The sequence below is a fragment of the Arxiozyma heterogenica genome (genome assembly GCF_036370985.1).
Source record: "Arxiozyma heterogenica strain weizmannii chromosome Unknown scaffold_5, whole genome shotgun sequence".
NCBI lineage: Eukaryota > Fungi > Ascomycota > Saccharomycetes > Saccharomycetales > Saccharomycetaceae > Arxiozyma > Arxiozyma heterogenica.
The window spans coordinates 580,088-1,541,244 of NW_027042658.1; the positions used below are offsets into that span (position 1 = coordinate 580,088).

At 30.1% G+C, this 961,157-nt stretch overlaps 352 protein-coding genes and 15 non-coding genes across 367 annotated transcripts; 190 read left to right on the plus strand and 177 right to left on the minus strand.

Annotated features, from left to right (window-relative positions):
- Window positions 1-6,693: 6,693 nt before the first annotated feature.
- Window positions 6,694-7,629, plus strand: PWA37_004093 (reverse transcriptase family protein; the record flags this gene model as incomplete). The annotated part of the gene is made up of 1 exon (XM_064860596.1): window positions 6,694-7,629. The coding sequence occupies one exon, from the start codon at window positions 6,694-6,696 to the stop codon at window positions 7,627-7,629; it is 936 nt and encodes a 311-aa protein (XP_064717613.1).
- Window positions 7,630-7,887: 258 nt separating this feature from the next.
- Window positions 7,888-9,714, plus strand: PWA37_004094 (uncharacterized protein; the record flags this gene model as incomplete). Its single annotated transcript, XM_064860597.1, has 1 exon — window positions 7,888-9,714. One exon carries the CDS (start codon window positions 7,888-7,890, stop codon window positions 9,712-9,714), a length of 1,827 nt encoding a protein of 608 aa, XP_064717614.1.
- A 1,768-nt stretch (window positions 9,715-11,482) lies between these two features.
- STH1 (RSC chromatin remodeling complex ATPase subunit STH1) lies at window positions 11,483-15,808 on the plus strand (the record flags this gene model as incomplete). Its single annotated transcript, XM_064860598.1, has 1 exon — window positions 11,483-15,808. The coding sequence occupies one exon, from the start codon at window positions 11,483-11,485 to the stop codon at window positions 15,806-15,808; it is 4,326 nt and encodes a 1,441-aa protein (XP_064717615.1).
- An 861-nt stretch (window positions 15,809-16,669) lies between these two features.
- Window positions 16,670-19,756, plus strand: KGD1 (alpha-ketoglutarate dehydrogenase KGD1; the record flags this gene model as incomplete). The annotated part of the gene is made up of 1 exon (XM_064860599.1): window positions 16,670-19,756. One exon carries the CDS (start codon window positions 16,670-16,672, stop codon window positions 19,754-19,756), a length of 3,087 nt encoding a protein of 1,028 aa, XP_064717616.1.
- Window positions 19,757-20,250: 494 nt separating this feature from the next.
- Window positions 20,251-21,138, plus strand: AYR1 (acylglycerone-phosphate reductase; the record flags this gene model as incomplete). The annotated part of the gene is made up of 1 exon (XM_064860600.1): window positions 20,251-21,138. The coding sequence occupies one exon, from the start codon at window positions 20,251-20,253 to the stop codon at window positions 21,136-21,138; it is 888 nt and encodes a 295-aa protein (XP_064717617.1).
- Window positions 21,139-25,593: 4,455 nt separating this feature from the next.
- On the plus strand, window positions 25,594-26,883 carry SIM1 (putative glucosidase SIM1; the record flags this gene model as incomplete). The annotated part of the gene is made up of 1 exon (XM_064860601.1): window positions 25,594-26,883. One exon carries the CDS (start codon window positions 25,594-25,596, stop codon window positions 26,881-26,883), a length of 1,290 nt encoding a protein of 429 aa, XP_064717618.1.
- A 1,531-nt stretch (window positions 26,884-28,414) lies between these two features.
- Window positions 28,415-29,695, plus strand: POG1 (Pog1p; the record flags this gene model as incomplete). The annotated part of the gene is made up of 1 exon (XM_064860602.1): window positions 28,415-29,695. The coding sequence occupies one exon, from the start codon at window positions 28,415-28,417 to the stop codon at window positions 29,693-29,695; it is 1,281 nt and encodes a 426-aa protein (XP_064717619.1).
- A 3,422-nt stretch (window positions 29,696-33,117) lies between these two features.
- Window positions 33,118-33,798, plus strand: RHO3 (Rho family GTPase RHO3; the record flags this gene model as incomplete). Its single annotated transcript, XM_064860603.1, has 1 exon — window positions 33,118-33,798. The coding sequence occupies one exon, from the start codon at window positions 33,118-33,120 to the stop codon at window positions 33,796-33,798; it is 681 nt and encodes a 226-aa protein (XP_064717620.1).
- Window positions 33,799-35,090: 1,292 nt separating this feature from the next.
- On the plus strand, window positions 35,091-36,245 carry HIS5 (histidinol-phosphate transaminase; the record flags this gene model as incomplete). The annotated part of the gene is made up of 1 exon (XM_064860604.1): window positions 35,091-36,245. The coding sequence occupies one exon, from the start codon at window positions 35,091-35,093 to the stop codon at window positions 36,243-36,245; it is 1,155 nt and encodes a 384-aa protein (XP_064717621.1).
- Window positions 36,246-36,514: 269 nt separating this feature from the next.
- NUP159 (FG-nucleoporin NUP159) lies at window positions 36,515-40,888 on the minus strand (the record flags this gene model as incomplete). The annotated part of the gene is made up of 1 exon (XM_064860605.1): window positions 36,515-40,888. One exon carries the CDS (start codon window positions 40,886-40,888, stop codon window positions 36,515-36,517), a length of 4,374 nt encoding a protein of 1,457 aa, XP_064717622.1.
- A 568-nt stretch (window positions 40,889-41,456) lies between these two features.
- POR2 (putative porin POR2) lies at window positions 41,457-42,467 on the minus strand (the record flags this gene model as incomplete). The annotated part of the gene is made up of 1 exon (XM_064860606.1): window positions 41,457-42,467. The coding sequence occupies one exon, from the start codon at window positions 42,465-42,467 to the stop codon at window positions 41,457-41,459; it is 1,011 nt and encodes a 336-aa protein (XP_064717623.1).
- Window positions 42,468-45,174: 2,707 nt separating this feature from the next.
- HOS4 (Hos4p) lies at window positions 45,175-48,648 on the plus strand (the record flags this gene model as incomplete). Its single annotated transcript, XM_064860607.1, has 1 exon — window positions 45,175-48,648. One exon carries the CDS (start codon window positions 45,175-45,177, stop codon window positions 48,646-48,648), a length of 3,474 nt encoding a protein of 1,157 aa, XP_064717624.1.
- Window positions 48,649-50,103: 1,455 nt separating this feature from the next.
- Window positions 50,104-50,565, plus strand: COX5B (cytochrome c oxidase subunit Vb; the record flags this gene model as incomplete). The annotated part of the gene is made up of 1 exon (XM_064860608.1): window positions 50,104-50,565. One exon carries the CDS (start codon window positions 50,104-50,106, stop codon window positions 50,563-50,565), a length of 462 nt encoding a protein of 153 aa, XP_064717625.1.
- Window positions 50,566-52,458: 1,893 nt separating this feature from the next.
- Window positions 52,459-53,616, plus strand: HPM1 (protein-histidine N-methyltransferase; the record flags this gene model as incomplete). Its single annotated transcript, XM_064860609.1, has 1 exon — window positions 52,459-53,616. The coding sequence occupies one exon, from the start codon at window positions 52,459-52,461 to the stop codon at window positions 53,614-53,616; it is 1,158 nt and encodes a 385-aa protein (XP_064717626.1).
- Window positions 53,617-54,186: 570 nt separating this feature from the next.
- PWA37_004107 (putative metalloendopeptidase) lies at window positions 54,187-56,259 on the plus strand (the record flags this gene model as incomplete). Its single annotated transcript, XM_064860610.1, has 1 exon — window positions 54,187-56,259. The coding sequence occupies one exon, from the start codon at window positions 54,187-54,189 to the stop codon at window positions 56,257-56,259; it is 2,073 nt and encodes a 690-aa protein (XP_064717627.1).
- Window positions 56,260-56,440: 181 nt separating this feature from the next.
- PFK26 (6-phosphofructo-2-kinase) lies at window positions 56,441-58,333 on the minus strand (the record flags this gene model as incomplete). Its single annotated transcript, XM_064860611.1, has 1 exon — window positions 56,441-58,333. The coding sequence occupies one exon, from the start codon at window positions 58,331-58,333 to the stop codon at window positions 56,441-56,443; it is 1,893 nt and encodes a 630-aa protein (XP_064717628.1).
- Window positions 58,334-59,547: 1,214 nt separating this feature from the next.
- On the plus strand, window positions 59,548-60,593 carry MOB1 (Mob1p; the record flags this gene model as incomplete). The annotated part of the gene is made up of 2 exons (XM_064860612.1): window positions 59,548-59,567; window positions 59,678-60,593. 2 exons carry the CDS (start codon window positions 59,548-59,550, stop codon window positions 60,591-60,593), a joined length of 936 nt encoding a protein of 311 aa, XP_064717629.1.
- Window positions 60,594-60,806: 213 nt separating this feature from the next.
- Window positions 60,807-62,417, minus strand: SHQ1 (Hsp90 cochaperone SHQ1; the record flags this gene model as incomplete). Its single annotated transcript, XM_064860613.1, has 1 exon — window positions 60,807-62,417. One exon carries the CDS (start codon window positions 62,415-62,417, stop codon window positions 60,807-60,809), a length of 1,611 nt encoding a protein of 536 aa, XP_064717630.1.
- A 2,092-nt stretch (window positions 62,418-64,509) lies between these two features.
- On the plus strand, window positions 64,510-65,355 carry SWP1 (dolichyl-diphosphooligosaccharide-protein glycotransferase; the record flags this gene model as incomplete). Its single annotated transcript, XM_064860614.1, has 1 exon — window positions 64,510-65,355. One exon carries the CDS (start codon window positions 64,510-64,512, stop codon window positions 65,353-65,355), a length of 846 nt encoding a protein of 281 aa, XP_064717631.1.
- A 177-nt stretch (window positions 65,356-65,532) lies between these two features.
- IMP1 (endopeptidase catalytic subunit IMP1) lies at window positions 65,533-66,051 on the minus strand (the record flags this gene model as incomplete). Its single annotated transcript, XM_064860615.1, has 1 exon — window positions 65,533-66,051. The coding sequence occupies one exon, from the start codon at window positions 66,049-66,051 to the stop codon at window positions 65,533-65,535; it is 519 nt and encodes a 172-aa protein (XP_064717632.1).
- Window positions 66,052-66,750: 699 nt separating this feature from the next.
- On the plus strand, window positions 66,751-67,794 carry TIF34 (translation initiation factor eIF3 subunit i; the record flags this gene model as incomplete). Its single annotated transcript, XM_064860616.1, has 1 exon — window positions 66,751-67,794. The coding sequence occupies one exon, from the start codon at window positions 66,751-66,753 to the stop codon at window positions 67,792-67,794; it is 1,044 nt and encodes a 347-aa protein (XP_064717633.1).
- Window positions 67,795-68,438: 644 nt separating this feature from the next.
- Window positions 68,439-68,639, minus strand: PWA37_004114 (uncharacterized protein; the record flags this gene model as incomplete). The annotated part of the gene is made up of 1 exon (XM_064860617.1): window positions 68,439-68,639. The coding sequence occupies one exon, from the start codon at window positions 68,637-68,639 to the stop codon at window positions 68,439-68,441; it is 201 nt and encodes a 66-aa protein (XP_064717634.1).
- A 747-nt stretch (window positions 68,640-69,386) lies between these two features.
- RPS16A (40S ribosomal protein uS9 RPS16A) lies at window positions 69,387-70,030 on the minus strand (the record flags this gene model as incomplete). Its single annotated transcript, XM_064860618.1, has 2 exons — window positions 69,387-69,794; window positions 70,007-70,030. The coding sequence occupies 2 exons, from the start codon at window positions 70,028-70,030 to the stop codon at window positions 69,387-69,389; spliced, it is 432 nt and encodes a 143-aa protein (XP_064717635.1).
- Window positions 70,031-71,149: 1,119 nt separating this feature from the next.
- Window positions 71,150-72,119, plus strand: RPL13B (60S ribosomal protein eL13 RPL13B; the record flags this gene model as incomplete). Its single annotated transcript, XM_064860619.1, has 2 exons — window positions 71,150-71,153; window positions 71,527-72,119. The coding sequence occupies 2 exons, from the start codon at window positions 71,150-71,152 to the stop codon at window positions 72,117-72,119; spliced, it is 597 nt and encodes a 198-aa protein (XP_064717636.1).
- Window positions 72,120-72,581: 462 nt separating this feature from the next.
- On the minus strand, window positions 72,582-72,899 carry RPP1A (ribosomal protein P1 RPP1A; the record flags this gene model as incomplete). Its single annotated transcript, XM_064860620.1, has 1 exon — window positions 72,582-72,899. One exon carries the CDS (start codon window positions 72,897-72,899, stop codon window positions 72,582-72,584), a length of 318 nt encoding a protein of 105 aa, XP_064717637.1.
- A 616-nt stretch (window positions 72,900-73,515) lies between these two features.
- On the minus strand, window positions 73,516-75,051 carry SIP5 (Sip5p; the record flags this gene model as incomplete). The annotated part of the gene is made up of 1 exon (XM_064860621.1): window positions 73,516-75,051. One exon carries the CDS (start codon window positions 75,049-75,051, stop codon window positions 73,516-73,518), a length of 1,536 nt encoding a protein of 511 aa, XP_064717638.1.
- A 2,387-nt stretch (window positions 75,052-77,438) lies between these two features.
- Window positions 77,439-78,137, minus strand: CIN4 (Arf family GTPase CIN4; the record flags this gene model as incomplete). The annotated part of the gene is made up of 1 exon (XM_064860622.1): window positions 77,439-78,137. One exon carries the CDS (start codon window positions 78,135-78,137, stop codon window positions 77,439-77,441), a length of 699 nt encoding a protein of 232 aa, XP_064717639.1.
- A 329-nt stretch (window positions 78,138-78,466) lies between these two features.
- Window positions 78,467-80,548, plus strand: PSO2 (DNA cross-link repair protein PSO2; the record flags this gene model as incomplete). Its single annotated transcript, XM_064860623.1, has 1 exon — window positions 78,467-80,548. The coding sequence occupies one exon, from the start codon at window positions 78,467-78,469 to the stop codon at window positions 80,546-80,548; it is 2,082 nt and encodes a 693-aa protein (XP_064717640.1).
- Window positions 80,549-80,579: 31 nt separating this feature from the next.
- On the minus strand, window positions 80,580-81,698 carry GAT2 (Gat2p; the record flags this gene model as incomplete). Its single annotated transcript, XM_064860624.1, has 1 exon — window positions 80,580-81,698. The coding sequence occupies one exon, from the start codon at window positions 81,696-81,698 to the stop codon at window positions 80,580-80,582; it is 1,119 nt and encodes a 372-aa protein (XP_064717641.1).
- Window positions 81,699-84,559: 2,861 nt separating this feature from the next.
- Window positions 84,560-85,894, plus strand: GID8 (glucose-induced degradation complex subunit GID8; the record flags this gene model as incomplete). Its single annotated transcript, XM_064860625.1, has 1 exon — window positions 84,560-85,894. The coding sequence occupies one exon, from the start codon at window positions 84,560-84,562 to the stop codon at window positions 85,892-85,894; it is 1,335 nt and encodes a 444-aa protein (XP_064717642.1).
- A 94-nt stretch (window positions 85,895-85,988) lies between these two features.
- ERG29 (Erg29p) lies at window positions 85,989-86,696 on the minus strand (the record flags this gene model as incomplete). The annotated part of the gene is made up of 1 exon (XM_064860626.1): window positions 85,989-86,696. One exon carries the CDS (start codon window positions 86,694-86,696, stop codon window positions 85,989-85,991), a length of 708 nt encoding a protein of 235 aa, XP_064717643.1.
- Window positions 86,697-87,442: 746 nt separating this feature from the next.
- On the minus strand, window positions 87,443-88,588 carry REC114 (Rec114p; the record flags this gene model as incomplete). The annotated part of the gene is made up of 1 exon (XM_064860627.1): window positions 87,443-88,588. One exon carries the CDS (start codon window positions 88,586-88,588, stop codon window positions 87,443-87,445), a length of 1,146 nt encoding a protein of 381 aa, XP_064717644.1.
- Window positions 88,589-89,118: 530 nt separating this feature from the next.
- Window positions 89,119-89,826, plus strand: JLP2 (Jlp2p; the record flags this gene model as incomplete). The annotated part of the gene is made up of 1 exon (XM_064860628.1): window positions 89,119-89,826. One exon carries the CDS (start codon window positions 89,119-89,121, stop codon window positions 89,824-89,826), a length of 708 nt encoding a protein of 235 aa, XP_064717645.1.
- A 572-nt stretch (window positions 89,827-90,398) lies between these two features.
- On the plus strand, window positions 90,399-91,946 carry RRB1 (ribosome biosynthesis protein RRB1; the record flags this gene model as incomplete). The annotated part of the gene is made up of 1 exon (XM_064860629.1): window positions 90,399-91,946. The coding sequence occupies one exon, from the start codon at window positions 90,399-90,401 to the stop codon at window positions 91,944-91,946; it is 1,548 nt and encodes a 515-aa protein (XP_064717646.1).
- A 771-nt stretch (window positions 91,947-92,717) lies between these two features.
- Window positions 92,718-93,380, minus strand: DPI35 (Dpi35p; the record flags this gene model as incomplete). Its single annotated transcript, XM_064860630.1, has 1 exon — window positions 92,718-93,380. The coding sequence occupies one exon, from the start codon at window positions 93,378-93,380 to the stop codon at window positions 92,718-92,720; it is 663 nt and encodes a 220-aa protein (XP_064717647.1).
- Window positions 93,381-94,201: 821 nt separating this feature from the next.
- Window positions 94,202-98,503, minus strand: POM152 (Pom152p; the record flags this gene model as incomplete). Its single annotated transcript, XM_064860631.1, has 1 exon — window positions 94,202-98,503. The coding sequence occupies one exon, from the start codon at window positions 98,501-98,503 to the stop codon at window positions 94,202-94,204; it is 4,302 nt and encodes a 1,433-aa protein (XP_064717648.1).
- A 946-nt stretch (window positions 98,504-99,449) lies between these two features.
- On the plus strand, window positions 99,450-101,204 carry SAS2 (histone acetyltransferase; the record flags this gene model as incomplete). The annotated part of the gene is made up of 1 exon (XM_064860632.1): window positions 99,450-101,204. One exon carries the CDS (start codon window positions 99,450-99,452, stop codon window positions 101,202-101,204), a length of 1,755 nt encoding a protein of 584 aa, XP_064717649.1.
- A 542-nt stretch (window positions 101,205-101,746) lies between these two features.
- Window positions 101,747-102,997, plus strand: DLT1 (Dlt1p; the record flags this gene model as incomplete). Its single annotated transcript, XM_064860633.1, has 1 exon — window positions 101,747-102,997. One exon carries the CDS (start codon window positions 101,747-101,749, stop codon window positions 102,995-102,997), a length of 1,251 nt encoding a protein of 416 aa, XP_064717650.1.
- Window positions 102,998-103,657: 660 nt separating this feature from the next.
- On the minus strand, window positions 103,658-106,306 carry STO1 (Sto1p; the record flags this gene model as incomplete). Its single annotated transcript, XM_064860634.1, has 1 exon — window positions 103,658-106,306. One exon carries the CDS (start codon window positions 106,304-106,306, stop codon window positions 103,658-103,660), a length of 2,649 nt encoding a protein of 882 aa, XP_064717651.1.
- Window positions 106,307-106,869: 563 nt separating this feature from the next.
- EPO1 (Epo1p) lies at window positions 106,870-109,713 on the minus strand (the record flags this gene model as incomplete). Its single annotated transcript, XM_064860635.1, has 1 exon — window positions 106,870-109,713. One exon carries the CDS (start codon window positions 109,711-109,713, stop codon window positions 106,870-106,872), a length of 2,844 nt encoding a protein of 947 aa, XP_064717652.1.
- A 733-nt stretch (window positions 109,714-110,446) lies between these two features.
- Window positions 110,447-110,878, minus strand: PKR1 (Pkr1p; the record flags this gene model as incomplete). Its single annotated transcript, XM_064860636.1, has 1 exon — window positions 110,447-110,878. One exon carries the CDS (start codon window positions 110,876-110,878, stop codon window positions 110,447-110,449), a length of 432 nt encoding a protein of 143 aa, XP_064717653.1.
- A 587-nt stretch (window positions 110,879-111,465) lies between these two features.
- On the minus strand, window positions 111,466-111,702 carry NCW1 (Ncw1p; the record flags this gene model as incomplete). Its single annotated transcript, XM_064860637.1, has 1 exon — window positions 111,466-111,702. One exon carries the CDS (start codon window positions 111,700-111,702, stop codon window positions 111,466-111,468), a length of 237 nt encoding a protein of 78 aa, XP_064717654.1.
- Window positions 111,703-114,029: 2,327 nt separating this feature from the next.
- PWA37_004135 lies at window positions 114,030-114,100 on the minus strand. The gene has a single exon. It is a non-coding gene; the product is annotated as a tRNA-Gly (tRNA).
- A 7,236-nt stretch (window positions 114,101-121,336) lies between these two features.
- YKU80 (ATP-dependent DNA helicase YKU80) lies at window positions 121,337-123,370 on the plus strand (the record flags this gene model as incomplete). The annotated part of the gene is made up of 1 exon (XM_064860638.1): window positions 121,337-123,370. The coding sequence occupies one exon, from the start codon at window positions 121,337-121,339 to the stop codon at window positions 123,368-123,370; it is 2,034 nt and encodes a 677-aa protein (XP_064717655.1).
- Window positions 123,371-123,891: 521 nt separating this feature from the next.
- Window positions 123,892-124,368, minus strand: PWA37_004137 (uncharacterized protein; the record flags this gene model as incomplete). The annotated part of the gene is made up of 1 exon (XM_064860639.1): window positions 123,892-124,368. The coding sequence occupies one exon, from the start codon at window positions 124,366-124,368 to the stop codon at window positions 123,892-123,894; it is 477 nt and encodes a 158-aa protein (XP_064717656.1).
- A 178-nt stretch (window positions 124,369-124,546) lies between these two features.
- PGM2 (phosphoglucomutase PGM2) lies at window positions 124,547-126,256 on the plus strand (the record flags this gene model as incomplete). The annotated part of the gene is made up of 1 exon (XM_064860640.1): window positions 124,547-126,256. One exon carries the CDS (start codon window positions 124,547-124,549, stop codon window positions 126,254-126,256), a length of 1,710 nt encoding a protein of 569 aa, XP_064717657.1.
- Window positions 126,257-126,929: 673 nt separating this feature from the next.
- On the plus strand, window positions 126,930-129,731 carry LAF1 (Laf1p; the record flags this gene model as incomplete). Its single annotated transcript, XM_064860641.1, has 1 exon — window positions 126,930-129,731. One exon carries the CDS (start codon window positions 126,930-126,932, stop codon window positions 129,729-129,731), a length of 2,802 nt encoding a protein of 933 aa, XP_064717658.1.
- Window positions 129,732-130,287: 556 nt separating this feature from the next.
- SRT1 (ditrans,polycis-polyprenyl diphosphate synthase) lies at window positions 130,288-131,337 on the plus strand (the record flags this gene model as incomplete). The annotated part of the gene is made up of 1 exon (XM_064860642.1): window positions 130,288-131,337. One exon carries the CDS (start codon window positions 130,288-130,290, stop codon window positions 131,335-131,337), a length of 1,050 nt encoding a protein of 349 aa, XP_064717659.1.
- Window positions 131,338-131,823: 486 nt separating this feature from the next.
- On the minus strand, window positions 131,824-133,923 carry MUB1 (MYND-type zinc finger protein MUB1; the record flags this gene model as incomplete). The annotated part of the gene is made up of 1 exon (XM_064860643.1): window positions 131,824-133,923. The coding sequence occupies one exon, from the start codon at window positions 133,921-133,923 to the stop codon at window positions 131,824-131,826; it is 2,100 nt and encodes a 699-aa protein (XP_064717660.1).
- Window positions 133,924-136,512: 2,589 nt separating this feature from the next.
- Window positions 136,513-136,585, plus strand: PWA37_004142. Its single transcript has one exon. It is a non-coding gene; the product is annotated as a tRNA-Ala (tRNA).
- Window positions 136,586-137,539: 954 nt separating this feature from the next.
- PWA37_004143 (glucose-6-phosphate 1-epimerase) lies at window positions 137,540-138,430 on the minus strand (the record flags this gene model as incomplete). The annotated part of the gene is made up of 1 exon (XM_064860644.1): window positions 137,540-138,430. One exon carries the CDS (start codon window positions 138,428-138,430, stop codon window positions 137,540-137,542), a length of 891 nt encoding a protein of 296 aa, XP_064717661.1.
- A 582-nt stretch (window positions 138,431-139,012) lies between these two features.
- Window positions 139,013-140,185, minus strand: RAD27 (multifunctional nuclease RAD27; the record flags this gene model as incomplete). Its single annotated transcript, XM_064860645.1, has 1 exon — window positions 139,013-140,185. One exon carries the CDS (start codon window positions 140,183-140,185, stop codon window positions 139,013-139,015), a length of 1,173 nt encoding a protein of 390 aa, XP_064717662.1.
- Window positions 140,186-140,839: 654 nt separating this feature from the next.
- On the plus strand, window positions 140,840-143,131 carry ABF1 (DNA-binding protein ABF1; the record flags this gene model as incomplete). Its single annotated transcript, XM_064860646.1, has 1 exon — window positions 140,840-143,131. The coding sequence occupies one exon, from the start codon at window positions 140,840-140,842 to the stop codon at window positions 143,129-143,131; it is 2,292 nt and encodes a 763-aa protein (XP_064717663.1).
- Window positions 143,132-143,779: 648 nt separating this feature from the next.
- ATP25 (Atp25p) lies at window positions 143,780-145,729 on the plus strand (the record flags this gene model as incomplete). Its single annotated transcript, XM_064860647.1, has 1 exon — window positions 143,780-145,729. The coding sequence occupies one exon, from the start codon at window positions 143,780-143,782 to the stop codon at window positions 145,727-145,729; it is 1,950 nt and encodes a 649-aa protein (XP_064717664.1).
- Window positions 145,730-146,239: 510 nt separating this feature from the next.
- Window positions 146,240-147,349, plus strand: MTG1 (putative GTPase MTG1; the record flags this gene model as incomplete). The annotated part of the gene is made up of 1 exon (XM_064860648.1): window positions 146,240-147,349. One exon carries the CDS (start codon window positions 146,240-146,242, stop codon window positions 147,347-147,349), a length of 1,110 nt encoding a protein of 369 aa, XP_064717665.1.
- Window positions 147,350-147,545: 196 nt separating this feature from the next.
- Window positions 147,546-148,961, minus strand: CTF13 (Ctf13p; the record flags this gene model as incomplete). Its single annotated transcript, XM_064860649.1, has 1 exon — window positions 147,546-148,961. The coding sequence occupies one exon, from the start codon at window positions 148,959-148,961 to the stop codon at window positions 147,546-147,548; it is 1,416 nt and encodes a 471-aa protein (XP_064717666.1).
- Window positions 148,962-150,074: 1,113 nt separating this feature from the next.
- On the minus strand, window positions 150,075-151,697 carry UTP15 (snoRNA-binding rRNA-processing protein UTP15; the record flags this gene model as incomplete). The annotated part of the gene is made up of 1 exon (XM_064860650.1): window positions 150,075-151,697. One exon carries the CDS (start codon window positions 151,695-151,697, stop codon window positions 150,075-150,077), a length of 1,623 nt encoding a protein of 540 aa, XP_064717667.1.
- Window positions 151,698-152,499: 802 nt separating this feature from the next.
- AIP1 (Aip1p) lies at window positions 152,500-154,422 on the plus strand (the record flags this gene model as incomplete). Its single annotated transcript, XM_064860651.1, has 1 exon — window positions 152,500-154,422. One exon carries the CDS (start codon window positions 152,500-152,502, stop codon window positions 154,420-154,422), a length of 1,923 nt encoding a protein of 640 aa, XP_064717668.1.
- Window positions 154,423-154,754: 332 nt separating this feature from the next.
- On the plus strand, window positions 154,755-156,587 carry NPL6 (Npl6p; the record flags this gene model as incomplete). Its single annotated transcript, XM_064860652.1, has 1 exon — window positions 154,755-156,587. One exon carries the CDS (start codon window positions 154,755-154,757, stop codon window positions 156,585-156,587), a length of 1,833 nt encoding a protein of 610 aa, XP_064717669.1.
- A 59-nt stretch (window positions 156,588-156,646) lies between these two features.
- Window positions 156,647-157,336, minus strand: PWA37_004152 (uncharacterized protein; the record flags this gene model as incomplete). Its single annotated transcript, XM_064860653.1, has 1 exon — window positions 156,647-157,336. The coding sequence occupies one exon, from the start codon at window positions 157,334-157,336 to the stop codon at window positions 156,647-156,649; it is 690 nt and encodes a 229-aa protein (XP_064717670.1).
- Window positions 157,337-158,228: 892 nt separating this feature from the next.
- Window positions 158,229-160,211, plus strand: YTA12 (m-AAA protease subunit YTA12; the record flags this gene model as incomplete). Its single annotated transcript, XM_064860654.1, has 1 exon — window positions 158,229-160,211. One exon carries the CDS (start codon window positions 158,229-158,231, stop codon window positions 160,209-160,211), a length of 1,983 nt encoding a protein of 660 aa, XP_064717671.1.
- A 1,427-nt stretch (window positions 160,212-161,638) lies between these two features.
- On the plus strand, window positions 161,639-163,423 carry VBA1 (Vba1p; the record flags this gene model as incomplete). The annotated part of the gene is made up of 1 exon (XM_064860655.1): window positions 161,639-163,423. The coding sequence occupies one exon, from the start codon at window positions 161,639-161,641 to the stop codon at window positions 163,421-163,423; it is 1,785 nt and encodes a 594-aa protein (XP_064717672.1).
- Window positions 163,424-163,693: 270 nt separating this feature from the next.
- PDL32 (putative ADP-ribose 1''-phosphate phosphatase) lies at window positions 163,694-164,503 on the minus strand (the record flags this gene model as incomplete). Its single annotated transcript, XM_064860656.1, has 1 exon — window positions 163,694-164,503. One exon carries the CDS (start codon window positions 164,501-164,503, stop codon window positions 163,694-163,696), a length of 810 nt encoding a protein of 269 aa, XP_064717673.1.
- A 406-nt stretch (window positions 164,504-164,909) lies between these two features.
- Window positions 164,910-168,344, minus strand: SEG1 (Seg1p; the record flags this gene model as incomplete). The annotated part of the gene is made up of 1 exon (XM_064860657.1): window positions 164,910-168,344. The coding sequence occupies one exon, from the start codon at window positions 168,342-168,344 to the stop codon at window positions 164,910-164,912; it is 3,435 nt and encodes a 1,144-aa protein (XP_064717674.1).
- A 1,145-nt stretch (window positions 168,345-169,489) lies between these two features.
- On the minus strand, window positions 169,490-170,620 carry ADH3 (alcohol dehydrogenase ADH3; the record flags this gene model as incomplete). Its single annotated transcript, XM_064860658.1, has 1 exon — window positions 169,490-170,620. The coding sequence occupies one exon, from the start codon at window positions 170,618-170,620 to the stop codon at window positions 169,490-169,492; it is 1,131 nt and encodes a 376-aa protein (XP_064717675.1).
- A 1,252-nt stretch (window positions 170,621-171,872) lies between these two features.
- ZAP1 (Zap1p) lies at window positions 171,873-174,389 on the minus strand (the record flags this gene model as incomplete). The annotated part of the gene is made up of 1 exon (XM_064860659.1): window positions 171,873-174,389. The coding sequence occupies one exon, from the start codon at window positions 174,387-174,389 to the stop codon at window positions 171,873-171,875; it is 2,517 nt and encodes an 838-aa protein (XP_064717676.1).
- A 1,015-nt stretch (window positions 174,390-175,404) lies between these two features.
- On the plus strand, window positions 175,405-176,118 carry LOG1 (Log1p; the record flags this gene model as incomplete). The annotated part of the gene is made up of 1 exon (XM_064860660.1): window positions 175,405-176,118. One exon carries the CDS (start codon window positions 175,405-175,407, stop codon window positions 176,116-176,118), a length of 714 nt encoding a protein of 237 aa, XP_064717677.1.
- Window positions 176,119-176,741: 623 nt separating this feature from the next.
- Window positions 176,742-178,145, plus strand: TIM54 (Tim22-complex subunit TIM54; the record flags this gene model as incomplete). Its single annotated transcript, XM_064860661.1, has 1 exon — window positions 176,742-178,145. The coding sequence occupies one exon, from the start codon at window positions 176,742-176,744 to the stop codon at window positions 178,143-178,145; it is 1,404 nt and encodes a 467-aa protein (XP_064717678.1).
- A 437-nt stretch (window positions 178,146-178,582) lies between these two features.
- On the plus strand, window positions 178,583-179,587 carry PEP8 (retromer subunit PEP8; the record flags this gene model as incomplete). The annotated part of the gene is made up of 1 exon (XM_064860662.1): window positions 178,583-179,587. One exon carries the CDS (start codon window positions 178,583-178,585, stop codon window positions 179,585-179,587), a length of 1,005 nt encoding a protein of 334 aa, XP_064717679.1.
- Window positions 179,588-180,222: 635 nt separating this feature from the next.
- Window positions 180,223-183,000, plus strand: IRC8 (Irc8p; the record flags this gene model as incomplete). Its single annotated transcript, XM_064860663.1, has 1 exon — window positions 180,223-183,000. The coding sequence occupies one exon, from the start codon at window positions 180,223-180,225 to the stop codon at window positions 182,998-183,000; it is 2,778 nt and encodes a 925-aa protein (XP_064717680.1).
- Window positions 183,001-183,621: 621 nt separating this feature from the next.
- On the plus strand, window positions 183,622-186,834 carry MTR4 (ATP-dependent RNA helicase MTR4; the record flags this gene model as incomplete). The annotated part of the gene is made up of 1 exon (XM_064860664.1): window positions 183,622-186,834. One exon carries the CDS (start codon window positions 183,622-183,624, stop codon window positions 186,832-186,834), a length of 3,213 nt encoding a protein of 1,070 aa, XP_064717681.1.
- A 751-nt stretch (window positions 186,835-187,585) lies between these two features.
- On the plus strand, window positions 187,586-189,022 carry CHM7 (phosphatidic acid-binding protein CHM7; the record flags this gene model as incomplete). The annotated part of the gene is made up of 1 exon (XM_064860665.1): window positions 187,586-189,022. The coding sequence occupies one exon, from the start codon at window positions 187,586-187,588 to the stop codon at window positions 189,020-189,022; it is 1,437 nt and encodes a 478-aa protein (XP_064717682.1).
- Window positions 189,023-189,113: 91 nt separating this feature from the next.
- UBX6 (Ubx6p) lies at window positions 189,114-190,511 on the minus strand (the record flags this gene model as incomplete). The annotated part of the gene is made up of 1 exon (XM_064860666.1): window positions 189,114-190,511. One exon carries the CDS (start codon window positions 190,509-190,511, stop codon window positions 189,114-189,116), a length of 1,398 nt encoding a protein of 465 aa, XP_064717683.1.
- A 1,360-nt stretch (window positions 190,512-191,871) lies between these two features.
- RTT101 (cullin RTT101) lies at window positions 191,872-194,484 on the minus strand (the record flags this gene model as incomplete). Its single annotated transcript, XM_064860667.1, has 1 exon — window positions 191,872-194,484. The coding sequence occupies one exon, from the start codon at window positions 194,482-194,484 to the stop codon at window positions 191,872-191,874; it is 2,613 nt and encodes an 870-aa protein (XP_064717684.1).
- Window positions 194,485-195,060: 576 nt separating this feature from the next.
- On the minus strand, window positions 195,061-195,891 carry POP4 (RNase P/RNase MRP complex subunit; the record flags this gene model as incomplete). Its single annotated transcript, XM_064860668.1, has 1 exon — window positions 195,061-195,891. The coding sequence occupies one exon, from the start codon at window positions 195,889-195,891 to the stop codon at window positions 195,061-195,063; it is 831 nt and encodes a 276-aa protein (XP_064717685.1).
- Window positions 195,892-196,448: 557 nt separating this feature from the next.
- On the plus strand, window positions 196,449-197,681 carry AIM22 (putative lipoate--protein ligase; the record flags this gene model as incomplete). Its single annotated transcript, XM_064860669.1, has 1 exon — window positions 196,449-197,681. One exon carries the CDS (start codon window positions 196,449-196,451, stop codon window positions 197,679-197,681), a length of 1,233 nt encoding a protein of 410 aa, XP_064717686.1.
- Window positions 197,682-199,204: 1,523 nt separating this feature from the next.
- Window positions 199,205-199,288, minus strand: PWA37_004169. The gene has a single exon. It is a non-coding gene; the product is annotated as a tRNA-Ser (tRNA).
- Window positions 199,289-202,702: 3,414 nt separating this feature from the next.
- PWA37_004170 (WD40 repeat domain-containing protein) lies at window positions 202,703-204,436 on the plus strand (the record flags this gene model as incomplete). The annotated part of the gene is made up of 1 exon (XM_064860670.1): window positions 202,703-204,436. One exon carries the CDS (start codon window positions 202,703-202,705, stop codon window positions 204,434-204,436), a length of 1,734 nt encoding a protein of 577 aa, XP_064717687.1.
- A 1,534-nt stretch (window positions 204,437-205,970) lies between these two features.
- On the plus strand, window positions 205,971-208,412 carry PWA37_004171 (arrestin family protein; the record flags this gene model as incomplete). Its single annotated transcript, XM_064860671.1, has 1 exon — window positions 205,971-208,412. The coding sequence occupies one exon, from the start codon at window positions 205,971-205,973 to the stop codon at window positions 208,410-208,412; it is 2,442 nt and encodes an 813-aa protein (XP_064717688.1).
- A 2,480-nt stretch (window positions 208,413-210,892) lies between these two features.
- PWA37_004172 lies at window positions 210,893-210,964 on the plus strand. Its single transcript has one exon. It is a non-coding gene; the product is annotated as a tRNA-Gln (tRNA).
- Window positions 210,965-211,980: 1,016 nt separating this feature from the next.
- YSC83 (Ysc83p) lies at window positions 211,981-213,198 on the plus strand (the record flags this gene model as incomplete). The annotated part of the gene is made up of 1 exon (XM_064860672.1): window positions 211,981-213,198. The coding sequence occupies one exon, from the start codon at window positions 211,981-211,983 to the stop codon at window positions 213,196-213,198; it is 1,218 nt and encodes a 405-aa protein (XP_064717689.1).
- A 564-nt stretch (window positions 213,199-213,762) lies between these two features.
- ARG4 (argininosuccinate lyase ARG4) lies at window positions 213,763-215,154 on the minus strand (the record flags this gene model as incomplete). The annotated part of the gene is made up of 1 exon (XM_064860673.1): window positions 213,763-215,154. One exon carries the CDS (start codon window positions 215,152-215,154, stop codon window positions 213,763-213,765), a length of 1,392 nt encoding a protein of 463 aa, XP_064717690.1.
- Window positions 215,155-216,021: 867 nt separating this feature from the next.
- On the minus strand, window positions 216,022-217,689 carry DED81 (asparagine--tRNA ligase DED81; the record flags this gene model as incomplete). Its single annotated transcript, XM_064860674.1, has 1 exon — window positions 216,022-217,689. One exon carries the CDS (start codon window positions 217,687-217,689, stop codon window positions 216,022-216,024), a length of 1,668 nt encoding a protein of 555 aa, XP_064717691.1.
- An 852-nt stretch (window positions 217,690-218,541) lies between these two features.
- PWA37_004176 (proline--tRNA ligase) lies at window positions 218,542-220,572 on the plus strand (the record flags this gene model as incomplete). Its single annotated transcript, XM_064860675.1, has 1 exon — window positions 218,542-220,572. The coding sequence occupies one exon, from the start codon at window positions 218,542-218,544 to the stop codon at window positions 220,570-220,572; it is 2,031 nt and encodes a 676-aa protein (XP_064717692.1).
- A 276-nt stretch (window positions 220,573-220,848) lies between these two features.
- CDC14 (phosphoprotein phosphatase CDC14) lies at window positions 220,849-222,441 on the minus strand (the record flags this gene model as incomplete). The annotated part of the gene is made up of 1 exon (XM_064860676.1): window positions 220,849-222,441. One exon carries the CDS (start codon window positions 222,439-222,441, stop codon window positions 220,849-220,851), a length of 1,593 nt encoding a protein of 530 aa, XP_064717693.1.
- A 2,531-nt stretch (window positions 222,442-224,972) lies between these two features.
- LAG2 (Lag2p) lies at window positions 224,973-226,709 on the plus strand (the record flags this gene model as incomplete). The annotated part of the gene is made up of 1 exon (XM_064860677.1): window positions 224,973-226,709. The coding sequence occupies one exon, from the start codon at window positions 224,973-224,975 to the stop codon at window positions 226,707-226,709; it is 1,737 nt and encodes a 578-aa protein (XP_064717694.1).
- A 419-nt stretch (window positions 226,710-227,128) lies between these two features.
- Window positions 227,129-229,201, plus strand: IFM1 (translation initiation factor 2; the record flags this gene model as incomplete). The annotated part of the gene is made up of 1 exon (XM_064860678.1): window positions 227,129-229,201. One exon carries the CDS (start codon window positions 227,129-227,131, stop codon window positions 229,199-229,201), a length of 2,073 nt encoding a protein of 690 aa, XP_064717695.1.
- A 179-nt stretch (window positions 229,202-229,380) lies between these two features.
- Window positions 229,381-230,595, minus strand: TSR4 (small subunit rRNA maturation protein TSR4; the record flags this gene model as incomplete). The annotated part of the gene is made up of 1 exon (XM_064860679.1): window positions 229,381-230,595. One exon carries the CDS (start codon window positions 230,593-230,595, stop codon window positions 229,381-229,383), a length of 1,215 nt encoding a protein of 404 aa, XP_064717696.1.
- Window positions 230,596-233,342: 2,747 nt separating this feature from the next.
- Window positions 233,343-233,443, plus strand: PWA37_004181. The gene has a single exon. It is a non-coding gene; the product is annotated as a tRNA-Ser (tRNA).
- Window positions 233,444-233,873: 430 nt separating this feature from the next.
- On the minus strand, window positions 233,874-233,971 carry PWA37_004182. The gene has a single exon. It is a non-coding gene; the product is annotated as a tRNA-Tyr (tRNA).
- A 1,337-nt stretch (window positions 233,972-235,308) lies between these two features.
- Window positions 235,309-235,406, plus strand: PWA37_004183. The gene has a single exon. It is a non-coding gene; the product is annotated as a tRNA-Tyr (tRNA).
- Window positions 235,407-238,566: 3,160 nt separating this feature from the next.
- On the plus strand, window positions 238,567-240,252 carry TOS7 (Tos7p; the record flags this gene model as incomplete). The annotated part of the gene is made up of 1 exon (XM_064860680.1): window positions 238,567-240,252. The coding sequence occupies one exon, from the start codon at window positions 238,567-238,569 to the stop codon at window positions 240,250-240,252; it is 1,686 nt and encodes a 561-aa protein (XP_064717697.1).
- Window positions 240,253-240,625: 373 nt separating this feature from the next.
- On the minus strand, window positions 240,626-241,858 carry TLG2 (t-SNARE syntaxin TLG2; the record flags this gene model as incomplete). Its single annotated transcript, XM_064860681.1, has 1 exon — window positions 240,626-241,858. The coding sequence occupies one exon, from the start codon at window positions 241,856-241,858 to the stop codon at window positions 240,626-240,628; it is 1,233 nt and encodes a 410-aa protein (XP_064717698.1).
- A 928-nt stretch (window positions 241,859-242,786) lies between these two features.
- ESC8 (Esc8p) lies at window positions 242,787-245,366 on the plus strand (the record flags this gene model as incomplete). The annotated part of the gene is made up of 1 exon (XM_064860682.1): window positions 242,787-245,366. One exon carries the CDS (start codon window positions 242,787-242,789, stop codon window positions 245,364-245,366), a length of 2,580 nt encoding a protein of 859 aa, XP_064717699.1.
- A 323-nt stretch (window positions 245,367-245,689) lies between these two features.
- Window positions 245,690-246,985, minus strand: CMK2 (calmodulin-dependent protein kinase CMK2; the record flags this gene model as incomplete). The annotated part of the gene is made up of 1 exon (XM_064860683.1): window positions 245,690-246,985. The coding sequence occupies one exon, from the start codon at window positions 246,983-246,985 to the stop codon at window positions 245,690-245,692; it is 1,296 nt and encodes a 431-aa protein (XP_064717700.1).
- Window positions 246,986-247,714: 729 nt separating this feature from the next.
- On the minus strand, window positions 247,715-249,835 carry GSY2 (glycogen (starch) synthase GSY2; the record flags this gene model as incomplete). The annotated part of the gene is made up of 1 exon (XM_064860684.1): window positions 247,715-249,835. One exon carries the CDS (start codon window positions 249,833-249,835, stop codon window positions 247,715-247,717), a length of 2,121 nt encoding a protein of 706 aa, XP_064717701.1.
- A 1,798-nt stretch (window positions 249,836-251,633) lies between these two features.
- Window positions 251,634-256,544, minus strand: HAP1 (Hap1p; the record flags this gene model as incomplete). Its single annotated transcript, XM_064860685.1, has 1 exon — window positions 251,634-256,544. One exon carries the CDS (start codon window positions 256,542-256,544, stop codon window positions 251,634-251,636), a length of 4,911 nt encoding a protein of 1,636 aa, XP_064717702.1.
- A 1,447-nt stretch (window positions 256,545-257,991) lies between these two features.
- PWA37_004190 (uncharacterized protein) lies at window positions 257,992-258,849 on the plus strand (the record flags this gene model as incomplete). Its single annotated transcript, XM_064860686.1, has 1 exon — window positions 257,992-258,849. The coding sequence occupies one exon, from the start codon at window positions 257,992-257,994 to the stop codon at window positions 258,847-258,849; it is 858 nt and encodes a 285-aa protein (XP_064717703.1).
- A 415-nt stretch (window positions 258,850-259,264) lies between these two features.
- Window positions 259,265-259,813, plus strand: NDL1 (Ndl1p; the record flags this gene model as incomplete). The annotated part of the gene is made up of 1 exon (XM_064860687.1): window positions 259,265-259,813. The coding sequence occupies one exon, from the start codon at window positions 259,265-259,267 to the stop codon at window positions 259,811-259,813; it is 549 nt and encodes a 182-aa protein (XP_064717704.1).
- Window positions 259,814-260,100: 287 nt separating this feature from the next.
- Window positions 260,101-261,873, minus strand: CQD2 (Cqd2p; the record flags this gene model as incomplete). Its single annotated transcript, XM_064860688.1, has 1 exon — window positions 260,101-261,873. One exon carries the CDS (start codon window positions 261,871-261,873, stop codon window positions 260,101-260,103), a length of 1,773 nt encoding a protein of 590 aa, XP_064717705.1.
- A 485-nt stretch (window positions 261,874-262,358) lies between these two features.
- On the minus strand, window positions 262,359-264,278 carry TAG1 (Tag1p; the record flags this gene model as incomplete). Its single annotated transcript, XM_064860689.1, has 1 exon — window positions 262,359-264,278. One exon carries the CDS (start codon window positions 264,276-264,278, stop codon window positions 262,359-262,361), a length of 1,920 nt encoding a protein of 639 aa, XP_064717706.1.
- Window positions 264,279-264,694: 416 nt separating this feature from the next.
- On the plus strand, window positions 264,695-265,600 carry DPH5 (diphthine synthase; the record flags this gene model as incomplete). The annotated part of the gene is made up of 1 exon (XM_064860690.1): window positions 264,695-265,600. One exon carries the CDS (start codon window positions 264,695-264,697, stop codon window positions 265,598-265,600), a length of 906 nt encoding a protein of 301 aa, XP_064717707.1.
- A 438-nt stretch (window positions 265,601-266,038) lies between these two features.
- Window positions 266,039-266,509, plus strand: APS1 (Aps1p; the record flags this gene model as incomplete). Its single annotated transcript, XM_064860691.1, has 1 exon — window positions 266,039-266,509. One exon carries the CDS (start codon window positions 266,039-266,041, stop codon window positions 266,507-266,509), a length of 471 nt encoding a protein of 156 aa, XP_064717708.1.
- Window positions 266,510-266,663: 154 nt separating this feature from the next.
- Window positions 266,664-271,433, minus strand: IRC20 (E3 ubiquitin-protein ligase IRC20; the record flags this gene model as incomplete). Its single annotated transcript, XM_064860692.1, has 1 exon — window positions 266,664-271,433. The coding sequence occupies one exon, from the start codon at window positions 271,431-271,433 to the stop codon at window positions 266,664-266,666; it is 4,770 nt and encodes a 1,589-aa protein (XP_064717709.1).
- Window positions 271,434-273,619: 2,186 nt separating this feature from the next.
- RCK2 (serine/threonine protein kinase RCK2) lies at window positions 273,620-275,581 on the plus strand (the record flags this gene model as incomplete). The annotated part of the gene is made up of 1 exon (XM_064860693.1): window positions 273,620-275,581. One exon carries the CDS (start codon window positions 273,620-273,622, stop codon window positions 275,579-275,581), a length of 1,962 nt encoding a protein of 653 aa, XP_064717710.1.
- Window positions 275,582-276,869: 1,288 nt separating this feature from the next.
- YEF3 (translation elongation factor EF-3) lies at window positions 276,870-280,007 on the plus strand (the record flags this gene model as incomplete). The annotated part of the gene is made up of 1 exon (XM_064860694.1): window positions 276,870-280,007. One exon carries the CDS (start codon window positions 276,870-276,872, stop codon window positions 280,005-280,007), a length of 3,138 nt encoding a protein of 1,045 aa, XP_064717711.1.
- Window positions 280,008-280,718: 711 nt separating this feature from the next.
- SSP120 (nucleobindin SSP120) lies at window positions 280,719-281,444 on the plus strand (the record flags this gene model as incomplete). The annotated part of the gene is made up of 1 exon (XM_064860695.1): window positions 280,719-281,444. One exon carries the CDS (start codon window positions 280,719-280,721, stop codon window positions 281,442-281,444), a length of 726 nt encoding a protein of 241 aa, XP_064717712.1.
- A 1,425-nt stretch (window positions 281,445-282,869) lies between these two features.
- On the plus strand, window positions 282,870-284,138 carry IDP2 (isocitrate dehydrogenase (NADP(+)) IDP2; the record flags this gene model as incomplete). The annotated part of the gene is made up of 1 exon (XM_064860696.1): window positions 282,870-284,138. One exon carries the CDS (start codon window positions 282,870-282,872, stop codon window positions 284,136-284,138), a length of 1,269 nt encoding a protein of 422 aa, XP_064717713.1.
- Window positions 284,139-284,852: 714 nt separating this feature from the next.
- CBF5 (pseudouridine synthase CBF5) lies at window positions 284,853-286,283 on the plus strand (the record flags this gene model as incomplete). The annotated part of the gene is made up of 1 exon (XM_064860697.1): window positions 284,853-286,283. One exon carries the CDS (start codon window positions 284,853-284,855, stop codon window positions 286,281-286,283), a length of 1,431 nt encoding a protein of 476 aa, XP_064717714.1.
- A 1,945-nt stretch (window positions 286,284-288,228) lies between these two features.
- On the minus strand, window positions 288,229-290,868 carry RFX1 (Rfx1p; the record flags this gene model as incomplete). Its single annotated transcript, XM_064860698.1, has 1 exon — window positions 288,229-290,868. The coding sequence occupies one exon, from the start codon at window positions 290,866-290,868 to the stop codon at window positions 288,229-288,231; it is 2,640 nt and encodes an 879-aa protein (XP_064717715.1).
- A 786-nt stretch (window positions 290,869-291,654) lies between these two features.
- On the plus strand, window positions 291,655-292,608 carry RLP7 (Rlp7p; the record flags this gene model as incomplete). Its single annotated transcript, XM_064860699.1, has 1 exon — window positions 291,655-292,608. One exon carries the CDS (start codon window positions 291,655-291,657, stop codon window positions 292,606-292,608), a length of 954 nt encoding a protein of 317 aa, XP_064717716.1.
- Window positions 292,609-293,474: 866 nt separating this feature from the next.
- Window positions 293,475-294,566, plus strand: LEU2 (3-isopropylmalate dehydrogenase; the record flags this gene model as incomplete). The annotated part of the gene is made up of 1 exon (XM_064860700.1): window positions 293,475-294,566. The coding sequence occupies one exon, from the start codon at window positions 293,475-293,477 to the stop codon at window positions 294,564-294,566; it is 1,092 nt and encodes a 363-aa protein (XP_064717717.1).
- Window positions 294,567-295,086: 520 nt separating this feature from the next.
- On the minus strand, window positions 295,087-296,682 carry NFS1 (cysteine desulfurase; the record flags this gene model as incomplete). The annotated part of the gene is made up of 1 exon (XM_064860701.1): window positions 295,087-296,682. The coding sequence occupies one exon, from the start codon at window positions 296,680-296,682 to the stop codon at window positions 295,087-295,089; it is 1,596 nt and encodes a 531-aa protein (XP_064717718.1).
- Window positions 296,683-298,180: 1,498 nt separating this feature from the next.
- Window positions 298,181-299,509, minus strand: DCC1 (Dcc1p; the record flags this gene model as incomplete). The annotated part of the gene is made up of 1 exon (XM_064860702.1): window positions 298,181-299,509. One exon carries the CDS (start codon window positions 299,507-299,509, stop codon window positions 298,181-298,183), a length of 1,329 nt encoding a protein of 442 aa, XP_064717719.1.
- Window positions 299,510-300,101: 592 nt separating this feature from the next.
- BUD3 (Bud3p) lies at window positions 300,102-305,504 on the plus strand (the record flags this gene model as incomplete). Its single annotated transcript, XM_064860703.1, has 1 exon — window positions 300,102-305,504. One exon carries the CDS (start codon window positions 300,102-300,104, stop codon window positions 305,502-305,504), a length of 5,403 nt encoding a protein of 1,800 aa, XP_064717720.1.
- A 560-nt stretch (window positions 305,505-306,064) lies between these two features.
- Window positions 306,065-307,456, minus strand: GBP2 (single-stranded telomeric DNA-binding/mRNA-binding protein; the record flags this gene model as incomplete). The annotated part of the gene is made up of 1 exon (XM_064860704.1): window positions 306,065-307,456. The coding sequence occupies one exon, from the start codon at window positions 307,454-307,456 to the stop codon at window positions 306,065-306,067; it is 1,392 nt and encodes a 463-aa protein (XP_064717721.1).
- Window positions 307,457-308,039: 583 nt separating this feature from the next.
- On the minus strand, window positions 308,040-308,987 carry SGF29 (Sgf29p; the record flags this gene model as incomplete). Its single annotated transcript, XM_064860705.1, has 1 exon — window positions 308,040-308,987. The coding sequence occupies one exon, from the start codon at window positions 308,985-308,987 to the stop codon at window positions 308,040-308,042; it is 948 nt and encodes a 315-aa protein (XP_064717722.1).
- Window positions 308,988-309,544: 557 nt separating this feature from the next.
- ILV6 (acetolactate synthase regulatory subunit) lies at window positions 309,545-310,510 on the minus strand (the record flags this gene model as incomplete). The annotated part of the gene is made up of 1 exon (XM_064860706.1): window positions 309,545-310,510. One exon carries the CDS (start codon window positions 310,508-310,510, stop codon window positions 309,545-309,547), a length of 966 nt encoding a protein of 321 aa, XP_064717723.1.
- A 1,294-nt stretch (window positions 310,511-311,804) lies between these two features.
- STP22 (ubiquitin-binding ESCRT-I subunit protein STP22) lies at window positions 311,805-313,108 on the minus strand (the record flags this gene model as incomplete). The annotated part of the gene is made up of 2 exons (XM_064860707.1): window positions 311,805-312,971; window positions 313,100-313,108. 2 exons carry the CDS (start codon window positions 313,106-313,108, stop codon window positions 311,805-311,807), a joined length of 1,176 nt encoding a protein of 391 aa, XP_064717724.1.
- An 874-nt stretch (window positions 313,109-313,982) lies between these two features.
- On the plus strand, window positions 313,983-314,520 carry VMA9 (H(+)-transporting V0 sector ATPase subunit e; the record flags this gene model as incomplete). The annotated part of the gene is made up of 2 exons (XM_064860708.1): window positions 313,983-314,005; window positions 314,388-314,520. 2 exons carry the CDS (start codon window positions 313,983-313,985, stop codon window positions 314,518-314,520), a joined length of 156 nt encoding a protein of 51 aa, XP_064717725.1.
- Window positions 314,521-315,787: 1,267 nt separating this feature from the next.
- Window positions 315,788-316,768, plus strand: LDB16 (Ldb16p; the record flags this gene model as incomplete). Its single annotated transcript, XM_064860709.1, has 1 exon — window positions 315,788-316,768. The coding sequence occupies one exon, from the start codon at window positions 315,788-315,790 to the stop codon at window positions 316,766-316,768; it is 981 nt and encodes a 326-aa protein (XP_064717726.1).
- A 430-nt stretch (window positions 316,769-317,198) lies between these two features.
- Window positions 317,199-318,860, plus strand: PGS1 (CDP-diacylglycerol--glycerol-3-phosphate 3-phosphatidyltransferase; the record flags this gene model as incomplete). Its single annotated transcript, XM_064860710.1, has 1 exon — window positions 317,199-318,860. One exon carries the CDS (start codon window positions 317,199-317,201, stop codon window positions 318,858-318,860), a length of 1,662 nt encoding a protein of 553 aa, XP_064717727.1.
- A 186-nt stretch (window positions 318,861-319,046) lies between these two features.
- Window positions 319,047-319,964, minus strand: PWA37_004215 (uncharacterized protein; the record flags this gene model as incomplete). The annotated part of the gene is made up of 1 exon (XM_064860711.1): window positions 319,047-319,964. The coding sequence occupies one exon, from the start codon at window positions 319,962-319,964 to the stop codon at window positions 319,047-319,049; it is 918 nt and encodes a 305-aa protein (XP_064717728.1).
- Window positions 319,965-321,556: 1,592 nt separating this feature from the next.
- Window positions 321,557-322,132, plus strand: RER1 (protein retrieval receptor; the record flags this gene model as incomplete). Its single annotated transcript, XM_064860712.1, has 1 exon — window positions 321,557-322,132. One exon carries the CDS (start codon window positions 321,557-321,559, stop codon window positions 322,130-322,132), a length of 576 nt encoding a protein of 191 aa, XP_064717729.1.
- Window positions 322,133-322,577: 445 nt separating this feature from the next.
- On the minus strand, window positions 322,578-323,576 carry CDC10 (septin CDC10; the record flags this gene model as incomplete). The annotated part of the gene is made up of 1 exon (XM_064860713.1): window positions 322,578-323,576. The coding sequence occupies one exon, from the start codon at window positions 323,574-323,576 to the stop codon at window positions 322,578-322,580; it is 999 nt and encodes a 332-aa protein (XP_064717730.1).
- Window positions 323,577-324,284: 708 nt separating this feature from the next.
- On the plus strand, window positions 324,285-324,725 carry MRPL32 (mitochondrial 54S ribosomal protein bL32m MRPL32; the record flags this gene model as incomplete). The annotated part of the gene is made up of 1 exon (XM_064860714.1): window positions 324,285-324,725. One exon carries the CDS (start codon window positions 324,285-324,287, stop codon window positions 324,723-324,725), a length of 441 nt encoding a protein of 146 aa, XP_064717731.1.
- Window positions 324,726-325,168: 443 nt separating this feature from the next.
- Window positions 325,169-325,939, minus strand: YCP4 (flavodoxin-like fold family protein; the record flags this gene model as incomplete). The annotated part of the gene is made up of 1 exon (XM_064860715.1): window positions 325,169-325,939. The coding sequence occupies one exon, from the start codon at window positions 325,937-325,939 to the stop codon at window positions 325,169-325,171; it is 771 nt and encodes a 256-aa protein (XP_064717732.1).
- A 1,073-nt stretch (window positions 325,940-327,012) lies between these two features.
- On the minus strand, window positions 327,013-328,425 carry CIT2 (citrate (Si)-synthase CIT2; the record flags this gene model as incomplete). Its single annotated transcript, XM_064860716.1, has 1 exon — window positions 327,013-328,425. One exon carries the CDS (start codon window positions 328,423-328,425, stop codon window positions 327,013-327,015), a length of 1,413 nt encoding a protein of 470 aa, XP_064717733.1.
- Window positions 328,426-332,627: 4,202 nt separating this feature from the next.
- Window positions 332,628-332,699, minus strand: PWA37_004221. Its single transcript has one exon. It is a non-coding gene; the product is annotated as a tRNA-Pro (tRNA).
- A 1,648-nt stretch (window positions 332,700-334,347) lies between these two features.
- PWA37_004222 lies at window positions 334,348-334,445 on the plus strand. The gene has a single exon. It is a non-coding gene; the product is annotated as a tRNA-Tyr (tRNA).
- Window positions 334,446-336,289: 1,844 nt separating this feature from the next.
- CLD1 (carboxylic ester hydrolase) lies at window positions 336,290-337,543 on the plus strand (the record flags this gene model as incomplete). The annotated part of the gene is made up of 1 exon (XM_064860717.1): window positions 336,290-337,543. One exon carries the CDS (start codon window positions 336,290-336,292, stop codon window positions 337,541-337,543), a length of 1,254 nt encoding a protein of 417 aa, XP_064717734.1.
- A 2,658-nt stretch (window positions 337,544-340,201) lies between these two features.
- Window positions 340,202-340,296, minus strand: PWA37_004224. Its single transcript has one exon. It is a non-coding gene; the product is annotated as a tRNA-Lys (tRNA).
- Window positions 340,297-342,393: 2,097 nt separating this feature from the next.
- Window positions 342,394-342,849, plus strand: AIM29 (Aim29p; the record flags this gene model as incomplete). Its single annotated transcript, XM_064860718.1, has 1 exon — window positions 342,394-342,849. One exon carries the CDS (start codon window positions 342,394-342,396, stop codon window positions 342,847-342,849), a length of 456 nt encoding a protein of 151 aa, XP_064717735.1.
- Window positions 342,850-342,961: 112 nt separating this feature from the next.
- LPL1 (putative hydrolase) lies at window positions 342,962-344,506 on the minus strand (the record flags this gene model as incomplete). Its single annotated transcript, XM_064860719.1, has 1 exon — window positions 342,962-344,506. The coding sequence occupies one exon, from the start codon at window positions 344,504-344,506 to the stop codon at window positions 342,962-342,964; it is 1,545 nt and encodes a 514-aa protein (XP_064717736.1).
- Window positions 344,507-344,952: 446 nt separating this feature from the next.
- On the minus strand, window positions 344,953-345,675 carry SLD7 (Sld7p; the record flags this gene model as incomplete). The annotated part of the gene is made up of 1 exon (XM_064860720.1): window positions 344,953-345,675. The coding sequence occupies one exon, from the start codon at window positions 345,673-345,675 to the stop codon at window positions 344,953-344,955; it is 723 nt and encodes a 240-aa protein (XP_064717737.1).
- A 532-nt stretch (window positions 345,676-346,207) lies between these two features.
- On the plus strand, window positions 346,208-347,227 carry CKA2 (casein kinase 2 catalytic subunit CKA2; the record flags this gene model as incomplete). Its single annotated transcript, XM_064860721.1, has 1 exon — window positions 346,208-347,227. One exon carries the CDS (start codon window positions 346,208-346,210, stop codon window positions 347,225-347,227), a length of 1,020 nt encoding a protein of 339 aa, XP_064717738.1.
- Window positions 347,228-347,435: 208 nt separating this feature from the next.
- On the minus strand, window positions 347,436-348,281 carry PWA37_004229 (uncharacterized protein; the record flags this gene model as incomplete). The annotated part of the gene is made up of 1 exon (XM_064860722.1): window positions 347,436-348,281. One exon carries the CDS (start codon window positions 348,279-348,281, stop codon window positions 347,436-347,438), a length of 846 nt encoding a protein of 281 aa, XP_064717739.1.
- A 1,649-nt stretch (window positions 348,282-349,930) lies between these two features.
- On the plus strand, window positions 349,931-351,094 carry RPL3 (60S ribosomal protein uL3 RPL3; the record flags this gene model as incomplete). The annotated part of the gene is made up of 1 exon (XM_064860723.1): window positions 349,931-351,094. One exon carries the CDS (start codon window positions 349,931-349,933, stop codon window positions 351,092-351,094), a length of 1,164 nt encoding a protein of 387 aa, XP_064717740.1.
- Window positions 351,095-351,354: 260 nt separating this feature from the next.
- On the minus strand, window positions 351,355-352,092 carry YNG1 (Yng1p; the record flags this gene model as incomplete). Its single annotated transcript, XM_064860724.1, has 1 exon — window positions 351,355-352,092. One exon carries the CDS (start codon window positions 352,090-352,092, stop codon window positions 351,355-351,357), a length of 738 nt encoding a protein of 245 aa, XP_064717741.1.
- A 1,790-nt stretch (window positions 352,093-353,882) lies between these two features.
- Window positions 353,883-354,806, plus strand: CYT1 (ubiquinol--cytochrome-c reductase catalytic subunit CYT1; the record flags this gene model as incomplete). The annotated part of the gene is made up of 1 exon (XM_064860725.1): window positions 353,883-354,806. One exon carries the CDS (start codon window positions 353,883-353,885, stop codon window positions 354,804-354,806), a length of 924 nt encoding a protein of 307 aa, XP_064717742.1.
- Window positions 354,807-355,399: 593 nt separating this feature from the next.
- ALG8 (dolichyl-P-Glc:Glc1Man(9)GlcNAc(2)-PP-dolichol alpha-1,3-glucosyltransferase) lies at window positions 355,400-357,100 on the minus strand (the record flags this gene model as incomplete). Its single annotated transcript, XM_064860726.1, has 1 exon — window positions 355,400-357,100. One exon carries the CDS (start codon window positions 357,098-357,100, stop codon window positions 355,400-355,402), a length of 1,701 nt encoding a protein of 566 aa, XP_064717743.1.
- A 546-nt stretch (window positions 357,101-357,646) lies between these two features.
- VPS5 (sorting nexin 1) lies at window positions 357,647-359,839 on the plus strand (the record flags this gene model as incomplete). Its single annotated transcript, XM_064860727.1, has 1 exon — window positions 357,647-359,839. The coding sequence occupies one exon, from the start codon at window positions 357,647-357,649 to the stop codon at window positions 359,837-359,839; it is 2,193 nt and encodes a 730-aa protein (XP_064717744.1).
- Window positions 359,840-359,992: 153 nt separating this feature from the next.
- GYP1 (GTPase-activating protein GYP1) lies at window positions 359,993-362,206 on the minus strand (the record flags this gene model as incomplete). Its single annotated transcript, XM_064860728.1, has 1 exon — window positions 359,993-362,206. The coding sequence occupies one exon, from the start codon at window positions 362,204-362,206 to the stop codon at window positions 359,993-359,995; it is 2,214 nt and encodes a 737-aa protein (XP_064717745.1).
- A 2,002-nt stretch (window positions 362,207-364,208) lies between these two features.
- On the plus strand, window positions 364,209-368,774 carry SNQ2 (ATP-binding cassette transporter SNQ2; the record flags this gene model as incomplete). Its single annotated transcript, XM_064860729.1, has 1 exon — window positions 364,209-368,774. The coding sequence occupies one exon, from the start codon at window positions 364,209-364,211 to the stop codon at window positions 368,772-368,774; it is 4,566 nt and encodes a 1,521-aa protein (XP_064717746.1).
- Window positions 368,775-369,823: 1,049 nt separating this feature from the next.
- PWA37_004237 (uncharacterized protein) lies at window positions 369,824-373,018 on the minus strand (the record flags this gene model as incomplete). The annotated part of the gene is made up of 1 exon (XM_064860730.1): window positions 369,824-373,018. One exon carries the CDS (start codon window positions 373,016-373,018, stop codon window positions 369,824-369,826), a length of 3,195 nt encoding a protein of 1,064 aa, XP_064717747.1.
- Window positions 373,019-374,128: 1,110 nt separating this feature from the next.
- On the plus strand, window positions 374,129-374,980 carry PWA37_004238 (SCO family protein; the record flags this gene model as incomplete). The annotated part of the gene is made up of 1 exon (XM_064860731.1): window positions 374,129-374,980. The coding sequence occupies one exon, from the start codon at window positions 374,129-374,131 to the stop codon at window positions 374,978-374,980; it is 852 nt and encodes a 283-aa protein (XP_064717748.1).
- Window positions 374,981-375,274: 294 nt separating this feature from the next.
- On the minus strand, window positions 375,275-376,480 carry PWA37_004239 (uncharacterized protein; the record flags this gene model as incomplete). The annotated part of the gene is made up of 1 exon (XM_064860732.1): window positions 375,275-376,480. One exon carries the CDS (start codon window positions 376,478-376,480, stop codon window positions 375,275-375,277), a length of 1,206 nt encoding a protein of 401 aa, XP_064717749.1.
- Window positions 376,481-377,791: 1,311 nt separating this feature from the next.
- Window positions 377,792-379,705, minus strand: MNN2 (alpha-1,2-mannosyltransferase MNN2; the record flags this gene model as incomplete). Its single annotated transcript, XM_064860733.1, has 1 exon — window positions 377,792-379,705. One exon carries the CDS (start codon window positions 379,703-379,705, stop codon window positions 377,792-377,794), a length of 1,914 nt encoding a protein of 637 aa, XP_064717750.1.
- Window positions 379,706-381,277: 1,572 nt separating this feature from the next.
- PWA37_004241 (uncharacterized protein) lies at window positions 381,278-381,571 on the minus strand (the record flags this gene model as incomplete). Its single annotated transcript, XM_064860734.1, has 1 exon — window positions 381,278-381,571. One exon carries the CDS (start codon window positions 381,569-381,571, stop codon window positions 381,278-381,280), a length of 294 nt encoding a protein of 97 aa, XP_064717751.1.
- On the plus strand, window positions 381,466-381,567 carry PWA37_004242 (uncharacterized protein; the record flags this gene model as incomplete). Its single annotated transcript, XM_064860735.1, has 1 exon — window positions 381,466-381,567. One exon carries the CDS (start codon window positions 381,466-381,468, stop codon window positions 381,565-381,567), a length of 102 nt encoding a protein of 33 aa, XP_064717752.1.
- Window positions 381,572-381,731: 160 nt separating the features above from the next.
- Window positions 381,732-384,512, minus strand: KAP104 (Kap104p; the record flags this gene model as incomplete). Its single annotated transcript, XM_064860736.1, has 1 exon — window positions 381,732-384,512. One exon carries the CDS (start codon window positions 384,510-384,512, stop codon window positions 381,732-381,734), a length of 2,781 nt encoding a protein of 926 aa, XP_064717753.1.
- Window positions 384,513-385,228: 716 nt separating this feature from the next.
- Window positions 385,229-387,988, minus strand: BUD14 (protein phosphatase regulator BUD14; the record flags this gene model as incomplete). The annotated part of the gene is made up of 1 exon (XM_064860737.1): window positions 385,229-387,988. One exon carries the CDS (start codon window positions 387,986-387,988, stop codon window positions 385,229-385,231), a length of 2,760 nt encoding a protein of 919 aa, XP_064717754.1.
- A 515-nt stretch (window positions 387,989-388,503) lies between these two features.
- Window positions 388,504-389,829, minus strand: KIN3 (serine/threonine protein kinase KIN3; the record flags this gene model as incomplete). Its single annotated transcript, XM_064860738.1, has 1 exon — window positions 388,504-389,829. The coding sequence occupies one exon, from the start codon at window positions 389,827-389,829 to the stop codon at window positions 388,504-388,506; it is 1,326 nt and encodes a 441-aa protein (XP_064717755.1).
- A 449-nt stretch (window positions 389,830-390,278) lies between these two features.
- Window positions 390,279-393,371, minus strand: CDC15 (serine/threonine protein kinase CDC15; the record flags this gene model as incomplete). Its single annotated transcript, XM_064860739.1, has 1 exon — window positions 390,279-393,371. The coding sequence occupies one exon, from the start codon at window positions 393,369-393,371 to the stop codon at window positions 390,279-390,281; it is 3,093 nt and encodes a 1,030-aa protein (XP_064717756.1).
- Window positions 393,372-394,006: 635 nt separating this feature from the next.
- Window positions 394,007-397,789, plus strand: PWA37_004247 (OSBP family protein; the record flags this gene model as incomplete). The annotated part of the gene is made up of 1 exon (XM_064860740.1): window positions 394,007-397,789. One exon carries the CDS (start codon window positions 394,007-394,009, stop codon window positions 397,787-397,789), a length of 3,783 nt encoding a protein of 1,260 aa, XP_064717757.1.
- An 899-nt stretch (window positions 397,790-398,688) lies between these two features.
- Window positions 398,689-400,377, plus strand: THI20 (trifunctional hydroxymethylpyrimidine kinase/phosphomethylpyrimidine kinase/thiaminase; the record flags this gene model as incomplete). Its single annotated transcript, XM_064860741.1, has 1 exon — window positions 398,689-400,377. One exon carries the CDS (start codon window positions 398,689-398,691, stop codon window positions 400,375-400,377), a length of 1,689 nt encoding a protein of 562 aa, XP_064717758.1.
- Window positions 400,378-401,658: 1,281 nt separating this feature from the next.
- On the minus strand, window positions 401,659-402,594 carry GPM3 (phosphoglycerate mutase family protein GPM3; the record flags this gene model as incomplete). Its single annotated transcript, XM_064860742.1, has 1 exon — window positions 401,659-402,594. The coding sequence occupies one exon, from the start codon at window positions 402,592-402,594 to the stop codon at window positions 401,659-401,661; it is 936 nt and encodes a 311-aa protein (XP_064717759.1).
- Window positions 402,595-404,400: 1,806 nt separating this feature from the next.
- On the minus strand, window positions 404,401-406,485 carry PWA37_004250 (dipeptidyl-peptidase III; the record flags this gene model as incomplete). The annotated part of the gene is made up of 1 exon (XM_064860743.1): window positions 404,401-406,485. The coding sequence occupies one exon, from the start codon at window positions 406,483-406,485 to the stop codon at window positions 404,401-404,403; it is 2,085 nt and encodes a 694-aa protein (XP_064717760.1).
- Window positions 406,486-407,429: 944 nt separating this feature from the next.
- ARG1 (argininosuccinate synthase) lies at window positions 407,430-408,692 on the minus strand (the record flags this gene model as incomplete). The annotated part of the gene is made up of 1 exon (XM_064860744.1): window positions 407,430-408,692. The coding sequence occupies one exon, from the start codon at window positions 408,690-408,692 to the stop codon at window positions 407,430-407,432; it is 1,263 nt and encodes a 420-aa protein (XP_064717761.1).
- Window positions 408,693-409,994: 1,302 nt separating this feature from the next.
- GPD2 (glycerol-3-phosphate dehydrogenase (NAD(+)) GPD2) lies at window positions 409,995-411,359 on the minus strand (the record flags this gene model as incomplete). Its single annotated transcript, XM_064860745.1, has 1 exon — window positions 409,995-411,359. The coding sequence occupies one exon, from the start codon at window positions 411,357-411,359 to the stop codon at window positions 409,995-409,997; it is 1,365 nt and encodes a 454-aa protein (XP_064717762.1).
- A 1,847-nt stretch (window positions 411,360-413,206) lies between these two features.
- PRS5 (ribose phosphate diphosphokinase subunit PRS5) lies at window positions 413,207-414,688 on the minus strand (the record flags this gene model as incomplete). Its single annotated transcript, XM_064860746.1, has 1 exon — window positions 413,207-414,688. The coding sequence occupies one exon, from the start codon at window positions 414,686-414,688 to the stop codon at window positions 413,207-413,209; it is 1,482 nt and encodes a 493-aa protein (XP_064717763.1).
- Window positions 414,689-415,509: 821 nt separating this feature from the next.
- APM4 (Apm4p) lies at window positions 415,510-416,973 on the plus strand (the record flags this gene model as incomplete). Its single annotated transcript, XM_064860747.1, has 1 exon — window positions 415,510-416,973. One exon carries the CDS (start codon window positions 415,510-415,512, stop codon window positions 416,971-416,973), a length of 1,464 nt encoding a protein of 487 aa, XP_064717764.1.
- A 618-nt stretch (window positions 416,974-417,591) lies between these two features.
- On the plus strand, window positions 417,592-420,375 carry CRT10 (Crt10p; the record flags this gene model as incomplete). The annotated part of the gene is made up of 1 exon (XM_064860748.1): window positions 417,592-420,375. The coding sequence occupies one exon, from the start codon at window positions 417,592-417,594 to the stop codon at window positions 420,373-420,375; it is 2,784 nt and encodes a 927-aa protein (XP_064717765.1).
- A 286-nt stretch (window positions 420,376-420,661) lies between these two features.
- ARP2 (actin-related protein 2) lies at window positions 420,662-422,223 on the minus strand (the record flags this gene model as incomplete). The annotated part of the gene is made up of 2 exons (XM_064860749.1): window positions 420,662-421,815; window positions 422,202-422,223. 2 exons carry the CDS (start codon window positions 422,221-422,223, stop codon window positions 420,662-420,664), a joined length of 1,176 nt encoding a protein of 391 aa, XP_064717766.1.
- Window positions 422,224-422,903: 680 nt separating this feature from the next.
- PRP9 (SF3a splicing factor complex subunit PRP9) lies at window positions 422,904-424,526 on the minus strand (the record flags this gene model as incomplete). The annotated part of the gene is made up of 1 exon (XM_064860750.1): window positions 422,904-424,526. The coding sequence occupies one exon, from the start codon at window positions 424,524-424,526 to the stop codon at window positions 422,904-422,906; it is 1,623 nt and encodes a 540-aa protein (XP_064717767.1).
- Window positions 424,527-424,915: 389 nt separating this feature from the next.
- On the minus strand, window positions 424,916-427,945 carry DBP10 (ATP-dependent RNA helicase DBP10; the record flags this gene model as incomplete). The annotated part of the gene is made up of 1 exon (XM_064860751.1): window positions 424,916-427,945. The coding sequence occupies one exon, from the start codon at window positions 427,943-427,945 to the stop codon at window positions 424,916-424,918; it is 3,030 nt and encodes a 1,009-aa protein (XP_064717768.1).
- An 839-nt stretch (window positions 427,946-428,784) lies between these two features.
- MET22 (3'(2'),5'-bisphosphate nucleotidase) lies at window positions 428,785-429,867 on the plus strand (the record flags this gene model as incomplete). The annotated part of the gene is made up of 1 exon (XM_064860752.1): window positions 428,785-429,867. The coding sequence occupies one exon, from the start codon at window positions 428,785-428,787 to the stop codon at window positions 429,865-429,867; it is 1,083 nt and encodes a 360-aa protein (XP_064717769.1).
- Window positions 429,868-430,389: 522 nt separating this feature from the next.
- INP54 (phosphoinositide 5-phosphatase INP54) lies at window positions 430,390-431,451 on the plus strand (the record flags this gene model as incomplete). The annotated part of the gene is made up of 1 exon (XM_064860753.1): window positions 430,390-431,451. The coding sequence occupies one exon, from the start codon at window positions 430,390-430,392 to the stop codon at window positions 431,449-431,451; it is 1,062 nt and encodes a 353-aa protein (XP_064717770.1).
- A 301-nt stretch (window positions 431,452-431,752) lies between these two features.
- Window positions 431,753-432,211, plus strand: PWA37_004261 (uncharacterized protein; the record flags this gene model as incomplete). Its single annotated transcript, XM_064860754.1, has 1 exon — window positions 431,753-432,211. The coding sequence occupies one exon, from the start codon at window positions 431,753-431,755 to the stop codon at window positions 432,209-432,211; it is 459 nt and encodes a 152-aa protein (XP_064717771.1).
- A 1,497-nt stretch (window positions 432,212-433,708) lies between these two features.
- Window positions 433,709-435,457, plus strand: PWA37_004262 (uncharacterized protein; the record flags this gene model as incomplete). The annotated part of the gene is made up of 1 exon (XM_064860755.1): window positions 433,709-435,457. One exon carries the CDS (start codon window positions 433,709-433,711, stop codon window positions 435,455-435,457), a length of 1,749 nt encoding a protein of 582 aa, XP_064717772.1.
- Window positions 435,458-435,591: 134 nt separating this feature from the next.
- Window positions 435,592-436,956, minus strand: NUF2 (kinetochore-associated Ndc80 complex subunit NUF2; the record flags this gene model as incomplete). The annotated part of the gene is made up of 1 exon (XM_064860756.1): window positions 435,592-436,956. One exon carries the CDS (start codon window positions 436,954-436,956, stop codon window positions 435,592-435,594), a length of 1,365 nt encoding a protein of 454 aa, XP_064717773.1.
- A 766-nt stretch (window positions 436,957-437,722) lies between these two features.
- On the plus strand, window positions 437,723-438,775 carry NBA1 (Nba1p; the record flags this gene model as incomplete). Its single annotated transcript, XM_064860757.1, has 1 exon — window positions 437,723-438,775. One exon carries the CDS (start codon window positions 437,723-437,725, stop codon window positions 438,773-438,775), a length of 1,053 nt encoding a protein of 350 aa, XP_064717774.1.
- A 1,430-nt stretch (window positions 438,776-440,205) lies between these two features.
- Window positions 440,206-441,396, plus strand: PWA37_004265 (2,3-butanediol dehydrogenase; the record flags this gene model as incomplete). Its single annotated transcript, XM_064860758.1, has 1 exon — window positions 440,206-441,396. One exon carries the CDS (start codon window positions 440,206-440,208, stop codon window positions 441,394-441,396), a length of 1,191 nt encoding a protein of 396 aa, XP_064717775.1.
- A 2,005-nt stretch (window positions 441,397-443,401) lies between these two features.
- On the plus strand, window positions 443,402-444,904 carry PWA37_004266 (uncharacterized protein; the record flags this gene model as incomplete). The annotated part of the gene is made up of 3 exons (XM_064860759.1): window positions 443,402-443,711; window positions 443,928-444,041; window positions 444,261-444,904. 3 exons carry the CDS (start codon window positions 443,402-443,404, stop codon window positions 444,902-444,904), a joined length of 1,068 nt encoding a protein of 355 aa, XP_064717776.1.
- A 533-nt stretch (window positions 444,905-445,437) lies between these two features.
- On the minus strand, window positions 445,438-446,658 carry PWA37_004267 (2,3-butanediol dehydrogenase; the record flags this gene model as incomplete). The annotated part of the gene is made up of 1 exon (XM_064860760.1): window positions 445,438-446,658. One exon carries the CDS (start codon window positions 446,656-446,658, stop codon window positions 445,438-445,440), a length of 1,221 nt encoding a protein of 406 aa, XP_064717777.1.
- A 776-nt stretch (window positions 446,659-447,434) lies between these two features.
- Window positions 447,435-447,962, minus strand: SDH5 (succinate dehydrogenase assembly factor SDH5; the record flags this gene model as incomplete). The annotated part of the gene is made up of 1 exon (XM_064860761.1): window positions 447,435-447,962. One exon carries the CDS (start codon window positions 447,960-447,962, stop codon window positions 447,435-447,437), a length of 528 nt encoding a protein of 175 aa, XP_064717778.1.
- Window positions 447,963-448,498: 536 nt separating this feature from the next.
- On the plus strand, window positions 448,499-450,181 carry PWA37_004269 (uncharacterized protein; the record flags this gene model as incomplete). Its single annotated transcript, XM_064860762.1, has 1 exon — window positions 448,499-450,181. One exon carries the CDS (start codon window positions 448,499-448,501, stop codon window positions 450,179-450,181), a length of 1,683 nt encoding a protein of 560 aa, XP_064717779.1.
- A 151-nt stretch (window positions 450,182-450,332) lies between these two features.
- On the minus strand, window positions 450,333-451,808 carry THP1 (Thp1p; the record flags this gene model as incomplete). The annotated part of the gene is made up of 1 exon (XM_064860763.1): window positions 450,333-451,808. The coding sequence occupies one exon, from the start codon at window positions 451,806-451,808 to the stop codon at window positions 450,333-450,335; it is 1,476 nt and encodes a 491-aa protein (XP_064717780.1).
- A 508-nt stretch (window positions 451,809-452,316) lies between these two features.
- Window positions 452,317-453,915, plus strand: UPF3 (Upf3p; the record flags this gene model as incomplete). The annotated part of the gene is made up of 1 exon (XM_064860764.1): window positions 452,317-453,915. The coding sequence occupies one exon, from the start codon at window positions 452,317-452,319 to the stop codon at window positions 453,913-453,915; it is 1,599 nt and encodes a 532-aa protein (XP_064717781.1).
- A 502-nt stretch (window positions 453,916-454,417) lies between these two features.
- On the minus strand, window positions 454,418-455,131 carry PRP38 (U4/U6-U5 snRNP complex subunit PRP38; the record flags this gene model as incomplete). Its single annotated transcript, XM_064860765.1, has 1 exon — window positions 454,418-455,131. The coding sequence occupies one exon, from the start codon at window positions 455,129-455,131 to the stop codon at window positions 454,418-454,420; it is 714 nt and encodes a 237-aa protein (XP_064717782.1).
- Window positions 455,132-456,456: 1,325 nt separating this feature from the next.
- PEX8 (Pex8p) lies at window positions 456,457-458,301 on the minus strand (the record flags this gene model as incomplete). The annotated part of the gene is made up of 1 exon (XM_064860766.1): window positions 456,457-458,301. One exon carries the CDS (start codon window positions 458,299-458,301, stop codon window positions 456,457-456,459), a length of 1,845 nt encoding a protein of 614 aa, XP_064717783.1.
- Window positions 458,302-458,875: 574 nt separating this feature from the next.
- DSC2 (Dsc2p) lies at window positions 458,876-459,949 on the plus strand (the record flags this gene model as incomplete). Its single annotated transcript, XM_064860767.1, has 1 exon — window positions 458,876-459,949. The coding sequence occupies one exon, from the start codon at window positions 458,876-458,878 to the stop codon at window positions 459,947-459,949; it is 1,074 nt and encodes a 357-aa protein (XP_064717784.1).
- Window positions 459,950-461,135: 1,186 nt separating this feature from the next.
- Window positions 461,136-461,211, minus strand: PWA37_004275. The gene has a single exon. It is a non-coding gene; the product is annotated as a tRNA-Ile (tRNA).
- A 2,635-nt stretch (window positions 461,212-463,846) lies between these two features.
- PBA1 (Pba1p) lies at window positions 463,847-464,596 on the minus strand (the record flags this gene model as incomplete). Its single annotated transcript, XM_064860768.1, has 1 exon — window positions 463,847-464,596. The coding sequence occupies one exon, from the start codon at window positions 464,594-464,596 to the stop codon at window positions 463,847-463,849; it is 750 nt and encodes a 249-aa protein (XP_064717785.1).
- An 865-nt stretch (window positions 464,597-465,461) lies between these two features.
- Window positions 465,462-465,782, plus strand: YKE2 (tubulin-binding prefolding complex subunit YKE2; the record flags this gene model as incomplete). Its single annotated transcript, XM_064860769.1, has 1 exon — window positions 465,462-465,782. One exon carries the CDS (start codon window positions 465,462-465,464, stop codon window positions 465,780-465,782), a length of 321 nt encoding a protein of 106 aa, XP_064717786.1.
- A 216-nt stretch (window positions 465,783-465,998) lies between these two features.
- Window positions 465,999-466,829, minus strand: COQ9 (ubiquinone biosynthesis protein COQ9; the record flags this gene model as incomplete). The annotated part of the gene is made up of 1 exon (XM_064860770.1): window positions 465,999-466,829. One exon carries the CDS (start codon window positions 466,827-466,829, stop codon window positions 465,999-466,001), a length of 831 nt encoding a protein of 276 aa, XP_064717787.1.
- A 546-nt stretch (window positions 466,830-467,375) lies between these two features.
- On the minus strand, window positions 467,376-468,770 carry MSS51 (Mss51p; the record flags this gene model as incomplete). Its single annotated transcript, XM_064860771.1, has 1 exon — window positions 467,376-468,770. The coding sequence occupies one exon, from the start codon at window positions 468,768-468,770 to the stop codon at window positions 467,376-467,378; it is 1,395 nt and encodes a 464-aa protein (XP_064717788.1).
- Window positions 468,771-470,347: 1,577 nt separating this feature from the next.
- Window positions 470,348-471,283, minus strand: HMX1 (Hmx1p; the record flags this gene model as incomplete). Its single annotated transcript, XM_064860772.1, has 1 exon — window positions 470,348-471,283. One exon carries the CDS (start codon window positions 471,281-471,283, stop codon window positions 470,348-470,350), a length of 936 nt encoding a protein of 311 aa, XP_064717789.1.
- Window positions 471,284-474,108: 2,825 nt separating this feature from the next.
- PWA37_004281 lies at window positions 474,109-474,196 on the minus strand. Its single transcript has one exon. It is a non-coding gene; the product is annotated as a tRNA-Pro (tRNA).
- Window positions 474,197-478,235: 4,039 nt separating this feature from the next.
- On the plus strand, window positions 478,236-480,251 carry ENT2 (epsin; the record flags this gene model as incomplete). The annotated part of the gene is made up of 1 exon (XM_064860773.1): window positions 478,236-480,251. The coding sequence occupies one exon, from the start codon at window positions 478,236-478,238 to the stop codon at window positions 480,249-480,251; it is 2,016 nt and encodes a 671-aa protein (XP_064717790.1).
- A 689-nt stretch (window positions 480,252-480,940) lies between these two features.
- On the plus strand, window positions 480,941-483,463 carry HRD3 (ubiquitin ligase complex subunit HRD3; the record flags this gene model as incomplete). The annotated part of the gene is made up of 1 exon (XM_064860774.1): window positions 480,941-483,463. One exon carries the CDS (start codon window positions 480,941-480,943, stop codon window positions 483,461-483,463), a length of 2,523 nt encoding a protein of 840 aa, XP_064717791.1.
- Window positions 483,464-484,445: 982 nt separating this feature from the next.
- SEC13 (GTPase-activating protein SEC13) lies at window positions 484,446-485,417 on the plus strand (the record flags this gene model as incomplete). Its single annotated transcript, XM_064860775.1, has 1 exon — window positions 484,446-485,417. The coding sequence occupies one exon, from the start codon at window positions 484,446-484,448 to the stop codon at window positions 485,415-485,417; it is 972 nt and encodes a 323-aa protein (XP_064717792.1).
- Window positions 485,418-485,838: 421 nt separating this feature from the next.
- Window positions 485,839-486,777, minus strand: PNP1 (purine-nucleoside phosphorylase; the record flags this gene model as incomplete). The annotated part of the gene is made up of 1 exon (XM_064860776.1): window positions 485,839-486,777. One exon carries the CDS (start codon window positions 486,775-486,777, stop codon window positions 485,839-485,841), a length of 939 nt encoding a protein of 312 aa, XP_064717793.1.
- Window positions 486,778-487,511: 734 nt separating this feature from the next.
- On the plus strand, window positions 487,512-488,885 carry CLB4 (B-type cyclin CLB4; the record flags this gene model as incomplete). The annotated part of the gene is made up of 1 exon (XM_064860777.1): window positions 487,512-488,885. The coding sequence occupies one exon, from the start codon at window positions 487,512-487,514 to the stop codon at window positions 488,883-488,885; it is 1,374 nt and encodes a 457-aa protein (XP_064717794.1).
- Window positions 488,886-489,058: 173 nt separating this feature from the next.
- On the minus strand, window positions 489,059-491,618 carry PWA37_004287 (tubulin gamma chain; the record flags this gene model as incomplete). The annotated part of the gene is made up of 2 exons (XM_064860778.1): window positions 489,059-489,696; window positions 490,253-491,618. 2 exons carry the CDS (start codon window positions 491,616-491,618, stop codon window positions 489,059-489,061), a joined length of 2,004 nt encoding a protein of 667 aa, XP_064717795.1.
- A 416-nt stretch (window positions 491,619-492,034) lies between these two features.
- Window positions 492,035-495,664, minus strand: COP1 (coatomer subunit alpha; the record flags this gene model as incomplete). Its single annotated transcript, XM_064860779.1, has 1 exon — window positions 492,035-495,664. One exon carries the CDS (start codon window positions 495,662-495,664, stop codon window positions 492,035-492,037), a length of 3,630 nt encoding a protein of 1,209 aa, XP_064717796.1.
- Window positions 495,665-496,361: 697 nt separating this feature from the next.
- On the minus strand, window positions 496,362-497,591 carry CRR1 (putative glycosylase; the record flags this gene model as incomplete). Its single annotated transcript, XM_064860780.1, has 1 exon — window positions 496,362-497,591. One exon carries the CDS (start codon window positions 497,589-497,591, stop codon window positions 496,362-496,364), a length of 1,230 nt encoding a protein of 409 aa, XP_064717797.1.
- Window positions 497,592-498,842: 1,251 nt separating this feature from the next.
- FRE1 (ferric/cupric-chelate reductase) lies at window positions 498,843-500,960 on the plus strand (the record flags this gene model as incomplete). The annotated part of the gene is made up of 1 exon (XM_064860781.1): window positions 498,843-500,960. One exon carries the CDS (start codon window positions 498,843-498,845, stop codon window positions 500,958-500,960), a length of 2,118 nt encoding a protein of 705 aa, XP_064717798.1.
- Window positions 500,961-501,129: 169 nt separating this feature from the next.
- On the minus strand, window positions 501,130-502,248 carry CDC123 (cell proliferation protein CDC123; the record flags this gene model as incomplete). The annotated part of the gene is made up of 1 exon (XM_064860782.1): window positions 501,130-502,248. The coding sequence occupies one exon, from the start codon at window positions 502,246-502,248 to the stop codon at window positions 501,130-501,132; it is 1,119 nt and encodes a 372-aa protein (XP_064717799.1).
- A 487-nt stretch (window positions 502,249-502,735) lies between these two features.
- CRD1 (cardiolipin synthase) lies at window positions 502,736-503,629 on the minus strand (the record flags this gene model as incomplete). The annotated part of the gene is made up of 1 exon (XM_064860783.1): window positions 502,736-503,629. The coding sequence occupies one exon, from the start codon at window positions 503,627-503,629 to the stop codon at window positions 502,736-502,738; it is 894 nt and encodes a 297-aa protein (XP_064717800.1).
- A 436-nt stretch (window positions 503,630-504,065) lies between these two features.
- CPR6 (peptidylprolyl isomerase CPR6) lies at window positions 504,066-505,184 on the minus strand (the record flags this gene model as incomplete). Its single annotated transcript, XM_064860784.1, has 1 exon — window positions 504,066-505,184. One exon carries the CDS (start codon window positions 505,182-505,184, stop codon window positions 504,066-504,068), a length of 1,119 nt encoding a protein of 372 aa, XP_064717801.1.
- Window positions 505,185-505,694: 510 nt separating this feature from the next.
- On the minus strand, window positions 505,695-506,111 carry COA4 (Coa4p; the record flags this gene model as incomplete). Its single annotated transcript, XM_064860785.1, has 1 exon — window positions 505,695-506,111. The coding sequence occupies one exon, from the start codon at window positions 506,109-506,111 to the stop codon at window positions 505,695-505,697; it is 417 nt and encodes a 138-aa protein (XP_064717802.1).
- A 1,375-nt stretch (window positions 506,112-507,486) lies between these two features.
- On the plus strand, window positions 507,487-511,362 carry SEC31 (Sec31p; the record flags this gene model as incomplete). The annotated part of the gene is made up of 1 exon (XM_064860786.1): window positions 507,487-511,362. One exon carries the CDS (start codon window positions 507,487-507,489, stop codon window positions 511,360-511,362), a length of 3,876 nt encoding a protein of 1,291 aa, XP_064717803.1.
- A 623-nt stretch (window positions 511,363-511,985) lies between these two features.
- PWA37_004296 (sugar porter family MFS transporter) lies at window positions 511,986-514,418 on the plus strand (the record flags this gene model as incomplete). Its single annotated transcript, XM_064860787.1, has 1 exon — window positions 511,986-514,418. One exon carries the CDS (start codon window positions 511,986-511,988, stop codon window positions 514,416-514,418), a length of 2,433 nt encoding a protein of 810 aa, XP_064717804.1.
- Window positions 514,419-515,376: 958 nt separating this feature from the next.
- Window positions 515,377-516,438, plus strand: NUS1 (ditrans,polycis-polyprenyl diphosphate synthase; the record flags this gene model as incomplete). Its single annotated transcript, XM_064860788.1, has 1 exon — window positions 515,377-516,438. The coding sequence occupies one exon, from the start codon at window positions 515,377-515,379 to the stop codon at window positions 516,436-516,438; it is 1,062 nt and encodes a 353-aa protein (XP_064717805.1).
- A 1,287-nt stretch (window positions 516,439-517,725) lies between these two features.
- ARF1 (Arf family GTPase ARF1) lies at window positions 517,726-518,271 on the plus strand (the record flags this gene model as incomplete). The annotated part of the gene is made up of 1 exon (XM_064860789.1): window positions 517,726-518,271. The coding sequence occupies one exon, from the start codon at window positions 517,726-517,728 to the stop codon at window positions 518,269-518,271; it is 546 nt and encodes a 181-aa protein (XP_064717806.1).
- Window positions 518,272-519,800: 1,529 nt separating this feature from the next.
- RPL35A (60S ribosomal protein uL29 RPL35A) lies at window positions 519,801-520,184 on the plus strand (the record flags this gene model as incomplete). The annotated part of the gene is made up of 1 exon (XM_064860790.1): window positions 519,801-520,184. A coding segment is annotated over one exon (384 nt), but the record flags the coding sequence as incomplete, so codon positions are not given.
- Window positions 520,185-520,494: 310 nt separating this feature from the next.
- Window positions 520,495-523,425, minus strand: UFD2 (ubiquitin-ubiquitin ligase UFD2; the record flags this gene model as incomplete). Its single annotated transcript, XM_064860791.1, has 1 exon — window positions 520,495-523,425. One exon carries the CDS (start codon window positions 523,423-523,425, stop codon window positions 520,495-520,497), a length of 2,931 nt encoding a protein of 976 aa, XP_064717808.1.
- A 1,461-nt stretch (window positions 523,426-524,886) lies between these two features.
- PWA37_004301 (uncharacterized protein) lies at window positions 524,887-525,723 on the plus strand (the record flags this gene model as incomplete). Its single annotated transcript, XM_064860792.1, has 1 exon — window positions 524,887-525,723. The coding sequence occupies one exon, from the start codon at window positions 524,887-524,889 to the stop codon at window positions 525,721-525,723; it is 837 nt and encodes a 278-aa protein (XP_064717809.1).
- Window positions 525,724-526,796: 1,073 nt separating this feature from the next.
- MRX19 (Mrx19p) lies at window positions 526,797-527,696 on the minus strand (the record flags this gene model as incomplete). Its single annotated transcript, XM_064860793.1, has 1 exon — window positions 526,797-527,696. One exon carries the CDS (start codon window positions 527,694-527,696, stop codon window positions 526,797-526,799), a length of 900 nt encoding a protein of 299 aa, XP_064717810.1.
- Window positions 527,697-529,686: 1,990 nt separating this feature from the next.
- On the plus strand, window positions 529,687-531,009 carry PWA37_004303 (uncharacterized protein; the record flags this gene model as incomplete). The annotated part of the gene is made up of 1 exon (XM_064860794.1): window positions 529,687-531,009. One exon carries the CDS (start codon window positions 529,687-529,689, stop codon window positions 531,007-531,009), a length of 1,323 nt encoding a protein of 440 aa, XP_064717811.1.
- A 707-nt stretch (window positions 531,010-531,716) lies between these two features.
- On the plus strand, window positions 531,717-531,989 carry PWA37_004304 (uncharacterized protein; the record flags this gene model as incomplete). Its single annotated transcript, XM_064860795.1, has 1 exon — window positions 531,717-531,989. The coding sequence occupies one exon, from the start codon at window positions 531,717-531,719 to the stop codon at window positions 531,987-531,989; it is 273 nt and encodes a 90-aa protein (XP_064717812.1).
- A 1,090-nt stretch (window positions 531,990-533,079) lies between these two features.
- Window positions 533,080-533,990, plus strand: RPP1B (ribosomal protein P1 RPP1B; the record flags this gene model as incomplete). Its single annotated transcript, XM_064860796.1, has 2 exons — window positions 533,080-533,193; window positions 533,784-533,990. The coding sequence occupies 2 exons, from the start codon at window positions 533,080-533,082 to the stop codon at window positions 533,988-533,990; spliced, it is 321 nt and encodes a 106-aa protein (XP_064717813.1).
- Window positions 533,991-534,670: 680 nt separating this feature from the next.
- On the plus strand, window positions 534,671-536,275 carry AIT1 (Ait1p; the record flags this gene model as incomplete). The annotated part of the gene is made up of 1 exon (XM_064860797.1): window positions 534,671-536,275. One exon carries the CDS (start codon window positions 534,671-534,673, stop codon window positions 536,273-536,275), a length of 1,605 nt encoding a protein of 534 aa, XP_064717814.1.
- Window positions 536,276-536,841: 566 nt separating this feature from the next.
- Window positions 536,842-538,065, plus strand: VCX1 (Vcx1p; the record flags this gene model as incomplete). Its single annotated transcript, XM_064860798.1, has 1 exon — window positions 536,842-538,065. One exon carries the CDS (start codon window positions 536,842-536,844, stop codon window positions 538,063-538,065), a length of 1,224 nt encoding a protein of 407 aa, XP_064717815.1.
- A 1,213-nt stretch (window positions 538,066-539,278) lies between these two features.
- PWA37_004308 (cyclin family protein) lies at window positions 539,279-540,073 on the plus strand (the record flags this gene model as incomplete). The annotated part of the gene is made up of 1 exon (XM_064860799.1): window positions 539,279-540,073. One exon carries the CDS (start codon window positions 539,279-539,281, stop codon window positions 540,071-540,073), a length of 795 nt encoding a protein of 264 aa, XP_064717816.1.
- Window positions 540,074-540,461: 388 nt separating this feature from the next.
- CDC48 (AAA family ATPase CDC48) lies at window positions 540,462-542,975 on the minus strand (the record flags this gene model as incomplete). Its single annotated transcript, XM_064860800.1, has 1 exon — window positions 540,462-542,975. The coding sequence occupies one exon, from the start codon at window positions 542,973-542,975 to the stop codon at window positions 540,462-540,464; it is 2,514 nt and encodes an 837-aa protein (XP_064717817.1).
- Window positions 542,976-543,869: 894 nt separating this feature from the next.
- PWA37_004310 (uncharacterized protein) lies at window positions 543,870-544,103 on the minus strand (the record flags this gene model as incomplete). Its single annotated transcript, XM_064860801.1, has 1 exon — window positions 543,870-544,103. One exon carries the CDS (start codon window positions 544,101-544,103, stop codon window positions 543,870-543,872), a length of 234 nt encoding a protein of 77 aa, XP_064717818.1.
- A 1,579-nt stretch (window positions 544,104-545,682) lies between these two features.
- On the plus strand, window positions 545,683-547,269 carry DLD2 (D-lactate dehydrogenase; the record flags this gene model as incomplete). Its single annotated transcript, XM_064860802.1, has 1 exon — window positions 545,683-547,269. The coding sequence occupies one exon, from the start codon at window positions 545,683-545,685 to the stop codon at window positions 547,267-547,269; it is 1,587 nt and encodes a 528-aa protein (XP_064717819.1).
- A 125-nt stretch (window positions 547,270-547,394) lies between these two features.
- PWA37_004312 (uncharacterized protein) lies at window positions 547,395-547,967 on the minus strand (the record flags this gene model as incomplete). Its single annotated transcript, XM_064860803.1, has 1 exon — window positions 547,395-547,967. The coding sequence occupies one exon, from the start codon at window positions 547,965-547,967 to the stop codon at window positions 547,395-547,397; it is 573 nt and encodes a 190-aa protein (XP_064717820.1).
- Window positions 547,968-548,925: 958 nt separating this feature from the next.
- GID12 (Gid12p) lies at window positions 548,926-551,664 on the plus strand (the record flags this gene model as incomplete). The annotated part of the gene is made up of 1 exon (XM_064860804.1): window positions 548,926-551,664. The coding sequence occupies one exon, from the start codon at window positions 548,926-548,928 to the stop codon at window positions 551,662-551,664; it is 2,739 nt and encodes a 912-aa protein (XP_064717821.1).
- A 613-nt stretch (window positions 551,665-552,277) lies between these two features.
- NOP56 (snoRNP complex protein NOP56) lies at window positions 552,278-553,804 on the minus strand (the record flags this gene model as incomplete). The annotated part of the gene is made up of 1 exon (XM_064860805.1): window positions 552,278-553,804. The coding sequence occupies one exon, from the start codon at window positions 553,802-553,804 to the stop codon at window positions 552,278-552,280; it is 1,527 nt and encodes a 508-aa protein (XP_064717822.1).
- Window positions 553,805-554,421: 617 nt separating this feature from the next.
- Window positions 554,422-556,167, minus strand: PWP1 (rRNA-processing protein PWP1; the record flags this gene model as incomplete). The annotated part of the gene is made up of 1 exon (XM_064860806.1): window positions 554,422-556,167. One exon carries the CDS (start codon window positions 556,165-556,167, stop codon window positions 554,422-554,424), a length of 1,746 nt encoding a protein of 581 aa, XP_064717823.1.
- Window positions 556,168-556,719: 552 nt separating this feature from the next.
- Window positions 556,720-558,078, plus strand: NMT1 (glycylpeptide N-tetradecanoyltransferase NMT1; the record flags this gene model as incomplete). The annotated part of the gene is made up of 1 exon (XM_064860807.1): window positions 556,720-558,078. One exon carries the CDS (start codon window positions 556,720-556,722, stop codon window positions 558,076-558,078), a length of 1,359 nt encoding a protein of 452 aa, XP_064717824.1.
- A 1,071-nt stretch (window positions 558,079-559,149) lies between these two features.
- On the plus strand, window positions 559,150-559,902 carry NCW2 (Ncw2p; the record flags this gene model as incomplete). Its single annotated transcript, XM_064860808.1, has 1 exon — window positions 559,150-559,902. One exon carries the CDS (start codon window positions 559,150-559,152, stop codon window positions 559,900-559,902), a length of 753 nt encoding a protein of 250 aa, XP_064717825.1.
- A 1,527-nt stretch (window positions 559,903-561,429) lies between these two features.
- UPS1 (Ups1p) lies at window positions 561,430-561,981 on the plus strand (the record flags this gene model as incomplete). Its single annotated transcript, XM_064860809.1, has 1 exon — window positions 561,430-561,981. One exon carries the CDS (start codon window positions 561,430-561,432, stop codon window positions 561,979-561,981), a length of 552 nt encoding a protein of 183 aa, XP_064717826.1.
- Window positions 561,982-562,609: 628 nt separating this feature from the next.
- On the plus strand, window positions 562,610-563,428 carry HCR1 (translation initiation factor eIF3 core subunit j; the record flags this gene model as incomplete). Its single annotated transcript, XM_064860810.1, has 1 exon — window positions 562,610-563,428. One exon carries the CDS (start codon window positions 562,610-562,612, stop codon window positions 563,426-563,428), a length of 819 nt encoding a protein of 272 aa, XP_064717827.1.
- Window positions 563,429-565,303: 1,875 nt separating this feature from the next.
- On the minus strand, window positions 565,304-566,434 carry PEX13 (peroxin PEX13; the record flags this gene model as incomplete). The annotated part of the gene is made up of 1 exon (XM_064860811.1): window positions 565,304-566,434. The coding sequence occupies one exon, from the start codon at window positions 566,432-566,434 to the stop codon at window positions 565,304-565,306; it is 1,131 nt and encodes a 376-aa protein (XP_064717828.1).
- A 481-nt stretch (window positions 566,435-566,915) lies between these two features.
- On the minus strand, window positions 566,916-568,727 carry MMR1 (Mmr1p; the record flags this gene model as incomplete). Its single annotated transcript, XM_064860812.1, has 1 exon — window positions 566,916-568,727. The coding sequence occupies one exon, from the start codon at window positions 568,725-568,727 to the stop codon at window positions 566,916-566,918; it is 1,812 nt and encodes a 603-aa protein (XP_064717829.1).
- A 2,456-nt stretch (window positions 568,728-571,183) lies between these two features.
- Window positions 571,184-573,250, plus strand: PIN4 (Pin4p; the record flags this gene model as incomplete). The annotated part of the gene is made up of 1 exon (XM_064860813.1): window positions 571,184-573,250. One exon carries the CDS (start codon window positions 571,184-571,186, stop codon window positions 573,248-573,250), a length of 2,067 nt encoding a protein of 688 aa, XP_064717830.1.
- Window positions 573,251-574,610: 1,360 nt separating this feature from the next.
- On the plus strand, window positions 574,611-576,926 carry SAS3 (histone acetyltransferase; the record flags this gene model as incomplete). The annotated part of the gene is made up of 1 exon (XM_064860814.1): window positions 574,611-576,926. One exon carries the CDS (start codon window positions 574,611-574,613, stop codon window positions 576,924-576,926), a length of 2,316 nt encoding a protein of 771 aa, XP_064717831.1.
- Window positions 576,927-577,142: 216 nt separating this feature from the next.
- On the minus strand, window positions 577,143-578,570 carry TOD6 (Tod6p; the record flags this gene model as incomplete). The annotated part of the gene is made up of 1 exon (XM_064860815.1): window positions 577,143-578,570. The coding sequence occupies one exon, from the start codon at window positions 578,568-578,570 to the stop codon at window positions 577,143-577,145; it is 1,428 nt and encodes a 475-aa protein (XP_064717832.1).
- Window positions 578,571-579,795: 1,225 nt separating this feature from the next.
- PWA37_004325 (3'-5'-exodeoxyribonuclease) lies at window positions 579,796-580,944 on the plus strand (the record flags this gene model as incomplete). The annotated part of the gene is made up of 1 exon (XM_064860816.1): window positions 579,796-580,944. The coding sequence occupies one exon, from the start codon at window positions 579,796-579,798 to the stop codon at window positions 580,942-580,944; it is 1,149 nt and encodes a 382-aa protein (XP_064717833.1).
- Window positions 580,945-581,213: 269 nt separating this feature from the next.
- PTC3 (type 2C protein phosphatase PTC3) lies at window positions 581,214-582,866 on the minus strand (the record flags this gene model as incomplete). Its single annotated transcript, XM_064860817.1, has 1 exon — window positions 581,214-582,866. The coding sequence occupies one exon, from the start codon at window positions 582,864-582,866 to the stop codon at window positions 581,214-581,216; it is 1,653 nt and encodes a 550-aa protein (XP_064717834.1).
- Window positions 582,867-583,613: 747 nt separating this feature from the next.
- Window positions 583,614-584,204, plus strand: PTH2 (aminoacyl-tRNA hydrolase; the record flags this gene model as incomplete). The annotated part of the gene is made up of 1 exon (XM_064860818.1): window positions 583,614-584,204. One exon carries the CDS (start codon window positions 583,614-583,616, stop codon window positions 584,202-584,204), a length of 591 nt encoding a protein of 196 aa, XP_064717835.1.
- A 109-nt stretch (window positions 584,205-584,313) lies between these two features.
- Window positions 584,314-585,597, minus strand: SHP1 (protein phosphatase regulator SHP1; the record flags this gene model as incomplete). Its single annotated transcript, XM_064860819.1, has 1 exon — window positions 584,314-585,597. One exon carries the CDS (start codon window positions 585,595-585,597, stop codon window positions 584,314-584,316), a length of 1,284 nt encoding a protein of 427 aa, XP_064717836.1.
- A 723-nt stretch (window positions 585,598-586,320) lies between these two features.
- On the minus strand, window positions 586,321-586,533 carry IAI11 (Iai11p; the record flags this gene model as incomplete). The annotated part of the gene is made up of 1 exon (XM_064860820.1): window positions 586,321-586,533. One exon carries the CDS (start codon window positions 586,531-586,533, stop codon window positions 586,321-586,323), a length of 213 nt encoding a protein of 70 aa, XP_064717837.1.
- Window positions 586,534-586,999: 466 nt separating this feature from the next.
- On the plus strand, window positions 587,000-587,538 carry CMC2 (Cmc2p; the record flags this gene model as incomplete). Its single annotated transcript, XM_064860821.1, has 2 exons — window positions 587,000-587,033; window positions 587,237-587,538. 2 exons carry the CDS (start codon window positions 587,000-587,002, stop codon window positions 587,536-587,538), a joined length of 336 nt encoding a protein of 111 aa, XP_064717838.1.
- Window positions 587,539-587,618: 80 nt separating this feature from the next.
- YEL1 (Arf family guanine nucleotide exchange factor YEL1) lies at window positions 587,619-589,901 on the minus strand (the record flags this gene model as incomplete). Its single annotated transcript, XM_064860822.1, has 1 exon — window positions 587,619-589,901. The coding sequence occupies one exon, from the start codon at window positions 589,899-589,901 to the stop codon at window positions 587,619-587,621; it is 2,283 nt and encodes a 760-aa protein (XP_064717839.1).
- Window positions 589,902-590,471: 570 nt separating this feature from the next.
- Window positions 590,472-592,985, plus strand: SKT5 (Skt5p; the record flags this gene model as incomplete). Its single annotated transcript, XM_064860823.1, has 1 exon — window positions 590,472-592,985. The coding sequence occupies one exon, from the start codon at window positions 590,472-590,474 to the stop codon at window positions 592,983-592,985; it is 2,514 nt and encodes an 837-aa protein (XP_064717840.1).
- Window positions 592,986-593,172: 187 nt separating this feature from the next.
- KIP1 (Kip1p) lies at window positions 593,173-596,697 on the minus strand (the record flags this gene model as incomplete). The annotated part of the gene is made up of 1 exon (XM_064860824.1): window positions 593,173-596,697. One exon carries the CDS (start codon window positions 596,695-596,697, stop codon window positions 593,173-593,175), a length of 3,525 nt encoding a protein of 1,174 aa, XP_064717841.1.
- Window positions 596,698-597,948: 1,251 nt separating this feature from the next.
- Window positions 597,949-601,329, plus strand: SEF1 (Sef1p; the record flags this gene model as incomplete). Its single annotated transcript, XM_064860825.1, has 1 exon — window positions 597,949-601,329. The coding sequence occupies one exon, from the start codon at window positions 597,949-597,951 to the stop codon at window positions 601,327-601,329; it is 3,381 nt and encodes a 1,126-aa protein (XP_064717842.1).
- Window positions 601,330-602,076: 747 nt separating this feature from the next.
- Window positions 602,077-604,413, plus strand: UBP13 (ubiquitin-specific protease UBP13; the record flags this gene model as incomplete). The annotated part of the gene is made up of 1 exon (XM_064860826.1): window positions 602,077-604,413. One exon carries the CDS (start codon window positions 602,077-602,079, stop codon window positions 604,411-604,413), a length of 2,337 nt encoding a protein of 778 aa, XP_064717843.1.
- Window positions 604,414-604,961: 548 nt separating this feature from the next.
- UBC6 (E2 ubiquitin-conjugating protein UBC6) lies at window positions 604,962-605,732 on the plus strand (the record flags this gene model as incomplete). The annotated part of the gene is made up of 1 exon (XM_064860827.1): window positions 604,962-605,732. The coding sequence occupies one exon, from the start codon at window positions 604,962-604,964 to the stop codon at window positions 605,730-605,732; it is 771 nt and encodes a 256-aa protein (XP_064717844.1).
- A 434-nt stretch (window positions 605,733-606,166) lies between these two features.
- On the minus strand, window positions 606,167-607,465 carry PWA37_004337 (uncharacterized protein; the record flags this gene model as incomplete). Its single annotated transcript, XM_064860828.1, has 1 exon — window positions 606,167-607,465. The coding sequence occupies one exon, from the start codon at window positions 607,463-607,465 to the stop codon at window positions 606,167-606,169; it is 1,299 nt and encodes a 432-aa protein (XP_064717845.1).
- Window positions 607,466-608,296: 831 nt separating this feature from the next.
- Window positions 608,297-608,551, minus strand: KTI11 (Kti11p; the record flags this gene model as incomplete). The annotated part of the gene is made up of 1 exon (XM_064860829.1): window positions 608,297-608,551. The coding sequence occupies one exon, from the start codon at window positions 608,549-608,551 to the stop codon at window positions 608,297-608,299; it is 255 nt and encodes an 84-aa protein (XP_064717846.1).
- Window positions 608,552-610,874: 2,323 nt separating this feature from the next.
- SSA3 (Hsp70 family ATPase SSA3) lies at window positions 610,875-612,806 on the plus strand (the record flags this gene model as incomplete). Its single annotated transcript, XM_064860830.1, has 1 exon — window positions 610,875-612,806. One exon carries the CDS (start codon window positions 610,875-610,877, stop codon window positions 612,804-612,806), a length of 1,932 nt encoding a protein of 643 aa, XP_064717847.1.
- A 906-nt stretch (window positions 612,807-613,712) lies between these two features.
- ILS1 (isoleucine--tRNA ligase ILS1) lies at window positions 613,713-616,931 on the plus strand (the record flags this gene model as incomplete). The annotated part of the gene is made up of 1 exon (XM_064860831.1): window positions 613,713-616,931. One exon carries the CDS (start codon window positions 613,713-613,715, stop codon window positions 616,929-616,931), a length of 3,219 nt encoding a protein of 1,072 aa, XP_064717848.1.
- Window positions 616,932-617,724: 793 nt separating this feature from the next.
- ATG8 (ubiquitin-like protein ATG8) lies at window positions 617,725-618,081 on the plus strand (the record flags this gene model as incomplete). Its single annotated transcript, XM_064860832.1, has 1 exon — window positions 617,725-618,081. One exon carries the CDS (start codon window positions 617,725-617,727, stop codon window positions 618,079-618,081), a length of 357 nt encoding a protein of 118 aa, XP_064717849.1.
- Window positions 618,082-619,012: 931 nt separating this feature from the next.
- On the minus strand, window positions 619,013-623,503 carry NUP170 (Nup170p; the record flags this gene model as incomplete). The annotated part of the gene is made up of 1 exon (XM_064860833.1): window positions 619,013-623,503. The coding sequence occupies one exon, from the start codon at window positions 623,501-623,503 to the stop codon at window positions 619,013-619,015; it is 4,491 nt and encodes a 1,496-aa protein (XP_064717850.1).
- A 568-nt stretch (window positions 623,504-624,071) lies between these two features.
- Window positions 624,072-625,676, plus strand: PET112 (glutamyl-tRNA(Gln) amidotransferase subunit PET112; the record flags this gene model as incomplete). Its single annotated transcript, XM_064860834.1, has 1 exon — window positions 624,072-625,676. One exon carries the CDS (start codon window positions 624,072-624,074, stop codon window positions 625,674-625,676), a length of 1,605 nt encoding a protein of 534 aa, XP_064717851.1.
- A 674-nt stretch (window positions 625,677-626,350) lies between these two features.
- On the minus strand, window positions 626,351-627,736 carry PWA37_004344 (uncharacterized protein; the record flags this gene model as incomplete). The annotated part of the gene is made up of 1 exon (XM_064860835.1): window positions 626,351-627,736. The coding sequence occupies one exon, from the start codon at window positions 627,734-627,736 to the stop codon at window positions 626,351-626,353; it is 1,386 nt and encodes a 461-aa protein (XP_064717852.1).
- A 2,012-nt stretch (window positions 627,737-629,748) lies between these two features.
- ALG3 (dolichyl-P-Man:Man(5)GlcNAc(2)-PP-dolichol alpha-1,3-mannosyltransferase) lies at window positions 629,749-631,137 on the minus strand (the record flags this gene model as incomplete). Its single annotated transcript, XM_064860836.1, has 1 exon — window positions 629,749-631,137. The coding sequence occupies one exon, from the start codon at window positions 631,135-631,137 to the stop codon at window positions 629,749-629,751; it is 1,389 nt and encodes a 462-aa protein (XP_064717853.1).
- A 372-nt stretch (window positions 631,138-631,509) lies between these two features.
- On the minus strand, window positions 631,510-634,893 carry SWI4 (SBF complex DNA-binding subunit SWI4; the record flags this gene model as incomplete). Its single annotated transcript, XM_064860837.1, has 1 exon — window positions 631,510-634,893. The coding sequence occupies one exon, from the start codon at window positions 634,891-634,893 to the stop codon at window positions 631,510-631,512; it is 3,384 nt and encodes a 1,127-aa protein (XP_064717854.1).
- A 1,102-nt stretch (window positions 634,894-635,995) lies between these two features.
- On the plus strand, window positions 635,996-638,266 carry CDC27 (anaphase promoting complex subunit CDC27; the record flags this gene model as incomplete). The annotated part of the gene is made up of 1 exon (XM_064860838.1): window positions 635,996-638,266. The coding sequence occupies one exon, from the start codon at window positions 635,996-635,998 to the stop codon at window positions 638,264-638,266; it is 2,271 nt and encodes a 756-aa protein (XP_064717855.1).
- Window positions 638,267-638,524: 258 nt separating this feature from the next.
- BOI1 (Boi1p) lies at window positions 638,525-641,467 on the minus strand (the record flags this gene model as incomplete). Its single annotated transcript, XM_064860839.1, has 1 exon — window positions 638,525-641,467. One exon carries the CDS (start codon window positions 641,465-641,467, stop codon window positions 638,525-638,527), a length of 2,943 nt encoding a protein of 980 aa, XP_064717856.1.
- A 993-nt stretch (window positions 641,468-642,460) lies between these two features.
- PWA37_004349 (uncharacterized protein) lies at window positions 642,461-643,990 on the plus strand (the record flags this gene model as incomplete). Its single annotated transcript, XM_064860840.1, has 1 exon — window positions 642,461-643,990. The coding sequence occupies one exon, from the start codon at window positions 642,461-642,463 to the stop codon at window positions 643,988-643,990; it is 1,530 nt and encodes a 509-aa protein (XP_064717857.1).
- A 455-nt stretch (window positions 643,991-644,445) lies between these two features.
- TEL1 (DNA-binding protein kinase TEL1) lies at window positions 644,446-646,764 on the plus strand (the record flags this gene model as incomplete). The annotated part of the gene is made up of 1 exon (XM_064860841.1): window positions 644,446-646,764. The coding sequence occupies one exon, from the start codon at window positions 644,446-644,448 to the stop codon at window positions 646,762-646,764; it is 2,319 nt and encodes a 772-aa protein (XP_064717858.1).
- A 6,220-nt stretch (window positions 646,765-652,984) lies between these two features.
- PWA37_004351 (uncharacterized protein) lies at window positions 652,985-654,436 on the minus strand (the record flags this gene model as incomplete). Its single annotated transcript, XM_064860842.1, has 1 exon — window positions 652,985-654,436. One exon carries the CDS (start codon window positions 654,434-654,436, stop codon window positions 652,985-652,987), a length of 1,452 nt encoding a protein of 483 aa, XP_064717859.1.
- A 682-nt stretch (window positions 654,437-655,118) lies between these two features.
- PWA37_004352 (uncharacterized protein) lies at window positions 655,119-657,361 on the plus strand (the record flags this gene model as incomplete). The annotated part of the gene is made up of 3 exons (XM_064860843.1): window positions 655,119-655,158; window positions 655,342-655,965; window positions 656,817-657,361. 3 exons carry the CDS (start codon window positions 655,119-655,121, stop codon window positions 657,359-657,361), a joined length of 1,209 nt encoding a protein of 402 aa, XP_064717860.1.
- A 181-nt stretch (window positions 657,362-657,542) lies between these two features.
- APL4 (AP-1 complex subunit gamma) lies at window positions 657,543-660,212 on the minus strand (the record flags this gene model as incomplete). The annotated part of the gene is made up of 1 exon (XM_064860844.1): window positions 657,543-660,212. The coding sequence occupies one exon, from the start codon at window positions 660,210-660,212 to the stop codon at window positions 657,543-657,545; it is 2,670 nt and encodes an 889-aa protein (XP_064717861.1).
- Window positions 660,213-661,811: 1,599 nt separating this feature from the next.
- CSR2 (Csr2p) lies at window positions 661,812-665,477 on the plus strand (the record flags this gene model as incomplete). Its single annotated transcript, XM_064860845.1, has 1 exon — window positions 661,812-665,477. One exon carries the CDS (start codon window positions 661,812-661,814, stop codon window positions 665,475-665,477), a length of 3,666 nt encoding a protein of 1,221 aa, XP_064717862.1.
- Window positions 665,478-666,129: 652 nt separating this feature from the next.
- NTO1 (Nto1p) lies at window positions 666,130-668,652 on the plus strand (the record flags this gene model as incomplete). Its single annotated transcript, XM_064860846.1, has 1 exon — window positions 666,130-668,652. The coding sequence occupies one exon, from the start codon at window positions 666,130-666,132 to the stop codon at window positions 668,650-668,652; it is 2,523 nt and encodes an 840-aa protein (XP_064717863.1).
- Window positions 668,653-669,747: 1,095 nt separating this feature from the next.
- SRO7 (Rab GTPase-binding protein SRO7) lies at window positions 669,748-672,780 on the plus strand (the record flags this gene model as incomplete). Its single annotated transcript, XM_064860847.1, has 1 exon — window positions 669,748-672,780. One exon carries the CDS (start codon window positions 669,748-669,750, stop codon window positions 672,778-672,780), a length of 3,033 nt encoding a protein of 1,010 aa, XP_064717864.1.
- A 258-nt stretch (window positions 672,781-673,038) lies between these two features.
- Window positions 673,039-674,703, minus strand: HTS1 (histidine--tRNA ligase; the record flags this gene model as incomplete). Its single annotated transcript, XM_064860848.1, has 1 exon — window positions 673,039-674,703. One exon carries the CDS (start codon window positions 674,701-674,703, stop codon window positions 673,039-673,041), a length of 1,665 nt encoding a protein of 554 aa, XP_064717865.1.
- Window positions 674,704-677,920: 3,217 nt separating this feature from the next.
- On the plus strand, window positions 677,921-679,564 carry ARP7 (Arp7p; the record flags this gene model as incomplete). The annotated part of the gene is made up of 1 exon (XM_064860849.1): window positions 677,921-679,564. One exon carries the CDS (start codon window positions 677,921-677,923, stop codon window positions 679,562-679,564), a length of 1,644 nt encoding a protein of 547 aa, XP_064717866.1.
- A 2,938-nt stretch (window positions 679,565-682,502) lies between these two features.
- GLN1 (glutamate--ammonia ligase) lies at window positions 682,503-683,621 on the plus strand (the record flags this gene model as incomplete). Its single annotated transcript, XM_064860850.1, has 1 exon — window positions 682,503-683,621. The coding sequence occupies one exon, from the start codon at window positions 682,503-682,505 to the stop codon at window positions 683,619-683,621; it is 1,119 nt and encodes a 372-aa protein (XP_064717867.1).
- Window positions 683,622-684,511: 890 nt separating this feature from the next.
- Window positions 684,512-685,990, plus strand: VMA13 (H(+)-transporting V1 sector ATPase subunit H; the record flags this gene model as incomplete). The annotated part of the gene is made up of 1 exon (XM_064860851.1): window positions 684,512-685,990. The coding sequence occupies one exon, from the start codon at window positions 684,512-684,514 to the stop codon at window positions 685,988-685,990; it is 1,479 nt and encodes a 492-aa protein (XP_064717868.1).
- Window positions 685,991-688,572: 2,582 nt separating this feature from the next.
- On the plus strand, window positions 688,573-688,794 carry SPO24 (Spo24p; the record flags this gene model as incomplete). Its single annotated transcript, XM_064860852.1, has 1 exon — window positions 688,573-688,794. One exon carries the CDS (start codon window positions 688,573-688,575, stop codon window positions 688,792-688,794), a length of 222 nt encoding a protein of 73 aa, XP_064717869.1.
- A 686-nt stretch (window positions 688,795-689,480) lies between these two features.
- On the minus strand, window positions 689,481-690,074 carry ERV2 (flavin-linked sulfhydryl oxidase; the record flags this gene model as incomplete). The annotated part of the gene is made up of 1 exon (XM_064860853.1): window positions 689,481-690,074. The coding sequence occupies one exon, from the start codon at window positions 690,072-690,074 to the stop codon at window positions 689,481-689,483; it is 594 nt and encodes a 197-aa protein (XP_064717870.1).
- Window positions 690,075-690,364: 290 nt separating this feature from the next.
- PWA37_004363 (GNAT family N-acetyltransferase) lies at window positions 690,365-690,847 on the minus strand (the record flags this gene model as incomplete). Its single annotated transcript, XM_064860854.1, has 1 exon — window positions 690,365-690,847. One exon carries the CDS (start codon window positions 690,845-690,847, stop codon window positions 690,365-690,367), a length of 483 nt encoding a protein of 160 aa, XP_064717871.1.
- A 477-nt stretch (window positions 690,848-691,324) lies between these two features.
- On the minus strand, window positions 691,325-692,152 carry PWA37_004364 (uncharacterized protein; the record flags this gene model as incomplete). Its single annotated transcript, XM_064860855.1, has 1 exon — window positions 691,325-692,152. One exon carries the CDS (start codon window positions 692,150-692,152, stop codon window positions 691,325-691,327), a length of 828 nt encoding a protein of 275 aa, XP_064717872.1.
- A 1,119-nt stretch (window positions 692,153-693,271) lies between these two features.
- On the minus strand, window positions 693,272-696,520 carry SUM1 (Sum1p; the record flags this gene model as incomplete). The annotated part of the gene is made up of 1 exon (XM_064860856.1): window positions 693,272-696,520. The coding sequence occupies one exon, from the start codon at window positions 696,518-696,520 to the stop codon at window positions 693,272-693,274; it is 3,249 nt and encodes a 1,082-aa protein (XP_064717873.1).
- A 1,565-nt stretch (window positions 696,521-698,085) lies between these two features.
- SSF2 (rRNA-binding ribosome biosynthesis protein) lies at window positions 698,086-699,461 on the plus strand (the record flags this gene model as incomplete). Its single annotated transcript, XM_064860857.1, has 2 exons — window positions 698,086-698,588; window positions 698,645-699,461. 2 exons carry the CDS (start codon window positions 698,086-698,088, stop codon window positions 699,459-699,461), a joined length of 1,320 nt encoding a protein of 439 aa, XP_064717874.1.
- A 171-nt stretch (window positions 699,462-699,632) lies between these two features.
- RAD34 (Rad34p) lies at window positions 699,633-701,699 on the minus strand (the record flags this gene model as incomplete). Its single annotated transcript, XM_064860858.1, has 1 exon — window positions 699,633-701,699. The coding sequence occupies one exon, from the start codon at window positions 701,697-701,699 to the stop codon at window positions 699,633-699,635; it is 2,067 nt and encodes a 688-aa protein (XP_064717875.1).
- A 277-nt stretch (window positions 701,700-701,976) lies between these two features.
- On the minus strand, window positions 701,977-702,858 carry IPK1 (inositol pentakisphosphate 2-kinase; the record flags this gene model as incomplete). The annotated part of the gene is made up of 1 exon (XM_064860859.1): window positions 701,977-702,858. The coding sequence occupies one exon, from the start codon at window positions 702,856-702,858 to the stop codon at window positions 701,977-701,979; it is 882 nt and encodes a 293-aa protein (XP_064717876.1).
- Window positions 702,859-703,459: 601 nt separating this feature from the next.
- Window positions 703,460-704,635, plus strand: DYS1 (deoxyhypusine synthase; the record flags this gene model as incomplete). Its single annotated transcript, XM_064860860.1, has 1 exon — window positions 703,460-704,635. One exon carries the CDS (start codon window positions 703,460-703,462, stop codon window positions 704,633-704,635), a length of 1,176 nt encoding a protein of 391 aa, XP_064717877.1.
- Window positions 704,636-705,422: 787 nt separating this feature from the next.
- OMS1 (putative RNA methyltransferase) lies at window positions 705,423-706,757 on the plus strand (the record flags this gene model as incomplete). The annotated part of the gene is made up of 1 exon (XM_064860861.1): window positions 705,423-706,757. One exon carries the CDS (start codon window positions 705,423-705,425, stop codon window positions 706,755-706,757), a length of 1,335 nt encoding a protein of 444 aa, XP_064717878.1.
- Window positions 706,758-707,119: 362 nt separating this feature from the next.
- On the plus strand, window positions 707,120-708,778 carry TRM5 (tRNA (guanine) methyltransferase; the record flags this gene model as incomplete). The annotated part of the gene is made up of 1 exon (XM_064860862.1): window positions 707,120-708,778. One exon carries the CDS (start codon window positions 707,120-707,122, stop codon window positions 708,776-708,778), a length of 1,659 nt encoding a protein of 552 aa, XP_064717879.1.
- Window positions 708,779-710,823: 2,045 nt separating this feature from the next.
- On the plus strand, window positions 710,824-711,501 carry PCL5 (Pcl5p; the record flags this gene model as incomplete). Its single annotated transcript, XM_064860863.1, has 1 exon — window positions 710,824-711,501. One exon carries the CDS (start codon window positions 710,824-710,826, stop codon window positions 711,499-711,501), a length of 678 nt encoding a protein of 225 aa, XP_064717880.1.
- A 3,082-nt stretch (window positions 711,502-714,583) lies between these two features.
- Window positions 714,584-714,678, minus strand: PWA37_004373. The gene has a single exon. It is a non-coding gene; the product is annotated as a tRNA-Phe (tRNA).
- A 2,707-nt stretch (window positions 714,679-717,385) lies between these two features.
- On the plus strand, window positions 717,386-721,042 carry SCP160 (Scp160p; the record flags this gene model as incomplete). The annotated part of the gene is made up of 1 exon (XM_064860864.1): window positions 717,386-721,042. One exon carries the CDS (start codon window positions 717,386-717,388, stop codon window positions 721,040-721,042), a length of 3,657 nt encoding a protein of 1,218 aa, XP_064717881.1.
- Window positions 721,043-721,419: 377 nt separating this feature from the next.
- ARP4 (Arp4p) lies at window positions 721,420-722,916 on the plus strand (the record flags this gene model as incomplete). The annotated part of the gene is made up of 1 exon (XM_064860865.1): window positions 721,420-722,916. The coding sequence occupies one exon, from the start codon at window positions 721,420-721,422 to the stop codon at window positions 722,914-722,916; it is 1,497 nt and encodes a 498-aa protein (XP_064717882.1).
- Window positions 722,917-723,087: 171 nt separating this feature from the next.
- TAX4 (Tax4p) lies at window positions 723,088-725,301 on the minus strand (the record flags this gene model as incomplete). Its single annotated transcript, XM_064860866.1, has 1 exon — window positions 723,088-725,301. The coding sequence occupies one exon, from the start codon at window positions 725,299-725,301 to the stop codon at window positions 723,088-723,090; it is 2,214 nt and encodes a 737-aa protein (XP_064717883.1).
- Window positions 725,302-726,231: 930 nt separating this feature from the next.
- PWA37_004377 (U2-type spliceosomal complex subunit CWC23) lies at window positions 726,232-726,900 on the minus strand (the record flags this gene model as incomplete). Its single annotated transcript, XM_064860867.1, has 1 exon — window positions 726,232-726,900. One exon carries the CDS (start codon window positions 726,898-726,900, stop codon window positions 726,232-726,234), a length of 669 nt encoding a protein of 222 aa, XP_064717884.1.
- A 1,081-nt stretch (window positions 726,901-727,981) lies between these two features.
- On the plus strand, window positions 727,982-731,554 carry ALY2 (Aly2p; the record flags this gene model as incomplete). The annotated part of the gene is made up of 1 exon (XM_064860868.1): window positions 727,982-731,554. The coding sequence occupies one exon, from the start codon at window positions 727,982-727,984 to the stop codon at window positions 731,552-731,554; it is 3,573 nt and encodes a 1,190-aa protein (XP_064717885.1).
- Window positions 731,555-731,817: 263 nt separating this feature from the next.
- Window positions 731,818-733,368, minus strand: EXO70 (GTP-Rho binding exocyst subunit EXO70; the record flags this gene model as incomplete). Its single annotated transcript, XM_064860869.1, has 1 exon — window positions 731,818-733,368. One exon carries the CDS (start codon window positions 733,366-733,368, stop codon window positions 731,818-731,820), a length of 1,551 nt encoding a protein of 516 aa, XP_064717886.1.
- Window positions 733,369-733,382: 14 nt separating this feature from the next.
- On the minus strand, window positions 733,383-733,670 carry PWA37_004380 (uncharacterized protein; the record flags this gene model as incomplete). The annotated part of the gene is made up of 1 exon (XM_064860870.1): window positions 733,383-733,670. The coding sequence occupies one exon, from the start codon at window positions 733,668-733,670 to the stop codon at window positions 733,383-733,385; it is 288 nt and encodes a 95-aa protein (XP_064717887.1).
- A 581-nt stretch (window positions 733,671-734,251) lies between these two features.
- TRL1 (tRNA ligase) lies at window positions 734,252-736,783 on the plus strand (the record flags this gene model as incomplete). Its single annotated transcript, XM_064860871.1, has 1 exon — window positions 734,252-736,783. One exon carries the CDS (start codon window positions 734,252-734,254, stop codon window positions 736,781-736,783), a length of 2,532 nt encoding a protein of 843 aa, XP_064717888.1.
- A 313-nt stretch (window positions 736,784-737,096) lies between these two features.
- On the minus strand, window positions 737,097-738,068 carry ARG3 (ornithine carbamoyltransferase; the record flags this gene model as incomplete). Its single annotated transcript, XM_064860872.1, has 1 exon — window positions 737,097-738,068. The coding sequence occupies one exon, from the start codon at window positions 738,066-738,068 to the stop codon at window positions 737,097-737,099; it is 972 nt and encodes a 323-aa protein (XP_064717889.1).
- A 1,273-nt stretch (window positions 738,069-739,341) lies between these two features.
- Window positions 739,342-742,740, minus strand: SIP4 (Sip4p; the record flags this gene model as incomplete). The annotated part of the gene is made up of 1 exon (XM_064860873.1): window positions 739,342-742,740. One exon carries the CDS (start codon window positions 742,738-742,740, stop codon window positions 739,342-739,344), a length of 3,399 nt encoding a protein of 1,132 aa, XP_064717890.1.
- Window positions 742,741-743,840: 1,100 nt separating this feature from the next.
- On the plus strand, window positions 743,841-746,303 carry DPB11 (protein kinase activating protein DPB11; the record flags this gene model as incomplete). Its single annotated transcript, XM_064860874.1, has 1 exon — window positions 743,841-746,303. One exon carries the CDS (start codon window positions 743,841-743,843, stop codon window positions 746,301-746,303), a length of 2,463 nt encoding a protein of 820 aa, XP_064717891.1.
- Window positions 746,304-746,971: 668 nt separating this feature from the next.
- MRPL8 (mitochondrial 54S ribosomal protein bL17m MRPL8) lies at window positions 746,972-747,811 on the plus strand (the record flags this gene model as incomplete). The annotated part of the gene is made up of 1 exon (XM_064860875.1): window positions 746,972-747,811. The coding sequence occupies one exon, from the start codon at window positions 746,972-746,974 to the stop codon at window positions 747,809-747,811; it is 840 nt and encodes a 279-aa protein (XP_064717892.1).
- Window positions 747,812-747,945: 134 nt separating this feature from the next.
- On the minus strand, window positions 747,946-750,828 carry PPS1 (tyrosine/serine/threonine protein phosphatase PPS1; the record flags this gene model as incomplete). Its single annotated transcript, XM_064860876.1, has 1 exon — window positions 747,946-750,828. One exon carries the CDS (start codon window positions 750,826-750,828, stop codon window positions 747,946-747,948), a length of 2,883 nt encoding a protein of 960 aa, XP_064717893.1.
- A 489-nt stretch (window positions 750,829-751,317) lies between these two features.
- On the plus strand, window positions 751,318-752,148 carry DPB3 (DNA polymerase epsilon noncatalytic subunit; the record flags this gene model as incomplete). The annotated part of the gene is made up of 1 exon (XM_064860877.1): window positions 751,318-752,148. The coding sequence occupies one exon, from the start codon at window positions 751,318-751,320 to the stop codon at window positions 752,146-752,148; it is 831 nt and encodes a 276-aa protein (XP_064717894.1).
- Window positions 752,149-752,724: 576 nt separating this feature from the next.
- On the plus strand, window positions 752,725-754,089 carry PAF1 (Paf1p; the record flags this gene model as incomplete). Its single annotated transcript, XM_064860878.1, has 1 exon — window positions 752,725-754,089. The coding sequence occupies one exon, from the start codon at window positions 752,725-752,727 to the stop codon at window positions 754,087-754,089; it is 1,365 nt and encodes a 454-aa protein (XP_064717895.1).
- A 415-nt stretch (window positions 754,090-754,504) lies between these two features.
- On the minus strand, window positions 754,505-756,349 carry SAF1 (SCF ubiquitin ligase complex subunit SAF1; the record flags this gene model as incomplete). Its single annotated transcript, XM_064860879.1, has 1 exon — window positions 754,505-756,349. The coding sequence occupies one exon, from the start codon at window positions 756,347-756,349 to the stop codon at window positions 754,505-754,507; it is 1,845 nt and encodes a 614-aa protein (XP_064717896.1).
- Window positions 756,350-756,931: 582 nt separating this feature from the next.
- DUG2 (glutamine amidotransferase subunit DUG2) lies at window positions 756,932-759,742 on the minus strand (the record flags this gene model as incomplete). The annotated part of the gene is made up of 1 exon (XM_064860880.1): window positions 756,932-759,742. The coding sequence occupies one exon, from the start codon at window positions 759,740-759,742 to the stop codon at window positions 756,932-756,934; it is 2,811 nt and encodes a 936-aa protein (XP_064717897.1).
- Window positions 759,743-760,625: 883 nt separating this feature from the next.
- On the plus strand, window positions 760,626-761,039 carry MRPL27 (mitochondrial 54S ribosomal protein mL41 MRPL27; the record flags this gene model as incomplete). The annotated part of the gene is made up of 1 exon (XM_064860881.1): window positions 760,626-761,039. One exon carries the CDS (start codon window positions 760,626-760,628, stop codon window positions 761,037-761,039), a length of 414 nt encoding a protein of 137 aa, XP_064717898.1.
- Window positions 761,040-761,640: 601 nt separating this feature from the next.
- On the minus strand, window positions 761,641-763,086 carry SSH1 (Ssh1p; the record flags this gene model as incomplete). The annotated part of the gene is made up of 1 exon (XM_064860882.1): window positions 761,641-763,086. The coding sequence occupies one exon, from the start codon at window positions 763,084-763,086 to the stop codon at window positions 761,641-761,643; it is 1,446 nt and encodes a 481-aa protein (XP_064717899.1).
- A 1,168-nt stretch (window positions 763,087-764,254) lies between these two features.
- PWA37_004393 (uncharacterized protein) lies at window positions 764,255-764,761 on the plus strand (the record flags this gene model as incomplete). The annotated part of the gene is made up of 1 exon (XM_064860883.1): window positions 764,255-764,761. The coding sequence occupies one exon, from the start codon at window positions 764,255-764,257 to the stop codon at window positions 764,759-764,761; it is 507 nt and encodes a 168-aa protein (XP_064717900.1).
- Window positions 764,762-765,254: 493 nt separating this feature from the next.
- On the plus strand, window positions 765,255-766,937 carry APE3 (aminopeptidase Y; the record flags this gene model as incomplete). The annotated part of the gene is made up of 1 exon (XM_064860884.1): window positions 765,255-766,937. The coding sequence occupies one exon, from the start codon at window positions 765,255-765,257 to the stop codon at window positions 766,935-766,937; it is 1,683 nt and encodes a 560-aa protein (XP_064717901.1).
- Window positions 766,938-767,503: 566 nt separating this feature from the next.
- PWA37_004395 (uncharacterized protein) lies at window positions 767,504-769,045 on the plus strand (the record flags this gene model as incomplete). The annotated part of the gene is made up of 1 exon (XM_064860885.1): window positions 767,504-769,045. One exon carries the CDS (start codon window positions 767,504-767,506, stop codon window positions 769,043-769,045), a length of 1,542 nt encoding a protein of 513 aa, XP_064717902.1.
- Window positions 769,046-769,341: 296 nt separating this feature from the next.
- On the minus strand, window positions 769,342-773,769 carry TOF2 (Tof2p; the record flags this gene model as incomplete). Its single annotated transcript, XM_064860886.1, has 1 exon — window positions 769,342-773,769. One exon carries the CDS (start codon window positions 773,767-773,769, stop codon window positions 769,342-769,344), a length of 4,428 nt encoding a protein of 1,475 aa, XP_064717903.1.
- A 1,670-nt stretch (window positions 773,770-775,439) lies between these two features.
- PWA37_004397 (uncharacterized protein) lies at window positions 775,440-778,673 on the minus strand (the record flags this gene model as incomplete). Its single annotated transcript, XM_064860887.1, has 3 exons — window positions 775,440-775,672; window positions 775,874-777,672; window positions 778,495-778,673. 3 exons carry the CDS (start codon window positions 778,671-778,673, stop codon window positions 775,440-775,442), a joined length of 2,211 nt encoding a protein of 736 aa, XP_064717904.1.
- Window positions 778,674-786,193: 7,520 nt separating this feature from the next.
- Window positions 786,194-790,729, plus strand: PWA37_004398 (uncharacterized protein; the record flags this gene model as incomplete). The annotated part of the gene is made up of 1 exon (XM_064860888.1): window positions 786,194-790,729. The coding sequence occupies one exon, from the start codon at window positions 786,194-786,196 to the stop codon at window positions 790,727-790,729; it is 4,536 nt and encodes a 1,511-aa protein (XP_064717905.1).
- Window positions 790,730-794,210: 3,481 nt separating this feature from the next.
- On the plus strand, window positions 794,211-794,372 carry PWA37_004399 (homeobox domain-containing protein; the record flags this gene model as incomplete). The annotated part of the gene is made up of 1 exon (XM_064860889.1): window positions 794,211-794,372. The coding sequence occupies one exon, from the start codon at window positions 794,211-794,213 to the stop codon at window positions 794,370-794,372; it is 162 nt and encodes a 53-aa protein (XP_064717906.1).
- A 1,924-nt stretch (window positions 794,373-796,296) lies between these two features.
- PRY2 (sterol-binding protein) lies at window positions 796,297-797,214 on the plus strand (the record flags this gene model as incomplete). Its single annotated transcript, XM_064860890.1, has 1 exon — window positions 796,297-797,214. The coding sequence occupies one exon, from the start codon at window positions 796,297-796,299 to the stop codon at window positions 797,212-797,214; it is 918 nt and encodes a 305-aa protein (XP_064717907.1).
- A 292-nt stretch (window positions 797,215-797,506) lies between these two features.
- Window positions 797,507-798,190, minus strand: YPT52 (Rab family GTPase YPT52; the record flags this gene model as incomplete). The annotated part of the gene is made up of 1 exon (XM_064860891.1): window positions 797,507-798,190. The coding sequence occupies one exon, from the start codon at window positions 798,188-798,190 to the stop codon at window positions 797,507-797,509; it is 684 nt and encodes a 227-aa protein (XP_064717908.1).
- A 1,361-nt stretch (window positions 798,191-799,551) lies between these two features.
- MIC60 (Mic60p) lies at window positions 799,552-801,339 on the plus strand (the record flags this gene model as incomplete). The annotated part of the gene is made up of 1 exon (XM_064860892.1): window positions 799,552-801,339. The coding sequence occupies one exon, from the start codon at window positions 799,552-799,554 to the stop codon at window positions 801,337-801,339; it is 1,788 nt and encodes a 595-aa protein (XP_064717909.1).
- A 232-nt stretch (window positions 801,340-801,571) lies between these two features.
- HEL1 (E3 ubiquitin-protein ligase HEL1) lies at window positions 801,572-803,407 on the minus strand (the record flags this gene model as incomplete). Its single annotated transcript, XM_064860893.1, has 1 exon — window positions 801,572-803,407. One exon carries the CDS (start codon window positions 803,405-803,407, stop codon window positions 801,572-801,574), a length of 1,836 nt encoding a protein of 611 aa, XP_064717910.1.
- Window positions 803,408-803,988: 581 nt separating this feature from the next.
- On the minus strand, window positions 803,989-806,442 carry PWA37_004404 (uncharacterized protein; the record flags this gene model as incomplete). The annotated part of the gene is made up of 1 exon (XM_064860894.1): window positions 803,989-806,442. The coding sequence occupies one exon, from the start codon at window positions 806,440-806,442 to the stop codon at window positions 803,989-803,991; it is 2,454 nt and encodes an 817-aa protein (XP_064717911.1).
- A 1,681-nt stretch (window positions 806,443-808,123) lies between these two features.
- Window positions 808,124-808,573, plus strand: VPS51 (Vps51p; the record flags this gene model as incomplete). The annotated part of the gene is made up of 1 exon (XM_064860895.1): window positions 808,124-808,573. The coding sequence occupies one exon, from the start codon at window positions 808,124-808,126 to the stop codon at window positions 808,571-808,573; it is 450 nt and encodes a 149-aa protein (XP_064717912.1).
- A 2,144-nt stretch (window positions 808,574-810,717) lies between these two features.
- On the plus strand, window positions 810,718-812,679 carry ALY1 (Aly1p; the record flags this gene model as incomplete). The annotated part of the gene is made up of 1 exon (XM_064860896.1): window positions 810,718-812,679. One exon carries the CDS (start codon window positions 810,718-810,720, stop codon window positions 812,677-812,679), a length of 1,962 nt encoding a protein of 653 aa, XP_064717913.1.
- Window positions 812,680-812,758: 79 nt separating this feature from the next.
- Window positions 812,759-813,706, minus strand: NTR2 (Ntr2p; the record flags this gene model as incomplete). Its single annotated transcript, XM_064860897.1, has 1 exon — window positions 812,759-813,706. One exon carries the CDS (start codon window positions 813,704-813,706, stop codon window positions 812,759-812,761), a length of 948 nt encoding a protein of 315 aa, XP_064717914.1.
- A 656-nt stretch (window positions 813,707-814,362) lies between these two features.
- SAP190 (Sap190p) lies at window positions 814,363-817,155 on the minus strand (the record flags this gene model as incomplete). Its single annotated transcript, XM_064860898.1, has 1 exon — window positions 814,363-817,155. One exon carries the CDS (start codon window positions 817,153-817,155, stop codon window positions 814,363-814,365), a length of 2,793 nt encoding a protein of 930 aa, XP_064717915.1.
- A 1,752-nt stretch (window positions 817,156-818,907) lies between these two features.
- GSH1 (glutamate--cysteine ligase) lies at window positions 818,908-821,082 on the plus strand (the record flags this gene model as incomplete). The annotated part of the gene is made up of 1 exon (XM_064860899.1): window positions 818,908-821,082. The coding sequence occupies one exon, from the start codon at window positions 818,908-818,910 to the stop codon at window positions 821,080-821,082; it is 2,175 nt and encodes a 724-aa protein (XP_064717916.1).
- Window positions 821,083-824,984: 3,902 nt separating this feature from the next.
- On the minus strand, window positions 824,985-825,057 carry PWA37_004410. The gene has a single exon. It is a non-coding gene; the product is annotated as a tRNA-Arg (tRNA).
- A 3,234-nt stretch (window positions 825,058-828,291) lies between these two features.
- GCN3 (translation initiation factor eIF2B subunit alpha) lies at window positions 828,292-829,212 on the plus strand (the record flags this gene model as incomplete). The annotated part of the gene is made up of 1 exon (XM_064860900.1): window positions 828,292-829,212. One exon carries the CDS (start codon window positions 828,292-828,294, stop codon window positions 829,210-829,212), a length of 921 nt encoding a protein of 306 aa, XP_064717917.1.
- A 226-nt stretch (window positions 829,213-829,438) lies between these two features.
- RPC37 (DNA-directed RNA polymerase III subunit C37) lies at window positions 829,439-830,365 on the minus strand (the record flags this gene model as incomplete). Its single annotated transcript, XM_064860901.1, has 1 exon — window positions 829,439-830,365. The coding sequence occupies one exon, from the start codon at window positions 830,363-830,365 to the stop codon at window positions 829,439-829,441; it is 927 nt and encodes a 308-aa protein (XP_064717918.1).
- A 566-nt stretch (window positions 830,366-830,931) lies between these two features.
- DBP7 (putative ATP-dependent RNA helicase) lies at window positions 830,932-833,244 on the plus strand (the record flags this gene model as incomplete). The annotated part of the gene is made up of 1 exon (XM_064860902.1): window positions 830,932-833,244. One exon carries the CDS (start codon window positions 830,932-830,934, stop codon window positions 833,242-833,244), a length of 2,313 nt encoding a protein of 770 aa, XP_064717919.1.
- A 170-nt stretch (window positions 833,245-833,414) lies between these two features.
- On the minus strand, window positions 833,415-835,178 carry RQT4 (Rqt4p; the record flags this gene model as incomplete). Its single annotated transcript, XM_064860903.1, has 1 exon — window positions 833,415-835,178. The coding sequence occupies one exon, from the start codon at window positions 835,176-835,178 to the stop codon at window positions 833,415-833,417; it is 1,764 nt and encodes a 587-aa protein (XP_064717920.1).
- Window positions 835,179-837,474: 2,296 nt separating this feature from the next.
- Window positions 837,475-839,358, minus strand: SET3 (histone-binding protein SET3; the record flags this gene model as incomplete). Its single annotated transcript, XM_064860904.1, has 1 exon — window positions 837,475-839,358. One exon carries the CDS (start codon window positions 839,356-839,358, stop codon window positions 837,475-837,477), a length of 1,884 nt encoding a protein of 627 aa, XP_064717921.1.
- A 715-nt stretch (window positions 839,359-840,073) lies between these two features.
- SPO14 (phospholipase D) lies at window positions 840,074-844,885 on the minus strand (the record flags this gene model as incomplete). Its single annotated transcript, XM_064860905.1, has 1 exon — window positions 840,074-844,885. The coding sequence occupies one exon, from the start codon at window positions 844,883-844,885 to the stop codon at window positions 840,074-840,076; it is 4,812 nt and encodes a 1,603-aa protein (XP_064717922.1).
- A 1,841-nt stretch (window positions 844,886-846,726) lies between these two features.
- PWA37_004417 (reverse transcriptase family protein) lies at window positions 846,727-847,194 on the minus strand (the record flags this gene model as incomplete). The annotated part of the gene is made up of 1 exon (XM_064860906.1): window positions 846,727-847,194. One exon carries the CDS (start codon window positions 847,192-847,194, stop codon window positions 846,727-846,729), a length of 468 nt encoding a protein of 155 aa, XP_064717923.1.
- A 451-nt stretch (window positions 847,195-847,645) lies between these two features.
- PWA37_004418 (uncharacterized protein) lies at window positions 847,646-848,882 on the minus strand (the record flags this gene model as incomplete). The annotated part of the gene is made up of 2 exons (XM_064860907.1): window positions 847,646-847,862; window positions 848,557-848,882. The coding sequence occupies 2 exons, from the start codon at window positions 848,880-848,882 to the stop codon at window positions 847,646-847,648; spliced, it is 543 nt and encodes a 180-aa protein (XP_064717924.1).
- Window positions 848,883-850,396: 1,514 nt separating this feature from the next.
- PWA37_004419 (uncharacterized protein) lies at window positions 850,397-853,771 on the minus strand (the record flags this gene model as incomplete). Its single annotated transcript, XM_064860908.1, has 1 exon — window positions 850,397-853,771. One exon carries the CDS (start codon window positions 853,769-853,771, stop codon window positions 850,397-850,399), a length of 3,375 nt encoding a protein of 1,124 aa, XP_064717925.1.
- Window positions 853,772-853,856: 85 nt separating this feature from the next.
- Window positions 853,857-854,810, minus strand: PWA37_004420 (uncharacterized protein; the record flags this gene model as incomplete). The annotated part of the gene is made up of 1 exon (XM_064860909.1): window positions 853,857-854,810. The coding sequence occupies one exon, from the start codon at window positions 854,808-854,810 to the stop codon at window positions 853,857-853,859; it is 954 nt and encodes a 317-aa protein (XP_064717926.1).
- A 646-nt stretch (window positions 854,811-855,456) lies between these two features.
- Window positions 855,457-855,532, plus strand: PWA37_004421. Its single transcript has one exon. It is a non-coding gene; the product is annotated as a tRNA-Val (tRNA).
- A 1,493-nt stretch (window positions 855,533-857,025) lies between these two features.
- Window positions 857,026-857,988, plus strand: DAL80 (Dal80p; the record flags this gene model as incomplete). Its single annotated transcript, XM_064860910.1, has 1 exon — window positions 857,026-857,988. One exon carries the CDS (start codon window positions 857,026-857,028, stop codon window positions 857,986-857,988), a length of 963 nt encoding a protein of 320 aa, XP_064717927.1.
- An 865-nt stretch (window positions 857,989-858,853) lies between these two features.
- Window positions 858,854-859,465, plus strand: DID2 (Did2p; the record flags this gene model as incomplete). The annotated part of the gene is made up of 1 exon (XM_064860911.1): window positions 858,854-859,465. One exon carries the CDS (start codon window positions 858,854-858,856, stop codon window positions 859,463-859,465), a length of 612 nt encoding a protein of 203 aa, XP_064717928.1.
- Window positions 859,466-859,675: 210 nt separating this feature from the next.
- CCT7 (chaperonin-containing T-complex subunit CCT7) lies at window positions 859,676-861,340 on the minus strand (the record flags this gene model as incomplete). The annotated part of the gene is made up of 1 exon (XM_064860912.1): window positions 859,676-861,340. The coding sequence occupies one exon, from the start codon at window positions 861,338-861,340 to the stop codon at window positions 859,676-859,678; it is 1,665 nt and encodes a 554-aa protein (XP_064717929.1).
- A 531-nt stretch (window positions 861,341-861,871) lies between these two features.
- PWA37_004425 (uncharacterized protein) lies at window positions 861,872-863,767 on the minus strand (the record flags this gene model as incomplete). Its single annotated transcript, XM_064860913.1, has 1 exon — window positions 861,872-863,767. The coding sequence occupies one exon, from the start codon at window positions 863,765-863,767 to the stop codon at window positions 861,872-861,874; it is 1,896 nt and encodes a 631-aa protein (XP_064717930.1).
- A 550-nt stretch (window positions 863,768-864,317) lies between these two features.
- SPC34 (Spc34p) lies at window positions 864,318-865,118 on the minus strand (the record flags this gene model as incomplete). Its single annotated transcript, XM_064860914.1, has 1 exon — window positions 864,318-865,118. The coding sequence occupies one exon, from the start codon at window positions 865,116-865,118 to the stop codon at window positions 864,318-864,320; it is 801 nt and encodes a 266-aa protein (XP_064717931.1).
- A 450-nt stretch (window positions 865,119-865,568) lies between these two features.
- On the minus strand, window positions 865,569-866,732 carry KAE1 (tRNA N6-adenosine threonylcarbamoyltransferase; the record flags this gene model as incomplete). Its single annotated transcript, XM_064860915.1, has 1 exon — window positions 865,569-866,732. One exon carries the CDS (start codon window positions 866,730-866,732, stop codon window positions 865,569-865,571), a length of 1,164 nt encoding a protein of 387 aa, XP_064717932.1.
- Window positions 866,733-869,073: 2,341 nt separating this feature from the next.
- UTH1 (SUN family protein UTH1) lies at window positions 869,074-870,141 on the plus strand (the record flags this gene model as incomplete). Its single annotated transcript, XM_064860916.1, has 1 exon — window positions 869,074-870,141. The coding sequence occupies one exon, from the start codon at window positions 869,074-869,076 to the stop codon at window positions 870,139-870,141; it is 1,068 nt and encodes a 355-aa protein (XP_064717933.1).
- Window positions 870,142-870,605: 464 nt separating this feature from the next.
- SHB17 (sedoheptulose-bisphosphatase) lies at window positions 870,606-871,427 on the minus strand (the record flags this gene model as incomplete). Its single annotated transcript, XM_064860917.1, has 1 exon — window positions 870,606-871,427. The coding sequence occupies one exon, from the start codon at window positions 871,425-871,427 to the stop codon at window positions 870,606-870,608; it is 822 nt and encodes a 273-aa protein (XP_064717934.1).
- Window positions 871,428-872,174: 747 nt separating this feature from the next.
- On the plus strand, window positions 872,175-873,608 carry UIP5 (Uip5p; the record flags this gene model as incomplete). Its single annotated transcript, XM_064860918.1, has 1 exon — window positions 872,175-873,608. One exon carries the CDS (start codon window positions 872,175-872,177, stop codon window positions 873,606-873,608), a length of 1,434 nt encoding a protein of 477 aa, XP_064717935.1.
- Window positions 873,609-873,775: 167 nt separating this feature from the next.
- Window positions 873,776-874,612, minus strand: PWA37_004431 (uncharacterized protein; the record flags this gene model as incomplete). Its single annotated transcript, XM_064860919.1, has 1 exon — window positions 873,776-874,612. One exon carries the CDS (start codon window positions 874,610-874,612, stop codon window positions 873,776-873,778), a length of 837 nt encoding a protein of 278 aa, XP_064717936.1.
- Window positions 874,613-875,087: 475 nt separating this feature from the next.
- PLN1 (Pln1p) lies at window positions 875,088-876,029 on the minus strand (the record flags this gene model as incomplete). The annotated part of the gene is made up of 1 exon (XM_064860920.1): window positions 875,088-876,029. One exon carries the CDS (start codon window positions 876,027-876,029, stop codon window positions 875,088-875,090), a length of 942 nt encoding a protein of 313 aa, XP_064717937.1.
- A 1,287-nt stretch (window positions 876,030-877,316) lies between these two features.
- NAP1 (histone chaperone NAP1) lies at window positions 877,317-878,651 on the minus strand (the record flags this gene model as incomplete). Its single annotated transcript, XM_064860921.1, has 1 exon — window positions 877,317-878,651. The coding sequence occupies one exon, from the start codon at window positions 878,649-878,651 to the stop codon at window positions 877,317-877,319; it is 1,335 nt and encodes a 444-aa protein (XP_064717938.1).
- Window positions 878,652-879,330: 679 nt separating this feature from the next.
- On the minus strand, window positions 879,331-879,753 carry FMP46 (putative redox protein; the record flags this gene model as incomplete). The annotated part of the gene is made up of 1 exon (XM_064860922.1): window positions 879,331-879,753. One exon carries the CDS (start codon window positions 879,751-879,753, stop codon window positions 879,331-879,333), a length of 423 nt encoding a protein of 140 aa, XP_064717939.1.
- Window positions 879,754-880,200: 447 nt separating this feature from the next.
- TRK2 (Trk2p) lies at window positions 880,201-883,251 on the plus strand (the record flags this gene model as incomplete). The annotated part of the gene is made up of 1 exon (XM_064860923.1): window positions 880,201-883,251. The coding sequence occupies one exon, from the start codon at window positions 880,201-880,203 to the stop codon at window positions 883,249-883,251; it is 3,051 nt and encodes a 1,016-aa protein (XP_064717940.1).
- A 326-nt stretch (window positions 883,252-883,577) lies between these two features.
- HFL1 (Hfl1p) lies at window positions 883,578-884,903 on the plus strand (the record flags this gene model as incomplete). Its single annotated transcript, XM_064860924.1, has 1 exon — window positions 883,578-884,903. One exon carries the CDS (start codon window positions 883,578-883,580, stop codon window positions 884,901-884,903), a length of 1,326 nt encoding a protein of 441 aa, XP_064717941.1.
- Window positions 884,904-885,453: 550 nt separating this feature from the next.
- Window positions 885,454-886,479, minus strand: MRS4 (Fe(2+) transporter; the record flags this gene model as incomplete). The annotated part of the gene is made up of 1 exon (XM_064860925.1): window positions 885,454-886,479. The coding sequence occupies one exon, from the start codon at window positions 886,477-886,479 to the stop codon at window positions 885,454-885,456; it is 1,026 nt and encodes a 341-aa protein (XP_064717942.1).
- A 1,872-nt stretch (window positions 886,480-888,351) lies between these two features.
- Window positions 888,352-889,602, minus strand: YSR3 (sphinganine kinase YSR3; the record flags this gene model as incomplete). Its single annotated transcript, XM_064860926.1, has 1 exon — window positions 888,352-889,602. The coding sequence occupies one exon, from the start codon at window positions 889,600-889,602 to the stop codon at window positions 888,352-888,354; it is 1,251 nt and encodes a 416-aa protein (XP_064717943.1).
- Window positions 889,603-891,350: 1,748 nt separating this feature from the next.
- DYN1 (dynein heavy chain) lies at window positions 891,351-903,650 on the minus strand (the record flags this gene model as incomplete). The annotated part of the gene is made up of 1 exon (XM_064860927.1): window positions 891,351-903,650. One exon carries the CDS (start codon window positions 903,648-903,650, stop codon window positions 891,351-891,353), a length of 12,300 nt encoding a protein of 4,099 aa, XP_064717944.1.
- A 1,867-nt stretch (window positions 903,651-905,517) lies between these two features.
- TRM2 (tRNA (uracil(54)-C(5))-methyltransferase) lies at window positions 905,518-907,302 on the plus strand (the record flags this gene model as incomplete). The annotated part of the gene is made up of 1 exon (XM_064860928.1): window positions 905,518-907,302. One exon carries the CDS (start codon window positions 905,518-905,520, stop codon window positions 907,300-907,302), a length of 1,785 nt encoding a protein of 594 aa, XP_064717945.1.
- A 1,685-nt stretch (window positions 907,303-908,987) lies between these two features.
- Window positions 908,988-910,904, plus strand: GLG1 (glycogenin glucosyltransferase GLG1; the record flags this gene model as incomplete). Its single annotated transcript, XM_064860929.1, has 1 exon — window positions 908,988-910,904. One exon carries the CDS (start codon window positions 908,988-908,990, stop codon window positions 910,902-910,904), a length of 1,917 nt encoding a protein of 638 aa, XP_064717946.1.
- Window positions 910,905-911,595: 691 nt separating this feature from the next.
- TIF1 (translation initiation factor eIF4A) lies at window positions 911,596-912,786 on the plus strand (the record flags this gene model as incomplete). Its single annotated transcript, XM_064860930.1, has 1 exon — window positions 911,596-912,786. The coding sequence occupies one exon, from the start codon at window positions 911,596-911,598 to the stop codon at window positions 912,784-912,786; it is 1,191 nt and encodes a 396-aa protein (XP_064717947.1).
- Window positions 912,787-913,345: 559 nt separating this feature from the next.
- On the plus strand, window positions 913,346-914,176 carry UTP30 (Utp30p; the record flags this gene model as incomplete). Its single annotated transcript, XM_064860931.1, has 1 exon — window positions 913,346-914,176. One exon carries the CDS (start codon window positions 913,346-913,348, stop codon window positions 914,174-914,176), a length of 831 nt encoding a protein of 276 aa, XP_064717948.1.
- A 1,980-nt stretch (window positions 914,177-916,156) lies between these two features.
- Window positions 916,157-917,194, plus strand: TFA2 (transcription factor TFIIE subunit TFA2; the record flags this gene model as incomplete). Its single annotated transcript, XM_064860932.1, has 1 exon — window positions 916,157-917,194. One exon carries the CDS (start codon window positions 916,157-916,159, stop codon window positions 917,192-917,194), a length of 1,038 nt encoding a protein of 345 aa, XP_064717949.1.
- A 147-nt stretch (window positions 917,195-917,341) lies between these two features.
- Window positions 917,342-918,043, minus strand: RPA34 (DNA-directed RNA polymerase I subunit RPA34; the record flags this gene model as incomplete). The annotated part of the gene is made up of 1 exon (XM_064860933.1): window positions 917,342-918,043. The coding sequence occupies one exon, from the start codon at window positions 918,041-918,043 to the stop codon at window positions 917,342-917,344; it is 702 nt and encodes a 233-aa protein (XP_064717950.1).
- Window positions 918,044-919,768: 1,725 nt separating this feature from the next.
- LAS1 (rRNA-processing protein LAS1) lies at window positions 919,769-921,385 on the minus strand (the record flags this gene model as incomplete). The annotated part of the gene is made up of 1 exon (XM_064860934.1): window positions 919,769-921,385. One exon carries the CDS (start codon window positions 921,383-921,385, stop codon window positions 919,769-919,771), a length of 1,617 nt encoding a protein of 538 aa, XP_064717951.1.
- Window positions 921,386-921,918: 533 nt separating this feature from the next.
- On the plus strand, window positions 921,919-924,726 carry OAF3 (Oaf3p; the record flags this gene model as incomplete). The annotated part of the gene is made up of 1 exon (XM_064860935.1): window positions 921,919-924,726. One exon carries the CDS (start codon window positions 921,919-921,921, stop codon window positions 924,724-924,726), a length of 2,808 nt encoding a protein of 935 aa, XP_064717952.1.
- Window positions 924,727-924,965: 239 nt separating this feature from the next.
- Window positions 924,966-925,565, minus strand: PAM17 (Pam17p; the record flags this gene model as incomplete). The annotated part of the gene is made up of 1 exon (XM_064860936.1): window positions 924,966-925,565. One exon carries the CDS (start codon window positions 925,563-925,565, stop codon window positions 924,966-924,968), a length of 600 nt encoding a protein of 199 aa, XP_064717953.1.
- Window positions 925,566-925,936: 371 nt separating this feature from the next.
- Window positions 925,937-927,043, minus strand: CCP1 (cytochrome-c peroxidase; the record flags this gene model as incomplete). The annotated part of the gene is made up of 1 exon (XM_064860937.1): window positions 925,937-927,043. One exon carries the CDS (start codon window positions 927,041-927,043, stop codon window positions 925,937-925,939), a length of 1,107 nt encoding a protein of 368 aa, XP_064717954.1.
- A 2,058-nt stretch (window positions 927,044-929,101) lies between these two features.
- On the plus strand, window positions 929,102-931,948 carry VPS35 (retromer subunit VPS35; the record flags this gene model as incomplete). The annotated part of the gene is made up of 1 exon (XM_064860938.1): window positions 929,102-931,948. One exon carries the CDS (start codon window positions 929,102-929,104, stop codon window positions 931,946-931,948), a length of 2,847 nt encoding a protein of 948 aa, XP_064717955.1.
- Window positions 931,949-932,852: 904 nt separating this feature from the next.
- On the plus strand, window positions 932,853-934,094 carry FBP26 (fructose-2,6-bisphosphatase; the record flags this gene model as incomplete). The annotated part of the gene is made up of 1 exon (XM_064860939.1): window positions 932,853-934,094. One exon carries the CDS (start codon window positions 932,853-932,855, stop codon window positions 934,092-934,094), a length of 1,242 nt encoding a protein of 413 aa, XP_064717956.1.
- A 6,299-nt stretch (window positions 934,095-940,393) lies between these two features.
- Window positions 940,394-941,908, plus strand: PWA37_004452 (uncharacterized protein; the record flags this gene model as incomplete). The annotated part of the gene is made up of 1 exon (XM_064860940.1): window positions 940,394-941,908. One exon carries the CDS (start codon window positions 940,394-940,396, stop codon window positions 941,906-941,908), a length of 1,515 nt encoding a protein of 504 aa, XP_064717957.1.
- Window positions 941,909-944,283: 2,375 nt separating this feature from the next.
- PWA37_004453 (uncharacterized protein) lies at window positions 944,284-944,976 on the plus strand (the record flags this gene model as incomplete). Its single annotated transcript, XM_064860941.1, has 1 exon — window positions 944,284-944,976. The coding sequence occupies one exon, from the start codon at window positions 944,284-944,286 to the stop codon at window positions 944,974-944,976; it is 693 nt and encodes a 230-aa protein (XP_064717958.1).
- A 639-nt stretch (window positions 944,977-945,615) lies between these two features.
- Window positions 945,616-946,665, minus strand: PWA37_004454 (uncharacterized protein; the record flags this gene model as incomplete). The annotated part of the gene is made up of 1 exon (XM_064860942.1): window positions 945,616-946,665. One exon carries the CDS (start codon window positions 946,663-946,665, stop codon window positions 945,616-945,618), a length of 1,050 nt encoding a protein of 349 aa, XP_064717959.1.
- A 1,723-nt stretch (window positions 946,666-948,388) lies between these two features.
- PWA37_004455 (uncharacterized protein) lies at window positions 948,389-949,576 on the plus strand (the record flags this gene model as incomplete). Its single annotated transcript, XM_064860943.1, has 1 exon — window positions 948,389-949,576. The coding sequence occupies one exon, from the start codon at window positions 948,389-948,391 to the stop codon at window positions 949,574-949,576; it is 1,188 nt and encodes a 395-aa protein (XP_064717960.1).
- A 566-nt stretch (window positions 949,577-950,142) lies between these two features.
- Window positions 950,143-952,239, plus strand: PWA37_004456 (GPI ethanolamine phosphate transferase 1; the record flags this gene model as incomplete). The annotated part of the gene is made up of 1 exon (XM_064860944.1): window positions 950,143-952,239. The coding sequence occupies one exon, from the start codon at window positions 950,143-950,145 to the stop codon at window positions 952,237-952,239; it is 2,097 nt and encodes a 698-aa protein (XP_064717961.1).
- Window positions 952,240-954,880: 2,641 nt separating this feature from the next.
- Window positions 954,881-956,269, plus strand: PWA37_004457 (MFS transporter; the record flags this gene model as incomplete). The annotated part of the gene is made up of 1 exon (XM_064860945.1): window positions 954,881-956,269. One exon carries the CDS (start codon window positions 954,881-954,883, stop codon window positions 956,267-956,269), a length of 1,389 nt encoding a protein of 462 aa, XP_064717962.1.
- A 949-nt stretch (window positions 956,270-957,218) lies between these two features.
- PWA37_004458 (uncharacterized protein) lies at window positions 957,219-957,947 on the plus strand (the record flags this gene model as incomplete). The annotated part of the gene is made up of 1 exon (XM_064860946.1): window positions 957,219-957,947. One exon carries the CDS (start codon window positions 957,219-957,221, stop codon window positions 957,945-957,947), a length of 729 nt encoding a protein of 242 aa, XP_064717963.1.
- Window positions 957,948-957,952: 5 nt separating this feature from the next.
- On the plus strand, window positions 957,953-958,699 carry PWA37_004459 (uncharacterized protein; the record flags this gene model as incomplete). The annotated part of the gene is made up of 1 exon (XM_064860947.1): window positions 957,953-958,699. The coding sequence occupies one exon, from the start codon at window positions 957,953-957,955 to the stop codon at window positions 958,697-958,699; it is 747 nt and encodes a 248-aa protein (XP_064717964.1).
- Window positions 958,700-961,157: the final 2,458 nt, after the last annotated feature.

The window sequence follows — 961,157 nt, forward strand, 5'->3', positions numbered from 1 at the left end:
CGTACAGAACAAAAATTAGCAAATATCGAAATTACATTGCAAATTTTTATTTAGTATCTTTCCATAACATGATTTTGTCTTTTTATAAAATAATTATGGAAATAAATAATATCATAGAATACGAAATATTCTATATTAAAAGCTGTTCTTTTCTTAAACATAATACCTGATATAAACTATCATATACTACGAAAATACATATTGTCTGATATAAGTTATTTAATAGTCACATGATAAATATTTTAAATTAAATGTTTATTTTATTTATTAGTAAATAATAAATAATTTTTATTTTCCTTAGTTAATATTTTGTATAAATAATCGTATAATATTATTAAACAAAATATATTTTCGTTAAAAAGTATATTTATATTGATGATATTTAAAATTGGTTTTTGTGAAAAGAAATGTTTGATCATCACATGATACGAATTTATATTTCATTAATGATATTGTTTAAGATAATTGAAAGTGTGTAAAGTTTTTAATTATTCTGAAAATCTCTTTTTCATGAAAATGGATAGATAATGTTTTTTATACAAGTTTCTTTATCACATCATAATTTATGAGTTGTATCCTAACAACAGAAATATTTATAAAATCTATATAATACTAGCATATGTACTATTTAACGTTATGAAAAATACCATTGTGTTCGGATGGAAAACATTGTTTGTTACAAGTTATGAATCCTAATCGTGGTGCTTGTAAATTTACTCACGCGCTAATGATTTATCAAACTACTGATTACGGAGAATCAAGTAAGAACAATTTCTACTTTCTTCTTTTCAATTGTTTAGTAATTATTTCTAGTCTGAACATAACGATATTATTAATCTTGTCAACAGTGAAATTCCTATCGCACATATTCTTAGGTAGTTAATCCATATGTATAGTTCATTTTTACTCGGTACCCCAAGATTAAGTATTTATATTCCAATTAAAGATTCTACTGAAAATTACTAAATTGGGTCAAGAACTTTACTGGTACATTTCGTTAAAAGTGTTATTCGAAGACGTTTTAAAAAAATATGGAATTTTTGCTGAATATTTTCAGGCTAATCCTTGAAAGTTGTTGGCACTGAGAGTGCTGCTATTGAACAGTTATGTTGCAACTTTTTACCATAACTAAGCATCTTAATTAATTTAAAAATTACACCAATTTAATGAAATGATTTGATCAAACTAGAACAGAAATATTCTTAAAGTTTCATATAGACACCGAATTTTATTTTAGCAAATTACATCACGATTTTCAAGGTTTTTGATAAGTACTTTTTAAGTTTATTATTATGATCGGATCATTGGCCAAAATTAAAAAAAAGAGAAAAATAGTAATAAAGTTTTTTGGCTGCATTAAGGAGATGATCGTTAAGTGAAAGGATATTTAGCTAGTAGTATTGTTAATTTGGTCCTAGTATGATTAAATATTGAGCTAGATGAAATATCGAACTTTGTTAGGTTAGTTAATCATGCAAATATGCAAACTTTGACAATGAGAATAATGACTTTTGGTACTGAGATAGTGGATACACTATTCATATTAGAGGTATAATAAAATATTTAAGAAACTTGAATTGAGGTATAGTTCAAATGTTTCTGGTTTGGCTGTTTTTGTTAGTACCATGTGGAAGACAGAATAGATATATGTATATTTAATGCATTGTTGGACTCATTTTCTCAGTGTGTTTTAGTTTCTATTTCAACAATTGCTCCTAAACCTAAATGTCATATAAAAATTTAATAATAATGATGCTTATCTAATATTATTAAGAATTAAAGTATTTAAGTATGTTAGGAAAATAGGTGTTTCAAGGAACAGTTTTTAAGAAGCGTCGGTATATAGTCCAAATGATATTTCATTGTGAACTGTTGACCTTGCATCAATTTTATCAACATAAGAGACTAATAAATTTAAAATTTCTTTTATTTGAGAATATAGTTTTGGAAATATGTGGCATGCCAGAATTTGTCATCCTAGTTATGCTATTTATAAAACTCCTGCAAAAATAAAAAGCCTATCAATCCTATCAATTGGTAATGACACAGTGGAGTTAATTTGCTTATTATCTAAAAAAAGATTAGTAATAGTCATAGTTATAATCGAAAAGCATCTATTTCTTTTAAACTAATCTAGAAGAATATATGTGGTGATTTTAGATATATCGACTAAGTAACCAGTAAATGTTTTTTGACTATCTCCGATATATTTTTTTCTTTTTGTTATGATGTTATTGCTTTAAAGTTTATATCTCAAACTATTATTAAATTATTGGATTGAATCCATTAGGTGAAGAATTTTTTTTATTATGATAATTATGAAGTATTTTATGTACATACTAACAATTGTAGTGAAATTATTGGGCAAGTATTAAATAATTATTTTTACTGACTGTAATATTATGTTATTCTAGTTCCTAAATTGGTGCAGTTGAATGTGTTCCAGGTGTGCTTCAAAATATATATATATATTTTCTATTGGGGACCACATTTCCCTATACTTCTGATCAGAAGCCTTGTTATTTGATGTTTTCCTACGGAATAGAGCTCGTATAATCAGTTGTAAAAAAAAAATCCATAGCTACATCTTTCTTTGAGTTATTGTCATGCTAGATTCCTTTTTACCTTTTTTGCATGTGTTATGGCAGAGTATGATTTATCCAGAAAGAGATATTATATATTTTCGTTTTTTATAAATGAAAATAGTAAGGAATCTAAGTTTTGATGAAATTCTCTTCTCATGATCCAATATCGAAGAAATTCGTGATGTTTAAGATTTTGTTATAGATATAATATGAGGAATTTCGGAATTTCCTGGTAATCTTATAAGTTATTCTGTTAAGTACTTCTGTAAATCTAATATTTGTGTAAAACTATTACCAGGATAAGATAGTAAGTATAAATATGTTTGAAAATTAAATAGCATTAGCTACGATTTAAAACTCTCATTAATATTATGGAACAGTGTAAAGAACCTATTATCTAAAGATACAATTATACAAAATAACAAAAAGTATTGAAAGTTGACACATCTTTAGTTGCATTGTATACCTTTGATATATTTTGTGCTTATGCTTTAAACATTGAAATTCGTACAATTAAAGAGTATTTATAGAAAACTTAAAAAATGAAGAACTTAGGTTCAGTAAATAAATATTTAGGCTTAGACATCCATCAAATCGAAAATATTAATTTTATTTCTCTAGCAGATTATATATAGAAACGAGCTAGAGAATATAAATTAATAGATGTCCATTTACTCTGCATTTTTTTATAAAAGCATACTAACTATTATCGTAAGTCATTTTTCTTTAGAGATATAATAGCATATTAGAGTTTGGTGCAGATGTTAATCTCTACATTTAGGACAGTATAATACAATGTTACTGATGTGGTATATTTTCCATTTAGAGTTTTAAAAAAAAAACTTAAGGACGTTCGTTGTAAGATTGCTAAAAAGGTATTTGATTATATTTTTATTTTGAAAAATTAAGAGATTATGTACAAATAATAGGAAAAAAATAAGATCACTACGTTTTTCAAATACCTCCTATGTAATTTGGTTAAATAGAAAATTCACTTAGGAGTATATGGTAATGAATTTCATTAAATTAATTACTTAGTATTCGAAAAGGAATTTGTGTATGGGTATCTTTATTATCTGAAACTAGAATTGTGGTTGTTGTTGAAGATATAAAAGAAAATAAAATAGCAGGATGAGCTATTAACACACATGGATCTAACAATAAAGCCATATTTGTCTTATTTTGACAACATATTCGCATTAAAGTTTGTAGATCATCCTGTGTGTTATTCTGACACAAACCATATACTTTTGGTCTGTAATATAGAATAGAAGACTTTTCCTATTAAGTATATAATAAAAAAAGAATCAAAAAATTCATAACATTTATATATTGCTAACATATATACTACAAGAAATTTTAGAAAATATTACAGAATGTAAAAAAATTCGGAGAATTAAAATGCATTCCTCGATTATTCTTTGTGTGTAATATGTACCATCTTTTGGTCTATATTGTATAAGCAAAATAATTTGTTTGTTATTATTAATCTATACAAATAAGTTATTTTATAATATTACACAATAATATATAAGATATTAAATATACATCATTTTAACTTTTGTCTATCAATAAGGTTGAATTTGTTTACTAACAAACTTGTAATATTTTTTGTGTTAAGTTTTTTTTAATTCAGTATTTTTTATATAATTCAAAATATTATATTATTGGATATTAAAGTTTTTTTTTTTTAATGTATAATTAAGCTATTTTGTATATTATACTTTATGTTAATAACAATTGTATATTACAAACCGTAAAAATTAAAATCGTATTTGAATATTAAAAATTGTGTTTTCTATTTTTAAACTTTTTTAATTAATATATCATTTTCTTTTTAAAACTTTAATAAGACAATCTGGTATACACAATATAGTTTAATTTTATATTAAAAAAACTATATAAAAATTCTGATAGTCTTCTCATTTTAAAAAAAATTGAAATAATTACTCACAATATTTGAAGAATTTTTGGTTTTATTTTCCTGATAAACAACGAAATGTAAACAAGTACATTTTAAAATAATTGCAAGAATTTCCTTATCTATCATATTTCTTAATTAAAATGACAAATATTTGGTTAAATTAAACAAAAGATATAAAAAAATAATCAAAATTTTGTAAAGTAACTTATATAAATATTTTCTGCTTTGTATATACTATTTTTATTTATAAATAGAGAAGTTTTGATCTTTCATATAAGTATAACTATAATTTTAAATAAAGCTTAATATAACCATCGGGTATAAATCTTAAATAAAATTTAGTAATATATTATAAGGTATTCTGTTAGTACTAATTTATGTAAGAGTTATTATAATACTATGTACTAAAGTAAATATTCAGGGTTTTAGTATTATATTTCTTTGGTTCTATTTTAGGTAGTTTTTATAATGTAAATATTTAGTATGTTTTTGAATTAAGATATTGTAAGAATCAAAAGATAACAAAAGCTAATTGTTAATAAATGATTACAATTTATATAGAAACCTTATATATATTATATTGAATCTTACATCAAAATGTTTAAAAAAAACTTTAGAATATAATTAATATTTTTCTTTTCATTTAAGAGAGGAAAATGTGTCGTAAGTGCCAAATGTACCAAAAAAGAACAGAACAAACTACTTATTTTTAACTTTTATATTAAAAATGAATCTAATATATATCATATATAAACTTAAGAGAATCAAAATTAAAGGTTAATCATTCAACATTTATAATTTAATATTTTTGTTTATGTAAAAATATCATTCATTTTTTTTACACAATGATCAAATCTACAAAAATAAACTGAAAATATAAATTGCTAGTGTTTTTGAAATATAGATAAAATTGAATTCCTAAATAAAACATATACTATTAGTTACTACTAAGTTTTCCTTTTACAATAATATAACTATTTTTGGATTTCATTCAAAATTGGCACATTTACTCACCACTTTCTTTAAAAATAGGATGTAAGAATTGTTGTATACTAATTGATATGATTCATCCATTTATATACAACAACTCTTACATTTGGTAGACGTCTTCATGGTTAAAAGATCCAAGTACATTATATTGTTTTATCCAGAAATTACAAATTTATTCATTTATTACATTATCCTGGAAATCATGGATTAGAATTTTTCTTAGACAAAATTATGGAAGAATATAGAACGTCTAGGAATTCAAATTCGGTGATGAGGGAACTACAAAAGTTAAATTTGGGCTATCCCGAAGATGCTGATAGATTTTTGACAAATTGACACGCTTCTTTTGCAAATAAAACTGCAAGTGAAATAGGTGTTAGTTTAGCTTTGAGTCGTATGAGTGAAGCCAATACCACTCTTATCGAGACCAACAAATCAATGAGGACAATCGCACAAGTTGTTGCTTGGGTTTCGAAGTTTTCAAAAACTAGAAGAAATCGAACAAGAAACAGTGAACAGATTGGAACCATCGAAGGAAAGAAAGTCAACAAGAAGCTTAGAGGTTTTAGATGCAGATTATGTAAAACCAACAGACATTCCTTCATTCATTGTCCTGTAAGAAAGACGAAGAAGACAAGTACCGCCCAAGGAGACCAATAGAAATTAATCTCCAAAGAGTTAAGTCTTAACGCAATATACTGTTTACAAATATCAAGTAATGACGAAGCTAAGTTAGGTCCAGCTCCGGCAACTATTGTTAAGACAGAATTAACAAAATTTATGACTATTATTGATACCGGATCTACTGCAAATTTTATATCTAGTGATATAGTTAAAGTGTTACATAGGAATAATAATATATTTAACCTACAAGAAATGAAACAAAGTATTCGAGTAAACATTACAAATGGTTTTCCTCTTTAGGTGAAACAAATTGTCTCTTTCTCTTGTCCAGTTAAATCAGAAGAAGTAACTCTTACTGCATTTATTACAGAATGGTTACATCGAGATTGTATTTTAGGTGTACCTTTTAAGGAACAATATAAAGGTATCGCTATTTCAATTATTTCTAGGAAGGTAAATTTAATTCCTTATTCAGAATATATTGAAGTTATTGATGGCGTGCATGCTAGAAGATTATCACAAAACTCAGACATTCATACTGAATTGTTTTGGATTGCAGCACAGTCGAATATGGAAATTACAGATCAGTGGACAGGCAAGGCTAAAGATATTGAAAAGGAATTTTCTGATGTCATAGTTGAAGAATTACCTGACGTACCAACGAATCCAGGTAGGATTAAACATACGATAGAGTTGAAGCCTGGGACAGTTTCTACCACTCATCGTCCATATCATATGAATATATCTGATAAAAAGGAGTTGGAAAAACAGTTGGATGCATTATTGAAAACTCAACGAATTGCCCCTTCAACTTCACCTTTTGCTACCCCAGCACTATTTGTCACCAAAAAGGATGGCACTAAACGATTATGTTGTGATTTTAGAAGTCTAAATGACGCAGCTATTAAAAGTGAATATCCTTTGCCAAAAATGGATGGGTTGTTTGATCAGTTAGTAGGCGCTTCCCACTTTTCCCAGCTAGATCTAGTCAGCAGATATCATCAAGTCGAAGTTGAACCGAAAAATCAATATAAAACTGCATTCATTACTCATGAAGGCCAATATATTTGGAAAGTGATGCCATTCGGGTTCACCAATGCCCCTTCCACATTCCAAATGTTAGTGAACGAGACCCTGCGAGAGTTAATAGGTAAGTGTGTTATAGTTTATTTGGATGACATTTTAGTGTATTCCCAAAGCGAATCAGAACATGTACAACATTTGCGTGAAGTTTTTAAACGTTTGAGAGACCAAGGCTTATATGCAAAAAGGTCCCAAACCAAACTATTTCAATCTTCAATTAAATTCCTGGATCATCGAGTGGATAAAGATGAAATTCACGTGGATGAGTCTAAAGTTGAAGCTATTGTACAATGGCCAAAACCTATAAAACCTAAAGAGGCTTTGAGTTTTGTAGCTACGTGCTCATTCTTTCGTCGTTTTATCCCTAAGTTTGCCAAAATTAGTAATCCATTATATGAATATGCCAATAGGAAAGTTAAATGAAATGTTGAATGCGATTGGTCATTTGACGAATTGAAGCAAAAGTTGACAACAGCTCCAGTGTTAATTCCTTTTGATAAATCGAAAGATATATTGGTTACTACTGCCGCATCAGATTTTGCAATCGGTGCTGTCTTGGAACATGTAGATGCCAAAGGTCATTCCTTAGGTGTTGTTGCGTATTCAAGCAGAAAATTGCAAAAATCTCAATTGAAGTGGCCCACAGGAAAAATAGAAGGTTATGCCATATGGGTTACTCTTATGCAATGGTCACATTATCTGAAAGGTAGACATTTTATCTTGAATACTGACCATGAGTCCCTAGAATATTTGCAGTTAAAGAAAGACAGTAGCTTGAAAGTAGGCCGTTGGCTGGATGTATTTGCTGCTTTTGACTTTGAAATAGTATACATTAAGGATGAATGTAATAAGGCTGATGGCTTTAGTCGTCGTCCTGACTTGATGAACGTCAAAGAACAAGGGTTGAGAAAACAATCCACAGACAAATCAAATATTCAACCCAGCCAGTTACCAGGTGAAGTTAGTGAAATTCCAGTAATTAATAAGTTTATAATTGAGGACTATAGTTATGACACATATCTATTTAGTCTGGAAATTCCATCACAAATTGCAGTAATAAATCAATTGTCTCCTGAATATGTCGAACTTTTAAAGAATGAGTATATGAAAGATCCCGACTTTAAGATAATTTATGCAGGTTTATCCAGTAAGAAGAATCCTATTCCTCATTCGTTAGATACTATAAGTCAAAAATATAAAGTCATTGACGGTCTTTTATATCATGGTTATAATGAATTACCGATTGACAAGTTATGTATTCCTGACAATGAAATTCGTCGAGAAATACTGCAACTAGCTCACAATTCTCCTGCAGCCGGTCATGGTGATGTTTCTAGAACGTTGACCAATATCTCACCTCATTATTATTGGCCAAAGATGAATGAGTCCATACGTAAGTATGTGAAGACATGTGATAGTTGTCAGAGATCTAAGTATAGGGCCGGTAAACAATTTGGTACTTATATGCCATTAAGTGTTCCCGACGAACGTTGGAGAAGCATAAACATTGATTTTCTTTCAGGTACGGAGCCCGATAAGAAGACTAAATGCGATAATATACTGGTTGTTAGTTGTCAGTTGAGCAAGATGTCACATTTCATCCCTTGCAGAAAGACAGCTAAAGCGGAAGATATCGTTTCGATTTTTTTCAGAGAAATTTTCCGATTACATGGAATGCCTCGAGTGATTATCTCGGATCGAGATAAAATTTTCACATCAACGGTATGGAACATTTTCGCTCAGAGAGCAGGCATAAAACTTCAAATGACTATCAGTCACAATTCACAAGGAGATGGTCAAGTAGAGAGGGTCAACAAAATTTTAGCTGAAAAGATCACTGGTGCTTTAGCTCCTCACTCTAATAAATGGGTTGATATTTTGCCAATGGTTGAGTTTGCGTACAACAGTACCTATCAAGCAACCATAAAGACTACTCCATTTTTAGCATGCTATGGTTACCATCCTAGGTTTGTTGGAATTTTAAACCCATTGGAATCATCTGTACGGAATCCTTTAGATCAGCCATCGTTACCTAAATTTGCATCATCAGAAGTTGAGAGAATTTTGAAACGTGCCCATCGAATCAAGGAAGTTTTAACACACAACATTGCTGAAGAACAAAAACGTCTGTCTCTACGTGCAAACGCCAAGTCATTACGGCCCACATTCGAAGTAGGACAAAAGGTTTTGATAAATAGAGAAGTATATCAGAAACCACATGCATGTGACAAATTCCAATTTAAATGGTACGGCCCCTTCCAAATCATCGAATTAAGGCATCCTAACGCAGTTCGGTTAGCCTTAAACCAAGATACAGTTAGACATGATGCTTTTAATGTCAGGTATTTGAAACATTATCATGAACGTTTCAACGACTACGGTCATGTTCCTCCCATGGGAAGGGAAGAGATTATGAAAAACATCGATCAAATTGCAGGCTTTAATGATATCCATTTTGTGAACAACATGGTTATGGCAGATGTGGGATGGAAAGACTGTGAACCTTGAGATACAGTCAAGCTTCCTGTCAAAGTATACGGCCTATGATACCCCCTAATCTTTACAACTACTGGAAACAACATATGTCACATAAACGTGAAAGAATAGATGATTGGCTAACCAAAAATGCCCACAAGAGGAAAGAGATCAAACGTAGAAGATTTGGTTAAAGTGGTGAGATAGATTACAAGAAAAGATGTTATACTTGTCTGATCAAATGTTGATAGTAGTTTTATTAGTTTTTACGCCATTTATGCTAGGTTCTTATTGTGTTTGGGAGAGTAGAGATGAACCAATTACCCACTCTGATACATTGCCTCGAACTCCATTTTATTTGTAAGACAACCACATAAATGTAGACAGTTTGTTATTTTTTCTAGATTGCTTTTCTACTATATGAAGTTCCTGAATTGTTTCATTTAGTTGTAAGTTTAAATTACTGTTGCTTAAGCCCAGATGATTAGTGAAAGCTACAAATCGCGTGCGCATCTGAGATTCCATTGAATCACCCAAATGATCATTCACCTTCGATTAATCTTAGATATGAAGGCTAGAGATTAGATACGTTGGTTGCAGCTTTTTTTCCAATTAGGTCCCTACTTCAGTTTTTCAGATTCTATCAGTTAATCACCTTCATTAAATTAATTTTTAATGAAGTTACTTAAGTCACAAAATAATCGCGACTCAATGATATTGAAATCTTGAAGGGAGATGATGTAAGGAACCTAACTGGAAATCCAGTAGATACGCAATTCCGAGGGTAACACCTGAGTGTCTAGGTGGAGGATTGGTACGGCCATGTGCGCAGCGGCTCGTATAAGGTATTGAATCTGATTGGAGGATTTCCAGGGAGTGAGAATTATATCAGATCTTGTCAAGAGGCCTTTGATTATTGAGAGATATGCCAGGGGTAATCATCTTATTTAAATACATCTTAGTAATGATATTAAGAGCTGCCTCTTAATATCATACAAGAACAACAACAAGATGAAGTAATACGACATCAGGGTTATTAATTAGTAATATATAGAGCCTACGTAAGGGTATTTATACTTATACTAATTGATATGATTCATCCATTTATATACAACAACTCTTACATAGGAATAAAGAAGCTTATAGAAAAAATACAATATTAGAGATTATGCAAATAAAGCTAAAATAAACAGTACCTACATTATATCATTAAATACGAGTTGTCAGTTTAACACAAATTCTCTCTTTTTTTTTTTTTGGGGTGGGGGAATTTTTGTCTAAAAAGAAATTTTTCATTTGAAATATGCGGAATGAAAAAAACCATCAAAAATGCTCAACTAAAATTTTTCGGAAAATAATTCCGCACATAGTTTCTTTTATCTTCCACTATCTATTTTTTGTTCGGTTTTAGAATAAAATTTCATTGTGTCCACGTACAAAAAAATTTTTGACTTATCCAAAAAGAAAAATCAAAAATACAAGAAAACAAAATAAAAGAGAATAAAAGATTCCTACAAAAAAATTTATAATTTCAAAAACAGATAGAATTGTATTTAGCCTTCAAAATATTGTTACTATTGAAGTGAATAACAATAAGTTTCTTTACAATTTACAAAAAGGAAACCGAAAAAAACAGAAAATAACATACAAATTCACTTTTTCATCATTATACACATTTATATATACTAAACTCATTTAAAGAAGGTAGATATCGTGACCTTCTTTTTTATATTTGTGTATATTTTATTTTTAAACATACACCTGAACTGTTAACAAAACAAAGATTATTGATTTAGAGTACATGCTAGAACAAACTACACCGGTTATAACTACTATTTCTGCAACCAATTCAGAACTCAATAACAATACTTCTCAAATAATAGAGGGTATTTCTGTTGACAATAATAACAATCATAATTTATCAAGTGATGAACAAATTGAAACTATCAAGAATATTTCCATCATCAATATTCCCAAACCAGAAACACTAGACCAACTAGATCAATTAATCTATAGATACAGATCCATATATGATAAAATTACAAGCACATTTCCATCTCCAAATGAACATCCTAATAATCTAACAGATATCAACACTAAAGAAAATAATGAGAATGTAAAACTAGAAATCAATGCAATTGAAAGAGTCTTAGAATCAATTTCCAATGATCACCAATATTATAAAGAAAATCTAGCTCATTTAACTAAAACAATGAAACAAGATGCTATTTTGGATGATACAGAAATTTTCAAAGAAATTTTAGCCCTGCAATTGTTAGAAAAAAACCTAGATATTCCAGAGGGGTTACTCGATATTGATGAAGAATCAACAAACAACTCAACAACTCTGAGAAATAATGACTTAACACATAGTAATTTAAATAATCTATCTTTAAACAAAATATCTATTTCACCTAATTTCGATATCACCATCAAAAATTTTGGTCTTGAAAACAAGTTTTTTAATAATAATAATAAATCTATACTAGGTCGTTCAGAAAATGAGGATATTGTATCAAATCAAATAGCTCAGAGAATATATGAATTGGAACGGTTACCAGGGAACTTGGGTACATATTCTTTAGACGATTCTTTAGAATTTTTAACCAAATATGATTTACCTACAAATATTGATAAATTAAAATTAAAAGCATTAGTTGAATTAAAATCTTTAAAATTGTTAACAAAACAAAAGCAACTCAGGCAAAAATTGGTAAACAATGTAACAAGTCAAGCGCACCATCTGATTCCGGAATTGCGTGATTCACCATATACAATGGCAGCTCAAAGATCAGTTCAAGTGAGAACCAAAGTAATAGTACCACAAACTGCAAGAATAGCGGAAGAATTGGAGAGGCAACAATTTTTAGAAAAGAGGAAAAAGGAGCGTACCATGCAACAACAAAAAATAAATATTCTGATAGAATATCAGCAAGAAAAAAGTGAAAATCATTGGTCATTACGTGATCGTTGTAATCATTTTGGTAAACTTTGTCAAACTACTCACACACAAATCGAGAAGGATGAACAAAAGAGAATAGAAAGAACTGCAAAACAACGTTTAGCAGCTTTAAAATCTAATGATGAAGAAGCTTATTTGAAATTATTAGACCAGACAAAAGATACAAGAATCACTCAGTTATTAAAACAAACTAATAACTTTCTGGATTCCTTATCTCAAGCCGTTAGAGTACAGCAAAATGAAGCAAAATTATTAAGGGGTGAAGAGATTCCAATTATTTCTGATGAAGAAAGAGAGAAAATTGATTATTATGAAGTAGCCCATAGAATCAAGGAGAAAATTGAAAAACAGCCCTCCATATTGGTTGGTGGTACTTTGAAAGAATATCAATTACGTGGATTAGAATGGATGGTGTCTCTTTATAACAATCATCTTAACGGTATTTTAGCTGATGAAATGGGTTTAGGTAAAACTATTCAATCCATTTCATTAATTACGTATCTTTATGAAATTAAGAACAACCCTGGCCCATATTTGGTTATTGTTCCCCTATCCACAATTACAAACTGGACATTAGAATTTGAGAAGTGGGCGCCAAGTTTGACAACTGTAGTATATAAGGGTACACCAAATCAAAGAAAGTCTCTACAACATCAAATTAAAATTGGTAACTTTGATGTTTTACTAACTACATACGAATATATTATTAAAGATAGACCTCTATTATGCAAACATGATTGGGCTCACATGATTATCGATGAAGGTCATAGAATGAAAAACACCCAATCGAAATTGTCTTCGACTATTCAGCGTTATTACAAAACACAAAATAGATTAATTCTAACTGGTACACCGTTGCAAAACAATTTACCAGAGTTATGGGCTCTACTGAATTTTGTGCTTCCTAAGATCTTTAATTCTGCAAAGACATTTGAAGATTGGTTCAACACACCATTTGCAAATACAGGCACTCAAGAGAAATTAGAATTAACCGAAGAAGAAACTTTATTAGTTATTAGAAGATTGCATAAAGTATTAAGACCTTTCTTATTACGTCGTTTGAAAAAAGAAGTTGAAAAGGATTTACCTGATAAAGTTGAAAAAGTGATTAAATGTAAATTATCAGGACTTCAACAACAACTATACGAACAAATGTTGAAACATAATGCTTTGTTTGTAGGAGCTGGTACAGAGGGTGCCACTAAGTCTGGTATTAAAGGTTTGAACAATAAAATTATGCAATTAAGGAAAATCTGTAATCATCCATTTGTTTTCGATGAAGTTGAAGCAGTTGTCAACCCTTCAAGAGGTAATTCAGACATATTATATCGTGTGTCGGGAAAATTCGAATTGTTAGACCGTATTCTACCTAAGTTTAGAGCATCGGGCCATCGAGTGTTGATATTTTTTCAAATGACACAAGTTATGGATATTATGGAAGACTTTTTAAGAATGAGAGACCTAAAATATATGAGATTGGATGGTGGTACTAAAGCTGAAGACAGAAATTCCATGCTTAAGTTGTTCAATGCACCTGACTCTGAATATTTCTGCTTTCTTTTATCAACAAGAGCTGGTGGTTTAGGTCTAAATCTTCAAACAGCTGATACGGTTATTATTTTTGATACAGATTGGAATCCACATCAAGATTTACAAGCCCAAGATAGAGCCCACAGAATCGGTCAAAAGAATGAAGTCAGAATTCTAAGACTGATAACCACTGATTCTGTGGAAGAAGTCATTCTTGAAAGAGCTATGCAAAAATTAGATATAGATGGCAAAGTCATCCAAGCAGGTAAATTCGATAATAAATCAACTGCAGAAGAACAAGAAGCATTTTTAAGAAGATTACTTGAAAATGAAAGTTCTAAGGACAATGATGGCTCCGCTGAATTAGATGATGATGAATTAAACGAAATATTAGCCCGTAGTGATGAAGAAAAAAAACTATTTGATCAAATGGATAAAGAAAGAATTTCAAACGAGGTTAAAGCCGCCAAAAAACTACATTTGAAGAAACCACTTCCAAGACTAATTCAACTGAACGAATTACCATCTGTATTTACTGAAGATATTTCCAAACATTTGGAACATGAACCTGAGGAAATGAACAAAACCAGAAGGACGAAAAGGGTATATTATGATGATGGGTTAACAGAGGAACAGTTCTTGGAGGCTGTTGAAAATGAAAATATTACACTGGAGGAAGCTATTGAGAAAAAGCGCCAAGAGCGTGAAAGAAGACAACGTAAGAAAAAATTAAAAGAAAAGAATACTGAAAACAAGCTTCCAGAAGATATGCCGCATATAGATAAAGAGATAGAGGAAAATAAAGAGGCTAACACAACAAATCACGTATCAGCTGCATCAAGCAAGGAACTTAAAGAAAAGGAAAATGTCGACCAAAAGATCCCTAAACAACCTAGACGTTCAACAAGACACAGATCTAAAAGAAAAGCTGCTGTCTTAGATAATGAAGATCAAAATACCCCCTCCGAAAAATTAAATGCTTCCTCTTCAGATATTGCTAATTCCGAAGAGATTAATGATCCTCAAGTCAAGAAACGTAAACTAAGAGTAAAAGTCAGCCTAAAAGGTGCTGAAATCATAGATGACATATCTTTGAATAATGAGGAACAAAATTCAAAAAAAGTAAGCAACCCCCCCAAGCCAGTGGTCAAAATTGTAAATAAGAAATGCAAAGCCAAGAAGCTAGATGATGCCAACGACAATAGCACCACTTCAGACTCAAAAAGTAAACAAAAGCAACCTCATGTTAGAGTTAAAGTCAAGGTTGTTAAGAAAGCTCCAACCAAAAAGGATATAAGATTGCTTGTGGAATCATTAGTTAATGAAATACGTAAGATCAAAGATGAAACAGATAAACATTTAAGAACAGAAATATTTGAGGCCTTACCTTCAAAGAAAGAATACCCTGATTATTATGAAGTGATTAAAACTCCGATATCTATAGAAAAAATTTTAAGTAGCGCAAAAAGACTTTCTTTTAAAACCTTAGAAGATGTTAAAGAAAAATTCGACATTATGTTTGACAATGCAAGATTTTATAATGAAGAAGGTTCCTGGGTTTACAATGATGCCACTATATTAAAGGAATTTACTGATAAATGGTTCACTGACCATATAAGTCAAACAAAACCATGACAGGGTTAAGTATTTACTTCTTAAGTTAAGTATAAACGACTAATCTTTAACCTATTCTATACTTTGTTGTTTAAAGACTAAAAATCATAATTAATGTATACAGTATATAATCATATCTATAAATAAATGAAGTCACATAGTTACTCTCCTGCATTTACCTTCAATTGTTTTTGCTTAAAACAATAAACTGTAGTAAGTACAAGACATTATTTATTCTTAGTTGAAAGGAAATGATTCGTGTGTTGTAATTTCTTTTTCTAGCAAAAATTACCTTTCTATATTTTGTAGAGGAATAGTTATTATCTCCGCTACTCCTGTTGATCAATGCTTCTATTAATTTTGGCCTTTGTTTTAGGAACACTCCCAGGGCTTTCTCTCCCTTCTTACTATCTCTTAGAAAAAAGCCGCAACCTTTGAAGACAAACTTGCTTTTTTATTATTTTTAGTTTATCTATGACCCACTGTTCTCTCTCGCTCATTCTTCCGAAACTTCAACGAATCAGCTTAAACGTCGAATTCTTCTATCAAAAAAAAAAAGTCCGCCTACATAAATTATGAAAAGGAATATAAAAACCAATTAAGAGAAAATGGAACTGAAGACCACAATGGAGCCCAGAGCATTTTTTCCAATGTCCTTATATTTTATTTCATTTTGACTTGCTACAGGTGGTTACAAACAGTTAACTTGTTAATATTCTATCGATTTAAAAGACAAAAAAACCACAATTATTTTTTTTTTTACCTACATTCAAGTTAAATATTTTCCATATTCATCTCATATTATTTAGAATTGAACACCTTATCATTTTTTAAGATTGAAGAAATCATATTCTGTTCACATTTAATAATAAACAATACAAAATGCTTAGATCGGTTTATTTGAGCAGGAATACAAAATCAGTGTTTACTTTATCCAAACTAGCAAAGGGTTCCCTCTTGAGGAGATCCAATCTAACTTCTACATTTTCTAGAAGTAACTTCTGTCAACACAGAACTATTATTACTGGAACTGACACCTTTTTAGCCACTTCTAATGCCCAGTACATAGATGAGATGTACGAAGCATGGCAAAAAGACCCATCATCAGTACATGTTTCTTGGAATGCTTACTTTAGTAATTTAAAGAAGTTAGGAGATAATATTCCAACCTCTAGAGCTTTTCAGGCTCCTCCATTGTTGGTACATGGTCCTCAAGGCACAGAAACTTCAGCTTTTGGTGCTGGATTAGCTAGTAACGTTGACGAAAATGTTATTTTTCATTTAAAGGCTCAACTTTTATGCAGAGCATATCAAGTAAGAGGCCATCTTAAAGCACATATTGATCCGTTAAAAATTTCCTTTGGTGATGATAAATTCAAACCTACTCCACCAGAATTAACGATCGAATATTATGGTTTTACTGAAAAAGACTTAGACAGGGAAATCAATTTAGGCCCAGGTATTTTACCAAGATTCGCAAGAGAAGGTAGACAAGCCATGACTCTAAGAGAAATCATAAATCATTTAGAAAAATTATACTGTCAATCATATGGAATTCAATACACTCACATACCTTCTAAGGAAAAATGTGAATGGTTAAGAGATAGAATCGAAGTTGAAAATCCATATTCTTACAATGTTGATCAAAAGAGACAAATTTTGGACAGACTTATATGGGCAACCTCATTTGAATCGTTTTTATCTACTAAATTCCCTAATGACAAAAGATTTGGTTTAGAAGGGTTAGAAGCCGTTGTTCCCGGTATTAAAACTTTGATCGATCGTTCTGTAGAACTAGGTGTCGAAGATGTCGTCTTAGGTATGGCTCATCGTGGCAGACTCAATGTGCTATCTAACGTTGTTCGTAAGCCAAATGAATCTATCTTTGCTGAATTTAAAGGAACTGGTACTACAGATCAAGCAGAGGGTTCTGGTGACGTAAAATACCATTTAGGGATGAATTACCAGAGACCCACAACTTCTGGTAAATACGTTAATCTATCCTTAGTCGCCAATCCATCTCACTTAGAATCCCAAGACCCTGTTGTTCTTGGTAGAACCAGAGCTTTATTACACGCCAAAAATGATTTGAAGAACAAGACTAAGGCTCTAGGTGTGTTATTACATGGTGACGCTGCTTTTGCAGGGCAGGGCGTTGTTTATGAAACTATGGGTTTCGTTAACTTATCTGAATACTCTACTGGTGGTACTATTCATATCATTACAAACAACCAAATTGGGTTCACCACTGATCCAAGATTTGCCAGATCCACTCCATATCCCTCTGATTTAGCTAAAGCAATTGACGCTCCAATTTTCCACTGTAATGCTAACGACGTCGAAGCTGTTACATTTATCTTTAATTTGGCTGCTGAATGGAGAAATACATTCCACACTGATGCTATTATTGATGTTGTTGGTTGGAGAAAACATGGCCATAATGAAACTGATCAGCCAGCATTTACCCAACCATTAATGTACAAACAAATTTCTAAACAAAAGTCTGTAATTGATGTATACACTGAAAAATTAGTTTCTGATGGAACTTTCACCACACAGGACATTGAAGAACATAAGAAGTGGGTTTGGGGTTTGTTTGAGGAGGCCTTTGAAAAGTCGAAAGATTATGTTCCAACTCAAAGAGAATGGTTAACTGCTGCATGGGAAGGATTTAAATCTCCAAAGGAATTAGCTACTGAGATTTTACCTCATGAACCAACTAATGTTTCTACCGATATATTACAACACATCGGTAAAGTCATTTCTTCCTGGCCGGAGGGATTTGAAGTTCACAGAAACTTAAAGAGAATCCTAAATCAAAGGGGTAAAACAATCAAACAGGGTGAAGGCATTGATTGGGCCACAGGTGAAGCTTTAGCCTATGGCTCTCTAGTTCTTGAGGGTCATAACGTAAGAGTCTCTGGTGAAGATGTTGAAAGAGGTACCTTCTCTCAACGTCATGCGGTCTTACATGATCAAAAATCTGAGACCACATATACCCCACTAAAACATTTATCTGAAAAACAAGCTGATTTTTCTATTTGCAATTCATCCTTGTCTGAATATGCTGTAATGGGTTTTGAATATGGTTATTCTTTAACTTCACCAGACTATTTAGTTGTTTGGGAAGCTCAATTTGGTGATTTTGCCAATACTGCGCAAGTGATTATTGATCAATTCATTGCAGGTGGTGAACAAAAATGGAAACAACGTTCAGGCTTAGTCCTGTCTTTACCACATGGTTATGATGGTCAAGGCCCTGAACATTCTTCTGGTAGGTTGGAAAGATTCTTACAATTGGCTAACGAAGACCCAAGATATTTCCCATCCCCTAAAAAGTTACAAAGACAACATCAAGATTGTAACTTCCAGGTTGCTTATCCAACTACTCCAGCTAACTTATTCCATATTATCAGAAGACAACAACATCGTCAATTCCGTAAGCCATTAGCATTATTCTTCTCAAAACAATTATTGCGTCACCCCCTAGCAAAATCTCCATTGAATGATTTTACTAATGGTAAATTCCAATGGATTATTGAAGATATTGAACATGGCAAGGCTATTAGTACCAAGGAAGAGACAAAGAGGTTAGTTATGCTAACAGGTCAAGTATATACAGCCTTGCATAAGAGACGTGAATACTTAAAAGATAGAAATACTGCCTTTTTAAAGATCGAACAGCTTCACCCATTCCCATTCGAACAACTGCGTGACACCTTAAACTCTTATCCACACCTAGAAGATATTATTTGGTGTCAAGAAGAGCCATTAAATATGGGTGCATGGGCTTATGTTCAACCAAGATTGAAGACTACATTAAAAGAAACTGAACAATACAAGAATCATGAAGTTAGGTATTGTGGTAGAAATCCAAGTGGTGCTGTTGCAGCTGGTTCTAAAGGTCTACATCTTGCTGAAGAAGATCAATTCTTGCGTGATGTCTTCCAACAAGAATTTAATGAATAAATTCATCCTACCTTTATTCATATCTTAATTAAATGATTATATTTATGATGAATACAGGTGTTTTATTTTATAAATATTGCAAATGATATTAATAACTATGATCATGTTTTTAAAAATTATTTTGGTTTAAATACAAAATCTATCTATGTATATAAAATGTATATTCCAATAATGTCGTACTTATTCTTTTATGATTAATGTTAAGGTAAGAAATATCATTCACTTATCGTTGTTTATATAAGATATTTTCAACACCTCTTTCTTTTTCTATATTTTTTTTTAATCTTATTTCAATATTTCCAACATTTTTCATACTATGCAAAAAGGGGATAAAGGGAGAAAATAATAAAAACGAGATAAACTATAAAAAGACAGATATCAATCAAGAGGGATCGCTTTAGGTACACCGATATATCTCACCTATAATTGACAAAATACAATAATATTAGTATACACTAATACATATAACACAAAATTGGCAGAAAAAGAAAAAAATGAGTAAAGTTGCTATTGTTAGTGGTGGTTCCTCAGGTATTGGCAAAGCTGTATCTCTTGAATTATGCAAAAGAGGTTATACTGTGTATGCTGTAGCTCGTAGACAACAAGCGATTGAAGATATCAAAAAAGAATATCCTGGATTGCAATTATTTGCCTATGAACTAGATATTACCTCTACAGATGCAATAAAGAAGTTCAAGGATTTTTTAACCAGAGAATTGCCAAAGAATTCCGACGGCCAACCTACATTAGATGTATTGTATAATAACGCTGGCCAAAGCTGTACTTTTCCAGCTTTAGATGTTACTCCAGAAGTCATGGAAAAGTGTTTCCAAGTCAATGTTTTTGGCCACATTAACATGACAACAGAGTTATCAGAATTTATTATAAATGGTAGAGGTACTATACTTTTCACTGGTTCATTAGCTGGTGTGATTAGTTTTCCATTCGGTAGTATTTATTCTGCAACCAAGGCAGCTATCCATGCATATGCTCGCGGATTACATTTAGAATTACAACCATTTGGTGTTCGTGTAATTAATGTAATTACGGGTGGTGTTGCGACCAACATAAGTGATAATCGTCCACTGCCAGAAGGATCAATATACAATTTCAAAGAGGGAAGAGAAGCCTTTGAGTATAGACAAAATATGGTCAAACACAACACGCCTATGTCTGCTGACACGTATGCTAAACAAGTGGTTGATTTAATTGTAGAAAAACAAAAAGATCCCGTGGATGTATATCGTGGATCACAAGCATGGCTAGTGAGCTGGATTGCTTTCCTAATACCATACTACATCTTGGAATGGGGTTTGAAAAGGAAATTTAAGTTAGTCAAACTATTTGATTCACTAAAAAGAAAGGACAAAAAACTAGATTAATAAAAATCAAGATAGTTAAAAACAACTCTTGTTCATCTGTTTTATTATCTCTTTTCCTTATTATCTCTTTTCTTTATAAATAAATCATTGTTTTAATATTCTATACGTTTTAGTAGACACAGCTATATAGTTGCTTTTAAATAAGAAAATGTTCATCTTTGTTACTGAAGTATTATTTTAAAAATGAAGAGAGGCGGATATTCTTTTTAAATAAACCTAGACATTTTTTTAACTGCAATCATATGATCTCAACAGGAGCTTTCAAATGGTACCTGCTACATAATTTAAAAAAGATAATGCCTAGTAGTTAGCTGACACACAAGAGAAAGAACGAATAAAAAGAAAAAAAATGAAATAATATAATAATGTCTCCACAATTTTCTGCATTCTATAGTTTAAATGATATATTGAATTATTTTTTTTTAGACAAGATTCAGGTGTTATAAAAGTTTCATAATTTGTTTTAAATATTAACACAATTCTCAAGACTTGAAGAAAACACTAACAGTGTTACTTTTTTTCTATATTATTACAGTACCATTAACAAAGAAAAGTGATTGAATAACATAATAGATTCTTAGGAGATATCCAACCTCAAGAAGCTTTTCTATATTTGTTTTTACAACAGATACAAATTTAGAAGATATTTTCATTAGTTTGCAGTTTTTTTCTATCTCTATTCTTTTTAAAACTTTCTTTCTCCACGCAGAACTACTCAAATCTAGACAAGTCTTCCTTAAAAATACTTAAAATCTTATTATTCTGGTGACTACCAAATCAACAGATTTTTCCTATAAAAGAATGATTTAATATTTTTAGATAATTTTTGACGTATTCATCCGTCATTTTATTAAAAGAATTAAGCCAACTATTAATCTTTTCTTTTGAAAGAACGACATTAAATGCAAGACATAAGTAAATTAATAATTTCTTTGATTAAGTATTGTCCAATGAAATGAAAAAAAATTTGTGTATCTATAATAAACAAACAAAAATACTCTTCGACCCCCTATTTTATTATTTAATTCTCTCTTTTCTATTTTTTCAGAACATAATGATCTTTGTATTCTTTCACAGTCTTACCAGGTTATAGTTAGTAAACAACATGTACGTCCTCGACAACTTATATATTTGAATAAGCTGATATACCATGAGAATTATACAATGGCTTTTTGAAATTTATATATTTAAAAGTAAGTGCAAAAAATGGCTCCAACAGTAATGAACTCTCAACTCTTCAGAAAAAAAGTAACCATAATGAAGAATATTCCAATATGTAATGATTAATAATCGAAAATATTTCAAAATGTAACGCATCTCTACCATAATGGTATTTTATAAATAGTTTATATTCATTAATTTTCTCTATAGTCTCGTTTTTATGTTGAAAACATATGAATTTAGCTAAATCTTTTGTTTTTTTTGTAAGAGAAAGATTGATACTTTTATTATTTCCCCTACAATACTGTTTTGAAATTATCGGTTTAGACTATTGAATATTTTCATTAGCTTCGATTATTTTGTAAGAAAATGTTATTCATGTTTCAAGCTCCGATATTCCATTTAGACTGTAAAAGCATATTTTTAAATTGCAATATAATATGTAGGGTCAAAACTCAATCATGCAAAGTTATAAAAACTAAATGCTATTATTTTTCTTTCCCAAAGTGTTCTATCTTATATAATCAAAAACGGGGCTCTTTTTTTTTTGTATTTCTTATTAGTGAATTACCAAAGTTATTTTTTATTTGATATTTATGTATCCACCAGTAAAACAAAGATCTGTCCTAGATATAAGCTTCAAGAACAAGTAGCACAGTTACATTATACCCAAACTAAAAAGTTTTTTGTCATTGAAAAAAAAAACATACTTCTGACAAAAAATGGTTTCCGTCTTAGATGATATTCTTAATAGTTTTTAGGGGGAATTGTAATCTGTATCTTGAACTATTGTTTTATCTTTTTTTATTTGCTTGCTTTTTTTTTATTTATGTTTTTTTAAGGAGATCGTTTAAAAACAAAATATGTGAAAAAACACTCTTCATGAAAGTTTTTTTTACCAGGAAGACAATCATAAAATTATAGGGTTCATTTTAGTTGCATTTAAATTTTCCTAATTTTATTTATCACAATATAGGGTTATATATATAAAATGTACACCTACACCGACTTTATATAAGTTCTTTTATATATGCCTATTATAAGCAATGTAAGTAAGTAATTATCACTCACGAAATTTAATTCAAAAAAGCGGGAAGCACCTAAAAGCTGGTCAAACAATTCACTGATCTTAAGAAGAAGATTTTTACCTTCAATCATCGTACCATAAACCCTCTAGAACCGCAGTACAACCGCCTTGTGTAGCTTTCTCTTACAACGAACGAAACTAGAGCTACAAAAGGAGAAATAAAAAAATTCAATGCATCATGTTTCAACTAAAGCATCTATTTAACATTCTGGTTTTTTTTATTCTCCAAAATATTCAGTCTGTAGAATTTGTATGACATAGGATCAGTCCTAGATTTTAATTTAATCATATGTTTAATCTTCCTAGAAAAAACTGATTTATCAGTTAATTCATCCACAATTATATTTAGAAACTCTCCTTTAATCTTTTTAGTCTTAGTGATTCATTAGTAATTGCTATCATCAGTAGAATTTGTGTAAATCCCAAACACTTCACCATGAATGTTAGAATTTCATAATAATTTTTTAGCTTGTACACCACCAATAACCTTCATGTAATCAAAATAGAAAGGTAAAGTATTTCTCTTAAAACAGTTCTACAGCCAAGTACTTTTTGAAAGTTAGATGGGGGAAGTATATGCTTGTAATGTGATAATGACTACATAGAGTGCTCACAGAGCAATTTCAATATATCTACTTTGTATTAGTAAAGTTTAACATTTGATAGCCTTTCTATTCCCAAAAGATAGTTTTTTTCTGCATCTTAAAATGATACAGGTTATATACATATTATTGAGATTTTTTCTTCACATCAAAGTTAAAATAATTAGGGTAAGCACAGGTTTAATTTTTTCAAAAAAGAAACAACACGTACGTACGCACGCAGCGGACATTACTTTTTTGGAAAAAAAAACCTGTTCTATTTTCGGATAAACTTATGAGGTTTATTTTTATGTAAACAAAAAAAAAAAACAAGGCAAAATCCAACGAGCCAAGACATTTCTTGAGAAAACCAGAATGACCATATTTAAATATTATATATACATAACAAGCTTATAATTGCTTCCTCCTCTGTCCTCACCATAAAAAAAAGAGTTTCTGAAACAACGCTTCTGCTTTGATAACATTTTGATACAATCTACACAATCACCAGTATCACTGTGACGATAACAACAGATTCCAACTATTTACACTCCTTAACAAAAATATCTGAATTTTTTATTAATTTATTTCATTTTTTGAACATCCAACTTGTCTACACTCCTTTTATTAGTATGTATGATTTTGTTTTATATATTAGACAGAATTATGAAATATTTGTTCCTGAATGGGTTTTGCTATGAATATAGTATTATTTCAATTTAGAGTTTTTATTACTGGCCTATCCTGATAGATATAATGCATCTTTCCTGAAAATGTTTCCAAGCACTCGAAATATATTATATTTTTTTCCTACCAAAAAACGTAAGAAAGCCAAGCTAGTTTAACTAAATGAAGTAAACCAAAATAGACATGAAAATTTTTTTCATTGTTTTAGAAATTATTGAACCAATAACATTATGAGTCTTAACCACGCTTATTTTTTGTCTTTTTTACTTTTTCGCGTCATCCCATGAAAAAAAAAAATAGTCGTAAGCGAAAAAAAAAAAAAAGATGGACCGAAAAAAACAAAAAATGTCCAAATTGTCAATTCGCGTCATATTATTGTTTTTTTTACTTTTGTATGAACGTTTATGTAAATGCGCCGGAAAAGTTTAAGACACGAAAAAAACTTCTTTTAGATTATAAACAACAATACTACAAAATTCCTCACTAACCATTTCTAAAACGGCACGTAGAAGAAGACCAACTCCAGAAAAAATGTCTTATGTCAGTGCATAACTTGGGTATTTCCTCCAACTTTTGATTTATTTTTGTACTAAATTTGTTTGACTAGCTTTGCTTTTTGATCAAGATTTACCTATATCTTATAGTTTTGGTTATTAACGCCCTTCACCATATGCTCTTATGTTTACTTATAACTAATACTTAACTTCAAATGTAGACCCATAATCTAGTACTATTTCTTTTTTTTGCAGACCCCTGTGATCCATAACATTAACTTACTAACATTTATTATCTTTAACTTTGGCAAAACATTTTGACCATCCATTCCTTTAAAAAAAAATCCCTTTTACTGTACAGAACAAATTATCAAATAAATTATTTTATATCATATTTTAAAAACTATTATCACTCAAGTCCAATCCATTGCAAGCTTCAAGAACTATGAAATTCTCCACCACCACTTTAGCTGCTACGTTGCTTGGCTCTAGTGCCATTGTCTCAGCCTTACCTGCTTTAGAAGTATCCCAAAACTCTGCTGATTGTACCACTACTGTTACTAACGAGGCTCATCAACATAAGAGAGCTGTTGCTGTTGAATATGTTTACGAAACTGTAGTTGTTGATGAAAACGGTAATGTCATTTCCGGTAATGGATCTTCTCCAACTACTTTAGCTCCAACTTCTGCTATTGCAACTTCTACTCCAGCTGCTGCTACTCTAGTTGCAGCTTCTGCTGTTGAAGCCTCTGCCCCAGCTGCTGCCACTCCAGTTGTCACTTCTGCTTCACCTGTGACTACTAATGAAACTAAGGCAGTCCAAACCAGCTCTGTTACTACTACTCAAACTACAGCAGAAGCTGCTTCTTCAACTACCACTACTACCCAAGCCACTTCCACCTCTTCCGCTCCTGGTGGTATCTACGGTGATTTAGCACCATTCACCGGTCCTTTTAAGAAATTCCAAGATGGTGTCGTTCCATGTAGTAGCTTCCCATCTGGCCAAGGTGTTATTGCTGTTGACTGGATTGGCTCCAACGGTTGGTCTGGTATTGAAAATTCTGACAAGTCTACCGGTGGTTCTTGTAAAGATGGTTCTTACTGTTCCTACGCCTGTCAACCAGGTATGTCCAAGACTCAATGGCCATCTGAGCAACCATCTGATGGTAGATCTATTGGTGGTTTGTTATGTAAAGATGGCTTCTTATACCGTTCCAATGTCAACTCCGATTACTTATGTGAATGGGGTCTTGATACTGCTGTTGTTGTTTCTGAATTAAGTAAAGGTGTTGCCATCTGTAGAACTGATTATCCAGGTACTGAAAATATGGATATTCCAACTTTCGTGCAACCTGGTGCAAGCATACCATTAACTGTTGTGAATCAAGACACTTACTACCAATGGAAAGGTCTAAAGACATCCGCTCAATACTATGTTAACAACGCAGGTGTTTCTGTCGAAGATGGCTGTATTTGGGGTACTGAAGGTTCCGGTGTTGGTAACTGGGCTCCATTGAATTTTGGAGCTGGTTACACAAATGGTATTACATACTTATCTTTAATTCCAAATCCAAACAACAGAGCTCCCTTGAACTTCAATGTTAAAATCGTTCCAGATGGTGATGATTCCGTTGTTAACGGTGAATGTGTTTATGAAAATGGTTCATACTCTGGTGGCTCTGATGGTTGTACTGTTGCTGTCACTTCTGGTAAAGCTAAATTTGTTTTATATTGAAAAACAATAAAGGTCTTTACTTCTTTTTGATACTACGCCTATTTTTATTTTAAATTTATCTTTTCTTTTTTACTGCTGTTACTAGTGCAAGACATTATTCGATATGGTTCAGTTTTCTTCTTCTGATTTTTTGTCTAGCTTCCTTTGAGTATTTTCCAAAGAGTTTCCCTCCCGTCGAATACTTTATTAAGTTTGTATAGTTTCATTGTTTATACTTTTTATTACTCTATATGTGTATATTTTTATTGTTATACATCTAATGAATATATAGACATATATATATATATATATCGCTTTTTTGATAAAAGGTTTGTAATATTAGTTATACGCCACAACTAGTGTTAATTAACTTCCATAATTATTTTTAGAAAGAAATGCCTTCTGAATTTACTTTAAAGTCAGGTTCGAAAAATAGAGTGGAACGTGTTCTAGCTGCGTTGAAACGGGATATGCATCAGAAAAGTTTTGTCCTTGTTTACAAGTACCGATTAAAACATTAGTGAATTTTTTTTACTTAATATGGAAAAATGTGTGCCATTATTTCCTGATCTGTATAACTTTCGAAATAGGAAAAATATTTAGAACAAAAATAAAAGGGAAAAAAATGAAGTGATGCCAAAAATATCCTGGACTAGAATTTCTTTTGGAAATAGCGATGCCCAAATTTGGCAACAAAGCAATGGATGAAGATCTTTAAAATTATTATATGTATTCATGCAGTATAGAAATATAAGAAAAAAAAAGTGCCTACAATATTTCATAAGCTTCAATACTTAACCATATTGTATATCTACTCTTTCTAGAAAAAAAAAAGAGTATTACCATTTGATATCCAATACCACCTATAATTCCTTATCGTGCTATTTATATTTATATTCTTCATTGTTTTTGGTCATTCTAACTAAAATCTGGAATTTTTTGTTTCAGAAACCATATGCATTATCTTTCCAAATTACAAAATAAACAATAAGTATTTGACTATAGTTTATTATTATTATTTTTTTTTGGTTGGTTGGTTCAAAATATACAAAACTACAAAAAATACATTCCACTAATACCACAGTGCCATAACATTTTATTTTCTGAGTATTGGCTCTAACATAAGAAAAAGAACGTCGATAAAAACCAAAAAACAGGAAAAAGTAGTCTAGTTTTAACTATATACAACTTTTATCTACTGTGTGTAGTAGAAATACGTTATCTTGAAAACTTTTACCTTTGAAATAAGATACAACTTTGCATCGTTCATTTTTTTGATTATTAAATTGGTATTCCTTCCTATATACACTAATCTATTTATCGCAAACAAGTTGCTGAGAGTGTACAATATCTTTATATTCCTTCACTAGAATTATACTGAAATTCGTTTGTTTCATACTTTCTATCATTAGCAATAGACCTAAACTACCTCTTCTAAAGAGTCAAGGCCTATTAATTATATTCAAAAGATTACATTATTCTGTGTCTCATCTATAAATCCACTTAAAAGTCTTATATTCTGACCTTTATAATAATTTATATAAAAAAAACGATGAGTGATTCAGCTGCATCTGAATATGCCAATTCAGCGCCTGTAAAAGCAAAAGATAACAATGAAAAAAGCGAAACAAACTCATCTATCTCAACCGATACACACTATAGTGACAGAGACCATGCAAATACTATAACCACTCAGCTGAAGAATGAAGAAAATGCCACTAAAAACAAAAAATCTAATATTACTAATTTATTATTGAATAATGACTCTATTTCATACAAAGAATTAATAATCAAAGAGTTAAAAATTGAAAACAATAGTGATGAGCATAAGCATCTAATTAATGGTAACGATGAAGATTTTAATAATTTTGTCAAGATAAAAATAATAAAGAAAACTCAAAAATTAGAAGAATTGAAATCTCAAAATCTGGATAAATTAAACATATTGCTAGATAAATGTATGAAATGTGATAAATTTGACAATGTTACATTGAATAAAATTTTTAGTCTCATTCATACCGCTGATGATCGAATCATGGATACTGTTAATTTTGGAAATAAAGTTTCGTCCTTACAGAGATCTTCCAAATCGAAGGTACCATCAAATGTGGATAAAAAAAGGAAATTGGAAATTTCAAATGAGAATACACCAAAACTTGCTAGTCCTAGAGGGTACGAACTATGTACAACTGAAACCTCTTCAAGAGAAAAAAACAGTGATTTATCACACCAATTTAATAATTCTACACGACCATACCAATTACCTGCCCCTAAAATACCGTCAAGCAATCAACAAACAACGGTTTCCTCTAATTGGCAACATTATACCGATCCAAATGTTGCATATAGTAACACAGGCTACATTGCTAATCCACAGCCTCAAAATGTACATCTTCAAAATTCACCTAATGTAGGTTATTACGTGTCTCAAACTCCTCAACCTACTCAATTGTATTCTTCACAAGCGTACAAAATTTCGCAAAATAGACAATATCTGATGGTACCTCAACCAATCAGCGAAAATCTAAACCGAGTTGATCCTAATAATACTTATGGTGTAGAGAATCCATATTATAAAGTTCCCATGTCACATCCTAATTTTTTTCACCAACAACCTTTAGCTCCTCCAGGTCCCCAGACTTCTCCATATAGACAACCTTTACCACCCATCTCCAAACCTTTGAAAAAGGGTCATAGAAGGACTCAAAGTGCATCTGTATCATTTGGAAGTTATTCAAATAATAATATTGAATTTAGATCCCCTCAAACATTTAATAATTCAAAACCTGTGAATTTCTTGATACATACCCCTAAACACCCACCACCTTCATAAATAACCATGATCATTATCCCTGCAACACTATATATTACCAAATCATAATAATTATCATGGTTCCAAGTTTTGCATATCATATATATAAATAGTTAAACATGTGTATGAAATATATATATGTATATTTATACAAATTTAAATAATATTAAAAGATACCCAATTAACAGTTATAATTTGGATTTTTTATGGCTTTTTTGTTATCTGGATCCTTATTATTTATGAAGTATTTACTTAGAATAACAATACAAAAAAAAAACTTATACATAATGTATATGAATATCGAAATTGTAAGTGACAACCATATTAATACGACGTTAATATAAGCTATTCATCATAACTTAATTGAAAGAATAAATACTTTTATATTCTAAGATAGATAAGGAAATAAATCAAGTAGCTATATTTCTAAAAACAATAATACTAGTCCGTACTGAAACATTGTTCAATAAAGAAATAAAGTTTCAATAAAAACTTACCATTTTTGATGAAAATAGGATATTAACATGTATTTTAAATTTGTAACATAAGTAAGAAACTCAAGTTATGTGCTAATCAACGAATGTGGTCTTATTGAGTAATAAATGATTTTATTATATTTAAAGCCCTGGAAATAACATAACATCTGATGCTAAAAATAACATTATACTTTTTTATGATAGACAGGCTTATTTGTTTTAAAAAAGTTGACATACTTCAACTAAGAAATTAATCTCACAACCACTTTGAATGTAATTATACATCAATCTTAGGTCAAAATAAACTCTTAAAACAATTTTACAGTTACATATTTTTCACACAGGCCCCTAAGATATAGTTGAATAAAAAATTTTCATTAAAAATTAAGAATATACTAAAGAAAAGAGTAAAACAATTTATGATTTTCAGTTGACAACATGCATACCATATTCCATAATCTTGAAGTTTTTGTCAACACCTAATATATTAATAAAAGACATCATATATGTATAATATGAAAGAAATTAAAAAAAATCTTCTTTATAAAATAGGTTTGTAATTCCAAACCACTACCACAATATTCGAAAATTTTTAAAAACAACACAATATGAATATTAATAATATTTATTATTGTTTGAATATGTTGTATTACACAGTATTCTGCCTCCTCACCAACCACATATAAACTCCATTTTTTACTAATGTACTAGATTATTCAATGATTATATATATCCTAATAAATCACTAACAGAAGATACCAGGTTTCATTCGTTTTAAAGGGATAGTTTTAAAAAATACTTCTGTTAATAAATAGTCTTACTATTGTTTATATACACATGTTTGAATACATGTTGCCATTAACAACACAAAAGAATATGTTTCTTCTAAATTTACTAAATCAATATACTCTGATTTTATTAGTGTGTCTGCCTTTTTTACCTAAAACTCATTGTTGGCAATACCAGTATTATAATTTTTTTTTTAACTCTGTCATAAAACTTTTATTTAACGACCCGATTCTTGGAGATAAACGTTCTCTATTCCACAACGACAATGAAATATCATCTATAAAAGAGCTATCATCATGTAATCGTTTCCATATTCAATTTTCATTCATTAAAGATTCTTCAGCTTTGTTTTTAATTCAGAAATCTCTTCTTTCTGGGACTCTCTCTATCATCTTTTGTATTATGGAGAAAATAATGTTTTATAAGTTCTACATTATTTAAACCATATACACGTCTAAAACTTCTTTTATAGATCAACTTATTGTTCAAAAACTTAACTATGTCTAATAACACGACGAAACTGTTGATCAAAAACAATATTATGTGTATTCGTTTTATTTTTTTATAATTAAACCTAATAACATAGTTGACTAACTTTCATATTTCATATATTTACATCTTCTATTATATTTCTGCAATTATTTTATAATGACAAAAAATTATAATACATGTATTTAGGTTGATATAATGCAATAAAAACCAAACAACTTTTTCAAAGTCATAGTTTAAATTAAGTTTGAAAAAAAAAAGAACAAATCAGCCAGATTTAACAAACTCTTACTGTTACGATTATAACCCTTGTCTGTACTAAATTTCATGTCGAGTAAACACATTCCCTGATTGTTCATAATAGGTCCAGCTTCCAAATACTCAACTTGATTAACCTAGCTATTAAATTTAAGATTTAACCAACTTCTGAAAAAATATATAATTTTTATTACTGAATTACACACTCTTATTACCATTTCTGGGAAATGTAATCGACTCAATTAAAATTAATACTATAAAATCTTATAATGAATTATCATATTATTCTTTCTTATGATAATAAACCAAAAATGCTATCTAAAGGAAAAAGATGAACTAATTTATATACGATTAAATACTTCTCCAGATTTTCATTTATTTATTTTTATTTTTTGGTAAATATTTTAATGCAAGATTTAGTGTAGTAGTATAGCTATAGCTCAAGAAAATAAACCATCCATTTACAAAAATGGTTGTATCTGTTTTGTTATACCAATCGATTGAACATTTTCGTTATTAAAAAAAGACGAGAGAGGAAAATAACATAAAAGTCTTATAGTTGGAGAGAAAGACTGACTAAAAGACTTCTCTGTTAAAGAAAAGAATAAAAAAGAAAGATTTCATAAAGATAAGTAACTCATTAGGAATGATCATAAAAAAAAACAACATACAATATTCATACCTATTGTACCCAGTATATTTGGTATATAGATATATATAAGTAACCATGGATACACAGGTACGTTATCAGCTAGCAATTATAACAATTATTTTTCTATATTGTCTAGATTCTTCTTTGTTCAAATAAAAGATAAAAAAAAAAAGAAAATATTGCTTTCTGAAAAAAATAAAATTATCATTATTAGGGTTACGTAAAATATTTTCTCTTTATTCCAAAAGCTTTCCCAAAAATTATTAGGTTTTAAAAATAGTAAAACCGGGTAATGTAATTGTTTATGTTTATTTTTATTTTTTTATTTTTTTTTTTAATTTAAACAATTTTTTTTGATCAGAAGAAAAACAAAAATTTGCCAAGCTGCTTTCACCCTTGCCACTATAGCAAGTAAATTATCATTGTTATCATTAGCATCACCATCATCATTACTCTTGTTATGTGTATACCCTTTTTGATAGTAAACAACCATGCACAATATCTTTGTTTACAATTCAATCTCATTAAAAATATTTGTAAATATAGTCACTTAATATCAGACTCTTTAAAGTATATGTCTATAATTTTGTTGTTTTGAATATTTATCTATTTTCCTCTACTACTACCACATACCTATAAGTAAATACAGTCAATACACTGCGAAGGAGTTGGCCTTGTTATTTTAACATCAAAATTAAATACGCAAGAAGAGAGAATAATAATAATAAAGATAATAAAAAAGAAACTTAGCATCACTATCCGTACTCAATTTCTTAAATATGGCATTTTTATGTGGCTCATCCAGTTCAACCGTATCTAAGAAACCAATTGAAAGAAAAATTGTTATCTTAGGTGATGGTGCATGTGGTAAAACCTCATTATTAAATGTTTTCACAAGAGGTTATTTTCCTGAAGTATACGAACCTACTGTATTTGAAAATTATATCCATGATATATTCGTTGATGGGAAACACATTACCCTATCATTATGGGACACTGCAGGACAAGAAGAATTTGATAGATTAAGATCCTTATCTTATTCTGATACTCATACAATTATGCTATGTTTTAGTGTAGACTCGTATGACTCTTTAGAAAACGTTAAAAATAAATGGGTTAGTGAAATTACTGATCATTGCGAAGGTGTTAAATTAGTTCTTGTTGCTTTGAAATGCGATTTAAGAAATAACGACACTGAAGCTATAACTCCAAATAATATTCACAGTAACAATACCAACTCCAAGAATAAAAATAATAAACTGATATCATATGAAGAAGGTTTGGCTATGGCTAAACAAATTAGTGCATTACGTTATTTAGAATGTAGTGCCAAATCTAATAAGGGTGTTAATGAAGCATTTACTGAAGCTGCTAGAGTTGCATTGACTGTAGGTCAACAAGATGGCCACAGTGACAACAATAATAATAACGACAGTGGAAATAGTTGTGTAATCATGTAAAATTTTTATCGATTGGAATTAGTTTACTTTCTTTTTCCTCACAACTTCCCCCTTTTTCAACAATAGTGTTAAAAATAATAAATAATCTAATTATCCGACTAGACTATTAAATATTATATGTATTATATTCTTATAAATATGTACTTTTATCTTTAAATAGAAGCTTTTCAATGTTAAAAGATATCCTTTTGATCCAGTTGCTTGACTATCATAAATAGTAAAGAATATCATCTTATTAAAGCTTAAAGCTTTTATTCTAAATACAAACATTTCATTAAAAAAAATTACTATCTTTCTTTCGGAGGTTTCAATGATACATACATATATATACGCATAACACTACTGATAAAAAAATGTCAATTATAGAAAACACCAAGAAATTGTAACTTTATGTACTGAGTAACATGAAACACAATATTACTTTAATTACGTAAACCTAGAGTGGAATATTTAACAGATCAAAATATTATACCAACGTCCTTTCGAGAAATATATACTGATTTATATATTACTATCTATATAGACACGAATACAAGACCACGTTTAAATATATAACATTTTCATTTAAGGTAATAACAGGAATAATTCTCTACAAAAAGAAGAAACACGGGTTTAACGCATCCCAATTATGTAGATAAACCACCATCGTTGTTATCATTAACCTATTTCTTGTCACATCTACCCAAAATAAGCACATACAAGGGCTTCTCCTTTAACGATGCCAACTCTTTATGGTGTCTTCCAAAATGTTGGAAATACAATTGGGTCTTTTCAAATCTAACATATCTCTTCTTATTTCTTTCGTCTTTCTTTTGGTCGTGGATATTATTTTTACGCAGGAAAAAAAAAAGAATGTGCCACGATAAAGATGACATTATAATAATAGCCCTTGGACCACTCAAGTGACTTCTTTTCTGCAGGAAAAAGAAAAATAATTGCTCAAGAAACAAAGGGAAATCTAAAAGAAAAAAAAATTAGTCATTTTTATATGCATATACATTCACATATATATATATTTGGGTGACTGGAGTCATTGAGTAGATGCTAGCAAACAATTATTCAACATTCTTCTTATGTTTTTTTGTCTTTACTAGTACTAATTCGACCTTAGAATACATGCTGATTCTTGAATATATATTGGTGTATTGTAAGATCGTTACCCCTTAAGTTTCCATGAGTAAGCATCTAGGTAGTGTTTCTATCTAATTCCTTTTAAATATATAACCTAATAATAAAAGCAAACATACTGAAACTTTTAACATACCGCCTATTATCATATTGAAAAGCTAGAAATGAGTTTTGATTTGAAAAAGATTGTCAGACCTAAAATCTATAATTTGAAACCTTATCGTTGTGCCAGAGATGATTTCACAGAAGGAATTCTTTTAGATGCAAATGAGAATGCATGGGGTCCAACACAAAAAGAATTAAAAGATTCTACTTTAAACCGTTATCCTGACCCACACCAAATTGAATTCAAAACTGCATTAGCAAATTATAGAAACAAGACATCATCTTTTAAACAGATTCCAGATGTTTTACCGTTAACAGCAGATAATATCTGTCTTGGTGTTGGGTCTGATGAAAGTATTGATGCTATCATCAGGGCTACTTGTGTTCCAGCTAAGGAAAAAATCTTAGTTATGCCGCCAACTTATTCAATGTATTCTGTCTGCGCGAATATTAATGATGTCGATGTAATTGAATGCCCTTTGATTGTTGGTGATAATAGTTTCCAAGTCAACGAGATTAAAGCAGTGGAAATATTGAACAATGATCCTTCAATAAAACTAACATTTATAACATCCCCAGGTAATCCAACAGGTGTCAAAATCAACGTCCAAAAAATTGAATACATTTTAAAAAATTGGAAGAATGGTCTTGTTGTTATAGATGAAGCTTATATAGATTTCTGTGGAGGCTCTACTGCACCATTAGTGACTAAATATCCAAATTTAGTTACGTTACAAACTTTGTCAAAGTCTTTTGGTCTTGCAGGGATCAGATTAGGTATGACTTTTGCTACAGCTGATTTAGCAAGAGTTTTAAATGCTATGAAAGCCCCATACAATATATCTACCATCACTGCTGAGCATGGTATAAAAGCAGTTCAAGATCATAATCTAGAATTAATGGAAGTCAATACCAAGACATTAAACGAAGAAAAAATTCGCCTTGTAAAAGAGCTAACTTCCATACCTTATGTGGATGATCAATATGTAGGTGGATTGGATGCTAATTTCATTTTAATTAGAATTAACAAAGGTGATAATGAATTAGCAAAAAAGATTTATTTAACTTTGGCTACAAAATGTGGCGTAGTGATTAGATTCAGAGGGATGGAATTGGGCTGTCAGGGATGTCTAAGAGTAACAGTAGGGACGAGAGAAGAAAATGATATTTTAATCCAAAAATTCAAAGAAACTGTACAAGAACTAGCCAAGTGAACTGACTTCAAATTTACAGCTGTATTCCAATGATTTTATACCTTGTACCTGCTCAAGTTTAACACATTTTGAACTTCTTAAACTTTTCTTTATTTTAAAAAAACCTACCTGTATAGACATATATATATATATATTAAAATATAAAAAATAATACCACACAAACAAAAAAAAGAGTCATTTATGTATAATGACGAGTACGGTTTATGCTTCCATTTTCTTGTTTTATAGTAATTATTTTGATGCAACAGTTTTGCTTTCCTATACATACTTCATAACTTTTGAGAATGAAGTTCTTTAAAAAATTTACCCATTTGTTTCTTTGCATTAATATCTAAGCCGACTTGAACAACATCTAGTGATTGTATTTGGTCTCGACCAATCTTACTTACAGTATTAATATTAACAGATTTTGGCTTTAGTTTGTTTGATACATCAAAATATTCTGCTGACATAAGAAGTGATCTAATATCTGTATTTAATGGATCCGTAAGATAATTCACAAACAATTTAGATATGTATAGACATTGGCTAATTTCTTCTGATTGTTTATCCAAATTTAACATCTTTTCACGTAATATTTTCTTCAACGAGTTTTGATGATAACTTAATGGAGCATACTGATTATTTAATACCTCTGTCTTTAAGTAATCTATTTGAGAATATCTTTCTTTAATTTCATCTCTTTGTTGCAACAATATATGGCATTCTTTCTTTTTAAACATAAAAATCTTTGCCTCTAACTCATTAATATCTTTAGATCTTTCATCAATTTTTAACTGCCTCTTTTGGACAATCTTAAATAACTGTTTGACTTCAGGTATTCTCCAAGTGTATTTATTTCCAACAGATTGTTCTGTACGTTGCTCTAGATTAATAGTTGTTTGATCCTCAAAAAAGCGTTTCATTGACTTAAGATTATCTTCTAAGACCTGAAATTCTGCATTGACTTGCTGATAAGTACTTTCAAATAATTTCATGGTTTTATTTGCTGATGCATATGGAATATTTAAAATATTAGCATTTGTGTAATATTGACCCAAAGACAAAGGTATGTATATCTCAGCTAAATAATTTTCGTCTTCTTCAAATGACTTCATTTGAAAAGTTTCGTATTTTATTTCATCTGTTTGGCACGACTGAGAAGTAAACTCTTTCATTTGAATGCTTGAATCTTTATACTCAATAGGCTCTGTTTGTATTTGTTGACTGACAGATTGAATAGTTGTGTCCACACATTTATCAACCAAGTGTGATTTTTTAACACCATCAATTTTTTCTTTAAGAATCTCTGAGATTTTGGTTTCTGGTTTGTCAATTAACTCCCCATCGTTCTTGTCCTCTTTATTTTTAACCACTACATTTTCAGACCGCTTTCTGTCCTTGGATATTTCTGTTGATATTTCAACAGTTGAAAAACTAGTTTGACCATCTACTTCATTATCTTTCTTATCTAAGTGATCATCTTTATCTAAAACAATCTTAGTATCTTCCCTCTCATCGTTTACTTTTAGTTGGTTAGCAGTTTCAGACACTTCATTGTCTTTCTCAGCTGTATTAGGTCCTTTTATGTTTGTTTCAATTGGTTGCTTTTCTTCCATTATTTTCTTATTTATTAAATCACTAGAAAGTTCATTTGCTTCGTTATCTACATTAGTTGGTTCCTTTATTTTTGCGCCATCATTTGTTCTTTCATCTCTTTGTTCACATTTTAAATCTGATTTGGATATCTCATCGATGTTTGATATTTTACTAATAATTTTATCCTCTACCTTATCCTTATTGTCCCCAAAGGTTGATACTGCATCTTTTTCCTCCACCTCAGAATCTTGATTAATTTTGTCAGATAATAGTCCATTATTCTTATTTTCATCTATTTTACAATTATTTGGTTCCTCTTCCTGGCCCTTCTTCTCATCATTACTAATGTTAAGATTGGAGAAAGAAAAAGATGGGGTATTTGGTTTTTTCAAATCATCTGCAAATGAGGCAAATGGAGATGAGCTTTTCTCAGTATTATTATTACTAAATTGCCCAAAGTTAATATTGGTAAAGTTAGATGTTGGTATATTTGCTGTTTTTTTAAGACTACTGGTAAAAGCGGATAAGGAAAAGTTGGATTCATTCTTCTGTAATGACACGGAAGGTGTTTGTTCTATTGTAGAGTCACTAAGATCATCGTTGGGTTCAGACATAGAGTGATTTAATATTTCTTCTTTAACTTTTTCATCATCACTAATAGACTTTTTAGTATTTTCTATATTATCTGTTTGGCTGAAATCATATTTTTGTTCACTAATCTGGTTTCGAGATTCTTCCAAACTTTTAGATACAGATCCTTTATCAGTTGTATTTGCAAAAAGAGGTTCTTTATTGGATAAATTAGCAAGTGGCGATTCCTTATTAGCAATACTAGCAAAAGGAGACTCTTTATTAGATAGATTAGCAAATGGTGACTTTTTGTTAGCAATACTAGCAAAAGGAGACTTGTCAAATTCCATATCATTAAAACTAAAATTTCCAAATGCAGGCTTTCCAAATACTGACTCTGTAGTTACATTATTAGCACTCTCTCCATCTGATTGCCCAAATGATGGTTTACCAAACACAGGCTTTCCAAATACGAATTCTGTAGTTACATTATTAGCACTCTCTCCATCTGATTGCCCAAATGATGGTTTACCAAACACAGGCTTTCCAAATACGAATTCTGTAGTTACATTATTAGTACTCTCTCCATCTGATTGCCTAAATGATGGTTTACCAAACGCAGGCTTTCCAAATACGGACTCTGTAGCTAAACTATAGGTACTCCCTACTTCTAATTGGCCAAACAATGGTTTCCCAAATGCAGATTTTCCAAAAATTGTTTCCATTGTTGAATTAGAACCATTCTTGGAACTTTGGTTAAATGAGGGAACACCAAAAGCTGACGTCTTATTATTACTTGGATTATTGTTATTATTTTGATTAAATGTACTTGAACCAAACACTGGTTTATTTGATTCTACATGATCCATAATTTTAAAGGAAGAATCAGTTGAATTACCAAAAGTCAATGAACCAAAACTGAATGCTGGTTTTTGAATATCAGTACTGTTATTACTATTATCTGTTTGACCAAAAGAAAAACTTCCCATAGAGTTGGTGATATCATCATTATTTGAAGTAGTAATATCCGGTTCAGTATGTAATACTGATTCACGAACACCTTCGTTCGTAGTAATTACAGTATTTCGATCGTCTTTCTTTGTAAAAATAGATGACTCATCTGATCTATTTGAATTTATTGTGTCAACATCCCTTTCACCTTGTTTCTCTTCTATAGTATCGGGTAATACCATTACATTTTGATCTTTAAAAAAGCTTGCTACTTTTTCAACGTGAAATGTTTTTTGTTTAATCGCATGGCTATGATAAAACCCCCATATCTGCAACCTACCTTCGTTATTTAACACATATATTAAAGGTAATTTATCTACAGAGTCAACCCCAGAACATGGTTCTGTTATAGTACCAACTGTAGAATAATCTAATGCCATACCAACAGGACATGTATCATTATCTGTTTCTTTGCTAATAGGTAGAACTGCACGTTCACTATCTTGGTCTGGTTGGACAATTTCATTTGAATCCCATATTGATAGTTCAGTGGAACACGAAGAAGTAATAATGTTGAAATTAGATATGTTGTCAACTAAATCCGGTAATAAAATGTTATAAATTGAAGGTACTCGTTTAATTACACCAAACGCTGGAGCCAAATCGAAGGTTTCATAATATGTGGCTTTATTATCTGAATCGAATTTCACCATATATGTTCTATGATTATATACAACCTCTATATTGTCGTCATCACCATCATTATTTGGATTTGGAGAATTACCAAAAACTAATAAGTACTGTTTATGATACAATGTTACGACATTCAATGAGATACACTCGTCATCGTCGTCATTTTCTTGTATAGTTGATATGATCTCTTCTGGAAGATCAAGAGTTCTTTCCAACGATAACGTCCCTCTCAAAATATGATAGAATTGCAATTTACAATCATTTCTAGTTAATACAACTAATTCATTTGTATTTAAAGTTTTATCAAAGTCAGCTACATTATCAGAAATCAACATTTGGGAATCATCCTGTATTAAAAGCTGAAAACACTTTAGTGAATGATTAGAATCTATATAATATAAGGTATCAGCAATAATTAAGCATTTCAATATTTTAATATCAGAATCGATTTGTTTAGATGGATTTGGAGTCGTGGGAGTTTCGAAATCAATAAAAAACAATTTACCATATAAAGTAACAACGACAATTTGCTTAGTATGATATAAAATATCAACAGATATGATATTGTCATTATCATCTTCTATAATATCATTTAATATGGTGAGATTATATGATGACAAATCATTCTTTGTATCATTTTCAGATAGTATAAAATCTCTTAATTTTTGTAAATCCCCAAATATAACTTGGTTTGAACATGTAGCTACAAACAGACCAGCTTCATTATTTATTTTAAAATCATTCAAGCTAGCCAAAGGTAATTTTTCATTTGGAAATGGCGGTAAGATAACTTTTGCACCCAAAGATTTAAATCCTAAATCTTCAGATATGGTGGTAATAATTTCTTCCATTCTTTGATTCTATCAATAAATAAATAAAAATATATGATTCAGAGACAGAAAATGAATAATTAACAATGAAATCTTTTGGTTAAATGCAGTAATATAACACTTCTGAATAACAATCTTTTTTACTCTAATAATATATCTCTATAATGTGTATATAATTACCACTTAGCTGCAAAAACAAGCTTAACAACGATCTTACCAAAAGTTAATTATATATATGATAGATACCTTCTTTGCACAACAATTAACTTGTTAAATTTAATGCTCCATCTCAATATGTTTTAAAATTAAAAGTCTTTTTTTTGTTATTGCAGCTGTTCTCTTTTCCGTTCATCCTACTGCTATTACTAAATTTTCTTTCTCTTTTGAAGTTGGACAGCGGAAAAAACATCTGTTATACTCGGAAAAGAAGGCTTGAGTATTCCGCCATCGATGGCTTCCATTTATAAGTTTATTCAGTTATTTATATTTTTGTTTAGTTTGTCTATCTATCAATATATAGATATATACATATTTATATATGTGTGTGTGTCTATGTGTGCTAATACTGCAATATTCATAAACGTTAACATTATGGAGTGATGAATGATAATGACCAGCCCACTTTTTGTAAAGGTTCATCCAATTTTAAGGCATCCAAAGAAGCACCAATACCAAGGGTAACACCTGCCTTCAAATTTTGTTTATAAGATAAAGTCAGCTTTCCCACATCTGTAATCTTGGCTTTGATTTGAGAACTTGGATCAGGTAAATATTTTGTAGCAAACTCAACGTTAACATTAGAACCTAATTTGGGATTCAATGTTGCTTTCGAACCAACCTGCAATGACTTACTCACATTCTGGAAGAATGAAGCAGTTGTCAATTGTTCATCATTGATAGAGATTCCAACGTTACAACCCTTGGTTCTATATGCTAATGCTACTGCATAACGATATATAAAACCTGATGTGAGATCATAACCAACTTCTGTACCTGCAACGAAACCGTCATGTGCTAAAGTTAAATTACCAATGATACTTGGTTTTTTCAATAAATCAAAAGTTGCCTTTGCAGCAAAGAATGGTTGTACAAATGAAACATTAACAATAGCAGTTTTAATCATATCTTTAGTTGTATTACTAACCGACTCCAATTTTTCATCGACTGTGGAATTATTATTATGGCGACCTGTATTTGCTGCTGCAGTAATATTAGTGGTTGTGGTTGTTGTATTGGGAGTATTGGACATTGATGTGGATTCAGATGCTACAAATTTATTTTGATTAGGAATAATACTCGTAAAGAAATCAGTTTTCAAGCCAGGTGCCAAAGAAGATAATTCAATTCTGGTATCCAATCTATTTTTATTAGTCCAGCCTTGAGATAATAGGAGTCCAGTTGATTTGTCAAAAAATCTTGCTTCTATACCAGTTTGTAGTGGTGCGTCTTTGGATAACTGCTTCCCATTTACATTAAATTTTAATCCAGATTTAGTAATAGTTGAAATATTGACTGCTGTTGGTACATTGTGGAAGAAATCCTTATTTAAAAGCGTATTAATATTTTGGAATATATCCGAAAAGAATGGTGCTACAGACATTATTTAGTTTTGATTTGCTTTCTGCTTTATTTTATTGTGTGTATTTATATTTTATTTATATTGTAGGTGGACTGCTAGAGACTATCACTAAACAATATAACGTCCGGTTATCTCTTGTAGATCTGCCAGTGACATATGTATATATATCTATGTATTTGCATTTGTTATTTACATAGATAGATGTGTGCATAGATTTTTTGCAGTCCGAAATGATAAATTTTGTTTCAAGTGACTAAAAAATTTCACATAAAAAAAAATCTGTAAGAGATGGTATTTTTTTTTCTAAAATAACAAGAATGTGGAGAATTTCTTCTGTGAATAACACACAATTTTAGATAAATAACTTCTTGGTGCGGTTTATAGCAAGATAACTCAATTTGAACAACAGAAGGACGAAAGATGTTAAAATTAGTTATAAACAAGTAAAGATATTAATCAATTTTTCAATATCATAAAATTACTCACAATTTCAATGTATTTTTAAACCAAGAGAACTATTTAGGTCCCAAAAACTGGTCATATCACTTATCATTCCTGATAAACACCATTTAGCCATGAACCTTGGTTTAGCTGAGAAGCTCAATAACATCATTTACTAACTCTATTGTAAGCTATTTTATGTCTATAATAAATTATCACTAGCGCTATGAAGTTGAAAAATATTCTAATTTAAGTTTTGCAAATTAAAAATAAAGTTTTCCATCGATGCCACAGAATTATTACCTTTATAATCTTCTAACTATAGTTTACGTAAGAAGTCAAATTTGATACTTTCATTATTAGGGCTATCTTTGTCCCCGTTAGAAATTTTGGCCTCATTTGTATTCACAACATTAAATTTTTTATATCAAATTGGTATAGAATTAATGCTTTCAAGTTTATCACATAGTTCAAATTTTTATTTATTAATAATGGTAATGTAATTCGAATTTGGGACTTGTAGTTTAAAAATTCTATTAGTTTAAGGTTTAACTTTTCAAGAAAATGTTCTAGTAAGTGATTCTACATAAAGTGACCATTAAATTTCAATTGGCCACAATTATAGAGCTAAAAAGTTAGACCAATATGAAACTCTCTCTCATTAGTGACATTTATATCAATTTCTTTTCATAATTGATTCATATATTTTCTTATATTTTTTTACTTAGTTATTGACTTACTAATATGCTCGTTGGATAATGAGAGTGGATTAATTACCTTGTTAGGTTTGAAATCACATTATCCTCTGTCTTGTTATTCATAAAATAGAAGATTGTGTCCAACCTTAAAATTCTCGTGTGCGTGAACTAATTGTGACTTGGTAACGCAAAACAGATCTCAACAAGCATGTTAGTTATTCTTGGAAAATCATTCTTATGTGTTTGATGTCATAAGTTATACTGATGTCTTAGTAGGTGTTGCTTACAAAGATATAGAAAATAAAATTTTTTTTTTATTTTTCTAACTGAAATATACTCATATATCTATTTTCAGATCTATTGACATACATAAATGGAAGTCATATTGAGTTGAGCGATACTACTTAAGTTATATTATTCCACGTAGAAAATTATAACTATTTTCAATTTCAACAATTGGTGTAGATTCATAACTAAAATGTTTTAAGTGTAATGGTTTTTTGTAATACTTGTTATCACAACTTGTTTTTCCATCTTGGGAATATTTAAATATTTTTTGAATAAACTTGTCCCCTTCCTTTTGTATATTATTATATGAAGAAGTGAAGTGCACATTAATTATTGGCGAAATTGATTCAATAATATATCTTAATACCACAGATGATAATTCAGCAGTTGTTTCTAGAATGTAATCAAATTTTTTATATTTAGGTAATTTTGCATTTTCTTGTTACCTTGACAATAATCAAAAAGGTAATAAAATGAAGTTTCAAAAGAGATTAGTCATTGATACTTTTTTAAATTCCTTTTTTTTTGACTGTTAAACAGAAACAAAGGGTCCTGAAAAAAAAACTGTGACATTATTGATGAGCTCTGCGAATGTATGTTACATAAATTATAATAATTCTGATTTATCTTAATTATAAAATCTAACTTGATTTTTTTATAAAAACCTAAATATAAAAATCTTCATCCTTTTTGAAGTGAACTTAAACATATTTTGCAATAAATTAAAGAATTTTTGTTTTCTAACGGTGACTTTATTTATATAAATGGATTTAAAATGACACATTTATCAAGAAATTTTTTTGAGAAATATAATAGACGATCTTACGTAAAATATAATAAATCGACCTACAAGTATTTATGCAAGAAAACAATATGCTTTCCGGTCATGTTATACGAATATCTATTTTTGCAAAAAATAAATTCACGATTTTTTTTTTTGGAATCATTTTTGTCTATAGGAGGGTAATGCCGAACAATAAGAAAAACTAAATAAGATAAAACTATTATAACCACTCTTAAAAAATAGTATTAACATTTAGCACAGACTCATTCATACAATTATGTTATATTTTTTGGTTCCATGTAGCATTATTAATATAGTAATAGAAATAATAGCTTTGCTTTATTCACGAGCAATCATCCCAGCTAGTTGTTACTACTGGCACGTATACCACATACACAAGAATCCATAAATATATATACTTTTCACTTATTCATTGTCATATCTATATGCATATATATACATATATATATATGTGCGTGTGTGTGTTTTATATCTAAACTAGTTTTATCATTTCATAATGTCTAATTTCAATAAAATAAATGAAAACAAACCCATCTATGCGACATCAACAAAAGCTATCACAACTGATACAGTAGTACATTCTCCAAAAAGAAGGTCTTTGAGTAGCTATCTGTCTAAATTGCATACAAAAAAGATGGAATCAAATGTGAAAGAAGGTATTAAACCATTGCAAAATGACATTTTTAACACTACTAATAAATCATCTAAAGAAAAATCAGTAGAACCATTAAGTGAAAAGATTGAAAGTGCCGACATATTAAAAGCCAGTATCATGAGTTTTGTTAATGAAAATAGAATAAAAACTGAAAAGGAAGAAAATGAGAAAAAAATAGCAGATGCTAAAGATGAAACCAAATTACATGTCGATGACTCCAAAATCGTAAATTCTCCCTCACAGGAAAAAGGTGTAAAGCATACTACAATTAATAATAGTTATTTCACACCTTTTTCAAGAGAAGAGTTGAAATCTGTATTAAAAGAACCACAAATAGATTACGATTCTATTAATTCGAAGTCATCATCAATATCAAATGCAGAAAATCATGAATCAAATTCAAATGAAGATAATGAAAAGCCTTTCTCATCATTACTTGAACAAAATACGATAAATAGCGATACAGAAACACCAAGGGGTTCCCCAATTAAAGTTAGAAGAGGTCGATTAATAAGAGGTGATAAATTACAAACTCTATCAAATGTTTTAAATTATTCTACAATTTATAATGAATCAGACTCTGAATTGTCTGATATTAACGATAATAAAGATATAAATATTAACAGTAGTTTTCTTAATGGTAATTCGATGAAGGATGACAAGGAAGCTGTTTCATCATTTAATAAAGGTGTTAAATCAAAACCTAAATCTAGGTCAAATTATAATAGTAATAACAGTGCAAATTCAAAAGGATCAAGAAACAAGAAAAGTGTTTATCGAGATTTTGGTGGTAGAACAAGACTTCAAATTGCATGTGATAAAGGTAAGATAGATGTTGTTAAAAAAATTCTTGCAGAAGCTTCAGATAACCCAGATTCAAATATCGATATTAATGATCAAGATAATGCTGGAAATACACCGTTACATGAAGCCGCCTTGAATGGTCATTTAGATATAGTTAAATTATTGGTGGATCATGGTGCAAATGTTAATATACAATCTTTTGAATATTTCAAAGATACCCCACTTATCGATGCATCAGCTAATGGCCATCTTGAAGTCGTTGAATATTTATTATCTAAAGGTGCAGATCCAACGGTAATAAATGCAAAAGGATTAACAGCGTATGAAGCAATCGAGGAGGATTCAGATCTTGATGAACACGAGAAAGAATTAGTAGGAGACATTAAAGATACACTAAGAAGAGGCACGCAGGCATGGATTAATGCACGTCGTCATAATAATGATAAATCAATGGGCCATAATTTACAAAGTCCAAGCTATACATATAGACGAGATTTTAAGAACAATGCTAGAAGTAAGAATAATATGATTTCTGATTTCAATGGTGTTACTAGTAATGATTCTAACGATGATGATGATAAGTATAAGAGTCATAGTCATTATCATCATGAAGATACGTTATTAAATCATAAGCCAAATAAGATTAAAAATGACATTGAATTTCTTTGGACTGATTTAACGTCTAAAACAGGTAAAGAAAAATTGATGCAAGCTTCAAAAGAAGGTAATTTAGTATATGTAGGGCAATATCTTGAAAATGGGGGACGTATAGATTTTAAAGCGTTTATTGAATCTGTTAAATTCGGTCATGAAGACATTGCTAGTTTATTTCTTGCGTTCGGTGCACAAGTTAATAAACTAAATAAAGATGATTATACACCATTAATGGTATCGGTAGGACGTGGTCATTTTGGAACTGTAAAATTATTATTAGAAGCTGGTGCAGATCCAACAATTAAAAATAAGAAAGGCTATGATGCTCTATTTTATTCAAAAAATAGTCCGCTAGGTGTAGTTGATGATGATGAAATTGCATTATTAATAAAGTCAATCAAATTACATGGAGGAATGGTGGAATCAACTACTGATGGTATAAAGGAAGAAAAAAAGGAATATGAGGTAAAGGAAAAACAGAATAGAAGAAGAGAAGAAAAAAAAATAAATAAAGAAAATGATAAAACTCACAATCATAACCATGATCTGTTAAAGAATAAAAGTAAGAAAAAAAGTTCTGATAAAGATTCCACAACAATCAAGACAAATGACAGTGTTAATAGAATATTTGATGATGATATTACAGTGAAAAAAGAATCAGGGAAATCTCAGAAGGAAGTTGAAAATGTGAATTTGGCTGATAATAATGAAGATGAAGATGAAGATGCTACTATACCAACATCTAGATATAGACACACTTCACCATCCTTCAGCAATAGTATACCAAGTAAAAGATCATTATTACTAGAAACAAATGAGAATGATAGTGGTAAGAATAGGGACAATGAAGGTGATAATAGTACAGATAAGCATATAGATAAAAAGGTAAAATATAATGATATGGAAAGTGAAAGAAAAAAACAAGAAAGATTGAAAGCTGAAGAAGACGAATATTTACAAAGGAAGCTTGAAAATAAGAGACGTAAAGAATTAGAATTAATACAAAAATTACAAGAAGATGAAAAGAAGCGTGTTGAAGAAAAGGAAAAACAAAAATTTGAGGAAGCTAAAAAATTAGAACAGGTATTCAAAGAAAAAGAATTAGAATTAGAAAGAAAGGAGAAAAGATTAGAGATTGAGAAAAGACGTCGTATAAGAAACATGTATCCTTTAGGGTTAAAATTAATTAAATTTAATGGTGAACTAGATGCAACAAATTTAAGACATATCCCAATATATTATATTGTTAAAGATTCAATCAGATATGTATTTGATTTACAATTACTGTTAATATTAAGAGATTCTCAAATTATAACAAAGATACTAAATAGACAAGACATTACGGTTTCGCCTATAATTAATGTTAATGAAAGATTACAGTTATGGAATATACTTAAACCACAATTTTTATTTGGTGAATTAAATAAAGATAATGAATATATGAATATATTTCATAGTTGTTCATTATCACAAAGATTACAATTTGAAAATGAAGAATATAAAAAATTTAATGAATTGCCCATGAATTGGATTAGATGGGATGAACTGGTATGTAAAACAGATCTCATAAGTTCTGAGTTAAAAAGAAACCTGGAGAAAAACATGACAGAATTATTTATTTTGTCTTATAATGAAACTAATAAAAAGCAATCTATGATCTCTGTTGGAAAAAATTCAACTCCAACCGTATCATCATCGATCGAAAAGACTCTTCTAAATATTTCTACAGTTAACACGGATAAACATAGACATGTTAAAAAACCATCTTTAATGTTACCTATTAATTTGCAACATAGATACAGAATAACTAATTTATTACAGCATGAAAAATTCACAGAATTTCAACCTATGTGGTAAAGAATAGTATTTGGTGCTTTCTATTCTCAAGGTCTAGTTGGTATTGATAGTCTACCTTGACTTGTATGCATATTGTATGTACTACGTATTTATCAAATACCACAAAATCTAAATATAGATATAATTCAATCGATTGCCTTTATTGAATATTGTTATATAGAAGTTTATAAGGCAATATTATTTTGCATACACGAAAATTATTGCTTACTAAGTTTTCTTACGTTATATCTATCAAAAAATAATAATAACAAAACTTCGCTTCTTTATAGTTTTTTTCCTTTTTATCTTCAAATATTATCCAAAGTGACCAATAACATTTTGTTTTCTCGGCTACAAAAAAACAAAAGAATGTGAGGTAAGATGTGTTTTAGTGTTCCTCATGTTTACATCATTAAAATGATTCTACAATCCCAACTTTTTCTAGAGTGTAAAAATATATCCTTGTAAGAGTGGAAAAGAATATCAGTAGAGATATAATTACACAGTATAATGGTTCGTGGCAAGGCTAAATCAGTCGTGCAGAGCTAGGATGATATAAATACTCCTTATTGTCTGCTCAAGGAGTGTATAAACTGAAAATATAATCAAGAAAAAGAGAAAAGCAAAAGTACCAAGATTTCAAGAATCGTAGAATAAAACACAAAGCAGGCATGTGTTTCTAGTACCCGCTTTGCACTTCTCTTTCATTCTTTCTGTTCTCTAAGTGTTTCAATGTTCCCTCCTGACCACAGAGAACTTCACCATACCAATGAATAGTCTCTGCACATACAGTTTAGCTGATTTTGTACTTAATCAAACTCTCCTTCCATCAAATAGAAAAGCTTTCTTGCTCATCACCTTCATTTTTTTTCCCACATTTCTATTGGATTAGATTGATTAACTCCGTTATATATATTTATTGTTAGTAAGTTTTTTTTGCTTATTTTTTTTTTTTAATTTTCTACTTTTGTTCACCTCCGTTAATATTTCGAACTCTATTGTCCGCTGTTGCTTGTTATTATCCATAATAAACACAGACATAAAGAAAAAGGACTTTATCCTCGATCTGATTAATGCATTTTCATCTTGAAGTTTTTCTCCTGAAATGCTCACACAAGTCGCATAGTCCCATCTGCTTGTTTATTTATATATAGTTAACATATGTTTTGGGCTTTTTCCTTTCAACGGTGCGTTCATTGTCTCTGCCGTCTCTCTTTTTTAATAGATATAGGGATTCATTTTACTCTTGCGGTTCTCACTTCTTACTACACAGTTCTTGGGTAACTCCTAGAAACTGGAAAGCTACTTGGTTTTCTTCTTTTTTTCGTTATCTACATATAGTCAGGAAAGGTAAAAAGATTGTGCATTCCTTTTGATTATTAGTCTTAGCAGAATACAGACCAAACAGAAAAAAAATAAAAAGAATAATCGAAATAGTTATATTCACAACATATACCCAACAGTTGAAAAAGCAAAATGATGTTACGTAACTCTCTTACAAGAATAGGTGTCAACCGTACTATTCCAATCAGATGCTCCCAAATACAAGCTATATCTAAGGCCTCCATTGACAACTTACAAAGTCGTTGGGAAAAGATGCCCATAGAAGAACAAGAGGATATTGTAGCTAAACTAACTGAGCGTCAGAAGTTACCATGGAAGGACTTAACTACCACTGAAAAACAAGCTGCTTGGTATATATCATATGGTGCATGGGGTCCAAGAAAACCAGTTTTAGAAAAAGGTGATGGTGTTTTCATCGCTAAGGGTGTTATCCTTGGCTTAACTGCTGCTTTAGCTACGTTCGCATTCTTTAGACAATTTGCTGGTGAAGATGTTAAGTCCATGAACAGAGAATGGCAATTGAAATCTGATGAATATTTGAAATCAAAGAATGCAAACCCATGGGGTGGTTACTCACAAGTTCAATCCAAATGAAATCATTTGATGTAATTTTAGGGGGAAGATAAGTTAACTAAGAAAAAAAAAAGTAAAAACAAGAAGAAGAAACATATAAGATAAGAAAAATAAATATATATATTGATAGAAATCCATATTCTATTAGTTTTTTTTATCTTAAATTTCTTCTTTTTTTCATTCAAATCTTTTTTTCTTTATTTATTACAATAAATTTATATTCTTTTAATGTTCTACAAATCTAGTGTACATGTATTGTATATATGTGCTGCTGTTTCTCATTTTTTTAGTACCATAAAAACTTAAAAATATATATAATTATGTATTGAAATATATTATTACCTAATTATTTATTTTCTATGATTCTTTTCTGTCATTTTGATTTCTTAAAGTATTATTACTATTAATATGGATTTTTTTTCTCATATATATATATACACGTAATTGGTTTAATTTCTATTTTATTACATAATTAATAAGTATTGATTTGCTAAAATATTTGAAAGTTATGTTCTAATACTTTCTCGTTTCTAATCATTTTAGCCCAAAAAAATGGTAGGGATATTTTGTTATACTGAAAAGCCGTTTTTTTTACAGCTTCTTTATTCTTATTTTTAAAGAAAGTGGTGAGTAAATGTGCCAAATTTGGTCTAAATCAAAAAATAGTTATGCTATTGTAGAAAGAAAACTTGGTAGTAACTAATAGTATATGTTTTATTTGGGAATTCAATTTTATCTATTTTTCAAAAAAGTAATAATTTATGTTTTCATTTAATTTTGGTAGATTTGATTATTGTGTAAAAAAAAATGAATGATATTTTTACATAAACAAAAAATTAAATTATAAATGTTGAATGACTAACTTTTAATTTTGTTTTTCTTAAGTCTCTATATGATATATTTTAGATTCATTTTTAACATAAAAGTTAAAAATAAGTAGTTTGTTCTGTTCTTTTTTGGTACCTTTGGCACTTATAACACATTTTCCTCTCTTAAATGAAAAGAAAAATATTAACTGTACTCTAAAGTTTCTTTTTAGATATTTAGATATGGAGTACAATATTATACATACTTACATATTTATACACATATATAAAGTATATACATAAATTGTAGTTATTTCTTATCAAGTATTTTTTAATGCCTGTATCTTTACATAATTTCTTGAACTATAAAGTTGTTAGACAACTATAATATAATAACAATACAAAAATTTTTCTAATAATAAAACCATCATCATTTATTTTAACTGATAGTACTTTCATCTCATATGAACGAATTCATTTGAACATCCTATTTCAAGATATACTACTAAATCTTCTATTGAAAGTTATAAAAAAGTATAATAAATAAAACGCATATGAAAGATCAAATTCACTTCCATTCACAGACAAAGGAAATATTTACAAAAAGAAAATTATCAATGAAAATTAAATTACATTATTTTAGATGTTATTCTATAATATTTATTATATTTACTTAAAAATTTACCAATTGAAAAAAGAAAAAAAAAAATAATACATGAAGACTCTCAGGATTATTTTTGGGAGATACGAATTCAAGTTTTATTCTATACAGTAACAATAAACTCCACAACTTTTCCCTGAAACAAAAAATTTAATCACAGAAATGCTGTTGTGATTTTCTAGTTTCTCTAATCAATCAATTTTTTTTAATGAACACATCGTAAAATGTAAAAGAGAAAAATGTATGGGTTTATCTATTTTTCATTCGTTTTGCGATGAGCTTTAACTTAAAGATTTAGATAAAAAAACTAGAGACAAAAGAAGAATGATAAGTTATAGTAATATACTTTCTTTTTATATACATACGCTAGTATAGATTTATATATATTGAAAACTTCAGTAAAAGTGTATATTTGGTTAAATTATTAAAAAAAAAACCAGCAAAGAAATGAGTTTTTCATTTGGATTCTCTGGGAGTGATTATAATGATGAGATTGAATATGATGCAAATGTCGAGAATATATCATCTTTAAATAAGTATACTGATAATGGAACCAATAACATACAATCTAATTTTATCAATCCTTTAGATTCTGATCATCTTTTGAAGGATCCAGTTGTTCAAGCACAAATTGAAAATTACCAACAATTTCTAGAATCCTTGAAAGATGTAAGGTTAACGTTTGAAAAAATTTATACACCAGAAACAAAAACAGAGCTATTTAGACGTGAATTATTTGATATAAAACACCAATTAATGACAGAATATGATACTAACAGTGAAGAAAATGACGCTAATAATCTGAAGTTGGATATACTGATTAATGAAGATTTGAAAAAAAATGTTTATGAAGGTGGATTAAAATCATGGGAATGCTCTATCGACGTAGTTGATTCCTTTGCTAAAAAAAATCACGATCAAACTTTGTTACCTAATTTAAATTTTAATAAGATCAAATATATAGTAGAATTGGGTTGTGGTACTTCACTTCCAACCGAATATATTTTCATGCAATATCTTCTACAGACAAATGATTCCTTTGCCACTCCTTCAAATCATGGTATCCATTTCATTCTAGCTGACTACAATTCAAGTGTTTTAAGATTAGCTAGTTTACCAAATCTAATTATCACATGGGCAATGTTGACATTATCCAAGGATCAATGGACTGACCTACAGAGATGTAATGATCCAAATATTCCGATATTAGACGATGAATTGTTATTAACTAATAAATTACTTGACACTTTCTATAATGATATGGAGAGAAGGAACGTAAAAATAAGTCTAATTTCAGGATCTTGGGGTCGTAAATTCAATCAGTTGTTATATACTTTAATTGATGTTAACAGCAATGAAGAAATTTTACTCATTACATCAGAAACTATTTATCAACCAGAAAATTTACCATTGATTTCTGAAACTTTGATCGACGTACATGAGAAATTCCTTAATCAAAATCATATTTTGGTAGCTGCCAAAGACATCTATTTTGGCGTGGGAGGTAGTATATTAGATTTCCAAAAATATTTGATCGATAGAAATATCAATTTTGTTACATTTAAAATAAACGCTGGTTTAAAAAGATCAATAGTATATATATAGATATATATATTTGTGTGTGTAAGTGAATTTGTAAATTTGTAAGATATTAAAATAGCAAAAATAAAAAACTTAATTACATTTTCAATTGCTTAGATTGTCAACTTTTTATCTATCTTGCCATTCACAAAATATATTTCTGCCATAAAGAAAAATACACGTGTAAAAAAAGCAAATTAGCAAACGTTTTAGAGAACTTCTAAATCAAGGAATTCCTTTAATTTAAGTTTTCATGCCACTTTTGATCCATTTATCCTTTTAATATTTGTTTGATAAGCGCTGTCCCGCAACGTCTGCGCTGTTTATTTATAACTTTGATATATATCATGATTTCTTCGAGCGGAAACTATTGTCAGAAGATTAAGATCCGAAAAAATAAACAAACAAAATTTATTGAAGATGATAAATCAGAGAAAAAAAAACTGAATCCCTTTAAATCTCGAACGTTTTTCATGTATAGAACTGTTAAGATATATTTTACTTGACGTCTATACCACTAAATTCGAGTACTTTTATCCTACAAGTACATCATTATAGAATAGCTGTAAGCAACCTAAAAAACAAAAATCATTAATGTCTATTGAACTATTTAATTTACAGGAAAATGAGAAATTAGTATCTCCATGTATCACAATTCACGGGTCCTGTACTAAATCTGCTGCTCAAAATATTCAAGTTCAACATCCTCAGTTACCAACTTTGACTTTCCCAATAAATGCTCAATTCTTTAAAGCCACTATTATATTGACCCCAGGTGAAAACAAGTTGACATTTGTGACTGATACTAATGTCGTTAAGACTATAAACTGTTATTATACACCAATGGTTCAGAATAAACCAATTCATCTATGTCTACTTGTAGCTAAGGATTCACCATTAAAATATGATTCACCTTCTTCTCAAATTAGAAAAGAAGGTGGTAATGGGATCGATTTAGCAATTAAGAAATTAAGAGTGGGTGCTAGATTAATGCAAGCGTTTACTGATGAACAAATGTTAAGAAATGGATTTGGCCGCCGTACTTTCCCATTCGTAGAAGAGTATACAATGGATACCGAATTTAGACAATCTAATCAAATGAGAAATAATGTAAAAATCCATGTTATAACCTTAGATAAAACTACAAAAGAGATCAGAGATCCTAATGTAGCCCAACAAAATAGCAAAGGAACTAACACAGGTGCACTATTTAATTGGGCTCTGGATGCACTTAAGAAATATGGTGGCCCATTTAACCCACCAGAGCAACCCGCTCAAGCTGCTTGTATCTATTTAGACACTCATTGGGATGGTAAATTGATTACTGGACATGCAGCCTTAGGTGGTGGTACTGATGATCTCAAATTGGCTATTTTTGGTTCTCATGGTTTATATTCTTGGCCAACTTGTATGGAAGATATTGTTCCATATTTTTTGGATGATACCAAAATTTCTATTAAAGAAGTCGCCAATGATTGTAATGAATGTGGGACACATTGGGAATGTCTTACTGTGACACTAGGTGCGTTTATGCATGAAATTGGTCATCTGTTGGGTTCTCCACATCAAGTTAATGGTGTCATGTTGAGGGATTATACAAGATTGAATAGATCCTTCCTCACTAAAGAAAGTTACTCTGTAAGAACAAATTCATACGGAAGTGCACCTCCTATCTATCCTAAGGAAGAATGTACATGGAATAGAATGGACCTGTTAAGATATTTATATCATCCTTCTTTCACCAAGGATATTGATTTCTATGACCCAACATTTATGAGGCCAAGTAAAAATGGTAAATATAAAGTGGCTAAACCGGCATTTTACCCAATGGGTAATGGAATTGCACGGTTCACATCTTCTACAGGTATATACTTAATTGAAGTTGTAGCTGAAGATCTATCGAGAGGCTTTGTTGAATTTTTACCTAAGTCTTTACAAGGTCGTGGTCCTCAAAAAGAGGTTCTTATATCTTTGGATGAATTATGTAATTTGATGCCTCCAGACTTTCAGCGTAAACATGGTAATGATTTCAGTGTAAGAGTATTAGCCTGCAACTCTCCTGATTTATACATAGAAAAATTCCCTGAAACTCTATTAACTTCTACTATTCCTATGGAGCAATACGGCTTTTCTTCAAATGTTAAAGGTATCAAATCACCTTTATTAGGTAATGCTAAAGGTGGGCAAGATTCTGGGGTTAAGGCTTTTGATATTAGGAAAGTTGTATCAGTTAGAGTGTACCATGGTGCTGCTTTGGATGGTATTCGCTTCTTTATTCAAAAAAATCTTGAAACTGAAAAAGAGAAGATTCCAAGTCTACCACCAAGAACTTATTTAGGTAAAATTACTCAATCATTTAAATCATCAATGTCTTCAATTACTGACGGTTCAACCACCAGTGTTCTTTTCGGAAAGGAAACTGCAAACTATACTGATATTGTATTAGAAATGAATGAAATTATAACGGGTTTTAATGTTAGATGTGGTGCATGGATTGATGCTATCCAAATCATTACAAGTCATGGAAGAGTTACAGACATGTTTGGTAATAAATATGGTGGTTCATTATCTGAATTGATTCCCCCAGTTGGCCAATATATATTAGGTGTTTATGGTAGAATTGGTGAATGGGTGGATGCCATAGGCATTGTGTATGGTAACTTATAAAACAAATATATATTATTTAGATTTGAACACAAAAAAAAATCTTACACTACTGAATAAATATTTTGATGTTCTGACCATAGTCTTAATATGCTTTTTATATTTTTAGTACAACGTAAAAAAATCTATATTTCTTATATACCACCTTTAACTTATATAAGATGATTTATGAATTATTGAGACTTTAAGTTGTAGTATCCTTAGAATCTGCTTCCTTATGGCTAGGTTTTTGTGATTTCTCAAAGTCAATTTTATTATTACCAGACAATTTAGCTAATTTTTCATTCAATTTTGCTAATTCTGTCATCTCCATAGAATGAAAACCTGTGTTCTTACGTTCTCCATTCCTATTATTTTCAGTAGCCTTTCTTAGTAATATTGAAGAATTGGACACCTTAGAATTGTTATTTAATAATATAGAATTAGAAACTACCCCATTATTTCTATAAGCTCTTGGATCTTTGTAGTCAGTGGTATTTGATCTTAATATCGATGGTCTATCTTTATTTGATTGATTTAGTTTATTTGTAATCTCAACACCACTTCCAGAAAAACTAACACTAACTCTTCTTCTCAAAAAATCACTAGATCTTAGATCACTAGTGGGAGGTGCTGTTGGAACAACAGAAAGTCTTCTTTCCTTATCTACCAATCCCATTTCTTGAACAGTGGTTGTATTCAAATCTGATTGTGGAACTTCACTGAAAGAATTAGTTTCGTCATTATATTCCCACAGAGACCAGGTAATACCGTAGGGTTTAGGTTCCAGACAATAAACACAGTGCAATGGAACATCTAAATTGGAAATAATATTAATATCTAAATTCATAAAATAACCTAATAGGGCTCTTGCTACTACTCTGTGAGTTACAATCAATGCACTTTCTTCAATTCTTTCTAACTCAGTAATTACTGGCCTTAACCTATTAATCACATCCATATATGATTCACCTGCAATGCCTGGATATCTATAACGGATTTTATCTTTTTGCCTTTTCATAAATTCGTTTGGAAACTTGTCCAAAATTTCTTTATATGTCATACCCTCATAGTCACCTGCATTTAATTCATCCAACATCTTCATTTGCTTTATTGGGTACTCTTCTTCATTAAAAAATTGAGCTGTCTGAATTGCTCTTGTACGCATGCTTGTCCATACATAAAAACCACTTTCTACTTCATCATCACCTTCATCTAGGTTCTGAACGATATCATCTTTACTTTTAATTACACCTGTATGATGTCTTTTCTCTATCTGCTCTTGATAAAATTTATAACGTTGTTGGTGGATAAAAATGGACAATGCTTTTGCGTATCTAATACCTCTAGATGTTAGTCGAGAGTTCCCGCCTAGTTTACCCAATACATTATCTTCAGATTCACCATTTCTTGTTATCCATATTTGGCGCTCAGTTAAATTGAAATTCAAAAGATAGTAAACTGTTTGAGAAGCTAAGAAACCTTCAATTTTGTAAGAGATGACTTTTTTTCCAACATCAATCATTTTTATATATTGAATATTCTCCTCATCTTCAATTGGTTCATATGCTTTTAGATAGTTTGATAGTCTACCTTTGAAATCCTTCAAAGATTTTTCAGGATCCTTACCTTTGTAGTCAGGACCAAACAACTTCAAATGGATATTATTCTCAACGACAGATTTGTTTGTGCAGATAGATTCCAAAAATAGTACCTTAATATCATGACTTCTTTTTCTAATATGTTCTAATACGGTTCTTCTTCTTTTTTTAGTAGTGTTAGTTGCATCAAATATCCCCACTGATCCTGTCCCATCTAATAAATAGTCTAATAATTCATCTAAAGTATCTAATGCCCATTTTTCTCTTAATTTTCCAAAACTAACATTATTTGGATCAAAGAAATTAGAATCTTGATCTGTTAGATTATGTTCCTTTGCATACCTCCTTCTAGTATTTCCAACATTGAATACTTTACAATAGTAAAGGGCATAATTAAGGTATCTAGATAATTTATTTGTAATAAAGGATTTCCCGGTAGCAGGTAAACCAACCATCACAATAACCAATTTTGATCCACAGTCCTCCTTAGCAATCATTCCATCAGGCGAAGACTTTGATTTAGTTTGACCTGGCACATCAATAGTGGTAGGTCTTCTCTTAGGAAAGGAAAACCTACTTCTGGATGTAAGTTCTTTTTCTTCAGGTACTTCTTTTAAATCAGATCCATCTTCAATTTCATCTACGATAGTATTTTTATTCAAAGAAGTTTTATTATTGGTAGTAGAGCATATCTTTTTGTCTAAATTCCTTAAAGAAGTTGAACTTGATGGAGGGGATGGTTCAGCGGATTCCGTCGGAGATGTCAGAGTGGAAATAATAGGTGTATCATTTAAAGGTCTTCGAGCAAATTTTGGTAATTGATCTGAATTTAATGTTGTGATTTTGGAGGATATAGATGTTTCTGTAGATTCTAACCTGAGTGAATTAATATCTTCATTACCAGACTGTTTGTTTTTTTTTTTATATGTGGATTCATTGTAGAGGTGGAAGGAGACAACTTGCCTTCAGTCTCATTATCGGAGTCATATGTGATAATATTCGACGAATGCTCGGAAAAGTTAATATTTTTAAACATTACAGGGATATAAAATTAGAATAAAAAGATATCTAAATGATGTATAGCTGAACAGATGTAACCTAGTATTGTATATTCTCTTATGAATTGATAGTAGTATTAATAATAATATTGATATGGAAATAATATTTACAAATCTTTTTAAGTTATTATATACAAAAACAAACTTGTTCAGTGATTGGCTTCGTGACTCTTTATGTTTTTTGTATTATCGTTAACTTATATGTCACTGTAGATCAACCCTTAAAGGCATCTTTAATAATTAATCCCTTATAACCTTTTTTTTTTTTTTTCCCGTTTTATTTTCCTCCAATTATTTTGGCTTTATTTTAGGTCTTGTTTTCTTTTTCCTATACTTTTTTAAAATAATTAGGGTTGTATTTATTTTATTTTTTAAAAAAATATTTTTAACTAGGGTTGTTTCTTTTTTCCTTTTTTTGAAGCTAATAAATTTCTTTGACGTCTCTTTTTATTTTGTGAAACCCTTTCTAAGTTTAATTTTGCTTAAAATGTTTGATCTCAGAACCTTTAGAAAAAAGTGTTGCGAGAAGGTATTGCAGAATAGGACATTATAGCAGTCTGAATTTGGTGTATAGTTAATTTTAATAACCAGTTAAGAGGTATATTCAGCATTTGTTAAATATAACTTTTGCAAAATAAAGCCACCAATAGCCGATGTCTTTTTTACAGAATTTGTATGTTATAAGAAATAAGAGATAGCTAAATAGTCTATGTCCTGATTTTCTATACTAACAATATTATCTTCCTCATATTTTTGATTTACCCTTTTTATACATTTCTTTAGTCACTTAAGTCCAGGTCAAACTATACGTTCTACTAGAGGATTCAAATGGAATACTGGCCAGAATAACGGCCAACAAACCTCTGAGCCTTTAAATAATGGATCCGACTCTTTAGTCAACCCACATTCACAACCTCAACAAAAACTACCACTCTCCTTTGAAAATCAAAATCATTATTACAACAATAATAGTAATATTTATCCTCACGGGGTATCTACACCACAAAAACAACTAGGTTCTCTCAGGGGAAAAATAGGCCAACAAAAGGTAACTGATTTTAATTATACTCCATCTCACCAAAAACCATTTCTTCAGACTACTGCCGGCACCACAGTGACATCACATGAAGATATAAGACAAATAGTGGAGGTAACTTTAGGTTCTGAGGGGGTTTTAAATCAAGCAGTAAAATTACCAAAAGGTGAAAATGAAAATGAATGGCTTGCTGTCCATGTGGTAGATTTTTACAACCAAATTAACATGTTATATGGTACTATAACAGAATTTTGTTCTCCGACTACCTGCCCAAGAATGATTGCAACTAATGAATACGAATATCTATGGTCGTTTGAAAAGGGTGCAGCTCCTGTATCAGTTAGTGCTCCTAAATATGTAGAATGCCTAATGAGATGGTGTCAAGATCAATTTGATGATGAAACTATATTTCCAAGTAGAAAAGATGGTGTGTTTCCAGAAAGATTTCCAGAAAAAATTGTGATTCCAATGTTAAGAAGATTATTCAGAGTTTATGCACACATATATTGTCACCATTTTAATGAAATTTTGGAATTAAATCTACAGACAGTTTTGAATACTAGTTTTAGACATTTTATTCTTTTTGCTCAAGAATTTAATTTGTTACGGCCAGCAGATTATGGTCCATTGTTAGAGTTAGTTACTGAATTGAAGGATAGGTAACAAGCATTTTCAATGTTGTTTTATGTACTTTATTAAACATTGAATTGTATATATATTAATACCCATTTTTCTTTAGAGCCATAGATGGTAGTCTAACCACTACTTCTATGTATTAATGTAATATAAAAGAAGAAAATCTATAAATAATAAAATAAAAGCGTTTTTATCTATTTCTGATTTACATATATTACCAATATTAGTGGTAATATATATTTATTCTGTATTTTTTTTATTTATATTCTCTTGATACATTTGTTCGGTTAGTATCTCTAATTCTCTGATTGTGACTGATTCGAAGGATGTAGCTCCAGTATCCATATCTATGTCTGATATACATTCAAATTCGATATCATCTTTAGTAAATTTTAACAGATGGTTTTCAAGTTCTAAAGCTAGACTCCTAACAATTGTTTCATTACCATAAGATATAAACCACGCACATAAGTCATCTAATAAGCATTTATTGTAAACATAATATACGTCATGGAATCTAAATAATTCATGAATAGCTAATAAATTTCTAATAACTAATCTTTTACCAGCTTTTAATGTCTGGAAGACACAATGCCATGCTTTCATTGATAAATCATAGTTCCTATGTAGTGGATAACACAATGATCTTCTAGTTCCTACTATGATTGCAGATTTAATTATAGATTCAGAATTATTTTTCTCATTCCTTACTCGGTCAGGTTTAACTTCCTTCAACAATGATCTATTGGTACTCATTGTAGCAATAGTGTCAGCAGCTGAAGTAGTACTATCTTGTTCCAAGGCAGATTCAGGTAACATTAATTGTTGGTCCAGATATGCTATCTGTGGCGTCAATTTACCAATTGTCCATACACTTTCGGTTGTGTGTTCGCCTTCATTTTCCATACTTTCAAAATTAAAACTGAATAAGAGATTCAAAATAGTTATATAGTTTAATTTAACAATTTCAGGATTTAATATATACTCCTTTCTTGGTATATAATTTTCCATTTGCCTATGTTCAAATTCATTGAATTCAATTGACATGATTGCATCTTTGTTATTGTTGGAATGCTCTTTAATCCAATTTTGATAATCTTGAACAAATTTAGGAGTGTAATTTAAAATATATTTTATACGATTAATTTCTAAATCATCATCCTGACCATATTTATATAAGATGTATTCAGATGCGTAATATTCATCATCAAACACATTATTCTCTCTTTGAATTCTCTGCTTGATTCTATCAATACTATTAGTATGTTCTGGATCATTTAAATCATTAATATCGTTACCATTAGATATGGATATACCAATTAATTCGGAATAGTTATTATTAAACCCATATTTGTATGCTTTATTCAATAAATCAAAATTATCTGTTTCAACTTGTTCGATCTCCCAATCAAAATTTTCTCCTAATTTTGCGATATCTTCAATTTTTTCTTCACTAGTTGCCTTATTATCGCTAGTATTATCATCATTATTACCAATTTCTTGTATTAAGGGATTTTTTTGAGAGGTTTCATTTATTGCACTTCCAATATTGACACGGGCCAACAATTTACTATGAAGATCCAAATCATTAAAAAATTCTCCATTGTTAGCCTTAGGTGCTTTAATTAAAATTTTACTTTCGCCAGGTAGGAATTTTGCAATTGCTCTTTCATCATCCACAAGATTATGATCGAATCTTAACCTTAGATAGTATGGTGAAAGATGGAATATTAGCATATTTCCATTAATATTAATTTCAACACAATTTGATGAAAATCGTATGTTACTGATTCTTATTTTAATAATCAAAAATTCATCATCTTGTTCAATATCAAACTGAGGAGTTATCATATGTTCTAGGTATGTTTCAATATTTTCTCTTTTTCTTTTTTTATTGCTGCTGTTGATGTTGTTATCTTATTTTTAAAAAAAATCTTACTGGTAGTCTTAAAACTTATTATTCTTGTTATACTTATATGTGCTAGGTACCGATTTCAAGAAAGAAGTACAAGATCAATTAGTTAACTGTGACTGAATGAAATATTTAAATTGTTCCTCATCTTGTTTTTCCCATGATAATGCATGTGAAGCAAGATCGAAAAAAGAGAAAAAAAAGACGAGATTTACATATTCTTAAATTTTGTCTGTAGAAAGTTGATTATGAATAAGAAAAAAAAAGTCGAAAACAAAAAGAAGTATTTAATAATAAAGAAATATGTTTTAAATAAGCAGCCATTGGTAATAGTTATTTCTTATTATGTATATATTTACGAGTATATATATATTTTTCTTCCCCTGTAGTCTTTCCAATTTTATAAATACTGATTATACATAGAGGAATGAAGAAGGGAGTAAAACATGATTATATTTTAAGCACAAGGAATTTTGTATCAAACAAGAAAGAGGTGTATTATTATATAAGCAAGGAGATGTACTTAAAGCATTTGCAATAATTGAGGTTATAGAGGTAAGCAAATATATTGTAATAATGTAGCCTTATGCTTGTTATTTATTTATTTATTTATTGCTATTATAATATTTAAATAAGAGTAAGGATTATTATGAATAGGTACAGAGTTAGTTATACTTACCTGTTTATTCGTATACATTAATACTACCTTTATATAAAGAGTTTTATGTTTTGGAATTTTTTCTTTGAAAAAGAAAATAAAAAAAAAAAAAGAGAGAGAGACATTCAGTCAGAAAATGAGAACTTGTTTTGTCGAATAAAAAAGCTAAAATGTAACTTTGTAACTCCTAATTGATACCTATCTAAAATTCTTAGCTTATTAGAACATAGTATTCTAATACAAGAAAAAAAATAATTTTATCAAACTTCTAATTCAATTTCAATTTTTTTTTAACTCACATAATAAAAAAAAAAAAAGAAATAGACTTACAATACTATCTCAGAACCGTAGATCTTATCCATCTCTTTTTAAGCAAATAATATTTTTATAAATAAGTGAATACACACACAAAAAGAGAAGTATATATTTATGGCTTTGAAAATATTTTAGTATACTATGTTCCAGCCAATTAATGCGATAATATCAACAATATATGTTTTTGTCTTCATTATCATTACTATGACTTCGTCTCTTTTAATCTTCCCTGTTTTAATAATATCAATTATTTGTGCTTTTGCAGTTATTTTCTTTGGATTATTAAGTAATATTACATTTAGAGCGAGTAGGCGAATGTTTCTTGGCACAAGAATTTTTTTATACCAAATATTCAATAAGGTCAAATCAAGAAGGGATAACAAAACTGACATGCATTAATGAAGTTAGCATATATATATATATCGATGCATAAGTAAATAATATTTATTTTACCTTTTGAAGGTTACATACATTTTTATATTATCTTTTCCTTAGGTCTTCACTTTTTTTTTTTTTTTGAAAGGTTACTCATTATTGAAATTAAATGTTAATATATGTAATTATATTGATAATAATACAACTATAAAGTCACAAAAAGAAGATACATTCACATATTGATCCCTTCTTATCAGGTCTAGTTATCGAAAACTACTCCGTAACATTGGAATATTTGTTGATTTCTATTGTTTTGTGCTACCTTTTCTTTTATTGTGCGGGTAAACAACTTTGAAGCTATTTCTTGTTATTTTTTATTTTTTATCAAAAATTAACTGACATGGCAGAAAAAAACAGAGGAAAGGATTACAGGAAGAATTGAAAGATCGAGTAAGAGAATAAAAAACAACAAAGGATTAAACTGTTTAAAGGATAAACTTAAATATCTTTATAACAACTGAAGGTGTGATATATAAAAGTGGATATTGATAAATATTGAAAAAAATCCAAAAAATAAAAAAAAAAGGAGTGACAGCCAAGTAAGACAGGAAACATACAATTCATATCTTTATATATATAACGGAACAAGAAGTAAAACTAGTAAAGAAGAAAAATAAGCAAGGATGAAATCAACTTTTTTGTTAGTATCCATGCTTCTTTGCAAGATCATAGCTTTCCAAGTAGATAATTTAAAGTTAACATACACTTCAAATAAACAATCCAATACCATTAAAATTGGTACAATTGAAAACAATCTAGTACCTAATATTATAAACAATTTGACAATTGATGATACTATCAAATTTTCATTCCAAATAGTTGACTATGGTGCAGTTCCCGAACAAATTGCGTTACTTGTCGGTTTACCAGATAGAGATTTAGAGATCCCAATTAAACCAACTTTAAAGGTCAAAGATAATTCAATATTGGCTCTTTTCAAACTATCATTAAAGGACATTCCTAAATCTATATTATATTTTGCTCACAACGAAGAAAAACCAATTTCTGGTACTTTAATTGTCGCATCTTCTGAGGTTGGTAAAAATGATTATATTTTCACAAAAACTTTTGAAATGAATTTAGATTATGATACCTTTGCATTTGATTCATTTAAAGAGCCAATTAGATATGAACCATTACCAGAAATTCGTCATATCTTCCCATCACCACCAAAAACTGTTTCTCCATTTTTAGCAAAAATATTTGTTGGGATCATTATTCTTGCAGGTTTTGGTTTATTATTTATTTGGGTTTCTTTTGGTGTAATTAAGTTTGATAATATAGCAACAGGATTAAATCTTATTTATTTATTAGGGTTTATCATTTCAATCATTGGTTTTGAGCTTGTCTTTTTAAGGTATTATTTAGGCACTAGTATCTTTGAAACGATTAATACTTCTTCGTTGCTGGGTATTTTTGGTTTAGTAATTGGTACTAAGTATTTAAGAAGTATTGGAAACAATATTTAAATATACCTACCATCTGTGTTTATGTACATATACATATATACCTATTGATTTATCTATTTAGAAAGACCAAAAATATATATATATATAAAAGAAATAATATAATTATGTACATTTATTGGTTTATTTTATACACCAACTTATTTTGCCCTGTATTATTTAATTTCTTTTTTTTTTTTCTTATATATGTTCAAAGTTATTAATGATCCACCTAAATCCAAATAAAATCCTTAAATCAGGATCCCATACAGGCTTATTAAAATCGTTTGCAGCAATTATTTTACCTACTATTAATCCCATAGGCACAACATTATACGATCGGGAGTCCAGAGAGTGCGCTAAATTGTCCCCAGTAACCCATACATGACCCTTAGGAACTTTAATATATGTAGACCTTGCATTAGGATCATCCAATGATGGATCAACCAAGATGTAATCTCCAGGCATGCCTGTTATTCGTTTACAAACTCTTTTTTTTGGATCATTAGGTTTATATAATACTATACAATCACCCATTCGACAATCTCTGCCATTTCTATACCATTTAGAAACATGGACATAATCGTTTATCCGGTTCAATGTAGGCAGCATGGATTCCCCTTTTGTTTGAGTAAATTCATAATATCTTGAATGAACAATATGTAAAAGTGCTAGACATTTTATAGTTGTAGTAAATCCACCAAGCCATGGGTTACCCATCTCTTAATCTATTGATATTAAAGTATATCCTATAAATTTATATGGTAACAGTATTCCGTTTCTTTTTTCTTTTTTTTTGAAAGTATTAAGGATTAAGCTTATATCATTCTTCAATTATTTAAATAGTAACTTCTCAAACTATCCATCTACTGTCCTTATTCATCTTTATTACTTCTCTTCCCCCCTTTCTATTCTCTTGTTGTTTTCCTCACCACCATTTTAACTTTTCATGAGGCTTCAGTTTCATTAAACATTAGCAAATCTACAAGATTCACTGCTGTGTATAGTGGGTGCGCTATCATATATTTCACGTGATCTTCCTTTTTCTTTTTTTTCTTTTTCGTTTTGCACAACCCAAAATATTGAAATTTTTTTTATTACCTTTCAGGTTAGGAAAAATTTTCAACAGAATTTTTGCAAAAGACAAAATAGGTCTAATAGCTATTGAAACAGATCAGTAAATCGAATTACGCATAGAGCTGTGTATCCAATTAGACACCTCTGCATTAATATTCAGGAGTTTAGTTTAGCACATTATCTTTCTTCAACATCAAGAAAAGATAAAAAAGACACAGCAAAGTATTCATTGACTCAAACCATCTGTGGTTGTGTGTGATATTTTTAATCTCTTTTGCATTAAAAACAAATAAACAAACATATTTTGAATTTAATATTATAAAATAAAATACACATTTAACAATGAGACCTCTAGTGCTTATGGGCCATGAACGTCCTTTAACTCAAGTTAAATATAATAAAGAAGGTGACCTGTTATTCACATGCTCCAAGGATAGTTCTGCTTCTGTTTGGTATACTGTCAATGGTGAAAGATTGGGAACTTTAGATGGCCATGCAGGTACCATTTGGTCTATTGATGTTGATCCATTTTCTATATATTGTATCACCGGTAGTGCAGATTATAGTATTAAAGTCTGGGACGTTAGCAATGGTCAAAACATTTTTACTTATCAATCTCCTGTCCCAGTCAAACATGTGGAATTTTCTCCATGTGGTAACTACTTCCTTGCCATCTTGGATAGTGTTATGGGTTACCCAGGTTCTATCTCTATCTATAAAGTTGAAAGAGATTCCGAAACTCACAAAATTATCAAATTTAATGAAGAACCAATTAAAATTATAAATACGCAAGAAGGTCACGCCACAGTCACTGTTGCAGGCTGGTCTACCAATGGTAAATTTATTATTGGTGGACACAAGGATGGTGAAGTGAGCAAATATGATGTCGATAATGATTATAAATTTGTTGAAGCTATCAAGTTACACGAATCTAACATTAGTGATTTACAATTCTCCTTAGATAGAACATATTTTATCACTTCTTCAAGAGACTCTAAAGCCCATATAGTGGATGTTGCCTCTTTCAAAATCTTAAAGACTTATGAAAGTGACTGTCCTTTAAATACCGCTGCTATCACTCCATTAAAGGAATTTGTGGTTCTTGGTGGTGGTCAAAGTGCCAAAGATGTCACAACTACTAGTGCCAGTGAAGGTAAATTTGAAGCTAGATTTTATCATAAGATTTTTGAAGAAGAAATTGGGAGAGTTAAAGGTCATTTCGGTCCATTGAACTGTATTGCTGTATCTCCAACTGGTACTTCATACACCTCTGGTGGGGAAGATGGGCTTGTTCGTTTACACCATTTTGAGAGGTCCTATTTCGATTTCAAATATGATGTTGAAAAGGCTTTTGAAGCCAAAGAACATATGCAAGAAGCCAACTAAATTTTTAGTTAGTTATGTAAGTATGCTATTCTAAAAGAAAAAATATAAGTAAAGAAAAGTGATTTTTTATTTTATCTTCTATGAAGTTAGAAGGTATGAAGGAGAAGTATCAATTAGTGAATTTTGATTTTTTTTCGTATTATTGAAACATTTTCAAAATTTGTTCTATAAATAAAAAGAAGGGAGGAAAAGTACGACATTCTATATACCTATACATTAATTATTTTAAAAGTTTCTCATTTATTCTGCACATATGTTTTAATAAAATAATACCAAACGAATTACATGTCCATATATATATATATATATATATATATATATATATATATATACGTATAGTCATAATATAATGTTTATATTGTGAGATAATTCAATCTATTACATGCCTTATTATCAAAAGAACCTAGTAAAAAACCACTTCTGGAGCGTAAGAATACTTAAGGAAAAAGTATAAAACAAACAAAATTCGCTTAATTTGGAAAGATCAAAATGTAGCGTTATTCATTAATATGTATAATAACTAATTAATTATACATGTATTATTTATCAAGTTGTTATACTAGTATATAAGAAAACTATATGCATGGGGATGCAGAAATCAATACAGAGAAATAGTTATGACAAGGTAATAAAAACCAATTCAATCATCTTCTAGCAGCCTTCAATTTTTCTAATCTTTCTGCTTCTTTTCTTGCATCAGCAATAGCCTGTTTTTTCCTTAAGATATCAGCATCATTTTCCATTCTCTTTTTTGGATCACCTGTCTTTTTTTGGTTCTTGGCAGCTTCCTTTTGTTTTTTCAAATTCTTAGCTCTTGCTAAATCTCTTTGATTACCTCTACTCATTATTAATTATGTCTGATCAAATATTAATTATTGTATGTGCTTGTTTGGTGGTGAAAACTCTCTTTTTGTTTACTTTTTTCTTCGATCTCAGATCTTCCTTCTGGATAGCCCTTTTATAATATAAATGAATCTCGACCTATTGTGAAAATTCAAAAAATACATTTCTATAAAGGAAAACAAAAAAAAATAATTAAATAAACGGAGAAGATTTTCGAAAAATGGAAAAAAAGAAAACAAAAAATGAGATTAAAATATGTTGGTCGCTATGGTAACAACACGGTAACTACCCGAAAATTTAATTAATCTAAGAAATAAAGAATTTTCTACCGATGTGTCAGTCTATACATAAGCTGTATCGCCTACTGCGTTTGAGTGAGAGCAGCATTGCCAAGTTAGTAAAGGGGGAGTAATCAAAGATAGTACATTTAATCACCATTAAACAAGCTCTGTAATATTTATAGTCCGTATATTACAATGATGTTATTTTACAAAATGGTATAAAAGTTTACAATATATATATAAATTGCATCAAAATTAGTTTATTTTTAATATGACATTATATGATGGAAGAATAGGGAATACCCATATATATAATATACCTTCCCTTTTTTATTTGTGGAAAAATAAAAAGTATGCTAAGTGCAAACCGATAGTTTCTATGAATAACTATAATTCAACTGGCTATGGAAGTAAGCAAAATTGATTAAATAGAAAAAAAAAGAAAGTTGGAATGACAAAAAACTCTTTTTAACGGTAAGATTTTTGGAATCTAGCTCTAGCACCTCTACCACCGAATTTCTTTGGTTCTGGTCTTCTAGCATCAGCAATCAACAAGGTTCTATCGTAAGAAGTGAAGGCTTTCTTTAATTCATTCTTGGATTGTTCATCGACGTATTTTTGGTGGTAAGCGACCAAACCCTTAGCAATGGCTTGTCTAATAGCATAGACTTGGGAAACGTGACCACCACCAGTAACTCTAACTCTGATGTCAATGTTGGCAAACTTATCTAAACCAACCAATAATAATGGCTCGTAAACCTTGAATCTTAAAATTTCTGGTTCAACTAAGGTAATTGGAGAACCGTTAACCTTGATTAAACCCTTACCAGCTTTAACATGGGCAACAGCTGTAGCAGATTTCTTCTTACCGAAGGTCTATATACACAAAATCACGTTAAAATACGGTTGTATTACAAATGAAAGCGGGACAATATGGCCATTCATGGTTATAATATGTTAGTATCAAAACATTCTTTGTAAACTGATAAATTTACCCCTCCTGGTTCTCAATATCGCTGGTCGATTTTATGATATTAACTTGTGGGGCTTCTTAAAGTGCATTTTTGGACTAAAAATTCTTGACATACTTGAACACTTGGGACGGCAGACATTATGCAATTTATTTATCAGTCTCTTTTATCTGTGGGTACACAAGTTTCACATTTTTAACTATAGGTTGTTTTATTCATCACCCACTTACTCAGAAGCCAATAAGCACAAACAGACTGATGTGGTGGTTAGGCAGGTGTTGGTAGGCCTGACTGTCTGGTAAACAGACAGATAGTCCAGTCTAGTAAGCAAGTTAGGTAGGCGTCATAGACGAAAACCAAAGCAGAAAGTCGTTTTACCTTGCGAGATAATAGTAGGAAAAGGATGTAGGGAGCATCATATTTGCATAGATATTTTTCCCCTTTTCATTGCATACTAAAGATCTCGTAAATGGCTTTCTTGTTTTTCTAAACCAACGACTAAATAAAATATGCAAATACATACATACAAACTGAGCAATGGTGTACAGATGTTATAAAATAGTCCTCGGACTGTTATTTTTTAAAACATCAGTACATTTTTAATTAGAAGGTTTTTTTACTTATTTTACCTTGGATAAAAAAGAAAAACATTCGCATTATTTAAAATATATACACTTTCCTTTTTTAGGAAAATTTAGATAGAATCTTGGAAAGTTAGGACAGAAAAAGAATGTTGATTAATCCGAGCGAACAGTATCTCTTAAACAGGAAAACTGAGTGTTCAAATGTAAGGAGGACACCAAACTTTGGAGAAACAGTATGCATTGTTTGAGAGCTCTATTCGCCTGGAAAAATTCCTGTTGGACAGAAAAATATCACTGGGAGGAAGCTGGAAATATGTCTACTCTGTTTTCCAGTTGTACGAGTAATGCACTGCAGTATGCTTACCGATAGCTGAGAGGCTTGACAACACCACTCAGAAGGATATAGCCTGTCTGGCCACAGATTGACTAAACCTTTATCCCTTTCTATGATGGATGGATGGATGGATGGATGGTGTAACGTCTGCTGTGCCATATTGAATCCTTTAGCGTCTATCACTATAGAGTGGTTCATGGTTACTGTCAACAAAAGTATATATCAAATTCAGTGTAACAAAAATAGACGGTTAGTGTGACGTGTGTATAAAAAGCTTGTCGTCGTTACTACCGTTGGTCTTGTATTGTCAAAGGAAGGTCGTAGAGCAGAAAACACGTAACAATGGGTATGTTACCTATACATGATTAAGAAGCTAGTTACATGTTATAAAAGACTAATGATTTCGGGGGTACAGGTAATGCCAAATTAGAATGAAATATCATGAAGTCGAGGTGAAATTAAGTTAAAGCTGAGAGTTTATTTATTTACCATTAATACCATGCAGTACATGACATGTTATAATAGCAAATAAACTAGATTATCAAAATACTGATTACTAACAAGAACAATTAAACATTAATATAAATGAGAAAATTATAATGGCAATAAAAGAGAGAGAAGTGGATATTGTAGTATGGTTTCTCCTTTTTGTGATTAATATTTGATCTCATTCTATTGATGTTAATAATATATTAATTGATTTTTTTATTTCATTACAGCTATTTCCAAGAATTTACCACTTTTAAATAACCACTTCAGAAAGCACTGGCAAGAACGTGTCAGAGTTCACTTTGACCAAGCTGGTAAGAAGGTTGCTAGACGTCAAGCCAGAGCTGCTAAGGCTGCCAAGATTGCTCCAAGACCATTAGACTTGTTAAGACCAGTTGTCAGAGCTCCAACCGTTAGATACAACAGAAAGGTCAGAGCTGGTAAGGGTTTTACTTTTGGTGAAATCAAGGCTGCTGGTTTAACCCCAGCTTACGCCAGAACCATTGGTATCGCTGTTGATCACAGACGTCAAGATAAGAACCAAGAAACTTTTGAAGTCAATGTTCAAAGATTAAAGGAATACTTATCTAAGATCATTGTCTTCCCAAGAAATGGTAAGGTTGAAGCCGAACAAGTCTTATCTACTGCCGCTGCTTTCCCAATTGCTCAACCATCTACCGATGTTGAAGCCAGAGCTGTTGAAGCCACTGAACAATCTGCTTACAGAACTTTAAGATTAGCAAGATCTGAAAAGAAATACAAGGGTATTAGAGAAAAGAGAGCTAGAGAAAAGGCTGAAGCTGAAGCTGAAAAGAAGAAATAAATGATATTTAATTTTATTGCAAATAAATATACATATTTTTCTATCATACTATATACTCTTTTTTTCAATAACACTCTACATTAATATATTATAATAAATAAAAATAAGCATAGTGTAACTTTATGATTATTCTTACTCTGATTATTGTATATGTAGTGTGCTCGTGCATATATGAAATTAATCTAAATGTTTGTAATGTAATAATTGGTAAAATGTTAATATATAGTTGAAAATAACTGCGAAAAATCATAATACATAGTTTCCCAAATAAAACCATAAGATGACCTATTATGAAAATCCAGTGTTCATTATCCATACCATTTTCACAAAAAACATAAAATTATAACAAAGATATCTTTTTATATTATTAAATTAGAGAGGTTAAAAAAAAATTAAATACAATTATATAATACTATATATATATAGATATATAACAAATATGATTTAATCAGCTTTATCCCCTTAATCGAATAAACCGAAACCCATGTCATCATCAGATTCTTCCTTAGCTTCTTCTTCTTCTTCTTCAGCAGCAGCTTCTTCAGCAGCACCAGTAGCTGCAGCACCAGCGGCGGCTGGAGCAGCGGCACCAGCAGAGAAGTTGACTAATAAGTCCTTCAAGTCTTGACCTTCTAAAGCCTTGGCATAGATGTCAGCCCAGATACCTTCAACTGGGATGTTGGCAGCTTCAGTTAAAGTAATTAATTTGTCAGCAGAAATTTCAATTTCAGCATCAGCTAAGATTAAAGCAGCGTAAGATAAAGCAGTTTCGGTAGACATCTCTGTTTTTTTTTCCTAGTGGAGGGTTTATAGAATAATCAATTTAAGCTTCAAAAGAGCAGACTATTTCCTTGGTTTTGTATTAAAGGGAATACAAGCAAATGTGTTTAAGAAAGATGTAGTTTAAGTATCTAAGACGGAGAAGGCTTCAAAAGAATTTAGGAGAGCATTGAAACAGAACATAGTAGCATTTTTCATTCTACGAAGTCAAACTTCTATCAATAAAGTTGTAAGAAATCAAAAATTTTTCAGACATTTCAATGAGTTTTGTTTAAACATCGCAATTTTTTTTTCCTCAAAAATAAAAAAAAAAAAATTAAAAGTGCGTCTATCATCTTTGACGAAATTTAATCATGTGACTTATACAGACTGACGTCAGTATTTTTTTGGTGTAATTTCTTTTCTGTTTAAGGCAAGAAGATATAGAAAATTCCAATTATATAATGATATGTATGATGTTTTTCTTTTATTAACAAAGGATTATTATAAGATCCGTCGTAATTTAACCTCATTTGTTTATGATAATTAATCAGGAAGCTAATGATTGTCATGTCAATGTTATTTCGTTTATATGTAGAATTAATATATGTATACATATATATCATTAGCATATTTCTTACTTTTTCTTGGATTTTTCTTGGTCCTCAAGACTTAGTTGAATAGCTTGTTTTATCATTTGTTCCTCTAATTCCTCAAGACTTAATTGTTTTCTTTTTGTTTTAGAATTAGTTCCTCGTACTGAATACTTGGCTGGTGAACTAGTATTAGAATTTTGTCTCAGAGAGTATTCAGGATCCACTAATTGATTACTAACATGAATAGCAGTAGCATTAGCTGCTCTCTTGGCAAGCCTCGAACGTTCTTTCTTTAATTTAGCTTCCCAATCAGGTCTAATATCATCTGATGTTATGATATTACTGATTATGATATCCTTATGTTTATTTCCAGACGATGATGATGATGATGATGATAACGGCGATGCAGATGCGGATATGGATGTTGGCGATCCCAAAGTTTCTTTGTTCTCCTTTTCTTGACCAGAAATTTCCTGTTTCTGTATTTCATTTTGCGCTACTTCACAGTAATCGCTAGGAGGGATACCACCTATACCTGTTCTACGGTTTGTTGGTGGTGTATATGTAATGGAAAAATTGGGTGTTGCACAATATGGACAGTTTGAAGGTTCTGATATTAATAAGTTTGGATCCTTAGAATTATCGTCAGTTATTGGTTTTGTTGGGTCCACTTCTTCATGAGGGAAATGTGGTTCTGATCGTTTTATCTGAACAAAACATTCTGTACAGATAGGCTGTTGACAACATTTAGAATAGTTTAAAGGCCCAGGGATGTGAAGAAAACATATGGGGCATTCCATACCATTTTTGTATAAAGAATATTTTAAATCATCGCTTGGTAAATATCTATTTTTAATTTTATTTTTCTTTGCATCGACTTTATCTTCCAGGAAGGATTCGTTTGCAGTTTCTTGCCAGATTAATCTTTTCCTATACAGCCTAGCTTTAAAGATCATTGCATGCTGACGACGCTGTTCTCTTTTGGACAAACTTCTATCAACCAAATAATCGAAGTTAGGTTTTTTTAGGTCGCCGATTGGGACATCTTCGAATTCCTCTAAATTTTCTTCAAAGGTTGCATGTAATGGTAACCCATCTACAATTTTGATGATTTCTTCCCTTGACCAAGTTTCGTCAAAGTCTTGTAACGGCGTATAAAATGGAGCCAATTTTCTCTCTATAATCAGGCTTCTAACAATATCTATATTGTAATCCAGTTTATCGAAGTTGTAACAACCAAACGGTGCCAAAAACCCACCATCGCAACATTCGTCATATTTGACCACCAGCCCCCTTGCGTGAATTTCTTTTAATTTTTCTCTATCCTTGACGTATTTTTTCCTATCCTTGTCACGATCTATCTTATTAAAGATACTGTATTGTTTTTGCCTAGTATTATTAGTGTAATTTTCTCCTACCATGCTATTGCTGTTAGGATTTAATAAAGTGTTGGCTAATGAAACATTCTTAGATCTGTTTTTATAATTTTTATGATTTAAGGTGTCTGCATCATTAACGAATTCTGTATCATTATAAGTAGGACCCTCAGGATATAATTTCGTTGGCGTATTCCCCATTATAAATATAAATGTAGATAGATGTATATGTATAAATGGATAATTGAAAAACAGAAATAAAGAAACAAAAAAAAAAGGAAAAAGAAAAAGAAAAATGAAAGATTGGTTTTTATTTTTATTCAACCAACAAAGCTTCTTAACACGTCTTTTTAGAACACTTAAATAAGATGGGGATCCACTTATTCTCTATTTATTTTATAGTTTAATTAGACAGAAAAAGAAAAAAAAAGTCATTGTTATGAACATGAATTTACATATATGTATCTATATATATTTTCAAACACAGCATTCAATAGATTGGTTAAATATTTTCTTTTTGTTTTTTTTTTTTTTTTTTTTTCGTTTCCATTGTCCTTTTCATTTTCCTTTTGGTTCCCCTTTAATTTCAATTCATTTTCGCAACTTTTTGAAGAAGTAATATTAAAAGAAAAAGGCTGCCCACAGCGGAGGGAGAGAAAAAAGAAATGCGCCTCTCCTGCAAGAAGGAAATAAAAAGAAAAAAAGAAAAAAGAAAAACAAATAGAGCGGAATTTAAGAAATAAAGACAGAAAAAAAAGAAAAGGGGAAAATAAAACATAAAAAAAGGAGCGGAGCGGGATTTGTGGGAAATTGGCATCTTTCCGGAAAAAACTCGCTTCTCATAGATTTTTTATTTTTTATTTTTTTTTGTTTTATTTTTTTAGGAAGATAATGCAGAAAAAGTAAGTAAAGATAAGGAAACGAATGAGACTAGCACTAAAAAAAAGAAAAAGAAAAAGAAATAACAAATATATATATATATATAAAGAGCAAGGGACTCTGTGTGCGATCGTATATATTTATAGTTCACATATTAATCTTAGAAGAATATAAGGTGTCTAAAAGGATCCTCTCAACTCTTAAACCTTTTACTAAAAGCTTTATCAGCGGCCACATTTTTATAGACAATTTCATCAATAGCTTCATCTGTAGCAATATAAATATGAGTAAACACAGCAATACCACACAATTCATCCTTTTGAACTAAACAAAACTAGTGTTGTAATGCCTGAACTGTCTTTTAAAAAAAACTGGCTTACTAAAAACAACTGCGTTATTTTCAGATCAAAACAAAAGACCGATCTTGATTTTCTTGTTTTTATCAATTTCAATATCATTAATCATATCTCTCTTTATTAATTTCTTTCTTTAAATTTATATGTTCACAGATTATAATTGCTGTATTATTATCTAACATGACCATCTCTAATGCATTCAATACTTTTTGAACGTGTTCATCCTTGATTTATTTAACAGCAAAGTTACTTGTATAAGGATACAGTATCAAAAGACATAATCATGAGAAAAAAAAAAGAAAAACATTCAAAACATATATGTATGTATACATAAATGAATAGATAAACAAGTAAATAGAAGAAGATAACTAAATATTAAACTATATTATAGTGAATATTTTAAAAGTTAAAAGTAATTTCGTTTGTATATATATTATCTCTGGTTCACTTTCAAGGCCAGAATTATGGTCAGTTTGTCCTCTAGTAGTCACCTTAAAGATGATTTGAACTTTTATCAAATATTCTAATTCCTTGAACAGACCAACCAAATGGAATTAAAGGAAATACCTTTGTTGGAACATATGTCCAGATTAGGAAAAAACAAGATAAGATAAGGTGAGATAAGGTAAGGTAAGGCGATCTTACTCCGAAATCGTTGTTTTTTTCTTTTCTTTTTTTTCCTAGAAAAAAATAATAACCCGTTTTTCATAATAAGGTACCATATTTATAGCTGAAATAAGTTACTTTTCTTTGCTGGTCTTGAAAAATTATTTTCAAACTTTAACTGACCAGATACAAAATCTGACAATCAAGATGAACTACAATTCCTCACACCTAGTAGAGACTTAAATAATAAATAAAAATATATATAACACTTTGAAAAAAGAAAAGGTTTCACTCAAAATTCCATTCACATTAATTCACCTTAGTACAAGAATATTAGTTCTTTAATATTGATATTATTGAGAGTGAATTTACACTATTTTTTGAATGGACCATATAAAAAATAAAGGAATGATTGAGATTCACCATAAATAGTTTTATTGTGCACTTGTTATAATAAATAAATAAATAAATACCATATATACTTTAATACTATAAAAAAGCATAATATATATAGAGTAAAGCAGAAATGGAAAAGGTACCTAAACTGGGTTATAAATTAAAAGCAATAATTGTTTTTTAATCAAATAAAACAAAACACCATTGCTTTATCTAACTAACAACAGTCATAATATTACATACTATATACTAAAGATGAACCAATAACTGACAATATGTATTAATAACAGAAACAATTCCTATCGTATACTCTTTCATTTTTCCAAAACTCGAAACATAAATGCTTCGAGGCTATCTATTAGATGTATCTATTAACAGCTCTTTTTTCAAATTGCCCACACCTTCACCCGTGATACCACTACATTTCAAAAATAAGATGGATTCTGATCTCATTTTCTGACTTTTAATATTCGAATCTACATCCTCAATATCTATATTTAGTTGTGCTAATATTTTCTTTTTGATCTGCTGAAAAGAAACATCAATGTCATCTGGTAATAATAAATCCACTTTATTACAAAGAACAATAACTTTACACTCATACCCAATCCTTCCCTCATCTCTCAGAATCAATTCTTTCAACTCGTTAAAAGATTCATCAAACCTTAAAGGTAAACTGATATCAATACACCAGATCAAAATATCTGTCTTATCGAAGTAGTTATCCCAAAACGGTCTTAGTGTCTTTTGTCCACCTATATCCCATAACGACACTTGTTTACCTGAATCATCCAAAGTAATGGTTTGAATCTGAAATCCAATAGTGGGCGTAATATTATTCTTTCTTTCATGTAACGGTAATAGTTGATTAACTATGGTAGATTTACCTGAGTTGTCTAAACCTAGGATAAGACATCTGATTTCTTGGTCTTTTAATTTTTGTTTCTTAATAATAGTTAAAAGACCCATTATTTTTTCAACTATAGAAGATGATAAGTAATTAACTTTTCCATATATATATATATATATGTGTGTGTGTGTATAACTCATCTCATAATTTGTTAGGATATCTGTATATTGCGGTGCTACATCTTAATCAAGTGCATGCTTCAAAAAGGGTGATGAGATATTCAACTTGGAACAGAAAGGAAAGAAAAAAATAAAAACAAAATAAAATAACCAAAAAAATAATTAATAAGGTAAAAAGAAACAAAAAAAGTGGACAAATACAAAAGCATTTACCAATCTTGATCTATTACAAGACTTTACAAACTCCCTTAAGAAAATAAATAATCTAAAATATAACCTACCAAAAAAGAACTCCATATAACATAACATAACTTAGTGAAAACTATGATCTTATGTTTATGTAAGATACAATGAGAAGATCTCTTGTTAATATCAGGCAATCAGATATACGCAGTAAGCCATATGTGAAGAAGACACAGAATTTTAAGAGACAAAGGACGTTGACCGAATTTCAAATCCCTGTGGCATCAAGTTTACCTATCCGTAAAAGAGATGGATTAAAAGTGATTATAAATGATGGTGACACCCCAATTGTATTGGATGAGGATGAAATAGATTTTAATACATTTGAAGGCGATAAGAGTCAAAATATTGAGTCTCAAGAGCCAGATGAAAGGCAAAATAGAGAAAATGTCAATGAGAAAACTGAAATAACCGAAGAATTAGAGATGAATGAAACTCTAGATTCTACTCATATTACAAATCATGCAGAACCCTTAGTTGCTTTAGTTGAATCACAGGAAAGTGTAATAGAAATTATAGAATCAGACAAGGGGAATACCATGAATGAAGTGCAGAAAGAATCTTTTGAAACTGAAATGTCCATCACTACTACACCTACCACTGGTATTACTCATAAATATACAGACCAAATCACGTCAATAAAATGCCCTATTTGTGATATTGATATATCTGGATTAGAATTGTATGCACGAGAAGCACACTGTGAACAGTGTTTTGATGTTAATTTAACCAAAGTATCCACAAATAAAATGGAACTTATGTTAAAAAGTTCCCCAAAAAAACAATTAACAGAGAACAATAAGAAAGAAACGAAGTTGAGGATGGCAACGAAAAAAATGAAAAAGAAAAAGAGAATAAAACAGAGATTACCTCTACCATCAATCAAAATATTAAATTTTAAATCCGGATATAAACTGGTAGTAGATGGATTTAATTTCGCACCTGATCCAAATATAGATATGTATTTTCTTTCACATTTCCATTCAGACCATTATATGGGAATAAATAAATCATGGGATAATGGGAGAATATTTTGTTCAATAATAACTAGTCAACTACTTCAATATAAATTTAAAGTCCCTGCTGAACGAATATTTGAATTAGAGAATGATACGTGGATTCATATAAGTGACCATATTGAGGTCATGGCTATGGATGCAAATCATTGTCCAGGTGCAAGTATATTTTTATTTCGAGAATGGGATATTAATAAAACTATTGTCAAACAAATTCTTCATACAGGAGACTTTCGAGTAACCGAACAATTGACTAATAAGATTAGTAATGTATTAAAAAGTGGTATGGATCTAATTGATGGGAAAGAGGTATCAATGAATAAATATAAAATAATCGATGAAATATATCTAGATACCACGTATTTAAATGTAGGAAACTCACATCCTACACAAAATAACGTTATAACTACTGCAGCCCAATATATTAAAGCATATTTTGATGATCTTACTAATAAACAATCAGATGGAAAAAGTGATAATATTCTTGATAAATTGGTTAAACATCGACAGAACAAGGATAAAAAAAATATTGTTCTTGTTGGATCATATTCTATTGGGAAAGAAAAACTAGCTCAGGGCATTGCTGAAGCATTAAACTATGGGGACACCAGTATATACATCAGAGAAAATGATACTCTAAGAAAATGTTTTATACCAAACGGTAAACAATTATCATTGAACAAAACTCATGGATACGTTGATGTACATATTGTACCTTTAAATATTCTAAAAGATGAATCCAAAATATGTGAATATATTAAGAGGACGTATTATGGGATAACGTGGCTTGATGTGAACCTTATTGGTATTATACCAACAGGCTGGACGTTCTCTGGACATTGGAGTTATCAAAGAAGAAATGTAAAGGAGAAAGCAGAAATTGTCGAAAAGATATTAAATGGTAATACTTATGGTGATTATATAGATAATATATGGTTCGAAACGCAGATAATACGACGTAATCAAAAAAAATTAAAAGAACGTGGTAAATTTGATATTTTTAATGTCCCATACTCTGAGCATAGTAGTTTCCCTGAATTAATACAATTTTTATCATCAAGGGATATATATTGGAAAAATATTCTTCCTACAGTAAATCTGGATAAATTAGATGATATGAGAGAGTGGTTTGAAACTATTTCAAAAATTAAAGAAGATAATGGAAAAATATGATTTATATAACAGATATATATATTAATTTATATTAATTTATAGTATTATAATTATTATCTAAGGTTGGATCCATATCAAATTGCTTAATAATATCATGTGGGATTTCAATATGACTTGGAACTTGTCTTACATTGGTTGGTTGAATAAATCTATTAAACCTCATAATCAAATTAGCTTGTTTCAAATCGTATCTTTGAATAAGACGTCTGTAATATAGACCACATGCATTACATAAGGATCTACTACCATAAGGTCCCAACCTCCATTCTGGTGTATTTGTCTCTTGACATTGAAAGCATTTCTTATTGGAGGAAGAAGAAGAAAAAGATCTTTTTGATATTGGATTAAGTAAATCTTTAATATTTGAAATTTTTTTATTCTTTTTCGTTATTCTTTGTTTTCTTTTCTTCTTTATCTTATTATTATTTTTTCTTTTATTACTGTCAGATTTAACAGTTTTACTGTCAGATTTTTTAACTGTGCTAGCGGTTGTAGCAGTAGTAGTTGTATCTACATTATTTGTTGGAGCAGAATGGTTCTTTAAAGCCGTTGTTGTTGGTAAATTCTGTGGTAGTAAAACATTTTCTTGCTGTTGATATTGTGGTTGTTGATTAATAGTCATATTTATATTAGGTATGTAGACAGGTAAACTACGAGGATAAGATGCAGAGATGTTGTTATTATAGTTCATTTGCATTTGCTGCTGTTGTTGTTGTAAAAAATGTGGATTTAATTGTTCAGGACCTATAATTTGAACAGGTGGAGTGTAAATATAGTGTGGCAATGAATAGCGAGCTGCATTAGTATTATTTGTAGTATTAGTCTTTGTAGCTGTAATAGCAGAAGCAGGAGCTGGGAGTTGTTGCTGCTGTTGTTGCTGTGGTAATAATGATAGCGGAGATATAGTTCCTGTGTGATAATTTAAATCATTACTATTTGGTGGTGAAATATAAGTGTAATCATTAATCCTTACAAGTTTAGTGTGGTTTAGTGTAGTTAAAAGATTTTTAAAACTTGGTAAAATAAACTCTTTTTGTAAAGTTGTATAGTTTTTGTTATTGATAATGTGATTATCATTATTATTCATATTGTTTGAATAATATATTTGAGGTAAATTTGTAGCATAACAGTTATTTGAAAGGTTAGACATTTTATATATTATATATGCTTATTATTATTATTATTATTATTATTATTATTATTATTATTATTATTATTATTATTATTATTATTATTATTATTATTATTATTATTATTATTATTATTATTATTATTATTCAAACACTTGACAAAATACAAGAAATATTTTTAAAGGGAAGAATCTGATCTTATCTAGAGATCAAACTTAATTAATATTTCAATAGTTTTATATCTAAAAAAGATTAAATAATTTAAAGGATTATAAATGATCGAGGTTAAGTGCCAAGAGTAGTTCGAAGTTTACAAAAAAAAAACCAGAAGTGGAGAAAAGCAACTATACAAAAGAGGGGAGAGAACGATTATCTTACTGTTTATATATATATCTACATATATATGTGTTTGTTTGTTTGTGTTTTTGTGTATTTTTTTTTGTGTGTGTGTGTGTGTGTGGATGTATATATGCATGTTTGCATGTATGTATGTTTGTTTGTATATATGGATGCATGAGACAGATAACCCTTTACTTGTAGAAAATGGATGCCAATAATGACAACAACTACCAATTCAGTCCACAACCAAAAGACAAATAAAGTGAAATTGAATAAAAGAAATGAATAATTAAACTTTCCCTATGAGCATAATGATGACAGAATGAATTGTAATGTTATTCTTAATCTAATCTCAAAAGAAAGAAAAATAGATAAATAACAAAAAGAAAAGTCACAATCACAATAGCGATATCGAAGACAATATTGAGAATAACAATGGCGACAACAGTAACTATAGTCACCAACTTCAAGGCTTGCATACATCATCGTCATAATAATAACAAGAGCAATAAGAACAAAACAAAAACTTAGATTTCTCTAATCTTTTATTCTGTTATTTAATAACAAAAGATACGACCATTAAACAAAGAAAAAAGAAGAAAAAAGAGGAGTTAATTGAGACAAGTCTTCCAAGCAAATGTTAAATTGCATTATTCCCGCACAAACAACACAAGCAAACAAATATACAGCAACCCTACTCATTATTCGTTATAAATAAATATTATTGTTTACGTATTGTTTTTTGGTGGTTGTAAATAAATTAACACTCGCAATTTTTATTCAATATTTGTGGTAACACTCCAAGAAACAAAAGAAAGGAAAAAGAATGTAAATCTTACAAAAGAATTGATAGAAACAAAATATAGTTGTCATACTTGCATTATTTCTACCACAGTATTGTGTTGTTGAGATTCCGATTATTATTTTTTCTTGACACCAATAGAAAAAAGAATGACGTACACAACGGCGTGCAACAAACAAAATACAATAAAAAAACTACTGACGTGTTTTCTAAATTTAGATTAAGTTACTTTTCTTTAATCTTTCCGATTTTTTTCTTCTCTAATTCGCCCGCAGAGATGGAGAAATTCAATTTCTTTCTTTGTTTTTTTTTTTTCTTTTTCTTTTTCTCTCCACATTTTTCTTTTAACCGAATCAAAAAAAAATCGGTTTTACTTTCTTTTCTTTTTTTTGTCCCTTATTACAAGAATGAATAAAACAAAAAAATAAAAGCAAAATCTCCGGAATAATAACCAAAAAGAACCAAGAAAAAAATAAGATAAATAATAGCATTCACAATATTACAACTCCACATACACGATAAACATATGTCCATTATCCTCAAAACAAAAGAATGAGGAGAGACTGAGTCACAAATTACATTCTTTTCTAATATTACTGTGTACACAACCAGTTTCAAAAAGGACACCGATTACTCTTCCCATTAATTTGTTATTTCTCTACTGTTTGCTTTGTTTTGCTACCAACTATTAACAATAACACTATGAAAACAACGTCTGACTCCCTCCTCACATCCTTCAGTAAAAAGGAAAAAGGAAAAAGAAAAAGAAAAAAAAGGAGTAACTCTAATAGCTTCCTGGTGAGGAGTCAGACCATTTTTATTTGTTTATTTGTTTGTTTCTTTGTTTCTTTGTTTTATTATCGTATTGTTTTTTGTAATTCAATCTTGGCAACTTTTATAGTAATTGTCAATTAACTTTATTGTAACTCTATTTAATTTAAAAAAAATAAAAAAATGCATGTATGTATATTTGTATTAAATTGCCCACGTTCCTTAAACGTCCCACGTTTCTTTCCTATCCCTCGCATGATTTCTTTTTTAGTCATTTGAATATCACAATATATAGTGTTTACAGTTTATTCAAACAAAATAAAAAAGGAAAATAAAGAAATTAGTTGCTATTAATAGCAATACTAAAAAGCCCAAAAAAAAAAAAAAAAAAAAAAAAAAGATAAAAAGACAAATTAATCGTGATGTCTATTTTCAGTAAATAGTCATCTCGTTGAACTATCAACATACTATCTATATTACTTTATCTTTTAACTCTAATGTCTACAGTAGATTTTGTTGTTGTTGTTTTCGTTTACTGGTCCTGCACCTTTTTTTTTCGTTATACTATATTTAAAGTCGGCTATGTTTGTTAGGGTTTGTTCTCTTTTTCCTTCTTTTTTTCCCCTCTCTTTTTCTTTTCCTTTAACTTCGTTATTGAATTAAAAAAAATAAAAAAAATAAAAAGATCAAAAAACAAGGTAGGAAGAAAAGGGGTGGCAAAGAATAGGTAAAGGAAGGAAACAGAGAATTATGTAGGTGATGTACTATAATAAAGAGTCGTAATAATAGTAATATTTATAATAACATAAAAATGAGCATACATACATATATATATACAAATATACGAATATACAAATATACAAATATATATTTCTCTTGTTTTTTTTCTTTTTTTTACAAATATAATAAGAAAAAACGACTACTTCTACAGTCACAATTAATTTAATCACTAATACTACTAATATTGTAATGTCTTCTAATTCACAAACCACAGATAAAAATAGTAATGCTGCTCCTTCTAAACCATCTAATATCTCACATCAAAAAAAATTTAAGTATAAAAGAAAATGGTATTATAGAGATGAGTGGTCAATGAAATGTAAAAATGATAAACTGCTTAATAACTATATTTTAGGTACTAATATTCCATCAATAAATTTGAACAAATCAAAGTCTGCAGTCGATTTATATAATAAAGATGGTAAAGATAAGCACATTACTAAGGATAAGGTCTGTAATATTATTATTCCTGAACCATCAATCCCATTACTTTTATTGAACTATTTTGTCATCTATGGTTATGAAGAAGCAGCAATCAGGATGTGTAAAGAATTGGGTTTGATTAAAAATAACAATGATATTAAACAATTCAATGAATTATTTATGATTAAAGAACGTAACAAGATCAAAATCTTAATTATATCTGGTAAGATAACCGAGGCAATAAATCTGATTGATCAATTATTTGGTTTGAATATCCTTTATGACGACATCATAAATGACAATCTCATAGACGAAAATAATAACAATGACAATAATAATTACGACGATGATGATTTATATTTCCAATTGATTCTATTAAACTTAATCGAAATGATTAGAAATAATTCATACCCAAACGATATACCTAAATTAGTCGAATATGCAAGAACCCATTTATCTACTAAGGCTTCTCAATCCAAAAAATATATGACTGATTTACAATCTGTTATATCTTTATTGATGTTAACTGCCGCATCAAATAATAATAAGGAGAATGTTTCATTAAATATCAATAAATTACCAGCTAATTTGAAAATGTTATACTCAATTAAATTAAGAAATAGACTGGCTCATTCAATTAATATGAAATTTTTGCAAATTATTAATGTTAAAGTATCTAATCAAAGCAAATTCCCTAACTTGATTCTATCTGGAAATTTGTGTTTGAATTCAATTGATTCAACAAACAAGATCACTCATTTCCAACGATATAAGCAACATTTTCATAGTCATCACGATGACAACTTAAGAAATACTACTACTGAAATTCCTGTTAAAACAGATTTCAATCCCACTGAGTTGCCTGTTACTGATCATAATAGATACTGGCAAGAGACAAGAAAATATTTAAATTTACAGAATAATATCGATGAAGATATTGGTGGCAGCAATAACGATACCGATAATAACGTAGTACGGGGAAATTCCCCGTTTGAAGCAAAGTTAGTTCAATTAATGAAACTATGGATATATGCAGAGAATAGATTACATAGAAAGAGTTTTGGTATCCCTAGAGTAGAAGATAATTTAAAATCTTCATAACAATATATGACCACGCACATACACATACACAAACATACATATATATATATATATATATATATATATATAAGAGTGTTACAGGAAAGAATGACCTCTATAAGACAAATTCACATTTAATTGTGTTATTTGTTTCCATTTTTAAGAAACATAATTGGATATCATCATATTCAACCGGTAAAAGTTCATTTTGTGTATTATAAACCTTAACATTTTCACTGATGGTGAATTTTTTGTCATCAGAATCGACTAATTCATTATACCAATCAGAATCTTTGAAAAGATGATACAATTTAACACGCAAAACGTGTAAAGAACAACCAAACTCTGTTCTTTTCTCATCATCAAATTCTTCTGGTAGAAATTCAATATGATATTTGATAGGCTTAAATAGCAACGTTTTACCATCTTTAATTATATTGCATTCAACGAACAATTGTGATACATGGACGGGTTTTGAACAAAATTTATCCCAATCTTCAAATTCTTCAATGATTATACCATTCACCTGATCCATATATTCCTTGCTATGATATGTTGGATCATTGATTAAAACTTTACGCAGCTTTAATCCCTCGGTGATTGAACCTTCATTTAATTCATTATATGTTTGTTTTTGAATGAAAATCATATCTATACTAATATACAGTTCATTCAGAAAAGCTATTAAACCAATTATAATTAGATATAATGTTATCCTACTACTTAATTTGTCATGCATAAATTGATTTGTAATTTCATATTTATGTAAAATATTTAATAATTTGTCTTCAATTTCTAACCATCTGTTTAATACTTCTGTCATTGTTCTTTGAATGATCGACTCCTCCTTTTCTATTATCTTATCTTGCTATGTTTTTATCTTGAATAATTCATTGAAATAAAAAACTATCAAAAGAAATACAAAAAAAACGATTTATATGCCTGTGATTATCTTTTGTTTTTATATATGTAAATTAATCAAGAATTATGCTATAAAAGCTATTAAAGATCGGTCTCATCATCTTGTTTCTTATTAAACGAACACATTTTTACCTTTCTATTTTTCCATAAATTTTCCAAATTTGCTCTGTTTCGTCTCTTTTCTTCTGATGTAAGGATTTAGTGATCAACGCTTTTAACGGGTGTAAAAAAGATAGCTATAATGTTTTGTATACTAACATTTAATGTTAAGTGTTTGTTGCCCAGGCTTAGTTAAATAGTTAATAATCTCTTGTAAGTGGTGTGCGAATAGAGATGTACAAAATCAATAAAAATATACTACAACGGTTCATAAATCTTCTATTCCACTCATTCTGATTAATTCTTGTTCGACTCGTGCAATCTTGTTTTAATATCTCTTTAATTCGTTCACATTCATTATAATGACTCGATTATGAATTTAGCATATCCATTTTCTTGGCTAACTTTCCGATAGATTGTTATATTAAATATGAAAATGATATGTGGCATAATATATTTGTTAGTATATGATCGTATTCAAAAATAAGGAGCCAAAGAACATCATATGAATACACAACAGTGATTGTTGCTTTTGCTTTACTAAGTTCTTTAATAGTAATTGATACATACCAATTTTCGAAATTTTTTATCTTTAAGTTTTGTTTTAATTAATTTTCTGGTAATATGAACTTTTTTCCTTAAATTTTCTGTTTGATTAGTACTATCATTATTGGATACTACATTACAAGCTTCCTTTTGAGAAACAATATCTTGACTTATTGTTTGCTTCCGATCTTGATCATATGTTCTATTTTGGGGTAGGCCACTATTCTCAGTCCGTGTATGTTCGTCTCCCTTTTCAAGATCTTTATCTAAATTGTTTCGAACATTATGATTATTAATTTCGTTTTTCTTGTTTGTTCTCTCCTCTAAATTCGAATTAATCAAACCAGTAGAATTACCAAATGTTCCAATAAATGAATTTTCTTGTGAGCAGTTTTTATTCATATTAGAGTTTTCAACTCTCAATAGAAAAGTGTTTTGTTCTGAATGATTACAGAATATGTCTGGAATATTAGTATTGGGTGCGATAGATTCAACTGAGTGATGTACAATTGATCTAGGCGCAAAATCTTTACTCTGTGTTTCTAACAAAGGTATCGTTGTTTCATCAACATTGGTATTATTTGATCTACTTTTTAGGTGCTTAAAGTACGAATTATCTTTAGAACTAGAAATAAAACTAGATTCAACTAATGGTGATAATATGTTTCCAGCAATATTATTCAAACTACAATTCTCCTTTTCAACTTTATTGCTTAATAATTTTGCATTTTTAACGATGAACCCCATTTGTCTTAAAATATTTGTCAAAGTACTAAAATCTGATTCAGACTTTAATGTCATCTGAAACCTTCTTTGAAATATGTTTGACATGGAATCATGATTAAAATATTTACATGATATCATTGGACAATTAACAGAAAATTGAATTTTTTTGAAAGTCTGTCGATCTACGTTTTGTGTGTTTAATTCCACTGAATCAATAATAATTGATCCATTCATTAAAATATTTATCGAAAAAGTCTTGTCCTGAGAGATAGCTAATTGAAAGATAAAATTTTCCTTAGTTGAATAATGTTTCCATTTCAGAAAATCCAACTTACTCATGTGAGTTTCTATCCCATTGATAACTGGAATATTATCCACATATTGAGAAAAGTATTTAAGCTCAAATTTTAATAGGTATTCCATCTTATTTATAGTAAAGAGAAAATAAAAATAATACAACCATAGAGTAGAAAAAAGAAGAGAAATGCAAATATATTGTACACTTTCTTTTTTCGTTTTGAGGTGTTATCAATATATTAGTAAAAAGAAGAAGAAGTTGTTAGTTTTCCTGCAACTGCATTTTAACCTTCTTTACAACTCGTTTTTTTAATATTTTTGACTGATAGAAAGTAATTTAGTGATTAGCTTTTTTTATAAAAAAAGAATGAATTTCTTTTCCTTGGTTCGAATCGTCTGTGGAGTGAAATTTTTATTGACATTTTCATTCAACATTTATATCAGTTAAGAAAGAAATCTAGAGATATAAAAGAATTGGATAAGTAAACGGTAATTAAGAAGACTGATAAAGGATCAAAGATTTTATACCTTCAAATTTTCAGTGGCAATGATATTACAGGTATATTCAATCTGACAAAAATTTTCCAGCTAAAATATTTGAGCGGAATAAGCAAATAAACGAGAAAAAGTTTTTAGAGATATATTATCAGTATCTAATGGTATTTTTCTATGAATCTAAGCCAAACCCATATGATGAAGCATATCAAATTGTAATGGGCAAAGACAAGTTTGAAAATGATTTATTGATTAAATGGGGATATAAAGAACTAAATTATTGGTGGTTTCATACAGATAAATATTCAAGTGGTCATATATATTTGAAATTGAAATCAAACGAAAAGACATTTTTTGATGTGCCGGAGGATGTGATAAATGATTGTTTACAATTATGCAAATCTCAGTCTATTCAAGGAAACAAATTACCTGAATGTGTTATAATTATCACACCTTGGACTAATTTAAGAAAAACAAAATTTATGAAACCCGGCGAAGTATCATTTAAAACTACCAAAAACTGCTATAAGAGGAAATGTTTCAATAGAGATAATAAAATACTTAATAGATTAACGAAAACAAGAGTAGAATATGTGACCGATGACATCAAAGAATTAGATAGTTTTTTAAATGAAGCTAAAAAAAGTAAAGATGGTGATTATTTCTTAAAATTTATTGAAAGAAATAAAGAACAATTATTGTTAATTGAAAAGAATAGAAAACAAGCAAAAAAGCTAGCTAAAAAGAATAAAAAGAAAAATAAGGATTGGGGGGAAGAAGAAAAAGAGTTGTGTGGTGAGAATGAGATTGATAATCTTAAGCATCTGGATTATAGTTCTAATTCTAAATCTGTAGAAGTCAATCTGTAATAATTAAACTACGCTGAAACAAACCAATTCACTGGCAGAAAAAACAGAGTTAATATCAACGGTAGTTTGATATTAACTCTGTTATAGCTTTGTGAACCATTATATATTACTAATCCGTGGATTGAGTAATTCACACACAAACCCTAGTTTTATTTTACAAGTGGAAGAGAAAGTTATACTTTTATTTAGCAAGCCCTAAGTTTTTAAAACAATTGGAAACAAGTTTTTTCTGCTTTCCGCAAAGAGGCTTTGGATTATTCCGTAGCATTCTGCGCATATTCGGCATTTCTATAAAAAAAAGAAAAGAAATAAATCAGAAAGAGGAAAAATTTTTTTTTTCTTTTGATACTTGTATTCCAGGTACGAGAAAAAAAATTTGCGATGACTTGAATAGACAAAAATATCAACAATTGTTAGTAGATAGGAAACAAAGAATAGTATATAATGTTGTTTACAAGATAACTTTTATGCATGTGTCTACAGAAAGGTTAGTGTATTGTACACCTATTCAATCTAAAGATTTGGTTGTGTTGATTGCAGGATAGAAGGCTGAAGAAAAATAAAAAAAAAAAATGTCCAAGAGAGTTATTGATAGAGAAGATCCTGAACAAGAAAGAAATGTTTTTGCTAAATCAAAAAATGGATCTGGTCCGACTAGTGTTAATCAGAATGGAAATGATGTCGATATGATTGCAGATGATGGTCAATTTAGTGATGATTTTGAAAGTGATGAGGAAATTATCGAATTAGATGACGAAGAAGATATTGAGTTAGATGGTGATGAGGAGAAATTGACCGAGATGTCTTTGGAGAAAGCTGAACAATTGCTGAAGAAGGACGAGGAAAACTCAAATAAAAAAGGTCAAGAATTATACTTACCTCATATGAGTCGTCCCTTAGGCCCAGATGAAGTGTTAGAAGCCGACCCTACGGTGTATGAAATGTTACATAACGTTAATATGCCATGGCCATGTTTAACTTTGGATATTATCCCGGATAATTTAGGTTCTGAACGTAGAAGTTATCCACAATCTCTTCTAATGACTACCGCTACTCAAGCATCAAGAAAGAAAGAAAACGAACTAATGGTTTTAAATCTATCTCAATTGAGTAAGACCTTAGTGAAGGATGATGATGAAAATGATGACGATGAAGATAATGAAGACGATGATCTTGATCCAATCATTGAAAATGAAAACATACAATTAAGAGACACTACAAACAGATTAAAAGTTTCTCCATTTGCATCTGTTAATCAAGAAGTGTTAACTGCCACTATGAGTGAAAGTGGTGAGGTTTACATATTTGATCTTGCACCACAATCTAAAGCTTTTTCTTCTCCAGGTTACCAAATCCCAAAAACAGCAAAAAAACCAATTCATACAATTAGAAATCATGGAAATGTAGAGGGTTATGCTGTCGATTGGTCACCTTTAATTAAATCTGGTTCCCTTTTAACTGGTGACTGTTCTGGTTTAATTTATCACACACAAAGACACACATCTAAATGGGTCACAGATAAAACTCCATTTACTGTAGGTAATAACAAATCAATTGAAGATATCCAATGGTCTACTACCGAAAATACTGTATTTGCTACAGCCGGTTGTGATGGGTTCATCAGAATTTGGGATACAAGATCTAAAAAGCATCAACCAGCACTATCTGTTAAAGCATCAAAGACAGATGTCAATGTCATTAGTTGGTCATCTAAATTAGGTTACTTGTTAGCAAGTGGAGATGATAATGGTTCATGGGGTGTATGGGATCTAAGACAGTTCTCACCATTAAATATTAATAATGTTCAACCTGTGGCACAATACGACTTTCATAAAGGTGCCATCACATCCATCAGCTTCAATCCGTTAGATGAATCCATTATTGCTGTTGCATCCGAAGATAATACTGTGACATTATGGGATTTATCTGTTGAGGCTGATGATGAAGAAATTAAACAACAAGCTGCTGAAACGAAAGAGTTAGAACAAATTCCACCACAATTATTGTTTGTTCATTGGCAAAAGGAAGTTAAAGATGTTAAGTGGCACAAACAAATCCCAGGTTGTTTAGTCAGTACTGGTACTGATGGGTTAAACGTTTGGAAGACTATCAGTGTGTAAGATTTAGAAATACATTAAGAAGAGGAGAGGAAAAGAATACATAGTTTAGATCAAACAAAAAAAGACATAGGACTTAATTCAAGTAATAAATAAGAGCTAAGGGATAAAATAATACAACAGCATGAATATATTAGTACTAGTAAAGAGGTCGTATGGTCATTACTGTATTCCACTATGGATACAAATACATATGCACACTTTACTTATCCACAAAATATAATATAAAATATATGGTTTAGAAAAAAAATAATTTTTTGCCGATTGCTATTTAATTGCAATTGGTATTCAAGATAATAACCATAACTGGTACATAATTTTATATAAACAATCATAATAAATAAATATATATATATATATATCAGGCCATATACTTGATAATTGTCATTGTAAATTAGTGTGGATTAGGTATACACAAAGGGTTTATAATCTAACCGACATGAAGAGGTGCTTTGTTCTCATTCCTGAAGAAAGATATGTTTAACCACTCTGATGTTTGGAACAACGAAAGTTCTTTCATTTAGTTGAACAAACCAATCTTTTGCATGACATATTTCCCAAATATTTTGTACATGTTGGTCGATTTTATCTAATAATAATTCATGTTCTGTCATACTTCTTTTAGAAGAATAATCGCCTAAATATCCATGCTTGTCTAACCGGTCAACTAAAATACCATTCCAACCTGCATTTTCGGCAGCTAACATATCTTTCTCAATTTCATCACCAATATGCCAGCAATGTTTCAAAAGGGATTGCCTATCCAATAAACCATTAGTAATTTCTGGGTTTTTTTTTCAACACATCGTTAATTACATAATCAAATATTTTAGGATTAGGTTTAGATATTTCTAAATCATACGAGAAATATGTGTAAGGTGTAAAATATTGGAAAAGATTTAGATTTTTCAATAGATCATAGACAGCAGGGTCTGTATTACTTATAACACCAAGTATAATATCAGGATATTTCAATTTGATGGCCTTAATAAACTCGATAATATCGGGATATGTAGAATATGCTTTTTTAGTTTTGAAGTGTGTTACAATCTTTGATATCATATCTTGTGGTACATCATGTGGTTGAAATAGATCTTTGATTAAAATAGACCACCATTCGTCACCAGTAATATTAGTATATTTACCGTAATTGGGGTGTATTTTGGTTAGTTTTTTAAAACATTCAGGAAAACGTTTAACCAGGTTATTAGGATCTATTATAATGCCGTATTTTCTGGCAATGCTTGCATACTGTTCTAGGACAGGGATACTGGAACAGTATAGTGTATTGTAAGCATCAAAGGTTATCAATTTTGGAGGTAACAACGGTTTTATAGTTTGTATAGATTCACTGATTGAGTATTTTTTAGGAAATGTCATTTGATATCGAAATTTGTGTAGATTGAAAACACGACTGTTGGTTAAGAATCGGAGCATTCAAAACACTTGAAGGAAAATTTGTAGCAAATATGTTTCACTTTTTTACTTGTGTTTCAATATATACATATATGTTTTTAGTGGCCATCCTTCAACTAGTATACATATACCTAGATCTAAAAATAAAGATGCTTTGACAATAGAAAGAATATAATCTCGAAGAAAGGTCTTTTACATCTTCTTAATAAGAAAATGTAAATTTTAGAATTTTAAAATATAAGACTTACCTTATAAAGTAATATCATAAAACATGAAATAATTATTTTTATCACAAGAATTAAGATTTTATGAACGATGACTGCACTATTTGTGTCGTGGTAATTTTTTTATTTTGCATACTAATACTGATTCAAAATTAAATTTGCATTATAGTAGTATATGTATGCTATGGAGACAGGAATAAAAGTTTGCTTGAGATGAATAGATTTACAATCGTCTTGGTTAATTCTTGTATTGCTTTAAGTCATTGATGGAAAAGTATGTTTGATAGACTCTTTATCGTAGACCTACAACAGTAAATTATTAATACCTCCTAAAAAGAAGTTTACATAAAGTTTTTTATACCTTCTTGTTAATTGTGTCAAAACTAGCAAGATAAGATATTGGTTCCTATGCTTGTATCATTCTGTCATTACTTGATAGAAAAAGTGTCCTTGGAATAAAAAATGAATATCTTTTTTTTATAAGACAAAGGAGAATTTCTTTTAGAGTATATATATAGATTGATATATATTGACATGTAGTTTTCGATATAAAATTAGTGAGGTTATGAGGAAAATAACACAAAATCAAACTTCCTATTATATGATACAACATGAGTCTTAATTACTGAAAAATGCTTCATTTTTAGCAAAACAGAATGCGTCTGATATTTCAATAGCTTCATAAGTACCTTGTAAACTAGTTAGCACTCTATATTCATATTCATAAATATCAGTAACTTTATGAGTCTCCACTACTTGGGGTCTTCTTTGGTTATGATTATTACTATTAGTATTGGTATCTTCAGTTCTGACATATGTTAACGAAAATGGTGGTGTACCTTCAAATGTGAAGACAACTTCCGCTTGATCACCCTCATGAATATCTTCGATTACATAATTACCCTGCGATACTGTAACTGATGGAATTGGATGAATAGTCAAACTTAGTCTTTCACGTTCTTGCTCCATTGATGGTAAACTAAAATTAACAACACATTGTGAAAGCGAGTCTTGGATGGTGTTAATAGAGATAAACCCTGGCTCAGAAGCAACTCTAACAAATTGGGTAGAACGTTCTTGAGATTGCAATTCAATACCATTGAAACTATATCTAATGTTGAATGGTGGAACACCATTTAATTGGTAGGATACATAATCACCAACACAATAATCAGCATTAGCATCCAATAAATGAATCTTTGGTACATCCGTTATAGATATTGAAATGAAATTATCATGTTCATTGGCAAACTCATTAATACATCCATTAGCATCTATGATATTGTCCATTGTAATAATGTGTTTGCCCAACTTCAATCCCTCATATAATCGATAATATGGGAAGTGCTCAATATCCACATTGTCTAACGTAATATGGTCAGTTCTACTTGTACTTTCATGATAAACACTAAAGGTGATTGAAAATGGACTTTGACCGTTGATATGTTTCAATTTAATTGGTTTTAAATATGCATCTTTTCTTTCCATTTGTTGTTCAATATTTACAGAGCATGTCCTCAAGGTTCTGCCCTTATCAGTGAATGATATCTGAGGAATAGAATTAACAATTTGTTTAATAATTATTTCATTATTGGAAGTATCAATATACTTAAAATCTTCCTCTTCATAGTTAGTATCATATATAGATTTAATAGTAGCAATATATTCACCTGTTTCTGTATTTGGTAATTGTAATGAAGCATATTTAGTTGTTATCTGTATAGTATTGATTGAAGTTTGTCCTTCTGGTGAAGTTAATTCGTATGTTAAAACAAAAGGTGGTGACCCAAACAAAGAAAGATCAATCGTAGTCTCATGGTTTTGACAGACTGGATTTCTGGTAAAAATTGATTCAGTTAATTTTGTAATCTTTGAATTAGCTGTCTTTTGGATCGTAAAATATGGCCTTGATAAGTATGTTACCATGTACTGATTCTCGATATTTTCAATTTTACCATTACAACTAGAATCGTGCATCTCCTTAAGTCTATAAATGCCTTCTTTAAAGACAGACAATGATTGTTTATAATTTGAGTAAAATTTAGCTTCATAAATACCAAGATGATTGCCGTTTAGATCTAAATGTTCATATTTGATTGTAAATGGAGCCTCGCCGGTTAATCTAATTGGAATCTCAGCAGCACTACCTTGTTTAATTTTAGATGCATTTGCATTTTCAATAAAGTTAAACGAAGCAGTTGGAATATCTCTTCTTACTCTAATCTTTGCATCCAATTCACTTAGATTGACAAGACATTTTGAAGAATCTTTTATTGATACTAAGGATAGGATATAATCTCCTCCAACGGTAAAAGCAGGAGTTTCAATTAAATATTCATTATCCATTATATTGTCCTTTGTAAAAGATCTTCTTCTGTTAGACGAGGTTTCAATAATATCATATTGTAAAGTGAAAGGAGGTTCGCCTTTAAAAGAAATGGGGATTTTTGTATTACCATTAAGACATAGATTTTTAACATGGTTCCTTGATCTTATGGATGCACTTGGTTTAACTCTCATAGAAGTTTGGAAACTGTAATTTTTTAAAGGTATTAATTGAATCTGTTCAGTAAAAATATCATTAGTTAGACTGTCAAATACAATTTCATAATTACCCTCCACGGATGGTAAGTACTTGAATTGGCTTCTAGCACCCTTTGAGGTAATTCTCTTGGTATCATAAAGTTTCTTAATATTTTTATCATATTTATCAAGTTTATAAATTTTAACCAAATAATGGAATGGTGGGACACCGACGAAATTTAAATCGAAATCCAAACCAATAGGACCAACACATGGATCAATGATTGGTGATGATTTAACATCTAACTGGGGTGGTACAGGTTTAGTTATTAAGACTTTGGACTTTCCAATAACCGAGCCAGGGCAATACTTGGAGTTGATTGAATTCAATTGGTAAATACCAGGATAATTAGCCACGATTTCTTCAGATAAAGAATTCATTTCAATAGTTTTTTTGGATTCCTCGCCATTGTGATCAATAAATGATAAATTGACTGAAAATGGTATCTCTTGATTCCAATTATTAATACTCTCTAGGTTAATCACGATATTTTTCTTGGTTGGAGATCTTGGGTTGAATTTTTCATCTAAAGAAGCTTTTGGAATGTTATGAACCCTAAAAGTTGATATTAAATCATATTTAATTTTAATTGAGTCATTGTCAATTGTAGTAAAATCAATAGCATTACCTAGTCCATCGATTACTTTATCTATCTTATATTGATAAGTACCATCTATAGATGTCAAGGTGTCTAAATTAATGCTAACAGGATAACTACGAGCCCACTTCAAATCCTCAATATCATTTTTGTTAAATAGAGTCGGTTTTCTTTTAATTGATGATTGTAAAGGAGATTCGAAATATTCGGGTTGTAAATTTTTGTCGTTGTAATGGAACACTTGATCATTAATCACTTTTGAATAAAATAATTTCAACGGTGGGATCCCGTGAACTTCAAATGAAATTTCGTCCTTATCACCAATACACTTATCGATATCAATATTGTTTGATTTGATTACTGAAGCCATTGGACAGTGTGGTAAAATTAAATGAGTTTGATAAATTTTTAGATTTAAACCTTTTCGATCTACAATTTTTCTAATTTGGTAGAACCCAATATCATTTAAATTCAAATATAGATAACGGATAGTTTGTGCCATAGAATCAATTGATTCACCAGAATCTTTCCAATGTTGTGGAATGTCGTTCATAATCTCAAAATCTTTTGAAGTGAAGTTTTTCAAAAATATTGAATTTGTGTATAAATCTCTATATTCTAATTGGATAAAATCTACTGGTTCAGTAGAATTAATCTTAATTGGCACTTTCACAGTATTAATATTGGAAGAATATTCATTAAGTGGAGAATTTGAGTCAATAGGTAAACAAAACGATTCATGTAGGGGATTCAAAAGAGCAGTATTCTCAGGTAAAATCTTGATAGTAAGAGCACCTTTAAAATGGTTGGAAAAATTAATAATTTTATGATGAGGGTCGATTGTGGAACCAGTCAGAGTTAATTGTTTTGAATGAAACATCTTATTCCATACAGAGATGAAGATAGAAACCCATATAAAATGATCATGATCTATTGACAAATAGATATTAAACGAATTCATGAAAATAATTTGAATGAGAACCATGATTGGACCAAAATTTAATCTTGGAATATTTAAAGTTGGTAAAAAGAATAAAAATAATGAATCCAACATGAAATATTTGATCACGAATATGAATTTTGAATGCTTCATTAACTGTACCGAGAGTGTGTTGTCTGGTAAATTATATTTGAGAACAATTAAATCATAAATTTTGTAACACTGTAATATTATAAACAAAACAGAGATTAATAGTCTTTGTTTTGAGACATCCAAAACATTTGGTGATATTAACGGAAGATCTGAATCACGATCTTTGTATAAAGTTTCTCTTTTTATGTTATTTTGTAGATTATTCTTATTAGCAGTAACAGTGGTTCTACCATTGCCGCTACTACTGTCATTATTTGATTTGAAAAAGGAATCATCCTTATTAAAATTGCTCATTGAAGAATGTTTAAAAGTTGGCTGTTTACCAAATAAAGAAAAAATTGAACGATATTCTTCTTCCTTTTGTTTTGTTTCTTCTTTGATATTATCTTCATTGATATTTCTATTTTCGTTTTTCCTTATTGTATCATTTGAAAATTTATTTTTTAAAGTAGATTCATCATTAACGGATAAACCAGAACTAAAACCATTAACAAATATGCTCGAATATTGACGTTTTGTATCTACTTTATCATTTAATGACTTATCTTTGTTAATGCTTGAATCTCTGGTAGCAGAAGGTGTATCCATCAACCAATGTTTCCCTCTAGGGGTATCATTAAATGCATTAAAAGTTTTCTTTTCCATGATTAGAATAATATGAAGAAAGTCAGGAATATAGGGCTACACTTATACATATATATATATATATATATATATATATATGTGTGTGTGTGTGTGTGTGTGTGTGTGTGTTTTATGTATATGAAACTAATTTAAAAAAGAGAAGAACAGATCTTTAAGGAGTCCGTGAAAATTCAATTGGTTGACTAACTGAATAGTTGGTTATCTAATAGGCTATAAATTCGTATAGATGCCAGTTGTTTGTGTGCATCTCTGTTTGCTATACAAATGTACAATGTCCTTCTTAATTAATCAGTTAAATCGAGCAATCACCCAATCCACAGATCTTCATCCTTCATTTCTTCAATGTACAAAAATAAAAAAGAAAAGAAAAATTTTTTGATTTTTTGGTTTTTTTTTTGTGCGAAAAGCGGCAAAAAATAAAAAATAAGAAAAAAATAAAAAAATGAAAAGCCCTAGGGTTTGTTTCGTGTAAAAATATATTTACGTGATATCACTTAAAACGGAAAAAGTAATTTATGCAGTATCATTTTCAACGATTGAGTCATTACGTCTTTTTATTTGTTTGAATTTTCTGTGTAGACAGCGGCGGCAAAAAACAACCGATTATTCAGCAATATGACAATACAATAAAAATATAGTGATGTTAACTAGACACATATACATACATGTCCACACATGCATACATATATATATATATATACGTTGGCAAGAGAAGAAGTCTATATACAGATATACATATACATATATAGACATAGGATATTGTTGGATGTATAACATTGTTTGACCAGACAACAAAACTTTTTGTCTTCTCATTAAGCTGAGTTCAAAAAAATTTTTTTTTTCTTTTCATTAGCATATTCAGTCAATTGTTGCCATATTGGAATATTAGTGTATCTATCACCTTGTTTGTTCACGTAAGGTGAATAACAAATTTTATTGGTTGGTCATGAATATATCATTTGGTAATAATTCGAATCATTTAAAGAAGTCTGAACTTTCAAATGAATTAAACTCGAATTCAAACTTTGATTCAAATTCAAATCAATTACATGTGAAAAGGAGTCAAGATGTAAGTTCAGTTAATCAAAATATCACAATTTTCAATAATTCAAATAATAACAACACTAATAACAATAATAATGATAATGTCCGGAATGATAGTGGCATAGTACCGCCTATTATGCTTCAACAAGAACCAATTGTGGAGAAGAAAAGGGGAAGAGGCCGTCCTCGTAAATACCCACTGGCTAAAGATGTTATAATACAGAATATTACATCAATAGGTATAAATAAAAAACATCTAAACACATTAGATACCATTAAAGTGGATAAAATTCAAAAGGTTAGATATAAAAGGGGATATAAATCCAAATCCAAATCCAAATCCAAGAGTGCCGCCAAATCTTCTAAATTTTATAAAAATATAAACAATTACAATAGATCTGTTATTGGAAGGAAGAAACTAGAAGATAGGGAGAATAATATGAAAGGAGATGTTAGAGGGGAGAGAGGGGGAGAAGAACAAGACGAAGAACAAGAGCAAGAAGAAATATATGGTATACTTGAAGAGAGAAATATTAAACAAGTTCAATTTGGATTAGATAAATTGTTTCCCACCTGGTATGGATCTGCAGTATATTTTGATAAGGAAACTAGACAGCTAGGTATTTATCCTTCAAAGAATGATGGTATATTTACAAATAATATTAATACCAAAGTAATTAAAAGTCAAATCATTAATTATGGAAAAGCAGACAATGTTAGTTATATTGACCATTCTTTACTTGTAACAAATTCAGATAAAGAAGATCAAAATAATAATATCGAGAGTGCAATTGAGTGCTTTAAAGAGAAAGAGAAAGAGAAAGAGAAAGATGGAGTCAACAATGAAATAAATAACTTCAACAAGAATATTATTAATGATAAGGATAAGGATAGGAATGAGGATAAAACTGATTCTATATGGTTAGATACACTTTATGTCTGTGAATATTGCTTTAAATATACAAATAATTCAAATGATCTAAAGATCCATGATTCTATGTGTAGATATAAATTGAATAATCCATCAGGGAAAATCAAATATAGGTCACCTGAATATACTATTAGAAGAGTGAAGGGTTATAAAGAAAAATTATTCTGTCAATGTCTTTGCTTATTTACAAAATTGTTTTTAGATAATAAATCAACATATTTCAAAGTGGAAAATTATGAATTTTATATTCTTTATAAAACAAATGGACGGAAACCAATGGCCTTCTTTTCTAAAGATGTTATATCTTATAATCAAAACAATTTAGCATGTATATTAACTTTTCCTCCTTATCAGAGAAAAAGATTGGGCTCGTTGTTGATAGAGTTTTCATATAAGCTGTCTCGTTCACAAGATTTAATATCAGGTCCGGAATTCCCTTTATCCCCTTTCGGTTTGGTTGGCTATATAAATTATTGGGCTAAGACAATATGTTGGCATCTCCTGGACGGCGATCTGAATCACTTGACGTCGATATCAATCAAGGATATATCACTAGTAACAGGTTTTAGAATCTCTGATATTATTATGACATTAAATTATCTAAATTGTATTGACATGGAAAAAGGGACTATCAACATTTCTCAAATCAAATATTGGATTAATTCAAGAAATGAAAAAAACGGTCATTTCATGCTAGAGGATGAATATTTGATGATTTCAGATTAAAGATAGAAAAAAGATAGAAACAAGGAAATTATAAAGTACCAATGAACAAATATATATATATATATATACAACTATATATAGAAAGAAGGACATTACAGAATAGATTAATCTCATGTTAATATGACGCTATTGATATGTTTACATGTGTATGTGTTAGTGGTTGTACAATTAGTAGCATCTTTATTTTTTTATTGCTTTCAGATTTTCATCTTTACTGTTTTTTTCTTTTTTTTTTTCATTATATATATTTTTTTTCTATAATTATTTATGATATTAATCATATTAATTAATTATGATGATTGATCACTTGTGCAGTAATAGTAAATTGTAAACAACTGTCTTTCCAAGAAACTGGTTAGAGATAGACTAATTGTTAAAGGTAACCATTTTTGTGAATTTACATTTCTATTATTATCTATTAAACAACTGATTATATTTTTACAAGATTATATATATATAACTCTATACATAAAAAGAAAGAGCTAAAGAGAGAGGAAGAGGGGAGGGGAAGCGCTATAATAATATCATATGTTACTAATAACATGCGTGAAGATGTACATATTCATTTTTTACTGTCTAGAGAGAGAAACTTGTCATGGAAATTGATTAGGATTTGGTTATATAGAAGTTGTTTTTTCAGCTCCATTTTATTATTAGTTGGATTTTCTGCTGTATTACCAATTGATTCTATTGCACAAGCATCTGTATCTGATAATAACGCATTGAATACTTTTATTGTGGTTGGTGCCATAGTTGTATTTTTTATTATTTGTATTGTGATCGTAATCGGAAGGCTTATTTATAGAAAGAGTTGTCTGATTGACATCCCAAGAAGATATTTACCTGTTACATCAGCAGATTTACCACATAAAGAAAGTAGAGAATATATTTTACAAAATATGAACAGATCAAAAGAACTGGGTATATATTTTAAAAAACCGAAGGATCCAGTAATTCATGATGGGTTGGAACCACCACTAAGATGTGATATACAATTTCAAGATCCAAACACAGATAATAAAAATGGTGGTGATTTATATAGAAGGAAACAGAAACAAAGAAAAAGTAATAGTGGTAGTAATAATAGTATCATGGCTGGTTCTTTGGGTAAAATATTCCCTGAATATTTAAATTATGAGACATGTATGAAAGTTGTATCTAATAGGATAAAATATCAGGGATATTTTCTTTCAGTAATTAATTTTGGGTTTGAGACACAAGATACGTTCAGCGATATTATTAGGAAACAATTTATAGATGGTAATGAAACAAACAGTATTCAAGTTGAAAAGGCTAAAAGATATATTTCCTTATATCAATATTTACAATATTCTGGTAAACCAATAAAAAGAGAGGATTTTATTGAATTTGTTGAACTCTCAATATATTTCGCTGATACACTTGCTACAAGTGATAAATCAATAAGAAATAATCATATTGATACATTGATGAAACTTAATACTAAATCTAATCAATCTCTTAGAAATCCAGGAGTTAATGGCTTCAGTTCCACTATTCCATTAGCAAATAATAATATTGATAATGTAAATCATAAACAGATGTCTTCAAAATCAGCTCGTTTAGGTGATGATGATATTAAAATTGCATCATTTCCGGAGAATAATGAGAAAATTTATAATAACAGGATTGATAATGAAGAATTCTTACTTAGAAATCCTTTTGTTTCTAATATAAGTGTGGATAAAATTTCAAATAATAGTTCAGAATTGGCACCTGATGAAATTAGTTATTTTCCTTCTACTTCTTCGCAGTCAAAAAATGAGGGTGGATGATAATATTCAAATTACACGAAATTATATGTATCTATAGTATAAAATCTAACTCTGTTCTTACTATCACAAAAGGATAGTTTAATAAATCCAATACAGAGTATTATATTAAACAATTTTTATTGTATCTAAACTAAGACCTTTGAGATACGAAAAAAAAGCAACAATATTTAGAAATTGGGTATATTTTATAGTATTCAGTTTGTTTTATTTTACTCATTTTTGATTATCTGAAACAACTACAAGTTGTAATAAGGTTTTTGTAGGTGAACCTGTGACGAGATCACTAAAGAAATATAATTATCTCGTGGAGAGTACTAAAAGAATTTATAAATGTGTTAGTATTTTAGGAGAAAGCTAGTGCTCAAATAGATAGTTGTTTGGCTGCCTTTTCAAGAGCTATAATTATTGGTGCTTTATATATAGATTATACATACACAGTGAAAGCCATATATGCATATTTTTGCATTCATTGTGATTTATAGAAGTTAGTTCATTTGTAGGATAGTTAAATTTGCGAATAGAAAAGGAGGATAAAATATAAGGGACAGTCATTGTACAATTAACTTAATTAATAATATATAGACATATAGAAAATTATGTAGTTATATCTTAATAGATATTGATATTATACTTAAAATTTGATACTTCTAGTTAGTACGTTTACAATTCTTCAACTTCTTTTATCCAGGTGGATAGAACATTTCTGGTTGGAGCATGTGGAATTGCAGCATTCATACCAGTTAACAATTTTTCAGATAATTGTCTATATTGAGTAGCATATTTTCTTAGTAAACTTTTTGCAAAGCTAACAGCAGTGGAGTATTTCCATAACATATCTAATCTTTGTAATTCTTCTAAATTGGTTAATTCTGTAGTATCATTGATCTCTGGAATATTTATGGTGTCTTCATTAGAAACGTTTAAATTCACTATAGCATCATTGATAATAATGCATAATTTTTCAAATACGGTTTCAAAGTCTTCTACACCAGATTCGATAGATTCTTCAGATTTGATTATTTTAACTTGGTTAGACAAAGTTCTGAAAATAGCATCAATGCTAGTAACATCCATTAAACCATACACTTTTCCATTCCAATCTTTAAAGCAGAATTCATATATAGCCTTAGCACTAACCATTCCTACAAATTTAAATGCATCTACAATCAAATAACCATTTTGTGAGTTGGAGTTCCAGTAAGTTAAGACAGCTTCAATAATTGTGGCTTCTCTTATATCCTGTGGAATATCCAATTTATCCCAAACTGTTTTCAATTCTTCGTACAAATCACTAATATATTTATTAGCATGAGATAAAGATCTACTACCACAATGAACGACACATTGAGTAAGCAGGAATACGATGAACTTGTTAAAATCTGTAATGTGATTAGATAATGGGTCGGTGCCTTCGTTAAATTTGGCTATTATAGTTTCTAATTCATTAACATCTCTGACATCATTTTGTTTATGAATATAATCCAGTAATTCAGATACAATACTAGCAAATGGAAATTTTTCATTTTTGAATATCAAATCATTGGATTTCGTATCTTCGAAAGTTATTTGTAATTTCTCATTAACAAAGTATGACTGATAAATTGTACATAATATGTCAGAAGAAAAATAAGAAGTATTCATATATTGCTTAAATTCATCAGGTAGGCTAGAATTGACCTCATTTGGAGTGGAAGTCAATCTCAATTCTTTTCTTATCAAGTTTTTAATAAAAACAATTTTTGGATTATAAATTGAAGAACTGAATCTTTTGGAATCATTTTCCCATTCATTCCATTTCCACGAAAAATTGAAGTTGCTCATTTGAATTGAGAACCAATCTAAAAATCTTAAATTTAATTCGAAATCAAGATTGTCTATATTGTTATAGAAGAATCTGAACGCTCTACCGAAAACTGGGGCAATAGCTTTAGGTGAATTTTGACAAATGTCAACTAACAATGTATAGAAATAGGCAAATGGTTGGGATACAGTTGGTAGTTTGAAGACTAAGCTTAATATAGTTTCTATAACATTGTCCTCAATCTTATAAGTACTAGCCAAAGGATCTTCTTCGTAAGTTTCGATTAAGTCGGCAATAGATATACCTTGTTCAGCAAAGAATTTTTCCTTAAAAAATAGGTCTATCATAACAATTTGCTTTGCCACTTCTCTTCTATTGAATTCTAAGCTTTGAACAATATCAATAAAAATGTCTCTAAATAACTGGCCTGCATATGTATTTATTGGAACTACAGTATCAAAATCACCAGTTGATTGAGGAAGGTATATTTTGAAAATATAATAAGGCGTTTTCCACATGCCGTCAACAGAACCGGCATTTTCACATGTATTAAAGAAGCTAAATAGTTTTAAATCTTCACAGGTCGGTAATTTTAAAGCGTCATTGAATCCTTGGTCACCATTTAGAGTCTCTGGTAAGAGATGATTCCAATTGATAAATAATTGTTCCAACTGCTCCATATTATTAGCCAGAATCTTTTTCACATTGGACAAAGAAACTTGTGGTAATTCTATAGTTTCATATGGAACAACTGATGTGTTATATTGACTTAATAATTGAAGTGTTGTGTGCTTAATCTTGAATGAGGCTTCAACAGTAGTAATTAATTGATCAACTTTGTTCTGTAGATCTTTATCGGACTTATTGAAGTAAAATAGATATGGAACATCAACTAATGTATTAGTATAGATAGCTTCTGCTAATGGATTTCTTTTTTCTGAATCTAAATTATTTAATTCCACTGCAAGATTGAGTAATTGGGTGTAGATATTGATTATATCATCGTTTAGAAGAATTGGGGATAGTAAAGACAAAAATCTTAATAATAATTTTATTCTATTCCAAGGACCTGTATTGTTAGATTCCAATTTTAACTCACTGATTTTTACAGTATCGTTACATGTGTTTTGTAATTCTTCAAAGAAAAAATTAATAATGTTTTTCCCAGTCACTTCATTTTGAGAATTGACAGTAATGGTTAGTAGTGCAATTGCAGGTTGTTTATGAGGTTGTTCTAAAATCACTGCTCTTAAAGTACTTAAAAGAGCATTGTTAAAATATTCATCATGACCAAATTCATTTACAATAGCTTCACTCAATAGTTTGATATCTTCCTCGAAAGCTTTTTTGGATTCTCCAATAGTGGTGATATCTGGCATCATTTCTTTACATAACTGAACCACAGGTGGAATTCTTTGTCTTTTTTGCATACGAGGTCTGAATTCATGTTGATAGTAATCATCCTCGTCATCATTATCAAAATTATTTCTTCTCTTTCTTCCGCTCATTTTTTAATACCACAGAGAACCACTTGTAGTGATAGAACTTGGTTGCCACTTCTTAGAATAGTAATTTTTAAAATGCAGAATGTGATATTCCAAGTACTGCTACTATGATAGTAAAATAGTTTGAGTTATAATGTTTTCATATCTGTGTTATGGATCCATTCGAATTTTTTTATATGTTTGTTCTGTGTTTTAAAAAAATAAAAAAAGAAAAAGAAAAAAGGAAAATGTTTGTATTTACAAGATTTGTTGCACCATCTACAATAGGAATGATGATAAAGGGAGTGATATATTCAGAATTTTTATCAGATGTCCTTGTAAAGGTTTTTAGCCTAGATTGTATCTAAGTATTTATTTATAATATCTATGGGACACAATAAAATGTAGAGATTAATTTTTTGTCATAAACGAAACACAAAATTTAACCATTATGGAAAAGTTTTTGATGTTTTGTTTACAAGGTATTCTCCTAAATTATATTTTTATGTATACCTATACTTATATCCAGTTATATATATCCAGTAGATACAAAATATACTTACACCTATGGTGTGAATCGATCTTGTTTATAAATTACTTAATGCTGACTTTAAATCATTTATAGCATTTTCTTTGAGTTGAAGTTTATTTTCTAAGTCGTTTATCTTTTTGATTAAATCTAAACATGATGGACTTGCACCGTTTTCCTTTAATAATAGTTGCTCTTCTGAAATAAAACGTTTCATTCTTTCTTCATTTAATGCTTGAATTAGTTCTACGATCTTAGAAGATTTTCTCCTTAATTCAGTTTCAAAGTCTGTATATGCTATTGGCGATGTAGATATTGTTGAATTTCTTTGTGGTTGATTGTTAAACTCATTGAATTGTTTCATATTCTGTATTTTGTCCTCCAGTAAGGTCTCCCTTTTGATTGATTCTGCTAATTCAGTAGATAGTAAAGTGAGTTCCTTCATTAATCTCTTATTTTCATTTAATAGACCCATTTGATCCTTTGAAATATACAAAATCTTTGGAGCAGTCTGAGTTATATCCTCATATGGAGAGTAAAGTGTATTATCAAAGACAAAATTGTCTGAATTCTTTTCTTTGTCTTTTGATTGTGGTGTCACTGTGTCATGTGTTGGTGTTGTAGGAGAGCTCTTATGCGCAAAGGCATCGTCAATATTAGCAGTATCTACTTCTGTAGTACTGGTTTGATCATCACGATCTGTATTAGCATCTGTTTTTGAAGCTGTAACTGTTGATGGGGACGTCTCCTGAATTCTCTCTCCTGTTTTGTTTAATTTTTCAGAGACTGTGGAGGATGCACTAGAAGCAGAAGAACTTGGGTTCTTATAAATCGAAATTCTCTTTGACGCAGGTGCTATGGCTATAGCTGAAATCCTTCTGGAATTTATCTTGGCCTCTATTGTAGATCTATTTATTTCATTAATATTATAAGTTATATTATTATTATAATTTAATGAAGGAAATTCCTCTGCAGTGACAAATGCCTTAGAATCAGTTCCATTGGCTAATTTGTAGATTGATTGATTATAACCTTCCTGTTGTTTTATCGGAGATACACTAAACGATGATACTTGTGTTATGGTTGAATCTCTAGCATTATTATCATTTAAACTTAATGAGTTTAATCCTTCTTGTAATAAACTTGATGGTCTTAGATCAGGTTCCTGAAACATAGAATTTTTTTGATTTGTTTTATCACTAACTAGAGTTTGATTAATTTCTTTAATTGAATCATTGGCTATATTTTCTTTTTGTAACAATTCCTCTTGTTTTGGTTTGGATAATTTAATAATATTCAATTTTGGTTTATTAATGTTAGGATTTATTTGTAAAATTTGTTTATTCCTTTGTTCTTCTTCTTCTTCGTTTACAGAGGGTATATTCAGTGAATTAACACCATTTAAAGGTATGTTTGTTTCGCCATTGTTTGTTTGTGAGATATTAGCTGAGGATATCCCTTTTTGACTATCTAAAGTATCGTTAATATTCAAAACATTACTATTAATGATATTATTTGAGGTATTTACTTTATTATTTATACTATCATTTTCAATTGATATTTGATCTTGTTGTTGTAATTGGTGTTGTGATTGTTTTTGTCCAGTTACTTGTCTTTCGACTAATTGTTGTGGATGTTGTTGCTGTTGTAGAGATGATTGCTGCGGTGATGGTTGAAATTGGGATTGTTGGAAGATGGTAGTATTTGTATTACTTACAAATTGTTGGGTATTTTTTGTTGGTCCCTGTTGCAATGACATTGTTCGATATTGTGATTGCATTTGCTGGTTCATATCAGAGGTATCTGGCCTATTGTTAATAAACTGTTGTTGCTTATACGGATTATTGGGTATGTTCTCCTTATTTTGTGGTTGCTGTGGGTTGTTAGTTAATGACATAGTTCTAGGATAACCTATATTATTCCCTTGGTGTTGTTGTTGATTGAAATATCTCATATGTTGTATTCCACCAGTCATCAATGAATTGGCTCTTGGGCCAACAGTATTTGGTATATTTGAATTGGATTGATTCACACCATTATAAGACATACCATTCCATTGCTGGAATTGTTGTTGTCGTTGCATAAGATATGGATTTCCACTATTGTATCCATTTTGTAGTGACATTGCTCTGGATTGTAGTTGATTGTTACTAAATCCATCTATGTTACTATTCATCATATTTTGTTGACTAGTTGCTAATGTTGGTGATGATAATTTATTCTGATTGTTAAGAGCATTCAATACATTCTTCTTTTGTGTATTCAAAAATTTTCTATATTCTGTGTTGGTCATATTACTAGTTTGTTTAGTAACTAAAGTTGGTATTAGTGGCGTAGTATCTTCAGTGACATTTAATTTATCACCATTTTTGAACCCATATTTTTGAATATCATGAAAAGTTAAAGTTGACGAATTAGGGTCGTCTATAAACACATCGTCATCGTCGTCACCATCAGCACTGTTTTTACCTCCATAACTGTTGCTATGGTTCTGTTTTTTGGATTTATTGGTACCAAATCCAAATCCACTGTGATTTTTCCCTTTAAAGAAATTTGTAATTGATTTTTGATTTAATGAATGTGTTCTTTTTTCTTGTTTCGTTGGCATGGGTTTATTTCTATATTGTATAGTTGGCTGAATATTATTACTATTGTAGTTATTATTAAATGGAACATTAGGAGGTTGTTGAGTCACAGGTATGTTGTTGTAGTTTTGAAATTGTTGGTTTTGAATAAAGTTGTTATTATTTGACACATCAATTGGAGTTTCCTTAGTTATATCGATATTACCAATATTACCATTTAAAAGATTATTTCTTATATTATATTGCACAGAGTGATGCAGTTGTGTTTGTGGTTGTTGTTGGGATGAAAATTGATTTCCCTTTGTCATGAAATCCATATTTTTTGCTGTTTATTATTGTAGTTTTATTTGTCCTGGTTGTTATTATTGTTTCTATGTAATATAGGTATATAGAGAGAAGAAGGCAGAAGGAGACGTTATTACTTGAGGTTTAATATAATGTTTTTTCTTGGACTATTTAAGAGTAACAATAAAAAATAAAACAAAAGACTCAATTATTTTAGAGAATATTGTAAGAATCACTTATATAAGAGATGATACTCTTCTATTTTGTATCGAATCTATACCTTAGTTACTTGTCCCCCTAATTATAATCTTTTCTTTTTAGTTAAGACAGTAGAAGGTGGAATAAAAAGTAAATATGACCGGTTTATAGAATCATCTTGAATAACGTTCAAGCTTACCTGAACTGAGGGGCATTTGTTTAACCTTTATTTACTTATTTTCATTTTGACAGTTTCCGTCTTAATTTTTGTTCAATTAAAAATCTTCGAATACTGAAAAAAAAAAAAAAAAAAAAAAAAAAAAGATAAAAGGTAAAAGGTAAAAGACAAAAGGTAAAAACGATAAAAGACAAAAAGTAAAGGAATTGCTTTTTGTTCATCTCTTGAGACTGAGAGAGACAACAGTGAATCTGAGGAAAGTTGGGGCATGCTATTCATTTAATAGATGTATCCTAGTTGTGCATAAAAAATATATACGTATATGTACATACTTGTACGTGTGACTAGATAAAAAAATGATTGTACATGTATGGGAACATCTTATATAACTAAACTTTTCTGGACTTTGACTTGCTAATTGAAATCCCAGAACTATATACTACTGAATTATTATCATTTTTTTTCCTGTTATTTTTAGTTGGTTCATCTTTTTTGGATTTGGAATCGGAACTTTTGTCCTTTTCTCCTGTATTACCATTATCATTATTATTATTATTATCTTTGATGTTTTGTTCCTTTAATTCTTCGTTGGTCATTAATCTAACATTTTTCAATTCTTGGATAAACCAGATGATAGATAGCCATAACAATGTGGCAATTACAAATAATGCAATAAAGTGGATATTTCCTCTTGTGACAAATATTAACCATGTTAATGTTAACAGTAATGCAATGAAAGATGCATGAGTAGCTAGAATTAATTGTGGACTTGCACCAGGTTGAAATATACTGTTCCAAAGACCTGAAAAGAAGCTTGTCATTGTAATAGTCAAAATTATCTATATGTATGTAGCGTTTGATTTAAAAAAAAAAAGAAAAAGAACAAAAAGAAAAAGAGAAATGGAAAAAGCAGTAATTAACAGTCTATTTGAATTCAGATTAGATATGAACGCTATCTATCCATTCACTATATCTGTTTTGTAACTTTTTAGTATGTGTTGTTCTTTGTATGTTGTAAATCAATAAGATTTATGTACCTTTTTGACAAACTTTTTACCAATAAAATTTTCAAAGCAAATACGTTAAAATTGATAATGCCATTTTTGACACCAGATACAAAAATACTCACATGGAAAACAAAACTAAAAACGGATCAAATTACAAACAAAAACCTTACTAAAGTAAATATATTCATTTTTCTTTTCTTATAAATGTATATAGAATACAAAAATGCAGTACTTTCATTTAATTTGGGGACAGATATATACGTATATGTATATGTATATGAATTGTATACATCTAAAATGGAATAAAACAGTGCATGATGAAGCATTGAACAGAAAAAACAACATGTATCATTATGTTAGGTTAAATAAAACAGATGAATATGCTCTTCTTATCAAAAATTTTAGAATTCAGAACCTAAGATGTAGGAACCAATAGTAGAAATTAGGATAGCAACACCGTATTTCCAAGAGACTGGGTTAGCAACTAAACCAGCAGCATCGCCCTTAGAAGTCTTAGTAGAAGTCTTAGTAGAAGTCTTGTTAGCATGAGCACTAGCAGAAACAGAGGAAGCAGCGACGACACCAGTAGAGACTAAAGCAGAGTTGGTGGAAGCAGAGACGGAAGTAGTTTTAGACATTTTGTTCTTATGTATGTATTAAAATATGTGATATAATTCGCTGAGATGTAACAGTGTCTTCTGTTGTTGTTATTCTGATTCCTTTTGTTTTTTTTGTAATTAAAGAAGTGTAAAGCACAGATATAAATCTGCGTATTTACCCTTTCTAACTTGATGGAATTACTCCCTTTTATATATGACTGAAAGAAACATGGGACCAGTGAAATGTATTTTGTCCATTTTCTTTCCCTCTTACAGAAATTATTGCTATAAGATATGTTGACCCATATATTTTCACTATTTAACAATAATAATCTGGACTAAAAAAAAGGAATAACAATAGTAGTGATAATAATCTTGATAAAACAGGCTGTGTTGTGTAATATTTAACTATTGTCAATCGAGGAAGTTTCCTTTTGTGATCTTGATGAATAAGAATATACCGATATAAAATACCAAGATTAGGGAATAATGAAACAAAAGAAATATCAGGGGAAAGTTTTCAAAGGATTCCTCTACTCCTTTTTGCGCCTCTCCCCCCCCTTTGTAGATTTAAAAAAATAAGTCAGAGTAACATTGAAAAACCCTGAAGAACACGTATAGTTGTATTACCCACAAATAATATATAAGAAAATTTTATTATGGAATATCACAGATTGTTTTTAAAAAACCTAATTATTTTAAAGTTTTTCCTACTTCTTTGAAACATCAGCCCTCAGTTTTTTGTTACAGATATTTTGGAAACTTTTAGGGAGATGCAAAACAAATTAACGCTAAAAAAGAAAAAAAAGAATAGAATAAAATAAAATAAAACAAAAGAAACACGAAAAAGGAAATTTTAATACCAGCAATCAAGAAAATTAACTAAAAAAAAAGTAAAACTAAATTTTTTCATAATAATACTTCTAATAACAGAAAAAATATTGTTTAAATGTATTACTTGATTAGGATATATCCCAATGTTAGAATTGTGAGGTTATTGTATTGTGTTTGCTTGTTCATTTGTTTGTTCTAAAAATGGAAACTTAGATATCAACTTATTTATTGTTTTTTTTTTTTTTGAAATATGTGACATAATCATAAACAGTTACAAATACAGTAATTATAATGTGTTTAGTGGATATTTAATTTCCTAATCAATCTATAAATATTGCTTGGTTATTATACAAGAATAGGCTGATCTGGTTCCTTTTTTTCTGTTCTATTTTTGATCTAGAGGTAACGCGGTTGACTAATTTCTATTTTTAGATAAGTTCAACAGGTTTATTCTTGTTAAATAGAAAAAAAATTTTCTGTTGCTGCAGGGTTCAGCTATCATAATGATAGTAATTACCAAGAAAAGAAAAGAAAAGAAAAACACACCATAATTTTTAAAGGAAGGGCTACGTATATTGTAGTACCATTTTTTTTCTTTTAAGTGATGCTAATAATCACAGTGAATAGTTAGTTAATCATCTGTTCACTTATTCAGAAACTTTCTTTCTAAAAAAATGAAAGTAAGCATGATTGTTATTTAAGCCATGTTTTTTTTTTAAAGTAGTTGATAATATGTGAGTTGTTTGAATATTTTTAATTAGGGTTCAATAAATATAAAGTTGGTTAACCTTGGCGTTGAAAATTGAAAGATGGTTAGTAAATAAATAAAAAAAATGGTTGAATAGACTTTACTTGATTAAAACGCTTTCTTTGATGTAAACAGTTGATTTATCATTTAGAAGAATTTTTGATATTATGCTTTGTTTCTTCTCTCAAGGAGACATATAATTGTTACATAGATTCTATATAATGATAAGAATTGGGATTCTTTCTTATTTAATTCAATTAGTGAATAAAAATTACATTTCAAGATTACATTACATAAATTTAGTAAAACTAAGCAAACTATCCCAAAACATCTTAAGATCAGGTGTTCGACTCACCCCTGGGAGATTTTTTAATTTTTGAAATAGATGAAAACTGTAATACCCCTGAGGTTAAGTGTTTCTGATAACAGTTAATCTTGTTGAAATCTCAATAATATTTCACTTGGATAGATATAAGATATAGACTCTTTCCATATCTCTAGATGTAATATTCCTATATATCTATATATCTATATCCCTAATCTAAGTTAACCTAATAGTATACACTTATATACTATATCTAAACTTAGGTAGCCCTTTTTCCTTGTTCCTTCTTCTTGGTTGCTCTCTTGTATTTATGTTGGTTACTCCTGTTTTTATGTGTGTTTGTAAAATTTTGTAAAAAGGAAAGTTTAGAAAAATATCGTCAACCCTCATTTTTCTAAACAAACCCTAAACAGTAATATCAAGGATATTACATTACAATATTACACAGTAGTAAAAACATGCGCAAGCCCGGAATCGAACCGGGGGCCCAACGATGGCAACGTTGGATTTTACCACTAAACCACTTGCGCTTCAACTGTTGTCGTTTGTTGTAGTATGGTGTGGTGAAGTTCTTTGTGTATTCCAGGGAAGCGCAAATAATATTAATAGTAATTCAAATAATCGAGACAGTAATCAACTATAGTCGATAGTATAATTACTAAAACGGTCTTATATATTAAGCGGCTTATATCGAGCTAATGTACTTATTCGAAGTTACTTGACTTGTTACTTGCTTTTCTATTTTGTTTATACATAATATATAAATTATTTACAAGAAACGATTATGGAAGATGATCTTTTATCTCCTGAAAACGTTGTCCTTTTATATGTTTTCTGGAGCTCGATCGATTATTCAGATTACTACATTAATGACTTGACTGATTCAAACCCTAAAATTTATTATATTAATTTAGGTGCACTACTGGATTAGAACTGCATCCCAATTCTCTAATCATGGTGATTAGTAATACACGTGGGACTTAATAAAACAATAGGTAAATTCTAGATTTGCCAAGATCTTATGTAATCCAATCTTTTTATTATGCAGCATCTAATGTTGTAGCACATGTAAGGCTTATTAATACACTAATTGGTTCTAGATTCATTCAGGATCTTATGTAATCTTGATGGTTATAACTATTCTATTCCACAACATCGTTGATCGCAATATGAGATGGTGAGATTCTTTGTGTATTCCAGGGAAGTGCAAATAATATTAATGGTTATTCAACTAATCGAGACAGTAATCAACTATAGTCAATAATATAATTACTATAACGGTCTTATATATTGAATGACTTTTAACGAGCTAATATACTTATTCGAAGTTACTTATTTTGTTACTTGCTTGTTGTTCTATTTATGTTTATATAATATATAAATTATTTACAAGAAACGGTTATGGAAGATGATCTTTTATCTCCAGAAAACGTTGTTCTTTTATATGTTTTCTGGAGCTCGATCGATTATTCAGATTGGTATATTAATGATCTGACTGATTCAAACCCTAAAATTTATTACATTAATTTAGGTGCACTAGTGCATTAGAACTGCACCTCAATTCTCTAATCATGGTAATTAGTAATACACGTGGGACTTATTAAAACAATAGGTAAATTCTAGATTTGTTAAATCTTATGTAATCCAATCTCTTTATTATGCAGCATCTAATGTTGTAGCACGTGTATGACTTATTAAGACAATAAATAGTTCTAGATTCATTCAGGATCTTATGTAATCTTGATGGTTATAACTATTCTATTCCACAACAGCTATTGTTGTAGAATAAAGAGGTAATGTCACCGAGATTATGTAAGATTCTATCTGAATCTAAAGTGATCTATTGTGTTTTAAGTACAACGTGTCCGTTTATCACCTGTTTTGTACAGCGTGTTCACACATCTTTGTTACTGCGCCACCATAACATATTATGTTTATGTACACCGTGTTCATTATGGTTTCTACTACGCCACCATAACCTATTGTCCTAAATGCTCTATGATCTTCGATTATGTTATTGTAACTAATAATAAAGATATAGGTTACTAATCTATTAATATATCAAGTTGAATAGTTGATCAAGTTCTGGAAAACGTATAAAAGGACAACATTTTCTGAAGATAAAAGAATATCTTCCATCATTCCTCTCTTATATATAATTTATATATATTATATAAAATAGCAGCAAGCAAAATAATAAGCAAGTCATCGACAAGAATAATTATATAAGCTCGATATAGTCGTTAATATATAAGACCGTATTAATAATTGCATTACCAATTGTATCAATTATTGTCTCGATTATTAATAGATTATCCGTTTGATATTTCTAGCGCTTTCCCAAATAATACAAACCTCTGACCACATCATATTACAACGGTTATCGTCGTATAATAGATGAGTCATCACCAACAATATTACCTAAGATTCTGAATAAATCTAGAACTATTTATTGTTTTAATAAGCCATACGCGTGCTACAACATTAGATGTTGCGTAATAAAAAGATTAGTTCCAGTGTAATTACATAAGATTCTGATGAATCTAGAATTTACCTATTGTTTTAATAAGTCACACATGTGTTACTAATGACCATAATAATTATACTATTTATCATTAGTGCATCCGATTACCATAACTAGTGAATTGGGGTTCAGTTACTAATTCACTAGTGTACCTGAATTAGTGTAGTAAATTTTAGGGTTTGGATCAATAAGCTCATTAATGTATCAATCTGAGTAATTGGTCGAGCTCCAGCGAACATATAAAAGGGCAACGTTTTCTGAAGTTAAAGAGTTAATTTCCATAACCCTTCTCTTATAGATGATTTATATTATATATATATATAAATAGAATAAGGATAAGAAAATATATAAGCTCGACGAAAGCCGCTCAAGATATAAGGCTGTTTTAGTAATTATATTATCGATTATATTAGTAACTGTCTCGATTATTTAAATATCTGTTTGATACTATCTGCCTTTCCTGTACAATATAAAGCCATTGATCACTTCATCCTACAGGATGTTGTGTTGTTAATTAGGGTTCATAAATCTAATAATCTAACGGATAGATTAGGATGGACGGATGAACTAACCGACAAACCAATTAAAATACTCTCTAATAGATAGGTGGTAATAATGGATAATATAGAGATATTATATTATTTTAATATTCATTATTTATTTATTGCTTGGTTGCTTACTATTATTTTATTATATACTTTATACAAATAAATGGTCACAAACTACATTCTTTCTTCTTAAAATATCGTCCTTTTATATGTTTCTGGGACTCTATCAATCATCTTGATATATTATTAATTAGCTCATATATTATATTCGATGACTGAAATAACTCAATAAATTCTAATAAACTTCTCAAAAACTTCTCAAGCGATAAAATATATGGCAAATAGCCATACTTTATTAGTTCATCTTCCTGGAATTATTACCATGAACAGTAAATATTAAAGAAGTTTTTTATTAATTAAAGACGCTGTTATGGAAACAATGATACATTTGGTGTCTAGATCTATAAAAGAAAAGAAAGATTTTTAAAAAAAAATAAAAAATAAACAAAAAAGAATAAAATATAAGAAGATACTTTAGTTACTTTTATATAATCCATACGTATATATCTATGTATTATGTACAAACAGAAGAAAAAAGCGAGCAACATATAAACTAAAATATTTAATGTGTTCATTGGTTAAGGCTGCAGGCATCCAATACATGTAGTATATTCACTATAGTTACTTTTTTTATGTTATTCTTTAATTTTTGCTGAGTTGATTTTAACTTACTTGGGAAACATAATTTCTTTTCTAAAATTATATTTTTCTTTTTATTTCAAAATCCTAATTCTCAATTGTTAAACTTGCTATAATTACATCTAATCTACAATACCTTGTGGATGTAAGTAGTTTTCAATTAAGAACCGTTTTTTATTTATAGAAGAATTATGTAAATTTTTTTAGTTATATATATTATTATTGGATTTTGCTAATTGTATATAAATTAGAAAGGGTGTAGTATTGAAAACGGTTTAATTTAAAAAATATTATATATATATATATATTGTTACAAACCAAATGTAAGGAGTCCTAAATGGAAATCCTGAAATATGTATTCTGCGGGTAGCACCTAATGTCGAGGCGGAAGACCCGGAACATTCGAAATTCTGGGAGCAGGTTGCAAGTGTTTTTAAACAAATAAACTATCGTCGGATAGACATTGGTGGCAAATTACTAAGAAGCTTACTTAAGACACCCTTGATTATTGAGAGATAGTGTTAGAGGTAATTGTCAGCATTAATATTCGTATTCTATATAATAGGTTTAATCTAACGAAGAATAACACGAATAACTAGGATTAATCTATTTAATAATTAGATGTAAGAGTTGTTGTATGTAAATGGATGAATCATATCAACTAGTATAAGTATAAACACTCTTACGTAAGCTCTATATATCACTAATTAATAACCCTGATATAGTATAATTACTTCTTGTTGTTGTTCTTCTTAATCTTGTATGATATTAAGAGTTGCCTCTTAATATCATTACTAAGATGTATTTAAATAAGATGATTACCCCTAGCATATCTTTCAATAATCAAAGGCCTCTTGACAAGATCTGATATAATTTTCACTCCTTGGAAATCCTCCAATCAGATTCAATACCTTATGCGAGCCACTGCGTACATGGCTGAACCAATCCTCCACTCAGATACTCAGGTGTTACCCTCAAAATTGTGTATCTACTAGATTTCCAGTTAGGTTCCTTACATTAGAATTAACCAATTATATAATTTGTAAGTGTTTATATATACATTTAATATTTATATTTTGGTATATTATTTAAGATAGCTCCTTACATCTTTTATCTATTATATTAAAACTGTGACAAAGAAACTAAATATAAAAAATAATTTGAGAGGAAAAAACTTTCTAAAAAATAAACAAAACTTATTGAAAACTTTTTAAAAATGAATTTTATAACAGTATTACTTAAAAGAAACTACATACAAAGTATATCTAAAATTAATGGTCCTATTCAATTAATAAAATTACTGCTATATATATTGGAAATAAAATTCTTTGTCTTTTCGTATCAAACATTCAAATATAATTAGAAATATTTATGATAATTTAAATGTATCATACTGAATGAGTGAAAAAGTTATAAAATTTTGTTGAAATCGAATAAATAATAGACCAATTAGATTTTAGTAAACATTAATTGATAAGCAAAAAGTGGAGAACGTATTGTTTGCTCATCAGTATACATAAACAAACCTCATCATAAATTTGGTCCCATACGTAGACGAGATAGACGAGATATGAAAATATATAAAGCCAACATTTTTTTTCATATCATGTTTCTTCTCTTGATTATCTTCTATATTTTATCATAATATATTATATATATAAATAAAAAGGGAAGAACTCTATTATATTTTTGTATACTAAATCTATCTAATATAATATCAAGGATGTTTACTGTATATCCAATGACTACAGGCGCTCACTTTCATCAAATTTCATATTAAAAACAAACCAAATATAAAATAAATTACATCGAATATTTTAACTAATATATTGATTAAGTAAATTAAAAAAATTAAACAATCTAAATTAGCGTCATAATACCGTTAACATTCTATCATAAGTTTATATCATATCATTATATTATTTTTATAACAAGCTTTAATAAAATTTTTGATAATAAGACCCTACATTAACATATAAAACATAAAAATAACAACTAATTATTTTTAAAGAAAAACTGTAGAATTATTTTTTTACTCTATTTGCTTGGTTCTAGTATTTACTATTATTTTTAGAACAAAAAAGTTACTCTATATACTTATTTATTAATATATCTATTATCTGTGACAATCGTTTTATATACCGATAATTCTTATTAATTCATCTGTAATTATCACTCAAATTCTTCATATACATTCGTCCAATATATCCGACTGGTAATCTCAAATTATACACTAAAATATGAACATCAATTCCGTAATTCTTACTATTATTATTTTTGATATTTGTTCAGCAGGACCCAAAATACATAATAAAAATATTAATGTTGATGATTATCTCCAACACATTTTCAATGTTCAGAGGTCTCTTAAATTACATTCTCAACAATTTTTCCTTAATGTCAACATGACAGATGTTCGGACAAACCTACAACCTGGACGTAGAGTATCAATTGTTCCAAGTTCTTTATCTCAATACTAAGTATTGCCATAAATTGTGTATTTCAAGATCTCCAATGAAGATTTCTTACATATTCTTTTAAAATGACAATAAAAGTTGAAGGCTAAAAAAATTCTTAACAGTGAATGTTCTTCCATTAGCATGACAATAAAACTTGGAATATTTCCTCTCAAATCAAGTATATATGCAATTATAACAACATTTTGTTAAGTCCCTAAATAGAAAAAACACAACAACCAATAAAATCTCTTGTGAAAAAAAGAATATAAATACAATCTATTAAAACAGATTTTGAATTTTAATATTTCTCCAATAGATCTAATCGATACAAAAGAAATATATTAAAATATTCTCAAAATTTAAATAACTATATATACAATTTCAATAAAAAAATTAGTTGGTAATTATATCCTGTTACCTACAAAAAAAATTTGAGGAGGTGATCCATAATACTCTGTTTTGTATTAATTCTATCTAAGAATATATCTACAGTTTTAAAAATATTATTTGTCCCAAAATTACAGATTCACATCTCTACAAATAATTACTTTCTCATACTCCTTGAAAAAAAAACATTTCTATAATTGTAAAAAAAGAAGTTTATCCTGTTAAAAAATATATGTATTTTAAAGAAACATTTTGGTACTAGTATTGAACTACCATGGAGTTCTACCATTTAACATCCGAGTTCTAAAAAAATATTACCAGTTCTAAAATTTTAGAGCTGTGAAATGATTTTTTTATAATATATTCTAGCACACTTTTCTTCTATTTATGGGAACTTTGCTTTTGTTATAACAATTATAATTATTTTTGAAAAAAAATATTTAAGATACAACATTTATATTACAACAAAATATCCATTGAACTTTGTTTTGGTCACTTCTAGTCTTTTTTAATAGATTCTCTAACACCCATTTCTTTATAAACAGATTCCTCTGGACGAATAATATTAGTATACATGTTTTTAGCGTCGGTGATCATATTGTATATTATTATTATTATGTATTATTATTATGTTGATATGTAGAATAATTTTCCCTCGATCTCTTGATTGGGAATTAATAATTATATAAATATACAAGAAACATACGATATAATGTATATATATTATTCATCCAGATTGGAAAATTAATAAGTAAAGTCATCTACTTATATATGTTTACCTTTTGGCAATTTTTCATAATATATTAATTTACTTTGATTCTGTTTGATCTTATCTCCGTAATATTGAATGTGCAAAACAAACATTTTTCCTCTTTGTTATATTTACATGTTACTCAAACTGGTAATATATCATTCTAGCACAGATATATATATATATATTTATGCCCAACAGTTTGCTTTTATTTTATCTCTTCTCTTTTCTTTTTCCTTTAAATTTTTATTAATTTAAAAAATATTTTTACCAGTTTTCTTAATATCTTTCAAAGAGTTGAGAGTAACTCATATGAAACTACAAAATAATAGAACCAATGATCTTCTTTTTTGAACCTATACCTTCAAGATATTTTTGCCAGCTGCATTTTTAACTCAATGTCTCAGGAATGCACTTCTTTTATCGTCGACGGATGCCATTCCTTAATTCAATCAAAACAATATAATTCTATTATCGAATATTTAAAATTTGTACTTATAGAGAAATGTAAGAAGATGAGAAAGACTGACTATGTCAGTCTATATATATGTAACACATACAATGTTATAAATGACCAAGACATCGAAGATATAGTCCAGTTATGTTCCTGTATGGCACCAGTAAATGGCCAGTTAATGCATTCTTTAATTTTTGGTCTCACTAAATATAACAATTTAGATGAAATAAGAGCGGTAGATGAAGGTGGACAGACGGTAATTAAGACCATACTTCTATCTGCTATTCAAATAAGAGAAAAGTTTAACAATAAAAGAATAAAAAAACAGATAGTGATATTTTCTGACAATCTAGACAATCTCGATATAGAAGTGGATGAATTGGATCTTGTTAAGGATCAACTAGGTGATATAAAGTTAATTTTAGTCAACTGTTCATCTTCAACAGGTATTTGTGAGAGTGGTCAATGGGATCAAATTATAAAATATCAAAATAAATATGGAATTGATTCAAATGTTGTTTCACTTGAAGGTTTGGTGAAAAAAATAGATGAAATACAACTTCCTTTGGTTAAGCCAGTTAGAATATTTTCTGGTGAATTAAGATTTGGTGCAAATGTTGAAGATATCACCAGTTCAGATTTAAGGATCCGTGAAAAATTTTTTAAAGATAAGTTTTCTTTATGTATAACTGTAGAAGGATATCCTGCTACTAAGACTGTATCTGGTTTAAACAGAAAGGTTATGCTTAAGCAATCTAGAGAACCACAAGGTGATGATAGTAAACAATACGAATACCTCCCTGTAAAATCTATCATTGAATATGAAATTTTACGATCTCAGACCACAGATAAAACAACTGAATCACAAGATGATACCATAAAAATAAAGAAGGAGATAAAAGAAGAAATGAAAATTAAAATAAAAAGTGAAGAAAATAAAAACAACGAAAAATCAAATAATATTGCAGTAGGAATTAAAAATATTACTAAGGCATATAGATACGGATCAGATTATGTGGTATTGCCTCCCACATTATCGGAAGAAATGGGGTACCATGCAGCCCCTGGATTAGATATTAGAGGATTTGCATCGAGATTATCTTTACCAAGACAATATTTAACCTCAGAGTCAACAATGATTATACCTGATACAAGATTAGGTAATAAGGCAGATATACGTTCATTTAGTACTCTTGTTGATGTGATGTTAAAACACGATAAGATTGCGATTGCACGATATGTCAGTAAATTTAACGGAGAAGTTAGTATGGTATGTTTGTGTCCTTTATTAGTTAGTAATTCAGATATTTCGACATCAAATTACCTGCCTAATTTTAATTCAGATGAATCTGACGTTAACTATAATGCACATACCAGAGTAATGATATTAAATGTCTTACCATATATGGAGGATGAAAAACATATGATATTTCCCTCATTATTAAATCCACGTACATCAAGTGGTAAGATTAAGAAAGAAGAAAATGAATTAGATGATGACCTAATGCAAAAATTCATTAATTCGATGGATACAGATGATAATGCATCGTTAGATAATGCTTTATTATATCGACATTACAGCGAACTTAATAACCGACATAATACAAGCATTCTATTACCAGAAAACAACAGTACAAATAGTTTATTAAACAATGACCCAACATTAAAGCCACACGTAACATTGCATTATAAAAACCTTGTATTGCATGAGTGGGTAAAACAAAAGTACTTATCTCAAGATGCTACTTTCAAAAAATTTGAGTTGCCTCAGTTTCCTGAATTACTGAAAGATGAAACTACGCCTTATGTTAATATTCAAAAGCAATTAAGTGAAGAAGATAAAAATAAGATAAAAGAAGCTTGGCAAACACAAGAAGGTGAGTTATTGACTTTGACACAGGACCAGAAAAGTTCAGATTCATTAAAGTATTGGTTAGCTACTGAGTTAGGACCATCTCAATTTGATCTTGACTAAAATAACTTGATCAATTAATTATTCACTTTTCTTTCACTCGCTTCCTCTCTAACTCTCTTTCTCTATATACGTACATATATATATATGATATCAATTTTTCGTGGCAGACTAATTTGATAATTTGATAATATAACGTACCATCCATGTATAACGATCAAGAAAGCCTGTTGATCATTCTTTTCCAACAGTGCGAGAAACTCTTAATTGATTCATTACCATTGTGGGATAGTTTAATTCTCCTTTATCCAAAGATGGAAAAATGGCTGACCCCTGAAAAGGTTTAGGCACAAAAGATTTAAAGTTAAAAAAAAACAACAAAAACAAAAAAATATTTTGCTGATAATTACTCGTAAACATTATTTTTTTGTTTTAACTCCTTTAATAAAATGACATGAAAATTTTGTAATGTAAATCACAAAAGAATAGTTGTTGATGGCCAATTTCTTATTGTATGTCTTTTGTACCGTAAATATACTGTTGATGCAACAAATATTCATAAACAAGCAATCAGAATAATATCTTTAGGTTCCGTGTCTAAAAAAACTACAAACAAATAAGAAGCTGGATGGGCCTTTACGAGCTAGTAAGGCCGTCAAAATTATTTTTAATAACATTTTGTTTAAGGGGTACTTGTTTCTTTTTTTTCCTTTCTTCACAAAACTCTTTGTATGACAAAATTTTAAGGGGAAGGTGGGGAGCCAAACACCGTCAATGGTGATATGCTTTCTCAAGCTCGAGCGTGAAATCAAATAAAAGAAAACAAAAGAAAACAGAACAAATCTATAAAATGTAAACAATAAAAAAAAGGGGGGGGAGGGATAAGAAACAAACAGACGAACCATACAGAATACAATACAAATTCCAAATATCCAATTGTTTTTTTTGGCTTTAGCTTCTTTTTCTTTCCTATTGCACTCTTTTTGTTTGATCTTTTGTTCAAGGGGTAAAGAATAAGATTCGAAAGACATGACAGGCACATGATCTGATAAGATGTACATAGTTGAAGATATATAAATGTAAATAAATTGTACTTGACATATTTGACAGTACCTAAGAATGTGTTTACGTTGAACGCTCAATTTTCTTTTTTTTTGGAAATAAAAACTTTTATTATGAAAGTAACCAGCTAACCAAACAAGAAAAAGTTATACAAACACTCAACCCTCAATTACTAATATGTCTTTCCAAGTAAAAACAGTGCCAACTAAACCATATCAAGACCAAAAGCCTGGTACTTCAGGTCTTCGTAAGAAGACTGTCGTCTTTATGAATGAGCCAAATTACACCGAAAATTTTATTCAATCTATCATGTCTGCTATTCCGGAGGGCTCAAAAGGTGCTACCTTGGTTGTAGGTGGTGATGGTCGTTACTATAATGATGTTATTTTATATAAGATTGCCGCAATTGGTGCTGCCAATGGTATCAAGAAATTAGTAATCGGTCAAAATGGTCTTCTATCCACACCTGCTGCTTCACATATCATTAGAACATACAAGGAAAAATGCACAGGTGGTATCATATTAACTGCTTCCCACAACCCTGGTGGACCAAAAAATGATATGGGTATCAAATACAATTTGTCTAATGGTGGTCCTGCACCTGAGCCTGTCACAAACAAAATTTGGGAGATCTCTAAACAATTGACTGAATATAAGATAATTGAAGACTTTCCCCAGTTGAAACTAGATAAAATCGTCGAAAACGCTCAATATGGTCCTTTATTGATCGATGTTATTGATACAACTCAAGCCTATGTCGATTTCTTAAAGACTATCTTTGATTTCCCACTAATAAAGAGCTTTATTCACAAACAAAGAAAAGAAAAGAATTGGAAATTATTATTTGACAGTATGAATGGTGTCACTGGGCCATATGGTAAGGCCATCTTTGTTGATGAGTTCGGTTTGTCCGCAGATGAAGTGTTGCAAAACTGGCATCCGCAACCGGATTTCGGTGGTATGCATCCAGATCCAAACTTAACCTATGCTAGGTCATTAGTTGATAGAGTTGATAAAGAAAATATCGAATTTGGCGCTGCCTCCGATGGTGATGGTGACAGAAATATGATATATGGTGCTGGTCCTGCATTCGTATCTCCAGGTGATTCTGTTGCCATCATCGCCGAATATGCTAGTGAAATCCCATATTTCGCCAAACATGGTATATACGGTCTAGCACGTTCTTTCCCGACTTCAAGTGCTATTGATCGTGTAGCAAAAGCCCATGGTCTTAACTGTTATGAAGTTCCAACTGGTTGGAAGTTCTTCTGCGCCTTGTTTGAAGCTAAGAAATTATCTATCTGTGGTGAAGAATCGTTTGGTACTGGTTCGAACCACGTAAGAGAGAAAGATGGTGTTTGGGCTATCATTGCTTGGTTAAATGTCCTTGCCATTTACAATAAACATAACCCAGACAAAGAAGTGTCAATTAAGATCATTCAAGATGAATTCTGGAACAAGTACGGTAGAGTCTTTTTCACTCGATACGATTATGAACATGTTACTACTGAAAATGCTGCTAAAGTTATCGATCACTTGAGAAGCTATATCGAGAAGCCAGACCTTGTAAGTTCCAAATTCCCAACTGCATCAGATTTAACCGTTGTTGGAGGTGGTGACTTCTCATACACTGATTTGGATGGTTCTGTGTCAGAACATCAAGGTTTGTATGTTAAATTATCTAACGGTGCTAGATTTGTTGTTAGACTGTCTGGTACTGGTTCTTCTGGTGCCACAATTAGATTATATTTGGAACAATACACCGATGACAAGACTAAATACAGTTTAACCGCTGAGAATTTCTTAAAACCCGTTATGACACCAGTTATTGAATTCTTAAAATTGAAAGAATTCATTGGCACTGATGAACCAACTGTTCGTACATAGAGCATTCATTGTAGTATAAATTTCCCCCCCTCATATATATATATATATATATTTATTGCCTTTCATTTTCGCAAAAGGTGGTATTATTGTATACATATAATTTAATGATTTTAATGATTTTAATGATTTATTAGTTAACAAAACTTGCTGATTACAACAACTCTGAAATTATAAATTACTGGGTGTTTCGTATTTTTCGAGTATCTTATAAAAATACGAGCCCATTTTTGTTCTCATCCAAAGTAACATTCCATTCTTCTTTTAAAGTTGTACAACAACAATACTTTTTCTTTTAAATAACTCTTTTTTTTTCTCAAGTTCAAAAGAAAAAAAAAAATTTATTGGTAAGCATCGGCTCTTAAAAAATACCACCCATAAACGAATCAATACATCTAATCACACGGCTCCACACAGATCTGAAGCTATTTTAACACACTACCTGTTAATACAATTAAACTCATCTAACTTTAATATTTATGGTTTCAAGAACAGGCTAATACAAATTTTATTGAATATAATCAGATTACAAAATCCAACATATAAATAACTTCTTACAAGCTGATTAATAAATAGTATATATTTCCCACATCTCCTTTCTCGCATCTCCTAAGCCATACATCTTGTCTTTTTGACTGAGTAAATACCAGAAAAAAAAGAGGTGTTTCACAAAAAAATGTCATCCAATGATCTTTCGTTTGAAGAGTCAGATGAGTATTCTAAGCCACTTATAATTGAAACGAAAATGAGTTCACTTTCTATATCATCTGGTCCAGATTCTAAAAAAAATTTAAATGATACAAACGATGACTATTTATCAGATATTAAACCATTAGAATTTTCAATTAAGAGAAGAAAGGAGAAAAGAAGGAATAACCAAGCTTCAAATACTGTGGTAGATGAAAGTATTAATAATGGGAGATCAGCAAGGAAAACTAAATCACAAGTGCAAGCTCGACTTCATGGAAATACACTTTCTCAAACTAAAAAGAAAAACATTTTTGATGAAATTAGTTTATTTAATAATATTGATATTGTCCAATTTGAACGAATTTTACGAGAGCCTTCTCATATTAAAATGTTGAAAAAGACAAAAGGAATCAAACAGTTTAGGAGACTATTTTTAGCGCAGGAACTGCAGGCCCCCCTAGACAATGATCTAAATACAACATCTTTATTAGATATCAAATCATCGCCTCCCTTAAGTCCTTATGTCGGTATAACGAAAGATGATGATATCTTAGAGAGTTCTACCCTTCATACACACTCACGCTTAGTATCACCAATAGATTCACCTAGACCATCTGCTGAACGCTTAGCTTATCATAACAATGATATTAACAACAATAATAATAACAAACCTACTTCAAAAGCTATATGGACAACACAATTTAGTAGCGATGGAAAATTCATGGCTACAGGGGGGAAGGACTGTACTATTGCTATTTGGAAAGTTCTAAGTACACCTGTGGAAAGGGTATGTGTGAGATCAGGAAGCAATTCTACCAATGATTTAAGGACTAAAATATTAAGATCACAAAATATGTCTAAATCTTCTTCAAGTTTGGAAAATATTCAAGAAACTATGAATAGCGATTCTACGAAACATCTATTTGCTCCTGTATTTGATCCTAAGCCGTACAGATTATATAAAGAACATACACATGATATTTTATCATTGGATTGGTCGAAAAATAATTTTCTACTTTCTTCCTCTATGGATAATAATGTAAAGTTATGGCACCCCGAAAAACCAACATCCTTAAAGACATTTAGACATCCAGATTTTGTTACATCGGTTGCCTTTCATCCAACCGATGATAGATTCTTTATTAGTGGATGTCTTGACCACAAATGTAGGCTGTGGTCTATTTTAGACCATCAAATTACTAATGAATTTGATTGTCAGGATCTCATAACATATGTTACTTTTTCTCCTGGTGATGCCAAATATACTATTATAGGAACATTCAATGGATTTGTATTTCTTCTTTCAACTCGCGATTTGAAGCCAATTTATTCATTTCATATCACTGATACTTCAACGCAAAGATTACAAAACTCTTGTATTTTTCCAGATCAATATAGGAAATATTATCATGGACCACGTATTACTGGTATTGAATTATTTATTGATGACAATGATAATTCGTTAAGAGCTATTATCACGTGTAAAGACTCAAAAATTAGAGTATTTAATCTAAGGACAAAGAAATTGGTAGAGACGTTGAAAGGATTTGATAATGAACATTCATCGCATGTTGCACATATTAGTGTATCTCAAATTGAAGCTCCTATTGTATTATCAAGTAGTGATAATGGTTGGGTTTACTGTTGGAAACTGAAATCCTATGTTAATGGGCAACAACCAAACTTGGCAAATGATAAGAGTTCTGAAAGAAGGAATATTAGTAGATCAAGAAGTTTTAAGAATATATTTAATACAATAAGTAGGTCATCTAGTCAAAAAAGTATTACCGAAGATCAACCACGGTCATTCAACCTTTTGACATATTCCAATGAGACTATTTCTACAGCATCATCCAGCACAACTTTACATTCTTCAACACACTCAAGACATAATAGTATAAAAGTTTCTTCTTTTTTACACCCGTCATCATCTTTACCGTACTCTAACTCACCTCTTAAGAATAAACATTACATCGCTTTTAAAGCTCACCAAAGTGCAGTCACCACAGCTATAATGGCTCCAATAGGAACATCTAAAGCACTATCACTATCCAACGACATCTTATGTGAATTGTCTCTAGAGTTTTTTTATAAAAGTAGGGATCATGAAGCGATCAATTCATCACTTTCAATGAGTAATATTTCTGTTAACTCAGATACAATGTTTAATGCTGTGAAAGCTATTGGTACTATTTTAGTAACTACTGATAACAGAGGTATAATCCGTATTTTTAGAGCAGACCTATCCTCAAAATTAAAAAACATAATTCTGAAAAGTTTACAAGATTATAAACTAGAAAAAGGGTACCATTCCATGAATGCACTGAAATTAACATCACCATCCCTGCATAGGAGCAACAGTTTACATTCTGCATTATCAAACATCATTAGGCCACACTCATGTAATAATATGTATGATATCCATGAAAACCCCGAAAACAATGATAATGTATTAGATTCAACAACACATAAACAACAAATTTTCCCAAAAAGATCAAAATCATTTACTCATGTACGTCATTCACTATCTGCATTAACACCAAGCCATCATTCATCCTTTTCAAAAGGATCAAGATTCCATAGGAATCATAGTTCAACATCTTTGGCCTATTCGATAGAGTCAGAAAACTCTATTAGCAGGTCCTCTTTGAATGGTTTAGAATGTGATATCTGTAAAGGAACAAATTTTGAACCTATGAACAATGATTCCACCATTCTTTCTTCACATCTTAATAATAACACCTTAATTTGTAAAGATTGTGGAACAATTTGCAATAATTTTAGATAGATATTCCCATTAGCATTCATTATATTATCGAGTAAATTTTCCTTTTTTTATTTTATTTTTTTTCCTACTTTTTCCCTCCCACCTTCCTCCATTCTCTATATACATATATATATTATTATAATGATGTTTCATACAATGTTTATTATCAATACACAAATGATTAATAAAATCACACAGATGATTCATATCTCTCTCAACTCAAATATAATTTCACTCAGATTCCTAAAAGAAAATATAACTACCAGAAAAAAATTTACATCCTTGTATATTACACCATTCTACCAATCATACTGTAAGTCATTTTTCTATTCGTTTCTTTTTAGGCTATATGGTAAAAATGGTAGAAAAAAAGGAAAGTGTATTTGGGCGGCTAATTGTTAGAGCCGTTTTCAAAGATTTGCTACAACATTATTAAACAAATAAGTATAAATAGAAAAAATAAGCCATCCAAGTTCTTTAAATTCTACGGTTTTTTTCTTCAGATAACATACAAAATAAATAGTGAGACCACGATAACAGCACACTACAAGAACAAAATTATTAAAATATATATAACATGCTAACAAAGAAATTATCAACATATTTTGAAGCTCCATTTGTTTGGTTTATTACCTTACTCATGGAAATTTTTATGCAAATCTATTACTGGTGTCAATTAAAAAGAAATTTTCTGATTAGTATTGTCTTTAGAATACCTTTTGTATCGACAGTTACCGATGCATTTAAAGATCTATTAATCTATGCATTAAAGATGGGACCCATTCCCAAACATGTATCCTTTATTATGGATGGGAATAGACGGTATGCAAAAAGTCAAAATATTCCGTTGAAAGAGGGCCATGAAGCTGGTGGAGTTACACTTTTAACTTTACTTTATATCTGTAAGAAGGTTGGTGTCAAGTGTGTAAGTTGTTATGCTTTTTCCATTGAGAATTTTAAAAGACCAAAGGAGGAAGTTGACACTTTAATGGAACTATTTTCCATTAAATTAAATGATTTTGCAAATAGAGCAAACGATCATAAAGACCCTCTGTATGGCTCTAAATTGAAAATTGTTGGTGACAAGACTTTATTATCCAATAAAATTAAGGCAAAAATCCAAACTGTTGAATCCCTTACATCTACTGGAGAAACGTTCATAGTCTATATATGTTTACCCTATACCTCTCGTAATGATATACTTCATTCTATAGGTAAGAATGTATTGATTTCATTACAAGATAAAATCAATAAAAAAAAAGAAATTACAAAAGATACCCTTTCAAATGAAATGTATTTTGAAGGTTTTTCCAACAAATGTGATTTAGTTATAAGAACAAGTGGACATAAAAGACTCTCTGATTATATGTTATGGCAATGTCATGAAAATGCCACAATAGAATTCAGTGATTCACTATGGCCTGATTTTGCGTTTTTTGAAATGTATGTTATGATACTAAAATGGGCATTCTTCCAAAATATTCAAAATTATAAAGAATCATCATCCTCACTTAAAAGTAAACTAAGTAAAAAATGTTTTATATTAAAAAGAAAAGGGAAGAACCTCAATTACTTTGATTTACCTGCTCCACCACAAACAATTAGTATATCTGAGAAAAAAGGTTGAAGTGTGCCCTTCCCTTACCTTTCCACTAACAAAACAATAGCAATGTAAAGTTGCACCTTGAAAATTCTAATAAAAATCGTTTTTTATATCAAAAAAAAAAAGATCGGTAAAGGTAATCTTTAAAGAATATAAAATTAAATTATAATATTAATTAGTTTTTTTATGTGATAAGAAAAGTTTCATTGATTATTAAATGACGTTATTACAAAAATTTTTAATATCATTATAGATGCAAATACATGATCAAAAAATACCATGTATCAATAGTATAGTAGCTACTTGTAAGTTGAATATGAATAAAAATTATTTATGCTAAAATATAATTAAAATTAATTTGAAAGATATTTTGAAATTTTTTGTAATTTTTTTTTTTTGAATAAAATGTAAGGCAGAAATTTAGATATACTATATGGAAGGAAAATACACCAATCCACAAAATTTTATATCCATCAATTGTAAAACTTTCTTTTTATTTTTTTTAATACTTTAAGTCTGTAAAATATTTGCATTATTGGGTTGATTAGTGTTCCTAGTGGTGTTACCACCGTTGTTGTGTCTATCAGTATTATCACTCCCATTGTTGTTAACACTTGTCAATTGTTCATTGGAAATGGTGGTTGAAAAAGCATTTGCTAATCCACCTGTGGTGTTAGGACTGACCTCTCTAGTATTTACATCAGTAGTAGAGGTTGTTGTCTTTGAACTACATGTAACTTCATGACACCAAAACCTATGATAAGTCCAAGCTTGTAATTGGCATTTTCTAGAACAGTACTTTGTCCTCTTACAACGTCTACATTTTGCAAATTCCCTTGGATATGATTCCCACTTCCCACAGTCAAAATTAGCGCACTGCCTGACTCCTGTAATTTCATTTTTACGACATGAATTTCTCATAATAACCGAACTCCAATAAATCACGTCATGTGTGTTTTCTGGAGTTACCGTGAATTTTTCTACTAAGGGAAAAATATTAAGCAATTGCCTATTCTTTACATTATACCAGCAATCATAATTCAACTGCTTCGATATTTTGTTATAGTTCCAATTACGATGAAATTCTTTTACAATACGCAATTCTTTTCGATTTCTTTCTGTTATAATAAAATGAGGTGATATTCTTTTGTTTTCATTATCAAAGAAAGAATTATTCCCGAATTTAACAGTTCTTTCTCTATCCCGTATAATATTGCATTTCTCGACTAAACTTTCCAGTTCACACATGATATTACTATCGATCTCAGAATTACAGTTTGATACCTCAATATTTTGAATGTTTAAAGAAGTACTATCATCAGTAAACAGTTTTTGATTCTTGCTATCATTATCATTATTATTATTGGTATTGAAATTATCACCACTATTTGACGGAATCATAATATTTTGAGGTAACACTAAATTCTGGTAAGTCATGAAATTATTGATGTTTTCATTATTCATTTCAACATTGTTTTCAATTTGAGAAAACCTTTTTTCTACTCTTTCTATAATTGATCTAAAAGATAAAGATTTAACCAATTCAACACTTTGTAGTTGAGGTTTTAAATATGTATATTTCGATATAAATGCCAATAATTGTAAAGACCAAATCAAATCATCTTGTTTCGGTATAATCCTACCTAAAAACATGCTTCTAGGGGATAATATTGATGGCCTCTGCTCAATATCCTCCAAAAAGCAATTTTCATCTTCAATTTCATCATCCTGAATAAAATGGCAATTACCACTCACCTCATTAGAAGACCCCTCTGAAACACATGTTCTAGTTGTCAAATTTTCAGTTCTATTATTTTTAGTATTACAGTGTGCTTGATTCAAATCAACTATATCCATATTATCCATCTCCATTTGCCCATTTAATATATTTTTGGATAATTTATATTTACTCCAGACATTACCAAAATCAATTGGTTTGGTACCTATAGGTTGAATCAATGAATCTATTATGAAATTGTTATCAGAAGATATGTCAAGGATATCTTTCCCAACTAGTTCTTTGATATAGTCTTCAAAAGTTTCATCGTGGTTTTGTGACAAAAGTAAATACATATTTGTAGAGTTTAAACTTTTCAAATCAAATTTCAAATATTCACCCTTTAAATGATCATAATTAGCATAATACAAAAGATAATTATCTAGAACTGTAGCTAATACAGATATTATCCCTGATGATACAACTTTTCTTCTAGTTGCTTCGGTACCTCTTGTGCCTGTCAACACTAAACATTGAAATGCAAGAGTCCATTTCCATGAACATAACGCTAATTTTTTCTGTTGTCTTATTCTTTCTGCATTAGGTAATGTGACATCTAAATGTAAATCATTATCTTTGATTCCAAATTGTAAACAATCCATCAAACTTAGATGACAATCACGTAAAATAGATACTAGTCTATCTAATGCCCCATCATTTGCCACTGTTTCCCTAACTTTAGCAGAATTAGAAGTCAAATAAGTTAAATGGTTAAGTGAGTTAATCAATGGGATATCAGAATTTATGTCCAATGCCCTTCTGTCATATACGGTAGATGTTATTGTCACAACAGGTCTATTAGACGAAATTGATCGTTGAGTAGTGTTTCTCATAATGATGATTACTAATAATTACTAAATCTAGATATTATAGAGAAATAACAGTATGAAAAACAAACAAAAAAATAGATTACTTATTCTGTAAATTGGGTATCGTTATTATGATTAAAATTGTCCTTAAAGTCCAATGCTAAAAATTTGAATGAGGATAGTGACGGAAAATCAATAGTCAGATCGGTTGTTCATACCAAGAGTCGCATTATCATATGGAAATTTTACGATGTTCTAGTGGTCAAACCAACATCTGCAAAAAAAGTTTGTCTAGAAGATTATTATGCTTGTTACTTTCTTTATTTCCTTTAAAAAAAAAGTGAACGTGTTGAGAGATTCGCCACTTATTATTAAACAAAGATTAGAACAACTTTTGAATTCAAGAAAAAGAAATTTACAGGATTTGCGGAATTTTTTTTGAAAAATTCGGAATTATTCTTGCGGAATTAAACATTCCGTGTATTTTTTTAATTCAATAAATTCCACTTACGCAACATCTATATATTACACAAACCCTAATTAACAAAGACTTCTTTCATTTAAGAGACAAAGAATTGTCTATTGGACCCTGGTAAAGTAACATTGTGTACTCTGGGAAACACATACTATTTACATGAATAACACAATAACAATATTACAACTTGTAACAAGCTAATAATAAAAAAATATCAGGGATATTGTTTATTACTGAATACATCTAAAATAATATTGCATATGTATGTACCAATTCACATATTTCTGTTATGCACCTATAATAGTTCTTATCTGATGCTTATTCAAATAAACCGCCTATGTCCAAAATTTTTGCTGTTCCAAATATCCTAACTTAATATTAAATTTTAAATGTAGATTATGCTGTTTTAGAATTTCCAATCATATCCTTGCAGAGCTTTAGATGTAATACACATTAAGAAATCCTAATTAAAAATCCTAAAATACATACTTCTCGGGTAACACCAAATGTCGATACGAAAGACCTGAAACAGCCGAAGTTCTGGAAGCTGGGTGCAAATGTTTTCGAACAAATGAACAGTAAGTGGATGGACATTAGTGTCAAATTACTGAGAAACTTATTCATGAAACTTCTGATTATTGAGAGATGCTACCAGAGCTAATTATTAGCATTAACATTCATATTTTATATAACAGGTTACACTGAGAATATCAGTAATACGTAAGTTTAATCTGTTTATTAGTTAGAATCAATCAATTGTATAATTTGTAAGTGTTTATGTATTTACTAGTATTCATATTTTAACATACTACTTGTAATAAACCTTACACCTAATCGTTTATTCTAATAATACAAAAAAGAAAGATTTCAGTAACAAACAGCACAAGTATTATGTTAAATAGCGGTGACAAATGGGTAATGCAATAATAACAATAGAAAATTCTAAATTCAGCTAGAACTTAGCTAATATTACTAGTAATAATAATTAATTAAACATTAAAAAACCGTTGTAGAATAAGAGATAATCACCATCTAATTTATGTTAGATTCTAAAAGATTCCAAGATTACCTATTATGACCATACACACTGTGTTCTTTATAATTTTTACTGCGCCACCATAACCTATTGTCCTAAATGTTCTATGAGGTTCGATTATATTGTTATAACTAATAATAAAGATATAGGTTACTAATCTATTAATATATCAAGTTGAATAGTTGATCAAGTTCTGGAAAACATATAAAAGGACAACATTTTCTGAAGATAAAAGACTATCTTCCATCATTCCTCTCTTATCTATAATTTATATATTTTATATAAAATAGCAGCAAGCAAAGTAATAAGCAAGTCATCGACAAGAATAAGTATGTAAACTCGATAAAGGCCGTTAATATATAAGACCGTATTAATAATTGCATTACCAATTGTATCAATTATTGCCTTGATTATTAATAGATTATCTGTTTGATATTTCTAGCGCTTCCCCGAAACAAAACTCTGATCACATCATATTACAACACATTTTTGTTTCGGGGAAGCGCTAGAAATATCAAACAGATAATCTATTAATAATCAAGGCAATAATTGATACAATTGGTAATGCAATTATTAATACGGTCTTATATATTAACGGCCTTTATCGAGTTTACATACTTATTCTTGTCGATGACTTGCTTATTACTTTGCTTGCTGCTATTTTATATAAAATATATAAATTATAGATAAGAGAGGAATGATGGAAGATAGTCTTTTATCTTCAGAAAATGTTGTCCTTTTATATGTTTTCCAGAACTTGATCAACTATTCAACTTGATATATTAATAGATTAGTAACCTATATCTTTATTATTAGTTATAACAATATAATCGAACCTCATAGAACATTTAGGACAATAGGTTATGGTGGCGCAGTAAAAATTATAAAGAACACAGTGTGTATGGTCATAATATGTTATGGTGTGTATGGTCATAATATGTTATGGTGGTGCAGTAACAAATATATGTGAACACGCTGTACACTAAGTGACAAATGGACACGTTGTTCTTAAAACACAATAGATCACTTTAAATTCAGATAAAATCTTACGTAATCTTGGTGGTGTTACCTCCTTATTATAAAATAAAATGTAAGGGTCTTAGGGCGTGTGGCGTAGTTGGTAGCGCGCTCCCTTAGCATGGGAGAGGTCTTCGGTTCGATTCCGGACTCGTCCAATTTTTGTTTTTGCCAATATTGTAATATCCCTGATATTACTGTTTAGGGTTTGTTTAGAAAAATGAGGGTTGACGATATTTTTCTAAACTTTCCTTTTTACAAAATTTTACAAACACACATAAAAACAGGAGTAACCAACATAAGTACAAGAGAGCAACCAAGAAGAAGGAACAAGGAAAAAGGGCTACCTAAGTTTAGATATAGTATATAAGTGTATACTATTAGGTTAACTTAGATTAGGGATATAGATATATAGATATATAGGAATATTACATCTAGAGATATGGAAAGAGTCTATATCTTATATCTATCCAAGTGAAATATTATTGAGATTTCAACAAGAACTACTGTTATCAGAAACACATAACCTCAGGGTTATTACAAATATATGTTATATTATATCACCTTTCACGAAAATAATAAAGCCTTAATCAATAATAACTTTTTAAGAAATCTACCGTAAAATGGATAAATCCGTTTGCTAAATTCAAAATCGATAAGCAATAATAAATAGAGTCAAGAATTAATCTACAAATATAAGTATATATACCATTTCTTGGTCGAACGTCTACAAACTCCATTGTCCTTCTTAAGAGAGCCTCTCAAAATGCCGTTATGCCGTTATATCTTCCAAGTTCATAGGCTGCAAAATAAAACTCTCCTTAAACAACAACCCGTTACGAACCATATTACAAAATGAACTATCAAAATATATTTGACTTATACCTTCGTATCATAGTGTATTACAGTACTCCTGGTTTACACTAATACTATCATGTAAACATTACATGATAATTTAAAATAAATTGATTTTATTTGTATATCGCTAGAAGACATACTTAGTAATGTAGATAATAAGAAACAAGGAATCACATTGGTTAAACAAAATTCATTACATTATCATATTCTATTTAATTCATATATATACACATTTACATATATATATTCATTTTTTAGATAGCTTGATAATTTAAAGCATCTTTCGAAAGAATTTGTGTAGCCTGCCACTTTTCACCTGGAGCCAATTTGACGAACTCATGAACGTGACCAGGTTCAACACAAAGCATGTCTAAATAACCATTCTTTGGTTCAAAATCTGCCATACCAGCGGATTTTTCAATCCATGGATTCCAAACGACAGTATCTGGTAAATTGATTCTCTTGACAGTGTGAATTGGTTTACCTTGGTTAACGACCTGGATAACACGTTCTGGATCTATATTTTGATAGATTACATCAGTTTCTTTAGTGAAGTTAACAACTGGATGTTTATCAACGAAGGATTCCTTGATCAATGAATCGAAGCATTTCATGCCAGTTAAATTAGACACCATGGTATCTTCGATATCTGGAACTTTCAAATAGGTATGGAATAACCAATTAAATTTCAAATCTCTTTCGTTGGAAGAATTTTCTACCTCAATGGCAGTTTTCAAGTAATCAGATCCCAATTCCACAGTAAGAATTAAGTTGAATTTTTCCTTCCATAAAGCAGTCATCTCTGGATTAGCAATTGTTTCATTAAGGCCGAACTGAACAGTTAATGGATTAGATTTAACCTGACCTAAAAATTCCCAAGTAGAGTTTCTAGCCAAACCATGTTGTGGTAGATCTTTGACCAATTCATCATTTTGATTCTTACCAAAGACAGGAAACACCAATGGGATACCACCCCTGACTGGTCTTGAGCCGTCTAGTTTTGCTGCATCAGACAACCATAGTTGTTCTATACCGTTTAATTTCCAAGAAATAACGGTAGCACCATATTTCAAAATAGTGACTGTAGTATTCTTATTGTCTGGATGAGTTAAAACAATTTGGGATTCGGTTTCTTGAATAGTCATATTTGAATTAGAAAGAATCAACTTTTTTATTTATTTATTTTTTTTAACTTGTTTTTTTTTTGTATATATAAAATATATTTGAATATAAGGATTGAATAGGATATTAGTAATAATCAGGTAATTCTTATAGAAATGTAAATAAACTGTGTACATAGTTCTCTCCCACCCTTCGATATATAAAATATTTTTCTATTCAACACAACACTTCTAATAAATAAAGAGAAAAATATAATCGAGAAAGAAAAAAAGAAAAAAAAGAAAATAAAAACACGCATGCACGACACAAAATAAAAAACAATAAAAAAAAGTCTCACATCTGGAGAAAAATCATAATAAATAATAATAATTAAATAATAGAATATACTCTTGTTATTAAACAAGAAAGAAGCAGACATATCTAAGATTATTAACTAAAAAAATAAAAAAAAAGATACTGCAATTATAGGAGGTACCCTAGAGGAAAAATATATAAATATAGTTAAATATTTGGCAATTATAATGACTTTGTTATTACTATTACAACGTTAATGTTTAAATAAGTATATACATACACATTTGCATTTAGCTTTTGATTGTTAATGATCAACGTCTCTTTTTAGTGATTTTATTTTTTTTCAATTGTGCTTTAGCTCTTTGATTAGCCTTTTCTAATTCTTCTTTTGTTTTTGGTACTACTTTGAAGAATCCATCCAATCTAACCTGAGTACCATTTTTAAGTCCCTTTCTCAATCTTTGTATACCATTTTTAACACGGTCCTCATTAAACAATTTCTCTCCACAAAGATATTTAATCAATCCTTCTTCATCTGGTGGCAACCATTTCAAGTTGATATCTTTTGCAGGTATCACTTCAGGTTCCAAAAACAACTGGCGTGCTTCATTGTACTGCCAATTATCTGGTATCTTCCATTTACACTTCCCCTCGTTGCTATTACCACTGCTGCTGCTGCTGTTGTTGTTGTTATTTTCCTGTATATATTTGACTATAGAATCGAGAGATCCATGCTCTTTTATTAATTTCAGTGCGGTAACAGGACCGATTCCCTTAATACTCTCTATATAGTCACAACCTAGTAATATACCCAAGTCTATAAATTGTTCTATGGACAGGTCCAGCGACTGTAAAATTTTTTCCGTGTCCAATTCCTGTATGGGTTCCTTTTTCGCTTCAGAGAAAGTAAGATGTCGTAAAAGATAAGGTGTTCTGTAACAAAGGGTGTCCATATCTTCACTTGCAGCAGCATAGACTTTACCAGCCTTGGCCAATTCTGCACACTGGGCCTCAGCTTCACTGGGAGCCTCGACGTAGGGGATCCCCATGAGTTTCAAGAGATGTTTGGCCTCGTCGTTGTGTTGTTTTGTGACTTTGACCAGCCGACGTTCCTGCTTGATCTTTTCGTTCAAGTCTGTGGCCTCAGCCAATTTCAGTTCTGTTTCCTTACGTCTCTCTGACCGTTTATCCAATTCGAATTTTTTAAGGACCGGAGGTTTCCCATCAAACACATATACCGGCTTGATACCGTTGTCTATCATTCGCAGGGTTCTATAGAAGATTCCCATAAGATGTGAAGTAGTCTCACCGTTGTCATTCAGCAGTTGAGTACCATCATTTTGTCTAACTGCTATCAGAAACTGGTATAGGGACATAGATGCGTCGATGGCCACTTTCCTTCCAAAAAAGGATTTGATGTCACTTTTGCGAATAGCCAAGGGAGCATTTTCCATAACTATGGCATTCAATCCTTTAATACCCATACTGTACTAGTATTATTATCAGTGTTGTTGTCACTGTTCTGCTTGCTCTTATTCTTGTTTTTGTTCTTAAGTTTCATCTACCATACCTTAATATATATCCCATCACACTATAATACCACCAAAAAACAAAAAAAAAAAAAAACAAATGAAAAATGTAAAGACGCGTCAGACAGAAAAAAAAGACGAAACGCGTCAATAAGCATAAACATCCACACACCACAGATTTCCGAAAAGGGATAGAGTACAAGATTAAAAAGAAAAAAAATAAAAAAAAATGAATTTCCCACGAAAGAAAATTTCTTTTTTTTTTGTTTTGTTATATGTTATTATATGTTATTATATATATAAAGACACAAATATCTCATTGAACGAAACATCTAACCTCTGTCTTTTCTCCAAAAGAACAAACGAGTTCTGTTTACATTACGTACATAACTACAAACAGATATCACACTAGTAGTATACACAAACGTCCATACGTACCTATAGAGACATCTGCAAACACAAACACATACCAGACAACTTTCTTAAAAACAAACAAACAAACTACATTAACAACAAGGAATTAGACTTTCTTTTTTCTATTTTTTTTTTATTCTTCTCTCTTTGTTTCCTTCTCTATTTCTCTTTTTTTTTTTTTTTTTTTAATTAACTATGTCTCAAGTCTTTGAATATACTCATCCCATAATAAACAACGACTTGGTCACAAACACAAATAATCCAAACCCAAGAAGGTTCCCCACTTTGCAATCCTGGTATAATGTGATCAATGACTACGAATTCAGGTTTCGTTGTCCAATCATCCTGAAAAACTCTCATAAAAATAAACACTTCACTTTCGCCTGCCATCTAAAGGATTGTGATTTCAAAATCCTATTGAGTTATTCTGGTGTAAATAACACTTTCAACCATAACCATAATCATAACAAGAATAATACTCTTCATAATAATTCTGTTCTGGAGTCTCAACTAGTTACTTTAGATGATATACCAATCAAAAAAGATCCTATAACCAATAATAACAGTCATACAATCACCACTACCGCTAATAACGCCAATGTCAACACCAACACAGTTACAGCCACAGCCACAGCCACAAATTTAAGTGATAATGAACACGATGATGACGATGACGATAGCGACGTTGAAACTATCAAAAAATACACTGATACTGACGCACATGACCCTGATTCTCATGAAACTGATCCTCATGTAACAGCTGCAATTGCTGCTGCTGTCGCTGCTGTTGAAGATTCTACTAATACCAACTCTAATTCTAATTCTAATTCTAACTCTAGCTCTAGCTCGAATTCAACCTCTAATTCTAATTCTTCTTCTTCTACCTCAAATCATACTTCTGACTCTACCTCCAATCCAGAATCTAATCACTTTGAAGACCATTTTAATTCTCATAACGATCTTGTCCATATATCTGATACACTCAATGTCATTAAAGAAAATTATTATGATAATGGTACCACCACTACTTCTACTACCACTGATGACGACATTAATTCCTTTTTAGAGACATCAGTCAATTTTATAACTGAAAATCCAATAATCGGTCCCTTTGTGGTCACAAAGATCTTCCCTTACCATAACCATCCACTAAAAGATAATATGTCTTTGGAAAAATTTGTTTTAACTAAAATACCAAAAATTTTACAAAATGACCTCAATTTTGATGCTATCCTGGAAAATCTCTATAAGAAGGGCAACAACTCAATGAATAAATTTAAAGTATCACTTTTTGTTACCGATTCTGGCCTATTGGACATCATTAAACAAAGGTACCATATCGACGATAAATCCATAACGAAAGAGTTTCTATCCTTAATCTCAAGAAGAGTCACCACTTATAAAGCCAGATTTGTCTTGAAAAAGAAAAAAATGGGTCAATACCATGATCAATCTACAAATATTCATTTGATACACCATAATCCCCATGTTCATAACACAAATGTCCAATCCCTTACAAATACTGGTATTACTACCATGACCACCCCTCACTCCTCTTCTCCCTCATCTGCCATTGCCATTGCAAACGGCGCCGGCACTGGTACCGGTACCGCTACAACTTCCACTGCCACTGATCATAGTATAAATAGACATATGGCTAACGGTGATGATACTGTCACAGCTACCACAGCTGCCACCATCACCACTACCAGTAACTCAATAACTGATGACCATTCATTGTTAGCTAATCTCAAGCATACTAATGATCTAGAAGAACAGTTGGCAACAAATCAAGCCCTATTGAACGTAACCAAAAAGATTCTATCACATGGCAGTGACCATGCAACAACAACTGCAACGGCAACCGCAACAGACACACCTAATAACCACACAGATAGAGTTAGTTCAAAACGTTTAAATGAATCTTTGCTATCTGATCAAACTGTTATAGATTTACATAGTGCCTCGCATGTTATCACTCCAGATCTACAAAGTGCTGCACAAGCCGCCATTAACGAAGCAATAGTATTGAAGAGAAGATTGACTAGTGATGAATCAGACTTGGACCCCTATAAACGTTCAAAAGTAAATAATAACAATAATAACCATAGTCATAATCATACCAATAATAGTAACTCTACATCACAATTAGACGATATTAATATAGGTGATATTGGTGATGACAAATTACCACATGAGGTGGCTGAACAATTAAGACTATTATCCTCCCACTTCAAAGATGTTGATGTTGGTCAGCCGACAACAAGTGCTACTACTGTTACCACCAATTCTAACAACATGGTACCTACTACAGGCACCAATGGCACACATCCAGAAGACGATCTTCATCATACATTTGATGATGAAGACGATAACGAGACTGATGATACCCATGGGCATAGCAATGATATACATAATGGTATAGTAGCTGCCAATGATTCACACATATTAGATGAGAATATTCAACCTGAATTAAGAGGACAGTAAATAATTAAATAACAACCATACCTACTTTCTCCCTTCTTTCTTTCTTTTTATTCTTTGAGACTATAAAATTGAAACAAAATAAGAAAGAAGATAAAAAAAAAGATGAATTAATATCCGTTATGTATTTAAACTAAATCTTATATATATATATAACATTATTGTCATTAATTGAATGTTTAATCTCCTTTTGTAATTTTACTAACATTATTAATAGAGTTGCCAATTTTATTATATACACCAGAACTAATAACAACAACGATAACAATATTAAGTGATTACTACAACTACCTAATATTATAGTAATCAATATTTGATGAGGGAGAAAAATAGTTTAATTCAACTTGATCTGATGCCTCTTTTCCTCTTCGAGAAACAAGTAGGAAAAAAAAATATTCAGAACTAAAAAAAAAAAAATATCGTAAAGCTACTAAAGGATATTGTTTAAATTGGAATGCATAAAACCCATGAAACAATGATCAAGACACAATATTAAAGAGAAAAAAACAAAAAGAAAACAATAAAGATAAAATAGTAATTAGTAGTCTGTTAACAAGCATTCGAAAGAACCCAATAATCACTAATTTGTTAGCTCTTTCACTTTTCTTCTTTCTCAATTATACAGTAATTATTTTTCCCTTTTGGTTCGGAATGTTTATACTTAGATCAAATATACAAAAAAGATTACTACTAAATAAAAACGTTTCATTTATACCTCAATATAATGAAAGAGTAATTACATTAGTAAATAATAGTTTTATATCCACACTTCCCCAATCTCATTTATATTATTCTGCTAAGATCAACAATGAACAATCTTTAGGAAATAATGAACAGATCAATAGTAATGATCCAATTTTAAATACTACATCATATGAACCGTGGTACCTCAGATTAGGTGCAAATCAAAGACAAAATTTAAAATTACAAGAAAACTATATCAAAGAAATTATACAATACCCAGAAGATTTTATTCCATCAAAATCTTTAACAGAAATATCTGATTTTTTAGTTGATAAATTAGGTTTATCAAATGTTATTGTCTTTGATTTATCAAAATCATCTTTTGAAGATGAGAATTATACTAACCCAATATATGGTAAGATAGGAAAAATTGTTATACTTTCTACTGCTCTATCAGTGAAACATTGTCATAACAGCTATATTGAATTAAACCAACTTTTAAAAGGAAAATTTAATGTATTTTCTACAGTCGAGGGAAAATTAAATAACAATGAATTGAAAAGGGTCGAGAAAAGATTTAAAAGAAAAAATATTAAAAATAAGCAAGGTCTTATTAACGATATATTCAATATTAATGAAAGTTGGTATATGATAGATTGCAAAATTGAAGGAATTATAGTTAATATAATGACAAAGAGAAAGAGATTAGCTCTAAACCTAGAAGAATTATATTGTCCTATAAATGAAAAAAATAAATATAGAAATCAAATTGGTAGTCAAAATTCAAACTCATCCATCGAGAATGATGATTTATTACATAATGTAAGTCCTAATCAAAATATTCTAGCTGGATTGAAAAGGCTAGCTCATCAAAGAAGAAATTACTCCACTATACTCGATAAACAAGCAAAAAATTATTCAATTAAAAGTAACAACAGCAAAAATATCAGTGTAAATCCAAATCCTACAGTTTTCTTAGAAAAAATAAAGTCTTCTATAAAAAATTTGAACTCTGAAACTAATCAACAACTATCACAACAATATTATACTTCCACTTTAGAAGTGATGGATCAAATAATTGACTATTTAAAACAAAGTCCTGTGAACAAAACAAAAAGAATAATTATAAAAGAATGGAAAGAAAGTTTTGATTTATTATGGCCTTTAATATTACCAATCGATAACAATGAAAAATTCTGGCATAAAAGGTTCGAATTTTTATCATTATTAAATATGATCAATCCAAGACAATACCAAACATCAAGATTTATTAAAGATTATTTTATTTTGAAAAAGCTAACAAATCATTCATTAACTCGTGACGAACTACTTGAATTTTTAAAGTTGAATATTACAGATATTGGGATGAACAATGGCAAAGGGTTATTGACATGTAATAATACAATATCACAAGTTCTACCACTATATGATGATACTACTTTGCAAATATCTACGGATCCAGAACTTGTTAATCTATTCTTGCAAACATTAGTGAATAACACTGCAAATAAATTGAATAGCTTATATTCTTTCGTTGAATACATCCTAACACATACAAATAACCAGCCCCAATATGATATTATTGTAGCCATATTGAGAAGTTTAGCGCAAGCTAAACATTGGCATGCATATTTCAATTTCTGGGAGAATAAACTTCATAATATCACTATTGGAAATGACTATAGACCATGGGAACAGTTCATTCAATATCTAGTAGAGAGCAAAGATCAAAATTTAATGTATCAATTAATTAAAGATGATCATCTTTTATGGTTGAAAAGATATCAAGTTCCCATCACACCAGGAATAAGATACCAAATCACCACTTTATTTGATATCTTGGATCCTCAAAGGGAACAATTCAAAGAATTAGAATCTTTGTTGTTAGATATGCAACATAGCAAAATTTTACTTTAACCTGTAAATAACATAAATACTCTTTAGAGTCATACATACACATACATATTCTAATGTAAAAATAAGAAGTAAAAATCGATAGTTATCAAGAAAGAATAAAAAAGAACTGCCTTGTGATTAAAGAACAGACATAGATGTTTTATATATTGCAGTATTTGAAGTTAAGCCGTTCCAAATAACTTATCATTTTTCTCGTCTTCTTTATTGAATAATAGTGTATACAGAATTTTATCTTGTAACTGTGAACTTTTTTCTTTTTCGAATATATTCCTTTCAACATTTTTTCAATATATACAAAAATTGAATAGTTCTGGAGCAAAATCAACGAATATCAGTCAACTGCAAGAATACTTTAAACTAGAAAATCATAATTATTTACAGATCCAAGTTATAATATATTTAACACAATCTTTATGATGTTTTTTATTTCTCCCTTGACTATCAATGATCTATCTTGCATGCCGTTGAATAGGGATAACCATCACCATTAAAAAGATCAGACTGTCAATAATGAATTCTTATCATAAGAAAATAATAATAAGAAGAAATTATACGCAGTTTCTTCCAAGATATGTGTTTCCTGACTATAATATCTTAAAATCTGATTTCAAAGGGCATCAAATGAAAGCTTTAAGGAAGATTGAATCCCTTGCACCACAATTAAATATGATTCTAGAATTAAGAGACGTTAGAGCACCATTGGCAACTAAGAACATTTTGTTCGATAAATTATTAGCAAATTGGAAATATAACGACATAGATAGATTAATAGTCTACACCAAAAAGGATTTAATACAAAATCAAAATTTAGTTATAAATAAACTAAATAATTGGCATAATGAAATGAATGAACAATTTATGCTAGTTGATGCAAGGTGTAAAAAAGATGCCCGTAATTTATACAAGATTATTCGATTTAAAAGTGATCAACTAATAAATAAAATTGGAATGCCCTTACCTATGGGTTTCAAAATACTTATTACTGGTATTCCAAATCTGGGTAAATCGACTTTAATAAATTCTTTGAGATCAATTGGTAAAATGAGAGAGGACTTTGTTGGTAAACACAAAAAAGTAGCTAAAACTGGTAATGAGGCTGGAATAACAAGAAGTACCAGTGAATGTATTAAGATTACCCCTAATAATAGTCATACCGAACAACCAATATATCTTATCGATACACCTGGAATAGGATTACCTGGGAGGGTATCCAACGAAATCAGAATGCTATCCCAATCTTTATGTGGTTCTTTAAAGACAAATCTTATAGACCCTGTTATTATCGCTGATTATTTATTATATTTAATGAACCTACAAAAATGTTACGGAAACCAAGAATTCTACCCAGACTACTTAACTAATCCAACTAATGACATATATGAAGTTCTTCAACGGTTACGTACCAATAAATCACAGGATGAAAAATCCCTTGCAATGAAATGGATAACGCATTGGTCTCGTTATGGTAAAAATATAATGTTTGATATTGAAACTCTATTATCCTCTGAAGAATTTTCGTATAAGAATTATACTCAACAAGAATTAAACAAACTTGGAAATTTGACTATCAATCCTAAGGGAAAGAGTAAGACCAGGTTTATTAACAATCTATTCTATTAGATGGAAAGCCTCATGTGTAAATATATATTCATACCCCTTATATCTAACCTCTTACAATCATATATTCCCAACATTTCAAAAAATAAAAGATAAATATAATAATATCTTTTTCACCATATATATGTAGTGTGTTCCCCATCTTAATCTTCATTTGTATATGCGCTTGTGCTCTTTTATTACAAAATGACAAACAAAATCACATCAATAACATTTCATTTATCCCGCCACAGTTATAAAATCGTATCCTCTCATTTAAATACAAAGTTCTAGGTAAAATTATCATATGATCTGAGGCAAAGATAGACACATTAGAAAATATTATCTCAGTTATTTCAGGTAAATTTTTCCAAAATAGTTTTTGACAATTAAAAATTAATTCAGGATCCATACTATCTTCATCTATCAACTCTAATTTCATAATTCTTGGATCTCTTTCAATATCTACCTTTTTTTTTATCTCTATAGTCTTAAACCTTTCACTACATAATCTATTAATACGGGACTCAAAATCCCACCATTTACAAACTTTAACATGATTGATTGTTAAAGAGACACAGGATTGTGGTAGAATCAACATATTTAAATCAACCTTGTTAACGTTACTTAAAACAATAGTCTTCAAACTTTCCCACATGGAGACATCAACTATATTACTTCTTGTAATATTGCTAATTTGATAAAGTTGAAGCGTTGGAATCTTTTTCTTAACTACCGAAGGTATTGATTTAAGATTTCGATTTGAAAACGCATTACCATCAATTAAATGTTTAAATAGATCATTTCCGTGGCATGATATGACTTGGATATTTCTCATCGATTTAATATTATTTACTACCATTTGAATGTGAGAACTTACTGAAAACTTACCCCTTTTATTATTAAAATTATTAGTGTTATTATTTAACAGCTTGCGTTTTCTTCTTTTTGAACTATTATTTTGAACTATTTTATTATCCTCATCATCATCATCTTCATCATCATCATCGCGATAAAGATTCTGCAAATAGTTTATCTTTTCTTCTGCGAATTCAATATGGTTAATAAATAAAAAATATTGTTTTTTCAAAAGGTTTGTTAAAGTGGCGGTTATCATTGATTCAGGTAAAACTTCAAGATTTAATCTAATAAAATTACAATCAGTGTCGGGCTTATATTTATCATACGCAAAATATCGATTCATAACCATATTTTGATAATCTCTTTTTGAATACCAAACTTGTAAAAAGGACTGTTCCTTATCAAAGAAAGCAAACTGTAAATGACCATCCAAAGTTATAATATCTATTGGACCCAATAGAGTACCCTCATATAATTGATTTAGCCTTAAACAGTCCAATACAATCGAGTCATACCGAAACCAAAGAGCCAATTCCAACCATTTATAAATGAAATCAGAATCATATATAAAGTTTTTCAAATATGGTTTAAATACTGGGTACATAAAATTGTATAGCACTTTTCTTCTTCTTTTTTGTCGTTTACTCAAGAATTCAACTTCTTGTAAAGCATGTGGCTTGAGTGATATCAATGATCCATCTAAATGATAATAGACATATTTTCTAATGTCTGTTGGTAATTTCAGAAAAGTTTCAACATCAAAATGATAACTCATTAAAATCCAGTTCTCAAAAAAGAATAGAAAAGAGAAGAAAGGCAGATAAATTATATTTATCAACAAATTAAACCTACTATCAGTAATTGTGCTAAAATCAAAATAATAGCAAGCAGTTTACATCTAAACTTATCAGTTCTAATGCATCTCTTTCTTAATTTTTTTCTTTCAATACCGTTATAGACCTTTTTCATTTTGTTTGTTCTTGTGTTTAAATAAATAAACACAGTTCCTTTTCTTTTTTTTTTTTTTTCCCTCTTTCGAGTTCAAGCAAAACAAACAAGATACAGAATAAAAAACTACCGACATCATTATGAAAAGAATTACATGTGTTTTGTGGTTTCTAGCTAGGTTTCATATATGTTATCTAATGAACTAATAAGAAACTCAGAATATATCTATCCTCAATAGTGCTCTCGCGTCATTTGTTAAAAAAAAGAAGGAAAACCCGACAGACTTTGTTGTGACTTTCCAAAGTTAAATATTGTTACTATTAGATTATGATCTCATCTTCTTCAGCAATATACAGCTGCAATTATATCTCTTGGAGGTCAGTACAAATATAAAAGTATATTATGTAAAATAAATATATTTAATATACTGATAATGAATGGTTTATCCCTTGATGTATTGAATAAAAAAATGTCGACACATTTGTATAATATTCTTCTTATTGTAATATTGACAACATTAAATAAATTCAATTAATAAGTTACCTGTACTGAACTATTTTATTGAGCTTGGAAAGAGAGTCTGCTACTAATTGAAAAGATTAAGTGACTTTAACGTAGACGTACATAGTATATTATTGACACAATGTATCCAAGTTTGAGAAATTATGAATATGGTTTGTTATTATGCTAAGAATGATTTCCACAATTTAAGGAACATTGAAGGTCATATAGTTATTTTAATATTCTAAAGAAAGAAAAACATTTCTGAAAAGTATAGATGAATTTTTATCAGTATTATATTGTTATTATCCTTTTTTTTTTTATAATAAGTTAAGTATGTACATATACATACACATATATATATATTATTACCTAGTTCTTAATAAGTCTTACTTTGAGAATATTGTACCTCCATTTTTTTTAATTCTATTAAAATAGCTCAATTTGTTAATAATTGTAACATGCCTTCAATTCTTTTTGCCTCTTTAGCCTTGTGTATTTCATTTCTCACCTTATTTCTTAAATCAATTAAAATTTGTTGTAATACAGGCGAGTTTTCTATAATATTGTTACCATATAATTCTAAAACAACAGCTATCCAATCTGCCACAATCGAACAAAACCTAACGTCTTCAATACCTCTTAAACACCAATTTAACAATGGTTCAAGAGTAGTTTCATCTCTATTATATAATGCAACACGAATTTTACCACGTTTTCTCAACTCTTGTAAAATAGTAACTGTCAATTCTTTAGCCATACCAGGAACAAAAGCACAATCAAGTGCTTCTGACCACTTGAATTTATTGATGCATCTTTCAAATGGACGTATACGACGCTGTTGTTGTTGTGGTTTAGATGTGTCGTTATGAATAATATTCTCCTGGTCACCATTATAATCTAAACCTCTCATCATTCTTTTAAAGTTATTACTCTTTGGTGTCGACTGTGATGCTAACTGGGATTCCATAAGTTTTGCTTTAGCTTCTTTTGTTTTGACAATGGACCCTTTCTTTGTTCTAATAGCTAGAAGACCAGAAGACATCCCAACAACCAAATGTCTATTCATTCTAGCATTTAAATCTTCTTTTGAACCAAGTATACCACCATTATTAGAGTCGTCACCCATTATAGATGGAGAAATGGCACAACTTAATACTGCACTGGAGAATTTCCATCCAAATTTAACTTTAAAATTATCTAATGGATCAAACACTTTAACATGACCATCCAAAGAGGATGCAATTAAAGCAGAATTCATCGGAGCATTGAACTTTTCAATATAGTCTAAACATGTTACAGTTTTATTAAAGTTTCCTCTTTCGAATAAAGTAGAATTATGGGTCAAATCCCAAACCTTAAAACTTGTTCCACCACATGATACCAATTGAGTTGGTGATATAGATATTACATTTTCAATTGGATTACCATGGTTCAATTGGAAGATTGGTTTATTTGATTTACTCCTAGTGTCGTATAATCTAACAAAATTATCGTAAGAACCAGTAGCAACTAAATGTGGAGCATTGGGTATAAAACAAAGCGAACGAATATAATCTGTGGCACCACTTAATTCTAATTGTGGTTCATATGGATGAGATATATCCCAGACTCTGGTCAATCTATCATCACTTGCAGTAATCAAGGTCTTATTATCATGCTGATGGAATTTTGTCACATGTGTTGGATGTGTAGATGCATTAATAGACACTAAAATATTTCTTGGATTATATGAATCATAAATTGAAACTAAACCGGTAGCATCACCAGCTACTAATAATTTACCATCTGCTCTGAATGATGCAGAATAAACAACATCTTTGAAACGGGAAAATGTTTTAATAACTTGTCTAGTCTTTGAAGAAAATAACTGAATCCTGGTTGAAGATGTGACTGCAAAATCATATGGACTTTGTGGATTGAAGGAAATATGTGTCACGGCATTGTGTTCTTTCACCAATTGTGCAGAAGAATACTGTCTCCAATATCTTTGTTCTGGAGTAGTTTGTTGTGGCAGAACTGGAGCTCTGGCAGTAATAATACGAGGTCTATTGGAAGACATATTAACTAATGGTATTTAATAATAAATAACAATAATAGTAGAAGTGGTAATAAATAACTGTAATCTGATTATTATAAAAAACTTATTCTAGTCGTTTATCACAATGGAATATGTAACAATCACAAATAAAATTCCCTGGTCGTAATTCTGAAGTAATTCATATATTTAAAAAATGATGTATTGTATGAGATTACAAGTGAACTGAACAATGTACACTTCCTTGCACAACAACATCTATACCTCTATCTATATTATCCTGATGATAAAATAATCTTTCATCTTTTAATTAACAAAATTTTTCACCTCATCGCAAAATAAATAAAAAAATAAGAAAAAAGACAACCTCGAACAAATTTGGTTTTTACCTTTTAACCCTAAAAATTGTGGAAATTTTTACACACATTTTTTCCTTTTTACAAACAACCCTAACACATAAACTAGAGAATTCTAACCATAATGAAGAAAACCTAACGTAATATTTCGATCCGAGTGTTTTCAAAATTTTTTGAAACTCCTATCTTAAACTATCTTACACCGCCCCGTTTCAAAGATTGTTATAATAATAATTCCATTGCTTGTTGAATGTTTCTGTACATGCCTGTCATAACTGGCTCTCTCACAGTATCATTTGTTTAAACATAAGATGTTATCGCTACAATAAATCTTTTGGTTAAATTAAAAATAACTAAAGATTAAACAACTGATACTAAAAAAAACAATCTGATATCAATTATCAGGTTATTTACTTCTTTTTCTAATTTCTCTTATATTTCTCTGTTATTTTCATTTATCAATTCCTAGCATGACATCAAAGTTAGCTTTGGTAAAGGTGATACCTCCACAGCCAATTACCGAAAGAAATTTCACCACTCACCTTTCCTATGACGAAACTCTAAATGCAATTGCTTATCCATGTGGTAAATCTGCCTTTATAAGAAGTCTAAGTCAATTCACCTCTATGGATGATGAAGAACCATTTGTAGTTCAATTTACTGGTCATGCTAATAACAATGTTACTGTTGTAAAATTTTCACCTCTTAAAGGATCTCATTATATGATCTCTGGTGATTCATCAGGAAAAGCCATTGTTTGGTCATGGGACTTTATTGATAATGCTAACACACCCAATCCTGCTACTGGTTATAGACAAGTAGAAACTAAAGTTAAATCTGAATTTCAAGTCTTATCTGGTCCTATTACTGACATATCCTGGGATTTTGAAGGCCGTAGACTATGCGTAGTTGGTGATGGTAAGGATCAATTTGGTGTTTTCATATCATGGGATTCTGGCAATTCGTTGGGTGAAGTCACTGGTCATTCGATTAAAGTCAATTCCTGTCACATGAAACAATCAAGACCTATGAGAGCTGCCACTGTCGATGATAATGGGAAAGTTGTCTTTTATACTGGTCCTCCATTCAAATTCACCAGTAGTGATCAAGCTCATCATGACCAAGGGAAATTTATCAGAGATGTTAAATTTCAACCAGGTGATGGTAAAGTGTTTATCTCAGTAGGCTCTGATAGAAAGATAAATGTTTTCGATGGATTGACCGGTGAATTCATCAAAATTGTGGAAGATCCAGAAGAAACAATTAATGGTGGGTTATTTGCTTTATCCTGGTTAAATAAAGATACTTATGCCACTGTAAGTTCTGACTCTATTTTAAGAGTATGGGATTTAGAATCATCAAAATGTATTCACAGGTGGAATTTGAACCCTAATAACACCAAAGATGTTGGATTACAACAAGTAGGTGTCGTATCAATACTTAATGGTGAAGCTCTTGTGACTTTATCATTAAATGGTACTTTAACTATTATCAAATTGGATCAAGAAGAGCCATTAGCTGTTATTAGGGGTCATAATAAGGGGATCTCTGCTTTAGCTGTCAACCCAATGATTACTGGTTCTTTTGATGGTAAAATTATTGATTGGCAACAATCAAGCACTGTTATGTACCAAAACCATAATAATTTAATTATTGGAATAAATAACAAAGAGTATCCACAAGTGTCTTCTATATCATGGGATGATACATTACAAATTAATAATGAAATTAAATATAAATTTAAATCCCAGCCAAAATTTGCAGCTGTAAACTTTGATCAGAATGACAAAGATCTCTTATTCGCAGTGATTAATAACAACAATGAGCTAGTTATTATCAAATCATTTACCGGTGAAATTGTGAACATAATGAAATTACATGAGCAAGCTTCTTGTGTTGCTATCTCTAAGACATATGCCGCTGTTGGATATGAAAGATCGAATGCCATTGAAATATTTGAATTAAATAACCTGGAAAAGAGTTTTAACTTAAAAGCTAGTATGAGGGCCATGCCATCATATATATCTATATCACCAAGCGAAAAATATGTTGCTGTCGGTGATGTTTTAGGTAAAATACTTTTGTTTGATATCGAAAGCCGTGATATAAAGACATCAAGATGGTCATTCCATACCGGTAAAATCAACGCGATCTCTTGGAGACCACAAAGTGATGACTCCGCTGATGGGGCAGAAGAGGAAGAGGAGGATTTAGTGGCAACTGGGTCATTAGATACACATATCATTATCTATTCTGTAAAGAGACCTATGAAAATTGTCAAATATTTAAATGCTCATAAGGATGGTGTTAATAATGTCATGTGGCAAGATAATGATCATATTGTATCCACCGGAAATGATGCTTGCATCAAGACTTGGGAGTTACAACTGTAAGAGTTCAATATTCAATGTAATAGTTAACAATTATATTGGATAATATAAAGAAGTAAGTTAATAATAGTAGTATAGAATAAATCTACAAGACAGTACATATACATACACGCACGTATATACACATATATAAACATATATGAATGTCCATGTAGCTTCATTAAAATAGACTTTGAAAGCAAGAAAGGCCCATGAAAAGACTCGAACCACAACCGAATACCAGATTTTAAAAAGAAAAACAAAAGTAAAAGTAAACTAAAAAAAAAAAGAGGAACAAAAAACTTAGAAAAAAATAAAAAATAAGTAAATGAAACCTCTCCATAAGAAATTTAAACATGTTAAATACTAATACAGAAATGCTAATTGCTTTACTGAAAAAACAGTTTGAATATTGTCAAGGAAAAAAAAAAGTGGGTAGTGGTAAAGAAAACTACAAAGTTGTTAGAAGGGATAATAGTTTAAACGTAATGTCTGATATTGAAATTAAAAAAGCAGTGGGATCAACATCAAGTTCTAGGTCACGTTCTAGATCACGTTCACAAAGACCTAATTATAAGATTGATGATGCTGGTTTAAATAAAAGCGATGAAGATGAAGAGTATAAAGAGGAAGAGGAAGTAGAAGAAGAAGAGGAAGAAGAGGAAGAAGGAGATAAGAAACTAAGAAATGGGAGAAAAACAACTGATAACGAAGAAGATTACATGGAAGAAGAGAAAGAAGAAAATTTGCCCCGCAGAAGAAGTAAAAGAACTCGTAGTACAATTAGAAAGGAAGAAAACTCTGAGGAGTTGAAAGAAAAAGAACAGGAAAATGGTAATAAAACAGTAAAAACAGAAACTACAAAAAGTAATGATGATGATAATGATAATGAAAAAGAAAATGATAGTGGTGTTGAAACACCTAAAGATAAGACAGTACCTGATGAAAAGACAGATAATCAAGATAATGAGGATTCCCATCTTAATAAGAAAGTGAAATTATCATACCCTGTAGATTCTGATGGTCATCCCTTACCTGTTGTTAATGATGAGTATGCATTACCTGATGATCCATCTGGTGAGGAGAAGATAGATACCGATGGTAATTTAAAGGGTGGTAGAAAATTTAAAGTTCGTACGTTCAAATTATTTGACAATGGAGATAGGTTGTTTATGCTGGCCACCGAACCTGCCAGGGCTGTTGGTTTAAGGGACTCTGCTACTTTGTTCCAACATCATCCTAATTTGTACAAATATATTTTAAGTCAGTCTGAAAAGAACAAACTGATTGGACAGAGTGTGTTACCGTATTCCTACAGAAATAGAACCATATCTGTGGTAGCGGCAAGAAGTATATTTAAAGAATTTGGACATCAGATTATTGTTAACGGTAAAGAGAATGACGATGATTATTATAGTGATCCAAATCTAAGACATAATATTATCAAAGAGGGACAGATTCCAAGAGACAAACAATCCCATAGAGGCAAAAGAGGTAGACATGCCAAATATAAACATGGGAAATCATCTTCCTCCTCGTCGCATAACAATAACAACATTACAACAGATACTACTGATAAACATAGGCATACTGAGGGACAAGAACATATGGACCAAGCACAATTACAATTCTCAACTGATCCTGCAAAAAATACTATAGATTTTTTTCAAAACAACCAATTACATAGTACTAATACGAATAATACCAGTGCTGTTACAAATATTGCGTCCTCTAACGGTATTATTACTAATAATACTATAGATATGAATATTAATAGCAATTATAATGCATTGTTCAATGTAAATGGAAGCCAATTGAATGCAACAAATTGGCTATATCAACATGCTGCTGTATGCAGTAGATACAATAGTGACATATATTACGATCGTGTTCGTATCTTGTTGATAGAAAACCAGGGGATAAGAGATCCATATACAAACACCTTGCATGTACCACAGGGAACACAATCAACAAAAGTGATAGAATATCAAAAAGTAGATAGTTTAAAGGAAAAAAATGATGCATTGGATAATAAGGAAGTGCAGTATGAGGTTCTTATTAAAGACAAAGACTTGTTGAGACCTGTTACTGGATTAAGCAAAATACCAAAGGAGATATATGAGGATGTTGTTGACAAAACAACATTAGAAGCTATTGAACAACAGAGAATATTTGAAGAAGGGTTATGATTTTTTTTTTATTATTAAAACACATTCATACACCTACATATATATATATATATATAGAATTAAATAGTTGTAATAAATTCATTAATTGGGATATCACCATTAAGTAATGGAATAGTCTTTTCTTTAGTTTCATTTTCATGTAATAGAGCTTCCTTGATAAACAAGGCCACGTCCTCTCTAGCGACAGTTTTTTCCCCCATTTCCACCATCTTATCGACTTGATTCAAAGATGCAAACTTTTGTGTACCATTACTATCTAGCAGCCACCCAGGTTGTAAAATAGTGTAATTCAAACCAGACAACCTAACATCATGATCTGCTGCTCTTTTAGCGATATAGTATTCTCTTAAAGAAGGGATGCTCCACCAAAAATCTCTATCTTCTGCTTTTAAAGCAGAGACCACAATAAATCTTTTAACGTTGGCCAATTGACAAGCTTCAATGGCTTTGCAACAGCCATCCAAGTCTACAGTGAAGATTCTTTCAACACCTTTACCACCAGCACCTGCACTGAAGACGACAGCATCGTACCCCTTAATTGCGTCAGCTATCTCTTTAACTGTTGCATGTTCTATGCTTGTTAAGGAGGCGTTGACTTTGATTTCGTTGATAAAATAGTCCTGTTGTTCTGAGTTTCTTACGATAGCTAATGGTGTATCAAAATTTGTCTTGTCTTGTTTTAAGATATTTATTAGAAGACGACCAATTTTACCGTTAGCACCAATGATAGCGACTTTTAAACCAGACATGACAAATAAAAAGAGAAAAAGAAGAGATGATAAAATATTGTAATAAATATATATGTATGTATATCTATATTTATTTATTTATTTGTCTATTGATGATTAAATGATATCCTTCTTTCTATAATAAACGAACACCACATACTAGCTAAAAAGCATCAAACCTACCACATATCTCTTTTTTTCATGTATATATTCAATACTCCGAAAGATCAATTCGATGTCGCAAAAGGGTTTTTTTTTTTTGAGTGCTCGAGGAAACTTTTTCTGCAATTTTTATTGCCCCTTAGAATTGCGATTACGTAAGACAACCAACTATTGCTTACTAAGCACTACATTCGTACACCATTCGTACACAGTTATATTTGCTTTTTGGGTCATTGTCCACGACAACGATGTCACTGTTGAGGGAAAAAAAGAGTTTTTTTTTCTTTTTCTTGTTTTTCTCCCCTTCTTCTCCAAATTTACATTTACATTTACATTTCTGCTTTTGTATTCTACTTTCCCTGTTTGTTTGAATTACTGTTGCAGTTTACCTTACAGGTATCCAATAGCATCAATGTACGGATTAATTCCAAATCGAAGATTAAGTTTATATTACGATTGACTTGACCGAAATCTATTTGAATTGACCTTGCCTACCACTGGTTTGTTCTTTTGTTATATATATTTTGCTTACACTGTTTTATATATACGTAAAATACACAAATTACGTACGTTATTCTTGTTTTGTTGGAGTCGAAATACTTACTTTCTTTTTCTCTCCTCTCCCTCGCACCCCCATTTCAATCTTTTCATGCACACACACACACACATATATATATATATATATATATACTCATAATTCATATATTAGACAAAACTATTTGAGTTTAATTATTTAAATTCTCGAGTAATCATGATTCATGTCAAAAAAACACCAGTAAGAGTGGCATCTTTTATATCGAAAAGATCATTTATTTCAATCAGTCAAAATGATCTAATATTGATCAACAACAGCAATAATAATAATAATAATGACAACAGTAAGAAAACTAATAGAAATAGTATAGATAATGGGATAACATCTTTGATCAATCAGAAATGTATCCGATCGTTCCATGTATTTAATCATTCTAATCCACTTTATCTAAAACAATCATTTTCTTTATTACAAAATAACAATAACAACAATAGTAACAATAGAATAGACAAGAAAATGGATGCTACTGATGAAGATTTGATAAACATTAAAAAAGATATTCGTGATTATATAGAAATGAGTCAAAATAGGTTAAAAAGTTTAAGTAATAATAATAATAATAATAATAATGAGGATCATGATGAAAAAGTATGGTTAGAACGTCAAGAAAATATTAATGAAAGGTTACAGCATTTAGAAGATACTATTAAAAGACAAAATAGTATTAATCAAGAAAATAATACAAACAACAATAACAATAACAACAACAGCAACAATAATAATGACTTTTTCAATAAAAATCGAAATAATAATAACAATAGTATAGATAACAACAATATTAATCTATTCCAATTAGGTTTGACATTTTTTGTTCTTTCATTTTTATTGGATTTATTGAACAATAATAACGAAACCAATGAAATCTCATGGCAGGACTTTTATTCAAATTATTTAGCAAAGGGTTATGTGTCCAAATTGATTGTCATTAATAATTCGAGAGTAAAAGTTGTTTTAAATGATACAGGCAGAATCCAGTTAAGTCAATCGAATAGCTCATCCTCACCTTTTAGTACTCGTAATGGTGGTAGTACTGCTTCCGGTAGCGAGATTTATTTCACTATCGGTTCTATAGAAAATTTTGAACGTAAATTAAATAAAGCTCAAGATGATCTAAACGTTCAAACAGATTTTAAAATCCCTGTTTTATATATTCAACAAGGCAATTGGACAAAAACCATATTCCAAATTTTACCAACTGTACTAATGATAACTGGTTTAATTTGGTTGACCAAGAAATCTGCCACTGCTGCAAGTTCAGCTGGTAAGAATGGCATCTTCGGATTATCTCGTTCAAAAGCAAGACAGTTTAATATCGACACAGACGTCAAAATTAAATTTAAAAACGTCGCTGGCTGTGATGAAGCTAAAGAAGAAATCATGGAATTTGTAAGTTTCTTGAAGGAACCTTCCAGATATGAAAAGATGGGTGCAAAGATTCCACGTGGTGCTATCCTCTCTGGTCCTCCTGGTACAGGTAAGACTCTTTTAGCCAAAGCTACTGCAGGCGAAGCCAACGTCCCGTTCTATTTTGTCAGTGGTTCTGAGTTCGTAGAAATGTTTGTAGGTGTAGGTGCTGCAAGGGTACGTGACCTTTTTAAGACTGCAAGAGAAAATGCACCATCCATTATCTTTATCGACGAAATTGATGCTGTAGGTAAAGCAAGACAGAAGGGAAATTTCTCTGGTGCAAACGATGAAAGAGAAAACACTTTGAACCAAATTTTGGTTGAAATGGATGGATTCACACCAAGTGACCATGTCGTCGTCCTTGCCGGTACAAACAGACCAGATATCCTAGATAAAGCTTTGCTAAGACCAGGTAGGTTTGATAGACACATCGATATCGATAAACCAGAATTGGAAGGTAGAAAAGCGATCTTTGAGGTACACTTAGCTAAATTGAAATTGGCTAACAAAATCTACGACTTAAAAAATCGTCTTGCTGCTTTAACACCCGGGTTTTCTGGCGCCGATATTGCTAATGTATGCAATGAAGCAGCCTTAATTGCAGCAAGGAATGACTCTACTTCAGTCAAATTGAATCATTTCGAACAAGCTATTGAAAGAGTGATTGGTGGTGTAGAAAGGAAATCTAAATTATTATCTCCTGAAGAGAAAAAAAATCGTAGCTTACCATGAAGCAGGTCATGCAATTTGTGGCTGGTATTTGAAATATGCAGATCCATTATTAAAAGTTAGTATCATTCCAAGAGGTCAAGGTGCATTGGGCTATGCTCAATATTTGCCTGGTGACATTTTTTTGCTAAGTGAACAACAATTAAGAGATAGAATTACGATGTCACTTGGTGGTCGTGTTTCAGAAGAATTACATTTTGATTCGGTGACAAGTGGTGCGTCTGATGATTTCAAAAAAGTTACTAATATGGCCACTGCAATGGTCACTCAATTAGGCATGAGTCCAAAGATTGGGTGGATTAATTACCAAAAAAAAAAAGTGAAACCGACCTAACAAAACCGTTTTCTGATGAAACTGGTGATATAATTGATTCAGAAGTGCAAAGAATTGTAAAAGAATGTTATAATCGTTGTAAGAAGTTGCTACAGGAAAAAGCAAAAGAAGTCGACAAAGTAGCTCAATTGTTGTTAAGTAAAGAAGTATTGACCAGAGAGGACATGATTTCAATGTTAGGTAAAAGACCATTCCCAGAAAGAAATGATGCCTTTGATAAATATTTGAATGAAACTGAAACTAAGAAGTTAGAAGATCAAGAAAAAGAGAATAATAATGATAATGATGGATCCATTCCTTCACCTGAAACTCCTAATTAGTTTCAAATCTGACCATTAGTAGCAATTATTCTCCTTTTTATTGTGTTTATTCTTACCCTGGGATTTTTACAATACAAATATACATATATCTCTTCACACACATACACGTACGAGTACACCTACACATATTTATAAATATATATCTTAACTCTTCTATATTCATTTTTTTAGTATTCATGTATATATTAAATAAATTATCCTGCCTTCGTTTTTTATAATTTAAAATAAATTGCACTGCCGTATCAAACCTCATATAGAGGCATAGTTATCTCATTTGATTGTACTATTTATACCTCTCTTACCTGACTTTACTCTACTTTACGTTATCTTATCTTATCTTATCTTGATAAGAAACAAAAAATCATTTTCTCTTTTCTTTTTTTTCTTTTCTTTTTATTAGTCATCTTTTTACAGTTTAGTCATCGAAATTTATTGAATACACCTATGATGAATGTATATACATATATGCACATACGAAGAGTATTTTAAACTTATTTATCCTATTAGTATACAAACCAGAATAGTTATTTTAATTGTTATGATCCCTAGTATTTTCTTTTGTTTTCTTTAAAAATTTCAATTTAATTAAGATTAAAATAATTAGATATCTTACCCCCCCCTAGCTATATTATAAGTATAATTTATTAGAGGATTGCAAACTACAAACCAATAAAGAAGAAAACTTATATTTTTGACCTTATACTTTATAGGTTGTATTGAAATTTACTAGAATACATACAAATATTTAATAAACCATTTTTTTTTTTTTTGCTATAATGAGTGATACCTCTCCAGATGAAAATACTAGTCTTTTTACTGAATCAGTTAATTATTCTTCTAGTGTAAGTCTACAAAACACTGAAAACGAGAGTAAAAGTAACCGAGATAATCAAAAATCCTTAGATGAACAATACCATAAATATAATCTGACTTTGCCTAAATTCCCTATTTTGTTTTCACTTTGGATGGGTAGTTTTTTAAGTGCTTTAGATGGTACTGTAGTGGCCAATATCATGAACCCCGTGGCTGAAGAATTCCAACAATCAGAATTAAAACATTGGATAGCTACAAGTTACCTTTTAACAAATACTGCATTCCAACCTTTGTATGGTAAATTATCAGATATTACTGGAAGAAAATTTGCTGTATTAACCGCTCATTTCTTTTTTGGACTAGGTTGTTTCTTAACATGTTTTACACAAAATGTTCCACAATTTGCTTTGGCTAGAGCAATTTGTGGTATCGGCGGTGGTGGCATTAATGCTTTAAGTAGTATCACTGTAAGTGATATATGTACCACGAGAGAAAGAGGTGTCTACCAAGGGTATGCTAATATTGTATTTGGTACAGGTCAATTACTCGGAGGTCCTTTAGGTGGTTTTCTATTGGATACTATTGGTTGGAGAGCAGTATTTGCATTACAAGTACCACTTCTATTGACTTGTTCATTCTTTGCTTGTAGGAATGTTAATATTAAATTGCTTCACGTACCACCAAGACATGAAAGGTTCACCTGGGCCAATATTTCTAGGATCGATCTTGCTGGATCTATAACTTTAGTGTTTACTATTAGTGGACTTTTATTTTTAACATCTTCTGAATGGAATAAAACCCTTTTGACAATGTTTACAGTATTTTCTTTTATTATATTTTTGCTCATTGAAATATATGTGGCTAAGGAACGAATTATTCCATTTGAATTATTAAAAGGCTCTTTTGGTCTTTCTTCTATTGCAACTGTTATCTCTTCTTTTATCATATATGGTGATATATTCAGATCTCCGATTTATTTACAGTTAGTTCAAAACATTGGTGTTACTGTCACTGGTTTATATGCAATTCCCCCTTCTATCACTACTGCAATAGGATCAGTAATTACAGGATCTATTCTGAGACACACTAAGTTAAATTTAGCTCATTGCTCATCCATACTAGTTATGATTGCCATTGGCTTACAATTGATTGGATTAATAATATCATATTATTTGATTAGTCATATTCAACCTTCTGTTCCAATTCAAGATTCAATCAAGATACTCTTATTCTCTTCTACATATCAATTTAGATCCGATTCTATATGGTGGAAAATAATTTTTATTTTAGCACTTTGTACTGTATCATTCGGTTATGCCACTCTCTTAGTTTCAACCTTAGTTAGTATTGTCTTTTCTATCGAGAGATCACAGCAAGGTACCATTACAGGTATTTTTTATCTATGGAGATCAATTGGTAATGTACTTGGTGCATCATTAACTTTAGTAGTTTTTGAAAAATCATTAGCATCAAAACTATGGAATTATATGTTTGGAAATGAACAACAAACTTCATTCCATTTCACTAAGAAACATTTCAATAATTTGATTTCGGATTCAAGTTATTTAAGATCTGGAGCTTTTCCAGTGGACATTTTAGCTGACTTGTTAAGTGTTTATAGACGTGCATTTTTAGATTCTTACTTACCAAACACTTCATTAGCAATAATAGGTTTAATTGTTACCATCATTTTATATCGACTACATACAAAAAGAGCTCAATTATTTACTACTTCCACACAAGTATAAAAGAAAATGTTTCTAAAATTCATAAGTACATACATATATATTTATATGAAAACATGCATTTATATAAAATAAGATGTTTTAAACCAGGCTTAAATGGATCAACTACTAATATTACAAGAATTTCTAATTGAATAGTTTGATTGTATCATATATTATTATTCGTTTGCACATCGCTTTTATCAACTTGTTGGAGAAACTTAACTAATCTATTTATGAATTTTTTGTTGATGATTAAGCATTTAGATATTATTTTTATACTGGATTATTTCACTAATTGTGTTCAAGTTCCATTGGTAAGATATGTTCTAAGGGATCTGTTTTAATATCAAAATTTTTTATAGATTTAACATTAAGCCCTAATTGTTTACATTCCTCTTGATAACTCTGTAAAAAAAATGGTTCATATGGACATCCAAAATAGTACATAATAAGCACATTTCTTAATTCCTTTGAAATAATGCTACTTAGCATATACAATCTTAATGCAAAAGCCATTGATTTCCCACTTATTTCTGGGGGTACACCAGCATACCCAGTGCATAACCCAGGAATAATCAATCCATCAATATCTGAAGGTGCATGCATTAAGGCATTCCAAATCACGTTAAATACGGGTATATATCCTGTCTCTATAGGATGTTTTTCATCAAATATGGATTTTCCTGGTGTCACCATAGTTGGACAATGAATAATATATTTCATACCATCTCTACATCTTTTAGTAATCTCTAAATTACATTTAGAGAGGTCTATCACAGTAGCTGAACCAACTGTATGGTATCTATTACCTAGTTGTCTTCTAAACCAGATCTCAAAGTCTGTACCACCAAAATAATTCTTTATTGCTAAATCAAATCCACCTCCAAGGTATCCAAAGGAGTTACCAGGGGACACTATTGCGTAAGATTTACCTGCATGTTTTTCTTTACCTTTTCTAATTAAATCAACCAATGATTCAAAGAATCCATGATGTATACACAGGATATCATCATTTTTTAATATTGTTCGAGGAATATATGTTTTCCACAGTTTTGTAAGGACTTCATTAGTATCACAGAGAATTATTCTTAGTGGACGCATACTTAAAAGTTGTATTATTCAGCGTAATAAATAAAATACATACTTATTTGTTTGAGTCGGAGTGCAACATATGTAAACTTCCTTAAGATTATTGATATACCAGTTGTTTTTCCCATAACATTTCTTTCGACTATTACCTTTAGGAGCATTACACCAGAAATGCCTTTAATCACTCAACGGTAAAAAGGAAAAAAATAACGAATATACATATACAATCTATACATAAGCAAACATATATGCATTTTTAAAGGTTAATTTACACATGTCATAACGATTACTCATGAATATCAACAGAACAAAGTATAATTTTCATTATTATACTTCAAAACAGTCACAATATTTGTACGAATAAGTTGGTACTATAAAATAACTTTTTTTAATAGCAGTTAGTAAATTGCTAAGATATCTATTTCTTTCTACCAAATAATTTCCTTAACTTATTCCCAAATTTATTGTGTGCTCTTTTATGGTCACCATCTTCGATATGTTGATCACTATAGATCTTTTCTGATCCTTTGAGTTGCGGTTCACTTAATACCCTCTGTGGCGAAGCCTTCAATTCTGATTTGCTAGTAGGCGTTAACTGGTCTGTTGCACTTGCTGTTCTCATTATAGTCCTATCAAGTTTACTATTATTTGATAATTTCGGTGTTTCATATGATGATTTATCTGGTGGTTCCTGCAACTCATGATGTTTTGTGTTCTTGAATAATGAAAATCCATTACTCTTCAATTTTGAGGGTGATAACACCTTAGATGACTTCGAGCTACTTTTCCCATTAGATTTAAAATAATTGGATTGTGAAAAAGTATAATCATCGTCTGAATCTGAATCTTGAAATCTTGAAGTCCAACCTGAAGAAAGTCCATATCCTATTGTAGATGTTAATGGTTGCATCTGCTGGGTTCTTTGTTGCTGGTTGATTGGGTAACTTACAGATGCCTTGTTTTGATGAAATTTATTATTCATATTACTTTGTTCATATTCTGTCTCATTTGTTATATCTGTTCTCAAAGATAAATTCTTAAACCCTAAATGGTTTTTTTCTGGTCTCAACTTTTCAAAGCTTGATTTTGTTGGTATTGGTTCTATAGGATAAAGGGCTAAGCTCATTTTCGGGTCTTGTACTAATTTCTTTGCCTTTGTAATAACTAATTCCTCATGAGCGCTAGCAGCCTTGTCAGGGTCAAGCTGTGATTGTTGTTTTACTATTTTTGAATTATCGGTACTCTTCGAATTTCTGATTAATGATGAGCGTCTTGTAATAACAGCTGATTTTTTTTTATTATCTTTTGATGGAGGAGATTGAGGTTTTTGTGTTGCTTGAGTAACCATAGATTGTGGTCTTTTTACCTTTTTTATGGAGATTTTACGACTAACCAAATTTTCATTTGACATTCTAGCATTTAGTCTTGTATTTTCAGCTGTAGTTAAAGAAAGATACGCATCATTAGCTGGATTATCATCGTATACTGAACTATCAGAATTGTATGATTGAGTCTTCTTTAAAGCTGATTTTATTGGAGTTATATTTTGACTAAAACGTGGTGGTGGTTTTAAGTCAATAGAAGGTATAGAATGTTTTGTAATAGGTTTTTTACTTGGTGGACTTAACGATGGAGATCTGATAGTTTTTTTTTTCGGTGTTGAATATGTGTCTTTCTTACTTATACTGCTTTGTGCCTTAAAATTCAGATTATCTTTTTTACTTAAATATGGATTTGCTGATCTTAAATAATCAGCCATTGTTGTCCTATTTTTCTTTATTGTTATACTTTCTTTGTTTTGAGAATGATCGTTGTCTTGTTTTAATGTATCTTTCATAATGTTTTCTGACTGGCTCGATAAATGCTTTTCTGTAGTTTTAGCATCGGTTATAACATCCTGGAGATCATCTCTAACAGGATGAGCAGTTTTTCTATGCCTTTTGGGACTTATTGGCGGTGGTATAGGTGCCTTTGGTGCATCTTCATTTGGATATTCTTCCGTGCTTACATAATCCGATGAACCACCACGAATATTTTCACTAATTTGATCTCCATCCAAGTATGAATGATTCATCACTTGTAAACCTAGTTCCTCCACTTGCTTTTCTTGTGGTTCATCTGTGACCAACTTATTAATATTTTTTGGTTTACCGTTTTGTTGTTCGTTCACTGCTTTATTTTTAGCTCTATTACTTTCGTTTCCTAATAAATTGATTTTCTTACTAGCACATGTTTTATTGACTGATTTCTCACTCAATACACTTAGATTAGTGTCTTGATTAGATCTGTCAATGTTGATATTTTCTATTTTGTGATTAACAGTACTTTCCTCTTGATCAAATGATGAACTTACATCAGACTTGTTTGATACATGAACTAAATCATTAGACACTTTTTCTATAGTACCTTCTCCTACATGGGTGTCACTTAGTGAAGTTATTGATATTTCTTCATCACTTTGATATATTTCATCTTTATGTATTGCATCAAAATCGCTTGTATGAATATCATTATTACTGTAAGTTTGGGAGTCTATACTATTAATATCTAAAACTGTTTTATTTTCATTTGGAAGTTTATTATTTGCAATTTTATCTGACGAATTATATTGTTCAATAGTTGTTCTATCACTAACATCAGGTGGTTTTGGTTCATCATTCGACATGAGATCTTCATTCAACTTTTCTTCCAGTTCAATAGTTTCTTCTATTAATTCACTTAATTCAATCTTTGATGGAGTGTCTAACTTTTTCAAATTTGATGATCCCACATTATCTGAATCTAATTCCAATTCTAACTCAGTTTCCTCTGGCATTGAACTTTCAATCATTGGTAAAGAAACTGTTCTTTTATTATTAATATTTTCTTTGCTTGAGTGCAATGTTGAAGCAGTTAAATTATTTTTTGAGGAACTCTCTTTATGATTAATAGCTTTTCGATTTGTGACATTTACCTTTGTATACTTATTTTGATCTAAAGTAAGGTTATTAGAGCTTTTTTTCTGATTCTTTGATGTTAAACTTGCAGTTGATCTTTGTTTCTTAAGAGTTAAATCATTCTTCTGGTATGGATTTTTATTAACCGAATTACTTGTTTTATTATTATAATTACTATTATTATTATTAGTTAATAGAACAGATGAGACTCTAGTACGAATACGAGGCTGTGTCATATTATTATTATCATTGTTATTAATATTATTATGAAGGCCACTATTAGACCTACTACCGTAGTTAATTTTACTATGTGAATTCCTTGCATCTAAATACCCAGTTGTTATGGAATATGACCCTCTTTGTCGTCTTTTAATATCATCATCAATAGGAACATCAATAGCAATCAAACCATTGGGACCAGGAATATATTTTTTAATATTTCGTTTATTTGAGAAGGAATTAATCGATACACTCTGGGGCCCACCAAACTCTTGAAATGCTTTATGCACATTTTTTGTTTCCACAGCTGCCACTTTGCCATGATTACGCCTAGTACTACTACTTGACGGTAGACTTGATGTTCTTCTATTATTATTATTTGTTGTAGTCTGTCTATAGGACGGAATAATAATTCGCTTCTTTTCTTGCCTTTGTAGAACTTCATTTGTTGAAACATACATAGAGTTATGTCTTGTAATTGAATTCAACTGGGATCTGTGTCTATTTGTTATAGAAGAAGATCTGTTTATATTAGTCATTGCAGTAACTCTATTTGATGACTTGTAAAATGGAATCTTTGAATGATCCACCTCCCTTCCGTCAGGAGATAATGCTTTTCCTAGTGCTGCTGCTGCTGCTAGTGCATTCAAATTAACATTTTCTTGAGAATTATTATATATACTTTGCCTTCTGTACATTGATGTATCCACTTGGTATGGGTTAAAATAAGCGTAATATGTATGAATATAAAGGTAATGGCAACTAGAATAGTGGCAAATACAAGTGATGTTAACTTGACAATTTTAACAATTTATTCAAACACTAAAAAAAAAAACAGTGAAATGAAACAATAGGATAAAAAAAATCTGGAAAGATGCTAATAAATATAAATATTAGATTATGACTGATATTAGTTGATAATTATTTGATAATTATTTAAAATAAAATAGTTAATTCGATGACCCAGTTACTGTCTCAGCTTATATATTTAGTTTCTCGAATAACAGGTGATTCCTTGAATTTTATGAAAATCCTTTATTTATAACAAAAATTTTTGATCCTCGAATACCGTAATCAAACAATTTTATGAGTTCAAAACTACTTAACTCCCCTTTTCTGATAATTTCAAATCAACAAACCACAAAAAATAAAATAAAATAAAAAAAAGAACAAAAAAAAGGGGGGAAATAAGTTGAAAAAACAAATGAAATTTAATAAAACCCTAGAAAAAGTAATGCAGAATACTACAAATCAAAAATATATATTCAAAGTAACCTATATTAGGTTTTACACAGTTAATATTGAACACTTTATAAAGTAATAGGCAAGAATTTAGAATCTACAGGGCAAGTATTGAGAACAGAGATTTGATAGATGGGTAAACAAAGGATATTAACATTTTAGTTTGAAAAAGAGTTAGGTTTGCAAATAAAAAATTAAGTACCTTCAAAAGTTTTATTAAGGTGTCTGCTAAAAAAGATATGTTCTTGTTTCTTACTTGTAAATTTCAGTCTGTGTCAAAAAGGAATCATTTCATTCCTAATTTAAAGTATAACAAGTTTTAAAAAAAGCACTGGCACAAAATAAGTCAAAAATTTGTCGTTAGAGTCCGTATTTTTGCTTGTTTTTTTTTTTCCAAAAGAAAAAAATTATCACACTAAATGTATATCCATTACGCTAGTCTATGTTATAAAACTCCTAATAATCTCTATATAAAAATATAAGTGAACAAACAATTGAATAATATATAATAAATGATGAAAACGAAACACATACACAAAAATAAAAATATGCAGTGGGAATGGAAAACCAAGAAAAAAAAAGGAATATCTCCTTCATATCCTTATCTAGATGTGTCTACCACGTATCTACCTAAGATTTTACCAGTTTCCATTAATTCATAAACTTTTGGCAATTCGGATAATCCAACAATTTTAATTGGGGCTTGAATTAAGCCACGAGAGAAGAAATCTATGGCTTCTCTAGTATCAGCTCTATTACCAACGTAGGAACCCTTAATGTTAATGGATTTAACCACATGAGAAAAGACATCTGATTTAACTACTGAGTTGGCTGGTAATCCAACAAGAACTACTGTACCACAAGCTCTTACATATTCCGCAGATAAAGAAATAGCAGCATCTGAGACAGATACATTAATAACACCATGTGGACCACCATGGGTAGCTTCTTGGATTGTATGGACCATATCCTTTGGAGTCTTATATTTAGTAAAATCTATAAAGACTTCACCACCAAGTGATTCAAATAATTCTTTTTTACCTGGACCACCATCAATACCTAGGACTCTTAAACCCATACATTTGGCATATTGAACAGCCAAGGAACCTAACCCACCAGCAGCACCAGAGATACAAACCCACTGGCCTGGTCTAACATTAGCTTCTTTAAGTGCTTTGTAAACCGTAACACCGGCACAAAGAACAGGAGCCACTTTAGCTAAATCAGTACCCTTAGGGATCTTAGCAGCTTGAACAGCATCAGCTGTAGCGTATTGTTGGAAAGAACCATCATGTGTATAACCTGATAGATCAGCATGTTCACAGTTAGACTCAAAACCGGCTTCACACAATTCACAAGACATACAGGAGCCGTTTAACCATTTAATACCAGCCAAATCACCTATTTCAAAATTAGTCACATTTTCACCCTTTGCTACGACAACACCAGCACCCTCATGACCACCAACTAATGGTAATTTGACAGGTAAGGGCCAGTCACCCTTCCATGCGTGTAAATCAGTATGACAAACACCTGAATATTTAACATTGACTAAAATTTCATTTGGCTTTGGTTTTGGTACAGGAATATCTTTATAATGCAATGGACCACCATTTTCATAAAAAATCACACCCTTTTGAATAGTAGGAATAGTGAAGGTAGATTGTAATCTTAAAAATTGTCTAATATTTAAATGAGGAATAGTATGAGTCTGAGTAATTGATCTTAGCATTTTCTTTTCTTTTTTTTTTTTCTTTTAAAAAATACAAGTGTATTTATAGATATATAAATATATAATATGTGTGTGTAAGTGTGTATGTGTTGATATGAAATACCAACAAGTAGTTTCTCGACCCTCTGTTATTTAAGAATAGCTGTCCTGCGTAACAAATGTAGGAGAACGGAAGACTCAACCTTGCTTACTAAATAAATCAAAACTCAGTTTTGTGTCTTGAGAGTTATATATATCTTAATATTTTATAGGCTTGCCATATTCATAAAAAAATATTCAACCGTAAGAGAAAAAAGGGGGAGAGAAAGTGAAAAAAAAAAATGAAAAAAGAAAAGAAAAGAAAAGGAAAAACAAAAAAGAAAAGAAACAAGATATAATCATATATTCATTGAATGTCGCAAGAAGTGGGGGAGGTTGATTAAAATGTAGTTGTTGAAATTGTGATCACTGGATTCAATACAGAGAGAGAGAGAGAAAGAGAAAACAAAGTAGAGGGCATCTTCTTGCTTTAACAGTAGTCATACAGAAAAATGTTGTGACGTCTACACTGGGTAATGGACTATTTTGTTATGATAGGTATGTTCCCAAATCATGAACTGTTAATAAACGAATATATTTCTAGTGATGCACCTGTTCTATTGTCTTTCTCACTCTCTGTTTTTTAAGAATTTTCATATCTGGCTTTTTGTTTTTTGTGTTTTTTTTTTTTTGTTTTTCTTTTCCCTTCTTGATGACATGTGATCACACAGATGTTTTTTCTGGCTAACATCCCAGCACCACAGTGTATATGTTGTTTTGCCTGCGTTCCTTCGGAATTTTCCTTTAATTTGTCAGCTTCCCCGCTTTTTTGTTTGTTTGTTAGTTTTTTTTTTTTTTATGTATATTTTTCTCTTTCTTTTTAGGAATGTGGAGTTTTATTTTGCGTCATTTCCATTTATCTCCGGCCAGTGTTTCTTTTGTCCTTTTCGAACTTCTTTCAGAATCAAAAGACACGCCACACCATAAAACAAGAGAGCTTATTTTTATTTGCTCGACTCGATTAAAATAAAAGGTTTTTCCTTGGTTATCCTCTGTCCGTAATTGCAGTAATTTTTTTTCTTTTGTTTAGTTATTATTTTTCAGTATCATAATAATAGTGTATGGCTATATAACTTCCAAGTTGGTATGATAAAATATATAATCTATAAGAGCCTTTTGAACAAAATTATACAGACGAAGAGAAAAATAAACTTTTTTTTTTATTTTCATAATCTTATATATTCAAAACCCTTGTTTTTGTACAGTTCCCGGATAATTCATGCTGTTTTAAATATTTTAATGTTGAAAACCTTTTACCACAATTTTGACAACAGAATTCTTTTGAATGTGTCCTTAGATGTTTATTCAAATTTGATGATTCATTAAATCTTTTACCGCATACATGACACTTTAATGGTTTCTCTCCTGTGTGCGTTCTAATGTGTATCTTTAATGATGATGATCCTCCAAAACATTTACCACATATATCGCATTTATATGGTTTTTCTCCTGAATGGATTCTTTTATGTTGTATCAATGTTTCTTGATTTGCGAATGTTTTATCACATACATCACATTTATATGGTTTGTAGCCTGTATGGACTTTTATATGCCTTAGTAATTTTTGTCTTTGATTAAAATTCTTATTACATTGGTTCCAATTACATTTATATTGGGGTTTCCTTCTTGGTATATGATCTTTTTCTAGATGTTCATTTAACTCTTTTTTGGTATCAAATTTTATTTGACAATTATCCCATTGGCATACATATCCATTAGTGGTGTTTACATTATTTGACATCACTCTGCCTTCCTTTTTCTCCTCTTTAATCATCTTTATAGGTGGATGTGTTGGTTCTTTCACTTTGATGCCAAAGTTTATACCATGTTGATCATTAATATGATTGACTAATGAACATACATCGTTCCCATGAAACAAGCAATCTTGCCAATGGCATGAATAATCGTTATCATTAGGTATATGATCAACAAACATATGTTTCTGCAAGTCTATCAAATTATCAAATTTATATTCATTATCACAGTCATCCCAAAGGCATTTCATATCTTTATCTCTATTTCTTTTATAATTCCAATTGAAATCAATCGTGTTTAGCTCATTGAAAGCCATATCCATGTTCAAACTATATTCTGCTTCCTTCTTTTCTTTTACTGGGTCTGTCTTGGAATCAATATGGAAATTAATTGCATTGTTTAATATAGTTTGTCTTGTTTTATTATCAAGAACAGTGTGATTATTGATCATCGGTGCATGTGTATGTAACTTTATCTTATGATGATGATGATTGTGATTGTTGTTAGATTTGGTGTTTGGTGTCTTATTTAATAAGCTGGAATTGATGACAGGGTCTAAAAGGTTTGATGCACTACTATGGTTACTGGATAGATTATCATATTCTGTAACCTTATTATCTATGTCCTTTGTTTCATTTTGTATTTGTAGTTGTTCTGGTTGTGGCTGTTGATTAAATATTCTTTCCTGATCATGAGTATGGTTATGATTATGGTAATGACTCATATGTTGAGCAAAGGGAACTTCATACAACGATGATATATTGCATAAGTCTTGCAAGATTGACATATCGTTATTCTTGGTCGTAGTAGTAATACTACCACTGCTACTACTATTACTATTATTACTATTACTTGCAGGAATAATTGCAACATGAGATTGCATAGGTTTAGAGCCATATTTATGTTGCTTATGTGGTTCATTTATCGAACATAATTGACAATATTTATCGAATGAATTTATAGTGAATGAATCAGATGATAAACTGTTGGTATTATTATTGTTGTTATTATTAGTGTCAACGTTATCATGATTGTGATTCGTTACTTTATTCATATTAGCACAGTCAAAAACACAATCGAATGTACAATTTAGATCGGATAAATATTTAATCTTATTTTGTAAATCAAAAATATTTACAGTATTGTGACTAGTATTATTGTTATTAATGAGATGTGAATTGGTAGATGAGGAACCATTTTTTAAAGTGTGTATCATTATGGTATCTTTATTAAAAGAGGTCCCATTAGTATCATAAAGAATATTTTTATTATCTTCATTGTTTTTAATAGTACCAGATGGTGAACTATTATGATGATCAATATCACAACAAATTTCGAATATTTTAGGATTACAATCGTATTCAGTATCATTTACAGTATTATTACTGTGGTTGTTGTTGTTGTTGTTGTTATTGCAGACATTATTACTCTTATTAGTATTTTTATTTTGATGTTTTTTAATAGCCGTATTCGATAAAATGTTATCATCTAATTCTTCAAATTTTCTCTTAATACGAATATTATCATTAGTTTGATGGTAAGTGAACGGTAAATCTAACGAAACTGAATTGAATGGAGTATTATTTCCATAATCACTTATATTATCATGATTATCATAAATATTATAAGAGTTACTGCTATTACTACTACGATTGTTATTATTATGAAAGTCAAAAAATTCAAAAGGTTTACAGTGTTCATGCAATTGAAGATTATTCTGGCCTGTATCATGTGTCAATAATGCACTGCTATCATCATTACTGTTGCTGCTATTGATGTGCTTATTTTGTTGTTCATGTTGAAGATTGTGATCAGATGTGTTATTATTTATATATGTTTTATGATGGACATGTCCATGAATATATGTTAAGTTATCGTAATTATGGATGTGGCCATGAATCACACCGCTACCAGTTGAGTTAATTGAATCTGACATCTGATACGTAAAAAAGCCTTATGCCATAAATAAAATAAAATGAAATAAGAACACAGTCGTTGTTTCTATACGTGGTTATTTAAATTGGTAGTTGAATTTTAGTTCTTTTTTTATCACAGAAAAAACTATGCATCAAGAACAATCATTCCTTAACTATCAGAAAGAAAGAAAATATGTGTATAAAGTAGATGAATGAATAATTCGTCAAGCAGTAGCTAAATCTGCATATATATATGTAAATATGTTCTATAATGTGTCTATGTTGATGCACTTCAATGTATAAATAAGTTTAGATTTTTTAATTAACGACTGTTATTTTAATTTATCTATTAAATTCCCTTGTCTATAACAGAGTGTATGATAATTTACTATAATTTACTATAATAGAGTATGATTAGGTATGACTGTGTGTAACATTCTCACATATATAAAACATTTTTGTGGACATCTAGTCATTTCTATATGCATCTCCTACTTGTCTACTTATCCTCCCATCGTCTTCCCTCCTCCCTCTGCTTTTTCAGCCAAGAACATCGTAAGACTAAACTAAACGCAAAAAGAGGAAAAGAACCCTCAAGGTTAAACACGTCATCAAAAAGAATGATTTCGGAGGAGGTATGGGTGTGTGAGGTTATTTTTTTTTGCATTTTTTTTTTGTTTTTCTATATTTTCTTTCTGCGAATCTTGTCCCTCTGAATTTGTTCCTATTGCGCCAGGAAACAGGGAGAGGGATGGGGATGGCAAGGACAGAGTACGATGGATCTAGTAGGGCTCTGAGAACAAATGAAATAGGTGCACCGTACATGGAATATAATGCAATGTATGCAGATAACTGTGCAATTATAAAGAATATTGTTCCAACGGCTCCTTGCATCTTGCTAGGGATCTAGAATAGTAGTTACACATTAATAAGACTGGTAAATATAAATATTACACATTATATTTGCATAATCTAGTTTGGTGTGTTACCTACATTATTGTGTATTAACATTAAAAAGCATTACAGGTGTTGGTAATGAGCATTAAAAGTGTTTGTGTATATTGTGGGTCTTCTTCTGGTACAAACAGAGTGTTTACAGAAAAGGCAAAGGAGTTGGGACAATTATTCTACCAAAATGGTTGGCAATTGGTTTATGGTGGTGGTACTACTGGTTTGATGGGTACTGTTGCTCGGGCTGCCATAGGTCCGAACAATGACGGGAAAGTTCATGGAATAATTCCAGATGCTTTAGTTTCAAAAGAAAGAAATGAGGATTCAAATACAAAACAGTATGACAGTAACATGAATAGTAGTAATGGGCATTCTGCAAAAACAGAAATAACAAGAATAGAAGATCATTCTGGCACTACCAAGATTTCAAAAGAATATGGGAAGACTACTATTGTTCCAGATATGCATACTAGAAAAAGGTTAATGGCTAAAGAAAGTGATGCCTTTGTGGCTATGCCGGGTGGTTTTGGTACAATAGAAGAGATTATGGAATGTATCACATGGTCACAATTAGGAATTCATAACAAACCTATCGTTTTATTTAATATCGATGGCTATTATGATAAATTGCTGGACTTCCTTCATGAGTCAATTAACAATGGATTCGTTAGTCAAAGAAATGGCATAATTTTACAAGTAGCTACTACTCCACAAGAAGTAATACATAAAATTAATAATTACGTAGCACCCGATGGGAGATTTAATCTTGATTGGAATGATGAATGTGATAACAAATAATAATGATGATGATAATGATAAAAAAAAGAAAAAAACATATCTTCTCTCCGTACATATTCGTATATAATAACTTTTATATACTTTAATACATGATCTTTTCTCTCGAGTAATCCTGTACTATTAAATAGGAATAATTATTTTAGTGACGTTACTTGCTGGCTTTGAATTGTATCTTATATTAAAAGTTTTGCTTTTACTTCTTTTTTCTGGATGTAAGATAGTCCTTCTTTTTTCTTTTTTTTTTGTATATATATAAATTTTTGTTATTCTTGAAAGAATGAATTTTTTTTTTACTAAGCAAGACAACTGAAGTCTATAATTACATACTGTAGAATTGGTGGTAAGATTGGTCATAAAAGATATAATAATGGTACGACAATGTTTCTTTCATTATATTAGTTTTGATTATACATACATATTTATGTATATGTATATATATGTGTGTGTGTGAATTCATAAGTCTGAATATTCACTATTTCAAACTTATAAAAACACATATACACATAGATATACAAGCAATTTAAATTGAATTTTAAAATTATTATCAAGTTGTTATTTCTTTATAGGTATTTCTAGATTTTTGCTTAGTTGTTGATTTCCTTTATTTATATTGAAACATTGTAATGACAGAGAAACAACCAGTAGCACAAGGAAAAGGATTTACCAATCCTGCTTTAAAGGTCATGGGTATATCAAGAATTAAATTACCTTCGAGAAATTGGATGATTTTTTGGTCTGTTTTAACAGTTGCTATTTCTGGAGTTGTATATGATAAATATGAACAAAAGCAAATAGTAAAACGATACAGTAAATCAGTAGAATCCAAGTCCTGTGCGAAAATGGCGACAAATAGAGTTCCAAGAAAAATTACTGTCTTTATTTCACCCCCACCAAATGATTATTTAGAGACATCTTTGAAAATTTGGAGACGTTACATCAAGCCAGTCTTATATTCTGCTGGGCTAGATTATGATATAGTGGAGGAAGATAAACAAGGGGTAATTAGAACATATGTAGCTAATGAGATTAGAAAGATTAGAAAAGAATATTTATTGGAACAATCAGAAAATAACTTGAGAAATCAAAAGGAACTTTCAGATTTTGAAGATTCTTTAAATGCTACACATGGTAATGATGAATTAAATGGGAGAGAATATAAGAGAAATTTTGATTATAGGGATTTAATTGGTGTATTTTATAAAAGACCTAAAATAGACAAAATTATTCATACAGATTCAGAGCCTATAGATCCTACCTTAACTGGTGGTGTGATTTGTTTAGGACGTGGTTCTTATAAAGAATATATAAATGGATTGCATGAGGGATTATTGGGACCTTTAGAACAACCAGAGATTTCTACACTAAAGGATACTGCAGAAGATATAGAAAGGAAGGATCCTTCTGCAGATGAAATAAGAGATGCACTTAATGAACAAACAAACGATAACAATAGTGAATTATCAAATGCCAATATGAACAAGCAAAAAGATGATGATAATAATACACTCGACGAAAATTCAAATAATAATGACAAAAAGGAAGATGTATCCAATAGTAAGGATAGTAAAGTGTTGGCACGATTTATTTCTCCAGAAAACTATTCAAATGTGTCATTATCTGAAGAAGTTGTTATGCAATTACCAGTTATCAAAAATCCAGCCACTGGTGTTCCAATATTTTTACATCAACCTGTATTAATGATACCTGTACCCAGCTTATCTGGTTTTACTACTATTCCAACGAGGATTATTAGATTTTATCAAAGAAGGTTTTACACAGAGCAGGTATGTTCCCAAGTTGCACATTTAGTTAATCAAGATAATATTAGACCTTTCAAAGATCCAGTTGATTTACTCATTGGAGTGGAAGAAGAAGACGATTGGCCTAGCCATTGGGTCAAACAAGGTCTAAAAAAGAATAGTGAGTGGGTTCAACCCTTAAAATCCGACAAACGTGTAACTGAATATATGTCCGTTTTGAAACAAGATTATGACACCATTAATATTGATAAAAATAAGGACCGTTAAACTTAAAGATAGTTACTTATGTATATAGAAGTTGTAAACCATAACATGTCAATATAGCTTGTAAATAAGACATACAAGCATATATTGCGGCATGATTGCTAAACATATTTTATTTAAAAAGGTTTTTTATATATACTTTCATCTACTGGCGTAATAAAGTGTGACTTTTATGTAGGACAGTAAAGTTTCCTTAATAGTAATATTTCATTTTTTTTCTTTTCAAAAAAACAGTGAAATTGGCAAAGTATAGGTCTTATTTTTTGTTCGTCGCAGATATATCACTTCTACTCTACAAATATTGAAGTATCAGAGTATTTAATAGAAATATTAGAGTAAGAAGTACTTTCCTCGCAATTCATTGTTTAGGAAAACACTGCATATTCTGCTAGTGGAAATACTGTAAAAAGTTAATATATAAAGAAATAACCAAGATAAAAATGAGTTTATTTTTCAAATCACCAATAGATATTGAAATATCATTTGATGATGAAGAAAGCAGAAAACATGTGGAAGTACCAGTTAGGCAAGGTCCCAATGCTAAAACTTTAAAGGATAATTTACCTCTTTATAAAGATGGTGAAACAATCAGTGGTGTAGTGACTATCAGAGTAAAAGAGGGGAAGCGAATGGAACATTTAGGCATAAAAGTCTCTGTTATTGGGTCAATTGATATGGTCAAAATTAGCAATAATGGTAAGAATGCTAACTTTGGAACAAATTCCATATTTGATAGTGTAAAGAAGAAAAGTGTTGATCAGTTTCTTTGTCTTAGTGATGATCTGTGTCCTGCTGGAGATATACAGCACACACAGAGTTATCCGTTTACTTTTAAGGACTTAACTAAACGATATGAATCTTATAGGGGAAGAAATGTAGATGTTAATTACTATGTGAAGGTTACTGTAATGAGAAAATCTACTGATATTACTAAAAATAAAAAGTTTTGGGTATATTTGTACAATGATTTAACTTCAATAAAAAGTATAGAAGGTGAAACACCAGTTGATGGGAATAAAAATATCAAGGATCTTGATAAGCCATTTAGACATGATATTGGTATAGAGAATTGTCTGCATTTGGAATTTGAGTTTTCTAAATCACAGTACAATCTAAAAGAGGTCATTGTGGGGAGGATATATTTCTTATTAACACGATTAAAAATAAGACACATGGAATTATCTTTGTTAACTAGAGAAACATCAGGATTAAAACCATCGACTTTTATATTAGATACAACAGCTATCAGGTTTGAAATTATGGATGGATCTCCAGTGAGAGGTGAGACCATACCTATTAGATTATTTTTAAGTGGTTATGATTTAACACCAGATATGAGTTGTAATTATTTCAATATTAAGAATTATTTAAGTTTAGTAATTGTGGATGAAGATAACAGAAGGTATTTTAAACAGATCCCAATTGCATTATATCGTACTGAATAGAATACTCCATCAACAAATTACAATTATATTTTTTACTTTTGACATTTTTGTGTTATAAAGTAAGTATGAAGATTTATTTAATATCTTGTTATGTAATTACTCGTCTGGAATGTTTATTTACTGCCATTTTATATTCCAAGTTTATTGCCAGATGAGTACAATGTTGTTTGGCACTGTTTTCTTTTTTTTACATATATATTAATAGATAAATGTAGCGTACGCATGCAGATACAGTACATCAAAATAAATAGGATTAAATATGGCATATGCATATGCGTAGTCGAATAGAGAGTTATGTTGCCAAATATATCACATTGTGCAAGTTAAACACGGGGAATTGATTTAAAGAGTTCATATTTGTCGTTTTTCTATTTTAGGAAAATAGTAAATATTGGATCTGGTTGTGAAAAGAAAAATTGGTTTTGATTTACATAAAAGATTAAGAAAAGGATAAAGAGACAGCATGAGTGGTCAGAAGAGTCTTGAATTGAAACATTGAGGGTGCGTATGAGTGTTATTAAAACCTATTTTTTTTCACAAAGGTATATTTATATTTATAACTTCATTCTGTTTTGTTTTTTTCTGTTTAACGTTAAAGGTCACTTGCAAATAGCAGAGCCTACAGTTAAGATTGCATGCAGGAAGTATATTATTTAGGGAGTTTGCTGCTCTCTTTACTCACCGGATCTATTGCAGTGTCTCTATTATCACTTTATCAGGGTACAGAGGCTGTTCTGATTATAATTGTCTGTTCGTGTTATGTACATACTATTTTACAATTACTGCTATTATTTTTTCCATGGGGCCATTACTATTATTTGATTAAGGTACTCTTCAGTATATTACAGTTAATGATTGTAGGTAGTGCTATTGAATTTTTTCATTATTGGATTAATAATTCAGGGTTTTTTACCGACTCTCTTCATAGGCAGCTAATGTTGGCTTTTGAATCATCTATATTATTTCTCATGCTAGTTAATGGATTATTTTTAGGAATTTGGATAAAACCTCAGAATGAGATAATCGAAAGTGATAGTAAGCAAAATTTAAATAATGATGTTGAGAAAGTTGGTAAGGTTACAGAAAATGATGATTTGTTATATGTTCCAAGTGATAAATTTGTTCCATTAAAGGATTCTGCTCAAACTTTAACTCCCCAGATGTTTCATATTCAAATGGGAGCAAATAACAATAATATACTTTTTGATGAAAGTAATCCAAATGGTTTAAAAATGGTATCGAACAGTAACAAGGAGAGTAATTCTGATAGCATGAACATGTATACAAATTGGGCAAAAAATGAAAGATTAAACAGTAAAACAAGCGAAACAGAATCAAATGTCTCTGTTATTCGACATCAATTAGGTATTTCGCATAGCCATACCTTTAAAAATATTAATCTTAATAAAAAATTAAGATCTTTATCCATATCTTCGTATAATTCTAGAAAATCATCGCCATCTAGATCATCATTAAAAAAGATTCAGGCGTTAAAATTAAAAGCATCTAAGAAATTTCAATTAAATCCAATGAAAATAAAAAAAGAAAATCAAACTCAAAGAAGAAGGTCTCAAGAAAAGAAATCTATTGGATTAAATGCAAAATACATGACGAGACTGTCTACTATCTCTGATTTACATAAAAGTTTTATTAATATTTTGAGCTCATCAAATTCAGATGATGGAGTTAATAACAAGCATGCTTCACTCTCAAATAATGATATAATGAATCAAATGAAGGGTAAGACATATAGCAATAATCTTGCAAACATAAGTAATAATGAACCGTACAATTCATCACCAAGTGCATACCAACACACATCGTTTATTGAGGTGTCTGGGGACATTTTAAATGGAGAACAACGTCAAAATATATCACCGAAACTAACCGAAGAGAGACAGGCTATTGGAAGAATAAACAATGCATTACTTCCACCTTGCTTACAGAAGTATGGAAGCAGTTGTAACGATAGTCATAAATCTTCTGTTCTACCCACTCAAGCTTCTGGGGCACCATCTTTTTTGATACCCGAAATGTCCAATGATGATAAATGTAATATAAATGATCTACAAGATAATGTGTTAAACGAATTAAATGATTTAACGCAGATTCCTGATTTAGGCTATACAACAGATCAAGATTTTATTACACCAAGTAAGGACAGAAAGCCATTTGAATATCCACCAAATATTAGTTTAGATATGTGGGAAAAGAATAAAGTTGATTTTATGAGAAAGGCAAGTGAAAATACTCAAAATTCTACGTTAATGTCTCCATTTCAATTTAATATGAATATTGATAAGATGCAATCTATATCAGAGTCACCATTATTAGAAAGTAAACAAAAGTTTACATTTCCTAGCAAGAATAAAGCGAATATTGATGTGGAAGATGAAAATTATGAAATTGAAATTAAAGATAAACAACCAATCTCAAACTTAGATAAAAATACACAAAGAGCCACACATAATAGAAATATATCAGACACAATTAGTGAACTTGACAAATATTTGAATGATGGTGAGGGATCAAGCAAGGATCAAAGTCAACTTTTAGAAGATAGTTTACGACAAGATACAGAATCAGTCACACATATCCTAAGTTCTACAAGTGAAAGAATATCTCATGAATTTGCAAGGTCTAGTTTCAGACACTCTCCAACCAAATCGTTGGTGTCCATTATTAGCGGGGGTACTGGCAGTGGTATCAACAATTTAAGTTTGAATAAACAGAGATCACAAAATTTCTCATTTAGCACACCAACTCATACAAAGACACCAAGTCAGTTGTTACAATATAGTTTCCCTCCCAATATTAATAACATGTCTACCCACTCTTCCCCTAATAAACATAGATTTAAAAGAATTGGTAAAAAGCTTTCTTTATCCAATATATCTGATACCATGTTATTCGAAACAGAATCTGAAAATGGACACTCGAGAAACCAAAGTGTAGAATTTACATATATTCATAATTTACAAAATAATAGACATTTCCCAAGTAAGTCTGTGTCCGTAATTCCAACGCATAGTATGGCTTCCCACATACATCATAGTAGCGCGTCCAGATATCTGGTAGATAGTGTACATTCCAATATAAGTAAGTCTAAGAAGAATGATAGAAGACATAGCATGATCGCTGTGGAGAAGATGCTCAGATCAGCTAGTTCCATGTTGTATAAACACAACAATGTTGCTATTGAAATGGCCCCAATATCGGATACTGTGGAAGAACAGATACATCAACCACCTCCAATAGAACATTCATTGGAAGAGCGTAAAATTTCTAATCAGACAAGTTTAGGATCTGAAAATATTTATCCAGATATTGTAATGAGTGAATATGACCGAGAAAAATGGAATACAATGAAGAATTTGAATATTATTGATGATGAAGGTCACTTGATAAAATGAAAGCAATATTTTTTAGAAAAAAAATGGAAAGCAAACAAGAAGTTTAGTAATTTACTGATCAAACTAAAATATTGTCATGATGATACCCTCTTATTATTATTATATATATATAATATTATATACTTATAAATAATGTTACAGAGAAGAATATAACTCTGCATCTGTGTACATGTTAATATATTCATACTATCTCAGAGAAAAAACAAAAATAAATAATACAAATATTCATAATAATGCACTATAGTATTCTATATTTTATATACATGTAATAAGAGCATTCCTCTGAACAGACACAGTTAAACGTATGACGTGAACTTTTTTTACATCTGCATTCCTATATTGACTTCTATGACATACTTTTTTCTTTTTTCGATGAGTTTCAATTTCTTTTCCTTTTTGTTTTTGTAAAAAAGAAAAAATACTTTTACAGAATGGGCATTGCGATGAGAGTGAAAAAGTTTTAAATAAAGAATAAAAAGAATAGGAAATTATAGATGAGTCAATGTTACATTTATAAATCGTTCAAGGATCTAGTTCGATATTTTTACATGTTAACAGTCGAATAGAAAAAGTATTATTCAATCAGTAGACTAGGATATATCTAAAATAGTTAATTTGATCATGGATGACAACTTGTTTGATGTCTTTGAAGAGAACCCAACAATTTCTCCAGAAGAATTGGAAGACGTTGAAGTTCCAGTAGAAGAAGAGTTAGATAAAGACACTACATCCATAGATGAAAATAACAAGAAACGTTTGCACACCGATGACGAAAAAACTACTCAAGAAAATAAGAAGGTTAAGCCAAGTAAGACAACTGATGTGAAATCTAAGGAAGTTGTAGTTCCTAGAGTAGCAGATTCTTTCGAACAAGAGGCTTCTAGAGAAGTAGAAGCTGCTGGAACTTTAACAGGGCCATCCAGCATACCATCTGAGGAAGATGGTAAAATGAAATTATCTCATCAAGTCCGTCATCAAGTCGCATTACCACCCAATTATGATTATAAGCCTATAGGTGAACATAAAAGAGTTAATGAGGCTAGAACTTACCCATTTACTTTAGATCCATTTCAAGATACAGCTATTTCTTGTATTGATAGAGGTGAATCAGTTTTAGTATCTGCTCATACATCTGCTGGTAAGACTGTTGTTGCAGAATATGCTATTGCACAATCTCTAAGAGATAAGCAAAGAGTAATCTATACCTCTCCAATTAAAGCATTATCCAATCAAAAATATAGAGAATTATTAGCTGAGTTCGGTGATGTTGGTTTGATGACAGGTGATATTACGATTAATCCCGATGCAGGTTGTCTAGTGATGACAACAGAAATTTTAAGAAGTATGTTGTATAGAGGTAGTGAAGTTATGAGAGAAGTTGCATGGGTAATTTTCGATGAAGTCCATTATATGAGAGATAAAGAACGTGGTGTTGTTTGGGAAGAAACTATTATTCTATTACCAGATAAAGTACGTTATGTATTCTTATCAGCTACTATTCCAAATGCTATGGAATTTGCAGAATGGATTTGTAAGATTCATGCTCAACCATGCCACATTGTTTATACTAACTTCCGTCCTACACCTTTACAACATTATTTATTCCCAAGTCATGGTGATGGTATCTATTTGGTTGTTGATGAAAAAAGTACTTTTAGAGAAGAAAATTTCCAAAAAGCGATGGCATCAATTAGTAATCAAATCGGTGATGATCCAAACTCCACAAATTCTAGAGGTAAAAAGGGCCAAACTTTTAAAGGCGGTGCTGCTAAGGGTGATTCCAAAGGTGATATTTACAAAATTGTAAAAATGATCTGGAAAAAGAAGTATAATCCTGTTATTATCTTCTCATTCAGTAAACGTGACTGTGAAGAATTGGCTTTAAAGATGTCAAAATTGGATTTTAATTCTGAGGAGGAAAAGGATGCGTTAACTAAAATTTTTAATAATGCCATTGCATTACTACCTGATACTGATAGAGAATTACCTCAAATAAAACACATTTTACCATTATTGAGAAGAGGTATTGGTATTCACCACTCCGGTTTATTACCTATCCTAAAAGAAGTGATTGAAATTTTGTTCCAAGAAGGTTTCTTAAAAGTCTTATTTGCCACTGAAACTTTTTCTATTGGGTTAAATATGCCTGCTAAGACTGTCGTTTTCACATCAGTAAGAAAATGGGATGGTCAACAATTTCGTTGGGTTTCTGGTGGTGAATATATTCAAATGTCTGGTCGTGCAGGTCGTCGTGGGTTAGATGATCGTGGTATTGTCATTATGATGATAGATGAAAAGATGGAACCTCAAGTTGCCAAAGGTATGGTAAAAGGTCAAGCAGATCGTTTGGATTCAGCATTTCATTTAGGTTATAACATGATTTTGAATTTGATGAGAGTTGAAGGTATATCGCCTGAATTTATGTTAGAAAATTCCTTTTATCAATTCCAAAATGTGATTTCCGTACCTGTTATGGAAAAAAAATTGATTGAATTAGGCAATGAAGCTGCCTCAATTCATATTGAAGATGAAGAGAACGTGAAAGATTATTATGAATTAAGACAAAGATTGGATAGTTACAATGAAGATGTTCGTCATATCATCACACATCCAGCTAATTTATTGAGTTTCTTGCAGCCAGGTAGATTGATTGAAGTTATTATTGATGGTAAAGAAAATTATGGATGGGGTGCTGTTGTTGATTTTGTTAAAAGAGTTAATAAACGTAACCTATTGGTTGAATACACAGATCATGAATCATATATCGTTAATGTTGTGGTTAATTCTATGTATATCGATGCACCAATCAATTTATTAAAACCATTTAATCCAGTGTTCCCAGAGGGCATTCGTGCTGCAAAAGACGGTGAAAAATCGATGTCTGTCATTATACCAATTACATTAGAGTCAATTCGTAGCGTTGGTAACTTAAGATTATTTATGCCTAAAGATATTAGGGCTTCAGGTCAGGCTGCTGTAGTTGGTAAATCATTAAATGAAGTCAAACGTAGATTCCCGGATGGTATTCCATTAATTGACCCTGTTAAAAATATGAAAATTGATGATGACGATTTCCAAAAGTTGTTAAGAAAGATTAAGGTGTTAGAAGATAAATTATTTTCAAATCCATTACATGATTCAGTTAAATTAGGTGAATTATATAATAACTATAGTAGAAAGCATGCTATTGAAAACGATATGAAGCAATTAAGACATAAAATTAGTGAATCCCAATCAGTTATACAATTGGATGACTTACGTCGTAGAAAGAGAGTTTTGCGTCGTCTTGGGTTCTGTACACCAAATGATATTATTGAATTAAAAGGTAGAGTAGCCTGTGAGATTTCAAGTGGTGACGAACTGTTATTAACTGAATTAATCTTTAATGGTAATTTCAGTGAATTGAAGCCAGAACAAGCTGCTGCTTTACTATCGTGTTTTGCATTCCAAGAACGTTGTAAAGAATCACCAAGATTGAAACCTGAATTATCTGAACCTTTGAAGAATTTAAGAGAACTTGCTTCTAAGATAGCTAAACTAATGAAGGATTCTAAAATTGAAATAGTGGAGAAGGATTATGTTGAAAGTTTCAGACATGAATTGATGGAAGTGGTATATGAATGGTGTAGGGGTGCTACATTTACACAGATATGTAAAATGACTGATGTTTATGAAGGTTCTTTAATTAGAATGTTTAAGAGATTAGAGGAATTGGTCAAGGAATTGATAGAAGTGGCTAATACTATAGGTAATTCAGCATTGAAAGAAAAAATGGAAACTATTTTGAAATTAATTCATAGAGATATTGTATCTGCTGGTTCATTGTATTTATAGATAGTTATACTGTAGTTTGATCGTGACTAAGAAGAGGAACAAGACCAATAAAGAATTTCATGATACCATAGAGTGATAAAGCAAATTTAGTATAGCCCTATTTTTTTTTGTTGTAGGTGTAGTACGGGTCTGTTAGTTATATTTATATGTATTATATAGATTTAAGATATTTTTTTTCTAATTATATATATAATAATTTGTTGTATAGTAATAATATCATTTTAAATAAGTATAGAAGCAAATTATTAATTATAGCATTTATAAATAGTTGATTTCTATCACTTTTTTATTGATTAATCAATTTATGCTAAGAAATGGACATTTATGTTTTTAGATTATTTTCTTCTACTAAGAGGATTGTAAATTACTTAGGATAAGTATTTTTTTTATGTCGATAAGAGTTTCAGTTGTAGACGTAACTAGAAAGGTAAATAGAGAATATTGTTTCTCGAACTAAAAAAAAATCAATGGTAAGTTTCATTTCGAGTGATATATATAAGAATCTATAAATTTTGTTGTTTGGATTCACTGATTTACCTATTCTTTAGTCTATGTCATTATCACATTGGTGTTATTATTTTGTGAGTATAAATATTTAGTATGTCTGGACTATTCCAAAAACTGATATACGCTGCGTGAAGAATAGATTTAGAGTCAAATTTGCTTGTTTCAACACCGAAAAGTAACAATTGTGGTTATTAGGATCATATAATATCTCTCTTTTCATATTATTATCACTTTGTCAGAAAATATGTTAGACAACACTGCGGATGGCACTTTGTCAATTGATTTACCTAAGAGTAGATTAGAGTCTTTGTATAAGGATTTTAGATATTTAAAAGAATTGAATATTGATGGATATAATGCAAACATTGATACATGGAAAGAGTTTTTAATTAAGAAATACTTTGTGAATAAAAATATAATTGTGTTCCAATCTGGGTCGCGATTTTTAAACACTTTAATATTACCACAATATGGTTATCCCAAGTCTATTGATGTCGTATTAGATAGTTTGATTTTAGATGGTTATATGGTCCCTTTAGATGATTTTATCAACGGCGATGCAGATATTTTATTGAATATAAATACTAATAATGATAATGGTAACAAAGTAAAATTCTGGGATTATATTCAGTGGTTTAGTTCTATATTATCTTTCGATTATAATAATAATTCTAATAATTTTAGTTTTAATAATAAATCAATTACTAGGATTGAGAAGAATTATGGAAGTACAAGTTCATGTTATCTAAAAGAATGCCAGTATGTTCTGAGAAATCAACTTCAAAAGAAATATAATACAATTTATGATATTTTGAAAAGGAATATTTTAAATGATCCGTTAACGATAACTAATATTGTGTTTAGTGAAGATGAATTTTTAATGAAAAGTGGGATAAGAAACTCAATTTCATATCAAGATAAGAATGATATTAAAGTCTTGCTGATTTATATGGATCGATACAAAAATATAATTAGGTGCAAGGATTCAATAATTAAAGTAATTGATTCATCAATAAGTGGAACTCTCATAACGAACGATATAGATAAAACAATTACAGATAATGATAAAAATATTGTACATGTGAAAGTTGGGATATCGAATTTAAAACAACAAATTAAGAAGTTAAGATTGGAATTAAAAGATTTGAAGGATAAAGAAAAGGCTAATGAGCAGGATGGTGTAATTTTATCTTCAAGGTACAAACTAAGGGTTCAGAGAAGCAAACAGTTATTGATTAAATACTTAACACAATTACTTGATGGATTGGCCAAGCTACAGATCATACGACAACAGTTAGATATTTGTGGTACAAACAAAATGCTCGTGGAAATATTGGTTAGTTCTAATGAAGTTCTTAAAAGTATTAATAGTTATATTGGATCGGCAGAAAAAGTTGAAGAGTTGTTGGAAACAATTAATGAAGAGAGTGACAAAAGTGAAAAGATTAATGATTTGTTGACTAGAAAAGAAGAAGATAAGAATATCGAAGCGGATATTGAAGAGGAGCTGGATAAATTAGAAATGGCTGAAAATAAAAATATTATAGATTTGCAAGAAGAAAATAAAATGGAGAGTTTGGTGAATAAGTTAAATGAGCTAAATGTGAAAGAAACTATCAATAAAGATACGGAGTCTAGTCCAAAGAAAAAAGAAGCTATCTTACAAATACAGGAAACATAAGTCACTGAAGTATTAAAAAATCTTAGATAACGAAAAATATTACATAGTATGAATATATATTTATATGATAAAACTTTATTATTAATTATTTTTAATCATCCTTTCTTTTCTCTAATTTAATATTATTTCCGTTATAAGTTTCTTTCTCTTTATCACTATCATCATCTGAATTATTGTCATTAGTGTCTGTATTAAAGAAATGAAACACATTGGGAGTCAATGATCTTGATATATTGTTATTATTGTTGGTAGTGTTAGAATTATTATTGTTACTATAACGATTACCGAAAATTGACGTGTCAAATCTTGTTGTTATTATTGAATTATCATTTAAACTGAGATCACTGTTGTTCATACTTCTCATGTCTAATGGATTTAATTGATTATCATTTAAGTTTTTATTATTGCCATCAGTGTTGTTACTATATCCACCCCAAAAGGCAGAAAATGTATTGTAAACTCTGCCAAACAAGCCAGGATTCTCAATATCAGAGGTATTTAATTTATTTGTGGAAGTTTCTAAAGGTTTTAAGATTAACAAAGATCTCGGAGTCAATTCCAAAGATTCTAAGGATTCCAATTCATCTGATTCTTGAAAAGTATATCTAGGCATAGATCTATGGAATGCATATGGAACATGAGAATCGGTTCTATTCAAATCAACCCATTTTCTAACATCATTTAAAGTATCCTTATGATCAAAAGTATGTCTTATGGACTTTCCATTTGTCAATTTTATTTGTAAAATACAATTGACAGAATGTAAAAGTTCCTCATTTTTAATGTTGTCATGAACACTTAAATCATTATTGTCATTAACAGTAGTAGTAGCAACATTGTCAATTCTTAAATGTAATTCATGTTCTCTTGCCTTTCTCTCTTTCCTATCTGCTTTAACTAACCTTAGAATTCGATCTCTTTCTTCTCTATCTAATCGCCTTTCTTTTTCGATTTTTTCTCTATATAATTGTTGTGTAGTTTCTTCTACTTGCTGCCTAAAAGTTTTCTTATTTCCTTTAGATGGTTTGATATTATTGTTGGTATTGGAAGAATCAGAGGAGGTGGGCAAAGATGAAGAGGAGGGAGAATCCCTTTGATCAATACTCGAAGTATTCATTCTTGGCGTACATGAATGTAAACAATCGAATAATTGATTCCAATAGTTTTTAATCGTATCATCAGTTACATTTGGATCATCCATAAGTAATAATTTAATCTGACCCTTATAAATCAAATAAAGTGATGGTATAACTACACCGGGAAAGATTTGTTCAAAATATTGCAATTCTTGTGAGCCATTAAATATCCTTAGCCATATAGCCATAGATTTTAGTTTAGCAATATTGTCTAATTGGAACCATTTTTTTAACCATTTGTCGCTGTCATTAGATTGGTTTGAATCTGTAATATACACTACTAAACAAAGATCATTGGTGGTTGATTGAGTGACTGCATCTTGAATAGATTCAATAAATAAGTTTGATAACATTATGTTTGTTTGTTGTTTAGAAGATAAGGATTTTATAGGTATAAAAAATTATTAACCTGAAAGATTTGAAACGAAGGTTTTCAATATAATGTTTTGACTAAACTTATTTCAACCAAGTGGATTTTTAATATTATTATTCGGTAACTTTAATATCTTCTTCTCGTTCTTTTTTGTTAAGAAGATTGATAATTGGAGAATCAACAATGTAAGGGCAAAGGGGTCAGAATTGAGTGACGTTACCTACCGATATGTCTTTAAATTTGTTTATTTTGAATTTTGGTTTACCAAAATATTTCCACATGGTGAGGGGGAAAGAGATGAAAATAGGTCTTTTATTTAATTTTTCCCTTTTTTGTTTATTTTTAAGGGGTGCACTAGGGTTTAATGTAAATGTTGAAGATTTTTACAAGAATTAATTAAAAGTAACAGTAGGGTTTACTTATTTCCTTTCTTCTTTTTCTATTTTAAGAGAGAGAAAAAAAAAAGGAAGAAAGCACAAAGAATAGAATCTGTTGAAGAAGTCCATATGACAAAGAATAAATGATACACTATAAGATTTAGCTAACAGGATTTGATAGACGAGATAAATATATAAACGATAAGAGTGTTAATAGCATCACTATTCCTATGAATCAGGATAAAAGCAATTATAAGCTTTTAATTTATGTGTGAGTTTCAGATAGGAGCGAAAGACTAAATTCGATGGTGTTGTGTCTTCATTTAAACAATCAGTTGAACTATGCACTGTTGTAGATTTCTCATCATCTCAGCACACATAACTATGCTATTCAGGAAATAAAATTGTCAAATACACAATAACAAAAGAGATAGTAAAATGATTAATATAAATAAATAGACAAACAAAAAAGAACTAAGATTTTTTTTCTTGTACTATGCTATTCCCTTTATCGAGGTGTTATATATTAATTCATTCAGTGATATGCTAAACTCAGGTGCGTCCCAGTAAAATGAGAGCAGCGAAAGCAAAACACAGCAGGGAAAAGTAGCTGCGGTAGTTTGGGGAGATGCTTCTCTAGGAGTGTCGTATATTTTTACTGTTTTTGTCTATTGCTTTATATATGGTAAATTTTCTTGTTTCATTTGAAGTGAATATATGGAAGATTTATTTTTTAAAAAAAATTTTTTTTTTGTTTCACCGATTTTAAAAAAACAAATCTTTTGTATTTTCTTTAGTTATTTTTGTTTAGGGTTTTAAATCTGCAATGTTCATTTCATTAATTATGAGAAAAGGTGTAAGAGAAAAAACCGATGATTAGTAATAGGCTCCATTTACGGTTACTAATGGGTTATCCTGCAGTTGGACAACGGTTATATTTGCATATCTGTATTTACGATGGTGTTACATATCAAATAAAAATTTACCATTGCTTGTTCTTGTAATATATCTTTCGTGAACTGCTGATCTAAGAGCATCCTGGAACTCTCCAACACTTGTCCCTTGAAGAAGTTGTGGCAGACATTCATGCATCAGATCTTCTTCAGAAATCCCTTCGACGTTGTGGATGTGACTTTTAACAGTCCTTACAATGCACGCCTTGATCACCTCTCTTCTCCACACAGAACTTGGTCCTTCGTGGTGTCCTGAAGTTAAGTCTTCAAATTCCCTCTCTATATTTTCCTGACGTGTCTCATCCTCCTGGCCACTGAAACTGCTTTCTGCGCAATTTTCCTTAGCATTATTCGACTTCCTTGATGGCTTCTTTGTTTTTTTTCCCATTACCACTCTTAATACATCTTTCTTGATTTTCCTCTCCTCTACCTTGAACATCTCGTTCACTGAAAACGTTTTATCCTTGTTCATCTTTATCAGGCCAATGTTTAAAAATGAATTCAAAATTGCCTTCATATTATTCCCATCTATTTGTAACCTTTCTACTAACTGTTTAAATGACACTTGGTCTACCTTGTTGAACTCATTGAGTACACATGTTTGGTACAGAGTCAATTCTAAGATTAGTGGCTCCCCATTTTTTCTCAAAAATGGTGTTTCCACACTGCAATACTGTAGCCCATACAGAGGATGCATCACTTTATGTTCTCCGTTCATTAGTATAACGTCTTTATAATTTTTTTCAAATTTCCTCCACATCTCTCGTATCTTGGTTGGTAGTCTTACATTATTCAAACTGCTTTCATCATTTATACGTTGGTATATTTCTGGTATATCTGACTGTGGAAGGATCAAAGGATAAAACTCTACGAGCTCATTATATCTGTCTTTAGTTGCACCAACTTTTGTAATATTTTCTTCAAAATTTCTCCACATTGAAACCAAATTGTGTACTTTATCGCAGTATATATTATTGAAAACAGTAATGATATGTCTAATAAATTGCACTGTACTATCTAAATCTAAATTGGCACTATCTACTAATGTATTATAATTCATCAGAACATACCTGAATAAATGTTCAGAATATAAAGATGTTACAATAGATGGAATTGATAATCTTTTTAAAAGTAATCCAAAATTTGAAAAGAAAAATTCAAGATTAATATTGCCTTCTACTGATAATTTTTCCATAGTTTGAACATAAATTAGAATTGCCTGAATTAAATTCATTTCATTTTCAAACAATTTGATATATGCTCTTCTGATATATTCAGGACCGTGATCTGAATAGCATACACATTGCTCTGAACAGGTGCAACCTTTATCTTCTACAGGTTTAATACGTGAAAAAAACTTTATTTGAAAAAACAAAGTTTCAAACACTTTTATCAATGATAATTTATCAGATGCATCATATAATTTGGAGATTTCATTATAAATAATGTCACTGCAAATTTGATCAAGCTCATCAGTTTTTCCTCTTGACAGGTAAACAAACCTAAACGTACCCATATAACCGTTTTGATCTTTTGCATAGTCATCATTTTTCTCAAAGTCAAAGTTATCTCTAAAAAAATAATAATACCTTGAAATTATGTCTTTATTCATCATAGTTGTCTCTACTAGTATATTTTTGATAGGTTCCATCCAAGTTGGGCTAAACATCGAGACGAGAGTTACTTTATTAGCTAAATCCAGAGAAAAGAACTGGATAAAAGTTTGGATTTCTTTATTATGATGTTCATCATCATAAATTTTACCATTTTGAAAAAGAAATTTGTGTTTGGAAATGGTATCTTGTTTGTATTGCTTAAATACATATTCTTGCAGAGGTTTATCATCGATAGTTTCTTTAAATAAATATGCAAATCTGAAGGGAGTATCAACATTAAAATAGCTATTATCAAGAGCTTTTGCATTTAGAAGACCTTGAATAGAATATTGTAAAAAATCTTTATAAGAAATACTCGTTTCATTGAGTTTATTTTTTAATGCATCATGGAATTTTCTATTAAAATAATTATGAAGCGTGTCACTGTTTGAAACATATTTTTGAGAGACATTTGGATAATTAAGATAAACATAGTTTATAATAGGAAATAAAACGCTTGAAACAGCCCAGAAATGCATATATGCGCTTGTCCAGATATTGAAAAATTCTATGACATCTGTATTATAATGAAATGTGAGTATTGGAATTTCAATTTCAATAAGTTTGCTTATTATATAATCTGTAATTTCATTGTAATAATCCCAAAAAAAATGAATTAATGTGCTATAACTTATTAATTTTTGTTTATTAGAATTACTAAAAGACGTTTTATTAGCATCGGAATGATCTGTATCAGGAGAACTTTCATCAAAAGAAGAAAAAAATTTGGTATTAGATACATTGATATAAATTTTTTGCCGAAATAGACTATTACAACCAGAATAAAATATGTTATAATCTATACTGTTCTTAAAATTGTATAATGTTTTGCCAATATCCTTTTTGAAGTCTCTAACAAAAATAGCCAGTATCTCATCAACTAATTTGTTTATTCTATCAAAAAATTGCACCTTGTCACGGGTAACAATGTCCTTAATTGAATTGAAGTGATCTTTGTTAAGTGGCATTGACCAAGTGGGTTGAGATGGAAGCTTTGTACTTCTGCCGTTAATATTTTTGCTTAGCTTTTTTCCCTGTTTTACAATAGGATGAAATAGTGGTATAACTGTACAAAAACCAGCAGCGGTCAAAAAAAACTTGGGAGTTTTAACCTATTGATAATTGAATTAATTACATTCTCATATTCTTCGTATATGTGTGTATCTACATATCCATTTACATACCTATTCGTGCTATCTGTAATGATTAGTTTAGTTTATTTTATTTTATTTTATTTTATTTTTCTGCCTTTCAATTGCAGATATACAAAAGTCTTGATTAATAGAGATATTTATTGGTAGTGCCAAATATGTCAGAGCCTCCATTCTTACAAGAACAGAAAGTCTAGGCAGCTCATATATGCAATGGTCCAGATAACTATAATCGACCATATATGAGGTATTGGTTATTTCACTACATAAATCTACTTTTATAATTATAATTCGTTTTTTTTGGTATATTATCTTGCTTTTTTTTTTAGTTGTAGAAATGAACTTTTAATGACGAATTTATTATATACTGTAAAAATCGTGTCAGTTACAAAATCATTTTTGCAGATAATATAACAGGTCATCGCACCTTCTACTTTTAAATTTTCTTGCAGCACGGTCACTGCTTCTGTATTTGAATCTATCACCCAGAATTGTATATTGTAATGCATCAGTATCATTCACTGGGACCTCGAAATTAAAGACTGTACCCTTTTTGGGTATGACTTTAATTTCATCTATTAATTTACCCTTTGTTACCATAATGAAGGATTTTTGACTATCCCATATCACGATACCCTCTTTACCAATAATATCCTTATTAATACTTTTAACTACTCGTAAAAGCGATCCATTATATTCAGCCATGGATAATTTCATCAAAGCAATGGTTTCATTGATTTTTACTTTCTTACAATCGTCTATATCCTTTCCTAATCCAAGAACCTCTCTTATATAACCTATCCATAGTTTCTCATACATTGGTAAATAATTTTCATAACGTGGTAACTCTTCTAAGATTTCTGGTTGTTTGTCCTGTAAATATTTATATAGAACATCTTTATTATTGATTTTTTGTTTGTATGCAATATGTTTGACTTTCTTGGATAAACTTCTACATTTTTGAATGTATTTTTTCATGGCAATTTTAGAATTCTTATTAATGTCACGATAAGTTGGATGTTTGATTTTACTATCTATTGAAACAAGATTATCTGTACTCAATGAAAATTTACTTTTGCTTTGTTTTAGTCTTTGAGAAACTCCGCCATCAGTAGGTATCACAAGTAATGTGTCTCTCAGTCTATTTTCATCAATTGGTTTATTTGGGTTATTAAAATTCTTTGTGAAAAGACATTGTTTGATGAATTCTTGTGATTTGTCCATGTTTATTCTATATATAAAAATTGTTGGGTAAATGGAAGGGAAGTATTTTATTTGTGTAGTTGAGGTTGTTGTTGTTGAATTTCTAGTTGGTTGAACAATAATAATGAAAATGTCATAAATGTGTTCTAGAGATTAGCATATCACTCAGATCATATGTATGTATTGGTGCAAGATTCAAATTGCTTCTTCTATTTAAGCTTCTTTAGTTTGAAGTTAAAGTAAATTTTACTCATCGAGAGAATCAGTAATAATTGTTTTTTCTTGTTTTTACTCTACTTAGTCGTTTCGTGTAAAAAAAAATAATAATCATATCAAAGTTATTGATACAAAAGAATACAGAGATTTAAGAGAGATGCTAAAGAGAAATTTACGCAGGAAAATATTTTTATATTAGTAGTTATGCAACAGATTTATATGTGTCCACAGACTAATATACTCATTTAATTAAAATAAAAGGGACTTAGTAGATATATAACATATTTACTCCACTAAAATGGTTTGTTTGTTCTAAAATTTATTAAAAGAAGGGAGAAGTAAACGATATAATAACTATAAAAATGTCAATTAGAAATGTTGTAAGATATTCAAGATTTAGGTCTGCAAATGCACTGTATACCATGATTAACCATTCTAAATTTAATAAGAAAAATTTTCATAGTAACCTTACTAATGCACCTTTCGATTTAGAAGACGCAGATGATAAATATAAAGAATTGAATAACATGTATGCGAATATGTTTACGAGAAATCCAAATGATGAGAAATCTGTTTTAAAGGATAATGAAGAGATATATAAGTCTGAATTGGATGAATTGAATGAAGAATTTGATAATTTAACTACTTTTTCCGTCTTGGATAATAAATTATTCGAACAGATTATCTCAAATCCAGGGAGGTTTGTAATTCAAAGTTTATCCAGTAATCCGTATTATAATCTTGCACTAGAAGATTATATCTTTAGACATACTCCATTTGATGCAATGAAACCGTTTTACTCAGAGAGATTACTCTTTTATATTAATCGTAAATGTGCAGTTATTGGTAGGAATCAGGTTATATGGAGAGAGTTATATGTGAAAGAATTAGAGAGAAGAGGATATGAAATATTAAGAAGATTTTCAGGCGGTGGCTCAGTGATTCATGATCTCGGGAATGTTAATTTTTCATTCCTTACAAGTCGGTCTAATTTTGATACATCTTTTTTTACTAATCTTATTGTAGAATGGTTAAACTTTAATTATCAGTGTAATGGTGACTACAAATTAACCAAAAGAGGAGATATCTTATATAAAGGTAAAAAGTGTAGTGGAAGTGCATTTAAAATATCAAAAGGTAAAGCATATCATCATGGCACTATGCTTGTAGATTCTCAAATTAATGCTTTTTCTGGTCTATTGAAACCAAAGGAGTTACCTGGAATCAAATGGGATAGTCCTAGTGTTGAAAGTGTACGATCAAGTATTTCTAATATTTCCATAAATGATGTCAATGAATTTATCAGAATATGTAAAGATGGTTTCTCAAAGTATTATGGTATAAAAGGAAGGAATTCAATACCAGTATATTACTGCAATGATTATGAAACAATTAATGAAGAAATTAAAAATACAATGAACAAATTGAAAAGCCATAAATGGAAGTATGATGCAGGACCTAAATTTAAAGTTCATTTATCAGAACCACTAAAGCATAAAACTATTGAAGTGGAACATGGCCGTATCGTATGTTGTACCGATAAAAATATCATTGGAATGAGTTTTGAACAATATGCTCGAAATTATTTAGAATAATGGGAGAAGTATGTTTATTTCATGTGAAAATTATTTAAATTTGTAAATAAAACTTGTATATATTTTTGCTAGGAAGTTATATATGTTTAATCGATGTGGTTTTTCAATGTATTTTCTCGATTTTTATTAATGTACTTTATTGTGACTTACAGTACTACTAAATAATAAAATACTTTTAGGTGTAAGAATAATAAAAAACAATTGGTTTTTCCTTTAACATTTGATTGTTTTTTAAGGACTGTCAATATGATATAAATCTACTAACTCTTTTTTGACAGAAACTTGTCATTAATGTCATTAGATATATTCTTAAACAAAAATTATGTATAATAATATTATATTATATCAATTATAATTTTAAAACACTAAATAAGCATAAAAAGATTTGAAAAGAATGCAAGAAATATTAAAATCACATGTCATAATATATCATAAATTATATTTTTTTGATAACTACAAAGTTTTCATGATAGTTGAGATAACCAGGACGTGATTGTGTAATATTGTTTAAGATTGGTTGAATGGAACATGAAGATAATACCAAGGTTATATAATCTATATTAGATGATTTAATTATAGAATTGTTAAAATATCTAAAAGTTAGCATTGATAAGTCATAGATTCAGACTACATATAGATAATTTCGATGGTGTTGATTATAAGCCTTTACATACCTTCGATTTGGGTTGTGTTAATTTGAACTGTAACAGTTCAGATTTTGATTATAAATCTAAATCTAAAGATTTTCAAATAAGATGGATAAAACCAGTTATAAAATTTAAGATCAGGCTAGTATAAAAGAGATAATATATTATTCAATACATTGTATCTTGTTTCTGGTCACTAATATTTATGTATTTTGGATTTAATAACTAGACTTATCTATCTTATTTTAGAATATTGTAATATATGAAATCTTGGTGTCACTAAAAACGATCTTGTGAACTCTCTAGTTGATAACGACGTCCTTGTTTATATAAGTATGTTTATTAGTATATCTATGTACGTTATTAGTTTACTCTTTGTGTAGAGTATAGTTTATGAATCATATATACACAAACAATCAAGAAATATCTGTTTTAGTTTTTGGGAAGAGAATATCTCTCGTAGTATCTATAATATCCCTGATATTACTGTTTAGGGTTTGTTTAAAAAAATGAGGGTTGACGATATTTTTTTAAACTTTCCTTTTTGCAAAATTTTACAAACATACATAAGAACAGGAGTAACCAACATAAGTACAAGAGAGCAACCAAGAGGAAGGAATGAAAGAACAAGGAACCAAGGATTAAATAAGTGTAGATATACAGTATATAAGTGTATACTATTAGGTTATCATAGAATGGGGATAGAGATATATAGATATATAGAAATATTGCATCTAGAGATATAGTAACAGTCTATATCCTATATCTATTTAAGTGAAGTATTATTGTGTTTTCAACAAGATTGACTGTTATCAGAGACACCTAACCTAAGGGCTATTATAAAAATTAGGTCTGCAATCAAAAAAGAAAAATAAACCGACAACTGCAGGATTCGAACCTGCGCGGGCAAAGCCCAAAAGATTTCTAATCTTACGCCTTAACCACTCGGCCAAGTTGCCAATCTTGTCCGATACTTGTTGTGGAATAGAATAATTATAACCATCAAGATTATATAAGATCCTGAATGAATCTAGAACTATTTATTGTCTTAATAAGCCATATATGTGCTACAACATTAGATGCTGCATAATAAAGAGATTGGATTACATAAGATTTTGAGTGAATTTAGAACTATCTATTGTTTAATAAGTCACACATTTATTACTAATGGCCATAACAGTTGTGCCATCTATCATTAGTGCACCTAACTACCATAACTAGTAAATTAGGGTACAGTTACTAATTCACTAAGGCACTTGAATTATTATAATTGTTGGAATTTGGAGCACTCAGTGCCCATGGTAATGGTAGGCATCATTAAGTTATAGATGCTTGTTGTATTGTGTACTAAATACATGTATATACTTATTATATGGCGCATACAGTATAAGTTCTTTTATTTACGTCAAGTTTTCTTTTAAAGTTTTTCATTTTTCTTCAAATCTCTGAAAAATATACTTAGCGAAAAAATAAAATGTCTTCCTGATATTATAGTACACCTGTACACCGCATAATATACAGAAAAACAAATTAAAAATAATTCTTATGGAAATGACAGTAATAAACTCTCATTTTCCAATAAAAATATATAAGCTTGATAAAAGCTGCTCAAGATATAAAGACCTTATTAATAATTGTAATACCGATTGTATCAATTATTGTATCGACTATTAATAGATTATCTGTTTGATATTGCAATAATTGAACACAGCAATTGCATAATGCTTAGTATTATTACTGAGATTAATGAACTCCTTCTTGCACTAGAACTAGAATGAAGAAATAATAAGAGCAAAATAGAATAACATTAATCTATACAAGTAAATTTCAAAGACAAGATTGTATGGTAATTAGATTTTGTTCTGATCTAATTATTATTTTCAAACAATATATAATATCTGTAAGTTAGCAAATCTGTACCTTCCATGTATTTACTTATTAAGTTATTTACCACTTTACTTTATTATATTGTTGTTGTTGTTACAATTCTGAAAAATAAGTTGAGAACTTAAGCTATTAAAAAGATAGATATTGCAATAATGAATAAGTATTAAAACATTATATATATGGAAAAAAATAGTATTGTTTATTCTTTTTAAATTCTATCATACATAAATATACAATTATAAACCAATCTCAAATGCAATTGTAGACGCTAAGATAATAATTCTTTATATAAGGAGTTGTCATTTAATACTTTTATTAATTGAAATCTACAATGATTGTAAATATGGACTTAAAATTTTCTATTTTAATTAAATTAAACACGGATTAATATATTTTTGCACTGAATATTTTATGTGCTTAACTGTTCTAGTATCATACTCTGTAAATGGATCTGTTGTTTTATTTACTTAAATATTTAATAAGAAATTTATATTAAACCCTAACTTCTAAAATTCAAACTAGAACAAATTATTGATAAACATCACAGAACTCTGGCTACCATTTCTCAAACCCTAATATGATCAGTAGTTCAAAGTATTGGAAGATATTTTGTCAATATGTAGTAAACAAAACGGTTTTTTTTTGTAAATAGTATGTTATTTCATTATATTGTATGTTAAATATAAATATTTATTAATTTTAGTTAGTTTTTTTAGAAAATTTATCCAATTGTTTAATATTTTATACGAAGAAAGAAATGTAGGGGAAACTTTGCATAGTTAATATATAATGATTATGACTCTAAGTAAAAATTATTATTTATCAAATTTCTTATTTAAATTAGAATATACATACAAACCAACGATATAATGGTTTATATAATAAACACTGCAAATTATGCTGTTGGTAAATATCTTAGAATAAATAGGTAGAATACTTAAATTTTACAAATATAAATCTCCTTGAAAATGTGGGGTATGTAGTGTTTGCTTATCAATAAATATAAATAAAACAAATTGATAAATTTTTGTCATCTTTACAAAGAAAACACCAGATATGAACATATATAATGCCAATAGTTTTTTTATCTCATGTTTCTATTCTTGTAAACTTTTTTTACATAACCACCTCCATATTGTACTTACAAAGGAAGACCGAAAAACTAGAATATACTTCTTTATACCATATCAATATATAATAATAATGGAAAATATATACTATATTTTAAATGAATACATTAGCAAATTCTCAACAAAGTAAAATCACAATATCAAATTTAAAAATATTTATAAGTAAGAAGTAAACTTTTTAACAAACAACACTTGGCAAGTTAGTAGCCCAATAGAAGAAAGAAAAGTAATATTGTAGATCTTGGAGAATTAGTATTTGTCAAACAAAAAAATTTTAAAGTTTATAAAACGAATAGCATTAGAAATTTTTTTCTAAAATTATTTTTAACAATATACTATATTATCACTAATAATTGAGATGCCTATGTATTTGTCAAATACAGAAACGCTTTGAAACTAGATTTTGAAATAATATGTCGAGTTATATTATTATGTATAAAAAATCTATAATAAAGAAAATTTTTCTTTATCTCCAAAATATTGTTATATTAACTTGTAGTTAAATGATTAATCAAAATTACATAAAAAAACAAAGATACAAAGGTTTTGTTAAATAAACAATGTCAAAAATAGGAATATTACCTTGTAAACTCAAACAAATAATCAAATAAACATATAAATAAGAAGATAAACTTATTTATAAATCTGACTATGTTTAAAAAACCGTCACTTGTAAGTATACAAATGAATTGTTTCCTTATTTTTACCAAAAATACTAAAAAGTACAAAAAGAATATAAAAAGATACTATATAAGCTGTTTTTACATTTTACTTTTCAAACAATATTCCAAAAGAAGTAAGCTTATAAGTTTTGCAAAAGAATAAAATTTCTAGTACTAATAACTCAAACATCAGAAGATTCTTATCTTTAATATTTTTTGCTAGAATAAATACAAAATCGTTTTATTGTTTTGACTTCAAAGTACTTAGTTACCTAATATGATGTTGGTTATTATTATTTTTTTACTTGTAAGATACATAGCTCTCTATCTTTTATAATTGTCATCTTTGCTATCTTTTCAAAAGTTGTTCAATATCTTTTTTTTGTCTTTTCCTATAATGTTTTCAAATTGATGCATTTTACATAAAGAAAAGAAAGAAAAAAAGAAAGAAAATAAGAAAATAGGAGAAGAATATAGAGTACAAGTAGATATATGTTAATGTTTAAAAAATTGATGATTATACAAGGAAGGGAAAGAGAAGTAGTATGATGTTATTAGGAGAGATTTGATGTGAGTATAAACAAGTAGACGTAGAATATATGAGATAATATCAAGAGGTTACTGATTGTGATTATATATATCTTTGCATTTATATTTATTATTTCACCTCAAGGTTCTTCTTTAGTGATTTTAGTATGGGAAAAGATTTACATTCATTACCAATAGTCAATTTTATTAATTTTAATCAAACAGGAACATGTATTTCAGTGGGGACATCAGCTGGATTTGACATATTTAATTGTAAGCCATTTGGTAAATTCTATACTGAGAAAAAAATTAAAGAGGGAGGCTATAGTATTGTAGAGATGCTTTTTTCAACCTCGTTAGTAGCATTAGTTGGTTGTGGCGATTCTCCAGACTTATCACCAAGAAAATTAAAGTTAGTTAATACTAAAAAATGTACTATAATTTGTGAAGTTACATTTCCAACATCTATTTTATCAGTGAAAATGAATAAATCAAGATTGGTTGTAATGTTGAAGGAACAAATGTATATTTATGATATTAAAACAATGAAGCTACTGCATGTTATTGAAAATTTCTCTAATCCATATGGGTTAGTATCCATATCGTATTCGTTAGAAAATAATTATTTATTATATCCAGCGCCATCACAGATCATAAATTCGGAAGTAACTAATTTTGCAACTACTAATAATATAACAATACCTCTATCTAGACAAAAAAATGGTGATCTATTAAATTTTTATCACAAGGAAGTTTTATATAACAAAACTATACATCAGGTTAATGATATTAATATAAATGAAGATAGTAAAAGTAATACTAAGGATACTAATAATGAACTATTGTTAAATGAAAATAAAGGAAATAAAGATTCAAATGCAGCAGATGTATTATATTCTACTGTACATGGTGGAATAACAACTGTTAGAAGTAATACGGTTGAAAACAATGCGAAGACTGGTGATATCATTATATTTAATTTAGATAAACTACAACCAGTTCTTGTAATTGAAGCACATAAAAATAATATTGCAGCATTAACATTAAGCCCTGATGGTACTTTATTAGCTACTGCATCTGAAAAGGGTACTATAATACGGGTTTTTAGTGTAGGAAGTGGGATTAAATTATATCAATTTAGAAGAGGTACGTATCAAACAAAAATCTTCTCTATGTCATTTAGTTCTGATAATAAATTTTTAGTAGTATCTTGTTCAAGTAAGACAGTTCATATATTTATGTTAGGTGAATTAACCAATGGTAATGAAAGTGTTCACGGTACTCCCATAACTAGTCATAATTTTAATAGCAATAGTGATATAGATTTTGAAGAAGTAATAAATCCAGATGACATGGATACGTTTTCAGGATCTGATATGACGAATAACGAATCATGTAACAAAGAGCCATTTGTAGATATAACAAGAAAAACTGTTGGGAGAATGATTAGAAATTCATCACAAAACCTAACTAGAAAAGCAGCAAAAACTTTGGGACAGTTGTTGCCAATTAAAATGAATACGATCTTAGAACCTTCAAGACATTTTGCTAGTCTGAAACTACCTTTGGAAAGTGATTTAAACATTAGAAGTGTTGCCAGTATTGGAGAAATAATCGAAATAAACTCACATGAATATCCAGGATTGTTTGTTTCAGAGAACAAGGATATTGATAAAGCCGTTTCGATGAAAAACTCTACTAATGAGGGCCCCGTTGCCCGAGAAACAATAACAACTTTGACTTCAGAAGGAGTAGCACCAGAAAATAATTTGAAATATACCTTGAAACTGTTACCAATCAATGTGGTTACACAAGAAGGATATCTCTATCAATACGTCTTGGATCCAGAAAGAGGTGGTGATTGTCTGCTACTGAATCAATATTTTTTAGTTGTTGATTAGTATTTTTTGAGTTTGTTTATATTCATTATTTAAATAAATGGTGAAAATTTACCCGGTTGAGAAGTACAAGTAGTTTTAGCTATTTATTTTGACAGATTCATATTTAAAATAATATTAGTTCTACAGTTGTAACAATAAAAATATAAATTAATGAGTGACACAGCATTCCTTATAACAAAAAAGGGGGGAAAACATTATATATATAATATACAATTTTAACATGAATATGAGCAACTATCGTTGTTTTTCTTTGAGTTATTTAGAATTTTAATTTATTAAAATTATGTGACGTGAAAGAAATAGTCTTCTGTTATTATTTTCTCTTTAGTATCATTTGGATGAAGTGTCAAAAAGAAGAGGGGGAAAAAAAGAAAGCTGACTCATTACATTAACAACGGTCTTCACTTTAATAGTAATCGTATTTGTACACATCTATTTAGCTATACATCTAACCCTTCGTATTTACATATCACTTATATTTTCCAAATATAACGCAAAAGAAATTCGAGACGTCATTCACACAATAGAGACAAATTGTTTCTCTATTGTTTTTCATGTGGACACTATTCCGTTTTTTGCATTCAAATCTAACGAAATCTCCCCGTTCAAATTTGAGTGATATACATTTCTGAGAAAATGAAAAAACTTTTTTTTCATTAAACAAATAAGTTGTTGAAGTAAACTTTTGAAAAAGAATTAGGTTCAGATATTTCTCTAAACTTAACATTTAGAAATAAACCTCAAGAAAAACTAGGGTTGGACTTCCTTCTATTCTGTTTTTCATTCTGGGTAAAAGATATAAAGTGGCAAGAAAACGATATGTTGACTAATCATTGAATGTGGAAAGAAACATTTCAATGTTTCACAACCTTGTATTTTTTTAGAAGACACTATATTTTCGTTCAAAATACTCCTATAATGATACATACATGCTTATTTATGTTCTTATTTTTTAATCAATCAAAGTTATGTATGTTTGTTAAAGCATGGTGGGGGAGTATAACATAACTGTTTTATAACTTTATTCTTAATTAGGTTTTGGATTTTTAATTTTAAAAAGAGATTGTATCTATTAAAGACAAGCAAGGGCATGTTTTACAAATTTCCAATGAAACACGTGTTATTTTTCTCTATCACGTGAGTTGTTGAGGACAATTTGTAGACAAAAAAATTTCTTTTTTTTTTTTAAAAATGTATATCACTCGAATCTGAATTTCCTAAAGAGGCAGTGTTGAGTGCATTTTACAAAAAAAAAAAAAAATAGACACAAAACTTGTTTGAGGATTTAAGAAGATGTAACAAGGTTACCGGAAGACCTTATTTATTAATGTGAGATTGAAAAAGGTATCATTAGAAATAATGACTGAAAAGCTACATCGAACATGAAATGTAAACTAAGTGATAAAGAATATTCTGTTCAAATAAGAAAATAGCATTAAATTGGTAGATCAATTTAGTTTTTAGGTTTATTTTGTTTTCTTTTTGCTTTTTTATTCTTTTTTTTTAGTTTGAAATATTTAATCTCGAAAAGAAAATGTTATCATCACTATCAAAATTATCTAATTCAAGAGATCCCCTTCTATTTGATATTAGGTTGAAAAGTACAGATCATGATGTGTTGTTATTAAAGGGGAAAGAGAATGAAGCTTCGTCCGTGTTACTTGCTGGAACTATTGTTCTCTCAGTCTTAGAACCTATTCAAATTAGATCACTATCGTTACGCCTGATTGGTAAGGTAAGATTGAATATTCCTACTACATATTGTATTAATGGTGTTAACACAAAAAAATATGTTAAATATGAAAAGATGATATTTTCTTATAATTGGGATGAATTTAATATGGACGACTTTTTTGATAACTTATATGGTAATTATGGGAAAATGAAATTAAATAATTCTGGAAGATTATCACCATCTACTATTAGCTCAAATTTAAATACAAATAGTACAAACAATGGTAATTCAGATGGACTCCTAAACTCTAACATTTCTTCTATACCGACAAGAAGCAAATCAAGTAGTTCTTTGTTCTCTTTAGGAAACACCTCGACTTATCATACATTGTTACAAGGAAACTATGAATTCCCTTTCAGCACTGTTTTACCAGGTTCATTAATAGAGAGTGTGGAGGGCTTGCCCAATGCATCGGTAATCTATAAATTGGAGTCTGTATTGGAAAGAACTAAAGGTCCAGATATTAATTGTCAAAAACCATTAAGAATAGTAAGAACTTTATCTCCAGATGCAGTGGAATTGTCTGAAACAGTAGCAGCAGAGAACTCTTGGCCAAATAAAATGGAATATACATTATCTATTCCTGCTAAATCGATTGCTATTGGATCAGCGACTCCTGTATATATTGTACTTGTACCTTTGCTTAAAAATTTAAAGCTTGGTCACATTAAGATATCTCTGCTTGAAACATCGCAGTATTTAGGTCCATTCGGTGGGGTCGTAAATCAAGAAAGAATAGTGACAAAGCTTAAGTTAAAAGATCCATTAGGTCATATTAGTTTATTGAAAAAACAAAGAGAGGGAAACGGAAACAATGACGACCTAGGGCCAATTGATTTTCAAGATAGATGGGAAATAGACACAATTATTAATGTTCCACCAAGTTTGTCTAAATGTACCCAAGATTGTGATATCTTTAATAACATAAGAGTTCGCCACAAATTAAAATTTAATATTTCATTAATCAATCCAGATGGACATATTTCTGAACTTAGAGCATCTTTACCAATTCAATTATTTATATCACCATTTGTTACTGTAGGTGTAAAAAATACTAAAACGGTAGAAATGGAACAAGATAGAAAAGTTAACTCAAAGGTGAATTATAATAATGATGGTAACACTAGTAGTAATGCAAACACCAGTTTTTCGTCTGAGACGTTTTTCCTCAATAACAAAGAAACTAACACAGATGAAGATGAAGATGTAATTTTTGCAAATGCTACATCTGAGGTTGAACTACATGCTGGTACTTTAGAAAATAATTTCTTTGCTACAACAGCAATTTCTGAATTGATGACACCTCCTAATTATGGTAAACATGTTTATGATAGGCTATGGAGTGATATACCGGCATCTCAAAACTCTTTAAGTTTAGAACCTGAATTAAATACTTGTAATCCAGTTTCTAATAGTTCACCAGATGTTTGCAATGACCCACATGATGTAAATAATTTACAAGAAAATTTTACTGAATTAAATTTATTAAGAGACACTCAAGTCACTCCAGTTTATTTATCTTCCACAAATCCATTTAGAGATAGTCAGTTCCCAACATTTGCCACCTCAGAATCAGACCCTCAATGTTTAGATGAAGGCTTACAGAGTCTTCCATTGACACCAGCTTTTGATCATATTTCAAGGGCTAGTTCATTTAGTAACCTAAGACAAGAATCGACTGCATCCTTAAGGAAAGTATTTGAAATGGCTGAATTAAGTAGATTGCCTTCTTATGACAAAGCTGTACACTCCGATATTATTGAGGATGATTTACCTCCAACTTATCCGCATAATGAGGAACAAAGTGAACACTTATCACAGGAAAGAAACAACATGCTAAGATCTGTCAATAAATTTTCGTTAGAAAAACCACAGTCACTCCGTCATAGATCATCATCCTTTTTGAGTGTTGTTTCAAGACAAAGATCTTTAAGTAGAAGTAGTAATAATTCGAATACATCATTAAATTTAATGGCAAGAAATAATACTGGTGGCTCTTTAAGTGTTCCGCAAAATAATTCTAATTCAACAACTTCATTGAATAAATTGTCATCATCAGGACGTAAAGCATCATTCAACATGACTCCAATTCCTCTTCCCGTAATTAGACAGGATTGTGTAGAGGAAAATAATTTGACATCCTATCCATTACAAAGAAATGATGCAATAAACTCATCAAAATCCAGACAACGTTCCACATCTTTTCCAGTATTTGTTGGAATGTTTTCAAAGAAAGATTAAAATTATAGTTATAAATATTGCAATTTTTTTGATAATCTTATCACTTGAAATATTTGCATATCACTTTTTCGGGAAACTAATCTTCTTTCTTTCAACAAATGGATGTCTTGAATGAAACAGATAAACATGTTTTCCAGATACATTAATGAACTATGTAATTGTCTTAAAGAAATGTAAAAATCATTTTTTTAACGATTTTTTTAATTTAAAGCATTCTTTTTCTTTTTAAGTTAATCAAATGTTTGAATGCATAAAGAATGTCAAATAATGTTAGGTAATTAAACTAAATATATCAAATATATAAGGAATGAAACTGTGAACAACTTTATCATAAGGTATAAAATGTTAAATAGGATAGCAGGTACATTAAACTTAAAATAACTTCTGACTGGATGGTAAATAGTAATGTTGCTACAGTTAATATTTCTTTGAAAAGGTACCATCTATGAAAATAAAAGGCCTTTTTAACTATTTTTTTAAGCTTATTTGCTTATTGACACTTGTTTAACATCCGAGTAACCTATATATATACATAAACATACCATTATTCATATTAAACGTTCTTATATAACTTGAGTTTTCTTCTAAAACAATTTCTTAAAAAAAAATAGTATGTCTATTAGAGTATAAATGCTATATTATGTTTATTTTAAAGAACAAACTCTATTATATTTACTAAAATGCTCCATTTAAATAATACTCAGAAAATAACTCTTGTCAATAACTAATAAAAATAATATGGAAACTAAATCTATTCATATAAACTTTATTCAAGGAGGAAAGAATTGGTGCAAGCAATGTTGATATCTCTCTCTCTAAATAGTGATAATACTATTATGAATATAATAATTAATAATATAGTAAATTAAGTAACTCTATTAAATAAATAGTGGTGAATGTATAATACATAATGAATAATCTCTATATGGTATATAGGCGTATTTATATACTTTTAATAAGAAAAAAAAGAATATAGGAATTCTGTTAGAATTGTTTTGAATAAATAAATCTGAAATACTTCAATTATTATAATTATAAATATCCTTATATAGGCTATTTATTATTAAATAATGTATCATTATTACTAAACTTTTTATTAGTATACTGTTTTAATACTGGTTTTGTCTAATATTAAAGTTGCTTCCTAATATTCATACTAAGGTGTTTTTGAATAAGGTAATTACCCTTTCTGTATACTTTAACCAGCAAAGACCTTATAAGAAGCACCAATTGTGAATCATAAAATATGTAGTGTGCAGAAAATTTGGAGTTTTTAGCTAAAAAAACTTAAAAGGCGTGCGATATAAATCAACAGCTACCAGTATATTTGTTAGACTAACACTGGTAGTACATTACTGAGAATCTCTTTTAAAAAACATTTGACTATTGAAAGAGAACACCCAAGATATTTATCATCATTAACATTCTCAATATATCTATTAGATTTTTCATAAGAGATGAATTAACAACACAACATTAGTAAAGAGGATTCTATAATTGTCTTATTAATTAGAATTTACATCGATACAATTTATAAGTGTTTATATATAATCAATATCTGTATATGGGTATATTACTAGAAATAATCATTAACAGGTTTATTGAACAAAATTTAGTATAAATATCACACTCTAGAAGTTTTCCAAATAGGTTTAACATCTTGTATTTTCTGTTGCACTTTTGGCTATACCAGACGTGTATAAAATTTATTTGTTTAAGCTTGTCTTATTTTATTATTCTCTTGTTCCTTTTCATTTTGGTTCTTATTACATATCGTTGTATGTAATAATACACATTATATGTAAAAGAAAAGTTGTGGAAGATAAGTTATTTTCTAAAAAATGTTGTCTTTTTATATGTTCTTGGGACCCAATTACCAATACAATCTGATATAGTAATGCATTATTAAGTCACACCATAATTATTAAATGCATTTCTTGATTGAACATCATGAACATTTTGAACTGTCGGAAAATGAGAGTTTATTACTGTCATTTCCATAAGAATTATTTTTAATTTGTTTTTCTGTATATTATGCGGTGTACAGGTGTACTATAATATCAGGAAGACATTTTATTTTTTCGCTAAGTATATTTTTCAGAGATTTGAAGAAAAATGAAAAACTTTAAAAGAAAACTTGACGTAAATAAAAGAACTTATACTGTATACGCCATATAATAAGTATATACATGTATTTAGTACACAATACAACAAGCATCTATAACTTAATGATGCCTACCATTACCATGGGCACTGAGTGCTCCAAATTCCAACATGAACAATAAATGGAGTGTCAAAAGGCTACACTGTATTCTATCTCATGTTGTTAAACAACTATATTAACTTAAATGGGGTGAATAAATGACTCATATGCTGAATTAAGTAAGGTAATAACAATAACTAATTCTGAATTCAAATGGAATATTATCTAATATTAATGATTATAATACATTATTATACTGCGTTGTTGCAACAGTTGCGGTTCTATAGTGTAGTGGTCATCACTTTCGGTTTTGATCCGAACAACCCCGGTTCGAATCCGGGTAGGACCTTTTTTGCATTAATTGAAAATTTGATATCCCGTTATACGACGTGTAGGTCCGATGCGTTTTGTAGTGGATCAGAGGACTAATACAAGATATATAACCTTTTAGAATGCAAATTATGGGCAATGATTCTTAGTCCTTTCCTTTATATGTAGTGTAACGATTGTAATTCAATTAAGGAGTTGCTCAAATAAGTAGCTATATAAGTAAATATCATATTTGTAAATTGGCAAACCAGTAATGCTGCCATCAACTAAAGAATTTGAAGAACCATCTACAGTGACTTTTTTAATACAATATTAGCTTCGTGCTATTATTAAGTATTCTATGATACTTTATTATATTTTATGTTGTTCAAAAATTTTCCATAACATTTCATAATATTCTGTAAAAAGTACGTAAGTAAGTAATTGAGTATGTCCACAAATTATTTCTTAGAATTTGCCATTCTTTTGCAGGTTAGAAATAAAAACAAAATTTAAATTTTTTTAAACATAGTGTAATTTTATTGGACAAGTTAATGTCTAATGTGTCTTAACAATATAATGAATATTACTAGAAATACTCAAGCTAATATTACAACTAGGTTTCTAAAATAACTGCATTTTTTTAACAAATTTGTTGATAATTTCGTGTTTTGAAACTGATCTTGGAGACAGCTGAAACTTTGATTTTAGTATATCTTCGCCAGCAAGCAGATCCTAAAAATAAATCCTTACAAAGATGATGACATAATGGAAAAAAGATTAATTCTTTTTTTTTTGCGAACCCACTTGTTTGGATCTTCCCTCCATTTTTATTTTCTTTTTTTTTTCTTGTCATTTTCTTAATATCTAAGAACCTGGTGGATATAAAAAAAAGGTAACTCTACAGTATAAATATAAATTAAAATATTGATAATATAAATTTTGTATTATTGTGATACTTACAACTTATTTTTTTTTTATCTAAAGCACAATAATAATGTTTCTTAGTCCGTTAGGTTGACATATTAGAATAAAAGTTAGTGATAGTATATTGACATGAAAGGAACAGAATCTTCGGATATTGTTGATAAAGCTTTTAATTTAGGATATTTCTGGTATGACAAGGCAAATCGTTTAGTTTCAAATTTTAGTGAAAATGCTGTTAAGAAGGTGAATTCAATAAAAAATAATATAAAAATTTATTCTATAGAGTCGAACAATGTCATTAAGCATAGTATTTTGAATGATAATAGTACAAGAACTTTTGGGGTTGGAAAGATTTATAAAACTTTCTACACATCCGGTATAGGAAAACAAATAAGCAAAAATTGGATTTTAAGTGCAGGTGTAACTACAACTGCGGTCTTTTTAGGCTTCAAACTTCTTCAGGCCTTAAGAATCTCAAAGACAATATCTAGAAATGAAACACAAATGATCCTGATTTTGGGTGATTACAGTGATCCAATCATAAGATCACAAGCATTAGATTTTTATAGAAGAAATTATACTGTGTATATCTGTTCGGAGACAGCAGATAGATTCAAACTGCAACAAGAAGATTTTGAAAATCTTTATTTTATAAACCCAAACTCAGAGGATGATTTATATAAATTCACAAAATTATTCGATTCTCATTCTATTAATAATACTAACTGCTATAATAACAAATTAGTATCCATCATTTTCACTCCGAAATTATCATATTTTACACCAGGGGAAGTTTCATTAGAGACTTTGCAATATGAAATTAAAGCAAATATTTTAATTAATTATAATACCTTACTAAAAATAATCCCACATCTTCCAAGAAGTCAGGTCACCCAATTGATTTTATTGAATCCCTCATTATCGTATAATTTACAAAATACACACCATCCAACTGAAATGTTCATTTCTGCTTTTATAACAGCAATATACAAGTCTTTGAAAAATTATGATTCCTTAAGTGTATTTATGATTCATATAGGCTTGTTTCAGGTTCGTGGTCAATTATCAAACTATAAATATTTAAAATGGAATGGATCAGATATTGGTAAATACTTACACGATCCGTTGTACGAGTTGATTAGAAGATATAATGGCAATTTATTGCAAAGCCTTTGTCAAAGAATTTGGACTATTAATGGATATTGGCCAGTATATTATATGGGAAAATATAGTCTATTAGCAACTTTTAACATTTTTCCATTGTTTATGAAGTTCGAAGCTATATATTGTAAGATCTCAAATCTGGTGATACATTATTTTAATAAAATCATATTCAAACTTTTTTAATTTTTATCACAGCAACTGATTATTTAATCATAGTTTAATGTTGTTATATTGACAAGTTATTAATATAATATATATATATATATAAATTAATATGTATAAATTAAAACTGGTTGTATGGTTATTTTTGAGCTATTATATTTGTGGGTTGTTCTTCTGGTTGGTGTAACCTCTTGAGAAACTATGTAATTAATTATATTTCAACACTATGCCAATAATTTTGATTTTTTCTAGAAAAAGGACTCCTTTCAACTTTTAAATGAATTTGAATCAATGTTAAGTATCAGTACATCGTCTACAATGCTACAAATATATGCAGAAAAAAGAGGATTTCATATCATATTACAATTCATTATACATTAACATTTGTTAATATTTTTGAGGAACAAAATGTTGGAAACGTCCTCAATATATTTATTTTCGTAATCATACAGGCAGCATTTCTTACACGATTTCATCTTGCAATTAGCCTGGTATATATATAAACATATATATATATATATCATGCATGTACCTATATGTGTATGCATATAGATACTTGTACGATTTTCATTCCTAGTTCGAGATTTAAAGTTGATTTTTCAAATTTTCTAATTGTTTTAAAACAGAGGCTTTAGCGGTACCACCAGTGGCGTTTCTTTGTTCCACACTCTTCTCAAAATCAAATGTTTCAAACAAATCAGCTTCGAATCTAGAGTCAATTTGTTTGAATTGTTCAAGGGACAATTTGTCAATACCACTTAAGTCTAATTTTTCAGCGGTAGCGACACATTCACCAGATATATGGTGGGTTTCTCTGAATGGAACACCCTTTCTGACCAAATAATCAGCTAAATCAGTGGCCAACATATCTACGGTTAATGCAGCTTCCATTTTTTCTTTGACAACAGTTAAAGTGGAGATAACCCCTGTGGCAATTAGGATAGAGTGTTCCACGGTTACTAATGCATCGAACAACGCTTCCTTATCTTCTTGCATATCTTTGTCATAAGTGGAAGGAATACCTTTTAAACTCATTAAGAACCCAGCCAAATCACCAAAGATTCTACCAGATTTACCCCTCAACAATTCTAACGAATCGGCATTCTTCTTTTGTGGCATTAAAGAGGAACCAGTGGAATATGCATCACTTAGTTTAACGAATCCAAACTCAGCAGTGGAATAAATAATTAAATCTTCAGCGAAACGAGAGATGTGGTTCATGAAAAGTGTTCCCCAGAACATTAACTCCACAACAAAGTCTCTATCAGAGACTGCAACCAAAGAATTACCAATAACTCCATTGAAGTTAAGTTTTTCAGCTAAAAATTCTCTATCGATGCCATATGGGTGACCAGCCAAGGCACCAGCCCCTAGAGGAGACACATTTAATCTTTCGGCGATCTGGGCTAGTCTTTTCAAATCTTCAGTAAAATAAGTTGCATAGGAACTTAGCCAATGTGCCCATCTAATTGGCTGTGCTCTTTGTAAATGGGTATAACCTGGCATTAGGATGTCAATTTCTTGTTCTGCTCTTAAGATCAACGTCTTAATCAGATCCTTTAGGAAGGGTAGCAATTTTTCGGTCAAAATATCACGACAATATATTCTCATGTCAGTAACGACTTGGTCATTACGAGATCTACCAGTGTGAACTTTACCAGCGATGTGGCGACCAATAAGTTCTCCTAAACGTCTTTCATTAGCAGTGTGGATGTCTTCATCACTTGGGTGACGGACAAATTTATCAGTATTCCACTCCTTCTTAATTTCTTCAAGACCAAAATGTATTTTACTTAATTCTTCTTTTGTGATTAATCCTAACTTATGTAAACCTTCAGTATAGACTTTGGTACCTTCTAAGTCGGCTTTATACATCTTATAATCATAGGGCAAAGATGCATTGTATAAATGCATTAATGGGTCAGTTTCACCGGTAAATCTACCACCCCATAATTTTTGACTTTCTTCGGATGACATCTTTTTGTTTTTTTTTTATTGTTTTGTTTTTTCCTTGTTAATGTTGTATATATGTATATATATATTTCTAATTATTTAATATTGAATATGTGACACCCTGACGAAGTGGGTATGTTTGTAAATGGATATTGTGACACTTGTGATTGGGACTGATATTACAGAAATTGTATATATCTATGCACCTAAATATTAGTTTCTTTATTTTATAGATAAAAGGAATTTTTTCTTTTTACCTTTAAGTGACAAACCAAGCGAGCGAGTATCCTTTAATGGCAACTTCTGTCGAGCTTTTTATAATCAATGAAAAACGAAAAAGAAAAAAGTTTTTTTGTTTTTGCTTTCAGCATCACAAAACGTTTACGATAAGATTTCGTTCTTTTAAAGGAATGAGTCAGCGAGGTCACAACATTCCACTGTCTGTTACGTGGTGTCTAGATGTTTGCGCATTCTCTGTTTGGGTCATTGCATGTTTTTTTTTGTTTTGTTTATTTTTGTGCCTTGAATTAATTTTCTCCTTTCCTCCACCTTCCCTCTTTCTCTTTCAACTCATTTTGCTGGGCGGCTAATCCACACAAATCCATATATATATATATATATGGATTTGTGTGGATGCATATGCATATATTTGGCCATAAATAGACACCCATGCATGAATAAATACATTTCATTACTTAACAATTTGACAAATATATAATGAATTTTTTTATACAATATCAAATTCAACAATATATTATATATTTATATTTATAAGGTAGAGAAAGAGAAATGAAAAAAAAAAAAAAAATTGAAAAGAAAATAAATGGTCCATTTAATATCCTTTTTCTTCTTCTTCTTTTTTTCTTTTCTTGTTTCTTTTTTTTTTTTATTTTATGGTTTACATCTTCCACTGAAACGAGGGTATAAGGAACAGTCTCTAACGGTAAATCTGTTACATAACCAAGCTAGAATACGTTCAGTACCTAAACCATAACCACCGTGTGGAGAAGTACCATATTTTCTTTGATCAATAAACCAATAGTATGGTTTTGGATCAATTCCTTCACGTTCAAAACCAGCCATTAATTCATCGGTACTGTTGATTCTCATAGACCCACCAGTAATTTCACCGACAGTTGGCATTAACACATCCACAGATTCAGTAACTCTGTTATCGTCTTTGCAACGAGGCATGTAGAAGGACTTTATTTCAACTGGGAACTTTGTCAAAAGAATTGGAACACCAATCGTGTCTGTCATCTTTCTTTCGGCAGCTTCAGCAATATCATCACCAAATTTGAAATCTTCACCATCCTCGTTCTTTATGTCATGTTCTTGTAGCCAAGTGATGGCATCCTTATATTCCAATCTCATGAATGGTTTGGCTGGAGCTACAAAATCTGGGTTTAATTGCTTAACAATTGGTCCAGCAACTGGATCTTCCAAAACATATTTCACAGAATTGACAATAACTGTTTCAATGTGATCTAATAATTCTTCAAAGGTTAAGAAAGCTAATTCAGCCTCGATATGAGTGTATTCAGAAAGATGTCTTCTAGTGTGTGATTTCTCAGCACGGAATGATTCCTGGATACAGAAGACATCACCTAGGGATGGTAAACATGTTTCAAGATATAATTGAGAACTTTGAGTCAAGTAGGCTTCTTCACCATAGTAGTCCAATTTGAAAAGAGTAGAACCACCTTCAACTTGGGTCTGAACCATACATGGTGGAGTAACTTCTAATAATCCTTCTTCCTCATAAACACGTCTGATGGCTCTTAAGAAAGCAGCACGAACCTTCATCACACTGGATAATGTTTCACCTCTTAAAGCTAAATGACGTTGGTCTAATAAAATAGATGGATCAGTGTCTTCAGCAATCTTGTTAGAGAAGGCTTCATCACCAGCTGGTGCTAAACCAACCACTTCGTAGTAATCAACGTTCAATTCAACGTTACCTGGTGCCGTTTTACCTTCTGGAACATTAATAATGGTACCATATAAAGTGACAGTGGATTCCAAAGTTAAATCTAAAGTTTGTTTGGCTAATGCTAAGTCACCAGTTAACACACATTGTAAGTAACCAGTACCGTCTCTAAGAACGATGAAAACAACTTTCTTGTTAGAACGTAATCTGTGAACCCAACCAGAAACTTTGACTCTTTCACCAACAGCACCATAGGCCTTAAGAATTTTGTATTTCTTTGCTTCTGGCAAAGATTTGTCTTCTTCAATTTTAATGTTTAAAGCAGCCATTTGTTTGGCGGCATTTTCTAACTTTTGCTGTTCTAATTTAGCTTCTTGTTCCTTAGCTTTAATAGCTTTCTTCTTTAAACCTTCAGCACCTTTACGAGCCTTCTTTAAAGCAGAGGCAGTGATTTCAACAAAATCATTTTCTTCATCTTTAAAAACAAATAATTTTGGTTCAGCAGCATCAGTACCATTGTTAGTGATGTTTGCAAATAAGGCAAAAGCTGGAGTCTTGAATGGTTGTTCTCTAGTACCAGTGATGGTTAATTCGTCCACACCAGTAGAATCTTTTATGTATAAGGACATTATTGGGTTGAAGAAAGAAAGAGATAGAGAGATAATGGCTTGGTTCTTTCGTGAATATTTATTAGAACCATCTACTTAAGAACCTAAGAAAGTCAAGAGAGATAGAAGAGGAACTAAAGAAAATCCTTTTTTTTCTTTCAGACCATCTCAATATTTAAATTAAGAAACTAGTTTTTATTTCATTTTCTACAAACCATAATGTATCCATTATTAGTCATAATTAAAGGTTTTTGTTGTTAGAACATGGAGAATAAATTGTTAGTCTAATGGTTTGTTGATACAAATTTCTTTTTTCCTGGACGTATTGAAATTTGAAAATTGAAGAAAAGAAAATGATATTTATTATGTCGTACAAAATTTTTTCTTGTTTTGTCAATTTTCCTTTCAAGCTTCGATTTATGATGTTTTTGTTTTTAAGAAAAATGAAAAAAAAAAATTTTTTTTTCTTAAATGTCATCGCAAATTTCAAAAATTTTTGATGTTCTTTCAAATTGAGGCTTCCAAAAAAAAAAAAAAAAAAAAAAAGTAGACAGAAAAGTCATTTATCGTTATTAGGTTTACAAGCAATTTTAACTAAGTATAACTGTACTGTTACAGGTTTACCATTCTTCTTTGATATGCTAAACTGGGTCATAATTTACGCTAAACATTTGTTTGATCCTTGTATGAAATCTTGTTTATTTGGAATAATCATTTTTAATTGTTGATTCTTGTTTTCATACGTAGTTAGCTTTTGAGTTCTTATGTTTGTATTTTGTTTTTTTTTTTTTTTTCAGTTAAATTATATGTTTCTTCAGTTAAGTTCGTAATAGACAATCAGTAATACACTCTATCTTACCCAACTAAATAATAATGTCTGTTGTAGAATCCTTTACCAAGTTGGGTTTTAATGATCCTCCTGCTGAATCTGTTCCAGTCAAGTCACTTGTCTTTAAACCAAAGACTCCAAAGTCTGCTACACCAGTTCCAATTGTTGTTGTAGCTCTACAATCTACTGCCACACCATCTCCACTTATTGCACAAGTTACTTCTTCTAAGGATCCAAGGTTAGCACGTGATGATTTAGTCAGAGACATTTTCAAATGTGAATCTGCTAAGGATTTTAACTTGGGTTACTTATCCAACGCTACCTCTGACTTTAAATTATTAATTGATTCTCAATTAGAAGCTGTTGAAGGTGCTACTATCTTAAAATTGACTGATGACTTATTTATGACCAAAGAAATTTTATTCAAGTTCTTATCTGAATTTGATGCTGTCAGGCAGTCTGTTGATTTCACTCAAGAAGTTAAAAGTAAAGATCAAAAGAAGGGACAACAGCCAAAGAAGCAAGACTCATCTAGCGCCATTTTAGAGGATGCTAAATTAATTGGTATCACTGTCGACAAATCTAAGGATTTCCCAGGTTGGTATCAACAGGTCTTAACCAAGGGTGAAATGTTAGATTATTATGACGTTTCAGGTTGTTATATTTTAAGACCACCATCTTATGCCATTTGGGAAAACATTCAAAAATGGTTCGATGAGAAAATTAAAGGTTTAGGTGTCCAAAATGCCTATTTCCCAATGTTCGTTTCCTCTCGTGTTTTGGAAAGAGAAAAGGATCACATTGAAGGTTTTGCTCCAGAAGTCGCCTGGGTTACCAGAGCTGGTCAATCTGAGTTGGAAGAACCAATTGCTATTAGACCAACTTCAGAGACTGTTATGTATCCATACTATGCTAAATGGATCCAATCCTACAGAGACCTACCATTAAAGTTAAACCAATGGAACTCTGTCGTCAGATGGGAGTTTAAGCATCCACAACCATTTTTAAGAACAAGAGAATTTTTGTGGCAAGAAGGTCACACTGTTTTCTTAACCAAGGAAGAGGCTGAAAAGGAAGTTTTGCAGATCTTAGACTTTTATGCTGATATCTACAAAGAATTATTGGCTGTTCCAGTTGTTAAGGGTAGAAAGACAGAAAAGGAAAAATTTGCTGGTGGTGACTACACAACTACTGTTGAAGGTTATATCCCACAAACAGGTCGTGGTATCCAAGGTGCTACATCTCATCATTTAGGACAAAATTTCTCTAAAATGTTTAACTTAACTGTTGAAAATCCAAAGGGTCCAGAATATCCAAAAGTTTTTGCATTCCAGAACTCCTGGGGTCTTTCTACACGTACTCTTGGTGTTATGGTTATGATCCATTCTGATAACAAAGGTTTAGTTATCCCACCAAGAGTTGCTCAATTCCAAGCTGTTGTTATTCCAGTTGGTATCACTAAAAATACTACCGAAGAACAGCGTCAGCAAATCTACGATTCTTCTAAGAGTGTCGAATCTCGTTTGAAGCAAGCTGGTATTAGAGCCTTTGGTGATTATAACGATAATTACACACCAGGTTGGAAATTTTCTCAATATGAATTAAAGGGTATTCCTGTCCGTATTGAATTGGGTCCAAAGGATATTAAGGAAAACCAAGTTACTGTTGTCCGTAGAAATGACTCTCGTAAGTACAATGTTAAATTAGATGAGTTAGAAAAACGTATCCCAGAGATCTTAAATGAATTACACAACGATTTGTATTCTAAAGCTAAGGAACTTTACGATTCTCATAGAGTTCTTGTCAATGAATGGAAAGAGTTTGTTCCAAACTTAAACAAAAAGAATGTTATTATTGCACCATGGTGTGGTGTTACCGAATGTGAAGAGGATATTAAGGACTCTTCTGCCAAGAAAGATGACGGTGAAGAAATCGCTGTTGATGAAAAAGCTCCAAGTATGGGTGCTAAATCATTATGTATTCCATTTGAACAACCAGAATTAAAGGAAAGTCAAAAGTGTATTAAGTGTGATCGTCCAGCCATTAACTACACTATGTTTGGTCGTTCCTACTAAGCGATATGAAAAATAATATCTATATACATATATAACTGTATTATTATTGTTTGAGTATTTATATAGACCAATAAAATCCACAAATATGCAAGAATTCATTGAGAAAAAAACAATACTATAACTTTTAACTTTAGTTGAATATGACTTAAATGTCTCTTCAGTGATAGTGCTTTTGTCAATGCTACCAACTTTAGATATCAGAAACTATTTCCTTTCGAACTATGTGATGATGTTTTTTTTAATTATTTATATGATTACATGATATGCATCTATTTACTATATATTAGCTCTTTTTGTTGTTCCACTCATCTTTCTAACGCCACCAGCAGAACTTGCTATCCTTCTCCCTGAAACAGCCCTTCTATTTTTAGGTAACAATTGTCGTAAAATGACATCATCAGATTCAGTAGATTGTGCTGTAGAAGGTCTATTGCTTGATTTGTTAATATTTATTTTTAAGTATTTAGATTCATCTGTTTGCATCATATCGTCATCTTCATCCTCAGAATTGTTATCAATTGTTGTGATATTGTTGTTACCATTGTGGATTTCATTAGTTGGGTTCTGTTTCAATTTAGAAAGGTTTTCTATTGTATTGTTACCATTATGCCCTTTTCTTGGCTGCCCAGGTGAATTTTGTGGTACTGCAATAGAATTAAATTTATCTCTGTCAGAATTATCCAGTACTGCTGAAAATTTATGTCTTCCAGGTGTGACAAGGTCTAAACCATCATCACTTTTTTTGTTACCAATTTTTAATTTCTTCTTTTGTAGACGATATTCTTCAACACTGAGTAAAGGATAAAGGCCACCTATTATATCACTTGGTTCCAAAGATAGTCGAGTCGTATATTTCCATTCCCTAAATTCATTTTGATGTAGATATAGCCAATGTTGCTGGGGTCCCACTACCATGCCCGGTCTTATAAATCTTAAAAATCCAATACATTCATTTGCAGTAAAACCATAGGAATAAATTAAGTGTGCACCAATTAGACATCCAGTTCTACCAAGACCGGCTTTACAATGGACTGCAATTTTACCACCTTGCTTAATTATAGTCTCAGCAGCACCGATGAAATTTTTCACTATAGACATGTCAGGACAAGTACCATCTTCAAAGATCAAATCAACGTGTTTTATTCCAATATCCTCAAAATGACATTTATTATAAAGATAAGAGTTTAATCTAACCACCAGCTGGACATCATTCTCGGCAAAAAATTTCAATACGCTTCTAAATGGTTGGTTTAGACGAGGCTTATAATCAATGGAAGTGGTTCTCATATCCTCTTGTGGTGAGGCAAAAGCAATGAAATCTGGAGTCAGTACGTTAAAATCACCATTTTCGACATGCTCATATTTCTCATATACTTCCAAATTAAATGTATGCAAATCAATAAGACTCTTCTCTTTAGCTCTCCAAACACCGTAAACGACGTCCTGGATGGTAATTTCAAAATCTGCATTGGAGTAGCCTGCATCCCTAAATGGCATAAATGGAGGATCAACTTGTGCTAGTGGCTGTAGGACTTGATGAGGGGTCCATCCTTGGACAAGGATCATATAACAGCACAACATACATGCAGCATTAGCTCTTTGTCTAGAAGAAGCAGATGAATAAAAGACAACTGCCTTATTAGCGTTTTCTGGATCATTCAAAATTTCATGAAAAATTACAGCAAACCTATACAGATGGCCTATATTCATAGGGCCAAAATCTAAATGGAAACTATTGTAGAAAATTGAATCTTCTACAGTAAAAAAGACAATTTCATCTGTGTCATCTGGTGTATAATCATATGCTCCGAGGTAAACTCTTCCTTTCAAAAATTCAATAGTGTTATCCAGGCAAACGCTTCTCCTCATTTGATAATGTACAATTAGTTGTTACTTTAGTTGTAATCTATAAGGCTGTGAGGGTTTGCCAAAATATCTAATGAATCTCTTTGACCTAGAAAGCCACACTCTCTCGTGTCAAGTTGAGTATAGCAAGTCTGGTTCTTTTTAATAATTATGATCTGCCTGGGTGAAGTATCCAGAATTCTTTTTTATTTTTTTTATTTTTTTCTCTTTCGGATTATGAAAATTTTAGATGCCAATTTAGTTTTGTTTCCAATGTTTGCTGTTTATTGTCGAAATATCCAAATCAGGTAGTGTTATGTATATTACCCGTTTGGGTAATTCCGGGTAAAACTTATTTGCTGTTTCAGATTCAAATTGTAAAAACATATATGATCCCAAGAACAAGTTCTGCCAACTCTTCTCTCAAACAGACTGTCAAGTCTTACTGTAACGAGTTCTTACAACTTTATCTAAAAAGGATAGTTATCGCCATTACCAACCATATAACTTGGGTTAGATAAATTATTATTGTCCTAACAGTCTCACCAGATTAACAGATATATTCTTCTTTATACATAAACATATATATACATGTGTATGCATGTTTATGTAGATATTTGGTTCTTTTCTTCTAATTTTCATTCTTGTTTGTGATGTTATAAACTGATCTTAGTATTTGACAGAATTTTCGTCAATTCATTATAATCCAGTGTAAGCTCATCGTTTCTATTTCTCTTTCTTTTTATTTTTTTCTTTCTTTAATTGATTATCTTTGTTAAATAATAACGTGACTCTCTAGTCTTTTCAACTTGGGAATTAGTATAAGATTTTTTGGTTAAGATTTAAGAAGTTATAGGGTTTATTAGCATAAAAGAGAACAGATCTTAAATAAGTGAATTCTAAAAATAACTCTAAAAATCTTCTCAAATGATTTTTTTTTCTCTTTAATTTATGGATATTCAAATATTTATAATAAAATAATATGGAACTAGGTTTGTAAATGCTGTGGTATGAAGTTTTATTAGTTATTTATGTCTTGTTAGTACTTTCTTTTTTTTATAAATTGCAGCAATTCAATCATTTATATATGCCTATATATTATCAGAGAGCATATACTATTCGAATAACTAAAAAATGATATTCTAGATAACGAAGTATTCTAAAGATGGCCAAAAAAAGCTATGATAGATTGCTACACCTTGGTTTATATATTAAAAGAAGAAGAAAAAAGGCAAAAAATATATTCTACAGGCTGTTAAAGCCTTTAAGATTATGAAATAAGTTGATTATTAATGTTTTTCAGATTTAATACTTTTTGTTTATTTACAAACCAGATTTATTTACGTTTTAGATGAAGATCAAATCTTTAAAAATAAATGAAAAAAAAAATTAGTTTCCACTTTTGAATGTTAAATTTCTTTGGATCCCCAAATAAAACGTATACCTTCAGTTACTAATAATTTTTCCTCTTCTCAACAATATAGTTTATCTTTGTATTTAGACCAAAAGTAACACACTTATCCAAAAAATGTTCCACTGACATTAAGAATAAAATAAAGGAACTCGCAGCAAAAAACAAATTCAGAAAGATAAAATCGAAACTTAAAAAAAAAAAAAAAGAACAACCTTAGGACTAAGAATGAAATTCTTTTTTGTATACGTTTTTTCTTTAGAGCTTATAAAGTAATTTATTTTCTATAATTTTGTTAATGAGAGAAAGTGTGTTTTCACGTTAAGATAAATTTTAATAAATAGCAGATGAGAATTAAATAAAACATATAAATCCTTACTCAATCCACTACTTATTATTATTATTAGTATTATTTTGAAATAGTTTAAAAGAAACAGAGTATCGGAGAAAAAAAGATTGGGGCTTTTTCTTATATCAATAATTGTTCCAATTTAAATACATATTTTACTGTCCAAGTGATCTACAAAAGTGTATAAGAAGTTAATTAAAAAAAGAATAGTCACGATGATGTAAAGGGATTAAAATTCATGCCAAAAAAAAAAAAAATAAAGCCACTTGAAAATCATTATCAAAAAGTAGTTGGTTACCATGGGAGTATTATAACTCCACAATTATTAACTTTTGATAAGGACCAAGTTAGAAATAATACCAATAATAATAGCAACACATTCAAATAGATATATAATAGACCACTAACTAAGTAATATGTATTATATACTCAACTCTTTTGGTTATTTTTCTTGTTGATTTCTTCTCTTCTGTTTATTACTTCTGCATTTATATGTGTTTTGCATCTAATTCTTCATCAATTTCTTCATTTTTCAACTTTATCAAGGTTTGCAAAATTTTCCAAAAAAGTAAGTTTAGGAGGATGGAGATTATCGATTTTTTGCTAGACTAAAAGTCAAAACCCTAATACCTCGAGTTTTGAGATATTATAATATATAATAACATCATACGTAATTGAACCAAAAAACCTTCTATAGCAACGGGATTCGTTTCTTTTTTTGATATTGTTACCTGCTCCTGTCTGTTTCATATGTTATCTTTGCAATGACCCTATCACAATTAGTTAATAAAAAAAATGGAGTGTTTTAGCCCCTGTGATGATGCCCCTGAAAAAGTCACTCATATTATAAATGAATTTCATTCATGTAATGATGAAGATATCAAATATATGATTCTAAAAAAATCAATACACTGGAGTACTGTTGATGATTTGACACTTTACCTAAATGAAATTATTATACCCATATTTGAAGGAGGTGATTCAGACCTTATAGATTTACTATCGTTTCAAATTTTGCCACATATATTTAAAAATGATTTGGAGTTATTTATCAATATTGTATTTGAACCTTTATTAAGATTGTTTGTGAATCTAAGTGATGAATTTAGAAAATTATCAATTTTACAATGTTTAAAAAAAGTGCTAGATATATGCATGAAGAAACATAAAAATCTAGCTCTTCAAATCAAAGTTAACAAAAATTATGTAATGCTTTATGAACAAATTCTAAAAGTGGATGATTTCCATATAAACCATAGAATAATGTACAGAGATATTCTAAGGCTATTAATACATATTATTTATAAAACTGAAGTTCCAGTTGACTTAATGATAAATATCTTAAAGGATACATCAGGAGAAAGTAAATTCGATACTACTACATATAAATTACTAAACGATTCTTTTGAATTTGTTAATTACGGAAATATTCTTTCTATATCTGAACTAATCACACTTCCTCAATTATCGGTATTGTCAGAAAAGTGGTATAAATTTAATAATATACCTACAATATACGAAAAATTTATGACAAATAATGTTGAAAAATTTACAAAGAGACCAGATGAATTATACAATTTTTTAACTATTATCTCTAATATGAAACCATTTTTCATGTTTGAGTCATATAAATCAGGCAAACATCTAGTTAATTGGGAGCATGTTCAAAAGTTAATAGACTATCTAGGTAAAATAAAAAATCAACTTTTATATATTATCGAAAAGAGATCAGGTTATCCTATTAACGATGAGACTAGATCGAATGAGAATCGTAAGGAGTTATACGATGTAGATATTGCTCAGGAGAATTATTTAAACGAATTACAGTTTAGCATTAACGATTTTGAAGAAGAAGAAAATCCATTCAATATCGAGGACGATCATAATAATATTAGAGTCAGTGCTGAAGAGAATAACGATTGTTATCTGTCAAAAAATGTATCCAAAATTGATGATATTCTTCAAGATCTTAATATTTTTGATCATTCTGTAACAGGAGATACAATTTTGGAAAATAGTATGTGGGCTGAAATAAAACATTTTATACACATGTTACATACAACCACTGATTTTAACAAATTAAATAATTGTATTACTCAAATAGAAAAAATCATCAAAGACCCATTATATAGTACGGTTGGTTCAAATATACATATTGAGCTATACAAGGCGTTACTGAAAAGACTAGAAAGAAACAAAGAATTTATTAAAGTAATTAAAGTTGGTAATATGAAACAATCCATTGATGAAGGCGAGGATATCAGAATATCTATCTATAATATTCTTCTTGAAACGAGCGACAAGTTCCTATCTTACACTATAGCATGTATGATATTAGACACGATTATCACATTTGGTGTTAAGGAACAAAATAACAGTATAATGGTACAAATTTCGACCTTATACAAAGCTATTTTAAAAAAATATGAACACAACTTTGAAGGCCTGGATCCAGAGTGGTTCAAAAATGAAATAGTTCCTGGAATAACAAATCCTGGTTCAAAAATATATGATTTAATATGGAATAATTAACTGTATATGTTTGTTTGTATGATTTTATTTCTCATCACTTAAGATATGTATATTAATGGCATATTTCTATATTTGCAACCCAAAAACGACATAAAAGGGCAACGTGCACCTGCCTATATATCTATCGAGAAGATCTATAAATGTACATACTAATATAAATATACATACGCATATTCATGTTCAGAAGAGCAAATATCAATCTTTGAGAAGGCATGGTTTTTTTCTTTAAAGGGTTTTCCCACTAAAAAAGGAAAAAAAAAATAAAGACACAGGATGTTCAAAAAAATACAAAAAGGTTCAAAATGACAAAACTTGGAATTATCAAACCGTCTAAAAGACAATTTTTTCACATGCAAAGTATACCAGAAGATACTTAAATTTACAACAAGAATCGTGTATATGACAATCAAAAATTTGCTATGCTTTATAATGGTATAATCAAGCCAAACGTAGGCTCTAGATATATTATATCTTTTCTCTGTCGGAATCGTTTTGAAGGAATAAGGAATAGTAAATTACCACTGATAAATAACCAATTATTTTTTAAATATGATTGCATTGGGTCAAGGTACTATGCAAAAAGTCACCGAAAGAATAAACTATGCCAGAGTAATAAATTGAAAGAGTTAAATTTCACTATTCCTAATTTTATTTCTGTGACTAACTTGGCTAATTTGTTGAATTGTAGAATCCAAACATTGATTAATGATCTTGCAAAACTTGGTTTTAAAGATATCTCTAATGATTACATATTGACAAAGGAATATACTGAATTGATTTTGCAAGAATATAATTATCATATCCCTGAAACAGTCGTTCAAGATTGTCAAAATATCTATGACGAATTGAAACAGTCTTCAAACCCTAAAGCATTAAAGAGAAGACCACCTATTGTTACTATTTTAGGGCATGTTGATCACGGGAAGACAACTATAATTGACTATTTACGGAATTCCTCGGTGGTGAAACAGGAACATGGTGGTATTACTCAACATATTGGTGCATTCCAAGTAACAACACCAGTAACAAAACAAAAAATTACTTTTTTGGATACCCCTGGACATGCTGCATTCCTGAAAATGAGAGAACGTGGTGCTAATATAACAGATATTATTGTATTAGTTATATCTATGGAAGATTCAATAAAACCACAGACTGTGGAGGCAATCAAGCACATTAAAAACTCTGGAAATGAGCTGATTGTAGCAATCACAAAGATAGACAAATTCCCCAGATTAGAAGATAGAAAAAAAAAATTAACAAAAATCATTAATGACCTGATGCAACATGGTATTATGGTTGAGGATAATGGAGGGGATATTCAATTAGTACAGATAAGTGCTAAAACAGGTGAAAATATGGAGAATTTAGAAGAATCAATTGTTTCTCTTAGTGAAATTATGGATATCAGATCTGAAAATTTGCCAAGTACAATGGTCCAAGGATGGATTGTTGAGAGTAAAATCAAAAATAAGGTAGGTAATATCGCTACTGTTTTAATAAAGAAGGGAGCGTTGAAAAAAGGAGATATTCTATTATGTGGTAATACATACTGTCGCGTGAAGAACATGACAAACAATAATAACAAACCAGTAACACAAGCTCTACCCGCTGAAGCAGTTGAAGTCTTAGGATGGAAGGATTTACCTAATGTTGGAGATGAAATAATTCAAGTTAAAAATGAAGCTGTTGCTAAAAAATATATAAACAAAAGAATAGCATTGCTAGAATTAGAAAATAAGGTAAAATCTGTGGAACAATACAATGAAAATAGAGCTATGGAGTTACATAATACAGTATTAACTGGTCAAGATAAATTAGAAGTCAATGAGTTAAATAAGGAAAATAATATCAACAGTGGTCCAAAAGAAGTCAATTTTATCATAAAAACCGATGTATCAGGTTCTGCAGAGGCTGTTAAAGAAAGTATTGAACACCTAGGTAATGATGAAGTTAAATGTAACATAATATCCACTAGTGTAGGAGTTCCAACTGAAGGTGATTTAAAAATGGCAAATCTTACATCTAGTACTATTATATGTTTCAATCTAGATAAATTACCAAACGAAGTAATAAATAACAAGTTCAATATCCCCATTAAGAGATATAATGTTATATACAAATTGATTGAGGATGTCATTGATATTTTGGTAAAGAATATGAAACAAATTTTTGAAAAGAAGATAATAGCTACTTTGGAATTAAGAGAAGTCTTTGAATATAGATTAAAGAAAAAAATAATTAAGATAGCTGGTTGTAAAGTCTCTAACGGAGAAGTCAAAAGAAACGCCAAAGTTCAGATAACAAGGAATTCTGATGATAATATAATATATGAAGGACAAATTCAAACTTTGAAACACGGCAAAGATGAAATAGCAACTACCAATAAAGGGCATGAATGCGGTATAACTTTTACCAATAATTTTGAAAATTTCCAGGCAGGCGACAAAATTTCTGTATATGAGTTGGTAGAAGTTGCAAGACATTTGTAACCTACGATAAAATGAGAATAGTCATTATAAAATAGACTTGTAAATAAATTAGACAAACTGATACACTACTATCATAAAATAGCTGTGCATCTATGTATAAATAGAATAAAAATTTATATTCTTGTTTAGATAAAACTATTTATTCATATATATATATATGTATCTAGGAAATATATATTTTAAGATAATGACTCCCATTGGATTTTACAAAATTCTTCAACATAGCCAACATTATGTTCATCAAATTGAGGGGTAGTATTTTCCATATCAGTAAATACTAGAATAGTACCCCATTCCATACCTTCTTTGATTGAAACAGTTTCTTCCAAATCTAAAATCATCTTTGGCATTAGCTGCATTTCAAATATTCTTCGACTTGATGGATTGTAATCTGGTTTAGGTATTGCATTTTCAAACAATTTCAAATTAGCTACTTTTGAATAAAATAATGGTGTACCACCAATATCATAACGTAAAACCTGAGATGGATTATATCCCACAATTTCTTGAAATTTTTGAAAGACATCATCATCTAAGAATTGCGACAGTTTTTCAGTTCTTGGATCAACTTTAACAGGATCCTTCTCTAAATCTTCTTCAATATTTTTTTCTGATAACTCTAAAGCATCTTTGTTAATCTTTAGATTTTTAGGTAATTTCAAATGATCTGGTTTATTAGTAAATTTTTCTTCTTCTACATATAGTAAATAACATTTAAAACTTTTGTCTTTATCGAATTCCTTATCTTTTTCCGCATCATGCATTTTACGTAATGTCTTAGTAGATGGTCCACTTGTATTAATATCATTTTTTTTGTTAATTGAATTTGCAAATGGATTATCATTACCATTACTTTGAAATGGATTATTTCCAAATGGATTATTCATATTATTATTGGAAATATCAAAGGGGTTAATTTGAAAATCTTTTCCTTCGTCATCTATAACATTACTAATTTTTTTATTAATATCATTAGAATGTTCATTCTTCCTAGTACCTCTAATACAACGAATAGCTTTATCTTTTCTTTGACAGTTAGTGCAGATAAAAATATATAAAACTCTGTCGTCATTTGAATTGATTGATTCTAAATTAACATTCTTATTATATTTCAGTTGCACCTCTTCCATTTGTTCTTCGTCTAATGGAGCAAAGGCCTGTAATAATAGTTTCATATTTTCAAGAGAATGACAGTTTTTACATTCTAAAAGTTTTGAGTCAGGAATAGAATCAGGATGTAGCCATATAGGTTCACCACCAATAAATGTATCTTCAACGGTCAATTCATCGGTTTCTTTAACTGCAGTATCTATAAATGCTAGGAAGACATTACTATTTTTGTGATCATAGGTGACTTCATCATCTGAACCTGGTAATTCTTCTATTTGCGCCATTTTTTTCTATTATTTTATGAATATCTTAAATACAAAAATGTCTCGATGATAGAAATGACAAATTCTTTTCAGAAAAATACTGTAATAAATATCAACCTATGTTACCTTTCTTCTTTACATGCAAAGATCAGAACTATATTTAAGGATCCTTTTATCTTTTTTTACTTTGTAGTTTATAATTCAACAACTCATCGCATTTAGAAAAAAATTTTCTTCAAACAGTAACAAAAAAAAAAAGAACTGTAACATTTTGTCAGACATCAAAAGATTTCAAGGTAAACATATCATAGATAGAACTAGTTTTCTTTGATAGACCCAACGTTGTTAAATTCGTTGCTACTAACATTTTAACTGACTCCAACACTTGACTATTCTTGTTTTAATGTTTAAGTATAGAGGTTTCCTGTACATGTTTAATGCACTATTACCAAAACCTGACAAAAATTTTATAAAACCATGGATATATGAGTCCTTAGTTGCTGGAAATTTGAATTATATGGAATACCCCATTACTGGTAAATAAATTACTTATACAAATGTATAAATCTAACATTAGAAAGAATTGTTGGAATACATCAACTGATTAGTAGAAGAGAATGACACTAAAAAGAGCCAATAAACAGTTATTAAGAGTTAAATCATATTTTTATTCAAATTTTTTTGTAATAAGCAAACAACAATTACTAAGATAATTTATTAAATTACGTATTTATAACAAATGAAGAGACAAATAATCATAGGGCGTTTATTAAGAATTAAGAATATATATATTGGTTAATTAACTCATATAATCTCACTCTAGATGAAGGACTCGTAAGCCAATTTTTCATCTGTCTGATACTTTTCTTTTGAAATTTATATAATCACTGGAAAAAATTTAGAGGAGGGAAAATGTTATTCAATTAAGTTTAATAATGATCTAGCTTTATTTTAAGGCCCTCAGTATTACTTTCATAGTAGTCAATAATTGTAATGGTTCTGAATATAAAAATAAATATGCATCAATTAACCTCCTCCCTCCCAAAGATGTTTACATTGATTCCATGTGCCCATTTTTTAATTACATTATTACAAAACTTGTTAAATAATTTTACTACCACAAAATTTACCACCAATACTCTACTCAATGCTTTAACATCAAGATGAAATAATAGAACGCTAAAATTAATGCATCAAAATTTTATATCATCATTATTTAACTATAAATGATTATATAAGGGGTATTACAAGCGATTTACTAAAAACTGGATGTTAACGATATAGGGAAGCACTTACAGTTTACACACTAGTTGGTTCTTAATTAATAAATCAATTATCTTGAATTATCCCTAGTTATTACTTTCTAGCTAGTTATTTAAGTATCCCATATTCTAGGCAGATCCTGTTTGATGGAATACAAATGTTGATGTTGGTAATTATCTCTAACACAAATTCTCAGTAATCAGAAGTCTCTCAAATAAATTTCTCAATAATTTACCACCGACATTAATCGAACAAGTATTTGTTTGTTCGAATATAATCACAACCTGAGCCTAGAATCTTGGCTCTTCCAACTTCTTAGACTCAACATTCAGTCTTACTCATCGACTACGTATTTCTAGATTTTCAACTAGGGTTTCTTACAAGAAGAGCATAATATCTTAGACAATAGGTGACAGGACAACCTGTTACTCTTTGTCCGACTCAATGTAGTTAAAAGGTCAGCTTTTCTATCTTATCTGTTGTAAAACAATACTAATTTATTCTTTTTCAAATCCTTACATATTTTTGTTCACTTTAAATCTCAATTCAGATTACAGTATGCGTATCCTACTATTAGCAACAAGAAATGTTATATAATAATATGGCACTGCTGCGAAATATTTTTTCACCACCATAACTTATTGTCCTAAATGTCCCATGTGGTTCTATTAAATTATTACAATTAATAAGTAGGATGTGGATTACAAATCTATTAATGTCTCAAATTGAATGATTGATCAAGTTTCAGAAACAAATAAAAGTACAACACTATCTAAAAAATAAAGCTATCTTCCGTAATTCCTCTCTTATATAGATAAATTATATAAAATAAAAAAGAACAGCGATAAGTATGTAAACTCAATAGAACTAATAAAGCGCCTATTAATATATATGACCGAATAGTAATTGTATAACCGCCTGTAAAAATTGCACTGTCTTCAAATATTGAATGTCAAATTGATATTGCTCGTGCTTCTCCACTAATTAATACGACTAAAGATAATCTATAAACATAACAAAAATTGTTGTAGACCAAGCTTAAATCTATGATTAAAAAAAGGATTAGGGTTGAAAAACTATTATTAGGATTCTGTAATAAATGTCATGAAAGAGTTCTAGTTTGGATTTATAGAACTTAGGGTTTGTTAATAAATTCCATGTGACTGTTGAATACTAAGTAACAAAATGCAACATTAATGAGACCTTAATGAGGCATCAATGAGAGATGTGTTTACGGTGACAATCGTTACAGAACCTCAAATAAGAAACTATCAACCCATAGTTCATATATAAAGGACCAGTATCTTGGTATCTAAATTTATATGTTTGGTTGATTTATAAATATGTAGCACATTGTATAATACAAAAAAAAAGCAATAATCGTTTAATTCTCTTAGATATATATAACGTTCTTATATATTTGTTATTGCCCTTACTATTCGTTCAATAGTACTGTTAAAAAAATTGGTCCTAAGTCCAAACTACAACAAGCAGCGTCTAGCATTGTCCCAGTGGCCGAGTGGTTAAGGCGATGCCCTGCTATTTCGTAGAAGTAGCTGTGAGGCATTGGGTTTTACCTTCGCAGGTTCGAATCCTGTCTGTGACGATTCTTTTTGTCACAGTAATATCCCTGATATTACTATTTAGGGTTTGTTTAGAAAAAGGAGGGTTGATGATATTTTTCTAAACTTTCCTTTTTGCAAAATTTTACAAACATACATAAAAACAGGAGTAACCAACACAAGTATAAGAGAGCAACCAAGAAGAACAACAACCAAGCAACGAATAAGAATAAGAAACAGGGAACAAAAAAAGTATTACATAAGTTTAGATATATAGTATATAAATGTATACTATTAGGTTATCTTAGATTAGGGATAAAGATATATAGATATATAGGAATATTACATCTAGAGATATAGAAAGAGTCTATATCTTATATCTATCCAAGTGAAACATTATCGAGATTTGAACAAGAACTACTGTTATCAGAAACACATAACCTCAGGGTTATTACAATTGTAAAAATTAAAAAATCTCCCGGGGGTGAGTCGAACACCCGATCTCAAGATATCTCAGGAAACGAATCCTTACATTACAGTCTTGCGCCTTAGACCAACTTGGCTACCGAGAGGTAAAGGGACAAACTCTGTTGTGGAATAGAATAATTATAACCATCAAGATTACATAAGATCCTGAGTAAATCCAGAACTATTTATTGCTTTTGTTGGAAAATGAGAGTTTATTACTGTCATTTCCATAAGAATTATTTTTAATTTGTTTTTCTGTATATTATGCGGTGTACAGGTGTACTATAATATCAGGAAGACATTTTATTTTTTCGCTAAGTATATTTTTCAGAGATTTGAAGAAAAATGAAAAACTTTAAAAGAAAACTTGACGTAAATAAAAGAACTTATACTGTATACGCCATATAATAAGTATATACATGTATTTAGTACACAATACAACAAGCATCTATAACTTAATGATGCCTACCATTACCATGGACACTGAGTGCTCCAAATTCCAACAATTATAATAATTCAAGTGCCTTAGTGAATTAGTAACTGTACCCTAATTTACTAGTTATGGTAGTTAGGTGCACTAATGATAGATGGCACAACTGTTATGGCCATTAGTAATAAATGTGTGACTTATTAAACAATAGATAGTTCTAAATTCACTCAAAATCTTATGTAATCCAATCTCTTTATTATGCAGCATCTAATGTTGTAGCACATATATGGCTTATTAAGACAATAAATAGTTCTAGATTCATTCAGGATCTTATGTAATCTTGATGGTTATAATTATTCTATTCCACAACAGAGTTTGTTGTAGTTTGGTGTGGTGAAGTTCTTTGTGTATTCCAGGGAAGCGCAAATAATATTAATAGTAATCCAAATAATCGAGACAGTAATCAACTATAGTCGATAGTATAATTACTAAAACGGTCTTATATATTAAGCGGCTTATATCGAGCTAATGTACTTATTCGAAGTTACTTGACTTGTTACTTGCTTGTTTTTTTTTATTTATGTTTATATATAATATATATATTATTCACAAGAAACGGTTATGGAAGATGGTCTTTTATCTCCAGAAAACGTTGTCCTTTTATATGTTTTCTGGAGCTCGATCGATTATTCAGGTTAGTACATTAAATTAGTACATTAATAATCTGACTGGTTCAATCCTAAAATTTATTACATTAATTTAGTGGATTAGAACTGCATCCCAATTCTCTAATCATGGTGATTAGTAATACACGTGGGACTTAATAAAACAATAGGTAAATTCTAGATTTGCCAAGATCTTATGTAATCCAATCTTTTTATTATGCAGCATCTAATGTTGTAGCACATGTATGGCTTATTAATACACTAATTGGTTCTAGATTCATTCAGGATCTTATGTAATCTTGATGGTTATAACTATTCTATTCCACAACAGAGTTTGTCCCTTTACCTCTCGGTAGCCAAGTTGGTTTAAGGCGCAAGACTGTAATGTAAGGATTCGTTTCCTGAGATATCTTGAGATCGGGTGTTCGACTCACCCCCGGGAGATTTTTCAATTTTTACAATTGTAATAACCCTGAGGTTATGTGTTTCTGATAACAGTAGTTCTTGTTCAAATCTCGATAATGTTTCACTTGGATAGATAAAATGTAATAGATGAAAACCAGATTACGAAAGATATACTCTTCTAGACACTAAAATAGATAGACACAACTTGAATTGTTCTATATATATGACATATAAACAGTACTCTACATAAAGAATAAACTAATATACACAAATATACGGACAAACATAATTGTATAGGTAAGAGAAACAAGAAGAACAAGAGTGTCGTCGTCTAAAAAGATCATAAAATAATTTATGGTGACATCAGAATTTCATATGTCATAGTAATTGTGATAGATGATTCTTAATTGTCATCTATATATTATACATAAATTATATTATACATAAAAAGCAAAATATATATTCATAAACAAGAAAAACCATAATATTTTTGTTAAAAAAAGGACTTACAAAATCAATTACACTAATGTTGAGTTATTATATATCACAATAGAATTTATTTTATTATCCAACTTTGAGTTCTTAAAGTCTAAGTATGACATATATATTACTGGTAGAAGAATTTTACTATACTTAATCCCATTGAATAGAATATGGTATTTTTTATTATTTTAAGAACTGTTAGGAATGAGCGCCTGTAGTCATTGAATATATAGTAAACATTCTCAATATTATATTAGATAGATTTAGTATACAAAATTATAATAAAGTTCTTCGGTTTTTTTATTTATGTATATAATGTATAATGATAAAACATGGGTGATGTGCAAGGGAAGAAACATGATATGAAAAAAATGTTGGTTTAATATATTTTCGTATCTGGCACATCTTATTTAAATATAGCACCAAATTTATGATGAAGTTTGTTTACGTCTACTGATAAGCAAACAATATGTTCTCCACTTTTTGCTTATCAATTAATGTTTACTAAAATCTAATTGGTCTATTATTTATTCTAGAACGTTCGATTCCAGCAATAACTATTGAAATAAAAAGATTATCCCCTTTTTTTTTAGCCAAGTGCTTTTCATTATGTAATGCTCTTTCCTGTAATAGTCCTGTTTAAACAAAAGATAATTATTAATAACATATCTTGAAATGTGTTAGGTAGGAAAAAAGTAAAATACCTCCTCATGAAAGGAAAAAGAAAATAACTTAAAAGTAAATAAATAGTAAACGATAAGTAACAAAAATAATTATAATAATTAAAAAAAAAAATAAGTGATAAAATCTAAACAATATTATGTTCATAAATAATAGCTATTGCAATAGTTGATATAAACATAACAGGCAAGACTGAAACTGTTAAAAGCTTGTGTAGTATTAATAACAAAAAAATCATGATAAATTATGACGATCAATCAAGCATTATTAAACAAAAAAAATTAAATTACTAATTAAAATAACTTGATCATCTTATTACTCAACTACATCAAAGATAATGGAAAATGTTATGAATTTACAAAAATTAATAGTGAAACATAAGGGTTTCATTTTGAAAGTAAAAAATTGTTACATATAAATTGTTAAGTCTATTTTTATATTTAATTCAAGAGAATATTACTGATAATTTTAAAATTATCCCCAATCTATAATATGCTATTGTTGAGATTTATTTTACTAGAATTTGACAATTTCTCATTAAACACAACGTTCTTAAATTTGTTTCCAACTAAAGCATGCTTTTTATCGGGAAATAGCGTTATTTTTTGAAATATTAAACAAAATAATATCTCTCAATATTACTCAAATTTTCAATTAATACTCTTAGAGTAAAAAAATACACTAAAAAATTATAGTTTTAGCCTGTAAGAAAAATCAGTTATTAAATATTTGCTACCATTTCTTCTATTGTACATTTGATGCATATTTTCCTTTCCCTTTTTTTTTCTATTTTAGATAACTAAATGCACTAATACAAATAAATATATATTCATATTGTTGCTATTCCAAAAATATAACTACATGTACTATTTAATGTAGTCTTCAAGTGTGGTATATTTGAAATTAAGGCTATCCTTCCAAGTTACTTTATTGGCCATCCCCAAAGGCCAATCTACAAACTATAAAAGTAACTTCCTTCACCAACTTACTCAAGGTACTATGTTTCATACCCAATACCTCAACTTCTCTTTAAAAAAGTGATTACTAAAAAATTGTATACCTCTAAACGAATTAAAAAACATAATCAAATTAACCTTTGATATTTAAATAACTATTTACATATTGTGTAAAAATGACATTACAAGGACACGTATAATTAAGAATATAGATGCTTTGCGGTAATAAATTACTACAGAATTTCCACTTTCTCAACTTTGTCAATCCTTTCTTGCAATTTTCCAACTTATCTAATTCTAACTATTAATAAGTACAACTTCTCTAAGAATTATTTCTACTCTTTGCGAAGTTTTCTTCTTACTTCCCTTTACATGATCGCTAAATTCTGTCACTTTTTTTTTACTGTTTTGTTCTTTCCCTCGAGCTGCTACTGTCATTTTCGTTATCGATATATTTTTAGAACAAAAACCTATCAATTCAAAGAATTTTTGTCTATTGAGAATACAATGAAAAAAACTATTACGTGTTGTTTATTCTTTTTATTACAATCTCTAATATTTCCTATTTAGGAAATTATGGACGCGACAATATCTCGAGGCTGGGTTTTCAGATTTGTTTATACCTGAAACGTAGATAAGCAAAAATTTTTTTTCTTAGAATTACTTTTATAGATATATGAATATAACTAAACTTTCCCATTTATAACTGGTTGACTAAAGTTTGTAATTACACCTATTCAATAAAATACAATTGTGTTGATGACCACCAAAGATTTTGTTATTTCACAAACATAGCTAAGTAAAGAAAATACAATATTGGCTAAAGCAAATTTCTATTCCATTTAACATAAAAACTTTGTAAGAGTTCATTTTTGTTCATTAATTCACTCTTTTCATTTTGCTTCTCCCTCTTATTTAACCATTACATGCTACAGTAATATCGATCCAGTTTTCAAGCAGAATAAACAAGAGAAAAAAAATAATAACACAGAATACTAAATACCACATACAATTTCATAACTTTGATATATTTGATAAGGTCCGTTAAATAAAATATTTAAAATAATTAAACTCTTATAATGGCCAAATCAACTATAATATTATCAATAATAACTGTACTTCAGTTTGTGTCTATGGCCTTTTTAATTATATGTTGTGTCACAGCCCCAGTATTCGAACAAATAGGACTTTCAAAATATAATAGTATTACCTATGGAGTCTTTGGTTATTGTGATAGCAGTGGTTGTTCTAAAGCATCCGCCTTGTACAATCCATCTCAATTCCAAGAAAACAATGATAATTGGAAAATAAATAACCATGCTAGAGGTACCCTGGGGAAAATTCTTATCGTGACACCTATAGCAGCTGGACTAAATTTTTTCTCATTTCTATCCTCTTTCATTAGTACAATTATTGTCACATTACAGAATAACAGCACATTTTCAGCTATTTTATTCTTTATCAATCTCCTTTTTACTGTATTTGGTTTTTTATCTGCCTCTTTGATATGTATTGTCGTATCCTTATTGTTTTATCCAAATATGACATGGTGTTCATGGCTTTTAATCCCGGCTGCAGCTTTACCATTAGTTAATATTCCTATTATTTTCATGGGTCATTTCAACAGCCACAATAACGACGAAAATGATCTTGACTATACAAGTGATGGAGACCATTTGCTAAGTACAGAATTTGAAACTGATGGTACTAATATAAGTCATTACACTGAAAAAAAATTGGCACCAACTGTATTACCCACATTCGAATCGCAAAACAATAATGATAATACCCTTACTGACCTATACCAGAAAGATACTTTAATAACTAATTCAACTACTGACATTTCTTCTAGTCATTATTTAGAAAAAAAGGAAGATTATCACACTGGTACTTTAGAAAGAAATTCAACTTCAGGTTTCTCTAGTGAAACTGATTCTAATTCTATTAACAAAATTGAGGACAATAAAGAAGAAGAAACAAACACAAATGAACAAATAGAAGATGATATTGATGCAAAGAGAGATTCATTCGTTGCATTTTCTGTTATTGATAACGATGCTGCTTTAAATAGAGCAAATTCTCCTTCTATAGCTTCTTCAAACTATTCAAATAAATATTTACACAAAAATGCTTTACCAACCAACAAATTATTGCAGGATATATATAATCCACCATCTTCGAACCACAATACTTTACAAAACGTTCAACAAAGAGATGATAGTGTAGATAATATATCTGATTTTACATCTATCTCTCAAAGACCAAGTAATACAAACTATTCTACTCCTATCAAGAACAATTATAATTCCAACGTTAATAACTCTAACATGACACAAACTTTACCCTATCCACAGTCTCCAGGTGTTACATCTTTTAATTATGTTCAGCCATCACAACAGTTTCCATATCAACAAACGCAAAAACAGTTCAATATCCCACTGCAAAATAACCAACAACCAATAAATCAATACTTTCAGCCAATGGTTCCTCAACAAAGATTCCCTCAATATCAACAACATTACACCTCTAGTGGATCAAATTCATCTGAATTGTTACTGCAGAACAACCCAAATTTTATACCACAAACAAGAAGCTTAGGGGCAAAAAAGAGATTTTACAGTAACCCAACTATGCAAAATACAAACATGAATATCTATAGAGGCCCAAACCATTTCCAGAATGCATATAAAAAGAGAATGGCCGAAAAAAATAACATTTATAATAACCTACATCCTCCATTAAATAATCCCTATCAGTTTAGATAAATAAGAAGGAAAAAAATAAACAAACAGATTTCTCCCAATTAATATTCGTCTTAAAAAAATTTCTTTATATTCCTCACACTTAAAATAGCTTACTTATCTATGTACCTATACAGATGTGTTATATCGTTTTTATTTTGAAATATATATATCATTATGCGTGCCATACTACTTCTAATTAAATATATTCTTGTCAAAATAAAACCACCTCTATTATTCCATAATTATACTGTTATAAAATTTTCCTGATCATTCTCCACATGAATGCGATAGTTTAAAAGATATCATGAACCTGCTCCGAAATTGTTTTTTGCATTTATCACTACTAATTAATTCAGTCATATTTAAAAGGAAAAATATAGGATGAAGATAATGATCAAAAAAAATTTTCGTTAGTTACATATTCACTTCCTTCCAAATGACTAGTTTCTTCTACTATATCCGAGGATTCTGCGTCAGACTTTACTGGCTCATGCTGTATTATTGTATGACTCTCCAAAGTGGCATGCTTATGTGGTTTTAACATGACAAAGAAGAACAATACGATGACACAAAGCGTTAACAATAATATTAGTTTACATTTCTGAGTTCTCTTTTGATATCGTGTAGCTCCTTCTAAATGTTGATTGGCTCCCCGTAATTCAACTACAGTATTCTCTAAATTATAATCAATTCTATCTACTATAGTTCCTTGGTTAATAATCAATGATTGCATCTCACGAAATATTACACTTACCTCAAATACACCATTAGCAAGTTGTGCAATCTCTTCATCTCTTTCTTCTAATAATCGTTGATTGCTATTAGTAAGCGCCTGTCTTTTCAATTGTTGTTGTTCTAAAGTATGTCTTGAATATTCTTCGATATCTTCATTACCACCACCTTGGCTGTTACCGATGCCTTGTGAATTCATTTGATCTTCCTCCTCCATCATATTTAATACTAATTGAGATGATTCTTTATCATTTTTAGGAAATATAGGTTTCAAATCATCTTTATTTAAAAATTTCAAATAGTTGTTTTGTAGTACCCTAAACTTATTACTTTCCCATCGAATCTTTTGGGCATACCCCTTCGTCATGTTGTCTAGAATGATTAGTTCAGTTCTATTCAATTGTTTCCCATTTGATATCTGTGTAGAATAAATAGACTCTAATTTTTTTATTATATTATAACATTGTTGAAATAATTGCAGTATGGAGACACTTAAATCTTCAATTTCTCTTGCATCATGACTCTTGTCATCAAATCCAGGCAGTGAATTTTGTCTATATAACTTCATCAATTGTTCCATTTTTAAACTAGTCTCTTTTAAATAATCATCAATATCTCTGGCGATATCAACGAATAAAGGTGGTAATGTTCCTCTATTTAACCTTTTACTAACGTCATTATTTGTTGTACTTAATTCAGTCAAATTATCTAATTCAATGTCTTCTATATTATTATATCCATTTTCCAAAAATGGATCAGATAAAGGTATTGAAGTGCCTAAATTAGATTCTTCATCATAATCTATATGAGTTTTGTCAGCGTCATTACTTTCCCTGGCAAAATGAGGGAACGTTCTTCTGTATGAAACATATAAATTAGTTCTATCCCTAAACATATTCAGACAGCTGTAACAAATACAATATGAATCAAATAGGAATAATCAACAATATTTTGATATATGTTTATTTAGTGAAATAAGTCTGAATGAAACCTTTATTTTCAATCTGGTTTTTTCTTTTTTTTTTTTGTTGTGACTATTGAACAAAAATACCTCCGTTTGACTTAACTTAATTCAATCAATTAGTAATTCTTATATTTCGATATTAAAAAAAAATAGTTTGTACTGTCGTCTATAGTCTAGTTAATATATTCTTACTGCTTTACACGCACTTATATGTTTATACTTGCATATATATACTGTTATATCATGTATATTGACCATCTCTCTCTTCATATAATCACGTTTCTCTTTCTGCTAGGAAACAATAGTATGGAGGTAGAAATACAACAAAACAAAATGAAACCCTAAAAACTCAAACCCTAAAAATAGACCCTCAAAAAACTGAAAATCTAAACCCTAACATTTTAAATCTTTCCAAAATAGAAAATAATCCCAATACAGTAATTTTGTGTCGATATTAATTCAGTTTTGAACATGTTAAATGATCTACCACTTAACATCATCAGAGACAGTAAAGTTCCAACAGTATCAAACGCCATCTTTCACTTTCATTTACTGTCCTTATGAACATTGAATATTTAAAATACTGTCATCATTATACACTCGGATATATAATACAAGAAATTGGATTTGTTCTTTTTGAAAACTTGTTAAGACTCATCAAAATTTATTAAAGATTTCAGTAAACTCTTTTTTCCCCTGTTTCTCTAAATCAACTATTTCTGTTTGAAAACATTCACTGCTTGGCTATCCAATAATTAAGAATTTATTAAAATACATTATCAACCTTAAGAAAACCAGTGGCAATTTTTTTTAACTTATTATTCATTCATTTCTTCTGTTTTGTTTTCTGCATAGAGTTATGTCAAAATTTAATTCTAATTCAGATTTGGAAATTACAGAGGTCCATAAAATTAATAATATACCTTCAAAAAATGTAAATACTTCAGACTCCAACATATGTTCAGAATCATCACTAGAGCAAAAAACAGAAACCCATAACATTAACTCCAACTTTAAAAATAATAAACGACAGATGACCTTTAATGATTTCAAATTAGTAAAAATAGTTGCAAAAAATAAGAATAACAAAAATTGTGATACCATTGATAAAGACAACAATTTACTTCGAAAAACGAACAGTGCAGCTATTTCTATATTAAAGAAAAAAGCTGATGACGCTCTTAGAAGGAAGAATAGTGATAAAGATAATATCAAAAGGTTAGATGATGATAATAACAAAAAATTACATCCTAACAGTGAACCAGACATAGACCAACAACCTAAACAAAAAAAAGCTAAATATATCAAAGCTAATAATAATAATAATAATATTGCTGATAGTAAAATCTACGATACTATTAAAAAATCTGGCACTGAATTAAAGATCACAGTGACATTAAATGGCGAAGACGCTAAAAAATCAGACGTAGATTCTGATAATAAACAAATTTCCAAACATATTGGGACATCTTCGGTGACCACAAAACTAAGCAGAACTGAAAAGACAAATAAATCAAATAATGCTAGTAGAATTAATAAAAATACGCAACTACCAAGAGACTCTACAAAAAATAAATCACATTCCAACTCCGATTTATTAATACCCACCGAAAACAATAATAATGAAGGTAAATCAAAAAAATATAAACCAAGATTGCAAAATCAGATGAGTTTACTAAGTCTTAAATCAACTTCAACACAGATCAATGAAAAAGATCTATTTACTAAAAATTGGTGTTCAGCTATTCCATTATCAAATTGTCACTATAATACACCAAATGAGTATACCTGGAAGACAAATTTTGAAGAACTTTGGAAACAAGAATGCTTTATTTTTTTTAAGCCAATACCATATGCAGGTAAAATTATCAAAATAATGTCATTTATAAACAAATTCCGAAATTATTTAAACAGTAAAGAATTACTTACACTATCATTTCAAGATTTCGAAAATGGTTTAAACATTAATGAAAACACTACAGAAATATCTGAAATTAAGCAATGTCAAGATAAAATGAATTATTTATTTTACACATTGTTGAGACTGTTATTTGATAATGCCATTGAACCTACAACTTTAAATCATTTCTTGACATTGCGTAATCCTTTTAGAAGATACATTGCAACGTTGCGTAAAAAATGTTTTGAATGGGGAATTGTAAAAGAATGGAGGTATATTGACAGTGGTGGTTTTTTTACACCTGGATTAGATAAACTTGGCTTATTAGCATTAAATCCAACAGATAGACTGGTTATTTTGGACAGTTTAATAGTATACCTTTTGGTCCAATGTTCACTCATTCATAATACAATTCAGGATTGGAATCATACTAAGAAAGATTTAGGTATTAAAGATGATAGTTATTATGCAACACGATATTTGCTTGAAGGACTACCTCAATCACTAAAAACATTTGAATCATTATGTGACCAAGTCCAATTCCATTTAGAAAGAAAAAGAGTAAATATGATTAAAAAAAAAAGACCGATGAAAAAAGAATTCAAAGATCAATGTAAAGTTTTAAAAGAATGTAAGGATCTACTGAATAACCTAGATACACATGAGGGTAGAAGTAAAGCTATTATTTCTTTGTATGACAAATGGTTATTGCTATTCAAAGGATTAATATTAGACAATCCATTAAACAACCCATATGACAATAATTTATATTCATTAAGACTGCTAGATTTTTTAATTGGTAGTATACCAGGTGTTGGTGAATTATATTTACCACAATTGCATATATCACATTCATCTAATGATTTCAATATTTTTAAAGATGCTATCAACTTATTGAAACTCTTTGAAAAATTTAATTCTAAAAAACTTGAGAAATTAACTTTATTCAAGGAATTTTATAGCACAGTAAGCAGTCAATTTAAAATTCTATTCTATGATAAGAAAGGAATAATATCTGAACTTTTATCCAATCCCTATGAAAACAATAATTTTGAAAACACCTACTGGTATGAAATATCTAATGACACTACATCTTTACAAATCTTCATTGATAAATTAGATGAATTTATTGATAAATATGGAACAGATTGTAATCTCGTATATAACCAAACTAATTCAGATTTTTTTCAGATGAAAGGGCACATTATGAAATTAAAAGACTATTTATCTAATATCATTAATATTCTAAAAGAAATTGAAGATTCAAGAAAGTTATGCAAGACAATAGAGCCTGGAAAGAGAAAGTTAAGAAGTAGTACCAGAGGAGCACATATATCAGTTAAAAAAAGGCAAAATGAGATATATGAAGCTGATGAATATGATATCGAAAAAATACAGAAAACAAAAGAAGAAGAGGCAGAACTGATTGATAGTGATTACTACCAACAAAATGAGTTAGTGAGTGAATATGGAGAGGAAGAAAAAGAAGATGTTAGAAGATGTAAGAATAACAGTAAAAGGTGCCAAACAAAAATATAAAAAACAATTTAATGGATTTATTAATTCTAACTTCTACTCAAAAATTTGTTTTTGAAAACTTTTTAAAGAAAAAATGAACTTATGACTATAATAATAGACACTTATAATGCTAATTTTATACAAAATTTCTTAGTATAAACATCTTCAAGATATCAAATACAACATTAATAATTAAAAACCTTATCTATGTATAATTTTACATTTCACTTGATTTATTAATTCAAATGCAAATATATAGACACTTCACTTTTTTCCTTTTTAAATTTCTTAGGAGATATTAAAGTGGCAACAGTCCATCTTAATAGGTCACCCTTATTTGGAGGTCATGTATTTTCAGTCTTTTTTGAATTACCCTTTAATATATCTTTATTCTTAGCCGCTGCTTTAACAATTAATGCAAATGCATCCTGTGTCAAACAAGATTTGATTCTTTGTTGGTCTTGCGTCAATTTCACCATCTTATTTTGTGTTTGAGCCGATAATTCTCTTAATGATTGTGTTATAGATTCAATAGATGCCAACGGAAATTCTTCAATGTCAAGATCTGTTCCATTTTCTTCGTCGTTTGAAAGATATAGATTTTTCAATCTTCTAATTCTGTTGTTAATCATAACTAATTCAATAGCATCACGAAGCTTACCACGTAAGGAGAAACCTTTTCTAACATTTGGTAAGATATTAGTATCCTTATAATCAATACCTTTACTGGTTATCCATTTATCTTGTAATAACTCTGAAGCAGTAGGCCTCTCTTTTGGATCTAATGATAAAGTTCTTAAGATGAAATTTTTAGCTTCTGGAGAAATATCATCCCAATATGGAGAATGAAACGTAACTGGATACTTGTGGTTTGTACACTCTTCTAGAAATCCTTCAACATTCTCTGCAAGAAATGGTGAATAACCACACAATAATGTATATGTGATGACACCTAAGGACCAAATATCACAAGGCTTGCCGTGTCCTCTATCTGTTAACACTTCTGGTGCAACATAACCTAATGAACCCGCTGCATTGTATATCAACTCATCGTTGTCTTCTAATTTTTTGGCAATACCCAAATCTGCAATAACTACTGATGAATCTGGAGATTCATCAATATATAGTACATTTTCTGGTTTTAAGTCTCTATGGACAATGTTCTTTGAATGCATATATTCAACAGCTTTCAATATTTGCACCACAATCTTAATTGCATCAAATTCTGTAAATTTCCCCCTTTTCAAAATTCGATCGAATAATTCACCACCAGTAGCCAATTGAGTAACTATGTAAAATTTATCCTTAGATTCAAACCACCCTTTAAATTTAACAATATTTGGATGATCCAACTGATTCAACATGGATAATTCATCATATAATGTTTGTACTTCAACGCCTTTCTCTTTTAAAGCCTTTTTCAAGATGACTTTCACAGCTACATCTTCATTTGTAGACAATTTTTTAGCCTTTCTAACAACCCCAAACGTTCCTGCACCAAGAGTCTTTTCAAATTCATAATTTGATCTATTAATATAAGACTGTGGTTGACCTGCCAATCTAGTTATAAATTTAGAAACTATATGACCTTTGACATTTTCTGGCTTAACAATACCATCACTACCCACTTCCTTTGACATCTTCGTTCTGTTTCTTTCTGATTTTTTGTTGTCACTGACTTTGTAATATATAATACTATTGTTTTTTGTAACAACCTATGAATATATTTACTTATTAAAGTATACGGTTGTTTGATCTGAGCTTCCCTTTACCTCTTTCTCCCTATATTAATATATGTCTTTCAATGATATATTAAACAATCTTTTTAAGATTACACAATAACAACTGATTTTGTCAATTAAACACTTAGTATATACCAAATAATATAGGTTGAAAAAAACCAAACAGTGATCATGTAATTTTTTTTAAGCAAACAAGATGCGCTTTCAAAAGTTTTCCTTATCCGTTATATTTTCTCTTTTATCAAATTTCCAACTAAGTTTCATAATGCTATTCAACATGTGAAAAATTACAAACATTCAAAAATTATCGGAAGATAAACAGAACACTTTTGCTAACAGATATTGTGTATACCATATAAACAGGTGTAATACACAGAACAAATAGTATCATAAATATGCATTCACGGGCCAACGATTTTTGATTAATTAGTCTGCTAATGGACGTTTTCTAAATATAAAAAACAGAATATTAATTTTTTTTAAAACAAATTCCATGGTTTGTATATAATACATACATATATTATAACAATTTTTTTGGTTACTTTTCACCAAGCATATCTTTCAGTTGTATATAATACACCACCAGCTAGCTCAACATGACTCATTTCTATAAGAATATTTAAATTATCATTCATTATCAGCGACAGTCTCTTCCTCATCGTCTGATGTGCCATTTAAACTTAATTGGAAATAATCATTTGCATTATTCGCATCTTGTAATGTACCCAAGTCACCTGGTGTCATGTATACAGCATCATTAACAGTATGGCCTCTTTCTCTTGGAGAACCTGGGACACTCATAGGTCTTGCAATCTTAATCTTTCTCGAACCAGGCAAAGAATCCATGTTTGTCACGCTAACATCTTGATCAACTAAATCTTTAAATTGACCTGGATATGATCTTCTTAAAGCAAGCTGTCTTGCTTTCAAATATTCAAGACCCATTCTCCTCCAATCTAACAAATCGGATAATCTTTCTGTTCTATTCCTTTGATTTATTCTTTGTCTTCTTGTCTTCTTACAGAAATCTTCCATGTAATCGACTAATTGTTCCACTGATTCTTCTGGATTCTTAAATCTACGATCTACAATATAAATACCATAATCTTTAGCTTGATCGGTATCAATTAAATCCTCCATATAGGCACCAAAACCAGATAAATTAGTAGTAACTGAAGGAACACCCATAACGGTACATTCAGCTGGTGTATAACCCCATGGCTCATAATAGGATGGGAAGACACCCAGGTGACAACCACGAACAAATTCATCATAATCTAAACCAAGCACTGGGTTATTAGCATTCAAGAATTCTGGGTGGAAGATGATCTTTACCGGATCATGTGGACTGTTAAATAATTGAACATGTCTGATCTTATTCAAAATTGGATCATTAGCGTCGTCAACCATATTGTGTGTAACTACTGGAGGCAGCTCATTTGGAGCCCTTCTTAGACCAAGAACTCTCTTCTTTAATAAAATCTTATCTGCCGGTTTAATCAGTTCATCTAAATTGGTTGGCAGCTCTGTTTTAGTTCCATTATTTGGATATCTCATTGCATGTTCAAAGATCCTCTTACCAATACTTTTTGTTACTTCATTGACTGTATTCTCTAAGGCCTTAACAACGGCTTGTGATCTCAACTCTTCCACAGTGAATGACTTAGTCTTCGCTGGCATAATAATAAAAGCAATAACTGTTTTTTTTGAACCAGAGACCTTTAATCTATAGTTCAAACGAGCTAAAGCCTCTATAAACATATCAGCACCCTTGTTTTTAAATTCATACCTACCAGCAATAAAGAAATATAAGGTGTTATCCAAATCAAAGTCGAACTTACCGTGAAAATGACCTCTAACAAAATCATTAATCTTTTCCTTCTTTAACGCATGCAAATTTTGGAATTCATGGACTGCTTGGAATTTGACTACATTAATACCATTTGGTAAAATACCATCTGGCTTTCTCTTCAAAAGATGCTCAGCTTCCAGTGCAGTAATCTGAGAAACAGTTGTGAAGACATCTGCAGTGTGAGCAGCAGCTCTCTCAATACAATATCTATGATAAATACCTCTTTTCCCAGCTTCTTGATCAACATCAAAGTATTGTAAATTGTTATAAAAATCAACATCACCGGCAGCACATAAATATCTACCTAATAAAGTTGCATGAGTAGTGAAAATTGTAACTACATCAATTCTTCTTTTTCTACAAAGTGGTGCAGCCACACTAGCCAACCATTCATGAAAATGAGCAATAATTGCATGGTATTGATCTTCTGCCGCCAACTCACCAAGGAACCAGGCTACTGTATAGCCCAATAATATTGCATCATTCGTTTCAACATCATTTTCTGGCGAGGGTATACCAACAAGAGACCATAAGTCACCTTTCCATTCATCCAAATAATGTCTAACAGAATCCAAGTCGAATAATAATACTCTTGGACCGCCTTCGATTAGCCATCTACCATAGATGAAATGTACACCACGAGATTTCATGGATCTTAAAGTATTTTGAATGGATTTAATCTTATCTGGAAAGACCTCATCTGATTCCCAATCTTGAACTTCAACTTCACTTTGATAAGTATTTTTATTCAATGGACCAATTGCACAATAATCATCCTTGTACTGAGCCACAGTGATCGGAGCTTTAGACTTCAAAACGGAATAAATACCACCTACTCTATTAGCAACTTCAGTAGCTACTTCAAACAAAAGATGATTTTGGATACTACGAGTCATGCCGTTATAATATCTATATTATACTATTATGATACACTTAAGACTTGGTGATATGAAAAGGATAGAAATATACTTAATACGAAAGTCTACGCTAAAAAGTTACCCAAGACACACAAATCGCTATCCTCGAAAAACAAGGGTACGTTTGCTTAGTTAATAACTACTACCTAAAAATTTTCACACACACACACATATATATATATATATATATACATATATATATATTTGTATATATAACACCAGTAGTTATTACTGTTTAAGATCTTTGATCTCGAGAAAGGACACGAAGAAACAAATTAAAAAAATAAAATACAATATATTAACAGCAACATCAACAATAGTAGTAAGATCAGTTTATTGTTATTCGACCTCACCCTTTGTTTTTACTTGTCCCTCTTGTTAATTCTTCGAGGAAAACCCAGTTTAAAAAACTATATAACATCGTTATAAGTCGACTTGTCTAGACATCCCTTTTTTTCCTTTCTTTTTCCCCTTTTCTTGTCAAACCAATCAGCCGGAAAGAGCACAAATAATCGCGGGAAACTCGACATTCCCTTACTCCACGCAAACACAGGATACAGAAAACAACCTGTTTTTTTTTTATCGATTTTGTGCGGAATAGCAACAAAAATAAAGAGTAAGCGAAAAATAAGGGTTATATTACCCACAATGGTAAATTTACAACACTTCCACTTTCTCTTTGCCCCTTTCTTTTCTTCTTAGTATAAAATTTGAGAAGTTCCCTTCAACATGAGACATATTATCCCTTTTGTATTTCCTTTTTTATTTTTTTTTTCTTTTTCAGTTTGTCTATTTGTTTTTTCGATTACCTAATTTATTATATAAAACTTATCCAGGGAACAACGAAACAATACCTGTAAATTTTTCACCTGATTGTTTAAGAAAAACAACACTCCTGGAATAGAACATATTAATACTTTACATTAAAAGAAAAGAATCATGTCAATATAGGTACGTTTAAGAATAGAACTAATCAAAGGATTTAGGCATATTTTTAAAATAAGATTCTGATTAGATAGATTCTTAATATTATCTAGTATTGTTGCTTATACATTACAACTAGGTATAATGCGCGAGATAAAACAAAGAAAAGTAAACAATTAATTATGATATCTGTGTTATTTATAATGTAACTTTACTAACACACATACAACTATGCTCGAACATTAAATAATTTAATTATTAGTTCATCTTCTTTTTAGTTATTATAATGCAAGTCTCCTCCTTGATCCTTTTATGTTTTCATGCTTTGAAAAAATTATAGATCATTGGAGACACTGGGAAAATATTGTTCATATAATGTTAATTCAGTATTTTTTAATTAAAACAACTTTAGTAAATATCTACATCTATCTATCTATATATATATATGTGTGTGTATTTGTGTGTGAGCAAATGTATTGCTCAATCTTGATTATGCCGTATTCATCTAAGTGTTGAAAAACCAAATATTAAAACAATACAAAAAAAATAGTAATAAAGAACAAATACATTATAAATTTATAAGATCATAATCATATACGATAACAATAAAAATAATTAAAATTACATAAGCATATTAGTATTTTAAATGATGTTTTCTCTTTCTTTTTTTCTTTTGTCTTTTTTGATTTTATCTAAAAGTCCAGATTAAATATCTTTTCTATTATTTCGATGTTGTAAGTATCGTTTTGCAAAAAGATCAAAATGTAATTAAAATTTTGTTATAAAAATTTTGGCGTCACATTGTTTCTATTATCAAACAGAATTATAAAAAAATTAATACATTATTTTTTGTTTAATCCCAAATTGTAAAATCTTGTAAATCAGTAAATCCATCTTCAATACGTGACATGAAGAAGTCCATTTCTACCTGACCTTGAGACCCTACTGATGGTGTATTGCCGTTATTATTCATCATATTTATTCCAGGAACAATACCACTCTGAATATTAAAACTATTTATATTATTGCCAACATTAAGATTAGCATTATTAGTATTGGAATTTATGCTAGGATATAGATTATCCATAGTTGGAATTGAAGGCTTGTAATTAGTGTTACTATTAGTACTTGTAATACTTCCTCCATATGGGGACACTGGGTTATTTGCGCCACTAGTGTTTATACCACCAGCATGATTAGGAGTACCACTGTTCCTTTTACTATCAAATCCGTTAACATTATAAGGATTATTCATGTCGTTCATTCCAAATAATGGATTAAACTGTGTAATAGCCTGAATAACGTTACTTGGGTTGAATAACTCATTCATATTAGAATTACTATCGTTGCCAACAACTTCATTCAATAAGTCTATATTATTAATATCTGGAAATCCATTACCAGTCATCATCATACTACTAATTGTATCATTTTGATCAACTATATTCCCTGTTGATTTAGATGGAGCCAAAGGAATATTTATTGGGGTACTAGATGTAGAATCCAAGGAACCTTGACCCTGAGACATTGGAATAAATTGTTGTGTCTGCTCTTGACCTTTACTATTACCATTACCATTTCCGTTATTGTCCACAACATTAGCATCTCTAACATATTGACGATTTGCCAATCCTGCGTTTGATTGATTGACATTGTCAATATTATTGCTAACGCTTCTAACCTTTATATCATTAGTGGAGTTTGCTATGCCATTTGGAGTTCCCATTGTCTCAACCAAATTATTAATCGAGTTCATTATAGGTAATGGTGGTATAATATTAACACCACTATTTGACATAATAATTCCATTGGAAGCTGTTTCAGCAACTTTATTTGAATTATGCAAATCTACACTACTTGCACTTCTCTTTTCATTATCCAATTCATATGGATTTAACTTCCTTCTCTTTTCGTTCTGCTGTTCTTTGTTGCTTTCTAACTTCCTTATATTACTATTAGTATATGTAATCGGTTTATATGTAGACTTTATTGGTGGCAATTTAGTAGAATCTGATGTTCCAGGTGGTTTTGGTGAGACAAAACCTAGTGCATCTTGAAATACTGGACATCTTGATAACTGGTCATTCTCACCTGATAATACCATAGATGGAACATTCTTAAAGAAGTTAGAAATATTAGGATGTTTCCATCTTGTACCATTAGGAGTATTCTTTTTGGTTGATGAATTTCCTCCTAACAAAGTAATAAAAAAACCAGTAGATCTTGATGTTCTACTAGCATAAGGATATTTAACTGCAACTTGTCTTGTCAAATCTTCAAAGAGTTTCATTCTTGCAATCAGATTTTCACTTAATTGCATGTCTGTTACACTATCCAAATTTATATCATTAATAACGTTTGGATTGATCTCTGAAAGATTTTTCACAATAGCTTTACTCTGCGGAATGTCATCTGCGTTTGAATCACCCTCAGATTCTTCACTTCCACTACTGGTGAATAAATTTTGATTAATGCCTCCAATAGGACCACATTTAGCACGTAGAGTTAAACACACAAGGAATTGTAGTGAACGATGACCAATATCTAAACAACATGGAGATAACAACACATTACTGTAATCAAAAATAGTAGAGTAAGCGTGCGATGTCTTTCTTACATTATTAAAGAAAATTAGACAATTTCTGTATCCATCTAACGCAAAATTTAAAGTTTCTTGTGCATATTTCTTTGTTAACGCGATAGTTCCACTATCTTGAGAACCTAAAGGTTCATAATGAGTGAACAAAATATAATTTAATAAATATAAAACCATCCTCAACATTAAATGTTTAGTAAAAAATAAAGCCTTTGTAGTTGACTCATGTGGTAATTCGAATCTCTTTTCACTATTATTATTAAAAGTATTTGCAGCATCATAAGTAGAGGGCCCAGGTGTATTAGCAGTAGAATTTGGAGTTGAGACAGCTTCACGTAATAATATATCTTCCAAACTTGGTAACCCATAACTATCATCGACATGATCTTCAAAACTGACAGACGCTTCAGAAGTATATAATAAATTTTTATTAATTAAATCATTAATAATAGCTCTGATATTTTTCTTTCCATACGTTAAGTCTTTTAAGCTCTCAATTAAAGCATCTAATTCATACTTTCTGACATTTTTAGCCAAGAAGACATTTAAAACATGATTCAACACAGCAATAATAATTAAATCTATTTGCCAGAACAAAGTAAAATTCTTAATAATAATAAGTTCCTTAATGTCACGTACATAATCAATTTTTGATGCAGATGGTAGTTTGGTATCACTAAATTCTTTCATATTTCTTAGTAATCTTGGGGATCCAATCGCAAGAGATTGTTCAACATCTAGGTGAACAATATAATACCAAATTTTTCTCCAAGTATGCTTGAATCTTTCTATTGCAATTTGATTTTCTTTATTCTTAATATCACCATCACTATTTTCATTACTAGATACTTCTGTAGTGGCCTCCTTCAAAGTAGTGCCACTTTCCTTATTATGATAAGTAGAAACAACATTTAATTGGGGGAAATTATCGGGATCTCTATGTAACCCACAACTGAACGCCATTTGCACAATAGAAGACATGAGAATTTGATTAGATTCATTATCATGGGCATTCGAGTCACTAATACTATTAACAGCATTCTTCTTTGGAACTACAAAACCTTCTGTTGGAGAATTACTCATATACATCTTGTAAAATATAGCAAACTGAATGGTTGTTAAATTAATATTGTTATTAGATAACGAAGATATTTTATCAAATTTTATTAAGTAATCCTTAACTAATTCCAAACATTCTACTGGAGTTTCATAATTGAAAAGCATATTGTCTTCTTTCATATTAGCAGATGGCGAAGAAGATGTGGACGAGATGGACGCAGGAGATGCTGGGTTACTTACACTATTAGACTCGAATGCGCCTAATTTTAGTTCACATCTATTTGCAGGAAGTGATAACCAGGTAAGCCTTAAGATTAAAACCATAATACCCAAATGACAATAGTCAGATGGTTTGCTAACTCTTATTTTTAATGGTGATGGATCGACCGTCAATGCCTCTACCTGTGAACTCAAAATTTCTTCTAGATGGTTTTTAAAATTTTTCTCATCTATAATCGGGATAATTGGATAAATATGTCTGAAAAACTTGTTAACAAATTGGAAGATGATATGTCTTGGTGGTAATAATCTTGCAACTCTTTGTAAAATCTCCTTACGGGTCATTGAACCATAATCAAGTCTTTTAAAATTAGTTGGATGTATTTTATTAATTGGGGGCAATGTTGCCTTTGCGGCATGATTAACAGCAGGATTTATATTATATGGTATAGGACGTTTTCTAGTTTCTTGTTTTGGAATGTAAGCTGCTGTTGATGTGGGCACAAAAGAGTGTGATGCCAATGGACTAGAGATAGCAACAGCACCTGTTACTGGACATCTCATTGGTTGTTTCTCATTGGAGGGTAAACTATCGGAACATGCTTTTTCACTTTTTATCATAACGTTATCTAGATCATTTGACTTTACCAAAGGTACATTTTGATTAGATTTTTCCTCAGATTTTACGGCAGTGTTAGACATGTTAGCTGATATTTTTGCAAAATCTTCTGAAGTTTGTCCAGTAACTGGACACCTTTTTATAGATTTATCGGCACTCAAATTTAGGGGATGTAAGATTACATTTGGATTAGTTTGTGTATTGGCTACTATACTCTTTCCAATACCACCATTATTATCCATTAAGTGTTTGGTAGCATGTTTCAATGATCTTTTATTTTGAATGTTTTTGTTGAACTTCATTCTTTGAGAATACCAACCATTAACTTTCTCTCTAATATTAAAAATATGCCCCCATAATAATTTCAAATATGGATCACCTTTCATTATAGCTAACCAGTGTGTTGCACCTAAATGGATTGTACCATTATTCTTAATATGCAACATATCGAACTGCTTAGTAAGATCCAATTCATCATTATCATACTTACCTCTTTGATTTAGAATCAATTCATCAGAACGTGACACATTACCACTTATGCCACCACTTTTATTGAAATCTGTATTTTCATTAGCAACAGAAGTAATATGTTGAATACCTTCAACAAGATTAGAACTACTATTAGAATTACTATTATTCTCTAAAATGTTATCTGCATGAGGACTTTGTCCGATCAAATTAGGTGAACTTTGTCCACATGAGGCACCATCAAAATTTGAAGCGGAATTTCCATGTAATTTGTTTAGAGTTCTTTCTAAATATTTCACTCTTTCTCTTAGCTGTTTCAATTCCATGTCTTTAGATAGATCCTTTACTGCTTGTTCAGCCCAAGACTGTTCCATATAATGACATAAATGTCCTACACCACTCTTAGTACATTGTTCACAACGTGGACGTTTCTTATCACATTTGATCTTTCTTTTCCTACAAATTGTACAGCTTAAAGGAATTCTTCTACGTTTTCTTTTAACTTTTACCTCTCCATTATTTTTATTAGATGTAGAAGTAAAAGTGGCAGTGTTATCGTTATTTTTATTACAATTATTATTATTATTATTATTATTATTATTATTATTATTATTATTATCTGAAGTTAGACCATGTAAAATATTGGTATTTCCAGCACTAACATTATTAGCAGGTTTGTTAACAGAGCTATCATTCGTAGTATTTAACTGATTATTAGTAGGTAAAGTTTGAGAACTTGTCTGTGGTTGTAACGGTGGCGGTGTTACTTGAGTAGCTATTATGTCTATTGGTGTAATTTGCATTATTTATATTATTATTATTATGAATAGCTATTAAGTAATAAATAAAAAGATTCTATAACACACAGCTATTCTACACACTTCAATGAACAAACTAAATCAATAATTCAATCAAAAACAATAAAGAAAAAAAAGACAGACGTTTTAATAAGCTTAACCACTATGTCCTTGGTAAGGTATTGTGTCCTTAAATGAATACAAAATTACTTCAACAAAATTAAAAAAAAAAGATATATGCGTGTTAAATATGGGTATTATCTTAGACATATACACACAACTGTGTTACACTAAGACTATTTCAGTATTTTTTTATTTTTATTTTTGTTTCTTGAGTGTGATTAGAATAAGAATTGTGAGAGAGTAACTTAGCAATGCTAGTATTTGTACAGGAATGATTAGAATACCCCGTCTTTTATTTCAAATGACAATAATAAGATTTGCTCGTTTCTCACTTCTTTTCACTTCACATCTTTTATTTACTCTTGACAATGTCAATTGTCGAAAAAATAAAAAAAAAATGAAAAAAAAAAAAACAAATCTCACCGCGATGTTTTTGTTTTCCAATAGCCAGAAAAAAAAAAATAAAAAGAAAGAAATGTACGTCGCTTCATCTTCTTTATCCGAACACGGAAATTATTTCTATTCTATCTCCTTTTTAGAAAAGAATGACAAAAGAAGGATGACTTCGCACTCAATTTTCTAAAATTAGGTTATGCCATCAAACATGCCGTAATCAATGGCAATATCCACCTAGGTTTATATTATCTTAGGGTTGTCATATTCCCCCAATCTATTTTCTTTATTTTTTAACATTCAATACGGATAAATAAAAGAGTAAGAATTAGATATAAATGCTACAACATATCTACTTTAACAAGTTGCTACATTATCTTATTATCTTTTTTTAGCCATATTTTTTTTAATTATAAATAAAATATAACTTTCAAAAAAAAAAAAAAAGATGGAATCATAGGTTTTGTAAAATTATTCAGGTGTATCATTAACTATTTTTTGAGGGTAAGAATGAAAAATGGCTGCTTTCGATTTAAAAATTAATGTTCCGCGTTTCCGAATTTTTGATACAATTAAAGGGAATATTTTAAAAAACTAAACTTTTCTTTCGTTTCTGTTTTTTTTTTTTGTTTTTTTTTTTTTGGCTTAGCAATCATTATATACGAAGCACGGACAAAATTTTTCTAAGTTTTTTTATACGAATAATCTCTTAGTTACTCTGGCTCAGTATGTTTCCTATTTGGCATCATTTAATAATTTCTATCTGACGAAGTGTCACAAATTAATTTGTTAAATATACAAAAAAAATTTTATTTTCTAACATATTATGTAATACATACACAGCATTTCTTTGAAAGTTTAGGCATATATTTTTTAATGCTTTCTTAGTTTATTAACATTTAAAGGAAATAGTAACAAGGTATAACAAGGTATAGAGATGACATACAAAAAATTCAATAGAGTTAGAAAGAAAAGTTATCATTATAATCCTAGTAAAAGAAATTCTAATAAGGGTATTTGGAATCGTTTGGTGCAGTATCATAGTAAATCATGTGTAAAAGGAGATAAAAATTGTAAATTGAAACGATTTAAAAATAAATGTACTAGTCTTACAAGAAAGATCAAATCAGAACAATCTATTGAATTGGTCGTAACAAAGAAAATCAATTTACATGAAATCAATAGAGATCTTGAATTAGAAGTATTACCAAGTAATAGCGACAAAAAATTTGATGATCTATTGGAATTGATCAATACTTCTAGTCCCATCAGAAGTGAACAATTCGGTTCCAAAGACCGACTATACAATTCAATGGGTAAGCTTATGCTGAATACATATACCCACCAACCAAGAAAGTTTGACACTTTAAATAGTAATCACACATGTTTTCAAACAGTAGTACAAAAAATTAAACCCAATAACTCAAATGACAAAAATATTTTAAAAACATTTGCGAAATCGGCAGAGACACCTCCTCATACTTATAACAAAAAAAATAGTGTCACACATAATTGCAATAAAAATGATTTCTGTCATAGAAAAAAACCGAACGCAAATTCGAAAGTTAAAAATGTTAATGAAATACGACCAAGGAAGTACAACGTCTCTAAACCAAACAAAACAAGGTTTGTTTCTCCCTCAACACCTCCACAGAAACCGATAAGGGGTTCTACAAAAGCTTGGGAATTGCTAGAAGGATATGAAAAGCATTGTGAAAAGAAACAGAAGGAAACTAATTGGGACCATTTTAAGGAAAACACAGACGCTGCTTCACCATATCCCTATTTTCTGTAGATATATCACTTACATATTCATAAAAAGATAAACTCAATATTATATATTCGTAGTGTTGCATAATATGTATTTCAAGAAGTTCTTTCCTTCTTTTTTTCTTCCTTTTCTACAAAAGATTGAAAATACTCTATTTATTTATTTATTTTATTTGTTCTTTTCTCACTTTATTTTGATTTGTTTACTAAATTACCTAAAAAGGAAAACTAATGACATGATCTGAAAAATTGTTTAAAGAGATATCTATAAATCTATAAAGTAGATATGTATGTAATTACTATCTGAAAACTAACTATAGAATACCAATATATTTCTACAAATAGAGAGGAAAGCTAGATAAAGGCACATATGTACACTTTTCTGCTTCTGTTAAAAGAGGAAAAAAAAACAATTAAGTAAACAGTCGAACCTGATAATAATGATTAACATAGATAATATTGATCTGCCCAGGGCAATTAAACTAATAAAAACTCTGGAAAAGCAACTAGAGGAAGTTAATGTAGTGAGTAAAGAGTATGAAAATGAAATGGAAAATGTTTTAAAAACATTACAGACTGAACTAAGTAAATTGCAAGAAATTAATAAAGAATATCAAATAAACAAGAGAAATTTGGAAATACGAGTAGAAGAGTTAGAAACCGAAAATGCCTGCTTAATACACAAGACAAAAACTTTAACCAAAAACAACGATAAATTACTAGAGGAAAACATATTGTTAGAACATGAAGTCTGTGATTTACGGAAGTATATTGATTCTAACCCTCTCCATAGTATATACAGTGACAAGTCTTCTAAGTCTTCCATATACTCAAGAAATTCGTTAACAGTATCTACTAATGGCTCTTCTTTGATAGTAAAACCGCTATGTAAAAACTCTTATGGTAATGAGATGGGACCTACACCCACAATTAAGGAATCACATTCAATAGTTATGGCTACTACCATACCCATGTCATTATCCACTTAAAAAAAATAGGAAGAATAATATAGATTCTAGTTAGATTCTAAATATATCAATATATAGAATAAAAGATACGATCATAATTATGTATATATTCGTAATATATTAGTTAATAAAACCATCCATATTCTGTAACAAAAGTACAATTTTTATGTTCTTAATTTTGATTCTTAACGATTGTTGATATAAAATATTGCATATAGATATACATATATATATATATATATGAATTTCTAATACTCAAAATTTAATAAGAATATATATATTAATTCATACACTTTTATGCATTTTATTCAAAAAGTAAACCATTTGAAAATACGATTTACATGATTCTGATACCATATAACTGTGTCGTATAATACTAATTGATTCACACGTTTTTGATAAGAGACCCAATACTTTATGTATTGCCATATCCACGAAACAGACCATTTACTTTTCTTCTCCTTTATATATTCTTTATTTAGAATTTCAATCTCTTCATCAAATACAGTTTTGGCACAATATTGGGTCATAATTAAAAATGTTCTTTCAGGTCCTAATGGATTCTGTAAACATTCATCTAAGTGTCTTGTTAAATCATTAGTCTTTAATATTAGTAACACAATTCTTGGTATATGTGAAAGAATACCCATAAGATCAGTTAGGAGTGAGCCTTCAAGAAGTCCTTTTGTCATTTGACTTATTTCCTCATTACTTCTTCTTTTTGAAATATCATAATTTAAAGCAAATTCTATGCTACGCCCACTAATTGCAGCTGCAAATAAAGGAAATTCCTCATCAGTTATATGTGCAAACTGTCTTGCATATTTCTTCATTTCTTCTTTATCTTTGTCTAATAAAGCTAACCAAAATTTTGCATACTGCCTCCTGGTCTCTGTATCGGGAAAACGGTATAATCCATGATCAAACAAAATAATTTCGAAATTATGACCTGTGGCAGACTTATTTGGAAGAGCCCGTATAGCCAAGTTACCACCATGTGGGTCACAATGTAATCCAACATTTGGTGTAAAAATCATATTATTGAAAATATGAGAAAGACATGAAGACACTTCAGATCTGGAAATTTTATTTTTGTCAATATAATCCAAATCATCTAGTCTTTTTCCTTCCACATATTCCATAATTAAAATTCGCTTATCAGCTTTGATAACTTTAGGAATTCTTAATGCAGTTAATTTCTCAAAGTTTTTAAAATAAGCTGCCGTATTTTTTGCATTCTGAGCTTCTTTACAAAAATCTAACTCGTTATAAATAGAAGATTGCAACTCGTCCCCTAACCATGTTAAAGGATATTCAGGAAACACCTTATCCAATAACCAAAATACAGTTTTAGTTAACCAAACATCCACAGGAATGTATTCTTTTAAGGAAGGATGTTGACATTTTATAGCCACTTTATCTCCAGTCTCCTTTAATTTTCCTGTATAAACTTGTGCTAATGATGCTACACCAATAGGGTTAGGATCAACACATTCAAACAAATCTTCCATCCTAACTCCCATATCTTCAACAAACATGTCCTCAATACTAGTAAATGATGATTCAGGACATTGATCTTGTAACGGAATCATAGTCTCTGTCCATTGTCTTGGTAGTAAATATGTCATTGCACCAATATGTTGGCCTAACTTAATAAATATACCACCATTAGCTTGTAACGCATGTAATGTTATCAAAGCACACCTCTTATGACAGCCCTCTAATTCGATATTTCTTAATTCACTATCTTTAAATGTTTGGCTTAAAACCTTCTTATAATTATAAAAACATCTTAAAGTTGCTTGTCCAACGATGGTAATTCTTTTAGTTGAAAAAATTAAATACTGAGCCGAGTCATGAGCAGTTTGATTTGTATTATATACAATCATTAAAGTGGAACTGATACCGAATAATTGAATACTTCTTTTATGTCGAGCATAAAAATTATTACCATTTGTATTTGTTATGGTAACTGATTTTAAAGATCTTGTTTGATTAAATATCTTACTTGTGTAAACGCTGTTTTGATAAGAAATTATAGTACGAAAACACTTCAGGTTTTTAACCCATATATTTCGCATTAGGAAATTTATATACTATTACTTGTTGCCTTTTTTTTTGGTGAAATGCAAATATATGTCAGTATTAATGATTTGTTTGTTACTATTGACCTTCTAACAACAACATCAATATGTGCTTTTTTCTTCTCTTATGTATCAGATAATTGTATACGACCATGCAGGTGTCAAACACAATCTAGTTAACGAAAAAAAAAAGTTCTTCTATTATTTGACCAACCCAAAAAAATTAACTAATGGTTCATTAATTTCTTTCTCCATTAGGTACTTACAGAGTCATTTCGTCTATGTCCGAAAATTTGTCGCAGATTTATTTCCCCCTTTTCTGTTCAAATAAAGCAAAATTTAGATATTCTTGTAAATCATGGTGAAAGTAACAGAAAAGAAGGATTGACATTAGTTGTTAACACACATATATAAATAAATGGATATATATATGTTTAGTTATGTATATACTTCAGGATGTTTTTCCCTGAGTCTAATTTCATCTAATGTACTAGTGTATTGCCATTTGTGACAAGTCCCATTAGCACAATTTCACCTAATAAACTCTCAGTTTCAATATCTAGAATACTATCAAATTTGATATTTGTTTCTCCCTTGAATAGAATTTCATTAAAACACTTAGATAATTCATATTTATCTAGTACCTCCATATCATTATCATTAACATCAAATTGAACTTTTAATATAGTAGAATTTTTATTAACACTATGCATATTATTATCAGTATCATCATTATTTTCATGTATAATTTGTGATATTGCAGGAATCCACTGTCCCATTGGTAAAGAAATAAAATGTTTCTCATTATGATATAATTCCAAATTTCCCTTGATTCTATTGACTTGAAATCTTTCTAAATTAGTATGATAAAATGAAAAATCAATAAATCCAATAACCGTACCTATAATAGATAATTTACCATTTTGCCAAAATAGTTGCATATCATCTATAATAAGATCTTTAAGCGATTCACTCACATTATAGGTGATATTCTGTTTTATTTCTATATACGATACTTCATTAAAAATATCCTCTAGAACATCATTTGGCACCAAGCTGTCAGAAAGTTTATCATCGTTATTAATATTATCTTTGACTTTACCGTTTACTTGAAATTCAATAGATTCTGTATCATTAAATAAATGATTTAAAAATTTCGTTAACGGAGTAATAAAGTTTATTTCATCACACGGTTCTTTCAATAGAAAATTTGGTAATCTACCAATCATATCAATGTTCATCTTTGTTGTTAAAACATCCTTAGATATATTATAGTTATCAGAATACGATGTGATATTGGTTAACTCAATTGTAAAATTGTTATAACAATCAGGTAAGCGAACATCCCATGCTAATGGTGGAATATATATAGACTCAGTTCTAAAGGAAATATTCAACCATGGAAACTTCTTTTGTAAGAACTTAAGCCATTCATAATTTAGTATTTGTTTAATAATCAATTGAATATGGAACCCGTCCACTGTATCCACCATTTCGATACCTTCATATGTAAGATCTCCAAGAAAATTTTCACGAAAAAATTTAATGTTTTTGAACAACTTAGTCCAATCGATTATTTTATCCCAATTAACTGTAAAATCATGTAATTTCCAAAAGGTTATTGACTGACTTATAAATGGTACTTGTTTAGACAACGACATGTCAACTATAGACCATAACTTTAAACCAGAATAATCATGGTCCCAGATTTTCTTTAACACTTTTATAATATTTTTAATTTCTGGCTTAATCAACAGTGTTAAATTTAAATGGTTTATGGTTCCATTATGAAGATCCAAGCATAATGGTTCCAAAATGAATAATGAACCCAACATAACACTGTTATCGTTTGGAGAATCCCTATCTGTTTTTTGATTAAATGTAGTAATATTATTCATAGATATGCACATTGTTTGTATAATATTTTCATTAATATACTTAAACCATGAAGCTTGTTGTGCTGTAAACGGGATTGAACCTTGACCTATTAAATCATAGTTTAAATATGTTTGTAATTTACATGATACTTGTAAATATCTGCCATCTGGTAAATTGCATTTATTTTTTGACTCAATTTTTATGCTTTTCCAGCCATCAATATGAATTTGGTCTATATCAAATTCTGTAATTTCCAGAATATTTGATTGAATAGCCTCATTCGATGGTATTATTTTGTCAAACTTTTCTCTTATAAGGATAAAAAATATGAGAATAAGAATAATAAAGGAGAAAAAAAGGAATGAGAATCTAAAAAAATAAGAGGGACAATGATGTCTTAATCGATCCAAATATCGCTGGTACCCTTTCTTTTGTTTATAATTGCTATTAAAAGTATTTGGATGAGGTAGTAATAGTTGTGTTTCAATATCGTTACCTTCAGGCTGAACTGTTTCAAAAGCCATATCGTTTTTTCCTTTCTGTATTACAAAATGGATATACTAATTTTTCACTTAACTAGTACCTATTTTTTGTACCTTTTCACATAGTTTGTTTACAAATACTTCCACTTTCTATTCATGCAATTTAGTAGCCGGTACCTTAATTGCATGCACCATAACATTTTTATATACGGATATTCTGTCATACTCATTGTTTAATTATTTTCCCTATTAACAGTAAGATTTTATTTATTCTGATTCCTTTAATTTGGGTGTCGTGATAAAATATAAAACTACAAAAAATTTTTTCTTTATTGCAATTGATATCAATTTTAAGAAGAAAAACAATAAAAGAGTGAACTACAATTGTGGTTAGTCTACCTTCAGTGATCAAAACAACCGATTGCACCTCATCTCTCTTTATAAATTACAACATTACCATGTTTTATCTAATTGGTTTAGGCTTATCATATAAAGAAGACATCACTGTTCGTGGATTGGAAGCTGTTAAAAAATGTGAAAGAATTTATTTAGAACATTACACAAGTATTTTAATGGCTGCTGAAAAAGAGGAACTAGAGGAATTTTATGGTAAACCTGTTATATTAGCTGATAGAGAGCTAGTTGAATCTGGTTCTGATGAGATTTTACTTGATGCAGATAAGAAAGATGTGGCTTTTTTGGTGGTTGGTGATCCATTTGGTGCTACTACACACACTGATTTAGTTCTTAGGGCCAAGAAAGCTGGCATTCCAGTAGAAGTGATTCATAATGCTTCTGTTATGAATGCTGTTGGTTCCTGTGGTTTACAGTTATACAATTTTGGTCAAACAGTGTCAATGGTCTTTTTCACTGATAATTGGAGACCAGATTCATGGTATGATAAAATTTGGGAGAATCGTAAGATTGGCTTACACACTTTAGTGTTATTGGATATTAAAGTCAAGGAGCAAAGTCTTGAAAACATGGCTCGTGGGAGATTAATCTATGAACCACCACGTTATATGTCCATCTCTCAATGCTGCGAGCAACTGCTAGAAATTGAAGAAGCACGTGGAACAAAGGCCTACACTAAAGATACACCAGCTGTAGCTATTAGTAGATTGGGTGCTGCAAATCAAACTTTTAAAGTTGGAACCATCGAAGAATTGTCTCAATATGATGCTGGAGAACCATTACATTCTTTGGTTATCCTCGGTAGACAATGCCATGAATTGGAATTAGAATATTTACTAGAATTCACTGATAATTCAGAAAAATTTAAAAAGGATGTTGCTGCTGATCAAGAATATTTCAAACCTGCACCATGGGTCCCACCTGCCGAAGAAGACGATAATGAGTTGTGATTCTATAACTGTATAATTATGTAACTTTCTCATTCACACACATTATATGTAAATTTTATTTTATCCTAATAGAAAATCTTTAATAATTTGTACATTACACATTTTGAATTTTTATATCACTTAAACATATATATCCCACAATCTACTATCACCCCTATATATAGATACATTCATGTGTGCATATGTTTGGATGTATTTGTTTCTGTGTTTTTACATTCTATGTAAATAAACACATAATTTTTCATTTTCCAGCTTTCAGAATAAATGATTCAGAGAAGTTAAGGAAACTGGATATGTTTAACTACATAAAATCTTATAACAGTATTAAGAATATGTTCGCCCTCTGAAAACACAGCCAATCTATTTAACAGTCTCGACAACTCTCAACAATTAAATATTGTGAGAAAGAAAAGATATCTGTTGTAACTAAGAAAATTCATGACTCAATTAAGATACTTATTATTGATATCCAGACAAGGAAAGGTCAGGTTAATGAAATGGTATACCCCATTATCTAGTAAAGAAAAGACTAAAATCACCAATGAATTAACTCAAACAGTTTTAGCTAGAAAACCTAAGATGTGCAATATAATAAATTATTCAGATCATAAAGTAGTGTATAGACGTTATGCAAGTTTGTACTTCATTGCAGGTATAACACCAGATATAGGTAATGAATTATTGACTTTAGAATTGATTCATAGATATGTAGAAACTATGGACGCTTATTTTGGTAATGTTTGTGAATTGGATATCATTTTTAATTTCACTAAGGCTTATGATATACTGAATGAAATGATTATGTGTGATGGATCTTTAGCTGAATCAAGCAAAAGGAACATTTTACAAACTATGACTGCTATGGATAGCATGGATAATCATGATAAACTGGATAGAGTATTGAGTTGATCTGTTAGTATGTACATATATATATATATGTGTGTGTGTGTGTATCTATATATAATAATATAATAAAATGTTCGTTCATTGAGAAGTTCGTAGCATTTCATTTTCTATCATTTATTATAAAAAAGTGAATTAGACTTATAGATGATTGCTCTATTTAAGTTTGAAAAAAACAATGCCATAAATGTTTATCGGTTACTAGATCATTAGCATCTCCACCGAACTCTAATTCTTCATCATCCTCATTGTTGTTACTAATCTTATTATTGCCATGTTTGTTCCTTTTATGAACTTTAAAAGTTGGTTCTGCATTTAGTTCTCTATTAAATTCGTGATGACTTTGTTTTAAATATGATAAATTCTTCTGAGTTTCTAAAATACATTTATATCGGAAAATATTTTCTTCAACAGTACCTCTAATCATAAAATTCCAAACATATGTTTTTTTCGTTTGCCCTATTCTATAATTCCTACTCATTGCTTGTAATTCCTCATTATGGCTTATTATTGGGTCTAATAAAAAAATATGTTCAACATTTAATAAATTTAGACCAGCACCAAGAGATTTTACGTTTAATAATAAACATGTAATGGTACGATCTTTTTTGAACTTATCAATTGTATTGCTTATTGTTTTAACATTAGTTAAACATGTTAAATGTGAAATATTATTGATTTTTAGTACTTTAGATATTACCTTTAAAAATTCAAAATTTTGGGAATATATCAAGATTTGTAAAGATTTTCCATCTTCATGCTCAGACTTTAATTTAAGGTATAGGATTAATCGAATCATAAAATCAATCTTGGCACCAAAATGCTCTTTAATTTTTATTTTACAAACTTCCTTAAATTGTTTAAACCTTTCATACTTGTTACAAAATAAGATATCATCATTTTTTTTGCTAGTAATATTTGTAGCTCCTGCGTGATCTTGATCTCCTGGCTCAAAATTTTTGTTAGGGATTGACAATATTTTAACCAACTGAGTATCATCAGTACTTTCTACACTCTCTTTATTTTTAAATTTAAAATTATATAACTCTGATTGATTAGTATCGATCTTGCATATTGGACATGATTTTTTATTTTTTAACCAATTGTGTATACAATCATAACAAAAGAAATGACCACATTTAATAATAGAACCGTCATGAATCATACTAAGGCAGATTGCACAATTAAATGATTCACCACGATCAATCAATTCTTTAATTTTGGACAAATTTTTTAAATATTTAATCCTTGATTGTACTTTTGTGATAGTGATCGTGTTATCATTAAAACGATTATCATCCCTTATTGCTTTTAATATATTATTTCTAGATATTGGTTCTAATTGTATTAGTGAAATAAGTGAGTCGGAAATTTTTTGTAATTGACTATAATACTCAACTTTTGCATTATAAATTAAATTTAAAGTCTTTATTGATTCCTTAATATCCTCAATCTCTTTAATCATTCTAGACACTTCTTTGCCATACTGAAGTAAATAATCCTCATATGTATCACTTGCATATTCTTTTTCAAAGGTATCTGAAGATTTTCTGACAATTTTCACGTTTTCCAAATCATTAAATATAGATTTTAAGGATTTACCTTTATCGATTATTATCAATTTTTTAAGCAACTTAGAATGAAATTCAGAGAATGTAGGATCATTTTTTACAAATTGTTTTTTATTTAATTTTATTATTTCTTCTTCTGATGTAACTATAATTTCTCTATTTTTTAATAATTCCTCTAAACTGTGCAAAATTGCAAAAATCATATCCTGTTCTTCCAATGATTGATTATATTCTTCTGCTTTCTTGTCCTCATTATTTTCATCATAATTTTTAAGAACAGGATTATATAAATATTCCATTAGAGACTTAAGCAATGCATTGAATTGAACACTTTGTTTATTTAATATATTAATCATAAACGATAATGAGTCAAAACAGTTAGAAACTGAGGGATTGGATGAATAATTTTTTTTATCAAAGTAAATTTCTTGTAATTCAGTGATCAGTTTCTTCTGTTCCTTTGCACTATCTTTTATTGCTTCTTTATTCTTACTGGAATCAAACAAATGCTTTACATTACTAATTACTTCTTCAACTTTGTTTGCTCTTTCTGATAGTATTTGTATTCTTAATTGTTCAGCTTTTTGATAATATTCTGTTTCTTGCACTTGCATCTTTTTAATCATCAAAAGTTCATCCTCAGTATAAAAATCTGTGATTTTTTTGAATTCTAATGGTTCTTTACTATCCTTTGAAAGAATTTTTATTTTTTCATTTTCTTCCTCTACAAATTCCAGTTTTTTTGATCCTAAGAAGTAGTAACCAGTTCCTAAGAAAAAGTAGCACTGATGTAATAAATCAAAATATGATCGAATTTTTGATTTTTCTGTGTTTGTTTTGCATGTTATCTTTAAGCAACGATCATCAGTAACCATAAATTTTTCTTTTATATCTTTTTTAATTTTGTTAACCATTTGTTTGAGTAAGATAATACCAGCATCTGGTTTGTTTTGAAGCTCCATAGCAGCCTGTGCAGATTTGATCTTTAATTGGATATTTTCTTTATTAAGTGTATCCAATGTATCAGTAGCAGCCTCAATCATTAAGACCAATACATCATCGATCTTCCTAATTGAATTAGACTCCCCCTCTTTTTCAGTTAATGTCTTTTGATTATCGTATGAATGCTTTCTTCCTCTTCGTCCACGCATATTACCTTTATTGTTGTGCAAATTAAGTATATTTGATAGATTATCAGGAATAATTGCATGACAACATAGATATCTTAATTTAACTAACCATTGGTTTAGCTGATTATTTGACAACCTTGTTTCATTTTGGCCGTGCATACCATAGCCTGATACTGAAATAAAATCATTCCAAAGATTCAAATAGTTATCCCATTCAATAGGATTAAAATCTAATGGTAATATAAAGTTGGTTTGTTTTGGCAAATGAATCTGATTGATAACATCTTTTTTACTATGTCTTATACAAATATTGTATTTTATGAAAAGATTCATAAGGTTATTTAAATCAAATTTAATTCCATTCCTAGTGAGTGTTGTGTTGAAGTTATTGTGGATATCTAAAATAATAGAACTCTCGCTGACGAAAGGATAAATCTGTAAATATGATAAAACCGTTTGGAAATCTCGAATATATTGAATGGGGGTACCTGACACCCCCCAAGTATGAATTCTATGGAGCAAATTGGTGCATTTTGCAATCTGTGTATTATCACTTTTTAACATTTGAACTTCGTCCAATATAATTCTCCAAAATTGAATTAGTGATAATGGGGATGAATAATCATATTTTGGTCCATTGTTGGCTATACTATTTGAATTATTTCTTCTACGTCTCGATCTTAAATTAGCATTATACTTTGCATAATGGATTTCAAGGTTTATAACTTTATAAGTAGTTATAATTAAATCATATTTGAGTAAAATGTTCACAATTTCCTCAATATTGGTAGTTTGGAATCTTTGAGTTATATCTTGGTAGCCCTTATAATTGAAACACTTTATTATTCCATTATCTGTATGCATTTCTATTTCATTGATCCACTGATATAATAACGGATCAGGGCAAATTATCAGAGTTGAGTTTGATCTATAAATAGTTTTGTTGTCTTGCGTTAAAAAAGAAGATGATGAAGTCAACTTTCTTTGGTTTAATAATATTAATGCAATAATTTCAATAGTCTTGCCTAATCCCATTTCATCTGATAATAAACCCTTCGCACCATCAAGCTCAGAGGAATCCTTAATATAATCGTTGTATATTGATAATGCGTGATTGTACGTAAGAATAAAGTTGGTAAATTTATTCCAATACAATTTGTTTCTATTATTTAGGTTCAGTATGATATAGCCATAACTTATTTTTTCATTTAAGAATTCCTTTAATGAAATTGGGTCTTTGCTTTCTGTATTAAGAGAACTATTAAATTGATAGTTTGTTTCTTTATTCAACATCCACTGAACACTTTCTTCTTGAAATGGTAACAAGTCCACACATAAACCTGGGACACGAACAGTTGCGGTTGTATGATTAGAATCACCACCATTATTATTATAAAAATCAATCTTTATTTTGGATAATGTATTATTTGTGAACCTTATAGTTTGTTTCAAAAAATGTTTTTGAATAAAATTACTATTTGTTTGAAGGGAAATGCGATCAGGATCATGAGATTGATTGCAATCTAAATATTGTGAGGATACAATATCCAATATTTGACATGTTAAGTATGAAAATTTGTTATACGAGTTTTCTTTAAGGATTAAATCCAAATCCAATTCTAAAAACCAAGTCAAATCAGTTTTATTAATTAATAGATTTAAATTATTAAGATTCCAGTCTTTATTTAATCTTTTCAATTTGCTTAATTTAGTTAACAAAAGTCTTCTGTCAGTTGGATTTATTTGGTTACGTCCAATTTTACTCGAATCTAAAAGACTGTGGAAAAGATTTTCTCTACCTTTATTCAAGATAATTGTTTTAATATTTTTGTGTAATTGGGTATCTTTATGATTTTGAATTAAATTTATGTTGAAAAGCTTTGTTGAATCCCAATTTTTATTGAATTGTATTGATAAAATATCTTCAGATTCAAAAGATGTAATAAATATAGGTATTCTGATTATTTGATTGGATGGAGTTTCAGTGACAGTATTATTACTGTCGTTTTGTTGTGATGATAATGTAATTTTTATAAAATTGATTGATTTTGGCGAATCAATTTTGGGTTTTTTAATCCTGGGAGGTTGGTAATTCTTGCCATTTTCATTATTTTTAATTATTGTCTTTTGATCATGGTTATCTATGAAGTTCAGCAGATCCTGAAGAGATAATATTCCATTTTTCCTGTCAAATTCTATACCTTCAACTAGTATATTTGCATGAGTCATAACTAAAAACAGTCATATATATTTATACATTGGAATATGACCATTGGACCTAATCTATTAGTCCAACTTTTCATATATAGATCATAATCGATGAGTTAATTATTAGCAATTTTTGTTTTATATTTTTTCTTTTTCTTTCTTATTTTTTTTTCTTGATTACAATAAATAAAAAAAAGTAGCAAACAATAGTATTTTTCTGCATGTTGATACAGAGAAGCATACGGTGGTATATTTACAAACAATACCGCATATTAATACAAGTGGCTCACTACGAAATACAGACCAGTATTTTAGGAAATAATAAGAGTATAAGATTGTATCTCGTACTATAATAAATCAACAAATATGGTATATATATATGTATGAGGCAGGATATCATTCAATAGTAGTTTATTCTTATTTAGCTAACATAACATTTCATTATAGAATTAAAGACTAATTAAAATAGTATACTACTAAAGAATATTGACCTATTTTTTTTTGTTAATTATATTACATTAAAAATGAGGTAACAAAGATTAGTGAGTGTATTTCATAAAGATTACTGTTTAATTTAATAGGCTACTAATTATTTCTATAATATTGTGTCAAAGACATAGATGAAAATACAAGAATGAACAATCTGAAAGTAGGAACCATATATTTAATGAATAGATCACAGAGAAAAAAAAAGTAGGAAATGTTTGAAGATTCTTGAAAATCAGCAAATGAATAATTTGAGTATAAATAAAGAAAAGAAAATTACAGAAGTTTTACTATTTATTTCCTATTATTACTAAAATTCAAACGTTCCTTACAAAAGAAAGAGAAGATGTTTTTTGGGTAATAAAGTTTAATCTGTTATGCAATAATACCAACAAAACAGATAGAACTATGCCAATGTTTAGTAAGGTATTATTAGTTTCTCACAACTCTTGTCATTTTAAATTTTAGATTATTTTATAAACACATAAAAGGGGCCGATAATAATGTAAAATATATATGTTGTAAATAAAACCTTCACTCAATGCTTATATCTTATTTAAATATTTGAATGATTGTAACTGTATACAATTATGCGTGAATGTCCTACAATCTACATGGCAAATATAAAATATAGTTCAGTAGAAAAAACAGAGGCAATAGCCTCATCTGTGAGTTTTTCCAGGCACATCGTTTCTCCTCTCTCCCTCTCTCTCTCTTTCTTTCTTTCTCTATTGAAACAAGGGGATCCCTTACATGAGTTATTCTGCCAAGTTTCTTTCTTCTAAGCATATGACGTAATGTAATCAGGAAAAAAGTAAAAGAAAAAAAAAATAGAACACTCCTCCTGTTTTTTTAAAAGTGTTGTTCATACTCTAACAGTATCTCTACCGCTAGCCGTGCAGAGTTATATTTTGTCTTCAGTGTGTATGTCTCCTCTCTGTTGTTCTTCTGTACTCTTCTTTTTTGCTTTGGTAGAGGACGGGGAGGAGGGGGAAAATGGGAGGAGAAGATTGTGATCGTGGCACAAATGTTTCGTGGTAAACGATACTGGTCAAGGGAGGTGAACGAAAAACAAAAATTAGAACGGTAACATAATTTCGGATATTCGATCGATCCATCTGGTATCTATTTTACCGCATAGTATTAATGGTAGTAGTATTGTTCACTTCTTTTTCTTTTTCTTTTTTTTTTTTTTGTTTGTTTGTTTGTTTGATTTTTTTTTTTTTTAACATATTTAATAATGCTATCTCTAGGGGACTATATATATAAACACATACGGCACATATGGGGATTTATAGCCCTCGTTTTAGCATTGTTTAAATGCAAATTAAAAGACTTTATAGATAGTTCAGTAGATACATAAGATACCTAAGTGCATAGATACCCAACAATTTGTATTTCTATAAAGTTTGGGAGTGCCTAAAGAAATAAGAAAAGCGAAAAGCATTCCTTTTTTTGTTTTGTTTTGTTTTAATATATTCTTTTACTAAACGGTGCAATACGTATACATATACATATACATATATATATATATATATATACAAGGTCACTCATTAATTGTTATTTAATTATTCTTTTGTGTTTGTGGGTGTGTGTATACGTTGGTGTGTTGTCGTTTTTGTTTTTCATATTTTTATGTTATAAGAGAAAAAAAATTGAATCGACTAATATTAATAAGCCGGTATTTATTTTTTTTTCTTTGTGAATCAATACATACAAGAATGAATAAGTTAAAATCTATATTTCATATAAATAAGAAAACTGTTAATCAAAGTAATAGTAGTAATAATAGTCATGGGAAATCAATTAAACAAAGTATAATATCTAATAGTAATAGAGAAGGGGTAATTAGTAAGGATGCAAATGATATGGGTGCTCCAACAAGAAGAAAACTAGAACAATTATCATTGACTGATGATAGTAACACTGCAGATATAATTCTTGAAGATAAATATAATGAAATGTTTCGTGAAAATAATGATAACAGTAACGATAATGATAATGATAAACTTCTAACTAGGAAAGTACCTACTGAATGCACATTTAATTCAAATATGTCATTAAGTTCAATTGATTCTGCTTCCTCTGTTACTTCATCTGCATCTGCTTCCTCAGTATCATCTTCTCTATCTTCTTTTAGTAATGAGGGAAGTTATATTCAACTTGGACAAGATAATAGTATAGACTCGCCAGTTTTTACCGAACAAAAAGAATTAATTGGTTATAAATTGATCGCTAAAATCGGTGAAGGTGCATTCTCAAAAGTATTTAAAGGTATAAACTTATCAACTGGAGAAAAAGTAGCTATTAAAGTAATCAGAAAAGAAACATTATCAATGGTAAATGAAGAGACAACTAACATTACCACTACCAACAACAACAATAAAGTAAAAGACCGAGCTAAAAGGAAATCACAGACTAAGTTGGAACAGGTGCTCAAAGAAGTCACTTTACATAAGATGGTCACTTCGTTACAATGTGAAAATATAGTAAGATTTATCGAATTTAAAGAAACTTCTTCATTTTATTATATTGTACAAGAACTATTAACAGGTGGCGAAATATTTAATTCTATCGTTAAGTATACATACTTTAGTGAAGATCTATCGCGTCATGTAATCAAACAACTAGGTAATGCAATTAAAGCATTGCATTCTATAGGTGTGGTACACCGTGATATTAAACCGGAAAATTTGTTGTTTGAACCAATTGAATATATTCCAAGAGATCAACCACGTCTACGTAGATCAGATGATCCATTGACCAAATTGGATGAAGGTGTGTTTCGTCCAAATATCGGTGGTGGGGGTATTGGGATAGTGAAATTAACAGATTTTGGTTTATCAAAACAGATATATCAAACAAACACAAAGACGCCATGTGGTACAGTTGGATACACAGCACCCGAAGTGGTAAGGGATGAAAGATATTCGATGAAAGTGGATATGTGGGGAATTGGTTGTGTTTTATATACTATGCTATGTGGGTTCCCACCATTCTATGACGACAAAATAGACCTATTGACAGAAAAGATATCTAGAGGTGAATATACTTTTTTGCAACCGTGGTGGGATGAAATCAGTGATGGTGCGAAGAATTGTGTAGCTAGATTATTGGAGGTAGATCCAGATAGAAGATATAATATAGACCAATTTTTAAATGATCCGTGGTTAAATAGATATGATACAGAAATTAATGTTGCCAATGCTACTAATATTAGCGGTAAAGGTAGAGGGAAAAGAAATAAAAGCAAGGTACATGAAAAATTCAAGAAAGTACGTGCATTCCAAGAAGATCCATCAATTTTATATTCTCCAGCTGCAGTTGCTATGCGTGATGCTTTTGATATAAGTAATGCTGTGAAACGTAATGACATAGGCACAAATAGAAATAATAATCAGAATAATAAGAGAAAGGGATTATATTCCTTAGATGAAGAATTAGAGATAAGAGATGAGGATGAATTTACAGAAAATAACAATCGTACAAATATGAATTATATTAGTAATAATAATGATGATAATAGCAGTAATAATAATGCATTCAGACATGCAAATGTGTTTGAATTAAATTTAAATACATCTACTATTATTCAACGTAGGCAAAAGAAACAAAGAATGGTCATGTCTAATAATAAAGATAATTATATGAATGGGGATGTCTCGGAAAGGATGCAAGGATGAGCCGCAGGGGTGATGGGGCCCAAAAAAAGAAAAGAGAATAGGATTATTGGGTATGAGAAGGTAAGGAACTATATCTAGTATTTACCTCTCGGTATATCAAAATATTGTTCTACATATGTGTGTAAAAAGATAATAATATATAACTTTTGCAAAATTCAGTATGATTTTTCGGTGTTACTTTTAATAATATACTATAAGATCTATTCATCTTATAATAATACCATGTGTATTATACTTTAATGTATTGTAATGTAAATACTAGAAGTCAATCTCTTGGATGAAATCAAACAAATAACCAAAACAAAAATAAAAGGAAAAGGAAAGGAAAGAGAAAGAAGTTATCTCACAATAAAAAGATAATTGTTCTACTATTCTCTTAGACAATTAAATACTGCAAATATTAAGATCGAAGAAAAATTCTTCCATTGTTGATGATTGGAACGTTAGTTATCAATTTCCATATTTATGCTTACTTCTATCTTTGTATCAGAGTTTGACAGATTATCGTATTATGCTATTATAATGTTTGTTATGGTGGTGGCATGTGACATTTTTATCGTATCTACAATACATACTGAACATCCATACCTCAAAAGTAGTCCACCAAGAAAAGAAAAAACAGAAAAAAGAAAGCACTAACATCCGTACCTTACAGAATGTTATTATTTCTTTTTATGTAAAATTTGTCTTTGTCTTTTTCTTTTACCGATGAGCTATTTTCACGTGTGTTTAGATTTATTGCTTTTTTTTTTTATTTTTTTTTCGTTTCTTTTTTTTTTACTGGCTTCCGTCAATTCTGACTCTCTCTCTCTTTCTCTCTTCATTTTATTTTCTTTTTTATTTCATTTTATCTTATTTTCATCTCTTTGTATTTTCCTTCTATTTATGTTTTCTTTTGTTTCGTTTCTAATGAGAAAAAGAAATACAAATTCAAAAAGAAAAAAAGAAAAGAAAATTTTTTCATTGTAAAAAAAAAAAAAAAAAAAAAAGAAAGAAACAGAAAAAAATTTTCATTCATCATTGATAAAGTCTGCATCATTTTTTTATAAATACTCAAAGCTACTTCAAATCTAAACCATTCGTTTTTACTCTTACTTTTGTCACTTATTTTAGTAGCTAATCTATATGTCTTTTTAACTGTTTCTTCAGATTTGCTTAATTTTGCTTGTATGTTTGGAGAATCTTTTTTACAGCATTTTCTCCAGTTTTGGTTTATTTTCAACCTTCTTTCTGCATAACCCCACCTACTCGACAATCCTCTAAAAGGTCAAGCAAGTTAAGATAAACAATGGCTGACTCTCAAGAATCTTTAAAGGTTTTAGAAGAACTTTTCAAGTCCTTATCTGTCGCTGATGCTGATTCCAGACAATCTGTTGCCGTTGAGATGGCTTCTTTCTTAAACGGTTCTATCATTGAACATGATATCCCAGAAAAGTTCTTTGCTGAATTAAAGGCTGCCGCTAAGGATAAGAAGACTTGTCCAAATGTCTTAGTTGCTATCACCCACATCGCCAATGAAAACAACTTATCTCCATCTGTTGAACCATTCATTGTCGATTTAGTCCCAGGTATCTGTGAAAAGGCTGGTGACAAGGACAAAGAAACTCAAACCTTAGCTGCTGAGTGTTTGATTGCTACTGTCAAGGCTATCAACCCAGTCGCTATCAAGGCTATCTTGCCACACTTAACTGATAGATTGGAAAAGACCAACAAATGGCAAGAAAAGGTTGCTATCTTAGCTGCTATCTCCGCTTTAGTTGATGTTGCTAAGGATCAAGTCGCTTTAAGAATGCCTGAATTAATTCCAGTTCTTTCTGAAGCTATGTGGGATACCAAGAAGGAAGTCAAGGCTGCTGCTACCGCTACCATGACTAAGGCTACTGAAACCGTCGACAATAAGGATATCGAAAGATTCATCCCAGAATTGATTGGTTGTATTGCTGATCCAAAGATGGTTCCAGAAACTGTGCACTTACTAGGTGCTACTACTTTCGTTGCCGAAGTTACCCCAGCTACTCTTTCCATCATGGTCCCATTATTATCTAGAGGTTTGAACGAAAGAGAAACCGCTATCAAGCGTAAGTCTGCTGTTATTATCGACAACATGTGTAAGTTAGTCGAAGACCCACAAGTCGTCGCTCCTTTCTTAGGTAAATTATTACCAGGTTTAAAGAATAACTTCTCTACTATTGCTGATCCAGAAGCTAGAGAAGTCACTTTAAGAGGTTTGAAAACTTTGAGAAGAGTTGGTAACGTTGGTGAAAACGATGAATTACCAGAAATCTCTCACGCTGGTGACGTTGAAACCACTTACGCTTTATTAAAGGATTTGTTAAAGGACGAAAAGGTTGCTCCAAGATTCGACATCTACGTCAAGTACATTGCTGCTATGGCTGCTGACTTAATTGACGAAAGAGTCATTGACCAATCTACTTGGTTCACTCAAATTACCAACTACATGACTGTTTTCTTACACGAAAGAAAGGCTAAGGAAATCTTAGATGAATACAGAAAGAGAGCTGTTGACAACATTCCAGTTGGTCCATCCTTTGATGATGAAGAAGATGAAGGTGAAGATTTATGTAATTGTGAATTCTCTTTAGCTTATGGTGCCAAGATCTTGTTGAACAAGACTCAATTGAGATTAAAGAGAGGTAGAAGATACGGTTTATGTGGTCCAAACGGTGCTGGTAAGTCTACTTTAATGAGAGCCATTGCCAACGGTCAAGTTGATGGTTTCCCATCTCAAGAGGAATGTAGAACTGTCTACGTCGAACACGATATCGATGGTACCAAGGCTGACACCCCAGTCGTTGATTTCGTTTACGAAGGTGATGTCGGTACTAAGGAAGCTATTACTGCTAAGTTAAAGGAATTCGGTTTCTCCGATGAAATGATCCAAATGCCAATTCAATCCTTATCTGGTGGTTGGAAGATGAAATTAGCTTTAGCTAGAGCTGTCTTAAAGAACGCTGATATCTTATTATTAGATGAACCAACCAACCATTTGGATACTGTTAATGTTGCTTGGTTAGTTGACTACTTAAACAACTGTGGTATCACTTCTATCACTGTTTCTCACGACTCTGGTTTCTTAGACAAGGTCTGTCAATACATTATCCACTACGAAGGTTTGAAATTAAGAAAATACAAGGGTAACTTATCTGAATTAGTCAAGAGAGTTCCATCTGCTAAGTCCTACTACGAATTAGGTGCTTCTGACTTAGAATTCAAATTCCCAGAACCAGGTTACTTGGAAGGTGTTAAGACCAAGCAAAAGGCTATTGTTAAGGTTACCAACATGATGTTCCAATACCCAGGTACTTCTAAACCACAAATTTCTGACATTAACTTCCAATGTTCCTTATCTTCAAGAATTGCTGTTATTGGTCCAAACGGTGCTGGTAAGTCCACTTTGATTAACGTCTTAACTGGTGAATTATTGCCAACTGCTGGTGAAGTTTACACTCACGAAAACTGTAGAATTGCTTACATTAAGCAACACGCTTTCGCCCACATTGAAGCTCACTTAGACAAGACCCCATCCGAATATATCCAATGGAGATTCCAAACTGGTGAAGATAGAGAAACCATGGACAGAGCTAACAGACAAATCAACGAAAACGATGCTGAAGCTATGAACAAGATCTTCAAGATTGAAGGTACTCCAAGAAGAATTGCTGGTATCCATGCTAGACGTAAGTTCAAGAACACCTACGAATACGAATGTTCTTTCTTATTAGGTGAAAACATTGGTATGAAGTCTGAAAGATGGGTTCCAATGATGTCTGTTGACAACGCTTGGTTACCAAGAGGTGAATTAATTGAATCTCACTCCAAGATGGTTGCTGAAGTTGATATGAAGGAAGCTTTAGCTTCTGGTCAATTCAGACCATTAACCAGAAAGGAAATTGAAGAACACTGTGCCATGTTAGGTTTAGATGCTGAATTAGTTTCCCACTCTAGAATTAGAGGTTTATCTGGTGGTCAAAAAGTTAAGTTAGTCTTAGCTGCTTGTACATGGCAAAGACCACACTTAATCGTCTTAGATGAACCAACCAACTATTTGGACAGAGACTCTTTAGGTGCTTTATCTAAGGCTTTGAAGGCTTTCGAAGGTGGTGTTATTATTATCACTCACTCTGCTGAATTCACCAAGGACTTAACTGATGAAGTTTGGGCTGTTAAGGACGGTAAGATGACTCCATCTGGTCACAACTGGGTCACTGGTCAAGGTTCTGGTCCAAGAATCGAAAAGAAGGAAGACGATGAAGAAAAATTCGATGCTATGGGTAACAAGATCTCTGGTGGTAAGAAGAAGAAGAAGTTGACCTCTTCTGAATTAAGAAAGAAGAAGAAGGAAAGAATGAGAAAGAAGAAGGAATTAGGTGATGCTTACATTTCTTCCGACGAAGATGATTTTTAAAAAGTTTTTAAAGATTAACGAGGAGGAAAGTTGGCCATGATATGTGATTAAAAGACATGTTTGGTTTATTTTTTTTTTTTTTTAGGTTTTCTAATTCGTTTTTTTTCTTTTATTTTTATTAGTCATTTTGTTAATGTCATATGTTAGATTTATTTATTCCTTTTTCATTTGTCATCATTATAATTAAACCCTCGACTTAATGTTTATTTAATTTATATTTTATCAGTGAGTTTTTTTCTGTATATTTTTTTTTGTACTATTTGTTACTCTATAGATTCAAAATACAGTTGATTATCTTTTTTAAATTAGTTATTTTTAAGCATGATTTATATCTATATACAATGTATCGGGATATACAGACAAACTGATCCCGTCGTAAATAATAAATAATTGTGTTTATGCTACTACTATTTTTAATCTTCTTTTTTTAAATGGAAAAAATATCACAAAAAAAAGAAAATAAAAAACGAAAAAAAAAAAAAAAATTACAACGAGTAGAAATAATTTTGACTTTTGTTAAATCAACAGAGGAAAAAAATTTTTTGATGAATGATTAATGGTAATATTATAATACACTGAACAAAAATTATAGAAACCAAATTTAAGTAAAGAGAGAGAGAGAGAGAGAGAGAATCGATCTAATTGTTTTATTGAGTGACAAAAGAAACAAAAAAAAAAAAAGAAGATCAATAGAAAATAATAGATACAAATATGAGAATAAACACAGTTGTTACCTATGGTGCAGTGATTTTATCATGGAATAAAGGCCTGGTCAATTCCATGTCTATTGAAAACGAGCTAAGAGATCCACATATCAATATTGATTCAGAGAAGCCACCAGAAGGAAAGTCTTGGGAAGAATGGCATATGGCACAAGAACATCAGTTGGAGACTTATACGCCGGAACAATTTTTTGCTTTGCATGATATAAAGAAAAAGGGGTACTTAGACGCCAATGATATTTTATCTCTTTATGGTTTGGATAGAAGTGAGGTGGTTGGTAAAGGTGATGGTATGGGTCAACATGACGAAAGTGAAAAGATTGATGAGGGGATGGGGACAAGAGTTGTGAATTTAATAATGAGGTTATTGGATGTGGATGATGATTCGAAGATCTGGAAGTCTGAATATTTAGATTTTGCCAGGCACGGCAACAAGTTCCCAGATTTAGGAGTTGGTGTTGGCCATCATTCAGATTTTGAACTGGAATATGAGATCCATCACTGGAACATGTATCATAAGGATTCAGATCCCGAGGTGAAGATTGTACACAAGGAGGATGTAGAGCATGAACTACTACATCATGAACATGAAATTGAACATGAGGAGAAGATTCAAAGAGGTGCATCCCGTGCCACAGTTATTACAGATGATGAATTAGAATCACGCATTAACGTTGAAAATATCCCGGCCAATTTCAAAAATGGTTTCTTTTAACAGAAAAAAGAAAACAGCCAAATTAAAAAGGACACATTATAATTAACTACAAATACAAATACATGCATTATATATTTATATACATGTATATAATGTTTTTACAGAGTTCATCATCAAAAAAAAAAAAAAAAAGGAAAAAAAGAAAAGAAAAGAAAAGAGAGAAAAGATGGTTATTCTTTATATGAACAATATGTAAATACCATCATAATTCTAATTTTAGAAAGTTAAACTATAAGGAATTCTGGAATCCTTTTTCTGTTGCTTTTTTTCTTTACTGTCATTCATCAATCCGTTTCATAGCTTTATATTAAAATCAAGTTGTGATAAAGAGAGGTTTCAAATTAGAAGATTGCATTAGAAGAGGGGGATAAATATGTATGTGTATATATGTATACGTTATGCATGAACCATTCTTCCACAGTTATTATGTATATATAACTCATTTTTGCGATTTGGTGGGCAGCGGAGGTTGGCGGAAAGGAAGAAAACAATAAGGAGGCTGTTGTTATATATGATAAATAAAACTAAAACAGACAAGATTACCCAACCGGGACGCACATCTTCCTAATTTGGAGTATGTCTCCTTTTCGGGTAACACTCAGAGAGTAATATGCATAGGAAAATAGAAACTCCGTTTATCCGAGAAGCTGGTCGCCCTACAACCAAAAAAAATAGAGAATAAACAAAGGCTCTGTCTATTCTGTTTTTTATTTTTTTTTTTTTCTTTTGATGGGCATCCGCACAGCCCGGGATAAGGGAGAACAACAGAAATATTACAACTAAACTCGTTGTCTGCGAAATGTCGCCAAGCACACCACCAGAAACAAGAAACAAGAAACCATCTTTATGTAACAACTGCAAAAGACAACGCATACTGCCTAGTAAATCGTTCTTCCTGTTTGTTTAAAGGCATCTGGATGTTGTTGTTTGTTCTATTAGAAAAATCAGAAAAAGAAAAGATAAAAATAAGAATGAAAATAAAAATAAAAATAGTGTAGTCTACTTTCTAACAATCAATCATGCATGATTTGATTTGATTTGATTTGCTGTTCGCCCCGTTTAATTTTAAATAAATTTATGCGGTATGGTAATCAGAATTCATCCATCATGAAATGAAAAAGTTTCAGGCTACTTATGAATTATGTTATTCATATACATCCATATCCATATATATATATGTATTTCAAAGTGATTTCACTATATTGAATGGCAACTACTTGCAAGGTTTCCCCCTTGATCTTGATATACTTAGAACATTTTTCAAATAGTCTCTAGATTTTACTCTGACCCTTGTATGCTATATATTAAATTTTGAATTGCCAAAGGAAGTACTACCAAATAGTGTGTTATTGTAATCTGGAATAGAAAAAAAAAACTTTCTCCTACCCTCATAAAGACATTTAGAGCAATAATAATACCATTATCATGACTGCAAACAAGATTAAAGTTAAGACACCAATCGTGGAAATGGATGGTGATGAACAGACAAGAATCATCTGGCATTTAATTAGAGAAAAACTGATCTTGCCCTTCTTAGATGTTGATCTGAAGTATTACGATCTGTCTATCCAATATAGAGATGAAACCAGGGACCAAGTCACTATAGATTCCGCTAACGCCACTTTGAAATATGGGGTGGCCGTCAAATGTGCCACTATTACCCCTGATGAAGCCCGTGTTAAGGAATTTAATTTGCAGGAAATGTGGAAATCACCAAATGGTACAATAAGAAACATCCTTGGTGGTACTGTATTTAGAGAACCAATTGTGATTCCAAGGATTCCCAGGTTGGTTCCACAATGGGAGAAACCAATTATTATTGGTAGGCATGCCTTTGGTGATCAGTATAGGGCCACCGATACCGTCATTCCAAGCGGTGGGCGCTTGAAGTTGGTCTTTGAACCAGATTCTGTTGATAATGGAAACTCTCTCAGTTCCAACAGTGAGAAGATTGTCCTAAATGTATTCCATTATCCAAGAGATGGCGGTGTGGCTATGGTAATGTACAACACAAAGGAATCAATTCAAGGTTTTGCAAGGGCATCTTTCGAATTGGCTATTGAAAGAAAAATGCCGCTGTATTCGACTACCAAAAACACTATCTTAAAGAAATATGATGGAATGTTCAAAGATATCTTCGAATCTATGTATGAAAAGGAGTATAAGGCAAAATTCGAGGAGTTGAGTATTTGGTATGAACATAGACTTATTGATGATATGGTGGCTCAAATGTTGAAATCTCATGGCGGGTTTATTATTGCTATGAAAAACTATGATGGTGACGTTCAATCTGACATTGTGGCACAGGGTTTTGGCTCTCTAGGCTTAATGACCTCGGTCCTTGTTTCTGCTGATGGTAAGACTTTTGAATCAGAAGCAGCTCATGGGACTGTCACTAGACACTATAGACAACACCAGCAGGGCAAAGAAACTTCGACAAATTCTATTGCCTCTATCTTCGCATGGACTCGTGGCATTATACAAAGAGGTAAGTTGGATGAGACCCCTGAGGTAGTCAAGTTCGGCCAACTCTTAGAAAGTGCTACTATCGGTACAGTTCAAGAAGATGGAATCATGACAAAGGATTTGGCTCTTATTTTAGGAAAGACCGATAGATCAAGTTATGCGACTACAGAAGAATTTATTGATGCCGTGGAAAGTAGATTAATCAAAGATTTTGAGAAAGCATTCTAAATAAGGTAACATAGAAAGTATCCTTTTTTTATATAAGGTCACAAAAGAATCTCTTGTGATAATATTCTTTATTTTTGTCCCGTTTATATCTACCACATGTATTTGTAAACATATGTATATGCTTTTAAGACTATGTCTATTCTAAAAGTCAAATATACTTAAGTTCGTTTTTTTTTTTTCTTATTTTCTTTTTTATTTCTATAATATTAAGCATTTTCAATAATAGGTAACATTCTTCTATGTATGTTGTTTATAGATCAAAGTGATCGTTGTCTCTACCACTTCAGTTGCAAAGTCTACCTTATTATATATAGATCTACCAAAGTTTACCCGGTATAGTCTCGATTTTTTTTTTGTTTTTGCCTTGTTTTTGTTTTTTGTTTTTTGTTTTTTGTTTTTTGTTTTTTGTTTTTTTCTTTTTCTTTTTCTTTTTCTTTTTTTTGGTTATAGTGAAAAATTTTCTTTGATGAAGAGGAAACAAAGAAAATAGCTAATGATTAATGAAAAGGAATCTGTAAATAAATTTTAGATGTATTGAAGAGAAGAATATTATTAAGACATCATTTGACATAGCTGGACCATCTTCTGTAGGGGGTGGAAAGAAACTTTTTAGCATTTAATATCCCATTACCATCAAAAAGAATAAATAATATAGAATTTTTTTTTCTGTTTATTAAATACAGGATAAAATAAATCATTAATATTATTACTGCAATGTCTAAAGGTGATTTTGTTATTAAACCAGAAGATACTGGTGCTTCTGTTGACACCTCAGAGTGGCCATTATTATTGAAAAACTATGATAAGTTATTAGTTAGAAGTGGTCATTACACTCCAATTCCATGTGGTTCTTCTCCATTGAAAAGAGATTTGAAATCCTATATTAGTTCTGGTGTTATCAATTTAGACAAACCATCTAACCCATCTTCCCATGAAGTTGTTGCTTGGATTAAGCGTATCTTACGTTGTGAAAAGACCGGTCACTCTGGTACTTTGGATCCAAAGGTTACCGGTTGTTTAATTGTTTGTATCGATAGAGCCACAAGATTAGTTAAATCTCAACAGGGTGCAGGTAAGGAATATGTGTGTATTGTTAGATTGCATGATGCTCTAAAGGATGAAAAGGATTTAGGCCGTGCTATTGAAACTTTAACTGGTGCCTTATTTCAAAGACCTCCTTTGATTTCTGCAGTTAAGCGTCAATTGCGTGTTCGTACAATTTATGATTCTAAATTAATTGAATTCGATAATAAGAGAAACTTAGGTGTTTTCTGGGCTTCTTGTGAAGCCGGTACATATATGCGTACATTATGTGTTCATTTGGGTATGTTATTAGGTGTCGGTGGTCATATGCAAGAATTACGTCGTGTCAGATCTGGTGCTTTAAGTGAAAACGATAATATGGTCACTTTACATGATGTTTTAGATGCCCAATGGGTCTATGATAACACTAGAGACGAATCATATTTAAGAAAAATTATTTCTCCATTAGAAACTCTTTTAGTTGGTTATAAGAGAATTGTTGTTAAGGACTCTGCTGTAAATGCTGTCTGTTACGGTGCAAAATTAATGATTCCAGGTCTTTTACGTTATGAAGAAGGCATTGAATTGTACGATGAAGTTGTTTTAATTACTACTAAAGGTGAAGCTATTGCTGTCGCTATCGCACAGATGTCCACTGTTGACTTAGCTACATGTGATCACGGTGTTGTTGCTACAGTAAAGAGATGTATTATGGAAAGAGATCTATACCCAAGAAGATGGGGTCTTGGTCCAATTGCCCAAAAGAAAAAACAATTGAAAGCAGATGGTAAATTAGATAAGTTTGGTCGTGTTAATGAAAATACTCCAGAAGATTGGAAGAAATCCTATGTTTCTTTGGAAAAACCGGTAGAAGGTGACTCTACTGCTTCTCCATCTTCCTCCAATGAAGTTCAAAATGAAGCCAAGGAATCTAAGCCTTTAATTAAAGAAGTCGAAACTAAGGATGATAAAGAAAAGGAAGAAGACAAGAAGAAAGAAAAGAAGGAGAAGAAGGAGAAGAAGGAAAAGAAGGAAAAGAAAGATAAGAAGGAAAAGAAGGATAAAAAGAGAAAGGCTGAAGATGAAGCTGAAGATAAGAAGAAAAAGAAGTCTAAGAAATAATTTTAATTATGGTTTTCTTTATACTTTGTTTTGTCATAACATAATTATTTGTATATTTGTATTTTAGGTAAATTGTATAATGAAGCAAAATGAAAAGAAGTAAGGAATAAATCGTTTTTTATTTTGTTTTGCTCATTAATAAAATGATAACAGATGTGATTTCTAAATAGCATTCTGTATAGTATATTAAAAAAAGAGACATTCTATTTGAATAAAATAATTGAGCTAGAAATATTTAAGGAAATAATTGTTTTATCTTCTTATTATCGGTGGAAATGTGATTCTTTCTATGTATTGATATTAAATGTTCTGACGTGTAATCTAAATTAACCCATATTGTCTCATTTAATCATAGTAAAAAAAATTAGATTTGGATTTGATGATTAGTAAAATAAAAAGAAATGTAAAAAAGAAGAAACGTAAGACAGGTACTAGAAAGATACGAACGAAAGAAAGATGTGGTGACCTATAAGAAACGATACTTGATACAAGAAGAATACAAGTAGAGTACAAAAAGCTATGATATTAAGTTATTCTATGATAATAGTTGATAAAAAGAGAAATGATTGAAGAGTGATCATATGTTATTAAATAGCCTAAGAGAAATTAGAAAAAAGTATATTGAATTAATGGTGTAGTAGTACTTGCAATAAATAGGAGTAAAGAAACAATAAGTGTAGTTCTAGAATTAGCAAACAGAAAAAAAATAAAATTATTATTTCACTTGCTTGATTAAGCAAGGTCTTACAAAATTTTTAGTTAAATGGGCTGGTCAGCGAAAAAGAATTGTTTGTTACTTTCAGACGTCGAAAACATTGTTTAAAGGATAGAGAGCTTTGGTTGTGTATATATCATTGGTCTTTCTATTTTGTTATGAATAATTATTAGTTAAGTTTGGGTTTACAAAATTGGCCAGCATTTTTAATTTGTTTTAGTTTTGCAATTAAGAATACATCAGGACAATTCAGGAACATCTATTCCACCATACTTTTTTGCAAATTAAAACACTATAGAATTTGCAGTTGTATAACTAGACACTTTTGGTTCTCCAAAGGAACAATTACTGAAAGCTTCTAGTTTGAACTTATTTTATTCTTCTAAGTTGTTAACATTTACTATAAATGCTATTGATTATGCTGATGGTATTACTCTGGAAGTATATAATAGCAGTTTTCAATTAGTCACAGGAGTGAAGCATATTTTGACGGGGCTTTGCACACTCATGAAGTAAATTAGTCCATTAAAGAAAAAGAATACTTTTTGCATACTCTATATAAATAGATCTATTAATTAATGAATCAATCATTTTTATTGAGGGTCAACATTGAGTCTCTTAAGTTTAATATTGAAGAAATGGTACTAAATAATGCCTAATGTGATGCTGTGATGGTATTACTGGAGTCAATTTTACCATTGAACAATTTTTAAGAACAAAAAATCATAATGACGCTTTGTTTTGTCTGAACAATCGGACCATTCATACAATAACTGTTGCCTAAAGCCGTCATACCACTATCTTCAAATAATGGTATGATATTCTGTATACCGGTTGTTTTAATGGCAATTATTTCGTATTACTTTTATTTGGTTAGTTGATAATAAACTTCTAATTAAAAAGTACAGGCCCAGCATTGGGCATTACATATATCATAAAGGTCCACCAAATTACAATAACAACGCTCTTAGTTACGATAGGTTTACTATTGATAAGATACGGAGAATGGTTGAATAATGTGAATCAATACATAGCAATATCAACGAAATGTAATTTCGAGCTGTTAAAAATCAATAAAAAGAATTGTGCACAACTATGTAGTATAGTTAAGGTTATTACAATGTGGCAGCAATATAATTTTATAAAAATTTAAAAAAAAATTCCTTTATACTTCATATGGAATTACGTTTATAAAATAGTGATGTGTTTATTCTATTTAAATGTATAGTGTTAATTTTGTGATATAAATTTTGTTGCAGCCAATGAATAATTAATTAATTGGACAGTAATGTTGTTGAAAAACAGCCAAGGTAGTAAGTTTTCTGATGACTTTAAGGATATATCGCCGATTAGAGCGTTTGTAAATCTGATATATGCATTGATGATCTCATGTGCAGGTGCATTAATTTCAGAGATAAATTCTAAAATTGAGATTATTATATTGTATAATGAATTTGGACTATCATCTTTTAAAAGATTGGAAGTACGGATTGCAACATTTTCTTTGATAAATCCCATTATCTCTATTTGTTTTGCATCAGTTGTGACCACCTCCAAGATATCGTCTAAATTGACAATTGAATTCCAGTCCTTTTTCATTCCTTTTCTAAAAGATTTGAAACTTTTTAAAAATCCAGCAATAAATTTCAATAATTTCAAGAGTTTTTTCAATAAAGTGGTGAATTTCTTTGCCATATCTAATTTCATTTCTACAAACTGAGTCGGTAACCCTATAGTGACTTTCGATATTTGATTAATGTATTTCGAAATAAATAATTCTAACTTATTGAAAGTATTACCATTGACATTGTTATGATTGATAACAAGGTTTGATAAATATTTAATGATGGCAATGTAGGTAACCAGGTCACACTGACGAATCCATGGTAATAATTCTTCTGAAATGAATAGATTGAACATTTGTGGAGAAATAGAACTCGGGTTAAACGAAAATAAATCTTCATTCAATTGATCAAATTTGAAAAATTTTATATTTTCAAAAATAGTGGTGCAATATATTTGGTATAATGATTCTAAAGATGACAGAATATCCTTGTCCACAAGTTTACTATTGACTCGATTTATAGTAATCTTGGGAAAATTTAACTTATAATTTGCGGAGATGAGTTCATTATTGTCATATATAGTTTCAATTAGATTCTTCATAAAGAATATATTATCACTGTTATTATTATTTAAACTAATTGATTGGTTTAAATTTGTACTATCAACATTTAAAAAAGAGTCGTTTGTAGTAATAGTATTTTTGTTTTTAAATGATCTATTATTCTGATGCATATCTTTATTTAATTGAGTGATTTTACTTTTAGTTTTTACAGCAGTTTGTATTGAGTGATTAGTATTAACATTTCTATCATTAATATCATTAGATTTGGATGTAATATTTTCTAGTTGAACAATATTCTCTAAAGAGTTTTGTTGGTTATTATAACTCTGAATTAGCTGGTTATAATTATGATTACTTTCCGATTCATTAATTAAACGAAGACCACAATAATGATATTTAGACTGACCTCTCATTCCTAATCTTCTTGTTGTGAGGTCTGGAAATACTGTTCTGATTAATTTACCTAAAGAGGCTTGAGATAAAGGTTTCAATTTATTTTCAGCACATGAAGAAGCATATTGTGCAAAAATTTTACTTCTTGGAACAAAAGAGTCATGCTTAGATTCGCAATTTTTCATTAACCACAAGAGAGCAAAAACTTGCCTTTCACGTTCTTTATTTTGTTCAGCTCTTTGTATTAAGGACTTTGATATTATTAAAGGATCCATATTTAATACTTTTAACTCGGCATTTTTAACTATGCATGCATATTCAGAAAGGCTCTTATCCAAGTTTTGTTCTGCAATACCTTTTGCAATCAATTCTTGTGTGTTCCTTCTAGTCACTAAATTATTTCTTAACTTTATTTTATCAGCAGGAGGTTTATTTTTATCCATATCTTTATTTGTATCATCATCAGTAGTAATAAAAAGATTATTCTTTGATATTTTGAACTTTTTACTCATATGGTCATGATTATTGTTATAATAACTAGAATTAGGGTTATTAGTACTAGTATTAGTAGTAGCAGTATTATCATTATCTATTACAAACATTAAATTATCACTTGAAAGTGTAGAAATAGACCTTTTGTTTAACCTTCCATTTGTTTTGTTTAGATGACTATATTGGATAGGATTTAATGTTGAGTTGGATTTATTTAGTAAAGGTAATCGGTTATGAAGAGTTTTGGACATATTTGTAGTCGAATAATGAATCAAAGTAGGTAAGGATGTCTTTGTCTTGGTGTCATTATTTATACTGTTGTGTTCATAATTAATTGGCTTATAAAGTGAGGAGGATGAAGATGTGGACGTATGGATCGTTATTGACTTAGTTTTTGGATTTTCACTTAATAAGTGTGTTGTTATGTTTTTCAATGGTGGAATAATATTGATATTTGATGATTCTTGTTTATTATTTGGCATATTTTTATTATGGTTATTATTACTATTAGGAAAAGAGGGAGAAGGTGTTCTATTTGAAGTTACAGGAACAGAAGGAGCAGTATCAACCTTTAATTTCAGAAAATCAGCTGGTTTAGATAAATCACTGGGAGAGACAGAAGGTCCTTTGGGTTCACCATTTTGTGGTGATGTTTTATTATGGGTAGTGTCATCAGTGGTTGGCGTTGTGGTTGCATGTAATAAATTATATATAGAAGAAGTAGTTCTAGTAGGTGTACTATATGGAGTGTTTGTTGATTGTCCTGTATTATTTTTGTTCATAGGTGTTCTAGTTGAGTTAGTTGAACTAGTAGTGACGGTACTACTCTGTGTTTTAGAATTGGATATATCCTTCATATAGTCTAAGGATATATTATGTGCTATTTTTTTTAAAAATGATGTAGGAGATATTGTTATTAACTAATAAATGGATACTGGTAATATTAGACTGAAATAATTTCTAATATTTCTTTTTTATTGTCCATATGATGATAATTTGGAATTATTTTATTTATAATTGTTATGTGGAAAAAAAAAAAAAAGGAAAAACTGGAAAAAATGCTTAATGTGTGTTTAACATAACTTATCCAATATGGAAATACGATTATTTGTCTGTATCTGATGTTTCTTTCTTTTCCTGTGATGTTTGATCTCCAACCACTGACGCATGCTAGCAGCAGCTGTGCAGCTTTTTGTATTTACCATGTATTGCCATAACAACTTGTGCCGTTTCCCGTGGTTACCCGTGGCTTCTCAAGTCGGGAATTTTTGTGATTGTGAGGGGGTAACAGGTGTCTGGGTGGAAATATCTTGCATCACGTGATTCGTGTCTGGATGTAAGTGTTGGGATGTTTAAGATTTATTAAAAAAATTTTTTTTATTTTCTTTTTTTTTTTTTGCGATGACCATTTTTATTTTCAATTGTTCGATGGTTTTGGTTAGAGGAACTGCCTATAGTTAGATATTCTTAAATGTGCTGATACATATCCATGTATGTACATGTGTGTGCATGCATGAGAAGAGTTGATTAGACGTGTTGCTGTTGTACCATATTATCTAGTGTTTAAGAAAAGTAAGATAGATAAGTAACTAAAAAAAAATAAGTAAATAAAAGAAAGAAGAACAAACATTTAAAGATTAACAATGTCATCGCAAAATGTTGGAAAGAAGGAATTAAATTCTACACCAGAAATATTACTTCGTAAAAGAAGAAATACTGATAGAATAAGATTAGAAAAACAAGAACTAGCAAAAAAGAAATTGGCTAAACAAAATAAGCTTAAGTCTGCCAAAAAGAATAGATTTATTAGGGCAGAAACTATTGTGGCTAACACGCTAGCTACTGAAAGGGAGAAGGAAAGAATTAAAAGAGTCTCCAAAGTTGAATTGAAGAAACTGAAAAATGATTTGGACCATTTGCCTAGTGAAAAAAATTTTATATTAAAAGTATTTGAGAAGACACCAGAACAAAAGAAGGAAGACGAAGAATTCGAAAACAACGAAGATGAATTTATAAGAGAGAAAATTGTCTATAATGGTGAACCAACATTACTCTTTGTTCTTAGAGTTAAGGGTCCAACTAATGTTAATATCCCACAAAAAGTATTCAAGATTTTGAATTTATTAAGATTACAAGAATTGGATACTGGTGTCTTTATGAAGTTGACAAAAACTACTTATCCATTGTTAAGATTGATCTCTCCATATATTGTCATTGGTAAACCATCATTACAATCTGTTCGTTCTTTAATACAAAAGAGAAGTAAAGTTATATTTAAAAGAGAAACTGATCCAGAACCTGTGGAGATTATATTAAATGATAATAATATTGTGGAAGAAAAATTGGGTGAATATGGTATTATTTGCATTGAAGATATTATTCATGAAATTAATTCTCTTGGTGAAAACTTCCAAGAAGTTAATTTCTTTTTACAACCATTTAAATTGAATAAAGAAGCTTCGGGCTTTAATGCATTAAATAAATTGAAAAAAATTGAGCAAAGTGAACAACAAAAGAAAACACGTAAGCTTTCAAATTCTTCGGTTGCACCAATTATTCAAATTGATATTGACAAACTATTAACTAAATTAAATTGATATTACACACATATTTGGAAATATAGGTATAGGTATAAATATGTATATTTATGTGTATATATAAATAAATCTGTTGTATATTATTACTGAATCATTTAATTTTTATTTTTATTTTTATTTTTATTCTTCTTTTTCCTTAATCTTGTATAATAAAAATAATTTTAGTTTAAAAATAATTTGTGTGAAAATATATTTAGGTAAAGGTATTTACTTTAAATGTTTTGTTTTTTTGTCTTTTGTGTTTACAATCCTTTAAAAAATACATTTTATTTTTTAGACGATTGATTTGAAAGTTATGTAAATTCATACAAAATATAAAATATATTATAGGTAATATAACACTTACCATATTAGGAAAATTTACTCCAATACGGAAAATTGCCTATTTTGTACAAAGAAAAAACACAAAAATATCTTCCATAACGGAATAAATTACCAAAAAAGGAAAAACCGGCAAAATTAGAGAAAATCCAACTCTCCGGCACCGGAGAAAATATCGGAATTTTGATCGTGACTCAAAAGGAGGTCAAGCATATTGAGATATATACAAGGGCTTAATTAAATTTTTTTATGATACATTATTCCAAATGGGAGGTTTCTAATTGATAGATCCTCGGTAATCTCTACCAGACAAAATATTATATATATAAATATGTGTAAATCAACCTATTACTTTAACTATTTTTCTTAGCTTGCTCCTTTTACTTTGCTAAACTATTAAGACATTCTGAAAAATAGAAAAGTAAAGCAAAGGATTGTTATTTTGTCTCCTTATATATCCCCAGAACACATCTGTCCTATAATTTCCACTTACCTCATTACTATATTTCAATACATAAATACAGATTAAAAAAATAAAGCAAGAAATGTCTACTAAAAAAATTGTTGTCCTTCCTGGTGATCACGTCGGTCAAGAAATTACCGAAGAAGCCATTAAAGTTTTAAATGCCATTGAATCTGTTCGTCCAAATGTTAAATTTGAATTCCAACACCACTTGATCGGTGGTGCTGCTATCGATGCCACTGGTGTTCCTCTACCTGATGAAGCTTTAGCAGCTGCTAAGAAAGCCGATGCAGTTTTATTAGGTGCTGTAGGTGGTCCAAAATGGGGGACTGGTGCTGTTAGACCAGAACAAGGTCTTTTGAAGATTCGTAAAGAATTACAATTATATGCTAATTTAAGACCATGCAATTTTGCATCTGATTCTTTATTAGATCTATCTCCATTAAAAGCTGAATATGCCAGGGGCACAGATTTCACTGTCGTTAGAGAACTGGTTGGTGGTATTTATTTTGGTGAAAGAAAAGAAGACGAAGGTGATGGTGTAGCATGGGACTCCGAAAAATATTCTATTCCAGAAGTTCAAAGAATTACAAGAATGGCTGCTTTCTTGGCTTTACAACACAACCCTCCATTACCAATCTGGTCATTAGATAAAGCTAATGTCCTTGCCTCCTCTAGATTATGGAGAAAAACTGTTGAAAAGACTATTAAAGAAGAATTCCCAACTTTAACAGTACATCATCAATTAATTGACTCTGCTGCAATGATCTTAGTTAAGAATCCAAATCAATTAAATGGTATTATAATTACCTCTAACATGTTCGGTGATATCATTTCTGATGAAGCTTCTGTGATCCCAGGTTCATTAGGTCTATTACCTTCTGCCTCCTTGGCTTCTTTACCCGATACCAACACAGCCTTTGGTCTATATGAACCATGCCATGGTTCAGCACCTGATCTACCAAAGGGTAAAGTTAACCCAATTGCTACTATCCTATCTGCCGCCATGATGTTGAAATTATCTTTGAATTTAGTCGAAGAAGGTAAAGCGGTAGAAGAAGCCGTTAGAAAAGTTTTAGATTCAGGTGTCAGAACTGCTGATTTAGGTGGTAACAATTCTACATCCGAAGTTGGTGATGCTATTGCAAAATCTATTAAAGAAATTTTAACTTAAAAAATGGATTCATCCAAATTGATATTATATTAAAACGAAAGAAAATGACAAACATAGAAATAAACTAATATAAGGGAATTAGAGTACTTATGAATAGAAAAGTCAAGTCAATACAAAGCCTCAAGTATACTTATCTATATATCATGCATTTTTTTGAGATAATACTGTGCATTCAATATTCATAATGTAGTAGTATTCTTTTATATATAACCTTTTTAATGAACTTTAATTAAATGGAACAAAACAAGTTAAATTCTAACAATTTTATACATCTTTCAATAACAGTACAGACTAGTTTATTTCTATATTATTACAATAATTAGGCTCCCCTTAGAACAAATATATCTATATTGATATTTGTTTCATATTTATTAGTAACATCATATATGGTATTTAACATATATTTAGGTAATATGACTAAACGGAAAACTATTTACTAGATAAAACTCATTATGCAATTATTTTTACATAAACTTTCTAATTTAGTTTTACTTATTACTATTTATGTATATAGCATATTTCAATGACCAGACCATTCAATAGAATCTAAATCGATACCTTCTTGAACCATTTCCCATAATGGAGATAATTCTCTTAAGAATTTGACTCTTCCACTAATTGCTTTAATAGCGTAATCAATCTCTTCCTCTGTAGTAAATCTACCAATACCGAATCTAATTGAAGAATGTGCTAAAGCATCATCTGCACCTAAGGCATGCAAAACGTAAGATGGTTCCAATGATGCTGAAGTACATGCAGACCCAGAGGACAAAGCAATATCCCGCAAGGCCATCAACAAAGATTCACCTTCTACATATGCAAAAGAAACATTGATGCAGCCTGGATATCTGTGCTCTGCAGAACCATTCAACGTAGTATGTTCCAAAGCTAACAACCCATCAATCAACTTTTTAGACAGCCTCTTAATATGGGCATCATCATTAACAAACTCTTGTTTTAATAATCTGGCAGCCTCACCAAAACCAGCAACTAGTGGTGGTGCCAAAGTACCCGATCTTAAACCTCTTTCTTGACCACCCCCAGACAATAAAGGTTCTAATCTGACTCTTGGTCTTCTTCTAACGTACAACGCACCAATCCCTTTTGGACCGTAAATTTTATGGGAAGAAATTGACAACATATCTATATTCATATCATTTACATCCAACTTAATCTTACCATATGCTTGAGCACAATCAGTATGGAAATAAACCTTATTTTTTTTACAAATTGCACCAATCTCTTTTAAAGGTTGAATAACACCGATTTCATTATTTACAGCCATCACAGAAACTAAACAAGTATCTGGTCTAATAGATGATTCCAATTCCTTTAAGTCAATCAACCCATCTTTATTAACATTTAAAAAGGTTACTTCAAAACCTTCATTAATCATGCTTCTTGCAGCTTCCAGAACACATTTATGTTCAGTTCTAGTGGTAATAATATGTTTTTTGGTCTTTTTATAGAAACGAGGTACACCCTTAATCACCATATTATTTGATTCTGTGGCACCTGAGGTAAAAATTATTTCCTTTGGATCGGCATTAATCAAAGAAGCAATATGCTTCCTTGAGTCCTCAATAGCCTTATTTGTTTCCCACCCATAGGAATGTGTATTTGAATGTGGGTTACCATACAGCCCAGTGAAGAATTTCAGCATAGTATCTAGAACACGAGGATCAGTTGGCGTGGTAGCTTGCATATCCATATATATAGGTCTTGTACCGAACCCTGTATCTTGTCTGTATGCATGGTGTAATGCTGTAGTAGCTGAGGATACGGCATTTGTGATTATATTTGAATCGTTTAAGGACATAGCAGCCGATCTTTGTTTAGCTTGTTCCTTTGTGGCAGCCTGGATATCCGTGTGCGTCTCTAATGCGAAATCCTCTGGAATATCAATAACCTTTTTAGTTGCCGTGGCTGCCTTGAATGTATTCGTTATTCTTGTAACATGATATGGTCTAACAAATATATGTTTACTACATGTGTTGATATGATTATATCTAATAAATCTAGTCCTATAAACAGATACAGACGTTAGATTAGTGGTCGAGACTTTGATCATATTAATTGAATTATTAGTCAACGACGAATTTTTCAATAATAACATCAATACTGCTTTAGCAAAATAGCAAAAAATTCGTTATGGTATTTGAATATATATACTTTTAGGAATCAACCTAATCAATGAATATCTATGGTATGAATAAAAATAAAAAACTCACTAATGAATTGTCTTTTATATACTCTTATCTAAATGCTCAAATATAATTTTTAAAGATTGCTTATGTTGACAAATATAAGAATTAATAAAAAACCTCTTTATAAAGGGAAAAAAATAAGAAATAAGATAATGTACCCTTCTAGTTTAACCCGCAACACAACTACAATCAATGAATACTGCCACTTTACCTCACACAGGTTCTACACAATCTCTTCCACTTTCTCTTTCTCTTTATCTTCTCTACATCGGTAATTCAGTATTCCCCATTCTTTCTTTTTTTTTTCCTTCAAGTGATGGGAAACATATAATATAATATATATAAATAATATATAATATGATACAAATATATGATGTACACCCCATATTTTATATATACATCAGTACACCCACACAGAAACTTTTTCTTTTTCTCTTTTTAAATCGTTTTATGGGGTGCGAGGGTGCATGGGTGTACAGAAAACTTCTTTTTTTTTCCGCCGTTCTGAAACCTGCGGATTGAGCGGAAAGCTACGGAATCGTTCTTGGGAAAAGAAAGAGAGGGTTAAACATTTGAGACTGTGGATCCACACGTATTTATGCACGCCCTAACCACACTTTAATGTAAGTTAGTAAATTCAAGCTAGATTATAAAGCCGACATACCTGTATAATATAGACAAGACAGTTTCATTTTTTCTCATACGGTAGAGCAAATTCTTTTTATATTGTTCTGGAGCATATAATTATATAGAGTAGACGGTTCCGTATGTGTATATGCTTTTAATAAAATATATGTATTAATAAATGAAAAAGTTACAGTTAAAAAATATCTTCCTCTTCAAGCATAACCTTGTATATTAACGTTTATATTTTTTTTTTTCAATTAAATTCAAAATGTTTAGAGTTGGAGTAAAAAATTGTATTTTTCTAATAACGATACTACCTCTATACAATTAATTGGAAAAATGAAACTATTGTATACAAAATTATATGGTAGTTTACACTAAAGTAATAATTATAAGGCAAAGTAGATTTCTTATTACAAATGTAACGACAGAGTATTATTTTGGATGAGTACCATACATAGAACATATAAAATAAAATTTAGCTGAAATTGAGTACATGATTTAGAGTTACTCTTTTCTCTTATCCTCTATTTTTTTTTTCTTTTTTTCATGATCTATTTGATTGCTCTTTTGGCAATTTAAGAAGATATCTCTTATGCTACTATTATATATTAAATGCCACCATTTCCCCCGTTCTCACAACCGTAAACAGAGTTCTTAGACATTCTCACAACTCAAACTGTTTTATTTGTTTACTCCCCTCCCCTCCTCGAGTCATCACTCTAATAAAATATATAAACAATGCAATAAAATCTTACGAGATAATATAAATTCATGATCTTATCTACTTGATATAATTATTAGACTCTTACTTTTGCTATTAGGTGACGTGACTCTTCTACGACGTGCATATTTCATTATAAAATTATCTAATTTTAATCCTCTTACATTTAACTCTTCAACATATGGTGCAATATCTTCCAATAACCAATTACTCTGTAATTTAAACAAAAGTTTGAACCTTTCTTTAGGTTCCATTGGTAATATATCTCGTGACATGTATTGAATCGAATTAACATCCGGTTTATATATCATACCACGTAACATATCAATATCTATATCACATGGAAAAAACGGTGGGAATAAGGACTTCCATTTAATTAAAAATTCATCAATAGGTACACTATGTTGACTTGCATATTTTAGTAGGGCCTGCTTACCATACCATTTCGCTATAATATCCATATTTAACTTCCAACATATTTTATTATTGTCATTACCAACCATTTTCCCATCATTCAATCTTTTGGTACCAAATTTATTTAGAACTGTTTTAATTACTTCCAATGTATATGGATTGTAATCTTCATCAATATCTCTTGTCACTAATTTAAAAGTCTCTTTTAAATCTAATTCATTCATATCAATTGATCCACCTAATATACTCACCAATGTAACATGTAATGCCTTTGTCATAAACGCTTCTGAGAAAATACATATATATCCATTAATTTTACATCCACCCATTTCATGCCATTCCTTTAAACATTCTTCTCTTGAACAAGCACTATTTTCCACCAATTCATCAAAATTTTTTAAATATCGACTTGATATATTATTATTATTATTATTATTATTATTATTATTACTGTCTTCATCTTTCTCTTGATAAATAAAATCTTTCCCAAAGTTCAATTCGCCATCAAATATAGGAATCAAATCTAGATTTATCTTTCCTTGAATTGGTTTTGTCTCATATTCATATGTGGTTTTACTAAAGCCAAGTAAATCTAAAGTTGGCTGCTCCTTTTTACCAAATAACAAGTTTTCAGGTAAAACAATCTTTTTATCGGGTTTATATTCTTTCATCAATAAAACTGTATTAGAATGATTTTTTTGTCTCAATAACCATGTTTTATTTGAAGAACAAAGTACAACATCATTTTTATTTATCTGATTAGCTTTCATATCTATCGTCTTAAATGCCAATCCTGTAGGAAAAGTCTTATAGCCTTGACCATTACTACTATTTTCATCCTTCTCATCCTCCTTCTTCTCTTTCTTATTATTAGTAGATTGTTCAATGACTTTCAATAGATCTGGTGTCAATTGAATTAACTTATAAGATGAATCCAACTTCATTTTACTATATAAATTTATTCTAGTCATACCAAAAGGCAATAAATTTTTTTTATCCTAATAACGTGTTTTATACTATAAACTAATCCTATATTTTTGTTTCAGAGAAGAAAAACAAAATGTAAATGGTGTCATACAAACGTCCCAATACAAAACTAAAAAAAAATCTAGTAAAACAAAATTACTTCCTTTGTTTTTTGCTAACTTTTCTACTTACAAATTCTAAGCTATTAGTCTTATGACACCAATATTCCTGCTGTCTATATATCTATATCTATGTCTATATCTGTTATTTTAAGTATGATTACTGATTATTTAGATGGGGTCCTCTCTCGAAGAACAAAACAGGAAAATTTTCTTGAAGTTATTACCTATTTTGTACATTTTCAGATCAAAAATTTTGTCTTTTTTTCTCGAGGTATAAATCAAAACCACAAGGATTTTGAATGACAGATGCATACAACTGTATATTTCTATTTACATATTAACTATATCAACTGACCAAAAATTAACTATTCATAATATTTACACATAGTATAAAAAGGGTAATTATTTAAAATAAAATAGATACCTCCATATTTTACCCTATCTTTCCTTAACTTTTCATTTTGATCTTTTCAAAATGTTGCAGATGAATCCTGAGTTATCGTCGATCTACTCCCAAGAGGAGAAAGTAAGGAATGATCATAATCAAAGTGATAATAAAGATAACAAGGGTAAAAAAGATGAAAAACCCGATTTAACTTTACAATTGCATGTGGCTAATAATCTTATACCCTCCATTAATAACTCTTCCGACTTACAAAACTTTCTTTCAAAAGTCAAAAACAAAGAATGGTTTAATAAAATACTTATTGATTCTACTATTTATTATAACAATGATAAATTATTATGGGGCCCATTTTTAATTATCATATTTAAGGACCCGGATACCAAAAATATTTCCTCTGTCATATTAGATAAACTAGGGCTTACTGTGCTGCCATGTATTGATATCACAAATAACTCAAAATACTATCCAGCTATCGAAAATCTACCTCAAGATAAACAACAATCAAACGTTAGAAGAGCATTAGCTGTATCTTTATTACAAAAATTCACACAATTAACTAATGATCAAATTCAGGTAATTGCACCTAAATATCCCTTGAAATTTGACTATGATCAAACTTATTCGGGTGAATTAGGTAGTAAATGCCAAATTTTCACATCTCTGATTCCAGAGAGACTAGGAAAGAAACTAAAAGAAATAGGGGTATTTTCCTCAAATAGATCAATTAAATCTATCTTACTTGACGTAGTATATGAAAATAATGAAACTTATATTGATGCCAACAACAAATTAGTTTTCCATTTGGGTGAACAGTTAGAGCAACTATTTAATCCAATCACCGAATATTCCCCTGAACAAACTGAATATAACTACAAACCCCCAGATGATGAATCATCTATTGAAAACGATGGTCCTTTAGTGAAAGCAATAATTAATGAATTTTTACAGTTTCAATCTAATTTTACATATAATTTAGTTGATTTTTTGCAAAAAGTTTTGATCACATTAAGAGTCCGTGTGTTAAACAATGAAATCGATGGATTATCTACCACCAAATTAAATAGGTTATTCCCACCAACTATTGATGAAGTTACAAGAATAAATTGTATATTTCTGGACTCACTAAAAGCTGCAGCACCTTATGGATCATTGGAAGTTTTAAAAGCTTGCAGTTTAACTATACCGTATTTCTATAAAGCATATACAAGACACGAAGCTGCTACTAAAAATTTTAGTAAGGATATTAAACTCTTTTTAAGAAATTTTCATGACATTTTACCAGAGAATAATACTTATACGGAATTAAAACTTGAAACTATTATTAAAGGACCCCAAGAGAAGTTAATTAAATTAAAATTAATTATTGACAGATTATATCAAAACAAGAAAAAGTGGTCATCTGATAAAAATAAAATACTAGCTGAAAAAGAATATACAAACGTTATTGATGTAATTGATTCATTTGGGAAATTAGATAAACCGTTAAGTTCATATGATACGAGAGTATTTACGCCTTCTGGAAAAATATTAACTGAACTAGCTAAAGGTTGGCCAGTGGAATTACAATATAAATGGTTAAAAAGACGTGTTGTTGGAGTATATGATATAATAGAAACATCAAAATCAAATAATAGAAGTATCCTTGTTATATTCAGTGATTATGTTGTGTTTTTAAGTATAATTGATTTTGAAAAATATTACACCTCTGATGGAATACATAAACCTTTCATATCAGATATCTTGATGAATTCTTTGATAAATGAAATTCCACTACCTCCTAAGATACCAAAATTAAAAGTTGATAAATATAGTTATATTGACAATGTCTTTGTGTCTGTCTATGACGAGACTTTCTTACGTTTTGATTCTGTTAAGGGGGATAATTCATTCTCAATTACATGCCAATTAGCCAACCCCAAAAGTATCAGTGTGTCCTATATTTCAGACTTAATTACAAAGGCTAAAATTCTGGAAAAAGATACAGCATTTCATTTATTTAAGGCAGTTAAAAATGATATAACAATGTATTCAACTGCTCATGAATTAGATGCCTATAATAACGAAAGAATAAAATCACCATTTGCACTTGTTTTAAATATTAAACCCAATCCCTCATTTTTAATTAAACATAAACTTCAACTAGCAATCTTTGCTGAATTTATTAATAAAAATGAAACTGAGGAGATAGTCAAGTTCACTATCTTATCAGCAGATAAAGGCAAACTAACTATGGAACATCCCTCTAACGGAATTGTTAGCGAAATCGTACAAAATATCTCCAAACACGTAATATCATATTATTCTTCTATTAAATCACCATATATCAAGGATTTAATGAATTGTAATATTAGCTTACTAAATAATATAAAAAATATCACAGACGACCCTCTTTCCACTAATTCTGATAATAGTAGTCAAAAATTTATTCTCCAACAAGTTAATAGTGAAAATAAACAATCATACGGTACTATAACCACATTCAGAAGTCATAAAAGCGATCTTAAAGATACTGCTAGTGAAGAAAAACATGAAAAAAATAAAATCCCCAGTTCAACAAAAACAAAACATATGATTCAAAAAACTACTGTCAAAAAACCTACACCACCAGTGAAGAAAGAAATTAATAAAATAAACAACAAACCAACCCCAAGTGTTGCTTATAGTAACAAAGAAAAGAAAACTAAGTTTTTTGGTGTTTTAAAAAATATCTTTGGAAAATCTAAGCCCAAAGCTAAAAAGACAAAAATTAGTAAGCCAATTGCGGTCAACAACCATAGGTTAAATAATAAAGGTAACCAAAATGTGACCGCAATTCCTACTCCAAAATCAATGAAAAAAATACAAACACCAGCTAAAGGAAATAGATTATCAAATATAAATCTACCATCACTTACAGAAAAGCCTACCACAGAAGAAAAAGACAAAAAAGATGTGGATAGTGGAATCTCAATTGAAACATCGGTTAAGCTGCAAAATGAGGGATCTACTTCTCAAGCAAGAATTCCTTCTGTGGTTCGAAATACAGACTTTGTAAAAAACATTGAGCTTATTGTAAATGAGGTTGAATCAAATCTCATTACAGATGATTCCAATGAAAATACAGATTACAAAGATCCCAAAACTACAGATAATAAATATCAAAATAAAATAAATTTGGCGAAACAAAACAAGGATGAAAATACAAAAAAAGGTAATACAACAAATAAAGAACCAATCATCTCAACAGATAATCAGAATACAATCAGAATATCGGAAGGTTCTGTTTCTTCAAATCATAACAAGTCTATTAAAAATGATGAAATGCTATCAAAAGCACTTCAAAAGAACACCAATGATTCAATAAACAATAATCATTCTACAAATAGTGGAAAAGAATCTTCAGAACTTGATACAACAGAAATATCTCATTCAACTATAAAAACAAGAGATATCGTAAATAAGGGTTTAATTGGGGATATTTCAACTCAAAGCCAAGTTTTTAATAATGATTTATTTGGTGATTTTATTGAAGATATTCCAACAATTAAAAAAAGAACTTACAACACCAAACCTGTTACGAGTCAAGAAGAATCCATTTGTAACAAAGACACTAACGATAATAATAATAATGCTAAAGTATCAACAATAATAAGTACACCAGTGGTGTCTGTTTCCTCCAGTAGAAGTGTTTCAACTGTCAAAAACCAAGAACCAGAAAATACAACTTTTAATACAACTACTGAGACAAAGAACGTTATCGGTGATAGTGAACCGACAGCCGATTCAAACACACCAACTACTGAACTTAAAGAAAATAGTACCAACAATGACTCTAACAAGTTTCAAGCTTTTCCTCAACTACCAAACATCAAAATTTCGAAACCATTCATATCCTTTGAAAGATCGCCCTCATTTATCGAATTATTCCAGGGCATGAGAATGGTTTTAGATGAAAATGATGCAAAATATAATTGGAAAAGAATTCCTAGTATTTCTTCTTTAAATAATGAGTTATTATTGGATCCTAATGAACAAAAGCATAAGATGGAAAGCGTACCTGAAGAACCATCGGAAAACTACAACGATTCATCTTTGATTGGCAATTTACAGCAGTTTGCAACCACTACATTAGGCAAAAGTTTTACGACCCCTAAAAATATTAATGAAGATGCCAAAGGAATACTAGAAATTCAAGAAGACTCTAAAGATAGTGTAATTATTGAAAGCCTAGATAAAAGTGTGACAAAAATGGTTGAATCTATGTTTTCTGAAAGCACTCCAACATTAAAACCAAAGGGACCCTCTCCATTCAAGGTGCTACATAGTTCTCCACCCAGATATGTAAATCAGACAGTGGTCCAGGATACTGACAAGATAATTAATAATGCGACAAGCCCTTCAAAAAATATTGACACAGTTATTAGTACTGATAAAGTACCTCTAAATAGATTTTTTAATAAGAATACCAACATTACCTCAGATTTCTCATTCCCATCAGAAATTGTCCCAGGTCCTGATAAGCGGTGGTTAGAACTTTCTTTTGCATCACAAGAGGACTTAAAAGGTATCTATAATCCATCTGTCGAAAGCTTAGATAATAAACCATATCTTACACCCTCGGAAGAACCTGAAGATGTTTTCAATAAAATTCATAACTCAAATCAAATGGATACTACCATAGAAAGGGATACTACATTAGAAGCCCCAGAAGACACTACTATTGGTAAAAGTTTTAATAATAATTCTATCAATAACACATCTGTTCAATCTTCTAATGTTGATGATACACCTACTAAACAATTTCTTAACAATAATACTGATTTACATGATATTATATCTTCAAAGAATGGTAATAAACAAACCCTAGATAGCTCAAAAATGAATAATTCATGCAGTGACACTGCACATTCCTTATTAGCTGATCTAGAATTTAGTTCCTTTAATATGACTTTCAATTCCACAACAAATAATTCCGTATTTGACAATAGCAATAAAAACGTACTTGTTCAAGAGGATAAAAACACAAGTGAAGACTCAGTTATTTCAAATATATGGAAAGAAGCACCTAAATTAGAGCAAAAGGATAAAGTTCCTGTTGTATATAGATTAACGAGAGACTTGATGTCAGGAATAAGTCCTATTAACAACAAAGGACATGGTAATTCAAGCAAACTACTAGGCAAACCCAATGAGGAGGATCCAATTTGGGTATCTCCAAGCAAACTAGATTTTGCAGTAAGTCCTCACAAGAATAAAACTGAAACAAATAATGAAAATTCTGTGACAAATAACACAATAATTCATGAAACAAGTTCTAAGTCTAAAAACGATGATTTAGTTAAAGATTCCTCGTTTGCATTTTTGGCTGATATTATAAGTGGTTCAAATTTAGGAAATTCTACAATTTTCGACCAAGATACTAGTGATATTTCAAGTGAATCAGATGTTGATTATCAAAATGATAAGCCTGAAAAATTAAACTTTATAAAATAAAATCCATAGACAATATATATATATATATATATATATGCTATATATAATATCTTAAGCAAAAAGAGAAAAAAGTATAAAATTTAAAACAAATAACATTATATATAAACACAATAGGAAACAAAGAGAACATATAGAGAATCATTCAATCTTCTTCTTCTGGGAAGGAATGATTTTTTATTGTTTTCTCTTTTACATCAAAATATCTTTTGAAGTTTCAGTTCAAAAAGCATATAAGTAATAAATAAATAGCCAACAAAATAGGTGTATATCAACAATAAAACAACACAGGAACTAAACAAAAAAAATACTACTAATATATTTTAAAAGTATAATGTTACAATATTTCATCATGATTATCATAGCTATTAATACTAATGTTATATTGATGTAAAGAGATTACAATTAAAAAAATAAAGAAAAGACCGATAAACAGAGGAATACAAATAAGGGCAGTTATAATCGCTCAATAAACTTGTCTCCCTCTCTATTTCTTTCTATTATTCCTTCATATTCTATCTTATATTTTGTTATGTTTTTTTTTCTTTTTTTTTCATGAAAAGTCATAACTTAGTGTTATGTTGTGCATAAGACACTGCTAAATCATTTCCACCATAATTGTAGTTATTCAATCTTTCAATACAAATTTCTGCTGTGTCAGCATCAACATATTCAACAACTGCAATACCTGTCGGAGCACCAGTCTTATCAAATTTTAATTCTGCTCTTTCTACTTTCCCAAAACTTTCAAACAATTCATATAAATCACTCGACGAAGTTGCATATGGCAAATTAGAACAATAAACAAAATTATTCTTTTCACCCCCACCTACCATACCTTCTAGAAAATCTGAGCCTGGCACATCATATTCTCTTTCTTGTCTTTGTTCTTCATCCATATAATAATCTCTTGGTCTTCTACTCCTTCTTCTTCCACCATTTGAATTATCGAATCTTCCTTCATCTCTATAATTATAATCATTATTTTCTTCCAATAAATAGTTATAACGACCTTCTCTAACTTCTAGCACTCTACCTTCCAATTCATACCCATTGAACAATTCAATAGCTCTATACATTTCCTCCTTTGTTGCAAAAAAAACATTTCCAAAACCTCTTGAATAGCCTCTATAGTCTAATTCGACATCTGCTCTAATCACATCACCTGCTTCTCTAAAAAGATCTTTCAATTGTTGCCATGTAGTCGAATAAGGTAAATTGATAATAAACACTTCATATCCATCTAACTGACCATGTTGTGACTGTAATTGTAATGGAGATGGACGAACTCCCCAAGTTGAATTTATAGAATCTCTACTGGAAAATTCTAATCTTCTTCCGCTACCACTACCAACAATGGTATCATTTTCATTATTATAATCGCTATTATGCTTATCTGAAATTGGAGGTGCACGATCCTGTTTCACAAATATTTCACGATCCATAAAAGTGATACCATCAAATTGATTTATAGCATCTTTTACCATCCGAGGATCAGTAAATTCCACTGTTCCCATCCCCTTATGACGACCACGAGAATAAATAATATCGGCAGACACCACTTCACCTACTTCAATGAACAAATTTCTCAAATCTTCAGCAGTGCAATCAAATGATAGATTACCGACAAATATGGTATTGTCATAATTTCTATCTACTGGTGTAACATTTGTTGGTGGTGGGTCATATTTACGTACCTGGAAACCAGGACGTTCTCTTCTGAAAGAATTGCTTATAGGTCCTGCGTATCTACCGCCTCTTCTACGACCAGTACGAAAATTAGTACCTTTTCTACCTCTACCACCACCATATCTACCTCCTCTTCTTGAATCATCGTAGTATGGGTCTACACCATCATGGTAGTTATTTTCATAGTTTCCATATCCACGCCGTGACGGAGATCTTGATCTGCTACGATAATCATCGTAACTTCTGCTACTTAGTGTTTCATCCATAGTATCTTGGAATGCTTCTTTCTATTTTATTTTTTAATTTATTTTGAATCTTTAAAATATGCAATGCCCCTTCTATAGTGGAAAGCCAAAGGAAAAAACAAAGTGTATATCCTTTGTTTGCTTTTTTGTTTTTATATACAATATCTTTAATTATAATATATATATATATATATATAGTGACTATCCTACCGTTAAGTTGCTACTATTCATCCATCCATAAATATAACCCTAGACTAAATAATATAACTGCTCTTCTCTTCTTTTGCGCTTTTCAGACGACAGCAAAGAAAAAAAATTCTTAGATTTAAAAGAAAATTAAAAATAAAAATCAAAGTTCGCTGAAGTGAAGAAAACACAAGAAATATTAATTAAACCATCTCTACATCTCCCTCTCACTCTCTTTCACCCTATATCTATATCTATATTCATATCTGTGTATGTGTATATGCATGTGTGTATGTGCGTGCGTGTGTGTGTGTGAAAATATTTATGTACATTCTGTAGCACTTTTCTATGCTGTGATAGAGTAAGATGCACTATGATATGCTTTATTTTATGTTTATTTACCTCTTATTTTGTCGTTTTATGATCTTTTAGCATTATTAACAGGAAATGCCGATATTGTTGGGAAGGGCAGGACAAACCGTCTATCTACTTCTGTTTCTTTATTAACTTCTTCTTCACCATCAAATCTTAACTTACAAATCTTAGTATCTTTTCTATTTTCTCTACTTACCACAGCTGGGTAAAAAGTGGTAGTTTCAGGGTACCTAGCCAACACTTTAGTGCCCATTGGATAAGGTTTCATCGAACTTTTGACTCTTGAAGATGGGATAGGTATGATTTCTTTCCAATTGCACTTAAAGATTTTCCCTGAATTACCCATCTCGTCAGGTTCAGGATCTTGAACTTCATATTTCAGGCCATCGTTTGATATCTTGATGACTATACATTGGAACCACTCCTCATCTACACTATTTTTTTGTTTTGGCTTGTATGCTACTTCTGAATGCAATGGAATCAAACCAACAGGATTATATGCGCTTGTCCAATATTGTTTCCCATTGGCATTGACATTACTACTACTATTACTGTTGTTGCTACTGCTACTGCTACTGCTACTATTACTATTACTATTACTATTACTATTACTATTACTATTACTATTACTATTTTTGTATGTGTTTGTTTGTGACTGAGTAATGAAAGAAGTTTCTATTATTTTAGCTAATTTCAGTATCATGGAATCCAATAATTTCTGTGATTTGATAATATTTTGTAAATGATCTTGAAGCAGTCTTAGACTTGTTTCAATTTGTTCATCATCATCAACAGATTGAAAAGCTGAAGTATTATTATCGTTAGACTGAATTCTTTCCAAAAGTTCCAGTAATTTGACTTGGTCTTTCTGTTCATTTGTACTCTTTTCCTTAACTAGTAGCGAATCCAAAGATTGCACCTCATTTATATTTAAAATATCTTGTAAAAGACCTATAACTTGACTCCATTCAATTGTATTGCTATTACTCATTTTCAATAGCTATAAGTTATGTTCTGTGGTAAATCTAGTGTCAAAATAGAGCAAGCACATAGTGACTACATTTAAGAAAAGAAAAACAAAAAAGACAGAAAACAGAAAACCACAACTTGTATGTATGTATATATGTATATATGTACCAAGTTATATTACACTTTCCATATTATCAGTAATCATCACCTCTTTAAATTAGAGAATAGAAAAGATTCCAAAAAAATAAAAAATAAAAAAAAATTTGAAGGAAATTAAAATTAATACTACAAAAATCACGAAAATCATGAAAGAACAAATTAAAAGAAATAGAACAAAAAAAAATCCATATAACTGCATCAATATATATTCTTTTTAACATTAAACACCAAAAGACAGATAAATTTATCGTAAACAAAAAAAAGACATAAATACATATTTGTACCTATATATATATAATATATGGTATATCATGTTATCTTTTCTTAAGATTACGAAGTGTAATTTCTTTAATTTAATCTATTCTCTCTCTCCCTCTCTTTTTTTTTTTTCTAACTTGTTTTAATTTTTTTTTCTCCAACTTAACCTGGTGGTAATTGAGTAATATCAACAATTTCACTAATTTTTTCTTGTTCATCAGAGCCTTCAGCTTCTTCGGTAGAGGTTTGTAATGGAGTCCTTGGTAAAGCCATCATACCGGATCTAGCACATTCCAGAACACCGAATGGTTCCACTAACCTTAAGAAAGCTGAGACACGGGAAGGTTTAGCAGCCAACTCCACGATACAACTTGTCTCACTGATGTCCACGACTTTACCACCGAAATTTTGAGCCAAGACAGTGATATCGTTTAGATGTTCATGTTTCTTTCTTAGTACTTCAGAGGCAGGCATGTTTGAAGGATGGTATGGTTGATCTCTAATCTTGTTGATCAAATCGGCATCAGAGGGACCTTTATTACCATCAGAGGCGAAGGTATCAACAGATGACGGAACAGTAGACTGATGATGATGTAGTAACAAATCTTCAAAATATTCGGAGCCCAATAGAGAGATTCTTGCCATCAACAATTCTCTTTTAACCAATTGAGAATCGGTGTAATTCAACACAGCATAGACAGGCACGAGATCTTCGATTTGTCTTCTAGCTTGTTCGATAACGGAGTCTTGACCTTGCAAGACGATGGTCATTCTCGATAGATCCTTAACTTCGGTGTTACAGACGATTAAAGAATCGATATTGAAGCCTCTTGCGGCTAAAGTACCGGAAATACGAGATAAGACACCTGGTTCATTCTGTACTAGACAGTTTAACACATGTTGTTTTCTTGGTTGGGAAGAAGGAACAGGAGTCTCGTATATAATAGAGGATACAGCAGCATTAGCGTTCCATATTGGAGTTTCTAATATGGGTAATGGAGGATTAGCATGATGTTTATGTAGTCTTTTATAAGCTAAAGCACTAGTAGAAGAAGAACTATGACGAATAAAGGATGAAGAGACAGTAGCGGATCTTTTGATAGACCCACTTAATAAGGTTCTTATCATCTTTTTTTTTTTTTATATCCTAATAGAAAAAAAAAATTAGAGATAGAATAGAATAAAAGAAGATCTCTTAGTTTATTGGATAGTTTCTATTCAATTAAAATACTAAAATCTATTTTATTTAATCTATTTTTTTTCAGCTCTACCAATCCTAAATTTAAGAGTTTGGATATACGTATATATATATATATATGAATATGAATATATATATATGTGTGTTTGTGTGTAATTGTGCAGATGTGGAGACAGATTAATGCATGCAGTGAAATTTAGTAACATGCTTTATAGTATAATATATATACAATCGAATAGCTGAAAAATTCGTGATCAATCGATTGAATCAATCAACCACTAACAAACATCAAGAAGAAAAAAGAAAAAGAAAAAGAAAGTAAGAAAACCACACAATCATCCCAGTAAAAAATCGAAATGACTAAAAAATAAAATAAAAGAAACATAAAAGAAACACAGAAACACAAAATATAGCAGAAGAAATCCAACGGGACAAATGACTCAAAATAGAAAATAAAAGCAAAAAAAAAAAAGAACTCTCCCTTTTGTTTTTCTTCTGCTGCCGCGTGTCTCGCGGCCGTGGCTCGTGACAAAAACAAAAGATGCACAAGCAAACACAGAGACGGCTGGATGAACAGTGGGTGAATTGGGGAGAGGAAAGCAGATCTGAAGAGCAATCTGAATTTTTATTTATTGTTATTATTAAAACAACAACAACAACAACAATAATAATAATAATAATAATAATAATAATAATAATAATGATAATCTCCTCCTGTTTCTGAAATATCTACGTATTTTACACTATCCAACAGTCTACCGGACTCTTTTCTATATATGCTGGATGCATGGGTGTTTCAATAGCGGTTTCGCTTTTCTTTTCTTTCCGTTTTTTCTATCCTGTCTGGCGAATGCATGGCGGGAAAGGGAAGAAGAGGAGAGGAAAAAATATCTGGGGAACAAGAAATTCGAACAAGGAATTCGAACAAGAGAATTGCAGAGGAATATCCCCATCTTTACAACTGTTTATATCTAAAGTGGCTATAGTAGCTGTAGTAATAACATCCAGTGAAAGGACTTGACCCACCTTGACCTCTTTACCTTCTATCTACGATATAATTCAATAGTTACCTGTCTATCTGTTTCTCTTTCCACATATACATATACATATATATATTCTAACAGGGGAGGAGGAGGGATATACATATATGTGCATAGCACTAATGGGTAGTTTCGTGATAGATAATAATGCTTTTCTTCTTTTCCTTCTTTTCTTTTCTTTTCCTTATGCTGATTCATTTAACATGTTATATATCTTTTCAATATGCAATCTAATCATAAATTGTCTTTTGGCTAAATCTCGTGTCTTTCTTATAAATATATCCACAGTAATACCTTTCTTAGATAATAATCCATTCAAAACAGATATTGTATCATCTAATGCCATATCCTCTGCTACTAAACCATATAATTGATTTAATCCTAATGTCTCAGTCGTTTGAAAATTATATTCTTCATCATTATCTTTATCACTTAATAAAACATCGTTTATCTTTCTATATCTCTCTGACCAATTCAACTCAATTTCTTCTAAACCTTTTATCTTATTAATCACTAAATCTCGTGTCATACCTATTTGTGATTTCATCTTATCCATCTCTTTGTTTTCATAGTCCAATGTCTCTTGAAATTGTCTTATTGATTCATCTATTTCATTCAACTTTATATCTTCCACCTGCTTTATCCTTTCCTCTTCCATTATTTCCAACTTATTTAATAAATCTGATAACTCATCTATTTGCTGTTGATGTGTGGTACTATTCTCTACATTTGACCGTGATAATAGATCTGTTGATATAATATCTGTATCCATTAAATCTACTATCTTTTCTTCTTCTGGTTTAATATCTGTCTGTAGTATACTACCTGCCGTTGTTGTTGTGGGTAGTTTCGGTCTTTCAGGAATCGCTGGTGGGATTATAGTAGTAGCAATAGCAGTAGCAGTAATAACATTACTTATATCTATATCCCTCACTTTTGGTGGCAATAAAGGTTGTTTTCTACGTAATAAGACTTCATTATTGATAGTATTTTGCAAATTTTTAATCGTATTGATAATATTGTAATTCGAATCTTGGTCATTCCAATCCTTGAAAAAGGGCAAGTAGATCTGTCCATTTGAATCAATGTTTTTCCCAATGTTTATTACCCAATCCTTGTCAATTTGCTCTAGATCTAAATAACATAACGGATGGCTCAATGGATAATCTTCTTCTATCCATATTAATACAGGTATCTCCTCCAACTCTTCATCTGCATATATACCATTATCATTGCCAATACTGCTATTGTTTTTGATTCGTGATACAATTTTGAATTTACCATAGAAACAAAGTAATAGGTGTGATTTGCCTCTGGAATCTGTAAATACACGTGTCCGTGGTCTTAAATTCTGTTTAAATAATGATAAAGCTAACAAAGAATCGTTAAACGTGGTCCGTGGATCTATCTTATACAGTTTATATATATTCTGTTGTAACCAATCAATAACTGATCTAGGAATGTTATCTATCGGTCCACTTGATCCATTATTATTATTATTATTATTATTATTATTATTATTATGTAGTAGTAGTAGTAGTAGTAGTAGTAGTAGTAGTAATAGTACCCATGTGTTTAATATACTATTGAAATATTATCTATCTTACTTATATGATTCCACCATTTCGACAGCGATAGTGATATGAACATGATTATACATATTACTTTTTATTAAAACTTATCAACCTTTTCTCATAATTGTTACTGCAAATTTTTTTTCTTTTTATTTTCATTTTCTTTTCTTTTTTTTTTTTATTTTTCTTTTGGTTCTTTCAAATCACACAAACCCAACCCTTTTGATAAAATAGCAAATCAATCTTATATTTTTAATATCCATACAACTATTGTAATGTATACAAAATTTCCATATATTTGAATTATAACTTCTCTCTAATGTTAAACGAATGGTGAAGAGTAATACTAAACAAAAAATAAGAAATAATAATATATCAAATAAAAAATAAACTCTTCATACAAGCTTCCTATCCACATTTATCGATAAAGAGGAAATAATAAATAAAGAAATAAAGAGACAAGAAATTAAATAATAAATAATAAGTGTGCCATGAGTTTGTATGTATATAAACTGAAAGTGTGCATATATAACACCAAAAAAAAAAGACAATTCTTCAAACAAGACACTTTATAATGCTCTAGTCCATCTATTAACTGATATGTTCCTATTTTACTAACATTCATCCATCCATTCATCCATATCCATATATATACCTATATATGACACTTTGATATTCGATTTATTCTGGATTAGTATATGGCTATTTAATTATGTTCATTTAAATATAGTTATACTGTTGTTGATGTATTTTTTACTGTTGTGCTAGCATGTACAATATTTTGGTTTATGGCCCCAAATGAAAATAGAACGTATGTATATTATAACAAGGATTTTATTTTATTTTATTTTATTTTTTTTAATTTCAGCTTTCAGGTTGGTTCAGCTATCAAAAGTAATTAATCAATTAATCAATTAATTGATTATTATTATTACTAAGACATACACGATGAGACAAAAAAAGCATCACTCTTGCATTTTTGCTGAACCTTCTCCCTTTCTAAATCCCCTTTGTATCATTTAAATTAAATTCAGTTACTAACACGAATATGTATTCATGAGAAATGCGTGGAAAGGAAATCAAAAATCAAAAATGAAAATAAAATAAAAAAAAAAACTAACTAAAATTAATTTCCATTTCATATATTATAATTTCTAAAATTTGTTTTCTCTATTCTAATCTTTTATTTACAGTGTTTGGAGGAGCACAGTAATTCTAAGTATGGCCATGATGTTTTTAATGTGGGCTATCACATATTTAGCCCAACTACATCCGTTGGTTGTACCACGGAGATCTGATTTAAGACCAGAATTTGCTGGCGAGTAAGACCACATAGAAGAGTTTATATACATGTACACATATATACATAGATAGTTAATAAGATAACAAGCAAGATAAAAAGAAAAAAACTGTAGCATCACACCTTGGAAGAAATATATTTACATTTATCAAATCAATGATTGAAATAACAAAATAAAATCTTCCTTGGACGATGCACGATCTACCTCACCAAACGAAAGTCGAGGTATCAAATCAACATGTTCGGTTTGATAGCTTTATCTTCTCCAAAAGTTAGAACCCAGTAATCCGTAGATAAATTAAATAAAAAAGCGAGAAAATGGGGCAGAAACAGGAGTGTATGAGATGTACAACTTTTCTTCTTTTTTCTCTCCAATGTTTCAAGAGACTCTATAAAACAAGCAACCCATATGTAATATAGCAATTTAATTCATCTAAATAAATAGCTATGTTTTATAGAGCACACATATACCTACATGTGTGATGAAACATTGAAATAAGAAAAGAAAAAGAAGTGAAAGGAAAGGAATGGAAAGAAAAGGAAACGGGGACTTTGGTAATAATAAAATAATATGAATAAAAAAGAAGGCATATGTGAGGTAAAATACAGTACTAGACAGTACGGGACAAATCTATTCAAATATAAAATTCATCATCTATACCTGCCGATAGTAGTATGACTTCTACCTACCTATGCACTGCTCAGGTCCTTGATCATAGTGCAAGAGATTGGTCAACGACAACAAACAAAAAAAATGTCTTTAACGGGGCAGCTAGGAAGACTGCCGCCAGTCGTCAAAGACGCAGAGGCAAGGGAAAGAAACCTGATGTTGACTCTTTACATAGAATTATTCCTCTCCATTTATATAGTTTTCCTGTCATGTTTTGGCTCTTGAGGGAGGCAACGAATATCGCTGAGCCAATAAATTAAAATCGAAAAAAAAGCAAAAAAAAAAATAAAAAAAAAGAAAGACGGCACACAAATTAAATTGATTAATTAGGGTTTCCTTTTTTCTCCATATTTTACTGTCACAAACACATAAATATATAATACAAACGCATGAGATAATAACATATGTTTAATTGGATATAACTGACGCTAATAGATGGAACTCTTCTGTCAGTTAAATAGCAATAAGTGATCATCCAACAATATTGTTTCCCCCTCAATTAGCACTTTTCTATATTCTTTTTTATTTTCTTTTATCATAAGTTACATGGACATTTATATGTAAAGTTTAAAGAAAGCTCGATCATCTCTACATATTATTATACTTGCTTATCTTCAATATAAATGCTGTTTGGCATAGATCATCTGTCCAAATATCCATTTAATTGGAATATACTCTCTATACTCTTTCATAAACCTTTTCAATTGATCTCATATATGCTTTATACAATATGGAAACTATTCTACCTTATAATTGTTGTACCAATGACTACCATGGCACGCTGTTTCCTCCAATTGGTAACGTTACCAATCAATATCCCGTTATATATAATTTCTAATAACACAATACAATCAATCATAGACAAGACTTTAAAAGGCGTCAATGGAGACCTAATTATTATTCTATTTCAATACAGCTTAGTGTTATTTATGTCGGGCATATTATTAGGTTCAATAATGGGCTCTATTCTAGGTTTCATACATATTCATACTTACCTGAAAGATCATATTTTTGAGTTCCGATTTAGAACCAGTATTAAATGGTTATTAAAGAAATGCTACGATCATTTGGCAAGTTCATCGTCGTTTTTAATATCATCCATTGAGAAATTGATTAGGAAATATTATTATTCAACAACAGATGGCAATATCGGTAATGATACTAACATAAATATTCCTATGACTACCAAATATAACACTACAAATTTTGATACTGCTACAAAAGTTATTGAAAAATTCAATGAAAAAGTGGAATCAAAAGAATTGAACAATAAGTATTCCTCTGTATCCTCTATTCCATTAGAATGGCTAACAAATTTTGATTTTGTTGATCCTAAAACTAAAAATATGAATAGACAAAATAAACAGAATGACAACATTGACACTTATGATTCCACTACGGTTAAATGTAAACCTACTACACCATCAATAGCAAACAAGGTTAAGACAAGGAGTGATACGGTCTACCAAACACCACCAGGGTCACCTGTGTCGTCAACAAATTCTATTGATTCAATAGATATTTCTATAGAATTATTGGATTCATCTACTCTTCCAATTAAGACATCTACTTTAAAAAAAAGAAAGAGCAGGGGTAAAAGGTAACTCTACGAGTACATATAGACAATTATTTATCACTTATATATATAATACACTTACACTTACATACACATATACATATACATATAGCATTGACATTTATTGTAATATTACTGTTAAATATTAAAATACGCACTATTCCATGCTTTTTAATAGCAAATAATGATGGTAGTATTGTTATGAAGTACTAAATAGTAAGCGTTAGTATCAAAGTTTAATACACCCACACACCTTCAATTTTTTTGTAATGTCTATAACACACATCTTTAAACCTCGAGGAGACAACCTCAATATCTACGACAACAGCTCCAGAACCATTTTACATGGTAAATATAAATCACCATAGGCCAATATTTGCATATCTTTCTATAACAGTTCGAAAGAATTAAAAAGATAAAACTAAATATATTAAAAAATCTGGAAGGGGCTATGTGTAATGATTAAATTCATATGTAAATCTCCATTGATTTCAAGGTCGTTTCCTAGTGCTTCTATACTGTTAGTACCATCATTTACTTTAACAGGGAAAGGAACAATCACAACTATAAAACGGTCATTATACTTCATGTCTAATCAAGTTGTACAAAATATAATCCCTAAGAATCAACAAGATAAAATAATCAATCATATCCACGATCAATTATCAGCATCGGTACCGACAAGATTCTACCTTAATTCCTCCGATTGTAACTCAATAAAGTTTTTATATAACCCAAATGATTTCTATCAAACTTTATTAAAAAATATTTTATTAGCAAAACAGAGAATCTTTTTAACATCATTATACCTGGGTAAAGATGAACACGAATTTATACAAACTTTAGACACTGCGTTGACAAATAATCCAAATTTAAAAGTCCACTTTTTATTAGATGGATTGAGATCCACAAGAGAATTCCCAGAAGATTCTTCAACTACACTAGTAGCTAAATTGATATCTGAGCATGGGCCAAAGAGAGTTCAATTTAGACTCTACAGGACTCCAGCTTTTCATGGTTGGAAATCCCATTTGATCCCTAAAAGATTCAACGAAGGTTTAGGTTTACAACATATGAAATTTTATGGGTTTGATGATGATAAAATTATTCTCTCTGGTGCAAATCTTTCCAATGATTATTTTACAAACAGACAAGACAGATATTGGCTGTTCCAAAATAATGAATTAAACAATTATTATTTTCAAATACTTCAATTGATCGGTTCTCTATCTTATAAAGTAGAAATTAACGCTGATAGTGGAGAGATTGCAGGTTTGCCATATCTGATCTGGCCAAAGGATAATGCCACAATAGAACCTTTAAAGAACAAAACTCAATTTTTACGTGATTCATCTTTAATAATTACAAAATTTTTACATGATAAGAAAACTATTGAACCCAAAAACACAGTTAAGGATTGGGATACTGTAATTTTTCCCATATCTCAATTTACACCATTATTTAAACATTCTTTAGTAGATAAATCTACTGAGCTACCAACAATCTTATTGTTGTTTGACATAATGAGAAATATTAATTTCAAAAATAACCCAAACATTAATTGGAGCTTTACTGCTGGATATTTCAATCTCTTCCCATCAATTAGAAGGGCCATGCTAGAATCAAATTGTACTAATTCTAATGTAATAACTGCTTCAAGTAAAGCTAATGGTTTCTATGAATCCAAAGGTGTCTCAAAACATTTGCCAGGAGCATATTTACATTTAGCATATAAATTTTTAAAGCAAGTTAATAAATCAGATAGTCATGTATTAGTTAAAGAATGGGAGAATGGTGTTCATAATAGACCTAATGGATGGTCATATCATGCCAAGGGAATATGGTTCTACTTTGGAAATACACAAAATAATACATTTCAACCATTCTTGACTATTTTAGGTTCATCTAATTATACAAGAAGATCATATTCATTAGATTTGGAATCAAATATTGTAATTTTAACTAAGAATGAGTCTTTACAAAACAAATTACATAATGAATTGAACCATTTATTGAAGAATACTAAGGATGTTACTTTGAATGATTTTAAGGAAGATCCAGAAAAGCACGTTAAATCAGGTGTTAAAATTGCTACAAAGCTACTGGGCAGAAGGTTATAATTGTTTTTTAATCATGTATATAATAACACACACATATATATATATATATATTATGTTATGAAGTAATATTATTCAGAATTTATATAATGTTTTGATTGCAAGAATAAAGGAATGTAATAAAAATAGAAAAGTAAACATATGTAATTGAAATTTAATTACTAATATTAATGTCATAATTATAACATGTTATATTATAGAATATGTATGGCCATATACATTGGTCTTTTCAATATCCTTAGGTAGATATGGTTTATTATTTGGATAAAAATATTGTGCCTGAACTAAAATTCCAATAATGGATAAAAGTTCCATAATAATGACAAATTTATTCTCTAAATTAAATGGCCATTGATAGTATGGTACACCTTGATTGCTATTATGATTCATAGGTACTGCATGTTTATCACAGTTATTTAAGATTGTAATTCCAAATAATTTTATTAAAGAGCTCAATAATGATAGTATGACAAATCTAGAAGAGAGACCTTGACAACATTTTCCCATCCAGTTAATGCATAATTGTGGCCAGAAAGACCAAATATTAAATATATTGGATAGTAGCCAAAGATAATTAACATGGTCTAGCCAAAACAGACCAAAGAGACCAGAATCTTTCTCTTGGCATATACCAAACCAAAATGCACACCAAAAAGTAAATATCCCTAAAAAATATGCAAAAATGAAAATAATACTTTTGGCCAGAGATGAAAAACCTTGGTGAATATGTTTTGTATAGGCGTATTTTTTTAATTGTCGTATTAGGGACCAATAATTCCATGCAAGTAAAAAATTAAATATCATAATTACCCAAGATATAGGGATTATTTGAACATCATGAGAATCATAAAATAATGGACATCTTTTCTGTAATTGTCTTTTGATATATGGATTAAACAAATAGTTTAAAGAACAATATAGAGCTAGTACATGCCGTATGAATTGAAACAATTGACTATCAAAAGATAACCCATAAATTGATCTATGTAATCTATTGTATCTTTTTTGGTAATAAATGGCAAGGAGCGTAATCAGTGAACCCAATGCTTGCGATCCAATAACCAGTATTGGTTTATTCCAAGGCACTCTATCCGCTTCAGTTGACATAACAACAGATGAATATGGCAGTTCTCATGTAGAATGAACAGCAATTGCTCAATCAAAATAAATAAGTAAATAAATAATAAAAAGAAATTTGCAATCTTCTTTGTGCTTTTAGCACATCAACAATTTATTAATAATTTGATACAAAATATTTTATGCATGATATATATTAACTTTACAACTTCATTCATCAGAAAAGAACACCAAGAAGTGAAAGAATAGAGCAAAAAACGTCATAGGCTCTATCCTTGTATGCAAACACAAAATTGTTACGAAAGCTTTTTGTTGCTGATTGTTGTTTTTTTTGTTTTGTTTTATGTAAAAACGAAAAAAAAAGTCGATGAGTAAGATTTTGCCTCGGAATGTACACTAAAGTAACTTTATGTAGTCCATTAATAAACATACTAAAAACAGTCTATTTAGACATCATCTTTGAATGGAAAAGTATGAAAACAATGTGAACAGTCAATAACAAACATTTCAGGCTATATATTTACCGCTGTTAAGAATAGTTTCTTGGATATCTCTTTTTCTCTACCATTTTTTTTATTTTTTTTAAAAATATGCAATTTTTGAATATTACTTTGTTCCTCTTCTTAATATACCAGTTCTGTGCAATATCTTTATCTTTTTGGGTAAAATGAGATATTCAGTGAGACAGAGTTTAAACTGAAGAACCTTTCTTTCTTCTTCTAACAAGAATATATATTAAAAATAAAAGAAAATAAATTTGCATAAAATATTGAATTATTCAAGATTATAAGCAGCTAATGATAATATACTGATGAGAAATACCTTTCTTGAAACTCCTAATGTGATAAAAGAATACATATTAAAAAAGATATAGTAAAATGTATTAATTTTGTAAATACCCACAAATTGAAACAGTACCTCCCTTGAATAAATTATTGAATATATTCTAAACAAACATAAATGAGAGTACTATACATGAACTAATGTCGTACAGCCGTTAATAGGTTAAGTTGATATTATTGGTCTTTTGTTTATATCTTTATATATATATATATATGTATGTATTTATGTATGTATGTTGCTATGAAGGTGAAAGCATAGTTTTTTTTTATTCGTTTTTCAATTATCGGCTTATATAAAAGATGTCGTGAATAATTACATATTTTCCTTTTCTGGAAATGCCGAAGAAATTTCACAATAAAAAAAATCAAAAAAATCAAAAATCAATTACCCTTTTTTTTTTTCTTTTTCTTTTCTTTTTTTGAACACCTTTGCAAATTTCTTTCCATTTCTAAGAGAACAATGAAATGAAGTCGAGGGAGAGAGAAGCCAGTAGCAACAAGAAAAAGTGATATATAGGTGAAACACGAAAAAAAAAAAAAAAGAAAGAAAGAAGGATATGAAGAAAGGAATAAGTTCGCATTAAGATACAACACAACAACGTATAAATTGATAAATCGTCGAGACATTTATTTTAATAGGATACATATATGTTGTCAATATAGCTTTTAGTTACAATAAAATACGAACAACTAAAAAAATAACATAAACAAATAAACCAATAAATAAATAAATATATTGAACGTTGCTTAGGGAGAAATTACAATAACACAAAAAGAACAATGGACTTTGTCAAGAATTTAAACAGTGAAGAAAAAGGTTATGGTTTGACAAAATATTGGGTTGAATTACAAAGGTTTTATCAATTCTATTTAGATAAAGTAACTCCACACACCAAAGGAAGGTGGATTGCTTTTTTTATTTTACAGTTGCTATTTTTTGTAAGAATCATATATTGGCAGGGTTGGTATGCTGTCTGTTACAGTTTTTATATCTTTTCTTTAAATCAATTTTTAGCATTCTTGACCCCAAAATTCGATATATCATTGCAACAAGAAGAAGCAAATGAAAGACTAGAAGCTGGTGGTGCTCCAGATGAACAATCCGAGGAATTCCGTCCATTCATTAGAAGACTTCCAGAATTTAAATTCTGGTTTAATGTTATGAGAGGTGGTATCATCGCCTTCTTGTTGACTACTACTAGAGTCACTGATATTCCTGTCTATTGGCCAATTCTTTTGGTCTATTTTATTATCTTATTCGCATTGACAATGAGAAGACAAATTCAACATATGATCAAATATAAATATATTCCATTAGATTTAGGTAAGAAGAAGTATTCTGTAACATCTGTTTAAAGGTCAAATAGTGAAAAAATATATATATAAAATAAAATAAAATAATTATAATAAAAAAAGAAACTTAGAAGATATCATCAATGACAAAAAAGGTCTGAACTTTTCATTAAACTTCAAGTAAGGCTAGAAGCATTAGAATTTTAAATGACAAATTATATACTAAATTGTCTTAGTTACTCTTTTCTTTCTTTCTTTCTTTTTTTTAGTATTATTATAATTTTATAGATACTATAGAGTATATATATATTGTTGTATGTATGAATAAGTCTACATGTATACTTAAAATATAAAATTTATTATTATAGAATTTTACCTTTTATTTCACTCGTTCATTATTTATGTGTTCCTTTTTTATTCAACCAAATTGGCTCCTTGTTGTGTTTTATAACAATGTACCTAGATTTGACTGTTTTTTTTTCTTCCTGATATTCAATTAAGTGGCAGATTATTGACGATGAGCTGCGTTGCTTGCATTTTCTTTCAAAGCAATTAATTGTCTTGATCTAAACTTTTCATAATGAATGAATGCAGTGGCTTCAATCAAATCTTGTAAATGGGTTCTAATTAAAAATTCTCTTAGATATACAAATTCACACTGATTCATATCTTCTATATTGATCATACCCCAACGGTTTTTTCTACCTCTAACTAATTCACCATTGATTTCAACTTCTTTCTCTGCACCGATCACAGCAAAAGGAATAATTGACTTAATTGAATTATTCAAAGCTAGATCTTCCTCAGTAGTATCTGGCAAATCATCATATGGATAAATTCTGATATCATTGATTGCTAGTTGTTGTTTAATAAGTTCTCTAAAATTTAATCTTTCGTCTAAAGTTAACATGTCAGATTTACCAATTACTGGTATAACGTTAACAATATCACATAATTTTTTCAATGTTATTATGTCCAATGGGGTTAATCCTCTTTTAATATTTGATGGATTCAAAAAATAAAGCACAGCATGGACTCTTGTATCAAGAATATGTCTCTCTCTTTGTGCAGTTAATTCCTTTCTTAAGTATTGAGAATGTTGTTCTTTGATATATTTTACAATTGGTTCCCAACAACGATCATTATCAATATGATCACCAAACCCAGGCGTGTCAATCAAATTGACATTCAAACGAACTTGATCTTCGATCAATGTATGTTGTGAGACAGTAATTTCAGTAGTCTTCTCCATTGAATCATAAATAGCTTCACCAGTAATTGGATCTAGTAAATGGGATGCAAATAATGTATTTAAAAAAGTAGTTTTACCTAACCCTGATTCACCAACTGTCATAATGTTAAACTGGAAACCTCGTTGTAGTAATCTACGCTCAATTTGATTTGTGATAGTATCAAATCCAACATAGGATCTGGGGTGAATCATATCTGAATTATCCATACTGTTGTTATTTTGACTTAACATTGGATTAGAAGGAAGGGTTTCCATTCTACACTGTCTTAAAAATTATGCTTGAAAAATAAATCGGATTAGTTCAGTACCAAGCCAGTCGTATTTACAAATATACACAACAGTAATAAAGAAAAAAGGTTTTTCAAGCACTATGAATGGACAGATCAAGTGTTAAATGTTTTATTTGCCAATAACCTTTGTGTTACATTATTTTGTATCTTTTCATCAATATTCGAGGCACAAAATAGTACTATTTTACTAGAATTTTTTTATTTTTGAAAATATTTTTCAACATCTCAAAAATTCCGCATAATCCGTAACGCGGAAACTAGGAATACGAAATCAGAAAACTTTCCCAACTTTTTTTTTGTGTTATTAACTTAGTATTATTTGCAAAGAGAGAGAATAGAATAAGAAAAGCCAAAGTACAGGGAGTTTTATGTAGACTCGACGTTAAATCAATACATATTCATATATAATACTGTTGAATTATTTTATCTTCTAAATACATATTTTTTTTTAGTTCTTTAAGTAGCAATAAAAGACAAATTGTAGAAAATATATTTATACAGAAGATTAGGTACCAGCTATTAGATTATTAGAAGTGAATAAGTACGCATTGTATAGTTGCTTTATTTGTCAGAGGTTTTAAAAGAAAAAAAAAGCATATATATTTATATTCACATTTAAATTTACATCTATCTTATTAATGGTTAAAAAAGCAAGCAATAATACCATTACAAAATGCTTAGTGTAATCAGATCAAATTTGTTACGAGTAAATGTGGTTACTGTCCCCTCGATTTTGTCTCAATGGTTGCAAGGAATTCTTTTAGCTGCCCCAAAAAAGAAAACATCACATATGAAAAAACGTTCAAGGATGCTTGGCGGTTCCCATTCAATGAAAAATGCACAACCCTGGAACAATTTAAATAAATGTCCATCATGTGGCCATTATAAAAGGGCTCATACGCTTTGTATGTACTGTGTTGGACAAATTAGATATATTTGGAAGAATCATTTACTGGGAGAATCAAAACAAGTTGAAAAACCTGTACTAGACGAAATTGATAGAAGGATTATATATCCTGAGAGATGTGATACACCATATATGAGAAAGTTGAAAGATAAAGATAGTTACTTAGAAAAAAGAAAAAGGACACTACCAGTTGAAGAAACTAAATAATACATCATGTGAATAATTAAGGTGAAAAATAAATTTAAAAAAAAAAAAAAAAAAAAAAAAACATTAAAAGCATTAAAAACAAAAACAGTGTAAGAAAACTCTCATGTAAATAAAGTATACAAATTAACTAATATATATATATGTGCGTGTAAACATTACTTTATTAATGCATATTGTAAATAGCGAAAAATTCAAACATTCATTATTTGCACAACAGAGTTTACTAGTGATAAAATATTAATTATTAATTGTATTTACACTTTTTTCTTTTATTTAATAGTGTTGAAAAAGATTATAAAAAGTAAAATATCCTATACATGCATACATAGATAGGTATTCGTGTTTATTTATATATCGTTATTATTTTGGAAGATAATAAGTATAAGAAAGAATATAAAGGAAATATAAATATCATGCTTTATTTTTTTTTTCAATTATCCTTTTCACATGATGGAACAGCAAGATAATAATCCCTTCTCTTCCTTCTTTTCTTCAGCTGGTTTAGTTTCGGATGGTTTGGCAGTTGCAGGTTTAGTGGTTCTTTTAAGATCTTTAGCTGGCTGTTTAGCATCTTGCTTTTCTTCTTTTTTCTTATCATCTTCAATTGATGGGTAGAATTTCAAAGCAGTTTGATAAAATGTTTTACCTTGAACTTCTGCAATTCTCTTTTCCAAATCAGATGCAGTACGTGAACCATCAGCACCAGCTAAAGTACCAGCACCCCATGGAGAACCTCCGTGTACTTCTTCGATATTAGCCATTTCTGCAAAACAGTCACGGTACCCAAGTGGAACATAAATGATACCATGATGAGCTAAATAGGAAAGACAGTTCTTGACAGTAGATTCTTGACCACCGCCTGGTGCGGATGTGGAAAAGAACAGGCCCGCAACTTTACCATCCAATTCACCTTGAGCCCATAATTTACCAGTCTTATCCCAGAAAGCTGACCATTGAGCTGGTAATGTACCAAATCTAGTTGGGACACCGAATAAGAAGGCATCATATTGAACCAATATGTCTTCAGAAGCAATTGGGATGTCTGTTGGTTTTGGAGGAGCATTCATTTGCTCTAGAACATCATCAGACAATGTTTCAGGGACTCTATATATATCAGCTTTACCATCAGCTTCTTCAACACCTTTTTGGATAGATTTAGCGAGGATATCAATATGACCGTAGGTAGAATATGTAATAATAGCAACTTTAGCCATTTTTAATGTATATTTAAATTAGTAGGAATATGTGTTACAATTATAGGGATTTATTTTGATTTTTATTTCTATTTTTATTTATCCCAGTTCTGACAAACAAAGTGATTGATAGCGTAGAGGTTAGTTTATGTATAGGTCTGTTTGTCTATTAATTTTTTGCTCTTACTCACTATTGAATCTGCAAATTGTAATAATTGTAAATAAGTAATAGGTTACAATCTTTATGGATGAAAAAAATATTTATTTACTTATGTATAAAAATATAAATGCATATACAAATAAACACACGATATAGTAGACGTAATGATGATACTATATATATGTGTGTGTGTGTTAGAATTGGTACACTATCTCTCTGTTATGTAATCAAAAAAGAAAAAAGAAAAAAAGATTCAAGTTGTACAATGTGTAACCTGTGTTGAGTTGTAATCGTGAAAGTATACTGACTCCTTATTACTGTCATTTGCCCCCCCTTGCGAGAAAAATATAGCTTCATTTTCCTTTATTTTATGTGCCACAATGTGCCGAAAAAAAAAAAAAAAAAAAAAAGAAAAAAAAAAATAAATTCCTTACATAAATTTTACATAAACCAAGAGGGAAAAAAAATAAAAAGAAACAAGACACGACTAGGGAAAAAAAAACATGGAGATAGAAGACTCGTGAAATACGATATGTTTAAGCCACTCCATTTCGTTTTTTCTATTTAGAGGGTTAGAACTACAACAGTGGACATTCTTCTCTGAATAACTATCTTGTAGGGTTAGTTCAGCAAAACAGAGTGCAACTTGAAGAAATAAACATATTAGAATTTCCAAATAATTACATGCCTCTTTTTTTTTTTTTTTTTTCATTTATATATATACATACGGTTGTTATGAATAAAAATAAATAAATAAACCATGGAATATCACACATTAAAAATTCACATTAAAATCACATTAATAAAACACTTGAATCGGCACTGAAAACATAAGTAAAAACTTTAAAGCCAGATTATAAATACCCACAGAAATATATTGGTATTAAGCATATAAAACCTACGCATATCTGCAATTTAGGGTATTCTGTTCAATTTATTTGGAGCCAGCTTCAATTTGAGCAATTAATTGCTTATATTTTTCAGTGGAAAAGGATTTTGGTCTTTCAATTGGAGCACCAACAGCCCTATCAATAATTAATTGTGGTAATACACCAAAGGCTCTTGAAACACCAAATAATACAGTATAGAAGGATGCTTCGGTCAAACCATAGTATTGTAACAATACACCAGAGTGAGAATCTACATTTGGCCATGGGTTTTTGGTCTTACCGTGCTTAGTTAACACCTTAGGAGCAACTTCATAGATAGTAGAAACCAATTTGAATAATTCGTATTCTGGGAAGTGTCTTTGTGCAAAATCACGTTGGGCAGTGTAACGTGGATCAGTCTTTCTTAAGACAGCATGGCCATACCCTGGAATGACTCTACCGGAATTCAAAGTGTCCCATAAGTATTTTTCAATAGACTCTTTAGAGTAATCACCGTTAACTTCTTCCCTTAATTTAAATAGCCATTCCAACACTTCCTGATTAGCACGACCGTGTAGTGGACCAGCAAGACCATTCATACCAGCTGCAAAGGATAGATAAGGAGATGATAACGCGGAACCAACTAGATGACTAGTATGGGCAGAGACGTTACCACCTTCATGGTCAGAGTGGATGGTCAAGTACAATCTCATTAATTCGGTGAAATCTTTGTTTTCAAAACCTAGTAAGTTGGCCAAATTGGCACCGTAATCCTTATTTAAGTCAATAGAACCAATCTTGCCATCCTTGAAAACGTTTCGGTAGATCTTAGATGCAATCATTGGCAATTTACCTAGTAAATCTAAGGAGTCTTCAAAAGTGTAGTTCCAATATTCAGTCTTGCTTACACCAGAAGCATAAGCCTTGGCAAATTTAGATTCACTTTCTAATGCGTTTACAGCGATAGAAAATTGAGCCATGGGGTGTAAATTTTTTGGTAAAGAGTCCAATAAATTGGTAACATGTTCAGGTAATTCAGAACGGGAAGCCAAATCTGCAGACAATTGTCTAACTTGTTCTTCGGTTGGAATTTCACCAGTTAAGACCAACCAAAACAAACCTTCTGGTAATGGTTCTTGAGAGTCACCTGGACCATGTGGTAATTTAGCTTTAATTTCTGGGATGGTCAAACCTCTGAATCTGATACCTTCTTCTGGGTCAAGAACAGAACCTTCCCACACCATAGATTTAACACCACGCATACCACCGTACGCCTGGTCTAGGGTGACTTGATCAATGACAGTTTTCCCGTGTTTTTTCTTAAAGGATTTAATCTCCTCTATTTTAGCTGGGATTTGATTCGCAAAAGTCTCCTTTAAAGTCAAAGTAGACTGTAATCTTTTGGCATTAATAAAAGCTTTAAATAAGTAGTTAGGTTTAGCGGAAGTAGTTGCAGTTCTTTGTAATACTTGGGACATGCTTGTAATTATTTGTAAAGGTTATATGCGGTAGGTATGAGTACGATTTCGTTTGTCTTTAGCTCGCGTTTCCCCAAAAGGTCATAATAATAGTCTGAAGTTAAGACAAGGAGGTGTCAAAGGATCGAAATATATACTCGAAATCCGTTTGTTGATTAAACGAATAGATGTGTATATATATAGAGAGAGCGGGACGGAGAGACGCAGATATAATACGTATAACTTGCAGCTTCAACGAATAACATAAAACTTAGAATTGGATGAAAGACAAACATGCACGAAGGAGGGAGTCAGGTTGAATGAGACGGAAAACAAAAAAAGCAAATCGCGAGAACCGACCGGGAGAAAGGAGTGTAGGCCCAGGAAAGGTATTGGAGAAAAAGTAGGTGTAAAGACCTGCAATAGAGATGGAGATGAGGTAGACAAGAAAGAAGAAAAGACTTAAATATAAACTGTAGATAAGAAAACAACCTGGCTGACTAGTTTTGTTTCGAACTATTAAATTTAATGCACTTTTGTTAGTGTAACTGACAATGAGCTCTACTGGTTAGTTACGTCAATTTCATTTTGTGTATGTAACATGTCTCTAAATAACAGAGAAGTCTATTCTTTTAAAAGAGACATCATTGATTGGTGCAAAAAATGGAAAAAGAAAAAAAGAAAAACAAAATAATAATAAAAATCTTATAAATTTTAAATATTTCAAGTATATACTCTGTGATGATTATAAAAAAAAATATAAGCAAAAATATTATAGTGAAGGACATTCGAATTACTGCTATCAGATGATCCGCAAAGGAGTCTACGTCATTACAATTTCATGGAACTTTTTTCTAATGGTGAGAGAGGAATCATTACTTTCATTAGGGGGGGTCACGCATTTCAATTGGCGATCCCACTGTTTTTTGTTTTCTTTCATTCTTTTTTTTTGTAATTCCCTTTAGTTTTTCTTTTTCCGCAATCCCACATTATTTTTAAATGAATACAAACACTTTTGTTTTCGCATAGCTCCATTGTTTTTTTTTTATCTTTTTGTATTTTGTATTCTTGGTTGTTATTGTTTGATAATTTTGTAAAGATCATCACTGTTGTTGTGGCAACAGATTTTTTAATTCGAGAAGAATAAATAAGGTTATGTGCTTATTTAAAATTTTTGTCACCAGTAAAAGAGGAGAGGAATAGGCAATTTATTGAATAATATAAAATTGAAATATGATAATATACTAGTTATAGTAGGAAATATAAGTAGGTGTGGGCAGAAAATATTGGTGTGATCTTGTTGATCTATAACATGACGGTATTTTCAGTACAATGGAATAGCAGAGTTTAAGAGACTGTAGTTTGTAGAATTATAATATATTCGAATCTTAACAGATATAATAAAGTAAAATGTGCAAGAATCACTAAAACACTTTCTTTATCTTTATTTTCATTCGAAGCTGAAGAAGTAGGATCATTAAAATAAACTCTATTCTGATAGAATATTAAGGTAACATTTTTGCCGTATTATTTCTATATGATATTTTAATCTTGTATTCTGCAATACTTGATCGCTGTCAAAAGTAAAATAAGTTAATTTCCAGCTTTACAGAAACTGCTAAAAAAATACAATTTTTGCAAAATGTCTAACAAAAATATATTGATAAAATTATTGTTGTTTATTTGGATGATATTTTAACGTATTCAAAATGTTAAAAAATATTTATCTTCTATTGTGTCGAGGATTCGAAATAGTAGACATACTTTAACATAGTGTTATTATTCTGTAGAGCTTTCTAAATATTTAGTTTAATAAACCTTGGCATCTATCAACAACGTTAAAAATCAATGTTTAACAAATATTTCTGCTTGGATGGTTGATGCACAGATTAATGATATATTTATTCTTTTGTTGGTGTTGAGTTTGTCGCTGACAAGTAATATACAATCAATTTAAGATTTAAATTTTTGAGTAGTAGTAAACATAGTATCATATATAATACTAATTTTATCATCATACGTGCAAATTTTTATTTGTACCAATTTATTATTGCTGGATTGATAAAAGCTTTTTCATCGATTATCTTGCCAAAAAAAAATTTATTTCTTTTGAATGATATAATGTGGCTTTGGTTAGTAGCTTCACATAATCTAATACATCGAGTCTGTACTCTATAATAAGAAAAAAAGTTATGTTGCTCTTTCTAGGATATAATTTTTGTACTATCATAAGGATTGTAGATACATAGAACATTGTTGATGCTTTTTACAAGATCCTGAATAAATAATTCAGAAAGTTTATTTTTTAACAACAGCTCTATTGAAAAAACCATTCTGTTTCCAGAATCAAAGTAGATTTCTAACCCTAAAATGTCATAAGAAAGTTAAGTAGCACCTATATACCTTTTTTTGAATAATTTTGGTGTTGGCTGTGAATCTTATTTGCTGTATATGCTGCTTGGAAGCAATTACGGTGTAAGTTAAAATTACCATGCCATTAGTAACAAAAATATACAATTAGTATATTATTTTAAAAACTAGAGAATCGTTCAGTACCTTCTTGTAAATCAATTGGATTATCTGGATACTATCTTATCTTTTTTGCATCAATTAGTATCACTTTCTCTTCAATTTGTATAATGTTTCATTTGATGTAATCTTGTGACCATTTCAAAATAAGAAAAAGATGGAACAGAATATTAAAGGTTAGTCATTGAGATGAGATATAGAGTAGATGTAGACATAAAATGAAAAGAAAGAAGATAATTGGTCTAATGAAAATATTGTTTTATTTGAGATGTTACAAAATTACATTGATCAAGCAGTTGTGGATATGGTCGAGTAAAGAAATTATAATAACAAATATAGGTATTGTTGGAATCTCTTTACCCTTTTTAAGATCACCATCATTGGTTTTGATATTATCACTTTCAGTTTGTTTAAAATTTATAATCATGTTTGGAATTGGTGAATTTTTTGATCTCATAAAAGATGGCATATTTATTTGCCTTTTTTTTTTAATTAAAAAAACATTTTAAATAAAAAATTGATATAAATATTGCTACTAATACTTAGGGATTCTTCATTGGAAAGATTATTAACATCAGCTTTAAAATACTATCTGTTGACAAAATTTTTCTTAGGATTGCTTCATTAACATATTTAAAGGTTTATTATATTACTGGTACTGTAGCAGATATACTTATGGTAAATTATATGTCCCCGTTGTCTTCTATTAATGTACAATTTATCAAATGTAAATTAATAGTCATCGATGAATTATTGATAAAAATAGATGTTATTGACTCTATACTTTCATATTTATCACTAAAAATACAATATATACTTGAAATAACAATAATACTTACATCGGGTATAAAAAGAAAATCAGTATTTTTCTCAAATTTCTCTTCTTAATGTAACTTGTTATAAAAATGCATACCTCATTCACTGATCGAAATAGTTATTATAAAAATCAGTCTATCTATAGATATACCTAAAACTCTATATAAAGAAAATATTCATGATCAGTGTCTATGACTTTTGTGCGCACATTTATGGATAATTTAATTATGTCTATTATCTTCTTTGGAAAACATATATACTGTTTAAAAACTAAATAAGTAAATAAATAACAAGATATAAAGATATAAGAAGTATGAATAATCAATAGAACAAAAGATAAAGATCCAACCAGAACTATAATCAATATAGTATAATATACAGTATATTACTTCGTTATTATCAGTTACATTAATCCAGCAATACTTTAATAGTGAGTTTATATCTTAAGACTCTTATGCTATACAAAATCGCGATATCACTATAAACGGTCTTGTGTATTCTTTAGTCAACAACGACGTTCTTGTTTTTTTGTTTATATAACTATGTGTATCTGTATATCTGTTTATATTAATTTACTCTTTCTGTAGAGTATAGTTTATATATCACATATAGAGAACCAATCAAGCTATGTGTATCTATTTTGATGGCTAGAAGAGTATATCTCTCGTAATAGGGTTTTTAAAAAATAGATAAATATAGCTTGATTGATTCCCTATATGTGATATATAAACTATACTCTACAGAAAGAGTAAATTAATATAAACAGATATACAGATACACATAGTTATATAAACAAAAAAACAAGAACGTCGTTGTTGACTAAAGAATACACAAGACCGTTTATAATGATATCAGGATTTTACATGTTACAAAAAAGTGGGGCGAGCCGGGAATCGAACCCGGGATCTCCCGCACCCCGAGCGGACATCATACCTCTAGACCACACGCCCACAAAAACTTCCAACCCTGTTGTGGAATAGAATAGTTATAACCATCAAGATTACATAAGATCCTGAATGAATCTAGAACCAATTAGTGTATTAGTAAGCCATACATGTGCTACAACATTAGATGCTGCATAATAAAAAGATTGGATTACATAAGACCTTGGCAAATCTAGAATTTACCTATTGTTTTAGTAAGTCCCACGTGTATTACTAATCACCATGATTAGAGAATTGGGATGCAGTTCTAATCCACTAGTGCACCTAAATTAATATAATAAATTTTAGGGTTGAATCAGTCAAGTCATTAATGTAGTAACCTGAATAATCGATCGAGCTCCAGAAAACATATAAAAGGACAACGTTTTCTGGAGATAAAAGATCATCTTCCATAACCGTTTCTTGTAAATAATTTATATATTATATATGAACAAAAAAGAGAACAACAAGCAAGTAACAAGTTAAGTGACTTTGAATAAATATATTAGCTAGATATAAGCTGCTCAATATATAAGACCGTTTTAGTAATTATATTATCGACTATAGTTGATTACTGTCTCGATTATTTGAATAACTATTAATATTATTTGCGCTTCCCTGGAATACACAAAGAACTTCACCACACCATACTACAACAAACCCTGTCATAGTTTGGACTTAGGACCAAGTTTTTTAACAGTACTATTGAACGAGTAGTAAGGGCAATAACAAATATATAAGAATGTTATATATAACTAGGAGGGTTAAGGGTTTATTGCTTGTTTTTCTTTTTTTATTATGTTTATATACAACATATAGATTATTTACGAAAAAACTGTTATGGAAGATGATCTTTTATCTCCAGAAAACGCTGTCCTTTTATATGTTTTCTGGAGCTCGGTCAATTATTCAGATTTGTATATTAACGAGCTTAATGATCCAAACCCTAAATTTTATTACATTAATCTAGGTGCACTAGTGGATTAGAACTGCACCCCAATTCTTTAATCATGGTAATTGTTATTATTCTATTCTACAACAAACCTTGTTGTAATATGAGATGGTGAGATTCTTTGTGTATTCCAGGGAAATGCAAATAATATTAATAGTTATTCAAATAATCGAGACAGTAATCAACTATAGTCGATAATATAATTACTAAAACGGTCTTATATATTGAGCAGCTTATATCTAGCTAATATATTTATTCAAAGTCACTTAACTTGTTACTTGCTTGTTGTTCTCTATTTTGTTCATATATAATATATAAATTATTTACAAGAAACGGTTATGGAAGATGATCTTTTATCTCCAGAAAACGTTGTCCTTTTATATGTTTTCTGGAGCTCGATCAATTATTCAGATTGTACATTAATGACTTACTGATCCAAACCCTAAAATTTATTACATTAATTTAGGTGCACTAGTGGATTAGAACTGCACCCCAATTCTCTAATCATGGTGATTAGTAATACACGTGGGATTGATTGAAACAATAGGTAAATTCTAGATTTGTTGAAATCTTATGTAATCTAATCTCTTTATTATGCAGCATCTAATGTTGTAGCACGTTTATGGCTTATTAAGACAATAAATAGTTCTAGATTCATTCAGGATCTTATGTAATCTTGATGGTTATAACTATTCTATTCCACAACATGAATCACAGGGTTCTCTCTCGGTAGCCAAGTTGGTTTAAGGCGCAAGACTGTAATTTAAGGATTGGTTTCTTAAGGTATCTTGAGATCGGGTGTTCGACTCACCCCCGGGAGATTTTTTAACTTTTGCAACAGATCAAAACCCTATTACAAAAGATATACTCTTCTAGCCATCAAAATAGATACACATAGCTTGATTGGTTCTCTATATGTGATATATAAACTATACTCTACAGAAAGAGTAAATTAATATAAACAGATATACAGATACACATAGTTATATAAACAAAAAAACAAGAACGTCGTTGTTGACTAAAGAATACGCAAGACCGTTTGTAGTGATATCAAGATTTCATATGTCGCAATTTTTATCAGGAATATTACAAACATTCTTGTTGAGCTTTGGGTAAAAGATTAACAGTTTTCAAATATATATATTTTTCAAGTTTTATTATCAACATTTATAAAGAATACACATTGACATTGAATTTAGCGGGCCCTTTAATCATGTATTGAAGTGGTATTTCTCTTGTTTCTTTTTTCGTTTTTTAAAATTCCAATGTTCTTGTATGTGTATACTCTTAACAATTGTACAAATAACTATGGTTATTTTCTCAATAAAAAGGAATTTTTTACCAGCTAAACCATTTGTAGAAAACCTTAATTAAAGATCCTTTAAATAATTAATTGAACAATTCTCAAGCAATCTGAAGAACATTTTTCTCTAACTAAACAGTTTTCTCACTTTATTCTTTAGCTACTTTTGTTGTAGTGGAAGCTTTGAAAAGTATGTTATTTAAGGGATAGGTATGTAATAGCAAATGTAAAAATATTTTATTATAAAATGATTATTACTTATATATTTCTTTTTATAATGTAGATAATACATAATAGATAAGAGCAATGCTGTGAAATATAAATAATTTTCTTAAATGTGTTGCGTAAGATGCCGTAATTAGAAATTCTGAAATACGTAGTTCACAGGTAACGTCAAATGTTGAGGTGATGGATTTGGAACAGCTAAAACTCTTAACCCTGACTATGAATGTAGGCGAATGACCAATTGTCGAATTAACATCAGTGACAAATAACTAAGAAATTTATTTGAGATACCGCTGATTATTGAGAGATAGCACTAGAGGTGATTATTAGCATTAACATTTATATTGTAATTAATTGATGTCCCCCTGTTGACGCAAGGCTTCGGAATCAAAAATTCTAGTAGAATTCATTTTAAACTAATATTATAAGATAATGTAGCTTACAATAAGATATTGGTGGTATTATAAGTTTTATTGTTATTTATAGTAGGAAATTAGTGGTACTATAAATTGTTATTGTATTGCTTGGTCTTTTTCCTTCTACATAAGTAATGTACAAGATACGATACTATACAGTATACTCATTTTATCTTCGAATCTTCTTTAATATAAATTTTCATAACTTTTAATCACTTAGTACGATGAATTTAGATCATCAAACATAACTCTAATCATATCTCAACACCCCCAAAGGTTACAATAGTCTATTTATCAGCTTGGAAACGAATATTATATAATCTATAATTGTTTAACTATATAATTAATATTTATATTTCAGTATACTAGGTGAGATGACTTTTACATATTTCTTGATCTTTCAATTTTTACAGGAATGATTTCTGTTTGGCAAAAAAGAAAACCAAAGATCAAATGAAATGCACAAAAATAAAAAGTCTATTTTTCTCATTATCAAACAAAGAAAAAACTCCGAATTCCCTCAAATATAATAAAAACTAGATTAAAAAAAAGGTTGTCATCAACCAAAGAATAGAATAGAACATAAAAAACATGTCTAGTTAAGTTTTAAATAATACATTTAACAGTAACATCTTCATATTACTGATCAATTTATAACATATCTCTTTATTTATTTGTTATGTGACTAGAAATTGCTATTAAACAAAAAGGCAGTTTAAAAATGTTGACCAGTACAAATAAAAGTTATCTTATTAGATTAATTAATAAGATTAAATCTTCCAAGATTAGTTTACATCGCACACAGAATACACCAAATCAGTTAATAATACCAACTCCACCCACTGCTTTACCATTATGGAAAATAGTAAAATCATTGCCTTGTCTGTTTCCAAGACCTATAGGACAATCCTATGAAGATTATCGATTATATCATTCAAATGTCGACAAAATTCAGTATGAACTTTTTTCAACTTTAAATTTTTTCCCAACTCCAAAGGGAGGAAAAGTTTCAAAGATTATTAAGACCCCCATAGATTCAAAGGGAAATTATATGAATGAATTTTGCATATCGCCAGAGAATATATCTTATCAAGGGAAAAATATTAAACACTTAATCTTTATTCATGGTTATGGTGCTGGTATTGGTTTTTTTTTAAAAAATATGGAAAATATATCTTTATTAGATAATGAATGGTGTGTACACTATATTGATTTACCAGGTTTCGGATTTTCCACTAGACTTCCTTTCTCTTTCCAATATCCAAAAGATAACATATTACAAGTGGAAAGTTGGTTCCATGATGGAATTCATAAATGGTTTCAAAGGAGAAAATTACTAAATACTCCACAAAATAATATGGTAGTAGCCCATTCTTTAGGAGGTTATCTTATGATTTTATATAAGAATACTTTTCCAAGCCATTTTAAAAAATTAATTCTTTGTTCACCTGCTGGAATTTGTAATGGGACTAAAAATAAAGTAGAACATAAAGTACCTTGGTGGTTCAACAAATTATGGGAAAAAAATGTTTCACCGTTCTCTTTAGTAAGAAATACCCATATCTTAGGTTCTAAATTGACTAGTGGATGGTCATATAGAAGATTTAGAAAGGTTGCCACAGATTCCCAATTTGAAGCATTACATCGATACACATATGCGATTTTTAATAAACAAGGTAGTGGTGAATATTTATTACCTTTTATTTTAAAATGTGGTGGAGATCCAAGGACTCCTATTGAAAATAGAATTATTAACTCAAAGCATAAATGGGACTCAAATTCCGAATGGGTGTGGTTATATGGAGAAAATGATTGGATGAATATAGCCGGTGGAAAAAGAATTTCCAAACATTTTGTTAAAAATAATTTAGGAAAAAGTAAAGTAGTAATTATACCAGATGCTGGACATCATCTTTATTTAGACAATTATCCATATTTCAATGAACTAATACAGAATGAAATGAAAAATTTTTAAAATCAAGTGTTTTTGATAATATATACATACCTATGTTTATATGTTATTTTATGGTTGGATCTCTAGCATTGTTAAAAATAAATTCATAGTTTATTTTTTACTAAAATTTAAATCATATAAAAAAACATTTGATATATTTTTTAACAATATAAATAAAGTATCAAAATTGACTTTTCAGCAATAACCGATCAAGAATTAATAAAAGCAATAGTAATTAATCAAATAAAAATACAATACTGATGATATCAAAATAAGCAAACATCCTCGTTGATTTATAAAGTCTAAATAGTGCTTACTGTAAAGTTCAAGTAAAAAATATAAGAAAATAAAGAAATTAATTTAAATGTTGTGTGCTGCCCAATCTTCTCTTTTTAAATATTTGCTAACTGAACACCAAAGACAAATTCAGCAATAAAAATATAATAATAAGTGGTTTAAACATTCGAGGTATACTTTACCTTCATAAAAAAGTATTTAACAGAATCTACCTTCTTTATGTAACTTTTTATTCTTGAAGAATAAATTATTAATACAAAGTATATATTATCTAGAATAAGGAAATTATAATTGTCTAATATTGTCCATGGAAACAATAATTGGCTACTACGCACCTGTAATTATATGGCACAAATTCAGTATTGTAAAAAGAAGGCACAGTAATACCCACTTTTTACAATTAGAACATAAAAATATAATTATTGAAACTATCTGAAGTATAAATAGTTAGTTTACCACATGTTGTATAATTGAAGCTAGAAAATCTATCTTATGTTACTAAACCATGTATCTATAACTATTCTATTTTTTAGAAACAAAAATTCTAAAAATAAAATTTGTTGTTAAAGAAAGTGATTTAAAACCAATAATAACAAACACAGAGCATAATACAATACATATACTAGAATAACCAATCACTTAGTAATCTTTTAAATCATAAATTACAGAGAGAATAGTTTAGAAGTTAATAAGTATAAAAAAAAACGTTACATTGAGCTGATAATCACTCAAGTAACTCAGAGAGTTCTTAAAAAGATAACTCCTAATAAATGTAACGTATGTTGATATTTTTGATATGTTGATGCAACATCTATTCCCTTTAAATGAGATAAGCTAGAAAATTTCCTACAACAAAAAAGTATGATAGTTAATTTCCACTAACATTAAGTATATTTATTTTATCTAAACATTTATATGAGGCATTAACATATGAAGCCAAAAATAGTCTTGATTTTAACCTTCAACTAATAAATTACTTTTTCATTACAATACTTCCTTTTTTAAAATTAATTTTGTACTTCTTTTTAGTTCAACTTTTAAAATAAAGGTTACAACATTAGAGAGGAGTAAGAATAGAAAAATCAAGATATACATTAGGATAAATGAAAGTCTTCTTAAATAGAAACATGTCTGTCTAAAATACCAAATAATTTTCGAATCAATTTATGTTGTCATAAAGAACTCCTTATTAAATTGTTATAGAATAAAGTTTGTATTGGAAATACTTTTATCCCTATTCAGATTTCATGGTAACAATAAGATCTAAAATACTATCACCCTCTTCTCTCCTTGTCAAATATGCAATATAGAAGTCCTACGAGCAACTGTTGATGCATAAATTTAAATTTTTCTTGAATATAAATTAACTATCCTTTGTAAAAACTATAAACTGACTCTATTATATTCTTCAACTCTAGGAAGTACTTATAAATTTTGTGTGATCAGGAAGACTATATCTCTTATATGGAACTATCATCCTTTACAAATCATGTAGATATAAACATTCGTATATAGTGATAAACTAAATTATAGAATTGTGATAACCCTAAGGTTGTGTGTTTTTGATAACAGTCAGTCTTCTTGAAATCACAATAATACTTCACTTAGATAGATTTAAGATATAGACTCTTTTTACATCTTTAGATGTAATATTCCTATATATCTATATCTCTAATCTACAATAACTAAATATTATACATTTATATACTATATCTATACTTATTTAATCCTTAGTTCCTTGTTCTTTCATTGGGATGTTTAAAAAAATATCGTCATCCCTCATTTTTTGTAACATATGAAATCCAGAGGTCACTATAAACGATCTTGTTGACCCCTTGGTCGATCACGACGCTCTTGTTTTTCTTGTTTTTCTTGTTTTTCTTGTTTATATAACTATGTTTATCTGTATATCTGTATATATTAGTTTACTCTTTATGTAAAGTATAGTCTATATGTCATATATAGACAACAAATCAAGCAATATTTATCTATTTTTTAGCGTCTAGAAGAGTACATCTCTCGTAATCGGGTTTTCATCTATTACATTTTTCTAAACTTTCCTTTTTGCAAATTTTACAAACCTAGATAAAAAACAGAAGTAACCAACATAAGTACAAGAGAGCAACCAAGAGGAAGGAATGAAAGAACAAGGAACCAAGGATTAAATAAGTTTAGATATATAGTGTATAAATGTATACTATTAGGCTATCTTGGATTAGGGATATAGATATATAGATATATAGAAATATTACATCTAGAGATATAGAAAGAGTCTATATCTTATATCTAACCAAGCGAAATATTATTGAGATTTCAACAAGAACTACTATTATCAGAAACACATGACCCCAGAGTTATTACAATTACAAGTGCAAAAAGGAACTCCTCATAGGGGGCTCGAACCCCTGACATTTCGGTTGTCCTTGATTAAACTTGGGTTTAAAAGCCGAACGCTCTACCAACTGAGCTAACAAGGACGAGTTCCTCGAAACTTGTTGTGTAATAGGATAATTATAACCATCAAGATTACATAAAATCCTGAATGAATCTAGAACTATTTATTGTCTTAATAAGCCATACACGTGCTACAACATTAGATGCTGCATAATAAAGAGATTAGATTACATAAGATTTCAACAAATCTAGAATTTACCTATTGTTTCAATCAATCCCACGTGTATTACTAATCACCATGATTAGAGAATTGGGGTGCAGTTCTAATCCACTAGTGCACCTAGATTAATGTAATAAAATTTAGGGTTTGGATCATTAAGCTCGTTAATATACAAATCTGAATAATTGATCGAGCTCCAGAAAACATATAAAAGGACAACGTTTTCTGGAGATAAAAGATCATCTTCCATAACCGTTTCTTGTAAATAATTTATATATTATATATGAACAAAAAAGAGAACAACAAGCAAGTAACAAGTTAAGTGACTTTGAATAAATATATTAGCTAGATATAAGCTGCTCAATATATAAGACCGTTTTAGTAATTATATTATCGACTATAGTTGATTACTGTCTCGATTATTTGAATAACTATTAATATTATTTGCATTTCCCTGGAATACACAAAGAATTTCACCATCTTATATTACAACATGAGTTGTTGTAGTATGGTATGGTGAAATATCATATACGTGTAGTTAATACAAAAATAAAATAAGCATCTATAACTTAATGATGTCTGCCATTAACATGGACGCAGAAGGCTCCAAATTCCAACACATATAAAAACACACCACTTTAAGAAGACTGATTTTAGTTCGTAACCACTCATTTGTATAGAATTATGGGAAAATAAAAGTTTATTACTGTCATTTCCATAAGAATTATTTTTAATTAGTTTTTCTATGTATTATGTGGTGGACAGATATATCATAATATTGGGAATACATTCTATTTTTTACCAAATATGTTTCTCAGTGATTTGAAGAAAAGTGAAAAACTTAAAAGAAGAATCAAAATAAATAAAGGAATTTATACTGTATACACTATATAATGAATATATACATATGTTTACTTAATTACACTATCAGAAGTTGTATAATAACATTCCATCAATATTTATATTCCAAGAAATTTAATTATTCATATATATATTTAGTAGATTGTATGAAAGTCATATATTAAGAAACTGAAGAAGTTCAGTACATATCATATAAAATATCTGTATTATCAATAGATATATAAAGATGAACTGAACATATATTCTCTGATCAATCTCACTTAGCACATGAATAAACCCATTTTTATTATATCAAAAACCCTTCTCTTAATTTTTTTTTTCAGAATATATATTTCATAAAAACATGAATAGAAAACATGAAAAAAATACTATGTAATTCTTTAATTAATATTGGAGAGTTTTGAGTAGTTTTACATATTTATATATAATTAATTCTTAATAAAAGTTCCATTATTATATAGCCCCTCAACTTCCACAATTGCATTAGCGTTCAAAGAGATCACAATAATGTAAATCACGTAATTAACAAGATTTCTGTTAAAAGAAATAAGTTATTTTACAATTAATTTTGTTTTAAACATTTAAAAACTAAAATATACTACTTTTATTATTACGTTTGTGATAGCATTGAAAAAACATGAAGTAGCTCACTACATTGAGGCGTAGACCTGCTTTTTTTTATACACGATCTACGGTAATGGCACTATAACACAATAAAACCCTAATGTTTGAATGGCCACCTTATTTAATTTTATTTTCCAAAAAGAAAATTTCCTTTTGTAGGCAAAGGGGGTCAAAGAGAAAATATAAACACAATTCAATATTTGCCAACAAAAAAAATCACAAGATCTGTGCATCTTATATTCCTTTACGGACAAACTGTCATCTACCTTCTTATTAATGTCAAAAAACAGAAAAATTAAAGAATTTTTAATAGTATTAAGGAAGTTGTCAAAAAAAAAGGAAGTAAAGTCATAAAAGACTATCTTCACGAAAAATTATCCTAATTAGCTAAATTAAGATAGTCAACATCAGGAATTATAGCTATTAAGTGCTTTTAATCTACATAAATTTGTTACAGTTAATAAAAATAAAAAAAATGTCTTTGAGCAAAGAAGAGCAAGATTTTGACCTACAAGAACCATTAACTTCAAGTACTACCCCATTGTCCAATTCCACACTAACTATTAGAGTTATCAAATCATTTCCATATAGAAATGTTAAAAACTTTATTTTGAGAAATTATAATTTAAAGGAAAAAACCGGTTATGATCTTTTTAATGACTGTATTAAACATATTCAAACAGACGGTGCTTTCAGACCTTTTCGTAATGTCAACTATGATACAATGAAGATTTATACCCATGCGCATGGATTTAAGACTGTTAATCTAGTTATAAATTTCGAACATGACGATGATGACTGGGTTCTGGATATCAAAAATCCAAAGGGGAAACCCTTATGCGAATACGATATCGAAAATGAAACTGAGATATCCTTATATAATTTAGAAGAATACATTAAATATAAGGTTAATCCAGTAGAAAAATGGTAGTCTTATTGATATTTTCTATAGAGATGTAAATACATGTATATTTATTTAAACTTAAAAAAAAAAATACAAAGTATGCAAGTAATTAAATAATTATTACTTTTTTATAAGCATATCAACTTTCATTTGTTTCTAACAAATATTTGATCAGTAATCCCAAGAATTCCAATGCTGCATATCCTGTTGAAGGAGTATTTTTATTTAAACCTCTACGTGCTATCACTCCACTGTGTGCATTAATAGATTTGACATAAATAGGAACCCTTATCCAATCCACTTTTGACAAATTACGTAAAATTTTTCTTCTATTCTCATCGATCGGTAACTTATGGAATGTTTTTAACCATTCCTCACTTAGATCCATATTATGAGAATACTTATCAATAAATTTCTTCCACATTTCCACATCATTAGCAGTCATATAAGGAACTTGCTTCGACAAAAATTGCAAATCACTACTAATAGTGGTGTCACCATCATCTTCACTATCATCTTCGTCTCCACCTTGTAAAACAAATGTATTTTGACTTTTATGTAGAGCTAAATCATCTTCATTTGCATTCATATACTTATTTTTTTGCGCTGATTCATTTATAATAGAGTCACAAGTGTCACCTACAAAATCATGGATTGTATTAGATAGTGCAATCTTTTCCTTTACAAAAGCAGATAACTGCTTATCTTTTGTTGATAGCTTTCTATATTTTAAGGTACCTATGTAACTGTATAAGCTACCACACATATTGATTACTACTGCAAATGGAATAAAAATAATCACTATGATTGGAACTATAATTCTGTATAGAAACCATTGTTGTATTAGTATTTTCTCATCTTTAGTTGGTGCCTTATCTTTGAAATTCAGTCTATTTAAATCAACAATTCTTGGTAAAATAGTACCATTATATGAATCTTCAGCTGGTATATTGCATTCAAAAAAATATCTTAAAGTGTTACCTGACTCAATAAATGGATCTCTATCTGTGATAAATGCAGTATAAAAGGCCACTGTTCTGTCATTTTTCACATTAGCTATCAAAATTCTATGTTGAAACAAGGATAATGCATAAAAATATTCATTTTGACATAATCTTACTAATATTGGCTCCCTACTTCCTGAATCTATAATAAACAGTTCTCTACCACTTTTACCTAAGAATGTAGATCCCAAGAATCTTTTGAGTGGATTCAAGATCCATGAATTGAGTTTTGATTTGTCATAGAACTGAATACCTAAATGTGGACTTGCAATAGTTATAAAAACAAATGGTTTAATATCTTTAAAAATATCTTTACATTCTGTAAAGCATTTCCCAATAACAAACCTAGCCACTAACCCACCAAGGGAGTAACCTACAACACTAATCTTAGTAATCTTGGAATCCCTATTTTGTTTGTGAAAATTTTCAACAAAATGACATAACTCTACCAAAGTTCTATATCCGATAATTTCAATACCATCAAAAGTTTTAAATAAAGTATTTTGTATTGGGGCAAAAAAGATAGTTTCTTCGATGTTGTTCAAATCATTATCTGTCTTATGAATTTTACCAAATTTTTCATTAAACACTGATTTCATTGAGTTCATATGCTTAAATGACCCCCATAATCCGTGTATTAATACTACTAAGTGTTTGTTTTTAGTTTGAGAGTCATTCATATTTTACTTTATGCTTTATCAATAGTGGGGAGGAAATGGCACAGCAATTCAAATTATAAACAACTGCGAATGACGAAACATTAAAGTGAAATAGTGTATATTTCTTTACCAGGGAGGTGACAACTTAATTTTTATAAAACCCAACTTCCTCATTAACTATTAGAAAAAGGAGAAAAACTAAATCATTTTTCAAATTTTTATCGACAGATCTTTCCATGGAAAAGGGCCAACCTAAATTCCGCGGAGATGGAAATATAATGTTGACTTCCCTTATTTTCTCACTCGAAGTAAAAAAAAAAGTGAGAAACAATCAATTATCATCTATCATTTACTATTGTTGAGAGGAAAAAAATAGCACATGTGGGATCGAATACTTGTTTGACACTATAATCTATACACGAATCAACCCAGTAATGCTATATTTAACTCTAGATTTTGGGTTTGAATTATGTCTTTGTGAATAGTTTTAACAATATTTCTACAGTTTGTTGTAACAATTCAAATGGTACTTGATAGTCGTATTTTTTAACATCTTCCCTATGTGTAAATTCTGCAGCTTGAAATGTCATTTTATATAACTTAGTGAACCCTGAAGAGGTGTTTGGAATATCTCTTAATCGTAATCCTGTAAGAATCAATTTTGACAAAGTGTCATTGAAATGAACTTTCTTATTCAGTAGACTATGGGTGGGTTTTTTGCTAACTGAAAATTTACTATTAGTTTTGGTAACCATGGCACTATTAATGTTGGCGTTAGAAGATGTAGTAATGTGTTCGTCAATTTTTGATTTTAATTTTGTGGACAGTAATTTACACATTATCGAGTTATTTTTAACATAAAACAGAGCCAGTCGGGTTTGTGATGCTGAATCCATTGAGTTATTGTGTATTTCCGCTATCATTGACCTATTTAAGCTTTTCAATTTGATATTAAAGTAATTGCAGGTTTTTGAACAATTAGAATAACAATGCCACGGTGTTGGCTGTTCCTTGTCATATATCCATAATGGTAATTTTTGTACTGATACATATGATACATATCTCCCTGACCATATAAGTGGTCTATCCTTTATATTAGTGATTATATTTTCATCCCATAATTCGATATCCTTTAACAAAACTTTCTCTTTCCCATACCCGAAAGTCAGTGAAAGGACTGCATATTTCATTGGTATATTTTACTTATTTCTTATATACAATCAGTTTACATGTAACAAAAGTAATTAATTTACTTATAATTCATTTTAACATAAAGGAACTAGCATGAAGAAAGGAAGAGGGAAATAAAGAAAGATATAGACTTACAAAATGGTAAAAGAACAGTATATACCGTTGATAGTTGTTGGATTGTTTAACATATGTCTCTTGATTATAAAATATTACAATTAAATAAAAGTCATCTACAAAACATCGAGAAGAAAATTTACAGAAAATTTCAAAAAAAAAAAAAACAAAAATTTTTTCCCAATCCACCAAATACAACTTAGGAAAATGTAACATTATCTTATCCAGTTGATAGAGAGTGTATCAATTAGCCATGCGTATTTTTGAGCTTAGTATGAAGTATTTGAAAGATAAATTATATTTGATATCTAAAAAGGCCAACAAGTACCTTATCTTTAAGGTTTGATCACCAAAAATTGTGTGTGTTGTGGTTTCATTTAACAGAGATATTTAAAAATTAAAGTAAAGTTTTCAAAAATGCCATTATCACCCTCCACACTAAACCAAAGAGCTATCCGTGTTTATTCTACTGCTCGTGTTTATGCTGATGCATGTGAAAAAAGACCACAAGAATATTGGGATTATGAACAAGGTGTTACTATTGAATGGGGCAAAATTTCTCAATATGAAATAGTGAATAAGATTGGACGTGGAAAATACAGTGAAGTATTTAGTGGTCGGTGTGTTGGAAATGATAAACGTTGTGTGATCAAGGTGTTAAAACCTGTTAAAATGAAAAAAATATATCGTGAGTTAAAAATTTTAACCAATTTGACTGGTGGACCAAACATTGTTGCATTATATGATATTGTTCAAGATAAAGATTCACGTATACCTGCATTAATTTTTGAAGAAGTTAAAAACATGGATTTTAGAACTTTATATCCAAGGTTCACTTTATCTGATATACAATATTATTTCACACAGTTACTGGTAGCTTTAGATTATTGTCATTCAATGGGGATTATGCATAGAGATGTTAAACCACAAAATGTTATGATTGATCCAAGAGAGAAAAAACTAAGATTAATTGATTGGGGACTTGCTGAATTTTATCATCCTGGTGTCGACTATAATGTCCGTGTTGCTTCTCGTTATCATAAGGGACCAGAACTTTTAGTCAATTTGAATCAATATGATTATTCTTTAGATTTATGGTCTGTTGGATGTATGCTTGCTGCTATAGTATTCAAAAAGGAACCATTCTTCAAAGGTGCTACTAATCCAGACCAATTGGTCAAAATTGCTGCAGTACTTGGTACAAATGAATTGAGACAATATTTAAATAAATATGGATTGCAATTGCCAAGTGAATATGACGGTATTATGAAGGAATTCACTAGAAAGCCATGGTCCCATTTTATCACCCCTGAAACTACATTAGCTGTACCTGAAATGGTTGATTTGATTGATAATTTATTAAGATACGATCATCAAGAAAGATTGACTGCTAAAGAAACCATGAACCATGTCTTCTTCAAAACTCATTATGACTAACGTGTATACTCACCAAATAGATGTTACTATTCATTAATCAATTATTTTCTGTATAAGTATAATTATAATAATAATAAAAGAAAAATATAGTCATTAATATTAGTATTAGTAAACAGAAGTCTTCAAAGAGAAGAAATAGAAGAGTTTAAAACATAAAAAAGTATATTGTGTTGTATCTATATACATATTATATACAGACATAGATTAGTTACATTACATTAAACATAAAGTCATCAAAGTCATTACGGTCATCCAAATCATTCTCATCATCCGTTTCAATAGCACACGAATCTATACCAACAGCGTTTGTAGGGTAAAATAACGGAGAGGGTAAGGAATGCGATCTCTCATGTTTTCTAAATCTATGTTGGTGGTGAATTTTATCATTTATTTGTATATAGGATTCTTTTAATTCCCCATATGCTGTGATATTTCTTTTTTTAACAATCTCACTAAATCGCAGTGATTTCTTAAGTGGAATATTTTTAGATGTTGTGGAATTTGTTGTGTGTTTCGGGCTATCAAATAACAACGAGGACGAAGAATCTAGTGATGATGAGTATATTAGAGAATCTTCACTATGAAGAGATTCTGTGTCTGAAATGATCTCTTTTTTTTTATTAGCATCAAACTTTGAAAAAGATATTGTATTATATTTGCTATTCTTAGTATTGCTAATTTCTATATCCGTATAAGGGGAAAAGTCTGGCCCATATAAAATAGTTATATCAGTCTCTTTATTCCAATTAATATCCAGAGGATTTATCTTGAAACTATTTAAATGGAAATTTTCTATAGACCAACGCCTCCAAAGACAGTGGTGCAATCTTTGTAAATATATATTGTAATCCAAATCATCTTCCATTGAACATGAAGGTAATCTTAACAACTTATGCTTTTTCATCTTACACAACAGTGACCAAGATAACGGTAAATCTTTTATGTTCTGCCAGGGTGTATGAAAATAATCTATAGCCATTTTATCATAATTTGTTACATTATCTAGTAACATCATATTTTGTTTTGAAATAACTGTATCATCTAGACTCGCCATAGTTGCATATATTTTTTATGACTCTTTTTTTTTTAATTAATATTATGATTTGATTATAAATATAGAATTATGTGTAACGAACTCTTAGGTATACGAGTATAAAAACCAAACTATTGTAGTAAAAAGTAGTCTCAAGGATGCATATGAGTACAGCTGTTATTCGGTAAGACATCTTGTTGAAGAGCGAAAAAGACTTTTCTAACCATAGTGTTGATTGAATTACTTAGTAATATCTATATTTATAATTTATCGATCCAGTAAATTTATCGAGAACTTGCTGCCTGCACATATTTTTTTGTGTTTCCCCCCTTTCTCGACAATATTATCAGACCAGAAATAAAAAAGCATAATACCGAACAATTGTTAAAAGGAGGCAACAAAGCAAAATACCAAACTGTTTTTTTTGTAATTTCCTGTGGGGATGTAAATAAAAACAATAGGAATAGTATTGTTTATTGTTTTTGCTACCCCAATTATTTACACCACTTTCCGTTTTAGTACTAGAAAAATAAATAGTTTTTACTTTTTGAACAATAGTTTCTTTTTTTTACTCTCCTCGTTCGGGATTTTTTCACTGTACATTTTTCCGAACACTATTATTGTGTAGAATGGAAAAAATTTTTTTGCCTAAAAAGAACAGAATAATAATACAGAATTTTCCCATGTGTATGTCTTTTGTAATTTTGTTATCTGTCAATACTAGCAGCTTCATATTAGTAAGTATCGAGATGTCTGTTTATCCTGTAATATGTGGTTTGGCATTTAAATGTGTCAGTATTATGACATAATTTTACTAGTTTAATACATTTGTCTACATACATTCAAAAACTACAGTAATGTTCTTGGTTTATTTTAAGGAGAAAAATACAGATTTCACATTATTGTTTGCTTTTAATTCTTATAGGCGTTGAATTTAGTATGAACAGGTACTATCAGATATTTAAGATTTTATATCGTCATATCACAAAAACTATCGTATATTACAATTCATATTTCAAATCACAACAGCAGGGGATGTAAGTGGTAAACAATTTCTTCTTAGTACAATAATCCTTCTTGATCAAAATTTAAATTTGGGATTTTTGCATGATAATATTTTTTAAGAATCATAGACTACACTTCTTTATTAGTTCTTTGCTTTAATTTATCAGTGAAGCAATTGTTTTTAAAAAAATACTCCACTTCTTTATAGGACTGTTTTTAATATTTGTTTACACCCATACATCAAACGTTTTTTCTTCAATGTAAATCTTCTTCAGAAGAAATGTTATTTTTTTTTAATCTATGTCGTTGTTTTTTCCTACAAAAAACACTTCCAAATGGGAAAAAATTGATTGAATTTTTTCAAAATTAATTCTTAAAGATTTACCCTGTCTATCATTTTTTACGGTAGAAATTTTTTTTTCTTGAAAAATTTTTTTATAATGTTTCTATTGTTGATCTCACCACTTCTCTTCTTTTGCAAGAAATCAACTTATATATATTTATAAAAGCACTGGCATGTAGAGGTTTCCTCTTTTACAACTCTTGTTTGAACAGCGCTCACTAACAGTTGCCCTTTTTTGCAGCAATTGCTTTATTTGTTGAACTACTTCAAAGTATAAAGACTCCACCCAGCACAACTACAGTCTGAATTCATAATATAAAATATGTCTCACAGAAAATACGAAGCTCCACGTCACGGTCATTTAGGTTTCTTACCAAGAAAGAGAGCCGCCTCCATCAGAGGTAGAGTTAAGTCTTTCCCAAAGGATGATCAATCTAAGCCAGTTGCTTTAACCTCTTTCTTAGGTTACAAGGCTGGTATGACTACCATTGTCAGAGATTTAGACAGACCAGGTTCTAAGTTCCACAAGAGAGAAATCGTGGAGGCTGTCACTATTGTTGATGCTCCAGAAATTGTCGTTGTTGGTGTTGTCGGTTATGTCGAAACCCCAAGAGGTTTAAGATCCTTGACCACCGTCTGGGCTGAACATCTTTCTGATGAAGTTAAGAGAAGATTCTACAAGAACTGGTACAAGTCCAAGAAGAAGGCCTTCTCCAAGTACTCCGCCAAGTACGCTCAAGATGGCGCTGAAATTGAAAGAGAATTAGCCAGATTAAAGAAATACGCCACTGTCATCAGAGTTCTTGTTCACACTCAAATTAGAAAGACCCCATTGACTCAAAAGAAGGCTCACTTAGCTGAAATTCAATTGAACGGTGGTTCCATTGAAGACAAGGTCAACTGGGCTAAGGAACATTTCGAAAAGACTGTTTCTGTTGACTCCGTCTTTGAACAAAACGAAATGATCGATGTCGTTGCTGTTACCAAGGGTCACGGTTTTGAAGGTGTCACTCACAGATGGGGTACCAAGAAGTTACCAAGAAAGACCCATAGAGGTTTAAGAAAGGTTGCTTGTATTGGTGCTTGGCATCCAGCTCACGTTATGTGGACTGTTGCTCGTGCTGGTCAAAACGGTTACCACCACAGAACTTCCATTAACCACAAGATTTACAGAATTGGTAAGGGTGATGATGAAGCTAACGCTTCCACCAACTTTGATAGAACCAAGAAGACCATTACCCCAATGGGTGGTTTTGTTCACTACGGTCACGTTAACAATGACTACGTTATGTTAAAGGGTTCTATCCCAGGTATCAGAAAGAGAGTTGTTACTTTAAGAAAGTCCTTATACACTAACACCTCCAGAAAGGCCTTAGAAGAAGTTACCTTGAAATGGATTGACACTTCCTCTAAATTCGGTAAGGGTAGATTCCAAACCCCAGCTGAAAAGCATGCTTTTATGGGTACTTTAAAGAAGGATTTATAAAGTTGATGATGAAATAGTTACTAATATCAAATAGCTAAATCTTTAGTTTTTTTTTTGTTATAGTATATTATCTCTATATATATACATATAATTTTATATAGCAAATCATCTTTATAAAATAAACCTTATTTTTTTAAAATCCGATTTTTTTATTTTTGATTAGTTACACTTTATGTGTTATGTGTAGGTGCATTTTTGTGCTGCACATCTTTATGGCAGGTTTCTCACCTAGTGAAAGTAAAGTAGCATGTACATAATATCTATAAGGTATATGCTATTTTTTTTTTTCTTCCTCTACCCTTTCTTTTCTGAAGTTTTACTACTTTTTTTGCTTGCTCAGTTATTTTTGATGCTTGCTTATTATTTTTCTTCTCCTGATCTCTACTACTGCTAATGATGGTTTTATTGCTTGTCTTCTTGCTTTTACTCTTCCTATCATGTAATTTACATTCTGTACTACAATACCATTTCCCCTTAGGCAGAACAGATATATGAACACATTTGCAATGGAACCATTGTTTTGGACAATTGTCATTATCACAAGCAATCATATCACCATATGATACGTCATTGCATATACAATACCTTGGTTCCAAATCTTGGTCTTCAGTGTTTTCAATACCAATACTTACCTCATTACTCTTAGTATCTTGATAGCTATGAACAGTTGGTTTTGTTTCGTTTATCTTTTTGATAAAGTTTTGATACCTGTTTCTTGTGTGCAATTGTTTATTTAACTGGACCCTTTCTCTATTCAAAATGTTTTTTTGATCTTGAACTAGTTTTAACAATGAAACAGATTGCTTCCTTAATTGTGATTGCAAATATTCAAAGTACGTAGACCTTTCCTCATTACCAATCTTACTAGTGTTATCATAGCATTCATTTAATTGGACATCAATTGATTGTAAAAGCCATAAAGTACGAACCAAATCACTTGGAAAATGATCTAAAGCATGGAAAAAATCATGTCTAATGTCTTCAAGAGGTAAGGACATGACCAGAAAATATAAGTAAAGAAATAATATAGGTATATATAGCTATATATGTATAGATGCGTAACATATACTTCTTCCTTTGTCCTTATTTATAGCTATCTACATTTGTAATATTCTTTTAATGAAGGATGTGATATATTCTCTTAAATATACAAACTAAGAATATATACCATTTACATTATCAACATATTTAGTCTTCCTTTTACATGTTTACCCTGGTAGACTAGATTAAAATGCATAGCTAAGCTACATTCCTCTAGAACTCTGCTAAATATTTCGTTTTTTCCTTGATTTACATCACACCCATACACACAGAGTAAACTTTGCTAAAAAAATCATCGGTAGTTCCCATCTAGCAAATTTTAGAATATAAAAAAAATGAAAAAAAAAAAAAAGACAAATCAATATAGGTGTATGGATGTCATCACGTGATGTTCATATGATACGGAAAAGACGGACTTTGAGAATTTCCCTTGTGGTGACTTTTCAGTTTTCGTTTTCTATTATAAACCGCTCTCTTCTATCGGAGTTCTCGGACGATTTGTTTTTAGAAATTCTCTGTGATTTTGTATTTTGGTCGAGATTTTGTTAAGAGGGATTTGAATAAGCGAAAAAGGGGGTGAAGGGGAAAAGGGAACGGCGAGACGACGACACTCAAAAACACTCCAACTACATTCGAAGAGCCAATCAATGTAATTCAATAAGTTCTCTGTTTCTTCTTCTTCTTCCTTTGTTTTTGTTTTTGTTTTTCTGTCACAGTAATCAAAAGAAATCATTTTTAATTCGAACCTATTTCGGTCAAACCTGCTCTTTCTGCAGAACCTATGTGTTTCGTGTGTGTTGATGGTGGGCGTAGGTTTATACGTGCATTTGTACGTATATTTTTACCGTTAACAAGAACAGTGTATGGTAGTTTGATGTTACTACTATTAGCTACTATTTGTTATTCTTATGTTTGTCATCCGACTTACCATATATTGGTTCTGATACAGTTATACAGACAAGCAGATAAGTACTGTTATATATACGTGATAATATAACTTGTTTTCTATGTTTCTTCTGTCGAAAGTAGGTTTTTTGTTTTTTTTTTTTTTTTTTTTTTTTTTTTTTGATTTATATCTCCGTTTTTTTTATTTCCTTTTCTTTTTCTCTTCTTCTCTTTTTCTTCCGTCCGCTATATTCGTGCTTATGATGGGATATTTATAAAGGAAAAGAAAGAGGATACAATAGTGGACTCTACATTTTCAATTGGATTTGTCTTCATATAATTGCTGTATTCTTGTATATTACATATATATCCTCTCTTTTCTTTTACTTTTCTTTCGTCAAACTTACCTTGCAGCTTAGTTGACTGTTGCTACTCATCACTTGTTTGTTTATTTGGCAACTCCATAATTCGTACTCTTTCGTAACGTGCTTGAAGTTTTCGAAAAGCTATAATCATTAGAACTTTTTTTGTGTTTGTTTTTGTTTGCCCTTTGGTCTTACTCTTTTGATCTAGATCTTACCACAGTCATTTTTACGTTTTAGAAAGAAAGAAAAAGTGTAGTAGGATTAAAACATATTAATTCTTCCTTCAATTATAATTTGCTTTTGTTTTCATATTCAACATTTACAAGCCAACAGATCGTTTTTAATAAATTAATCAAGAAAAGACTCGAAAAATAAAATAAAATAAACAGCAACGTTGGCTATCAATAATTCAACATAGTATAACATAACATAACATAACATAATATAATATATTCATATTTATATATTCAGCATAACAATAGTATTACTATTACATAATGTTCAAAAGACAGTTGTTCCAATCCACAAAAAGATTTGTTTCTACTACCACATCGGCTTCTTCTAGTCAGAAATCTTCTCTACTTTCAAAGATGGTTACTGCAGGTGTGGCATTCTCTGGATTAACCGCAGCTACTCTATTATATAGCGACTCTACTTATTCAAAGGCTATGACTGCTGCGGAACATGGTTTACATGCTCCTCAATTTGACTGGCCACATAATGGTCCTTTCAACACTTTCGACCATGCTTCTATTAGACGTGGTTATCAAGTTTATCGTGAAGTTTGTGCTGCCTGTCACTCTTTAGATCGTGTTGCATGGAGAAACCTTGTCGACGTTTCGCACACTACTGACGAAGTTAAAGAAATGGCTGCTCAATTTGAATACGACGACGAACCAGATGATCAAGGTAATCCAAGAAAGAGACCAGGGAAGTTGTCTGACTACATCCCAGGTCCATACCCAAATGAAGAAGCTGCCAGAGCCGCTAACCAAGGTGCTTTACCACCAGACTTATCTTTAATCGTCAAGGCTAGACACGGTGGTCCAGATTACGTATTCTCTCTATTGACTGGTTATCCAGATGAGCCACCAGAAGGTGTTACCTTACCAGCTGGTACTAACTATAACCCATATTTCCCGGGTGGTGCAATTGCCATGGGTCGTGTCTTATTCGATGATTTAGTCGAATATGAGGATGGTACTCCAGCTACAACCTCTCAAATGGCCAAGGATGTTACTACTTTCCTACATTGGGCTGCAGAACCAGAATTGGATGAAAGAAAGAAATATGGTTTGAAAGCTATCATAATATTATCCTCTCTATACTTACTATCCGTCTGGGTTAAAAAATTCAAGTGGTCTGCTATCAAGACAAGAAAGATTGTTTTTAATCCACCAAATACTCCAAAGAGAAGATAATTGGTTAGAAGCAAATAAAAAATAAAAAAATAAGAAGAGATAAATATAACTGAAGAAATAAATTTCTGCAATCATAAGCTTTTCTCCTTTTTTTATTTATTTTTTTTTCCTTCTTTCTCTTTCTTTTTTGATATTCATGATTATTGTTTTTATACATTACCACAGTTCACATTATTTGACTTCGATTTTATTTCCAGTCTTACATTTGAAATAAAAATCTATCTACTTTTCTCTTCCTATACCAAATGCTTCCTGTATAATCTTGTTTTTATTGTTTTATTCTATCAAATCTTTTTTTTCTCATCTTTACTTAAATAGGCTATTTATTTATTAATTTATTTATTTATTCGGGAAATTATTTAGATTAATTATTTTCTTTAATTTATCTTTATTATTTTATTTGATATTTGATATATTTGATGACAAAGACATAAACATTCAGTAAAATGGATCCAATGGTACACACATATATGTTCACTAAAACATTATTGATCCCCTAAACTATTGAGAAATTGTGAGAAAGCATTGTTGTATAATATTGATCCTTACAAAAAATATTAATGATTAATCTTACGTAATATTGGAGGTTGTATCTAAGAACTCTGTACCCATAGAGGTTCATCAAAGTTATACAACCATGATAGCCCAATCCATGAGCTAATTATACCCAAAGAACAATAAAAACTGTAAATCATTAAATTTAAGAACTCAAACTTTTCAATAATTGGATATTTCCACTTCAATAAATCCAATAATTGTAAAATTATTACTACGGGAAATAAAGAACATACATATGTGATCGATATTCTATCTAAAAAGAAGACACGTCTCTCCACACTAGTAGATACCTTTGTTGTCTTTCTAATAGCAAAGAAGTAAACAATACACCAAATATAAGTGTAAAGACATTTAATCAAAAAATCTGCATTTTTGTATAATAATGGGAACAAAGACACGTATCCAGCGGATGTAACCAACATAAATGGAATTAAAAGTCTCTTATCAAAAATAACTAAAAATGAGAACGGGATAATCACTAACATGATGGCTTTTTCATGGACATGCCAGCCAAACAAAAATGATGCTAATCCACATAAAGTTAGTGAGCCAACAAATCGTTTATAAGATGGATCGAATAATAGTGGAATCACAGCTAGTATTTGATATAGTAAAGTTAATAGAAAAGTTAACTTTGGTGTAATTTGAGGAAGAATAGTAAATATAACATCTTGTACTAAACCTTTGCTACCAGTATTATTTTCTTTCATTGAAAGTTTGATGGATTCGATAGAAGAAGGCAAGAAACTGGAATTTGTGAATTTTTTTACCATAGCCAAAATCCATGGTGCTTTAAGGACAGCTATAGTTAGTACTTTATCTAAAAAGGAATAAATGGCCCAGAAGTTTGGAGCCCAATAAGCGTGTGTCAATCCTCTAGAGAATGGAAACAATCTGCTAATCACTTGTGGCATATCTAGAATAAAGGGAGCAAAACATAAGGTGAAAGTAGCAATTACAACGCTTCCCAATTGGAATAAATGTTTCCAATTGATAATAAAGAAAAGGTCTTTATATGATCTAAATTTAAAACCATCAAATTGCAAAACATATACCCTTAATAAGAAGACAAAATAACATGGTGCCAAATATAAGAAAATATGTTTAAAACACAAAGAAATTGAATAAAAAAGAGCACATAGCAGATATCTTTGATTTCTTGCAGCAACAATAGAAGCAACTAATATTGAAAAAAGAAAGCCATTATATTGGAAATGAATATGGTCAACAATTAAAAATCCTGGAGATAATACAATGCTAGAAGCTACTATAAAACTTTGCGTTTTCTCAAATGATTTGCTAGTATTTATAAAAATTTGCAAGACGATAAATAATAAACCTTCTGTAATTATAACAGTTAACCTTTGGAAAACGATAGTAGGCCAACTAAACTGACCGACTTCTACAATATCTAAACAACCATCTTTACGTACAATTTGGGGTACAAATTGAGATAATACCCATTCAAAATAAGCAAAAAAAGGTGGATAATCTAAAGTCCATTGACTTGTTTTTTCATAGTACCACTCTCTCAAAGAAAGTTTATGTGTAATAGCCAGCCAATTACGATGTACATCAAAGTCGGTACTAAAATAATCTGGCATTAATAAAAGTTTTAAAAATAAAGAACAAATCCAAAAATTCCATAAAGAATATCTTTTTTGAGTTTCTGAATTATTTGTAGTAAGTATCTGAGTAGGTTTCTTCTTAGATTTTTTTCCATCAACTTTAGACATCTCTGTATTAATAAATATTTTTATTTTTATTATACTACCTCTTTCGATTCTTTTTTATCCAATGTGACTTACTAATAAATTAACATGTATATCTACTAAAAGCTTGTCACTATTTGTGTTTCCTTTTTTCTTCCTTGTCTTAGTTCATATGTTCACAAATAAAGTTTAGAGGATAAACACGTTAAATTAAACCCATATACCTTGAAAGCATTTATCCTTCACAAAATGGTCACAAAGGAAAGTTATCTTTCTATAATTTACCCAGTTTGATGAATACAATTCACAGAAATTATGAAACTTTTTTGAAATTTTTCATTTCTAGTCACACAATAACTTACCTTTTTTTTCTCCGATCTTTAAAGAGAATGAACAAAGGTAAAGAATAAAAAAGCCTTGAAGAGAAACTTTGCATTGCTTCTGAAGCTGTTGGTATTCATTTGATAGCAATTTGATAGTATATTTATACCTGTTCATTGATCAAGTAAAAAAAGAGCAGCAAGTTTTATTAAAAACCTTATTATTAATAAATTCCTAATTAAAAGGAAAATGGAAAATAATTTTTATAGAAAAGGTACTAATAATTTCGAAGAGGATAATTTGGAAGCATCTGTTTGGGATGATGTTAGAGGGGATAATAGCAGCAGTAATGATAGTCATGACGTGACTACAAATAATAATAATAGTTTTATTGAAGATGAAATTGGCGAGGATAATGCAATAAATGAATTAAGTCAAACTTTTGCTAATATTAATATCTTAGGAACAGGTATTGGCTCCCCTAAAGTGGAGCCAGTACTATATGAAAATACATATCAGGCATCTTCATTTACAGATCAGTCAAATATTTTCCAATTGCCTTCAAAGCAGGAATCAAGCCATGCTGATGGCGAGGAAACAGAAGACATATCAACTAATCATGAGTTATTATTAGATAAATTGGCACCACAAGAGGATACTGATTTCTCGAAGTTTCATAACTCTGGGATTGATCATATTACAGATGTACCAAAAGGTAATGCGGATCCATTATTTTCTGGTGAGATGTTTGCCTCGCCACTTCCAATAGATACCAATATTCTCAACGACTCCAATGAAACAACCAAAAAAAAGGACGCCTCAAATACCCAGCTGAATCGACTTTTTAGTGTTAAAAAACTGCGTAGAAGACCAGTTCCTGCATCATCAGTAGAAACTGATCCATTACATAAGGCTCAATTAGATAACCATTCATCTAAACAGAAAAATGAAAAAAGTAACCTGATAACTCAGCCAACAATATCAGATAAAAACAGCATTATTGATTTTGATTATGATAATGATATTGATATTTTAAGAAAGATGAATTCACCATTGTATACACTTTCTTCTGAAAAAAATTCAATAAATAAGAATGACGAGGAAATTAAGGTAGCTGAACCAATGGAAGTACAAGAAGATTCAAATAATAACAGTAATATTGAAATTATAAAGTCAGATGAGCCTTCTAATGCAAATAATAATTTATTAACATTTAAAATAGAAGTTAAGGATCCAATTAAAGTGGATGAGCTAGCAGCATCACATATTGAATACTCTGTTAATACTACACTTGTGTCTCCACAAACCATGTCTTCTGATTCCATTTTACCTTCAGGAGAATCTCAAGTTCGTCGGAGATATAGAGATTTTAGATGGCTTTATCGCCAATTACAAAATAATCACTGGGGTAAGATCATACCTCCTCCGCCAGAAAAGCAAGCTGTTGGTAGATTCAAAGATGATTTTATTGAAAATAGAAGGTTTCAAATGGAATCGATGTTAAATAGAATAGCAAGAGATCCAGTTTTACAAAGAGATGCTGATTTTATATTTTTCCTATCAAGTGAATCATTTAATAAAGACTCTAAAATCAGAGAATATATTAGTGGTTCTGCTGCTTATAACGATAACAACGATTTATCAGAAATCCATATAAGTGAAATAAAATTACTGGGACCTGATGATGCTGCCATAGTATTAAAAAATGGTGGGTTAGATACTGAAAATACAAGAGGATTTATGAATTTTTCATTTTCTTCTCCACCGAAGTATATAGAACAAGATCAAATTTTTATTCAAGAATATGATAATTTGAATCAATTAGAATCCCAATTGAAACAAATATATCAATCCTTAGATTTGATCGATAGTCAAAGAAACGAATTAGCATTAACTATAGAAGAGTTCGCTAAAATCGTTAAAAATTTGGCAAAACTTGAAGTTACCAGACAGAGCACCGAATTATTGTCCAATTTTTCAGAAGTCCAATCCAAGATTAAATCGATATTAGAAAGAAATTCATTACAGGATGCTTTAACACTCATTGCTATGGTAGATGAATATATACGTTCATTAGCTAGTGTTAGAGCTACTTTTAAACAAAGAAGAAAGATTGGTTATTACTTAGGTATAGTAGAGAATGATTTAAAGAAAAAGTTAGTACAGTTTAATAAACAGACAAATAATATTCAACAAGACATTAAAGGTAATGAAAAACTCCTGAAGTTAAAAAATGAATGCGATATACTACAAGCACGTCGTGATAAAATAGCAAAATGGTTTGGTGATGTTACCACTACAATCAGAAATGAATTGAATTCGTATAATAAGACAAGAATAAATGAATTTAGAAGTAGTATTGAAATATCGCTGGAAGGCGCAATTGAATCTCAAAAGGAGTGTATTGAATTATGGGAAACTTTTTTTCAAACAAACCTATAAGTAAGTAATTTTTATGAGTGCTATATATGTATAATAAAGTGAAAATAAAAGGTAAGAATAGATGGAATTAATGATGTTTCGGATGATTTGTTTTTGGGAAATTAATAATCAAGATTTATAATGTTACGTAATTTTATTTGATTACATAATTTATCATAACCAATGGGACGTTGCATCTTTATATAACGATTGCCAAATATATGCACCACTTAATAACATCTCAATATCGTTCTCATCCCAATTCTTAGTAGGTGGATTTTGTAAAAAAGTTATAATTTCTTGGAAGTCCATTTCACATAATTGATCACTCCATTTGATTAAAAATGCAGCGCATACAAAGACATGGAACTCATTCAAAGAAGATTGTTTAACCTTGGTTGGATCCGATTCATCTTTACTCACCGATGTTAAAGTTGTTACTGAATTGAATCGAGTTGTTGTGGTTGCAGGGGTATGAAGTGATAACGTAGTAACATGATTGGAACCTTGTGGTGTTGTATGAAAAGTTGCAGTTGATCGTTGTGTTGGTGTTTGTGGTGACATTAAATCACTGTTAAAGGATGTGGACATAGATGAACCTGTATCACTGAAAGTTTCTGATAAATAAGTATCCCACATTCTAATCACAGCATTCATCTGAAATTCTCTCATTAAAAGACAGTTCATCCATCTAAAGGCGAATTGGATGAATTCAACATGTTCTTTTTGAAAATGATTATATAAATCAGTATCAATTCTTTTAATCAACTGACTCAAGATTTTAACCTGTTTTAGAATACCTGGTTGACCATGTATATAATTATCTGTAATTTGTTCCAGCAATCTAGTTAAACACCAAAAAGCGTCTGCTTCTACATCTTTCAGTTGTTCTTCAGACAGATATGAGGATGGATCTCTATTTTCCACATCATCTATTTGAGATTGAGGTAAATATTCTGTCAGAAAAGTTTGATAAAATGGGGTTACCAAATCATTGATACCTTGAACGTAACCACTTGCTGGATGTCTGATTGCCCAAAGATACAATATTCTTTGTAGGCTTTCATGAACTGTTTTAAATTGATACAGAGGTATGTGTGGGTTAGTTCTTGGAATATCGATCTCAATTTGATGCCAAGTGGGAATGTCTCGTTTATGGTTTTTGGAGAAAGTATGATTTAATCCATCACGATATTCTTGTCTTTTTCTTTTCAAAAATGACTCCTGTCTATTTTTATTAGCTGGCAAATAACCGATCAATAATTTCCAAACTACTGGTCTATGAGGTTTAGGTATTCCATTCCAGCTAATCTGTCTCAACTCTGATAGATTGATTATGTGCTTGTTATTAAGGATATTATCAAACTTAGTTATTCTCTTCATAAGAGAATTTAATTTCTGTATCTCTCTTTCATTTTCGATCTCTTCCTTTGATCTTGTTTCGATAAGAGGTAACTGTGGGTATTGAAGTGGTGCTACTGATGTTGTTGATGGTTTAAAATTTGTTATTGATGAGTTTGTAGAGATTCTAGATAGAGAGTTATTGTTACTGTTACTAGCATGATCTCCTCTACCGCCATTTAACATAACCGGTATCGGCATGTTGAAATCATCTATGACTGCACTCCAATCTTCATCTAAATCTTGAAAATATTTACTACTAGCATTGTTGTTATCGTTTGGAAAATTTTCAAGGGATCCGGTGCCATTATAACTTGAATACGAAGCTCCAATGGCAGGAGAATTTGAATAATTAAATGAATTATGGTTATTACTGTTGTTATTACCTGGCGTGTTATGATAATATTGATTATGGTGTGAATTTCTTGTATGATGTTGTCTAAAGAAACTTGATTTCAGACTCTCCAAATTAGTCATCGAGGGACTTACATACCTTAAAGGGGAATATGAATTTGTGGTCTTATTATTGTTGCTATTATGAGTATGGGAATGTGTACTAGTATGAGCATGACTGGTAATATTATTATTAATAATTGAAGAAGATGAAGACGAAGAAGATGTTGATTTCCTTATGCTTATGGTTTGTTTGGCCATTGCGTCGAAATTTCCATCTTGGGAACTAGAACTAAACTTTCTTGTAAAACCTTTCTTATTGGTAGTAGTGCCACTACCTGTATTATTAGTGATGGTATCAAAATGTGTGGATTGTATAGGGGAAGAATAGAACGGAGAATCAGAAGATAATACTGATTTAGTGTGGTTATTATTATTATTATTTGTTAGTGGTTCGTTTGTATTTGAAGAAGAAGCAATTGAAGAACTTGAAGAAATTCTCCAAGATTTCATTAATGATGTAACAAAACTTGTATTTTTAGAAGAATCTGTCTCATTCATTTCATTTTGGTATGTTGTTGATCTAAGAACCATTATATAGATGTTAGATGACGAAAGAAAAAACAAAAAAGGAAAAAAGGGAGAAGGGGGGAGAGAGAGAGAGATGAAAAAATAGATAAATATATAATAAACAAAAATACAAAAAAATAGATATCACAATTTATAACTCATATATCAATTAGTATTGGTATAATACTATTTAGTTATAATAATAATAATAATAATAATAATAATATACAGAGATATATTTATTAATATTATATTGTATTGTATTCAATAAGTATTAATCTATTAAAAAACGGATATTTTGATAGTATGGTTAAAAAAAACAAAAGTAATTGGTATATGCTTATATATGATTAATCTTTAGATTTGTAAGAGTTGGGTAAATGTAGGGGTCATATTTAATGATAATTGTTGATGAGTTTTAGGTATTATAATACCATAGTAATAAGGTTATGTTTTTACTAACTTATTATTTTTGCGCAAGATTATAGAGAGTGGAAAAAAATAAATAAACAAACAAACAAAATTAGAAAAAAAAAAAAAGAAAGAAAGAAATTTAAGAAGAATCTATGCGGAATCATAAAGCCTTGGGGTGATCTTGTTATTAATCCGGGCGGAAAGAGATATCGAGCGTAAACACACATACATATATCCACACTCTTTCTCTTTTCTTGAATATATATATATGGATGGATGGATAGGGACGGAGAAACAAAGAGAAAAACAAAGAGAAAGTGTGGGTATATTATATGATGGATATATATATTTATATCTATATTTACTTCCATTACATCATACCAATAATAGTAGTACTTTTTTTTTATTATTGGGATGAAATAAAAACAGAAAAGAAAAAAGAACAAAATAGAGAACAAATATCTGGTTATGGATAATTTTTCCAATCTAATATTCTCTTAATCGGTTTTTTCCGTATCATCTAATAACTGCTGATAGGGCAAAATCAATCCAATCAGCAAATTAATAGATTATATAATACTTACACATTCTATATTACATCCTACTTCCGTGCCCTTGATAACAATAACAATAATAGTAACGACTAAACCTTCAATGTCTTTTTCGTTTTTCCTCTTTTATTTACTTATTTTCTTACTAAAGGATTACTCATCTAGTTCTGTACTATACATATTTGAAAAGGAAACACCCACCCATACATCATCGGAAACTCTATTGAATCCGCTTATTTTGTAAATTGAAAACAGTTCAAGAAAAGTTGGCTGGTACGTAACCTGAAGAGGAGAAATAGAATGTAGATTATTACTAAGACTAGCTCGATGTCAATATGATCAATATAATCCACAGTTTACTTTTATTTTCCGCGGAACAAATAAGCATTTAGTACTAGGGACTCTTGAAAAAAATAATAACCCGTCTATATCCGTTTATATCCATCTATATCCGTCTATAGCCGTTTTGTAGTTGTGGTTTTTTTTTTCTTTTTGTTTTTTTTAGGCATGTGGCTTTTGCAATGATAACATTAACAATAGCAAGAGAGGGTGTTTCTTTTTTTTTATTTTTTTATTTTTTTTCTTTTTCTCTTTCTTTCTTTTTCTCTTCGCACAAGTGGGGAGTTCATTTCGTTTTTTATTCGTTTTTGTATTTACATAGATATATATATATATATCGTATATGTATATATATATCTATGTATATATGTTTACTTGTTTATAGACATCAACCATCTTCCTCCAGTAAGCGCTTATATTTTGATTGGACTAACATAGTTTATAGCGTGCTTTATTATAGCACTATCCGATAGTAAAATATCTATTCAATTTGACTATTTACATGCAATATTCAAGAAACAAAGGAACTATATAATAACCACTTTATTATATCTACTATTATAAAAATTGTTCAAGTATAATTGAGATACCTTTTTAATTTCCTACCTCTTTTTTTTTTAAATTTCCTTTTTATTTGCTTCTATTCCCACATTGCAGTTTCATTTTATAGATATTTATTTAATACCATTAATTTAGTTTAATTTAATTTAATTTTACTAGCAATGAGTACTTCCAGTAGTTTTTCATTGTCTAGACAGTCAACTAGTTCGAGCACACGTTCCTTTTATGGTTCAAATACAAATAATATGTATTCTAATAATAATAATAATAATAAAGAAGATACCCCCGCGGATAAATTGGTTAAAATGTTAAGTCATTCTTCCATAAATGTTAGTGAATCTATCAACGAACAAAAGATTAGTAATAATTTTCATAATAATAATGGATCACTTGGAGAATTGTCTCCCGAAGTTATATCTAAAGTTGAATCCTTAGCAAAAGAATTATCTCGTCATACAACTAGAGAAGGTTCCTTTCAGTTTAATGATAATAGTGTAAACGACGGAGTAAAAAATGATAATGGTGGTGATGATTCATTTGATGCAGCTAGAATTATTGGTTCATTTGTTCGTGATGCTAATGACCAAGGTATTCATATTAGAAAGGCTGGTGTCACTCTGGAAGATGTAGGTTGTAGAGGTGTAGATGGTTCCGCTTTAGAAGGTGCCACTTTTGGTAATATCTTATTTTTACCATATACTATTTATAACAAGATAAGGAGAAGACGTCAAAATGGTAAATCCAAAATGAAACAGATTCTACAGAACTGCAATGCTTTAGCAAAAGCTGGAGAGATGATTTTGGTGCTTGGTAGGCCTGGTGCTGGTTGTTCCTCATTTTTAAAAGTCACTGCAGGTGAAATTGACCAGTTTGCTGGAGGTGTAACAGGTGAAATCACTTATGACGGTATACATCAAAGGGAAATGATGAAACATTTCAAATCAGACGTCATATACAATGGTGAGTTAGATGTGCATTTTCCATATCTAACAGTTAAACAAACTCTTGATTTTGCCATTGCTTGTAAAACTCCTGCTAAGAGAGTGAACAATGTGACAAGACAAGAATATATTAATTCAACAAGAGAATTATATGCCACAATTTTTGGTTTAAGACATACCTATAACACCATTGTTGGTAACGATTTCGTAAGAGGTGTCTCCGGTGGTGAAAGAAAGCGTGTCTCTATTGCTGAAGCACTTGCAGCTAACGGATCCATTTATTGTTGGGATAATGCAACTAGAGGGTTAGATGCTTCTACTGCCTTAGAATATGCTAAAGCTATCCGTATCATGACTAATCTTCTTGGGTCAACTGCTTTTGTCACCATATATCAAGCAAGTGAAAATATTTATGAAACCTTTGATAAAGTTACTGTATTATATTCAGGTAAACAAATATATTTCGGTAGGATTGAAAATGCAAAGGCTTATTTTGAAAAGATGGGTTATTTATGTCCACCAAGACAAGCTACTGCCGAATATTTAACTGCATTGACTGATCCAAATGGTTATCATATTGTTAAGCCAGGTTTTGAAAATAAAGTACCAAAGACTGCTGAGGAATTTGAACAATATTGGTTAAATTCCCCCGAATATAAGCAATTAAGAGAAGATATCGTTAAATATAAGGAAGAGATAGATACAGAAGCCACAAGAAAACTTTATAAAGATTCTATCGCCGCAGAAAAATCAAGAGGCGCAAGTAAAAAATCATATTATACAGTGTCATATTGGGAACAAGTCAGATTATGTGTTCGTCGTGGTTTTCAAAGAATTTATGGTAATAAAACCACTACTATAACAAATATTGTAGCTGCAGTGATACAAGCTTTTATTACAGGGTCTATGTATTATAATACACCATCTTCTACTAATGGTGCATTTTCAAGAGGTGGTACCCTTTACTTCTGTTTGTTGTATTATTCTTTGATGGGGTTGGCTAATATCTCTTTTGAACATAGACCAATTTTACAAAAACATAAAGATTACTCTCTATATCATCCATCAGCAGAAGCATTGGCAAGTACAATTGCTGGGTTCCCATTTCGTATGATTGGTTTAACTTTATTTATAATTATTATATACTTCCTTGCTGATTTGCACAGGACTCCATCTGCATTCTTTATCGTTTACCTGTTCTTAACAATGTGTTCTGAAGCTATTACGGCGTTATTCGAGTTCATTGCAGCAGGTTGTGATAATATTTCTCAGGCCAATGCTATTTCCGGTATTATTATGATGTCTATCTCCATGTATTCGACATATATGATTCAATTGCCATCCATGCATCCTTGGTTTAAATGGATCTCATATATTTTGCCAATTAGATATGCATTCGAATCTATGCTTAATGCTGAATTTCACGGTAGACATATGAGTTGTGCTAATAGTTTAGTTCCTAGTGGTCCAGCATATGAGAAATTTCCATTAATTAATCACGCATGTGCTTTCATTGGTTCTAAGGAAGATCAATCATATGTTTTAGGAGATGATTATTTAAAATTGCAATTCCAATATGAATACAAACATACTTGGAGAAACTTTGGTATTATGTGGTGTTTCTTGTTAGGCTATTTCATTTTGAAATGTGTTATTACAGAACTTAAAAGACCTGTTAAAGGTGGTGGTGATGCTTTAGTTTTCAAGAAGGGATCTAAAAGATTTGAAATTCGTAATGATGAAGAGGCTGCTGATGAATCAATTGATATTAAGGAAAAATATTTAGCAAGTAGTACAGATGAAGAAGATGATGCTGTATTTGGAGAACTTGAATCTAAGGGTGCTTTCTTATGGAGAAAAGTTTGTTTTACAATTCCATACGATGGTGGACAAAGAAGATTATTAGATAATGTCTCTGGGTATTGTTTACCAGGTACCATGACAGCATTAATGGGTGAATCGGGTGCTGGTAAGACTACGTTATTGAATACTTTAGCTCAAAGAAATGTTGGTATTATTACTGGTGATATGTTGGTAAATGGTCGTCCTATTGACAAGAGTTTTGAGAGGCGTACTGGTTATGTTCAACAGCAAGATATTCATATCGCTGAATTAACTGTTAGAGAATCTTTGATTTTTTCTGCTCGTATGCGTCGTGCTCAACATATTTCAGATGAAGAAAAGATTGCATATGTTGATAAGATCATTAGAATTCTTGATATGGAAGATTATTCTGATGCTTTGGTAGGTGCTGTTGGTAACGGCTTAAATGTGGAACAGAGAAAGAAACTATCAATTGGTGTTGAATTGGTTGCTAAACCTGACATCTTATTATTCTTAGATGAGCCAACTTCAGGGTTAGATTCTCAATCTGCTTGGGCAATTGTTCAGTTATTGAAAAAATTAGCTGCTGCTGGTCAATCTATCTTGTGTACAATCCATCAACCTTCTGCTACTTTATTTGAACAATTTGATAGGTTATTGTTATTAAGGAAAGGTGGCCAAACTGTGTATTTTGGTGATATTGGTGAAAATTCGTCAACAGTGTTATCATATTTTGAGAGAAATGGTGCTAGAAAATGTTCATCCAAGGAGAATCCTGCTGAATATGTCTTAGAAGCTATTGGTGCAGGTGCTACCGCAACAGTTAAAGAAGATTGGCATGAAGTCTGGTTAAATTCACAAGAATATGTTGACAGTGAAAACAAGGTTACTGAATTAATAAATGAATTATCTTTGAAGAATGACGAATCAGAAGTCGGTGCAAATACATCTAAGTACGCTACATCGTACTTTTACCAATTTAGGTATGTTTTACAAAGAACTAGTCTTACTTTTTGGAGAAGTTTAGATTATATTATGTCCAAGATGATGTTAATGACAGTAGGTGGGTTATATATTGGGTTTACCTTCTACAGTCCTGGTAATAGTTACACTGGTTTACAAAACACACTTTTTGCTGTTTTTATTTCTATTGTTTTGTCTGCACCAGCCATGAATCAAATCCAAGCACGTGCAATTGCTGCAAGAGAATTATATGAAACAAGAGAGTCTAAATCCAATATGTTCCACTGGTCACTATTATTATTAACACAGTATTTAAGTGAAATTCCATACCACTTATTATTTAGTGCTATCTTTTTTGTTTCGTCATATTTCCCATTAAGAATTCACTTTGAAGCTTCCGCCTCTGGTGTTTATTATTTGAATTATTCTATTATGTTCCAATTGTATTATGTTGGTATGGGTTTGCTAGTTCTATACATGGCACCAAATCTACAATCTGCTAATGTAATTCTTGGTTTATTGTTGTCCTTTATGATTGCTTTTTGTGGTGTTGTGCAACCTAAATCTCTTTTAAATGATTTCTGGGTCTTTATGAATGTGGCTTCCCCTTACACATATTTTGTCCAAAATTTAGTCTCTATTGTATTACACAAAAAGCCTGTAATTTGTAGTTCCAAAGAGTTGAATTACTTCCAGCCTCCGGAAAATATGACCTGTGGTGCTTATATGAAGACATTCTTTTCTTATTCAAGTGGTTATATTGCAAATCCAGATGCTACTTCAGATTGTGCATACTGTATATATTCTGTGGGTGATGATTATTTGAAGCACATTTCTGCTAGTTATTCCAATTTATGGAGAAACTTTGGTATTTTTTTCATTTATATTTTCTTCAACCTTTTTGCGATGGTATTTTTCTATTATTGGCTACATGTAAGAGGTGTCTCATTTCTTAATCCTGCCAAACTAATGAAAATACTGAAAAGAAAGAAGAATTGATTTAAGTCTATAGACTTTGTTTGTATTTTTTTTTAATTTTTATTTGGAGTTAATATATAATTTTTAAAAATTAATAATACTGTTATTTGTAGATTTTGAAGAGATACATAATTAATCGTGAATACTGTAAATGGAAAAACTGTCTATAAAGGAGTAATGAATTGGAAAATATGGAGATTTAGATTTGAGATGGTATGTCACATAAATTGTGGGTGAGATTCTGATTTACTAATATGATTCATCTTTGACATGAAATAATTGCTAGGAGAGTTTCTAAACTAAATTAAATGTATTTATATCTAAATTTCCTGTATAAATCCTTACGTCTCTTTTGTGTGGTAAAATATATAAAATTGTATCTAACATAATTACTATGTGGTTATATGAGAATCTAATCCATAGAAATAAAGAAACATGATATTTATTTTATTTGTATATGTTTAATCTTCTAAATATATTGGCATGAATACCAAATATTTTATTTCGAATATTAATGATTACTATTACTTGTTGTATTATTTATTAACATATTGCTATAGCTCTATTTATGATGGATTGGTTCTGCATACTACTCAATTTTTGCAATTTGTAATATGTAATCATTATCACTATCGACTGTAATATTTTCAGTAACTTAATTTTACATTGGCGGAATTCATAATAACTTCTGACATTAAAATAGTGGCATTGGTATACAGATATTATGTTAAGATAAAAACAGAACATGGATATACATATGATTTAAAACGCGTACACTTTGTTATTTAAATATAGCAAGAATACTATATGGTTTTGAATTTGTCTAAACTAGCTTTAAAGCGATCGCTACAGAGTCACTATGTTATATCTGATATATTTTTGAAATTAAGTAATTTATTAACTTAAGAATATTTTCATGTTGAGGATAGAAAGTAACAAGGTTATAGAATAACAAATTCTGTAACAAGCAACCTGAGACTGACAAGGAAGGAATTTTACAATATATTTTGCTTATATACTTTCTTTTATGAAAAAGTTCAGAAAAAATGTTATTATCGTGTAAATAGAGTTTATACATTATCAACTTCTACTAAATTTTTCTCAAAGTCCTCCCAACGTCTTAATCTTAGCTGTGGAGTAATCATGTCATCTATTTCTTTGCTCTTTGGATCCAAATTATTTTCTGCAATAGCTCTTGTTTTCCCCCATGAAAAGTCATCAAATTTCCAATAGGCATATGAAGGTAAAACTAAATTCCATATTGGAAGAGCTAACAAATATATTAACATCCAAATAATATAAATCCACTTTGTAGAAGTAACAACTACCAAAATACCAGGTAATCCCAAAATAACGGCTAGAAGTACTAATGCTAACACTGGTGTTGGTGAGGAAAAAATAGAAAAGAAGATTAAATACCCTGTAAGACAAATAGCCAGGGGTAATACTAAGGTACCGATTAATTCAATGATCACAACAAATTGCATTGAGAAAAAAAAAGTCCCACATAAGTTCTGAACTAGAACTAGCTCAAACAAATTATGTATTGTAGAATTGATCCATCTTCTTCTTTGTGACAAAAGTATTCCGAATTCAGATGGTACAATTGTTTTACAGGCAGCTTTATTGACAAAAATTTGTTTCCTTTTGGGAAATGTCTTTAACATTAATGATGATAAGTACCGATCCTCTCCTAGCAGTAATAAATTCTTTTTATGCAAGCTTCTCGTATCATTATCTGAATATCTTTCCACAATTTCTGGATTAACTAATATAGGTACCCATTTTCCATTATTACCTTTTGGCGATTTAATCCTATATATTGAAAAACATCCTGGTAGACAAGTTACAGAACCAAAAACAGATTCAAATGCCTTTATTTGATGGTGAGATATATAATATTCAAACACTTGAATAGCAGTAACCCAAGATTCTGTTTTGTTTGCAATTTTAGTTTCACCACAGAGACCCATAATCAAAGGGTCTTTAACTAGTTGAGCAGCCATATGAGTTAAGGAATCAGGAAAGATTTTTGTATCGGCATCTACCATCAATACAGCCTCATACTGATCTGCCATTAACCCTGTTAATTGCCATATGTTCTTTAATAGCATATATTCTAAATCAGTCATTCTATCATTTAAAAGAATCTTTTTTAAAAAGGACATTAGAATAACTTGAGAGTCCCTTTTCCCACGATTTCCTGCTTTGGAGCCCAATTGTTCCAAAGGTGTTCCACATTTGACAACTAATATTATTGGGACACGTTGCTGCTTCTCTCTAGGAACTGTCAAATCATTATAATTATAAAAACCTGCATATACTTTCCCCATATTATGTTGTTTTGAACCTGAGGCAATGGATATATAGGAAGATGCCTCAACACTTTCTGGTAATCTTACATAATCATTCATCATACTCAATATAATATCTGAGGTGTACATATTACTTCCGGAACCTTTAATCAGTCCATCACAAACAATGAAAAGTAACTTATGTGAATTTGGATAGTCAGATGTAGATATGGAGTCCAGTGTAACTCTAATTCCGTCTTCATCTTCTGAATAACAGGTTACGAAACATATTATATGAATTAGTGGAAAATTATCCGGCATGTATGTAATAGGAGGTTGTTCTACAACATTTTCGTGGACTATGGATCTTGATAATATTTTAGGTGAGTCGTATATTCTTTGTGGACTTGCAAAATCGGTAAATGTAGTAGTGGTTTTATTAAAACCATCATTTTTTTGATGTACTGATCTAAATTTTTGAAAGATTGTTTGAATTGGCATAGTTGTCAACCCATTAAATTTATCAATCAGCATAAATTCTTCGATTTTTGGTAAATTGGGGAAAGATGGAGTAGAATTTGAAGTGTAAAATTGTGAAGATCTTTTCAAAAAGCTATTTGTAATACTTGATTTTCTTTTAAAATTAGCATACTGCTTTTCTTTTGGTTGTTTGGGCCGTAAATGTGGATCAACTTTTTTCAAAGGAGCTTGGGCTGTCATATTCGTGGACCATTCTTCAATTTTATTAATATATGCAATAAATGATTTATTATCTAATTGGAAAGCACCTTGTTTCTTACTAACAAACCAACGAAAATAGCAAGCAGTAATAAATTTGAATATAACAATCGATAAGATAAGAGTTAACGATAAATATAAAATAACCGTCGACATTAAACATCCAATAGTGTCAGAATCTATTTCTCCAACTTTTATTAAATTAACTAAGCATCTAGCAATCTGTTTATCTCGTGTAGATGTGAATAGTAAGGAAATATCATAACCGTTGAATAAATCTGAATTTGCTAGCTCTTGAATAACAGGAGGATATTCGAATTTATCTTTTTGAAAAAATTTTAATAGAGCTAAATCCATCACATTACCGTTATATACAACCAATCTTTGGTTTGTTTTGTTTTTTAATTGTTCCCATGTGTAAACTATTACTGAAGAGTAGGGAAATAATTCAAACAATTTAGATTTTTGTAAGTCATCTAAATGGCAGTTTTCTTCCTCAATAATTAAATTACTATGATCATAGGGATTACATGGGAAATAAGTCAATGGAAAATTTAAAATGCTCTCATCACTTTCAGTATTTTTGTTCCGTGATGTTATCAGATTGGCACAATGACCGTTAATATTTTGATATTCAAAAGAAAAATCCATACCACCGAAAGATGCAGGTCCAATTAAAGATCTCTCTTCTAAATCTATAATAATTTTATCATTATTGATTGACATGTAGGTAGGTTTGTATTTAAATGCTCTACCATGGATTGCAATGTATGATAATCCCAAATTGTTTACATTAAGTTTTAAGTTTTGGAAGGAACAAGTGGTTTTCACTAGTCCCAGTGTCAAATATGAGACAAAAGTACCTAAAACAAATATGATAACTAGTAAACCAATTTTTTCTCTCCATAACTTTTGTTGTTCCTTCTTATCAATTCCACACAACTTTAAAAGTGGACTTATTGCCCAAAATGTGACTATATAGCAATATAAAATCCAAAAACTAAGTTTATCATTAAACGGTTCTAATGTATCTGTTTTTTTCTTATTTGAAGCATTAGAATTATCATTAAAGGAGCTGATGTTGTTTTGATTTGAAAGATAATTTTCTATGCTACATCGTGATGAATTATTTGATTGTGGTCTACTTAGTCTATTATTTTCAATATTAATTTTTCTCAATGAAGAAAACTGAGACTCTCTGTCCAAGTGCGTACTATGTTTTTCAAAAGACATACTTCCATGTTCCTTAAAGATAAAAAGAAAATCAGTTAGTGTATTTTCTTTTTTATACGCCAGCAAGTAGCTTCAAAATATATTCCAAATTGGTTTCCATTTACACACACACACATACACACACACATATATATATATATTATGATTGAAATGACAGAGGCCAGAAAAATTAGGGCTTCAAAATTTAAAACTTAAAACTTCTGCTTTTAATATTGCATGTTCTTTTCTTGTTAATATCATCGTATATATAGCAAAAGTATATAATGGGCAAACAGAAATAAAGCAATGTGTATGACTGATAGTAATTTAGCAATATACAGTTTCTAATTAATGACAAATTTTAAAATGTAATTGCACAACAATTATTCATACTAGATTTATATAAAATTGCCTATATTAAAATTAAGGACACAAAATAAAAAAAATTATGTGATTTCACCGCTTAACAAGAATAATAGTTTAATACGTAAACTGTTATTATTTTGATTGGCAATTAGATAACTCCATAACCTCATACAATTTTACACCCTACTTCTAATTAATTTTCTCCATTTCAATAATTTTTTTTTTTACTGTATTAGTTATTTGCAATGATGAAATCATAATTGATTTTATTTAAAGGTTTGCTTCAAATATCGTTTGCCTTTGCTTTCGGAAGAACTGTTATTCCGGCCTTCTTTATTAAATTCTAATCTTACACCAAAAGAGAAAAGGGGCAAAGAAAAACCAAAAATTGCTCGAGCAACAAAAGAAATTAATAGGAAACACACAAGACGGAAAGTGATTCCGCCAGAAAAAATCTATATAGAAAAGGATTGTGTTTCAGGGATTCCAGAGACTTCGAAAACCAATATAAGCTGTCAATATCAGAGCTTATTCCTTGCCCTGTTTTAGATTTCTTCTTATATATTTCGAAATGGTTTTATTTATATATTAAACATTCACCTATACGTATGCGTGCAGATGTAAATTACATGTGTGAGCTGATGCAGTGTAAATTTTAAATTAGCTATATTGTAAACTTAATAAGTTTATTTGTAAAAAATAAACAATACTATCAACGTAATTGAAAAAGATAAGTCATTTGAACTATAATATTTATAAAATAAAATGTTTTCAAATGGAAGTAGCTTTGCAGTTAGATTAGCCAAAAGACATCTTTTAGTAAGAGATCAGTATTACCAAATATTAAAGAAACAAATTTTTCCTACTGCCCAAAGAAATTTTGGTATATTTTCTCAAATCAATCAATTGAGTAGAGTTCCCCTTACAGGAAAGGGATCTAAGTATGAAGCTAGTAAAACTGTTAAGAGTGGTTCTACCATTGAATTTTCGGCTGGTAAATCAGTTATATTATTTCTTGTGGCTGGTGGTATAACATATTACATTTTTGAAAGAGAAAAGAAAAAAATAGACTTAAAGAGGCATGAAGAAGAAACTAAAGGATATGGCAAACCAAGAATTGGCGGTGAACCATTTGAGTTGATTGATCATAATGGGAACATATTCACTGAAAAAGACTTATTAGGGAAATTTTCTTTGATCTATTTTGGTTTTAGTCATTGTCCAGATATTTGTCCAGATGAATTAGACAAGTTAGGTGTGTGGCTAGATGATTTAGAGGCAAATAATATACATGTACAACCTATATTTATAACATGTGATCCAGCAAGAGATTCACCAGAAGTATTAAAGGAATATTTAACTGATTTTCATGATGGAATTATTGGATTAACAGGAACCTATGAAGATGTCAAGAAAGTTTGTAAACAGTATAGAGTATATTTCTCTACTCCTCCAAATGTACAACCTGGTCAAGATTATCTTGTTGATCACTCGATCTTTTTCTACTTAATGGACCCTCAAGGACAATTCGTTGATGCACTAGGGTTAAATCTTGATGAAAAATCAGGTGCTGGAAAAATTAAATATCATATTCAACACTATAACTCCAAACATTAAAATGCAAAAGAACATGGTTATTAGCAAGATTGAAGAAAAAAAAAAGCTATTAGAAACCAATAAAACATATTTATTATAACTTAAATTATAATACATTCTGTATGTCTATACTTATAATTTATCTTTCTATATAATATGTTGCTATCTGTAAATACAATAATATTTATCGAGTTGTCATTATCATGCTTCATCATTATTACTACATAGTAATACTAAGTAAGTAAATGAACCAATGAATCAATTAAAATAATAATATCTCCAATAGTCGTAATTTTAAAAGGATATGAAAGGATATTATTTCCTATTACGTAAACTGAAAAATAAGATAATTGAGCTAATAGTTAACATAAGATATCCTATAACTTCCCATCTAACCACATAAGTTTGACCAGATTCAGATAATCCTTGTACTATACCCATCAATATAATAACAGATAAATTGGCAGTAGTAATAAATTCAGGTGGCGAATTCTTTGTCAGCAATATAATAGATATTATGTTTGGTAAAACACCACCAACTATAGCCAGTATTAAAAATAACCAACCAGAACTATTGTTGCTGTTGATATCTCTCCAAAATGAACTTTGTTTAGGGATAAAGGGGACCAATAACAAAATAGATGTTATGGCAATTGCAAAAATATTCTTCTTATTTGTGATAAGTTTTTGGTTTGTTAACCATTTATGTGATAATATAGCAAAGGGTCCCATAGTTAAAGAACATAAGCCACATAATAATGCAACTTTTAATCTATCAAACAAAAATGGATCATTGACTTCACCTGTTTCTTTATTTATAGATAATTTACCGGCTAATAGATCACAAGTAGCGTTGGTGTAAGATACAATTAAAATCCCAATTAGAGCCACCATCATAATAATAAAGTTGCGGAAAACATTTTGTCTCTTTGCAACACCACAAACACCGTATAACAAAGTAGTAATCTCGAAGATAGATGTATTTTGAATCAACGTTACATCAAATGCAGGTGTCATTGTTAAAGCTAAGGTATATGATAATACAGTTATCGATAATAATAGGGATAGTATAAATATCTTAGAGACTTGTTTAAATTTGCTTTTTAGCATGGATATAGTCGTTCCATTATCCCTGTTATCATTATTATTACTACCACTATTATTATAGAATTCTTCATGGTTTAAATTTATATTGGACAAGTTATTTATGTCATTAGAATCTAAAGAAGATGTTTTACATGGAATATTCCAAAATCTAGCCAGAGGGATTAAAAGAAACCATGCTGCAAAATATACTATGGCAATTTGAACAGACAAATTTTTAATTGGTTTAATTGATTCATCTGTGATTGAATTATTCGTATCATGAATATTACTAATATTCTTACTGATGTTAAGTTTAATATTATTGTTATAATCATTATTATTATGATGGGTTGGTCTTCCTAAAATCTTGGAAAATGATTTAGTCTGGACTATATAACTTCCCAATAGGGTTAACCAAAGCAGATTAGTCGTCATATTCAAAAAAAAAAGCAAAACAAAAGTTTTCTTGCTGGTATAAATGTATAACTTTTCAAATATTTTAATCCTTGTCGAGGTTGTGTCTCTTCTTTTGCTTTTATATTTTACTCGAGGAGGAAAGAAAAAGGGAATATATGTATATATGTATGTATGTAGATAATTCAAATTTTGTAGGGAATACTTTCTTCTTTGAATTTGTAATCTATACTTCAACAAATTGTATTAAACACATATGAATATATATGGGTATATATATATGTATATGGATGTGTATATGTATGGGGAACAAAGTTGTAGTATCTTTTACTTGTTTCTTGGGCTACATAGAAATAAATACTCTACAGTACATTGAATAAATAAAGAAATTATCCAATTCTTGAACAAAAACTGCAACGCCGACTTTTCTGATAAGAATTTGTCTACTTTAATAAAGAAAAACGAAAATTAAAAAAAGAAAGAAAAAAAAAGTAATTTGGGCATTTTTCCAATTTCAAATATAGTTTGCAATGTATGGGTGTCTGTTTTCCAAGGGTTTGTAGAAAATAAATGGAAAAACAGTTTAGCTTTCCGGCAATAACCTATCGTACCCTATCTTTTTCTATTTGAAAAACTTGACTAAATTCACAAAACCCTGTATTTTTAATGAACCCTATATTTTATGTGATAAAGTGATTGAAGGAGATTATTATACACATGCGTATAAAGTATATATATATGTATATATGTAGGGAGAGATGGTTGAATAAAATAAAGCAAAGTTTGTACAAAAAATTTAATAGAGTTGCGAAAGAATAATTTATTATCTTCTTTTGTTTTTGTTTTATATATGTATATATATTAAAAATATTTCATCCTGTCTTCTCTTTAATAAAATTTCTGGTAGTATCGTAAATTATTAATTTTATACAAACATTATAAAGGTTGTTTTGTAAAATTAACAAGAATCATCAACTATGACAATTATCTTCAGTAGCTGTTGACATAATCATATATACAGAAGCTCGCTCCATTTCTCTCTCTCTTTTTTTTAATACAAGATAACAGAAAAACAGTAACATTGTTGATAATTGTCATATTAATTGTTATGTATTACAATGAATATTTTTTGATATTATATACATCTCATTAAATGTAATATGCATTATATTAATTGATTGACTGATTTTTATACCAATTTTTTATTTCGTCAAGCGCACCATTTCTTCCCTGCGTTATGTATAAAAAAAAGATAATTATCTATAAGGTAAAAGAAAAAATGAATAATAATAATAACAATAACAATAACAATATTGATGATAGTAATCCTATTCAGGCTTTCGCATCGCTAATAGCTTCTTCATGAGTGTCAATTAAAAATTTCAATCTATCAGTAATATATTTACACATATCTTCCCAACCAGTGGGTGAATCCTTTAAAGCTTCAAAAACATATGGGAAATATGGAACTTTTTTCTTTGAACAAAAGAATTCATTAAATATTTTGAAATTTGATAATTCAATATCATACTGTCCAAATTTCGATAACCCATTATAACCTCTAAAATGTTGGCCTTTTTCATTCATTAATTTTTTTTCTTTAGATAACTGAACTGGATCAAATTTAGGGAAATTTGAGTGTATAAACATAATATCATGGTTCTCCTTTGTCTTGAAATATTTTTCGAAATCCGCTAGTGTATAATTTGGATCATAATTAATCTTATTTTGCTTTTGTTTCTTATTACTATTTCCTATTAATCCATATTTGATTGAGATATCATGCTTAGCCAATTCATATAATTTGAAATCTTGAATAAAATCATATTGTAGCATAGCCACACCATGGAACCCCAATTCATCGAAATACCCATCAACATCAGTATTTGATTTGACTTGATAATATGGTAAATCATAGAATGTGGCAGCAGCAATGAATGTCTCTTTATCGCCTTCACCAGCAGCCTTTTGAGTGAAAATTGGATAATACCATGTTGGTCCGTTAACATTATAATAAAGAGATAACAACATTGTCCCGAGATGTTTCTTTTTGTTGATCAATAACTGACCAGATTCAGTTGATGAATCTGGCATGGTACCTTTTAAATCATGCAATGGAACATCTTTCAAATCATTAATATCTTTAGTATAAACTTCTGGTGGAGTCAAATCATCGTATGAATTACGAACACGAGTATTAAGATCAATGGGGATCCCAGCAATTTCATAAAAGTAAGGTGTTGTGCTTCTTCTCCAATAATCTGGCCATAGAATCAAGCCATTGGATTTGAATGGCTCCTTATTAAATATTAGATCTAAATTCTTAACAGGGAAATTATCGGCGTCTAATAATAAAAGATTCTCAAAACTTGAGGCTACCATAGCCAAGGACTTAAACTGATACCCTTTAAATTTGAATTTCTGGGTCATCTTTGGAGACAGTATTCTGTCTATATAGATACATTTAGCATTATATTGGGGTAACAGGTTATTGCAAAATTCCAATTCTCTATTTTCACCTGGTGGAATAAAGACTTCGACAGGCAATTTAGAACCTAAATCTCTTAGATTTTTGATGATTAAGAAGGCCATTAATGAGAAACGACCACCTCCAACAGTGACTATTCCATTACCTTTATAGATATCATTTGGTAAAGTGACGCCAAGTGAATCTACATATTTTTTATGTGTTTCACTTAAATTCTTGATTTCATTGGCGGACAAATCTAAACAGTTGATTAGACTTTGGTGGGATAAAGTAGGGAAAAGATCATAATGTTCAGGTCTGGAATTAACACCTTCTTTGATTTTGCAACCTTCTTTATATTTTCTGGAACATTGACCACTTGGCGAAAAATCAATAATATTCTGAAAGATTTGATCAAAGAATTTCTGAGCTTTAGTAATTTTTTCCACATTTGCTATAGTGGATAATGTGTCAGCCAGCAAATTATCCGTTGATATTTCATTTTTATTCTTAGTCTTCTTGTTTTCGTTGTTGCTAGGAGAAGAGGATATATCATCTATATTATTAGAATTAGAGTCAGTATTAGAAGAAGAAATAGAATCAATAAATCCAATATTTGAATTAGAGTCTAAATAACTTTGTAAATATTTTTTATAATCACTTACTGATACACTATCATCGGATATATATTTGCTACAAGCGATAAAAATTATTGTAATAATAATGACAACAAATGACAATCGCAGCACTTTATAAAATCTTTTATTTATTCGAGCCATACTAAGATAATAGTAAATAAGTAACGATAATAATATTATTATGCTATGGAGTGAACAGAAGGTGGAGAAGTAGGGAGGAAACTTAGAATTAAATTAATTTAAAAAGATAAATATATTTCAAATAATTTTTTTGAATAAAAAAAAAAAAAAAACCTGTATAAGTTAATGTGTGTTTTAATCGTTTTGTTTTGTTATATCTTTCCTTTTTTTTCTTCTGTTGGTTTAAAGATTATCTCTGGATAATTAGGTGATTAACAATATGAGACAATTGTTAATGTAGAGGAAACCCTTCCATCAACAAGAACAGTCATTAGCAGGCAATAAAGAAGAAGGAGAAAGAGGAGGAAAGACTCTCTGTTAAAAGAAGAAAAATACATGTATGTGTCTATGCAATCAATTAAAAACGAGTGAATGACAAAAAGTTTCCTTTCACCTGAGTCATCCATCTCTGTCAATATATACTTTTTTCATTGTGTACTAACTCATTCGAATAAATTTATCAATGCCATTTTAAAAAGAAGTTTTCCATTTACATAGAAAAAAATACAAAATTACGACGCGTCGCGTACATATATGTTCTTTGGATGTACAGATGTTTACTTTTTTGTTTGCTTTTTTTCCCATATTTTCGTAGAAGACGATATGGGACAACGGGAACCCTAATATGATATTTAGGGTTTACATAACTTTCCCGGAGTTTTCGAGCCTCATCCGAGCAAAGGTCCTCTTTTCTCTCTATTGTGTTTGTTCCCTTCCCTGCACGTTCCTGTCTTTAGTTGTTTTCTGTTGCCATGTCGAAATTTGGATGTGGAGTGTATAATGATGTCCGTGTTTTGTCACCTCAAAATTTGCAACGTGCAATGGACAACTTGTAAGAACAGTTGGTTGATTTTTTTTATCTCTTATAGACCAGATATACATATATACTTACAGAACAGAGTCCTCACGTCTACGTAGATGTTTGTACCATGCTCATATATTGCACAATGTTTCCCCCTTCTGCTCTCCCTCTACCTCATGGCTTCCCCTTTTTTTCTTGAACAAACTGTTATAAAAGGGGTTATGAACTGTATTAATATAGGAGAACACCGGTATGACTATTTTTGCATTCCTGCATTGTTTTCACTATTTACAGTATTTTGTTAACGGTAAAGTTATATGTTTTGAATGAAGAAATAATGATATAATATATATATATATATATGTGTGTGTGTGTGTGTGTATTTGTGTAGATATGTGTGTAACTGTATTTCTTTCATTTTTATGTATCTTAGAAGATAATAGCTATATACTGTCAAATAATAAAAAAAAAAAAAGAATTAAATTAAATCAGCGTATAAGAAAATATATCTGGTAATACCCAAACTTTATCCGGTTTTTTCTTTTCTTTTTCTAACCTATCATATCCATGTCTGCAAAAGAATATTATCAAGGTTCTACAGAACAGCCAGTAAGTTTACTTAGAATAGTTTTTTTTTTTCTTGCTTTTTTGAAATAAATCATATTTACTAACATATTTACTCATTCATTGATTGAATTAACAGAATATCCCAAAACAAACTCATCAAACTTCTAAACAATATTTGTCCAACAATACTCAAATAAATCAACAATCCAATACTCGAGGGCTTCCTCCTCAACAAGGTCAGTATTATCAATCTCAACCGCAACCGCAACTGCAACTGCAACCTCCCTACCAACAACAACAGCAACAGCAACAGTATTATCCCTATCAGAATCAACAACACCCTTCACAACCAATGTATGTTCAACAAGCCCCACCACAGAGAGGTAATAATGATTGTTTGGCAGCTTGTTTGGCAACAATGTGTCTATGTTGTACTTTAGATATGCTGTTTTGAACATATTTCATCGCTCTTCTCTTTTATTTATTTATTTATTTTTTGTCATACTCTTTTTATGATGTAATATACGTTTACACAAGATAATATATATATATATATCCATGATTATTATTTATATTCATGTCTATCTTTATCCTCTATCTTTAACTGATGAGTATCCTTTAATTACTGAATTTTTGTAAAAGGGTAATCTCTTCAGTATTCAAGTTACTTGATATATTTTGAATTTGATTGGAATATCTCATTAAAAACGCTAGGACATCTTGACCAAAAACTTCCGCTTCCACATTAATAGATAACCCTGATATCACCTTGTGTAATGTCTTATCTGACATCGTGATTTGACTCAAATTGACAATCTTAATAAATCCCATATAACCACTGCTTTTTTCCTCGCATGATTCTACGGTAGACATGCAATCTGTCCATTTATTCCATACTGAATCATTGGCAAATGCACCATTAGCAAACACTTCTGGATGTGTTATACCCATACGGCCAATGGTGATAGCAATGTTCTCTAATATTGCTGTGTCTACGAATTGTAATGTAGTGGTAAATAAGTCCAATAGGATCCTAGACAGATCAATAATAAATGCACTCAAATCAACCCTTTCAGAAATTAAACCCAGACTCCATACAGCGTTGATAACTGATGGAACACCATCTATATCATCATTATGCATGATTTCAGTACCAATCAATCTCAAAAATTCAGATAACGTGCCAGACAACAATTTAGGGTCGCAGAATGTAACAATATCACCAAGCAATGCAAATGTACTTTGTCTAACTTCGTGAACTGGATCGTTTAAACATTCAAGTATTACTCTTAATAAAGTGTTGTCGTTATTGGGGAACAATAATGGTTGACATTGTGATCCTAATCCTTGCACTAACCCATCTATTAAATCAATAGATGTTATTGTGAAATCTTTCTCTGGAACAACAATAGTTGGATCACTATGTGATTTAGATTCCATTTCCACACAATGACAAAGAATTCTGTACGCTCTGGCATAAACATCAGGTGCCATTGGTAAGAACTTTTCCCCAAGTGATGATACTACACAGGATAAGCATTCTAGCAATGGCCATAATTCTTTATCATTATCTTGCAATGTAGCCCATTTGTTAATTAAATGAGGTAAAATTATTTGCATGGCTGCATCATCAAAATTTACCTTTTCAGCAAACCTTCCTACGGCATCATAAAGAATAATTAGATTCTTCTTCTTATAAAATTGGAAACATCTATCAAAATTATTCAGTAATTCACTGTATAACAATGTTTCAATTAACTCTGAATCACAATTTTCAATGAAGACGGCAACACTACTAATTGCAGATTCTTGAACATCCTTACGTTTGTCTAATAATGTGTCAATAATTGGTTCTAACACAGGAATCAAAAATTCAGTATGATCTTGTAAGATCCATGAGGCAAATCTACTTAATGTCCAGCAAACAATCTTTCTCACAGGAGCCCATTGATCCTTCAACTGTTCAACAAGAAATGGGATGAGACTTGGTAACTGATCATGGAAAAATTTCATAATACCCTCAGACATCGCACCAAGGGCTAAAATTGTAGCTTCTCTAATAAACCATTTTTCAGAAGTCAAATGTTCCCTTAGGTATGGAAGTGCAATTTCAATCACATCTCTTGGTAAGATATTTGTCATAATATCCAATGTAGCTGCAGAACACTTTCTTAAAGTCCAACGAGAATCAACGTCCCCATCGCCCTCGTCATCGTCATGATCATCTTCACTATCACTACTTTCATTATCTAATGAATTAGATGATTTACTCATAGAGCTATTTGTTGATTTTTTCACAATACGTGGTGCCATTGGTTTAATGTCTTCATCTTTATCATCCAAGTATGCATCATCCTCATTGTGAGATTCATAGATAAGAATCGAATCTTCATCAAAAACCATTTTAGTCAAAAGAACTGGAACGATATCTTTAACAAATGGTTGTAATATATGTCTTGGAATGCTTGAAGAAGTAGAAAACCCATATAAAAATTCACAAGCTTCTAAAGCAACAGTTTCTTCTTGAACTGACGTAATTAAATGTAACATGAATTGAACAATACCAATCAAATTATCAGTTAATTTATCTGGTCTGAATTCTAAAATAGTTGTAAATGCAACACAAATTTGAGCCCTTACAATATCATGATCATCATGTTCAGCTAGTTTAAATATATTGGCAAGGTATTCATCAATTTGAATAATTACATCTTGTAATTGGAACCCGATAGCAAAATTAATACATTTAATAGATTCAGCTCTTATTTCAGGATTTGAAACAGTAGGATTAATCATAAATTTTAAAAAATTTTCAATTAAAAATTTTATTGGCTTCACAATACCATTATCTGATTGCCAGTCTAATTGAAAAAATTGTGCATTATCTTCCATAATCTTTGATAATGCCTTAATTGCACCTACATTATTGCCTGCTGCTAATTCAATTAATTTTCTCAACATAGTTACACCAGTTATATCAGACCTTTCTTGTCTATAATAAGTGGCAAATAACGTTGTTATCACAATACCTGTGGAATTAGTTATTAATTTGTCGTTTTCATTTGTATATAAGGCATGGATGATGTTATTCTTAACATATTGAATATCATGTTTTAAAATGCCATGTTTATTTTGAAGCATTGTATTTTTCAGTAAAAGCCCAGCTGTTCCACGTAAAGCAGACAATTCGTGTGGTTGGAATTGGGTAGCAATATTAGGATTGGATGCACCCTCAATCAAAATATAACATAGATAATTTAAGAATTCGGGTTGTGATTGAAAAGTCTTTAGGGCATTCATAGCAGTCTCACGATCATGTTGCACAGGAGACATACTATCTCTTAGCAACAAAACAAGTTGAGATAAAGATGCTTCATCGGGGATCCAATTTGTTGCCATTTGTTATATTTTTTTGTCGTAATTAGAGTCGTCTTTGTCGTTGTTCGATTTTTATCTAGTTTACGTGTGATTTTAAAAGTCTTTAATTTAACCTTGCCAAATCAATATGTATTAAATAACATGTAGATTATATCTGGTATTATCGATTTGGATATATCTCGAATATCTGTCTAGTCTTCTGTGATATATAATGCTATATATAAATTTATACTTATTATTTCATTCTAATTTCATTATATTTTCTTTTCTCTTTTTTTTTTTTTTGATCTCTTCTGAAACAGATTCAAAATATTTTGAAGTCACTTTCAACAAGAAAGAAATGGTAAAGAAATTTTAATGGTTTTAAAACCCTAAATGAAATTGAAAAGATATTGTATAGTTTTGTTAACTTTGCTCTATCATACAGGACTATTAAGAATTCGTAATATCTAAGTATGTCAACCTTTGGGTTTAACAATCACAAACATGGGTAAAATTGAAAAAGCATCAATTTTTTAATAAATTCATTCTTTGAATAACGTTCAACTAAATAAGTGTAAAAATAAAGTCTCTAAATATCTTTTTTTTTGAGCAATAAAAAATGCAGGTAAATATTATGTATACGTATATACGTATGTATGTTAAAAAAAACATAGTGAAAAAGGATATTACAAATTAACTGTTTGATGAAATTGTAAAACCTGTATTATTTTTTTATTTTCCGTTTATCCTTTGTACTAACGTCGTATAATATCATCAATTTGATTCATAAGGATGTCAATTCTATTTAAAATTGGGTCATACATTTCTTGAACTAATGGATGTTTGAATCCTATAGTTGATGTGGTTGAATATTGCCCCTCTGTGTAGTCAACGGCCAAATTATTATCTGATATTTGTCTCACGTTAGACATATCACTGTTTTTTTGGTTTTTATGTAACGAGTTGTAACTGGCCACACTGGTAGTAGACATTTGTAACTCTTTATTGTCCATATATATTTCAAATTCGTTGTTTATAGATGATACCGTATTGCTTTCTGTTGATAAAGTACTGGTATTATCTGATATCTTGTTGGCAGATAATTTGAACTCATTGCTCACTTCACCATTATTATTGATAATATTATCATTCATGTCTTCATCGATTCCAACATCATCGGATTGACCTTCCAAGGTATTTTCTAATTCATTAACCTCATTCTTCGGAGATAAGTTTGCATCTTTGACCAATTTTAAAATATCTCTAACAGTTTTTGTTGATGGGATATGCGAGGATTCTGATTTATCATTATACTCTTTTTCTTCAGTGGCAAGATTACTAGAGTCTATATTATCAATATTTTTAAGATTGGGAGAATCATTTGTCCATTCAGATGATGATGGTGAAAATTCTCCTATCGTTGAAATGGAATAGTCTGATGTGGATTCCTTCATTTTATTAGAATTATTTTCACCAAAGGGTACAATAGGAGCCTCAAATATTTTATGTAAATCACTTGTATTTGAATTTGACTGTTTTGAATTACTATCAGGCTTTTCTAATTCGCCCTTTTTTGTTTTATGTAGATTATTGTTATTATCATTGTTTTCTCTAGTATTTTTAATGCCATTTAGCTTAGGATCGGCTGTTTCAAACTTTTTACCGAGGTTAAGTTCCTTAATACCAAGTCCTTGGATATTAGACGATTTTTCATTCTCTGTTTCGTTTCCCTTTGGTTTTTCGTTAATTATTTCGTCATGAATGTTTTTAATCGACTTAGATTCTCTTATTTTTACAATATTAAGTGGTTGAGAATAGCCTGTACTAAAGGACACATCACTTACTATATCGCTATTATTTTCATCAAAATCATCTCTTTTTTTGTATGATATAACTTCATTTGTGAATTCGTCTATATGACTATATCTACTAACTTTTTTATCCTCTATGATTTTTAACGCAATTTTATCGTTTGAATCGGTGTAGTTATCATCGACATTACTATCGTCATCGTCATTATTATTAATTTTTTTAGTTGTATCATCATCCTCATTTTCACTTGTCTCATTAAAATACCTATTTGCATAACTTACAATATTACTGAAGCTCACTGATTTTTCATTTTTATTAGATTTATACGGCAGTTTTAAATTTGAGGACTTTTTTGTCTCTAATTGTTCCTGTTGTTCCTTCTCAGTTTGATTTATCATATCAAGTGATTGTAATGAATTTATAGCTGATGATGTCATATTTTCATTTTTCCAACAATTTAGTCTTGCTAATCTCTCCGGGAAAGTTTCTAATATTTCTGCAGGTGCAAACCCAATGTTATTATCTTTGCATCTCTTAATCAGCCACCAATATGCATCTTCATCATTCAAGAGTATGCATGGTTCATCTTGTTCTAATTGACAATGCGATGGATCTGGTCCATTAAATGCATATAATGCATACAATTTGTCTGGATCTAATTCTTGTGGTGGTGGTAAAGATTGATATTCTTCTTCATCTTCAAACTCACCTTCCTCTTCCTCTTCTTCCTCTGATTCCTCTTGATCATTCTCGTCCTCTTCATTACTGTTATCATTGTCTGTTATTATTTTTGACTCATTATCTTCTTTTGCTTCTTTATCAAGATCTTTTCTGTATTTTTTATTATTTATGTTTAGATCTTCGATTATTTTTTGTGATGTGGTAACTTCATTTAAACTATTGTTGTTTTCTTCATCTGAATATTTATAAGTTGGTGTGGTCGATCCAGACTGTAACGGTGTTGTAGTACTTCCTTTTAAATTCAAAGGTGTAACGTCACTTTCTATATCTAAATGCATCATTCTTTGTTCTAGATTATCTTCAAAATCTGAATCTGAGTATTCCATATTTAAGTCGTAGTCGTTCTCATCAGCATCTTCATTTTCATCATTTTCACTATGTCCATCATTTTCACTATTTTCATCATCATTTTCTTTCTTTAGCACTGTCTCATTCACCTCTTTTTTATCCAGTATACTGTTTTTGTGATAATGATCATCCTTTTGCCTGCTGTTAATAGTAGACATTTGTTTGTCTAATTTTGATTTCAGAAAATCTATATTATCTTTATTAGATAAATCAATTTTGTTTGATGATATTGGTTGCTGTTTATGTTCTTGATCTTGAGTATTGTCCTGGTTCATATTCGTTTGTATAGAATCACTTGAATAATTAGATGAGGCAAAACTTGTTATTCTTGATTGTTTTGAATCTATTTCTTCAATATTGGTGTTAACTTTGTTTTTACTACTAACATCATTATCATTATTGCTGTGTGTTACATTTGTATTCATTCCATTTGTAGGAGGAGCTCGTTTCGTAATCACCACACTCCCAGATACGCTTTCCTCATCTTCCTCATTAATGATTCGCTGTAGACTTCTCAATTCAGATAAATCCTCAACTAAAGTTGGATCATGTAATATGCTGGCTTTGGATAATGCTGCTATTGTACTCTGTTTTCTAATAGTTTCTTCGATCATGCCATACACGCACAGTTTCTTTTTTCTTCTATTTATTTATCTATTTGCTTGTTTATGTATTTATTTGTCCAACCTCTTATAGATATTCTTAACAGCCACCCCACTGATTTAAATACTAGTTCAGTATTTCTCCTTGGACGGTGATCTTATAACAGTGTACACAAGTTACATGTTTCTTTTGATCAACCCACTCGCTTCGTAACATTGAAAATGTTCGCGTTTGTTTCAAGCATTGCCATTTAGTTAAAGAATTTTTTTTCTTTTTTTTTTCCTTTTTCTGTTTCATTCCGTGGGTTATATTTAGTACATTGCAGTAACATAAGTATAAACGGATCAAACAGTAACTTCCAGGTTGAGGATGACCAGATTGTCAAGTGAAAGAAGTTCTCAACAATGCTGTTCTGTGTACAAAATGTCATATTATGTATATAGGTAGTGGTATGTTTGTGGTATATATATAAATGTATATTGCATATGAATGTGTATGTGTGTACGGATTGGCATAAATCACAGAATTATCTGTATCTGGTTTGCCAGTGATATGCAGGTCGTGATGATAGACCTTCATGATAATGATATTCATTATGATATAGTGTTTCAGGTACTTTTCCAATTTTTTTACCATTGACTACTTCCCTAGCTCTTTCTTCCACAGCTTGTACAAATTGTTCTTTTAATTGATTCATTGTTCTCTCATAGTCAGCTGCTTGTTTCTCTAATATTTTCTCAATATTGACTAATTCTTTTTCATAATTCAATAAATCTCTTTCAAATATTTCTAACTGTAATGCCTTTCTGGACGCACGAATTTGAATATCTTGTAATAATTCAAATGTAGACATTCTATCCCTCATATCAACCTTAATCATACTTTTAATTATTGACATTAACCCATCCGAATAATACTCAGGAACTCTTTCATATTTACCATTTTTAATTTTATTTTGTAATTCGGTGTAGCTTTTAGCTTGGAACGGTGGATGTAACGAACACAGTTCATAGATTACACATCCTAATGACCATATATCACTCAAAGGTGAATAGGGTTGGTCCATTAACACTTCAGGCGACATGTAATATGGTGTCCCCACATATGTGGTAGCAAATTGAATACTACTTCCCAACGATTTGGCAAGTCCAAAATCTCCAAGTTTAACAATACCAATCCCATTCTTTTTATAATTGTTGCTTCCGTTACTGTTATTGCCATTACTAGTTCCACTTGCATTACTATTGCTTCTTCCTCTGTTATAATTGTATGGGGATCCATTGTTGTAGTTATCATCTTGGTTCATCATATTTCCATTAAATTGAATATCATCTTCATCACTTAAAAAAATATTTCCTGGCTTCAAGTCTCTATGTATCACAATATTAGTGTTTCTTTGTTTCTGTGGTTTTCTCATTCTGTCATAAATAGTTAATAATGGTGGTGTATCTTCACCATAATGGCATCTATAGAGAGCCAATAAAATCTGTGCTAAAATAGTCCATATGGTTTGTTCTGGGATATATTTATGTTCTTTCTTATATCTACTTATCAATTTCTGTAAATCACCTTGTGAACAATATTCCATATATAAAAACAGGATTTGTTTTTGGTCATTAAAATCCCATGAATAAAACTTGACAATATTGTCATGATTTAATTGTGATAAAATTTTACATTCTGCTATTAATTGATGTCTTTCTTTTTGATTCATATGTCCATATTTGATCTCTTTTCGTACCATAACAGTATTTGAAGGCATATGAATCACTTTTCTAACTGATCCAAAAGATCCTCTTCCAATTTCTTCCAATATTTCATATTCTCCGTTGATCTCTGGTCGATGATACATAATTACTTTTTAAAATAGCAATTTCAAAAAGATAGATAAATAACTCGATTCTCCCTTGTCTTTTTTTTGTTAGCTATAAACTTTCCTTGCTTTAAATATCGTTTAAATATTTTTAATTCGCTGTTCGACCCTCTTTTGTCAAAAGCAAAAGTGAATCCTATATATTGTTTTTTTGTTCGTTCTGATGTGTTTCCTATTATCAGTTCTTTTCGAAGAGAAAATGCTTTTTATGATCTGTTAGTCTTTAAGTGTTTTTCCTAGTTAGGAAAAGATGTATACAAAAACTTAAACTGTATGCTCCATCCAACATAACTATTTCTAAAGACACAGATACAAAGGTATACAGATTTATATCTATTTTTATATGTATAGATTGGCTTAAGAACTTCCTTCCTTACTTTTTTTTTATTTCATTCTCATAAAATTCATTATATATTTTAATTTAAACACTACATACTAGCAATATCTTTACATAGCTGGATGATTAAGATAGAATTCCTTCCTACTTGTCTACTTGAAGAAGTCCCATTCTCGTCCTTTTTCCAATTAATTTGAAGAAATGATACTACTTGATCAATTACAGTTTTATTTTGATCGTAGCTAGTAAATAAGAGTTTAATTAATTTCAATAATTCGATTTGGATAAGTAAACTATTTTCATACAATTTAAAGAACAATTTTATCCTATTAATAAATTCTGAATTGCAAACAATCTGTTCTGAGATCTTTTTAAAAATTGCACTTTTTTTATCATTGCTTGAAGAGAAAAAATTAATAAATTTATTGATAATGGAATTGAAAGTAGAATCCTCAGCTTCAAATCTATAAAATGCAGATGAAAGAGTGTTTATTAGAATATTTTGCTCTTTGTTACTATAATCAACAAATATATCACTTATAGTAACATTTAATAGATATTCAATACATAAGGGTAAAAATTCTTCATAATTGTTGGCAATATTAAAAATTATTTTATCCATTTGATAAATATAATATATTTTTATCGTATTCTTATTATTTGATAATCTGGAAATATCAACCAATAATAATATTATTGTTTGAATTATAGATTTTAAATTCCTTTGATCTTGTTTCTTTAACATTTTGTTAGAAAATCTATAATCCTTCAAATCTGTATCCCTAGTTTGTGTTAAGCTGTCTTCATATCTATTCACAATAAAAGTTATTAATTTTATAAATTTTTTGGATTCTAGTAATTGATATAAGATATCCTTATCAATTTTTGATGAAATATAGCAAACTTTAATAAAATATTTCCACACATGAATATTATCACTATCATTATTAATTAGAAACTTTTCAATGGTATCAAGATAATTGAATAACCATTTAGTAAAGTTCTTCGGTAATTTCAAATGAGTTTCTAAATCTTCCATTGTAATTTGTCTGTCATTGATATTAATATTGTTGCTGTTATTATTATAGTTGATGTTAAGTGGTTTAAAATATTGATTACTCAAGATCCTCTGTGGTTTTATTGGTGAATTCATTATAGGTGTCATAGATACAGTCCCAGGCATTGATGAGGTGGAACTCTTTCTGGTAATATTGCTTTGAGTTGCTAAATCATGTAACACAGAATTTGTTGGAGACCACTGTAACAAATATGTTACTGTTTTAAAAATAATATATGTTATTTGACAGTTGTTGCTCGCTGAATGTTGTACAATTAAAGGTAATACTTTTTTATATACCCAAAAATTACCACCTCTATTTGCATTATTGTCAAATGAGGCTAACTTCAATATAATAGACTGTATTCTTTTTAAATTACTTGTGTATAAAGATTCAATCAAAAAATTTGGATCGATATTTTTATTACACCATGTATACCAAAATTTCATTGACGTACATTCAAGATACTTATAAACTAAGTCAAAATAAAGACCGTTATTGGATTTAAGGTTATCAGTTCTGTGCAAATTCATTATTCCATTTTTTATTAACACCTTTAAAAATCGATCTCTGTCATGTTGATGATTGTACCATTGTAGAAGTAATTCACTGTTATTTGTTAATAATGAACCTCCTCCAAATCTTAAAATAGAGTCAATTAACTTAGAATTGTTAATAATAGAATCATTAGCTAATATTCGTGATAATCCTATAATTGTATCTGTAGATAGTTTATCCCTTTGTAATAATTCAAAAAAGGTCACGATTATATCTTCCAAATTACATTCTGTTAAGATATTATTGATTCTATCATCTGTTAAATCTTTAAAAGCTACATTATTTTTATCCTCCTGTATTGCATTCAGATAATAGTATCCATCGTATAATAAAGAATCGTCAATATCGGCGGTGTAATTATTGTTGCTATCTCGTTCATCGATGTTCTGATAATTTTCATAGGGATTTTTATTATCTGCTTTTATTATAGATAATCTACTACGGCTTTTGTTAAATTGAGGATTTGAATGGTCCATATCAAGGTTTTCATTATACCCATTATTTTTTTTTAAAGATAATGACTTCAATGGAGATGAATTAATTAACATTTTTCTAGGAGAATTGTTAAAAATATTGAACAGGTCATTAATTTCTTTCTCTTTAAAATCTGCATCCCAATTAGTTTCTTCTTGCACAAAATCTTCCTTATATTTAGCCAACTTGTCATCATTGTTCAAACTTGACTTAATCCATGGATGATTCAATAAATCTTTAGCAGTAGATCTTTCAAACATATTTTTTTGTAAACACGACTTCAAAAATTCTTTACTTTCATCTGAAAGAGATGCAGGTGGGTAATATTGTTCATCTTTATTCTCCATCGCATAATAGATGTTGATATCTAATAAATTATGATATGGAGGTTTCCCTGTCAATAGTTCTACTACTGTGGCACCAAGAGACCAAATATCACTAATGGTAGAAGCACCTTTATTAGTAATAATTTCTGGTGCCATCCAATTTAAAGATCCAGCTAGAGTCATTGCAGAATTGTTCACTTTGGTGGATACGCCAAAATCAGCTAATTTAACAATATTGTTTGCATCTAAAAGTAAATTTGCGGCTTTAATGTCTCTGTGAATTACTCCTTTATCATGTAAATACACCAATCCATTTAATGTTTGACGTATATATATTTTTGTTTCTGCTTCTGATAAACATTTCTCTGGGCGATTTGCCATTAGAGTCTTCAAGGAACCCTTTGCTGCGTACTCTAGGATAATATAAAGATTTGACATTTTTTGAATGAAACCATGATACTTTACAATATTTATATGGTTCAGGTTTTTAAGTAAATTTATTTCAATCATAATTTCTTTTAAATCATCATCGTTATCATAATTAATCTCTTTGATAGCTACTATTTGACCTGTCGTTTTGTTTTCCGCTTTATATACAATTCCATATGAACCTTTCCCAATGACTTGTTTGAGTTGATATTGTGCAGATGATTTAGAACTGGGCTTGTCTTTATCGTTATTTGATCTTTTTTTATTGTCATGATGAAATTTTTGACGAACCTGTGACGGAGTGACACATGAGTTATTTCCTGGTTCAAATTCTTCCATTATTTCTTAAGTATAAATATAATTAATTATACTACCTCCATCAACTATAAATTATAATCCCTATGTTACTAATTCTTTCTTTTTCTTTCCTTTTTTTTTAATGCTCTTCTACTCCTGTATATGTGAAATAGTATTCGCTTCACTTTTCTATTCTTTAGATAGGTTATAGATATAAAATGTAACGTAGTAAACAGGGTTGAGTTTATCTTTAAGAAGTTTGATTACTATTAGCAATACAGATTGTATTATAATGTAGTGATTGTGTACTGCTGCTCTGATACTTCATCATATCTTTGTGTAAGAGATTACCATACTATTTTTAGATATATTTAATTTTTTTGTTTGTGAAGGAAAGAAATATTGAAAAAATATTGAGGCAACTATTAAAAGAAATGAAAAATTTGGATTCTATAAAGTGTTAATACATATTAACATTTAAAATACTATTTTACCTGTAAAGGTATTGTTACATGCATAGAATGGTTTGTTAGATTAGGTTTGTTCCACAGTTTATGAAGGATTGTCATTGAAGAATTAATAAAGAATAATACTACTGGTTGGTGGAAGAAGAAAAGTATATTGTTATTTATATAGTCTGTTTGTGTGTTCATTGTATATGTATTAATTTGTTAATAATGTCACAGAAATTAGACTCTCCAATGGATATTTCTACTGAACAGGAATCTACAATTAGTAAGCCTTTGTTAAAATTGAAATTATTAAATGTTTTAAGAAAGGGATCTTTTAATGATCTTTACCAATTATTAGACACTCAATTTGTTCCAAGAGACAATCCAACAGTTAAAGAAGTAGCACGTTTAATATTGCATTATGCAGTGCAGGTAGCACCACTGCAACTAATTAAAGATATTATTAATCAAAAGGATCAATTTGATAAGTTGAATTTTAATTTTGACTTTATCGATATTAATGAGAAGGATAATGCTGGTAATACACCTTTACATATGGCAGCATTTCAATCTAGAGCAGACGTAGTGTCTTATTTAATGGATTTGCCAGATATTAACGATACTATTATTAATCATTTGAATTTGCAACCTGTAGATATGTGTAAAGATTTAAATGTGGCTCAATTAATGCAGATTAAGAGATCAAATTATATTGCAGAGATTGCTAGTGAATTTAGAACAGCTTTTAATAATAGGGATTTTCAACATCTTGAATCAATTTTAAATAAGCCAAGAAATTTTAATCTTTTAGATATTAATGGCATGGACCCACAGACCGGAGACACCGTGTTACATGAATTTGTTAAAAAGAGGGACGTTATTATGTGTCGTTGGCTTTTAGAGCACGGAGCAGACCCATTCAAAAGAGATGCAAAGGGACGGTTACCTTTGGATCTTTTAAAGAAGGTAGATATTCCTTCTGGTTCTAGTGGGACTGTAGATTCAATTAGTAATAAAGCTACTGCTACTACTAAGCTGGCTATTGACATGGAACTTAAGAAATTATTGGAAAAATCTGCTATGGAACAATCTGTAATTGATATAACCGGTATCAATGTAGCCAACTTCCCAACTTCCTCAAATTCAGAGAATAAAATTGTCATTAATAGTGATCCAAGTTTTAATAGGATACCATCACCACCAACTTTTAAAGGCTATTTGAAAAAATGGACTAATTTTGCACAAGGTTATAAACTACGTTATTTTATCTTAAGTGACGATGGCAGGCTTTCTTATTTTATTGATCAATCTGATACCCAGAATGCATGCCGTGGTTCTTTAAGTGTGTCCAATTGTTCTCTTCATCTGGATTCTTCTGAAAGATTGAAATTTGAAATCATTAGTGGGGATCGTAATAGTCCCTCTTCCATTATTTGGCATTTAAAGGGGAACCATCCCATTGAGACTAATAGATGGGTTTGGGCCATTCAAGGTGCTATTAGATACGCTAAGGATAAAAACAAAGGGTTGTTACCTGTAATGGCTAGTCCATCTCAGTTGCACGCAAGCTTATCAATGATTGATAATGTTGTAGATAACAATATGAATAATAATGGTGATGACAAATTGATCGATGATGCAATCTCGGTTAAGTCTTCACACAGGTATTTAAGTGAGAAGCAGGCTAACACAAAACCAGTCTCCAGTAGTACAAGTACTATTTCAACAATTCATAATAGTTATGCTGATAATGATAATGGTGGGACAGATAAAATTAATAAAACCGAAATAATTTCTACCAGCGACCAAATTGGAGATAATATCTCTGATGATTCTGATGATTCGGATAGTGAACTGGAACATAGTGAGATGTTTGATATAATAAACGGCACGAACGAGGAAGATTTACAAATCACATATGGTCCCTTCTCTCATAAATTGCATATGTTACAAAGATCTATTACTTTAGATTTTACAGAATTGAATGAGCTATTGTCTGATAAATCAATCAAATCTAATCAAAATATTAATCCAAGTAATGATATATGGACTACTGTAGAAAAGACTCTAATAGCTATGAATACTAACTTTATAAAGTTTAATGAATTAACCCAACAAAGGGATCGAAAACTTATCTCTATGTTATCTAAACAAAGAGATTTAAACAATGTTTGGATTCAATCTATGAAGGAATTAGAACTTGAGTTGATTGAAAAAGATACCAAATTAAGCAATTTGACTAAAGAAAGAAAACAATTAAAAAAACTTTTAGAGGATGTTACCCAAAACTCATTAAAGGAAGTTGCAAACAATAACAATGTAGAGATTGCTAAACTTAATGAAGATAATCGTGATACACTTCAACAGATTGCGGAAGCTATTACAACAGTTGAGGGTAATATGGATTCCGACGAATCAGATATTGATGAATTCTTTGATGCTGAAGAGATTGACATTCAAGACGACTCTAACACTAATCATGGATTGGGTCCAGAAAAATATGATAAAGATAGAAAAGTTAAAAAAGAGACTTTTTATGAACTCAAAGATACTGATAGAAATACTGTTGAAAAGACTATTTCTATAATGGAGACTATTGATGATAAGGATTCATTATCTAAAAGTGATACATTAAAATGTGTAACTACTGTACAAAAGAAGAAATATGAGATGTTAGAGAATGAAGGTACCTTTTTGGGTTATGAGGATGGTCATAGAAGTAGATTAAAACTTGATAGTGATGACAGACCTAAGGTCAGTTTATGGAGTATTTTGAAATCTATGGTTGGTAAAGATGTAACAAGAATGACTCTACCGGTAAGCTTGAATGAGCCATCTTCTATGTTACAAAGATTGGCGGAAGATATCGAGTATTCTGATCTTTTACAATATGCATCAAGATTTTCTGATTCTACATTAAGAATGTTATATGTTGCTGCATTTTCGGTATCACCATATTCATCTACAATTGGAAGAATTGCCAAACCGTTTAATCCACTTCTAGGTGAAACATTCGAGTATGCAGATAAGGAAAAGGATTTCAGGTTTTTCACAGAACAAGTATCACATCATCCACCAATTTCTGCATCTTGGGCAGAATCATCAAAATGGGATTACTATGGTGAATCTAATGTGGATTCAAAATTTAATGGTCGTGCATTTACAATCAAACATTTGGGTCGTTGGTATGTTAATATTCGTCCAGATAATGATGCGAATGTAAGTGAAGAAACCTATACATGGATGAAACCATTAAACACAATTATTGGTATTCTTGTTGGTAAACCTGAGATTGATAATTCAGGGGAAGTAAAAATTGAAAATAGGACTACAGGTGATTACTGTATAATGGTATATAAGGCAAGGGGTTGGACATCTACCAGTGCATATGAAGTTCGTGGGGATGTTTATAATAAGGATGGTGTTAAGTGTTGGACATTTGGTGGTCGTTGGAACAGTGCATTGTTTGCTAAGAAAGTTTTTGCCAAAGATGATGGCAATGAAGGCAGTGGAGAATATAAGGATAGCAAGAATAATGAAGATAATAATAGTAATAGCATGAATAATAATATTGATATTGATGTTAAAGGTGGTAATTATGAGGCCCAATTGGATGATCCTAAATATGATGGTTCACGATTTTTAATTTGGAAAGTCCACAAAAGATTGGAAAAGGTTCCTTTTAATTTAACATCATTTGCTATAACTTTAAATGATCCTCAACCTAAATTACTTGAGTGGGTTGCACCCACAGATAGTAGATTAAGACCTGATCAAAGAGCCATGGAGGATGGATTATATGACGAAGCTGCGACAGAGAAACATAGAGTGGAAGAAAAACAAAGGGCTGTAAGAAGAGAAAGAGAAAAGAATAAAGAGAAGTACCATCCTAGATACTTTACATTAGAAAAGGATCCTATTACCCAAGATAGGATATGGAAGTTTAAAGGCGACTATTGGAATTTAAGAAAAGAACATAACTGGGAAGACTCCTATAATATCTTTTAGTTTGGCGTTTGGAATGGATGGAATAGAGAGATGGGAGAAATAGAATAATAAAATAAGAAAATTTAAAACCTTCGTTCTGATTCAATTTTACTTAGCTACATATATGATTATGGTGTATTCTATGTAGTATGATGAACAGTTTTTAACACACATTGGAGATATAGTTATTGTTATATTTATGTGTTCGTAGTGAGGGTATGTAACATGGCATAAAAGTTTGAGACATTATTCGATTTGGTTTATTTGTTTGTTTATTTGTTATTTTCAAATAATTGCATTTATATGCATCAAGTATAAAGTAATTTGATTACATGGATGTTGATTGCGAATTTGATTACTTTTAACGTCATAAAATAAGCTAGTTTTTTTGTCTCGTTTTTTTCTTTTGACATAATAAGTAGACAATTAATTTTTTGTGGGAAACTGTAAGAACTTGTCATGATCACCTTTTCTTTTTTTTTTGATCTGTAGGTTTCTTTCTCTTTTTTCCTCTGTCGGAATAATATATATTTAAAGGGAAATAGACCGGTGGAAAGATAAATTTTCATCCTCTGCGGTTTCCAATTCCGCATTTTTTCTTTTTGTGTGCCTATTTTTTTCGAGCATATTTTCTTTCGAGGACATTTGAAGTTTTCATTTGATCTGGCAGAATTCCGAAAAATAGGGGAAGAGAGATCAAATCAAATAAGTCATTTTTTATCATATCTTAGCAGATCGACCTGTGAATTATATTACTATATACACATACCTCTTTTCTGCACATAATTGAGTTATAGTTGAGCACTTGTTTAAAAGGTTTAGATTTAGATATCTATTAATAAAAGAATAATTTAATAAGTGAATTCATTTTAAACATACATATTAGTACAAAATTGGACCTAGGTATCTATATTTCTATCATGCCCTCCTCTTATATTTCAGTGACTATTAATGCTCCGCCACCATATCTATCCTTATCCCACCAAGAAACTTTACCTGTTGTTATGACAATTGCTGGTTCTGATTCTAGCGGTGGTGCAGGTATTGAAGCTGATATCAAGACCATTACCGCTCACAGATGTTATGCTATGACGTGTACTACCGCTTTAACGGCACAAACCCCAGTCTCTGTCTATGGTATCCATTTAATTCCAAGGGAATTTATTGCTCGAGTATTGGATGTTAATTTAGCAGATATGAAATGTGATGTTATTAAGACAGGTATGTTAACTGAAGATGCTATTAACATATTATCTGAGAAATTGAATCAATTAGGTTCCATAAATAGACCAAAATTGGTGGTTGATCCTGTATTAGTGGCTACCTCAGGTGCCCCCTTAGCTGATGAAAATTTGGTTAAGCTTATTAAAGAAAAATTGTCTCCCTTAGCCGATGTTTTAACTCCAAATATCCCGGAATGTTTTAAGTTGATTGGTGAAAAAAGAGAAATCAAGCATTTAGAAGATGTTTTACAATTGGCCAAAGATGTTCAAAAAGCATGCAAGAGTACTAATGTTCTTGTCAAAGGTGGTCATATTCCATGGAAAGGTATTGGTAAAGAATATATCACTGATGTTTTGTTACTTGGTAAAGAAAAAAGATTTATTGTATATAAAGGTAGTCACTCTGCGACTACTCACACTCATGGTACTGGTTGTACTTTAGCTTCAGCTATTGCCTCCAATTTGGCTCATGGTTATACTTTACCTCAAGCTATCTATGGGGGTATTGAATATGTACAAAATGCTGTAACGATTGGCTGTGATCAAACTCAACCTACGGTTAAAGAGAATGGCCCAATTAATCATCTCTACGCAATTAATATCCCATTAGAAAGAATGGTTGACGATGAATGTTTCGGTGGTCATGAAATTAATGAATTAAATAATCATTGTGATATTGAAAAATTACCAATATATAAAGAATTACCAGTTATTAAGAAAGATTTTATTGATTATTTGCATAACCATCCAAGGGTTAAACCATACTGGGAATCGTATATTAAGCATGATTTTGTTAAAAAAGTAGCAGACGGTTCTTTAGAACGTTACAAATTCCAGTTCTTTGTAGAACAAGATTATGCATATTTGGTTGATTATGGTAGGGTCCATTGTATTGCAGCTTCTAAAGCACCAACTTTGGATGATATGGAAAAAGAATTGGCTATAGTTGGAGGTGTTAGAAAAGAATTGGAACATCATAAACAAAGATTAAGAGAAAGCTTTGGCATTGAAGAGGATTCTCATTTCGATAATATTAAAAGGGGTACTGCTTTAAAAAATTATTCAAGATATTTTACTGATGTTTCTAAGAGAGGAAACTGGGCGGAATTATTAACATCGTTAACTCCGTGTTTAATGGGTTACGGTGAAGCGGCTATTCTTGTTAGGGACAGCATTACTACCACCGACCCAGTCTACCAAGCTTGGCTAGATGTATATTTGTCTGAACTTTACCACAATGCAATGGCAGATGGTAAAATTATAATGAATCGTATAATTTCCACTTACCCACCACAAGATATCGAAATTTTAATAACTATTTATTCACAAGTATGTGAACTTGAAACCAAATTTTGGGATGCAGCATTGAAATTTGAAAGGAAATAAATTAGCATGATAAAATAAGATAAAAAAATTAAATTCTAATAACAATTATATAGAAATGATAGATATGTTTATATATTTGTGTGTATCTGAATTAATGTTTAACGAGTATACAATTCAAGAATATTATAGTCTGAATTCGTGAAGTTATCAATTTATTTTTGAAAAGGGTATTATTTTATATGTTTTGTTGCCATATAGATGAATTAATCTAATATCCCTCTTTTAAAAAAAGAAATTGTAGCTGCTTTCTTGGAATTTTCTGTTTTTTAAAATAAAATTCTGAAGAATTACTTCATTTTAATAAACAATATTTGTAATTTGTATGAAAACTAATGGACATAACTATTCACACTCTTATAATAATATAAAATAAACTGTTATTGTTCAAAAAAACCATACCAATAATGGAGTCAGATTTCTTAGAAGTCAGCTTTGTTGGTGACTTAAATCTCCAAGATTGCAACTGTTTAAAAACAATATCGCCAAATGATTCTCAATTAATATCTACATTACAGACCTCTTCTCCTATCAAAAAGTATTTTAAAAATGTTGATTTACGACCAGCTGAGAGTTTAACATCTTCTCCTAGACGTAACTCCTTCATTCTCCCCTCAGATGAATATCACTATTCTCAAAAAACAGTACCATCACCAATTAACTTTTCCAAATGGGAAACAGAAATTGACTCCAGTAATTCTGAATGGAACTCCAATAAAACATACAACAAAAGTAATAAAAAAACATCCTTTCTTAATGAATATGGAGATCCAAATTCAATGTTGACTAAAGCTTTGTCCTTTGTCAAAAAAGGAAACTTTATTAAAAAGTAACCCGCAACTGTTCAAAAGTTACCTATGCCGCCACAGAACAATTAATAAAATACTTTAAGGCTATACATTCTTTTGCTAATTTTGTTAATATTATTATCACTTTTTTTTATTTCATCAGTAAATAATAAGATGTCTGAAAGACTTCTTAAATAGCTGTTTTATAAATAAAAAGAGAATTTCTGGCCTATAAACTATTTAAGTTGATAAGAAACAAGTTTATCACCATACATATCATTCTCTATTGATTCTTTGTTTTCTTTCTGTCATTATTATATTACTATATATGTTATTTCAACCTATCATCATACAAAAATATATAAATATGTTGCAATAACAAAAAAAAACATTTTTTTTTAAAAAAAAGTCATTAAATATTCTCAATAAAGTCATCAGTATTCTATAAAATAAAAAAAATAAATCATTCGGTAACAAAAGGAAACTGACATAAGCCTTATGGACTCTTTTCAAAACCTTCGTTACGAACTTTAGCTGCATTGATTTTTGCTGATTCTGGATCTAGATAAAAGCTTCTAACTAACCCAAAATCACTCTTATTCAATTCAATAACCAATGGGATACCATTTGGAATATCAATATCTTTAATAGCTGAATCTGAAATATTCTCCAAGACTTTTAAGATAGATCTAACAGAACTTCCATGAGCTACAATCAAACATGAATCTTGATCTTGTTCTTTACCAAACCTTAAAATAATATTTTCCAAAAATGGTTTCATTCTTTTCACCACTTCAGATAAAGATTCGCTAGAAGGTAAGACCTCACCTTTAGCTTCTTCTTCATGATATTTTTGATGTCTATTTGGCTCCTTGAATTCATAACCAGTCAATGCTCCCTTTTCATTATTCTCTTGGATCATCTCCAAATTTAAATCCACTTTTGGTGGTTTACCATTATAATCTCTTCTAATATACATATATTGTTCGTCCCCATATTGCTCTAAAATTTTTGGTTTTCTTTGACCCTGCCATGACCCATAATGACGTTCATTCAATCTCCAACTCTGTAATACTTGAATAACACCATTTTCTTGCTCTTGAGAACTAATGGTAGGAAAACTCACGTTCTGTAAATCATCAGCCACAGCACTAATAATCTCAAATTTTCCAGTCTTGCCTAGACTTTGTAATATGACTTCCATAGTTTCTTGTGTTCTTATTAAACGTGAAGTGTACCCAATCTCTGGCAATTTGATATTATTGGTATCACAATAATCCCTAATCAATTTAGCCGTATTTTTTGCTTGATTTTTTCCCTTTTCTGTTAAATGAGCATCAATCCACCCACAAAATATATTCTCATGGTTTAATTCACTTTGTCCATGTCTTAAAACAAATAGCTTAAAGGTTTCACTTGATGCGGTCATCATAAATAGATCTTTAAACAATGAGAATTCAAAATAAAAAAAACAATATGATGGACGCGATATAAACTGCTATTATATCCTCCAGTGTAGCTACTTTAATCGTGTCAAAAAAAATAAACTTGCAATATGTTAAACAGAAAACAGTAGTATCTATCTATGTTAAAAAAACAAAGCAAGATTATTGTATCAATGTTTTCCCTGCTTACTAAATTGCCTTGCCTTTACTTAATATATTCTTATTTTTAACCCAAAAGTTTTGTTAAACAGGTACACATTTCCTCGAGCATTTTTTTTATTAAGTAAGCTGCAGAAAAAAAAGTACCAAAAAAAGAAAAAAAGCAATCACGCAAGTGAAATCTCGAGGACTTTTTATTGTGTTTATCTATTATTAATCATCTGAAAAAGAAATATAGACAATTAAAGGCAACCTAAAAAGGTAATAGACAGCTAGGTGATTTTAAACGAAGCTGTCAAAATATCCAATATCATACATGTGCAAGAAATCCCAAAGCTTTTACACAAAAAAGGCGAAGTGTCCAAAAAAAAAAGAATAAATAAATAAAAACAACTTGATATATTTGCAGCATATAGTATTAATTAACATGTAGTAATCTAATTTAGAATTGTTCAGAATATTTTTGATTACTTAACCAATGATAAAGTTAAATCATATCTTACGAGGCAGTATTACTTTAAATATTCCTTTGAATCATATTATGCACAAAATTGATATATGCTACTACTTCTTCTTTATCACATATTCTTTTATCCCACTTAACAGCTTCAAGAAAGAAATTTCCTATAAATATATTGTCATAATCCACCTACAATCAAAAATAATTTAAATATGTTAACCTTTTAGACTTTTTATATTTCTAACAGTTTACAGTTTCTCAGTAACATAGTAATATTAAATGATTTAACCTTTTATGCCTCTTATACAGACGAGTTCTAGTTAATAAAAATTGTTATTCTAGAACTTCTAAAGTCTTGTCCAAAGTCCTTCTTGCAGCTTTCTTAAATTCAAAACATAACATGCGTGTAGAAAAGTCAAATTCATTGTAAGAAATAGAAACAGCAATATTATACGCAAGACTATTATTTTTTTTGGAGCCTCCTATCGAAGTAACTAAGCTATATAAATATGGCTAAATCTACAGAAGTATTGTGTATTTGAGTTTTTAATCCGCCTTGTTACGATATTGCTTCTCTGATGATAGTTTTTTTTATAAACAGATCAATCGTAGTAATTTTAAAAAATTCACATTTTCCCCAATTTTCTATATTCTTTCTGAAACCAAGAAGAGAAGTTATTCAATTGGAACTTCATCCTATTTTGCAAAAAAGAATAATGATGTTACATGAAACTATAAATAAAAATAAAAAATACGTTCTAGAGTTACGTTTTAAAGTCATTTGACCGAATAAGTGCCCTAAAGCACTCCTTAAATCAGCTAGTATATAATCCAAAATATTAGATACTGATCATCCATGTTATTTTGGTACTTTTCCATCCCAAAATAATCTTGAAAAGGCTGATTTCAAGGAATAAATTAAACCACCAAAGTCCATTCCACAAAATCAATTTTTGTCTTACAAACCTATTCCATGGCAAAATGAATGGCTTAAAACAATATGAATCCAAAAACTTTCAAGACTATAAATCACATAGGAGTAAAAAAAAATTTTGTCCTTCAATACCTAGATGCAAGAATTATGTAAAATACATAATTTAATATGTATACTAAAAATCCATACATAATATTAGGATGAAACAAAATTGGCTTGTGTCTTGGTAGTACAATTAATTCAACATTCTCTTTCAATAAAGGATTCTATCATACCTAATGGTGTTTCTTCGTATTCCTTCAATTCAACTTTATCGCCATCTAAGATGGTGTTTGCTTGAATAAATTGTCTTCTAGGTAATCTCTTTGAAATAACCAAATCTCTATACTGAGCTAACTCTGGGGTGACAGTAGATCGATCTACATAATATTGAGTACCTCTTTCAACGTCAGCTGAACATTTATAAACATGTAAATGGTGCAAATAATCTTTAACACACTCATAACCAGCAGTTTCAATCAAATCCTTTCTTAATTTGATGTACAATTCGCCCTTTGTATCCTTTTCTAAAGTTAAGAAATTGTTATCAGAACAGTGGTTCAAGAATGTCTTCATAATAGAAAATCTAGCTTGCATATGTGGTTGACCCCATTTGCCCGTCTTTGGATCCCAATATTCCAAAGCCAATAAACCAGCTCTTGCCATTTGCAAGTAACCAGCGTAAATAACATTATCTTGTTCTTCACGAGTCTTGAAGCCAAATATTTCTAATAATTCTCTGTTTGTAATTAAATACATAGCGACAACTTCAGCTCTTGTTTCCTCAAATGCACCAGCTAGAGAACCAAATCTGGACCCCCAAGTTTCACCTACTTTGTAATATGTAGATACAAGTTTCCCATCCAATCCTAATGGAGGATTTTTAATATCAAAATTGAATTTACCCGGTTCCACTTCCATCAATAATTTACCAGAGCCATGTCCCAATAATTCATGGATTCCAACTTGAACTTCAAAGGATTCACCTTGATATTTATCAAAAATAAGCCTATCTTCTTCAGTAATAAAACTTGGTGGAAATTTTTTAGATGCTTTTGTTGACGCACTCAAAATATTACCTAAGGAGACATTTTTAAACCCAATAGTTAAACGAACATCATCATAATTTGGAATGTTGATACCTGCTGGAATACCTGAACCTGTGAAAGTTAAAACTTCTAAAGAAGTGAAATCAGGTGGATTAAATTTTGGTTTCTCATAATCTTGACTCCAAGGTAATAAAGATATAAAATTTTCTGCATTGGAAACCATTGTAGCAAATTTTGCAGTACGTAACTTATTTTGAATAGACACTAAAGATTCATATTCACCAATAATGCCTGATGGCTCTCTATAAGTTTCAATAAAGCCAATATTAGTCTCCACAGTTGGAGATAGATCTTTAACCCATAACTTTTGTGATTCTTTATGAGCTTTAGAAGATCCAGTTTGGAAATGATTGATATATTCAGTTAACATCTTATATTGAATGTCGTTAGCGGCATTTTCACGCGCCAACTTCAAATATTTAACAACTAGGGCTAATTCTGTAGAATGATCACCAAATTTAAATTTAACAGTAAAGCCATTAGATAATTTAATATCTTCTGAGGGATATTCATGAGGAATTGCATTGTTCAAATTGACTGATGCAATAAGAATTTCAAATTGAGAATTTTGCAAATCTTTCTTAATTCTAGTATTCTCTGGTAAGATAGATAGGGATGCAAATATTTCATTTTTCAGTAATTTCATATCATCTAGAGATATAGGATCACCCAAATAATATGAAGAAACATAACCATCAGCTGGGAAACCTAACATAGAAACTTGATCATCAACATAGTAAATACCCTTAACCACTAAGTCATGTATAGTAGAATATGGACAGTTTAACGCTGTAACTTTATCAGAGGGATTTATTTGGCATCTTTCCATTAACTTGAACCAAGTATCTTGTGAACAACCAGGGATAAATTTAGAATCACCAAATGATTTATAGTTCCCTAAATTGCCCAGAAATTGGGAGACATAATCTAGGTATAAATCAACTTGTTCAATATCAGTTGGATATTTACCCTTAAGTCCCTTATGAATAGAAAGAAGTAAGTCAAATATGGCTTCACTTTCATGAGAAACTTGCCTTAATACAACTCTTGTTCCTGCATGAGAAGCCTTTGACATATAATGAGCATATTTCTGTTCCTTTTCTGTTAATTGAGGGAAATACTCCTTAACCGATAACATAGTTAAGGGGGCCTCATGGTCTGCTACGTACTTAGACATCTCTCCTTTCCCTTATTTTTTTTCGATTCTTGGATATATCCGTTCTTTTGATAGTTAATATCACTAGTCTTAATGTCAAATAGACTTAAATAATATATATATTATTATACAAATAGAAAAGTTCTAATTTAACCAGACTTAAAAACAATATTTTAAATTATTTTGCTGCCTCCAGTTACTTATTGTGAACATGTGTATATATATTTAAATATATATACACATCTTTTTCCTCTTACTTTTTCTTTGTGTACCTTCGTGTTATTTTTCCTATCTTCTATCATCTTTTATATATTTGATAAAAACAATGCCCGATCAACAAATGATAAGAGATTAGAATAGATGAAGGTCCAAAGATGATTCTACTTATAACACAGTGAAGACTTCGATGGAACAGAGGTACAATCTTAAAAAATGTAACAACTTGCAAAACAAATAACACCTTTAATCATATCTAATAATCATATTAACAATAAAAAAGGAGATATATAGATAAATAAGTTACATTAGAAAATGAGTAACCATTTTTCAACCAGATTTACGTAAGAGACATTACTTTGTTGCATATATATACGGACCTTTTTATTTTTTTTTCTTTGTGAATAATAATAAGAACAATACAGAAGATAACTCTCAGAATTTGACGAAATATACTTGAGCTAAGTTAGATAAAATTAACTGTCATAAAAAACTACTAAATAAAAAAGCAGATAAAAAAAAGAAAAAACCATCATATGATGACAACATCAACAAAATTCAAAAAATTTCTGATATTAATCACAGAAATACAAATAAAAGAGTACGAATCATTATATCATCCTAGATGTATCTATACATATGTGACAAATAGGAAATAAACCATGCATATAATTATTATTATTATTATTATTATTATTATTATTGTTGTTGTTATTTACTATTATTACTATTTATCATTATTATTACATTTACAAAGTTAATTTTTCACCCTTGTCTCTCTTAGCTTGACCGTATTTCTTAATTCTGATTGCTTGGATAGCAATGAAACCAGTAGTATCAGTTGGCATGAAACCAGTTAATTCATCCATGGAAGATTCAGTGGCATCGTACAAGTTTTCAGTTTCAGAGTATCTACCTAAGATAATGACGTTACCCTTATATAGCCTAACTCTAACGGTACCGTTGACGGTATTTTGAGATGGTTGAATCATGGATCTAATATATTCACATTCTGGGGTGAAGTAAGAACCATTGTATAAAAGTCTAGAATAGGAAGGAGTAACGAATTGATCTCTTAATGCACGGACTTCTTTATCTAGAACAAGACCTTCTAAGTCTACGTGTGCCTTTCTTAAGACAGTTAATGGAGCTTGTTCGTAACAACCTCTAGACTTTAAGTTAATATAACGGTTTTCCACAATATCGATTCTACCAACACCATTGGCTCTAGCAACATTTGAGACAGTTAAGAAGATATCCAATGGAGAAGTGGCCACCACATCCTTGCCAGTGGCATTATCTTTAAATTGTACTTTAACTGGAAGACCCTTTTGGAAATCAATAGTTAAATCTTGTGGTTGATCTGGTGCATCCAATGGATCCACAATTAATTTCCACATATCCTTTGGTGGTGTGGTGTTAGGATCTTCTAAGATACCAGCTTCGTAAGAGATGTGTGCTTGGTTTTCATCAGTAGACCATGGTTTAGCCTTGGTTTGAGTGACTGGGATACCCTTTTCAGCGGCGTAATTAATCAAATCAGCTCTACCAGCAAATCTCTCAAAGAATTCAGGTAGTCTCCATGGGGCAATAACTTTGACATCTGGTTTCAAAGCGTAGAAGGACAATTCAAATCTGATTTGATCATTACCCTTACCAGTACAACCATGAGCGACAGCAAAACAACCTTCTTGTTCAGCAACATCGATTTGAGCCTTAGCAATGACTGGTCTAGCTAAAGAAGTACCCAATAGGTAAACATCTTCATAAATAGCGTTCACTTGAACAGCTGGGAATAAAATATCCTTAACGAATTCTTCACGGCAATCAACACAGACGAATTTGGTAGCACCAATCTTTAATGCCTTTTCTCTAGCAGCTTCAAAATCTTCTTCTTGACCGACATTTGCCATAAAAGCGACAACTTCATAACCTTGATCTAATAACCAAGCTAAAATAACGGAGGTGTCAAGACCACCAGAATAAGCTAAACAAACTTTACCCTTAGACATCTTTGAATAGAAATTTTTTCTTTTTTTTTTGTTTCTTTATCAAATAGCTCTAAAAATGTATTATAATAAAATAAACAGTTTAATTCTGAGTATAAATGATAGTAAGTAAATAAAATCACTAACTATAAAATAACCAACAATTACTATTAGTGATTGCTAATATCTCCCTTAATTGAGTCGTGGATCTGTGGAATGGGGAGAGAATCCTTCAAAGAGTAAAAGATCAGAAGAGACGAAAAAGAAAGCATTCGAGGCAAAAAAGAGGAGAAAAAGTTTTTCTCTAATGGAAGGAACAAACGATCGCCTTTTATATGTGAGAAAAAAAAAGATAACCAGAGTGAACCGTTAAGTGACAAAGATAGCGAGATCACTGACTAATTTGTGCCGTTAAGTGAAACTGGGAGCGGTGCATGCATGTGTGAGTCAGCATTTTTGTCTGGTGTCTGGATGTAAAGAAATAGGACTTATACCTGCGCGATAACAGAAGGGGAGGGGAGGAGAAATTCGTGTCTATTTCTTTTGTTTTTGTTGTTGCCTTTGTTTTTCTCTTTGTTTTACAACGTGCGGTGTCTGGGTGTCAATGATCCCAATTATTGGTTCCAATTGGAAAATTTTTTTTTTTTTTTACATATTATTTAATAACAACAAAATTTCGCATGTGGCAATAAGTTAAAGAATGGAAGAAAAAACAAAAACAGAAAACAGAAAAACGTTAAAGAGATTAGAAAAGTATGAGTAATTTCATTATTCAATTTTCTACAGGTGGAGGTGACCTAACGAAATTTTTATTTCTCTATCTTTCATTCATTCCTTCTTTTCTTTCCTTTCTACAAACCCTGGTCCCATTTTCAAAAATGCTCCTTTTAGTAGATCTTCTAAAAGACGCACTTAAAATTTCAGAGCCTAAATAAATATAGAATAAGATAAAATAAAGTCAAAACACACAACCCAACCCCTTTGTATCGCTACCATCATCCATACAGTAGTATTCTGGTAAACCTACTGGCAATTTTGTTCATTATCAAATAGATCTAAATATACATGTGTATACATACATATACACACACATATATATATATATATATATATATATGACCTCTTTGGTATTATATCGTAAAAATATATGTGAACTCTTATAGTTATTATACATTTCACTAGACTTCTTTTTTTCGTATTTTTTTATTTCTATTTTCTAATTTTTTTGTTTTTTTTTGCAGAAAAATGGGCATATCATTTCTTCATTGAATATTTTCTCTTATCCTGTATTTCCCTGTCTTTTTATTCATTTATTCAGTTTTCTTGTTAATCGTCTTCAGTAACAAAAGAATCTAATTCTTCAATCATTTCAGGTAGGTTCTTCATTGGAACATTGTTATAAACAATTTGATAAACAGCTTCAAATAATGGGAATTCTTGTGTCATTTCACAAGTGTCTAACCATTCATGAACTTCCTTACAAGTAATAACACCTTGTGCAGATTGACCGTTCAGAAGCTCCTTTTCACTCTCAAATGCATCTTTACCTGTCTTAGCCATGTGCTTGGCAACTTTAACGTTTCTACCACCTGAACATGTCGTGATCAAATCAGCAACACCTGCAGATTCTTGATAGTATGTTTCAACTTTACACTCAGGAAAGAATGTTCTACCAAATTTGATGATTTCACCAAGACCGACACGTTGAATAGCAGCGGCGGCATTGTTCCCCCATCCCAGACCTTCAACAAAACCACATGCCAATGCAACAACATTCTTCAAAGCACCCGCAATGGAAATACCTGCCACATCATCAATCACATTAACATGGAAGTACGGCCTATGGAATAAAATCTTCAAAATACGATGGTCAACATCATATCCTTCACCTCTGAAATCCTTTGGTAATTGATAAGCAACGGTGGTCTCAGACCAGTGTTCTCTTGCCACTTCAGGGGCTAAGTTGGCACCTGATAAAGCACCACATTGGATACCCAATTCATCAGTAATATAGGAAGACAATAGTTGGACACCCTTTCTACCAACTTCGAAACCTTTCAAACATGATATAGCACGAACATGTGGTCTGACATGTCCCTTCAAATTTTCGACAATCTTAGCTAAAAATTGATGTGGAACATTAAAGACCAAAATATCGGCATCTTTTATACTATCAAGTAAGTCTGGATTAGCATGCAAATTATGTGGTAAATCAATATCTGGCAAATACTTAACATTTTGATGTCTTGTGTTTATTATATCGGTCAACATTTCATATTCTTCACTATCTTTAGATTTTGGAATCTTTTCATCAAAAACCCACATTTCAACCGTTTCCTTAAATAGATGTGGATGTAACTTTGTGTTTTCGGCAACCACTTTAGCAATAGTAGTACCCCAGTTACCTGAACCGATAACAGTGACTTTGAATGGATGACGGTGTAAACTGACCACTGAGACTGCTGACTCAACTTTTTTTAAGGGGAAGTTTTTCTTAATTGCTGTAACATCAGCCTTACTAGTACCTGTCATTTTTGAATATGATGATATTATTTGTAGTGAATGATTTGAATGGATCTGCGGATTCTTGCCAGTTAAAGGTAGTAACCTTGGTCTAATACGTAATGATCTATAGAAAGATTTTAGTGATAGTAATGATGGTTTACTCTTAGTTATTATGTTGTTGTACATATCTCCTCCCTAAAGTAAAAACTGAAAAAAAAAAAAACAGAGGAAAAAGAAGAAGGAGAACAGACTACAAAATACATTCCAAGATGAAGGTAAAAGGGAAAAGACAGATATAAAACGAACAAATTTTAAATAAGAGACGTTTACAGCGGTCTAACAAGAAAAGTATGAGAACCAAAAACTAGAGAACAAAAACGTGATTCAGAAAAGCAAGCTATTTATTAGATTCAAGTAGGCAAATGACCAGAAAAAAGAGGAGACACTCAAGAAGACAACTTCAAAACAAGGGGGCAGGGAGGAGGGATGGGAAAATCAAAGGATCAAGTAAATTGGAAGAAAAAAAAAAAAGAAGTAAGTTATATAGGTTAAATAAGCCACTTGAACAAGAATACAGGATCATTTTTGTTTAATCTTAGATTATTAGAAACAAAACTTTTTCTCTTTTCTTTTTAAATGAGGAGCAATATAGGCAAAACAGAATGAAGTAGAAGGCATCATAAAAATACCAGATATTTTCATTCAAGGGGTGGAGATAGAAGGAACAAAATGAGGATGGGTGCGAGTGAGAATGAATAAGGTCAATTGATTCATCTATCCATCCACACACTCTATCACTTAACCAAGTCCTTGAAAGAGAGAAAAAGGAGGAAATATAAATAATCAATTTACTAATCTACAAGCGTTATTAATAAATTTGCCTAATTAAGTAATACATATAATAATAATAACAAAAGCAATAATCCTTCAACATTTGGTACAACAATCTGGTTTTTTTCTTTTTCTTTTTCTTTTTTAAAACAGTAAACGAAAGCAGAAAAATGAAATGTCATACAACACGATAAGGGTAAACAAACTACAAAAGAATCGGAGAAACAACGAATAACATAATAATTCAAAAGGATTCAAAAATTCAGTGAGTGAGAAATTTGGGACAAATTTCGCTCTCATGAACACAAGAAAAAATTTAATGAAAGCAAGAAAAACAAACACATACAAAGACATAGTAAGAGCCATCTTTTCTAAACAATGCTTAAAAAGGAATCTTACATCTGTTCCACACCTTCATTGCAACCTAACTTCTAATCTTTCTTTTTGTTTTTCTTCTGTAACCCAATACCATGTCTTTTCCTTTCTTATTTTTATTTTTGAACTCTTCCCCCTCCGTCCCTACTCACACTATTCTACCATAAAAAATCCTTGGCTTCTTGTTGATACTAGGTACTACTGCATTTAAACTTTATGAAAGTGTGTGTGGCATCATCTAATTTAGAAGAATCTTATACAGATCCAATTATTTTGTCATAAAAATATTCGAAACATCAAACGTTGTTTTTTCAATAGTGTAAAAATAATCGGACCTGCACAAAAAATTGCCACAAAAAACATCACGTTTTCTTTATGATAAAAAAACACTATTGTTTTAGTTTAATGGTGGCGTGAGGACTATTTATCTATTTTTTTTTCTGAAAGATTACAATACATCTTTTTTTGTTTCTTTTATTTTTCTTTGACCTAATTTTTTTTTACGACTTGGCTAGTCATGCATTTTTTTTGCTTTCCAAAAAATAGGGTTGACAATCTTATTTACACTGTATCAAAGTCATTATTGCAACAAAGTAAGGGCTTCCATTTCTCATTACTTAATTTTTCTTCCCATTTCTTTCTCTGCTAATCTCTTCTCGACTTTCGATTTCTTGGCTAAGTAAGTTCTATCCAATCAATATTAAATAGTATAATGTATTGTCAAAATTATTAAGTCTACAGAGTGTGAAAAAGATAAAAGAAAAAAAAATATTACATATACATATATATACTTATGCTGGTGTATGAAACCCATTTACAATTTTCTTTTAAAACCCATACTCAAATAACATCGAAATGGATTCACCATTATGAATTCTTCTTATGGCTTCAGCGAACACTAACGAAACATCGATAATGCCAACTCTGTGTTTACCTAATTTCTTGATTGTGCGTTCTTGAGGAATGGTGTTTGAGACAATAATCTTGTCAATAGGACTTAATTTAATACGGTCTAATGCATCGCCTGAAAAGATACCATGTGTAGCTAATGCATAAATCTTGGTCGCACCTTGATCTTTCAATAATTGTGCTGCACGAGTAATTGTATAAGAGGTGTCAATCAAATCATCTATCAAAATACATACCTTGTTTCTAACATCACCAACTAACATAGTAGTCTGGATATACTTAGATGATTTTGCATTAGAATTAGCAAATTCTGTAGCTACTCCATTTGCTGATAACACTGGAACCTGGTTGCTATTACTATTTATGGTATCATCGACAGAATTATGAGAAATTAATGGTTTAGAAGACAACGAGACACCACTGGTTAAAGTAGCATCTGGTGGACCCTTAGGCAATTGTGATCTTTTCTCCTTATGAATAATTGCAACAGATAATTCTAATGCATCTGCAATTGCAGTCGCTCTTTTAGCACCACCTGCATCTGGAGAAACAATCACTGCGTCCTTATACCCAGGAATGAAATGCTGAATATAGTTTTGGGCCATTGGTTTACAATATAAATTATCCACAGGAACAGTAAAAAACCCGGGAAATTGTCTATCGTGCAAATCCATTGTAATAACATGGTCCGCACCTGCTGTTGTCAATAAATTAGCAATCAGAGTACCTGCCTGTACTACCCATAGTTTATAACCTGAATTCTGTGCATTAAATAATTCTTCTGCATCATTATTGGCACCACGAGATATTCTGCCATCTGGAATCACTGGAATTCTCGACATGGATGATGTCTTCGCCAATTTTGGTTCTCTAACAGGGACTGGCTGTTCCATTTGAATACTGGATCGTATAGCATTATCCAAGGATTTGAATGGAAACTCAGAACCTGGTCTGTTAACCGTATTTGTACTTTGAAGAACTCCATTGTGCAAAATTTTTGACTGATTCGTAGTTGTGTTTTCATCATTGGTCTTCGATGTGCTGGAAAGTGAATTTCTTGGTTTAGAGACTAAAGGTGCACCCTTAGCTGTATATGGAATATCTGGTTGTCTAGAATAACATAAATAAGGCATCACCGCAGTGACTCTAGATGCAGATGCAGACTTGCACGCACTGATTAAAATCAGTAATTGCATAAATGTGTCATTAACATGACCACAGCCACTTTGGATCACATATACATCCTTTTCACGTACAGAAGAACGAACACTGATACTTGTTTCACCATTAGCAAACTTACCTAATTCTACTTGAGATGGCTTAATATCCAGATTTTCACAAATTCGATTAACTAATTCAGGATGCGAATCACCCCCAAAAATAACAATATTGTTGCTCATCTAGATTGCTTTTTATGTATTGACTTCTGATTTCTATTCGTTTTATTTTTAGAGGATCAGTAGTTGACACAAAAAGTGGTTGTAGTATCTAAGTTTTCAATAGATGTAATCCTTTACCTTATCCCACCAAGAGATTAACATACTTAGTTATTTTTCGAAATTAATACAGAAGATCAAATAGAACAACTGCGCATGGATTAATAGAAATTATCTAACGATGTGCACATATAGATAACACAATTTCAGTCCAGAATTTTAGAGCTCTCATTTGTGATGAGCTTTAATACATTTTCTCTGCTTGTTAGAAAAAATTTTTTTCCTTTTCCTTTTTCGTGTTTTTTTATTTCTCTTTCTGTTTTTTTTTTTTTATTTTTTTGATTTCTGAAACTCGGGTAAGTGGAGTCACCCTGTGGAGAGGAATTGACAAACCCTTTTATATTCCGCATGATAATCCGCAAAAAGCCGATCTGAACATTTCAAAGATTTCTTTCTTTTTCTTTTTCTTTTGTCAGGCTCCCTTTCAAAAATACCATACAATTAATTATCTACATAGAGATCAATTGAAGAAGAATCTAATATCGTTTTTATTAAAAATTATTGGGACCATAGAATATGTTTTATGCTGTCATTTAGGCATGATTGAATTAATAAATTGATAGCTATAATAGAGGTAATGTCTTTTGTCATCTTCAAATTAACAAATTAACATAGAAAATTAATTTTTAGAAAACAAAAAGATTATCAATTTTAACTTAAAACCATATAGACACAATTTCTTTCCTTTCAGATAATTTTAAGTAAATACCATATATAAGCCTAAGATGATTGGAGCTATATTAATTTTTTCTAATAGGGGAGAGCTCATTGTCTCAAAATTATATAAGGCAACACTGAAAAGATCTGTGGCAGATGTCTTTAGAGTACAAGTCATCAACAATCAAGACGTTAGATCTCCAATTTTAACATTAGGATCGACAACATTCCATTCTATTCGATCCACATCAAAAGATCGTCTTTGGTTAGTAACTGTAAGTAGAAACAATTGTAATAGTGCTGCCATCTGGGAATTTTTATATAAATTAAATGATGCTATGACTATCTATGGAATTAATTCAGAATCAACTTTAATGGAAGATTTTATGATATGTTATGAATTGTTAAGTGTTATGCTTATGCCAGGTGGAATTCCAATGGAGACAGATTTAACTGCAATTGTCAGTATGATGTCTAGTAAACCTAAAAAATCGTTACAATCCATCAACCTATATTCTAATAATAATAATAATAATCAATATCATGAAAACAATAAACTCAAAAATATAAATAACATATTGACATCAAATGGTAGTGACACCATCTTAAAAGCCAATCTCCCTAGTCCAACTACTGCAATTCCAAACTTATTGAGGCGTGCAAGTTCCATTAGTCCAATATCCACAAACAAAGATTTTTTAACCAAGAAAAATGAAATAATATTAAGTGTAATTGAAAAGATAAATATCTTAGTCTCCAAGGATGGATTTATCTTAAAATCTTATGTTGATGGTATTATTGAATCTGATAACAAGATACATGATCACCCTATCTGTGAGATAGTATTGAATGACATAGAGAGTATACGTCGTTATAATAAATATTATAAGACAAAAGACAAGACATTTGAAATGGATAATACCATGGAATCAAATAAAGAAATCGTTCTACAAGATTACAAGTTCCATCAATGTGTATCCTTTGAAAAATTCGATGAACAGAGAATTATCCAATTTGTTACACCTCAAGGTCAAACAGAATTAATGAAATATCATATTAACAATAATTTACAAATACCATTTAAGGTTACCCCTGTGGTGTCACAAACATTTACAGGCAGTATGGATTACCACATTACTCTGAAATCCTTATTTCCTCCTAAATTATCTGCCAAAAATCTTCTTCTCAGGATACCTGTCCCACCTGGAACTATAGATTGTAAAATTAGTGTGTCTAATGGTAATTGTAATTTTGTACCTGAAGAAAATGCCATAATATGGAAATTTAATAAATATAATGGACTAATAGAAGACAAATTAAGTGCTCTTACAGTTTGTAGTAACGACACTACAGAACTAAGCTCACAGCAATGGCAACGACCACCAATTGCATTGCAATTCAACATTTTAATGTTTAGTAATTCTGGTCTCAAGATCCGTCAATTTAATATCGTTGAAAAAAATAAAAACCATCGCATAACAAAATGGATCAAATATATCTCACAATCAGGATCATATGAGATTAGATATTGAAGGTGTTTATGATATATTTATGCCAAAATGAAGATTTCAACACTTAGACTAATTTTAGTTGTTTACGGTTGTCTTTACTATATAATAAACAATCTTCTGATAGGTATTCAGATATGTTTACTTTTAAAGATCTTAATAAAACAAATACAATAACAAGTTAATACCACTCAAATAGATGCTCAAATTGTTTATATAAATGATTTCAATAATTATTACACTATAGATTAGTAGATGGATATAAACCTTATTATACAAATTCCAAAACATAATGAATATCAATCACTTGTATACTTCCTTCAAACACTTTGACTAGTTTATCTTGTATTAATATATGAATTTATCAGTCAATAAACAATCCATTTTTTCCTTTGCGCTCTTTGCCCCAGACTCTGTAACAAATTTGATAGCGCTTTTATTCTGCATAATACAACTACCAGTTTTTGTTCTTCATAAATTAAGTACGATAAACAATGTATGTATATATGTACTTACTTCTGATATATAGAACAACCATGTCTTGCTATGCAATAACATGATACAAGCATCTGTGAATTCCTGCTTTAAGTTACTGATATATATAAACAAGAGTTGAATTCATTACAATTATGAATTTTTATTATGCCATTTAATAATCAAAAATTTAACAACTGGTTAAAATATCGAGAAATAACTTTGAACTCTCACCATGGTACATGCTTCGATACTGAGAAGTTTTTAAAAAGCAATGGTAACACACAGAATTATGAAGAAGAACAATCATTTGATAAATTTGACCCAATAACTCCTAATAATTCAACTTTAAAATTCCCACCTCGTATTGAACAGTCTATCAACAATTATTTAGAGAAACTAAACGAACTTGCAATCACCGAAGAAGAAGTACTGAATGATCTTGGTGAACCTTTGATCCAATCAATAAGAGAGACACAAGGTAATTTGGAGCCTGCATGGTCATCTACCAAAATATGCAATCCAGCAGAATTATTGCTCCCTAATGATCACAGATTGTTTGTTACAACTAAAGGACCAGAATACAGTCTACAGTACCCATATGAAAAAAAGGAAGATATTTCTTTCAAAAATCAATTAATGTGTAACTATGGTAAATATGTTTTCATCGTTGAACGTGGATCCATCAATGTTTACGAACAAAGAAACCTTCGTGACCCAGTGATAGATTTCAATTATATAAATGCTAAACTATTAAAAAATCAGTATTACCTCTACAACATGACTAATAGAGATTACAAAGATGTAGACGACCCTTATGTAGATGAAAGCGAGTTAGGTGCAAATTATATGTGCATAAAAAAGTTATTTGATAGAGATGTACTTATTGTCTGTTTAATGTATGGTTTAGTGGTTTTTTATGATCTTGAATCGATTACAAACGATGTGAGAAGATATGAGAAAAAACACGTATGGGATAATAATTTTGATAAAACAGTACCATGGTCTCCAGTAGTGTCTTTGAAAGTACCTGAAAGTTGCTGGAGTATTGACATTATTAATATCAATAACGTAGCATTCATTGCAGCTGGTCATAATCTACCAGGTGTTTCTTTGTTTGCAATCAAAAAGGAAAAGAACAACTATTCATATAATAATAGATATAGGGAATATGATTTTTCAGATACATTATCAAATCTACAGAAACATTACTGTGACAATGAAGGATTACACAAGATAGATCGGAAAGATTCCAGACTTTCTTCATTTACAACTGGTGTACCCACATGTTCAACTAATAATTATAACACTATTTCAAGAGAATTGTTCTCAGAGCATAATGTGCCCTCTGTTACTTTTATTACTCCTGACCAATCAATTACAAAAAATATTACTTTAGTTTATGGTTCTATATTTGGCAACATCACAACCGTTGACATTGACACTGATATATCATCTGGTATCATCAATGTTAAACTTTTAGATATTCAATTTTTTGGAGAACAAGTTTGGAATGTTACTGCATTAAAAAAGAAAGATTTTTTAAGTGTCTCACAATTTGAGTTATTATGTCTGAATTTTCAAGAAAAATTAAAACAATCAATTCAAAAGTCCATCATTATGGATAGCAAGATATTAAATTTTCAACCAAAAAGTGTATATAATTCAGGTAATTATGGCATTGGAACATTGACGACACAAATTCCCGTACCAACTACCAATCTTAATTGGTTATGTTTAAAAGGTATTAAGTCATCATCAATCCAACTAAATTTCACTACGTTTGATAAAAAAGGTTTGGTATCAAAGGGTGAACTTAAAGATCAAATATCTAATTATGGAATGCTGCTTCCTTCCTTAGATGAAAGACCATTAGAATCCATGGAAAGAATAACCTGTACATTCGAAAATGATACCCTAAGTTTTACGTATAAATATCCAAATTACCTGAAAAAGAATTTCAAAGAAGATCCCAAGGAACTTGATTTATGGAAACAATCCAATCTTGAAATAACATTAGCAAATGACACCAAGAATCGTTCTGATTATAGAGGATATATTATTGTATCAAACCATAAAAGCCACAATTTCAGACAACTCGACATATCATATTCTCATGATTTTACTTATAAATCCAAGTCTAGTCCATCTAATTCTACATTAGAATTCCCCAAAGAACCCATTATATATGCTGCTAGTGCCTATTTTCATAAGGATTATAAACGTCCAACTTGGAAAGACATATTAAATTCTGATGCAGAGATACCTGATAAGCCAAATGATTGTTTTAATTTAGAAGAAGATGAAACATACAAACAACGTGCCTGGTGGGTTCATAATCATGCATTAAAAGTGAAGAAATTATTAGATTTAGCTATATCAGGTCATGAACCTTGTGGCTTTACGCTACCCAAATTTGAAAACGATATATTGCTGGTAACAACTGAATATAATATCTATCTTGTCAAACCATCACCATTAATTATCACTTCGTACACAGTCAATGAAATATTCCCACTAGAAAATGCATCCATATGTTCAGAAATTATAGCCGCTGGTTTTCTTAATAGAATAAACTTTGTTTGTCATATTAAAGAATTAAATTGTATTGCAGTTGCTTCGCAGGTCGGGCTTGTATCTCTATTGCGATTAACAGAATTTAGAGGAATCTATTCCTTTAGACAAGAGTACATATTAGGATGGAAGTATCAAAATCCCTATGAGGATAATAATCTCCTTTGCAATAGATATTATATAACTGGGGAAAATATTTCACCATGCCTACACGATGACACATTATTACCATTAGCATTTATTATTGGCATGGATTATACGTACTTTCCTGAAAATAAATCGGCTGGTGTAAGTGAATATGTCGAACTTATTGTTACAAGTCGTTGTAATAAACAAAAATTCAAGATATTTGCAGGAGAGACTATTGGTGAAAAATAATTTTACAGTTTAAAAGGTACTGGTAATAAAATTCGTTTCTACATTATTAGAAACTCAGACATACGTAGTAAATATCAAATATTAAAACAGGACAGTAAATATTTAATGATTTATATTGAATTTATTAAAATAGTAATCTACAATATAAAGTTTCTTTTTTTTTCTTTAAAATCGTTTCATTTCTTTATAACTAAATATTTTTAAAAAAATTATGACATAGAATTATACAGCAAGTAACGGAATTAGTTTTCATCAATTCAATAGAATATTTATATATAAACATTTTTTATCTTGGACCAAACTTTGCCATTGCAGCTGCACCGTTTTCCTGCCATTCTTGTTTTGACAACCACATATGATCTTTATCTGCCATAATATTAGCTAAAACAGCACCACCAATGAACACCATATGTTTTCTTCTTGGTGGATCTTCAATTCTTACCTTAAATTTGTCCATTCGTGTTGGGTCATTATGCAATACCCTGGTAAACCATAATTGTTTCAATTCTTTTTCTAGTCTAGATGGTAAGCCTGGATACATACTAGAACCACCGGATAAAACTATTGCTTTATATAACGAACTCCTAATATCAACATCTGCAGATTGAATTGTGTTGAAAAGTAGTTCCCCAACACCCGGCTGTTCTACATCAACTAAATTTGGTTGGAACAAACATTCAGGAGCTTCAAATCTTTCTTGTCCAACTTTAATGATTCTACCATCTGGTAATTCGTAACTTTCTACCAAAGTTGTAGTTTCTCTAGCTAATTTAGTATCTAGATCTAAATCATAAGAAACATAACAAAACTTCTCTTTAATTTGACGAACTGTTTCAAAATCCGCACTTCTGTTGAAAGAATAACCACGACGTGATAATAAATCGATCAAGTGTCTAGTGACATCCCTACCTGCAACATCCAATCTTCTTGTCAAATGATTTAGAACCACAGACTCATACACAGGTACAATATGGGTAACACCATCACCAGAATCAACAACCACACCTGAGGAAAGACCTTGCGCATATAAAGCTAATACAGCCTGAATAGCCACATAGACACCACCAAAATCATACTTTTCAAACATAACTTCACACATTTGTTCTCTATTCTTTACTGGATTCATTGGTGGTTCAGTTAACAAAATTTTACCATTTGAGGTTTTAGGTAGTTGCATTTTATTATAGAATGCATAATCCCAAAGTAACTCCATATCTGTCCAATTTTTAATAATACCATTTTCCATCGGATATGAAATTTGTAAATAAGAACGAACGTCACTAGCTTCCTCACCTATCATAATATCTTTTAGTGGAGTACTAATATTTCCACGTTCCTCTGCTCTCAAAATTGGTCTCCCCACAATGGAAGGAAATGTGTAATCTGGAAAGTTTTCCCCAGCACGACCAATTTTAACAAAACCAGTACCTTGATCAAGAACTACACAAAACATATATTAGGAAATGACTAATCTCATCAATGATATTAACATATAATATTAAAACACATTGATTTCAACCTAACATTGTTAGTATCTTTTTTTGAACATTTTATTGATATGTATACAATTCTATACTCTCTTCCTTATCTTCTATGACATTCTATCGTGATTACTTAGAGGAAAATTCAAATACATAATATATTTATATATATAAAATCCTCTTAGTAATATTCTAATAATGAGCCAATTTTAATTTCTAAAATATTTATGCTAGATATTACACTGGAAAATAAGACCTTGCTTTTGCGATATGATCATAATTAAAAACAGATAAGAAAAGCTGGGATAAGATAAAAATAAAAAATAACTTAAAAGATGAACATACCAATTGGACAATGTGAATCCATATTTTCAATTTAACTAATTGTATTCCGTAATAACTATTTATAGCGGTGGCTTCTCTCTATTCTGTTTAGTTGCATTCATCTTACAATATCCCCCCTATACGTATAATTGTCTCCAGTCGGTTGAACATATATAGGAAAGGTTCATAAACTTTTTGAATTATTGTCATAATACAAAAAATCGAAATGTTCAGATTAGTCACGTGCACAAAAATGCCGTTTGGATTTTCTCTTTAAAAACAATTCTGTATGAAGGTTTCCCTACTACAATTAAGCCTATTTTCGGCTTCTAAAATTCCTTCCCAATTATGTGCTATATGGACCAAAGAGTTATACACAAATTAGATATATGCTTATGAATAAATGAACAAACAATATAAATAAGAATGCCATAAATGGTTCTAAGACATTCTATCTAAATGTATAATAATTTTGTGCACACTAGTGAGATAAGAATATGCGGAATTCCATATAGATCACACACATATATATTTATACAATGATGTGTATTGATGCAGGATAATAGTAGATGCAACCCATATCGTGTTACTACAATGAATTTATCAATGTATTTCAGCGATATTTCTAGTTTATCATTTGAAAAAGCATAACTAAGTTAAAGTCTAAAAAAAATTAGTTTTGTAAAAGATAGTCGTTAAAATATTCTATCATTCTTATAAAAGTTATAATAAACCTTGTTTTTTTAAATCGTTATACACTTGCTCAGTCATAACGTTTCCATCTTCATCTTCAACTTCAATATCCATTTTAATAGCATTAGTATTATCCAATTTAATTATTGAATCGTTTTTGACACTCTTGTGAGAATTCATTGATCCCATCCTAACAGAACTATTGACCCTTTTCCATAGAGATTGTGCCTCACTAATGCTAGTAATACCTTTAAACACAGCTGATGCTGTGATACCTAAACATTTCAAATGATATATATGCGTTGGTTCACGGAAATGTTTTTCAAATGCTCTTCTACCTTGAAATTCTTTATTACCACAAATTTCGCATGTGTATTTGACATCCAATCCTTGTAACTTATATAACCAGTATGGCATTGGCATCCCATCAGGTCCTATTGGCATATCAAATGTCCCATTAGGAATAGTATTATTTCTTTTATTTTCTTCTTCTTTATTATTAACATCATTACTTTTATCATTTATATCATTTTCTTTCTCACCTTTACCATATACTGGTGCATTATATATCTCTGTAATTCTTTGCAATTCCTCTTTTCTTTCATCAAGCGTAAAAGCCAATTTTCTTTCAGTAAAGTTCCTAGTGTGATAAAATGTATCTTTCAACACATTTAAAAATCTTTTCAGTTTAAATTCATAGTAATAGAAATCTCTTCTATTGATTAAATTCTTTTGATGATTCTTACCATCAAGATGGTTCTTAAATACAGATAAGTTGGCAAAATTTTTCCCACATACTATACATAGCAATTTTTTAAAAGGCTCCTTGTGAGTAATTGGGTTACTAATATAATTTTTTTCAAAGTCATGAGCAAGTTCATTTTCTACAGTGGCTTTATTTATCAATGGATAAGATTTATAAAGAAACTTCTCCAAATATTTGACAATTTTTTCAATAAACACCTCATATCGTTTATTCTTTCTATCAGTTAAAGGTTCAAATAAATAAGAATAATTCGGACTATCCGTATCTTCCTTCTTATCTATAAATTTTTCTTCTAACATAGCCAAAAAGTCTAAAATGGTGTGATCTGAATTTCTAATGACATTTATCCATTCATTATATATTGCATCAAAGTCAAAGTATTCTCCATATTGTTCTTCTCTAGAAAATAGTTTATTAAGACTCAAATCTTCTGCTCTTAATGATAATAGTCGTTTCTCATCTTGGTCAACAGTCTTTGGAAATATACTATATTTGGATTGTTTTTCTTTCAAAGACTCTTTAGGAAAACTCTTCTCAGATATTATAGAATCCTTAAAATCTTTGATTGATAGATTAGATTGAGTTATCGGGACAACATTCATAGTCTCTAATTTTCTAATTATGGCATCTCTATCTTTTACAAACAACTTTATTTCATGTCCTTGCGCAATAAGTTGCTTGCGTGAACGTTTAATCTTTTTGACATTATATATCACATTCTTTGAAATTTGCGTAGAGTTGTAATCATTATTATTTTGTTTTAGTAAATCTGATAAAATAGGCAAGGAGTGATAATATAAAGACGGATTTCTTTGAAATCTCTCTGATATTGCGTTTTCAATTACTTCTAAATCTTCCCACAAGGCCCTTCGTTCTTCTAAAGCCATTCTCAATCAACCTATCTCACTATAATTTTCAATTCACCTTATTTCTTCATTCATTAGTCTTCATATGAATCTAACTCATCTATAGTCTTTGTTAAATTGTCTATATCTATAACTCATTACTTTGCACTCTGATTATTTTTCCCATATCCAGAAGGCCCGGTTATAGATGACAGTTCCCTTTATAGAAATACAAAATGAAAAAGAAAAAGAAAAACTCAAAAACCATAAATAATAAATGAAAATATGAAAGAAATAATATACACATTTTATCAGAGAAACGGCAAATAACATTATTTATTACCCGTTGATTGGATTTGATTCACTATCTCACCCTCTCTACTAATACATAAATTTACGAAGAATTGCCTATATATTATGCAATAAAGAATCTATAATTTTCTTTTCTTAGAAGGACGTGCGTTCTTTTCACGTCTCTTTTCCTTTTGAATTCTTTCCTTTCTGATTTGTTCAGTAGATTTCAACTCATTCTTACTACCAGGTGCATTGAAACCCTTGATAGAAGCACCTCTTTCCAGTGCCTTGGCTACTTTTTGCTTTTGGGCGTGGTAATCATCCCTATATTTATCTGGCATCTTTGGTGCCTTCATCTGTTTATGCTTGAATTTCCCAGTTGAAGTTCTTAACCCCATAAGCTTTGGATCAGAAAGCAGATTAGATGGAATAGAGGATTCACGTGCCCCAACTTTCAATGGTTTTATCTTTCTGGCCTTAGACCATTCATCAAATTTACCTGATCTAAAACTTGCTGCAATCTTTTGCCCGCTTTCGCCAATAATATACTTTTTATTATCAATCCCATTCATGTTTACATATTTCTTCCTATTCTTATCCCATTTCATTTTTACTGTTTGCTTATGGATTTGTACTTTATCATCATCATTAATATCATATGTGGCTTCTGCTGCATCATTAACAAACCCACTTGTTAATTGTAATTGTTTATCTTGAAGATCTGCTGCAGGTGCATAATGACTTAAGAAGAAATTTGGATCCTTGTAAGATTTCTTTGTTAACTTTCCCCTTTTTTCCGATTCTAATATGTTATCAGCGTCTTCGAACTCTTTTAATAAAGCCTCCTCAGAGACTGAATAACCAGCTGTTGAATTTAGTATATCTTTAGAATTTGAATTCCTTTCAGTTCGTAAAATCTCATCCTCAATTGAGTGAGAAAAACCTGCTAATCTTTCCTTTTCTAGAAGTTCTCTTCTTTCCTTTGCCTTCTGTTGTATTGGAGCCAACTTTTGTCTTCTACGCTTCATAAAGATTGCCATTTCGTCATCCGGATTTCTAGCAAATTCAAATACTGTTTCTTTGTTATGCCTGTTTTGCAATTTAGCTAAAAATAGCAATTTTTCTTTCTCCATATTTTTACCAAAATAAATATTTTGTTCATCCCAACCAGAAGCTATAACCTCTTTACTTCTTTTCATTGATTCTTGTGATGCAGATGTCCTGGTCCTAAAATATAATTTTTCAGCTTTTAATGCGGTTTGTTTGGCTAATTTAAGATCAAACTTCTTACTGAAGATATTATTATAAAGATCGATAAAGTTTTCTAATTCATATCTTGGACATGAACCCAATACCATTCTTTCTGTGTATGAGATTTTAGGCTCTACAAACTCAGAGTCATGACCATTATGTGATTCCCTCCACCTTTTTCTCAAAATATCACAAGTTGTCTCATACATTGGTGTCAATAAGATTTTCTTGGCCAAGAACAATTCTAAATCTAATAAGTAAGGTAGTTCGTTTTCAGCAACGATAGAATATGCCCAACCTTTATTCCCAGCTCTAGCAGTTCTACCAACACGATGTACAAAAATTTTAGAAGAAGATGGTAAGGAGTAATTGATAACATATGGTAACATGGGGATATCTACACCTCTTGCTGCAACATCTGTCACTACTAAAATTGAAGTTAAGCCAAGTCTAAAATTGTAAAGTTGAGCCTTACGAGCGGTTTGATCTAAAGAACCATAGATGTATGAAACCAGATAGCCACAGTTTTTCAACAATTCAGAAATATATTCAACATGGTGTCTAGTTGGGACAAATATGATAGTGGCTTTTTCTGAAGGTAATTCCGTCGGAGAAGATAATTTTTGTCTCTTTTTTTGAAGATATTTTTTATTTAATTTCTTCTTTTTCTTTTGATTCGCATGTTTATCATCATCATCATCTTCTTCTTCTTCCTCTTCACTGTCTGACTCATCCAATCCTTGCTCTGCTTTATCCCACTTTTGCAATTGCTCAGGAGTAGCTAAGGGAATTTTAATAACATCTTGTAAGATGTATAATAAAGTAGATTCTCTTTCATCATTTTTTGTGGACAAGAACAGCATTTGTAAATTTTCGGATATTCTTTGTTCTGCATCTAAACGAACCAAGACAGGATTAGTTAACCCAGCTTTGGCAAACTCGACTAAAGAACTTGGTAAAGTAGCAGAAAACAACAGAGTTTGTCTCTGTTGTGGCAGAGCAGCCAATAATTCATTTAATTGTTCTTGAAATCCCATTTCAAATAATCTATCAGCTTCATCAAACACTGCATATTCCACACTTTTCAAGTCTAAAGACATTTCTACTTTTAAATGCAAGAATCTACCTGGAGTAGCAATAATAACATCAGGGTTAGACATCATCATAGAGAATTGGTCTTCCAGGGAGTCACCACCAGTTAATAAGACAGCACGTAATTCTGTGCCTCTTGCAAATTCTTTGAAAACTGTAAAAGTTTGTTGAGCCAATTCTCTTGATGGAGACAATATTATGGCTCTTGCACCGATTTTTGTTGAATGGGTCTTCAATTTCTCAATCATTGGTAGAATAAAGGCAGCAGTCTTACCAGACCCAGTCCTTGCCATACCAACGATATCTCTATTAGATATAATTAAAGGTATAGTCTTTCTTTGAATAGGAGTTGGTTGACGGAACCCCTTTCTTTTAATATTTGAAAGAATTTGTTTAGATAAACCAAAACTTGCAAAAGAACCTTTCTTGTGTTTAGAATTGGAAGTAGTATTTGTGGTTGAAAAGTATGAATCAATATCATCATCATCGTCATCGTCATTGTTCTCATCGCCATTATCATTAGTACCTTTATCCACATCAATTGTATCTAAATTAGGGAAAGATTTAATACTTTGTTTATTCTTTTTAACATAGTTCTTTTGTTTATTATTGCTATTTTCATGTGTATCATCACTTTCTTCTTCTTCTTCTTCGTCACTATATTCAATAATATCAGGAATATCTACATCTTCATTGTTACTATTACTATTATTACTTTCACTATCACTACTTCCCACAGCAATTAAATTTTTTGCAATATCAAAGTCACCATTGTCCTCATCACTAGAGCTACCTTCATAGTTAGGATTTCTGGTCCGTTTCATGGTTTATACTATATTATTTAAGTTAGTATTAAACGACTCTCTGTTTTATGTTTTATATATATATATATATATTTTCCGTTTTTTGAAACAACTGGTTCGTAAAATATAAATATGTAATATTTGTGTAAAAAAGCACAGAATTTTGTCAGATTGAAGCTTTTATTCTTGAGGTGATATTATCAAACATTATACTAGTTTACATCATCACAATAAGACTAATGATGTCAAATGAGAATTTTTCACTTTTCACCAAATTTTCAACTCCATTCCATTTCATTCTGCTCATCTCGTCTGATCTCATCGTACCCCAAAGAGGAAAGAAGCCGCACAAGACGGGAAAAACAAACAGTTTGTATGTGGTGCAAGGTTGTTGCAAAAATTCTCTTTGTTTTAGCTCCCACTCTCTTAATATTCTCACATCCATACCTCCAGACATACAATTTCCACTTCCTTTTTTTATTTTTTTTTTTTTTTTTTTCCTTTGAACATTTGAATATTTCTTTTAAACTGTACACAGTTCACTTTTGGATTCATCTAGAAACACACAGTTTGTTTGGTGATACACTTATTTTACTTACTTGAAGACATCGAAAGAGCAAATTTTCACCCATTTTAATATCAGTCTGGTTTATGTTCTCTACCCCTGAATGTGATTAACACTATTTGCTTTTAAATAGACGGTTTTCGATTCAAAACTGTAATACGTTTATATATATATATATATATATATGTGTGTGTGTGTGTATCACATTCATTAAAAACATTTTAATAACAATATCTTAAACTCATATCCGTAATTTTAACTTACAAAGATAGTATACTAGTAAAAAACAAAAATAATGGCATTTGAAAGAGAATTATTAATAGCTACTCATGCAGTCAGAAAAGCCTCCTTTTTAACTAAAAAAGTTCAACAATCTATTATTCAACATCGTGATGAAACTACTATCACAAAGGCTGATAATTCTCCAGTAACTCTTGGTGACTATGCTGCCCAAACTATAATCATCAACACAATAAAGTCTAATTTTCCTAACGATTATGTAGTGGGCGAAGAATCTGCAAATGGGTTAGACGATAAATTTGTGTCTTCCATCTTAAAAGAAATTAATGATATTGATCAATACTATAAAGATAATAATATTGATACTGGCTCTGTAGATTTTTCCAATGATGAATTCCCTTTGAAGTCAATAGATGATGTCAAACAAATTATTAATTTTGGTGATTATCAAGGTGGTAATAAAGGCAGATTTTGGTGTTTAGACCCAATTGATGGTACAAAAGGGTTTTTAAGAGGTGAACAATTTGCTGTATGCTTGGCTCTTATCGTAGATGGTGTGGTAAAATGTGGTATAATTGGTTGTCCTAATTTGAAATTGTCTCAGTATAATTCGATCCAAGATAAACTTGGGAACGTTGATGAGTCCTTTGGTTACATCTTCCGTGCTGTTAGAGGTCAAGGTGCTGCTTTCACGGATTCTGTAACTTTGTCTAATTGGAAAGATATTCATGTTAGACATTTACAAGACACTAAGGATATGATTACATTGGAAGGTGTAGAAAAGAGTCATTCTTCTCACGAAGAGCAAGATTTGATCAAGAAAAAATTAAACATCACACAATCCATTCATTTGGATTCTCAGGTCAAATATTGCCTATTGGCTATGGGTCTTGCTGATGTGTATCTACGTTTACCAATCAAAATGTCATTTCAGGAAAAGATTTGGGATCATGCTGCGGGTAACGCTATTGTTTTAGAGAGTGGTGGTTTCCATACTGATGCACTAGAAAATCAAAATTTAGACTTTAGCAAAGGTAGAACTTTGTTGACTAAGGGTGTTATTGCCACAAGTGGTCCTGCTAAACTACATGAACTAGTCGTATCTACATCTAAAAAGGTTTTATCTAATAGGGCATAGAAACATCAAAGAAAAAAAAAGAATCGAAGAAATAAAGAAATAAAGAAATAAACACGAATCTTTATCCTTTATTCCATATATATCTTTGCTCTATTTTCTTAATTACGTATAGATTTTTATATAATTGAATAAAATAATTTTTATGGTTTTAATCTTTTTTTAAGATTTGGTTGCAGTGATGTTTTTTTTTTTGTTTGGTTGCTCTCCCTTCACCTTTTCCTTATGTTGTAACCCTCTGGTTGTCTCAACTTATACATATTCTCCACATCTGGAAGGTTTGAAATATATTGTATAATAAAAAAAAAATTAAAAAGAAAACTAATATACAACAAAAAAATGTATTAAAACAAGATAAATTATGTATATTACTCATGGTTATTACCAGAATTGCTATACTTGTACACATTTCGATAACTATATGTATTATATTAACTCGAGTATTCATATCCATCATTGTATACATATATAAATGTGCGTACATATCTATATATAGAAAAAGAAGGAGCAAGAAAGAGAGTAAAAATGTCTAAAGTCTCTATAACAACTTTTAATTGTGGCAAATTATTCCCATTGCATAATAACCAGTTGGCTAGTTCTGTAATTAAATCCATCATTCCTAATGTATCCGATGAATATGACCTTATTGTATTGGGATTGCAAGAAGTTTCAATGATCTGGGAATGTCTAGACCCAGAAATTATGTCAAACAAGATTGGAGAAATAAACAAATTGATACAGGGTCATTTAGGTAATAATTATTCATCAATTGGATCAGATTATACAGGTGGGACGGCGCTTTTTTTATTTGCAAGAAACAATATGACAGTGCACTCTTTGATAAGGGATCATTGTAAGCGTGGTATAATAAACTCTTCATTAAAAGGTTCTGTGTCTATTACATTACAAGTAACCAATTCAAATCAGAGTGATTTTTTAGAGACTTATTGTTTTATTTGTTGTCACCTAACTGCAAATGAAGGTATCAAAAATTTAAATTATAGGATTAAAGATATTGAAGCTATTATAGATTCTTGTAAAACAAATATCCCTTCTTCTTTATTTGAAAATTCTCTATTATTTCTTTTTGGTGATTTAAACTTCAGAGTTAACCCATTAACCAGAGTTTATGAAGGAGATGAACTTCTACATCTTCTTAACACGCACCCCTTATTTAAGAATTTAAAAGAGTTTAGGATTAATTTTAATAAGACATATAAATATGTGTTATACGATGCAGCTAATTCGTTTAATATGAAAAGAAATCCCTCCTGGTGTGATAGAATACTATATAAATGTAGTAACAATGAAAATAACATTAGTATTGAATCATATGATGCAATTTCAAGAGGTTCAAGTTTATTATTTTCTGATCACCAACCAGTTCAATTAAAGTTTATTAATAAAAATCCTCTAAATTTAACTGGGAACAAAAATATTATCAAGAGAAAAGATTTCATGTTATGTGAGGTTAATTATCCTGATATAATAATTAGTTATGTGGATTGGTTACTTTATAAAAGATTTCACTATTGGATTATATCAAGTGTAATACTACTCTTTATTGTAAAGAATATAATGTTTTAAGTAAAATAAAAGTAGCAATAACAGCAAATGAAGAAGATAAAAATTTTTGGGCCACATAAACACTTAGTATAAGTAATTATATGCATCTAAGGTATTTTTTGTCGAAAAACAAAAGGGGCAAGGTAGATTGTATATTTTCTGGAATAACTTTGAAAGGTAGTATAGCTATGTTGTTAACTGTTGATAGTACAATCTCTACTTTGGACCTTATTAACTTTATCAAGGTCAAATAGTAAAGTTTCTTTTTAGTTTTTTTCTTCTTCTTCTAAATGGCATTTCGCATAAAAGAGTTGTTAAAATTATGTTGATGAATAAACAACAATTTTTTGGAATATATCTGGTATATAACAGCTTTAGGAAGGAGTATAAGTATTTTTTTTATTTGCATGCGATTTCATTATATTTGAGAAGCAAAACGTTTACTATGATAAAAACTCAAATAATCATTTACGAAAATATGGATTATTATCTTCTACATTCAATAAGTAAAGATTGCCAAGTATTAACAAAAAAACTGACACAGCACGATCAACAGGAGAAGAATAATCAGCTCTTTGGCATACTACGATTGTATGTTTTCTGTCCATATAATGGCTGTCTGGATAATAATGAACCCATAATCATGCATATTACTCTACTCGTAACATGGAGTATCCACATGGATACGATAGTGTGTGTCAGAATACTTATGAACATTCTTTCTTCTGATCCTACAAAAGTTGAGGCAGTTTACAGTACTGCTACCAAATGCATTCTTTAAAGAATATAAAAGTTTATTGAACGTTTAGGGACCACTTGTCGTGCAAACTTAATTGGTAGCGATTTTCTTTTTAAGATTAACTTTATGAGGCTTCTAATACAAACTATATATTGAAATATAGCACAGTAACCTAATTTATTCTCCCTTTCTAATTCTACTTGAAATCCACAATCTCTGTATATTTTGTAGTATCAAGATGTACCTACAGGATCCCAGTAATATCAAGTCCTTTTTTATTTGAAATATAAGAACTAGCGTTTTCATACACTTTACATACTTTATGTTAGAAACTCACCCAATATTATGGAACAATAGTATATGAATGCTTAGCGATTTAAACATATTGTACAAGTTACGAAGAAATTTGAATAATGAAATTTATTACAGTTATTTAAAGCTGATGTTGTACTGGCTTGAGTATGTTTAAGTTTACAAAAAATATTTTAATAGATATAAATTTTTTTATACTATAAACTCTTCCGTCACAACAATATACTGATTCCTTTAAGACGACATCAGATTTATTGTATTAGATTACCTTGTAAAGTTACATATGCCATGAAAATACTCTTCCCGAAATCGAACGTAAGACGTTTTTTTAAGAAAAAAAGACAATTTTATGTCTTATTTAAATTAACGGTTAAGCTACCCATTCTGGTAAAAATGAAAAAACAAGAAAAACTTTATGGGTGCCGATAATAACTTTTTAACAAAATTCGGTGATCTATATTATATACTAATAGAAGGTTTATAAAATATCTCAAAATACTTAATTAAAATATTGAAAATATAATCAAAATTTACAAGTAATAACATTAAAGCCTTCAAATATTCAGAAATGACTAGGTGCTAATAACCAAAAATGCATTGATTCTTGTTCTTATACGCATTCTTTTTTTGCATTTTCTTTAAACGGTTCAAATTTACTTTTAAATTTATATTGATTAACTCAAGATATCTAATAATAAGTAATGATATATCAATGTTTCTTAAAGTTATAAGTGGTCATATCTCGGATGATAAAATAACTTCCTTTTTTTTTTTATTTTTCCTATTGGAAAAAAATTTTTTAGGTTTCTAATTTTTTTTTTATTTTTCTGTTTTTTTGTTGGATGAAGAAAATATATTTCATTAACAATAGATTACCATAATGAACCAATGGTTATCGGAAGAACAAACAAAAAAGCGAATCGATTATGGAAGATAAATTCTATTGCTGGTATTTTATACCTGTTTTATTTCGGTGTATATATGTTTTTTTTTCTCATACAGGTAAAATAACTTTATCTATCTGGTATTCTCTTTATTATTTTATAGGAAAAAAAACCCAAGAAAAAGAGTAAAATAAAAAAAGAAATAACATACAATCAACAGTGTAGGTATAGTGAAGTCGTGCGTAAATAATATTAACTATATTAAAACAAAAGACCTACAGGGATTAATTTGACACTTTATAGATAGAATACTATTCACACAATACTATAATATATATCTCTTATGTCCACTGACGTTGAACCTTCAAATACAGTGAAGAGATCTTTTGACAATAAAGAAATTGTAAAATGCGAGGAAAGCCTACAAAATCAAAATAACGCTACAAATAAAAGAGCGAAGCTAGAAGAAACCTATGAAGAAAAACAAGTAAAGGAAAGTAACTACATTAATCCAACAAGCAAAGGTATAGATAAACAAGAAGATGATGTAGAAGAAACTAAATCCATTCAAATACCATATAGTGGAATAAGGAGTAAAGAAAATGAAATACTAAAACCAAGAACACCAAGGGAACCTATACGTATAGGTAGGAATAATAGAGATAATAAATATGTTTTTCCAATGATTAAAAAAGAAGATACACAGAATGCTAGAATGTTTTTAAAATATTATGGTTTAAGAAAATTTTTGGATACATATCTACCTGAAGAATTAAATTCCTTATATGTGTATTTTCTAATAAGACTTTTAGGATTTGAATTAAAGGATAGAGATGTAATAAATGCTGTTCACGCATATATTTCTCCGGTAACTCTAAATTCTAATAATAGTAATAATATCAGTGATAATGACAAAACCAATAGCCTTGAAGAAAGTGATTTAATATATGAAGAATTTGAAGATCCTCTAGAAAAGAAACATGCCGTTAGATTAATAAAGGATTTACAAAAGGCAATTAATAAAGTTTTATCTACTCGTCTAAGATTATCTAATTTTTACACACTAGAACATTTTATTGATAAATTACAAAAGGCTAACAAAATTCTGGTTCTTACAGGTGCTGGTGTATCAACCTCTCTGGGTATTCCTGATTTTAGATCTTCAGAAGGTTTCTATTCTAAAATTAAATATTTAGGCCTAGATGATCCACAAGATGTATTCAATATGGATATTTTTTTGCAGGATCCTTCAGTATTCTATAATATTGCACATATGGTGTTACCTCCAGAAAACATTTATTCTCCATTGCATAGTTTTATTAAAATGTTACAGGATAAAGGGAAATTATTAAGAAACTATACGCAGAATATTGATAACTTAGAATCATACGCAGGAATCAAAGCAGAAAAGTTGGTGCAATGTCATGGTTCCTTTGCTACTGCATCATGCATTACTTGTCATTGGCAACTACCAGGTGAAAAAATTTTTGATCATATCAGGAAATTAGAGTTACCACTTTGTCCGTATTGTTATCAAAAAAGAAGAGAATATTTCCCATTGGAATTGGACGATAATAATGACGGTAATAAAGAATATTATACTCAGCCTAAAAATAATAAAATTTCTAAAAATCCAATTGCTGGTACAGTATTGAAATCATATGGTGTTTTAAAACCTGATATTACTTTTTTTGGTGAAGCCTTACCATCTAAATTTCATAAAACTATTCGTGAAGATGTATTGAAATGTGATTTACTAATATGTATTGGGACCAGTTTGAAAGTTGCACCTGTCTCTGAAATTGTCAATATGATTCCTGCACATGTCCCTCAAGTGTTAATTAATAAAGACCCTGTAAAACATGCAGAATTTGATTTAAATCTGCTTGGATTCTGTGATGATATTGCCGCATTGATTGCACAAAAATCTAATTGGGATATACCACATAGCAGTTGGTCAGATTTGAAAAACAAAAGAATAGAATATATAGAGAAAGATAAGGGATTTTATGATGTCTTTGTGGCAAAAGAAAGACTAGGTAGTAAAATATATAAAAAGGAAACTGAAGAACCTATATTATCTTCGAATTAATAAGCTGGTAAAATTACTTTGGGTTACCTAAATATCCATTGTTATGTACTCTAATCCTATTACATTTATACACACATACATACATACATACATATATACATATATATATGTATCAGTCGATCCTAGCAATTTGTTTAGTCTAGGTTACTTAAAACAGTACTCATATAATCTTTTACATGATTGATAAGAAGTATGTATTCTTCTTCTAATTCATCTAATTCGTTGCTAAATTGTTGTTTTTTAGAATGAATTTCTAATTCAATAGATTTAACTTCTTTTTCTATTATATCATTTGTAATATGTTTATCTGTTTCCATTAGTCTTTTCATGATTTCATTGGAATAGATATTATTTAAATCGTTGATTTTCTCTTCATTCTCCTGTATTTTTGAAGCCATATCTTTTTTCAAATTTGAATGTATTATCTCTTGTCTTGAAAGCTGTTCTTTAGCTAATTTCAGTTGTGATGATAAAGAGGTCTTTAGTAAATTTTCCAACGTTATTTTCTTTTCTATTAAAGTTTTTTTTGTGTTCATTATTGAAATTTCTCTTCCATACGAGACTTTTAAGTCTGATGATATAACGTTAGTTAAATCATATAATTCACTTATAATTCTTTCCAAAGTCTTCAATGTTATTTCAAGATTGTCTTTTTTAGTTATCAAAGTTTGTAATTTATCTTTATTTGCACTTAATGTTTCTTGTAACTGTTTAATATTTTCATCTAATATTACAACATCAGTATCAGATATTTTCTTTAGTTTATCTCTTTTGGATTCTAATTCTATTAATTGGAAACCACATTTTTCTAATTCCGTTAATAGATCATTTTTAGTCAATTTATATGATTCATATTCAAGTGATAATGACTCCTGTTGTTTTGTTAAACTTTTCAATTGAACTTCAAGATCGTTACTCATGTTATCTAATTTTTCAGTATTGTACTCTTCATCATCCTCGATATTTCTACTTTCATAATTTAAATCATTATTTAAATGTCCTAATTCTGCCCTAATTTCATTGTTCTGTTGTCGTAATAAATTGAAAGAATCAAATTTCGATTCTAACACATCAGATAAATCAGACATCTGCTGAATAGATTCCTTATAATCAAAAATTCTTTCTTCCCTAAACCGAGCATAATTTACTACAGCACTTAGTAACCTTCTTGTCCGTTGGAAATCAGGTTTGCAAAGATCCATCATATTAAAATCTGATATTCCAATAACTTTGAAGAACTTATGACATGTTAGATTCAATATTGCAATAGGAATAGTGTTTGAAGTATCTAAAGTCTCTGTCATATCTTGGTTAGGCTGAATAGAATAATTTTCAGTATTGATATTTGCAAAAAGGTCTATGATTTGCTGATACAATTTTATTATTGAAGGAGAAGTAGGTTTTGTGATGGTTTCTAACGTTGCCGCAGAGAAATCACATTCTTGTAAACAAGAGACCAACTCGGGTACATCTAATAAAGGAAATTCATCCATAGACATAATTATAGGAATATAAAAGTATATGTATTTGAATTGAAAAGGGAAAAATTAATGCTATTATTATCTATAAACAAGCTGATATATATTTCTTAATGATATGATATTAAAGAGAGAAAGGAAGTAAAAAAAAAAAAAGGAAAAGTTTAGGTTAAAGACAGTTGAATGGATCTGGAACTCATTATTGATTACTGATATCCTTTTAATAATAAATATAGAAGAATTCAACGTCTCCCCTCTTGTTTGCAAACTCCATTTGTTATCTCAAAAAAATATTAAAAATAATGTGCTTACTAGCAAATGTATAAACACAACAAAACAAAAAAAAAAGATGAAGAAGGAAAAGATGAAATTTCAATTTAAAAAAAAATAAAAAATTAATTCTTAGTTAGGAAACAATAAAAACCAGATCTTAGTATTTACCAACGTTCATTACTATACCTAAAAAGGAAATAATGTAAATATAGTTGGTGTCTTTTTTGTTCGGTTTAATAATATTTTATAATCAAGATCAAAAAGTTAACAAAAAAAACCAAAAAAAAGGAAAGCTCGATAAAAGTGAGTGAAATTTGCAGAGATAGAATTCGCATGAACCTAAAAAGTAATAGTAGGTTAGGAAGTAGGGGTTGGAGCTGCTAAATAAGTGCTGATTATTTGGCATATCTATAATACTAATGAGCTGAAGGAATTTCCCCATAGATATTCTATTAAATAAAAATAAGAAAAAACAACAACAGCAACAGCAATAATAATAAGGTAAAAAAGAATAATGCAAATTGAAAAAACTGACCTGGCCAATTTAAATAAGAATACTGATAACTATAAAATTAACAGGTCGATTAAAGGACAACCAAATATTCCAAATTTGCCATCAAAGGAGACTTTAGCATATGCACGGAAAATAAGTGAACAATTGAATTATGATAATCAAAATGTTAATGGTGTAAATTTTCAGGATAGATTAGACGATGATCACATCCTGACATTATCAAGCAATATAAAAGATATTCGTAGACAGTATTCGAATTATTCTTCTATCGGGTCCGGTAATTTAGCTAGTGAAAGTGGGACTTCACATGCTAGATACGAAACGGAAAGTGAACTTGAACATTTTCATATGCGAGATGCATTTGATCAGTTAGATTACGAATATAATTCAAGTATGGATAATACTAAAATAATTGTACCCTTACCAAGAAATAAAAACAGACCTAAGTCTCAGATATGTGTATTAAACGAAACTAATTCGTTTAATACAAATATTCAAGGACCTCCATCGATTAAAATACAATATGTGGGTGATTTAGGGGTAAAAACAGAAGGTAGAGATAGGAACATAGTTATTGAAGATAATAATTACAAATATAAACATACTGCTGAAAGTAAGGACGAGGTCCAAGAGCATAAAGAAGAAGAAGGGGGAGACATTAATGAGTATTTACAAAGACCTGTTCCTGAAGAACCATTAAAAGGTGATGATTCCAATAAAGATGTCGAGAATTCATCAATCATAGAAAATATCCAGCAGCATGATGATAATGATTGTTGTGATACAAAGGACAGTACTAGTGCTAAGAAGACTTTCTCTATCCAACAACAAAGAAATATAAACACTCTATCTCAATTGATATCTATAGCTAATACAAGTACTGTAGGAATGGAGTTTGATAGGTTATCTATCCCTAACGAAGAAAAGATGCTATTAGAGCAATTTATCGATACATTATCAAGGCTTGCAGTGGATATATTCTTAGATCCCTCACGTAGAACAGAAATCCTAAAAAGGTTAGACAGTGCTACACGTGTCCTAGAAGGATTTTAGTGTACTGACTACACCGCAATCATTAACACTGTATATATTTATCGAAGAATAATTCTATTTTGTTCTTTTGGTAATATTTGATTATTGTGAATATATATATATATATAAGGAATTAATACAATACCCATGATATTATCTATTATTTGAACGTTAATCTGATCTTGGATTTTGATTAGTTATTCATTCACCACCAAAATTAATGTACATCACTTCTATATGTAAGGGAAGGAAGGGGTAAGAAAATGATTATGTGAATCTTGAAAAGAAAGTTATTGCTTTAAATAGCAATTAAAGAAGACAAGATATCTATTGAAAACCAGTTAGTGTATTATGATTAACACAATATAGAGAGGGGAGCGGGAGGGGAAATGAAACGTTGTATTGGTATCACACGTGGACAGACAATTGCAAATATTACAATCAAGGGACAATAAAAAGTAATTTTTCTAGACAAAAAAAAAATAAAAATAAAAAACCAAATGACCTTACAATAATGAAAAGAATCAAATAAATAAATACTTATATTGTGTATACGTAATTTTAAAGGGGGTGCATAGAGAATGAAGGCATAAACAGAATGAAAATGTTAAATACATTTTTCTGCCGATAATTGATGGACTTTACTGTTGATTGTTGTGGAATAAGATGATCAGCCATATTCAGATATGGCTTTAACGGAAAAGTGGCAATTACACAATAGTATTCTCATCCCTTGTTGTATATTAATTATTATTATTCTGTTATATGACAAATTTTTATGACGTCTTTTTTTGTTTCTTTTTTTTTTGTTTCGTAATTGTTTTTTTTTTTTTTGGTTTTTCAACTCGAGGAAAGCATACAGTGCGGGCCGGGGAAATAATGAAAAGCACATGTATAAGTGGTTCTTTTGTTTGTCTGTTTTAAGGGATTTGGATGTGGCGTTGTTATTCGATTTTTCTTAAATCGACAGAAAGACAAAAGAAGCCATTCTTTTTTGTATCCTCGAAACAAAAAACCGGAACACACGGAAGGAAAGGTAACAAAAAGTTTGATCAATGTAGTCAATTTTTTCTTTCTTTTTCTTCTCCTTTCTTTTTTTTTTTTTTTTAGTAGCAATTGGATGACTGAACGTTTACAATGTTAGAAACAAATGACTGTATTTTAGTCAAATATTTTGATCACCCCTAATATTGTTTAATCAGGGAAATGGCATATATAAATTCAAGTGATAAATTGTTAAAAAAAAAAAATAAAGTGTTCAAGAATTAAGAGTGTTTTCATTTCTTTGACAGATAATTTCTTTTTCCTTCGTTACTATTAATATTAATTTCAGATAAGAAAAAGAAAAAACAAGAGAGATAAATCACTAAATAAAGTAACCAAGGATAATTCACGTTTAACAACAATTTTACTGACTAACAAAAAAAAGTTAAAAACAAATTTTGCATTTAATGAGAGCTTTAGCATACTTTGGAAAAGGTGATATCCATTTCACCCACGAGTTAAAGGAACCGCAAATCACAACTGCAGACGAGCTGGTCATCGATATTGCGTACTGCGGGATCTGCGGCACGGACCTACATGAATACACCGACGGGCCCATCTTCTTCCCCAAGGACGGACACAGACACGAGATCAGTGATAACGAGCTACCGCAAGCGATGGGTCACGAAATGGCAGGCATAGTCAGAGAAGTGGGTCCAGCGGTCACCAGGTTCAAGGTGGGTGACCACGTCACAGTCGAGCCCACGGGGACCTGCAGAGACAGGTACCGCTGGCCAGAGTCCCCCAACGCTAACAAGCCCAAGTGTGCTGCCTGCAAAAAGGGCATGTACAACACCTGTGCACACCTGGGGCTCATCGGTAACGGTGTGCAGAGCGGCGGGTTTGCAGAAAGGGTGGTCATCAACGAGTCCCACTGCTACAAAGTACCCAAGGACATTCCGCTAGACGTTGTTGCGCTAATCCAGCCGATTGCGGTGAGTTGGCATGCTGTCGGAGTGGCCAAGTACAGCAAACAAGGAGGATCTGTGCTGATTCTAGGTGGTGGCCCCATTGGCCTGGCCACTATCCTGGCGTTGAACGGGCATGGGTGCACAGACATAGTGGTGTCCGAGCCTGCTAAGATAAGAAGAGAGCTAGCTGCAAAAATGGGGGCCAAGGTGTTTGACCCTACCTTGCACTCATACGACGAAAATGTACGTCTGCTAAAGGAAATGGCTCCTGGCGGCGAAGGTTTCGACTACTGTTTTGACTGCTCAGGCACGCCTGCCACACTTCGTACCTCCATCGACTGTCTAACGTTTAGAGGCACTGCGGTGAACGTGGCGATGTGGGCGTTGGACAAGCCGATTGATTTTTTTCCTATGGACATAACCCGACAAGAGAAGACATACACAGGGTCGATGTGCTACACGTACCACGATTTCGAAGAGGTGATCGATGCGTTTGAGAGGAGGATGATTGATCCAGAAAGGGCCAGGCACATGATCACCACAAAGGTGCCGCTAGAGAAGGCGTTTGAGCATGCACTGATGAGGCTGATCACTAGAAAAGAGGAAACAATCAAAGTACTTGTCACCCCAAATAACTTTGGAGAGCTAAACCCTATAAATTCTGATGAACTGCTGGCTAAATTATAATCTAGCTATTGGAGTTTATATGTTTTGCCTAGATAAATATCTTCATGCATTCATGCCACATTTTAGCATATGATAATAGCATTTATCTGCTATAGATTGTATATTATATATATTATTTATTGTAATGATTTTAATGAACAGCATTGATAATATTTTTGTTTCTTGTGTTTTAGTAACAATTTTATAATATGAAGATTATTTGAAGATACAAGTAATTCTCTCCATCTTTTACGAAACATCTCATTGTGTCTTAATAATTCAAAAAAAAATTAAGTGTGTTGTTATAGAGTATTTTGAATATGCTTATTTCATTTCGGTTTCTTTTTTTTTTTACATTTAATGTCAATGGAAGTATTAGATTATTGGGAAAAAGTATGGTCTGAAAGAGTATTAAAATTTCTAGTAATATATTTGGATAATATAGTAGGTCTTGTAATTAGTCTGTCCAATAATTTTCAATAACTAATAACTATTCCATAATTATTTGTTCTTTCAATTTTTGTAGTTGTTTTGTTGTTTAATATATTATGTTAATAATTGTAAGGTGTGTATTTTACAAATGTATAGTTAAAAGAAAAGTTCAAATTTGAATACCTGTGTACTAACAAAATCATTTCCCCAAATTATAAGAAAAACCATCTCACCAATTCTAGAAGCTAATGGACCTTATTGTGAATTATCAGTTATGGTTTGATGCACACCATATATTAATGGGCTTCTCAGAATGTTTTCTATATACATAATATATAAAAAATGAAGAGAGGTATATATAAAACATAAGAAATCAATGGTTAGAGAGAGTTTAGGAAATGACCATTTGAAGTTTTTTACGTAATCTCAATTTACAAATAGCATGTATGAATCAATATACTATCTTCTTGTCATTTATTAATCCAAATATATTTTAATCTGTAGTGATGTGTAATTATTACCAATTGGTTCTTCTTGAACCGTTATCTAAAATATCTGTAAATATTCTTTCAATAATTCTGTAAGTTGTTTTTTAAAATTATATTGAATTAACATAGCAAGAATAGAGGACTATTAGTATGTTTATAATCTATTCAATTGGTTATTGAATATTCCTGATTAAAAATGCATTGCTATTAACATTCAAAAGAAAAAGATCCTACAAATACACCATAGTTGTTATAATAATAATGAGAAAACTTGTTTAAAGTAGGTAAACTATGTTTTCAAAAAGTTAGTTGTAACATTCTATCACTTATCTAAAATAGTTACATTGTTGTTCGATGTTATGTACATTTACTTCTTCGTTTGCCTTGGCAGAAAGTTGGCCAGACGAACTAAAGAAAAATGCAATAAGTATATATACAATATATGGTCTTTGTAAATATGAGTGCATAATATGTTTTGAATATTTTATAAGAGATTTTTTAAAAATTCTTTGGAATTAGTTCCTATGGAAGGTGACTCCAGGAATTGATTAAAATAATTCAATTCAGAAGGTCTTACATAATCAACAACTTGAGGTAGATGGAAGAGGGAAAAAAAAGAAAAAGAGAAGTGAAATATTTCTTTTGTCCGCTTATCAGTCTCATAAGTAATGCTAAATTAGTGATAATAATAATGAGATAAGATATCCGATAACAAACTTTTTTTTTTTGATTCTCAAACATTATCTGTCGAATCTTGATCATATTACAAAAAAGGAAAATCAAAAAATATGAAAAGAATATCTTGCATGAATAATATTATATATTTATGTCAGGTTAATCATTGAAAGGTTTTTATCGATAAGTAAATATATCATCTTTCAGTAAAATGATAAGAAAGATAATAAAAACACAATCTTTCCAAATAATGTTCAAACATATAAAAAGCTATTAGTTCTTAAAGCTATGGTTTTCTATACTTTATTTTGTTTTTGATGTTAAAGAATAGTGAATAATTCTTTCAAAAAGGTTTTTTTATCTTGTGATTTGATATCAATCAAATATAAGTGCAATGGCAAGAATAATTTTTTTTATTAAAGAAGAAGATAATGTCTAATTTAATTGAGAAGAAAGGGTCTACCATCACAGAAGTTAGGACCTTCATAGATGTAGGTACAACAAAGGATTTCCATCCAGTAGGTTTTTCAAGCATTCGTTCTGTTAGGTCCCATACAGGAGCAGGTGAAGTCAATTATATCAATGCTGGTACCGGTGCTACAGATAATCAATTACTAGCCGAAATCGGTTATAAGCAAGAACTAAAAAGACAGTTTTCTACTATTCAAGTGTTCGGGATTGCCTTTGCTATCATGGGGTTGCTACCTTCTATTGCATCTGTTATGGGTACTGGACTTACTGGTGGCCCTGCTACTCTTGTATAGGGATGGTTTATTGCTGGTGGGTTTATTCTGATGGTCGGTATTTCAATGGCAGAAAACGCTAGTGCCATCCCCACTGCTGGTAGTCTTTACTATTGGACATATTATTACTCTTCACAAGGTTTCAAAAAAGTTATTTCGTTTATTATTGGATGTTCTAATTCACTAGCTCTAGCAGCAGGTATATGTTCTATAGATTATGGTTTTGCAGAAGAAGTGCTTGCAGCAGTGGTCATATCAAGGGATGGTGATTTTGAAGTTACAAGTGGTAAATTGTATGGCGAGCTTGTAGCGGTTGTTGTGTGTATGGGTATGTGTACATGTTTAGCTTCAAAGTCAATTGCACGTTTGCAAACCTTGAGTATTGTTTCTAACATCTTTATTATTGTGTTATTTTTTGTTGCCTTACCCATGGGCACTAAAAAAAATATAGGCAGTTTCAATAACGGTTCATTTGTTTTTGGTAAATATAAGAATTTAAGTGACTGGAACGATGGATGGTAATTTTTGCTTGCTGGATTAATGCCAGCAGTATGGACAATTGGTTCTTTTGACTCTTGTGTACATCAATCTGAAGAAGTCAAAGATGCTAAGAAGTCTGTTCCTATTGGGATTCTTGTATCAATCTCTGTGTGCTGGATATTAGGTTGGTTAATGTTAATCTGTATATGTGCATGTATGTCTAATGATATAGAGCATGTGGTAAATAATTTATATGGATTTGCTATGGCTCAAGTTATTTATGATTCTCTAGGGAGAAATTGGGCTATAGCATTTATGTCATTAATGGCTTTTTGTCAATTTTTGATGGGTTCCTCTATTTTGACTGCTGTCTCGAGACAGGTTTGGGCTTTTGCACGTGATGATGGTTTTCCAATGTCTCATTATATTAAGAAGGTGGATAAGAAATATTCTGTTCCTTTTATTGCTATCTTTACTGTTTGTTGTGGTTCATTGGTATTAGGTTTATTATGTTTAATTGACAACGCTGCAACCAGTGCATTATTTAGCCTTTCTGTAGCAGGTAACAATTTGGCATGGAGTATGCCGACATTTATGAGACTGACTTGGGGTCGTGATTTGTTTAGGCCAGGCCCATTCTATTTAGGAAAATTTTTGTCTCCTATAGCAGTTTGGATTTCTATTTTTTTGAGACGTTTGTTATTATACTAGTGATGTTTCCATCATCCTGTCATAGTATTACTAAGTCAACAATGAATTACGCATGTATTATTGGACCAGGTGTATGGTTTTTGTCGTGGGTATATTATATGGTGTATAAAAAGAAATATTATCGTGGTCCTAAAACCAATTTATCAGATGAACAATATGAGGATGAAGTGGGTCAAAATGTTATTGATCAAATTTTATCAAATCAAATATAAATTAATTCAGATTAGAGGAAGTGAAAGATGTATTTTATTGTTTATATATTCAAGTATCGATTTTTTTAATAGCATGTATATTCAATAAATTCAATCTACTAATATATATGCATATGTGTATGTACGCTTTTTTCTATAATTGAAAACAAAAAAAAAAGATAAATAGATAGATAATGAGAAAGGTTTATTTATATAATGCCACTGCATATAAAATACAGATATGTATATGTTAGAATATATTTAAAATTGTTATTATCAAAGGTATTTTTTAATATCATACAGGAAGTTATTTTATAAAGTTGATAATGAAGGGTTAGAATATTAGAGTCTTGCCGTCCTATGGTGTTCTTCTCTTATTTCTTTCTTTTCGTTTTCTTCTTTTTCTTCTTCTAACTCTCCAAAGTTATTTGGGGTGACAAGTACTTTGATTGTTTCCTCTTTTCTAGTGATCAGCCTCATCAGTGCATGCTCAAACGCCTTCTCTAGCGGCACCTTTGTGGTGATCATGTGCCTGGCCCTTTCTGGATCAATCATCCTCCTCTCAAACGCATCGATCACCTCTTCGAAATCGTGGTACGTGTAGCACATCGACCCTGTGTATGTCTTCTCTTGTCGGGTTATGTCCATAGGAAAAAAATCAATCGGCTTGTCCAACGCCCACATCGCCACGTTCACCGCAGTGCCTCTAAACGTTAGACAGTCGATGGAGGTACGAAGTGTGGCAGGCGTGCCTGAGCAGTCAAAACAGTAGTCGAAACCTTCGCCGCCAGGAGCCATTTCCTTTAGCAGACGTACATTTTCGTCGTATGAGTGCAAGGTAGGGTCAAACACCTTGGCCCCCATTTTTGCAGCTAGCTCTCTTCTTATCTTAGCAGGCTCGGACACCACTATGTCTGTGCACCCATGCCCGTTCAACGCCAGGATAGTGGCCAGGCCAATGGGGCCACCACCTAGAATCAGCACAGATCCTCCTTGTTTGCTGTACTTGGCCACTCCGACAGCATGCCAACTCACCGCAATCGGCTGGATTAGCGCAACAACGTCTAGCGGAATGTCCTTGGGTACTTTGTAGCAGTGGGACTCGTTGATGACCACCCTTTCTGCAAACCCACCGCTCTGCACACCGTTACCGATGAGCCCCAGGTGTGCACAGGTGTTGTACATGCCCTTTTTACAGGCAGCACACTTGGGCTTGTTAGCGTTGGGGGACTCTGGCCAGCGGTACCTGTCTCTGCAGGTCCCCGTGGGCTCGACTGTGACGTGGTCACCCACCTTGAACCTGGTGACCGCTGGACCCACTTCTCTGACTATGCCTGCCATTTCGTGACCCATCGCTTGCGGTAGCTCGTTATCACTGATCTCGTGTCTGTGTCCGTCCTTGGGGAAGAAGATGGGCCCGTCGGTGTATTCATGTAGGTCCGTGCCGCAGATCCCGCAGTACGCAATATCGATGACCAGCTCGTCTGCAGTTGTGATTTGCGGTTCCTTTAACTCGTGGGTGAAATGGATATCACCTTTTCCAAAGTATGCTAAAGCTCTCATTTTTACTTTTGTTGTTGATATTGTTGTTATTATCACTAATAATATACGTGTGTAGTTATTGTTGTTTTGATTTGTTTTATTTGTGAATCACATTTAAATATTAGGTTTAATAAAATAAATAGTATATTCTGTAACCTTACTCTGTATTTGTATTTATTCTCATGTCTCTGTATATATATATATATATATTTGGATTATTGCATATGAACATTGGCTATTAATGACCGATGTATAAAATACTGCATATTCAAAAGAAGTCAACCATTAAAAAGTGCGGGGGTCTCTTCTCGAACACTCCCTGATCTCGAAAGAAGCCACTCTCGATCTATTATTTAGCCACAGGAGAACAAAGAAAATCCAGTTTTCGATTCTTTGTTTGTTTTTTCGTTTGCTGTATTGTTCTCTTTTGTTTTTTTCCGGTTTTCCTGCAAAATTCTTTTGTTTATTTTGTTTGTTTTCTGCGTGTGTGTGGTTTCTCCGCTTTTCTTTCCTCTCCCCCCTCCCCTTGAGGCATTTCCGTGGAAACGGAAGAAGGGGAAAGGGGGTGACAGATTCCACGGAGATAATTACATAGTGGTAACAGTAATAATAGTAATAGCAATAATAACGGTAATAAAGGTGATATAACGATGGCTAATACGCAGTAATATTAGAATCTATCGAATGCTTGCTTTAGGTTTGTTTGTGTTGTTGTATATTACCGTGAATATACGTTATTTATTTATAAGATATTGTTATTTACAAGTAATATAAAAATATATATTATGGTGAGTATTTCAATATGTATCTAAATCTGGCATCTTTAAAATTTCCTTATTTCTGTTCTCTGCAAAATCTTGTAATTTTTGTAAAATCTTTGAATTTACCCATCTGTCAGGTATTTTACTAGTTTTATAATTTTTAGTGGCCCAATAATAAATATCCCAATCCAATTCATTTAACAATTCATCATATTCTTTCAATTCATCTAAATTCATCGCTTTTAAATATTTAGATGCAAAGCTTGATAGAAGTAAGTCGGTCTCCAGTATACCTCTTTTCCTGGATTGATAAATCAACCGTGACCTCATCTTATCGATTGATTCATCTGTTCTTTTAATTGGTGGTATTTTGATTCTTTCAATAAGTTTTGAATGTGTAATTTCATCATACTCTGGACTTAATGTCTTATTAGTGTCATCATGCCCATTATTTCTATTTTTAGTAGATAATCTGTTAAATTGATACATATTGATTAAAATTCTTTTAGGTTGATTTCCTAAACTATTCAGTATTAATCTATTTCTTACTCTTAATAACATCATCTCAATTAATCTGTTTCTTTCTCCCTTTTTTTTCTCTTAATATATATATGTATGTATGTATGTACTTCTCTTTTCTGTTACACAACAAACTGATAGATATATATGTTTGTAAAAAATGTTTATATTACGCAAGTATATATCTACACAATGTTTTTAGTTGTATTTTTTTTTATTTGAATCGTTCTTTAGTTTCGTTGTTCTCTCTGTTTCTCTCCTTTTACACCTTTTAGAGTTGTTTATTTGTTTTTTATTTATTCATTTTTTTTTTCTTTTTACTTACCGGTTTGAGGGAGGGAATAGAAGAACTGCAGAAAAAACCCCAGACTAAGTGAAAAAAAATTCTACCCGGTCCATCTTTCTGCGACAGATGGATCAAGAAAAATCATTGGAATGCAATGAAATGAAAGAACTGCCTCATATTTTTTTTATTTTTTGTTGTCTTCTTTCTTTGGTTATTATATCTGTGTTTGCTTGTTTGCTTGTTTCTTTTACCTGCTTGATGGTTCATCTTCCCTGATTCCTATATCATATCTTAAATGAATATGGATTTTAATCATAATAATACTATTACCAGAGGGTCTTCTTTAAATCTAATGCTGAATAAAGAGCCTACTAGCACTACTAATGACAATTTTACCAAGAATATACCACTCCATGATTATCCCATGGTTATTATACCTGGCTACTTTAAAGATAAACGAGTAACCTTAACTGATCCAGAAATCTTATTTAATAAAGATAAACTAAATTATAGAAACGTTAATTTGGATACCAGATTGACTAGTTTACAGAAAAGAGAAAAGAAAAAGAAAATTGTACAATTGGCCACGGATTTTTATAGAATTAATAACAGTACTTATGCAAATAATCGTGGTGTGGAAAAGGGAGAAGGGGTCTTTGATATAGTTAAAGTTTCGTCTAGAGCAGTAGCCGAATATTTTGGGATACCCAAACAGTCCTTTAATGATCATCTTACTGGTAAACATTTGAATTCTGCAATACATGGGCCACAGACAAAGTCTTTGATTAATGATGTTGAATTTAAATATTTGCAAAATGTCTTAAATGTGTTGAAACTTCAATTCAGCCAACGATATCCGGATAAAACTTTGCTTATATCAAACAAATCCTTACAAGATTTAATTAATTTGGCACTTATTAAATCACATATAACGCAGGAAGATTTGAGCGCTCTAAATTATATGATTCATCACCAAAAACAAATGCAAGAAAATGGCAACAACAACAATAATAATAATAATAGTGATCAGAATGATCAGTTGAATAGGCATTTAATTGTTTTACAAATACTATTTAAATTATTAAAGGAAGATTTTTCAGATTCAAATTCATATCAAATTATAAACAATGAACCACTTTTCCAGTTTTTTGATATTACTATGTTGGAAGAGCTATTGAATCAATTAATTACACTTCTTAAACTACCCTCAACAGTTTCATCTAGTGATAATAACAACAATAATAATAATAGTAGTAGTAGTAATGGTGGTAATGCTAGTACTAGTAGTAACTGTGATCTAAGCTTCCCTAAAACTTTTAGTAAAAGCACCTTGAATAGATTAAGGAAAAGACTTGGATTATTACGTCAAGTAACGAAATCTACACAAGTAGATACAGATCGTTCTACGGATATTGAAACTTTGAAAGCTAATGATACTATAGTATCGAATGGCTCTGTTATTGAAAACAGTAATACTTTAAAAAGAAAACTGGAGATTCAAAATGCTAGTGAGTTGGAACAATTTACAAATATAACATATATGTTAACTAATATGCAAAAGCAATTGGATATATTTAGCAAGACTGTTACTGGACAAGAGACGGTTTCGAATAGACAAGATTTTGATTCTATATTAAAAAAGATGACATGTATTATTACTGATAAAGATTTAGGAGAAGATACAATTACAAAGATTAACAATTATAGAAAACTTCGATTGAAATTATTAGAACTTCTTAAAGAAATTAAAGGTCCAAAATCAATGGCTGTTTCACTTGTAGATCATATAGCTGTTACATCTGAAGTAATTTTAAAATTGGTTTTTGAAAATGTAAGATTGAAAAAAAATCTAAGAAATTTAACTCAAGTTTCACATAACGATGATAACAGCAACAACAATAATAATAATAATCTCAATATTCTTAATAATTCTACTACGTTATCACATTCCAGTATTATAAATAGTGACGTTCAATAACTTGTGCCTACAAGTGATTCTTTGTCTAACCATAGTCATAGCAATTCATTGACGTTCAATTCTAATGAGATAACTTTAAAGAAAAGGTAAAAGGTATAACATATGATATAGTGTTTATATGTTATACATATATAAATATATATATATAGAATCAGTTATCTAACCATGAATCTTCGTGGTTTAATGGGAACATGCTCAGCATTCGATTCTCTATTGGTGGTAATATATTATTTATGTCTGTGGTTCTTTGAAATACACAAAGTTGTAGTAATGGGAAACAATTTCCACGAAGGTAACCTAAATTTATTAAAGTGACCAAAATATTTTCCACATTTTTACTTTTATGAATGCTATTGAATATATTAATGTTATCAGATGTGTCATTGTCTTGAATGGATACTTTCAAACATTTTTCAAATATATCATATGGTAAACGATTCAATTGCTGTTCAATAGACCAAATTTGAATAACTCTTCGTAATAAATATCTGTATGTTAGCATGGGTAATTTTTCCAGTAAAATTAAAAAAAGATTTCTTTTCCTTAATATAATTTCATTAGATTTTAACCATTGGTTCATCATGAAAATGTTGCCACTTCTAACATATTGAAGCAGTTCTCTATAATTTAAATTGTTCTCCTCATCTATCAAAAATTTTGAAACAAAGTTTAAATTTGGTAATTTACCCATAATTATACCTAATGGTATTAAATATTTTAAGATTCTTTGCAAATTTCGTTTAGATCTGAGATCATCGAGAATATTCATGATTTGATAAGATTTGAAAAGTAAGTTAAATGAAGTATTCAGTTGTACAAAACTATTTGAGACCCTCTTATTTAGTAAATAAAATCTACCTAATAGATAACGGTATTCAATCTGTTGCCATACTGGGTATTCATTGAAATTTTTAATTGAACTCTTCGGTCTAAAATTTCTGAAAATATTGGAACATAATTGTGGCGATTGAATCTTAAAATATATGTTATTTAATTTATTCACTAAATATAATAATATCTGTTGTTTCTTTGATATTGTGAAATTTGATTGGTTTAATATAGTATTATGATTTTGGTTAGAACTGGAATTAGGATGTTGGGATTTAATACTATTAAAAGTTTTTGATATAATGGAAGAAGTGTAAGATAAAAACTGGAATTTTTTGATCTGTAAATATCTATAATTAGAATCTAAAAGCTCAGCAAATGGTATAATGTATTCGGTATTCTCTATAAAAATATCAATTAACTCATCAACAGGGTAAGTATCATTTAGGATGCAATTGTTTAGATCTGAGTAGAATTGGAAAATAACATCACAACTATTCCAAGATGACCATGGATCAATATTTTGACAATATTCTAGAAATGATACTATCATCATATTAAATCTTGTCCACTTGCCAGAATAAAAATTGTTGGATTCTACCATGTCTTGTAGTTTTTGAGTATCATAATGAGAAGAACCATCATCATGAGTACTTTTATCACAACTCCTTGAGTACAGTTGTGATTGTAAGGCAGCTATAATATATCCGTTTTTAGACAGATCCAATTTTAATACTTGAAATTTTTTATTTGAAATATCGTTATAGAAACTATTTAAAGTATATTGTTGCATTGTCATTAATTCATTCAAAATTGAAACCAAAATCAAAGATGAGCACACTTAGCCTGGAGTATCGTCAATAGTAATGTAGATTTGGATAGTGCCTATCTATCATGTAATAGAATTCTTCATATCGATATTAATGAATAAGACTATGTATTCCTGTGATACACTTCCCTCTTTCTTTCTCTCTTTGTCTTTCTTTGTCTGGGTACTTTATCTATTAACAATATTATCGAAAAAGAATTAGCTTAAAACCCATCCACCCTGTCAGAGTTTTTTTGAACAAAAATTTTTTTTTTTCAAAATATAAAGATTAAAAACTAGCAAGAGAATATTTTGGGACACTAACAATGAACATTTGATTGTGACAGTGACATAAAGAAAGAGAGGGCAGTTAGATGGAATCAATAGTCACACAAAGAACCTCGAGAAGATTGTGTATTAGACTGGTCTACTAGTACCTTTGCCTTTTTTTGTTTTAAGTTATTTTGTGACTTTATACGTTTTCAATGGCCTAATAATAATGGAAAACAATACCAACAGCAGCAATGACAATCTGAAGTCAGCAAATACATCTAAAAATTCTACCATGAAGAATTCACAGCAGAATCGTAATTCTAAATCTAGTGAGGGTAAAAAAGATCGTGAGCAAGATAGTGTTTCTTTGGAAAAGGGTTCCCAAATGACTGCTAACGGTAATGCGAATAAAAAGACTGGTACTACAAAGATTAGAAATAAGAAAAAGGATACTAATCCCACAAAGAGTAAAAATAGTAAAGATCTAGATAATAAGAAAAGAAAGAAACAGAGTAATAATAACAGCCATAGTAGTAATGATAAAAGACGATCTTTAAATGATCAAAAAAAAAAAGACACACAAGATAAGAATAATAAACAGTTTCAAGATGAATCAAATAAAAATTTAGTAATGAAATCAAAATCAAGATCGAAGGCAAAATCTTATGGTAATACAAGTAAAAAAAATTCAAGAAATAATAGTAATCGGAGGAGGAGGAGAAACAGAAATAAAGATTCAGGTAAAATACAGTTTAGAATTGTTGTAAGACTATTACCACCAAATCTAGGTGAGATTTCCTTTATAAATGAAATTAAAAAGGCGTTGCATAATGAAAATTTTGTTAAAGAATATCAAATTGTGGATTATTACTTTGTCCAGGGTCATTATTCTATAAAAGCTTTCAATGAACCGACGTACTCAAGAGCTTATTTCACATCTTCAAATATGAAACAACTAGTTACTTTTACTGAGAATATTTCTAATATTGTATTTGTTGACGATAGAGATACTGCAATGAAACCAAGGATTAGAATGACTTCATATGTGAAGAATTTATCGAGAGACAGGGATGTTGAGGCAGATATTAAAAATTTAGATGAAACTATTCCCAAAAATTTGAAATCAATTAATAAAAATAGTAATAATGGGAAATCTTTAGAAGGTACTTTAAGTAATGATAAAATATATCAAACTTTTTTGAAATCTTTATCTATCTTGGAGACTACAAAGGATTCAGATTATTTACTTGATGGGTCCATCAGTTTATTGAGACCTTTAAATAAAGAATTGATTAAACAGAAAAGAGTCAACGATGGGATTGAAAAGAAGAGAGAGAATGCATTAATTGAATTAGCTGGGGCTTTGAAAAAGGATAAAAAGAAGAAGAAAAAGAATAAGGATAAAAATAAGAAGAAGAAGAAAAATGATTTATTAGACGGTCAGAGTTCTGCAAAGAAAGGGAAAAGAAGAAAGAAAAAGGCAAAGGCAAAGAATTCATCCAATGGTTCAGAAGATAATCTTCATTCGAAGCATGGATTGGAAAAGCAAAACAAGAAGGAGAGTAAGAATAATAATATAGTGATTTTAGAAGCGGCAGGTAAGAAAGAATTACAAAAGAGAATGAGATTACAAAGACAGAAAGAGAAGGAGAAGGAGAAGGAGAAAGAAAAAGAAAAAGAAGAAGTAAAGATTCCGCAAAACAATGGTGTTATAAGTTCCAAATTTAATATTAATAGTCAACCTTTTGTTCCCGCTTCGATTAGCAACACACCAAAGATAAATTCATCACAGGTAACTCTTCTTAAAAGAGAAAATGTTATTTAAGTAATTGACAAAAAGGACGGTTTTTAATAGATATTGCTGCTCTTTTTTAATTGGTTTACTCTTTTTAATTAAAGGAGTTTTACTTATTTTTGTTGTTTATTTAAAGCAAAGAGTGATGAAAGAGCGATTTAATTGAGAATAAAAAGTGGAAAATCCTTTCAAGAATTATCCGTTTAGGGCTGAATATTACATAAAAAAAACCAATTGTAATGAATCCCTTGCATCATATGCTTGAGTATGTATGTATACATTTATATATATATATTTGTATGAACTTTAGTTCGAAACAGATTTATAGTTTCTATATCATTGTGAAGGCAATTTTGATGAATGTTTCTTTTGGATGAACTTAATAGTATCATTTTTTCTTTTCATTCTTTAGAGCCATACTAGAAGGACTATTGTTCATAAAATATAACTAAAAGTTCATGGTCTTTCTTTTAAAATCTATTTGCTTTTATCATATTCTGATTAGGGTCATCTATGCCTGTTTGAAATCGAGTTAGTCAAAGTCACTTTCAGAACTTGAACTAGAATCTAAGCTAGAATCTGTATCACTTTCTTCGACAAAAATATTGCACCATCGACATGATCCAAGTGGAATCCCCCATATTTGATTTTCGGTTACTAAATAGTCAACAAGTTCGTCCATATGTTTTATTGATACAGTTATATTTTGTGATTGAGACCAACAATCAGCTTCAAAATCCATACATTTTAATTTTCTGAAATCATTTATAAAATTTTTAAATAATTTATGAAATTTTATCGCTCTTGGGTCATCTATTCTAAGAAAAAAATATTGTACTCTAATATAGACTAACAACAAAGCAATAATATATTTATCATCAAATGAATCATACTTTGTATTATTATTTTGGTACTTAGCTAATTGAAAAATAGCAAATAATTGATCTATTGTCGGCCTTATTTCTATTAGTTTCATTAACAAACATTTAAATTCAACACCACCTAACATATGGACTATATTAATAGAATGCCCCTTTAAAGTTCCTAAATCTCTAATCATTATTTTAGATAATTCTAATATTGTATCACCTCTCAATGAACTAGCAGTTAAATTGACTTTATAATATAGCATGTTATGTATTCTATCTCTTGTAATCCTCGGAATAACTAAGGATACTGATTGATTGTTTAATTCCTTATTAGATAAGAAACTTTCTACCTGGAATTCGTATGATGTAGAAGACATTGTTTGTTATCGTTCTTTTTTTTCTTATTCCGTACCTTATAACTTATAAATGATGTGGTAGATATTGACCTAAAGTGCATATAATGTGATGTCTAGATGCAATGTTAGTCTTTTATTTCATATTTTCTTTTTTTTCTGTTCAGTTTAAAGAAATGTTGTGGAATTTCTGACTGTTTTATTCCTATTATTATTACGAATATTGATCAATATACTTCTTTTTTTTCCACCGAAATCAATTAGAATATGGCCTGAAGTGGGTTAATGTTATACTGAAGTTACGTAAGAAGTGGATCAGATCAAATTGAACAATATTTCTTATGTTTATTTATTTTTTTTTCGGGATAATGCCTTTTAAGCAGAAGATTTGGACGGAATTGCACAAACCAAAATATTCCAAGAAAATATCCTGATTAAAAAATTTTTTTTCTGCAAGAGGTAGATGTATCTTTACTTATAATTTATATTGTCGATAATTATGACACATTCTTTAGCAAGAGCAACAGTAATAAGAAGCTTTAATAATGATCTCTATTCCTCTAAGATGTACAAAATACATTCTTGTCAGTGATACTGTTTGTTGTTTGACAAATGAACTTAGAGTCTATTGATGTAAAAATATTTTTTTTTCTGTAAGGTTCCATAATCCAAAACAATATATATGTGTATATGTATATGTATATATTATATTGTTTTCCTCTACAAATGGTAAAAAGATTAGCAAAAACGTTCTATCGACGTTTAATGATGTTTAGACGATAAAATCCTAGCATTTTTTTGTTTAGTAACTATTAAAATCTCATTGGTTAATATATCTCATTCCAGAATACCTTGTTTTTGCGATTGGTCTGTATATATTCATTTTGTAAAAGATCTTGTTATTTTATAGTCTTAGTTTATGTTACTTGGACCGTTTAGCATCTGTTCTTCAAAGAGGATATTTAGCTGGGAGATTTAAAAGAAAAGTCAACAATGTACCTATTTTTACATAGTTTCATTACTAGATCATTATTCATTATATAAGAATATTTACTTACAAGAATGACTGAATACTATTTAAACTTTTATTTCCTATTGATATCTGTTTTCTATTTTTTGTTAAATTATATATAAAAATCACAGGTATATAAGACAAGCATACTTAGGGTCTAACATACAATGTCATCTAGTCATAAGTCATGGTACAAAATATTAATGGCAATAAATATTAATTAAAGAATAATAAAGAATATGAATGTAGATGATCCATGATATTCAAAATATCTTGATAGAAATAGCTCAGGTTATGTTCTATGAATACATCATATTTCTGCAATTCCAGGAATATCCTACAGGTAAGACTGTACAACGCTACTATTTTTTCTTGAATACCACCATTTAATGGCAATATCAGATTTTGATTCACTTATTACATCCCATAATGTATCTATTATCTCACTATAATGGTATTTGTCAAAAAGTAATGTTTTTGAAAGTTCATCAATATTCTCTAACCAATTCTTTAAATATTTTGCATTAATGTAAGGTATTTGATAAATAATACATTTTATTAATGTAGTCTGTAATTGAATCATTTTTATCTTTGTAATATTACTATTTACAGTTAAGTTTATCAGTCTTCGATATATGTTATGTAACCATTCTCTTTGAAAATCATGTTTATATATGGATAATAATTGAACATAGCCACCAATCCTTTGTGCAATAATATATAGCTGTTCTTCTGTAAGTAAATTCTCAATGTATTGATCAAAGGACTGGTTTGCATACGGTAAGATATTGGATAATTGCCATTGTCGTACATCCGAATCTGTTGTCATCATTGATAACAAATGAATAATTACTGAGTGTGATACTTCTCTTATATCTATATATGGAGAATTCAAAGTATTATTCAAAATTGTTGGTTCAATTACTGATTGTATAGCCAATTTTACATTAGATGAACAAATTGCAGTTATTGTATTTTTAATGAAATCTAAAATGAAAATTATCTTGGAATCATAAACTTTATTAGGATATTTTACGTTCCTTGGATTACATCTCAATAATTTTTGCAGAATTAAATTAAAATATTGTTTTGAAGGGTGATTATTACAGATTTTTATTATTTCTAAACATAAAATATTGTAAACTATTTCATAACTTTGGAAACCTATTATCCCAAAATCTAATGTAATGAAATGTAAATAAAATAAAGATTCCAATAATTGTATGAGGATATCATCTTTATCTAATGAATTTTCATTGTTCAAAATATTTGTCTTAGATGTTAATATTGATTTAAATGTTAATGTCAAAGTAAGTAAAATATTAGAAAAGAAACGATTAGAATATGATATGTTTGGTGTATCACCGTATTGTTGATTGTGAGATAATACTTTACATTGATAATTCAAATCTCTCAGTACCTGTCTAATCAACTTTACATCTGTATGGGGTATACAATTCTGTAGATTTAATGCAATACAATTTATCCTTTTATTGAGAAAGGCCGGATATTTGGAAGCATTTGTCATATATTTGATTATTATACTAATCGAAGATTCTGTTATCAAGTTCCAAGGCAAAATTCTGTTATTACTTTTAAAATTCATGAAATAAGTCACTGTAGAATATAAATTTACCAAATAATCTATAAGATCCGTATTTTGTGTAATACTTTTATTTGTATTGGACATTTTAAGGAAGGAATTTAATGTATGAACGATAATGGGTATAAAATATGTTTCTCTCCATTTTTTATATAACTTTTGTGTATTTCTTTGATCATCCATATAGAATCTATTTTGAAGAGATTCATATACGTTTTCTGTAATAAGGATCCCACTTAACATCGCCAAGGTTGAGAGAGTCCATCTATTATTCATATTGTCGATAACAGAATCCCATATTTTGTAAAACGTAGAGATCGAAACGGTTGGTTCCGAGATCGAAAGCTTTGACAAAAAGATTGATTGAACAGTCTCTTGTAATTGGAAAGGATCGTTTAGCAAAGTGACATTTTCCACATGGAAAAGACTGGATATGAGTAGTTCTAATTGTGGAGCATCTCTGATTCTAGGGACATAATAAACCAGATTATTTAATATATTGTCTTTGTCCTTTTTATCAAATTGTATATCTTTCTTATGTAAAATATTAATTAAATAGTCGATATCATTAGCAGTCATTATATTAGAGAGAACAACGGTTTTAAAGTTTAAGCAAATTTATCACCTTTTGTTCCCCAGACGATATCATTCAAACTAATAAACTGGACCTTCTTTTGTTACCCTTTTGCCTCTGCACCAGCCCTTACACAAACATCAATACTCACCCTTATAGTATGTATTATATGCCTTCTTCTTCTTCTTTTTTTTCTTCTTCTTGATTATCGACAAATTATGATTAAGACATCTTAGACAGAGCGTTAGGGTTTATATTAGGGTTTAAACTTTGCAGTTTTCTTCTTTTGTGGAAAAATTAAAAACACATAAGAAGTGGGATACTCCCTTTTTATATATTCTACTGATTTACTTATTAGGTGTCATAAGCACGACTTGTATGTTGTAGTCACCACATAAGTGTACAAGGCCATGCTATTACTTGGGTAAAGTGGGACTCTAGGAACGGCCTTGAGATTAGTAGATGCCATTTTGAAACCATATAAGTGAGATTTTTTAATCATTTAATAAATATACTTATACATAAACTTGGAACGCAATTTTTCAATTATACACTAGTATCAAGGTACATAAAAGAAATATGTCTCTGGAGGCACCTGTTGGATTAAATGACTATCCAATAACACGTTTTTGTATGATTACCACAGTGGTTGTCCCTGTGATTGCGGCAGTTACAGATATAAAATATATTTTTTTATTATATTTTAATCCGTTTATCAGTGAGTATCATCAGTACTACCGATACTTAACATTTCAATTGTCATGTGTTAATGAGAGTGATGTAATACTATTGGTTTTAATATGGTACAACTTTAGACATTTGGAAAGATTGTTTGGTTCTTATAAATATTTAAATCTATTATCATTATTGTGGTGCCATACCACGGTAATTATCCTTCTTTTGAATATGATGACTAATATATTTATTCCAAATCTATTCGGAGTCAAACTTTGGAATAGGTTACCTTCTGGTCCACTACCATTAATGCTAGGATTATACCACTTTTATAAACAGTATACACCAAAGATTTACTATTTTCAAATTTTGCTTTTTGCACCACCTATTAATATCTGGGGGAAAGGAACTAGTATGGGTACATCAAATTCTGAGTCTAGTGAAAGAGACGTAATTCCAAATAGAAAGAAAATATTGTTGACATTATCCGATCAATTTATTATTGATGTATTGATTATATTGTTTGTTTTAAATAACGGAGTAATTGGTCTATTTGTTGGATTCATCAGTTGGATCACAGGTGTTCTGATTGATAAAAAAATATTTTTAGGCTTAGATCATTGGAGAATACCTTTTATGGGACATGTATTAGAGAATAAATCTAGAATAAATCAAAATATTCGAACACAAAATTCTAATGAAACAGTGTTAGCCCAGGAACAAAATTTGATAAGTGAGGAAGAATATGGCAATAATTTTGAAGACTCCTTAATGAATATAAATAACAGTGCATCAACAACAAGTTTCCCCAGTAATAATAACAATACTACTACTATTACCACTAATAATAATAATAATAATAATAATAATAGATTGGATAATGGCATTAATAACCAATTTGAAGAAAATGATGATCAAGTCGGAGATGAACCTGTACGCCCCCTACGTCAACAATTTTTAGATGTATTTAGAAGGTAAAATAATAAAATGAACAAATAGCTTTCCTTTTCTCTTCAAAAAAAAAATAATAAAGAAGATAAGGGCATTAAGGTTTGATACTATTCTATTAATCAAGAATATATCTTTTATAGATTAAAAATGGTGTATGCAAAGTAAAAATATGCCTGTAGTATATTGTTTAAATTGAGAAAGCACATGCTTATATATATATTTTAACATATATATGTTTATATGCTATGATGTTTATTGATGTTAGTGCTACATTTATTAGTATTAAAAATTTCTTAATCTTGCTTTATTTTCACATAAAGGATAAAAGGTGGACTAAACTTTACAAAATCTTTATATAAGTTGGCAAAAAAAAAAAAAGTTAAGATGGGTATGTATTAAACAAAATGGGAAATAAGAAAAGAATAGATTATTCCTTAATTGCGTAAGCATATAAAAAGAAGAATAACTGGCTTCTAGGGCTTCTCTTTTCATGTTATGGGTACAATTAATAATTATGTAGAAACCTACAAGATAGGGTGATATTTCGATTTATAACTTCAGTTAGAAATAATAATTATTATTATTATACTTTTAATAATATTTTCATATAAGAGGCAAAAGACAAAAGTATTCTCCTATTATACAAAGAGAATATTTGTTCATTCAATCAACTAAAAGAGTTTGGTTTTAAAGTGTTAATCTATTCTTGAATAATTGATAGAACTAAAAAATTAGAATCTGTAATAAAAAGAAATGTACCAAAAGAAATATACCTATTTTAATTAAATAAATCACATAGATAATAATTGTTCGGTTTTTCCACAAAAGATATGTAAACAATGAACTGTATAACGATTCATATGTGTTGGCAGATATAAGATATCAATAGGAGAAAAAAAAAAGAAAGGTTACTAAGCAAGATTATCTTCAGTGATATTAGGATAATATATCTATGATAACATTAGTTTTGATCACAAATGCAAACCTAAAGATTCTGAAATGAACTAGTTAAATCAGGTTAATTATTTTTTTCATTTACCCATAACATTGCCTAGTACTTTTTACAATGGTCTACAAAATACCATCAGAAGTTCCTTACAACTTGATGTTTTTACAGAATGCGATTTTCTAGTACACAATAATACGGTGCAAAAATACATCATACCTATACGTCGTGCCACATGATATCAATATATCACAAAAAACAAAATAAATGGTTCCTAGCGGGATCGAACCGCTGATCCCCGCGTTATTAGCACGGTGCCTTAACCAACTGGGCCAAGGAACCATTCGTACGGCATTATGTTGTAGTATGGTATGGTGAAATTCTTTGTGTATTCCAGGGAAGCGCAAATAATATTAATAGTCATTCAAGTAATCGAGACAGTAATCAATTATAGGCGATAATATAATTACTAAAACGGTCTTATATATTGAGCGGCTTATATCGAGCTAATATATTTATTCAAAGTCACTTAACTTGTTACTTGCTTGTTGTTCTCTTTTTTGTTCATATATAATATATAAATTATTTACAAGAAACGATTATGGAAGATGATCTTTTATCTCCAGAAAACGTTGTCCTTTTATATGTTTTTTGGAGCTCGATCGATTATTCAGATTAGTACATTAATGACTTGACTGATTCACCCTAAAATTTATTACATTAATTTAGGTGCACTAGTGGATTAGAACTGCACCCCAATTCTCTAATCATGGTGATTAGTAATACACGTGGGACTTATTAAAACAATAGATAAATTCTAGATTTGCCAAAATCTTATGTAATCCAATCTCTTTATTATGCAGCATCTAATGTTGTAGCACGTGTATGGCTTATTAAGACAATAAATAGTTCTAGATTCATTCAGGATCTTATGTAATCTTGATGGTTATAACTATTCTATTCCACAACACATTCCTGTTGTAGAATAGAATAATAACAATTACCATAATTAGAGAATTAGGGTGTAGTTCTAATCCACTAGTGCACCTAGATTAATGTAATAAAATTTAGGCTTTGAATCACTAAGCTCGTTAATATACAAATCTGAATAATCAATCAAGCTCTAGAAAACGTTGTCCTTTTATATGTTTTCTGGAACTCGATCAACTATTCAACTTGATATATTAATGAATTAGTAATCCATATCTTTATTATTAGTTACAATAATATAATCGACGATCATAGAACATTTAGGACAATAGGTTATGGTGGTGTAGTAGAAACTATAATGAACACGGTGTACATAAACATAATATGTTATGGTGGTGCAGTAACAAAGATATGTGAACACGCTGTACATTAGGTGGCCAATGGACACGTTGTACTTAAAACACAATAGATCACTTTAGATTCAGGTAAAATCTTACGTAATCTCAGTGGCTTTGCCTCTTTATTCTACAACATTTCCTGCTCTATACTAGAAAGTTTATTACCATCAAGATTATATAAGATTTTAAGTGAATCTAGAAGTATCTATTGTTTTAATAAGTCACACAGTTATTACTAAATTAGTGCACCTGAATTATTATAATAAATATTAGGGTTTGAATCACTAAGCTTATTAATGTATCAATCTAAATAATTGATTGAGCCCCAGAAAACATATAAAAGTACAACGTTTTCTGGAGATAAAGAACCATCTTCCATAACTTTTTCTTGTGGATAATTCATATATTAAATATAAAGATAAATAGAACAACAAGACAAGTGACTTCGAATAAGTATATAGGCTCGACATAAGCCACTCGATATATAAGGCCATTTTTAGTAATAATACTATCGGCTATATTAATTACTGTCTCGACTATTTGAATATTTGTTGATACTATTAGTGCTTCCCCGAAACATACAAAAAAATTTGACCACTCCATATTACGACAATCTTCTTTTGGATATTAGATGTAAATTTTGTTGTTTAGTCGACATTTATTGTTTATAAATTCAAAAATGTGCAAGACAAGCACAAAATTAGAACATAGTTTCTTTCGATGTTAATTCTTTCTAGATTTTTATTAATGAAATTTGATTTATTTATTGCTATGCCATTCTTAGATTTCCACGAAAAAGAGTATAATTGCTGAAATCGAACGTTCTAGAATAAATAATAGACCAATTAGATTTTAGGAAACATTAATTGACAAGCAAAAAGTGGAGAATGTATCTTTTGCTTATCAGTAGATGTAAACAAACCTTATCGACAATTTGGTGCTGTACGTAGACGAGATAGGCCAGATATGAAAATATATAAAGCCAACATTTTTTCATATCATGTTCCTTTCCTTGTTCATCTTTTATAATCATCCTTGCATATTATATATAAATAAAATAAGTGAAAAACTTTATCATGACTTTGTACATTATATCTATCTAATATAATATTGAGAATGTTTACTATATACCTAATTACTACAAGCGCTAATTCTCAGCAGCTTATACTTATACTAATTAACAAAATTGAAATATTGATCTATAATAGGTCATACATACACAATGTACTTCTATATCATATAAAAAGGATGTTTTACAATATTTATATTTGAAGGTTATATATTTAAATATACAGATATTTAATTGTTTTAATATTTTTATTTCTTAGTAGCTTATGTAAAGAAAATGAGTTATTACAATTTAACTATCTATTGTAAATAAACGAATTTATTTACAAGGAAGCAAAAAAGCACATTATCGTCAAGGTGACGTTTGTTTACTTGTCAGTTAATTGTGAGTGAGTATATATTTTTTCCTTTCTCTTTCTTAATTTGTTTTTTTTGTTTACGTTTATTTACTCATCTACTTAGTTGGAACTACTTTTTACATCACTATTACGATTGTTGTGCTAATAATATCAGTAGAAAAGAAAAAAACTACTTTAATTGAAACCGCTTACATCATATATATGCATTTATAATGAGGGTATGTTAAATATATAGGCCGGACTGGGTGCTCATAGCAGCACCATCAAGTTTCCAATTACGGTGACACTCATCTCTATAGTTCTTGATATCCAATTCAGTTTCTATAGTTGAAATCAATTCATTAATAGAAATATCAATTAGTGTATCCATTGATGTAATTGATAATTTTTCGAAACCTGTAGGACCTTCACTCGGCACAAAATGTCCTTTAAAATTATTCATATTAAGATTTATCAAATAATGGATTAGACTTGCACAGACACCTGTAAGAAACTCAGGTAGCTGTAAAGTACAAGAACTTAAAGATATTGCTCTGTACTGATATATTTTATCTGATGTACCAATGATAATTATTTCATTTGAATAATTTGAAAGCTTGCTAATCAATTCTTGAGCAATGACATTGGAAAAGATAGGGGAAAATTTAAGAAGATTTTCCCCTATCGAAATTAATAATATTGTATTGAAATCATTATTGGAATAATCATTTGATAATTCAACAATCGGGAATTTAAATTGGACAAGTTTATCCTGCTTTGTTGTTCCATTAGTTTCGTCTAGATCTGGATCAAATTGGTTTGGAAAATTTTCATTATAATCCCAAGAATGTGCTAATGTATTAACATTCTGATTTAAATTTCTACTAAAATCATTTGTTTTTGATAATAATTCTTTGGGAATGGTCAATGAGCTTTCAATATAACCGACAATTTTACTTCTAATCGACTTTATTGAATGAAATAAGGGGTTCATAACTTTCGTAGTCAAAACTATTTTTTGGTACTTATTAAAATCGAGATCACTTGCAATTACAATAGAGGGTAATGGTGATTTTTGTAAAGATTCATCATTGGATGTTATTATTGGGGAATCTAATTCATGTCTTGGTTGGACAAAGTCACTCCATTGTTTGAACTAATAGTAATAGATAGTATATTTACATATGTAAGTATGCAACACATACACACTTACAATTCCATGAATATATATAATTGTTAGTATTCTAAATAATACTAATAAAAAAAATTGAATTTTAAACAGTTTTAAAATAATGTTTGTATGATCTAAATAATCAGGGGGGAAATAAAAAGTTAATGAAGATACATACTAACATAATTATTGGAATGTAGGATTTGTAATAGAAGTTGTTCTTTTCCTTTTTTAAATTTATATAAACTAAAAGATAAGCTGTTCTAATCGAAAACCTAACACACAATTTTGCTCTTTGAATATATGTTTATGTATATCGATATATGTTTGGTATATTCTTTCTTTTATGCGTATGTTTACATGTATATATATACATATGTATGTGTGTGTTTGTGTGTGAAGGATGGATATATATCTATATGTTATTATTCACCAGCATATTTCCACCTTTATTTTTCAATGAAAAAATTAAATCTAGAAAAAGTAGGGTTGATTCTTAAAAACTTTATTTCAGTTGAATACGGTTAATCAGAATTGGTGATAACACAACTATTAGTAGGAATACAAGGAATCTACCTGAAAGATAATAACAACTACCGTTCCATAGTTTTGTTCAATTGACTGAAAATAAGAGTAAATTGAGTGATAACAAAAAAAACAGGAGGCCATAATATAAACATAAAAGATAATGTCTGAGATTACTGCTAAATATCAGAAAATTCAAAGTGAATTGGAAGACTTTATTCTTGCGAGACAGAAATTAGAGACGCAGTTGCAAGAAAACAAGATTGTTCAAGAGGAATTTAATTCATTGAAGGATGATTCAAAGATATATAAATTGACTGGGAATGTATTGTTGCCAGTAGAGACAAGTGAAGCTAACATGAATGTGCAAAAGAGATTAGAATTTATCAATCAAGAGATTGAAAGATGTGAGAATAATATAAAGACAAAACAAGAAGAACTGGAAAAGGCTAGGTCACAATTGGTTCAATCTCGTCAATCATAGTTATATATATATATATATACTTGAATTGATTATTTAAACTATTTACATAGTGGTATATAAAAAAATAACATTAATTCAAAAATAAAGGATATAATATTGATAGTATGTTATGGTGGAATAAATTAAAATAAAAAAGAGACTTATACCATGGTGTACCATCTAACATTATATCATATAATATCATATATTTATACAGTTTTAAGAGTGTCAGTCTAATCAATATTTTGAGAATTGGGATTTAATTAAATTATACGATGTCATAACAGTATACCAAGCATATTCTTCGATATTATTATAATAATCACCTAATTTCATAACTTTATTTAATTTCCATTTCGCAAAATCCATTGTATCCTCATAATTATTCGATTTATCCTGACTCATAAATAACTTACTTGAAACGTACGTTAAACTCACACCTAATCTTTTTGTGTACCAAGCAATATCCGTATGGTCCTTTTCATTTGAAAAATAAATCATATCATCTGCTAATCTAAATAATTCTGGCAATACTATTTCTAATAGTAATTGGCTTGGTATAGATAATTTTGCCATAAGTTCAGTTAATGTTTTGGAACCCAATTGTTTATCCATTTCTAATCTTCTTAATAAAAGAGTCTCTAAACTGGGTATATCATTCTTGTTAATTAATCCTTGGCGTAAATTGGGATCGATCATATTATATCTTTTGGTCACTAAATTATATTTCAATAATTCCATAACAGCTGTTGATGAATGGAAGATGGATGGAGAATTGGAACTACCAATTACACTCAGCATGCTAGAGTCATAACCTAAATCATTGATTGAAGACACTAGTGCTTTTTCAGTGAACCCATACTTTGGAACTTTCTCTTTCAAACAATAAGATAAAACTTTTGATTGAATAGAGCCCATTTTGTATGTCAATGGTTCAAGTAGAGTATCTTGTTGATCATATTCTGAGGATAAAGGATGATAATACCTAAGAAAACCTAAGTTTGAAAACGGTTTCCAGAACTTAATAGAACCATTTAAACGGGGGACTAAATATCTAACTATAGTCATTTTTTTGTCTTTTTCGCTTTTCTTTCCTTTATAAACCAATTATTTTCTTCTAAATTACTTGGTCCTTGCTGAATATTTGTTATAAATAAAGAATTATTATTACTGTAATTTCTGTTATCCTATGACAGAGTCCCTTTTTTTTAAAGGATTGTCAATCTCTTTCATTTCTATTTTCATTCTTACTTGTTTTTCTGACTTTGAAAGTGTCTCTAGGACCTTTGAAGAAAATAAATAAAGAAGAAAAGAAAAGAGACAAATAATATTGTCCGTAGTAAAATAGTGCCATGCGTTGTATCTTGAGTTTTCATAAGAACACATAAAGAATTAAGTTGCTTTCTTTTCTTATTGTTGGTGTACAAATATTTATTTTTTTTATTTATTAACACGTAATTTATATATAAATATTTGTGTATAAATGTCGTAGTGATAATTATAAAAGCCATGTATAGAATATAGTTTAATTACAAATACTTCAAAGGAACTAATTTTTATCTCATGGAAAATTAATAATGCTTATAAATAATAATGATAATCACTTGCACCTATTTATTTTTCAATAGTATGATATCTTTTGCCTCTAAATCCAGCAATATACATATTAAAACGATAAACTTCATGTGGATTCAAATCATTTAATTCCCATTTAGTACTACCGAATATATTTTTAATAGGATCCATTAAGATATCCATCTCTGGACTAAACTTGTTTTCTAACAGATTCATATCATTCATTAAATCATTCTTATCAAATCCGGTGGTGAAAATTGCACACTTAGTGTCTAATAAAGCAGGAATAGTTTTATTGACCCAATGGTCTGCATTTTCTGGAGATGCAAACCCGGGATGGAAAGTAAAGAAACAATCAAAATATGGATCATATGGAAAGAACTCCTGGGATTCGTGGAATGTATGGAAATAATCTGTATAGTAGATTAATCTTAAAGATTCATCGATCTTGTTTATAATTGGCGGAGATTCCATTGGCAATTTAGTGTATTCCTGTTTATTTTTATCAAAATAACACTCTGGCCCGATAAATATGATATCAAACTTTTGATTTGTGAAAAGGTATTGTAATTGCTTCCAAACGTGACCAGGTAGTTGGGATTCGGCCCTTGCACCAACAATAAACAATCTCATTGCTCTATTCTTCAATAAAGAATTGGTGTTATATGAATCATATCCATTTAAAAAAGAAGTAGTGTTATTTCTACGGGTACTATCATTACTATATTTATAGTTTCCCTGGTTGGAATATAATGTATACCTTAAAGCAGCCAAAGATTTGAGACCTTCTAAAGTTATTGGACCTTTTGGATTTAATGAATACGGGGAGAACTGAGATAAAAGAGAGGCTATGGTAATTGGATAACTTAACATTTTTGTAACAGCAGCTAATTGAAATTCGGTATCCATCGAGTAGAATCCTCGTGTGTAAAAAAATAGATCCCAATTAGTCATATTGACCATCCTATCAAACCCTTGTTCTTGTGGAAATTCAAATTCAGGGAATGGTCTACCACTCCTTAGGTCATGTTCATATATGTTAACTTTCTTCAATAATTCATATATTTTATTATCATGATAATATTTATCACATGACCATGCCTCTCTCGAATGATGAGTTGGAATACCAGATAAAGGGCATATGTATTGAACGTTTTTCCCAGTTACAGGGCATTGTGCCAAAGCTTTGATTCTTGCTGCTCTTTCTCTTAAAGCTTCACATGGAGATTGATCCCATGGATGAAATCTATTCTCTGGAGTTGGATCAGTGGGAGATGGTGGAGGCTCTAGACCCAAAGCATTCCTAACAAAACCCATCAGATAACGTCTTGAAACATAATTTCTTATTTTAAAGGAGAAAAAAGAATAAGTAAGAGATATAGAGGTAGGTGTCAACGTTTGTTTTCCTAAATACATACTTTTAGTGGAAAACATCCTTGTATAGATGAATAGTTTGTATGTATTAATTCTTTATTTAAGAAGTGGTGGATCCAAAGAAAAAGAAGAAAAAAACAGAGGAAGAAAGAGAGACAGAGAGAAAGTAAAATAGGAAGGTATACACAAGTGTAGTTCAATTTTATAACCGAAATGAATTAAATGGTTTCAAATAATATATTTTTGGGAATTATATTGCGTCACTGCACTCTTTCATTCCCCTATATCTTTTAAAGACAAAAATACCACCATATACTTGCCATAGGTATTCCAACAGCTCAATCTTCAACTGCATAGGTGCTTAGTTGTTCAGTTATTTAAAGTCCTTCTTCTTTTAATCCTCTCAATGTAAAATTCAATTTCGGTGATTTGCTTCTTCTTTATTTTTTTCTCAGCTCCCCGAGGCTTTCCTAAACAGGAAATTCCCCAAATTTCTCGAAGGATCGGGAAGAAAAATTGAAATTTAAAAAGGTTAGAAGAAAATGCAAAGAGAATAAAATTGAGATGTGTCTTGAAATAGAAAGGAGCCCCTCCTTTCTGTTATGTATATGGTTAGATATACACTTGGAATGTTGCATTACCTCAATGAGATGCTCTTTGTGAATACGCATCTGTAAGATATCTAGATTTTGTTAATATATTTCAACAGAGTTAACAGACTATTACTATTTTATTCCTTGTTCGTTTAAGTTTAATTGGTGTTGTTATATTTGTCATTGTCACAGTTTGGATGCTTACAAAATGAGAAATTTTTTGGGGAGAATTCAGAGGATCTGTAATTTAGGAACCAAATTGAATAAAATCAATGGTGTTAGAAATTTATACACTGGATTAACTCACAATTCTGTTTATAACAATAATGTATTGTCACTATTGATAACGAATCTTTATGGGTCTGTTCCTAGAAGGAATCCTGTACCGCAAGAATTTTCTAAATGGTTACAATCAGCAAGTGAGGGTAATAACGATCCCACTAATTGTACATTTAATAGAAGCTTTGCAAATATAGATGTTGTTACTCAGAAACGTATTTGTAATCCTTCTATTGAAAACAACGAAGCTTTACAGTTGGACTCAGTTTTAAGAAAGAGAAGAAAGAAAATGAAGAAGCATAAATTAAGAAAAAGGAGAAAGAGAGAGAGAGCACTAAAAAGAAAAATATCTCAAGGTCAAAAGAAATAATGCTAAATATCAAGGAAAATAAATATCGTTATGATAATAATAATAATATTCATGTTCATATCTGTATCTGTGTATGAAAAGAAGAGGAAAAAAACAATGGAAGTAATAAAATTATAAACACTATATATATTAATAAATTGAGTATGTTCTTTCGTTTTATTTTAAACTTATTATTACTAATAAAAATATATAGTGCTAAATAACAATATCTTGTATATATGTAGATTAATATGCTTATCAATAAAATGTCTTAAAAAAAAGATAGAAAATTGTATGAAATAGAACAAACTATGAGTAAATAAATATTTGTTATATGAATATTGAAATTAATTACCAACAAGAATTAACACTGTTTTCTTATTGTTGTTGTTATTTTTTGTCAATTTTATATTCAATTATTTGATAGAAGATTGGGCTAGCCCGATTAGTTTCCATAGGATGAATATCGATAATATTAATAATGAATATTTGATAATGAAAAATATCAATTTAAGTGACTTTGACTTACTATTATCATTATCATATCTCCATTCATCTAGAAGGAAACTTATAATTTTGAAATCTTTAAAAGATAGTAATCTTTCACGATTGAGTTTACTAATCTCTTCAAAGATATTGTAAACATATCTGAATATGTCTCGTGACGTATTGATAATGATCAATTTTTCTGGTTCAGTTAAGGTGTTCCTTGTTGATAATTCGAACTTTTCCTTATATTTTAATTTCAATTTTATCTCTTGTTGGGCAGATTCGTCAAATTGGAAAAAATTAGTTGCTCTCATTATTAGTTCACGTTGAGACAAATCAGATTTATAATTACCCAAAAATCCTATATTTCTCATAAATGAGGATCTAAAGATTCTTCCACCGGCAAAGAGTGCCAAATATAAAACATGGCAATATGCTAATACGGTTAATGGATCCTTTTTAACATTATATTCAATATATTCGAGAAATTCACTTAATTTAGGTGGTAAATTTTCTTCGATCTTATCCTGTAATAACTGTTTAGAATCTACTCCGAAAAAAGCTAAATCCTTTGAGATATTTTCAGATCTCCTAAATTCATCTATATAAAACTGTTTCAAAACCTGACGAGACTTTAAAAGTCGATCATCATTTGATTCATATGTCAAAATATGATCAATATTCTGTTCAATAGTATTAAATATTAGGTAAAAATTTTTCAAGATATCAATGTAAATAAAATCATGCCTCATAACAAATGCCATTTTGATGGATAATCTAGTATCCACTTTATTATGAGCATCTCTTGTATGTAGATTGATTCTATTAGCTAGAGCTTCAGTATCGGTTGGTGCTGGTATCATTTTTCTTTATTGTTTTTTCTTGAAGGTTGTTGTTATCGTTGTTGTTTTACATTACGTTTTTTTCTGTTAACATTAATTAAATGTTCAATCGTAGTGACTACTATAGTGTCCACAAACTATTGCTGAATATGTGTATGTATCTATATTTCCTTATATATCTTCCCTGTGGTGATATTATCTATAAATTCGGATTTACCGGAAAATAGAGCAATTGTTTTCTTTTTTAAGGAAAAGAAAATCAAAATAAGAGAGAACATATACTGCATGAATACATATTAAGGATAAGATGATAATTAGAATGTATATACATGTCAACGGTGTCGTTAACAACCAACAATAGCAGAATTTACAGCATTTACCAGCCTTCCTTTATTTTATGCAATGGCAGTCATTTTTGGGTGCCAATTCAGGAGTCAATTCAATTCGAGTGTGGAGAATTACATTATGTGGTTTTTTAAAAAGAGCTATCCGTCAATGATTTTTCCAACAAAGAGATCATGTGAGTTAATTCTGTAAACTACAGAACTTTTTAATACAGTTAAGAAAATGGTATTGATCTCTTAATTTGCTTCAGTCATGGTAGTAATAAAGAACTGATAATAAATGTATCTCATTTTGTTGTGGTTTTGTAGAAATTTTAATAGATTACTCATATTAAATAGTGACGTAGGACGTAACCTTGGTAATGGTAAAAACATTTTGCTGAGAATTATTACATGATTCTTTTGTTTTTTTCCTTTCTTTGTTCTTCTTTGATTAGTACATCTATGTTGATGTGAAAAAAAAAAATTAACAAAACGTATACTTTTAATTATATTTTATTATAGTAAAGTTAACTACAAAAGTCAAAACTTAGGGCAACTATTTTAGGTTACTGTTGCTTTAATAAATTCAGTTAGTTCCAATATTATTACCAGAGAAAAACTAATATTATTTTGACACTTATTGATTGAGATATTTTTAATTTACTTAAGATAGTTGTATCGACTACTCTTTCAATATCTGGAAACATGATACTTTAATACAGTAAGAGAAAATGACTTTTCACATATTGTATAATTTTGATTGTTTTTGAGAGCTAGGTATCTTAATCTAGAAAATTTTAAAAAAAATTGATTTTCTTCTTTTATTTATTTATAAAGTATTTTGATTTTAAACTTAATAAAGCTGAGGCCTTGCCTTAGTGAGAAATTCAAATATTTTACTTAACAATTTTTTTTATAAAAAAAAAATGATTAGCCTCAATTAATATCAGTATAGTTCCGAAAAAAGTGTTAAAGTGTTTTTATTTGCTTTATTCAACTTTCTAAAGCAACATTTACATTATTCATTATTTTATAGTGGAATTATTTTGCACTTTTTTGAATTGATTCTATTTAATATAATATATTTTTATTTTAGAACATGTTCTCACAGAACATGAGTGTTTATATTCTTGTAATATTTACATTGACCAATGTTTTTATTGTTTAATTAGTTAAGGCTAGAAAACTATTTATTTCATGATGATAATTTTCATTTTAAAGAATTTGTTGAAATGTTCCTCCTGATATTTGTTAACATGGAATAAATAGGTGTAATATATCTTTTTAATTTATTTGTAAAAATACTTTTGTAAAATGTTGTCGTTTAGTGAGAACTTATTTGTGGTACTGTGAATGTTCCATATATTAAAGTATCTGGAGAAGTTACTACAAGAAGGATTAAACAACTTGTTAAATAGACGAATAAGAAATAAAAATTATGTAATGTTAACTATCTGTTTATTTTATCTATAGTTTAGTTTTTTTACTCTATCACTAAATATATTTATTTTATATGACATACATTGTACTGATGACGCTTTGAACGATCTTGTAAACATTTAATTAGATAAAAACACATTTTTTTTAGAAAAAAGGATCAAGAACTGTTCATCTTATGTTATCTGGGAAAAGGGGCATCTTGTGATAGATAAAGGCTCAGTATGTATACTTTTTCAGAGTATAAAATATGATAAATAATTTTTAGTTGTTATTTTCTATATTTGATACGGAGATGACATTTTATATAAGGAGTAGTCTCCAAAAATATATTGATAAATATAAAGTTTATAAATAAGACAAATAAGAATATCATCGTTGAATAGAGAGATTACAAAATTATCCATAACAATGAAGGATAGTATATATTATATATCCCTTGCAAAATTGATTCATCCATACAACTCTTGAATACTTGGTATTTTGTAGTACTGCAATGTGGTAAGCTGTGATAACATTAGTTTTGATTACAAATGCAAACCTAAAGATTCTGAAATGAAATAGTTAAATCAGGTTACAGGATTCAGAATACAGAAATAATAACAATTAGAATCAAGAGGCAGTACACAAAAAGATGTATCTTCTATTACTTTTTTCAATTATCTATAACATTGCCTAGTACTTTTTACAATGGGCTTCAAAATACCATTAGAAGTTCCTTACAACTTGATGTTCCTACAGAATGCGATTTTTAGTACACAATAATACTGTAACATATGAAATCCGGAGGTCACTATAAACGATCTTGTGGACTCCTTGGTCGACGACGATGCTCTTGTTTTTCTTGTTTATCTTGTTTATATAACTATGTTTATCTGTATATATTAGTTTACTCTTTATGTAGAGTATAGTCTATGTGTCATATATAGACAACAAACCAAGCTATATCTTTCTATTTTAGCATCTAGAAGAGTATATCTCTCGTAATGGGGTTTTCATCTATTACAAATACGGTGCAAAATTACATCATACCTATACGTCGTGCAACATGATATCAATATATCACAAAAAATAAAAACAACTGGGGCGAGCTGGGAATTGAACCCAGGGCCTCTCGCATATTCCAGATGAGACACCCAAAGCGAGAATCATACCACTAGACCACACGCCCTACTTCCTGTTGAGTTTGTTGTAGTATGGTGTGGTGAAGTTCTTTGTGTATTCCAGGGAAGCGCAAATAATATTAATAGTAATTCAAATAATCGAGACAGTAATCAACTATAGTCGATAGTATAATTACTAAAACGGTCTTATATATTAAGCGGCTTATATCGAGCTAATGTACTTATTCGAAGTTACTTGACTTGTTACTTGCTTGTTCTATTTTGTTTATACATAATATATAAATTATTTACAAGAAACGATTATGGAAGATGATCTTTTATCTCCTGAAAACGTTGTCCTTTTATATGTTTTCTGGAGCTCGATCGATTATTCAGATTACTACATTAATGACTTGACTGATTCAAACCCTAAAATTTATTATATTAATTTAGGTGCACTACTGGATTAGAACTGCATCCCAATTCTCTAATCATGGTGATTAGTAATACACGTGGGACTTAATAAAACAATAGGTAAATTCTAGATTTGCCAAGATCTTATGTAATCCAATCTTTTTATTATGCAGCATCTAATGTTGTAGCACATGTATGGCTTATTAATACACTAATTGGTTCTAGATTCATTCAGGATCTTATGTAATCTTGATGGTTATAACTATTCTATTCCACAACAGAGTTTATTTTATAATAAAGAGGTAATGTCACCGAGATTATGTAAGATTCTACCTGAATCTAAAGTGATCTATTGTGTTTTAAGTACAACGTGTCCATTGGCCACCTAATGTACAGCGTGTTCACATATCTTTGTTACTGCACCACCATAACATATTATGTTTATGTACACCGTGTTCATTATAGTTTTTACTACGCCACCATAACCTATTGTCCTAAATGTTCTATGATCGTCGATTATATTATTGTAACTAGTAATAAAGATATGGATTACTAATTCATTAATATATCAAGTTGAATAGTTGATCGAGTTCCAGAAAACATATAAAAGGACAACGTTTTCTGCAGATGGAACTATCTTCTGTCACTCCTCTCTTACACATCATTTAGATATATTATATAACGAACAACCAACAAACATCGAACGCAGAATACAATAAGCAAATAGTATAATTATATAAGCTCGATATAGCCGTTAATATATAAGACCGTATTAATAATTGCATTACCGATTGTATCAATTATTGTCTCGATTATTAATAGATTATCCGTTTGATATTTCTAGCGCTTCCCGAAAATTACTAAACCTTTGATCACTTCATATCATAACACCTTTCCAAAAACACTTCATATCTTAAGTTTTTATGTTATTTGGAATATTTTTGATAACTTGATTGGATTGCACTATTTTTCTTTGTTGACGCAAGGCTTCAGTATCAAAAATTTTATCAATGTTTATTTTAAATTAATATAATAAGATAATATAACTTACAATAGGATATTAGTGGTATCATCAATTGTTATTGTATTGTTTATCTTATTTTGCTCCACATATTTAATATACATATATAATTATTATACACTATACTATATATTATTTTAATTCCTCTTTTATAAGCAACTATACATGTTGACGCAAGGCTTCGGAATCAAACATTCTAGTAGAGTTCATTTAAGACTAATATAATAAGATAAGGTAACTTACAATAGGATATTGGTGGTATTATTAGTTATTCCTTGGTCCTTTCCTTTCTATATAAGTAATATACAAAATACAATATTATACAGTATACTCATTTTATCTTTGAATCTTCTTTACTATAAATTTTCATAACTTTTAATCACTTAGTACGATGAATTTAGATTATCAAATATAACTCTAATAATTATATTTCAACATTTAAGAATATTAAATCAGGGCTGCTTGGTCTATATCTATTGCTTTATCTAATATTTTTTCTTTTCTGAATTTAATATTGTTGAAATAGAATGTTTTATGATAAAATAGATAGAACAATAAGATTTTAGCAGACACTAAACGATAAATTGTTGAGTAATAATTGTTGAGAGGTCACCAAAAGTTGTTGAGTTTATTTATTAAATATCTTACTGTTCGTAGAGGAAAATGGCTGAATGTTAACATATATAAAGCCAAGAATTTCATCATACATTATTTTTATCTTATTTACAATCTTTCTATATTATTATTTCTATGTTGTATATAAAGAAAGAAAGTGAAGAACTTTATTATAATTTTGTATACTAAATCTGTTTAATATAATATTGAGAATGTTTACTATATATCCAATGAATAAAGGCGCTCATTCCCAACAAATATATAGTATTTTTGCAAATAGAAATAAAAAAAAGGTCTTTTTTAGAAATTAAAATATATCAAACAAAAGGTAAAAAACCAATAGGGAAAAAGAACTCTCTCAAAATAAACAAATAACAAAAAAATTCTTTATTAAGATAAAAAAATTCGTTTCTGTTGAAATTTAAAAGGTATGGAGTAATAACCTATAAGTTATAATGGAACTTTATGAACCGTATTTTTATAAGTAATCGCTCACAGTATTAAATAATACATATATTATATACAAAACTATGTAGTACATATATAAAGTCGTGAGTAAAAGAAATTATTTCTAATTTCTATATCTTGACTATTTATACTTTTCAGAAGGTTAATTTTGAGAAAAAAATTTGTTCACAAAATTTTCATTGAGTCTGGGTAGTATCTGAACAGTTTCAAAACACACCAATAACCAATGTTTGTGTAATATTCCTAAAAAAGAAAATAAAATGTACTAAAATAGCCAATACAACCAGAGTATTTCAAATATTAGTGATATTCTACATGAATCTACTTATATGCACATTGAAAAAGTCAACTAATGAAAATTTTTATTGAAGTATAAATCAAATCAAATAATTTACAAAAGAATACATCTATACCCTATTTACAATTATACAGAACATTTATTGATTAAAATAATTAAAATGAATTAATAATAAATTCTTCAAAACAGTATTTAATAAGAAGAATAAATGTAAGTAAAAATATTCAACATTACTAAAAATTTTAATAATTTTTCTATATATGAGTACAACATGCCTATTTATTATACTACAATAAAGTTTTATTGTAGCATATACGTACATATTAATTTGCTTAATTTTCCTTTTTTCTTAGGAGATAATAAATCGCTTTCTATTAATACAGACACATGTATATATTATTTACATTAAAACTTGGTATTATTATATAGAAAAAAACGCGGTTACAGTTTTAACTTATTTTTCTTTTTTCTATCTCTAAAAGAAAAAGTGTAAGAATAAATCATCTTCTCATCTTTGAAAATGCACGTGAAAATATCCAATAAACTATGCATCGACTAACCTAAAAACATTCCCCAAAATCATAATATATAAAATATTTTGCATTATTACTGAATTACTTTTTTGCATACTTTAAAAATATCAAGTTCTAATAAAAAAATAGATCATTAAATATTTTCATAAGTTTGTCAATATATGTGGTATTCAATCTACAAGTAAACATTTTGAAATAATCTTTATTCTTTCATTTCACAACAATACACAGTATACTGAATATTAAGGTATAGTTGTCTATTTTAGTAATATAACAAAAATATAATACAATATAATGTATAAATACATGAACTTTCTATATATCCTTGTATTTAACAAAGTAACATCACTATGCACGGGAGAGTTTATCATTGTCTCTTTCTCTCTTTTTTCTATTTTTTTTTTCCTAGATTTTCTGTCTAAGGAAGGGGTGTCTCTTTCTCGTTCCTTCCTTTGGCTGGTAAAGTAGAATCAGTAGAATAAGGAATTTTTAATCAAGTATTTACTTCAAAAGTTTGAATATATTATGTTGGAATGGTTTAAAATAACCATAGTGGATATAACAACTTTCCCCTATAATACACTTATTAAAGGAAAATATTTCTTCATTCCACTACATGCACTTCGTAAGTGTATATTGAACAGAAAAACCAATATATATACGAATAACTGATTGTGTAAAGGAGGAGGGAATTCTATAAAATATTTTTTTTGATATAAGCAAAGTATCTTTCATTTAGGAAATCTATCGATTCTAAAATGTCAAAACAATTTGTACGTTCTGCCAAAAATGTCGTGAAGGGCTACTCTTCGACGCAAGTTTTAGTAAGAGATGCAACTTCTAATGATGATAGAGTGCCTCATGTTTCCCTTCTGGAAGATATCGCCCGACTTTCTTATAGTAATGTGGATTTCTATGAAATCATGGATATTGTTGATAAAAGATTAAATGATAAACCAAAATATTGGAAACACATTGAAAAATCCTTAAGTTTACTTGATTATTTGGTCAGGTTCGGTAGTGAGAATTGTATCTATTGGTGTAAAGATCATTTATTGACTTTGAAATCGTTGAAAAACTTCAGATATTTTGATGAATCTGGATTTGATCAAGGTCAAATTATTAGGGTCAAATCGATTGATTTGGTCAATTTAATTAATGACGATCAACAACTCCAATATGAACGAAGATTTAATAAACGTCACCAAAGGGGTAATAATGGCAGATATACCAGAAATAACCTTTATCGTAATGAGAATAGTCCATATGGACAATATGACTTTTCTAGACCAAATGATGGTTTCAATAGTAATACTGATATCGACTATTCTGATAACGATCCAAGAAATAATTACCGTTCTTCAAGGACCCCATCAAGAAGAAACACAGATTCTGATTTACAACGTGCTATCGAAGAAAGTAAAAGAACAGCAGAAGAAGATGAAAAAAGAAGACAAGAATTGGCCAAGTATGATGATGAAGATCCTGAATACTTGGCCGCTTTACAATTAAGTAAAGAAGAACAAGAGCTGAAGGAATTACAAGAGTTGCAGAGATTACAACAACAACAGCAACAACAGCAATTGCAATTACAACAGACTGGTTATTATGATATGTTTGGAAATCAAATATCACAAAGTGAATATCAAGAATATCAACAACAACAACAACTTTGGGAGCAATTACAACAACAACAAAGATTGGCTCAAGAACAATACTTGCAACAACAGCAAATGCAACAACAACAAGAACAACAGCTTGCCATCCAAAAGGAACAAGAACGTTTATTTACTGAACAACAACAAGCTAATTTGCAACAACAGCAACAAGCTGCCTTACAACAACAACAATTATGGGAGCAGCAGCAGCAACAACAACAACAACAGCAACCTATGATTACTGGTTCAAATAATCCTTTTGCCTTGAATAACTCGCAACCAACTCCTATGACACAACCAACACCACAAATTCCACCTCAAATACCAATTCAGCAAACACAACAAACACAACAAACACAACCACAAACAACGTATCAGTCACCCCCTCAACAACTGTATCAATCTCCAGTTCAGCAATCTGTACAATCTCCAATTCAACAAACCATTCCACCACCAGGTCATTTACAACCCCAACAAATAACAACACACTCACTACCACCACAGCAATCACAACAACAATTATTGCAACCAATTAAAACTGGAAATCAAGATATTTCAAATCAATATAGTGAACTAAACAATCTGATAGCTCAAGGTACTGGTGTTGACACTTTTGGTAACACAGGGAACCAAAGAATTCCAGCACAACACACTCAAACAGGTACTTTTATTAATTCACAAGGGACAGGTTACAAACAAATATCAAATGATGATTCAAAAAACAATCCATTCTTGAATACACAATATACAGGGCTTCCAAGTGCATCTAGTATGATACCATCCTACACTGGTTATGGTTTTGGTAACCAGAATAAACCCGATAGTAACAATAGTAAAGATACTACAGTATCTGCTGTAACTGGCTCACAACAACAACAACAGCAACTCAACCAATCTCACACCACGCAGATACCATCCACATACAATCAACCACCACCAATACAACAGCAAGCAAATTTTATTTCTTCTCAAAACACTCAAGCTCTCTATAACCAACAAACTTCCAATACGTATTTACCATCACTACAGCCACATCCATTTACTAATAATCAAGCAGGGTACTCAGTTCAACAATCTGCTCCTCCAGATCAAGGAATTAGCTTAATTGAATTATAGATTAAAACCACTATATACTTAGATATCTGCATATATATCTATTTAATTATATGTTTTTAATTTCAATATTAACAAGAATATGGAAGTATAGATAAGCACACAATAAAAAACAACTTATAAAGGAAACGTAGAATTGACTAAACACAAACCATGTTTCAGAACTTTCAGTGTAGGTATGAACACACGTATATCTATGTTAGCTAACATATTAATAACGTACTTCAGCTCTACACTCCTCTAGACTTTCAATTATATCCTTTCTTGTACGGTTTTCATTATCAGCACTCTGTATACTTTATCTTTTAAAATAAATAATTCTATTTTTTAAATTATCTCAATCTTTCTTCCGCCAGAAAAAGAAAATATACGGAAAAAAATACCAAAAATCGAGAATTTACCAAGTATTAGCTTTTGTTAAAAGGAAACATCCTTTAAACTCCATTAAGGAAACTAAATGTGTTTCTATCTAACAGAATTCGCCATATCAATGGCATTGTAATTTTGACACTCACACAACGAAATCAAAATATTAAATACAAAATACATAGTATCAACTCTTTATTTTGGAAAGTTTATGCAAACTTTTCTTGATATTTGTTTGTCTATTCATGAAGAATCATTATACCCCCTTCAAAAAAAATTCAAATTAGTTTGAGAGAAGAAGAAGTATTATATCCTATATAAATTTTATGATGTGGTATCTTACAATATATTGTTCAGCCATTCTTCCCATATTGTATGTCATTTCCACTGCTATTGCTATAGATGAAGACACTTCGTGGATACAAGCACAGGAGTTAATGAAATCAATGACAAAACGAATACATCCGCTGAGTAATCCATCTTTATATTTTGGACATGATACAGATATTACTTTTACCATCCCACTTGATTATATTCCAGAATATGAAGAATATAAATTTGATAAATTTTGGACTAGTGAGAACAACCTGAAACAAAAACAACTATATGATTTACTTCGAGATTCCTCATACAATTTTATGAATGCTAATGCAACATACATATTAATGAGAAATTTCTTATATCAAGAATACGGTTTTCCACATAATAAGAAACTGGCGTTCTATTATATCGACAAATTTAACCAAATGACTAATTATACAAATCCTGAAACTTTGTTTCACCAAGGAATAATGTTTATGACCGGATTACTTGGTGAAATACCCATTGATGAAGCTAAGGGTTTATTATATATCCAGAAAAGTGCCAATATGGGTAATTTACAGGCTAGACAAACATTAGCCTACAAGTATTTACATGGTATCAATGTCCCTACAGATATTGAAAAATCCTTATTACTATATCGTCACATCAGCCATGAGCTAAAATCTAAATATTTTTCAGATAATGAATGGAATATAGTAACACCATATATTGAAGGATATAACATTAGACTACCTGACTTTGATGGTGGATTATTAGACCCTGAGTTACGACAAACTCCACTAAGCACAGTCAGAAAAAAGTCAGTTAGACCTGACATAACTTCCAGTATATTAACAAAAATGAATAGTGGAAATATTGTTTTACAATTTAGTGAAGATAATGAACCATCTTCGTTTGCTCCTAATGTTGAAAATGAAAACGGCAGTGATCAATTGGTTGACATTTTTTATGCTGCATGGGATGAATTTAGGGGTACTTACACTAAATTGCGTAATTGTACTCGTACAAGAGAATTATTAGAACTGGTCTACACAAATTATAAAGAAGATGTTCCTATTATGGATAATTTACAAAAATTTTTTTATTGCAATTCATTAGATTTATTAGGACATTTATATTTTACTGGTCAAGGGATGAATAAACCTGATATTGAAAGGGCAAAATATTTCTTAACTATGTCCAAATCATTACTGGAAGAATCCCCATCAACTTTAGTCAGTAGATCTAATATAGATTTAGGCTTGATATCTCAATATTTCTCCAATAATATAACTGAAGCTGTTAAATATTACCAAAATGCTCTACACATCAGAAGTAATAATGGTATCGCCGAATATCAATTGTCCAAATTATCTGAAAAATATCCAGAAATGAAACTAGGTGATCCCTTTATGTTAATGAAGAATGCAAATTGGAAGGGTTACACTCCAGCAAGATTTGAATTTGCCAAGCTAATTGAAAAGTCTATGAAAACTAAATATGATACTTCCGAAATTGCGAATATTTACAAAAAGTTCGTAGAAACTAATGAACATATTACTGCACCATATTTGAAAGATGCATTCAGTGAATTATTAATAGGTAATTCTGAGGTGGCACTATGGTACTATACCCTTGCCGCTGAACAAGGATTTGAACAATCCCAAGTATCAGCTGCATCATTATTATACCAAATACCGTATAAATATGAGGAATTACCAGTCACCCCAAAGGAAAGAAAAATTTTGGCTGCTTCATATTACACAAGGGCTTTCAAGCAAGACAACTTAGATGCTGGTGTCATTGGGGGAGATGTTTATTATCATTTGGGTGAATACGAAAAGGCCTTTGCTCTATATCAGGCTGCATCTGGAAGACAGTCCTTACAAGCATTATGGAATATGGGTTATATGTATGAAAATGGATTGGGTACACCTAAGGATTATCATTTGGCAAAAAGATTTTATGATGAAGTATATTTTGTTAATAATAAATTATTACTTGCGTCGAAGGTCAGTGTTTGGAAATTAGAAATCAAGAAGTGGATTGATTGGATGAACGATGGAAAGGAAACTTTTTGGAGAATAAGGTGGCATAGGTTTTGTTTTAATATTTTAAGAATAAAAAATTACATACAATCCTGGTTTAAGGCCAAGCGATTACACCATAAATTAATTGTTGAAAATGAAGCAGATGATGGTGATAAAATATATAATAATATACAAAGGATGATCAACCATAAAGTAAGTGATATAAATTTTGATAGCCATAATGATGCTAATGATGTCTTTGATATGTTTGGTTTTACTTTTGAAGACCTAGCCGGTATACTCCTTATGCTATTTATTTTTATTGTCATTATTATTTTTAGACACATGGGGGTTGGAGGCGAATGGAACATTGTCATCAATGGGGTTCATATAAATGGAAGAATAAACAACAACAACAACAACAATAACGCTGATGAAGAAGGAAACCCTAACGGAGATCAAGGAGTACCTGACCAAAATCCATGGGGAAATGTCGATATACATTTTGCAATTTAAACATATCATTAAGACATACTGCTTTCATTCCCTTTCTAAAAGAAAAGATATTATGGGAATACATATTAATGGATAATATATAACAACTTAAAAACAATGCCCTTTTTATATATATATATAAGAATGAAAGAATTTGTGGACTATTATTTAAAACAAAAGAAGAACATTTGTGTGTATGTGTGTGTGGTTTGTAAACATTTTCCAGAAAATATTAAATGTAATTGAAACAACTTATCAATATACCTTTATTGTCATAATACCAAATAGTTTTTCCTTGAGATCGCTCTCTTTTTTTCACTCTTTTGATCTCCAATGAGGTCTATTATCAATAAACCTCTATATATAATTAACTGTTATTCAAGGGAATCTGCCACTATTATAGTGCAAAAAAAATCCTAATATTAAAATTCAGGGTATATTTTGTTTTTTGCTTTAAATACATATAATTAAATTAGGTCCAAAAGAAATATTTGTATTATTTCCTTTTGTTTTTCCCACTTAAGAATATACATAAATCTAGAGTCTCTTCGTTTGAAATGATAATACAATTTTTATTTTGAATAGAAAAAATGTTAATATTTTTGAGAAAGACAATTCAAAATAGAAAGAGGAAGAATTTGAACTAAGTTGACAAGAAGACAAAAATACTTGCTCGAAGATGATTGTAAAATACTAATACAAATACTACCAAATACACGATCGCAATACCAGAGTGGATTGTAATATTTACAAGATAAATTTTATGCTTTTTGCCTTCCTCGTACCAAATTTATTAGAGAGAAAGAAGGAGAGTCAAACAAAAATAATTCCCTATTTATAGTAACAAGTATTGCTTTTGTTATTGTTTTAATCAGTTGTGTTGACAGAAATAGAAACGAAAATTCCTATTGCATTCTGTCATTTACATAAATATATCTGACTTTCTTTTTAAAGTATTTATACATAGAAATTATAATTGTACTTTGATTTTTAATCCTATATAATGGTTTCAATAACGAATGCACACAATGATCTGATCCATGATGCAGTTTTAGATTACTATGGTAAACGTCTAGCTACCTGTTCTTCTGATAAAACAATCAAGATTTTTGAAGTTGATGGGGATTCTCATAAATTAGTTGAAACTTTACAAGGCCATGAGGGTCCAGTTTGGAGAGTTGATTGGGCACACCCTAAATTTGGGATCATGCTAGCTTCATGTTCATATGATGGTAAAGTTATAATTTGGAAAGAAGAAAATGGTAGATGGAGTCAAATTGCTACTCATGCTGTTCATTCTGCATCTGTTAACTGTGTTCGTTGGGCTCCACATGAATACGGTATTGTGTTATTATGTGCTTCTTCTGACGGTAAAGTTTCTATTTTGGAATTTAAAGAAAATGGAATTTCTACTCCAATTGTTATTGATGCCCATGCAATTGGTGTCAATTCCGCTTCTTGGGCTCCTGCCACTATTCAAGAAGAAAAAAATTCTGTCATGGCCAACAGTACTAATAACATTACAACCTCTAATCCTTCCTCTACTAATGCCAACAATGGTTCTGTTAGTGACAAGGGAGTCAAAGAGTTACGCAGATTTGTTACTGGTGGTGCGGACAATTTGGTTAAAATTTGGAAATATGATAGTGGATTGAATACATATGTGGTTGAAGCCACATTGGAAGGTCATTCTGACTGGGTAAGAGATGTTGCATGGTCACCATCAATATTATCACGTTCTTATATTGCAAGTGTTTCTCAAGATAAAACATGCATAATCTGGACGCAGAATGATCCAAAGGATCCATGGGAGAAAACTTTATTAAAAGAAGAAAAATTCCCTGATGTCTTATGGAGGGCTAGTTGGTCACTTTCTGGCAATATTTTGGCTCTTTCTGGGGGTGATAACAAAATTACATTGTGGAAGGAAAACTTGGAAGGTACTTGGGAACCCGCTGGTGAAGTACAACAATAAATATAAATACAACTATATATTATATGTCAATAAATTACATTTCTAGTTATATTACCAGAAAATAATACTAAGACAAAAATGAATCCAAATAAAATAGGTATTTTTTTTACATATGATATTAGATAATGAATTATTTTTAAAATACACAGTAAAATAAGCAGGCAAGATAAATAAACACTCATAGCATATATACTAAGACTACATTAATTTAACCAAATTGTTCGTTATCATAAATATAACCTATGTTTGTAGCAGTAATCGAGCTTATTTTATTAGTTAACGCCTCGGAATATGAACGTGGAATATATCTTAGAATCCCTTGTACGTATTAGAAATACGCTCGATATATGTAGAGATATGTGTTTGTATAATTAAACTAATAATAGTAAAAATTGAGACTTTTAAATGTAAATAGGTTCAATTAAAGATCACCAACTACAGCCTCAACCAATCTTTCAACATCCAAAGATGCAATCTTCCCATTTTCTAAGACTTCTTGATGAGATGCAATTCCTTCTTTTAATGAAGTTGGATTATCATCTAATGCACTTGCAGGATAATCCGTAACACATTTATTTGTTATTAAACTTAATGCTAATACTTTCCATCCACAATGCCTTGCCACAATAACTTCAGGAACGGTACTCATTCCGACTGCATCGCCACCGAGCATTCTTATCATTCTGCTCTCTGCCCTTGTCTCAAAAGTAGGACCAGATACAAACACATAAATACCTTCTCTTAAAGGTCTTTCAATATTTAATTCTTTCCATTTCCTGAATAATAATTTTCTTAATGCTAAATCATAAGCATCACTTAGAGGTAAAAAACGAGGGCCAAGCTCATCAAAGTTTGGTCCTTTCAAAGGATGTAAACCAGCCAGACCTGGGAGGTTAATATGATCTGAAATACACATCAAATCGCATGCATTAAAATCTGGATTTATCCCACCAGAAGCATTTGTCACTATTAACAATTTAATGTGACCCATCTGATTAATGACACGTAAAGGAAAAACGGTTTCCCATATTGAGTTACCTTCATATCCATGTAATCTCCCATTCATCAATACTACAGGTGTTCCTTGCATTTTTCCAAAGAGTAAAGAACCCGAATGACCTGGAACAGTACTACGCTTAAATTCTGGTATCTCTTCATATGGAATAGTCAAAATAGGAGGATCACTTTTTTCTAGTCTATTAGAAATACCACCAAGACCAGAACCACATATGATTAATATTCTTGGTGGTTCTGCATTCACATGCTCTTTCATATGTGAAGCAAGACGTTCATTCAAATAATTAGCAGCATTAGAGATTTTACTCCTCTCATTATCAAGATCAAATGTACCAGAATTCATAAGGACCAAAAGCTTAACAAAAGTTAAAATAAATAAAAAAGTATAATCAAAAAAAAAACAATTAAATAAAAATTAAGGGATAAATATTAGAATTTAACAAACAGATCACTATACTGATAGTATTTTATTGAATACCCCCAGTCTAATACCAATAAAACACAGGATTATTGAAGAATCGACCGCCAAAATATGTGCTCTTAGAATTCTAATACTTCTGAGAAAATGAAACCCTGGTTCAATTATATAATTGCCTGATACTTACTACTGTCACTAAAATAACCAAATTACTACAAATGTTTTATTGGAACCGTCTCAAAGTAATTTTTGCCTCTTTTTTTGCCTCCTTCCTTATTTTAGGAACTCTACTTTGAAGAGATTTGATTTGAAACTTAGTTTAAAGAAATTTCCGTTTTGGGTCAAAGATGTAAACAAAGATTTCGTCACAAAACAAATCAAAAGATGATACAGTCATTTGGCTTAAGTTAAAGAAAGTTCATATAGAGAAATATGAAGTTCAATAACGTAAATACAAACATTAAGCATTAGTTGTTTATTGAAGTATAAGGAAAAAAAATTAAATACCTACTATTGGTTGGAAGAAAAATTGTGTAGGTGAGAAAAAAAATCTTATCATTAAATAAATATTAAGATTTGTTATATATCTGTAGTGCTCTACTTAATACACCTGAAAAAGATATAATATCAAGTAATCCTAATAACTAGCATTTTATATTATGTTAAAGAATTCCAATACTATTAAATCATGGAGTCTCCGAAGTGAAAATGAAGGCCGAGTGATTGCTAATGCAGTTACAAAAAATTATTTAAAACCAACTGCAGCTAGTCTAAAAAGAAATAGATTTGTATTAGCTGACGTGACTACTAGAGCTAATTCAAGATCCAAACAAGCATCAAATATTATTAAACAGAATAGTATTAAAAAACCAACTAATAATATTGCGTCATATTCATATAAAACAACACATGTTAATAACAAAAGTATTAATAATGATAATAATAAATATAATAATACATTAAGTCTAAGAAACCAACAGATAGAGTATCAGGAAAAAACATTAGATTCTAATATACTATTGGAAAAAAAAACAATATATAAAGATGAAAGCATTGAGGATGACACGCATAGAAGTGTAAATCATTTAGATAATGACATATATATAAGTGAAGATAATTTTGAAATGAAGGAAGAAGTTATTGAACCTTTATTACCATATTTGGATAAAAATATTGAAAAAACCCTAGATGAAGCTGTTATGAGATATTTCTCTCCAATACCTGATTCTAATGATGAAGATACTTATGACCCAGTTATGGCAGTAGAATATAATGTAGATATATTTACTTATATGAGAAAACTTGAAGTGAAATATTCACCTAAATCAAACTATATTGATCTACAACCTCAACTTAAATGGCATCATAGAGCCGAGTTATTAGACTGGTTAATACAGGTTCATGAAAGATTTCAATTATTACCTGAAACATTATTCTTAGCAATAAATATAATGGACAGATTCCTATCAAAGAAGATAGCCACTTTAAACAGATTCCAACTAGTCGGAATAACTGCATTATTTATTGCATGTAAATATGAAGAAATACACAGTCCTACATTAAATGACATTATCTATATTTTAGATAGTGAATACACCAGAGACGATATTTTACAAGCAGAAAGTTTTATGCTTAATACCTTGAATTTTGAAATCAGTTGGCCTGGTCCCATGTCCTTTTTAAGAAGAATTAGCAAAGCTGATTCATACGAATATTCGATTAGAACTTTGTCAAAGTATTTTCTGGAGACCACAATACTGGATTCAAGATTAATATCTTCACCTCCAAGTTGGTTAGCTGCTGGTGCATACTTCCTTAGTCGTATAATATTAAAAGATGACCAATGGTCATTAAAACACTGTTACTATTCCGGTTACACAAGAGAACAATTATTACCACTGGTATTAATTATATGTGACAACTGTAAAGAAGGCAAAGTTAAACATAATACAATCTGGAAAAAATATTCTGATATAAAATACCACAAATCAAGAGAAATATTTGATCAATGGGTAGATTCAATTATAGAATAGTTACATTAGTGGATGATAGTAAATATTTTATCATCATGTATACAATATATATGAATAAATATATATATGAAACGGCATTAATAATAATTCTTAATCAATAATTAAATCAACAATAACAATAATAACAGAAAAAAATGCATATTTATCGATATTTAGACAAGACTGTATTTACTTCATCTTTGTTCTCTTTTTTTCTTTCTGGCACTTTCCACCAAATTATTCCATCGATCTTGTAATTCCTCAATATGTCTATGTAAAAGAGCATTTTCCTTGGTTAAAGTAACCAAGTCGATATTGTACTGCGAAAACTTCTTCTTCTCATACCAAATTATTTCATTTTTGAATTGTTCAATGTATTGTGCAATTTTCTGCTCTTTTCCCTCATTAACACTAGAATCTTTGGCAATTCTTGAGTGTGACTCAGTAGCTTTAATTACATCTAACAAACTAGTTTGCAGTTTATTTAAAATCATATTAAGCAATGGATCATTTTGAGGACTTAATTTATTTAAATTTTGTTCTAACGACATAGAATCATAAGAACCTTCCAATATATCTCTTGGTTGAATTGTTGACCTGTCTACCAAATCCTTTTCGGCTTGAGGCCATTTTCGTTCATTAATATTGTTTAATTCAAAGATTACTTGAGATATGTTTTTACCTAACAGTTCTACACTTTCAATTATACTATTATTAATGTCATCTTGTCCCTTCACTTCTAACAATATATTGTCTATCTCTTTATTAGCTTCTTTATAATAGTTAATTGCCTCCTTGATGTTATCGTTAGAAACACTATACTCCCCCTTTTCTATTATCTCATATACCTGTGCTCATATATTTTGTCATCAACCAAGAAGAAATGGTAGTAAATGTCAGTAAAATATAGTTTTAGCATAAACAAGTTTATACCTGAAGTGTTTTGATTGTTATTATGTCCATACCTTATTTAATGTAAGCATGTTGATATATATAATATATATTTTATCTGAATTGAATAATATTACATTATTCGTATTTGCCTTCTCTGTTTTATTATTTTTCTAAGAATACCATTAAATATATGTGTACATATTAGTTATTAAAGAATACTTTTGCTTAAGTGATTAAAAGACAAATACTAATAATAAAGAAGAACCTATTAATAATAAAAAAAATCTTAAGAATATGAACAATTTTTCGATACGTTATTAATAAAATACTCAAATAAATTGATAATGACATTTTGATATAAATCATTCACATTTATATATTCACCTATACATATGTCTATATAAGTATTTTTATTAATAACAGACAAGCTAAGCCTAATTAATTTAAAATATTATCTCCATCCGCATCAACTTGATTATATGGATCGAGATTACCCGCCATATTCTCTTCATCTATGAGAATATCGTCTAAATAATCCTTTTCTTCAGCAGCAGTGTATTCATCAATGACATTTTGTACAATACTTCTAGAATCTGTAAATTCCAAATCATCCCTATTAAAGGGTTCCACTTCTCTAAACGCATTCAAAAATGCCCTTTTGGCAAATATCTTATCAAAAGTTTCACACGAATTGGTCAGTAGAGGAACTATTCCTGAGTTATTACTCAACATCATACCATTTATATAATTTGAATCCTTTTGAGAAGTTAAATAAGGGGAACGTCTTCCCATATTTACATGAATCGAAGTAACTGACCATGGTGCAAATTGCAAACGATGTTGTATTTTATTAATACCTCTTAATATATCATTGTTGTCGATTGACCCAATCAAAGTACAAAATGTATTGAAATATACTGGATTTTTTTCTGTCTGTGTAGTTAAAGATGTCGTACTATCTATAAGGTCTAAAATAACATCATAAGCAGTATTATGCCTATCATCACTAGTATGTGTAATGTAATCAGATGAAAAAGGTGTGAATGATGGTGTCAAAAAATGCAAATCAGGTGTGGGAATTAAAGTACAAAATATACTTTGTAATGATGAATACATATAACTAGGAAATCGAATTGAATTTGTTACTGAAGACATAACTGCCGCAATCAGTTGATTTGAATCACTGTAACCAACATTGGACTTTTTAAATATTCTGGATGAAAGATTTGAAATTGCATTATTGTCGAATACAATACTAGCATCGCTTTCCTCCACTAATCTCCTTAAAGTTAAAATCGTATTGTAAGGTTGCACGACAACCTCTGATTCATTACTTGGAAAGATAGAGTAAGTCGTGAGAAAACTTTTTGGATATCTTTCTTGTAATGCTTCAAGCAAATTAGATCCAAGGCCTGACCCAGTACCACCTGCTACTGAATGTAATAATTGAAAACCTTCAAAATTATCCGTTGATTCTAATTCTTTATCAATAATATTCAATATATATTCCATATTCCTTCTTCCTTCATCATAACCCTTAGCCCACGAATTCCCTGCACCATACCTTTCCTGTGAAACCCAAACATTTCTTTGATCAAATAAACCTTGAAAATTGTTAAAAACATCATTAATTACCTTAGGTTCCAAATCAAGCATTATTGCTCTAGGGGTATATCTACCATTATCATTATCTTTAAAAAATGGATCAGTATTATCGTCTCTAAAGGATGATTGTATATTAAAGAATTGTGTATAGCCATCTCTATCAATCCCATGCTCTTTAGTCAACTGAGACCAAAATTGTTGGCCTATCTGATTTCCACATTGCCCAACTTGCAAAGTTACAATCTCACCTGCCATAATATATTTAGTATAAAACGCCTAGAGTTCTACTATAGTACTCAACAAGTGGACATTTTCAACATCTTATATACGTACTCACATTGTATTTTTAAGTCTATTCTCCTTCATGAATTCCTTTTTTTTTATTTGTGGATTATTTAACTGCATTTAACAGCCAAGTGTACTGAAAAAAAAAGTATCAACAAAAAAACATATTCTATACCACTTAGATAGAAAATCAACAAAATACAATTCATCGATGTATCCAGTTACTACGATACTTTAAAGCTCTATGTTGAATTGATTTATAAATATATATGAATAGAAAACACTTTAAAATCTTATAAAAATTATATATTGAAAAAGTTTATTATAAATATAAATATATATATGTATATATAGATAAACAAATTATTTTAGAAAGTTCGAATACATTACAAAGCAATTCTTAAACCAGAAGCAGGAGCACCAATTATTGAAACTAGTGCAATATTATCAATTTTACCTTTCTCTGTTGCATGATACTTTGCACCAGTTAGTGGATCAGCAACAGAAGGTGTCCCTTTATATATTGGTGTGTAAGTGGCAGCACAAATATCAAATTCCGCATATGGATCAAAATCTAATGCAATAGCATCATGTGCAATAGAATCAGCTCTTTGTTTAATCTTACGAGCTTGATCCGCACGTGGCCCTGTTGTGATAACCTTTAGGAACTCACCTGCAAAATATGATGCTTGAACAAAATTCTTATGCTTGAAATTCTGAGACATAGCAACTTGAAGAGCATTACTCCTATGATTTGGAACTAATTTGGCTTTGGTGAAATAAGCAGCAAGTTCCAAACTACGTTTAACATCATCATTAGCTAAGGAACGACGTTTCAATTCTATCGATAATCCTAAAATATATTCTTTTGCCTTCTCTAAAGTCTTTGCTACAATTTCAACATCTTCGTCATTATTTACAGCTAATAACATTATTCTGTAAATAACATCACGGAAAACTTCAATGGCTTGTTCCAATTTATTAGCTTTGAATAGTCTGTAACCCTCATTCATCTTCTCAGTGATAATACCGACATTACTTAAACGTGGTAATATATCAGTCTCCGACTCAGCATCTGCATCAGAACGAATGAACCCTTCAATTGCCGGCAGCTCACTTGGTGTAGTTGCAATATATGTTCTAGCACCTTCATATGTTTCTACAAAGTACTTTCTTAATAACTCGAAGTTAACCACACCCACTTGTTTATTCAAAGCTTGAGCAGCAGCTGAAAAAGCACCAGAGGCAGCCAAAACGGCTGGCAATTTAGAATTTTTGACCCAAATTGCAGTTTCTGTAATTTCATCTTCTGTTGAAATTGGAGCTGTAGTGCTTTCTTCATCTTTATCAACTGGTTCATCAATAATTAGATCTTCATCACCCATATCCCAAGCATCAACGTCGTCTTCAATTACTTCATCATTAAATAAAACTCCTTCTTCTTCATCCTGTACGGTTGAACCTGCATTAGCAGAAGTAACATTTCCGCTTTCTTCTTGGTCATCTTCAATGTCTAACTCATCAAATTCACCAACCAGAGCTTTTTCAAAATAAGATGATTCAGCCTTTCTCAATGGCCATTTTGACAAAGGCTCCGATATAACTGGTGACTTGATTAAGTTAGAAGTGTTTATGGTGTCTGGAAGAACGCAATCTTGTTCATCAATACCTGCCTGTTCTAAAAATGCCGCAGCTGCTTGCTCATTATTATTGGCTTTAGCAATTGCATAAGCCAATGATAAACTACCAGATTCAGCAAATATATTAGCTCTAGAAACAGTACTGTTATTATAAATAGAATTCAATAGCATACTTGGTACATCTTCGCGACTAGTTGCAATATCTTCCATCTTACTCAACTTTGAAATTTCACCAGATAACAAATATAAGAATGATAACTTGTCAAAGGAACATTGATTTTGATAAATCATCTCAGATAATTCAAAATTACCTTGCGCCAAGGCCTCTACATTTAATCTATCCCACGTAGCTTTATTGTCGATTTTCTTTGCTTCTTCTAAAGCAGTTTCTAAATTTCCAGATTCAATAGCCAAATTAAAACGAATTTGTGGATCTTGAACAAATTGTAATGCAATTTCTGGATAACCGGATTTTTGTAAGTAAAAGATAATATTTTGACCAACCAGGTTTGAAGTTTTTATCAATCTCAAAACTTCTGGGAAATTTTTGTTGATTAATGCCCTCTTGAAACGATACTCAGTTGGATCAATAGTAACAATTTCGATTTCACCTTCTCTGTTTAATGTATAAACAAATTTATCTTGAACTTTAGTAATATATAGAGTATCTTCCAAAGTCTTAATAATACCTCTGTCACCATTCAATAAAGAATATCTAATATGGTTCAAAGTGGAATAAATTAAAACATTAGATTCATCCCAAGCAGCACTTTTAATTCTAATGGTTTCATGCATAGAATTGATACTTTCTAATCTCTTGGTAGCAATTGTAATAGTGTGCTTACTCATCAAAGCCACGTATTGACCATCATTTGACCAAGTAACATATTTCACATTCTTTGCAGCAATCTCACCTAATTTCTTACCTTGTTGAACATCAAATAAAACTACTGACTTTGGGTGAAACAACAAAACAGTTCCTGGACCTGCGTTAGCAATATCTCTGACTGTTTCCTCAATTTTCAAAGTTTTAGTCACTTTGTTATCTAATGTACGAACCTCAATACCACCTGCATTTTTGTTGTAAACAACAAATCTGTTACGAGCCACAAACGTAGTAAAACTGCCATTATCCTCAGTTACACTAGTGGGCTCAACTGCACCAGAGGGTTGTTTTGGTAACAATACAAGCGCAAATTTACCATCTGGTTGGTTTACTAACAGAGAATGTTGAGATGGATTATAAGATATATTTCTGAAAGCGCTCCAAGTTTGTCCAATGCCCTTTAGAGATACATAAGGCAAAGAAGTAACTTTCTTTTGATAGTCAAAAGATTGAACTTGTTTAGATTTATTCACATAAAACAATTGATTTTGGTGAATCGTGGAACATGGTCTTTCGCGATCTAACTTGAAAATCATAATACCTGAGTCATGAGCAGCACCAAATAAATTAATATGAGGATGAGAAGCGATCAACCAAAATCTGTCATTTTCTCTCTTAAATTGTTTTACTGGAATTCTCTTATCCAAATCCCATACTCTTAAAGTTTTGTCTTCACCTGCAGAAAGAATTAGATTTTGATGTGGATGGAAAATAACGCTAACAACATTATTTGTATGACCTCTACAAGTATCTACTTCCCAAGCCTTAGTAGCACTCATTCTCCATAATTTCACTTGACGATCATCACTGCCAGATACAATTAAAGGTAAAGTTGGATGAAAAGAGGCCCAGTTAACACCTCTGGTATGACCTTCCAAAATAAATTTTACTACACAATCACCAAATCCACCATCTAGTAAATTTTGTTGGTTGTTCATAATATCTTCCATACTTGTAGTATTTGGAGCAGAATGCTTTTTTCTTAAACCAGATATATCCCAAACTCTAACAGTTTCATCTAAAGAGGCAGAAACGACTAAATCCTCTGTTGGATGAAATTGAGCACACATAACAAAGTGGTTGTGACCAGTTAAACATGCAATTTCTTTACGATTTTGCCAATTCCAAATTCTGATAGTTTGATCATCAGATGCTGAGATAATCCATGGTAATTCATTATGGAAAAAAACGGTACGAACGTAATCCAAATGGCCAGTGAAAGTGTGCAAACATTTATTGGTATCTAAAGACCAAATCTTAATTGTAGAATCATCACCGGTAGAAGCAAAAATTGGCTGAGTTGGATGAAAATCCACAGAACGAACTGGACCTTCGTGCCCTTCAAATCTATGTAATAAAGTACCCATTCTGTAATCCCATAATTGAATGGTAGAAGAAAACAAAGCCACAAGGACCCATGGTCTAGAAGGATGGAATGCAATCCCCTTAGCCCTTGTGGACTTTGACTCAAATTTAGTTAGCATCTTCATCTTGACAAGATTGACAATATGATTTCTTTTCAATTGAATGTCCTAAGACTACTCTTTCTTAAATGATCAGAAAAAGAATTTGATCAGACAACAAAAGGAAAATAGAAAACGATTCAACTATTTGCTGTTGTTTTCTAGAAAAGAAAAAAATAAATAAAAAAAATAAAACACCTAACAATCAATCCTAATATATCTAAATCTGACAATATTGTTGTCGATCTAGTATATACTATACTGGATCTTTTTTTATAATCTCTTCTTCGAAGATAGTTCAAGAAATGGATGACACGTTGATAGTGAAACCCTCAATTGAGTTCCCTCTCAGTAACTTTCTTTTCTCGTAATATTAAACAACACTTCGCAAAGCAAAGAAAAAAAAAATAAAAAACAAAAAAGCAAAAAACAAGAAGAAAGGAAAAAGAGAAATCGATTGAAATAAAACAAGGTGTCGTTAAAAGTGATACAGCTTATATTTAAAACGATTGAGAGACCATGAAACGTATAAGATATACATACATGCATAGATATATAAAGAATAAAGATTGCATAAAAAGAGCTATGAAGGGTGTTGTCAAAAGCATTCAGAAAACCACTAAATTATTCAATATAGGGTAGAAAAATTCAATACGTCGGATGTCTTTGACATATATATATATATATATACTAAACTAGTTGTCTTTTTTTTTTTTTCTGTAAATTAGTAGTTTGAAACTTTGGCTTTAGAACTCCATTGATTTTCCAGGAAAAATACCTTGTTACAATCCCAATACACAGCTTTTTCAATTTCTGTATGATCAAGATTGATTGAAGGTTCATAATGAAAGTTTACATTCTGTAGATCAGCAAGCTTAACTCTTGATCTTTTGGTATTATATCTAATACATTTTACAATATTACTGGTGTGCGAATTCATATAAGGGCTGACTATTATATTGGCAACCTTTGACTCGAAGAAACCTTTTTTCTTCAATTCTACGTCGTGGTCCCAGTCGATAAAACCACCAGCCCATTGTGCCGTTCCAGGTGGTAGATTGATATCTCCACCTGGCCAAAGAGCAACTTCTAAACGTACTGGTGTTTGCGGATACAAATATTTTTTTTTGATTGGGTCCCAAGTCTCTCTTCGATACACAGTTCTATATATTTTTCCATCAATAATCCAATGGATCCTTTCTTTGTTCCAATCAATTTCGTATGTATGCCATGCATCTGTATTATCACTTGTAATGGGTAACCATTGCATCTTTGTATAATCCAAGTGGCCTAAATGATAATAATTGGATTGCACGTTTCTTGATTCAGTACCCAAAAATTCAAAATCAATTTCATCGCCCACTTGACTTATTAATACTATGGCTGTAATGACACCTCTACCTTTGGCAGCTTTCAATGTAACACTGCATCTTCCATACAAAAAAAGCTTACTTGTAGAGACAAGAGAACCTTTTGTCCTTGGTGGCATTCTTAACGAAATAACTTTATCTAAATCACTGGGAACAGTGTATCCACTGTATATAAAATCGTACTGTTCTAATTGCTTCTTTGCTAATAGGCTATCGGTAGTGATTAAAAACTTTTCAAAATGTATAAAATTATTGTCTGCCAATATTGATAGTTTATTAGAATGACCAAATTTTTTCCTTATAATAGAGTTAATATTATTAGCGTTACTTCGAATGTGTTTTACTCTTCTTGGGAATTGAATTGAATTAGGATATAATAAAATTGGTTGAGGTAGACAGCTATAGGGCTGAAAAGAAAACATAGGATTGCATCTATTAAGACATGTTGAGCCAGTACCACATTCACCGTAAGGCGAACAACAGGGAACGTCAGAAGGACACTTTTGTGCCAATGAGCATTTAATAGATGCTGTATGTTTTATAGCAACAGAAAATAGAAATATCAAGGAGTAAAATATCCACATTATTGAATAAATAAATAAATAAATAATAAAAAAGAATTTTTTTATCTTTATTTACTTTAAATAATTTTAAATTTGTATCACCTAACGTATTTAATACGAAGACTAGTTCTTTCTTGACTGTTTGCTACGGTATTGAAACAAAAGCTTAGTTATCAACTGCATTTTATCTTATTATCTTTACTTTCTTTCTTGCTTTTTATTTTGTTTGCCTGTTATTTCTTAATTATATTTTGTGTCATCATCTGTTTTCTCTATGCCGTTTTTATTTTTTTATTTTTTTTGTTTATTTTATTACAAGAGCCACACCAAGTGATAGTTTTGACACTGACACAGATACAAATGATCAAGTAAAGTGTGTAACATGGGCAATTGACATACACATAATGAAGCAATCGAGCACTGTCAGCAATACATCGTAATAAATATTCATCAATATATTACAAAAAGCATTTAAACGTGTATATACGGTTTCTTTCTTTCTTTTTTTTTTTTTTTTTTTTTTATATAAATCATCACTTATTTGTTACCTAGTTAAAGTTAAAAGACTCTGAGTTCCATATTTATTTCTTATATTCAAAATGGTTAAATGAACTAAAGCTAATCAAATAAGTTGTCTTTTGTAAAACTGATCAACCAAGATCGCTAGAGATGCTCTGTTTACCAAAAAAAATTCCTTGTAATTCCTTCTTTGCATTGTATAATAGGCTGGATCCAATGCCTCACATGACTCTTTCTCTTTGTTTCTTCAATTTTTAAACAAAATATTTCAGAATCTGGAAAAACCCGGTGCAGATTGTTTTTTCTTTTTCTTTTTTTCAAATACTAAAAAAATAAAACAAAACACATAAAACAACAACAACAATATATAATAGTAATTTCACCTCGAAAATTAATACTGCACCACTAAAATGTTACTGAATACTTTAAAGGTTTCAGACTCTATTAAGAAGATCAGCTAGTTTACAATGGATTAATTCTATTACATCCGTTTTGCAGGTGCAATTAACCATACTTTTGACAGACTTTAACATAATTTTAGTAAACTTCGATATGGTCCATTTTGGTTCAACGATGACTAAGTGATTTTTGATATATAAACGATACAACAGTCATCTACAGCATTTTTACAAAGCTGAGTTATCTCTCTATTACTTCACAAACAACTTTTCACTCACTTTTCCGATCTTTCTCTCATGGCTCTTCCACAACACTACGACAATATCAAATTTCTAAGTGGCTAGCCTCTTTGCTATGCGATTAATAACGACTCTCTGGGCATTCCTTGCGATATGTTTTACAACAGGCAATGCACTAACCATAATTGACTCCACCATTGCCACTTCATGCATTTACTATGAAAAACAATTCAAGTGGGGTTGTTCTAAAAGTGGTCTTTCATACAACTGCTATTGTAAAAACATCAATTGGTTGCAAACTATTACAAATTGCGTCTACAATGCTACATCAAGTACGCATTTACGTAAGCATGCCTTCGAACATATAATTAAAAGATGTAAAAGTAGTGGCAAAGTCTCATTAACTATGGAACAGCTATACAAATACCAAGAAAATGGAACTCATTATCTTGTTGACTACACCCCATTGGCAAAAAAATATATTGTAAATGGGACTTTAAAAGTGAATGAAACCGATTTTGATTGGTATCACAAGAAATTCAAGGAATACACAGTATTTGTAGAGAGATCACAGTGGTTTGGTTGGGGTTTGGTATTATATTGGGTTTTTATTATCTCGATAGCATCCATTTTCAACATCAATAAAAGATTGTTAGGTTTTAAATTCTTACGTAGATATAAAAATATGATAAATAAAACCCTTTTGATTCCATCAATGTTCAAGAATTATCATGATAGACCTTTCATCCTCTGGAAAATTTTCCCTTTCGATTTTCCAACCAGAGACAGTGCCCTTGTTATCACAGGATTCACTATTCTCACCATTGTTTCTGTCTGTGTTGGCTATAATGTCACCTTACCACACCCAAATTTTACTACTAGGCTCTATGCAAACATCAAGTTGATTGGCTTTAGGACTGACCTTATGGCCATATCACTTTTCCCAGTGATATATTTCTTTGGCATTAGAAACAATCCATTTACCTACATATCTGGTATATCATACAGTAAATTTAATCTGTACCATAAATGTTGTGCATATGCTTGCACAATTTTAGCATTTATGCATACAGTTGTTTATACAATATGGGCTGTTAAATCAGATACATATAGTGCAAGAGCTAAACGACCATACTGGAGATGGGGGATTGTAGCTACAACTCTACTATTTTTATTAGTATTCCACAGTAATAAAATGATCAGAAATTATATGTATGAAACCTTTTTACTATGTCATAAAATTATGAGTGTTATGTTCATTGTTGCCATGTACTACCATATGAAATCATATGGTTGGATGGGCTGGGTTTGGTCCATGATTGCTATCTATTCATTCGACAGGTTTATGAGACTAGTCCGCATTATCTTACATGGTGGTATTGTCACCGCAACATTAAAAGACTGTGGTGATGGCATTATTAAGATGACAGTCAAGAAGCCTAGATACTTACGCTATAAAGCTGGCAGCTATGCATTTGTTTATTTCCTTAGTTCCAAATATGCATTTTTTTACAATTTCCAATCTCATCCCTTTACTGTGTTAACTGATCCAACTAAAGACCCAAATAATCCAAGCACGTTGATGTTTTACTTCAAGGCTCACAAAGGTATCACTCGAAATATACTTTCAAGAATCTTATCTAGTGGTGAAGAGTCCATAAAGTGCAGAATTCTACTTGAAGGTCCTTACGGTGCTCAACTACCTCAGCTTGTAAAACCACAGAGCAACATGGTTGCTATAGCTGCAGGTCTAGGTTCTTCAGCTGTTTACCCACACATTTATGACGTTTTGAAAAATATTGATGTCAATGAAAACGAAAAGTCAGAATACCAACACAAGTTTATATGGATCATCAGAGAAATCAACTATTTGAATTGGTTTCATAAAGAACTGGAATGGTTGAAATCTAAGAACTGCCAAGTTAAAATTATTGTGACAGGCAACAATAGTAGGTTACTTAATATTGACACTGAATCCTCTTCTAAATCAGTAAGTGAACATTCGAGCAACTTAACAGAAAATTTGAATGTAGAAAAGTTGGGATACAGACCGAATTTACAAGAACTTGTAATCAAAGAGATCTCCAAATCAGAGTCTATATCGAAAGATATCACGTTTGTAGGATGTGGTCCTGCTGCTTTCAATGATGAATTGAGATCATCAGTTGCCAAGAGCATTCCAAAGGAGAGTTCCATCAACATAGAATTCCAATCTGAAAGTTTTGTCTGGTAAATACACCGTAAGATCACAATAGACTATATTACAATTATTTTCACAAAATTCTAATTTTATTTTTCTTTGGTTTATTCACTTGTCTATTCTTTATGATGTATATTAATGCAGTACAACTTTATAAATATATGTATAAAATTGATAGTTGATTAGCATTTATTTAACCTATTTACTGTCCATTCTCTCCATTGCATTCATCACCACTATCTTCTTCTTGTTTGTTTAAAAGCTCCTTCCACTTTTGGACTAATTCACTGATAGCACCTGGATTGAGACTAGCCTCCACAACATCACTTGGAACCTGATTCTCTGAATGTTCTTTACTAGCAAAACGCCCTGTATTATTTTCTGTGATCAACCTCAACTCATAATCACTACTGGCTGCATCTTCCCCACTCTCATCCACGACAGTGTTATCATGTGTTATTAATTCGTTCCAAGAAAATAGCAAGGAATCAGTCTTTCTAGCAAATGGATTAATATCGATCAAATAAACTTTGTTGAATGGTCTAGGAATATATACATCTAAGACAAACGATTTATCAGGAAATTTTGGCAATACAACATCTTCTACGAATTCGTCTATTAAATCTTTAAAAGTGTTACTTAATGCTTCCAAATAATCATAATAGTTTAGATCACGTTGAGTGACACCAATAATTCTTCTATCTTTAACAAATACTCTGAATTCTAAGGCTGGGTTCACATCAAACCATTCTCTTAAAATTAACTCGGTTTCTGGTATTACCACATCATTTGTATCCTTTTGACATTCATCGTATGCATGTTCTAAATCATGCATAATATAATTTGAAGCATTTAAAAGAAGATATATTTCATTAACTTCATTACATTTCATTGAATTATTGGGTAAGATCCATGTGGCATCTCTTGGAGCTGACCAATTTAATTTTGGCGTCACTGGTCCAAGATCCCTAATAATATCTTTCAATTGTGAATGGAACTCACTGAAATGCACTAGAGGATTAATAGAGTTCGACTCTATTTCTAAATTTTCATCTGTTACTAGTTCAGAATCTTCCCAATCACTATAATCATTTTCATCATTCCTTTCTATATTGCTGGTATAGAAAGATTTCTCCTCTTGATCATATGGTAATTTAATACCATCCTGCTTCAAATATTGAATAAATTCATGTGGGACTGGTTTTAGAATTTTTGACTTTGGTGTATGACCTTTAAATAACGGATACCATTTTGAAAAGGAACAATTTTCAATATTTCGTTTTGTAACAATAACATCAGTTAATGGAGTATAGCTGGTCATTGTCCAACTTATTGTAATATATATTTTCTTTGTATTATGAATATGTAGATTAACCTATAATCTATATCACCGATGATTATCTCTATGATTTAGTTTATGCTTCTCTATTGCATCTTGTATAAAATTGTATGAAAATTTTCACATTCTATTTTTTCACTAAAATCAAGTCTTGCTCTAAAGTATTTTTTATCTTACTAAGTATTTTTGACAAATCAGTCATATGCTTAGTAATCGAAAATGAATAATAAATAATAAATCAAATCACAATCATAACATTCTACAACATTATAAGTTCTCATTTTGGTTTTGACTCTTTATAAATAATAATAATAAGACTTGATGATTAGAATGTATTTGATTATATACAATCCCACTCAAAATAGGAAGAAAAAGAAAAAAAAATTGACATATTAGAGAAGTACTATGAAAAAGGATTTCTTTTTCTTCTTTTTAGTTCTTTCTTCATTATACAAGTAAAATATAATGATTACTTTAAAAGTGGCAAAGTTGAAACAGCTGTCTTACTTGAAATATACGAAACTCCACTTAACACAGTAGTAACACCAACAATATAACCTAGCCATCTAAACCCAGTTTCTAGCAGTACTTTTTGTGTATGTATACTTTTAAGCAAAGTATTTCCAGATTCATTTTCATCCTTTTGAGCATTCTTAGTATTATTCAATATTAATAATAAACCACCGCAACCCAAGTAAATCATCTGAAAAAATGTATTCCATTTAGATATTCTTGTTGGTTTAACCTCCACTGTTGGATATTTTATAAGATTCCAATATGAATTCCAATTTACGCTACCATAAACTTTCTTCATTGAAGTAAATCTAATTATACCACCGCTGAAGCCTAATATTATATCTCTACCCAATATTAAAGTGGCAATACTATATGGAATGATTTGTGATCCTAATGGTAAAGTTAAAGCAAGAGTGGTGAAAATCATTAACAACTTGTCTGCTATAGGATCTAGAATTGTGCCAACAACAGATTTCATGTTAAACTTTCGAGCTATGTAACCATCAAGAAAATCTGTAATACAACAGTAACCAAACAAGGTTAATGCAGGGGTTAATTGACCCATCCATATGTATTGACCGATGAACGGAGTACAACCTATTCTTGTTAGTGTAATTATATTAGGTAAAGTAAAAAAAGAATTCTTCTTAAGTAATAGGGTATTTTTTTGTGATACTTTTATAACTGGCCTAGATTTAGGAGATTGTTTGTTATGATTTAATCCGTTTGTACTTAAAATAGTATTATTGTGAATAATTCTTTTTAAGGGTGATGTTATTGGATAAAATGGTTTCAAAGTGGATATATATGAGCTGCTACTATGCAAAGAAGAAGCTATCGTTATCATTATTCTCTAATATTGTAATATGTTTGTTAATATGCAATACACCAGATATTTTTCAGATGGTATAAATACTCTTCTATGTGAAATGATATATTGTTCACAGAACCATTTCTTTTTGTAGAAAAGTCAATTAATATTATCAATTGTTATGGTTTTTTTTAGAGATCTTTTTTGTTCAAAGTATATTTACGTAGAATAATAAATATAAAGACGAAATAAACATATAGTATGTACACATATCACATCTAAAAATATTAGAACTAGGAGATATAGAAGCCACTGTGATCATCATCTACTAAAATAGTAAAAAAGTAGTAAATATAGAAACCTACTGTGAGGTAAATATAAAATTTCATAAGAATGAAGCTATAATATATGAATCAATATAGTATATATATATATATATGTATATATAGGTATTCTGGTGATTTCTCTTTGATTAAGCAAACATCTTTGAAAGTGATTTCTTTTGTTTTTCAATCTGTTGCTTTCTCTTAGCCTTTGTATCTTTAATAGCTTTATGAATAGCTGCATCATTTGGATGGAAAGTAGCAGCTAACTCTAAATCTGTTAAAGCCATATCAGTGTCATTAACATTGGCATAGGCCAAACCACGACGATACAATGCTTTAGCTTTAGCTAAATCATCAGCACCTTCTGCATATAACACTTCTGATGCGGCAACAAGAACAGCTCTATTATCATTTAATTTTAATGCAACAAGAGCAATATTTAATGGAATTGAAATTTTCAAAGCATTAACTCTTTTTATATCACCTTCTGACAAATCATTGGGGAAATATTCTTTTAGAAATTTATCACATTTTTGATATTTCTCTAAAGCAATAGCCAAATTTTTCTTTTTAAATTGTTCTGTACCGATATTTTTGACAAACTCAACAGCCTTTAAAACTGACTCAACATCATTGATATCTACTTTCGAATCATTTTTTAACGAATCTTCATAATTATCACCGTATTCATCAACCGGTGTCATCTCTGCATCCTCAGGAACAACATAGTCGTTTGGTAAAACACCACAGTCTTCAATTTTAACCTCTTGGAATGGTAAATTGTTATCTTGATCAACTTGTAAATTTTCAATTAAGCGAACAATTCTTTTACCTTGAATAACCTCCCCAAAGACAACATGTTTACCGTCTAAATGTGGTGTGGGAACGCAAGTGATAAAAGCTTGTGATCCGTTGGTATTAGGACCTGCATTAGCCATAGATAAAAGAAATGATCTATCATGTTTTAATGTGAAGTTTTCGTCTTCAAACTTCTCACCATAGATACTTTCACCACCTGTCCCATTAAAATTAGTGAAATCACCAAATTGACACATGAAATCCTTAATAACCCTATGAAAAATAGATCCTTTATAAGACAGTGGTACATCTGGTTTAGACTTTGCCATACCACTGTTGCCTTCACATAATTTATAAAAGTTTTCAGCTGTCTTAGGAACTATATCATTGTATAACTCAAATACAATACGGCCCTTTGGTTTGCCTGCAATAGAAATATCAAAATAAGTCTTTGGTCTGTCTGACATATTAATTGATAATTTATTGAATTACGGTAGAAGACGGGAGAGAAATGCTTATGTATGTGGGTGTACTGAGAAATGAGATAAAAAATAGAGCTTGATAGAAGCTTTTCAAGAACAATCAAGTCAAAAGTGAACAAGTATTTTTTTTTTTAATACTTAATGATATATTGTGACTGGTCCCTCTTTCAGGTTCGAATGTATATTATATATATATATATATATATATAAACGTAAATACATATAAATATTTTTTTTTGTCTCCCTGTAATCTAATTAAAAAGATTTAAAAAGAATCTCATAGAAAGTAATGGAAAAAAAATGATATAAAGACAAAGAAGAAAAATGGAATAAACCCAAAATAGTTGTAAGTAGCGAGGGAAAGTCCTTCATTGTTACAAGTATATTTTTGTATATTAACATAGTACACAATATCAATATGTTATAACAGTTAAGAATAGAGTAAATAGTCAAATAAGCAAAGAAAGGGCACTGCAAGTACTTTATTTGTTTTACTTATTTATCAACAGTATGAGTTCTCTCATTATTACCTTTTGAATCCCAACACTTTCTAAACATTTCCATTTCTTTTAAGCATTGTCTCCAATCTCCTGTTTCAGCATGACAGAGTTGCAAAGCCATATTCTCGACATAACAGCCTGTTGATTGTATCCTCTTATCCCATTCTTCTGGATCTGTATCTTCTAAAACTCCATCATAATCTTCTAATGCTTGTTGATAATACTTTGATGTTGTATCGGGAAAATATTGTTTCTTAGACTCTGACATCTGTATATTTTGGATAATACTAATACAAATCGGTATATATATATATATATATATATATATGTGTGTGTGTATGTATGTATGAAATGTATTTATTCGTGAGTACAGCAGACTTTGAAGTAGCCTAACAGTAATTACAATATCCATCCATCCATCTATCTATCTATCCATACATACACATATACATACACATATATAAATGGAAATAATTATCTTGTGCAATCACTATACATTTGTAAAAGATTAAAAGAAAAGAAAAAAAATAAAATGATATGAGCAAAATTATCACCACTGAAGGGGTAAATAATTGAAAATATATATGCAAATATTTCATCAAGTTTACTAATAAAGAGTGTTACCAGTAACTAGAGTCAGACATAGATAACACAGACAATATGCAAATAAGTGTGTGTATGCTATGAATAATAAGAAAATAAGGCTATTATATAACTAGGGGTATTGGTATAAGATAACAGTTACGTCACAAGCTATTGCCAAGACTAATCAACTCATCCATTTCATATGTATTTATTTTATATCACCTAGTTATTTAATATTTAATTGTATTTTTTAGTATTATTATAACCATGACCTGTACTCGATCGTAATATAGACAATGTAAACAAGCGTGTAATGATTACAATAAATCATTCGCCATACATATACCACAGTTATGCAACGTATGAATGAATGAAATTTGGACTTATAAAGTCAACTTTTTATTGTTTATTTTGTTATTGCTTACTTAATTTTTGCCAACGGAAGAAGGTTTGGGACTGCTGGATAGTTTTTGTACATTTTCCAATTTTCTAATCAGGGTTTCAAACAAAAAATAAAAAAAAATAGAGATTGTATATGTCTAAACGAACATTTATCAAAAAGGTACACAAACTTTTTTTTTGAAAAAAATATAAAAAGTAGGGTTCAACTTAAAAAATTGGACAAACACATAGAGTTTTCATTTTTTTAACAAATTTATGTTGAGTTTTGAAAGCAAGGCGTATTTTTACTTTTTCTTATTTTCATTTTTATTTTCATTTTTATTTTCATTTTTTTTTCTGGTGCAATGCAACAACAACAACGACGACAAAAATAGAAAAAAAAAAAAATAAACCTCACCGAAAGAAAAAGAACCTGGTTGAATTTTTTTTTTCTATTTTTCCACTCCAAAGACTTAAAAGTATTCGAAGTAAAGAATAAGGAAAGAATTAAAAAAAAAACAAAGGACAAGAAATAAAAAGCTACTTAACAGTTGCTGGGTGTTCTACACTTTAATTAAGTTGTGCTAATTTCAAATTGTGCTTCGCTTGTCTTGCTTCTTTATTCATCTTGCCATCACTTCTATATTTTTGTTCTGATTATTCTCAGATTGAAATCAACTATTGACTTTCCTTTTTTTTCCCCTCCTCCTCCTCTCTATTTCCAGTGTATATATTTATACATTAAATTAAATATATACGTATATTAACAAACATATACATATACATATACATACACATACCAGTATCAGTGTTGTCACAATATGGTGAAATTAGCTGAGTACCAGCGTACAGCTACTTTTGCTTGGTCTCATGATAAGATCCCACAGATTGTAACAGGGACCGCCTCAGGTACAATTGATGCCGATTTTTCTAATGAATCTGTTTTGGAATTATGGTCTTTATTATCTGCTGAACCAAATAAGCCCATTGCATCATTATCTACTGATGCTAAATTTAACGATTTAGATTGGTCTATTGATGATCAACTGATCGCTGGTGCATTAGAAAATGGTACTGTTGAATTTTTTAAACTAAATAACAACAAAAATAATAACAACACTTCTATTGAATCAGTAGGTAAATTTAGTAATCTTCATAATTCTACCGTTAATACAATAAAATTCAATCCTAAACAAGCAAATGTTTTGATTTCTGGTGATAATAGTGGTGAGATCTTCGTCTGGGATACTGAAAAAGCCATCAACACCAACGCTAATGGGGCAGCTGTTCAAGGATACACCCCAATGAAACCAGGTACTGCAATGACTTCTATTGAAGAGGTTCATTCGTTGGCATGGAACCAATCTTTAGCACACGTTTTCGCTTCCGCTGGTTCTTCTAGCTTTGCCTCCATTTGGGATCTTAAAGCTAAAAAAGAAGTTATTCATCTAAGTTATACTTCCCCTGCAACTGGGCTTAAACCACAATTGTCGGTGGTTCAATGGCATCCCACTAATTCTACTAAATTAGCTGCTGCTACAGGTAGTGACACTGAACCTGCCATCGTTATATGGGATTTGAGAAATGCCAACACTCCATTGACCACTTTGGTTAATGGCCACTCCAAAGGTATCTTGTCTCTTGATTGGTGTAATCAGGACGAAGATTTGCTGCTATCTAGTGGTCGTGATAATACCGTGGTCTTGTGGAACCCAACTGCAGGTGAACAATTAACACAGTATCCACCTCATGGCAACTGGCTATTCAAGACAAAATTTGCTCCGCAAGCACCGGACATTTTTGCCACTGCATCTTTCGACTCTAAGATAGAAATTCAAACTTTACAAAACCTTGTTAACGAATTAGATAAAGAGGAAAATGTAACAAAACAACAAGAATCAGAAACAGAGTTCTGGACGCATGTCTCACAACAAGAATCAAATGAAAAGCCAACTGTTAAAAAGATACAAGCTCCAGTTTGGTATTCAAATCACTCACCAGCAGCTACCTGGGCTTTTGGTGGGAAATTGGTTAGCATTAGTGAAGATGGGAAATCAATCAATATTACAAAACCTGTATTACCTGGTTTGGAACAAAATATTTTATTAAATGATGCCTTAAAATCCAAGGATTTCAAACCATTGATTAATGTTAGATTAGTCAAAGGCATAGATAAGAATAATGAAGAAGATTGGAACTTATTAGATAAATTATCTATGGATGGAAGGGAGGAATTTTTAAGAGATACTTTTACCTTAGATGATGATGACGAAGAAAACGGAAATAAAGATGGTGCTAATGATCGTGAAACGGACACAGAAGCAGGTGAAGAATTTTTTGAAAAGATTGAAAATAAATTTAAACCAAAGGATCCATTCAAATTAGAGAAAAACACCGATTTTTCTATAACTAAAAAATTACTTTCTGGTAACACTAAGGCTGTTGTTACAGAGGCTTTGCAGAATGATTTATTGTTAGAATCTTTAATAATTGCTTTAGATTCAAATGACACCACATTAAAGGAAAAAGTTAAAGATCATTATTTCAAGAAATTTGGAAATTCTAATTCTTTATCAAGAATTCTATATTCTGTTACAAACAATAACATTGAAGATATGGTTACCAATATGGATGTATCACAATGGAAATATATCGTAAAGGCTATTAACAAGTTTGTGCCAGCCGATATTGCTCGCAAGAATGAATTACTAGTTCAATTAGGTGATAGAATTTTAGAATCTGGCGATAGACAAAATGCAATTGCTGTTTATTTTTCTGCAAACTCCATCGATAAAGTGGCTTCCATATGGTTAAAAGAATTGCCTGATTTAGAAGATATAATTAAGCAAGAAAATAAGACTGTTTATGAGGCACATGTTGAATGTTTAACAGAATTTGTTGAAAGATTTACTGTCTTTTCAAGTTTTATAGGAGAATCAAAAATATCAAATCAGGGCCTAATATCTAAATTTATGGAATTTGTTGATATAGCATCTGCTAGTGGTGATTTCTTTTTAGCCGAGTCATTTTTAAACATTCTACCAGATTCAAATGAAGATGTTAAAGCAGAAAAAGAACGTGTACTATTGGCTTGCGGTAAATCTGTTCAGCATGGTTCAATCCAAAAAGGTGTTGCGTCATCTACAATTCAACATGATAGATACAGAAATCCTCATGCAAGTAATATTCCAATAAAACAACAACCACAATTCCCAACTGCAACTGGTATGCCTCCTGTCCAACCACCAATCATTCCTATACAACAAACAGGTACACATCTAAACAATGCTGCTAGATCAGTGAAAACTGCACATACACCAAAAGCAAATCCGTATGCTCCACCTACTGTTGTTTCTACACCAAATGCAACTGCTACCAATTTATTTAATGGTGCATTAGGAGCGTCAATCCCAACTTCATCTTTTATTCCACCTAAGAATCCATATGCTGTTGGTGCACAAACTCCAGGTGCCACACAGACCACTCCATTTGTTCCTCAACAATCAGTTTATGAGAAACCAGTGGCTGCTTCATCTATAGAGACACCACAATCTGGTATTGTATCTGGTCAAATGCCACATTTGAATCAAAAGGCAAATGACGGCTGGAATGACTTGCCATTAAAGGTTAAGGAAAATAAACCATCACGTGCTAAAGCTGTAAGTGTTGCACCTGCAAGTGTAAGCATTCCACCAGGACCTTCTACTCCACACAGTGATACTATCTCATCGCGTGAATTCCCAGTAAGGTCACCAGTTAACAGAATTGCATCTGCCTCCTCCATGCCAACTCCACCACCACCTCCTGGTTTTAAAAGAAAAGAATCATTGGCTTCAATGGATAAGGGTTTAGAAAGCTCGACCAATACAAAACCATCGAATCCATACTCTCCTCAAATCAACAAACCTGTACCAATGACCCAAAGGAATAGTCCATATTCTCCAGCCACTGGATCTATTGCTCCACCAATACAGTCACAAGTATCTCAAAATATCCCAGTAAACCCATATGCTCCAAAACAGCCTACTACAATGCCAAACTCTAATATTTTGACCAACGTATCTCCATCAAATCCTTATTCGGTTCCACCAAAGTCCTCGTTACCTCCTACAGGTCCAACAATGGTGCCTCCGCCAATATCAAAACAAACAATTGCACCACCACCACCAATGAGTAACAGAAGAAAAGTACAGCACAAAATAGAAAATATCGCAAATGCTACAAGCTTGTTAGAATCCGTTCAACGTACACCATCTACGACAAATATGGTCCAACAACAACAACAAAATGTTATTCCGCCTCCTGTTAGCACTCAATCTAGTGTTCAGACATCTCCTGCTGCTGTAACAGAAACAACTGCTGCCGTTACAATACCGGAAGATCAACAAGAGATTATTGCCTTTTTGAAAAGTGAGTTAGAACGTGTTACTCCATTGATTCCAAAAGAATATTCTAAGCAATTAAAGGATTGTGCTAAAAGATTAAAGATACTTTATAGCCACATGGAAAGACAAGATTTATTAACTCAACCAACAGTAGATAAGTTGAAGAAGATTGTTGAGTACCTGAAAAATAAACAATACACAGAAGCAATGGAAGTACATGTTGATATCGCAACGAACAATGCACAAGAAGGTGGCAATTGGTTAACAGGTGTAAAAAGATTAATCGGTATTGCCGAAGCTACCACAAGTTGAAATACAACCATATATATGTATCTATATTTATTTCAAATTTTCTTATGTAGCGGTATGTTACATCCCTTAATTTTATTTCATATACCTGATATAAACCTAGTTATAGTATACTAGTCAATTTTCAAGTTTAAAATCCTTATTTTCTTTTATTGTTATTGTATTTTATGCTTGAATTATATGGACAAACGAATATATATAAATAGTTAATAAACTTTACCTCCAACAAGATTAATTTTTTATAAAATCATTTTACTAATGAATTGTGATTTATTAGATTTGATTATTTTATTTTCTTTTGTTGTGCTTTTCAATTCTCATAGAGATTTTCAATTATGTATTGTTTAGAAAAAATAGGTAAAAACCAAAAATGGTAATCCTTTAATTCTTGGATGACTTAATTCCTTATTATAAGACAAATAAAAACTTACTAAATATGTAGTATAGAATGTTAGCTCCATCTTACTGAAATTATTATTTAGATTTCCTTCAATATATCAATAGTAAAGATTAATTACAAGTGGACCTACCTATTTGAGGCAAATAGAAAACTGTGCAATATATAAAAAAGTACAGACGACTAAAAGGAATCTATAAGACATTTGATTGATGTGGGTGTATTTCATATGAGTATGGATCAAATTCAAACAACACCTGATAATGAAGCAGTGGAAGTTGCTCAGATGCATCAAGTGATTGGGTCTGCTAAAAGTTGCATAGAACAAAGTGGAATGGATAATAAAGATGCAGAAGCTACTGACGCAAATCAACAGGTAATAGAAGATAAGTTTCGACCATTTGATATGACAATTAGACGTATAAGTTATCAACTAACAGAAGAGAGAAGAAGGCGTTCAGAAGTAGGACTGGATATATTAGAGGCTTCTAATTCACATAATATTGATCGAAATGTGCCACAGCTATCACAACCATTTATGGTTGAAAAAGTTGATGATGAATTACATAGTAATGTATACACTCCCATTTGTTCTAATACTGTGATGGAAGATACTACTTCAATGATTTTTAATTCTAAACCAAGGAAACAATCAGACTGTATATCTTTTTTAGTCGGAATTTTTGTTGCTGTAGGTGGGTTTTTATTCGGTTATGATACAGGGCTTATTAATAGTCTGACCGAAATGCCTTATGTAAGATCACATCTGGCACCTAATCATTTTGCATTTACTACTACACAATGGTCTGTGTTAGTATCATTTTTATCCTTAGGTACCTTTATTGGAGCTTTATTTACTCCGATTGCGTCAGATAAATTTGGAAGAAAACTAATGATAATTTTTAGTACGGCTATCATATTTTCAATTGGGACATCATTACAAGTTGGTTCTATGTCTTTAGATCTTCTAGTAGCAGGGAGATTTGTATCAGGCTTAGGTATCGGTATCATATCTGCCATTGTCCCTTCATATCAGGCTGAATCAGCCAAAAAGAACTTAAGAGGTGCAATTATTTCCACATATCAATGGGCAATAACATGGGGACTGTTTGCTTCCAGCGCAGTGGCACAGGGTACACATGCAATGAAGTCAGCTGCATCTTATAGAATTCCTATTGGGCTTCAATATGTATGGTCTTTCATTTTGACAATTGGTATGTGTTTCCTTCCTGAGAGTCCTAGATATTATGTAATGAAAGATCGGCTCCATGAAGCTGCAAAATCATTGTCTTTTCTCAGGGGTGTGCCAATAGAAGATTCTGGCCTTTTGGAAGAATTGGTTGAGATTAAAGCCACCTTCGATTATGAAAAGGCTGTGGGGTCATCATCATTTTTAGATTGTTTTATTTCAAGTAAAGAGAGACCAAAGCAAAGTTTAAGAATGTTTACTGGAATTGCAGTTCAGATATTCCAACAATTTTCGGGGATTAACTTTATTTTTTATTTTGGAATCAGTTTTTTAAACAAAGCAGGTATTCACCAAAGTTATATTATATCTTTTATTCTCTATGCAGTCAATGTGGCTTTTAATATACCAGGTTTGTTTTTAGTAGAATATATCGGTAGAAGGAAACTTCTCATAGCTGGTGGGTTTTTTATGGCTTTATCTAATTTTATTATTGCTATTGTAGGTGTGTCAGTAAAGGCATCAGTGGCAGATAAAATTATGATTGCATTTATGTGCACATTTATTGCGTCATATTCAGCCACATGGGGTGGGGTGGTCTGGGTATTATCTGCAGAATTGTATCCCTTAGGTGTAAGAGCCAAATGTTCTGCGATGTGTGCAGCTTCCAACTGGTTGGCTAATTTTGTTTGTGCATTAATTACACCTTATATTATTGACACAGGGGATAATGAAACAGTCACTCTTGGTCCAAAAATATATTTCATATGGGGGTCTTTGAATGCATTAGGGGTCTTAATTGTTTATTTCACTGTATTTGAAACTAGAGGCTTAACTTTAGAACAAATTGATGAACTATATGAGAATGCATCTAATGCATTCGAATCAGATAAATGGAATAAAGAAATAAGAATGAGAAAAGTGAGCTTTTGCAATGTTGATACTGTAAATAATTTTGCAGCAGTTAATAATGCATCGGCACCTCAATGCACTTCTTCGTCTAATAACATAGCATCTGACAGTGTAAACGACACCAATTCACCCTATGTGGATATTAATTATAATCTAGGAAGTATAAACAGAGATCAACTAAATAAGTGTAATAATGATGGGAGAAATAGAGTTCTGACAACAGTAAACTTTGATAATGATATTTATTTGAAACAGTTAGATCCCATTGCTCGACTTTTTACAAAAACACCACCCATATTAACGTCTGATCTCCCAGCACTGGCAAATTTAACACCTAACTCTATCGATAAATCAGGAATTGTGGATCTTGGAAACGGATTGACTTTGAACATGAATAAACGTGGACCCCCTTCTTTATCAAGTGGGTCATTGATTTTGGAGGATGAAGAAAATAGTGGGGAAAATCGTAGTATACATACTAGTAGCCAATATTATAGTGATAGAAGTCATATGGATTTAGTTGGCGAATATGTGTCACAGGTCATTAGAGGTTCTTCACCTTAATAAAGTTCATAGAGTTCTAATTCACTATATTTTACAAAATAGGATGATACAACTAACACTTTTGATGAATTGGTCATACTTTGGATAAATTATGAATAGTTTTCTCAAATAAATAAGCATAACGAAAAACAAGATATCAGGAATTGTAACAAAACAGATTGTAGTGGTAAAAACAGTGATATATTCCAAAATTTTTTTATTGCATCCACTTCAATTTAGTTCAACATTGAGATATTTGATAATGATACTATTCACAGATATTACAAGATTATTGATGATGATATTATGATAAATTTGAATTATTTATAATTTTTGTTTTTTTAATGATAGATTTGATAGATTATGAACATACAATTAACCAAGCATTTTGATTTACAATTATGATGAGTATTATTAATGAAATGAGCATTAAATAGTAAGAAAAATGAAAATATTTATGTACATATATATACATATATATCATGCATTTAAATACTAATATTCTAATACATTTTATGTTACACAATCATGTTTTTTTTTGCCTTATAGAATAATTGTTTCTTGTAAATGTCATTGCACAACTTTTATAGAATGCTATATGATTTTATTCACAAGGCGAATCTGAAAATCCTTTTATTTTGTTATATTATTTCTCTCTCACTTTTTTTTATAATTATGTTCACTTATTAACTCTATAAAGTTAGGGAAAAAAGGTTTCATAGAAAATTTTACAAAATATGCAAAATGTTGCAAATGATTCAGTTTTTGATAACAGCAACCAATAAAAAACAATAAAATACACATCAGATTTTACTATAACATTGACAAAGTGAATTAAGCCAACATTGTATATTTTTTGTTTTTATCTATTTCTGCTCTGTCATTCCTTGAATATACATAATCATTTGCTATTGCATACTAAGGATCAGACGAAATAACGTCAGCATTAGATATTTTGTGTACTTGTTTAGGTATAGATATGTTACAGCTCGAAGAAAAGACGCGTTCACGGGCGGGTAGAACTGAGGTAACTGAAGGATCATCAAGTTATGAACATGTACCACCTCCTTCCAAACTAGCATTTATGAAGTCTGATCCGTCTAATAAAGCGCTATTACTAAAATCAATATTTGAATATATGTATATCAGTGATGATGAAGCAGATAAAAAAAGAACAAAGGAAACTATTACATCTTCAGGTGATTATAAAAGTAGGAAAATAGGTTATTTGGAATATATTTTTTACAAATGTCTTTTAGTATTCCTATTTATTATCTATGGTATTTACAGATATCTTCAATTAAAATACAATTTTTTGAAATTGAAGATATATAATATATATTATAACCCATCAAACACTCCACAGTTAATTAGACAAGATGTGACTCAATTGAGTAAAATTCCAAAACGACTTGCAGCAATATTGGAGATTAAGCCTGTTGGTGATGTTGATGGAGGCATTAATGGTTTATTGAATGATGGAAGTAGACTTGTTTGCTGGACTGTATCTGCAGGCATCAAACATTTGATGTTATATGATTATGATGGACTATTACAAAGAAATGTTCATAAATTTAGAGAGGAAATTTATAATAAATTAGTGAAATATTATGGTCCAACTAATACACCTAATTTTGCTGTTAAGATTCCTCATTCGAATAAAGTTTATTATAATAACACAGATGAATATGATAATATAGATACAAAAGTAGTTATTGAGATTTCTTTACTATCTAATAGGGACGGCCGTGAAACGATTGTAGACTTGACCAAAACAATGGCAGAATTATGTGCAGCAAAGGAATTGAAAATTTCAGATATTACTATGGATTTAGTGGATTCTGAATTGACTCAATTAGTTGGTCATGAACCGGATTTGTTATTGTATTTTGGTCCCAGTTTAGATTTACAAGGTTTTCCACCTTGGCATATCCGTTTAACTGAATTTTATTGGGAACCAGATAATAATGCGGTGACATATTCAATATTCATTAGAGGTTTAAAAAATTATGCAGGGGCCAAAATGAATGTTGGTAAATAAAGAGATTGTTTACTCTCAATTTGTTTTAGTTTTTTATGATCATTATAATATTGCATAGCTAGCATATTAAAGCATAATGTTTTAATGAGGATGTCTTTTATCTACTCTTTGTATTTTTGTTTTCTATTATCTCTTTTCTAATTGTATAGAGGGAATTAATTATATATAATCATTATATTGCATTCTTAATCCAAGTAAGTCTTAGATTGTTCGTTTGTTTCTTACGTATATATTTAAAGTGAATTGATAAAAAAAAAAGTGTGATCCAGACTGGCTGTGGCAATGTTTTTAATTGATTGATCAAGAATAAAGAAACAACCTAAATAGTCATAAAAAAATTGTCCTTTTAAAAATGTCCATAAGAAAAAAAGAAACACTTAAAAGTATTACATATTGGAATAAAGCTTATTTTCTGATTGTATATTAAGTTAAATTTTAAAAAAAATTTTTTATTTTTTTTTTTCACATGGTGTGACATGATTATTATTAATTTTGTTTATTTACTTACTAACCTTTTAATTTCATTTCATAATGGTATGTATATTTATATCCTTTCATGTACTATTTTTAAGGGGAATGAATATGTCTAATGATATTTTCTTTTAAATAGCACGCCTATGTATCACCATAAACCTTCATATTCTTTATGAACCTGTCAGTGTGTCACAGAATGTCACAGAAGCTGTACAATTCCTAGCTATATAAGGCGCTACCAGAATTTACTAATATTTTCTCACGCTAACTGAAGCCAATTTTGTTCCTAATTAGGAAATAGTACAAACAGATGGAAACAAAAATTTGACCGATCTCCTTTTCAGTGGAAAGTTTCCTGAAATTTGTCTAAAAATTGTTGTTGGATTCTTAAATATTTTGGGCAAATAACATAAATATTCACTTTACTTTTGGAATTTATTTTTGTTCCTTTTTTTTTTTTTTTTTTTTTTTTTTTTTTTTTCCATTTTTGATTTCAATTGACTTATTCTCTGCAAATTCTTCACTGTTTTTCGATCTCTTAAAGTTATATTTTTGGAAACTCACCTTTAAAATATGTCTTAAAGCTTGTTTTTCTCTTTGCGCATGCACTTTCTTCTGACATGTTGTTCGTTGTCCCAGTTTAAACAGTAAAAGAGTTCTTTTTAGTTTAAGTTCTCGTCTAAGAATTAATATTTTTGTTGACCGTTGATCTCGCTGGTACACGACTTTTTATTTTGCCAAAGGCAAAAGCAAAACAAATCAAGAATTAAAAGATTAATACAATCATATAGTGAATAAATATAACGCGCAGCAATGGGTTTATTTGCTTCTAAATTATTTAGCAGCTTGTTTGGCAACAGAGAAATGCGTATTCTTATGGTGGGTCTTGATGGTGCCGGTAAGACCACTGTATTGTATAAATTAAAGTTAGGTGAAGTTATTACCACAATCCCAACCATTGGTTTCAATGTCGAAACTGTTCAATATAAGAACATTTCCTTCACTGTCTGGGATGTTGGTGGACAAGACAGAATCAGATCTTTATGGAGACACTACTACAGAAATACTGAGGGTGTTATCTTTGTTGTTGACTCAAACGATAGATCACGTATCGGTGAAGCAAGAGAGGTTATGCAAAGAATGTTAACTGAAGATGAATTAAGAAACGCTGTATGGTTAGTTTTCGCTAACAAACAAGATTTACCAGAAGCTATGTCTGCTGCTGAAATAACTGAAAAGTTAGGCTTACATTCTATTAAAAACCGTCCATGGTTTATTCAAGCCACTTGTGCCACATCTGGTGAAGGTTTATATGAAGGTTTAGAATGGTTAAGTAACAATTTAAAGAACCAATCATAAAAAAATTATATAAGTTTATCTTTCCTTCATTTTTCTAGTTCTATTTTATCTTTCTCTCTGTCTCTTTTCTCTCAAATCAAAAAAAAAAAAAAAACATAAAGTGAACATAAAGCTTTCTGCAAGGCAAAATGAAAGGGATAATAGTGTGGTATTAGTATTATCACATTCAATTTAATGATCATTCCGATGTATATCCGTCATATTTTCTCCTTCTTATCATTATCCCTAGTCATCCCTCCCCCTTTCAAAAAAAGTGAAAAGAAAAAAGTAACATAGTATAGCTGAACATAGATTTTACTCTTTACTTTAATAATCTGTATAATTTATCATGTCAACCTAAAAAAAAAAATAGTAATAGTAATAATAATAAATCGAAGTATAGACTTATTACGTTTATTTTTTGTTTCTTTTTACTTTATTTTCGTCTTTTTTTTCTATCCTCCTTAAAAAGTCATCTAAGAGGCTAACAGATTGATCATCAATTAACAGACTATAGACAATTACCTAATAATATCATTCAGTATATATTGTAAATTTAAGAAGATTAAAATTAAAGTTTATATTTATATATGTATATATGTATATATGGGAAACAATCAAGTTAATGCAAAGAAGCAATTTCAAGGAATTACATGTGTATACAGCATGAATGTTTTACTCTGTGACCTGCTTTTGACAATACGTCGTAGTAATAGTCCACTCAATATTTATAACATAATTACCTTTTATGCATTAATGACAAGTAAATATAGCATCGTAATGGCAGTAGTCATAATTATTCTAGGAAAAATGTAATTCTTTTAGCGGTTAACAAAAACGACTGTTTTATTACATCCGTACATCTTTACATTTTTTTTTTGAATGCTTTTTTGCGTCGGTCTAAATCTTTCATTTTTTTGAAAAGTTGTGCCCGCAATGGAAAAGCGGGCCAAAATTTTTGAAAATTTCTGATATTTCGTTAGATTATTTTGCTATAGTTTTACTATTATTGTTATTCAGTAATAGGACAAACCACTAGAACCTCTAATGTCTATGTTAATCGAAAAAATAATATTATGTACGGTTTTTTTGGTAAGTAACTTTGCTTAACAATGAAATGTCAGTAGTATTTCTTAAGTGGGCCCGACTATTTTAGACTATTTTAGAAACACTTGTTACCTAACTTATAATTTCTTGGAATCCCAAATAAAAACGTACATTGACAAGAATTCGAAATGGTATGTGAACTTATATGAGATACAGGAGAGTTATGCGTGTATGGATAAAAAGAGTTATCGTATTTTATTATGGACATAATTCAATTATTGGCCCAAATGAGGTTGTTTTACCATAATTATATGACTTGTAAATAATTGTCTATACCGTATGTGACTTCTACGCATAAACAGTTAAGCGATCAAGAATATGTGATTACTAACTATCAAAAACATTTTACGTTCCGTTTTTGATGAAAAATATATTCAACTATCTGATATAATATATTATATTACCGGAGTTTGGAATGTTTAATATCTTTACGTTATCATTGATTTTTTATATTTTTTTTTAAACAGGCTGGTGTTAAGACTTATGAATTAAGAACCAAATCTAAGGAAGAATTAGAATCCCAATTAATCGACTTAAAGAAGGAATTAGCCGAATTAAAGGTTCAAAAATTACAAAGACCATCTTTACCAAAGATTAACACTGTCAGAAAGAACATTGCTCGTGTCTTAACTGTTATTAACGAACAACAAAGAGAAGCCGTTAGACAATTATACAAGGGCAAGAAGTACCAACCAAAGGATTTAAGAGCTAAGAAGACCAGAGCTTTAAGAAGAGCTTTAACCAAGTTTGAAGCTTCTAGAATTACTGAAAAGCAAAGAAAGAAGCAAATTGCTTTCCCACAAAGAAAGTACGCTATCAAGGCTTAAGATTAATAGCAATAAAATTAGTGTTTTTTTACAATTTTTTAGTCTTATTGTATAAATCTTTATAGCATACTTTTGTATAGTTTAAATTGAATACTTGATTAATCTACTTTGCTTGTTTTGTTCGCTCTTGTTCTATCTCACTACTAGAAGATCATACAATAATACACATGCTAGTTTTGTGAAATGACGTAGCTTGTACTTTAATAAAAATATATAGATGTATGTAGATACAGATGTAGATAAGGATGCTTTTACAAAAAATAGTTTTTGTTTCATTTTTTTTTTTTCTTTTTAAGAATAATCAAATTCATTATTCAATATTGTTCTGTTCCGTTATTTTAGCTTCTCTCTCTTGCCTCCTCTTTTGCTTAAAAGCAATAATCTTCTGTTTTAATTCCTCATTTGGAATTACTTCTTCGAATCTCAATGGCATTCTATTAAATGGATCGGTAGAATCACTTAATAAATGGGCTCTAATGGTACTTCTATCAATATTTACTTTGGAGGTTGGCAAAGTGACAGGGTCCTTCATTAAAGTATACATTAGTGGATCAATGAACTCGTCAGGAGCATCATCATAATCTAAGTCTTCTTCAATATCAAGCTCTTTCTTCTCTTCAGCTAATTTTGCAAAGTTAAGTAATTTATTACAAAAATCTTCTGAAACCATTCCAGTTCTGTTACCTAAGATATCAGTTGCTCTAAGGAAATATTTTCTGTCAAACGATCTTCCATCTCTTGATACAGCATGAATAAATTCTTCTTGACTAGACAAATTAATATATGTGGTTGCAACAGCTTTTAGTAAGTCTTTTGGATTGAACGAATACTGTTCTGGATTTTCGACTTTTAACTCACCACATTTTGGTCCAACTAGTGACTCTAAATTATAATCAAGCATACAGGCCAACCTGTCAACTAATTCAGGGACTACAAATGCACCAGGGATATCTTTAGTAAAAATAACAAATAATTGCATAGATTTACTAGCAAGACCACAAGAAGATTTGGCTTGTCTTTGGGCAGATACCAATCTAGATTGTAAATCTTGGATATTGTTGGATTCGCTGCCATCATTAGGTGTTTCTTCGCCGTTATTACCGGAATTCTCTTTTAATTTACGATTGATTTTATGAAGTTCAGCCAGACTCGACAATCCTTCATCCAGTAAAAATGTTAAATCATTTAACATACGCGCAACAAACCTTATAAAAAATTCTTTATTATTCTTTGACTGCCAAATTAATTGTTTTTTATATTTAGGAATTCTTCCATAAAGTTCTTCTAAAATAATAGAAATACTGTATCTACTATTAAATTTGTCGTAAAATTGTGATGAAGAACCAGTCTTTTCAACAATAACATAAAAATCTAGCAATGCATATAACAGATGTTTGGACACCAATTCGTTGTCTTCAAAGATAGGCAACATAAACCCTGGAGAGTTATCAGTCAATGGCATACATCCAATACTTAATAATTGGACGATTTTACCTTTTAAATGGGGATTAGATACTAATTCGGGACAACGAAGGACTGTAGTACAAAATTCAATAAAAGAATTTAACCTTTGATTTCTGAACAATGGTGAAGCAGCATATTTTGAAATATACAAAGTATAATTAATAGGCCCTTCTACACAAAATTCTGGGTAGTATTTGAATGGAATTGGTGCATTTTTTCTTAGATAATCTGCATTGTCGACGTTTTCAATACCCACTTGATCTGGGATTAAAGGAAGGTCTAGTGTGGCAAAGGGATATTGATGCTTTGGATCGATCACTCTCATTAGGAATGTTGAAGCTCCACATACAAAGTCAAAGATTTCTAATTGTAAATTTCTGTGTGTGAAAAACGCTTTCATAGCATGTTTTAAACAGTTAGTATATTTTAACGATTTTTCTAATCTTTTGACCTGGGCTTGAACAAAGGCATTGTTGAAAAATATACTTCTTGGAGATGGATCCTTCATAACATCTTTCAATCTAGCAATTTCTTCTTCAAGTCTTTTGATCTGTGGAGTTATTTTTTCATCGTATAATAACGTCCCACCAATACCATAATGAAGATAGGTTAAACTTAAAAAGAAACAATCGGAGATAAAATTTGGTTTAGAATCTTGGTCTGATTTATTTTGATCGTAAAATTCATCAGCTTCTTTAAAATCAGAATTAAGTCTTGTTTCATTCGTAAGATCAATGAAGACACTGACATTGTTAAAATAATTGACATCAATTTTATCTATTTTTTTATATGTAATATCCAGAAATGGTTGTGAAAATCGGATTAGAAGTAAAGAAATGTTAGTCATGAAGGAATTTGTGGCTAACTTATTTTGTTCAGCATGTTCTCCTCTTCTTAAATGATTTTTGTTGACAATCATAGACCAATAACTAATGACATCAGTTCTAGATTCAACAGACCCTCGTATGATCTTGTCCATGATATAGAATAATCTATCTAATACTGCTTTGTGTTCTACTTGAGATGATTCACCAATCATGGAAATATGTTGTTTTGATAAATCTAATGAACTTCCATAATTATTTGAGGCTACATTAAACATTAATGGTGACAAAGTTAAGATAGGGCCTAATGTCGTGATTTTCTCAATTCTATTTGCAGGACAATCAAAATTAGGGAAAAATCCATCAACTTTTGTAAAAATAGCAGCAACTGGCTTAAAATTAACAAAAAGTTCATAAAGTGATAAAACATGATTATAAATTTTTGGTGATGTAAGATCAAATGAGGGTAGATCATTCATTATGTAATCGATAGTAGTTGGGAATACAGAATTTAATAACTCAAGAATTGAATCTTCTATAATGGCTCTATGAACAATTTGCAAAAGAAAATCAGAAAAATTGTCAAATTGATTGATAATATCGATGATGTATTGTTTGAAACTACCTTTTATTGCAAAATCTTGGATTTGGAATGAAACTAACCCGTATCCAATAACTAATCTATCTATTTCCTGAAATAATTCAGTCAGTTCTTTATTATCCTTATTAAACTTTTTTTGTTGTTGGCATCTTTTCATACAATCGTTTAAGTAACTTAATGGTTTTTCCACTTTATCATTTTCCGTTAGTTGTGTCAAAATAATTGAATCAATATCATCTATTGTGAATAACGTTTTTGGATCCTCATTTAACGATATAACTGAAAACCCTGTAGGGATATCATTAGGATCATTAGTAATTTGAAATATTTCTCTAATTTGTTTGTCGGTCATATTTTAGTAAATCTTTCTCAAAAGTTTTTTCGTTTCAATTGGATATAGATTGATATTATTTGGTACAAGTTTTCAAATATATGGAATAAAAAATATACTAAATCCACTATTTATTTTTTCGATTGTGTTTTTGTTTTGCTTATTCTTTTATGAACATAACAAAAAAGCATGTTGTTAGTAAGTCAGTGGTGGTGTTTAGTCTTACAAAAATGGCTGATTTTCTTAATAAGTGGGTTTGTTTTTGAATTTTATTGAGTATGGAAAGTAAAAAAAAACAGTATGTAATTTAAAAAAAGAAAAGAAAAAAAAAAAAGGAAAAAAGGGTAAGGGAAGTGTCACATTAACAACAAACAGAAAGATAGTGACAGTAAATAAATAGTTGAGAATATATATATATACTATGAAAGGACCATTTAAAAAAATAAAAGATTATTACAGACTATTATAGGCACTAGTAGGGCATTGTTGTATAAAACTGATTCATTTAGAAATATAATGGGTTATATAATGTCTTAATAGTTAACAAAAAAAAATGAATCAATCTTTGGTATAGCAACTTGATCCAATATTTTTTCTCTTTTTATGAGGATTTCTTTTTTTCTATTTTTAATGTGATATAAAATAATTGCTATAAGTGACAGTAAACCATGCTATCTATTTTCTCACTTGAAAATATCTAGATTGTGAATGAGTGAATCACTTATATAGTGATATATGAATAACATATACTCATCAAAAGAATAATAAGTTTTTTCCATTTAAAAAATAATAGGTTAAGTATTCGTAAAGTAATTAAAATTTTAACAAGTTAGATGTTTTTTACTTATGTTATTTCCTTGCAAGGATATTATTATAAGAGCCATGTGATCAACCATAAAGCTATGAAGATGTATTTTGATAAAAAATGAATTTAAAGATAATTTGGTTTACACAGTTTTTGTGTTATTTGTTTATGGTTCTTAAAATTATGTTTGGGGGAAAGGAAATTTATTATTTTGTACATTGTTATCTTTTTTAAAGGAGAATGATACCTGCAAATTCAATTGATAGCTACTGTCCATAACTAAACAAAAAAAAAATAGAAGAATTGTGCTCATAACTTGAAGGATAACATTTGTAATGAAAAATTTTAGCAATAAATATATTAATTTATATTAGAACCATAAGAAATAAAGTATTGTAATACTAAATATAAAAAAAACATTTTGCTTTTTATTTTTAAAAATTACAAAAAGTAAAAGAAAAAAACCCATATTAAACAAAATAAAATAATTAAATACAGTAACATAATTTTTTTGTTACTCTAAACATTTTATATTAAAAATACATGCCAATAAGAAAAACATAATTTCAAATAAAGATAAACACAATATCTCGAGCTTCTACAGAAGTGTTTTTATAATAAAATTAAAGAAAGAAAAAACAAAAAAATAAAAATAGTTAAAAGAGTAAAACAATCAAATGAATAATTCGCAAGATTCAAATAAAAATAAATTTATTCCTGGTACAGAACTACTTACACTTAGAGAATTAGTTAGGAAAAATCAAAATCAAAGAAGCATTCCAATACAAAATAAGACTGTAAGTAAAGCAGAAACTCAACTAATGAAATGGAATCCATCTGTATCTGTCCATAATGATGTAGTTTTAGCACTCGAAGGTCATCATCCATATCAAAATTTAGAGAAAGAATCAGAAATTGATGTAGAAGACATAAGTAAAAATTTTATCATACAACAATGGTACAACGAAAACTACGGTTTTTTTTTTGAAGATCTACCAAAAGAAGAACCTAATAATAATAATAATAATAATAATAATAATAATAATAATAATAATAATAATAATAATAATAATAATAATAATAATAATAATAATAATACTATTACTGGTGACAACGGATCTTCATTTCTACTTACACCTATAGAACCACTAGCAAATACCACACCCTTCGGCACATTAAGTTCTTCCAGATATGATACTGACATCGAACAAAATCAAGTAAACAATTTAAAAAGCAATGATAATATTACTACAATAGGAAATAAATACAAAAGACAAGGGTTTGAGACCATCAATTTGAATACATTTTCAATATCCAAATCAAATTCATTATATCATCTATATTATCAACAACCAGTACCCTTAAATTATATTGGTACAATTTATGATTCTCAGAATGGGCCAAATAACACTAGAAGACAATTCTTTGATCAACAACCAGGTGACATACATTGTCAAGAACACAATGGCATATTTCACTCCTGTTTGGTCTGGAGTGGCTGTCAACAAGAATAGTAGAATTTTCAACCTAAAGTATTTGCATCATCTTCCCCTTAAAAAGAAACTTCTGACACTTATAGGTTTTTCAAAACACAAACTCCCGTTGCTAAAACAGTCCCGATCCTCTGTCTCTAGTACCCCTAACACGCAACTATCAACTATAAAGTAACCAAGAGATTCAAGTATTTTTATCAAGTAAGTAAAGTATATAACAAAAGAATAGCACAACAGAAAACATAAAAAAAGAAAAACAAAATTAATAAAAAGCGAACACATTCATTTATTTTATATATCTATACATTATATAACTTAAAACTAATGTATATATGAAACCCTTAAAAGGTTGACACATTTTGTTGTATAAATCATTGATGCATAGAGACATAAAAAAGAAGGAAAGTAATACTAGATCTATCCTAAATGATGCAAATAAATGGGGAAAAAAATATTAACCTTATTATACAGCATCAGTTCGCTTATTTGGATCTAGCTCTAACCTTCCGTCTCTTTCTCTTAAGTCTTCTAACTCTCTTCTTTCTCCACTTAGCTCTCATTTTGACAATGGGATTACTTGGGTTCTTTCTTTATGATAGGAAGAGAACTGCGGAGGGCAAAAAATTAAGGGTACAAGTTTCTTGAAAATGCCAACTTAAATACGAAACATCTTCATCGCTTAAATAATATTATTCTGGTGAATTCTAGCAGAACTACTTTAGGGAATAATGTTTTTTCAAAACCCAAAAGAAAATTTCAAAATTTGTGTTTTTTTTTTTTTATTTTTTGATTTTCAACGCGCAAAGTGACAATATCTAACAGAATTACTGAAAATGGAAAAAATTAGGTGTACCTTTTAGCATTTTATATAGGATTGAAATGATGTCCGGATGTACAGTCATGAAAAATTTAAATAGTTATCCTAAAACTTTCTAGAAAATATCTTAGGGTTTCTTGTTGGATCTTATAAAGTAAAGTAACCTCTGGTATTTACATATGTATATATATATATATATATATATATATGGTTAGAAAAATATAACACCAAATAAAAACAAAAACAACAACGGCCAAGTCGATCTATTTCTGCTCAGCTAATCTCCATCGAAAGTTTTTTCCTCCTGTAGTAATGATTTTTTTAAATGTGAATTAATTTCATCTACCTCAAGCAGTCTTGTAATTTGATTTATCTTAGTTTCTGTTAAAGTAGGAGAAACAGAGAATATCATATTATAGTCTTGCAACTCTCGAAAGTCTAACAAATCATCTTTCAAAATCTGTTGCAAATGTTTTGCTCCCAAGTAAGCTTTTATATTACAATATATTCTATATAGTAAATAAAAGCCAGGAATGTTAGGGACAATTGGAATCAATGCTAATGGTATGGTCAACGGTAATAATATCAAACATTTATAAATTTCCTTTAAATGATATCTAAGACCCCATTTGGATAATTCATTCAATTGCAAAATTAACCTAGACTTCTCAATAATCTTTGTGGGATAATACACCGCTATTGGAATCGCTTCTGGTAGTGGGTTTGCCTTCTTATACTGTCTCGTAGTTACCATTTTTATTATTGGTCTTGCCTTTAATTCACCCGATTTTCCTACTTTTATCCTTTTCATGATATAATGTTCACCAGGGATACTTCTTAAACTCTCTTCTTGCCATGGGATTTGATTCATGTATTGGTTTATAAATGTTACAATCTTAGTATTAATTCTTTTGGGCGATTTCTTCATCTTTTCCCATAACGTACTACATTTTGCTACAACATTTTGTTCTAATTGAATCAGTTTTGATCTCCTATTTATGAAGTGATCTAGATGTTTAAAATAGATGTATGTTTTATTTTTAGTTATAGGTATTGCTATTAATTTAACAGGTTCATTTTTGTATGGTTGCAAGGAATTGAGCTTGTTAGCGGTAGTGGCCAATGGTCGGATTATTGATATTATTGAGTTCTGTAGGTTTTTATGAACATTGAACATTACCTGAAATTTGTTTCAAGGTTGCATTTGGCCAGAACTAAATTATTATATATATATATATATATGTATACACACAGTCGAACTTGCTTGAATGGTGTTAATATGTTCTTGATTTATCCCTTAAAATCTTACCACACGCTATGAAAAACAGAGCATTTGAAAAGCCTTTAATTTTTTTCCTCTTGTGGATTGGAATTTAGAAAGGGTGTCACGACATACACTATCAAAGCATATAGATAAAAAGGTGATATTACAATAATAGTACCAGTAATAGTTAAAAAGAGGAGTATAATTTTCGTTATTCATTCAGTTCAACTGCAACAAGATACTTTTATCTCATATTTACAAAATTAAATGACTTCCAATATAAAGAAATTTAAGTGTCAGAGAACTTTGTTAACTAACATTTTAAATAGCATTAAGTAAGATACACATATATAAATATTTCCCTAAGAATATATCTTTACTTTAATTTTTTAGAACACAAGAAGTAACATATGACCAAAACGCTAGTAAATTTTATCGCAATTATTTTCCTTTCTTAAACCATGAACATAAACTCGAATCATTCCTAACTAATCTGCTTTGATAGATAAAACCATGAAATCTAACTAATCTGCTTTGATAGATAAAACCATGAAATCAAGGTATCAGAATTGGGTAACAACAGATTCTTTTAGTAAATTGCAGATGTGTATTCCATACCAAACCTTGTGTCATTATAGAATATCTTTACCTAAAAAAAGAATTATAAAGAGACATAGCAATTTTTTTTATGATCCTATATTTAAAAACTATTATATTTCAAATTCGTCCTATAATCAGTATTTTGAACACTACAGTTAGAACTTACGCTGCAATTCATTGTCTTTACAGCAAAGTGTTATATCTTTTTGTATGTCATATATATTGTTATAGAATTGAAAATTACACACCAAAAATTATTAAAAGCTACGATCTTTTCTTAGAATTCTTCAACATTAAACGTGTGCTATACTATAATATACTACATTAATCATTGCCAAATATGTTCGTAATACATGCACCCGCACTTCCAGTTGAGCAATTTATACCTTAGACTGAAAGAGACATATTTCTGATCAATATCGCCGTTTCCTTGTATTAAAACATTTTTCTTTTCCAAGATGAACGAAACTTTGAGTGTTCAGCGAATTCGAAGTATAATGAATAAGCATAACAATGTATTATTAAATAGGTCATAAGAATAAGCTGTAGATTTTATCTTCAACAAAAAGAGGAAAAAAAAAAGAAAAGAAAACTCCATTAAAGAAATAAAAAACCGAAAAATAAGAAAATGAGAAGAAAATGAATAATTTCCGATGGAATTTGAGATTTCCCATGTGTTTGCATTAATGTCCTTTTATTAAAGTTAATCAACACTGGATAATTCCCATGCAATTTTTTTTTCTCTTACTTGTTCAATGCTTTATATATTTACTCATATGAATCTCAGTTAAGGTCCTTTTACAATTGAAAGTCAGTCTAATAAGGTTCATATTGTTTTATTACTTATTCCATGACGGTGTTGGTCAATGGTACATTGTTGATAGAAAGAGCATAGGAAAAAGGTCGGTGATGATCTATTTCTAAAATTTGTATTACAACAAAAAGAACTTGAAAAAATATTAGTCAATGTCATTTGTTCATTGTTCGTATTTTGCATATTCCACATAATGTCATTGAACACCCTAATACTCTGTAGATTGAACTTGAATGTCTTAATAATAGCCAATTTTTCTTTCAAGAAATAATCTACTTGTGCCTGCAAAAGTGAATAAAAGCATTACACACACACACACACACACACACACACACACACACATATATATATATATATATATATAGCAAACTTATTGGCCATTAGGAAGTAATCTTTATCTTCATATCTTCAATATTTTTTTTAGTAGTAAACAAAATAACAACCATTGTGCTGGTCACTCACAGATACATATACATACTTTGTACAAAAATGTCTTCCGAACAAAAAGACTTCCAACAAGTCACTGAATCTACTGCTTCTAAGACTTTTCAGGCAAATCCATATGGTCCTAACCCAGCTGACTATTTATCCAATGTTGACAATTTCCAATTAATTGATTCCACCTTAAGAGAAGGTGAACAATTTGCTAATGCCTTCTTCACTACCGAAAAAAAGATTGAAATTGCCAAGGCTTTAGATGATTTTGGGGTTGACTATATCGAATTAACTTCGCCTGTTGCATCTGAACAATCTAGAAAGGATTGTGAAGCTATTTGTAAATTAGGTTTAAAGGCCAAAATTTTGACTCACATCCGTTGTCACATGGACGATGCAAGAGTTGCTGTCGAGACAGGTGTCGATGGTGTCGATGTTGTCATCGGTACTTCTAAATTTTTAAGACAATATTCTCATGGTAAAGATATGAACTACATTGCCAAGAGTGCTATTGAAGTCATCGAATTTGTCAAGTCCAAAGGTATTGAAATTAGATTCTCTTCTGAAGATTCCTTCAGAAGTGATCTTGTCGATTTATTAAACATTTATAAGACTGTTAGTAAGATCGGTGTAAATAGAGTCGGTATTGCCGATACTGTTGGTTGTGCTAACCCAAGACAAGTCTATGAATTAGTTAGAACCTTGAAGTCTGTTGTTAATTGTGATATTGAATGTCACTTCCATAACGACACTGGTTGTGCTATTGCCAACGCTTACACAGCTTTAGAAGCCGGTGCCCGTTTAATCGACACTTGTGTCTTGGGTATTGGTGAAAGAAACGGTATTGTCCCAATCGGTGGATTAATGGCTAGAATGATTGTAGCAGCTCCAGATTATGTCAAGTCCAAATATAAATTACATAAGCTTAGAGATTTAGAAAACTTAGTTGCTGAAGCCGTAGAGGTCAATATTCCATTTAATAACCCAATTACTGGGTTCTGTGCTTTTACACATAAGGCTGGTATTCATGCTAAGGCTATTCTAGCTAACCCATCTACATATGAAATTTTAAATCCACATGATTTTGGTATGAGAAGATATATTCATTTTGCAAATAGACTGACTGGCTGGAACGCTATCAAATCAAGAGTGGATCAATTAAACCTAAATTTGACAGATGCAGAAATCAAAGAAGTCACAGCTAAGATCAAGAAGATGGGTGACATTAGACCACTGAACATTGATGATGTAGACTCCATAATTAAGGAATTCCATGCTGAAATAAACACACCTACGTTGAAACCTAAAAAGACTAGAGCTGATGAAGAACCTCTTGATATTGCAAGCAAACCCGCTACCAAGAAGGCTAAAGTGTAGAAACCATTTCCCACATTGCCTCATTGTTAGCCAAAATAGCATCATTATATATAGATACAAATAAAACAAAGAAAAACCGAACTGTCACGTATTATTTCACCTTTTTATGGTCGACGAGTTGTATAGTATATATATCATAATCTTATCCCCCTATTCTCATATAATTCCAAGTATTTGGAGCTAGAATCTAACTTCTACCTTTGACATCATTTTTACGTAGCTTACAGGTGCACTCAATTGGTACATTGTTGTTCTCCAATTAGAGCAAAATTTCGAATCATCATTGCACAAGTGTTAAACCAATCAGATTGCTTTTATACAATTGCCGACAATTTTTCACAAAAAATACAAAAAAAAATATCTAGAGACCATAAATGCGATATCAAGCTCGGTGTACGAAAAACCCCGCTAAGTAAGAAATAAGAATGACACAATTAGGCATTAAGTTTACCATAAGTTATACATGGTAGAATAATTGCTTTTGCTTTTGATGAATTTCCTATAGAAGGACATATCCTAAATGTAACTTTACATTACCTAATTTTCTTCAAAGATCACTTTATTATACATAGCATCTAAGAAATACTTGACTAAGACGCTAATAGATAAACAAGTACCCTTAAAAGGCAAATTATATATTTTGAATCACCAAAAAGTTAAAAGCCAAAAATAAGTATATAAAACGAAGTGTTTTCTATTAAACAGAAATGATAAGCCGTTCCAACATAGCACAAACAGTCAAACAAACACCAAGAGTGATGGGTATTGTTAGAAATTATACTGTTGGGACTTCTGAAGGTTCTACTGGTTCTCACAGAGGTTTTGGAGGTGATTCATTTACTAAAAAAGAAAAGGCTAACGAAGATTTCTACATCAAACAACATGAAAAAGAACAATTACTTAAATTAAAAGAACAATTAGAAAAACATAAAGCTGAACTTAAAAATATAGAGGAACAACTTAAAAATATAAAGAAATAAATTGTGATATAGGAATATTGTAACCAGATAAATGCTTTTATTTTTATTTATTTATGCTTATTAATTTCAAAAGTCATTGATTTTTAAATATCGATCCAAGTTGTTTGTAAACTGATAATATTCCTCTGGAAATTTATTTTCTCCCTCCCTCCCTTTTTATATTAATACCATGAAATAACATCTGTATCTCTATGTTTATAAATTGACATATTCCTCTTTATAATTATTCGTTTTTTCTGCAAATAAAATAAATTCTCCTCATAAAAAACAATGTCTTTGATACATATGTATATACGTTACATTTCTAGATATCCTGTTCTATTGTGTTATTAATATCGACAGATATTTTATGCACTAGCATTTCATTAATTTCACTCAAAGTTTTACTCTTTTCTTATGCTAGAGATGTTTATAGCTTGTTTTAATTTCCACTTCACATTTTCCCCTTTAAAAAAACAAACAAAAAAAAAAGAAGTTTCAAGGTCTCTATAGTGATGTATTCGGACTTTGAGTACGACCACGCTACAATTTGCAGGACTGTTTTTTATAGCGCTACCATCCCTACATGTAGAGAAAAAGTAAATTTTTCATAACACTTTTCACTTAAAAACGTGTTTTCATATATTCCCAAAAAGGAAGGAGAAATAAACAAACTCTCACCAATAATCCATTATGAGGTGTATATTGTGTTTGTAAGAAAAAACACACAAATATTCCAACTAAAACTTACAAATTTATGAGAACTTCAACATTTGCAATGAAATGAGAAATAATTTATTCTAACCATTTTTAGTTCGTGTACAGTAAATTTGTTCTCTATCCACCATTAACTAAAACACCTTGTAGAGGTGTTAATGTTTGAAGCGACTTTCTATGTGTGCCCCTTGCAAGCACTAGTTGTGTGTATGCTGGCTCCTTACTATGGGCTCCTGTTTGGCTGTATCATGACTAGACTGTATTGCCATATCAACTTATTATTAGAAGTTGGAAGTGTTATGCAACTACATTAAAATATTGTAGTATTAGAGCAGTGTTTCTTGACAATCGGTAAGAGAACCTTCCAAACCCAACCAAAAGTATACATACAGAAATGTCTGACGCTATCATCTCTTATGCTGCCTTCATCTTAGCTGATGCTGGTTTGGAAATCTCTGCTGACAACTTACAAGCTTTAACCAAGGCTGCTGGTGCCAATGTTGACAACGTATGTTAATTTTTTAAATAAACAATCAAAAAAAAACCAAGATGAACCAAATGAATAAATCTTATGTGTAAAAGTGCGAGAAATTACAGGTTTTGACGAAGTTTAATATCCTAAAAGTATAATTTGTTGTTACATTGATCTTTATGTTGTATCAACTATTTTGAGGCGTTGTTCATATAATTTAGTTTATTTTGGTATACGCAAGAGGGATTTAAAAATACTGCCACAATAAAAATCAATGCAAAAAGATATTATAGATTGTACGACACTTGTATCCAGATATTGTACACATATTGATTGTAGTTTATTTCAAAGAAAGAGAAAGAAATATGCTTATATGATTTACTAAGAAAATGTCATCCACAGTTAAATTATCAATAATTAATGTTTCATAAATGTGATTTGTCATCTTTCGATAATTTTTATTCATGAAAAGATTTTTCATATCATTGTTTGAATATTGCTTACTAACAAATATTATATGGAAATGACTATTCTCTTTTTTTATGTTGATTTTTTTTTTAAAAAAAAGTATGATTTTCCAAAACATATCGATTAATACATTTTATGTATTTATTGTTTCACTATAGGTCTGGGCTGATGTCTACGCTAAGGCTTTAGAAGGTAAGGACTTAAAGGAAATCTTATCTGGTTTCCACAATGCTGGTCCAACTATCGGTGCTGCTTCCGCTGGTGCTGCTACTGGTGCTGCTGCTGAAGCTGCTGCCGAAGAAGCTGCCGCTGAAGAAGAAGCTGAAGAATCTGATGAAGATATGGGTTTCGGTTTATTTGACTAAACAAAGAAGTATCTTGTAAGCATTTATTTTTTTGTTTATCAAATTCGCCATATTCTATTCTTTTCTGTGTATGAATAAGTATATATATATACCATTTTAATCCAATATAATATCGTAACCATTAAGATAATAATAGGATATGTGGGGAGGAGCCTGTTGTATTTTAATTGATTTTATTGTTTGAGGGATACCTTTTTTTTCTTTTCTTTTTCTTTTTTATAAAAAAATTGAAACCTTAATTAATGGTAGATATTATCGCTTTGAACTACATCACAACAACTACACCTACACTTAATCATATACTTTCTCCATAATATATAAATGTGTCCATATTTTTATACATCATGGAAATTGTATGGAATCTTTATTGCAACATTTGTTGTCTAAATCTTTTTATTGTTGGATGATTCAACTTTGATTTAATCATCATCGTGAACAAAAAATAGAAAAAAAAGAAAAGAAAATAATACAAATAAGGAGGAAAACGCAATACCAAAAAAATACAAAGAGAGAACATATAATAAGAAAAGCCTGTGCATAGTGAGTGTATATATATATGTACAAAAGGATACTGAAATGCATTCGCTGAAAGATTCTAAGGTTTATCGAAGTTATTGTATTTTTAGAATATAGCATTATAGATAAAGGTAACTCGGGTAATCAACTGCATTTTTCTTAAGATGGTCAGAATAGGTCATATGGCATCATATTTCATGCCGTTATTCTGTTCTCATAAACCGCATATTGTTAGTTTAGCGGTGATCGTTACTGGAACTACATTTTCTACCTTTTATTGGATGTCAAAGTTGTTGTTAAGTGAATATGATGATCCCTTAATGTTTAAACCGAATTCTCAAGACTATTTTCGATCCTCATTATTGGGGTTATTCTCCCCATTTTTATATTATTTCATTAAAGTATTTCTTTTGAATATAAATAACACATTTGTTATTGGGAATATAATAACTGATTTTTTAATTAATGATTGGTTTATGTTATGTCTTCTTATCATGTTGGCTTACCCTCAATTACAAGAACCTATACAACATTCTTCTGCAATTATTGTAGATAAAAATTCTTCATTGTTTTCAGAACATGATAATTCTATGGAACAGTGGCATATTATCCCTAAGCAATCATATATTTTTGGAGTATCTTGGAGTTTAGGAGAATTAATAGTATGTCTTATTGCAAATGTATTTAATTATGAAGAGACTTCACCATTAGAAAATAATGAATCTATTGAAGTCATAAATCCTAATACAGAGACTAGCTTAAATCCTGATCAATTAATCGACAGAAAAGAGATCACTTTAGCTAAATGTGTTGGTTTGAGAAGAAACTCATCTTCAATTTCTTCAAATATTTACTATAATGAAGTAGAACCATTGTTTCAACCAGGTCAAGCATACAATAACATTAAAGGGTATGGCTCAAATTATTTGTATGATGCAAGTAATAAATTAAAATCATTCACCAATGTTATTATGGTAGATCCTATCGATAATTCCCTAAGGTTTTCCTCCTCTGATATCGAAGAGGGTTGGTGTCACAGACATTCTCCAAGGCCGGCTTTAGAATATCGTTATGGTTTCATTTGGATCAAATATACATCAAGTGAATCACAATTTCCATCTTTTTCTGATGTTAAACTGTATATAGAGTTAACCTCTTGGAAGGCGATTTTCAAATCCTTGTTACAGTATGGCTTAATATTATCCATGAATATCCTATATATAGCAGGTCAATCCTTTCTTTTATCCATTTATTTCATATATGTCCGTGGCCATGAAAGATTGTTCACCAAGATTGTCAATTATTTTGGTAGTAAAAATATTGAGGTTTTTTTATTGGTACTTATAGTTCCGCTGTCTATTATTAATCTTTGTATAAGTATTTTCGTGTTTCTATGCAATGATGTCTTGGAATGGGTAAACTTACAACTAATAAACCAAGATTTGAATAATATCGAATACAGTTTCTACCCAAGAGTATATCAAAATCATCATGTATATCTACAGGACAGTAGATCTAGTCAATCACTAAACTTAAATGACTCGCAAGCGTCCACCATAATGTATCCAAACTTCCCACAAGAACTAAATGGCACAACAGAAAAAAGAAACAGGAAGAAGTTTACTGAATATTATAAAAAATTACTCAGAAAATGGGAAAAAACAGCCATTCACAATGATTTTATATTGACTAACGTAATAATATGGAGTATGTCACTTTTCATTATTGGAATATTGAGTGCAGTTAAAATTCCAGCTATAAATAACTAATATTCAGGTACCTCAATGTAATTTACACACAAATTTTATACAGCAAATGAGCACCGCCTTATCAAATTTAAATTTAATATCAAATTTGCTTATATATTCTTGACAAACATATATATTAAGTTTTACATACTAGTTTATATTCAAGATATCATTGAATTTTTGGCATTTTCTGTCCCTTTATTCAATTATTTTCAGTTCTTTATATTTGCAGTATTTGTTGTCTCAAATATTATACGGTATATCTTCGCGGATAAAACAATTTCCAAAAAGTAATTCAAGATGAAAAGCAGTGATATAAAAACAGGGTAAAGGAAAAGTTATAACCACAAGGTTTTACAGACTAAACAAGCAATTTCCATTTCTCATTCTTATGCAATTAAATAAGTATATAAAGCGTTCAAGATCATACTAATTAATCCATTTAAACAGGTTCTTATTTTTGTTTCGTATCATTTAAGTGTTTACTTTTTGGTAATTTAAGTGGTTGCATACACAATATTAAACATATATAATTACGCAAATAAAAGGAAGCAAACAATTTTAATAGTTTTTATTTCGAGTTACAAATGATCGACTTTAATACCCCATTACTTACAGTACACAGTAATACAATCTCTAGGCAAAATAAGTTTGATTGGGAAACTGCCAAAATTGATATGCAATATGTTCTTTATTCATCACCTGTGAATGTACTGCTAGTCTTTGTTCCCCTAGGAATGGTTTGGGGTTTTTTTGAGCTATCAGAAAAATGGTTATTTATCTTCAACTTTTTAGCTATTATTCCTTTAGCTGCCATATTATCATATGCTACAGAAGAATTAGCTGACAAAGTTGGAAACACTTTAGGTGGATTATTGAATGCCACATTTGGTAATGCTGTTGAACTAATTGTTTCAATTATTGCTTTAGAGAGAGGTCAAGTTAGAATTGTACAAGCATCTATGTTAGGCAGTTTACTGTCAAATCTGTTATTAGTACTTGGTTTCTGTTTTGTACTTGGTGGATACAATAGAGTACAACAAACATTTAATCAAACAGCTGCACAAACTATGTCATCGTTATTAGCGATTTCTTCTGCTTCTTTGTTAATTCCTGCTGCATTTAAAGCTACGTTACCTAGTGGTAAAGAGGACGAATTAATTGACGAAAAGATTTTATCGTTATCAAGAAGTACATCTATTATTTTGTTAATTATTTATGTTTTATTTTTAATATTCCAATTAGGAAGTCACCAGGTTATATTTGAACAACAAAATGAGGAAACTGATGAAGTTATAAGTACGTATTCATCTAAACCTAAGCATTCTTTAAGTGTAAAATCCTCCCTTATTTTTTTAGTGACATCTACGGTTTTAGTATCTATCTGTGCCGATTACTTAGTAGGAGCTATTGATACTTTTGTTGTTTCCACAGGGTTATCTAAGACATTCGTCGGTCTTATTGTCATTCCAATCGTCGGAAATGCAGCAGAACACGTTACTTCAGTAATGGTAGCTATGAAAGATAAAATGGATCTTGCTCTTGGTGTTGCCATCGGATCTTCCTTACAAATTTCATTATTTGTCACTCCTTTTATGGTTCTTTTTGGATGGTGGATTGATGTTCCAATGACTTTAAATTTTTCCACTTTTGAAACTGCAACATTATTCATTTCCATATTTCTTTCCAATTATTTAATTTTAGATGGTGAATCTAATTGGCTAGAAGGCTGTATGTCTTTAGCCATGTATCTATTAATTGCTATTGCCTTTTTTTATTATCCTGACATGGAAAACTTTGGTCTTTTGTGAAAGACTGTATAAGAGTTTATTGGACAGCTACTTTTACCTTCGCTACTTTGAGACATTTTTATATACCGCTTATGTTAGACTTATGAAGCATTATATGTATAATCTACATTTATACTTTTTTTTGATTATTCATTTACGTGTATTGTTATTTATACTCTTAGTGGACTGTTATAATCACTACTTATTTCTATTAGTGTACAACAGAAAAGTCTATAGTAGTATAATCAGTATCAAAATCAAAACAGAGACAATTTTTCTAAAGAGTTAACCACAATGCTCTTCATATATCTATATTATCAATACTAAACATAAAGTTTTGTAAAGTACTCTTATGATAGTTATTGTAGAATTATAAACTCCCATGTTCAATACTGAAAAGCATCCTTTTAGATGAATTAAAAACAACTGCTTTTAATGCTCCACCTTGTTTCACAACAAAAACTATCTCTTTTTATTTCAATTTTGCCAACTAATAAGTAGAAAACCCAGGATTTTACCAGTATAAATGTCTCTCTACTCATCAGTTTATTTGTTTATTTACTGTTCTTTCACCTATATACAAGCAGTTAACAGCAGCAACAGTACCTCCTCGAATAAATTTAACAATTGATCTCTTTTGTTTTCTCCAAACTGTTTCCTATTGTCATTCCTTTTTCTATTGTTCTGGCTTGCTAATCAAGCAAATATGACATTTAAAACAATAAAAATGCTGAACTTGTGCTTGGTTTCTATTGTATTTTATTTTTTCATTTTCATTTATTTTTTTTTTTTAAGATCTTTGCAAAGTTTCTTTTAAAGAAGACTCGACAACATTAATAACATAACAAAGAAAAGAAGACTAAGAAGAAATTGAACTATTATGAAGTACGCTGTAAGGACAGGTATGGATTTAAAAACAATTTTTTTGTTTACAATTCAATGTTTAGCTGTACTGATTAAATGAATAGTAAACTAAACACCCACTTTTTCTCGACAAATATGGCAATATAAACTAGTTTTGACAATAAACTCTGTTAATTAATAACATCATTTAAAAAATAATCTATAAGATTACTGTCTCTGAAACTACATATATAAAATACTTCTTATAATTTAAGTGTACTTGCTTGATGGTAGAACCTTTTTTCTTACAAATATTGAGTATCCTCAATTTAAGATAGACGTCACAAAATCCAATTCATAAAATTCAGTTCTAAATACAAACGTATCAGAAATGTCGGACTATGAAGCTTTGCAAATATTCAATAGACAAAGAGTTAATATAGATATGATCCATTTTCTTTCAGAATTGACAACATCCATTATAAAAAAGGTCAAAGTGCGGGAGGGGATTTGTTCTAGCAAAATACCTGCTTTAACTAAATTTATCTCTACTTTGGTAAATAATTCAAGAGTTGGTACATCTATCTTAATGTCTACTACTATATACCTAAATAGATTAAAAAAAATTTTACCAGATAATATTATTGGTATGGAGACTACAAGGCATAGACTTTTCCTTGGATGTTTAATTATAGCAGCAAAGACATTGAACGATAATTCTCCAATGAATAAGCACTGGAGCAAACATTCAAACTATCTTCTCTCAAACGACGAAATTAACACTGTAGAAAGAGAATTGTTAGTATATTTGAAATGGAACGTAATTTTTACTACAAAGGAATTGATTCTCTGTTTAAAGGAGCGATTTTTAGTGCCTATAAGATTGCAAATGTATAAAGATATTCAAACTATTTCTCTAATGAACAGTTCAGTATGCTATAGTAAACCAAAAACTCATATGAAAACCGACATCTATCATCATCAACAATACAAAAAATCACATAGTAATTCCATGGATTCCATATCTTCAATAGTATCTAAAGATAGTGTTGATAGTTGCTCTTCTAATGCCAGTTCTGTTTTTTCAAGTAATGATAAACAAAATATTCTAACATCACATTCTCAATCACAAATATACATAACCAAATCGCCAAGTAAAGGCCCTATTTTACGTCATATATTATAAGTTTTTTTTACCAACACATAATGTATGGGGTTTTGTGTCAATTAATTCTTTTCTCTGTTCATAGTGCTACTTTTCTCTACTCTTTGTATATTATATTTTGCATATATATACTTCTTTTGCATATTATTTACAACAATCTACATATGATTATATTTAGATAAGATATTCAATTCAATTTTGTAATCAATAGTACATTATAATTGTAATTATAATAAGTTTTTATTTTAAAAAGATGATCGGTTGATATATAATTTGCTTACAAAATATGCCAGGATTCTGGAATACTTTTGAATTAAACTAAGGAAGTATTATAAATATGAAAATGAAAAATAATGAAAACTACTGAAAGGATAAAACAAATCATAGATAGCTTGCTACATAATATCAACTAACTGTATAAGTCATCCTCTTCTTCAGCATCAGCACCAAATGTAGCACCACTAGATGCAGTTGTGTTAGTATTGGTTGATGAAGATTCAGTACCTAAAGCTGGTTCACTAAAGTTGAAATTACTGAATTGACCTCTAGAAGCTTTCATTTGTTGAGAGTATGCTTCATAACGACGTAATTCAGCGTCTGAAACAGAACGCTTGGCAGTCTTCATAGCCTCAGCAAAATGTTCTTTGGTAATGAATGGAACTGGATCTCGTTCATCGATAGACTCCTCCTCTTCTTGTTTAACACCTTCTCCATCGGTCATATCGACATCTTCTTCATTCTTAACTTGTCTTTCAGCTTCTTTCTTTCTTTGTGCTTCAATAGAATCCTTGATAGCAAATTTAGCAGCTCTTTGAACAATGTAAGATAAATCGGCACCAGAGAAACCTTGTGTGGCCTTAGCGATAGCAGATAGATCTAGACCTGGTTCCAATGGAGTCTTTCTTAATTGAGCCTGTAAAATGGATAATCTAGCTGGCTCATCTGGTAATGGAACATAGATCAACTGGTCTAATCTACCTGGTCTTAATATAGCAGGATCGATTTGGTCTGGTCTGTTTGTAGCACCAATGACAAAGACGTTCTTTTTAGCGTTCATACCATCCATCTCTGTTAATAATTGATTAACAACTCTATCAGAAGCACCACCGGCATCACCTACAGAACCACCTCTAGCCTTGGCAATAGAATCCAATTCATCAAGGAACACCACTGTTGGTGCTGCTGCTCTGGCTTTGTCGAAGATATCACGAATATTAGATTCTGATTCACCATACCACATACTTAGTAATTCTGGACCTTTAACAGAAATAAAGTTGGCAGAGACTTCGGTAGCCACAGCTTTGGCCAATAGAGTTTTACCAGTACCTGGTGGACCATAGAATAAGACACCCTTTGATGGTGACAAACCAAATTTGGTGTATTGATCTGGGTGCAAAACTGGGTATTCAACAGTTTCCTTTAATTCTTGTTTAATTTCATCTAAACCACCAACATCATCCCATGTGACATTGACACTTTCGACGACAGTTTCACGTAATGCAGATGGGTTAGAGTTACCTAATGCGAATCTGAAATTATCCATGGTAACACCTAAGGAATCTAACACTTCAGCGTCAATGTCGTCTTCTTCCAAGTCGATCATATCCATCTTTTCACGGATCTGTTGCATAGCTGCTTCAGAACATAATGAAGCAATATCAGCACCAACATATCCGTGAGTTTCAGCAGCCAAAGTTTCTAAATCTACATCGTCTGCCAATTTCATGTTTTTCGTGTGGATACGTAAAATTTCTAATCTACCAGTAGCATCTGGAATACCAATATCGACTTCACGATCGAATCTTCCAAATCTTCTTAAAGCAGGATCGATGGAATTAGGTCTATTTGTGGCAGCAATAACGACGACATTAGATCTGGCTTTCATACCATCCATAAGAGTTAGTAATTGGGAAACAACTCGTCTCTCAACTTCTCCATTGGTCTTGTCTCTTTTTGGAGCAATAGAGTCAATTTCATCAATGAAAATAATAGCTGGGGCGTTCTTTTCGGCTTCTTCGAAGGCTTTTCTTAAATTAGATTCTGACTCACCAGCCATCTTAGACATGACTTCTGGACCATTAATCAAAAAGAAAAATGCACCAGTTTCATTAGCCACAGCTCTAGCCATCAAAGTTTTACCAGTACCAGGAGGACCATACATTAAAACACCTCTTGGTGGCTTAATACCGATGGCTTTAAACAATTGAGGATGCCTTAATGGCAATTCAACCATTTCTCTAATTTGAGCCATTTGTTTACGACAACCACCAATATCGTCATAACCGACTTCATTGATATTATTTTCTTCATCTTCTCTGTTGATTGGTTCACCTTCCCAGTGGATCACGGTATCTTGTGCAACGACTGCGTATTCTTCTGGTTCGACATCTACGACTTTGAATTCAACCTGTCTCATCCCACCTCTAACAATGAAGTGATCACCTTTTCTAACAGGTCTATAAGCTTCCACAAAGTAAGGTTTTAAGAAAACATCGAATAAGTTACCTGTGATACCCTCGATAGTATCTGCGATAGGCAAAACAGAGATTCTAGTAGCATACTTGATATCAGGACAAGGGTGAACAGTTACCAAGTCGCCTAATCTGATTCTTAAGTTGTTTCTTACCACACGGTTGACTCTGCAGACACCATCTTCCAATTCATCATCGATTAAAACGATTAACACTGTATCCTTTCTTTTTTTACCTTTCACTAAAACAGTATCCCCCCTAAACAATTCTAATTTATCCATTGTATTAGAGTTAATGGCAATGACAGAGTTATCATCGTTGGTGGCATCATCCACTAGAAGAGTGTTTGGTTTCTTTTTTCTTCTTAAAATTGCAGTAGCAGTAGAATCCTCGACATGAGGTTCAGCCCCAGAGGCGTCTAAAAGTGGTTTATGATGATGATCTTTACCCATTTGAATTTATTTTTTTAAAAAAAAAAAAGAAAAAACTAAATTAATTTATTTTAATATAACTTAGTTTAGTTTGATTTCGCAACTAGAGAAATATATCTTTAACGATTGAAATATCTTAATTTCTTAAAGCACTTTATTTACTTATTGTATTGTGGATATGTTTAAATCCAAGTATAACTGTGCAAAGGTACACAAAAAGACTTAATCGAATAGAATTTAATGTGTATGTATGTATGTGTGTATTTATTAATTATGGGTGTAACCAAAAGACTATGTAGGTATGTATATCGTATACACTTTACTTTTACTGCATCAAAAAAACTTCTCTATATCTAATTCCTTGTTTTTTCCCTCTTCCTTGCTTAGAAATGTCAGTCAAAAAGAGAAAAATCAATAGAACTTTTACCATAGACAGCAGTAAAACCAAAATTCATTCAATATTTCTCAATTTTAACAAAAAAAAAAAAAATTATTGCCACCCGTTTCCCCCCGAAAAAACAAAAAAAAAACATGCAAATTCTCGATTTTCCAAAAGAAAAAAAAAAAGAAAAGAAAAGCAAAAGAAAAAGGGGAGGTGGAAAAGGAAGAGCAATACGAGAACGAACATGTTAGCGCCGTATGTGGGGTAGAGGCTCCCAACTGGACGAACAGAAATTTTCTTTTCTTTAATTCCACTGGGTTTTTATTTCTTATACTGCTAACAGAACTTAAGCAAACAAACAAATAAACAAACAAAACAGTTGTAGAACTATAAGAGTTAAGTAAATGAATTAAATATTTTTACACAATAATATATGTTTTTATTTTACCGTTGGTTTTCTCTTTTTGTCTTTTATGATTAAAACCCTTGTTTATTATTATTATTATTATTATTATTATTAATTATATAAGACTTCATTTGCTTAATTCCTCCTTTAGATACAGTTGAAACTCCTTCAATTCTTCAACAAAAACTTGTTTGTCTGTTGACCCTGCATGGGGACCCAATTTAACAGGGCCAACAGGAATGAAATGGAAGTGTACATGGCCTATCTCTTGACCAGCTTGTACGCCGTTATTTTGTAAAAATTTAAATGGAAACTCTTCCTCATTTTGAATGTTCTTGGTACCTTGCTTATCTTTATTCATCTTTGTTAGTATTGTAGCAAAACGCTTTGCTATAGGCAAAATATCCGTTAAATATTGGTCCGGAATATTTTGTAAGAATTTACCATGGTATTTGGGGACTATCAACACATGCAGTCTATTCTTGGGATGAGTATCAAGAAAAGCAATGGAATATTTAGTTTCTATCAATTCGTATGTTTCGACTTCTTCTGTTAAAAAAAATAAAAAGAAAAGAAAAAGATAAATTAATATATAAAATATGCATCCCTTTTTCAATATTCAAAATATTTGAAAAGTTTAAAACTATTTTGTTAGTAAAAAAATATAAAATAAAAAGATCTAAAACAACCCATAATAAAACATACTATTTATGATTTTGCAAAAAAGGCAATTTTTATCACCGTGAACTACAGAATGTGATTCAGACATTTAGAAAAGGAAAAAAAAAAAGAATCTAGTAATAAATGTTGATTTGTTTATTCTCCACGTCGTCTTCAAAAATAAAAAAAAAATTAATAAATAAAATTATTAAATCACAATTTTAAGCTTTTTTTTTTGTTTTTTGACACATATTTTATTAATAATCTCTACCATCCTAAAGAATCACCTACAGAATTCAATCATATACATATACATACACACATATATATATGTATGTATGAATTCGAATAAAAGGAAAGATATGATCATGTTTGTATTTGTTAAACATTACCATATCAAGATTTAAAGGGGTTTTCATGGTAAAACAATAAAATGAACAAAAAAAAAAGAAATTGAAGGGTCATAGAAGAAAAACACACAAGACACATTCTTTTGCATTAATTATCAAAATAATATTTTTATTATTGAAAACATTTTAAAGATTTAAAGGTCTACCCTGTTTTATAATGACAAGACTTGTAACACAAAAATTTATTTGATGCTAATGATTGATTTTATTCCCCCACCCCTCTATGTTCAAATAAATTTCTACTAAAAGAAAGAAATAAAAGTCATTAATAAAAAACATAGATATCAAAATATAAACAGAGCCATCAAATAATTACTTTAACTTTAATTTTTTTCGTACAAATAAATAATCTTACGTTGCTAAAGAATAATGCTTTTTTACCATAAACTTAAATAATATTTACTATTATTGTATTAATTACCATCTTACCACATACACACAAACGTAGACACACATAGAACGCATGCATATACTCTTATCCTAGTATCTCTTATCATCCTTATCTCTTTTTCACTTCATTTTTTTTTTTGACTCCAGCTGACTTCATTCTTTTTTTTCCATAACAAAAGTGTAAAGAAAAAAAATAGAAAAAACAGATCTTTATTGTGCCTGGCTTGGTCTATATTTTTTATTTAGTCCGTTACACCAAAAGGAGCGTAATGACTCTTTCTTCAAGTTCCTTCCAGATTTCGGGATATCTACATTCATCTTTGTTTTCACCTATTCAAAAAAAAAAAATACAGCATTAACTTAACCTGGTTGAAATTGGATATTATCATTATTCATCTGTTTTTTTTAGGGATAATTCCTGTTTCTAGGACATAAAGTCAAACCAAACTCACAAACACTATAAGGGATAGAAAAAAGATAATGCTTTCCTTTGTGAATTATATCAAATTATGCGCTTCTAGAAGATCACATCTTCTAACAGAAACCACTTTTCAAAGATATGGTTATTCAACCATTAAATTAACAAGTGATAATTATCCCAATCTTAAGAGAAATGACAATTTCAAAAAGATAACTTCTGATGATTTAGCCTATTTTCAATCTATTTTAACTCCACAAGAATTGATTATTGCCAAGGACAAAGATGAGCTTAACCTCTATAACACTGATTGGACTCACAAGTATAAAGGCCAATCCAATATAGTGCTTAAACCAAAAAGTGTAGATAAAGTTTCGTTGATTATGAATTATTGTAGTAAGGAAAGAATCGCTGTGGTACCACAGGGAGGCAACACTGACCTTGTTGGTGGTTCTGTGCCTGTCTTTGATGAATTGATTCTTTCCTTATCTAACTTAAATAAAATTAGATCGTTCGATGAATTGACTGGGATCCTGAAATGTGACGCAGGTGCAATCTTAGAAGATGTCGACAATTATTTGAAAGACAAGGGTTACCTTTTCCCATTGGATCTTGGTGCCAAAGGTTCTTGTCAGATCGGTGGTTGTGTAGCCACCAATGCAGGTGGTCAAAGATTGCTCCGTTATGGGTCATTACACGGCAACGTCCTTGGTTTAGAAGTTGTTTTACCAGACGGTACTATTTTGAACTCCATGCATAGTCTTAGAAAGGATAATACTGGGTATGACTTAAAACAATTGTTTATTGGTTCTGAAGGTACCATAGGGATCATTACCGGTGTTTCTATCTTAACTCCAACTAATCCTAAGTCAACCAATGTTAGTTTCCTTGCAGTCAAAGATTTTAAGGATATTGAGACCGTATTCAAAAGGGCCAAAAGAGATTTGAGTGAGATTTTGTCCGCTTTTGAATTTATGGATATGAAATCTATGCAACTGACTAAAAAACATCTTGCTGAAACTGATGGTTCAATGACCTTCCCATTAGAAAATGAACATCCATTTTACATTTTGATCGAGACCTCTGGGTCAAATAAAGAACATGATGATGCAAAAATGGAAAAATTCTTAGAAGATGTCATGGGGGATGAAACAGTTATTGATGGCACAATGGCACAAGATGTCACTGAGATTGAAAAAATATGGAAATGGAGAGAAATGATCCCTGAATCATGCCAATCAGAGGGCGCAGTGTATAAATATGATGTTTCTTTACCATTATCTAAAATCTATTCGCTTGTTGAATCTACAAATGCAAAATTATTGAAGGAGGATTTGTTATATGATCCGGTCAAGAATCCATCGGGACCAGTTATCGGTGCCGTTGGTTATGGCCATATTGGTGATGGAAACTTGCATTTGAATGTTGCTGCGAAAGAATATAATAAGATTATTGAGAAGTGTTTAGAACCATTTATATACGAAGCAGTATCTGAATTACAAGGGTCAATTAGTGCAGAACATGGTGTAGGACTCCAGAAGAAAAACCATCTACATTATAGTAAGAGTCCAGTTGAAATCAAAGTAATGAAAGACATCAAGAACCATTTTGATCCAAATGGTGTCCTAAATCCATACAAATATGTTTAAAACATTCTTTAAATTTCAACTCTTCTTCCCACAATCTCTCTCCCAATCTATATTAATATCCGTATCTACCTATATATATTTATATGTATTATTTTAATCTGATTCTTGTAATATTCTATATAAATTTACCTTTTTTTTAAACTTTCTGCTGCAGTTGAACAAATATGTCTAAACCTAGCGGGTCCTAATGGGGTACCACCATACCACCTTGTAACAATAACCAGAACATTAATTGCATTAGATCTTTCTAACAATGTTAAGAGTCGTTGACCTGCACCTGCCTCTCCACCATCAAAACAACCTTGTTGGATATTTGTGTAATTTGTTGAATCAAGTTTAGTACTATTGTTCTTATTACTGCCATCATTAGCATCATTATTATTAGATTTTGCCTTATTCTTTTTTTTACTTAATTTATTATTATTATTATTATTATTATTATTTCTATTACCTATAGTTGTATTATTCTGTTTTAATACACCAATTCTCCATGCATACATATATTTATGTGAAGCTTTTGCAACCAATTTGTTATTATCTAATAAAGAATGTAAAAGCGAGGCGATTGAATTTTGGTCTGTTAGTGAACAACATCTTGCTTGAAATTTGGACTTTCTATCTACAAGTATTTCTGATTCATTACTTAACTCTACCGCTTCAATGGCCTTGTTACCATCACTATGTTTGTTGTTTGCCATCTAATTGTTCCTTTATTTTTATAACCAACAAAAAACAATGGTATTGTATATATTATATATATATATATATATAATATATAATTGTGTGCGTACGTACTTTTTTTTGTTTGATTTTTATTTGTCTATATGATTGTTCATTGTTTAATATTGAATAAAGTTTAATTTAGTTTAGTTTTATTACATCACTTCCGTACTTTTTTCTTTATTTTTATTTTGTTTTATTGTTTATTTGTTTCATTTGCACAAAAGAAAGGAAAAAGGCATGACAGACAGACAAAAAAAAAGGGGGGGGGAAGAGAACTCATTAGAAAACGGCAACCAAACAAATAAATCATGGTAGACATATTAATGCATAACACCATTATAACAATATACAATAATAATATATGTACGTATATATCATATATATGATCTTTACCCTGTCACTAAATAATATTAGGGTTCTTCTTAGCAACAAGTTAGGGTTGAGCTTTGAACAAAATGCCTTTAATTTTTTTTTGTTTTTTGTTTTTGTTTTTTTTTGTTTTTGTTTTTAGTATGTCCTTCTTTTCTTGCTTTTTACTTGCTTTTCTTTGAGGAGGACTACCTTGGTGGAGAATGTTCGGACATGTCAGGAAAATTCCTCTTTTTCTTTGTTTCACATCCTTACCCTACACCACACACCATATATATATACGTTACAATACAATATTCAATAAACATATAAGTTACTCCCTCTCACTCATTAAGTACATCCACACACACACACACACATACATATATATATATATTTCAGATAAAGAGTCCGAAAATATAATTGTATCTAAATTTATTTGTTTTTACTGTCTATGATTCAGATAACATAGATAGGTAAAGAAAACAAGAACAATATAAGTTATCATCTCTTATATTACTAGCGTACACATATATATTTATATTATTTATTTATTGTCCTTCTTTTTTTGTTTAACATAAATTTATGTCCAATCCTATAATCAAATTCGTAGTATCTACACCATGTAACTCAAACAGTCAACCTTCAGGTTATAGAGTTATCCAGTTAAAAGATAAAAAACTTTCTTCTTTACCAATCAACTATAATAAAACATATAAAAACCACAATAATAAGAATAAAAATATTCAAAATAATAAAACTCACTGTTATAATAATAATAATAGCAATATAAATACTAAAAATAATAACAATAATGTAACAGATATTGGTGTGACTACAAAAGCATTTTGTTATCTAAAACCGTATGCTGGCGGTATTATACCTGACTCACAGAATCTAAGTATCATGGACTATTCAGACTATATGCTCATCTCTAAATCAAATGGACTTATTGAAATCGTCCAAGACTATCAATATAAAGTTAATTGTAACCTACCATTAAGTCCTGACTATGTATTAGCATGTATTCCGGACGGGTTCACTCCTGATTCAAAACATACTGGTGTTACAATAGGATTGGAATTTAAAGAAGGTCTTCTATATTGTTGTCAAAGCAACGGTAATATTTACATTTTTATCCTAAATTTACCTACAAATTATATTCAATCAAACAATTTATTCGATTTAAATAATATAATAAGTCAAGAATACAGTACCACTAGTACAGATTACACTATATCAATAAAAAATCATATTATTCGCAATAATAATAATAATAATAGCAACAGAAGTAACAACAGCAGAACCTATAATATTCCTAAACATATCAATAGATCTATTATATCATATGGAGCAAATGAGACTGCTAGACTTAAGACATATATAGAAGACAGTGAAGACATACAAGCAAGACAAATTACAGATTTTTTTAAAGAAACCCAATATACTGGACGTACCAGATTAAAACATATTTGCTACTATCTAACACCATTCCAATTTGATTTTAATCCAACTCCAAAAAAACATACTTTATTACACTATATGAAAGTTTACAAAGACCAGTACGTTTATAGACCTTCAATTTGTATCAGTTTAAACCAAGGTATTTCACATTTCCATATAAATCCCTTTGATAGACTAAGTTTTTTAATTGGCTCACAATTTGATCCAATAATGATAAGGAAAGTTATCTTACCAATGACATATCTAAATTATTTAATCACATATTTAAACTTGAAGAAGAGAGGACAGAAAAAGTATCAAATGGAAATTATACCATGGGAGAAAATCGCTATGGAAAATGGGTTTAATTCTTTTGCCTTATGGATTGCGTATGAGTCCGTCTATGGTTTTGAAACTGTCTCACAAACTTTATGGGATGATATTAGAAATGATGGTGGTACTGGATATTTGAAATCTACAGTTGTTTGGAAACAAGGATCCACTCATCTAATTGATACTAGAAACGACACTAAAAATTATAATGCAGATCACAATAACACTTTAGATCATCCATATGTATCATCTGATTTCCTTTATCATTTTTCAAGGTCTCCTATAGTACCAAATGATATAAGAAATAGAAGAGGGAGAAGAGGAAGAGAAACAAGCCATACTTTAGTAAGAGGTAACACTATTTTAAGAAATAGTTCTAGAAGTAGACCACAGTGCCTAGAGCCCTCCTCTAAGCTTAGATCCAATTCATTCTTTAAAAACTTGCAGACAGATAAGGCATTAGCAGATTTCTCCGTTGTTGATACAAACTGTTTTAAAAATAATTTTAAAACATCATTAATCTTTCAAAATAAGTCACATTTATCAAGTAATAAAAATGATAATTATGAGTTTATCTCACCTAATTTGAGCAATGTCCATACTACATCATATACTGAATCATTAAACCGAAAGTTAAATCCAATTTCAAATTCAACCACATCAGATACCCTTGATGTACCATCAACATATTCTAACTATAATTATAATTATAATCTTAGTAACCTGGGTACCTCTTTTCTGACAGCCAAATATAAAACCATGGAAATTCTTAAAGTAGATAAATCATTAGTTCTCAGTCTCTTCAAGCCAAAGTGTCAAGATGATGAGATAGCTAAGACCGATTTATTTTTTAGTAGAAAGTGTTTGAATAATATCTCTATTGGTTCTACAAAGAAAGATGCTGAGTTAATAACAGACAATAAAAAAAAGATCAATCAAGAGAAAAATGTAGAAAAGTTGACATTTGATAAAGCATCACAAAATTTATCGTCTTTTAAGAAAATGTTTAGATTGACAAAATCCTTATGTTTAATAGTTGATACTAGTGGATTACTTTTGGTTAATTTAGAAAATTTTGAAGGAGGTGTTCGTAACATTAATAATATTCAAGACCTAAATTATCTTTCATCCATAAAAAATATATCCAATGATTCAGCGGTACGACTATCAATATTCGATATAGGTTTGATAAATGACGCTATAGTGGTTATGGAATCGTTTGATTTAGAACCTAGCCACCACATTATTAGACTAAATATTATAACAACGTGCTTACCAGGTGATATTAAAGCCTTTGAGGTTGAATTTGATTCGAATAACTTGATAGGTAGCACCGTCTTATACGACTGTTTACGCTTGACTGATGTAAATAGATTTACAGATAAAATGGCACTTTTAGACTGTAATATTGGTACTAAATTTCGTAACAAGAGAGCATTTTCTGATGATTTCTCATTGAATTGTGAATATTTTAAAACAAATTTTGATAGAAATTCAGTTGTACAATCCAAACGATTCAAACCAAATCGTAGACATTCTCAACCATGAAAAGCATATAGTTCAACAGTCTAAAATCTAAATATGAAAGATGAAGTATGCTTTTTTGTATACATTTCTCCTATATTGTTTTACTTTGAGATAAATATTTATGACAGCATATTTTGTTACTTATATACTTTAAGATCATTGTAATATAATAATAGGTTAACAATATAAAGTATAGGCCCTACCACCAGCCATTTCATACACATTATGATATCCCTTGTAAATATTTAAATAACTTCCAATGAAAAAACACATTTTGTTGCTCTTCTTAATCAATAGACGTAATTAACTTTGTTAATTCAATCAAATTATCAATCATAAATTCAACTAAGAGTAATTATTTGGTATAACAAACGCTAAATATACAAAAGTGCGGTATGCCTACATATGTAAATATGTTAATTTATTACCTATAACAATAAAAAAAATAAAAAACTGTACAATCAATTGGTTCATACAGAAACAACCATCATATTTTTTTCTTGTATTCTTTTTAGTAATGTAGAATAATATAGGATTTCCAACAATAATATTAATCAACAAATAATAGAGATAAAATAACAAAAAAAGTAAACCTACTAGTACATAAGTTCTAAAACTGATCTATTCGGTAACTTTATTTCTTACTTTTCTTTTCCTTTTTATCCTTCTTTTCTTTCTTTTCTTTCTTTTCCTTCTTCTCTTTCTTCCCTTTCTTCTCTTTCTTCTCTTTCTTTTCCTTCTTTTCCTTCTTTTCCTTCTTAGTCTTCTTTGGTTTTTCTTCTTCACCTTCGTCAACTTCTAATTTTCTTTTCTTATCCTTCTTTTCTTCAGAAGGAAGATCTGTTGGTTTATCCTTGTTATATAAATCCATGGCTTCTTTGATTGCAGATTCATTCTTTAATGTTGGTTTACCAGTACTGTAAAATTCTAGTCTTTGTTCAACTTGTTTTTTTAATACAGCACCAAATACATTAGTTGGTTCATCAGAATAATTGTCAATCCTAGAAGCAATAGAACATTTGTTAGCCAAATATCTAGAGATTCTACCTTTATTCTTTGGTGAGGCTTTGGCAATAAAACCACTGTTGTAAATCAACCCATATTTTGGAGTGTTACCCTTTGTCTTTAAAGCTCTAAATAGAGCCTTTTCAGCACCTAAAATTTGAACAGTTGAAGCAGCCTGTTTTGATAAATTAGTTAGGGAACCAGCATGTGAAATTAATCTGGCACCAATAACTTCACCAATTAATTCTGATAAGTTTGGTGCCACAGTGTGCATCTTTTCACATAAATAGTCATATAATTGTCTTCTGTATTCAATTAATGAAACAACTCTTTGAGCAAAAACACAAACATTATCCATGTCGGTTTCAGATAAATCTTGACCCATAGATATACGAGCATTATCAATGACTCTCTGTGCAATACCTGCATCTTCATTCAAAAGGGCAGCCAAATCGTGTAAAGAATCGTCATTTAAAGAAGCCTTGTTTTTAATAAAAAGAACAAGACGAGCAAAGTTGTAATTGTCAGGAACCAATTTAGCTAATTCTGGAAAATGCCAGCCATACCATTCTTTAACTCTCATGGCAAATGTATTGATATCTTTATCCAATTGATCTAACAAGGCAATAGATTGGATGATATGGTTATCATTCTTTTGAACAGAGAACTTAACCTTAGCTCTGGAATAAGCATGACCTAAACCTAAATGAGCTCTATCTAAGTCACCAGCTTGTAGGCCCTTTAATAATTTTTCACCATGTAATCTAATACCACGCAAAAGATCTTGAGCCAATTCATTAGCAATACAGTCAACATATGGGAAAATTTCCTTAATAGATGGACCTAAATTCTTATCAGAGATACCAAGAGTAACAGCATTATCCTTGGATGCCTTTGGCAAATTCAAATCTAAAACAGCTTTTAAGTTTTCAGATACTAATCCCTCAGAAATATCATTAGCATTTTCTAGTGCTTCAGCAGCACCTTTGAATGGTGCAAAAGACACCAATTCAACCAATTTAGTGAAGGAGCCAAAATCATTAATTTGTTCCTGAACTTCAGCCAATCTGGACCCAATATCGTCTTGTTGTAATTTTACCTTGAAGATAGCGTAACCAGTTGGTTCTTCAAACAATAAGTAATCAATTGGAGCCATTTTATTAATGTTTTTTAGATAACTCTATAACCACTCAATTACTTGATAGAGTGTGATCTAATATCCTAGAGTAAATAGCGAATGTTTTGGAACCTGTAGATATTTTGAGTAGTGGTTACACATGCTTTTGTTCTATAATTGTTCATTTCTTGAATAACTTGTACATTTTTCTCTCTTCGAAAATTTTTTTAAACTCATCGCAGATTTTCAAATATTTCGAAAAATTTTATATCACTTAAGACGGAAATAATATATTCACAAATAAAAAAGATCTAACTTGCATATGTGTGAAAATCTTCATAATGGAAGAGACTATTAAGATATGCTTCAAAATTGAGTCTTGGTCTTAGGCTTGATTAATATTTGATTCGGGACATCTGAGCAATGAACTCGAAGTTAACTAACAGGAAACTAGAAGTATATAATATTCTTGCAAGGAAGTAAAGACAAAATACAAAGAGAAATGTGTGAAGCAACTAAAATCATTCAACACATTCCCTCCTTTCTTTTTTTCCTAACGGTAATGTACAAATAGTTTATAATATGTTGCAATATATTACACAGTATCTATATAGCCAAACATTTATAATTTATAATTTCATAAAATATAATTTCGACTAATCTTCTTCATCAAATTCGGCATCACTCCAGTCATTCTCTTCCTCTTTACCATCTCTTTCCTCTTCATCTTCACCTTGATCAGTTACTGTTATGACAGTGTCAGGATTGTCATTCTTTATATACTTTCTTGCTATTCTAGAAGATTTACCAGCTTGGGAAGCCACTTCCCTAGCTGTTTGTTGTAAATTCTTTAATTCTAAAGCAAAAGTTTTACGAACAGTTCTATTTGTGAAAACATCCCATAACTTTAAACCTTTATTAGCACCACCAATAACCATAGTACCAGCTACTTCAATATCTGGAGCAAAGGAAGTACTTAAAACATTACCCACATCGAAATCACGAGAGAGAACCATAGTAGGACCATTCATGGTACTTTTGGTAGCATCAGTTGGGAATTTCCATAATTTAACTGTTTTTTCACCCATTGCACCTGTGATCATTAAACCAGGCACAAACTTATTAACAGATAAACTAGAAATCCCTGAATCGTGTGCATTTAATGTCCAAACAGGTTTCGATCCGCTGTTATTTCTAATATCAAATGAATAAATATTACCGGAATCTGTACCACACAATATTATATTATCACCAACAAATGTAGCGCTTTCGATTTCTTCTCCTGAAGTAACTGACCAATATTTAGACATTTTATTTTCGTTTTCGATTCTAACATCACTTAAAGCAATACGTGAATCGTAACCACCAGTCAATAAAATGGACCCATTACTGTGATGCCATTCTGAAGATGATACATTTTTGTTGTTATGAATATTTTGTAAAGAACGTACGGCTGTGGCAGCATTTAAATCCCATAACTTAATAGTATGATCTGCCGATGTGGATGCCAACACTGAACGGAACTGTTTATTGTGTGCCAAAGATAAAACTGCATCTGTATGATGTGTAGTAACATGAACATTTTTCTTCTTTTTGTTCTTCTTATTGGATAATGATGCCATTGAATTTTCCATTGGTTCACCAAGAATAACATCTGGGAATGCTTTTTCAATACAGTCAAGGTTCCAAATTTCAATTTGTGGGTCAAATGTACCAATGGCTACAAAGTTAGCTGGATCATCCGAATTGGAGGCTGGTCTATAATTTAACCATTCAATACACAATGGAAAAGCAGGTAACATTAAATCATGATGGACATATAAAGAACTATCACGAACAAGACCACGAGCCACATCTGGATCTGCTTCATCACCCTTTTCTACAGGTATGTCACTATCATGAAAACCTGCACCATCATCATAAACATAAACATCCAAATAGGAGATCTCATCTTCTGTCCTTGTAGCAAGAACCATGTTATCTGTTGGGTACACTTGTAATTCTTGCTTTTCTTCATTTGTTTCTTCTTGTGTAGGTAAAGAGATATATGGGTCTTCACCGTCTGCCCCTTCATAAAATTGAATCTCATCTTTAGATAGACCTGGAAACATAGATAATTCAACACCCTGTCCATTTACATCTGTATCATCGTCATAATGTTCCATGTCAAATTCTTTCAAATCATCGTCAACAGAAAGTTGATCCCTTAACTTGTTAACATTAGGCTTGGAGGTTTCTTCAATTTCTTCATTTTCATTCTCTTCTGTCTCTTTTGTAGTATTTGAACCTAAGTTCAATTTAGCCATTTCTTCAATTCTGGCCAATTCTTCATCATTTAACTCATATTTTTCAGCAAATTCAGAAGCAAATCCTCTTGGAACCCATCCGGTAGCAGAAATCATCTTTTTTTCCCCTCTCCTTTTATTAAATGGTTGACAATTTTATTAAGATCTATACAAACAACAGATATATGCATTCTTTACAGTACAACTAATAATAACTAATCTATTCATATAGTGGTCAAACATCTCTAATTTACTATTTACTACCTTGCTCATCGCATTTTCTTCCTTTTTTATTTTTCAGTTTTTTCAGTTTTTTTTTTTGAAAAATTTTCTACTGTTAGTTGTTTATATTAACGAATTCTCTTTTTTTCTTTTTTCTTTTTTCTTTTTTCTGTTTTCTCGATCGAATATGTGACTTACAGAGACTTTAATAAAGAGAGGCAGAAGGAGAGCAAGAACCAGCTAGTAACATTATTTAGTTGAATTTGAAAACTAGATATGATGATAAATATTAAGAGGGGATAAATATTTCATGCATTTTATTTGTACATATTTCTGGAAAAGACAACTGAAAACAACCCCAAAAAAAAACCTTGACAATTCTAATTAAGAGTTATCGTAAGTGACAGAAATTTTCACTATATTTTATGAAAACAGCACTCCGAGGAAATGAGTGATAATCAAAAGAAATTACAAGAGTTATTACAACAGCTTGCATTAGGTCAAGGGCCTATCAAACCTAGAGAGATTCCTGAAGAACAACGCAAAGAAATGAAGGATTACAAGTTCTGGAATACTCAACCAGTCCCATCATTAGATGTTCCAGTAGTAGATGAAGGTCCAATTGACATAAAGAAATCTCCAGCTGATATACCGGATACCCCGTTACCTATGCTTTCTGATTTTGAATGGTGTGACATTGATGTTGATAGTAGTGACCAATTAGAAGATTTATTTGTTCTGTTAAATGAAAATTATGTAGAAGATAAAGATGCATCATTTAGATTTAATTATACTAAAGAATTCTTTAATTGGGCATTGAAGAGTCCTGGCTGGAAAAAAGAGTGGCATGTAGGTGTGCGTGTTAAAAAGACTCAAAAACTAATCGCATTCATCTCTGCTATTCCTGTAAATTTAAGGGTTCGTGACAATGAATTTAAGAGTGTTGAAATCAACTTTCTATGTATCCATAAACAATTGAGATCTAAAAGACTGGCTCCTGTATTAATCAAAGAAATTACTAGACGTGTTAACAAGTGTGACATCTGGCAAGCATTATATACTTCAGGCACCATTTTGCCATCTCCTATAAGCACTTGTCGCTACGCTCACAGGCCTATAAACTGGAGTAAATTATTTGATGTTGGATTTACTGGACTTCCAATCAACAAAACAAAGGCTGATATGTTGGCATATTATGCTATTCCAAACACTACCAAAACCAAGGGGTTAAGACAGATGACCCCAAAAGATGTAGACCAAGCTTTAAATTTATTTGATAAATATCAAACCAGATTTGATATTGTACAAAATTTCTCAAGAGATGAATTCGAACATTGGTTTTTGGGAAGCAATGAATGTAATAAAGTGGTATTCAGTTATGTAGTTGAAGATGAAGAAGGTAAAATTACAGATTTCTTTTCATTCTATTCACTACCTTTCACGATCCTGGATAATGCAATCTATAAAGAGTTAGGTATTGGCTATCTATTTTATTACGCAAGTGACGCAGATTTCGGATATAATGATAGGTTTGACAAGGATGCTAGTAAATGCCTGGAGAAAAGATTAAATAGTTTAATTTCTGATGCTATTGTGTTGGCCAAGGAACAAAAAATGGATGTTTTTAATGCTTTGACTTCACAAGATAATTGTTTGTTCCTAGATGATTTAAAGTTTGGACCAGGTGATGGGTTTTTAAATTTTTACTTGTTTAATTACAAAGCCTTGCCTATTGGCAACGGTCTTACTGAAGATAAAAAATATGATACAGTGAATCGTAGTAATATAGGTGTTGTGATGTTATAATTTTTAATAAAATGCTTTATACATAATGTACTTGTATAAAATACAGGACCGTTGACTAGTTAATATGTAATCTATATACGTGTGCACAATTATTGATACTGCTAACTTGCCTAAAATTATTGTTAGTTGTCAAAATAAGAGTAACCAAAAAGTAGCTTAAAAAATGCTATCGTATTGTATAATATACTTACATAGATAGTGGTTACAGTAAATACATTTAACATAAAGTTCCGATGAGGCTAGGCTGATGCAGGAGATTTAATTTGCAAAATGCTCCAAGAAAAAAAATAAACAAATATAGAAAAAAGAAAGAAAAAAAAAGAAAAAAAAAGAAAAAGTTTACGAGAATCCCAATAGCCATTCATTTAACCCATCCCTTGCTTTCTTTTTTTTTTTTTTTTTTTATCTACTGGAGATCTATACTTTAAAGGTAAACATGGCTTAGCCTTTCAGTTCCTATCTTCTCCTTATATCCTCTTCCGTTCGCCTTCTCTATTTGCGTCATTTTTCATGTTTGCTTTTTTGTTTCCTTATTTTTCTTTATGTTCCGATTGTTTTTGTATGTTAAGATTCCGTTTTCCTCGACAAAAACAAAAAACCAAACGGCCCCGTTTCCTAAAATAGTAGTATCTGAAATAATGACTTGGCTATTATTGCATACAAGATCAATAGAGAATATCACTTTTCCTTATCTTTTTTTTTTTTTTTTTGAACAAATAAAATAGGCATTTTTAAGATTTAATAATACCCAGGTAAATGTTTATTGGAGTTAAAAGAAACACAATAGCAATATTGTTCTATACACCAGCGTACAAATATTTTGTATAAATATATATATAAAAAGGATAACTGTCAGAAATGTTTTCCGCTACACGGGGAAGAGTTTTCGCTCTAAGCATCACTTTTATAATATTTTCGTATATATATATATATATATATATATATATGTATGTATGCATCTACAGTGCTATCGTCTGGAGATACTAAATTAAATTAAAATACTGTAATTAATAAGGGCAGAAAATAGTTTCTTCGAGGTAAAAAAACATTGGAATAAACAAATCGTTACACATGTCTGAATACAAAAAGATATTATCGCTTTTATTATTGGCCTGTTTAACTTCTGCAGCCAGTGATGTTACCGGCTCATTAGATGGTAGTTCTAACAGTAAGAATGTTGCCAAAAGAGATGTAGGTGATGACATTGCTGGCGCTCTATCTGATGCCGCCAATGTAGCTACTGAGATTGCATCCGGTGCAAGAAGTGTGGGAACTAAAATTGCATCTGGTGCAGTCAGTGTAGGAACTAAAGTTGCTTCTGACGCAAGAAGTGTGGGAACTAAAGTTGCCTCTGATGCAAGAAGTGTGGGGACAAAAATTACTTCTGGTGCAGTTAGTGTGGGAACCAAAGTCGCCTCTAATGCAAGAAGTGTAGGAACCAAAATCGCCTCTGATGCAGAAAGTGTAGGAACTAAAGTTGCTTCCGACGCAAAAAGTGAAGGAAGTAAAGTCGCTTCTGATGCAAAAAGTGAAGTATCAAAGCACTTTAAAGACTCTCCTAGTTCTACAATAGTAACTACCGATGCAAAAGGTCATAGTACGACACAATATCTATGGTATGTTAAATCTACAAATGCTGATGGCTCCACAGTAACTGATACTACCACCAAGGATCCAACAGCTACAAATACAGAAAGCCATTCTAGCAGTGCCACATCATCCCATCACAGTTCTTCAAAGAATGCTGCAATTAGACTAGGTGGACAAGAACAGAACTATTATTACTACCCTGTCGTCGGCTTAGCCGCATTGTTATTATTATAGACAATTGTGTATTTATTTTTACCTTTTAGGTATTTCATTTTGTTTGTAAAAGTATATACATACTTTGTTGTTACAGTATTGTATTTTAGTGTTTGAATTAAATAGTTTCCATTTTATTCACTATTATGTTTTTTGGCGTTACTTCTTAGTTTATTTGAAGTCCTTTTGTTACCAACCTTTCCTCCTCCATCACAAGGATAAACGTAAATAGAGAACAGTAAACTTACGATTCCAAACGAATTTCTCCGTTTGCAGTTTTTTCTTTTCTTTAATTATTTAATTATCTTATTTTGCTTTATTTTGTATATAAAAAAAAAAGAGATAGAAGAATGAGGAGGTAAGAAACAAAAGCATGCTTTACAAAAGAATATGATTAATACATCAACTTCAGCAATAAATTTGATAATCAATAATCAAGACCATTATTCAAATTAATCGCTCACTCTAAAAAAATTATACGAACTATTAGGTTAGATGGATGACTGTTAAATATTTTCCAACTTCTTTCTAGGTTGAGGAAAGAAAAAAAAAAAAGAATAAAATTTGGTCTTGGGTAAAATAGAGTTCATTTGTAAAATACACATACGGTATATTTAGAAAACAATTTCTAAAGCATAGCATATACATCACTAGAATTAAAATCAATATATATATACTATTTTTGAATATAGCAAAAAAATTCTAAAATGAAAAAAAGAATTAAAGTAAAAATTTCTCAAATAGCCCCTTTGCATAACTAAATTACCTTTATTTTTTACATGTAAATTGTTGAAAGTATTTCTTTTACATATAAATCATCTAAAAAACTCAAAATATCTGATTATAATGGACATGATTTTTTTAGTGTATAAAATGAATAAACTTTTTTTTTTTACTAAAAGCTACTCTAGTTACACTTTTATTAACTTAGTAAAGAACTATAAAACTCACTGCAAAATACCTTGAAAGAATTACATTCTTTAGTAAATATTATGCAACAAAATTTAGAAAAGAAGACTAGAAAGCAACATTAAGCTTTTATAACCTGTACTTGCATACATGAGTTTTTCTTCAATTAATTATCCTGCCATAGCTAAAAAAAAAGACAATAATACATCTACATTTAGTAGTATTTATACTGCAATTGAAATAAAAGTAGGAGCTATAATAACTTCTGTTTTATAAATTTCCTTCTTTTGAAGATCATAATCTGATTATATTGAATCGTAAAATAGAATTTGTGCAAAATTATTAAAAAAAGATATACTTTTCCCCCTTTTTCCGATCACATGGATTCCTGTATTTCTTTTTTTGTTTTGCTGATTTTACAAGGAGGGAGGACCGGGCCGGTTCAAGAAAAGTTGAATTAAGTTATCTTTAGAGAACAATCATAAAATGTCAAACATTTTGCAAGAGGTTTCCTACATGTTGCACTTTATGTGTATACTTGGTTCTAGTAAATAAAATCAAGTAATCAAAAAACAAGATAAACAGAAAGAATACAGAGAGGTGAGAAACAAAAACTACAACAACAACAACGACAATATAATGGTACTGATCCATTCTAATAAAGACACTTTCTATAATGACTTCGAATGTGTGACTGGTGTATTATTTAATAAGTATCCAAATCCATACGTCAAACATATTCTCTCAATTGATACTATTGATAGACATCGAAGCAATGATGGTAATAAATTGTTTACAACAAGATTAATTAGAAAACAAGGGAAATTGCCTATATGGGTGTCATATATAATTGGAGCTAGCGGTGGATCAAAAATTAATGAATCCTGGCTAGTTGAATATTCTGTAGTAGATAGATCCACGTTAACAATGAAAACATGTATTAAAAATTTGGACCATGTCAAGTTGTTGCAAGTAGAAGAAAGAACTACTTATCAATGGAATAATGAATTGAAAGCCACACAGGTGAATAGTCGAGTAACATTTTCTTGTAATGCCATACAACAATTAAGTCTCAAGGAAAAAATTGAAAATATGGCAAAATCAAAGTTCGAAGAAAGCATGAAAAGATCCCGTTTAGGGATGTCTTTAGTAATGCAACGAATAGAAGCCATGAGACAAGAACAAATTTAACGCTTTTCCACCTCTTTTCAAATTTATTCAGTACACCTTTTTGTCTTCTAAACTGCATTTACTCTTCATGTACATACTCACATATAAACATATTGTATAAACATCTCTCCATTTCCTAAGTAAAACTTTATAAAATGTATAAAGTATATATACTTATAACATCTACATGTATTTATGAATAGAAAGAAAAGTCAGAAAAATTTATTCCCATTTATCTGATATGCTTTAATAATGTTAGAAAGAAGCATATAATCAACTATTAGACACGACCTTTCCCTCGATAAATACTAGCTCATAAATATGTACAATCCATCAATCGTTCTTCTTTGTCTCTTTTAATCTTCCCTTTTTTTAAATAAAAAAACTTTTATCATTATTAACGACACCCCAAAAACAAAACAAAAAAATCAAAAAAAAAAAAATACAAAAATTGGTTCGAGTCGAAAGGTTATCTCTACAAAGTAAAAAATACAGTTAAAAAAAAAGACTGATATCTTTATTGCTGACACAAAAATATGTACTGTTAAAGTTGCTCTTAGAGTTTACATTCACCTTAATAAATACCAAAAAGTAATATAAAAGTATTAATAAACTAAATAAACTGAAAAAAAAAAGGAAAGCAAGAAAAATGTCTTGGGACAGTGAAGCTATTAATGGTTCAAATGTTAATGCTGGTAATGACGATGCTTTATTAATGGGATCTTGGGATGATGAACCAGTTATGAAATCTTGGGATGCTCCAGAAGAAGTCAAGAAGGAAGAACCAAAACCTCAACTGGCCAAGAAGAAGGATGGGAAGAAGAATAACAACAAGACTGCCCCTGAACCATCTATCAGTAAAACATTAATGGATTTAGATACATTGGATGAAGCTACTCGTAAGGAATTGTTGAAAAAGGCAGAATTAGAAGCAGATTTAAATAATGCTGCTGACTTATTAGGCTCTCTTGGCATTGCTGAGGAACACCCAAGAGAAAGAGCTGCTAGAAAACAAAGAGAGGAACAAGAATTTTTATTATCTAAAATCCCAGTTTTAACAAAGGATACTCCAATTGAAAACCACCCATTATTCCAAACTGCTGAAACTAAGAGTGACTATCAGAATTTAAGAAAGGCCTTAGCCACTGCTATTGTTTCTATGCACGAAAAATCCTCATTAAATTATTCTTCTAGTTTGGCAATTGATTTAATAAGAGATATCTCAAAACCTATGTCTATAGAATCTATTAGACAAACTGTTGCCACATTAAATGTGTTGATTAAGGATAAGGAGAAACAAGAAAGACAGGCAAGGTTGGCTAGAGTTAAAGGTGGTACTGCAACTGGTGGTGCAGGTAAGAAGAAGGCAAAGGCAAAGACTAATCTTGGTGGTGCATTCAAGAAAGACCAAGAATTTGATTTTGACGATGTCAATTATGACGATTTTGGCGATGATGATTTTATGTAGAAGAAATGGAAAAAAAAAAAAGAAAAAAGAAAAGAGAATTTTTTTTTTTATTTTTATTTCTATAAACCATATACTGCCAATACTATCATCAAGTGTGATTGAATTTTGTAAAGAATCATCACTATTATTACTATTTTTAGTATCATTATCCAGGGCATTTCATACGGTTATGTAACCATTAGTATATAAACAAATAAATATATAAATATATAAATTATTATAAGTACTTTTTGGGTAAAATGAATTGAGAGTCATTCTTTAATCATCTTTCCAGAATAACTTTAAACAATCTTCTACTGTTTCTTTCTATGCAATATAACAAATATATTGTTAATGTTTAACCATCAACGTTATCAGTATCATTATACCATGTTTATTCCATTTCGCAAAATCTCATGAATAGATTTCACAGTTCCTTTAACTGGCGCTAACAAGATATATTGTTTCCATATATGGCACGCCCCTTCTTTTACAGAAAAAAACAATAAATTTTTGTAGAAAACAATACAAATTTTATACAAGGATATTGTTTCCATTGCATAGAAAAACAATCCACAACAATTACAAATTATGAACCCCATTATATTAAGAAAGTGTGACATGTGTTCTCTTTTTAATATAAAACAATACATAATACAAGCCATAATAGTCAAATTCTGCTATATAAATAAAAAAAATAAAGTATATAATACTCTCCCCCCCCTTTTCATTATTATTATCAAGAAGGAGTTGAATGTGTGAAAGGAGAGGGAGTGGCTGTATAATCTACAGCTTTACTAGTGGGATCAATAATATACAATACCACACACACAAATATATATTCTACTCGAGAATTGATAAAGGGGAGAGGAAAGAAAGGAACAGAAAAAATTACATTTTTTGCAGACATTTGAGACTTTTTGAAAATATTATATATTTAATAAAGTGTACTCTTACAATATAGTTTCTTCAAAATTTTCAATTAATTCTCATATATCTAAAATATATAGTAAGCTAATATATGGTAAGTTAATTTTATTTTCAAATTTTATTTTCAGCTATTTTATTTTATAAATAAACAAAACTACGAAATTAGTTGTACAAGAAAAATAAAACAACAACAAATATGTTCATGTCAATTCCTTTTGTGTACGGTGACCAATGTCCTTGTAGGAACAAAGATTTAACTAATACTACAAGGTTAAAGAATGTAGCAAATATGATCAAGAGGAGAGTATCCTTTTCTTCAACCAACAATTGTGATGACAAAGATTGTAAAATAAACCACCCTGATTCACTTTATCACCATCATCATCACCATCACCATCATCATCATCAGCAGCACGATGATGATCATCATTGTTCTGCTTTAGATGATACCAACCATTGCCATCTTGAAGAAAGCACAACCATAAATCAAGAACATATTAAAAGTAAGGAAGAGAATATCGTTCATAGGGAAAATACTGATAATGATACTTCTCTTTTATCCTCCATTAAAAGTATAACCTCAAAGGAAGAACAATCTACAAAATGATTACTTTATTATACTTCTAGTTATTTTTTTTAAATACTTTTATCTAATATTCTGTTTTTTTTTTTTTTTTTTTTTTTTTTTTTTCGTTTTAATAATATTCCTTCTTTTAATCTTTATATTTGATAAGCTAGTTGGACTCAATCACCTTTTAAGATTATTTATATATTATGTCTGTACACATAGATATGTACACACACATATATATATGTATATATATAAATATAAAGAAAATGAATATACTAATAGAGTTGATATTAAACTTTCTGCAGTTATAACATTTCAATTTACTTACTTATTATTGTTTATTATTTCAATGACAATATATATATATACTTAAATTTAAGCATCCGTAACTAACATTACCTTCTTTTGATTATTTCAATATAATTGGATGGTACATACCCAACATCACCTTTTTTGGTTCTTACTCTCCACCATAAGGATTCTTTTCCATTAGGATCCTTCTTAGATATTATAGCCATCAAATCTCCTTTTTTCAAAGTGAGTTCAATAGTAGGATTTTCCGGTATAAAGTCGTATAAGGCTCTGGCAAAATCCAAACTTGTCAGATCAATAGGTTCATCCATTAAACCTTTGGACAATAATTGTTTAATATGGCTATTCTGTAGTCGATTAATATACTTTTGTAGCAGATATGGAAATCCAAAAACTGCCATAAAAAACAAAATTAATGGCTTCCATGCCAATCTTCTATTCCTGGCTCTATTTTCCTTACCATTATTGCCATTTCGTATCTTTACTGTATGTTGAAATTCTTCTACTAATGAATTAGTTTCATTAGTTTGATGAATACTGCGTGGCTTGAAATGAATCAATAATTTTTTAAACATTTTTATAAGATTAAACATGCCGAAAATCGATCCAAGAAATTCTTTTAATCTTGATATTTCCTCTGCAAAGGATACTAAAGTGAAAAATGAATTATATGTAGCCATATAGCTTGATTCTAAAATTTGTGCAAAGCCATTTATTGCACCTATCAAATTTTCTAATAGTTGGAAAGTGGCCATAGTTGATTCTGTAATTATACCTGGACCGTTCATCCCTGCTGCGGTCCCCGTTGCTCCACGACCGTATCCATACCCATATCCATATCCACTATTACCATACAATCCATATCCATACATCCCATTATTTCCATATAATCCAGCATTTCCATATAGTCCACTATTCCCATATGGTCCATTTCCATAAAATCCGTTTCCATATAATCCAGATGCTGGATTAACATCCCCATACGCTCCACCTCCATAAAGTGAAGGCCCTACACCATATTGCTGATTATTTGTATCTACTTGGCTATCATTAGTATCTATTGGTAAAGGTGGTACTTCTGGAGATACCAGACTACTATTATTGTTGCTACTAGTAGTATTGGTATTGCCTGTAGAATTATGATCCGTTACTGAATTATTTTCTTTATGAATAACTTGTGATTCCCATGGTTTAGGTCTTGTTGCTGAATTCATACCTTGTTACTCTTACGAATACTGATATACTTGATAACTTTTGATAATACCCATGTGTATCTTGAACATTTGTATGCGGTTTTAGTATGTTATGCCGTTACCAAATGGTTTCACTATGCTTCATATATACCTTTTTTAATTAAATAAAAAAAGTAAAAGTAACTAAATTTTTTCAAAATAAAAGACATCCTCCCATTATATTAATTAATAAAGTCAAAAGATACAAACTATTTTAAAGAAAATATATAAAAGTAATTGTTAACTATATAAAGATAATTACTAAAAGATGTTGATAATTAATTATTGGTACATTTATTTTTCAAAATACATTGAATTCAAAGAATGAATAAATTAAATAATTCATAATAACAGCAGCGCATTAAAAATAGATAAGTGACAAACAGACAAAGAATAAAACGGGAACTATATAATTGAAGTATAAAAATCATACTGAACCAAAAACAAACATAGAAAAATAAACTTATTTCTCAATAGGAATATGTAAATTAAAACCTTTTCTTTTAGGAAGTTGAATTGGATGTTCCTCAATATCTGCCTCATATTCACCATCTCTATTATTTTTGTTATATTTACTAGTACGTTGGTGATTAAGTATTGAATCACTTGTAAATATAACATTCTCTTCTATTGTGTCTTCTATCTCATCATCAGAACAGATAGAAGAAAAAGATGAAGATGGATCTGTAGTTTCTCCATATTTTTGTAATTCTATTGGAGAGAGTCTAGAAATTCTATGATGTGAATTACCGATATGTAATTGTCTTCTTTTAGAAGGAGCACGAAGTTTGCTATTTTGTTGGTATTTAGAAATCGTCCTTTTGTAGCTGCTAATTTTCTTTTCCAATTCTTTCACTTTGTTTTTTAATCTAGTTGTTTCATCACTACCATCAATCCATTGATCTTGTAAATCTATATCATATCCATGTGTGTTTTTGGATGACATTTGATCTACCAAATTATTGTTTTGATGTTGATTGGCATTGCTTGTGGAAATTGAATTAATCAATTTAATATTTTGTAATTTCAATTCATTAATCTCCACCTCTAACTGTTTGATTTTCAAGTCCAATTTACTAGATTCTAACCTTGATGTATATTCATTAATATCTGGTAGAGGATGTGCTGTTACCATTGATGGCATTTGCTCTATAAAATCAAAGTTATCATAATCTGTAGAAGTTGAAGAAACCAAACTGTATCTATTATTTGGTTGATTGAAATATTTTATGGCAGGATTGCGGATATTAACACCATTGTCTAACAACACATGATCAGAATTGAACGTGGGTAGATTGGGTACAGTTTGTTCATTTATTAATTCTTGTTTTTGTGGAAAAGTAGAGGTACTAGTAACGGTATTTGAAACAGGTTTTTGCATTACATGTAATTCTAGAGGAGGTGCAAGTAAACATTCTGTTGGTTGAACTTTGGATTCTATTATATCATATGTATTATTCAAATTAATATTTTTGATAGCATTATTTTGACTATCATAAGAAGGAATAAAAGCAGTTGCAGAAGCCGTATTATTATTTATAGCATTTCTATTTTCAGAGTGTCTTTTTGTAGCAGTAGTAGGAATATTAATATTAAAATCAGATCTATCATTATTAGTCTCATCATTATCATTATTATTAGAAACATTCAAGTTTTGATGATGTTTTTGAATTCTTTCCAAAGTCTCTTTAATACTCAATTTTGGCAAATTATCATCGAGTAAAGAATTTATGTTGTTACTATCGGGCTTAGAAGTAGCATTAGTATTAAGAGTTTCCTTTTTCTGTTTATTACCGTTTGTCTTTAGAGAATTACTGACTTTTAAAAGGGTAGACAATAATGGTAGAGAAGAATAATTTGATACAAACTCTTGTTTAAACATCATAGGCTTGGCACTCCTGTTATTTTTATTATTGAAACTAATATTGCCATTACTACCAATATTTTGGAAATTTTGTTCTTTAAATAGAACCGAAGAAAAGTCATTATTCTTTTGTTCCATAGGATGTATATTTTTCTTGTAAGTCTTCAGTTTGGACAAAGAGGTAGTTAGTGCATAACCGTTATTATTATTGCTATTAGACGAGGAAGAAGAGGTGGATGATAATGCAGAGATTGCCATCGCATCTGAAAGTTTAAACCTTGTGGGAGAAGCTAGTAAATTTGCGAAATTTGGAGTATGTCCCAAATTTCTTGAATCATCCAAACTTAATGAAATTGGCGACGAGGAGGGAGTCAGTTGTTCTGCCTTAAAAAATTTAGGAGGGCTGTTCATTATTTCATCTGCTATAACGTTTCCACCTTTATTTTATACTAGGATTATTACTTATAGTTTTATCTTTATTTTTTTTTTCTTATGGATTGGTGCTGCCAGGAATATAAGTAACAATTGCAAACTGTTTGTCTATAAAGATGGACTTTTATGAATTAAACTCGAACGAGTAAAATAAATTGATTAAAGAGAAAGAAAATTGAAAGAAAACGTAAACATGTGATTTAAAAGAGACGTAAAATAACAAGATCAAATTGACCCAAGGGATTTTTTTTTTTAAGCTATTTTATTTTATAAAATTGATCTTGATTTGATTCTGAAATTCTTGTCTATTCTTACCAATGTGAACCAGTAAGTTAGTATTTTCTGTCTGTTACTGCGTCAATTCGTTGATTATTTCCTTGAGAGAAAGAGCCAAAACGAACATAACAAAAAATTAAAGTATTCCCAAATCTTTTCTCCTTTGTTTTTGTGATTTCTGTTTTCGGTTTGTTTACATTATTGTATTTCCTGACTTGGACATCGAGAGACAAAACATGTCTGAAATAGGAAATAACCAAATTTTTTTTGATCTGGTAGGTCCATTGTTAGATTTTTCGTATGACATGACAGACATTTCGAAATCAAACAAGATACCATTTATTTAATTGAAGCCAACTATATTTTGGTTAAAAAGGCTGCATTTCAGTACACCAATATTAATGACTTATATAAGTAGTAAACCATATCTCTACGACAGAAGTTGAAAGTGAGTATTAGGGACAATAAATTGTGAACCACATTAGAACAGGAGCCTCAAGTTATATTAGTCCCTTGTCCTATAATCCTCTTTTTTAATCTTATTTTCTCTTTTTTGTAAAGTATACTACAGTTGATCTGATATTGTTTATATATAGCAAAAGCTGAAAACATTATGCTCCATCAATAATCAAGTTGCATTTCTTTTGTAATAAAATAATATTTAGAAACAGACTTTGTATCTAAATAAGAGACTCTGTTGGTAAACTTAGTATTCTATGCTAACGTTCTCAATGAATGCAAAAGAAAAAAGAAAGAGGAAATCCAAACTAATAGATCTAGCCCTGATAACTGTAATTTATATATGTTTATTACATCATAACTTCGATTTGGCTAAGAATATGTTTGTTTTTCTTTTTGTTCGATGACTTCTTTTTTATGTTGAGGTTGGGATTGTGATTGTTTATAAAGATACAATTTTCTTTGTTCTGAACGATTTACCAATACATCTATATTTTCATAAATTTGTTGCTTGGACTTAATTTTACCATTTAAATTCAAGGGTAATAACTCTTCAATTTCTTCCTCTGTAATAGGTGGGGGCGGCAATGATTCTTCACCTATATCTAAATTCTTCTGATTTTCAGAATTTTTTATTGTATCTTCTATTGATTGTTGCTTGATATCTCTCAATAATAAATCTTGATCGCCACCATATATCTCGACACACAATTTTTTAATTTGGTTCAATTTACTTAGCAATCCGTCAATTGTAGTAGAACTGGAAACTTGCTTATTACACTTCTTTTTTTTTTGTAGAGGGTTTTAATACTCTGTTATTTCTATTCATTTATCTTCTTGAAATGTTCTTTTTATCAATAGGGGATAGTTTTATTTTCTTTTTCTTTCTTCTTTTTAGTTTTTAGTTTATTTATTTGATGTTACGTTGTATTGGTCTATGCATGCTAAGTTCAAAAAATAAAAGAAAAGAACAACCAACAAAACAACAAGTAAGCAATATAGTCTAGTTCAAATCAACTCTAATATTCTCATTCCCTTATTCTCGACCAACAAAGGAGTTCAAAAGATATGCCTATGTATTCAATTTGTCCGCTACCCTCTCTCGAGGTAGTACAACACCGGTTTCTCTCTTGAATATATGTATCTATATATAATAATAATGATGATGATAATAATGAATGATATCATTATACACTTCATTGGTATATTACAGTTAATGGACCCTAATCACTTCCCTTGTCTGCAGTCGAAACAGTTTCATCTTTAGTTGGTTTCATCAGAGTTAAAACATCTGACCACGCCGTATGGGACGATAAATGCTAATTTTTTGAAAGGCATCATGTTCTTTTTTTTTTTCCTTTTTTTGTTGTTGTTGTTGTTTTATTTCATCCCAAACACAGTAATTTTTTCTTTTCTTTTGCTTTTTTTCTCGTTTTGTATAGGAAAGTTCCCAAGGAAACGAAAAAAAAAGAAATTGAAAAGAAAAAAAAATAAAAAAGATAAGAAAAGAAGTTAAAGATGATGATATGTACACTGAACATATTACCACTACATTTTAGATAAGATATACTAACACAGGAAACTCAAGCAAGAGTATCCGTATTGTCAGGCGTGAAGTATACATACATACACACACACACACGGGTATATATATATACATATACATATACATATATATTTAGTTGTATATTTACTTTAAGATGACTGATACAACTAATAAAGACTTAGAAGATAAAGAAACCAAGGATATTAATAATTTGGAAGAGGACACTTCTCCAGTGACAACTGGATCTGAAGATGTCATACCAAATGCCATTGTCATTAAAAATATCCCATTTGCTATCAAAAGAGAACAGTTATTGGATATAATTGAAGACATGGGACTGCCTTTACCGTACGCCTTTAACTACCATTTCGATAATGGTATCTTTAGAGGTTTGGCATTTGCAAACTTCACTACACCTGAAGATACTTTAAAAGTGATCCAAGGGTTAAATGGTAAAGACATCAATGGTAGAAAATTAAAAGTTGAATATAAAAAATTGTTGCCACAACATGAAAGAGAAAGAATAGAAAGGGAGAAAAGGGAGAAAAGAGGGCAGCTGGAAGAACAGCATAAAAACATGTCCAATTTGTCTTTACAATCTCTGAATAGAGTGATCTCAACTCCTAACTCAAATACACTTCTAACAAACAGCAACAACAATACCAGTAATAATATGAATATTGCACAACCCATCGTAAATTCAACTTCAACGTTTGCCAATCTCACTAACCCCCAATTATCTAATCATTTCATGGGAGGCCCAATCCAAAATAATATCCTTCAACAATCACAGCAACAACAACAACAACCATTGTTGGTGGCACAGCATACTGCAAATTCATTGTATAGTAACTCTAATAGTATTAATCCATCAACTGAGAGATATTATGCACCACTGCCATCTTCAAGCAACGTTCCCATTCCTCCTCAACAATTGGATTTTAATGACCCGGATACTTTAGAGATCTATTCTCAGTTATTATTATTTAAAGATAGAGAGAAAGCCTATTATGAATTGGCATATCCTGCAGGGCTATCAGCAAACCATAAACGTATCATTAATGTATTATGTTCGTTTTTAAATTTGATGGAAGTCTATGATTCAAGGTTTGTCATTATTAGAAGAAAAAATATCCCACTTAATAACGGTACTTGTCAAAGTAATGTCTTGGATCAAATTAATTTGCAGAAGCATCTACAACAAGTTCAACCTAATTACGTTAACCAAAATGCGATGCTGCAACCTACCTCTACGGGTGGTTCATTAAATAGATCACATTCTTATACAAGTTTATTACAAGCACATGCTTCATCTATGAGTATAAGTTTGAATAATGGTAGCAACAACAACAACAGCAACAGCAACAATAGTATTTCAGGTGGAAATAACAATATTCTAAATACTCCAAAAATACCACAAACTGCACAATTATTAGCTCAGCAACCCTCTGGTAGCATCTCTAATACCAACACCAGTGGTAATAATATTTTGAATTCTATTTATAACAATAGTAACAATAGCTCTAACAATCTTAATGTGCCATCTACTAATTCAACATCTCCAGAACCACTTCAACATCCACAACCAATCTTGTCCCAACAAATTCAACCTACACAACAACAAACTTTCATCAGACAGCAAACCACTTTGACTCCATCATCAAGAGTTCCATCTGGTTATTCAAATCACCATCAAAACATTAATGCTTCAAATCCCCTATTAAGAAATGCTGCACTTTCACCTACTGCTAATGTTGTTACCAGTAACACAAATTCGCCTGTAGTCAACTCTATTACTACTTCAGTTGGATCCACACTGGCAAATATTAATAACAATGGCTCAAACAATATTGCAAATGGTAACAGATTAACTTCCTCGTTGTATAATAATTCTAGTAGCACAAATTTGTTGCTTAATGATTCAATTAACAAACCATTAGTCCCACAAAATACCAATGGTTCTATTCACTCGAATTTCTCAATTCAATCGTATCAAGATGACACACTTTTTGGTAACATCAATGGTAATGGAAACATCCAATCATCAAACAATAGAGATAATACAAATACTAATATGGCTAATACTGCTAATAATGCAGATATCTTGTACAAAACATTAAGTCAATCCGGAGCTTTAGACAACACTGATTTAGATAATCATTTAGCTAGATCTTTGAGTGGGTTAGATATCCAAGATTCTAAAAAGAATAATATTTGGTGATCAATGTTATTTCAATTACGAAAAAAATTACTTATGATAGAAGAAAAACTACATTACCGTATGTCATTTACATAAAAAATGATAAACAAAGAAAAGATAAGTCAAAAAGAATAAACTACAAAAAAATTTTATATATCCTTCAATTTCTCCCTCTCTCTCCCTCGCTTTCTCTTTCTCTTCATTTCTTTCTATATCAATTTTTGAAATGTTTTAATGATATTAATGATCATGATAATGACGCTCTATGAAGATGATGTAATGTACAAAAGACATTAACGGTTGCAATATAGGCAGTCTTGTTAAGGTAATTTTCTAATATATAATATATAATATATAGTATATAGTATATGTACATATTATAATATAATTCTCGAAATATATTTCAATCAACTCTGAATATTACTATTTAATATTTATCATACAAATCCTTTAAATCATTATGATCAACATCAGCCTTTACTGCATGACCGTGACTGCTGTCACAATCATGTGCTAAAACTTCTTTACGATTTATGATTACTTTATTCTTTTATATTAGTGTTCTTGCACATTCGAAAGGATTAGTCGATAGCCATGCTAAGTTTATGTATCACATTTGCTAATAAAAGAAGAGATGCTTCTCCAATAAAGAAATAATTTCTAAGGCAACAATTTATTACTCAAGTACTATTTTAGAAATGAGAAAGGATGAAGAAAAAAACTAATCATGATATCATTACGCTATTACCACTTCAAATATAGGAATTAGTATTATACAGACCATTACATCAACTTTATAAGTACCAGGAGTACATTGTATAATTTCATATCAATTTGATTCTCTGTTACTCTTAATCAAAGCAATCAGTGATTACATATTCTGAGATATAATATTTTCAAACTCAACATCACACATATTCAGAGTAAAAACAAGAAATACAATCCCAATGTTTGATACATCGTTAATCTCCAAGGGATTTCTTCCAGCTTCATCAATTCTCTTGCCAATTGAAATTAAACAGAAAAGATCAAAATTATTAAAAAACAAAGAAAAAAAAAACATAGACAAAAATTAAGCCAGTCCCTTACAAATTTCTTAAAAATCTGTATTCTCTATATACATTGAAAGCTAAAATTCTGAAGAGTGTATAAAAAAAGCAAAAGATTCATTCACTATTTTTTACAATTATTGTTAGATGATCTATAAGTCAAAATAACAATAGCCCGTTGTTACAGATTGAAAGACACAATTTATTGAATGTTGACAAATTCAATTAGTGATTAATCAGACAAGATCTAAGATATAACATCACAAAAGAAAAAAAGAAAAGAAAAGAAAAGTTACAGGCTCATATGTGCTTATATTTTTGTCTAACTCATAATGACTACAGATAGTAATGATAGAGATTCATTAAAACAAGACAACAATATTATTTTGATCCCAAAAAGACGCACACTGCGAAAAACAGCACTAGAAAAAAAGGCTAACTACATATTTAAAAGAAAATATGAGAGAATAAACAAACCAAAACGTCATTCTGATAATAAAAATAATTCTGACAAATCCAGACAAAATGGGGAGCAATTGCCAAACTGTACTGTTCAGCAAGTTAACAGAGGTAATAAACTACCTCGAATCAAAGTAATTTTTAGTACTGCAAATTGGTTTTTACCAAGGGACATACAGGAAGCAAATTTATTAAATGATAAAGTAACTTTCTATTATCAAAATGATTCCTCATCATCTATAGCAGCAATTTACAATATCGAGAATAATAATAAGAATTATAATGATAATTGGGATGAAAAACTATCAAAGCAAACATTTGCCAATAATATAAAGATTAAGTATGACCCTAAGAAATTTTTAAATTTTAATAAATCCTTAAATACGTCTCAAAAGGAATATTTAATCGAAACAGATACTGAACAAACCCACCAAGATGTTGATTTTGATTTAGAAACGTTTCTAAATAAAAATGTTTCATCTCAGTTAGATTCTTTAGAGATTCCTTATAAATCCATATATCCATTGAAAAAGAAAAACTATTTTCATGCTACTCCATTGACAATACCAACAAAAGAAGACAGAATACTCTTTCATAGATTATTTGTGCAATCGAAAGGTTCTAGTTTTTTAAACTCAAACATTACAATGACATTTCCACAGGATTCTAAAGAATTACTAGCTTTAAAAAAACCTTACAAAGTATCAAATGTAAAATATATATATATTAATAACCATGAGATTAAGACATTATATCCAAGCCCTTATCCTGAAAATATTAACAAACAGTCGATTATATACATTTGTCAATTATGTTTACAATATAGTTCCAATCGTTTTCAATATAATAGACATAAACTAAAATGTTCACAATGTAATTTGCGAAGACCGCTAGGAAATGAGATTTATCGAGATAAAAGTATTAGTATATTTGAAATAGATGGTAGAGAACATAAGACTTTTGCTAAAAATTTATGTTTATTGTCAATGCTGTTTTTAAAATCTAAGACTCTATACTATGAAGTAGAGCCATTTATGTTTTATGTTTTATATGAGCATCCCAAATTGAGTAATGATTCTGCTAAAAATAGTAACACGAATAATAATGATGAAGGTGAAATGAAATTAGTAGGTTATTTTTCTAAAGAAAAATTAAATTCAACAAATTATAATTTAAGTTGTATTCTAACATTACCCACTCATAGACGACTAGGTTATGGTTTTTTGTTAATGGATTTTTCTTATTTGCTCTCCAAAAGAGAATTTAAACACGGAACACCAGAAAAACCATTATCAGACTTAGGTTTAATAACTTATAGAACTTTTTGGAAAATCAAATGCTTAGAGACTCTATTATATTTAAGGGATACTACTAAAGTGAAAACAATCACACTAGAAGATTTATCAAATATTCTTGGAATGGCCCCTACCGATATAATTCTAGGGTTAGAACAACTACGAGTTCTTTTTTATTCAGACAGAGAAGATGGAACTAGACAATATGCTATTATAATAAACAATTGGAAGCCCCTAGAAGACATGTATCGTAGGTGGAAAGCAAAAAATCCACTCACTATAAAACCAGAAAAATTATTGTGGAAACCAATGATTTTTGGTCCATCCTGTGGTATGAATGCTGTTAACACCAATCTTACAGATTCATTTGTAGGAATTGATAATAACATCGAAAAATTTAGTGGGATTGACTCTGACGAAGATATTTTTAACAAACATATTGATTTAATCACAAGTTTTATGAAAGATGATATTGATAATAATTATAGTACTATAGAATCTGAGACTTTGAACAAATTAAATGCAAACGATATATGCATAGATAGTATTGGAAATATGCAAGAGATGGACTGGAAACTTTGTTTTAGAGAACCTAGATTGCATGGGAACACACTAAATAAATTAAACAATAAGTTTAGGCTAAAAAAGAAAGTTTCAAACCTTGATCAGTTAGGAAAAAAAAATAAAATGGCCAGTTATGATGAGAATGACGATTATGAGGATAAAGATATTAGTAAGATATTTAATAATATGGAGGATATTAATATTGATAACTATGATGATGATCATGATGATGACTATAGTGAAGTCTTAGATCAAGAAGAGGACGACTTACCAGATGTGGATAGTGACAATAGTGTTGTGAATGAAGTTAAGAGTCTCCTTGAAGACTAAAGAATAAGTGATTTTTTTGGATTCAATCTGAATTAAAAGTATGAATATATATACTTTTTAACAACTTTTTAAAAAACTAATACATGTTATTTGTCATCTCAAAAACAAATTTCTGTTATTCTTATTATCAGTGATTTATATAAACTATATTAATATCTGGATAAACTGTTATCTTAATTATTTATTACTAATTAGTTATTTTTTCTTGTTTTATTGCTATTTTGTATATTTATCTTTAGCTAAATGTTGAAATCTCCATTTAATTTCTTCTTCCGATCTGTTTGGCAATAAGATAGACACTTCTTTTATATTTAGTTTTTTTATATTAATCAAATCTAGTAACAATTGATCTTCGGCTTGTTCCCATTTAGCAAAACCATGTGTATTATTTGGGTGGTGTGAATGTGAATGTGAGTTATTGTTGTTAGTTGAGTGAGTATCGAGATAATCATCCGTCATATGAAATGAGGACCTTCTTGATGAAGCAGCACTATTTAGTGATAAATTGATCGAAGGTCTTCTTGATCGTATCACAAAACTATTTCTTCTGGAGATATCATTTCCTAAAATATTATTGTTTTGTACTAGAAAAGATGGGTTAGTATTAATTGTATTAAAAGAACTTCTTCTTGATCGAACTATTATCTTAGGTACAAACCCAACATTTTCGTTTTCTGGTTGAGAAATATTTAAATCTTTTTGCTGTTGTATACTATTATTATTATTATTAAGTGTATTTAAGTTTGGTCTTGCTACATTTAAAGAGAAAGATCTTGGTTTAGCAAATGATTTGACAGATACAGCTGACACACTTTTCCTCAAGTTTTTTATATTTGTTTCATTTGTAGTTATTATACTCATGGCATTAGAGGAGGTATCGTTGTGCGTTGTACTAAATGTATTAATAGCATTATGATTATTATGGTTATTGTGATTACTATTGTATTTTTCATTGTTACTATTATTGATAAATTGACTGGTATTAGAGACAAATAATTTTTTATTTGTATTTTCATCAGTATATGATGAATATATATTTGTATCATTACTATTATGTGTTGAGAGTTTTTCTTTCACATTATTGTTGTTTCTAGTTTCTTTATTGACGTTTTGTGTCATCATTTCTAAATGCGGTAATAAAATGTCTGCAGCATTATTTTTAGATTGTGAATCAATTAAAGCAGAAGGAATGTTTTGATTAATACTTTTGAATAAAGAGGAAGTATCAATTGAATTGATATCGATTGATATAATATGATTATTCTTCAAATTACCAGATTTTAATCTTCTCCATCTAAATTGACATGCATTTGCAGTCCTATTAGAAAAATACTTTGATATTTCTTTCCAGCCTAAACTCTTAACTTCTTTTAAATATCTCAATAATAGATCGTCCTGGAACTCCCATGATATGGGGTTTTTGTTCTCAATATTTTCAATGTCCTTTGGTTTAATTGAATTTTTATTATTGTTTTCATGATTTTGTGGTTCCGAAGTAGCGGTAATGTTATGAAGATGGGTATGACCACGATATTTTGAGTGTATATAATTATGTATATTTGGGTGTGGATGATTATTTAGTATTGAAGAGTTATTTGAATTGGAAGCAGATAATGATTTCACTGTTGATTTAGGTACAGGCATTTGTCTATCTCACACATACATATATATATATGTATGTTTGTGTGTGTGTATGTGTGTATACTTATTTATCTATTTTTCTTACTGAAGTACGAGAAATATTAGATAAATGATACTATGCTGTTTATAGTCAAAGAACTGTAGCCGCAGGTACTAGAAGTAGGAGAATTAACTGCACTACAAAGTAGAATTCGATGTTATTAGAAGACATGAGATGAGATGAGATGAGATGCTACAGTGCAATGCCATGCGATGATGCCGATGAGGTTTCTTCAACGAGAAAAAAAAATAAAAAAAAAGCCATAGAAACGACAAAAATATGACGGAAAAATTTCACAAGAAAAAGGCAAACGACATTAATAACTAAATAGCAGATTTGTTTGAACCACATGTTGTTATTTTAAAAACTTGCAGAGTTTCATTTTTCTAATTAATCGTCTAACTCAATTGAATCTGTAGCTCATAGATTTCCATATCTCTCATCGAATAGGGATTAACTCGTAAGTTAGAAGATTTCCCATAATTAGGGCTATTCTGATAATAAAAATCATCTAAGCATTCAGATTATTTTCCATTTTTTATTGTTTTTTTTCCATTTACAATGTAGAAAAGAGATTGAACAGCACTTAAAGGATCATTTTTAATATTATTTGAAATGAGAATGTGTCTTTGCTTAGAAAAAGTTTAAGAGATGAATAATTTATATATATATATATATATATATATAAAGCATTTTTTTATTACTATGATTGTTAAGAACTTTTTTATTTTTTCATATAATTTACTTGTTGTTAATAGTTAAACTCTTACTTTCTAAAACATATGTATAGATGTGCTAAACATATACAAACAAATACAAAACCTTGGTTAGTAAACTCACAAAGTTTTTAAACTGTATATTAAGATAACTGTATGTGCAAACTTTTTGTTTCTTTAACGTGGATAAGTCAAGAGACAAATTCGAAGAAAAAATCGTAGAAAAAAAAAGAGTAAAAATTCAATGTAAAGAGTGTCAAGAAAAACTTTTTTTATTGATCAATCTGAAATATCTATAGATCAATGTATAAAAACAACACTTTGCTCTGTTTGATTAGTTTATCCTAACTACTAAATAAGATTTTTTGCGTTAAAGAAATATATTTTTGTCTTGCTCCTTTTATAAAAGTGACAGAATTCAAAGGAATAATTAGTTAACTTTAATCAGGTTGGATAAACATCTTTTAGTTTTATGTTAAAACGTATCATGTCTGCCAAATATTATGATATTGGTTTCAATTTAACTGATGATATGTTTCGCGGGTTATATCATGGTAAAAAGTATCATGAATCTGATATATCTAATATCCTAACTAGAGCATATCAAAGAAATGTCAAAACTGTTTTAGTGACAGGTTCCTCAATAGAAGAATCTCGAGAAGTTATCAAATTAATACAAGAATATCAATCTAAGACACCTATTAATTTGTACCATACAATTGGTGTTCACCCATGTTGTGTTAATGAGTTTGTTCAATCTGAGGTCAATTCTGGTATAAATAATCCAACAAATAATGAAGAAATGAATCAGCAACTCTTTGATAATATGGATATTGATCATGTGAAAGGCAAACTAAAAGAATTGTTTGAATTAGTGCAAGCCAATATTGATGACAGCAATAATTCATTACGTGCTATTGGTGAAATTGGTCTTGATTATAGCAGATTACATTACTCTTGCAAAGATTTACAGAAATTATTATTTGAAGAACAACTAAAATTGTCATGTTTGATAAAAAATGATTCAATACCTCTGTTCTTACACATGAGAAACTGTGGTCAAGATTTTATTCAAATTTTGAAAAAATTTATTATTGGTTTCTTAGATACAAAGGATCTATTTAATTTGAAATCTTTGGTTCATGAACAAGACCAAAACAATTCGATTTTTTATAAATTCAATCCAAATAGAAAATTTGTAGTTCATTCATTTACTGATTCCTTGACAGATTTAAAAGATTTATTAAATTTATCACCAAACTGTTATATTGGAATGAATGGTGCATCTTTTAGAGAAACTAATAATATTGAGTGTGTTAAATATATACCATTGGATAGATTATTATTAGAAACTGATGCACCATGGTGTGAAATTAAAAGAACCCATGAAGCATGGAAGTATCTTTCAGATAGGGACAAAGAAAATAAATATAAACTTATCAAAAAGGATAAGTTGAAGAATATATCAAAAGAAGAATGGGATGATTATATGATTAAAGGTAGAAACGAACCTTGTACAATGGAAAATGTTGCAAAAGTTATATCCAATGTTAAACAATTGCCTCTTGAAAAGGTAATTGATACAGTGTGGCAAACTTCATGTAATGTATATGGAGAATGATGTAGATATATCAGTATATATATAGGGAAAAATGAATTAACAAAAAATAAATGAGATTAAAACTGGTATTTTTATGTAAGATTAATTTAGTATTTAGTTTTATTGCCATAAACTATATGGTTTGAATGTATATATAAATATATATAGTTAGCCTAAGTAAACGTAAATATTTATTAAATTAGCATAGCCTCAACACTCCTTGTTTCTTTTTTTTATTGGAATATATATATCCTCAATTCAAGCTATGATTATCTGTGAATTTATTAATTCTAATTTCTTTCTTCTTTGACATCTTTTTTATGGTTTAGATCATCTGTGTCATCTGTTATTGGCTTATTTAATGATGTATAAGTATTTAATACTGTAGATTGGGACGATGTAGATGAAATTCCCTGCGTGAACTCATTATTATGTGTCAGAGGATTATCATTATCGTTGTTATGACAAGTAATACATATACCAGCTTCCAATAATTGTTTCAAAGATTCAAAATCGATTATACTATAGCTATAATCAGAATCTATTTGTTGTTGTTCTTCTGAATTATAAGTATTTTCGTTTATTTCTTTACTATTATTGATCGAGAGAGAGATGTTTAATTTGTTTTCATTTATCAGCTTATCTTTCTTTGATTTTGTAGTTATACTGAAAATGTTATTTTTGTCACTGTCACCGTTATCATTGGTGGCAGATTTATTATCATCATCAAAACTTATAATAGTGTCAAAATCAAAATCATTGTATATTAATCTTCTCATTGTTTCGAAAGTTGGTATATCAAATTTCGATCTGTTAATGCAGAATTCCATATTTTGTACATTTTCTTTGCCATATATATTATTTTTATTTTCTTTACTCTCAATACTACATGCTTTCAAAAAATTTTGTAAGAATTGCTTTTGTTTCAGTCTTTCAAACCAATCTTCTTCTGTTTCATTATTTTGTAATAATGCAACAATTATGATTGTCATATTATCACAACCAATGCCACTTCCCTCAGTACTTGGAGCGCAACATATATCTACCATCTTTGATGCAATCTCATTGAGCGAATTTGTTTCAGTTGATATTATCCCACGGTAAATCATATTAACACATTCTTGAGAAGTTAAACATTCCCAAATTCCATCGCAAGCGAGAATGAGAAAATCGTCATTTAAATAATTTATTTTGTGTACTAAAATATCTGGAAATGAAGTTACTACCTGTTCTTCTGCTGAAACTGTATCATTTGTTTTGAATTCAAAATCCCCAATGGCTCTAGATAAAGCCAAATTACCGTTAACACGTCCTGTTTCAACAAACCCGTTTGCAGCAATGATACGAGATCGTTCATTTACTAAACTTGGTTTATGATCAAAGGATAATGTTTTAGCAACACCATTAGTAGCCAGAACAGAACGACTGTCACCAGCGTTTGCACAAATTACAGTCTCTATTTTTTTGGAAATCAAAACACAACTGCACGTGGATCCACTGTGATCATTTTGTAAAAGCTGATCTGTTAAAATTCTTTGGTCAGTGATTTGGAATGTATCTATTATCGAATGAATTAACATTTTCTTAAGAACAGAAGATAAACAAAAAAGATTACTGTTTTCATTTGTTTGGTAATGTTTCAGAGACTCTATCATTTGTTCTCTGAAAATAGTGGAAAATTGTGAGCCACAAAATTTTGCAACAGCAGAACCACCATGTCCGTCAAAAACACCATACATTGCTAAATGATCAATCACTGATTCTTCATTGACTCTTTGGATTTCTTGTGATACATACTTTGCCCAAATATTTAATTCTACAATATGAGCATCTTCCATTGATGTTCTCCAACCTTGCATGGAACAAAGTCCAAATGAGCTGAAAGTATCAATTCCTTGATGACACTCTTTATCTATTACTGGATTTGAAAGTATTTGACCCATATATATGTATATATATATCTTTTCTTGTTGTTAAGCTTGTTTTATTGATCTATGTTATGTCAAATCGAAATAATTCTAATTAGGCACGTTAAAATATAAGTTCCTCTAAAACAAACCCCTCTTTCAAATAAGAAAAAAAAAAAAAGAAAAATTTCACCTGAAGAAACACAAAATTAAGTCAAATACAAAAATACAATGTTTAATTATTAGTTCGCTTTATCATGAAGTGTGAATTGTGTTTATTCTATAGTTAATCCAATAGCTTCAATGGGGAACTTAAATGAAGATCAAATTCGCTAAATTTGACAGTCTTCGGACTTCTTTGGGCCCCACTTTCTATTGTTTCTATTGTTTCTATTGTTACTCTTTTTTACTCCTTTCTATTTTTCTTATTTTCCATTTTTTGTAACCGTTATTTCCCTCTTTTGAAAGTATATTTCCTATCTCAGGTACTTGTACCTAATTAGGATAATAGTTCTATTTTGGAAAAAATGTCTTCTTTGGGAAATGTTTAAAAAAAAGAAAAGACCTAGTAAAACGTTTCAATTCACTTTTTGTCTCATCTAATAACATAAAAGTGAGATGCTCAGTTTATTACATAAACATAAAAGGACTGAATTTATGACAACCTGCACTAGTTAGAGGGGACGTAATCTAGTTGAAAATTCTTATTAGAATACACCTAGTATATTTACATTGAACATTTAATTCATACTATTATAGATATTATCATTATTATTATTAATAATGGGTACCAATTTTCCACTTTTATGTACAATTGCTACTTTGTCTTTAGCTACAGGGTATTATATTGGTCAATCTATTCCACTGGAAAGGAAAGATAACAGCAAACATGAAACTGTGAAACAAAATGATCAAGAAACAAAGGATTCTCTTGAAAGCGAAGGTGAATATGAGAGTGAAGAGGATTATGAGATCGACTCAAACTCTTTAAATCATGTTCCTGGTGAAGTTAGAATGGCATTAGTTATTCGTCAAGATTTGGGTATGCAAAAGGGTAAAATTGCAGCACAATGTTGTCATGCAGCATTAGGATGTTATAGAATGATTGCCACTGATCCATCACGCAGTTCGTATAATCCTGCTATGGTTAACAGATGGTTAAGAGGAGGACAAGCAAAGATTACATTGAAGTGTCCAAATAAAGATGTTATGGATGAACTATATGCAAAAGCTATTTCGTTAGGTGTAAATGCTATTGTTATTCATGATGCAGGTAGAACTCAAATTGCTGCTGGAAGTGCCACTGTTCTTGGTCTAGGCCCAGCTCCAAAGGATATATTAGATCAAATTACTGGTGAATTGAAATTATATTAATCTATATACCAGATATATAGGCATAAATATAGATGTTACATTAAATTAAATGAGATAAAGGTGAAAAAACATAAAATCATAGTAAGTAAAAAATACAAAATAATATTTTTTATATCCATCTTTGTACAACTACAGAATTATTCAAATTGGCTTCCGATAAAGTCTGATCCATATTTTCAATTGGTTTTATTGGGAACACATAATTTAATGTAAATGTTCTATTTGGATCATCTGTATTTGTTCTAACATGTTCATATAATGATCTTACTTTGTCTGTGGAATTACAATGAAAAACCTCTCTTTTCCCTGTGGCATATCTAATCTGTATAGTTGTATCTGTTTGAGTTTGTTGAGTACTATTTTCTTTTGAGTTTTTAGTATAGTTCTCATTTTTATTATTATTATTATTGGTATCAGTATCAGTATTAGTATTAGTATTTGTATCATCGATATTTAATGTTGGTGTAGGTTCGCCAGGGATGGGTGATCCCAATCTTTGACCTTTCCCGTAGAATCCACCTAATTTTCTCTTTGGAGGTTTATAATTTTCATCTAATTTTTTAAAAACGTTGACTTCCACTTCTTGACCAAACTTAACATCCAATAATTTTAAAGGTGCTCTACCTTGATTCAGTTCATTTAAGAAAAACTCATTAGCTGGATCATCATACCTGTATAGTTTCCCATCGGAACCAACTTGGAAACCATCTTTCCAAAAAGTTATTTCCCTTGTTACTTTTTGCATGCCCGTATTACTATTATTATTATCCTTTAAACTAGAAAACTCCTCTACAATTTCACTGGGTTTATCAACCAGGGATCCAAGACGGTACCCCTTTCCAATAAATGATGGCTTTGAATCCGTATTGCCTTCAATATTTGGGAAATTAGAGTCTTCCATTTGTTCACCATTCTTTTGAGCCCTTTCTAAAAGATCTCTTATTAGAGAATTTGTATTCTTCCTATCATTATTAGGGTCAGTAATCTCTAATCCAGAAGTTTCACCACCTGCAAATGTATTACGTGGTTTTGTATCATTGTCGTCATCATTATCTGCAGTGTTGGATCTGAGCATATCTGAAAAAGACATAAATTTTGAATTAGAATTAGAACTCTTATTAGTATTTCTTGAAATTGGGCGAGTATTATTTGTTGAAGATAAAGCTGGAGATATTGATGATGTTTGTTTTTCTTTGTTAAAAGTTTGTCTTTCTAAATTATTATAATATTTTTCCTTTTCCTTTCTTTCTTCGAGTAAATCCTTTTGGTCCTCATAATATGCTTCCATTGCAGTATTTAAATCACCATAATTATCCAAATAGTTCTTAGCAACGTTAAAAGAAACGTTAGTAAAAGACATAAACCTAGTAATATCCTCCGTATTATCATTCATTTTGTTTTAATTTTGTTTGGACGTTTGCTTTTTATTAAATGTTGACTTGATTTACGACTATTTGTTTGTATAATAAATAATTGTTAAATGATAACTATGTATTCGTATACATGAAAATTACAAATATATTCAAGGTTAGTTGATATAAAACTGACAGCAACACAGGTGCGTTGCTATTAATTCCTGTTTCTGTGTATCTTTTTTTTTTTTTTTTTTTTTTAACTTCAAAGGGAACTAAAGATGCTTACTAAACACCCATACACCGTTAACCAGTATATTGGTTATCAGAATTAGTAAGCATTTTTTACGTTATATATTATTTACAGGTATATATACAAAATGTATCCAACATGCATTATACAATATACATAGGTATGGTTGAATTGTGTTAATTATATTTATAAAAGATTTTATATTTTACATAGTTGTCTCCATTCATTTAAAGTTGAAACATTTAATGTCCAAAGAGTTCCTGTCACACTCATTAAAAGCAAACCACTAGTTATTCCAATTGTGCCCATTACAACAGAAATCATTCTTGGTTCATTCTTATATTGGGATTTATTTTTAATATTGTTATTACCGTATTTACTGATTAACTCGTTTGGAATCTTATGATTGAATTGAAAATAATTTGGTTTGTCTATACTAAACCTAATGACAAAATAATAAAAATGATAAATATAATGTTAGTAATGTGTATATATTTATATGCATAACTTTCTATTTGTCTCTATAATAAATAAATAAAAAAAGAGGGAAAGAAAGAAGCAACTTTGACATACATTGTTTTTTAACAAGATTATTCACTAATGGTGATTCTACCCTTGGTGTTAAAAATTTCATCATAAATCTACATGATATTAAAGTCAATGTTGTTGCTCCAAAGAACCTTAACATCTGTTGTTTTCTTCTTTCTTTATACAATGAATCCATTGTTGTTGTAAATGATATGTTTATTAGACTGTTTCAGTTTAATTTTTTTTCTTAATATCTTTCTAGTAGTATTGTATCATAGAAATATTCGTCTAAAAATCGTCTTAGTTTAGTCAGAATTATTAAATCCATATACTTTTGCCATGTATATTCTAATACTGCTTTGTGTATATTGATGAATCTATCTACTTCACTGCTTGTATCTTTAGATAAAATTCCGATAGGAGGAGGGGGGGGACTCAAAAAGAAGGGGAAATGAAAAAAAAAAAATAGAAACATTATAGTTTCATCTTATAGAAACTAACATATTATACATAATATGCACCTGGTATGGATATCTAGTACAAGTACGAACAAAGAATAATTATTTATACACAGATTGTTTTATATAGGACTAGTGACCTTTGATTATTAAAAGCACAAGAAAAGTTTCAGACAAGTTAACATACTGATACATTGATACAATATGCACCCACAATTAGAATCAGAAAGATTTATATGTATGTGTAAATAGTTATTATTTGTAAAAAATTTAATTAACTAAGTGAGCATACAAGAGAAATAGAGAACAAATCAGTTGATATATATGTATATCGAATTGTTCATTTCATTTATAGATAATATTACTAACTTTAATCTCGTATTTAACAAATCTTTTTGTAGATTTTATTAATATTTAATATTTTATTTTTTTTAAGTATAGCGTGCCATGAATTTATTGAAGCACTAAATAAATGTCATCAAAAACAATTTTATAAGAGAATGTTTGGTGTCTGTAATAACGAAAAGGATGCATTAACAGAATGCTTAAAAAGGGCTTCCTTTGAAGCTAAAAAACATGCAATAATAAAAAATAAAGAAAAAAGAGGTATATTAGAATCTAAATGGAAACAATTTGATAATGATGAAGAAGACAAAATATTAAAGATTATTTTAGAAAGACAATTGGCTAAAAAAGATAAATCTACTTTCGCAAGTGATAATTCTACACCAAATCAATCCTGAATATATATAATATTCTTCCGCCCTTTCTTGTAAGTATCAATATTATATAATAAGATGAATATACATGCATGTATCTTTTTCTAATGATTATCTGATCTCATTGGAACACAATATTTCAAATATACTTCATTTAGTATGTTATAATAAGTTAATTGTCTTTGATATTGGTTGTTTAAAAATAAATATTTATTATTCCAGTTATTCATCACTTTATCAAACTGTCTAGTTTCATTCCAAATGTTAATTACATCAGGTTTAATTTGATTATGTTTATCGATTAATTCATCTAATCTAATTATAAAACCATTTAATTCATTCAATTTTTCGTTTAACTTCTGATCTTTTTCTATCATCATATAACTTTCAGCTTCCTCATCATCTATATCAAATATATCCAATATGGATAACAATGGTTTCCATTCAGAAATTTTAATTTGATTTAATTTAACTATATCAGATTCTCTAAAAGGTAACGACAAAACTTTGTTGCTCCAGCCATATTCCTCATTTGACACAAGTTCAAATTGTGAATCTGGTATTGAACTTATTCTAGATGCCCAAAAATTTATGCATTTGACAATATAATCCGCTTTATCTTTATTCGTAGTACATAATTGTAATACAATATTTTCATTATAATTCTTTTTACCGTTTTTACTGCTATTGCTACCACTGCTGTTGTTAATTATATGTTGATGATTTATGTCGTTATAAGGAATATTAATATTAATATTATAATTTGAATGGTCGATATCAGATGAATCATTCTGTTTGCTAATAATTATATTTGTTTGTAATAATTCAGCTGTACAGTCAAACAAGTCTATTACAAAACAATCTCCTTTTTGATAATGTGTGTCTCTGTATATTTCTCCTCCTTTTTGCCTTTCTTTATTGTCTTTATAAATAAATAATCTACCTTCATTTATTTTGATTCTAAGTTTTAACCACTTGAAATCCGATTCTAAGAATGCTGTGTGATTACGTTTTAAATAATTATTAGAAAATTGATGTTGTTTCAACTTTTGCTGTTTCTTTAACCACTTTAATAAAAAAGATGACTTACTTTTAAAAGAGCTTCTACTATTATAACTATTATTACTAATATTACTACTTGTCTTATCATTATTAAACTCATTTTCATGACTAGAGGGGTGATAGTCTATTTCGCTATTTAGTTGCCCTTTAAATAATTTTAATATTTTATAACTATCCTCATAGAGGTATAAAACTGTGTCTATTATCCAAATAGGACATCTTTTTTCAATGAATTGATCATCAAATGGTTCCTTGACGTATAATAAATTAAATTTCTGATCTTGTAAATTCTTCCTCTTCTTTTTATCAAAATCATGATTTTGTAAATTTAACTGAGATTTTATTGAACGTAATGATTTTTTATCAAATATTGATATAGAGGTAGATTTTGTCAGAGTACTAACACTAGAGGTTGTTCTTTTAATATGATTCCCTCTTGATGTCATAATGCTTTTATCATCTCTTGATTCCTTGCTATAATATTCATTCGATCGTATTTTTAAAACAGGAAGTGCACTATATTTTAATGATTCATAATAAGATACTAGTTCATTTGTAAGATCCATTTTAACTTCCTCATAATTATCAAAAATAATAAAATTGCTATCCCTTGATTTGTTTAGTTCAATTTCAATAGCTGTCAGAGTATTACTAATGAATTCTTCACATGTAAATTTATTGTAATTCTGATTAGCTTTATTCTCTTCATTATGCATATCTGAATTTAATATTAACAAAGAAAATAATATTATATGACATAATTGGTATCTATTTCCCCATTTGCTATCTGGATATGTATTGACCCATTGTTTACTCACTTCTTCTAATATTTTATCCATATTTTGGGATTCAGCAATCAAATAAAGATTGTTGGATAACTTATGAAGAACAGATAATAGTGAATATGGTAATGGTCTTAATAATAGAATAAAATTACTCAATATTTCATTGTTGGTCTTTTCTCCTAAAAAGTTTGCATATTCTTTGTAAGATATCGCGTTGTATGTTCCATCAAATATCTCTTGTGCAATTATTACAGAGTTGTCAGTGGATATTGTTTCTTGACGTAAAATATTGGGAGACGCATTCACAGATCCTTCAACTGACATACTCCCCATATAAGATGTCATGTCTTTTATTATTAGTGAATCACTGTCATTAATACCTGTACCTTTGTATTCATCGCTGAAAAAACTATCTCTACTGTTATTATTTATTAGAGGCGTTCGTAGTAAAGATGAACCTAGAGATGATAAAGTAAAATTATTTGTATTCAACTGAGTTTGAGAACTCATTATATTGTTTTTACTTGTTTGGGATTTCATATTTGAACCCAATTCCTCATTGGATTATTTTGCAATATATATCCGTGTACCTCTTAGTTGTCTTATCTTTAATCCTTATTTTAATAAAGAAAATTTTGTTTCAAACTATGTAGATGGCTTTTGTTACTAATATTTTTAAATATCCAACAGATCATATGGAAAATATGTTACACTAATGTTTCATAATCTATGTTTCTTGAATGTTTTGATTTTTCTTCTTCTAATTCTTCGATCTCATCGAGAATTTTAATTTTTCCTTTTACTGATATTAATTAAAGGATGAATAAAAATTTTGTTAAAAAACTAAAAAAAAAAAATAAAATTTAAAAATAGAAGCAACATTGTTCGAAAGGAAGCTTTAACGTAAAAGAAGTTAATATCAATACATATGTAAAAAGGACTTGAACTGGTAATAAAAGCAATAGATAATATCATATAAAGGGAAAATTCTAAGGATAAAAAAAGGTTTTAATTATTTAGAATTAACTATTTCCTAGAACGTTATATTAGCCTAAGTTTATACTACTGCTTGTATATATATGTATATTTTTCGTTTTGATGGTTAAATAAATGATGTCTCCATTATCTGAACAAACTAAAGTTGGTAAAGGACATCCGTACAAAGGACTTTTCCAAGGTAAGGTACATTCCCAACCAAATTTATTAGTTAATGGTAATAGTTCACAGATGAATGAGGTTAATTTAAATACGAATGATTCTACAATAGACAATTTTACAAATTTAGATGATTCTAAGGAAAGTCTAGGGTTAGGACTGTCTTTTGAAACTGTTGACACAAACAATATGTTAGATAAAGTTGCTGTACAGCAAGATATACTTAATAACGATGACATTGTTAATAACAATAGAATAAATAACTATGTTTATCCAAATAATCAAGACCTTCCTATACCAATTAGTAGAACAATTGTATCTCTAGATAATTCTTCATCTAATAATAATAACAAGGAAGATATATCTTTATTTAAAATAGCACCTAACAAGATACGGGATCCTGCAACTTATAATGGTAGTGGATTATCTGAAATAGGTAGTTCGTCATCACTTCATACAGTTAATACACCTAATACAGCTTCAACAACAAATTTGAATAACATGCATAAAATTAATAGTAATAATATGTCAACTACATCTATTAATTTGGCATCATTAAGAAAAAAATCACAATCAGTAGATCTTTCTCATTTATATTTATTAAATACTAACAGTGAAGCACAATTGACATCAACTAATGAATCTGTTGCAGATATGTCACATCAAATAATTAAAAAGTATCTTGGTGAAGAGAATAATTCATCTTTGGTACCAAGATTAAAAACTATTGAAATGTATAAAGAAAGTGTTAAAAAATCAAAGGATCCTAAAATGTTATTTGAATTTGCACAATATTTGTTACAAACTGCTTTAACCACAAATACAGAATCTAATACATCTTCCTTTTTATCTGAAAAAACTACGGAAGAACAAGAGATGAAGAAGATGTTTCTTAAGGAATCTAAGCATTATTTAAAAAAATTAAGTGTTAAAGGTTACGCTGATGCTCAATATTTATTGGCAGATTCGTATTCATCTGGTGTCTTTGGCAAAGTTGACAATAAAGAAGCTTTTATCTTATTTCAAACAGCTGCTAAGCATGGACATATTGAAAGTGCTTATAGAACTGCACATTGCTATGAAGAAGGGATTGGTACTACAAGTGATTCAAGGAAGGCGTTAAATTTCTTGAAATTTGCTGCTTCAAGAAATCATCCATCTGCGATGTTTAAATTAGGTTTATATTCTTTTTACGGTAAGATGGGTCTGCCCACTGATGTGAACACAAAACAAAATGGTATCAAATGGCTATCTAGGGCTGCTGCAAGGGCTACTGAATTGACAGCAGCGGCTCCTTATGAATTAGCAAAAATTTATGAAGTTGGATTTTTGGATATTCTTATACCAGATGAAAAATACGCAATGGAATTATACATTGAAGCTGCTGCTCTGGGTCATGTTCCCTCATCAACATTATTAGGACAAATTTATGAAACGGGAAATGATACTGTTCCTCAAGATGTTAGTCTTTCTGTTCATTACTATACACAAGCCGCTTTAAGAGGAGATCCAGTAGCAATGCTAGGCTTGTGTGCATGGTACTTGTTAGGTGCAGAACCTGCATTTTCTAAAGATGAAAATGAAGCATTCCAATGGGCACATAAAGCTGCGGTTGCAGGGTATGCTAAAGCACAATTTACTTTGGGATATTTTTATGAACATGGGAAAGGTTGTTCTGCTGATAAAACTGCATCTTTGAAATGGTATCAACGGGCAGCAAAGAATAATGATGAAAGAGCAATCAATAAATTGAAGAAAACTAACATGAAGATTCCTAAAAAATCGTCGAAAAACTATAAAATAAAAGATAAGAACCACTCTCGTAAAACTCTAAGTATTAGTACACTAAATTTGTTTGGTATATCCGACACTGAATTAAATGATAAAAGCTGCGTTCCAGTGGATGAAAAAAAGGAAGAAAATAAAGTGACACCTGATCCTAATTCTGATAAGAAACAATATGATGGATATGTAGAAAATGAGCGGGTTAAGAGTAATGAAGTTAAAAATGTTATATATGAAGAAGCAGTGTCTAATTCTGAATCATCAGCATTCAAAGTAAATAGGGCGACCAATTTTAATATTGACGACAACCATAACAATAATTCAAAAACACAAACACAATTTGAAGAGAGTCATATTAATGGCACTGCTTTTACTTCTACAAAAATGCCAATGGGCTTTGTAGACAATTTTAATTTACAAAATTCAGTTCAGTCGCAACATACTCCAAGCGGTGGTATTATTCAGTCAAATAGTGAAGTAAACCAAATAACGCATGTACTTTCTAATTCTAAATCTTCCACAAGTAACACATTTAAATTTTCAACATCAGCAGATACTCCAAAATTACTACATAAACAGGCAAAATTAAAACAAAACAAGACCATTTTCCCTAAAAAGCAAAAGTCAAATGGCTTTGCTGAAGAAGATAAGGAAAAACCTAAAAAAGACTGTATAATCATGTAAAGATCTTATTTTTGTTTATTGAAGAAAAAGACATAATAGGCTTATATATGTCATGCTATTGTGTGTATAAATATGTATCTAATAAATATTCTATTAGGCAAATATGAATTCTTTTTTGATATATTCTTGCAATCTAATTTTGTCCTTTTTTTATTATCTTTTATAATAGGCTACTAATTTTTAAATGTTATTGTGGATTTTTGTTAGGATATTTATCTGAAACCATTTTCTCATTATCTGGTTTCATTGCTGTACTAAATTTTCTCTTAAGATTATTTTCTCCTTTGTGTTCTGTGTCATTCTCCTTTAATAATCCAGGTATAATATAGGCACGTTTACTGGTTGAATTTATGCTTTTTGGTACTAGCACTTTTGGTAAAGGTTGATCTGGTACTGGTACAGGAGTACTTGGGTTTGTCAGTGGTTCGGTATCAGGTTTTGGTGACATTTCTTCTGTAGTATCATTACTTGGTATTGAATTATGCATGTCTTGTTCTTTTATATCTTTATATATTTCATAATTTTTAGGTTGAGTAAAGGTGGGAATATTTGCTTGAATACGATTTTCAACATCTATCAGTGGCTTTATTTCTTGGAAATCAGTATTGGAATTGATCAAAATTGTTAATTCTTCTGTAATTTGTTTTAAATTAGTGTAATGATCGGACAATATATCATTTTGCGTAGTTGATATTTGAAATAAATTACCATGATATGTTTTCAAAATGTATTCGCATAACTCTTTAACACAAGTGGATAGTTTTGAAAGTTGTAATTTATTGACATTGGAAACACAGGAAACATTATTAGATAAATTTTTTATAATTTGTATTATTTGAATATTAGCTTTTTCGATATTTGATGAAATACTTGAATCAGTGGAATCAATCACAGTTTGTAGTTTTAGCGATGTTTCTTGACTACAATGACATTCAAGCTTTTTAATTAATCTAGAAATATCATTTGAGAATGAAATACTGTCAATTAGTTTTTTGTTTGCATCATTGTTTTGTTGAATAGTTGTTAATAATTCTTTGTTGGTTTGTTTATTCAATGCTTGAATATTTTCCATACATTCAATAGAGCCTATTGTCAGATCACTAAAAATCTTCTTTGTTGCTGTCTCTGTCTCTTTATTATAATTATTAAAAGCCAAAAGTGATTTTTCATATATATTCTGATCCAATTCCAATTGTTGTCTTTCTAATGCCTTAAAGATACGAGACATATTTTCAAACATACCTATTCTTTGTCCTTGGATATCTTTTGAAATGTAATTTTGTAGTGATTGGATATGCTTTTGCATATTCATTGATGCTTGTCTCTCCTGTTGCAGTTGTTGTTCAAGACTTTGAATATATTGTATCTTGTTGTCAATTAATTCAGATGTTTGATTATTTTTATTATTAATCATGGATTCGAATGACTGGTAATTATTATTTACTGTAGAAGAGAGTGCAGTCACCAAATTAACATTTTTAGCTTCTAATTCTTTACAGAACGTCTTAATATCTGATAAGCAATTTTCTACAATCTCTCTATGTGTTTTATATATAGGTTGAATTAATGCATCTCTTGGTTCACTCAGTTCTTTAAAACAGGATTTAAGAGATGTTTCCATTTGTTCTACAGAGGTGATAACATCATCTATATTGATATCTTCTAATATTTTTAAAGTGTTTGTTTCAAATTGTGTGGTTTTTGTATCTAACTCACCATTAACACCTTTAAGTACAGTCTCAAATCTTTGATTATAATCCTTTGTAGTTATTTGAAGTTTACTCAACATATCAATCTGTTTCAGAATTTGAGTGGATATTTCCTTTCTTTCATCAATACTAACATTTAGATCTGAACATAAATGATTTCTTTCAGTGTTAATTTCATTTAATAAAGTTATATTATTGTTATGGATATGTTTGATTTCATTGGATAAATTATCCCATTTTTGTAAGTATTCCTCAATTAAAGATATTAAAAAAAACTTATCAGATTGTAAAGATTTTTTTTTCAACTTCCATACTATTGCATTTTTGTTCCAATTCTTTATTGATCTCAGTTTGTTCCACGTATTTTTTTTTTTGAATCTTTCTAATTGATCCTCCATGTTGTGTATTCGCATCTTTTGTTCATTAACCAAAATCGAATTACTCTCATACAAATCATATTGATCTTGTGTGATATATATACCTTCTTTTTGTCTACTTGCTCTTAAATCATTTTGCAATTTTTCAATCGTATTAATATATGTGCTTAAAGAAGCATCTTTAGCTAAAGATTGATTGACTTGTGGCGTATTTTTAATCGACTTGGCTCTCGTAGCATATTCTAAAGTACTTATAGTTTCTTCCATGGATATTTTGGCAGGTGATATCGTTGCTATAATGCAAGTTTTGGTCTTCCCACCTAACGAATCTTGCAATAATCTTGTTAATTTAGATTCTCTATATGGAATGTGTTGTGAATGATCCACCAATGCATTTATTACTCGTCCTAACGTGAGTAATGATTTGTTGATTAAGCCAGCTTCTTGAGCTCTTTTATTTTCTGCACCTGATCTATTGATATTTTCACTACCTGCCAAATCAACTAAATTTAGTTTGCCGATCTTAACAAATTGTTCCCCAGAGATCGGATCAATTTGAACAATATTGGTAGTTACAGTAAAAATTGTATGAGATCTAGATGATAAATCATTACATTTGGTGGCTGCTACTTTTCTTTTTAGCGAACCTTCCGTTAATAATTGCAAACCTTCAAATGCAGATTTAATATAGATCTCGTCCATACCTTTCACCATGATAGATGATTGATTATCACCAAAATTGGATGTTGTATTTGAGTTATATAGTTTGGACCGAAGTTGGGAGAAATTTTGATTAGATGACAAATTAGAGCTCGATATGCTATGTCTTTTATTTAAGTTTTTGTTAATTGGATTCAGTAAATTTGCATTATTATTAGGTGTATTATTGGAGTTATTATCAAATATTCGGATCGATTCTTCTTCGCCATTATTAACATTGGATAGTAAATCTTTCAGTCTCTCATTATAAAGTTCTAAAAAAGATATTTTAACTGTATATTGTCCCTTTTCTTTGTCTAATCTTTGGAACAAGTCAACAAGTACCCTTGGTATGATCCCAGCATGTTCACCGAGCAGAATCTTATCTCTAGAAGTTACGTCACCCAGTATATTTAAATCACCAGACATAGTATAAGTTTTCCCTGTGCCGGTTTGGCCATAAGCAAAGATTGTGCAGTTATAACCTTGCAACATTTCTTCGATATAATTCTTGGTAGTGGTGTTGAATACTAATTCTTGATCACTTTCTGCACCAAATACTTGATCAAAAAAGTAAGTTTTTCTTTGATATGATAACGGGGAAGAGGAGCTAGAAAATATAACTTCTTTCCCCTGGTGACCTCTAGTTGATATGACTACACTACTCTTTTCATCTATTTCTCTTTGATTTCTGGATCTACAACGTACATAGACCTGTATATTAGAACCTCTTGTATTGAGGGAATTGGATACGGGATTGTTGTTGTCATTGCTATTGTTATTATTAGCTTGCTTTGATTTATTTATGTCATCGTATCTGTTTGTGGTGGCTGGAGGAGAAGTTCTTGATCTTAAATTTCCCTTCTTAGAGATTAATGAGGTATTAGAGATGTTCCTGCTATTAGCTATTGTTGTTCTTCTCTTCATAATAATAGATTCAGTTATCTAATACTAGGAAAAGATATATTAATGGTAATGATAGTTTAAAGTATTTACTAATACAAAATGAAATAATAAAAAGAAAATTAACAGAAACTTTTGTGTGTGTTTTTGTGTATATTAATTTATTATATCCGAATTATGAACAAATGAATCTCAATTCAGTTTCTTAATTAATGTACCTATCCACCACTACTCTATCAGATACAAATTTCAATATTATACAATATTTATGAGTTGTACAAGTAAATAACACAACCTTATCTACTATTAATGTTTAAAGTCAGTTAAGATTTCTTATATTCATTATACTTTATTTAATCTTTTCCGTATTTTTTTTCGGTTTGTTTTTTTTTTTGTAATACCTTTGTTTACTTGTAAACACAAAAAGAAGTATATATTACTTATATTTATCAAGAGCTAATTCTGGAATAAAAAATAGCATCTCCATATATAGATCGTGTACACTATATATATGTATATGTATGTATGTACATATATATTGTAGATTAGTATAGGGTGTCGTTATATATTTCTTCATTATAGAGTACAATCAGATTGCAAAAAAATAAGCTTATTTCTTTTTATACGTATTTCATTCCAACTCATTAAGATAAATATCATTAATACAAGCTTTGAAAATAAAGTAATGAGGTATACTATACCTTTTATATTTTGTCACTTTAACACATGCCGTTAAGAAATATAGTAGAGCATGCTTCAAATTGGATGTATTAGATCACAATTATCCAATACCAGAGATGCTTATGCTATAATATCCATTGGTGACCGTCATTTGTACACGATTCCTTGATCTTTTTTTTTTTTCACTTTTTCTGTTTTGTAACATCGCGATATTTTTTTTTTTGCGTTTTTGTTCTTTTTGATATAGATTATTTGTCTGATTTCAGTTGAAGAGAAGTTAATGGTTGAGCACAAGGCACAATGACCATGATTTTGGTATGGTATAATCTGTAGTGTCCAGAAAATTGCATAAGTGCATCAACTAAGTTAAGCATTTCATTTGAAAGTTTGTTTGTTTTTTTTCTTTTTTTACCTAGGCTATATCGGACATAATATTTGGATTTGGATCTACACACTTATTTGTTTATTTTGGTTGTTTGTTCCCCCAATACATATACATGTATATATATTTTATCAAAACAAGTTTTAATGCAACCTACTATACAATAATATATATTAAGTTAGATTACAGAAATCAAGAAATAAAGTGGAACTATGAGCACTAATACTACTACTAATAATAATAATACTAATAATATTAATAATAATTTACCTAAAAGACAAAACAATATAGCTAATATCATCAATGCTAATGATAATGGCATAAATTCTCCAGATAATAAAAAACAAAAAATAGGACTATCTAAAAATGGCACAATACAAACAACATCAGCTTCTTCATCGCCGTCATTATCACAAACAACAATTAAAACCACCTCAATATTAGAAAGAAATCTGTCTAACGCTATAAATGCAGCTAATTTAAAATACAAGCAATCAGTAACGTCTAACCCTATAGGTTTGAACCATAGACCAGTAACCTCATGTAGCCATTGTAGACAGCATAAAATTAAATGTGATGCAAATCAAAAATATCCTGAACCTTGCACAAGGTGTAAGAAGTTTGATTTATTCTGTGAAATTAACCCAAAGTTCACTCCCAAAAAAGGTTCACAATTACAAACTATGAGAAAAGATATAGATGAACTGAAACTGAAAGTTAAACATTTACTGGCTAATGAAAGTCTGCTTATCAACATTTTAAAAGAATCTAACATTAACTTTAATAATAACAATAGTAATAATAATAATAATAATAATAATAATTCCATAAATAATATGGCGTTGAAAAAATGGGACGATATTGATGAAACTTTAATAAATACCTCAAATAGTAATAATAATGAGCAAAATAAAAACATAGAAATGACCAATATAGTGCAACAACCGATAAGTTCCGATCAATTGCACTCTAATAACTCATTATTTGATAATAATGTTGACCAAACATCTAGAAGCCGTACGCAGTCGCCAATTGATAAATTACTTTTAAAGAATAATGGCATGACCAACTTGCAAAATGTGCCGCTACCTGCATCAACTCAATTACAACTATCAAAACAATCATCAACAATGGCAATTATTGATACATCTCCCGCTACCAATGTTAGTGCGTCCATGGGTGTTTCAAAAACAACAGTTCATTCATCCAGTACATCACAAAATAATATAGAACTTTCCAGTAAAACTATTGAAACCACTACTATATCATCTTTGGAACCCCCATTTGTTGGTGAGACTGGAAATATTAAAGAATTTATTCTTGGAGATGTTCACATTTCAGTTGAAAAGGCATCTCAGCTACATAAAATGTTTATTGATGAATATCTACCATATTTATCAATAATGTTCTCAACCTCAGTGGTTGAACTATATTCTCAATCAAAACTTTTGTTTTGGACAGTGATTTTAACGGCCTGTTTATCTGATCCAAGCCCCGCTTTGTATATAAAATTGAGTCCTTTGGTTAAACAATTAGCTATTGAACTATGTTGTTTATGCACACCAAGGTCGACTCATCTCTCACAAGCATTGACCATCTTAGCAATTTGGCCCCTGCCAAATCAAAAAGTTTTAGATGATTGTTCATATCGTTTTATTAATCTTGCTAAATCTTTATCTTACCAGTTGGGTTTACATAGAGGTGAATTCATATATGAATTTACAAGAAATCAAAAGCTGATGCCAAATGCTAAGAAATGGAGAACTAGGACATGGTTAGGAATTTTTTTTACTGAAATTTGTTGGTCCACAATATTAGGTTTGCCACCAACTTCACAGATTGATTATTTGGTGGAAACAGCTAAACATTCGGAGGAAATGGATAAGCAGGAAGTAATAAACGATATAATGAATAAAATTGATGATGATTACGATAATAGCAAACCGTATACATTTAAGTTACCAAGTCGTTTCAAAAAATTAATTTATTTGGCAAGTTTTCAAATGAAATTATGTAATGTTATGGGATCTAGTATTGAGAGTTCGCATGGTCTAATAGATCCCAAAGAGCGTTCCGGAGCTTTAATGGTATTAGAAAAAGAATTAAATGATTCAAATAAGGATCTAGATTTTGAGAGTGATATTGTAGTCCACATCTACTACCTTTATGTGATTTTAAATATATGTTGTTTTGCGTTTTTACCTCAGACACCAATCAAGGATCAATCTCAATATATTACAAAAGCATATTTCTGTGCTACAAAATGTATTACATTAGTAAGTAAATTAGTGGAAAAGAAACCATTAATAACATTACCAATTTATGTGAGACAAAGTATAACATTTTCTGGGTTAATGTTATTTAAATTACAATTAAATTCCCTGATTATTAATAGATATTTGAATTCTGCAAGACAATCCATTGTGACAGTACATAGATTATTTAGAAATCAATCGTCGGCTTGGTCTCATGTTGAAAATGATATTACAAGAACAGCTACAATGTTAGAAAAGGCTAATATGATTCTTATTACACACCCAGAAGTTTTCACTGAAGGTGTTGGTATCATTTCGAGAATAAGGTCACATTTGACTGGATCATTATTTTATGATTTTGTATGGTGTGTTCATGAAGCTCGAAGAAGACAAATGGATCCAAACTGTAATACAAACAAGAGGGAAGATGAGAGATATTACGAAAAAAGGTTATATCCATTACCATTATATAATCATATTCAAAAAGAAGATTTTCAGACAGTTACGGAAACAACACCAAATGGTACCACAGTTACTACATTGGTTCCTACAAGTAATGCCTTAAAAATTGCGGAACAAACAGCACGGGGTAAAAATGGTAAAGAGCATGGTATGATGACAATTAACGGTATACCACTCTCAATGTTGGATGAAACTGGTAGTGTTAAGAACTATCATTCTTTATTTCAGGGTACTGGGTTTGATTGGTCCTATTCATCTTGGAGTAGCCCCAGTGGAACTGTGACACCTTATACTACTACGGCATCAGTAAACAGTGAAAATATAAATGAAAATGATATGAAAATAACTGAAGAGGTACAACCATCTATACAATATAATAGATCTGTCTCTTCTATGAAACAATCATTGAATCAAACAAAGATTTCTCAATCCTTATTTCATACTAAAAAACATATCCCATCATCATTTGATAAATATACTCAAACCCCCTATCTCAATAACACAAATACGAGTACAAATATAAATACATCCATGTCTGAAAATATAACTCTGTTTAACAATAACAGTAATAAGGTTGAGGAGCAAGTTGTTGCAGAACGGTCTAATAATATAAATAAAGACGGTCATAATACGATGGAATCCAATCTAGAAGATGATTCTAATAGAAATGTTAATTATATAAACAAGATTAATGATAGTAATAATAATAAGAGAAAGGGGAAAGAGAAGCAATTGAATAGTGATGAAGCATTAGAAGCAACATATCTAAATGATTTCTTTCAACAACAGAGTCTTGGTTGGACAGAAGGTGATCTGAATACAGATGATCTATTCGGTTGGTATGATAATGTTAATAATGTGGAACCTGAATTTTGAATTATTAAATATATGTCATAAAAGGTTACAAAAGGGTGAAGGTAATAAAATCAATAAAGTTAATTTTTTATGTTTTTACTTTAACTTTATATGATAGGTATGAATGTATATAAACATCAGATATAGTTAGTAATATTTTCAAAATAATTGAAAAGAAGATATGGGATATTTAGTCATTTAGAATAAAAAAAGCAAGAAAGAAATAATTTATAATTTTGGTCAAATCTAACTCTCTCATTATGTTAATAAATCAATCAACATTGACTGTTGTCGAATACATGCGATCTCTAGAAACATTCTGGGTTGATTTAGTTAGGTAATCTCTTAGTACTAGTAGATTGTTTTGAATATTAAAGATCTTGAACACTCAAAAATTGCAGGTGGCTTAAAATAAAAGGAAAAGGAAAAAAAAAACAGGTTTTCAGAAGTTGAAAAATTGAATATACATAAGAAACGGTAAAAGTCAATTTGATTTTACTTGTCGTATTTTCAAAATATTGATGCAGCCCTTGATATAAATTTTCTTGGATATTTAGGTATAATGGACAGTGGAAATATCATAGTTGGTATTAGAAAGGGTCCTAGGCTATATTACAAATACCTTTGTGTATATATGTTTATCTATTTTGTTTTAGCATCTTTCCAATTAAAGAAATTAATATTGATTGTATAAAGAATAACCTAAAAACTTCCATTAGGGATAGTAAAGTTTAATAGAAGGCACAGGAATATTAAGCAAGAACAAGTATGTTGAAAAGGTGGTTATCAGTAAGTAAAACTAGTAAAAAGAAACAAATATCAAAGAAAAAGGAAGCTAGTGAGCAAAATGAATCATTACAGGATGTAGAACCACTACGTACCATAGTTAGTGTGGCTTCGACTACTGTAAATACGAACAACAGTGATGATCAAGAAAAAAATGAGGAAAATGATAGCAGCATATCATCAAAAAACGAAACTGATCTCATTTCACAGTCAATCCCCGATAAACCAGATAGACTATTCGATGATAAAATAAATCCAAGTGATGAACTAATTGATTCAGAAAAGTATGAAACTGTGTTTGATGATACCTTTGATGATAAAATTACTAGAACTATTATATCAGAGGAAGAAATTTACAATAATATTAGTTTTATAGAAAAAACTGATTTGATGCCATATGGTAATGGTTCTAACAAGATATTTGGTTATGAAAACTTTGGTAATACATGTTATTGTAATTCTGTATTGCAGTGCTTATATCATATACCTGAGTTTCGTTTTAATATATTAAAATATCCGTTGAGACCTTCAAATCAACCTGTTTGGAAACAGAAGACAGAAATGTCAGGGAAAACACCAAGGATATTTACAGAACAAAGTTTTGAAAAAAATATGACCTCTAAAATGCAATTATTTGATAATACAGATAGTAATAACAATATCAATATCAATAATGATAATATAAATAATACTAATACAACCAATATTGATATTCAGAAACATAATGAAAATAAATCAGATAATAATGATTCCAAACTTTCGACGTCAGGAAGGCGGAAATTATTATCTGGATGGTTGAAATATTCTAATAAAAATTTAGATCAAGGATCAAATAAATTGGTGAATCAGCTAAGTTCAACTGAAAACCAAGAAGAAGCGTCTGATCTTTCAGATGAAGATCAAGAAAATATCAGTAATGAAAATGGGGATAGTCAGATGCCATCTTCAAATCAATCAAGAAATCCTTCAAGATATAAAAGAATTATTGTGGGTCGTCGTTTGCCTACTATATCAATAACAAACCACAACAACAATCATTTGTTACTAAACCCAGAACGAGAAAGAAGCCAGGTATCGAATGAATTATTGGTACAAGCGAATGAAAAGAGTATTGAATTAAGTAATGACCAACGGAAAAAAAGAGCATTAATTTTAGGGCCTATTTTGAATGTTGATTATTCTATCTTTAATGAAAATAAGCCAAATCTTTATTCGGCCTTGAAAGATATATTTGAGTCGATTACTGAGAATGATTCGTTAACTGGTGTTGTATCACCAACAAGGTTTATTCACATCCTTAAGAAGGAAAACGTTTTATTTAATACTATGATGCATCAAGACGCCCATGAATTTTTAAACTTCCTATTGAATGATTTAAGTGATTATGCAGATAGTAATTTGGATGGTTTTCAAAGTATTCAAAATAATTCAAATTTTATCAAGAATTTATTTCAAGGGACTCAGTCTAGTAGAATTAAATGTTTAACTTGTGATTCTGTGACTACTAATAATGAACCCTTTTTAGATTTCCCAATTGAAGTCAATGAAAACGAAACTACTGATATCCAGCGAATTTTGCACGAGTTTCATCAAAGAGAGATATTAAATAGTGGTAATAAATTTTACTGTAATGTCTGTTGTGGATTGCAAGAAGCAGAAAGAGTTGTAGGTATAGAAGATTTACCGCATGTACTAGCATTGCATTTGAAGAGATTCAAGTACTCAGAAGAAAAAAATACTAATATTAAATTATTTAATAGGATAGAATATCCATTAGTTTTGAATGTCCATTCTACTTTTGACCAATCTGTAGCTAAAAGATATGAATTAGTTGGTCTGGTAATACATATGGGTGGTGGTCCACAGCATGGTCACTATGTCTCATTATGTAAAACAGAAAATTTTGGTTGGTTATTCTTTGATGATGAGACTGTGGAGACTGTGGAAGAGTCCACCGTCCTGAAATTCACTGGTGATGGTAATAATTTAACTACTGCATATGTTCTATTTTATAAGGAAATTGATTCTAATGTTGAGTCAGTCAAACTGTTTGATAAAGATCCTACTTCAAAAAGAGAATATCAAGAAAATATTGATAGTTTGCTAAAATATGATTCAATAGAAAGACAGAAGAGAACTGAGTCAGCAATTACAAGGGAACATGGTATTGAATACATCAATAATAGTTCTGATAATTTAGATGAAAGTGAGGCGATCTACGACTCTACTGTAATCACAGAAGGAAGTGAGAATGATATGCTTGTTTCAAACAAATCCAGAAGATCTAGGTTGTTTAGTTTTATGAAAAAGGGTGATTAAAGAATGCACTCATGCATATATATATATATATATATATATAATTTGTAATGAACTATAATGAATGTTAATAAATAACGATATTTTCAAGTATTTTTATTCGTGGCTTTTATAGACAAATTCTATAGGCACAAAAAACAAATAATATGAAACAAAATGGCAAAGGTTGTAATATTGATTTAAACCAAACGATCTGGAATAAGCATCCCTTCTTTTTATACTTTTGGTTTGTATAGGTTTGTTTATTATTTACCTTTCTTCTATGTTCAGTTTATGAAAGAAAAAAAAGTGAAAAACGAAAGAGAAAAAAAAGTCGAAATTGAAAAAAAATTGAGTGATCAAAAAGTAAAAGCAAAAAAGTTGACCCGATTAGTTTTGAAGTTACATAGTTAGATAAGCCACTTAAATACGCAGAAGTTAGTTCTGATTGTGTGTGTAAGGAAAAAAAGTAGGTAACTTCAATACGTATACTCTTATTTCAATACCAGGGTAACTTCAAAATATTTGAGGTATAAAGAAAGAAAATAAAACGTAAAGAAATTCAATAAGTCATGGCCACCAAACAAGCCTTAAAAAGATTAACAAAAGAGTATAAATTGATTGTAGAAAATCCCCCACAGTATATTGAAGCACGTCCTAACGAGGATAATATCTTAGAGTGGCATTATATTATTACAGGCCCCCCAGATACCCCATACTATAATGGACAATACCATGGGACTCTAACTTTTCCATCGGATTATCCATATAAACCACCTGCCATTAGAATGATTACACCAAATGGTAGATTTAAAGAGAATACAAGGCTTTGTCTTTCTATGAGCGATTATCACCCTGATCTGTGGAATCCAGGTTGGTCTGTGGCCACCATTTTGACAGGTCTACTAAGTTTTATGACTGGTAATGAAAGTACTACTGGATCAATTCAGACTACGGATCAACAAAAAAAGTATTATGCAGCTAAGTCTATACAATATAATACTTTTAGCAATACTAGATTTAAATTGATATTTCCAGATGTAGTAGAGAAGAATTTAGTTGAGTTACAAAAAAGGAAAGCTGAGGGACATCCCGAGATGGAAGATATAAAGGAGACAAGTAAATATAATGATGCTATTGCCAAAGCGGCTAATGAAAAGGCAATTAATATTGAAGATATAGAAGATCCAGAAGATAGAATTAGAGCAGAAGAAGCATTACGTGAACTAAATGAAAATAAGGATAAAAATAGTGCAGATAAAAAAGAAAAAGCAGGTGCATCACAAATATATTATATTGCATTTGCTGTTTTCTTGTTTTTATTAGGTGTGTTTGTAAAATAAAACAACACTTTTTAAATGAGAATTATATGAATATGAGATTATGAACATTGGGATAGAGAAAACATTTATTTCTTTTAAGAGTTTTTGATGATTTATTTATATATGAAATAAGTGGTCTATTGTTATGGTATAAGATATATGATACTATTGATAGTATATCATAGAGAAAATGAATTAAATAATTTGGCATCTACACCATATATATAAATATTATAGTAAGCATAAGTAAATTTATACAGTATATATAGTTAAGTGAACATAAAACATTAGGAAGTTAAAAATATTTATTATTAATTATTTATTAAACAATAGGTATGTGGAGGGGTATGGATAATATTTTTATTATATATCATTATCTATTTATATGTATATAAAGCAAATTAGTCGATATAATGAATCTATAATACATAGGAGATGCTATAAGCAAGAGCAGATCAAAACATCTCTACTTTAAGGATGATTTTACCTTGAGCTCTTTGAGTTAGTAAATATTTAAATGCTTCATTAGTATCATTCCAGTCATAAACTTTATCAACAATGCATTTGACTGTACCATCTTTTAAATATTGCACACATGTCTCCACCCAATTATCTTTCGAAGGGCGTTTTTGATTTGGGTTAAAATAATAATGTGAATAACGAAATGACCAATTAAATAATTTTCTTGCATTTGCACTTGGATTGTCCCATGAATCAAATATATCTTCTTTATAGTTTCCAACATAATCACCTACTGTTGTCACATATATCCCTTTACTGTGAATGATGGATGCACCATGTTCAATTATATCATAACCACCGACAAAATCCAGGACAATATCGAATTTACCTTGAGTGTACGGAATAATAGGTTCTTCTTCAATTGTCTGCGCACTATTATCAGTATAATCAGTAATTTTCTGTTCTTTGATCAGCTGTTTTAAAGGTTTGCTTGATTTACCCCTGCAAGTTAGATAATTAATAAAAATCATGTCATCTTTCAGATCAGGAAAGTTTGATTTCAATATATCTGGACCGTTACTTGATGTAATGATAACTAGTTTTTTATTTAATTTATAGACACGTTTCAATAATTGGACAGCAAACAAAGATAGTGATGTTGTCCCACCGTTAATTAAGACATTGGAATCAGTTGTCAAGTACTTATCCTTGTTTAACTTTTTCAATAAGTTAAACACTGCACCTAAACAAAACAAGGAGCCACTAGCTTCCTCATCTGAAATTGAATCAGGTTTTAAAACTATTGGATCCACTTTTGGATCGACAAGGATTGAACTTTGCAATGAACCATATCCTTCATGGGGATGATAATAAATCCCCATAACTTTATCACCTTCATGCCAACAGTAGGAGATATCACTGCCTACGTGGGTAATGATACCACAATATTCTCTACCCAAACCAACTTCACCATATAAAGTAGTTTTGTAGCCATTTTTGATCTTGGAATCGATAGGGTTCAATGCAACATGAGAGACTTGGACTACTAATTTATTTTTAGAAATTGGTGTCTTAATCTTTTTTTCGTATGTAAAATTAATGGGTGATTCACATGTTGTAAACACTTGAGCCTTGCACGGAATATACTTTACATGTCTTAAAGGTCTGGCAACTCTTTGTAATTTGACTTCATTTGTGGTAATCTTTTTTGGAGCCTCAACTTCTGGAGTTTCTATCATAATCTGTAAGCTAGGTGTTAATTTTGATATTATCTTATCTCCATGTTTACTCATCTTTATTGAGTTTTTTGTTTCTTTTCTTTTGGTTTTGATAATGTTATTTTTTTTTGTTTTGGGAGGAGTGGGTGGAGGGACAAAGTAAGGATTAAAACTTGGAGTTGTAGTAGGAATTTTTGTGGTTAGTATATATTTAAAGAAGAAAAAGAAGAAGAAAATAAAGAGACCTAAGTATTAGTATGTCTAATGTATATAGATAAGTGTCGATGAGGTTCATCATGTTTTGAGAATATCAGTAAATATTTGTCTTTTGTTTAATTGAGATCGAAAAATAAACAAAAACAAAAAACCAAAACAAAAGGCAGCTTTGATAAAAACAGAAATTTCCATTTTGGGATTTTACATGATTTTTTTTTCCCTCAATCTTCGAAGATTTTTGTGGTGAATAAATGAATCACATTTAGCTACAAAGAATACATAATAGTTGTGAAGTGAGTGGATGTATACATATAGCAATGTATATGTGTATATATAGAGAGAAAGTTTAGAGAGTGTCTGTATATATGCAGGCTGTAGTGGATACGGAACGGTTCGACATGCATATTGTAAATGCTTATTGTAAGTCTAAACTAGGAAACAATAATGTGATTATAATAAAAAATGATACTAATATACCCAATAACTATTTTCTTTGGCAATTATACAATTGGTCTGAATAATATGATTAACCTTAAACTGTATACATGTGTAACGATATTGTATATTATTATTTTTTCTCTTTTTTCCTCCTTTCTTTCTACTGACCATTATTTTTTTTAGTGAGCATCAAAACAATATTACTAGTGGATTAGTCTAGTATGAATTATTCTAGCTTGTATTGTATTATATTTAAGCAGTAACAGTTAATTCAGTAGGTGGTTCGATACCAGCCTCTTCAAAATATTGAATTAGATCTTCTGGCTCAAAGATGACATCGATCATTAAAGAACAGCTAGGGCATACTGCAATATTTTCACCATAGACCATATCATCTATAAGAATCTCAAATCTGTCACCACATGGACATGGATATGTGAATAGTTGAGACTCTGGATGGAATGTCATATCTTCTATTTCTATTTGATCATAGGTTGCCGTAGACATATCTATCTTTTTTACTGTTGTTTTGTTTTGCTTTGTTTTGTTTTATATTCGAAAATAGACGAAATGAATGAGTAGATAATGGTATTAATAATAAAAAAATCTCTTGGCTATTTTGAGATGAAGAAAGGCCACACCATATGAAATCTTATTTGACAGTATTATATATAGAAAACAATTCAACAGATTAACTTACAAACCTTGCTAAAATCAATAGTGAAAGTAAAAGAACAGAAAAGAGAAGAAAATAAAAAGATATCAGGGTGTGTGACCTACAAAAGAAATTTTTTTGTTTTTTTTTGGAAATTTGTTTAATTTTGTTTTTATTGTAGATTACTAATTATGAAAAAGAAACAATTGTCAATTGTTTCTTTTTCAAACACTGTTCAAGACTGTTAAAGTGCATCCGTACACCACACATTATTTTGGTAAGAAAAGTTCGGAGTTTTTTTTTTTGGATTGATTGAAGTCGTTTCTTTTTATTTTGGTCTTTTTTTCTTTGTTTTTTTCTTTTTTTTTTGTCTTTTTATGTGTAATGAACGTTTATGATCGAATGAAAAGAGATATAGAGAGATAAAAGTTTTGTTGTTTCTGTTTGCTAAGAAATCCAAAAGCTTATTGTAAGAGTTGTTGTATGTAAATGAATGAATCATATCAATTAGTATAAGTATAAACACTCTTATGTAAGCTCTATAGATTACTAATTAATAACCCTGATATTGTATTACTTCTTCTTCCTCTTGTTGTTCTTGTTGTATGATATCAAGAGTTGCCTCTCAATATCATTACTAAGATGTATTTAAATAAGACGATTACCCCTGGCATATCTCTCAATAATCAAAGGCCTCTTGATAAGATCTGATATAACTATCACTCCCTGGAAATCCCTCAATCAGATTCAATACCTTATACGAGCCACTGCGCACATGGCTGTATCAATCCTCCACCCAAACACTCGGGGGTTACCCTCGAACTTGCGTATCTACTGGATATCCAGTTAGGTTCCTTACACTTATGTTCTTTAAATGGAAGTGTTGAAGAAAAGCAAGAATAGCAAGAGGAGACTGAAAGAGTCTGTAATGTGTTTAAACGTTTTCAAAAATAAAAAAATAAAAAAAGGTTGTTGTGTTTGTGGAAAGATTCTAGTAATGCATTTTGACTTAATTAGATAAAGAGGAGGATAGTGTATATAAATTACAAATTATATATATATATATATATTAATATCTTTTTGCTGGAATTGAACGTTCTAGAATAAATAATAGACCAATTACATTTTAGTAAGCATTAATTGATAAGTAAAAAGTGGAGATGTATTGTTTGCTTATCAGTAGACGTAAACAAACTTTATCATAAATTTGTTGTTGTACGGAGACGAGATAGACCAGATATGAAAATATATAAAGCCAACATTTTTTCTATATCATGTTTCTTCCCTTGCTCATCCTCTCTATTTTATCGTTATACATTATATACGTAAATAAGAAAAACCAAGGAACTTTATTATAATTTTGTATACTAAATCTATTTGATGTAATATTGAGAATGTTTACTGTATATCCAATGACTACAGGCGCTCATTCTCAACACTTTTAGCTGTTATGCAAAAAATTGGACCTCATTGTATTCAATTAATTATTGTTTTGTTCTTGTTGTGACGCTTTTTTTTTACTTTTTTTTTTATTTTAAACCAAAAATTTAAAGACATTTAATAAAAAAAGAAAAGAGAAAACAGTCCTATCGCCTCTCCTCTCCATTTATACTGATTCAACATTCAACAGATTTTCCCCAGAATGATATTTTGAATACCCTTGTTTACATTTGAATAGAAGTTTTCAAATGAAGGCATTCTACCAACTCTTTGGACCCCTTCCATAGTTCTTTCTGTATATCCTTTATTTCTTTCTACGTCATCTTGAAACATGAAGGGAAAAGGGATGTTCAATATTTTTAATCTTCTTCTAGGGTCACATATAACAGTATGCATCTGATATATACATGGACTTTGCTTCAGTAAATACTTTATTTATTTATTTATCTATTCTACTCTTCCTTTAATAATCTATATACGTATACACACACACACACATATATATATATATATATGTATGTATTTACTCATGTTATATTTATTTTCTTTTTTTTAGTCCTTTTATTTTTTTCACTTATAGCCTCTTCCTCTTCTTAAATTAATGTTACTTTCGTATGTGTGGAATTATTAATAGCAAGTATCCTTTTATTTTTTTTATTAACTTTTGATTTTAAATCACTAATCCCACCATAATTGACCTGATATATATTTTATTTTATTTTATTTTATTTTAACATGATAAGAGCCATTGGAATTGATCTTGGTACTACTTATTCTTGTGTTGCGCACTTCACAAACAATAGAGTAGAAATCATCGCCAATGACCAAGGTAACCGTACTACTCCATCCTATGTAGCCTTCACAGACACTGAACGGTTAATCGGAGATGCAGCAAAAAATCAAGCTGCATTGAACCCTCACAATACCGTTTTTGATGCCAAAAGAATGATCGGTAGAAAATTTGATGATCCAGATATCTCTAATGATATTAAACATTTCCCTTTTAAAGTCATCAATAGACAGGGAAAACCTATCATCCAAGTCGAATTCAAGGGCGAAATTAAAACTTTCACACCAGAAGAAATCTCTTCAATGGTTTTACTGAAAATGAAGGAGACCGCAGAGCACTACTTGGGTGGAACAATAAAAGATGCAGTCGTCACTGTCCCTGCTTACTTTAATGATTCTCAACGACAAGCGACTAAAGATGCAGGAACTATAGCTGGTTTAAATGTTCTACGTATTATCAATGAACCTACTGCCGCTGCTATAGCTTATGGTCTGGATAAGAAGGGATCTACAGACCATGAGGTCTTAATCTTTGATCTAGGTGGTGGAACCTTTGATGTTTCTTTGCTCTCCATCGATGAAGGTGTCTTTGAAGTCAGAGCTACTGCTGGTGATACTCATTTGGGTGGCGAAGATTTCGATAATAGATTAGTAACACACCTTGCAAACGAATTCAAAAGAAAAAATAAAAAGGATATCACACAGAATCAAAGAGCTTTAAGAAGATTGAGGACTGCTGCAGAAAGGGGCAAAAGAGCTTTATCTTCAGCCACACAGACTTCAATTGAAATAGATTCTTTGTTTGAAGGTATCGATTTTTACACGTCTATCACAAGAGCAAGGTTTGAAGAGTTATGTTCCGACTTGTTTAGATCAACACTGGATCCTGTAGACCGGGTCATTAAAGATTCTAAATTAGATAAATCTCAAATTGATGAAATTGTCTTAGTTGGTGGATCCACTAGAATTCCCAAGATCCACAAATTGGTGTCGGATTTCTTCAATGGGAAAGAGCCAAATAGATCGATTAACCCGGATGAAGCAGTGGCCTACGGTGCAGCGGTGCAAGCTGCAATATTAACAGGCGATACCTCATCAAAGACCCAGGATTTATTACTACTAGATGTGGCTCCTTTATCTTTAGGAATTGAAACTGCTGGTGGTATAATGACAAAATTAATTCCAAGAAATTCCACTATCCCAACCAAAAAATCCGAAACATTTTCGACTTATGCAGATAACCAACCAGGTGTCCTTATTCAAGTGTTTGAAGGGGAAAGAACGAGAACCAAGGATAATAATCTATTGGGTAAATTTGAGTTATCTGGTATTCCACCCGCACCAAGGGGTATACCTCAGATTGACGTTACTTTTGATATAGATGCTAATGGTATATTAAATGTGTCTGCTTTGGAAAAGGGTACAGGCAAAACAAATAAGATTACCATTACAAATGATAAAGGTAGATTATCAAAGGAAGATATCGAAAGGATGGTGTCTGAGGCTGAAAGGTTTAAAGCTGAAGATGAAAAGGAAGCTGAACGCATTCAAACTAAGAATCAATTAGAATCATATGTGTTTTCTTTAAAGAATACTGTTAGTGAAAATGATTTCAAAGAAAAAGTTGGAGAAGCTGAAGCAAAAAAGATAGAAGAGGCTGCAAAAGAGATAATTAACTGGCTAGATATCTCTCAAGCAGCCTCAATTGAAGAGTATAAAGATAAACAAAAACACTTAGAATCTATTGCCAATCCCATAATGACCAAATTTTACGAATCTACAGGTGCATCTGGAGCATCTAGTGGGACTGGTGATCAACATCCACCACATGGTGTTTCTCAAGATGAATCAGGTCCTACAGTAGAAGAAGTTGACTAATAATAATTTCAATCTATACAAAAAAAAAATAAAACAAAGTTACGTAGACTATTAAGGAAATGAAAAGAAGTTAACAAAGAAGAGAAGGAGAAAATTAGTTTAGACAAAAAAAAATAAAAAAAAATTCATATATACTTATATATAGTTCATTTTATACAGATTCTCCCATATGTTTCTTTCAATTAATAAAAGATACTTTAAAATGATTAGTAACCCATTTATCAACTATAGAACTAGAAATTATTGAATGTTTACATTGTCTAACGATTCTATAAATTGACTACAAAATTATCAAATGATTATCCAACACATAGCTTCTATGGTCAATATTCAAATCAATATTATATTTAAACTCTCATTAATTTGGTTTTAATTTTTCTACCTTTACATTATCACCTCTATAAATTAAAATGTTCATATTCCTTAGTTCCAATTTACACCTCTTTTACGAAGCCCAATCTAGCTATAACACTTTAGCACAGTCATACAAAAATGCATCACTGTTTCAACTTTTTTAATTAAAAATTAAAGAAGTTCAAAAATGTGTAAACAAATTAAACTTATGACGAAAATTTTTTATCATTTTAATTTAGTATACTGAACATAATATTCTTCTACTTTTCCTTTTATTTTTTTTTATTTACTTATTTATTTTTTTTTTTCATTTTTTTATGGGCGACAATTTGCGACGCGCGACAGAAGAATAAAAAAAAACAAAATTTTTCATTGCTTCCAATTTTCTCAAAGGACATTGGAAATTTTTCATTGATGTTGAACAAATTTTCTATTTGTTAAAATGGTTCTCATGGCTTACTAAAAGATTGAAAGCATAGAGCCATCCTTAAAATTGTTACAAGCTATTCTTGTTCCCCTTGTAAAAAAAGATCAACTACAGTAATAAGTACGATGTCTGAAAATACATCTCACTTTTCTTTTCCAAAGGAGGAAGAAAATGTTCTTGCCTTCTGGGAAGAAATCGATGCTTTCCACACCTCTTTAGAGTTAACAAAGGACAAACCTGAATTCTCGTTCTTTGATGGTCCTCCATTTGCCACTGGTACCCCACACTATGGTCACATTCTAGCCTCCACTATTAAAGATATTGTTCCAAGATATGCCACCATGACTGGTCATCATGTCGAAAGAAGATTTGGTTGGGATACTCATGGTGTTCCAATTGAACACATTATTGACAAGAAATTAGGCATTAAAGACAAGCAAGATGTCTTTGACTATGGTTTGGAAAACTACAACAACGAATGTAGATCCATTGTCATGACTTATGCTGCTGACTGGAGAAAGACTATTGGTCGTTTAGGTCGTTGGATTGACTTTGATAACGATTACAAGACCATGTATCCATCATTTATGGAATCTGTTTGGTGGGCTTTCAAACAATTATATGACAAAAACCAAGTGTACCGTGGTTTTAGGGTCATGCCTTATTCTACTGGTTTAACTACACCATTGAGTAATTTCGAGGCTCAACAAAACTATAAGGATGTCGTTGACCCAGCTGTCACTATTGGTTTTAAAGTTAAAGGTGAAAAAAACACTTACTTGGTTGCTTGGACTACTACTCCATGGACCTTACCATCAAACATGGCATTATGTGTTAATCCGGATTTTGAATATGTTAAGATCTATGATGAAACCAAAGATGCTCATTACATCTTATTAGAATCTTTAATCAAATCTTTATATAAGAAACCAAAGGATGCTAAATACAAGGTTGTTGAAAAGATTAAGGGTTCTGATTTAGTAGGCATTCATTATGAACCATTATTCCCATATTTCTATGAACAATTTAAGGATACTGCTTTCAGAGTTATTTCTGATGATTATGTTACTTCCGACTCTGGTACTGGTATTGTCCATAATGCTCCTGCCTTTGGTGAAGAGGATTACAATGTATGTTTGAATCATGGCATTATTTCAGAAGATTCTCCATTCCCCAACCCAGTTAATGATTCTGGTAAATTTACTGCTGATGTCACTGATTTTGCTGGTATTTATGTTAAAGACGCCGATAAACTAATCATTAAGCATTTAACTGCTACTGGTAACTTATTATTAGCTAGTCAAATTCGCCATTCATATCCATTCTGTTGGAGATCTGATACTCCATTACTTTACCGTAGTGTTCCAGCCTGGTTCGTCCGTGTTAAAGAAATTGCACCAAAGATGTTAGAATCTGTCTTGGAATCTAACTGGGTTCCAAATAACATCAAAGAAAAAAGATTTGCTAATTGGATTTCTAACGCCCGTGACTGGAACATTTCAAGAAACAGATACTGGGGTACTCCAATCCCACTATGGGTTTCTGATGACTTTGAAGAAATCGTCTGTGTTGGTTCCATAGCAGAATTAGAAGAATTGACTGGTGTTACTGGCATCACTGACTTACACCGTGATATTATTGATAAGTTAACTATCCCATCTAAACAAGGCAAGGGTCAATTAAAGAGAGTTGAAGAAGTTTTTGATTGTTGGTTTGAATCTGGCTCTATGCCATACGCTTCTCAACACTATCCATTCGAAAATACTGAAAAATTTTTCGAAAGAGTCCCAGCTAACTTTATTTCTGAAGGTTTAGATCAAACTAGAGGTTGGTTCTACACTTTATCTGTGTTAGGTACTCATTTATTTGGTAAAGTTCCTTACCAAAACGTTATTGTTTCTGGTATTGTCTTAGCTGCTGATGGTAGAAAGATGTCTAAATCTTTGAAAAATTATCCAGATCCAAATATTGTTTTGGACAAATATGGTGCAGATGCTTTAAGATTATACTTAATTAACTCTCCAGTCTTAAAGGCTGAAAGTTTGAAATTCAAGGAAGAGGGTGTCAAGGAAGTCGTATCTAAAGTATTATTACCATGGTGGAATTCCTACAAGTTCTTAGAAGGTCAAATTACTTTATTAAAGAAGAGTTCTAATGTTGATTTCAAATATGACCCAACCGTCACCAGTGACAACGTAATGGATAGATGGATTTTAGCTTCTTTACAATCCTTAGTCCAATATATTCACCAAGAAATGGCTGCATACAAGCTATACACTGTTGTTCCCAAATTATTACATTTTATTGATGAATTAACGAACTGGTACATTAGATTTAACCGTCGTCGTTTGAAGGGTGAGAACGGTCTTGAAGATTGTTTGAAGGCTTTGAACACTTTGTTTGAAGCTTTATTCACCTTCGTCCGTGCTATGGCTCCATTTACCCCATTCTTGTCTGATGGTATTTACATGAGATTGAAAGAGTACATTACTCCAGAAGTTCTTTCTCAGTTTACTAAAGATGGCAGATCTGTTCATTTCTTATCTTACCCAGAAGTTAGAAAGGAATTTTTCGATGAAGCTATTGAAACCGCTGTCTCCAGAATGCAATCGGTCATTGAATTAGGTAGAAACATCCGTGAAAAGAAGACCATCTCTTTAAAGACCCCATTGAAGACTCTAGTTATTTTACACAATGATAAAGAATACTTAAAAGACATCGAGGCTTTAAAGAGCTATATTGTTGAAGAATTAAATGTCCGTGATATCATTATCACTTCTGACGAGGAGAAATACGGTGTTGAATACAGGGCTGTTGCTGATTGGCCAGTCTTAGGTAAGAAATTAAAGAAAGACGTGAAGAAGGTAAAGGATGGTTTACCATTTGTTAGTTCAGACGAAGTCAAAGAGTATCTAAAGACCGGTAAGCTTGTAGTTGCTGGTATTGAGTTGGTCAAAGGTGACTTAAATGTCATCAGAGGTTTACCAGAGTCTGCTATTGCCTCTGGTCAAGAAACTAGAACTGATCAAGACGTTTTGATCGTCTTGGATGTTAATATCTACCCTGAATTAAAAACTGAAGGTTTAGCTAGAGAATTAGTTAACAGAATCCAGAAATTGAGAAAGAAATGTGGTTTGGAAGCTACTGACGATGTTCTTGTTCAATATGAATTGACCAACGATACCATTGGTTTTGAAAAGATTGTTAAGGAACATGGTACCATGTTGAACAAGATTTGTAGATCCAATGTCACAAGATATGATGGTTCTAGAACTGATGCCATTGCAGATGAAGAACAGACTATTAATGATACAGCTTTCAAATTGAAGATCTTTAAATTATAAGTGCACCAAGAAAAAAAATAAAATCGATATTAATTAATTAAATAATAAAAAAACAAAATTAGTTGATGCAACAATTATAGACAAGAATAGAAATAAATAACGATGAGAAAGCATCTAAATATATTTATATTTTTTATCGATATGTTGCTAATTTGTCTCTGTAATTTTACTCTTATGTATAATTAAGTAAATGAATAAAACAAGAATATGAAACTAATATAGAAAGCAATATAAAATTTATATATCGTTTATTTAAATCGATCGTTCTTGAAACTTATGTCATTTTATTTACTTTTTCATTTATTCGTTCGTTTACCTTTTTTCTTCTTCCAATTTCTGCTTTCTGCAGTTGGGACGGCTGATAAAGACTGCAAAAAAATACTAAGGAAAAAATAAGAGAAGTGTGTTTAGATGGCACTTTACCATTTTGTCTAAAACACGTTTGTAGAGCGAGGTGAACCAAAAGAAATTCAGTTAATAGGACTGTGTATAATGTACGTCTTATTTCTTACAGCCGTACGTATGTATATACAGTACACTAGTTTATAAAAGGAAGGTGCAACCACTTATACGGTGAATTAAATCTTAAGATAGAAATAAGGGTTTGTTAATAAAATTAAAATAGATTAATTTATATCGCATATACACTTACACACACACACACACACACATATATATATATATATATATATATATATATATATATATATACGTGTCTCATCATAATAATAAAAAATATTATATTCATTGGTAGCCCGTATAAGAAAGTCCAACTATTAATTTTAACCTAACAATGAAATCATCCTTCAAATCAGAATTTCCCTTTGAAAAAAGAAAAGCTGAATCAGAGAGAATATCAGATAAGTTTAAGAATAGAATCCCAGTTATCTGTGAACGTGCAGAGAAATCTGATATACCTGAAATTGACAAAAGGAAATATTTAGTACCAGCAGACTTAACTGTTGGGCAATTTGTTTATGTCATAAGAAAAAGAATTATGCTACCACCAGAAAAAGCTATATTTATTTTTGTTAATGACACTTTGCCACCTACCGCAGCTTTAATGTCTGCCATCTATCAAGAGTATAAGGATTCTGATGGGTTTCTATATGTAACTTATTCAGGAGAAAATACTTTTGGGTATAAATAAAAAATTTACAAAACATATTGAAATATTAATTCCTTTACTACAACATCATTATACTTACTCTTCTTTTTAATTTTCTTTTCCCTTTCCCTCTCTTATCTTCTTCCTTCATTGCGTTATAATATATCATGCATATTATGATTTTTTACAATGCTAGTATCACATATACACAGTAAAGCCTATTACTACACCTAGTACAAGTTGTTTCATCCTTTTATTGGATTCTAATTTTTTTTAGTTTTTTGATCTATACAATCATGTTTTTCAATAAAATAATACAAAAATACAAGGAAACAATAATGATACTAATCACAATGGACAATAAAGCTCATCAAAAGTCACAATACTCTTGATAATTAAATATAGTGATACTCTTTTTTTCTAATTCTTTAGGAAGTCGTATGATGTTGAGATTTATTAATAAAGAGCAGTAGTAACTCATCATAGTCTAACAAAGTCAAAAATAGACCTAATTGATTACGAAATATACCTCTGTTTTCTTTCTAGCTTATAATGGTGATACTATTAATCTATCTCTCCTTATCCTTTTATTTAACTAGCTTTCTTCTCTCTACATATTTTTCTTTCTACATATATACAACACATATATCTACATATTCAATCAATATATATCAAGTTTTTTTTTATTAAAACAATGTATAATTATTCCTTTATCTATTTAAACATACAAGATATTTAATTATTCGAGTAGAAGATCACAAATGCATTCATATATATATTGCTTTTAAATAAAATAAAATAAAACAAACAGAATCTATAGTGTATATTTATTTACTACAATACATCCATTCTATTCTCTACATATCAAGAACACAATTTATTTTTAGATGTAATAACATAATACGCCTTCCATCTTATTGTTACTTCTACCCCATTCATATTTGTTTTTGAATTAAAAATAATTATTATCATATTAGTTTGATGATATTTTTCTGTAGTATCTTTCAATTGGATCATTCTCAATACTGTATTCAGTTAAATTTGAGATTGCATCAGAAGACACGGAATCTCTTAATTTTCTATCATTTTGATACCATTCTTTAATCAAATATACCATCTCTTGTTTAAATAACTCGTTTGAAGAATTTCTTGTTTCAATTAAATCTTTAAGTATATAGTATAATTTATTGTAAGATACTTGTGATGAAATAAATATTGATATTATTGATCCAGCTTTAATATGCTCCTTTGGTAAGTTTTGATCAAACAAATCACATATTCTAGGAAATAATTCTGATACAGGAAATGCAAATTCTGAAATATGAATTTTCCTGCCAACCTTAATGACAACATTGGATAAAAGATTGATAAAATTAATAGAGTCTTCCATCTTGCCATCAAATTTGACTTCTCTTTTTAGTGACTCAAATAATTCTTCCCATTTAGCCATGATTTCTTCTTGATCTCTAAAATCGGATATTTTAAATATATTCAAAGCTACTTCATGATAACCCAACGGAACAGCATAATCATTAAACAAATCACTTACTGATAAAATATTTCCATCCAGTTGTTTAACCAAATCTTTTTTTGTGTCTTCATCAATTCTAGTGTCAGTTAGTACTAAGGCTAAAGTATCATCTTGAACACTAGTAACATCAAATAATTCCTTAATTATGCCAGATAAACGAACCATATCTTGCTTTTCACTAGGTGGACAATCACTATTACAGAATCCATTAGCACGAGCTAAGAATTCAATTCTTTCATGCAATTTAATCTCAAAATCTGATATGGATAATGCATATAAGATTTCTGCAGCTTTATAGAATTGGTGTTTTCTGGAATGATAAATCCATAATAATGTAGATATTTTCAAAGAATCTTTTGCCTTTTCATTTAAATATGGTAAAATATATTTGGTATCTAACGCTAATAATTTCTCCTCATTATTTTCGGATACTAGCCAATCGTACATATGATAATGGAATAATTCATCATCAAACGATAATGCAATCATATAGCTTTCATCCTTAATACTATTTATATCAACCGAAACCAAGGATGGATTTTTGTTGAGTTGATTGTTACTAGCTGCTAAATTGTCTACTTTGATTAAAGTTTCAAACACCAAGTCATATATTATCACACGTTTATCATAAAATTTCTTTCTTTCATCATTTGGTAAAGAACCATTAGAGACATATTGATATGCTAAATTACCTTTGTCTACAACACCAGAAATACTTAACAAAAATTCAATAGTTTTAGGGTAATAATTTAATTCTAACATAATGTTAACAGCTTCCTTTAATTTATTAACAGACAAATCATTAGCAATTACCTCAAATAATTTCATAGCACTATCTAAATGGTGACTCAATGCATCAAAGTCCCTAGTCCCAACTTCTTTAGCCTTTCTTAAATGTTCTAGTGCTCTAAAACTCAAAATATCATTAGTCGAACAGAAAGAACCACAACGTTCTTGTAATGTTGTAGCAGTATATTCAATAGATGCACCCCTATTGATATTTCTGTTAATAATAGACAACAAAATTTCTCTTACTGAAAATTTGGTGATATCATTAGGAGCAAATAAATCCTTAAATTTTAACTTGGAAAGAGTATTTTGAACGTCACTTTTCAAAAAACCGAAAATATTTTTAAATGCTAAATATTGTTGATCAAAACCATCAATTTCACTTTCTTCATAAAGGACATTCAAGAAAGATAAGGCTTCTTTTATTGATGATGTTAGTCTAATTAAGGCATTAATAGCAATATTTTCCGCTTGATTAGAAACTTCTTCAGCTTTATTAGTGTTGGAATTATCAGTCATTAATGGTGTGGAAATTCTTGTTAAAGAATCACCATATTTCTCAAAAAATTCAGTAAGAATAATAATAGAAGATAAATAGTATTCAATATCACCTCTGGATACTGATATACCAGTTATTACATTATTTTCTTTAGAATGAAAGGCTGACTTTAATATCGTGTGAGCTATATCTATTTTAACTCCATCAGCTACTGTAAAGATCGACTTTTCCCATATCTCTCTTAATAATCTTGTAATCAAAAGAGCAATACCGTAAAATCTTGGAGAAAGAATAACATCATCTAAATTAAAATTAGCTTTACCACCATATAATAACATGTCTTTATTTTGGGTTGATGCAAAGGAGGAAGTAGTAGTAGCAAATGACGATTTACCAAGTAATGTGGACATGGCTGAAGTAGCATACCGATCATATCTAGGTTTGATATCAATCACACCTGGAATACCCAGGGTTAAAAATGTCAGAGCACCTGACCTTATTAAATCCGGTTTATTGAATTTGCAGGTAACGAATAAAGCACTGGAACACGCTTCTGATAAACCATAATTCAATGCAAATGGTAATGGATTATCAATTAGTGTTTCGAAGACCTCATCTGGTGTCCTGTATTTATAAATTTCAATGGTACTATTAGTTAAAACAGCAACACGTAAATTTTCTGTGGTGTATTGAGTAGCAAATTCGTTTGCATATCCTGATGGTTTATTTGTAGCATGAAAGGTTGATGTTAATGGTACAATTGCCCTGACAACTGAAGTCGTCTCTAAGAAAGTAGCATTTTCTACATATTCCCCATGATGTTTCAAAATACCATAGTCTGGGACACTAACAAACAAGCGATGTTCAAAAATCTCTGGTGAAGGATTCGTGTGAGACTGTTGATGTTTTAATCCTTCCTTATTATTAAGAGTGTTATCAACATTATCTGCTGTAGATGCGAGTTGTATAGAAGAAGGCTTAGATTGATGTGATTTAGTAACTGTGGAAAAGAAAATACCTGGAGAAATAATAGTACTTGCCCTAGTGGTTTCTAAAAGGACGGCTGATTTTTTTTGTGTCTTTAACATGATAGATTCAGAGAGAGATAAGCTTGAATAGAATGGAATATTTCTCTTTTGTTGTTCTAGCTTCTGTTGTTGTAATTCATGTTGTAGAATATCTGGCGTCACAGAACTTGGTGGAAATTTAATGGATTCCAATCTAATTGCTTCAATATTTGAACGAGTCACAGAACCATTAAAATATAAACGAACCCCACCTATAGTGATAGCCACATAAAAAATATTATTATTTTCATTTAATGATATTGGTATAATCTTAGATATTCTCAGATATTTCTTCCCTAAGATAGCTGCACCTCTAGCCATAGTAGTCCCCATAATTCTACTAATATATGAAGGCTCAACTGTGGAAGGACCCTCCAACCCCTTGTTTACAATCAGATAAGCTCTAATCACTGATTTAGATGAAAGTGTATAAATGATTCCTCTAGACTGATCAATCGTAATTTGAATAAGAGTCTCTTGAGAATTTTCTTCAAACAAAGATTGTATCATATTACCTCCAGGAATCAATGACATGACATTCGAAGGTAATAAACTTGTCCACGCAGACTGAGTTAGACACACTTTATTACATTTACTATTAAACCAATCATCAGACCCAGTATACTGTAGTTCCCAGATATTTAACCCACTTGATGTACTAACAAAAAATATTCTTCCTGATGATTCATGACCAACAATATCAACAGACCCTAATCCATTTATAGAGATATTCATTCCAGTATTGAAAATATTCAATTCATTAAGGTTACGGTTATATGAAACAGCTAATATATAAATATCAAACGGGGTGGAGATCAATAACAGTTGCTGAATATCGTCTACAAAAGTGTTAGGTTTTGGTGTAACTAAAGCTACATTCAAAATTGTATGCTTTATATCTTCTATAGATTTAAAATCAAATGGATCATTAATGTTCCAAAACACCAATTTATTATCAATTGTAATCCAACACCTATCTATTTCAGGGAAAATACCAATATTGCTTTTTATAGAAGCATTGGACGCTTCCTGTAACAATTCTTCGGGGATATTTATGATTTTTTGTCTTTCAAAGGGTGTAAATGCACCTAATCCACCAACTACTTTAGTAAAATTGTACTTGACACCGTTATTATAATATGACCTATCATCTAATATTGGAGTGTTTTCATCGCGACGATATAAATGATCTATATATTGAACAGATAAATTCAAAGGGTCTGTGGTGCCTAATCCAGTCACTTTTAAATGTTCATTTGTATTAGATAAACTAGAAGCTAGTGAATCTGAAGTGGTTAACCCGTTAGTGTTATGAAAATTACTAAATGTTGATATTGGTCCGTAAAAATTATCTATATTCAAAGTGTTTTTGGCATCATTGTTAAACCTGTTGTAACCACCGGTGAAATTGACGTTATTGTTATAGTTATCATTATTATCTTTATTGTTGTTAGCATTAATGTTGTTGGATGATAGGGGAGTGTTTCCAAAAGTTTGCGTTGTGTTATTATTATTATTTAACAATGAAGAAGTAGGATTGACATTGCCACTATTAGTTTTTGATGGTGTGAAGAACATGGTAAGATTAGCTTAACGTTGAATAAACACAATAACAATAATAAAACTAACTTATCACTTTGAACACCTCAAAACTCTATTTGACCGATTCCAATACAATTTTGAAAATATTGTAGTACTTGTAATGAAAAAGTACCTATATAGAAGAAAAAACATGCAAAGGGATTTCTTAAAAAGAACTAATCTAGGGCAATATGCACTTCAAAAAGCTTATAGATGGCATTTATAGGAATGTGCTTTTAGAACTTTCCCAATCTTCTTTTACATTTTAAATTTTTTTAATTTTTTTTCTGTTTATTTTAAAATTAAGCATAGATCACTTAGAACGAAGATCTGATCTAAACGTTTATTCAAATTATAATTAAAGATAGGTTTAAACAAGGGGAGAAGACCTTAAAGTCTCTCTATAAAATAATACAAGATAAGCCAATGGAACTGTGTATTGTATATGTAGTTACTGATATATATTGCTTTAGCTATTTTCAAATTAAAAGGAACATACTATTTTTTTTCTATTAATCTGCTATTATAATAATCTAGTAGTTGAATAATATCAATAGAAATAAATATGTTTAGGTTAAAAAACTACTGTCAACTACGAAGAAGATTTATGACTTCAATTGCTAATGAATATCAATTAAAATGTGGATTGGAAATCCATACTCAGTTAAATACAGAAAAAAAATTATTTTCTCTAGCAAAAAATGATCCATTCGGATCAATATCTAGTCCAAACCATCACGTTAGTTACTTTGATGCTGCATTACCTGGGACACGACCTATCCTAAACTATGAATGTGTTTTGAAAGCATTGAAATTGGCAATTTCTTTGAATTGCGATGTAAATTTAAACTCTCACTTTGATAGAAAACATTATTTCTATGGAGACCAACCGCAAGGTTATCAATTGACACAGCATTATTCACCCATTGCATCTAATGGTTATCTCAACCTTCACTCAGATATTGACAACCTCGATACTCCAACAAAAAAAATTAATATTATTCAATTACAGTTAGAACAGGATACAGGTATGTCTCACTACGACAACTATGAGAAGAAGACAATGATAGATTTGAATAGATCTAATGTCCCACTTATTGAACTTGTTACAGAACCAAATTTTGATAGTGTGCCACAAGTTATAGCCTTTTTGAAAAAATATCAAAATTTAGTGAGAAGAATTAATGTATCAACAGGAAATTTGGAGACTGGTGCAATCAGAGTTGATGTGAATGTATCAGTTGGTGATTATCCAAGAGTAGAACTGAAAAATTTATCAAACACATCATCTATTTCAAATGCAATTAAATACGAATATGATAGACAGATTAATATTATAAAACAAGGAAAAGCAGCTGAGTTATTGCGTTATGAAGAAACTAGGGGATGGAACGGTTATGAAACTATCAAATTAAGGAGTAAAGAAACAACGATTGATTATAGATATATGCCAGATCCAGAATTAGGATGTATTAGATTAGATTATTCTATTATTAAAGATATAAAGAAATCTTTACCAATCAGTACAGATGACGAAATTAGAATTTTTCTAAATGAACCATATAATTTAAGTCTCAAGAATGCTAAGTTGTTATGTATTCAGAATGGGAAAAATGAATATTATACAAATGAAGAAGTCAAGAAATATTATTTAGATAGTTTTAATTTATTTAGAGAAGTAATACCTCCGTCGTTTGAAAGGGATTGTAAAATTATAGCTAATTGGGTTATTAATGAATTATTAGGTGATTTGAATAAATTAGAGTTACCTTTGAAAAATATTCAAGAATTATTTCCACCAACTAAGTTTATTGAATTCATCAAATTGTTACAAAACGGGAAAGTTTCTAATACAGGTGGTAAGAGATTATTATTTTATATATTAGAAAATATTCAAACGAAACAGTTTAAAGGAAATATTGATCTTCAATATCTGATTCAAAAACTCAATATCGAAATAAAATCATCCGTAGATGGAGAAGAATTATTAAAACAATGTCAAAGTATTATTGATAATATCAATAACCCTAAACTAATAGAGAATATCAAATCTGGAAAGAAAAAAAATTCATTAAATTATTTAGTCGGTATAGCCATGAGACAGACTAGAGGAAGAGTGAAACCAACAGAATATCAACGTATATTTAAAAACATATTAATGATCAAATAATTAGACATGTAAATACTTATAATTATACATGCATATATGCAAATATAATAATATGTCAAAGTTACATTTTACCTAAAGTAATCTTTGATGGTGAGATAATGTTTCTATATGCACATCTCTTTTTGAGGAAAGGTTTATCTGTTTTTCTATTTTTAACAAATTTTTAGATACAATTCCTTTTGGATGATTCAATATCATTTGATAGAAATATCAACATCATATAATTATTAAGCTTTGTGTACATCTAATATAAAGTGATATTAAAGCTGATAATACGAATAGCAAAGCATATTTGAAATTAATTGTTTAGCTACAGTAATACACCATACTCCCATACTCCCATACTCTTTACAAAGCTCAAAAATACAAATTCGTTTAACCTTAATATACTATGGTATTACATATAATTTATAATATATCTGAAGCAATCTCAAAAAAGCACGAAACATAAAACACACTAACAAGTAATCTAGTAAAACTCCTCAAAGAGTTATTGATGACCATCTCTATTTTAAATTTAACAGAAACATATAGTGTTAAAAAAATTAATACTATTTGAATAAAAAAATAAATAATTAATAATACCCAGTACATTTATGCTAAAAGACGATGAATTGCCCTAATTTTATCAAGAACTGCCACAAAATAAACATAAAAATATGCAGAAATCAATTTCAACTCCACACTTTCATATCATCGTTCCAAATTTTAAATGATTTATTTAAGTTAGGTAAAGATATATTTTTATTAGTCCCATTTACAAAAGGAACCGTATTGCTTCCCTCAATACCAGTTTGTTTTTTAATATCCGTGAAACTCCAACCAAAAGATGTGCCAGATACAATATCATTCTCCCCATTTTTATACCTATGTGTATCATGCTGTAATAAAGATATTTTTTGATCTATAATATTATTGGCACTATTATAATATTGACTAATAGATGAATTTGTGAATAAATTCGAAGAATACGGCATAATATAGCCAATAGATTGCGACGAATTATCCATATATGTCCTATTGTTGTCAGTTGGTATTATATAATTCGAAGAAACTGGCGAAATATTATTATTAAATTTTGTCTCATTACTTGATATTGGTGATGGGGAACTTGTAAAGTTGTGGCTCAAATATGCCTTTTCAATCAAATTTTTATTTAGCGACGAATTAAATATATCTTTCTTCGAAGAATCAATATCATATTGGAAAGTATTTGTATTTGGTAAGTTTGAATTTGTCATCAAAATATCGACTTTATCATTAAAATTCTCAGTTGGAAAGATAGGAGATAATTGTTGGGGACCATTTAAATATAATGAACTGTTTGCTGAAAGAGAAAGTTGGATTTTATTATTATAGTCAATCTGCATATCATGACCTGAATTCATTGCCTGATAAGGATCAAATTTATTGGTAATACCATTATGAGAATATGTATCATATAAAGATTTAACCAGTAATGCTTTTTTAGAATCAAAGGAGATTTGGTCTTTATTCCAGTTAGATATTTGTTGGAAATTATCAAGATGATTTATAGATTGACTCATCTTCATATCGGAAATACCACTACAATATGTAGAATATATATTATTATGCTGATTTGGAATATTTAAATTCTGATGTCGTATATTGTTTGGAACCATTTCACTTTTTAAGTGCCTGTTATTAGTAGTGTTATTATCTATATTCTTACTACTTCCTAAATTATAATAAGGAAGATTTTTTCGTGACTTTGAATTTAAAGGATAATAAACATTATCATTTGTGCTTGAATAACTACCTTTATTAGAATTCAAAAAATTATTTCCTTTATACCTTGGATTCCTACTAGAATAGTTAAAATTTTGATAACAATTTTTATATTGGTTTAAATGTGATTGTTTCTGGTTATTACAGCTAGGGGAATTATGCATCGACTTTAAATTATGACTAGGTGAATAGCCACAACCATTGATAATGTGCTTATTATTTTTTTTTAATTTTTCGAAATCCAATATATACTTTCGAATATCTTCTATCTGTGCAGCAAATGGAACATTACTAGTGATATACGTATCCATTCTCAAAGTTTTTTTTGTAGTAGTGTGCCGACTATGGCCTCTCTTCACAATGATTTTATTCACTTTCTTTATAATAAGTTAGCCACAATATGTATTGGCATTTTCGAAAACAAATTAATTAAATTTTGAAGGAATCCGCCAACTAAATTTAAATATAAAAGAATGCAATAGTTAAACTGTCTATTTCTTTTATATTTTTTTCTTACTTGATTCAAATCCTTCCCAACTGAAATTTTGAGATCAAAAAATAACAAAAAAAAAAGAAAAAAAACTCTACGCAAAAAAAAAAGTTTAAAATTAAAACCTCGAGACGTTAATCTCACTTCATCTCATCATATTTTATTTCAAACTCCTAGAACATTATGTGGATAAAAAAAAGCATAAAAAGACAGATTAATAAACTACAAATTACATGTTCTAGTTCATGAATTGTAACTTTTGGATATAACTCCTAATATATCATACGGATGATTAATTTATTAACTTATTCTTAATGATCATTATACACAAATAATGGAGAAATTGATGAAAATTGGCGCCTTTAGTTATTGGATAAATAATATATATTCTCAATGTTATATTAATATATATAGTGTATAAATTTATGATTAAGTTCTTCGGTTTTTTTATTCATACATAATATATAAGGATGATTAATAAAAGGTGAACAAGGGAAGAAGCATGATATGAAAAAAAAGTGTCAGCTTTATATATTTTTATATTTGATACATTTCGTTTACACGTATGACTTTAAATTGTTGATAAGGTTTGTTTGCATCTACTGATAAGCAAACAATACATTCTCCACATTTTGTTATCAATTAATATTTACTAAAATCTAATTAGTCTATTTCTTTATTCTAGAACGTTCGATTTTAGCAATTTTAATAAATATAATCTAAATCCGTAGAGAGGGTGTTGAAATAGAATGTTCTATGATAAAATAGATAGAACAATAAGATTTTAGCAGACACTAAACGATAAATTGTTGAGTAATAATTGTTGAGAGGTCACCAAAAGTTGTTGAGTTTATTTATTAAATATCTTACTGTTCGTAGAGGAAAATGGCTGAATGTTAACATATATAAAGCCAAGGATTTCATCATACATTATTTTTATCTTATTTACAATCTTTCTATATTATTATTTCTATGTTGTATATAGAGAAAGAAAGTGAAGAACTTTATTATAATTTTGTATACTAAATCTGTTTAATATAATATTGAGAATGTTTACTATATATCCAATGAATAAAGGCGCTCATTCCCAACAGAGGGTTTTAGATTGCAATTGAAACTCTTGTTCATTATCTAAAAACATTTATTGTTTTGGTGAGATTATATTTATTTTTCGTTACTTTAATAGTAAAATATTTATTATTTAATTAAAAAAATATGTCTGTAAGAGTTATTGTATGTAAATGAATGAATCATATCAATTAGTAAAAGTATAAACACTCTTATGTAAACTCTCTATATTACTAATTAATAACCCTGATGTTGTATTACTTCTTCTTCCTCTTGTTGTTCTTGTTGTATGATATCAAGAGTTGCCTCTCAATATCATTACTAAGATGTATTTAAATAAGACGATTACCCCTGGCATATCTCTCAATAATCAAAGGCCTCTTGATAAGATCTGATATAACTATCACTCCCTGGAAATCCCTCAATCAGATTCAATACTTTATACGAGCCACTGCGCACATGGCTGTATCAATCCTCCACCCAAACACTCGGGGGTTACCCTCGAACTTGCGTATCTACTGGATTTCCAGTTAGGTTCCTTACAATGTCACCACATACGTATAAAGACAAGAAGTGAAAAATATACTCATATATAAGAAAGTATAATAATAATTCAAAATTTACAATTGATAATTTTATAATAAATTAATAATGAACTATTTTATAAGGAATAAACTAATTGAAGCTTAGTCGTTTGTTGTCTGTCTTACAATCGGTCATATTTTGCAATAACTAAAAAAAAAGAAATGTGAATAGATTATTACTTTATTTTTCTTTCTTTTCTTGTACCGATTTAGCTTGCATATTCTGTGGTTTTTTCTTTAAAAATATGAAACCAATCATGGCGCAATTACAAATAAACAAAATCAAACTAGCTCTAGCATTTGGTGGATATGAATTCCAACAATACTCATGTAATAAATACCAAATAGGAGCAATATAAATTGATAACCTTGACCAGAAAATTAATATAGGAATAGTCCAATGATACCAACTTAAAAATTGATAATGTAAGGATCTGGAGAATAAAATACCAACAAAATTTGACATTATTAATAAAAATGCAACACCAGAAATATTATCTCTTCTCATTATTTTCTCTCTCTTTTTTAAAAATATTGACTTAAAAACATCCTGAAAAAAAGATGGATATTCCATCAAAATAACCGTTAATACTAACATGAACTGGCTCACTAATAAACTTTTTTGAAAAATAACATTATTAAATGTTTCTTCATCCATAAATTGCCAATTAACACTCCATTTATACATAAATTGTCTTCTGAAATCAAAGGCCCCATAGAAATATTCCCAAGGATATGTCTTTAGGAAAGGAAATGCGACAAGTATTTGCCAGACAACCATAATAACACCATTTAGTAGAGTAAAGAGAATACTATTACCAGTTAAAATAAAAATACTAACTATTACACCAGGCAAATATAATAATGCATTCATTTTAATACTAACAGCAATTGAATAAGCTAGACTAGCCAACATTATAATAGTATGCCTACTTTTCTTCCTTACACTATTTAATTTATTTACAGACAATAGAAGAGTTACAGTTAATACCATAAAAAAAGTGGTAAAACAATCATTAAATAATCTCAAAACATATATTGAATGTAATCTTTTAGATAAACATGCAAATATAATACACCATGGTGGTAACTGTAATATATCATAACAAATAAACTGAACTACCATTGTCATTAAATATAAAAATCTAAAGCAAACTTGTCCATTGTTAATGAGGGATGTACCATTAGTGATCTTGTACATTAATTTATATATAGCTACATGTCCAGCTGGATATACTAATGGACCAGTATCCCCTCTTATTTCACTGTAATTAAAATTATGCTGATATTGAATCATATCAATTTGTTGCATATAAGTCTGATAGTCAATTTCAGTATAAGGTACATTGTTGACAATTATCTTTAATGCTGCTGATTCAAAAAACAATAATAATGGTGCAACGAGTAATGTTGCATTAGGGTTAAATAAAATATAATTTATCCCATCTTTAATATCCTGAATCAAATCTAGTTTTGGTCTAACAAATTCTAGCTTTCCATTTGGATTTTTTATCTTTTCTTCTTTGACAACACTTTCTGGACTAGTTATCTTTCCACTAGCAGATACCATCACGGAAATATTAATTAGTTGAGTTCACCACTATAATATTGGACTATCTATATAATAATAATAGAAGACAACGTTCCAAAGCTATGCATCTCTCCATTAGACAATGTCTTTTGTTACTTTTTCATATAATTTTCAGTACAATTTTCATTTAAAACAAATTTTTTCTTGCTACAACCAAGAAATGAACTCATAAGAATTAAAAAAAAAAAAACAAAATAATTCAAATATGTAGATAGTCGAGAAAACAGGATTAAATTGTCATTACAAAATAATTACATCACATTATCTTTATATTAATACAATTAATTTCTATACATATAAATATTTGTTAAGTTTATCTTTTCAATTCATTATCCTTTTTTATTAGAATTTTTAGTTAGAAGCTTTCAGATCAGCTTCAATCTCATCTAGTTTGGAATCTATATTATCAAAGTTCATACCAATAAGTTGTTTATATTTGTTTATCTTTATTAATGATTTTGTACTGATAATATCCTCGCTTAATTTTTTTAACCACAAATGCTTTTTAAATTGTAATACAGTTAAAGTGACAGCATCTCTCAAATTATTATCTTGATTAGACTCGATAATTTTATCGCGAGATGCTGTTTCTTCTTTCTGAACAAAATTGGCTAAATTTAACGCCTGGCACTTCTCTAAAGATCGTATATATCTCCTTTTGTTTTGTGTAATTGCACCTCTGTAAAGTTTTATTTGGTCTCTCATATTTTTTACATCTTTTACGCCTAGTAAGGAACAGTAATATCTATAATGCTTTTGGTAATTTTTGATATTTTTATATATTACTTTAATCTGGCTTGATGTATTTGAAATTTGATTATGAAGATTACTAATTTCATTATCAATAGTGTTAACAAGCTTCTTTGAAAGATTACTAATTCTGCTACCAACATTTGATACTATTTTCTTATTAATAGATAATCTTCTGTTTGTTCCTACTTTCTTATCGGGAGATGGCGAACGTAGAAATTTAGACAAAAATTTGATATTTTCATCATTACTTTGTAGTCTTGATTGGACGATAGGAGATTGTAAAATTGATTGTGCAAGGGAATGTTTATTGCCTTTAACTACAGAAGATGTGATCATATCATCTAACATTGACACATCCTCTTTAGTTAGGGTTAATGTCGTGTTATTAGCTTTAGTGTAAGAGTCATCATTGTTTTGGAATGACAAATATTGTCTTTTACTCATCAATTTTTGAGAGTTCGGTTTATCGGCGTTTTTTAATATGGTAGATGGAACAAAGGAAGATTGAAGATCACCTTCATAGTTGTTGTTAGACAAAATACTACCTGCTGACTTATTTATTAATACTTCTGGTTCCAATGAGTCATATGTAGATGAAATATGCTTTATTTCTTTATCAGACTCAGTTTGTAATAGTGTACCTGCAGAATTAATAGTTGCCATTATTTCAAGTGGTGTTCTCCCTTCACCATTAAGAAGATCTGCAGAACAGCCACAAGAATAAAACTTGTTAAAAAGAGATAAATTTGAATTTAGAGCACACAAATGTAAAATTGTGTTTCCCATGTTATCTTGGTGATTCAGTATTCTTTGAACTTCCTTAGGACACCTTTTCCCTAATTCTTCTAATATTTGATCAATGTATGCAGTAATAATATTTGGATCCTTGGTGGTATTAATACTCAATTCTACCAAATAATGTAATGGTGTTCTCCCATTATTATCTGGTGTCACTAAACACATATTTAATATTGATATCAATTGTCTAAATGTTCCACATTTGAAGTTATTATTATAAAAAACTGATTTTGATATAGCATTGAAACCTTTATCATTACAACACAAAGGATTGGCATTCAATGCTAATAACACTTTCAAAAGTTGAATGTTAGCCATTGCTGCAGCCCAGTGCACTGCTGTGTGTCTTTGAGCATCAAGTTCAAAATTAGCATTAAAGTTTGGAGGTGGGTAATAAATCTCTTGAGGTAATTCACATATTCCATCATCTTTAACTTCAATGGTTAAACTATGTAAAATTAAATCACGATATTTCATCTTTCTTATATGATTTGTGCTATCAGATAGAGGATTTTGTACTGGTGTTGCATTTATATCATTACTATTGGTTGTATTTTGTAAATAATATTGAGATGGATATACTTGTTGTTCCTGAATATTCATCAAACTATTTTGATCATTAATACTAATATTATGTTCAGACTGGTGGTCTGCTGGATAAGGTTGTTCCACTTTAAGATTATTTATAATTTGGTCACCCGTTTGTTGATCCATTAGTAAGTTAATGTTTCCATTTTTATCTTGATGTTTTTTACTATGTTTCGGATTAACATTCATATTATTTAATGTACTATGCATTGGTAACGTATTTGCTGGATCAGCCATCGATATATATTGATTCCTACCGATGTAGTCTTCCTTTGTATATCTACTGGAATTACCAAAATTATTGACATTTATCATACTATTGTTACTGGTAGTAGCATTCCGGTTAATATTGGTAGGTATTGGATAAAACTGTAATGGTTTTTGAGAGGAACTTGCATAACTTTGAGGTATTGGAGTACCATCAGAACTTAACCCCGATATTGTGGAGTTACTGCTTGGCTCATGAGATCCCAAAACAGGTTTCGTGCCTGTTTCAACTTCAAAAGTGTCATTAGAGTGTTGGCTATTTAATTGTAAATGACGAGGTGTTTGAAATGCCAGATTATGTAACGGACTGGGATTAATTTGTGTTGAAGAATTACCTGTCTTTAAGTTTTGCTGACCATTGAATGAATTTGTGTGATGTACTATCTTTGAATAACCATTCTGCTTATTCTTTTTTGGTGTTCTTTTATAACTCGAAGGGGAGGTGATTCTTCCCCCAGGCGAGCTTCTTCTTAAGATACTATTCTTCAATCTCTTTTTCGGTGGGTTATCCTTATTCAATTTAAAATTTATTATTGCAAGAACCACATTATTTTGAATTCCATATTTCTGTACTAATGACTTAGAATCATCTAAGCTAATCCAAGTTCCCTGAAAACGACCGTACCCACCTTGCACCTTTTCATGTTTCATTAAAACAACCTCTCTCTCTAAAATTCTACTTCTTTTAGCTTTTGAAAAATTTGCCATTTTAAGGATTTGTGTAATATTAACCCAATCATCTTTAACTCTTCTCATCACCAGTTGTGACTCAGAACCTCGTAAATAACACTCATAAACATCGACATCTGAGTATGTGGCTATTTCTATTATAGGGGCGTTATTTTGCTTACTAGTATCATTATTTCTTAGTTTTACAGGCTGAAGAGGTGCGATATAAGTGTTACCAACAGAATTTTCATTAACCATATTATTTCGATAGGCAGTAGTCGTAATTTTAGGAAGATCTACTGCCATAGCTAGATTTTGTGTGGGTTTTTTATCTTTATCCTCTTTTGAAGTATCAGGAATAGTAGTAGGTATAGTATGATCATTATCGTTACCATTGCCATTGCCACTGCCACTAGGATTATTGGTGTTATTCTGCTTATTGGTTGTGGTTGTTGTCATTAGAGGCTCAATAGTAACATGCAGTTTATTTTCATCCATCATATACATTGTTTCTGCCTGGTTTATGGTGTCATTGACAACATTAGAGCTAAAATGGCCAATATCATTTTCAGCAACACTAGCATTTTCTGTTTGACCAGGAATTGGCATACTGTTATCCTTTTTGTGATTTGGCAGATTATTGCCGTCTTTCCATTTCATATTATTAATATATATAAATATAAATATAAATATAAATATATATATTTAAAAGGTTATATATAATTGAATGAATACAGAGTGTAAGACCAACTTCGCAGTATAAACAAATTGAAAATATTTATGTTATGTTATTTTATTCTATTCTATTTTATTGTTTTTTTTTTTTTAATTTCAAAGTTTATGGTTATTTTGTTGTCTACATTCAGCTCAGTAGTTATAAGTCAGAATGAAACTCCAGGTGTGTGAGAGATCGATAAGGTCCAGCATTTTCCTAATTAAGTTAAGTAATTGACAAATTTTTTTTTCTTGCATTGTCACACACTAAAGCTTTCGATTGAAATTTTCTTTAAATTACCATTGCAATTGTTACTTTCGATTATATCCGGATCTTTTTTTTTTTAATTTTTTTTCTTATTTTTTACGCGTTTCCCTTTTTCTTTTATCGTTTTACGTTTTTTTTTTTTGGGGAAAATCTACTTTACGCGTCTCAATTTAAATGAGGGTTCGAACGTTGGTGGCGGTGAAATGTTCAAAATTCACGAAGAGCAATTCGTCAATATTTTTCTTTTTTTTTTTTTATGACTTCCCTATTTATGACTTGAATTGGCTTCAAAATCAATAAGATCAAGTCTAATGGCATGTTTTTCTGTAATCTTTCATTTTTTGTATATTTAGTATATAATTCTTCTTGGTTCCTCTCTTAATATGTGCTTTGATATAATTCTGTGTTTCCATGAATTGCCTATTTAGGCAAAATCATCAATTTCTCTATCTTTAAATTGCATTTTGTGAAAAACCAAAAAAGTGAAAGAATAAAAGCAATAAAAATATGATCATATAGTAAACAAAAAGAATTTGAATCACAAAATCATTAATATCAAACATACGAATACATAACTTTGGCAGAGCAACAGCTAGCACTAACACTATCCATAATACCGATAACAACAAAGACATCCAAAATAACAATACATACATTTAAAAAATATTAAGATCTCTAGTGTGCAAAGACATTGGATATATATTTTAGTATTTTAAAATTCTTCTTCTTTAAAATAGTCCCTTCTGTTTCTCACTCCCCTTTCTTTGCTTATCAGAGTAAATGATGTTCGGTTCTAACGTATATCCTGCTGATCCAAACTATATTCAAGATATGAGAATAAATATTAATGATTCCCGATATAAAGACTTGTCTAAAATTAATTTCAAGGGGAAAGAGTATTATAATGGAAATTCTCCTTCTTTAGTACTTATGACTGAATTAAAAAAAAATATTGAAAATGCTTTACAAAAATTAAACTTCGAGACTGCATTATTTCTATCTGAATTATACTTCACTATTGCTAACGGTTTAGAAATTACCCACATGAATAGACTAGATGCAATTTATTTATATTCCTTATCTTTATACTTAAATAACGAATACTTAACAGCATTCAATATAGCTCGACAGTTTAAAGAGTACCATATATCTATTGCATACATTTATGCAAGGTGTGCTCTGAAATTGAATAAGCATGAAAGAGACGCTGGTTCGTGGCTGAATCGGCATTTGTCAGAACAGCCTAATGATTTAGGAGATAATTTTATATTCATGGGGGATAAGGCTACAATTCACGGTTTGATTGGTGCGTTATTTGATAGAATATCAGAAAGTAAGACTAGTATACAACACCAAATTGAATCTTTGAAATTAGACCCATATTTCTGGGAGATCTATCCATCCTTGTTTAATAAGAGAATATCTTTGGATTTAGAATTATTGTTTTTCAAAGATCGATATAATGAAGAACCTTTTATGAATAATATTAATAAAAGTAATAGTAATAGTAATAGTAATAGTAATAGTAATAGCAATAACAATAACAATAATGATAATGATAATGATAATAACAAAGATATATATGCTGACTTAGGTAGTAATGATCATAGCATGCCGATACAGTTCCATTTAAATCATTATACAACTCACAGGACGGGTACAGCAATGAATATTCATAAAGAAATGGAAACTTATAATAACATTATTACAAACTCAGATCACAAACTTCAATCAACTTCACCTACCATAAGTAAACCAACAGTGAGTTCTTTAGCTAAGATAAATAATAAAGTAAAAGGACTGAAGACCACTCCTTCAAAACAGATTACCTTAGAACAGCGAATGAAATTTGCTACCCCCAGTAATTTAAGTCCAAGAGATAATGGAATGGGAAATTCCACAAAAAGAAAAAGAAATATCAAAAATTCAGTAACTTTTATTAATGACAATAACGGTAACAACGGTAATAATACCACTGAATTTGGTGGTGATGAAGAATTAATATATTATAATTCTGACAAAATAAAAAAGCAAAATAAGGATTCTTTATTATTGTCTTCTACACTTTCTTTTCATAGACTCTTTTATTTATTTGTTAAAATATTGGAATTAAGTTCTTCTTTTAACTGTCACAACGTTATAAGAATCATTTATGATGAAGTACCATCATATATTGTCAATTATATGCCATGGTGTTTAGCACAACTAGGAAAACTTCATTATGAGATCTCTAATTATAACATGTCTTTAAAGTATTTTCAAAGACTGAGGTCACTTCAGACTACAAGGGTTAAAGATTTGGAAATATATTCTACTCTATTATGGCATCTTCGCGAAAATCATGAGCTTTATACATTATGTAATGAGTTATTAGAATCTTTTCCCACTAGACCTGAAACTTGGTGTGTTGCCGGAAACTATTATTCATTAATAAAGAATCATGATGAATCAATTAAAGCCTTTTCTAAAGCAATAGAACTAAACCCAAAATTTTCGTATGCTTATACACTACAAGGTCATGAGTACACAGCAAATGAATCATATGACACGGCAAGAGAGTTTTATAGAAAGGCAGTGGCGATTGATTCTCAACATTATAATGCCTACTATGGACTTGGTGATTGCGCATTTAGACTTGGCAAATATGAGGAAGCATTACTACATTTTGAAAAAGCAAGATTAATAAATCCAATTAATGTGATTCTTATATGTTGTTGTGGTCATGCTTTAGAAAAACTGGGCTATGCAGAAAAGGCATTGGATTATTATGAATTAGCATGCAAGTTACAATCAGATTCAACATTACCCAAATATAGAAGAGCACAACTTTTATTTAACATGGGAAGATTTAATTTAGCATTAGAACAATTTGAAATATTAGAAAAAATGACTCCAAATGAAGCAACTGTTCATTTCATGTTGGGACAAATTTATCAGACTATGGGAAGGAAGAACGATGCAATAAAGCAATATACCATAGCCTTAAATTTAGATCCAATGGGAAATCATGTGATAGCAGATGCATTAGAAAAATGTCATTATCAAGAATAAATACAAAAATCACACTGGAAACTAAGTTTGATACTATCGTTTTGAAACTATGTTTAATCACATCTTTATTTTCTTTTTTTCTTTAAACAAAAGAAGAACAATAGAGTATCAAAGAATCACTGCTTCAAACTATAAATGTCAGCTAAAAATAAATATAGGCATTAACAGACTTTAGTATAGTTATTACTAGAAGTGAAGTGATCATGTAATATTAAGAATTAAATAGTAATATATTATTTTATACATATAGCATTTATATTATAATACATTTGAAGAAAGACGTCCCAAAGATTCACGTTTTTCTTCCCAAATATGCTTTCCTTCATCATATTCATTGGCAGCGTTCTCTTGAATTCTCAAGGTCATTTCTTCCTTGGCCTCCTTCAACATTTGTTTTGCTTCATTCAATGATACAGTAGGCATTGCATATGTACTAATAACGGGAACTGTGTCGTCAATGTCAATACTGGCCTTAATTAACGCAGAAAGCCAACTTCTAATATCTTCTTTTGATTCCACCGAAAAGTAATGAACTCTTAGTTGAGTAAAAGTTAATCCTTTTTTGGAACCAGGTTGTGGGGGTAATAGTTTAAAAATATATTTCCCACTTCTTGTACTTGTAGCATAAAATGCAATTAATCTATCATCATCCTTTATAGGTACAACACGATGGCCTGTGATATCAATTAGCCCACGTTCCTTTGTATCATTCAAAGATCCAAAATAAGATAACCTAGTTCCATGTAAGGTGAAAAACCTTTTCTTCCAAGTACCCATAGTTCCACTGCTTTTCTTATACATCCATCCATAACATGATGCATCTTTGATGGCTTCTTCCACAGTGACATTGCGAATGCCCTCCACAAAAGCAGATGTTTTCTTTTTATCACTACTACTAAACCGTAATATTTGCTTAGCCTTATGAGATGTTGATAGTTCGCTTTTCGGTCTCTTCCCTGCGCTGCTAGAAATATTCTTCGGACTAGTTAATTCTTGTTTTTTTGGAGTTATTGTTGCCAAAGTCGATATTGTTGCTGAATTACCAACAAACATAGAGTGTCTATATGATTTCGTCTTAGGTGTTTTATTTAAACTAGATTCCACGTTTTCTTTTATTTCTTGTTTCAAAGGACTATTTATCACTGAAGGCTTTCTAGAATGAGAAATAGTTCCATGACCATGAAAATTGACTTCTTGATCTGTATCAACTTTAGTTGGAGAAAAAAAACTTAATACAGAAGAAGCTCTTCTATGCTTTTTGATGTCTAATAACCCTTGAGAGGATTTTCTCATATGATATGGTACTCCAGAAGATGATCTTGAGTGACCATATATCACTGAATTTGGTCTATCTGGTACCATAGTGCTTTCATTATCCTCTAATAAATCTGTTCTGCTAGGAGACATTGATGATATTCTACTAAATAAATCAATAAAAGAACCACCACTAATTGACTTTTTATGATATGATGGGATGCGGTGCTCCATGGATGTAGTCTGATTACTATGAATATAAACTTTGGAATATCTAGAAGTAATATTTGTTTCTGTTGTACTTGTAGGCAACGGTGTTGTCGAAGAGGAAACAGGAAAATTAGTTGTTGGAATATTAAAAGTCGATCTAACGACATTTTTAGTTGAAGACTTTATTTTATGAGCATTTAAAGATGTTGTTAACGATTCGTTTTCTGAAATATTATTTAAATCTGAGGGTCGTTGTAGAGACCCAAATTTGTACTCCGGATTAGTTCTTATATAGTTATTCTCTAATTTTGTTGGTGGTCTGTTTTTATTTTCATATTTTTCTCTTGGCGATGAATACTTATTGATAGATGGACTCATGTTAACATTTTTGTTTACTGTGGGAGATAACCGTGGTTGTACCGGACTTGGATATGAAGGTGGTTTAGGAGCCGCACCAGGAGAATCAAAAAGATGTTCATTTGATGATATGGCCAAACCTGCTAATTTTTCAGAAGTAAGTTTTAAAGTTTGATTATTTACCGATATACCACTGGGTTTTCTGCTATGGGATGCAACTGAGTTAACTCGATGATTATTTGGTAACTTCTCCCTTGGATTCATATTATTATGATTATTATTATTGTTGTTATTATTATCAACAGATGGTATTGATGCTGCTGGAAGTAAGCTATCATTATCATGAATATTAGTATCGTTATTGTTTATGGTAGAAGTTGACAACTGTGATTTAAAACTATTTGTATTGAGAATATTATGATTAAAATCTTTTTTAAGTTGTTCCTTCAAATCTTCAATTATTTTAAAAATCGTAAATCTGGTACCAAAAGAATTAATATCAAGCTCCTTTAAATGTAATAATTCCAATTCTAAAAGAATTGATCCATTAATTTTATGTTTTTCAAACAATGAAGCAGTTTTAATATCTATACCTTTTTTTATAAAATAATTTGCTATTTCATTGGGGGACCACTGTTTTAAATTACGGATATCAAATGTATAATCTTTTTGAGAAAAAGTGGAATCAGTAATATGATTATAAGGATCAGCCAAACTGGAAATAGGAAGGGAACTTAGACCTTTTGTTTGCTTAAGATTGAAGGGAAATTTGAAGGTATTTTCATTTGGAAACGACGTATTGGTTAATGATCCGATCGTTCCTGAATGTGAAGTATTTATCGAAGATAGATCACCAAGAATATCCATAGAATCATTTTTCAACGCACGTAACGCTTGATCAATGTCATTCATTGTAGTATTGACTACCATTTCTGATTTCAAGTTTTGGTTATAATTATTATTTATAGATTTATTGTTGTTGTTCTTAGTATTTTCTTCGAAAATAAAAGAGTCATTATTATGCGTTTTTAAATTATTTTGATTTATTGCTGTTGTTGTTGTTGTTGAGTTAATTAAACTACTGTTTCTTCTATGAGATTTTTTATTCATTATTGAATCTTTATTATCTACCACTTGTGTGAAATTTTTAGGGAATAGGCCCATTTTGCCTGTATTTAAATTTTTACCAAAATACCAGCCGTCGTTATATTCTTCATCATCAGTAATAACATGAATTTTGTCACCTGGCACTAGATCTAGTTCATCATCCATCTGTCTGCTATATGTATTCACAACAACCCTCATGGGGAAATTTTTTTTAGGTAATTTACTTATATTAGAGATATTTTGATCGAATGTTTCATAGTTTGTGGTGGACATTCGTTATGTATTTTTCTTTTAGGTAGGAGAAGAGAAAAAAGAAAAAAAAACTAAATAAAATGTAGAAAATGTGTAGTTATTAACAGAGATACAACAGAAACTAAAGGAAAGAAAGGAGAATGGAGAATAATGACAATATTTGATCTATGGAATATTTGAATTAGCGAATGATATAAATGATATGAATATAATTATTATAATGGGATATTATCTTTACAAATTAAAATAGCTTGTATTCGTTAGTTTATTACTTTCAGGTATCACCACTTTTACTATACTGTGATTAGATGTTCAACTTTTCAAATCACAAGCTTTTTTATTTGTATATTTGTATATTTGTTTTTTTTTTTTTTTGTTTACTTTGTTTAGATATTTTTTTGTTTACTTTGTTTAGATATTTTTTTTTGTTTACTTTGTTTAGATATTTTTTTTTGTTTTCCAAATTTTCGTATTTGAAAATTAAGGAAAGAAGGCAATCCAAAACAAAACAAAATAAAATACAGATCTTTTGGGATGTTTTCCTATTTCGGCAATCTTTTTTCTACTCCCTTTCTACCATTTGAAAAAATAAAAGTAGGGCTTGAATTGTTTTCATTAATAACGAAAGTATTACCTATTAGGGCATTTCTTGTTTTTCATTTTGTTTTATTTTTTTTTTCATTTTTCTTCTTCTTTTTTCCCCCGATAATTTCAGAACGTTTAGATGCATAAAATATTTATTAAATAGAGATTAACAAACACAAAAACACAAATCATGCAAGGAAACCACTCGAAAATAAAAACAAAAATAAAAAGTAAACAAAAAAAAAACAAGGAAATAAAAGGGAAGAAGTGATGAGGAAGTAAGTACACGCAAATAAGTTTTAGAGTCCTACAGATATGAGTAATACACATCATATCCGTTAGAACAGTTATTTAAATAACACATATCAATATACATACACACACATACACATGCATATTTATATGTATATCGATTAATTTATTAAAGAAATGTCACCATTCGGTAATAGGAATAAAGTTAAAAGACCTAAATTTCTATTCAATCTACAAATCAATGAACTGGTTAATATACCACAATCTTCTGGTTATTGTTTTGTTAAATGGAATTTTAAAGAAGGTACTGGCACCTCAGGTACCAATATCGCTAATGATTCAAATATTCAAATATCTTCACAAAATAAAGGCTTTACTAATCACATTCCAATCAAACATCACAGAGTTCAATGGAACTATTCCTTGAGCAGACCTATTCAAATTAAATTACAAGTGGATAAAAATAAAAATATTGTTCCAAAAATGATCACTTTTGAAGTGTATCTGGAGACCACCACTCAACTTTTTCATAGCCAAACTTCTTCTGGTGAAACACATTCTAATAACAGTAATTCACCAATAGCACCAGTGTTGTCCAATAAAAGTTCTTTTTTAAGGACACCATCTTTTAAATCATCAGCAAGTTTTGATCTTAGAAAATACAATTTGAAGATCGACGGAACAAATAGCATTAATAACACCAACAATAACAATAATAATAACCTGCCATCATTAGGTGCCAATATTTATCCTCAGAAGAAAACAGGCAAGACATTTTTAGGGAAAATTGAAGTTAACGTGGCCGAGTATGTAAGACAAACTGAGGAGCCGATCACTAATCGGTTTTTGTTGAAAGATTCTAAAATTAATTCAATCTTAAATGTGACATTTCAATTAAAGTTAATACGAGGCTCTTATGAGGATTTCAATATTTCACATATCTTCACAACCGGTCAATTATCCAGTCCTTTCCAAAATGGATTGCCAAATCTATTGGATAATAGTATGTCGGATATAAGTTCTACACCCACATCATCCACTTTTTCAACACATAACTACAACAACAACAATAATAATAATAGTAATAACAGTAACAGTAGTGCTAAATCGAATTTCCTCATATCACCCCCTACTCAACCTTTAACCAAATCAAATACATATTCATATTCATTCAAGGCCAATGGATTATCTACAATATCAGGTCCAATGACCCCGTTGATTGATTCATTATATGAAAAAACATTCAAGTTGCCATGGGATGAAAGACCCAATGAATACTCTCCTCGTGAATGTATTGAAGATATCCTAAACGGCGGCAATGGTTGGGCAAAGAATGAAAATGGGGTCGCATTAATTGATCTACAAGCTTTAAGATTAAAAAACATCGAATCCGAATATTACCATTCTAATAGTAATAATAATAATAATAATTATAATGACAACCGCAATCCTACTGATCAGCAACAAAGAAAAAATTTCCATTTTCTAGCAAATAAGATAGATGAGAAATATTGGAATAATATGGATAATAGAGAATATCTTGAAAGAAAACATCAACATCTCTTTAATCAAAATTCACCTACGGATGGTGGTATTGCCAATAATAGTTATTATCCGAACTCTAACGAATATTCAATAACATACAGTGGTAAAAATGGACCATTGGATCAGGTAATACGTAATACTAAATCATGGTCTGTAAGATAAACATATTTATGATAAACGAAATGCATTACATTAATCATTATACTAATAATATACTCTTTTAATTATTATATTCATCCATGAAAAATAAAAATAAGTATAATCATAATAATAAAAATAATAACTAATGAATCTTTCTACATACATACATATATATATATTAAAAACCTATGGATTCTCTATAAGTTTCTTGTGAATTTATGCTTCTACATTACGTAAATATGCAATAAACTATCTTATATATAACATTTTTATTAAAGATAGTAATAAAAGCAAAGACACCTAGAAAAATGCAAGGTTTAAAAAGAAGAAAAATAAAAGAAAAACAGAAATGATTAAAGTGAAATTAAACAATAAAGAATAAAAGGCTGATTGGAATTTAACTTGGTTTCTGGTCTAGACAGAAAAATATAATCGTAATCCAAATATATGCTATTTGATAAATCACACTATATTTCATGAATACAAATAGCATTTACAATATATTAGGTACATTAAATTCCACAAAACTAAGAGAAAAGAAAGACGCTTTAGATGAATTAACTAGTTTACTAAAGCAAGATCCGGGCTTAATAGAGAATAAGATTTTACAATCAGTGGCAGAAAGTCTTATTGAATTATTAGATTTAGAGCAAAGAAAATATTGTAATTTATTGAAATCATTTAAAGAAGGCAATCATGAAATTTCGAACAAATTAAGACTGTGTGAAGATCGAATTTCTTTTGAAGCCTACGTAATTCGATTATTTATTGAAAAGACATGTAATCGTTTTAAACAAAAGACATTGAATTTTTTATTGGTTGCATTACCAGAACTTATTATAAATAATGATACAGGTGAGTTATTAGCTGAAATAGCAACACATTTAACTATTTCCATTAATGATTTGGTGCGCAGTGAACCTTTTATTTTTAAATTTATCGAATCAAAATGGATCGAAATAATGGATAAACTTACACATTTCTTACAAAAACAAATTGATTTAGAACATTTGAATGATAGGATCACAACAAATATTTTAGAAACAGTATGTTCATTATTAGCACTGGATACATCTGGAATTCAACATATTTCAAATTTATCTGATGTTATTATAAAATTATTAAGGTTGTCAATCAATCACGACACAAACACTAAAGCAATACTAAGAATTGCTAATACATTAATAATTACAAGACATTCTATAGATCTAGTGAAAACACTTCAGTTAATTCAGGAATTATTACGTTATTTAATAGTATTTAATGAATCCAAAAACAAAAGCATACAAAATGAACTGACATTGTTTGATTATTGTGCAAGTGAGCTTATCAGTACAAGTATTTTTCAGATGGATTCAATAATGCAAGTGGCCAATATTCCATCACAAGAGTCTATTATTCTTTTATTAAAAGAATATATGATGTTAAGATTAAGCAGATTTAAACCCCAATTATTTTCCACAAACGTTGTTCAATTCAATACATTAGGGAATGTTAAGAATAATGACATCGATGGTAAGTATATTTATGTGTGTGATGAAAATCACTTCTTCGAATGGATTAGGCTACAATCATTGGTGAAACTCTTGTTGACATATTTTTCTAACATAAATGAAGATCGAAGTTATCTTTTTAACAACAAAAGGACACGAATTGTGGATGATGTCAGTCCCATTTTACGTACTTGTACTGATTTATCACAATTTATCTTAAATTGCATAGACTTCAACTCCTCTCCTGCTATTTTTACACTTGGGTGTCAACTTTTATTCTGTTTCGCTATATATTATGAGATAGACTTTCTAAATGGGAACAAATTCAAAGACAAGCTTATACACATATTAGAAAGTGATCAATATAATATTTGGGTACTGTATGCATTGATTCCATTAATTTCCAATAAGAATACTGAATTCCTTGAGGATGATATAACTAAAATTTTTAAAATATCTTTATCTCTAGTTAAATCAGATGACTTTGGTAAAGTAGCCTGCCTTTTAATTGTGCATTTAATTCAATATTTACCTCATATTATTTCTGAGCAAAAACTCGTAAACGATATTATTGATATGTATGAATATTCTGAAATAAATGGGCCAAATTTTCTTTCTACTGAAAGTTTTGAATTCTGGATATGCTTGCATACTTATGGTTCAAATATTGCAATGTCAACAGAATTGGACATAATTACCAGACTTGTAAAATGGTTAGACTCTAAATGGCCAGATTATTCTGGTACACCATGTAGTAATGAAATGTTAAGTATTTTTATTGCTTGGTTGTCAGGGCAGTCTATCGATCAATATTTTTTAAGTTACAAAGTTAGAACAAATTCAAAACTTCAACAAGGTTATCTCTATTATTCCTTAAAACGTTGGAATGATCAAAAAAATACAACTAACTTCTTAACTCTATCAAAGTTAAGAAGTTTTTGTTCAAGAAAATCAAAATGCACAACAACTATTGGTTCTATTGAGAGAAAACAGCCAATTATGCAACAGTTTTTGGATAATATGTTGAATTATGTAAAATCCCAGTGTTCCAAATTTGATGAAAAATTGATAGACTCCGGCATTACTCTTCTGCTTATATTTGATAAACTTTATAATATATCTTTAAATTCAAGCTTTCGTACTAAATGTCAAGAAACATTAGATTATATTTTCAAATCAAAACTTCTAATGACTCAGAAGGGTTTAAATGTTCTCTTCTCAAACTTTGCGTTGTATCAGTTTCATAACATTGCTGGTTTTTGGCCAAAATATTTGATTTTCGTATATACAAGTTTGCTTTAAAATCTCATGAAACTATCGAAGAGAATAATTTAGAAGATGCATACAAAGATGATTTAATGTTTGAAACTTCTTTTTCAGGTGTAGTAGAAGGTGAGATAGTCTTGGTTCGACCTGATATTATTATTAATGTGGCGCTTAATATTTTTGATTGGGGAGTTGATGAAGATCAGTTCTGTTCTTTATTAGAGTATGTCGCTACACTGTCATACACAGATATGTACACATGTCTTGATAATGTTTTACAGTGGTTGGATTGTTTTTGTGAGAAAAGAGCATTACCTTATAAGAGATTTGTAGTTCAGTTTACAGAATTTTTAGGGGAAAGATTATTAAATGTTAAATATAATACATGTTCAAAAACATTTAAGATTTTGTCACAGTATCTAAATATTCTACAAAAGTATTGGAAATATAATGGAATGAAAATAATAGATAGTGATTGTTGTGATATACTAGAATGGATTTTATCAAGGGTAGAAGATAGTTCTTTTAGTGGCGAAGAAGCATTACTACAAACAGCATTCCTATTTTTAAATATTTTAAAACACAATTACACTATCATTAATGTAATAGAAGGTGGAAAGAAAAGAATCTTTGCTTCTTTAATGATTATATTGGAAAGATTATCAGTTTCAGTAAGATATTTTATAATTCAAAAAATATCGAGTTATATGACCACTATTAGTTCTAAAAATCAAGTAATATTACTTTCAGAGCTTGAGAGGCTCTATTCAAATTCATCATTTGAAATATCAGTATTTTATATTCAAATGCTTAAAACTGTCACATCTGGATCATACCCTCTTTCTGTTTATTTTTTGATAAAAATATTACAAAATTGTGCTACACATATAATAAAACTTTATTCCTTGAATGCTCTAGATTCTTTAGCTGTTGAATTAAAGTTAGGAAATCGAAAGGAAATGTTTTACTACTTCAAGTGGGACATTTTATATTATTTGTGTGAACAATTAGCATATCATAATGTTTCAATCGAACAATTGGAGGTTTCACTCTTTGATTTCCATGATAAATCTAAATTTATTTGGAAGTTTAGAAAAGAAATTTATGCAATATTATATTCAATGGGAGTGAAAATAGATATATTGGGATCTCTTCCATACGATCAAGATATAAAAAATGAAAAGGCATTATTTAAATGTTCTTATCCATTAATAATTCCGTTAACATTGGTGGATAATGAAAAAAATGAAAATTTTATCAACGATAAATTGTTACGCCATAAATATCCTCTATTGAATCGGGAATATAATATTGTGATTATTAAGTTTTTATTAAGATTAATTGATTTTGGCGATATAAGGATAATAAAAGAAACATTTATCTGTATATTTCCAAATGTAAAATATATTGAAAATGTCTTTGATGATCTTCAAAGCTATCGAAGTTACAATTTTCCTTTATGTATTTCACCTAAAAAAGGATTTGCTTTATTTAATAATTACAAAATTGACAACTGGTCTCAATATAGGTTAATTATATTGTGGATTTTTCAGGATATACAAAAGGCTAGAACAGACATAGAAATTATTAAAGCTGCTAGGGAAATAAAATTTTTAATTTTATTTGCAATAAATTACGATAGTCCACTAAATGTGCTGCAATATGTTATTGTATTATTTACACAGTTTTTAAGCAATGATACTGTATTGCACGAATTTTGTTCTATTTTCTCACTATTTTTTAAATTTTTGGATAATTATAAATCTTTCCCCCTTGATGCTTTTGTTAATATTATGCTTCTTTTGCTCATTCGTAAATGTAAATATGGGAAGGTTAACGAACGACTACTTAAGGATTTATCAAACATTGATATGCAGAAATATCCTTGTGCTGAAATATGGAAAGGTTGTATTGAGTTGTTAAATAATCGTGAACTTACTGTGAATATTCTCAAATTTATAAAGCCTTTACTAGATGAAAAATACTCTAAGGAAGTAGTATGTCTTATTTCTGTTTTATTGGGATTCATAAATCTACAGAAAATATCAGAAACATCTTCATTATCTTTAAGCACAATTAGAAAACTTCTTGATACACAAATACCAGAGAATTATATTACTCCGCAGTATAAACTTTGGTTGTCATACATAATAAAACGTTATCATCACTTAGATATAATGAAGCATGATACAAAAGTTAACGTTCATACAAAATTGTTGGAAGTTTCTGCCTTTCCTAACTACGTGAATAATCTAATTCACACATTTTTTGAATACTATGAAACAAAAGTTGTCCCAACCTATAGCATAGATAGTTTTTTTTATTTGACAATGATAAATTATTTTATTACTCTTTCTCAAGAAAATCCTAACATTGATTTGTTAACTCAAGATCAGATAAATCAATATTCCTTAACAGCTTTTCATATCAATAAAAATGAGTTTGAATTTATCATGGAACAGGGAATAGAGCTAAAGATCTTGCACGTGGTGTTAAATGAAATGTATTTTAAATCTGATTTATCGTATAGTGATTGGATTTGTGGTTTAATTAGTTCATTTATTAATGAATTACAAATTGATTATCCTTATTTTAAGGCTTTTAATATTATAGCCAACAAATCAACATTATTTTCAGAAAATATTTTTATTGAACTTGTGGGTTTAGTGATATCATCAAATCCAAAAGATAGCACAAAATGGATATCATTCATGTTGAATGACCTTGGAAGATTGGTTCAGTCCAGTGAGGGAACAAAAAAGACAAGGTTGTTGACCAAATTGATACTATTGTTAAGATATGGTCACTATAATGGGAATAGACATTTTTCTCGATTGTATCAAAAATTAGACTTATCTAGTATTTGCAATAGTTTGGTTGATATTGGGGAATATACCATTTCTTTGCTATTGTTTGAAGAAACTCATATGGGCAACAGTGAAAGCAATTATTTTGGTTTACTTCAAAAAATATATGAAAAATTAGATGACAATGATTTTATGCGTGGATTGCCTTTGGCAACAACATTATCAGCAAATTTACTGCGAATCAATAGTTGGGAACAATGTAGTGCTAAAGCCTTCATGTTTAACAATGCTAAATTAGATGCAGAATACAATTCTAAAAATATGAGTATTATGCTTCAATCTGCAAAAATAAATAACTATGGTATAATTAGCAAATTACTTTCTAATAAATTAAAAGTAAACTCTGATTTATATCGCTGGGAAATGCAATTAACTGAGTGGAAATTACCAATTCCAGAAAAAATTTTAGATAAATCATCAGGTTTATATAGTGTTATTAAGAGAATATCAGGAAAACAATCTAACATTCAAATGGTTTTATCTGATTGTATAGAAAAAACATTCGATAATTTTACTTACTTTAAAACAAAAAATGAATGGGCATCTTTACTTAGGGAGTTAGTTTTGTATAAAAAAATTGCATTTAACATTCAATGTAAAGGTAATGAAAGATTGCCCTCTCTTTCTGAGTATAGAAAAAACTATTTAGCTCAATATTCTTTAGATTTTGGTTCACAACTCGTTAACTTAGATGCTAAGTATGCCTTTTTGAAAGTACTTTGTAATCATCAAGACATAAAAGATAAGTTGACTATTAATGATGCGAATATTTACATGGCAATTACACTTATAGAACATATAAAATTAGCTTTATTGAATAGAAGTACACATTATGCACTTCGGAATTGCTTTACTTTGGAGAATGTCATGGACCAGTTAAAAGTAAGTGCACCTGATCCTATTATACGTAACATTGAGTCTACATACTATTATGTTACATCTACAACGTTATGGGATTGTGGTGAAAAGAAGGCGGCAGTTAATATGTTACAAACATTTTTTGAAAAAAATAGAACAGATATTACAAACAGGTCTACGTTAGACAACGATGATATATCGATATTTTCTTCTAGTGATGAAATTAGAGCAAAGTTAATATTATGGTTGTCAGAGTTAAGACTAGAACCTAGTTCTTTTATTTTTGATACATATATTAAGGAACAGCAAAATATTAGCACAAATACAACATATCTGAATGTAGTTGCCAAATTTCTGAAACAACAAGTACATAGAATTCTAAAAACTGGTGAAATAGAAAATTTGTTGAAAAGAAAACGAATGGATATGCGGGAAGCATCAGCACTTCAAAGCATATATGAAAATACAAAGCTTTCAAAAAATGATAGAATAGAGGCTCATAGACAGTTAGCAAGAGTAAACTTACAAATAAATCATGATTCTGAAAACTTAAACAACTTATTGGAGAAAAAAAATATGTATCTATTCTATTCATTGGATAACTTTATCAAACTTTTGACATTAACAAATAATTATGATGATGATGTTATTGATGAGCTTTGTGAATTGTGGTTCGAAAATGATTCAAACGAAGACTTGAATAACAGAATATCCAGCAATATGAGCCTAGTTCCAAGTTGGAAATTTCTACCTTGGATTAATCAAATGGTGTCTAAACTATGTTACAATGATAGCAGTTTTCAAAGACTTCTTACTGAAATTCTAACTAGGTTAGTTGGTGAGGTTCCTTTTGAGTCTATATATGCATTAGTAAACATTTTAATGTACGAAGATGGTTCAACTCATGATGATAAAAAATTAAATCAAAAAGTAGTTGCTGTCAAACAAATTTTCTCCAAAGTAAAACAATCATCAAATTCAGAGTTTTATCAGAGACATGTTGAATTTACTTTATTGTTTTCTACTCAGGCTATTGAGTTAGCAATGGAAAAATATGATATCAAAACAAAAACTTTAGATCTTGAAACTCTAAAAATTGGACAATATTGGTTAAATGAATTGCCAACTCAAAGATTACCTCTCCCTACTTTATCTGTTAACATATATGGATTTAGAAATCCAGAGTTAGAGAGACCTTATATAACTAAGGTTGTAAATAAAGTTGCAATATCTTCAAGTGGTCTTTCATTACCTAAAATAGTTACTTTTATTATTTCGGATGGAACCAGGCATAAAGTTTTGTTTAAATCAAGTAACGATGACTTAAGACAAGATGCAATTATGGAGCAAGTGTTTAGACAAGTTAATAACATTTTGGAGAGGGAAAGATCATTAATAAATAACACTCTGAATATTAGGACATATCAAGTTGTTCCTTTAGGTCCTAGAGGTGGAATCATTGAATTTGTCGCTAATTCTATGTCTCTTCATCAAATTTTAACAGATCTTCATGGTAAAGATTCTATCTCTTTCTCCCAAGCTAGGCGAATTATGAAATCTACTCAAAATAAATCAAATGAAGAAAGACTGAAAGCTTATAGGAATATAACTAAGGAGGTAAAGCCACAATTGCACAATTTTTTCTTCAAATCATTCTTGGATCCAGATAATTGGTATAAAGCAAAGAAACAATATATTAAATCCGTGGCCACTGCATCAATTGTTGGCTATATTTTAGGTTTAGGTGATAGACATTTAAATAATATATTAATTGATTCTTCCACAGGTGAGGTCATTCATATAGATTTGGGTATAGCGTTTGATCAGGGACGTTTATTGACTATTCCAGAGCTAGTTCCCTTTAGACTTACTAGAGATATTGTTTCTGGTTTTGGTATAACTGGAGTCAATGGATTATTTAGATCTAATTGTGAAAAAGTTTATTCAGTTTTAAGGGCAAATAGTGATAAGGTTATGTGTGTTTTGAACATTTTGAAGTGGGATCCATTGTATTCATGGGTGATGTCTCCAGTAAAAAGGCATCAGAATATATTGGCAATGGATGAAATTGATAGCTCGTTGGTTGGCGATCCATTACTAGATTCATATCTTCAACCAGTGTCAAAATATGAAACAATTCGTACTTTAAATGGTAATAAACATAAACAGATAAAAGAAAGCTCAGATAATCAAAATAAAGAGGCACAGAGGGCATTAAGTACTGTGGAAGAAAAATTAAATGCTCATGGGCTAAGTGTTGAAGCTACAGTACAAGATCTCATACAAGAGGCAACCAATGAGTTAAATTTGGCAGTAATATTTTTTGGTTGGTCACCATTTTACTGAAGATAAACAAATATACCGATTATAGCATAGTTAAAAAATATAGTTTATGAAAACTAATTGGAATGTGTCTAACCTTAAGATAGGTATCTTATTAAATACTGTATTATGTATTTATACAAAAGGAATATATAACTTATTAACACAAATGTGCGATGGGTATAAAAATAATTGTCAATATAAAATAATTAATGAGATGGTCCTACAGTTAACGTTGCAAATAGTGAAGTGATCATTATTATTACACCCCAAAGTGTCAAGCATAATCCGAAAAACTTAAAAAGTTTGGTTTTTTTTGGCATGGTCATAGTTGAATTCGAAGCAGCAGTATATTCGGATCCGATTAACTTATAACCAAAGATACCGGGTAAAATAAATGAGATTGAAGTAGAACCAGTTGCACCTACAAGAGATAACATAAAAGCTAAGGAATGAACTGATATAGCTAGCAGATATGAACATACAAGAATGCAAGTAGTAATTATGATGAATCTTTTACCTTTTAAAGGAACTATTTCTGGTTGTTTTGGAGAGTTTTCTTCAATTAATTCTTCTGCAACTATTAGTGTAGCATCTTCTGTTACAGATATTTGGGGGATGAGTGCGGTAGTGCTGTTATTAAAAGTATTGTCAACGATACTAATGGTGCTAGTTGTAACAGCGAAATTACCGGAGATATCCATTTCATTGGAATTATTAGTTTTGTTACCTTTGTTTCTATATCTTGTTTCAAAAAAATGTATAGTGTGATGAATAGAAGCTCTGGCAGGATGGCATTGTAAAGGAAAGGCTAGCATAACTAATAAGACAATAGCCATTCTTCCAATGGTACTTGATATACTCTGTGGGTATAACATGATGATATTTCCAGTGATATTGTCACCAAATGTTAAATATCCTGAGCCACCAATTACAATATACAATAAAAACGCCAGTAAAATGGAGTAGATAGCTATGCATCTTGTATTAGAGAAATTTTTCTTTGGTTGTTCATTAATGACCGAAAACATGTTATGGTGGCATGTATAAGCAAAAACAAAAATTGGTAACGTAGTCAATGGTGAAGGTTCATTCTTAGGAAACCACCAGGATACTTTACCTTTCAAACCTTCAATATCATTTGATGGTAAAATAAAATGTATGATGACTAAAAGACAGAGATAAACCACTGAAGAAATAGCGATCATGGATGCATGTCTTAGAGAATTTAATCTTTTCATAAAGCATAGTGGCGTCACAATAAACAACATCATCATGGTAATGTGGAAGTTTCTATTCAGTAGCCAAGAATTTTCAGTAAAAACATTTAGTATTTGTGGCATTAAATCACCAATAACAATTAAATAAGAGACGCCTACACCAAAGCATTTAACAGCAATGGCTATATCAAATATTACACTTAGATTAGGGTTGATTTGATTTGCAAGAACAAAAAAAGATGCATTCGAATTTTGGGGGATATATTTGACAACTCTTGTTTGCAATAGAAGTCCTAGTAAAGCACAGCAACCACAAAATGTAATGATCAAGATACCAAAAAGTAGACCAAATGGTTTAAAAGCAAATGGCATAGCCAATATACCTGCACCACAGGCTGTATGGAGCAAAGTGATTATACCAGATTTGATCGTAGCAACCATAAGGATTCTAACTTAACAAAATATATGTATGTATATATCACAACGAGAGTATGTGCTTCTAAACCGTGCTTCAACGGATGAGTGTAGGTAGTTAATCTACTATAAAAAAACTGGGAGTCAATTGGTTAATACTATTATAGAGATTATCTTAAGTAATGAAAAAAGTGTAAATAGATATATAGTGGTAATATATCAGTTGACTGCTATTTAGAATCTTCTTTCTATTTTGTATCCAGATTGTAATATAGTTTATTGTAGTAACTCTGTTTTACATCTTCAATAAGTTTACTTTTGGTAAAATTTAGCTTCAAGTTTGTTGATAACAATGAATGAGGAAATATTGGATTGAAAAGGAAATGTTACTAAAAGAGGAAAGCTTTGTAGAATCAGTCCTAAAGGGAGAAATCAGAAAAAGAAAAATCAAAAAATTCAAAATCTCAAAAAGTTATAAACGAACCAAAAGAGACTGAGCAACAAGACGAAGGAAGCTGTCACAGTAAAAAGAAAGGAATGAGCGATTGAAAATTATAAGAGTTGGTAAACAATTTTTAATAGACTGGATTCAAACTAGTCGACAAAATATTTGGGATATACTCATATTTTTTTTTATTTTATTTTTTTTTTTATTTGATCTAGAGGTAACTACATAGCACAAAACTTTAGAAATTAATACATTTAGACCATGTCTGTGATCATTGAACCAGATTTCTTAGAATATTACAGTATGTATAATATAAATAATATAAAATAACTACTTATAGGAGCTAGTAATTTTTGAGTTTTATTTTTTTTTTTTTTGATAGTTTTATTTACTAACCTTTTGTTACAATGATATATATATATTATTATATTATTATTGTTATCAATGTAATGTTTGCATTTTAATAATAACATAGAACCTTTAGCTGAGACATCAACAGCTTTCATTACAATTCATAATCAAACGGATGAAATCAAGGCATTTAAGATAAAGACAACAGCACCAAAATTATACTGTGTAAGACCTAATGCAGCTATTATTCAACCCGGTGAGAATGTCAAGATATCTGTAATATTTTTGGGACTTCCACAAGAACCACTGGATGATTATAAGTGTAAGGACAAATTTTTAGTTATTGTATTGCCGGCCCCATATAAGAGTGATTCTAGTCATGCAGTTTCCGAGATTTGGAATGATTTGGAAAACGAATTTAAGTCTCAAGCTATTCAAAAGAAGATAAAAGTTGTTTATAATAATTCAAATTCACAAACACTATTTTTATCAACAAATGGACAAGATAGTCATGAAACAAAAAATCAAAATATGGCTTCTGTAAACAATGTAAATCAATTAGAACAGAAGGCGATTGACAAGCAAGTAACACTAGAAAAAGATAACACAATAAAAGAAAACATTAAGAAAATCAAGATAAATACTATGGGCAATGAAACTAAGTCGTCATCTCCAGCAAGAGAGCCTCAACAAAATGTCACTGCTAAGATTTCTCCATCAACTATGCTATTTATTACTATTATTGTTCTAGTTCTTGGTTGGCTATATTATTAAAATAAAGGGAGTTAAGAAACAAGTATTATGAAACATATATGACAAAGAAAAAAACAAAATGATTAACAGTTGAATTAATTGAATAGAGATTTTATGCCATGTCTAATATGTTCTCGTGTTCTTTTATATATTACAGTATTTAAATTTTAAGATTTCATATAATAAATATAGGCAAACACTTGCCTAAAATATACAGAAAAAAACGGCGCAGTTCTTGCCTATTTTTTTGCAATATTAGGTTACAAAATGAAGTTGAGACTGTTTTTTGAAAATTCAGAATTATATATTTAGGGTTATTATTATTTTTCTTATATGAATAGTAAAAATAGCATATAAACGACAAAAGAAATTTTTCCTTGGGAGTTGGCTAAATTGAACTAGCCTGAATATGGAAAAGGGAAAAGAAAAATTATTTAATATCGATAAAACTTGCCTCAGGACAAATTGATCATCTTAGTTGGAGAAACCATTAAAAGTTTATACTCTACAACTGTTATTCCTATTGGTTTAATGTTAGAGTGGTGAAATAATTAAAACATTCAAGAGTTGATAAAATTGTAGAGTTACATCGTGAAAATGTCAAGTTTTGCTAATATTGCCCAATCCCATATTCAACAATTAGACCAAGTACGTATATCGTTCACATAATTAAAAGAAATTGATATTTTTCTATGGTAGTTGGTAAAGAGTCCTAATTACCATATTCAAAGGGTTTTTAATTTCTTTTTACTCTTTCTTTTTCCTTTTTCCTGTCAGTTTGATTTACTAACCTTACGTGGTATAACTTTTTTTCACATACATGTGTATTTATTTACTTATTATTATAGAATTTAGGACAATTTAAATTATTTCAAAATTTGGAATCTAAAACCAATGTTCCAAAGTCTTACTGGACGAAATCTTCTGTTTTAATTTATTTGTTGTTAACATTTTTAAATGTTGGTGGCATGGGGCAAATATTATCTAATTTTGTTGGATTTATTATTCCAACAATTAATTCTATTAAAGCATTGAAGACTCGTAATGATCAATCAGATGACCAATTTTGGTTAAGCTACTGGATCATTTTTGGATTTTTGAATGTTGTTGAATTCTGGTCAAGCACTATTTTATATTTGGTCCCTTTCTATTGGGTTTTAAAGGTCTTGTTTTTATTACTCATTAGTGTTCCATCCACTGGTGGTTGTCAATGGGTTTATTCAAGAATAATTGAGCCATCTTATGATCAATTATTGAAAAAATTGACCGACGTTGCTAACAAAAATACTTCGATGAATTCCAATATATCACATGGTGGTGTAGAACGTGACAATATTAGACAAGTTATTAATAATGCTGCTAGGGGTTCAGGTGCCTCTAGACACCCACACAATAATTAAATAAGTATGCAGAAATTTTCACATAAGTGATATTCTTTATTTATTTGTTTATTCATTTTTCTTGTTTTTCATATGGTTCATTTCTATACTTATTTAATTACATATTTAAGTGAGTATATTTATCTATATAAATATCAGTATATATTAATACATTTGTGATGACAGACTATTACTATTATAATTAGATGGTTTCATTAAATTTATAATCAAATTGAATCTCTTGAGTTTTGTCGCTAATGGAATTCGAGGAAACAGTTACTAAGGTTAGTTTTACTCTTAATTTTAATTTACCAGAACCAACAATTTTTAATGATTGTTTCACTATTTGATTCATTTCAATATCAGTATTGTGTGGATAAAGATGTCCAAGTGTTAATTTTTGTTGTTTTGATACAGCACATAAAGAATGCATTGATTTCACAAATGTTTTAATGGGCTTAAAAAATAATTCAAGATGAGCATTGCCTGGTTGGACATCAATAATATGAGAATACACTTCTAATAAATCAGTTTTGAAGATTAAATCTATATTGTCTTTTGGTAATGTTAAAGTGGTAGTTTTACTAATAGGTTTACTATTATGATTATTATTCGAAACTGTGATGGGACCTGATGAAGTACTCTTTTCTTGGTTCAGATTATCATTAATGTCACTTAATAAATCTAACAAAAGTTCATTTTGATTGTTATTTCTATTTTGATTTGGTTGAATTTTGTTATGATCCGAGGTATTGTTATTGTTATCAGCTTGTTTAATAAATTTAGGCATAGAATCTAAAATAATCCTTTTGATATTAATACCTTGGTTAAAGATTGATTCGTATTGATTACTTTTTATTTGTAACATTAAATTCGAGTCTTTTTGGTGGCTTAATATGATTTGCCTTAGTGATTCAATATTGTGTGCATCACTCTGATTGATTTTGGAAGATAATTTCAATGCACTAGTCAATATATACTGGATCATGGTAATATAGTCACTGTAACTATGTTTATTGATAGATAGATTTGAAATTAGTGGATTTTTGAAGTTTTGTGAATATAATATATTTAATTGATTCAAATAGTTGATTAAATGATTCGAGGTGATATTACCATTAGCTTTCGTTATAATTGAATCACCATATTCACCGATAGACCATACCATAATTAAATTCCAAGATATATTGTTGGTCACAATTCTGTTATTAATCATATTATTAGAAATATTCTCAATTAAAGAATTAATCTTGACTTGCCAATTTTCAATGTTATTAATGATGATTAAGAATTCATTTAATTGATCAATGGATATCATATTACCAACAATTTTCAAAATTTCAAATAAGCTTCTTAATTTAATTGCGTCTTGGTTAGAATCAAATAAATCGCATTTTTTTAAAAAATTGTCCACTGTATAATTAATTAAATCATTTGATTCATCGATATCGAAATACACATAATCATGGGTACCGTTATTATTTGAAAAAATATCTTTTAAGAATTTGATCAATTCTTCAGTTAATTCAACTAAATTATCTTTGTTTAAAATAGTAAAAGTTAATTCCAAAGCTTTAAATTTAATAGAAATATCCGTGTCATACAAGCATTGAGAGATAAATTTTCTATGTTTAGCAATTGCACATGGTTCATATTTAATGACTTTAATTAATGTATTTAAGGCCACATATTTAATGTTATTGCTATTACTGTTGTTTATGTGATTGTTTTTACTCCTTTTACCCTGCATAACAGTACTATTGTTATTATTGTTGTTATTGTTGTATGGTTTTAGGAAATTTGCCAAAATATTGACACCTAATAGCCTTAACGATTGATCCATCTCCAATTCAAAGATTGTCATTGTAATTTCGTATAATATAGCGTTATTTGGATTCTTGTTTAAATTCAATGAGGAGTTGTTAATTAATTGAGTTAAAAGATCCATAAATTTATTATAATGATCATTTATTAGTGATATAAAATGATTTGTTGAAAGTTTGGAGAGTTTAAATAGATATTTCAAGGTTAGGATAATTTCACATTGTAAGAATGGGTCTCTTACGCCTTGGACATCGTAACTTGACTCATAATTTTTAATATTTAAAGAAGACAGTTGATAAAATAATTTTGGTATGATGGAGGAGAAGCAATGATTGAGGTCGGTTAAGAATTGATCTGATAATAAATCAGAGTTCGATGAGGATGAAAAAGACGATAATAGTAAAATGACTATTGATTGTAAAAATTTACAAATACCTAACCACACATTATTAGTTAAAAGTAGATCATTTTTATTATTAGAAAAAAATTTTTTGACAAAGATATCAATTGGTAGAATAGATAATATAGTTAACTCGAAATCTTTACTAATAAGTTTAGATAAGCATTGCAAACTTTTTGATAGAATGAAAGGGTCATTTGAAGTTTCAATTAGATGTAGAACATCAGGATACAGATCTTTGGCCAAATCATAAGAACTTAGAGAACCTAGGGTAGATAAGGCCAAAGATACGATATATTTATTATTTGGGTGATTTAGATCATTATTTAAAAGATTGGTTAAAAGAGTTAAAAGATCTTGGCTTTCATCTAATAGAAGAGAAGTCGATAAATAGCCCAATCGTTTATCAACAAATTGGTCAGATGCAATTAAATTAATACATTCAACTTGTGCAAAATGGGTTGGTTCACCTAGAATATATAAATACAACAATTTCTGTATATTTTCACGTTTCTTGCTTGATGATAAATGATCATCTCTTAATTTAGTTCTAATTTTGGCAGATTGTTTTGTGATAATGGTTCTTTCATCAGAGAATGTTTTAGCATTCCTAACATCTTTAATGAATGATTTTAGAGAAGAACCCATGTCTATTTTTAAACATATATGTATTTATCTATGTATGTATATATTGCACTGTTCAGTTCTCTTAGAAAGAATCTATAACTATATATATATATATAAATTTAGTATGAACTCAAATACACTTATGTACAAATGGTGTTGGGTATAATATATGTTTCTGGTAGTAGTGAAACTTGATTGGTAGTAATAATAATAGTGTTTGATAGAAAACAAAACACATAGTTAATAAGATTTTTAAATGACAGATATAAATTATCATTCGTTACGTCAAAGATTGAAAAAAGATAGAAATCTATCACTAATTACGTTTCGTGTAATATGATATAAGAAGGCATTATTTTCGTATAAAATTATTATCTGCTACTACGTGTTTTAATGTTTTCTATTGGCAATATTACTAAGATGCTATCTTTCTTTTTGCTTTTTTGTCTTTTCTTGTTAGCAATCACGGATTGCACGCAATCATAAAAAGACCCAGGAGAGAGATTCAATGACTAAGCAAAACGACTCCCAATTATTAATGTCGCTCCTGTAAGTTTGCGGGAAAGAAAAACAAAAAAATAATATAACAAAAAAAAAAACTAAGACAAGGAGTGTAGAACAATACAACAGAATTAAGATAAATCACAATATAATGTGATTTTGTCTCTTTTGTTCTTTTCAGAACTATTGTTACTCTTGTAATATGAAACGTTAGTAAATTCTTTGTTTCATTCATCTCTTTGTCTTTTATGTTTCTTGCTCTCCCCTTTCTTTCTTCCCGCTTCCCCCACCCCCATCTCCCCCTGTTTTTGTTATTCTTTTTTTTTTTTTTTTGTGTTTTATTTTGTTTTTCTTTTTAACGCTTCTTTGATCATAATTATAATTCAAATCTTCAATCAAAGCCATCTATTTTCTTTTCTTTCTTTTGTTTTGTGTTTCCGGCAATCGTCTCTTAACGATTTGTGGAATATGCCGACAACCGTTACATTATTGCAGTGGATGTATACATTGTATATATTTTCATTTCATTTTATTCATTGCTTAAGATCAATTTTGTGGTTTTATTCATGTTTCTGTAATTGTCAGATGTGTGCAATAAGCAGGTATGTAATTATATCATCATTGCAATAGGTAATACCATTCTCTTCCTCCTTCTCCTTCTTCTTTTTTTTTTTAGTTCCTTCCTCTTCACCTTCATCTCCTTGATTTTTAAGATACTGGGTTTATATATATATATATATATATATATATGTGTGTGTGTGTGTGTGCGTACTATTGATGAAATCTCTACTGTTTCATATATATATACATATATATGTTGATCTTGCGGCAAGTGTCTATTTTATTGTTGTCATTCGTCTTCATACCTTTCTTTGTTATATTTATATGAACAAACATATATAAATGGCTTTTTCCTTTCACTTGTTTACCTACTATTAACCCTTGGCTCTTGAATAAGTTGCTAATAAGTTAATTACCACCAGTTCTACTGTTTGTAATAATATATTCATACGTTGATATCTACATATACATATACATATATCAAAAGTGTCTATACATCCTAAAATTTCAAAGTCATAGTTACCTAACTTGTAAGGAAGAAAACGAAGAAAGCAAATTATGACAAATATTATAGTATCTAAAGATTTGTCAAATAATAACATGGCAATAAAATATTTAAAACATCAAATACCGGAATTAAAAATTAATGATTCTGAAATAACTGAAAAGACAGAGATTAAATACACTAATAATAATAACCCATTTCTGAGATATAATAATAATGCTAATAATAATCCTTTTGGAAATAACTATACTTATAGTAAGGTAGTTAACAGATCTAGGTCTTCATCTTTCATTAATCCGTTTGACAGCAGTCCTATTACAACAGTTTATAGTAACAATAACACTAAAAATAATAAGAATACAATTGAAAACAATACACTTAATAACAATACCATGCTTTCTTATCCATACTCAAGGCGAAGATCCTATCCAAGAACCTATTTATCTCCTACTCTAACAAATAACACTATGAATAGTGTCAATAGTAGTAGTGATGGTTCTATGCTTTCATTTAATAATCACCATATAATAACAAGCAATCCTATTAACATAAACACTAATAATGATAATTATAATGATAATGATAATATCAATAATACTAGTATATCTAACAGTGACATATATAAATCAAGAAGGCATACAATTTCTTCAATATCATATTCAAATCATTCTTTATTTGATTCAAATGGATTACCAAAACTAACTTTACTCAATTCAATTGATTTGCCAAGTGATTCCTTTTCAACTTTAAAAAATATTGACATAATTGACCATTATTTACATAATGCAGGATTTCTGCCAGCAAAAATTATATATAAAGATACTAATGGTTCAAATGATTGTATTATTCGGATGGCAACTACGTCAAATGATGTTTTGATCCCAACTATATCAAGTAATGAAGAGGAATATTTATCTAGGCTAAATTCACACAATAACCATAATGATAACAATAATAACAGTAATATTGACTATTTTGATATAGATGGTACGCAAGAATTAATTAGTAATGATTTATCTACTATGACAATATCAGATACAGAAAATGATGATTTTTCTTCGAATTCTTCAATTATGACAGGTAGTAGATCAAGAGCGGGATCCACTAGAAGATCATCTTTCTCTTTATCAAGACAAGATATTCCACTATCGTTATCCTCAACTTTTAGTCATCAAAACACATTTTCAATAATTAATGGCATGAACAATAATTTTCATGAAATTGCAATGAATGATAATAATTTATGCTATTTTAAGCTCGCTATTATAGTATCAATTAAGGAAACAACTCAGTTGGAATCTATTCAATTAGAACTATCATCTCGTGTAAATATAAAATACTTGAATGGAAAGAATCAATATACCAAAGTAGGTGAACTGAATTGGAATCTAAATAGGTATAATTTTAATCTTTATTTACCTCCCACCTTAAAATCAGTTGAGGATGACGTTATTGAAAACTTTGATAATATTATTCAATGGAAATTATTTAAAAATATTAACTATAAAAAACGCTTAGCATGGACTAATGAAAATAATAGCCCTCAGTCAGATTTTTGGAAGGACTCTTTGTTTCAAAAACTTGAAAATTTAAATACATCAATAAATTCAATTTCAGAAGATAATCTTTTATTGCCAGGGGACTATGTGTTTTTGATCCCTGTAATATTCAATAATCATATTCCTGAGACCATCGCATATCCATCGGGTAAGTTGGACTATTTTATCAGATTAGCTTCATTCAAGAAGGTTATTAAAACAACTGATGATACTATGAAGTCAAATAATATAAATAAAAATACTGTTCCTAAAGATCAGCAGGTCGGTATGAGCTCAAAGTTACAACCATCTGTAGCAAATAAAAATATATCTCAAAATTTATCAACTAATAATTTGTCAATTTTCAAAAAAATGAGAAATCATTTCCGTAGTAACAGTACTCCTTCCGCTCCTCATATCCTCATTACTGATGCTAATAATGATAATGATAATAGTTTTATCACCAGGACATATACCACCACATCGTCAGTATCAGATTTCGATTCTTTTTCAAGTTTGAAATATTCTAATAATACGGGGCCAAGTGTAGATATAACAGATTTGAATAGTCAAAAATCGTTAATCCCTAAAACAGATATCTCATATTTTATTAATGAAATTTATTTACAAAATAAATTGAACGTTATTAGAACACCACCCTTAATTTCTGTATCTACCGCGAATAAGCCTGTTTATATTAACAAAGTTTGGGATAATTCATTAAATTATGAGATATCGTTGCCTAATAAATATATTCCATTAGATGCTAATATTCCAGTAACTGTAAAATTATCCCCTTTGATTAAAAATCTTTCGTTGATTAAAATTGGTATTGGTATCTCTGAAAGGATTGATTACGTTAATAATAAAGATAAAAGCATGTCTTTTAAAGAAACGGATCATGTTTTAGAGAACTCTTCAAATCCTTACTATCATGTTTTTAATTCAAAAAAGAAAAAACAAAGATTGTTGCTACTATACGAATTAAGATCTGAACAAACAGGACCAAGAGCATTAAGAGAAGAAATTGTGACAAACTGTATTGATCATAATTTATTGTCATATTATAGAACAAAGAATAGTAATAATAATTCATATGGTAATGGAGATGCAATAGTTGAGCCAATTGAATTGAAAACTAGGTTGAAGTTTCCAGGTGAAAAGGCATATGTATTATCAGATAATAATCAAAATTTGTCAGATTTTCAAGAGACTGTGGATCTGCCATATGGCATTGAAGGCTATGATTTGTACGATAAATTTGATAACCTAGAATCCTTTTATCCAACTACACCTAATGGCACTTTACCTGATGTTGGTAATGTAAAAGATAAAAATCACGGAAAAAACTCAATAGTAAACTTCTTCTTTGGTGGGATCAGTGGCAATAACAATACCCTTAATAATAACAATAACAATCATACAACAAACAATAAGGGCAGAAATGCAAATTCTTTGTCAAATGAAAGTAAAAATATACTTACTCATAAAAGACACAAGACTCAAATCGACATATTTAGTAAAAAGAACATTGCTATGATTAATACCAAGATGTATAGTCCTAAAAGAGGACTTTATATCGATAGCACCCATTTTAGTACATTGAGATGTAAACATAAGTTAGAAATTATAATGAAGTTGGAAAAATGTGATGAAAATAAACAATTAAGACAATATGAGGTAATAGTGAATACACCAATATATCTAATGTCTGGAAAATGTACTAATGAGAATTTAGTATTACCTGTTTATGACGTTGATGGTAATACATATTATCAACCAAATAGGGATATAGTTGATACTTTATCCTCATCTGTGTCTACCTCATTATATCCACCTTCACCGCCACCTACTTTTGAAGAATCATTATTAAATCCATTAGTATTTAAGAGCAATTTAAATGTTCTTCATAATAATAGTCATAATACTTGTGAGAATAATATTACTCATCACAATAATGATGATTCAAATAACAGTCATATTGCTAATAATAGTTCCATCCCAAAGACACCCTTCTATTTGAATACAGATTTTGGAAATCTAGATGGTTTATTAAATAGTTATACAAGATCTTCACATTATAGACGCACTAGTGTTGGATCAAGTAATTTAACTCCACCATTAGAAAGGATACCAAGCCCACCACCTGCGTATATGGATGTGTTTCCTGCAAAACCGTAAAAAAATTTTTTACATTAGTATTTCAGTGGCATTTGGTTATTTCATTAAAAAATATCGTAGAAAAATAGAAGGAGTGATAAAATCGTATTATATATATAGCACAATATTTATGTGTTTTAATTTATATATAAGAATCATCAATCTTTCTAAAAAGAATTATTCAATTAGTTTTTAAAGCATTACTATATATTTGTTTCTAGTAATTATTTTTCCTTAAATATTAAATCGAATATATATGGTTTACTCTCATAGTATAAACATTAATCTGCACATATATATATGTATATGTATCAATAAATTTATGTCTGCTATATCGTGATAATTTTTAAATACGAGGGTGTTCACCTTTATAGAAAGCCTCACTTTATGTGAATTACCGGATATGGTAAAAATAAAAAATATACATCTTGAAAGTTATTGAGAAAAAATGGAAAAAACGTAAACAATGCATGGAAGTTCCATTTTATTTTAAATAATACATTGACAATAGATTAAGAAAGATGTAACATTGGATAATGAACCCTACGCCACTATCAAGATATACTCCGTCTTATCAAAGAAACAGTGAACAATTTAAGATAGTTTTTTTCTTTTTTTTTAATATTGATTTATTTATTTAGTTTGTTTATTTGTCTAAGTTTATTTTTATCTTATGGAGGAGAAAGAATCTAATACCGATGAGGGTCCTAAATTGAGAGAAGAAGCCGATTATCAAGATTTTTATCCTACGTTAAAGAAAGAGAATGATATACCTTTACTGATACGTGATAACAATATATGTGTTGACGATATTTATATCAATCAGGATATACAGAACTTGCAGTTCAACCAAGGCACTCCTTTAAAACAGCTGATTTCTAATGGGAAGATCACGGTAGAACCGATACTTGTTGATTCTGAAGGATCAGATTGTCATTATTGTAATATTGGTATTATGGATTTAGACGAGAATTTTGATAATAATATATCAAATCGTAACTCAGATAAGTATTATTCAGAGAATGATAAAGATCTAAACGATCCCTTCCAACACGCCGCGTATATAACTAAATTTGATAAAGAACCAGCTTTGCGTGATCGAGAAAATTTATCAGTTGTCAATAATTCAGTAAGCATCTATTTTAACAAAATGAAAAAACAACTTTATAAGATTGTACCGAACTTACAATATGTAAACACATATTATGATATGGATGAACAAGATGAATTATTTTTAAGATATTTAAAGAAGCAATATTTAAATTTTAATTTACAAATAGACAATTTACAATTTGAATTGTTTTTCACTATCCTTGAACTGGAGTATGCATTATTACAGTCGCACATAACAAAACCACCACCTCCTTCTCCTCTTGGTGATCAGTTATGTTCTATATGTGATGGGATAGAAACAGCAAATAATACAATTGTATTCTGTGATTACTGTAATATAGCAGTACATCAAGATTGTTATGGTATAATTTTTATTCCTCCAGGGCCTTGGCTTTGTAGAGTATGTTTGCAAAATAATATGAGTTCTCAACGACCTAGATGTATTGTTTGTCCTGGAATAGACGGGCCTATGAAACAAACTACATCAGGTAATTGGATACATGTTATCTGTGCAGTTTGGATCAATGAATTAAATTTTGGTAATTGGCATTATTTAGAACCTATTGAAGGTGTGGAAAGGATACCGAGTTTAAGATGGAAGTTGAGTTGTTTTATATGCAAACAAAAGATGGGTGCATGTATCCAATGTTCAACTAAAAATTGTTTTACTGCGTATCATGTAAGTTGTGCTAAAAGAGTAGGATTATATATGACCCCATTAAAGACAGGTTCTTTAGCTGAAATGGCGTTAGGTAACAACAATCAACTAATAAGTTTTTGTGATAAGCATTCTTCGACATCAGGACATGTTAGTCAAGGAAATTTTAATGGGTCTGAGATATGTAAGGCACGAGAACAGATATTTGAAGATATGGAGGGATATAGGGCAAAATTTCAAGATGAGATTATTGTTCCTCCACATATATTTGCAGATTATATATTTCAAGCAATAATATCTTTAAAAGTATTGCATGATGAAAGCAAAGCTCGTGAATTAAGCTTTATTATATGTAAATACTGGTCATTGAAAAGAGAATTTAACAAGGGTGCCCCTTTGGTACAAATTAACGATAATGTTATTCAGTATTCGTATAATTTGCTAAGTGACAATGAAATCATTGATAAAATTTCGTTTATTGATATTATACTGAAAGATTTAAATAGAATCGAAAAACTCACTAGATTGGTAGGCAAAAGAAACGAAAAGGAAATTGAATTATTTGAAAGTAGACAAAAGTTACAAAATTTGATTGAGAATACAAATCTTTTTATTATCAAGGAAAGGTTCATTAAAAAACTTGTTGGAAGTGATCCATTTAAAGTTGTGTCAAGATATTTAAAGGAAAATCGGTTGGATGAAACTTTTATGGAAAAATGTAAAAAATTTCAATTTAAAACGACATATGAACTTGAGGATGGGATGATGAAATTATTCCAGTATTTAAAGAATTTAAATGTTGTATCCAGAATCATATCGTCGTCAATCGATAAGTTAAAAGCTAACTATTACGAAGTGATATCTACCATTCGAGATAGTGATATTCATGGGTTATTAAATCAAGATTTTGTTATGGGTGATGGCATATATACATCAACCGTTGAGAGACCATGGAATGGGAAAGTATTGATGGAACAACAGGAATTAAGTGATGTTGAAGATTTAAAGGATACAGAATTAGAAAAATTTAACTCTTTGTGTTTTGATGGATTGTTATTATTAACATCGTCGTCATCATCATCGTCATCGTCATTATTATTCGATAATAATCGATCCAAAAAGATGATACAGTCATCAAGAAAGAAAATACGAGACGGGCCTGGTCGTAAATCAAGACGTAAACCGGGACTTAAGCCGAAAGGCAAGATAGATGTAAAACAAATAGAAGGATCCATTGAATCACAACGAGGTAGAGTGAGACATGTAGTTAGTAGTTCAGAGGGGTTGCGTAAAAAAACAGACAGTATTAAAAAGTGGCCTGGTAGAAAACCAAAAAGCACGAGTATATCATCTATTGCACCTGATACCAGAAGAAAGAAACTGGAACTAAAACCTAAACCTAGACGTGGGAAGAGGATGACTTGAGGGTATGTATAGATGTATATGAGTGTATTTTGGTTTGTACATACGTGTTTTATTATATATATCATTTACATTTCACTTGACTTATTTATATTGGTATATTTAGAAGGATCTTTGTGTATTTTTACCAAATAATGATAGGTTTCCTCCTAGTGAATAATAAGCCAAAAAAAAAAAAAAAGAAAAAAAAAAAAAGAAAAAACGGGAATGATAGTGTTAGCTTTGCATGGATCTTAATCTTAATCTTAATCGTAGTGTTTGTTTGTTTGTTTATATGTTTGTTTTTTCTGTGTTTATTCTCCTCTTCGGAGTCTTTTTGAAAAATCAAGAAAGATGTTGAAAATGACGCAATGACAATATCAGAAACCAGAATGAAAAAATAAAAAAAAAATAAAATAAAATAAAATAAAATAAGGAGTTAAAAAAGGGGAGGGTGTAAACAAAACAAAGAAAATCAACAAATTGAAAAGAAGAAAATGCACAATACAGAAGACATAAAAAAAACAAGGGTGTTTTTTTTTCTTTGACCGTTTTGTTTTCTTTTTTAATTTGCCAAAAAAAAAAAAAAAAAAAAAAAAAAAAAAAAAGAAAAAGAGAGAGAGAGAAAAGTAGAAGTATTTCATTTTCAGGGAGGGGAGATCCCTAACGTGGGATAGTTTTATTTTTCTCTCTCTCTCTTTTTTTTCCTCTTTTTTTTTACTGCTGTGTATACATAGTATAATTACGTAAAAGTATTTGCTAAGCTAAACAATTTCCTTTTCTTAATCCATGAGATCTGACTCACCTATATTTTTACTACACATATATATAGATAAAACAATATGCAGATATATCTGTTCTCGATAACTTAAAGATAGATAAACTTGAAATCACGGAATAGTTTTAAAAGAAAATTCACTAGGAATGTGAAATTGGTATTCGGATAAGCTAAGCTTCTTTTTTTTTGTTTTTGTTTTTGTCTTTGTTTTATCTCTTTCGCCTTTCTTCAACCCTGTTTTTTTTTCTTCTTTTCTTCTTCTCTTTAAACTGAATAATATGTTTGTTTACTTGAGTTCAGAAACCTAATCGTTTATTGATATGTATTAATCAAATGAAACCATGTTTCACAAAAGCTCGTTTTCTCCTATAACAAAAGTTTTCACTACTGTTAATTTGCCTGATAGAACAAAAAAATTGGTTAATCATGAAGAACATACAAATAAAAGATCTTTTAAAAAGAATATCAATTGGGATGAAATTTTTAATTTAAAGGGGAAAGACACTTTTGGATTAACAGGGAAACCAATCAAAATTGCATATGATGGAGTTCAAGGCCTGATGGCAATAGCCACAGATAACAGTAAATTGCATGTTTATGGACAAAGACAGATTGATTTTGTCTTCACCCTAACGAAAAATACTATAATAAAGTATATGGCTTTTGTAATGAATAAATTCATTTTTTTGGTCGATAGTTTAAATAGATTGATCACTCTTTCTTTGGAATCAAAAGAATTGTATAAAATGAGAGTACAACCCTTCTCAATCACCTGTATTGAAACTGATCCGGTAGTTTCATGGGTTCTTCTGGGATTGGCAGATGGTACTATACTGGTTTATGATGTCGTGGAAGATAGGATCTCCAATTACATGATAAATAATTTGCAAAAATTGGCAAATTTTGAGGATTCTAATGAAAATTCAGAAGTTGTTTGTATTAAATGGAATCCTAAAGATTTAGGTACTGTACTCATATCATATAAGAAACTTACCGTGTTATATTCACTAACTGAACAATCAGTAAAACAGACTTTTGTCTATCAAGTCCCACAAAATGTGCCAGGCAGTAATAATTCATCTAACCCAAAAAGAGTAAGAAGAGGACCCTCTGTTATCCAATCACTGTTTCATCCAAACTCACTCTTTGTACTCACAATACATGATGATAACTCTCTTGTGTTTTGGGATGTTAATACAGGGAAATTGATTCAAGCAAGAACTCTATTTGATGAAGATATTAATGTCCCAAGATCACCACAACAACAATCAACGACACAGGAGCATGCGTCGCCAAACCTCAAAGCCTTGTGGGTCTGTCAAAGTAAACCTGAATACACAACTTTGTTCATCTCTGATAGTTCGTCGTATCCTGATATAAATATTCAAAGCATTATCATGATCAATTTTGGTAGAACCCCTTTTTATTCCTTGACTTCTTATGAAAGCATAAGTCACTATTTCTCAAGAACCACTCAACAAACACTATTACCCATACAAAGTCAATTTCCAATAAAGGAACTCGTATCAATTGCTACAGAAACCCCCTTCTATGCCGGTAACCATAACCCTGAGATGATTTTAGTACTTTTGCAAAATGGTGAAATTGAGGCATTATCCTATCCTAAGACTCACTTTGTTAATGAAGGTCCTTTATTTCCTTATGGTATTAGTTGGATTTGGCCGCAGACCACCATCGTGAAGGCTGTGGATATAGATGAAAATACTTGGCAAAATTTGAGCAGTGTCACTACGCAATCGTTGGGAATTCTAGAAGGTGGTCGCTTAGTATCTAGTTCTGATTCAAGTAAGTGTCAAACTAACGATTACACATTACTAATTACCGGTCATTCAAATGGAATTGTTCGAATATGGAACACAAATTCTTCCCAATATGATTGTAAGACATTATTCGAAATGAATACTTCTAGGATATTGAATATTGGTATTAAAACTGCAATTAAACATATCTCATTTTCGCCTAAAAATTTAGAGATGGCATCAGCTACAGAAAATGGTGATATAGTTTTTTACAGATTTGAGGCAAATCAATATTATAGTGGACAAAAATTAACGATGGATCAAGACATGATTACAAAATTCAGAAGGTTTTCCTTAAGTGCTGTTGATTCATTTCTGGTTGACGTGAGAGAGAGAGCTTCGCCACGAAAAAAATATGGGTTTATGCCGCAGTTTGCTATCCATACCAGGCATGGACCGGTCACCTCATTGTATCTAAGTTCATTAAATATTCTGGTAGCTGCTTATCATGATGGATACCTGGTAGTTATAAATCTAATTACTGAAACAATTATTTATAATAAAAACATCAATGATATATTTTTATCACAAAGTAATTATGTGTCCTCAATCAATATATCTATTATGACATATGCTGACGAAGATTATTTGAGCACTCTGTTGATTTGTGGTACAGACTTAGGGCAAATGATGATCTTTAAAATTGTACCAGATGATGTAGATGAACTCAAAGTGACATTTATGAAAACTACTAGTATGTTGGTGCATAATAAAATAGAAGATATCCAAATCTTCGTTAATGAAAGTTTCAATTCACACAAGGACGAATCAACAATAGAATTGCGTAAATGTAATACCAAGGGGAAAATTATATTGATCAGTTGTCGAGAGGTATGTATAGTTTGTCCTGGTAAAGAACGAAAACGACTTTTTACTAAGTACTTTAACAATTCAATAATTTCGGGTCAACTCTGTTCCAATATGCCAATACCATTAAAAAAGAATAATTCTTTCTTCATAACCCTTAGCTTGAATAAGGAAATCAGGATATTTAGTTTACCCGATTTTTCACAAGTATCTAAGCTGGCTTTACCTGGATATATTTCCCAGGTTTTGAGTGGATGTATCACCGAAAAGGGTAATATTTTGGTTAAAGATGATACTTATCATTCAGTACTACTTTCTTTTTTTAGTAATGGAGGGGATTCTTCAAAAATTGGTATGGATAATATGGTGTTATACAATCCCAACCATGAGCATTTTAGTCGTCCTCAGGTAAATTCTTTACAATGGATGAGAGGTACTCATCATGTGACATTGAATGAGCTTAATAAGGTTTTTTCCACTGATCTATATCATGATTACTATAATCCAAGATTGCTTAAGAAGTTTGAGGAAGCAAATTATAAGCTGGGTAATCATATGGTTCAGGATGTTAAAACAACTACAATGCCAGTGCAAATTCCAAGAAGTAAAAGTTTATTTAGAACTGCCTCAAAGAAAGTGGGGCATAAATTTGAAGAAAAACTTGATGGTGTTTTAACACCAGTAGAAGACAAATTCAATACTGGCATAAAAAATACCCGTAGAAATGTCTTTAAGACAGCATTTTAGCTTTGAATATAAATATATAACATGTAATTATAGAGAAATAAATTTTAACTGCATTTATTGTAAATATTATATTATTTTTTTGTTTTTTTTTTCACAGTAGAATAAGTTTAGTTAAAAATATGGCACTATGTATTTTTTTTTCATTTAGTGTCGATAATCAATAAAATTGGTCATACTTTTTTACTAGATTTATTATATAATAACACAAATATATGATTAAAACTCTATTATAAAATATGATTGGGTTTCATTTAAAATTTATAAATCTTTTAATAAACGGGCAACGTCATCAATACCATCCTTATGGACTTCAGTTAATTTAACCTTAACAGCGTCAACAATGTTTTCACTGTCTACCAATTCACCATCATCATCAGCAAATTCAGGACCCAATCTCTTGATACGTAATTTACCTTCAGCATACTCTTCTTTACCTAAGATAACGGCTAATGAAGCACCACATTTTTCAGCAGCCTCAAATTGTTTTCTTGGGTTAACTTTTGATTTATAGACATATTCAGCTTCAATACCTGCGTTCCATAATTGTTTGGCAACTTTCATTCTTTCAGGTAAGAAACCAGTCCAATCCTTACCACCACCGAAGGCCATGACAATGACTTGTGTTGCAATAGGTTTGATTTTTTCAGTTAGGTGAGTTCTTTGTTTAATCAAGGAGAATAATCTTTCAACACCGAAGGAGACACCCACACATGGGATTTGAGCAGCCTTTTTACCAGAGGCTTGAGCAAACATGTTAACTAAATTGTCGTAACGACCACCAGCGGCAATAGAACCGACACCAACGTATTCAGAAGCATCATCAGAGGATTTAGCCTTCTTTTTCAATTCTTGAGCATTTTCAGGTGGGGCAGAGGCTTCAGTAATAGCTTCATAAATCAAACCGGTGTAGTAATCTAAACCTCTAGCTAGGGATAAGTCGAAGGAGATATACTTATTGATATCAAAAGACTCAACATAGTTCATTAAAGTTTTGATGTCATCCAATCCTTGTTTTGCCATTTCATTATTTATAATAGCTTCATCCTTAGACAACAAATCATAAACTTCTTGTAGAGTCCCATTCAATTTAACATATTCACCAATTTTATTTGCAGTTTCTTCAGATTGCCCCTTTTCGACGGTGATTTCCTTTTTAACTGCATCCCATGGTAATTTATCTAACTTATCAACGGCGGAAGAAATCTTTCTGACATCTTCTTTAGCGACACCAGAGATTTGGAAGATACCGTCAAGAATCTTTCTGTGATTTAGTTTGACTTTGAAATCTTTTATACCTAAAGAAGTTAAACCTTCAACAAGGATAGATAGGATTTCAGCGTCTGGGACCATGGATTCATAAGAACCGGCAAAATCAATATCACACTGATAAAATTCCCTCATTCTACCTTTAGTCATAGCAGGTTGATCTCTTCTGTAGACTTTGGCAATATGGTATCTTTTAATATTTTGAATATTATTCATTGCAACATATCTTGCAAATGGAACGGTCAAATCGTAACGTAAAGAGGATAATTCACCACCTTGATCTTCTAAATTGTAAATTAATTTAGAATCTTCACCATATTTTCCAGCTAAAATTTCACGCAATTCAAAAACTGGGGTGTCGATTGTGACGGCACCATGGCGTTTGAATAAACTAGAAAGTGTAGAGAAGATGGCCTCTCTAATAACCATATCGGAGTCAGCCCAATCTTTAGTGCCCTTTGGGGTCTTTAGAGAGACTTGTAATTTAGATTTCTTATCTTGTTTTTTGTCACCATTCTTCTTGGAATCTTTAACAGAGGTAGACAAGATTTCAGGATTAGTAATCTTTTGGGATTGTTCTGAAGACATTGTGAAATATTTGATAGTTCTTCGGAGAAATCTTGTTGGGATAGGTGACAGTAATGCTCTAGAGAGCATCTATAAAAGAGTAAAAGAAAAAAAGAGTAAAATAGAATATTAATATACAGGTATAGAGAGAGACTTTAATTGAAAAAATGTGTATAAGAAGGGATTAGAATCGTGAAGGTAGAATTAATAACAAGCACTATGTAAAAAAATGAATAGCAATATTAACAAAAATGAAATGTTTTCAAAGATTTTTAATATTCTGCTATCAACTGATATTATTTTCGAAACTGACATATTTTTTGGTAGATGGCCTCATCCATATTTCAAGATAAAAAACAAAAATATAAGATGAAAAAAATGTTGTCTCGAGGAATTTTTCATCAATTCCGCCAGCAGGAAAAGAAAAAAGAAACACAAGAAAAAAACAATTGAGATGACTAAAAATAAAAAAAAATAAAAAAAAAATAAGAAAAGCGTAAAATCATATAAAGATCACAACAAACGAAACAATCAAAACAGGTATACAGAAATAGAGAGCTTGATAACTTTAATAAGTCATCTTGTTGAGAATGAGCACCTTTATTCATTGGATATATAGTAAACATTCTCAATATTATATTAAGCAGATTTAGTATACAAAATTATAATAAAGTTCCTCACTTTTGTTTTTCTCTATATACAACATAGAAATAGTAATATACAAAGATTGCAAATAAGATAAAAATAATGCATGATGAAATCCTTGACTTTATATATGTTAACATTTAGCCATTTTCCTCTACGAACAGTAAGATATTTAATAAACAAACTCAACAACCTTTGGTGACCTCTCAACAATTATTACTCAACAATTTATCGTTTAGTGTCTGCTAAAATCTTATTGTTCTATCTATTTCATTACAGAACATTTTATTTCAACACATCTTATTTAAAATGTATACGTTAGTGAACTGATAACGAGGATGATATCGGATATATATATATATATATGTACTCCCTTTTTAATACTTTTGCTAAAATTATACAATTAGTACTGAAATATTAGCCTTAACTAATTCCTAATGTAGAATGAACAACTTTCACTATGAGAGCTAGAAGAAGATAAATATAAGGAATGTATAAATTGGTTTGATAACATTTCTATATGTAATTAGTAAATAAAAATAAAGTTTATCAGAATTTTCAACCAAACTACTTTTATTGTTTTTTTTTATATTTTGTTAAAGATGTTAAAAGTTCTTGTTGACATTTGTCAGTGAAGATACTAAAAAAAAAAATTGATTAATATTCTAAGCAACTAAAAACAAAAATAAGGAGCTAGAATATTAATCAGAAAAAAGAATAATATTAGATCAGAAGATAACTGTATATAACAATGTTTCTGGGTTTTTTAAAAAAAAGCTTTTATAAATTTTAGCTTGTTCTTAAAAGACAGTATTTCAATAGGTTTTAGTGCTTTATTTTTCTTCTAATGATCTTATTTTTATATATTTATTAATTATAATAGTCCAACATTTTTTTATTATTCCAGGGACTAATCGACTTGCATTTTATTTTTACTTGTACTTGCGTTCTTTATAGTGTAATACTCTATTACTTTAAACAAAAAAAAAATCATTATTTACATTTAAATTAATATATCTAAGAAATATGAATATGAATAATACAGACCTCAATCATAGAGAATGAAAGAAAGTTAATAAAAAAAAACACCCTAGTGTTGCTTGTTACACTAGTCCTGTTTTATTTAAGGATATATATATTTTTTCCATTTCTACAGAGTTTTATCATCCTAGTTATTGAGCATAAACAATGAATTATATACGAACATATACCAACATATATACTGAAAACCAAAAATATTAATGTTACTACATCTGATAGAAACCTTTTTATACAGAAAATTGCTTTTCTAAAATAATGAACAAAACAAGCAAAAAAAAAAACAACTCAAAAAGTCGGTAATGATTTTTTTTTTTAAAGATTCGTATTGGATAATAGAAAACTAATTGAGTTTTACTTTTTCTTTAGGCTCGAATGCATATTTTTGATATTGTATTTTTATACAAGATTCTTTGTTTTATTGTTACTTTTAAGGAAAACTTTCAGAATAAATGTGTCAATTTTAGATCAAACTGAAAGATAAACCATATAATTGCAATGAGAGGGAGGAAACAATCAACAATGTATTGTGATATACGTTTTATTTAGGAATTTTAAGAAAGTTACAAGAGAAAGAAACTATATTAGATTTAAATACCTAATCCAGTGCTGCTAATGAACAAGTGATAGATTTTAAATCTTTGGTATATTCTTATATAAGTCCAAAGGAAATCTTGCTTTTAAGTAATCATAAATATTAAGTATATATATATGCAATATACAAATATAAAAAGGAATTATATTTTAGCAAATAGCTTTTCTATTCCCTATCTACACACAATAATCTGAACCACAAGATTGTTCAACCATATTGCTATAATTATATACCGAAACTGAAATGATATTACTATCTCTACAATCTACTTTAACCGACATTATTCTTGCTTTTTTTGAACATATTATTTTGAACAGACCATTTGTTGAGGTTCTATTCAACACTATTTTTAATTACGTCCTCAACTATAATCTCAGAAAGTTACAGAACGTTTTAATTATTCGGAAAAACGCCTACGAAACGTCAAATTGTTTTCATTCCTGAACAAACAGAATATTGTTTGATAAAGACAGAGAAACTATATTAATTTTTTTTTTTCAAGCACTATAAAATTTACCAAATTTTATAAAATACGTCTAAAAAATAACTAAAATGCAAGCATCTTTTTATCTATTTCAACAATTATATACATTATTTTGTAATCATTATTCACTGTGTTTCTGAATTAATAACTAATATTATATTTACTATATTTAGGTTACTATAAGCATGATATTGATTTGTATAAGTATATTTTTTTATATAGAGGTTTGTTGAAAGAAAGAAGTAGCTACAATCTTCGGGTTCCTCAAAAAAATAAAATTGAAAATTTTCGAAGAAATTTAAAAAAACAAACCAAGAAACAAAAAGAACAGATATTGTAAAAAGTACAATTAGATTAAAAAAGAACAGGACTTTCCACACAAAAAAAGATACTATTACTCACTTGGTTTATTTTATCAAAGGTTTTAGGCATATCAAAAGATATTTACGTTAAGAATTAAAAAACAAAATTATTAAGAACCTTCAATAGGGTGATATATTATATCATAGTGATAATAATAAATAAGAATAAAAACAAAAAAAAAGATGCCCTCTGAAAAGAAATGTATAGTAATATCTATTGGTTCTCATTCTACAATTGTAGGTTTCAGCGATAGGGAACTTCCAACCTGTATTTTACCATCAACCTATATGCAAAATAAAAACAATTTAAATGAGTACATTTTTGATAAGTATGAAATGTTACAACTTTCCTCATCTAGAAACAGTACTGCATCTAAAGATGATTATGAGGTGTTTACCTTGGTAAATGAAAATGAGATACCATATAATTGGACTGCTTTAGAAAAACAATGGGATTATATATTTAAACAAAAATTGCAATGTGATCCAAAAGAATATCCAATGGTAATTTCTATTCCTATGATATCAAAAACTACCCAATTAAGAATTTTAATGGAAAAGTATATGGAATTAGCATTTGAAAAATTTGATGTTCCAATAATACAGTTTTTGTTAGAACCCTTAGCTACCACATTATCCATGGGCAAGAAAAATGCATTAGTTATTGATATCGGTTTTAATGGATGTAAAATAACACCTGTTATTGATGGGATTGTAGTTAAGAATGGTGTCACTAAAAATAAATATGGTGGAGCATTTTTGGATTATGTTATTAGTAAATTCCTAGATCAAAAAGTTAAGAATTCTAATGAAAATATAAACACAAATTTAGAACCCAAAGAGAAGACTCCAATCGAGATTTGGTGGGAATCAAATACTTGTATCCAAGATTTTAAAATGACAATGTTACAAGTATGTGATAAAGATTTACAGGACTTAGAGAGATATTATAGAGAACAAGAACAAATGTATTTAAAGCAACAAGAACAAATGAAACAACTTGGTGGGACAGGAATTGTTACAGGTACTGTGCCAGCATTCAATAGTAATATAATCAATATGACAAATAATCCATTAACACAAAATAAAAATTACTTGTATAAACCACTTAATAAGACTTTGAAATTGACTCAAAAAGATATATTAAGTATTAGTGAGTACCTTTTTAAGCCTAATTTATTTTCTGAGACATTTCCACAAGATGATGGATTGAGTGAAATTGTTAGTAAGTGTGTCAAGAAGACTGCTGCAACCATATGTAATAGTACAAATAATAATATTGATGGTGATAATACCAATACTGATAAAAGTGGTGAGATTAGTAGTAATAGTCACAAAAATACTAGTGCAAATCCTAACAACACTATGATAAGGACTATTGGGTCATCATTAATCATACCTCCTAAGCCAACATCTGATGGCACTAACAGTAACAGAAATAGTGGATTAAATAGGTTTGACAACAATATCAATTTCCTTGATGGATTCCCATCTTCAATCCAAATGGGCAATAACGGAAATTCTGTAACTACCACTCCAGAACATATTTATTCATCTCTATTAACCAATGTTATCATAACAGGGTCAACCTCATTAATTAATGGTATGGAACAACGTATAATTCAGGAATTATCAATTAGATTCCCACAATATAAATTAATTACTTTTGCTAATCAATATACGATGGACAGACAGTTACAAGGGTGGATTAGTTGTTGTACCATGGCAAATTTACCAACCTGGGAATTAGGTAGATGGTATTCACAAGAAGAATGGATATCCGCCCAAAACTCTTTAAACACTAATGAAGAATCTGTTCAAACATAATTTTTTTTCTATTATTTTGATAGTACTATTCTGGTATTATAGTTATAAGAAAAAACAACAATATATAGAAAGAGAAGTAAAAGTATTAACAATAATACCATACTATATGGGACAATCCCAATATGTGTTTATTAAGGACTATTTCCTCCTATCTGCAGAAAATTATAATATCAATAAAAAAACAGTACTACAACATACAAAGATGTCAAATAGGGAGGGGAAAAAGATAAGCTAAATAGAATTCACATGTTAATATATAGTATGTCAGTGATTACCTCGGCATTTTAAAAGAATAGATTGAAACATTTACGAAAGTTAGATACAACTAAACTAATAGAATCTCATATTTAGAGAATTACAGGCGGTGGCAACAACGTCTGACCAACAAAACATCCATTAATGTATGTTTATGTACAGTTATGTATATAAAAATACAATCTTCTTTATTTTGATTTTTTTTTTCTTTTTTCAGATTTCAATCTAAAATATTTTTCTCGTAATGTGCAAAATACAAAGAAGTTACACGGTTGTCGGGTTGTTTTTCCTTTTTATACAGTACCTTCAAATATGTAAATAATTTAATGCAGAAGCCGTATTCCATTATTTATTGGCAAGACGTTTTTTTACTTCCTTTTATATTTGTCTTTAAACCATTTACTACAAATTCATAAGTTTTGCCATACCTCATGGGGAATGTTACCCCGTTGAGCTATTTGATAGTTCTTTTGTGAAATCTTAACTGTTTTGATACATATTGAAAAGCAAGCGAAATACAGTAAAATAAGTGGGAGAAAGGATCAATTTTGTACTCCACGAGTCGTAATGTATAAACACGAACAAATTCTTATCAAAAGGGGGGAAACAAGCAAAATGAAGAGGTGGTACCATCAAACTTGTAAAATTATATTACCTTAACACATATTCCAGTAATATTAGAATAATAATAGTAGTGATCATAATAACAACGATGCACAAGTCTCCACACCCTCAAATATGTTGATAAAGTGATAACATTTTATTTTACAATGTTATTAAAATCTGTCTCTTTCTGCTTTCCCACTTTTTGCTAATTGAATATTTTTTTGTATTAAATTTTTGATTTGAGTGATTTTTTCTTTTTTCCAACTCAATAATCTTCCTTCTAAATATCATGGAAAAGGACTTGATGGTAAAATAATGACGATTTCAATAATAATGAGAGTAAAAATAATAGTGTGACATGAGGAAACAAGAAAACAACACCAAAAGCAGAGGAAATACAATAGTTATGCCTCAGAAATGATGTAGAGGGCCTTGCTGTTTGTTGTTTTACTCGAAAAGGAAACCACACCGTGAATTAAAGACCGATTATGATGAAGGTACGATTGTTCAAGCATTGCTTGTCCTTTTTCTTTTAAAAGACAGGAAAAAAGCAAAGCAAAAAAAAAAAACAAAAACAAAAAAAAACTAAAAAGTAACTACATCTGCAATTAAACGGTGTATGGGTGTAATTAGCCCGTACCACTGGAAAAAAAAAAAAAAAAAAAACAGTAAAACAAACATAATAACAATATCAATAACAGAGTCACCATAATTGTCCGTTTGTTTATGTTTACATTTTTGATAACGATGTGAATAATGGCAAGAATTTTCTTATCTATTAGATAAGGCCAAAATTTCCCTTTTGCAAATTTTGTTTGTCTAAGGAAAAAAAGGAAAAAGAAAAAAAAACGACAGAGCGATGAAAATAGCATTGTGTTGAAGGTAAATGTAAAAGAAAAAAAGGATGAGGGAGAGTTAAAAATAATATTAATTTATTTGTGGGATAATCGGAAAAGCCACTTGTTTCCTTATCAATACATAATAATAAAATAATGTAGAGTCGAAAAATTTGATCATCATTGGCAGTCTTCCCTTAAAGTTTTTCACACAAAAAAGGCTTGTAAAAAATGTACCTTTAGAGAAACATCTTTTAAAATTTTATTCGAGCCCTACTGTAATTTAACCTCCATCTATTTTTTTTGCTTAAACCCTAATCAGGTTCGTTCCAACAAAACAATAAAGTTGGTAAGTAATCATATAAACACTATGAAATTTACAAAGATAAGATTGCACCGAAGTTACTACTAACTCTATTTTTTAAGTACACACAAGTCGTTGGTATCAATGTGAGGTTTACACCTTGCTACTGTTGCAAAGTTTCCTTATTCTCACACACTTGCTAAATATTCAATAAAAATAAACTTCAAGAAAAAAATATATATGCAAAAGACACGTGAACGTCTTTTGCTAACCCTAACTCCAAGCAACAGTGTATATTGGAAAAATGTAAAATAATTATGTTTCGCCCGATCTTTTTTGGGGCCGGTATTATACATGCGTGCATTTTCTACCTTTTAATTTTTTGTCCCTACTTTTTGTTTTCTTTTTCCAGAAGACCGCCGTTTTTCCAACTTCGTGATAATGATGATGGATGAATGGATGGATGATTCATCTGGAAATTTTCCTTTCACTACAGTTTTCTAATAATAATAATAACAATAATAACAATAACAATAATAATAGTGTTATCGAGACTCTTTTTTATTTTTTTTGTTTTTCTTATTTTTATTTTTAGTAAAAAGAAAAGAAAAAAGGAAAAAAGAAAGAAAATAAATTGGGAATTGATATTGTCTATGCTGTTATTGCACTTTCTAATTCTTAGAATTTAAAGAATCATTTCTAAAGTCATATATATAAAGGTAGTTGAGTCTGTGACTTTGATGTTAGCTTAGAGGCATTTCTTTCTTTTTCCTGCTATCCTTTTCTACCCCAAACGGAAGTCCCCCAAGAAGAAAACGTTAAGTTTATTCCTCATTAAACTTTTGCTTTTATAGATTATTAGCATTTACTCTCTCTTTCCTCCTTTTTGTTTTTTAATCAATCTTTTTTTCTTTTTTCTAACACATACACAGTAGCAATGTCTGAAGAAAACACTCATATTGAAAAGACTATTATTTTACAAAAATATTTAGATTTAGACCAACGAGGTGCTATCATCGCCGAATATGTTTGGATCGATGGTACTGGTAACTTACGTTCTAAAGGTAGAACTTTGAGAAAGAAGATCACTTCTGTTGATCAATTACCAGAATGGAACTTTGATGGTTCCTCCACTAACCAAGCCCCGGGTCATGACTCTGATGTTTACTTAAAACCTGTTGCTTTCTACCCAGACCCATTTAGAAGAGGTGACAATATCGTCGTCCTTGCCGAATGTTTCAACAACGACGGTACTCCAAACAAGTTCAACCACAGGCATGAAGCTGCTAAGTTATTCAAGGCTCACAAGGACGAAGAAATCTGGTTTGGTTTAGAACAAGAATACACTCTTTTCGACTCCTATGACAACGTCTATGGTTGGCCAAAGGGTGGTTTCCCAGCTCCACAAGGTCCTTACTACTGTGGTGTTGGTGCTGGTAAGGTTTACGCTCGTGATGTTATTGAAGCTCACTACAGAGCCTGTCTATATGCTGGTATTAACATCTCTGGTATTAATGCGGAAGTTATGCCATCTCAATGGGAGTTTCAAGTTGGTCCATGTACCGGTATTGACATGGGTGATCAATTATGGATGGCAAGATACTTCTTACACAGGACTGCTGAAGAATTTGGTGTTAAGATTTCTTTCCATCCAAAACCATTAAAGGGTGACTGGAATGGTGCTGGTTGCCATACCAATGTCTCTACTAAGAACATGAGATTGCCAGGTGGTATGAAGTATATTGAAGAAGCTATCGAAAAACTATCAAAGAGACATGACGAACATATCAAGTTATATGGTGCTGATAACGATCAAAGATTAACTGGTAGACACGAGACCGCTTCTATGTCTACTTTTTCAGCCGGTGTTGCTAACAGAGGTGCCTCTATAAGAATTCCAAGATCTGTTGCCAAGGAAGGTTACGGTTACTTCGAAGATCGTAGACCAGCTTCTAACATCGATCCATATTTGGTTACTGGTATCATGTGTGAAACTATTTGTGGCGCTATTGAAAATGCTGACATGTGCAAGGAATTTGAAAGAGAATTCTCCTGAAGTTATAAACATTCCTTTTTTCCTATTTTTTTGATGTGAAAACCAAGAAAAAATAACGAATACAGAATGACAATCCAATGATAAACACTATAGATCTTAACATCGAGAAAACTGAGATTTGTTTTTTTTGTTGTTATTTTTATATCTTTAATTCTATTTTGTAATGATGATAAACTTAATTCCTAAATTTCTTCTTTAATGACTGTGCCTTAGCATAACTGCGAGAGTATTGCGATTCTATCATATTTATTTATTTATTTTATTTATTTAATAATGTGTAATTTATGTGTAGTATAATAGTCTTTTCAAAATATAATAACGAATATATTTTTTTGTTAGCTATGCTACAATTTTTGCTTTGTACTCTTATTGTGAAGACTCATCGATATGAATGGCTGATGGAACTGAACATGACTTCCAAATACAATATCAATAGTATTGTATTATTTAATGTAAAAGAGTAAAAGAAGAGTCTTTCTTTGTTGTTCGTTTTTAACGAGTCATATAGATAATTTACTGTAGTAGTATATAGCTATAGAAAAGTGGTGACATGGGGAAGGGGATACACATCTTCTCAGAAAAAAAAAACAACCATTTTTCACAGAAACTTATAGATAGTGAAAAATATATATATCATTATAAACGGGCTTAAATAAAAATATTTTAAGGTGGTCTTTTTCCCGTTCCTCTATTTTTTTACTATCTTAGAAAAATGAAAATTACCTGTAAAATAATGTTATCACTTATTTGCTAGATAGATTAATAGGAAGAGGCATTATCGTCAATTTTTTATTAATTATGATGGCATCAAAGTAACTTTGAAACATATTCTCGAACTTCCTTCATTTATCTGTTTATAACTGTACAAATAACCAGCCTCTATTCATAAAATGAGTGAACCTGTTCAGATTTTGTTAGATAGTACGCATTTTATGGAGATTCGTAATGCATTACGTTCTCGTTCTGTTGCATGGGATGCATTGACTAGATCGTCTGAATTAAGTGAATTAGATGCTTCAATAGCTAAAAAATTGGAAACTTTGCTGATTAAAAATATAAATGGACATGATAAAGAGTTGAGGAATCTACGTATCGATGGCACATGGATTGAACCTTTGATTCATTTGTTATCAACTTCAGAGAACAGTGATTCTATTAAGTCTGTTCAAAATTTGATATCAGAATTATTAACATCTGATAAATATACAATTGCACAAGATACAATCAAATATTTCCAAATGAATCCTGACCAATTAGTCAAGCTTTATGATATCTCATTTAAAGAAAACGACGATTTACAAACTATTTTAATTTCTTCATTTAATATTGTGTCATTATTGAATCAAGTTCAATTGGTTAACGTATCTTTAGTAGAAAAGCTGATTAACAACGATCGTTTCATTTCAATTTTACAAAATACAAGTCAAATGGATGCTTGTTATGTTTGCATTAGACTTGTACAAGAATTATGCACTGTCAAAGAATATAGAAGTATACTATGGGAAAATAATAAACGATTTATACCTACAGTGTTTAAGATTATTTCCAAGAATTTAAATTCTCAAAAAAATTACAACAGTACTAATAATAATGCATATTCTAGTAGTCAGCAAGAAAGACCAATTTTTGTCAATACTAATACTAATAATTTGGGTATTCAATTACAATACTATTCATTATTATTAATTTGGTTATTGACTTTTGATACAAGGATTGCTTCTGATATGGAAAAACAATATTTGAACAATTTTTTGAATTTATTCCAATTGATTAGAATCACTATAAAGGAAAAGATTTCAAGACTGTGTATAGCCATAATATTACAGTGCTGTTCCAAAGAGATAAAAGGTCATAAAACATTTATCAAAGATTTAATTTTATTAGGAAACGGCATCCCTACTTTAAATAGTTTGAGTGAAAGAAAGTACTCTGATGAAGAATTAAGATCTGACATCACCACTTTAAAGACACTTTTAGAAGAGGAATACAAGGAATTAACATCTTTTGACGAATATTTGGCAGAAATCAACTCTAAACTTATCTGTTGGTCTCCACCACATGTCGACAACTCCTTTTGGTGTGATAATATTGACAGATTTAAGCAGGACAATTGGAAATTATTTAAGAAATTGATTGAATTATTAATTGAATTTAAAGATTCAAATGAACCTAATGATAAGATTGTAATTCAGGTGTTGTTGAATGATATCACCCATGTAATTGAATTATTACCGGAAGAAAGTGTAAACATATTAAATAAATTAAACGGAAAGGTTGTTATCATGGAATTATTAAATCATAGTGATTCTAGAATAAAGTTTGAAGCCTTAAAGGCTACCCAATCTGTTATTGGATATACATTCAAATAGATAAATATTCTAAAGACAAAATAAACAGAACTTTTCACTCATGGTAATTGTATATAAAGAGAAAAGACAACAATGGTACAGAATAAGAGTAACTACTAACAATTATGAGTAAAAATTACATATATATATATATAATGAATATTGTTTAGTGTAAAGGAGATATATATTACTCCTATTGAATTAAAGAAAAGAAAAGTCTACACCCATACATTTTTCTTTACTAAATTTTAAAGCTCTTTTTTCAAATGCTCCATATTATTAAACATATTTTTAACAGAAGTATCTCGAGAACTTTTCTTTTTAGCTTTATTAGAATAACAGCCGTAAGTTGTTCCAATTTTCTTCAGCCGGAAATTATTTTTTCGGTATGAGTCGAAAACCTTATACTGGTATAAGTAATTTTATAGCTGTTTAAAATCAATTGATATGCAGTGTGATGTTAAATTTAGCATCTTTTTTTTTTTCGTTGGTTGTCGTATAAAAAATATAGTTCATGGTTATTTGCTTAACGTAATTTCAATAGTTCATCACACTTGTTCAAATAGGAAAATAAAGACATAGCCAACTCTAAGCACATTAATGATAAGATTGTTTTCAAATACATCAGTTCCAGAACGATAAGTATCGATATTCTGAAGAAAAGAAAAGAAAAAAAGCCACATTTTGGCATTGTCAAGTTAAAGTTATATACGTCATGTTAAAAGAATAATGGTCACTACTATTTCTGTTTCGAAAAATATCCTAATTTTTATCTTCCATTACTCCATATTTAACACGTTGGGGAGGTAGGCCATAGAAGATGATTATGTTCTGTCTTTTGTATTTTGTCCCAGACTATTTAACTAAGAAATTTTCCAGACCTCCAAGCTAAAGTAACAATAAGAACAAATTAACGCTAATTGGAAGGTTCAACAAAGAGACAATTTCAATAAAAACATGATAACGTGTATCACAGTAGTGTACATGTGTACATAGTAACACAATACTTGTAAAAAATTACGCTGAGCTCAATTGTAAAAAAACTGTATTATTTCTCTGCCTTATTTTTGACCTTTTACTAAAATAGGGCTATATTTGGAATACTGAACGTATTATTTTCGTAAAATAAACCATTGAAATTTAAGCTCTACAACAACTCTTAAAATAAAAAAAATAACCAAGCAAATTGAATGTCCCACAAATTTCATTTTTAGGGATGATAGAAATCTCTAATAGTTACTATCTTCCTCATCCAATTTATTTCAGTTTTTAGTATAATCTTATTGTCAATTTGTTTAAATTAAGGTGTATTGAATCATCTGCTAAAGTAAAAACTTTGGTTCGTTTAGTAATCAAACTGTTCTGATTTGAGTTTTGGTTTTTTGTAAAACTTCATGACGTCTTAGCATCATGAAATCAACACATTGTACATTTCATGACATAGCTTTCTAAATTGTTCAATACATTACATATCTTTGTTACAGGGGAGGGGGCGCAGAGGGTCATAAATAATATTATGTCATCAAAATGCTCTTCTATTTTTTTCTTTGTCTTTCCTCCGTTTTCTATTGTGTACAGCCGTTCTCGAAAATTATTTTGAATGACCAGTTCTATTGTTTTTTTTTGTCATTTTGCGATGACCCGTGGGTAAATTTTAAATGTTATCTTGTCGTTAGTGGTGTTCCCTTAAAGTTTTTCACACAAAAAAAAGCTTGTAAAAAATGTACCTTTAGAGAAACATCTTTTAAAATTTTATTCGAGCCCTACTGTAATTTAACCTCCATCTATTTTTTTTGCTTAAACCCTAATCAGGTTCGTTCCAACAAAACAATATAGTTGGTAAGTAATCATATAAACACTATGAAATTTACAAAGATAAGATGGCACCAAAGTTACTACTAACTCTATTTTTTAAGTACACACAAGTCGTTAGTATCAATGTGAGGTTTACACCTTGCTACTGTTGCAAAGTTTCCTTATTCTCACACACTTGCTAAATATTCAATAAAAATAAACTTCAAGAAAAAAATATATATGCAAAAGACGCGTGAACGTCTTTTGCTAACCCTAACTCCAAGCAACAGTGTATATTGGAAAAATGTAAAATAATTATGTTTCGCCCGATCTTTTTTGGGGCCGGTATTATACATGCGTGCATTTTCTACCTTTTAATTTTTTGCCCCTACTTTTTGTTTTCTTTTTCCAGAAGACCGCCGTTTTTCCGACCTCACCTGTAGGCAGTTGTTAACATGTGTAATTCTTCTCTTTTTCTTTTTTTTTTATTTTCTCACCCTTAATTTCTATATCTATGTCATTCATAAAATAATATGTGTGTAATTACTAAAAGGTTTATTTCTATTTAATAGAAATATATAAAAGGAAGAGATTTATTAATATTGTGACAATCTTACTTTTTGTCTTCACAACTTTGTTCTTTTACATTTGTACTAAATATCTTAAAAGAAAAAAAGACCAATCAAATAGATAATTAATTCTAAGCACAATAAAAGAGCTTATATTAGTTATTGATAGTATCATATTTTTCAATTACATTTTTCGAGTTACAAATTTTGCCGTATAAACAAACAAAGCAACAAATAAGCATGCATTTCTTAGCTTTATTACCAGAATCTAGTAATAATCAACCATTTGTCATTCCAAATCTATCGCCTGTTTCCCGTCCATCATCAAGAAAAAACTCAGATGCAAGTGTTACTGATTTAGACCCATTAGAAAAGTCATTTTTGATAAATGCCATAAATAGTAATAAAATTGGGGAACAAGACACTCAAAAAGAAAGAAGAAATTCATTGACATTACTTTAAATTATCAGATTTAATAAAAAGTGAGATATCTTATTGAAGGATGTTTTATCTTTTTTTTGGCTGTTCTATTATATGCATATTTGCAGTTGTGCATGTGTGTTCCAACAGAATATGATAGTTGCATCATTCTCCTAATTAACTAGAAAAAGAAGGGGAGAGTTTTTTTAATATTCAATATATGCATGGTTTTAGTTTAATTTCTTTTTTATTTTTTGTAATATTCGTCATTTTACATGTCTTTTTAGTTGTATTCTGTTGGGTGGTTGAACAGTTTTTGATAGCAGTGTATTATAACTAGGAATTTTTCACGCACTTATTGTATTATTCTTTTTCATTGTGTACCATTGCTTTTGTGTATTCATGAATGTGTGTATATACTTCTATCTGTATAAGTTATAATACATAAAAATAAAGGTAAAGAAATCGAACAAGCATTTGTTTTTTGTTAATTAAAATAGTTATTTGGTACGCTAGTGTGTCTATAAAAAAGTGTGCAGTTGTTGATAATTATGCATATATACATATATATATATCAATGTTTTGAATAATAATAATATATATGTTTTATATTCAAATAGAGAAATATAAAGATAAAAGAGAGGTATTCAACAATTACATTCAGTAGTTTTACGAAATATCGACATTATAATGCGATTATTACTTATTTTTTTGCCGTTTTTATTATTTCAACCCAGCTGTTTTTCTTCAATTTCAAGTGTTACTTTATTGAACTTAATATCATTTGATGATAACTCTTCCTTAGTAAATAAATTATAGCAATCAAATTCATTTTTACCTAGTTTAAGATTCATTTTATTATGAATATGACAACCCCACCACTTTAATATGAATTTATTCGAACATGTTGGAATAGGATTGGTTTCCAATATTTCGTTAAACATGTCAGAACCATGAAGACTATTACAGTTTGGATATAAATCACTAAATAATTGTAGAAATTTATCTAACTTATCACATTCCTTTTTATTCTGTGTTACCTTATAATCCATAGATATATCTATATTATTAATTATTTCATGAAATTGTAACCAAGCGTAATTGCCTATTTCTTTCATCATTGTATTCTCATAAATTGCTTTGTCATTGTAATATTCATTAAATGGAGGCTCATTATTTATTATTATATTTTTGTCTCGTATTAAATTGAATGAATTAGAGTATGATATGCTAATGTCTGAAAAATATATCCAAAGTGATAGCAATAACAATATCGTTATGATCCTTATAACGTTATATCTATTAAATATTTTCACATTCATATTTTTTTTGTTCTTCCTCTCTGTTCCTTTTCTATATTTCTAGATCTTGTTAATACTTTCATCTTACAACACTAATTGCAATAAATTCATTGATCTTTTTAAATGGTTCGTGTCTTTTTTTTCTTATCGAGAAAAAGAAAAGAAAAATAAACTAAAATATGTTTGTAGGGAAACTAAAAATTCTCTATCTTCAGACTGTCATAAAAGTATGATACATATAGAATAGTACTACTAGTGTATGGACATATATGTAAAGCTACATAATCAACAAAACTATTGTTGCATCAGTCTCATTGAGATAGAGATCTTTTGTAAATACGTTTAGAACTTAATTTACTAACTTTAGTATATAATAATTGGGCACGGTGGTTGAAATGATCAGTAGTCCAATAAACTGATGGAGTCCCCATTCTGTCTGCTTCTTTATAAACAAACTCAATCAACCTTCTACCAATCCCCTTTACTCTTTCATTTTCATCTACATATAGATCATTTAAATATATGACTTCCGTCACATCCCAAGTAGAGTGATGACTTAAAAAATTAACCATACCAACAGCTTTATTTTTCTTTACATTAATGGCTAAAGCAGACCACATTTTGATATTGGGATCTAGAAATTTGGGGAAGGTTATTTCTTCGATACCTTTTGGTGCTTTGTTCTCATAATGTGTTTGGAAACCTTCCCATAATCTAACCCAATCTTCTTTGTCATCTTTATTGACATATCTAATAATTAGATCATCATTTACCTCTTTTATAGTATCACTCATTTCTGTTTTTTTTTTTTTTATTTTAATGATCAAAGTTGAACTTTGTATAATTTTGTAAATTTATCTAATTTATAAGTAATCTACTAATATCAAGCTTACTATTGTTATTATAGAATATTTATTACAACAGAACTGTCCATAGAAAGATTATATATTGAAATACTTAAGAACCAAAACAAACAAAAGAAGAACATGTTAAATGATAAATAATAAATTGTTATTAATACTCTCCTTCATCGTAAAAATAAAGATAAACATCTTTGTGTTTTAGTCATAGATTTATGAATCATCTTTATATCATTGGTTCTTCTTTTTTTCTTTTTATTCAGAGAGAAATAAAAAACAAAAAGGCAACAAAAAAATTTTTTTCCTCGAAGAGTAAAGATGAAACTTGTCCAATTTTGATGCAGTAGATGAAGTATTCGTCTCTAATACTATACATATCAAGATTGATAATATAAACTTTATCAACAGTAATCAAGAGGTCTCGTATTGTTTAAATGAAGAAGGTGGGGTCACTGTGCAGGGAAACGAGTATGCTTTGTAATCAGTATTTTTTTCTAAATCAAATATTCTACTAGAGCTTGTGGATTCGGCAGTGTTCAACTTAGGTGTGCAAAATGCACTAAATCCCATAGAGTTTTTGGAATTTGTGGAACTAAACAGGGTACTTTCTGTAGTTTTGTTACATTCTTCATTATATGTGCAAGTATCATTATTATTATAATATGTCTCTTTGTCATTTGTATTTTCCGTTCTTGAAATGTAACTATATATTTCCTCATACAAACTACTATTATTATAATCCGATAGTAAATCTTCTCCATGGGATATGTGTTGAAATTGAAATGGTGCAGATATGGTATTATTATTTATGGCATTGGCATTACTTGGTAAAGCTGAATTTATTTTACAATATAAACTTTTTCCATTGTCAATTTGTGATTTTTTAAATTTATTTAACAGTTGGTTCTTCCTTAATATGTTTAATAATTTTTGAGGAAATAAATGATTCCTTTTATTTATTGTATTATCATCTTGATCATTCCTTTTGATGTCTATAATTGGAAAGGTAGTTATATGATTTAAACTGATGTTATTTTTGTTACCTAGATGTGGTTTATTACTATTTATAAATGCTATTCTTGGTCTTTTATCCTTATTTTTACATATTTCGTCGTTACTATTATTATGACCTTCAAATTCTAACATTTGATTAATATGAAATCCGTATACTTTTTCTAGAAATTGATCTTCTTCTATCCAAATCGACTGAATTGGTAGTGGGTATGTATTATAATCCATATCCAAAGTTCTTTAAAAAAAAGTAAAAGACAGTAGTAAACAGATCTGTATGTGTGCTTATATATTATAGCAATAGAACAGGAATTTGTCAATATCACTTCTGTATTAGTGTTTCAGGAAGCATATATACTTTTCCTTACTAAATTTTTCTCTACATATGCAGCAAATAAACAAACAATATATATATATATATACTATACTACAGCTAATAAATGCATGTCAAGAGATGCTAATATATATATACATATCCATATTTCATAGCAGTTTTTTTAGATGATGAATCAGTGGATATTATGAATTAGATGTCATTAAGTGTCAGTATGAAGAAGATAATAGAATAATGCTTCTAATTGTATGTAAATTCTCATGTACAGCCTTCTTTCACGATGGATGAACTGATCTAATGAAGTAATTGTACTCAATACTAGCCATGAACATGGATTGCATGTAATAAAAAGTTTTTTTTTGATTAAAATAAAAAATTCTGACATTCTTGTGACTGTCGTGTCTGTCACATTTTTTTTGTCAAATGCATTTTATTTTTTTTTGTTCAAACAATGATTTTATTTAATTTTTTTTTTCTTTTTCTGTTTTTTACTCGATCAGGAAAAAAACTTTAAATAACGAAGAAGAGGTCTGGAATTTAAAAAAGAAATAAAATAAAAAACTTTTATTTCTTTTTATTTCTTTTTTATTATTCTTGTTGAAATAATGCTAATTATGAGAAAAAGTTGTATCTTAGATCATATTTCAAATATTGCATAACTTGAAACGATACTCTAATTGGATACCAATGTAATGTTCTTTTTTTTAATTAAAAGTCTAGATCTATGATCTTATTAATTGTGACGCGAAAATTGAAAGAGAATTAATTTTGTAAATTAGTCAAATGAACCACCATTTTAATCAGCAATATCTTATATATTTTTATATTGGGTTCATCTAAATTGTTAAAATAGATAGAAAAAGAATGAGAAGAAAAAATATTAATTGAAACTTGATTGTATATTTACAATTATACATATGAATATAATTTAGTTATTTGAGATGTTTTATATACTAATTTATGTCTCCTGCAGAATTTATATTCAGCACAATACGTAATGTTTATATATTGAACTAGGTTTCTTGTGAAGATTTAACATTAGGTGCTACTACTTGAGATTGTTTAATTTCATTATTTTCAGTACCGTCATCTAATAGATCAAAAACTAGAGCTTTATCAAGTATTGCATTAATATTTTCTGTTGTTATGATAGACTTTGATGCCTCATCGTAACCTCCAATAACAGGTAAAGGTTTATCCTTAGGAAACATCCAATCTCTCCATTGTGTATCAACATTATCACACAAATCGTATAGGATCATCTTTAAAAGTGTAATATGGTTATAAAACCATGAGACTGATCTATTAATAAATATACGATAATTTTCCATCTCTTTAATAGCGTGTAGCATAGTGAAGTTAGGGAAATTACGTTTTTCAATAGATTGATCCCTCCAAAAATCAAATAAAGTGAATAACGCTTTTCTCCTTTGCCATGTTCTCTTCGATTCGCGTAATTTTAAACCAAGACTTACCAACTTATTTTCCCAACGGAACTCCATGATGAAATATTCTAAAGAATTTACGTAGCTTTCTGTCAATGTAGTTTTAGAAAGAACTCTATATGCAAATTCTGTTTCTTGTTCAATTGCACTTTGCAAAACATGAACATTTGTTCTATCATATTTATTTACTGAGCCCATTGTAACACTAGTATAATTTCCATGTTTCCCATCCTCGTCTTTACTCGATTTTTTAGCCAACAAATCTTTTTCTTTACCCTTAAACTTATATGATAAATAATCACCGCTAGTTATTGGTTCATCAGACCCCTTATTATAAAAGAATCCATCTTTGCAAACTAATTCTATTGGTTCATTAAAGGGTAGATCCTCACTTATTGAATCATCACTTATGGATCCGTTATCTAAAGCCACTTCTATTTCAATGTTCTTCATATTATCCGTTGATTTGTTTATCAAATTATTTTCTTTTAAGTCTATTTTATTTTCAGTTTGTTTCGAATTTTCGATTGTTGATATTTTGGCTTTTTTAGTTGTTGGATTTGTATCTGATTCTTGGGATATTTTAGGGAAGACTGTGCTGTTTGGGTCTGTTAATTTTCTTTTTGTCCTTAAATTATAAGGACAATTTACTTTGACATTATTCATGTTTAACTGCAAGCTTGTATCATTTATGGTTGGTATTTTGCCTGATATTTGAATCTTGGTTTCTACTGGTTCTGTTTGGAAGTTTGCGTTTGTGTTTGAAAGTTTCTTCATATCATTATTATTCCTTTGAAAATATGGATCTGAATTAAGCAAATTTAATAGATCTGTCTTTTTATCATCAAAGGGGGTAGTAACAGTACTATCATCAACTAATTTTTGATTCACAATATTAGATAGACTTACTTCTGGAAAATGACCAGGAAATTTTTTCTCCCAAGTTTCTACAGTTGCATCATTTAATTTGTGTGTATCTATAGTTGTCTTAGTGGTTATGTCTTTTTTCATAGTAAGTATATCTGAATTATCTAAGTCAGATTGATCTAATGGTTTTGTAGTACTGTGATCCTCTTGTTCATTCTTTAGTTGTTTTGATGTTATGGGAAGTGTATGTTCATAATTTGAAGATAATCTTTTCCTTCTTTCCTCCAATTTCAAAGCCATTAATAATTCTTTGTTTGATTCCATAAAGGACTTGGCTCTTGCTCTGTCGTTATATTTTAAGCTAGTTAACATTTTTTCTCTTGAATCTCTTAATCTATCTAACTTCCTTTGTTGTTCTTTATTTTCTTGTGGTAATTTATCGTTCGAAAGTTCATCTTTGGGTTTTTCTTTATTTATAATATCCCTTTCATTTTCATTTTCTGGTTTAAAAGGGATTATTTTTGTTATTGGGATAGAAAGTGGTGTAATATTATTATTGTTGTGGCTGTTGTTGTTGATGGTAGTTAAGGTATCTTGATTAACTGATACTATTTTTGAATTTGAATTTGAATTTATATCATTGTTTTTATTTTCATCTACAGGATTATGCATATTTGAATTATTAGCGGAGGATATATTACTATTACTTGTATCGATGGTTAATATTGTTTGGTCTACCAAAGTAGTATTTTCAATATTGTTAGTAGTATCGTCATTATTGAAATTTGACTGTTGAGAAGAATGAGATAGTTTATCATTGGTTGTGTTTTCTTTATTGATTTGATTTGATGTATTTAATAGAACAGTCTCTACAGTTCTCAACTTCGGTGGTCTGCCTCTTCTTCTTTTTGGTGGAGTAGTAGCCACTGCTGTGTTATCCTGCGCAATTAAAAGACGTTTATCCTCAGTTTTTAATTTTCTATCCTTTAGTGATGCAAGTTTTTGTTTCGTGGTGTTGTTATTCCTATGCTTATTTTTTTCTTCGATATTATCTTCATTATTTTCTTCTTCTTCTTCTTCCTCTTCTTCTCCTTCTTCAGCGTAATTTTTTATTTTACCTCTTGTTTTTATTTTTCTTGGTGATACTGACGTAATGATTTTAGATTTATTATTTGAAGAGGATGTACGTAAGGGCAACAAAGGAGACATTGAAGAACTGTTTGAATCCAAAGGATCAATAAAATACCTTTTTGATTTAGAAATCTGAACGGTGCCTGTTGGTAAAGAGACATTTATTGGAGATAAATTATTAATTTGATTGTTTTCTAAACTTTTCATGTTGTTACTACTGTTATTATTATTATTGGCGTTACCAGTATTATTAATATATCTGGTTTGATTCTTTCTTGGTCTGCCTGGACCTCTTTTCGTAGAAGTGGTTAACCCATTGACAATATTGATATTATTATTTTTATTATTATTGTTGGTGGTGATGGTGGTATTGTTGTTAAAGTTATTTGATAGTAGAATATTAATATCTTTAGCTGATAAAGTTTTTTTATTTGATAAATTTTTGGGATTAATTAAAGTCGATATAAGATTTAATCTTTGATTTATATTATTAACTAGGATATCTGTATTCATTTGATTTTTCATTAAATCCTCCAATTTATTTTCTAATACATTTTGGTTATGTGATATAGTTTTCAAAGTTTTCATAAATTGATTCAATGAATGATTATTATTTTTCAACTGCGAGACAATTAAGGATTCTAACTCGTCACATTGTTTTCTCACATTTATTGTATCTTTTTGAATTGATAGTAAATTAATGTTGAAATTATTATTATTATTATTGGCACTACTGTCAGATATTTCTTTTGACACCTCCATAGAAGAATTATTATTTGTATTGGTATTAGGTATTTTTTCTGCTATGTCAGTCATCATAAATAAATAATTAATTAGTTAATTTAATTGATTTTTTTTTTTGATTTTATCTATATATGGTTAATATTGATAAAAATTAATTTAAATTAGGATATAACGATTTCAATAAATATTAATTGTTGTTATTAATACAATAAGAAACATATATATATGCGCATATATATTCCTGTTTATTTAATTGGTCACTTGATTTATTAATTGATATATTTATTTATTTATTTACTTGTTTATTTCTAACGTCCTTTAGGTTATCAGACTATTATTTTATCAGGTTTACAGACCAAAATTATTTTTTTTTTTAATTAAATTAAAGTGTCAAAAATAAAATAAAATAAAATAACTTGTAATATAATTTTTTTGTCGTTTTTCCTTTTTCCTTTGAAAATTGTTTCTTAATTTCTTCTTTGGTTTTTTTTTTATTTTTCATTTATTTATTTATTGATTTTTTTTTTTTGGTTACTGCGGTGTTTTTTCTTTTTGTTTTGCTGTTGTCTTTTGTGATTGCGAATGAAATTGAAAATTTGTTTAAAGCAAGACGCAGAGACAGAGAGACACGTAGGGTGACAGAATATTGCAGACAAGAAAAATGGACAAATATATGTAATGAAATCTTATCTTATAAATATTGGCCTGTTAGAAAATAAAATACATTTAAACAAAAATTAAATAAGAGTGATAATAATAATAGTAATAATAGTAATAATAATATGTTATTCTCTGCTGACTTGTGATATCTTTTCTTCATTTTTTTTGTTCTAAAAATAAATTGTATACATATATATATATGTGTGTATATGCGACAGTGATTGTAAGCACTATTTAAATATAAAAAATAAGATGGCAAGTATTCATGTAATAGAAATGGGTCATTTTACATTTAATGTTATTTAATTGTTTTCTTTCTTTTTTTTATTTTCACTTGATGATATCTTGAAAGATCAGCTGTCAAGACAACTTGTTTTTTCCATCTATACAGTATTCTTGTTATGTTGTTAAACACATAAATGACAAGGAAGAAAGAAAGAATCGACTAGTGAATGGATAATAGTAAAGTTCCATATACTATATTATATTATATTAACATTACGACTTTTCTATCATTTCTCCTATATCACACTGTTTATTAAAGCAATGTATTTTAATGTGCTATCTTAGAAGCAAAAAGGTATAGAACTTCACTGTCATTTACCACTAAAGTTCCAAAAAAAATAAAGAAAATTTTTCTTTTTTTTCCTGTTGTTTCTTCTTGTTCCTCTTTGCGATGAGATGAAAAAAAAAATATAACTAATAATCTGTTTTTCTACTGTAGATAGTGGTGTATATGTTTATATGTATTTATGTATACATGTAAGTGTACAGAAGTTTAAATGGTACTATAGTTAAAAACTTATTAACTCTTTTTACCCATCATAACTATTACAACGTTATTATTCTGTCTATACTCTATTATTCTGTTTTTTTTTTGGAACTAGAAAACTGTATTATAGCCAATAATACGAAATTCTGTACTTACAGATATATATATATATATATATAAATTGTAACAACTGGTATAAATAAGAAATATGGCTAAAAGAAGAACCAAAAAGAGAACACATGTTCCCATAGATCAGGAAGCATTGAAAGGCATTCCTAAATCTATGGTCATCAGAGTAGGTCAAACCTCTCTATCTAACCATTCTTTGAATCAATTAGTTAAAGATTTCCGTCAAATTATGCAACCGTATACTGCAATCAAATTGAAGGAGAGAAAATCGAATAAGTTGAAGGATTTTGTCGTCATGTGTGGTCCATTAGATGTCTCTCATCTTTTTATTTTCACACAATCTGAAAAGACTGGTAACGTCTCTCTAAAAGTAGCAAGAACACCAAAGGGTCCAACTATCACTTTTAATGTGCTGAATTACTCTTTAAGTAAAGATATTAAGAAATTCTTAAAGAGACCCAAATCCTTGAACAAAGAAGATGTTTTGAATCCACCCCTATTGGTCTTAAATGGGTTCAATACAAAGAATAATAATGACAAGGAAAGTGAAGATAATAACGTGGAAAAAATTATAATTTCAATGTTTCAAAACGTTTTCCCCCCTTAAATCCAAATAAGACACAATTGAATTCGATTAGAAGAGTTCTGATGTTACATAAGGATTCGGTGACAAAAGAAATCTCTTTGCGTCACTATTTTATCGATGTTAAAGACGTGGAGTTATCAAGAAATTTGAAAAAATTGTATAATGCAAAGACACATTTAAACAAGTCTTTACCAAATCTTCATAGAAAGAAAGACATATCGTCTTTAATCCTTGATCATGACATTAACGCATATACATCAGAATCTGAAATGGAAGATGATGAAGATGCAATTGTTAAAATATCTGAGAACAATCAAAATAATAAAATTGGTGTTATAAAACAATCGAAAAAACCAAAATTGGATGTAGAGACAGGTTTAGAAAATGAGGATGATGAAGGAGAGGGGAAAAGAGAAGTTAGTACTAATACTAATAATATACCATATATGGCTCCAAGAAAGAAAGCTATCCGTTTAACTGAAGTGGGTCCGAGATTAAATTTAAGATTGGTTAAAATTGAAGAAGGTATTTGTTCAGGAAAAGTATTGCATCATGAATTTGTTCATAAGACTGATGAAGAAATAAGATTACTAGAAAGGAGACACCAAGCTAAACTAAGATTAAAAGAACAAAGAAAAAAGGAACAAGAAGCAAATATTGCTAAGAAAAAAGCTGCAAAGGAAGCCAAAAAACAAAGAAAACTGGAAAGGAGAAATGCAAGAAAGGAGCTTGAAGATCAAGATAAGTTAAATGAAGATCAAAATACCTCTGAAGAGAGTGATAGTGAAATTGATTCAGAAGATCATTTTAGTGATGTACCAGATGATATTGACAGTGACCTATTTAGTGAAGTTGAAGACGCCATGTAACATATGTATATATATATATATATGTATGTATATAAATTATATTTGTATAACAGAACCAGTAATAATTTATTTTTTTACTTTTTCTCTTTAAAAGAAAACTGTTAAATTTAGAACACTGATTGTCAATAAATTTATTTTAAAGAGATAGATGATTTGTTAACTTTCTTTTTATTATACTTCTTCTGTTTTATCATAGGTATTTATTAATCTGTTTTTTATTTGTAATTTTTTTAATAAAAGATCCCAACTCTTCAATGATTCGATTTCTATTTCATTATTAATTAATTTTATAGTTTTTGAATAGTCGTAGTTATTCAATAAAATAGAATTTATCACTGGAATAGCATAACCAGGCTGTTCCCTAAAATTAAATCCACTAACTATATCCACATATTCTATTTTTTGTTGATGATTTTGGTGTTTATTATATTTTTTTAGGAGAGTTTTAACTTTGATCTTATAATCGTTTAAACGTAAAATAGAAAATCCTTTAGGTTTCATATAGTCTAAATAGATATCAACATTACCAAATTTATTTTTATAGTCCAAAACACTTGTAATTCTTTCCAATGTTCCATATTTATTAACCTTATACTCAGAAAGTTTCAGTGTTTGTACTGTTTGATCTATAGAATATAATTCTCTAATTTCATATTCATTTTTATATCTCCTATGTCGTTTATTTCTCATTGGTATATATTTCTTAGTTTTTAATGCAACACTGTCAGGTTTTATTGTTCTTCCAAGAATACTCCAATGTTGTCGACTTTTCAATTCCAATAGATCACTCTTCCAATATAATGGGACCTCAGATTTTGATATTTTACAAATACCAATGGATTTTGCACATGGATTAATTATCTCATTAGTTTTTAAATTGTAAGGTATGGCAAAATTATCAGACTTTTTCAGTTCTTTGAATGTCTTGGGATATTCAAAGTTTCTATAAGCTAATAACGAACAAAATTTTTGATTATTAATAGTCATCTTGGATGAAGTATTTGATTGGTTTAATCTTTGTAAACATTTCAAATACCATTGATATAATTTATAGTCAGAAGAGTTTGGAAATTTATTACGATATGGGACGTGTTTGAAATATCGATATGTCAAATTTTTGATGTATCTTGGTGAAATATCTGTAATCTGGAATGTCTTCAAATTTATCCTAGAAACAAACAGAAACATTTGACTAGTGGTAAAATTGTTTCCAAAATAGTTCAACGGAATATCGGGGTTTGTTATATTAACTATTTCTTGATCTTTCAAAAAGACAAGCGGATCTACTACAATTAATTTACCATAATTATTTAATTCTATCCAAAAATAAGGATAAAGTAAGTCAGAATCAAAACGATTTGGGACTTCAAATAACATCTTTTGTTTTGAATTTGTCCGTATTGATTCATAATTTATTAAGGGGATGGCAAAACATATTGATATTTCATAATTATCAGTATTAATTAGATTTTGTAAAATAACAACAAAGAATAACAATAAAATATCTCTATTAGACATTTTGTTTCTAGCCATTTGCCTAATATCTTCTAACGGATTGCATAAAGAAATAGTGGGTCGAGTACCGTAAAAGTGTGTTGAGTTATTTAGAACATAATCATAGTCGGATCCTGACTTCTTGCTATATAGGTATCGTAATCGATTTGGATGTTGACGGAATCCATTGCTATTAATTTTATAATGTGTTCGAAACCAGTGTACTAGACCTAGTAAAAGGGTAGATAACAAGTTTTCTTCCTTCTTGGTCTTAATCTTTTTATATTTGAAGTTAAAGAATTTTTGTTGAATTAACTTAGGTACTGATTTTTTCAATCTTCTATTCAATCTAGCATCTTTCGTCCAGTTAGCTCTTTGCAGTAGTGTGTGAAGTAGAAATGGAATTAAAATAATGTTTATACTAAAAGTTAATTTTTTATAGTCAATAAACAACTTCCTCTTTTCAAAAAGAATGGATGATTTTTTTTTGTTTGTTTTCTGTTCATTTTTTTTATCAATTATGAGTTGTAAGTCAACAATAGGTAACTGTATATTCTTTTTGGTTATTCCTAGTGGGACTTCTTCCCATTCAATGTCAGATAGTAATTCTTCCTCGTTGTCTGGCACTTGCTCTGCTCCTAAGCTAACGTTTGTATCGGAATCGAAATCTGAAGAAGGAAAGAGCAAATCATATTCTGAATCATTATCTAAAATGTCCTCAACGATAGACTGTTTACGTTTCATTGTTACACAATATATTAGCTAAGAGTTTATTTATATTTAACTGTTGGAATGACTGTATGTTTATACTAAAAGGATCTTTTTTTTAATTTTCAATTCTAATAATAGAAAATACAAAACAATTATAAAGAGCAAGAACAAATACATTGAACAGTGTATTTGGATAAGTACTAGAGTAAATCTAACTTACGTAAGTATCGCTACAAAAAAAAAGACAAGGGCAAAGATAAAACAATAATAGAAATCAATAAGATGGAATTTTGAAGATCTTTCAATGTCGTTATTGATGATACACCTTATTTGTGTATGAATTTAATTGTTTTTCCATATTTCCCCAATATATTTTCTTTTCTGGCGTTTTCAAATCAACATCAACTATTAATGCTTCTACATTTGCATTTAATGTGGACTTGGTAGTCCTGTTATTATTGAAATTCTTCCGAAAGAATTGCCATTTAATGAAACAAGTCACATCTCTTAATGTCATTAGTAAAGGTAGTTTTTCCTCATTACCACTTTCAATTATAAGGTGATGTATTTTAGATTGTTCATTATAAATAATTTGCAGAATATTATCCTCGGTTGAAAAATAATCGTTCATAATGCCTAATTGCTCTTCTAGAATATTAATATTTTTAAAGATTTCTTTAATATATTCACCTCTTTGGAACAGTAGTTTTCTGTAGCAATAATTAATATTTCTACCTTTATATTTATTATGAGTGCAATTTCTGCAATATTCTAACGGATTGTGTAGCCATTTAGGTTTAATTTCCATGATAAGAGTGTTTTGAATATTATTATAAAATAAACGTGTTTGATGATCGTTATGTAAACACTTTGCAGTGGATAAATGTGGATTCAAGTTTGGTAGTTTAAAACAGAAAATTGAATTAGATTTTATAGAATCCAATAAAACATATTGCGAATAAAGCTTTGTTAAATTTAATGATAAGTTTAAATCACAAAGTTCCATAGGACATAAATAACTACCGAAGATTGGAATTATTTCTTTTTGTATAAAAGACCAATTTTTGAGAGTGTATTCATTATTGGTCTCCAAACTCTTAAATTTAATACCTAGTCGATATAAAATGTCATCATTCTCAATAGAAATTACAATATTAGCATTCCCTTTGCTGACTAAGTGAATTTTATTCATGGCAATATGTTAGTGCATATTCTCTTTTTCCTTTTTCTCTCTTTTTTAGTTTTTTGTTTTTGGATTTCTTATAACTGTTAATACTAACTCTGTTTGGTACTCATACCTTAAAGTAAGGAATGTAAAGAATGCTGGATGGTGCCAAGCCAAATATTCACAGCAACAATATGTAAAAATATCACTTTTGGTATTGTCAGATGCTATTTGTCAGGCAGTTCAAAGACTCGAGGTGAGTTGTTTTTGTTTCTTTGTTTTTTCTGGAAGGCACAGTCACCTAAAGAAACAAAGATCAAGAAAAAGTAAAAAAAAAAAAAAAAATTTTTCTCTGTTTTTTTTCCTTTTCCCTCGCAGTTTTAGATGACAGAAAATAGAGAGTTACCATAAACAATAGTTCTCTAGATAACATAGCACACTTTCTCAATACATGCTACAATATGCAGACTGCGTACATTTTAGTAGACTGCTTTCTTAGGTAGTTTATAAGGGGTGTTTTTTGTTTAAGGTATTGTTTGATTAATAATACTACTATTAATTATATTGTATATTAGAGGAGCTGCCATACAAACTCAGTGTGTGTGAAACATTATAAAGCAATTGAAACATGTCAGGAGACTTAAATGAAAAATTGCCAGATATCCTTCAAGAAGCAGTCTTGATGAAATCAGTCCCAGTCCCAGAGGGATCAGTTGTTGTCAAAGGTATCGATTACTCTGATGATAAAGCCATAGATATGCGTGCATCTGATTTGGTTGCTGCTATGAAAAACATGGGTTTCCAAGCTTCTTCTATCGGTAGAGCCTGTGAGATTGTTGATCATATGAGACAATGGAGAGGTAAGCATCATGATGATTTGCCAGAGCATGAAAGAAAGGGATTGTTTGATGACGATGGATATCAAAAAGCTACAATTTTCATGGGTTACACCTCCAATCTAATCAGTTCTGGGTTAAGAGAAACTTTAAGATATTTGGTTCAACATAAGATGGTTGATGTCTTGGTTACAACTGCTGGTGGTGTTGAAGAAGATATCATTAAATGTTTGGCACCAACCTATATGGGTGATTTTACGTTGAATGGTAAGACCCTTCGTGAAGAAGGTATGAACAGAATTGGTAATTTATTGGTTCCAAACGATAACTATTGTAAATTTGAGGAATGGATGGTTCCAATCTTAGATAAGATGTTAGAAGAGCAAGATGAATATATTAAGAAACATGGTGATTCATGTTTAGAAGCTAGCAGCGATGTGGAATCTCCAATTTGGACTCCATCTAAGTTGTGTCATAGAATGGGTAAAGAAATTAATGATGAAAGTTCTGTTTTATACTGGGCTTACAAAAATAATATTCCTGTCTTCTGTCCTGCCATCACAGATGGTTCCATTGGTGATATGTTATTTTTTCACACTTTCAAAGCTTCTCCAAATCAATTAAGATTAGATATTGTTTCTGATATTCGTAAGATCAACTCTATCTCTATGGAAGCTGCTAGGGCCGGTATGATCATTCTTGGTGGTGGAATCATTAAACATCATATTGCAAATGCTTGTTTGATGAGGAATGGTGCTGATTGGGCTGTTTATATTAACACTGCCCAAGAATATGATGGTTCTGATGCAGGTGCTAGACCAGATGAAGCAGTTTCTTGGGGTAAGATTAAAGCAGAAGCGGAATCTGTTAAACTTTATTCCGAAGTCACTACTGTTTTCCCATTGATTGTGGCAGCAACATTTGCTAATGGTAAACCTTTGGAAAAAAAATTTGAAAAGGATGAATAATTTAAAAAATATGCATGTGGATGTTTGCAGATTCATTAATATTTTTTTTGTATTTTTCCTTGGTTTTTTATGTCCCTGTATCATCCTTACTGGGTGTTATTATCATTAACTAAGACAGATGATTTATATGATTTTACTTACGAATTTTATTTGAACTTTAATAATGTTGTTACTTTTAACATATGCACTTTTTGTTTTTAATATATTTATATATTAATAATTGTGTATACCTATCTTTTTTTTCTTTGAATTTGATATTTTCATTTTATATAAATATAAAATCAAGTAATTATAAGATCTATGCTTTTTTTGTATTAATAGCCAATATGTCCAATATTATTGGGATTTCATGGAATCTAAGAAGTATTTATTCCATTTTATTTTATTTTTACTGCTTTTCAATGAGGGGATTACAATAATGCATTTTGTTAGTAATAATGTATTTTTTGTTGTTTAGTACTTTAACAAACTATGAAAATGAATTGGTAAAATAAAATGCTGTGTAATAGAAGGTATATGAAAGCAAATATATTTCGAAACACCTTTGACAAAAAGGAAGATTATTCTCCCTAAATAAATTGTAAATGATTTTTCTCCGAACGTTCGAGGGACCAAAAAAAATTAATAAATACTATTACAAAAATAAATCATAGTTATGATAAATCAAAAAGAACGGTAATGAGGAAGACAAAGGGGGCTCTGTATTATGGAATTTATCAAATATTAAGGATTTTTCATAAGGAAACAGTTTGTCGTTACCCTCATTGAGAAATAAACACTTGCAAGAATGGTAGGTAACTATAGAGGAATATTTTCAAAAAGGATTGGTGTTGTAACTAATGTATGGAAAGCCGAATTATCTGCAAGATATATTTTTTTAAATCATAGTAGTCGTGTTAATTTAATAACAAATAGAGGACTTCACTCAACAATAGATCCAAAGAGTAATTTCCATAATGGTGTACAAAGGGATAGGAAAATTCGTAGAATTAAGACTAAAGAAGAGATCGATAAGGAAAAATTCGAAGAAATGTTGAATTCACCAAATTGGTTTATTAGATGGGGGGCAATTGCTAGATCTGAAAAATTTACAAAAGGTATGACCAAATGTTTAATTGCTGCTTATGTCGTATTTTTGATTTATGGTGTGTCATTTATGAAAAAGTTGTACGTAAAGGAGAAAGAATTGGAGACACTTGAAAGTAAATTGGAATCTGGTAATATTAATGAATATGAGAAATTAAGGATTAAAGAATTGAAGGGAAAACTAAGGACGAGAGATCAATTGAAGTTAGAACAGTATGAGAAGATGAAAACTGAAGAGGGGATTGAAGATTTTGATGGGATAGTTTTACCAAATAATGATCAAAATAAGCTTAATAAGGATATTTTACCTGCAAGAGATACAACTCCCTTTTATGATGTTAAAGCTGAACAGTATGATAAAGATATCAACTTTGAAGAAAAAGTAGTCAGGATGGGGAAAAGACGTAGGTGGTTAATGAAACATTGTACTGGTGATGTTCTTGAAGTTTCCTGTGGTACAGGTAGAAATATCCCTTACATAAAACTTGATAATATTAATTCAATAACATTTCTAGACTCATCAAGGGCAATGATTGATATTACAAATAAGAAATTTAGACAGAAATTCCCAACATTTGATAAGGCAGCATTTGTTCAAGGTAGAGCCGAAAATTTGGCAAATATTGCTGGTGATAAGGAAAGAGTAAAATATGATACTATTGTAGAGGCATTTGGTTTATGTTCTCATGAGGATCCAGTAAATGCCCTTAAAAATTTCGCCTCCTTATTGAAACCACACGGTAGAATAGTTCTTTTAGAACATGGTCGTGGTCAATATAATATGATTAACAAGATTTTAGATAAAAGAGCTGCTAAAAGATTGGAAACATGGGGTTGTCGTTGGAACCTTGATATAGGTGAAATACTAGATGATTCTGGATTGGAAATTGTGGAGGAAAAAAGATGTCATTTAGGTACTATCTGGTGTATTGTTGCTAAAAAGAAAGGTGATGCTAAGAGAAAAGATGAAGTTGGATTCTTTGAGAAATATATAGGACCTTCACTTACGAATAGGTACAAGGATTCAAAAGAGTAAATCAGTCTATAGGTGATTGAAGAAGACTATTTTATGTTAGCGGTTGGTTGTGTGTATGAAAAGTGCTGCTACATTAGTACATATAGAGGGTATTAGAGTACATATATGTTGTAAATATATATATATATCTGTAAATAAAATTCTTTTAGAGCCATATTTTTTGGGCATCGGAAAAATATTGATCGAGAAAATATAATAAAAAAAATAAACAAATTAGAGAAAGTTCTTACGCGTATATATTGGTTAAAAATGAGATAATCCTTGGAAAAACCAGGATAGACTAGGTCATAAATTCTTTGTGTTTCTAATTCAGTCACTAATGTACTTATATGTTTCTTCAATATCTTTGTATATGTTGTTAGATGTTCAAAAATATATCAGTCTCAAATAGATTAATTTGGTTGTTGAAGAGAACAACAAGTGTTATTAAAATGTCGACTTTGCATTCTAGTAAATATGCTCCTCCAATTAATCGTAATATGAAAGTTTTGGATAGGTCATTTTTTATAAAAAAAATACCATTATGTGTTGTCAAATTTCCAAATCCAAAACATATCAGTGAATTTGCAAAAAAATATAAGGCGTATATTCTTCGTGTTCCAAGAATTCCTCATGTTATAAAATTGGATTCTATTCAGCATGATAGTAGGAATAAAACGCTAGCATGTGACAATAATATTGTTACTAAGGGTGTCTTATTAACAGATACTATAGCATCACCTGATGAAATTTCTGAAAAGCTTCCTAGTGAGGTTTTAGAGTATTTGAAGGATACTCAAGCAGAAATTTTACCTTATGAATATGTGTTGGATTATAATTATTGGAAAGCTGAGGATATCTTAAGAAGTGTTCTTCCAGAGGAATATCTAGATGAGGTTCCTACAGGTTTTACTATCACTGGTCATATTGCACATTTGAATTTAAGAAAGGAATTTAAATCATACGATTCCTTGATTGGTCAGGTTATTTTAGACAAGAACAACAAGATTGAATGTGTTGTGGATAAAGTCAGTTCTATTGCCACTAAATTTAGAACTTTCCCGATGAAAGTTATTGCAGGTAAGAGTGATTCCTTAGTTGTAGAACAAAGAGAATCTAATTGTATTTTTAAATTTGATTTTAGTAAGGTTTATTGGAATTCTAGGTTGCATACAGAACATGACAGATTAGTCAGCAACTATTTCCAACCAGGTGAAGTTGTTTGTGATGTGTTTGCAGGTGTAGGACCCTTTGCGATTCCTGCTGGTAAAAAAGAAGTAATTGTATTGGCTAACGACTTAAATCCAGAAAGCTTCAAATATTTAAAAGAGAATATTAAGGTTAATAAGGTTGGACTAATGGTTAAACCATTTAATTTAGATGGGGCTCAATTTATAAGACAGTCAACAGATTTGTTGGACCAATTTATTAAAGAACATGAAAATGGAGAAATAATTATGCCTATTAAAGTCAGTTATCATCATAGAAAGAAACAAAAAATGATCCAATCTATTGATAATGGCAAGCATGATTACAATGGCAGTAGCTATAATAACAACAAGAATAATAATAATAATAATAATAATAATAATAATAATAATAATAATAATAATAATAATAATAATAATAATAATATAGAAGTGGTAGAAAAGGTATTGTTAGAACCAAAGACAAAAACTATTAAGATACCACACGAAATTAGTCATTTTGTTATGAACTTACCAGATAGCGCTATTGATTTCCTTGGTAATTTTGTTGGATTGTATGCCTCTATTTCAGAGTCAAACTGCATCAGTAAAATGCCATGGATCCATGTTCATTGCTTTGAGAAATATGGAAACGATGAAAATTTGACAATGGAAGAGTTACATGAAAGAGTGTATCAGAGAATACTAAAATCCATGAATACAACACCAGATATCTTACCATTTAATGAATTATCATTCCATCTTGTCCGTAAAGTATCACCTACAAAACCCATGTTTTGCGTTAGTTATAAATTACCTAGAACATTGGCCTTTATACATCAAAACAATTCATAGATAATTCAAACAAATATAGGTTAAATAAATGTGAATAGTGTGTTTATTATTATAATAATGGTAGTAACAAAAATAATGTAATGTATAGTATTGATTATTGACAAAGTTGGATGAGGAATGACTGGCTTTATGGAAATTTTCTTTTCTTTTTTTTTTTGGTTGACAAGAATATGTGAGATTAAGGGTAGGAAGTTCTAGAAGGTAAGTAAAGATAGGAAATTACAAGTGAAGATAAGAAGTCATTTTATGATCAATCGCATAACGACGTATAAGATTGGAGGAAGCTCCTAGTGTATTGAGATTATGGAACTTTGCATATCTTTTTTTTGGTTTTGCTTAAAAACTAACTATTATGCTAATTAACAGCACTTATGACGTTATTGATGGAATTGGTACCATAATAATGAGAAAACAACTTTTTTGATTGTAAATAGCGTCCTTTTTAATGGATAGTAATAATTTGAGAAATCACAGAAATATTTAGTAAATAAGTGTGGATATATTTTTTTTCCATAAAATATTCACTATCAAAAAATAAGGAAAGAGAGAAAGGTATGATAAGATAAGGTTGGGTGAAGTCCAACAGCAAAAAAGTATCATAGATGTCAAGGTGTAAGGTCAAGGAACAAGTTTTGATATGAGTTTTTCCTTTTTTGCCTTGACAGAAAAAGTAGGACTATTGAAAACTTTTCTTTTTTTTTTATCTTTGGCTTTTTAATTGAGTATTAGCTAGCAAAGGAAAGGATAAAATTTCAGTTTATTTCATCCTTTGAGGGTTTTGTTGATATTTGTTTCCTTTTTTCAAAGTTTTCTTTAGGGTATGTAGCATTTTGTAATTTTTCCAAAATCTTTTTTTTTTATTTATTTGTTTTCAAAGCCATTTGAGAGATGATGATGATGTTTTTTTATCCAAGAAAATTGGAAAGTGACTCATTAAACGGAAATTTTCATCTGTGAAATAAGAAAGATCAAAGAATAGGGAATGCCCAAGATATTGTCATAATTCAATATTTTACAGTGGGAAATTTTCTATCGCAACAGGGAAAGGGGGGGATTGGATTCACACTTAAAGGAAACCTGATATGACTGATCTCATTGCTTTCAGTGTACCAAACCTTTAATCTGTGTACAATAATAGTAAGCACTCCGATATCTCGATCGCAGGTATGCTTTACTTTACTTTTCTTTTTTTTCTCCTTTGGGTGCCACTAACTAAATTTTTCTTCGTAATAAGAATTTGTTTCTCGGGATTGACTAATTTCTTTTTTTTTTTGCTGCTTCCCTTCTTTTGTTTTCTTGAAAATTATTTTTGTTGCCTTACTCCGCTTTTAATTCTTTTTTTTTTGTAGTTTTATCATGTTTTAATTTAACAAAGGTTAATATATATATACACATACCTATCTAACAAGAAAAAAGGCTTGAAAGAATTTGATGTGCGTACTAACATACTTGCATATGTGTGTTTCTTTTTATTTTCACTGTGTGTAAGATTCTACTAAGAAAAGAAAAAGAGAAATCACCGATCCATAAAGATTTGTGGGTGGTATATCTATTTTATTATATCTAGTCTCTGACTATTTTTAATTTAGATAGATATAACGTCTTCTTTTTCATCATTTTTTTTCTGTATCATTATTCTTTTTTTTATTTTACTGTTTTTATTCATTACTACATTACTTTTTAGATTACTTTTGCTTTGACATACTCCCCCCTCCCCCTTTTTTTCGTTAAGTAGCATTCACCAAGGCTTTATTTTATTTAACTATTCATAACATATATTTTAGTTAGAATACTAATTTTTTTTCTCAAAGGTATAGGATATTAATAACCCAAGCATATAAATTCTTTCCAAAATGATTTATTCTATTCACTGAAGAAGCATATGTTTCTTCATCTTAGGAAAAAAAAAGAACATTGAATAATATATTATTATATTAATTTAGTGTTTTAATTCATAAACCGTTCTAAATTTGGTGAAAATAAATTATAAAAAAAAAAAGGGAAAGAAAAAGTTGTATTTTGTTTGTTTTGTTTTGTTTTAAAATATGCATCAAGTTACACCGGATTCTAGTCATTTAGGGCTAGATTCCACTTCAACCAATTGTAATAATATTCCGTCATTTTATCAATCCTCATCACATGCGGATCCTTCCAAAAAATGCACTGCATCAATTATTCATAATATTTCCATTTTATTATTTAAATTTACCAAAAATTTGCAAGTTGGAACAATCGATAACTCTATTCAATCTATAAGGCCATTTATTATTGAAATTTTGAAACGTTCAAAATGTAATAAAATTACCACATTATTAGCATCATACTACGTCAATAAATTGTATCAGGGTCAAACAGACTTAGCAAAGTTACCAGAGTTTGCTAAATGTTCAAAAAGAATATTTTTGATTTGTTTGATTATTAGCCACAAGTTTCTCACTGATAATACATATGCAATGAAAACATGGTCCCAAATTACTGGACTAAGTGTCAAGGCGCTTAATGACATGGAACGTTGGTGTTTAAACAAATTGAATTATGCGTTATATGTTAAGAAAGAAATACTACAACACTGGATTTTAAAGATGTCTCAAAGTACATTAGATATTAAGGATGATGTTTGTACCCATAAGAAAAGAAAATATGATAACAATGTCCAGTATGATTCTTCATGTTCTATAATTGATGCCAATTTTGAAAAAAGAACTAAGGTTTTAATAAATTAATTCTTTTATTTTTTTTTTTGCAACTGATATATTATTTAGAAGAAATTAATTAGATATATAGTTTTTTCTTTTTGGTTTTTGGTATTTAATTTATGATACTCAATTAAATATATAAATGCATGCTTGTTGAATACTCTAAATATATTTTTTCTGTGAAAAAAATAATGTAATAACAGAAGAACATTTATTTGATTTTGTTATTTAGAAATTTATTACTGTTTTATGGTCTTGAATCGTATATTTACAGCATATATTAGAGGTTTTATAGAAAATATTGTAGTTGAGTTATATATGTAATAATTAAAAAGAAAAATAAATTTTTTTTTGTCTTCATTCCCTTAAAATAGACAAATTATAAGAATCAATAAGAAATGTATATAAATATTATATCATAATTTGTTCTTCCTTATTGGAATAAAATGAACAGATCTATTCTTTTGTACTTTTTTTTTTCGTTGTAAATTTTTCCATTATTTATTGTTTTATCATTCTTAACTTTGTAATTCAATAAGATAATTTGCTAATTGTAGTTTACTTATTATATACATTTTTAATCAGATGAAGAATTAGTTTTTTAAAACAGCATAAACTCATTCAAACACTTAGATATTTTATTTTAATTTATAAAGATTTTCAAGTTATTTTAACATTATACAGTATATATGAATGGATTAATCTCATATTATATTAAAAGAATGTTTGAATAAAACAACGTTTTCAGATGTTGAAAAAGAAAGCTACGTGTTTTTAAGAATTCAGATTTATTTTGTTTAATCTTTAATTATCCTTTTTGAATTTTCAGACTAAGGTAAAGCTTAACTTTATATAGAAGTTTCTATTTTTAAAATTTTTAAAAACAACTTTTTACAAACTAAACTTTTATTTTTGATCACCAATAAAAACAAAAACGAATACATTTTTGAAAGGAAACACTCAATATGAAATATAATACCACTGTGAGAAACCTTACTGGACTCCAGTAAATATATCAATTTATGGGTAACACTTGAATATTTGGATAGACAATTGGTACAACCACGTGCACAATGATTTATATAGGGTATTGGAACTGATAGGAGAATTTCCAGAGCAAGGTGATTACATCGAGTTTTGTTCAAGAGGCCCTCGTTAATTGAGAAGTATATCAAGGATAATCATATTCCTTAAATACATCTTAGTACTGATACCAAGAAGTAATTCTTAATGTAGTACAAGAACAATAACTAATAACCACAGCGTGTTAATGAAAAAAACATCATGATTATGGTGCGGTCTTCTATAGAATCTAACTAAAATTATTTATATTTAGACTAATTTTCTTAATCCATTAAGTTATTTATTACAACCCTTACAGATACTTAGGGCAACATTGCTAAAAATAACCTTTTTTAAAAAAAGGTAAATGCAATAAGAAAGAATTATTTTAATGCAAATATAACCGCTAGTGATTAATAATACAACAATGTATTACCAATGTAAATTCTTTGATAAAAAAAGAATTATCATTACAATTTTTTTTTTAAATAGTTTTTAATAAAAACAAGAAGAAAAAAAATCAAAAGTAAAGTTTAGGATAAATATATATTTAATGCTTTTTATAAAATAGTTAAAGTCTGAGTTTAGGCTGATATTCCAACAAAAAAACATAAATAGTTGATAAATACCATGTAATCAATATGGAAACCTTAACTATAATTGTAACATATCATACTGTGAATAAAATACATTAATAGATATTGTAGCTTTTTCTTAATTATTCTTTAAAATGTAGTGTTACGAATTGAAATATTTATGAAAGTAAAGACAACTAAAATTATCTTTAACCCCCTTTGAGAAGTCTCTATAGGCACGACTACGCTAAAGGAATATAAGAAATTAAACAGGTTAAAATACTTACGTATAAAATACTCTTATTTTTTTAAAAAAAGAAAGAGGAAGAAAGCAGAATCAACAAAGAGAGTTAAACATAGAACATACCACTTGTAATTAGTTTAGTACATTTAGACTACTTTTATTTAGTCATATTCAAATATCACGTACTTTGAGTATAATTCAATATTTAATGAGATAAGAAAGTAAAATATCAATGGAAATAAAACTATAACAGTTTGAATCAACTACTTTCTTATATCTCAGGTTTGCAAGCTTCTTATTTTTCTAAATACACTTTACCTATAATACTTCTGATATTTGTGTTTAAGGTTTTTAGAATAAATTTAGAAAAATAAGAATTAATAATGTTTCACCTAAAGTCTTCTTTGTAAAGAATTTTGTAAACAAACTTTACTAAAAAACTATAAAGAAAATGGTATAGACAGGTAAAATACAAGTAAACAACAATAGCACAGAAGAAGTCAGCTAAGCAGAACAAAAAGTAAACCAAGAATAAAAAAGAATAGATAATTGAGTATACCCTGTGTATTACCTGGTCCTAATTGTATCGATTTTTATTAACATTACATCTATAGAAACAAAATAAGTTTTTATCATACATGACATATGAAATCCTTATGGCACTATAAACGATCTTGCAAACTCTTTAGTTGACGACAACCAACCAAGAATCATTTATCTATTTTAATGTTCTATAAGAATATACCTCTTGTAATAAGGTTTCATCTATTACATTTATATTTATAGGCTTCATCACAATCGGAATTTTTGTAATATCCCTAATATTACTGTTTAGGGTTTTGCTTAGAAAACTGAGGGTTAACGATACTTTTCTAAACTTTCCTTTTTGCAAAATTTTACAAACATAGAAAAAAACAGGAGTAACCAACATAAGTACAAGAGAGCCACCAAGAAGAACAACAACCAAGCAACGAATAAGAAGAAAAGAAGAAGGAACGAAGGATTACATAGGTTTAGATATATAGTATATAAGTGTATACTATTAGGTTATCTTAGATTAGGGATATAGATATATAGATATATAGGAATATTACATCTAGAGATATAGAAAGAGTCTATATCTTATATCTATCCAAGTGGAAATATTATTGAGATTTCAATAAGAACTACTGTTATCGGAAACACATAACCTCAGGGTTATTATACAATTTTATGAAAAAATAAAAAATGCGAATTCTGTGGATCGAACACAGGACCTCCAGATAACAGTGACTAAAGTTTCTAATCTTCAGTCTGGCGCTCTCCCAACTGAGCTAAATCCGCCCTTCAGATCCTGTTGTAGTATGGTATGGTGAAGTTCTTTGTGTATTCCAGGGAAGCGCAAATAATATTAATAGTAATTCAAATAATCGAGACAGTAATCAACTATAGTCGATAGTATAATTACTAAAACGGTCTTATATATTAAGCGGCTTATATCGAGCTAATATATTTATTCAAAGTTACTTAACTTGTTACTTGCTTGTTGTTCTCTTTTTGTTCATATATAATATATAAATTATTTACAAGAAACGGTTATGGAAGATGATCTTTTATCTTCAGAAAACGTTGTCCTTTTATATGTTTTCTGGAGCTCAATCAATTATCCAGATTAGTACATTAATAATCTGATTGATTCAAACCCTAAAATTTATTATATTAATTTAGGTGCACTACTGGATTAGAACTGCATCCCAATTCTCTAATCATGGTGATTAGTAATACACGTGGGACTTAATAAAACAATAGGTAAATTCTAGATTTGCCAAGATCTTATGTAATCCAATCTTTTTATTATGCAGCATCTAATGTTGTAGCACATGTATGGCTTATTAATACACTAATTGGTTCTAGATTCATTCAGGATCTTATGTAATCTTGATGGTTATAACTATTCTATTCCACAGATCCGCAAATGTTATAGTTTGGACTTAGGACCAATTTTTTTAACAGTACTATTGAACGAATAGTAAGGGCAATAACAAATATATAAGAACGTTATATATATCTAGGAGAATTAAACGATTATTGCTTGTTCTTTTTTGTATTATACAATGTGCTACATATTTTTATAAATCAACCAAACATATAAATTTAGATACCAAGGTACTGGTCCTTTATATATGAACTATGGGTTGATAGTTTCTTATTTGAGGTTCTGTAACGACTGTCACCGTAGATACATTTCTCCTTAATTAGCTATTTAATGTTTCATGAATGTTTCATTTTGTTACATAGTATTCAACAATCATGTGGGATTTATCAACAAACCCTAAGTCCTATAAATCCAAACTAGAACTTTTCTTGACAATCATCACAAAACCCTAACAATTTTTTTCAACCCTAATCGTTTTTTACAATCATAATATCAAGGTTGATCTACAACACCGACCTGTCGTTGAATAGAATAATAATAACCATAATTAGAGAATGGAGGTGCGGTTCTAATCCACTAGTGCACCTAGATTAATGTAATAAATTTTAGGGTTTGAATCAATCAGATTATTAATGTACTAATCTGGATAATTGATTGAGCTCCAGAAAACATATAAAAGGACAACGTTTTCTGAAGATAAAAGATCATCTTCCATAACCGTTTCTTGTAAATAATTTATATATTATATATGAACAAAAAGAGAACAACAAGCAAGTAACAAGTTAAGTAACTTTGAATAAATATATTAGCTCGATATAAGCCGCTCAATATATAAGACCGTTTTAGTAATTATATTATCACCTATAATTGATTACTGTCTCGATTACTTGAATGACTATTAATCTTATTTGCGCTTCCCTGGAATACGCAAAGAATTTCACCACCTCATAATACAACAGCAAGCTCTTGTTTTAAACATTAACAAATATCCTAAGTAATTATATTCTCATATTAATAAATACTTATAATCATATTGTATATAGAAGATTAACAAAAAACATTGCTTGGCATTTATTTTGTTGGAAAATAGAAGTGGTGTTACTGTCATACCCATAAACAGTTTTTAATATGCCTTTTCTCTATATTCTGTGGTGTACGGATGCAAAAATATTGTATTTTCATTTTTAATAAAAGTGTTTTCCAGAGACTTGAAGAAAATAAAAAATTTTAAAACAAAAGTTAAAAAAACAAAAAAAAAACATTGGCACTAGATAAAGCATGTACCACGTATGTGTTGAGTTCAATACAAAAAGATAAAACAAAGTATTGAACTAGGATTTCTACTTGGATATTTCAATTAATTATTCTTCCCCCTCCTCTAATAATTAGTTTCTTATCAGTTGACTACCAGATTTTCTTAAATAACACCCATATAGATGCACCTTTACCATCTATTACTCCTGCATATAATATTCTTGTTATTGCCAATAATATAGCAATTCGTATGATATACAATAAAAATATCATTAAACACGGTTTTTTTTTTTTACTTTCAATCTCCTTATTTCTTAATTTTTTCGTTTTTTATGCGCTGTTTTAATGGTAAAACAGATCAGCCGAAAAAAAAAACTAAATGAAAAAAAAACAAAGATATTCACACTTGAATTCACACTTGAGAACAAATAAATCCAAACGGTAAAAAGTGTCTTTACTACTTTCGCAGGAGCAATTGTGTAATACCTGTTTAGAATAAACCTAACACAATATATATCCTTTTACTGGCTAATTAATCAAAACTATCCTTTTTTCTAGCAACCTTGTATATCCTCGGTTCCTATCTATTTTTATTTCTACACTCTTTTGGTTAGTTGTCATATTCTTTTATCTTCATCCCCCTCTTTTTGATTGAAATTTATTCAGTAAAACTCTTCTCAATTGCTCTGATTGATTATAAATAAAATTTGATACAATTGAGATACTACGTTCTAGTTGAATATTTTTCAAGTATTGGTTGATTTCCCTTTGGTTTTTTCTCTCGCTAGTCTTACTTTTTTTTTTTTTTTAATATTTTGAATTTCCGTTGTTTTAGTCTGCTATTCGACAGGTAGTATCACAATGTCTTTAGAATCTGAACAAGTTGAACAACCTCAAGTCCTAGAAACTCAAGAAGTTCAAGAAATTTCATCTTCTGTTGCTTCCACAAATGATAGTGCTGTTACTACTGCAGATGAAACTAACCCAACTGAAGTTAGTGAACAAGAATCTTCTGTTACTCCCAAACCACTTCCATCCTTAAAAGATCTGCCATCCTTAGTATCTAAGGATGCATTCCCAAGATCCAAAGTTAATTGGGGTCCAAACATGAAACCTGTTCCATTTTCTTCTATATCTTCTAGTGCTAATTCTTCTTCCACCTCTATTTCTAGTATCAAGCGCATGAAGTCTAAGACTATTCAAGAATCTTTCACTTTAGATTTAGAATCCCAAATCTCTATCAGTAAACCCGAATTATCTAAAATGGTTTTAGCTTTAAAACAAAACTTAGATGTCTCTATCGAATCCACTTTATCTAAGAATTCAAGAACTTTCCTTATCTCCGGTAATCCAACTAATGTACGTGCTGCCAAAAGAGAGCTAGTTAAGAAGCTTACTAGACCAATTCAAACCATTATGGAAGTTCCATCCAAATGTAAGGCTGCCATCATTGGTTCAGGTGGTAAGACTATTATGGAAATCTCTAAGGAATTTGATGTCAAGATCAAAGTGGCCAAGGATTATAATGAAGGTTCCTTTGATGAAGACTTAGACGACTACACATCCAATGTTACTCTTTTCGGTGATTTTGAATCTGTCAACCAAGCAAAGGAAAGAATTTCTGAAATTGTTAAGGAAGAGACCAAGAATGCTACCATTAGAATCAATGTTTCTGACCCATTATTGGTTCCTTTTATCAAGGTTGCTGATATCAATGGCATCCCTGAATCATTAAAAGTTCAATTCTTTCCATCATCTGGTGAAATTGTTGTTTCAGGTTTACGTGAACAAGCTCAAGATTCTAAAATTGCTATTCAAAATTATATTGATAGATTATCTTTGGAATTAACTGAACAAAAAGTCAAGATTCCAAACAAATTCCAATTCTTGATTAACGCTGATGAAATCAAAGAAAAATACAATGTCATGGTTACTTTCCCAACTGATATTAAAGACGAGTTTGTCTCCTTTTCTGGTGAGGAAAATAAAGTCAAAGATGCTATAGATTATGCCAGAAATTCTTCCAAAACCTTCATTGTAGATACCTTAGATATTTCCAAGGCTCATTCTAAAAACATTGAACATGCAAGAATTTTAGTATTATACTTTACTAAATACCCTGTCTTAGAAAAGATTAAAAAGGACAATCCAACAGTCACCATCACATTACCTACCCCAAAGGAGTTGATTGCTGATGATGCTATTGTTAACATCAAGATCAGTGCTAAATCAGATAATTCTGACGCTATTAAGGTCGTTCGTAAAGAATTAATTTCTTTAGTCAACTCGATTACTCCTGAAGACACCTTAGTCATCAACGACCTAGATTATGAACTGTTCCATAAATCCATTAAGCATACTTTATTGAGTACTGAAAATGATTATCCATTCATCCAAATTGGTGATTATTACCCAGGAAATGATACTATTGTTATTATTGCAACCTCTTCATATGATGACTTCAAACCATCTTCCGAAGAAATCAAATCCAACTTAGAAAACATTTCTGCTTCTTTGGATCCATTACGTGCTACATTTGAAAATATGACTACAAAAGTCTTTGAAATTGATTCTTCTACACAAAATACTTTCTTCTCCAAAGATACAGTCACTCTTGCATTGATCTTAAACCATATTGGTAAAGATCAGGGCCACGTCCAATTCAAATTAAATACACCATCTGAAAACGAATTAACTATTAGAGGTGATGAATTTGCTATCAAAACAGTTGCTAAAATAGTAAAAAATATTGTGGATAATCCATCTACAAAAAGCAAACTTTCATTTGAAATTCCATCTAATTCTGTTTCCAGACTAATTGGTAATAAGGGATCTAACCTTCAAGCTACCAAAGCAAAATTTGATTGCCAAATTGATGTGGGTGAACAAACCGATGATAAAGCTCCGGTCGAAGTCACATTAACTGGTTTAGAGTTTAACTTGACTTGTGCTAAGGAATTTATTCTGGCTGAAACTAAAAAATGGGCTGACATCATTACCAAAGAACTAATTGTTCCTTTGAAACTTCACCGTAACTTGATTGGTCCAAATGGTTCTTACCGTACTAGATTACAAGATAAATACAACGTTTTCATCCACTTCCCAAGAGACAATGAAGTCGTCACTATCAGAGGTCCTTCACGTGGTGTGAAAAAGACTTACGAAGAATTAAGCTCCTTACTTGATTTCGAAAGAGAAAACAGTAATAAAATCGTTATTAAAGTTCCAAGTGAACATGTTCCAAGAGTTATTGGTAAGAATGGTGATGTAATCAATGATATCAGAGCTGAATTCGGTGTCGAAATGGACTTCTTACAGAAGGCTACCGATGACGAAGTTAAGGAATCTGGTGAAGTTGACTTAGAAATAACTGGTACTAGAACTGCTATCAAAGAAGCTGCTAACAAAGTTGAACAGATAATAAAGGATGCCTCTGATTATACCAAAGAAACTATTGAAATTGATCATGCCTACCACAGAAACATCGTTGGTACTGGTGGTCACGTTTTAAGAGATATTATTTCCAAAGCTGGTGGCGATAATATCAAAAATAAGAATATTGATATTCCAAATTCTGATCAAGAAAGTAATATCATTACAATCCAAGGTCCAAAATCATTCGTTTCTAAAGTCATCAAACAAATTAATAAAATTGTCGAAGATGCTAAAAATAGTGAAACCAAAGAAATCGATGTGCCAAAGGAAAGACAAGGTGCTTTAATCGGTCCAGGTGGTATGATCCGTCGTCAATTAGAAAATGATTTCCATATTACCTTGCATGTTCCAAACAAAGGTGAGACTGGTCCAGTGACTTTAACTGGGTTACCAGAAAATATTGAAAAGGCTGAAAGGAAGATATTTTCTGAAATTTTAAAAGAAGATTTTGATTTGGAAATAGAAGTTCCTGCCTCTATTCACGAATTTGTTTCTGAACGCGGTGCTTTTATTCATAAATTAAGAATGGATGAGTTTGTCAGTGTTAAACATGGTTCTGCTACTAGAAGAGCAAATAATTTAAACCGTCACGCTTTGAATATCCCAACTGACAAAGTTCGTCCTACAGAAGGGGAAAATATCAAAACTAAGGTAACAATTCTTGAAGTTGGCCCTGCCACTGTCTCTGAAGAAGGTGTGATTCCATGGAAGTTAACATATGAACCAATCGATTTATCTAGTATTTTAACTGATGAAAATGAAGAACAAAAACCAGAAAAAAACACTGATGATGACGATAAAAAACAGGCTGCATTAGATAAAGCTTCTGAATTAATTCAAGAAAGAATCCAATTAGCATCTAAAGCTACTTATGCTGGTTTTGTTTGGGTTGCTGATACAAGAAAATTCAACAAAGTTGTCGGTCCAGGTGGTTCTAACGTGAAAAATATTAGATCCTCTACAGGTGTCTTAATCAATGTTCCAAGAAAAAATGATTCTGTAAATGATATCATCTATATCAGAGGTACCAAAGAAGGTGTTGAAAAAGCTACTGAATTGGTTGTCAAATCATTGAAGAACTGAATATGATGCTGCATAGTTACTATAAAAACTTTACAAATCTTTTACACTTATACATATAAAGCCATTGTTGTATAATATATACTTAATATAATATAAATAAACATTACTATTTCGATCTCAATTAAATTGTCCTATTATTTTCTATATATTGCAAAGTTTTCAGACGGAAACTTTCTTTAACCTTTATATTTTAAAAGGTTTCAAATATCAAAATTTGTAGATGTCGAAAAAAAAAAAGAAAATCCATTATTATTAAAAAAGAATAGCTAGTAAACCTTAAGTGTATATAAACTTAAAAACTTACCGATCTATCATAGTTCCCGAATAATATTATACTAGGTTAAAAGGCAATAAGGTCAACACAATACGCACCAATTATGTCTAACTCAACTTTACAAGTCTACGGCGGTGATGAAATTTCAGCTGTGGTAATAGATCCCGGTTCCTACAGAACAAATATCGGTTATTCTGGAACAGATTGCCCTCAATCTATTCTACCATCATCTTATGGTTTTTACAGCAATTCAGAAGACTCTGGATCTAAAGAGGATGTAAGTACTACAACTACCAAAACAAAAGGGAAACGTGTGTTTGCTGATCAATCAATTGGCTTACCAAGAAAAAATTATGAAATCAAACAAATTGTAGAAAACGGAATTGTTATTGATTGGGATGCAGCACAAGAGCAATGGTCATGGGCCTTAGAACATGAATTACATCTGAAATCAAATAGTGGGATACCAGCCTTCTTAACAGAACCAGTTTGGAATTCAAGTACCGATAGAAAAAAATCACTTGAAATATTGTTAGAGTCTATGGAGTTTGAAGCCTGCTATCTTGCACCAACTTCAACTTGTGTTTCGTTTGCAACAGGCAGATCTAACTGTTTAGTAGTCGATATTGGGCACGACACGTGCTCTGTAAGTCCCGTTTTAGATGGTATGACTTTATCCAAAAGCACAAGAAGAAACTTTTTTGCTGGCAGATATCTCAATCATTTATTAGAAGACTATTTAAAACCCAGGGAGATTATTCCATTATTTGCAATTGAAAAAAGAAAACCTCAATTTAAGAAGAAAATATTTGACTATATAATAAATCCATCCCTATATAAATTTGCTAATTCTCGTGGATTTTATCAAGAATGTAAAGAAACTTTATTCCATATCAGTTCGCAAAAACCTTTAGCAGAAATAAAAAATGAACTAGAAAATATGAGTAAAAGGTCAATTGAATCACCATGGACAGAAGTAATCGAATTTGACAATGTCAGTAGATATGGATTTGGTGAACAATTATTCATCCCTAAGAAAGTAGATATTCCTGAAGATTGGCCTGCAACTAAAGACGGTGTTGTTGCAACATTCCGTAATGATTATGTTCCACTAAAGAGAACAAAACCTAGTGGTGCTAATAAACAAGACGCTAATACTCCTACACAATCTGTTGAGCCGAGCGTACCAGCTGAGCCATCTGACAATGTAAACAACAATGGTAAAAGGATTATACAGGAAAATGGAGTTACAGACAAAGAACATTCAGATAATATTTTAGGTGTTATAGATTTGATTTATGCTTCTATGATGGAAAGTGATGTTGATATACATGCTTCGCTAGCTCATAATGTTGTTCTTACAGGAGGATCCTCATTAATTCCAGGGCTAAGTGATAGAATAATGTCAGAGTTAACTAGAAGACTACCTGCTTTGAAATTTAGAATATTATCTATTGGCCATCAAAGGGAGAGACAGTACCATTCATGGCTAGGTGGAAGCATCCTTACAAGTCTTGGAACTTTTCATCAACTATGGGTTGGAAAAGAAGAATACACTGAAGTTGGTGCTGAAAGATTATTGCATGATAGATTTAGGTAATGCATATAGTATGATGAATATATGAACGTATATTTAAATTAAGATATATTATATATATATATATTTATAATATCCATATTGTATAAAATACAACAAAAAAGATAAATTCACTCACTGTGGAAAAACAGACCTTGTTACAAAAATAAAACTACAAGTTGTTTAAATAACTTTTCACAAATGAACATGCTTAATTCCTTGTTTAATGTGCCTAAGCTCTCTCTTCATTAATTTTCTTTTACTCTTCTTTTGTTTTTGTTTGGATTCATGTGCCATCCGTACTTGAATTAAATTCATTGTGTAACTGTCTACACTATTCCAAACTATTGGTGGAACTTCCTCCGGTAACTTCCTTCCATATAAACATTGATCCACTAACCACATTCCAACAATGAATGACCTACGATCCAAAGTTCCATCTTGTCTAGTATCTACTAAATTATATATTTGAAATAATGTCTCATTAGGTAAGTTAGATCTTTGCCAAATAGCTTTCACAACAAGATTCAATATTAACCCATCTTCTGGCAAATCCACAAAGGGTTCAATATCTTCAGAATCACTTGAAGTGGATTTATGAAGAGTAGAGTCTTCACTAGCCTCTTTATCATCACCAACTATCTTGTTACTATCATTCAAATTACTGTCATTTCTATCAGAGGTATCTTGTGGCCACCATGGCAATAGGTTCAAATAAGCAAACCTATTACGAACCCATACACCTTCGTATCTTTTCCTATCATTTTCCTCAATATATTTCGCATCTTTGTGCTTTTTCCATGGCTTATCCTCGTTGAAAGATTTACTGGTGTCCTGTCTCATTGTTTCTTTTAAACGAATCGGAAAATTAGTTGGAGATTTATCCTCCTTTGTCTTCAAATCTGGTACATGCACTTTTTTACCAGTAACTTTCAAAATTTTACCAATCTTCTTAACCTTTTCCCCTTTACTCTTTTTAGATTTTTGAGGACTTCTAACACCATTATTAATTAAGATATCATCATCCGAAAAAGAACCTGCTGATATGTTGTCTGGATCTACCGACCCCAATGTAAAAATATCAACATCATCATAATCTCTTTCATCAATCTCACTTTCAGAGCTAGCTTCATCTTCTGAACTATTATAGTTTTTAATATGATCACTAGTGGCGTTGTTGAAATCACTATCACTATTGAAAGATTTTTGTAAGAATAACTCTTGAGACCCATTTTTTCTCATATTTTTATTAATCCATTCATTTTGTTCATTTTTATAGTTAGTATAATCTTCCTCTTGAAAGGATCTATAACTATTATTTGCAGATATAGATTCTAATGAAGACATAAACAAATCATTTATAGTACTTGCGTTGCTTTCATTGTTTGTAAGTGAAGAGACTAGATTAAGAGAGTTCATCGAATCGACCGCCTTAGAATTAACCAATATTGGTGGAGGTATACGATAATGTTTACTAGCAGATGGGAAATAATGGGAATTGCTGAGCTCTTGGTTATTTGGATTGCCTAACTGTGAAGCATTATTTTCATTTATCTTAGTTCCCAAAATCTGTTGCCTTGGTATATTTAATTCAGTTTGCTTATCTTTTAATAATTTCCCTTTAGACTGTATATCTTTTTGTAACAGACTAGCATCACATCCATATATGTTGTTTAAGTTATTATTTTTAGAGACTTGTATATTATTCCCCTTTAAATTATTATTTCCTAAACATATAGATTTTGTAAAATCAGAAGAAGGATTTAAATATTGTTTTGGCGTATCAATGTAACGGTCAACTGGGGATTGAGCTGAAAGATCATCATAATCTGCATTATCAACTAAGGATTCACATACAGATGTGTTACCACTACTACTATTAACACTGTCATTACTTGGCGAGGGAGAACGGCTAGATTGTAACGAGATAGGCAATTGATTAGGCGGACGGAGTTTTACTATATCATCATGATGATTTGAATGATGTTCATTCTTTCTTCTAGATGGCGGATTAACCATATCTTCTTGAGTGCTATTTTGTTGTCTTCTTTTAATTTGATTATTAGTGTTATTTAAAGAGGTATCGTTATGTTTTATTATAGGTATGGATTTGGTATTTGTTTGATTTCTCGGAAGCCTCTTTATATTATTATTATTCTTATTGCTTTCTTTGCTTTGAGAAATAGTACATGGTGTGGAAGCCGAAGAGACGTTATTACCATATACATTATTATTATCTTTACTACTACTGCCTTTGTTGTTAGTATTAGTAGTATGTCTTTGAAAGATTATCTGTGCTGCCTTTAACGAATCTTGAAGGCCTCTTTCATCCAACTTAACTGTATTATTATATTTATTATAATTGTTTATAGAAGAGATATTATTTCTCCTTTTATGTTTTGAAAACATAGTCTATTATTTTGGTTCTTTTCCCCTTATCTATACGTTTATATCTATCTATCACAATTTACCTATACATTAATGCTATTCTACTTATTCTATTATTATTATTATTATTATTATTATTATTATTATTTCTGTGCTAAGTTTTGGAATGGTAGTATAAACAAATCAAATTCCATATATCTTTAAATTGATAGGTTAAAGAAAAACAACAGAAAATAGTCTTTGATTTGATAAGATGCAATATATCAACTATTAGATGTGTCTATCCGAATCAACATTTCATTTATTATAAGGCCCTTCTATTTTCAGTTTTTTTTTACTTTTGACTTTTAATTTCAATATTTGTTTTTTTCTTGTTTCGATTTGATGAAAATTGTAACATAGGAATTGTGATCGTATAGTTATCTTCAAAAAAAAGTAAAAAATAGAAAAAAAAATTAAAACCAAAAGGAAGAAAAACAGCTAAAAACAACTCCAACCAAACCCTAACAATCAAACCCTATTAAAACATAATTAAAATGAAGTTGAATGTAAAGAAAAGAAAAGAAAAAGACAAGAAAAAAGGTAAAAAAAATACAAATACATGCTTATGAAGTCTCAACCAATTTAATCAATTAATTATTATAGTTTCAGTCAAAATCTCTGGTTCACATAGTAGATTCTCAATATCCGAATTTAATTCAATATTATTATCTAAAAATTTAGAATTTTTCTTATAAAAATCCTCATTCAATCTTGGCGATATACCATTAATAAAAATCTGTGCATTAACTCTATTAGGTATTTGTTCATTTCTCCATTTATTCCAGATCTGTGAACTAGTTTTGGGTGAAGATAAAACTAAATATAGACATGTCATATTATCATATTTGTCTCTACTACCATCATCATTACTGTAAAAATAATAGTCAATAATATCATTTTCATTTAGGTTTAATAAAGAATATAGATCCGATAATAAATCTTTTTCATTAATTGTAGAAAAAAATTAGATTTATTATTATTATTATTATTATTATTATAATGTAAATTTTTTAATTCAAACTTAATTGTTGATGAATCAGACCATTTATCTATATTATAATCATCACTTTTATTATTTTTACTATTATTAATGTTTGATGAAATAATTCTACCATCCCAATTATAATATGGTAGTTTCAGTTGTTTCAATTTGCGTAGCCTCTGTCCAACTTTTTGTAAATCATGAAGATCATAGTCTTTTTTATGAACCTTTAAACTATCATTTTTTTCGTTTTCATTTAATTTATGAATCATTTTAGTTCTTGTACTACTCATATTTAATCTGCTCGTTCGAATATTTTGATACCATTGATCATATTTAACTTTTAACTGTTCATTAGACAAGATCTCATAAGCAATTGATATTTTATGAAACAAATCATTATTCTTATTATCAACCACCTCTTTATTCTCTTTATTAATGATATTCTTATCAGGATGATATTTCAAAGCTAGAATTTTATACTGTTTTCTAATGTCATTTATGTTAATATTAGCATTTCGATTAACATTTAACCCTAGTACAGAATATAAATCCTCATTCTGTCTAATTATTTCTTTAAGTAATAAATCTGACATCACATAAAGCCAGACGAACACACTCTCAACAAAACAAAACCGAGAAAAAAAGTTAATAACTATAATATGTCCATCTATACCTTTCTTGTTTGGTCCTGGTTTATTTAATGTACTCACACAAACAGACTTTTTATTACTATACTTTAAAAACTGATCCAACTTCGAAGAGTCTAAGAAAAATTGTGCTTTAAAAAAAGCATTTTAAGAAAGTACGGTATAAAAAGAAAAATAATAAAGAGAAAAAAGAAAAACGAAAAAAAAATGTTCCTTATTTCAGTTGGCGGCTAATATTAAGGTAAAATAATAAGTATACGTATATAATTTATATATAAAGAGAGTAAAGAGAGGAAAGGAAGAAATGCAAAGAAAGAAAATAGAAATAAATCTTTTCTTTTTAGACAAAGTGCCCCATTTTTTTTACAAATACCTTAAACTGATATACAAAAAAAAACACGTATGTAATAACACAATTTTTGCGGATATGTATTTATTATAAACTGTACTGTAGGTAATTTTAATAATATGGGGGGTATGATATCAAACAAAACTTTATAACAAAAAAGAATTCCCTATCCAACTATATTCATATATCTACTACACACAAACACAAACGTATAGTATTACTTTACAAGCATTTCTAAGAGTATTTATGCTGCTATGAACATTTCATTTTCTTTCCCTTATGTTAATGACTGTATTAACTATTTTAACATTATTCATTACTATTCCGAACTTTATTTTCTTTTTTCTGTTTTTTTTTGCTCCACTTTTTTTCCCCTCCCTGTTTGTTCTGTTATTCATTTTCTAAAAAATTATTTTCTTTTATATAAAGAATAATGATCAGGAATGAAGATATTGAAGAAAGATAAAAAAGACAAAGAAAAAAGAAAAGAAACAGAGCTTTTGATTCGAGTAATAACTTTATACACACACAGGCATACATACATATATCCATCACTTTTGATATACCTATTACTAACCTACTTCTTTTTTTAAGCATAAATTGATAGTTATAAAGTGAATGTAGTTTTGAAGAACATTTCATCCGTAAGAAAATCTGTATCAACCTTCACATGACAAGATGACAGGTACACACCCTTTATACGTTCCAACATCTCCTATTTTCCCACCAGAAAAGGATTATGATGTTCCCATGGATTATACACCACTGACACATAGTGGATCCTTACAAGTTTTTATTAAATTAGTAGAACCAGCTATTTTTTTGCAGGGATTTGAATCTTCTGGCACAAAACAGTCGTCATTATCATCTCAAACCAACTCATCTTCATCTATTTTAAGAGGTTCTTTGATTATACGAGTGTTAAAACCAACTAAGTTGAAATCTATTAAATTAAATTTAAAAGGTTACTGTAGAACTGAATGGCCAGAGGGAATCCCACCCAAAAAGCATGAATTCGTTGAAATAAATGATGTTATCAATCATACATGGCCATTTTATCAGCACGATCATTTTAAATATATTCCAATATCAACAAATACAAATAATAATATCGATAATAATAGTAATATTCATGTTGAGTATCTTTTGAAAAACAGTAGTGCTGCAATGTATCAGCCTTTGCCTAAAAATGTTTTACAGTCACATTCTAATAGTACAACAGATGGCACATTGGCTACAATAAACGCATTACATGAGTTTACTTTATCCCCTGTGTCCTCCATTATTAATGTCCCATCATCTTCACATGGAAGTTCATTAACTTCAACAAGTAACTCCACTACTAATTCTAATACTGCTAATACTAAGAAAGATGTACGACACTCAAGAAAAATAGATTCGTCTCCAAAAAATGGATCCATTAGATCATTATCACCGTTAAGTTTATTCAGAAGAGCATCAACCCATATAGATGCCTCTAATAAACAAATGACAAATAAATTGAATCCTTATATGTCACAAAACTCTAATAATTCAGCTGGAATAAAAACATCACATAGTGATAATAAACTAATTCCTCCCACACAAATAAACTCAATATTCACCGATCTGTTTGGAATCTCTACTCCAGGCAATTCAACATCTCAAATTAACAATGTCAATATATCTACCCATACTAATAATCGTAGAATAAGCAACGCATCTACATCAAACACTACCAATCAGTTGTGTCCTAATAGTTCTTCAAAGCATAGCATAGATACATTAACACTTTCAAGTAATAACAATAATACTAATACTGAGCAAACTTCTGATATTATAAGTTTAGGAAATGCATCACAAAGTGCTACTGTAAAAGAAATTCAATTTACTAAAAGTACAGAGCCCCACGACTCTTTTACATTTGAACCGGGTGATTATATATACACTTTTGAACAAGTAATATCTCCAACTTATCCTGAATCGATAAGGGCCGATTATGGTTTTGTTGAGTATTTCCTGCTAGCGACTGTCGAGAGATGTGGTGCATTTAAAACAGATTTACATGCAAGATTACCGGTGACTATTGTTAGAACTCCATCAGATAATTCAGTTGAAGAAAGCGAACCAATTGTGATATCTAAAGACTGGGAAGGCCGTTTATTTTATGATATATTAATTGCTTCAAAAGATATTATTCTTGATGCATTTTTACCTATACATTTCTCATTTTTACCATCTGATAAAGTCACTTTACATAGAATCCGTGTTTATGTAACGGAAACTATGGAATATTATTGTAAGAATAAAAAAGTACATAGAATGGAACCTACAAAAAAATTCTTGTTAGCCGAATTAAATGGTCCTAAATTGTCAAATGCACCTGATGATAGTAAACCTTTAAAAGCTAAATACATGGGAAACCTTTTGGAAGAAGATGGGTATTTGGTTAACAAAGATTTTGAATTACAAGTCTTTATTCCAAGTAGATTTGGTAATAACCAATATTTACATCCAGATACCGGATTTGAATACATCAAATCAAATCATTGGATCAAAATTTGCTTACGTTTATCACAGGTTATCGATAATAAAAGGAAACATTATGAGATTTCTATTGACTCTCCAATTCATGTACTAAATAGATTATGTTCACATGCTAATATTTTATTACCAAGTTACGATTCCCATTTATTGGCCAATACTGTTAATGTTACTAATACAACTAAGGATGAATCCAATTTTACTGAAATTTCTTACCACAACTCCAATATATTCTTTCCTAAAGAAATTGTAATATCACCTCTTGTATCACCAGATGTGAAACCGTTGGATATTAATTTAAATTGTCCACCTATTTCTCCTATACCTAGATCTACCAAGACAATAACTGTCAATAATAATGGAATTGTTATATCAAATAGTAAATCAAAATTCAAACACTATCAAGATGATAAAGATATAATCTCTACGGATGCTGAAGTTTTCAAATCTCCAAAATTAAGATCTAATATTTACCAACCAAAAAGCTTACAAAGAGAGTTAGCATCTCCTCAAGCTATTCCATTATCACCTATTACATCATCAAGACGACTATCTAAAGCGTCAATTGTTGATGACTTAATAAGTTTGCATAATGCCAGTAATGAAACACCACCTCCATCTTTTGATTCTATTTGCAAAAATTCAGGAAAGGAGGTAGATAAAATGCCATCTAACCCTCCAAGTTATGAAGAAGCGCTAAAGTTGAAAACAAATAGTATCACTGATTATCACACTATAGTAAGTATAAAAAAACAAAACAATGTTAGAAACATTCAGAGAATTCCTAAAATAGTTTTAAACAGATCTCAGGAATCCTTACTAGATAAGTCCGAAATAGAAACAAATATTGATAATGAATTAGACAGTTGTTCCATCCATAATGATGATACAGATATCAGCGATATTGCATCTGGGTTTAGTTTCCAAGGATCATTACACTATAAATTTCCCTCAATATCCCCAAAAACTAAGAATTTAGACACATCAAGATTTCATAGACGAAGTAGTATTAAAGATAATCTTCCATCTACTATAAGAACTGATAATACATTATTTACAGACTTAAATGAAGTATTAGGAAACATGTCAGAGGAGGAAGGACAGGCTCAATCCCCTAAATCTTCAACAACTCCTCAGATAATGAACACAGATATTCAACCACCTCATTCAATTATAAACAATGTACAAGATATTTCCACTGCATTGGAAGTGGATCCAAACAATACATTGAAACCTTCAGTTTCTGCAGATTCTTCTCAAGGTAATATATCTGCAAGGTCATCGTTTGAGACTTCAGGGTTTTCTCTACGCGCCAACGCATCCACTATGGAACCATTATTGCAACCATTAAAATCTAATCATACAACTAATAAGAGTATTGATGATTCTTTTCGACAATCTTTTGATTCAGTAAGCGATTATATTGAAGAGCCTATTATAGATTCGTCTGTAGATCTAACCACATTGTTTGATAGAAACTCTATAGGGTGGTTACCGTTACAAATAGCAAATAATAATCATCCAGAAATTTCAAATTATCATTTAAAATTGGCAAAAGGAATTGAAACTAGAGATTCATTATACTTGACACAAACTCCTGTAACAAGTAATGAAACTTCTTCCAATTGTGTCAATCGGACAAATGAAAATAATGAACCTAAACATATCATGGAATTTAATAATGATAAAGAAAACTTCCCAAAGACAATTGACGAAACATTAGATTAATATCATAAAATCAATAACTATGTCTTTTTTTAATCCTTTGTATTATTATTTTAATTTGTTCAAGTTAAGTATTTAGTAGTAAATATCATTCAGTATTATCTTACATATATTTTGTACGAATAATATGAGTATACATCAATACTACCAAGAATAATTTTAAATCAAATGTTATTATAGTATAGATAACAAAGTACAAAAAGAAGTAATAAATAAATCATGTAAAAAATCCAAGAAATGGAACAATTAAGAAAAGAAAACAAAAATTATTTAATCATGTGATTAATAGCATCTGCCAATTCATCAGGAGTATATTTAATATGCTTTCTAGGATTCTTGAAACTGTCTTTATACCTCCCGTAAAATCTCTGGTACATTGGTAAAATAAGTGACAATATCTCATTCTGCAGTGTACGTTTAAGATCCTGACTATTCAGTCTAAATTGCGAAGTCGTAGACACTAAAGTTTCAAAACCTTCATTGAACTTTCTGAACTTCTCTTTAATTTGTTCCTTATCTTTTAACTTTTTACCAGTGCTATCAATATGAATAGAATCCATTAAATTAATGGTTAAACTTCTCCAATCTTCAATCATATAACCAATATATCTCTTTTTCAATTTATCTAGTCTAATTTTACCTTCGGCTCCTAGAATAGATTGCAACTCAGATCTCTCCAAAATCTCCTCAATCATAGTCATGTTACTAAGAATGAAAAAACCTATACGCTGTTTATACTTATTAGAAGAACCTCCTTCTGTATCAACTAAAATGTGTTGAGCCCTTTTCTCTAACAAAACTACTAAAATATCAATACAGTCACTAAAGAAACAAGAGAGTAATGCCACATTACTGAAATTGATATCTAGCGATCCTTTAACATATGTAGCCTCTTTGTCTTGTAAATGAACAACTAACCATTCATCTCTGGTCATACCTGCCACTGCTTTTAAACAACCTTGTTTATATTTACCGAATCTCCTTAAAACAGACACTGCAGCCACCGTAGAATCTGCAACACCATTGTCATTGGGTATCTTATTAAGACTATTGACTTTATTCTGGATTTGTTGAATCGTGTCTTTAAATAAAGACTTTGCCAACTGATGTATTTGTTTCAAACAAACTGAAAGATTATCATTTCTTTGTAGTTTTTGATCAAAACGAAGTGTCCTTATAATTCTCTGTACAGATTCCACTAATTCAAAGCTATACAAACCAATATTTTCTTTATTTGACTCTACAGCATCTATATTGGCTAGGACCAACTTGGAATATGAATTTATAACAGGGGTTAAAATTCTACTTAAGATGCTTTGTTTCAAATCTATAGATTGAGAATACAAATCATCTATCAAGCCTTGTTCACTTACAATAAATCCCACTAGCGCTTCTGTGTAGTTTAAAATGCCATTACTTCCTTGTTCGTATGGTGCATTTTTATTATCAGTAATTTTCTTAACAAATGGTTCCAAGAAAGCCATTGATTTGATTATCTTTGCACTTCTATGCTTAATCAATGTATTTTCAATTAAGGGTTCTTTTCCTTCATTATTATTATTATAAAAATAATCTAAGATCCAAGACATTTCTGTTAATTGTTCATCCTCATAATATGGAAATGGGATCTTTTTTTCAATATTAATTTGTGGATCAAAATCAGGGATGCTATTTAATATCAAAATAAAATACGATCTAAGTTCATTTTCACTTTGCACTATTAACGACTTTAAGTGAGTCAATATACCACGGAATTCTGCATTTTGTTCATTATTTGTCGATATATCTTCTAACATATCATCCACCCTATGGATCATTTGTGTATATTGTTTCAAACCAATTTCTTTAATACCTTTTTTAGAATTATTTCATATTTTGAAGCCTCATTGGCTAAGTCTTTGACTGATGCTACCGTATTTAATGTACTTTCAATATTTCTTTGTAAAGTGATTAACATACTATTTCTAGAAAGAATTGGTGCAAACAGTTTGCTTGATTGGCCAGAAGTTTGAGATATATTCCTCAAAGATTGGTCAATACTGGATGCCAACCGATTACATTTTTCTAAATTCTGTGATAAAACCACAATATCTGCCTCATCAATGTCGACAATCATCATTTATATCACTATTTCTTAAAGTTCAGAGAAAATAGGAGAGAAATAGTTTGACCCTCGTATATATCACAATCAAAATAACGACGTTCTACAAAATAGACTGTAATAACTTTTACATAACCTGTGTCTGAAAAAAATATTATAATCTATGAAGATATAGCAAACGTCAATGTTAACACTATATTAAACAATTATGACAAGTTAATCAAGAACTTTCTCTAGCTTTATTTATTACTTATTACTTATACTTAATTATATTTCAATTCATTACTTTTATTTGTCTCCCATGATCAAAAAAGCCGATTGAAACAAATTGTTAACAAACAAAATTCTAGAAAAAAATATCATGAAATACTTAACATAAAGAAAAGAGAGATACATAGTAAAGGGATGAGAAATAAAAAGGAAATTACTACTATTATAGAGACGAACTAACATTAATAAATTGGTCGAACAAGGTGATTGTAGAAGTTCCCATATTTATTTATTTATTTGAATATATAAATAAATCTTGACAGGAAAAAAAATAAAGAAAATACATTCATTTACTTTTGTCTTTGTTTGAATCCTACTTACTATCTGAGATGTCTTCATCATTATCAGTAAAAGAATTATGTGCACAATTAGAAGAAGCTTCCCTTTTGCCTTCTAGAGGTAGAGCTCAAAAAATTGAATGCCAATTGGCTCATAGTGATATGAAGATAAACAGTTGGAAATTCAATGAATGGGATTATGGCAAGAATAATATCACATTACCCTGCAATGCTAGAGGTTTATTCATTTCACAAGATAAAGATGATCCAAAGATCATTACTAGAGGTTATGATAAATTTTTCAATATTAATGAAGTTCCTACTACAAAATGGGACTTTATCAAAAAGAACACAATGGGCCCTTATGAAGTGTCTATTAAAGCCAACGGGTGTATTATTTTTATATCTGGGTTGGATGATGGATCTTTAGTTGTTTGTTCCAAACATTCTACTGGTCCAAGAGAAGATGTCAATAGAAACCATGCCGAAGCAGGTGAACGATTTCTAATGGATCAATTACAAAACTTAGGCATAGATTCTAAACAATTAGGGAAAGAACTTTATGAAAATAATGTAACTGCGGTGGCAGAATACTGTGATGACACATTTGAGGAGCATATTTTAGAATACACAGGAAATAAGAGAGGTTTATATTTGCACGGTATCAATCAAAATACACCAGATTTTCATACTTGGCCATTCGATAAAGTGGCTACTTTTGCTGAAAAATATGGATTTAAAAAGATCAATTATATGATTAAAGAGACCGTTGATGATTTAAAAGTATTTTTGAATGATTGTTCTGAAAAAGGGTCTTTTGAAGGACAGGAAATTGAAGGATTTGTGATTCGTGGCAAAATGGCAAATAATCCGTCCAAGCCATTTTTCTTTAAATATAAATTTGAGGAACCATATTTAATGTATAGACAATGGAGGGAAGTTACTAAAGATTATCTTACTAAGAGACGTCGTGTTTTTAAATTCAAGAAACATGGTTTCATTACAAATAAATATTTAGATTTTGTTATCCCTATTTTAGAAAGTGATAATAAATTATATGAGGATTACTTGCTTGGATTCGGTGTCATTAAATTAAGAAATATGTTTTTGGAAAATTTAGGACTCACTGGTCTTGAAATATTGAATCGTGAATTGGTCGAAGGTTGGGAAACACAAAATGCTATTGATTATAATAAAGTAGATGAAAGGACGAAATTTTTAATATTCCCAATTTCTGTTATAGGCTGTGGTAAAACCACCACTGCAGTAACCCTGACAAATTTGTTTCCAAACGCTTGGGGGCATATTCAAAACGATGATATCCATGGGAAGGATAAATCGATGTTAATGAAGAAATCTCTTGAATTGTTAGCCAATGAAAATATAAAATGTGTTTTTGTTGATAGAAATAATCATCAATTTAGGGAAAGACAACAATTATTTGAATGGGTTGATGAATTAAAGGAATCCTACCTTCCATACGATCAAAATATTAAAATCATTGGTATATCATTTGCTCCATATGATAAAATGGATATCATTAAAGATGTCACTACAAAAAGAGTTCTTGCGAGAGGTGATAACCATCAAACAATTAAGTTAGAAAAGTATGGAGAAAAAAAAGTTCTTGGAATTATGAGCGGATTTTGGAAGAGATATCAACCTGTTAACCCAGATAGATCTCCCGATGATAAATTCGATTTAGTCATCAACCTTGATTTCGAAAGTAATAATGATAAATCAACACTAACAAATGTGAAGGTTATCTTGGCCGAGATCCATAATAAATATCCAGTATTAATACCAGAGATCCCAAATGAGACTAGTATATCAAAAGCTTTTGAGAAGAGTTTAGAATATAAGCCTTCAAAAACAGTTACATTTAATGATACTTCAAATAAACAAAAGGATAAAAAAATGAAAAACAAAAGTAATAACAATAATAAAAAACCTGCTAAGAAAGCTAGAAACCTTAGACCTGTATATTTTTCATTAAATGTTGAACTTGGTCCTATTAGAGCTGCAATTGATAAGTTAGTGATGCAAAACCTGGGTAAAATTCCAAATGAACCAATGGTAAGTTTAAACAAACTTTTTTTTCAAAACAAGTTTCAAAAAGAGTTTCACGTGACATTATGCCATATTAGTCAAAAAAAATATGGGGATAAAAGTCAAGAAGAAATCTGGGGAAAATATATGACACATTATGATCCCACTTTAAAACTTTTCGAGAATGATAAGGAGAAGGATATTGGGAAGGTCTTAAAGACAGGTGATAATATCAAGATTAAGTTAGTGAAATTGCTGTGGGATAATAACATTGTGACAGTAGTTGCTGAATTTTTATTAGATAAAAATAAATGTTTCTTCATTGAAACTCCAAATGGAATTATAGAAGGTTTCAAATGTGCTAATTCAATACCACACATAACAGTAGGTATATTGACCGAGGACACAAAACCAGTATACTCTAACACTTTATGTGAACTTGCATCTACAAATGGTGTGTTGGGTACCGATTTCTATGAGTTAGAATTCCAGGACAGTAAAGAATATTCTGGTGAAGTATATATAAATTTATAGAGTGTATGTTACACAATCCAGACAACTTTGGCAAATGATAATATCTATACTTGTATCTGTATCTATATCTGTATATAAGTGCACATTATCTAGCTGTTTTTTGTTGAATGAACGTAAAAGTTTAATAATCTAAGACTAGATAGAAACAATGAACATAGTAAAAATAAATATGTATTAATTATGATGATAACGTTACAAATGCATTAAATAGTTCAGATGAGCAAGAAAGAGAAACTCCAAAAAGGCAAAAAAAAAAAACAAATGTACTATTTTTTTATTTTTTATTTTTTTTTGGAGCTTAGAGATTATTTATCTAGTTAGGTGGTAAATTGAAATTACCCTTGTTAATAACAAATATGTCGATAGCGGCCATAGCAGCATATAATCTATTTTCAGCTTCATCAAACACAATAGAATGATTGCCGTAAAAGACATCATCAGTGACTTCCTCATGATGTCTGGGCAAACAATGCATGAATTTAAAGTTTGGATCAGCCAATTTAGCTAATTCACTATCAATCTGGAATCCTGCAAATTGTTTTAATTTAGCTTCTTTAGCGTATTCCTCACCCATAGAGACAAAGGTATCAGTGACAAGGACATGGGCACCTTTAGCTGCATGCTTTGGATCGTGAGTGTACTCAATAGTAGAACCGTTTCTTTGAGTAATCTTAGAGGCGGCATCCACAATGTTTTTGTCCATTTCGATGCCTTCTGGAGTGGCAATGGAGACGTCTATACCCAATTTCAAAGCAGCAATGGCCATATCATTAATAACGTTATTAGCATCACCAACCCAAGCAATCTTTAGTTTATTATTTACATAGTCTAGTTTTTCCTTGATTGTCAACATATCACAGATGGCTTGTAAAGGATGGTATGTGTCACAAAGAGAATTGATAATTGGCACAGAAGAATGTTTACATAGGTTTTGGATATCTTCATGTTTGTTAACACGTGCAAATATGCATGAAACCATTGAAGACACTACTTTTGTGGTATCATAGAAGGATTCATTAACACCTAGTTGAATATCATCTTTACCTAAAAACATAGGTTGAGCACCGAAAAAAGTGGCAGCACCTTCAGTAGAGATTCTAGTTCTTGTGGATCTTTTAGTAAAGATTAAAGCGATAGTTTTACCTAATAGCTTCAAATGATGCTTTTGAAATTCTGCAGAATCATTGTTTTTGAATACTTTTTTGTAATACTCTGCTCTTTCGACCAAAGCAACAAACTCTTCATCAGTCAAGTCTTCAATAGAGATCAGATGGCGCATGGACATAATTGAAAATATTGTATACTTCTTATTATCTTCTTTCTTATCTGATCACAGGCACAAAGCAGTAAAGGCTATTTACTTTATTATTTAGTGGGTACTGATATTAAGAACCTCCTTTCCAAGCAAGTCGTTGTTAACTGTACTTAAAGGACATATTTGCAAAAGTGGCAATTAACGGAAACTCTCTCCTTTTTATATGTGATCGTTAAGTGATAAAACAAGCGAGTGGCCACCGCCCAGTAAAAAGAAAATGTTTTTTGCAATACTTGGTCAAATTGGGAGGAAAAAGAAAAGGACGAACAATAGAAGTGCACCAACAATAAGAAAAAAAAAAAAAAAAAAAACAAATCGTAGATTTATATATCTGTCTTTCTTTTTTTGTTTTTTTTTCCCCAAAATGAGTCATAAATGTTGAGATAAAAGCGGGAAATTAAAACGGCTATTGTTAGTTTCTGTTCTCGTTTTTTATTGCCTCAAACGGATACTATACAGTTTTGTTTCTATTACTGATGATGAATGCATATGACAAAGAGAAGAAGACGTAAAAAGCAAATGAGAAAGCAAACAAGAGGAAGAGGATGACGATTGGATAAATAATACATATGGTAAAATAACAAACTAAAATAACATCAGGATTAACATTAACTGGAAGCAATAATAAGAAAATATTGATGATGCTTAAGAAAAGCAAACGTGTGTATTAATGTGATACATAAATTCATAATATATTTCTTTGGTATCATATTTTCTTTCAATCTGCTCCGTTTCTTTTTTTTTTTTTTTTTTTTTTGGTTCTGATGATTATAAATCGAACCCTTTTGAGCTTAAAACAGAGCATAGAGTAAACACCTCATTTTCAAATTCGTTAAAAATGTTGACCATCACGATAGCAATATCTTGCTGGATTATATTAGTTTACACTTTGTACTTTGTAAATGTGCATCACATAGACACTATTGAATATACAAAGCTTGACAATGATAAAATTACCACTAGTTGTATAAGCTGGTATTCTAAAAAATAAAATGTTCTAATGGAACTATAAATTTACAGAAAAAATAAGTACATAAATAAAAGAAAACGGATTATGTTATCGAATTGTCTTACTATATTTTATTTAGTTTGAATATTATTACAACATATGAAATACATTTCTTATCCCAATTAATAGATATTATAACTCATTGGAAATACCCAGAAAAATTCTCTCTTGCTCAATTATTATAAGATTATCCATGAATCTTTTTTCAAGCCCTAAATCGCTTACTTCTCAACTTTAAATTATAGTGTGTTCGCTAGATTCATTTTCTTTGTTACCTGCATTTTGTTCGTTGACAATTGTAGTAGCAGTATTATTTGATTCTCCACTTTGTCCCTTATTCCCACTTGTCAACATAATATCAATAAGAGATCGGGGTGTAACTTCTTTTTGGAACAAACCTGATTGAATTTTAAATTGTTGTTGTTGAAAAGAATTTAACAGTGAATCATTTGACTTAAAATTTCCTAACAATGTATTCGACTTATCCTCTTGAAAGAATAACGTCGAAGCGAAAGGTGACTTAATTAAAGTCTTGCTTAATATATCTGTCTCCATTGGCATATTTGGTATTAGTAAATGTTGTCTAGATGATATAGAATCGGAGCTCTGTTTTTGCTTTGGTAAATTTGCTGTAAGTACAACCATATCACCTTTTAAATTTTCCATATTTGTCACAATGTTAGCAGATGATTGATTATTTTCTAAAACATTAGGTTTCTTTGCTAACTCTGCAGCCTTAATAGTAGAAGTACTTGAAGAAATCATTTCTTTGAAAGAACGTTTTATTCTATTCTGCGGCATTCTTGCTTGATTGCTATGGTCTAAAAATGCATTTGTGTGTCTCTGAGGTGGTTGGATACGTTTTTGATGAAATAGTGAACCCCTCCTTTTATGAATAAATGGAATTTCTAATGGCTTGCTATCATCCTCATCCTCATCATCATCTTCTGCATACCCATCATCCGTTTCTTCTTGTTTTCCCAAAACGGAAGAAACAAGGTGTACCGAATTAGTAAATGGAAATATATTACTTGGAGCATCCTTGGATTTATCATCTTGCAAGATATTATTATCAGTATTACTATTATCACTTAATTTAACGTCAACATTTTGTGACAATATATTCAAACCATTTTTAGACGCATTCATACCTAAAGAATTTAAGGAAGGTTGAAGTAAAGAAGATATATTATTAATGCTCGATCCAAATATATTGAATTGATCCATAATTGCTTTTGAATCTGTCTTTAATAAAATATTATTTGAATATCCTAAATTATTAAATTCTTCTAAAGATCTAAAATAATTGTATTTCATCACTCTCATTCTATCAACCTCTAAATTAATATCAAATGTAGATTTGATCTTTAAATATTGTAGATCTTCTTGATCAGTAGACTCAAACCATAATTGGCACCACTCATATAAAAAATTCTTATATTTCTTAAATCTCCAGACTTCTTCATTTTTAACATGTTTCATAGATGTCCTAGAATTTAGTTTCTTCTTCTGATTTGAACCCCATTCAATAAGGATATCCAGAGTTAATTTTATAATATCCTCGTTTGAACATGGCAAAATATGTGTTACAGTAAATTGCAATGGAGGAGATACCTGTTCCTGATTCAATTTACCATTATCATTCGCCTCACTCTTCATCAACAAATAATACAAACAAAGAATTTCATATGCAACGCTATCAGAGTCAGTGTTGTATCCTATTCTTTTTAGGTTATCTCTAGAGAACTGATACTTTTGATGAAGAATTAATGTCATTAATAAATAATATAAAGTTAACTGAATCTCAATGATCTCTGACTTTTCTAAAATAATTGATTCCTTATCATTTGAGGCATTCTTTTTTAAAACTCCTGCAGAACCCTTATTTTTCACTGCTTCTGATATTTTTTCAAACGAGATATCTTTTTCAATTGAGTAAAAATAAAGATTTTTTGATTTTAAAATATCCCTATAGAATTCATTTGCTACTATAACTTTAGAACTCAATCCATTTTTTAAACAATGAAATAGATTGTATCCATCTATCTTCTCAGTAATATAATTTATTAAAATAGAAAATGGAATTAATCCATTTTTCTTAGAAATTGCTAATATTTTAGGTTGAAATTCTGATGTAATAAAATTTATTCTTGGAAGACCTTGTAATAGACACCACCAAGAATTTAAAAATTCAAAACACCAGTAAGTTACGACTGGAATACTTCTATCCTCAACTTCATTATTCTGAGCGGATTCTGTATTTTTGCATTCAAAAAAAATCAATGGTTTCAAGTTTTTTGGATTTATGTAAAGACCTATATCTTTTATTAATGATAGATTTAAATTTAGGATTTCAACTACTACTGCTGATGTCCATAAATTTTCATTTGTAGACTTTTGACCATGCCCCATAAACAGAAATGTAGATAAATTCAAAACCTGAACTTGTTTAACATTTCTAAAAAAAGAGTTTACGCTTATCAATCTAATAACCTGTAGCAATCTTAAATTATCCATGCATGACCAATCAATCTGAATTATAATTAACAGACATAATAATAGATGAGGTTTGATATCAGGGTTTACTCTTTCTGAATACACTTTATATTGAAACTTAGAAAGAAGATCTATTAAAGAGTTTTTCCAGTAATTGGTTGGATACAAAAGTGGTATCAATGAATTCTGAACTTTAAAAAATTTTTGTATTGAATTTGCTAACAAATTTTTCAATAAGTTTTCGTCATATTTATATTTTTGGACTAAAAATTGGGGTAGATAATAATACCTAGGATTTAAATTCAAAAGATTTACCATTAAAGATATATGTTGCTCATGAATAATTTTTTCCTCCTTTTCTAAGATGTTATAAAAATTATTTTCTACAACCTTACCATTCCTATTTGTATTGTATGACATTAATCTATTCCAAAAATTATTTCCCATATAAATACAGTTCTTCTCAGAATATATAACATTTTTTTGTTTATGAAAAGTATCATTAACTAAAATGGGATCTTCTTGTGATATATTTTTGATTTGTGGATCTTGTAAATGATTAGCTACTGGTGATTGAGTAGTATTAGATTGTTTGATGGACGATGTTGATGTAAAGTTAAAATTAACTGATCCTTCATTAACTGAACTTTGCAAAGGCTGTGTGTTTTCAGTGGAAATATTAAATACAGTCGTTGATTTGGGCTTTGTTTTATTTATACCGTTAGAAGCTGTCTCTTTTGTAATTTCAATATTGTTATCTTTCAATATTTTCTTCAATTTGATTAATTCTTGTTCCAATGCTTCCGTATAACCTTTTGGAAAACCTCTTCTTGATAATTTATCGGAAGTTACACAATGAAATTTTGCTTTTAGACAATTACCACATGTTGGTTTCCCTCCATCACATTTTATTTTTTTCAATCTACATCTATCACATGCCTGCGTTTTTCTAAATCGTTTCCCCTTCAATTCAATCAAATTATCATCTAGTGAAGAACCTGTCATATTTGGGATATTTTTCTGATACCCAGGCATGTTGGTATTTGCCTGCTTGTTAGACTTAATATCTTCCCTACCTTTTGAAGATTTTTTAGTAAAGCTCTCACTCACTGATATATTGCACCGTTGAGTATTCATATGAATTAGGTGGATTACAAGTTAAAATATGGATATATTTAGATTTATTATTCCAATAAGGGAGAAAAAAAATGAAAAATAAATGTAATTAAGATAGATAAAATAAAGGAATTATATTTTGGTAGTATTTCTTTTTGCAAAGTATTAAACAACGTCTTAAAACAAGGATAAAATGTATAGGTTTTATACTATGAAAGTTATTCTAGATAGTAAGTCTTCCTTATATATATATACGTTTATTTCTTTTGAAGGGAACAGCAAGGATCAAACGTAGTCAAAGTAACATTTCTAATATTAATGTAACTCATAAACTCGTTCTAGCAGAAGGTAACAAAAAAGGCTGGAAACATTGAAATGTTTTGTGGTAGATGTTTTTCATTCATGGGGTTGTCTTCAAGTTGATCATGATATCTTCAATGTTTTCATAATCACTCGTCAATCAGATTAATCTACTATGAGATGTCTTTATCATTAAGGAAAAATGAAAAGATGACAAAAAAGTTGTCTGCATCGAATCACCGGGGATAAAAAGTTCAAATTAGCCGCTCAAAGGGTATAGTGTAATATTTTTTCGGTCTAATGGAATACCTTGTTTCCTACCAATTAAAGAAGGAAAAAAAAAAATAAAATACAATAAAAAACTAGCAAAACTAGTTTTTCTGTAAATTTTTGAAACCCTATGCTGTATATACAAAATGTGGTGCCAAATAACTAAAATTAATTATACAAACCTAATTAATTTTTAAATTTTATTTAGGGTTTCTTCTTTTTTCCTAGAGAATTCGAATTGTTTGCTTATGTAAGAAAAAAGAAAAACAGAACTAAATAAATTCAACTTTATAACAGCTCATCTTTCCAACAGATCCAATACGCTTAAATGGATGCTCTCAAAAAAGAAAGCTGATAATGATATTTGATATAGAACTATAAAGGAATCCAAAAACAAAGCAATATAGAAGGAAAAACAAAATAAAACAAAAAAAAAGATTATACATACTTTTTATTATACTGCAGTCATTTTAACTACTGTAACTATTTAGTTATATACATCGCATTGTTTTACATAGATATTCATAAATTTTTAGAAGTAAAACGTATGGATGTCATCATCTAAAGCACCATTCAAAGGAATATTATTTTCTATTTCTGGTATTTATGATCAAAAACGTAAGGATATTTGTAAGTATGTTGTAAAATTGGGTGGTACCATCACTGATGAACTATTGAAAGTGACACAAGTATTGATTATAGGCGATGATCTTATACGAACAAATAAGTATCGTTATTGCGTTAGACATAGACCAGACATTATTTTCATTGACTGGAAAATAATTTTGGAATTGTATGAGTTGTGGAAGAGAGGTGAAGATATAACGCATAATTACCGTTTTAAAAACAGGGAAAGTGATCCTCAATCTCGAATGTTGTATCTTTTAAAGAAAGATTACTCTGATTTACCCTTTTCTAAGTTTTATATTTTTATTGGCAGAATACCGTCTAAAAAGCATACAATTGAAAATTTGGAAAATATTTGTAATAAACTTGGTTGTAAACATATAGATTCAAAGACACTTGACACTACTATATTAACAAAAAGAGATCAATACAATATTATATTTATTTCTGGTGAATCGAACAGTACCAGACAGAGGGCTGCTACCCGATTTAATATACCCATTATACATTATAAATGGCTGTTAGACTGTCAAAAAAGAAATGCAATATTAGAATATGATCCATATTATCTTATAGAAAATGTACAAGATAAATTATATGATGATATTGGGATAGACTCCTGTGATTGTTGGGATACATTAGAGAAAACTAATCAAATTACTATTCCTGATAAAGAAATACAATCTCAATCAACTCAAACAGATTTACTACTAAGTAAATATAAGCCTCGAGGAGGTAAATTATGGAATAAAGTCATGTCTAATTCTGTGACAGACGACTATCGGAACAAAGAACAAGGACAACTACTAGTTTCTGCAAAGAATGAAAATATCGAGCATCATCTTTCTACAAAACGTAATAATAGTAATGTTAATAGTAGTAGGAGCATATATGATAATAAACTTGAGAGCGAAAATAAAAGTAAAGCTATGCAAGAAGAATCACACACTAGTTTGTTTTTTGATAATTGTTCATTTTCTATACATGATAGTTTCCCTTCAAGACATCAAAGAATTTTGCTTAATGTCATTAAAAAAAATGGGGGAACTATTATTACTTCCATACATACAGACCCAGATTACTTAATTGTTCCTAGTAACATTCCATTAGAGACATTAGATCTTCATCAAAATTCAACGTCAAATATATACATAGTCACTGAATTTTTCATTGAACGATGTCTGCATTACAAATTATTAATTAATCCACCAGACACTTGGAGCAAACCATTTTATTTTACCGATAGTTTCCATTTAATTCCTAACCCTAAAATATTGCATAAAAGTGAAGAAGATCACTTATCTTTGACAGTTGCAATAACAGGATTTCAAGGGGTAGAATTATTACATTTAACAAAAATATTAGCAATATTAGAAAATAAAGGTGTTAAATATACAGAGTATGTTAATAAAAATATTGATTTATTATTGCTCAACCTTTCTGCATTAACTTCGATAAATGAAGATTACGTCTTATGGACGAATAATTATAAAGATTTATTTCAATTAAACAAAAAATATCTTAAGAATGATACGGATAGTCAGGCTGCAGTGTTTAGAAATTCATTAAAACGTAAACTTGGATTTGTTAAACATGTTGGAACGATTCCAGTAGCAACTCCAGCGTTTATTATGGAAATATTTAGAAAGACTAGTCATTTTATGTATAATCCAGATTATTCAAACAATTTTATTAGAATAAATGATACCAATTGGTGTATTTTCTGTCCCAAGAATGATTCAAATAGCTATGAGATTAGTATCAAAAAAGGCATAATTACATCACCAGAAAAGGATATATCTAATCCCATCAGAGAAGTAAAGAGGAAACGGCCTAATTTGTCCGAATCTCGTAGTTATAAGATATGCAAAACAATCTTCAATGATATGAATAGTCCAAGTAAGTTATCAGATTTGCACTCACCATCAAATTCCATTAAAAACAATTTTAAGGAAAGCACTAAAGAGGCAATGTCTAAGTTTAGAGAACCTAGAAAATTGTCGTATGGTAATTCAAAATCATCATTATCGAATGAATCTCATGTACTACAATTAGATAATGTTCCAGATCTTTCAAGATCATCATCCAACTTAGATAGTAATGCTAAAGTCACTGATTTTAGTATAAAAAGATCACGCATAGATAACGGTGTGGTTAACAAAATAGAAAGGTCTTCAAGTTGGGGTGCCATGCTCTCTAGTAGTCAGCATAATCCATCCAAGGAAGAAAACTCAGATACATCTTTTTCTGTCTCAGATAAAGAGGAAAGTCAAATTGGTACTACACAAGTAGTTTATGGAATTGGTGATGGTAATCATAAGAAAAAAAATACTGATATTCAAAGACGACCCTTGACAAGAAATCAAGTTAAAAGGCTAGAATTGTAGATTTAATAAGCTGTATATCTATTTACAATTGCATTTGTAGGTGTAAGCACACACAGAACATGCATACGTATATGTTAATATATTCTATATACTCCATATGAATGATTCTATTTAGTTACCATCATGTATTATTCCGTAACTTAGCTTTATCAATAAAAGAAGGGAAAAAAAAAACAAAAAGAGAATAATTACGCAACAATAACATGTCCAATAATTTAATGCTCTTTTGAATACAGTGGATAACCATTTAAATTGTTGCCTCTATGGAGAATAATGATGCAGAAACACATTATCTTCTGTAGCATATTTGCAGATTTTTTTTATAGATGACTTCTTTATTTCTGACTAAAAAATTCAAATTTTTAAAAGGTATGGGTGTTGCACATTCAAAAAAATAAATAACATAAAAAGACAAAACGAAGAAGAAAAAAAAAATAACAGAAAGAAATTAGATGTTTCTTCAAGGGAATAAATGAGCTAATGCTAGTTGGTTTTTGAGTATGCAGTCTATACATATAGCACCTATTTGTTAAACTACTGTTAATTAATTCGTACGCAATAAGTTAAATAGAAGTAGAACTTGAATATCATATTATTATAGTGTAGACGTAATAAACGTATACATATACACACTTATCTATAAGGATTAGATCTGTTTTAACCTAATCATGACTGTCGGTTTAGCGAGAAAATTATCTAGAACCAAATCACACAGAGATGCATTATTAAGAAATTTAGTTTCACAATTATTTCAACATGAATCAATTATTACTACCTATGAAAAATGTAAAGAGACTTCCAGGTTAGCTGAAAGAATAATTACAGCTGCCAAGAAATATAATCATGGTAATGGTTCAAATCGTTATATTCAAAATATTCAATCTAACCTCTTTCTTTCTGGTGATAACAAGCATCTCCTAGCTAAAGTTGTTAATGAATTAGCTGACAGGTTTAAAGATAGAAATGGTGGGTTTACAAGAATACTTAAATTAGAACCTAGAATCGGCGATAAATCTAAACAAGCTACTATTGAGCTTGTTGACACTCCTATTATTATTAATAATAGCGAAAATATCACAATGCAAAGAGGTAATATAAAATTCTGGTTACTGATGAAAACATTACTTTATAATGAAATTAATAATGAAAGTTATTCCCCCTTAACAATGAAAAATCTATTAAAAATATATAAAAGTAAACATGATGATCTACATAAATTAAAGCTTTTTAAAGAAGAAATGATTTGTGTTAGAAAATTGTTGATGGAGCAAATGAATAGATCTGATTTAAAAAATGATCCTAAAAATAGATCATTTGACTTAGACCAAATAAAGGACTCCAAGCATGTAGATTCTATTCTATCTCAGTTGTCCGATATGCTTTCCTCACCAAAGAATGGTACTACTGATGTGCAAATGATATCTAAATATAATAATATTAATAGAAAACGTAAGGATGGTTATCAAATAATGAGTGCGAGACCAGAAGGAAAAGAACAACAGTTCTAATTTAGAATAATAGTAATAGCATTATTGATTATCAAACAACAAATTCATGTATATATTTAGTTTATGTATTCGTATTTAGTATAAAACAATAATACCTATATTAATCCATTCATTCTTTTTTCTTTTCGATGTTTTCACATATACTTCTTGTTTAATTCTGCAATAGCTTTACATATTATATGCCAATCAATGGTACGAGGTACACCAATTAAGGTCTCTTGCCACTTTAATAATTCATACATAAACATTAAATTTGGTTGAATGATAATATTTAGTCTTCTGACTCTAACGTATAAGTATGCTCTTAATAAATCTATTTTTAATCGTTTCATACATTCTGCAATACATACAGTTGCAGATCTTGACACACCAACCATACAATGCACCAGCACTTTTCCACCTGAACGTTCACACTCATCTATAAAATCCAATACCTTGTTTAATTGTCCACGTCCAGTTAATGGGTCTCTGCCGTTATCTTGTAGATTATTGATCTTGCAAATTTTAAATCCATCTTGTTCAATAATTTGAAATAGTAAGGGATCTGTCATATTGGATGAAATCTTCTTATTACTATTATTATCAGAATCATTATTTGTAGTATTGCTTGAATTTTTTCGGTCATCATTACAATTAACATTATCAGACTCATATGATATCTTCGAATGTGACGTTGAACTTGTATGTGACAAAGATGGTATTGTTAAGGATGAGGAGGATGGAAAAGTGGAGAACGAAGACACGTTTTTTAATATATTGCTATCTGGGCTATTAAGTACACTAGCAGATACCCATGATAAATTTTCACCTACAGATACTATATGTGTAATCCCTAGTCTATTCAATAATTCGGGATTCTGGGCATGTACCAAAGAACCGAGATACATATGTGGTAAAATCCTTGATGGTAAAGGACCATTTAATTTAACAAATTTATTCAATTCTGGTAATCTAACCAGAAAAATTGAACTAAACATTTCAGGATCAATTTTTAATTTGGGCAGGGGCAAGCTTAATCCATTGTGAAAATATTTTTGATTCGCTGTTCTTTGAGGACTAAAGCTTCTTAGTAAACTCTGCAAATGGCCAAGCACTTGCATATCTACTTGAAATAAGAAAAATGGTCTATCTTTAATCGAATGTAATCTATATATGACATCTTGCAAAGATAGATCCCAGCAAAATATTAGATATGCTACTGTTAGAAACGTTGTTTCCGTGTAACCATCATTACAGTATAACAATACTTCGTCTGGTGTTAAATTAGACACTTGCCACATAAGAAAACAAATATTTAAAATAGTTTCGACTGAATTTATATTTAAATTACCCAAACCGATAGATCCAGATGATGGAAAATGAATAGTTAAATAATTGTGTGATGATTTCTGCAGTATGTTATGATTTGCATGAACTTTATTACTATCTGTCAAAATAGTTTCATATTCAATCCACAATCTATCAATGTTTGGTAGGTCATACTGATCCGAACAATTAATTATTAATCTTGTATTTAAAGATGGAGCCATATACATTATATTGAATAAAAATTTATCATTAAATGAAGGATTCTGAGGATCAAATTGCAAATAAGGAATATTAATAACTGTAGAGTTTAATGGGGAATAATAAGGCCCGTGTTTAACTGTGCTTGGATTTATATTTGAATATAGATCAATTTGTTTAAATTTGTTCAATAAAATTTGATAATCAGATATGTTACCACACCATACTTTATTTTGATCATCTATTACAGTAGCTGAAGACATTTTATGCATTTCTATCCGTTCATGGTAATGGAAGTTTGTATACCAATTATTAAAGGTTATAACATCATATTTAGTAGCCAATGGTTTTATCATTGTGGAATCTTTATTACTGATACATTCTGAGTCTGATAATAGAGGTGGTGTGCCAATTAGCTCAGTAAGAGAATCATTTTGAAGATTTTGAGTTTCTAATATAAAAAATTTGTGTCTGTTATTAACATTAATAAAGGGATTGTTACCAACTTCATTTAGTTTGTTATTATTATCATTATTAGTGTTACTATTTTTGATGGTATCAATATTTCTATCTAATATTTGATAGCTAAATTCAATAAAAGTTAAAGCTAATTTCAATAAATTTAATAAATCTTGACAAAATGAACATGAAACATCGTGTAACAGGGAAGCCGATGTATTAGTCTTATTTAGACAATAAATTACTAATTTTGAAGATAATTCAATCATTTTAGATGGTTGTAAATCAAATCTTCTAAAATTTTGAGACTGAAAATTTTTGGTAGTAGTCGGACTATGGTAACCAGTTACTCTTACGTTTTGATGTTGGTAATTATGTGTGTGTGTGTATGTGTGAGAATAATTATTAGTAGATATTCTGACATTAGTTTGCATACAATATTTATTCCATGCATATGGATCGGTCTTTAAAAATGGTAGGATTTTGTGGAATCTACATAATTCAATTAATCTTTTTTTATATTCTGAATTCGATACAGCATATAGTTTAATTGAGAATTTGTTAATTTCAGAATCAAATATCTCTTCCAATATAGTTTGTTGAGTACTTATCGTGTCTTTGTCAAGATTATTATCAATAGTATTATTCTTTAATGCATCATACCTAATTTGATCATTCCAAGTAATGAAGAAATCTATTGGGTCCAAAGAGTTCTTTAGTATACCAGTATCAGTCAAATATTGCGATTGGATATTATCATGGTGAGTAGATTGGATTGGGATCGATCTTATTATTGAAATAGCATCGGGATAATTTGGAGGAGAACTCATAGAATAACCATGTAACCAAGGAAACATGACTTTATGGTTAGGTAATTTAGTAGATTGATGGATATTTAACCATTGCAAGGTCTCTTGTGGAGTGGTGCCTAAATAATTATCGGATTTTTCGTCCTTGTCATCTGTGTTAGATAATATGTTATCATTATTATTATTATTGGTTGTTGATGATTCATTCATACTGGTATACCGCCTCTTATGACATTGTTCCATTGTTCTTTAAAGGTATGTATCCTTGTATATGTGTATGTATATATAAGGATAATGTGATCCAGTTGAATGGGGATATGATATTATATTATGCGTTAATGCTGTTTTAATATTCAAATATTCAATATAGTTGAGTATATAATATATTTTAGACAAATGGTTGTTGTATAAAACTGTGAGTACACCACTGAATATATCTCCCAACCACGTCTACAAATTTTATATCTTCTTATTTGATCTATTCATTTATGTATATATCTTAGATCTACCAATATATGGTCATTCTTTACAGAAGATGAAGGAAGGAATGAATTCCTGTGGAAAATTTTCTTACTGAGAGACAAAGATAGAGACAGGGTGGTTGTAAAAAAAAGTAGTGATACATAGATAGAAGTACCTCTATGTCTGTTTGTCATCCACCCTGAATAATCTAAGATAAACTTTACATGAAAGAAGTTTGATAATTGTATACTAGATAGTCTATTGGACGCCATGAACAACAAAGATAGACAGGTAACCGAATCGAATGAGAAACAGATCTTACCACGGTTCCCAATATCCAAAATCAAGAAAATAGCAAAGTGTGACAAAGAATATATTGTCACTTCAAATGCAGCCATCGTGGCGATATCTTTTGCTACTGAATTGTTTATTCAATCGCTAGCAGAAGATGGGTTGTCTATGTCATATCTACAACAAGACAAAAGATCAATGAAAAGAAATAGTAAGAGGATGACAAATATTGTAGATAATGGTAGCAGTGTTGCAATGATGAAACAAGTCAGATTGACTTTAGATGATTTAATTGAATCTGTTCAAAGAAATGAACAATTCTATTTTCTAGAAGATGTCATCAATAGGAGAAATTTCAATAACGATTCTAAAGGCAGTAAAAAAGACAATCCAGGGATAATAAGAAGCACAGAGACAAAACATGAAAAAGGTAATAAGCCATTGGGTGGAAACCAATCAGTATTACCATTTGGTAAAATGGAAACAGCAATTTCAACTTTAAAAAATGTAGACAGCAATGAAAGTGGAGATGATGATCAAAAAGAAGGAAACGAAGAAGATGTTATTGATGGTGTGGAAGAGGAAGAGGAAGAAGAAGAAGGAACTGGGGAAATGATACTGCACGATGTTGACAGTGAGGTTGAATTACAAAGAGAGATTGAAAAAATGAATACAGTGGAAGATATAGATGATCAAATAGGTGAAGAGGAGGAGGACAATGGAGATCATGATGATGATACTAATGAGAAGGTAAGATCTAGAGAGAGATTGGTGGGCAGAGAAGAGACTACAGAAGAAATATTGGACTGAACGTGTTAAGTTTTTTTTTTCGTGTTGTTATTCATCATCTTCTTCTTCTTTAGGTGGTTTGATATCATTTAGAAATGCAGGAGAAACATTAATAATGTATTACAAAGAAAATTATTCAAAGAGAGGGAAACATAAGAATAAGACATATTTATACCACCAAAGAATCTAGTCAATTGATTGAGTACACGTTATCAATCAGTTTATTTAGTTCATGATGTCATCTCGTTTTAGTCGAATGCCTCGAATATTGATTTATGTTGGTATTATACAAGGCGCTATCAAGCTTGAATAAACATCAATCGGCGAATTTTTTTTTTTTCGAAGTTTTAGTTGAAATTTCTTCTTGTAACAAAGAAAAAAAAAAGATCCTCTGGACAAGTCTACAAATATTAATGTATTTTGGTAAATAGTTAGATAGGTAAAAGTACGTATGTACAACTATATCTGTTGGGTTGTAACGCCTATTTCCTATTTATTGTAGTTGCTTTCCCTGGAATAAAGACAATAGAACTTTAAAGAGAAAAAAGACGTAATATTATCCCTGTTAGCCAATTGATTGCATTCATTTATTTACAGATGTCAAGTGTCACTAACGGTCGTATGAATAGCAGCAGCAGTAATATCAGTGGTAGTAGTGGGACTAGGAAACAGGAGTATATTGCTAGAATCAAATATTCTAATGAGTTACCACCTCCAATCATTCCACCAAAACTACTAAAATATCCCATAAATAAGAATGAAGAAGTGGATTCACCTCATTTGGTCACTTCTTTGTATACAAAGACTAATGTCACACCGTTGATTAATATAGATAACGATCTAGCTATGCCGATGGATTTAATGCAATTACCAGGTCTTTTAAATAAAAATGATACCACCCTTTTATATGGGTTCGATAACGTTAAGTTAAATGATAAGGATCGTGTTCTTTTGAGAGATCCAAGAATTGACAAAATTATTAAGACTGATACTTCAAAAGTCACATTTTTAAGAAGAACCGAATATTTATCATCTACAATGGCATCAAATAATAATAGTGGTAATGATAATTCTGCTGTATCCACCCTAACCAAGAAACGGCCAAGATCAAATTATGATGGTGATTATGATGATGGCAAAATGTTAAATTCATCTGATATTGTCAATAAAGTTGAAACCACCTTTGATACAATGTCTCATGACTTGACAACCTTTAAACATCCAATTAAGCGTAATTTGAAAGCTGTTAAAGTTTGGGATTTCTTACCTGATACCGCATCCATGGATCAAAACTATTTCACTCTAAGGTTAGTTGGTAGTGCAACTTTAGATTCAAGAGAAAGAGAAAAGCTTTCCTTGAATACTACTATATTTAGACCTGTTGAATTAGAGGAAGATGAATGGATTTCAATGTATACGATAAATAATGAAAACGATTCAAAGATTCTGGAAGAAAATTATGAAAAACTTATTGATAAAAGTAATAATAATAGCAATGCAAATATTGATAATAAAGTGTTCAAGTTTAGAAGATTAAGGGATTTTGATATGAAACAGGTGGTAAGTATGCCGATAAATACAAATACAGATACTAATCCAAATCCATTTGGCGAAATTTCAATTATTTTTAATAATGATAAAAAAATTGCATATTACAAACCACTGCGTTCAAGGATAGAGTTGAGACGAAGACGTGTTAATGATATTTTCAAAAATTTGGTTAAAGAGCATAATGTTGATCAATTAAATATTAAATTAAGAAATCCAAGTACAAAGGAGGCTAATATTAGGGATAGATTAAGAATGAAATTTGATCCAATCAATTTTGTTCCAGTTGAAGAAGAAGAAGAAGAGGAAGAAGAGGAAGAGGCGGAAGAAGATCATGATAACCATGATGAAATAAAGACAGAGGACATAAAGAGTGACAACAATAGTGAAGAACATAATAACGAAAACAATTAAATTAAGATCATGAAGACGAAAAAGGAAATAAAATATGTTCTGGTTAACGCTTTTTAAATTTTTAATTCAGAGTAAAAAAATGATTATTATGTAAACATAAATAGATATATTTACAAAAGGATTGATTTATATGTATGTTATACCTTTCCTTAAATAAAAAACTATGTATCTTTAATGAATATAATTACCTAATATAAATAGAGTTATAAAAAAGAAGGGATGATGTCACATATCAATTATCAACATATATTCTTATTTGACTTTTTGTATAAATATATTTGCAGTAAATACATGGGCATAACTGGCTCATAGTCTCATATTTATGTTCTTAAGAATAAAACATTACAAAAATATCTGTGTACAATTGTCTTTTACTTTACATGTAATTTGGTGCGACTATTTTTCCCCTAGATCATTACTTTGACACTAATAATGCCGCACTTTGCCATCCCCCAGCTGCAATAGATACACAGTATTTTCCTTCTGGAAGTGGAACTTTAACAGGTTTAACTACGCGAACATTTCTCGGACTATCCCAACTACCAATCTGTTGATTATTGACAATATCTTCTGGTTTCCCTAAACCAAGACAGCCACTGAATTGGCTCTCAAGGCCCCATGAATATATATTCCCCTTCTCTGTTAAAGCTAATACATGATAGTCACCAGCAGCTAAAGATATTATATGATCCTCTGCATCATCTAGTATCAGTTGTTTCAAAGTAGTCAAATCTAGCATACCATGATTCATATCAATGGAGTAACATTTATCCTTTGTGAAAAGGATCAATTTAGAAAAGCATGATTTACATTTCAGCAATTTATCTTTGATATTAGGTACTTCGATAGAAGTGATCAGTCCATTATCATACTTCCATAACGTTAATCCCTCATTATCAACGTAATATATTATATTATCCTCCACACAAGTAAAATCTACAAGTTTTCTATCACCCTGAATGGAGTCTGTCCCAGGAACTATTTTATAATGTGCATTTGCTGACAGATCACCTTTTTGTAATGCAGAACGATATTTCCAACATACAAGGCCGATTTTGTAAATATAGGCACAATTAAAATCCCAGCCCGATGCAATCTTAAGAACTGGGTGATCCTTGTTTAATGGGAGCCCATCAAATTCAATTTTAATACCATGATTAGATTCATTATTATCCCATGAATAGATTTCATTTGTTGAGGTTAATCCTAGAAAATGACTTCTACCTGAAGTTAATGCAATAAATTTTAATTTACCATATTTCTCTTCATCTATATGAAAATCGTTGTCTACTCCTGAATAAATTGCAAAAGAATTTCTTGTGAACATACGTGATATATGGTTATTCCCAGGAATTTGTTGAGTAGCTTTTTCCTCTAACTCTTCTATTTCTCTATATATATTTCCATGTGGTCTTGGTATAGTGTTGGTAGAATGTATCGTTGTAGGGTTAGTAGTAGTATGTGTAGTAGCAATATCATGTCTTTCTATGGAATGTGGATACGGTATAGGGGTTGGGCCATGATGAACACCGGTTGTACTAATAGGGTTAGAAAAGATAGTCGTGTCCCCTATGGACACTCTTGGGTATGAATTTTGTAATGTGCGAATAGCTTCTCTAAAAGGATTATAATCTAATTGATCATCTTTTGGACCTGGCCCTTTATGCCCACCTGTAAAAGTAGCACCCGTGGAAAATATCTTTCCAGAACGTGTTAATATCTGAAACGAAAATCCACCACCACATATATGTAAAATATCTTTATCATCAATATTTGAATTATCTAAAGTAAACCATGGTACTCTGGTAGGTCTATTTACTCCGTATTTAAACCTGGAAATACTACCATTTAAAAGTTCTTCCGATAAGTTTTCCTCATTGGAGGTAGCTGTATAACCTAACCTTGCATGTTTCAGACAACCCCATGTATATAATGAAGTACATTTTGATCTTTTATCATATAAACTGTGCCAAGGTTTATTTTGATGTTGATTCACTATAATTCGTTCTTCACAAGTTAAATAAGTCTCATTATCTTTATTTTTAAAGGGTTCATCGTTAGTCAATAATGATCCATAAGATTTATGAAATAGTGCATGCCATAAAGTATCAGAGTCTTTGTAATCTAATAATTTACTATAATATTTATTTGTAAGTGATAAATTTTTTATATCATCTGGAGACAAATAGGGTAACATAACTTCTAATATATCAGGAGACAAAAAATTTTTAGTTTCATTCATATCCGAGAAAGGGGACATATTAAATGGCTTAGATGGTTAGATAGTATTATTACTCTGTGTATATATTTCTTTATCTATATTGGTATCTGATATGCTAATAAAGTATAGAATACAGAATAGATATGATGTACAGATAGTTGTGTTAAAATTATAGTCTGTTTGTTTCTTATCTTACCCCTTTTTTTATAAAAGTTTTTTTACTTAACAAAGAGAATGGTAGAATTGGGATTATTACACAGAAAAATAGTTTGAATATAACTGTTTTATTTTGTGAATAGTAAGTAATATTATTATTTAAAAAATTTTAAACCGTTTGTTTTGTAAGCCCGTTATCTTTTGCAACACTTAATCGCTTGTGTTGCAGATGGCGGTTCAGTTGTTTGAAAGTTTATTATCCCATAAATTTAGCTATGTTCCTAAAACGGAAAAGAGCGTTTAAGTTGATTTCGGTGAATAGAAATAACGTCATATGTCAGATCTATAGATATGATGACTAAGTGCAACAACCTACGAGATGGCCACCGTTCAAACGTTCCAAGGGATATAAAGCAGATGATATGTTAGTTCTATAGCACATAAACATATACAAATATACCTGATTTATAAATTATTAAATACGTTTGACAAAATCTGGGTCATCTTGGTCCAGTTCTTTATTCTTAAATTTTCGTTATCTAGGTGTGCATTGTCTGTGCTTTGACCACATGGAATTTGAATAGCTGGTGCATTAAAACTTCTTTCTAACATTCTAATAGATGGGATTGATCCACCTTCTCTTACAAATAACGGTTCCATACCCCAAGCTTTAGTAACTTCCCTTTCAAGAATTTGATATGCATGATTAGATGGATCACCTAACCAGGGCTCTGCCTCGTTGACCACATCAATTTGCAAATGATTAGGAGAGTTTAATTGAGCAAATTCTCTTATTAAAAATTCTTTCAAATTTTCCTTAACAGATCTTACATCTTGGCCCGGTACCAGTCTTATTGAAACCCCTGCAGATGCACTATTCGGAATAACAGTTATATTTCCGGGACCATTAACTTTCAATGATGTGACTGATATAGATGGTTTCGCCCAATTCTTAATAAGGAAATTAACACAGTAATCACCCTTTTTACAACATCCAGTCTTTGAAAAATTAGCTACATTAATAACTTTAGCAAATCTCTCTAATTCCTTCTTATCAGGTGTCTTCATTGTCTTCTCAAAATCTGGAATTGAGATTCGACCTTCATCATCCTGTAATTTAGATATTATATGCATCAAATCAAAAGTCACCTCTTGATATAAACCACCATTGATACCTGAATGGCCATTTGACTTATCTGAAGTTATTGTTATTTCTGCATTAATAACACCTCTTAAACCATAGTTGATGCATGGATGTTCTTCATCAACCCATGATGAATTACTTAAAAAGATCCAGTCTATCTTTGGATTAAATATCCTTGCAGAACATATCCGTTCAAATCCAGGTGATCCAATTTCTTCACTACCCTCAATCAAAAATATAATATCATTCTTTAATTTGTTCTGTTGATATAAGGATGCTACACTGTAAATGGCACTAATAAGTGGACCTTTATTATCAGAGACACCACGGCCTTTCATATATCCATTTTCACAAGTCAAAGTAAATGGGTCAGTATCCCATTTTTCAGAATCACCTGCTGATATCACATCATAATGACCATACCATAGAATTCTTTTAACCGAGTTTTGTTCTTCACGACCACGTTGATTATGAAAATGAGCCAAAACTACAGGACCATGGTGTCCATCAACTGGTAACAGCTGTACATCATCAGCGCCTAATTTTTTAAGTAATTCTACTAGGAAAATAGCACAACGGGCCAAAGATATCCTGCATTCAGTGGCAGTCTCCTGTGAGATTGTCTTAAAAGAAATTAGTTTTCTTAACGATAAAATCATCTCTTCTGTGTCAATATTTGTTTCTGTGGAACTGTCATTGGTCTCATATTTCATCCTTTTATTAACAAATCTGGATGCCAATGATGGTTGTAGATTTTGGAATAAAGATGATATATTCCAAAGTGTTAATGATCCGTCGTTCCCACCAACGGACAAATAAGAATAACTATTTAATATGCTATTATTTTTATCATTAGCCATATCGCATATAAATATCTCTGAACCCAATAATTTCCCTTGATTTGGATTCCAATGTACTAACTGATCATGATAAAAAATATTTATACTTTCTTCATTAATAGCAAAAACACAATCATCATGTACAGAAATAGAAATTATATCGGACATGTCTGGTGTTTTCAATTCAGACACCAACTGTCCTGTATTTAGATCCCAAATATTTATTTTGCCCTCACTTAACCCACAATAAAGAAATGGATATTCTATAGCTTGTGAAAATACTGTTTCTTCATTATTCATATTTTCTTGTTCAGATTCAATAACTACTTTCCCACTTTTCTTATTCTTAGAAACTTTCCAGACAGAACTTATCCCATCACCACTACTAGTGATAATTAATTCTAAGATTGAATCATTATTTTGATTCAGTCCAGTATGAATTGAGGTGGCACCTACAATACTGTAAATAAAACCATTGTGTGCATATCTAATAATATTTTCAGCAGGAATCTCAAGAATAGCATGTGGGTAATGTTTAGTATCACATATATTCAATGTTGAGACTTCTCTAGAGAGGTAATCTGGAGAAACAGATAAAGGTGTGTATGAAGTGGGGCTAGTTGGACCCTTTGAATTAAAAAATTTATCGTATCTTCTATGGGGTAATCTATCAATATTATTCTGTGAGGGCGTAATTATATTAGATGTGCTTTCAGCATTTTGTAAAATATTAGGGTGATCATTTGAAGTGTGAGAGTTATTAATATCATTGTTGAGGTTGACGTTAGTATTAAATGATGCAGTACAATCATGGATTCTGTCAATAATATTATCTAGATATAAAAGAGACGCATCTTGACAACCAAAAACAAGGGTCTGTACAGAATCCAAGTATTTGATAGAAAAAATGTCCCCAATATCAGTAATTGAATATACAGTAGCGATTTCTTTAATCTGTAAAGAATGGTCTTTCTTACAATAATCTATAGACCAAACTCTAACTAAAGAATCAGCACCTGCGGAGAATAAATACTTTTCGTCCAATGATTTATCCAAACACAAGACACTTGATCTCGTATTTATGTATGAAATAGAAGATAGGGGATCAATAGTTGAGGATGTAGTGTTACCTAATTGAATTGTTTTTATAATATCATAACTTTTTTTATCAACTACTAAAATCTTTGAATCTTGAGTACCAGCAAATAATAAGTTTTTATTTGGAAATACACAAATAGAAAGGATAGAATGGGTATGGTTCCATTTATGAACAAGTTCTGGGATTTCTAACATGATTGTTACTGCGACGATCGTTGTTATTTCTTAAATTGACTAAAGCCTATTGCAAAGAATCCCTTTCAGATTTTAGGTGAGTCAAATAACAAATAACAAATAACAAATTATATATATATATATATATATACGTATGTATGTATGTATATATGTATGATTTTGTTGTGTTTTATTTTAAAAGGCTTAATCTATATTACAATAACGAATCAGTTCTATTTTAAATAGGGGGAGGAAAAGACCAAGATGTAGGGTATGTAATACAATTATGTTGTTACTGACTAAGTATAACTTAAGAAAAAAAAACTTACGTATTGGGAACAGGTGAGTAAGAATATACTTGTTCTTATATCATAGATTACATCCGTCCATTATTAGTGCATATTATTAGATGTTGATCCTACTACATAGTTTCCCCTTTCCTACACAGTTACAGTGAGAAATTCTTTATAGCAGGACCAATTTTTCACACAGTTTTTTTTTTCTTTGCAAAAAAATAAAAAATGGAAAAAAAAATTTGAAATTTTTATTTTCATGTCACGTGCCCTCTCTTCCTAATTGTTTTATTTTTTTTTTTTTATTTTTCTGATAAAGGAAGAAATATGAGAGATACAAAGCTTTAAAGATACAAAAACAGAAAGAGAAAGGCAATGTCATACCATACCATGCCACATCCTACCACATAGCCCACGAGGGATGACTTTTAGTAGCACCCTTTTCGAGGGACAAGTAGAGTTAAGTTGAATGCATTAGGTTGTTAAGCACACATATATATTTAAAAAAAAATAACAATAGTTCAAGAAGTGTAAATATTTTTACTTCTAACAATCAAGAGGACAAACTAAATTTTGAAAAAGATCGTCATTATCAACAATATCATTTTATAATGAAATCAAGTTCAATCCTACAACTTACAAGACCCTGGAAAAAATATAGAGATGGGACTTTGTTTTATGGTTTGTCAAAAGCAGGTAATAGAAGGACCGCTTTAACAACAAAACAAGGTAATAAGACTATGTATAAAGGTACAAGATCTTCAGGGATAGGTAGACATACTAAGCACGGTCAATATGTTATTCAATGGAATAAAGTAAACACTTTTGTAGTTCCTCAATTTGTCAACTTGGATTTAAAACCTTTGGTCAGTACGAATTTACCTGAGCTGAAACATGAATTCACTGGGTATTCTAAAGGTCCATTGGATACCAAGCTATATTTTGATAAATTAAGACAGTTTATTGAATGTGGCAATATTCAAAGTAAAGCTGTGGATATTAATTGTTATGTTGAAAGAGGTTGATTCTCATACATACGTAAATATTTCTAACACATATTATATATATATATATATATATATTCGATTATTATACAACTATTTTGTAAATATTAAAATTTATTTATGATCATCATTATATATTACGATGTTTTGTAATACAGAAAAGATAACACTGTGAAGCATTATGCAGAAGAAAAAGAAGAAGAAGAAGAAGAAGAAGAAGAAGAAGAAGACAGAGAGATGGATAATAAATGATACTATTATTCGTAAATGGTAATATAAATAAATTTATAAGTAAAATAATATAAAAAATAAATAATAAAAAAAAAGAAAAATATAATGAAATATAAAAGAAACTCATTATTTTGACATAAGCCAACGATACAAAAATTAAAAATTAATAAAGCTCAGGCAACAACGAGATAGAAAAGAAGAAAAATTAGAAGGTAATAAGAGTAAGTTGTCAGGATTTTTTTTTATCTAAAATAAAGTTTAAAAATAAAATAACTCTTCTTTTTTTTTTTCTCATTTTATTTCTCTTTATTTTATCTTACTTGAATATCTTTTTTTTTTGCTTTTCTTCTTGAGAGGATTATTGCTCTTATTATTAACATTTAATTATATATCAGATATTAGTTGGTGCACCTAAAACTTGGGAGAACGCAGACCCACCACCAGCCTGTTGGTATTCTAAAGTTACTAACTCTAATAAGGAAAATCCACCGCAGACACCAATAACCATACTAGCAGCTTTACCCTTCAAACCTAATAGTTCACCGATAATAGCAATGAGCGCAATGATAGCGGCACCAGTGGCAGAAGCCAATGGGATGGACTTGCTCAATTCTTTAGCAATGTTTTGTTCTCTGCGACCGGCTAAAGTTAGACCTTGTTCTTTAAACTCCTTTGCAATATCACGTGCGGATTGACCAGATATGGCTTGCCATTTGTAAGCAAACCATACACCAGTGACTATGATAAATGTTGGGAAAATTACAAAAGACAATGGAGATTGAATCAAACCGTAAAAGAAGGATCTTGGTGGTGCAAAGACAGATAATGGGAAAGTTGGTACGGCAAGAAGATTATTCACATTTTCATAATGACCTAAAATTTTACAAACGATATTATTTGGATCGTTCTTACCAATTAAAGTGATAAAAGCAAATGGAACGATATGAATGTAGAATAATAAACAGTAGGAGAATGACAAGGATAAAGATGCAACATGGAATAAACGGACTGGATAGACATTGTTCATACCACGTGCTCTTGTGGATCTGATTGGTAATTCAACACGGAAGTTTTGGAAGTAGCAGACAAGGGCACCAATAATTGTAACAATGATGATAGTGGTCATATTTGGTAAGTAATCTCTGTTAAAAGCGGAAAGAACACTAGCGAAAAGGGTTTTATCCTTGGGTCTAAAACTTTGTACAAAATTAACTAAAGCGCCCTGTGGTTCAGTGTTACCTTCATCATCGATCTTAACATGTGAGACACCAATGATATCGGAAACAATATTGGTGGCAATATTGATGGTGGTGATCATCATTGGACCAGAAGTGAAACCAAAACCTTTGTCAATAACTTCTGCTAGTAAAGTGACAAACATACCGGTACCAACTAATTGGAAGTTTAGTACCAAAATTTGGAAAATGGTTAAATCGGTACCAAAATAACCAGCAAAGATGAAAATGTTGGTTAGAATGAAATATTGTAGGAAAATCATCATCTTAGTGAAGGATTGGAACAATTCTCTATCCTTTTGTAATTTAAAATTAACTTTAATTAATTTCAACCCAGCTAACAATTGCATGATTAAACCACTGGAAACAATCGGGAATACACCGAATTCCAATAAAGTCTTTGGTTCAGCAGCGAAAGCGCCACGTAGGAAATAGATTGGGTCATTAATAGAAGTGGCGATATCCTTTTCGACCCCAGCTAATGGTAATTGAGCAAAAATATAGATTAAACAGATGAAAACGGTATATAGGACTTTATCATCAAATTGAATCTTTTCATATGGCAATTCAACTTCAGGTAAAAGTGATAAGAAAGGAGACATAGCATCAATTAGACGAACTAAAACAACAAAAACAACAAAAACAAAAATAAAGAAATGGAAATAAAAATTAATGTGAAATACTCCACAGATATATGAATATCCACAAAAATCAATTAAAAAAGAAAAAAATTTGTTAGTAAAATGAAAGATATTCAATAATAATTAAAAATATTACATATAAATATTAAGAAGAAGAAGAAGAAAAAAGAAGGGAAAAGAAAAATAAAGATATGAGATGAGGGAAAACACATACAGCCAGCCATGGTTTCTTATATATTAGATAATAATACAGGGACTTATATACTTGTTGGTCACTGATTTATCGTCTAGTAAGTAAGAAAAGTGTGTATAGTAGACGAAGATCAGATACTTAAGCTCATTATTTGAGAAACACAAAGATTCAGATGGGATATATTAATAAATGAATAAGTTAAGAGGGAAGACTTCAATCTTTTCCACTTAATTTTTTTTTTTTTCAATCTTTTTCATTTTTTCAATATTTTTTTTTTTTTCGTTTTTTGTCGTTTTGTTTTGTTTTGTTTTTTTCTTCTGTTAGAAATTGTCAATAAATCTGAGAAGGAAAGGAAGGAAGAAAGAAAGAGGGGAATCCTATATCATGTAACACGAGCACTGTATCTGATGATTTGTGTCTGATGATTCATTAAAACAGTTATTATAATGTTGAAGATAGTGAGTTATCAAGTGGGTTTTGATTGTCTTTTAGTATAAGAAATAATGGATATATGACCATAATAATTTTTAATGCTCATTCTAAGCATTTATATAATGTATATATATAACGTGTATGTGTGTGTGTGTGTGTGTATTCATCTACAATTATCATAGATAGCTATCATTTGTTTTAACTATGTTATTTCTTTCGTCTTAGTTCTGAGATTTTTTGTTATATTAATATTATTATCATTTTATTTATATCTTATAAAAATAACACACATAAAAAAAAAATAAGCATACACTAAAAATTCGTAAAAAGAAAAACTGTATAAAATATTTTGTAACATAATATAAAAACTCAGAAATTTCAATATTAGCAAGAGTAAAGAAGAAATAAAACTAAGTAAGAACTGTATAAGATCGAAATTCGTAAGACATTCTAAGCAACATAAACACTCAGCCCTTAATCCACATCTCTATATACATCTATTTAATGTCTTTCTTTTCTCAATTTTTTAATACTCTCCATTTAAATAATACTAAACCAAATAAAACCTTACAAAAAAATAACGATCAATGTCTGAAAAATCCAAACTATTCTGATATTTCAACTCAATATAGTGATTATAGCGATGGAAATAGTGAAGCTGATATAAATACTTCCAGAATGGTGAAAATAATGACTGGATTTCATAATAATAATAATAATAATAATAATAATAATAATAATAATAATAATAATAAAGGTTGTAGTATTAATAGAGAAGGTGGTAATAATTACTCTCAATTAAAGACAAATTATAAAACAGAGTCTGATAAAGAAAAATGGTCTAAAAACTCATCTGATATAGATTGTGTTAAGAAAGACACAGTACATGAAGCAAAAAATGTTCTTGAAAAAAACAAGAATAACAATAATAAGAGGAAGAAAAGAAATGGAATTACAAGAAGACAAAAGCGTCATATTCATGATAATATGTGGTCTAAGACTAGAGATTAAAACACGTAAATCACTTTCTTTCTTTCTTTCTTCCTTTTTATTTATTTATTTATTTATTCTGGCTAAAAATATAAGTTTCTATATAATGTAATATGGATCATCTAAGTGATAGCTCACAGTTGCTTTTAGCTTTTTTAAATAAACTTTTATTCATTCTACAATCTTTCCATATATGTTAATATTTTACACTTGTAATTGTTTATCAAATGAATTCTATTTTGTGACACTTTTTTTTGTATTTCTTCCGTTTCTCCGTTCTTTTCTCTTCTTTTTTTTTTGCTTTTTATTTCCCTTTTCCCCCCTCCTCCTCTGTAAAGCTCGTTGCAATTCTTACACTAGAAGTTTATAATATAACTACGTTTATATATACTTATATATATATATATATATATATATATATTTATAACCATACTTATTAGCTGAATCTTGCAAAAATACACTATAATAATATAATAACATATACAAAGACACTAAAATATCAGTCTTAAAAAGGATGAAACTTTCAGTGACAACCTTAACTGGTTTAACCAGTTTGTTTTTATTCGTCTCTGATGCATTCGTCCTTCCAACACTCTTTGAACAAACATTTTCTACATTGAATGATGAAAGTGGTATCTTGGAAGATTATTGCACTGATGAAGAATTGTTAGCATCCTTCACAGACTATGTTTCGGAATTTTCATTTAAACCACATCTACCTTATTTTTTAAAGCCAATGGTTGACTCAGAAAAATTGCAGAATTCAATCAAATTTGATGACTTAAACTCTACTGTTTATGATCTATATAATATTGCCAAAGAATCTGAAAAGAAATATGGTCATCCAACCCGTATCATCGGATCAAAGGGCCATTGGAAGACAATCAAATATATTCTCGACCAATTTAGTGAAATGAAGGACTATTACGAAGTCTCTTTACAAACCTTCGATGCATTGAGTGGGAAGATCACTGCATTTAATCTAACTGATTTCAAAACAAACAAACCAATTGAAAATATCACCGCTTTTTCTTTATCTCCACCAGTGAAACCTTTTATCGGGAAGCTTATAGAAATCCCTAATTTGGGTTGTTCCGATGCTGATTTTGAGGCAGTTAAATCCTTCGATGCATTTGCCAGCTATCATGGTGATAAAATTGCTTTGATTGAAAGAGGTGTCTGTCCATTTGGCCTTAAAAGTGAATTAGCAGGCAAACATGGTTTTAAAGGGGTTGTTATTTATGATAATGAACCAGAAAATTTTGATGGGTTACATGGTACACTAGGTGAACCAACAGAACATACTGTCTCTACCATTGGTGTTTCATATGAAGTTGGCCAAAGTTTGATTGACAGTATTATGTTAGATCCAGATTATTTACTATATTTCGCTATGGATTCCTTTGTTAAAAAAATTAAGACTAAGAATATTATTGCTGATACAAAGCATGGTGATCCAAATAATATTGTGGCGCTGGGTGCTCATACTGATTCTGTTGAAGAAGGTCCTGGTATTAATGACGATGGTTCAGGCACCATTTCATTATTAACTGTAGCTAAGCAATTGACCCATTATAAAATCAAGAATAAAGTTCGTTTTGCATGGTGGTCTGCTGAAGAAGAAGGTTTATTGGGTTCTAATTTCTATGCCTATAATTTGACACAAGAAGAAAACTCCAAGATTAGAGTCTTTATGGATTACGATATGATGGCATCACCCAATTATGAATATGAAATTTATGACGCAAACAATATTGACCATCCGAAGGGTTCTGAAGAACTAAAAAATCTATATATCGATTATTACAAATCAAAAGATTTGAATTATACATTAGTGCCATTTGATGGTAGATCAGATTACGTTGGTTTTATTGAAAACGGTATACCTGCTGGTGGTATCGCTGCAGGTGCAGAAAAGAATAATCTGTTCAATGGTGGTGTGTTAGATAAATGTTATCATTTGTTATGTGATGATATGAATAATCTATCATGGGATGCTTTTATGGTGAATACCAAATTAATTGCACATTCTGTTGCCACATTTGCTAGATCTTTTGACGGTTTCCCTGAGAGACAGAATGTCAATGGTACTTCTATGGGCATCACAACGGCGACAACTACTATTACTACAAAGGGAAATAGATATGGTATGGCTGAACCATTATTTAAATATAGAGCTGACAAGCTGATTGTTTAAAAGAATGTATTAACAAGAAATTATAATATATAATATAATATATGAATTTTCTTATTATTAACAGCAGTAGATAACATACTATTTGACTGACTTTGATTTATGGTCTTGCTTCCGTTTTTAATACCATATGATAGAACATTCTGTGGTGTTCATAATATCTTCTGTCTGATTACCTCCGTTTCTACTCTTTAAATAAGACGCATACCTTCGAAGATCACTGCGAATATTTCAATAAGAAAAGAAGAGAAGAGGGGAAAAAATAGTAAGGAAAAAAAAAGGTGTAGAAATATAGCAAAATGGGGAAAGGGCGCAGTATAGAGAGAGGAGGATTCAGGGAGAGGAAGAAGTATAAATAGATGTATAGACCGTTTAGTATATGGATATCCCAGATTAGGAGTTAATGTGAAGAATGAGGAAAGCAAGTTATATTCACATCTGTTGAAAGTTATTTTAAAAAATTTTCGCTAATTGAATTTACAGCAGAGATACCTGCTTTTATCTAACATAAATATCGATATAAATACAGTTTATACACACATATATCCATACATTCACAGCATAACTGGATGAATTTTTTTAGTAGTGGAGAAACGTTTTCCTTTGGTCAAATAGCATATTTAGTTTTTCAGTCCGTTTTACAAGTGGTTGTCATTTCCTTGGCTGGATTCTGGAGTGCTCATGCCGGTCTTCTTCCTAAATCAAGTCAAAAGATTATTTCTTTGTTAAATGTCGATCTTTTCACGCCATGTTTAATTTACAGTAAAATGGCTAAGGCTTTATCTTTAGCCAAAATTTTAGAAATTGGTATTATACCAGTATTCTTTGCTGTGAGTACAGGTATTTCCTATTTTTCGGGTAAATTGGTGTCTGCTGTGTTGGGTTTGGATACTGATGAAACCAATTTTGTTATTGGCAACTCCATCTTCGGTAACAGTAATTCTTTACCTGTCTCTTTAACCTTATCTTTGGCTTATACTTTGCCGAATTTGGCTTGGGATCAAATTCCAAATGATACAAGAGATAATGTAGCTTCAAGAGGATTACTTTATCTTTTGATTTTTCAACAGATCGGGCAAATGTTAAGGTGGTCATGGGGATATAATAAACTTTTGAAATGGTCTGGTGAAAATACTATGCACATGCCTCCAAGTCAAGTTCAACTATTACTGGAAAATGCTAATGTGGGTGCTGGTGGGAGTATTAGTAGGCATGCTTCTAGGCCGGATCTTTTTGAGTCAGACTCTAATAGATTGGTCCCAGCCCATTTGTCAGCAAATGATCAAATGTCGCATACAAATACTACTGCTGCTACCACCACCACAAATAACAATAATAACAATAATGATAATGATAATAATTACGATAGCAGCACAGATCCTTTGTTGGCAAATGATTATAATCATAATAGCAGAAATGAAGGTGAAGAACCAACACCATATTTAATTTCAAATCAACATACTGGTGTATTTACAAGCACTACTGTTAACACTGATGATCCAAATGAAATAACACCATTCAAACATACTATATGGAATAAAATAAACAGAATAATAAACTTAGTTAAGAGTAATTTGAATCCACCACTGTATTCAATGCTTCTAGGTATATTAGTTGCATGCTTCCCACCAGTTCAAAAGGAACTTTATCGTGAAGATAGTTTCTTATTTAATACATTTTCAGAAGCTATAGTACAGATTGGTTCAGTGTCTATTCCATTAATCTTGATTGTTTTAGGCGCTAACCTTTATCCAACCTCAGATAATTTTGAAAAGACTTCGAACTATAAGAAATTGGTCATTGGTTCAATTATTGGGAGAATGATTTTACCTTCGTGTATATTGTTACCAATTATTGCTATAGCTGTGAAATATATTAATGTAAGTATCTTAGATGATCCAATCTTTGTAATTGTGGGGTTTTTGTTAACTGTCTCACCACCAGCTATTCAATTAACTCAAATCACCCAATTAAATGAATTCTTCGAAGCAGAAATGATAGAAATCTTATTTTGGGGATATGTGGTATTAAGTTTACCGGTAAGTATTATTGTTGTTTCAGCTGCCATTTATGTTCTACAATGGGCTAATATTAATAATATTTCAAGTTGAACGTTTTTTTTGATAACAAGTACAAATAAAAACTCTACAGTATATATCATAATATAGGCATAGCCGTAAATTTCTACGTTTCTTATGTTTTTAAAATATTGATCATTGTAAGTGCATTAAAATATTCATGCAAGAGCAACCCCCTATGCTTTAATGCCTCTCTTTCTTTGGTTAGTTAATATTATTTATTTTATATTCATACGTAAAAATATTTATTATTATGATAAGTTAATTCTATACTAGTATATACATATATATCTAGACATGGAAGAGTTTTCCTTTTTGCTTTCTTTTTCTTATTTGTACTTTTTTGAATCTTTAATCAATGAAGCAAAACCTCCATCTCCAGCTTTCTTTTTCTTCTTGTTTTTTAATGCAGCATTAGCAGATTTTGCACTAATGTAGGTTTCTTCATCAGAAGAATCAGAGGAAGAATCAGAGGAAGTTGAATCAGAAGAGGAACTGGAACTGGAATCACCATCACTTGAACTATCCTCACTTTCTGAAGATAATGATTCGGAAGACGAAGAAGAATTATCTTTCCTAATATTCTTACCTTTTTTAACTAATGATGGCATATTGTTTTTACTTGTTTTTTCTTTGACATCCGGTATACCTCTGGATACTAAATCAGATAAAGAGCTTAATGAGGGTCGATATTTTCTTGGTAATTTAGATAATGGACTTACATTAATATTGTTGTTAGTCGAGGAATCAGTAGTTGTAACTGTAGTTGCTGATGCCGTTGATGAAGAATTAACACCTGGTTTTGGTGGTTGAGATGATATATTTGAAATTGTAGTTTCTGATACTTGAGAAGGATGTGGAATAGTGGAGATCTTTGAAGTTGCAGTCAAAGGTGGTTTGGTTATAGATGGTTGTTTGGTAGTTTTAAAAACTGATCTTTGTGACTGTTGAGTAGATTGTGGGACACTTTCAATACCTGTTACACCTTTTGACTTGATATTTGTGTTATTACTTAAATCGTGTGGTTTACTGTCAGATATTGAACCTTTTGGCGGAGCAACAATTATTCTTCTTGAGGTTCTAGTAGAAGGTGATTCATCTTCACTTGAACTATCTTCAGAGGACGATTCACTATCTGATGATGAATCACTACTATTTGAATCAGTTTCAGAAGTTGAAGAACTGTCACTCTCAGATTTAGAAGATGTGCTTGATTTACTTGTTGTATTAAACAAAGTTGCTACTATTTGAGAAGATTTGTAGCCAGCCTTGACTTCATCCTGTTGTCCGATAGATTTATCTAAAGCATCCTCGGATTTAGAATTTATACTTTTATCTTCAAATTTATTAATTGTATTACCTTTAACGTTAGAGGGCATTGTAACCTTGGATTTCTTTGTAGATGGTTTGTGTGACATCAGTTCCTTGGTCTTCTTTTGTGAATCTTTTAAATCAATTTCCTTACTAACTGATGAAATAGCAGTTATTTTTTTATTAGAATTATTTGATTTGGAAAGCGTTTCTTTTACCATATCTTCTGTATTAGTTTTAATGGCAACTGCTTCTAACTTATTTGTATTAGTATCTTTTATATGTGATTTAGAAGTGGAAACTTTTGCTTTTTCAGAATCTATCTTTACGATGAAGCTTTCATTTTCCTTCTTGTTGCTCTTGACATGTGAAATTTCTTGCTTTTTCAATGGAGAAACTTTATCATCTTGCTTTTTAGTCGATAAAGACTGTTTGTTTTCTGGAATACTTTTGGGATCTTTTTTTGTAGTGATGTTTGTCATTTTAGATTCAGCAGATTGATTAGTTTTAGGGATATTAGTGGATTTAATTTCTTGTTTAGCTTTGCTGTCAGATGTAGCTGTAGTAACATCTGGTGATTGTTTTTGGGTTGCACTTCGTAACAAAGCTTTAGTATCATTTGCTTTATTTACTTTTATTGTCCCTGATGAAGGATTGTTTTCTTCTCCTGTAGTTTCCTCTTCACTTGAACTGACAAATTCAGGTGTTTGGTATATCTTTTGTTTTGATCTTGGTTTTTTAGTTATAACTGGAGCCGGTTTTGATTTAATTAAAACTTCTGTACACTTTGCTTTTTGGACTAGTTCAGGTGATACGTCCTTTTTCACTCTACGTGGTTTCCAAACTGTAGCTTTTCTCTCATCTTCTGAACTATCATCACTAGAATTCGAATTCGATGAACTTGTATCGGAAATTTCTTTATTAGTAGTTTTCGAAATAGCTTTTGTTTCATCAACCACATTGGATGCTTTTACTTTTGCATCTTTATTTAGAATTTTGTTCTGTAACGAGGTTATATCATTTATTTCTAATTTCCTATCAGTGGATGTTTTCTTATCTATTTGTTTATCATCATTATTATATGAATCATCAGAAGTCGTGTAATACTCAGATTCGTCAACAGTTGATCTCTGAACTTCGACATTTTTATATGGATTGATTTTAATAGGGACTGGTTTGGCATTAGATTTTAAAACAAATTGTTCATATGTGTCCACACCATCTTGACTTTCTGTTTTTTTTAAATTATCTATTTTGTCGGTTTTGCTTGGGCTAGAAACCTCTTTCTTTGATGCTACTGGAGCCGTAGTTTTCTCTACAGGTCCTTTAGTAGGTATCTGTTGTTTATTTATTTTAGAGGCCGAGTCAGATACTTTCAATAACTTGTTTGTAACAGGTTTATTCTCATTAGATTTCCTATTCTCTATTGTATCCTTTTTCACTTGTTGTGTTGTAGTTTCTATTTTACTCTTTTTGTTTGTTGAGTGTTCTGGACTTTTTAATAGTTCTTTGACAGTTTCAGAGGCAGTTCTTTTCTTTGTGTTCATTTGTGTAACAGGAGTAATCTCATGTTCGACTAGGCTAGATGTAGAGTTTTCTTTTTGTTTAATAGGTTTCTCAAGAATATCAGCTAATTTTCCAGTTGTCTTGACTTCTTGACTCTTATCTACAATATTCAATAAATCTTTCTTTTGAACAGCTTCATGAGACTTGTTATGTAATTCAGATTGAATGTCAGTAAATCTAACCGTGTTGTTTGCTTCATGGTCTGTGTCTATAGAATTGCGTGAATCATCACCATTAGTATTGTTATTTGCATTAATATTTCTCTTTATCATATTGTCTTTGGTAGTCACTACTTTAGATTTTGTTGGTAATTTAGCAATTTGAATCCTTTCATTTTCATTTTCATTTTCATCATCTGAAAATTGATCTATCCTTCTAATGCTTCTTTGAGAATGAGATTTATTCTCCAATTTGGCTTCTAAAGAACTTAATCTTTGAGAATCCTTTGATGTTTTGCTGAAAGAGTTTTGTAAATTGTTTATGTTTTCGTTGTCATTTCTAATGTTATTAGTATAATTATTTTGAGATGATCCAGTTGGATTAAATGGACTATTTTTAACAGGATATGGCAATTCTTGTGATTCATTGTGATTACTAATATCTGATTTCCTTAATGATGGAGATTGTTCACCTTTGTTCAATTCTGCCTCGTAAGTCTCAGAAGAGGAAGAGGAAGAATCTTCACCAGATATCACAGGATGTTGTTCCATGTAAGGTTTTTTCATTGGTATTCTATCAGCTTTTAATGGCAGTACAGATGCAGGACTAGATGGACCTTCCTTCAATTCCTTTTCCACTTCAGCAATTCTTGGTTCTGGGATTGTCAACATTCCTGATGTTATTCTAGAATTGTTCATGGATCCTCTTCTTGTACCACTTAATGGTTGTGTTGTGCTAGTAAAAATTAAACCATTACTTCTTGGGGTGCCATCATAACTTTCAGAGACTACTCTTTGACCAGTTAAAGTGACTCTGTTAGGAGTGAGATCCGTTCTGAATGGAGTACCAGATAATAGACGTTGTTGTTTTGACTTGTCAGGGTCCACTGTTTCTGATCTAGATACGGTATCCTCCATAGCTGAATACTTCATTCGTTTTGAATTTTCTATACCAGAAGAAATTCTAATTGGAGGTGATTGTGGTTGTGTAGGTGGTGGTAAAAATGACCTATCAGCAAAATTATCTTCGTCATCTGAATTATTTGAAGTTTGAGATGGAAATATTTGATTTGCCAAAGGTGTTGATATTCTAAGATTTGGATTTGTGATTGTTTTGGAATTACCATTTGAACGTTTTTTAGCCACTTTTAAAGTACCCGAAGATACACTGTAGATTTGCTGCTGTTGCTGCTGCTGTTGTTGTTGCACAGATTGTGATTCAAAATTATTTAGTTTTCTTCTCTTAGCATTGCCATACAAAGATACATGCTGAGTAGTGTTAGAATCTAAATTAATTTCATTCTTCAATATTACTCGTACGGTATTATCAATATTAAAAACATCCTTCACTATAAAATCTGGATCTAGATCGCAAGAATTACTATCTTGTAGAGTTAAGATCTCTATATCATTAGCCAAATTAGGATATATTTTTTCGCATTTAATTAGAATCTCATCAGCAAGATCCAGCAAAGTGTTTGAAGGATTAGTAAAAAGCAAAAATCTCTTTAATCTTGGCTGTGTGAAGTAATTAGACAAAATCAGTGAATTATTTGTATTATTCCAATTTTGAATTGAATTTTCTAGTGTGTTCGGTACATTATTTTGGTTTCCTGTTGTATTTAATAAATGAGAGGAATCTTCTAAGGTGGAAGTGAATCCGATAGGGACAAAATTGTCCCTAACACTTGGCGGGACTAAAACAACTTGAATTTTATACATGATCGAATCAGAAGGATAAAAAGAAAAGAAAGCTAAGAAAATAACAGTTATTAAATTGAACTAACTATCAATTAGTCAGCTAATCGAATAAATTGTTGCTTATAAACTGGCTATTGTCGAAGAAGTAAATAAAAAAGATAAAACGGACAAATATTAATTCTTCTTAGTTAATGTATGTATGGAGATATTAGAATCGCTTATGACCTGGTTGAGTAAACCAGCAAACAGATAGAGTGAAATAGATATAGAAATATGAATTAAAAGAGGATTTATTAGATTTGGTATATTCTCATGGTTTTCTGGCATAAAATATAAGAATATATACCGAGATATAACCTCATCAAGTTTTTTTTTTTCTGCTTTTATTTTTATGACTTTTTTTTTTTGCGTTTCTTTTCTTTTTGTATTGATCTATAAGAATTAACAAAAACACGACTAAGATTCGTATTCGATGATATTTACATCTAAGTAGAAAGATAAAAGAAATTAAAAAATAATTCGACCTGTTTATCTCTATTGCCATTATTACAGTCAGGATATATTGGGATAAGGCTGGGGGATCTACGCATATATTGGTTGTTTGGTTTTACATTGTGACAGTGAGGTAACATGAACCTATTAAATTAATATTGGTGTACTAATCTGTGCTATTTTTACGAGAATAACTTGTACTTCTCGAGCATCCTTTCTATATATACTACATGTTATTATAGAAGCAACTTTTTTTATGACAGCTATAGATGTATATTATATTTGTTGCTAGATTGTTTACATTTGATTCAAAATAACTTTAGTTTACTTTTCGTAATTAGTAATTATGTACGGTTTAGATGACCCCTATAAAGATGTAAGCTGCAAGGTGTTTTGGTTAATAAAGGGTAAAGATTTAGATTTAGATAAACCGCAATGTACTTCACGATATTCAATTTTATAACCAAAAATTACACATTTGACAGAAACGAGACTGGAATTACTGAAATTCGGGAGGACCGTAGTGAATTCAAATTATCAACAATATTTTTAATAAAGGAAATTTTTATGCTTTCTTTTTTGTTTTTTGTTTTTATTTTTTTTTCACAATAAAGTTTCGAACTTTTAAATACAGGTATTGGTAAAACTTTAGTCGCGCCTCAAAACTTCCAAATTCCACCTAATATCTCATAAAACGATGATGTAGACTAAAGTGTCTCATTTTAGAATGTAACATGGGATTTTTACCTACATAAACGGCTGGTTCATTATCTATCCGTGGCTTAATATCTTTTGTATTTATTAGCATGAGGTTGAGCATGTTTTTTAACAAAATAAGCTCCTTGCTAATATTACTAGTGGAGATATATTTGGTATCTGTTAAAGAAAGACTAACTGCGCTCATTATCTTCTTTTATAACCATGTAAATATGTCACCAGCAAGCCTTATAATAAATCCACCAGGTGCACATTTTATTTCCATGAGATGTGTCTGAAAAACATTCAATATCTCTTTCAAGTTTTGTGTTGTAGGTTAATCTTTAGCTTTTTAGTGTTATATATGTGCTGCATTACTTTGCGTACGCTTTTTAAATGTACCTCTCCAGGATCTTTAAGGAATCGTGATAGATGTTGAACAGGCTACATTCTGTACATCCACCAGCATTGCTTACAAACAGCAGTTGGTAAATAATACCCTGTCACTCATTTATATTGTCAATTGTTGGAAATTCAGTGTCGAAATAATTAATAGTATTGGATAATGGAAATTCTACATTTCTATTCAAGTCAATTTGATAACTTTCGGTTGCCTTAGTAGTATACTCCTCCATTGATAAGGTTATATTGTTCAGGTCACCTTGATGAATATTTATTCTTAAAAATTTGGAAACTAGACCTAAATCTTTTATGGAGTATACTGCTTTTAACCCTGCTGTAACAGAGCTCATAATATTTTTGTTCAGAGCAGCAATTAGGAGATTGTCAACATACAATGCAATTAATACTTTAGCACCTTTAATATTTTTAAAATATATGTTAAATTCCCCATCATGGTGTGTGAATTCTTTGTTGGTTAATGTTTTATGAATATGTGTGTTTCATAGTAGTGGGGCTTGCTTTAACCCGTACATACCCCCGTAAAGCTGCCACACGCAATCGGGATGTACAGAATCAACAAAGCCTGGAGGTTGATGAACGTAGATTGGTTCTTCCCTTTTGGAATTTAAGAAGACAGTGTCTACATCCATTTGGTGAACACGGAGATTAAGGAGAACAGAGATAGCAAGAAAGATCCGAACAGAATCATACCGCACTACAGGAGCAAAGGTTTCTTGATAGTCGATGCCAGCTTTTTGAGTGTGTCCTTGAGCCACTAAACGAGCTTTAAACCGATTCCCGTCCTTAATGTTAAACACCCAACGAGACCCCAAGGCACGACGACCAGGAGGGAGAGGAGTCAACCTATATGTATCATGATCTTTAAAAGCTTGAAGTTCTTTCAGACAGGCTTGATACCATTTGTCTTTATCTGAAGAACTCATTGCCTGGTTGAATGTATTTGGGACAGAAGTAGTGGTAGAAGTAAAGGACATGCCATGAACCAACGCAGTCAAGGCTATGTGATGTGAAGGATTATCATCAGAGCCAGATGATGAAGAAGAAGAGTATACCGGTGTTCTAATGAGTTGGGTGAGACCATCCATGGAGTTAATAGGAACAAAACTGCCGGAGTCAATATTAACAGCCTCAACAGCAGGAGTACCAATTGTACCAGGACTAATTGGATTAGAATCCCACTTTGGATGGTGTTTCTCAATTTGATGATTTAAGTAGAATTCAGAAGCAGGAATAGGACCTAACTTGTTATGATTAACAATTGAGGATGTTTGGCCATTCAACTTGCTGACATGTGTGGTGATAGGGGCAAAAATGTTGTCAGCTAATTCAATTTTACTATTTTTTAATGGTTTATGGGGATCTAAGTCTTCTAAGTTATAAACTGGCGAAATATCACTTGACAAAGATCTGGATTGTGAATTAGGAGAAGATGTGTCAGAGTGGATATCATCGATGGTAGATGTTAATTGTTGAGTAGTTAGTGAATCAGCTGTTGGAGTAGTTGAAGAGTCAGTATCAGAGGATGAAGCAATTGATGATGGTTCGTCTGCTTCCTTCTTGTTTATTTGAGTAGAATTATGTGAGGAGAATGAGGCAGTTGACTCATTGTCTATAGAAGATGAATCAAGGTTGTTGAAAGTAAAATTTTCACAGTCAGAAGTCGTAGAAACAGGAGAAGAAGAGAAGGAAGTAGATGGTAGTTCATATTCATCAGAGGAAGAAGAGTCATATTCGTGCTTATCATTGCCAGATGAATCAACTCTGGACATAGAAGAATCAGAATCAGCAGATGATAGATACGGAGTGGAGTATCGACTAGTACCTTGATCTAGAAGTTCATCACCATGTATGGTGGTTAATTCATTTTCTAAATTGCCCTCATATATAGGATAATCAGTAGTGTCAGGATAATAGTTTGAAGTTTGTATTTCAGAAGACTGAGTTGTGAAAGCATCAGTAGATGAAGGATAAATTGGGATACCACCCAAAGTACCAGTGGCAAATGTATGAGCCGCTTCGACCTCTTTGGTACCTGCAAGTGGGAAATCAAGTTCATCAAAGCGAACTTGATTTGATACAAAAATTTTCTTAGAGGGAGGATGGTAGAGACGGTAAGCTTTGTGTTTAGAGTCATATCCGACAAACACACACTTTACACTAATAGGAGCAAATTTTCCGTCATGTAATTGATGAGGTAATGTAGCATATAAAGCACATCCAAATATACGTAGATGTGATAAATTTAGATTTTTTGTTGGAATATTGTTCCAAAGACAGTAAGGGATAGAATATTTTTTATTAGATACTGGTAACCTATTTAAGAGATATACAGCAGTACTTACAGCCTCTGTCTACATGGGAGGAGGTACCTTCCCTCCAATTAAAAGGCATTTTGTCTTTTTTTCAATCGGGCGACGGGATCTTTCTACTGCCCCATTTTGAAAATTATTGTACGGAACAGTTAACTGATGGGAAATTCCATTGCTTTTACAGAAATTATGAAATTTAGTTGATATAAATTTACGTCCATTATCTGTACGAATGGCACCCACCTTAAATCCCCCTTTGATTTGAAGTTATTTTCTGTTTCTAAAATTTACTTAATCAACTTATTGCATGCAGCTGATTTTGATGTTAAATGAATCACAGAATAATATCTTGAGTAGGCATCCTGGATAGTCAAAAAATATTTATTATCAGAAAAATTAGTATACCTAAATTGGTCACAAATGTCAACTTGTAATAACTGTAAAGGACTCGTGTATTGTGTGTCAGAAATTTTTCCTTTTTTCATCACCCCTTTTGAAAGGGAACAAGTGAGGCACAACGAGTGTTTATCAGCTTCCATAATGGACAGGTCAATTCGATTTGCCAATCGATTATAATTAGCTAAACGTGGATGTCCTACTCTAGCATGCCATTTAATAACTTCTGGAACTTTTGCCTTTGGAGATGGTAAAACGGAATGGTCATACGAAATAAAAGTATAATCAAGTGGTTTTTTCATAATTTTTGTTTCATTATTATCGGACTTGAAAACATAAAGTTGATTTCTCATTTCACCAATTTGAGTAATTTTATTATTTTTAATTGTAAAATACCTTTGTTTTGTCAAATATAAATTTCATGTTTGACTTAGCAGAAGCCATTTTGACAGAGATCAAGTTTACGTGGCCATTTGGGACATATGCTACATTGTATAATGTGACATGTCCTAGTTGTACTGTACCAATACCTTTAATAGCAGTTTTACCCCCAATGCCTTCGATAACCCCAAACTCATTCTCATTACCTTCGACTAACTCACTAAACATCGAAAAGTCGTGAGATATGTGCTGAGTGCAACCAGTATCAAAATACCAATCATTTCTAGATGCTGTCTTTTGTTCACTAACCAACGCAACCCAAGCTGTATGAGGATTATTAATATTGTGATCTTTTTCATATTTTTTATTTCTTTTGGCCTTCAATCATTCTTGAAATTCCGGACACTCATTAGTTTTATATTGTCCCCGGCAATTCTTGAAGTTAAAATTTTTAACTTTTGGTTTGAATTGGTTTCTTTTTCCAATAAGACTGGAGTTAGTTACTTCTCTTTCAATATTGCTAATCACATCATACACTTTTCTCAACTTAATTTCGTAACTTTTACCAAATGTATTCATAAATCTTTGGTAAGATGCCGTATAAATTCATTAAAAATAATGAAACAGTCCTTTCACGAGCTTTAATTTTGATTACTTTTAGACTTTTTTGTTGTTTTGAAGTTAATGAAGCTAAAAATGTTTCTTTATTAGATGAGATTTCAAAGATGACCTCTACTAAATGGTTAACTAGGTCATGTTGGTCATCTAATGCTTAATTCTTAGCTTTAGCTAATTGAAAAAAAAGGTTCGGCAACTACATTAATAGATTCTCCACCAAAACACTCAGTTAAGTGATTAAGAAGACTTTTTCCGGTCAGAATACCATAATCACCAGCAACATATCTACCTGCCTTCTTTTTAGCGGATCCTTCGACATTATTAACAATTAATAATTTTAATGCCGTTTCAAATATTTTCTTAATATAAGCAATCATATCATTGGATGGATTGTATTGTTCAATAATGACATTTAGCTTTCTATTTTGTGCATATTGATACTAGTTTAAATTGATATTAGACATATGCATCGCTAAGATATCGATCCATTTCTTTAAGTTTTTTCTTTCATTCAATTTAAAAGGAACACAATGTGCAACTATAATAAAAGGGTTCATAATGTATTGATGCAAGGTTTCAGTATCAAAAACTCTATTGAAATTTGTTAAGAATTTGTTGAAATCGAACGTTCTAGAATAAATAGATAGACTAATTAAATTTTAGCAAATATAAATTGATATCATAATGTGGAGAATGTATTGTTTTCTTGTTAGTAAATTTAAATAAAAAGAATTGATATATTATTGCTGGTTGTAGAAGAGATATGCTAGATATGCAAATGAATTCAATAGTGTTTTTATATCATGTTTTTTTCCTTGTGTTTTTTTTATGTATTATCATCTCTGTGTTATACGTACAGAAGAAGATTGAACTTTAATATGCTTTTATACACTATAACTGTATAGTTGTAATATTGAAAATGTTCACTATTTACCTAATGACTATTGGCGCTAATTTTCAATAAAATCAATATGATGAAACAATATAAGCTTATTTTCTATTGTTTGTTTCTTTATGTGATACATAACTAATATATAAGATATAATAGTACAAAGTGAAGCTCGTTTTATTTTCGAGTTCTCTTTTATAAGTGTCTCTATAATTTTCTAATCATCTCGTACAATAAATTTAAATTAAGAATGGTGTGTTTAATTGCACTACAACAACTTCTAAATTTATTTTTTTAGTAATAATGGATGTGTCAGTGATTAACAATACCAGCTATTAATCATTTGAGGCTATCCTTTTGTAAGGAACCTAACTGGAAATCCAATAGATACGCAATTCCGAGGGTAACACTTGAGTGTCTGGGTGGAGGATTGGTACAGCCATGTGCGCAGTGGCTCGTATAAGGTATTGAATCTGATTGGAGGATTTCCAGGGAGTGAGAATTATATCAAATCTTGTCAAGAGGCCTTTGATTATTGAGAGATATGCCAGGGGTAGTCATCTTATTTAAATACATCTTAGTAATGATATTAAGAGGTAGCTCTTAATATCATACAAGAAGAGGTAATAATACAACACTAGGGTTATTAGTTAGTGATATATAGAGCTTACGTAAGAGTGTTTATACTTGTACTAGTTGATATAATTCATCCATCTATATACAACAACTTTTACACCTTTTTTATATTTGTTTATTTTTAGGTATCTCATAAGGCTTTTTCTCTTACACATACTAAATGTAAAAAAAGTTTTTTTTTAATAATTAAAATTACAAACTATCGAAAAAGTGTAACTAAAAACATAAATAAAGTTAAACTTCAAAACTTCCAAAATATTGTCTAATAACTAAAGTGTAAAACAAAATAAATATATGTAATTCTAAATTAAAAAACATTTGAACTAGAATATTCAATTAAAAAAAAAATCAGTTTATACAAATCTCAATGATCATAATCTATAATTGTTTATTGCTGCTTAGAAATAATATATAATAAACGTAATAAATATGAAATATCAGTTAACAAACTACTACATATAAATTAGGGATACCCAATGAAAGATACTTTTTAGACTAGCAACCAATTCGTTATGAAAATTGTAACATTTCAACTCTATATTTTTCCTCTAATACAACTTATCTCTTGAACACAAATATGCTAAACAAAAAATATTATCTAAAATCTAATATATAAGGTGTATGAATTTAGTAATGTTGAATTTTTTACTTATATTATTTTCTATAATATCTTATTATTTTATTAGGTATAAATCTGTTGAGAATAAGCGCCTGTAGTCATTGGATATATAGTAAACATTCTCAATATTATATTAAACAGATTTAGTATACAAAATTATAATAAAGTTCTTCAATTTCTTTCTCTATATAAAACATAGAAATAATAATATACAAAGATTGTAAATAAGATAAAAATAATGTATGATGAAATCCTTGGTTTTATATATGTTAACGTTAAGCCATTTTCCTCTACGAACAGTAAGACATTTAATAAACAAACTCAACAGCTTTTGGTGACCTCTCAACGATTATTACTCAATAATTTATCGTTTAGTGTCTGCTAAAATCTTATTGTTCTTTCTATTTCATTATAGAACATTCTATTTCAACGAAATCAATCTTAATATAGTAACTGAGGAATATCTTACTAAAAAAAAATATACATTATTAAAATACATATGTTTAATCATATTATGTTAAGAATTTGTGTTTTCAATAACAATGTAGAGATTCATATTTATCAATTGTACATTTTTTACTTTTGTAAGTATTTTATATGATATATTATTCATCTATCTAAAAAAAATTTTTTTTTGAATGACAAGCATTTATGAATAAGCCATTAAAATAATGAGTAATCAAGGTTTATACTATTAAATATAAGAAACTCCTTAATACGACATTATAAACATTTATCTAACTTTCTGTTATCTTATTTAAAAGAAGTGACACATTTCTAAATAAACAAACCAATTTAAAAAAAGAAGTATCTAATTTTTATAATAAAAATTATTCTTGTGATATCAGAAAGATAGACCTTGTATATAATATTGTTTAACCTCTTTTAGTAGAAATTTACCAAAGTTTTACAAGAAATAATATGTGAGAACTTAGCAATGTTTCATAAAGGTGCTTTCTGAAGCAACAACTACTCTAATAATTACTCTAGTTTTTTGATACGACCTATCTAAAAAGCAAAGAAAAAAAACTACCTTAGATATACAAATATTTCATGAACTCAATATATAAACATTCTTTTTCATTATTGAAATGGTGTAGTTATGCAAATCAAACAAAATCCTTTACAACAAACAGCAAAATATTTGTTTAAAAGCAATCCATACGACACATCTTAATCAATATTGGGAGCTAAAATGTATCGTTTCAATTTCCTTAATCAATACTATCATAAAATAAAGATCGCAATCTTCTCTAAAAAAAATTAAAAAGGTATTTCAATTTCTTTTTTGCAATATACTTCCTAAAGCCCCTTTTTCATTTCTAACCTAAGAAAGGCTGCTTTTGTTAAGAATAAATGACGTAATAATTATATGGTACACTGTCTTAAAATATGGATTCAGGGAGTATAACATTTATGCAGGAATATGTGTACAAAAAACCCGTACACGGAATTAAAGTGAGCTTAAGTTGGGACTCCCTTGGAAGTGGGAGGCGGCACAATCGACTGACCTTAATGTTTTCGGATAGAATTGAGTAGGAAATATACTTAACCTATCCTCAAAATTTAAAATACTAATATAATATTTTTTGGAGAGAACACAATATCTGCATTACGTCAATAATACCCTCTCTTCTATTATGTTGAAATGAGGTTAGAGGTATATGTGATAATTTAACTTCTTCATATCAAATAACTGAAAAATTTTATAACAGCATATAAAAAAAAATTATTAAAATAAAATGTGTTGTAATATATATTTAGTTATATATGTACATTAAGTATGTAGAACAAAAGAAATAAAACAATACAATAACAATTTATAGTACCACTAGTATCCTATTATAAGTTTATATTATTTTATTATATTCATTTGTAAGGAATTCTAATAGCGTTTTTGATACTAAAGTCTTGCGTCAACATATTACATCAATAATTTTTAAGAGCGAAAATGTATTTTTTAAAAAAAACGATAGATGTAAGATTCACAATATATTCAGTACATAAAATAGGAAAATCTTTTTGAGTGTAAATTCCAGGTTAATTGTCAAGTTGAGTGTTTTTTTTTTTAATATTTTAGGTTTTTGTTTTCAAGTTTTCTCTGTTCCATAGAAAATAATAAAGAATACTTCCTGGATAAATTCATGAAGATCATCGGAGCCGACCGTATTGATTATGTACATTTCAGAAAAATGGCAAAAAAAAAATTAGATGATGAGTTTTTTCAAAAAAATTTTTTTCATATTTACAAAATCAATACATGTAAACAAACACAATATCCTCATGTTCTATAATTTCCGCTTTTGTTTATTGTAAATTTTTAAGAGAAATAGGGCAATTCTCATAGCAATAGGTTTATGCATCAAAACAAAAAAATCTAAATTAATTATTTCCCAAAAGGTTCTATTGCTATTCTCTTGATATAAATAACTTAAATAAATCAATACGACAATGAAATTTACCAGTTCCATACATCCCACATGTTTGTTGTTTTTTTTTTCAATCCTAAAATATTCAGCTAGTTATTTTATCGGTGTTAATAAATTGTCAAATCTAAAGTTCTTGCCTTTTGAGTAACTTTTTTAGCCCTATTTTTTAAAAAAATATAGGTAGTGGCCTTTATATATTGATTAATTAATTAGTTCTAATTAGACATATACATTTGGGTCTTTACTTAATGTACCTATTCTGGCTGGAAAACAAGATCAAAGTTAGATGTTCCTTTTTAAAACTTTCTACAAAATTTCTTTCATGTTTTTCGCAAAACAACTCTTATACTTAAAAAAATACTAATTAAGATAAAAGACACAAAGTGCTCATACTACGGATTTCGGCAATTGAATTATTTATATTAGCTGCTTGAAATTTTAATAAATATATAAATATAATAGACAGCTAGAACTAAGCAGATCTACAACATAATATTATCTAGTTTTGTAACAGAACTAAATTAATTAGAGTCAATGAATATACAAACACACATATACAATATTTAATCTAACTTCTAACGCAATAAAATATAAGAGGTACATACATTTTGATTTGTTTGATTTATTGTTCTTTCTCTTGTAACTCCAATTTCTTGACTAGTACTTTTAAGGACTCTTTCAACATTTCAATCAAAATACAGATATATTCTTGCCAAAAACTCAAAAAAAGGTATGTCCGGAATGTTGCTGAAGTTTTTGGTCATAGTTGAATAATAATTTTATCAAGATGTTTATTATAATTAAAATACCTCAATTTCTTCTGTATATAATTCTAATTGTATAATATAGTAATACCCCTGATAATTATTTTCTTGAAAATTAAAATAGCCTGAAAAAATGGTATTAATATCTATAATAGATCTAATATAATCTTAAAAAAAAAAAAAGAAAAGAAGAAAACAATCTGAAAAAGTACACACAAATTATGTATTTAAAATTAGTTGTAAAATTTTTTTTGCAAGCTAGGGAGATCCAAAACTTTATGTTTTTCCTTTCAAAGTAAGACTTTTATTAGTATAGATTGCAACGCTATCTAATAGATCGTTACAAAAATATATCCTTAAAGAGAAATTTTTAAAAATTTACTAAAGTCCTTACTTTAAATTAACCCATGGTTAACTTCTTTTGAACTGAACCCTAGTAATATTAGTTTAAATAAAACAGTGTAGTCAAGAAATAGTCACATACATAGAATGCAATATATACAAGAATAAGACAACTATAAAGTAACCACCAACTATGCCTGTGTGAGTACAGAAATATCTATCTTAGCATAATTTATTCAGCATAAGTCATTTCTGAAACCAATGTAAATTTAATGATTTTCATGATATCTTCTGCAAACCCTAACATCCAATTACTATGGTCCATTGAGAAAATACAGAAGATTGCCTTATTCCTTGTCTATTTTGTATCGGTGTTATACATGCGTCCCTTTTTAATCTTTAAAATTCTTATCCCTAAAATTTTTTCAGATAGTAGTCATTTCTGTAAGATTGGGACATCAGAATTTTCTGATGTAAGATGATTTTCTGCCCTTGATAATCAAAAATCGAAAAACAATATAGTACGATATGAACCTTCTAATGGAAAAAAAAGGAAAAAAACTGTAATATAACCCTCGAGAAATAATAAAAATTTTCAGGTAATCTTTTTTCGGACGAAAAGAAACTCCTAGTTATTCAATACAAAAAATCAAACATTCTAACAATCAATTTCGTGATTTTCGTAAACTATGACTCAACAAATCTTGCATATTACAAAATAATAAAAATGTTTCTATCATGATCTCAATTATTATCTCATCTTAAAAATTTCTAGGGAGAGAATAACAGTAAAGAAGGAAATCCCGAGATAGGATAATCTCTTCTTAACATTCGAACTCAAAAATATAATGTAATATGAATCTTTCAATAACAAGAAGAGAAAAGAGTTCAGTCTTTCAACAATATAAAAATTTTGCAGGTGATTTTTTTAGAATAAACAGGAACTCCTAGTTATTCAATACAAAAAACCAAACATTCTAACAACCCCTTTCAAGATTTTCATAAACTATGACACAACAAACCCTGCATATTACAAAATAATAAAAGTATTTCTATTATGGTCTCAATTGTTATGTTACATTGAAACTTTTGATTGGTCAGATTATAATAATCTTTAAAATTTCTATTATTAAGTGAAAAGTCCTCAAACAAAAAAAGAAACCATTTCTAATAACGTATATCATATTATGAACCACAACTTTCTATGTTATCCTTCAAATATAAAAGGGTATCATATTCAAACATTTGATTTTCAAACATGTTCTTATCTTCCTCTTGCTAAATTTCATTAAAACCAACTTTTCTCATAAGTTTGAACAGCAAGTATCAAGTGAAACAAAAACAATTCACCAAATAAACTATACTACATCCATATATTATTTCTAACATTAAAGTATCCTCTTATTTAAAGCTTACAATATCTCCATTATTTTCAATCTTAATAATACAATATGTTATTGTGTTATAAGAACCTTGTTACCATACTATTATGGTTTCATATTAATTTACAATTTGCTACAGCAGCATATGCTCCAGCTGCATGTGCAGTTCCAAGTGATGGTACCGTAGGAGCCACTGTTAGATTTTTTCAATACCCCATACACGATACTTGGAGTTATCAACAAAAAAACTTTTTGCTAGGTGGTTATTTAAAAAATAAGTATGTTGGTTCAATTACTGGTGTTACAAATTTAACATGGTATTCAGGCAATGACTGGACCATTCCTCCATACGGTTACAAAAATGTCATTATAAATAATTTCATGATGGAAATTACTGGTTATTATAAAGCTCCACTAACAGGTATTTACACTCTAACCGCTGAAGTGGATGATTCTGTTACAGTTTTCATAGGTTCTGGTGAGGCATTTGAGTGTGGTAAACAACATGTAGATTTTATCTCCCCCAAATATCTTTTTACACTTACTGGTAGTGTAACATATGGTTTGAATACAGGTATACAGACAATATATATGGAAGAAGGTAACTATTATCCTTTTAAACTTCTATACGTCAACCAGAATCAACAAGGGTTATTAGATATTTCAATGAATTTGCCAGATGGTACTGTAGACAATGGTATAGGTAGTTATCTATACAGTATTCCCGATGGAAGTTTCACTAACACTTCAGATATATCTTTCACATACAGTGGATCTACAGCATACACCACAACAACCTCTACAATCACAAGTACAGTTCCTGGTTTAACCGCTACTACAACTACTGAGACAACCACCATTACAACGATGCTTAATTCTTACAATGAAGAAGTTATAATTGCCTACTATGAGGCGGTTCCAGCTCCAAGTACAACTACTTCCTACATTGCAGGCTCCATAAGTTTAGTCACTACCATCTCTACCTTTACATCGTATATCACCGACTCAAACGGTAGCAGCAGTCTGGTCGATGTTGTTATTGTTGAGACTCCAATACCAAAAAAAATTACGTCATACATTCCAGGTATCATAGCCTCTGCTTCAGCCCAATCCACAATAACATCTTACACCACTGACTCTGATGGTAGCAGCAGTGCTATTGACATTGTTGTTGTTGCTACTCCAGTTCAAAGCACTATGACTGCATACACTTCGGGTTCTGTGGGTTCAACTTTTGCTGTTTCCTCATATATTTCCTATGCTACCGACTCTAATGGTAGTAGTAAAGCAATTGGTGTTATTGTTGTTGAGACTCCAATACCAAAACAAATTACGTCATACATTCCAGGTATCATAGCCTCTGCTTCAGCCCAATCTACAATCACATCTTACACCACTGATTCCAATGGTGGCAGCAGTGCTATTGACATTGTTGTTGTTGCTACTCCAGTTCAAAGCACTGTTACTGCATACACTTCGGGTTCTGTGGGTTCGACTTTTGCTGTTTCCTCATATATTTCCTATGCTACCGACTCTAATGGTAGTAGTAAAGCAATTGGTGTTATTGTTGTTGAGACTCCAATACCAAAACAAATTACGTCATACATTCCAGGTATCATAGCCTCTGCTTCAGCCCAATCTACAATCACATCCTACACCACTGATTCCAATGGTGGCAGCAGTGCTATTGACATTGTTGTTGTTGCTACCCCAGTTGGAAGCACTGTTACTGCATACACTGAAGGTCTAGTAGGATCTGCTTCTGCCCTTTCTTCATACATCTCCTACATCACTGATTCCAATGGTAGCACCAAAGCCATTGGTGTTATTGTTGTCGAGACTCCAAAACCAAAACAAATCACCTCATACATTCCAGGTATCATAGGTTCTGCTTCAGCCCAATCCACAATCACATCCTACACCACTGATTCCAACGGTAGCAGCAGTGAAGTTGACATTGTTGTTGTTGCTACCCCAGTTGGAAGCACTGTTACTGCATACACTGAAGGTCTAGTAGGATCTGCTTCTGCCCTTTCTTCATACATCTCCTACATCACTGATTCCAATGGTAGCACCAAAGCCATTGGTGTTATTGTTGTCGAGACTCCAAAACCAAAACAAATCACCTCATACATTCCAGGTATCATAGGTTCTGCTTCAGCCCAATCCACAATCACATCCTACACCACTGATTCCAACGGTAGCAGCAGTGAAGTTGACATTGTTGTTGTTGCTACCCCAGTTGGAAGCACTGTTACTGCATACACTGAAGGTCTAGTAGGCTCTGCTTCTGCCCTTTCTTCATACATCTCCTACATCACTGACTCGAATGGTAGCAGTAGTGCAGTTGGTGTTATTGTTGTTGAGACTCCAAAACCAAAACAAATCACCTCATACATTCCAGGTATCATAGGTTCTGCTTCAGCCCAATCCACAATCACATCCTACACCACTGATTCCAACGGTAGCAGCAGTGAAGTTGACATTGTTGTTGTTGCTACCCCAGTTGGAAGCACTGTTACTGCATACACTGAAGGTCTAGTGGGCTCTGCTTCTGCCCTTTCCTCCTACATTTCTTATGTAACCGACTCGAATGGTAGCAGTAGTGCAGTTGGTGTTATTGTTGTTGAGACTCCAAAACCAAAACAAATCACCTCATACATTCCAGGTATCATAGGTTCTGCTTCAGCCCAATCCACAATCACATCCTACACCACTGATTCCAACGGTAGCAGCAGTGAAGTTGACATTGTTGTTGTTGCTACCCCAGTTGGAAGCACTGTTACTGCATACACTGAAGGTCTAGTGGGCTCTGCTTCTGCCCTTTCCTCCTACATTTCTTATGTAACCGACTCGAATGGTAGCAGTAGTGCAGTTGGTGTTATTGTTGTTGAGACTCCAAAACCAAAACAAATTACCTCATACATTCCAGGTATCATAGGTTCTGCTTCAGCCCAATCCACAATCACATCCTACACCACTGATTCCAACGGTAGCAGCAGTGAAGTTGACATTGTTGTTGTTGCTACCCCAGTTGGAAGCACTGTTACTGCATACACTGAAGGTCTAGTGGGCTCTGCTTCTGCCCTTTCTTCCTACATTTCTTATGTAACTGACTCGAATGGTAGCAGTAGTGCAGTTGGTGTTATTGTTGTTGAGACTCCAAAACCAAAACAAATTACCTCATACATTCCAGGTATCATAGGTTCTGCTTCAGCCCAATCCACAATCACATCCTACACCACTGATTCCAACGGTAGCAGCAGTGAAGTTGACATTGTTGTTGTTGCTACCCCAGTTGGAAGCACTGTTACTGCATACACTGAAGGTCTAGTGGGCTCTGCTTCTGCCCTTTCTTCCTACATTTCTTATGTAACTGACTCGAATGGTAGCAGTAGTGCAGTTGGTGTTATTGTTGTTGAGACTCCAAAACCAAAACAAATCACCTCATACATTCCAGGTATCATAGGTTCTGCTTCAGCCCAATCCACAATCACATCCTACACCACTGATTCCAACGGTAGCAGCAGTGAAGTTGACATTGTTGTTGTTGCTACCCCAGTTGGAAGCACTGTTACTGCATACACTGAAGGTCTAGTAGGCTCTGCTTCTGCCCTTTCTTCATACATCTCCTACATCACTGATTCCAATGGTAGCACCAAAGCCATTGGTGTTATTGTTGTCGAGACTCCAAAACCAAAACAAATCACCTCATACATTCCAGGTATCATAGGTTCTGCTTCAGCCCAATCCACAATCACATCCTACACCACTGATTCCAACGGTAGCAGCAGTGCTATTGACATTGTTGTTGTTGCTACCCCAGTTGGAAGCACTGTTACTGCATACACTGAAGGTCTAGTAGGATCTGCTTCTGCCCTTTCTTCATACATCTCCTACGTCACTGACTCGAATGGTAGCAGTAGTGCAGTTGGTGTTATTGTTGTCGAGACTCCAGCTGTCAGCCAAATCACCTCATACATCCCAGGTTTGGTTGCTTCTGCATCTCCTCTTTCTACATCTACTTCCTACACCACTAACTCTGATGGAAGTAGTAGTCCAATCGACATTGTTATTGTGGCTACTCCAAGTATAGCTCCTTCAAGTCTAGGATATCATTACTGGAATTCTTCATCAACATCTACAGCATTCTCATATTCTGGAATGGCAGAATCTTCAAAAGAAAACACTGCAGCTACAAGAAACACAGAGACTGCAGGAAGCAATAATTGGAATACTAATAGGGCTGAGCCATCATTGTCATTATCACCTTCTGGAATGGCAGAGTCTTCAAAAGAAAACACTGCAGCTACAAGAAACACAGAGACTACAGGTGGCAATAATTGGAGCACTATGAAGATTGGATCATCGTCCAGAACAAACGGGGTTGAAACTGAAGCAGGTTCGTTGGCTGGAACTACAGTAAATCCTCTACAGGTTGCTGTAACTCACGAACCATTACACGTATCTTCCCAAACCGCAAAGCCAAGTGGCAGATCAAGTGCGGTAACATTGTCACAGTATGAAGCTTCTGCTCCTACCACTGCAGCTAAATGGTCAAGTTTTGCATTGGCACTCTTCTCTTTGCTTCCATTCATATTTTAGTTGATTTTTAAACGATATACATATATATCTTATATATAATAATATTTATTTATACCCTATTTTTCATTTAAATAATCCATTTGCTTCTTTAGTTTTTTTTACTTACCAACAGAAGAGAAGATAACTAACGCTTCAGCAATGCCAAGAACATAAGAGCTTTTCTTTTTAATATAATGATATATTGATTCCAAACAATCACTTATCTTGTTATTTGATTAACCTTTTTAAACCTTGCATTTCCTGATATATTCATATTCTATTTGACAATCGTTATCATTACCGTTACTATAATAACTATTGCCAACAGTAATATCTTTTGAGCATAAACATATATATTACATATTTACATTCTTTAAAATCTACCAAAATATATTGACTAAAGACCACGTATGCCACTTTTCTTCTTGGAAGGCTTACTGTTATATGTATTCATTGGTCTTTCATGATCCATAATATTTTGCTTGAATAATTTTCAACTATTTTATACTACAAATCTCTAGAGATAACTACTGTAATATAATATGCTTCTCAACAAAATTTTAATTATCTGTTAAATATATTTCTTAACAAAACAGTAGTTGACAAAGAAACACAGTAAGACCACTATCTACTTTCTAGGAAAATCCTATACTGTTTAATGAGATATTTATCAGACTTAGAGATAAGTTCACGCACTACTATTTTATAGTGAATATTGTAACATCAAATATATTTCAACAAGATCATTCATCTAAACTGCACTACAGCATTTTATTATAGTAAACAACGCATGTTGACAAATTGCGAGCATCAACCATACATCTACGCTTGAACCACATTCTTACTTAATATCTATTTATGTTAACAAATCAAAACTATATTTCTTATAGCGGATATGCTATATAAATTAGTTTTTCTATATCACACTTATATATGAGTTATGTTGATAATTAGTGTCTGTATTTATTTGATATATAAGTATTCATTCTTAATTATTATTATTATTATTATATATTTATATTATACAACATCATGCTTAAATTCTTCAATCTTCTGCTGCATGTACAATATAGAGATGAGGATATATAAAAAGTCTACAAAGGATAAGAACATGATATGAATACAACATTCGCTTTACATATACTGACTTTTGATATATTTCCTCTAGGGCGACAAAAATTTATCAATTTGTCTTTTTTTATATCTATTGATAAGTAAATATTACATACTTTGCATTTTAATGGAGATTTATATTCACTAAAAGCTACTTAGTCCATTTATTCACTCCAGAACATCCAATTTCAGTAAGCTGTTATTATTTTTTTATTCCAATTAATGAATTTGTTGAAATAAGATTAAAAATGGTATGTGATGATCTAAATTTTTCATACCAAATAACTGAAAAATCTTATAACAGCATATAAAAAAAATATTAAAATAAAATGTGTTATAACATATATTTAATCATATATGTATATTAAATATGTAAAACAGAATAAAAGAAGTTATACAGGAACAACTTATAATACCACCAATATCCTATTATAAGTTTTTATCATCTTATTATATTGATCTAAAATGAATGCTAGTAGAATTTTTTATACTGAAGCCTTGCATCAATAGGTTACGAGCCCTGTCGTAACGGCTGTAAGTTATGTTCCTTTTAAATTGAACAGAAAAAAGAACTTTAAAAAATAAATTAATATTTTAGCTATGCACATGTTCAATCTCAACCTATATTGGTGTCAATAGGCGTAAAATGGAAGGCTAAATGTCATTGTTGAACAATGGAATCCATCCAATGATATGATTGCTTATATTAAGAAAATATTTGAAACGGCATTAAAATTATTAATTGTTAATAATGTTCAAGGGTCCGCTAAAAAGGAGGCAGATAGATATGTTGCTGATGATTATGACATTTTGACTGGAAAAAGTCTTCTTAATCACTTAACTGAGTGTTTTGGTGGAGAATCTATTGATGTAGTTGCCGAACCTTTTTTTCAATTAGCTAAAGCTAAGAATTAAGCATTAGATGACCAACATGACCTAGTTAACCATTTAGTAGAGGTCATCTTTGAAATCTCATCTAATAAAGAAACATTTTTAGCTTCATTAACTTCAAAACAACAAAAAAGTCTAAAAGTAATCAAAATTAAAGCTCGTGAAAGGACTGTTTCATTATTTTTAATGAATTTATACGGCATCTTACCAAAGATTTATGAATACATTTGGTAAAAGTTACGAGATTAAATCGAGAGAAGTTTATGATGTGATTAGCAATATTGAAAAAGGAGTAACTAGCTCAGGTTTTGTTGGAAAAAGAAACCAGATCCGGTCAAAATTGAAAAATTTCAATTGTAAGAATTATCAGGTAGCAACATAAAACTAATAAATACTTTGAATATAAAGAATAATTAAAACACAAAAGACATAAAAAATTAACAGAATTAGCCATGAATTTGTCTATTTCATTGTAACCCCTTTTGTTGGTACAAGACTTCAGTATAAAAAATTCTACTAGCATTCATTTTAGATCAATATAATAAGATGATAAAAACTTATAATAGGATATTGGTGGTATTATAAGTTGTTCCTGTATAACTTCTTTTATTCTGTTTTACATATTTAATATACATATATGATTAAATATATGTTATAACACATTTTATTTTAATATTTTTTTTATATGCTGTTATAAGATTTTTCAGTTATTTGGTATGAAAAATTTAGATCATCACATACCATTTTTAATCTTATTTCAACATACTTCAACAAAAAAAAATATAAACAGGATAAACAAAAAAAAACAAAAAGTTAAAAACTTGTGTAAAATTAGCCGCCCAAATGTACAACTTTCAAAATATGCATATTTCTACATCAATAAATAAATACATATATATATATATTCGCTTACGTTTTTATAGATTATATAATATTCATTCTCCTATTAATGGCAATGACTAATAATGATGTTAGTAGTAGTGATGTAGGTTCAATTCTCTCTGTTATTTAAAGTGAATAAGTCAATATAATAAAGATGTATGTTCCATATATGAGTAGGGATTGAAAAAAAAGGATGTATTTCTTGAATTCTTATGTTGTATTGCAAGATGAATAACATTGAGAACAAGAGGAGTGGGAGGAAGGAAGAAGACTGATAGAGAAAGAGAGGCCATCCAATCTATACATATTCACACACACACACGCATATATGTATGTGTGTGAAGAAGTTGAACTAGGAGGATAAACAACATGTCACTACAATTATTATTTAATATTAGTTCTAAAGTATGTTCTTACTTTAATCAAGATATCTAGGTTGATATAAATGAATGTTTGAAGGAATGAGTGTGTATATATTTATAGATAGTTACTAACTTGAAACATACACAACTACAAATATATATATAGTTTCTTTCTTTCTTTTCTTCTGTTTTGTTGTTAGTTAATTCTTGAATCGGACCTTTGTTTATGTGAGAGAAAGACCCTTTTACGACACATGTATGATAATAGTTATGGTCGAACACACCTAACCAAGGATACGCGGTTATTCTTGGAGAAAGTGTTTGCCCAGAAACAGTGGTTGACCAAGGAGGAACGACAGTTAATTGCCAGGAAATGTGGACTTAGTCCCTTGCAAGTAAGAATATGGGTATGTTAATTTTGAAAATTGTTTTTGCTAGGTAACTACCTCTTAAGTACTAACCCTAAGTAGTTTATAAATAAAAGATATAGAACCAAATAATTTAGTTTAAAAAAATTTTTTTTTCAGTTATTAACAGCAATAATAATAGTTATGAATTTATATTTATTTCCTTTTGATTCTTTATTTTTGCAGCAGTATAAACAAATTAAAGATATGTAGGTATTTGTGTTATCAGGTTACTTTAGTGTGTTTAGCTGTTGGTTTATTTGTGGTGTTTCTTCTTTATTCTTGATATCTTCTCTTATTTTTTGGTTTTTCTCTTTATCTGTTTGTTTGTTTGTCGTGTTGTGCTGTGTTTTGTTCTGTCATGTTTTCTTTCTCCTCTATCCTCCCTTCCTTTCTATGTGTTTGTTTTCGTATAATCCATTTTAGCATTACTAATCTCGTCCTTTCTCCTGCTTTTTGATATCGTCCCCTCTCATCTCTCTCTCTCTCCCTCATAATAGGTATCCTTTATCCCTGTTAATTAAACATGTTCTTGTATTTGTTAATTTATTTATCTATTTTTCTTTTCTTTTCTTTTTTTTTTTTTTTTTTTGAGATCAAATATTTCCTGGATTGTCATATTCTGTCATAACATTGTATATTGAGTACAGTAATGTATTTCCCTGAAAGAATGTTGTAAGAGATAATTATCGAAATACCCAAAGTAGGGTCGAGAGAACATACCCTACATACTCCATGAAATATAGTCTGTGACATACATACTTGCAATTCTTTATTTTCTTTTTCTTTTTTTCATTCATGAACTCCGACATACTTATGCATAGTAGTCGCCGTAATATATATTCTACTATAAATATTGTTTTTTTTTATTTATGTATTTTATTTATCCGTTAGAACCCGACGACTTTTACGGAAGAATCTAGACTCTTTTTTTTATAGAAAATTTTTCAATTTTCGTGGTTTTCGTGTTTTATTTTCTCTTTCTTTTTTTTTTTTATTATTTTTTTCTCTGTTTTCCATTTTTGAAATATGTGACATTTTTTTTCTTCCACAACCTTTACGCGATTTCTCGTAATGATGCCAAATAGAACGGAATAAGGGAGTCCAGAACTCCAAACATTTGTATTCTACAGAAACCAAACAAAAACGTACATTATTTCCATAACATTGTGTGCCTTTTCGTTCCGTTTGCCTTTGAGTAATTTGTATATTGGCACAATATAAACGGGGGTCAGAAATTGTCAAGAAACTAGAGAAAATAGGAAAAAAAAAAATTACTGCAGTTCGTGTAAGTTTCCTCTCCCTTCTCTCCTTCCCCATTTCATATTATGTTACTTTTACTTTTACTGTTTTTTCTTTTTTATAATGTATTGAATAAAAGAATGTTTCGTATGTAGCTCGAAAACACAATCACGTATTAAAAACAGCAACAATAATAACAACGAAAAAGGAAAATAAGAGGATCATGATTCGAAATGTTTCATATTGTACTGTCTTAACTCATTTTTATCTCGATTTATCTCAATTTGTCTTGATTTGTTTTGTTATAGATCAATAAGATCTAAATAATTTATATATAAAGGAAATCTTTTTTCATTATATCTCACCGTTTGTTTCTTTCGGCTTGATTCTCGATCAATTGACAATAGTTAGTGTAAATGTGAAGATAGAGAAAAAAAAATAACTAACCAGTCAGTCTGATCTGCAGAAATAAGATACAATAAAATAAAGTAATCGAATAAAGAAAAGGCTTTTAGTCAAGACTCAATCGAGAATCCGTCCATTCTTTTTATTATTCTAGCAATTATTTGTTTAACCTTTAGTTAGTTTATACATTCAAATATATCCCTATCTCTGCATCACTGTCAAAAGAAGAAGAAAAAAAACATATATATCATTCATTCATTCATTAATATTATATTGAGAATAAAAGATGCAGATCAATAAATTATCTTTATTACCATTCCTTATTTCTTCCGCCTTTGCGGTTCCTGCAGTTGTCACTATCACACAACACGTTCATAAGGAAACTACAGTAGTAGTTAGAGGTGCTCTCTATGTCACCAACGATCAAACACTAACAACATACTATACTGAAGCTGATAACACTCCAACAACACCAACACAAATACCATCAGAAACAACTGCGGCATCACAAACTACTACAGTTAATGCTGCAGTAGCTGAAGGTACCACTGTTCTTCAGCCAATTTCCACAACATCTACATATAAATCTGTTATTGCTACTCCATCTACAACTACTACTGATGATATTGTTACTGATGTCTTTATTGAACAAGAAGGTGATAATGCTGCCAATACTGCTATTGTTACCACCGCTGCTGCTGCCAGTGCTACTATTACTACTACTACGCCCACATCTATTACTACAACATCTGACTCTACTGTATCCAGTACCGATTCTTTATCTGATAATGCTTCCAAACTTTTATCTGCTCATAATAATAAAAGAGCCTTACATAAAGATACCCCATCTTTAACATGGTCCACGGAATTGGAAACATATGCTCAGAATTATGCTGACCAGTACGATTGTTCTGGGACATTAGTTCATTCTGGTGGTCCATACGGAGAAAACTTAGCACTTGGTTACGGTATTGAAGGTGCCGTTGATGCATGGTACAGTGAAATTAAATATTATAATTATAATAATCCTGGATTCTCTGAAGACACAGGGCATTTCACTCAACTAGTCTGGAAATCTTCTACTGAGGTTGGTTGTGGTGTTAAATCCTGTGGAGGTATATGGGGTGATTATGTTGTTTGTTCTTATAATCCTGCCGGTAATGTTATCGGCGAATTCCCAGAAAACGTCATGCCATTAGCTTAAATTACCTATTCCTACCCGTCAATACATTATATATTAAAGAAAATAAAAATAAAAATGAAGATAAAATAAAATATAATAAAAATTTTCTATTTCATATTCAAAATTATTCTATATATATGTATATATATATATATATATTTTAGGTATTATATAATGATAAATTATGATATATGTTTATTTTTTCAAAACCTCTGCTCTTTTATAAATCCGATCCGAAGAAAAGGATAAGGGGAGAAAATTGAGAAAAGTACTGATGATCTAATATATATACATACACACATATATATATATATTAGCTACAACAAGATGTTGAATCATTCGTAGATGGTCTTGGCAAACTAATATTAATTTCACCTTTATTTTGTTTATTATTATTATTATCTAATTCTTTTTGCCTAATTTCATAAAGTTTTTCACCTATTGTTTGAAATACTTCTTTAATGTTGAAATCAGTCTTTGCACTAACCTCCTTGAATAACAAATTTTCATCTGTAGAATATTTTACTGCGTCTTCAGTTGCCACTGATCGCATCTCTGGATCATCTTCTACTAAGTCTAATTTATTGCCTACTAAATGAATAACAAGATTATTATTATTATTATTATTATCATTATCATTATCATTATCATCGGTACTATTTCCTACTTTTTCTTTTAATTCATTTACCCATGATTTAGCTTTCAATAAAGAATCTGCTATTGTGATATCATAAACCACTAAAGCTGCATTGGCATTTCTATAATACATTGGAGCCAAAGATTTATACCTTTCTTGACCTGCAGTATCCCAGATCTCAAATTTTATTATAACATCCTGATTTGTCTTTGGATCCTTAATCTTGATACTTTGTGATAAAAATGCTGCGCCGATAGTAGATTCACGGAATTCATCAAATGTATCCTTGACGAATCTATTTACGATAGACGATTTACCCACTGATGAATCGCCTAGTAAAACCAGTTTAAATTGCAACATTCTTTTTTTTTTTTTTTTTCGTTTGATTCTTTTATGTTCTTATTTTGTTATGTTTTTCTCTTTTTATCCCAGTGTTTGGATAGAACTATCTATTGAATAAAATCTATCTATCTATCTATCTATCTATATATATATATATATATATCTATATATATAAATGTAAAAACTTGTCTTGTTAACTTTATATTTTTATTTTGATTTTTATCTTTTTTGCAAGTGTTTCTTTAAGTATGTATACACTTACAAATTACAACAATTTTACCACTCCATAAACGTACAAGTGCAAACTATGTATAAAACAGACATGTATTCGTTTCTTTCCATAGTAACTTTGTTTCACTTGTCTCCTCTTTCTCTTACTTTTCCTACTTCTCCTCTCCACCCATTTTCGTATATATCTTGTCCCAACTTTCAAAAGAAAAACAAAAACAAAAAAACAAGATAAAGAAAATTGAAATTATTTATTCTGTGTTTTTTCCATTAAGCCCTAATGTTTTTAATGGTAAGATTATGGCAAGACATTTCCAACCCTAGGTGATACATCAGGTCTCTACTTTTTTTTTCTATTTTATTTCATTTATTTTTGTTGATGTTGAAATGTGATTAAAGTCATGTTTGATAATCTAAATTCACCGTACTAAGTGATTAAAAGTTATGAAAATTTATACTGAAGAAGACTCGAAGATAAAATGAGTATACTGTATAATATTGTATTTTGTATATTACTTATGTAGAAAAAAAAAGACCAAGCAATACAATAACAATTTATAGTACCACTAACTTCCTACTATAAATAATAATAGAACTTATAATACCACCAATATCCTATTGTAAGTTACATTATCTTATTATATTAGTTTAAAATGAACTCGACTAGAATTTTTGATTCCGAAGCCTTGCGTCAACAATTTTGTTTATTTTGTTTATTTTGTTTATTTTATTTCATCATCGAATCAAAAAGCTGTTTTTCTTTTTATCTTTTTCTTTCTCTTCCCCGTCAGCTTTCGGATTTTCTTGGAAAGATCGAATTTATTTATTTTCTACAGTGCATGCTTGTTGTGTAAAGGGGAAGAATCTAGGGTTACAGCAATATGACGTTATCTGATGCTATGGACGTGTACGAAGAGAAGTAAGAGGTTAAGGCTAAAGTAACTAGAGAAAGAAACAGAAAGAAATTAAGACAGTTCGAGGTACTGAACTACTCCACAATACAAACAGTATTGAACTATCAAGAATCGTTGTACGAATTAGGGCACTTCATATATCCATCTTCCTCCCCCCCCCCCTCTCTCTCCCTCTGTACTTTTAAACTTTCTTATAAAGAATAATCAATCAATTAGTAGGTCAATCGACTGAGTGACATGACGTTCCAAAAAACCACAATGAGAAGGGCTTTGAATGTCCGTCCTAGAGTATATTCGACTGGTTCGGTAATACAGCCCCCAGTTAAAACACATAGAATAAGAAACACCATTTTGGCACTTTCAAGTGCTGTCATCACTGTTTATTCTGCTGGTGTCTATTTAAGTGAAAGAGATCCTAAATATAAAGATTTTGTCGTTAAGACCCTACCTTCAAGTGATATAATCATCAAAAATTATGAGATTTGCAGCAATTTTATTGAAAATAATGATTTAACTTGGGATAACATTAAAAGTTACATCATGGGTAAAACTGTTGGCATTCCAATACATATTCCAGTCTCAAAGACATCAATATTCAGTACTACTACTACTACAGATGACAACAAGAATGATGACAAATCAGAAGCAAAACCAATTATAGAATTGAATCCTGTTTCTTTGGAGACTGATAATTCAGATGAAAATTTGAATAGGATTGTGGATAATTTGAATAATATCATTCAATTAATCAATGAAAGGGGTAAACAAGGTATCACTAATGATATCGACAAAAAAACTTTCGAAAATGCTTTTCAATCTGTATTAAATAGCGTTCAACTACTAAACAATACATATTTGAATCATACCGATGAAAAAATTTTTGAAGGTATCAAAACCAAGTTAATCGAACTAGACACAAGTTTCAATGAATCAATAGCTAAAAAAGAAACTGAGATCGAGGATAAGTACAATTTAGAATTTATGAAATTTAAAGAAGCTCTTGAAGAGAAAGCAGCTCAAACCTTGGCTGTTGGCTTAAGTGCCAATGAAGCAAAACTAAGGGCGAAAAAGGATAATGAAATTGCTTTGTTATCTATCACACAAGTTGATGAGTTTAATAAGATCGTCACCGATAAGATTGAATCCGAAAGAAACGGCAAATTGAAAAAATTGTTGGAATTGGATCAAAGACTCAATAAATTTAACAATACAATCGATTCAATCGATAATTTAGTAATAAGGAACACAATCAAGAACAAATTGACTACAATCTTAAAGTCTATACAGGAGGAACTATACTCCTTTAGTGGTTCAATTGACCGAATCACTATTCATAAACAAATTAATCAATTGAAATTGATTGCAAGTATTTTACCATCTAAAAAAACCATTACCATCAATAATTCAATTGAAAAAGATAATTGTAGGTGTTGTTCTAATGGTGAGAAAGCCACTTCTACGGAGCTTTGCTGTAATAAAAAAAATAAGACACAAAATGAACAAACTAATATTGAATCTAAGGTTAATGAACATACATCTTGTAAATGTTCGATGAAAAATAAACCAACATTATTAGAAACTACATTGAATGAATTGGAAAATATCACCAAGGACCAACCAATTTTGTCAAACGAACAATTATATAATAGATGGTCTTTATTAGCACAAGATTTCAAAACTACATCTTTATTATCATCAGATTCTGGATTTTTCAGACACTTAATGGCTAAGCTCTTCTCTTTATTACTTTTCACAAAGAATGGTTCTCAACCCGAGCCTTTATCTAAAATTAGTCCAACTAAGTTAAATGATAATGATACTTCAAAAAATGAAAACTTAAGTATTGTTTATTCTAGAATCCAAAATAATATCAAACTATCCAATCTAGAAGATGCTGTTATGGATGCTGTGCAATTGGATGGTTGGACAAGAGCATTGTGCGAAGATTGGATAGAAGATGCGAGAAGAAAACTAGAATTTGAAACTCTTTTGCAAGTTTTGAATAGTGAAATTAAAACTTTATAATTTCTTTCCTTTTTGTTTAGACTTATGGAATAAACAGAAATTTCTTTTTTGCAAATACACTACTAGTAATTAGATGTATTTTATTGTATATATAACTAAATTGATACTCAAAAGAAGAAAAAAATAAATAATGAGTATATATTATATATTGATATTCCTATATAACTATCAAATTCCATCATTTAAATTTAAACTATGTATTTAGTTCCTTTTTTTAGGTTATTTCGTGTTGTCAGTTCGCTTTGCATATACCTTTGCATAATAAGTCTCTACCACACTCCATCAATGCAAAAGTTCTATTTTCTACATATCCCGTTTTATTATAAAAATCTGTTTTTCTTTTCATTATTATCTCAGGATCTTTAATTTGTAACAACTCAGATAAATCTTCTACAGCCTTTGATAAAAGACTTTGGTTATCTATAAAAATTTTTGTTAAATTATGTGATGCATCTGAATAAAATGCCACTGCAAATGACCATTTCAATGCAGTTCTGCCTTCGTTTAACATCCTTATACTATCTGTCAAAAATTGACCTTCAATCCATGAAATACCTAGTTTCTCTTGTAACTCTTTAACTTTATTCCCCACATTTTGCCCCAATTTCCAATCTAATTTGGCAGATACCTCGTGTTCGTTAAACATTTTATAATAAAATGTATACTTCTTTAATGACTTATTAACATCTGTAATTGAATTAGTATTAGTGCTATTATTGTTATTATTATTATTATCGTCATTCTTATATAGTGTGCATTGATAAAAACTATTACCATGTGGTGCCCAATCGCCCTCACAGATCCAACAAAATTCGTATTTACAACTGGAGCAAACCATATGATTGCAACCACCATCTTTTTCAATATTAACAGAACATTTCGGACATTCTTTAGTATGAGAAAGGACCCAATTTAAATTCTCTGATTCTACTCTGGCCTTTTTAACCCATTCATTAGTAATAATACAATCTGCAGGGGCATGTATTTCGAAACCACATGTAAAACAAAATTTATGTAAATTAATACATTTGACAAATGGAGAATAGTGCAATCTTGAATATTCAGGTAGCGATGAAGTATCTTTTAAATGAATAATACAATTACAATCAGCAAATGGGCACCATTTATAATTACGATTATGTTTGGAAACAAAACTTTTAATTGATGATAACATTAGTTTTGTACTTGAAGGATGTCCCATAATCTTATCAATATCATCGTTTTTTAAGGCTAAAGTACATCCCATACAATTTATAATATTTCCAGTATATAATTTGTCCTCGATATAATGACGATAACAACTTATGCAATACTCATGGTTACATTCTAATGAAAATGTCTCAGTGGATTTTTCCTCGCAACAGATCGTACAAAAGAAATTATTTTTAAAGGAAATGTCTCTAGTTCTGGTGTTGGGTATCTGATATTCTTCATTTTCGTCTTTATTTGTTTCAGTTTGATTATTACAATATGAATTTTTATTCTCTATAATGTCTGATATTGACCGCATTTGACCGTTACCATTGATGGAACTACTAATATTACCGCTACTTGGATTAATGCCAATCTCTATTAATAAATCGTCCATTCTGTCAGTCCAAACTTCCAATAATCGTTCTTCATTCCAATCATAATGTTGTAAAAGAATTAAAATATCTTCTGGTGGGATATTAAAAATAGGTTGTAAATGGTGCACCTTTGCCAGCATATTCTCAAATATGTTTTGAGTGGTCAAACATTCATATTTCAAATTGGGTACACTACCTTTGCTTAAGCCCTTTCTTTCCTTGATGGTCGAAATAGGTTCTATAAATGAACTATTCATATATGGGTCATCATAGTCTTCGTCATACTCATCATCACTGTATAATAAATTGTCATCAATATCAAATTCTGATTCTTGAGTTAAAACATGATCAACAATAGTATTTTTAATTAGCTTATCCTTGCTTATTCCTCTTTCCTTGGGATTTTTGTTTTCATAGGAGTTTCTTGGATATTCTGTATCCGAAAATGTAATAGAATCCATTGAACTATCATGGCTATATTCATATGCATATCCCTCCATTTTTTATTTTAATGTGCAATTATCTTTCTACTTTTCTTCACTCTCCTATCAGGTAAAATAAAAAAAAGGTCTTCTATATATGAATGAGTACCACTTACCATTCATGAGCAGGGGGTTGGATAGGTTAACTTTTAAACTGTAATATATTCAAAAAGAAAAGCCCTCTTTGATGTCTTTTCTATGTATACTTTTAAATATTCTAAAAAATTATATAAATTGAATCTTTCCTTAAAGGAATGAATATTTTAACGCTTTAGTAATTCCAAGGCTTCAAAGTTGAAAAGAAAATACATAATACTTAATAAATTATACAGATAAAACTTATGATGCGAAAATTAGTTGATAACTTAGATAGATTTTTATTTATAGGGTATTTATGTACAGAGGCTTTAAAGTATTTATATATGTATAAATATATTCATAAGTGCTAGTATAATAGGTGTACATCTTATTTAACCAACCGGCCAATGAAATAATCATTATCATTAACATTCATTATAACAAAAGTTCTCATTAATATTAGAACAGAAAGATAAAAAAAAAGTACACACACACCTATACATATATAGATAGATAGCTTTCTATTGTAAAGAATTTTCCACTCTATCTAATGCGGCCTTGATTTTCATACCAACACGGGTACTTAATTCATAATCATCAGCATAATTTTGTGCTCTTGTTAACCATTCTTTACATTCTTGTAACCCACTCATTTCATTCAATTTCCAACAGAATAAAGCACGTTCATATAATGCAGTTGGGTACGCCCATGGGTCTTCGGTCTTTTTAAAGTATTTAACTTTACCATTATTTGGATCAATGGTTAAAATCTTTGGTAGTACTCGTTCATCCAATATTTCGCAACCTTCCTTAATTTTACCTAGTCTTCTCATTGTCAAGGAAGTCAACAAATCTTTAATTAATTCTTGATCTGGATCACATAATTTAATAGCAGGGTTTTCGTACTCAGTTAACATTTTCATGGTTAGTTCTAACCCGTCCTTGGTCATCCTGTTGTAACCGTTATAAAAGTATGCTAATTCATGGACTGGAGACGTAGCAATTGCATCCAGTGGATTATCAGCACCTAATTGCTTTTGTAAACTTTTGAATTGTTCAACTTTTCTTAACATAAATCTGTCTAATGGCAAATTCTTTGATTTAAAAGTTTTCCTACCTAGATAACTTGGTGCAGAGAAAATTAATTCCCTGGCCTTTTCTTCATACCATTTCATACCTTTTGAATTAGTCTCATCCAATAAGCCCATTTGACACATTCTCCAATTTTCCAAATAACAACAACCTGCAAAATAGGTGTATAGGGCATGTGACCAATCAGATATGTCTACCAACGAAATCAAATCTTCCGCAGCTCTATCAAATTCATGTAAATGGACTAAAGTGATAGCTCTATCAAAAATCATTAACACTTTAACTTGTCTCATTTGAATTTTATTTACATCAATAGAATCCATCAATGCTACAGCTTCTTTTAGACGGCCTTTTCCAGAAAGCATTCTTGCTTCATTTAATAACCATAATGCACTATTTGGGAATAAAGCTCTTGCTTGTAATAAAGCACTCTCCAGAATTTTTCCTGGATGCAATAGAGTTGGGGCATCCATCTCTTCTTTCCTATTTAATTTTAATGTTGACATTGATTCAGATAAAGAGGAAGACCTAGAATTTGATCTTGACTTTGATCTAGGTGAAACAGATAAATTATTTGAGCTATGTGAAGAAGAAGCTGTGGAAAAGGAAGAAGTAGTAGTAGAAGAATTGGGTGATGGTGTTGGAGTGGCAGGAATATCAAAATCAGCATCAGTAAATTGGAATGGACCATCATAATAAAACATTAAAGCTAGAAGACCAATACAACCATGAACGTTTCTCTGCTTTGTAGATTTCCAGACTAGACGAAGACCATCCTCACGAGATCCTTTGAAACCAATAACGGATAAAACGGCACCAATGGCAGGAGGTAACAAAGATAAGACGACTTGTAATATACCAAAACATAAATTGACACCAGAATGAATAAATTCGTCTATAGTAGCTTGATACACATCTAAATCTTCAGATAGCAATAGAACAGGTTCATCAGAATTGGTGATTTTTACAGAACTAGAGACATCACTACTATTATTAGTTGTAGAAGTAGAAGAGGCGGTCGATACAGATTGTTCTGATATCGATTGAATACCTAGTTCAGTTCTTAGTCTGTTAATTGCAGGAATATTGTCAATATGGGTACCAGACAATCTCCTAACTCTCATATTATGGATTAATTCGGCGTTAGCCAATAATTCAGAATTTTTTTGTTCCTCGGGGGATAATTTGTATGGGATATCAACAGATACAAATTGTTTCCCAGATAATGATATAAAACTTGCAGAAGAATTACTATTGTTGTTGTTATTGTTTTTATTTATGTTATGTTGCGCGTCTTTATTTTTGTAGAATGTTTGTGAATTGTCGTTGCTATTTGCTATAGCTTGGTCTACTTTTTTAACAGATTCTAGAATTTCTTGTAATGTATAGTAAGCTTTCCGTAATTTTAAAACAGCTTTTGCAGCGTCTATCATAGATTCATTGAAAAGCATTAATAAAGCATGTAAAAGGGTTGATTCGGTATAAGTGACAGCATATACAGTTCCAGGTGGATAATAACTACTTGATTTAATATTTTCCTTTTCTGCTCTTGCTTTACTCCTTAAAGATAACTGTTCAGCTTTAGCTAAAGTCTCGGATGCGATTTTCATTTCTTTTGCCTCAAAACTTAAAGTAGCAGCTAGGAATTCAATAACACCTTTTGCTAGAACATTAATGGTTTCATCATTTTTATCGCCTTGTTCGCTATTGTCTGTCAATAATTTCAAACCTTCTTGTGCTCTATCATCAAGGACATAATCCATTGCCATCAAGGCGACTTCAAAGTTCTCTGCTTGTTTAAGAATAAGCTTAGTTTTTTCAGTGGTATTGATCTTATCATTGACATCTAGGGATTCCCTTCTCTTAAAAATATTTCTAAACATTTTTTTCTTTTTGTATTTTCTTTTAGATAACAAAATTTACTCTTTAAAATGCAATAATAATGTAGTTAGAAAAGCCAACAACAAAAAAAAAAAAGAAGATAAGTCAGTAAACAGGGAAGTGTTAAAGATAAAGATAAGAAATAAGAACTAGAGGTATATAATTTAGAATAAAAGTGCAGAATACAATGATTGATAAGGATTTATTTAAAATTCAAATGTTTTCTGTCCTTGTTTCTATTGAACTGTGAGTTGCGTTGAAGGAAAAATGGATGAAAAAAGAAAAATAAGTCAGGGAAATGGAAAATCAAATTGATTCAGTAAAAACAACTTCGAGTGAAATCTTGCAATAGATTATTTTAGTTATACTTTAAAAAAAAGATATATATATATGTATATGTATATGTATATATGTCCACTAAGAGGTACACAAATAAGCAAAAAGTCATGCAAGACTTTTTATAATTTATTTATTTGCTTGTTTTAAGGAAAGTACTTAAAGGTAACAGAAGGAAGGGGAAACGAAGGTAAATCTATACGCAAATGGAAAATTTAATTGCTGGGAAAGATGAACAAGACCAAGGAATGCTGTTACTATAAATTCCACAGCTATTTGACAAGGATGTATTTATTTATTTATTTATTTATTTATCTGTCCATATGTCTATCTCTTTACTAAATTGACCGCTTAATTGATTGACCAAATTGTATTTATTATTCCATTTTTCTTTTTAAGCAAAAAAAAAAAAAAAAAATTAAAAGTTAAAAATAAAAATAAAAATAACAATAACAAAATAATAACAATTAATTTCTTGAGTGATTTTTTCTCTTTTCTTAACAAAACGTCTTTTGTTTTCTGTTTATTTGTTTTCTTTTTTTCTTTTTATAAGATCAAGATTATTTTATATGTCTATGTTTTCCTAATCAAGAAATGTTCAAGGCACTTTCCTTTTCATTTTATTTACCATCTCGGGTAAAAAAAAAAGAAATAAATATTATTGATAATAGTGGCTTATCTAAGGGTATGATTATTACCTAAAAGGGGGCGAGTTATGAAAGAAAAATTAATGTGGGGTGGGTGGGTGTGTGGATGGAAACGGGTGGAAACACAAAATGTCATAATTGAAAAAATAAAATTAAAAAAAAAAAAAAAAAAAAGAAAAGAAAAGAAATTTGGAAGGGGGAGGGAGGAAAAAGGGGGAAAGGCAGAAATAAACGATTAGAAAAAAAAAGGGGGAGGGAGTAATAGGACAGGAAAAATAATCAAAGGAAAACTATTAATAGTATTTTTCAGTTTTTTTTACTTTTTTTCTTTCTGTCCATTGATTCCACGGAAAGAGAAGAATCTGCTTTCTTTGTCTTTGTATAAGCAACAACGGAAATGTGCGGAAATTGACGGAAATATGACAGAGTAATTAGAGAGGAATAATAATAATAATAATTATAATCAAATATGACGAATTAATAAAAAAATAGAAATAAAAAAGGAAAACTTGTCGGCTTGTATCCAAGAAAAAAGTAAAACAAAAAAAAATTTAAAGACAAAGAACATAAACTAAATAAATCAAAAAAAAAGAAGAATAATTAAAGTATCAGAATTTTTTCAAAAGAACTTAGAAGAAGAATGAATATGTGACACAATCCCACTTTAATAAAAAGAAAGAAGGGAAAGTGTATATTAATTATGACAGAGCAAATATCACATAAAAAATCACTCAGAGTAAGTAGATTGAATACAGATAGGCAGTTGCTATTAAACAAGTATCAACAAGAAAATAATGAAGAAAATGGTGTAACGATAAAAGATGTGAATGAAAATGTATCTGATGGGGATGATAATAACGTTAAAAACAGTGCATCCAATGATGGTCCCAGTTTGGACAAACAAGAGGAGGTGATAGTAGAGGAGCAGGAAAAAGAAAAAGAATCTTCCAGTTATACTTTTAAAGAATTGATACAAATCCATAATAGGTTATTAGGTAAGGAACAAGAAACTAATAATATGATAAAATCAACAATATACGATAATTACTACGATTTAATAAGAGTTAATGATTCTTTAGAAAATATTCTTGATCCAAATAGCGATATTAATCTCATGTGGGACGAATTAAAACAAAATATTAATACTTAAATGCCACATACACTTGCACAAAAAACAAAAAGAAACTAATATTAGTGCATATGGTTTATCGTTGGCTACTTGTAGTGAATATTCTTAATGTTTTTTTTTCTTCTAAACATCATTAGTGCTTTAAATACAATGATTGATCACATATTGAATTGATAAAAAGTAAAAAAAAGCAAAAAAAAAAAAACAAGATTAGTGAAATCTTGTGGTGTTATAACAGTTTTGGTAGCAATAAAATCAAATGGTGATAGAAAGTTAAAAAAAAATTAAAAGTAACTTGCATGTGTCCATACATACATGCATGCATGCATATATATATATATGTGTGTGTGTGTATAATCATAACAATAGTTACATACTATACATTGAAATATAGTGTATAATTCTAATAATAATAGTATTTTACTTATTGATCAAATGGATTTCTAATTGAATAAGGAAATAGAAACAGAGATGAAGATAAGAACTTAAGAGCTCGTCTATTTATTCATTTTATCAAGATTTAGGGATTTATATTAGAACTATGTAAGATAAAAGAACAACAAAAAAAAGAAAAAAAAAACAGAAAAAAACAAGGATAAGATGACAATAGAGGTAGATGACTAACCAAATACAATATTATTGATCTTTTCTTTTTTTTTCTATTAATTCTCAAACAATATCCTTGAATCACAAAATAATAGTTTCAATATTTCTACACAAAATAGAGATTGCAATCTCTTCTGAAAATTGTTTATAAGGTCGTTAACTACAGAAATCTTTTTTTTTTGTTGTTGAAGGAAAGTTTTTTTTAATTAGGGTACATGTGATTGTGGTGTTTGTCCTAATCATTAATCTCTAGGGTTAATTCATCTTTTACTTTTTTTCGTTTATTTTTTTTTTAAGATAACTTTCTTAAATGGATTCTTTGTATAGCATTATGTATGTTCAAGCATGAGGAAATGTTATTATGAAATTACTTTTGTAGTATCGGTTTTCTGGAAAACTGTTTAAGGTTTGCAAGAATAGTAGATTAAGTAGGGCTATTTTATGTTTGGAAGATAGCAGCACTCTACCTTTTCTACTCAGTCTCAATCATAAGTTAGGTCTCCGTTTGTTGCAAAAACCTAAAAATTAAGAATGAAAAAGGCTTTTAATGCGTATATCCTAAAAAGGCAATCGAAATACAATATTGTTATGTTTTATTTGTCTTTTTTTCTTTTCTTTTCTTTTTTTCTGGGGGGAAGGAGCCAAAGAGGGAAGATCACAGTTTGTAATATGAAATAAATGTGAATTACCAAAGAGATAAAAGATGTTTGATTTCTTATCTAGCGCTGTGGTAAACTACTCTACAAAAAAATATAATAATAGTAGTAGTTGAAATATTTCGATTGTTATCTTTTACCAATGACATCATTCGAGCTCTCTTATATACAAAGACAAAAAATTAAGCAAAAAAAAAAAAAAAAAAAAAGGGAATAGATGAACTACGTATCGAATAGATAAATATGTTATATATGATACATATTATTAGATAAGAATAAACGGTGGAGCAGTAAAATAGTAGAACCGTTTTTTTCACACCGGAAAATGATTGGAGAAATTGATTCTATTATTATCAAATGACGCATTGATATCTTTCTTATAATCGCCAATTGCCTGTTCAAATCACATGTAATTTCTTATAAAACATTTCTTATCTTTCCTTATCTTAATCTTATATTATCTTATAATATATTTTTTGTTCTGTCGTTTTTACTTTTGATACGTAATTGCATGTAATAAGAAATAAAGGAAAGATGTACTACACATATATATATATATACGGCGTCAAAAATTCGGAAATGGCATAAAATCTTAAAGTTCTTTGAAACTATACATTAGTTGATCTTCTTTATTCTCTGAAGAACAAAAGATAGAAGACAAAACAAGAAATTACTTTTATAATACCTTTATATTGTTGTGTTATACTTTTCGGCAAACTTTATTTTTATTATTCACCCTTTCTTGATTTCTAAAGAGAGTATATTATTGTTGTATCTTTATTTCTTTTTTTTTTTATTTCTCTAGGAAAGATTCCAATGTCACAAATTAAGTTAAAATAAGACATACATTAATTTAAAATATTCATTTTTTTTCTTTCCATATTTTTACAAAAGTTATCGATTATGTCAAGTGACAATATATTTCCCAAAGGTACCAATTTATTTGATATTTCACCTGACTCTAAACCAGTCATAAAAAATAATAATTATTCAGCATATATTCAATTGTTAGATAAAGTCATATATGTTCCAACAGATAATTTAAATATTGTTATCTCAGGTACAGTAATACTAAAATTCTATAGAAATTGTCATATTTCTAATATTACGTTGAATTTTAATGGTAGTTTTGAATTATATTGGCCTGAGGGGTTGATTAATTCTCGAACTGGTAAAAAAATTTATCATGAGGAACATGATTTAATTAATATCGATTATTTTTTATTCGGTAATAATAATAATTCGTTACCTGACTTGTTCGTTCCTTTAAATTTGTTAACAAGTGTAAATGTTAGTAGAAGATATTCAGATTCTGCCATAATCAATAATACTAATAATAATAAGTTAAAATCTTCTTTTTGCAATGGAATGGTTTTTGAAAAGGGTAGACAGTATGTGTTTAGTTTTCAATATATCATACCGAATAATAAAGAAAGAAACCATTGTCTTCCAGATTCAATAAGAACAGACTACGGTATTTGTAAATACCAGCTGACTTTAACTATGATATGTTCAAATGAAAGTAATGATAAAAATACCGATTATGATAAGGGAATTCTTATTAGTGATAACAAAAGAACAAAAAAAAGCAAAAGAAGTGGGTTTTTATCTTTTCTTTTATCTTCACATTCCCAAAAAGCTGCTATTGGAAATCTTCCATTGACTTTAGTTCATATTCCAACAAATATTATTACAGATGATTTAGATTCGATTCATATATTTAATACATGGAAGGATTCGTTATTTTATGAAATAAACATAGGTAATAGAAATATTTTATTGGATGCATATTTACCTTTATCTATCCACTTTATTCCAATAAATAAAATGATTGTATTGAATAGAATCAATGTCTTTCTTGAAGAAAGATTACAATTTAATTCTTTGATCGATTCAAACATTCATAGAAGAGGTAACATAAAAAAATATCTTTTGTTGCAACATTCTGAAGCCAAAAGTGGAAACCTTTTATCCTCTTTATATGGGGATATCGAAAATAAATATTTTCAATATGAAATGTTTGTGCCGTACTGTCTCAACTCATATAAAAAAGTTCATCCAGATCAAATAATTAATTCGTATGTCGAAGTTCTTCATTGGCTCAAGTTTGAATTGACTGTCATATTTCAAGGAAAAATATATGAAATTGTTATTGATACACCTATCACTGTTTTAAATAAATTATGTTCAAATTCAAATTTGTTATTACCTAGATATAACGATGTTGTGTCAAATCAATATCTTCAATCAACACCATCATTGGCTTTTTTTTCACCAAAAACCAATAGATTTTTTCCATTTGAAGTAATCACATCAAATACAATCACAGATAAATTAAGTGCAAATGATATTATTATTCCTAGCATGGTATTAGCTGGCAAAACAAACAAAAAAATCAAAAATAATGTCAATAATGCTAAAAGATGCTCTTTACCTTTGATTAACTCCTCTAAATTAATAAATAATATTTACCAACCGATAAATCTATCATATGATTTGACTACTGCTCAAGCTATGCCAAAAGTGAATGTGAATTATACGTCTACTTCTGTGGAATCTCAAAATAGAGATAACTTTATCAAAGACTCAGTAATTTCACCACCTTCCTATGAAGAGCTTTTTAATAATAAAAATGATGGTAGTAGTGGTGTATCTAATACAAATATAACGACTACAGTTATTGGAAATATAGGTTCTAACATTCTCAAAGATTTGAATAAATTTGAATTTAATTATAAAAAATCTGATACAAACAATGAGAAAAATGATATATATATCCAAAATAATAAGTTTGAAGTGATAGAACAAGATCTGTCCACTTCTCATATCAATGATTCTTGGATACCAAAATCCTTGATTAATTAATCTGCAAATTGAAAACATAATATATTAATATATTTAGAATTTGTATCACATTGCTATAAAAAAAGATGAAGTTTATGATTTATAATGAGATTTTATTTAATTGTTCAATTAAATTATTTCGACTATTTATTAAAGCTTCTTGTTTTTTAGTTACTATTTTTATTTCAATCTCAATTTTTTTAATATTTAACTTATTTTGATTAAGAATATCGTCAAGATTATTATAATCGCCTGAATTAAACTCTTCATCATCACATAAAGTAGGGAGTCGTGCTTTTAAAGTTGATATTGTTTCCACATTCTCCTTAAATTCTTTTAAAGGGATATTGGATATAGCTTCCTCAATTTGTTTTCTTCGAAGACTTGTTTGATGAATTTGCTCTTTATTACTTAAGGGTAACCTTTCATCAGCAAATTCTCCTCCTTCAAGCTCATCATTGTATTTATAGTCGCCTTCATTTTTATTTAATTGAGATAGTTTAACTCTTCCGTTCTTAGTTAGTGTGTCCATTAAGGTGAATTTATCATTTTCATCCATCAATTTGATGTATTCTTTTTCTTGTGATCGTATATCTTTATCAGAGAGCCTTTTGGCATTACTCTGTTTATCGTTACCCTTAAATAGCTTGTTAGTATTAGGTATATTAGCATTTTCCTCATCATCTGAAATCTCACCTACTGAAATCATGTCTTCAAGATTCATTATAACTTGTTTCGGTTGATCATGAGTTTTATTCTTCAGTTTATTTAATTCATCTTGGTATAATATATCTTCCACTTCATCTTCTTCTGTTGTTGTTATTGGTTTATGAAAATTGACTTTTGTTACATTATTAGTTATACCGTTAGATGTAGATTTCAATGGTGCATTTGGTTTAATAGGTTTTAAATTGATGTATGTCTCAGCATCCTCTTCTTCTTCAGAAAACCCTAAGGATAATGTTACCTTATTTGATTTGGAAACATTCTCTTCGTCTTTATTTGAAAATTTTGATATTTTGATTTTATTTCTCTTTCTGATGGCCATAATACAATTTTTAAGCGATTTTAAATCAAGCCACAAATAGTATTAAGTGCATTTTGTCTTGATTTTGTAAAAACTAGATATCTCCTTGTCTACTAATTGTACTTGTATGTAAATTTGTGGAGTTGTGAATTTTCGTTTTCATTTATTTTTTTTTGTTTATTTTTTTGATTTTTTATTTTTTAATATATGTTTAAAGATCTTATTATATACTTATTTCAATAGATGTCAAATAGATGATAATAGTTGACATAATAATTTATATATGTGCATGTTTTCTTTTATGTGTACGTACATAAGTATGCGTATGTATAATGATTATTTAATTTGAGGAGAAATAGAAGTATTTGGGGTCATAACATTAAAAATACAATAAAGTAGTAATGTCTGAGAAAGTTGGATTGTTTATAGATGGTTACAACGGAAAAGTGTTTGGAGAGGAAGATATATGAATAATGATTGATTAATTAAAATATATTATAAACTTTGATTGTGGTTTAACATAGCGTGTTATCATGGTGATATGAGATAATTCTACTGTTGATGAACTTTTCATGACTCACAGTATAATTGTTTGTACTCTTTTCCTTATTAATGTCCTTGTACTGCCATCGTTCTAGCATCATTTGAAGCCAACGAAGATTTATCATACTTCGATCCTATGTATTTTCTTTATTTTTAATTTGTTCTTGATCACTTAAATTTTTACTTGTATTTGCATCATTATTTTCATTGTCGTCTTCGTGCAAATTGATCACTACTGAATTACCAAAAGTATCTTCATACTCATAAGAACTTTCGTCTTCATCCTGATATACATCATGGTTTGGCTGTCTCTTAAGACTAACACCATAAAGTTCAGTCTCTTCCTCAGAGCTATCTATGTCATGATACCTATCTTCATCTTCTTCATCGTCCTTTTCATCATGATAATCTACGTTTTCGTCATAATAATCATAATGCGTTTCATCTGGATTTACGGCTTCATATTCCTTTTCAATTAAGTCCTCTTTTTCATAATGAGCATCATTCTCAGCAAGCTCTTCTTCTGTGTAATAATGTTCATTATCAAGATATCCTGACTCCTCATTGGATAAATGTTGTCCTTGTTCAATTTCATCGACTTCTTCTCCGTCTAGGATGAAATCACCAAGAACAGTGTTGTATTTGTCACGTGTATCTGCTAATGTGGTGTTCATAAATGTTTTCCAATCATCATTATTTAAAATATTGGATATTCCATCATCATCAAATGTAATCTTCATTTCATCAATATATTCTACAAATTTAGCCATCTCTTCTGCAATTAAAATCAAGTGGCCCATGTAACCTAGTCTGATACCTTTTTCTTGCTCGTATTCTGTACATTTGGTATCTCCTTGAATGATTTTGTCGGTTATATATGTTTTACTTAAAAGGTCCTTAATAAGGAATTTATTATAACCACATTTCAATGGGCCATTGAACACTTGTTGAATAATATCAAATACTACATTATGTAAGAAATTGTTCCATTCAAATTTGAAAAACATGTCGATAATATAATCTAAGATACCTGTATCTTTCAAAGATATTTTCAAATTATCTCCTGGAATATGTTTATTGCGTATCTGGGTTTCAGTATCAGAAGAAATAGAGATTTCATCATTTGGATATATTTCTAGTGAATTTTCATACTCATTATGTTTTATTTCATCATCATTATCATTATCATTATTATCTTTGTCTGCAGTTTCCTTATCAGAATTATTTAAGTTATTCTCTAATTGTAAAATTTTCAAATCTTCATTTAATTGTATAAGTTCTTCCTTCGAGATACAATCTCCATGCAATTTTTGAAATCTGACTAAATCCCTTTCCCTTGTAATCATCTCACCATTAGGTTCATTCAAAAGTACCATATTTGAACAATGTAATAATTCTGCGATTAATTCACAAATCTTAAATCTCTCGAAACCTAAGGGTTCAATGGAACCAAACGGGGTCGATAAACGTCTTGTTTCAATCTTAGTCAACAACTTCATAAATTCTGGCATATTTTTGGCACACAATTTAATCAAATGAATCAAATGTATGGAATCTCTATCATTTGGTGGATGTGTCTCCAATGTTGTATACATGACTTGAATAAAATCATAATCAGAATTATTTTTCCTTATAATTTCAATAATTATTCCTACACCATTGCTCAGTGAAGCACCGCCCTTTAGCATGATTTTAATCAATCTCTCGACCATTTCACTAGATACCAAATGTCTTGTCAGTTCGTTTGGTCCAATACCAATTGAAATATCATTATTTGAATTGGCACTTAAAGTGACAAAAGCCTTAATGAAGTCTGCAGCAGATGAAGCAGAAGATATTGATTTAGGTGAGTTCGAAGCATCTATAAGGTCAATAAGTTTGGGGATAAAGTTTTGTCTATATAACAAATCTATTATACCGGTTGGAGAATCAGGTTTATCAGTGGAAATAACTTTTAGTAAAAAATCCATTAATGACGGATTATTTATATTTTTCAAAAATTTATCGACCAAATTATCCTTGGTTAGGAGATATTCAATCATTTTAGACATGTTGATATCTAATAATCTTTCGTTGATTTTCATGAAATATGTGGAGACGGTAACGGAGAGTGGATAACTATTTTGTAAATCGTCTAAAATTGACCAAATTTTATTCAACAAAGATTTGTTTTCGATGATTGTGGTAGATATTTGCCATATATCAGCGGACAGAACTTCTGAAGCCATTTTGGCTCTACGGAATTCAATTTGTTCTTCAGTCTCAGGTGGTAATGTGACACTTGTCTCTTGGGAAACAATAGAATTAGAATCAAAGTCAGAATCGAAATCTGAATTAGAGTCGGAGTTAGAATTGAGGTTGGAGTTTGAATTTAATTTTGAATCTGATTTATTATTTATCTTTTGTAGATGTTCTAGTTTATTTACTCTATTTAACTGTTCCTCCTTTGATAATAAGATTACTTCTTGGTTTAAATCATCTTTCTGGTCAGTCTCAGTATTATCATTTTGGTTCATTTGATTTATTTCATTTTGATATGAATCATACAAGAATTTTTCATTGATTATAAAATCAATCAGTTTATCCAAGACTGATGGATATTTCAAATACATCAGCAATTTGGAATTTGAACACATTAATTCCGTATACAACTCCTCATCGTCTATTAGGTCATTTAGAATATTTAGATTTGGGTCATAGTTATTTAGATTTTCTTCATTTATTAAATCTTGATTGGGATTTGGATTTGGATCATCGAGTTGACTAATATTTACATTATTTTTACTATTATTTGTATCAGTTGGATTACTTATATTGTTGTTGTTGTTGTTATTGTCCACTTTTTTTATAAATGCATGATTTAATAAGTTATTAATATTAGAATCGATTGAATAATCCTGATTAAATTTCCAAAATGAATTAGACATAGTATGTTAAAAAAAATAAACACATGTAAGAAAGTAAAAAGGAAAAAGAAACTATGCAAAATAAAGAAATGCTAAAAAAAAAAATATTGTACAGTCTATAGGGATAATAATGTAAATATATTGGTGGATGGATAGATGGATATAGATTAATCTATTAATCTATTGATTTATCAATACGTTAATGTATGTATGTATGTATGTATATGTATATGTATATAGTGTATGTGTGTGCGTATATGTCAATAGTGGGAATGCTATAGTGCAAGTTAAAGGCTTAACCACTCAATAGAGACAGATATATATTCAACTAGACAGTCAAATCGATATACAGGTATACATGTATGTGTGATGTGCATAATCGTGTGTATGGGGTATACCATTGTTTAAAGAAGGTACGTTCAATTGATTGAAAATCATCAGACTTGAATAATTTTTCTTTATTTCTTTAAGAAAAAGAAAGAAAGAGAAAAAAAAAAATGAATGCATAAAAAAACTTGGGAAATGAAAAGCAAATATTGCAGTGCCAGGGTTGGGAAAAATACACAATGCCCTAATTATTTTTTGCTTTAGATATCTCAGGAATTTTTTCTAAAAAATCTGTAAAACATACAACCCTAATACAGCTAGTGTTCCAAGTAAAAAAATAGAAGAGGGGAAGAAACGCTTCCATTGGAGGGGCTTGTGCACCCATGCATCCAACCACAATTAATGATTAAGAATAAATAAACAAACTGTGGAGGGAAAAGTTTTATGTAACACGGCAAAATCGATAATGACCTCTATAAGATTCCTCCTATGTTTTTTGTGCGAGTAGAGGAGGAAAAAGTATAATGCAATAACATAATAAAATGCAAGAAATCCCAACCTTACCCTTCAAAATCAAAAAAAAAAAGGCGGGAAGTATAGTTAGTGAGTGATAAGACAAACATTTGGGGTTTATGGTATGGGTGTGGCAGATTTTATTTTATTTTACTTTACTTGTTCTTTTTCTTTTCTCACTCACAAAGCAAATAAACAAACAAATGGATGGATGAATAATACCGGACTGTATCACAAGCATCGCTTTGTTCTTGTTCTATTTCTTTGTTCCTTTCTTTTCTTTTCTTTTCTTTTCTTTTTTTTTTTTTGTTTCATTTTGCTCGTTGATTTCTTTTCATTACTAATACAACTTTCTTAGTCAGATAGTGTCCACATTACATTTATGATATTTTATTATCGTTATAAAGAAAGAATGAAGGAACAAAAAAATAAAAAAAAAAACAAAACAAAAAAAAAAAAAAAAGAGGGATTAGATTGTGATCATTAACTAGAAGAACCCCTTTTCTATATGTGTATATATATTATTATGTACATATATATATATAATATATATATATCAAAGTTCCATCGAGTTTTATATATAGCGTACATGTGATTGTATCTCGACTGATTCATTTCTATTCGTTTCTTCTTCTTTGCTTCCTTTAGATATATTGGTCGTCTTCTTTCTATTTTTTTTTCTTTTTTGCTTCCTCTCTCTCTTAACATTGTTTCTTGTTCTCTAGAACATAACAAACAGTGTCGTTGCGCTTCATTTTATATAGGCTTTTCAGCTCATCTTATTTCAGTCTACAAGAAAAACTCTCTTCTTCTTCTTTTTTTTTCTTTATTTGTTTGTTTCATTTTCGACTTGTTTGTATTTATCTCCTACATAGTGAGGTATTAAATTAAAATTGCTTTTAAAAAGAAAAAGGAAAAATTAAAAGAGGAAGTATGGGACTATTGGTTGCTGGTACTCCATTGCCATGGTACGAAGCAAGAAATTATTCAGATCATATTAGAAATGAAGGGATTGAACAACTGTTGCAAGTATTCAAATTCACCTCAAAGAGAGATAATGATCCGTTGCTATGGGGTGATGAGCTAGAATATATGATGATCGAATTGGACCCATTGAATCAAAATGCCATGGTTGATGTCAAGCATGATAATATTATCACTCAATTGAATACCACAGATAGTTACCTATGTGAAAAATATGATGTGGAATTTCATCCTGAATATGGGAGGTATATGTTGGAAGCCACCCCTAGATCACCTTATATTGGTTTAAAGTTTGATCAAGGTTTTGTAGAAAATAATATGAAATTAAGAAGATTAATTGCTAATGATTTATTATCTAAATATAACGCTAATATCGATAATGATGATGATGATGATGATAATAATAATAATAATAATAATAATAATAATAATAATAATAATAATAATAATAATAATAACAGTAATAACAGTAATGATTCAGATAATGGTGGAAATACACAGCTTAATGATAATGATAGAAGGAGGATACAGAGGAGGAGGAGAAAGAAGAAGAGATTTATCACTTTATCTTTAACCTCCTTTCCAAGGTTAGGTTCAGATCAATTCATTAATATATCGAATCCATGGAATCACAAAAATTGGGCATCAAGGTCTCTGTTTTTACCTGATGAAGTTATCAATAGGCATGCAAGGTTTCCAACTCTAACTGCTAATATTAGGGAAAGACGTGGTGAAAAAGTTTCCATTAATATTCCAATGTATAAAGATGTAAATACTCCCGACCATGATACTACAGTATACAAAAGAAATTGGTTCATACCAGAAGACTTAGAATCTATCCATGCGTCTAGACCTGGACATATTTATCTAGATGCTATGGGGTTCGGGATGGGTTGTTCTTGTTTACAAATGACTTACCAGGCACCTAACATTGAAAGAGCAAGGTTTCTTTACGATTCTTTAGTCAATTTTGCTCCTATTATGTTGAGTTTGTCTGCTGCAGCGCCAGCCTTTAAAGGTTGGTTAGCAGATCAGGATGTTAGATGGAATGTTATAGCTGGTTCTGTCGATTGTCGTACTCCTTTCGAACGTGGTATGGATCCGGTATTACCTAAATATAACCCTGATGGCAAGGGTGGTGTCACAGATCAAGCTAAACATTCTTTGCAAAGTATACCGAAATCCAGGTACAGTGTGGTTGATCTGTATCTTGGTGGTCATAATAAATTCTTCAATAGACTCTATAATGATACTTACGTTCCCATCAATGATAAGGTTTTAAAAAGGTTACTGGAAAATAATATTGCTCCTTTAGATTACGATTTGGCTAAACATTTTGCTCACTTATCCATAAGAGACTCGATATCGATCTTTGAAGAAAGCATTATTCAAGATCGTGAAACTTCTACTAATCATTTTGAAAATATTCAATCAACAAACTGGCAAACTCTAAGGTTTAAACCACCAACACAAAAATCTACTCCAAATAATAAAAATGCACTTGGTTGGAGAGTAGAATTTAGACCATTGGAAGTCCAATTAACAGAATTCGAAAATGCTGCACATTCTATATTCATGTATCTTATTGTGGAATCCATCTTGATGTCGTATGATAAATTGAATCCATATTTAAGTATGTCGAAAGTTTGGGAAAATATGGACATTGCTTATAGAAGAGATTCTGTGTTTAATGACAAATTTCATTGGAAGATGAGATTTGACACAGATGACGGTAAAACTAATCTATTTACTATTGATGAAATCTTCCACAATAAAATTAATGGTATCTTTGAAGTATTTATCAATCCAGTATTGAAAGAAAAAAAATGGATTCAACATTCTTGGCAGGAATTGAAACAATCAAAAACACATGACAGATTCTACTATTATTTAAAACTTATATCAGATAGAGCAAGTGGTAAATTACGTACGACTGCACACTTTTTCCGTGATTTCATAATTTCGCATCAGGACTACAAACAAGATTCAAGGGTCACCAAGTTGATAAATTATGATTTGATTCTTCTTTCTGAAAGAATTACTGATTTGGATGATTCTCAAGGTGATTTAACTAAATTTTTTGGTGAGGAAATCACAACATTTTTATTAGAAAACCCTATATAGACTGAACTTTCATCAATTATTTATTTCTTTTAATTCTCTTTTTTATTTTTCTCCTTTTATTACTCATTTTTAGTGCATATTATTTTATTTTACCATTCTTATAAGGTATGGCTTACAGTTTTTGATTAATAAGCATCATCATTTGTAATCTTTATAGTAGTGTCATAAAATATACAACAATGATTGCCCTCAAAAAAGAAAACAAAAAAGTAATAAAATGTAGTACTAAGAAATAAGCATCTTTTTAAGTATAGATGATAAATCATATAGTACTAAGGGGACTTGAACTAAGCTTTTATGGCAAATAACAAAAATGAAAGAATTAAACAGTTTAAAAGATTTTAAAATTCTTTACTTATGTTAAAATATTTATTATTTTTAATTACTATTGTAAAACGTCTATTATTGCTTCTTTTTGGCTAAAAGAATTGGGAAAGAGTACATATAATAATTATAAATAAGTTACAAATAAATCTTTCGAAGGATTGGAGATGTACTAATAGATGAATTACAACTGTTTTAAAATAATTTCATACTTACGCAGTTTTGTATTTCCAAGTTTATTAAAAACTGTTTAATTTTTTATCCTGTAGATAGTATAAGCCTATATTTGGAGTAATTATTAGATAAACATAGATGTATATATACAATAGAAATTAAAGAAGAATTAGTGGGTATTATTAAACACTCAAATACATGAATGTCAATAGTATTAAATAATGTATCGGTGTATGATTAATAAATAGGGATTATTACAAACTAATAGAGTATTTACCTCTAAAATTCGCGCCTTCATTTGTAAAAAAAAAAACATTTTTTATTTTATTTTGTTTTTTCTATATTTTTTTTAAGAGACCTAACTGGAATTAAATAAATATGCAATTCCGCAGGTAACATCTGGGTATCTGGATGAAGTATTTATTCAATCATGTATGCAATAGTTGGTGTAAAGTACTGATTATAATTGAAGGATTTCATAGAATAATAAATTAGACAAATAACCATTAAAAAGTCTTTGATTGTTGAGAAATATGCTAAAGGAAAATATTTTAAGTTATTTATTAATATCATACATGATTAGTTATTTCATTAATTGAGAGTACGTAAATAATAAAACATCTGAGTTATTATTTCATTTTATATAGGATTAGAGTAAAAGTGTTTAAATATGTTTTTAACCATAAATTTTGGTGAAAATTGGAGCCTATATTCATTTAGTATATAGTATACATTCTCAATTATTATTGTTATATATTTATAGCGTACAAAAAATGTAAAAAGTCTACAAAGGATAGAAATATGATGTAATAAAAATATTAGCTTTATATATGCTCATTTTTGACATTTCTCTTCTACGGATAGCAAGTTTCATTATTTTGTTTGGTTTTTATTTACAGATAAACAAACATTACATATTCCGAATTTTGGTATAGAACTATACTTGCTAAAATTTAATTTGTTTATCTATTTGTTTTAGTATCTTCGATATCAGTAGATTTAGGCCGTTTTAATATCTATTTAGATTCAGTTATATCTTATGTTTATGTTCATAAAAAAATGATGATTTTGTTATATTTACATGCAGAATATACTAATAATAAATGCTTAATAAGAAAAAATGATAACTAAGAAGATATATTATAAAAAATAAAAAAACTAAAAACCCACCTGAAAACCAAGATCAATAGTCCTCAATCAAATAGTCATAAGTTCATAATTCATTTTAAAATCTTCATAAACACAGATAATAAGACTTGAGCAAATTGATATTTAGGAAATTGTAAACCAGATTTTAAGTAGTAAAATGGTATATGGTATATTAGATATGGTGTAAGAAAAAGAATGAGAACAAAAACGACATATATTTTCACAAATTTTTTTTATAAAATATAGTGATAAATAAAAGTAATTAAACTTTATTTTTTTTATTTTCTCAAACTATGGGATTCATTAAAACTTTTAGAACAGAGTTATAAGTCCTAGAGTTAATCACAAAATTATAACCTATGCTATTAAACAATACTAAAAAAGAAGATATCATCAAACAAAAAAATGGGTGACAAAAAGGAAAAAAATGTAGTCAAGAACACAAAGAGAGGAAAAAGAAATAGGAGAGAGACATGTGAAAATAAAATATTGCTGTTTTGTGGAATATTTATTATGTATTATTCTCAATTTCATTATGAACAAGTATTATTTTTGAATTAAATATATACATAATTGTAGATATCTATAATCTTTTATCCAGTTTATTCATAGAGTGTGGTAGGGTTTTTTAATATTCAATAATGTCGTGAAAAATAGGAGAGATTTTCTGTAAGAAGAAAAATTATTATTATGATATAAGTATATTTATAAAGAATAAGCAACCAATTATGGACAGCATAATCAAGATTGATCCAGTATAGGATATTTGCAAAATTATTTAAAGAAGCTAATAACAAATTTTATATTTAAAAATTTAATGTGGGTGTAAATTTCATACCTTTCAAATTTGTAAAGTTATTTTGGGGGTGTTCAAAGAGCTTTCTTTTTTGAATATTATATTTGTGAGAGTTATCTATATAAAATAATCATATGGTTTCTGATTATAACATACTAAAATAATTAGAAGATTCTAAAGTGGAATAGATCTATTATATATGATTAAAATGGACATATGTGATAATCAGAATTAATTATTAATATATAAAAGGTATATGTTGATAATTACTATACAGATATATAAGAATATGTTAGATGAAAATTGGAAATAAATCAATAGACACACTTTATTATACATAACATTGTCAAAACTGATAAAAGAAATCATAGGTAAAAAATGTGTGGGAATAACTTATTTTCCCCAAAGTTAAGATTATACATTAGGACCTAGTAAGAGATGTAAAAAATACTAATTTTACGATTTGTGTCCAAACATTCTACATAACTATACGTTACACTCATATATATTTATATCCGTATCATTTATACAAGAAGCCTAAAAATTCTAATTATAATAAATATATTAATAACTTTATTATTTTTATGGTAGCTACAACTTTCACCAACAGCATATACGTGTATTTTTATAATATATATATATATATTTTGTTTTCCTCATATGTTCTATCTATAACAATATCTAGTTCTCCTTGTATAAGGCCCTGAAGATACTCTTCTATCTTACAAATTTACATGTTTAGAGAAAGGACTTTCCTTGGACAACAACATTACTACAAAAAAAAAAGACCAACTAAACTTGCAAAATATAAAAACAAGTCCATCATATTTAGAAATACCATAGTAGATTCTATTGGAATACGGAATGGTGTGATAACCTTATGATTATGTGTTTCTGATGACAGTGTATCATATTTTAATAATAATAATAATTCGCTTGAATAAACATGAGATATAGAGTCACGCTATATCTCTAGATGCAATGTTACTATATATCTAATCTTATGTAATCCTTGGTTTCTCATTCTTTTCCAGTTCGTTGTTGTTTTTGGAAATTTTTGCAAAAAGGAAAGTGTGACATATGAAATCCGGATGTCACTATAAACGGTCTTGTGAACTCCTTGGTCGACGACGACGTTCTTGTTTTCCTTGTTTACCCTATTTACTTTATTTACCTTGTTTACCTTGTTTATATAATTATGTTTATCTGTATATATTAGTTTACTCTTTATGTAGAGTATAGTTTATATGTCATATAGAGACAGCAATTTAAGCTATATCTATCTATTTTTAGCGTCTAGAAGAGTATATCTCTCGTAATCGGATTTTCATCTATTACAATCTATTACAGAAAGTTTAGAAAAATACCATCAACCCTCATTTTTCTTAACAAAACCCTAAACAGTAATATCAGGGATATTACAATCACAATATTACGGGCATCAAAAACACAAAAACAACTTCCCCGCCAGGACTCGAACCTGGAGTCTTCTGGTTCGTAGCCAGACGCCGTGACCATTGGGCCACGAGGAACAAGTTGTTGTGGTGCTGTTGTAGTGTGGTATGATGAAATTCTTTGTGTATTCCAGGGAAGCGCAAATAATATTAATAGTCATTTAAGTAATCGAGACAGTAATCAATTATAGGCGATAATATAATTACTAAAACGGTCTTATATATTGAGCGGCTTTAACGAGCTAATATATTTATTCAAAGTTACTTAACTTGTTACTTGCTTGTTATTCTCCTTTTGTTCATATATAATATATAAATTATTTACAAGAAACGGTTATGGAAGATGGTCTTTTATCTCCAGAAAATGTTATCCTTTTATATGTTTTCTGGAGCTCGATCGATTATTCAGATTAGTACATTAATGACTTGACTGATTCACCCTAAAATTGATTACATTAATTTAGGTGCACTAGTGGATTAGAACTACACCCCAATTCTCTAATCATGGTGATTAGTAATACACGTGGGACTTATTAAAACAATAGGTAAATTCTAGATTTGCCAAAATTTTATGTAATCCAATCTCTTTATTATGCAGCATCTAATGTTGTAGCACGTGTATGGCTTATTAAGACAATAAATAGTTCTAGATTCATTCAGGATCTTATATAATCTTGATGGTTATGACTATTCTATTCCACAACAGGTGCTTAATGTTATAATAATATAATAATGTGTTGGAATTTGGAGCCTTCTGCGTCCATGGTAATGATAGACATCATTAAGTTATAGATACTTGTTTTTGTTTTTGTATTAAATACCTGTACATATTTATTATATAGTGTATTCAGTATACATTCTTTTATTTACTTTAAGTTTTCTTTTAAAGTTTTTCATTTCTTTTCAAATCTTCGAAAGACATATTTGGTGACAATTAAAATGTTTTCCTGATATTATGTACATTCGTACACCACATAATATATAGAAAAACTAATTAAAAATAATTCTTATGAAAATGACAGTAATAAACTCTCATTTTCCAACATAATGATTGTTTTAAATACTATAACATAATGTATAGATAAGATCTCTCACGGATGTTATATGAAAATTTAAAGACAGTAATTTTTGAGGTATTCAGCTTCTATGGCAATTATTAACATCATTAAGTCACACTGAATTGTTTTCTTTTTTTTTTGTATTTAATACATATATTACCACCATATATTACACTGAGTATAAGTTCTTTTATTTCTTTTAAACCTTGTTCGATTTTTTGGAAAATTTTTTTTTCTAACAAAAATCCTTTTCACATCTTTTGTTATATTCATACATCATTATTAAATACAGAAAAAAAGAACTAAAAATAATTCCTGTAGAAAAAGACAGTAAAGAAAGGCTTGTTTTACAGTAAGTATGATATTATATTATGAAGTATCAAATATAGAAAAGATCAATTTGTACTTTTTCAGAGACATAGCATATGAATTCACAATAGCTGTATAGATTTTAGCAAACTAAGGATCTGTTTACCTAAAAAAACGCTGCCAAGTGATGAATAATAGCATATTCTCATCCTTTATATTCTAAAAATCATATTAAAAATACTTGCCATTAATAAAAATATATTTCATCGGTTAAACTGTTTGCTATCAAAAATATATATAAAAGGAAAAGAAATAAAATAGTAAAATACAGTTATTTATCTAAAGCATGTTGATATATATATTCCAATATATATGATTATTATCATCCCGTTAGTATAGAGCTACGTTATGTATCGTCATTATCTAATTCAGCAAGTACAAGGCCTTAATGTGCTAAGTATATTTGACAACAAATTTGTCATAATATAGATGTAAATGCTCAATAAAAGTAATGATGTTGAATATATAATGAGTTAGTTAACGTCATATTAAAGCAATATATATATTCAATAATTCTTATTTGATAAATATTCTTCCTTAGAAAAGAGAGGCAACTGTATGTATTGTAAGCTGAAGATGCAATATTAGAAATCGTAGATTTGGAAGACATAAAAATAATATGGAGATTAAACACAGTAGTTAATACAAAACAGTATCTAACTATTTAAAAGCATTATTACATCGAATAATCTGCTATTTTGCTTGTTCTCTCCCTACCTATATATATTTTGAAAAAGTTTTGTAAAGATTTAAATATCAAAAAACTCCAAAATATATAAAGATGTCTTTTACTTATATGTTCTAAATTTTTTAAAATGTAGATGGTTCTTTATACTTATGGCAATTTAATGATTTTACAACATATGATCTAATAATTGAATTTTAATAGATATTAAAAAATATCATGAAATAATTGGATGATAAGATAAGGTTCTGGTATATGTTCAGAATTATCCATACCATAAAGTTTGCTAGTGATATTTCAAATTCAGTTTCCGTAAAAAAAAAAAAAAAAAAAGATCACTTGTATCAAATGTTCTAAAATGTTCTATGGAAAGCGTGTTTTTAAAAAGCATGTTGTTTTACATTCCGTTATTTATACAACAGTGTTGACCTATCAACAGACAGTTTGTAAATAAGAAATAGTGGTTTGCTCGAACTATATATCATAGATCAAGTATTTTATATAAATTAATAAATTTAAAAACTTGTAACTAGTATAAACAAGTACGTTTACTATGAAACTCTAACTTAAATCAAACATATTACTAAAATAGGACTATGCATAGTTATCAGGAGTTAGACCATTCTCTTTGTCAGACATTCATACAAGACCTTATCCATTTTTCACTCAGATATTTTCGAATCCTCTTATTTGCAATAAAATTTAAAAATATTTGAAACATTTTCAAGAATTCAAAAAAAGTTCAAAAATGGCCGATGCTCTCACTTTTCACTGGAAGTGTACACCAAATTTTGTGAAGAAACCAGAAAAAAAATAAAAAATCTTACAAGCAAAAATGATAGAATTTAGAAGATGAAGATCGAAGATATAAGAGTCGTGTTCTGTAGCTTTAAACATAGGGTGTAAACAGATAGGCTTACCAGCTTAGTCAAATAAACCATAATAAAAATATACGTGTTTGATTATTTTATGTGCATATGCATGTGTGTGTATAAAATTACATTTAAGTGTTAATAATCTGTATAATACAAAAAGGCAACTACTTGTCAAAAAGGCCATTGTGAAATTTATTGTATTACCTTAATTTCGATAAACAGATACGCACAATCAATTTATATTTCTTTTTTTTCCGTATTTTTTATTATTATTTTTTGCTTTAATCATTTATTATAAATCATTTTAGATCCATTTGATTTAACCATGTCAGGAGATTTTAGTATTACTCAAACTTATTTGAAGTTTTTGGAAGAAGATTCAGAAATGACTATGCCAATTGCTGCTATTGAAGCACTAGTCACTTTATTAAGAGTTAAGAATCCGGGAACAGCAGCAGAAGTTATAAATTCTATCAAGTCCGCTGTAGATGAGTTGGTTCAAACAATACCCAATTCAGTGTCTCTTAGAGCAGGTTGTGATATTTTTATGAGATTTGTTTTAAGAAATTTGCATTTATATGGTGACTGGGAAAATTGTAAACAACATTTAATTGAAAATGGTCAGTTGTTTGTTTCAAGAGCTAAAATGTCTCGTAAGAAAATTGCAGAAATCGGTATTGATTTTATAAGTGACGATGATATTATTTTAGTACATGGATTCTCCAGAGCGGTTTTCTCTTTATTAAGTCATGCTGCTGATAATCTAATCAGATTTAGATGTGTAGTCACTGAGACAAGACCTTCGAATCAAGGTGAACAACTTTATTCTCTATTAGCTGAAAGAGGTATTCCAGTTACGTTAGTAGTAGACGGTGCAGCTGGCTCTATTATCACAAAAGTTGATAAAGTGTTTGTTGGTGCGGAAGGTGTTGCGGAGAGTGGTGGTATAATTAATGTCATTGGTACATATCCTCTTGGTGTATTAGCTAATAATGCAAGAAAGCCATTCTATGTTGTTACAGAGAGTCATAAGTTTGTTCGTATGTTTCCATTATCTTCTGACGATTTACCTATGGAGAATAAATTTTTGGATTTCTCACGTAACACGACTGGTTCTGAATGTAAGATAAGTGGACCAACAATAGATTATACTTCCCAAGAATACATCACTGCTTTAATTACAGATCTGGGTGTCTTAACACCAAGTGCTGTCTCAGAAGAACTAATTAAAATGTGGTACGATTAAAAATGAGGAGTAAGTGAGAACATATATATACATATATATATGTTTATTTATATATGTAGGTACATTTTCGAGAATACCGTTTCAGAAAGTTTAATAAATGCATGTGTATATATTATCAATATATACTTATAAAATCTGAGATAAACGTGTTAAAACAAAATAAATATATCTATATCTTCTTTTTGCTGCTTTATATATATGAATATGTCGATGTTTTCGTTCTTTATCAAGGGAATAATTTAGAGATATAGCTCTCTTTATTATCAATTGGTTTCAATTCGTGTTCATGAGATTCTTTTATTAAAGTTTCTTGAAATTGATCAACAGTACCTTCGATCCATTGTAATTCCTTAGGTTCTTCTTCATCTGCTATCTTATGAGCCAAAAGAGATCCAGTTAATCTGTTTTGGGTTGGATCATTGACACTTTTTACTGACATTGTAACCATTTGAGCCTTTTGAGAAGCTGCTGCATTTTGATTCTGTTTTAATTCCTCTTTTTTACTTTTTTGGACACTTGCATCGATATATTTGAAATATGGTCTTAACTGTGAAACATCTTTGACAGGTGCAAGGTATATTTTTTTCTTTTTAATAAATGCAATATATTGACCCTCATTAGGTACACCAACCCCCTTCAAAGTCTGTACTTCAACACCATCCCATTTTTCTTCAGCTTTATATTTACTGAAAAAGGCTTCTTCATCTAATGGAAGATCCAATTCCCAAAGTTTTGATGCTTTTTTGTATCTTGCAGAAGAAATAAGTGGATGTTCTGCCAATCTTTTACCTACTAACTTGGCTTTATTAACATATTGTAATATATGCAGATTTTCATCCTTACCTGCCATAAACACTGGATAAGCCTCTATAACAGGATCGTCCGGATCGTCTCCCTCTTGCGATAAATCTTCTTCTGCCTTTTCTTCCTCTTCTTTTTTGCTATCTATACTTTTTTGCTCTGCCTCCTTTTTAACAGTGTTTTTATTATTATTTGCTTCATCCTGTGACTCTTTAACTAGATTAATAGATTGGGGTTCAACACCATCTTCTTCCTGTATCATGTCAATATCACCCTCCATATCTACTGGTTGTTTAACTTCAAAATCTTCTTCTTCCTCTTCCTCCTTGACAAATAAACTATTACCACTCATACTATATTATTAATTTAATAAATTTTTTATTATAAATTATGATATAAATAGGTATGTTTGTGAATGTGTAAGTATGTGTATATATGTCTGCACTTATAGTGTTTTGACAAACAAATCTGAATTAGCTATAAAATTTTCTTCAACCGGATCACGCTAGTTTAAGATTAACTAGAACAACTCAGCACCAATGAAGGTATCTTATAGTAAGAGTTGTCAAAGATCCGATTTGATATTGAAATGTACTTCTAGTATGATTATAATTCAAAATCATGACAATTTCAATTATTTTGAAAAGTTGTCTGTAAGTAATTTGAAAAATGGAAAATTTTCAACGATTTCCTTTTGTTTTTTATAATTCTGGAAATTTTAAAATTTAAAAAGGACGAGATGAGATGAGATAAGGTGATGGTAGATTACTTCAAAACACAAATAGTAAACTATTGAAGATTTTTTAGCGTTATTTCAGGATTTAAATTAGCAGGATTTGTCCATTATATATTACATTACAATATTAGATTCTATTTGTAGATCATAATTAGACTAAAATTGAAATAATTTAATTAGAAATGGATGACGATGGTATGATTTTAAATTTTGTTACACACGATCATGACACATCTCAGAAAACTAATCAAAGTAATAATAGGATTACTGGTGGAAGATGGAAAGACAGAAGAAAATTAAGAAGACAGTTGAATAAGCAAGAAAAATCGACAATTAATAAGAATACTACCAATAATAAGAGATCATTTGAGGATTATAATAGCTCTGTTGAAAAAGAGAAGGTTGATATTGAAAATAATTATGGTGATGATAATGAAAATTCTCTCACTAAACCACAAACCAGTAATAAGAAATACAAGATCCAACCAACGGATTCTAGCAATAAGTTAATTAGTAATAAAATGACTAAGGATTTAGATAAGAAATTAGCAAAGAATAACAATCAAAAAACCCAATTAGCTAATGATCAAATTGTTTCCTCTTTGTTTACTTCAAATAGACAAATTGAAACTTCGATCAATCCAAATGCACAAGACGAAACTATAGAAATCAATCCTTCTAACGCTCCTCTAGCTGGTGATAATTTTGGATCCTTTGGTACTAGTGAAACCTTAATAAAACATTTAAAAGAAAAAATGAGAATTACAAAACCAACTAGTATTCAAAAATTAGTCATTCCATACTTAATTTCAAGTAAGAATAAGGAAAATGATTTGTTCATTCATGCGCAAACTGGTTCAGGTAAGACTTTGGCGTTTCTTTTACCCGTATTATCGAATCTTTTAACGATGAATGAACATATAGATCGGACATCAGGTACATTTGCGTTGATAATTGCCCCAACTCGTGAACTGGCATCCCAAATTTATCAAGTCTGCCTATCGCTTACTCAATGTTGTCATTATTTGGTTCCGTGTTTATTAATAGGTGGTGAAAGAAAAAAATCAGAAAAGGCAAGACTGCGCAAAGGTTGTAACTTTATTATAGGTACCCCAGGTCGTATCTTAGATCATTTGCAAAATACTAAAGTTATTAGAAATCAATTAGCCTCCTCTTTTAGATACGTAATTTTAGATGAAGGTGATAAATTGATGGAATTAGGTTTTGAAGAAACTTTAACAGAGATTCTTAATATTATCCATGATATTAAATTAGATTTAAAACATTTTCCGAAGCTTCCGTCACGTATTGTTCATATTTTATGTAGTGCTACAACCGCTGGTAATGTGAAGAAACTTGGAAATGTTGCTTTAAAGAATTATAAGTTGATTTCAAATAATACGGATAAAGAAGATAGAAGTGAAATATCGGTGGCCCCTGATCAGTTAAAACAAATTGTGACTATTGTTCCACCTAAACTGAGATTGGTCACTTTGGGTGCTATTCTTAGTGACTTAACAAGGAAAATTAAAGAATCTAAGAAAAAAGATGAAACTGTGAGAACTATGGTATTTTTGTCTTGTTCCGATAGTGTCGAATTTCATTTTGAAGCCTTTACTAATATGGATTCTTTTTGTAAGAATGTTATACCAGATTCTGTGAGACAATTAACCAAGGGGTCTAATGTCCTACCTTGTCTTGATGACGAATCAGATCCAAATGTTATATTCTATAAATTACATGGTTCTCTATCACAACAAATAAGAACATCAACTTTGAAGCATTTTGCAACTAATAATGAAGCTACTAAAGGTAAACATTTAATCATGTTCTGTACAGATGTTGCCAGTAGAGGCTTAGATTTGCCTCATGTTGGTACTGTTATCGAATTTGACCCACCATTCTCTGTAGAAGACCATTTGCATAGGATAGGTCGTACTGCCCGTGCTGGAAGAAGCGGTGAGAGTATATTATTCTTGTTACCTGGTGAAGAAGAAGGTTATCTTGGCCATATTAAGCCATACCACCCAATGGGTTGGAAGCTTCTAAAATTTGATCAAGATATTTTGAAACCTGCATTTACTTCTATGCACGTTGAAAGAAATGATAAAAAACAATATAAAGATCAAAAGAAGGAAGCTGTTGAGTGGGATACAAATGCTACTACATGGCATTTGAATATGGAAAGAAGAATATTGGAAGATGATGAGTTTAAGAATATCGCTATGAAGGGGTATAGTAGTCATATTAGAGCGTACACTACACATATATCCTCTGAAAAAGTTTATTTCAATGTGAAATGTTTACATCTTGGTCATTTAGCTAAAAGTTTTGGTCTTAGAGAAAGACCAAAAGCTATGGGAGCTCAAAATAAAAAACAGTTAATAAATGAGGATTCTGTTAAACAAAAAAATAAAAAGGAAAATGTAAAAGATGCAATGTTTAAGGCTGCAAGAATGATAGTCAATAACACTGTCAGTGAATTTAATTATTGAGCACAGCCAATCACACTATTTCGTGAATTCATTTATATATTTATATATATATCTTACGCAAACAACGAAAAAGTTTTCTGTACTACATAGTCTAAGATAAAATATAAATATACAATCTATGCAAACATAAGATATGTTGTAATGCTGATAATGATACGAATGTTAAAACTCTATAATACTGCTAAAATATTCTGTTCTACAGACATATCACCGCTATTATTTACTTGAACTCTAGACTTCCAAGTTGATTTATCCTTTTGTTTATTTTCAGTATTAAATACTTCACCATCACTACCAATATATATTGGACGTTCAAATTGTTCTTTATCTCTCTCATACTCCCAAATTTTCGATTGTAAAGTGGAATTCTGTATCTCTCTTTCTGTTGATAACTGGTTTTTATAATCATGAATAGCTTGTAAATCCTTGATATCTTCCTCATCACTTATATCATTAATGTCATCATCAGATTGAGCGTAAATTTCATTGTTGTCTTTTACAGTTTCCTTCATAATCACTTTTCCATCTGCTTTAATATCTAAACTAACAACATATTTATCTTTTCTACCATTTCTTTCACGTTCTAATTTTTCCCATTTCCTTAAATTACGTTGTTGTTTTTTTAGCAATAATGCTTTTTCTCTTGCACTACCCCAAAGACCAACATCATTCGATATGCTGAAATCGCTTGCATTATCAATGATTTTTGTCCTTTCTGCAGAGGTATCTTGGAAATGAAGTAAGTTTTCAAGACGTTCCTGAGCTTTTCTTAAATCTTCATCTATTATTTCGTCTTGTTTATTATCAGCATTTGCCTTAATTGTATCCTTTAATTTTTCTTGTTCATCTCTTTCTTTTAAAACTTGCTCTCTCTTTCTTTCACGTTCCTTTTGTCTTTCAATCAAATCAAACAATTTATCTTGTTGATCAAAAAGATTCTTACCCATACCTGTCGAGATTTTATATGTTTTAGAAGACTTTTTTTTATTCTCCCATATTCCTTGTTCTTTTCCTGGTTTAGTATTTGAACTATTGTTTATAGAATTCTCTTCTTCTTTTAAAGCTTCTATTAATTGCATACGTTCATTAAAGGGGATTAGTTCAGCACCACAAAATGTACAATTATTTAAATGTAATCCTTCTCTAACACATATAATTTTTCCACAAGAAAGACAATTTGGAGCAATTGAGAAAATTGGATGTAATTTCCCTAAACATGAACATTTATACTTACCACTATCCTTTTCCTCATGAGTTGCACTTAAATATCTGACGGCGTCTTCGATTTCTTCCAATGATTTTAATTTATTTTTTTTAGATGATGTTTGAGTTTCTCTTTTTCTATTAGTTGATTGTTTCTTATCAAAATTTTTCGCAACCATTGGCTTTTGAACTATCGTATTTTTTTGACTTATTTGAATAAGTGGTGCTTGTTCAATAGTTTCCCGATTCCCAACCACTCTATTATCATTGCTTTTCTGAATATCAATAAGTTCATTATCATCTTTTTGATTCTTATGTTTTTGCTCTTCTAGTTTTTCAATAATTGAATCTTTCTTTATGTTATTCAAAATATCATTAAATTCCAAGACAAATTGAAAAGATAAATCTTCCTGTCCCAAAATATTGAAAAAGGCATATGCAATAGAATCTGGATTATGATTATTGTCTAGAATTTGATTGCATAGATCTTGAATTTCTTGCTTTTCCAATGGTAATATCTCTGGTATCTTTTTGATGGCAAAATCAATTGCTTCATTTCTACGTGACATTTTTGTTTTTGTAATTTTCCTCTTTTTCTTTAGTGCTCCCAGCAAGTAAAATATTGGGGAGTATCCTATTATACTTATTAAATAGACAGATAATAGAAGGTAGTAACTGGTACCTTGTGACTTGTAGAAACTTATATTAATCCTACGGTATTCTTTGATCATGTGTTCTATATAGATCGAGAATTTAAAATAAATCTGGAGTTCATTGCTTTCATTTTTTAATTTGAGATTTCGTGTTTGATGATTGAGGATGTATATTTTCCTTCTCTATTGTTTTTTCTCCCTCCTCCCCCTATTGTTGTAAAGAATGTGTCAATTCTTTGGGTTCCAAAATATAATGAAGATTGTTAGTTGAGAGCGGGCTGAAGAGTGAGCAACTCAGTAGAATCTAGTAGTATGGAGGCTTGATATGGTATGCCATAGAAATATAACTCTAGGATATCATAACGTAACAATAAATTAGATATTACTATGAAGTTACTGAAATTAAGACAAGCTCAATGTTCGATGTCGTTGGTAACAATTAAACATTGTTGGCATATCATAGAATCCCATATATGAGGAAGTCACCTTATTTTTGTGGCTTTTTGAATCTTACCATAACTTCATTATAAATTCTTTTTTCTTCTGTGTAGTATAAAAAAAGGAAAACGAAATGTGGGTTTTTTTAAGGTGTATAACTTGTTGATAGATATATTTAATACCTTCCAACAGTAAGACATCTTGTGTTTGATAATGTTGCAGTTATGATATTTAATCACAATCACTAAGTTGGAGTTTTCAAATCTTCTGGCCATGATTCACCTGACATTGTAAGATCTAACCCCAAATTTATTGTATGTGTCAATCCAAGTTCTTTAAAAGTAAAGAAAAAAAATTATCAAGAAATGATGGAACGAAGAATTTGAACACAAGTTATAGAAAGACATGAACGCTTTAATGAGCTTTCAAAAAATAATTAATAATAATAATGAGTTATATTATCTTAGGAAACTCTTTATAGTTGATATGCCACAGAATAATACTCTGGATATATAAGGTGAGTTACATCAATGTGTTGTCTTTTATTTTGATTATTGTAGAATCGATAAACGTCTTTCTACACCTGCTATAATAGATAGAGCTTTCAATAGCTCTACAATAACACAACAATATCATGTTACAGTTATATTACACAAAGGGAAGTGTTATCTATCGTTGATAGGGTTTCTAAAAATATTAACGTTCTAGTCAATGTGCTAAATCTTAATTGAATTCGCCAAACTTTGTCTATGATATATTTAAAAAGGTACTTACGAGAAAATAAAACATTGAAGCTAATAAACACTACTTATATAAAAGATACTTTTAAATTATTTTTGTAAATTTTCTTGGGTAGATGTCTTTTCATAATATGCTGTTATTATTATTATAAGTCAGTTGGATATTGGATTGTCATTTATTTTTGATACTTTGTAAAATTATTATCCATTGAGAATAAACAGAATATATACAAATATAAGCTTATATAAGAGTGATTTCTTGGCGTGGCTTTAAATATTTTAATCTACTCTTCTGTAAATTATTTCTTCTCCAAAAGGAAAAGCAACAGAGGAGGTCTAGTTAATTAGAAGAAAATTGTGCCATACTAAAAAGGATAAACCTATTACATTGACTAAAATGTGGGGGGGTTAGACATTCCATCAATTAATAAACTTTGTTGCCAGGTGTAATCGAGGCTCCATTTGTAATAATTTTTCGTTATTTTAAAGTAAGATTTCTAATTATTTGAATGAATGTTTAATCAGTTGTATATATATTTTGTTTTAGATTATGTAAATTTCCGGGGAAAAAAACTATTTTTGCAATTTAAAATTTTACACAGGCTTGTAAAACAATAAACAAAAATAATAAAATTTTAGAGTTGAAACAACTTAAAGAGAGAAAGGACATTGTTAAAGCTTTGTACACTGTTACTATTGTTGAAGAATGCGTTAAAATTATCAATATATCAAATTTTAAGTCATAGTGTGTCTACATCCAACATAAAATTTCTAAATCAGGATTTTCTTTTCAAATTATTTGGTTTGTAAAACCTAAATGTTCTTTTTCAACATTAAACTGTCGTCCATATTAAAGAGATTTTTCTACGAATAATCTCTTCTACAATATACACTACTTACATTTTCAATATGTAAAGGATATAGTACCTATATATACATATATATACATATATATACATATCCGGGCACTTCTGCTTTTTATTGAATAAATCTCTTTGTATAGAACAATCATAACACATCCAATTCATTGCAAAAACTGAATTTGTAGAAAAAAAAGTGAAAGTCTATGATTTTTGAAACTAGGTAGTCATCACAATAATGATTCTCATAAAAAGATAAAGACTATACTAGTAAATATTTTTAGGAAACAATTTCAATCATACTATTGTAAATTTGTGCACAGCAAACTTTTTCTCTTATTTGCTTAATTTTTTCTTATAATCAGCAAATGATAATTTCTTTTTGGATCTTATTGTCTGTACATGTTGCTGAGAGTTCAGAACATCTTGTGTTGGCTCAATCGTTGATTCTGTACTATCTGTCATAATTGAAGGGGTTGATGATCTAGAAATAATGTCACTAGTTTGTTGTAAAGTCCCAACAATCTCATGCTCTTTTAATGTATCTTTTACAGCAGGAGAAATACCCGTTGAACTCAATTTCTTGAAAGAAGTAGAATTAGCAAATTTGATATTCTGAATTTCATTTTTCTTATTATTATCATTATCCAGATCAGAAATATCCACCAGTAATTCAATAGGTGTAGATAGTTCATTAATATTATCTACTTTATCTTCATTGTAATGTAACAATTTTGAAAAACCATTTTTTTGATGATGTCTAGTCTGTTGTATATTTCCTGTTAAAAACCGTCTTCTTTTGAATGCTAAAACAGTATCAATATGACTTTTATTCAACTTTCCAATAGCTGATAGATCAGTTTCGTTTTGATCAGAAAAGAATTTACTTAAAAACTTGTCAAATTCTTCTTGTTGCAACTTATTGTCAACAACCAAACGTTGAAGTATTGGAGGTTCCCTCTTTTTCTGGTGCGATGTTAATTTGCTAATTACCTCATTGAATTTATATCTTACATTCATTTTAGAACGAATGGATTTACAGTACGTATTAATTATTTTCTTAACTCTAAAAATATGACATTGTTTGTTATTATTACCACATGCACACTCACAAGTACTTAAAATGGCATCAATTGATTCTAATAAAATACTTTTCTCATCATTAGATAAATCTGAAATATTGGTATCATCTTTAATCAATTTTAATATTGGGTGTTTCTTATTCCATTGCCATCCTGCTTGTAGCTCTTCATTTTCTTCAATATCCTTTGTAGCACGATACCAAAACGATAGAGATCCATCTGAAGACTTCACCGTCACCAATTCTACATTGGGTTTACAACTCTTTCGTAGATATCTACTTTCATTCCCACAAAACCGTTGATCAATAACTATTGGCCACTCATCATGGAATATCACTTTTCTTTTTGGCATCCCCCATATCCGGTACTGATTTTTAGAATCTTCTAGGTACTGCTTCTTAAAATATAATTCACCTGTTGCCTCACATATAAGAGACCCCATTGAACAAAATTTTGTAGCAAAAATACCCAATTTATTAAAACCTGGAAATGTTCGTGAATAGACAATGGATGAATATGACCTCACTTCTGTACTATTATTATCTATTTTAGTTTCTTTGAACGGCAAAATAAATGAATCATTTTTATGAAAAGCTAGAAATTTTTTGACTAATGAATCCTTCAAAGAACAATTATCTATAGCAATAAATGTGGCTGGAAATGCATCTTTTGCATTAATTAAATGTTCTTTCTTTCGTATAAGGTCGTATGGGGGAGTTGATTCAACTTTGGTCTCTTTTACACCATCTCTTTGAGATATACTCCCATTCTTACTTCCAATATTAGATGGTTCACTGCTTTCTATCTTCTTTCTTTTTTTATTATTAGTTTTTGCATCATTATCTTTCGCATCACTTTCTAAAGAAAATGAAAAAAATCGTTTTCTCTGTATTTGTTTTGCTAGTTTTATATCGATATTCCTTGGATTACATACATTACAAAGGTAATTATCTGGTACTGAATCTATGTCTTTAATGCTGTAACATATTGCATGCTGCCATCTAAAACAATGATCACATTGTATTGTAAATCCGTCATCTTCATCATAACCACAGACACATGTTATTATTCCAGCATCAGGATCTACAATGTATGAGTCTGGAACTGACCATTCCTCCTTCTGCTCTGTTTCTCCCATTGTTGTATTACTTTTGCCTGATATTGATTAATTACGATGTCTAGATTTAATAATTGGTTTTTGTTTATTTAAACCAAAATTGGTTTAAGATGCTTCCTGTGTGTTAGTAATATGATATTGCATGTGACATTATTATGTTAGCTGAGACCACTTATGAAATTATTCCATTTGAAGAATTTTTTTAGCTCGTGGCTTTTCATTAAATGTAATATTAGTTATTCATATTTTTGACTTTATATTTTGTTTCTACTTATATTTCCATTTTTCTTTTAACAACTAATTTACAAATACCTATAAAGTTGATGTATCTTGATTTAAATATTTAATTAGTTCAATGTTTTGTTTATAGTTGATATTCTTCTCAGTCTATTTATACGTTATTATTTTCAAATAAATAATGGCTAATACATACATATATGTGACAGAACCTTGAACGATTAGCTAATACGTAATAAATACTAAACAGAAACAATTGGTTCTATTTAAAAACATATATCAACTTTTTATTAATTGAACTTTTTGATATTACACAACCGTTTAATTATATCTCCAATATTTTTCCTTTTTCTTTTTCTACTGTTTTTGTATTTTCATTTGAGTCAGATCAAAGTGCTGGAACAAAAAATGCAAAATACTTAAAATAATAGTAGAGCGTACTTTATAAACATATATGTATGCAAAAAAATTATCTATCTATGGGTCGAGCAAATAAATTTCAATTGTAAACTTCTATTGGAACCAATCTATCTGCATTATAAAACCAATTGTTTGAGTCAACTTCCTCAGATAACCATTCAGTTGCAAAAAGTACCAAATGACCCTTAATCTTTCTTAATAATTTGAGTGCATCCTGCTTGTCAAATATTGGGTCATTATATCCAGTAAAAAGCTCGTTTAAGTGGTATGATGGAAAATTAGCTCTTTCTTTAAGGACTATAGAACTTGTATTCTCCTGCTTTCCTTCATCATTTGAAGAACTCAAAGTACTTTTGGCGTCATGATTCTTCTCCATAGTAGTTCCACTCTTTATTGATTTGTTTTTTTCAGAATTTACTGATGGATCAATATTCTTCTTCGTAGTTTGTTTTCTTTCAAACGCATTGTACATTGCATTGAAGCTTTTATAGGCTCTCCATGTCGTAACAGAATCGTCAGGTTGGCAATGAAATACCATTCTAAAAATTGTTGTATTTTTAACGGCTGTACAAAACCAAATATCTTCAAAAAACTCAGGACATATTGGGTCACTAAATGAATATGGATCTACAAAATTAAGATTTAATATGCTGTCTATAGCCCTTTCTTCTCTGTAATAAATATTTGAAGGCAACTGTTTTCTTAAAAGATTTTCTAACTCCTCATCTCTATTATCTTCATTATCAGTACAAAACTCCTGAATATTGGATTTTTCAGTAATTGAATCTGATTCAATCTTAATACCGGATAACTCATTAAGATTCCTTCCCGAACTTTCTTTATGATTAAGGTATTGCAAGTAATGAATTCTTTTTAACATGTCCCATTTATCTTCCTTACAGACCGATTCATCATTAATATAAGCCACCAAATCTTCTTTAAATGGTAAGAACAAATTACCAATTTCTTCACCTTCTACATTTTCAGTAATTGTTTTTTTAAATGTCATTAAAGCTTTTGCCCATTTTTGTAATTGTTTTGTGACTGAACTTTTAAATTCGTCTGTTACTTTATTCCATTCATCAGGACCATCACCATTAACATCGTCCTCATGCTCATGATTGTTGGTCAATCTTGGATCCTTACTAACCTCTTTGTTACTTTTTACCCCGGTGTTATCAATCCCCGCCCGATAATTGAAAGAATGTACCTTTTTCTTTCTGTATTTTTTAATACTAGGTATAGCCGATGGACAACCGAAGTCCTTTAAATTTAGTTCTCTTTCATATATACCTGTACTAGTATCATTTTTAACTCTTTTGTAAACTCCATAACATTCTGTATCTGTTTTATTGGAATTTATACCATATTTTTCTTTCCATGCTGGACTGTAACAGCACCCAAATACTTCTCTATATGCAAGTTCTATTAAAGCAGAATCACGAAGGTCTTTTTCCCTAACGCCTGTATCAGTTAATGTATTTAACGTTTTATAATTAAGAGTTGCTAATTTACTTAACTTGTTAAATTTTCTCTCAACAATATCGACCAAATCTATATCACATCCCATATGTTCTCTCATTAATTTTTGCCTTAATTCAAAAGGAAACTTGCCTGCTACGTAAGACTTATTGTTCATTTTAGATTTTATAGTAGCTGTATCTCTTATAATAGCAGCAACCTCGCTATCTCTATTACCTAACTGTGACCGTTCATTGATGTTTGCACTTCCTATTATACAACTTCTATCGTCAACAATCAACAATTTTGCATGAACATATAACTGTTCTGTTTTTAGAAGATTATCTGGACCAAACGTCGACCATTTTCTAAGTGAAAAGAAATGTATATATTCATGTGGATTAATTCCAAGCTTTTGTAACTTACCAAATATGGAGGTTGGCCCTCTTGAAATGCTGCAATACTGACATTGAACAATAACTCTTAAACTTGAAGCCCCCGGTTGGTCAACTGGGGAATCAAAACCTGGCATTAACGGGATAATAATAAATGCTTTCCAAGTTTTCTTTTCTACATGAGCCTTTATAATTCTATCGACTATAGCATCACCAATACGGTTTTCAATGATTACACCATCCCATGAAGAAGTAGTAACAAAGAATTGATTTTCAATATAAATATAATGCTCACTTTGTTCAATTAACTTAAGATATGCATTTTGAATCGAATGCTCGGTTTCCTTCAATCCCAAAGACCAATTACCAGCACTTCTTAGTATTTGGATTTCACATGTCGATTCGGCCTTCAAAGATTGAAAAAGAGGGGAATTAAGTAATTCCTCTTTTGAAAAATCTATTGGTGGCAGTAATAAAGGAGTAGGTCTACTCGGCCTTTTACGTCTTATTACATAATTCCACCGTTGAACAAAATGACGACTCATATCTCTTGCAGGTTCACCAATAATCATGGTATGTACATCATGCCAAGGCATTCGACATACCGTATTTCTATCATACATTGATTCAAAAGGTTTATCCAAGTCAATGAAATCGCTTACCCTCGCATTTGAATAATCTTTCCCAGGGAAAATTTGTTGTTTAATATCTGGACTATCATCTCTCAAAGCATGCTCTGGTGTATCATACCTTCCAAAACAAAGATCAATACCACCCATAAAAGCTATTGTATTATCTATCACAGTGAATTTTTCATGATGAGCCCAGAAAAATATATTTTGCCTCCATTGGTTGGGTGATCTTATGATGTAGACATTTTTGTGTAATGTCAAAAAAGAATGCTTTGTCCAAAGACTATCAGTTCCTACTGTCTTACCAACATTACGATAGACAATAATGAATATTTTAACACCTTGTTCGGCTTTCTTCTTTAGAATTCGATCAATTCTGTATTCTTGATTTCCAGAAACAGGACGTCTTAAATAAAGTTCTGGAGATAACCACCAATCGTGGATATATATTACATCTTCTGCCTCCAATAGTGCCAAACTTAACGACCAAAAATAATCTCTTCCATCAACTAGAAATTTAGCAAATGCATTTTTTCTAACAGGTGCAAAACTATCAAATCTTTTAGGACCAACCCAAATACAATTTCTTGTCATCTTAGCAATTGATGATACCCAAAGTCTCATGGATAACTCAGACTTACAAAGAAATGTCAACTTTCTCTCAGCATTAGTTAATTTTATAAATAGATTAGTTGAAATTTTCTTTATTTTTTCCAAGTCCCATTCCATATCATCATCTACATTGTTCATGCTAATATTTCGTTTATCTTTTGAATCATCACCACTGAATGTATAATTAAACTTTGAGTCCAACAAAAACACTTCAAGGGGAGTAGTAGAAAATATATCAGAGACATACATAATATAAGAATCTCTAATTAGACACCACTTAGTTGTGTGTCTTTGAACTATTTCCTTTACTGAACTTTTAGTCAAGTATGGAACCTTCCAACCTTGTGCAGTGGCAGAAGTACTGTTCATTAAAATACCCTGTTTCCCTTTATAGCCTTCCTCATATGAAAGCAAATTACTAATTGTTGAAAATTCATAATACTGAATCAATAAATTTGCTTCAGGTCTTAGGCATAATGCAAGGTTTAGCAAACGAAAATATCTTTCCAACAATTTTTCCATAGGTTGCTCGTAATCATCTGGTTCATTTATCAAGTCTTCTAAATGCTTTAGATGTACATTGTTGATATCAAATAACAATTGAGAATTCAAGGAGGTACTAGACACCGACAATTCCGAAGATGCTATAGAATTTCTTGAGGATATTCCAACACCTGGATCCTTTTCATTATATTTGCTATCGTGCGAACTTTTTTTCTTTTTATGAGGAAATTTTGGTAATAAGAGTCTAGCCTTTCTATCGGTACTCAATATATCTTGAACTGCATATTGAATACTCAAGGCTTTCAATCGGTTATGCAATTCCATCATAGAACCATAGGTTTTAATTATTTTCCATTTTGATCTGTAATCATCAATACCATATTCAAGACTGATTTCAAATAATCTTTTCTTGCTGTACGTATTCAAATCCTTTATATCATTTATCCTATTTCTAAAAAACCTAGCCGATATGATACTTCCAGTGTCACTCTGCCGCCTACTAGTATTTCTTCTGGATAATTCAGTGTCATCGTTTTCTTCTTCATAATTTACATATTGGTTTATGTCTTTTAAAGGCCGTATTTTAACATCTAACATTGCAAGCAAAATAGGAACTCTTTTACGACCATGTGAATCCTTAAGAAAGTTTGTCCCTGCAAACAGTGAAGCAGGTCCACCGGCCAAAAGAGATGCTATTAAATCAGAAGCAAGTCTTTTTGTTCTCAATTCTTGATCATCTGGTGCATATATTGGATGGGGTGTTTTTCTCTCTTTGAAGGAAAAAGCTCCACTATTTCTAATTCTTGGAGTTATTCGCAAGGTGTTTCCAAGTTCTTGAATATTGTTGACAAATGAGGGTATCCTTCTATCAAAATTACCGTATTTTTTACAGGTATTACTTTCGTGTATATCATTTGTACCAGCGTTTCTAACGTTTCCAATGTGGTGTTGCTGTTGACTATTATTTACATTGTTACTAAAGATAGGGCTAGTAAAAGTTTTTAGTTTCTGAAATGAATTTTGGCGTACTGGAGACGTAGGAAATTGAATGTTACCGATATTAAACCCTGCACTTCTTCGTTTCCATATCGAGTTAGGTAAAGTTTGTGGAGCCAAATTTTTCAAAATAGCTTCTTCGTCGTTTGTTTCATTTACTTCCTCAGCAGTGTTTACTTGGTTATCTGTTTGTTGGATGAGATTAGTTGTTTCTTTTAAAATGGGTGCGGAGTTACTTACTGTTTGTGCAATTACATTATCCCTATCATTATCATTATCATTTATTATCATTATAATCTATATTTATCAGTTTGGTATTGCCATCTATATCTGATGACTCCATTTATTTATTCTTTCAAAATTTGAATCGACCTTTATCGTTTTTCTCTTTTCTTTGTCCTTTTCTTTTAATTTTTTTTTAAGAAGTTTGTAGGTATCTACGATAATCAACTTTTAAGAAAAACTTAAACTGGTTTAAATGTTAAAGCTTTTGACCCAAGTATAACCCAAGTATAACATATATATGTATATGTATTTAAATTCTCTACTACTTGAGAGCCATGCCCATTTGACGGATTGTCTTTAAGAAGTCCGGGCCGGCTTTAAAATGTGTTGATAATATTTTTCTATGTATACTCCAAACGGCAATAAACAGTAATAAAACGATCAAATAGAGATGATTTCGATATACGTCGCGTACTTTTTTCTTTTAGTGTGTGGAAAAGTCCAGGACTGTTTTGTTTTTTCTCTTTTTTCCCCAAATGGAAATTATTTATTTTTTTTTTTTCATGAAAAAAACAAAATTGAACAAATTGAAAATTTGTTCGAAATTCACAGGGGCGCACCAAAAAAACAAAAAATCTTTCATTTTCCAACAAAGAAAAAACAACGCCTCTGAAACTTAATGATGTTTTTGACCCCATTGAAATAAACGTTAAAAACTCCAAATTCCATCAAAATAGAATAGTTTTTTTATTGGAAGGCTCTCTAATAAAGCAAACACCACCTCTGTTTTATCTTTGAATCAATTATAGCATTCGTAGGATGCAACCATGCTTCCTTGATCGGGTTAAACAGCCCATATACCACCCCACTTTACCACAATTAATGATGGCTAATTGGATGGGTCCTCGAACATTAATACGAATATGAATAAATTGTTCAGTTATATTGATGTATCTAACGTTTCTGATTCCAACGTTCCACCCCGTGTCCCCACCTAAATTGAAATTTCAAAATACCACTCCTATCCGTTTCTTTGGTTATAATGATATCCAAACTGGTGTTGATCGTATTGCTTTCTTTAGCTATAGTTTATTTGAACCTGCTGCTCAATGATTTGTTCAATAGATCCGTTTCCATAAATAACGCTAGTATAGTCGGTTCGTTTGTCGATTTCAAAAACATGTTTATTTGGAATGGTTGATTCGCATGATATCTTCGTTCGACGCCTTCTGACGCTTAAAAAAAACTACCATTATTATGGATGCTTACAATAAAGGGAAGTAAGTCTGCACAATTTTTTAGTCTTAATACCTGCTCAAGTTTGAACCTGCTAAGTATTCTAATTTATAGTCACATTCGAATAACTCATTTAACCATTTAATTACTTTACAAGAAGATTCGTTATTCTTTTGTGCGGTTAATAAACTAATGTGATCTGTTTTTAACGTAAAGTGCATGCCATAAAGCATATATTTAAAATGTGATAATGCTTCGACGATGGCTAAATGTTCATAATTACTGACAGAGTAGTTTTTTTGAGCGCCTTGTAATATCTTTGAAAAATAACCTACGACACCTATAATTTTTCCTTGCTCATTTACTTCTTCAAGTACAGCACCTAGTCCATTTTTTGAAGCGTCAGTTGTTAATCTGTAATGACCATCGTGTTTAAAGGAGACTAATATTGGGTTTGAGATTAGGTGTGACTTTAATGTGTTAAAGCTCTCATCTTGATCCGTCGACCACTTACTTTTACCATGTATGTAATCCTGAATCGGTTGTTGTATGCGAGAACAGCGGGATATAAAGCGTCTGTAATAATTTATCATACCCAAAAATCTTTGAGCTTCTTTGACTGTTCTGGGCTTGGGGAATTGTTTTATAGCTGCACATTTCGAAATCAACGGTTAAATTTTATTAGGAGGGATAGTGTATCCTAAAAATTCAACTGACTTAACGGCAAAGTTACATTTTTTCTTTTTTACAATTAGACCTTCTAGTTGTAACCTTTGCAATACGATGTCTAGATGTTTCCAATGTTCATTTAAAGTACGGGAATGAACTAAAATGTCGTCGAGGTAAACACAGACATATGGTAAGTCCTTAAATAAATCGTCTATTCGACGAGCAAATGTGCTTGAATCATTAACAAGACTGAACGGCGTGACGGTATTCTCATACTTTTCATTGGGGGTGACAAAAACAATCTTAAAACAGTCATTCATTTTCATGGGTATTTGATGATAACCTGAGTGGAGATCTAGCGTTGAAAAATTTTTTGATGAGTCAATCTTAGTTAGTATATTGTAAATTCTGAATAATGGGAACGAGTCTTTAACGGTTGCGGTATTTAAAGCTCTATAGTTCACATGCATATGGTGGTTTTGATGGGGCTATAAACTTTTTTTGAAAAGATTAGCGACAACTAGGTCTATTTCTTGTTCTAACTTTGGTATAGTTTGGTATAGTTGTCTTCTGGGTAGACATGCACTAAGTTTAATTTCAATTTCATGTTTGACCTTTAAAAATCCAGCAAACTTCTTTGGTGGTAAATCATTACGGACCGTGGCGGAAAATGTTTTTTAACCAGCAGGGTAATTTATCAGAACGATCATCAGTACCAATTTTGGAAACCTTTATAGCAACCATAACGCCAGTATTATCTGCATCTAATTCTTCAGTACCATTTTTTGTTATTACAGATACGGTATATTCAGGAACGGGTTTCTTGTTGTTCAATATCTTATGGGGCAGCAGGTGAGATGATATTATCGGATGCCCAATTATAATTTCAAAAGCGATAGCATCTGTTATGTATACGGGTGTTTAAATCTTTATATCATCAAGTTCGAGTGAAATTTCAGCAAATTCATTAGTATAGGAAGATTTGAATGATATGACACCTCTAAAACGGAATGGCGGAGCGCTAGAACAAGTTAGCTTAAGATTGTTAGCAATACCGACTCTAATGGAAAATGTGGAGGAACCTGTATCCACTAAAACATTAACAGGTTTCTCTTTAATAAACATTTTAACTTGGCAACTGTTGCCTACGAGTGGATGAGAAGCAGACTAGTGTAACGGTGTCATTATGGGATTGTTCCTAGTTATCAGTGGTTATTACTCGCCTTGTGGTTAGGGCAGTCACTGTAGCGGTGTGATGGTTTGTAGCAGTGAAAACACGAGCCATGGTTGACACAATACTGACGAGAGAGACGCTTATTTGATTGCTTTTTTGCTTGGGATGATTTTTGATTTCCCTTTCTGCCCCCTCTTCCTTGTGAACGATGAACAATAGCGACTTGAGGGTGATGATCAGTAGTAGAGTCCATGGGGACTGGACTAAGAGCAGCAGTCATATGGATGTCTCCATCCATATCATAAGTGTTGAAAGTATGGAAAGAACGGTTAGTGATAGAAGCTGTTTCACTGGCAGCTTCCACAGCAGCATCAACAGTGGTAGAACGAGCTAGAACTACCATACGTGCGGTATCAGGAGCAAGCCCGCGATAATAAAAAAGCAATTCTCTCTTGGGGGTCCAAATGTTTGAGGCATCAAGGCTAATAGTTGTGAAAACTTTTGATTATAAGCATCAATGCCAACGGTAGCTTCTTTCAAGCGTTGGAACGCATTGAGGATGGCATGAGGGTCGATTATACCAATAAACTTATTTTTAAAATCCACAAGAAATTGTTCATAGTAATGTTGGTCATGGTTACGGATCTATTGAACATACCATTGTACAGCGGGTCCAGTTAAGTTACGGCCAAAGAAAGCAATACGATCCACATCTGTTTGGAGGTTTCGAGCATAAAGTTGTGCTTCGACGGTAACGAAGAAATCTGGTAGTTTAAATAAATCATAGCGGCCAGAGAAACGCATTGGAACAGTACTGTAGTATTTGGAATCGGATGGGACTGGAGCGGGAGCAGAAGTAGGATCAGAGGTCGGGTTAGTGGTTGAAGTAGGAGTAGTGGTTGGTGCGGTGGTATAATGTTCCGTGACTGTAGATGCATCAATGGCGTCTAAAAATTCGTTCATATTTAAATTATTTAAGGACATAGCAGGATAAACGCTACCAGTTGTTGTAATATGAAGTGATCGGATCCTTTATATATTTCGGGAAAGCGCAAATAAGATTAACAGTTATTCAAATAATTGAGACAGTAATCAACTATAGGCGATAATATCATTACTAAAACGGTCCTATATATTGAGTGGCTTTATATCGAGCTAATATATATATTCGAAGTTACTTCTTGTTACTTGCTTGTTGTTCTATTTTGTTTATACATGATATATAGGTTATTTACAAGAAAAGGTTGTGGAAGATGATCTTTTATCTCCAGAAAACGTTGTCCTTTTATATGTTTTCTTGAGCTCGATCTGTTGGAATTTGGAGCTCTTAGCGTCCATGTTAATGGTAGACATCATTAAATTATAGATGCTTGTTGTATTTTATACTAAATACATGTATATATTTATTATATAGTATATACGGTATAAATTCTTTTTTTTACTTTGACTCTTCTTTTAAGATTTTCATTTCTTTTCGAATCTCTGAAAAATACTGTTGGTGGAAAATAAAATGTCTTCCTGATATTATGGTATATCCGTACACCACATAATATACAGAAAAACTAATTAAAAATAATTCTTATGGAAATGATAGTAATAAACTCTCATTTTCCAACACGATCAATTATTCAGACTTGTACATTAATGACCTTACTGATTCAAACCCTAAAATTTATTAAACTAATTCAGGTACATTAGGGAATTAGTAATACACGTGGGACTTATTAAAACAATAGGTAAATTCTAGATTTGCCAAAATTTTATGTAATCCAATCTCTTTATTATGCAGCATCTAATGTTGTAGCACGTGTATGGCTTATTAAGACAATAAATAGTTCTAGATTCATTCAGGATCTTATGTAATATTGATGGTTATAACTATTCTATTCCACAATGAAGACTGTTGTAGTATGGTGTGGTGAAGTTCTTTGTGTATTCCAGGGAAGCGCAAATAATATTAATAGTAATTCAAATAATCGAGACAGTAATCAACTATAGTCGATAGTATAATTACTAAAACGGTCTTATATATTAAGCGGCTTATATCGAGCTAATGTACTTATTCGAAGTTACTTGACTTGTTACTTGCTTGTTCTATTTTGTTTATACATAATATATAAATTATTTACAAGAAACGATTATGGAAGATGATCTTTTATCTCCTGAAAACGTTGTCCTTTTATATGTTTTCTGGAGCTCGATCGATTATTCAGATTACTACATTAATGACTTGACTGATTCAAACCCTAAAATTTATTATATTAATTTAGGTGCACTACTGGATTAGAACTGCATCCCAATTCTCTAATCATGGTGATTAGTAATACACGTGGGACTTAATAAAACAATAGGTAAATTCTAGATTTGCCAAGATCTTATGTAATCCAATCTTTTTATTATGCAGCATCTAATGTTGTAGCACATGTATGGCTTATTAATACACTAATTGGTTCTAGATTCATTCAGGATCTTATGTAATCTTGATGGTTATAACTATTCTATTCCACAACATCTTCCTCTCTCTCTTGGGAACCTTGTTTCCATAATTGTACGAAATTGTCAATTAAAGATTGACCAATATTTGTTGGGAGTAAGTTAAATTCTTCTACTGGATATTCTACTGTAATAGTCGGATCAACATCTTCCATATGACAATAAAACACTTTGTTATCTTTATCGTAACCGACTACATTAATAATTTCATGTACTCTTAATTTCCTTTCGGCAGCAGTATTAGGCGGATCTTTTGGATAGCGGTCTTTTCTACGTTTTAACGGTTTTAATTTCTCAACATTAATAACTCTGTGAGTCTTTTTCGTCGAAGGTAAATCTAATTCGTAAGCATTGTCATTTATTTTCTTAACTACCTTAAATGGGCCAACGTATATGGGTTGTAGCTTTAGATATTGACCTCTCTTAAAATAAGCATCACGATGTAGCAGTACAAAATCACCAATTTCAAAGGTAACTTCCTTCCTCCCTTTGTTATGTGTAACTTCCATGTTGATCTGATTCTCAGTTAAGAAATCTTTTGTGCGTAAAGTAAGTGCTTTCAACTTTGTGGCTAGTTCTTGTGTTGAATCATGACGGGAAGAAACAGCATCTCCTGTAACTATGATTGGTTCATTAGGGATGTATCCAATATCTACTTCAAAAGGAGCTGTCTTGGTTACGCGATTGGGAGTAGAGTTATAGACGAATTCGATGTGAGGAAGTAAACGATCCCATTGTCTATGATTGTTACCAGTATAAGTCTTTAATAACCTATTAAGGATCTGTATTGTACGTTCAGTTTGACCATCTGTTTGTGGGTGATTTGCTGTGGACATTTTCAATTTTATATTCAACCTTTTTGCCATTTCTTGGTATTCTGTAGAGGTAAAACGAGGGTCTCTATCTGAAGTAATGGAATATGGAAATCCATGGTAAGCGAAAATATAACGGAATAAAGCATTAATAACGGAAGTAGTATCAAATGGGTAACTACCAGCAATTAAGTGAGTTCTTTTTGAAAACATGTCGACTACAACCATAATCATGTCGTTACCTTGTTCTGATTTAGGTAAACCAGATACAAAATCTATGCTAATATTTAACCATCGACCTTCGGGAACTTCAGAAGGCATCAATAAGCCCTGTCTATTAGGGCGATGAGATTTAATCAACTGGCATTGTATACAGGAAGAGACATATTCATTAACAGAGTGGTGTAATTTTGGCCAATAATAACGACTTGCAATTTTATTGTATGTAACGGTTGAACCGAAATGACCACCATAAAGGCCATGGTCGTGATATATTCGAAGGACTTCATTTCGTTTAGCGTCGGGAACAACATAGCGTTCTTTAAAGTAAATAATATTGTCATTAATTGTAAAACAATGGCGAAAGGTTCTTGATAAGTTCAATTTCTTCATATATTTCTTGAACAATGATGAGTTGCAAATGGGTAAGTCTTTTGTATCAAGTTTGGTAATATAAACAAAACAGGCAGCACATAATGGGTCAGCTAGGTATTCTTCGTACCAATTTTTCGGATCTAATGTGACGGCAGCATCTTCAATAGCAGCAATATTGTAATCTGCTCTGGAAATAGCATCAGCTACTACATTCTTTGGACCTGCTAAGTATTCTAGTTTAAAATCATATTCGGCTAATTCATTTAACCATTTAATTACTCTACGAGAGGGTTCTTTGTTCTTTTGTGCCGTTAGTAAACTAATATGGTCTGTTCTCAATATAAAATGCATGCCATGAAGCATATATTTAAAATGTGATAAGGCTTCGACAATGGCTAGGAGTTCAAGATCTCCAGCAGAGTAATTTTTTTGAGCGCCTTGTAAAGTTTTTGAAAAATAACCCACGACCCCGAGAATTTTTCCTTGCTCATTCACTTCTTCGAGTACAGCACCTAATCCATTCTTTGAAGCGTCGGTTGTTAATCTGTAATGACCATCGTGTTTAAAGGAGACTAATATTGGGTTTGAGATTAGGTGTGACTTTAATGTGTTAAAGCTCTCATCTTGATCCGTCGACCACTTACTTTTACCATGTATGTAATCCTGAATCGGTTGTTGGATGTGAGAGCAGCGGGGTATAAAGCGTCTATAATAGTTTATCATACCCAAAAATCTTTGAGCTTCTTTAATTGTTCTGGGAGTGGGAAATTGTTCTATAGCTGCACATTTCGAGATCAACGGTTGGATTTTATTAGCAGAGATAGTGTATCCCAAAAATTCAACAGATTTAGCGGCAAAGTTACATTTTTTCTTTTTTACAATTAATCCTTCTTGAGTTAACCTTTGCAATACGATGTCTATATGTTTCCAATGTTCATCAACGGAACGGGAGTGAATTAAAATATCGTCGAGGTAAACACAGACATATGGTAAGTCCCTAAATAAATCAGCCATATAACGAGCAAACGTGCTTGGAGCATTAACGAGACCAAACGGCATGACGGTATATTCATACTTTCCATTAGGAGTAACAAAAGCGGTTTTGAAACGATCGTCCATTTTCATAGGTATTTGGTGATACCCTGAGTGGAGGTCCAAAGTTGAAAAAATGGTTGAAGAGCCAATCTTGGCCAATAGGTTGTCGATTCTAGGTAATGGAAACGGGTCTTTGATTGTCACAGTATTTAGAGCTCTGTAGTCCACACATAAACGATATGTACCATCTTTCTTTTTAACTAGAACCACTGGTGAACTACAGGGTGACTTGGAGGGTACAATGAATTTCTTTTCGAGAAGGTCGGCAACGATCAGGTTTATCTCTTGTTCTATTTTTGGTGTCGTCTGATATGGCTGTCTTCTAGGCAGGCGTGCACCCGGCTTAATTTCGATCTCGTGTTCAACCTTTGGAGGTTCAGCGAATTTCTTAGGTGGTAAATCATCGCGGACCGTAGCAGAATATTTCTCTTTTAACCAGCGAGGTAGTTTATCAAATCGATCATCTGTATCTGTTTCAGAAATCTTTATAGCAAACACAGCAGCAGCATTTTCAACATCTAATTCTTCGGTATCATTCTCGGTAAGTACGGATACAATGTATTCAGGGACCGGTTTCTTGTTATTTAATATCTTGTGGAGCAGCGGGTGAGATGATATAATCGGGTGTCCTATTATGATTTCAAAAGTAATAGCATCAGTTATGTATACGGGTGTTTTAATTTTTATGTCATCGAGTTCAAGTAAAATTTCGGTGGATTCGTTAGTGTATGACGATTCGGATGATACAACACCTCTAAAACGGAATGGCGGAGCGGTAGAACGTGTTAACTTGAGGTTGTCAGCAATATCGGCTCTAATAAATGATGTGGGGGAACCAGTATCCACTAAAACATTGACAGGTTTTTCTTTAATAAACATTTTAATTTGGCAACTGTTGCCTACGAGTGGATGGGGAGCGGACACGATGGGAGCTAGTGTGACGGTGTTGTTGTGGAATTGTTTTTCATTTGGGACTGCTCGCCTTACGGTTAGGGCAGTCACTGTAGCGGTGTAATGGCTTGTAACAATAGAAACATAAACCATGATCAATACAATATTGACGAGAGGGACGCTTAATTGGTTGTTTGTTTGCTTGGGAAGATTTGTGATTTCCCTTTCTGCCCCCTCTTCCGTGTGAACGATAAACAGCAGCAACTTGAGGATGATGATCAGTAGTAGAGTCCATAGGGACTGGGTTAAGAGCAGCGGTCATATGGATGTCTCCATCCATATCATAGGTGGTGAAGGTAGGAAATGAACGGTTGGTGATGGAAACTGTTTCACTGGCAGCTTCCATAGCAGCATCAACAGTGGTAGGGCGAGCTAGAGCTACCATACGGGCAGTATCAGGAGTAAGACCGCGATAATAAAAAAGTAATTCTCCCTTGGGAGTCCAAATGTTTGGAGGCATCAAAGCTAATAGTTGTGAAAACTTTTGATTATAAGCGTCAATGCCAACGGTAGCTTCCTTCAAGCGTTGGAACGCATTGAGGATGGCATGAGGGTCGATCATACCAATAAACTTATTTTTAAAATCCACAAGGAATTGTTCATAGGAATGTTGGTCATGATTACGGATCCATTGGACATACCATTGAGCAGCGGGTCCAGTTAAGTTTCGGCCAAAAAAAGCTATACGATCCACATCTGTTTGGAGGTTTCGAGCATAAAGTTGTGCTTCGACAGTAACAAGGAAATCTGGTAGTTTAAATAAATCATAGCGACCAGAGAAGCGCATTGGAGCAGTACTGTAGTATTTGGAATCGGATGGGACTGGAGCAGGAGCAGAAGTAGGGTCAGCGGTTAGGTTAGTAGTTGGAGCAGGAGTAGTGGTTGGTGCGGTGGTATGATGTTCTGTAGCCGTAGATGCATCAATAGCGTCTAAAAATTCGTTCATATTTAAATTATTCGAGGACATGATGAAATAAACGCTACCAGTTGTTGTAGTATGGTGTGGTGAAGTTCTTTGTGTATTCCAGGGAAGCGCAAATAATATTAATAGTAATTCAAATAATCGAGACAGTAATCAACTATAGTCGATAGTATAATTACTAAAACGGTCTTATATATTAAGCGGCTTATATCGAGCTAATGTACTTATTCGAAGTTACTTGACTTGTTACTTGCTTGTTCTATTTTGTTTATACATAATATATAAATTATTTACAAGAAACGATTATGGAAGATGATCTTTTATCTCCTGAAAACGTTGTCCTTTTATATGTTTTCTGGAGCTCGATCGATTATTCAGATTACTACATTAATGACTTGACTGATTCAAACCCTAAAATTTATTATATTAATTTAGGTGCACTACTGGATTAGAACTGCATCCCAATTCTCTAATCATGGTGATTAGTAATACACGTGGGACTTAATAAAACAATAGGTAAATTCTAGATTTGCCAAGATCTTATGTAATCCAATCTTTTTATTATGCAGCATCTAATGTTGTAGCACATGTATGGCTTACTAATACACTAATTGGTTCTAGATTCATTCAGGATCTTATGTAATCTTGATGGTTATAACTATTCTATTCCACAACAAAGACAACAAATACCTGGTTTCGTGGTCTAGTTGGTTATGGCATCTGCTTAACACGCAGAACGTCCCCAGTTCGATCCTGGGCGAAATCATTTTTTGAAAATTAATATTTTAATATCATGTTATACGAGGTACATAAGTAGTGTAATTTTGTTTTAATTATAGTAAGTGTAATAGATGAAAACCTATTACGAGAGACATACTCTTCTAAAATACTAAAGTAAATAGATAATTCCTCCTTATTGTCCATAATAATGTCAGGGCTTGATATTTCCTACTAGGTGTCATCATAGACAATCTTCTAAATTCTTGATTGTTGATAAATTTGCTACTTTTTTTTTTCATATTTATCAGTATTCATATTATGCCTATCTGTATATTGATTTATCCAGAATACGCCTTTCATATTAGTATGCATGACATGTCATATATAGTTTTCTGGGAAAAGAATACTAGTATGTATTTCTCTTATATCTGAGTTCATCTACTATGAACCATATTATAATTAATGTAAATAGAGATAAGAAAAATTCCTTCCATTCTCTTCGTTGCATGAAATAAACAATTATGAAAGTATATAAATAATACATAGAGATAACAACATGCGACAAAGTATTCATTTAAAGGAGAACTTTTCATTTTTCATTTTTTTTGTTTTTTTGATCGAGAAATTCGGAGTTTTCTTCTAAAAAAATCACCAGTATTGTAAGAGGAAAGTGGAATCAATAATGTTTAATAACCGACTGTCTACAAAAAAATATTTAAAGTCATATAAAACTGTCCCTATAAAGGTTATATACCTTACATATATACATCTATAAAGCGTAGCAAAAATTATGAAACTGTAAAATTATTTCCAATTTATTTGTATTCTTTAACGCATATTTATGAAGATTTTTCATCTATCATATGCTCACAATACATTATCAAATTAATACTTAATTTATACAATTACTTAAAATTTTTTTATTTTCTTATATTAACAATCAGCAATGTATTTTCCGGTAAAATTACAAGATCTTGTCTTCTTATATCTACATTTACAAAAATAGAAATTGAACTTGTGCTCTTCACAACACACTCGTATTACTCGTATCGAAAAGCATATATTACATAACTACAAAGTGGCAAAAAAAGGAGGATTCAAGTTCCAAGAGGCACCAAAAACTACTATATTTTGTTTTCATAATCCTTCTACGTAGTTTCATTCTCTTTTTGTTTTTTACATTTTTCCCCTTATCAATTGCTTATCAACAATATCTCATCTTAAATAAATTGTTCTGGAAAATGAAAGTAAAATAGTTAAAAAAAAGATTTGAAAGTGACACTAAATGTATCTTTTATTTTTACGTAATATTTAAGCCAAGAAAATTAATTCAATCCTTAGCTCTCTGAAATACCACATACAATGACACAATCTTACAGGATAATGACTGTACAATTAATTTTCAAATTGCTGTTAATTATCTTTATTCTTTACTAGAAAAAAAGACTAAATTCTTATTATTAACTTATTGCTAACTAACAATTGAGTGAATTTAAAAAACCAAACTAGATCAGATAAAAAACAAAATACAACTAGACCAATGAATTGCAATCGTGCTTTCACTAATCACAATTCTATAGCACAAAATGATTTAAATTCAAATAAGAATGATGATAAACATAGAAATGAAGATTCATATTCCAAAAAACAGATGCAAAAACAAGAAAAAAAGTTGAACCAAGTTGAGACCTATAATGTGACTTATCCTTCCAATGATAAAAGATTGATAGATAATTCACCCACAATATTTACAGTAAAAATCCATTCAATTCTACAGAAAGATAATTTTAACGACATTAAAAAGGATATTACTGAAAATGACACTAATAAAAAGACAATGTCTGATGTAAGCTTCTCTCTAGATCATAATTTAGATGTTAATGATATACAGCAGCCGTTACAAAAAGATATTCCTCCAAAGACAGAATCGATTTCCATCAAAAAGGATAACGTCCATTCCAGTTCAATATGTCATAATTGTAAAACAGACACAACGCCTTTATGGGGACGGAATAAAAATGGCAACACCTTATGTAACGCGTGTGGGTTATTTTTAAAATTGCATGGAACTTCAAGACCCATAAATTTAAAAACAAATGTAATAAAATCAAGAAATAGAAAGTCCAATAGTCATAATAAAAACTGTGTTGTTAATAAAATACTTAAATTAAATTTCCAATCAAATCATCCTTTTTGGAATAATAACAATGATAATTTCTGTAAATCACTATCCAAACAATATATGAGAGATTTGGAAATTTTATCTTCAAGAGATTTTGATTCAGTAAAAAGATTTAAAACTTCTTTAACTAGAGATCAAAATTTTAACAAACTTGGGCCAGCATCACTAATAAAAACTACAAAGAGTATTAAACCTCTATTAAGACCTAAACCAATACAATCTGAAATAGAAAATTATTTCAACTCAAGAAGGCTTTTATACCCATCAAAATTTGAAAAAAATCGAGTAAAAGTAACTCATTATCTATTCCTTCTTTACTAGAATATAATTTTGAAAACAGTAAATCCGTTTTAGCTAATAAGAATCTGACAACATCCGATCATCACATCAAGAATAACACAAACCATAAACCTGAAAATTGCGGTTTCCTAGAGAGTGATATGGAATTTCAGAAGCATTTGATATCAACTCACAATTCAAATTTCAGTCTTTCAGAACATTTAAGTAATGAAGAAAATATGATAAAATTGCAGATACGTATACAAGAACTTGAGTTAGTTACTGATTTGTATAGAAATTATATATTTAGAATGGAAGAGAAATGCCAGAATTTAGAAGCTCTATTACGATCAACATATAATTGAAATTAAATCACATTGCAATATAATTAGTTCATAACTAGCATATACTCATATTCTCATATTTTCATATAATTGTTGTGGTTGTTATTACTATTATAGCTTATTGAATTAGTAATATTATACGTATCTAATTCTCTTAATCCTTTTGTTATTTTTTATATTCAACATCCCTTTTTATTATCTCCTTTTTTTTATTTTGTACGACTGTAATACTATATAATCGCATTGAATGCAGTCTGTACACTTGAATATCCTATCTACTTGCCTACCAACACCTTTTCTTGCTCTCTTTTCGTTATATCCTATTACTGCATCTCTAAACACAAGTAAGAAATAATTTACGGTGAAATTCCTTTAATACAAAAAAACCGAAAAAAACCTGAAAATACAAATCAATAAAAAACCGCTGTTGCAGGGGAACACACTGAACTGAACAGTACAACACTTTGCTTCATAAATGAATAGCTTTGCAGAGGTCCTATTTACTCACACCATCAAATACATAATTGTAATAGAAACCATACTACAAGATAATAAGAATACAAATGTTACCAAGAGGTTCTCATGGATTAGAAAACACTTTATTTCAATTAAAATTTACTTCTAAACAACTAAAGAAACAAGCACAAAAAGCACATAAAGAAGAGATTGCGGAAACTAATAAATTGAAAAAGATACTAAATGAAAATGAAGAAATTGCAAGACTGTATGCATCAAATGCTATACGGAAGAAAAATGAACGTGTTCAATTATTGAAACTTGCATCTCGTGTGGATTCTGTGGCTTCCAGAGTTCAAACTGCCGTGACTATGAGAAACGTTTCTCAATCTATGGCTTCTGTATGCAAAGGTATGGATAAGGCATTAGCAGGGATGAATTTACAACAAATTACTATGGTTATGGATAAATTTGAATCTCAGTTTGAAGATTTAGATACAAGCGTGAACGTCTATGAAAATATGGGCATTAGTTCAGATGCTATGATGGTTGATAATGACAAAGTAGATGAATTAATGAACAAAGTAGCGGATGAAAATGGTATTGAATTGAGACAATCAGCTAAAACAGATCAACTACCCGATATTCAAACAATGGAGACAGTTGACACTGAAAGAGAAGATAAGTTAGCTCAAAAATTAAAAGCTTTACGTGGATAACTATATGTTGGGCTGTTTCAAGCTCCATATTATTATAAGGTTCGTGAATGAATAAAAAGCTTTACATCAATATGTCTACAGAAAAAGAAAATACGTTATGCGAGTATACCGTTTATATAATCTTTACATATACGCACGATATTCAATTTTTTGGAATAATTAATGTACAGTATTTTATGTAACAATTTTATGTTCCTGTTTCTATATGAATTAACGCATTGGCATTGGCATTGGCATACCTCTACCTCTACCTCCTTGTGGTGGCATCATATTAGCATTTGCACTAGAACTTTCCTTATTTGTAATTGTTTCATCAACTGACAAGATTAAATTAGTTGCTTCTGTGGCACTATTCAAAGCATTAATTTTAACTAAGGCAGGTTCCCATACAAATTTAGAAAAGTTATCACCAATACTCTCAGTTTCAAAATCAACACCATACCATTTTTCACCTTTACTATGAGCTAATCTTAACTTGTTTAAAATTTCAATACCATCAAAGCCTGCATTTTCACACAGTTGTCTTGGAATAACTTCCAAAGCTCTAGCAAATGCATTGATTATTAATTGTTGCTTACCAGCAACTGATTTGGAATAATCTCTTAGATATTTAGAAATCTCCATTTCAATAGCACCACCACCTGCAACTACAACTTTATTTTGCAAAGCTCTTTTAACAATCATAATTGCATCATGTAAAGATCTTTCAACTTCAGCAATAACTTGTTCAGCACCACCTCTTAAAAGTAATGTACATGTCTTAGCCTTTGGACAACCTTTAAATAAATTATAACGTTCTGAACCTATTTGCATTTCTTCAAAAAGATCACATGTACCTAAGTATTCTGGCTTAATATCAGTTGTGGTAGATTGAATAGAACCACCAACTGCTTTAATAACACGATCCATATCATCACCAGAGACTCTACCTGCACAGAAAATATTTCTATCGGCAAAATATTGAGTAGCTAAATCACCAATTGGCAGCTTAGATAAAACAATATTGGCTCCCGTCTCCTCAATTTGCTTCAACTTATCTAAAATGATCTGCCATTCTGCATCCACTATAGCCTGATAATCTTCAACATGCTCAACACGGACTTCGGCATTATCCTTCTCAGCTTTTAATTCCAATTCTACGTTCAAACTTAAAATTTTAGGATTGATGAATTTTTTTGGTTGTTGTTCAAACCCAGCGTAGGAAAATGTCTTTTTAAAGGCGACACCATCCACAAATATAGACTCTTCCATGGAACCACCCGCAATCTTCTTAATACCAATCAGTTTGTCATCTAAATCGTCTCTATCTAAAGCTAAAACTGCGTCTACACACATTTTGACAAAAAAATCAGCGTTTTTGTAAATCAACTTAGAACTCATTGCAGTTCTTGCGCAACGTTCCAATAATTCCCTAGTGTTTGAGTTCTCTTTAGAAACATCAACAGCTAACTCATTGATTTTTTCGGTAGCCAATTTGACTGCTCTTCTATACCCTTTCATAATCAAATGAGAAGAAATGCCTTCTTCAAGGAAAGGTTTTGCCTCCTTCATCAACTCCCCAGCTAAAATAGTGACACTAGTAGTACCATCCCCAACTTCTGCATCCTGTGCCCTAGAAATATCAACCAATGTTTTTGCAGCAGGGTGAATGACATCTAACAGTTTTAAAATAGTGGCACCATCATTAGAAATAGTTGTCTTTTGATTAGAACTTACAATTAAAATATCCGACCCTAACGGACCCAACGTAGGTTTTAATGTCTCTTGAATAGCTATACATGCATTAATATTAGAGATTATCTGACCTCTACCTTGAGAAGCGTCAGTACCTTCTTTTAAAACCACAATTGTTGGAACTCTATTACCAAAATTCATCTTCAATTAATTACAAAGTTTAGATACTCTTGGTTTAATTTTTGAAATCCAACGTACAACAAATAATGTTTAAAATATTACTCTTTCAACTATAGAACTCTACTACAACTCTTAATATAGAGGTTAATTCAAACATGTAACTACTTGCGTGTAACTGCGAGTGAAAGTTTCTAGTATATACATATAGTGTGTCTTTCTACTAACCTTTTCGTTATCTAATTTTGATTTTATTTTTTTTTTTTTTCATTTTTTTTTTCGAATTAAGTAAAGGAAAATTCACCATCAATACTAAAACATTGCAAGAGAAAGAGAGTGAAGAAATTTCCAAAGAATAGCATACGAAAATACAGAGTGCCACTAAAACAGGATAAGAAAGCCTTATCTATACAAACAGCTGAAGAAAAAGAGTTTATATCTATATACAGCTCGATTTATAGATTTATCCAATCTACATACGCAGATACACACATATTTATACATATTTTATATCTAATTTTAAATTTTTTGCTATAACACACCTAATTATGTTCTTCATACAGACAAAACAGTAATATCTCCATTACTATGTCCCTCAATTAAGTACTTGTCCTTATATTGAGTTGCAGAAACCGTGGATGTATAATTGGAAGATTGTATACAGTCGACTTGTTGACAACTAATCCTATCATAGATAGATGTTTCAGCTGATGTAGAAACTATTATACGTTGACTGTCCAAATGAACATTAGAGACAGGCAATTCAAATGAAATATTGTCTAATTCATTCTTGGAACGTAAATCCCATAATTTTACAGTTTGATCGGTAGAACCGGTTATTAAATGGGTAGAATCAAAATTCAAGGCTGTGACTGCCCCATTGTGTGCTGGAATAGCTCTGATTACCTTACCTACACGTAAATCCCATAGCCTTATCATTCCATCCCTTGTGCCTGTAGCTAATGCAGTTTCAAAACATTGCAACGCACCAACAATGGGAGGATCTAATAAAGAAAATGATTGGTAATCTACTTTGGAAGTCTTTATAGAAGAAAATGTAATGTCTAAATTTTGAACACACTTTCCCGATTTCAAATCCCATTGCTTAATCGTTTTATCTCTGGATGCACTCACTAAAGTTTCACGATCTAATGATAGTGCATTTATTTCTCCTCTATGCAAATCAAACGAGTGAAGACAAGTAGGCTTATTCAACTTGATTCCATTGTTCTTACCTTCTTCAGTAGCCAAATCTAGGTTCCAAAGCCTCACAGTTGCATCTTTAGCACCACTGATAACTAAATTGAAACTAGAATCCATTTGAATACATGTAACACTAGCGTTATGGCCTTCTAAGATCCCAATCTGCTTCCTATCAGACAAATCCCATATCTTCATAGTGTGGTCCATATAACCGGCTGTTATCATTGTTCCAAAGGGGAAATCAAAATCTAGACATGTTATACCATCATTATGAGCCTTTTTGAACATAGCAACTGTAGAACCAGGTTGGTATATTTCGTGTAAGGATACAGATATATATCTTTGTTTTCTATGTGGTCCATCATAAAACTGAGACAGTGAGCCATTATTAGACATAACGTCACTAGATGTATCAGGAATAAAATTCTGAGATAATAAAGGTGAACCTATATCTGATTTCGACGGTAAACTATCAGACTTCTCATAAATATTGGAACCATATAAATCTATAGAACTCTTAGCTTCTGAAAGATATCTGTTAAGTAAATCTTCATCGCAGTTATTCTCTTCTTTATTAAAAAGATTATACTCTTTAACAAAATCTTTTCTAGTCTTTATAGCCAACACAATGTCGTCCAGTGTTATTTTATTTTGATTAAGTAAAGATATTCTATGATTCAGACCTTGCTTCAGTTTTTGTAATTTTTCAATTTTTGAATCAATGGTCTGGATATCACTTTTTGTTGAGTTTATTCGTAGTTTGATATCATCTAGAAACATAAGTACCTCTTTAGAATATTCATTTAATACATTTATAGAATAGGATCTGTTTATATTTCCCAGTTTTATATTCTCAGGTAAGTTAATATTATAATATTGCAAAATATCGTTTGCATCATTTCCATTTATCACATTTTTTTTATTAGATTGTATTTGATTCATGACAGGTAGAAGTAATTGAAACATTTGGTACAATGATGGTGTAACTTCATCATTTAAAAAGGAAATTGTAGAATCCGAGGGAAATTCATTAAGATGATTTTTATTTGGGATATTTTGTAATAAACTATCGCCAATATGCGTTAGATAGTTAAAAATAGTTTTCGAATTCAGATATGAAGAGTCAAAAAACTCCTGACAATTATCCAATGGTTCTGCATTATTATTATTAGGTATTTTATTTTTGTTTTTGGACTCTTGCAATGTAATACCAACTATATTTTGTAAGTATGATCTAGGACTTACCATTTTTTGATAAACCAATATTTGACCTCTACACTTTTCAACAATTGATAATATATACCAGAAATAAAAAATATAGAACAAAAAAAAGAAATTAATAAATAGCAATAGTAAAGTATTGTACTATAATGAACTTATTGTTGGATATGTATACAAACACACTGGTATAAAGTAATTATATATAATCTAAAACTCACTAATCTACATTTTAAATTCCGGCTATTCCGTATCTCTATGCATGTATATACGTTATATACATACACATAAGTGTATGTATATATAAAGTAAGTGAACAATCAACTTTATGATTATTACTTTCTATTTTATAGAAAGAAAAAAACTTACTATCTGATCTTTTGATCTACATTTCCCAAATAGGAAATAGTATAGATATATATTTACAACTATCATAGTGTTGCTAGTATTAGTGTTTGAAGCTATCATTATGATAAATAACAGTGATAGTATTATTAGGTAAGACATATCCGTCTATTCATGCTCATTTCTTTCACCTTATTATTCTTCTCATTACTGGTTTTATCAGCAAATCCTCTTTTTAAGACGTGGTTTCATTTACATTTTTCATTTTTTTCTGTATAATCAGTTTCTCCAATTCTTGCAATTCTTTATGTTTCTCTTGAATTAGTTGTTGAATATCGTTAGCTGAATTCTCCATCATTTTTGTTTCTTGCTCTTGTATTTGTTTCTCTAGCGTAACTTTCATCTCTTGAAGTTTCAAATACTGCTTAGACATTTCTTGTTGTGTTAGATTAGATTTAGAACCAGGCCACAAGTTGTTAATCTCGTTTAATATATTTATAACCGTTTCCATTGGAATGTTATCTTCAATGATTACACTTCCTTGGAACAAAGAGATTAATAACCTTTTGGCATTTTCGTCATTTGAAAATCTGGACAATAATTGAGAATATTGGCTTCTTGTAGTATTATTTGTATTAGGATTATACAACTTTCTTAAATTGTCAATCTCTACAGAATTAGATAATTCTAACCGTTGTTGTTCTAGGTAAAAATTTTTTGGGATTTGTATAACCGGTATAGGCTCTAGGATACGCAAGTTCCTGTTTTTCCTTTGTCTTGATTCCCTTTCAGATAAATAATCAAATATACCCTCTTTGCTATCCTTTCTTTTCACCACACCTTTATCAATTCTAAACATGGAAGATTCACGATCCTTAGTATCTCTTAATATCTTTGTAAAATCAATAACACTATCAGTAGTCAAATGTTTAACAATTGCATTATGAAAGATACCTGGCGGTTTAAAATATTGTGCTGATAAACCATCTGCAGCTTTGTTAATATCGTCTAATAATGCATGTAGTGATTGATCCATTATTAACAAACAGAATAAAGTTAAACAAAAAGAAAACAAAAATTCTCTTTTAATGTACTCTTCAAATACCTTTGTTCTTGTTGTGAAGAAAAGATTGATATTATATACACCAAATTACTTTTATTCCTATGAAGGCTTGGTGTTGCTTCACCTTCTTTTTCTTTTCTTTGTTTACCATAACTATCTCACAGTTGCACTAATCTTTTTTTTTTTCTACTTATCATTTTTTTTTCTTATCTCCCAAGAAAAACAAACAAGATATAGAATTTTTTGTTTACTACGAAATTTATGCCTTCATTTTATCAAATAAACATAGAGTGATCTTAATCTTTGTCATTAATACATTCTTAAGTATACATATATATAGCGATATATCTACAAACATACTCTTATATATATACATATATATTGAACAAAGTAGAAAATAAAGAGAGTTGAAAAAAGTTAGATCTATGTTTTACGCCAAGAAACATAAACTTCATCAGTTCTAAATTTTTGAAGCACTACAGTTTCAGAAAGATCCTTTATTATGTCACCCATTCGAAACTGTAGAAGACCAGCTTGAGCAATCATAGCACCGTTATCGATACAAAATCTTTCATCTGTGGCATACACCTCTCCATTGGCTCTATCATGACACATTTGTGCCATCATTTCTTGTAATCTTAAATTACAACCAACACCGCCTACAATTAGTACATGTGAAGAATTAACATGGGCCATGGCACGTTCTGTAATTTCTATTAACATAGCAAATAAATTTTCTTGCAAAGAATAACACAAATCCTCTACTGTTACTTTTTGTTCACCAGTCTTTGGATCAAATAAAAGTTTATTTTTTTTGTTGCCTTTGAAAAGATCTTTTGCTAATGAGTCAATATAAGCCAAAATACCACTCATCGACAAATCCATCCCCTTCACTGTGTAAGGTAATTCAACCAACTCATTTTTATTCTTACATTTCTTAGCTAGTTGCTCGATATTGTAGCCAGGAGATGGTGAATTTGATATCTTCAAAGTTCTTGCAAAACGGTCAAGACAATTCCCAACTGCAACATCTAAAGTTTCCCCAAAGATTCGATATCTATTTTCTGAATATGCAATCACTTGGGTATTACCTCCACTTACATATAATACCACAGGATTGGATGCACCGGTTATTTCTCTACCCATCTCGATATGCCCAATACAATGATTGACCCCGACTAAAGGCACATCCCATAGTAAAGAACAAGTTCTAGCTACCACAGCTACAGAATGTAATGGGGCGCCCATTCCTGGTCCCTTGGTGAAACAAATCACATCAACATCATTTCTTGGATCAGTCAATCTAGCTTGTTTCAAAGCCTGTTTGATTAGTCGTACACACCAATTACGATGATGTCTTGCAGTGTCTCTTGGTAAGAAACCCTCACCTGGAGGTGTTACATACGTGTCTCTTATATTAGCTAAAATCTCCGACTGACATTTGTGCGAATTGTCACCTTCTAAAAGAGTCGGAAGGACTGGTTGTTTGATTATACCTACACCAAGTTTATTTGCAGAGCCTTCTAATCCAATAGCTATATAATAACCACGATTGTTTTTTGTTGGAATAGAGTTTAAATTGACCATAATCTATATATTATTCTTAATCTTAATCTTATTCTTTTTGTTATTATTGTTATTAACAATATACTGTTGTCTACTTAAAAATTCTGATTAGAGAGAGGAAGGTACAACAATAACAATATTATCTAAAGTGTTTTGAGATACTCATAGCTATTCCTCTTTTGTGTTTTTCTCTAGTTTATTTCTTTGTCTAGAGAATTGTTTATTTGAATTTCTCTTTATTTTTTTTTACAATAGTTATAAAAAAAAAACCAAAAAAAAAATTAATAAGAAAAAAAAAATTTCTTTTAAGATATTGACATAGATAGTCCTTCTCCTTAACAGTTAGATAAAAAAGAAAATGACTAAAACTGTTATAATTAGTGATATCACAAGAGCAAAAGTCAGACCATTACCAAAAACCACCGGTAAATTAGTACTTTTGAAGATGCCATACAAATTGGCTAGTTTATTTTTAACATATATATCAGTTTATCAAAATCCTTTGGAACTGCTATTTGGTTGCACTAATTCATCTGTAGTTTAATTAAGATGTGTCCTATTTTTTTAATTATGTCTATGAACAGTATAGAATTTTAAGATGGTAAAAACTCCTATCAATTTACTTTTTTCTTTTCTTTTCTTTTTATTTTTTAACTAATTTCGTCACTTAAAGCTTCATGTTAAAACTTTCGCAAAAGAAAAGATACAGAGAAATAGCATAAATATGTTGTCAAGAACCTAAAATCTTCTTGTATAAGAAATGAACAGAACAACAGTAATAATAATGAAAAACAAAAAGGAAAAAAGAAAAGAAAAGAAAAAACACAAGTTTGTTTCAGCTAGAGGAATATGGTAAATTACAACAATTATGATCCTTAATTATAACACTACTTTTTGTCTAGTTTTAACTAATCAAGAGCAAAAAAAAAATAAAATAAAATTGCATATAAAGTGGATCAATAATCAAAATGAAAAAAGAAAGAAAGAAAAGAAAAAACCGGAATTACTGACATCTTTGTCCTTATGTATATTATACCTTCTTGTTAAAACCACATTGGTGGGGCTCATCGATTTCTGTTACATCCTGCTCAAAGAAAAATGAATAAAGAGAAAGAAAAAAAGAAACAAAATACAAATGAGGAAAGCTTTTTTGAAAAGAACTATTGTTATTTACTTCTCATGACACTAGATGGAAACCTTAAAATGGAATAAGGTGAAATAAGATTGAAATTCTCAACTTCAAAGCAATAACTTTTCCTAAAACGGCAATAATAATTTCAACAACTATAGTTGTTGAAAAATGAATATGGGATTATGCAGTGTTGGGTGTCTGGATGTCCGGTATAGTATTCTGTCGTATTATATTATTACCTTTTTAGGAAAACAAATTGGCTCGAGACTTTCTTTACCCAATCGGGAATTATTGTCGATTGGGTAATCTGTCAACAAACAAAAGAGTTTTTTTTTTCTTTCTTATATTGTATTTCATTTCAAACATTGAGAAGGAAAAAAAAAAATACAAAAAAAAAATGGATCAAGACAGCAAGGCGTAGGAAAGGTATAAATATATGCAACATAATCGAGGTTAGAAAGAGATCAATGTTGTGGTTCATGAATTTTCTGTTTCGAGGAGCAACTAGTGGCCTGCTCTTTTCGTGCAACCTTTTTAGTCCAGTATGTTTCCCCACAGGCGTCATTTAATTTTGTATTGCTTTACTGCGTTTTCTTAGTCTTGTAGCATGCTCTTTCCTTCGCTTTTTTTCTCTCTTCCACTGAAACTTGTTTGTAACAACCCTCGTTTTCGGTATTGTCATTGTATACTTCTCAAATTTGACATCCGTTTTATAATGTCGCCTAGATTTATTTTTATCTAAAATAATTTCCTTTTTTAGCAAAATTTAGATCTATTCTTACTTTTTTTCTCCTCTCCTCATTCTTTTTGTTTATATTTAAATCAAAATTAAAAGTTTTAATACTTTCCTTGCAACTTGTATTCTCTTTTTTCTTCTTTTTTCTAAAGAAACATAATATAAATACTCTTTTTTCTATTCTTCATTATCGAAATACTATATCAATCAAGAAAAAACTACTGCATAACAAGCAAAAATCCAAAAAAAAAATACTAAGTCACTCTTTTAATAAATAAAAAGTTAACACTATTTAATCTTTTTTTTTCATTTCATTCCCAACAAAGGTACCAGTCTGTACTCTCTACACTCATTTATTTAAACTGTTTTATTTCTTCTATTTAACTATAGTCGTTCCTTAATTTATCATTATTGATTTTTGGTTTTAACTTATCACTTTCCATTCATTTAATTTAGTCTATCTTTTCATAAAATTATTTACTATTATTATCATAATGAAGTTATCAAACTTATTGTCATTATCTACTTTAACTTTTGCATCTGCAGCTCCTGCTTTACACCATACTGATCGTCACAATCGTCAGGAAAAACGAGCTGTAGTTACTGTCACTGAATTAGTCGACGAGGCTGGTCAAATTGTTGCTCCTACGACTCCTATCGAAACTACTACACCAGTTTCTCCTGCTACTGCAACTACTACAACTCTGGTAGGTACTAGCACCGCTACCTCTTCCGGTGTTTCTGTTATCAGTGGCGATTTGAAAGATTATGAGAATCCAACAGAAGAATTTAAAGATGGTACCATTAAGTGTTCTGAATTCCCATCTGGTCAAGGTGTGATCCCTGTTGACTGGATCGGTTTTGGTGGTTGGACCTCTGTGATGGCTTTAGACGGTTCTACTTCCACTGAATGTAAAGATGGGTTCTACTGTTCCTATGCTTGTCAACCGGGTATGTCTAAGACCCAATGGCCATCTGAGCAACCATCTGATGGAAGATCAGTCGGTGGTTTATACTGTAAGGATGGTTACTTATACCGTTCCAACACTGATACCCCTTATTTGTGTGAATGGGGCCATAACTCTACTATCGTTGTCAACAAAGTCGACAAAGATATCGCTATGTGTAGAACAGACTATCCAGGTTCTGAAAACATGAATGTTCCAACTTTAGTTGGTGCTGGTTCTTCCAATGTCATCTCTGTGGTTGATGAAGATTCTTATTACAAATGGAATGGCCAAAAGACATCCACTCAATATTATGTCAACAACGCTGGTGTCTCTGTAGAAGATGGATGTATTTGGGGTGAAGAAGGTTTCGGTGTGGGTAACTGGGCTCCAGTGGTTCTTGGTGCAGGTTACACTAACGGTCTTACTTATTTATCTATCATTCCAAACCCAAATAACAAAACTCCACCAAATTTCAACGTCAAGATTGTGGCTAATGAAGGTGGTGCAATTGCTGGAGAATGTTACTATGAAAATGGTAATTACAATGAAAATGGTTCTGATGGTTGTACTGTCACTGTTACCTCTGGTACTGCAAGCTTTATTTTCTATTAAGAAACAGCATATCATGGAAAAAAAATGAATGAGGACAGTATATATATATACACATATATGTGTCTTACCTCTGCATTATTTTTTTTTTTTCATCTGTCATTATTGTCATTTTTATCACTTTTTTGTCATTTTTAAAATTTTAATTGTTATACCCATTATGGGGCCATAATATGTCCCCTTCGTTCGTTTTCAATATATATATATATATTGTATGATTATGTATTATCATTTTTTTAATCTTCATAATATTATCACAACATTTAGTGTTACTTTATTTATTAAATATCTATATCTCTATATGTATTATAAAATTATTTTTCAAATAAACAAGATTCTAATCGTATATTGTACCATTAAGAAACCGTAAAACATTCGCTAATAGGTAAAACAAAATTTTAAATATGATAACTCAAAAATAAAAGAAAGTTGTAAATAAAACTTTCTACTTCTCTTTGCTACCTTACTTAAGCTATTACATCTCCATGCTGAGATTCCTCTTCTGGTGGACATATAAAGGCACCAGCCAAAGCCAACGATGGCTCGTCAATGTTATGGTGAGCATAAGATAAAACACCAATACCACCAGCATCTAACAAGAACTTTGGATTATCAATCAAATATCTGTATTTTTCTAGAGCCACATAAGGAATAGTACTATCTTCATAAGATTTTGGATTGCTTTTTTCCTTTTCAGTTTCCACTAATTTCTCCTCACCAAGTTTAAACCAAAGTGCAGCAAAATAACGTAGCGCATGACCATGTGCAAAGACTAAAATATCCGATGGTCTATTCTCTGATTGGTGTAATCTGTGTAAGTTTTGGATTCTAGCAATGACACGAGATAATCTAAGACCGATCTCTTGAGTGGATTCACCATTTTCACAACCATCTCTCCAAATGTTCCAAGGTTTATCTTGATCTAGACCACGGGATTTCCTTAATTTGACAATTTCATGAGTTAATAATCCTTCATAGTCACCATATTCCCATTCTCGCAAGTCATCATCAACAACAATACGGATGTGTTTTTTTTGTTCTTCGCTCAATGAACTTAAAACAAGGTCAACTGTCTCACGGGCACGTGTTCTTGGAGAAGTGAACACATAAGTAATATGAGATGGATCAATGAATTTGTTGTTTTGGAAAATGGATTCACCAGTTCTCTTCATTTGTCCAACACCATATGGAGTTAATGGCAAGTCAGTTAATCCTGTGTACTGGCCAGATTTGGACCATTCAGTTTGACCATGTCTAATGATAATACATCTTGGAGTTGGAGCCTTCATTTTGTTGTATGGCTTTATGTCTACCTGCTCTAAGGATTTTCCAATCTAGTTTATATTTTTGGTGGAATAGAACAAATTCAATTTGGTGAAAAAACCAACTCAGTTTAGCCCGAACGACCAAAAACAAAACAGAAAATCATTTGTTAATAAACTAAAATAAATAGTCATTTTTATATTTATTTGTTTGTCTGTTTATTTATATTTTTCAGAGTCTCACTAAAGTCAGATTTCTCGAGGAAAATAGTCATTGAAAATTCGCAAAAAAAGTAAAAAAAATGACCAAAAAAAATTTCAAACTTTCATCAAGAAATGGAGATAAGCTCGGAGGTAACAAGTGCAATCGTAATAAATGGGTAAAGCATTAATTAATCAATCTTTTCCTACTTATTTGGAAAATGCCTAAGATGCTAAAACATGACCATATCAAGAAATTATAGATTAGATGTGGTTTAGACTATTCAGAAAATAAAAGACAAGTAGTGGTGATACAGGAAGAAAATAAAACAGGCAATATTGGATACTTCTAAAACAAGGCATTTGAAAAGATATAATACATTATATAAACTATTACTATTATTAGCATTACTAATTTTTGTGTCAGGTTAATCAACAAACTTAGACTAACTTTAACCGTCTTGAACTTTACTCCACTTATCTTTTTTTAATCAAAGTTTCACATACATATATATATACAGTTTTATCACTGGTGATCGCTATTTTTTTCTAGTGTCAGTATTTCCTCTAAATATGCAAAATAATGAACAGGTAAAGAAATTCTTATTAGCATTGATTGTGATTTTACTTTTTTTGATTTGCCATCAATCTAATACCATACCTTTGAGTTATAATAATGATTATAAAACTAATTATAATGGTAACCAAATAATTGATCCATTTCACATTAATAGTTATATCATGTATCAGCATAAATCTAAAATTATTAAAATACCGAATAATGATGCATCTTTATCTCCACCTTATTTAGATAAAATCAATAAATATTGGTACATAGGTGGATCTACTCAGATAAAAAATGATCGGAGTATAAAATTGACTTCTAAAAATATCCCACATACTCATGGTTCTATAATATCAAATGGAATAGGAGATAATGCAATAAATGATTTTGAGATTGAATTTGTTTTTAAATTATCATATGCAGAAAATAGTTTGGGAAAAGTAGGTGATGGCATCAGTTTTATTCTCACATCACAAAATGGATTTTTGTTAAAAGATTTAACTTCTTCCTTTGCTCGTAGACAATATATAATTAATTCAGGTGGTGTTTTACCTAACGATATTTCAATGATGGGATTTCCTAAAAATTTACCTGGATTATCACTTGTGTTAGATACATTTGCTAACGATTCAAAAAATAAGGAATATGTTCCTTTCTTAGATATTTTTCTTAATTCTAATCCACAAGAAGATTTTTATGACATTGATTCAGATGGTTCAAAAAGTACCGTTCGAAGATTGAATAAAGATCATATTAAATTGAGAAAAAATGTGCTTCAAGGAGATATGATTTGTTTAAGGATTATTTACATTGAGTCAATATCTTTTCTGAAAATCGATATTCGATATGAAAATGTGGGTAATTATTGGATTGAATTATTTTCAAATAATAATTTGCCAGACACAGAAACACAACTAATATTTTTACCTAAAAATGAAAAAACAGGACAAAGATTTATTGGAATGGGTGCATTGAATGGTGACTTGACTGAAACTGTGGAACTATTTCGTATTAAAACAAATGAATTTCATTGGGATAATGATATAAATCAAGAGGATTTATACGATTTCAATCACTATAAAGAATGGGAAAATTTTTTATTAAAAGAATTCCATGAACAAATAACAAATGAAAAAGATTCTTTTACTCGCTGGAAAATGATTAACTCGCAGCCAATATATGAGAATCACTTACAAGAAACAAGTAAATTGATGAATCTCAAACCGTTATCTCATACTAAACTATATTGTCAAAAGGATTCAAAATATGATTCTTCATTATGGAAATTCCTTCAATCAATATTTAAATGGATGGCTATTGTTTTCATTATGATAACATTATATTTGTTTTCAATCTATGTCAGAGTTAGTAAAAAACACTGGAAGAAAATACAATCTAAGAAATTCAAAAAATCGTTAAAAGGTTCTTTGTTACCAATATAATATCTTGAAGGGCAACAAAACATAACTTGTTCTTTAAATATGATTAATGTATTTAGAGTAGATATGAAGTGCATGTTCACATACACGCATTTATATGCACTCATATACACACATATATATAGATTTATATGTAAATAATTAATTATGCATATTCGTATATTTCCACACTATGAACTATGAGGTATTGAAGACTCTGGATTACTTGTCGGTCTTGCTCTATCAATTATACTTGCAGGGGGGATTGCCATAACACTGGAATTTGTTTCCATAGTTTTTATTGACATAATAGTGGGTCTAGTTGATTGAATTGAATTAATATCTGAAAACATTGAAGGCGATCTCACAGATGCTGAATAAAATGAAATCATGGGAATCATCGAGGAAATATCATTATTACTAGTATTATTAGTATTAGCATTAGTAGTGTTATTGTTAATTGTTGTTATATTCTCAGTTTTACATCTTTCTGGTTCATTATCCCATTGTAATTTCTTTATTGAATTGGTCATTGTAGTCAAAGTATCATTTGATATTGATTCAACAGTATTAATGTTTAAATCATCCTTATGAAAAATTGGTTTAATCGATAAATTTGTAGTTGTAGTGTATACGTCTGAACTCCCTAAATCACTATCTATATTATTATCATAATTTCTGTTATTTTTTTCTACATCTCGACTATTCTTATCGAGTCGAACATCCAAAGGGTTGTTTTCAATACCTTTGCTAAATCGAGAATTATTTTTAGATTTTTGAAGAGTTGTACCATTTCGAAGTTCATTTTTGGAACCATAACCACTATTATTCATTACAGGAGAAGAAGAGGAGGAGGTGTTATTAGTGTTAGTTGATAAGATAATCTTTCTCATCCAGAAGGATAATTTGTTTTTCTTCCCACTACTATTAGTTTTCGTATTCATTTGTTTTACATTATCCTCATTATTACTATTATGACTAATATTATTTATAATGTTATTATTTATAAGTTTATTTCTAGGACTCATTATACCCCTATGGTTATTAATCTATATTTTATTTTCTACAGGGAACAATTTAAATGAAAAAGTCTTTGTTTTTAAATATTTTTAATTTATTCAAAAAATTTCAACCACTTATCTTTAATCAAAAGTATTATTATTATCGAATATAATTGTATAATGTGTAAAGCTCTATATATATATATATGTTATTTTATTTTGTATTATTTTATTTTACTTTTTTTTGATTTATATTTCTAAGAAATTTATAAAAATAGAAGTGAAACGTTATATTGAAGAAAAATAAACAAATAAACAAATATCCAACAAATGTAAATTTTTCATTAGACAAATAGGTAGGTATATAGATTTTCTTATGTACTTGAATCTGTACAAGTATATATATAGAGAGTGTGTATGTGTATGTGTGTAAAAAAGAAGTTAAAAAATTGAAACAATAATACAAAACAATGATATCCTATTAAAAGGATATAAATTTATCTCAATCTTTTGTTGTAGAGATTTCGACTTTGTTTTTATGGGTAAATTTATTTAATTTTTCAATAGTCTCATTGCCGATGTCCAAACCAGTAGAATAAATAGTCTTGGGTATAGATTTATCATTTTCTTTCAGTTTTGCCTCGTATTTATCAGATACAGTTTTATAAGTTTCCTTTGCTTGGTCTACAGTCGGTTTTATGTATAAATCAAAGTGTTTCTTAATATTATCTTTCGTTGGTTCTAATATATCGTTGTGCACTTTGTTTTGAATATCTTTAGACAAATTTAGGGTAGTAGAAGTTAATTCAGTTAGGTGTGGTAAAGTGTTGTTACTATTAATTGTATTATCGGATGAAAAGGATGTAGCTGGTGGCTTAGTATTATAAGATAGGTTCAATGGCTTCATAACTAATTCTTTAAGGATATGGTTTGAACAATTAGCCAAATAATCAATAAAAAACCATAAAATCCAAATACCAAAAGTTCCATTCTTTTTATTATTTAACGTGTCAATAAAATTATCGATACCTTTATTAAAGATCAAAATAGCTAACAAATTATCTAATTTAGTTAAAAAAGTCAATATTTTTTGGAATATATTTTGTATAAAATTATTTGATTGTAAAAAATTGTTTGATTTCCAAATATTTTCAGAAATAACTAAAGTTTGATTATACAATTTTTTAAATAAGGGTAAATTATTCAATCTATTTAGAGTGTCTTTAACTATTGGATATTTACTAATTTCATTTAAAGTAGCAGAATGATGTTTCTTATCAGTATTCTGGACAGCGTTATAAGTATTTGATGAAGTCATGGAATATTGAAATTCGGGATTGATAATAGGAACAGTACCGACAGAACCATTAGTAGGAGGTTCAGTATTCGTATTAATTTTGTTTTTAATAGTATTGCTGTTATGGCTGTGGGTTTTCTTCGACATAACTAAATATTAGATATAAATATAAATATAATGTCAAATAAAGAACAAACTAGGTAATAATAGTAAAAGAATGTCCTGCTACGTCACTCTGTTAGAAGAAAGAAGTTAAAGGTGCAATGATTAAAAAAAGCAAGGAAAAAAAAATTAAAATAAAACGACAAGATAAAAGAAAAAAAAGAATTAAATTAAAAAAGATGCTTTTATTTATAATATTTATTAGATGATTGGAAACAATGAGATATATGAAATATGGAATTGACAACAAGATTTTTTAAAATAATTTGATCCCCCCTCCCCCGCCCCGCCCCCTCTTTTCATCTTGGAACGCCTGGTTGTAATGTTTTTAATTACTTTTTATTTTTGGTCAAAGTAAACAATTGCTAGTTATACTATTAAATACCATTCATATACCAATATTTGCTTATTTATTCTACTTATTTATTTTAATTATCTATATGTTGATAATGATAGCCAGTTGTTGTTCAGATTTTGTCTAAAAATATTCTGCATTCGAGGGAAGAGATGACAAGAACAGAACAAATAAACATCTCTTTTATTCTTTATCACACAAATCATTAGGGACATTATTATTATTATTATTATTATTATTATTATTATTATTATTATTATTTTGTGTTTCACTATCTCTATCAGCTTTTTTATTGTAATATGAACAAATAAAATAGGCAACCATAAATGCCACACAATGAAAGATTATTGTAAATAATCTATTATATTATTTTATATTACATCTTTTGTTTTGTAAAGTAAATGATCAATTATTTTTCTCCCTCCGTTTTTTTTTTTTTTTTATTTTGTTTTATATTTTTGCAACAGCTTTCGTTTTTCTTTATTGTTTATTATTTTTAGCAGAATCTTCCACTGCCCTAATTATTACCCCTTTTGGATGGTCTAGTGTTACAATAGAACTATGCTATACACTCGGGGTTAATTAAAGAATGTCCCGAATATGCTAAATGTCCTGAGAATCCTTAGTAATAAGCAATCTTTTTAAAAATAATAAATTGAAATAATGTTAATATACTATATTTTCCATGATATGGAAAGGCAATAAAAAACCATTAAAACCAGAAAAGTACAAAAAAAAAAGTTTTTTTACCAATTAATAAGAAAGTAGTATCAATTAGGAAAATCACTTTCTAAATAATAATAATTAGTATTAATAATATATATAGCGTATCTATTTATTGCTTTGTAATTTCCTATTGTGCCACCTTCTTAAAAAAATAATATATTCTGCCCATTTTTAAAATAAATTGTAATCCTCTATGATTGTTTACATTCTGGAGCTTCTTGACCTGCTTTTCCAGTAGATGTTTGTGCAAAATCATCCGACTCATCATCATCATCGTTGTCATCTCCTTCTTGTTCATCTTCATCATATTCGTCATAATCTTCTTCATCTTCTACGCCTTCATCATATTCGAATTCTAAAGCAGTACCAGTAAACCAATCTACAGCCCTTGGGATCAATTTATCCTTCAATTGTTCACCAATAGAATAATCCAATGCCAATCTTGCTTCTAAATCGCTATCTTCATCCTCATCCTCATCATTGGTACCGTTGGCATTAATATTCATCTTTGGTGGATCAAAGAAGTTGAAAAAGGATTCAATTGGTGTTAATTTCTCAATAGTACGAACTTGTTTTGTTGTCTTATTTCTTTGCTTTCTCATTTCTACCTCAACAGTAACATTAGATGCATTATTGGTCCAATTAATGACATCACCTTCCGCATGGTCATATATGAAATCACCAGAATAGCCCAACTCACTTTGGTAATAATAAGTCTTGACTAAATATTCATTTGTGAAAAATGGATTTTCCTTAGTATTGAATTTAAAGATTAATTTAAATCCTGGTTTTCCCTCAGTTAGATATTCAATTCTAATATCTTCCAAATAATTTAATACTTCTGCATCACGATCTGTAATTGTCTCATTAACAATAGGCAAGTTTTCTAATGCTGTTAACCAAAATGCAGGAATACCTTTAACAGTATCCTTAGATTCATTATCACTCTTATTATCCTTATAGTTATCCGAAGATATTTCTATTCTGTCTTCATTTTCCTGTCCAATCATGATTTGCTCCTTTGTTGGTTCTTTCAAACCATTAACAATTTCAAACCTCTTTTCGTACAAAGGTTTATAAAGGTTTAAATATTTATTCTCCAGTTCAAACATTTCAATCTGAAACTGTTTCTCTAAATCATATAAATCAACTTGCAAACTTTTTAAACCTAGGATCCTTTCCTTAACAGAATTCGACAAATTGTCCAAATATCCACTGTCTGTGCCAATCAAATCACCTAGCTTGTCTTGAATAGATTGAAATAAAAGACTAGAAACATTTGGATCATTTAATGGATTTCCCTCTTTAATTGCATGTCTCTTCTCTTCCAAACTAACATTTTCTAACGCGCTTTGCAAATCTTCTTCACTAATTGTGGTTGGAATATCATTATTGCTTTTAACTGGATTTCCATTTCTCAAATAACTGTTATTTAAAACACTAGCAGGGGTATTGTGTGGGGTTGGTGCATTATCTATTTTCATAGATGATTTTGGTTTGGTATTGGTCTTAATTGGTGATGTCATGACTTTTTTAAAACACGTATTTGTATGATGTGCTTATATCACGTTGATTATATATGTATTTTCAGTAACTCTCCACTAGTATACAATATTGTATTTTAAAAACAATTAGGAAGATGGTTTCAAGCCAATTCAAACTGAACGAACAATGTATCATTATTAGAATTTTATACTTTCTTTCATTAAAACTTTCCCAAGAAAGATAGAAAAAAAAAAATTTTCTTTTTCCTAATCCGGATAAAAAGAGGGTAAATTATATACTACTTATATAGAGTTTCTTTCATTTTAATTTTTTTCTTTTTCTTTTAGTGACTTCAAAGAGAGCTGTGGAGAATCTTTTTGGTATTTTTTATAATGCAGCAGTGCATCTCAGCGGTTAGAGGATTATTGTTATATACCACTCTCTTCGAAGACATCAGACCCATTTGATCCAGTTACACACTCATACTTCAATGGGATTATATTATCACTTTTGCAAATAAGGTATATCGATAGAGGTATGTATTAAAAGAATATAAAAAAGAAATGAACATGGATATATACATGTATATATATTATGAATACATGGAGAGCCAAATATATTATTAGATTACGTAAAGGACAATACTTTTGAAGATTGGATCTTTTTGTTTTTAGCCTTCAATTACTTTTAAATACTTGTTTCCTTTTGGGAAAGTGTGGTTTAAAGCCTAGATTCTACATCCTTAGCAGCCTCTAAATTTTTTAAATATTCTTTAACAGATATGATGCTATTTCCCAATCGTTGTCTTTCCCAGTCAACCCATAATGAATTTTTTGGGTTCCAAATACCTCTCTTTATGCTGTCTTTTAATGACAATCCATATATAGAGTCAAATGATGGTAAATTCATTACTGTATCCAAGGACTTAATTTGTTGTCCCAAAATGCCATCTGTGTCAAATTGATTCATATATTTTAATTGGTCTTGAGTTGGGAAACGTGTCGATATTTCTACTGTGAATTTATTCGAGGTATCACTCTTTAAATACTCTAGTATCTTAGAACCAACTTTATTAACTTCTAAGTCATGGGCAAATAGTGTTACTATCCGTGTTTGTTTCTGCAAAGTTCTAAACATCGACATGATTTTTATATTCGTTTTACCAGCTCTGTGTAAAGAAGATTAGTATGCTTAATTCAATAATTATCTAAACCAACCCCTTAGTTGGGGTTGCGGAGATCCTGTGTTTTTTTTATATATATTAATGAAAACAGCATTCCTTCTGTTTTATATATCGTTCTAATTTTTATTTTTATCAATTTCTTTTTTCTCCAAAAAAAAAAACAGTTTGTAGGAAGAAAAAGGGAAAAAAAGATTGTCAAAAAGTGAAATGGCGCTATTAAATTTTATGGCAAATCATTATACAATAATATGCTGAGTCTTGAACTTTCGGATAATATTATCTCCTATTAATCATTTATTTGTAACACAAATAAATCAGTATTATATAGAAAATCATTCGTTGAATTGATTTTATGTTCAATAGGCTCAAAGCCAATTATTCCAAAAAAAAAAAGATTAAGAAAAATAATGATCCGGAGTTTTAGTAGAAGAATATCGTTCTGGCCACAGGCAGGAATTGAATATAAGAAAGGTTTGAGCCATAAAATAAGAGATTTTATTGGAATTATACATAGCAGATTAAAACCCATATGTAATATTTTGTTTCCTAATTTTATCGTCGTCCACTACACTTATATTATTACAATGACACTTATTACGTCTTTTCTTTTATATCCAATTCATAATCAATCCTATATTGATATTTTATTTACCAGTGCAGGAGCAGTAACACAAGGTGGATTAAACACTATCCCAACAAATAATCTTACTCTATATCAACAAATTATTATTTACATTATGTGCTGTCTAGCAACACCAATCTTCATCCATGGATCGTTGGCTTTCATTAGGTTATATTGGTTTGAACGATATTTCGATAACATAAAATATACGTCGAAGCAAGATTTTTTAAGAAGAAGAACAATGACTTTGCAAAGTTTAAAAACTAAACCTCAAACAATTATCCACAAAACCCTATCAAGGGTGAACAGTAATTATCAAGAAGAATTGTCTCCATTAGATGAAATATCAAAGAATTCTAATAACAAGAGTAATAGTAATATTTCTATTAGTGATAATATATTAATTGATTCTCGGTTCGAGAAATGTACGAAAAAGGATATTGAAATTTTTAGGCATAGATCTGAAAAGGATATACCTCTTGAATTAATGCTTAAATCAATTGGCATACTACAGAGACAAAGAGATATCAATAATAATAAAATAGTAAATAAAGATACTTTGGAAATAAATGATAGCATCGCTATTCTTGATTCATCAATAAACGGAAATAAAGAAAAAAGTGGTTCGCAAATTTATGTAGTTTTGCCACCAAATGAACAGCATTCACCCTCCAATTCAATGATTATAAACAATCATTCTAGTAATAATAAACTTAATAATAAGAAATTTTCGATATTAAAGCCCGAAGTTTCAAATTATGTTATGAATAAGCCATTCTCCAATACAGTAATCCAAGACCTCTATCAGGATTCAACTTCATATTCAGATATATCAAGTAAGCCTATTGCTTCGAACAATTCAACATTTCTAAGCAGCACTTATGATTCAAATATTGAGCCTTACGAAGTAGGTTCATCAAGCCAAGAGTATAAAAAAAATACAACAAATTATACACAAAATAAACCTAGTGAGCTCCGGTTTGAACTAGTTCAATCTTCAAAAGAAAAAAAGCAATCCTTATCTAACGAAAGGAAAAAACAAAACAAGAGAAATACAAGATTGAAGAGATTAACTAATATTCTATCAATGTCTCCTAGCTTAAGAATGGACTATATAAAAAACAAAAGATTAAAAGCTTCAATTAGCAATATAGATTCATCTGATCAAACAACTCTTCGACAGAGATACAAAATTAATCAATTCTCAAATAGAAAACATGAGAATAATTTTTTTGGACATAGTAATATATTTGGTCAAAATATAGATAAAACAAGTGTAGACGAAATAGAAAATGACGATAATCAAAGAATAGATGAAGAGATAAATTTTCCAAGATCGAATACTTTGATGAGTGCAAATTATGTTTCTTGGGAACCAAGCTATGGTAGAAATTCTGTTTTTATTGGGCTAACTAAGGAACAAAGAAACGAATTAGGTGGTGTAGAATACAGAGCTATTAAATTACTTTGTATTATTCTTTTAATTTATTATATTGGTTGTCATATTTGTGGTGTTGTTATGCTAATACCTTGGATTAGTCTAAAGAAGTATTATAAGAACTTATTAGATTTAGAACATATAAACCCAATATGGTGGGCCATTTTCACTTCAATGAGTTCCTTCTGTGACCTTGGATTAGCATTAACAAATAATTCTATGATATCATTCCAAAATGCAATATATGTTCTAATCATATTAATGTGGTTTATAATCATAGGAAACACAGGTTTTCCAATTTTATTAAGATTCATAATTTGGGTACTTTATAAAATATCTCCTGACTTTTCCTCATCAAGAGAGAGCTTAGGATTTTTATTAGATCATCCAAGAAGATGTTTTACATTATTATTTCCGAGTGCAGCAACATGGTGGTTACTTTTGACTTTAGTAGCATTGAATTTCACTGACTGGATATTATTTATTGTACTAGATCTAAATTCCCCGCCAATAAATGAGATACCTAAAGGTATAGCAGTCTTGGCTGGGTTGTTTCAAGCTGTTTGTACTAGAACAGCTGGTTTTAATGTTGTCGACATTGCAGCACTGCATCCGTCAATTCAGGTTTCTTATATGTTAATGATGTACGTTTCAGTACTGCCATTGGCTATCTCCATTCGAAGGACAAATGTATACGAAGAACAATCATTGGGGATATATAGTAGTATCACAGATTTGGAAGACCTTGATGAAACCAGTAACGGAACAAGTGATAGCGAGGTTTCTAACACAATAAATACAAGTAACAATTCGGTTGAAACCAATATTAATAACGAAAGCAAAAAAGTACACAAAAGTAAAATAGAAAAGCGAAGGCAAAAACCATTGACAACAAGGTCATTCATTGGTGCACATCTAAGAAGACAACTCTCCTTTGATTTGTGGTATTTATTTCTTGGTTTATTTATTGTGTGTGTTTGTGAAAGTGGGAAGATACAAAATCCTGATATGCCTGCATTGAATGTATTTTCTATTCTTTTTGAAATTGTCAGTGCATATGGTACAGTAGGATTATCATTAGGTTACCCCGGTACCACTACATCGTTATCTGCTCAATTTAATACTATTTCCAAATTGGTTATAATTGCCATGCTAATTCGCGGAAGAAATAGAGGCCTTCCATATTCGTTGGATCGTGCAATTATCCTACCAACAGAAAAACTAAGGCAGATTGAAAAAATCGAAGATAAAAAGAGTAAGCATTACAAACATACACTCCATAGTTCTACTCAGACTCATGGAGATGCCATGAATAGTTATATCAGGAAGAAATATTACCAAACGAAAAGAAATTTTCAAAAAGTTAAAAGGGCTGCTTCCATGGCACAAACAGATTAACATCAACAGTAGACATTTTAACTTTATTTTTAAGGAATGACGTCATAATCCTCTAAGCCACTGCTGATAGTAAGTCAGTTAACAACATACACTGTTTTTGTTTCTAAAACTCTTGATTTCTCAGCCATGTTTATCAATCCAGAAAGTATTAAATATCTTTTTAATAAAGTAGTTATGTCTTAGTTTTATTTTTTTTTTTTATTTTTAATTTTTTTAATGATCTTTAAGGTCAAATATAAATAACGTTAAATAATTATTGTCAGGGTTAATAAGAGACAAATGACAAGCATAAATGGGTCAATCAAGAATATAATAAAGCAATATCCATGAAGCTGAGTGAAGATGGACATAATATTCATCTACCCATATGGTGGCAATGGCCATGTAATATAATTTGTTCTCTATCATTGTTAATATCTTTATACAGCATTTTTCAACATTTTCTAAATTATAGAAAACCACATGAACAAAGACTAGTTATACGAATTCTGTTATTAGTACCTATATTTAGTGTTACTTGTCTTATGGCAACTCTAAATCCATCATTTACTAAAATATATTTGGATTTTATTAGAGAATTTTATGAAGCATTTGTTATTTATACATTCTTTTCTTATTTAACATTTATATTAGGTGGAGAAAGAAAAATTATTACAGAGTTATCAATTGGCAAAAGACCTGTACGACATATATTGCCATTTCTATATGGTAATATTGATTTATCTAACCCTTATTCATTCCTAAGTGTTAAAAGGGGAGTTTTACAATATGTATGGTTTAAACCATTTTATTGTTTCTTTCTTCTAATATGTGAGATTTATCAGTGGGACAGTGTTGAAGTTTGGTTACTGATTTTGTATAATATGTCTGTAACATGGTCTTTATACAATCTGGCTCTATTTTGGAAATGTTTATATGATGATTTAAAACAGTATAAACCATGGATGAAATTTATGTGTGTGAAATTAATAATTTTTGCTTCATATTGGCAAGGAATGATACTTAAATTCCTAAGTTTTACAGGTAAGTTACATATAGATAGTGAGATAAATGGTGAAAATGTACCTTATATATATCAAAATGGGCTACTTTGTATTGAAATGATTGGGTTTGCAATACTACATTTTTTAGCATTTCCATGGACAGATTACTGTTTGCAAGCAATGCCAAATAGTGCTAGAATGAAACTTTGGTATTCTATTAGAGATTGTTTTGGTGGAGGGGATTTAATTTGGGATTTTAAACAGACTTTATTCATTGGTGATTCATATTATAATTTTAGAAATTTCTTGCCTAGTGAGAGTACCTCAATGACACACATAAACAATTTGATGACTAATATGGATCGATTAAATAAGGGATTACGTTTTGCAAATAATGGACAAGACACATATTGGGTTAATTATGGAAGCATAACAGATAGGCAAGAGTTCTTAGAGCAAAACAATAAGCAAACAGATAATACTAACGTCAAAGAAGAGCAATGGATCGATAATTTATTTGATACAAACAACAGGTATTTACCTGAAGATAAAAATTACCCTGTTGAATGGAACCCACAATCACATAAGTATACAGAACAAATAATGTCTTTACGAAATGAGATTGAAGTTAGGACACATAGTAATAGTAACAACCATACTATAGTGTAACAATAATTTCTGCTACTCTTGATTGTAATATTAATATTGATTGGAGTATATATTGAAATATCCAAGTATCTATCATTATGCATATTAAAGCTCATGTTGTGAGTATATATATATATATTTATGTACATATACTAATTTTAGTTTATTAATAATATATGAATGTTTCATGATCAAATATGTACATATAGAAGCATTCACTTCAAGAAATAAAGAAAAACCAAAAAAAAAAAGTAATACAAACTTAGCTATTTCATAATTATTAGTGATAATGAATATATGCATTGCTTCAAAGATGTCTACTTGTCTATGTTCTCTTCTTCATTTTTTTTTGCTGTAAAATTGTATATCAAGTATTAGTAATAATAATGCAATGATGGAGATATGGTACTAACAAAATAAAAAAAAAAAGGGTAATAACTTAAATTAAATCCATGAAAACAAAATGAAGGAAAGAGTAAGAAATGAAGTAAACAATTAAACAAACTCACCAATAACATCTATGATGAAAAAAAAAAGGATATGCTACTCTTGAGACCGCATTAAAATACGGTTATTCTCTAATCAAAAAATGTTTGGCCATTTCGTAGGAGGTCCAAGAGATGGCAGTAGCTGGAATAAAGGATATAGTTCTTGGGGTTAAACCTCTCCAAAATCCTCTCCAACCATGGACTTGGTATATAGCTCTGGCAGCCTTTGTAAAGGTGTCTGCTCTTTTCATGATATCCATTGATACAGACTTACTACCCCTAACTTGTAATACAGTCTTTATGCAATCCAAAGGTGTAGTCAAGGCAGCCCCAAGGGCACCACTAATCCCACCACTAATGCAATGGATAAATGGGTTATATGTATTGGAAGGGTTCAATAACTTAGTAGTTGTATCATAAAGCATAAAATTGAATGCAGCAAAGGGTATATTCATGGATAAAGTGGTTGGATATGAGACATAAAATCCGGAAACACCTTCATTTTTCAGGATTGATTTTGTTATTTGCCAAACAGAGGAGTTTGTTTGCAATTGAATTCTTTGTTTTATTGTATCGAATGGATTCATTAGAGCATCAGCAGCGATTGTGGCAGTAGCGCCACTTACTGCTGTTTTCAAGGGTTGAATAGTTTGGATATCCTCAGGACTTATAAGTGTCTTCTTTGTCCATTCATAAGTAGCAAAATATACGGCATGTGCTGGCCCTGCGCCTAGGATGACGGATTGCACTCCCTTCCACAGTGCCAGAGAGCCCTCCACGGTGGAGATACGAGATATCTGAGATAGCAGGTTACTACCGGAATATATTTTGGAAGTTACAGATGATTGAATACGAGTCTTTATTGCGTCAATTGGAAATAAGACAGAATGTTCCATGATTCCCGCAAATGCACCTGCCAATAACTGGTAATGTAAGGGAGCAGACGAAGGTAATGCTTCATAGTCTATTTCTTCTTCCTTGGAAGATGAAGGAGATGTATGTGGTGGAGGAAGGTGGGAAGAAGAAGAGGGGGAGGAAGAGGAGGATGAAGCAGAAGCAGAAGACATGTTGTCAGCTTTGGATTTAGTATCAGAAACACTCAAAGTCATAGGGAATAGAGTATATGGTTTTTGTTACGTGCAATGATAAATATTCTAAAAAAATATAAAATAAAATAAAATCAAAAGAAGGAGATAATTGAATAAAATATATTTAATAGACAAACAGGCAATTAATGTATATTTACAGAATTTGGGTTAAATTATTTATCTAAAAAAATAAAAAAATGTTTCACGGCAGTAACAATAATTTATGTAGTTTATTTCAGTTAATGGATCTTTCGCCAAGGCTTCTTTTGAGAATCTGTGAAAAACAAAAAAATATATATATACAAGGGATGTTGTTGGAATGTACTAGTCAGGAGCAAGAATAATAATTTAAATATATATCGTATACTGCATATCATATACTACACATGAACATATACATATATATATGTGCGTGTGTGTGTGTGCGTATATGTGTATCTCCTTCGAGTTCACAAAGGCTTTTCTTATACAAAACCTAGTAATGTATCAAATATTGTCCTCCTGGCGGGACTCAAGTCAAATTTTTTCGTTTTTGTTCAATTTGTTCATTTTGTTCATTTTCCTTTTGTCTGTTTGTCTGTTTTAGTAATTGGTGATTAGTAATATAGGCGATAATAACAGGCGTGTCATCGTCGTGGGGAATGGGGATAGAAATAATCATACAAAATAAAACAAAACAATACCAAATGAGAGAGAACTTGGAAAAACTGGCAAAAAAATAAAAGAAAAAAAATTTTCTTTTTTGGAGAACTCGAGCAATGAAAAAAAGAAAAAAGAAAAAAAAATACTAATACTACTAATAATAATAAAAACAGGGGTGTCGGAATTTCTCAGAATTTCTCAAAGAAATAAGGAAAAAAGGAAAAAAGGAAAACTTGGCTATTTCATTTTTTTTCTTTTGTGATGGAGGGAGTTAGGGTAAGGAGACTAATTCCAGTTAAAAATTGTGATTATTTTTTTCTGAATGAAGGTCTGAAACAGCATTTTGTTATTATTTTCAGTGATTTTCAAATTGACATGGAAAAATAGGGATTTTTTTTGTTCAGAAACACGATTGTAATATAAAAAGATGTACTCGAGAATAAATTATGTGTGTATGCCTTTTCTTTTTTATAGGGCTAAGATATATAAAACTAAGATGAAACCAATAAATAACAACAACAGTAAGATTTAGATAGAAAAAATGAAAATAAAAAAAAAAGGATAAACAATTAACTATGATGGCGATGGCAAAAGATAATCCCTGTAAATAAATAGTATTCGCGTTATTAGAGAGTTTGATTTATCTTCGTATGTTTGTAATACCAACATCTTCTATGTCAATCATGCTTAATCCATCAGAATAGATTTGTTTTCTCTTTTTTTATTTTTATTTATTTTTTTTTTTAAAAAAAAATCATACTATTAATTTCCTTTTTTTTTTCTTATAATCATTACTACAGTTTAGTAAACTATGTTACTAATCGATCAGGTTGAGTGAATAATAAATGCATTCGTAGGGTGTAAATGTGTAAGCCTTTTTACAATTAGTAAGCAAGATTCCTCATCTTAATAATCAATAGTAATCTTTTTCTTTATTTCCATACTATGTATAAGTAAGTAAAACATAAGTAAGGTTATGTTATGAGTATAAAGAAGTTTTATATTCTTAACAAAAAATCTAGAAAAGAGTGGAGTAGATTAGTTAGAAGGAAATACTTTATCATGTAAAATATTGTGTTATGACTGTTGGTTCATGGATATTTTATTTATGTTTGGTTCTTTTTGCTTAATTACAGGCAAAAATAAAATAATTAAACCAAAAGAAAAGAAGAAAGCGTTAAGGGAAAGAAAAAATAAAAAATAATAACAAAAAGAAAACTTAGTTAATTAGTCATCTACTCTTGTATCTACTTATTTAATACCAATCATTCTAAATACTAGTGGAGCTAATATAATTGTAATCATTGGAATACCGGAATATATAAGAAATCTTCCCAGAATTTCAATTTTTGGCTCTCCTATATAGGGTGTACATTCATGGCTGTTTGTCATTTCTTTACGCTTTTTAATAACTGAAGCTCTATCGTCTGTTAATCTTAACACCTTTGTTAAAAACGTGTAAATAATTTTCTTGCTCAGTAATTCTTTCCATATAATAATAAACGGGACTGCAATTAACGGTCTTAAAATGATAGACATCCCAATCTGATTAAATTTGCTACAATATAAATCCATATTGTATCTCTGTAGAACCCAATCTCCGACTTCATATCCTGATATAACACCAATAAACGCTACACTGTCAACAAAGCATGGGCATTCATCAATGGGTTTAACATGTTTATATAGCAGTAGTAATCCGATAGTTACACTGATAACTGGGAACGAAACATACTCTCCACTACGGAAGTCCCTGAAAATGTAACGTAACCACATTCTCGTACCAAAACATACAGCCCCACATATGGACCCTGATATTATGTCTAAGAAACCATGCATACCACAATAAATTCTTCCAATGACTAATGTCATGTAATATAATATAGCAAATCCAGTGTAGCACATCTTAAGAAATATGTTGAAACTTGAACAATCCCAAATATAATATATAAAATACATGGTGGCGCCCATGGCATTAGCTGAATGTGAACTTGGCGCACCATATTCCTTCGCTGTATATTTACTTAGTGTACTTCTTTTCACTGGTGGAGATTTGGGTCTTGGAAGACACCAATAATCTTTTAAAAATCCACTCAGATATATGGAATAACCAAGAATATACACTAAATCTCTTGTTTGTTCAAAATAACCAAACCATACAGGCATCGGTAAAAAAATAACATAAAATGTATGTGATCCCATTAATGCAGTATATGGGAAAAAATAATCTCTGAACGGAGAAGAATGTTTCCTTTGCCATTCAGCTAAATATTCTGATTGATGATCTGTAAATTTTGTCATATACTGTCTAAATTGAAACCTTATTTTAGACATCTTACTTTTAAAGTGACTTGGATCATGGTTTCCAGGATCTAACAAAATATTTCCTTCCTTAGAAATATCATAAGGCTCCTGCTGCTGCTGTTGTTGTTGTTTTTGTTTTTGTTGTTGTAGTTGTTGTAGTTGTTTTGGAGTGGAAACCACTTCAATTGTTCCACTCATATTATTGCTCTTGATATTACTTTATGAAGAAATACAAATATATATATATGTATATATACTTTTTGTATAAAGCTTCTTAATGTTCAAATTATGATATTATAAAGAAGGAAGAGCGTGTAGTACAATGATGAGGTTATGAATGAATATACAAGAACTCTGTTGTGTATTTATTTAATGTGTTGCTTATATTTTACATTAATATTTTAATACACATATATACTTTACTATTTGATGATCTGTTTTATGTCACTATTTTTTTTTGCATCATTTCACAATAAAATAATATGTATGCGTTGATATAAATCTCCACTTCTCAACTACGTTATCGTGGTCGGCGTTTTTTGTATTATGGATTTCGTATAATACTGGGTGTTTTTTCATTGTAGGTAGCTGCAAAAGCAAAAGAGAATAAAACAAACTGTATAGAAATAAACGAGGAAAAATCACCGATGAGACAAAAAGAAAAAAAAAAAAAAAGAAACACAATTAATGACAAACTAATTTATATCAAACCCTATTTGAAGAATATATGAAAAAAACTAAAAATTAGAAGTGACAAAAAAAACCTAAGTTTTTTTGTAACGTAAGAGAAAAACAATGAATTATTTTTTTTGTGTAATGTGTCTATTAAGTAAATATTGCTTAAATATTAAAGAAATACTAGTGCAAAAAACTAAAAACTTGGAGAATTCCATATAATACTATCGTAGTAATATCCTAAAGAAACTATCCAAAAAAAAAAGCTTATGTTTTGCCCAATAAATTCTTTTATAATGATAGAAATTGTATTACTTGAATTATAATATCCAATTTTTTCTATCAAAAAAAGTTGACGGTTAAATTTTCTGCAACGAAACTGCTTTTTAAGGTAAGTCTTGTTTCGTAGAATGGGTTTTAGGTAAATCTATATGGTGTGTACCATCACTGAAAACAGTTTATTGGGCATGTTTTTTAAATAAAAACAGTAGCAAAATAGCATAAACAATCAATGATTGATATTTCAAATTGTGTATTTATTGTTTCGACGTAAGGATTCAATACCAAATATTTTATTAACATTCATTTTAGATTAATGTAATAAAATAATATAAACTTATAATATGATATGGGTGGCACTATAAGTTGTTCTTGTATTACTTGCTTTATTCTATTTTATATACTTAATATACATATATAACTAATATACATTAAAACACATTTTATTTTAACTCTTCTTTTATATACTGTTATAAAATTTTCAGTTATTGGGTACAAAAAATCTAGATTATTACATACATCTATAAACTCATTTCAACAGATTTGGTCGAATATGTTTTGGTAGATATTTGTTTATTTTACCAGGTAACTGTAAGGAAACTGGTTTTAAACGTTATATTTTACTTCAGCAGTTTGGCTTTACGTTGAACAACATAAAATTTTAAATGAAGAAATTCGATCAAAAAACAATAAAACTTAACCGTAAATGATGGCTAGTAATTTTTTGAATATGCTTCTTTTTCAAGATATTCTTGAAATGCAATTTTAAAATACTATTTAGTATGCCTATATAATATTCCATGTAGCAGCTTGACTATTTTTGGCTAGGTTTGATCAGAATAACCTTGATCTTTTTTTTTTCAAAAAAAGTAAATAAAAAAATAATAAAGATGAAAGATTTTAAATGCATTTTTTGCAAGACTTGGTTTCCTCATTAGAGTTTTACAAGAAGAAAATAATGATTTAATTTACACATAATCTATCAAAAACAACTAATCATTACATCTTTCATAAATATTTAAAATGCTTTTTGCAATAATCCTTACTTGTTCTTTATCATGATTTTCGATAGATTCTGAAGAAATCCCCAACCATGAGGTTATAAAATCAAGCGGCTCCTCTAATGTCTCCAATGTTGTTTTTATTTTTTCCAAGGTATATTCAGTAGATTGTAATAATGGCAATTTAAGAACCTTATCTTTTTCTGGAATATTTTCTGGAGTTAATACCTCTTCACAAATTGAGTTTATTATTTTCTTATCTTCAGCAACATCTACTTTTGCACCATAAATGATTTCTTTAACATAGTATTTTATTAAATATGTAATGGTTTCTTCATTTTCAAAATTATTTAATAACGCTTGGAGATAAAATAGCACAGACTTATAGTCAAAGATATTGAAATCATATCTTTTAGTAAATCCATATGGTGACAAACGACTTCTCACGACAAAGATGGAATGTAGCCACGTTAATAGATATCTTATATTATTACAGTAGCTTGCAATCTCATCACTTTTGAAGGTTCTTTCCTTTACAAAATTTTTATATTCATCATTCAGCCAGAGGGTTTTCACTATTTTTAATATCTTAACATTACCTTCGTAAACGTATTTATAAGATTTTTCTAGTAATTTGAAAGGCAAAGGATTACTAGTTAAACTACAAGTCATAAAAACTTTCAGTTTTCTCTTATCTTTAATATTGTCAATTTCTTCTACAGTTTTTACTAAATAATCTTCCACCCACGATGCTGATAAATGAATATTCTGTAATAAAATCCACATATCAGAATATGCATTTTGATTAATCTCCATTTCTATGATTTGTGTATTTTCAATGGAACCCAATGGAATAGTTATTAATTTTTTATTATTCATGTGTGCCAAACGTTCAAACTCAATTGATCCGTCCTCATTAAGTCCATTGGCCATAATTATTGGACAATCGCTAGAATGAAACAATAAATCAGTAAGATTATCTTCCGGACCAAATAATGATTGGAATTCATAAAATATTTCCATGAACTTCCTGTCCCTAAAAAGTTTGATTAAATTAGATATTTCCCTATTATGATAATAATTATCATAAGTAATTTTATCTGACAGATTAAAAGTGTCTTCTTCCTGACTGGCAAAGCATTTTAAAATTTTTAATACAATTAGGGTGTTATTTGCGTCAGAAGTATTGTCAATGTAAGTCAAATATAACAAACTTGCTAAAATTTTTTGTGATATCTTGTCAAAGTTTACTGAAAGCATTGAATAGATATTTCTATACAAAAGCTTTATTAAATTATCCATATTTTTATTTATATCTGCCGATTCCTTACATTCTGGATGAGCAAAGATTGATTCAAATATTTGCATAAATTGTTCTATCGGTATGTTAAAGAACCAACTCAAAGAACTAAACTGCTTTATAATTGCAAAAATTCTGGTACAATGTCCTGCAAGTGGAGCATATTTCTCGGTAGTTTTATTATATGTGGCAATCAATTTATCAGTTTCTTTGACTTTATTTTCAATATTTTGTGACTCATGTTTGATATTCTCTAGAGTATTAATTAAATCATTACTATCTAATATATTCCCTTCGGAATCATTTAAGGTTTCTAGTAAGTCTTTTTCCAAATTTCTTAATCGAACTTTATATTTACTATTAATGCTATTCAATTCTTCCTTCTTATGTAGTAATTCTGGACTTTCCTTCATTAGTGTAAGACGAAGAGATTGTATTTCAACACTTCCTTCAGTAATAGCAAAGTTAATTTTCCGAACTCTTGTTCTAACAAAATTTGAAATCTTCGCATGAGGATCACGGGAACAAATAAACAATTGAAACTCTGGCGACACGTCAATATCCTTACTTGCAATATTTACGATAGTTCTACCTGAGACAACTTGATATTCTTTAGACAATATACTATTTAATGCTGGATCATAAAATTCACCATCTTCAATAATAGTAACACTTCCAAACTTGATAGAATTTTCCAATCTTTTTAAATAATTGGGTTCTAAAAAGCTAATAACAACTAGCTTGGTACCAAAATGTTTTTTTAGAACATCCATAATTACTCCAACTGGATCAATAAAATATGGTATTAATCCATGATTATTAATCAATAAACAAAAATTTTCTAAATAAAAATCGTTGTTTGGTAATCCATTTTCTATCCATAATGTTTTTTCATCAATTTTCACATTGCTGTCTATAAAATTATAACTAATAGAATATTCCAAAGAACATTTACTCATCAAATTAAACAATGAATGAAGCATTATATTTCTTTGTTTTTCATCTAATAGCCCAAAATATGAGAAATATATTGCAGTGATTAAGCAATTTCCAATTAAAGCACGTTTATCTTTTGAAAATGAATTAACTGAATATAACCACCGATCCTTTTCCAAACTAAGACTGCTTATCAAAAGTCTGGAGCGTTCTAGATTGCCTTTAACACGTTCCATTTCTGTTTTAATGACCTCTACATCCCTTATCAAACTGCTATATTTTTGCTTGGATAATTCAACATCAGCTTTTAAATCCTCTACCATTTCCTCCGCAGCTAGAAGACGTGCTTTAGCTGTCAGCATTTCTTGTTTTGTATGTTTTGCTTCTTCTTGTAAAGGAATGACATTCTTTAAAACATTTGCATATTTGGCTTGTGCATATAACCATTGGTACAGTGGTCCACACGCTTTGCTGGCACGATTTACTGAAGAAAAATTAAAGCTTTCATTAGATAAATATTTATTTTCTAGTATATTTCTTGTGTTATTATTCATCATTTTCGTTGCATCATAATGAACAATTTCATATACGAAGTCATCTTTTCTCAAAAAGACTTGAATATCTTTCCATGAATCAAATTTATAACCTAATAAAAAACAAACAGCTTCTAATACAACTTTTATAATATTAGGTGGCTTATTCATGGATTTTAATTCTGTAAGGTGTTGTTTTTTAATATTACTAACACCTAGTCTTGCCGATTCAACTATAGGCTGAATTTCTCTAAGATCTTTTTGAATTTCTTCGTGCCTCCTTATTGTCTGTTCTTCATGTACAACAAGGATTTGCCTTATCTCTTCTGTTGCTTCTTGTTTCCTTTCGGATTCATTTTGTTGATATAATAATGTATCTAAAGTTTTTCGAGCCTCTCTTTCTTTAGTTTCTAAAATCTTTTGCTTTTTGGATAAAAGTTCTTGCATTTCTTTCATTTTAAGAACGGATTCATTCAATTTATTTAAACCGTTAGTAATAAATCTTTGGTTATCATCCAAAGTCTGATATTCCCTCATAAATATATTTTTAAATATATCTATACAATCCAGGTAATAACAGGGTGATAGTTCATATTGCTTGACCATTTTGAAAAAGTCTATATCAAAATGTATCATAATGTTAATTAATATTTCATACATAGAGGATGGATTTTGTGGTAAAATCCAATACTTGCTTTTTTCAACATTTTTAAAATCAAATATGTTAACTGGAACTTGAGTCAAAATTTTTCGTGCAATACTATATTGAACAGGAATATCCCATGGACCAATCCAGTCTATAACACAACGGTTAAATAGCGCAGGTGAATTCATTTTGTTGTCCTTATATGGATCTGAAACTGTAAAAAATATGTGCAAATTTTTGGAAATTTGATTTACAAACCATTTGTAAGCTTCATCCTTACTACTGTTTAATCTTCCGAACGAATTCATTTTCTGTTCTAAAGATATTTCTAACTTTGAAAGCTCCTCCCCATAAAATAGATCTGGAATATCAGAATTTGTCAGTAAATAATTTATTCTTTCTAAAAATGCTGCATCCAGCATATTTGACTCATCAATTAGTAAGCAAAGTTCCTGTTCATCTATTGACACTTTTAGTAAAACATCCCTTAAAAAAGCGTCAAATGAAGTTAATGTAAAATCCTTTGTAATATAAGGTTGCATGATATGAATACCATTCATCCAGGCAACAAATTTAATCATCGTCGTTTTACCTATTTTATTAGGACCTACTAGCATTCCATGACCTTGGTTCTGCCTTAAGATCCTATCAATTCGTAACATATGATCTATCATAGCATCATAAATAACAATATTACCTATTCTCTCTTCCTCACAAAAAATATCAAATTTTTGAGTTACTAGGTGTATCAACTCTTTCTTAGATATTTGAATGTATTCTGCACTAAACCATTTAGAATAGAAGAAATCATCAAATATATTTTCTGAGAAGTCAACAGTAACAAAAGTTCTCGTTATAACATCCTGAAGATTAGAAAAAAATATAGTTTTGTGTTCAATAGAAACAAGCCTGTCAGAAAATATTCTTATTGCTTCGTGAGCCCAAAGTTTTACAATTGAAAGAAAATTTTGTCTGGGACCATTAAGCATACCGAATAGTAATCCTTTGATCCATCTAGTTAGTTCTCGAGGTGTTACAATGTAATGAATGTATTTTTCTTCAGAAAAACTTTTAATATACATATAATATAAGTCAATAGATGCATCTGTAAAATCTTTTGAGTACATTTTTAGACTTGGAACCATTTCAAATAAAGCATTAAAATATACGTTATAGATATGTTTTAAAGATGACTTTGCTGGATAGTTGCAAAAGACAATACCCGCATGCCGAGAAAATTGTGAAGTTAACATGCTTCTACCAGAGTAATAAGGAGGATTACACGCGCCAATAAAATGTACATTCTTTAAAAATATCCACTTATTATCCAAACCTCTCCAAAAGCCTCCTTTTTCAATAAGTTGCCTTAAAAATAATATAACAGGTTGAGAATCATATTTATCCACTTTAGGAAGATTAATCTCATCAAAGAAAAATACTATTTCCTTTTCATTATTCCTTGGGTATAATATGTACCCATCACCGTCAGGTATGTATATTAAATGACGATTAAAAAGAGAAACTAAATCAGTTATTGATGTTTCTTTTGAAAAATTCATCGACACTAAATCATATTTATCATGTGCATGTAATACCTTATTAATTATCATAGTTTTACCAACCCCAGCTGGACCACAAAATATAAGTGGTATTTTAGAAACTAAAAAATCCAAAATGAGTTCAGAGTGGTAAATTGTATCTCTTGTAGTAATTACAAGATCAGATCTATCAAAACTCTTTACATTTAACTTTGTAGAAGGAATATCATAAGGTACTAAAGTCAATTCATCATTTAGCTTCTTAAAGACCATATTATCAACATCTGTGTCCAATAAAAAATGTTTAGATAAAATTTCTTTATACTCATTCAAATCTTTCTTTTCATATTCATCGGTAAAAATAGTTATCAAAAGTTGATATATTCGTTTACTAAGAATATTTTTTATGAACTCAGAATCCTTTTGTTCAAGTAGAGAACCAAAAGATATTAGAAATGATACAATACCAGCCACTAAAGCATTATCTGTACTACAAATATTATCCTTGAATACGCTGGTCCAATTTTGAGTTGTTTTGTTTAATTGTTCCCACAGAGTATAAGGTAGTATGTCCCTAATCACCTGTGTTATGTCATTAAAAAAAGTACTTGACAAAACATTATCCTCAACCAATTGCTGCATTTTCGAAAAGAGTTTATTAATAAATATATCATATTTAGAAATTATGGTATCACCAACCCATATTAGACTACATCTGGATATAGTTGCTAGTGTAGCAAAATGTAATGTGTCTGTTTCAAAAAGTAAGTGGATATTTGGAGCTATTGGAATTCTCTCACCATTGGGTAATGTTAAAAGCTTGTTATCATCAAGAACACTATTAATAGTTTCTGCATACTCTGAATCAATTCTACCATCAAACACAATCCAGACGTCTTCTTTTTTTGCACCATTTTGCAAACATGCATAACAATTTCTCACTATTTGTGTGAATACACCATCTTGCCATTCTAGAGTTGCCATGTTCAACGAGCCATATAATTCGTCTTTTGATAAAACCTTGGTATCAATTATATATACTTTATTATAAGTATCATTTATTCTTTTTATAACTTTTAAGGTTGTGCGCCATATTGTACTTTTACCACATCCGGCTTTTCCCAATAAAATTATTGCCTGTTGCGTTTTTTGTAAATCATATAATTGTTGGCATTTGATTAAGAAATCCGCAGAAGGTTTCTTGTATTCTTCAAAAAGGACTTTTTCAAATATTTCTTGGTGTTCCATTACATTATCAGAAAGAACATCACTGAAACTAATTGTTTCATATTTGTAAAAAAGTTGACTATCAGTATCATTCAAAACTGGAAGAATAATTCTTCTTGTTGATTTTACAAGGGCATTCTTCAAGGTATAATTGTATTTATATTTCTTACAGGTCATCAAAATTCTTTTTATGGTACGAAGCCCAAAATCATAATGTAATTGCTTGCTACAATTATTTTTTAGTAGCATAATAAAATTGAGGAAACTGTTAGACAAATTATTGTCTGGAATAAAACCTTGAGTATCTAATATACCATTGATAATTTCAAGTTCATGAGGAGCATAATATGAAAACTCCTTGAACATATTTTTTAAAATCTCTGGTAACTTGGATCGACCTTCATAATCTGGATTTAACGTAATAAAAATACCTGTAGATCTCTGAATACATATAGATTTTGTTTTTAAAGCAACATAATTCCTTTTGAAATATAAAGAATCTTGGATTAAACGTATATTACTTGTCACAGAACTTAAAACATTTTCGTTAAGTCTATTAAACTCATCGAAGCAACTCCATGCACCAACTTGAGCAATCCCAAATATTAATCTTGAAATCACAGAAAAGGTATATGTTTCATCACAATTAAATACAGCAACAACTTTACCTACATTTTGCCCCAACATTTTTATACTTTCTGTTTTTCCTGTACCAGCGGGACCAAATAAACACGCTCCATAACCTTGACCTCTTGATTCCATTAAGAAAATAGAACATTGGATTAAATTTTTAGTATAGATAAGTCTTTCAGGAATACCGATGTATTCCATCCCATAATTTACTGTATATGAGCCATGAGAAAACATCAGATAAGTTTTGTTAGAAGTATCATCATTCACAAAGTACATTCTATGGATATACTTCCACTTAATAGACGACATGAACTTTTTTTCATTTTCTAATAATGTAGTTGTAGTAAAAATATAATACAGCACCTCAACAAGTATATTCTCTCTTTTTCTTTTGATAATCATGTCTACAGAATCTGAGTTATTAATTTCTACTTGTAACTTTTCTTTCAAACATTTTAAGTTCTTTAGAATATTTGTTATATCAGACTTCTCGGATGCTAAATCAATTACTTTTGTCATATATATCTGAAAAGATACTAATAAAATCTGAAATGGATATATATCAATTAGATCACAAATTTGAGTACCTTTAAATAATTTATTCGAACAACTTTTAATATTGCTTAATAAGCTTTTACTTATTTGTTGTTCTAATTGGGTCAACCACTGAGAAGGAGCTTCATATGTAGATATGTTTATTGTATTTTCTATACTGAAAGACTCACCTTCAACAGATTTAACACCATAGATAATTTCATCCTTACTCTCAATATTGGAAATAGACCCAAACATCTTTTGCATGTATTTAGATACTGTTTCTATTGAATTAGTAGACCCAAGTATTTTTAATAATTCATCATTTCCCAAAAAATAAAACCTTGGATATTGTTCCCTGTAAGTTTCTAGAAAATCATTTAGCGAGTTACGTATAGAAACTAATACATCAAGTATTTTTGAGAGTGATAGATGAAAATTAGGAATAGAGGAAATATCAATTAGATGCTTTAGAGAGAGTGCTCTTTTGAGTAAATTTTTCATATCTGTAGAAACATAATGGAATCGAGACTCTTCTTGAGGTAGCAACTCTTTTATTTTATTATTTTTTCCAAAAATGTCAAACATTGATAGCCACTTAAACTGGACATCACACCATGTTGATAAAATAATAGAAAGTAAACTTAATTTCTCTGTCAGGGCTGTACAACGGTTACTATATAATTTGAAATAAGTAGAATTTTTCATCGACAATAATTCACTCAAATCTTCATGGCATTGTCTTGCTGCTAAATCCCAATCATTTACAAGTATCATTCCAGTGTTATGCTCATTATACTGTAAGTTGATATGCAGCCAATGATTATCAATATTATTAAGTGCTTTTTCAATGACATATTCTTTTTGGGCATGTTCGATAATATTGTTGATTGTAGCTTTATGTGACTCTATCTTCAGAGCTAGTACATCATTTAAACTAAATTGATTATCCTCCACAAAAGATATATTAAAGTCACTCAAAGAAAGTTGCCTAAATATGTCACACCAGTGTCGTTGCTTTATGGCTGAATCTTTTAGCAGTGTAAGCTCTTCTTTTATCTTGAGAATATCAGAGAGTATCTGTTGAATATTATTATAAACCCTAGTGTTCTTAATAATAGATGAAAAATGGTTTAGTTCTTTTATACTTTTGGTACAAAATACTGATAAATCAGAGATAGAACACTTTTTCCAGGATGTTTGTAGGTATTCATTAAGTAGTCCATTTATTGCAGAGACTTTCTTCCAAATTTCTATATAATTGTTAATTTCAGATGTAGTACATTCTGTGTTGTCGACATATGATATGGGGTAAGAGAGTGCTTTTGCAGTTTTAAGAATAAGATTGCGATTTTCAATTACTTCACTTAGCTTGATTTCAATAGAATTAAGAACATTAATTATCAAATTCAACTCTTCTGAAACCATATTTAACTTAAAATCTTCCCAACTCCTCTCTAATTCTATTAAATTTTTAGACACATTATTAAAGTAAATATTCAAAAGTTCAGAGATAGCACCACGGTTATCTTTCAAATATTTTTGGTGTTTTTTCACAAGCTGATCCGTTGTACTAATATCAAACTCTACTTGGTTAAGAAATATGTGCTTTTTAGGAAATTTCACTTTATATATTTTGAAGATTTGTTCTATCGAAAGGAGTTCTTGAATTTTTGCTTTCCATATATCTTGCAAATGCCCACTTTTATCAGTAATCTCAACAAATTTCAATATTGTATGAATAGAAGATTGATCAATAGATATTGTTGAAAGTTCATCTATCTGCTTAAGAATGCAATCTCTTAAATTTTTAACATTTTCGTCATAAATTGGAAGTATCTTTTCAATAGTAAAATATATCCAATATCTTAATTTGTTTAAAACATTCTGATATGCCCTATCAGAATCGATTTTAAAAATGCCTACAATTTCACTTTCCTGTATTGTATTTTCAAAATCTTTTAATTTGTTGTGGAACATTTTCAAAACTTTGATAGATTCTGTAAAACTGCTAGACAAGTATTCTTGAAGGTAATATTCATTTATATCCCATAGAAACTCGTAACTCTTCCACTTCGTGAAATGTTTTTCACCAGCTATGCAATATTGGTCAATGGTACTATAAATAGTGGATAAGTCAGTAATAAGTGCCTCTATAATCTGTTTTTTCTTAAAGTATATTTTTTTACTATTTTTGCCATTAGATATTATTGGAATTGTTGTGCAAATGGATATAAACTTTTCTATTTTATGAAACCATAAGCTCTTGATATCATTTATTAATGGTTTGAAAGAGATTTCCCCATTATCTAGAGAGACCATAATAGTTTGGATCTCAAAGAAATTCAATGCAAAGTAGTCAGCCATTCTTTTTGTTAAAAGTTTAAATATATGCACATTTAATAAATCTACAAAACCTTTAACATTATTCCAGTCCTCTTCGAGTAATTCACTTGAGATATCTCGCAATTGATTAGTTAAAGAAGCAAAGTCTTCAATAATATTCTCACCATTTTTGTAAATTTCAAAATATTGAATTATATTTTGATCAGTCTGGACCAATCTATGATATCTATCAATAAGCTGCAATACAGCTCCGTCAAGAATTGAAATAAAGTTCATATCATAATTGTTATTATGCGTTGCCACGGTTAGGTCACGCCAAGAAATTGAAAGACCTTTTTTGAGAATAAACCATACTGAATCAATATCTTTTTGAAGCAAAGATAGCAAAAACTTAAACTTGGATAATTGCTTAAGAATATAAAAAAAGTTTTGAAGTGTTTCCTTCAAATGAATTGCAAGAGATGAAGCCGAGTTCACTTCAAGAAATTTGTGGACAGTTTCTGTTGGAATTTGAAAATTATAGTATAAAAAACTCTTAAGACCTTTATGATAGTTTATTAATTCAAAGTTAAAATTGACCTTCAATTGTAATTGTGATGCATCTTTCTTGCTTTCTTCATAAATTTTTAAAATAACAGTACTTTTTAAATCATTATGATATCCAGGTAAATTAGTAAGCCATGTATCGAGAAGTTTCTTGATCTCAGTTTCATGTTGTATATACTCACAATCTCTAGCAACGGTAGTGCTTTCAGGCAGGTATTTCCAATTTGGACCCAATAATGTCTCCATATTAGACGTGATAGAATTTACCTTATTATTGAAGGAAATATATTGAACAAGTACTGAGGATAGTTCAGCCAGTCCCAAATTTTGAAGAGATTGGATCATTGCCTCATTATACATGAGCTGGCTTTTTAAGGAAGTGATATTTGATTTCACTGAACTTAAAATTAAATGCTCTGTATCTTGCAATCTTAGTTTTAAGGATGGAAAATACGTAAGTAATGGTTTGTACCTAATAACTTCATCGAAAAGCTCATCAGAGGCTGAATTTGCTATCACATTATTATATCTTTCAATCAACTTGGTTTCTACTTGAAATAATCTTTCATTAAATTCTTTTATTGATGATGCTATTATAGCCTCTATGAAAATATCATTATTATTTAGGGATTTTATGGGTGTATATATCCAGTTAACGAGTTCCAAATTCTCTTCGTAAACATTTGCAAAAGCTTCAGAAAGAGAACATTCTTCAGCTTTAATATCTTTTATTGTGTCTAATCTTAGTCTTAATGCTTTGGTTATATGATTAAATTCAATGGGAATGGATAATTCTAAGTTTGATTTTCTTATCTTCTCTCTAATCTGTTGGATCATTTCCCTAGACATTGTATCCCATTGTGAACATATATCTAAAAGATATTCTCGGATTTCTATAAATTGTTGTAGTGAAATTTTAAAAATATTGGGACTAATTATGAATACATTTTCAAATATAAAGTTAGTCAGCATTTCCATAAAAGCTATAAAACGGGTAACTGGATAATCTGAGAAACGAAATCTTCGTAAAGATGATGATAACTTTATTAGGTAAGTTGTCAGTTGTTCTGTGTTCTTGACTGATTTAAGGTTTTCTACTTCTAAGTTTGTTAAAAAATCTAGAATTTTCGATACAGTGTGTAACCTAGACTGTATGTCCCAGTTAGCTAAAATTGGATCATTTAATTTTAGACGTTTTCCTTTAACTAAAATATCTATTATAACTTTATAACTGGTGGAATCCAATTCATTACAAGTTATAGTTAATATATTTTTATATTTTATCCATTCTTCAATTTCATCAGTCAGATTACTTGGTAATGGTGGTTCATAAGTTTTCAAAAATTGGCAATGTCGTATCCATTGGTTTAATGAATTTAATAAATTATTCAGAAATGATGAATCAATCAATAAATCCTCATTAATGTAATTTCGATATGTTTCTAATGTTGCACCTTTAGTAATTACATTTTTGATTGAATCATCTAATGATTCTGAAATTCGGAGTGATCCTATATTTGCATTAATATTATGAAAACGTTTAGATATTTCAAGTAATTTTTGTTTTGTATTTTCTACATATACTTGAGATAAGTTGTTTAGTTGAGATTTATTAGTAAAATAATCCAAAAGGGAACCAACCCCTTTTGAGAAAAGATTGCTTATCGTATCTATATTAACTTCTGTTGGAACTATTAGTATTTCTAACTGGGATTTTAGACTTTGTTCTAAATTCAGTGTAGTTTGAGTTTTTAAAAGTAAAATAATTGGATTCAATAGATTAAAAGAGTCAGAAGTCTTATTAGTGAAGAACTTTTCTGAAATATGATCATCTATTATTATTTTTTCAGTGTCACTGTCTAAACTTACACAAAGAATTGAATCAGCACACTTATCAGATAAAAACTTTTTAAAAAGATCTTTGTTTTCTTGAAAGAAACTATCATAAGATGTATCTTTTAATATTATATCATCACTTATGAGTCGTATAATATTGACACAATGCTGAACCAATTGATTCTCAAAGCCTTTTATACTCTCATCGCTATCCATTATTGTAATGATGTTAAATGGGATAGAAATTGTGTTAACAAATATAGTACTTTTTATTCTTATTATTTTTTCATTACCGGATATTAATATGATATACAAGAAGTATCTTGTTGTGGAGATAGCTATACTGTTATCGTTTTAAGCTTTTTTTTTTTATTTACTTGGAGATTAGTAAAGGATGTTCTCACATTTTATTTTTTCAGAATATATTATAAATACGGAATAAAAACAAGACAAATCCTGAAATATCTTTGTTAACCACTAATGAAAATTGTCAGAAAGGAAACTAGAAGTGCAATAAAAGCATCTTAAAAACATTTGAAAAGTGTCCCACGTGTTTAAAAGGTAATCAAACACTTTTTAAAATAATTTAAAGAAAATCAGTGTTCACTTTTCGCTAGAGAAATTTAAGAAATCAAACTTTCAGAATAGAAATAGAAACCTAGTAAGAATATAATTTAATTTTTTTGCATGGTTGAATAAGTAATAGGTTTTAAAAAAATTATATCGTTTGCTGTGCGTTTTATTAGATATAAATTAGATTGATAACGTTGTTATAATTAAAACTATATAATCTGGGTAGAACTGTACACTCTGTGTGTTTCATATTTTCTTGATTTTTGCCAGTAAAAGTGTTTTTCCATCTCGTTTTGCCTAGCAATTGATTATTTTTAGAGTACTTAAAAATAAAATCTTAAAAAGTTATAACCATATTTTAATTAGTTCACAATAAGATAATGCAATGTGTTGTTTTTATATAAATATAGTTGTTGTTAAGAGTTTAATGATCGTTTTAGGCCAAGTAAGTTGCAAGGTTTGTTTCGATAATTTACTCTTTATTAGGCAGAACTTATAGAAGTGTGACTTTATTGTAAAATATCTTGTATATTCACCATTGATTAATATACACAGAGTTCGTGGATAAAAATGTCATGTCCAAACATTAACTAAAATTCTATAAAAATATTTATATAATATTTGAAATATAGATTATATCAGCAGAATATACTATCATGGATTAGGTAGAGTTATTTGTAAAGAACTCCAGTATTGCCACTCAAGTTTACAACAAAGTTTTCATTATTTAAAAGAAATATTTTTTGGATTAATACATTTGGTTCCAATAACTAAACAGATTATAACTACTAAAATATATTGTGGTGCATTAATAGTAATGGTTTTTTTAAAACTCATGATATAATAAAATACCTCTATAAAACAGAACGAATTTCTTTATAAGAAGAAATAAATTTTTATCAAAGTAACTTATATAATGTTCAAAATTGATTGAAGTAAATTAATGAAAGACTGTAATTTGTTAGTCTCATGTTTGTTATCAAATTTACCTTAAAAAAACTAAAACTATAGATTAATGATTATAAAGAGGCTATTACGATCATACTGAAAAATATATAAACGATCTCTCGAACACTTTTACTAAAAATCTAGTGATATGTTCTATTAAACTATTATGTTCGTAATATACTTATAAATTTACTTAATCAAGATTCCAATTATTCATATCTTTTTCTTATAGATCCATTGATGATTGATAAAACTTTACCTGAAACTATTTTCATAAGTTCACTTGGAACACATACATATCGATATATGATTAAGTGTATCAGCACATTATCTCTAACGATTAGCTTTACTGTCTCTCGATACCATTTTCTGTTTATTATAGATAGGAAAAAAAATATAGGTTAAATATTCTCAACTTATTCTTAGAAAATAAAAATAAAAGAAAAAGAAAAAAAGAAAATATGTCTGAAAAATTTTAATAATACGGGAAGATTTTGAAATAAAACTAGTAAAAGCTTCCAAAATTCTTTGAAGTGATGGAGAGGTATTCAAAAGTATTGATATGCGTTTGGCCTATGTAATACCACAAACAACAATTAATAAACCGCTTTTACTTAGTTTATTCGGAAGAAGATTCTTGTTGATTTCTAATAGGTATTTTTACAAGATGTCAGAAGAAGCGAAAGTCCATGAAATTGCTCCTTCTACCAAGAGGCCATTGCCTTCACAAATGGGGTTGAATGCACAAAGAGTGAAGAAACAAAAGCTGAAAAAGTATAAGGCTAAAAAAGTAGATGCGACTTCACCTTTAGGTGTGTTACAATTTGAAATTGATGATCTATTGAGATCAAATGCATTAACTCGTGAGGAAGTTGAAAACGATATGAAAGCCATCCTAAATGACAAAACAGATGAAATCAAAAATAAGTATCATCGTGAAGTTTCCGATGTTAGAATTCTTAAATTAACTTCAAGTGGTGATGGTCTTGCCCTTATTGAGCATCCATTTGAAGATAAAAAGAAACAAGTTGCTATTATTCCGTTTGGGCTACCAGATGACGTAGTTAAGATCAAAGTGTATAAGACACACCCACACTATGTTGAGAGCGATCTTTTGGATGTTATTTCGAAGTCACCAATGAGAAGAGATGATCTAATCAGGGATAAATATTTTGGAAAATCTAGTGGGGATCAGTATGAATTTTTAACCTATGAGGATCAATTGTCTATAAAACGTGTGACTGTAGCCAATGCATATAAATATTTTGCACCAAGATTGATAGCTAACAATATGGTTCCAAAAGTAGGCACTACAGTAGCTTCCCCTTTGCAATACCATTACCGAACCAAAATTACACCACATTTTGATATGCCTAAGAAAGTAAGTCAATTACAAGTGAGGCCTCCATTAGGTTTTGGACAAAAAGGTAGACCTAAGTGGAGAAAAGATACTTTGGAGGTTGGTGGAAATGGTCCAATCTTAGACATTGAAGAATGCAAATTGGCAACCGATATTCTGAATATTGGTTTGACTAATGAGAGAAGACGTTTTGAACATGAATTTACTAAGTATAAGAAGGGTGCAACAATTTTATTGAGGGAGAATACTATTATTTTAGACCCAAGTAAACCAACTGAGGAACAGCTAGGTGAGGGATCCACCAATGCAGAGGGGAGGGTTAGTTATATTGAAATTAACGATACAGAACACAATGTTAAATTAGCCAAAACTTGTGTTACAAATACAAGACAAATTGTGACTGAATATATTGATGGATATATATTTCAATTTAGTGCTGGTGAATTTTTTCAGAATAATAATTCAATTCTACCTATTGTTACAAAATACGTAAGAGAAAATTTACAAATTCCAAATTCCAAGCCAGAAGATCCTAATTATTTGGTCGATGCATATTGTGGTTCAGGTTTGTTCAGTATATGTAGTTCCAAAGGTGTGAGCAAAGTAATTGGTGTAGAAATATCTGCTGATTCCGTTTCTTTTGCAGAGAAGAATGCCAAATCCAACGGTATTAAAAATTGTAAATTTATTGTTGGTAAAGCAGAAAAGTTATTCGAATCCATAGATACTCCAAATGAGAGAACATCTGTCATTTTGGACCCGCCAAGGAAAGGTTGTGATGAAGTGTTTTTGAAACAGCTATCAGATTATTATCCAGCAAGGATTGTGTATATTTCATGTAATGTTCATTCCCAAGCTAGAGATTTAGAATATTTTTTAAATGATACGAAGAATGGGAAGGATTATAAGTTCGAAAGTTTGAGAGGCTTTGATTTTTTTCCGCAAACACATCATGTTGAAAGTGTTGCCGTTTTATCTAGAGTATAGTAAAGGCCAGTATTTATTTTTTTTTTTTGTATATTAGTGTAATGTGAGATCAAGTGGGAAACTGTGGTGAAAAAGAGTAAGGTATACGTTATCTTCTAAAAAAATCTGTCAGGACCTATAATTCTTTATTATTATCAGATTGATAAATAGTAAGAAAAAACGTGTCTCAATTTCTTTTTAGATGATATTTCCTGAAGGACTGTTTCTAGAACTCCCTACACCACATAGAACCGAGATAAGCGGAAAAAAAGTACTCATATACCCATTCTTTACAGCTAAAGACAAAATACAATTGTTAAAGTTATTTGATAAGGAATACGGCTGTTTAGATAGTTCTACATTTCTATAGGTCCCAAGAATTATAGTTATTAGATATTAGATTTATTAGTAGAAAACAGTTTCTGTCAATATAGCTGAGAGCTCTAATTTTATTTTTTTTATTTTAGTTGATTTTTTATAAATCCATTCGTGTATTGTACTGTAAAGAATCTCAAAGTAGGATAAATGAAAAGCACGTACAAGTAAAGACACCTACTGTTGTTAGAAGTATATTTTTAAAATAAGTCAGCTAAAGAATAAAAGAATATTTGTATATATATGACTGCATAATTATTTTACTTGCTAAGATTTACAAAACAAAAAATAAATAAATAAATAAATAGGTAAGTAAGTAAGTAAATATCAATGAAGATGTCCCTAAAAAAGTTACCAAAAAAAGAAATTCACTGTGGGGCAAGGGGTGGAGCACCGAGGTGGGGCCGTTTTTGTCATTTTTTGTATTTTTTTCAACTTGGTTTTGTTGTGTTTCTCAAAAGAAAAACAAAAGAAAAAGTGATAAGAGTAATTATCCATATTGTCCTGATCTCGCAGTCTTAATATTAACTAACGCATATCTAGCATTGCAAAAAATGTTGTATTAATAGTAAAAATAATATTATTTTCATGTTTTTTTTCAATAAAATCATTCAAGGTTCCTAATGAATGACTTATTTGTTTTGTTTTATTTTTGTAATGGAAATGAAACAAAGTTATTATTCATGTTGTTCACTGTCAAACTGTATATCGTTTGAAATCATAAATATATGTATATTAAAAAATACAAGTTCAATGTTTCCAATCAATAAGGATATCTTCATGTACTCATAGCATACAATTTCATAAAATATTGTACTCTTTTCCCCGTTTATAATATCATATTCCTTTTGTTTATTATATTGTTTTCTGTTCTGTGCACTTTTACGTTTTTCCCCCCTCTTTCTCGAAGAAATACAATATATATATTTTTTGACATTGTTTTACTGTTTTGCTCTGTTTTATTTTATTGTTTTTTTCTTGTTTTTAGAAATGTCAACAAACAATTTACTACAGACAATAATCGGGAAATTTTGTTTTTATTTGACAACCAACTCATAGGGGAAAAACTATAAACAAATTATCAAAAAAAAAACATGTTATTTTTAAGGATTATGCAGCCTATAATTGACTTTAATATAAGACTAGAATCTGTTTACCTGAAGTATTTATGACCATTTCTTGTTTTACTACGCGAGCTCTCAATCAATTAAAGGCAGTTTCTTAGTAATTCATTATAAATATTGTGCTTGATAGGTGGAAAACCTCGGGGTTCTAAAGGACACCAGAATTGCAGAGCCACTTACAGTTGTATCTTTAATTAAGTAATTATTATGAAACAGGGATCTATAGCCATTGCTACACTATTGTATTCTCCAGACTATTTACCTGGTGTGTTTACTTTAATCACACAACTAAATAAATTGTTATCAGGAAAGAACACGCTTGCAAAAATAGAAACAGTTCTCTTTGTGACGCCAGAAATATACAATGATGCTCTTACTGATTTATCAAGAAGTATTTTACAGCATTTGTTTACTCAAATTATTCAAATTAAACCATTGAGAAGTCAAAATTCTGCTGAAGAGAATAATAGATACAATTTACAATTGTTACAAAGACCGGAATTATCCTTTGCATTAATTAAGGCAAGATTATGGGAGCATACAGAATTTGCTCAGATCTTGTATTTGGATGCAGACACATTGCCTTTGAACGACACTTTATTTGATATATTTGAATTGACTAGTGACCAAACTAGGCATCAAGTTGGTGCTGCTCCAGATATTGGCTGGCCCGACCTGTTCAATAGTGGTGTGATGACGATCGTTCCAGATCAGGAGATAGCGGATAATTTACAAGACTTCATTTTGCAAGAAACATCAATCGACGGGGCTGATCAAGGTATTTTGAACCAATTCTTCAATCCTAACTGTGGCATGACACAAAATAATTTTTGGCTTAGACTGCCTTTCCTATATAATGTAACCACTCCGAATGATGGGTATCAATGTACTCCTGCTATGGAATACTTCAAGTACCAAATCAAATTGATTCATTTTATTGGAAAGGCAAAGCCTTGGAAAGCTTGGACTATGAAGGATTTTGTTTCAAATGAATTCTCTAATTTATGGCATGTAATCTACGATGAATTTGCTGAATCAAATGATATTACTTACAGATATACATCAATTGAACCAGAGAGTAGCCAATTTCATCAAGAAGAAAATAATAATGGAGAATGGCACCAACAACATGAAGAAAAATATGATAATGAAGAAGAATCATCTAATTATTCAGATGTTTCTCAAAATTATGATGAAGAAACATGCAATGATGAATATCAAAATTTGGAACTATATGTACGTCCTGAAGCTATCGAGAAAATGGAGGAAAAAAAATATGAACAAGAACAACATCTAAGTGAATTGGAAGAAAAGCCTCCAACCCCTGTACAATTACCATTGGATTTCAAAGAATGGCTTACCACTTTTATTGAAAAAGAAAATATTCAGGAACCACCATTAGAACAAGAAATTGGCATCGAAAAGTTAACATTGGATTCTGAACCATATCATGACGAAAAACCGATTAATAAAGAACTGCACAATAAAGAGTTGTCCTTGATTGAAGAGGATCATGAAAATATAGATTTCCAACAAGGGAATATTGTAGATATAAAAGACAATTTTGATTACATAAATAAGGAAGATACAAAACACCAAGATGAGGAGTCTTCTCTGCAAAAGGAGAGACTCCCTGAACATCAAGAAGAGATTATAAAGACAGTTCCAAACTATAAATTTGATTGGGAAAACACAAATTACCTACAAAAGGTCGAAAGAGTGTTTCCAGATGATGTTTTTGCTTACGAAACAAAGGAGGTAAATTCTTGTAAGCTCGATAGTGATCAGAAAATCACTTCTGATATAGACGGCACAGAAGGTAAGTCAACTGTAGAGCATTCTGTTGTGTTAAATAATGAAGCAGACCATGTCGAAGAGGACTTCGATGATTATGAGTATGAAGAGGAAGAGGAGGATTTAGAAGAATCTGCATTTGAAGCACAAAAAGCGAATAATGAAAAAGAAATAGCAAAGTCTGTACGCGAAAAATTGGAGGAACTTACAGCAAGTATCGATTTTGGATTGCAGGATTATATTGATATTGGTACTGTAAGTGACGATGAAAAAGAACAATCTAAAGAGTCCAAAAAAAGAGTTGTTTTTAGTCCAGGTGCCATCCATTAAAAAACTCACCAGATTGAGGTATGCTATTAAGTCCTTGAAGGAAAAATAATCATGTAACTAAGACTATGTATATATATATATATATTGCGTGAGAATGACGGTGATGCTGTTGCCGGACAGCACATTGCCACTTATTTTATATGATAAATAATGAATAGAAATAATTAGATATTAATTTACTAGTTTAGTTAAGGCTTTATTTATTGGTTTGGGAAACATATACCTTCTAATTTGGGTGATTATTTCCCAATATGGAGAGGGATCTTTAGATATTGCTAATTCGATCATATTGGAAATTGTGTAGGTCACTTAAGACGAAATTCCTTTCTTATTCTTTTGTTTTGTTTCTTGTCATTGAAAAATTTTTTCACTGTCGCGTTTTTAAATTTTTTTTTATAATTTGCAAGAAAATTTTGAGCAGTCCTTGCAACTCCAGAAATCACTCTTGTTGTTTTAACTCAACTTAACCATTTTAACCTATAGACTTTCCTGGTTTTGTGGTTACATCTGTTGTCAGAAGCCCTCTTTTCCTCCTTTTCCTTCTTGACAGCATCTTTAACGGTATTTCTCTTTCTTTATCTAAGATCTTCTTCTTGGTTTTGTATGTTATATTAATTTGTACCTGTCTTTTTTGTTACTACTTGTCCCACAAAAAATCCTTAGAGACTCTAGAGCTTAGAAGATTAGGAAGATGTCTGCCGAGGGTATTACTGAAATTGAAGAAAACCAAATTGACACCAACTACGATAAGGTTGTCTATGATTTCGATCATATGAACCTAGATCCAGCCTTATTGAGAGGTATCTACGGTTACGGTTTTGAAGAACCATCTGCCATTCAACAACGTGCCATCATGCCAATTATTGAAGGTCACGATGTCTTAGCTCAAGCTCAATCTGGTACTGGTAAGACTGGTACTTTCTCCATCGCTGCCTTACAAAGAATTGATGCTTCTGTCAAGTCTCCACAAGCTTTGATGTTGGCTCCAACCAGAGAATTAGCTTTACAAATTCAAAAGGTTGTTATGGCTTTATCATTCCATATGAACATCAAAGTTCACGCTTGTATTGGTGGTACTTCTTTTGCTGAAGATGCTGAAGGTTTAAAGGATGCTCAAATTGTTGTTGGTACCCCAGGTAGAGTTTTTGACAATATTCAAAGACGTAAATTCAGAACTGACAAGATTAAGATGTTCATCTTAGATGAAGCTGATGAAATGTTGTCTTCCGGTTTCAAGGAACAAATTTACCAAATTTTCACTTTATTACCACCAACTACTCAAGTTGTCTTATTATCTGCTACTATGCCAAGAGATGTCTTAGAAGTTACTACTAAATTCATGAGAGACCCAGTTAGAATCTTGGTTAAGAAAGATGAATTAACCTTGGAAGGTATTAAGCAATTCTACGTTAACGTTGAAGAAGAACAATATAAATACGAATGTTTGACTGACTTATACGAATCTATTGCTGTCACCCAAGCTGTTATCTTCTGTAACACCAGAAGAAAGGTCGAAGAATTAAGTGCTAGATTAACTGCTGACAACTTTACCGTTTCTGCTATCTACTCTGACTTACCACAACAAGAAAGAGACACCATTATGAAGGAATTCAGAAGTGGTTCTTCTAGAATCTTAATCTCTACTGATTTATTAGCTAGAGGTATCGATGTCCAACAAGTTTCCTTAGTTATCAACTACGATTTACCAACTAACAAAGAAAACTACATTCACAGAATTGGTAGAGGTGGTCGTTTCGGTAGAAAGGGTGTTGCTATCAACTTCGTTGTTAATGAAGATGTTGGTGTTATGAGGGAATTAGAAAGATTCTACTCTACTCAAATTGAAGAATTACCATCTGACATTGGTACTTTATTCGAATAAGCCACTTAAACATTAAATATCAGAAAGATAAATTTGTTTATTTATAAAGAGAGGAAGAGAGACTGTATTTTTATGTATATGATACTTTATTTTGTTTTCTTTCTTAATTGTTAACTGTTTTATAATTTTTTTAGGTAATATATATTATCGTATATTAGAATCCAAATAATAAAAACTTCAAATAAAGATAAATATTTTAAGACATTTTAATATTTTTATGGTTTTTTAATTTCTTTGAGAGATTATGAATTTGACGTCTGTTTGTACGATTCATGTTTGGATATTACTCTTCTATTAACTTGCTACCGAAATTCTATTAATATTTTAGTACTTTTAAAAGTGAAAGATGTAGTAAAAAAAATGGAGAAAGAGGGAAGGAAAAAAAAGTTCAGCGATGAGCTAGAAAAAAAAATAAATGAAAATATTGTTGAATGATTTAAACAAAAATTACGTAGAAGTAGATCACTGTGTGGCATAAACTTATCATTCTTGTATATGATCATATTATTGAAGGTTGTTTTTTTCTAGACTGTCGAGTGATTTTCAATAATATAAACAAATGTCTAGTTTAAAATTGAGTGTCAAGGATCTTTCAAGAAAAGCGTTACAAGCATTAATACAAGAATGTTCTAAAAATGAAAAATTACAAAATGACACAGAAATCCAAATGATTATAAATACAGGGAAAAAAATGGCAGTTACAAAAGATTATGTCCCACGTATTATCCCACTAACACAATGTAAATTAAACCATCCTAAGGATCTTAGAATTCTTTTGATTACAAAAGATCCTTCTAGTAGATACCGTGAAGCCATTGATAATGATGATTCAATTAAAGATTTAATTAAAGAAATTATTTCAGTAAAAAATTTAAAACGTAGATATAGAGGTAGCAAACTAAATATGTTATATAGAGAATTTGATTTGGTGGTAGCAGATTATAGAGTGCATCATCTTTTACCAAAGATTTTGGGGAGTACATTTTTTTCTACTACTAAGAAGATACCGTTTGTTATTAAAATGTCCAGGCATATCAAAGTTAGAGGGGAGAAGCTGGATGAAGAATGTGATATTAAATATATCAGAGCACAACTGAAAAGTATTGCCAAGAATGCGTATTATTTGCCTAATGAGGATAACTGTTTAACCATTCGAATTGGTGATATAAATAAGCACAGTATCGATGAAATATTGAACAATGTTATAGATATTGTTCAATTTTTAACTGATTCTACCAAGAAACCACAAGGGGGTATAATTAAAGGTAATATTGCAAGTATTTTTGTAAAAACTGCTAATAGTATTAGTTTACCTCTGTACAAAGGTGAAAATGGTAATAAGAGTTATAAGCCAAATTATGAGGAAGAATTAAAGAATTTTAAGCTCTGATTCACGTCTAGACAAAACAATCGGACATATACCATTGTTCAGTGAATTGAGGGTAAAAATGATATATTTATTTTGATCAATTTCTAAAAAAGGATCTTTATTGTCACGGGGATGCAGTAAAAGAAATTTTGAATGATTTTGTATCTTTGTTGATCATTTAATTTTGTAGCAAAATCTTTAAATATATTATTTATTTAAACATTATTTCTACATTTTTTTTTTAGAAAATTTGGCATTAATTGGTCATTTTTTACTGAATAATATACTTAATTTTACAATATATATTATGTTTTATTATTGCAAATCATGCTATTCAGTCTGGTATTATTGGAAAATGGCTAGTATTAAATGAGGATAAAGTGGAATTTCATATTTTTATAGTAAGAGAAAAGAATAAATTTCCTCCTTTGAGAAAAAGTGAATAATAATAAACTATTCAAGATCTGAATGAAACAGAGATTATGTGATTGTTCTTACTTTGTAAATATTAGAATGAGGATAGCAATTTTAACCGACAGATAATTAATCATCTGTAAGGATGATTAACTATGTAAAATTATGTAATTTTTTTTTGGAAATTAGAGTTGTTCCTATGAAAAAGCGAATTTTGCAGGAGGCGACTTTCTTATTATGGATATTTATTTGAGAAGAATGCTATTCTGATGATGTTGGCCAGAAATTGGGAAGTAAAAGGTACATTAAGATCTGTATGAAATCTTTAAAAAATAGGCTTAATAAAAAGTATCTCTACAGCTGGGTATTCATGAATACTGTACTTTTCTACAGAACAATTTTTTGAAGCTGCAATTTTTACGGTTAGTGGCAATGCATACCATATTTTAATATACTCAGAAGATTAGAATTTTACTATTAAGATTGGTTGTGAGTTGCTTAAGAGAAAAGTCAATGAAATGTCAAGCTCTGGAATATTGCATAATCAATGCAGATTGTATAGAAACATATATCATTTTATTTCAAATTATTTTTCCAAACAAAAAATTTTTATTAGGTTATGATTTTTATTTCTATGCAAAACCTGATATAAAATAGTCTTGTGCATTCTCATAAGATCAGTTTAAATTGGTGAGAAGGGAGAATAAGATATATGGATTTGTGATAAGTTCATATGAGTATGAAACTATGACATGTACCCTGTTAAAAATCAGTAGAGGAGCATGTCAATACTAATAATGGGGTCATTATTGATTTTTCACACAACTTTGATGATTATATGGTCAGCAATTATATGATAAGGAACAATAAATTAATCAATACTATTTTTTGATGATAAGATGAAATTACCCATTTCGATTGGAAATGATATTATCATCCTCTGATATATTTATTATGTCCAACTGTATAAAATATGATGATAGATTAGAGGTGTATATGTTTACCCCCAAACTTTTAGAATATTCCATTAGGTTCATCAAGCTGTTTACAGAAATGATAGTGATACAGGGACTAATAAAGAAATTCATGAAAGGATTGTTGTGATTAAAAAACAAAATGGGGAAGACAGAAAGAGATATTTTCTATATACACATAGTATACTTTATTGTTTGCTTTATTCGGTTTGAATCTGTAGTAGATATATATATGTATATATTGCAGATAGGTAGATAGAGTATTGAAATTCAATGTTTTTATTTTATTCTCATATTTTTTTTATTTTTTTTTGGTCTTGCCATGGTAAGGGAAAAAAAATTATAATTTGGTCAAGAAAGAAAGCATTATAAAATTTAGAAAGTTTAATATATAATGATGTGAGAGTTTACAAAATCATAGAAGAAAGTTATAAGGAATCAGGTAGAGTGTAGACATTCTGTTGAGGTGGTAGTTATAGTTGGAAAAAGAAGCTAAGAAGCTGAATCAATCTAGCAATTTATTATTTTGGCTATTCATTTTCATTTTGATACCTTTTTTTTTTCTTTCTTTATTTACTATTGAAATAATAATTAATATATATAACATACTGCAATGAGTGGGGTAAATAAATCAAGCAGTGATAATGTTCATAATACAACCAACAAGACTAATGATTCATTATTAACAAATCTGAATGCATTCAAAAATAAAGTTAACTCTGGTCCTTTAAGGCGTTCAGGTATTCTGAGCAATGGTGGGTCTCCTATAAAGAAACAGAAGATTAAAAGAGAGGTCTCATTTGATATTAAAAAAGAAGATAAGGAAGGTATCATCAAATCAAATGTAGATAATTTGGATAATGACGATGATGACATACAGATAATAAAGGAAGGCACGAAGACCCCAGATATAGAAGTAATATCTGACGCAGAGGATATATTTGATGACGATTCTCCATCCAAAGCGGTACGTCCAGGTTCTCTTGCTGCAGTTGCATTACAATCTTCACAGACTAGTATATCGAAAAGTCATGATTCTTCCAAGTTGTTATGGGCCACAGAATATATTCAAAAGAAGGGTAAGCCTGTTCCTATGAACGAGCTAATGGATTATTTGTCATTGGGTCCAAACGATAAAGTTATTGATCTTTTAAAGAAATTGGAAAAGATACAGTATGATAGTACGAAGAATTCATTTAAATACATATCCACATATGATGTTCATTCTGCAAGTGAATTATTGAAGTTATTAAAATCACAAGTGACATTTAAAGGGATATCATGTAAAGAATTAAAAGATGGTTGGCCACAATGTGATGAGACAATCAACCAGCTAGAAGACGAATCAAAGATTTTAGTGTTAAGAACCAAAAAGGATAGAACACCAAGATACGTTTGGTATAATTATGGAGGTGATTTGCATCGTATTGATGACGAATTTATTAAGATGTGGGAAAACGTCCAATTACCACAATTCTCAGAATTACCAAGAAAATTACAAGATTTAGGTTTGAAACCAGCTAGTGTCGATCCAGCAAGTGTGAAAAGACAAACAGCTAACGTTGAAGTCAAAAAGAAGAAGCAAAGAAGAGGGAAGATTACTAACACGCATATGGCTGGTATCTTAAAAGATTATTCTAACCGTGTATGAGAAGGAAGAAAGGTGTTATAAATATACATATATATGTAGATATACATATATGTATGTATGTAGGTATGTATATGTATACATGGAAGTGTTTTTATAAGATATCTTATTCTTTTTTTTTTTGATTTTTTGTTTTTTATTTCAAGTTATTTAATGTTTCTTGTCTTTCTTCTTCTTTTTATCTTTTTTACCCTTTTTGTCTTTCTTTGATTTCTTCTTGTCATCTTTCAATTTGACATCATCAACATCATCATGTTTACGTTTCTTTGGCTTTGTTTCTTCTTTTTGTTTTACAACTTTTGTTTTTTGTCCTTCTTCCTCTTCCTCTTCGTCATAGCCAGTAGCAAAATGTCTTACTTTTAAACCTTCAATTATAGGCACATTTTCCCTTGGCACTTTGATTTTGTCATATTGAATGTCAGGAATATTTGTTGTATAATTTATTGTAAAAATCTTATTAAAATTGAGAACTTTATTTTTCTTATTTAAAACCTTTAGAATATCTTTATTTTTGTCGTTGTTATCAGATGCTAAGATTGTCATATTTGAATCATTCTGTGCTTCTGAATTATTTAATTCAACCTTGAATATCTTGTCATGGACTTGAAATTGTGAATGCCCATCTAATGGCAAAGATTTGATCTTAGAAATATCTAAATTTTTAGGTACTTTAAATAACCATAGCTCATGGTCCTTATCGGCACTGTTATTTAATAAAGGAACGCTTTTTAGATGTTTCAATTTTTTATAGTCCTTTGGGACTTCATAATGTGGTACACGGAATTCGTTATGGGATGTTTCCTCTGAATCGGAATCAGAGACAAACTCATTCGATAGTATTTGTTTGGCCATACCTTTAATTATTCTGAGCGAGTAGTAAAAAAGAAGGGAAATGGGAGTGGGGAGAAAAAAGATGATGATAATGATGTTAAGTCTACTTAATTAGATTGAATCAATTAAACTGCTGAGTAGCTTATGACTATATAGTTTGGTGTATGAATGTACGAATGAATGGACGGGTGAACATATACAGAAACTTACTTACAGATAAGCGTTTACGCTATTGAAACTACTTTTGTTAACCTATACACATCTTCATTTCATCTCATTAAATTTCTTTTTTTTTTTTCTACTTACGGAAAATTTGTGCATAAAAGAAAAGTTAGAGGAAGATGTTGATGATCAGTAGCAAGCTAGCAGTATTTGGATATTGCTGGTCGCTCGACCCGTTGTCGTTGTTACCTGTTGATATGGTGGTAATTGATGTTGATCGATGGTTAATCGATGATAGTAATGTTGGGGGAACCAAAAGTTAAAGAAAACAGAAAAAAAAAAATTTTTTTTTCTTTTCCTGAAGGCTAGTCAGTCGGGCGAAAAGAACCTCGAGGTCAAAACCCTAAACAAATTATCCTGAAAAATTTCGAAGACAAAAGAAAAAAAAAGTTTTTTTTTTCTTTTTTCCTGTTTCCTCTTTCGGTTGTTTTTGCGTTTTGAGAAAGGATGCGGGTTTGGAAGAAAAAAATGAAGGAAGTAGAAACAGAAAAAAAATTTTATATATAAAGGACTAAAAACACAGAAAAGGATCCTAATGTCTGCCAGAAGTTCTTTTCTGCGCATCCCTTCTCCTGGACGATCACTGTCATACTCGGGAAGACGGCATAAAACAAAAAGAGAAACATCAAGGATGGATATCGCTTTTGAACAGTATATGAAGTTAGATACGCAATAAGTTGTTGTCTTTTGGAGAGTGACAGTCAGGGTACTAGTGTGTGATTCATGTTGGGTGTACTGTGTGGTTATTTCCAAGGAAAGAAAAATAGATACTGTCAACTCCTTAACAAAGCATTGTCGTATATGCTACACTTTATGTGCTATTATGATGTTAACTGGTGATTTTTGTTTTTTTGTTTTCTGTCTTTTATTTTTTTTGCAATGATGATAATGGTTTTTCTTCTTTCCCAGTCCGATTCGACCATGACGATATGGGATTCTACCTTGTTTTCCTCTTATGTAAGGAAGACTTTACTTGCCAGTGTATCTTTGTGTACACTATATTATCAGGATTCTGATGCTTTTTTTTTCTTTGTGTCTTTTTTTATTTTTCTCCATTTACTATTATTTCCTACAATATGCATGCATATATATATATATACACGATGATGAAAAATGGTTCCTTACATTCGCAGTTTCCACGGTAGCAGTACGCTTGCGAACCCATCGTTTAGTACTGCCGGTGACCGCTCATATCGAGACCTTCCTAGGATGTCTGAGTGTATATATGTATATATATATATTTGTGTGAGTGTGTACGTATATATGTTATTCTTGGTGTATCATGGTTTTGTCGTCTCATTATGTCTTAGTATTATCTTTGATTTAAATTTGTTAGGTGGTATCTTTATATACATTGTCTTTTGCCTGTTGTGTAAATGCAGTATTGGTGATTGTGATCATACTTATTTATGCAAAAAAAAAAAAAAAAAGAGATTTATCTGTAAATATGTATGTGCGTGTGTTTGTAGTTATAACTGTGAATTCTCCTTCTTTTTTTTCTCTCTCTTTCTCTGCCTATAATGTCTATAGTTGTCCAAAGGGTTTGGGTGTCCAGTTTTGAACTTTCGACCATCTCTTCACGATTTTATTAGGTTTAGAACTGTGCCCGATACTGGTTATAGTAATAGTTTGTTGATTTACTAATTTATTTCGATTTAAACGCTCTTTCAATAGTGCAAGATCATTTAAGATATCTAGCGTATCTGTAGGTGATTTAAAAGGATTTGTTTTTTCATTTTGTATCTCTCTGGTTGATCTGTTATTAGTATCGACAAGAGATTTATTTCGTTTTACTATTAATTCATGGTATTTATTTGTCTCTTCTTCTATCAAACTTTCAAAGTTTTTTGGATCTCTATTGTTGGTGGCTAATATATCATCCAATTTAATCTTGAATTTCTCTTGTCTTTCTTTATTCTCATTAAGCTTTTTCCTATACCTTTGGTTCTTTTTATTCCTCCAATCATCATTTTTTAATGATCCAAAATTTCGTATTTTTTCTTGAATTGATTGGATAAATCTATAGCTTAAGACTGTGACTGTTTCCTTGTCAAATAATAATAACCATTCCTCGTAAGTAGATATAATATCATTTGTCCTTAACAATTTTAAATTCTTCTTTATTGTATATTTAAATAAATCTTCAAATGTCTTAAAGTTCTTAAACAAAGTTGGAATTTTGACTTGTTCATCCATGATTAATTTTTGATACTTAGCTAATATCCATTTAAAATATTCTTCGGAGAATGTTATATCTAACTGTGATATCAACATAGTAATTAATAATGGATTATAACAGTTCAATACAATCTCAATAAATTTGGATTTATTCTTACTCTGCTGCCATTGAACTTGCCATAGACTAACATATTCGTTAATCTTTTCTGCTATTTCTATTCTTTTCTTTTCTAATTTCTTGTCATTTTTATTTGAATGTGTATTATCTTGAGGTTCAATTACAAAATTCTCACTACTAATAACTTTTTTAATACTCTCTATATCATCTCCAGTCGACATCCAGTTTTTCTTATTTTCTTTGAAAAGTATCAAATATTCATGGTTCCAATCTTTTATTAAATTAACTATTGCTTTGATTTTTATACTATCGATATTCTTATATTCTTCTTCGCTATATTCTTCATCCTCGTCGCTATCTTCCTCTGACTCTTCTAATAATTCACTATCGTCCCAATAATGCAACCATAACCAATTTAATGCATCTTTTACTGCTATTCTTAACATATCCAAACTGGGTAAATCCCTTTCATGGGTCCCCCAATGTCTTAATTCTACAAACCAACTACTCAAGCCGACGTTTTTAGCTATTGTATGCAATGGGATAGCAAACTGTGCCTTCTGATTTGGGTCTAATATACCATTAACAAATCTAATCAAACTCATAGTATAATTTAGTCGCACGTTCAATTTATCAACAACTTCAGCTTCGTCCATTAATACAGCATTGGTTAGTTGACAAGTCGAATCAACTACATGTGGTAAGTATTGTGATCCTTTACATTGGTAACTGTTAACTTTCAAAATTGCTCTTCTTTGATCCTCAGTGGATTTGCTATAAAACCAATTTTTTAATTGTTCCCATTCTTCGGTGTATTTCCAAGGCACAATTCTAGCATGTGTCATTATTTACTGTTGCTATTCTTTATTGATTCTTTTGTATAAGTCTTTCTTTTTTTGGTTGATAAACTTTTTATTATTCGATAAATCAAGGTTTACTCACTAGTTCCATATATACATTCATAAATATACATGTACATATGTATATGTATATGCTGAATTTGAAGAGCGGGTCATCAAAAAACTGTTTTGCTTTTTTTGTACGAAACTTTTCTTTAATAATTGATTCATTTATTTTTTTTTTTGTTTCGGTACCTTTTCTCGCTCTTTTCTTTTGAAGTTCTCGAGAAAGGAAAATAACCAAAATCTTATATGAATAAAAAAAAAATATATAGAAGGAGAAATTGGTGAGATTGATGGTAATGAACGGTCACCCAATGGAACCATTCATTTAAGTATTTGGTTGAATAAGAGTTGAAGCTTCCCTCAAGTAATTGTGTTGATAATTTTTTGGCCCTTTATTTTTATCATGACGGTTTTATTTAAAATTAAAAGGGTTCTGTATAGATATCTGCGCTAAAATATTGTAACAAAAAATAATGAGAAAAGTAGATAAGCCAGATAATGTGAAAAGGAGGAATAGATTGACTATAGTTTGTACTAATTGTAAAAGAAGGAAAATTAGATGTGATAAAAAGCATCCGTGTGATGCTTGCATTAAAGCAAATAGAGCTGATGAATGCAAATATATTAGTATAATTAAGGAGGACACAAAGCGTAAGAACACATTAAAACTGGGCAATGATTATAAGAAACATAAGGGTAATCAGACTGTAGCAGATAAAGACGGTAATTTAGCTCATATAGATAATTCTGAATTTATTAATATTATACCAAATGGGTTTTATGTGGACGTAAAAAGATCTGCTATTAATATGTTTGCTCAATTTGTTGATCTTTCTATAGAACATAGAGATGTGTATTTAAAATTGATGACTAGATTTAGAAGTATAGTAATAAAAAATATGTCTGAGAAATATGAGAATGAAGCTAAGAGTGAGAAACATAAATTTAATCCATATTTGCCTAAATCATTTAAACCGTTATCAGTATTTGATTTTCATGAACAGACAGGTAATAGAATGGTATCACAGAAAGGAATCATTAATTATGAACAACATAAAATCCTGTTTGATAAATTTGCCAAAATGAGAAAAAATGAGCAACTGAAGTTTTTATCAGATGAATCAATTAAAATAAAGGACTATTTAATTGATAAAGAACTTTTCTTGTCACAGATATTACAATTTTTTACTGAAAAAATACTACCGTTGATACCAATCTTTGATATGAATATTTTAACAAAGGAAATAATAGCATTCTTTGATTATATGTCAACAAATGACAACATATCAACAAAATCATCTGACCATATTGTTATGTCGATAATTTTTTTAATAATTTTATTGACAAAGTTATCAATATCTAATTCGAAGTATCCACATGTGGAATCGATATATGAATCAATTTTAAAGATTGATACTTCTAAGTATCTTGCAATAATTCATCATTATTTATTTCAAATGAAAATTCTGCGTAAATGTACCTTATTACAATTGCAATGTTTAATCCTTTTAAAATTCTACCAATGGTGTAGTCCCGATGACGGTGATGGTTCAGACGGACAGCACAATCAAATATTTTTAGGAATGATAATATCTAGTGCCAAGGAATTAGGAATAAATTGGCATTGTATAAATAATGAAAGGTATTGTTTTAGCATTGCTAATGGTGCAAGACCAAGTTTAATGGATATGGGTTCTAAAGACTATCTCGAACATTATCGAAGAATTTGGTCTGTCATTGTAAGTTGGGATAGAAAAATGTCATTGGCATTTGGTCAAGAATGTTTAATAGGTAAATCATATATAGGTTTTTTGAAAGAAAGCTTGTCAAATATTATTGAGAATAATAATAATAGTAATAGTAATAGTAATGACATCACTGACAAGAGTCAAGATATCAGCCATAATATTAACTTTCAACATAAAATATGGCATGCTAGAATGCTGTCCATTGATCATTATTTATTGAAGATTAATAATATGATTCATAATGCACCAACAAGAGTCAATGTTGCTCTACTTGAAGACTTGATTTCACAGATTAAGAATGAACTCAAACGATTAAGATTATATTCTATAACACTAACAGAAACAACAACAGGTTCTAACGGTAATAAATATGCAAAGGGATACAATACACAGGATTATTATGATACAATAAATGAGTCAGCTATAAAAGTACTGGACACTGAGTTTGATTGGTGTTTGAATTTACTCGAATTATCAATATACCATGGAAGAATGGTTTATTATGAGAGAACTACGGATTACGTTAAATATCACACATCAATTCAAGAATTATGGGATTATCTTATCTTGCTAGCAAAAAAGTGTCATTGTTATTTTTTTCCAGAAGTTGGTCAGGATAGAATCAATGGATTTATGAGGTTTTACTGTAATAGAATTGTTGAAATTGCTACCAACAAATTGTGTGTCCTTATACCAACATTTATACTTAGACTAAATAGATTCCCACAGATGACTAATGATGATAGAGATTTGATGTGTAAATTTCTTTACCAAATTTCCTCAGTTTATTTCAATGAGTATGCGTTTGAACATTTTAAATGTTTCAAGAAAATGTTCACAGCTAAGATAACTTATAAAATGTTAAATAGGCCACATGGTAAAGATATTTGGAAAAATATTTTACAGTTTTTAATTTATAAGATCAGTGAACAAGATGAGATACTGAATTCTGTTGAAGATATACCTAATATCACATGTAGTTCATTAAGGGAGCTAATCCCCTATTTCAATGAGTATTATCAAGAGGTTAAATCTAAAGGTTACGATTATACAAATGTTGATTATTTAGAAAGGATTTGGAATAATAAAGTAATACCAGTAAGTGCATGCGATAATTTATTCAAATTAAATTTGCATGAGGAAAAATTAGATTTTATTATAAAAGAGGACAGATATGAACATCAATTAAATATATTTGCGTCATTCTATGATAATTCTAGTACTGAATTAGTTGTACGTACTTATGGTGAAACATTGGTATCCCAGAAGCAAGATAGTAATGTTAATAAAACTGCCTATCCAGGAAATGTAGCAAGTAATAACTTTACAGAATTTCCAGTTATGCCTATAGTTTCTGTCGATATAGATCAATCTTTAGGAACGGAGGCTAGTGTAACTAGAACAGTAAGTAGTAATAACGGCACGTTTGATTTTGATTTGGATAGATTAACCCAGCCTATTGAAACAATCTCCAGTTTAGAATTCTTAAATGATTTATTCGAACCTACAGATTTTATTTCATTTTTTAAATAGAAGGATATGGAATGGAAAGCATTGTGTTTAAATGTCTATATATAACTATATCATTTTTAGAAAGAAAAGAAAAAAGAAAACTGTATATGGATATGTATGTATATACAGATACGGACTATACATATGTGTAATATATACATGTTTTCTATACTAAGAGTATAGAGATTGAGGTAAATGAAAATAAAAAGATAAAACTAGGAATAGGAGGGGGTAGGGCAGAAAATGAAGATGATTACACATTATAAGAATTCCTTGGCCTTTCTGGCATATGAGTGACAATCTCTTAACCATTGTCTGTATTGCTTTATGGAACCAATCTTTTCACCATAATAATCTGGAACAGGGTTACTGAAACTTTGTGAAGATGCATCTACTCTATTAGTTTTAATATGTTCTAAGAATTCTCTATTTTTCAGGTTGAATTGGTTCAAAGATTTAGATTTCCACAATTTGAATATTTGAGAACCAAATAAAGGACCAAATAAATAGCCTAGCGCACCAGATGCGACTAACCCAGCGGAAACAACGACTAAAGGATCAAAGCCCATGATCATTTGAGTTGGATCAATTTGCATGTTTGATAGATAAACCCAAGAAATGTTACAACCAAGGAAAGCAGTGAAGACCGATGAACCGACATTAATCTTTCTTTGTAATCTTCTTAATTTGAAAAAACCATCCCATGTCAAATTGCTTAGACTCGCTTCGTCGTTGGATTTCTTGTCATTATTGGATCGTATAACAGAAGTCGAAAAATTGCGAGACGCAAGAGAAGTATGATTTAAAATCGACCTAAAGAAAGGATTAAATAAAGTTGGCCTGGTAGAAACAAACAACATGTTAAGTTATTTTTTTTGATTACTTAGTTGAATGTATTATTTCCAATAAAGACGGTAACGATATGATATGTATAGTATTGCACTATTGCGTCTTTGTATGTATTATATTTGTACCAAGGGATTTGTTCAAACGTTTTTTGTTATAAGGAAAAATAATGATGATGATAATAGTTTGATACAAAAATTATTGAAAAGGGAAAAATGGAAAAGAAAAAATTTGGAAACCCCACATATGCATAACAAAAAAAACACTAACAAGGAAAAAAACACTTTTTTTATATAAAATAAATAAATGAATAAGTAAATAAATAAGTAGATAAGTAAATATAAATAGCATATATATATATATATTATATCATTTGTTTTTTGTTTCAGATATCTTGATCGTCTAGAGTTTTAAAGGTAAAAGTTGGAATATTTTTATTGTAGTCAATACCATTTTCTAACAATTTAACAAAGACAGTAGAGAAGTCTTTAAAGAAAGCGTCTTGATCTCTTGCGTATTCTTCAACGATGACCTTGTATTTTGGATCTTGAACTAAGGCCATATCAGTTGGTAGCATCATGTAACCCTTTGGAGAGTTGTACTGCTTGTTATTTGCGTCATTAGATTCTAATTTCCAGTCTTCATTCAATAGATTGACGAAAAATTCGTTTGAGAAAGTGTTAGAGGCCGCGCCCCATGGACCTTCGTACCCAGAATTCTTTAAATGGGTCTTACCCAAGGCATGAGCGCCCATTAAAGCAACGACTTCACGATCATTCATGTTCAATCTTTCGAAATAGTGTCTGACATAGTTAGCGTCTTGGGCAGCGTCAGGTAGTCTACCGTTGTCTGGGGTCATGTTTTCAGGCAAGTCTACTCTACCTGGTCTCCATGGGATGTATGGACCTTGTAGTTCCTGGATGGCGGTGACACCACCAAGTGTGAACAAATCACCATGGGAGATCCATGGGAACTGTTTATGGATAGGATCTAAGAAAGCCTTAGCGTTTTGCAATCCGTTGTTTGATGGGTCATTAGTTTCCTTAGCGAAACGGTAAGTACCACCGTAGGAACCACCGGTGTTATCGTTTTTATCCCATGTACCAGAAGAATGCCATGCGAGACGTACTAGAATTGGACCATAACCAATATAGTTGTCATACTCATCTTCTTCACGAAGTTTCAAAGCAATAGCGTTATAAACTTTTTGGTAATCTTCCTTGGTGTGTTTGCCATCATATTGAGCGACATGAACCACTGGAGCAGCACCAAAAAACCATTTGTAGAAACGATCATTGCTGTTACCATTCTGGTTGTTACTGTTGTTGTTACTGTTATTGTTGTCACCAAATTTATCCTTAGTTAAAACACTGGCACCAATACCAACAGCAGTAGCGGCAGTGGCCCAGATGAAGGCTTTAGAGTTTAGACGAGAACCTTGCTTAACAGCAGATTTGCGTAATAAAGGTAAAGAGTAGCGTAATGTTGACATTCTGTGTTTACTTACCTCTTTCTTTTTTTTATTATTTTTTTTTTTATCTTTTATTTCTATTTATTGACCAAGAGGAACCTGTTTGATAACGTTGTAGGATAAAAACCTCGAGAGTAAAAATGCAACAGCAGAAAACAAAAAGTTTCGAGATCTGAAGGAAATGTTTTGGAAAAAAAAAGAAAAAAAAGAAAATGAGAAGTATGATCTTTCCCCTAAATTACTGTTTTTCCATTTCCCTTTCTTTTGTATATTTATACCTTTATTTATATATTTATATTTATATTTATTTGTATATCTACATAAACATTCTTTGTATTTCTTCCCATTTCTGTCTGTGCGTCTAGGCCTGCATGGGGTGTGTGGATGTGGATAGGGGTATACGGTTTTGATAATACATGGCATGGGTGTATGTGGACAATGAGCAAAAAAAAAAAAAAAAAGAAACAAAAAAAGAGAGAGAGTGGGAAAGAGAAAAAAGAAACGTTTAGCTAAGGCGACAAAATATTTCGGAGAAAAGAAAGGTCAGACTTTTGTTTTGAGAACCAGAACCCTTTGAAGCTCTGAATTTTGACATTTTCCTCATTTCCTCAGATCCCCATGGGGAGAACAGGGAAGACAGGATGAAAAATGAAGAGCGAAGAGCGAAGAGCGAAAAAGAAACAAAGAAAAAAGTCCTAAGTCCTCCCCCGATATTCCAATTACTTAATAATATTTAACAAGAATCCTCGGCGCTCCGTAGTAAATACGGGAGGAGGGAGAAAGAGAGGGAGAGGGAGATAGAGAAGAGGAAAACTAAGTTCTAGAACGAATGCTCATGGGTGAGTAAGCAAATTTATATATATAAATATATAGAGAGAGTACTTAGAGAGAGAGTGTGTGTGTGTGTGTGTACGTATGTTTCGAGGAAACTTCATTGCCATTGGTGATGTTTCTTTTTGAGTTTTCTTATTTTTTATACAGAAAAGTCCATGTAAAAATAAGAACAACAAGATGTAGCATCCCTAAAGGGGTGTAATTGCTTTTCCCCTCTCTCCAAATTTTTTTAGTAGATAGATGAAATTTAACTTCTCCAAACTTTATTTATTAATTTCATTGGGTAAACATGACATATTACGTAATATCTGCGAACTCAAAGATCAGTCCTGTTATTAAACTGTAAATACGAAACGCTCGATTCGTTTTTGTTTTTGTTCTCGTTCTCGTTCTCGTTTTGTTCTTGATTTTGTTTTTCTATCACTCTTTCATCCCTCATTTATCTGTTATTTAGCAAAGTATACCCTGTATATATTAGATAGATAGATGGATGGATAGATATAGAGAAAGAGAGAGTGAGGAAGTTGGGAGTGAGGAACTGAACAAAGCCGTAAACGCATTTATGTATAGGTACATATTAAAAAAGGAAGGGAAGAAAAAAATACTTGTTTAGACAAAAGCAACCCGGTAAAAAAAAGTATAAACAATCGGTTGACGTTATTACAAAAGATATAATAGAAAGTGTAAAAGATTTTACATTCTTTACATCATACAAAGAAGTCTCAGTAGTGACACAGTAATGGACATGTAAATATTCATTTAGTTCGTTTTACTTTTTTTTTTGTTTTTTTGATGTTTTTTTTGTTTTTTCTTCTTCTCCTCCTTCTATAGTTATCAGAACCAATGTGGAATCCAAATAATACTGAAACATTTCATTAGCCTTATTTAATTCTTTTCTGCTCTCTGTTTTTCCTCTTTCTTGTCTTTTCTTTTAAAGGAAAAAAAAGTAAAAAAAAAATAAAAAAAAGGATTTTAACGTTAAAAGACAATATTTTATTGAAGAAACAAGTGTTTATTTAAAGTATATACTCGCTAAGATTCATATAAGTCATTCATGTTAAAAGACTTTAAAACTATCGCCTCATCTAATAACAGATTGACTAGTTTAAATAAAGAATCCAAGGTTTGCATTTGAATTTATTTTTTTCTTTTTGTTTTTTTCTTTTCTCTTCTCTTTCCCTTTTTTTTACCTATTTTCCTTTCCTTTTTGACTTCATTTGGTTTTGTTTTAACTTATCTAGAATAATGTATACAGATAACTTCGATCATGCTAAATCTAATATTAAGCAAAATTCAATCTTAATGAAAAGACAGCTAAATAAATATCAGTTGATGGAATCCTTGAGGTTCGCATCTTTGATGTTACAAGAATTGAGGAACCCCAACTGGTCTCCAAAACAATATTATGAACTATACATTCTCGTCTTCGACTCATTGTCTATCTTATCCGATTATCTGATCGATAACCATCCGAAAAAACACCATTTGGCTGACTTATACGAACTGGTCCAATACTCAGGTAATGTCCTACCTAGATTATATCTTATGGTCACAGTCGGTACCTGCTATTTGAATTTTGAAGATACTCTAACAAAGCAGGAAATCCTAAAAGATTTGATAGAGATGGCAAGAGGTGTACAGAATCCAATTAGGGGTTTGTTTCTTAGATACTTTATATCCCAGAGAACAAAACAATATCTTCTGGAAAAGGTTAATGATACTTTAGAAGTTACAAAATTTAATTGTCAGTTTATATTGAACAATTTTATTGAAATGAATAAGTTATGGGTGCGATTACAGTATCAGGGACCTTTGAGAGATAGAGACCAGAGAACTAAAGAACGAAAAGAATTACAAATTTTGGTCGGATCTCAACTGGTTAGGTTGTCACAGATTATTGAAGATGATAATGATAAATCGTTTGAAACTTATTCAAAGTGTATCTTACCTGTCTTACTAGAACAAGTTAACCAGTGCAAGGACACGATTGGACAAGAATACTTGTTTGACATCATATGTCGAGTATTCCCTGATCATTATCACTTCAAGACCTTGAAACAATTGTTAAATACCACAATATATTTGAATTCTGATGTTGATATTAATAGGTTAATAATTCTATTGATCAATAGATTGAAAGATTATGTCAATAGAGAAATTGTAAATATGGATCCATCAAACGACGACATTTTTCAAATCTTTTGGCAATATATCAATGATATTCAATCGAAAAATAATGATTTCTCCTTAAATCAGTTGGTTCTATTGATACAGAATATCATCCATTTATCGTTAACTTGGTATAAAGACAATCTTGTTCATATTGAAAATTTATTTCAATTTTTATTCGGTGTTTTCGAAAAACAAACTTTGTCAAATGATGCTATTGAATTCATTGATCCTTTAATTTTCCAATTATTAACGTTCACTAAAGATTTAGAAAATAATGATAATGATGATGTAAATAATATGATTATACCGATTGTTTCTAATTCTTCATTTTATTACGAAATTATCATTAATTGTCCATCTTACACTAAATTGCTATTATATTTAAATACAAATAAAAAACTTCAAATTAGCATTATTTCAACTATTATTGACCAGTTCTTAAAAGATGACTTATCATCAACACAATCAGTAAAAACATCTAATACCCAAGATAATAGTGGTTCTTGGGTTATACATACAAGGAATGAAATAGAAATTTTGTTAACTTTTTTACAACCTTTAATTGAGTATTATCATCGCGATGATGATGATAGTGAGAATAGCAGTAGCAATAGGCAAGAATTGATATCTAAGTTATGCCATACCATTTTCAATAATATTATCAAAAATAAAAAAGTGACTTCCTTTAAGACAATTGAAGACCAATTAGAAGCGGTTATTATTATAAAAAACTATCTGAATTCTAGTAGTAGTGGTGATAATAGTTATCATGGTACTACAAATCAAAAAAATAATTCAAATATTTTAATTACATATCCCTCAATTATAGCTATATTCTGGAAATTAATTAGAATGTCCAATTTTTATAAAAGTAAAATTATAGAAAAGAGGGATTATTATGACAATCTAATCAAACAAATTTTTAAATACATATCTCGCTGTAATAATGATCTCTACGACATTGTTACCTTCAATGAAGATGTCAATGATAAAATAAATAATATTGAGACAAACATGAGAGTTGTTGATTATATTTTTAAATTGAATGTTACTAATGCCAATTTGGCCGATCAGTTAGGTTACACTGAGCTTGCGTATGATTTTTTTTCACAAGCATTCACTATCTTTGAAGAATCAATAAGTGATTCAAAGACTCAATTCCAAGCATTAAATTACATGACACAAAGTTTACAAAGGACTAGATCATTATATGATGAAAATAAGGAAGAAATTCAAGGTGATAATTATTACAATTCCTTAATTGTACGTTGTACATTGCATGGTTCTAAGTTATTGAAAAAACAGGATCAGTGTAGGTCAGTGTACCTATGCTCTCATTTATGGTGGGCCACTGAAATAAATTCTATAGGTGAAGAAGAGGCAATAGATGAGAGTAAATCAAGTCAATTATTCTATCATAATGGCAAGAGATTATTGGAATGTCTTCAAAGATCGTTGAGGACAGCAGATTCTATTATGGATAACGTTCAATGTTGTGAATTGATGGTAGAGATTTTGAACAGATGCCTTTATTATTTTGCAAGAGGAGAAGAATTTGAAACTATGATCACTAGTAGCTATGTAAACGGTTTGATTGAGCTAATTAAGTCTAATTTGAAATCGCTAAATTTGGAAGAAACTACTAATAATTTAAGCTTAGATGAATCCAATAATAAATATAACGACGACAGAAGCGGTATAATTGAAAATTTTGAGCATGTAGCTGGGCTAGATGGACAATACTGGAAATCACCATCAAATAATGTATCACCAGCCGTTATATGTCAAGCACAATTAGTAAAGGGGAAATTATCAATCCATGATATGATTAGGATCCCAACTGAGCATTTCAAGAGAACATGTAATTATATAGTTAAACAAAGGTCAGTTGACTCAAGGTTTAACACTATAATTGTATGATGAAGAGTGTAACAGGAGAACAGAGTAATTATATGTTTGAATCAATTGATATAGAATATAGATATAAATATATATAACGTTACAAAAATACAAGTATGGAATCAAAATTGTTTTTGGAAGTGAAATACACAGTATATTATGATGGCAATGGTATACTTTGTATATGAATCCAGGATCTATAATCTGTGATTCGTCTTTATGATTATAGAATCCCCTCTTTTCTACTTTGATCTAAATTTAAAAGGAGAAGCCAAAATGAAAAAAAAATTTTTTTCTTTCCTCTTCTTCTGCCTAAAAAGGAATATCTTTAATTTGATTCATTCATTCTTAATAAAAATATCTTCTAAAAGGGGAAAGGAAAAGATGGAGAAAAGGCAAAAGACCTAATTGTAAGTAGAAGGAAAGACGATGCATAATTTACTTGCAATAGTATCTGAATTATATGATATAAGTGAACTAGTAAAAATAAGAAAGTTGAGACATTAAAATACAGGATTTCTATATACATTAAAACTCCATCTAAATCTGTTCCATTATTTAGGGGTATTTAAACAATTTTAATTTTTTGTAAGAATCATATCGAATTAATAATTATAAGAATATTATCATTAATACTATTAATAGGTTACTTTAGTTTTTAGGAATATCTAAAGAACAAGGAGACGGAGGAAAAAGAGAAATAACAAGAGAACAAAAAGCATATTTGGTATTTTCCATCCAAAAGATCCATCACTGACCTAAACACATGATATAATTATATTGACAAGGTAATCTTAAGAAATTATATACAAAGTTATTATATATTCAGTAAGTGCAATATCACAAATACGAAAGACAATAAAGTAAGAGGCAAAGCAAATTAAAGGGTAAGCAGAATAACTAAAAATTTTGAAATTAACGAATCATGACTTTGCGGACTATTGATGGGATCGAAAATAAAAAATTATGTCTTATTATGGTGACGAAAAATGAAAGAGATAGACGTTTTTTGACTCAAAAATTAATTAGATATATGGGTTGGCTAGCAATAAAATGTAAAGTTTTTAAAGACAAAGACAATACAGGCTGTTCCATAGATATTAATGATGTTATAACAAATATTTGTGAATGGTTTAGAGAAGAACATAGTATTATAGCTATTTTAAATATATATGATATCAACCTGTGCAATGGATCACAGTATGATCAAACATTTAAAAAACATCATATTGATACTTTGTTTATTGAATATATTGGAGATGATTTGAATTCTATTAATTGTAATGCTATAAATAATACATATATAAAAAGAGTTGGTGATACTTCTGATGACATTATTAGTAACAGTAAAATTTTAAATGGTCAATTAAGTTATGTTATTTTAAGAAAAGAGTCAAAGGATACCCTAATTAATAAAGTTGATAATTATTTACAAACAAGAGTAATTTTTTATATTCTTAATATTAATATGGAAAATAAATCAATCTGGTTGTCAAGACATGGAGAATCAATGTACAATTTAGAAGAGAAAATTGGTGGTGATTCGTCTCTATCACCCAGAGGTCATAAATATGCACAGTTATTACCTAATTTGATCAAGTGTCAGGTTGGTGACTTACCACTAGTAGTATGGACTTCCACCTTAAGAAGAACACAAGAAACTGCAAGATTTTTACCTTATAAGAAATTGGCTTGGAAGGCTCTTGATGAATTAGATGCTGGTGTATGTGACGGCATGACATATAAAGAAATTGAGCAAGTATACCCTGAGGATTTTAAAGCTAGAGATGAGGATAAATATCAATACAGGTATCGTGGTGGGGAATCATATGCTGATGTAGTTAATAGAATAGAGCCTGTTATTATGGAATTGGAACGTCAAGATAATGTCTTGATTATCACACATCAAGCAGTGTTAAGGTGTATTTATGCTTACTTTATGAATGTTCCACAAGGCGAATCACCGTGGATGACTATTCCTTTGCACACATTGATAAAATTAACACCTACAATAGACGGTGTGAAAGTAACGAGATTTAAGACTGATATACCGGCTGTAAGTACGTATAAGGAAAAGGGATCAAGTGATATAACAGATATGCCATCTACTTTATCATCTAAATATGCTAATATTTTAGAGGAAGTTTCTGATATACAAAATATATAATAAGTTATATCAGAGAAAAAAATAATCATAATTAAATGAATTTAATGAGTCTTCTAATAAAACAATTCATTGAAGTTGCATGAATAAGATATATATATATATCTACATCTAATGATAATTATATTTAATCATTTTTTAATATTGAAACTTTTTTGAATGGATTTTGATTAGTATGTAACTGAATTTTTTGTAGTTACCTGAAATAACGAAAAAGCATATGGTTTTTTACTTTTCAATTTGAGTAAGTGTTGTTTTACGTTATTGTTAATTGAAAAATGATAATATTTTCTTTGAAGAATTATTCTTTTTCATGAAAAATGTATAGAACTTTTTTTTTTGGATAGAAATAATTAGATAGAGTCTGGCTTTGTTTCTATTATTTTGAGTTTAAAAAATATAGTATACAAATTCATCTCTTCGAGATTGATTAGGGAGCTACTTTTTTGTTTATTTTATTGTAACATCTTCGAAATTTGTTTAAATAAGATTAGAAATATATGTATGTGATAATCTAAATTTTTCATATCAAATGAATGAAAAATTTTATAACAGTTTATGAAAGAGGGGTTAAAATAATATGTAGTGCAGTATATAATAGTTATATTTGTATACTAAGTATGTAGAACAAAAGAAGACAAGCAATACAATACAATTTATAGTACTATTGATATACTACTATAAATAGTTGAAAACTTATAATACCATCAATATCCTATTGTAATTTATATTATCATATTATAATAATCTAAAATAAATGTTAATAGAGTTCTTGATACTGAGGCCTTGCGTTAACAAAACCTATATTTTTGTTAATAATTGATATATAAATAATTAAAAATACTAACTATTAATAATCCAAAGTTGTTCTTTTTTATATTTGTTTATTTTTCAACTTCTCCCAGCTTTCAATGGCACAGAAAGAAACTAAATATAAAAATATTTTTTCCAATAATAATAAAAAATTGTGTAACAGAGAACAAATTTAACTAAAAACATAAACAAAGTCAAACTTATTCAAAATTTCCAAATTACTTTCTAATACTTGTAAGGTATAACAAAGAAAATATATATAATGGCAAAATAAAAATAACAATTTATATAAAAATCAATGATCATATTTTGTTATAGTTAATTGGTATTTAGAAATACTATATGCTAAGCATACAGAATAAAGCTCAACAAACTACCTAATACCTATAAATTAGAGATACATAATAAAAGGTATTTTGTGGGATAACAAACAACCCATTATAAAATTTGTAATAAATTAATTCTGTGCTCCCCATCTAATACAACTTACTATTTGAACAAAAATATACTAAATAAGTTTATCAACAGAAACTTGGTATAGAAAAAATAATAATTTAGCAACATTAAATATTTTACTTATTTTATCTTTTATGATATTTTATTACTTTATTAGATATATATTTTATACTTCAGTACCTGAAGAACACCATAATAAAAAAAAGTTTTTATATTTCATTAAAATATACACTTCTAACAATAATATATTAAAAATATGTGTTTTCCATAACAATATAGGCATTTGTTTCTGTCAGTTTTAAATTTTTTTACTTTTGTCAATATATTGTGCAATATACTAGTTATTTATCTGGAAATTTTTTTAGATAACTGAGATCCATGCATCCACAGTTAAACGAATGAGTAATCAGGATCTATACCATCAAATATTAGAAATTACATAATACAATACTACAAACACCTCTTTCACCTTACTTTATTCCATCAGGAAGAAGTGGCACATTTCCAGGCAAACAAACCATATTAAAAAAAAGAGTACCCTGTTTTTATACTAAAATATTTCTCCGTAATATAAAAAGGGTGAACCTGTATATAAAGTTTAATCGACCTCTGTTAGTAAAGACTTACCGAATTTTTACAAGAAACAATACACAAAAACTTACCAATGTTTTGTAAAAATGCTTCTTAAGCAACAACTAACCTAACAGCTATCTAAATCTTTTTGATACAGATCGTCTAAAAAACAAAAATTATTCTGCCTTAAGCATACGAATATTCTATAAACTCAATTATTAAATATAAATATATATATATATATCTTTTTTTATTGGGGTAATGTGGTTATGTAAACCAAGCACAATTCTTCATAACAGATAAACAAAGCAATCTTCTTTAAGAGCAATTAATTACAGCATAGCTTAATCAATATTGAAGGCTAAAATATGCTGTTTAGATTTCCTAAATCAAAATCATCACAAACCACAAATTAAAAATCAAAATCTTTTCTAAAAAAATAAGAATATATTTTAGTTTCCTTTTTAGGATATACTTCGTAGCGTCTTTTTTTTTTTTTATTTTTAACCCTGAATTTTTCTTGGGGCAAAAAAACGTGGCGTTTTCTAAGAATGCTGGCACTAATGATCAGGTCTACCCCTGTCTTTGCACATACATCATGAAGTCTAGCATCTATACAAGTAGTTGCCTGTAAAACCTGGGCGCGGAATAAAAAACAAACAGATTAAACTCCCCTTGGGAAAGAGAGGGGAAGTACACAATCTGCCCATGGTAATGTTTTCACAATATAACCAGAGGAAAACTCTGGTTGGAGGCTTTTAGTAGTTCAGTCATTGAATTTGGATATAGAGCTACAAAATCTACCAAACTATCTAGTTATTGTTTTCTATTGAAGTTTCCTTCAGGATAATAGAAGCTCGTATCAATTTTATGAGAGAAAGCCAAGAATTAGTTGTTCTTAGGATAAAATGTCCTTAACAAATTCTCAAAATTTAAAAGACTAAACACAATTATTTTTTAGAAAAATTGCAATTTCCGCGGTACATAGTAACAACCTCTCTTCTATTACATAAATAAGTTGTAAGAGGGAAAACGTATTTTATCCAATCTTGGCAATTGTTAACTGCAGATGTTTGGGTATTGTTTCTTAAAAACAATAAACATGGAGTTCACAATATATTCGGTACATCAAATAAGAAAACTTATTTATGCGCAAGTTTCCAGATTAACAAATAAAGTAAGTCTTTTGTATTTTAGTATTTTGTTTTCAAGATTTCTCCGCTCCATAGAAAAAACGGAGATTACCCCTGGAATAAATTTATGAGGGATATTAAATCCGATTGTTTTGAAAATGGACATTTCAAATAAATAGCTATAAAAAGTTAAATAATAAACCTTTTCAAAATATTTTTTAAATATTTACAAAATTAGCACATGTGGACAAATATAACATCCTCATATTTTATAATTTCCACTTTTGTATATTGTAAAACTATGAGAGAAATAATGTCACTCTCATAACAATAGGTCTATGTATTAAAGCAAAAAAAAAACCAAATTAATTATTTTCCAAAAATTCTATCATTATTCACTTGAGTTAAATAACACAAATAAACCATTAGGATAATGGATTTCACCAATTCCGCCTTACATCCTTTTTTCTTTTAAGACATTTAATTAGTTATTTTATCGGCGTTAATAAATTATTAAATCTAAAGTTCTTGTCCTTTGAGCGACTTTTTTAACTCTATTTTCTTGAAGAAAAATAGACAGCGGCCGTTATGTATTGACTATCAACTAGTTCTAATTAGACATAAGCGTTTGGGTCTTTAGCTAATGCATGTATCCTGGTCGGAAAATAAGATCTATGTTGAATTATCCTTTTTAAAACTTTCCACGCAGTTTTCTTCATATCTGCCACAAAACAACTTTAACACTTAAAAAATAACAGATTAAGATGAACAACACAGAGTGATCAAACTAAAGGTTCTGACAATTGAATTGTTCATGTTAGTTGCTTAAGACTTTAATAATCTAAAAAAACAATTAACTATAGCCAACTAAAGATAAGTAGACCTAAAACAGAATATTATCTAGTTTTATAACAGAACCAAACTAATTAGAGTAAATGAACATATATAAATACACATATACAATATTTGATTTTTTTTTTTCTACATAATAAAATATATGAGATAGGTACATCTTGATTTGTTTACCTTATTGAGTTTGATTATGGGGGGGGGAAATCATTAGAATACAAAGGTATTCAACCAAATATCCCTTAATATAAGTTTTTTCCTTTCCTTCCTTTCTTTCTTTAATCGAATACAGTATAACTTGTTAACATATAAATCATTGAATATACCCTCTTAAGTAAAGTAGTAGTCTATATTAGTATATTTTCTTCTTTCATATTCTTTCTCTTATAACTCTAATTTATAATTGATATTTTTAAAGATTTCTTTGGTATTTCAACCAAAAGATAGATACGTCCCTGCCAAAAATTCATAAAAAGATAAGGCTGAGACGTTACTAAGGTTATCAGTGATAATCGAATAATAATATTATTAAAAAAAACTAAAATTCTTCAAACTCTTCTGTATATAACTTTAAATGTATAATATAGAAACGCCCATAATAAGTTTATTTGAAAAATAAAACAACTTAACAAGAAATATTAATATCTGAAAAAAGATCTAGTGGAATCTCAAAAAAACAAAAAAAAACGAAAATAAAATATTTACTTGCACTATGTAACAACCGACACTTTTTCACATTTTAACCACATTGTATCCTAAATTATAGTGACCTTCTTAACATTTTTGAAATAAGACAAAGAATATTTGAAAAAGTAAATATAAATCATATTTTTAGATTTCATTATAAAGTTTTTCACAAACTAGGCAAGGGCAAAACTTTATGTTTTTCCTTTTAGAGTAAGGCTTTTAAAATAAAAACCCCAACGCTATTTGATGTGTCGTTACAAAAATGTGTCCATAAGGAAAAGTTTTTAAAAATTTACTGCAACCCCTACTGTAAAGTAGCACATAAGTAACTTTTTTTAAACTGAACCCTACTAATACCAGTTTTGAATAAAACAGTGTAGTCTAGAAATATCCACATAAACAACACTAAATATACAAAGACAGACAATCATAAAACAACTGTTAACTGGACTTCAACAAGTATACATAAATCTTTATTATTGGTTTATTAAAGATGAATATATATATATATATATATATATACCGATCACACTTACGTATTGTCTGAATGCTTCTCTCTTTTCATTCACTCGCCAAATGCCCACTTTCAACTAGACTTTAAGAAAAAAACCTAAATTTAAAAGTGATAAGATAATTTTCCAAAATGAATTTCTCATAAACTCATAAAAAAAAAAATTAGAATTTAAAGTAGAGTTGTTATTTGAGTTATCTTATTATATTTATTCTGTCTGAGTTATTTCTGAAATCCATGTAAATTGACCAATTCCAAAGTGTCTTATAAAAACTCCAACTCCAAGTAACTATGACCATAGGGAACATACAGAATATTGCCCTAAACCCGATCTCTTTTGTATCGGTGCCATATGTGTGACCCTTTTCAATCTGTAAAATTCTTACCCCTAGGTTTTTTTCAGATAGCCGTCACTTTTCGAAACTTCTTTCCGTAGAATTGGAATATCGGACAACCCTAGAATAGAATAATTCCGCTCCGGTATTTGAAAATCGAAAAATTAATGCAATCTGAATCGAATTCGTTTAATGGAATAAGAAAAAAAAAAAAAAGAAAAAGAAAAAAATTTTAGACTTTTAGAAATCCTAAAATTTTGCAAGTAATGTTTTTTTTTTGGACAAAAAGAAATTCCTATTTTTTCAAGAGGAAAACATACATTCTATCATTATTTTTATAACGTATGACACCATCAATCTTGCATACTCCCTAGTAATACAGACGAATCTATTATATTCTACATTGTTTTTTTGCATTAAAACTTTTACTTGGCTAGGTTGTTAAAATCTTTAACATTTCTATTACTAAGTGAAATGTCCTCAAATTGGAGAAAAATTTAACAGCCTATATCCTATTATGAAACTACAACTTTATGTGTGATTTCTCAAAGGGAGAAAAAAATTCCAACAGCCTATATCATATTATGGACTAAACTTCATGTGTGGTTTCTCAAATATAAAAAGATGTTGGATCCAATCTGTTGATTTTTGGGTATAATCCTATCTTCCGCCCTAAGATTTTCAGTAGAACTAACTTTTCTCCAAAATATAAAGAACAAATATTAGATGAAAAAAAAATAATTCACTAGATAAATTATAACATAGCTATATATTAGTTCCAACATTAAGATTTTTTTTGTTTAACGGTCACAACGTCTTCACACATTTTACTAAGCATAATCATATATTTTCATTCTTAATAATACATTATGTTATTGTATTATAAGAACCTTATTACCTTACTATTAGGGTTACACACATATTTACAACTTGCTACTGCGGCCTATGCACCAGCAGCATGCTCAGTTCCAAACAATGGTACTGTTGGAGCTACCGTTAGATATTTTCAATACCCTATACATGATACTTGGAGTTATAGAGAATCATGGTTTTTGGAAGGTGGCTGCCACCACTACCGAAACAACAACAACAATGCTCAATTCTTATAATGAAGAAGTGGTAGTCATTTACCATGAGGATATTCCAGCTCCAACGACTATTACTTCATTCATTCCAGGTCTAGTAGCTTCTGCTTCTGCTCAATCCACCTCCACATCATACACTACTAATTCAGATGGTAGCAGCAGTCCAGTTGACATTGTTGTTGTAGCTACTCCAGTACACAGCACTATCACAGCATACAGTGCTGGAATGGTTGGATCAGCCTCTGCTCTTTCCACATATATTTCCTATACTACCGACTCCAATGGCAGCAGTAGTGCAGTTGGGGTTGTTGTTGTTGAAACTCCAAAACCAAGTGCTATTACTTCATTCATTCCAGGTCTAGTAGCTTCTGCTTCTGCTCAATCCACCTCCACATCATACACCACTGACTCCAATGGTAGCAGCAGTCCAGTTGACATTGTTGTTGTAGCTACTCCAGTACACAGCACTATCACAGCATACAGTGCTGGAATGGTTGGATCAGCCTCTGCTCTTTCTTCATACATCTCATATATTACCGACTCCAATGGCAGCAGTAGTGCAGTTGGGGTTGTTGTTGTTGAAACTCCAAAACCAAGTGCTATTACTTCATTTATTCCAGGTCTAGTAGCTTCTGCTTCTGCTCAATCCACCTCCACATCATACACCACTGACTCCAATGGTAGCAGCAGTCCAGTTGACATTGTTGTTGTAGCTACTCCAACAATCGCACGTACAAGCCTAGGATATTACTATTGGAATTTATCAGTAGTTTCTACGAAATTCTCTGGAGCATATACTGGGATTTCAAAATTTTCGAAGGAGAACATTGCAAGGACAAGAAATGTAGAAGCATCTAATGCTAATATTTGGAACACTATGAAAATTGAATCATCTTTCTCTTCTGCACTTTCTGACAGGTCAAGGTCTTTTAACGAGAACACTGCAACTACAAGAAATATAGAAACTTCTGATGTTAACAGTTGGGGTACTATGAAGAGTGAATCATCGTCCAAAAGAAACGGTTTTGAAGGTCAAACAAGTTCTTCAACTGAGGCAATCATAAATACTCCAAAGATTACTGTAACTCAAGAGCCATTACAGGTATATTCCCAGACTGCAAAACCAAGCGATAGATCCAGTACAATAACATTATCACATTATGAAACTCCAGGTTCATCTACTTCAATTATTATGAATAGTCAACAAATTACTGTTGCACAAGAGCCACTACACGCATCTTCCCAAACCACAGAGTCGAGTGGCAGATCGAGCACAGTAACATTATTGCAATACGAAGCTTCTGCTCCTAATATCGTGGTTAAATGGTCAAGTTTTGCTTTGGCACTTTTCTCTGTGCTTCCATTCATATTTTGATAATTTTTTCAAATAAAACAATATATATAGGTAAATACATATATATCAGTCTCGTATATCATAATATTTACTTATACCCCATTTTCCACTCGTATAATATATATTTTTATATATATATTAATTTGGTGGTAATTTTTTTTTTAGAAAACAACGACCAGGTTTATTGTATGGGTACTAAAGTTTGATCTGTTGTTACATAACAATCTTTATTGCTCTTAAATAATGATCTGCCTAAAAAAAAAGGATTATAATATAAGAATATAAAGTTTGAGAGTCAACAAATGATAAAAATTGCTGTAGAAGAAAACCAAAAGTACAAAGGATCAATCTACATATATTTTTAATCAACTAAAAATATGTTTACCTTTACTTTTGTCAAGCGATGAGTAAAAAATGTTTTCTATCTGCAGACTCCATAAAAACTCATAGTAAAGTTTTTTTTAAAACCAACCTCATTTCCTTATTTCTTTACGTTTCTCAACTACTAACTCCATCATTTACTTATAAGAAAATAAAAATAATTGATATAAAGTTGAAAAAATTAATTCTAAGACATGGCTGAAGATAAAAGATGTCATCGTAATTTTCATCCAAAATCATCCATTTTCTTCTTTATTCTTTTTATATACCAAAAAAACTGAAAAAAAAACTCAACAAGTCAGAGTTTTCTCGTAAGTTAAACACCCATATATTTACTTTAAATCAGTAATAATTTTGACTAACATGACTACACCACAAAAATATAATGTCAGATTATTGATTCCACAATGCAGGGATTATGTAGTTACGACGACCATAGTCTGGGCATTTTGATTAAGTAAGAAAAAGTATCTATTTAGGTTAAAATTATTCTTCAATTATGTTGGAATGCGATTGGAGACACCATTGATAATCTAAATTCTTCGCACTAAATGGTTGGAAAATTATAAAAGCTTATGTAAAAAAGAACTCCGAAATAAAATAAGTACCACTGTATCTTACTATATCTTATTTACTAGTTATGGAGAACAAAAAAACCAAGGAATATAAAGTAGGAAAAGACAAAAAACAATGCAACTAAAGCACGCAGAAAGAATAGAAGTGACTACAATAACAAAAATTAAAAATTTGCTTAAATAGAGAGTATATTCTGTTTATCACACCGTACTCCTAGAATTCAATAACTAGTTAATATCATTTGAACTTGGTTAAGTAAGTAGATTTTTTTGACAAACAGTTCTTGACAACGCTATCAATAAATATTCTGTTCTAGAATTTATGTTATGAGACAGGAGCCTTCTTTCTTTTTATTTTTTATTTTTTGTTTTTTGTTTCTATCTTTTTTCTCCTTTCCTTTTCTTTGTTTACAGAATAAAAATGAATTTGACCATGACACGAAAAAAAGAAATGACACGACACGAAAAAAAGAAATGACACGACACGAAATCGAACTTTCTTCTGCTTTCCGATTTAAAAATAGACCGAACGATGAAAGACAACTATTTTTTGTGTGGCTTTGAAACATTTTCTTGGCATAGTGTGTTCAAAAGTGTATTTTACATCTGAATAGAATGAGAACAGTAGGTCATCAGTGTATTTACATACAGAATGCATTGTATCTTTTTTACTTTTTTTGCTAACATAGTCTTCAATACACATGATCCAAAAACCATCGTAGTATTTTAATATAGCTCTTCTTTTTTCAAGAACGTAATATTTTGATACAAAAATAAACAAAAAAAAAAAGGAAAACTACAAAAGCAAAAATAAAACGGAAACGAGAGAAGGGAAATGACGCGTATCTAATTTGGAAAAATAAACAAACATCGGATACGAAAAAAAACAATTCAGATACATTTTTGATGTAAACAAATAAGTAAGCTTTATTGACGTTACCTCGAGAAAAATAATAATATTATATGGTTAATGGTGTCCAGGATCCACAAATACTAACAAAACTATTAATAAGTTTATTATTGATATCCACATTACGTTTTCGAATGTTTGTTTATATCATAATAATACGTACCCCCTCTTCCTCTATACTTTTTTTTTTTTGAAAATATTTACGCAACTTATTGAAACTTTGTTTGTCATTCAGTTTTTTTCATTTACAGAACTGTTTATATAATACTGAGAATCAATCTTTGAAATTTGGTTTACTAGAACATATATATAGGAGTCAAATCTTAAACAAGTTTTTTCCCTCACCTTCTTCTTCACTCTTTTTTTCCTTTGTTACTTCAAATCAATGTTTAATCCTTTCTTTGCTACGTGATCACTAACAACCCAACTGTACAGAGTTCCCAAATATTCCAACTACATACTTTCGCTAAATTATTCTTTCTCCTATAGATCCAAACAAACTCGTATATACACATATATATTAGTGAAAAATGCAATTCAAAAATCTTTCTTTAGCTACCCTTGCCATCGCTACTGCTGTTTCTGCTGAAGGTTACACCCCAGGTAACGTCTGGTCCACTTTGACTCCATCAGGTACTTATGAATGTGGTATCGTTCACGCTACTACCACTTTCGGTATTGCTGTTCAAACTATAGCCTCTACCAACAAGAGAGATATTGTCTCCCAAATTGGTGATGGTCAAATTCAAGCTCCTGTTTTATCTACAACCGCTGCTTCTTCTTCTTCTTCTGACGTTACCACTACCATCACTAAGGCCATTACCACTACATTAAAACCATCTTCTTCTAAATCCTCTTCCACTTCTTCCTCTAAGACATCTTCAGTCTGTAATGCCTCTGCCACCATTGCTCCAAAGCAAACTGCCTGCAAGAATAAAGGTACTCTACAATTAACTTTGAAGGATGGTATATTGACTGACAGCAAGGGCAGAATCGGTTCTATTGTTGCCAATAGACAATTCCAATTCGATGGTCCACCACCACAAGCTGGTGCCATCTACGCTGCTGGTTGGTCTATCACACCAGAAGGTAACTTAGCTTTAGGTGACAAAGATGTTTTCTACCAATGTTTATCCGGTGATTTCTACAACTTATACGATGAACATATTGCCGAACAATGCTCCCCAATCCACTTAGAAGTTGTTGAATTAGTTGACTGTTAAAGTCAATCGCAAAATTAAGAATATTTTCTGTTAAAAGATATTATTTTCTTTATTTTTAATTTCATTTTTCTTATTTAATAACCTAACTAACTATTCTTTTCTTTTAATTATGCAAAACCAGATAAACACTACCTCTTTACTGTTGTTAGTTTGTACTATTCCCTTGTATGCGTTCGTAAATAGATAGACTCTTCCCTCATCGCATATATACACGTATACATGTATGTAACTTAGTGATACCCTTCAAAACAAACTTCTATCTTATTTATAGTGATTGATATATATATATGTATGTATATATAAACATAACATACATCACTATACAAAGTCTTTAAAAAAATAATTGGAATAAATAAAAAAAGAATAAATAAAAGAAAAGCCATTTTCAATTTTTCGAACAAAAATAGCATGCAAGAACTGAAATTAAAATGATTATCACGATCACTTTTATCGCGAAATAATCACTCTTCCATGTAAGAAAAAACTGGAACTATAAACAACATAATGCAAAAGGAACGGATGCAATAAAGGGGCTAAAAGCGAAACAAAAAAAGACCCATGCAGAATATATCATAGAGAGTGGTTTTGGAATATCTAATCAATTATGAAAAAAAGTTAAAGTCACCCAAAGATGCTTCCTTAACAGGATACTAAATCAACAGCTTGTAAGTAAACTGGAGAACATTGTTCGGCAATATGTTCGTCGTATAAGTTGTAGAAGTCTCCAGATAGACATTGGTAGAAGACATCATTGTTACCTAAAGCTAAGTTACCTTCTGGTGTGATAGACCAACCAGCAGCGTAGATGGCACCAGCTTGTGGTGGTGGACCATCGAATTGGAATTGTCTGTTGGCAACAATAGAACCGATTCTACCTCTGCTATCGGTTAGTATACCATCCTTTAAGGTCATAGATAATGTACCATCGACCTTACAGGAAACGGCTGTGACAGGATCAGTAGATTTGCCACTAGTGACTTGACCGTCACCGATTTGAGCAGCAGCAGACTTAGTAGCAGCTTGAACTTGACCGTCACCAATTTGGGAAGCAGCAGCCTTGGTGGTTTTGGCAGCTTGGATTTGACCATCACCAATTTGGGAAACAGCAGCCTTAGTAGTCTTAGCAGCTTGAATTTGACCGTCACCTATTTGAGAAACGGCAGCCATAGTAGTCTTAGCAGCTTGGATTTGACCATCGCCTATTTGAGAAACAGCAGCCATAGTAGTCTTAGCAGCTTGGATTTGACCATCGCCTATTTGAGAAACAGCAGCCATAGTAGTCTTAGCAGCTTGGATTTGACCATCGCCTATTTGAGAAACGGCAGCCATAGTAGTCTTAGCAGCTTGGATTTGACCATCGCCTATTTGAGAAACAACAGCCTTAGTAGTCTTAGCAGCTTGGATTTGACCGTCACCAATTTGGGAGACAGCAGCCTTAGTAGTCTTAGCAGCTTGGATTTGGCCATCACCAATTTGGGAAACTACATCTCTCTTAGCAACTGAAGATGTGGCCTTGGCTGCAGAAGTGGAGATCCTAACGACGGCAATACCGAAGGTAGAGGTGTAGTCAGTCAAACCGCCACTGTAAGTGCCAGATGGGGTTAAAGTGGACCATGGTTCAGTTGGGACGTAAGCAGCCATGGCAGAAGTAGCCAAGGCAGCAGTAGCTAAAGTTTTTTTGTATTGCATTATTAATATTTTAAATGAAATTAATATGTATTAATCTAAACAGTGTTGTTTCCTTAAAAAAAGGTATGAATTTGAATAATTGATTTTCTTTTTTTTTTTTCGAATAGTATCGATTTTTCCTATATTACTTTTTACTGGGTAAATTGCATCCAATACGACAAGTAAAAGGTTAACGGAACGACAAACTAGACGAAAGAACACTTTCTAACCAATTTTGCCAGTTTATATATTAACAAAAAAAGTTGAAGAAAGGAAAAAGAAAGCTTTTTGCTTATACATACATACTATATGTAATATGAACTTACGAATCATCTACTTCTAATTATAACAGTTTACTATTTAAGGTAACATCTCTCATAATTAACGTCTATAACAGGTATGAAAGTGCAATCTGTAGAACATTTCCAGCCTAGGCAAAACGAACTCCTGGAAAGACTCTGTTCAGCGGTATGACGACATCTGTATTCTCCCCTCGAGGGGGAAGAAAAACACAATAGCACAAAGTGATATATCTCCTCATCTGGAAATATTTGTCCAACCCACAGGCCCATATTATTTCCTTATTCGGTAATTTTTGGCTGTCTTAAAGATCCCGAAAAGGGGAAAAAAATATTTCAAGAGCTAAATTTAGAAGTCGTTTTTTTTTTTCATAAGCAAGACACAAAAAAAAAACGAAAAAAAAAATGAAAAAAAAAACATTGAAAAGAAGGAAAAGGAGAAAATATTTATTTCTATTAACAATTATAAGGGGAATAAACCAAGCATGATCACTTTACCATAAAAGGCAAAAGGTAAAAAAATAAAAAGTGTTAAAAAAAGATCAGACTGATCTAAAATAAAAGACAGCCAAAACGATCAAATTAAGAGAAGTTATATGTCTTTGGTTCTCAAACTCCATTATACCGCAATCCTACAACAATGAACAGTTAAAGTCAAGAAAAGCTGTCTAAATATTATAGGCAAGTAACCATGACATTTGGCTTTGCTATTTACACTACATAGAGATTTTTCTTTTGTAACACTTCCTTATAATCGACACTGTGTCTGTAATAGTTAGCAGTGGAATATATTCCTCAAAAAAAAAAAACTGATATTAAAAGTAAGAACTTCTTAGTGATTGGGCCCTGACATTCCTCTTTCCTGTTATCTTGACACCTGGCTTGTCTTCCATATTACAGGTGACACTTCTAAAAGGATATATGTAGCTCTAAAATAGCAACAAAAATACGATTCTGTAAAAATTTTAATCCAAGAACAACACTTTATGTGTTACTAATGTCTATGATTTGATGTAATTAGTGTTGCTTTGGTGGAAAATTGCCTCGCAACATTCGCTCTCTTACTCCCTTATTATTTCCGAGAAAGAAAACAAAAAAACTCTCCATATTTTTCCAAATGCGGTAATATTTGCAGAAAACCAACGATGAGATTTTGCCAAATCAGGTTAAAATCTAAGGTAGGCTGAATTGCCTAATATCTTTACCTAAACAGGAAAAAACAAAAAAAAGAAAAAAAGAAAAAAAGAAAAAAAGAAAAGTGCAAGATCAAAGTGAAAACTTTTTTCTTTTGTTTAATATTGTATCTCCTTCAATTTAATAAAAAACATGTATAATGAAAGGTGCATATATTTGATATTACAATGTAATTGACCACACCACCAGCAACTACTCTATTATGGTTTTCCATTTTAATACATTTACTATCTAAAAGAAGAAAATTAAAAATGTTGTCATCTATTTTTTTTAGTAATGAATTAGACTACAATTATCTCATGTATCCTCTATTGTGTGTGATGATTCAATGGTATATGTCATTCACAAACATATATAAAGATAGTATGTTCCAGCAGAAGACACAGCAATCTTTTTGCTTTTTCTTCCCTATACTACAACTCTTCCGACAAAAACCAGAGAAAACTAAACAGAGATTTTCTTTTAAACTATATCAACACAAGCATACAGAAACAAAAATGCAATACAAAAAAACTTTAGCTACCGCTGCCTTGGCTACTTCTGCCATGGCTGCTTACGTCCCAACTGAACCATGGTCCACTTTAACCCCATCTGGCACTTACAGTGGCGGTTTGACTGACTACGCTTCCACCTTCGGTATTGCCGTCGTTGGAATCTCCACTCCTGCAGCTAAGGCCACATCTTCAGTTGCTAAGAGAGACGTAGTTTCCCAAATTGGTGACGGTCAAATCCAAGCTGCTACTGCCACCAAGGCTGCTGTCTCTCAAATAGGTGACGGTCAAATTCAAGCTGCTAAGACTACTAAGGCTGCTGTCTCTCAAATAGGTGACGGTCAAATTCAAGCTGCTAAGACTACTAAGGCTGCTGTTTCCCAAATTGGTGATGGTCAAATCCAAGCTGCCAAAACCACCAAGGCTGCTGTCTCTCAAATAGGTGACGGTCAAATTCAAGCTGCTAAGACTACTAAGGCTGCTGTTTCCCAAATTGGTGATGGTCAAATCCAAGCTGCCAAAACCACCAAGGCTGCTGCTTCCCAAATTGGTGACGGTCAAGTTCAAGCTGCTACTAAGTCTGCTGCTGCTCAAATCGGTGACGGTCAAGTCACTAGTGGCAAATCTACTGATCCTGTCACAGCCGTTTCCTGTAAGGTCGATGGTACATTATCTATGACCTTAAAGGATGGTATACTAACCGATAGCAGAGGTAGAATCGGTTCTATTGTTGCCAACAGACAATTCCAATTCGATGGTCCACCACCACAAGCTGGTGCCATCTACGCTGCTGGTTGGTCTATCACACCAGAAGGTAACTTAGCTTTAGGTAACAATGATGTCTTCTACCAATGTCTATCTGGAGACTTCTACAACTTATACGACGAATCAATTGGTGCTCAATGTCATCCAGTTTACTTACAAGCTATTGACTTGGTATCCTGTTAATTGCATTCTTTCCAAAAAGAAAATAAGCATTAATCTAAACTTATTATAATTTTCATTTTGCATTATATATTACTAGTTCGTTCATGTTGCTATTTTATTATTTTTTCTTCGAAATTTCCCAATGTTGCAAACATTGTTTTTAGTTCTTAAAGTTTTGAATGTTTTAAATTCAGATGCTTTCATGTTTTATGTTTTTTATTTAATTCTTATATATTATTTGTACACTTAGTCATGATACATCCAATAAATAATGTTCTAAAATCATAAAATATATTTCAGTCTGGAAACCTGACCTATTATTTCAACTGGAGAGTGGAAGCTACTTGCATCTCTAGATCATTAGTGTTTACACCTTTAGCTTACATGTTCATTTTTCTTACATTAGAATTTTGCGTTTTATATGACGAAAAAATTACTCCAGAAAAATTTTGAACTGTCAAGGTTATAAAAACATAAATATATAATTTATATGTGTAATAAGAAAACTTGTTATTGGTAAACATGATACATTCCTTTCCTAGAAATCACCAAAAAAGTGCAAATACGATAGAATTAACCAAATCAGTATGGTATGGAACAGAAATAGAACTTCCCTTTTAATAATTGGGGTCCTTTTTCATCTCTTTTATCTATGGTCAATATTTGATATATACTTTGTATCACCCTTGGTTCACGGAATGTCCCAATACCGTAGTACAAACAATCCACCTGCTAAAAGATTGTTTTTAATTGTAGGTGATGGATTGAGGGCAGACACCACTTTTGATAAAATCACACATCCAGTATCAGGTGAAACGAACTTTCTGGCACCTTTTATTAGATCTATTGTCGAAAATAATGGAACTTATGGAATATCACATACAAGAATGCCCACAGAGTCACGTCCAGGCCACGTTGCTATGATTGCAGGGTTTTATGAAGATGTTAGTGCGGTTACGAAAGGTTGGAAGGAAAACCCTGTCGATTTTGATAGTTTTTTTAATCAGTCTACCCATACATACTCTTTTGGATCCCCTGATATTTTACCAATGTTTAAAGATGGAGCTTCTGATCCAAATCGTATAGATACCTGGATGTATGGTCATGAATTTGAAGATTTTACTCAATCTTCAATAGAATTAGATGCCTATGTTTTTAAACATTTGTATTCTTTATTCAATAATGCTACTATAAATAGTACACTTAATACTGAAATAAGACAACAAGGGAATGTCTTTTTCTTACACCTATTAGGTTGCGATACTGCTGGCCATTCTTATAGACCATATTCTGCGGAATATTATGACAACGTGAAGTATATTGACACTGAAATTTCAAAATTAGTTGAAAAAGTTAAAGATTTTTTTGGTGATGAAGATACTGCGTATATTTTTACGGCTGATCATGGTATGAGTGCCTTTGGTTCTCATGGCGATGGCCATCCTAATAATACTAGAACTCCACTTGTAGCATGGGGTGCTGGTTTAAATAAACCCAAGAGGAATAATGTTCCGGTTTTCGATAATTATACTAAATCATGGGAGTTAGGTCATATTGTAAGAAATGATGTTAAACAAGCTGATATTGCATCATTGATGGCTTATCTAATTGGTGTGAACTATCCTGCCAACTCTGTTGGGGAACTGCCACTATCTTACATTGATGGAGATGAAGATAACAAATTAAAAGCATTATACAACAATACTAAAGCTATTCTAGAACAATACGTTGTGAAAAGAGAAGAAGTTAAGAATTCTCAGTTTGTATTTAAAGATTATCATAAATTTGTTGAAAAACCTTTTGAAGATCATTTAGATGAAATTCATTCTATTATCGATCGAATTGCTAAAGGAGAAATTGATTTAGAAGAACAAGCTATTTCTATGATTGAAAATCTTATGACAACCACACTGGAGGCACTACATTACTTAACCACATACAACTGGAGATTAATTAGAACAATTGTCACATTAGGATTTATTGGATGGATTGTTTTCTCATTCAGTATATTCTTAAAGTTATTTATTATTCCTAGTCATCAAAACATTAAAGGAAGAATCACACTATTAAATTTAACCTTTTTCACTTTGGTTAGTTTATGCTTAAACTGGGTCTTATACTACCAACGTTCTCCATTCAATTTCTACATGTACTTACTATTCCCACTATATCTATGGTGTCAAATTGTTGCTAATCGATATGTGTTACAAATAGGTATCAAAGAATTATTCCGTGGAATTTCTGTATTAGAAAGAATTACAATTGCTTTCTTAATAGTAATGATCTATGAAGGGATTGTATATGGATTTTTCCATCGATGGATTTTTAGTATAATATTTATTTTATTTGCAATATATCCAACAGTATGTGGATTGCAAACTAATTTGCTAAAAACCTTAGCCTGGTGTTTTACATGTATTTTTATGTCTACTTTCACATTATATGATGCAGTTAAAATAGAAGATCTGACCCAAATTAATTATGCTGGCTATTTAATTATTATTAGTTCATTTTATGGATTGAAAAAAGTTAACAAAAGCATTTCATCTAATACAAGAACAATACTTTTAGTTCAAATGCTATTAGCAATCTTAATGTTAATTGTGACTAATAAATCAGTTGTATCTTTACAAAAAGAGAAGGTTTACCATACAGTGCCCAAATCTCAGGTTGGTCTTTATTAATAATTTCTTTATTTATAACACCATTTTTCCATTATTTAACACCTAGTAATAACTATAGAGTCAGATTATTAATCATTTATCTAACATTTGCACCTACATTTATTATATTGACAATATCATTTGAATTATTGTTTTATGTGTTTTTCACAGCCTTTGTTGTTCAATGGATTGAAATTGAATCAAGCTTAAAACAACAAAGTGTAAAAGACAACTGGTTGCAATTGCTAAGAGTTTCAGTAATTGGATTTTTCTTATTACAAGTAGCATTCTTTGGTTGTGGTAATGTTGCATCAATATCATCTTTTTCCTTAGATTCAGTTTACAGGTTATTACCAATATTTGACCCATTCCCCATGGGTGCATTATTAATGTTAAAATTAATTATTCCATATATTATATTATCATGTGGATTAGGTATACTTAATATGAAATTAACTATAAAGGATTACACAATATCTACATTAATTATATCAACAAGTGATATATTGTCATTAAATTTCTTCTATTTATTGAAGACGGAGGGATCATGGTTAGACATTGGTATCACCATATCTAACTATTGTTTAGCTATATTGTCATCTTTGTTCATGTTAGTATTAGAAATGGTTAGTCATATTTTACTAAGAAATGTGACAATAGAAGCGACTCCACTGGAGGATATCGAAAAGAAGGAAAAATAACGATAAAAATAAATATAATAGATAGTATATATATTTTTATTAAATCATAAACTAATCACAATTATAACTAAATTATTATATATCTTACCTAATGGTAAGATTCTATTTGATCAGAATATGTAAACATTTATTAGATGTGAGTCAAGTTTGTAGAGCGAGAATTAAAGTTTGGTGAGTCTTTATTTTTTTATAAAAAAAAAAACATAAGTAAGAATCAAAAAATAATATGTATACATATATATAAACAATATGTTAAATCCTAGAAAAACCAAGATCACATAAAAAAAGAGACTTTCTTTTAGGTTCCAGAAAATTGCAGTAATTTATTATATTTAATCCTTTTTTTTCCTAAGAAATATTGTTCAGTGTACATAACTGCTGAAACAAATAGAAAAATATTTATCTGGCGATTATTTTTTTAGATCTGTTTTATAAAATTTTGCAAGTATTTATAATATTTGAAAAAAAAAATAAAAAAAATAAAAAAACTTAATATAGTTTCTTTATCTTTGTCAACTAATATTTCGTGGATGTCATAAATATTAGTCATAATAGATGACAAAAATGGTGATATTATTTCAGTTTTGGTATATAATTATGGTGGTGTAGCTGAATAGCTTTATGGCTCAAAATATTTTTGTGCATATACGCAATAGGAAAGCTATTTGCTAAGATAAATTCCATTTTATATTCATATGTTGATTATAAAAAAAAGTGCTAAAGACTTAAAATCTTCCACTTTTACAATTCAAATTTCTTAGAACTCCCAGAAGCACATATGTCACTGAAGGTTGCTGATTGATTCTTCTCCTCTCTTTGTAATTATATGGTTTTGTTGAAATAGAATGTTCTATAATAAAATAGATAGAACAATAAGATTTTAGCAGACACTAAACGATAAATTGTTGAGTAATAATTGTTGAGAGGTCACCAAAAGTTGTTGAGTTTTTTTATTAAATATCTTACTGTTCGTAGAGGAAAATGGCTTAATGTTAACATATATAAAGCCAAAGATTTCATCATACATTATTTTTATCTTATTTGCAATCTTTGTATATTACTATTTCTATGTTGTATATAGAGAGAGAAAGTGAAGAACTTTATTATAATTTTGTATACTAAATCTGTTTAATATAATATTGAGAATGTTTACTATATATCCAATGAATAAAGGCGCTCATTCTCAACAGGTTTGTCTTTCAATTTGAACCAATGTTGACACATTTATTCTGCAAATGTTCCTTATAAATAACAATAAAACAAAGAATCTTGCAGACAAACACAATGGAAATTGAAGGGAAAACAACCGAAAACAAAAAAAAGAAACTCAATTAACTGCTTTTATCATTCAATACGATATTTTGGGTTGTCTCTGTTTTTTTTTTTTTTTTTTTTTTTTTTTTTTTTTTTTAATTTTTTCCTTTCCCTCCAGTTCTGTCAATCGTCTCTTTATTATAGCCGTTATAGATTGAGAAAGAGGCTTTCTTGTTATAAAGGCAGCCTGCTTTTAGACAGGGGAAAAATAAGAAATAATAAAACAAACAAAACAAGGAAATAGGGACATCTAGAAGGATGATGTAAGATTTAGACTAGATTGGGGTTAGCATAAACCATCTTAAAACTATGTATTCAAATATGAACACACATACATTCATGCATATATATATTCATTTTCTTACGACATTTATACGATATTATATAGAAATAAAAGGTTTCAAAATAACAAATAAATAAAAAAAGGTTTATAATAGTGTTGTATCCAACAATTTAGATTTTCTATAATTGTAGTGCAGGCAATTTCAGATATAGATACAAAAAACATCATAGTAATTTGATATTATCCTAATTTATCTATCTATCCATCTATCTTTATATTCTGTTAGTTAAGTTTCAATATAAAAAAAATCAAATATCTTGTATAATCATTTAAGTAAGTAAATTTACAGATATATATTTTTGACATGACCTATATAACGAAGGATAATACTTCACTAAGTCAAAACTTAATTAATAACTCGTTTCAAAAAAATATTGAAAATATTAGAGTAGAAGAAACACTAGAAGAAGAAGACGAAGAAGTCGTTACATTACAGCGATTAACTGAAGAAATAAAGCATCATCATAAAGATAAATGTATTTTTAGAAGACCGAGCTTATTTATATTATCCATATTAGTATTTTTATTTGGATTTAGTGAAATGTTATATTTAACACCGTTTATCACATTAACAATAAACAAGATTTGCCGTGGTATTCATGCAAATTTATGTGATTCAAAAGAAGTTCAAATGTACATGTCTCAAATTGGATCAACTACTTTAATATATTCAGGTATAATCAGTACCTTAATGAGTGGAAAATGGGGTCGGTGGTCCGATCACTATGGTAGAGTTAAAATATTCGGCTATATGGGGTTAATAAGAGTAATAGGTAATCTATTACATTTGCTGGCTTTATCTTCATATGTACCATTCAATAAATGGTTAATTATTCTTTCTGCCACTGTAAATTCAATTAGCGGGGGTATGTTTGCATTTTTTGGTAATGCAAATAGTTATATAAATGATATTGTGGAACCTGAGGATAGAATATTTTCAATCAGTTTTGTCACCAGTCTTATGCAGATAACTACAGGGATTGGACCATTAACAGGATCTCTTTTAGTTAAATGGTATAATGGAAATGATTCGGTACCCATCTATGTTGCTATTGCAGCCGGTATTCTATTCACAGTTTTATGTTTTACTATAATAATAGAACCACGTCATAATCTATGGTTAGAATACACCAAAGAACAATTTACTATCAAACAAATGGAGTTATATCAAGAATTTAACAATGACATTACCAACTCTTCTTCTACTTTATGGTTCAAAGCTCAAAGATATGGTAAATATCATCTAATAAAATTAGTAGATTTCTTGGAACCCTTCAAACAATTTTGGTTAAAGGATAAACCTTCCTCAGTGAAATGGAATGTTTTATTGTTAGTTACTATTGATATTCTTTTTGGATCAGTTATGATGGGAATAATGCCTAGTTTTTTATTATTTTGTACATACAAATATCATTGGAAAAGTGTGGAATTAGGCTACTTCATATCCTTCTGTGGCATAGCAAATGGCATAACATTATTTTTATCGTCACATTATGGTATGAACTTAATGAAAAATGTAATTAAAACAAATCCAAATAATGTGGATAAACTAGATAAAGTTTCTATTGGCATGTCTTTGATATTTTTAACTGTTAGCAACTTTTTTATGATAAGATTCTCCAACTATTCAAAAAATCATCATAATCTTTGTCATTTTAAGAAGTCTATCAAAGATATGCAGTCCAATTGCTGAAGCAGCAATTATGAAACATTATAAGAAAACAGGAAAGAGTACAGGTCAAGTGTTTGGTGCCATTGCATTGCTGAATTCTTTATCCATGTTAATTGTGCCACCAATACTACTAAGAATATACGGATTTACTATTAGTATAGGACCAGAATTGTTTTTGTATTTCCCTTTAACCTGTTGCCTAATTGCACTTATAAATTGCTATTTTTTAAGTGTCAATGCTCCAATTGAGAGCTCAAATCTTATGAGATCCTCAACTCCACTTTATGGAACGGAAGGTTAATTAATTAATTCATTCACTCATTAATTCATTCACTATTAGCATCGCTTTTGTTTCTATCTTTTGTCCATGTGTTCCTCTTCTCCTTTATTTTTTTACTTTTTATTTATTTATTTATTTAATGCATCCAATACAGTAATTCAACATTATCCCCAATAGAATCGACGTTATCAGGCAAGTTGAAAAGAAAAAAGGAAAAAAAAGATAAAACAAAAAAACAAACCTAGCCTTCTTCTATTTTCTGTACTTCCAATTAGCATAAACAAGTAATAGATGATGTTGATAAAATGAAAATAGACAAGAAAATTCACATCACAGAATAATAATAATCAAATAAAAAAAAGAAATTAAACTTTTTATAAATTTGTTGCCTTTTCTTTTCATTTCTTTTTTTTAATTTTTTTTCCTTCAATTTGCTTTCGTTTCTTTTTCTTTATATTAAAAAATTCAGAAGTAAGAAAAGTCCAAGGCTTTTAAGGCTAGTATCTCATACTGTTGCAATAAACGCTTATGGACTAGACGAATCATAGTCACCATACATTATATATTAGTAAGGACCGTTAAAACATTATCGATAAGATAAGATAAACTTAAGATTGCTAAATAAGTTAGTGAACTTTCCCAAAAAAATTTTTTTTCCCTCCCCCTTATTTTCAACTACTTTTGTGTAAAATGTATGTGGACCCACAGAGGAATAACCAGGTACGGCGGTTGACTTTAAATATTACACCCAAGGAAGAATTATCTTATCATAGACCAAGACCTGCGAATGAAAATGCTATAATGTCTAATAGAGAACAATCTCCACAATTGGATATTGCCAACTCTACTTCTCCAGTATACTCAATTCCTAAAGATGAAATACAGATTTTAAAGGAGCGTCAAGCGAAAGAAAAAGAAGAAGAAGAGGTAGTAGTAGAAAGGCAACATGAAAAGAGTTTACAAGTGGATAGCCAAAATTTATCCATCATAAAGGAATTGGAAACCAGAAGCACTGCTGTTACTACTACCGCTGCAGCAGTAGTTTCTAATAATAATAATAATCATAACCATAATCATAATCATCATCATCATAATAATAATAATATAACACAGAATACTGCTGGTGATGATAAATCTTTATTCAATTCTGTACAGGAACCTTTAACAGTTAAGGGAATAGAACATGATATGTTATTACATGGTAAAAAGACCTCTGGGAAATATACTTTCCAAGATTTTCAAATATTAAGGACTTTAGGTACTGGATCTTTTGGTAGGGTCCATTTAATTCGATCAAATCATAATGGTAGATTTTATGCATTAAAAGTTTTAAAAAAGAAAACAATTGTAAAATTTAAACAGGTTGAACACACAAATGATGAAAGAAAAATTTTATCAATAATATCACACCCCTTTTAATACGAATGTGGGGGACATTCCAAGATTCGCAGCAAATTTACATGGTAATGGATTTTATTGAAGGTGGAGAATTATTTTCTCTATTAAGAAAATCAAAAAGATTTCCAAACCCAGTTGCCAAATTTTATGCTGCAGAAATATGTCTTGCTTTAGAATACTTACATGATTTGGAAATTATTTATAGAGATTTAAAGCCAGAAAATATTTTACTTGATAGGAATGGCCATATTAAAATAACAGATTTTGGTTTTGCAAAATACGTTCCTGATGTGACATATACCTTATGTGGAACACCAGATTACATTGCTCCAGAAGTTGTCAGTACGAAGCCTTATAATAAATCTGTAGATTGGTGGTCATTTGGTATAATAATATATGAAATGTTAGCTGGTTATACCCCTTTTTATGATTCTAACACTATTAAAATATATGAGAAAATATTGAATGCCCCATTGAAATTTCCAGAATACTTTGATTCCTTAGTGCAGGATTTATTGAGAGGGTTAATCAACAGAAATTTAAGTCAAAGATTAGGCAATTTGCAAGGTGGTACTGAAGATGTTAAAAACCATCCATGGTTTGAAGAGGTTGTTTGGGATAAAATATTAGCAAGATGTATTGAAACACCATACGAACCACCAATAAGACATGGACAAGGTGATTCATCTCAGTTTGATAGATACCCTGAAGAGGAACTTCACTATGGTTTTCAAGGTGAAGATCCGTATCATGATTTATTTAAAGCGTTTTAGTTTTGTTGAGGTTTGCATTGAATATTTTTGATCTACTTTTTATTTTATTTTATTTTATTTTTGTTAAAATGCATTTGGCCATACATAGCCTATTTTCTTTGTTTTTACTTCTAAAAGAAGTATCTCTATATCTATTATTTATCCTTTCCTTCATCTGCACGTGCGATATTTCTCTCACTTTACTAGTATTATTATTTTAATACTAGATTTACATCAACTATTTAAATTTTTTTTGTCAATTTTGACTTTTCTCCTAAGATAAATCTATTTTGTTTCTAATTTATATAACTTAACATAATTTATACAGCATATTCATAGACTATATTAACGAATTAAATAATATAATGCAACTTGTCTTGCTAAACCATTCTTTTCTTCCTCTTTTATTCCATTAGAATCTGAAAATATATATTTTTTGTTCTTTTTTCTTTTTTTTTTAATTTTGTGAACTTTTTATCAAAGGTTGATTCAATTCCCGATTAAACAAGGAAAATTCAACTGGAAATGTACAAATGTAAAACGTATATATCAAGGGAGAATGATAACAAACACAGCTTTGATTTCACATTTTTGCTAGCTATTATTCTTAGTTTTCATTAAATCTAGTCAAAATTTTGTCTAGGTAATTGAGGTAATTCCATCAAGAGAAAAAAATAAACAATAGAAAAAGACACTTATAAAATATGGCCGAGAAAGTCAAAGAGTCGTTAAGCAACTATCAATATTAGACAAATTAACTTTTACTACAAAAGAAACCACAAATAATAATAATCCCACTAAGTACCAATCTTTAAAATTAACCTTCCAAGTACAGAATCACAATGGACATAGAGTGCACGTAAATTTTGGCGTGAATATTTACCTACATTAAAATTTTACAACCCAAACTTTGATATGAATGTCACTAGAATCAAAAATGATGATAAGTTAGTACAAGTACCCTGGCGTATTAGAGATCTTGGATGAACAGAAATCTTTGGAAACAATTAATATGAAAAACAAAAGATCTGAAGATATCATGGATGAGTTTTAAGTAAGATTGACTATGAAGTAATAAGTGAGGATAAGTTAATAAAATTCAGTAAATAGTCTAAGTAAAATACTTCACATTCAGAATTAATTTTTGTTTTGGCCTTTATTTTTATTGCCAAAACAAATAGCATATGTACAAGTTTTATATATATAACACCCACATTTTTCTGTAAATAACCACATTAATTTTTTCCTTTTTCTATTTTTTATTTTGGTTTTGTTGTTCAATATTATCTTCTTTAATCAACAATGTTCTTATACTATCACCTCAAGGATTAGCATTTGTATGCATTATTGGTTTTGTTTATTTTATATATATGTTATAAGGCAGATATTTGATGTATTATTTGTGGTAGAAATCAATCATATCTCAATAGGAAAAGACTTTTTAATATAATAGTGCTTACCTTAAACGTTGGTATTGTTCTAAAAGACTACTTGAGAGTAAAAACATTGCCATTAGAACTACTGATTTGCCTCTACTAGTAGAATGTATCTAATAAAATATATGTTAATTATTACACAATGTAGTAACTAATGATTACAATAGCATACTTCAATCTATGAGCTTAATATAGTGTAATTGGTGACAAAGTTTGCGAGGTAATTATTGATGAATTGGCAAAATAAAACAAAATTAAGATTAATATGTGAAAACTCAAAATTATTATAATGACATTGTTACTGAGAAAGGGTAGGTTAGGTGGAGGTTAAGTTGTAAAGAAAATTGGCATAACGTTAGCAAATAGTTATTATATGTGATGTCAAATAATCCTAAAGATATAGATTGATAGTATTATTCAGGAATGAAACTATATTAGTAGTGCTTTCCAACAGTAGCAACACAATAGTAGTTAAAGCATATCATGACTATATTGAAATGGATTAAAGTATAGTAAGATAATGAGATAATTCAGATGTGTATGGATAGAAAAAAATCTATTGGGAAGATCATACAAAGACCTTAGACAAATATAATTAGTATGAAAACAATAAGTTATACACATCTTGGGAGATAATCTTGTACAACAGAATCAATGTTCAATATTATTTGTAATCGTGTAAAAACGTCCCGATACGGAGCTTTCTTAAAGAGAAACTATCCAACTCTTGTGACCCTTTCAGTTTTATGGGAACTTCGTATTACATTCTTTTATATGTCTTATATGTAGAAAAAGTAAGCTAAACATATGGTTTTAATCCTGTATAACTCCTTAATACAAATTTTTAATATTTTTCGAGAGTAAATGCATCTTGCAAAACCATTGTCAGTATGTTATATGTTAGTAATTTCGACGTATAACGTAATTTTTTCTTTGTTTAAGATGAAGACTTATTTAGATATAAGAATTTTGTTTGGAAATAAATTAGTATAATTTCTTACCACACATGAGCAGTTAACAGTATAGCTTAGAATAATAGTTCA